Source organism: Phalacrocorax carbo, chromosome 3, assembly GCF_963921805.1.
Source record: "Phalacrocorax carbo chromosome 3, bPhaCar2.1, whole genome shotgun sequence".
NCBI lineage: Eukaryota > Metazoa > Chordata > Aves > Suliformes > Phalacrocoracidae > Phalacrocorax > Phalacrocorax carbo.
This window is the reverse complement of record NC_087515.1, coordinates 106,086,583-107,240,015: the sequence shown is the minus strand read 5'-3', so window position 1 is coordinate 107,240,015 and position 1,153,433 is coordinate 106,086,583. Positions and strand designations below refer to the sequence as shown.

Here is a 1,153,433-nt window from a genome sequence, read left to right as displayed (position 1 = left end):
CACCAGCCTGGAGAGAAAAGACTGAGCTTAAGGCCAAATGTAAAATAGGCATTTACTGTACATGCACTTAATGTAACCAGGCAGCTGTAATCTATCTTTGTATTAAAGAGCCGAGCCCTATTAGATATATGAGGACAAAACATTGCTCACTGCATGAGCAGCCCTGCTACATCCCAGGTGGTTCCTGCTCTTGAACCTGTCTCATGGTGAAACTGAGTAAGCAGGTGGAAAAATTCCCTTTCAGCAAAGAGACAGAAATTTAAGCCTTGACAGTGGAGGCATAACAGACAGGAGAGAGAGAGAGTCCCATGCTCACTGCCAGGGCAACATTATCTAAAAATATGTATAACCAGAATAAACACCAAGATTCTGATTCATCTGAGCCTGCCATAAGCCAAGGCAGAAGAGCACAAACTGCTCTCTTAGGTCCATAGTCAGGCGCTAATGAAGAAAAAGAAGAAATATCTCAAGTCCTTTTTTACATCCGCAAAACAGTTGGCTGTGGATCAGTTGGTTATAAAGAAAGGTTATGCAGGAGCAGCCCTAAGCCCCCTTCATTTTTGTGACACAGCCACTGAACAAACTGTCTTCTTGGTGTTCCTCAGGAAAGAGCGTGATCCTTCTAAATTCCCAAACACAGTTGGTTTCTTCTGTGAGTAGTTCTGTATCTCACTGACAGCTAAGCAGAGTGACAGTGTACCTTCCAGAAACACAAAGCTTGGAGATTTTCTCTTAGGACATCTCTTTATGAGGAAGTGATCCAGAATGACAGGTTATGGTGAATCTCAGGTGGACAATTTGTTCAAAAAGTTCTTTGTCTCATTTATCTTGGTGAATTTTGGAAATCAATTAAGTCAATATGCACAAAGCTCACAGAGTATCTCAGCACAGGCCAGCACCTTAGCTCATGCTCTGTGCTGCAGTAATGTGCTTACATGACTTCCAGAGTAGAGCTAGTCCATGTCTGCCCAAACCAAGCACGGAGAGGGAGAATAAGGTGCCACAGACCCCATGAGTTCAGATGTGCCCAGGATAGGGAACAAGACTGTCCAAATTTGGGCCCTGACGCCAGCCACCCGAGGGTGATGAGAGAGCTGGCTGACATCATTGGAAGGCCACTCTCCATAATCTTCGAGAAGTCATGGAGAACGGGGGATGTCCCAGAGGACTGGAGGAAGGCAAATATTACCCCTATCTACAAGAAAGACTTGAGGAAGGATCTGGGTAACTATAGACCCATCAGCCTTACTTCAATCCCTGGGAAAGTTATGGAACGAATCCTCCTGGGGCCATCACAAGTCAAATGAAGCACGTGATTGGGAAAAGCCAACATGGCTTCACTAAAGGCAGATCGTGCTTGACAAACCTGGTGACCTTCTATGACAAAGTGACTTGCCTGGCTGACATGGGGCGGGCGGTGGACATTGTCTACCTGGACTTCTCCAAGGCCTTTGATACGGTCCCCCATAGTCTCCTCCTGGAGAAATTAATGCATTATGGCCTAGACAAGTGGTCTGTGCAGTGGGTGGGGAACTGGCTGACAGGCCACACCCAAAGGGTGGTGGTAAATAGCTCCTTTTCCAAGTGGCAACCTGTCACAAGCGGGGTCCCCCTGGGATCAATATTGGGCCCAATGTTATTCAACATCTTTGTAAGTGATCTGGATAATGGCATCAAGTGTAGCCTGATTAAATTTGCTGATAACACCAAACTGAGTGGGGAAGTAGACACTCCAGAAGGGAGAGCTGCTCTGCAGGGAGATCTGGATAGGCTGGAAGAGTGGGCCAGCAAGAACCTTATGAAATTAAACAAGGAGAATTGTAAGGTCCTGCACCTGGGAAAACATAATCTGGGAGTGCAGCACAGACTGGGATGCACCTGGCTGGAGAGCAGCTCTGTGGAAAGGGACCTGGGGGTCCTGGTGGAGAGGAAGCTCAACATGAGCGAACAGTGTGCTGCTGCGGCCAAGAAGGCCAACAGGATGCTGGGTTGCATCAAAAAGGGCATCACCAGCAGAGAGAAAGAAGTCATTATCCCACTCTACTCAGCACTTGTCAGGCCACACCTGGAGTACTGTGTACAGTTCTGATCCCCGCTATACAAAAAGGATGTGGACAGGCTGGAAGGGGTCCACAGAAGGGCCACCAAGATGATCAAAGGGAAGCCTGCCATATGAGGATAGGCTGGGAGAACTGGGTTTGTTCAGCCTTGCGAAAAGGAGGCTTAGAGGGGATGTCATCACCATGTACCAGTACTTAAGGGGTAGCTACATAGAAGATGGAGACTCCCTTTTTACAAGGACTCCCATGGAGAGGACAAGGGGAAATAGAGGCAAGTTGCTCCTGGGGAGATTCCAACTGGACATCAGAGGGAAATTTCTTCACAGTGAGGACAGTCAACCATTGGAATAATCTCCCCAGGGAAGTGGTTGACTGGGCCACATTGGACACTTTCAACAGTCGTCTGGACAGGGTGCTGGGCCATCTTGTCTAGACTGTGCTCTTCCTAGAAAGGTTGGACTAGATGATCCCTGAGGTCCTTTCCAACCTGTGATTCTGTGTGATTCTGTGATTCTGTGAAATGGAGAGACCCTTATTTTACTATTTGCACTGTAAAGTCACACCTTGGTTTTCTATGGAATACCTTGTCCATGCATGCATACCCTTAGAGAGGGTGGAAAACACTTGAGAGGACTTCCAAACTGGTCAGCCATGGCTGAAAATATGAGTTAGAGAAGGGTGTAAGCAGTAGATTTGAAAGCCCTCAGCTAAACAATATTATTATTATTTTAATACTGACACAGTCCACAGGCTGCAAGACTGCATAAGAACTGGAAATTGTCAGTTCTTCTGTTTTAAACTCAGGATAATCATGGGGGAGGGGCGGGGGGATCAACAATCATTATACTGTTGCTATGGTTATTTGCTGAAAATTCTTATCTTCCCTGAACTTTTTTAAAAAGAAATTCAGGGTAGGAGGGTGCTAATTGTGCCTGTGCCACACCCTGGGTGAACTCAGCAGCAGTATCAGCCAAGACGTATTACAAAATTGCCAAAAGTCCTGACCAAAGGGCGAACTGCAGTTATATAACAGGAGCAGTGGTGTGGGAGCAGGGTGTGACTCAACAGCCTTACCGGCACACCACCAGGGCTACGCCCAGCATCATCCTCTGCAGACTTCTCTACATGTCCTCCTAAAGCAGGCATATTGCAAGAAAAAGCTGCAGACACTTGCACAGAAGCCCATCACCTGGGCAGTCCTGATGAAGTAAAAGAGGTGTTGCAAGGCAGAGTTCACCTCACAATAAAACAGATGTCACCAGCAAGCAACGGGGGAGCAGAGGGGAATGACACAGAAGGAGTAGTTCAAACATAGAAGTCTACAGTGTTGATATTACAGTGGGACCGAGTTCCCTAAGTGTAGGTATCTGGTGCCATTTGAGTCACAACAGGATGTATAAAGTGGCCCATGGAGCCATCAAAGATGGCACATACCCTATAATGCACCAGTGTTCTTCCAGATCAGGAGCTGGAGATCCCATGGGTTGACCCTGAAGCATCTCAAATGGTGCAGGAGGCCTACATCTAAGCAGCTACACTCAGGTGGACTGTAGGGTGACATACATGATTCTCTAGTGACTGTGTTGACTAGACCTCCATTGACCGTGGATGCAATTTAGATTCATTGCACCTACATGGAGACATTTAACATCTGCTCTAATGCTGAACCCCACCAGTACTGTTAGGTGAGATGAATCTAGCCATGTTCTCAGAGTATATGGATACATAATAGATTATTTAAAATATATTGATCATAGGAGTTTGGACTTTCCTGGTCTGAAGGCTCACTGCAGCACAACAGAGATGTGGACAAAGACTAAGTGATAGCTTTTCCCCTCAGCTTACATGCCAAGTTCTGAAGATTTAAGATCAAACACACAGACCCTTTTCAGAATGAGCCAGTTTACAGATCTGCCTTGACAACATAATATACCTAAAGTGGGCCTTGTACAAGCCCATCATATATTATTTCTGCTGGTTACATTCCAGCAGAGCACTGCATGAATAAATAGCTCAAAGGAAGCATTGTTCAAAATAAGCGTTCAGCACCTTCTACTAACCTCAGCTACTTTGATACAGTTACATGATAAAATTATTAAGGCCAATTGCAATATTATAAAATAAAAAAAAAGATCTAAGTGACAACAGAGTTTTTCCTCTTTTACCCTTATTCCTTTCCAACCCACAAGCTTGGGAGAATTTCTCATACTTGACAAAAGCACATTGTTTCTGCTGGCTCGTGAGAAAGCTGGGATCAGGCCCTAATTAAGGTGGAGTTGTAAGGGAGCCTCTGTGTGTGTTCTCGGTGACCACAGACCAAATGGCCACAACCTGCGCTACAAACAGTACACTAAAGGCTAAAGACAACTAACTTAGCATTTCTCTGCTTGCAAGCAAAACAAAGCTCCAGTGACTTCCCACAACGATTTTGAAATTTCCTGTATCATGCTTTTAAACTAGATCTGTTCCCAGAAAGGAATGATCTGATCGAAAGGAGTGAAGAAACCACCTGGAGGATGAACTGGATTGCAGCTGTACTGAGTGGGCAGTCCCTGGCAGCATCTCGCTTCCAGGAGCAGAGTGGGAATGAAGGTGCTGCAGTCTCTGGAAAGGCTCTGAATATGCTCTCCCTTCAGCACAGTGCACACGCATAGACACACATGGCCACAACCACATGTTTAGAGAAGGGGGACCGGCTCTGTCAGGCAGCCTGAAATTACAGGCTGGAAGCTCAGTTTCTTGCTATCATCTCGGGGAAAGTCAGGCCAGAACCTGCTGCTCTGGGAGACACATGGATAAAGTCAGCAGATAGCACAGCACAAATGGGGCACATCCACGGACCTGCCACCCAGACTGGACCAGGCCCCATCCACTGCCTGTTAGTAGCTGGGATGTATGGTGCTCTGGTCTACTTCTATCACGTAGGATCCAGTCCAGGAAATCTGAGATCACTCTAAAGTACAAATCAAAGTGCAGTAAAAGGAGATGATCAGGAGATTGTGTTGAAAAACCCACACCTGAACTGAATTAAAATCAATGTAGATACACCAACGGATTACCCCTGCAACTGAGCAGGGGCGTGAGGGCCCTTCTTGCCCTTAGCCATTGGATATGGCTCTTTTCAGACTCCATGTTACTATTTAAAAATGACAAAGCCTTTTTCACAGTGATCTTTGCATTAATCTGTGTGTATTTTTCAATACAGATGCTCTCTGTTCTTGGAGGGTTCCTGTTTTAAACATTGCAGCCAGGACACAACTGATTATTTTTGTTCTGAGAGAGAAAATTATGATTTCTGTTGCAGCACGAGACTCTCCCTGCAGAGCAGGATCCCGGTGGAGGACTCCAAGTGTCCTGGCTGGGTGGCATGAATCACAAGCTGGTCCGTGACATGGCAGCAATAGCAGACAGATGTTCTCGGCAGGGGAGCGAGGGAGCATCTGCTCTCCTCCTGGAACAGCCGAGAGACACGGAAAGAGGAGAGTGAGCCAGGGCTCCAGCTGGGGAGCCATAAGCACAGAGGGGAAAGCAAATGCCTTTCATCAGGCCCCAATTAACACAAGTGTGATGAGGGAGGACACTTCCCCTGCAGGCTGCTGAAGGCTTGGCCAAAGACAGTGGTAGGGAGTGACGGTACAAAGAGAAGGAGAGCAATAACGGAGGAGAAGAGCTGAGAAGGAGAAGCAAGGGGAAAAGATGGACAGCAGGGCTTATGTGCTCTGACTGAGATAAAATAAAATACCAACCAGGTATGTCAGTAAATGTGTTTCAGCCTTCCCCCGTGCAAAGCTTTAGTCTGATGACTTTGCCAGTAATCTAATACTCCTTACCTCAAGCCACACAGTGTTAAACCAGGGATGAATAGCTGTGCCTTGCTGGCAAAGAATGCAAAAACTTGCTGCTGTTAGTGCTAGCAAACACGACCCCCATTTCCATGGGCATTACTGTGATTTCTCATGCTGAGCTGCAAAGAACTCAGTGCTGTGCAAACAGTGGTCACGGACCAGGCTTCAAACCTGTGCAGTCTATGCCAGGGCTGTCAGACCCTCAGCAGCAGGCAGAACAGAAATATTTCATGTAAATAGTTCCATTTCAAATGGAAGGAAAATTCATATTCATGCAGAAGAAAATGCATTCTTCAGTGCAGAGGCTTTGGAGGGTCATAAGCCCCGTTTGGAAGGTAAGGGCGGACTGGTGTGGAGCACAGCCTCCATGTGGTGCCATCCCCAAGGCAAGAGTTGCAGCAATGTTCTAGTTATACTCAGCAACTAGAAACATGAGACCCACACTAGGTAACAGCTCTGCTAGCGGAAGGATTTGGAAGTGTCACTACTTCAAATTATGTGTAAAATTATTTAAGTGTTCAATAAAAACATTGCCTATTATCTGTATTCTTTGTCTGGAAAAGGAAAGACTTTGTGACTTTGTTTTTCCATGCTCTGTGCAGCAGTATGGAGTTGAAAGTTGATTTTGCCACCTGACTTCTTTACCAATCATCCTTCTTCAATCTCTAAAATCCTTTAAATCATAGTAGGGCAATTTAGTGACCAATGTCTAATCTCAGCCTTTTCAAAGAGTAGTATAGAAGCATAAAAGGCAGAGTGCTGACATTAAAGGTCAGAGGTGCAACCTAACTCTTTGATATGTCATATCTGTTTACATATTCAGTGTTAGAAATTCCTAGATAATATTAAAAAACCCTCTGAAATAAGACAGTAGTAATCCAATGTGCACATACTTTTTAGAAGTTTAAAAGTACTGTGGACAAATGTTCAATAAAGATTAAATTATAATCTAATAATTAATTTAATTTAAAATATAATAATTATCATTAGTTAAGTGATAAGTTAAGCTCTGTACAGTATGCATCTCCTTCCAAAAGCCTTTGTAAAGGTTCAATGAGCACTGACGTCTTCGGCTAGCTTGACAGGATGCAAGATATTTTTATTTCTTGAGTGATTGTATCTCTGAGCAAACAAACTTGCCTGGTGCTGCATGTCCTTATCTGTGACGGAAGCCAGTGGGGACTAGAGCTGTCTATAACTTAACAGTATTCAATGATACATCACACAGAAAGTCTTCATTTTTGCATAAGAACCTATCAAGAGGACACTGTTATTTTTCACCATCTATAGCCTATCTGTTCCCCCCTGCCATGCTCATATAATTTAAGTTGGCTGAAGAAAGAAGGAAAGAAAAACCAGGAACATTGTGGCCTGGCAGATGACTTTGGTGTTCTCAACAAGTCTGTGCAAGCCTCAAGTGATTCACAAATGGTTCAGCAAATGTTGGTTCTGCTGAAATCAGATCAAGGGTTATTATAAGCACCACAAGGAAGCACATGAAGCCAGAGCCAGAGTTGGATTTGCGGAAGCCCCTGGCAGGTGTACATTCTTCAGGGCCCTGCTCTTCCACCCAGAGAGCGGCCCCCATTCAACAAAATATTTGCAATGGTTGGACTTTGCTTTTCCAGCTTCAGAGGGGTTAGATGGTGCTAATCCGAGCACTACCCCATCTCCCCCCACCGTGCATCATGGCTGACCATGCAAGGTGCTGAATGCCCACAGTGCACAAAGACACCAGGAGACTCGAGAGAAGACTCAAATTTTGCATGACTGGGTGTGTCAGTGCTCATTTACCCCACCATCTTCCCCTTCCAGGAAGGTGCTTTAGTTCAATTTGGGTGGGATGCACACTGGTACAAAATTGGAAGGTCCAAATGTGATCTGTAATTGGGGTCATTGGGAGAACCACACACATGGTGTGCAAAACCCCAGATTAGAAAAGTTAATAATTATGGGGTTTTGGAAGTATTTTTTTCCTGGTAACCCAGAATGCTAATAATGAGAACTATCTGTTCATTCATTATTTAGTACCAGTCTTAAACCAAAGGATTAAGGATCTCGGTTAATCCTTTTTCTACAGCATACTGCATGAATTGAGTTTGTGTATCAATTCTTATTTTCTTCACTACTGTAAGAAGTTGGACACAGATCCTGAACAGGGCAATGGGATAATTAAACATTTTCTTGTGATGTGAAAGGAAAAAAAACCAGTTTCATCATTAAAATATTTTAAAAGTGTTTTTTTTTAGGGGGCTGAGGTTTTTTTGTGGGAGTAGCAAATGTGGCAGTGGAGGCTATTTTCTAAGGAGAAATTTAAAGTAATTTTGTAATTACTATCTGCAGTTACTCTTTTAATAACAACAAGTGAGTTCTCTTAGGCCTACATCACAGGCCTCCCTCTAAGTTCAGCTGGTACTAAAATAATATAGACTTTCTATTCAAAGCCAGAGAACAATAAACTGAGGTTATTTTTCTCTCCAGTGAAGGCTGACTTTCAGTGGGGATAAATAATTACTTTTTACTGTAAACAAATAGCATGTCACATTTCTTTGTACGTCAGTTGACTTTAATATTGCCATAATTTGTTTATTTTATGCCTAAAGTTGTTCTAGGTAATTTACAGACCAATTTAACACACAAACCAGAAGCCTAAAATCTGTATAGAAAAATTAAACAAATGGATCACAGTTAAAATGGAAATGAAATAGGCGTTCAAGAATACCAAATTATCAGCTATTAATATTTTTTGCCTTGTTCCTCTTCTGCAAAATCTGATTGGTCTTTATATAATCCTTCCTCACAACACTATTTTTATTTCTAGTCCATAACCTTCTCTGGTGTCACAGCTGACCCTGCTTGGAGCAGGAGGTTGCTCTAGAGACCTCCTAAGGTTGCTTCCAACCTGAATTTCCCTGTGATCCTATGATCTGTGCTGGTCCACTTAGCCCCATCTCTGAGCAGAAGCATGCTCATGGGCTGCTTCTACACTGTCGAATCCCTTACATCCTGGGGCTGGCCCCAGTGCTGAGGGTGGAGAGAGCCACTGGCGAGTGAAAGCAGACCACCTGTACCCACACTACACCTACAGCCTATCTACAGCCACCCACCCCATGCCCCTCCGCTCTGGACTCTGGTGTTACTCCTGAAACATAATTACCATCTCTGTGAGTGGCAGAGGGGTCATTTTTTCCAAAACATCTAAAAAGTAAGGGTCGTACTTGGCCCACCAGGATGAACTACCTGTGCCGGAGACCACATGTCACCTGCCCAGGGGTGTAGCGTTCAGGAGATGGAGGGCAGAAGGAGCCAGACCTGGGGCAGCCCTGTCCATGCAGCCCTCCAGAAGGGCTCTGGGGCTGAAATCTCTCCAAGCAGCACCCAGGAGACTTGCCTATCCCAGAGAAGTGCTTGTCATCCCTCCCTGGCCCCCTCATACCCAACAGATCATAACCCATCCCTTGGTTTAGCTCACCACCATGCAACTCAGACTCTGGTAAAACCCCCAAAACCTTGGGCACCTACTTTAGAAAACCAGGAAGTTTTTCCCTTTTCATTTTTCTCTGTAAAAGGTATCTTAGAAAGTCTTAAACATATAGGCTTGTTTATAGATGGGATGCCCTAAATAAAGCTCCTGTACCAGCTCTACTTGGGAAGCTAGAAAATACGAAATAGGTAGAAGAATATTTTCTGACAGGTACATTTCTGGTTGGACACTGAAGAGTCATATGGGATAAATTATTAAAATCTCCAACACTTCCAGCTTTTTTCTGATCATGGGATCTTCTTTCTCAGAGCAGGAAACAAGAGTGGTGTGAGAATCCTTGCAGCCCAGCAGCAGCCAGAAGTGGACATAACGCAGCTTAAGCCGGAGTTGAATGCCTTGCTAGCACCTGAGTTAATGATTGCAGGGCAGGGGTGGAGGTGTTTGTTAAAGAAATCTGGACCATTGATTCCCAGAAGAACCCTGCAGTATGAATAACTGTGTGATCCTGTCCAGAGCAGCTGCCACAACACCAGCATGATAAGATCTGACTGAATCTGTAATTTTAATGCAGCTGTTGCAACGTAAACCTAATGAGGCTTGAATACTGGGGCTTATGTTTATTTGTTTTGTATAGCCTTGGAATTGATATAATTATACAGAACAGCTAAGCCATTTTACTCTCATTATCCAAGATGTTATTTAATCTTCAGAGTCAATCAGATTAGAAGAAATCTATTATCAGTTTCAAGATAAATTCTTGTAAATCAAGAATCTATAGTCAGGTCATCCCAAGAGTATTGTGAACACTCTTCTGTTGTTATGCAGGGCTCAGGTGATGTTGTTTTACATTTAGAAGGATTCTGAAATGCAAAGGGCAGGGCATTAATGAGTTTTGTGGGACATGGCTTGATTTCACAATGCAAACAACTGTGTCAGAGAACCCACTTACAACACAGATAGTCCCAAGCTTAGTTAAAACACAACCGTGTAGTGTAAGAGAAACTTGTTTATCAACCTAAATCAAAGCTTAAAATTATCAAATAGACTCAGTCAAACTCAGAATTAGTGTACATATAAAACGGTTGCATGTTATGGTGAATATCTAGAGAAGGCCAGACAATGAATTAAATTTGTACGGAGGACTCAGAGTTGCATCTATGGGCTCAGACTTCTCCTCTGGCCCCAAGACTAAAACAGATGTGACTTGACCACATCTACACTATTTCACTCTCTTGTTAGCCAAACAAGATAGTTGGGAATAGCCAATAGCCTGTGCTAACTCCCGAAGTTAGGCAAAGGAAACGTAGCTTATACATCCCCTCTGCACCTACATACAAAGCAGACTGCAGGCTCCCTTTTTTATTTGTGTTTTATGTCTGAACCGAAGAAAAGCCCTTTGGAAAATGACGGGACAAACTGCCACACCTTCAGAGATATAGTGACTGATGACCATCAGATGTAAAAGTTTGTCCTTGTCAGGGGAACTGTCTTGATAAATCAGTTCATTTTCCCATCTAAACTCCAAAATAAGCTCTTGCACCAGAGAACCAAAGGAGATCTGAAAATACCTAGAAGGGGGAAGAAAACAAGCTGCAGAAATACATATAAGCACATTTGTCAGTTTTCCTAGATTTGCATATTTCTTTGCCTACAACAAACAGTAAAAAGCAACCACCCTTTGGAGCCCTCAGATAGCCTGTACTCCAGCAGTCTCCATTATCACATGTCCATCAAGAATCGAACTGCAGACCCACATACTAGGGAATATGGGAAAGACTTTAAGCTCCTCATAAATCAAAGGTAACTAGCACGCATCTCAGCAGTGAGGAGCACTAGGTCCTTCTGCGGAAAGGTAATGTGCAGACTTCACTCACCAGTAACACTGCTAGAGAGACCATGCAAGATCTCTTTCAGATCTAAATTAATATATAGGAAGTACAGATAAAACATTGTCTTCAGTCACTTCTTCATAGATTACATAAGAGGATAACATTTGCCACCACTGATAAGGAAGGTTGAGCTAGCAAGATATTGCTAGCTATATCTTCAGCCAGAATATTTCATAGACACAAGAAATCCTTAGGAAGGAAGCAATCATGATCTCATCCAATTCGTTATTAAAACCTTAGACAGAAGATGACAGGCTTCGTATGTTACACATCCACACGCTACAAGTTCTGGCACTGTGCTTTGCAGGCGATATCTGCAATGTTTTGGTGTTTGACTGATAGATGCATTTCTTTAAACGTTAGGAGCTGTGTCCATGATAGGTAGTGTCGGACAAATTTTTTCAGCTACAGTTAAAAAGTCCTCTACAATGAGCAGTGATTTTTGGTGCGTGTTGCCATCTTCCTTGCAACCAGCCAGATTTTGAGAAGCTGCCCGGTTCAAAACACTACTGGAGCTTAGCAGATACTGAAAATGCAGAGCATGGCTGCTGCCGTCTCAGGGATCACTATGGGCTTCTATGGGTCTCTCTGACCAGAACAAGGAAGCAGGCCTATGCTCAGCTATGGCAGGAAATGCTGCAATGCCAAGACTTCCATGACTTTTCTCTCAAGGAAAATGTGTCAAAATTTTTGCCTAACTGTAAACATTTTGGGCTTAGTGAACCATCACTTGCTATAAAACACTTAATATATTCTATGGAAAATGAATGAGATAAATAGGGAATGGGATTTCTAGTAGTCAGTGTCTGAGTGAGGCAACACCTGCATAAACTGGTAGGACACTCAAATGTCTGAAGACTGAACTGAAGGTAGTTCAGTTCCTATGTATCACTAGGATTATCAAACATGAATATTATATCATGGAAAATGACACTGGGAGAGATTATAAAAGCCTGCCTGTTACAAAAGCTAATGTTTTTTGATATTATAATGTGATTTGAACCCACATCTCCAGAGAACAGCTTGAGCAGCATTGAAGGTGAGACTTTTTCAACCTTCCCTGTTTAAATCCTTCCACTTTGCAAGGGTAACTAAAGATTCACAGGGTAATCCCCACTCCCTAGGCGCACGGACCCTAGGTTATAGAACAAATATCTTCTGCCTACTATCTCCGGTAAATTTCTAATTAGTCAAGCAAAACAAAACCATTTTTAGCAGCAGAATGACAATGAACTACAGCACCCACATTTTGACTACTGTGTTGGGAAGCAAGAAATCTGATTTCAAACCTTTGCTACAAATCTGGGAGGGGAAGATGGCCTCATGCACTTGCCAGGTGAGTACCCCAACTAGCAGGATAGAAATGATACATAACAGATAACAGGCAAACCTCCGTCAGAAGTCCAGTAATCAGCAACCTTTCACATGCTTCCTAATCTGGCAGGTGCACTCTGAGAGTGCCCATATGTGAGGGTAAGCAGAGGAATTCATGGGACGTAAGCATGCACTGAGTCTCTCAGCTTCTCACCACAATAGATGTATGATGGTGTTTGTGCCCATGGGTAAACGCGTGATGCCTTGGCACCACAACAGCCTTTGCGCTGGTTATTTTAGGCATCTACAGAGCGAGGAGACAGCAGAGAGTTTTGAAAATCCCAGTGACACACAGATGCTGGAAGTTCCCTAAAACAACAGGTATCTGGACAGCTTGAAACCCTTTATGGGCTTTATCTTTAGATTAGGTGAAAGGGCTTTTCCATGACCAAAGCTAGCTATAGATGAGACTATGCTAACAGTAGTTCCCAAGAGGAAAACTGTAGATAAATATGCTGATGAGAGGTTTGCAGTAATGCTGCCTACAAATGCATAAAGTACTTAAAGAAGCACCCTGTCCCATCCTGAGCTTAGTTGGTTTGTAAAGGGTTTTGCAACCACCAAGGGATGCAGTTTTACAACTGCAGCTATGACTGTGGTTAAGGGCAAGACTGTGGGAACATTTATCCAACTTATACATGACAGAAGCAACAGTAAGAACATTTTACTGAGTGCAAAGTTTATTTTAATGCATGTAACATACATTCATTCATAAAGGATTTCAATTCAAAATTCAAAGGATCCCTTTCTGGATCAGAGTTGTTCTGGGAGTTAACTCATTTATTTCCTCTGCAGTGTCATAGCTGTATTTTACTGCAAAAACTCTGGCTCTTCCCCATCTTTTTATACATTATTTAATGAATTTGATGCCTCAGACACCATGTTAAATAGATCAGTCTTTTTAAATAAAAATCTCAATCTCAACATTTTAACACACACTTGAATATGTTAGATACCAAACTTGGGTTGGATTTTTTTTTTATTTTTACATGTGTTATGTATGTCAATGGTGTATGAAAAAAGGAGTTAGTGTATGCTCAGATGTACTGCAAGGACAAAAGGACATAAGAGGGCAAGGGAGCACGCCATGGCTTGCACCTTCCCCATTGGCACTCCCTGGTGTAATGTAATGCATGCTGCATTTGTTGTCCCTGTCATCTCTTGCTCTCGTCACTTTTCTTCTGCCGTTTGTTCTAATAGGGCTCCCCATATGTTGACATGAATCACTGCAATGTAAATTACACAGGCCTGTTGAGATCCATGATGGTTCTTCAACCTCGAAAGCGGTCTAAAATAATTCTACTAAACATAAAGGCCACTAATGACAATTGTGAACAAGCTGGATTCATTTTATGAGGGAGGTGTTTTCTGACTAAGATGCTGAGTTATTTAATGAAGTACACAACCGGGCATTACAGCGGTGGGAAAGGATGCTAAGCAGTCTGGCAGTGGTGAGAGAAGCTAAAAGAGGACAGAGAAGTGATGCGGATCTGCCTCTACCAAAATCTTTGTTGTACTGTGCTCAAGCCCCAAGTCTTAAAATTCTGCCTGAAGATGTGCAGGCATGTATGTACCTTCTATTGTATGAATCTGAGGGTGAATTGTGACCCTCACGGATTTTATGTGAAAGGGCCTGAAGTTTCCCCAGTGGAGACAGCTGGTTTTAAACTGTTCATTTCCACTTTGTGGCTGCTTCACATCACCCGAATGCAGCAAACAGGACACCCAGTGGCACCACTCAACATGTCACAGCAGGAGCGAGCCACCCTCTGATCAGAGCTGCTCCTGCTTTTCAGGCAACACCTGAGCCCAGCACCCAGGGCTGCTATGGGGGAGAGACCTCAGCCTTGGGACACAGCTGTGTTGGGGGTCTCCAAAATGGGAGCATCCCACTTCTGTTAGGGCTTGAGCTCCCTCTTCTTCTCCTTTCTTCTCCTTGCCTTTTACCTCCCATTGCCACTGCTTCATTTTTGCCCTTTGACCACTATAAATCAAAGGAGTGTCACTGACACAGTGAATGGGGTGGGAGCAGTAGACAGCAATGACCCAAGCATGGCACACATTTTACTTTCTATGTGCAGTCATGTTGCAGCAGCTGTCCTTTACTGGCTTTCCAGTCCCCAGAAGCAGGAAAATGTGCCCCGGACACATCTCTTATTAATACAAACAGAGCGAGAAGTAGTTTGCCTTACCCCACACAAAATTCCACTGCTTTGTATTTAGCAGCAACTTGAAATGCCAGCTGACTCAGAGGTCTTTTGTAAAACTCCTCTTCTGTGGGAAAACTCATGGTGTCAGCTAAGGCTTAGTGTGTGCAGGATTTGCTTCTCTTACCTTCGCCTCATGCATCGATGCCAGAGAAAGACTAATGCCAGCTGACAGGCTAAGGGATGGGTGCTGCTGTGCCCGTTTTTATTTCCATTTTATTGTCTACAAGCCTGTGCTGGGCCAGGGGAAAAGCTGGTTTGCTTGGGGCTCTCATAACACACTATATTTCACTCTGCTTTCCAGAAAGAAGAAATGGAATGGCTCTCTCTTCTTTGAACATTGTAAGAATGTATCCACAAATATAAGAGCTAATTCCAAGATACATAAATATCTCATATAACAAATATATTTTAAATGTAAATATATTTAAGTTCTTAAATAAGTGACCTAAATATATTTAAAATATCACGTAACTGTGCAGCTGATATATTAATGTACTTTATCAAGAGGGGAGACAAATTTGAAAAATTTTATTGCTCACAATGTTTTCTGACCTTGGGAATACTCCTCTCCCACTTTAAATGCCATTGCCATCACCCAAGAGTCACAGGGGGAAGTATCTCACATATCAAGAAACTCAGCTGAAAAAAGCTGTTGCAATTTTTCCTGAGAAATTTCTTGTGACGTGCACTTTGTGGAAAATCAAAACTCACGTCTTCCTTTGTTGGTGAGAGGGGGAGGAAACTGGTTGAAAATGAAAAATGTTCCATCAAAAGCATCCAGGTTTGTCTTTCAGGCACGCCTTCAAAACCTAGGAAATTTTAAGTTAAAGGAAAATATCTCCATGTTTTTAATGTCTAAACACCCTTTTGTCATCCAAAACAATCAATATTTTTCACTTGTTTTTGAATAGCAACTCTAAATACAAAGCTATTGTCCAGTGACAAAACTACATAGTATCTGCTCTTGCTAGTAGCTTTTGCATGTGGCAAGGAGTGAATAGTTTTGATAAAGAAATGAATTGGAGTTGCTTAATAAGACCATTCTTACTGATATTCATTCTTCTCATTATTTTAAATGAACGCAAACAAACCATGTCTGAGGTTTTGTTTTAAGTTCTTAAAGCTCAGAGATACAAGGTACAAGAAATTGGAACAAACACAAACTAAAATGCATGGAGGGCTGTGAATATATGTTGTTACATTATCAGCATCGTAGAACTCCAAGGAAAATTTGAAGGAAAAAATTAAGACAAATTCAACAATATGGGAATGGGAATGAAACCTTAATTTCATTACTATAATTTATGACATCTATTGGCTTATTCCTAAGATACATAACCATATTAACTACACTCTTACACATCTGTGTATGAGCTGCTTTGACAGGGAAGGGCTCCCTGGTAATTAACTGTGCTTATACTTTTATTACTATCAGTTTTTGAGGACATTAATTTTTAGGTAAGCTATTATGTGAACCAGATCTACCTGTATATCCGGAGAACAAAAAAAATTCTTCCGCAAAAAAAATATGCCCATTCTACACATCCAAAAGAATTTCACTCTAAGGGATCTCCAAGTATGTCACAAGTTTCAGTCCTGATTCAGGCAAGCATCCCATCTGGGATCCTTGCTGTGAACAGGCAGAAGTATGTGTTAAGGGGCTTCTGGAGTTCAGACCTACATGCCTAGGGAAAAAGAGGATGCAAAATTAAGGGGAAAACCAGCAGTAGAATCACGGTGGCAAGAGAATATTTCTGTTCTGTGGTTTTCTAAGCAGGTCTTCACTGAAGATGTAGCCCAAACTCTTACCCCAGGTTTGCTCTTAACCCTTCCCTTCTCAGAGTGAGAACCTTTTATCCAAGCCTGCTGGGCTTGTCCAGGGCGGTAGCCTAAAATGTGGCCAATACTTCCAGCACGACTGGAGACTCTGCTTTGCACTGAGGGCAAAGACGAAATCACTCCACACTCACAACACTCAAAACTGAGCATACAGTGCCCTGCAGTGTGTTCAGGAACTTGGGCCATGTCTTCTGCGGTGCCTCAGGCAATAACCCAAAGTTATTAAAACTCAATGGTTTTAAACTAAAAGGGGGTAGATTCAGACTAGGTATAAGGAAGAGATTTTTTACAATGAAGACGGTGAAGCACTGGCACAGGTTGCCCAGCGAGGCGGTAGATGCCCCATCCCTGGAAACATTCAACGTCAGGTTGGATGGGGCTCTGAGCAACCTGATCTAGTTGAAGGTGTCCCTGGTCACTGCAGGGGGGTTGGACTACGTGACTTTTAAAGGTCCCTTCCAACCCAAACTGTTGTATGAACCATAGCATTGTTCTGATAGCACACAAAAACCATGGAAATACCCCCACAAAAGGTAGGCATGTGCCCAGAGAAGCATAGCTCCACTGAAAACCCATCTGCTCAAGTCATACTTCAGTACTTTGTAGCCTCTTACACCTGAATGAGGACCGCGTTGGTGCTACTCGCGTGGCTTGACCCTATGGTGACGACACAGTGTCTGGGTACAGCCATCATAGCTGGGCTCAGTCTGGGTAGTCCCACTCTTGGCAGGGGGTATAAACACAAAAGCTGTTGCTCTCCCATCCCGGAGCAAAGCAGCTCCGTGCACCAGAGGCACCCAGGCTCCCACTGCCTGCTCTGGCAGGGTGCAGAGCGGGAGCGTACCCAACACTCGACCTACATTTTCTTGACACCAGCAATGCCTGGTATGTTTTCTCTCCAGCCACACAGCTATGACCAGGTTGTTCCTGGTGGAAAAGTGGTGTACCCTGAAACTCTGTAACAAGAACAGGGAGCCCTGTACCCCATCTCTCCCTTTGCAAATTTGTTTGCCACAATTTAGTGATTGTAAAGATCAAGTATGAGTCAATTGCCAGAAAAGCATTCTTTTATTGTGGTGAATGGTCTGGAGAGCAGGTCTTATGAGGAGCGGCTGAGGGAGCTGGGGTTGTTTAGCCTGGAGGAGGCTGAGGGGAGACCTTATCACTCTCTACAAATACTTGAAAGGAGGTGGTAGTGAGGTGAGTGTTGGTCTCTTCGCCCAAGTTACTAGTGATAGGATGAGATGAAACGGCCTCAAGCTGCCTCAGGGGAGGTTTAGGTTGGATATTAGGAAAAGTTTCTTCACTGAAAGAGTGGTCAGGCATTGGAACAGGCTGCCCAGAGCGGTGGTGGAGTGACCATCCCTGGAGGTGTTCAAAACTGTGTAGACATGGCACTTCAGGGCATGGTTTAGGAGGCACGGTGGTGCTGGGCTGGCTGTTGGACTTGGCGATCCTAGAGGTCTTTCCCAACCTTAATGATTCTATGATTAGAATCTCGCAGAAGTAGCAGATAAATTAAAAAGGAAAAGAAAAAAGAAAAGAAAAGAAAAGAAAAGAAAAGAAAAGAAAAGAAAAGAAAAGAAAAGAAAAGAAAAGAAAAGAAAAGAAAAGAAAAGAAAAGAAAAGAAAAGAAAAGAAAAGAAAAGAAAACTATGCTTGGAAAACCTTTTCTTTTCTATATAAAGAGGAAAGTTATCTATCATTCAGTTATGAGTAACCACAGAGGAGGTGCATCTCAGATGAGATCACATGAATAGAAGTCGGACGCACGGGCTGCCCCGCAGCGATTACCCATGACTTACGTGTCTCATTTCCAGGTGTTTAAATTACAGCCAATGGCTCCGTCCTGCCTGCTGAGAATGGCCGCGCCGGCCGGGAACTCTGCCCCTTCGGAAGCCTGCCCTGTGCTTCTGAAGGGCGCACCGCCGCAGCACAGCCGCGGGGCGCCCACAAACGCCTGTCCCAGGGTCGCCGCTGCCCCGGCCGCTGCCCCGGCGGTGAGCGTGCTGCGGGCCCCGCGCCCCCGCCCCGCGCGCCGTGCCCCCGGCCGCCGCCCCGCCGGGGAGCTCCCCACACACCCCCACGCAGCCCCCGCCGCTGGCGGGCCGCGCGCTGCCTGCCGTGACGGGCCCGGCGCGCAGCGGCGGGATTGGCTGCCCCGGGCCGGCGGGGCGGGCGCAGCCGCGGGCGGGAGCGCGGGGCGGTGGCGGGGCGGGAGGCGCGCGCGTCCGGGCGGCAGCGCGCACACGCAGCGCCCCGACGGCAGCAGCGGGGACGCGCTGGGGGAGCTCGGCCGTCGGAGGGGCGCAGCCGCCGCCCCCAGCGCCCAGATTTTCCTCTTCTTTTTTTTTTTTTTTTTTTTGCCTTTTTTTATTTTGCTTTTTCCCTTTTTTCTTTTCCTTCCTCTTTTTTTCCTTTCCTCCCAGGACTGGAATCGGGATCTGCGTCCCTGAAACTGCTATGCCAACTGAACTCTCCCGGGCCGTGAGAATGCACGCCATCTCGGACCTCCACTCCTCCCTCACCCTGCGACTCCTCAACAAGGGGCCCGAGTACCTCCGCAGGCAGATGGAGGCAGGCAACCCCGGCAGGAAAAGTGCCGTGGAGAGGCTGGCAGCCGATAAGGCCAAGTACGTAAAAAGCCAGCAGGTAATCAGCACCAAGCAGGAGCCCGTCATCGTGCTTAGCTCAGCCTCGGAGAGCAGCAGCGAGACCTGTTCAGTGGAGAGCAAAAAAATCAGTAGGGACTTTGGCAGAGGGAAGGGCGCGAAGCCGCTGGAGCTGTCTAAGGCGGTGTACTCCTGCCGTGCCCCCCTGCAGCATGGCCCCCCCATTGCCAGGCGCAGCACCCCCAGGAGGCAGATGCGGCCGGATTCCCTGGTGATTTACCGCCAGAAATGTGAGTTAGGGAGAGGTCAAAGCCAGGACAGCTCACGAGGGAGCCTGGTGAGGAGGATCTTCCAAGGGTCTGTAAAGGAGAAGCAGTTGGCTTCCCCAGAGATGCCCAGAGTCATGGAGTACACCGCAGCCACCGAGAGCAAAGAGCCTCTGTCAGCAAAACACGGTGACCATGAGCCGAGCCACCATGGAGCGGAGCAAACTGTTGCTGTGAGCACCAAAGCCTCAGGGGTATGTACAAAAGAGCATGAGAGACCCTCAAAACCGAGTATACCTCCTGAGGAGGTCAAGGAGGTGAAGAGGAGAGGTCTCCAGCGCTCCCAGTCGGACATCAGCTCTCGCTACTCCAAGTCCTTCTCCGAGTTTGATACATTTTTCAAGTACTGTGGCCTGGAGCAGGAGGTCATCGAGGATCTTGGGAGAGAGAACTTCTCCGTGGTGTCCGACAATGTCTCCTTCAAGATCCGCAGCATCAGCGTGGCAACGTCCGAGAGCGACTTCACTAGGCACAGTGGGGACGAGGGGCTGCTGGAGGATGAACTCACAGAGCAGGTCCCCAGCAGCACCTCTGTGGTCGAGCGCAACGCTCGGATAATCAAATGGCTGTACACATGTAAGAAAGCCAAGGAGACTAACAAGGTGATCCAGGAACTGGCATGATGGCTTCTTTCAGCGTGCATCGCAGTCTGGTGAACTCAAGGTGTGTGCTATGCCTCACCCTGTTGATTTATGTATTTCTCTTTCCTCTTTAGCACGCAGTTGGCTTTTCTTAGTTTATTTTAGTCTTTTCATGAAGGGCAGAAGGAAAATGTGTTTTGTATACTACGTGTTCCAGTATGGCCTTTTTGCAAAGCAGAAATCCCTGTTGTTACAAAAACCAAAGTACAAACAAATAAATGTTTGCCAGATTTAGATCAGACCCCCCACATGAAATGAAAGAGTCAGTGTCTATGAAGGAGATCTGTCCTTGCAGATTCCTGCTTTGTAAATAGCTTGTTTTCTCATTTCTGCTGCATTAAACACTAGAAAAAAAAAAAAACCTTAGAAAAGTATTCAGCCCTTAATTGCAGTTGCTTAGATAACAGACTGAACTGAAACTATTACTAATTAGGAGTATGCTGAATTTATACTATGCTGCTACAGTTCTCCCCTCCTTAGTCTCCCTCACTCTCTCTCCCTTCCCCTTGTACATAGGCATCCCCAAGTATCAGGAAAGCAAAGCCGAGTGAGTGCTCCTGCTCGCAATCTTGTTTCCCCCACAGCTTTCTGTTGGGTCCATAAAAGTTTGCTCCAGGTGACCCCGAAGAATTTGACAGGCTTGAAGTTTTCTGTCCTGTTTGACTCTAGTGGCTTTGGCTCTCCTGGAGTGGGTTTTGCTGTGTGCTTTGGCACCGGTAGCTGGAAATAGGCTGTGCGGTTTGCCTTGGTTAGAGGGGTACTTCACTGTTTTAAACTAAAGGTAGTTAATACAAATGTGTGTCATCTAGGCTTGGAAATCAATTACTTCATGGACAGAAGCAGAACAAATTTAGCCCTGGTAAAAGCTGATATTCTGGTTTTAATAAAAGCTGTGTTTATTTTGCATCTGATCTCCTGAAAAAGAACCATATTCTTGGGGCCTTTGGTACTGATGATCTAGTAGATAACAGTTTTTTCTCCTTCCAGTACATGAAGCCCTCAGGATAAGTACCACAGCTTAGAGTGTGGTATTTAAAAATTGCATGAGCAGACCTTGATATGAAGGTTTATGTGTATATTTTCTGACAGTTCGTAATTGGTGCATGAGAAGAACATCATTTAGTGTAGATACAGCTGTTGATAGAGAGCGTGGGCTTTAGGAACGTGCAGAAATGTAGTGCTTGAGCCTCTTTCCTACGTAGATGTAGGGCTATCACTCCCAATGCCTTCAATGTGTATTATGCAGAAATCCATTTATTTGAAATCGGTTTTAGTTATGTGAAGTCTGGATCACTTTTTAAAAGCCTGGTTTTTTCCTGCAAGCTGAGGCAGGAGGAAGGGAGACAGAGCCATTTTCACACAAACATTTCAAGCCCTTGTAGATAAGAACGGTTGTCAGGTACCCAGCTGACAACTTGAAGATGTGTTGTTGTGTGGCAGATCCTTTCCCAAATTACCTTAGAGAGAAGAAAGGGCCCTCCTGAGCTAATCATTTCTCCTTGCTCATCCTTCTGTGATAAAAGGCAAGGGAGATACACAAAACAAAATGGTGCAGGTGGCAGTTTGCGAAGCTTTTTGCAGCTGCCGCCCGTGCTAAGTGCAGAGAATGGGAGGCAGATTTCACTGCAAGCAGGACCCACGTAACAAACACAACCACATTTCCATGAAGAAAAGCAAAATAAAGGTCTGTTCGCTCCTGAATATCCTTGCTGGGGGTAGGGTCCAGAGCCAGAACTGTGGTCACCACCACAGAGCCTGCTCAGGAGGGAGCTGTTGGCCCTTTCCCCAACCATTTGCATGGTGCTAAGTGTGTCCAGCGTGGCGGCTGAGGCAGGAGATGCTGGTGACCACCCCAGGGAGCATGCAGTCTGCAGAGGCAAAGGGCAGGAGGTGCTTCACCAGGGCAAAGGCAAGGGCAGACAGGGGGAAGCTCTTTTCCCGGGGCTGAGCTGGTGTAACCCCACATGGGCACGGCCAATCACTTTTTTTTGAACATCTGAGACAAAATGACCGTTCACATCGCATAGCCTAACAGGGTGGTGAAAAGACCTCCATGAAGTAAACAGCAAGTTTATTCAAGTATATGGTCATTGTGCAATAATTTTAATACCTAGAACAAGGGAGTTCTTTACATGGGCATCAATTTCCTTTGGCACTAAAATTTTTGGCTGTCTAAGAAATGCTAATCCATAGGGTCCATATCATAAACCTGATTTTAAACATACGAGGGCTGACTCTCAGCTGATAGGCCTCAGCAGTAGGGCTGTGATTGTTTCCAAGGTAATTTCTGAAAACTGAGAACATACTTAACATTTAGGCCACAGACACAGAAGGTTCAGAAAGGTCAGCTAAAAATAGCTGCACGCAGCACCCAGAATAAAGAACAAGAGTAATCAAGAGCTACCATAAGTTAAATATTACATTTACTAGGCAGAGTATAAGCTGAGAGTTATCACCACGTGATCACGAGTCCTGTAGTTCTGATCAAACGTTCACGTTTCAGTTCTACACTTTCTCTGACAACGTAACATCAAGTTAAATACCTATGTATTTTCACTATGTCCTTGTATTTGGCTCTTTTTAGTTTGCCTACTGGTTATTAATGGGCAGTGGACTCCTGTGTGCTAAGGGACACCTGCTGCAGGCGGGAGCAATGTGCTCTCCCTGGCGCTCCCAGGCACGTCTTTGGAGGTGCCTCGTTTTACACAGAGGCTTGAAAATTGTTGCACCTTCTTTGGAAAAAGAGGCAGAAACATGTTTTCTAAAATCCAGCATCCATTACATATAAAACACCTTTCAAGAACTGCAGGGCTTTTATGGGCTGGTGATCATCCCATTCATATTTTATGTTCTCCAATTAATTTTTCATGAGCTCTCTGGGACCCGGTGGGGCACCAGTTAAATAAAACAGCTATTTGAAGGATCAGGTTCCCTAACATGTTTCATCAGAGTGATGACTGCAGGGTCCGTGTGTGGCTTGTGAGCTTCAGAAAACTGAGGTCCTCAGCGAGATGGGCATTGCTGCTTCACGGTGGCATGTTGCCTGGATTCACCCCTGCAGTTCAGCTCCTCTCGCTGTCAGTCCTGCTTCACTTTGCATCCTCCTTCCAGGTTTGAATCAAGATTATTCAGCCTTGAGTTTCAGCACCATTCTTAAATGGATGTTCATTATTCAAGTGGAAATCTCCTGGGAGGGGAATTTACGATGTTGGCAATAGCCATAAGCAGCTGAATAAAAGCTTTAGAGTGTCACCTTATGCTTGTCTGATACGATAAATAATAAATGACACATTTTTTTCCCCTCTTTCTTCAGAATCCTTGACTTGGAAGTTGAACCAATCCAGACACAGGAAGAAACTCTTCCCTCATCTGGCTCACGACTACTTTGTCCAAGTTTAGCATTTCATTATCGCCTCCTACCCTCGCACCCATCCCCTGGCAGCCTCAATCTTGTCACAAGCACAGGGGTGTCCAAGAGCACAATGACAAGCGGAGATTGTGAACTGTGCCCCAGAGAAGCAGTGAGAAACAAAAGCTCCTGGAAAAGCGAAGCATGGCAGCAGCTGCCATCCATGATAATATTCAGCATCATCTCACTGCCCCAGGATGCCATTCCGGGCTGTGACAGAAGGTCTGTGTTGTGCACCCGTCTCTTTCCAGCAATGAATTTGTCAGCAGGGATGGGAGGAGAAAGTGGGAATGAAGTGTCAATGACCTCTGGGTCAGGCATTTCCTTGCAGGCAGACAGGCTCCACCTGGACTTTCAAAGGCTCTCTCTTACCAGGGCTGTTTGACCAGGGCTCATCCTGACATCATTAGATGTTATTTGCTTGGCTGGTGAGGACTAACTGCAGCAGTTTTATCTGGGATACTTGGCAAATATGTTGTAAGCTAAATCCCTGCCAAGCTTCTCTTTCTGTGAGAGTATTCAAGCCAAATTGGAGTACCATGTATCCATCTAGTTTGCTCTGTCACACAGCTTGCTCAGCCAGTGGGGAGGAATAACCTTTAAACCCCTGCCCGAAATCTTTTCAGGAGCACGGGTCTGAGAAACAGGTAGTCAAAAATGAGAGAGGGTTTTGCGTTGCTGCTGCCTTGCTGCAGAACAGTAGAATTCACATGTGCACCGCTCCTCCGCTTTGTTCGCAGTATGTCTCCAACTCCGATAATGCAAACATTGCAGTTTGGCAGCTTGTGGTTTAACACCGTTAATTTTATGCACTGTGAGCGAGCAGTGGGCTTACAGAATCACATTAGTAAACTGTATCCCAGGCTATGTAAGGCCACACTTCCTAGCGTGGGTCTAGGGTAGGGCTGTGCTTGGGATGTCCAGGATGGCATCCCTGCACCAGAAAGCAAGTCGGCATGTCAGGACACAGCCGTGCCAGGTAAATATCCTGATGGGGTGAGACACCCAGTGAAGAGACAGCACTTTACTCAATATCATGAATAAAATGCTTCATCTGGGCTGGCTGTGCTAAATGTGTTTTAAAACCTGATAAGAAATACTTTAGATGATAATGGGGCGTCTACAATAACTCATGGAATTTGCTGGCCGTGCCTCAAACACTTACCCCAATCTGTCAGTGCTTGCTAGGAAATGTCTTGCACTGAAGCATTTCTTTGTGGACATTGAAAACCACAAAAGAATGCAAGAACCCCGCAGACAAAGCCAAAGCCAGTTCTCCTTTCAGTCACACCAATGCCCAGCTGTGAGAGCTGCCCTGCTGGTAGAACAGCGACTAGACCCAGAGTCCTGCAGAGGTTGAAAGTTTGCTTTGTGTTACCATGGATGTGGCATCCAGCTTATCTGGCCACTAGACCTGCAGCGTGAAGAGTCCAGAAACATCAGCTTTCATTCTCCATGTTCCTCCTGCCCGCACTGTGGCAACTCCTGCCACTGCCTCTCCTGCCCCAGAACAGCTGCCGGTGCAGCCAGGTGGGTGCTGAGCTCAAGTGAGCACTCGAGGCATTTCTCAAGTGTTTGCTACTCTCCATAAATACATCTGGAGGAGCGGAGAGGGAGAGGGCAAGTGGCGATGATTCAATAAAGCATTGGTGGTAGGAAGAACATTTGCCTATTTTCACCTATGCCAATGCTGCACACTGGAAGAGTTGCCCTTGAAGCACTCATCAAGCAGTTTAGTTGACATCAGCTAAATTCACAGCAAAATAATCTGGGTTGTATTTCCATATGTTTTAAATGTGCTTGTCAGTCCCTGGATGGTTAGTTCCCAACTACAGCAAGGGTTTGAGAATGCAGGCCATTTGTCTTAATTTTCTAGTGTTATGTACTAAGGTCTACATGTCTGAAGTTGTTGAGATAGATAGATAAAAATTCCAGATAAAATAATTGTTGAACTTGCTTTCCACTTGGGAGAAAACTAAATAGTTTGCATGAGTGAGCTTCTGCAAACTTAGAGGGAAGGTAATACATGGGGATATTTTCATTAAATAATGAATTTTCCACATATATTTGTTATATTATTACTAAAGGATGATTCTCAGAAAACTCCCAACACAAGATGCTGCTAATGTGGTAGGATTTATGCACTTCAGGTGCAGGTTTTTAAGGGAAGCAGCCTAGGTTTATTAGCCAGGACACAACCTGCCATATCTGTTCTTTTCATGCTCATTTTGCAAGGTGTGGTATCACATAAATATTTATATGCATTTGTCAGAGCTAAGGACTGCTTTTCTTTGAAAATATGCTCAGAGTGCAGGAAAAATCTTTTGTGTTACAAATAAGTGGCACTCCATAGGAGAAGAGAATTATTTTGTTTTGTTTCCAAGGAAATATTTTGTTTCATTTTCAAATTTCTGTTTGTTTTTGCTTTTTTAGTTGAGCAGCTCTCGAAAGTTAAGATGAAAGATACATTGGTCATGAGTTTTCAATGTTAGGGAGGAATATATTTAATTTGCTTGAAGGTATTGAACATCAGCCTTTCTCGAAATCAATGAAGGTTTTGTGGCGGAGGTTAATGAAATCAGAACTGGCCCCATTCTGAGTATTTTTTTAATCCCCCTTTTTGTTTTTATGAACAGTTCAGCAGGGTTGAGGTCACTTTCCACACTGAGATGTGGCAAAATTTCCCTGGCTTTGTTCAAGCTCTGAGAAGAACCCCAAGATCTCCCAGGTATCACGTACTTCAGAGACGATGTGAACCTATTTAAGATCTTTCCCTGTTAAGCTATAGATTCTCTTTATTTAATAATACCTTCTGGGTAAGCTAATAACCTACCTTTCCCAGTATGCCAGAACAACAGTAGATGATAGTCCTCTTTCTCCGTACATCTTGGGAATGGGTAATTAAGTGCTTTTTCAAAAGAGTGGGAGCTCTCGGCTTCACTCAGCTCCTCTAACTGTTACATGTAAAGGCTTTTCCTTCCTTCTGCTGGGTCTTTCAGTCATATGCCTCAAAATGAGAAAAACTTGCTAATGTTAGTCACTACCTATCTTTTTCCCAAAAAAATTCCCAAGGTTGGTTTTTTTTATTATTTGATTATAGAAGACATGTAACGATAATTATATGTCTTTGAAAGGGGTGGGATTTTTTCAGCTTTAGTGATGAACTGTGATAATGTGGGCCATTGCAGTATGAACACAAGTTTTAGTAATGGAGTTGGGTTTCCAGTCTTTTGGGAAACCTAAAACTGGAGCTGAGGGCAAAGGCAAGTCATAAATTGAATTATTTTGTTTGACTAGAACTATGTAAACTAAAATAGTCAGATGGAGTGCAAGCATGCAGTGCTAACTGCTGTTTACACCCAAGCATTTCAAGCTGCTCCAACGCTGTGGCAAGGGGCAACGTCCGTGGCTGTAGCGTTAACAGGCAAAAGGTACAAAGTCTGTTTTTTATGACCAGGAATATGCAAGTATTTGCAATAAAGACATGCGATAGAGACTGTAATCCTTGCCATATATTGTAGATATTACTGTACAGAAATCTATAAGTAAGAAATACAGATTGTTCTATAATACATATATTACTTTTCTAAGGGATATAAGCCCTCATGTTTTGTGAAATCAGCCAAACATTGCGTCGATGGAGATTAAATGGAAACTTTCTCCTGGGAGCAGGTTGTCCTGTCATTGCCTCCTGTGCAGTTTCTTGCATCTGCTTTTGAATCCTTTGAAATGGAGTACTGGTCAGGTCTGGTGTGGACGTTTCTAAGTTGCTATGTTTATATTCCTGTGAAAGAACCTGTGTACTATTGAATGCATGTAAATAAAAATACCACTCTGAAAGTTAATGTTTTTCTGAAAAAGTATACTTTTATTTTGCTGTCTCCATTACGGTGCTGTTGTTTTAAAGCCAGAATCCCATTAGGGAATTAATTTCGCTATGAGTGAGGGTGATACTAGACTCTGAGCATCCAAAAGCACAGTGCTTCCCTGGGCCATACCCAGACCCCTGGCTGAGAGCTTAGGCAGGGAATCCTGTATGGAGATGGCACTCATGGTAACTATTTCCTCTCGGTTACCAGTAAATTTTAGATATATGAGGCTAGGGCTGTTCCACAGTTCTTTAATATCTTTCATTTCAGAATATGGCTAAAAAGATAGATGGGATAGTTATTTTTTTCCAGACTTGAGTATTATATTTGGGTTTACTCACTGTCAAAAACTACAGTGTGCTGCAGGCAGTACCACATTAATCACAGCCAGTGTTCAGAGTGGCGGGGAGTTTGAAGTTCTTGGAAAAACCATACCTCCAGGATCTTATTAACAAGCTGTTGTTTGACTGGATTCCACAGGAAGAATTCAATATATGATGCTAATTCCCTCTGTGTGTGTTTTGTGAAGAAAGCAGCAGAAATAACTTGCATACAGTGAGCTTTTAACAGAGATCAATGCACTCCAGTTGCATAATTATCATTTTGGTATGGTCTAACCTGCTCAGACACAAGTGTTTCACTAGCGAGCATTTGAACACAACTGAAGGTAGCGCTAACTGATGCTTGCTGTGCAGATTAGGCTCTTCCACAAAAACCCAAGAGCAACTTTATCATCATTGACATATAGCCTTCCCCACACAAGCCCTGGTTGACCTCAGTGCAAGATACAAAGCAAGTCTGGAAAGGGGTGACAATTTGTGCATCCCCTGTTCTGTGGAGGTTAATGTCCCACAGCAAGCCTTGGGTAGTATTGCTACCTAGGAGAGGAAGGAGCCGCTGTAGCCTGTGAATATCCTTAGGCAACAGCCCAGCTTAGCATTTAAGAACATTGTTCTTAAGTAATTTTTCACATGGCACCTTTGTCTCATATTTTATAAAGTCCAGGGGATTTTTTCCAGAAATAAGGATTTGCAAGCTCCTGTTCTTGGGCTGTGTGGTGCAAGCAACCTCTTAAAATCCACAGGTTACTACCGATTCACTGCTTCTCTTTTGATTCATCTCTGGGTAGTAAATAGGTGTTGGGAAGAAACTCCACAAAGATCTAGTAACTGGAAAACGGGCTTTTCAGGTGTTTTGTAGAAGTTGGTGCATTCTGAACACAGAACTGCAGAAGTATTTAGTGTCTCCAAAAGCTTTTGACAAAGAATGGTCTATGTCAACAGCAGACAAATAAGCAAATCGAGGGCTTAGCTTTACCTTGCAGAGATGCCTCCAAATTTTGAGGAGGTTTAATAATTGGGCTGGATTTATCCTGCGGGACTGAAGGGGACTATATCAGTTCACTTAAATGGAATGTTGCAGAGAGAGGTGGTAGATGCCCCATCTCTGGAATAAAATGGGCTTAGAAAGGACCACTCAGTTTCTTTGCAGGCAATGATGTAACAAGCAGCCTGGTCCAGGGAGATCTCCATGAAAAAAGCTGTTGAGGATTTTGACTGTTTACACTTGCCAATAAAACTAGTGATATACCAGAAAAACAAACAGTGTCAGAGAAAAGCAACCTCCAGATCAGAGTGAGTTACATATATCCATCTCCAGAAATCAGTCTAGCTCCTGGAAGAACATAAAATCCTGTAAAATTAGTTTGCACATTTGTAGGGGAGCTGAGTTACCTTGTCAATTAATATGATTAAAAAAATCTAAGAGCTTTAATTGTTTGGGTTTCACAATTCACCTCAATACTCAGGAGGGAGTACCGATTTTATGTTCTTTTTCATAGGCTGTAGCAAGAACCAGAGGGTAGCAATCGTTGACAGTTACCCACAAAACCACATGATTATTCATCAGGTGAGGATCAACATAAGACAGTGCTGAACCAACCAGAGCCAAGATTTAGACTCTCGCAGGCAGACACAGCTGAGCACGCTAAGGGGAATGCTGCTCTTACTCCTTCCTGTCAACCCAACCTCTTATCACATCACTTTTTCTCATTGGTGAGCAGGAAGTCTTAACCACTCCCCACAGTTATTCATCAGTTTGAATTGCTCATCTTATGTCCTCTCTGCAAGTCCCTTTCTGTGTTTCCATTCATGTGCCAATCATGTTACTCAAGGCGCTGTTCTATCTATCCTTATTCTTGTAAGGTCTTTTTTTCTGAATAATGTTTCCAGTCAGGTTTTACAGCTTTCTGCTCAATCTTTATCTGTCCCTATCCCAAGGAAACTAAAAACTAAACATACAAGCAGTCAAGGAATGAATGAGTTGCATAGTTAAGCAGAGGCTTACTACATTAGAGACCGACCCTCCAGTCCTTTTTCATGTACATAGCTCTTCCTGCGTAACTTAGCATATTGGTTTTCATTGTTTTCCTCTTTGTTACCATTTGCAACATCACCATTGGCTTGGTTTTTGGTCTTTTAGATGATAAGTTTCTCAGAGCTGTGGTGTGACACCTTGTCTGCAAAGAGCTCTGAGCAGAGCTACTGAAATATCAAATGCCAAATCACAAGTCTTTTCGTGGTGAAGTACAGTTTAATCCTTCTAGGAACTTCAGTGCGGCCCAATAAAAAGAACATCAGGCCAGTGAAAGCAAATTGGGCAAGCTTGGCAGCAACAGGAATGAAAAAAGAAATGCACCAGCAGCAGTTCTTTGTGGGACCCAGCACAGCAAGGTATCTCTTGAACCTGTTGGAAAGATGCAGCTGGCCCCTCATTTCCTGAGAATCAGCCCCCACTCAACATTTATTTTCTGCAGGAAAGTAAATTTAAGAAGCAGTTTATCACACACAAAAGTAAACCAACATCAAATGGTGATGTTGTCTATTGGGTTCACCTGCAAACACAAGCTGAGGTGACTCTCCAGGCATCTACTGCATTTAAGAAGAGTGTCCCCCAGAGCTGCCTCCATCTGCTGTGGTGGCAGCAAGAATAGGTCTCTGTTCTTCCTCCCTGTTATAGAAAAGGATTCAATTCCTTGGTGTCATTATAGACATGAGGAGACTCTAAAAAGAGGCTGAAAATGGTGTAATTTCTGAGAATAGGCCTTCAGTGTAACCTTCCAAAACAGACTAATAGTCTGGAGGCTCCAATTTTCTTGAATTTTCAGTTATTTAGATCATGTAACTTTACTACCCTACAGTTGTTGGAAGAAAGACCATCTCATTCCTCCAGAGCATGAGACATTCATAGACATTTTATATCACTCTAAAACCATTGCAGAAACAAAGTGGTGGGATGGTAAGAGGGCTTCTTCTCTGCCTGCTGATACAAAGTCTCATCATGCACTATCCAACAGGGTGGTTTTCTTCCATGGCCACTTTGTCTAAAATTCCCATTTACAGTTACACACACCTGATCTCAAACCGTCACAAATAAATTCTCCTGATGTTCAAATATTTGCAAAATAAATCAGTGTGTTTTGTATTATGTTAGCGTCTTGTCCTACCTGAGGACAGATGCCAATATTAGCGACAGTAGTCCTCATATGTACACCATTTGTACAAATGCCAGAGTACATAAAAATCTAACTCTGCTGATTAATCCACAGTACATAGGATAATCTGGCAGATTCCTTAAGGAAAAAATTACTATGATGCAATAAAATGTTTTTTTCCTGCAAAATTCAAGGAAACAAGGAAAAAGAATTTGGGGAAATATTTAATTCCCAAAGTTACATAATTTGATATACTTTCTGTCTTTCGTTATGTGCATAACATGTAAATCCCACACTCTCAATACCTACCCATAGATTCAAACAGACCAAACATGAAAAAAGACTTCCAAAGTTATCAGCCCGCTTTCTTTAGAGTACCCTAAGAAATGCATTTATAGCATATCTAATGGTTTAGCAGAGCTGGCAAGATCTGGGGAGACTGCAGTAAATTGCAAAAGGAACGATTCCTCACAGAATAAAACTCAGATTCTGCCTGCAGTTGGAAGGCACAGGAAACTGTTGTTTTAATTACAAGTATGGATTTAAATCTATTCCTATTACTTTAATTGTAAAATAAAATTGATTCAGAAGCATTGCAAACCTCCATGTGCACAGTTGTACTTCAGCAATCCTTTCTCTGTTTAGCTCAAATCAACTAGCCACAGGTTGCAGCTGAACAGAAAGCCAACTGAAAAGATTTGAAACTCTGAAAGGTTCATTTAGCTGAGATGTGGCCACGGAATGAGGTCTGCTATCAAGTACGATGCCCTTGCAGTTGAGCTAGTTACCATCTCTCAGCGGCAGATCCAGCCTCTGAAGTGTGCCAAAGTGCAAAAGAACATACCCTGGCCACCTCCAGTCCTGCTTTAGTGATTCAGCACTTCCCTGGGCATCTTCTCAGGTTACTGTCCGTGTGGCAGGAGGTGATGAAGGAGTGGGGACTGCTGTGAAGGAGGCCTGCGAGGAAGAGCGAGTGGTTGACCTGGACTCTAAAACTGCTTGTTAGAACTCATCCCTCAAAAGTAGCTGTATCAGCTGCAAGGCCCAAGCCCACTGTCTAAGTAGAATACATACTAGTGAGTTAAAGGAAGAGGACAGGGTTTCTTTTCTTTTAAATGAATGCTCTGCCATTTCAAGCAATCCTACATTTGCACTTCTAAACAAATTGCAAATATGCATTTCCAGCTTCAGTCCAGCTTGAAATGATTTAGCTCATTCCTAAATTAAAATAAATGCTGACCAAGGACTCCTGCACTGGTTCTGTATTGATTTTACTCAACATTCTTCTAGGTATATATCTTTTCAAGGCACACCTAGGTATATTTCTTATCTAGGTATATTTCTTCTCACAGAAAACCTCTTCATGGTTCTAAAAACAAAGTTTATAGACCCAGTTCGAAAACATCCAAACATTTAGAGACCATTCAGATATTGAATCTGGGCAAGAAAAAGAGGGCCACCAGTTTTCCACTTTACGTTTTGCTTCAAGCCTGGTCTTCACCCAAGTTCATGGTTCAGTGGAAGAGGCACAAGTGCCGCTAGGAACCTAGGGTATGTGATGTGTTGGCCATGGGTAAGTGCTGTGTTTTGTCATAGGTGTATAATATGTAGCACGATGAGGTCCTAGGCATGACTGAAAAACAAACATTGCTGGTACAAGTATTCCCATTATTAAGAACCCCGTGATGTTGGTTTCCTGCAGCCTTCCCAGCCTTCCCTAATGCTTCTGTTGTGACTAACCTCAGAGACATAGCTGGAGACAAACTGACGGTGTCTGAACAGTCACAGTTATACCTTTGCCGCTATGACCAAGGATGAGACAGAAAGCAAAGAGAATAAATTCCATCAAGCAGGAAGTAAACACGGGTGGTTCTGAGTGAAATCTAATGGGATGGTGCAATGGAAACACAAAATATTCGAACATGGATGTATTATTGTATTACATAGCAACAAATCCATCAGAAGTAAGAACAAAGACAGTAGCTGAATGAGGAGACGAAAATGAAATACAGTTCAAGAAGGATTCTCAAAAAATGAAAACTACAAGGACTGAGGTGAACTGGAAAGCTCCCAGACTGTGGAAAGAATAAGATGTAGCTGTGATGATGGGTTTTTGAATTATGTGGGGAATGCAAGAAAAATTTATCAGGAATAAAGTGAAAGGTCAAATGAACTATTTGGATTAATTATAAATAGTCAGGATGGCTGGCGTGAGAATCATTTTAATGAAGTCATAGGGGCTAGATACTGACTTTGGACAATGTTTTGCTTTTCAGGCTCAAAGATGCTCAGTGTGCTTAATGAAATAATTCATTAATTATTGTTAGTACCTGCGGATAGAGAGAGATACATGATACTGCAGTCAAGAAGAGGAGTGCTGAGATATTTGGTAATAGCTTGAGCTATATGGTGTAACATTTCAAAAGCACTCACAACATTCAGAGTCATAATTCTCTTTACCAGAAGTATCTCGGAGCCAGTTTTACAAACAGATGCTGGTACTAAGGGTTCAGCCACATGACTCAGCTATGGCAGCTAAACCTGCCCGCACTTGTCCTGTGAGCTGCCGTGACTGTCCAGCTGCGTGCTCCTACCCTGCTCCAGACAAGAGGTGTTGCAGCCTAGCCTGTAAGTAGTTTACAGCTAAGGCGAGTTGGTTCGTTAGGAGGGCAGGCTAACACAATGTCCAGCAGCACAATGCATCTCACCTAACTTCAACCCCCTAGCAGCTCCCTCTGCAGTCAGTGACTCACCCATCTTTAGATAGGTTTGGATACAAGGCATGAATCACTTCTGGAGCTACCTATATATTTCACTGCTGATTACAGAGGGAGACTAGATGACTAGTTTAGGCTAGGCTACTAAACATTCGCCAGTTAAACTCAGGCAAGAGCAATCAATCCCACCCTCAGCTGATGTTTATAACTTGTAACATTGTGAATGTAGCGTCTGTTTGAAGCCATAAAGCCTACTGGGATTTCCGGATTTTTTTCAGTCCTTTACTGAGATAAAACATTTCCGTCAGAGTGGCTACTGTTTCTGAAAATCCTCACCAAGGTGTGGCTGGAACACAACATTTGTCAAAACTAAAGTTCCCCAGAAGAAATGCTGCAGAGCCAACATGGTCATTGGCAGAAAGTCCCAATGTGGCAAAGGATGCCGGGTGCCTCCAGGCTAGGTGGGGCTTGGGAAATGTGGCACCACAGTGGTACCCTAACATTGAGAGGAAGTGTAAAATGTGTGCTTACTTCTTTAGGGATAGGCAAGTTAGTTAAAGATAAACTAAACATTTGGCATATTAATTAACTTCCGTGAGTGCGGCTGTCTAGAACAAGTTCTGCATTGTCTGCTCCCTTCAGTCTCTTTTCTTAAAGTTATTTTAAACTCTCAACCCACAGTTTAAGTGATGTTAACTGAGCCATGGTGACATTTGGTATATCCCTTTGAGAGAGCACAACACAGAAGACAAATCTGAAAGATCGAGAGAGGTGTGCGCCTATCTCAGAAAAGAGCTGGGTCTTAAGCCAAAAAAATGAAGCAATTGCTAGAAAGGCAAGGAGAAGCAAGGCAAGGATTGATTACAACTGCCTTTGTATTTTTTCAGAATGAGAGAGGAAAGAGCAGTTTGTGAAAACAATAGCAAAGGTGTTGAAAATCAGTGGGGGAAGGACGTGTGAGTCATGCGTGTACATAAATCTAGATATTTAAATGGTAAGGCTGGCCAAAAATTTTCCAACAAAAATATTTCATAATGAAACTTGGGTTTTATTGGGTTCATATTTTTCTCAAAAGTACTGAATAAAATCCACCCCTCAAAAAAAACCTTTTTTAGTCTCCAACAAAATTACAAATCTATGAAAACCAATATATTTTTCCCAGGATCAAAGCAAAACATGGCATACATAGTAGAGGAAGCACATAGTAGAGGAAGCAGCATGCCCAGAGCATCTGGCACACACAGAAATAGGCTCATTTTCAGGTTGAGTTTTTTGGGTGGGGGTGAATCATGGAAAAGTTGAATATAATTAATTATTACTTGTTCAGCTGAACTGTAAGGAGGAAGAAGTAGTTTGAAAGTGCATCCAATGTGTAACAACTTTTTTTTTCTTATAAGTAAGGGCCGGAACTGCTGTGACAAGAGTTTTAGAGAGCTCTTATGATACCATTAATGCAAAGCATTCTGTACTAGCACTGCTGAGTGTAGGCACTGTGCCCCCTAAATCTTAAAATTTCAATATATACATACACTTTCTGTAGTCTATTAAGATTAAAGTTTAATATTTGTTAGCAATCCACTCAGCCAAATATGTTATAGGCCATTAGAGTGCTATATAAAGATTCATTACTTTCTCCAGAAAAATGTATACGCTTATTTCAGTGGTAATGCACTGAAAAGGAAGCTTTCATTTTAACTCTAAAATTGGAAGAAATCTTAATATGTGAATGTACAACTACTGAAGCTGTTAATGTGTAACTAAGTGAGAGATACCTTGGAACAATAGTTTGAGTCTGTTTGAGGTTTTAACAGTTGTGCTACAATCAAAAACTTGTGATTTACATGTGCTGTGATAAAACATCTTAAATACAGTTGCAGCAGAGAGTCAAGTAAAGGCAATTTCACTTTTAGCTCTCTTTTTTTCGAAAAGGTGTAAGTACCCTCCCTAGCTATCACTTTATCTCTACTTTTATGAAAGGTAAGTCTGTTGTGAAACACTCTTAAATCATCCAGGAACTCTTGTAACATCCTCTCAGATTATTAATCAATGCTGTCTTTATTTTCAGGTGGAAAACTGAAGCAAAAATAAATGAAAATTCCATCAAAATGGAGAAATTGCATGCTGATGCTAAAGGGAAAAAAATCTTATCTCTGAAAGAGAACTATAAAGGAAAAATACAGGGAAAAAAATTTAAAAAGGAAGGAAGGAATTGTAGGTAACATCAGGCTGAAATAAAAGTGGTTAGGAAATAGAAAGCCATAAAATACTTTAAAATAAAGCCTGTGACCTGTTGGTGGCTCAAGGGTGTCATATACCCAGCTATCCTCCCTAAGAAATTTCACTCTAATATTTCACTGCTAATATTTCTTAAAGTCTTATTCACGTGATTTTCATAAACCATTTCTGACGTCATTATTTTACACTTTACTCCTAAATTTGTCCTTCCCCAGCATTCTTCCCCCCTCATATCTGACCCTTTGATTTGTCATTGTGCTTATTATGAAAACAGGCTGCTTGCAAGGTTACACAACACTCCCCATGGCATACGCTAGGCGTACCTGAAAGTCATGCACTGTGGTTGCCTGAGGTATTAGCTGCTCCTCCCATAAAGGGACAGAGATTTCATCTGTTTGCAGATGAAATCTATGTTATTGATTTCTAGCCATCAAGGTTCATGCAGATGCTGTTTGCTGAAACCCCAAGGCAAAGTATGAATTGCAGCACCAGAGAGACACCAGCCAATTTTTCTTGCTCATGCCATTTCCTTGCACTAGCATATATATCTTTTATTTTGACTTTGTGCATTGGAGACACATCTATGTTGTATTTCATATAAATATGTTTTGTACCCTGAGATTTTCCTTGCTCTTCTAAATACGCTAGTCCTCCATGCTCTAGCAGTCTGTCAAAGGTGATCAAAGAAGGAGCCGAGAGGAGGTAATTTGAAAGGGAATTGCAGATCAAAGTAATGGAAAAAACTTTTTGACCAGAGATATGTGATATTATGTCATGGGAGGATTGGTAGGGAGGGAATAGTGGTCTGTTTTATTATTAAAATAAAGGCTTGTAATAATAATGTTATTAAAAGAGACTCTAGTATCTCTTATTATTGTCTACTAAAAATTAACCAGCAGCTTTCTGATAGCATTTCAGCTCCTTTCCTCTGCTCTTCAGACCTAAGGGCTTTTCTCTCTTTGGTATACATTTAATTTTTTCTCTGAAGTCTCTTGAACTGGTTACTTTTGAAGATAAGATATGGGACTAAATGAATCAGTATTTTTATTTTATTGGCTTTAGAAAATCCACACATGTTCTGAGGAAGAAAAAAATGACTAAATTGTCAAAGATTAAAAGCTGTGAAGGCCAAAACACATAACTGGGACAACTTTCAGTATTTGTGTGAATCCACCAGGAAGCCGCCTACTTTGCACCAGGCTTTGTGCTGTGGGAAATGCATCCACACAGCTCGGGTCCCACCCAAAGCTGTAGGATGGTGCTCTCTGCACCAGCACAGGAGAGCCTTCAGACGCTGCATCCCTAAGTGCCCACGCTGCTTGATACGCACAAACACAAACCAAAAATATATTTGCAGCAAAAGCAGTTTACGTTCTAAGAGATGTAAAGAAATGACAGACAGCTACAGGAAATACAAAAAGCACAAGTTAAAACAAAGCCAACATTTTCAAAATACTGCTAGATAACTTAATCTATAGTTGGGCAACTTAATTACTCAACCACAGTCCTCATTAAAAGCATTAACAGTTGTGTAAGTTCTCCAATTCTGAAAAAAAAAACCAAAGGAGAGGTCACATTTTGTTGCCTGAATAGAAGTGTAAGACTGAGCTTTTAAAAAATAAGCAGGGATTTTTAATAGATATGATTCAGAAAGGCCAACTTCACACATGTCTGACAGTCCAGCCTTGCAGAAATGCTGGATAGGAACACAACCCTACTTGACAATGTGTCTCCTGTAGTTGGTAATTCAAAATTTTGAGAATTTTGTTTTGGATGCCTGATTATAACTACTATATTTGAAAATATAGGCTCAACATGCACTCAATATTTAGATTTCAGAGTAGGCTTTCACTATTCTTTCAATGCTTTGATAATAGCAGTGCTGGATAGAAAGTACATTATATCACCAAATGATTGTATGGATTTGAACCTAGCTTTAAAAAAATCAATAAAAGCACAGTTCATAATGACAAATCTTTCCAGCCTCTTTTTGATAAAGACTTATTCTTTTAAGAGAAACAAACACAAAACAGAATTATGAAATATATCAACATTTCTCCTCTCTTCTTTTATTGCCTTTTGTTTTTTTTAATTTTGGCAGACCTGTTTGCAAACACACATCCCTGATCCAATTTCTGATCTATCAACCAATAAAAAGTTAACAGCAATCTGAAAATACTAGCAAAAACCTGAAACATAGAACAGCGCTACATATGGACTTTTCTCCAGAATTATAAATACCTGTCACTAGCAACAGCCTGAAATAAAAAACAGAGCTACAGGCAGACTCTCTTTCCTTCTCTAGAATTAGGAATACCTGCCACTCTTTGGAGAGCAATATGGACTCATGAAATAACAGATGAATAGGCAGAAAGAAAGGCAGACACATAAATAATTTTAAAACATGACTAATGTTCTAAATCATTAAATTATTTTATCATGACTTGATCATATGTCTTTCCATTCAGTTGCATGCTTCACCCATTAGGAGCAATTTCTCTTCAGAATTCCTCAGTGACTTTCCTACGAGAGTTTCACTACTGTGAAAGAAGAGCTGACAGACCAATTACAATATCATGGATTTCCCCTAATTAACGCTGTCTGGTTAGCAATTAAAATGACTATCACAACACAAACATTTCTGGAGTTTGCAGACACTAACGATTGTGATATGCATATTAATCATATTAATTATGCAGATTAATCATTGTGATATGCATAGCCACTTCCACATATGTTTACATAACAGAAGCACCAAAACCTGCTGAAGTGGAAGATTATCAAAGTCATGTTCCTAATTAGGCAATAAGCCAAAGAGAAAGGGCAAATTGATAAACTCTTCACATGATTAATATACTGCTTAAACAATAACTAATCATGGGATTATTAAATATTAGTATGGAACACCCCACGCTGGCAAGACAATCGAAGCTTTTATTTCAGAACTATCAAAAAATAAAATTTTCATCTTAGGAAAACAATATTTTTACCACAGAAATTCAGGCAAGCCTGAATAATAAATGGGTTTTATTTTAATTTTGTACAAGACCCGACTGCTGGAACCACTAAAACATTTGGTTTCAGTGATTCTAAAAGGTTTAAGCTGGCAATTTTGAGAGCTTTCTGTTGAAAAGCAGCAGCACAGTTTATGGCCACTGAGTCTTCTAACCTCATTATTACTTCAGCAAAAGGAGAATTAGAACTGCAATTTGATTTTTTTCAAGAGAAATAGAAACAAATGTAAAACCTGTTCTCTGTAGGGAACAATGATAACTAGGAGTAGGTGGCAGAATATTGCATTTGGCATCGTAGGGATTCCCTCAGTGTCCCATGACTCAGATGAACTTTACACACTCATCAGTTGAGATGCTGGAAACAGTGTTGAATGCTCTTCTCTAGAGTCACATAGGCCATAGTCCTACCTAACTGTGCTCTTCTGAGGACAGCTGGTTTTGCTGCAGTTGAGCTACCGTGACCTTAAACACACGCAGCAACATAAATGGGCGCTGTCTCAAAAATATATTTTTTTTCTTTTATAGTTACTAATAAATGCACCTTGTCAGTTGGCCCCTCTTTGCTCCATGATTCCCAGTACTAAGAGTTTATCCAATCCATAGTCTTTGCTTAGGGCAGGAACTGTGAAATAAGAATACGGCCTTTTAACTCCGGTTACTCAACTGACAACTTCCCTGATCCCTGCAAGATGCCTTCATATTTTTTGGCTCTTCCAAAGGGATGTAGGGTTTTATGTGCCCTTATCACAGTAAAAAATAATCATCATTTCCATGTCACAACAAGAAATGCATCTACATATCTTTGAGAAGTTTGGTTTGGTTTTCTCTGGGATATTCAAGAATCCCCTCCACAGTATCTCAGCATGATGCTTTGAACATTCCCTTTACTCATCGGTACTTAGCTTAACCATTTAAAGGCCTCATGTACATTCACTGTGAACAAGGAAAACAAGAGCTGTACAAAACCTAGGTACAAAGCCATGCAGTGCTTGCTTGCTGTGTCAGAAGCAATCTTGGGTTTCCTTTCTTTTTAAACTAAGAGGTGGTTTATCCTGATCTTACTGGAACAGTCACTATTTTTTTTTAATCCATTGGATGCAGAACATTCTCATGAAAACCTGAAACAGGCTGACCCTTCATGTTATTGATGAAAATTTAGAACATCCAACACCTTCCAGGCTGGTCTTTCAATACAGCTGCTCTGCTGGTGCTGCTGCTGCAGGCCAGGGTCTGTCGGGAGCTGCCAGGCATTGCTCATGTCACAGCAGGTGATCTCTAGCTGCATGTACCTGGTTTGTAATGGTTGTTGTAAACCCATTAGTATGAAATGTCCATTGGCAGAGGGCAAACACAACTAGCAAATGTTTCCTTCAGCAAGAATATGGAGTTCTTGCCCAATCCTCTTAAAATTCAGTGAAGGAGCCCTTCAGAGAAGGAATTTTTTTATTTCCTTCCTTTCCTGTGAGAAACTGCAAACATACAAATTCACCACACCCAAAAGCAACCTTAGAGCCTGTGTTATTTGGCTGGAGACATTTTTAGCTACACAAGAGAAAACATGATTTCATAATGCCATCACTTATTCACTCTCTTTTAGCAGCCCCAGCTCATGAAGTAATTTAGGTCACCCAGATAACTGCACTCAATCTCTCTACCAGCAAAGCTGGTGTTTAAGAAGAACTCACCATTCATAATGCTATATAATATTCAGGTATGTGCATGTTAGGGTGCAGTCAGTGCAGTGCACAAACATGTACATACCAGCCATGGCTAATTAATAGGAGGCATGTAAAATAATTAAGCAATAAAATACAAGGCATTCCAAGGAGATCAGTGATTTTGGGGGGAGTTTTGCAAAGTCTGGGAGCAACAACAGAGAGCCTTGAACAACACATGGAGTGCAAAACTATTCACAAATTGCACTGTTAATCATCTTCCATATCTTCTATATAAAAACTATTACCATGGTTATAGACTTGTACTGATGTCTCAGCTTAGCTCCCAGGGACAGCACTGGGGTGACCCACGCCGGCACCCCCTACTGTTAAGCCACCAAGTTATATGCATGTTGCAGTAGGTCCCCATGCAGGAAAACCACACTGGCCCCAAATATATCTCTATGAGTCGGCAAGAAGCACATGTCACCCAGCTCAGCAAGAAATAAAAAGCTTTTTCTTCCACCTTCCACACAATTCAAAGCCTGAGGACTGGAAAAACCATCTTGCATTACCACTCCAGTGACCTGTCAGTCTGCAGAAAGCATGTCACCCTGTTGTGATGGCACACAGAATCAAAGATGACTTCAGCCAGGGCACAGAGGACATCCCCCAGAGGGTAAGTGATTCAGCAGGTCATGTGGGTCTCTGAATGCCTCTGTGAGAAGTGTGAAAAATTAGTGAGGACTGGTGCCCCTGTGAAGTCCTTATTTCAGCAGGATTGCTTCACCACGCATTGGGTGATTAAGTACAGTTCAGGAACCTAGGTTAGGCAAACTGTATGCAGTCATAAATTAATTTCCACATAGGCAGGTGTTTTCAATAAGAAGTAATATTAGCAAAGACTGAAAATTACGTCCACTCTGCTGTATGCTGTTATGGCATTAGACGAGGAAATCATAGAATCATGGAATTATTAAGGTTGGAAAAGACCTCTAGGATTGCCAAGTCCAACAGCCAACCCAACACCACCATGTCTCCTAAACCATGCCCTGAAGTGCCATGTCTACACGGTTTTGAACACCTCCAGGGATGGTCACTCCACCACCACTCTGGGCAGCTTGTTCCAATGCCTGACCACTCTTTCAGTAAAGAAATTTTTCCTAATGTCCAATCTAAACCTCCCCTGAGGCAGCTTGAGGCCGTTTCATCTCATCCTATCACTAGTAACTTGGGTGAAGAGACCAACACTCACCTCGCTACAACCTCCTTTCAGGTAGCTGTAGAAAGTGGTAAGGTCTTCCCTCAGCCTCTTTTACTCCAGGTTAAACAACCCCAGCTCCCTCAGCCGTTCCTCATAAGACCTGCTCTCCAGATCCTTCACCAGCCTCATTGCCCTTCTCTGGACATGCTCCAGCAACTTCAATATCCTTCTTGTACTGAGAGGCCCAAAACTGAACACAATATTGGAGATGCAGCCTCATCAGGGCCAAGTACAGGGGCAAAATCACTTCCCTACTCCTGCTGGCCACACTATTCCTGATACAAGCCAGGATGCCATTGGCCTTCTTGGCCACCTGGGCACACTGCTGGCTCATGTTCAGCCAGCTGTCAACCAACACCCCCAGGTCCTTCTCCACTGGGCAGCTTTCCAGTCACTCCTCCCCAGGCCTGTAGCATTGCAAAATCCACTGTCTTCAAATATGAAGATGGGATAGAAAAGACAAGAACTGTTCTACAGTTCGGAAAAGTGGCTTGGAAGACATGGGAAAGAAAGGAGGAGTGAGTCTCAAGATCAAGAGAAGTACTAATGTTAACAGATTTTAACATGGTATCTTCTATCTTGGAGTATGAAGGAAGTAATTTCTGTGATATATATCCAGATAGCGTTGGTTGTAACTTGTAATGGACCATTCAATGTCCACCTCTTACAGCACTCAGTTTGGAAAGTCTCTCTGGTGTCCTCAGAGAGTTTTTCTCAATTGCAGAGCATGATGCATATACTCTGGACTGGGCAGCAAACCAGATGCAAGTCTGCACCTTCTTCCTCAGCCTACCCCAGAATCCAGCATGACTTTATTTGTGGAAAGTGCCCTTTTGCATCTTATAGTTTGACAGCCCTCCACTCTTCCTCCAGCAGGTGCTCAAACAGAGCGCACAGATCTACATAAAATGATTGAATTGATCTCACAAGTGAAGGCCTTCAGAATTTCAAATGTGCCCTCCATGTATTGGTATTGGTCCCTGACATAAGTATTGTAAAGCTCCTTGGGATATCAGATTTGTCTGTTCCCTTACCTAAAGATCCTAAAGCCATCTGTGCTTCGTCTCACCCTTTCCCAGCCTTGCAAGTTCCTGTTACATAGGACAGTTTGTGAAGCAAGCACCTGAGGCACGGGGCCAGTGCCAGAACAGCCTTTCTGTGGGTGTCTTTTGGGAAAAGGATTCATACCACAAATTGGCAGCACAGATTATGCATGATCATTTTGCACAACCAGGAGCCCGGGCAAGGAATAAGGAATGTGGAGGAAATCACCTTGCCTCTGCCATGCCTCCTTGTCTGTGACCAATCCCTGTAAGGTTTGCTTCATCATCCACTCCTGGGCTTTACCAGCAGGATCACATCCTTGCACTTCAGGAGAGCAGACTTTGGCCTGGTCAGAGCCCTGCTTAGAAGAACTGTGTGGGATAAAATCCTGGAGGGAAGAGAGGTCCAGGAGAGCTGTTTATTTTCAAAGATCACTTCCTCTGAGCTCAAGAATTGTCCATCCTGATGAGAAATAAAAAAAGCAAATGTGGCAGGAGGAGTGCCACTCCTCACTAAACCCAAGCATAAAAAGGAAACAAACAGGAGGTGGAAGCAGCGACAGGTAACCCAGGAGAAATACAGGGACATTGCTTGAATGTGCAGGGATGGGGTTAGGAAAGGCAAAGCCCACCTAGAGTTAAATCTGGTGGAGGACATGCAAGGCAACAAGAAGGTCTTCAACAGGTATATCAGCAGCAAAAGGAAGGCTGGGAAAATGTGGGCCTGCTGCTGAATGGGGCAGGGGACCTGTTGACAAAAGACAAAGTAGTCAAAGGGCTGAGGTACTGAATGCCTTCTTCATTTTGGTCTTTACTGGTATTGGCCTTCAGCAATTCCAGGGCCCTGAGACCAGAGGGAAAGACTGGAACAAAAAAGACTGCCTTGCTGGAGGAAGATCATTTAGGGAACATGTGAACACACTGGATGAACAGAAGTCCATGGGCCCTGCCCTGATGGAATGCACCCACGAGCGCTGAGGGAGCTGACCAATGTCACTGCAAGGCTACTTTCCATTATCTTTCAAAAGTCATGGCAATTGGGAAAGGCTCATGAGGACTGGCAGAGAGCAAATGTCACTATCTTCATGAAGGGTGAGAAGGAGGATACGGCCCAGGATACGGCCAGTAAGGCCCAGGCAGGCTCACCTCCATCACAGGAAAGGTGATGGAGCAAATAATCCTAGAAAACTTTTCCAAACACATGAAGGGCAAGAAAGTGGCTGGAAGTAGTCAGCAAAGATTTGCAAAAAGGAAATCATGCTTGACCTGATAGCCTTCTACAATGAAATAAATGGCTCAGTGGGTGAAGGCAGGGCAGTGGATGCTTATCCTGACTTTAGCAAGGCTTTTCACACTGCCTCCCATAACATCGTTAATGACCGAGGTGTTGGGACAGAGTGAAGGCTCAGCAAGACTGCAGGCAATACAAAGTGGGGAGGAGTGGTTGATACACCAGGGGGTTGTGCTGCCATTCAGAGGGACCTGACCTGAACAGACTGGAGAAATGGGCTGACAGAAATCTCATAAATTTCAGTAAGGTGAAGTGCAAAGTCCTGCACCTGCAGAGGAAAAGCCCCATGCACCCTAGAATCATAGAATCATAGAATGGTTTAGGTTAGAAGGGACCTTTAGAGGTCAGCTAATCCAACTCCCCCGCAGTGAGCAGAGACATCTTCAACTAGATCAGGTTGCTAGATCAGGTTCCACTTCAACTAGATCAAGTTGTACCAGTAGGCTCTGGGACCCATCCAACTGAAAGCAGATCTGCAGAGAAGGACAGTGGGGGATCCTGGTGAACAGACAACAAGCTGACCATGAGCCAGCAATGCACAATTGTAGCAAAGAAGGTCAAGAACCTCCTGAGCTGCATTAAAAGCGGTGTTACCAGCATGTCAAAGGAGGTGAACCTACCCTCTACTTAACACTGGTGACACCACATCTGAGTACTGTGTCCAGTTCTGGGGTCCCCAGTACAAGAGAGACATAGACATACTGGAGAGAGTCCAGCAAAGGGCCATGGGTATGATGAAGGGACTGAAGCATGTGTACTACAAGGAGAGGCTGAGAGAGATGGGACTGTTCAGCCTGGAGAAGGGAAAGTTCAGGGAGATCTTATCACTCTGTATAAATAACCAATGGAGGTATACAGAAGTGGGGGGGTGTGTCAAACTAGACACCTCTAGAGGTCCCCTCTAACTCATCTCTTCTGTGATTCTGGGAAGACAGCAAGAGTAAGAAAGCACACCTTTTAGTCTGTCCTCCCAGAGAAGACATTGGGGTTCCCATTCACATGGCAGTATCTATCCAATTAGCTTATCCACTGATGTTAACAGAAAGCTCAGAAGAACATGCTTGGCCCAAAGTTCTCAGTGAAGTGATGGCTATCGCTAGTCACAGCTGTCTTAGGTCTTTCCACTGCTATAATGGAAGTGACACTGCTGAAGTGGATGTGACTATAAAATTACTGATGATGTGCTGCTTTGCATGGAGGAAAAAAAACCAGTATTTTCAGAACGAACATCACTGAAAAGCTGTGATGATAAGTTTGAAAATACTTCTGGAAAGAAGCATATTTGAAAAGAATACCAAAGCATAGGTAAAACTGCTTAATTAGATACATTTTGTCCCACTCTGTGGCATTTATTACTTTTTTCATCCAGTATATTATTATACATTGTGAAGGTCAGACTTGAAAGCCTTGCTATAGGTTTTCATTTGCTCAGAAGTGCCTGGTCTCGATGCCCTCTGCCAAATTCCTTCCTGCGGAGGTTTTATCAAGCATGTATGAAATTTATATTTGGCCTGTGATTTTTCTTTTCCAAAGCTGGGGGAGATATGAAACTCATCCAATCTTAATTAGTATTTAAATGGGTCATTATAATATCTGAAATATCTGAATGAGGTTCTTGGAGCTGGCACGTCTTCTTAGAGTGTGGCATATTCTGATGCCTTACATAACATGGTTACATGCAAGAGGGAGCTCTGTAATTTTCCCCAAAGTGGTGCAATGCAGGATGCATACTAGATGAGAACTCCCTGGGGAGACCCAGAGCAAGCAAGTGCCTATCAGGTCCACACACTGCAAGGACGTTTTTGTTTCTTTGCTAAATATAAAGGGTGTCAACAAAAGAGGCAGAGGCTTGGACTCGTGCCTCACAGCAGAGGCTAAGATGGAACTTCACTGCCCTCCTCTGCAGTCACTGGGGAAGGAGGAGCAGCATCTCCCCAGCCTGTCCCTGAGACACAGCTCAAGTCCCAGCCACCTCATTGCAAAAGTGACTTCTCCTTTTCAGCCAATAATAGCAGTGAAGAAACCCTGAAGGAAACAGCCCTGGCAGCCTTTTCATGTTCCTCCTGCATATTTACATGTGGTTCTCCTCCACTCCTTTTGGCATTTTCATGGTGTTTGGTCTTTCTTACCTTCCTGCTCTGGATAGAGAAGTAATGTTCAATGCCAGCCTCTGCTGAGGATCAGACTCCTTTTCAAAGTCTTTTTAAATAACACCAGGCAGTAGCAAGCCACATCAACTATTGTGCCTTACCACCATACCCTGTGATGTCCTTTTGGGGAGCTGGATCCTGGCATTCTTATATTTTACCCATGTTGGATTCCCAGCTATGCTGCCACAAAGGGTTAAAAATGAATGGGGAGACAGTATCAATGCAGACAATCTTCTGCTACTTGACTCCTGCCTGCTCATTTGGGTAAATTAACAGTGGGTGATCCCCTAATGATCTTACTGTATTCTGCAAAGAGCAACTATGTTTTACCCACGACTATTTATCTTGTGTTTAGTTACTGGGTGGCAACCTCCAGTATAAAATGCTGCCCCTGATAATACAGGCCAGCAAGGCTGCATACAGAGGAGAGTAAATAGTCTGTTCAGCACAGTCCCCTGCAGCCCTCTGATAAAAGGAAATGTGAGCAGAGGTGCACCTTGACCAGCTGGAGGTTTGAAATGCATTTGGAGGAGCTCAGGTTGCAGCCTGTGTAAAAGCTTTTCTTGTGTAGTGGTTAGATCTAGCATCAGTGGCTGCTGTTCACTGGTGCATGTAGAATTAAAGCCAGTGACAGGTTAAAAAAAAAAAAAGGGAAAAGACATGGGACAGAGGGAGGAACATGGGCCAGTTGATGTTATCACTCAGCTGCAAACAGCAGGGCAGGGGAGGGGAGGGAGGGCTACTTTTCCCAGTTAATCCAGGCTGCTGCAGAGTCAAAGGGGCTCTGCTTTCCTTTCAACTCCAGTTCCCAGAACAGTGAAACAAGGAAGAAAAACGGGTAGAAGAGACTTGGAGGTGGGCAAGGCAATTAAAATACAGTAATGGCAGAGTGCCCTAAAGTGAGCAAGGAGAGGAAACTGTAAAATATGTTCTTACTCAAAACAGATGGTTAGTTTTCCACCTTGAACTGCAATTACCTGTTTCTTCCAAAACAAGTTTAGTAGCATTCATGTTAGGGGTGGTATCACCTTCTGTTTTCGCCACACTTACCTGTGTTAGAATACACAAAACTGGACAGCAATTAATATTTCAAACCTGAATCCAGCCAAGCACTTAAACACAGCCTTAAATCGAGGCACATCGTTAGTCCCACCAAAGTCAACAAGCTATTGATTTGATTAAAATTTAACAGGTACTTGAATGCTTTGCCAGACTGAGATCTCCCAGATGCTTTTACTTGCTAATTCCCTAAAGTGCTGAACAAATGATGCACCCTGTCCTCCTCCCAGGCAAAGTCTGTGCTCCGGCTTGGGAGGCTCCACGCACACACATCCAAACATGTCATTGCTGAAGCACATCCTCCCCTGGGGCTGCTTGTGCACGTTACTGCCTTCTCACCTTCTGCTCATCCCAGCTGAAATGAGCCAGTGTTGGCCTGAAGAGTTTAAACAGAGACAAGGCCTTGCTAAGCCAGCTCGCTTTGAGTGATGGAGGTGGAGGAGTCTGCACTGAGCCAAAAGGTTTAGGAGGATGGTAACTTCTGTCTTGGCAATGATGCTGGAGATGGCAGCCTCTTCATCCCAAGTGCCCGAGCCCCAGGGAGGGACATGTTAGCTGCCAGGCTGAAAATACCTTGGTAAAACTGTAATGTTTTTTTCATTTGATAGTCATGAGAATAAAGCACAGATTGTTCTTTTTCTTGGGCAGAGAATACATTTACTTGGCTTCATATTCACTTTGTGTAACAAATTGTCAGTGACTCCTAAACTGGAAAGAGTAGATGTGGGCACCTCTTCTGCAGGTGTAAACACAGGGCAGAGTCTCTGTTGTCAGAATTCTCCCCTTTGGAGTCAAGCCATGAAGTGGAGTCATTATTTCTGTTCCTCCAAGATATTTAATGCTCACATATACTTGAAAAAAGGAACACTTCCCAACCACAGAAAAATTATTGTGGGTGTGGACCGAAGCTGTAAGTTCCACTCATTCACAAGGCTGCCTGTATAAAATGAAGTAGGTTGTACAGTTCCCTTAAGCTACATGTGTCCTGGGCTTCAAAGCATGTACAGGAAACACACCTACAAAAATACATGGATTTCTGAAGCCTCAGGTTAAAAATATAATACATGGCTTTTATTGACTTGTCATATTATGATTAGGCTAGTAATTCTGTACCATGGATGCAATTAAAAATGTCAAGTTGATAGGAATTTTAAACTATCCTTCTTAAAGAAATACCAACACCATGACACAGAATTGGCTTTGGGCATAGGCAAAGTAGGGATGAAGATTGCTTGGGAAAGCAAGTCCGCCATAGGTTAGAAGTATATACACCACAGCCTTGAAAAATCCTTAAACATGGGCTGAATTCTAGATGCTTTAGTTAGGGCAAATTAATCCAATCTTATAGTAGATGCCTTAATTACTTGTCTCCAGTGACTATATGCAGGGCTGGGGCCTGGCAGTCTGGGCAAAATTCTCACGCCTCCACTGAACACAGGCACCATGAGTTGCACCGCCTACATGTGCCTTGTAGTGGGTGCGAAAAAAAGACTGTTGTGGGTGTGAGGATGCGGTAAGCCATTTTTTGTAACTTTTTCTAGCAAGCAATCAAACAGAAAAAAATCCTCCATGCATTGTGGCTTACTCTGAAACTGTTGAGAAAATCTGGATTGTTTATGTCTTTGGCTATTAAACTTTATTAATATAGCCAAGCAGAAGCAAATGCAGCAGTGTAGTGTTTAAAAAATACTATTCTCCTTCTCTCTGTTATTTTCCAAATTACTTTATTCCTTACTGACTGTATTACTCATTAGATTGTATTTCAAAGACCACTAATCAAGCTAAGTGCCTGTGGCCTGCCAGGAGAGATGTGGTTTAGGAAGCACACGGTGCACAACCCCATTTTAGCAGGGAGATGAGGTGGTGCATTCCAGGTGTGAACACGTCCAGGACTCCTCAAAGAGAAAATACATGTATTTCTTCAAAAGCTGATTGCAGTGCACTTCACAAGGCTTTCTGGCAGGCAGGAAAGGCAATCCTGGAACTGCTATTCATCTTTCACAGCTGTTACTTCTCAAATCAGATACTCTGAGAATTAGAAATGGAATTGAAGAAAGTGCAATGGGAAGTATGGGCCTACATTTGCCCATCAACACCATGATCTCTAACCTCACTGTAGCTGACTGATGCTGTACCATCATTCATTCAGTGCCTTCAGGTCCCTGTCCCGGCAGGTGCCAGTCCAATATCAAAGAAATCACAGCAAGTACAGCTTTTCTGCACTTACTCTAAACAGGAAGAGGTATCAGGGCTGTAAAGAAAAGTGAATAAAGACAGCTTCTTTAGCTTTCTTCCTGCAGGTTATACAATGATGCAAGGTATTTTAGAGAAACACATGCAGAAAGATGACCTTCAGCCAGACACCACTCACTCCTTTGCTTGCAGAAATGAATGCAACAAGGGGTTGCATGATGTTAGTTGTTTGCTTATCCAGGCACTGTCAAGACCTGTTTGGACTGCTCCAGCTTACTGAGGTAGCCTTGTGCTCTGCAGAGGAAAATAATATTAATCTTCAGCACTTCTGGAGTGCTTAACATTTTATCAGGGCTTCACAAATATGAACTGAACTGCAGTCATAATATTGATTTGGGAAGTAGTGAGCTGACAGTGAGGTAAGATAGCAAACACCATCTTGTCCCTTCTACAGATTGATAACACAGCCTCACTCAGAAACAACAGTGTCAAAACAAGTTTCCGTGATCATAAATCTGGACAGTGGTCTGAATGTAGTGTAATGATGCCACCTTTTTTTTAAATTATTTATTTTTTGTAAAAGTCCCTTGGGAAAAACAGCAGAAACATCACTTTCTGTGGGCAAAATGACCTTGAAAAACAATCCTGGCAGGTGCAGAGAAATATGCTTCCCAAAGAGCTTGCAGGAACAAATTAGCCACAAATGAAACTGAACTGAAAGGCAGGGAGAATGATAAGGGTAGACTTACACTGAAAGATTTGGTCCTGCAAAGATATATGGATATGCTGACCTCTGCACGCTGGGGCTCGGGCTCTGCAAGGCTCCTCAGTGGCTGCATCTGGCATCATCCAGCTCCTCTGGGGCATTACCTGACAGCCTGGCTGCTCAGATGCCGTTGTCATAGGGCAGGGGCAGAGGTAGCCCTGAAGACCATGATGGGGATAGGGAAGCTTTACCCATGTCTGACAAAGACTGAATCATCTGATGAAGGTAAATACCCTTCTGGAGGATGTTATGTGGGGCAAACAACATGAGATAGGTATTTCAGCCCTCTCACAGTTGATTCACATCTGTAGAATAATCAGGGTGCCAGGGTTCACGCTGGTAATATTTGTTAGGAAGTGCATTGGAAAAACGCTCAGTATTAAGCTATATAGTTCAATCTGTAAAGTTGAAAACTGGCAGCTGTCTCAGGTGAGATGTTTCTGTTTTCATGACCTAATCCATAGTAGTAATGCCCATGAATAACCTGTCAGAAGATGTAAAAGGAGAAACAACTAGTTTAAATTCTGTTGCTTATTACTGATTACAATAGCTACTTGATCACTGTCTTAAAATTAAATATTTATGAAAGGCTTCTTCTTTCCTTAATTTTAAGGGTCTAAATTTTTAAAGCTTTGCTGTAAAACCATTTGACTAAGGTATCTCCAGTACCTCTGAGGAAAGCACTTTGGATGCAGAACAAGGTGGATGCTAGCATTACTGGAGTATCTTCCCTGTACCTCTATCGTTCTCCCCATATCTATAATATTGAACTCTGTTGCAAGATCAGTGTAGCTTTTTGTTGCTAAGCATAAGAAAAGGCATGCTGTTCAGTAAAGCAGGCTGCCTATCTGTCATGGAAAACAGAAGAACATATACATTTTGCTAGGATCTGACTCCACTAAGAATTTCTAACTAAGCCTTTTTAACTTGTTTGTTTGCACTGCAAATGGAATATTCTTGTGTCAACTCAATTAAGCCTTCTATAAGTAAATGCAGGACTTATCAAGTAGTCATCAGGATCTGGTAGACATTCAGTCCCGTGCCAGGCTCCTCATGAAATTAATCCCCAGTTCCTTAGGAGTTTCCAGACAGGAGTTTGCTTCTGTTTTCTCTCATAGCAGGGCTGGACTGATAGGAAATGAACAAGCAACAGCTCTTTATCTAAAACACTTTGCTGCTGCACCAGCATGCAAGGGAATACTCTTTGCTCAAATACAACAAGGCCAATTAAATTGGTAGGTTTTCCTGTTTGGAAAAAGCTGTTACCATACCTCTTTCTCTAAGTGACAAGGCTGTACTCTAAATAAGATAAGTCCATCTAATCAGTGGGTTTGCCTTTCCTGTTGAGATATCGATACGCTGCTGCTGTGAAACCATAGGAAAACAGGTCTTTTTTTAAGCTAATTTTTCTCTTTGCTAGTTAAGACCCTCTCATGTAAGGCCACTTCACTTGACTTGCTGGAGCATACAACAGCTCTCTGGTAAGTTTTGTGAAGCAAACAGTGTTATCAGATAACATGAGCTGTATCATAACATTTAATGCCATGCTTAAAATCCTGATCAAGTTAAGTGATTATGTGGAAATCTCAGATCGTTAAAATAAATATTAGGCTTGTCAGGCTTCACTTCTGTGGAGGAAGGCTTGAAAATGAGTACCCAAAACCTCACAAACCATGTATAAAACAAAAATAATTCAGACTAGTTTGTGCTTTTTTAAAAAAAACAAAACAAAACATAAGACCCAAATTTCCATAATAAAAATGCATGCCCTATTTTTATTTGTAGTTTCTTTCATTTAAAAAAAAACTTCTTGAAATACACTGGTATTGCTACTGTTTATAACGGAGTGAGGTATTGTACTTTGCAAAAACAAATATCCACCAAATTGTTTAATGTTTTATTTTCTTTTCCATTCTTACACTTCAAAAATCAGTTTCATTTCTGGATTTATTTAGATTTCGTTCTCAAAACATTCATGAGCACTTTAACCTCTGCAAAATCCCCTTTTTATCCTGCAAAGGCCTTTTGCAATTTAAGACAATTATTACTTTTGAAAAGCATTCATTATGCTCTACACGGATACTCCTTTTCAGTGGACACAGCTCTGTGACTTTTTACAGGGAAGCCTGGTGAGGGGAAAGTGACTGTAATAAAAGCTGTAGGGACACATCTGGGCTGAGTACAGCCTTTTTGGCAGCTATTCTTTTCTGCACCCTTTTGCCAGTTTCCCTGGTAGAGATTCTACCTTCAGTTTCAACACTCTTATCCACACAGAGAGGTATGATCACAGAAATGACTTACCTCTTACCAGAATTTATTGCAAACCTTTTCCTCTGCACTAAATTTTCCTCCAGTCCTTACCTGACTTGAATCTGCAAATATTAACATGTTTTCCAATGGTTTCCTCCAGCCCTCTCCGCAGCACTTTTCACACATTTAACGTCACCCAGCAGTAGCTGTCATCACAGTTCAACGTGCCCATTATAAGGATTAATTTACTGTGGCCAAACTGGCTCCTCTGTGACTCATGTTATAGCCTTAGGAGCTCTTGTTTTCTGGTACATGGGATACATTGAAAAGGAGGTGGAAATCTTTCACTTGTTGAACTGCTGGTCAGTAACTTAGAAAGTTATTTGTGTTTAACAAGTCTGAGATATGTATTGACAGCTGCTTCCGCAACCGGTACCCTGAGAAAAATGCCCCTCGGGGCTGCTTTGAGAACTGCCTATATTTAGAAGAACTCTAAAGGTAAGAGAAGTTATTAAATTCATTCTACATGGGCATCCTACCAAGAAGTTTTGCTTTCTTAAAACCATGCCAGCTCTGACAGTAAGAGACAACAGAAGATCACCAGGGAATGAAAGCTGTATCACAGGGTTCAAAATAAGACTAATGAAAAATGCCATATGGTTTTCTGGGAAGAACCTTTCACACTCTCCTAAAATCCTGTAAAATTTGAACATAAATAACAAGAAGTCAACATTGTTGACCTTCTGAGGCAGAAAGTCACGCTAGTGATGCTAATATGTTTTAAGGACTTCCTGGTCTTTTCACCTCTTTCCCTTCGGTCTTACACAAAGACATTTCTTCTAGGCAGGTCTCAATTACCTTTAATGGGTGTCTTAGGTGATGCTAGTGGCCACCTTGTAAAAAGTACTTAGAGAATTTAATAGAGAACTCAGCTTTAATAATGACCCATAATATATTTGCAGATCAGTGAAATATTTGTGCTGAAAACCTGCTGTGGTTTGTAGGGTAAATTCAAGCAGAAACTGTGTAATCTCCTGCTCAGTTGTGCATATGTTGTCCCTGCAGCAAGCCAATATATCTACTGAGCTCTTTGAAAGCAAAACATGGGAATTCTACCTGAGTTTGCCATCCCTAAAAAAAGCAGGCTGTGTCCAGGTAAATTTGTCCATGCAATTATCAGGACAAGCTTGAAATAACACAATAAAAAGTCCTCTTCCACAAAATTTCTTCCTCTTAAGATCTGCAGGCAGCCTCTCATGGCACCCCTTTGGTCCCACCTCTTGCCTCTCTCCCACAGTGATTCTTTCCAAGAGGGTCTCTCTGCAACACTTGCTTCTCCAACTCAGAAAAGCCACCTGGGCAAAACAGGAGGATTCTCTCTCTGTTTTTGTCCATGACTTCTGGCTTGCCCAGCATCCAGAAACCATGGAGATATATGTGGGGGAGGAATGTTGCTCTTCAGTACATATTCAAAAGCCCAGTTCTTTGTGAATGGGGTGGGCCTTGATTTTAGTGCATGGACTTCATAGATGATCTGTTTCTACTGTGTGTTTGACATGCTCAGGATGTCTAACTTATTATGAAGAATCAATGCATGCACAGTAGGTTTGATACTTCCCAAATGTATTAAGCCCAACAGGTACATACTGCACTGAAGCCTGCAAAAATATTTCTGTCAGGAAAATCCATCTATCATACCAGGCCCTGAAATGACCTTCCCAAGAGTCAGTGTCTAAAAAGGAATTAAATTTTTACTACCTAAAAGGCTGTATGAAGTCAGAAGCACAAACCCTGAAGAGAACTCAAATTCAGTCCCAAATGAGTCATCATCCTCCTTCTCCCTGCGCAAGGAAGCAACTGGTGGAGGACTAAGTGTCTCTTCCCTGTCATGCACCCAGCTCTGCCATACAGCGAACATGTTGCCAAGCCAGAAAAAAAGCAGGGGGCAGGGAGGGGGTTGTTTTCTTTTTCAAGAATAGTATTTCTTGCCTGTATTATCAGAAATTGCATAGTTCACAAAGCCAGCAACCATATTTTTGCTAGCAGGTTGCCAACTGTTTCTAATTTGCAAAGCATCCAAAAATGTTTCAACTACAAGACCTATTTCAAATTTTTACACTCAAACCCTGTCACTTTTATAGATTTTAGGGGCAATGAAAATGTTTGGCAGGCCCGGGGCTGAATACTGACTTAGTCACATCCCAGTTTATTCATACTGTGCCCTTGCAAAGGGTGCCAAGGACTAGAACATCAAGAGTTGTCTGGTTTTATTCCCTTCAACTCTCAACAGCCCTGTCAAACCCCATAAACTGACAGGCTGTGCAGTTCATTCTCTCCTAATCATTTCACAGAGACAAGGCTAAAGCTCCCCTGTCACTGTGGCACCTCTCCTGCTCTGCAGTCCCACATGCTAGAAGGAGTTGGCCGGCCTGGCCAGGATGCCAGTGGGAGAGGAGCATCAGAGGGATGCACTGCCGCCAGGTGGGTACAACATTCAGGCTATCCTTGCCAGAAGGCATATTCCTAGCCTGGCCCCACAGGCTTTCCCATGGCATCTGGCACCTTCTCACAGGTCAGAGGCAAAATCACCAGAGCACTGCCTCCATAGGGGGAGATTCGCCAGGCTTCATCACCACTACTCAACACAGCAGGTAAAGCTAGCAGCCCACTGGCAGGAGAGCAGGAGTGCTTCAGAGACCACACATTTTCCCAGTCCCGTCTGCTGGACATGGGCAGCTGGGCAAACAGAAAAGAGGCTTTACACAGATACTGTCCCACATAGCTTTATGAGGCGGGCTGCAACACCATCTTCAGCTGGAAAAACAAATCTGATTAACCCCAGTGAGGTCTCTGTAAAAACAAAGAGCAGACAAACACCCTGGATTCTGGGGAGGCAATTAAATTGCATGCCCTGTAAGCTATTATTATTATAATCACTTTTGATATGCACTGGGAAACATTCACCTGGCTTTCATCCCTACCTCTGTCTTCTGTTTGTGGTTGAAGAACAAGTGACATTTATTCTGGGCTAAAAGACAGCTTTGTTCCAGACCAGATGTCTTATTCACTGCGCAATTGTCAGCCCTGCAGGTGCTATCACAGATTCAAGAAAGAGCAAGTTTTGGAGCAATTTTCAAATAACAATGCAATTTCAAGATATTACTTAGACAAAATAATAAAACACTTTCTGTGCCTCATTCATAGCAAGGGGTTTTTTTCCTACTCAGACAGTGAGTTATATTGTGCTTTCTTTTCCATTGCTATAACTGAGAATAACTCCACTGACTTGAGAGAAAGTTTTCACATCTCTGCTACTTAGAGTGAAATTTTAAACCAGCACATGGATATGCTGCATGTTTGAGGGACTTGGCTGGTTTAACGGTTTAATTCTTCAGGATTTTCTGTTTCTGATGCAGTGAAAGCAAATCCAAGCTTTCAATGAGTAATTTATAAATCTCAGCTTTTGGGGGACAAATTTTACTTGAGGGATTCACATGAACATTATATGAAATCATAGAATCATAGAATGGTTTGGGTTGGAAGGGACCTTTAAAGGCCATCTAGTCCAACCCCCCTGCAGTGAGCAGGGACATCTTCAACTAGATCAGGTTGCTCAGAGCCCTGTCCAAATTGACCTGGAATGTTTCTAGGGATGGGGCCTCCACAGCCTGCTCCAGCGTTTGCCACCCTTATTGTAAAACATTTCTTCCTTATATCTGGTCTAAATCTACCCTTTTAATTGAAAACCATTAACCCCTGTCCTATTGCTACAGGCCCTATTAAAAAGTCTGCCCCCTTCTTTCTTATAAGCCCACTTTAAGTACAGAAAGGCTGCAGTAAGGTCTCCTCAGAGCCTTATCTTCTCCAGGCTGAACAACCCCAACTCTCTAAGCCTTTCTTCATAGAAGAGGTGTTCCATCATCTGAACACCAAAAGGGTTGTCAGGCATTGGAACAGGCTGCCCAGGGAGGTGGTGGAGTCTCCATGCCTGGAGGTATTTAAAAGAAGGGTAGACGTGGTTCTTGAGGATATGGTTTAGTGGTGGACTCGGAAGTGATAGGTTAGCGGTTGGACTTGATGATCTTAGGGGTCTTTTCCAACCTTAACGATTCTATGATTCTATGATTCTACTCTGTGTGTATGTCAACACTGCACATTGTGCTCTGTGTTCAAGACGTGTGTCAGAGTCAGAATTATTTAGGTTGGCCAAGATGCTTAAGATCATTGAGCCCAACAGTTAACGTAAAACTACCAAGCCCACCACTGAACCATGTCCCTAAGCACCACATCTACACATCTTTTAAATACCTCCAGGGATGATGACTTAACCACTTCCTAGGGCAGCCTGTTCCAAGTCTTGATAACCCTTTTGGTGAAGAAATTTTCCCTAATATCCAATCTAAACCTCTCCTGGTGCAACTTGAGGCCATTTCCTCTTGTCCTATCACTTCTTACTCGGGAAAAGAGACCAACACCTACCTCATTACAACCTCCTTTCAGCTAGCTGTTGAGAGCATCACCTAGATGTAAACAGCAGAAAGTGTCCTTCTGTATTTAATTGAGTTGTTACTTCACATAACATACCAATGGACTTCTCCCTTTCACCCATCACAAAAGAACGTAATAACTTCCTCTTTGCTATTTTAAAACCTATTTTGAATACCTGACAGCTTGCTGTCATTGCAAATACAGGTCCTCCCCAAATGTAAATTGCAACTGATCCATCTGTGTTTCTTTACAAGTGAGTTAAATTTAGATTTTAAGATATGAAGAGTAGATTGCCCCAGTGGCTCCTAATCAACTACTTGTAGGGGAAACTTTGCTTCATCTTAAGATGTATGACTGTCATAAATGGGTAAATGATTATGGTCCAGATCTACAAAAGTGCCTAAAGAAGAACCTACACAGAATCAAGCTTTTAAATACCAGTGAGCCATACTCCAAAGGACACTACAAAATTTTTGGTGAGCATTAAGTAATACTTTCATACACACAAAGTGCTGCATCTGTCTTGGAAGGACACCATCACTCCCCATCTACCACACAGCCAGCTGCAGATGGGAGCTGCCTGCCCTCCATGCGTGGCCAAATCCACCAGCCAAGCTTTGCGCCGACAGATGGGAGCTCTGCACAGTGCACTGCTACCATGGCTAATACGCTCTTCTGGTGGGTACTTGGAGATGTCTTCGGCCAATTTCTGCCACAGGTCCAGAGACAGCTACATCAGCTCTGCACAAGCCAACACTAGACCTAGACCCATTAATCAGGGAGGAGAAATAAGTACTGGTTGCCACACTGCACTGCAAAAACCTTTGGTTATATATCTGAGGCACAGTATAAAACACAGTGCCCTTCTATAGCTGTGTCACTGGTCCTGTGTTAGATGGAAATTAGCTCTCTCTTTAACAGTTGCATCTTCAGAAGAACCATAACAGAACAACAATTCAAAGAAGAAATCCCCAACCCTGCCACCTACCCCCAGTAATACAGCCATTAAAGGAATCAAGGATGAAAATACGCCATGTTCAAAGTCCACAGATGGCTTGCATTCTCCTTGCTAGCCCATGTCACATTTTTATAGGTAGCCTCTCCTCTGCTAATACAAGAACCTTCAGTGTAGAATACTTTTAATCCAGACCATCACCTTCATTTTGCTAATGATATAGTTAGTAAATACAGTTACTAAACAATATGAGATAAAGGCATGTGCTGAAGTCTTTGCTGAATTAACACACCTGCATAAGTAACTTGCTGCATACCCACTGGATTATCTAATTGAGTGTCTGTCTATTCTTGCTCTATCCTGAGATTTTTATTTGAAAATTGTGTCTTTGAAATCATTGGCAAATTTACTGCAGACATCCACAACTTCAGAAATTCATTACTACTATCTAGAGAAACACAGAAAAAGATGTGAGTACTCTAAAGCAGACTTTTTATTCCCCACTGTAGATTAGCATATTATATAGGTCAAGAAATAAATACATACCATTTCAGGACTTCTAGTCATTCCCCATAATGTGAACAGACTGCACAGTCTGCCAATCAAGCTATTTCTTATTTCCAGGATTCCTTTTACAGTGCTACTTGCTTAAAAAATTATGAAAGATTACTTATAAAGGATAACAGCCTTATAGTTTGGAGACAGAATGTTTTCTTGACATTTTCTTCCCACTTTTAGCTACTTCCTTTTTCCTTTTCTTACAGCTAAAAATGTCAAGATGAAGGATGGATGGATAAGAATTCAACTTAATGCAGAAATGTAAGGAGTGTTTCATACAAAACACAGCTCCCTATCAACAGTGGAGGATACTCATCTCTTCCAGAAAAACTCATTCATTCGTACTTTAATTAATAATCCTAAAATCAATATTAAACATCCTAAGTCAGAGCACATTAAGATTAATACTATGTACAATTACTCCAAATTCAGGGTGTAGGTCTGCAGGTCACATTTATCCTTTATACCTTAATATGCATCTATAATCAGAGGGAGGTCAAGGGGTTCTGTACAAATTAGAACTCGCTACAGCACAGCCTCAGGTATTATACTACTTGTACAACAGTGTTATGATTTGCCATGTGTAATTAACTATTAGTTAATTAAGGATTAGTGCTTCAAAATTAGAGCTGTAGTCATATATCCTTCATAAACTCACAAAGCTATATGTGTAAATGACTATAGGTACAATTGCCATGACACCAGCAGGTGGTTCTTTTCCTGAACCCAGTAAGATCCTGGTCTTCAGGGACTTGTAATTAACCAAACAAGCCGCCCAGATGAAAAGTGAAATCCTAGCTATACTGCGGCAAATACCGAAACTGATGTCCGGATGGCCAGGATTTTATTTGGAAAATGGGGCTTAGGTTCTTAAAATAGAACATATTGAATTTCATTTGAGTTTAAAAAGCATTTGCAGTACAAAAGTTATAGGTAACACATAATACCCCATCCATAGTAACCTTCCTGTGGTTACGTCTTTCAGTAAATATTTTTGAGACAAAGGCAACAGCTGAAAACAAACCTTTGTTTGTGATGACTGCCACTAGAACAAGAATCAACAGGACACAAGGAATTCAAGGTAGGGAACTGCTGAAAGAAAACTGGACAAATATTCGAGTACCTGACTGTTCAGATACAGTCTGTGCCACTGAAAGCCAGTCTAGTTTTCTCATTAAATCAGTCAGATAGAAGATATTGTCTCTCCCTATGAACCCTGGCATGCTCATAACCTTAGACCATCAAGGCTACTACTGCAGATTGATAATATAAATACATTGGTCTATTACTCAAATGTTGACTTGGGGGAAGTAAGAGCAAAATCAAAGAAAGAAAACATAAAACATGTCATATAATACCTATAGGCTTCATCACATATATTTTACAGGAGTCCATTCACTGAGTGATTAAATTGTTTGGGGCATTTGTGTTAAAAGTAAACTACAGATTGTCAAACACACTTGAATTTTCAGTAAATACATGGCATGATGTTTGTAGATAGGCACTTTGATGGGAGTTATAGATGATGTGTTTTTAAATAACTGTTACATGGTGCCCTCCCCCCAAAAAAACGGTTGTCAGCAATTTGTCAGAAAAAAAATTTTCTTACTACACAACACATAGCTAATTATATCTATTGTTCAATTTTTTGTGGTGTGTAAATGGATGTATAAATAAAATTAATATAAAACATGAGATTTCCTTCTCATTTTATGCATTCAGTATATTTATTTTAGAAATTCTTATCAGTTAGATAAACAATTAAAATATAAAATGCCAATAATCTGTAAACTGTGTAAATCAAAGTTAACCTTATTGTTTTAGGAATAAATGAAAGGTAAGAATGAGCATCACCTATCAGTTAGTACCAAACAATGCAAGAGTCCAATTCCTCTCTTCATCAGATTTGGAAGAAGAAACAGATACCAAATGGAAATGGCAATTCTTTTTTCTCTTTCATTAGAGGTGCAGCTTCTTATTACTTTGTCTAAGGTTCATTGACTGCTGAAAAGCATTTATCTTCTCAGGTAAGCTCAGTAAAGGCCACATATTTCTTTTTACTCAGTCTCTAGGTAACTATGGAAAAAGCTGTATAGTTGACACTGGACCAAGTTGTTCTAACTGCAAGAGAAGACATTTGGTGCCATCGAAAACCTGTTATATTATGGGGACAAAGGTGGTTTCATATCTGAGGCCAAAAGAGTGGAGTGATTTTCTGTAACAAGTCTCTACAGAAATTAACTCGGGGCCCACTGCAGAAGGTGGCCTTCAGTGCCTGTTACCACAGTTAGGATCAGGCTTTCCATGCCCCTGCGAGCAAACCAAAACCTTCCACTTAACTCCCAGAATCCAGATCCAGCATTGATGAAATAGGTAAGAGGCAGAAGAAAACATCTGGCAATGCCCAAAGCAAACAAGAGGTCATGGTTTGCTCTAGGAGGTGGACAACAAACGTTACTGTTCAAGGGAGGAGCCTTATGAAGGCAAGTGCCATGCATACATACATACTAGTTCCCATACCTCTTTCTAAAGAAACTGGGTATTAGATACGTTTTCCAAGTTGACAGAAAGTGGCCTTTTTTCAAATTCAGTATTTAAAATAAAAATTGTGTTGTTTTTGGTGACATAAGAAAATGAAAAATTCTTGTTTTATTTCTCTTCCCTACTCCCTCGCTTTTATCCAAAGTCACTGTATCTGACAAATCCAAACATTAGTGGGGCATAATTTAGCTGAGGGAGAAAGTAGGTACTGAAGCACACTGATGAAAGCTGCTGCACAGGATACATATAACTTGGAACCACATGTGTCAGGTTTCTACCTACAACATATTGCCAACCCATGCAAGTATTTTCTAAATATGTAGACCACAATGGGACCATGTCAGCACCATATGTGGGATGGCTTCCACTTTGCGTAGTCAGACACCCCGTCCCGTGCTCGAGTCTGCTGCTCTCCTCTGCACTCCGTGTCTTCTGGACTAGAAATTGGCAAATCAGGGACAAAAATGAACTCAGGTCTCTTCACAGATCACAAAAGCATTTTGAGCATCATTTAACATTTATCAGAATTCGTTTTACACTGTTTAATTTCTGTGAGGACTGCTTTCATCAGCTATCTTAATAATAATCATATAGAGTTCTGAGATGCAAAAAAAGCTACTTTCATTTCACCCTCATGGAGAAGACATTTTTGCGGTTTGATTTATTTTGGTTTCCTTTTGTCTGCTCCTGAGACATTCAGCTGGAAACACAGGCGCAAGGAAGCTCTAAAAGTGTTTCAAATGCCGGAGAACTTTAATAATGGTAATATTTCTAAAACTATGGTGTGACGCGGCACCTTTTCATTTGGATGTAACATAATTGGTTAAAAATGCTTATACACTTGGATGGGAAATAAGATGTACTGTACTCTGTACATTGACACAATTCCACCAATGCTTGAATAGGATTTGTTTCACCTGTTCTTAGTTATTTAATCAGTCATCTACCTTAGCCACCTGAGGTTTCTCTTCTAGTCACCAAAGTCTGGCTCTAGTGAGAGGTGATAAATACTCATCCTCTGCCTCCATTATACAATAGATCATTGTTTTCTGGAGTTTCTTATTCTTCCTTGCTGACTTTAAGGGATGCCTGCTTTTTCAGTGTGTATTTCTCTCTGCTGACAGTACAGGGAGCATAGCAAAGGCAGCTTATGAGCCAGCAGTGTGCCCAGGTGGCCAAGGCGGCCAGTATCCTGGCTTGTATCAGGAACAGTGTGGCCAGCTCCTGCCAGGGTACTGTTGGCCTTCTTGGCCACCTGGGCACACTGCTGGCTCATGTTCAGGTGGCTGTCGACCAACACTCCTAGGTCCTTCTCCACTGGGCAGCTTTCCAGTCACTCTTCCCCAAGCCTGTAGCGTTGCATGAGGTTGTTGTGACCCAAGCGCAGGACCCAGCACTTGGCCTTGTTGAACCTCATACAATTGGCCTCGGCCCATCGATCCAGCCTGTCCAGGTCCCTCTGCAGAGCCTTCCTACCCTTAAGTAGCTCAACACTCCTGTCCAACTTGGTGTCATCTGCCAACTTACTGAGGCTGCACTTGACCCCCTCATCCAGATCATTGATAAAGATATCAAACAAGACTGGCCCCAGCACTGAGCCCTGGGGTACACCACTTGTGACCAGCCACCAACTGGATTTATCTTCGTTCACCACAACTCTCTGGGCTCAGCCATCCAGCCAGTTTTTCACCCAGTGAAGAGTACACCTGTCCAAGCCATGAGCCGCCAGCTTCACTAGGAGGATGCTGTGGGACACAGTGTCAAAGGCTTTACTAAAGTCCAGGTACTCAACGTCCATGGCCTTTCCCTCACCCACTAGGCAGGTTACCTGTCATAGAAGGAGATGGTAGTGTCGAGTTGTTCGTTGGACTTGATGATCCTAGAGGCCTTTTCCAACCTTAGTGATTCTATGATTCTGTGATTTAGAAAACAAGCTGAGATGAGGATGGCTGTACCGTGTGAAGTTTCCTCTTTCCATGTCAGCCCTGTCCTCTGTGCCTTACACTGGAGCTGTGTGACTGACCTGCAGCAGCTGTCTGAGGATGATCTGATGATATCCTTCCTGTAATGCACAAGCCATTTACTGAAACCACCATAGGAAAGTTTACTGATATTTTCCCAAATGGTTCTTTTTGCTGTAATTTTCAGTGCTGATTCACAGCTAGCCTTTCTGCTGTAATATCTAGCTGTGAAAACAAGTTCTAGGAAAAAAGTTTCCTGTAGATTTCTCATCTCTACCACATCCTGGCTTGCAGCCGTTACAAGGCAGCCATCCTGCTCTTGCTAAATTGCTCAGGGAGACAGTCTTCCTGTTAGCAAGAGACCAAAAAATTTCAGAGAGGTGATTAAACAGTTTACAGCCAAATATTGGATTGTGCTTAAGTCCTGAAACTTAAAATAATCAGTCTTATAATTACCTTCTGCTTTTCCAGATCCAAAATATTTTATAAATACATCCTTCCCAGAGAGCTCTCACTAGGTCATATAAAACTGTTTCACACTTTGTACACTCAACTTTGAGCAGGGAACATCTGTTCTTTTGTTTAGTAGTCATCAAACATGGCTTTTTATCTTTAAGGGAAGGACAGATTGGCTATATCATAAAATAGAAAAGCAGTATTATCATGATCACAAATGTCATTACTTCAGCCTGTGCATATAGTGTTGCATTTACAGCTAAATTTTTCTGACAAACAATTCATTACCATATAGCCTACCACAAAAATCAAACCATCTCTGTAAAACAATCTGCACTATTACAGTTGCATTGGGCAGCAGCTGGGAATGAAGGCAATTTAGACTGCTTAACAAATGGACAAATTTAATCAGTACAATAGCAGTGGAGCAATCCCTCAAAAAAAAAAAAACCCAACAGCAACAAAGCAGTTGTAACTCTTTCTATAAAGAAGACATATTAAAGACAATCTGCTCAGGAGTTTTGCTTCCCTTTAAGTGGAGCCCTTTTACAATCTGTTGATTGCAAGTGGGTATTGCCAACTCACGCTCAGCTTTGTGAAGTGCTGCCCAACCCTGGTTTTCAATGAAATCGGGATGGGGCTCATCGAGCAGCGTGGCTTCACGTTCCCATTAACTGCAAACAAATACAGATGCTCAGTCTGCTGAGAAGAGCCAAAACGTATTTCATTCTCCAGTAACCAGGAAGAATGGAAGAATATCTGCTAGGTTGTGCATTCACAGTCAAGGGGAGAAGCCATAACAGGACAAATTGCAAACATTTCAGTTCAAAGACAGGACATGGCAATGGCAACATGTGGAAATATAGCTGAAATCCGGCTGGGCTGATGTATAAAGCAGCGGCATCACAGATCAGTACCATTCAAATTGAACTGACAGAGTGAGGTGATGAGAGGCAAAGGGAAGCATAAACGTGACCATACTTTACCCTTTTACTTAAAAGATCAAATGAAAGAGTCAGTTCCCTAATTTGTACACAGTGTAAAGTGAAGCTGTAGGCTTTTGTCTTTTCACCCTTGTTCCGCTGATGTTCTTGATTATCAAAGGGATTCATGAACAGGCTTTACCTAAGTTTAGACTCCTTGAAAGTGGTTCGTTAGCTGTGCTCATCCCTCACTGTGAATTCCCAAAGCATGAAGAAAATCACTGTACTATATTTCAAAGGCGTTAAAGATAATCCAGCCAGCATAAGAAGCATTTTTCCTTCCAAAGAATAAAACAATGCCTTATAGCTTCTGTTGCTATGTAGTTTACGGCAAAGCTGCAGACTGTCTCTGATTGCAAGGATGGCTCTCAGGAGGTGACCATGTTTGCCAGCTGTTATTGCTTTACCCAGGTTCTACTGGACCTGCTGTACAAAAAGCTCAGCATGTAGTTCTTTAAAAGGGTGCGGACTTTCTACAGATCCTCTGGAAGAAAGGGCATCATCCAGTTCCAGCATAAAACTGTACATAGCCTAAGCATTTATTACAAAAGAAATCCCTAAAATCATAGAATCATAGGATCATAGAATGTCCTGAGTTGGAAGAGACCCACAAGGATCATTGAGTCCAACTCCTGTCCCTGCACAGGACAACCCCAAATTCACACCATGTCTCTGAGGGCATTGTCCAAGTGCTTCTTGAATAGGGCCAGGCTTGGTGCTGTGACTGCCTCCCTGGGGAGCCTGTTCCGGTGCTCCACCACCCTCTGGGGGAAGAACCTTTTCCTAATAACCAGCCTAAACCTCCCCTGGCACATCTTCCTGCCATTCCCTTGGGTCCTGTCACTGGTCACCAGAGAGAAGAGATCAGCGCCTGTCCCTCCTCCTCCCCTTGTGAGGAAGCTGTAGACCACGATGAGGTCCCCCCTCAGTCTCCTCCAGGCTGAACAAACCAAGTGACTTTAGCCGCTCCTCATACGGTTTCTCCTCTGAACCCTTCACAAACTTCGTGGCCCTCCTCTGGGCACTCTCTAGTAGCTTTATATCCTTAATGTACTGTGGTGCCCAAAACTGCACCCAGCACTCGAGCTGAGGCCGCACCAGTGCAGAGCAGAGCGGGACAATCACCTCCCTTGACCGGCTGCAATGCAGGGCTTGATGCACCCCAGGACACGGTTGGCCCTTTTGGCTGCCAGGGCACACTGTTGGCTCATGTTCTACTTGCCGTCAGCCAGAACCCCCAGGTCTCCCTCTGCAGAGCTGCTCTCCAGCCTCTCAGTCCCATGTCTGTGTGTACAGCCAGGGTTGCCGTGCCCCAGGTGCAAAATCCGGCACTTGCCCTTCTTAAACTTCACACGGTTGGTGATTGCCCAGCTCTCCAGTCTGTCCAGATCTCTCTGCAGGGCCTCTCTGCCCTCGAGAGCGCCAACAGCTCCTCCCAATTTTGTGTTGTCAGCCAACTTAATGAGTATTCCTTCCAGTCCTGCATCCAAGCAATTTATGAATTATGAAGTCTCAGGCTATGAAAGTTCCTGGACAGCTCTATCATTAGAGTACCAAGGCTGAGGTATATTTCAGACACTCTTGCTTCTCAGACTCAGGAAAAAGAGCTCACATGTTCGGCATCTCCAGCTTTGTCTATATCAGAAAGTAAAATGGGCCAGGGACCATGGGCCCTGAGATAACTGGCAGAGCACACCTTGCATCCATACAGCTTCCTCCCTTGCTCGCACCAATTTTTTAGGAGCAGTCCCTGACAGACGCTGTCATCCAGGCTGTGCCTAGGCATTCCTTGGGGGAGAGGTAGTTGGCGCATGCCAAAACCCGTACCAGGGGTTATACTAACAGCCAGTTTGGACAATTGTGTGCCAGTGCTGGAACCTGTGCCCTAGCCTTGTTTTATTTACTTTCATCACCTTAGCCTCTGTTTCTCACTGCCAGCCTAATGCCTGTAGATGCTGTTAGCTCCTCTAAATGGAATGAACCCTTTAGCAGACGGAAAACAGATCACAGAGTACCATGACAGTGCTGTGACTAAATTAAACTAATGTCAGATCATAAGTCAATGCCAAGGAGGAGCGAGCATGAACTCCAAAAGCAGAAGCAGGCATCTGTGTCCTCAGCTGTAACACAGTCACCGAAGTGCAGAGCTGAGTCATCTGCTTCCAATTCTGCTTATCAGAGAGGGGCAACCATGAATTTCTGGAAGTAATTTCAAAGTACCTTCCCCTTCAGATGTTTATTTTCTGCAGACACTTAGGCAGAGTAGTGACACTGAAGGAGTCAATAGAGTGAGAGTATCTGGGGTTTGTAGCTGTTATAGCGATGTTAACACAAACCAACTCTTCTACCACTGAACCATCACTGTTTAAAATAAAAACTTTCAGAGAAAAAAAACAAAACAACAAAACTTTCACTGATTTCACTGAAAGCAGAGTCCCACCCCTCAAGCAAGACACAAGACCTTGTTCAGTAAATAAGCAAGCATTAATTGTCCAAATCAAACCATGGCTTGGCTGGTATTTCTCAAGCACCCAAGACCATGAGCCAGAGCAAGTCAGAACAACTCACTAATTAAGGTTAATTATTTCAGACTGCAATTATTTAAATAGAGGGATCACACTTCTCCTCATAGCAGCTTGTCACAGCAATTAGTTTAGAACTGCAAAAAGACCGGCACTGTCCCTCCTTATGCCCCAGTTAGCAGCATCTGCAGTTAGTACAGTGCAACCGCTCGACGAAGATCATTTGTACCACCAGCCAGAGATGAGCCTGGAGGGAGCAGCACAGATGAGTCCCATTTGAAGAATCCTGAGCACAGCAGCTGCTCTCTGTGGGACCTGGTTAGAGCACACTAGTCAGGCTTCATGCCGCACAGCAAAGGTTCAATAGGTTTTATTTTCCTGGCTGTAAATGCAGACACAGTCCCCAGCACACACCAGCCTGTGACCGTATGATCTTGTCCCATTCACAGAAAAAGAAGATATTTCAGTGATGTTCAGAGCTTTGTGGGAAGCTGACCAAGTATCTGTGAATGCTGTGGACCGTCTCACTGGCTATGCAACACGAGACTGAGCCTGTGGGCAGCAAGCATGCCAACTTAGGGGCAGAGCTTAAATACTCATCCCTGGGCAAGTGGCCTGATGGCAGAGCCAGCAGCCCGTGGCACAGAGGACACAGACTGCACTTGCCACACAGCCAAGCTGGCACCTGTCTACAAACTTAGAAAGCAGTAGCTTGAGAGAACTACTATTGAAAGGCAAAGGATCCCAGCTCCCTCGAGCATATTATCCTTAAGTTGGAAAGCTACATGCTCTACAATTTAAAGGTTGCCAACGACTGCCTCAGCACACACTTAGCGTTGCCTAACTCCTACTCTCAGCCATATACCCTCATCATCATCAACCTGCCCAAGCCAGCTCCCCACACTTCACCTTCAGGGCTGTGGGGTGGCCACATGAGATTACTAAATCTGGAGTTCACCTCCTTAGCTGAAAATTACCTTCTGTGTCAGCTGAACCCCTGAGTTTCTGAGTATCCACCTGCCTGCACTGATACTGCTGTGTCAGCCCCATCCCATGCCAGAGCCATTTCAAAAAGGTCATTCGGTCCTTTTGGCTAGTGAAGTATTGCCGTCATATCTTTCCTGGCACAAAACAAGCATTTGGAGCATGCTCTAATAACCAAGCAGCAATCAATCTTTAGAAAATCCCACTGCTAACATTTCTGTATGCCTAATTTAAGCTGCTGCATCCATATATAGCCAGTAAAATGAAATGGCCTGATTTTCAGAGATGCTCAGCTCCTCCACATAAGTGCCTTTGCAAGACAGATGATTTACAAGGCTGTGCTGTTAAGCTTGTTAGCTGCTGGCGCTAAAGTTTAGAAGCCTAATCTAAACTGACAGAAGTAGGAGTTTTGCAAAGGGACCATCTCAGAGGAGATATCTTTTATTCGAATACACACTGAGTCTATACATAGAGAGATTCTTACCTGTCCTGGACTATCAGCCCGCGTTTGCATTCCTATAGGTTGTTTACACCAGAGAGAGAAACTGATAAAGAAGTCAGGGATTTCTTATATGTGGTCCCATCTATTCACAACACTAATGACAAAAATGCAAGCACTCGTGTTCCCTTCATGACACTGATTTAGCAGGAAAACTAGTAGACTTGCAGTCCTCTTTCCAGTAGCCCAACCAGTAAAACATGACCTCCCCATGACTGGAGAGGGAGAATTACTCCTACCCTCCATCAAGTCCACATCTGCTTTGGAGCCCCATATGTGGAATCAAACAGCGCAATAAAGTTTCTCTCTCCTTGTCACCAAGCCCCTTTTCTGCCTGCCCATAAGCTCAAAATCTCTCTTTTTCTTAGTATCATGCAGCATGCACCTTTTTTTTTTTTGCCTTTTCTCTTTTTTTGCTGATTGTCCTGCTTCTTGCATGTACATTTTTTCTGGAGGCTGATTGTTTCCACTATTATCTCCACTGAAAGTATACTTACCCGTTACCTGAAATGGGCAGAGGCTCTTCTGTCTCCACTTGTGGGCCCACAGAAGACATAAGAAAGGATCTCACAGGCTTTGCTGCACCCTGGATAAAGACCTCTCACCAGATTCTTCCTTTGTGTGAGATGCCTTCCTCCCACAGATTTCACAGACAAAATTCTAAATATTCACTGACAGCTGCAAAACTGATTCAGGACCCAAAGCCAGTGAAAAAAATAATTGTGACAAAGCAAGAAATCGAAAAAATATTAAAAAAATTTTAAAACTGCCAGTTCGGACATATTCTCTAAATCAGTGGGAAAGGTAGCAAAAATTATGGCTTGAGTGGGGCATTTATTTCTTCTTAATGACTAGGTGCAGAGACTGATGTTGGCTTTGTGATAACGTTCAGCAAAACAGGAAGCTGATGAGTAACTATTCAATAGTGTACTTGCATGTTCTTCAAAATTGTAATTATTCCAGTGAGTAGACAGAATATAATTTATTCTTCCCATGAGACAGAAAATGAGCAAAAGACAGACAGTAAACTCTGTTCTTTTAATTCATTAATCTAGTAATCTATATTCCACATTTTTGCAAATCAAATTTATCCTGCATAGAAAATGTAGCCTGGCAAGACTTCACTTGGGTATATGTGATTTTACTAATCTCCTTTCAGAAATCCTTGACCACTCCACTTTTTTGCAAACATCAAAGCAGAGATCATGGCAGCTGCCTTTTTTCTTTTGCTAGGCTGGAACTGAAATATCCCGTGAGTGTATGCTGTGAAATAAAAGGCTGATTTTACAGATTTTAAGATCCTGTAGTCAGCGGAAATCTGGGAGCTCACACAGAATCTGTATTGCAGACCTCTCCTAAACCTCAGTTTTGAGTGTATAATAATCACAAATACTCCATACACATCCGTTATTAATATGGTCTTTTTTATGGTTTTTGCCTCCTTCAAGCCCCCTCTACAAACTATGTTAGCGATCACTTTTACTTGTGTTACCAGACTTGCTACACTTCTAAATTTTCTAATAATGCAAAAGCAAATGTACATGCATCCAGTAACAGTCCCTCCTCTCTCTATTCTCACCCTGTTTGTGGTACACATTTGGAAAAAATATAGAACCATCTTGAGGAAAAAAGTGCAGTTTCCTGCAATGCCGGTTATAGAAAACTGTGCAGTAACTGCTTATGAACCCCAAAGTCTTTTGATTTCAGTACCTGCACACATGTATTGGCATCACAAGCATTACATTTGCCTATATTCAGTGTTGTTAATCTGCTTGTTCAGAAGCACGAGCTGGCAAAAGAGTGCCCCATCAGCTCAAAGAATGACAAAGAGCATGTCAGGGTTAGGATACTAAGTCTGACCCATAGCTCATACTATAGATGTTCTGTGACTACTGAGGTCACCATAATTTAAACCAGTTTAAACACAGCTTAAAATCATGCCAAAGGTCCATTCACAGTCCAAACAAAACTGAGCTGTATAACGCCACGTAGAAGCATTTCCTTTCCAACTGAAGCCTCTACTTGTCTGGATATGCATTGAAAGCACTACGTATTTTCACACACTGTCATCTAGGGAAGATCTGCATGTAGCTAGATAATTACAATTATAGTTAATTAAAATTAACCAGTTATTTCTGCTGTGCTCTTTAACTATTTTATCCAGGTTTAGCTTAGCAGTATTCTTAATTTAAGAATAATAAACTTATTTTGTTAGCCTAAACGACTTTCACTCAGGTAAGAAACTTCAGACAGCACATACATGTAGTCAGAGGAACCTGTTCAAAAGGAAAAAAATTGAAATCTGCTTGAAATGGAATATTTGTCTAGAGAAAATGATTGATTCAAGCTTCTTTACAACTTATTTTGTCTTCCCTACACTTCAACTATTAGGTTAACAGGACCACAGTATATGCAAAATGAGTCTCAAAGCAGCATGAGCTTCCAGGTCTGGTATTTTGTGCATATGAAATAGATCTTTCAAACAACTTCTTTCGGCAGCTTTCATTTTGTAAAAACAAACTTATTTTTTTAAAGCCTCAAAATTATTGCAAAGTTCTTAAAGCAGATTGATTCAATTAGCTTCCATGCTGAGAGAGTCTAGGAAATCACAATTTCTGGGCCTATTTTCAGAACGAGGCAGAGACAAGAATTTTATATTTCAGCCAGGGTTTAAATCCCATATTCTTCTCATTTATAGAGCCCTCCATACATAAACTGAATTTGGATTCTTGTCACCATGCAGGATGTGAGTAGTTACATGCTTAGCATGTCTAACATATTGTGGAACTTGTTTACAAGCTGTATGGTCAAGCTATAGTAATACAACAAATATAAGAAAAAAATTTGCAAAATTCAAGATCCATGCACAGACCTGGAGCTCAAGGTATTTTCTGGCATGACAACTTTGTACTAGGAATTCTATTGATCTTCCTGTTTAATCCTATCAATCCTTCCTATATGAAACTTCTAGATTACTCTTCTTTATCATCAGATATATGCAGAAGTATTAATGCTATTTGCATATTTTAGCTCCTGGGCTGCTTTCAGCTTCTTGCTCTATGTCCTAATCGTACGTATTTGAGTCAAAAGGCTCATATGGACTGACATTTCTGCAGATGGCACAGTTGATGGGCCAAGGCAACAAATGGATGTAAGCATATAAAGAATAATTCATATCATAGCATGCCTTAGTTATTATGCTTTAAATAATTTATCAGCATTCAGCCATGGTAGGGCACTTCTTGCCCATTTAAAACACATGATGTTTACCCTATGCTGTACTGGGGCTCCACAGCAGCAGAATCTCCCTGTAGGTAGAACTGGATAAAAAACTGGGCTAGATTAGATTTAAAAGATTAAACAAGGATGGGAAGAAAGAGGGAAAAGATTACACAACCAAAAAAAGGAGACCATAGTAACCAGAGGAGGGGAGGTAGGTACCTGAGGTGCTGGTAAAAATAAGCCTCAGTTGCTATTAGCTCCAAATAATGATTTCAGGTGGCCAGAACATTCAAAACTTAAAGAGAAGATGGACCTCTTAAAGGTCGTCTTGTCTTTCCTGCCCTCTTGCCTGTTATTCTCCTCTTTTCACTGACACTCTTTTTCTCATTCTTTCCCCATCATATTCAACTTGAAGCATAAGTCCCATTTCAACTTCTGATCATTAAATATAGAAAATGTGTGAATATGCATTTTATTAGTCCTAATTTGTATGAGGATAGCTGCCTGATTTAGGAGTGCGAATCCCTCATGGAAACAACTATACCAGTATAAATCCACATGATGAAGAATTAGCATTAGTGATGTTGGTAAGCAGTTTTAAATAAGCATGCTGGTCTTTACATGGGCAAAATTACTGTAAGGAAACAAAATTCATGTGAGGAAAACTATTGATTTCCATGGTATTGCTTATGTGAATAAACTGCTAGGTTCAGCAATACGTTGTACAAAATGGACCTGCTTCTTCTTGACTATAAAGGGAATGCTGGCTGTGAGTCGCAAAGTTATTATATTCATGAGATGCCCTAATTTTTAAGATCTCACTGGACTGTCCTTACAAATAATGCAGTTTCTAAAAGAAAATCCACCAGTGTTCCTTTGCAAAATACAACAGGGCGAACATCTGATTATATTTTCCTGCTGCACTATTATCACTTCCAATTCTAAATTAATAGAGTTGCATCCTGCACAACTGCTACATGTTCTCATGTTCCTAGCAGAAGCCAGCACAGTTCACTTAGAAACTATATGATTTAAGTGAGTAAAAATAGTTACTCTGGAAAAGAGAAAAAAAAAAATCCATATTTATCTGGACTTCAGATGTTGTAAGAAATATTTCTATTTCCAGACGTGTTAGAAGTAGTAGCTTATGATAATTAAAATTTCCTGTTACCTAATACCATGGACAATGCCCCTGTATGTGAAATAAACCAAAATGGAGGTATTAGAAAATTCCATGCCACTAAAGAAAATATCTCTCATATATCTCAGAGTTTCTGTTAAATTTGGATACAAGAAATAGATTTCATGAATACAAAGTACTAATGTTGCCCAGAAGCAGAGACAGAAGTGCACACCAAATTTCAATATGTAAAGCATGTCATATATTTACTATGGATATTTAACTTACAGGGTTTCCATCCTGTATAGATTAGGTATCTCATGTTTGATTTGTCAGAGAAGATCATGCTATCAAGGATGTAAATGCTTCCTACCATTTGTTCACATAACATTTGTGCTTCTCATTTGCAAATCCTGGGATCATTATTTATAGATAAGGGAACTCTGGATTATCACACAAGAGAATTCTTCATCTGTTCATAATTTATTCTATTCCCGCTGCTAGTTTTGGCAGTTCGACCATTAGACACAGTTAGACAATAAAAGCTCACAGCATGGTGTGTATCTGTATAGTTTGCTCTGTTTTTGCAATCTAGACAGCAATATTCTTTTGTTAAGTAGGGGCAAAATTCTGTGTACCATGCAAACACGTTTTTAGGTCAGCTATGTGCATTTTCTGCTGTTGAAACAAAACAAGCCATACATAATCAATGACAGAATCTGGCCTTTCATCTTCAAATAGTTTAGGCTCACTCTGGTTCAGAATTGTGTTTGGCTATGAGACAATAAGCAAAACAAAATCCACTTTTAAAATATTAAATGTATTATAACCCTTACATATTTTATCATTTTATCCTTGTAATCATAGCTATGCTGACAGGTCCAAAAGAAAATCAATTGTGTTAATTGACAGGATGACTAGAAGCTGACGGAAGTTATTGGTTAGTTTCAGTCAGTTGTCATATCTACATCAAGGTTAACTTTGCGCTATTGTCCTGCTTTTCCAATTCATTTTCTAGCAAAAAATTTATAGCGAAATTTTGACAGGCAGTTTGACCAGCTCCACTAAAAGTAGGTAGTTCCCATTTCCCACCTCTATAAAAGAACATCCCACAGTTTTGGTCTTGGTCCCTGGACAATTTTCTTTCAAGGGAGGCTGTGTAGTATGTAGGCAGCTTTCCAAATTCCCTTGCTGACAATGGTGATATAACCCTCCTTGGTCCCCCTTGTTTCCCTTTTCGCAAAAGCTAAATGACTCCCGGTACCACCCAGCCTGACAGGCACAAGAAGATGCTGGAATGCCTGATCCATTCCAGTGAACTGAGAGATGGCGAAGCACAACCTTGTTATGAGCACTGGGCACACAAGACCTTGCATTTGGATGCTACCCATTATACTTAAAAGATAGGGAGCCCTTTTGACACTAAATGCAGAAACACAACTTCTCTTGACATTCTTTGAAGTGCTTTAGAAATGCAGAATGCACAGGCAGGCTTGCAAAATGCATTAAACTTTCACATGCAACTTTTCCCAGGGGAAAATAGCTATCATTTTTCACGGGGCTTCCACTGAGCAAGGCTAACCCCACCGTGATGAACTTAAATGGCTGTAAGAAAGATTCATGTTAGGCGAATTTTTTAATGACAGGGATGGTGAAGCACTGGATGGATTGCCCAAGGACGTTGTTGAATATCCATCCCCGGAAATCTTTGAAAAAGGGAAAAAAGCTATAGAGTGGCATCCATTTGAAATAGACGAATGCTTGAGGTCACCTCCAGCTTTATTTTTGTATGATACTCTCTTCTGTAACTTCGTATGAGGAATATCAGCAGAACAGCCCCCCTCAGTCTGGTTGAAGTGTGTCCATTGCATCTGACTGTGCCGTGGACAGTGGCATGAAATACACTGCATTGGTGGTTGAGATGTGGTTGAGATGATGCACAGGCACCTCAAATAGCCATGTAGAAGGAGCTGGAAGCCATGCCAGCTAGGGAGAATTGCTCCTACTGGTGAATCTTCATGCTGATAAGCATGAGGCACAAGACACAGGGATAGACAAAATTAGAATTAAAAGCAGAATAATTATATGAGACTCTCCCCTTTCTCAATATTAAAAGGGGAAAAAGGCTTGGCTGTAGATTTTGTAAGAAAGCCACTGACATATTGTTAGCAAACACACTCTCATACTGTGCTTTCTGCACAGCCAGAGCGCAAGACAGCTCTAGGCTTTGGCTTTTTTCAACAGTTTCTTGCAGGCTTCATTCCAGCATGGATTATTGAGTTGAAGAGGAACAGCAGGGTGGGAGACATCTATTAGGACTGAAGAGCAGCAATGACATTTTTCAGAGGAAGCATGAGAAATGCTTCATAGCATGCCAGTACTGAGCAGGAAGCCTGCACCATCCAGTAAGTTCTTTGAAACTGTGTCCAGAAAGTGCTTATTGCATAACTTTTCTATTACAATTAAATATAATCACAATGATGGCAAGAGAGTCTTTAATTTTAGCACCATATAGATAAAATGCAGGTAACAAGTGGTCACTGTCATGTTGAGAATATTTAGTCTTCTCTATGAATTGAAACACTGTGCATAATTCCTACCGGTTATGTATTTATACCCTGAACAGATACATTTCGTTATCACCCCGACTGGTCATCTCAGCAAGGAGGCCAAGATTTGAAAGAACCCTGAAGAATTAAATACTAGGACAAATGGCTATCACCGGGGGGGTTTCTAATTTCTGTTCAAAGCATAATACCATTTAAAAAAATCATGCTGGAGCATATTTCATATGGGCTGAAAAAGAGGAAAGGAAATATTGCATGGTCCCCTTACAGCTGCATAAGAAAGCCAGATAAGAAATACTAGCAAATCTACATTGCCAAGACAAACACTGTAACAAACCCTGTGATGCAGGGCCAAAGATGTATTTATTAAAACCAAAGATGTTCTATGAGTATGGTTTCTAATGTCTAAATGTTAAACATAGTCTGGTTTGAATACAGGGTTTAATTTAGATTATGGCGGACACAGATGGGAATTTTCTGTTTGTTTTCCAAGGCAGGATTTCTGACCTGTCCAGTGGCTGATCCCAAGATAAAGGACTGGATAGTCAAAAGAGGACTAGAGTTACATTTCGTGAAAACTGAAGGAATTTCTCTACGCTGACAGAATGCATCTTCAATGACCAAGACAGCAGTTCAGCTCTGCCATGAAAGACTCTTTAATCTGCGAATAGCAACAGAGTGTGGCTTCTTCTCTGACTCCTTGTTCTGATCTCTTTGCTATTTGTACCAGTAATTAAACTTTAAAAATGCATTTTAATAAAATGGCAGAAAGAAAACATCTTTCAGTGTCCTATACTCACTTTGTGAGGCCTGTAACCTTCCTGTCGTCAAGGTCAGCAGCCTCATTAGCTTTGCAGTGGCTGAGCTGTAGTGGATAAGCCAAGTTCACAAAGCCCTCTACAAATGCAGCTGGTTACAGTACTTAAACACTTTAAAAAAAGAATGAAAAAAAGAGATTGATCAATAATTACTACTCCTGCAGTGAGACAGCCATGAATTATTTTAAACAGACTAGAGTGCACTCAACCCAAACATTTATTTTTGCTGCATTCCTTTTGAAGCATCTAGAAGTTGTGGGTTTCTCTATTTTAGACTGAAAAAATAGCAGGAGAAAAAAAAGCCAAGGAAGCATAATATATTATTTCACAGAATCACAGAATCGTAGGGGTTGGAAGGGACCTCTGGAGATCATCTCGTCCAACCCTCCTGCTTGAGCAGGGACACCTAGAGCAGGGGGCACAGGAACGTGTCCAGGCAGGTTTTGAATGTCTCCAGGGAAGGAGACTCCACAACCTCCCTGGGCAGCCTGTGCCACTGCTCTGGCACCCGCACAGGAAAGAAGTCTTTTCTCATATTGAGGTGGAACTTCCTGTGTCCCCACTTGTGCCCATTGCCCCTTGGCCTGTCACTGGGCAATTTCTTACAGACTAAATGCCTAAATTCCTCACTTGGCCAAATAAGATATAAAATGTGTAGGTTTGCTTTTAGAATGACAATATTCTGTATGAACACGTGCATGCACATTTGTGGCTGTAACTGATATATTCAGCTATGTATGGGCAATGAAGACACATATGTAACATTCATTAGAAATTAGATAAATCCAAATAAGTGAGTATAAACTGGTGTTAGCTGATGTTATGGAAGTGCAGAGTTACAACTAACAAAATAATTTAAAAGATGGAAGGAGATGGATGTAGAAATCTGATCTGACGGAGTAAAGTCTACTTTACATCTTGGGGACTTTTCTGCTATAATTTTGTTCTTGTAATCCATATGGGTGCAAGCTGCATCAATGTACATCTATGTATTCTTACCAGAATACTCTGGGTTTTTTCAGTTAGAGTTTACATCACAGTTTTCAGCTATCTCTTTCTTTTTCAAGAAGTTCAGTCTTTATAGCCATAAACATTCCAACCTTGCTCTCCAAAAAATTGTCAACATTGGACCAAATTTGTATGCTCCCCCAAATAATAATCAAGCAGATTAAAGTCAGCTTTAGTGTCCTCATTCTCTGCTTTCTCCTTTTTCTACCACTTAGTTAAGTCTGCCTCAAAGCTCTCCCTCTCTCTGGCTTGCGGCTGAATCTATACTCCAAGTCTATGGCAGAGTGAGCCAGGGGAGGCGATACCTTTCTCTGCAGAAACTCTGCGCTTGCCATTCTGCTGACTCTGCAGAGATTTCTGCATGGCTAGGCTGCAGGTCCTAAAATTGAACATTACACAACAGAATATATCACTTCACAGCAACATTTTAATAAGAGTTTTAGAAATAGGCTAATAAACCAAGCTACTAATAAAAAGAAGAGAGAGACAAGAGGACAAAACTATAATATATAGAAGTTATCTTTAAATTTACTGTTTCATCATATGCTTAGGCATTCATTAATCTGCTGCAATAATATATTGACCCTTTCCTGTTATTAATTCACATACTTTATCAATGACAGTGATTATTGGTTATCATTGTACATGTGCATAAAAAAGAATAGAGAGGTAGGAATTTTCTCTTTTTTTCAGTTTGACTTCTTAAGGCTAGCAGAGCTCTCAATTTTCCAAAGACTGAGCTTTCAGCACTTCCAGCAGTAAGCATTCCTATCAGAAAAGGTTCAGAAAATGAGGGACTGAGTTATCTTTTAATGTCAGACCGACTTCTTTGGACAAAACAGGTTAGTCTAGGGTACAAGAAAGTACTATTGTGTAAAACTCATAAAGCAGGAGTATGCAGGTGCTCCAGCTCAGACTGCTGAATGCATTTTCTTCATCTAGAAGAGGAAAAGCAATTATGTCCTAGAAGACAAGGAGCAATTGTACAGGAAACATCTGAGTGTGCTTCACTAGAAGCTAGCTACATGTTGTCTGGCCATACCTACTGGTAAGCCAGGAAGAAATTTAATATCCTGCATGATTTCAAAAGATCATTTGCTGATCTTGGTATTGGATAAATTTCAGTCCCATTTTAATTCCTGTGACAGAAAGCACAATTACGTCCCTGAAACACAGGAATGGGAGTATAGACATCAGGAAGGTCCTCCTGGCTGTGCCCCAGAGGTTTAGTGAAAAGAACAATGTCATGGTTTTAGCTGGGAGAGAGTTAATTTTCTTCACTGCAGCTGGCATAGTGCTGTGCTTTGGACTTAGTATGAAAACAACGTTGATAGCACACCAATTTTTTGGTTGTTGCTGGGTAGTGCTTGTACTAGTCAAGGACTTTTCCAGCTTCCCATGCTCTGCCGGGTGCACAAGAAGCCGGGAGGGGAGGGGGCACAGCTAAGAGAGCGGATTCAAACAGGCCAACGGGATATTCCATATCATGTAATGTCATACCCAGTATGTTACCCGGGAGGAGCTGGCCAGGGGAGGGAGGCAGCAATCGTGGCTCGGGGACGGGCAGCGTCAGTCAGCGGGTGTTGAGCGGTTGTATCATTTTTTGGTTTTTTTTTCCCTTTTTCCCTTTTCCTTTTTATTATATTATCATTATTGTTATTATCATAATCATTATTATTTTATTTTAATTATTAAACTGTTCTTATCTCAACCCACAAGGGTTTTTTTTGCTTTTGCTCTTCCAATTCTCTCCCCCATCCCACAGGGGTGGGGGGACAGAGCGAGTGGCTGCGTGGTGTTTAGTTGCCAACTGGGGCTGAACCACGACAAACAGCCATGCACATCATAGACAGAGCATGAACAGTTGTTCTATAGGTATCATATCCCTATGAGCTTCCACTATGACCAAAGTTTTGCTTCTTTCCATCCTCCACAGTCAGCATAGCAGCTCAGGATGCATGGCACAAAACCCTGATACAATCACACTGATTTGTTATGTATTAAGGTTTGCCAAGCACTAATCCACAAACTTGGGATAGAATTAATTTCTTCTGCCAAAGCACTTAATCTAAATGCTGCAACAATTTAATGAGGAAAATGTTGATTTGAAGGTTGCCCGGAAAAAGGATACAGGTAAATGTTTATTCCATTAATCTAAGAGATAACAATATGACAAAGCTAGTCCAAAAAAAACTTGCCAATTGTGCAACCATTTTCCCCCCCAGTGTGGTGTCATGGAATCGGTAGAAAAAATCCTCCCAGCCTAGCATGGAACATCAAGTGAGAAAATATGAAATCTTTAATTACAAAATTCCTCCTTCAGCATTTTGCTGAAATTATTCAGGGATTTCTGTGAACTGCAGTTGTTTTCTTTGGCATGCAAGCTGAATCTGGAGGTTTTATACTCCCTGATAGAAGTGACTGTTGAAAACAGGGTAGAAATAATGAGGACTAAAGCACACAGGTTGTGGCAGGCCTTTTATTATTTAACTGAAAACTGAAAGGGGGAGGCAGGGAATATTTTATGAGTAATGTGTTTCTCACATTTTGGAGTAAAAGAAATAATAGAAATATGGTGGGAAACACCATGAAAGATCACATCAGAACGGTGAAAGCCACACAGGGCTCTATTTTGGGATACAAAGGAAAAAGATTAGCTGGAAATAAATAAAACTCGGCAAGATTCAGCTCCAATGTCCCAGTGTCCAGGAGCACAATCCAGAATGTCTACTTTTTAGTACTGCTTGGTTGCTAACACCAGCGGGGCTGAGAGGTGCACATAGCTCCCCAAGATATATACAGCACGACAGAAGCAGGCAGTGGTCTGTGCACACATGCAGAACCTGGGAACCAAATGCAGCGCTCCTCCTGAAAGGTCTTTATACGTGTCCAAATCACAAGGCTTCAGATGCTTGCTTTATCTTTTCTGATCTGATTGTGCTCCTGCCTGTGTACTACCTTCATCATACGGAGGCTACTCTTCCTTGATCCCCTCTCCCACCTGGCTTTACCTCCCAGCATTATCTCCTCTGAATACTCCTAGGCTGGAAGCTAGGGCACAGTCTGGGGAAGAGGAACCTCAGCGCAGAAATGCCTCAGAAGCACCTTGCAACCTTTTGCCTAACCAAAGTTAGTCCAAAAAATGTGCCTGGATGCACTTCTTTTCCGTATCTGTGTTGCACATAGGCATTTATGGTGCACGGATTATGGTCTGAAGACCGTGAGAGGGCTGTGAGGCCATAGAAGGTGGTCTACAGCTGGTATGCAGCTCTATATTGCATGATAAAAGTCCTTGGTGCTTTGCAAAAAACAGGTCCCAAGCAGAAATGTTGACGTTAGACAAATCCATCGATTCAAATAGTCCAGAGATGACAGACCGTTTCCTCTACCGCGGAACACTTTGAAGATCCCACAGAGTCACCTTCCCTGCCATCCATTTCAGCTCCCAGCCTGCTCATGCAGACCCAGGGTGGTGGCTTTTGGTGGCTGCCAAACACTGGCTGCAAAGTTACATGCTCATCATTTTAGAGTTCAGGTCTACATTTTGCTGAAGACTGTTCACCGAGCAAAAGTATTAAGCCATGATCTGTAGACTTCCCAGAGAAAAAGTGATTTCCTGATTAGATTTTCTAGCATTGAAAATGTATACCCCATTTGTATACCAGAATAGCCCTTTCTAGTGGTTTCTCTATCCTTTGCTCATGCTGAGTAGCATTTTTGACTGCTACATCATTCAAAGTTTCTAAACCACTTGTACTGCTATCACCTCCCAACATTTTTGCCACCTTTAGCTGAAACATAATGGGAAAAGCATTAAGGTAATGCTGTTCTGAGGATTATCCACAGACCTCCAACTGCAGCCTTGCAGACTTCTTGAGGATGAGTTTGGGAAGTCCCTTTTATTTTCTTGTGTTTTTAAAAGGAAAAAATGTCTTTTCATCATTTCCCTGCATTGCAAAGAGCAGTATGACTGGAAAGCCTGTAGTGCAATTGTGAGAAATGTAATCAAAAATAGCAGAGAATGAGAAGAGGGATGCAGAATTCGCAGCCTCGGTAGGTGGGCAGAGAGTCAATTCCTGAATAATGACTGCTCTTAAGTCAGCCTCTTTCTTGCGGTCAGAGGCCCCTTGATCCAAGCTAGGAGCTCAGCTGTCTGTGAGCGTGGCTTTGTCTGCAGAAAAACATCTTTACTAGAAGATGGGACAGCTCGGTGACATCAAGCAGACCGGCAGAGAGCAGCAGCAGCCCTTTCAGGAGCATGTGGCAGAAATAGCAGAAGGCAGCTTTTCAGCTGCTTGGCTCTGTGAGCCCTATCTCCATGGAGAGGAAACCAGTCACTTTCTAAGATTAGATCCACCTCTGCTCACTATTCCCTGCACAACCTTTGGTAAATACACACACAAAATGGCAAAGTCCACACACCCCTTTTCAGTAATAAGGATACCATGAATTGGGTGCACATACTGATAGTGCTTGGAGAGCAGAGGTATCATCCAGAGAGTGCTGGCATGTTCAGCCACGCACCAAACCACGGCCAGAGGAGCGCCTGCCCAGGCAAGGCAGAGCTTGGTGGCCTACGTCCCCTGGGGCACTTCTCTTCCCAGGTTTGGGATGAGCACATGTGGAAAGGTTAGAGGCGCAGACCAAAGCGCCTGCAGGTCCTGGTACTCTGTAAGGACATCTAGTAATTTCAGTCTTCTTTCTGCCCCTGTGATGGCTGGCACCAGAATCACCCAGAAACACAGTGCTAGCAGTCTCCGTCAGGACTAAGTACAACAGTAGGATACCGTTGCTCTGTGAACTTTCCAGCTGTTAGCCAAAACAGCTCACAGCAGTGTTGTTAACCTGTAGTTAAATGTGTACTGCTTCTCCCCAGCCTTGAATGTCAGCTTACTCCATAACTGCCACTTCTACGAAGCCTGTGACTTTAAGAGTCAGGTGTGATCCACTGTGCACAGGAGAGGTCAACTCACCCAAAATTATTTTTTATCACTTTGACTAAACCACCACTGTCCTGTTTCTCTTTACTGGCTGCCCTTTTATTGATGAGAAAGAAAGCTCATTTTTAGAGTGACAGGAGAAATATTTTTCTCCCATTTATTGTCATATCAACCTGGAGAAACTATTGACGTCAATAATGGTGAACAACATGAGAGAGGAAAATCAGGCCCCAGTGGTTCACAGAAGATTTAAAGGGATCAGTGGTTTGGGGGGGGGTGGGGAGGAAATCAATCAATTTTCTGTCACCAACAATTGCACCTTTCCACCAGCAAGGCAAGCTTCTCTTTCAAGAATGTTTTTCAAAATGTCTTTAAAAGTTCAGTATACTCTATGCTCAGCCATCTCCTGGTGAGTGCTAGTTAGCACACACTTTAGATGAAGCAAACGAGACAGGAGGAATCATTTTGTCTTCTCATCTCCAATGTTAAGAAAGGCTATTTAATAAAAGTCCAGCGTGCGAGGTACTGAGCCATCGGTGGACCACCAAACACATGGTTTTGAAGTCTACTTATTTGTACAAAATCCTGCTGATGGATTTTGTATGCTTAAGCAAAACTAGTTCACTGGAACATTGTTTAAACTACTGTTCATACACAAAAGTATTCCACAAGCAAAAAGAGATTTTTCTGGTTCACAGAGTGTATTTGAACTCTGTCTTGAACTGCCGAGTCTACAATATGTACTACCCAGAAACACTGAAAAAATCCAAGAGATTCCAGCATGAATGACATGCTTAAATAAACCCAGAGCTTCAAGAGCTGACAGTAGTTATTTGTATTGTGAACAGCTGTCATATCAATTGTTCCTAATATTTGATCCTTAGTCCCACATTTTGTTCCTTTCTAGGTTTTTTTTTGCCCGTTGTTCAAATTCCCCATAATAAAATGAAACAAACATGCCTTCTTTCTTATCAAACTAAATTTGTAAATTTCTTGGCCTCTTGCTTCATATCTCAGCTACTATATCACCACTTTAACTTCACTCAGCCAATCCTGTGTCGTGTAACAAATCCAGCACTGTTAATGTTGCCTTATATTATTTATTGGAAGCGATATATGAGTTACTATAGTATTATGTTATATAATGGTCTATATTACATATGCTGTAATTATATATTATAAAGCATATGTAATATAGGATATTATATTAAATAATATAATATTATAAATTTTTAAGTTATATTACAATGAAAATATCATATAGTCATAGTCATATAATTACATTTTTGTTAATCTCATTGTTTTTAATAATCTGTTCATAAGATGACATCACAGAAAACTGTTACTTGTCCACATGCATTTGCCTTAAAAAAAAAATTTAAAAGAACCTCTAATCTATTGGCCGTTCACTAGCAAGGGACCTTGGCTATTTATTAGACATTATTCATATTAAAATATCATTTCCACAACTCATAATATTACTTGGCTCCCTGAATGACAAACTGAAATTCTTTTAAAAATATTGACCCTGTGGATCAGGGTGCCGATACTAAAGCTTTCAGCTGCGTCACATCTCTACAGATAAACAGGCCAAATATATCTACAGCATGGGGAATGTGCTCTGGATCTTCCCTGGAGTTTAGAATATAGTTACCTGACTTATCTTTTCAAGAATATTTTTAAGCTTGGTCATAATCAATGATCTGTTTACAGCACAGAGCTTCAAACCAAAGTGCAAATCCGCAGGCCTCTCTAGCAAGCCCATTAGTGAACATCATTATGTAAAAAGGGATATTCCAGCAGAATTTCTGCTTTATCTATGGTGCCAATCTCTACTCAAAGAGATCAGGTCCCTTGGTTTCTGCCTATTTAACAACAGAATTCAGCTACTCATGCACAGAATAAAAAAATCAAAATGTTAACGAGACAACTTTTATCTTTCAGGACAGCATTTTTTGTGAAGTGTACAAAAAACACTTGGAGTACTAGATCATTACACCAAAACTACTACAGTGGGTTTAGCTCTACAAAAATCCACTGATCTAATTAATTTTTTTTCATGCTGTGGGGGTTTTCATTAGTCGATGTGCCAGGACAAAATGTATCATCATCTATCCACATATAAGCCTGCTTGATCCTGCCAAAGAGAGCATAAATATCCTGCCACTTAAGAATGAGCACAAGTGGTAAAAATAATAAAAAGAAAAGCCTGCTCTGTGAACAGAGGGGACCCAACACATTCTCTTTTACAGCTTTGAGCAAAAGTCATGAAACACTTTGAACTTCATAATACCTCCCTGAAAAGGGAACCTCCCCTTCTGAACCTGATATTTCATAATGCCTCACCCAAGGGAAGGGTACACCCGGTATTTCCCAGGCAAGCACCCACTGCAGCAGTTCTCACTTCCTTCTGTCACTCGCCTACGCCTCAGGATATGATACACGTCTCCAATACCCCCTCTGAGAGCCTCTGGTTTAGCCTCCCCTCTCCATACATGCCTACACACATACTCCCTCCTGCTCATGTTACAGGTAGGCAGTGCTCAACAGTGGCACTAGATAGGCACCTAAATTCTCCTTGAACTGTCTTGAGGGTTAGACAAGCCATTCCTTGGCTCTGCATTAACTAGATCTCCATTGACTATGGAGGAAACTTTAGATATTTAGTGAGTCTGTACATACCTACAAGTAGACACCTGAATGTAAGGGTATTAACTTCTGAATTGAATCCCAGGTGTAAAGCTTTGAGATCAAGTAGTCTTTTCATTCACTCATACCACTGAGGCCACTGACAATAGCAGAATTCAGCTTCAATTACTTTATTTTCGTAACGTGCTTTGAAATATTTTAAGACAGAATACTTCTTGCTCTTATTGTTAGAAAACAAGCTGCAAAACTAAGAAAAGAAATTAAAATCCAGGCCAAAAGTAAAGGGTTCACCCTACCTTTGTAAGGCAGCCATTCTGAGAAAATAAACCACAATATGTTTTGTGGTAAAGAACAGCAAGCAGAAAATGGCCACATTTCCCATCCTCCTTTGTACAAACTGTAGGAGGTCAGCTGTGAACACCTGAGCTCCTCCCCTGCCAGGTGCTGTTATTCCTTGTCCCTTCTGCAGCTGATCAAGGTACCTTTAGGAGGCTGGTAGTGGATGATCTGTAACCTCCTTGGGCCCTCCCTTCCAAATGCTGCTTGGGGTAGCACTGGTAAGTCAGTCTGCATCTTACATAATATCTGCCTTAGTTCTTTCCTGATGAAGCCAATTTAAAGACCAAGCCCCAGCTTGTCAGTGAAACCCAAAATAAATGGTTTGACTCTATTTGGGCAGGAACTGCAGCTGCTGTGGGTTGGCCAAGAGGGCTAGCCTTTAGCCCTGGTGCCATTTATGCTTATGTGTGGAGTCCAGAGAGCGACGCCTGTGGAGCCAGTCCTTGCTTATCCGTACGCCTAGGGAAGCAAAGCCCAGACATATGTGTTTAGAGATGATCAGTCTGGCAGAAAGCTTCCCGTGGCAAGGGCCGTTCTCTTCTGGGAATTTGCATCTCCTTTCCGTATGTAAGTTGATCAAAGGAACCATGATTCACTTAAGATTTGTTCCACTGTAAATAGAACCAAAGCCTTAACCACAAACACGTTACATGTGCTACTTAGCAGTGTGTAAGCTGTATCTCCAGTCCCTTCTGGCTTTTTGCAACTAGTCCAAGATTCATTTATTACCATTCCATGCGTCTAATGCTATCCTGCTGATCTATAGAAAAAAATACATAGTAAGCAACAACTGAATATTATAAAAGACTCTCACTTTTGCTGCTTAATGCATTATCTGACTCATATATCTTTGTATTACCACAAGGCTTCTGGACGTTAAAGTGTTGAAACGTGACTTGCATGGTATACAAGATTTTCTGGGAGGCTTACAAGGTATCAAAGGATCAGCTCAAATTTGTGTAAGACGTAGGTCTAATAAGTGGAAAAATGGGTGTGTGGTTGTATAACTGTTGACAGCTGGTGCAGGCATGCTCTCATTTCATGTACAAGCACTTTATGTACTGCTGTCTCACATAAGTAAACATTTCTGCTTTTTAATCTTGAGGGATAGTTTTAAAGCCGAGTAACCAAACAAAATGCAAAGAAAACTTTTAGCACTTCAGCATCCCATAAATGGGACTGATTTGTAAGCAGACCTTGAATTTCACTCTCAGAAGCCAAGGTGTGAAGCAGAAAACTCCCAGGGCAAGAGGCTTCAGCTCCACAGCCTGCAGCCACAGCACCCGCCACTGCAATCTCTGCACCTCACACAGGAGCAGCAGGGCAACATGTGTCAGATGTGCACAGGAAGGTGAAGGTTGCCCCAAGTCCTACAAAAACTGTGTAGCTGGACAGGTAAACAATGTTCCAGTGAGGTACACTCGATCTTGGAAGCAACTGCCAACCTAAGGATAATACTGAGGTCAAAGCTAAAAGATTCATTGCACTGCAATTTAAAATATTTGGGGAATAAGCTCAAAAGAGGCATTGAGTAATACAGTTTCTATCCTCCTTTTTCCTTAGATTTTGTCATTACTAATTAACTAGAAATAAGCAACATCAGAATTACTTGTTCTACTAATTTATTAAAAAGACATAAGCAAAGCATTTAGCATACAAGCAAGAACACCAAAGGTGTATCACATTGCGTTTTAAAGCAAATACAGGATAGAGTAAAATTTTTAAAAGTGTGCAAGTCTGATGGACATGTACAGGACATCTTATAGGGTCAGTTAGCAAATGTAACTGGAGTTCCTAAAATTATAAATGGCAATTTCCCTTTTCCCAAGGGATTTCACACTACATCAAATAACTTCACTAAAGACCTCCTTGTGACAAATAAAAAGAATATAGAGATTGGAATTTGGCACTTTAGGGGACCGCTCTGACAGTATATAATTTACAGCTTCACTGCAGAAAATTACGACTAAAGTTGATCTGAAAGTAATGTTTTAAAAGAAAATCTCAACTTGTTTTAATGGATGGATTTGGGATGAAGCAGGATGGTGTACACATGAGTAACTGAAGAACTTTCTCCCCTTTTAGTTACCAGGGGTATCTATGAGGGACAAACATTAAAATCTGCAAACTTCATAACCCCTACCTAAGAATCTGGAAGACTTGTCTAAGGAGGTCTTAATCCTTCTGATGTTATTTTTCAAGAAATCTTAGAACTCTGGAGAAATTCCAGACAGCTGGATGCCAACAGGAGTCAGGTATGAAAAAGGACTGATGAAGACAATATGTAGACTGCTGCTTCAGAGTAACGTAGGTAATTGGCATGGTGGTTCTTAATCAACACTTCAAAATACATAGCTGAAACTTTCAGCTGAATTTGAACACTTCTGGAATTTGTTGATCCCCTTTTCCCATTCTGACTAGTATATCATCATCTTCAGATCTCAAATTCTTTTTTAAAAAAGTTACTAAATCAAACCTTATAAGCACAAATTTGTTCTTGACAACGATGATGAATACAGGCCAATTTAAGCAGTTACCTGTGGTGGTGGTTAATTAATTCACTCTGACATGGGGGAAAATATGATGTGTCTGAATCTCACCACACTTACATAAGGTTGCCATGGTGTCTCTACTCCCTGAAAGCCAAATCTGGGGGAGGGCTCTCATCCCAAACATGCCATCAGTCCAAACCTGCTTGGCTGTCATCACTTCCAGCCTCTGTCAATAACTAGTAATAAGGTGCTTTCATAATTCTTCCTTTCATGTTTATATAAAACATATTTCTGATGTATATGATATAAAGGGCTGCGCACTAAGGTTTATACCACTCCTTAACAGCCTGCAAAGAACACTTAATTCTCAACAGGTAAATGATCTGTTTACTGTCAAGTATCAACCTACTGGTTAAATGTTTTATTTACTGTCTGGCCAAGTGCTAACTGTGTCTGATGTGCCCTGGGGACATCAGCATTTCTAAATCCACAGCTCTTTGGACTTTGGTTTAAAACTGTTGATTTTCATATTAGAAGGCAACCAGGCAAATACATTTGATTTTGAATGGAGTCCCCAGCAAAAAGGGCCAAAAAGTAAAGGCATGATCTCAGACAACATTTTGATCCTTCAAATGCAATCATGCAGGTAGATGTTTTAAACTGTCTGGGTCCTAGCTGGCAGAGCTGCACGACTGTCAATAGCTCTTTGGCCAATGGATTAGAGTACACCTTGAAGTTACTAAGCAAAGCATCAGAAGCTCGAAAAAACCTGGGGTTTTCTGCTGTATATTGCTACAAATAAACTATTTCACGTGTCTTACATTTTAGCATGATAATCAGTTCGTTTTGCTTTTACCTATCATCTCCCCATTCTTCAAGGCAGTATCCAAGCACCTGACAGGCCACAGAGATTGTATTCACACAGGGGTGGCAGCGCCAAACAGGGTGACTGGTTCCCCTCTGCAGTGCGCAGGGTGCCAGGACAAGCTCAGGGTACTCTGGACAAGGCACAGACATTTCAGAGCCAACAGCAGAGACTGGCAGATGGGAATGACCTTTGCCATGGGACATTTGCTGACCACTGCACCCTTCACATTGGTAAGAACTTTAGGAAAAATCCTACAGATCTCTTTTAAATTCTAACAGGTATTAAGTTCTGATTTGGGCTGGTTGTCCCCAGCTACTCAAAGTCTTAAGAAGTGTGATGAAGTGCTTGGGTGAGTAGTTTAAAATCAAATAGTACTTTGTTTCTTGCCTTTTTAAAATTTGCTATCTGTATTTTGAGACTTGGGACACATAGCTGAAACTTTTTCCCTGCAAAAGCTTTCTTTAATGTCATGTAATCAAGTGGAAACAACCTTTGAGTTGGTCCATTTAAGGATATGCCATTAAAATAGAAGTAGTGAAGAGGGTTTTTTTCTTTATTTTGAAAGCTGTTAGCAGATTCTAAGTGATAAATCGTCTTCCTGTTCCAAATCCTATCCCTGAATGAATACCTATCTAAAATTAGTGTTGTTCAATGGTACCATGAAACTTTGTGAGATTCCTGTGGACTCCTAAGCCTTCATTTTGATGGGTGTTCTTACATACAGTTTAAACATAAGGAATACTAAACACATCTATGTTTCCACCTCCAAACTGCTGCTTTTTTCTTTATGCCAAGCTTTGCTTTCTACAATACACAATAAAAGAGACATTCTTCCTATATTCTTTCACAGAGTTTTTATTTTCTGTTTTTTCTTGTTGCTTTCCTTAATTGAAATTAAAGAAGCTATAGCCTGCAAGAGCATGATTTGTTCCTTGTGCATGAAAACATAATGCCCTTCTAGGTTTTCTCAGTGGGGTGCACTGTGACTGCAATGCACCAAAAACTCTTTGAAATTAAAAGCAAATAAACAAACTGGGTTTATGTTAAACAAAACAATGGAAAATTCCTATTAATATAAGAGAGTGAGCTTGCAGAAAAGGTATGTTCCCTGCTGTTTGCCAAACTCCCCACTTTCTTTTCTGCTCAGCAAGAAAAGTAGCACTGTGCTGCATTTTACTGATCAGTGACCATGTTATCATAATGATTCCTTCTTTCCCACCACCATAAATGTTACAAACAAGTAACTTAGAAAATTGGTAATATTACAGCTGCTCCTTGCAGTTGCCCTCACATCAGGATGTATCACTTTTAGCCACATAACTCAGTCTCAATGTTATAGTAGAAATAGCACTAGCCTGAAATTGTTACAAAAGTTTTCAGGGTAAAAGGGGTATTTTCATCTCCCACAGCTGAAATCAGTGTGATCACTGACTATGACCAATAAAATAACCATTTCAACTTCAGCTGTAAGCCTTTGGTAACAATAACAGGCAAGTCTATTTGATTTGCCTTTAAAGTGCCAGCACTGACATCACAGTCACAAATCAGGGCCCTTTTTGTACAAATACAGAACAAAAATGATGATCCTTCCCTCTAAGTTCCCTGTTCTAAGTATAGGTATTACTTAGTGATGACAAATGTCAGGTTGGCTTCCTATGTGCTTTGCATGACACTCTCTAAAATATGTAACTATGCACCGGTGACAGCAAACCTCACCTGTCTGCAAAAGGAAGTACCTAAGGTAGGAAATTAAACACCTCCAGATTTTCTTTGAATGCCTACCAGCCCACCCGTGATTATTTCTGCAAGCTGGAAAAGAATGAAGACAAAACATACCACTTCCATTTCATTAAATAAGGAAAATTACCCCAAAATAAGTTTAGATGACCAGAGGGGTTCAGAACTTCTATGCTGTTTCTTTAGGGGCTTTCTGGGTAAGCAAAACTTTCTTTTATAACAACAAAAGTGCAGTGGCATTTATGGAAGTTCTCTACCTTTATAGAATGGTCCAATACCTTGAAAAAGTGCCTAGAAGCCTCAGATTTGGAACATATTTTGCAGATTAGGCCAGGTCAAATCCTGTTGCATTTCTGAAGGAATTGCAATGGTAATGGTACAGGTAAGGGAATTCAGCATGAGAGCAGAAATATTTCATGTAACTACTCACATCAGCATCTAGAGCATTCTTCTAGCTAACTGTTCTTGTGCAGCTAATCCATTGCCTCAGAAAGCTTTAGTGCACAGGGATATGTGAAGGGAAGGTTTCTTATCTCTGTAGTTTGCAATTAGCTCTCTTTTTCCTAAAGTCTCCTGCCTTAGTAAGCCTACACCCTCACAAAACTGAGTTAAAAATAGAAGTAAGATACAGAAATGCTTGCTGAAATGCCAGGAGTTAATCTGTGCTCACAGTATTTCTCACAAGAGGTTATCTCTCTGATCCTCCCTCTGACACCTGGTTGCAGCTGTGGCTAACACTCGAGCTACAGTGCAACATGCAAAAGGAATGCGGGACCCAACACTCCCAAGGTGCCATAACAACAAAAATGCAGTCCACAAACACTTACATTTTTGTGTAAGTTCCTTATCAACATGAATACTCATAAATATGGTGTGGAAGGCTCTTTGTCTACAGGTAAGGACTGCAGAGAGCAAGTCCCCAAAATCAAGCACCAGGGAAACGACAACCAAGTCCTTCTGCAAATCTTACTGTGACTACATGAATTTCTTTTAGCCATTACATCACCTCTGGGTGATGTTTTAATGCAGTGCTTGTCTTACTAGAATAATTTCTATTTCTACATACAGAGAAGACAATTTTAATTAATCCCGGACATACAGATAAACCTGCCCAAAATGAAGTCATTGCCCAGGTTTGGCAGTGTGGTGCCCTGAAGAGTGATTGAACTGTTCGGTGAGAGACAGAAGCCTGCTGTATATTGGAGAAGTGCACCAAATATTGCATTACGATAATTAAGCAGGCTTAATGAGCCCAGTATTCTAATTCAACTAAAGTTCAATGCCAGTTTCTGTTGCAAGGTAGCTAAGAGCTTATGTTAGATACTTAAACATTAATTAGCATGCCTGAAACAAAAGAAGACATCTGTGCTAGTAAACAAAATTAGTCCAGAGACAAAACTGTGCAGCAAGCCTCACACCCACATGGACAACTTCTCTTCCAGTCCAAAACAGGGTCTTAGATGCTGGGATGGGATGGCCAGAGAGGTTCCCCGAACTATACCCAAACACTGTTTGAGAAAGCATTAGATGTGTCACCATGGGACTGTGTCCAGTCCTTGTAGAGTTTACTAACATAGACATGGTTTATGTATCTAACTTCAGGAAGCCATATTTTTAATTGAACCCATCTGTTGATAGTGTTTCTACAGCACCACAGTACATGTTCAGGGCTTTGCTATTTAAGGTATTTTATGCTGAAAAGCATGTGTCCAAGGCTGTTCTACGGCCATCAGTAGCTCCAGCCTATGCCCATAATACCAAACTCTTTTACCTTGCAAAATGCAACATCACCATATGTTGCTGTACGCTTCAATGGGAGAACTTCTCTTGGGCCGCATATCTCCGGGACACAGGGCTCTACCCACCCTGGGGACAGTGATGCACAGACATCAATATGATGGATACAAAATGTCCGTCTATTTAGCTGTGTCACACGCTTATATAGCTCTTGCGGTTCCTGTTCCTGCCACTCCTATGGGGAGGAGTCTATCTTTCCGTCACATCCCGTGATCTTCCGGTCGCCGATCCCTGTCTATTCCCCTACAACCATAGAAATTTCTCATTTGGAACGACCAGTGCTAACTATGAAATTGTGCCCAGGAATTGCCAAGTGCTACTTGGCCTGGGTCAAATCTTGTCAAAAAACGTGCTAATAATTTAACAATAGAGAGGGTCTAGTTCCCACACCCAGGGATATACTCTGGTATGGCTTAATTTATGAATACAGATGTAGCCAGAGAGGCTGCTTTCATTCATACATATATGCCAGTACTAGCTACAGGCAGTACAAACACTACACAAGGCAGGCCTTCCTTTGCTGAGCCTGGTCCCTATGTTCAACTTCTACAGAACAATTCCATTCAATAATTAATTATACTTTAAAAAAACAGAGAACGTCATCTTTTTCTGCACACAGAATTTTCTCTACCCAGGACTTTGTATTAGCAACAACAAAATTACATAATTTGTCATTTTTAAAGCTAAATACTTGCTTGGACATTAAAAACATAGATGCTGTACATGACGCCTGACACAATAAAATATTTTGAATACACTAACATATAAAAACAACATTTTTAAGATTTGGAGGCTGCAAATCAAAGTCTAATGAAATCCGTGGGAAGGTTGCTACATACTTCAGTAAATGCAGGCACTAGCTCACAGTTCCAGCAATGCTAAATTTCCAGTAACTCTATTAGCTAAGTGGGAATTCCTCCAGATTTGCAGAAATGTGTCTGAGAGCCAAATTCAGTCCGAAGTATTTTTTAAAATATTTTTATAAACATGCCAAAGTACCTGGCATGAAAAGAATCAAGATACAGGAATATTCTACCATGATTATTGACTTTTGTTTAAAATATTATGCACCCTGAGTACAACAGCAATATACACTGACTCTGGTTTTGGCATATCCAAATTTGTCTTGAGTTTCTTAATAATTTTAGTACTAAAAATGGACAGTTTTTAGGCGAAGACTTTTATATACACCACAACATATCATCCAAGAGGAAAAAAAAGAAAGCTATAAATTACAGATTCTGATTGGCACATTTAGAAATTTTTTGTAATAAACACTGCGGACTGAGAAAGGGCCCTGAAAGAGTAATTGGATCGGATCATCTGCCCCAGTAGAGTAAGTAAACAGGTGAGAATTTACAAAATTAAGAGATTAAATTTTTTGCACAGTTGCAGTATTATAAAGGTCACTCCTATAATCTACCATAAACCAGATGATGATATAATACAGACTATTATTTCAAACACTGTGTAACAACTAAGGGGGTAGTAATCAGTAGTCCGCTTTCAAAATCAGAGGATGCACTGAGTAAAACTTTGAAGCAGTCTTCCCTGGCTCTAGCTCTCTTCAAGGGATGGAATTCGCTTCCTAGATGTGCACTTCATAAAGCTGAAGAATTTTATTGAAGGACAGAGCTATAATCCAAAACAAATTTGACGAATTGGAGAAGTGGTCTCAAAACATAGGTACAAGTGCAGAATATTACTTTTCAGGAGCAATAATCATTTGCAGAACTACAGGTATGGGGATAACTGAGTACGTACTCTTTCAAAAAAGGTTTAGCACTGAAGCCAAATTAAGATGAAAAATCAGAAGGCATATTAGTGGAGGAAAGCCGTAGTGGCATACATAAACAGAAATACGCCTCTAAAGACATAAGAAAGTAATATTTCTGTTCTGCTCCGCTTTGGTAATAGTTCAGTTGGACAACAGTACCTAATTCGGGTGCCAGCATTACAGGATGAGCATAACAAAAGCAGACAGTATAAAAGCTACGCACTACAGTTGCTCCACTGGGACACCTTTTTGAGTGTGATATTTAACTATTTTTATGACCTTAATTTCAGAGATGTTTGCATGGAAGCTGAAGAGGATGTGAAGAACACTCTCTGCATCAGTAATATCTTCTTCTGGCCACTGCTTTTTATGAGATAAATTGTATAAACATATAAACACTGCTCCCTGTCTTAAGTACTCCTCCAGACTTGAACTGAGTTGCCAAAGTACTGGCTTCAACAGGACAAGGCTAGAGCTAAAAATTAAACAGACCCCAAAGTTACTTTCATTAGCCCAGAAACCCCAAATCTTCAAAATGCTCTTTTAGAAAAGTCAATATTAACTAGGTTGCAAGTTCTTCTCCTCAGCTGAAGAACACACTGTTCACCTTAATTTTTTTTTCACTGGTATTTATATTAAAAATAGCAAATAAATAAAGAAATAATGCAGTTCCTTTGAATCCTATTTCTTACATGAGACACATTTATCATTCTGCTTTCAAAATGAGCAGGTTTCTGGTGGTTTTTCCTTTGTTCAGGGCTCTGAAGCACTCTTGATCCCTGAGGCAGTGGCAAGAGACTCCACATTGTTACTTTTTGTTGTGTAGACCTTTGACAGCTTGCAGAGGGAGGCAGTTACAATGAAAAGCATGCATTACTGCACAGAGCATCTCTCTCCATTGTACTATTTTGAACAAGCCATTTCAGTTCTCCGTGCTGCAGAGTACCAACTTGTAAAAACGACTTAACCATACTATGTTGTTATACAGGCACAAATATTTCTGGCTTCAAACCTTCAATAATGTCATAAATTTCACCGAACAACAGCCAAGTACTTCAATTAAGGCCAACTAAAGTATGGAGAAGGAAACGCACATTCACTGTGTGTTTGAGATGTAAATACAGAGGAGCGTTAAGTTCTCTTCAGGTGAAGAGGAAGATTATTTCCCTCGACTGCTCTCTCTCTCCCTCTCTCTCGTGAGTTTATAGATGCTTAGCATTTTTCAGGGTTTTGTCCAGTGAGAGCACAAAAAGTGTAAATACAGTTCAGCATCATGCACACATCTTCCCTGCTCTGCGGCTGAATGTTGCATACAATCGAGTCAATGACCTCTGTAATGGCAGGCTGTAACAGAATGAAATATGGTTCCATGTATATTCCTTTTCCCTTTCTCTCTTCCTGGTATTTAAATCAACATACTAAAAGGACAGATTTTCCCTGCTCTGTAGTACTTTTGCTAATACATTAGCAGCTATAAACACACAATAGTAATTCTTTTCTCTCCAAACCTCTTTTATAGCAAACAACTCCAGCCAAACATATTCAAAAAAACCCCAAACTCTGCCCTAAAATTCTCCAAAGCCACTCTGCTCCTATATGCCTTTCCAAAAAGATGGGCTTGTCACTATGCCGAGTATGGAGGCTGGGATACTTTGGACCAAGTAGATTTTCTGCTCACAGATGGCAGCACATCTGGCAGTGCAGTGACCTGTATGTTCCCATTGATGTTGGCCAGACCCTAACCACTGTCTCATGTAAACTGTTGTCACTGGAGTCAGAAGAAATTCTTACCAAACACTTGTTATTAACAGCCCTAGCAAACTGTAGGGCTTTTCACAGCAAGCTCATAATCCATTGAGCTTGCAGGTACATGTAATGGCCATCATTTGCACATTCTGCAGGATGACGAATGTGAAGGGCAGAGTTTCAAAGTAATAAGCAGAGAGGCTCACTTATATACTCCTTATTTCTTAAAAAAAAAAAAAAAGAAGAAAAAAGAATTGGCAGATGGATGAATATGATGGCAAGTTGCAGCCTTGCCCACACACAAATTAGATCCCTTACCCCTGTTCAGTGCAGCCCCCAGGCTCAGTCAGAAAGGGGAAATACTGAGATGTTTTGCAGTTCCTTGAGCTTAACTGTGGCCACGCTCAGCCTTCTGCTGCATATATAAATCAAATACAGCCACGTACTGGACTGTATGAGTGAAAGTATAGTCAGCAGGTCAAGGGAAGTTGTTATTCTCCTGTACTCAGACACTTGTGCAGCTGCATCTGGAATACTGTGGTTTCACTTTTGGCCCCCAGCACAACGGTGACAAGGACAAATCAGAGCAACCCCAGCAGCATGTTACTGCAATGGTTGAAGATCTAGAGCAGTTGATGTACAAATTGATGCTGAAGGAACTGCATTTGCTTAGCTTGGAGAGGAGCAGGTTGCAGGGGAGACCTAGTAACAGTTTTCCATTTCTGAAAGGGAGTTTATAGGGAAGATGGAGCCAGAGTCTTCTCAGAGTTGCACAGTAAAAGGACAAGAGAGGATGCAAGCTGCAATAAGGGAAATTCCTATCACATATGAGGAAAAAAATCCACAGCGAAGGTAAATGCCCAGAGAAACTGTAAAATCTCCATCCTTGGAGACAGATACTCAAAACTCAGCTAGACACAGCCTTGAATAAACCCCATCTACCTTCAAAGATAGCTCTGCTTTGAGCAGGAGTCTGAACAAGATAACCTGCCAATATCCCTTCCAAACTGTGTTTTTCCATGAGTCTGTGATTCTAAGTATTTACCATGAAAATAAACACCCATGTCTAACAGTCATTTATCTATTTACTCTCAAAGCAACTACTATAGTAGAGCATGAATGTCAAGGCACAGGGATGGAGCAGAACTTCAGAGGCAAGATCCTGCATGTGGCTCAGAAATAAAGTGTTAGGCCTTGATATACACTAAACCTCTGTAAGTCAGTCCTAATTATAACCTATTGTTAACTGAGCTACTATGCAAAATGTCTGGAGTAACAGCAGAAGTCCTTAAAATTAACTAGGACAGGACTGAAGACAGAAAATAAAAAAGCTTTGCAGAACACTCAGGTTTTACAGGCAGACAAATTTACAGGCAGGAAGCAGCAAGCGACAGGGCCATGCCCTAAGGGAAGGCAAACTGGGAGCTGAGGGTGGCTGCCCACCCAGCAGCATCCTCACTGACCAGGGCACAGCCCCACAGCATCTGTGCAGCAGTAATGATAACAGGGTGCAAGGACAGCCCCAGACATAGTGAGGACACAAATCAGACACAGCACAGCTGGGGCCAGGACTGGATGCCCAGACCAGAGCTGAAATGGAGCCCTCAAGCAGTGGTGGGGCTGGACACTCCATGTAAGGGCCTCCTTGAAGCCTATTAGTGCTCTCAGAGCCCTGACAAATTCATGCTTTAAAGGTTAATCTTGTCTAAAGATATGTGGCCCCAGTCTGTAAATGGCAATTCATATGAAGAAAAGAAAAAACATTTGGTGACTCTGAAAATCATCTTCCACAATGCAGCACAAGGTGAAATATATTTCTTATCAACAGAAAAATAATAACAAAGTGTGATTCGATTAAACAAACTTTCCTACTGCTTAGTAATAAATTAAGCTATTACATCTAATTTTGACAAGATTCCTAAATTCCTTAGTATCATGCCTTCTACATTTATAGTGGTATCTCACAGGTCAGACCTATTCACTATAATACTACTATAATATAGTAGTGAATACTATATTCACTATAATACCACTACTACAATTGAAACTGATTGACATCTTGACTTTTTTTCTCCATTCCAGCCTGTACATTGTGGTCACACTTCAAAAGAAATTGAAAATGCTATCTGGGCCAGATTAATTTCAGTGAAGTACACGTAAGATAAATTTGACCAGCTGTCACAGATTTCTCTACATTTTTTTAGAATAGCTTCAACATTGTTAAATAAGCTTCCCCAGAAATTGGAAACACTACATCAATAGCTGTACTTAATACCAATAGATTAAATGCTGAGCACCAGCTCTGGCACTGGTTGGAAATGTGACTCTTACTGTATCCCCTACACGTGTCAAAGGATATTTCACATATGTTAGCAGTATCATTCCTAATGGTAGGAAGTTCCTTCTGCCCTCCATACTACATACAGGTTTTGATAATCGTCTGGTACCTGCATCTGGTTTTCCAACACGTAAAGAACCTTCACTGTTTATTGACATCCCTGAAATTTGTGCATGTTATGAATTTCCATAAAACAGGCTCAAACTCTTATCTTTAGGGACAGTTCCTAGTAACTATGAAATCAGTGACAGCATCCTCCCAAGGCACCCTGAAAAATGAAAATTCATTAGTCTGAGTCTATGCAGAACTCCTGCCATGAAAATAAAGCAATGTTTCCCACCACGAGATAAAGTTATTGCCAGTATGGGTGAGCATATGGGTAATGAGCTAAGAACTGCTTGAAGTCTCTGCTGGCATTTTAGCAACAACTTTTGAATCATTCTCTTTTAGCAAAGTTCACAAACTGAACCAAGCCTCCTATGCTTTAGGAAACAGGAAATCTAGTTTGTCCCCTCCTAGCTACTCAGAGCTCCACTCTGATTACAGTTATTGTTGTTGCTGCTGCCATATGGAGCTGTACAGCATACCACCATTTTTCACCTTGAAGGTATGTATACTACTGATCAGGGAAGGTGAGAAGTCTGCATTCCCAGTGGGAGCCAGTGCTCCCAATGAGTTTCTTCAGGTACCAGAGAGCACACTGCTTCTAGAGTCTCTGCCTGCCAGCATTGTGCAAGACCATTCATCAGCTCCCTGAAGTATTTTGCCTCCATGTCAGGCAGGAGCGTGTTGATAACAAGCCACTGTGGCAGCGCTTCCGGCCCCTCTATGCATCTCAGCAGTCAGCTTAAACTGCAACAGAAGCCCTCCCTCCACTGGGAACACTGCACATTGGTGATGTTGCCACTTCATCTTCTGGGCTTCCTGTATGCCAACATGACATTCATTCACTAAAAGAAAGTCTGCAGTAGTGCAATTAAAAGTTAGCTTTTACTTGTTAAGTTTCTTATCAACAGAAATCAACATCTTTTGTACAAAATAATTTTCACTCATGTTTCCTTCAGGCCACTGTTTTTTCTCAGTGCTAGCATGTTATCATTCTGGGGTACTGGTATGCTGGAATCCTGATAGCCACACTTTTTTGCAGCTTCCTAAGTTCAGAATCCAAAGCAAATGGCCAGTACCCCGTGAACGACTCACCCTCCACTCTAACCTCATTTCATTAAGTCCTTTTTCAAAGAGACACTTGCCTTTCTCCATGGGAATAACTGCCTTTCCTGTACCCAGTCACGTTCCCCTGTAGCCAGAGGTTGGAGCTATTCTTTGACTTCCTTCCTTACAAAATAAACACAGTTATCTCAGTACCCATCTCACTCAGCCTTATGAGTTTCTCTCCTGGTTCCTTAGCAATGACTTCATCAAATCTAAATTTTTTGCCAGTACCATAAAAATCTCTGCTTATCCCTTCAAGAATTTTGTGCTCTTAGCATCAGACACTGTCTGGAAAGCACAAGTGGAGTCTACAAAAATAAATTATTATTGTTACTAGTCTTATAGAATACAGCAACTACAAAGAACCTTAAGTTCCTCCATTCTGCCATCCTACACCAAAGCAGGGTCACCTGTACCCAGAGTATTCCTGGTAGACATCTCTCTAACCTGTTCTTAAAATTCTTCAAAGACGGAGATGCCATGACCTTCCCCAGGCAGCTTTTCCATCCCTTTACTATTCTTACTGCTAGAAAACTTCCATGGTGTCTAACCTGAATTTTGTGATGTAATTTAAACTCTTATATCTTGTTGCATACATATATATGTACATAGACATAAAGAACAAATTATTTCCTTGATCATTGCTGAAGTCCTTTACTTATTTGAAGTTTGACACTCCTTTCCTTGTTTTTTTTCCTTGACAATCCTCTCTCTTTCATCTAAATAACCCTTGTTTGTTCAGTCTTTCCTTGCAGGTCATGTTTTCCAGACCTCTGGTCCTTTTTTGTTGATCTCCTGAATTTCTCTTTTTCTTCTTCCACAAACTGGAAGCCTCTGCTTCTACAGAAACCTCACTATTGTGCTCTAAAGACTAAGGATTACTTCATAAGTCTTACAAGCTGTATTTCTCTTCATCTGGACATTTTCATCTAAATGAGGTGCATTAAGTATGTAGGTATCATCCGTGTGTGCAGGCAAATAGCAGAATAACAAGTCGCTTCCATTGGTTTTCTTTCATCAGCTCTTTCTTAGCCTCAGGTTTGTCTAGCATTCCAACATTTGAATTAAGAAAGAAAAACACAGAGTGAATCCCTGGACAAATTCCAGAAAAGATGAGACAAATTGTAGCACTAAACATTAATACAATTGTCAGAGGCTAATCTAAAGCCAATACTGAGGAGACGCAGAGAAGCCTGAGTTACAAAGACACATAACTGGAATTTTTTTGTTTAAAAACATATGGAACTTGAGTTTTAAAGATGCCTGTTCTCTTCTGCCTATGTGAGAGCTACATGCAGGCAGTTCTGCTAGAAAGGTACTAAATCATAGGATCACAGAAACACAGAATGGTTTGGGTTGGAAGGGACCTTTAAAGATCATCTAGTCCAACCCCCCTGCAGTGAGCAGGGACATCTTCAACTACAGCAGGTTGCTCAGAGCCCCATCTAACCTGACCTTGAATGTTTCCAAGGATGGGGCTTCTACCACTTCTCTGGGCAACCTATGCCAGTGTCTCAACACCCTTATTGTAAAAAGTCACTTATGTTCAATCTAAATCTACCCTCTTGCAGTTTAAAACTCTTGATCCTTGTCCTGTCACTAGAGCCCCCTCCCTATATTGAAAGACCACAATAAGGTCTCCCTACAGCCCTCTCTTCTCTAGGCTGAACAACCCCAACTCTCTCAGCCTGTCCTCACAGGAGAGGTGCTCCAGCCCTTAGATCATTTTTGTGGCCCTCCTCTGCACCCGCTTTGACAGGTCCATCTCTTTCCTGTGCTGAGGGCTCCAGAGCTGGACGCAGGACTCCAGGTGGGGACTCACCAGAGCGGAATAGAGGGGGAGAGTCACCTCCCTTGACCTGCTGGCCATAATGACTGCAGCTCAAAATGAAATCTAGAGGACTCCATGCCTGGCTTAGGCCCTTTATACTAGTTCATAAGAAAAGGAGTTACCTGAACACATCACTCCCACGTGACCATAAAAATAAGCCCTTAGGATCTGGTAGACCAAAAGAAATATTGTTAACGGGACTAAATAACCACAGTAATGACAGAAATTTTGGCAGCAGTTTAATATTCTTTGCAAAATGAGTGTTACAAAAAGACATGTCCTCTATTATTTTCACCAACTTTTTAATTAAAAAAGTGAGTCATACTTCATATAAATGTGCTTCCTAATTTTACTGACTCACTGGATTTACTGAGCAGGAAAAGAAACCCGTTATCTGGAAAGTTCACAGACTTTGACACTTTTGTCTAAGGCCCATGGGCTATACCTCTTAATGGGTACTGGAATCTAAACTTTTGGTAGCAGGTTCTGAAAATGGAAACCCGCATTTTAAATTTATAACCTCTACACAGAGAGCTACATGTTTATAAAGGGTATTTAAAGTTAAATGCAATTGCCTATAGCTCAATAGTAGGACTCCATCAGGGTAGATCTTTACAAAAGTCTCCCTTTCTCTGGCGTTGGGTCCTTGATTAGGGATCCACAGCTCAGTACCATCTTCTACGGACAAATATAATTATTATTCAAATCCTAGGCAGGAATCACTCTTTTCATCCAAAACAAGGCCAAATTAGGAAGGGTCCACAAAGCAGGAAACCTGAATTCAGTTCCTTCCTGGTGGAGTGCTGTAGGAAGGAGGCTACACAGCCTGCCATTCCCTGTTGAAGTTGTGCCATTATTCAGCAAAGAGGACACTGATGAAATCACAGAGTAAAAAAACAAGACAGCAGGAACATAGCTTATGCATATTTACATATACGAGTAGGCAGAAACAAAACCAGACAGATATACAATGCATACGACACATAATATAATATTTCTAGCCAGGTATATAGCCTAGTGATTAAAGTACTTAGATCTAAAAAACCTCCGCAGAGTCCAGCTCCCAAGAGAGCAAGCAGAGTTTACCCAGTGATATTCCTACATGCAGTGGAGAACCAGCACTAGCAGGAAGGTCTTAAACCCAGGACTCACACTCCCTTATTCCAAGTGCCTAAATCACTGCCTGATGAACACGTCCATGATTATGTGGCTACAAAAGCCATTTCCAATTCTGGGGAGTAAGCCATTCTCCATGGACAAAAATTTTAAAAATATGTATTTTTAGGTAGTTTCACCTAGAAGCATCGATTTAATGTAGCTCAAGCCTATGTGTCTCAACACAAACCATCCTAACAGTTAATTCAAGAGATTTCCATGTCATATTGATTCTTCATCAGAGATGGAGGACATGTCTTTTTGTATGCGGGAATCAATGGAAAGTTATCATGATGTATATAGCTAGGTGGTAGCTTTCTACCCTTCTGTGGACATTGCAGCTATTTGTCACCCTCAAATGTTACTCCATCCCTCAAGTTATTTGTGAAAACATTCAAAATACCAAACCTAAACCAGAATTTGTGGAACTTTCATTTAGACTTAAAGCTGGGCATTGGGGAAAGCCCTATATTCTGCTATGCAGGAGAAAGGAACTGTTGTTTTTCTCACAGAGCACTGAGTGAACGGCGGCTTTGAAAGAAACCATTGCATGCCCTTCACAAAGAGAGCTCCTTCACTGATCAACTCATTTGTTTTTTTATCCTAGGATGTTAAAGTTTGATGATCATTTGATGATATTGTATCTCTCTCTCAGTGTGGAAATATCAGTACTGGATATACTTCCTTTTAGAATGATGAGAAGTCAGTCAGTTTCTCTTAAACGATTATATTTGTAACTGGAATGCAAAATATGTTCTGCTATACATCTCTCTGCCCCTGCATACTTTCAAGAAAAAATGTAGGTAAAAAGAACAGCATTACCATTATAATGTTATTTTCCACTTTTATTGTGATTTTCTGTTATGAAATTATGTTTTAAAACTTTCTGTTTTAAAAATAAATTACAAGCCAATGTGCAATCACCAGAAATATCAGTTACAACTTAAATAACTGGCTAAAATACTGAAATTGTGATAGAAGAGTACAGGTTAGAGGAACAAAAATTGGTTAGGAAAGGATATTTATTGTTAAGGAACTGGATTGAGACTCAAGAATTAAGAATTTTGAACTTTCTGTTACTATCTTGATGTACCTTTGAGCAAATAACTTCATCTTTTCTAGCCACACTTCATTGTTAAAACGGGAATAACAGTATTTCCTTACTTTATAGGAGTATTAATGAGGATATGCATGTTGGTGAAGAAGGCTATTATGGTACTGAGTGATGTGGAAAATCCTTCAAGTAATTAAAAGAGAATTTGCATTTATTTTCTTCCTTTCAACTAATGTTTAATAGCTCAGTTGTCAGCAACAGAGTATTTGTCAACAAGTGAGATAATGACCTAGAAACCAGAGACTTACAAAAACAGTTTAAATTCCACATTCTGCCTCTGCGTTTGCATGCTCAATACTGCATAGTAGCTCAGCCAAAGAGAAGTGACTGATATGAGCAAAGGAAAAGTTGTTTCAGTTAAGTTCTTTTCTGCTTCTGAGGAAAGTATTACCTTTTCCTGAACACTGAATTTGTAGGAAGTGTAGACCTGACAAGGAATTTATTTGCCTGAGTTAACCCAACATCTGGCAGACAGTTAAAGGTACCTTTCACTACTTGCGGTGCCTGTGCTGCTGTAAGTCAAGTGTAACCAAGCTCTACTTGTCAAATGCTGTAATAGAACAAGTTGCAGTGCACAAAGGAGACGTATAAAGTCACCAAAAAGGAGCTGAAAAACATAACCCCATAACCCCATTGCTAAGGGACATTCCTCAGCTGGAACTCAGTGGTGCTCTTTGGGAAGACAAAGGACAGAAAAATGAAGGTAAAGATGAAAGATGGTGTGAAGATGCCTTTATTCTTAGCTAGGTCTGAACTACTTTGCAATGAATGCAGTTCTTAACGTCTATCAGAGCATCCATAAGACGCTGAAATTAATGATTTCCTTATTTCACAGCCTTCAGGAGACAAGATACCATGTAACTGTACATATTGTGAGAATGTACCTTTCATTCCAGAAATGCCCTCTTCCCCTCCCTTCTGCCCTAACCTGACTGGCAGCATTTGTAGAAGGTTCTGCATTGAATAGTACTTGCTTTTGTCTCTTTTTCATCTTAACTTTTGAAAAAAGGTAAAAGGTGTTGAGCAGAACTGGGGCTTCGCAGTTCCTGAATTTTTATACAGCCACATTCAGATGGGATCCTTCTCCCGGACTCATGACTTCAGAAATTAAATGGATGATGCTTAATGGCTTAATGGGTAATAGCGAAAGGTTTGGTTGACAACCTGCTTCACAACTATATAAAATCTCCACATAGCATGAATTTACCTCTCATTTTCATCTACCATCACATAAAAAAAATTAAAACAAACCAGTAAAATATAGAAATTGTCACTAATAATGCAGGACTTGTGCTATCCTGTGTTCATACATCTCAGAACTAGGTAAAAAAAGTGCAGGTCTCAACCCCCCCACAGATATGCTAACAGAAGCAAAAATCATTGTTAATTTCAAATTTCATTTAAAAGTCAACAGAAAAACCCAGAATTTATACGAGGAAATGAAATCAAGACTATGACAGTAAACATTGCAAACTTTAAGACTGGAAATTCATATATTCCATGGTCAATATTATTTCTGTTATCCTATATTTTTTTACACTTTTCTTTAAGGTATAAGCTGACAGATTTTCGCTGTGACTTCTACAGATCTAACTCACCAGTGACTTGGCTCCTGAACCATCTCTTATTCTACGAAATACTGCTTGGTGTTTGCTTTCCTCACCTTTATTGGTAACGGCTAGAAGCCTTTAGCAAACAGGTGGGTCTTGCAGTCTGCTCCACCATGGTTGTGCCTAGTCCCTTTTGGCTTCTCTGTTTGAATCAAATCTCAAGGAGATTTAGAAAAATGCTCTGAAAATACTCTACTACATGCTGACAGTTACAGTAAGCAATAGTGCAACAGTGCAAACAGCATGAAGAAAACAACATGTCCCCATGTTTTTGTGACATACCTGAGGCTGAGAGAGCAAGGAAGGGAGTAAAACTTCTTTTAAAGGAGATTTAGGAATTTTCCTTAATGGAACAGCTTGGGTGCACCAAGATGAAACCATAGATTGAACATCAGAGCAATCCAGAGTGTATGATAAAAATCCTGCAGTGATCAAGCTACTTGATTAGTGCTGGGACTGTCACAGGAAGGAGTGCGAGCCATAGCAAATGTTGCATACAGTAACAAGAACTACCAACAGAGTGACATACCTGTTTCCACATCATGTGGATAATATTATTGACATGTTTTCTATGTCTTCTTTAGTGCAATGTTTAATTACATACCACATTCAGTTCTTCCCAAGCTGTGCTGAGGATGAAATCAAGGCAGGATACTGAAGGAGGCTCTTATCCGCAGCAGTCTCATTTTCTGAGGGAATAAGAAGGTCTCTAGTGGATGAGGCAGGGTACTTCTGGAACAAACAAGCTGATCTCAAGCATAAGGCAACTGAATCTTTTCACAGAATCACAGAATGATAGGGGTTGGAAGGGACCTCTGGAGATCACCTTGTCCAACCCCCCTGCTTCAGCAGGCACACCTGGAGCAGGGGGCACAGGAACTCGTCCAGGTGGGTTTTGAATGTCTCCAGTGAAGGAGACTCCACAACCTCCATGGGCAGCCTGTGCCACTGCTCTGGCACCCTCACAGGAAAGAAGTTTTTTCTCATATTCAGGTGGAACTTCCTGTGTTCCAACTTGTGCCCATTGGCCCTTGTTCTGTTGTTGGGCACTATTGAAAAGAGCCTGGTCCCATCATCCTGACACCCACCCTTTAGATATTTATAGGTATTGATGAAATCCCCCCTCAATTTTCTCTTCTCCATGGTAAACAAACCCAAGTCTTTCAGCCTTTCCTCATATGGGAGATGCTCCAGTCCCCTCGTCATCTTTGTAGCTCTCCGCTGGACTTGCTCAAGCAGTACTGCGTCCTTCTTAAACTGGGGGGCCCAAAACTGGACACAGTACTCCAAATGTGGTCTCAGTAGGGCAGAGTAGAGGGGGAGGATAACCTCTCTCAATCTCTCAATCTGCTGGCCACAATCCTTTTAATGCATCCCAGGATACCATTGGCCTTCTTGGCCACAAGGGCACATTGCTGGCTCATGGTTGACTTGCTGTCCACCAGCACTACCAGGTCCTTCTCAACAGAGATGCTTTCCAGCACTTCAGCCTGTACCGGTGCAGGACGTTGCACTTGCTCTTGTTGAATTTCATCAGGTTCCTCTTGGCCCAGCTCTCCAGCCTGTCCAGGTCTCATTGGATGGCAGCAGAGCCTTCTGGTGTATCAGCCACTCCTCCCAGCTTGTTATCATCTGCAAACTGGCTGAGGTTAGACTCTATCCCATTATCCAGGTCATTGATCAATATGTTGAACAGGACTGGACCCAGCACAGACCCCTGGGGAACACCGCTAGTGACAGGCCTCCATCCAGACCCTTCTCCATTGAACACAACCTTCTGAGTTCTGTTGTTCAGCCAGTTCTCTGTCCACCTCACTGTCCTCTCATCCAGCCCACACTTCCTTAGCTTGCCTGTGAGGATGCTATGGGAGACAGTGTCAAAAGCCTTGCTGAAGTCGAGGTAAACAACATCCACTGCTCTCCCTTTGTCGACCCAGCCAGTCACGCCATCATAGAAGGCTATCAGGTTGGCCAAGCATGATCTCCCCTTGGTGAATCCATGTTGACTGCTTCTGATAACCTTGTCCTCTACATGCCTGGAGATGACCTCCAGGGTGAACTGCTCCATCACCTTTCTGGGGATGGAAATGGGGTTGACTGGCCTATAGTTCCCCAGGTCCTCCTTCCTGCCCTTTTTGAAGATGGGAGTGACATTTGCTGTCCTCCAGTCCTCAGGCACCTCTCCTGTCCTCCACGACCTTTCAAAGATTTTGGAGACTGGCTCAGCACAAACATCTGCCAGATCCCTCAGCACTCGCGGTTGCATCCCATCGGGGCCCATGGATTTGTGAGGATCCAATCTGCATAGGTGATCTCCAGCCCAATCCTTCTCAATTGATGGTAAGTCTTCCTTTCTCCAGATTTGTCCTCTCTTCTCTGAGGGCTGGGATGCCTGAGGGCCAGTCTTAGCAGTAAAGACCAAGGCAAAGAAGGCATTCAGTAACTCTGCCTTCTCTGTATCCTGCATCGCCAGAGCCCCTTCCTTGTTCAGCAGTGGGCCCACTGTATCCCCAGTCTTCCTTTTACTGCTGATGTATTTAAAGAAGCCCTTCTTGTTATCTTTGACATGCATTGCCAGATTTAATTCCAAGTGGGCCTTGGCCTTCCTCGTTGCATCTCTGCACACCCTGACAACATTCCTATATTCCTCCCAAGTGGCCAGTCCCTTTTTCCGCATACTGTGAACCTCATCCTTTGCTTCCTTTTTGCTCATCCTTTTTGCTTCTAGCCTCCCAGCAATTGTTTTCTGTCTCTGTTTCTTCCAGATTCCTGTGTGATGCCAGGCTCCCTCTTAGATAAGTATTTTAAAGATAATCACTATGTTCTTGTTTTCTGTCTTTCTTAAGAGCTGGCGGCTTGACAAAAGTGCTAAATGCCCCGTTGTCCCATCCCAAGCCAACCAATTTGGAAGACCTTCCTCAAAGGCACGAGAACTTTATATTTGAACAGAAAAGGCTGTCAGCATGATTTACCTTGAAAAGACAACTGTATTTCTCTTTTACTTTGTTCTTAGTAAAAAAATTCTTTATTTTCACTGAAAATTTCCAAACAAGTATTAGGAGGAGGCTGGCGCCTGCCACTTATGCTATGACTGTATTAGTAAATAAAATACTCTGAAAAGGGTTCTCTAGTACTGAGTAGCCAAGTATCACAATATGGCTTGCAGATATACCACTACATTTTCTTAGGTCCCAAACAGAATGGCCACAGCCTGACTGTCTCCCCGGCATGTGCTGAGTGAACTATGCCCAAGCATCAGCTGGGACACTGCTGGTTTGCTCAGGACAAAGTTTTGCCAGGATGCAGGCTAACAATTAGCAGTACAGGCAGTCAAGTGCCCTGGCTGTATTTAGCCTCATGGTATAAACTGTCTCCAAGTTTAAGCTCTGATGGGTGTAAGTACTAACATTATGAACAACTGAGAATGGCATCTGATCATGGAAGTGTGATACATCTGTAATAACAGGCAGAGGTGCAAGTTCTGATCATCCTGCTCTAAGTTAATTCTTTGGGGGTCTTTTCCAAATGTCAGTTTCATACTTTTTTCATGAAGTAGCCATATGGGTTTTATAACTTTTAATTGAAGCACTCTGGGAACAGGATATTCATTATTTCTGTTTCATTCAGGTATTTAAAAAAAAGTAAACATATCTGAATTTGTATCAGTAAAATAGTTTGAAGATTGCCTTCCTATGGCGATATAATCTGAAGTGCCATGGATGATTTACACTGATTCTGCATTTATAGTTCAACACCAGTATCATTGGAAGGATTTATTCCATGAAATTACAGTAAAGCTATGTTTGTATTAAGTACTTGATTAAATCTCCTTCTGAAACATTTGGTGTTTAGACATGGTAATAACAGGATAGCAGATTTTAACATTGGTTAAGCACTGTAATTCCCCTGTTGCTGTTCTTAATACACGAACTGTGCTGACCTACCATAATAAAAATACCACACACCTAACTAGCACTTTTCTCTGTGAAGGATGCCTAAACGTTTTACAAACTATCCATCATTCTTCACTACAGATATAAAGACTTTCTGGAATTGCCTCTAGCATTTGATTAATACTAACAGCTCAAGTCACCCTGAGTCACGAAATAATATCACACTGCTCAAAATGGACAACACTTTACATATCCAGGATGAAGTTATCTGAATTAGACTCCAAGGGATCTCTTGAATTAGTATTTCAGCACTTTCAGAAAAAGGCATGGATTATTTCACAAGCAAAATTATTCAGGACCATACTTTTTTACCAGCCATTCCTCTTCACTGGTACAACAGCCACCCTCTCATTTTGAGGGTCCCATGAATTGTTAATTCCTGGGTTACATTATCACTTCTGGGTTGGATAGTACTCACACCTAAAACCCGGACAAATGGTTACTGGAGCTGCACTGTTGTCTGATTCATCTGAATGACAGCAGGATCAGACTTGCACAATCACCAACACTGTCTACAAGACTCTGGTTTCTTCTCAATGTGCTGGATGGATGTAAACAACTTGATTGCTGGGAGTTGTTAATAACACAGTCTGAAGTGACTTGTAGCAGCTACAGAACAAAGTTACTGAAAAAGATGGCTAATATTACTTTAGAGAAATGTTTGGGGGGTTTTGTTTTTGTTTTTGTTTTTAATTAGAATTTAACATTTTAATGACAATTCCTGAAGGGTATAAAATGCTTGACACTTACATTCCCTTATGGTAATGTGTTTATGGGCAGGTTTCATAATGCATATGGGGAGTGACATTACTAAGAAAGCACAGAAAATAGAAAAGGCAGCTTTGAAGCAGAATACCTATGCTAGATCAAGCCATGCAATGGTGGCCCACAGAAGTTTAAGTACATTAATCGAGGACAATCAGTGAGATAACAGCCAAATGAAGAAGAAAATTTGACATTGTTTGTATGATAAATGCAAACAGTTGATAGCTCCAAAGACACTAGTTATGCAGGTGACTAAATACAAATAATCAATTAAGGCAAAACAGTATTACGTATCTCTCTGTTACGGAAGTAGGTCCAGGATGCAGCATTTAATTTCAGTGAAAAACCTGGAACTACACTTATGATTTTAAAAAAATCACAATTAATTAAAAGTTGTTTTCTGAGGACATCAAGCCAACGAGCTATGGTATTTGTATGTAAACAAGCCTGTGCAGATTTTCTTGCTAAGCATCTGCATGAGCTCATGGCTGAAGGTCAAGTGAAAACCTACTAACAACACAGAAAACTAGTTTTTGTTTCCAGATGAGAGAACATGGTGGGACGTTTGTCTGAGACATCAGACAACAATTAACAGCGTCATTTCAGAGCTCACTGAGTCTGGATGACATCTTACTAGATCTCTTTCATGTTTAATACTCACTTGTAAGTGAGGCTGTGTGCAACATATTATACTGTTTCTCTCTTCAGGTTACTTCAGTTCATTTCACACTCAAGTATGCAAATGTCCTCCATAACCTATAAAACTTCAGGCCTGGTTCTTCAAGGCTTTGCTCCTTTATAGGAATAATTCACTTCATGGCTGAGAGAAAATAACAGATGACACCACAGTCTTGGAGCCCTTTCTATGCTATGCCAGACACTGATACCTCTCCAAGCCCATCTGAGCTACCTGATCTTGATTTCTGGGGGCTATTACTTGGGGAATACCAGAATGCAAAGGGCTCCCCATCACATCCCACATGCATCAGAAATTTGCCCTCTTATCTAGAACTGCTAAGAAGCTTATCATGTTCAGAGAGAGACAGAAGATCCAGTTATTCAGTAGAATAAGTGACATTATTTTCTGAAAATCATCACCTCAGCCAGGTGAGTTTGATTGCCAAGAGAACACCCCCCACCCCCAACCCCACCATGATGTTTCTGGCCTCCTTCCTCCTCATACACCACTGTGGCACCAATAAGTGGAGTTACTCCTGACTTACTGCAGTGGTGACCTAGGGAAGTGTGCCTTTTGACTCTAAATTCACATGTTTTAGGAACTATCAGCCAAGGTGATCCAGCTGATCTTAACTGAGGAGAAAGTAACTGAAGCAAAAGGAGTTTCACTGGCAGTCCAGCTGAGAATTACTTTATAGTTGATCCTCAGAAGCAATTAGAGTGCTAGCACATAGTGTAAGTGAAATTGTTCAGTTTCAAGTATATATTGGAAGCAGATGCTCTTCAGCAATTTTTATCCTGCAAGGGGCAACAGTGGTACAGCTCGAGAGCAGGTGCTGTGTTTTGTCCCCTCTGCACAGACCTGCCCTCCCAATGGCAAACTCTCTTTTCTGAACCCATTGAATCTGTCCATAGAAACAGCCTTTTGAGGGACACCAGCAAAGCTTCTGCACTACAAATGCTATTTATCTCCTACCTCCTCAGTTTGGAGTTTAACCTCCAGGATTGTTTTCTTGATGCACTGCAGTATATTTGGTTCCACAACATATCTAATTAGGCAATTTTACATTAAGGCAGTGTCTTAATCTTCTTGTGTCTTGACACACTTCAATAGTTCAAGCATGAGGTGTTTGGTTTTACCTCTATTTTACTTTCAAATCATCATATTATAACCTTTAGGTAGATGTGTTAAAAAAATACCCCTAATACTGCCAAAATATTTTCCTTGTTTCACCATAAATATAATAGTCCAAGTCCTTAGGTCCAACACATAGCTATGGGCAGCCAATTCCCAAGGTTTGGGAACTGGAATATTCTCTGCCAAGCTGTAGAGCAACAACGAAATGCCTTATACTGTTATGCAACTAAAGGCTTCAGATAAGGCAGGTGCATTAGTTAGTATATCCTAAAATCCCACTGACCTCTGAGGGATTTCCACGTGTTTTATGTCAAGCATATTTTTTGTTGAATCATTGTCTTTTGAGATGTACTAGCCTAAGTTAATGTACCACGTACACCCATGTAGACCTGTATTCAACAGGTCTGCTCTTGTTCAACCTGAAAATCTCCTGTTAAAACATGGATTTTCTGAAACGTAGCTTTGCAGTGTTCAGGGGAGTCTTCCTGCTATTCCCAGACATCCTAGATTCTCTTCCTTCCCCTAGTAAAAGGATCATTTGGCTGAGTGTTCTGCTCTTGTTGGCTGTGTCAGGAAAGACAAGTGCACAGAACCTGTCTCATATGCAGACACATTGTTCACCACAGGAACGATAAAATTGTTCATATCTGAAAGAGGACAGAAAATGAGCAGATATTATCATTCATAATCAAATGGAGATATGTCCTGAAGTAAAAAAGCTCACATTAGGATTTTTTTTCTCTCTCTGTGCACTGTTCCCACCAGGAAGCTTACAATATCTTATAAATACCTCCTAAGGCTGGAAAAGTAAGGCAGTGTCAGGAAGCTGCCTTTTTACAGGCTTTGAAAACTACATTTTGAAAAACAACAATAATAATAGGATTCTTTTAGATAAAAGCAAATCCAAGGACAGTCCTGGGAAGGCAGGGTTGACACACCATGTATTTTGCTGGATTTAGATTATGAATGCTTTGAATATGAATGAATGCTTATAAGAGTTAAGAATGATTATTGCTGCACATTCATAAAGAAGTCCATTCTAAACAGTACTAATAGCATCTGCAGTGCTGAGACTAATAAAGCATTACTGTTGTCTTTTAGGATGATTCATAGGCCTATTTTAACAGAGAGAGGTATCTTAGCATAGCATTGGGAGTCAGCAGTTCCTCCCTTCTGATCTGGGCTCTGATACAAAATTTTCTTTATAGCCTTGAGCAGTTCACTTAATCTTTCTGCCTCATACTCCACATCTGTGAAATATGAAGTTACCATATTCACCTAACAGTAAAGAACAGTCATTGTTTCTCTCCTCCAAAAATATTTCCCTTAGGACACGCCTCACCTCAAAGTCACATGAGAACTGAAAGTTATCCTGTGGATTGTGAACCTTTAAGACTGGGTTAAAAGTTTGCCTGTGCTTGATGCTACAGAATTTCTCTCCACAGAAATATGTACTTGCAAGTTCATAACCTGAATCCTGGATACATACACTATCTGACCATAGCACAGACCTGAATATAGGTAATAGGCTTAGTGAGCCGCTGCTTGAAGGTGGAAGGAAGAGTCCACTTAAAAGACAATATAGATGCAACTTTTGCAGTTGGGAAGACAGCCTCAGTGCCTATGTACCAAATCTCTACTCTACTGTATGATTTTATACCAAAAAAGCAAGAAATCGTCACACCCCTCACCCCCCTCACCCCACCACCCCGAGATCTCTATATTCTTTTATTCTGAAGACATGAGCACTGCTGTGGTTTTAGTTCTGCAGAAAATGCTCCAGCATGCTAATTGAGTCAATACCTACTTTGTTTTACAGGAAACTCACCCATAGCCCTGAAGAATATTCTACAAAAGAAATTAGATTTTTTTTCTTTCAAAATAGTAGCAATATTAGAAGGATATATTTGTGAATAGTCTAGGAATTTTACGCCACATTCTATTAATCCTTAAATAGTCCATTCTTCTATTCTTTAAAGGTCCAATGTTCTCATTCATTGTCGAAATCATATTATGGTATCACAGAACTAATGACTCATCAGCACTCATGGGATGTTGCCAGTTATGGGATACTCCATAAACTACACCACTGGGAACCTGGCAAGTTCAAATGAGAGCATGCTGGGTCCGTCTGGGATGGAGGTATTTATCCTAAAAGTCACCACAGTACAAAAGACATATTCAGAAAAATTATCCTAAACCAATGAGCAGTGAGGATTAGGGAAGTTTCCCTGAGCAGCTGGGAAGTCCTATACAGATACTTCCATGCTATTGCCCCAACATGGTATCAAAAATTCACTTCCTCTTCCTCTGCACTGGCTAATGACACCAACCAAACCAAAAGGTTTAGGCCATTGTGAAAGAAGTGCCGCTGCAGTTTCTTTTCCTGAACTAATGCCACAACTTCATCTCTCCGCAGTCTTTCGGGTCTTTTATTATTAAATGAGTCATACAGCATAGTGTCTACTACTTTCTGTTGCAGAGATGGAAATGAAAATTTGATTCGTCAATTCTACAAATGTATTTGATCATAAAACAAAACTGCTCTCAAGCTCTATGCATACACTGATTTGTTTAGGAAGTTGAGGAGCCATGGAGTGGGCCCTTTGACGTTCAGACTCTCTGTAATCATCCAGTCAGTAAAAGCAACATTTAGCCTTTGTTTAGGCTGATGAACCTCTAATAAATATTCTTTCATGGGAGGCCAGATTCTATCTCAGAGTAATTATAAACTTTTCTATTTGATTTAGATCAGTTTCTCTAGGTTCTATATCTTGATAGCAGAAACATGGTACTCTAAACATGCCCTATTTTTTTCTAATTTCATGCAAAATCTATTCTAGAAAACAATCTCTGTGATTCTTCTTTACTCAATTCCTTGAGTAATGTTTATTTTTACTGGTTGAGAATCCACTATTTCTGATGTATACTGTTGCCATCTAGTGTCAAAAAAACAGCGGTGTATTTAAAGTTTATTTTCCATTTTTATGTTAAGCATATATTTATATATCTCCACTAATGATTAAATTAGTTTGATTCTCTTCTGTACCCATTCTTTTCATCTTATTGACCGTTTGTGGTAAAGGCTACCCAGCTTCTACCATGTCTACTGCATAACTTCTCCAAGGTCAGCTGGAGCTGGAATCAGTGCTTTGGTTAATTCTGTTGGGCCACCTAGTCATGGTACAGCAGTTGGGAACTACAGTGGAAACTGAAATTGTTCCCCAGGAGCTGGGAGGAATATGGGAGGTCCTGCCGGAAAATGAAGGGTGATCACAGAGGGAGTGAATCTCACCTAACTAGACATATTTACCTTTTAGGCTCCCTCTCCAGCCATTGGAAAGGCACAGACACTCTCAGTAAACAATTCATGTCATCCTAAAGTAGAAGGGTAAAACAGGACGAATTACTGATGTGCCTTAAAATTGCCTATCCCCCCACCCCTGCCACCCTGAGCATATAGATAGCATCAGGTAGCAAGCTCAGGTAGAGATACCCAAACTAGGGATAGATAAAGTCAGATGAGATGAACCTACCTTAACTCATTCTCATGAGGTCTGGAAAGAATTTACTAACTGTCCAAATTTGGACTTGAGCCTGTCATTTAAATAGGCCTGTTCTGAATATTCCTGTGAGTGGTAATGAGATTTTTGAGTTATGTGCTCACTGAAGGCATCTAGTATCCTCTAAATCTTTTCTAATATTTTCAAGAGAGGTCTACAGAACACTGGAGGAGGAAGGACAATTTGATTATATAATTGATTAAAGTGAAGATACAGCAAAGCTGCCAAGACAATCTCTTTAGACCTTGAACCCCAAAGCACAATACAACCCAATAATTCATCATAATGGCAAGTAACTGGAGAAGAGAGATCCAGTTGTGGCATTTTCCTGTAACAGTTAGGAAGGCAGCAGAAATGTTTTTGGTTTTGTTATTTTTTTCAAGCCAACATTTTTCATAGACTTGAATCTACATTAAAAGAGAAATTTTGCCTCACCCTAGTCTCGCCCCTGGCTCATGAGATCAGGACTGCATTCTCAGTGTTACTGCTGCCTACTCTATCAAGTTGCTGAAACTTATGGAGCACAGTGACACATGAAGGAGCGTATGAGGTGAAAGCTTAAGCCAAAAGGGAGTGTCTTGGAAAAAGCAAGATTCAAAAAGTGTGCAACTTTTTCCTCTCTTTTCTGTCAAGTGTTCCTGTCTGACTATTAAATGTACACACCCAGGTCCCGTAATTCCTGTGTCTCTCCCCCCATGTGTTTAAATTTATGTTAACACAGTTAGCTCTGCTTCCATATGGCACAGCAGTAGCACTTAGTTGCTGTGATTAACTCTAAGCATTGGCTGAGAAGGTAAATGAAAAGGCATGCTTTCTGCTGAAGCAATTTGTCAGTGAAGTACTGCAAGCCATATGTTTCTCTGTCTTCTTCCAAATATTTGTGCTGACGTTGCTAGAAGGCAATTTAATCCAAAGAAAAGGCGATGCATGATAGATTGTGCTGTGATAGATTATTGAAACTATATAGCGCTTGCCTAATGCATTTTCATCCTCTGAACTCAGTGCTTTACAGCCTCTGTGCTGCTGCTGCCACTAGAATTCATCAGGTTATTCTTCCCACCACCAGGACTGCCAGTCTGTGGGGCCCATTACATCCTTGCAGTGTTGGAAGCTGTGAAGTTTGTGCTAACATCTATCTCCTGATGGACTTCATGCCCAAAGCACGTACATACTACAAAAAATTGTTTAAAAAAATCAGACCTATGGCTGGTACTGCATCAAATTAAATGGATGGCCTCAAGTAAGGGTAAATAATTTCAGATTGGTTTTAATTCAGTAACTTTTCTGACATGAAAATAAAATAAGTTCTCCAGAATGGCACAGACTTATTTGAAAAATCCTGTCTTTATCTCTTATGTCTACAGTTAACCTGCTGCCTCTCTTTCTACCATATTTATAACAGCTAGGATACCATAAAAATTAAGGATAAGGATGTGCTGGTCTTAGCTAAGGAGGATAAAAACCATAGAGAACACAGTTTCGCCTGTCTCATTCTTCCTTCTTCACCCACAGGAAGATTCTGCCAACTTCTGGATTCATGTTATGAGCAAATGTGCAGGCGATTCACCTCCCTTAGCACTGAAGAAGGCTGCAAGACCAGAACATGCCAAGTACAAGGCTTTGAACCCGGTCCCATGAAAACCATGCCATGCTGCTAGCCATGTTGACTAATCAGTTAGGGCAAAATTATGGGTGGAAACTGCTTTCAGTATCCTCATGGGAAAGACACCGGACTTAAGACAGTGTTGTCAGTGGTAATCTACTTTCTGTGATCACGCAAAAAGTATTAAGAGCTGGATGGTCTAGAAGTGCAGTTGCTGCAAGAGCTGTGAGATGTGATTGAGGCTGTGTTGAGAAATAAACGGGAGCTTTTTTAAAAGCATGTAACTTAAACCTTGTACCCACATCCACAAGCATCGGGCTCCATAACCTGGGGGTTCCATTGATTCCGGGTGCAGCTATTTTGGCAATTAGCTTTTCCAGTGTGATAGAACCTTAATGTTACAGAATAACATAACCTGTATTCAAGAGATGCTGCACCTCCTACTTAACCTCTTGGGCAGTAGTTGGCCAGTATCTTGGGGCCGCTCCTCACCTTGCCAAATTCCAACTGAAGTTACTGAGCCCGGTTCATCTCACAGATGTAATCTCTGCAGCACCACATTATTCCAGTTACTATCATGGGATTAACACTCCCTAACACAGGTGGTATCAGATAACAAGCATGCAAGTCAATACTAATGGAATAAGCATCCAAATTGGTAGTTATACCCAGATAAAACTTCATCTGTCACTATAGAAGTTCAGCCTAGTATTGTTTTAAGGGTTGAAAAAACACTTTTCCTCTGACCCTCTTACCAAATATGATTTGTACAGATCCCAGTTCTGGATCTGAAAGATTGAGTGTCTAAGTTATAAATTACTTTTTTGTTCATATTTTTATTTAATTAAATTAATAAAATATAACCATGCTATCAAATAGAGACACAAAAATAGTACATGGCATGCACTTATGTTTTACAACTGTCAGCAAATTTAATGAGGAAATGATCTCCTTAATATAAATGAATACAGGAAAGGGATTAACTGTTTTTAATTTAGCAACAACAAATTGTAATCTTTCAGACAGGTAAATCAGAGACATGTGCTAACTCTAATGATCAATAGGTAACTGCTGCACCCTCCCGCAGTTGTAGGATTAATGTAAGAGTAGAGCATAACAGCAACAACTAATTATTAGTACAATCATAAATACGTTCTTTTAAGCATTTTGATTTAAATTTGATGAAGATCCCATAGAACAGAATTCTATGGGGTGCAATCTTCATGCCATTACCCATGCAAATTTCCTTTCAGTTTCAGTAGTTTTGACTACTGGTGGCATCACAGACCAGGCCTTTATAACAATCATAGAATATAAAGGATCTGACTGGGCCGCCTTTAACCAAGTCAGCTCTATCTTTAAACAAATTGGCTGCATCTTTACTGCACTTTATAGACCCACAGGTCTACTGTTAGTGATTAGGAGTGACTGCTAACCTCCCCATTATATGAATCCTTCAGCTTTGAGAAGGTGAAACAATTACTTATAGACCATTAGAGATAACGCATCTTTCTGATTTACATACTGTGCTCACAGGCAGCCTGCATTCTGGTTGTTTTCTATGAAGGACACTTAAGAGTTCTCCTTCAGGTTGTCTTTTTGCAAGAGCAGCTGGAACATCCAGAGCCTGCAGAGTGCCAGATCCACACAGCAGGTGATGCACTGTGCAGGATGTTTTAAGCACTGTAAGCACCCAAAGTTTTTTTTTGGAGATAGTAGTGCATACGTCAGAGATATCTGAGATGCCTGTTAGGTTACATCAGATGCAAAAGAATGTCATTTTGCTCTAAAATTCATTTTTCAGATGTTTAATATGACATTGTAGATGTAGTCATTGGGTACCATTTTGTTTTCTCAAAGGCCCCACAGGATCACCTAGATGCTAAACACCGTATGTTTAAAAGAGCAGAGAATGACCACAGTCTGGAGAGACAATACTGGTCCAGGGCAGCCTTTCTCTTAGGTCAGAACTGCAAAGAACAAAAATCTCCACAGAACCCAGAAACCATCTGAAAGGAGATAAGCCACCAGCCCACAGCTGCCTGCTCTGTGTGTGTAAGCCCTTTCTTTTTTACTGAGGAGCAGTGTAGGACATACACTGTCTGAAACCTAGAACGTCAAGGTAGGGAGAAAGAAGCAGAAAGAGAAGACAAAAAAATGAGAATCAAGGAAATGTGGTTCCTGTTCCATTCTCAGAGTTTTAAAGACATTTATTTAACCTTTGGGTACAGATAGGCGAACATTGCTGCAGTAAAAGTCATGTTCATTTAACTAGGGTGCTTGCATGAGAAAAATTATCCTTGCTTCTAGATAGTGGGATAACTGTACGCTGAGCTATGCAATGTCAGTCTAAATAGCATTTCCAATGCTATCAGCAAGACTATTCACATTGTTTATTGGTATTTGCTAACATGAATTTCCAACTTGAAAGGCACATTGCTCACTTCCTGCTGTTTCTCTAGTCTAATATGAGTGTTAATGAGTCAGTTTTATCTTAAGAGGCTTTAAAAATAATTTAATTCTTTGCATATTGCTTGTGTTCAAATAATGAATGAATGAAATCTACGTGTCTTCCAGCCCTATGTGGTTCTGAAAATGACTACGTTTAGTTTAATTATAATCCTCCTTTTTCTATCAAATTGTGCCAGAAAAAAGAATTTTGCTACTCACAAGGCATTTAACTGTTTCCTAAAAATTCCTACCCATTTCCATAGGTTTTATATTTAAGATATCTATCAAATCATAATCAAAGTTTCTAACAAACACGTGAAAAAATGTACCTCAGAATTAATAGTTCTAAACCTTGCTGAGAACTGGATAAACAGACTGCCAAGGAGTCCTGCTTCGTGGAACAGAATAGTCCCAAGAGCTACGCGTCCATTGGTGGCTCTGAATAAAATGCTGCTTTTGCTTCTTCCCTCTGCCAAGGCAAAAAAAAAAAGAAAAAAACCAAAACCACCAAGAAAACAAACTTGAAATTTGCCCAGATCTTTCATGACTGATTTTAGTACTAGACTGGCACTGATTTTAACTATGAAGTTTAGAACTGTAGTTGCATATATGCAGTTGCTTTTCTTCTGTATAAACAAGTCTGATTCATTTCCTGTGACACAAAGGTCAAAATCCTCCTTGACCCCCTCGGGGCTTGGATGGCACTCAGAAGGCTGTCATTCAAAGTGATGTTCATATTAATACAGTGAGCAAAGAACAATTAACCAAATACAGGAAGTTCAACCCATAAAGCTTTGCTGGACAAACCCACAATAACAATAAAAGCTAGTATTTCAGATTCTTCAGTAGGAAATGTGAATTTAGGCATTGTAATTACACAGTGAGCAAGACTATGAATAAGGATCATAAAAGTATATTTTGCTCCTATTTCACAAAATATATTACTGTTTACGACTTCCTCTGGTTAGTGCTTCCAAAGGGAACTCTTTATAACCAGAGATCACATAGGATTACTAACCATGAGGACTACTAATGATGAGGTATAGAATTACTGATCATGTACTAATCTCTGACAGGCTTCTGGGTAGTTAAATTAGCTGTATATATAGCATATATTACAAAGCAACCTCTATAATAGTCAGACTTCAGGTTTTGGTTTCACTCATTAGAATCAGTTATCTTCGCATCTTTCCAAGAAAGTTTAAAATCACTCTGAACCCCATCGCTCTAATACCTTACCAACTAAAGGCTTTGTCAGCTTGCTTGCTGTTTCTCCTTCAGCAGCTCTGCAAATTATTCTACTGAAAAACCCCAACATTATGTTATATAACCACATTTTATTTCTCAAAAAAGCCCAATAGGCAGGCTTACATGAGCACAAAGACTAGATAAAACCACTAACTTCCACCTGCTGTGAGGAGGTGGTGCATTTTAAATATGACAGTGACTCCCTCTGGCCAAAGCCATGAACAGCCTGAGCTCAAGAATGAACAATGGCTTTGAAGAGAAAGCCGTCATAACTCAGAACCTCCTGAGAAAGAAGACAGTGAAAATGCGAGGTTTCAAAGAACACCTGAAAAGGATGAAAGCATAAACAGTATCTATCCATCTGTCTGTCACTATTAACAGCAGCCATAACACATCTCAAAGATAGTAGCCATTAAAAACCAATCTGATACACAAACAACTATGATGACTCAGTGCCCCAAAGCTGCTAAAACATCGCTTCTTGTCAAAAAGTCACTCAATTTTGTTCTTGTTTTAAATCTTAGAATGAGGTAATAAAAGTAACCCATGGTACTAACTACATTTGTAATAAAAAAAACAAGCATCAGGGCAAAGCCTGCATCCCACAGAAGCAGACATACACGCCAGCAGAATTTACAATGCTCCAGTGTTCATCGTGTGATTATCCCAAAACCCTAATTCTGCTACCTACCTTTGCGGGAATAATCGGTTTTATTTCAGCATCTCCCCTTCTTCCTTGTGCCCCTATCTCATTCTAGTCCCCTCCCCTCCTTTACATTGTCAAAACTGCAAGAACATAAGACATGGAAACTGAAAACTACCAAAACCTCAAGAAATTATGTTCAACGTGCAAAAATTTACCCAAGAAAAAATTTCCAGTAAGAGTGGAAGATGTTCTAGTTCTGACAAATAATATTAGTATCAAAGTAGTTGAAGTAAGAAATTGGTTAGTTTGTTTCAGAAATTACTCTGGAGTCTGCTATGTCAGTGGAAAGAGACACTGACTTTAAGGGTCTTCAATCAGATTTTTTATTGTACAAGACTTTTTCTCTTTCCTTACCATGTGTCTGCAGTTCACTTCAAAAAGCAAACCTCAAACAGGACATTTAGGAAGCCAGAACCACATTTCTTTGACACCAGAGAGCTGAAGTGCAATGACTATAGGTGTAAACCAAGACCGCATTTATTTTTACCTTTATTTTTACATTTATTTTTACCTTTACTGTAAGTTAGGATTTTGCATCTCATGTAGATGAAACACTCAGATTAAAATGTATTTGTTGGCTTCCATTAAAATTTTTGATAAATCAGAGAGCCTGATTCTGTTTTCACACTACCTGAAGCAAGACAATGTGAGTTGACCAACACAACTATTATTTAAGCGTGCTTCACCTGTGTAAGCAAAAGCAAAGCAAAGTTCAGTATTTTATGTTCTTCATAATGCTTTTTTTTTTCAGTTCCTGAATGCTCAGGTTTATCCAAATAAGGTTACCATCATATCAGGTACAGCTTCTGCTGTTGAGATAAAGACAGTTACTGATAGCACTAGTAATTTTGTCTGTTTTTATGCAACTCCATTAGGTGGTGGTTGTATCACAGGCATAGTTAGATGGGATAGAAGCATATTACAGATAGATGTTTTAATTATGTCTATATGTAAAAAAAAGTAAGTCTGTAGGGAATTTCATCCTGATTTTCAGACCATTTCTCCAAGGTCATTTTTAATTCTCAGCATATCTTTCTGCATTCTTAGAGATCCTGCCAGTTTCCTACCATCTTGCAATTTACTACAGTCTGCTCTGTATTCCAGCTCACTCAAGATATCATGTTAGTTCCAGATTTCTCCACCAGAAGTTAAATTTACAAATTATAATTTCTTGTTTCCATTTTTCTTTTAATACACACTGTATTTGCCCTTTTGCAGTTCTGCCATTCTTCTCCGGACTCCATATGTTTTCTACATAACTGCTAGTACTTTTAAAACTGCTTACTGTCCAAGTAACCCAATTTATCAGGTCCAGCCAAACTGGTGAACATCTAATTTCTCTAACTACTCTCTAGCTATCTTCCTTTTTCTCTGGAAACCCCTATTTTTCTCTGTCTCCGTCTTCCTCTGGAAACCTACCCTTTGCAGCTAGCCATTCTGTTAGCCATCTCCTTTAGTTGAGCATTTTAGTAAACACCAATGCATGTCGCTTTATAGAACTAATAGTAGACTAGTTCTTAGCCTTCCCAGTACCTCTAGTAGTTTTCATTCAGTCCCCTGCAGTCAGATTCGACTACATCATATAGCTCCCTTCATACACTGATTAAGCTTCTCTTTAAAATTAGATTTCTTTGTTCCAATTCTTCCTATGGGAAAAGCTGAGAGAAAGAGTGGAAAAGGAGAGAGAATCTCTCTCCTATAACAGTTAGATATATCTTAATTTATAGAGTAATTTTATATCTATTTTAATTATTACAACATCATCTTCAGTTTTGATCCATTTTCTCCTCTAGCTGTATGTCTCTAGTTTTTGCTGCAGCAATCACTTTCTCCTATGAACATACTTGAAACCACTGATACAAAACAAGCTATTGGTTGTACAGATGCATACAAATGTGGTGAAAACACCTGGTAATGTACCAATATGTGAAGCCTGCTTCTAAAAATTGTTTTCTTCTGATTAGAGGTTTCAAGTAGTAGGTTAGAAAATCTCTTCATTAGCGTAAAAGCAATAAACCTCACTTTTATACTTAATTTCTTACCAGTTTCTATAGCTTGAACTTCCATGAAATTCTGCCCCATACAGCAAACTCCTAAGGTAGTTCATTTCCTTTCCTAGTTATCTCTCTCCTACATAGGCAAAGCTCATATTTTTTGAAAAATGAGTATTTCTTTTCCAAAACAGTTTTGACCTCACATTTCCCCCACTGCAAATGAGTTAGCTGCAGTATCCAACCTGTCATTGATCAAACAGTGTAATTTTTGCAGGTGTCCCAGTGCTTTCAATTAAAGATTTGTCTCAAGATATGGTACATGTTGTTTTTCAGGTTGTTTCTCTGGAGTTTAACTAAAATCATGTTTTTCACTGCAACACTGAAACTTCTTTTATTTCTCCCTTAATGTTATTTCCCAGCAAACTGTTAACCATTTTTTCCCTAGTATAATTAGTAGTTTTCAGAATTCTTTGCCCTACACTATATAGAGTTTCTTTCAACCAAAATAAATCTGTTTGTACATTTGACATCGAATTATGCTTTCATATTAAAATTTTAGGTCCAGCATTGATTTGTGAATCTGAAAATAATTACATCTTTGAAAGTAAGTGTTAATAACCTACCGCGTATCTGTGAATTAATTTTTTCACAAACCTCACATAATCTGTGAGGCTTTCCATAAAGGCTTTCCATTCCCCACAGTCTTTGGAGAGCAATTTGTCTGATTACATGACATCCCTGTGGACTGAGGAGCTGAGTGGGATCCCGGGGCTGGCAAGGCAGGGGCCCCACCAGCCAGGGCCTGTCCACATGAGGCAAGCAGTCAAGGGCAGGCTCACAGACCTTGGCCAGGGTCAACCAAGAGTCCAGATCACCAGGCAACTGGTGAGGCAGGTCCCAGGTCATGCTGGGAAGTCAGTCTGCAGGTCTAGGCCCTGGTCAGCAGGTCAGATGGCCAGGGCAGGCTGGTTCCCTGCAGTGCTGTTGGGAGCCTCTCTCCACTGTCCCCAGAGGGATGGAGGCTGCCCTTGGCTGCACCACCTCTGAGCTGGCCCCGAGATCCAGCAGCCAAGCCTCCAGGAAAGGGGGTGCTCTCTTATGCACCTATAGTTATCCCAACACATTTAAATCTTTTCATAATTCAGGGAGAGTCATAAATGTAATAAAGGATGAGCAGCAGCATTACCTCTTGTTTTGGCAGTACTGATGATAAAGATTTAGAAAAAAAGGAGGCCAACCGCAAAATAAACCTTTGAAGAACTGCGCAATGCGCTGGAAATAACACATTCAGTAATATTTAGGACAATGAGGGTTTTGTTCAAGCTTTGTATTTTTGTACAGGTTGGAAGCTTTTCTGAAAAATGAAACTATGAGCAACCAACTCCTTGGAAAAATGACAACTGCTTGGATTACGTGTTCTTTTCCAGTTTTTGTTTAACCTATAAAATACTATGACTTCTGTCTTCATCATTGTCATAAGCCCTCTTCTGCTGTCTAGTGATTTTATTGCTGCTGCATCACTTTCCTGTTTCTTTTTGTTAGCATTAAATGTTGCTAAGTAACTGAATCAGGTGTGGTGTTATCTGGCATAACTGCTCTATTCTTTAAAATATGCATAGAGATTACTCAGCAAACAAAAATTACTCTCCCAAGGGAAAGAAGGCCATTTGCACCTACCACAACCCTCATTTTCAGATGATTTCTAAGAAAAAATGAAAGGGAGTCCTAAAAAGTGATGCATATTTCCAAACCAGGTAGCTTAGGAGATATGAATATTGATGAAAAAGTGCTTCACCTCCTCCATTAGGTTATCGTAAGCCACCCCGAATAACACCACTTATTTTGCTTTTAATTATGTTTCTCAGCTCTTACAAGCAAAATAAAGGCAAAATAACTTGGCTTTCCATCAGCACACGGTCATTTAGAGAATTCAACTTTGTTGTGCCTTGTTAAATAGAAACCATAATTTAAGTCATTTTTTAGGAAAGGAATGGGAAAGATCGAATTTGCCATTTTATTTAGCTCTTTTAATCTCATGTCAACGCAGCAACGATCTAGTGTGTCTCATCTGTACTACTCACATGGGCCTACCACCAACAGCAAGGGTAACCATCCCAACTGCAAACAGGAGACAATCTGGGTTTAATGCAGTCTTCACTTCACATCCCTCTGAAATAATCAAAACCAGTACCAGTCACACTGCAGATCAGTTTGTTCCATTTCCACTGTGAAGGTTTAAACTCTTTCAGTATTAAATGAAACATAATACAGAAGCTCCAGATGAGGACTGTGACACCAGAATAGAAAAATTCGCATAGAACTTTATGAAGAATGTCTGAAGCAGAATAGTGGCAACCATTATTAAAATTCTCAAGAACTGCATGTGTTGCTCAATGTTGATTAGAATCGCCTTAAAAATTTCCACATTCCATTATGCTGGTTTTATGTTACAAATCACCCAAAAACAGATAACATGTTTTCTCTTGCACCTTTTTTACACAGACAATCACTACACATAAAAAAAGTTTAAAAATAAATTTCACAGTCTTAGAACTTGAATCCCCCCAGATCAATTTTTTATAGGTAGGAACTAAGACTCCAAAGATAAAAACTATTCTTTCCATGGGTAATATCTCTAAATTTGCCTGTTTGAAAATTTATCAGCTTTAGTTAAAAAATAAAAAAGGCAGATGGACAGAAATCATAAATACAAAACAGTAAAAAGACTTCTGTGAGGAAGTACAGAGAGCTAAAATTACACTTGCAATAGAGAGGATGGCTCAACACTAACTATTGGCAATAATCACTTTACATCTGCTTGTTGAATTAGCACAAGATTTTTATATGTTTGGAATGAAACCATGTATATACAAAGTCTGATACCAGGTGGCTGTGCACTTAAAAAAAAAAAATCAAATTACTGCAGCTCCCTCTAATATATAATTAATAGAAATACGCTGAAGCCAGCAGGTAAAATACTATAATAGCTGGATATGACCAGCAGTGAATATTCAGGAAAGAGACTTGTCATGGAAAACCCAATTACTTATGTACCTCTGCTATTAATGACTTTATTAAATTTGCATCACATGTCAAGAAGTGTGACTGCTCAAGGTGGGAAGGCATGCTTATCCTTGCCCTTCTAGAACCTATTCCATAAGAGAAAAAAGGTACAAGAAACACAACACTTCCTCTGCTTCCTCTTTCCATATTGCACCCCTCCTAAGGTGTGAGGTATTCACTCAGGGTGCCATCCACCAGATAGGCTTCACAGTTAAGGCAGTATCCTGGTTTCAGCTGGGATAGAGTTAATTTTCTTCATAGTAGCTAGTATGGGGCTGTGTTTTGGATTTATGCTGGAAACAATGGTGATAATGCAGAGATGTTTTAGTTGTTGCTAAGTAGCGCTTACACTGGTCAAGGACTTTTTCAGCTCCATGTGCTCTTCCAGGTGCACAAGAAGCTGGGAGGGGGCACAGCTGGGACAGCTGACCCCAACTGACCAAAGGGATATCCCACACCATGTGCCATCATGCTCAGCATATAAAGCTAGGGGAAGGAGGAGAAAGTAGGGGATGTTCGGAGTGATGGCATTTGTCTTCCCAATTAACTGTTACACGTGATGGAGCCCTGCTTTCCTGGAGATGGCTGAACCTGCCTGCCCATGGGAAGGAGTGAACTGATTCCATGTTTTCTTTGCTTGTGCATGCAGCTTTTGCTTTACCTATTAAACTGCCTTTATCTCAACCCACGAGTTTCCTCACTTTTACTCTCCTGATTCTCTCCCCCATCCCAAGGGGGGGGGGAGTAAGCGAGCGGCTGTGTGGGGCTTGCTTGCTGGCTGGGGCTAAACCATGACAAGGAGTGTGGTGGGTTGACCTTGGCTGGCTGCTGCTGCCTACCCAGCCGCTCTCTCACTCCCCCTCCTCAGCAGAACAGGAGAAGAAAATGAGATGAAAAAGCTCATGGGCCCAGATGAGGACAGGGAGATCAGATCACTCACCAGTTACCATCACAGGTAAAATAGACTCAACTTGGGGAAGACTAATTTAACTTATTGTGAATTAAAAATAGTGGATTATTGAAATAGGATAGTGAGAAACAAAAACAAAACTAAAAACACCTTCTACCCAGTCCCCTTTTCTTCCCAGACTCAATGCCACTCTTTTGCTCCTGACTCTTCTGCTGCCTCCTCCCCTCCACAAGTGCTGCAGGAGGGCTGGGGTCAGTTCATAATGCTTTGTCTCTGCCGAACCTTCCTCCTCACAATGTTCCCCTGCTGCAGCATTGGGTCCCTCTCACAGTACTTCACAAACTGCTTCAGTGTAGGTCCTTCCCACAAGGCTCACTCCTTCAGGAATCAAGCTCCAGCTCACTCTCTTTCAGTGCTTTAGTGCTGCCTAGTCCTCAGGGAAACACAAGAGTACTACCCCATGTTTTCTGAACTGCATCACTTTTGGATTAGATGTTTTGCTCATGACGCTCTACTAGTCGAATCCCACCTGCCCTAAGAGATCAGCCCTACCACCTGAGCTGCGAGGTAACTGTGTACTCATATATCCACATGCCACAGGATACCTCAAGAGGTGGAAAGAAAATTTAGAAGGAACCTAGAGACAAAGGATTTTTGCCACAGTATGAAGGAATTTTCTAGATCTAGACCCAAAAGAGTAAAAAAGACCCTTACATGGGCTGGGCATCTCCAGAGGTCCCTTCCAACCCCTACCATTCTGTGATTCTATGGTTCTGTTACAATTTCCTGGCATAGTGTGGCTGCAAGATACATTTATGACAGAATCTTTCAGGCCAGTGAGTGTGAGGATAACAGCACGTAGACTCAACTGTCTCGCTAGCTGTGTTTGGTTGAAGGCTGCCCACAGAAGCCAGTGATGTCATCAAGAATCTAGACGAGTTGAAGAAATGAGAGGGGCTAGCCAGGCTAAAACCATTACGACAGAGCGCACTGCCCCACAAAAAGTTCCAGACCAGCATAAACCATCAATATTGACTCACATCCTTTCCCAATGTGAGGCTGGAAAACTCTTTTCAATCACTATATTCGCCAATGTGGCAATCAGGCTGGCAGACAGGGTGGCCAACAGCCTTTTACCATGCAAAGACAGTACCTTTGCCATGGCTGTATTTGTGTCCTGACTACAGGGTCTTGAAAAGGACTAGGGTATAGTCTTATTTTCTCTATTAATGAAAAAAGATTAATCCTACCTCTAAGACAGTAGTTTAATTACTAGAAGTGACATACTGAGAACATAATAAACCCATTCCAGGTCAAAACGAACGACTCATGTAACTTTTTCAAGACCAAAGACAGAGAAGAAACCCTTCTAAGACATCTGAGCCTATGCTGAATTCTGTGCTCTTATAGCACTGAGGTTATTTTATAAGATTGTACGGGAAGGAGCTGCAAAAGGATTAGGGAATGATTACAGGTAGGGACAAGTTGCAGCAATTGCAGTATTGTCAATCCCAAGCATTCTAATTAAAGGTCAATCCCTTGTTCTACAGCACAAAATATTTAAGAACGATTTGAATGTTTCAAAACACTATTTTATTTTTAGCTCCTTGACTTTCTCTTTCTCTACATTCATACAGGGGAAAATTAGTGATCTTTAAGTGAACACTGAAACATTCATACAATCATATATTCATGACTTAAGCTTTAAGAAAAAAGGAGCCCGGTGAGCTTGGTTTCCTATGGACTTGTTTCCCATTTCCCCCAAATTCTTCTTTTACAAAAATAACCCTAGTGTAACTCCCACCCTCATGTAACACCTCTAAGCCACCAAAAGGAAACATGCCCTGTCAAGGGAGGGTGCACACAAGGAGGGCAGCTGGCCAAGGGACTGGCTGACCCACACTCCTCAGCTGCTCCCAGATGTCTGAACTCCTCCTGCTCTCCCCCAGCAGCCTGGATTCCCTCCAGCTTCCTGTTTTCATACATCCTAAGGGAACTCAAGTATCTCTGAGAGAACCACTTCTGCTTCCAATCCGCTGAAACCAGCCAACGCATTTAAAAACTGCAGCCAAGGACAGGCAGGCAGCACAATTTGAGAAGAGCAACAAAGCTGGTGAAGGGTCTGGAGAGCAGGTCTTATGAGGAGTGGCTGAGAGAGCTGGGGTTTAGTTTGGAGAAGAGGAGGCTGAGGGGAGGCCTTACTGCTCTCTCCAACTACCTGAAAGGATGTTGTAGTAGGGTGGGTGTTGGTCTCCTAAGTTACTAGTGATAGAACGTGAGGAAATGGCCTCAAGCTGCATCAGGGGAGGTTTAGATTAGATATTAGGACAAATGTCTTTACTGAAAGAGTGGTCAGGCATTGGATGAGGCTGCCCAGAGAGGTGGTGGAGTCACCATCCCTGGAGGTACTTAAAAGATGTGTTGATGGTTTAGGAGGCATGCTGGTGTTGGGTTGACGCTTGGACTTGCTGATCCTGGAGGACTTTTCCAACCTTAATGATTCTTTTCTATTCTATCCTATTCCATTCTATTCGGTGATCTGCTCTTCCCCGAGGGCGCTGCCGAGGCCGAAAGCCTCCCCGGCCGGCCGCACCACGGCCCGGACAGGCCGCGCACCCACTTCTGCGCCCGTGCTCAGAAAAGCCAGTCAGTGGGAGCGGGGCGGGGGCGGGAGCGCGCCGACCGGGCTTGGGGTGGGAGCGGGGGCGGGAGCAAGAGCAGGAGCGGGGCGGGGCCGGGAGCGGGGGCGGGACCGGGAGCGCGCGGGCGGCCGTTGCCCAGCTCCGCTCGCCCCACACGCCCCGCCCCCCGCCGACCAAAACATTGACACGTGCGTCTCGCTTCCCCTCCCCCTTCACGTGACGCGCCTGGCCCGCGCCTGGCGGTGACGCCACCGCCCCCTTCCGCCAATGGCGAAGGGCGCTGCCGGGTAGCAACAAGCGCCGCGGCCGGCGGCCAATGAGCGGGGCGGGGGGGCGGGGGCAGCTCGGCCCCATGTTACTTCCGGCAATAGCGCTGTGGGGGGTGGTGCTGCCGCTGCCGAGAGGTGAGGTGAGGTGAGGTGGGCCCTTGGCTGGGGAGGGGGGCGGTGCGGCGCGGCGCGGCGCGGCCCCGTGGAGGGCCGAGTATACTTCCGAGGGGTATCGGGGCTGTGTACGTGAGGGTCATGGGCCCGGGGGTGTGGGGCCGAGTGCGGGTAGAACGGGCAGGCGTGGCTGGCGGGATTGGAGACTGGGTCTTAGGGGCGTGTGGAGCTGGGGGACCTTGGGAGAAGGCGTTAGGATGGGTTTGGGGAAGGGTCTGGGGCTGAGAGTGAGGAGCAGCATGGAGGGGGCTGGAGGTGGGTGGGGTGTCTGGAGCCTGCCTGGAGGAGTGGGGCGTTGGGACATCAGTAGGCTGCTATTTTTCCACTCGCGTGGGGAATCGGGAGAAACGAGGGCTGGTACAGCAGCAGGCTGGAGGGGCGAAGCGTCGAGTAGGCAGCTCAGTTGGAGAGAAAGAGCATTAGTGCCTGTTGGGAACTGAGAACCCCATGGCTTGGGTGTGCTAACGTTATTGTGTGGAGAAATAACAATCAGAATAGCGGGCAAGAGAAAAGCTGAGGAGTTGGTGAACCATGGTCTTGCAGAAGTTTGAGACTTTGAGACAGTTATTTGGTGTGAAAAAACATGGGGTGGGATGAAGTCTGTAAGTGGAGTCAGACCTCTCGGTGAGAGGTTGATTGGGCTAGCTCCTGGAAGAAGGTAGTCTAGAAGTCACTGGAACTGGCTCCACAGGGAGGTGGTCACAGTGCCAAGCCTGATACTATTCAGGAAGCACTTGGACAACACCCTCAGAGACATGGTGTGAATTTTGGGGTTGTCTTGTGCAGGGTCAGGAGATGGACTCTGATCCTTGTGGGTACTTTCCAACTCAGAACATTCTATGATTCTTGATTCTAAGTCATCTGCCTGTAGTGAGAGTGTAAAGGAGTGGTTTCTGATGAAAGTTGAGCTGCTGAAGAGATTTTGTTGGCATGCTGAAGGAAGAGATGGGTGTGCTGTTGGATTATTAGGAAACAGGAGAACCTTGCCTGTTCCCATCATCTTGGCAACAGTATTGCTACTGAATAACCAGAATGGTTTGGGTCATAATGACGTGTTCTGAAGTGTAGGAGTACATAGACAGATCTCCAGTGGCAGAGTAAGAGGATGACTTGCTGCGATTCTGGATGGCTTTGCAGTGATTTTTGCTCAAGTGGTGAGTTATCTACCTCACAGAAAGTGGAACTTCCTTACAAGTGCAAGGATGGCTGGAGAAGTTACTGTAACCACAAACTATACTAAGCTGGCATGCACATCCCTCCTCTTCTGTGCTTCTTTCTGGTGGCTCTTGTTTCCTCAGTCCTTTTCCACCCTCTCCTGAGGAGAAGGTATATGACGCAAAGTGAAGAACTGTTTTGTTTTGGTTTTTTTTTAGGGAAAAGTGAAATGTGATCAATGTCTTGTCTTAAACCCTTACTGTTAGTGATCACATTCCTTTCCCAGTCCTTTTTTGCATTAAAGAACCCTGTCCCAGTGCATTTTCTCCAAAATCCAAGTCTAGGGAGCTCATCTTTTGTTGTGGCAAAAGCTTTAATAAGTAAACAGCTGCTTGCTATTACTGAAGGTATAATACATGAAGTATGCTGGAACTCTTGAAAGCAAGTTCTGGTCTGGAAGCCACAAGGGTGCTTTAGGGCAATGCTGTCATTGGAAACAAAGTCGGAGTGGAGGCAAAGCAAAAGCATGAATTTCCTCATTTGTCATACTCTATGATTGCTTCTCATATGAAAGAGACGCATAGGAGAGATGTTTATGGTACACTGCAGCTTCTGAAAATTTGGTCACTTACTTCTGAACAACAATCGAATCTACACTTCAATCCTACAGGAATTGAAAAGCAATGGGATTTTTTTGTTTCCTCGTTGTATATGTGCTGTTACTAAAAGAATACTTTTATGTTTCTGACTCCATGAGCTACAACTTTTGAGCATGGATACAGGTGATTTTGTGAAATTGCCGCTGATGGATGCACTCTTAGCTGGTGCAACAGTGAAACTATGTCTCAGACTAAGAATATCTGTTCCTTTGGAAAAAAAAATAGGTCAAAACGTACAAACTTCACAGAATTACTGACTTTCTGTCATCTTCCACAAATGTTTAAGTAATTTTAAAGTAGTTAAAGTAATCTGTGATTTTTTTTCTAATAGCTTTTTCTTTTTTTCTCTCAGAAACTTAATGTGCTGAATATCTCATACGTGTACAGAAATCATTCATCTTTCTATGAGCTTTTTGTCTTAAGTATGGTTTTCCAGGATTTCTGGAGCAGACAACAGTAGTCTTTGACGTGTGTGTGTGTGCACTTCCTGATACCACTGTTATTATTTTGAAGAGAATGTAATTTTTTTGAGGAGGGATGACTGAACTTTATTCTGTGTTGAAAGCTTGCAATGAAAGACCATAATTCTTCAGGTTGCAAAGACCAAGAAAGTAGTCTTGTTTAGAGCATGTAACTATTGAAGCATGTCATTTTAAATGTCAGCTTCCCAGGAGAAAGCTACACATAGTACATACACTGGTGGCCTGATACGTTGAAATCACAGGGTTTTCTTCCAAAGATTAAGAATTTGTAAAGCACACTAAGCATCCTATTGTGTAAATTATGATTAGCTTTGGACTTCAGCTACTTCCATCCACTTGAACAAAAAACTCCATGTTTCCTGTATTGTTTTCAGGAAGTTTTTTCTTTATCTTCATTTTTTTTTTGTAACATCCTGTTATCTTCTAACCATACATGTTCCCACCTTTCTGCAAGTATGTGGTCTTGTTTTTTCACTTCCTTTTCCCAAAAATTCTGTATTGATGTAAGTATTCTTGAAATATTGTAAAACTTTTTTTTTTTCAGGTTATTCCATTCAGCCTATAATGATCTCCATGGTTCTCAATCCTCTCTAGATTTTAATTTTTGAGTAATGGCATGTACCTACAATAGTGCTTTATTTTTCTATCAGAGCTGCTGACCAGGAATAGATTGTGAGCTCTGTATCTCTTAGACATGGTTCAGAAACTTCTGGTTTATGTTTGTCTAAGTGATGTTTTTGACTTGCTGTCTGCTGTTTTCTTAGTCTCTTCCAGTGATTTAACAAATTTTCAGGGAAATTCTGCTTATCTTGGCAGGAGTAAAAATACTTTAACCAATGTTGTTCTGAAATGCACTCACGAGTGCCAACTATTTAAATAGTTGTATGATAAAGACAAGAGGCCTTAATTTCCATTAAAGTGAAAGGAGTTCTAAACAGCTTGGAAAAAAAGTACGTTATGGTTTATATTACTCTGGAAAAACAGATAGGCATGAATAGAGTTTGTGGTGGCTGGAGGAAAGGATGTGGTAAATTCTGGAAAAGATTCCTGTTAAATGCACAGGAAGGCTGAATTATGAGTAGGAAGGGGACTTAGTCAATGCTGAGGGCTAGACAATGCACTTCGTTTTGTGTGGTGTGCGGTTTTTTAATAAAAAAAACCCCACTGGCTCACTCAGCTTGTATTTCTTCAGGCTTTTTATGTATCTGTGCCTTCTCCTGTTCTAACTAGTATATGGGGCAGATGCTGGTCAAGAGTGTTAATGGATTGATAAATTCATAGTGATATTTGAATGATGTGGCCTAATATTTTTTCAAGTTGAAAACATATTAGAAAATGCATACTTGTTAGGAACAAAGCTGTTGGTGTTATATATTAACATGTTTCAAGTAAGATAATGCTATTTTCCCTGTATAGCTTGCATGTGAAATCTCTAGTTAAACTAAGGAGCAACATGCATGCCTGATGAATGGGAAGAAGAGGGCAAAAGCTAGCAAGGTCAGAGTCTTCAAAGTGTAGAAAACTGCTTTGTTCAAATTTTTACTTAATATGTCAGAAGTGAATCTCCCTTTCAAAAAAGGGTAGCAGAACACTGTTTGACTGATATAACTGTGATGACTTGCATCTGTTTGTAGGAATTTCAGGAGACATTTCTCAATTGACTTTATGTTTGTAGTCTCCATTTGTCCTGGTATCCAATTAATAGCCTAGCATGGGAGGTGACCCTCAACAACTGAAAAAATACTTGGGGAAATGAAAATTCCTTTGCTGAAACATCACTACAGTGTAGCATAAACTCAGTATTTATAAGCCTTAGGAAAATAAAAGTAGCAACATTGATTTTGTGGCCAGTCAAACTCTTTAACAAACATTTTAGTCAGGTCTCAAAATCAGTAATCTGTGTAATCTGCTCCACCATGATCAGACAGGATACAATTTTGTTTGTTCTGGTATAATCCACTTCCTGGACTACTATGATTCTTTTCCTTGTTCTCTAAAGAACTAGGAAACCTACCTTTATCTAAGAAATGCTGAAAGACAAGAAAATGGGGTTACAGAATCAAAAATGTACTTAAGAAACCACTGAATCTGTTTCTGAAAAGGGCACTCTGTAGAGAACTTTCTTTCCTTAAGGTAATCATTATATTTTTTTAACGTTAAACTGAAATAATGACAAGAAGTTTTGCAACTTTTCTAAATAATTAAATAATGCACGATCAATCTTCTTGCTGCTGATAGAGTAACCATGCCATTTTTGGGCCAAGACTGGAGATCCCCTGGATGGAGATGGGTTAAAACAGAAGATGGATGGAAACGATGTGAACCCTTCAGTCCTGCACTTGAGGATGGGAATAATCAGCTGAGTGATATCAGTCACACTGTGTAAGTGATTCTGCATAAGTCAGTAGCAGGTGGAAAGACAAAGATTGACTTAATTTCCATTCAGACTGCAAGTGTTTGTGGTAGATGTATAGTATACAAAGGTATAGAAGTATACAAATGCAACCCTGTGTTTTGTTTAGTTAGGCAGACAGGAGGCCCCTATGGAGATTGTCTGTCTTTTGTCTCTGCTTCATGAGTTGCTCGTGTTAGGCAGACAGAACCCATCTTATGTTGTATGTCTTCAAAAGTAATTAAAAAAATGAAAAAACCCAAACAAAAACCTGTCAAGTACTATTTAAAGATAAAAGTGATACTTATAAATTGCAAGTTCAACAGGCGTATTAAAATGTTACCAGGAAGTGAATGAACACTTTCTGCTGATTGGGTGTTGGGTTAGGACTCTTTATGGCAGTCATATAATGCCTGTGCTCCAAATACACAATTAATGGCAGTTTTATGGTAATTCTCTAACACAGTATATGGCTGTATGTGCTCCTGCAGAACAGGTGAGAAATATATTAGTTAAACAGAGTAATACTTGTGGCAGATGCCCACAGACCAGTGTGATATAAGTAGCTTTGTCCAAATAAATTTCTACTTGGTTTCTCCACCAAGAAGGAATTCTGAGGCATAGCATTCTTGGTCATAAATTCCAGCATAATGTGTTCATAATGAGAAAAGGAAACATTCAGTGTTTTGTTAGTCCAGTAAATGATACAGTAACTGATCTGATTTAGAGGGAATTGCTTCACAAGCTAGGGCTTGCTGTACTTATACACCTGTGTTTTCTAAACTTGTAATTCAAGCTCAAGAGTTATCAAGCAGTGAAGAATTATTATTAAGCTTATCTTGACCTACTGTTTTCTTAATGGTTTTTTTTTTGTATTTTTTTTTCTTTTTGTGTTCATTTGTACCTGATATTATTTGGGCCTCTTTTTCCACATAGTCTGGCCACTGTGGATACAAACAACTATGCTTGCCTGGAAGAGTGTTCAGTAGGCCTCCAATATAAAAGTTGTCTTAAATACTTTTGAAAAAATCTTTTCTTCCCTCTTTCATATATCTTTAACAATATAGTTGGCAAACAAAAGAAAATCTAGTTAAATTTTTATAGCTATTTGCATGGTTACTAAATATATTTTGTAGGTTGCTTTAATGAATATTATTTGGCAAATATGACATAAATGATTATAGTTTTTGTGAATATCATTAAGACTTTTGTTCTTCTGATCCCAATTATATGTTGAGATATACTTATCTTTTCTCCAGAGAGCAAGGTGAGGTATTTTTATTGCTTCTTCAAGCAAAAATGCCAGTTTGGGTTTTTTTTGCACCTTAGTATTGAACTCCTCTGGAGTTGTCTTGCTAGAAACAGATTTAAATCAACTGGTTTTGGAAAGATAAAAGTGTATTGAAGTTCAGGACTGAAATAGGTACGTTAATTCGAAAGGACTGGCCATGAAATGCTCTGGGGAGAAAAAAAAGTTTTCATTAAATCTGAGGTGTTTCATGATTTTACGTTTCTTAGGCTAGCTTGCCGATTTGTCAGAACCCCAAACTCGGGGACCAACCTAGTCTGCAGTAGATGCCCTCACCTGTAGCGATTCCCCAGTTCCCCATCTCCATCTTGCATATCTCCTACTTAGTGAAGCCAAACCACACCGTATTCTGTAGCCCTTTTTTTTTTTTTTAATTCTGCTTCTGTCTATTCAGTTAAAAATTTATATTGTCCAAACTTAGACTGCAGAATTCAGTTGGTACTTCTTGGCAAAGTAGCACTACTTGGGAGTAATGTCACTGCAGTTTAATTTGGGTTCTATGATTAAAACTTGAACTGTGGATCTGTGAGTTAACCTTTGCTGCTGAGCAACAATTGATGTCTGTTTGCACAATACTATAGAAAAATTCAGGTTGGAAAGGATCATCTGGTCCAAACACACACTCAAAGCAGGGCCAGCTGAGGTTGGGTTGTATAGGGCCTTGCCCCGTTGAGCTTTATGCATTTCCAAGAATGGAGATTCTTCTCTGGGTTCCTGTTCCAAGTTCCATTACCCTTACTGTGATATGTTTCTTTTGGCCCCACATCACTCCCCACCCCCCCACCAACTCAATTAGAATTTCTCTTATCACAGATTGTGTCCATTAGCACTTGACTTATTACTGCCTACTACCTCTAACCTTACAGTCTAGCTCTGTTGTCTTTATACCCTCATATTAGATATTGACAGTAATCGGATTTCCCTCCACCACTACTACTTAACACTGAACAAGCTCATTTCTCTTACCCTCGTGCATTGTGTGCTCCAGTACCTAATCACCTTGGTAACTCCCCACTTGACTTGTTCCAGTATGCCAATGTTTCTGCTGCATCGGGGAGCCCCAAATAGACACAATAGTCCAGATGCAGTTTCTCATGCCAAATAAAGGGAGGATGATTACTTCTTTCAGTCTACAGGATACTTATTAACTCAGACCAGGGTGCAGCTGGATTTTACAACCCAAGGGCACACTGCTGACTGTTCAGCTTGTTATCCACGAGACCCCTGGCTCCTTTTCTGCAAAACTGCTTCCTATCCAGTCTGTATGCAGCATATACCCGGACATGGGGTTCTTCTATCCCATGTGCAGGGCTTTGTGTTGAAGTACAGCAGTGTATTGTGTCTTCCTGGCTGGTTCTCTGTGCCATCTGAAGCTATTTGGAAACAATTATCTGTGTATATTGAATAGGCAGTTCAGCTTAGGGTATCTGTTAACATGCTACAACTCTGAGTAAGGATGAGGCTTGATAGAATGCTTCCTTCCTTGTGGAAGAAGCACGTAGTAAACAATACATAAGTACTTATTTGACTCTTTTTAAACTGCCCAGTGAACAGGGATGATGGTGTATGCAAGTCTGGCTGTCCTAACAGGGCTTTATTCATTTTCACTCATTAAATAATATTTTTCACAAAAATATTATGTAGAAATCTATGCTAAAGGTAGTACTTGAGTATTGTATTCCAGGGAGCAGTTACAGCACATTTCCTTTAAAAAGTAATAAATTCAAGCTATGTAGTGAACTGAAACCCTGTTTACTATTACTTGTATGCTCTTCTGTGATAGTTATGTGCCACACTTTGTCTTTTATCAATTACAAATACTTCCCCTTCAGAAATTAAAAATATCCACTTGCAAACAGATTCAGAAATAAACCTTCAAGACGTGTAAATAACTTACATGAATTAAAGGATATATTTTTATTAAAATACAACTTTTTACCTCATTCAATTAGTCATCCAGTGCCTTGGTGAATCCAGTTGATGAATTAGTAAAAATTAGTGGACCTAATGATAAACATCCTTGAACAATCATAGTCATTTGTGCAGGAACAATTTCAATGATTTGGAATAATGTTGGAATAGTTGCACTTTAAATTAGTTCGATTTGTGGAAACTGAGATGGAAAAAATGAGACCCTCCATTCTGTAGCTCTTACTTATTTGGGTAATTATTATATAAGTGAGGAGTCCCTTGTGTTCAAGGTATCAGGAGCTGGAAATGTGGTTGAGGCAGTGCTCACTCAAGCTCTGTGGGCCACGGCTGCCTGCAATTTGTACCTATAAATTCTAGCACAGATATATATTTCTAGTGCCATGGCACTGTGTTGTTGAAGCTTGGTGGGCAAGAGAGAACAGCCACCTCCTTAGAATTTTATGTAAATACCTCTCAATAGCATGCAACTCAAGAGTAAAGCTGGTTTATGCTTCCCTTTTGAGGTAAAAGAAAGAGAATCAGACTAATCTAATAAGATTTTCATAATGGTGATATTCCTTTTCTTTGTGTTAGGCTCATATGAACTACTTGGGCTGGCAGAGTAGTTATTTGAGTCTGCAGTGTCTGTTGTCTAATGCTGTAAGTGAGATAAGGTGTTAACAAAAGTGGTTTTGGCACTGGATAGAAGTCCTTGGATTTGAATCTAGTCTTAGATAATTTTGGCATTTGACAAATATATTGTAACATTATTTGGTGCAAGCACTTACCTCAGGATTTTCCATGGGTGGCCAGGCTGTAAATGGCTTTGAGTCTCTTCTAAAACACGTAGTGTGTCTCTGTAGGTAATTGCATGACTTAAGAGCACTTCTTCCCCCATGAGAAAAGAAGCAAGGGGATGAGGAAGAGTAGTTGGAGTTCGGATAGCCCTGTCAAGTTTTCCAGCATTTTAAGTGTCATACCCAAGAGGTTATTTAAATACTGTTACGAACACATTTTTTTGAAAAAGCTGAAATTCCTACATGCTTTATGTAGGGTATTGTAGTTCTAAGGACACCAGCTACGTTGCTTTTAGAAGCTTTGGAATATTTTTTGTCGTGATGCACTTCATAAGAAAGTAAGAATAGCTGTAAATTGGCAGTATTATGTATGTATTTAAAACCTTCCAGGTGCACTCAGATTGTGCAGTCGTGCAATATTATGAGAAAAATATTAAATTAAGGCTCTGTTACACCATGTGGCATGTGTAGCACTTGGTTTCTTGTATCTTAGCTTGGTGTTTGGGGGTGTGGGGCAGGGCCTGCTTTTAGAAATCAGCCAGCTTTCTAGGTTTCTGGAAGGAAGGCTAACAGTTGCTGGGGAAGTGCCTGTATTTCTGTCCCATTCTGATGCCCGTGGGACCCTTGCTCTCATTCTTGGTTGGAGACTTAAAGTTTGTCAAGAAGAATGGTGGTGGTTACTGAAAAGTAGGGGAAGACTCTCCACATGACGTGGGACAGAACATAAGGAAATAAAGCCTCATACGAGAAGATCCTCAGAGATACAGTCAAATTTGTCTTTTTCTCTAAAATGACAAAGAATTCCAGGAATGTCACAGGCAAATTTGAATGTCAGACAAAGGTGGTTGAAATAGCCCTCTTCATCTTCACTATTCCTTGTATTAATTGACTGTCCTTAAGCTGCCTTGCTTGTTTATCTGATGCTGAAGGAAGTATATAATATTGGGGGGGCAGGGGTGGGCTTTAAATCACTTTAGGTGTTACTGGTCTAAATTGTCCTCTAGGCACACTTCCTCTCCAGGAAAAAAATAAGGAATTGTGCTAGATTAACCTTGTTCTTCTAAAGCTGGCCTTCAGGAATGCTGCCTCCCCTCCTCTCCCCATCACACTGGGTCAACGGGAATGGCCGTCTTTCCATTTTGCCAGAATTATATTGCAGACTATCAGGTCGTATCTCTCTACTTTGTATCTGTTATTGGGGTGATAAAGTTAGGTCTGGCAGCTTTGGGCTGTATTTCTGATTCGGTAGCAACTTCTCTGATTCTACATTAACTTCTCACATGTTGTGGCGATGCAGCCAATATGCTAAACCAGAATTAAATTAATTATTTTAGTGAGCTTAAAAAGATATTTGCTTCATAATAGCTCTGGAAAAAAACCTGATGGATTGGAATGTTATATAATCTAAGCAACTTGTCAGTATTGATATTTTGGTTCTGTCAGTTGCCAGATCCTTTTCTCCAAATGGTTTTGCTATTTGATCAGACATGATATCTGGCAATGTTGCATAAAATATTGAAGCTGTTGAGTCTTTATCTTCTGCTTTAAAAATGGTAAGACATGAACTAAGACCCTCACCTTGGATTGAGCTCTATCTGAATGCAGAGGTATGTTAGCTTTTTTCAGGATTTAAACCTAAAATGAAAACAACTTTCTACCGAGCCCTCTCAACTTGTGTATCTGTAAGCTGAGGTAGCATTTACTGATTAAAGCAATTAAAAAAAACAGCTTTTTACAGAGTTGTTTAGTCATCCTCCTTAACAGATGGTTCAAGCTTGATAATTTTGACTGTATAAACTACTAGCAATAAACATAAAATTTAATTTTTGCAACTTAATGCCCAGCTACAGGTTATTTTTGAATAAACTGGTGTCCTTCAGTTTTACAATGTTCAGCTGTTGCTGGTGCAATTTGAAGTTAAAACTGACATTAATAGATTCATCTGGCAAATTCAGATTGAAAAAATAGTAATGAATTTTATGTACAACTTTCTTGTCAAAGAACAATAATGGGGAAATAATATAGTCCTACAGTTAAGCTTCACTACCACGTATCCTTAGTTGTTCTAAGTTTATCTATGCAAGGCTGTGGCGTTTGTATGAAGTATCTTCCTTCTCTGCTAGAAAAATGGAACACCCATTCTAATCTGTATGTCTGTTCCTTATTATCTGCAAAAATGGAAAGCAAAACTTTATGAAGCTGTGTAGACTTTGAGTAGCAGAGGAAGTTTTTAAATATATATGAATTTTAGAAAGGTTAGTTGATCCAGCAAAACTTTAAAAATAGTTTTTATATATTTTTATATATATATGTATACACTCGCACTACCTATACACTTTATATATAATTATTCAGTATAGTCCTCAGTGTTAGGTTACATAGTTAACTGTCAGAAGTGACATAGGTATAGTTGATTCTCTTTGGGAGAGAGGAGGGTAGACCACAGGGTTCTTGACGCCGCACAAATCATTGGTAAAAAGTTACTGTGACACCTAAATTATGGAGAGTGTTGTGATTCAGGCATTTAATAGAAGAAAGGCTTTCTTTGCCCCAAAGTTGACAGTAGTTAAGAGAGATGTCTGTCTTTACTCTCTTTCTGCCTATGTGAGGATGTACAGTAATTCTGCACTGACTTCTATCTGTGTGCAGTTTTTCAAGGCTTGGTTCATTTCAAATAATCAATTTTTGTACACTAGAGCTTTGCAGACAGCCAGCTGTCCAGTTAGTACTGTCCCCTCAGTAGTCCTTCGTAAATGTCAGTAATGACTTACAAGATACCACTTAGGAAGATACTTCTTTGTGTTTAATCACTTTGACACAAAATTCAACCCCCTGGGAAGAAAAGAGCAAGACAACTTCTCTCAAGATATGTGTTGCTATAGATGATCGGGTAGAGGAACATCCTTAAAAATAGGATAATTTTTTTTCCAGCTGGCAGATGTTCATGCAGAGAATTATAAGCTGTATGCATCTTAAATATTTATCACTGCTGTTCTAATTAGATATGTTCATTTCAGCATCTTAACTGGTGATGATGAAGATGAAGAAATATACAGTACTGAAGACTGTGAGCTTGCAGCCAAGAAAAGGAAAAAAGACCATTTTAGGAATAACACAGATTCACAATGTAAGGCTCGGTGGTTTTAGTTTTGGGGATTTTTAATTTATTTTAGCAGCTTCTTGTAGGTTCAGCAAAATTTTATAATAGCTATTTATTTATATTCACCTATAGAGTAGCCTTCTGAGTTATGTTTACTTTTGTATTGGCAACAAATTCTGGTGTCAGAAGTGATACATCTTAACTGAACTGTACCATGGATCGTCTGTTGGGTGATTTTTTTTTTCCAAAGATCTAAAGGTAATTCTTTTAAGAATAGTAATTCCTGAACAATAAATGCCTTCTGGTACTAACCACTGTTTTGTTTGGTGAACTAGTTTCAAATTAAATTCTTCTCAGTGAAGCTTATGCTTTCCAAAGCAAGTGTTTTGTTTTTGCTGCAAATTCTGGTTAGTGTTACAGCTCTAGAATCAGTTCATAAATATATTTGTCATAATACCTATAGCTCTCGGTAAAGACTTTATCAGTATTGAATAGTCCCCTTTTAAAAAAAAAAAAAGTTAAAATATGAAAGCCATTTTTCATCAGTTCTCATTTTTAAAAGATCACCTCTACTTTAGACTGCAAATATGTGTATGACAGCAAGTAAAGTTATTGAAGTAGACAGTTTTGTAGAGTAGGTAAAAAAAGGTAAGTGGATAAGAAATTTCATATTTCTAATGCTTTGATCTTGAAATTTTCTCCATTATTGGTACATTCCCAAAATTCTAACAGAGATGGTCTTGCAGAAAGCTGCGAGCTTCCCCAGGCTTGTCTGGCCATAAAGTATTTCAAAAGATTGAAGTGGCTTTATGTAAGAGCATGCTTTCACTTGACAACATATCAGACTTCTGAAGGTTAAAAGTCTGCCTCGTTGCCTTTATTAGTCTTGTCTTGTATAGTCAACTTCCCCGCAGCATTCCCCAACTAGTTGAACTGAGTGGATGCAGAGCAGGCACCTTTACAGAAGGAAATAGATTAGAGGAGTGCAGTGTTCAGGAACAAAAAAGAGGTTGCTCATTTCTGTACTTCCCTGTGTTAAGTGCTAAGGAGCCTGTTAGATTAAAAATGTTTAGGGTTTTTCCAGGATAAATTGACTGTTGTAGCACAACTTTTGTCAACCTGTGTACTATCTGCCAATTGTGTCCCAACTCTTCTGTTTGATTTATAAAATTGTTTAACTTTTCCATTATTTTTTTGAAGTACATAACTTCTGAAAATTTGTAGTCATCTTTTTCAGCCTTTGTAAACTTCCTTCATTAAAACGGTTCTACCATCTTTCTCCTGTCTTATGAAACATTTCATTGAGGATGGTCTGTTATGTTCTAGAAGGCATTACCTAAAGTGGGAGCCTAAAAATGCTTATATTTTTATTTTAGGTTTTTATCGTGAAAAGTGGATTTATGTTCATAAAGAAAGCACCAAGGAAGTAAGTCCTGCACACTCTGGGTCAATGCCTACAACCTTTGTACTTCTTAACTGACAAATAGTATATTTTAAAAAATGCAGTTATGCTATGTGGTCTTAGGGGTTATATTCAACTGTCTCTTCTATGGCAACATAGTACACCTGCACATGGTGAGGCAAAGGCAGCTAGGGAAGTGATTTTTACGTGGGTCATTACAGCAGAGATGTGGGAACTTGCAAGGATGGACATACAGTTATCCACTACTTCTCCAAGCCCATCTGTCTCTCTGTACTGTATGTCTTTGAACTAAAATTAAAAGAATTTGCAAAAGCAGACTAATGTCTCCAAAGAAGAGATAACTTTCAATAACTTCTATAAATATAACTCTATAACTAACTTTTGATAACTGTTTAGCCAAAGAACAGCCACAAATGTTTAAACTTCAACAGAAGTTGTGTTGCCTGTAAGTGTTCATTCACTGCTATTAGCACCAAGTTGTGCATATTGTGAAGTATGCAGCATGCTTGGATCTCAGGTGTATTAACTGGATGAGCAAGCAGTACAGTCATGAATTCTGTCATTAACCAATAGACAATAATTACCACCACTCTGCAGTGAATAGTTAACTGTCTCCTGTCCCACTGGGGTATGCTCAGCATAAGATTTCATTGGGTTGCAAAGAGGAACATTAAGTTGTACTGCCATCTTTTCATCATCACATAATTTATTGAGGAAGTCTGTCTAGGAATGAACTTCAAATAGTTGTTTATCCCCCTCCTTCCCGGGGCTGATAAGCCATACTAGCACACTGCTCTGCAAGTGCAAGTATCTCTTTTACAAGCTGTAGGGTTTTCTAGCCTTATTAGATTTGCTCTGAGGTTCCCATGTGGTTTTGTGTCTTTAAATTTAGACAGCTTATGTGCTCCCATGTCATTTCAGGCTGCTACTACCACCTTGAGTAGTTCCACAACAGCTCTGAAACTTCTGTTTTAACCTCAAGACACCTGTGCAGGAGTACCAAAAGAAAATGCAATTGTTCTTGCTCTTGGTATCTAAGAAACACAGTGCTTATACTTCTAGCACCCAGATGTTGAGACCATTCGTTCTTCAATCCCAGGAGCAAGTAGCTGTGTTTTTACCCTCAAATGTGAACATAAACTCAGTCAACTAATGTTTATGATTGTAAGCTCAGGCTGCTGTACAAACAAGTTCTACCTTATGCTGAGACAAATGGGAAGTGGGATAGCCATGAGAGGGTGCCAATGTTGCAGCCATGCAATAGTGGAGTAGGTTCCCAGGACACTCAGATACCAGTGATTGCATCATTAGTATGAATTCAAAGGCCTTGCTGTCAAGTAATATTGCCTGCGTACCTGTTAGTTCCAAGTAGCATATCTGGTTTCATTTGTTCTACAAGAAATTAAATAAATCTTCAGTCCACATACATTATATTTCCAGGGAGCATGGTATACATAAGCATGGCAGAGTGCTTTTCTGAATGTCTTCCTCAATTGTATCTTTATTTCTTGCCCTCTAAAGTGTATTTGTTCTTCTTCTCAGAGACATGGCTATTGCACTTTGGGAGAAGCTTTTAACCGCTTAGACTTTTCAAGTGCAATTCAGGACATCAGAAGGTTCAATTATGTGGTCAAAGTAAGCTCTTTATTTTACACGCATGTTTTAAAAATGCATTTGCTGATATGCCTATATGTACAAAAGAAATAATTTTGCACTGAACAGCTGATGATTTGTGATTGTATACATATCCTGCTCATATGTAGTTTATGCTGCATGAAGCAACATTAAACTGACTAATTTTTCTTCGGTGAAAACTCGTTATATTGCTTTATGAAAGCCTACAGTTTGAGGAAGATGGTGATGGCCAGTATTCTGTGTACTTACAGGGAAACACTGATGGTAGTTTCAGTTGTTGTTCATCAGTCTGGGTAGTGAACTCTCTTTAAAGGCAAAATAATTCCTATACAACCAAAAATAGCATCTTTAATATACTTTACTACATCTTAAATATGCTTGAAATAGCAATTTCCAGAAGAATATTTCATGTGAGAATATTCTGCAGTTTCTGTTTCTTTTGCAGCTTCTTAACAGTCCTGTGATTCATTGAACACTTTTTTTAACCTAGGACAAGATATATATGCATTTACCTTTGTTAATATTCCTTAAAACTTGAGACTCCAGCTTTTTCCGTCTTTCCTTTCTTGCAAGTTGTCTTTTACAAATAACATAGTGACATGAAGTTTATAGAAACAATTATGATATACTAATCTCATGATTCCTTGGAAAGGCCCTTTCTCACTATGTTAGCTTCTTTGGGTCAGGTCTAGTCATACATTGAGAATTAAGTGTATGAAACCTGTAAGTTCTGGACAACAGTGCTATCTGCCTTTTTTCCCAAACTATGTAACTTGTACTTTAGGGAGCCACGTAATGTTATGCCTTCGTTTTCTCAATACCTAACCAGCTGCCTACGTGGAAATACCTGTTCTGGGAGATACTGATCTTTCTCTAGCCCAAGTTTTTTTGTCATCTAACTTGAGGTAGTAAAATGCTTGTCCCAACTCCTAGAGAAGCTCAAAATGTGAGACATATTAGGACTAGAGTTCAGTTCAGTGGTGAGGCTGTTCACAAATAATGTAGTGGTTGGAATGCATCCAGAACTTGGAAAGACACGGATCAAAATTAAATAAACATACCAGGAGAACACCCTTACCACTAGGCCATGGAATATTTGGAGAGAAAACACATTCTACCCATCCTTGTGAAGCTGAGACAGTGTATTATACTTCTAGAAAAACAAGAGATGTGGGACCAAAGGGAACAAAAAAAAAAAGGATTTGCTTCCAGGCTAGTGGTGAGGGTACTTGCCTGTTCTATTCCCCTTGCAGATTTTTTGGTATATGTGTGCATTGTAGTTGAGAACATGGCTTTTTAATGCTGTTTTGGGAGCGGAAAGAACCACCTCGATCTTTCACAAGACTTTTCAGCCTTGAACAGTAGGAAGGGGAAAAAAAAGCACCTAAAAAAGGTGATTTGCGTTACAAATGGTGTCAACCATGAGTACCTTACTTGAATGGTAAACAGGTAAAATGAATCCAGAACTAGAATTTTGTGTGTTTTTTACATGCTGCAGTGACTGAGCTGGCTTGTGCAGAACGGTTGATGGGAACAAAGTGCAAAGTCCAACTTAAGCATGTTGACCAGTTTCTCTGCTGTGTGCCAAAGAATATAAAATGGCTGGCTTAGTTAGCCAGTCTTAAGGTTGCTGAGAAAGAAGCAATACATTAAAATTCAGAAATTTGGCTTTGTGATCCAAACCATTACTAGAGTAATGGTAGACCCTAAGAAATTAGGGTGGATTTAGAATAGCAGGTGGACTTCCAAAACCCTTTCAACATTTTAGAATGTATTTGAAAATTTTAAAATTTTAGAATTGTTTTACAGTTACAAAAGCTTAATTAAATCTTTGCATCAGTTCCTCTGTGGTGATGGAGGCAAACGGACTTTTATCAACAGGTACAGAAACTGGATATCTCAGACCTTAAAAATTACTGATTTTTAGTATCAGTAATAAATAATAAACATGATCAATATGAATGACAGCTGCTGCTCATTCTGTAGCTGTAGAACTCGAGAAACATTTGTGGTGTTGGATGTAACAAAACATCTGTGTGGATGTCAGTAATATGTGAAGTTGCAACAGATTTTTAAAAAGGATGTTTATTTGCTCTGTGGCTTTTTAAGCCAGTCTGTAACTGAGACCTAATGTAAGAAGCCGGTCACCCCATGTCTATCTGCTTTATACAAATTCTTATTTATTTCCTTGAAGTTTCTAATGGTGGAGGTGTTTTGCGTGGATCTCATTTAATGCAGTGCAGCAGTTCCTATTTTTATTCTTTGAAGAATTATTCCTAGTTATGCATGAACAGAGTGATGATTACTTTTATGTGTGTTGTTCTGCTTGTTGCATTTAAGATAGCAAGATATAAATCAAGACTTTTTAAATACCAAGCTCTACTGGATAGCTCTTCTTTGATCCCAGAGCACCAAAATAATCCATTCTGATTCTCCAACTAACTAAAAACCTCCCAGTCATTATTAAAAGTTAATATAGGCATCTGCCCAGGACCCTTTTAGGGTGGGCCGTGGGGGGAGGAGGTGGAATCAGCTGTTTTGCTGTACTTGTTTATGCTGTAGTATAATGATCATTTCTTAGCTGTTAAATGTTTGATACATTGAGTTTAATATGGATGGTCTTTTTTTCAAAATGTTTCCATTTGAATAAACAGTTGATCCATTCAAAGTTATCTCTAGTGGACAACATAAGCCATGGCTGTGCACGTAAGACTGAACTCATGTCAGATCCTTGTATTCACAAACTTGCTAAAATTGTCTTAATCCCTGCATATTAGCCTTCATTGAAATTGGAATCTTCATTAAAATCAGCCAGGTGGAATTTGTTTCTTTGATTTGATCTGTAGTCTGAGTAACATAACTGAATTTTTAAAAAATTAATCAAGAGAAATGTACGTACTTGCTTGAATTGGCAAACTGCCAGAGACTTCTATGTGTGCTCTAAATTATTAATCAAACTAAAAAGCTTTGAAAACACCAAGAAAGGGGTCTTAAATATCTAGTCGCAAAAAACATATAAATAGATTGCTTGTATTTAAATACATCAGGAGAATTATTTCATCCTTTCATAGCACATAATGTTTTGTCAAAGATCATGCAGAGAAGCCAGAAGGAACGTTATTAAATCAGAGAGAGAACAGGTGTATTCTCTCTTCCTCCAAAGGAAAATTAATACTGAGTGTAGTGTCAAATCAGTGTTTTAAAGATGAAGATACAAAATTTTTGGCAGGCTTAGACTTTGTTCACCCTCTGTGCCAATAGTTCATGCTGCTCTACAAAGCATGGCTCTGCAGGTTAGTATTTCGAGCACTCTGTAGGGGATGCTGGTGTCTGCTCCCTGCTTTCCCTTTCTGATGTATTAAGAACACTTGTTCTGAGCTCAGCATTATGAACCACAACTGTAAAGCTCAGTGCCCCACTTCTAAACATTGCAATACTGTCGTAACATCGAAGTCTGTCATATTTCATACTAAGAGCACATTTTTTTGTTGAAGGGGCAATGGTCCTTGTCAGCTACAAAGCTGAATCTAAAATGTAAAAGCAAAGGTGTCAGAATGGAGCACGGGCTGTCTCTAGTAGCTGTAGCTTGGCATTTATGTGCAGCAAGAACTTCAGCTATTCTGGCTACTTTCCCTTAGACCATTCCCACTGTTCTCGCCACTCTTCTGTTCACACTGGTTCCAAGGAGAAATGTGTGGGCAGTTAAGAGATCCTTACTATATAGTTAGGGGCAAGTTACTAGTACAGTGTGTACACTGCTTATTATTAGATTACTGTGGTTTCTTCTACCAGGGACCTGAATGTGGGAATAATTCAGAATTTTTTTTCCAAGTTTAGGTAAAATACAGCATCTCCTCTCCATGAGCAAAAAGTAGTGCACTAAGTTTATCGCACACCTCAGTTTGACCAGTATGATGCTTTCACTTAGGAGCTGGAAGTCTGGTAGTTGGCATCCATTCAGAGTGATGTTCCTGGCCACCAAATCTGTTAGGGGGTTCAGGACTCAGGCACATCAAACACTGCATTTCTATTTGTGAGCCTCCAAAACAGACTCCCTTCCTTGTTTCATTACAGTTTATAAAGACAATGTGTTCTATCACAGAGAATAACACTAGTATTTGTATAGTATTTTGGAAATGTACATCTCTTCGAGTTGCCAGGGGATGCCAGTGGGAATGCCTAAAGCTTTCTCCATTTGTCTTGCTTTGTTTTCTGAACTCTGTAGTGATGTTTTCATACAATACAGTTGCAGTGCTCTAGGCTGTTGTCGGTCAATGTATGTACTGAAAGTTTGTATTTGAAACCATCCTTTACTTCTGTCATTCTTCAGAGTGTTAATTCTTTGTCCTAGCTTTTGCAGTTAATTGCAAAATCCCAGTTAACTTCACTGAGTGGTGCAGCACAGAAGAACTACTTTAACATTTTGGACAAAATTGTGCGGAAGGGTAAGACCGAAGGTTTTGTAATCTGCTTGCCCATTTTAATTGCTGTGACCAAGCTATCAGTTCATTTTTTTTGTTAGCTTTACTACCGTTTTTACATTGTAAGACAAAGCAATAGCATATTTAATTAGTGAAAGATTTCGTACTTCCCATCCCACAGTTGCAAGAAGTTGTTTTCTCATGATTATTGAATCATGTCTGTTGGAACACATTGTAGCTAAATGATAATTAGATTCTATTCAGAAATTATTGGTTACTATTAAATTATGCTCTTTATGGAATGTGAAAGCTTTTAGATTAATAACATGTTTGTTTTTCAGTTTGCATGATGTACTGAGATTTAAAGTACATAACTGCTTTTCTTTATTTTTTTTTAAAAAAGCTGTTACTTATGTATTAAAAAAAATTTTGGGTAACCACACTAAACGGAGATGTAATACTATCAGCTTCGAGCAGAAGAAATTGGATTTATAACAAGTTTTTCAGCATTGAATTTATTAAATGCATAGCATGAAATGTTACATCAAATTTGCCTGTGAAATTGTTAATTATTGATCTTGCACTTATGGAACAGCATTAATGAATGTCATGGTGGGAATTAGAGCAGCTATTTGTGCACAAACAGCTGAGTTGTAATTAGTTCATCTAAAAAAAAGTGTTGATTAGCTTGAGCTATAACTGTATTAGCTTGGTTAACTCAGTTAACCAAAACTGTATTTGGTTTGTTTTGTTTTCCAGTCATGGAAGACCAATATAATCCACGATTAATCAAAGATCTTCTACAGGATCTGAGTTCTACTCTCTGTATACTGATTAGGGGAGTAGGAAAATCTGTGTTGGTAGGGAACATCAATATTTGGATTTGCCGATTAGAAACTATCCTTCTGTGGCAACAACAACTAAAAAACCTTCAGATGAACAAGGTATGTTATTAAATTATGCTAAGAAAATAATCGGGGGAGGAGAATTGTATTGAACATTGGTCTGTGATGTGTAAGTGAAGAAAGTTTTAAATACATCTGAGTTTTACTTGTTTTCAGAGAAGTAATATGAAATTAATGAAATGGAATCCATTTAATTTTCTAATGTTTTAATAATCCTTTTCTAATAAGGGCTGCTACAGTGCCTGTACTGCTGGTTTGTAGTAGAGATTTATAGATGTAATTGTTTCTCTCACCCCCAAAAATTTCAAAATGCTCGTCTCTAAATTGTCAGATAGATATGGGGGGAAAAAAACCCAAACAAACCCCCAACCCAACAATTTTTAGTTCCAAAGTAAATGTTCTACTATTCAAGAAATAAAAGGAATTTTAGAGGTGGATCAAGAAAACAGAAATAAAATGTTCAAGTAGCAATTTTACAGCTTTATTCATTAGCGCAGTTGCACTTTTTTTGTAAAAAAAAAAAAAAAAAAAAAAAGAAGGATAATGACTTGAGCATCTGGATTCTGATCATGCGACTTTGTTCAAAGCACGTTGTATGCACTGTTCCAGGTTTTTATAGTGGAAACTTCTAATGATAAGTAGGCATTTTTTTTAACCTGTCTGGGTTACTCCTGGAGGAAGAAATGCTGCAAGATGTTACTTACTGTAAAGTCATAAAACTGTTTCAATCTGTTTGCTTTCAACTATGAATTTTTGAAATTGTCCTTGCTGTGTGTGCCAGGTATCTGAATAAAACCGCTAATTTTGGAATAGAAAGGAGAAATGGGGAACCCAGTCTCAGCAGTTTTCATATGCCAAGCAACCACAGTTTCGAGACGCTGCAGTTGCTGCGTTTGTTTCTTTCCAGCATGCCACTTGCATCTGAGCTGTTTTACATTGGTTGAAATAACCAATGAGAAGTCTTGCATCTGCAATGCTCACATATTCCTGAACAGAATGATAGTCCCAGACATGTTTATAACAGATGACACAATGGAAAGTCTAGTCTATAAGTGAGATGAATGGCTGTGAAATAAACAAGACATAAGTGAGAGCCTGCTGGAGCAGAGCTGCTGTGCTGCCAGTGCCTTGTGACTGGGCAGCTTTGCTAGGTAGGGCCGGCAGCTGCCCATGCTCACTCCCTCCCTCGCCAGCTGGGATGCTGCCTTCAGTTGTGTCGGGCTTTCTGCCACCTGGCAGCGTAGGCCTGGGACTCACTCAGCTGAGTTGTGCTGTAGGTTACCCTGGTAAAGTTTATCAGAGGTGTATACTCCCAATGAAAACTTTCTTAGTGCTCTGATCTGTCACCCCCCGCAGAATCCCTCATTTACGTATTAGGGGAACTATGTCCAGACTTCAGAAATTAACTGACTGTCTTCTGCCTCTGACTTTCGTAATGTTTTCATTCTGTATTTCTGCTCTGCAGTCCTATATTCTGTACTACTTTCTGTACTCTAGTTGTCTTAAGGCAAATTGACATGTGCTCTTTTTCTTAACAAAAATTAAGAAACTGTAGTTATCCAACAAATTATAAACAACTGGCTTGTACCTTTATTATAGTTAGGGTTTTAGCATACTTCTTTCAGAGGTGGAACTGAATATATCGTAGTTTTCAAGACTATACTCTTGAACTATTTTCTGAGAAAAGGAGTGTCTTAAAAAATTTTACATTTAAATACAGAATTTAGGATACATTTTTTAACAGTAGGAAAGCTATGTTAAAAAGCTGGAGACTGTAGCTCCTTCTGTGCCTGTAGCCATTTAAGTTTTCAGCAACAGCAGTTTGATTACTTGGCTACTGTTATTCTAAGTATTGCAGAATTAACCATAGATATTATTGAATGGCTTTGCACAAACTAAACAAAGACATGAGATACCTCTAAAGTAAGAATCTTATTTGTACCTTATACTGTCAATTTCTTGTAGTTAAAAGTCTTCAACTCTTATTTCCAGCAAGTCAACAATGGTCTTACGCTTAGCGATCTCCCTCTCCATATGCTGAATAACATCTTATATAGGTTCTCTGATGGCTGGGACATTATTACTCTGGGTCAAGTGACCCCAACTTTGTACATGCTCAGTGAAGACAGGCAGTTGTGGAAAAAACTCTGCCAGTACCATTTTGCGGAAAAGCAGGTAATAAACCCTATCATTTGCATAAATGTGGTCCTTATCTTTGCAATATGGTATACTAATAATGAAGTGTAAACTCACCCTTTTTGAGATAAAAATGTGACAGTGTGGAGTAATAGTGTAAATGTTCTTTTTTGGGGGGCTTGGTTGATACTAAAAATGGTATTCAACATGCCTGTTTGTTTAGGATAACTGTCAGGCTGTTTCCCTGCATTATTTTAAAAAATGTCAACTGTAAGATGATTTTTTTTTTTTTCAAACTACGCAGTCACCCACAAGTGTGGTAGAGGATACCTCTAAGGTGTTTCTAATTTTAGTACCTAAAGTAGAACTTGTTTTATGAACCACGGTAGACAGACAGATTGCTCAAACTTTTAGGCTACATAAACATGAATAGAACAAATGCTTGAGATTTTGAAATTAAGAACAAAAAGAGAAATGGTATTTTACTGTTGCTTCCTCATAAAAGCATCGAAGTAATCTAGGAATGCCTCCAGAACTGCCTTCATTGTCTGACGGTAGTATATGCTGGGACAAAGTCAGACTAGGTGAAAATAAAGCTATGAAAATTAGAAGTTACCTCATCAGAGCTGAAGGAAGAACTTTAAAAACCTAGTACATTCCAGACTGGAGGAAGTGAAAATATGCATTCTTTAATCTGACAGGTTGAAGTGATACCATTTAGTCAGTGACTACCAGATTAAGTAACATTATAACAGAAAAAGTAGAAGTGAAGATCAGTTCACTAATGTACAGTTGACCCAAATAAGAGTTTTGGTCAGATGAAACGCTTTAGGATGAACTTCATGGAGAATATAGACAACAAAGGCAAACGGAAAAATCCTCCTTCACAAGCAGCTGAGAAGGATACAAGGTGAAGTTATGATAATAAAAAGTTTAAGCTTAATGTAGCAGATGAGCGGATTTTGCGGCTAGATGAGGTAAGCTCTATTGAACAGTTACAAAACTTGTTGGAGAGGAAGCTGTTATGTCAACCATAAGCAGAAAAAGAAGGAAAACGGGCCCACTGTTAAATGGAAAAGGAGAGTCAATCACCAATGATGCTGAAAAGGCAGAGGTCCTCAAAACCTTCTTCACCTCTGTCTTTACCAACACTGTTGGGTCCCAGGCTTTGGGAATTAAATTGCTGGTTGATCCAAACACCGACCCACCACCAGTGAATTACTACAGGAGCTTGACCCCTACAAATCAATGGGCCCTGATGCCATCCACCCGAGGGTGATGAGAGAGCTGGCTGACATCATTGCAAGGCCACTCTCCATAATCTTCGAGAAATCGTGGAGAACGGGGGATGTCCCAGAGGACTGGAGGAAGGCAAATGTTACCCCTATCTACAAGAAAGACTCCCTTTTTACAGGGAGTCCCATGGAGGGGACATGGGGGAATGGACACAAGTTGCTCTTGGGGACATTCCGGTTGGACACAAGAGGGAAATTTTTCACAGTGAGGACAGTCAGCCACTGGAATAATCTCCCCAGGGAAGTGGTTGACTTGGCCACATTGAACACTTTCAAGAGTCACCTGGACAGGGTGCTGGGCCATCTTGTCTAGGCTGTGCTCTTCCTAGAAAGGTTGGACTAGATGATCCCTGAGGTCCTTTCCAACCTGGGATTCTGTGATTCTGATACTAAGGTAATACTGGGGAAAAGATCACTTAAGCATTTCAGCAGAATTAGCTAGCCCTGTGCCTTATAAAGGACACTTGCACACAGTGTTTCCCATGCATTTCTAAATGTTCACATTAATTTTCTTATTAGGTTATTAATGATAGAAATCTAATTATTTTAGTTACTTTCCAATATCTAATTCTGCTTTTTTGGTTTAAAAGCGTACTACCTCAATAAGCCACAGAATCATGTTAGGTTGTTTTTCCTGTCCTCTGCAGTATACTTCTTGAGCCATTGAAACAACCACAAAAACACACTTGGTATCTGAAGAGCACTTTTGGAATAAACAAGAACTCTACACAAGGAAGCCATTACAAAACAAAGTGAAGTGTAGCTGAAATCAGAAAAGCAGTGCTATCCTCCCCATCTAGGAGTTGTCTTCTGAATGAAGAAAGCCCTTAATGTATTAGCATTAATCCACACTGAGTGGAACAGAAGCCTTTTACAAATACATAACTAATAAACCTTGGCTGTCTGTTGAGCTGGGGAGAAATAGCTGTTGTGCATCAGTTAATCTTTACATGCAGATTATGTCCTCAAGAAGTACGCTGATCGCTGCTGAAGTACACCAATCACTGATTTTTGCTGTCCTTCTAGAAAGACCATAAGTAAATGTGAAAAATAAGCATGTATATACTTTTAGAATGAAAGAAAAAAGCAGTATTTGAATCCATAGTTACTGTCTTAACAGGAAACCACTATTTGTAATCCACAATCATTTTTTAATCTCATTCCTGAGGGTTTTTAAGTATAAAATTAATTATGTCTCTAAATGTTGTTTTTGTTACATGGTTCTTGACTATAATTAGAATCATTTCAAGACAGTAGAGTTAGATTAGCTCTGAATGGCCTACTTTTTCTTGGCAAATATGCCCCCACTATTTTTAGTGTTTTACCTTCCTTTTTTTTGTGGCTAGATCTCTTTCTGCTGTGCAGAGATGTATGATGTCAGATTATTGACTTCAAAGAATAGCAGTTACAAAACTTCAGTTTAACTATGCTTTTTTTTTTTCCAGTCCTTTACCTGATTTGACTAGCTCCTTAGCAATTTTAAAGGAAGTAATTAATTTTATGTTCAGTTTTGTAGGCATTTGATTCCATCAGAGAAGGGTCACATTGACTGGAAGCTCATGTACTTTGCACTTCAGAAATATTACCCAGTAAAGGAACAGTATGGGGACACCTTGCATTTCTGTCGACACTGTAGTATTCTGTTTTGGAAGGTAAGAGCTTTGAAATAGATAATCAGAAATAAGTTCAAACAGCTACTGGTGGTAGTGTGAAAGGAAAAATATTAAGATCATCTTGTCAGCTTTCTCGTGTGAAATGTGATTGGACAATTAATATCTAACTTTTAAATAATATATAAAACTTCCACATAAAATCAGTATTAAATTCAAGAGTTGGTTTTTTACCTAGTATTCTTAGCTCTTGGTATGTGGTAGCCTCAATACTTAGAACTGCAAGGAAGAGTGCCATGTGGAAAGTGTTGCACTCTGTGACTTCTTGTATCTATTTAACGTTACGTAAAGTTTTTAGCATCTTCTATGAAGTTAGCCATTTTGACACAGCATTTTCTAACGATGGCATGGCAATCAATAAGTCTCTAAATAGAACTTATTACTATATTATTCCTGCCACGTTGGTGTAAAACACTATTTTTATAGTCTTGCTTCTGTCTCATATGAAGCTAGGAGGTGTGTTTGAAACTTAATTCAAAACACATTTTATGCTGATGTTTACCATGTAGATTATTTTCATGTTTAACTTGTGTGTGAACATAGTCCTGCTGTACTTTGTGTGCACCATAATCTAGCCTTCCGGTTGGTAAGATGACTTTAATTTTACAGCTCAAAGACAAGATATGGGTAGTGCTAAGTGGACAGCGAAGAGCAATAAATGTTTGAGAAATCTTGGAAGATTGTCATTCTAATTCACAGAAATGAGTTGCCCTTGTGTCGTCTTTCTGTGATTTTTAGGAGGAGTTGCATGTCAGTGTGAGGCTTTTTATTTTTCATATTAAAAACCTAGGCTGTTTAACAGAATAAGCTAGCTTTCATAGAGGTAGCATGTTACTGAACGATATTAGCTTAAAGCTGAGTATTCTTGATATCACACGAGCCCTTCTGGGTACTAACATGTTTTGCTAAATGAATAGTAGGAAAGCAGGTAGTCAGAATTGCCTTTTGCTGTGAAAAGTCTGGGCATTTGCTGAAGAACCTGTGTCAAGAATGATTAAGAACTGTTCATTACAGTGGAATAAGTCTTTATCATGTTGCCTGAGACATAGAATAAAGTTTTTCCTCTTTAAAGTTTTAAAGGTAAGCCCACAGCATGCATGCAGGTGGGCACTTTTGGTATCAGATTTGTTTGGATTGTCTGAATTTGCTGTGTAAAGTGTTAATGCTTTCTACAGTAAATTTCTGTAATTCTGATCTTGGTATAATTGAAAGTATAGCACTTTAAGAATGACTAAAATGTGTTTGGAATTAAATGTTTAGCTTCAGGGATCATGTGTGACAGTAAGAGGCAGTGAACCTGTGCAGGCAGGTGTCTTGTTACCTGACTACTCCGATCTACTGCTGGAATAATAGCACTAATTTTGTGGGTTTATATTTTTAGTGAAACACAACACAGTAAGTTCTAAAGGTACAGTGTTTGGATTGATGAGCAGTACCTATTAGATCACCATTCTAGTGCTGACTGCCTCATCCAGGAGACTTGGGCAAGTCTCAAAGTGACAGTGTGGTTATAGATTAATTTTCATGCTTCTCGACTAAAATCCTGTAGCAGGTGTTTGGGATCAGCTGTTCTAACAAGAGTGCAGTCAGCAGGTTGAGGAAAGTGATTATTTCTTTTCACTTGGCACTCATTAGATTGCATCTGTGATACTGCATCTAGCTGGGGGTCCTCAGTTCAAAAAAGATACTGATTAAACCGGATGGAGTTCAGGTGAGGGCCAGATAATCAGGGAGACTTGAGGGCCTGCCCTGTAAGGAGAGGCTGGAGAAGACTGCTTCAGAGGAACCTAAGAGCCTGCCTTGAGGACAGCCAAGCAAGGGAATGGTTTGACCATAGAGGTTGTCCAGTTCCCTTGGATGTTTTCAAGACCTGACTGGATAAAGCTCAGAGTGAGCTGGTCTGATCTCATAGCTTACCCTGCTTTGAGCAGAAGGCTGGACTAGAGACTATTTGAGGTGTCTCCTAAGCTGATTATTCTGCAAGCCTCCATTGCAGCTTTCCTTCTCTAGGTCTTGGAATCTAAGCCTTGTCCCCATCTTAAAACAAACGTTTGATGAGACTGGAATAGATAGTTGTGCAGAAATCAATTTGTTTAACAGGCACCCTTACCGGCAGGGACACTGAGGTTAATCATTGGTCTGAAAAACAGTCCCTCTGTTTACAGGGCAATGTGAGTAAAGTAGTGCTAGACACCTGAGTTATATGGGGGGAACATAGTTCTGCTTTTTCAGGCACTTGTATCTATATCCTTTTCCAAGCTTTCTAAAGAAAAGCAAAGCAGGGGGCAGCGGGAAAGGAGGTATGTATAATATCTAGAGAAATTCTTTGCTAGGTGAAAATATTTCTTAATCAGAAAGAACTTTTATCAGGCTTTGACAACTCATTCAAGTTCCAGTATCATACCTGATTAAACAGGTGAAATTGAATATGTAAATGAGTGGTTGACATATAATTGTATCTATAATGTACAGATTTTTGTTTTCACCTGCAGCTTTTACTCTGCCTGTGTGTACAGCAAAAAAGAAAAACCCCAAACCACCAAAAACAAACTTTAAAAGAGAAATCATAGTTACATTAAAGAGGAAAAGTAGCAAGTGTTTGAATCTTGAAACAAATGGAAGCACTGGATTCTTCAGACAGTTTACAATATGTAAAAATTTAGTTCCTTCTTTTAATGGTACACTTCAAAAATCAGGCAGCTTTTGCTTTCAAGGGCATTCAGAAGAACCTCAGGCAGTAAGCTGAACACTTCTTGGTATTGCACCTTTTTTTTTTCCTCCCCTCATTCAGGGGCAAAGCAAAACATCGGAATAGTTGTGGATGAAAAAGTACTTCAGTGATCAGGGCATGAAGACTAGCAGAGGGTAATTTCTTTCAAGTTAGCTGTGTTAAAGCTAATGAGGAATGTGACTGCTCTCCATAGAGCCTTCTCAGAGACAGAGGAGGGATGAATAAACTTGAGACTACTCAGGGAAATTAAGCTAAGGGACATCCTTGATGCAAATAAGTTGTAGGAACTAGTTGCGGGTAAACGTATGCTGAGTTAAGAGTTTCTAGGAACCAAAGCTGCGAGATTCTGAAATAGCTACGAAGCACAGGCCTAGCTAGTGATGGGAAGAATTTTCATCAGTTTATGAAATTGATAATATAATGTAATTGCTAGCAACATGAGAGGGCTACACACAGAAAACTGTCCTCCATTTTGTGTCCTTCTAAAGACAGTGGGCAAAAGGAGGGACTGATGGCTACTGAATTGAATTAGCAAACTGTTGAAGTAGGGAAATGACTTCCAGTATGCTATAATAATCTGACTGTTACCTTGAACAAGTCTTTAAGAGCTTTTTAGGAAGTGGCATTTGTATTCCTGTATTTGTTTAAAACCTGTGATCATAGTAATGTTAAATACAATAAGAAGGAGACTCCTAAATTCATTGTAGGAAGTACAGTGATATAATAGCACATCTTGTACTCTTGCATGTTAGAGTAAATGATTATATGAAACTCTTCATATCGAATGACTATCTTTCGGAAGTGGCTTCTTGGTAAAGGATTTGTCCATGATGAAAAGTGAGAAAAAAGTTATTTCAGTAGTGTAAAAGTAATGGCAAACTAATTATTGACTGATGCCTTTGTGAATGCTGTTTGTGTATACTATTTCTTCTGTTCCACTAGGCAATGCTGCAATTGTAGGCAGTTCTTTTATTCTCTTAGCTCACTCAGTAGCACATTTCAGTTCTGCCAGAGATGGCCACAGAGGTTGAAATACCTTTTCTTCTTTCAATATCCAGGCCTTTATGCAAAATAATGTAATTGTTTTGCATAAGTGATATGCTTCACACTTGCCTTCAGTCTTCTTGGGGCTTGCGCTGGCTTTGGTTCTCCAACTGCTTGTGATTTGCCACAAGAATAAAAGACTATTTTTCTAAATTGCATAGGAACCTCAGCTTCAGTAAACCTTAACTCTGCTTCTTTTACTTTATGGCTCTCCTTCCTGCTTCCACCTTCACGATCTCAAAGGACTACCACCTTGCATTGTTACTCAAGGTATTTCCTGTGTGTCTCATCTGTTTTCACTCCTGACTGTTCTGTAATGTCAAAGCAAATAACATGTTCATTTCTAATTGTTTGATACTCTTTGTTTTGATTTTTGTTTCATCACATCAATTTAGCAGCAGGAATACTTTGTTTCCCTATTAGATAAGGTGATGATGACTCTTCATCTCAGTTCTTAATCAGATTTGGTTTTTATTATTGTCATGTTCCCTGCTAATGCCATTTAAACTAGGGACCATAATTCAACTTCTACTGAACGTAGGTGTATGGTGTCATGCACCTGATCATGATCAGTCAGATTTGGCTAAGAAATAGGTTTCTCAGCACTCAGTGTTATAAACTGTTCCCGTGCTCACTGAGGTATTTAATATGGTACTTAAATCTGAAGAGAGTAATGTGACCCTCAGATAACCTTCTTGAATGTAAAGGTACTAAAATTGATTTTTACTCCACTTGGAAGGCTGTAGTCTTACATACTTTTATGAAAAAGTTCTCTCTAGAAACGAATTCCCCAAACAGGCTGCATATGACTTGGGAGAGTGGGGGAAGGCAATTACAGTGGTGTTTTCTGAATAAAGAAATGGTGGAAATAATTATACAGAAAAGGACTGTAGCTCCAAAGCTGTTATGGGAGCTACATGCTCTTAATGTCCAGTTACAATAAAATTTGAGGAGGAAAACAACTACGTTTGCCAGTAAACACATCTCCCGGTGAATTCTCTTGTTAATTTAGAAGAATTCTGTTTTGAAAATCAATACATTTTCAACACTATTCATTAAATGTAACTTCAAAGGAAATACACTTTTCTTGGAAGGAGGAATACTCGTAATTACAGCAAAGTTATGATTCTTCTTTTCAGTCCTCATCACTTTTTCACTGTAAAATCGCTGTTTTTAATAACTAAAACCCTCAAGAACTGATCTTACTGAGATTTTTATTGGACCTGTGATTCCTGACTGAGCAGAACTTTCAAAACTGTTTTTATGACGATGTGCAGAGCAGAGCAGAGCAGACAGCATGTTACAAATTCCGCCTGAAATATTTAGAAGTATAAATAGGCTCTAAAAGAGGATAAACCCTAGCTTCTCTCCCAGAATCCTAATTCTGATGGTGTTTTTTTCCTGGAAACCTGGAAACTAGGAAAGTAATGACATGATGTTGACGAGGCAACGGGCAGAGAAGGTGATAGTTCATTAGCAACTGCCTTGGAGAGTGTTTCTGCTGTGGTGTATCTTTCCCTTGCAGATGTCATCTCAAGATGAAGGTGTTAAGTTTAACACGTCGAGTCTTCATTTTCTATTCTTTATCTGCAACTTCCCCAGAAGGGCAGCTCTGCCTGGGGCCTAATCTATTTGTCTGTTCTTTTTTTGTTTGGTTTTTTTCCTCTGTCATTAATGTAACAACTGGTTCTCAGGTGATGTTAAAGCAATTATTTAAAAAAGTGGGAGGATGAGGAGGTGATACCACTTGATACTTTCATGTAGTCATCTGTTTACTTAATGGAAAAATACAGATAACCTATCTATGGAGTAACAATTTTCACTGGAAAAACTGAATAGTGTTTAGAATGTATTCCACCTAGTGCATTTTGGTGTTGCAAAGACTTTGGACGGCAGTGTGGCATCTTTGACAGCACCCTCCTTATGTAAGTTTCCAAGTGAGGAAAAAAATTTCACTTACAGGTTTTTTCCTTCTATTAACTGAATTGCATCTAACTTAGTTTCCTGCGCAAATGAAAGAAATGAAGACTGCACTGGTCTGTGGCCTACTTACCATGTATTTACTGTAGTTTCTTGCGCCACACGGTAAATTCATTAACACTGGAGGAGGAGGGAGAGAAAGCCCTTAAAATCTGGGGAGGACAGTTTCTGAGCCTGACAGCATTATTGATCAAGGTGTTTAACCTGCCCATTGAGCTGTCTGGGACCACCTTCTCATTACACCTCTAGTGTTTCCTTCCTTCAGAGGGTTCTAATAAGGTGCAAAACTGAACTTTTCATTTGAGGAGGAATTTGATTATTTATCGGACAATTGTGCTGAGTTCAAGTTTCTTTAACATTAAAGAAAGCACTGCAGGCTTAGTGAATTTGTAATGACAAAGCCTCTCCATCCTGCCCATCTTCTATATTCCTAACCTGCTTGGGTGCTAACTTGTGTTCTCAGGCAATGCTTTCAGGTGGGGAAAAATGTACTGAAAGCAGAGAAAAAGATGTTGCAAGGGGAAAAACAAAGCAAGGTTTTGTCCCAGCACTTATGACTGGGACTCCAAACATGCTGCTCAGGTTTTCTTTGGGAAATGTCTGCTGCCCTTCACTTTGAAAGCAAGGAGCATATTTCCCCCCCTTAAAGTAGTAGCTGACTTCAGATTTTCAGAATTAAACAGATAATTTAGGTTCAACAAAGCAGTTGCTTTTTTTTTTTTAGTTATCCATTATTTTTTTATAAGCATAAGGAATATGGAATGTTTTTTAAGAGCTCTTACTCGGGTTCTAGTTTTGGGAGGAGAGGGGTTGGGTTTTTTTTTCTGAAATCTGAAGCTACCCTGCACTATCATAGTCAAACTGGAAAGGGCTATTTTCTGAACCACTTAGTCTAAAAAAGTTTAAAATATGGTGAATTCTTAAGAGTAAACTCCTATATCAGTTTTTTTACAGTGGAAGTAGTTGCATGTGTCTATATGTGAATTTTTGCGTTTGTTCGGTTGGTTTTTTTTTTTTAATTGGGGGTGGAGGGAGATTGTGGGTATGGAAAGAGAACTTCTTTTTTTTTAATCATCTCCTTTGTTTTGCAGGATACAGGACACCCCTGCACAGCCAGTGATCCAAACACCTGTCTCATGCCAGTGTCTCCTCAGCATTTCATTGATCTCTTCAAATTTTGAGATGTTCAGTAGCTGTTCTCCTGTGTTTGTGGTCATTTTTGTGAAGAGTCAGGCAGGATACATTATGCTTTTTGTGCAATATATTTAAGTGTAATGTTTTGTTGTAGTTTGAAAAAAGATATGGGGGGGAATATCAGGCAGGTTTATTTGGCATTTTGTTATTGTGCAGAAAAGAGCTGAGGAGGAGGAGAAACATTAAGAAAGCTACTTTTGTCAGGAAATCTGCAGTGGACTTCTTTTCAAGTCCAAGAAAGACCATCTTAATCTCAACTTTAAATCCATTCTTTTTACGCCTTAATAGTTGGTTAAAATTATGTGGGGGAGTTTTGAAAATTTAATGGAAGAGCTGAACTACTCTTACAGGGACCAAAGGAGGTGCTTTTTTGTTAATCCTTCTTTCTTGAAGCCACTGTTTTCAAAACACCTCCATATAACTTGCAGTATTATAAAGAATAGGCCAATATTCTCTAGGACTCTTAGTATATCAGTTACCAAGGTGGCATGAATCATTCTGAGCTAGTGAATAAAATACAGCTGTGGTTATATCTGAACCTATGAGTGAAGGAAATCAACCAATCTTTGTACATACATTATGCAAAAATATTTATTTTTCTTAAGGACTTTATTAAACACATAACCTATCTCAGCACATCCTGCATAACACAAGAGGCAGATCTGGGGCTACTGGAAAGTGACTTCTTTTTTTGATGGTAGCTACAGCCTTCATTTATACTGTTTAGTATGTCTACAAATGCAACTGCATTAATTCATCTTCTAAGAAGAAGACGTTATTGAAATTTAATGAGAATGGAGTTGCTTGTTTCTGGGCTGGTACAGTGGCAGGGCGTCATACTACCAACTGAGGTTCTAACCTGACAAGTCTTTGCAAGCTATGGGAAACACTGAAGATCAGTCTGAGCTGAAGCACCTTCTGCCAAGTTCATCAGACAATAAACTCTCCAGGATACTATTTTCTCCTGTAGAACAAAATTAATTGCTTGGCTTAGGCAGGTAAAGGAAAGACTAGGGAAGTTTTGGGGTTTGTCAATGAAACTTAACAAATAATATGTAATGTACAGGAAAAAATAAATCATGTACTATATTCTGCACTTGCTTGTTCTGAATCTAGTTTTGTACAGTGTAATAAATCATGTTTATCTATTATTCCTAGAAGGCTCTTGTGCATACAGGGGAGTCAAGTTTGACAGTTGTAAGAGCTTTCCACAACCCGTTCCCTGTAGTAGTTGGTAATGGAATGAGACGCGTACAAGCGGTCCACACGACATTGCTTTTCAGTAACCGGTTGTATTAGCACTTTTTTTAATAGGATACCTGGACTGTTAATAGGCTGCACAAGAAGAGGAGAATATTTATTTCCTCAGAAAATAGTTTTATTCACTTTAACTTCCATTTCAGTGATATACCAACCTTATCTATTGAATTTGCTGATAGGTGGATTTTTCAATACAGGCTTTTGTGGGTTTTTTCCTTCTTTCGATTAGGGTGCCTGCTATGGCATGGTAATGTTCAGGTGTAGAGCCAATGGCATCCATTCTTGTTCCTGTTTAGTCACAACATTGCTGCAAGCCTCACTACTGTAGCCACTGGATTTGTTAAGGAACCAATAGCTCTTCTTTCACAACAGTTTGCACCCCATTTATTTAACTGATGTAATGGTTGTAGACTTGCTCTCCTGCCTCTGTGACCCTACATGACCTCAGTAACCTTGACAGTGGCTGGTGTCCATTAGTCACTCTTTTAACATGGTTACAGTTGTGCCACGTTTCATGAAGCTTCCTATAGACATCTACATAGATGCTACCTGCTTTCTTTGAGAGCATTTGGTTTAATACTGGGCTGAGCTCTTCACTTGTCATCCTCACTGAAGGTCTCGATCGGGGACTGCAAGGGAACACCAAGAATGCAAGCTCTTAAGGGACACACAAGGAAGATGCCAATAATGTGAGAATAAGGGAAAAGTATTAAGAGAGCTAAGCGTAACCGCCCCATATCTCTAAATTGAGGAGGGAGCGAGGGGACTTAATATGGCTTGTAAGAAGGTCAAAAATCAGTATCTATAATAACTAATTTTCAGTTCTCTTACAAATGTCAGGTGATGGGAATCAGGGTTTATCTTCCTTTCACTACTTGCTGTCTTGCTCTTTCTTCTGTACCAAAGTCTTTGACACTGAAGGGACACTTTGACGCTGAAGGGACACTCAGGGACACTTTCAGGGACACTTTCCTGTGTAGGACATTAAGGGTAACAAGGCCCTCCCACTGGTCTGAGGTGGCAGTAGCTAAGGTGACAAGAAGCAGGACTCTAGCTTGTGGTCTTGTACTCCAGAGGCTTCATTCTATGATCACCGAACAGTTGAGGGTGGAAGGGACCCCCCTGCTTAAGCAGGGCTAGCTAGAGCCAGTTGCCCAGGACCATGTCCAGATGGCTGTTGAGTATTTCAAAGGAGACCCCACAGCCTCTCTGGGTAACCTGAGCCAGTACTTGGTCAGCCTCACAGTAACAAGAAGTGTTTCCTGATGTTCAGACAGCACCCCCTATAGTCCAGTTTGCACCTATCACCTCTGGTCCTTTCAGTTGATGCCCAGTGATGAGCTTGGCCCCATCCTCTTTCTACCCTCCCTTCAGGTACACGTAGACAATTGATGAGTTCCCCAAGCCTTCTCTTTTCCAGGCTGAACAGTCCTAGCTCTCCCAGCCTTTCCTTGTAGGAGAGAGGCTCTAGTCCCTTCACCATCTTCATGGCCTTTCACTGGACTTCAGTAAGTCCATGTCTGTTGTACTGAGGAGCTCAGAACTGGACCCAGCAGTCCAGGTGAGGCTCCCACCAGTAGAGGGGAGTGACCACCTCTGGCCACCTGCTGGCAAGGCTCCTCCTGATGCAGCCCAGGGTACTGTTAACCTTATTTGTGACAAGGGCACATTGCTTGGCTCATGTTCAACTTGGTGTCCACCAGGACCCCTGGGTCCAAAAGCCAGGTTAAAAGAAAATAAAAAGGAGAGGAGATGTGCACACAAGTATTTCAGTGCAGGGCTATTACAATCTTTTTTTAAGTCTTAAAAATGTTGAGTGCAGAATTACACTGTCACGAGCAGCGTTACAAGCTTTTAACACTTGGCAAAACTGAGCTTTGGCAGTAGTTCCACAAGTTAGTTAAATATTTAGTGGATTTATTTCTTAGACTAGGCAAATAACAGAGTTGGTTAAAAGTGACTACATGGTGTGAAGTCATCAGATGCATGAGAAGACAGATTTTTAATTGTGTCACCTAAGCAAAAAGCTATGGTAGTGATTTTGAATAATAGGGTTTGCGCCACGTTGGGTTTTTTTAAATCTCTTCATGAGATGCAAAGATTATTTCACCTTCAGGATAACAACCTTGTTAATGCCTCACTTGTAGTAAAGAACATATTTCAACAACCTGATTTAATCTCATTGCCTTTACACCAGCACAGACACATGTAACCTGAAGTGGTGTAACCCATGACAAGGGTTATGCCTGAAAGTGAAACCTTCATTCTGTGTGCTGGCTGTCTTACGCAAAGAAAGGGAGGCACGCTCTCCTAAAGCAGAAAGTGTGCCTTGAAACACATACCAGATCTCTACAGGTTTCTTTTGCTCCACAGCTTTTGTCCCAAGACCTTGGATCTGTTTATATATAGATTTTTGCAGTGGCAGCTTTAGGAAACCATGTTTTAACTGTGGCCCCTATGTCGTCACTTCACAGTCTCAGGTGATTTGGGTTTTATTGAATTCTACAATTCTGAGAAACAACACTGGTTCAAAGGCAATCAAGACATTTCTCTGCCACAGTCCACAAGGAGCTTGAAATTACGATTTTGAAAAATAGGATCTTCCTTTCACCTCCGAAGCACCTGCCCCATCCCCAGTCAGTAACTCCAAAATCCATCTCTGAGACTCCAGACCTGGTGTAGCGCGTTCTCTCCCAACAGTTTTGTTCTCCTGTTTCTGGGAAAATACACTCTAGAGACAGTAGGCATGGCCCTGTTCAGAGAGCACTGACTGAGCCTTTCTACTTGGATGTCAGGCAGGACTGAGGCTCTTACCTGGAAAAAGCAGAGGAGCAGAACCCTGCTCCTTTCCTTTACCCTGCTCCTCATTCCTGGGAAATGCATAAACTTGCTTTTGGAGAAGGAAGAAGCTGAAACGCAAGAATAAACTAGCTCAAAGAGCTATCCACTAGGAATAGGACTGAAAGACTAGTGCCATTTTGTGGTCTGGAAGGCAGAAGCAATGCGAGCCAGCAGAAGGGAGAGGGTGGAATGGAGAAGAGTAGCCCAACCTTTTGGATTTGCCTGATGCACAAATTAGTATATTTCCAGCTCCATCACTAGCTAATAGAATTCCTTCTTTGCCAAATAGTCTTGTCGATGAGCATATTTTTAAGCCAATAACAGGCATGAAAGTAATTCATATACTTTGAGAGAAAGGAGGCAATGAATAAGGAAAAATTTATTAATTTTGCATTTATGCTATTGCTCTCAACCTCCAAGTCATTGTTTATCTGTAAATGTACCTACAGAAAGAGAGTGAGACAGAGTGTATGTATTTCTTAAGCCTTATCACTTGAAGTCAGACAATTGCTTAGGAAGCTGATTTCATCAAAAACGTTCACACTTCACAGAATCAGTCCCAGATACTTCAGCATCTGATACTTCGAAGTCCCATAATTCAAATTTAACAAACCAAGTACTTCATAGCTGCTTATGGAAGACATGAAGAAAGTGCCAATAAGTCACTCTGCAATGGCTAGTGAGAAACGGGACACTAAGTCAAGCAGCATACTGAAAATGGGCTCAGGTACTTACCTTTTGACCAGAGAGAGCGAGGCTTATCTCCAGCAAGGTCAAGCATATGAATCTTCTGGGAGCTTGTCACCTGCACGCTTACTTTGAAAAGCTGAGGAGAGCTCACCTCTTTCAAAGTCCATGAGAGGTCCCATTTCACCCCAAATCTTCACAATTAGAAGATTAATTCTGGGGACTCCCTGTCCCAAAAGCTACATTTGAGACTGTGTTGTGTCCCATGTCACATTCACCCTCCTCGCCCCTGTGCTATGGCAGGCATCGATGCAGTTGCAGAGTCAGCCAGTGAGTTCAAGTTACTGACCCAACCAAAACGATGAATTATTTCTAGGGATAATTTTCCATTCTTCCTCAGTCTTTTCAGCTGAACCTACTCCACTCCCATATAGTAATTAATTTTCTCTAGCCCTCAGTCAACATTTAATCATGGGGCTAGGTGTTCAGCCACTCACCTAAGAAAAAGAAAGGGTCAAAGCATCACAGCCAAATGCGGGCAGCAGCTACCGAGCTGTGCAGCATCATACGACCAAGTGTACATACCCCAGCACACGTCGCTAAGAGAGGGGACTACAGTCCCTCCTCCTGTTGTCCCAGGAAGTGGTCCTGATCATAGAATCATTAAGGTTGGAAAAGACCTCTGGAATCATCAAGTCCAACTCTCAAACCAACACCACCATGTCTCCTAAACCATGCCCTGAAGTGCCATGTCTACACGTCTTTTAAATACCTCGAGGGATGGTCACTCCACCACCTCCCTGGGCAGCCTCCTCCAATGTTTGACCACTCTTTCAGTGAAGGAAGTTTTCCTAATATCCAATCTAAACCTCCCCTGAGGCAGCTTGAGGCCATTTCCTCACTGATGAAGTGATATTTTTTCCTTCTGCACCTTGGGCATCAGAGTATGGCTGGACCCTTAATAACCAGTTAAGGTTGCCAATTCGATACAAAGATACCAACATTAAATAAAGCAAAGAATATCAAATGTTTGGAAATAGTTGTTAAATTATGGTTCAGAATATTGAAGTATTGGCTAATTACGCTATTCATTTGCACTGTTTCTCTGCTTTCAGCTGCAAGGATCAGGTCTGACCCCTTAAAAGACACTGGAACATAATTCCCAACTCCAGCAAAGTTCAGTAGGATGAAGGTTACCTTTAAAGCCTATAAGGTCTGTACCCAAGGACATGACAGATAAGTGGATTCAGAATGTGGCAAAGGCAAGACTGCCACTAAAGCTTCTTTTTAATTCCATGGGTTGCTCTCTGTGCAACACACAGACCTGTCCCACAGCCTTTCAGACATGCTGGTAATGCTGATTTCCTGCAGGTTTACATGTACGTTCTTCTACAAATATGAATAAAACATGTTCAGCTTTACATTTATTGCACTTTATGGGTACTTAGCCATTGCACCTTCAGCTGAAAGCCTTTCTAACAATTTTCAAGGCATACACAAACAGCTGCCACTTAATTCTAAAATTATTTGATTCTTATATGCTCTTTCCGCTTGAATGCTGTTTTCCTGTAGTATTTATAACAAAATAATAATGGAGGACTAATTCATTTGCTAAAGTCAGTTGTCATTCCCTCTCAATGCTTAGATTATGGAACAAAGTTCTGCGTGCTTGGAGCACCTCTCCCCCACGGTTCAGTCCCCCTTATTCTCTCAGATGCAGCAGTTATTTTTAGACTTTTTCCTACTGGAGACTTTTAAAGCTGTGAACCTGTAGTCCCCTTCTTCACTCAACGGTATCCCTTTAGAACTTGGCTAATTTATAAAAGCAATCCTTTGGCAGCATTTTCAAAAGTCACTAAAACTAGATCTGCTTGCCTATAAGGCAGCAGCTCCTGCAGTAGCATGTCCCAGCCTGTAACTCTGCTATTTCTCCTTACTCAGCCGCACGGTGCGTGGCCTGATCCTGTGCCTTCACCTGCAACGCCTCCCCTCCTCTTACCCTGAAGGATGACCGTGTTTAAACAGCCACTGGGCAAAATTGAGACCACCACTCACCAGGATAGTGCTGTTCCACTGCCTCGTTAGCCACCCTACATCAAATGCAACAACTGTAACAAGTAAGGGGGGAGCACCCCAACCTGAAACGCCAGCCGCTGCTGCACTCCGCCAAGAGGCCCGGGAACAAGCCTGTGCCCCGATAAGGCTGCGTGAGGCCTTCAACCCATTGCAGGTACGTGCATCGCAGCCACAGAGGAGCCAGCAGGACACCCATCTCACGCACTTCTGCCGAGAAGGCTCACACACATGTGTTTTGAGGATCTGGCCCCACCAGTAAGTCTGCGAGGACCCTTTGTGCAGCTTCTGATTGCTTGAACCGGCATGCCTGGGGCAGGAGGTGGAAGCCAGGTGAAGAGCACTTGAACCACAGTCTCACCCATTCCAAAATGGGCAAGTTCCAAGTGATGCCTCATAAGTTTCCAGATTCCAGGCTTAGAGGCAATAAAACAAACAAAAAAGTCTACCTCTAGCACGTAACTCATCCACCGAGAGGGGAAAAAATTCCTGACACTAATGGAGAATCACCACGGATGTCAGGGAAGAAAGGGAAGGATGGAGAAAGCTCTTAGAGATCCCAGGAATCTGGTAGGAGAGCAGAGACGCAGAGGAGGCTGAAAGTACAGTATTTGAAGCAGCAGGATACTGAATGGAGCTGTTCAGTTCAGCTCAAACTTCAATAGCTTAATCCCACCACCGCTGAAGTTCTTACTGCAAGTTGACCATATGCCTTCTACTAACCCTGTGTTTAAAGGTACAGTCTTCTACCACCTACACTCACCTTCTACATTTTTGACCAATTAAGTCCAATTTATAGGTATGCTCGTATGGAATAGATCTGCAGAAGTGCCTGCTGTGAGTTACAAAGCACTAATGTTAAAGGCATCCAAAACTCTTCATTTTGTACCTGTGCCCAGGGGATGTTCTTTCCAATTTCTTATCACGGCCAAAAATCCAGTCCTTGAACAGGATGACCAAGAAAAAACACTAGGAAAGAGGACTAGCTGTGTGTTAGTTCTGATTCTCTCACACTAAATGCCTGGCCTAATAGTAAATATTAATACTAACACACACACATACACGCACCGGAACAATCTCACATGTTCTGGACTTTTCACTTTTCTTTATACCGTGCCTCATTCCTCGACGCCAGAACATCATCTCCTTCACTTGTCTTGAAAACCTTCCCTGTGTCCCCAGCACAGCCAGTTCTCACCACGCAGCTCAGGAGCACAGGTGGCTTAGGCTGCCACCAGGCCGCCTACCCTGGCCACAACCGTTCGGTTCAACACCCACGTGCTCTCTTGCGGGGAGCAGCGTGACAGCCACTCTATGCAGAACAGGTTACCACGCTTCAGGAGACATGCAGGTATATAAAATGACCAAAAAAGCGAGTATGTGTTTCATTAAGTCTCTAATTTTCAAAATAACATTATGTGCAGCACTACTGTATCTGTAGCATGACTTCTGGGAATCTTGTGCTCCATCCTATCAAACAATAGTTTACTTCCTAATGGGAAGTGATGCTTGATTGTTTTCCTTTGTTTGTCCTGTCAAATGTTCGTTGCCAAGTTTCTGTCCAAATATTCAAAAGACAAAGTTTACAGGCATTAAACTGAAGGCAAGACCGCCTAAAAGTCAGTGTCTGTCATGAGAGAAACAGCAAAGATAAGGTCTTTATGTAATCAGAGAAGATCACTTTGCATATCTGAAACAAAGAAAAAGCTAATGGGGACAAGTACAAAAATAAAACAAAGAATAATTAATACAAACTATTAATAATAATTAACTGGCTGGATGGCCGAGCCCAGAGAGTTGTGGTGAATGGAGCTAAATCCAGTTGGTGGCCGGTCACTAGCGGGGATCCCCAGGGCTCAGCGCTGGGGCTGGTCTTGTTTAGTATCTTTATCAATCACCTGGAAGAGGGGACCGAGTGCACCCTCAATAAGTTTGCAGACACCACCAAACTGGGTGGGAGTGTTGATCTCCTGGAGGGCAGGAAGGCTCTGCAGAGGGACCTGGACAGGCTGCATTGATGGGCCGAGGCCAATTGTACAGGGTTCAACAAGGCCAAGTGCTGGGTCCTGCGCTTGGGTCACAACAACCTCATGCAACGCTACAGGCTTGGGGAGGAGTGGCTGGAGAGCTGCCTGGTGGAAAAGGACCTGGGGGTGCTGGTCAAGAGCCAGCTGAAACACGAGCCAGCCCTGTGCCCAGGTGGCCAAGAAGGCCAATGGCATCCTGGCTTGTATCAGGAATAGTCCGGCCAGCAGGAGCAGGGCAGTGATCGTGCCCCTGTACTCGGCACTGGTGAGGCCACACCTCGAGTACTGTGTGCAGATTTGGGCCCCTCCCTACAAGAGGGACACTGAGCATGTCCAGAGAAGAATAACGAAGCTGATGAAGGGTCTGGAGAGCAGGTCTTATGAGGAGAGGTTGAGGGAGCTGGGGTTGTTTAGCCTGGAGGAGGCTGAAGACTCTCTACAGCTACCTGAAAGGAGGTTGTAGCGAGGTGGGTGTTGGTCTCCCCTCCCAAGTTACTAGTGATAGAACATGAGGAAATGGCCTCAAGCTGCCTCAGGGGAGGTTTATATTGGATATTAGGAAAACTTTCTTCACTGAAAGGGTTGTCAGGGATTGGAACAGGCTACCCAGAGAGGTGGTAGAGTCACCATCCCTGGAGGTATTTAAAAGAAATATAGATGTGGTGCTTAGGGACACGGTTTAGTGGTGGACTTGGCAGTGTCAGGTTAACAGTTAGATGTGATGATCTTAATGGTCTTTTCCAACTTAAACAAACAAGGAGTCACATGGAGGGGACAAGGGGGAATGGACACAAGTTGCTCTTGGGGACATTCCGGTTGGACACAAGAGGGAAATTTTTCACAGTGAGGACAGTCAGCCACTGGAATAATCTCCCCTGGGAAGTGGTTGACTTGGCCATGTTGGACACCTTCAAGAGTCGCCTGGACAGGGTGCTGGGCCATCTTGTCTAGGCTGTGCTCTTCCTAGAAAGGTTGGACTAGATGATCCCTGAGGTCCCTTCCAACCTGTGATTCTGTGATTGTGATCCTATGATTCTAATTATCTTGCACATAAGAAAGCTTAAGCAGCAGAAAATAAAGGAAACAAACCCAAACCCCCCCAAAACGAAGTACAGTACTTGGAGTCTGTATACACAAGTCTCCCTTCCTTTCTCCAGCACAAACATTTACCAGTTTTTAATCTGTCTCTCCAACACCAGAAGCATTTAGCAGTGTAACCTTGTGGAGAATCACAAGATTCCTGGACAAACAAAACATTCAGGACAACAGCACTTGGGGGTTTCAAGGAAAGAGGTACAAGATAAAGGCCAGAAGACATTGATAACTTAAGGGAATGGTTCTGTATCAAATCTGAGCTGTTGTTCTATACAGGAATTAAACCAGCCAATTCTCTGAAAAATTATTTAAACTCAGCTGTTCAGTTAGTCTTCTCAGTACAAGGGGTTAGAGCAACTAGAAAGCAACGTATCATTACTTTCAGTAGTGGACAAAATAGTCTTACAAAATACAGCTGTGCATTTTTCTCTGCCAAGACTAATGCTTTTTCTTTTCCAACAGCAAACTCACAGTTCAAAACATGTTATTAAGCTTTCACTAGTGCTGTTTGGGTCTCAAGAGCATAAAAATTTCAAGTGCCAGCCAAGCTTTTACCAGATTATTATGGACTTGAGTATAGTCACTTTCTTGCATCTTTTAGTAAATACTAGGCGCAGAATAGGAGAACCTTCTTCTCAAATACAAAGCAGGTATTTCTTTATTCAGTACCAGTGATAAAGTTGGTAACTATGATATGAAAAAACATCTTCTCCTTACAGTTTGTTTACTATTAAATATTTAATATAATTTTCTATTATTTGTATCCCTATTTTTTGATTGTTTTCATGTTCTTTATTACTTTGTAACTACAGAAGCGGGGTTTTTTTCTCCTATTATGCTGGTTGCACTTACAAGAAATGCAACTCTCCTTTCAGTTTCTAAACTGGATTATTTGCCTATCTGTTCTGTCCGATTCCCTGTCTTGTGTGGTACAAAGCAGTCATGCCACAAGACATTTCTGAGAGACAGACAGACATGTAATGATACACTCCTTTGCAAACTACCACCAGTGACTAAGCCTTTTAAGAAATTCTTCTTCTTCATAGCACTGGTTATATTTCCCAGATACATCAGAAACCAACCAGCAAGCACTCGGCGGGGGCGGGGGGGGAGGGAGGGGGGATGGGATAAAAAAGATCAGTAAGAACAGCTCAGATATGCAAGGATCAGCTAAATAACACGCACATTTGTGTTCTGTTCAGACTGTACAGAGATAGGACCTGCTGTTTTGTTCTTTGACATTCATATACATTAACCAGCATTTTAAAAACTTTTGGAAACGGGGACAGATGTCAGGTTGAATTCATGTGGGCTGTGGGAACAGCCATGCTCAAAATGTGGCAGGGTCCTTGTCTACCAGGGTCTGGAAATGCAGGTCCCTTCACTCCCTTCCACCTGCCCAGACGTGAGCCTGACCCACCTGGATATAGTCAGAGGCATCTCCATACAGGTTTTTTTCTCCTAAGAATGTACCTTGTATGAATAAGCTTATCCGTTTCAGCTAGTTCACACACTCCGTTAAGAAACATTTTGCCTAAATGTTCCCTGCTAAGTCTATTTGGACAACAACAAAGCCAGCAGATGGGAGTGGAAGAACGAGAAGCTGACAACACGCTTCTTTCTACAGCCGATCTAGTGGTAACAGCGGCTGCATCTCACGTTTGTCACAGTCCAGGACGTGCAGGTCTCACCTCGTTATGGGGCCAGTGTATGCAAAAGCATTCCAGGTCCTCCAGTTTACATGTAGCTGGTGAAATCTTCAGGGAAAGAATGCTGCTCTGCCCAAGCTTTCGTAACAGCCAATAAATTTAAAAAAAAAAAGTTTAAACCAATAAATACCAGTAAACCAAAATATTTGCAGTTTGTCAAAACCAATGAATTCTTCCCACTGTGGAAGCAATGGGTGATGCTTTAAATCTAGGATGCTGCAGGTTCTGAGACAGCACAAATCAAACACAGCTATTACTTCTTTGGCTGTATTCTGCAATGATGCAAGTAACATCCATGCAGATGGAAACAAATTTGTGTGACAAATAAAATGGGACCCCCCCAAAAAAAAAAAATCAAAGAATAAGGCATTTCAGTTCAAACTAAATCTTTATTCATATGGAAAATACTACTTTTCTTTTTGCAAATGATGCTAATAAATAAAAATACTCGGAAAGAACTTTGCTGAGAGTTAAGTGACTAGTTACAGCCACATGAAGCTTTTAATTCCCGTTAAAACCACGCCAGCAGTCATGCAGATTGGCTACGAGAAAGCAATATAAACTATATTTTATTTTGTGCAATCTTATCGTACAATCTTAATGCTACCTTCTTCTAAACCATTTCACATAGATTGAAATGCAATTTCAAAACAAATATTAAGGGACATCATCTACACTTATTCCACATGTGGAGCTGTGTATACCTTAAGCCCATGAACGTATAATGTAGTTAAGCATCTAAAGAAGGTAAAAGAAAAGAGGACCCCATTCTGAATATTCAGACAAGTTTATAAACATAAGAGAAGAAAAGCTCACATCAGTGAGTTCTCAAAAGACAAATACATTATTAAAGCATAACAATAAATTATATTAAATTTAATAATGTTCATCCTTAGAATGGTTATTTCTGAGGAAGTATCACCCAAAAAGCACACCAAAACTTCCATCACTAGGAGTTCAACTGTAAGTTTACATATCTCAATTTCCCACTGGGATGCAATTTTTTTTTATATAACAGGCTTCAGCTTTGTGAGCATATTCTTTATCATACATTTAAAAACAAATTGAAAAATGTTGCAGTTAAGCTGTGCATCGAACACATCATCAAGGTGAGAAACAGGCACTTGACAGTATAATGTGCAAGGCAAAACCTTTACTGGTCACAGTATAAATAGTTTCCTCAGGAGGGAAATTGAAAGTTGTGAGCCCATCTTTGAGAGCAAAACATTGAGGGCTGCTAGCAGATCTTTTCCCTGTTCTTTTAGGTCAGCACCAACAACCAAACTAAATCCTAGCTCACGCCTTAGAGGGTATTCCATAAACTATAAAATGCAGCATACTTTACCCAAGAATACTAATTCTTTCCTATAATTAACCTCAGCATACGTACTTGCCAAAGGCAAATACAGAGTTTACTCACAGACTAAACGATGCAATATAAACGCTAACCCTTTCTCCTCTATTAGTATTTTTTAAAACATATAATGCCAATTTTACAAATACATCTGCCAGCTACAAGATCCTGTTTTGTAGCACAACACACTGACGTTCTTTCATATAAACTTAAGAACAATGTCTTTTAACATCCTATTAATACCAGAAAAAACAAAAACAAAACCAAAAGCATTTTGCTACAGTTTCCCTCCAGGCACATCTCAACAAGAATCTCCAAAAAAACAGCTATGCAGGAACTGTAAGCCAGAAAACTATACATGAATTGGAAGAGAGAGGAGAAAGAGAGAGCTAAGAAAGGAGTAATGTGGCGGGAACAGAAACAAGGTACAAGCTTGGAAAAAATTGCATGCATCCCTTTTCATCAGCATAAGCTTCTTGCAAAAATACGTTTACAAGACACACATCATATAAAGATATATGCTTTCTCGTAAAAATGCTAATTTTCTCTGAAATACTAACTTGATCTTCTGACTTTACTTGCCATACTGCTAGGCAGTTAACAAGTTTTCAGTTCTGTTATACCAGTTTAACAATCAGGAGAGAAAAGGCCTACTGTTCATTTTTTTATGAAACTTTTGGTTTGATTTTTTTTCCATGAATGTTAAAGCAGTATTTCTGTAGGTCATATAAACAAAATGGAACCCAACTTTAGATCTGACATCAGCCACACTGCTAATGAGACAATATGCTAGAAAGAGGCACTTTTAAGTATTCTTATATACATTTCAAATCTCAAGTTTAACACTTCACCTTCTTTTACCAAAAAATTAAAGAGTCAGTAGCTAATAAGACAGAGCTTTGTAACAAAAATGCTTCGAAGTGCGCATGCACGTACTTGCAATGGCTCAGTTACCCAGTTACCCTGAAAATGCCAAGAGTGTAATTCAATCACTGCTTATGGGGCAGGGAGAGAAGGAACAACACAGTACAAAACAAAAAGGTTGTCTGGAGAACAAGGATCAGCTCTGGTAAAAACAAAACTATATGCCCTTCCATAAGGAGCCCTTCTTCTACCGAGATTCAGGACTATGGATACTGAATATCAAGATCTTATACTCTACTCACTGCTGCTTTCCAAATTTTCAATCATTTTTATTTTTTGGTGTAACATGCATCTTAAAAACTGAGAAACTTAGCTTTGTCAAACAACATTCACTATTAAAAAAAAAAAACAACAAACAAACAAAAAACACAAACCACAACCCAAACTCTGGAAGACCCATTTGACCTGACTATTAGCAAAGATACTGCGATGGAAGGAATTACATGAGAATATTATTTTCCCATTTCATACACAGTATAGCACATTGTGACAGTTGAGCATCTTGTGTGCACAAGCTGAAGCATATGCTGAGGCTGAAGATTTGGAAAACAGTCTACTAAGTATAAGCGTTCTCCCGGCAAATGACAGGTCAGTATTCTTTGTTAAAAAGGGACAGCATCAAAACTAAAATTCTGAGTGGCCCTCAATTACCAGAAAAAAACCCACGACCTCAAGCTAGTGGAAGTTCCTACATAAGGCAGTCAAATTTACAACCAGTGTATACATTCACTAAGGAATTACATTTTTTTGGTAAAACCAACAATCCAACATACTGCAGAGTCTGAATGTGAAATATAGGCACAAAATAGATTCTCTACTTTTTTTTTTTTTTTTAGTGTGGAAAACGTAGCTATTTAACAATGTAATAAGAAAATTTACTATCAGGTGAGCAAAAATTTTTAACAATCTGAATAAAACAAAGTACTGTATAAAGGTGCAATATTGAGCAGATTTGATTTTGGTTTAAACATACGAGTAAGTCATGGAACCTTTCTCTTCTTATCTATAAAGTATTTCATATTACCAGTATCATTCTAGTTCTTCCCAGTTGTCAGTAAGGTTACCTTTGCTTTGACGTCTAATACTAACAAGCTTTCCAGCTGATTTGATACTCCACCTGGAACTGTTTCCTGAGCTGGCCAGGTTTGTGTATTTTGTGGAGCCTTTGGTTTCATCTTCCCAGCCTGACCAGGCTGTATAGTCACTTAAAGCAGTTGCTGCATCGCTGGTAGAGTCAGCAGCGGTAATCTGCGGTGGTTCCCATCCCTCAATCTCATCTGGTTTCCTAGATGGGACATTCTGCTTTATCACCAAACTGTCCCAAAAACCTGGCTTCTTTTCAGACTTCATCTCTTCCTTTAACTTTAGGTTTGTTCTAGAAAATAACAACGATGAGGTGATTAATTTTTTCTTGTAACAAGGCATGCAATAGTAAACATTCAATTAATTTATTATGTTTTATAGTAAGGAATGCTAAACAGTTGTCAGCCTATGACAGCACATCCATTACTGTCAACTTCAGGAAAAACACTCTTATATACATGTAAGCCTAAACACAGTGCAATCTTGCGGTGATAAATCAGAAGTGGACTGAGTGTGGCCATTTCCTATTCTAAGAGAACTTATGATCCCCCTCCCCCTGCCTCTCCTCAGTGAATTACACAGAACTGCCTTTTGAAATGTATGAAGTATTTTATTGTGCATTAGAAAAATTTAGGACTTCAAGCAGAAACACCCAAAACCCAAACCCAGAGGTAGGAGATTAGAAGGAATATGAAAATGTTTTGTCTACCACCAGCTTTAACAATCTCTCACTATGTTCCTCAGTTTTATATACTGGTTATCACCTTACCAAATAAACCTTATACCCTAAAATAGTTGGTATATGCATTTTGAGGGCTTTAAAGACGCCAGCATTTTTTTCATAAAGATCTGCACAGTATCTTGAAAACAGCTGTTTTGTATTTCCAGTAATAACTCCCAAAATTCCCCTTCTAAAACCAAGAAAAAACAACCTTTGTTGTAATTTCTCTCTCAAAGGGACATTTGAAAGGCTACTCATATAATTACATTTCTTATCCCATTAATAACCTCCAATATGAATTATTTCATATTTGCAGTGTGGAGTATTTAAAATACAGAACGTCAAATGTTTATGCATAAGTTTATATGCAGGGATATGTATGTCAAAGGAAAGGCTGAATTCCAGTGGTGACACACACAACCTTCAGGGTTCAATGAGCTAAATAGCAAATAGAAAACATTCTGTGCTAGTAGCATACAAATTCCTTAGCCACAAATAAAACCACTGCTGAAATTTTTTTAGTATTTCTATTGAAAGAGCTTTTTTCCATTAGTGAAAGCTTGACGTTATCACGTTTAAATAGAAGCAACTGAACCAATACCTTTTATATTATTTTTCCTTTACAGAATTTTGAATTTATGATCAGATTTTTCAGAATTTTCACCTTGCTAAAGCCAGTCACAGAATCCAAACACTTTTCTCATATTTCGTGAGTAGCACACTAGAAAACTTGCATTTTTCTTTAAAAGTAAAGTAAAAACCTGTAGTACACAGTTATAGAAGAATATCCCCAAAACTTAAAATTCAGGCAGTTTTCACAGTAATGCTAAAATAGCTTTCTACAGTTGTGGTAACTCAGTTTTCATACTTCTGCTCTCTTCACTGAGTTATTTGATTCTTATATTCAGCATCAGTTGCAAAGGATCCTTGAAGCAACCTAGTCTTTTAATAACACCCATAAAAGTGTACAGGGACAGTGGCTGGGAACTTTTGGGAAGTTTTATTGAATAGGCTCAAATGGAAATACATGTATTTATATTCTAAATTTTTACAGATATATATACACACACACTTACCGAAATACACACGTTTCAAAGTAAACTGGAAACAAAACATACTACAGCAAGTCCCAGAGGGGTGGCAGCTCTGCCACCCCTGAAAGTATTTAAAAGACTTGTAGACGTGGCACATCAGGCATGGTTTAGGAAGCATGGCAGTTTTGGGTTGACGGTTGGACTTGATGAACCCAGAGGTCTTTTCCAGCCTTAATGATTCTATGGTTCTATGATTATCAAAGCTAATATTTGGCTGGAACAGCTATAGGTGGTACATTTTTTCCTGTTAGTAACCAAGGTAGTTCGGTAGCACACGTAGGTAAAGACTGCATATACTTGTAACAGCAAAACAGCCTGTCCTGGAAAGGTCTGTTCTGTTCAGAGAACAGCTCTAACCCTACCAGCAGCAGAACTGTTCCAAGTAAACAGGGAAGACTTGCAGATCCTAGTATATAGCTACTCCACTTAACCTTTTTAGGTGTAGACAAGACTTCAAAAGAAAAAGTAAACCATGGAAAAAAAGGAATTTGCAAACTCAACCATAATTAAACCTTAAGAGGAAAGGTGGAGGGTGGGAATGACCCTTTTACTCAGAAACCTTTACTCCTTTTCTAGAGTAAAAAATTATTATGCAGCTAAATTTCCTTTTCTCCCTGACAGACCTATAAAGGTTATCAACGATATCCGTTCCTTCCTAATACAGCACACCTTATTCATTGTAAGCTTAACATATACATAGTTTTGAAACACACATAAACCTTTCTCTGTGATTTAACTTCCAGGAGTTGAACACTACTGCTTCTCAGTGTCTACCTTCACTACTTTGCACAGCTCTTTTATGTTCCAGCTTATGTGTCTTAATAGCAGATAGACCAATTGGTTTTACTTACCCTTTGGATTTTGGAGACTTGCATCCTGCTAGCAATTGCTGTTCATCATCTTTATTGAACATAGACGTCACTTCCTTCCAACCCCGGAAACTTGCACCTTGAACCTATACAGCGAAGCAAACATCCTCGTAAATGTGAATTACAGACTTAAAAGCATGTATGACTTACAATTAGAGAGTTACAAACAAGAATGGCTGCCAGTCCTGACCCTGGGTGCTGAAAGGCAACAGCCCTACCTCAAGTGTGCTGTGCAGCTGGGAGGGCAGTGGCCCTGTACAGGCCGCAGAGGATGGCCACGTTTTGTAAACCAGCAGGCTGGGTCACTGCAGCAAGAGCTCTTTCCTGCTGAGCACAGAGTACAAACCATGCCGGTTTGCAGAGCCTGGCAAGTGATGTCAGTAAGTAGAGCTGGTCTCCTAGATGCTCTTCGGCAGGCAGGAGCTGCTGGCTCTGTTTTAGTGTATCACAGTAAAAAGGGAATGAATATAGGCAGCTTAAGAAAGTCTAAAGGGCTTCAGCAGTCAGAAAATAACACTAATTGCTGGAAAGGGCCGCAACAGCCAGGACAGCCGACTGAATTATGAAACTCTTCAGATTTAACCTGCTTTGCACTCATCGTTCCTATTTTTAACTCACCAAAACTACTTCCTGTGGCCTTGCAAGCACAAAGGGTAAGAACAGTAGCTCACTACCGTGTGCTCTCTAAATTTACTGCAACCATTAAACATGTCACATAAATTATTTTTTCACCATTATTAAAGGTTTGATTCCCTTTCCCCCCAAAGCAAAATAATAATAATAAAAAAGGTATTGGTTATTTTATTCTGATGGCATGCTTAGGGACTCTAACAGAAATGTACGCATGTGTGCCAAGCACAGAATATGGAAGTTGCTGATCTTTCTTACAGGGTCTAGTAAGAATGGCAGAGTGACAGTCTATCAGTGTTACTTGATTACATTAAAAAATACAACAATACACTATTTAGTATAATAAACAATCAAAACAAAATTGTAGTTGTCAGCATGAGCGCAGACTACTCATTAGTGCAAATCATTATCAATTTGATGTTTATATTTCAATTGATTACAGTTTATAACTGGTAGGTCCACATAGGCGTTAAAAAATGTGAAACATCACCTAGGAATTCAGCACAAACACCAGCTAGGAAAATACTGGTACTGCCACCTCCTCACCTTTCAGAAACCCATGACCTCTACCATTTACAGGGGTAAAACAGCACCCTTGTTATCTTGCACGTTAGTCATGGAGTGTTTCCATCTCTTGTTCTCCTGTTCCACTATGGTCTACACCTTCACTTCTCACCCACCTACCCTACTCACATCTGAACTGCCTCAGCTACTCAACTCAGGAGGCATAGCAGGTCCATTTTAGGATCAGGAGGAAGGTCTAACCTAGACTGAGTTTCACTTTGATTAGATGCAAACATAGATCCAGCTTTGGGCAAAGCTCTGGAGAACTCTGAAGAGGGAAGGCTGAGCAAGCTCAAAGCCAATTCCAGCTCTCATTCATGGGATATGGACAGACTAGGTACCCAAGACCACAACCCAGGCCTCCACAACTGATCTGCTCACCTCCTCCTAAACTCGCGCTTCATCTTGCCATGCGGGAGTGCTATGGTTTATGGTTTCACATGAAAAGCAACAGGTTATATATATTTTTTTCCCAAAATTATAATAAAATTAGTACAGATTATAATAAGCAAACCCTCTTGTTTAATTTAAACATATGCTTTCTATTTTTAGTTATGTTAAAAATACGTAGACACTTCAACTTTGCACCCCTGTGGCAGACTCACCGTACCCATCTCATAGAAGGCTATTACTGTCAATAATATAAAACAAAAGCAGACAAGCTGCAGATGATACCTTCAACCAGATATCTTGCTATACAAAACTCTTGTGTTTAAACTATCAGCCTCTGAAAGCAGTACTCAACATTTAATGCTTCTGTGATGTAAATAGTGGTCTAAACCCTCAATTTTTGTCCATAAAGGCTTAATCCTGCTGTTTCTATTGTTCAGATAAATTCTGTAACAGGTTTAATATGAGGATTTGTTATTCTGATTTGGCTTCTTCTTGCTGCAAAGTAGTTAATCCACAACAAACTTAAAAAAAAAGGGAAGAATCTGCAAAAAGTTAGCTGCTGAAGGAAGTACTCTGTTTAAAGAAAGAAAGGCAAGAAAAAAAAAGATAAACTCTAGAAGGCACTTAAGCTTTTCATATGTTAAAAAAACCCTCCATCTTCTGTCATCTTACTCAAACTCTACTGTTTCGGGCCTTTTTGAGAGGGAGCCTTTGCCACCATAGGCAAACCCACAATTAAAAGCAGCACGTCAACTCTTACTGACTTAATACTTCAGGTCTTTAAACTGGAAAAAGACCCAAATATACCTCAGGGATCTAATTTATATATCAGCTTGTCTCTCTTCATTAATGATGTTTCATCAAGCCATTGCCACATAATAAACCTGCAGATTTAAAAAAAAAAACAACAAAACCAAAAACCAAACAAAACCAAAAACCAAAAAACCCACCTTGTTACTGGTTTCAGATAGCAATTTAAATCCCAGACAACTACCTTAACTTAAATTACATGTGCCTTTAAAAAACAGCATTGACAAAAGACTATTAGGAGATAAGCATTTATATACCACTTAGATTCATGTAAAAAAGGATATACCTACACATACATCTTCTTTTAATCTAGAACATCATATATACTTCACTGATACAACTCCAACCTTTGCTGCACTGTTTTGCATACCCAAGCAATTCTCCAGCCAAAAAAAACCCCAAACAACAAAAAAAATCCAAAAACCCCAACAAAACAAACAAAAAAAAAAATCAAACACACCCCCCGCCTAAAATCCTGTTAATATCTAGCCACAGGTTTTCCATAAATTTTAAAATATCCAAAGTTAAAAGTAACTTAATTAAGCCCAATTCTCATTTACAGGTATCTTTAAGAAAAATTATTAGAAAAGTTCTACTAAGTGTCAAGCAGATAGCATGCGCAGGTCTCCAGATAAAAATTTACAAACTCTACACTCCTTCTACCTGTATGTAAATCAGTACCTACATATACATTGTACCATTCCTTCAATATTTTTCATAAACAAGTAGTCCCACAATGGATCCATGGCATTTGGCAGGTACATAAAAGGGTAGTAACCATGTAGCAGATTCTAACTGATTTATTCCTCTCTCAAATAGCCCTTAGGGGAAATGTACACTAAACCTTTAAGACATACTTCTGCCACTTATTTATTTGGGGTTTCCAGAGGAAGCACTGCTAGGATAATCTACATAACAGCATCAATGTCCAAGTAGACCATATTTTGCTAATATGTGATAAAACTCATTGCACAAAGTCTAGTGGTTATTAAATGGACTAGGCTAAAAGAAACCCCAGAAGTGCAGGATTAAAACCAGAAACTCTGCCTACCATGTTTAAGCCTCCTCTTCTGCACCTGCCTGCACTGGCACTGATCCTCTGAAGCATCCTTTCGCTCAAGTGAAAAGGAGCGAACAGCTCACTCTTGGTAGTCTTCTCAGAGGTACCATACTTAAGAATATAAACCTTAGCAAAGGAGGAGCTCAAATACTTATTTCCCACTTACAGAAGATTTTTTCTCACTACTGAACTGTTTGTTAAGACAACAGTCTTTCTTTCTGACTATGGCTGTCATGTAACTGTCACATACTTAAAAAAACAAAACAAAACATACGCAGCACCACCACAGTTAAAACTGTACCTGCTGGTAGGTACAGCTCAGGAAGGAGATCTTGAAGTTACCATTCTCTGAAACCATCAGTTTTACTTGCAACAGCTGCAAAGCCAAAAAATGCTTGCAGCCATCACAAAAAAGGATTGAACAAATTCAGACAGCAGGTCCATAAATGGATACACTCTGTTGAGAGGGATGCACCCTCCGCTATCTCTAAACAATTATTCTTGAGGTTAGGGGAAGAGGCCCTAGAAACTGGCCAAGTTATGCTCTCCTTGAACAGCATCTCCTGCTGCCACAGTCAAAGACAGACTGCCAGACCAGACAGGCCAGTCTCTGAATCAGCTGGGAACTTCTTACAGTCTTACGGAGCACATGGAGAAAGACCCATACCCCAGAACAATTAGCTGCCTTGCAATGGATGTCAAAGGAAGGTCAATAAGTAGAGATGACGCTTCGGTAAGTTGACTCCTCACCAGAAACTTATTTTATGTAAAAAGATTAAAGGTATGCAAAGTATGAAAATACAGTACTAATATAGCTGTAAAACATCAAGACACTTGCAGAAGTTCTGTATTTCATTTTTATGATATAACTGTCTACACAAAAGTCAAAACTACTACTAAAATTTTTTTAAAACTTATATACATAACTGACTAGCATGTATTCTCAAACCTTTAAAGTATTTTTCCATGTGTCAGTGGAAAAAGAAATAATTCAACAGCCCAAGTTCACAGAATCACAGAGCCTTTACAGCTGTAAGGGACCTCTGTAGACCATCTAGTCCAACCACACTGCTCAAGGCAGGTCAGCTTGACCAGATTGCCAAGGCTCATGCACAGCTGGGTTTGGAATATCTCCACAGCTGGAGATTCCACAACTGTTCCAGAGCTTGACCACCCTCATGGTGAAAACATTTTTTCTTATGTTTAAATGGTATTTCTTCTGTTTCAATTTGTGCCCATTGCCTCTCACCCATTCACTGAGCACCACCAAGAGGAGTTAAGCTCCATCTTCTTTACACCCTCCCTGCTGCTGGTGTACATGCAGAAACGTTTCTTGTTGCTCTTCATTTTCCTCACCAGATTTAACTCTGTGGGCTTTGTCCTTCCTAACCCCATCCCTGCATGCTCAGAGTGTGTCTGTATATTCCCAGCAGGTCACTTGACACCGCTTCCACCTCCTGTATGCTTCCTTTTTATGACTGAGGTTTTTCAGGAACAACTTGTTCATCCAGACAGGCCCCCCTGCCACCTTTGCTTCTTGCTCTGCTTGATAGGAGAGGCTATTCTTGAGCTTGGAGGAGGTGATCTTTGAAAATCAAAGCTGATTGATACCACTAGAACAGAACCAGGTGTACAGTCAAAACTCCAGGTTTAAAAAAAAATAATTCAAGTTAAATGCCCATAAGAGACTGCAAAGAAAAAAAAGACAGCACTATTAAGAAGGACTAGAATTGTAGCATCAGATGTTAGACAGGCAAAACCTTTAGAGGACCAGGTCACATGCTGCAGTCTACTGTTTTTCAAAAATACCGATGAGAAGCAAAGCAGAAACTTCTCAAGAGGCCATTTCAGTATTCTGTCAAGTAGGATTACAGACTTGTCTTGTACCATTTGACTATGGGATCATGGAGTATGCTTATCGGAACAGCCATTAATAAAGTTTCTCCCATGTCTTCCATTTTAGATTGTAGAAATCAGTGCAGCACTATGTCCTGTGCAATCACCTAAAAGGATCAGTAGGTAGAAGTGAGATTACACACACATGCCAATCCATCAACTGGCAGACTACTGAAAAACCATCATCACTGTCTGTCCCAACAGGCTTCTAAAGAGCTCAAGCCCAGAGCACAGATTCTTCCCCTTCAGTAGAGGAAAATCTAGTTTATGAAGTACTCTCTCTCCACTATGGAAAAGCTGCCATTTAATTAGCGTATCTTCTGAAACTAGGAGTACCAGTAGTCACTTCTAGAACATCATGTAAAGGATGCAGTCTGTACCCCTAGTCAGACTGTCTGCTGTTTCTCCCCCTTGCTCCCCTCACCTCCGCTTTGCCAATGCTTCAGAATCAGTGCCCATCTGTCAGACAGATTCCCAGAGAGAAGCCTCACAAGGTGGCAGATCTGGTTTATCAGACACTGCTGCTGCAAAGGGTCAGCCCAGGCCAGCTCACTTTATACTGTCTTCCTTACACTATGGCTTTGTACCTGTGTGAGGCTGTGGAAAACCAGTTCAATACACTAAGCCTAGTGAAATGTAACTCATTCATTTTTTTGCATTCTTTTGGGTTACTTATAAGAATCAACTTATTAAAAGATGTCAAAGTCAGACAGACACCAAAGAACATGGAAGTTAGGGGCAACAGCACCTTTTCCATAGCAGCAACTACTACGTCAGCTCAAGCACCCGCTGAAAGTTGCAGTCATCTATCCACTTTCTTCCATACATATAGCTTGGTACATACAGGATGGCTTCCCCAAATTCACCCCATCAGCTTCACTCTGAACTCAACCGTTATAGTAAGGGTTTTCTGCTTTATTACCTATACTGACTCAAGTGAATCAACTGTGCATAAATTGCATATGTTGACTATAATTTTGCTTTCTTTAGATAAAACAGGGAACAAACGTCTACTGACAGTTAACTTCATGAAGTCCCCCAGAAAGGGGGAGCTCCTCTCAAATTGGAAGTCTCCTACAAAATTGGAAGGTATTATTACAAAAAAATTACTTTATGGATACCATTCTTCACCACACCAACAAATTCTAATGATTTACATGACTCTCAGCTTCCCATACTAGGTAAACAGGCCATGAATAATAAATGAACAACCAAAGAGTCTACTGAGCAACAGTAAAGCATCACTAAGAAGACTTTTCAGTTAATTTTACTGTCAAAGGTACACAGCCCATCATTAGAGCTCTACTAGAGGCAAGAAGGTTAATGAAAAATTAGGCTAAAAGGCCAAAAACCAGGAATACTAACAGCTGGGTATAAACTAAAGAAGCAGATCAGTCCTAAAAGCAAATTTTAAAAAGTACATTGCAAAAAGAAAGTTATGTAGAAATAGCAGAACATATACTAAAGAGGAAGACTGTGTAAATTGAACTGAAAACAGTTAAATCCATCCATCAGATGGAGTTGAAAAATGTACATTAACACCTTATTATGGGAGGGGAAAAAAGCACATAATTCAATCAAGCCAGAGAATAATAGCAAGGATTTGGTACCTCTAACACAGTGTCCAAGACAAACAGCTTACATTTCAAAGCAACAGATTCAAGTACATTCAAATATTACTTTGACTCTAAAAATGGTACTGTTTTAGGAGTGGTACCAGTACTTTCAATATATTCCAGTTAGACCGTTCTACTTCCTGACTGCCTGACCAGCAGGGCTCTGGAGCACAGAAGTCAGTCTCTGTCGGCTACATGACAAGAGTCTTAGCAACCAAAAAGAGCAATTACAGGAGATTCTTGCTGTATACCTGCAGTGAGAATCAGCATGTTCAATGGCATTGTGTAGTTAAGCAGTTAATCCCTAAAAAGTCACTGCTCAGCATGTATGAAATGAGATTTCCAGAAATTTATATTTTGGCCAAGTTTTAGCAGACCTTCACAAGTATTTTCACACAGGATTGACAACTGGTGAATCAAAACCCTCCAGCAAAGTAGAGGCACTCCACAAAACATTTGCAGAAATTTTTTGTAAATGTAAACAAAACACACGGATTTTCCTCTCAACCTTAACTGAGAAGAAACAATTGTTTGTTCTACAGCCTCCCTCCCTCCTCACCTTGAAAAAAAGGAACATAAAATAAAAATCTAGGGATAGAATTTTCTATATATGTACCTTACAGTTCAATAAATTTACAACTTTACAAGTGTTTTATAATTAAAAAATGCCAATCAGCTTTAATTGAAGAAGCATTGTTCCCACATTAGAGCAAACCTATTCACACCATGCAAGAACTCAAATAGCAGCAAATGAAAAAAACAACCCCCTCCCAAATTTGTCTTCCAGATATCAAAGCATTTGGGAGGAGGGAACCCAGGAATTTCTCAACTCAGCCAACTGCTGGCATGCAGACCAACAATTACTCTATACCGTGGTGCACATGAGCTGAAGCTCCAGGATTTGGCCCTACCAGAATGTCCCAACATCTCCAATTTCATTATTAAAATTATGTGGTTTGTTTCTCAAAACTCTCTGACTCTTTTGAAAAGCTGGCCTAATAACAACTGTAGATGGAGCCCTCTTCATCTACAGATGAAGATGAGTACTTTTAACTCAGAACCTCAGCATGTAGGTACGACACCCACGATTAGCTGTGCAGAAGCTGAAGGGCCAGGCGCAGCATCAACACAGGTGCCAGATTTCTGCATTTTGCAGAGCAGCACTAGAGGATTCACAGTTCCTCAGTTTGAGATGTCCCGAAGCTTTTTAACCACCTCTACCTGCCTTTTAGGAGAGCTGTTAAAAGAGAACTACAAAAATTCGGCACTGCAGTTAGCCTGTCCTCAGTGCTATGTGGGCAGCTTCCTGCACGAGCAAACTAAGACCATTTTCCAACCTCCATCTCCAGCCATTACGACTAGCTCCCACTTTTGCACCTCCTAGGTCAAAGGCTTTCCTCTGCAAATGGGCATCAGGACTGTCTTAAAACCCAGGCTTTAAGAGAGCAGGAAGGCCATCTCTTTAAAGGGCAGACATACCCTTCATCCACTGCTCTTTCCTTCAAGAACTTTGTTGTTCTTTCACCATACTGTTTCAACATGGAAACTGTTTTATTCATGACATGTGCATACTGAAAAGGCCACACATATAATTCATCAGCCTTTTATTAACATATTAAAGATTTAGGAACTTCTGGAATATCACTGAACTGACAGCTTCTAAGACAACAGAACAACCAGATAAAATATAGAAGTGCTTTCAGAAACAACAACACAAAAAAAAGATGAGAAGGATAAGGTGAATAAATTTTTAAGACAAGAGAGTTTTATGTTAAAACACAAAAATATTGCAGCTCAGTGGTTTGCCTGGTGACTTTTTTTTTTTTTTAAGTCAAAACACACATTTAGCAAGCCTTCTTGAATGACTAAGAGGCAAAAAAGTTTAAATATAAAATAGAGCAATTTTAAGATTCTCTTCCTAAACATTCATCATCTGGCATAAAATAAACAGTAATTTGTGTTTTCATAAAAAAGTAATACATTTCTTCTAAAAAGTAGAAAAAGGTATAGTACAATCTGACTTCTATTTTCAGTGAAAATCATGGTGCTTCTGAAGTAGAACAAAAAGAAGTAACAGAGACAGATGTTCAGTTTATACATATTAATGTAAGTATCCTATTACACTAATGAACCTAATTTAAATGCTTTTCTCTATACCTATGGAATTTCAAAACAAGCTCTAGCATATCATAACAACTTCCAGTTCTTTCATCTTCTACTAATGTATTTTAAGAACATGAATAAAGATTCTTGGACACATCAAGGTAAAAAAAGATTTAACTTACATGCCTACTTTTGTTTTCTGAAAGAGATACCAGATAAAGCCCTTAATCTCTTGTGGTCAAACAGCCAGCTGAGCTACATATAATAGAATAAATAATCCAAATCCCTTCTACTTCTCATGTTTTCATTGCCAGTTACAGCTAGAATTTAGTGCTTCCTTTGCCTTCAGTTGTTCCTGTGGCTTCTTTCTTTCATTTTGTGTTTTAATATCTATAATGGGGAAGAAAGAAAATTTAAGATATGTTCCCCTCCCCATTAATGAAAAGAAATAAGGCAGCTTTCTAACTAAAACTGCACTGCTAATATTACTTCAGTGAGAACCCCATGACCAAGTATCATATGTAATTATAGAATCATCAATGAAGTACATAAACATCCTCCTTAATCAGGCTGTACATGAAAAACAGGTAACTTCCTAACATACATTGACTGAAATATATGATATAAAATGTTACACTTCCAAAAAAACAGGTATTTACCTTTGTTGCAAGTTGTGACACTGAAGATGAAACTTCATCGTGAAGAAACTGGTCTTTATTCTCAAAAAAAGGATAAAGATAAAAAAGGCCCATAGTCAGTTTTAGTTTGGCAATTAGCAGTGACGCATTTTAGAGTATTCATAAATGCTTTTATTCTATTCAGCCCATCATAATAGAAAATTGACAAAATATGATCACAATGCAAAACTAAGCAAACACCACTACTAAAATAAGAAATGTGAACAAAACTGCACCTAGATGATGAAAAATGCTGCACCAGATGTAAACAACAAAATCAAACACTTACAAAACCAAAAACCCCACACCCCAGAAAGGGATCAAGGAAACCCTTGCATCATAACAATTTTAGTACAATTAAAATTCAAAATTTAATCTGATCTTAATAATTGTGTCTCTATTTTTTTGATATACACTGATTTTCTGAATACCATACTAGATGATGGTCTATGCAGTGTCTGTAGGCTGGGGGAAGAGGAATGGCCCAAGATTATTTCCTCCTTCACATTAAAAAGCATTACATTTCCTTAACTCAAGGACAGCCTTTTGCCCACATTCCTTTCCCCTCTATTTATAACTGTAGATTTCTGAAGAAAAGCAGAGTACTGAAGATGCTAGTGAAGGTAATTCAGTAGGGTAGCATTTCTGTCCATCTCTGAGTTAAGCTGGAGTCTTAGCACACTCAGGCCATCCTGCTACTATCAGTGTTCTCTTCAAGACAGGGCAGGTAAGATCAGTGTCAGAAGCACTTTAGAGGCCAAAGAAAGATAGAGAAGGTGGGGCATAGTGTACAGGAATTGCATAATTTTCACTTTCTTCAGCCTGTGTTTTAATGAGAAAACATATGTAGGAAAAAAAAAAAGAGTAATAACTCCAAATACGAACAGTCCTCAAGTACAAAACAAGAACAGGTACCTATAACTGAAAATATTTAACTCCAGTTCCAAGAAAACAGAATTACAACAGAATGGTTTACAGAAGGCATCTTTGAAGTGTCAGTTTCACAGAATTCCCTGTGTTCACCTGGGTCTGTTTTTTGCTTATGTCAGCCACTTACTGTTTCAAAATCCAATTTATCAACTCCTTCCTTTTCAACTAGAGTAAATGCTATGGAGTTGATACACTCTTTGCTCCATAAGCTCAATTTTTGTTTTACGGTAACTCCACGCACACATATCCCAAGACATCCAAAACACACAGTATTCCAGCTCCTAGCACTACCCAAAGACCTCCTTCACTTTGCTAACAGCATAAGAAAGAGGTGCGAAAGCTGGCATGAGAAGCATTAGGTATTTCTAGTTGCGTGGGGGCCCAGATGTATCAGCTCCATTTTAAGAGACCTGCTTCAGATACCATGCATCGGTTTTGGTTATATTTATTTTTATAAATCTATTTTTATATTTATTTATTTGCCTACTAATGTTTCCACTTACTTTATAGGCAATACTTTATATTATACAAAGGACAAGGAAGGAGTTAGGAGCATTTCTAGAATGAGTGTGAAGACTATCACGCTATAGTTCAGTAATAACTGTATGTTGAAATAGAGCGATTTGTAGATAGACAGTTTTACTTGCTGAGGCAGAACACAGAGTCAGGAACTCCCGTTATCATCCAAAATGAGAATATTACTTCCTGTGGATCTTAACAAGTTATTTAACTTTAGATTTCGGTTACCTGTCTTTTAACACAGGAGGATCTTATTGTAGATAGGATACCAAAAACGACAAAGTTAAGATTTGTGTAGTACTCCAAAATGAAATTCAATTACTTCCCCCCCCCCCCCTTTTTTTGTGTTTCTTCCATTAAAGAGGATCACTGGCAATTTTTAAATGGAAATGCCACACACATACCATTTCAGAAGTTTCCTTGTTTCTCCTCAACACTCCCAGCTCTCAAACTTTTAGATGAGGTTGCAACTCACTTAACATGATGGCATCTCTGCTTGGACACAGGGTAAGAGCTAGAGAATGCTTCATCTGATTTGTCTGAAATTTTCCCCAAGAAGAAAAAAAAAAAAAAACCAAGAACTAGAAAAGCCTCAAGGGGAGGTGTGGTAAGAGCAGAAATTACTTCAGACATCCAGAGCTGGCAGAGCTACTAGTTTCAACAACCAACAATACTGCCTCCAGAACAAAGACACTGTTAGTACCTTCCAGAGAAATAACATCTCTCATTTTAATTCTTCCAGCTCTCCACTTATCTTAAGGATAATAAAAAAAATGCACGTGCATAAAGAGACCTCATGCTCTACTACAGAGAAGAGAAAAGACAGGAGTGTGAAGGCATACAGCCTCTAGCAAGCCAGAGCACAGGGAAGCAAGAGCACGATGCAACTTTCACAGTGAAAGCTTTTACAGGAAAACCAAGATGCAATGAGCACCTCATGCAGCTAGGGAGTCAGCACAGTAAAATGTGAATACCATTGTTGATAAAAGATGTAATTCCCAATAAACAGCAGATAAAAAGGGGTATTTATTTGCTTCATTAAAAGTGTGACACTAGGGCTGTGTTTCTGCATTAATACAGCACTACTACTCACGGACATACAAGGTGCTACCTCATAAGGAATAAGACAGTAGCTTACATTAACAATGCTCATGCAGCAGAGGCTGATGGTAAGAAAACAACACAAAGTTAAAAGATACGAAATATAAAGATTAGAAGATATGAAATCCTCAACGAAGCAACTGATGAGAATCCAATACCTAAAATACATTTTTGTGTGTGTAAGACCTATCAGATACCCATAATATCCCTTTAAGATACACTGCCTAAGAAAAGGAGACTTGGACAACTGTGGTGTGCTTGTGATGTCCATCTGTCCATCCCATGTGCTCATAGTAACTCTTGATTGAAACTGGCCAGTAGGTTTGAACTCAGCAGTCTCAAAGCAACTAGATTTTGAAATATTTTGTGGAAAATCCATCACTAGGGAAAGCGGAGAGAAGCAGACGAATGCCCCCGCAGCAGGAAGAGAGCACGGGAGGAGCACATGTGGGGGTTCAGAGCCAGCCATGGCCCATGTTGCGGGGAGGAACCTGCACACTGTGCGGTAGGGATGGGGTGTGTATTAAAAAAACAAAGTGACAGAGGGGAAGAAAGGGGAGAGGGAGGGAGGGGACCAAGAGCCAAGCAGAAGAGACGAGAAGTCATACACAACCCATCTTCATTTGTTAACCATAGAATAATTTGCGTTGTTCAGTGATACACATTAGTACACACTTTTCTGATCCATATTATCTACTTTTGTTACCGTTTACAGATCAGGGAGCATACGATTTGATTCTTCAAATTTTCTTTAGGGGATAATCTACTGTACAGCTACATGTAAAGAGTAAAGATGAGCTTTATCATGCTGAGTAACACATGCTAACACTGAACACTTACAAGTTATTTTAGTGTATTTTAATATGGGCAGTTCACCATTGTTACAATTCATTTTTAACTTCACTTTAAAAAGAAAAACACAGACCACACTGTAGTATTTAATAACTAATAGATGACTAAATGCTAACGCTAGTGGGAAATGCTGATCAGCAACTTTAATAGCCTTCCAGTTCTGGCAGGGGAAGCCTGGTATGCACAGTGTGTTTTCATAAGGAAACAAGTGCCCTTTTGTTGGACATACTGCAAACCATAAGGTACTCAAGGGATTAATTCAACTAGCACACAAACCTTTTTGTACAGAGATCAAAATTGTAATCTACTTCCCTCCGCTTCCTTTGTGGTAAAGTAATTAATTAGTCTCTTTAGATCGTTCACTTTCATAATTCAGACCAAGATGAGGAATGCTGGACATCAAAGAGTTAAGGCAAATAACAGCATCATCTCACCCTGTATGTCCTTCTTTTGCTCTAGTACATAAAATGGCATATTATCGATTTTCACTACCCAGTTGTGGAACCTTCCTATCGTACACACACTAGCTGTCACAGCCGAACACACATAACAGTAAACAAGCTATTATTAAAAGAATAGGTCCTTTTTGTGCAAATTCTTGCCCTTCTACTGACCTGTTACATCCCTGCTGCCTATCATCATGTCTCATCAAGGACTGAGTGTAACCTGAAGTCTAGGTTATTACGCCTGTAAGTGCAAATTAGATTACGGACCACAAATGTAAAATTTAAGTGAGAAAAAAAAACAAAACAAACACCACCTCATGATATACTCCAGGGCAGAATTTAACACAATTCCCAGTATTCCACAAGCCCCACTAAATAATTTAGTGATAGAGGAGGGGAATGTTAAAAGAAAAAAAAAAAATGCAAAACACCTAAAAAAATTACTCAGGAAATCACAAACCTGCAAGTTAACCTCTGAGGTTGGAAAGACTCCCAAAACACTGATTACAAACCAAACAGCTGAACAACTACATATACACAGCCTGATCAGAAACAGTCAGCACAGATCACCATCTTAAAATACAGCTTACAAAAGAAACTGTTTCCTTGGGTTTGAGGAAGATCTTGCTGTAATGGCAAATGAAACAAACAAGGCTAAAGCAGATTATTAATGTGAAAGTCATTCTGCCTATCTAATTTTAGAACTGAATCAAAACCAATGCAAAATACACTCAAACATGGGTAAAAAGTAAGTTACCAGCAGAATATCAGTGGCATTGGGCCTCATTTTCTTTGCTGCACCTACAATATTCAGCTGGAAAAATTCAATATGTGGATGTATGCTGAGTCAGGAAACTGAGGCAGTGATCAAATGTAAATGGGCACTGAAACAACTATACTATTTTCAACATTCTTTCAACACAGCCAAAAAGTAAAGCTGAACTGTACCTGAACACTCACACAAAACTGAATATGCCTTTTAAGGAAAAACAAGGTTTGGAATTCTAACAACTGAAGGATGCGTTACTCAGTCATACGTAGCTTTCTTCTGGGACATGAGGCTATGTGTTCAGCAGGCATAACTCCCGTGCTGAACCGTGAATTGTCTCTGCTCCTTTCTGGCACAGGTAGCCTAGACTGGGATCAAGATCATTTCATTAGTCTTGTCCATATTTCATCTACTGCTAGATCTCAGTCTTCCATTTGTATGTCCCTAAAGCAAGAAAGGGAACCAAACTAGCCATCTGGGCAGGTGGTGTAAACTGAAAATTTCCTATTAATATCACCAATGAAAAATATTAACCTAGGAATTTCTAAAGTCTGTTAATGCTCAAGAGTAACTTGGTATTTTAAACTCATTTTTCTCTTCTATAAAAAAACACTCTTCCACTCTAGATTGCTCACTACACTTAGAAAAACATCTACATTATGACAATAAACCAGTTCAAATGCCACTGCGACTAAATAGTGACAGTGACTCCTATCCTGCAAACTTCCTCTGCCGGTCTGTGGCAAAACTGAAAATAGTTGTTCATAAAGAAAAGGAAAATGTAAAAATCTAAGTATGTTAAGGAATTATACTTGCATCTTGGGATGTATATAGTGGACTACGCTAATCTTGAAACATGTTTCTAAAATATAATTCATCAGACCGTTTCTAGAAGAACTTATTTCACTCCGCTGACTTTAAAAAGTCCAGGTGACTATTTCAGATACAGCAGACAACCCATTCAATGTATTTAACAATGCTTCTATCTTCTTCCATCAGTTTATCCAGTCTTTCGTAACCAGACCAACTGGAAGATGAAAAATATTTTTCCTATGTTTTCACCTTTCAAATTATTATTAATACTGAATAAAGTAAAATTAAGATGATGCTCTTTCCTTTAGCATCGACAGCTGTCAAGAACTTGTTTAGCATTTTCACAAACTCTGTTTCGTTCAACCACTTCAGTTATTGGTTCACATTCCATTGCATTTTAAAATAGAATATCTAAATTATTTCCATATTTTTACTGTCAATTGAGAGAGATGGCCAAGCGTACTGGAGAAGATTAATTTCAGAATGTAAGTGTTTACATAAGAATACTTTTGTAGTTCTGCATTTTACTGGCACTACAAAGAGAAACATCAGAACACCAGATTCCTATGCTCTCTGTTTTTACACCAATACATGAGGTTATTCTATTAATTGTTCACATTATTGTGCATCTCCATAGTAAGGGGTTATAAGACACCTTACTTAGACTTTGCTTCTCTGAAATATTTTTGGAACAATGTTATTAAAGATTAAACACCTTAAAACTATTTTAAAAAGCTCAGCTCGTTAAGAATTTAGTTTTGCCCAATTTATAATATTTCCAATATGCTTCAAGAAACGGAAACAGCTGTATTAAGATCAAAATACCATCAGTGTCAAAGTTGAAAGAAAGAAGGTCAAATAATCAATTTGACTTCAACTGCTGCGACAATTCCAATATTCCAGTGAAGTTTTCAGTTTTGATTAAATTTCTGACTGAAAATCTGTCAATTGTTTTTAACAACTTATCCATACCAGAAGTTTATATTTGCTTTCTTCTGATCCAGAAAACCAACCAACGGATGCTAATTCAAAAGACGATAGCTGACATACAATTTTTATTGCAGTTAAATTTCTTATCTTTAAAAAAAGCTTTTGTATGAGTAATGGCAATATTTTCATAGTATAGTTCTGCAAAACAGGTTGAACACATTATTTTTGGTTATAGTGCTCACCAGCTTCCTTTCGACATGTGACTTTTATCAGCACTTGCTCTGTTCACACAGACCTGCCCTGGAGCTCCTTGCAAAGAGCCAGCAGCGAAACTTGTTGGAAGCGTACCTCTGATGATGACAGAACTGAATGACAGTCAACCTGGTAAAGTGTTCAGTAACTTCTAATAACTCTACTTATGTTATGGATATCCTCACGCAATCTGACAAATAGTTTCTACAAAAGCGAGGAAAAAAAATATACACCTATTTTACCAGTAAATAATTAAATAGATTAAAACAATTAATTCCTTCTCAAAAAGCAATAGACTTCAGTTTGCATATTAATGGCTTTAAGTCCAGCACTGCTAGGAGATCGTGGCTCCAGAAACCTCACAAAACCCCATGAAGGTACAACAAATAGCTTAGGGAAAATGGATCTCAGGCAGTCATATGGAGGAGCAGATACTGGTTTTGTGGATCAGTGAAAGGGCATAATTCTGTATTAAACTGGAGGGGAGGAAGACTGACAAGGCTGCTGGCAAACCAAGGCGATTGGAGCCGGTAAAGCAGAACTGGCTTGAAGAAAGATACAAGAAGTGATAAAAGTGACAAATGGGGAAGAGGAAGGGGATGTACGAAGAAAAACCTTGAAAGCAAGGACAGAAATTTAAATGTAAATGTCCTGAAACAAAGGGAGGCCTGCTGAAGAAACGGAAACTGAAGGATGAGGAGGACTTAAACTTCATGCCGTAAGTAACAACATTAATATCAGCAATTGGATTTGCAGGGACTAAGGGGTAGGGAAACGCAGCATAGGTATTAGAAGTTGCAGAGGAAGTAATCACCATCAGGATGGGAAGTGAGGGTCTGTGCAAGAATTTCAGCTGTCTAGACAGAAAGAAAAATAATAATAATTCAAAAAATTTAAAAAAGGCAGACCTGGATTTTATAAAGGAAATGGCAGTAAAGTATTGGTCACAAATTCTCTTTTGCACAATAGCTAAAACCCACTGACAACCTTCAGCTTACAGGCTTGACAAAGAAAAAGATAAGACACTGATGTTGTCTGTAGTAGGAGACCAACCAGACAATACATGTGCTTTGCAGGAGTCAGAATGAACCGAGAGGGTGTAAGAGGTGAGAAGCAGACCTGATCCAGGTCAACTGTGTAAAGATGACAGTATAAATCAGAAAGCAAGGCACCTTAGAAATGAAAGGGATTAAAAAAAAAGAAAGCCTAAAGCCCCAGAAGACCCCGTCAGTGCTGTAGAGCTGCAAGAAGACTGTGAGGAAGAAACAGGACCCACTCAAGTAGCTGCTGAAAGATGAATGTGACAGGAAGGAGGAAAGGAAAGAAAGGCAGGCGAAGGAAGGGCTCGAGAAAGTCTCTGCTGTCAGTCCCACAATCTAATGTTCAAGAATAATGACAGAATACAGATGATGGATTTTAGCCAGGAAAATGTCACTGAAATGTCACAAGAACAACTCTGATGAAAGGAAAAAAAATAGGCTAGCAGAGAGAAGGTATGAAGGAATTATGAGAGTACTGCGGACAAAGCCTGAGACACACTGAAATGGTTAGAAAGCGAAGGAAAGCCATTAGCTGGATTAACACTGACTGCTTTATTTTTTAATTAAAAAATACCCTTATTCAACGTATTAGTAGAACATAAGAAGTGCTGCTCAGCTCCCACCCATTCCTGCAGGGCCTGTCTGAGTTCAACTCATTCCAAGATGAAAGCTGATATTAAAAGTTTACCAGAGACTTAAACATCTCCATTAAAATAGATAACTAAAATTCTGTATAGCCAACTCTAAAAACATCCAGTGAGCAAGTCTAAACAAAATTCAGCATAAAACATGTTTTTGCACATATTCTCTTTGAACATATCAAAAAAATACAATCAGGAAGAACAGATCACGGCTAAGGATCTGAAATATTTTTACATGAAAGATAGTTGCAGAAGATAATATAGGTCAGCCTGATACCCATCCACTACCCTAGTATATAGATGCATTTTAAAATCAAGCACCATTTTACGTCAGAGTTATATGGGGTATTGACAGAGCATTGACATCTCTGAGGACTGACTAGATGATAGCAGGCTTGAATCAAGGAGCACTTAGCACCACTGCTGAAACATTGTCTTCCAGAAGCCAAAACCCAACATTTCTCCCTTTGCAAAAATATAACTACAGTTTGAACATAATGACTATATTACAAACTGAATGCAAGTTTGGCATGCATCACTGTACATTTCTAGCATATTTTGAGACACACACATAACAAGCACATTAATTTCATTTTATACATGTGTACTATTTTAAATGTGTTAAGTGCCTTCATGTATTAATGGTAACTTTAACCAATAAAGCACCTTCACTGCATAAATTAAAAATATTTATGCTTTGAAGCATAAATTAAAATTAGCTTCTAAGATTCAGGCTGAAACTGGTCTAAAAAAATATACAATAATCCACACATTTATTTACACAAGAACTGTTTCAAAATTTTCTTATCTTTCTTATCTCAGGAAACACCTTACTATTTTAAATAAGTGTTAACAATTCAAAGTACTTCAATGTATGCAGAAACTTTTGCTAAAAAATGGCCAGAGGCTGACAACTCCCTCCTCTTGCAATTTTCATGTTCTAAATTTTGTTTTTGTTCTCCCCTGGAACAAAATCAAACCATTCTGTATTGCGCAAAACCAGAACTGTCAAAACTTCTCTTTTTAGATGAAATGAAGATTTTCTATTTAAGAGCTATGAAGTTCTACAAATTCAAATGTCTGCTTGAGTAAGCCCAGATCAGGCTTCCCTATCTAAATAGGATGATTAAAATTTCTGTAGAGTAACAAAAGGGACTTGGTTTGGGGTTTGGGTTTGGTTTTTTTTTTTTGACTTATAGTAGCCTAATTCTTTGTTGCTGTCTGCTACTGCAATGTCCTAATTACTAGGTTGCACAGTGAGAACTCCTTCACTCTTTCTCAGCTTTGAAGAAACAACATAGAGCACCAACATTTCATTACACTGGAACACTTTCAACCTGGTCTGTTTTAATGACACAGATGTGACTACCAATTTCTTTTCTTTGAAGTCAAAAGTTGCAGCATTATTTATAGCATGAATGGTAGAAGCTTAAGGATTCTACTCACGTGCCCATTAAAAATTAAAATAAAGACAAAAGAGTTGTAGGGGAAAACAACATATTAGAAATCAAAGTCAAAATGCAATGACCACAGTTCGTCTTCCCTTTTACCAAATAATGTATCGGAAAAGAACCTAGAGAAAATGAAATCTAACAGTAAACATCTGCATGAAATCTAGTGCTGGACTTTCTTAATTTACTAAAAAGCACTCAAGCAAATAAACTGAATTTTGGCCCCCAAGACAGAGAATTAGGGAAGTCCTGGATTCCCTTCTTCTCGATGAGGTAACCCTTCACTCACAGCTTAAGCAGGCTGTAGCATGACAACTTAAACAGAGGCTGAGGAAGACTGGGACTTCCTCATGCACAGCTAAGGTACCAAGACAACTGCCCCCATAACTCCTCCATGCTCTGCTGGTGTAATGGCCTCCAAAGTCAGGGGTTTGGGTGATGCAGGCCAGGACACAGCAGTAACAAAGTGCAGATCATTACCAAATCCCCCTACATGTTACTGGCTTTCACTTCCTCGCAATCATATTACTGGGAGCAAAAACAGGTTCTGATGAAACATCAAAAATGTCAAAGGCTAAGAACAAGGCCCTTGAACCAGATTAGCTATAACAAGCTGAACAAGCACATTCAGTTACCTCACACTTTCTCCCTGACACCTGTTTAAGCCTTTGATAGATCATGAGAATTACAATGTTAATCAGGTGGTTATAGTTTTCCATATAGTCTGTCATTCCTTAAAGTGTACATAAACTCTAAACTACAAGTAAATGGTTTTTTTTGGGGGGGGGTTAGGGTTTTTTTCCCCAGTTGTCAGATCTTCTTGATTTTAACAGGCAGAACAACAAATGGCTTATAGTCTCCAGTTTCTGTGCCAAGCTACACTACAGCCTTGCTAACTTTTCTGAATCCTTTATCTTAAAGAATATTTCATTTAGTGCCTTAGAATAATTTATGTTTTCCCTGCCACTTCCAATATCAAGAGAGCATATTTTATTCTTGCGCTATTGGTAATAGACACTGTAGGAGTTGGGAAGGAATTTTCTTAAAATTGATGAAAACGGCAAACCATTTGCACCAGAAATCATTGTCATCACCATTATAACTTGAGATTGTCACTAATGGAAGGGAAGCTCAGGGCAGTAAAGACAATTGGACAGGACAAAAAACCACCAACCAACCAACCAACAAAACCCAACTCAATCTCTGTTCCTAAAGTAGAGGATTGGGAGAATTGTGAGGACAGAAGTCCAAAGAATCATCTTATGGGAAGCTCAGAGGTGGTTTGGAACATTTGCGGTAGGAAGCTGTGAATAGTCAGTGGGATTTACCGGAAGCTTTTAGTGATGTTTGGTGTTCAAGGAGCGTTGCAGGAGGTAAGCGAGTCTAGGAGGGCTGTGGATAGCACAAGCCGGCAGCTTAGCAAAAACAGTGAAAGTTTCCAAGCACCTGAGGATAGGAACTGGACAAGGGAGAGGTTAGAAGCTGTATGCGAGGTTGTGGGAGACACTTTGCGTCGCCTCCAACCCCACAGTCCCTCTTCATCCCCTGGAGGGGTCTCCAAAAATGAGTGTCTCTTCTTCCTTTCCGACAGGAGATCATCCTATTAATCCGTATGAATCTCCGCAGCTGCTGTCAAACAAGTAGCAAGGGCTAGGGTTCTTCTGTTCACTGGGCAGGGGAAAGGACACAGCAAGAATGAACTGGGGAGTAGACTGGTGATTTTGGCTACTGGAAGATGAAGGGAATAATTGCTGCAACTGGGAGAGACTGCTCTTTAGTAGCCACACATGTTAACCCACAGCAGCTGTCAACCAGAAACTCCAGCAGAAAGCAGATTATCCAGATAAACTCCAGCTCTTCCAGCAAGGTAGGCAAGACAGCCATAGGATAGGAAGCTGGGTGGGGTTTTGTACCTTCTTTTGAATACAAACCTCAGCAGTTTGCAGACCTGGGCAACTGCTTGCTTTAGATATGCAGGTCTCCTGCGACCTCTCAAACAATATCTAAAGATACTCTGTGGCAACAGAAGATCAGTTCAGCAACAAAGCAGTATCGGCCAGCGTTAATAGGCTTCTGAGCTGGATTGATGCCCAATTGTTATCAAGTTTTTGAATGCAAGTCAACAAGCATTCTTTCAGTTGTTTTGCCTGATGCTCAAATGATACCCTTCCTCTCAGGTTGTATTTGTTAGGCAACCGGTGCTTTCAGAAGGTCACTGCTGGTATTTAACTTATCATTTAACAATGAAAGCTTTCAGATAAGATTGCGGCTATTTAAAGATAGCCAACTACCATTATCGAAACTATAGAAAAAGCAATCCTGCCAAAACGTCGGCGCTCTACACAAACGCGCACACATCTGCAAACGAAGATTATGCTCTTGCAAATCACTGTTTAGTGTATTGTGCTTAACAGATGGGTTGCAGTGCTCCTGCCTAGGGCTGGGAGAGAAAGTACCCTGCGGTACGAAGCCACTGGAATGAAGGACAGCCAGTCCCAGCAATGCCGGAGGCCGGGTGCTGGAAGGGGGGAGGGCAGACCAGTCGGCACCCCCAAAACTCGGGTGACAGTCGCAAACATCCCCTTCTCCGACCAGGGCCAGCCTGCCGGCGCATCCAGGGGTGGGAAAAGTGATTACTCATGCCGCCGGCGAGGAGGGGAGCGGGAGCGGGGCGCGGGGCCGAGCCCCAGGAGCCCTCCTCGGACCCGCCGGGCCCCCCCCGTCGCCGGCGCCCGCCGCCCCCGCCGGGCTCCGCGCTCCTACCTGGGGGGCCGCGAAGGCGGCGGCGCAGGCGGCGGCCGGCGGCGGGCCGCGGGGACGCGTCTCCTCCTCCTCGGGCGAGTCGTCCAGCAGAACTTTGCTGCTCTTGTTGAGCTTCCACATGGCGGGCGCGGGGGTGGCGGCTCCCGCCTCTCTGCGTCCCGGCAGCGAGAGGGCCGAGCCGGGAGCGGGCGCTGCCTCCGCAGCCCCGGCCGGGGCGGCTGAGCTGAGGTCGGCTCGGCTGGGCTGTCACCCGGCCGGGGGCTCCCGGGGCGGGAGGGAGGAGCGCTGCCCGGCGGTGCCGGCAGCCCGCCCCCCGCCACCGCCTCGCCTCGCCTCGCCTCGCCTCGCCTCAGCCGCCGGCCTGCTAGTGGCCCCGGCCCGCCGCCCCGGCCCCGCCGCCCTGCCCGGCGGCTGAGAGGAGCCGGGTGTGAGGAGGGTCCCACCCGCGGCAAGGCAGGGCAGGGGGCGGGGGGACGCCTCCCCGCTGCGCCGCTCCTCACCTGCCACCTCTCCCCGCCGGAGCCGCCGCCCGCAGCCGCCGCGCCGCCGCTGCCATCTTTGCGGGGGGGGGGGGGTTCCCGTCTCCACGGCAACCGGCGGCGGCCTCGCTGTGGCTCTGACAGCGCCCCCGGGCTCGCCCCGCGGGGAAGAGCCCCCGCAGCCTTCCGCTGTCAGGGGAGGGTCCCCCGGGACGAGGCCGCGCCAGGGCCCCCAGGTTCCTCAGAAAAGGGGTCGCGGGGGATGCGGTGCGGCGTTGGCCGGTGACCGCCGAGCGTCCGGCCGGGCAACGCGGGCGCCCTGAGGTGGTCTCGGGCCCCTCCGTGGTGCTGGGGGTAACGCAGCACCCCAGACGGCCCCGGCGTGCCCACCCGTGTCCCGCCGGGGTGCCCACCGGCCCCTCCCCACGGGCCGCCAGGAAGGGCAGGCCCCACAGCCGTGCCCCGCAGCCTTCCCCTTCCCGCCGCCCCAGCCCCGCCGAGCTCCCCAGCCAGGGCGGGAAGGCCCGGCTGGAAGCCAGTGAGTCCCAGTAGCTCCCAGTTCGGTGGCTGAATGATCCAGATGTAACCTGCCCTGTGTACCGGTGGGTATTTTTGTGTTTTCAAACAGACGTGCTAGCATACTTTCCCATAAAAGTCCCCACCCAGGCTCTCATTTATCCATTATTTTGAACTGTGAGCTAGGGTCTGACGACCAAAGAACCGCGAAAGTATTCTGAAATACCATTTTTGGTTGTTCTGCTTCCTTAATGTTACCCTGATTTCTCTAGTGAAAGGCCATAACCCTCACGGATCCCTCATGAAAGACCTGCAGGTCTTGCTCTGACTGCCTGATCTCTCGGGGGCCCAGCAGCAGCAGCAGCGATGCTTTCCTTAGGGTGCTTTGGCGGCCACGCACTCCTACCTGCTTAGCCGGAGGCGGGCTCACCGCGGGGGCTGGGACGCGGGCGCCCGCCGGCCGCCTGCTCGGTAGCCGCTAGCCCGTGCTACGGGGAGCTGCTGAAACTCCCCACCAGTGGCGTATGAACACCCGCAGAGTCAAGGTTTACAAATCATTGAAAAAACACTACTTTTTCTGTCATAAAACATCCATAACAGCTAGCTTCAGAGGCACCATGGTTTTAACTGTAATCTCACTTTTATGCTGATTAAGGGTTTCTGTAATGGCTTAGGAATGCCGTGTAGCTAACTATAATTTATTACCTAACTGCACGAGATACACATTGACTTCACTTGAAACCTGAAATTGTGGAAATTACACCAGTGCACTTTTATCCCTCTGTCTTGAAAACGAACTTCACAAAATTATATTGATGTGCATAAAGCAAGTGCACAAGTGTTTGAAGGGCTGCAAAAGCCTTTAGTTTTACAGTAAGTTTCCGAACAAAATCTTCTTTATCTCATTTTCAATCCCGTCTCTTACAAGACTAAAATCTACTAAAAAGCGAAGCACTGAATTCCCTGTCACAGCTTGTGTTAATATTAACCAGATCTCAAGAGGGTAGGAGAGAGAACACATTCTCAGTTATTAGAGACAGATCAGATTTAGCATGGGTTTCCTCTAGAAGGCTGGGTCAATTTATAACTAGTTCTTTAATATCTTACTCCTTCTTCGAATTTATAAATAAAAATACTCAGTAGGCGGCACTGAATGTTTCTAATTTACATTGACACGTTTGGGTAACTTTACGTAGTAAACAACAATTTCATTTTACTTGAGTTCTGTATTTAGACCCTTGAAAAGATCAAGTAAGTTATTAGCCACCATGTGACCCTACTGTTTTAATACAGTGCCTTTCTTATGCTATTTTACTTATGGTTATCTGAAATACCAGCTCTACCATTAGGCTTAAATCCTTCAAATACTTATGATTCTGCTCAGTTTTGGTCTCATGAAGAAATCCACAAAGCATTCCCAATACACAAAAATAAAATTAACTACATGCCTTTGGTCTTTTTTAGTTTTATTAAGTTTTCAAATTTTTTTTCCTTAGGTTTTCTCTTAAGATTTTGGACTCTGGTGTGAAATCCTGGCTTTACTTCGGTCACTGAAAATCAGTCCAGTTGACTTCAGAGAGGTGAGAATTTCAGTCCAGATTTTCTATTTGTCTTCAAGACCCCAAGGCATGGTTGAGCACTATCTCTTGTTTTTCTAAAAGGAATATTATTTTCTGCTGATCTGTTCTGCAGACTTTGTGCTCACAAATTTATTATTTCCTTCTAAAATTAATTTTATGCATCTAATCAAAAGACTTTTCCAGAGTAAGAAGCTTCCACAGACTGGAACTGCCTAGGATGAAAAAGAATACAAAACACTTAAATACAAAGTTTCATCCTCTAAGCAACTACATTGACTTGTTTCCCTAAGTTGTAGGCAGGGGAAGGCTGTCAAAACCTGTTGGAAAAACTTATTGCATGGTATTTAAAATGTTATTAACATCTTTATAAATATCATTATGAGGAAGAATTGATGATTTTTCTTCTGAACGCTGATCCTGTCTCTCTTAAGGGACATGCACAAACAGAGCAGGGGAAAAAAAGTGAGAGAAGTAACAGAAAATGAAGCCTTTGTCTCTGAGTCCCTTGGAAGACTGAGCTGTTTTGAAAGCAAAGCCAGACGACATGGTTTTACCAGCCACTTCATGACCTGGCAAAACAATATGCTACTGAAAAACTTGTTTCTCCTTTGCTTTTTTACTCCAGGCTCTCACCCAGGGGAGAAAAGGGTGGAGTTCTTTTGGCGGACTAAACCAGGCTCTCAGGAGGCAGCAAAAAGCAAAAAAGGGAAAGGTAGGAAAGAGCAGTAAAGAGATGATTGCCTCTGTCATACCAAGAAACTGCATGACACTTACTGGCTTTAGCCTACTTTAGTGACTTCAGGCTGCAGGCCCTTTGGGTATTGCCATGCTCTCAGGTACATGCACAGCGGTTTCATGTACTATATCTATCCTGACGGGTCTCTGGCATCCCTCACTCATCTGTGCCACAGTCAGTGTCTTAGGTGAGAGGGTCTACCACCCTTCACTTGGCAGGCTAACCTTGCCGTGGCTGCTTGTTCTGAAAAGCTTGCAAGCCATGCAGAAGCGAGCACAGCTGCAGTGCTGCTGTTCTAAGCAAGAAGCAAAAAGAAGTGTAGGGACAGTGAGCCACGTTGTATGGGAGACCACACATCCACCACTGCTGCCACCACTGGCAACCTTCTCAGCTGCACAGGCACTCAGAGTGTTTACCAAGCTGCTGGAAACTACTGCCAGCAAGATGAGGTTCACAACTTCCCAGCAGTGTTAGGCATTCACCACGAGCATTGCAGAGACATCCTTCTCCTCCTGCAGTGGCCCATTCTTAGCTATTTTAATGTGAAAACTGTCTTTATGGCATTGTGCCGGATACTGGAGTATCCATATATCCTTTCCTGGATTCCTACCCATGTTTAGAAGTGTTTTTCACTTTCTGGAAGCTGATAGTGCTGGAGTCCTAGGTTGAAATTCATCTCATGAAATTTTAGATGTCTAGATGTCTAATCTCAGTTATTCTTCCTTTCTAATTGGTGGAGAGAAGTACTGTGTGGTTTTGCCTTTTTCACCTCAGCGTTCTTAGGTGTTTACTATAGGCATCTAGCTACAACCATACCAAAGTTCACAAAAATAAGCAATGCCAGGGTTACATCTTCTGAACTGCAGAAGGGGAGGAAGGTTCAACAACTAGCAATAACAGAGTCCAGGGATGGCAAGACTTTCTTCTTTGTGCTTTCCCCCATAATTTCTAGCAGTTCCCTAGCAATACTTTAAGCTAAAACATATGTAGTATGTATGAGAGAATACATATTGTGTGATACAATATGCAATTTTTATTAATATGAATTCTGGATGACTACAGTACATGAGTTCTGCAAGTCATCACAATGTCCAATTTCATTCAAATAAAATACTTATATTTTACCCTTCTATACATGTGTATAAGTCACATTTATTACAGAAAAGTTGTTCTAGAGCAATTTGAAGAAGGTTGCATTTTACTTTTTTGGAACTTAAGTGTAATTCCCAATTAAAGCAATTTGTAAAACATAGCAGTTTTAGGAACCAGAAAACAGCCCAAAACAGTCTAACCTTATTTTCTAAACTCTTATATGACTATTTTAAGCCTTACTGATAGAAAAGTGAGGTCCAACCCTGTAAGGAAGGAAATCTTCTGTCTCTAGCCAAACTCCGTTCTTATTGATAACAAACCCAATTTGATCTAAAATACTAACATGTTTAGGAGAGCTGTTTGTGGCTTGGCATATAACTTGTTCAGTGTGGCCCTTTGTCCAAAGAAAATGTCTGTGAGAGAAAAGTGGAATACTTCTAGAAAATACACTTATTAAAAAAAATTTGACAGCTGGTTGAATCAGCTGGAAATCAAGAAATACCAAGAGTCTTAGGGGATGCAGATTTAGTGCATGCAAATGCATGCTAAATTAATTTATACTCTGTCATTACGATTTATTATAGAGATTTTATGTCCCCAGGGATGACATAGCAAAAATAGAAGAAGGCCAGAATGATGACAAAGACTGTTAGACATGGAAGAATACTCTTATGAAGACATATTAATACTATGCTTTAAACCAGAAATAAATAAGAGGAAATGGAATAAACGTATGCAGAAGACTGGAAAGGTAGAGAGACCTAATAGAATTGCCTCTTGTCATCAGATATAAACAAGGAGGCATTTAGTGGGAAGATAATACATTTATAACTGAAAAAGGAAATAGATATTTTTCAACTGTGTGATTGCACACTGTGTGAACTCATTTCCAAAGAATGTCGTTGAAGCAGGATTCAAGAAGCAGGAAGTTTATGAGGCTGACAAGAACATCAGGTAACACAAGTAAAACCAAAGAAGCTAATATGATGTATTAGGCTCAGATATCAGGGAACATGCTAATTTTCACAAGCTAGATGTTAATAACAAAGCTTTTCGAGAATATATTCCATTATTTTCTACTGCAGTTTATCTTGCTGTAATGTAAATCAAATTGGCAGTGACCTCTACTGGAAATAGAATATTAGATAAAGCATACCACTACCTAAGCTCTCTGGTCTTACATTCCTTTTCTTTTCCACAAGTCTTTTTCAACATGTTTTCCTAGGCACAAAAGAGTTAAAATAAAATGGCCTGAAACAGTGCTGTTCTCTGCAGTACGTACAGTGGGTAGAAGTGCACTCAGAAGACTGCAAGTGCTAAAATTTCATTGTCTGCAGGAAACAAATGTCATAATCTGAAGTGGGTGCAGTTCTCCATTTTTTGAGGTATGCTGTATTTTGTATTATTTTGGTCAGAAACAGTTTTTCAAGAAATCTAGTGCATTTACAATTTTGAATTACCAAAAGCTAATAAAAATTAAAAATTGCAAGGCTAACCTTTGAATATTGAAACCACAGGGTACAGTGTTCATGAGAGAGATTGCCCGGGCTCACACAAGGATAGGTAAATGTAATCAAACATGTGTCATCCTCTAGACTACTCAGTGATCTGCTTTGCAGGAGAAGTAGTAAAGAGCTAAACCTAAAGAAACCTCCCCAGCATTCTATTTAAGTCAACAGTAAAACTTTGGTTGCAGATTCAGGCCTTCTCTGCCTGGTGAAGTGGTGATCTCAGCCTGAAATATTTTCATGGATAAACCAGTGCTCCAAACAGGCAAAGCACTTTTACTGCAGATAGGGCCTTTTGTTTTGTAGTTCTATTGTTATCTGAGCAAAGCAAAGTGTTTTGGGGGAAGAAAGGGGGACTGATTTGCCTACACACAGCTATCTACCAGTGCAGCTGCTCTGGCTATGAATGACATCTCTGCACTATCAGGGTATGCCAGGCTATAGCAGAGATGGCCTCAGTTTTCTTTGGAGACCTGCTTCTTACCTACAGTTTTGGTCCAAATTTGCAGCACAAGGACTCTGGAGAGGGCAAAGCTCACCTCCACATTCTCTCCTTGCTCAGAGTGTTGTGAGGCCAGTTCTCACAAAAAAAATCTCTGAAAAGACACCCAGAACAAAGTGATTGGCAATGAAAACTACTCCAGAAACATTCCAGTTCAACACTTCTTTTGCTGGTTGACATCAGCAGTGGGAAGATAACAAAGGAAACTACTCAATGTGGAGGAAAAATCTCAAGGCACTGGCATATGATTCTCCTGGGGCCAATTATTCTGCAAGTATTTCTCAGTGATGCGGTGAGAACATAAGCTCTCACTAGACCATGCAGGAAGGAGCTAAAAAGTTTTAATTAAGTCCTGTTTAAACCATGTTAGCTGACATTCTTTCTTTTAGAGCCAGGTTCTAGCTCAACCCTAACCAAACCTTCAAGCCCTCTGAGCAGAGAGAGGCCTGGAGGAAAAAAAGAAATACAGAGAGAACAAAAAGTGATTTCCGGGGACAAGAAAGGTTAAATGGAAGATGTGTGATTGTCACAGACTCAAAAATACATTGAGGGGCACTGGAGGAGGGCAGACCCCAACAGCATCAGTCGCTCCTAGAATGTGCCCAGGGAAGCAATGGATGCTGCCTGCCTGTGCTCTCTTTGTTGACATGAGAAGATGAAGGACTGGAAGCAGATGGTGCAGTTGGCAGGTCCCCCTCTGCACTGAGTTTGCTTCTTCTGGTGGTGTCAAAGGCCACATTGGCCATGAGCGGGAGGAGACTGATGAATAGGTCCTGGGTTTACTGCCCATTGTGTTACCAATATCTCAAGTAATCATTAATGAAAATGTGTTGGAAGAATAAATATTCTTTGATCTAGGCAGGACTGAAGTACTGTTCTGCAGTGAGAAAGCCTGCTTTTTCATGTCATGTGTTATTCGAGACAGAATTTTGTTTATTTGTAACTTCTACTCTTCCTTGCCATTTAAAATGTTCCTTATTTGCTATATTAATAATGGGCTTCTGATGTGAGAAAACAAGTTACATACTTCCTTTATAGTGCAGCTTCAGTGCAATGATCTGAAAGTACTTACATATTAGTGAATTAATCCTGACAATGTATTTCTCAAATAGCATCTTCATAGCTGGAAATTGCATCATATCTTTTTTGCCTCTTTTTCAAAGTTTGCTATTACTGGAATCAAACAACAAATCACGATTAATAATAAACAGCTATAGATGCTGGAAGCCAAAATACACAGATTTTTCTAGCAAGCTTTGTCAAATCCGTTACTAAGCAAGCAGCAATTTCCTGACTTCGCATTCTTGCTGTTTATCCACTAGGCCACTTTCTTTTCTGATACAACATCTACACTAGCAACTATTGTTGCAGAACTGTCAACAAGTAGTCACGATTGTATACCTACAAATATATTTTTTAAGAGATCAAAACCTAAAATTATTCTCGTCTGAGCCATACAACCTCCCCAAAGCCACAGAAGCTTTTATCCAGCCTACAGCCAAACAGGAGCACAGATGTTGCCTCATTTATGTTTTTCCTAACAATCTTCCAGTTCCACAATGCCCTGTTGCCTGAGAGCAATTCTCCCATTGCAGTTCTGATTTCTATTGCTATAGGATCAATGTGATATGAAACCTTCATCTTTGAGAAATACTTTTTATTTTCTCCACTGCTAGCCCAGATTGCAGGCAGGCAGACATTGCAGACATTGCCTCACATAAATTGAGAAGACACTTAAATGCCATGTTTCTCTCTGGAGAGAAAGAAAGAGTATGAATCTCCTCACCCCAGAGAGAATGGAATGTGTAAGGCTGTTTATGGTGTAACTGTAGGAATAGCCACGTTTATGAGGACAACAGCAGAGATGCAAACCCAAGGAATGAGAAGCAATATTGCTAAAAGACAAACATCCTTCTGGAACATTAAAGGGATACTTGCTTTAGTATGCCTGAATTGGGCCAAAAGTCCGTTTGCCCGAGCATCCTGTCTCTGACAATGGTGTTTAAGAAAAGAGACAGGGCACAGAGCAAGTTCAGGGTGATACTTCCCCTGGCATATCTTGCCAGCATCAGCTCCCTATCTAGAGGCCAGATCAGCATCTTTGGTTTTAATAAAACCTGATGGACTTTTCTTCCATGAGTTTTCACTATGGATTCAAGTTCTTACAGTGCTGCATAAAAAGTATTTCCTTTTTTTTTCTTTTTTTTTTTTAATTGAATGAAAAAACCCCACACAAAGAACTTTGCTTTTAAGCAACAGAACAAAAGTTAGGAATGTTAATAGTATGATGGGAAAGATAATATGGGGCAAGGTTGCCCCCCAAAAATCTAGTCATAGTCCTATTGGTGGAACAATGCCATCTGCTGCAAAAAGTCCCCCTGTATATTGCCACAGGACAGCCCATGCCCATCGGAACAGCCCTCTAGTTTCCACCCACCTTTGCACACAGCTGGGGTGCCCAGCACCTGGGTACGTGTTTGCTCTAGCGAAGACTTTCAGAGGATGATGGGGCTTATAGTAATTTAACTTTCTATTGCTGGCAGAAGACAAAGGTCTAGCCCAAACTACTAAGCATCTCAAGTCTTATTGTCATTATAAGATCCAGACACATAATCTTTGCCCTTTTAAACATTCAGCAGTCTGTAATCTGTGCATATGAGAACGCTGGTGGAATACAGAGTCTGAGTCTGAGAAATACGCTTGGTTTCTAATTCACAGAAGTATAAAATTATACATAGTATAGAAACATACTATGGAGGCAGAGAATTTTAGTTAAATAAAAGAATGCAATCAAAGCACTGAGAAATTAAAAGTTTAACGGGAATTGGGAAAAGTAACAAAATACTAGCTAAGCAACAAAACTGAGCCAATTGTGTGACGGATGGAGTTAGAGTTATGGCTCATGAAATGATACCCATATTTTTTCCATAGATTTCTGTAGCATAAGTCTTGTCATTCATGGAAGTGAAAATTCAAAATAATTTTCACTCTTATTCAGAGTGAAGCATTTTGCAATCAAGAGTTTTGCTTAATATACTTTGGAAGTCCTTAAAAAGTAGATTGAATTATATTTACTTCTCAGATATATATAGTCTTACTATTGAATTGACCTTGATTTCACTTTGTTTACTTTGCTTCTGAAGTATGCAAAATTAAATTAAAAGTGCTTTCATTATGAACCAGTGTCCACACAGGATTAAAGGGAGTTTTATTAAAACACTTCAAAGTCACACCTGTAGTTAGATCATTTTCCTGAATGCTTCTACACAATCAAGGCTAGTGTGACATACAAATATGGGAAACTCTGCTGTAGCCTTGGATAATGACAGAGTAAGGAAGAGAGCTATAAATATTTCTACAGAATTCATTACTCAATTGTGATTATTAATTAGTTCTCTAATAAAATATGCAGGAGTCAGTGGCATTTGCCTAAATTTGCCTAGAGTATTTGCCATTCCTATTAATTTTCTTTAGCATGAAAAAATATGTTCCCATGCACAGGCTAATGATGCAAGACTGAGTTGCCTTTTTTTTTATGCTTAGACGAACTTGCTGAAATCTTGACCTCATTGGCATGGTTGATAAAAGTTTTCACTGACTTTAGCAGAGGTGCGTTTTAATTCAAAATAACCTGACAGAGAAGAGAGAGAAAAAAACTGCATTCGTACAGTGTGGGAACATCAATGCAATCTGAACAGGTATTTTAGCAGATTAGCTCTTGGTAAGAGTTTTCCCTATGGACAGATCGAGATGTTTGTAATTTGAGGTTCCCTAATCTGTTAATAAAAACACTGATAATCCATCCAAGTAGTTTTATTCTCTATTATGCCTTTGAGGTCAGTATTAAAAATGAGATTTTGTTACCCACTTAAATTTCACAAGAGGAAGATTCGCTTCAATTGCTTCAAAAACTAAAGGAGTGATTTTTTTTTCCTCTCTGTTCCCACTTGATCACAGTAGTAACACCAGATACATAAAGTGAAAGGAGACCTTGGCAGAGACGTACATAAAATGTTTCTGAATGAATGCTTGAAATGAGGGCTGTAGATTTTAGTGGATGTTGGATCAGGTTTTTAAGTTCTACTTTGGTAAAATTCAGATTATTTGATTTTTTTTAATTATTTGACCTGAACAGTTCGAACAACTGTCCAACTGAAAAAAAAAACAAAACACAAAAAAACCCCCAAAATAAAACAAAACAAAAAACCCAAAAAACTAACCCAGAACCAATCAAAAGCCTGTCCAAACACTGAGGCACCTCTCACCTTATGACAAGTTGAGCTCCAAAATTGGAGCTCCAGCCCTCTGAAAACACTGATCTGTCTTCTGGGGAAATTTGAGATTTCTGTACACTGCTGTAGACAGAAAAAGTAGTCAGGATTAGAGTTCGAAGCGGAAGCATCTCCTAATCATGACTATTTGTTAAAGTTAGTCTTTGGAGACCAACTCGTACAAGCAATTCTGCCAATTTTCTACTTACTTTATCCAACTGTACAGATAATCTAAATTTAGGAAACCTAGGTAGCAGTTTATGTGGCTGAGTCTTTGCAGATTTGCTTGTCTCTAACTTCACCTTCATTGACAATAGTTTTCTCAGCATTTCATTATTCTGAAACCAGAACTCAAATACAAAGTTCTTCCAAAGTCATGAGTTTTTCAACAATCAGTTGCTGCTACTTGCTGTTCTCAATACACTGGCATGTAAATCCAGTGCAGATCACCAAGGAAACTGGCAGCTTGCTACCTTACAATTTTCTTAGCTTATCTCCAGTGGGACATAAATCTACAATAATCTAGATTTTCCACTTTTTTACAGCATTTAAAATTTTAGCTCCAGATAAATTTTCCCCCGGTGTTCACTAGTAATATGCTCAGTTATACTTGACACAAAAGTCTGCTGTAAAGCAGATATAGCTGAGATAGTTACTTTCTAAAAGCTTATAGTGCTTTGTGTGTGTTACGCTTAATGTAGGTCAGGTAAAAGAGACTACGTCCCTTATGTTTGGGAGTAAGAGAATATAAAGCTTGCTTCAGCCACAAGGGGTTTATTCCAGTCTAGGAATTCAGTTTAGGCTAAAGCTGGAGAGATTTCTACTGGCTGAGAATTTGCTTATGCTTTAAGAAGCTTACTTTGATTTAGAGAGTTCAGAGATTTTTGCAAAGGCTTCAGTTAGAAGAGTTTATCTTTTGTGGGGAAATTTGCATACCAGTACTTAGTTATCAAAATAATTTTGTAATTTAAATTTGCTTAGTTTTACTTAGATTTAAAATAATGTAATTTAGTTTTTTTCATAGCTTTCCTTTCCTTTCTCCACTGTTGATGTCGCATATTACAGTTACACTTTAAAATCACTAGCTTCTTTGAAACTCCACTGTATCCTCCTCCTGGCTTTAGTAGTCTCAATATGTAGTTTGCGTAAATCCTTTTGCTTTTAATATCATGATAATTTACGCTCTAGTGTAGTTTTACATTTGGTCAAGAACTTACATCTGTTGTTAACAACAAAAAGAAAAAAAAACCCTATCAGTTACTCGGTACCAAGAAATTCATATGCTTCAGGAAATATGTAGATCCATATGAAAACTAGGAATCTTACATTTCCTATGAGGACAAATGTTTAGATTTATAAATGCCATTGCAAATAACTCCCCAGTTCTGTTGCATTGTTGTATAGTGCTGTAATCACATAATCCTGCTTCTGCAAAATTGTTTTTAAATCTTCCTGTTCGATTTGGCAGTTGGCCTGTTGATCTTAAAGGTAAGCAGCCGTTATGTAGGTGTGCAAAGTCAGTCATCCTATGTTTTGCTCTTAAGAAATACCTAGTAAGTGAAGTTTCCTTTGAATTTCAAAGCAAATAACATCTGGTTTGGTCATCCTGTGCAAGGTTTCTGGATGAGTTCAGCAGCATCGGAGCCTGCAGTTGATCAGTTTGCCGCTGCCTTGAAAGGCAAATATTGAACTGTTTCAGATGGTGGAGGATAACTCTGCTATCAAGCCACCAAATTAATCAATTTATACTGATAGATCTTAACCCTTCTTTTTTGTTTTCTTTGCAAAGGAAGGCTTGGCATCTTAATACACTGTTGCACCACATCTTTCTTATGTAAGCTGATGAAAACCCTGCAGTGAGGTCATTTCAGTGGGAAGGCTTAAACTAAGCAACAAACCCTCTAAGTACTGGGTCTGGATGTTCCCTGTACTGCAGCATCCCCACGTTTAGCAGCACCCAGTTGAGGGGAGGTGGGAGGCTGGCCCCTGCCTTACCTCCACAGCAGCCTGGTGTTAAGAAGGAAACCATCTTATTTCTGCTAAGATCCCTGTTGCAAATACAGATTTGTGGATACTGCCAACTACACCAATTTGTCATGAATATGATTTGTTACACGGCATTGGTTAGCAATTTAAGATTTATTAATATTTTTGAGATAGATCACAGTATTAGGTGGTATAATTCTTAACAGCATCGGCCAATTTAAAACAACAGTTTAAAGGAATTTTTTACAATCAACATAGTGACTTAGTTAAAGGTTCAAGAATGGCAAGGCTCACTCTATTACTACATGGAAGAAGCGCACAAAGGAAAATTCAGTTATGCGCAAGTTAGAGTGATTCACAGAGGGATCGTGGATACAGGGGATAAGGAGGACCGTCCCGTTGATTCGCAAGGTTCAGAATAGGCCCCCTTGCTTTCTAAACTCCTTTCAGAGAGGAGTCTATGTGCAGCTAAGTCCAATCATAGTCTCAGACTTGGTCAACAGTTTATGTGAATAGGGATAATATATATGTATGTGTAGTCAAATTGCACAGACACACACACACACACACACCCCCCGAGGTTAACCTGTGATTAAAATTTCCTTTTTCGTGAGTTTCATTATTTACTCACTTTTATGTGCTGGCATCCATCAGCGCACAGCCGGTGAACCTCATGAAGGCCTTTAAGTCCTCACGAAATTGTCATCAGACAATCCTTCAATCCTTGTGAAATCTACCCTGAGAGGCATTCCAGCCCAGGGAGAGACACAGGGTTACACAGCCCGCTGCGGTCTCAGAGTTCAGAGGGTGTCCGTCTTGGGTCACTAGTTATACGATCTTGAGATGATTGGCTTTGGTCAATATTTTACATTCTGCCCACAATCCATGCTCAAGTTGTTATGACCAAGATAACAGCATGATAGGGCTTATCCTGGGTGGCAGAGTGGCAGGGGGGGCACAACCACACTCCCTCAAATAGGTTTTGGTTGTCTGGCTCACAGTAGGTCTTTTCAGGCTGCATGGCTGCAGCAAGGGTGATGCCATCTGATGGGTGGCTCAGTAGGGGGACCCAATGGTGGTACATCAATTTCCAGTTTGTTCAGTGACCATCTTAATCCACTGCCAGTATTCCTCATGCTACGGAAGAAAGCCCCGCAGCAGGCAGGACCTGAACCCACAAAAATGAGGGATTCCTCTTGTGAGTCTTTGATAAACCTCACGCTGCCTCTGCCTTAACCACTACTGCAAGCAAGAATGAGATTTTTTTAGAGGGCGTCTACTTGAATCTATAAAATGTTGCATATTTTTCTTTAATTATTTGAACCTGTGTTCTGCAGAGATCTGGAAGCATAATTTTATTGTGTAATTTTTGAAAACTTGGTCATTACATTATCTCTGACAATAAGCATAACAATAACTAGGCAAACAAAACAAAAGTTCTTAACCTAATTACATAAAAGTCCAAAGAAACTCTGCTAGTCATACGTATATGCAGAGATTTTCTCCATTAAATGAACCCTCAGGGAAATGCCTGAGTAAACAACTGAATTACACTAGCATATGAATCAATAGATCTAGTCAATAAAAATACCCACCCTAATGCTGACCCCCCTTTATGAAAAAAGTCACTGGTGTTTCTCCTGAGGGTCTGTGGAAAAAATAATATTACATTAATAAAGCCTAGCTTTTGCCTTTCAGTACGATCCCAAGCAGGGGTTATAATGCTCAGAGAATAGCTCAGAGAGACCTCATACCCAAAAGATATTTGGGTTTGGGGGTTGGGTTTTTTTGTTTGTTTGTTTGAGGGGGTTTTTTTTGCCTTCTGAAGGCAGAAGTTAATAATGTTGCACAGTCTTAGATGCAAAGCACCATGTCTAAATTGTGCAAACACAGCTGGAGAGTGACTTAGATGGTGAATACTCCTTACCCACCCGTAATGGCAGGGTAGCTGCATCTCAAATGGGTTATTCCTAGATATGCCTACCAGAGATGTAAATTAGCTGATGAATTACACTCTAGAAATGCAATATAGCCTAAATGGTCTCACAGCCTATGTGATGTCCTTATGGGGGAGTTCCTTGGTACTGCAGTAGAATTGCACCTCTCCAGGTATACTGGCCTTTCTCTGCAGGCAGACATTGCTCCTGGAGCAATGTTAGGTAGATTAACAGTAGAAAATATCTTGATTGCAGGGTAAATGTCAATTTTTACCAGTTTAACTAGCAAAAAAACAGTGGCTTTGCCAGTAAATTTCCTTACATTGATAAAGCAGCACATAGCAGCTTAGCCAAGTGCATTGGCTGATAGGGCAGAGTACCACCCGTAGCACCAATGTGTAGTACCAAGGTAAGACACTTCAGTTTCGCTTCCTAATCCTATTCTGCAGCTGCAGGGCAATGAGGGAGAGCTGTTGTTGCAGCAATCTATAATTTCAACCTCAGAATGAGCAAAACTAGTGCCCATCATAAAAGGAGTAATATTTTCTATTTAATGGAACATTTATTCCTTTCTATGCATGGGTCAAAATGATTGTTAGTGTGTCGTTGTGCTGTAAATCTGTATGCTGTTGAGTTTAAAATAATCTATAAGGAATCTGTCATGGTCATTACTATCTATCACCCTTTTTGTTATCTGCTATCTTATAATTCCCATCTGTGAACAATTAAGACACCTATGAGTAAGTAATGTTATAAAATGCACAAATATTCTAAGAAAATAGTTTTGTACTATGCCTTTCTGTAGTATTCATATCCTAGAAAATGGAAGTGAGTGTTTTAACTTTGTCATGAAAGAATCATTTACAGTGCCTTAAAAAGTGCAATTTCTAACAGAATGAAGATGCTCTTCATCACAGAGAGATGTTGGTATTCAAAACTTTCTTGTTTATATTTTTGATTTTTATGTGTTCAGTAATGCTTCTTTGTTAGTTGTAATGTAAGAAAAGAACACTTTAAGGTAACACTGCACTTAATGTCTTGACCAAAAGCCTGAGAGCGCAGTGCATATGCTGTGCCATCAGAAATAGCAGAGCCCCTCATGATGATTTAGTGCAGGCAGAAAACAAACTCTTTGGTAGCATTTGCTCTTCAGCTAATGAATATCTTGTTTGGTTGGAGGTGTTCCATGAAACGTGACCCTACAGTAAAGTTATTTCTCTTGCCCATTACAGTGGTCAGTAGGTATTTCATTTTAAGCTATTGTATTGAAATCTAAAGCTTATGACTTAGCACTGCCAGTGGCTATGGGAATGTTACCAAGCTGCTGCAACAGAACATTTGAGTACTTTAGGGAGGCTTGCAAGTTGTGGCTTGAAGCTATCACATTGTGGATGAAAACTGCATTGAGGCTTAGTGAGTTTTTACTGAACTGGCATTGCTGAAAAGATTTTGGCTGATAATAATTTAACCTATTGTACAGTAACACAGAAAAAAATGTGTGTGAGTGTTATTAAGGTTATGACATAAGCTATACAAAGCAAAAAAGTGGAAAGGTAAATTTTATATTCAGTCTAAAATTGCTGTTTATGGTGTATAATGTGATGTACAAAGTGGCCAGCATTACTCACTGAGCTAAAAAATTTATTATATCTGAATAGAGTGTAACAGAGCAAGGTAGAAATGTCAAGTTTGTAGATCCTAGAGCTTTGTGTGGCCCTGTTTTTCCTTACATATTGATCTGAGTATGGAATGGCAAGAGCATATAAGGGAAAAAAATAATGGAAAAAAACCCACAAAGATGAGCCATTTTTCTACGTATTTTTTTTTCTATGGAATCACTCAGTTAGTAAGACTACATATTTCTGTTGATAAAAACTACTTCATTAGTCTGTTTTGTTTTCCTCCTTGCAAAGACTAGACGGATGGAGAATCTGGCATTTCTAAAGGTCTGCTGGGCTAGGTCTGCAAGGCAGAGCTCCTGACCTCCAAGGTTTTGTAGTGGACCTGAGCTGTTCAGACCTGAGTGTGCACCAGGCTTGCCTTCCCTGGGCTTCAGTTTCCACAGAAAGCTACCCCAAACCTGCACGCTGTAAGGCAGTCACAACAAGCCCCAGGCAAGTTCCTTAAGAAGTGCCCCTGAGTATGAGTACACCTATCAGCACATCCAGACACAGCCTTCCAGAGAAAAAGCAGAAGTGCAAGACAAGTGGGAAGGGGAAAAAGAGGTAGGAAAAAAGGTCACTTGAAATCAAAGCTAGGGAAAAGCAGTGCAATCAGATCCTCCATATTATGAAGCACATCATTCTGCTCCTTTACAAAGTTGGAGCAAGAGAAAGTTCTAAATCTAACCATATCTAGAAGAATCCTTGCCTTAGTCCTGGGAAGAGGGAAGAAAGCTAATCAAATAAACATCAGAGAACGAAAAGTTCAGATGACAAAAACAGAATACAAAGTATTTATTTATTTCTTGTTACTAATGCACTCATCTCCAGTTTAAATTTTGTTTCTGTTCTGTGACTTTTACCAAATGTCAGTTCATTCATTTGTAAAACTGGTTACTACTTACCTAGCAGAAGCCCTCCAAACATAAATAGGTGGGTTACCTTCACCTCTGGTTCTACTTGGCTCAGTGTTTCGAAAGTTCTTTTTGGGATTCCTGAGTAACAGGCACCAGAGAACTATAAAATATTGTTGTTATTACTCTGAGCTTTGGTGAGGTCATGTATTAGGGACCTGACATAATGGAAATAATGACAGTGACCCACTTTGATCAAATTCTGTATTTCTCATGTGGGAGGAGTTTTGACTGAGAACTTCCAGGGTTTATATATAAATGTGAGCACAAGGGAGGACTGTGCTAGCATATTTAAGGAGAGAAAGAAGCATAATGAGTAACTTCAGATTTAGATACTTTTTTTGGTGGGGTTTTTTGTTTGTGTTTTTTTTTTAATCCATGCTTAGACACCTAAAGGGGATAGAACTTAAAGCTGCTGAACAATTCCATATGTCACAGTCTTCAAAAGATGCTGGGAATACTGCAGCCCCTTGGCACCAGGAGAGAACTGGACTGATACTTAAATATGGCTTCGAGTAACTTTAGACAATCAGTTTTGAAGGTGCTGTCTGAAATCTCTAGATATCTGAAACACCAAAAAAAACCCCAAACCCAAACCCAAATCCCCTGTTAGTAGCAGTTAGCCTCTTCCAAACTTGGGAAGATCTATTGGACAACTTTCGGTAAACACTAGCAAAACCATGAGGAAAACAGGTTTCTTCTTTTCTACCTGATGAAATAACTCCTTAAATCTCATTCTTCTGGATCAACAGTTGGCAACGCTCTGGCAGAAATACTAACTGCCAACATAAAAATGTTGGGCCAGAGTCAGCAGGCACAGCACACTGTACATACTTAAGTTAGTGGAAAGAAATGCAGTGTGGGAGTAACCTTTTACTCCCTTCTGCATACTTCTCGGCACTTTCTGCCCTTTTGCACAGTTGTAAGCAGCTGAACGTAAAGCAAAGAGCTGTCAGAGGATGTGGAGCAATGCTGGAAGCAGAGCAGAGCAGGTGACTCCATTTGCTTTGCCACCAAATAGTTTAAAAGGTACCTTTAGCCACATTGCGTGGGGTGGGCATTAAATGAGATCTGTGTTTGCACTGCCCAAAGTATGGCTGAGCGAGGATGCTCATTGACTAATGCAAGGTGGAGGTTTTTCCTGCCCTAAAGACACCCTATTGCACCCTTTTAACTACCACAGAGGCAGCCTGGGCTTAGGGACGCATTCGTGCTGGGTCAGGCAGAGGTGCTCAAATTAACTTTCAGCAAAACTACAGGAGGCATCCAGCCAGTGCAGAGGTCAGAACAGACACGCCCTGAGATTTATATACCAATAATTCAGTTCCACCTGAATATGAGGAAAAACGTTTTTTACTGTGAGGGTGACAGAGCAGGGGCACAGGCTGCCCAGGGAGGCTGCAGAGTCTCCTTCCCTGGAAGCATTCAAAACCTGCCTGGATGCGTTCCTGTGCCCCCTGCTCTGGGTGTGCCTGCTCAAGCAGGGGGGTTGGACGAGATGATCTCCAGAAGACCCTTCCAGCCCCTGCCATTCTGTGATAACCAGAAAATACCCTTCTGCCTCACAGGTACGTCTGAGATTTGGTCCTTCCCTTCAAGGCTTGATAGTCTATGGAGAACAAAAGAGCTGGGTGAAATACTTACTGCTTTCTCTTTAGTGCCTGATAGCTGGTGATTGTAGTAGGTGACACCACCTAGGTAAGCGTACTGTACCTCTGTACGCAGATGGCTGAATTAACAGCAGTAATAATACATTACGCATTCATCTCCTGCCGACTCCATGAGGAAATGATATGCATTTGTTTTAGATCAAAATACCATAGCAGTCCAAGCCAAATGGATCATCAAACTAACCTGAACACCAATACAATGTTTTCTCCTTGTGCCATCGGATCCCCTTGATTTTAGCCTTCCCCTGTTTTTGTGGGGTTTGTTGGTAGATCTTAATATCATTTTCCAAACTGCAAAGAGGTGAATACAAAAACAACTATCATGTTTTTTGCCAGTATAATTTGCTAATATAATTGGTTAAGTCTTAAAAATAGCACTCCTAGTCAATATTAACATAACACAATGTTTTCCAGGCTCAGGTTTAGCCTTTTGTAGGCAACTGAGAAACAACAGTGGCTTTGGTCACGTTGGCATTTGTGCTGCTCCACCTCAGGTGTTCCAGTGGGAATAGGACATCCTTCCTCTCACACTGGCAGCCAACAGAGCAGTTCTGGTGTCTTTCAAGATATGCAGAAAGGGAATTAAAACCTCCAAAGTGACACAAACCAGCTGGGCATGTTCATTGCTTCCTGCTTACATGAAGCTAGTAAAAATTTCAGTAGCGGTATATAAGTACTTTGTATTTGAATTGCATTAAAGCCTGAAAGAGCACCCTACTTCAGTACAAAAGGTTTGGTTATATCCAGGAACAAAAGAAAATACAAGGGGTATATTTACAAGGTGAAATGTTTTTCTTGGGGTATTTTTGGTAAAGGCCCACAGGATATCCTCTAGAGAAAATCAAAACCAGAGCTATAAGAGTGAGCAAAGCAGTGAGTATGGTTTTACAGCAGGAAGAGGAAAAGAAAAAGATGCATTCAGAGCATACTGATCATTAGCGCTGGATAGGAAATAGCTGAACTAGGGTTTTGGGTGGTTTTTCTTTAAAGAAACAAAATCCAACCTGTACTTGCATTCCTGTTCTACGAGACCTCATGAAGTCTCTCCCTTCACCATCAAAAACTGTCCCTCTCCCTGAAGGACCAAAGAGACCTCTTCCAGTGGAGTGCCTTTGTGGCTGGGCAGATACCTTCTATTCTTCTGAAAACAGGGATTAAAAACACAAACATTTACACAGCCTTTCCTATCCCTCATCTCCAAGACAGATTGCATGAAACACAATGGCTGGCTCTCTTCACCATTTCTGGCAATAGCTGGGCCATATTTCAACATATACGCACACACTTAGACACACTTTATCAAGGCTTGTATTGTTTCTGTACAGTTTTATCTCTGCACTAGCACTATATTGCTTTGGCAAGTGCACCGAGTGCAAGGGAAACCCCACCCCTACCACAGTGTTACCATCTTGTGTTTTTGTTATGCCTCGTGAAATACGGTGCGAAATCCCTCTGAAAAGACGGATACGCGCAAGAGCAATGGACCATGGAGGAGAAAGCAGAGAGGGGAGGAGTGCCACGGTTTGGTAATGTAAGAGGTGCTTGACGGTTTAAGTCTTTTTGTTAGCTGGTGTACCATCCCCCCCACTATTTCTAATATCTGCCATCCTCAGGATCAGGTAGAGGGACTCAGAGAATTAGGATATATAAGCATAAACTTTGAAGAAGGCCTCTTACAGTTTTTTTATTAAACTTGAAATGAATGGATTGTACCATAGTCACTGAGGTGCCCTTTTTACAGATAATAAATCATTCATGCAATAGCAACAGTAGGGCAATTGGTGTCCCATAGAATCACCTGGGGCCACTTGGGGTAAACTTACTAAAGGAAAAATCTGTTTTTTTCCCCACCATCTTTAATATAGTTGAGCTTTCTGTGAATGCCTCAAAGAAAAATTATTTATTATTTTGAAGCATCTATTTCCCTTTTAGTGATCCTACATTACAGAATATGCCAACATCTAAAGAAACTTTTCTGCAGGAAAGATTCATGCAGCCACTGATGAAAAGCAGTTTTTCATCACAAAGATAATGGCAGCTGCAGTGAGTCAGACCAAAGGTCTCTCCTTCTGCTGGCTGACAACAGCCGGTAGCTGTTCCTCAGGGGAAAAGTATTACAATATAGAGTGGTGTTTCTCTGACTACATCATCCCTTTAGCTTCCCACAATCTCCTACTTAATGAAACTATTAACCCTTGACAAAAGGCAGCCCTTCATGTCCTGCAGCAATACATGTTTACGTTTCAGTTTTCCAGTGCACAAAAAGAGTGTTTTCTTCTTTTTTATTTCAAAACTTTGCCTGATGATTTCAGATGCTTCAGAATTCTTGTATCCATGCTATTAATGGTTTTAAAGACTTCTCTCAAATCTGGCATCACTCCTACCTCTTTCAAGGTAATGAGCCATAGTATCTTCATATGATTTGTCTTCCATTCGTGCTTTCTATGGCATCATCATGACCATGGTCAGATCTTGTCATCAGAGACACACATAATCTGCTGCACCAAGTTCTGTTTCACTATATAAGGTGGGAAAAGAAAAGAGCACGTGGTATTCAAGATGCAGCTACACTGTGAATTTCTGTTACAACACAATGTTTTCTGGTTTGTTCTCTAGATGTTTCCTAGCAAACCCTGATTTTGTGTTTCTGCCTGATATTTCGTTACCACTATCCACAATGGCTGCTGGGGCTCTGTTACCTCCTTTTACTGCTAACCTTTTGCATGCCTGTGCTGAAGTGGATCAAGGAACTCACCTACCTAAAGAACCATAGCAGAACAACCTGCATTAATAGCCTGTTTTCTCTAATTAGCACCCTAGTGTGGCTTGTGGCACATACCCACAGACAGCCCTGTGCAACGCTGGTGGTGCTCTCGGCACGACTGCATCAGGACCCACAGCCTCAGCACATTCTCCCCCCTTGCTTTGCAGCCGCTTTTCACTGGTATCAGCTTTACCCACCATCAGCAAACATCCTAGCTGCTTCACTTCAAGCTCCAAGTGTTTAGCTATGTTTTGGTTGGATTTGCTTCAGAACTCCTGAGATGTTTTTGTTTGACTGGGAGTCAGGCCCTGCTGGGAGCACATGCCACAGGGCTGCTTGGAGAGCAGAGCCGGACTGAAGCTACCCGCCCACTTGTATGGGGCTGGTGTCAGCTTGCCTGCCTGAGCAACACTCCAGCATCATTGTATGCCATCAGCCATTTGCTCAGGTCAGTTCTGCCTGCCTGTATTCAGGGATGCAAGGGGGCTACCAGACTCCTACCAAGGCAAGAGAGGTACAATTTCTAGAAGAAAACTGATAGAAATACAAAATTTCCCTAGAAATATCTTCCAGAACAATAGAACTATGGAAAAATTGGACACTTTTAAGACTCAGCTGGACAGGGTCATCTTGTCTAGACTGTGCTCTTCCTAGAAAGGTTGGACTAGATGATCCATGAGGTCCCTTCCAACCTGGGATTCTGTGATTCTTTGACCTAAAGTAGCTACATGCTTACCAAAACAGCACTTACTAATTTCTTCAGTAATGATAGATACCTTGTATATTGTGTAGATCAAAAAAACTTCTATACGTCTTTAAGAAATAAGTATGTTTTTATTTTGGGTTATAACAAATACAACTAGTAAAGCATTCATATCTATGAGGAATGTGAAGTTACTTACATATATAGTGCGTTTGTTAACGTATGTCTGCAATACTAGGAAAATAATAGAAACACTGCCAACAAGGCATGGCTGTTGACTCACTAGCAAAAAGGAAAACTATAATTGTATATGTAAATAAGTTGTAATGCAATAGAGGAGAAAAAAAGTATTTCTATAGAAGAAGCTAGGAAAATAAATATGCAAATTTTTTATAATTTCATGTATACATTCATTATACTGTAAAAAAACCTCAGACGATTATCTCACTGTTCAGTCCAAAAAAAGATGTTTCACATGAAAGTTTTATTTCAATTTTTCTTCAGATCTCTATGCAGGTGAGGAAAAAAGAGTAGGAATGGGTAACAAAAATCAATTTTTCTCTGAGAACTTACCTCTTTTTCCAGACTCCTAGATCTATTTGGGACACCCCTGCCCTTAGTGTTCTATCAAAAAAAAAAAAAAAAAAAGAAAATCTAAACCAATGAGATAAACAGTTCTTGAGTGAATAGTAAGATCCTGTACTGAATTTTGGCCTTATAAAAAGGGATGCAGAAGAGTTCTTTACATGTACAGTGTTATAGGGCAAATGAGAAGCAGAAATTAAAATGTATATTTTCAGTATAGTCCATATGTATTTGGGCTAACTCTACCAAAATAACTGCACATCTGCCAAAATGTGAGAGATGAGGTCAAGCTAAAATATCCGGGGGGGACCAAGGACATAGGCCCATTCAGCATCAGGCGTACTCAGATCTGTGAGCTGGGAGATGTGTGTTCAAGGACAGGATCTGTTTCTCTGCAAGAAACCCCACACACCAAACCCCGCCAGGAGCTCCACAAAGGGCTGGTAGCAGCAGCTTTCCCCACTCCACCCTAGATTTGACAGCACTTTGCACTTTGGCGATGCAAAACTTGGCCACCCTGATGTTGCTGGAAGACCTCGGATTGCCTGCCCTCAGGGCTCCTCAGCACTTGGAAAGTCTCTGAAATAGCTATTCCAGAACATTATTTGGGCGTACATCCTCTCTGGATGCTCCTATTTCAGAATAGGAGTGCTTTTCGGACTGACAGTGATCCATATTCAGAGCTAATTCAGAAACAGTGTGACTGCACGGAGACTTAAACTAAAATAGCTACTCAAAAATAATTATTCTGGAATAATAATCACAGCTCTCATTTCTGCATCAGACACAGTTATTCAGGAATACCTCTTCCAGTGTATTTCCACATGGAGGTGAGCCCAGAGTGTTCTAGCACCTGTGTTTTCCTCAATCAGGTGAAGAGAAATCCTTTTGCCTAATCCTGGGAAATAAAATGAAACCCTTCAAAATAAAATGCTGCTCTAAACTGCAGTTATTTTGACAATAGATCAGTCGAAGGTATCACACTTTATTTCTGGTGCCTGAAGAGATGAATTCCAAGCTGTAGCTTCCGTTGCGTCATTGAGTTACTCATTGCCTTGAACTTAATTAAAGATGATTCATGGGCAATTAATGGCAAGGAAGAGGAATGCCATTTAGGATGCTGAAATAATACAGCCGTTTATTTCTTTGACATTGTTATTCAGACTGGGTTCTACAGGTACTGACAACAGGTGCTGGACTCTGGTACTCAAGGAGTAATCTCAAGGTTCTGCTTGGGTGTCAGGTTCTCCTTTAAACCAAAATTACTTGATTGTTCAAACACCCTGGTGCGAGCCAGCGGGCTTGCCAGGTGGGGAAACTCAGGTAGCAGGTAGGTGTTGGCTCACACCCAGGCTCACCAGCAATGCCGCGTGGATACAACCAGTTTAAACCACACTGCACGGCTCTTGTCCACATGCTCGGGCACAATTTGCTGAATTTTTACAACAGCCTCCAGGCAGTGCAAAGCAGACAGAGTCAGCTCTGTGCCCTTGGGCCTGAAGAAAACTGCCTGGGGGGCCCTTCATAGCTTTTGCTTTTCATGTTTGGCCCAAGCAGCTCCACAGTGAAACGCCAACTGGAGCAGAAATGCCACTGGACCAAATGAGTCAACTGTTTGTTTGTTGTATATATTGTATGCATGTATTGTATGGATGTATGTATGTATATATTGTATTGTATGTATATGAGCCATGAGCTCAAGGTACTTGGGCAGCTGCCCTTCTTCACATTCAGTAGTCCAGTGAAGGACTACTACTACTAGTGGACAAGTCAAAGCAGTCGCCGAGCTGAGGTGCTCTGAAGTGCTCTCTAGAGTCTTTATCTCCATTTTCTGTAAAGGAAGATTACCTGGCTCTCAAACAGGCGCTCTTACAGTGTGTGGTGTTAACAGCTCTCCGAACACTTAGGTCTGTAATGAAATTATAGCGTACAGCAACAAGGGGAAGGCTGAACTTTCCCTACATCTATGCTCAAGAACCAGAAAGACAGATGTCAGGCTGTCAGGACTCTCACAGTTACTGCTAGAAGGCCGACAGGTAATTAATTACCATAAAGTCAGTCTATTAATATCTTTACTATCTCTGGCCAAAAATAGGCCACAACTATTCGTGGCAGAGAGATGAATACTGGGTGAGCAGAGAGGAATAAATTGTTGCTGTGAATTATGAGTTAATGGGTGTTGGAAATGTATAAAGTATAGATATGAAATAATTATGCAAATTATGTTCCTTCTTCCAGTCGTTCATTTAGTGCAAACACTTACATGGTATCTTTACAGAGTGACTGTGGTGGTGGAAACGGTCCTATTGATGTATAACCTGTAAGCGTTAGAAGTAAACAAACTTCTGTTATAAAAGGCATTGTCTCCCTTTCAGGAACATCAAAGCTTCTCCTGATGTTAAATAATGTCTTAAGGTGGTCTTCAGAAATATAGGGCTGGGCAATCTGAGGCACAGAACTGGCAAGGAAAGTAAGATTCAGGGTTTTCTGCCTGTTAAGTTTAATGTACCGGTTTCACCACTGGTGGCAATGCTTGGCTTAATGCATTGCTGTGCTTATCACCCCAGCCTAAGCTATCCATTGCCCCTAAGCTTGCTGTGCTCCTTAGCTAGGTCTGGACAGTTGCTCATAGGACTGCTTCCACATAGGCGAATAACCCAATTTTTTTTTTAAAAAAAGTGTATTAAATAACATTTTTAGAAGTAGCTTGCTTTTCCAGAATTTTTCCTTTTTATTAGTTTTAATTACACAGTTCTCTTGGTGGGAATGCATGGTGGCAGGAACAAGCAGCAGCAGAGGGGCTGGGAACATAAGAGACTATTTGAGTCTTTCCATCAGCACATGAGGACGGCAGCCCTTCTCCGAATGCACTTTTGAAGCATTGTGTTGCAGGAGATTGTGTGAAATCCAGCAAATGTATCTGTTTTTCAAGCTGGTCACATACAATCCTCGCTGGGTTTTATGGTTATGCTGGCTGCTCTCTCTTCAGACTAAATGAGCAAACAATTAAATATCCCACTGCTCAGTCAGACCTAAAACAATGGTAGTGGCTGCCAAGGACTAGACCGAACATAAACACTAACACTGGGAATTAATTAGTTCAGGGCTTGTGTGTGTGCGCATTATAGAACAGGGAGAATTTCAGCAGACAGGAAAAGTCATATTTGTGAGTTAGAAAGAAAACCAGAAGACCGCTTTTTGGACAGAATGCTAGTTAAAGGCTGGGTTTGGAAATATGAAAAGGGAAATTGGCGGTGTATGATCTTTGTGCTTATGAGAACATTATTTGCCAATAAACATAATTGTATCCAAGAAATAGTTGACCGTCATCATTTTCTCCTATGAGAGGGGTGCAGAAGTCACCGCACACAAGGCAAACGCTTGTGATGGAAAGAATGAAAGTATGATGTCTGATCTGTTGCATTTGAGGATTCTACTTGTGTATTTAAAACTCGAAAACGGAAAACTTTGACAACCCCACGATGAACTCTGCTGAAGCCGTCTGTAGCCCTGCTGAAGCCTGGCGGCACTGACAGTGCTTCAGGCCCAGGCGCAGACTTGCTAATCACTCAACTGTGTCCGGCAGAAACTCTTAAACTCTTCTTTTGCTGAGAGCTGCAGTGGTGAAGAATCTTTTGCTGCTACTTGGAATTTTTAGGTGTATTTCTTGCTTGTTGGAATGAAACCATAGTTCATACAAAAAGATTTCATATGAAACTGGGATGAGGTAACTTGAAAATAGGATGATTTCATTGTCTTGCCAGATATCCTGCATTGTAATACATCCTGCACCTGTAATGCATTAGCCATGTGCATATAGAAGCTAATGGGAATTAAAGTGTAGGTAGCACAGGACTTTACTGGCTGTAAGAGACAGGAGCCCCCCTCCTCCCCCACCCCGTACCTCCTGAAGGGCATGTGAAGAACCATCCATCAAGATCCTGTCTCCTCCCCAAGAAGAATGACACCCAGCCTGTGGTTTGTTTGACCCAGGAGTAGATGTGTTAATCCTCAGTGTGAGAAACCACACCGCTAACAGGTTATTATATTTTGCTGTGCTTTTAGGCAAAGGATGCGTGCTAGCAAAGAGTTCGAGTGTCTTGCCTCTATTATCCACAGCCATCTTGATCTTATAAAATGACGACTCTCCTTGCAATGATTTCTTTCCTGCAGGACTAGCCTGAGATTAATTACTAGTTTTAAGTGTATTGAGTAATAAACAGGTTTTAGTGGGTTAAATAGCTATTGGTAGCTACCGTTCCTCAGCTTCAGAATGGTACAGGTGCCTGAGTATTTTCCAGAGTGAGTGACCACCAATTATTACTCTTAATGTATGACATCAACATTAAGTAGTAATGATGGCTGAATTGGTTTTGGTGAAATAAAATGCATCCTCTATGTTCATTATTACAAGGAATAAATAAGCAGTAAATCCTAAAGTAACGCCTGGAACAAGTATTACCATGCAGAGGCTTTCCTTTTGTCTTTCATATTTCCAAATGTAATTACATTTTTCTAAATTTCCTCCCTTTTTCCCAGTTCTTACTCTGTTTCCTGTCTATCATTCCTATTCCTAGTTAACACTTTCTGCTTCTTTACACATTTCTTCTCAACAAAGGGGAAGGAAATCCTGTGGGCCTTCATTTTCCTGCTCCTTTGCAGTGAAATCAGAAGGAGAAAATACAGCAGAGAAGGAAATAGAGCATGATTAAATTTCTGCTAACTATTGATTTCACTGACATTTATATTTGTTTGATTTACACACGTTCTAATTAATACAAACAGTAAAGGGGAGAACTCATCAGAGAAGCTACAAAAGTTTACAAGTTGCTTTCATGTGTTTATGGGTTTGCTAAAACTCAGACCCCCTAATCAGCTTTACAGATTATTCCCTGCCTTCATAATGCCCTGCTGACAACGAAATGTAAATGAACTGCTGCAATGGAAGAGGTAAAATCTACAGAGAAGGTCCCAGTGTTAACATATGTGTGTGTTCCTGGTGTCAGGAAAGAAAAAATGAAAAGCAGTAATATAAGCCTCAAATGAGTAGTTTTTCTGCAAGTAAAAACACTCTTGCTGATCAGAAATTGTATGAGGCAATACCTGAAGAACACCTTGTCCCACAGTTACTGATTGTTGAATACAGTACCCAGCAGTACCAATCACTCAAGCGATCAGAAACTATTTCTCAAAATTTAAAAAAAAAAAGTGTAAAATTAGTCATGGAAAAAAAGCATTGTCATTTGAGGAAAATTTATCAAAGCATCAAACAGTATAAAAAAAATTACAGTGTGAAATAGGAGTCAAGATCTCTCCTACTACACCTGGTACGGCCCGCAAGCTGCAAGGCAGATACACCTACGATATAAGGAAGAAGAAACTTCACTACCTGACATTTCCATTCAGTAATTTAAAGTAAAGATTCTTTTTCCTTTTACCCAAGAAAGATAGGATTCAGAAAACCTGGATTTTTTTTGCAGCTTTTAATCTAAATGACCTTTTTTTTTTTTTTTTTTGCTGTCTGCTGTTCATGGCAAGCTCACAGAATTTGTGTGTCTCTACACAACGCAGAGAAGACAATCCCATTTTCACTTGGATAGTTTGCAGGTTAAAGGTAGATCTTGCCCCAGACTATAACCTACACTCCTGTGAGCTGGCCCCACTATGAGCTGGTTGTGGGTAGAATTAACCCACAGAAACTTGATTTTCTAGCCCAGCAGTGACCTCTCTTCAGTCAGCATCTGTAGAAATCAAACCAAACCTGTCTGATAGACTGCAGGGCTTCCAGGCAAGCGAGCACACATGAGTTGGCTGGGCTGCACCTACATGCGCTGTGCTGTGTTGTCAATTAAACATGCAAAAAAGAACGCATGCATTTTATCAGTTCCATGCAAGTCATGAGACTTTTCTCTGCCCTTACCAGTTCATACCACGATCAGATTTTTTGGAATACGTAAACACTCCTCAATCAGTTCTAGCTGTACGAAATGGGTCTCAGAAGGATATGACCATCTATTCTGAGTTTTTGAGCCCTGAGCAACAAGTTTAATTTGTCACATGTCACATTAGATTGCAAGGCAGCCCAGGCTGCTATATGGAATTTCACAGTAGGAGGAATTTATATGTATTCAAATAAAAACATCTTCATTCTACCATGCAGTCAAGGAAGGCAATGCCTATTTATCATAGTCTCCTGTTATTGGTTCGAAAGTCCATTGCATTATGGACAGAAATATAGTTTGCTTTCCCATCACCACAAGTCAACAGCAATGACAGGCCACCTGACATATAAATTGAGTGTTCTCCTAAACCCTCCATCCTCAAACCAATTCTTCAGCATACCTATTGCATCAGTAGAAGGAAATATCCAGAGATCGTTCAAGGGCACTTTACAATAGTGAGCCTTTTGTTCAAAAAGTGGTCCCAGCACAGGCTGTCTTAAAGAAGCTTTCCCATCATGTCAGACCAGTAGCTGAAGCCTACACCTTTCCACTAAGCTTTTTTCTCCCCAGAGGCCTACGTGCAATCAGGAGGATGTAGCCAATCTGACCTTAATAGCTCCTTGTTAGAGGAGGTGACACCGGTTAACACAGCTCTTCTAGGTGCCTAATTTAACCTATGCATCAATTCTGCTCTCTCAAGGAACTATGCTGCAGAAGGAGGGTCAGGGTCTTCATCCAAATCTGATGGTCTTCCAGTAGACAGCCCAGTGTTGGCTCAGGGGAGAGCACCTACAGAAACCTTCCCCAGAAAGAGACCTATAGAGCAAGGCAGGAACCATGATTCAGCCTTGGCCATTCAATGCAAATTTGACTTAGGGAGGTTTCATGTGTCAAATATCCTGTGTAACATTCTGATTTTAGAGTTTTCTTGGGGTTTATGCAGGTCTATAGTTGCAGGTATTTTAGCAGATTACCCTCCAGTGTGATACTTTTTTATGGAGTACAACAACCGAAATGGCAGAGTGCAGGCCAAAACACTGGGCCACATAGGAAGGCTTAAGCCTGGATAGAATAGTATTTGGATCTAATCCCAAATTCAGGAGTTTGGGAATTTAGTTGTAGCACAGCTGTTCACATCCATGTGCTGGAAGCAAAAAGCTTCTCCTTGATTGCAAAAGTCAAGGAAAAGGACCCCTCATGTCAATAGCATACATCCCTCCTCTTGTGTCTGCTTGCTGGAAATGGAAAGGACAGCACCAAAGATGTTCCCAATTCACACCACAGCAAGGCATGGCTGAATGCTTCAGCCCAAGGCAATAACAACAAGGCAGGGAGATACAAGTGCTTCCTTTCAGATCAAGCTGTGCTACTGAAAGATGGATTTCACCTGTCGACCTCAAGGGAACTAGTCCTGATTCACACCGATGTAACTGAGGACATTGACGCACCAGGGATTAACAAGCTACTTTCATTCCACTGCTTAACAGTAATTGCCCAAATACATTTCGCTTACCAATGGGGAATACAGGGTAGCTCCAGATAGGGTGCTTGGTTTCTGCTGAGAGTTAGACAATCTTGTATTTGCTCTGGAGTGAAATTGTTCAGATTAGCAGTTGCTGTGCTGTAGCTAACACACAGGAAATTCAGAGGATACCATGTCTACAGGTCTGTAATCCTGAGAGCAGCATCAAGCTCAAAAGCCTGAGGAAACAATAGGAATAGGTTGTTCAGCAGTTAAGTTGAATTAGGATTCCAATCAGAGTGGAACAAAGGAAATAAACAACTAATAACCTTTTGCTACATAATGTAATCAGGATAATTATCTTTGCATTTGTTTGTATATTTAGAAAACCTCTGCAGCTGTGTCAGGTGAGGAGGTTATGCTCTCTTCCCTGAACTAGTTAACTTAAGAAAAGCCGTAAGCTGAAAGACTTTTTTGCTAGGTAGATGGAGAAATTGCTGATGGGCCCAGGTGGCTCTTTGATGCAGCTGTTTTCCTGATGAGGACAGGAATTACAGAGCAGATGGTAAGGTCGTGCTGGGGGTTCCCAGCTTCCTTCCCTGCCAGGGTGTGCCAGAAAAGTTGCTTTTATTTCCTTGTCTCGAGCCATAGGCTAGTTCCTGTGTTGACTTTGGTTTCTCTAAGCTCTGTGTGCTGGTGTTTTCTCCTGTTTCCCTTTGGAGAGCAGCAGCTCACAGACTCCCTCCACATGTGCCTGCCCTGCCTGTGCCTTGGTGTTGTGGGCTTATGCTGAGGGTGCTCTGGTTTCTGCCACACCAGCCCATAAAAAGCCTTTGCTGTGTCTCATGACTACTTTAAACACAAGAGAGCTGCAGCTTTAGCAGGGTGTTGAGGTGGGGGCAAGGGGAGGTGTTTATTTGCAGGGGTTGGGGGTTTGTTTTTCTGATTTTGTTGGTAGCTCCAAATCCTCATCATGTGGCAGCTCACTTGCATTACTGATTACAGTGCTAGCAAGAAAATGGGGTTCAATTTTGAGTTTTTGTATACAGATATAAAATTAATTTACATGTCTGTACAGGGCGGGGTGTGTGCATATGTATATGTTTTCTAGGAGCTGTATATTGGAGCTGTTGTTGATGTCCTGGGGTTCTGGATAAATGGCAAGTGGACAGTGCAGAGGAAGGAGAGCCAAAAACCCATGACCTTGGAGCGCTTGGGCTCGCTGTCATTTAATCTGTCGGGCTCGCCTTGGTGGCTCCTTCCTTGGAGTGCCCTGAGAAAGGATGTAATATTCATAGAGCCCTGGGTAAAATGAAGTTGCAAGTTGTTATCTGCTCTTCAGCTGTGTTTTACACAAGCGCTACTGGGTGAAGAAGAAGCTCTGTAAGGTGAAGTAACTGGGGCTACAAGAAGCTGTAAGTTCTGTAATTATATATTACATTTATAAGAAGCTATACAGAAGTGCTATAACCAGTGAGGGAGTTACACTTGAAAGGATTTTTATTTTTTATTTAAAAAAAATACTGACTGGTTTCATTACATAGAGTTACATCAACTGCATTGCTGTTTTTCATAGTAGGTATTAAATGTCCAAAAGCAAAAGTTAACCTGAGGTGAATAGCATGAAACATAATGAGTATCACCAGTGAAAGACTATTTCCAAAGCTTTAAACATAGGCAATCTTGATTCCTCCAGCATGACGGTGGGAGCTTGAAGACCATGATACTGAAGTAGAACACTCTGACAAAAAATTGTTGTGAATCATTGAAAGGGTGTTTGTTTTTTTAATTACACAAAAATATATAGAAATAAGAAACCGTGCTTATTTCCTCCAAATTTGGCCCTGTATCCAGGCTGCCTCTGGCTCTGTCCATCACAGAGCAAAGACAGGGCTGTGTACGTACATATCTACGTACAGATAAGCTGTAGTATATAATATATATGGTATATGTAATACCATGTTTATTATTATGCAATATAATAGATTTATATTACTGTATTTTATAATTATACACTGTATATCATATGTATATTATAATGTATGTATTATATATACATGTTATAATATGTATGATCATTACTATACATAATGCTATATGTATACATAAAAACCTTAGCTGAAATACGTGAGTGCATCTGTCAGGTTTGGCTTTTGCCTTTGCAGTGACAGGTAGTTTTGTTACCGACCGGGAAGGGTGCAGAGCGGCTCCTGAAGAGGAGGCACAAGGAGCGCAGGGGTGACTTAATGTGCCTTCTTATAAAATTTCTAAATGAGAATTAACACTGTGGTGTCCAGCTCATGCTTCTCTTCATTGTAATACTGTTTTTCCACTGATAGCATTTTCAAGCTAAATGCACTGGTGGCGGTAAGAGGGCTATGTAGCAGCTCTTTTGATGTTGCCCCACTGCTGCAGGACATCCCTGCCCTGATGTGTTTGCCCAGATGCTGGTTGTTTTCTTCTTATGGCTTGTGTTTAATTCCCAGGAAATAGCTCAGGCAAAAATGAAGTGTTGAGTAAAGATTTCTGAAGATGACTCCTTTGTTGAGGGTGGTGGTTGGTTAGAGATATCCCCGGGAATGGTGAGATTTATGTCCTGGGATAAAGACAATGCACGGTGCACTTCAGAGCCGTGAAGCTGCCTTGGTATAAACATCTGAAGAGCTGATTATCTGAAGTACTTGGAAAGTATTTCTTGGGCAGAATGTGCTCTTTCATACTTTCAAGATAATACCTACCATTGCATTTGCTTCTTACAGGAATAAAATATTCAGAAATATCTAGAGAAAAAAAGAGTGAGTTATTACACGAAGGACAGTGTGGTGGTGGAAGAGGCTTCAGACAGGAGTTTTGAGAAATAGCTTTGGGCAACTGGGCACAGGAAGACATGTGTAGAGACAGCCAAGAGCAGTGATTGATTTCCCTGTCTCAAACTACACCAACACTGATCTAATCACACCAGTTTGGGGGTTTTCATTTTAGGTGGTGGGTTTTTTTGTGTATGTGTTTTCCTCTGTGCTTTTCCTGAACTGCTTTCAGCTGAATTTTATGACAGAACTTCCAGTTTCTCCATTTAAATTGGCAGTAGTCTTTTAAAAATTTATTTCTGAGATAATATTTTGAAAGTTCATACTCTTACAAGGGTAAGACAATAATAGTGCGTAAAATATGGATCACTAAATAACACTCTATTTTTTTTCTTTTTTGATACTTAGAAACAACCCTACCACATAAGGAAGAATCAGCCTGGAAAATCCAAGAGTTAAACACAAAATTACAGGGTTTGTGAGGTTGATTTGATGGCAGATTTGCATGAATTTAGATCCTAATCCAAACGCAATGAAGTCAACACCAGGAGTGTCACGGTCAGCAGACCATCTCTGCTCCCCATGGTGTGTTGTCACAGTGGGATGCGTTGTGACCAGCGAGCGCTTGTTCTCTCTTAGAACATTTAAGTACGTCCACAGAGCCCAGTAGTCAGAAGGCATCTTACCAATAAATGAAGTCAGAAAGCAACAAACACTTGCAAAGTCAAGCCTGAAGCAGACAGTAAGGGCTATAAATGAGGTGCAAGCAAGGAAAAGAATTTAATCCATTTTGATGCTGAAGGACTGCCTTGTCAAATCATCCCCTCTGGTAACACTGCAGGGTGCTACCAAATTCAGTGGGGATGAATCAACGTGGGTAAAATTTGAATTTTTCCAAAGCGATAGAGCAGTGCTGGAGCTATTTAGGATTGAGGTGTTGTGAGGTACCTTGCAGTGTTTGTCCCACAGGCTGAACTAACTCCTGCCTTATATTCTGTTATGTCAGTCAACTATTCCTTTGAAGGGGTTTTGTTTTTGAACCGCCTCCTGAAAATTATGAAGTCTCATGGAGTCACACCACTTTAGTAGCAGTGTGTCAGGGAGAAGCACTAAAGAGCAAGTTTTCATCAGCTCATAGTTTAATTACAGAGTATTCCCCTGCCCCGTCCCCTGGGGTATACCATTAAGTGTAAAAAACCCCAAATAGTTCTTCTTAATGGGTTATGTGTATGGTTATATACTTAGTATATCACTAAGTTTATAGAAAAACTTGTTTATGGGTTTAAGTTTGTGACCTTGAATCCTTCCTGTAATAACAACTCATCTGTATTTTGCCAGCGGGTTTGACCTCGTGATATGTTTATTATATTGGGGGGAACTTGGCTCACAGCGCTGCCCTGGGACCATCTCGGTGAAGGGGTGTTGTCGTTACAGCTGTGCGGTGGTGGTGGGTGTGATGCCGGCTCTTCTCCCTGAACATACACCAAAAGCTCCCAACGGTTTTGTAGGATGTCTATGAAATGAGAACAAATTTCTGGCAGCAGGAGCGGTGCAGGTGGGTGTGTGGCCGACCCCATGGTGGGGCTGCAGCACCCAGGGCCCACAAGGAGGGGGTACACATGGCATTTGCAGATGGTCCCAGCCATAACATTACAAATAACAACTCTCACTGGTGTTTTGACAGCATGAGTTTGGCACACAGAGGTGCTAGCGAGTCTTACAGGGGACCGTCATTCCTATGGATGATGTATAGGGTGTTTCTGACAAAATTGTTTTTAATGCTTCCCTTTAGGGAAAACTTGAATGGAGAGATGGTGCCCCACTGCAGGACTTGAGAGTTTCTTATGTTATCCCAAATTATCTCTTCCTAGTTCGTGGGTCATTTAAACACAGAGGAATTTCATGAGGCTTGTGCTTCCATGGGAGTTGTTACCAAGGCAGGTATTTGAGCTTTTAGAAATATTTAAAGCAGTTAAAGAAACATATTGATGGCATAAACATATGCACTTAAATCAGTACTGAGCTAGATATAGTACATCTAAATGTCCAAAATTGGAATGAGAGTGAAGGGGAAAAACAACAAACCCCCTCCTCCCCCTGCCCCACTCTTTGTATGCAGAAGTACTTCAAGTGCAAATCCACCCCAGAAATCCCCTCTCACACCCATTAGATGGAGTAGGCTTTGCTCTCTGGCACTTGCATATAGATGGGATTTACAAAGCTGCTCACCACACCTCTAGGCCTGATGCAATTTCTGTTTCTATACATTGCACAAGGAACAAACTGGACCACTCAAAAAGCCCGGCCCTTGCCTTCGGCCCCCAGCATTTCCTGCGGTGGTAGTAACCCCATGTACTTCACCGCACACTCTCCACAAGTGCATTAGCAGGCAGAAGGGCATATTACATGTGAAATCAGAGTGGGAGACCACAGCGCACCAGAAAGAGCCTCACCCAGGAGGTTTTGCATCAAGGTTATAACCTCTGCCTTCTTTAAAGATATTTAGTTGTTTTAAAGTGACAGAGATTACCTTATTCCCCATAAGAGATTCCATGGGTGAGACAGTTCTTTGGTAGGGATGAGGAAGATGATTAATTTGTCTAAACTGTTCAACCTCATTGTGTGCTCAGCTGGCAAATGGCAGTTGCACACAGACAGACTCCCAAAGAAGAAAATACCTCATTGCTCACAGAAAGGTGGAAAAGTTAAATTTGCTAACATTACAATTTCCATGGCACTTAAATAATAAGCAGCTGGGGCTTGGAGTTGATTTATTCTCATTTTCAAGACTCCTCTTCTACTTCTTCCTGTATTCTTTAAGCACAGATGCAAGGGGTTGACCAAATCCTTAGTTGTTCCTGCCTTGTGAAAATTCTCAGATTTGGCAGAAATAATTTTGCATTAAATAAATTAATTTTTGTAAATGCAGGAATTTGCAGAAGTGGATTTGTGAACACATAGATGTTACAGGGATGGTTTAACGATTATGTCTGAAAATCTGCCCTCAAATACCTTGCAGTGATGGATATTCAGATACGGCTATTTCAAAAAGCAAGGCTATGAGGCACCAGAGATTACTTAAAATGAAACACGTACATCATTTTTGTAGAAGAGCCTCGGTAGGCAACATGGAAATATGATATACAGTGAATCAAAACAGATCCTGAGGGTACACTGAGCTCCAGACCCACTTTCTTTCCCAGTGTGCTGCCAGCTGTGGGACGGCCATGCTCGCTTCGAGAGCTCATTTACCATGGCTTGACATTTCGGTGAGGGCTTGCACGGAGGTAATCACCTTCTCCGGGGCAAGGGCATTGACTGGCTTTTGCAACTACAGTAAAATGATGCCAGTTTTGACAGCAAATGTTTAAATCTAAACCCCTCTGCATGTCCATACAGCAAAAGGCAGACAATACTTTCTGAACACTGTGAAAAATAGTTTTGGTCTGGTGTTACCCCAAGTCCTAGAGCTGGTCAAAAGAAGAGCTAAATTTCAACAGGAGGTTAACAGAGAGATGGAACTTTTCACTAAATATTTTTATCCTTTTTTTTTCTTTTTTTACCAGTTCTACTTGCATCTAAACATCTGAATGAAACATAATTTCTCTGCTCTTTTGATCTTCATACTTCCACCATGCTGGTGCTATAGAAACAGTTCAGAGGAAATCTGCAATAACATTTTGTCTCTCCATGATCAATAGCATATGAAACAAAAGCTCTGTTCCTAAAAATAAACTAGGGATTTCTGCTGTCACATTGACTTTACCTTAGGCATATAAACTATTATGATATTGAATAATTGTTTTTTAAAAAATCAGGCTAATGAATTGGACCATGTGCGACAATAAGAATAACAAAAGAAATGACATATGTTTAAAGTCAAATGCTAGAACTGGGCATAAATTGGACACATGGAAGGAGTCAAAACTCCAGGATGGGAAGAAAAACAGTACTGAAAAGAGCAGATATTTGCTTAAAATTTTTATGCTGTTACCTAAAAAAGGACATTTGAGCGCACAGCTTATGACTTTTCATGGCACAACAGTTACAAGTCACAGATGGCTTTCCTGCTCCAGTCAGCGTGTTAGGTATGTCAGCAGTATGAATATATTTGCCGATATCCTATGTACCTGAAACTGGGCTCCTGCACCAAAGCTGGGCACAAACCTCATCTTCTGGTCAATGGAGCAAAGCAGAGGCTTGTACAGAGGAGATCCACCTGAAGTGCCTCGGGGGAGGGCTTGCCCCGTGGTTGTGCACCTGTGAATGGCGAGAGCAGATGTCTAAGGCTGAAGGGCTGCAGTGGCTCCAACAACCCCACGTCGCTGGGGAAGGGGGAGGCGAGTGTAGACACGAGGCTGTTGCCTCTCTCCACCTACGTGAGCGATGGCAGACTTGCCGAACTGAGCAGTCTTGCCGTGTGTGAGTCATTTGGGTATTTGACTGGGTAATGCACTGGAGATAATTACAGTTGTTTACAACTTGCAAACAATCTTCTACAGAGCACAGAAAAGATTAAGGCTCTGTCTCAGAGTTTATAATGGAAAGGAGAATTAATGAAATTTAATAGATTACTTATGCTGAAGTTCAGCCAGCCTGTTCTCAATGTTTAATTACACGTGTTTGGGGAGCCACGGGAAGCAGGGCAGGCACTAGGAGATCTGTGGTTTAAAGTTTTTGGCCTCCTCTCCCATGCTAGCTGTTCGCCTACAGCTGTGCTCCTGCTCCTTCCGTGTCCCCACGCCCAGCTCTCCCACAGCGGGGACCTGCCTCCTGCCCAGGCCTGCTGCTGGGGGCACCTCGTGGGGCTGGGAGGGGGGCCAGGGCCAGGGACACAGTGCTCCTGGCAATAAGCCTCGTGCCACCTCCAGCCTTTGTCATCCTGAGACAGGTGCTTTGACTGCTGGGCTTTTGGGGACGAGTGAGTGGCACTGCCTGCTCCCCTCCAGCTGCGTGTCCAGAGGCACCAGCTGTCTGTGGATACATGCGTTGGGAAGAGGTTTCCACTGGCTGGTGGATTACAAGTGACCAAGAGTGTCCAAGCACTGGTGGAGGCTTAGATATTTTGGAGTAGCTGTGCCAGCAGGGGCTAGCATGCTGCACACCCACTGGGCTGTGCTGCAGTCTCTCTGCTTTCCCCTGTCCCTGTGGGGAGCCCTGGCACCCTCCTGGCACGGTACAGCTCATTTCGGTGAGGTCAAGCATTGTGGTACCTAAAGAAAGGCACCTGAAGTAGGAAGTCATGATTTTGCCTTCAGTGCCTTTACAAACCTAAGCCAAGCTTCCACACACACACCCCACCCCCACCCCCCCACCCTCCCAGTATTATGGACCCTTTTCCAGGCAGAGTGGAAAGAACAGCAAGAGATCGACTGCTGGAAATTCTTTTACCAAAATAAAAAACAGCACTTCCCTAGTACCGGACAACCTTTGGTAGCCCTTGGCAATGCAGCCATGCACATCGGTGCCCCTGGATGCCAACCTGCAGGACAGAAAAGGTCTGGGATGGCTTGTTGCTGCTTGCACCTTAGGTGGCATCTTCCCTGTGGTGATTCTGCAGTATCGAGTGGTGGGCAGGCTGTTGGCCGGTTCCAGAATAACCAACTACACCTGAGCCTCCTGTTCAAAACAGTTTTATCCAGTATTAGCTTTGTGGCGCAGCAGTGTGTATTATGGATCCACTAAAGCATCACCAGGCAGGGCAGCCTTAGCTTTACCAGAGTGCTGCAACACAAAGTGTATGGTAGGTCAGCGAAAAAAATGCTTGCTTTATGTGAGTCAGCAGAGGTGCACACGGCGGGCACGGTGTCCGTGGCCAGGGCTGGTGGGGAGATGACGAGGTCTGTGGTATTTATCAGCCTTTCCCTCTCCAGGCTACCAGATTGTTCAGTCTTTCTGTGCAGGTTGTATTTTCTGCACTTCTTGTTTTTGTCTCTTTCATCTGAGCTGTCTTTAACTGGTCCACGTCTTCTTCAAGGGGTGGTGCCCAAAACGAGACACGGCGGTCTTCCTGAGCCTTCACCAGCACCTGGCAAAGCAGAAGGACCCCTCCACATGCTTTCCAGCCTGCACCCCACTCTTCACATCCCCATGAGACTGCTTCCCACCCCTGCAAGAATTTGACGCTGCTGCCTCATGCTGTGATTCACTCCATTGATCTTGCACTGCTCCTCACCCTGTGTTCACACAGCTGATGCTTTTGCCAAAGTAAGCTTTTGCCAAGCTATTTGTGCTTGTCCTTCTTCAATCCCACTGCTGATCTGAGAGCACTTTGCAGATTTTATATCATTGTGAATTCTGCTCCTGTCTTTCGGTGCCTGCAGACCTTCCAAGGTTGATGTTTTATGCATACCCACTCTCATAACATGAGTCATTAGCAAAAATATCAGGCAGCCCCCGTTTACAGCAGTGTGCAGCAGCCCATTCTGTACTATTTTTTTTCCAGACACTCAAAGAATACTGTTCATTCTTTGTAGGTTTTCAGACAAGACCTGTAATCTCATTACTGCAGTTCATTTAAGAGTGCTTTCCACTTCCCAGCTCGTGTATAAGAATATCATTTGCGACCATCTTACTGAAGTCACGCGTTACGATGCTTGCTCACTTGCTTGTAATGTCGTCTAAGAAGGAAACTGGGTTGGTTGCACATGATTTATTCCTGGTAAACATGTTAGGTGCTTTTTATCCTCTTATTTTTCTATGGCTTTGCAGATAGCTCTGATTATTTGTCAAGTACTGTTGAGTGCTTGTCGAGTACTGTTGAGTGGCAAAGCTGATCCCAGGCTTTTCCATCTGAAAGATATTTACCCTTTTTTCAGTCTTCTGGGACCTCCCCCATCCTTCATGAACCTCAGCTATAACCACTAATGGCTCTGAGACTCCTTCGGCCAGATCCCAAAGTACTCCAGCGTGAATTTCCTTAGGTCCACCTGATAATAGCATAGTTATTAGGTGAATGCTTGCTCTCTGGCTGCAGCACCTCTCAGGTAGTGGAAGCAAATGGATTCTGATACTAAAATATTACTTAAAATAACCATGTACTGATTATATTAATTAGATATCACAACTATTAAGTATCACTGTTTCAGACGGGGTACGTACAAAGCATCTGAAGCATTAGCATAACTTCCCTTCAACGTCCCCTAATACAGCCCTGACATTTTCAGCGAGGTTGATGGTCTGAGTGATTCAGTTGTTTCCTTGTTCTCACTGTGCAAGCATATTGATATTTTTCCCACTCCTTTTGCTAGGAGCCACTGGCAAAAAAGGCAGGAGAAAAATTCTATTGCTTACCTTTGACTTTTCTGAAACACTGAATTTGCATGGAAAGCTAACTGGGGCGGGAAGTTGTGTTTCATGTTGGCACGTGCCTAGTGCAGCAGGGACATCCTGGGGGCCTCTCAAAGCGCCTGTGGCAGGAGTAGTAGATGTTCATTCATCAAGGACTGATATCATCCCTGGCTTTAGGACACTTAACACGCTACTTATGCAGCTGGAGGAAGGGAGGACTGCTGAGTCAGTTGCAGATAGATATGGAGCCAGATGACTTAAGATCTTGTCAGGTTTTGAATTTTTCTCAGGAGGAGAGGATCTTAAGCACCCAGGAGGCCATCATTTCTATTCAAAAGATATTTTTTTTTTTTTAAGCCACAGGCTAGTTTTTTTACTGTTGTATCCTTACCTATGGCAGCAGCTCATATTCTTCCATGCAAAGACCAAGACTCTTTGGTGCAAGCACCTGATGATATCGGGCAACTGAGGGGGGGGGCTGTGGTCAACCAGGGCAACCCGAGCTGCCCAAGTGCAGAGCGGGTCTCTGCCTGAGGGGACTGGCACCTGGAGCACATGCTGCCTGCATGGGGAGGGCGACCACCGCTCCCCCTTCCACTGCCATCAGCAGAGCAGAAGTGTGAGAAAAGGGAAATATAATTACCTACCTGTTGCAGGTGAGGAACTGAAACAACTACTGGAGTCCCTACTGAGACGGAAATGTAAAACTTGAGCTGTGTTCTTCATACACCCCCTCTTTTTCTCGCTCTCTCTTGGTAAAGTGGATGATTTCAGGTTCTTGGCACCACCTCAGCTCACATAGCACAAGGCACACATAGCACTTTATTTACAGTGCAGCATGGACCTGCAGATAATTCGCCCTTAGCAATATTACAAAATTACTTATAGATACCTGTGTTAAAAATAAATGAAAATTATTATTTATTGTAAACTTCTCAGTGGTCCCGGGGATTAAAGGATATAATAACCAGAAACATTTTATGCCAAACATTGTGTTAACAGAAAGAATATTATAGTATAGGTATTGATAACAGAATATTTCATTTAAAAGGCTGTAGACTACAACGAGTACATGAAATCCAGCTTTAAAGGAATCATGAAAATTGAGGTAGAGCACAACTCACTTTTAAATCAAATCTCAGGGATGACAGTGAAGCTCATGAGCAACACAAGATAGCCCAGGGCTGGAGGGAGTTCAGTGATGACACATGGAAGATCGTTCGCTCTGCTGCTTCACACCCCTTTCAACATGCATTGCACGGTGCTGGGGTGCGAGGTATCTCTGACGTTATTTCGTTCTGAAAAGGACTGCAGACGACACCAAGTTGAGTGGTGCAGTTGATATGCTAGAGGGAAGGGACACCACCCAGAGGGACCTTGACAGGCTAGAGAGGTGGGCCTGTGTGAACCTCATGGAGTTCAACAAGGCCAGATGCAAGGTCCTGCCCCCGGTCAGGGCAATCCCCAATATCAGCACAGTCTGCAAGATGAATGGATTAGAAAAGCTCTGTGGAGAAGGACTTGGGGATACTGGTGGACAAGGAATTAGATAAGAGCCAGCAATGTGTGAAAGACAACCATATGGGACAAAGGAAGATTTACCATCGGTTGAGAAAGACTGGTCAAAGATCACCTATGCAAACTGGATACTCACAAATCCATGGGCCCCGATGGGATGCACGCACGAGTGCTGAGGGAGCTGGCAGATGTTCTTGCTGAGCCACTCTCCATCATCTTTGAAAGGCTGTGAAGGACAGGAGAGGTGCCCAAGGACTGGAGGACAGCATATGTCACTCCAATCTTCAAAAAGGGCAGGAAGGAGGACCTGGGGACCTATAGGCCAGTCAGCCTCCCCTCCAACCCTGGAAAGGTGATGGAGCAGTTCATCCTGGAGGTCATCTCCAGGCATGTAGAGGACAAGAAGGTTATCAGAAGTAGTCAACATGGATTCACCAAGGGAAGATCATGCCTGACCAACCTGATAGCCTTCTATGATGGCATGACTGGCTGGGTTGATGAAGGGAGAGCAGTGGATGTTGTCTATCTCGACCTCAGTAAGTCATTCAACACTGTCTCCCATAGCCTCCTCACAGGCAAGCTAAGGAAGCGTGGGTTGGATGAGTGGACAGACAACTGGCTGAACAACGGAGCTCAGAGGGTCGTGATCAACGGAGCAGAGTCTGGATGGAGGCCTGTCACTAGTGGTGTCCCCCAGGGGTCTGTGCTGGGTCCAGTCCTGTTCAACATATTCATCAATGACTTGGATGATGGGATAGAGTCTAACCTCAGCCAGTTTGCAGATGATACCAAGATGGGAGGAGTGGCTGATACACCAGAAGGCTCTGCTGCCATCCAACAAGACCTGGACAGGCTGGAGAGCTGGGCCGAGGGGAACCAGATGAAATTCAACATGAGCAAGTACAAGGTCCTACACCTGAGGAGGAACAGCCCCATGCACCAGTACAGGCTGGGGGCTGAACTACTGGAAAGCGTCTCTGTCGAGAAGGACCTGGGAGTGCTGGTGGACAGCAAGCTGACTATGAGCCAGCAATGTGCCCTTGTGGCCAAGAAGGCCAACGGTATCCTGGGGTGCATTAAAAAGAGTGTGGCCAGCAGATCGAGAGAGGTTATCCTCCCCTTCTACTCTGCCCTCATGAGACCACATTTGGAGTCCTGTGTCCAGTTTTGGGCCCCCCAGTTTAAGAAGGACAGGGAACTGCTTGAGCAAGTCCAGCAGAGCACTACGAAGATGATGAGGGGACTGGAGCATCTCCCTTATGAGGAAAGGCTGAGAGACTTGGGTTTGTTTAGCCTGGAGAAGAGAAAACTGAGGGGGGATTTCATCAATACCTATAAATATCTGAAGGGTGGGTGTCAGAATGATGGGACCAGGCTCTTTTCATTAGCGCCCAATGACAGGCCAAGGGCCAATGGGCACAAGTTGGAACACAGGGAGTTCCACCTGAATATGAGAAAAAACTTCTTTCCTGTGAGGGTGCCAGAGCAGTGGCACAGGCTGCCCAGGGAGGCTGTGGAGTCTCCTTCCCTGGAGACATTCAAAACCTGCCTGGAAATATCCCTGTGCCCCCTGCTCTGGGTGTGCCTGCTCAAGCAGTGGGGTTGGACGAGATGCTCTCCAGAGGTCCCTTCCAACCCCTATCATTCTGTGATTCTGTGATATCCTGGGGTGCATCAAAAGAAGTGTGTCCAGCAGGTCAAGGGAGATGATTCTGCCCCTCTGCTCTGCCCTGGTGAGACCCAACCTGGAGTTCTGCATCCAGCTCTGGAGCCCCCAGCACAGGAAAGACATGGACCTGCTTGAGTAGGTCCAGAGGAGGGCCATGAAGATGATCCAGAGGGCTGGAACACTCTCATTTGCTAGATGGCTGCAGGAGCATTAGCTCATTAAAGCCACCCTAGGCTCAGTGTGATTCCGGGATCGCTGTGTGGCCGCATTTTGAGATTTACAGCTCCTCTCACCCGGTGGGAGGGATGCTTGTTCTCCTTCTCCTTCGCTGAGTGATGCCTCTCCTCCCATTGCAGGCTGTTCTGCAAGATGGGGTCAGCTGAGGCCTTTCTGTTGGCAAGGAAAAGGCAGGGAGATGCAGGGACATGCATACAAGAGCAGAATTGTTATTGAAAAAATGACAATAAGGAGAAAAGAGACATTGCAGGTACCTTTTCATGGCAAACACTCCCAGTGGGTTTTTTTTTTTTTAGTTTCTCTTCTTGATACTATGCTATCAAATTAACAGTCAAATTCAGTTGGGGACCAAACATTACAAATAATCCCTTAGGCAAGCTCCAGGGCTAATGAATGGGCAAGTGAGTGAAAAGCGGACTCCGAATTTCCTGATGAAAGAGCTCTTGCCAGAGCTGTGCTGCAGATGACAGCTAAGACCCAGCGGGATATTGCATGTTACTCAGGGAAGAGCCAGGGATTTGCACAAATCATCGATGCTGCGATGGCTTCCCTCCTCATGCCTCTTTGGTATTCTCCACCTCCTGCCGCCTGAGGGCCAGAGGCTGCTCCCGCCCTCTCTCCCTTATGTGCACAGACAAACAGACAAACACAGAGGGTCGGTCACAGTTCCACATGCTTCAGAGGAGCCAGAAAGCAGCGCTGGAAGCAGGAGGCAGCAGTCGGGACAGAGATGTGGAGCCTCACCAAAGGCTCAACAATATTCTGGTTGTATTGGCCCGGAGGAGCAGCCAAGGGGCTCTTGTGCCATCAGAAGGTTGCGGTGAAGCAAAGGTTTCGCTGCCATTCCTCCACCCTTCCTCTCCTCACCTGCAGTGAGGATCTACCACGGTGCAGCTGAAGAGCACCTGGGGGAGCAGAGCACAGCCCTATGTGCTTGCTTTTCCCTTAGAGCAAAGCTTGCTTTTTTAAAAGGAAATATGGCTCTGAGTGTCAAGTTCGTATAATTTGTTGCTGAAGAACACAGAGTGAAGGACAAAACAATTTGTTATTTGCCTTTTTTTGTTCTTTTAAAGATTATCAGCAGCAGGGTCACTCTGTCTTGGTATTTCTTCCTTATTCAGGTTTAAATAACAGCAACAAGATACAGCCCTTTTCCCCTGTCAGGAAAATTACAGAAAAATAAAGGAACCCCCAAACATCAAGTGCTTTCACATGTACAGAAACCATCCGTATTCCTTCAGTTCATATTAAAGTGCCTTCAGGCCGCTGCCAGGGTGGAGGTGGCTCCCCCAGGACCCATCGCTGCCGTCTGTAGAGGGAGCTAAGGGCCCTGGCAGACTGGGTCAACCCTTCCATTGCTCGTGTCAGCTGAGCTCCTCTCGCCCGGCGTTTCTGAACAGAAACACACGGAAGCACCCACTGAGAGTTGATTCAAGCCCTTATTCCGCTTGGCATCAGACACCTCTTCTAGCCACCCTGCTGCCTCCTGTGTCTCCCTTGCAGGACGGACCTTGTCAGTGGGGTGCTGTGGGATTACATGAAGTTCCTAAAAGCTTTCGAAAAGGTGTGGATTACTGGTTTTAAAGCACTTGGTGTTCTTAAAAAAGGTCACTTGCAAAAATGCTGCTAAGGAGGTGAAGAACCATCTCTTTCGGGGCCCTTTTGGCTGTTTTTATGCTTGCCAACACACTCACTACAGAGACGGGGGCACTCTGATTAGAAGTCAGTGACACACCGTAGCTCATGATTACACGCTTAGTTAAAAACTGAAGTGAACATAGCCCCAGGAACCATATTAATCTACCATTTGATTAAACTACCTTTCAGCTACCTTATTACATTGCGATAGTGATAGAAGAGTAACAAGAAAGTCATATGAAAGACAAGTCTGATTTAGGAGGTTATTTTGTGTTGTCATCGACTGCTCATAACTAAGAGGGGAAGAGGCATTTTATCCAAGGTAGGAAAAGACGTGACAAGCAATAATTTTTGTTTTTTTTGTTTTATCGCTAATATATTCATAGGGAAGTGCCATTGCACTGCACGGGTAAAGCGATTTCTCAGTTAAATCCCTGTGGCCGTGTTTGACTGAAGCCAGGGAGGTGAATTAGCACTAACACACAGCGCTGCCACTGATAAATCCACTCTACAACTTGTGATTGAAAGGGCGATGCAGACACGGAACATTTTAAGAAGGAAGCTCCCATGCAGTGTCAGTGCCCCAGTTTTATTGGTGGCATTAATTACCATTACAGCAGCACCCGAAACCTCAGCTGAGGCCAGACTTCCATGCATCTGGCACCAGTAAAAATGCATGGTCTAAAATGAAGGGCTTCTGAGCAAGGCACCGGTGGGTTACGGTGCCAGAACAACCCCCAAGCCGTGCGGCACCTCCGTCAAGGGCTGTGGCGGATACTTTATAAACTAGATATAGCAGCTCTGCACGGTGTGAAACCTCAGGGCAGCTGAAGGACAGAAGAGAGCTCAAGGGATCCGATTCTCCAACCTGCAGCACATCTGCTGTATAAAAAGACACGCACGTAATTTAGGGGTAGAAAAATTAATTCTCTTGTTTGTGTTCTCTTCTAAGTTTAATATACAAATTAAAAGCTCCGCGTCACGATGACATTACCACAACCTAGTAAGTGATGGAGTGTCCGCTGATGGGTAGCTACTCAAGTTCGCCTTCTTGGTCTATGGCATATTTGGAGATGCACAATCTGCAGCTCTATAATATCCAGCTTTAAGGTCAATAATGGTCTAGAGCAGTAATTTTGATGCAGAAACATAATTCCCAGAAGATGCGTGAAAAGATGTCAGAGACCTTGTCTTCATTTTATACTTCCCTTATTAGTAAATGAGTGTTACCGTGAGTAATTGCCCCAGGCTGTCCGTCCTGATGGAAGGATACATAAATTCTGCTTTAGACAATTTACTATATGTATGTGAAAGAGATTTTCATAAAACAGTCAAGTGAATTTAATTGACTTTATTTAGCACAAGAGATCAAGCTTGAATGCTCTCTGATAGTCACTAGCAGTGCCATTTATCTCAAACAGCTCTCCAGTCTACGCTACATCTATTTGAAGAGAATACCAACCATGTTTGATTTTCTGATTATTTAATACTTTCATTTCACTTGCCTTTAGGAGGTGGACGCAGGCATACAAACCAAACAGCTACAAAATCTCTTGGGAATCCTTCTCAAAGAATAAAATAATTAACTTGATGTATCAAGACATAATTCAAACTAGAGAAGTCACTGCTGTTAGAAGTGGATTAGTTTAATTAAAATTGTTTGGCATCAGGAGACACTAACCTATATTTGCCTGATATTAGGGGTAAAACCAACCCAATAAATTTTATGAAATGGCTTTTAAGTGTATTTGTAAAGAAGGTCTAATATTTACTAGCTTAAACAGTACAGGTAAAATGTAATTCCTGGAGCGTAATTCCTCAAACATAACAATTTATGTGCCAAATGAAATCCATTGCTGGTGTTTCTTAAAAGCTTTGCAAAACTAAGTAAAGCAGCATTAACCTCCCAAAGCTCACCAGGCTCCCCACTTTCATCAGCATTCAATTGTTGATGAATTGCCAACATTTTTGAAATAAAAGTCGTATAAACAAAAGTACAAGTATGTTTAAAATGTAAATGCTTTACTGGGGGAGATCAAGGACGAGATGAAATAACCCGGTCTGGCAAAGGATATAAGGATATTCCTCAAACCCCCCTTTGACTTCAATAGGACATAAACATATGCTTGAAGTTTGGCATGCTCAGAGCTTTGAAGACGAAATTCACAGGGAGGTTTGGGAATTGCGGCACAGAGCAGTATCCTGCCCAGGGTTTGGGAGCCCAGCCACGTACTGAGCCTGCAGGCTGGAGTTAGATGTCATGGCAAACTTAGGTAAGGTCCAAGCACATGGCACGCTTAGCGCAGGGACGGCGGCAAACTTAGCTAATAGGCATCTAGGAAGAAGAAGTCTTTACCTTGTCCTAACTGTGAATTTGGGCCCTTTGCTGTGGTGGATGCAGAGCTGGGACAGGTCCTATGGCCAGCCTCCTTTAGGAGCCAGGACGCCATGGGACCACGCCGGTCCTTCAGAAGAACATGCCGAGGGAAGGTACAAGCACCACGGGCTCCTTTGTGAGAGTTGCTGTGCAGGTGCCTCTCCTTCCTCTGCTGAAGTGTTTGCTCTAACAAAGAGCAGGACAAAAGGGGATAGGGGTTATTAGCTTCCAGTCATATTTTGGGCAGCCCCCAGACCACCTCTGTGCTTCCAGCCACAGGGAGGCTGAGAAGATGGGCACAGTGTTGTGCACCCCCATAAGGTTTCGATGTCTTGGTGCTCAATATGCCCCAGCCTCACCCGGCTGAGGGGAAACCTGAAAGCAGATCTTTCAGGGAGCCGCAGCAGTGAGGGGGATGCGCGCGTGGCCGACTGTTGTGCCCAGCATAAGGTGGCAGCTGTACTTTAGAAAACTGAAATTTTGCATTTAGTTTTTTACAGGAGCAGAAAGGTTAGCTACAGATGCCTACACCTTCTGCTGGATGCAGTCCCAACTTCTCAACTGAAGGTGATTTTCAGCCCAGGCTCAAATCATGAGCATCAAGTTTAAACATATCCATTTTGTAATTTGCTTCAATTACACCCTCCTGGTGCTTCACTGTATGTTCCTGAGGCTCCTAAGCCCCGTGCCTTTACCTGAGTGTCGCCACACTCACTTTGCCTGTGTTGTCCTCCTGTCACTTTCAAGGGTACCAGATAAAACCTCCAAAACTATTCAAAGCAGTTCTCATGGAAAAAATATATATTCCTCCTGAGCATAATTTCCATGATACAGTAAAATGGGAACATCTCAGCAGTCAAGTTATCATTTATTTTATTCTAGTCTATCTTCTTAAAATTATATTGTTATTACACTTAGCTTTTATCTAACAGAAGAGCTCATATTAGCATAGTAATGGCACTGAAAACAGCTAATGATCTTACATTCATGTTGCATGGGAGCAGGAAATTAGTCAACAAAAATGCAGCTGCCCAAAATCATAGGCATTAATTAAAAAGCCACAAATATGGCATGTTGAAAATGATGGTGGGGTCCACACTGTAAATCTTCAATGTGATTAAATTCTTTCCAGAGATATCATTCTTTTGTCAAAGGGATCAGGTATTTTGTTTCATTTCTTGTAGGTGAAGGCAGAAGATGAACTACTCCATTATACGATTTTTTTCCTTTTAAATATAAACAGAAGGCTATACAAGATGGAGGTAATTTATGACCTGGTATCTTGTAAAAAATGACATTGCAAACACTGATTTTCTCATCCTCCTCAATTTTACAACAGTTGTCGGGGGAGGAGGGTCATTGCTTGGAGTGGGTGAGAAAGGGAAATGGGGCAAGACCAATTGAAAAATTAAAAAAAGATAAAAATTCCAACCTGATTCAATTTCTTGTTTGTTATGTTGCAATGAGCAATCTGAAGGCTTCAGAATATTCAACTGTGTAGGATGCCCCTTAGTGGCTGAATATAAACACTGTTGACAGAAGAAATAATTTTAAACCTGAATAAAACCCCCTAAATAATATTTGTATTCAGTAGCTGAGAGCAAAGGATTTTAAACGTTAACATATGCACAGAGGAGCCCACAAAGCCACGTTTACATAAAACATCAGAAACAGTTGGAAAAATGCAAACCAATAGTAAGAGAACATTCCTGCATAAGCTATTGCATCGAGCGAGAACAACCACAAAACAAGATAAAAGGAGGGGAAAAAAGGTCAATCTTTATTTTAATCAGTTTGTATATTATGGGATGAGTGGGCTTTGCAGAGGAATATGATCAGATATTTAACACTGCAACGAAACCCAACCCAATATTTTTATTGCTCCTTTCTAGGGTAAAGAGTTTCTGTACAGAATTACAAAGTTACCTGGTCTGGTGCCATGGCTCCTTGGTGTAGCCTGTGGCCACCCCTGCTGCTGCAGGAGGCTACCAGCTGGTGTTACAGTACACAACATTTCTACACAGAAGGCATCAGGAAATGTTTAACACTCAATAGGAAAGGTTAGAGTGCACAAATTCTGTAAAACAAACGTACATACCTAGTTAGATACAACAGTACAAAGAGTCTACGAGAGGTGATTTTTATTTGGTCTGCCTCTCGGCATGAGGAATATAGCGCTTCTAACTTTTCCTTTTCGAAACCACTCTTTGCATAGGAGTCAGTTTGCCAATCTGCAACAAGGTGACACTAACAAGGCACGGCAACCCCATCCGTCTGTTCACCCCTACTCCGATTGTAACTGTATTTTATACCTTTGTATCTCTGTGTATACACTGGGTAACAAAAGAAGTCCATTGTATTTACAGACAGTTTGTCTTCTTTGCCTCTGCTCGTCATTATCCTTTTTTTCTTTCTTGAAAAGAAGTAACTCTGTAGTAATTCTTCTTTTTAACTTTGCATGTAGAAACCACGGCTGCAAAGCATCTCGTTACCTCCACACGGGTAGCTGCAGCAGAAAAGCCACTCGTCAGCACTACGGACGTAAGCCTTTACTTCTCAGGTCACATGCCGATCGCGGCTTAACGGGTCAAGGGAAGTACCTTCTTTTGAGTTAGCTGGTGTGTGCTGTAGCTGGATATGCTGATCCCAAACATTCCCAGCAGCAACGCCGCCCGTTGCAGCAGCGTGTCTGATGAGTTGATAACGATTTTCCCTGCAGCTTGAGTCTATGGGAGAAACAGGGCAAGTTACACGCTGACTCTGCTGAGAGCAACACAAAAGCAGGTCTTCGGAACCTACAAAGCACTTTTTTCTCCTCTATGTCATTTAATAGAGTACGACTCTGCTTTCTGCTGAAGAGCGTTCAGCACAAGGTACTGCACATTTGGAAGGCCCCCCTTTTTATCACTTTGTAAAAGAAAGGACACATTTCTGATATGGTTTTTCTTTCATTTGTAACTCATTGATTTCAGTGACTTTAATGGGGTTCCCTCTGGCTACTTGGCTGAGAGGGAGAGCTGAATCAAGCATGGAGGCTTAGGCATAAAGGAGAAGGGACTTTCTTGTTCTGCGAAGTACAAAGATCTCTTCCTTCCCGCAGATTAGCTACCAACACAGTGATGCTCCCTTGAATGTTGGTTATTAATTCAGGAAAGCAAGGCTAAATGGGATCGGTAACACCTTTTATTAGCTCCACAGGCAGGACCAGACCAAGCAGACAAGTCTTAACATGGTCTCTTTGTCAAGTCCAACAGAGAAGCAGGAAATGCCAATCAAAGTAAAGAAAAATATTAATTATTTACTGATTATCTGAAAAACAATCAGAAAAGAAATTAAGTTACTGTTGCTTGCCTAGTACATATGATAAACTGACCAAGAAGCAGAAACACAGTTGCATGGACTCCCCAGAGAGAAAAAAATCAAATTCCTTTACTTATTGGCGCTCTGAGTTAAAACACACCATGTGGCTTTCTGGTTGCAGCATTTCTTTCATTAAATGAGGACTAGGCCTCAACAAATGATTTTTTTTTTTAATTGGAAAAGGCTGCACAGAAAGCATGGCACCACGGACAGGAGTGACGATGCCAAGGAGCCTGGTTTTCACTTCCAGATTCTAGGTTTTTATGAGCTTAAATAACCAGAGCTGAGTGCTCTGACCTTGACAAATGTGGCTGACAGTGTGGCTGCTTCAGCAGCAGAATAAATAAAGACAAAATAAATTAAAAATAAAATTACTGTGTAAGGTGATGTCAAAAGATATGCGGGGAGGCATGAAAGAAATTCACTGTTAGGACTGGAACACAGTATCTTTAGCTCTGCCTCTTCACTACTCAACTATCACCTCTCAGCTACTGCAGTCTATGATTTTGGATGCGGATCACATTGCTAAGAGCTGTGAGATTTCCCAACAAAACGATATATACTTTGTAAATATCAAAAGATGATATATATATTTTTTTTCAGCTGTTTTATTCTCAAATATTTAGCTGATTTTAAATATTTTCTATGCATGCTTTTATTTTTTTCTTCATATAATGATTGATACTCCGGTCCCCCAATGTTTCAGAGGTCAATACTGACTGAAGTTTCTTCACCATAACCATAGAAGCTGGTTGAAGTGTTTCACTGACAGCTCATTTGAGCTGCTCAGGCACCTGGCATCCTTCTTCCCATTAACATTTTCCTACTGCTCCAAACACACAAAACCACTGCAAGAGAAAATGATGGAGAAGTAGTTTCTGTTTAAGCACTGCAGAAACATAAACTCCTTCCAAGTATTCTGCATTTGATATTCCAAGATGATACCAATTATCAAGAATTATCATAATTCATTTGCTTTTCAGCAGAGGTTTAATTAAGACTTCTTTGAGTTGTTATGCAAGTTAACCCGCCAGAAGTCAGTGTTCCCTTGGGTTGGTCATGCAATAATTTGAAATAAAATCAGTGTGAGCAAGAGAAATACTGGTATTTCAAAGATCCAATTAAAAGCAGAAGAAAGGACAGAATTTTCATACCTGCAACAACCTTATATACCCAGGCGTCATTCTCCGGAGAGGAATAACCATGATTTCTGAGTCTTCGTAGAATTTCAGCCCCTACAATTTTAGAATACACAAAACATTACTAAATCCCAGGGATTTTTACAAGTTGACCCCCTAATGAAACAGAAGATTTATTCTAATATGGTTTTGCTACAAAGCCAAAAGCACTCCAAGAAGCACAGTATGCAAGCATTTTTTCCTCACCTGACGCTCTTTTCCCTCGAGCCCTTTACATGCTTAAGATCCTAGGGGTATATAAAGCCCGGCTCAGTTTCATAACCTGTCACATGGGATCTGTCTGCGCCGCTTTGGTGTTGGCAGAGCGGAAACTGTCCCGCCTGGGGCCAGGTATGTCTTGCAATATTGGAGAACTCTCTGGGAATGGCTGAAGCTCATTAAGAGAGCACCGCGACAGCTGACCTCCTGAAGAACAAAAGGTCCTAAGCCTGCTTTATAGATAGCACTGGACATAAAAAAAGGGGGTCAATATAGCATTTTGTATCACAGAGTGACAATGCAAATAGGATTGGATGGCTTTTATGTAACTTAGAGCATATGTTTATACCCACAGGATGACCTGACTGGATAGGAAGCTTAATGCAGCCATGACCCGAGTTGAAAGGATGTGCTAATATAAGAGGGTTATTTGGAGACACATTTAAAAATAAGTTCTTTCTTTTCTGATAGCATTCTCTTTTACTTAGCATTAAGCATGTTCTTGCCCCCTTCTCTACTGCTAAAGCTTTACCACTAAAAATACTTAATCTAATACTTATTATTACTGTTATTACTATTTTGTGTTAACAGTGATTTCTTTTCGCTGCAGCGAGCTTGGATTCAGTTCTGCTCCTGGGGTCACAGAGTTCACAATGTGAGAAATGGTGGTAAAATCTAATCTAGGAAAGTAATTTCTCTTTCTTTTAGGAGTGTCCGTGGATAGACTGTGCTGAGAAAGCTCCTTTCCCCCATTATCAATACACGCAATGTTGAATAAGGATAGCAAGGCAGAATTTGGCTCCAGTTGCAGTCATACTTCTGAACATGCACAGTAAAAACCTTCAGGTGGAGTAGGTCAGTATAGCACCAGCGTGCACTGTGAGCCCACTTCGGTTTTCACCACAAGTGCTCCATAGGACAGTGGTGATTTACACCCCTTTAGTCTCTGCTACGGCAGCCTAAACCTCTCTGAGAAATATTCCTGCTGTAAAAGAGCAGAAGCACGAAATGTTTCTACTTGGAGAAATCCTCTACATTAGGTATTCCACAATGATACTGCTTATCAAGAATTCTTGTAACTCGTTTACTTTTCAGCAGGTGCTTAATTAATGTTATATAAAGGAACGATGCTGTTTTTTTCTGAGGCTCTGCCTTACATAGCGCGCGGCGTGCAGATCTCTTTTTCCTCTCGCCGCACCATGTTTATACCGCGTGAACCCTGTTGGCACCAGTGGACCTACGTCTCATTTACAAAAAGGGTAACTTAAGTTGAACTAGTCCTATAATGTCAATCTAAATACTAAAAGCAAGAGACTGTGAACCTGCCAATCTGTTGGTTTTTTTTTAAGTATGCAACTTGCACAGTGACCCCTTGCTAAACCTTAAGTGCTGTACACCTTAGCTATAGGAAATATTGCATTAACAGGAGACAATCAACATCAAATTGGGAGCTGACTGAAGTTAATGGAAAGTGTATCAGTAAACACAAGTCACCGTACCTGCCCAAATGTATTTGGAGTGAAAATCTATACTATAAAAAGGCAAAGGTTTTTTTACTGTTCTTCTTTCTCACCATATGCCCCACGCTAACTTTTCTGCACAAACAGGAGAGCACCTGGGCTTGCTGCCCAGAGCAGGACAAAGCTAATGCTGCAGAGTCCGTGTTCTTCTGAAAATACACAGAACTCTGAGTTTTCCCTTTAAATTTCCAGCCTTGACTGCATTCAAAGAAAAACCTACTTACTGCAGTATGAGAATTTCAGGAGCTGCAAAAAATGCATTACTAACAACTTCTGTCATCGCAGGTGCAATTCTTTCTGTTCAGGGAACGGCAGTGAGATTCCTGTGGCGCAGTATTCAGAAAAGGAGAGCTTTCCAACCAAGTTTCTTTGTGTGGAAAATAAAAGGGAAGGGAAAGGGTAGGCCTTGAATGCCACAGCTGTCTTTAAAAATTATTTCTTGGCCATGCTCAACACAGCTGCATTGTAGAAGGTTTTCTGTAATTGCAGGTGTTACCAAAATCTGTATTACATTCCCAAGGACTCTGAAAGAATAACACTCTCAGGCTGTTTCAGGAGGACTTTGAACAAACAAGGGGCTGCCTCCATCCCTTTCAAAGTTCAAGCCTCTGAGAATTGAGTCCCAACTGCCATGATGCAGAGACGAACGTGCTCCCCCGGGCAGGGGACCAGCTAACGGAGCAGGAAAGCCCAAGCAGTAAAGGGCTCTCTTGGCAAACTCACGGGGATCCCACGTGCAGTGCAGACTACTCATCTCCATCGCTTGATGGAGACACTGTTTTCTAATAGGCATCAAGCACATAAGAATGCAGATGATATGCTGACATCCTTCCCATCCCAAAATTAAAGGTGAGGGACACTTTGAACCCATCTGCCAATATTCACCACCTTGTGCTGTATTTCCATCAAGAGGAGAAATTGGTAATGAAGTTAGATGCTTGTTTGCTGTAATCCTCTGCCTTTGGGACCAGCAAAGGCTGTTTCCCTAAAAGCAGCAGGAATCAACCAACACAAACAACTTATTTTCACGGCATTAGAAGCCCCTCCTTGACTGGCACTCCCTGAAAGGCAATTTGTGCTGCCTGTGCTCCCTGCGAGCACATCCCTGCCTCTCCACAGCATGGTGCAGGGACACTCATGTCAGCATTGCCCACCACAGCTCAGTGCCAAGCGGCAGGGCAAGCACTGCAGCATGTAGCTCAGGCCCCTTCTCTTTTTGTAGGTTTGTGGCCCACACCAAGCCCATGCTGTTGACCACTCCAATACAGATGCTTCAAATATTTAGACTGAAACTAGACTGTAATCATAGAATCATTTAGGTTGGAAAAGACCTTTCAGATCATCAAGTCCAACCACAAACCTAACACTGCAAAGTCTACCACTAAACCATGTCCCTAAGCACCACCTCTACACGTCCTTTAAGCACCTTCAGGGATGGTGACTTAACCACTTCCCTGGGCAGCCCGTGTGTAACGCTTGACAACCCTTTCAGTGAAGGAAGTTTTCCTAATATCCAATATAAACCTCCCCTGAGGCAGCTTGAGGCCATTTCCTCATGTTCTATCACTAGTGACCTGGGAGGGGAGACCAACACCCACCTCGCTACAACCTCCTTTCAGGTAGTTGGAGAGCGATAAGGTCTCCCCTCAGCCTCCTCCAGATTACACAACCCCAGCTCCCTCAACCTCTCCTCATAAGACCTGCTCTCCAGATCCTTCATCAGCTTCGTTGCCCTTCTCTGGACACGCTCCAGCAACTCAATGTCCTTCTTGTAGTGAGGGGCCCAAAACTGCACACAGTACTCGAGGTGTGGCCTCACCAGTGCCGAGTACAGGGGCATGATCACTGCCCTGCTCCTGCTGGCCAGACTATTCCTGATACAAGCCAGGATGCCATTGGCCTTCTTGGCCACCTGGGCACAGGGCTGGCTCGTGTTTCAGCTGGCTCTTGACCAGCACCCCCAGGTCCTTTTCCACCAGGCAGCTCTCCAGCCACCCTTCCCCAAGCCTGTAGTGTTGCATGGGGTTGTTGTGACCCAAGCGCAGGACCCAGCACTTGGCCTTGTTGAACCCCGTACAATTGGCCTCGGCCCATCAATGCAGCCTGTCCAGGTCCCTCTGCAGAGCCTTCCTGCCCTCCAGGAGATCAACACTCCTGCCCAGTTTGGCGGTGTCTGCAAACCTACTGAGGGTGCACTCGGTCCCCTCTTCCAGGTGATTGATAAAGATGACAGGCACCCCTCACTGCCAGGGGAAGGCAGATGGCACACCTGCAGACAACAGGCTCTCGGCAGCACGAAGGCTAAAGCAATGCAGTGGCAAGTGTGCACGCTTACAGACATCCGTTACTTGTGACCCACTATATGCTAAAGTGGTTGGAGCTGATGTCTCCCAAGAGTTGCTGCCTCTACCTGACAGATAAAGACTGCAGGTAGAACACTGCAGGGCATTGCCTATGTGCAGTCACTTTTCTGAACAATAAACTGGTTTAAAGAAAGACTCTCCACTGGCTTTGAGGGTCATTAACCTTGATTTACTCTATGCTTTCCACATTGATACATGGGAAGCATTTTAAAAAGGATTTCTTGTAAAGCATACACAATTTTCATTCTATACATGGACAGCAGTAGCAAAATTTATTATTTTGAAGTAATAATTTTAAAAATAATTCAGATATTTAACTGAAGAATTATTTTCCAAAATTCATCATCCTTAACGTGGCCAGGGTAGAGGAATATGGGCAGGGTTATGAACCTACCTATGGCTCCCACTGTAGCTCTTTGTGCAGGATAAGAGCAAACACAAAGTGCTGTCACTGTAGGCAAATAAATGAAACAAACCACATAAAGAAAATAAACCAGCAAATCTTCCTCTACAGACAACCGTATGACTAATCCTGGGCTTTTTGACTTCAACAGTTATTAGATCTGAGAGCACATCCTCACAAATCATTCCTTAAAAATTAAAGCTAAACTAAAAGGAATTATGCCTAAACCAAAGGTAACTAAAACACCAGCTTTGTAGGGGTAACAGGATTGGGCACTGTCAGCTCATCGAAGAAGGAGACGGTCCTGCCCCGAAGAGCCTACAGTCCGTGGGGAGGCAGATGGATGCCAACAGATGGAGGAGCACAGGGAAACAAAGAGAATATATCGCTTGGCATGCGAGGCAATGTTCTCAGCTCACTCACAGTCAGATTGTTTCCAAATTTTTGTAGGCGTTGCAGCAAAGCACAGTGTTAAGGAGAGATGTGAAGGTGGTTAATGAATTTTAAGATGATAAGGCAGGCAAGGAACAGGAACGACGTTAGTCACGTTGTTGCATTACACAGTAATATCTTTGCAGAGCACAAAATTAGGGAGTTGTATTGGAATATGCTCATGACAGAAGTAGGAAACGCTGTCAACAGAAGATCAGAATACTGGGTAGATGGGCTGACACATAGATAATTACAGATAGTTCAGTCCTCAAAGTCGTCCAAGGTTATGGATAGAGAGCAGTAAGAGATTGTGTTGCTGAGGCTTATGGAGTTACCACTGAAGTAGCTTAAACTACTGATTTATTTCCTGCTGAGAATTGACTTGTTCACTTCCCTCAGCTCCGCTGCCAAGTGGTTACTCCTGTATTTGCAGCCTGCCTACCCATAGTCCTTTAATGCCATTGAGGAACGAAATAATAGAAACAGACAAAACTTTAATGGCAAAAGACTTAATAGCAGAAAATCAAGTTAATTTCTGCTACAAAGAAAGGAGAACTTCTGCAATGAAAGCAAATTTTATGCTAGAGATTGCTGCAGTTTGTGTATGTTAGAAACTACAGGAGAAAAAAAATAATCCTGGAATGTTTTTTTGAAGTATTTCCAAAGCAAAGGCAGGTAAGTGCTACGGTCACTGGCAGCAGCAGCACAGGCGCAGCACAAAGGCGCTAGCACAGCTCAGCTGGAACCCAGTTCTGGTCAAGCAGGGCTGGATCCCTCTCTCCTAACTCCAGATGTGGCTCTCACAGATGCCTGCCTTGCAACTAGTCGCTCTCAACTCCCATTGTAATTTACCTATTTTAGATGTTTATGGTAAGATCAGGGAAAGAAGTGATGCTTGACAGTACAGTGAGTTAATTCAACTAGTGCAGGCACAGACATCAGTAGTGGAAATACAGCCAGTCACGTGAACTGCACCCCATGGATTAGAGCTGAAGAATTCCAAGTGAAGCTGGTATGAAGAACAGCTACTAAAATGACCAAAGCAAATGAAAAGCATGTATTAAAAGAAGCAGCTATTAGAAATGTTTAACCTCACAAAAGGATTGTTAAACACTTCCTCTCCTCTTAGATACTGGTGAGCAGTGATGATGTCCTTGAACACCGATTCCTGCCTCATTCCCCAGCTACTGGATGTGGTCAGGAGCCTAGCTCCCCATCACTCGGGGGAGGTCTTCATAGAAGGAAACCAACACTGGTAAAATTGAGTGGCCCACTACACATGGAAAAGTCAACACATGAGAAAGACTGCATTAAAAGCTCTGCATAAACAGGTACTGTCTGACCTGATGTGCAAGTACAGCAACTTTGGGGGGACCATCTCCAGTGTCCCAGCAGACAGTCATTGTCCTACAGAACATTGCCAGTCCTGACTGCTACTGATCCGTGGGCGATCAGCTGGGTGAATAAACTCGCTGTCAGTTTTTCTGTAACTAGGGTGTGTACTAGTAGAGATGTATTTAGTCACTTTACAACTAAAAACCAAAACAGACCCCACCAAAATGAAAAAAAACCCAACACCAACCCCACACCAAGAATATAACCAATGAGCATTAACAGAGAGACTTGGGGTCAGGTCAGAGCTTAATGGAAGCTAGCAGCATTTTAAAAAGGTGCTGCTACACTCACAGCAACCACTGTCAACTCTGATGTTTGGGTTCACCTTAATGATTTATACAACTTTGCAGAAGCTGTAGGTTGGACTGCAACAGTAAACTGGTCTAGGAGATAAGGGCAGGGAGAAGCTTGTCCGCCTCTGCTGTGCAAGTGACACTGCATCACAGGCACTTCCCCATTGTGTCTTTTGTTAATACCCACCCCTGGAAAGCGGGTCGAGTGTTTAAAACGCATAGCAGAACAACGCTGTCTTTTCTGAGTGACAACTTTGTGCTTTGCTGCTTCTGAGGTGCTTTCAGGAATCAACCAGCACAACATACTAGCAGAGAAGCTGGAACACTGTGGGCTGTCGTCATTGGCCTGAGAATTATCTGGGTGCATACTGCTGGAAAAATTTATCCATAGCCATTATTCTGGGAAGGTTCACATCTGGGAGGCAGTGGACAGGCTTCCACTAGAGGTCCAGAGCCTCAGTTAACCCTGGAAGCAGTTGGTAGTTGAGCTCCCTTTTTCTCCCAAGTGTATTGCGCTGTCTTGCAATGGTCCCAGTATTCAAAGCACATACGAACCACTTCAGCAAGGTAGTGAACTGGAAGGACACGCAGTGCAATCCTGAGAGTATGTGAAGAAGGTCATCATCATTTAACATAATGTCATTTTTCAGCTACCAAGGCACTGCTGATCTGACTAAGGAAGCCTATGGCACACCTATGGATATATCTTGATACATAAGGCTCGCAAGAGATCACTACTCAAGAGCACATCCACTGCTGCGATTGTGTGTGCCAATTAGCTGCTATTAATCCAAGACAGTATATTATTTTTTGTTTTAAAGGAGTGATATACAATGGCTGCTATTTTGCAAAGAAACAAGGCATTTGGCTCTTTTTTGTGAACAGCCTGCAAATGCCTTTCCATTTAAGAAGAGATGGACCAAAGAAGGGTGAGCTCGTTACAGAGCAAGGCATATCCTCTCACTCTGCTCTGCTCCCCAAAGTCCACTAAAATGGGTCTCTACATGAAGACGCCCACCATATATTGGCTCCTGTGCCAGGCTGAACATGTGTTCCTGGCTAGCCAGGCCTCAGTGGGTGTTTTTCATTGCGAGAGCTGATATGAGAAATTATACTACAATCTGTGATGAGAACTCTTTACTTCGTGTCATTTGCTGCTTCTGGGCCTGCTGAGATAAAAAGCTGGACTGTCAGACTCCATGTCCTCATGGGCATCCCTCACTCCATCTGCAGAGGGTCCCAGATCATGAGAGGCTCCATTGCAGCATCCCAGATATCTTCTGCAGCTTGATCCATGGTGTATAGCTATACCGGCCTGCGTAGGGTTGTAACCTGTCCAATGCACGCATGCACACAGCCCAGAGCCGTTTGAACTTGAACCACTTGTTTGCAAAAAGCAGATCATTCCCAGAGGTTCTACATTGCTGCTGGGAAATCTTCTCCTCAGTAAAACTGTGCACATGAGCAGATGCGTACGCAACTACTAAGCAGGGTTCTCCCTCTTCCTCCTCTGCATCCCACGTTGCAACCCTGTTACACACATGCCGAATCTTCAATGTGAATCACACAAATGAGAGCTTAAGAAGCAGCCTTCTGACATTCAGTTCCAGAAGTGCAGGTATTTGGGTATGGCAGCTGAGGACAGAAGGCCACGAGATCTCCTGTGATGCCTGCGAATGACTGGGAGGTTTGCAAAGACCTGCCATATTTTATGTACGAGGAAGACCGCAACATACAGTATACTGTGCTCCTCTGTAGCTAGGGACATTTTTAATTTGCTTCAGAGCACAGCCACAGTATGAAAAAAATAGCCAGACTTAGAGGCGTTTGGGATACCAGGACTCTGGAATGGAAAAGGATTAATTCTAAGAAGATACTATAGATACCTTCAAAGCATGACCACAATTTTGGCTCTAATTCTGAAGCACTGATTTACAACAGAAGTACACGACTTCAGTCAGTCATTTCACTGGTACCTCTCTGTTCTCTTCAAACAAAATTTTCAGATAGTCAAAATGTGTGGGTTACTACATTCCATATGGCTTTATAAGTGAGTCACGAACCCTACAAAGACAGTTTGCTTTTTTTTCCCCCCTCTTTTTTTAAAACCCAAGCTTTAAGTGTACACTTCAAAGCACCTGATCCACTTTCTAAACAAACCTGGAGAACCTTCTTTGTGGAAGGGCTGAAACTTGTTCTACATGGGATCACAGTTAAAACAAATCTGGAGTTATTATCAAAATGTAGAAATTTATTGACATTTACCATTTCTGCCTAAGCAAATGTATCTGAACATCGAGAGGTTCTAAAGCCTTCCTTAGTAGTCTGCTAGGAAAGTTACTTACATTTAGCAGTAATGGATATCTAGATCTGTAACATCCAAAAATGGTTTCTAATTTAGAAACTTCAAATGCTTTAATCCATCCTTGCAGATATAAAGGCCTGAATATATATTACCGTACGCTGCGTGTTTCCCGTGCAACAGGCTACACAAAGGTCTGTACGCAAAAGGTAAATTCTCTTGTAAGACTTTAAACTGCAGTATAAAAAGATATAGATTTCTGGAGCCTTCCAAGCATGATAGGAAATGCTTCAAAGCTTTAAACTAAAGTACACAGCTTTAGTAGGAACCTTGGTAGTTGAATTTCGGTTCTCGCACACTTTCTGACATATCGCCTTGTTTTGTCTCCTTGAAATTGCCTTCACATTGCCATTTACATATGGTTCCCATCCCTTACTATCCGTATTCCTATTTAAATGTCTTAATCCCTTAAAGAGACATCTATTATTTCTGGCATGCCATTGTGCCAGCACACTTGTGGCTATTTAACGCGATTGGTAACCTATTCTTAGGCATAATCCTGTGTAAAGATACATGTCTTATGTTGTTAACTCTCTAGCTGAACACTGGAAGATTCTTTCATCAACTTAAGAAGGCGGCAAAACAATCTATGCAGGAAATAAAGCATGAAAAATACATTAATCAAGAGTAGTGTTTCTATAATGTTTGTTTTTTCATTAGGTAGCCTTTATTCTGATGAAGCGCTACGGCTGGCTGACTGTGAGGCCGAGCAGAAGTGACTGAAGCAGAATTCAGATTACCTAGCATTGGAAAACAAAACAGGAGGGGAACAGTAGTGAACGCTTGCACTTAAGTACGATGCACTGGACTTATCATGGAGTTCTCTCTTCAGAGATTGTATTTCCCATGGCACAACACGAACAGCTCACCAGGACCAGATGGTATTCACCTAAGAGCTCTAAACCAACCGAGGGATGAAATAACACAACTGCGAGCTGTGGAGTGCAGCCTCTCACTGGGAGTTGTCTCTGTGTCAGGGGATGGGAAGGTGGTGATGCGGCTAATTTCTACAAAGTGTTCAAGGGTGATCTAAGGAACCTGGTATCTTTGTTCAGTAATTCAATAGGAACCATTGCAAAGAAGAGAATGAGCAGACAAATGGAAAAAACATATTGGGAAGCACTCCATTAAGCTTCTGTAAAGGGAAGACATACCTCACAAGCCTATTGGTGGTTTTTTTTTGAGGAACTGGCAAATAAACAGACATGGCGTACTAAAGTGCAATTTTAAATTTAATTGGGGGAGAAAAAGCTCTCAAAAAGGAAGTCTCATGGGCTGATAAGATCCTCATTCGAATGAATAAGTAGTTAAAAGACAAGAAAGAAAAAAGTTTTTCTTCCAGTGGAAGGAAATCGCCAACACAATCCTACAGGACTTTGTGCCAGGATCCGTGCTGCTCAGCAAAGTCCTAAATGACCTGGGAAAGGTGATGAATAATGGGGAACAGAGACTGCTGATTCCACTACAGTTATCACAGGGACCAAAACTGAAAGCTGACTGTGCAGAGCTGCAGAAGAGCACCGCGATCATCAACAACTTGTGATAAAATGGCAGATGAAATTCCACGCAGGGCACTGCAAAGCAGTGCACATAATTACTTAAACTGCTAAGGACCGTTCAGGAATGAAGTAACAGTTCTACGAAGATGTCAGCTCAGTACCCAGTAAGGAGTTAAAAAACAACCAAATTATTTGGAAAGGACTAGAGAACAAGTCAAAACACACTTTGAAAAATACATGGTGAACCTGCATTTTTAGTAACACGGGCAGTTTTGGTCCTCCTATCTCTGAAAGGATGAAGCAGACTTGGAAAAGATACAGGAAAGGGCAAAATGGGTATAAAGAGAAGTTTCTTTATGAAGAACGAGCAAACAGGACTCTTCAAGTTGGATGTGTTCTTTTACTCTTTTTTCCCTACTTCCTTACCTCTACAGGTCTTCCTCTCCCACTCATGTTACTGTGTTCTTACCAACACTTCCATAGTCTTCCCAGTCCTGCAGACAAATGGAGGGTTTGAAATACAAGCTGTTGGGATTTTCCTTCCTCAGCTGGAGTTAGAGGGAGGGCTTCCTCCCATCTTCCCACACCCCTTCTCCAAGGCAGGAAATGCATAAGGATTCACTGCCCCCCGCCTCAAAGGGAAGAAAAAAAAAATCCTCCTTTGAGTTTTTTACCTCTTACCTGCATCATAGCCTTGTCAACAAGATTTTTATTGGTTATCAGACACTGACTTCTCCAGTTTGGAGGCAGAGACTGCTCTCAGTGCACGGCTTCTCTGTGAATTAGGAACTGCTGTGACAGATTGCCCCACCTTGAAGTTACTTTCAGAGCTGACTGCAAACTCCTCCCATTTCACAGCTTATAGAAATCTCAGCCAACTGCTTTTCCCTGAAGGCAAGGTGGTACTACTAGTTAAGCTTGGTTCAGTCTTACCTGTCATTATGGGAAGACCCTGTCAACACAGAGCACAGGCTCTACAACAGCCAGGGGGTGCAAATGCCCTGGCTGCATCATCTTAAAATTTAGCTCTGACCAGCTTTTGATTGTGATGGAAAACTCACTCCAACTTCAGAGACATGTTCATGGATTCCCACTCACTCGAGCCAAAGGCAGATATTCAGTTACCGAGAGATGCACTGCTTCAATCCTTGGCTCACATCACTTCAAAGGCCAGTGCACAGTTGCGTTCAGGAGCAACAGGACTGATGGGCTGCGGGCTGGAAGCTGCCCTTTGTTTAGGCTCTACAAAGACTTCCCATTAGGTGCATATCAGTGCATTCCTACGAACTTCTATACAAAAGCTTTCACTACCAGAGATGATTTTGTTTTTACACTGGTCTACAGGAAGTGTCCAATTACACAGATTACGCAGAACCCTCCTTTGCTTGGCTCCCTACAGACTGAAGCACTCATCTTCCTTAACTTAGTGTCACATATTTTTGTGAGCATTAAAAACTCTGTGGAAGGCTGAGCGTAGCATTGTGGAAAAAAGATTGCCAGCCACTATAAAAATGCAAAGCACAACCAAGGGAGGGTGCTTTAATTTCAGATAGACAGCTGTAAAATTGCTTAGCAAAGATAGTTGGAAATTTGTTTGTATTTCTTCCCAATTGCAATGCAGAGGTGAATGGCTGTGTACTGATAAAGCCATCTGTCTTGTGGGTGCCTGGAGGAAGCCTCTGCACCAAAGCAATATTGCCAGTTTTACAGTTAATATCCTGGTGCACAATACTCTTGAGCTGAGAGTTGGACTGCAGTCATTTCCGCCGCCTTAGGGCATACCATAGAACAGCACGCTCAGTTGTAATGACTCTCGCTCACAAGCACAGGCTGCCAGATTGGGAAAGGGAATGAATATCCCCTGCAGGGCAAAATGGGAATGCGAGTGCACCGTTCCATGCACTGAGATAATACTCAGGTCCATGGACTCAGATTTGAACCCAGAGAAGAGAAGGAACAGCAACTGTGGGTAGAATGCTTTTATTGGGTAGGTTTTTCAGATGACTTGCTTATCCTGGATATTCACAAAGAATAACAACAATTTAGGGACTCAGGGAAACAAAAAAAAAGGTGGCAAAGACTGGCCTAGTTTGGATTTCTAACAGATAGTTTTATGGGTTTTGTAGTATTATAGGGTTCTTTTCAGCCTTTTTTGGTTGGCTTCAAACAAAGCACCATGCAAGAGACTGCTCTACAAAGCATCTATGACTTCTGGATACCAGTAATTACTACGATTTAGATCAGCCGTGGACAACTGGAGCTGCATCAAGGTTAATAGAGAGGACCCTTAGTTACTATTCAAAAGCCTAATTATCCTCTTAGAGGTAACTGCTCATCGCCATCTCATCTTTGTGACTTTCACCTTCCTAGTTTCCTACCACTCTCATTTGAAAGTGCAAGTCTCAAGTTATCCATGAGAATGTGTTGAGCACAGAGCAGAATGGGCCTGTGAATCACCATCGCTACCTTCAAGGGAAAAGCTACACTCACGTAGCCCCATCTCTCCTTCCCTCCTGTTCACATCACCTCTGTAAGTCACTGTTGCCAGCTGCTTCCCAGGATCTGCCCATCTTCAGATTCTCATCCTATGGTACCTCAAGGTAGTTTGACATGGCTTTTCACTCTGGGAAACAGGGCAAGGCCTTGCAATTTATGGAGAAAGTGGATGGGCACGGGACTTCTAGAAATACGACAGTCAGCTAAGTCTTTGTGTCTCAGGTACCCTGAAAAGGACACCTGAAATGTTTTTGGCTTCGATATTGAACTTTGGTGTTTTTTGCTTATGCATAAGGGAGTCAGACTGAAAGAAAGGATGCTGCCAGGGCATTTTGACAGAAACACTGCTTTTTTTCCTAAGGCTTCCATCATAGGGGAGAGTTAAGGAACCTTCTAGAATCCTGCAAGGTATGTTCTGAGAGCCAGAACCTGGGAGCTGGAGGCTTTATGCTGTTTGTATGCGAGGGGTTTATATAGCCACAGGTCAGATTCTGGCTAGGGCAATTAGACTTTCCTCAAATAAAGCAACAGAACTGCATTCACCAGCTTTATTCACATTGAGTAAACAAATCAATGTATTGCTCTGAGTATCTCTTCTCTTTGGCTCCTTTTCTTTTGCAATTTCCGTTTTCTTTTCTGCCTTTGAACTATGGGCTCCTGCAGCTGGTGCAGGAGTGGTACTTCCAGTTGCAAGTTGTTTTAAAATCCTTTTTCTTTCATGTTTAGCTCCTGTGCTAACTGGCCCTACTGTGACGTTGCTGGTTACTGGGCTGCTACGCTGTTACTACTCCCCTGTTTTCCTACTGTGTAGCTTTGGGGCCAGCCTGTGACACAGCCTTGACTAAAGGGAACCATGAGAGTGATGAACCACTGCAGTGAAGTGGGAATCCCACCAGCAGTTCTGTCTCATACAAGGATCCTCCTGAGAATTGCTCCTGCTTCTCTCTGGACTGTGACAGCTCCGGGCAGAGAGCAACGGGGACTTCCCTCTACCATTTCTAGCTCTAACAGAAAATATTAAAGCTGCCGGCATTTTGATTCATGACACCAACTCCAACTTCCATGAGCAGCAGAAGTTGGGAGACTAAGCTGAAGTTCAATTAATCTCTCTGATGAATCCTTACACTGCTCTCCAACAGTATCTTAGGGTTTAGTTAGTTAATGCTAATACTGACAGTTAACAAGTCTGTGCTGTGGCCTGGAAATCTGCTCAGAGAACTGCTTCTGTACAAAACTGAAAATTTGCATATTCCACTGTAAAGTTGTGGTTGCAACTTTCTAAGCAAAATTCTAAGTATCAAACCTGTTTTTTTCATCAGTAGCTAATGAACTTATTGCAAGGATCTTTCTACAACTACCAGCTGGAAGAAATGCAACATAACAGATAATGCACACGCTAGACACCTTCATAACTGAAGTTATGGATCACATCTCACAGGAAACGAAATAAATATGAATTTGCCTTTGATGTTTAAAAATAAGGAATCTTTCAAAACAGTCATTCTTCATTAATGCAAATCATTCTCTGCAGAGCAACAAATTGAAAACACACTAGAAAATCTGAAAGGCTATTTACTTTGAATACTTTTCAATTATTTGGCTTCCCCTTAAACATATTCTAAAACACAATTCTATAATTTTTTTGTCCAGTGTCTTTAGTTTGGACTCCTAGCCTTACCTAAGAAAATTAAAGCCTGTTCTTGTAGTAAACTGAAGAAATACTTGTTGACAGAAGCAGACAACCATTAGACATTGTGCTTTTTAGACTCCTGTGAAGTTACGTAGTGCCACGTGACTTTCTGATCAAAACAAAAAAGGCATATAGGACAACGAAGTACATGCCAAATACATTAGTAATCTGCTAGATTATCTCAGTTTTCTGTTCTCAGAAAGGAGGTTATAATCAGGGAATCACGACTGATTGATGTTATTTCTCTTTGGATCCCACAAAGATTAGTACTAGTACCCGATACCATTTAGCATTTTTATTAATCAGCTGTAAGTAAACATAGAATCACTGCTGGTAACGTTTGCAGATGACACCAAGATTAGCTGATAGTCGATACTAACAAAAGCAGCACAGGCACATAGACCAACCCAACACTTCCTAATCTAGACATAGTCAAAGAAAATTAATGTTAATACAGCCGAACAGAAAGTCAGGCATTTAAGAACAAGAAGGATGGAACCAGGGACTGAATCCTGGAAAGCAACAGATTTCAAGAGTACCTGACTACTATGACAAATAATCCCATGTGGACTCCCTATACAACCCTATGGCAAAAAGTGGACCCGCAAACAATGGAGTAGTGAGTACAAAAGCTGGCACCGCCGAGATTTTAATTGAAGTTCTATGTGCAGTCCCAGCACACTTGTTCTCTAAATGGTGGGGGAAAAAAATGGAGAGAATGTACAAGACAGCCACAAAATCAGTTTGAAGACTGTAGAAAATGCCTTAAATCAAATAATGTAAAGAGATAATGTTTAGGGTAGCAAAAAGGATGTTGCATTGTAGCTTGACTACATTGTTCAAAAACTTTCACAGACAGAAAATAGTGGCTAGTGAGGGACTACTTAATCTAGTGAAGAAAAGCATACCAAGAACTAATGGCTCCAAGTTAAATCTAGACAAATTCAAATTTAAAATAAAGCACATGTTTCTAACCGTGAGAATGACTGAGTACTGGAATAAATGACCAGAGAAGGGGCTAAGTCTTCATTTCTTGATGTCTTTAAATCAAGCTTGCCTGCCTCTGCAGAAGGCTTGCTTTAGCAAAACCCACAAATTGTGCTTTTGTCAGACTCAAGTTACTGGTCTTCACCCTGAAGTAAAAGGAAAATTTATGACTAGGGATCTAGATGGGGTCAGAGAAGATAATCTCATGTCATTTTTTGTCTTACCCTCTATGAATCTATCAGTTCACTAAGTGAATACAGAGAAAAAAAACTTTCTGAGTGACTTTTGTCATCTGGATAACAATGTGATCTGTAGCAGATTGCAAATCATCCAGTAATAAATATATGTCAGAGACTATCAAGATGAATATATTCTTGCAATGCCTCCTAATTTAGAAATTTAGAGTTATTTAATATTTTACACATTAATTTTATACTGGGTAATTGAATTAATGTGAAAGGGTTAAGCAGACAGGCTAATGAAACACTGTGCCGTGTACTTTGCTTAATGTGGTTGGAAAAATCAATGCACTTTGGTCTGTCAGTTAGCAATCACAGATTTAATTGAATAACACGTCAAGTATTTTAAACTGTTTACCAATGTAAATAGAATCTAGCACTATAGTAATGGTAATAAGCTAAGATGCTTTCCCTGAATTCCAATCAGATTTGAACATGACCTTCATTTTAAGCTCCAACATGCCAGATGCAGATCAAACAGCTATCATTTTGTCTACAGAGTTTGGTGATTACTCCAGTGATTCTAAAAAAAATATACTTGCTATTGATTCACTCTCTAGAACACAGGTAATGTGTAATCAGTTTGATATTCCTAGCAATGGTTACTCCTCCTCTGTGCGTTTATATTCACTTCCACTTTATTATTGTTACCGACAGGAGGAATACGTCACACAGCAATCTTTTGCTAAGCCTACCTGAGAAGTGGTGGTAACACCCGATACTGCTTCAAAAGAACATACAGCCACTTTGTGCATGATACGAAAGAAACAAAAGCAGCAAGGCAGGGGGTCACAGCCCTGCCCAAGTTGAAGGAGCCTGCCACAGCCAGACCAGCACCAGGAGTAGGTGTTCTGGTCATGCAACATGTACAGTCCCTTCCTGTCCCTTTCTCAGATGCAGCAAATGAGTTTTTTGTTACAAGATCCAGATGCCTGCAGTGCAGATGTTTCCATCTGCCCCACCTGTTTATGCTCCCATAACAGTCAACATAAAGACATAAGTTCTCCTATTTCTACCATTGTTCTTATCCTAGAATAGATGTCTAGCAGCAATCAGTTATACTGGGCTGTACAATTATCTATTTAATCCCAGTGATTATAGAGTTCTTTAGGATAGGGAGCTCAGATGGAAACATATGCACTGTAGACATGTGAAGTCAGGAGAAATGAATCCCACCCTGCATGCCTCCAAGCTCTCCTTAGCAAGCTGCAGATGAGCACTGCCTCCAAAGTGTCTACTAGGAAGAACCAGGTCCCCCCCATTCTACTAGACTGATAGTGTGTGCAACGTAAAATTACGATGCCATTTTTAACTATCAGCAGCCTTGCTTACCCGTTCTAGCATATTCTTGATTGTAGTTAAGTCTATTACTTTCCTCTAGCACACTGGCACCTCAGCTGTAACAGAAGTTCGCTGGGCTGGGTGCTGTGCAGCAGGCCAAACCCTGCATCAAATCACTACTGGTTTAAGAAAGAAAACAGATGAGAAAATAAACAGATTGATGTGGGAGCACACAGATACAATAAGGCAACATTAGTCAGCACAGTAGGCAGTTGTCTTAGCGTACTACTGACCTAGCTGTTGCCAAGCTTTTGGGCAGCATTGTGGCAAAGGAGAGTTTTAAAGAAGGAAAGGAAGATGACAGAAAGACTGCTCTGCGGAGAGCTGTGGAAGGCGTTGTGGGAAAAAGCACAAAGGTGTTAATTTGAAAACGTAGCAAGTGGATGATGGAAGCTAGTACCAGAGCCTGACAGGATGGAGGAATCATCTGTGCACTGACTGAGGGACTGGTAAAGATCTTGAAAGTGAAGAAAAGCAGCCTCTAGTTGATACAACCTAGAGGAGCTCAGAGTTGATGCAAAAGAAAAGAAGGTATTGAACCACAGATTCATTCGTTCTCTATTTTTGTGTAGTCTTCTTCAATCTTAGATAACGCTTATTTTTTTTTGCATTATGCATCCTAAAACAGGATGTAGCATTGCAGTAATAATGTAAAAGAGAATTATAGCTTACTTATACATTTTACAAATGTATACAGTTCATTAAAATGACTACAGATTATTAATTCTACATCGTTAAGCACTCAACTTAGAGAATGTCCTTATTAAAGCTATATATTTGACCTTGAGTGACTGTGATGCATATACACTCTTTTCAAATAATCAAATAATATATTTTTTTCTAGAGCTTTAAATGTAGGAAGCATACAGCATCTGTAAATTTCTGCTTTTTCTTTATGCTCATGCAGTGTTCTTCCCCTGTGGCTTAGTTCAGCCTACATCTAGCAGTTTAAGAATATATATTTTTCTCATCTAAGAGAAACATAGAGTAAAAATTGTGAAATACTCAGACGTTATAATTACCCTATTCAACAGAATTCACTTAAGATGCAACACAGAGGATAAAGTAGTTAAGAGTGAAGCTAAATTAGCTGCATAAACATGAGCAACGCAGCCCTCCTTAGGTGCAATCTAGGGCTGAAGCAATTAATCACAAAATCTACATAGCTATAACCTGAGGTTGGCCTAAATATTAAATACAATGCATTTTTCCAATCTTACAGTTTGCTGTTTTTTTCACTACCACTCTTTGTTATTATACTTAATGTACAGCATACTATACAAGCATAACGCACACCACTTTCCACTGGACTTCTGTGGACTGGTTTTATGATATACCAGGTATTACTGGTGCAATATGTTTTCTTTGGTCAAAGCCAGCTTAACAATTTTCTGCCTTAATACTGCCACTCACCACTTTTCCCCTTCTTTGTCTTTTTTTTTTAAATGGTCTTTTTTTTCTTTTGAGTATCATTTCAAAGATTCAGCCTACTGAGTAGTAGCCCCTGCAGTGGTGCAGGGGAGAAAAGTCAGCTGTCACAGAAAACACATTAAAGAATTTATAACTCTACATGAATGTAAAGTACTATATAAAATATTGCACCACTTACGAAGCAGTAAAAATCTGTAATATTAGAGCCTGATTACCACATTACATATCCACAAGAGAGAAGAATTAAGGTCTTACAGGCAATTTTGAGAATAAAACATGTACCTATATATAGAGACAATGGGTTTGAACTTATACCCCTGCACACAAGTGTAGTGAGCAGCTATTCACTATGACAGACACCCAAAACTACTTTAGCCTCTGTGGACTTCCTTGCACACGGAGCCTAGGGAAGGGACCACCACCTACTCAGAGCCTGATTTCTCTCCCACTGTGCTGCTGTTCCTTCCTTATTGTGTAACGTTTAATTATGCAGACTAGAAAGTTAACTCCTGAAGCCACATGCAGGCTACTCTCTAGTTGATCCTTAGATTCTTCCTACTGTTAAAGTGCATGTCAGTTTTAAAAACAAAATTTTAAAGATCTGTCTCCCCAGAAATTTGAAACATGCTGGTGATAGTGTGTGTACGGTTCAGTCTGTACACAGAACTGTACAGTTCTCTGATGCAAAGCCCACTAAAAAAACTCTTCCATGCCTCAGAAATTCCACTGTACTGCACATTCATTAGACTGAATGATGTGGAAGAAGTATAAATTCAGGGCCATCTCCTTTGCCATTTTTGAGTTTAGCATGAAAACCCAAAGTGATCAATGTTTCATTGCTATGTTGAAGGAGCCATGTGTAGTAAAACGTAAAACACATTCTGTTCACTGATAGGTATTAATTTAAATCTTCCAGTTTTCATATCCCAGCTGTGTTGGTTATACTGTTGCTCAAATAAACTGTAAAAGGTGTAGGGAGATTCAGCACCATTTGTTTCAGAGAAGAAGCACAGAAAGTGACCAGGTATTAAAATTCTGGTGTGTGAAATCTTTTTGACTCCAAATAGGATGTTAAACGTGGAACCAAATAATCCTTCCCCTCTGACATTTTTAGTACATTGCCTAATTGATATTATCATAGGAAGAGTAACGTCCATTTCTTTTGCGTTTAAACTAGATTTTTCTGCTGTGTTCTTTCATGTAATCCTCTTAAACGTCCTCATGCATGTTGCAGTTCAGCGCACTGTTGTTTGGCACGTTTCAGAAACAAATACTCTTATGCGACTGCATTTATCTACGTTGACAATCTACAATTTATCTGCTTGAATTTCGTCCAACTTTCTAAACTCTCCAACATCTCAGATTTTACTTTATCCACCACTCTTTATAATCCCTGTTAGTGTAATATAAGCAGGTTTAATAAGTGTTCAGATTCAGCTCCTGTTGCAGGTCATTTACAAAAACATCAGGTATGACTGACTAACTAGCTACATTCTGAAACTGTTCCCAGGCTTGCTTTGTTCGGACCAGCTGATTTCTGTACAAAATATAAGGCTCTCAGAGTTGGCTGAAGTGAAAGGTAAAAAAGAGAGACTGAAAGCAATCTCTTCCCCATTACTACCCAGTTCAAGCAAATTACATTTTTGACCTGAGGAATTTCACTCACATTCTGGAATTAGATTACTGATAGTACAAAATATTTCTGTTTGTCAAAGATACCCAAATCTGCTCCTCTGTATGCAGCTATTTAAAATCACTTTAATATTATGAGAAATGGCCAAGCACTGAAACAGAAATAATAAAGAAGCGAAATTAAAGCAATAAACAAAGCTGTGAGACAAGTGTGTGAGTGCTTGTGAGATGACTGTGTGAACACGTGCGTCAGGCTGGACTAGCTGGTGAGTAGGAGACCCGCAGAGCAGAGGGTCCAGGATCCAGGCTGGGATATGAGAGGCTGGGGGCCTGTGCTGGTATTCGAAGGATCTGCGAATGCAGGTATGCTTGTGAATCTAGGAAGTGAAGGCCCATGTGACTTCATTTGTGAACTTGTGAAGGTAACTGAACTTCTGTTTCATGTGAGTCCTGGCAGGGCTGTTGTCACTGGTGTTGTTAAAGGCTGTGGCAGCCTGTGCAGTCGGCCACGTGAGCGTCATATGTGTGTGTGAGCACGCACGTGTGCGTGTCCCTGAGGTGTGTCCTAAGCCTCACTACCAGCTGAACCTGGAAACATGAAAGCTGCAGTCGCCTCCACCAGCATGGGACAGACAGACATCCAGGTGTCCAGGTACACCAGCCTTATAACATCCCTCACCACAGTCACTCGAGTATCAGGAAATGCAGGCACTACAGTTGTTTGTATGGTCCTAATTTGACCTGGTTTGTATTTGTGTTTCAAAATACTGTCTTTAATTACATTATCTCATTTATTTTTTCATATTCAGCGTACAGGACAGATGATGCTTACCTAATGAGTTGCTGTATATCTTTTTTGTGTGGTTCCTAGGCCTCATTTACCGCACAACATTCAAACCTTAATCTGAGGATGAAGCGACTAATTTTCTGTGGTGTCTGTCAATAGAGTATCTACGTGCTTCACATTCAAGTGATATTTTCTTCATTCTCCAGATCTGGGTCTGAGGCACAGCATCTCAGTGAAAAGTCACAGCTACAGTTCTGTCCCTATGTGTTAGCAAGTCAGGAGCATTAAAACAGGGAACAGTTTCCCCACTGCAAAGTCTGGTTTAAATATCTTTCCTAGCAGAAATAGACCTAACTGAAGCTCTCCAGAGCTCCGTGCAGCTGCCTTAGCCATAAGACCATTTTTTCTGTACCTGCAATCCTTTGGCATGACATGGAACCCTTTAACTTCTTCAATTAAAAAGTCTGATTGTTATTTTATTCCACTTTTTTCAGCATCACTTAAAACAATGCCTTGCAATAGGATATATCAGGCAATATAATAAAATAAAACCCACACAATGTATATATAGTCTCATCAGTAATATACCTCCAAGCACATGTTGGAGGAGGTAAACATGTTGCCCCTGTCCTACTGATGAGGAAGCTAACACACTAGGATATGAGGAATGGTTTCCTCTGTATCACCTATCAGGTGAATGACTCAGCTGAGAGAAGAGCCTCTCACTTATGACACGTTTTTTTTCTCCAGGATTCCAAACCATTTTACAACCATAGATATTATATTCTGTGTCATCTACACATGGATAAATTCAGTTGCAGAAAGACTACACAGTAATCAGCCCCATAATTATGCAGTGAAGCCCATCAGATTGTAACAGGCTGGACCGTGGAATAGTTCTGAAAATGCCATCCAAGTTTCTGCATAACTCTAAACAATACCTACATGGGCCACATGTAGAAATTCATCTCTTTCCACAGTTTAGTAGTTTATTCAGCAAAAATACATTCCTCAGCCTTATTGTTGCTTAAATTTAAATATAAAAATATATTTCTGTTTTTCAGGTAAACTGATATATATATATCACACGAACAAGAAAAGTCAAGAAATAAAACTTCCACAATGGAATGATTGGTTTATAAACAAAAAAAACCACCCCACCACAGTTCTTAAACAAAATACTTGATACAGACTTTATCATTCCCAATAAGTCCTACAGTGAAACGTACATACTAATCCAGCTGAAGACTCAGGCCACACAGCATATGCGTATTCTTGACCAACCAAACAAAAATCAGATGTAGTTATACCCTGTTTATTGTCTTCTGGAGTTTCTAACACAGAAAATAAATTCATTTACCTGAAGGTGTAGAAAATGTATTGACACTGCTCTTCCTGAACAATTGCTACTTGATTTAGAGTTTGTGTATTAAATTTTAACCCTGCACATATGGACACAGGCAAGGCTTTATTTCCTGTTCTTCACAGGAAGGATATCTGTGATCCAGTAGTGGAACAGAGACGTGGCTATCTTGGTATGATCTGAAACAAAGAAAACACATTCCTCCTGAAATACCTCTATGACATTTCTGAACATTAAAGAGAGAGACTTGTGTGGACATCTGTTTCCATTCAATATTAGCATTTCAGTAAAACCAAAGCAGATATTGGAGCTTGAAGACTAATACATATGAATTTCTAGATAAACAGGTGCATTTTCTTTTAGGTCAGTTATTTGTATCAGAAACAATTTTGGTTCTATGTTTTGAAATGTCCTATTTGTTATGACTCAATAATTCAGAAAGAAAGGAGATTGAAATGACGTGATCATATGGGTAAGTCTAAAGGTGTGCAATCTTCACTTTTTTCTGTCTGGAGAGTAATTTCACATATTATTATTTAACTTACAGCAGCACCTAGAAGCCCCAGATGAGAATGAGTTGTCTTGTACAGACAGCTGCATTAAAGCCTCAGAAATGCCATGGCTTCTGTCTTAATTCAGAGACTATATGTGACTTTATTTATTTTTAACGACAGGACTTTCTACAGTACTTATCACATAATATCACATTTAAGATGATCTATAATGTTATGCTAATATAGCTTGCACATTTAATTTCCTTTTCTTTGAATGTTCATTCAAAAAAAAAAAGTTACATTTAATAATTTTAGAGCCTCTGTGTATCCAGGCTGTGCATTGTTGGCACACAGTAACTCTATTACTTTTGGTCTGCAAAACGTACCCCTTCCACCCCAACAACGGAGACTTCTTTAAAGGACAACTCTCCAAAAAAAGGCAGTAAAAAGAAGCTTCTAGCTTTTCTGTGAGTGATAATTTCCTAGGCAACAAGGGAAGAGTATATTTGAGACTTGATACTAACCAACAAAGGGAAAATGTTAATAGATAATGGAATGGAGTTGATGAGTAGAAGCTGAATGAGTTCATAAATTAGGAGATAATGACTTTTTTTTTTAATTAGGCGATCACCTATGCTTTAATAATTGATGTGAAATGAGAATTAAGTGGCCCTCATTTTAAAAGCTACAGTTTCCAACAGCAAATGGAGCATTACTTCCAGTCACAGCTCTTCTCCTTTGCCTACTGAACTGTGCAGGATCATGAAGGTGTCTGGCTTCTTTTTGCAAATGGCCACTGACTTTCTGACAGGGATCAGTCAAGCCCCATCACAAGAAATGCATGTCTAGTTGGCTTCTAAACATTCTTTTCCCTGCATTTATAGAAGAGGTAAGTACTTTTTGTTAAAGAGTACCAAAATAATGGAAACAGTAATCAGTCATTTTGGGTTTTTTTACAGTCTGAGAATGATGACACTTTAAAGAGCCATGCTCAAACAAAAACTCTTGACCAACTGCAACCTTATACGACTGCTGAAGTACAAGGTCAAAGGTAACTCGATGGAGTAACTGGAAGCACAAAACACAAGGTAACTTGATGGAGGATGACAACCAGACAGAACCACCAGTATCCCTTAACCACAGAGATTTTCTTCTTCAAGTACATTTTCTCATTTAAATGAAGGGTGAAGGATAATACCTGCAAAATTTTTCAGACCCTACCACCAACCTCATTAGACCTTTCTTTGATATGACGGCAAACAGTGGGATCTAAGAGCTTAAGATAGAATAGAAACATTTTTCTTTGTTTTTTCTTTTTTCTTTTGTTTGAACCATGATTCCCAATCTGAATAACATGCTAAGACGTGTGAAGAAAATACCAAAACTTGGTCTTGAACCACTGTTTTTCAATTTGTGGTCTGCAGACCTTGGGCTGCTTTACCATAGCTTTACTCTAAAGGGTCTGTAAACTAAGAAAAGCAAATTTATCACCAGTAGGCATAAACATGCCAAGTGGCACTTGGTAGCCCCAGTGGAAAATTGGATTGTACTGTAACATATTTATCAGGAAATAAAAGATAGATAATGGTATGCTTACTTTGTAAATTTTACTAATGGAGAATGTGCACTTCTATGAAAAAGATGGCTCACTCCTCATTTTTTCCCTACGCTTTCCTTCCTTGAATTAGAGACAAAACTAAACGAAAAATAGCACCCATTATTATTCCTTTGATGCTGGCATCTTAAGTAGAATCATAACCATGGGAAAATGGGTTAACATATTGCTTCTTGAACTAAAAATAGGTTTGTTTCGTAAAATTAATACACCTTGCTAAAATTAAGAAAAAGTGTTTTCCTCATGTCACGTTAATAAGGAATTACCTTTTCTTCTAGTACATCATACCCCAGTAAAAATAAACAAAACAGAAAAAATATAATAATAATAAAAGACTACTACGATGTGCTGTACATTTTCATCTTTGTAAACAGCCCTAACCTGTTTCTGTAACAAGAACTTGAATTTGCTGAGACAGCAAGTTTTTACAAAAAGTCTTAACTTTTATCACTTCTTCATTGGGAATGAAATCTAAAATTTAAAAAAACTGGGCAAGATGACCTATTTTTGAGCCCAAAAGTAGGAAAAAGAATAATTAAAAGCCTAATTCAAGGTAAAATTTCAGAGCACTGTATTCTTATTCATTGAAATTCCTGAATTACAAATATAATGTATTGTTAAACTCTGCTGACGCAAATTAATATCTAGCCGGTGTTTAATTATCCTTTAATAAATCATAACAATGTATTTTCCTCTTTCTTATGTTGTTGTACTTCATGAATATCAAATCAACTACTATGGTTACACCACTGTGAACTCGGAATGAGATGTGAATTGAGCCTGGAGCGACAATAGTTACTGGGGTGGGAGGAAATTAACTGGAAGAGTAAATAATTTCAGGCTGTATCAGCAGAAACAAATGAATTTTTTAAATTCCTCAGAAAATGGTTTTCTGCTTTTCTAAGTGACAAATACATACATTGGAAAATTAGAGTAGTTGCATGGAATTGTTTCTAACTTTTCTCTTCCGTCTTCAGTTTGACATTTCTGCTATATAAAAGTAAACAGAGCAGCTTGCCTCAAGGCTGCAAAACCCAACAGAATTCCTACTGTATTGAAATTGAATAGAATCTGGATAAGGCCTCTAATGTGGTCACTTCAACTGTCCCATTTTGATTTAATCAAGAGAAGCTGAATTAGGTCATTTAATAAAGGGCCAATACCATTACCACTATTCCTGCTGAGTCCTACCTAATTTGCAAATGTGTATCACGTCCAATGATACTATCTGATTATAATCAAGATCATAGAATCTAGGCTTGAAATTAATTATTGAATGCACAGAATGATTTTGTTCCATGTGTATGTGGATACTTCAGATCTATCAGAACCTTAAGGGCTGTCATACTCCATATGTACACTTTGAAGAATACATATGCAAGAGCGTCCTTTTCAAAATTTATCAGCTATGAACTCTACAGGCAGGAGATCTCTCTTTTCTGTGTTTTTACAATGTGCAGCATGCAGTAGGCTCCAGTCTTGACTGGGATCTTTAGCCACTACAATGCAGTAAATTATTTAACGATGTTACAAGCAGTAGTCTCTTCTTTGAATGTTATTGCTAAGCTATCATCTTATTAACTCTGTCACCACATTACTACCAGCTCAGTCGTTACACTTCAAAAGACTTAGAGCACTATCCAAAATGGTTGAGACACTCTCATGCAATAGCAAGGGCTCTCAACACCGATTAAATTCTCTGGGAGGCAAGAAAATTCAGCACATCATCTAGATTTGGCTGATGCTGCAACAAATGTACTAATGACAAGTAACAATGACTGTTTAAATGAAGACTACTTGGAAAATGACTTATTATACCTTCTATGGGCTACATGCTGATCCTGCATTCACTTGAGGAACTGTTAACTGTCCAAGAAGAAATTCTACTGAAATTATAGGGGTTATAACAGAGAACAAAAGGAGCATGAATGAAATCAGACTTGTGCCTCAGGGATGAAAAGATTTAGAAACAGAATAATTTTTCTTTTTATGAATGACTTTATAATATAATTTTTATGAGTGACTTCACATTTTTACATAATCTACAGTATTTTTTTGAAACTTAAACCAGATGTTCATATTTAAATGAAAACAAAGCTTTAATCAAACTTTGGCATGCAAAATCTATGTGTTAAAGAAGCCACGTAGGTGACCATGAAGAAATGAAATAATGGGCTTTATCGATTCTTATGCATGTAAAATTAATCCTTAATTGGATAAGTGAAATCTCCAAGATAAACAATTCCCATAATTTAAAAAGTCTGCAAAGAGAATGTGTTAAAAATATGCCTTAAACATGATTAAATCTTAAAAAAGGTAAGATTTAAAAACTATTGTTTTAAGAACCTGAATGATCTTGTACTCCATAGCTGCTGCAAAGTATTGAAAGTTCCTGCATCGATTATAACCAAACAAGAAACAGGGAAAAATCACTGTATTTTTGGTGGGAATTATACTTATAAATCTTGTGGTAGTATATATTTACCACTATATAATTATTTACAGCTTCCTAATAAAATAAAACTCTGTGACAAATCTGAATTTTAATCCACACAAAAAAGAACATCAGTGAATGGTACCTACCAGGAGGCATCATGGATTGTTCTTGGAATTGTTTCAAAGCATCCTTCAATCTCTCAATATCCTGTAGCAATACAAGGGATTTCAGCTGATGCAGGAGAGTCACATCTGAGGGAGAGATGGTGCGAGATTCAAGATTCTGTAAAAGCTCCTGGGCAGTTGTTGAATTTACAGCAGGATCTGTGCCTTCTGATTTATCTGGAAAAACAATTGGAAAACCACGTTAAAAATCCTCAGTGAGCACAGAGAATTTTCTTAATCATACTTTATTTTCAAAGACAGGATCTTCCTTTTTAGTACAAATTACAACCAAATATCAGGTACTAAAGAGCAGCTTGCCCCTCCCATTTTTCATTAGATACTCAAACAATGATAAGAGGGGAAAGTATCAAATTCAAAAAGTAAAAGGGATAACAGGATTCATAGTGACAGGAATGCAAGGAGAATCTAAATTTTCAAGATCAGCACAGGAAGAAGGTGTGATGAAGAAACTATACTGTGGCCACAGCATTGTGGCTTTGCTTCCTACCCACTGTGTATTATAAAAATGCACACACATGTGGTGACAGGGAAGAACTCTGTGGAACTACTGTAAAGCACTTCTGGATGCATCCAATTATCTTGTTATTGTACTTTTACATTTTTATTTAAAAAGCAGATATTACAGCATGCAAGACAGCAAAGACGTACATTGTTTCTAGAGTACTAAAGCAAAATTCATTCTTCCATTCCAGTAACAGTGTGTAGTCTGTCCCTTTAACCAGAATCCCTTTAATTCTTCTGTTTTTACCAGGAAGCCAACTGAGAAGAACAGATTTTTCCCGATTCAGCTTTCCAACATAAGTACAAGAAGTATAATCCGATGTGACCGTTTGAAAATGCTGCTAAAAGCAATGGCTTCCAATTTTATCTAAAAAAATGGGGAGTGTTAAAGTCACTCAACTATAAAAGGCAAACAGCATAATATCAGATCTATATATAAACTGGGATTTGCCTAACAAGAAAGTTAGTCACACTCTGATCTATTGATGTGACATCTCATCTGCAGATGAACTTGCTTTTACCTGAGAATTTCTCTCTGGACTGCAAGGTCCTCACTGGCTCAATGCTCCAACCTGCAGGTTTGACAGCAGGGCCAGTCAGTCTGGCTAAAACCACTAAAAACCACTAAACCACTGCTAAAACCTGAACTTGACTTCTAGGAAAGCTGGAAGCTCAACACTTTTTCTTAAAATTCAACATGCAACACAGCTGTGGATAACTCACCAGGCTTCTGTTCTGGGTCATATATTAACAGTAGAACTGTGAACTGAGTTTATGATCTTGCTCAGTTACTCTGGAGTTACACTACCGCAAATGCATGCATTTTAGCTTACTTAGCCATACACTGAAGTAGTAAAGTTTTTATTTTTGGTGATGGAAATACATTTGCCAGAAAGTAGGATGGATTTCAAATGCTAGGCTTAGTAAGAAGACCTGACACAGCAGAAATTTTTTAACAGTAAGCGAAGAAAATTCTATGTATAAATCTTGAGAAAAAAATTAACACGAAATCCCTGATGTAATCTTAACGGGGTTTTAAAAGTAAATCTGTAGTCAAAGATTAATTTTATGGGACTAGGAGCTGACAGCTCTGACTGAAGATGCACTCATACAGGTAGGTAAGCTGTTCAATATTCCTCATTCAGCTCCACAAAGACAGTCAAGGCCATGCACTTTGAAAAAATGTCACTGCTTTTTTTCCAGTTTTACAAGACAGTTATTGTTTTAAAACTATGTTCTGAGCTGAGCAACTAAAGAACACACCAGCTTGCCCTTAAGAATACATATTTAATTCTAGATGATACCAACATAATCTGGTGTATGTACACACATATTTACTATACTTAGTATTAGAACTACATTCTCTCTGAAAGGCATTTCTGACATAAGTGACATACAAGCAGCTTTTTAGGAAGGCAACAGAAGAAACATACAGTAGGAATTTCTCTGGTTTTAGTGGCCAGGTGAACATTCAATAGGCCATCAGGGATTACACCTGTGCAATTCTTTTTGAAGTTCTATGGAATGTGCACTGAGTATCAGCTCACGTTCATCTTGTTCACAAGTGCTCTATGCCAATACACTTCCCCAGTGCCAACAGTATCTTCCCCTTTCCTCTTGGATGCTGCCTCATATATTACAAATAAATCCCCTCCTGGGAAGAACAACTTTCTGAAAAGTAGGTTGGTTCAGAGATAGTAAGCACTAAAGTAGTTTAGGATAGCAGTTATTGACCTCATTTGAAGCCCTCTGAAGGCAAGTAATCCTTCTGGATGTTTGCTTGCAGAGGAAAGAAGAATTTGGTCCATTTTAACCACTACATTTACCCCAATGTTTTAAAAAAAAACCCAAGGAATATTAGGTGTATTTTCAAAGACAGAGAAACAAAGAGATTAGGACTACAGTTTTTAATATTGTGGAATCCTACATATTCATGTACACACCAGAAAATGGGAGAAATACTAAGTACTCGCATGCCTTACTGAGTTCAAAAGAGACACTCCTCTATTAGATTTGGCCCATTCCACAGCAAGAAGCGCACATCTATTTTCCCATAAGTTTTTCTCATGAAAAGAAAGCAGCAAGAGTGGTACATACTGTCAGCAAAATAAATTTGTTGTGTTGCCTGCAGGAAGTCCAGGATGCTATCTGCCTTTTCATCTATGTCTTTCAAGCCTGCTGCTTCTTCTCTGTTGTTTTTGTCAGGCTGATATGTAAAATCCACACCAGCAGTTTTTGTTACCAAGCCAGCTGCTCTCATTTTTTCTTTCTGACGCTTCTTTTTCATTTTCCTCTTTTTGTTTTTGCTTATTTTGGGACTGTCTGTCTGCTGCAGCTGTAAATTATCTTGAACAAGAGTCTCTTGCATTCCAGACTCTGCTTGTTCTCCATGTAAATTATTAGAGTTTTGCAAACTGTTCTTTTGTTTCTTCCTTCGAATGCGCTTTCTCTTGGTTTCCCCTTGATATTCCTCCTCTGCAGATTCAAAAGAGACACGATAGTTGTAAATAAGAAGATCAGTAATAAGCATTTTGGAACTGCACACAGTGAAATACTACTCCCTTCACGCTCTGGGATGTCTGAGTGGCTCTAACCTTACTTTTACACTTAGAATGCCTTTCAGTAATACAACGTCAAAGCCAACTTTTCTGAATGCATTGAGTAAGAAGACAAGTTCTTTTCCCTTCTGCTTTCAATAAAGACTGTACTCTCCTTCACGCTACATACTTCATATCACATTTACTTTCTCAAGGCAGATAATATGGTTCTATACAGAGAGTGAGGTCAGAAGAACCACCAGGGCAAAAACCAGCATGGGCAGGTTGGGAGACATGGGTTGAGAGAGGTCCCCCCAGAGCCCCACACCACCAGTTGGTAGACTTGACCAAGAAGGCCAGAAGAATGCTTGTAATTCACAATACAAGATAATAGTGCTTATATCGATGATATCCCTCCGCAATAGTGCTGTTCCCTTAAAAACACCAGGCATCTGTTTCTGATTATTCTACTTTTTCCTCCTTAAACATCCTTCTCCTTTGGGATACCTTACTGCTAGCTCAGCTTTGGACATCAACTTTATAGGGAAAGCATGCAAGGCACCAGTGACCTTGCCAAGTCATCTCTGATCTTTTTAACAGCTGGTCTTGGTTCTGTCATTCCCTTGCTACATTTTAACTTCCTTACTAACTAATTCTTCAGAAGGCTCAAATGTCAAGGGAAAGAAGTCCCTCTTGCTCTCCAAGACAGCTTTCACGCTTTTTACTCAGATCTTATCCCTGTACACAAAGCCAGAGTTCTAAAGTCATCTCTGAGCCTGAACTGCCTCTCCCACATGCTCACTTCTGAGTGTAAGCCCTCCCAGATTCTGCCAGTGTTCCCTTGCTAGTGCCATCTTCCTTTCACTGCATTGCTGCTGAAGTCCATATTCGTGCCTGTAATAATTCCTGTCTAATTAAGTGAAATTCTCTCTGTCAGGGTCTAACAAAATCCTCATGTTTAAATATCATGGAGTGCAATGACAGTGTTATTCTAATGTCTTGCTCTAGAAAGTTAAGCCATTTATCCTTCCCTCAGCCTCCACCTGCCTGTTTCTAAATTCCTCACAGTGCACTGAGCTCAGTGCTCTTATTCACCTGGTTTTACACCATCCCCTTAGGGTCAAAGAATATTTGTTTGGCTGGTGTAATGCAGGAGATACACCTGTAGCCCAACGCTTGTTTCCAAATGACCTGCATAGTCTCCTGAACTGCCTCTGACATTCTCAGCTTGTTCAGCTTTCTCATCACTCCTCCCCCTACCAGTCTTTGCCTTTATTTTCTCCATGGTTGGAGGCCCTCTCATTTCTGTTTCTTTTTCTGTCTTGAACTCTGTCAGCTCTGAGCCACTTTCTCTCTTTAAATATCACTACAAGATTTTTAGTTCTTTAGCTGACAGATGACTCACTGCAAAGCAATTTTCCATACTTTCTATGAAGAAGACTGCATAAAAATAAATTTGCTGTATTGTAATTGAACACCACAGCATGTTAAAGACACACCAAACGTCACCTTGTACCCACACTGTGGAATGTTTCACACGCATGGTATTTGAGCTAAATATCTTTATACATGATTTGGACATATGGGATGTGGGAAAAATAACGTCTGTGTCATCCTGTAGGAATAAAATATCAGAACTGAAGGCAGATATGAATGGTGAAAGATGGTATAAACAAATCATCAATGTTTCATCTAAAGATCTAATTTGGATTTTCATGGGAGTGTTTGTGTTATAATAGGTGAATTTCACTGTAAACATAGGTACATAATTCCATAAAATTTCTCAGCCCTCTGTTAACCCCAACCACTCTGTTTGCTAATAAAGCTACTCTAATCCGTGCTCCCAGCAAAAGTGGCCTGACGTGCTCTTTAAGCATCCAAGAATCACTAAATCTCAGCAGAACTACAGCATGTTATGCAGCCACGCACCCTCAACTGGTTTGAAGCCACTTGAAAAAAAGTGGTGCTGAAGGCAGAACACAGCTTAAGAAAACTGATGTTTTGAGTCAAATCCAAAAGTTTACTTAGTAGCTCAGGACAGCAGAAGGTTTGAAGAGACCAGCGTGAAGCTGTCAAAAGGCAGAATGAATGTAGTCTTCCCATGTGTATGTTATTAAGATAAATACCCAGCTGAAAGGAGATCAGAACTGTGCTGAGTTTCCTCCAACACAGAAAACAAATCAAATACAAGACTTTACGTAGCTCTCTTGAGGAGTTAAACTGGCAGTCTTCTAGCAGTTTTTGTCATTCTTTGACCCATATTTTAATATCTTTTTAGTATCTACTGCTCCACGTGTGGGAGCTACTAGTGATTCAAGATCAGGAACTGATGAAATTAGATTTTGACAAATGCAAACCAATGCACACAAAAGGGATTAATTTGAACAACTCGCTGCTAGGGTTAGAGGGAACAGTTATCAGCTCTGGAAAAACCAAAACAAAAGCCAGACCTATGCATCAGTATGGAAAGCTCAATGAAAACATTTGCTCAGTGGGTATAAGTGATCAGAACAGCAAACACCTTGTTTGCATACAGAAGAGGATAGACAATAACAGGGAAAACATTCCAAAGCTATTATACAAATCTGTTGTACTCTTCAAGCTCGTAACACTTTTTTCTTAGCATAATCCCAGCACCACAAGACTTTGGCAGACAAGAGGAGGACTCTCACAAAAGTTACCAAAGAAAGAAACTCCAAAAGGATTTGTATGATTTGACTTGAAAGAAAAAGTACTAAAATGGGCTCTGTTTCTGCCTCCTCATGCAAGAACAAGGTGACATCTAATTAATCTGAGCAGTTTCACAAGCAAATAGAAGAAAGTAAATACTTGTTTTACAAATGGTACAGTTTGCTTGTTGAATTCACATGTGTGTGTTATGCACAGGAGCCAAGAGCTTAATGGGATTCAAGAACTGGTTGTTTACATAATCAGGTAGCCTTGCTGGCTATAACAGCCATGCTAAAACACAAATAAGAGTTGTACAAGAAATATAAACCATAATGTTTAGGTCACAGCCCACACAATGATCTTAACAAATGAAATGTTCAGTGGGATTCACCTCCCACAACTTTAGCTGTCTGAAAAGAAAATAACTTAGTGCATACTTTGACCTATGCTCCCTCTGATAAACCAAGCGACACTAGCATCTTCACGAAGCAATTCACCTCATCCTAAATAAGCTGGGATGGAAGAACACCCTGAAGGTCTTCATCTCTCTCCGTCTTCCATTAACTACAAAGAAAATGCAGACAATGAATTTGGACTAGATGCTTGCAGCAACTGAGAAGGATTAGTCTTTTAGAAAAATTAACAGGAAGGTGCTTCCTAACATGAATCTGCTTATCAGACTGATTTTTGTTAATTAACAAAATCCATTGTTTTATGAAAAAAACCCAAACAACTTTTGACTGATTGGATGCATTTCAAACAAATAGGGAAGCCTGATGAAATATCAATAGATATGAATTTAGTTCCAATAATTTTTCCCACTGACTGAAAAAGATTGTTATGTCAAAGCAGCGTAATTATAACAAATGCAAGGAACATATACTACACACGAAATCTTAGTAAGGTGTTGAATACATACTTAAGAAACACTGATAGGAACATCAGCTTTCAGACCACACTAACTATAGCCAAAACTGCAGCTACAGCTTGTCCTAATTCCACAAGAGGTAGTGATTCTCCTCCTTCTGTTCTAGAATGGCCTGCCACACCTCTCCCTCCTAAGATCCATCTCTGCTCCACAAGTGGCTTAGTTTATCCCATAATCCAATTATCCAGAAGCAATTATCTTTAACCTGTTTAGTCTGGACTTGGTGCCCTCTCAGACTGAGCCAAGTGGCTTCCAGACAGAATGCCCACATGCATTTTCCAGCCACGGTAATAATTTCATAAGCATTTATTTCAGCCTAATAAGACGACCCTCCTCAGGAACCAGTTTTTAACAGAGTTAAAAATAACTGTTTTCTTTGGGTTTTTTTTGTGGTGTTCTCTCCCCCCCCCCCCCAATTATTTTTAGTCTAGATTACTTTCCCAATGCAGTTTGCCATGCAGCTGCACAATCACACAAGCCTGACTGACAGTATGATACGGAAGTGGGAATGAGTACCCTGAAAAGGAAAGTCAGCACCAAGAGAAAAAAGTCATCTTCTACTAGCCTATCTCATCTGGTCTGAATCATTAAAAAGTGTCCTCCGTGCAAACTGCATGGCTCCTAATAGAACAGAGGCAGAAATATGTCAAAAAAACAGACTTAAAATGAAACAGAGGACCCAGTTTATAGATACTGCTTATTAAATTTTGATAATGAAAAGTCAGCATATCCAGTTTATATCTTCAAGGACAAATAGAAAATAAAATAATAAAAAAAATTTACATCAAGACTCCAAATAAGCTGACTTTTATTTATTAACTTCTATTATATTAGCAAGTTATTCTGTATTCATCACCAGGGCAGCTCAAGACACAAAGAGATTAAATATAAATCTTAACATAGGCTAACAGGAACAGCTGACTGTTCCTCCCATCCAGACTAACCATCAGCATGAACACATTGCTGGCAACTCTGTGACTGAAAAGATGAGCTTCCTCAAGTTTATCCGTATTATTTCACTCCTTCAGACAATGGCAGATGGAAACCCTCAAACGTTCAGGGTAATCATCGTACAAGACAATGGAAAATGGGAGGCTAGGTACTGAACTGTCTGCAAGTCTAAGGTATACAAAGTTCCACAGCATGCCAAACTGAAGTTTGGCTTTGAGTATCTGAGAATAAGCTCATACTAGAGATTTTTAAAAATCAGGCCCCTAAATATTATTAGAACAAACCTTTAGAACAGCACAATATAACAAAAAAAAAAAAAAAAGATAAAGCAGACTGAGGAGAAGATAGTCAAACAATATCCTCTGAGCTTTAGAAATCTCCTCTGTAATGTGCTCATCATGGCTCAAGTATGGCAGCCGGCTCCCCTGCTCATAGACCAAGTCCCACAGTAAGCTTCCTGGATGTTGTTCATGGTAATTTTGTTCTTTTGCTCAGCTGAAACAGGACATGTGCCTCTCCTGATTTTTCATCCAGTTTGAACTCTTCTCCCTGATACACTGGATGGATTTTCCACAGTGTACCACGCAGTCAGCGCAGTGGAATTTAACTTTCATTTAGGATGTTGCAAGGGAAAAAAAATGTTATTTTTAGTCTCAATTAAGATATCAGCAGCTACAATTTGGCCAGGAGTGAAAAGCTGTGGCTAAGGAGTGCAATAAAATGTAATGGTTCACTAGAATAAAAGCAATACTGAAACGATCTCAGGATCACAAGATGAGGTTAATATTTTTACACTCTTGCTTTCAAAAATTGTTTCAAATCATCATTTGAAATCAGAAAAAACCCACTTCAAAGGTTTTAGTAATCTACAGCACTTTTGATGTTGGAGAAAACTGTGAAAGACTGGAAGTTGTGTAGGAAAGGGACAGTCTTTTGTTTGTTCATTCATATTATGTTTGTATACTCACAAATGATGAATTCATCTCAAACTGGCAAATGTTGCATATACGCTGCCTACCACAACTGAGTACTACTTCTTGGATTTAAAGCAAATCCAATTAACAGTAACAACAAAGCTAAGTAAAGGCAGATATCATGGTCTGCAATAGTCTTCGATGTTAAATGTTTATCTGAGTGTATATATAGAAAAATTTCTCTTACTTGAAAGCTATGTCAAACTTCTCCCATAAGAGGACTGCACTTGGTCACAACAACCACCTACCAAGTACTATAACCTGCATCAAACAGTAGCCCTACACTGCATTTGAGGTAAGGCAAACTTTGGATTTACCCTAACAATTGCCATCATTTTATTTGCTTTCTGACTGCTGCTGAGCACTGAAATGTTTTCACAGAGCCATTTATCATACTGTAAAATTTTACCCCTGTTTGGTAACAGCCAGCTCTGGGCACACCATTTTGCAGGTGAATTTTGACTGGTTATTTTTCCCTAAGTACATCACTTCAGAACTATCCAAAATGTGTTTCACCTGCCATTTTTGACAAATCACTCAATCTGAGAAGTGTTGCACCCAGCTCTTGCCTTCAGTTCAGTTGGTACCTGTGTAGTCATCAGGAAGCCTTCACTGTTCACTCTTTTTACTTGACCACCTATCAAACACAAGCCTCCAGTTGTGACCTCCCTGTTTTGGGAACTGCTGCATTCTCTTAATCTACTTACCTGTTCTGGGACTTTCCCTTTCACGCTATGTCTGTGTGCCCCTTTTGGTAAGGTGCTTTATCAAAAACTTGCCGAAATTCAAGGAAACCACATCAGCTGTAGCACCCTTATCCACATATTTCCTGGCTCTTCAAAGAATTCCAAGATATGTGTAAGACACTCTGTTTGCAAACCTCACATTTCCTTTCCCATGCAGATCACAGGTTTTCGGGCAACCACTAATCTTATTTTGCATTATAATTTGTGCTGAACTGCCTAAGGCAAACAGCAGGATTACATGCCTACAGTTCCCTGGATGATTTAAGAACTGTTTAAAAAACCTAGCATTACCACTATCCAGCCTCAAAGTGTCTGATAACAAGGCAATGTTGAAAAGCAAGTGGTTATGCATCACTGTCAGTAATGTGGACAATTTTTTTCCTTGAATTCTTTCAGAAATTTTAGGTGAATAAAATATGGTACTGGTAGTTTTATGTTATAATTTACTTTGTTGCATGACCATTAAGTCACTTCAATTTCACATAACTTTGAGAAAGTCCGAGAAAGAGTGTTCCAGCATGGGGTTCTCCATAGTTCTTTCCACAGATAACATAAATGCAAAGAATTTATTTAACTTCTCAGAAACAGGCCTCCCCTAAGTACTCCTTTTACACCATGATCATTGGCTCATAAGACTGGCAGGTGCGTTGCTCCTGATGCATCAGAAGTGAGACCTATTACTCGTTTTAATTCTTCGTACCATTTGCTCAGATAGTCCTATGTCTGTCTTACCATGTTTTTACATTTAAAATTGTTTAAAACATCATCTGGGTGTGAATTCAGCTTTTTAAAGGATGCTTACTTCTTCCTAACAACTTCCTTTACTCGGTTGTCTAGCTCTGCTGTCTCCCTTTTGCTTTTTCTTAAGCCTTTCATGACAGGTGGTGGGAGCTGGCCTTGAACATTACATATGGTGTTCTTAAGTAGCTTCCATGCCAGCTGGTACAACTTCCTTCCCTTAGCTGACCTTCTTTAGGTTCTTTTTAGTAAGTATCTTTATTTTTGTGTAGTGTCCCTTCTTGAAGTGGATCACAATTGTTGTGGATTTTTTTTTCGGTTGTTGCTGTTTCAGCAGGATGTTGAACCTAATGTTGCTGTTGCAATGTGCCCCTTGAGAGCCTAACTCCACCCAGGACACATTTCCTCTCACAGCCTCACCAACCAATGCCTCAGTTATTGACTGTGTCTAAAAACCGAGACTTTTCACAGCATCCTGATGTGGCAGTCGCATCATCTGAACAGGAAGAAACTGAAGATCCCATTACTCTGCTGCCTCTCTGATCTCTCAGCATACAGCCATGAGTATTCACAATCCCAGCTGGATGCACGATGAAACAGACTAAGCTTGCTTTGCTTTTTGATACATACACTCAGTCCACACACACGTTGATCTAAGTCATCCAGGAGATATTTGAAACTATTCCAAAGAATAAATTCATTTTGACAATAATGTTTCGAGCTTCCTGCCACTTTATGCAAAAAGCTATGCTTGATGATGCCCCCAAGTTTTCTTAAATAACAACTTTTCTGACAAAAATTCTATACTGTTCAGTGACTTCATTTTTAAACAAAAGCAAATATTTTGACCTTTTATTGATCTTTTTCATTATTATTTTTTAATTTTCAAGCTCACTACCTTCATTCATTTTGGCTTTTTTGGGGTCATATGCGAGCAATTCAAGTCAGTCACTGTTGTATCGAGGCATCACGCAGCAGTCCCTAAATGGGCTCAGTGGTGCTTCCCAAAACCACTGAGGATTATTATTGTCGACACAGTGAGGAAAATAAAATCAAATCATGGAGCTGAGCATATTCACAGACATGAAAGAAGAACAGAGATTCAATGACAATCAGCAACTTTTTTGAAGGCTACTAAATCAGAAATACTCAAGGATCCTAAAGCTGCCTATGAAGTTTCTATAGTTTAGCAGTCACAAAGACTAATTGCTACTAAATATAGAAATCTTTAGTCTTTGGCTAATAAGATTATGTCTTTGTATTTGAACAGAAAGCATCACCAAGAATTGGAGAGGGAGATTATTAAAAAATTGGAAACATTTTAAACATTTGATGTCACATTTGCACTTAACAGATGTGTTATTTCTTTTAACTTTGCAGGACACAAATACACATTCAGAGTTTTCTTTAAAGTCTCTTTTTTTTCCCCAGAGCTGGTTTTCAGCCACTGCTTATTTTCAAGAATCCAAAGCTCTCTCTTTGCTCAGGATAATAACAGAAACGATAAGAAAAGCTGCAATCTTAAAACCCTGTTCAGCATTTAGAACATTCTTTCCAAATGTACCAGCTAAAATAGTGCAAAGTGTAAGAAGTTATTTCGACTACAGGACCACAGACTATTAAATGATAAGCAACCTAAAGGAAAACTGAGATCTAGTTTTCCCCTGTGATAAAACAGTATCAAAGAGCAGATCTAAACTAGAAGTATAATCTTTTGTACAAGAGAGCTATCTAAAAGCCCACAGACACTGGCATAGCAAAATGAAGATACTCAGCAACAAAACCCAGCCCCAATTTATAAACTTCAGTTATCAAATATTTAAATATGATACCTCAAGTCAATTTTTGCAGTATTTCTCAACTTTTCTTCACTTGTTACACACCATCCAATTACCAATCACATTTAACCCCACATATGAAAGAGCTGCCACAATTACAATTTATTACGTGGTTCTTTCAGTAAATACTATTTTAAAAAACTTTGGAAAAGGAAAGTCTGAAAGACCGCAAATCTTCCCAGTGTTTTATTTTAAACTATTTCCTTTACCCATTTATATTTGGATCTTAACTCCGATTTGATTTCAATTTAATTACATATTTTCTAAGCAGCTTTGTAGAAACAGGGATGTTTTAGGGTCTGGGTTCAGCTTATTTTTATTAATCACATTTTAAATTAATTACGTTTTAAAGAATAGTTGAAAACATTAATATAAGTCATATCTTAATGACTAAGCTCTATGTTAAGCTAATCATACATATAAATATGCAGACAGCTATGCTGTAAAAATGAGAAACACCATAGGGAAGATCCTGAATGGTTGTGTAAGCTGGTAATCTGCCAGTTTGTAATAGATGGGAATCTGGTGCCAAAGTCTTCCCAGTGATGCAGGTTTGTTCGTGACTGCATGCTGCGCTGCAATGGGGCTCTGCGCTGGCCAGAGCTGTGAGGTCAGACCGCACAAACCTTTTTTCTCCCCACAGTAAACACTCCAAATCAGCTTTTAGATAAGAAAGGTATGTTTTATTAGGACACTAGAACAGGTAATTCTTCTGAGGAGTAAACTCAAAATGAGAAAAATCAAAACAATACATAACTGTATCTCCACCTTGCCTACTCCATCCTTGTAAATCAATCCTCTTTGCTTAGGCTTGCTCTCAGTCCAGCACATCGGCTACTTCCAGAGTTGCAGGAAAGTCTCCACAGTCCCCTTTGGGTCTCCGAGGAAAGTCCCTCTGAAGCCCAGCTTCCTGCTGTTCCCAGCAGACATCTGGTCTCTGCTATACATAGGGCTTATTCCCTGGCCACCGTTGTTCCTCTGCAACCCGTTTGTCCTCTACAGTCTCCCTCAGCAAATGTCTCCTTATCTCATAAGGGTTCCATCCTGGCTTCTCTACTGGCCAGCTACAGCCTTTCAAAGAATGAAACGTGATATATAACATAAACATGTGATTACTCATAATAAACCAAAACACCCCAAAACCCCAACTGATACTATCTGCTACACAAATAAATGTTTGGGAAGTGATGGAAATAATTTTGTCACGTGTTCTCAACAAGAAATCATGTACTACACATAGTCTATTTTCCTGGGGATTGATCCCACTGTACATCATCTCCTTTATACTGTTAGATCACCTAGTTGGAGGCACAGCAAAACGTTACTGGGATAACATGGATCATTCAGTCTTTGTCATTTCTAGGACTTCTCGTGCTGCTTCCCAAAAGAAAGCACTTAAAACGGCAATGTGAGCACAATGACTTGCCTGTTCAGCTTAGTAAAGTGTCAAGTTCTTTTTAGTTCCCATTTAATCTGTGGAAAAAACAGGCATTGCTCTGCGTCTCACTAAAGCATAGTATCTTCGCTTGAAAATAAGAGACTTTCTTACTGTCCTTCAGTTACATGACACAATCTGTGAAATAACCCTGTTATGATAAAGGGAAATGTGTTCATGTGTCTACACCTGACACTGTATGTCATAAAAATTTTAAGATTTGTCATCTGGTTGCAGAACAGTTTTTTCCATCAAATGCTGCACCCCCAGTCCAGAGTCATGGTGATGCTATTGCTTTTTTTCTTTACTTGGTGCGCTGCCTGACACCTCAACAAACTTAAAAGTTTAATTTTTCTTTTCCACTTCATAGAACTCTAGGTATCAATAGCTCTAAGTCACAGACTACATGTAATACGCTATGGATGTGCACAATTTTTCTTTCCCTCCTTTGCTATATCTATACGTGTACCTAGAAGCTCATTGCTAAGTGAACCTCTCACATGCTTTTGTGAACTGGCTGATGCATACTACGATTAATCCCATTGGGAGGAAGGTAAATCCCTCAAGGCCAATAAAAGGGTTCTCTCAAACAAAGCTTATCCTACCACAAGCATCTAAATGTAACCTATATGCTGACTGACTTTTATGCAGGACATTCTCCCTAAATGAAATACCCAGCAGCAGGTAAGTGATCTGTGAGAGGAGAGAAGGAATAAATCCAGGTCTAGTAAGTTCCTCTCTAGGGCCTAATGATGTTTCCTTTGTGCATCTTCCACAATCCAGACAACAAATTTGGGCAAAGAAATTGTGACACAAGTCATTCAGCAGCTCTGACGTAAGAGGCTATTGTACGACTGTGTCACTGAATACAGCTTAGGGACAGACCTAGGATTTGTTGTAAACATTTGGAGCTGTACTGGATACTGTCAGTACATATGCCAATGACTAAGCAGTTAGTTTTTAAGACTTTTTGGATTTAGGGACGACAAAGCTTCAAAGATAAACACTCTTCTTCTGTCTTAAATTTAAACTGACCACTTCCAATCTGAAAAAATGAGAGAGGTGTAACTGAGTGATGGTTTCACCCTGATGGAGCTGGACAGCACAGCAGAGTATATTTCACCTTTCCTTTAATCCTTTCAGACTTTCTTTTGCTCTCCCTAACCTTTCAGTAGTAATTAATAACACATATCAAAGGCTTACACATGATTGGGATGCAAAGAAAAAAAAAACTGAGCAGAACTGTTCTGGTTACCTTCTCACCCTCCTGCCATTACAGTTCTGAGGGTGCCTTCTCAGCTAGTCAATAAAAATTCCTTTTATTATACTGCCAGTATTTGTGCAATGCCTCTAACATTGCTACAGTTCATCACTAAAACCTACTCGATAATTTTTTCCCGAAGAGATGAAGACATCAGACTACAGATCAGAACCTTAAACAAGTGCATACAAACAAAAACCCCCTCAAAACTCCCGCTTCTGTCCTCCTAGTCTGGTTCCACCTAGAATTAATTTGGGATGCTGTGCCTCACTATATGTTTATAATCTGACATTATTCTTCCCAGTTTAGAGTGAAAAACGTACTGCTTCCCATTTCTAGAATAGGAGTATCTCCACATCATTCCACTAGTGAGATACTCAGAACTTTGTCAAACCTTTAGTACAACTTGTGTAAGATAGTCAGCTTGAAGTCAATGACGCTGCTCTTTTGGAGTAGTGATGGTTACAAAATTGCACATATTTGCACTGGATTTCTGCGATGTTTTAATCTGAACCTTCTCAAAAGCTGGAAACTAATTAAATGACATAACTTTTTATCCCCTCACAAAGACTTTGCTTCTGGTCTCTCTCATCTGACTGATGCTTGTTGTCAAAGGGGTATTCAGGCTTCCTATGCTTAAGCTGTAAAACTTGCTTCCACCAATACTTAGGGCAGCCAAATCATATCTGATTTTTCCCAAGATCGCTACTACACCACAGAAAGTTTTCTGACACTAAAGGAATATTATATTTTTGTATTCAGAGCCTGATGACATCCCACACTGAATGTTGTTTAAACAAGAAAATGTAAAATTTTCTTCATTTTACTTGTGTAAAACAAAAGGGAGCCTGCTTGAAGGCTCCAGTTACAAGATCGTCCCCTGCATTATTAAGCTAATTGCATAAAGCAAAGATGTTGGATTTAGATGCAAGGAACATAGGTCTGACAACAATTTCAATTTGTTTAAGTGGTAACAGTTTCCTTAACTTTAACAAATGCATGTCCGGTGAAACAACTCATTGCAAATGCAAATGTTTTGCTGGAGTCAAAGGCTACAGCTTCATTTGTTCTTTTCTTTTTTACCTTAAGAACACAAACTTTTACAGCTGTGTTTCACCACTACACTACCATTACTCTCTGTATCACATGCTAACCATGAAGCACATGAAAAATTATTGCGTATGTATCAACCGGAACATTTTCTGTGGAGATACAGATCAAAATTGCTTTCTTGGCAAGTAAAGTTTCTTTTTTTTTTGTGTAAAGACTCCTGGAAGTCTGTTCACCTTATGAAAAAGTGCTTAAAAACAAAAAAACCCAAACCAAACAACCCAAAAATAAACAAACCATACAAACCAAAATGAAACAAAAACCCCAACATACTGTGTTTTATATAGGTCCTAAAGATATAGGGTTTTAGTCACAGCTCAGCTTTGTTTCAGTTCTTTCCAAAAGGACAACTAAAAGAGATGCAAAATGAACCAGGATAAAGTGGGTCATTTTCTTATACACTGATGAACAGCAAAGAGAAAGCAGGACAGAAATTCAACAGAATTAACTTTTTTAAACCAAAAATAAAGACAAGGAAATCTGCAGTAAGGTTACAAGCTACCTGCGCAACTCATTAGCAAAACCAAGTTTCTGAGGGTCTCGCTGGAATGCTGAGTTTGAAATCACCACAAGCAACGGTTATTAAATGCCCCCCCGCCCCTTTCAAAAAAGCTCTCTTTATGCAAGGTGGACAAGGACCCACACAGTACAGGTTTCTGTCTTCTCAGAGAACTGGCAGTTTGACTTTGGGAGTCAGCTCCTGTGTTCGCAGGATGTTTTTCATTTTGGAATACTAAAGAGTTCACAAAAATCTTACTGCAAGTGACACGACCAACAAACCGCAGCAATGGATTTAGGTTCTCTGGAGATAGAGGCCGGAGTACTGACCCCTGTGAAAGCAGGACTGGGAATGGCAGCCATCTGGATGGAGACAGCAGGTGCCTGGCTCTGTGGTGCCAGCTACTCTGGCTGAGCAACATCAGGGGAGACTGTAGCCTTAATTTTACTACTCACTCATACTCTGAAGCAGATGCACACTAACCAGGACTTCACCCAAGATTCAGTTCTGCTATTACCTTAGACTGTAGCAGGTAGAGAGAACTTCCACTCTACGAACAAGTACAGTGACACAAAAAGCTGGCACAATTTACCAGAAAATAGACTGCAAATAGCTTAAAAAAATTTCAGGGATTTCCATTGACTTAGCTTTTAAAATAAGTATTTCCTCTGCAAGAAAGTTTAAGTGTACGGAATCACTTCCATTAAAAGACAAGTTATAAAAAAAGGGAAGTATACAAACCTTGTAAATACATTTGAACTAACGGATCTATAATACACAATGAAAATTTATACAGCTTGTAATGTAACTGCTAGAAGCGTTTCATCTTGATACACATATTTAACCAAGAATGTATTTAATAAAGAAAAATGTCAGAGTTAGAGTGAAAAGTCTGTAGATAATCACCTCAGAATACATTCAAGTAATTTAACCATTGCATTTTTACTTAGATATTTCTGTGCATATGTGCAAAAGTTATTACCTCATCTATACAGTTTTTGCTGAAGTTCTCTATGTGCATATATAGTTTTGCACTGAACAAAGCGAAAGGTTTATTTTCAAATGCAAATATTTCTGATAATTAGTAGATGCTGAATACCATTACAATTTCTAAATATGTATCAAAGAAAAATAATGTAACATAATTTTTTAATTGGGAAAAGTAATTTGAGATTAAACATATATCTAAGTTCCATGCAATCACTAAAATATCTTACAATCTGCTTGAAATTAGAAACACAGATACATACATGTGCGTAATACATATGAAGTAAGGAAACACTGCATATTGTATTTGATAATCTTTCATTCTTCCTTGATATATTATTCTTCCCTTTTAGAGAAGAAAAAAAAGTCGCCATCCAAAGTTGTGTCATACTTAGCATTAAACAGCCCACCCATCGAGAGTATATTCAAGATTATGGACCAAAGTTCAGCGGAGCAGCATTTCAGAACTGACTACGAGTACTTACTTCACCAGGCACCTGTTTGCCTTAAAACAATCACAGGTAAATATAGTTAAAGAATCACTGAGAAGCAGAAAAACCAAAAGCAGCATCAGAAAATGGGGGGTGGGGGTGGTAGTGAAGCCCAAAATAAACACAAAAAGCCGAAGAGACAGTAAGTAATGGAGGTATGTGTGAGATTTCCATTGGCAAATGCTGCAAAGGAGATGCTGATAGAATCCAGCGTTTTTTGCAGGAGGAGAAAAGCTGGCAAAAAAGGACAAGATTAAACCTGGATCCTGAGATGAAAGCTGAAGAGCTGTATCACTGTTTTATTACTTCAAGTCTTCCCAATTATCCTAAGGCTATGTATTTCCATTTCTTAAAGAGCGGTAACAAGCACAAATTAACATTCCTCTCCTCTACAGTGTTCCCCTATATACCAAATAAAGTACTGAACAAAGAGTCAATCAAGTCTTTTTTCTGGCACAAGAACAGGAAGGATAGACACTATGTTCTGTTCAGTAAAAAAAACTACGGTCAGCTGAGAGGTTTAACTGAGATGTTGAACTGAGATGTACAAGCTACCACAATGTTCACTCCCCTTTCTGTGGTCACATAAAAAGAGACAGGCTCCTCCAACGTTACGTCTGATGCTAGCTAGACTTTATTATCATCACTTGTGATAATATAGCTAGATATCACTCCTCTAATTATACGAGCAGTTTAGCAGGGTATTCCTTTATACGCTTCAGTGAAGAGGTGGAACAAAATCAGGTCCTTGCACAAATCTGTTCTATTGCAGCAGTTCAGGATATGAAGTGTTACAGACTTGCAGACCAGCCCTGGAGCCTGCAGCAGTTGCTGCCTCTGTGCTGATCTAGCAATACTGCCTCAATTTTAACCATGTTCCTATATGCATATTTTTGCTCTACTCTTTATACATTTGGGCTTCCACAGCAGAATCTTTACTATTTTACATAGCTTGTGATAGGAAAAGTGCATTGATCTCAACATTCAGTAAAGTCAAGTTCTCTGGGGAATGACTCTTAATGAAGGTGCACACTTAATTCAGCTATCTTGTCTTTAAACCCAACAAAATTGTTTATTAAAACAGCACCCAAAGATGTTTTTGAACTTACTGTGTCAGCATCAATATAGATGATGGGAAGAGATATAAAGACGCAAGGGAATAGCCAAGACTGAAAACAGACAAATAACGGACTTAAAAGTTAATGGAAAACTAACCTGAATTTGTTAGTGAAGTATAAAAAGAACTAAGGCTTTTTAGTATATTGAATGAAGGCTGGAAAAGAATAGGTGCTACACTTGAGCACTAAGCATTACTTAAGACATTTTCACTTTATTTGCTGCTTCCTCTAGAATGCTAGCTGAATAACTGCAGATATAGAATTGCAGAATCATAGAATGGTTTGGGTTGGAAGGGACCTTTAAAGGTCATCCAGTCCAACCTTCCTGCAATGGTCGGGGACATTGTCCACTAGATCAAGTTGCTCAGAGCCCAGTCCAACCTGACCTTGAATGTTTCTAGGTATGGGGCTTCTACCGCCTCGCTGGGCAACCTGTGCCAGCACTTCACCACCCTCACCGTAAAAAATGTCTTCCTTACCTACTGTCTGAATCTACTCTCTTGTAGTTTAAAGCCATTACGCCATGTCCTATCCAACAGGCCCTGCTAAAATGTTTGCCCCCATATTTCTTATAGGCCCCCTTAAAGCACTGAAAGGCTGCTGTAAGTTCTTCCTGGAAACTTCTCTTCTCCAGGCTGAACAACTTCAGTTCTCTCAGCCCATCCTCACAGTAGAGGTGTTCCAGCCCTCTGATGGTTATTTAATACAATTCTATATTTAATGATAGTCACTTTTCATAAGGTTTCACAGCAAACAATTTTCCTATCAACTCAACAGCTGCATTCTATAGATATAAAAAAAGACAGAGATACTTATTTGTCCAGACTGAGAAAAGATGTTTCCATTTGTAAATACTCAATAAATGCTGATATACTAATGGAGTGCATACTGAAAATGTAAACAGCAAGGAATGGTCTGTGAACACAATGCAAACCTAAGCCATCCAGATGAGAAAGTACCTAAGTTGGATGTAAGACAGAAGCATGAAAGGCATTAAGCTCATCGCGCGTTAAGGACGCCTCTTTTTTATTAAATGTTTGTTAGGTTCTCTTTAAGGTGTTGCAACCATTACAGCTCCATTATACTTACGATTTTTGCTCTAGTTAGTCTATTACTCAAGCTACCAAAACAAAGTTTTTATCTCGTATTATATCTGGCATTGGGACAGTGCAATTTCTATTTGCCAGTGAAAAGTAAAGTATCAAAATAAATTTATTTTTGCAGCTAGCTGTGCAAGGATGCTGATATCCAGTTCAGTGTTACATTCACACCTTGATCCTTGTTTCAAAAATCCCACCACCACATCACCCACAGACTCATGTACTAAACAAAATTGACTTGGCAGACTCTGTTTCTAGCAGACAGGGCTTTAGGTCACACAGCATTTTTCATCCTATTCTGCACACCTTAACGTTGGACTTATCAGTGCATTAGACTTTGTTGCATTCTCTCAATGTTCCTAACATTTATAAATCCAGCTTTTAAACAATCCCTTGTAAAAAAGCAACCTAAGAAACCTTTCATTCATGCTTATTAAATTCGATTAATAAAAAATTGCTATCATCAGCCTAATGAAGCAAAAAAATTTCCGTAAAACTGGTTCTGAGTTCTATTTTACTCCTTCAGCAGCAAGATGCAGAGAGAGAGTTGTAGGGAGAGATATATGGAATTCCTTGCCAAGTATCATCAACCCACCCGGAAATAAATAGCTCTGAGAAAGTAAGGTGACTCAGTTCTTATGAAAAAGTACAGAATCAGGCAGAACAGGTATGTATTCACACAAAACTTGTTGTTAGGCCAGATAGGCAAAGACCAGTGGCTCAAGACTACAGTTTAAAATACCTGCATCACGAAAAGGAGTAAAATGTCAGATGTTGGCAGTGGCCCACAGGTCAGCGAAGGTCGTGTTCCCCACTACAACCACAGAGAGAGGTGCTCGGCTTCTGTGAACTAGCAGATTCATTCACGCCAGTACAGCTGTGCTGGTTATACCAGCTGAGAGTCTGCGAACATTCAGATTTCTTGCAGAGAGTTTGTGAGGTGGAGCATCATCACCTGGATATAAATCATCTAGTACTGTGAACCAGAGGTGTAGCTGTTTAAGTGATTTGCTCTCTATCAGGAGAGACTGCATATTTGCCCTAATGCCTACTTGTGCAGTCGCATACTGCCAAAGCAGCTGGGAAACGGTACGTAGATGCAGCAAGGGAATACACAATTTTGGTAGCAGCAAGAAAAACTGCAGTAGCTTTGGTCAGCCAGAACATGCTGTTCAAAGCAGCTGGGGATCCCTGGAAGGCACTTAGGTTGCTTGTAGCGCGTTTTGGCTAGATTACAGCAATAAATTTGTGTGCACTGGTATTTCTGTCTTTGCTATATCAATGTAACTTCGATTCTCTTCAGCCCTCCACAGACTGCTGTGAGGAGAGGGAGGCTGATGCGTGGCATGTGCAATGCAAATCCTGTACTACTGAGCAATCATGATTTGACAGTGAATTGTGGGACTTCCTTTCTCTCCACTAGTCTACTATACAGAAGGTTCAGAGAGTGTTCAAACTACTAACAGGGCATACTCCAATTATGAACCAATTTCCACTTGCAGGGATAAAATGGAAGGAATATCGGATGACACTAGCAAACAAAATTATTTAGCAAAAGTATTGGGAAAGGGAGATGGATGGAGGGTGATTTGCAAAGCTTCCCTGGCACAGCTAACAGCTGTACAGATGATTGTTCAGTACTTTAAAAGACTGCTACTTGTGAATTTTGCAAAGGATATGAGATCAAGAAATTTCCCAGTGGAAACTGGATGGAGACAGATTGCTGGAAGCTATATCAACATGTGGCTGTAAGCCTACAAACTGCCATAAATTAGAACAGCTGCTATAGGATAACAACAATAAAATTAAATAATTGGGTAGGCCTGATTCTGACTTCCAAGATGAGACAGCATTTTCTGTATGTTATACCAAACACTTACATAAAACTGTTTAAGAAAAAAAAGACATGGTTACTGCTACTCACACATTATTTTTCCTGCTGTCTTCAGTTTCCTTGTCACTCAGCCATACTGACTGTAAGCCCCTTTGTGTTAGAAACAAGCTTTCTACTCTGTTTTTACAGCATCCAGAGTATTTAAACAGCAGGGTAATGTATAACAATAGAAATTCTGCATTCAAATGCTTTCCTCTTCCCCTGCTCCCCATTATTTCCTTGAATGTGAGAACTGAAAATACTGCATTAAAACAAGTCTCGTTAGAGACAAAGAACAACATGAGCCCTAACAGCGAGAGGATGAGCCAGGGTCATCTTCTCATGCTTAGTATTCACAAATGTGTTGTCTGTCAGCAGGTATTTGTATCTTGACATGCAGGACAGCAACATGTGGTTTTGGTTCAACACTAACAGGTTCACAGGCAACAGCAGAGCAGTGGAGGTTATAATTTTACATGCAACCAACTACAAAACTAATAGCCAAAATCAAAATAACATCAGAAACCTCTCCAAGATCTACAAAAAAATAAAATCTCCTGCTTTTACAGGTGATGAACTGAGATATGGAATGATGAAGCACTTGAGCAGCCAGAGACCAAGCTGTACATTTACCAGCATGCCTTTACCCCTAATACAGCACCCTATTCACTTTACCCTGCTGCTCCAGGACGACTTAAATAAAAAAACTTAGGTCTTGATTATGTTTTTGTTGTGAAATAAGGAGGTGAAAGTAGTCAAGCAGTGTCAGATTTCCAAAGTGTTGGGTGTCTGCTCAAGCGAGGCAGCAATTATAACAGTGCTGGCTTTTTGCAGGGATCTAAAGTGGTTGTTGGTGCTGTTCTCTATTTCTTTTCTTTTCCCCATCAGTTGCCTACTGTCACTATGACGACGGGAAGCCTGCAACACAGCTGTGAGGAGGGAGAAAGGGAGAGCACGCTCCAGCTGAGAGGGGAGAAATGACTCAGTGGGTGGGGGGCAAGAATAGAAAAATGATATGGGAAGCTAAAAGGATGCAGTCAGGGAAGTCAGGAAAGAAGAGAAAACAGAGGGCAACAGTGCCTCTTCATTCTGTGAGGCTCATCTATTAGAGGAGGGGGTGCTCAGTCAAAATGTTTGTCATCACTGTAATTTAAAATGAAACAAAAAGAAAAAAAACTGCCACAGAGATGAAGGCCCTAACTCCCTCTCCTCCTGCTTCGCATACTGCCACCCGACTAGCAGAACCTACTTTAATTGAATTACTTTCAGACTTACAGGCATATGTAAACAAGAGGAGATTCAGTTTGAGACGCTGATTGTATCACGGAGGAATAAGAAACAAAGAAAAGATGAAGCACAAGACCACCACAGAAAGTGAAGGTAACAGCCAGGGTAAATATGTGCCATTAAAAATGCAGTTGGTGGGAAGTTCTTACTCTGCTTAAGCACACATCTGCCCTCTGGGTTCCAAATGAGTGCTCTCTTTACCTTGTTAAAATGTGAAGGCATAAACCAGGATTAGGGGTACATTGTTTTCTGCACTACAGTAACACAGAAGAATGAGATCTCATTTCAAAGGTACATTTTTGCTATTCAAGGGTTCAAGGCTTTCTCAAAAGCATGCAGAAAGTTAACTAATACTTAGAGCATTTAGAAGTGTACTTACTTACAGTTATAGAAATATAAATCAAAGATAGTTAATAAACCATTAACAAGCAGTCATGGCTAAAGTAAAGCACTACCAGTGTATCACATTACAAAGCTTTATTTTTTCCTTAATACATTTTCAGCATTTACAGCCTTTCCTAACACCACACACAAATTTGGACTAAAAATCTGGGGCAGAATTCTTTGCCATTCTACTTCTAAAGACATTTTCCAGAGTTTTTTGTTTTGTCTGTGTGTTTTTTTTTAACTAGGGTGTCTACCAATGCCTGAATGTTAGAAACTATCACACAAGAACTACTGAAGACTTCAGCGACATTAAGCGACTCCTAATCCATACCATGATGCACGCGTTCTGTAATAGTCCCATATGCTTGTGGATATATTGACATTTAGAAAATGCAAATAGTTACAGACAGTGGTAGTTAGAAATGACTGGTTTCTACACTGTATATAAACCTAATACATAGTGATTCATACTTACAGTTTAAACTGATAGCCCAATCCTGTGTTTAAAAACCCTTGGAGAGTAGCAGTGATTTTCTTGGTGAATTTCATACAGTCAGGAGGTTCAGACTTGTTTGTTGTGAAACCAAGAGAGGTGATTACTCCATTCTACCTGGTGGCTTGACAAATCACTGAAATGTTTTATACTACTGCTACAGGATACCCGCAGTCTGGAGACATTTTCTATAAGCGACTGCCCAAGCTACACCTACCTCAAATGTTTATCATCTGTATCACCTGTAGTACAGTAAAGAAAGATTTCCAAGAAGTGATCACACTAGTCAGCTAGCTTTTGCAGCAAGCATCTCCTTTAAAACATACATTTAATTCCTTGGAAGTCAATATGGTAAAAATTAAACACATGACTAGAATTTTGGATGACTTTCAAATCAGGTTCACTTTAAAAAGGAAACCTCCTGTTCATATAGAATAGGATTTTAAAATTTTCCAAAGCAATATTAAATTTGAGAAGCTGATCTAGGTCTGTCTTAACTTTGCTGTTTAATTCCAGTGATGTAAGTCAACTGACAACAGTGTCAGTGTAAGTATGAGCACTATGGATCTAGATTTTTTTTTAAATTAAGCCTGAGATAACAAATGATTAAATACTTTATCTGAACTCTGAAAATAAAAATGCTTATTTAATCTTACTCAATTTCAGAAAGTAGCCTGTGGTGATTTTATCTATGAGGAATGTCATTGCATCTATCAACAAATACAAGGTCTGCAGAAAAGGTATTCAAGGAGAAAACACCTGAAGTACAGATTCTACTGCTATAGCTGTCCAACATCTCTACTTGTTTGTGGCATCTTTTCCTGTAACTGGTTCCAAAATGTCAAGTACACTTAAGCTGAAGACGAAACTGGCTGTGTAGAGGTGAAAATTGCTTAACCTCACAGACATCTCCCCTTCCAAGTTATTGATTAATCTATAAACACCAGCAACATTATGGAAAGGCTTATATTAACAGCCTTAACAGAGGTGTCATTGTTGCTACAGTTTGCTTTCCGAGGATGACACATACATGAGAATGCCTGAAACTGTTGGGAGCTCAGGAAAATCTGCCATTCACAAACTGGGAACCATATCTTAATTTCTGCAAGGACAGAGCTAAATTTCAGAATGCTATCACCTATAATTTTATCATGCACAAAGATATTGTTTTAATAATAAACAGTGACATTGAAACCAGCAGAGAATTAAAACCAGAACATTAAAAAAAAAAAACTAGGGGAATTAATTAATAGAAATGAAAGACGACTTAGCCTGACCATTAAAAATACAAAAGAGCCAGAACCACCATGTAATCACTGCTTCTTCCTTGCTGAATTATCAAAATACACTTTTTAAAGGAATAACTCTTTTACAAATAGGTTTTCAACCTGCAAGTCCAAACTATCCTTTCTAGAAGAGGAAAGACCCATGCTAACAAGTGTGAGGAAATAATGAGACAGAAACAAACCTTACAGCAATAATTTAGAAGTAGCTGAATGCAGGACAGGAAAACTCTCCTTTCAGCAAGTTCTAAGAAAAATCTGGAGATCTGCATATCAATCATATTCACTTATTAGTGCTAGAATTTGAAATATGATTTAGTGCATCTGTATTGCAAAACACTGACTATAATACTAAGTTAAGAGCTGTACTTTAGCATCTCATTATTTGGAGATGATTATTTAGCTTATTTCATTATTTGGGCATACTTAATAAACTCCTAAATTAGATACAATTTTTTATCTGTAAGCATCCTGTAATAGATTTGTTGTGGGTTTTTTTAATAGACTAAAACTGGAAATATTTTTATTACTTTTTGTTTGCAAACGCAGAGTCCCAAATCTCCCAAGTTCTCTCAATTTGTCTTGTTAAAAGCTTTAAATATTCAAAATGAGAAAGTTGCCAGAAGACTCAGGACAGTCAACCTGACAGAACATAGTAAAAGACAACATTATTAACAGTTTGATTTTTTCCCCCCCCATAGCTCTCTCTCAGGTACTAGGTTCAGAAAAACAATTGTACATGTGCTATATTAATATATAGGGAAAATAAAAATACTTACAGCTTTGGATACCCTTTTCTTGCAAGATGTACAGCCTATGAACTCATAGCACTGAGATTTTGAGATACAGTTTGAGGCAACTTAAAAAAATAAACCTGTCCATTTAAAAATGCCCAGTTCTGCAGGGACTGGCAGGAAGCTTGCAGCTACTTGGCTTTTTCATCAATGACTAACATTAAAATTACTCTTGATACAAAAAAAAAAAAAAGGGGGGCAGTGAGAACAGGGAAGTTATACATAAGCACTACTCGATAACCTATTATAAATAAATAAATAAAACCACACACACACAAATATATCCAAAAACCCAGACAAAGAACCCAGACCCTAAAACACACAAATTTTAAACATGGTCAAATGCAGCTGTTTATCAGAAAACATTTTCCAAGAGACTGACTTTTGGCAATGGTGAAGGAATCAGTGTATCAAATAACAGGAGTTCTGGGTAGAATGCTGGGGCAGAAAAATGTTGGTGCAATTTTTTTGACATAAAAACCCCCAGATTAGTGGCTAGAAATACGAAGACTATTTTATTTCAATGAACGGCCTTGTTGAAACCACAAATACTGCATGCAGTACTGGAGTTTATATTCTTAAAAGGATGTTGTGAAAAGAGCTCCAAAAGTGACTTGACGATTGAAGTAAATAACTTAGAACAATACACAACTGAATCTGTTTATCTAATAAAAAAAGATTGATGGTGACTTGATTACTGTGCTTCTTCATGGGAAGCAAATATTGCTTAAACAAGGCTCTTTACTCAAATGGAGGAAGGCAGGAAAAAAAAGCAATTTTCAGGTTGGGTTTTGGCTTTTTGTTGTTGTTGTTGTTAAAAATCAAGCGAGGCCAGTTAACTATTAGAACAAATTACCAGAATGTAGTGGAGCTTCTGTGACATCTTTGAAATGTGCATGGGGTTTTTTTTGTTTTTGCAAAAAAACTGCTGAGCTCAATAAGGGGTAAGACCTCTCTAACAGGTACAAGAAGATTAAATTACACTGTCTAACAATCCCTCTGGTTTCAAGGCTACAAAAAGATTCATAATGCACGAGTTTCACAACTAGTGCTACCTACCAGTGAAAAAGGTTAGCTGCTTAAAACGTATTGTTCCCTGGGTGCGCTGAGTGTATCAGTTCAGTAATGTATCACATTCCCAAACATCTGCCAAGAACGTAAGTAGTCAACACATGATTCATACCAGCTTCTCCTTAACAACAAACACAGGCTTAAGCATTATTAAGCCTTCCTAAAATGGCTGCCTTAAACCTTAAGTGAATCAAGACACTACAGACAGATAAGAGACTACCTGATTATGCCTTTACCGAATTTATCTTCTGCTGATCAGTAAGTCCAAACATTTTTGCAAACAGAACCAAACTCAAGAAATGTAGTAGTTTTTAGGAAGTCTGCTAAGGGCCCCTCCGCAATGTCACTATTCTTCACCGACATAGCTAATAATTTCCTGTGATGCATCTCAGTTGAATAACTTGATTTACTTGTATGTAAATGACAGAGATCTCTGAATTCATTCCCTCAGCTTGAACCTCTTGCTGCAGCAGTAGTGATTTTTTCAGTATTGCCCTGACAGAAACAAATAAAAAAAGCAAAAGTCCCAAGGGCAGCTACATTTACAACTAACTTGTACACATCTATCATGGACAATTGCACTGCCTCAGGCAAACAAGCAAATTTAACACAGTCAGGAAGTGTCCCACAGAAGTAGCACCTTCCACATTATTTCAGACTTGCCAGCTGCCAAAAGGCAGGGAGAAAAAGAAAAAAAAAAGTTGCTTGCTGCTATTTCCCTAACTTGAATTCCTCTCAGCATGGGACTGGAGCACACAGCCTGGACCCTTCCTCCTAGCTGAAACTGCCTCATAACATACCCATTAGGAGGGAGGATAAAGAACAGTTAGGTCTTGCTCCCTTTGTCTATATCAAGGGTTTCACCAAAACTGGGGAGGTTGTTATCAAGATAGTAACAACAGGATATTATCAGATCAATACTGCATTGCAGTTCAAAAATACGAAGGAAAAATGAGTGAGACTTGATAAGAACAAAAAGAATGGGTTACGAAATAAGAAATAAAATACTTTAAGAACACTTTTCTTGAATTCTCTTTCTCTGTTCTTTCAGGTGCCCTCAGTTATTGCGTATTCCTGAAGTCCTGTGTACAAAGACTTTTTATTTTCCTGAGCCAGGAGTTTGCTCTGCCATGAATTTAGGAAACACCAAATACCACTTTGGGACTTTACATAAAAATATGGATTTAATATTAAAGCACTTCAGAGAGAAATCATAATCCATCACATTGTTTTGTGTACAAAACAATTTTGTATGTTATGTTCTATTATCATAGCTTAGAGTATCCAAGACAACACATTGCTCAAGAAATAAAAACAAACAGTCCGTCTTTTGTAAGGAGTACGGTTACATTCTTAGCATTTTTATTTTAATGGAAGATACAGTATTTCCTATTGTTTCACCTGTCTGACAACAAGAAGCAAGAACCCCACAATTCAACTTCATCTTATGAAACTAAAGCACAAACCTAATCAAAAGTAAGCTACCACTTCCTAGTAAGTTAAGGATCACATAATTAAAGTTTCCTGGATTCTCCTTTCATATAGAACATAATGGTGTATCTCTGAAGTGTCTACTCCTGAAGAAATATTTCTGAATGAATAGATAATAAAAATAAATTAATTTTGATCTCTGATTAAAGAGCTTTAAGCTATGAGGATATTGAGTTTACAACCAGAATTTGATGGATAACTTATCTGTAGCTTGAACATTACACATTTGACCTTGTCAAAAGTATAAAGTCTATCACTGGAAGTTCGCAATGCATTAACATCTACCAAAGTCAATATGAAAATGATGGGAAAAAAACAAAAGAAATTCTCTGCATTCCTTCCTCCCTTGACTATCTAAATTCCTGTTACTCAATTCAGTCAACAGAAGGCTGACATGATCACACTGTCATAGTGACCCAATTCCTCCAAAACAGTCAAGGGTTTTTTTTAGAATTAGACACCTAAGTCTAAGTTATTATTCTAAGAATGCCGGATAAATTTAATTTTCATTATTTTTTTGAAAGACAAGGCAGTCTTAGATTTGTCTTCTCATTAGTATAGGCTCATCAATCACCTGCTTACATGAGGAAAACAAACTTCAAAGAGCAGCTTTATTCCCCCCACCTCTGGGAAATGTATAAGAGACTTAAACGTAGAAACCAAGATGCTCCACAAAACTTTAAATCCCAATGCCATTAGACATTTATGCTTGCATCACAAGGTGACTGCGTAATGTTAAGGGCATAACTGGTCACAATTTATTTCACGTAACAGAGAAAAACGTTTAAAAGTAATTGAAAAATTATCTGAAGTGCTAAAAACAACATGCAGAGGCAGATGGAGAAAGACCTACTGCAATAATCACACAGACCTGCTTTTTGTTTTGTGTTTCCCCGCCCTTGTTCAGAAGCTAGTCTGAGCAAGATCAGTTTCATTCTGACAGTATCAACCATAATGTAACCACTAGTTTAAAGAATAATAATAATGGACAAACCCAAACATATTTTAGAGCTGACAAGAAATTATTTTAATTTATAATTGTAATTAACTTCAACTTTTAACTAACTTCTCAAAAACAGCTGATGTGTAAATTCATGTTCTAGTGACTGAATATTTCATTCTTCCACAGATTAATTTAACACAATGAAATACCAGTTATGGCATATCTATTCCTCTTGATAATCTTATTATATTAATTCAGATAGACAAGGATTTGGTTTTCTTAATTTACTGAAAAGACATAGCAAATCACACTGATATATAAGTTACAACTGGAAAATACTCTGAATGTATTTTGGGATTAAAATTTTTGAGACAGGTTTGATAAACAACAAAATTATTTTCTGACTCAGGTTTCTGTTTGTTTGAATTTCCACAGAATTTATTTCCCTTACTTCTAGGTCCAAAGGCTAGAAAAGGCTAGCAAGGCAGCCTTTTGTTAACCAGCATACTGTATGCTCCATTTTTTAGAAAACAAGGCAGAAGATAGCCTGTTGCCCTTCAAAATATATGACATAGATAGTATTAGGAGTAAAACAGTGAAAACACTAGATCTGCATTTCTACCTTATGGAGCTGGTTCTTTGGGAATACCTGTGGCACTTCTAAACAAAACAGATTTATTTTATATAGAGAGAATGTTCATACATAGACATGCACGCTCCCTCTTTTTTCTTCAGTGTCAAAGGCTCTCATTGGAGCTTTCCTTTCAAAAAATATCTAAATAAGGGATATACAACTAAATCTAGGTGAGCAAACTAAGTAATCCATGGTGTGACTGTCTAAACTACTACTTTACTATTTTATGAGCACCACTTGAAATCACAGCCTTTATCCTGCAACAGATTATAGTATTTTATTTAAGCATATACATAAAAAGACATACATAAGTAAAGCTAACCACGTCCCTCAACCTTGCAGGATTAGCACAGATGTCTAATTCTGCAATCCATATTTAGAACAAATAATAAGGGCCTTTATCTGCAGCAACAAAGATCTAGCATTAAAGGGTAGTGAAACACTAGGGCAAATGGAAAAGGGCATGTAAGAAAAATTTCCCTATGGGGAGGTTTTTAAGAACAAATTAGGCAAATACTTGGCAAGAATGACATTTATAGTCAAGCCTACCTCACAAAGGGAACGTAGATTAAAAACCTCCAAAGACCACTTCAAACTTATTTTTTCTTGATTCTGTGGTAAACTGTAAAGGCAAGTAACAAACCAATCCAAAAATAAGTCTCCCAAAATTCCAGATGCTTTTGTTAAGTGTTAAAAAAAGCGGCTGAAGTCCAAAACCTACTCTCCCTGAACACCAAGACTGGGATCAGCTAAGAGATCACCATCCAACCAGCCAATACTGTCAATAAGCAACTAACAGAACACTGCTTATTGCTATCATTGTTGTGGTACGTTTGTTTTGAAATACTAGAGGAAAAGATTAAATCTAAAAAATGAGCAATTAAGGCCATTGTTCAATTATCTATCTGTCGTAAAACCAGAAAAATATTTTATATGACCCTAAAAGGGGACAATATAGCGCAATCCTAAATTCTGTTCTACTTCACTGCTATGCAATATATGAACATCTAATATGCACCACATACTGATTTATTCATAGATTTTTAAACAGAAGATGAGTACATTTGCCACAGAAGTTCTGGGCTAATATCTTAATAAGGATATATCTCAGTAGCAGTAGTGTTCAGAAACCTGCATTCTAGTGTTTTATTTAGAAGTCGCTTAAGTCTCTGTATAAAGGTGAATGTTATAGGTCTGTTTACCCACAAAGTATTACGAAAATTCATTTAGTCTTATTAGCAAAATACAGAAGCAGCGGAATATCCCTCTAATATCTGAAAGGAGACGACATCAAAGAATAAACTGAGATTATATGGCATGGAGGGAGAGAAAGGGTACTTCAATATCAGAATAAGCAGCTTGAGTCTGACATGCTGGGAAAACAGAAACCCAATGAACTGTCCAAAGAGCACTGTGTAACTAAAGTAATTTAAGGATACTCTAGAAACAGACTCTGGATTCTGAACATGAATCCTAACATAAAGAGAAAACACAACCTGGCAGCTATGCATTAGAACACATTCCTATCCATAATCCCAACAGTATGAAGACCTACTGTTACATTACTCTGATAAAGTCACTTCCTTCCCCAATCCAAAAAACATCTCTAAGCCATTTCACACCAAGGAAGACGTTCTTGATGTGCCACCAGTCATGCTGTACTTAGCTTCAATCTCTTGGGCTACTTTGATATATTCAGATTCTGGATGGAGCTCAGACATAGAGTTCAGACCCAATTTCCAAGCAGAAAACTCACCCCTGCAGGTACTGCTTTCAAAGGCAAGAAGCATTTGCCTTTCTCTATCTACACATTGTATCTCAGGTTTTCCTTATATTTAGACAGCCTCCAGATTGAAGTAAATATAGTAGTTTATTAAACAGTGCTTATCAAGTGTTTTACTACAGCAGACTCCCCTGATACGTTTTTTGCTATAGACTTCCCTTAGCAGCAAATGACAGTGACACACAATTTTGGACAAACATACATCCACAGGAACACAGCAGTTGAAAAAACTGAATGAATTTGTCTTATCTAAGCCTAGGACTTCTTTCTAAAACAGACAGATTCAATTTAATTCTGGCAACATCATTCGGAAAACATTGTTTTTAACTGAGGTCAACTTAGAACCCACTTCTTCACAGATTATGTGCTGCTTCTCCTGTATCCTTTGACAACACTAAATATTGGTTCTGAAGTTAACCTGGTCACAGTTTCTCACTAGAATGCCTCTCAGCACTAAAGCATTGGTATCTCCCCCGATCAACTCTAGTCAGGTGAATGTCTGTTCTAATTGGGAGAGGTAAATTTAAAAGGTCATTAAGTCTTTGCCCAGTTCCCCAGAACACCAGGAGTAAGACCTACGAAAACAGCTTTATCTAACATTTACTCTTAAGAATATGACTGTAAGCAGGCATAATGTGAATATACATGTGACACTGAGTGGGAGAAGCTGAAGACTTTATCTTCAGTTACACTTTATGTAACTGCAGTAAGATCAGTGGCACTGTACGACTGTAACCAAATGTTGAATCTGGTCTTCAAACTCTAACAACGGAAATGAACTCATAGGGATGTACATCCTCATTTTGCTTATGTTGCAAAACAGTGACACCCACTGGCAGCAACAGTTTAAAAACGTAATTGTTGCAATTTGGAACTACTTCATAAGAGTTGCTAAGAGATTTCTCTTGAGAAAAATCCACCACAGTAACCACGGTACACACTTACCTGTTGAGTCAGCACTAGCATCTGAGGTTCCAGAAACTGAAATACTAGTAGCATCTGGAGTAACTGCAACGTAACCCTCTGGAGGAAGAGTCACTGTGTACATTCTCCTTGGAGACAGGATTGTATTGTCATTACCTACAAAACATAAAAAACAAAGTGTCTGGCTACTGATCTCAGTATAGATTTTCTCAAATGTTTTCCCAACAAAAGCAATGATAGCATGTGGTCTCAAAAATCCCTAAAGAAGAAAAGGAAGTGAGAGAAAGTCAGGTGTGGAATACCAAAATTATCCTATGACCAACAAAATTGCACCAAATTCTGCAGCAGCTACAAACAAACAAATATTCCACAGGTTAGTTCTTTCTACCAAAATAACTTTTTTTTCCCCCTTGCATCAGACAACTCTTCTGCCTTAACTTCAGAAGAAGCTTTTACTTAGAGTGATTTTTAAGAGACACTACACATTTTTCGCCATTCAACATGGGCAGATGCTATTTCTTTAAGAACTGTTTCATAAAAGATGGATGGATGGAGAGATGCAAGCTGATTATGAAATGACAGCAGCAACAGAAAAACAATCTCAGAACTGTGGTTTGTCCATTTGCAGACCTTTTAAACGTAGCCTACGCTGTTCTGAAGGGCGCAAAGATAAAGAAAGTTTGAAAGCCACACTTGACTAAGCCTCAGCAGTGCCTGCCCAAGAGGGCTCACCTTCTCATCCTTTCTCTGCTTCTTTCTGGGGGAGGAAAAGTGCCAGCTTTCCAAATATTTCATGGTATAGGAAACTAATTATGCTGATGGCAGCAGACTGTTTTTGTAGGATTTCTTTCCCTTTTAAAAGGTGGCAGTATAAACTTTCCATTTTTTCACCAGAAAAGAAGTAACTCTTGTTGGAATGTCAGAGACACATCTCTCTGCTACAGTTACATGAAATCAGTCCGACCAGCAGACCATATTTTTTCTCAGTAGCGACAACAGTAGAGATCAACCACAGGGGGACAAAAACCTTACCAGAAGGCCCGGATGTTCAGGGTGTCTTCAGATGCTGCAATATAATTTTAGATGGTTATGTTCTTTTTACACTCAGCCAGCTCCATAAGCTGGTACACACACAGCACTAGCCTTCCCTTCTTGGGGGCAATTTGCCCCTTTAAACACAAAAATGGAACTGTTAAAATAATTTACAGTAAAAACATCTTTGGCAGGTGGACACAATTAACCTCTTTACACCACAAACTTGCTAGAAGATCCCACATGATCTGAGTGTATTACCAAGCTGCAGCTATGGTTAGACTAATACCTAAACATTTAAAATGCAGTTATGTCTGATAGAAATAATTCTTGTTAGGGATATATGTTTCTAATACGCAATTTAACTACACACATCGTATGCAAATATGTAATTTAACTCTACACTGACATTTCTCAGGTAACACACTTCAAAGAGTTCAGCACCTTAGGTATCTATGATAAAGTACATTTCACAACATTCAGGCACTTTTGAAAAGCTACACCACAGCTGTTTTCATCATCAGGATGTAGTAATTTGTTTTGAGAACACATTAGAAAGTTACTGGTTTTTTTGTAAACAAGCCAGAAAAATTCAAAATTATATTGAAGATCCTTACTTTAAAGGTTAATAAATGAAAAGAAAGAAATAATACAGAAAGATGAAGAGAAATTATGTGATTTGAAAAAGATCCACTAAAAATTAATTTGGAATAACTCTTCAACAGATCCTTTGTATAAAGATGATGCCAAATCACTGAACTGGCAGTACTTGCACCAATTGTGTGCCCAACACCCCCCCCATTCATTAATGATGAAGTGCTAATTGGTGATAGCTTTAAATATTTAAATGTTGCTTGAGTTATTCCCTTCAGAATAATTGAGTTTCCCCTTTTTTCCCTTTATATTTAGGTTTCATAGAACAAAAGATGACCATGAAAACATTAAACTCAATTGGACTAACTCAAACCCTTTAATCATAAAAGGAGTAGATATATTGGGATATTAACTTCCCAGAACAAAATGGTTACACATGAGAGAATTTGGGGGACTTTCTGTAACACTTACCCTGCAAAGAACAGTAGCAATTTTTACTATGTAAATGAGTGGTGACTCAAAACAATTTTTTTTACATCTACCCGTTTAAATGTACGTCCCCAAATTACATATTTATTCACACCATATGCATCTTCAAATAGTTTACAAAACATAAATCAAGCATTAGTCTTTGCTTATCTTGTGTAAGTATGTAAAATCAAACTGCTACCATATTATTAAAAAAAAAAAGTACACACACAACTGTATAATCTCAGTGTATCAACAAATCTCCCAGTCTCAAGCCATTAAGTCTGGCTTTTTCCAGCCTGGGGCCATAGTCTCCTTGGGCTAGAAGGAGGTGGGTTGTTATAAAGTCATAAACATTGCTGCAAAGCAAATGGCTTACGCTTATAAAAATGTGACATAAAAAGGGGTTTTTGGCTAACAACAGTAATCAGATACTGGACATACTACGGAATACTCTTCTTTCTACTAGTTAGAAGTTATGAATCCCATTTCTGAAGTTTTGTTTTATGAAAAAAACTCTAAAGGATGTTTTCAAAACAGAAAACCCAAAGCATTACTCTTAAAGGCAAACTAAGAATACAGAATAAATATTTTGAATCAAATTGTCTCCTATTCATGTTCTTCTCCACAACATTCACCACACTAAGTGCTCCTTTGCATGTAGAGCAACCTTGTGCACAGAGCAGGGCCGTGCATCTAAATTACGATGTTACCAAGGCTGCATCAGCAAGTACGTCAGTAACGTGGCTAGCTATGATAACTCTTGACATCCTTTGACAAACAAGTATCAGACCTTTTAAGAAGGAGCTGAGGGTAAAGCTTCCATCTTGCCTTAGTCATGTAAAATTGCCAACCATGCAGTCTGTCATCATCTTAGGTAGACACAATATATTTTGGTTCAAGGCTATTTTTCAGTATCCTTAAACTTCCCACTAGCTGCAGCCCAGAATAGTAGTACATAACGCTCACATGGCTTCCAGATCGCCTAACATAAAGCATGCTTGGGCACACCTGGAATACCGACACGGCCAGAACACACGTTCATATAACCCTAGTCCTTTTAACTAGTAAGAGTGATTAAACCCAGGCCAGACACAGAATCACTTCTAGTTTCTGTGGTGGGTTGGCCCCAGCTGGCAGCTAACTCCCCCCAACACACTCCCTCACTCCCCCCTCAATAGGATGAGGGTGGGGTGGGGAAAAAATGGGAAGAAGAGGAATGAGAGAGCTCATGGGTCAAAGACAAGGAGATCACTTACCAATTACTGCTGTGAGCACAACAGACTCAGCTTGGGAAAATTAACTTAATTTACTGCCAATTACTGGAAAATTTATTTACTGGTGCAGGTATTGGGAAACAGAAACAAAATAAAAAGAAGCAAACATTAAAACACTTAGGAAAAACACCTTTCCTCCCCAGCATATGTTTACTCCAAACCTTTCTCCTCCCTGATTACTATCACTGCAGGTTACACTCAGTCCCTTCAGTGAGACAAGGAGCAGTGCTGGGTGGTGGGTGTTTAGTCAGTATATAATGGTTTCTCTTTGCTGCTCCTTCCTTCTTGCTCCTCCCCTGCACCAGTGGGGGTTCTCTGTGGGCTGCAGTCCTTCAGGAACATTTGATCAACCACAGAGCACCTCCTCCTCTGACACTGGTATTCCCACTGTTACTTGTCACTCCTTTTAGTTCCCTCCTCTCTCAGGAGTGTTCTCTCCTTTCTTAAACATGTCACCCCTGAGGCACCACCACCTTGGCTATGGGGCTTGGCCATGCCCTGGGGTGTGTGGGTTGGAGCAGGCTCTGTCCAACATGGGCAGCCCTGACCTCTCCTCACAGAGGCTGCCCCGCAGCCCCACAGCGCTGCCAGCGCCTGCGCGTCTGCACCCTGTGCAGTTTCACAGTCTTGGACAGAAATTTTGTCTTTCCCATGATGTGCTTCCCTACAGCTCAGAAAGCCTTGGGAACCTACTGCTGCGCTCCCATAGGGCAGGACTCATAAAGCAAACAGAGGACCCAAGCCCAGAGGTCACCTAGAACATCTTGCAGCTTCCCCCAAAAAACCGTCAGGTTAGCCCAGTCTGATCAAGACTGATCTCCTCCACAAAATTATCCCTTGGAAACACATGGCTATCACTTCTCCAAAAGGAAGAAAAGAGTTCATCCCCGAAGAGAGTCTTCACAGAAAAGCACAGGAAGAAAGGGATTGATGGTGAATCAAATCCAAGACCTAATTAGTTCAGTGTCATACCTTCTACGAAAGTCATTATTCTTAGTAAGCGCTTACTGCACGCTGTTACAGTAGATATGATCTGGACAAAAAATAAGGCTTGAAGAAGGTCTGTTATCTCCTTTAAAAAGTTCGTGTTAAAGTAGGTTTTTACTTATTATGTAAGTTAGACTATGACCACGTTCTAGCTATTCCTCATTTTTATTACGTGAGATTGAGACTACAGCTTGAAAACTATGACAGTCCCCGACACACAGATACAACTCCTCTTTTTCTCTACTCAATATAGATGCACTATCACTTTTCCCTTCATTGACTAGCAAGACAAGGATCTTTAAAGACAGCGAATGTGCAAATCCCAGGCAAGAGAGTTTTGTCTCCTCCAAAAAAACCTTCACAAATTGAAGTGTAGCAAAGGTTGTATCAGTGACTAACTGTAAAGTATACACACCTCGAGGGTCCTCCTGCACTGTGTACTGAAAAACAGGTACTTTTCCAGATGATCCATATGAAGACATCAAATTGTGCTTCATCAGCATGAACATTATAAAACAAATCTGGTGATCCTAAATACCCCCCCCCCATCCCTCAATGCATACATACTTTTGTTCAGGTGACACTCAAGCTATAATTACTTTAGTCTGTCGTGGTAAGGTATGTGAGAGGAACTTCAGGGACATGAGGTGTTAATACTGTGTACAATCATACTCCGTTCACAGGTTGACTTTCGCAGTTTGTTTTCCAGTCTCAAGTCAACACCCACACTAGAGTCCTTTCCACAAAGGCAGAACTCTTTAGCTGAAGTAACCTTCTGTGCGATAGGATATTACAAACCTTTTCCTTGGAGTGCTGCATAATTCCTGCTGCTTGACCTCAGTCTTCAGCAGGATTCTCTCCCTCAATACTACGTAAGTCACACTGGGTAGGGAGGAAAAAATGCTTATGATAATAAGCAACTTAGCAAAGAATGGACATTTGGACATTTACTCAAATGATAACCATCACACAACAATGGAAATGCTGTGCTACTTTGCTGGGTGATTGGAGTAGTTGATGAATTATTTCTGTACAAATTCACTACTGATGATAGAAGCTTGGCTCTCAAAATTATGGAACTCCCTTTATGGAGAGCTAATAAGTATAGTTTACTATTACCGTCTAATTCCTTTAGCTTGTTTTAACACCTCTAGTGCCCAATCTTGCTAATTTAACTAACAGAAAAATTCCTCTCATCTGCAAATATTAGTGTCCAATCCATCCCCCTCATTATCTGTACTTTATTGGAATAAACAAGGACAGTCAGTCAAGCCAGTTTTTGGCTGAAGAAGATATACTCCTTCCAAAGATTCTTCGTCTCTTTCTAAAAAAAAGTTTACTGAATATCTTTTAGACATCTAATTGTCTTATATTGCATTGTTTGCTACTGTGACGTATTTGATTGGCAACAATATCTGTAACAGAACACTGACAAAGCATTTTCTTCTGCAGATTTCACTTCAGCTTTAAAATTTTGAAGATATCGGCTGTTTTGAATGATAAATTTCCCAGCTTGCCAGGTAAAACTTCAAAGCATATAGTTCTGTTCCAAGTTGTACGACTACATAGATTCAAATAACAAGTTAATTAAAGAAAAAAAAAAAAAAATCAGATACATGTTGTCCTCTGGCTCAGAAAATCCTCAAGCAGCAAACTGTCGGAGAACATCATGGCGAAGTAGAACAGTCCACTCATTTTATTCCAATACTCTTTCTGACAATACTGTTGGTTACTACATACTAGTGCAGACAGTGGTACTAAATTTTTTGGATTAACCTTAATCTCTGCTACTTTATTCAGTTATCTCTAAACAGAAAAAGTCCCTTATTCTTTCATGTTCAAGAAATAGCATGTTTTCACTGCATTCCCAGATTATTGGTGTTTTTTTTTAAAAAAGAAGCCTAGCCATATCACAGAAGACTGTTCCCAGTTCTTGGGGTATATACCATTTGTGCCTGGTAGCATGTTGTCACTCGAGTCAGCTCATTCCAACCTCCCTCCTGACACTTTGCATCACCAGAAGTGCTTCACTTCATTAGAAAGTCTAGATGACAGAGGCTGTTCCCTCTTCTCAAATAATGGAAATGACTATAAAGTAAATTAAGTCTGTAGTTATGGAAATCTTTCCTAAGCATTCCTTTTTATGACTTAGTGACTCAGTACACTTGATTAGATAAATATAAGTGGGTCAGCAAGATTAAGATTTGAATGAAAATTCCTCTTCTGCCCACAGCCTGTGGCTGCTCGGCCTGTAATGACTTGTGCCAGTTATCACACTGATGGAAAGCCAGCAAGATGGATGAGCACAAGTAGTTTCTCTTTCATCCCACCTTTTCCACATGTGGGGAATTAAGAAATCTCTGCATGGTCCTCATGACCACCAGGCTTCTTAGGAGCTCAGATGAGTACAGGGTTTCACCAGGCAGATTCCTAGGAAGCTACACTTGCCTATGGCTTAGCACAGACAACAGGTCTGGAACCAACTCCTTATAGCAGCTCTCCTCCCAGCTCTCTCCCCTGTGGAGAGCACTCAAATTAAAGAGAATGCAAAAGGAAAAGGGTAGCTGATGGCCAGCCTTACAGTTTGTCCTTTCCAGCATACTAAGATGATAACTAGATTTTCATTAAAGCCAGACAGTCATTCGGTGGTATCCATGAGTTTGGTGGGATGGATTCCAACCGTTTTCAGCTAAGCACAGTGTAGTATTTTTTGAAAGAAGGGTCTACTTAATATTTGGCAAGCTACATTTCAGCCTTCCTGTTCTGGTTTTGCTGGGATAAAGTTAGTTTTCCTCACAGTAGCTAGTATGGGGCTATAGTTTTTGGATTGGTGCTAGAACCAGTGTTGATAATACAGGGGTGTTTTTGTTACTGCTAAGTAGTGCTTATACTAGTCAAGGACTTTTTCAGCTTCCCACGCTCTGCCGGGTACACAAGAAGCTGGGAGGGGGCACAGCCAGGACAGCTGTCCCCAACTGACCCCAGGGATATCCCACACCATATGACAGCGGGGGAAGAAGGAGGAAGGCGGGGACCTTTGGAGTGATGGTGTTTGTCTTACCTAGTAACTGTTATGCGTGTTAGAGCCCTCCTTTCCTGGAGATGGCTGAGCATCTGCCTGCCCATGGGAAGGAGCGAATCAATTCCTTGGTTTGCTTTGCTTGTGCATCCAGCTTTTGCTTTACCTGTTAAACTGCCTTTATCTCAACTCATGAGTTTCCTCCCTTTTACTCTTCTGATTCTCTCCCCCATCCCACCGTCCAGGGAGCAAGCAAGTGGCTGGGAGGTGCTTAGCTGCTGACTGGGGTCAAATCACAACCCTGTTCAAGTGCAAGTATGAATAGAGGGAGGGAGAATGGAAAGAGGAATGATGACAGCAGCAAAATGAACGATGATCCATGCAGTCATCTTGCATTAAATGTCTCAAATGCTTCTACATATATTGCCCACTTAGTTAACTTTTTGTTAAGCCCTCTGCATTTTGGAAAACCCACTGACTTTGGATTTTTATTTATTCTGTTTTGTTTTAAATTAACTTCCAATTTTATTAAAATCTACTCTACTAAGGTTAAAACACCTGTTACAGGTTATCTTGACACTTCCTTATTCAGATTCATCATCCAACTGAGAAGCTCATAACTCTAGTGTTGTTACCAGCAGTGTTGAGATTTTCAACTCCAAAAACTGCTGTTAGGGTTTACTAGCAATGAAGGGCAATTTTGTGGCAATTATTTGCCCAGAATTATTTCTCAAAGCTGTCTCAAAGCACACTACTTTGGGCTTAGTGACGTCTTTCCCATAGAATAGCGTTTTGCCATACTGTCTTATGATTTCTCTCATTCTAAAGGCTAGTAGTTTATTTCCACAAACACATTTGCACTACTTACACTTTCTACAGCTTTTTATTTCAATGTAGATTGCAGCTACTTCAATATAAAATTAACATTCTCTTCCACTGAATACTAGGCCTTATTATATTTTCATTTGTATTAACAGCAGGAATCCAATTTCTTTCTTAAGGGCTGAAACAAGAGTAAGATGAACTAAAAACTAATACAAAGGGTTTTTTTCCTATTTTAAACTCTGCCATAGGTCATTTTACAAAAGAAAAACCAAAACAAAACAAGGCACTGTTTTCTCTTGCTTTTCATTCCTTACAAGAGTTTTTTTGTGGCTACGAAAAATGATATGACCACTGAAGTTTGGTTTAAAACACACTTTTAAACCATTCTGTTGTCTGTTAATATTTCCAGTGGAATAAATGCAAAAGTTATCTATGAAAGTGACATAGTCAAACTTGGAATTTACAGGCCTCATTACATCAGTAAAGGTTTCAGGGAAGAGGGACGAAAAAAGGTTTGACGCTCAGAGGACTAGACCATTAAAAGAAGAAAAACAGCTTGAGAAAATCCTCAGAACTACTTCCCTCATTATTGTCTTTTCCTTCAGCTTGATGGAAACCAAAAACTTCAAAAGAAATTGAGATCAATAAAGATATACCCATTTTACAAGGCCCGAAGTTGGGATGGAAATTCATAAAAAACAAGGAACAAGAGATCTCAAATTTATTTCACTCACCACCTCCTACACATATACTCTTAGTTTTTATTTTTTTTAACACCTAGACAGGCTGTATTATAGCCCATTTTACTGAAGACAAGGCTTACCATTGTAGCTCAGCCTCAGTTTCATTACATTAGGAGTGCCACACATTCTTTGTCACAGAAAACAGATTAAAAAAGTAGAAATGCTTCTTCCTCTTGTTCTCACTCATTACCTGAGGAAGAATTTCTACCTATGAACCATTAAAACATCTACATTCCTTTATTATGTATTAAATATTTATTAGTTATTATTTTTTGTTTAACTTAAAAGCTTCAGTGTCTCATAGATGTCCTGGTATACGATTATAGGCAATATTTTGATTAGATGTCTAAGAAATCTAGCTTTAGTCTCCTGTCCATACAGCTATCTTAAATGTTCAGTTGGTACTCAGCTCCATTATTTTTCCTCATGCTGCAGGTGTTATTTGTTCAACACACTTTTCAGAAGCCAAACACATCCCTGCCAATCAATTTCTTTTTAAAAGTAAATGCAACAACACTGAATCTAAAAGGCCATGTCTAAGTTGCAACTAGTTAATTACCCCCACTGATTAAGTGATTATGTCATTATTGGGTCTCATCGGAAACTAGTCCAGGAAATAAACAGATGTGCTCATCAGAAAAGTAAACTAAGTTTAAAGATCTAAACTGCCCCCCCCACATTTTTTTAATTCCCTAATTGGAAATCATCAGTAGAAGTCCATTCTTTTCTGTGTACAAAAATAATGCAAACCACAGAAACACAAAAATTATGGAAAATCACTTGCCCTCAACTTAAGTTCAGTACCAAGTTCACTTTATAAGCATTTCCGTTTTTCAAATAACGGTTAGAAGATAGAGTTGGTAGGAAAGACAAGTAGCAAGTAAGCACGTGTAAGAGCAGAAAACATGAAATTTAACTCTGAATAACTATGATTTTGACAACGGCAACTTAAAGTAATAAACTCCCCAGTGCACACAGGAGCATGATAGACATCTCACACAACCTGTTTTATCACCAATACTGTAAACACAATTTCAAACAGGGAGACAAGGGGGACATTGAGAACACTAACACACAATTGCTATGCTACAGTTAGATTCACTTCAGGACTATCAGTCCTTCTCTAGCTGGAACAAGTCCATTTTATCAAGGTCTTACACAAGCCATTTTTCTGTTTTCTTTCACAAGATAATTAGTTTTCCTGCAGCTGGCTACATTTAGGTTTAGAGCTTGTTTACACTTACAGTTAAAGCTGGCATTTTCTACTCCAATTAGGCAACCACTACATACTATCAGATGAGCTAGTTGTTAAATTGCTTTCAGTTGTCAGAGGCCAGCAGATTTCTCTATGACAGCTAAGCTGTTTGAAATGAAGATGCAGAAGAGCAGAAAGCAATAAGCGAATGTATACACACAGGAGCACTGGGAAAGGAAGGAATCTGCCAAGGAGCAGGGGAAGAAAAAAAAAAAAGGCAAGCATTGGTAGGGGAAACCAGAGACTAAACTACAAGGCTGTATCTGTCACAACAGAAGTTCCAGATATACATGCAGCCCACTCAGTCTGAACAGAGACAGGTTGGTGGTTTGTTGTTTTTTTTTTTTTGCGTGTGTGTTTTGGGTTCTCGCCCCCCACCGCTCCCCCTCCCCAGACCTTTACATTCCCCCAAGCATACAGGTACCAGCTGGTTGGCACCATTTCTACCACAGCTACCAGAGGTTGGTGTCTTCAGTCAAATATTCTTACTTCTGGATGTATCTGTCCCATTTTCACAGTATAATGCCATTGTAATATAGTATGTAATGAGAGAATTTTGAAACCCTTGAGAGAAGAACATAAGAGTGTGTGACAACACTTTGTTGTATAATAATTATAATCTCCATTGCTCTTTAGCTTATTCATAATAACCAGCGTTTCAGAGTAATTAACTAAAAGGAAGCTGAATTGTTTAACAAGTCTCTAAAGCTATTTACAGAATCACAGGTTGGAAGGGACCTCAGGGATCATCTAGTCCAACCTTTCTAGGAAGAGCACAGTCTAGACAAGATGGCCCAGCACCCTGTCCAGGTGACTCTTGAAAGTGTCCAATGTGGCCAAGTCAACCACTTCCCTGGTGAGATTATTCCAATGGTGACTGTCCTCACTGTGAAAAATTTTCCTCCAGTGTCCAACCGGAATGTCCCCAAGAGCAACTTGTGTCCATTCCCCCTTGTCCTCTCCATGGGACTGCTTGTAAAAAGGGAGTCTCCATCTGCTGTGTAGCTACCCCTTAAGTACTGGTACCCGGTGATGAGATCCCCTCTGAGCCTCCTTTTCTCAAGGCTGAACAAACCCAGTTCTCCCAGCCTATCCTCGTATGGCAGGCTTCCCAATCCTTTGATCATCTTGGTGGCCCTTCTCTGGACCCCTTCCAGTCTGTCCACATCCTTTTTGTACAGTGGGGACCAGAACTGTACACAGTACTCCAGGTGTGGCCTGACAAGCGCTGAGTAGAGTGAGATAATGGCTTCTTTCTCTCTGCTGGCGATGCCCGCTTTGTTGCAACCCACCATCCTGTTGGCCTTCTTGGCCGCAGCAGCACACTGTTCGCTCATGTTGAGCTTCCTGTCCACCAGGACCCCCAGGTCCCTTTCCACAGAGCTGCTCTCCAGCCAGGTGCATCCCAGTCTGTGCTGCACTCCCAGATTATGTTTTCCCAGGTGCAGGACCTTACACTTCTCCTGGTTGAATTTCATAAGGTTCTTGCTGGCCCACTCTTCCAGCCTATCCAGATCTCCCTGCAGAGCAGCTCTCCCTTCTGGAGTGTCTACTTCCCCACTCAGTTTGGTGTTATCAGCAAATTTCATCAGGCTACACTTGATGCCGTTATCCAGATCACTTACAAAGATGTTGAATAACATTGGGCCCAATATTGATGCCTGGGGGACCCCACTTGTGACAGGTTGCCACTTGGAAAAGAGCTATTTACCACCACCCTTTGGGTGTGGCCTGTCAGCCAGTTCCCCACCCACTGCACAGACCACTTGCCTAGGCCATAACACATTAATTTCTCCAGGAGGAGACTATGGGGGACCGTATCAAAGGCCTTGGAGAAGTCCAGGTAGACAATGTCCACCGCCCACCCTATGTCAACCAGGCAAGTCACTTTGTCATAGAAGGCCACCAGGTTTGTCAAGCATGATTTGCGTTTAGTGAAGCCATGTTGTCTTTTCCCAATCACGTGCTTCATTTGACTTGTGATGGCCCCCAGGAGGATTTGTTCCATAGCTTTCCCAGGGATTGAAGTAAGGCTGATGGGTCTATAGTTACCCAGATCCCCCCTCAAGTCTTTCTTGTAGATAGGGGTAACATTTGCCTTCCTCCAGTCCTCTGGGACATCCCCCGTTCTCCATGACTTCTAGAAGATTATGGAGAGTGGCCTTGCAATGATGTCAGCCAGCTCTCTCAACACCCTCTAGTGGATGGCGTCAGGGCCCATTGATTTGTAGGGGTCAAGCTCCTGTAATAATTCATGTACTAACTCTTCCTTCACTGATGGTGGGTTGGTGTTTGGATCAACCGGCAATTTCATTCCCAAAACCTGGCACCCGACAGTGTTGGTAAAGACAGAGGTGAAGAAGGTTTTGAGGACCTCTGCCTTTTCAGCATCATTGGTGATTGACTCTCCTTTTCCATTTAACAGTGGGCCTATTTTTCCTTCTTCTTCTGCTTGTGGTTGACATGTTTGAAGAAACCTTTCCTGTTATTTTTTTCATGTCTACAGCCAGTTTCAATCTGAGCTGGGCTTTTGCTTTTCTAACTGCATCTCTGCATGATCTGGCAATGCTCTTGTAGCTCTCGACAAGTAATCTTCCACTTCTCCATCTCTGGTGTGCTTCCCTTTTGGATTTGAGTAGACCCAGCAGGTCATGGTTGAGCCAAGGGGGCCTCTTGCTCCGCTTACTTCCTTTTCCTTTGTAGGGGATAAATTGGCTTTGTGCTTCCAATAGAGATTTCTTGAAGAACTCCCAGCACTCACTAGCTCCTCTGTCTTCCATGGAAGCATCCCATGGAATCCCTCCCAACTGAGCTCTGAATGAACTTAAGTTTGCTCTTCTAAAATCCAGAACCCTTGTGTTAGAGCTGACCTTCAGCACGCTCAGCAGGATCCCGAACTCCACAATGTTGTGGTCACTGCAGCCAAGGTAATAACCGAGATATTACAAAGCAGGCTTTCTCGGTTTCTGAACAGCAAGTCCAGCGGTCCCTCATTCCTGATTGGCACATCTAACATTTGTATCAGGAAACAGTCCTCTAAGCATTGCAGGAACTTGGTGGATGACATAAGAGCTGCTGTCTTGTTCTTCCAGCAGATGTCTGGGTAGTTGAAATCTGCACTGGGTACTGCTAGAGTTTAATTTCTCAAGCATAGCACCTTCATCAATTCAATCAACTAAGTGTCAGTGCATATATGCATATATTTTAGACAACTTTTATCTTCTAGGTACATCTGTCACAAACTTAAGTTTTCTACAATAGAATAGCTGCAGGAAGACACGAATAAGGACACAGTCCAGGTGTCCCATTGATGATTTCTTAAACGCATTATACTGTCAGCATTAATAACTTTAATGGAAAAAGGAGAACACCCACCCACCCACAAAGAGGTCACACAGTTGTACTGAATTTTGGCAGGAGTTCCTTATATAGGATAACAGTGGTGGACTATTTCACAGTTGATAGACATTCATGCTTTTGTTTAATGAATATGGAGTAAATTACACTTTGTCTATTTATATAGCATAATATGGATTCCTTTTTTTAAAATCCCTAAAACTTAGGAGCAATAAAAGCTTAGTTTCATTACCTCCCAAATAAGTGAAGGAGACAAAAAAATGAAATAGTCTAGGCAGAGTCTTGGACCATGTGGAGACCTCTTGCATTTCAATTTCCCTTTTCAGAATTAGGGAAAACACAAAACCCAAAAGTGGAACAGCATGCTTTATACCGGAAAACTGAATACCATACATTTCACCTGTATACAATTGACCTTCTTCAGCAACTGTTTAATTCTTTATAAGGAAAACGCTAAACATCAGTAAATCCCAAGTCCTTTAAAAAGTGGTGGTAATTCTGACCAAGAAAAATGCCTCAGACTAAGGAGGCTATTAAGAAAGCCAATTCTACAATTAGCAAGTCTAGCCAGAAGAGACTACTGACTAGTCAGAAGTCTGCTTTGAATATATACCATAAAGGTATTAAAAATAGTGAGGTTTTATAGTATCAACAAAAGTAAAGAAATCACAGAACTGCAGACCTCAAGAGAAACATTCTCCATGAAATTAGTGCTTGTTGGAGGTAGATCCTGCCATAACAAGAGTTAGAAACAAACAAAACCAATCCTCAGAACAAAACTGAGTCAAAGCCCATATCAAAGCCAGTAGTTCATACTTGGAAATGCTTTCTCAGTCTTTTGCCAGACGCTTTTTTTTTTTGCGGTACATGAAGTTTTTAAGCATTTATAATACTGCACTTGGAAGCATATTCGCAAACTTAGCGAAAAGAAATGAAGTCCTCTTATTTGTAGGAGCTTTCAGTTGTCCATTTGCTCTCTTTTAATACTTTGCCTGCCAAGAAAGCTCAGGTTTATTACATGTACACATAACTTGTAAATGGTTTAAGGTAATAAAGCTGGTTATCTAGACACTCTTTAATTTTATGTTGAAGCAAGAAAAAATTCTTACATTATCTGAAAATAAGAATGATAGCTCTTGCAATGGAACAATCGGGTTCCTCAAGGGGACAAATATTTAGAAAGTCTTATCTAATTGTCCTGGGGAGGGGGGAACACTCCTATTTTGGTTACATTAATTTTCTCACTGAGTATTTTGATAGAATAGGGGGGAAAAATCTGATTTAGGACAACTGGAATACAAAGGGATGGTACATATTTGTATGCCCTTGAATGGAAATTTTGGCCACAGGCAAGTGGTTGGATCTGTTGGGTTTTAAGTCACTTAAAAAATTTAAAAATTTCTCTTTTCAAGAGATAAGATACAAGTGACTACCCTCTTTTTTTGGCGGTTCTGAAGAAGCACATTTTCTCTATCCCTAACAGAACTACCACCTTCCTAAATAAAATCCAAATACCATTCAGAAGCTCACTCTGTAGTCACAAAGGAGAGCGTCCCTCAGAATTTTCCTTCAGTCTCCAGCTGTTCTGGATCTTATTGTAAGCTTCAGTTCCAGAAATATGTCCTATGTCCATAAAGCTCCTTTACAGGACAGCCCTTTCTGATACTAAATTATTGACTTCCAAAATCCAATAAGAACCAATCATTAACATGGGTCCTGGTCCATATTAAGTATATTAAGATATTAAGTATATAGATATATAGCATATAGCATTCCAACTTCAACTTGATCTCAAAAGAGGCATATACATGCAAATATTTACAGGATATAAAAGCATACCAATAAAATCTAAAAATTATAAGTCCTTATTATGCTTCAAGATGCAGACATTTAAGGCAATGCTGCTAACTGCATCCTAGTAAGTATAAAAATCCAGGGGGAGTTAGCTTGCATGTATGTAATGGTATTTTTACAATTTGAAAACAGCTGCTAAAGGCAAGTAAAACATTGTGACACGTTTTTTAGTAAAACTTGTTATTTAAGGCAGAACCCTTTCTGTACTACCTTAGCATTTGCTTGCCTCCAACAGAAGACAAGCACAGTTAGTATGCTGTTAATTTCATAAACAGCCTTGTTGCTTTGCTGTGAAAATCCTAGATACAGAACTGTTCTTTTTGCTCCATGTTTCCTTTCCCATGAGCTGTACTAGGATTCTGGATCAGAAGATTTTGTTTCATTAACTTGAAGAACACTGTATTAGGAAATGGGTATAAACAAACAGAGGAGTTATATATCACAAGGTCTTTCCCACTTCAGTGGGAGTTTGGGCAGGCCCGAATTTATAAGGAATGGTATAGATCCACTACAAATAAAGGTGTTTTTAGCTTAACCAATTACTCCATAGTCAGGTTTATTTAGCCTGTCTTTATCATAGAGCCAACAAACAGCCTGTTACCTATTTCAAAAGGACAATTAGTTCCCAATGCTATCAAATATCATTTTGTAGAATAAGCTTAATCAGCTTTATCAACCTTTTGAAAATGTGCCTCTCATTATTGCCTACACAAAAGAAGTACTAGGAGTACTGATGTAGAAAACCAAAATGGGTATCAAACAAATGGAATGGCAACAAGTTGAGATTTCCAGTCAATCTTCTGTCACAGTAACAGGATGCAATACAAGACAACAGCCACACAGTCCTTCAAAAGCAAATTCTACCACAGACACATGTATGAAAGCCCCATGGCCAACCTGCTACTAGCCATCCTTGTAACAGATTGGGTCAGGGCCTTTTTTAAAAAACACAAACAAACCAGAAACCAATAAACCACAAACAAAAACCACCCCAGTAACACAGATTTCTGGAGTCATGGATGTTGGAAAGGACTTTTGGAGGTCATCAGCCCAAAGGCCATTAAAATTTGACCCAATTAGATCAAGTTTTCTAGTACACTGTCCAGTTTTCAGCTCCTCTAAGGATGGAGATACCGAAACTCTCTCTGGGCAGCCCGTTCCCAATGGCTGATCATCTCCAAGGTGGAACTCCCTCCCCCATCTAGTTGGAATTACTCTTGCCACAACTTGTTTGTTGCCCCTTCTCCTGTTGCTGAGCACTTCCCAAAAGTGCATGGCTCAGTCTTCTTTATACTCCTCCTTCCCATTTGGTAGTTGAAGTAATGAGATTTCCTCTCAACCTTCTTTTCTTATGACTGAACAAACTCAGTTCGCTCAGTCTCTCCTCATACATTATGTCAACTGGCTCTCTTGCCATTATGGTGCCCTCCATGGGACTCACTCCACTTTGTCACTACCTTTCTTTTACTGAGGAGCCCACCAGTCACAGTACTTCCTTTACGGACTCGCAAATGCAGCTCTGGTGTGGTCTCACAAAAAGAACGACCACTTCCTTCAAATTGCTGGCTACATTGCCAATACAGCACAACATGTCATCAGCCGGCTTTGTGGCAAGGATGCAATGCTGACTCACGTTCAACTGGGCATCCACAAGAACCCCAGGTCCTTTCCTGTGGAGCTGCTTCCAGCCAGGTTACTCCCAGCCTGTATTGATGATTATTCCATGTCAGACACAGGACTCTGCTCTCCAGTATTAATCCACAAGGTACACCACTGGCACATGGCCATCTACTGAACTTTGTACTGCTGGTCACCATCTTTTGACCCTGGCAGTCTATCTGACCATTCACCTACCCAGCTGATATCTCACTGTCTTGGCTATAAGAATACTATGGGAGACTATATTGAAGGCCCTGCTAAAAAAATTAAAGAACATGCACTGTGCCCTCCCTATCTACAAGCCAGTCATGTTGTCATAGAAGGCAACTGGGTTGTACAATCTGCCTTTGGTAAATCAACACTTACTATTCTGAATTTTCTTGTTGTCCTTCACACGCTTGGACAGAGCTTCCAGAAGGATTTACTCTGTAACATGCTCAGTTTTCCAGACCCTCCTTGTCCTTCTTGAAAACGGATATGTTTGCCTTTTCCAGTCACCGATGAACCTCTCAACTGCAATGACTTCTCCAAAAGGATAGAAGCCAGTGTCACAATAACATCAGCCAGCACACCTGGACGCACACCATCTTGTCCCACTGACAAGCCATTGTGCAACTGGCTTAACTACTCCCCAGTTATCATCATCTACCATGGGTAATGCTTCACTCCCATAGACTTTACCATTAGGCTCAGAGGCCTGGGATGCCTGAGAACAAATCTTACCAGTAAGAACAGCCAAAAAAGGCACTGAGCACCTCAGCCTCTTCCTTGTCTTCTATCGCCAGTCGCTTGCCCATTGAGCAGTGGGCCCAAATTTTCTTTAGCCTTCCAGTTGTTGCCCCCACCCTTCTTGTTTCTTCCCACATCCCTCATGAATTTGAACTCTAGCTGAGCTTTGGCCTTCCTAACCCCATCCCAGCATACTCAGGCAACATCTCTATATTTCTCTCAGGTAGCTAATACCTGCTTTACCTCCTTTGTATTTTCTTTTTGTGTTGTAAAGGCCCAGACCTCCCTCTTAGGAGCTTAGCTGCTTGCACTTATGGGCAGCTCTCTGATATCACACACCTTTTGATCCAGATTGTTGGGAAGAAATTGCTGCTATGAAAGACCTGTAAGAAGCCACCTCTGCAGGGGCTCCCCTCACATCACTCAGGAGCTGCTTTTAAGGTGAGGCTTTTAAGCAACTCCCAGCCTGAGCTTGACTGCAGCCATGCCTGTGCCTGGGCACATACCCAGCTGATGCACACCCTGACTCACAGACTTTAGACAGCGGCTTGACCTCAGGCCTACCTACTCACTACTGACTTGCCTGGTATCACCAGGCTGTTGGCTGAACCTGGCTACTGTTACCAGACATGTTCTGCTCTCCTTGTTCAGGTACCATGGGACTGCTTCCACAGTGATAACACAGCCCCTGTGCCTGCCTTGCTCCAGCTAGCCTTCCCTCACCTTCCCCTTGCTCCTCCCTGACATATCTGAGCTCAGTCAGGCATCCTGCCACACTCGCTCAGTTTTCTGCACATCAAAACATTCTTGTGCTTTGGGAAGGTTATTCCTGAAGATCAGCCAGCTCTCCAGAGCTCCTTTGCAATTCAGACCAGCCTTCCATTCAATCCTACCAAGCAGATCCATGAACAAGACAAACATCTGTTCTTCAGTAGGACAGGGTTCTAATCCCACTACTCATTTTGCTCACTTCTTTCAGGACTTTAGTCTCCTGTCCCAGACCACATCCACTATCGGTTCTTCCTTGTTTGTGAGTAGCAGGTCTAACTGAGTACCTCCCCTAGAGAAAGCTTTTTAATACTCTCAGGAAACATGCCTTTTTATTGCTAGTTGTCATGGTTTTAGCTGGGAGAGAGTTAATTTTCTTCACTGCAGCTGGCATAGTGCTGTGCTTTGGACTTAGTATGAAAACAATATTGATAACACACCAATTTTTTGGTTGTTGCTGGGTAGTACTTGTATTAGTCAAGGACTTTTCTAGCTTCCCATGCTCTGCCAGGTGCACAAGAAGCTGGGAGGGGAGGGGGCACAGCTAAGAGAGCTGATTCAAAATGGCCAAAGGAATATTCCATATCATGTAACATCATGCCCAGTATGTTACCCGGGAGGAGCTGGCTGGGGGAGGGAGGCAGCAATCGCGGCTTGGGGACGGGCAGTGTCAGTCGGTGGCTGGTGAGCCGTTGTATCATTTGTGTTTCTGTTTTTTTCTTTTTTTCCCATTTCCTTTTTATCATATCATTATCATAATAATAATTATGATAATTATTATTTTATTTTAATTATTAAACTGTTCTTATCTCAATCCACAAGTTTGGTTTTTTGGTTTCTTTTTTGTGCTTTTGCTCTTCTGATCCTCTCCCCCATCCCATGGGGGTGGAGGGAGTGAGCGAGCGGCTGCATGGTGTTTAGTTGCCGACTGAGGCTGAACCATGACACAAGTCAGTTTAACAACCTCTTTCAGTTATGGCAAAATTTGGTTTTAGATGAGCTACAACACAAAGCAATTCACACATCTTCTGTACTTATGCCTAGAGCCTTTCACCCACAAGTAATACCACGGCTACCTCATTTTGCAACTCCTTCATCTTTTGGCATAGCATCCACATTCTACAACCCGTTTGAAAAAGGTCTTTTACTTACGTCTCAAAATACTCATGTGCCACTTGCATAAACACACACAAAAGAATGCTCTTTAGCAGGGTACTAACGTAGCGCCTGAACTGTTATTTGCCTTCTGTTGGGTTTACGTTCCCCATGGGCAAAGTTGCAACGTGAGGGCAGGAGAAAGTCCTGGATCATGTATTCCCACCAATCTTTGGGTGTACCTCTAATAACTCAGCAGAGTTGTACCAGTATAAGTAATTTTCTCACTCTTCAACAGACGTTACATCAAAGACAATTATAGCTTACACTGAAGTTTTGTATTAGCTACCACTAAACACACTGTTCACGCATATACACCAGGACTATTTTTTGGCTTTCACAGGACTTATGCACTGACCTCAAGTCTTCTTGGTATTCAGTACCACTAGCACTTGTATTCAAATTTGTCTGTTGGTATCGATAGATGAAAAAAAGTAGATACTACACTGCTCTCAAGTAAAATAACTATACTTAAAAGCATACCATCAGAAAAAGGACTTTATAGTCTCACCTTGAAATGATTTGCAGGGTGTATCCACTGATGTGCTAGCATCTGCTGATGAAGTCTGAACATTATCCAAACTCTTTTCTTCAGATTTTGAGTCCAGATTTCTGAGAACTGCCTCTTCTTCTCTACTCGAAGTATGCACAAGTGAAGACGATGAAGTTTCAGCATAGAGTCGTTTCAGTACTTTCCCTATGAACACTGTGGGGTAAGAAAACTTTTTTAAACAGAAAGAAATGCAGTGTTTTAAAGGTATTGTGTTTTTACATCTTAAAATAACTAATTGGTACACGGCAGTTTCCCTCATATTCCATGCTAGTCTGTCTTCAGGAGTCCCTACCTCTCACAGGTAGAGCTGAAAATAATATATTGAAGTCCTAAACTTGAGTCAGAAAAGCAGCTTTAAAACCCCAGAATTCACTAGCAAGGTTACATTTAAAGTCTTCTGTTTGGCTCTATTTTGGCAATAGATTAATACAGTAAATTTACAGACTAAACACACTAATTTTTAAAATTTCTTTTAAAACAAGTATCTTCCTACACAAGTGTTATAAGGCTGCTCAAAATGCAGGTCTCCTCTGGCACAGAGGCATTGCAGTTGAATCACTCATTAAAATCAGTAAGCTACAACTATTTAATCACATAGAAAAACTAGAAGTAGACAGGAGCAGAAACACATGGTAACCCAATTATTTCTACAGAATTAGCAGTATTCTTGTACGCCTCTTCCTCTTATGGATGCCTTTCTGACGACACTGGCAATCTGCTGCTAGTTACTCAAATGCAAGCATCATTTGATTAAAGAAAAGAAATATATGCAAATAATCGACTCCATGAAACTATCATCTTTATATGGATGCATGCATATTGCAATCACTTGAAATTACGTATTATATAAAAATATAAAGTAATACTAAGAAATTTTTTATCTATTTAAAAACAACACCCTCAGTTTCACGAATTCTACATGGTCAAGCAGATATTGCGGGATATGGGGAAGATGGAAGACAAGAGTCTTGGAAAAAAAAGAAAAGGTTATCTAAGCTAAAATTTTAAATTTAATATACAGTGTATGGACACTATACAAGCAACCTGGCACAGAAATATTTCTGCCAAGAGCAAAGGACTTATGTTGATATAAGAGGAATGGCTCCTACTGCAGCTCTATGAGGGAGAATGTCTTATTAAGACATATTTTTTTGAGCTCTTATAGTTTACACATGATCACTTACTCTTTGCTTGTGCCCAATCTCTTGAATAATCAGTGACCTTATGAAAGGTCTATGACAAGAAGTAAGCCTGAGGAGATACTTGTGCAGAAAGCTTTGCTTATGAAGTACAATTTTTTGATTTTCTACACTTATTCATCATTCAGTGACATGAGAAAACCTGTGACAAGCTGCCAGCAATGTTCCCATTAAGTAAGCACAATCCATTTTGCAAGTTATGGGTTAAGACTACTGTTCCCAGAAAGACAGACATCAACAAGTGACTGGGTATTTTCTTTTCATGAGGTTCCCTTGCCAGGATATTCTACAGCTAGAAAGACAAAATCCGTAATTACTCTCCTTAGAGGACAGCTAGAGAAAGTAGACAGAAATAAGCAGTGTAGTAAGACAAAGCTAACTGCCCTTTGCAGATCTCTGACTTGAAAGCATGTTATCCAAGAGGTTTATTCTGGATCCTGTCCCTGAGTACTGCTACTAACACTGCAGCATTTTAATGAACTCCAGTAGAGCCATTACTAAATGTCATGGTTTAACCCCAACAGGCAGCTCAGCCCTGCACAGCCACTCACTCCCTCCCTCCTCCAGTGGAACGGGGGAGAGAATTGGAAGGGTAAAAGTGAGATTACTCCTGGGTTGAGATAAAGACAGTTTAGTAGGTAAAGCAAAAGCCACATGTGCAAGCAAAGCAAAACAAGGAATTCATTCACTCCTTCCCATCAGTAGGCAGGTGTTCAGCCATCTCCAGGAAAGCAGGGCTTCAGCATACATAACAGCTACTTGGGAAGACAAACGCCATCACTCTGAACATCCCCGCTTTATATGCTGAGCATGACGTCATATGGTGTGGGATATCCCTGGGGTCAGTTGGGGTCAGCTGTCCTGACTGTGTCTCCTCCCAGCTCCTTGTGCACCCCCAGCCTGCTCACTTCACTGGTGGGGTGGGATGAGAGGCTGAAAGGGCCTTGACTCGGTGTAAGCCCTGCTCAGCAGTAACGAAAACATCCCTGCATTATCAACACTGTTTTCAGCACAAATCCAAAAAACATAGCACCACAGGAGCTGTTATGAAGAAAAATAACTTTAGCACTGCCAAAAACAGTACACAAAACGCTCAAGCACTTCTTGAGGAAGCTACTCTTCCAAAGCAAGTGATCACTGAGAAACAAATGAATCTATATATGGAAATACATTTTCTCCAAATCTGCTGAGGAGAGCCAGCATCCTCATACGTACAGTTGATTTTATGCTCCCCATGTTGAAATCGGAGTTCTTTAGTCATCTGTTCCATTATCCCCACAAAAAAAAAAAAATTGACGACTTTGCTCTTTTTCTTTCCTTTTTAAAATACAGGCACTATACTCACACGCACATTAACACTGCTTCAGAAAGCAATAAGAGACCAGTCTTGATACATTCGTTCCTTCTCATTCACATGGGACTCTCCCCATCTGCAATACCTATGCTTGAGAAAGCAAGCTGAAACAACGCCTGCCTTGGGAGGGTGTGAATACTGAGGAAAGTATTCTTTTACACAAATCTCTCAAGCTTAGAAATATCTAGATCACTAGCAGTGATAGATTTACTTCAGCAAAGATGTGGTTTCACTGCCAATGCCACAGCAGTATCCAATCTTACAGGCTGGAGTTTTCAGCAGACACAGGAAGAAGCAGCTGGGTGCAGAGTGGGGGAGGTCTTTATTTGCCTGCAAAGCTTTCACACCTGTGTCAGCGCACCTCAGCACTGCAAAGTCATCTCCTAAGAGGACTAGTAATTCCCAATAACCACAACAGAATGGAAGTGAGCAGCGGTGACACCAAAGCATGACTAGGTCCCTGTTTGGAACCTAATGTATTTCAAGCCTTCTGAAGACAGTAGGAAGCAGCGTATCCCACCAGTACACATTCCTTGGGAGAGTGAAGAAGGTGGTATTGCTAGAGAGCGGCTGAAAATACAGTCTGAACTATTTGGAAACCTAAGTATGTGCTAGCCTGGAAGAAAAAAAGATAAAGAAAAAATCTGCCTGTGGCCCATAACTTTTTGAACAAGTTTGTCCTGCGTATCAACGAACAAGGAGATTAGGCTCTGAGGAATAGCCATCCTGCCGTACTCAGCAGCTTTACATGCTCCAAAGTAGTATTCTGCTTTGCAGTTAAAAGTGTCTGAGCTGAGCCACCAAAACGTGTTTAAGATGACAGAGGATGCTCTTTCCTCAGGGTTTTATTGCTGCAATTACTTTAAAAAAAGATATTCTCTGATATCCATGAGCATTGGCTTAACCACAGGAGGTGGGTCTTGCCTGATGCTGGAGAGCAGCTTTTCTCCCCTATTCAAAACCCTCCTTGACCTGATGTCTTTGGCACTACGCTGCATCAGAGATCAGTCTGTCTGGTAAGAACTGCTCAAACCCTTAAAAATAACTACCTCTTTAACAGGAGATTAGCCACAAAGAAAATTCAAAGAAAAATATCCACTTCCAGAGACAGATCTAACCTATCAGAGTTCCAAAATGGAATAAGACTTACTCTCACCATACCCATAGCACAGCTAAGTACATATGGTTATTTGTTGCTGCTGTTTTCCAGTCAACGTAACTGATGGAGGATCTGTACAGATTCGTGTGGTCTTTCAACAGACCAATCTGGGAACACTTTTTGTAGCAGACTGATGTCTCTAAACAAGCAAATACAATTTTGAGACATGTTTTTAAGAAGACCTCAAGACAAGACAAGAGACACCACAGAAAGATAAGGGATGCACTGTTTGGAGTCAGAACAAATGAAAATTGCCACCTTTACATACAGCATTCATGCACAAGGTACAAAGAAGTTAATTTAATTTATTCTACTGGGTATTATTTGAGGACATTCTTGAAAATTGTATTCACATATTACAAAACCTGGTGTTCCAGTCTGGAAGAAAAAGAATAGTTTGAGAGGAATTATCTCTGGAACTGAGCCTGTAATCGAACAGGAAAGAAATGTGAACTGCAATAAGAAGCCAATTACAAGGAAGAAAAGGGAAGCCTTGTTGCACAGACTGCTGCAAATATATCTCTCCTCTTAGAACAAAGCAGTCTCTGGAACTAACAGATGAGAAACTGAAAGTGAGAGAGGAAAGCAGATAAGCTAAGAGGTTTAGGGGCCAGGAATGGAAGTGATGTGGACACAGCTGAAAGCAACCAACACTGCATTAGCACTGCATTACATGACATGGCAGATATGTAATATCTGTCCTTACCTCCCTATAAAATCTGGGATAGCAGACAGTAATCCAAAAAGTTTTATAGGGTATACACCAGGCAAGAATTAATTGAAAGGAAGACTTCACCCAATCCACAATAAGTATTTAAAAACTACCACAATACCTTATCATGGGTCTATTTCTCTCAGTTATAATTCATAGCTCATCACTCCCAACCTACCAAAGATTAAAGATGTTTTCTGAGTTCTATAGGAAATGTATTCTTCAATGTGAAGAAAAATTTCCCCTTAGCTATACATTAAGGAAGACATGGCTCTGAACACCTGGTCACAAAGTGACAACTGGAAGAAGCTCTAAGCCTCTAGGTTAGATGAGCATGGTGCAGGGACCACCATATTTTGCAGTTCTGTATTCCCATAGCAGATTTAGTTGCCATTTTAGTCTTGAGTAGTGTGTGGAAAGATTTTTCCATTGCTGATATCTCCAGAGCCCAAACAGAAGCGCAGAGCTGTGAAGAAGTGCTTGCCACATTTTGCTCTTTCACCTCCAGCAATCTGACAGGACTTTAATACTACAATGGATAGATTCTTTATGCTGTGAGATGTATAGTGTTGAAAACAAGACGCTGAATGTATGTGAAGGTGAGAGAAACATTAGACTTTTAATGGTCATCAACTAAAGATGGCTTTGCTCTGGATCTACCTGGATTTGCCAGATGTCAGATTGTGTGTGCGCACACATGTGGTGATGGGGGCAGGAGTTATGCATGCTACGCCAGTTTTGCGGAATAGACTGAACAGAGTTCAAGGGAGTACAACGGAAACTTCACAATGTTAGAGCTAGGCATATGGCCAAAAGGAGGTACTGGACAGCAATAATATTAACAGAAATACCTGGCCCAAATCCTAAAGGTCTAAAGAAAGTCTTTGCTCTTTTGCTGTAAGGGAAGAACAGGCTATGCTAACACTGCCTCTGTTAACAAGGTTAAGATTAAAGACAGAACTGAAACGTTATGGACATTTTTTTCACCTGGGGCGTAGGGAGGCTCCACGCTTAGGGGGACAAGCGAACATCCTAAGGGGAGATTACTAAGCTGCAGGTGACTATAGATGAAAATGTGTGTTTAATAAATCATGAGAGAGACGGAGCCACTTGTGATGGAGGCCATGTACAATGACAATGGGATCCAAGACCCTATTGGGATAAGTATTTTTTAATCTGAGACAGAAAAATGAACTATATTGATATACGAATCTAGAAAGATCTCACTGAAAACCTTGTACTGCCTTAAGTCTGCTGTGTACAAACCAGTTCAACTCAAACCTGAGCAGACACAGAGAAGAGTTTTTACAATAACCAACACGACGCAGAAGAACAAGGAGAGCTTGGGCTGTTTAGCATAAGCAAACAAAGGTCAGAAGAATTTTAAACAAGTAGTGAGAAGTGTTATGTAGCTCAAGGATAAGATTGCATTAGATCATGCCACAAAAATATTAGAGACTAATGATGAATGAGAATTACCAGTCTCAACACACTGGTGAACATCTAGAAGTACTGCAAAATTCTTCTAGTAAACAGGAGAAAATAAAACAACATAGTTAGACACTAGGCTCTAACTCCTATACACTACACGGCTGACTGCAAACAGAAAGGACTAAAACCAACTGTGCTGAAGACTGCTTTTAATGCCATATTCTTCTCTGATCGCTCCAGGGTTCCTTACATTTGGTTACTGACATGTCTGCAAACTTAGCCAGAGATCAGATGTACATGATCACACTGGATCCTTCTATTTGTTAAAAGGAAGCGGACAAAGTTTATCTTAGTTATTACGAAGTTCGCCAGGGAAAGAAAAGTCTTCCTAATGTAATGGTGGATCTATTACACAAAAGAGATTTTGGATTCATTATATGTGCTATAGATTTAGATCACTGTATGATAAATCTAGGCTAACAAGAGGTATAAAACAGGTGTCTGAAGTTAAAGCTAGCAAAAAAGGAGTCATCACATATCAAACAATACCAGATAAGTTGCCTTTCATTAGGTACACTAATGGTGTGGAAGACAGACATTCATGAAGAGGAGTAAGTTACTTAGTTACACCCACTGCATGGCTGTTGCTTTTTTAAAGGGATAAAAACCACATAACATCTTAGTGCAGTAACCAGGATCCTGAACTTTGCTTACTACTACAGCAATACCTAAAGCACAGTTGCATTTAAGGGCTGTAGATAAAAATGCATATACACAACTCATTTAGAGCAATAGGATGAGATTTTGCTCAGCTTCCTCATAGAAATCCCACATCAAGTTTACCACTTAAAGAAAATTAAGTGTTATTTGGCTTACAGTAGTGGCAAATAACAGTTTAAAAAGCCAATGGCAGAAGATTTTCATCTGTAGAGCAGCTGTACTTTCATTCAAAATTTAATTAAACAGATGAGCTTTCCTCACAGCATTATTAAGAGCCTACACCATTTTACAGCGAAGTATGTGGCTTCTGTGCACTTCTATAGCTTCAAAAACCACTGTGGTCTTCTGCCTGACATATAGAGAAATGTAAACACAAGATGAAGAGAGCAGTTGGTGCTCTCTGAATACTCCTGTTGGAAGGGACCTGCAACTACTATCTAGTCCAACTGCCTGGAAGTTTTCAGTAGGAAACTTAAATTCTAGTAGACCAACAAATGTGAAAAGCTTACATATTCTACTCTTGCCTTCTGAGTAAGTTTTCTATTCAGATTTCAGAAGTGTAACAAATTCACTTTCCAGCTGAAAACAGGAAACACTATCAAAATACCCAGCCTTTAATTGAAAGCACTGAATGTTCTGTCTGTGCAATATGCTGCAGCAACACCAGAAGACATATCTTTCCAGGAATTCCTCAGTGACAAAAAGGAGCCAGTATTTTCAGAAATGGGAACAAGTCATTCTCAAGCCATAGGTACCAAACTAGTTCCATGGCTAATTCCTGACAACTCGTGTGAAAATAGTGAAGTACAAATACATCAGAAAACTGAAAAAGCACCAGGTCTTTATAGTTTGACATAGCATAAACAAAGCACAGTATAATCCAAGAAATAGAGTGCAGAACACATGCTGGCTAGTGATACAAGTTGTGAACATCCAGGATCTTTGCACCACAATTTTGTGAAAAGTATAAAAAGCCTCCTTCAAATAAATGCATTGTTTGGCATCTATGTATTAAATCGACACCACTAAGTTTCTTATGTGCATAAGCAGACTACACACAAACATGCACATGCCAACACTAGAACAGCACTGCAGGTTTATAAAGGTTCTCCTGGGATTGACAGCATGACTTAAAACTCAGTTAAGACTACAGACTGTAACAAAAGCATGCTGAATAACTAAACAAATAAAGTTCTGAACAACATCAGAAGTGTTCCTGTCCAGCTAAGTATAGGAGGACAATTTCCTCAACATTTATGTGGAGAATGCTTGCCGCATACTTTTGGCTACTTGCCGTATATCCTATAAGCACCCCACCATGTTTCTCAGCTGGTTGCCTTCTGCCTATTCAAATGCAACTTGGGTAGCAAGAATAAAGTGGCATCAAGAGTGCTGAACACATTAGAACTCTGAGAAGCTTCCGAGTTGCCCTACTTGGTCTCTCTACTCTACAAACAGAAGTTTTCCAAAAAGGGAAGAGTCAGGAATTTCTTCTGAAACCATCCCATGCATAAGATGTGTTAACATGCTATTTCTGCTAAAGCAGAAGAAAAGATAGTACAGCAGAACAGAAAAGGATGGAAAGAGCAGACAGAATGATAATCCACATGCAGAACATATGGGCAAGGCTTCATTAAAATGTTCAGTACTCTCTGATATTCAAAAGGATTTAAATCCTTGAAGTCTCTTTTATTATGTAAGTATCACATCTACAAAGGCCAGGCTAGGCCAGTTACTTTACAGAATGGTCATAAAAGTCACAGAGCCATTAACGTTGGAAGAGACCTCCAGACATGATCTAGTCTAACCCTAATGCTCAGAGTATGATCAACTACAGCAGACTGCTTAGGGCCTTGCCTAGTTGGGTAAAACAACCCCACTGCCTGGATAATCTCCTCTTCTCTAATCATGGCTGGACTCTTGACCAGAGACGCTCAAGGGGACCACTTGAAAAAGCGTGGCTTTTGAAAAAGAAATACCTGGATTTCATTATGACCCAAAGCAACAGGGTGTAAAGGCATTTTAATTTTAAGACTGCTACATACAGAAAATGTTACCCAGACTGCCATGCTTACCAGCTAGCAGATGGAAGACTGATGATAACTTCCGGCTAGGAGCTACTATCCTTTCACTTAAGCCATGCCCCACCAAGCTTACTTGCCCTTTAATCACAAAGGATGGAGTTTCATGTTTTAGGTCTTCTGGATTCTTTCTGAAGGGGCTGCTCAACTGGCCAAACTGATGAACAAAGGTCTTCACTCTGTATTTGTCTGGCCTAACACAGTGATTCTTGGGTCTCGGCTCTGTAAATCTCAAAAAGCCAAAAGGCACCTAGTTTACATTTCAGGCACTAGGGGCAAAATTCAGTTTGCAGTTATGATGCCTAATGGTAGATACATGCAAGGCATCATGTTGTGTTTATACATTAGACGCCCCTCCAGAGACCTAGTGTATACAATGCACCAATTCTGCTGACCAGCCACTGGGTCTCCAAGATGTACCAAATACAGATGATACTGCACTGAGTACAAAACCCCATTATAGTCAAAGCAAATCAATACACAGGACCTCTGAGGACAAATAAATTTATTAATCTTGACCTGAATTTCATGATACAAGAAAAACCACGCACACATTGCTCCCAGACAAAAACAAAACCTCCCATCAACTCCCACAGCCAAAACCCCACAAGCAAACAAAAAAGGATAGAGCTGAAAGCTCAAAGACCCCAGAACACCTGCTAGAAATGGCAGAGACCAGAGGCTTGGATTAAGTCGACAGACATTCACACACTCCCCCTCCTTCACCCTCTCCTGCCTGAGGGCAATGACTTACCCATCTTCACCACTACCTTAAAAAATCTTTGAGTAGAGATCACTTATCTGCTGAGATTTCCCAGACCTGGGGGACTAGTTCAGCAACTACCAACAGATTACAATCAAATAAAGATGAAAGGGAGGAATTCATTAGAACAAAATATTCCATGGCAGCTGAACAGGGTATCGTTTTTCCCCCCACTCCCCCTCATTTTTATATGACTTTCCTATTTCCAAAAATGTTCAAGCAGCACAGAGATACGAGGAAAAGAAGAAGAATGCAGTGACATGCAATCACAACCGTATAGCCTGATGGTTCAGATCATCAGGATGATATATGTTATATTTAACAAGGGATGCTCGTGTTCAAGTCAGGAGGAAGAAAAAGAAAATGTAATTTTCCTGCTACCAGCAAGGTCAACTTTGCCAAGAGTAACATGCTTCCATTCCACCACAAATAGAGTGTGTGCAAACCAAAGCAAAGTCATGGGAATAACAAAACTGGTATTTCCAGAGGGGGTGTGTGTGTGTGTGCACACAGAGTGTGAAATATGCAGAATTCTAGCTGTGGTCGAAGTACAGTTTTATGTACATAGGAACAGGAAGCCTCCAGTTTTACAGTATTTTCCTTTGTGTTTACAGTCTGCAAGCAGTCCTCATCCTGCAGTTGAGGCTATGATAACAAGCTCTTATTGGAGTAGCTAAGGGACAAAATGGGATAAAAGAATGTACTGACAGATCACTGCAGAAAAGTTCAAGCTAAAGCTGACTATCTCTTGAAAGAGGCACTTGTAGACAAACACAGAAGCTAACATCTCACAAGGTCTCGTGCTTGGTCAAACATGATGCCATTCTGTAGATCATCTACATCATCTTCAGTTTTCATACTTCAGACTTCTCTGCACATATCTATAAATTTATAGTCCTTGTTTCCAAAGAGCACTGTTATTCTCTGAAATTCTTTCTTGAGGAAGATACCAAGTAATTTTTCAGCTTCAAATTTGAGTGTGGAACTTCACCTGCACCTTAAGGCCAGAATAAGCACTAGGCTATCTTGTCTGAATGACTGGAAGAAGCAATATTACGCACCTACCCACACTGAGACTGACAACTTGTGCCTGAATACTTCTAATATATTTCAAAAGACTCTGGGGGCCCTCCAAGAAGTGGAGGAACTAAATAGTTCACAATAGGCTTTTTCCAGTGCTTGATCACCTTTGGCATAAATCACATAGAACATATTTGTTACTCACATTTGAAAAGCTTGAAGTTTTTTGGCCTTGGTCCTTTTTCTGCATCTCCTTACTATATTAAAGAATCCTAGATTACACAGTAATTTGTTTCCTACGAAGATGTCCCTACAGGTTAGAAACCTTGATTCTGAAGAGCAGCCTTTTCGTCTGGAAGGCACAGCCTCTCAGCCTCATATACCTTACTTTTAAATATCTGCCTTTGCAAAGAAAGCACTTGTTTTGAACAAAAGCTGTTCACTCTATTTCCCCTGCAAGCTATTATCGTCCAGGTAGATGACTTGCTTGGTTTTGGTTTTTTGTGTTTTTTTTTTTTTTTTTTAGAAGTACAAAACTCTGGAATTAAGACTGAGTAGACCCACCATGGTGAAATGCTGATATCACAAATCGATTATTTTTAACTGGACTAGCTCTTTACACAATCTTTTAGTCCTACTGGCCTCAAAAAACTTGAATGTCAGCTTAAAGGGAAAAATTGTACAGTTTTTGACAGAAGGCAGGAATGGTCCTTTTTCCCAGTTTTACAATTGTTCTCACTGATATCCCATATAACATAGATTGTTTTACTCTCAACTGCTAAAAATATTATTACATATTTAGTGAGAAATATGATGTACTGCTTGGGAATCAAATAACAGAAGGATTTATTGTATTCAAGGTCATGTGAATTCTGCGCTTGAAATATTAGGTTATCAGCTGTCTGCATCTCAGTGTGCACCAAAACACTACAGGGGCTGTACAAGAAGCTCAGATGCTGCCATTATGTAACATGTAATACTAGCTTCATGACATCGAGGTTTGTCTCAAGACATCTGACATAACTCTCACTGAAATAGCATCTATTAGCGTTCTATGCCCCATCAGACATTAAAATCAGATGCTAATTGCCTAGATTTTATCCCGTCTTATTCTTTATTACGGTTCAAGAACCTCATAGTGTAAAAAGTATTGTGCTCTAAAAAGTAGTCCATAAAACGTGGCTCCATTCGTCTTTTCACCTAGCACTAATTTTTATAATATATGGAAAACCACTTTTATCTGAAGCTCAGTAATATACCATTCTATCTTCGAGGCAACTTTTGAACAAGAGCAACTTAAATATTTAAGTATATAGCACATGTCAGTAGGGTAGAAAGTAAGGAAAGGAAAAGGATATAGCGATTACATACCTCACATTTATGCATTCACTTAAATTAAGGAGCAAGTCACAATGGGAGGGTGATTTACCACTCAGACTGACCTGTGCACAACCAGGCTGACACAGTTCATGGTGATTGCAGATACAAAACAGTAAGCTAATTGCTGCAAAAAGTGGACACCTGTTTTCTCTTCTTAGCTTAGACAAAACCAATTCAGCTTCACCAAGCACGACCTGTGTGTCACACTGCAGTTTCAAATCTGTAAGACTGGTGTTACATCTGTCAGCAAATTCTGCGTGACTGTGTAGTTCAGTAAGAATCTGACTAATAGATCATGCCATCCTGTCTCAACAAAGGCTTCAGAGATCTCTCAGTAGGCTACCTTAATCACAACTGCGAGCTCCTAGACATCTAGTAAACTTGACTTGACATGACACAGATGATACCAAGCTACATAACCAACACAGTGAGAACATCAGAATTTTCTTCCAGCTGTTCATAAGAACCCTGCCTGCCTCACAGGGAAACCTTGTAAGATGTGTACTACCTACTACAGTCCTGGGAAAACCACATCTTCACCACGATTTCAATTTGTGCACTCTATCCATTTTTCTAAGCATCTTTCACAATCCTTATCAATACATTTCTCATACTGCACCATTATCTTGATCTTACCTGGCACAATCAAACAGACCTCACTTGAAACATCTAAAGATGCCTCACCCACCCTTACTAGAGAAGCTCAACTTTGCTGAATAATGACAATTCTAGCCACCCAAAGTTGGGCCAACTGTAAGCCATAGCTATAAGAGATGACTTCTCTCTCTCCCCTGAGACACATTTGGAGGGTGGGTATGTGTGTGCAGGGAAGGCTATGCATTTATAATGTGCGTCTATAACATCCCTGGTCACCAAGACCAGTCCTCTGCCAGCACAGGTGTAAACTTTCTAAATTTCAGTAAGTTTAAATGTTATTTCAACCTGAAGAACTCTTATTTGGATGCAAACACCATACAGCTTGAAGCGAACATCAAAAACTATACCACATGTGGGCTAAAGGTAAATATTATGGTAGATGCTGGGGGTACCACAGAAAACGGACAAACAGTACTATAATGGCCTAAAGCACTGCCATAAGAATAACTGAAAACAGTATAAAAAAAAAGTAATTCAGAATTCAGATTACTGAAGAGAAAAACACCTGGAAATTTTAAAGAAACAGCTTGCTCTCTCTGATCATATGAAACTAAAATGAAGCTCAATATACCAGCGTTTACAAAACAAACCATGAAACTGGCCGGGGTAATATCACTGGGCATGGGCAAGAGTTCAACAAGACTGTGCATAATTTAATTTTTATTTAAAAGGAATCTTTGTAAGTTCATATTATATAAAATGTAAATACAATTGAATGTCTACATGGCCTTCTTCAGGGAGTAAATACATTGGACTTTGCTGTGACTTCAATATTTGATTGTAGCATAATACCCAGTGATTTCTGCAAGTGTCCTCAGATAGAAATCAGTATTATACCAAATATCCCATCATTACAAAGTACTGGAAGTTTTAATGAGAGAGAATTTTTCTTTTCTTTCTAGTCATAAGGGAGTTCTAATTTAAGCCATTAGGCAACTCTTAATAGAAATGCAAACTTCTAAACAACAGTTTTCAACCTTTTCAGATAAAGACAACTGAGAACATAAGAAGCCACATATTGCTTACTGGAAAAATAATGTGGTCATTTTGGCTGGGATAGTTAATCATCTTCCTAACAGCTCCTGTGATGCTATGTTTTTTAGATTTGTGCTGAAAACAGTGTTGATAACACATCAATGTCTTGGTTATTGCTGAGCAGTGCTTACAGAGTTCGGCTTCTCACCCCACCCCACCAGCGAGCAGGCTGGGGGTGCACAAGAAGTTGAGAGGGGGCACAGCTGGGACAGCTCACCCCAACTGACCCCAGAGATATCCCACACCATGTGCCATCATGCTCAGCATATAAAGCTGGGGGAAGAAGGAAGGGGGGAACACGTTCAGAGTTATGGTGTTTGTCTTCCCAAGTAGCCGTTACGCATGATGGAGCCCTGCTTTCCTGGAGATGGCTGAACACCTGCCTGCCCATGGGAAGCAGTGAATGAATTCCTTGCTTTGCTTTTCTTGCACACATGGCTTTTGCTTTACCTCTTAAATTGTCTTTATCTCAACCCAGGAGTTTTCTCACTTTTACCCTTCCAATTCTCTCCCCCATCCCGCCAGGGCAGAGTGAGCGAGCAGCTGCATGGGGCTTAGTTGCCTTAGTTCACTACCATATTGGCCTTTCTCCTTGGCTAAATTTCTCATCCAGGCACACGGTTGAAATCAGCAACAAAAAAAAAAGACCTAAGACTTCCCCATCCCCTCACAAAAGGTTTTAATGGCAGAGTCAATTACACTTGTTCTAGTGCAACTTCTACATTTAATCACAAAAACCAGATATTCATTATTTATTCAACTACAATCAAAATAAAACTTATATCTTGGTAAGCTGTAATAAATCTTTGGTGACTGAAAGCAACATATATTGTTAATTACTGGGGGTGGAGGGGAGAAAGATACCTCTCCCAGAGCAAAAAAAAGTTTGATGTCAGGCATCAAACTCCATTTCTAATTAATATTTCCCTTACTGATAAACATATATTGATGAAAGAAAAGGAATCCACCTAATGGGGTTTATCTTCTTTTTTTAAACTCAGCATAATTTTTGGAAAATACTTTAAGGCTTTTTGTGCAAAAATGAAAATATAAGAAAAATTAAATAAAGATCTGGAGGGAGCAAGGTTGTTCTTAAACAGAATCACAAAATGGTAGGGGTTGAAAGGGACCTCTGGAGATCATCTCGTCCAACCCCCCTGCTTGAGCAGGCACACCTAGAGCGTCCAGGTGGGTTTTGAATGTCTCCAGGGAAGGAGACTCCACAACCTCCCTGGGCAGCCTGCTCCACTGCTCTGTCACCCTCACAGGAAAGAAGTTTTTTTCTCATATTGAAGTGAAACTTCCTGTGTTCCAACCTGTTGATCCAAAGAATCAGAAAAAGGAAATAGAAAAGATGTGTTTTTTCTGCAAGAGTTAAGCTGGTTTATCTCTGATATGGTCATTACAAAAAACAAAACAAAACAAAACCCCAAACCTAAACAACTCCTAAAACTATGGAACTGCAACCTCATTTCAGTCCTTGTTACAAGTGTGAGGTTCCTGCCCCAAGCCCAAGTCATTTGACTCATCACCGAGAGATGAAAAGAGCACTCTTCAATGCAATACTCTCACTGTTTAAGACCTTTTGTAACTGTTGTCACTGATGACTATCAGTTGGCCACATCTGATTTTCAGTTTAATCTCTCAAATACAAAGTCTGCCTTAACACCAGTAGATCATCCTTTGTGCAGCTCACTGACTTTGTGTCACTTCTCATTCACAGTTTAGGTTGGTAATGTGTACCACACCTACACCAACATCTTTACCCTTCAGCAGCTGGAACACTGCTCTATAACCCTTTACGATAGTGCAACCTTGGGGCTGCACAAACTTTCAAGGATGATGACTACAGCTTTCAAGACGCAACTGAAGTTTAACAGCTACGAATTATGAATCCAGCTGTCCCAGAGAGGATAATCATCCTGTCAGTAATTCATATGCTGACAACTGCTAGTACCTCTAGTCCTGTTACTAACCATTGGTACATGAGCAAAGAAAAAAACAAAAAGACCCGCAAAAGCCAAAAATCTGGGCACTTTCTCATTTACACCTGCACAACCCTTCCTGGCAAAGTGAAGTGCATTTTACTTACCTGCACCACTGACTTACTGTCTTTCAGCTATTTACATTCTCTTCATTGACAATCAGACCCATGACCTATTAGCTGTTGACCACTTGATTCTGTACTATCGCTCAGTTCAATAAAAAATAAAAAGCTCCAGTGTTCACCTGTAATGCAGACAAAAGTCTGTTTTCAGCATCTTCAACCTACTCCTATACACAGGAGCAAAATCAGCCTTAAAGAGAAGCATCTAAACCTAATTTTTCAGCTCTTTTCTGGGACACCTCTCTCAGAAATGCATATATATATATATATATAGTTTTACACAACAGAAAGCATCTATGGAAACTGTTGACTATCAGCTGCAGAGGCTGATCAGACGAGGTTGTAAACTATTCCAACTTTGTTATTTCATCCTGGATGACCATGTGGCATCCCATCATCCTTTTATTCCTTATGGTATTTTCTTCCCAGATCTTAAGTCATCGCTCCTTGGAGCAGCGGAAGAAAACCTGAGTGATTTCTCACTTTACACAGTAAAGACAGTCACTCACCACAATAATTTTAGCTTTCTCTTCCTCCCTACAGAAACAAATGGTTCTTTATTTGACCTTTGGTTTTAAACAACTCGAGTGCTTTGGAATTCGTTTCCCCCACTCTCAGCTCTGAAGTCAGAAGCTTATTTACAAGGGAATGAACTCACTCTTCTCAACTCTCTAACCTTCTCCCAGAAGACATATAGTTCTCTGCCTCTCCTCAAAGGAAGTCATGATAGAAGCAAAAAAGTTACTCCACCAGCCTTCCCCATTTCTCTCAATGAAGCTGCATCTAAACCAGAGAGAATACTATGTTTTTATTCTTCCTTCAAAACTATCACTAGTTGCAGTCAGCCAGCAAATAGCTTCAACACTAACCCTTGCTGCTCAGTCTCACTCTCACATCGTCATCCTCGCAGGAAGAAGATGAGTTTCAGGGTGCTGGAACTGAAAACTCAAGAGACAGCCACAAAGTCGCTACAGTAGGCAAGCTTTCAGCTCTCTTACAGCTCAGCCCTACTCAATCCCCCTTAAGAATAAGATCGCACTTGAAGAACACCTGTATTTTTATTATTGCAGTCTTCCTGCCCAAGGTGTGCCTTTTAAAGCATAAAGGCAAACTGAATGGACTGAAGTTATGCGCGGGGAAGGCTTTTTTTTCCTTTTTCTTTGCAAGCACAGTCCCACGGTTATTTCAGAATTGTGCTACATTGAGTAAGCCAAGCTGCCTGGTCACTAACGAGCACACCTGCGTATGCACACTGAAGAAAAAAGGTGCTCACCTTAAAATACTTTGCGATTACAGAAGTAACTTAACTGACGCCCCCCCAGCCCGCCAGCCCCAGTCAGGAGACACAGCAGGAGCTCCGCGTTCGGCGCCCCGAGCCAGAGGGGCTCAGGACGGGAGCTTCCTCCGCGAGGGAGGGCTCGGACCGCGCGAACCCCGGCCCTTCCCCAGCTTCCCCTCAAGGACTCTCCGGCGGGGAGCCGCCCCCGGGCTCCCCTCCCTCCCGGCCTCCCGCACCGTGGCAGAGGGCGCCCAGTTGCGAGACCCGCCGGGCACCCGGGAGGGAGCGCGCCTCGGCGGAGGGCGGCGGCCGCGCCCGGGGCTGCTAAACGCCAGGCCACCCACCCCACCCCAGCTGCCTCCGTCTCCAGGCCCGAAAAGCAGGCCTGGCAGTGGCCCAGCACCTCCGACACCCCCACTGGGCGCTCCCCGACCGGCCCGGCCGTACCTTCCCTCCTGCTGAGGGCCATGGTCCCGGCCACAGGGGCAGCCCAGCAGGACCCGCACGGCCTGCAGCTCCGCGCCCGCCCGCCTCCTTCCTGCTCGCCGCCGCGCCTGTCCGTCACGGGACTGGAGGCGCTCCATTGGCTGACGGGCCCTCCCCCCCCGCCCACCACACCCGCCGCTGTGCCCGCGGGCTCCGGCAGGGGGAGCGCGGCTGCGCAGAGCCGCGGGGCGGCGGGTGTGGGGGGGTGCGCGCGCGCGCGCGCGCGCGGGCGGGCGGCCCCGGCGGCGCGCGGGGAGCGGCGGCGCCCCGGCGGGGTGAGCGGCGGCGGCGGCGGCGGCGGGGTGATGCTGGGCGCGCGCCGCTGCTGCCGCCGGCCGGGCGCCTGCTTTACCTGACTGGCGGCCCCGCGCGCAGCCCGCACCCGCCGCCTTAATAATGCACTAGAATGTCAGCGCTGAAAAAGGTACGGGGAGAGGGGGCACGGAACGGGGGGAAGGGGCCGCCGTCGGGGCAGCGGGCGCACCGCTCGCGGGATGGCCCCCCTCCACCCCACCCCACCCCCCCAGCCCAGGTAGCGGAGGGAACGGGGGTGCCGGTGTCACGGGTCCGGCCGCTGCGTGCGGCGGCCGGCGCCGTCGGGGACGGGCAGCGGGGCGAGGGCGCGCCAGCCGCCCCGTCGGTTGTGGTGGCCTCCCCCGTTCTCCGCGCCGGCCGCGGGGGGTGTCTCGCTGTGGCGGGGGTCCCTCCTGGGTACAGCCCCGGCGGGACGGCTGCGCGGCGGGGTGGGGACGGACGGACGAAGCCTCCGTGCGGCCGGTTTGGCCGGAGGGAGTGGCGGTTTGGTGGGGATGCTGCGCCCGGAGCCGCAGTACCGGCGGCGGTTTAAATTTTGGGAGTGGGTGATTCTCGGGGCTGCCCCCCTCGCCTAGGGGGGCCAGGGCTGCGGCCGCCCCGCCGCCTACACCGCTTTCCCCCCCTTCCCTCCCCGCCGCGCCGCGCAGGGCGCGGGTCCGTCGGGGGGCCGCGCTGCTCCCACCGGCACCCCCAAGCCCCCAGAGGGGCGGCGGCGGAGGGGGGGCCGCAGCCCGGTAGCCGGTGAGGGGCGGGCGGCGGGTGCTTCCCAACCCGGTTCCGCGCACCTGCCCCGCCGTTGGCGCGCAGGGCTCGGCGCAGCGGGGACCTCGGCGGGCGCCGGGGACCGTGGGGATCTGCCGCGGTGCCCCCGGCGGCCGGGGCGACCGCGGGTGGGTCTCCCCGCGGGGAGCCGGCTCGGCCGAGCGCCTCCGCTGTCGCCTTTGAGACGCTCGCCCCGGCGCGGCGGAGGGGAGCCCTCCGGCCGGCGGACAGCGCCGAAGGGGCTCGCTGCTGCGGCCCCGCTCTCGGCCGCCTTCGCAACCTAATTCTGTTACTGCCGGCGCCCCGGCTGTAACGGCGGTGCCGCCGCCGCGCAGCTCGGCGTTTCGCGGTAAACGCGTATGGGAGTGCTTCGGCCTCGAGTTGCCTGAAACTTCCAAGCGTCGCTAATCTGCAGCGACGAACCTTTAGCTGGTTGTTTCCGATCGTGCTTCGTTACGGCACAGGCTTCCGCTGGCTAAATGTGTCTTGGGAGCAGGTGATATTTGAATCTCCTCCAAATTAAAGCACTTAGAAAGGAGATCAAGTGCTCCGATCACTCTAGGAGGCGTGAGCCCCACAACAAGGCTGTGAAACTCAAGTGCCCTTCGCAGTGCTGGAGTGGTTTGTGCATATTTCCATGTGCTTCGGAGCAGCGTCGCGAGCAGAGCACTAGCAAAAATTTGAAATACTGAATACCTCAAGTCCTTTAGGTAGTAGGTGGCTGGAAGGGGGCATCCTGCCAGGAGGAAGGGTCACCTGCAACGTGACCGGCTGCAAATCCAAGTGCGGATGACTGAGGAATCTCGTGTGGGGTCTCAGTAGCTGCACGCTTTGTCCTGCAGCCTGGGGTATGTCGGGGGAGCCTGTTACTTGTACAGGACTTGTTTTAAAAAGCGACTCTAGTCTGGGGCAGGGGACGATGCTATTTTACGATGCAAATGTATTTGAGGTAACAGCCTGTCACATCTGTGATTAGTTTCATTTCTGTCTTTGTGTTTTATCTGGAAAGCAGGTGAAAGAGGAGGAAGAGAAGTTTTATATTTCTGAGCTTCCAGCAATGTAGTAATAATACTTTCAAGTAATTTCCAGATGGTCTGCGCAAAGCACTTTCTTCCAGAATTGCAAGTTTAAATTTTACTGCATGTAGCTATTTTTGCAGTGCTAACCAGATTTTATTATTTATATTTGAAAGTTGTCCCCCCCGCCCCCATCATCATTTTGCATGCTTTTCAAGACCTCTGGTATGTGATTAAAACTGACTCAGATGACGTTTAATAGTTTTATGAATTACGATGTTATGCATTGGAGATTTAATTCTGAGTGCTGTAGTCAGACCCTGTGTGATCTGCCATAATATTCCAAAGTTAAAGAATGCATTTATTGTGCCATTGTTCAGATACACACAAAGTAAAAACTAGGACTGTCAAATAAATTCGTTGATTCTATTTTAGATTATTTTTAGCTTCTCATTTTAGTACTATAAAGTGCTATTTGCATTTAGTTACATATATATCTAGTTTGTACTAGAACAATTTAGGGCATACCTCCTTCTTAACTTTTTAGAATTTCTAGTCCCTCCGAAATGAGTTTAAATTTCTGGTACAAGTTGAAGTTACGTTTAGAGTCGAATCAGAAATGCTTCAGGCAAGCATTTAACAACCAGCAAACACAGACTGCTTTCGACAGAGGTGTTGAGGAGAATGTGTTTTGTCTGTATAATGTGTAAAACCGCACAGTTGGATCCAAGATTCGCTGAATCGCTGATAATATTCCTAATGACTTACTGGGATCGGAGTTTCACATTTGCGTAGGGCAAAGTCCCACCAGTGTTGATGGTGATATTGTTGGCTACGCCAAGCTGTTAAAAGAAAAAGTTACCACATCAAGTCAAAAAAGTCACGGTCCATTATGGCTAACTAAAAATTATATTCTAATAAATTCCAATATATGAAGCAAGTTACTTGAATATTAGTTGGTGGATGGGATAGGAAAAATGCATTCCTGTATAGGATGCTCGTACCTGATCTGAGGAAAGCTTGGATTCAGCTGCCACTGTGTCTGGACACCAGGTAGTGTCCTGCCCAGAGGGAACTCTCCGCAGGTTTTCCTGAGTATGGCTTGGCCTGGTCAGGTCGCCGCTTCAGGGTTACAACAATTTTTTCTGACAGCGGATGTTCGAATAGGAGATACTCATAGACACAGTCCAGATGACTAAATTTGAGCTTGATTGAGAGCTTCGTGTGGGTAAATTATGGACACTGCAGTAATTATTGGGATAGTTTTTGTGTGCCTTCACGAAGGTGGTAAAATGTTATTTTACACCTGTGTTTGGCAGGAACTGTTTTTTTTTCTGTTGGCAATTACACATAGTCAAAGCAATTTCCTTGTCTAGCTATGATGATCCTATGAGTAGTTTCGGTAATAAAAGGAACATTGAAATAAACCCTTGTTTTTTCAAAGGTACACCATCAGGGGGCCCTTTCAAACTGCATCAGTCAAACAAAAACAGCTGCTTCAGTTCTACTCCATGAACAAGACAAGCCTTATTTGCTCCTTCAGTTCATCAATACAGTGAATTTGTTTATCTAACCGTGCATGGTGAGTGAGAGGACGATTAATGCAGAAAGTTGGTGTTAGCTCATCAATTAGGATTGTATTCAAGAGAGATTTTCAGTTCTTAGAAATGTATTATATGGGCCAAAATATCCCACCTGAATCTAAAATATTCTGTTTGCTACGTGGGTAATTTTGTTTTAATAACTAAAGAGAAAAAATACATGTAGTTCAGTTTGCCTTGCGAAAATTCGTAGTCATCCACGAACCATATGGCTTTCCTACCTCTAGTAGAGAAATATCTCTTTGCATGGCAGATACAGTATGTCAACAGCTGTGATCAAATATAAGTAGAAGTGGGCATGGATGAATCAGAATCTCTTTTAAAGTAGACCTGTTGGAGACCAAAGCTACTCATATTTCAGGCCATATATAAATCTCCATTATAGAACTTTATTTCCCGAAACAGATTATAGTTCATCACAGCTACTGTCTGTTGTAGGGGCCGAAATGATTCATTAAAGTAAAATAAGTGCTCTTCCCATGATATTTCTTTAGGAAATGTCAAGTAGCAGTTTATTCATTTCGTACACGCTCCGTTGTGGTGAGAGGATGGAAATCACTGCAGTTAGAGTTCTCAATCAGTGTATCTACGCATGCATGTATATATATATATTTGGTCTCACTTTGCTTTTATCTGTTTCTCACTGTACTTTCTTAAATACTTGTTTTGTGCATAAAATTTACTTATCTTCCATGCATTTTAATTCCACACTTGTTACATTTCTCTGTCCTTGCTGGTTTTGTAAATGAACAAAAAATAGCTTCCAGTATGGCATTGGCCTTTAGCCCTCTAAATGTTTTTGTACTTTTATAACCATATAGTCTTACAATCTAAAAAGACTTTCTTTCCACTTTTGGTCGTAAATGTATGATACACCTGCCGTGAGCAGAGAGGTACGCCGTGGAGGAAGGCTTTTATCTCACAAGGGGAAATCAGTGTCTGTTATCTTCAGTAGATGCTGCTACCACTGTGTGTAGATAAATTGACAGTAATGAAATGTGTCAGAAATATGGTCAAATACATACATAAATCCAACAAGACAAAAATCAGTAATTTAGAGATTCAGATTGTACATACACAAATAATAGAAAGAGAAGTAAGCACCAGAGCTTTCTATCTATAGCTCCCCATCTTGGGCCCTTCGTAGCTGCTCCTTCTCCACCCAAAATCCTTCCACCACTCTGTTTTGTGTCTTCCGTCTTAAACACTCTCTTTAAAATGTAAATTTGTTATGCCAAAGGAAAGAAGAGCATCTTAGGGTTGTCAGATTGACCTGAGCAACAAAAAGTTGTTGCAAGCCAGAGTTTATTCTAGCAAATGTAAAGGTTAAGTCTTGATAATGAAGTTGAAAGCGTGAAACTAAGAAACATGAATTTAGGGAGAAATTGGTCACCAGCCTCTTGTGTAGTGGTCATTTAAGGTGTCTCTGATACATATTTCATCTTGGAAGCTGAGAGGCTGCTGGGGCAGTATTCAGCCTCTGGAGCGCTGCCTTTCAGAGGGAGCAACTCTCCTGCATTGCCCTGGGAGGGTAGCAGGTCAGTACTGAGAACAACAATTCAAAACATTTTTTTTGTACCACGTCCTTATTATCTATCTTCTTTAGTTTAGGTGATACTGTATTTTCAGTAATCCTGAAGACATGGGGGAGAATGCAAATTAATTGTTTAAGCTTGTCTGGAATCTAATTGTCCACAGCATTCAGGAGGTTCTTAATATGTTGATTTCCTACATGAGATTTATTTTTGTGCATCGGAGGTCAACTGAATTAGTTTCCTGTGATTCTTTACTTCTTGACAGTATGACTTGCATTGTAAAACTTTGTAATGCCTTAATAATGTTATGCAGATTACATATCATAAATATCAGCAGAGTTTCCAGCAATTCTTCCGGTTTCCCAGTGGGATAGGCTGGTGACTTTTCATAGAAACCCTATACGGTATTATTGCAGATAATCAACCCAGCCTTTAAGGAGACTTTGTCCAAACCATTTCACTCTTGCATGGTCATTTTTAGAGCTCATGCAGCTGCAGGGGTACAGAAGTATGTTATTGTATTATTCTGCGTTTTACTGGCAGTGAGGAGTAGAAAGAACTTCCCAGCTTTCACGCCTGCCTTCTAGTTTCACAAGTAGCCCATAAAAATAACACAGAACAAATAGCTTCAATTGCCACAAGTAGGTTATTTTTGACCCTCTTTTTTCCCCCTGAATGGCAGACAGTGGAGAGAGAATCTCAAGTAGTTACTACTCCTTTTATTTCTTACAAAGTAATTTAAAAATAGGAGGGGAAGGAAGAAACCCCAGAGGATCTTCTTCTTTCACATTCTTATTGATTTATGGCTTAATAAGTCATTGGGATATAAAGCTACAGAGCATAAACACTCTTACTCTATCGAATTTGTCTAAACGGAGTCCAAGTAAGATAAAAGATGACACTTTTCATGTGGAGTGAAATTCTTTCCAAAGAGCATCGGTGTAAGGCAACCTTTATCCTCTGCGCAACAGCAGATTTCACTTACATGAACAAATATATTCTTTAGTTTTAGAGATTGATAACAATTATCTTCCCTGACTAGCAGAAAAAACTTGCTGCTTTTCCTTTGGTTTACTTCCCTTGATCTTGCAGCCTTTCAAATCTACAGGAAGAATCTGGGCCTTTTTTATGCTAGAAAAGGAAATGAAAAAGCACAATCAAGTTTCTTGAAAAGACTACGTATTTGTCTGAATCATACCCTTAACCAGGCTGCTTCATAATAACACGATGAGAGGAAATAATACCTGTACTTAATAATGTTTATTTGTTTTTTTAAAATTGGGGCGTGAAGACATCGCGTAGCAAGAAGATGTTGCGTACGAGTAAGAAGTATTAATATCCTCTAGCTGGGAAGACTTTGGGCTCCCATTGGTAAGAGTGACACAAGGTTCACCTTCCCTCTGAAGGAGAATTCAAGCCCCTCTGATGCTTCCAGCCCTTTCTGGCTGCAGGACACGAAACGGATCTTTTCTTTGATGGCGACCTGTGGCTTTGTTATCCAGCATCTGGCCTGCTTTTTTGGCTATTTTGGGGTTATCTTTGCCATAATGTTTTACTTAAAGGGAAGACGTTTTTAAAATGTGATTAAGTGTTCCTGCTATATATTCTATATGCTGTAATTTGATTTTTATTTCAATCTGAGGTTTTGATCTCACTCCTTTGAGGGTCTCTTTACAAATGGTGTAATTTAGGAATAGCTACTGCAGTTTGTATTCGTACTGCAAATGCCTAAAATTAGTGTTCAGAGCTAGATAAATTATTGGATTTGAGAGAATAACTCCTATATTTAAGAGATTAATTTTAAAATAACTAATATAAGTGAGGTTTTTTTAGTAGCGTAATAGAAATTTAAATTTACTCTTTTCCTTTCTGGAATTCAGATGGATAATCAGGACTGCTGCTTTTTTCCCATAAGTTTCAGTAGGCTGAGAAATCAACATATTACATATAGGCTAGGCATGGCTCCTTCCCAGCACACAGTTTATTTAAACTGCAGTATACTATAAGTTGTAGATCACAGTGTTTTTGTCACAAGTAGCTGCAGTTTATAGCATTATTTGCAGGAAAGGCAGCAGTACATCTGAAAACGCAGCATTACTTTTGCTGCCGGTCCTGAAATGCACTGTATTCTACAGCATTTCCCATCTCCATGCATGTCAACTTTCACTCATGATGCAAGAGGTGAGTGTAAGTGAGGTGTTTCAAAATAAATTGCTTTGATGAAGTTGAAGAGGGATGCTATTAGTTCTGGTATTCTGTACTTTTATAATAATACGAATGGTAAGTAATTTGGTAACAGTTTTTTTACATGGTAATTTGAGAATTTACTACTCCAAAATCTTAACATATATGGCACTTCTAAAAGAGAAGGCTTGTCTCTACGTTATTTTTCATCCCTATTCCACCTTCTATAAAGTGGTGTGTTCCTACATTGCACTGACCTTCTTAGGAAAACTTGAACTTTCTACGCTTCAAGATTTCAGCTGCAACAAGATTTAGGAAGTTATATATTACTTTATGAATTCAGAGACACATTCACTGACCTTTGAAAATAATGCAACAGATGACCAATGCATTATAATAGATCTAAATAGTTAAATTCAATAATTTGAAGGTCTGATATATTTCTTTTCAAATTAAGAAGTGATATATTAATTTTGGATGCTTCCCAAAGTTTTTCCTTTTCCTCCCTAAAATGTTTCTCTACAGCTAACATAAATTGTTAAAGGTTACATAAATCAGTGGAAATATTCTCACATCCACCAATAAAAAAATCTCCTATAGTAATGTCTGTTCACTCTTGAGGTCATTTATAGTCCATTTAATATTCTTTTATATTGTTTGGTTTTGCGTGTTTTTTTTTTTGACATACATTTCATTCTTCTTTTTCTTAATTATAGTATTACAAAATAGCATTTTCATTTTATGGTGCTTTTGGAGGTTGTACATTCCTTAGAAAGTCATTCAAATACTGCTTACTGTGGATAAATTATGAAACACACTTCTTTTGCTAACAAGTGTTGGGTCTCTTATCAATTCCTAGTGACTTTCTATTTCTTTTTACTTTCCAAAATTGTCATGAATTGCTGTCCTAAAAATAATGCAGAAAGATCAAACTACAAAGCTGAGAAGCGCAGTGTATGCCTGGCTGTAGAATGCTGCTTTGATCAATAAAATAGAAAAGTTTCTCCTATGCACCTGTGTCACATTCAGACTGCAATCTCTTTCAGGAGCTTTCCTGGCACCTGCTTGTAGGCAACCTTCTATTTAGTTGCATACCCAAGTAATGCCATACATTTTGTTTTTCTTTTCAGTTTTTTTTTTTTTTTTAGAAAGATAACAAATGCCTTTTCCAAACTTCATTTAACAGAATATTTTCTAAGTGTTTATTAATTTCTTTAAATTGCACTCCATTATTTTAAAAACTTTGTGGTATGCTTCCTAATCTGATGGAATTTTCATTTAAAATGTTCTGACAAATGTCCATCTGTTACTCCACTGAAACTTAGCAAACTAGTGTGATGAGAACCAAGAGAATCTGTGAAGCCTTACATTCTGATTACAGTGTTGAAATGAAAGATAGTATTTTGCTTCACTGCTTGAAAGGTCAGTGCTCTATGTACAGTGTGTCGTGTTAACATTTGTGTTTTCCTGCACTTTTTAATGTTGCAACGTATCAGCTGAAGTGTGAGCAGACGCAAGAGCAGGCCCAGGTTAATGCTGGAAAAAAGGGAGAGTATTACAGAGAGGGTTAGGGAAGCATCTGCTTGGCACCGGAATAAAAGGAGACAAATGATCAAGGATATAGATGAAAATGTCTGAATATAATGGTTAAGAGAACCCGATAAGTCAGTACAGGGGATGACTATTTTGGTTGTCTTGTTCTGGTTACATGTAAGGGACAGGAACAAGCTGCGTAACATCTCTTTCCAGAGGTATCGTACACGTTTCACAAACTGCATTGTGAAGGATTGACAGACTTAAATAGTTTCATGTGTACAGGATAAAACTGCACAGACTATAGAAGCATTCATGAGTATCGTATAATGCATCTTGGTATGTGAAAATGTATAGAAGGAGCTCAGCTGATGTGAGGTAGCTGCCAGGCTGCGTTTGTAGTGTTCTTGGAAAACAGATAACCCGTAAAACAGGGTAACTTTAAAAAAAAAAAACAACCCAGACAAAAACGCAGGAAGTAATTTACTGCAAGCAAACTTTATACCGCTCTTAATTTCAGTTGCATAATTCCACATCATGATGAATAAAATTTGCCTCTTTTTCAACATCTTTCATGGGGCTGGTCCGAGTTACCCTGAAGAAATATCTTCCTCGATATTATCACAACTTGCCATGTAAGCTGTGTTCCTCTTGACCAATGGAACAATTTTTTCCTATGTTTCTGATTTTGGAGCACAGGGAGCAAAGTATTCTTGGCAGCCAGGCTGTTCCCGTGTGAATTCTCTTCTGAAAGACAGCATGATCATTAGTCTTCATTTTTTTCAGAGCAAAACATTAAACTGTCTTCTCCAGCCTTGTCCTCCCTTCGTAAATATGTCCAGCTCTTGTAATTCTACCACCAGTGAAATCTCATCTGAAGGATTTGCAAGAAGTACCAAAATAAACAGCAATGTATGTGCATGCAAGATGTCCTGGTTATGAAAGAGTGATGGATACACTGAAATACTACTCAGTAAAAACTTCTTGATATGTTCCCTTTAAAACAGTATCTATGAAAATTTACTTTACTGTCCAGTACTACTGTTTTTTGGATATAGCTACTAAATATTGCGTGGCTTGATCTAGAGGATTTTGTGGTGTTATTCTTGATTGATTTTTCATGTATTTTTTAAACACAAATGTGTGCCAACCTATATACAATAAACCTATTAGGAAAATCGACTGTATACATAAGCGACAAATTGTGATTCTACCCAAGCACTTAAATACCTTCCACAAAGGAGAATGGAGAAAGAGTTAAGATTGCAGACCTAACAGTAACTTTTCAACATCTTTAGTATCCTTAGATTTCACAGAAATTTTAAGAGTAATTTAGAAATTACCACAGGAATAAAAAAAGATAAAAGAAGTGACTAAAGGATAAAACAAAACAAAGTGGAAAGTCAGAAGATAATATAGAATTACCAATACTGAGCAATGGCCAATTAATAATCATATAGTCATTATGAAGATGAAACTGGTAATAATTTCATGTTTTTCCATATGGAGGCAGTTAATTGTTCCTAAGTATGTGGGAAAACTCATGAACTGAAAGACTAAACCAGAATAGAACTGATTACTGTAAAAATTGAAATATGATATAATACCATTTAGTGGTTATGTATAGGATTTTTTTCTTCCTTATGTAGGACTTAAAATTTTTATTCAGTAATCAATGAAAATTTCCTGGAATGTTGCCTGTTGTCACCGGGAAACAATGACATCTTTCTGAATTTCCTTGATAATAACATTTTTATTGGTGGTTCCATCCCCTGGCCCCCCCCCCCCCCCCCAAGCAGATTACTTGGAAATTTCAGCTGGTGCTGAAGCAATATCTTTGTGAATTCACTTAAAAATATCCTCCATGTGTGTTTGTTCCTGAACCTGGGCCTTCACTTAGTTTCTTGATGCAGTAAAAAGGACTGAATGAAATCCCTGTTTCTGTTTGTGGTTTGGCCCCTATGAAAATTGCAGGCTTTCTCTGTCACACTGGCTGTTTATTTGCTTTACCTGTTCTTGATTCTCTGTCATCTGGGTGAGCTGTGGGGTGAAGGAAAAGCAGCGTCCTGCTTTTTGACAGGAGGAACTGTTTTAATACACTGGCTTGTGCTAGCGACTAGATGCAGTTGGGCTCCCATTAGGGCCCAGCATTGCTTGAGGTACCTTTGCATCTCCAAGATGCCTGTGCAGACCTGGCCGATACAAAGAAGAGTGGCTGGAGTCTGGGCCAGGGATACCCAGCACCTCCTGGGGAGCACCAGCTGCCCAAACGGGCTTCCCCTACCATTGCTGAGGAGCTCAGGGCCACGTTAGGGACTCTAGGTAGTCACTCACCCTTCTGCCCTTCAACCATTGCCCCAGGAGGGGGTTGCATGTAACCCGTGTGCCACATCTACCAACTTGATACGTGTCTGCTGACCTCAGGTATCTCAGGGTGTCCCAAAGAACACCAGGCACCTATTTGCAAGCAGCCAAATCCTGCCCTAGGTGTGTATTTCAGTCACACCAAGGGAAGCTCTTTAAGAGGCTGTACCTAACTGGAAGCATTGACTATGATGGAAACAACTTCACAGGGAAGACAAATTTAAAATGAACAGATCCTAGAGGTTTAAATGCATTTGTGTTTGTTATCTGATATAAAAAATGAGCACACATAAAAGTGTTCTCCAGATAGGCTTGGAGAACATTGCGCTGCCTGTGTGCAAATCTAAGCTGTCTGTTGCTCAGACTTCATCTTATTTGTATTTACTTTCCACAAATAAGGCTACTTCCCAGTGAAATCCAGCCGTCTCAAATATTTAAGTGTTTGAATTCAGCTGTTTGAGTTACGGGTGAACAAGGAAGGTTTTGCCAGTGAACTCAGACCTGTTTTTTGGGTGCCAGTTGGCAAAGGCATCCCTGAGCTCACACCTCACCACAAGCAGGGCTTTTGATTCAGCATTGTATTTGGGCTGTGTCATACTTCAGTTCTTTTAATTCTAACCTTATCCAGGGGTGACTTGAATATATGAACTCTTTGAGCAAAATGTGCTTAAAAAAAAAATCACCTAATTTGGACAGAGCAGGCATGGGCATTTTCAAGTCATAAAGAGCTAAGACTGTCTACAGAAGAAGCTATTTTTTTGGTTCTACTACATCGTATATGAGCAAATTATGTTCCTGTTTTTCTTGTAGTGGAAAACTGGCAAATGACATTTTCTTTTTGTTCTTGCTCTTGTCAGAAAAGTAGCCAGATACCCCAAAACACTAGGCTGGGGTATTGGTTTACTGGTGCCTGAAGAGAGAGCATCACCAAGTTATTCTCCCCAAACTTTACAGTCCCCTTTGTTTGATAGCCTCCCTTCCCGTGAATGACCACCAAGGGAAGGTGTGCCAGATGCCTGAGACCAAGACTTCACTGCATGGATGCCACAGCAGCACTTGCCCTGCCTCTGCACTGATGGTGAACGTACCATCTTTGGGGCTTGTGGACGACTGTTAATCATCTGCAAGTGTGCAAGTCCATTTTTATGTGGTGTCAGTGAGTTGCCCATCTCTCTGCACTTGCTGTGGGCTGCCCCAGTCACAGGCATGATGGGAATTACTGGAGTGGTTTTGGCCATTCCTTTGCTGGCATCAGAGAAACCTGAAGGAGGGGTGTGGTCGGGGGCACCTGAAGGTTGCTCCCTTCTCCTTCCAAGATGACGTCTTCAGGCCATGCTAACACTGAGCAGCATATTGCATTTCACTGCCAAACCATAACTGCAAGCTCTAAATCTCACCCCGCTGCACGCACACTGACCTCCCTTCAGGTGGCTGTGTTCGGGAAGACCACAGTCAGCACTCCTCTCTGCTCATCTCCAGTAAGGACCGAGAAGGTGCACAGATTTAGTGATTAGCCTGGGCAGGGCTGTGTGTGCTTTTCCATCATTTTTAGAAATTTCCTTTGAAAGAGCTGACAATGCTTGATCTATTTTAAATACTGCTTCAGAAGATGAAAATATTTTTGGTCTAAATGAAATCAATAAGCAGTATTAAATATAGGATAAGGTTTAAGTGAGAAGAAAAAAATCCAGTGACTCTCAGTATTTATCATATGTGTCAGGGCTGATATGACAACCTTTATTAGCTAATTAGTAGCCCCTTTCTGTAAAGCAGAGAACCTACGAAAGCTGACAGGTGCTGGCAAAATCCTGATTTGCACCTCCCTCACTTGCGCTGTTAATGAACTCCTCTGTACTGGTACTGAATGGTTGAGTTCCACGTGTGCTGGGGAGTGTAAAGTGGTGCTTTTGCCTTGCCTTGCCTTGCCTTGTGGAGATCGCCTTTCCTCTGTCCCTGCTCTGACAGTCAAAGATCTTGGAATGGACTGGATTTTCCCAACAGAGAAGCATTTTTAAGTTCTTTATAAAAATTAATACAGCTCTCCCTTGCTGGCTTTTTTCCCTTTAATGTTCTCTCTTTGCTGTCTCCTTTCCTCACCATTATAATTCTGATGTTGTTGGTTCTTTCATTTGCTGTATTGAATATTTTCTGAAATAAATAAGAACATTGCTTACATCTGTGGATAGTGCTGGTCCCATCTGTATGGTACTGGGAAGTGTTGCCTAGCAAATTCTGTGAATCTTGATGAAATACATTAGTTCCTTTTCATAACTTACATCTGTTATTTCTCACAGTATTTGATATATTTTACATGCTTTTGTGATCCTGATTTTAAAGGAAAGAGAAATTGTGGTCAAGTGGACTCGTGGACTCAGTTCTTTCTTTGAGATTTTTGTTGCTGGACATGAGATTCACCTGATTAAATGCGTAGTAGCTGCCTCCATCTGAGCAGTAACTAGCAGTTACTGGTACTTCTTGGTTCCCTGTCTGCTGAGTGGAGTGAGATGGGCAGCCCTAAGGGATGATGCAACCTCTCCCTAAAGCAGGTTAGCTACATCACACCTGAGAAGTGCCAGCTATCTCAACACCAAAGCTTGGGGTGACTGACTTAGAGGCGGATTTCTATCATAAAGGAGGTATATATTGGTATTGTGAATTCCATCAGGGAAATCTACCGGTAGTCTCTTTGTTAATACATTCCAGTAGAATTTTGGCAATACAATTAAACGGCTCTTGAAGGAATGAATCTTTTAGTTGTAATTTCTCACTGTTGCTCAAGATGGTTTTAAATCAGCATCTGTGCATAAAACCATCAGAAATAACTGATCTTCCATTAGTGTAAGGGTGCAACTGAGCCCGCTTTTCTCACGCATTGAATTCTACAGGAAGTTGAAAATTGTGTCATAACATTGCATTAACTTTGAATTGTGTGTCCTGCATGCACACCCTTCTTTTGTAGCAGAAAAAGTCTGATTTGGAGCAGTCCCACACAGAAGCTTGGTTGGGGTTCAGGCTTTTTTTCTTCTTCCTTTTTTTTTTTTTTTTTTTTAAATCAGTAAATACATTTTTACCTGATCTCCTGAGATGGTTAGTGTTTCTATTCCTCGCTGAGCAACAGGAGATTAAGACACAGAAATGTCTGGTTTGGAGCTTATTTGGAACATGCCAATAATAGCAGTTGTTGATAACGATTCTATTCCTTATGAGTACATGACATGCTCCTCTCTTGTGATTGAAGCTTTAAATGTTAGTAGCCAGGAAGTGCCAGTGTTCTAATTGCTGCCTGTAGTTAAGTACATAAAAATATCAGGGACATAAAATATTTCGGTATTAAAAAAAGTAGATGGGTAAAGAAACAGGGTGCAGTTAAGAATTCAGGAGTATAAGGCAGATGCAAAAGTGTCTACTTGGAATACCTGATATTGCCGTTGCTTCAAGTATTGGTGAGGGAAGTTTAGCAGTCATGTAAGGAACATGTTTGTGTTCCCTCACTAGCTATGTTTGAACTGGAGAGCTTTGATCTCTAAGTGGGTCCTTTTAATATGAAGATTTTTCATTCTAGATAGTTGTGGTGCTGGTTTCAAAATGCTAAAAAGTGGAAAGCCCTATAGTGACGTGGAAATGCCAGCTCCATCCATAGTGCTCTTGGGACATATGTGTCCTGCATTTACTTGGCTGATCTGCTGTCAGCCTCAGAAGCGGCAACACTGTACTGTGCTGCCTTTAACTTATCCCAGAGTTAGAATAACAAAACAAGTAAAAAGTAAGAGAAGAATCTAACTCTTTTAGAATAAAAACAATTTTTTTCGCATTTTAATTCCAGCTGAACTTATTTTGGCATTTTTGTGAATGAAGTCTGCTGCTGACCATTAGAATGTTAAAGAGAAAGTTACCATTGAAATGGTGCGTTTTGCCAAAAGTTGTATTTCCATAATCCTGCTAATGTAAAAGGGATAAATTGTCAGTATACATTATGGACATCATTATGCACATGCCTGTTATCTTTGTCAGTAGCAGATACATCTGACAATTTTTAAGGTTTTAAAAAATTATTTTAATTAAATGAAGCCTTTATTGTTAGGATTTGAAAGCATGTACCAAGCTGCACGCACAACTGTTTTTAGAAGCATGCAAAGTTTCTCTCAAATTGAGTCAATGTTACGAGGTTTCAACTGGGAATGCCTGGAATGATTCAGAGTAAGATTTCAAATTTTTTAGATGTAAAAGTAAAAAAAATATGCAAAACATTCTACATTTGGATGCTTGTAACACTTAAAAAAGCCCTACTAGATATTGGCATTGCTCCATATGAAACTCGTAAGTCACCCTAGTCCTACCGAGCTCAGCATACTCAATAGGACCATGGTCATACAAATACATACAAATACATACATACATACAAATACAGCGCCTTCTCTGTTGACCCGTAAGTATGAAACCGAATCAATTTTTGTGGTTCTTTATTCCATAGGCTTTACAATAGATCCCTAAATATTTTTACTATTAGAAATACAGCACTTTTTGTGGCTCCAGTGAGCCTGTATGCTTTGTGTTTAAGCTGCATGGGCAGGTTACATTTTATGTGTCAACTGACTTCTAAACTGTTTTCTGTTGCTTTTGATTATTGAGTATTTAGTTTAGCCTAGTTCTGCAGGGCACTGAGGAAAAAGAAGATAGCTGTGTAATACAGATATGACTATTCTCCCTCTAATCCTCATCAACACTGTCGTTATCAGTTGCATTCTAATACTGTAGAGACATGTAAAACACTTACATTTTTTATTCATAAAATGAAAGAAGTAGTTTATAGATTAACTATACATAGGTGTAGTACATATCTATAAATTAGATTTAAGCATATATAAATAATACTATGTAGGAAAGATAACCATAAACATTTTTCTTCTGCACAACTGTAGCCTGTATGCATTGTCACCACTCTGTAAATTCTTCAGTTAAAAATGTTTCACTGCACTTCTGTGCAAAGCATGTTGGTGTTTTCTACTAAGCTGTTAAATGTCACTGTTGTGTGCACCACTGTCTTTGCTTCCGTCAGACTCCTGTTCTCTGAGCATTTTCGAAAATTACATTCTTTATGACCGATTGCTCTAACGAGCTCTACAGTCTAGCTACAAATTCTTGGGGTACCATTTCTGTCAGAATCGAAAGATGATATTCCGTTCAGGATTAAAATACCTGAATGTAGTTGGCTGCCTATACATGAGGGGATTCAGCTGCATCAACTCAGACATCTGCTGCCTTTTCAGAAGCCCTAAGTTATTCCATGTGACTCTCAGCTTCTACACTAAAGGACTCCAGTCCTTCTTATGTCCTGTGTGATGTGTGTCAGTCTCAGCAGAGTTCGTGAGCAAATAGGCAGCCCCAAAAGTCATTAGACACCTGTATTTATGCACTGACTCAGTCCCTACATGCCTAAGATCCCACTATAGTGCATGAAGATCTGGTTGGTGTAGTGAAAGCAACTGAAAAATTCAGCTGATCAGCCACTATGTATGCAGTAAACTTAAGCACCCGATGGTATTTCAGATGCTTTAGGTTATCCGAGACATCTGCATGGGCTAGAACATATGTTGTAGAACCCACAGAGGGTGTATGTTCTTTAGAAATGGCAGATGGAGGTGAGGCATAATATCTGAGAGCACGTGCAGTGACACTAGGCACTGGTATGTAAGCAACTGAATTGAGCCCTCAATGTATGATCGTGGGCACCGTTGACTGTACTAGAGGCATAGGCATTTTGGTAACTGTAGACACCTGAATTTGAGCATTGTAGATCTATGAGCTGAATTCCACCTTGCTCAAGACCTGGATAATAATTTAACATAATTTTCTTGTATAGCTATTTGTCTGTCAGAACTCAAGGCTTCATTGTCACTTATATATGAGAAACTACTTGTTCATCAGCTGAAGAGTCCTGTTCCCATGAACTAACTTTCTCTGCTGTTTGGGCTATAAATCTTATTCAAGATTTTCACATAAAATCCAAACAAAACCCTGTTTTGTGCATCTTTTGTGCCTGATTAAATCTTTGAACAAGCATCACTAATTTTAATGACCCAACATCTAAGTATCTAGGAACAGGGTTGGCGAGTCATGTCTACAAGCTCTTTATTGAGTCCTTCATTGCCCTTCTACTACTCAAACATCACTTCAATTTTATGAAGTTCAAGTGCTTGAAGTGTGGAATCTGAGCCTTCCCATCAGAGTATATCTAGGCAGCATGAACACAAGTCAGGGCCAAAGTCAAACTATGCAATAATAACAGCAGTGATACCTCACCATTCTGGATCGTTGAAGGATTTAAATGTGTTTCGCAAATATTAGTTGACGTCACAACAGGGTAATGTGCTTATACACCAGAGTGAGGCTGATACCCACGTCTGTGAGAATGAGTACTGAGTAAAAATGAAGCTATGAACTCTTCCTGAAACCTTGGAAAAATCGTTCATACTGTTACCTTCTATTTTAGCTGGATAGTAGTGCTTCGTCTGTGTTCAGTGAGGTGCTGGGAGGCTATGCTAACTGGGAGGGTATTGCTGTCTAAAATGGCAAGTGCAGGGGTGTTTTTGCAGCCAAAAATAATGCAAATAGGGACTCGGTGCACACTTCTTTTTTGCATTTACCACAATGTGTGGAATTCATACAGTGCAGATGTCTCCATCTGAGCTTGTTGCCCTTGCATTTCTTTACAGTCAATGGAGGTCTAGTCAGTGTAAAGTGCAATTAATCTCCTCCTAAAGTAGGTGTCTAAATAGATCAGGCTGACTGCAAAGGATACATGGGGGTGACTAGTTCAGATGTAGGAGAACTGGATCTCCTCCTACCTGTTCCGTGGGCAAAACTGCTATGATTTTGTCTTTAAAAATACACATTTAACTTTACTGAGCCACAGTTAGCACACCAGATGTAGAAGTGTCTCAGAATAAGTCTGTTCTAAGCATTTACCACAGATTGTCATATCAGAATTTTCATTTAATTAAAAATACCAAATAATTATTTTATCGTTTTACACAAACATGAGGTGAATACCCATTATGTCTGCGTGGGTCATCTGGAGCAGCAGGCAAGGTGATGAGCCAGGTTTTGCAGTAGAGAACTGGACAAAATTTTTAGGACTTCTACATTCTTCCTTAATGTGATCTCTCAGAACTTTGTTCAGGTTGCCCACATGCCTAATGCAATACTGGATGCCCTCGTGTAACCGTGCTTATCTCCAGCTGGCCCTTAAGGAAGGTGTGATCTTCTATGGGTTCTATATCTTACCTGTCACTGTGCAGGCGACTTGGGTACTGGTACCTGCGTGTCTTGGAATGGCACTGGACATCATATATGAACAGTTGGTAAGATCTGCATCAAGAGTAAGGTCTGTAAATTCACTTGTCTACATGTAGGAGGGTGTTGGTATGCTAACTGTTATATTTTCATGGTCAATTAGTCAATTCAACTCATTATTTAATGTAGTAAAACATGCATACTCAGGAGATGGAGGAGGAGGTCATCCGCCTTGCACCTTCCTTACTGCTAAGGCATCTAAACTTGGCATCCATAGAGCAAAATTGTGAGATTTGTCTCCAAAACTATCTCAGACAGCACTGGACAGCTGCGTTTAAGCAACTGTATTGATTCCTAGATCTCACCTGAGCAGAAGAAGGGCTTTATACCTAACATATCTGTAGGCACAAATATACAAAAAACTATGTCTGGATCTTTTAAACTCAAAGTTATCCTCATCTAGAAGAAAATCATGTTCTAGACTGTAGTTTGCTGCACTGAGAATTTCAGCATAGATCGTCCATACTGGAACTGCACACATTTCCTGACCTGAGTTCTCATTCTCATCCTAATTATCTGTAGTTTCCTTCTCCCCTGTTTCTTTCATAGGCATGCCTCATTTTCTTACTGTGAAAATGCATTAGTCTTTTACAGTGAGTGAGTATGATTTATGGTAAATTTTTTGTTATTCTCTATAATCAAATGTTTCTTCTACAGCAATAACTGGATATTGACGTTGTGCTTCACAAATTAATCCAGGAACTACTTTAGTGGATTTTGACAACTTTCAAAAGACTTGGAGATTGCTTCATGTTGGAAGAAAGTAGATTCCTGTGGGCTTCTATGGGTGATGGCAATTTTCTGCTAGCTTTTACTTGTAGGGGATGTCTTAGTAATCAGCAATATAGCAAAAATCCCCTGCTTCCAAACAAACAAACAAAAATACCCTGCCCCCCAAAAGTTGTGAGGCAAATTAAAACAGTAAGAAAGTCTCTATGTAAGATTTTAGTATATTTTTATCTATGGGACCTGCATCACTGTTACTGAAAACAACAGATAGTTTGATGCTGACTTTCTGACAGATTTTTTAAAATAATGTTATTCACATGCTGATCACAAAATTTACTAAGAAATTCGTTGAAATTCCATTCTGTGTTCAAATGCTAGATGATTTAAGTATGAAAAAGAAACAGCATGTTGCTAATTCACATTAAAGTGGATGAATATTTAAGCTCTATATTTGCTATGAAACCACAAGTGGTGCATTGTGGGATAACCATAGCAGTTGCAAGAGAGTATTAAGTGATTCATGTGGTGTTTTTCCTAAGGAATAAATATTCCAAGTCAGTGTGGCCAGTCAAGCCACAGAACGTAGATATCCTGAAACCTGCTTTAAGTGCTGTAGCCGCAAGGCATGTATTTAATATCTTATATTTAAAAAATCAGTCATAAATTTTTAGTATTTAAACTTGGGAAAGTTCAAATGTAAGCTATGATTATTAAGAAGGGCAAGTCCATTAGTACCAATCTAGATTTAGTACAAACTCTAGAGCCCTTACTCTTGCTAGTGAAAATGCCAGGCAAGAAAAGAGGCCAGAAGTGTTAGCAGTCTGCCAGGCAGGGAATCCACAGGAAGGGCAGATTACAAACTATAGGCTTACAGAAAGAATAACGTGCATCATGCTAAGAAGCTGTGTGTATCTAAGCGGAGCGGTGGGCAAGTCTGTATTTGCTTTACCTGTACCTACTCCACAGCAGCCTTATATTCACCATCTCCGTCAGGAGCAGTGTAAATGGCATAACTAAATGGAGGGGTGGGAAAGCAAACTGTGAAGGAGTATCTCCTCTCGTCCAAAAGCTGTGAAGGTGTGTGAGGACGATGCCCTACACAGTCTAATAAGTGCTGCTTTGTCTGTGAACAAATATATAAATTGCGATTTTTAATGATTTTTCTTGCCAATTTTGCCGATGAGCATAAGGGCTTGGCCGTGGTGTATCCTGGGAAAATGGCAACTCATTGTGCATGTTCAGAAATTACATGACTGGCATTTAAGAGATAACTATAGGAAATTAACTAATGTTTCAAATTGAGTGGGTAGAAAGGAAGGTTTCTGTTACATTTAGCACCACTCTGAAATTTATTCTGAAGCTTTAGTGTCTGTAAACTTATCAAGGCTTACAAAAACTTAATATACAAATATCTTATTGCATTAACCTATCTTCTCAATTCAGGCACTTTGATTTCTTAGGGGAGGATCACATTTTTGTCATGTATTTGTGAAGAAATTTTTGCTGGGTGAGAGGGTAAACAGATTGGGATGGTGGTATATTATAGTCACCTTGCCCTCGCTTAGAAAAGATGTAAGTGAATAACTAAACAGAGGAAAAATGTTTGTCTGTTGTGCGCAGTCTGTAGCGGTTCGGTAGTTTCTCATGCCATTAGTGTGATAACACAATTCTGTGATGGTATTACTCATAAATACAAAGGGCAGTTGTGTTCAAAGCCACAACCCTGATATTAATTTCAGCGGCAGTCTTATTAGACTATATATGAATATGGTTTATTTCATCCCTTAAAACCTGTCAAGCACTGTGTCCCTCTTCAGTAAACATTTTTAGATCAGTCCTATTAAATGTTTTAGTGTACCTTTATGTGATTGCTTTTGAATCAAGGTGTTTCTGTCCAAAATGGAGAACGAAAAGCAACTCAGCTATTCAGATTATCTTGCTATTCAGATTATCTGTCTAAATTTCCATCAGTATAATACGAATATAAAATGCAGATTTTGATATCAAGAATGGATATGACTGGTAAAAAAAAGTCTCTAGAAGTCTGAATAGCTATTGTGAAAATCGAGTTGACAAAAGAAACCTACATTATATGAATGATGAAGAAGCAGTTAAAAATCTGATCAGATTATTAAAAACGCTTAATGCAACACTAAGCTTCATCAAACGAGAGCTTATATTGTCTACAAAATCTTTCATTGAATGACTTGTGTCTCTGTTCCTCTTTATGCTCTTTTCTATTTTTACTTGTTTTACTTTATCATACTCTGGCCACACCCTTAATCGTCCATTTATGTTCCCCTACTCTTTTCTCCATGGCCTTGCTTCTCAGTCCTCATGGCTGAGCCATACCTCTGCTTCTGGGAACTTCTCTGTGAGCAATGCATATTCAAAGAGCCTGTGTATCCTCCCAGAGTCCCTGCTATTTCCTGGTAACACAGCTCTCCCAACCGCTGAGGACTTGTATTTCAGTTGCTTATGTCCAGCTGTCATCAGCTCAAACTCAAAAGACGGCATGTGAGAAGTTGACCTAGAAGTGAGTGAGGAGTCAGAAGAGTGGTGGACATGGCTACATTCAGAAAGGCTCACATGCAGGTAATTTCATTCATATAATTGCTCTATTGATTTTTGTGTGTTTGCTAATCAAGAAAGAATTACTTTCCCGAACATAAGATAGAAAAATGAGCTCTTTACAGCTATTTCACAGAGTGATCAAAGTCAGCTTCTAGTCAGGAGGATCTCAAACCATGGCTGCTGAGAGCCAGGAGTATGTGTCCGGAGAAGGGTCATTCTGTTCTTCACTTTTCTGAAGTGTTTCCTACTAACTGTGGGTGAAAGCAGGGCATTAGTGTTACATGAGCTGCTGGTCTGAGCTGGTGTAGCCATTCTTGGGTTAATCTCTTAAGGATGTGGACTTTTTGCCAAATCCTAAATTAGTAAAATTCTTTATATTTGCATTAAAGAAATTAAAGCACTTTACATAAATTGAGTTTGTGTCTTAGTGTCTCGTATTTCTCTGAAAGTATCAACCATGTATAGGGATTTACAGAATTTAATTCTAGTTTTTAGGAATTACTTACATAAAAGAGTATCAGCTTCCCAGTCAATAGCTTTGAAAACTGCTCATCAGCAAGGAAAGTAAATTATCCAAACTACTTTAATTAATGTATCCCATGTAAGCCTTTGGCTATCAGACTTTGGCTGTCTAAATCTATAATTACATATAGTTATCCCTTTACAGATTAAAAGGTTATCCCTGCTTTGAGCTTTTCAGGTTATTTGATTGGAGCATAGATTTGATTTCCCTGTTAAACTTTAGAGACTGAAGTAATGTCTCCCTCCACCCCACCCCGCCCCTGAGAAACATGAAAATATTTCTTTGCTTGCAGTTTCAACCCCCTCTTGCACTTTGCACAAAGGACTTTGTGAATCTCTTCTGAACTATTCTGTATATGGCTTAGATGTTGGATGTGCTCTTGTTGTTTCATTTTTCTTGTTCCCTGAAGTAATTTAATATCCTCTTCCGTGTACACTTTGTGAAGTGTGGCTGCTATTACCCTTAGCAACACTGGAGTTTCCTTAATCATTAACATGACTTTATGTACAAGGTGACAATTATTTTTTGCACTGAATGGATGAAATGGGAGTCCTTCTGCTCATCAGTCAGTCACTGTGTAATTTAAGTTTGTATCCTAATGCATATTCAGAAGTGCCCAAATAAAGGCATTTCATGTTCCCTGACTTTCAAGTGCTTGACTTCGCAACCTAAAATATTTTATTTTCATTTACTTTTCTAGATCCTTTTTGATTAAAAAAAAGTTCTTATTTGTAATAAACTTGGCATCAGTAGCACACTTAGCTGCCACACACCTCTCACCCATGCTTAAGAATGGCATTTATCCAACAGGAGGAGAAGGCGTTTATTCTAGTTAGACCAGCCATGGGGAGAAGGTGGGTAATAATTGGGAATGGTGGGAAGTGCCTTCAGCTGGAGCCACACACAGATACTTAGGTGACTTTGAGAGACAGTGTACCTACATAGCCTAGTTTTTCTGTATTTCTCTTTATCTTCATTTATTTGTATTGCAGTAGCACATATGTCTAAAGGTCCTGATTGGATTTGTTTCTCCCAGTCTTCATAACACTGTGTTCCATTAATGGTAGGAGTCTGAGGAGTGGCTGGGGGAGACCCTACCGTTGAGTCACAAGGTTCAGATAGGACCCCCTTGCTTTCTAAACTCCTCAGAGAGGAGACTAGGTGCGGCTAAGTCCAGTCTTAGTCTCAGACTTGGGCAACGGTTTATTTTCTAAGGGTTATAGGAGTAACCACTCATCAGAGTATTTGTTGTTAGTAATGAATAGTACAATTTATTAAAGCAACAGATACACAGGTTCTTTGGATTACCAGTGATAAGATTGCTGGTTACAAGACGCACACAAATACTAGGAAGATGAGTAACGCTGCTAGGCTACAAATGGATTAAGCAAATATGAAGCATTGGCAATTTAAAGTGAAACTATAGAGAGGTTTCTAAGTTTTCCTGGGGAAATAGATGGTATACCCAGATGTTTTTGATCTTACCCAAAGGCGTCCCAGTGGGGGGGGAAGAGAGGCTCAGCCCATCGACTGGTCCCAGAAGTCAGAGTAGTACGCGATGGTATCTTCCCCAACACCCTGTTTCTCTTAACATATTTTGTACTGTATTTTACCTTTCAGGTGGAGCTTGAGTGACTCTAGTCATACATACCTTTATTATGATTGATGTAGAATTTCCTTGCTTTACTTTTAAAAGCATAGACTAGAAGAAATTCAAAGTGCATACTCAGTGAGGGGTTGTCGCACCTTACAGGTGGATAACTTTTGGGATGGAGATGTGTTTTGGTATTATAATGATATTATAATGAGCAAAGTTCACCAAAAGGACAGCATTTTGTCAGAAGTATGACGGACTGTTGGTTCAGGGTGGCAAATATGCAGCGTATCAGCTCCATGGTACCTCAAGTTCCCATTTATCACAGGGCCTGGCCGCGATGCCTCCACACCACTCCACCCTCTGGACAACTCCTCTTAGAGTCAGTACGCCAAGTTTTCCTGGCATTGCTGACATCTATGGTTACTAGGGAACTTCCGTGGAATGGATTCCTCACAGAGCAGCTGCACTTCACCCTGACAGCTTCTTCAATGCTGTGCCTTTTCTAAAAACATACGTTTAATTTCTAAGTCACCTCCAGCGATTATTACACACACCGTCTAGAAGAAAAGCACTCACAGGGAAGTGTAGTGTCTTGTCTGAGGTTACAAAACAAGTGTCTTCTCCACAAGACAACACCATGCCAGACAAGGTTGTGCAGCTCTGCTCCGTTGTATAGCCCGGGAAGCGTGCAGGATTCAGGGGACCTGCAGAAGTGAAGCTGGAAGGGATGGTGCTCTGCTTCCCAGAGCTACGCAGCTTCCTCATGGCCAGAGGGGCAGCAAATCAACAAGTAAATAGATAAACAGATAAAGAAATAAAAGATGCAGCAGAAGCATTTGATGATTGTTAATTATTTTCTTCCTTTCTGCCCCTGCCCCGATGTGGCTGTTTGATAGCTTATAGTGAGAGGCTGGAATAGGTCTGCCCAGTAAACAAGAATTTCATTAAAAATTACTCTGTTAGGAATACAGCATTTAGGACTGAAAAGAATCACCTGAATCGGTGAGATAACATCATCATATATCTCAATAAGACTGATTTAAGTCCCATTTATATTCATTGTTGGTTATTTTTATGTTGTCCTTATTTCATATCTTGGAAAGCTGTTCTAGATTCTTGCAACTCCAAGTGTTTAAAACAAACTAAGCTGGTTTTTTTTTGCTATATCAGACAGCACTCCCCTTCCCTTCCTCTCTCACCACAATACTGTCAGGATGCTTAAGGTGCTTGTCTAGGAAATGGAAGACCAATAGTCAGTTCTTACTGTGCATAGATTTAGTGGCGTAACTTAATTTGTCTTTTCCACATCACTGGTCGTTGCTCAGGATAAAAGACTGTTAGCTGTTTTCCCCACTCTCACTAAAATATCACTTTAATTTGAGAAGTGTTTTCAGGAACTGAGTATTGTTCCAAGTAAAATACCTATGTTATCAAATTGTTCCTAACCAATATCAATATTAATTCTAAAACAATTTATGCAGAGTAGAAATAAAATGTTGAAGAGTGTTAGCAAACTGACAACAGTTCCTGGTACTGTCTGACACATGGACAAGACATGCCGGCGTTCAGTGATCAACTGCAAATAAAAATGGATTTTTTCAAGGGCAAGGCAAAAAGTTCCTTTTTGATTTATATGCCTGCTAAAGTTTGAAGTCTGTAGAAAATTGTGAAGAGAATGTTTCCAAGGAAATGGCAAAAATTTTATAGAGGAAATTAATACATCTTGGAACTATAAGGGTTACTGTTTCTTCCCTGTTCAGTGTATCTCAGAGTCTACAGAAAGATAGCACCAAATAGAGCCAGTGTTTCTGTTTGTGGAATTTTCCACTTAAACGAATTGAATTAACTCATGGTTTAAGTTAGCTACATGTTTGTAGGTTTGGGACCACATGCTAAATGCTGCTTCAGCTTCCTTCACTTCACAGTGCGTCGTCTTCTTAGCTTCCTCCAGGCCTTTCTTGTATCAGAATTCCTCTCTTGGACATCATGACTGGTACCTCAGAGTCCTCTGTCCCTTTTTATCTGTTCAGGCAGTTTTGATGGTAATTTGACAGGTCTAGTTCACACTCTTATTTCTCTTGGGAGGGTGCAGCCCTATCAAGAAGTCCCTGTTCCTCACATGTTCAGTGTAGTGTCATGGGAACTTGCAACATTTCCATCATCATTTTGCTTTCCCTCTCCCTTTTGTAGAAATACTCTTTCCTGTCTATAAATTTTCCATGTCAGATGGTGTTTCTGCTTTGTATCACATTCCATCCACCACCTGTAAAAGTGTGGGGATGGCCTGGACACCTGCTTGACGCAATGCAGTGGGGCAGGTCTAGTGACCTCTTACACTTATGTTATGGGACATGGTCTAGAAAGAAGATGACACTGGAGTAGTGAGTAGAGTTTCACTGTTTTGCAGAATTTAAAGCTAAATATGCTACCATGAATATCTGAACTTGCCTCCTGAATGTTGCTGGCGAGGGACCAATGATCCTCAACCCATGCTCCTCTCAAGACTGCCTGTTGTTGCTCATGGAAACTTGAAATTAAGAAATCTAAAGTTGAGGCTGACACAGCAAAATACGTCATTTTCCAGAACTGGTTACCAGTGATTGCTGCCCATCAGACAGCAAAGAGTGGGATGTTCCTCCCCTAAAATGTCATCCAAGAATTCCTGCCTCAAGTCATCAACTTCTTGAAAGAGAATAGAAGTGATTGTTTTAGAGGAAAGGAATAGAAGTAGATGAAATACAGGAAAATAGAGAAGGGAAATAATATAGATGAGTTGTTTTTTCAAACAAAAGATTTAAGACAATAGCAATGGAGCAGTAAGAGAGAGGGAAGACAATACTGTTATGAGCAGGATAGTGGGATGAATTTCCAGTTCTAAGCTGACGGCATGGTCGGTGCTGATTAGGCAGGTTTAATAACTCACTAAGCAGTACTTTTTCTTCACCTGTTCCACATGCCCCTTTTCTTTCCATACATAAGCTGTCATTACACGCAGTGCAACAAGTACAGCTGTGTTCTGCATATCTTTTCTGAACATTAACACACATTAAACAGTGCTAGAAGACAGCTTGTGAATATAACATTTTCCACTGCTTTTAGCTCGACCTTGTACTGCAGCTGAAGAAAAGAGAGAGGAGAGTTTTACAGCACACTTTGAAGGTTAACAAACCTGAACCTTCAGAAACCCTGGGGGTAAGTGAATCCCAAACTGAGCCCCCATCACAAAAAAAGCCTTTTCATTTATACCATAAACCACAATTGAGCATCCCTGTGGATCTCGGTTGCAGTAAGATTTCACAGGGACAGATGCAATTTCTCAGGTAATATGGTCCCAAATCACACAAGGCATTGTAGGTCGCAGCTAGCATTTGGCTCCCACCTAGAAACCTATTGGATTTTCATTATGGTATAGAAGAGATTCAGGTGCTTCCTTTCTCTTTATTGGAAGTTTTAAATTTAGAGCACAGGACTCTTGCTATAAACTCCGAAATACGCCTATTTGCTTGTGATGGGAGGTGCTTGTGTAAGAGTTTCTTCTGCTGGGGAAGCAGTAAAGCAGGGTATTGGGATGGCATAAAACATTGCCAGGTATTCATCAGCCTTCTTATTCTGGGATGCCATTTCAAGCGATGATTTATAGTTCCATTTATACCTTTCCTCCTCTGCCTTTCCTATTTTATCTCACTGCTTTGGCTGTGGATCTAAGGGAGGGACAGCTGTTGAGCCTCTCCTGCTACAGGGCTGTTTGGTCAGGCAGAGGAGGTCTTGGTTTAAGGTGATACCCTCAGCTCGGTGAGCTAGATACTGAGTAATGCATTTTCTGCTGAATTTGAAGTCTCAGGTGTAGCGTATTTTGGACCCAACCTAAGGCCCTCCGAGGTCAGTGGACAGTCTTCCAATTGTTAGGATGGCCTTTGGATGTAGCCCAGACCCATCAGCTAGAATGGATGTAGCTATGTTTTAATAAGCAGATAATTACGGATTAAGTATTCCCAATTAAATGAAAACTAAATAGGCTAAATTATTCTCTGGGGTCACTCTGTTGTTTTCAATGGAGTTATACCAATAACTGATCTGACCCAGTGTTTTGTTTATCAGAGGGCTTACGAAATGCTAATTATATTGGTCAAATTAATGAAAACCAAACAGAACTCGGCTTCTTTTGTATGGTTAAATAATGTAATTATGAATGCTGGAACCAACAACTAGGCTTAATGTGTAATACTGAACTCTAACTAAAAATGTGTAAGTGAAACACTTTGTTGGGAGTACATACTGTACGGAAACTGGAACATATTTTTGGACAGCATCCCTGGCTTTGCAAATCAGATGCTAAGATTCAGCAAAGATGAGTCTTGAAGGTAAGGGACACTTCAGCAGAGGAAAATTGTAATACAGGTGTTAGTCATGGATTACATTGCCCTGTGAAAGAGGGTTCAGCTGAAATAATTCAAAATTAACAAAGATATTGAAACCATCTCTAATTCAGTATATTAAAACAATCCACTGGTTCCTTAATTTTTTATATGAATGACGTGAATCTGAATAAAATTGCCCATGTTAAATGTGGAGCTGCAACTGTGATTGATTTTCTTTGTATTGCCCAGTTTGGCAAAAGCCAAATCCTGACACAGTGTCCTAATATGAACATATAGAAGAGGAGATCCCACACACAAACAGAATTTAACAACATTTTACATAACCAAACCCCATTATCTAAGCTCCTGTCTCTTTCAAAGCTGTTTTGTCAAGACTCAGTGGAGACCATGGTATATAATGCACTAGATATACTAATGTTACATGACAATTTAACAAAATATTTTAAAAGAAATACTATGTGCATTTCAAAGGAATTCTCTTAATAGGGCAAAGCATATTTTTCAAACGGTCAGTGCTTGATTGCAGGTTTACTTTTAGATGATTTTGAAGTTATTAGAAAATCCTGAGAAGACAGTAAGAGTTAGCTACATGAAGAATTAGATAAGAAATCTGAAGTGGAATGCCAAAAATGAAAGCGTTTGCTCTTTTGGTTCCTCTGTGCTTATGAAAATGCGAGCAATAGCATTTACCAGAAGCAGAGGTGCTGCACTAGCTTTTGCTATCCAGCTGAATAATTGTGTTTTATGCTGATGTATGGCCCTGCTCTAAAAATCCCTACCACATTCACCAGAATTGCTAGCAAAGATGAATTGTGTGACTGCTCATCTAGCTAATGTCCATTAAATGGGGCAACCACACATTTCTCTTTATGGATTCTAATATGCTCCTAATAGGTAAGAAACTATTATATTAACCCACTGAGCCTCCTACTCTCTCATAATACACCTTTAGCTCACTGTCAGAAATATCTCCAGAGTTCAAGTGATTTATTTTTGCTCAGAAGGTATTCAGAAACAATTGGGAATCCTTTGTTTTTATTACATAATTGTTCTTGGTAACTAGTGGGGGTGAAGAGTAAAATATTAAGCCTTTGTCCCTTGTGTGAACAATGTATAGTTTTAGAGCATCTTATTCTATTGAGGACTCTTTTGTTGTTTTTGTTGTTTTTGTTATTATTCCTATGGAGAGTATTTCAAGGACTGTATTACCAGACCAGAAAAGGGTTGGCCATTTTTTAAAAGATACAGGCAATCATATATATATATATATAGAGAGAGAGAGTATAGACAGAGAAGTAGCAGTAAGAGATAGGTTTGTATAGTTCTATGAAGTTTCTGGCCATGAGTCCTTGCTTAAGATTGGTGACACAGTTATGGAATTAATAGTATCACTGTCCCATTTTTGGTCCCCCTGGAATGAGTCCTCCAGGTGTCAGGTCTGATGCCTGGTCCTGTGTCTGGATGTAAGCTCAGCCTTTAACCTACATTGCAACCAGAATCTAGGTGCTGTTCCAGCTCTTATTTGAGTTACCCAGCTTTTATTCAAGTTGTCTGAAGGCTCCAGCTTCTTCTGTTTCCTGTTCTGGAGCTACTCTGTAGGCAGTATTTAGCCAGTGAGACAAAACATTAGAGGAAAGTATTTTAAAGCCACAGACAATTTACATATTTATCTAGTTGTATGCTATCCTGTGCTGCACCATGCAGACAAGTTATTGACTTCTTTTTTTAAGGGATAAAGCCAATTCATTTTAAGAAAGTTAAATGTTTTTAGTGTAGCAGTTCCCAACATTTTTAGGCATTTCTCAGGGCTTTTGCTTTCTCCTCTCCCCTCACTGCTGTGTGCTTCGTCCTTCTGGCCATGGATCCCTTTGGAGCTACTCCAGGAGTTGGCATTTGGGTTAGGCCCACTCAGCCCCTCTCATTCCCTGGCACCTTCCCCGGCACCTTTCCCCTCCCCAGACTGCTGTGGCTGCCTCCCCACTGCCTGTTTCTCCTGGGGCCCAGCCTGGGAAACTCCACGTCTCACTTCTGTTCCTGGCACAGCTGGGCCTGCACTCAGTTCAGACCAACAGTTTTTCAGCCAAAGACCTTATTTTGTACCAAACATCTTTGTACCAGTTAGCCCAGGAGTGCACCGCCAAGGTGGTGGCCCAGGAGTTTGCCTGTTACACCCATTTAACATCAAAGGCTTTTGATCGCTACTTGGTGTCTGTGGAAAAATTAACTGGAAGTATTTATTATTCTCAGATGGTCCAACTCATCAACTTAAATCTTTGGTTTGGGCAGGGGTCAGCGTGCACCTCAGACTGTGCCACTGATAAGTTCACCATCACAGCACAGACTTGGACTGTTTGGTTGAGAATTTTCAATGTTATTTCATTATTGAAACTGTCTGATCCAAAGAAAAGTGATAACTAGTTGTTGCACTTCTGAAAGAGTCAATTTCCAATTGTTTTGACTCATAAATGGATTGATTTTAGAATTTCACCATGGACTGCAGTTTCTTTCCTCTGGCCCAGGAAGGGTGCGTGCAGGGTTTTTTTGTATGGTTGTTTTTGTTTGTTTGTTTTGGTTTTTTAGTTTTTATAATTTCCTAGGCTGTTTCTTAAAGTCAACAAGAAACTGATGTGAGTGGCATCTTTCAGTTGTTGCTGAAGTCACAGGCTAAGGTATAGGAGTACAAGCTTCAACTGGTCTAGCAAATAGAGGTTATAATGCAATTTCCAAGCAAATTGGCACTGCAGTGCGGTGCTTAAAACCCCTTTCAGCACTCATATTAAAGTCTCAGAGGTGCCATCGCATTGCAAAAATGCTGGTAAAAGGATAAAGTTACTCAGTGTTTTGTTCTCTCTTCTTTGTTCCTTGCGGCTCCTGATAGTTTCTGGAAATTAATAGGCTGGAATTGAGAGTATTGCTCTTTATTCTCTCGGTTCATAGAGATTCATGTCTTTCCCAAATCTTTTTGAAGAAAGAGGAAAGGCAGAAAAAACCTACACTTTAGTGGGCTGGCTGGATTCAAATATCAGCCACTGTTGGCCTTTCATTGGTGTTCAGCTGTCTTTGCGAGATTGTTTTGGGAGCCCCTCCAACACATGAATTTGCAATCTGCTGATACATATGCCATGAAGTTGAAAGTGTTTTTCGTTTATGAGGAACCTCTCAGAGCATCGTTAGGTTTCCTGCACTGATCCAAGCCTCTGCCAGTGTTACCCCTTACATTTTGTCAGTCTTCAATAGCAGAGATGAGGCATCGCTACTGCTAGATACCAAACTCATTCTACAGATGAACTTGCTGTATGTATATGTGAAACATTTTACTGCTTTCATAATTAAAGTGTCAAAAATTACTGTGTGAAAGCTTGCTATTGCATCTAAAAGAGATTCAAATGTAAATACAAGATTATGTACTGCTTGTATACTCATACTTCGGTGTTACGAAAACATTGTCTTAAATGAAGCATTTCCAATCCACACCTAGGGCAAGGCCTCCTTAGGGTCCAGAAGATACTCTAAAGTGCTTATTAAAAACTCAGTTGCTTTAACAGTTCTGAAACTCTTAAAAGTTGGTCTCATTTTTTTCTCTCTGAAGAATATGTTAGAATTGTGTTGGTTTTCGTGTGGAGACTATACTCATTGCAGCCTGAAATCTACACAGGAAAAGGTCTCTCTTTTCCCCTTTTTCTACTTTTTAGAAAATTTACATTCATTTGCTTTCCTGAATAAATGGTCCCAGTAATATGCAATTAAAGGTTTCCATAAAATGTTCTACATATGTCTAAAACAGCACTAACTAATCCTTACAAACTACTATCAGGTAAGTTAATACTGAACCCTAAACAAAACAGGCATTTTAAAGTTCTGTTCCAGACCTGACACACGTGTGCTGAGACAATAGATACAGATTTATAGTTACAAGGATGAGCATCTTCCCTGATGCATAGAGATCTTCCACAATGAAAGAAAATAGTTGCCATAATTATCCTGAACATCTGTGAAATTCAAATGAGCAAGGAAAGCCTAAGCTTGTAAATTTTTATATTCTCCAAGCATCTCGTCTATGGAAAAGATTGTGTATGAAGAGACTAGTTCTGCTAATGCAAAGGCAAGATTGCAATAACCTGACATTGTAGAAATACATCGTACTTATTCATTTTTACATTGTTATGGAAATCTGTTCTACAGTAAAGAAGTTTATTGTAGATAAACATTTTCAGACAAGAAGTGGTGGCCATCCAGCTTACTCATCTGCAGCAGTGTTGCAAGCTCAAGGGATCTCAATTCTGAGCAATAAAAATGTGCCTTAAAGTTTCCAAGATGCTTACTAGCTCTTTTTCTAAATTTTTCATCAATAAATCAATTGAAGTGTAAGATGGTTACTGGAGCAGATGAGAAGGTAATGACTCAGTTTCACTGTATTTGTAAGAAAAAGATTATTTTTTCAACAATTAGCAGTTTAGAGCCAATTTGTTTCTCACTCCAGTATGCTCCTGCTCTCGAGTTTGAGTAACCTTTGCTACCCGATACTTCTTTAGCCTTTGGTAGATACACATGGATAAATAGACAAACTACTCTCAAAGAACTGAAAAATATCTCTGCCTTCCCTGTTAGCAGTGAGGACATATATTTCCAGCCTATGTGTTAGCACAGGTTATCAAATGGAAGGAGAAAACTCTAATTCACAAAGGTAAACATTGCTCTTGCCTATTTGTACTTGTCCTTTCTGACACATATTACCAAAAACACCCAGAAGTAACCCTTGATTTGTAGTTAATGCTTCTGCTTGGGCCAAAATCTAAAATAATGCCCAAATGCACTATCTAGTTTGAAAACAGGGCCCCAGACTGCCATGTAAATAATGAGCTGATAAATGTAAATAATCTCTGCATTAAATCAGATGGTTGTAAAACCCCGTCTGAGGACGAGATGCTTTGCTTTCCCTTTTATGCCCCATATTTCCTCCTTCAAAATTTTTTAAGTATTGTGTTAGTTCAGAGACAGTGAGCAACAAAGTAATACATTAGCTTAAAGTAATATGAAAACATCAAGTCGATCCATGTTTTAGATTCAGTTCTTAGATGCATTGGTTGTGTTTGTCTGAGTTACTACATATCCTTTGTCTTCAAAGGAAACTTTAACCAAATGACCCTCTAAAGTTACATATGTATTGTCCTGAATCAGCAGGGGGTCTAGCATCAGGCAAGGAATGTACACAGGACTGAATGTGTCCTTTGGTTCATAAGTTCATGCAAAAGCTTTGATAAAACACCTGTTCGGAGGAATTCAGCTGGTCTTGGCAGTTTGGAGGAATAAGAAAGGTCAGGATTAAGAACTGGCCATGCATATTCCTATGAGAAATCATTCTTCATAATCCTGTTGAATTTTCCTAATTTTTGACCCAAATATTAGTAAGTTAATAGTCAAGGTAAAATTGGCCAGATTCTTCATTACACAAAGGAATTGTGTGCTATTCAGATGACTTAAATTATTGCTTTCACTTTAAGACATCTTTACCAATGAAGCACTCAGGGAAGCATCTGTGAAAGACGTGCACTCCCATTCCCAGCACTGCAGTGCCTGTTTTTTGGTCCTGTTTCCCTAAAGCAGAGTTCTCAATCCTGAGACGAAGCCCACAGAAACTTTATACAGCACCTGGGGTGAGAGAAGAGCATTTCAGAATTGGATGTTAAGTGGCTAGCATGTTGAACGAGACAGCTCTTCAAGTAGTTCGGTGTGAAGCCATGTATAACTAGCCAAAAGGGATGCTCCGTGTCCTAAATAGATGTGACCTACATTTTAGACCTTTGCAAGATTTAGATACATATGGCAGGGACCTCCCTCTGCTCCGGATTTGAAAATACTAACTACTCATAAACACGAATGATTATACCCTCTCTTTCTTTATTTTATTCTGAGGTTTTATTCTGAAGCAAAATCGATGTCCTGCTGTGGTTTTGGTCCTGTTCTGAACCCTGGGGTATTCACAAAAGGCATCACCTAGTCTTGTAATTTTCCCTCCTACCTGAAAAAGGTGATTGGTCTCAACTACTTTCTGTCCTGAGGGTCAGGTGAGGAGGTGGGGTGCACTACTAAATAAATCCAATTTAAATAAACTAACCCAGTTAATGCAATCCTATCCAAATAAAGCCAATTTATGATTTAGAACAGTAAGTAATAATATAAAAATAATAAATATAAATAATAGTATTTAAAAATATTAATGAAGAACTACTAGTTTTGCTAACATTGCTCCTTATGCTGTCTCCAAGCATGTCTCCAGAGGTGGAGGGGCAGACATGATAGAAAAGACTTCCGCAGGGTGGGGGACCTTCCTGCTGGGACATGGGGCACAGGAAAGGCTGTTCCTGTCCTGCACCCCCCAGTCTGTAGGAGGCTGCACAAGGAAGCGGCGTGGTGTCTGTGGTTTCAAGCTGCAGCAGCCTGGGGCTGAGTTTTCTCGCTCCTTTGCACTGAAGCAGCCTGGAGAGAGTGTGAAATGCTGGCTCTGAGGCTGGAGGAGGAATGAGGTGCTGCAGCCCTGGGGCAGCCCGGTGCTAAATGAGCTGTTGCACCTCTGGCCTCCTCTCTGACACCCCTTCTGCCTGTCAGTCCCTCTTTCTCTGCACTTAGACACATGTCCTGCGGTTTGACCTAAAACCCAGCATTTCAGCCCAAAAGAGTGGTCGCGCAGGGCCTGGAGGGGGAAGTCAGGTGATGGGCTGGTGACTGTCACCCTGCCAGAGGGTCAAGCCCACCCTGTCCTCAAGTCTGTGGTTGCTCTGCTTGGTGTTGTGAGTGTAGGGTCAGGCTGCGCTCACCCCACTCGGGCTTGTCCTCTAATTTCGAGGCTCTTGTTTCTGAGCTTGCCTAGTGGGCTTCCTCCTCCACTGCTGGTAGATGTGGGCACAGTTGGTTAATGCTGGTTTCATTATTACCTACCCTTGGGGCGGATGCACTCTGCTGTAAGGCATCAGCTCTGGCGGTATGTGTTAGCATGTTTTTTGTCACTGCAGCTGAGTTTGAGGTAAAATTCTGAGAAAGCCAAATTGTCGCATTATCCAGTAATGCTAAACTCTGTTTCCCGTGTAAGACCATCCTGGTAGCTCAGGCAAGCTGGTGCCCTTTCTCTGTGAACCAACATAGAGCAAAGCAGTGGGAAAATAAACATCAAGCAAGAATGTAGACCTTGCTGACCAGACTAAAGCTGGTGGGAAGCAGGGGTGAATTCTCCAACATCATACAAGCTGTCTTGGTATCTACAAACAGTCTTTATTAGGCTGAGAGAAGATGAGCTGTAATTCAGTGTTCAGTGCTGACAGGCAAGTCAAACTAACATTTTGTTTCTAAAGGCTACAGAAGAAATATTTTACTGGTTTCTGAATAGGAATTAACTTGTTTTGATTTGATTTTGCTAAAGTAAAAATACCCTATTTCTACTGTAAATGAAACCAAAGAGCTTAGCTCAGGTTTAAGTGCCGATACATCTAACACAAGTGGTTTTGGCTGTGTCTACACTGCTGTGGGCATCTCTCAGGAGTAGATTGAGACTATCGTTGCTGTGCATACACAGTGCTTGGCTGTAACAGCACCCCCTAATGCAGCCCTGCATTATTTTTTTTTGAGGGGAGGGAACTTAGATGCCCCTTTTATTAAGAGGTGACCCTGTCCCTCAGGGTGCCCTTACCTCAAGAGTGAACGGCTCCAGGTCTTCAGCTGTTGTATTTGCCTTTGGGGTGGTGCGACTGAGAAGATGACTCAGTTTACTTTCTTGCAGGGGTTTCTGAGCTTTTCCGTACTTTCTTGTGGGGGTTTCAGGTGATACCTGAGCATCATCCAGGCCCCATGGTACCTATCTTCACACCAGCACAGTGAGCTAGGGGAATGCTATCCCAGGGAAATCAAGGCACAGAAGAGTGAGAAGGGTTTTGGGCTTGCTGAGATATTGATGGCAATTAAATACCAGTGCACCCTGAGTTTAGCATTGCAGTGTGTTTGGAGTGCTTTGAGGTACTTCCAGCAGAAAGAGTTACAGATTTATAAGGCAGCTCTTTACCTTAGTGTAGTCCTGTCTACAAAGGATGCATGTAGAGAGCTAAATCTTCAAAGAACTGTAGGCAGGAGATAAGCATGCAATCCAAAAAAAGTCCTAAAAGATAAAGAGTTTCTGTTGGTAAGGTTCCACCTGTCCTAAGTGTTGCAGTGGCCGTATTTATAGGGAGAATTCATGGGAGTATTTTCTGGAACTCACATCTTGCTTCTACCAAATGGGATTTCTCTGGGAATTTTTTGAAAGAAAGGACACAGTTCTGCAGTTTTTGAAAGAAAAAAAGTATTTCTTAATGCAGCTCCAGGGCTCATGGCTTAGTGCCTCAGTTCCCAAGGAGAAAGAAGTTCCTTCCCACTGTTTGCTGGAAAGATCCTGAATTCCAGAGCAAAATAAGTAGTAAAATTCAACCATCTCCATAACCTCCAGTAGATTGCTTTAATGTGCTGGCTTATGTGGGACCCACCTTCAGGTACCTCAGATTTCTTTGGAAATGGTGTAGGAAGCCTAAACACTGAATCTTGGATGTTGTTGACTCGAGGTGTCTGGACAGTCACTCGGAGTAGAGGTGCTGCATTGTTTAGCGTTGTGGAACAAAGCCAAAACCTGAGTTCCTTGAACGCTGTACAAATAGCGGTAGTGTATTTCCCAGGTAGCTTTCTGTGCTATGTAAGGCCTTGTCTGTGTCCTTTCAGATCCAGGTTATTAGCGTTTTCTTCCTGTCTCCTTATTTTTTAGCTCATTTCACAGACACTTGGACAAATAGCTGCCAATATGTCAACGTCCTATTCCTTGTGTCTGCCCAGGGAACCCCTCAGGGCCACCACGGTGGAGCTTCTGCTGGGGATAATCACATTGTACCATGAAATTCAGCTTGTGTTGTTTCATCAATTACTAAACCAAGGACAGGGTGTGAGTACATAATGCAATGAGCCTGAATTATGGCAGATTAACAAGTTCCTGCTTGTCAGCTGAGTTACCATGTTGTTCAAAGTGTCCCTTGGATACCCTTAGAGCTTTGTCACGCATTAATTTAACAATAGCACTGTCCTCCAAACACGATCCTAGCTCATGCATGGGTCAGCTCTGTAGGGCACACAGATATGGGGTCAGCTCTATGGGTCTGATGTGTCTCAGGTATCTCAGATTCACTGTTGCTGTACTGTATAGTTTTACCATGTGTCCCCATTTGCAAAAGATGCACCTTTATGCTTTATTTGTTTATTACTCTACAATACAAAACTTGTTTGACTGCATTGCTGATTTTATTGATTTGACCCAGGAGGCACTGGGTATTAGTTAGGATCATTATTTTAACTAATTTTTCTTAGTTATGTGACATTTCCTTTTTTCCATTCTGGTATCGCATTTCTCAGGTTGTTTAGAGGAGGGTTCAGTAGAGTAATGCTTCGCATTTTCCACTCAGTGGGCTTCTGATTACCTGTATTGCTATGCTGATTATCCTAAACAAGCTCACTTCTTTTTTCAATCTAACCACTTATATGTGTTTCCAACAGATAATGTCCATCCTACTTGGTGAATGAATGACTAGGTGGTTCAATTACAGATTGCCTCTCTTTTCCTGTATCTTGCATGTAAGAAGTAAAAGGATTGTTATAAACGTTTGCAGTATATGATGGCACCAAAAAGGTTTTCCATAGTATGGTTGTTAACAGGCAGCATGTGCTTGTTTGTTGCACGCAACATTGCTGTGCTTGATTAAATGAAAACCTTCTTGGGACCATCGTTTTATTTTTGCTTTATGTGCACACCACAAGAACTTAAAACCCGTTCCCTTTTTTTTCCTCCTTCTCTCTTTCTTTTGGGGTCGAGTCATGCATTTTTACCTTATTCCCTCCATTGCTATTCATTCCTCACATTAGGGTTTCTCCTCCTCTGAAGCACGAGGCTGAGAACCCCAGGTTCACCCACAGCTGCTCCAGGAGGGTCCCTGCAGCATTGCACAAGGCTCAGACAGTATGGGGACAGCTCAAGGGCTGCTCTCGGCTCCGAGGACAACAGCCAGGGTTTCTGGAGAAGGCAGTGGGCTGACGACGCAGTATGGTACTCAGGCCTCACCGCGACAGCGTGGCCCACGTGTGGTACTGCCTCTGGGGTGGGGGGACCAAGACGAGGTTACTGCTCCCGGGCGATGCTTGTCACTCCGCTTGCAGTGGCACTCCCGGAACCTCCCCAAACTCCTTTGCCCGTCTGCCGTGCAGCGACAGCCAGAACGGCCCCGGCACGTGCCGCCGTGGCCATCGCCGCCGTGGGTTGCTGCTGTGGGGCGGCTGAAGTGGGGAGGCCCACGCTGGCCAGACACACGTGGGAGGTCGCGGCCCAAAGGGGAGTTATTTGTGCCTGACCATGCGCCCGGACGGCTGGCAGAAAACCCAGCACATTAACATGTTTTCCAGAAAGCTCTTTGCCTGCTTGAACGCGACGAAGTTTTTATGGCTGGCACGTCGCTATTGCAACACGCTAACGAGCAGAGCAGCGCTGCTGGCGCCGGAGGCGGCTCACGGCCGTGGGAAGAGCGGCGGCGGCGCGGCGGGGTGGGCGCCGAGCGCGTTACAGCAGCGCCCTCTAGTGCCGGCGCCCGCGAAGTGTGGGCGGCGCCCGCCCGCCGCCGCCCGGCCCGCCCGCCGCCGCCCGGCCCGCCCGCCGCCGCCCTGCCCGCCCGCCCGCCGCCCCGCCCGCCCGCCTCCGCCCCGCCCGGCCGCCGCCCGCCCGCCGCCGCCCTGCCCGCCCGCCGCCGCCCGCCCGCCGCCGCCCGGCCCGCCCGCCGCCGCCCGGCCCGCCCGCCTCCGCCCTGCCCGGCCGCCGCCCGGCCCGGCCGCGGAGCCCGGCCCGCCGGCCCGCCCGCCGCCCTGCCCGGCGGCCGCCGCCCTGCCCGCCCGCCCGCCTCCGCCCGGCGGCCGCCGCCCTGCCCGGCCGCCCGCCCGCCGCCCTGCCCGGCCGCGGAGCCCGGCGCCGGCCGCGTCGGGAGCGGGGCAGGAGCTGGCTGGCTGACCTTTTCGTAGTAGGAAATCTTCTGCCTTAGAAAAAAAAGAAAGTGTGAGTCTGTGCGTCTGTGTTTAGTAATCTGGTTTTTTTTTAATACAATGACTAATTTTACAAAACTCTCAATACTGTAATATTTTTTCCCCCTGAACTTGCGACTCAAGAAATAAAGAAAAACTCGAAGCCTTAAGTCCATTTTAGGTGTTCATGTGCTGTTGGGATTTAATTGTATCACACTGAAAGAATCAATATGTTACTGTAATTCAGAAAACGCTTCAACTGAACTAAATGTAGGGTTTTTTTTATTTGTTAATAACTAGTTAAGTAACAGTGCCGTAAGTAGGAGAGCAGGACCTGAAGTACAATTTTGGGTTATGGTATCTGATAATAGAGTGGATTATAAACTACGTTAGCTGTAAATAAAGTTTTATACAATACACATGCAATAGATCTTGGTCAGCTGTATAGGTTCCATTTTCTTTGTGTGGTCATTCTTTGTTTGTTAATATTTCTACAGTCTTTGATTACTAAAGATATATCTAAAAATGTGGATGAAAAGTTCATCCTCAAACTCTCATCATAGCATCATTTACAAATCCTGTTCAAGCTGTCCGCTTTCTGGGCATTCACTTTGGTTTCTGATTACACACAGTAATCATATGATGGTGAAAAATGAATGGTGAAAGTGAAGAGGTGGTGGATGCAGTACAAAATGCAATTTAAATTCTTTATCTCATATGCTTTAAGAACACATTTTGACATCAAAAGTGTTTCTGGAGGCATTAAGGCCATGACACAGGAATTTTGTGGAATATACAAACTTGAATACACCAAAGGAAATGAATCCAAGCCCATCTTTCCCAGATACATACTTTGGATTGGGTGAAGCTTATTGTTTTCTTTGTATTATAGCTTTGCTAAATTTGAAATACTGAGGGGTATTAGTTTCAAGGGCTCTCAGTTCTTAATCTGCTTTGCAAGTATGAGTGGGCTACTTCTCTTTGCAGTGATACAAGCAATTGCATTACTAGATAGCCTTCCATTCACAGGCTGTGCCTGCGATGTAAATACGTGTCCTTATAAGGAGGAAGGTACATGTCATCATATGTAAAGTAACCCAGTAAAAATGCATTATGGATGATTCATAAAGACCGTGACCTTTTCCAAGCCTAGCAATTTAAATGTATTTGGTTGAGTATAAGGTAGGTATAATCTTGAAAGCTGTCTTCTTTATTCCATTGTTTTCTTTCCTAATACTTCTTTTGTAGCCACTCTTGCTGACCTAGATGAAAATCTTAACATTTTCAATGTTCTTTTATTAGGCACTTACCTACATAACTACCAAATGCTGTGGTTTCTCTGGAATAGACCAACTGCAACCATATGATGACCTCTCAAATCTTTCAATTCACTGTCTGTGCATATGTGGCACCAGTGTACAGCAGCCTTTGAACTGCATTTTGTTCTGTTTCACCTTTCAGCTTATTACTATATTCAGAATCAGATACTTTATAACCGCAGCTCTAGCAACGTGACGAAATATCTAGCATCTGCTATATCTGCATGCAGTTATCCTGATGCACGCACTACACCCAGAACCCATTTCTAAGCAAGCAAAGTAAGAAGCCTGTGTCTTTGTGAAGACTCGGGGTCCAGTCTGTGCTTTCTGAGGGCTTAAGCGGAGCTTAAGCAACTCACAGGTCTTTCATTGTCCCCTTGCCCCAAAACCATTTTGCACCCAAGCCAGTGATTCTGAACCTTTCCTCTGTGTGACTGCATGTAACGGCAGAGCAGGTTTTAAGGAATCTCCCATAAATGTTATCGCCTTTGCTAGGCTACTGCTAAGGGCAAGGAAGGGCAACTGATGTGGAGGAAGGGAGGTATAAATTGCAGTACGAATAATTCCAGCCTCAAAGATTAAAAATAAAAGGGATGAAAACCAGGAAAACATCGTAACGTTGTGCTTCTTTAAAAAGAAAGGCACTGACTAAAACTGGGGACAGAGAAAGTGTGTTTGCTTTTAGTGATCATGGTACTGAACCTTCATATCATGATCAAATGAATTTACTTTGTAAGGGCAATTTTTTTGTTGCAGGGGAAGGGTACACATATAACAGATTTAGTGGAATCTGTGTTGTCTATTTAAATATATAAATTAAAACTGGGTGCAAAGTGCTGTTTGCACATCAGTAATTGCCTTGTGTCCAATTGCCAGCCAGGCTCCACTGCCTCGCAAACCCCAATGAGGGGGCTGATTGCTGTCTTCATCTCTGCTCTTAGTACTTGACTACAGCAGTTAGTTTTGGCCTGAAAAATGTGTTTTTGCTGCAGGGTAGCTAATTCACACGAACTATCCTGAGATAAAGACACTGTAGGAAAAAACCATGAGTTTTTCTCTAAAGGTGAAAAATCTTGAGGATCGAATGACATCTCTGGTGTGGTTGACCTGGTCTAGTTTACCTCATGATGCAGCTGAAGTTCTTTTTCTTCAGCATAGCTTCGTGCAGATACAGCTTCTGTGTTAGTGACCTTCCAAGGTCAAATTATCCCTTTTCTGAGCAGGGGAGTTTACAGAAACAGTTCCGCAAGAGCTGATAACTCAGCTGCCATTTGAAGTGGAGCATGGATATGTGTCTCATTTTGGTTAGGCTGCTGAACTGTGGTATTCTAAATTTCAGGCAGAAGCAACTGGCTTCTATGGACATGGATGTTATTTATCCTTATGGCCAATACAAAGAACCTTTTCCCTCTGGTGTGCATGCCGCAAACTTAAACTACCAATCTGCTTATTTACTTCTTCTGTTGTATTCAAATCCAGTCACACAGAAGTTCACCACAGATACAAATTATAGAGAAAACTAAGCCCATTAGTCACTCATTCCTTTTAAAAATAAAAATAAATACTAATCAAGCCTGGAGTTACTCAAACAAAGGCTGCACCTAATATATCACTGATAAAAAAACAAGCAGATGTTCTGATTTTCCTGAAGCTGGTCATCTGAAAAAGAATTAGCTGAAGTGGAAAAAAACCACAGCAAATAGGAAGGAGGATAGACAAAGATCTGGAATAGCTTGTGAGTGGTTACATAGCCTGGAATGGGTCAGGCTGGGAAAGAAACAGCTGGGAGATGCCTGAAAGTTGCAAGTGATAGGGAGGAGGTGAGCGAGGAAAACCTCTTTCTTCCCATGTGGGAACAAGGGGGCATTAGCCAAAATTTGCAGGTGGCAGGGTTTGGGCCATGTGAAAGGCAAGGGCTCCATACATTGCATGGATAAATTGTGATAGTCCTTGCTGCAAGACCCTTCAGGTGCTGGGAGTTTTAGAGCTTTCGAATCAGTCAGGTTCCGGGCAGGATCATGTGTGGGGGGCAGTTAAACACAAAGGGCTCAGTCCAGCTGCCAGCATCTGGCTTCTCTTGGGGTGCTCAAGAGTGCCCACGTCATCTCGCTGGGGCTGGTGCCAGATCTGTGTGGAGCCATGCGCCTCTGGGGAGGGAGCTGGAGGCCCGGTGGGGTGCTGCTGGGCACCCAGCATCATCAGCCTGGGGGGCACAGACACCCCCCAGCAAGGGGTAAGCCAAGTGCCAGGGTTTGGGTGGCTCTGATGAGATGTGGCAGCTCAACTTAGCTGGTGTGATGCTCACCGCAGAGGTAAAATGTTTGTTTCACTGGAGCACAGGTAGCAGGGTAGAGGAAGAGAATTTAAATGGCCTTAAAATCAAGCAAGAGCTGCCTTGCGACACGTACTGAAGGAAAGCTATTGAGTTTTGTGTCTGAGAAGTGAAATGAGGAGAAACACAGAGGCTGCAGGTTTTGATTTCCAAAATATCTGTTGGGCTGCCAGGATGTGTCAAATGTTTTACTCAGGATTAGCTAATTTTGTTGGCTAGGGGCAGATTTTTTCCATTTTTCATGTCACTTTCAGTACTCTTTTGAGCCTTTTCTAGGGGGGTGGCACCTGCAGCTGGCTCTGCCAGTGTGCAGCTCACCCTGCGCCAGACTCCTTGGCTTTGCTCGCACTGAGGATCCGCTTCAGGGTACCATGGAGGAATGGAAAACCCATCTTTGTAGCGTTGAGTGTGGGGCAAACCAATGCAGGGACATGGCCTCTCTGCCAGCACAGCAGGACACAGAGCAAGGGGGTGGGAAGGCCCTGGGCAGGCCCAGGCAGGGGAGAGCAGATCTGGTTCTCTGCAGCCCACCAAAAGTCTTGAGTGTGTTTCATGTCACTGGCTGAGATTAATGCAGTCAAGTCTAATGAACTGATCTTGGGGCCAGTCCTTCCGTCAGTCGTAGAAGGCGAACCTGCTCTCCAAACACCACCCCTTCCACACGAGCTCAGATGCAGGGAACCAGGCCCTAATTTGCTTCCTGGATCTTACTAAACAGCCCTTTGGCTTGCACAGATATTCCCGGAGCCGTATGAGGGCTCTGCTGTACTCTTTGCTATTCTTCACTCTTTCAGCTGTACATGTGGAGGAGAGTGTGGGTATCTTCCACGTGATCGCCCTGCATCGGCCATAGCCCTGTGCCCTGGAAGAACAGAAGTTATGGGTGGATGGCACATAAAAGCAGACGAGCAATGTCACTTCAGGCTTGCCTTGCTGGCAGTTATCTGTTGCAGTTAGCGTGTTTTCTGTTTATGATGGCCAAATCAGAACTTTCCATTGCGAAGGCAGAAATGGTTGGCTTCAGGTAGTCTTAACTCCTTCTGGGTCCCAAATCCTCTCTTATTGCTATTACTTTATACTTATTGTGGATTTCATGGAGTGCTGTCTGAGGGTCACACAGGCTATGAACTCCCTTGGAAAGCCACGTGATTTGACTGTTGCAACGCTTTCTGAAATAAAGCTTTGCACAGGCTGTAACTAGTGCGTGCTGATAGTGGTATTATTTTAATGCGGTTAAAATAGATTGAAACGAGTAACTCCAGCGATACGGGAGTTTAACTGACTCTCTGTTGAGTCTGGCTGATGCTTTATAAAGCAGTGCATAATTTGGATCATATGTACAATGATCCTGCTTTGCAATCTGTGGCATACTCCAAAGTTTTGATAAACTTCGATAAACATTATAATCTTATATTTTCTTTTACAAGTAACCAGTCCCATATCTATGCCAAACTACTGTGATACACTCTTTTGTTTATTAAAAATAATCATCAGACATGATCCTAAACAAACGCCAAAGACAAAAAATACCTGAAAGGATAGAGTGCTCAAATGGCAGTTTCTTTTTAAACACTTAAAAGAAGCATAGCCTTTTTTTTTGTAAATGTCCAGCAAGTTTTAATAGACAAGTGTCTTGCTGAGTTTGTTGTAAATGATCAGGCTGTACCACGTGCTCAAATGATGTAATCTAACTCAAATATTGTTGTTCCTGGTTGTTTACCTGACAGAATTTGATGGCATGTTTGCAGAGCTAGAATCATTTAGGTTGGAAAAGACCTGTAAGATCATCATGTCTAACTGTTAACCTAACACTGCCAAGACCACCACTAAACCATGTCCCTAGATGCTAGCTTTGCCTCGTTAAACTCTAGCTAGGTATCCTGGAGCTTTTGCAGGATGATTTAGTTAGTCCACCTAGCTACACCTACTAGACAGTGTAAGGGTGTATATACATCTAGATGTATATATATGCATCCTAGGGTACCTGCTGCAGAATTCCCCACTACTTCTCATCTCTTTCTATGAGAGCTGTCTTCCCCCCAGCTATTATCCAGTCAATGAATGTATGATATCATGTGAATTGTGTGCAGTTTTCTTAAGCTTCAAATAAGGAAATTAGTTCTGAGTGGTATTTACCATTGTGGATTTAACCTAGTATGTGTAAAATACTTCTTAGCCTGTTTTTCTGACTTATGTTTGCTATATATGTGGGAAGATTTGTAAAGTATGGTTTGATTGTTATCAGTAAATGGTGTCACTTTCTCTTCCTTTATAGAGTACTGTATTATACCACACTAGAAATACTAACTAGTTTGTGTGTAGACAAAGGCACAGCAGATGGTGAGACTAGGCTGTTTCATCAGAGTCCAGATGAAGTCAAGCAAGGAGTCTACTTACCCTAACCACTGACTAATCAAAAACTCTCATGGGGATTTGGAAAAAACCTCCAACAATAACAGAAAAACCCCAACCCATTGAGGAAGCCTAGTGGGAATCAGAAAGTCCTGGATCCCTTCATTCATTTGCTGAAGGGACACTCAGCCTTGTGCTGGTGGAGGTGTTCTCTCAGGGAAAGTGAGAACAACTGCTGCATCATTTTGATTCCTGGGATGGCTGGATTTGATTTTGGCACTACCCTCTTCCCCCTTTTGTATTGTGAGCAGCAATCCCCACAAAACTATGCTCTAGCTGTGCTCTTCGAAGACAGTTCCTTTCTATCAAAGCCTAAATTGCTCTGTATCTCAAAGAGATGTGACAGAAACAGGAAGTTATTCTGCAGCAGATGAGGTCTCCCACCTAAATCCTAGAACTCATAACATACAGAATCACAGAATCACAGGATGTTAGGGGTTAGAAGAGACCTCTGGAGAACATCTTGTCCAACCCCCCTGCTTGAGCAGGTACATCTAGAGCAGGGGCCACAGGACCTCATCCAGGTGGGTTTTTAATATTTCCACAGAAGGAGACTCCACAAACTCTCTGGGCAGTCTATTCCACTGCTCTGACACCCTCACAGGAAAGAAACTTTTCCTCATGTTTAGGTGGAACTTCCTGTGTTCTAACTTGTGCCCATTGCCCCTTGTACTGTCATTGGGCACTACTGAAAAGAGTACAGTCCCATCCTCTTCACATCCACTCTTCAGATATTTATAAGCATTGATAAGATCCCCCCTCAGTCTTCTCTTCTCCAGGCTAAACAAACCCAGGTCTCTCAGCCTTTCCTCATAAGAGAGGTGCTCCAGTCCCCTCATCATTATTGTAGCTCTCCACTGGACTCTCTCCAGCAGCTTCCTGTCTTTCTTGAACTGCAGAGCTCAGAACTGGATGCAGCACTCCAGATGTGGCCTCACCAGGGCGGAGTAGAATGGGAGGATAACCTCTCTCGATCTGCTGGCCACACTCCTTTTAATTCACCCCAGGATACCATTGGCCTTCTTTGCCGCAAGGGCAAATTGCAGGCTCATGGTCAGCTTGCTGTCCACCAGCACTCCCAGGTCCTTCTCAACAGAGCCGCTTTCCAGCAGGTCAGCCCCCAGCCTGTACTGGTGCATGGGGTTGTTCTTCCCCAGGTGCAGGACCTTGCACTTGCTCTTGTTGAATTTCATGAGGTTCCCCTCGACCCAGCTCTCCAGCCTCAGGTCTCACTGAATAGCAGCAGAGCCTTCTGGTGATCTTCCCATGGTGAATCCATGTTGACTGCTTCTGATAACCTTCTTTCCTCTACATGCCTGGAAATGACCTCCAGAATGAACTGTTCCATCACCTTTCTGGAGATGGAGGTGAGGCTGACTGGCCTATGGTTTCCCGGGTCCTCCTTCTTGCCCTCTGTGAAGACTGGAGTGTTGGCTACCCTCCAGTCCTCAGGCACGTCTCCTGTCCTCCATGACCTTTCAGAGATGTGGGAAAGAGCTGCCATAGGCACACGTGTGGAAGAAAATTCCAGCGGGGCAAGTCCAGCAGCTTGAATTTGAGTGCCTAAGAGAAATAGGCTTCAGGTCCCATTGCTGTTTTTCCACATTATTTCCACAGGCTGGCCAAGGCAAGGCCCCTGGTCATTACAGTGGTCTTGTTATTCCCATTTTATGCACCTGTTTTCATAAGTTTTGTAGAGGATATGCACTCCTAGGTCCCTGATGGAGTTTTCCTAGTTGCAGTAGGCAACAAGTGGGACATTAGGTCTCGCAGCACCTGACTCCATAAATGAGTCTGCCATTTTGTTTCCTTATCAGGAGGCATATAGCACTCAGTGGGCAGTAAATATATAATATCACAGTTATTGAAAATACAGAGTTGCTTATTAGGGAAATTTTTCTAAATGTGTGCTTGATCCATGTCCAGGTAGGGACACTAGAGTCAGAGAGGCAGGAAATGGCTGCCTAGGACAGGCCCGTGGAGGCGCAGGCATGGTGGTGGCTCTGACTGGGAATCTGAAAGCTAAACCAGGGGAGAGAGGAGAGGGAGCATCTGCTGTTGTCCACAAGATTGGCGGCAAGTGGCTGGACTTGAGCATATTGACCTTAAGGTAGTGCCTTTCTTATGACCATGATCAAAGCTGTACATAGTAATAGTCTTGCTCTTCAACTTGGACAATCACATTTCAGTGCAGACTACCTGAGAAGTCATGTGGTTGTTATGAATATCAGTCTCTGCCAGATTCTTTTGCATAAATAGTCTATTTTGCATCTTGCAAGGGTTGCTGGGTACATGTCACTCCTCCTCATCAGATACTCCCACATCAAGTAGACTTTGGAGTATCTTCATTATCCTGTAGTGTTCATTGCAATTAATGCTCTTCTGTTCTTTGCTGACGTGCTACACTTCATTTTGGATGTTTCCCCCCCTAAAATACTATCACTGAGGACCTTCTAGGAAATACTTCATTATTTAGAAATTCAAGTTTATTGTTAAGAATGCACAGTTCACATAGGTGATTTGACAGATGTCTCATTCCTTCCTGAGATTTCACATTTCATCTGTTTGTGCACACACTCTTCAGCTGGTCTGTCAATAGATTGAATGATTATGGTTGGGGTTTTTTTGGTGATAGTTCCTTTTAATAATAAGACCCTGAACACACTGAATGGATGTACCTTACACTGTCCATGATCTCAAAGCATAATTTTGTCCAGGTTAGGATCTTACCTATTGGTGCTTCACACTTTCAACATATCTTTTGCCCTGCTGCATGGAGCATCACTTTCCCAGTAGCTTGCAGCTGTCCTTCCATTCCTGGCTTGTGTAAGAGATGTCACGAGAATGACTTAATGGGAATAGATCTGTTCAGAGTGAAAGAGTGAGATGTTTTGTACGCTGGCCACGGTCTTGCCAGAGAGAGCACTCTTGAAATACAACATGATCACAGCTCGGATAGTCAAGCTCAAATTCAACTGCCTGAGATGCTAAAAAAAAAAAAAAAAAAAGCAAGCATGCTCTTTCTGAAAGAATCTTCCTGGAAATGGAAATGAACTGATTAGGGATATCTTTTCCTTTGAAAAAGAGCTGAGCATTGTAAACCCTCCAGATTTTCCAGCAAGTTCTGCTGTGCCTTTGTGAGTTCTGCCAAAATTTGGCAAATGAAGATAATCTAAAGTGTGATATACTATTTTTAGCTTTTACAAAAATAGGTTGCTTAAAACTTGGAATACCATGATAACAAAATAGTCTTTAACTTGTAGAGAAACATTTTAATGGAATACAGAAACAAGAATTATTTCACTATTTTATTTCATAATGGAGATAAATTAAGAAACTAATTAAAGTGTTGCTAACTTGGCCACAGTTTGGGAGTTTTTAGGAACAAAGCCTTTTTCCACTTGTTTAAAAAACTGACATAAAATACAGGAGGGTATTTTAAGCAAAAGTGCTCTGAGGTAATGAATTGAATCAAACGAGTCTCTTAATTTGCTCCTTTATTTTCATTATATTTCAAAAATCATATTCTAGTTCAAGCAGAGATGGCCTTTGCAATTTTATACTCTCTGAGAATACTGGAAAAACTGACCTTAAATTGGAATTTGTACAATGAACTGTCAGTGAAATTTAGTTTTGTTCAGAGATCTGGAATAAGAATTATGCTACATGTAAGTCATATTAAGGCCTCTGTGGAGAATGAGATTGTACAACTCTAAGATAATGCATAATTGATTTTATCTTGGAAATGTATACTATTACTCTTCTTTGTATAAGATGAATGAATCTGACAGACAAAATACTGCATTTAAAAGACAAAAGACAAATCATTATCCTTTGATTTCCTCCCTGTCATTACGATAAAATCTGAGTTCTTTCTCCTTATTTTCTCCTGCTGGACCTCTAGGTAGGTTTCCTCGTTTTCTCCCACCGAATGTTCAGTTATTTAGCAGGTGAAGTAGCAGTTGCATTACCAGCAGCACTTCACCTTGAGAAGCCCATCTGGAAGCGTGCACGTTCTGCTCGACCTGGGCAGGCAGGTAACAATGAAGTAGTGGCAAATTCTTGGATTGCTTTGAATAATAATTGCACTAATTACATTTGTATTTAGAAGAAAATTGTGAAATGGTAAGAAAGGTGTGCCTTCCCGGCCGAGGAGAGGTGCATAGGAACAGCAGCAATGGGAACAACCTTGACTCTTCAAGGCACTCCCTGTTTTTCCAGCCCCAGCTCTCCCTTTCTGTGGCAGAGGTGGCCCAGCTCTCCGTCTTGTCTCAACAAAAAGCAGACAGCTGTCCATGAAAGCTGTGAGCCTGCCTTGGATGATGGAAATCTTCCAAGGTTTTCCCAGGTTGTCAGTTCTGGGTAGTTCCCCCCCACCCCAAGAGTTATGGAGAAAATAGCTGAGGCGGCTTCTGAACAACTAGTGTGAATCCTGGAGAGCTAAGAAAATTTCAGAGACTTGGAAAAGTGCTAATGCAGTTCAAATGTCAAGAAAGGATAGAAAATGGGACTTAGAAATGCTCCCTTACATGAATCCAGATTCCAGTATAATACTAGAACAGTTAGCTTGGAAGAGCCAACAGAAAGGATAGGTTAACAAATACAAATAATGCCAGTCAATATGGTTTGATGGCAAGAAAGACTTGTTGACTCCATTCTCTTTCTTTGACAGGATTATAGATTGGTTGATGGAAACAACTGTGTGGATACAGAAGCAATGTCATTTCTCCAGAGTATTTGCCTTGGTATCAGAGGGTATTTTGATTAAAACCTACAGTTGTGTTAGGAGGAATAAACAACTGTCTCATTTACAGGTTTGACCATGTCTTTTCCTAGAGAGGATCTGCAGAGACTGGTTATTGACTGAAAGCTGCTCAGTACTTTTGGAAATGGCTATATGAAAACATTCCTGGTAAAGTGTGAAGAAGGCACATAGATGCTATGTAGTGATGTGAATTCTTCTCTAAATAGTTTCTGTTCAAAATTCTGGTTTAATTAATCTAAGTGCAATATAAAGAATCAAAGACAAAGAATGAAGGCATATGAGGGAGTACTGGGCAGAAGATGAGATGAAACGTTGTCCTGAATGGGTAGGGCTGCTGTCTTCTAGTGACATCTCCCAGCAGATGTGGAGGTGCTAGAGGGAGACCCCAGGGGGACCATCTGCAGGAGCAGAGGCGCAGAGCTCTGTGAGGGGCATGCCAGGAGCCACGTCTGTTCCTGTGGAAGGGGAAGTGGAGAGGTCCCCAGATCACTGAACACAAATCCCTGAGCAGAGCAAAGGGGTCTGATGGGACCATGCTTTTCAGCCTTGCAGGCAAAGGCAAAGCAAGAACCTATGGCTGGAAATTAAGTTAAATTAACATGAGCTTTGAAGTGGGACTTGGGGATTTAGCCACAACTCTTCATGTAGACCTTGCAACGTGAACAGCAGCCTAGGTAGAAATGGATGATACAGCAGGATGAAGCAGATATGAGGCTGAGGTTAGCCACCACATTCGGTACTTTTCACTTCCAGCCTCGTGGTACCTGTGACTGTTACGATGACAGAGTTTTCTTTCCAAATGTGCATGTTACTTCTCTAAACACGTCTGTCCAAGAGGTGCATTTTGCCTCTCAGGTGAGGTGTATGGCATTTCTCAGAGCGTTACTACTCTAGCTCCCAACCTAGGGAGAATTTTGAAATAGAAGTAAACCTGGCTACCTCTCTTAATAGGTAATGCAAAGTCCAATCCAAAGCCCTTGAAATCACTGCAAATTGATTGCTGTTTCAAAGGCTGCAGAAGAGCCCAGCAAAATATAAAAGGGATTATGCTACAGTCTATTGAAAAAAACCAATAATGAGATGTATATAATTACGTGCATTTGAGATACAGCATGTTAAAAGCATGCTGTAAATCTCTAGTAGCACGCTTTCAAATGTAATTATTCATGTGAATGCTTTTTAAAAAAACAATTATACTTGACAGTGAAGGCTGGCAATGGAATTTAAAAAAATTTCACATTCATGTGTCATGTGTAGGCTAAATAAATGTGTGTAAATATATTTATAAATATAAATATTATAATAAAAGTCTTTCATGCCTTTCATATAATATAAAAGAAGCAAAATACAAAACTGACTGGCAGGTGACTGTAGTATTTAAACTAGCAGAAATAAGCAATTGGTTTTCAAAATTCAGGAAGCATAGAAGTCCAGCATGAATTGTATATTTAAAAAATGGAGTTCATCTAACTTTGGTGAGATCATTTTCAGTTATTTTAAGCTGCAGAGTATGCTGCGTAGTCAGCCTTTGCAGTCAATGGAGAGAACAGGCTTTCAGAGATGGCTCATCTGTCTGCCATAGAAACCCATCTGGATCGCTCTCTCAGGGTGCCTGCTTCTTTCTGTTGCCTACAGAGAGCATGAATATGAATCATATGAATCCTATCCACTATATCTACAGCAGCTATACGGTTGTGGTGGTTTGGCTTCTTGCTACTCCCAGCCTCTTTGGCAGCTCTCTGAGGCTGTTGGTGGTCCCTGCCATCTGCCCAGCAGGCTCCTGCCTGCAGCCCGGTCTCATCCCCAGGTATACTGCTGCTACGAGACGAGCTCGCCCATCGCAGACCTTGGCCCAGAGCTGTTGTATTGCGGCAATGCTGGTTGTCTGCTTTTAGGCTTTCCTTGGGGGCACAGTCACTTGTTTCTAAATGATCTGTTAGTTGTGGGTCAGGGGATCTAACAGCATCATCATCAGTGGAGGAGTTAAGGGTTATATCCTGGAAGTTTGCAGTGATCAAATGTACCCTACCAGTACTGTGTGATGGCTGCCTGTTATTTCTTTCTGTAGCAAAGATCACAGATCTGTTGAAGGCTAACAGGTCTTCAGCAAAGGACTACTTATGGAGGCTTCAGTGGACATTTGAGAGGCTGCACAGCATGCGAGATGTGAGTGTGGGGAGTGGAACAAAGAGGAGGTACTGGTGAGCATCAGGCAGCTTTTTGTTGGGTGTCACGCAGGCTGAAATACAAGAATTCATGTTCATGCATAATGTACTGCTAGTTTTTTGTTTTTATTGTCATTTTGCATCCACATTTTGCAGTTTTTGAGGGAAGAAAGAAATCGGTCAGGTAGAGATACCCAGCTACAGTGAGCTAATGATCCTAAGGGCAGAGCATTTATCTGGGATAAAGGAGGTTCTGGTAGGGTTTCAGAGCATTAACGGGAGCCTCTCCTCTGCAGGATGACTCCAGAGCTTGCCGCTCTGGGCAGTGCTGTTGGACTGCTGTTACTGTGATCACTGTTACTGTGATCGGCACCCACTGCCGGTCTCCCCTCATAACCAACCCTCAAGTATTGAGACAATCCTGGACTTCTGTGACTCCCTGACTTTTGTCCATGGATGCCCTGGCCTGTCCCTTGGCATCAACCAGGGAAGCGGTCAAGTCACCATCTCTGCAGGTATTTAAAAGATGCGTAGACAAGGTGCTTAGGGACATGGTTTAGTGGTGGACTTAACGGTTAGGTTAATGGTTTGACTCGATGATCTGAAGGTCTTTTCCAACCTAAATGATTCTATGTCTCAGTGATCACTCAAAGTCGCCTGAGGATACAAGCACCAAGGCTGAGGGCTGAGCTCCATGGTGCAGTTCCTCTTGCCCTCCAGAGTCATGCTGAGAGTCTGTTCTCCCACCAGTTTGTGCACAATTCCTTCATATTTCTCCCATGCTGCCTATTCTGCCATTTCATTCTTCAGGGACTGTGGCTGTTAGGGGCAGGCAGCCTCCTGGCAAAGGCATTATTACATTAATCAGACTTTTTTCTTAGGCAAAATACAAGAGAGAAGCACAGGCAAGCCACCCCTCATATATCAGTATCTCCTTTCCTTGAAACAAAACAAATGAAGCAAGGTTGCAATAAAAACCATAAACAAGGGTACAAGCTTGCAAAATGTTCATGAAATGAAATAGAAATGTATGAGTTCCCCAAGGCAGATCCCCAAACTGTCATATTTAGTGTCTACCATTAGATCAGTATGTTAGTTTACAGGCACCTAGGGAGAAGTGAGCTAGGTGGAACAATATTATACAGTATCACATAAGCATGTATTAAATGGCGTGAATAGTAGGAACAGGTAGAATATGCAGGATGTGCTGTTCAAAGTCTATATGCCGAGGCAGAATAATGAAGATTGATTTTGCTTTAATTTTTATGTTTTGCATCAATATTGAGTGGCTTGTTTCAGTAAAGTTAATGCATTGAAATGTTCTGGATATTAGAAGTACCCCTTGAAAATACACTGGCCGTTTTGTCAGTGCATTGGCAGTATATTGCATAGTGAGTTGTTCTTTGTGAATGTTTACAGCAGTTTCTGTCCACCTAATGTTCGTATGTCAGAGCTCTCCGTTTTTCCTGCATGACACATTGTTAGGGCTTTTAGTCATTGATTCTTCTGTCGCCCCCCCCCCGATGTATTTATTTAAACATTTTTAAAATTTATATGCTTTCATGCCTTCCTATAAAAATATTTATATTTTTTAGTAAATATCGCATTTGCAGTTAATTAAGAGATTACGTCAACAGAGGTAGAAAGTTGTCACCAGAGAATGGTCTACTGCAGCTAGGCTGCCATAGTTAATGTTGAGGCATTTATTAAAAAGAAATGAAAAAACAAAATAGGCAGGGTCTGAATGTGAGGCATGTGTCTTGTGACAGTACTCAGTTTCAGTGACCCCTGTGTCTCCTACACCAAGGGATTAACTATGCTGATTCCCCCCTTCACCTTTTTCTGTGCGTTACTACAGCGTTTATCAAAAAGCTGTGTTGTACGTGCAGCTCATGAATGAATTCGTGCATTTCAGTCACCCCCTCACTCACTGCATCAAAATGTGAGCCGCTCTCCATCTGGAGCAAGGAGTGGAATATGTTTCATATCTGGCTGACAGCTGTGAAATATGTCCCTCCGTCTTTCCCGTTTAGTCTGCAGTCTCCCCTCGAATTTTGGTATCCGCTCCAATTACGCAGCACCTTAGACACTAAGGTGATGGCTGGTCAGTGACAGCTGTTATAGAAAGTCCTAATGCAGATGGATCATTCTGCCCCATTCGCTGCAGATTCTTTGTTTTGCTTGCTTTGATTTGACCTTCATTTTCAAATAGTGTGTGGCTTCTTTTTTCTCTTTCCAGGGATATAGGACCTTCCATACAGGATCAGACTAGAGATCCTACTAATGTAATATCCTGCCTGTATCAGGTTCTTCAAAAGAAAATGAAACTCCCATTTCGCAGACTTGTAATTAAATATGCCTTTGCAGGAGAATTTTCTGAAACTACTAACAGCTCTCTTTAATTTTACGTAAAAAGAATACAAATTTTAGATAAAGAGGGTACAAACTTGTAGGCCAATGCCACATATTATTTATATTTTGCAATGAAGTAGCTACAAAAATACTTATTCAGATAGAAGTGTAGTGTTTCTTTCCAAAATGGTTTTGTTTTCTGCCTTTGCAAGTCAATAAATGAAGTCCCACCATATTCGCTATATTTCTTCAATTTGTCTTTAACTCCTGAAAATTAGAAATCACCCTTCCTTGCCATTTTTGTTTTGAGGGAACTAAGGTGTTTGAGCAGCATCAATACGTGTAGATGGTTTATCTTCTATCAACGTCATTTTGTTATGAGCAGTTTCAGAAAAGAATCCATCTTCCCGTTAGGAAACATAGTTGGTGCCAAGCACGTGCTACATACACCTCCTCCTGCTCTCTGCTTAATATCAGATAAGATAAAAGATTGAAAAGAGCCCAGCTGAGCACTGCTGTGCACGAACAAGTGATCTAATCAGAAAACCCACCGAGAAGCCACGGTTCATCCCTGTTGCCTCCACCTGTCTTTGAATGACATTCTCTCTGCTGCTTTAATTCTCTTTATTCCTTCCCACAGTCATCCTTCATGCACATTGCACCTAGATTTAACTCTTTGTAGCCAGCTGACCACTTCTCTTCTGACTTTCTTTTGTGCTTGCTTCCCTTCTTTCCCCAGGTATTTCCTTGTCTGGCATGCAGCGTAACTGCAGCCTTCCTTCAGTCAATTTTTACTCTTGCATTTTGCATGCTGAACTCCGTCCATGCTCCCCTGTTCCCTGTGAGTGCATTGCTGAAGCACTACCCTGTTATTCTCTGTATTCCATACTCTTCCCTCTTCACACTCACTACTGCAGCTGGTAGCATTATGTGATACAAAGAAAATAACTGATTAACTGATTAGCTCTTCTCCCTCTTTGTGAAGCAGTTATATAAACTGATTCTATTTGTTGTCAGTTTATGCATAAGCCTTTGCTGAGTGGTTGAGATACATATTTTCTAGTCTGTGGGTACTTCACAAACTGCTTACTTTGATTATTAGCTTTTCAGTGTGTGATTAGTCATCTAAATCACAGGGTATCAGTATTGCCAACTTTAAACATTACAAAATCATGACTCAGCCTCAAAAAATCATGGGATTGTTTAAAAATTATGTGGGTTTTTTCCTATTAAAAATACTTTTACAGTTTGTTTTTCTGCTGGGCTTCTGAGCCTTTGGGTTTCATTTGCCTCACATTTTCAAGCTTTTCTTTGCAAGAGTCGATTCAAACGCTTTTTAGTAAAGGAATTTATATTTATTTTACAGTCTCCTGATGTAATGATCTGAAGCCTCAAGAAGAAATTATGGAAAGTAAAATAAAAATACCAGAGTTGACAGTGCTATACCATACTTCCTGTTATCTTACCGAATGACTGAAAATTTTGACACAAAAATAAAGAACACACAAAAAAAGATGAGTAGATATAGCAATTTTCCATATTTATTTAAATTCAATTTAAAGCCTTCACACGAAAAAGCGTGAGGCTCCAGTTTTGTAATGATGTGTTTGCAGCCTCTGGGGGGAAGAAAGTGCGTATGGGAGGCTAATTAATTCATATGGGCAATAAATCAAGCCACAGAAAAATCTGTGCCACTCTTAATGAACCAGCCATCAGCCTTTCATATGAATGTAGATGTTTATGTGCAAATATTATCTCTGCGGTGATGGGCTGCCATCCCTGAACAGTTAAATCACTCAAGCATCTTTGTGCTCTAATGTACCCAAAGAATTCTCCTAGATCAGGCTTGACCAACCTGTGATCCATGCGTTACCTGCCAGCTCACACCACCCTCTCCCTGTGGTCTCCTTTCGATGGTGTGGTGGGATTCAACTGCGTACCGGACATCTGTCTTGCTCTCAGCCATGTCTCTCACACCTGTGGTCCTCAAGGAAGAAATGACCTTCACTGCCACCAGAACTAGCTGTACAGCTTGTGGCCCACCTTGGTTTGAAGGCACCAGACAGAGGGCTTCTGGATTTATAGCCACTTTTTTCCTTTCTTATGCTCCCCACCATTTCTCCAAGCAGCTGATGCTGCTTCCAGCACCCCACCTGGGTAACAGTGGAGGAGCACAAAAGGGCAAAGTATGCTCTGAGCAAACCCTTTAAATATGACTGTGAGGCAGCTTTCAGTTCTGAACTCCATTAACCTTTTGGCATTGCTTATTACAAATCATAAGGGTCTCTTGTCTAGGAGAAAGCATGTCTATACAAAGTCACAGTTACGACAAGTAATCTAAGTAAAAGTAATAGAAATTTGCATGAAAGCAAAGTAAATGTCATGTTTAACTTATCTCACATACCTTATAAGCAATGCCAGGTGCAGGCTGGTTAAAGGCACAAACTCCAAGATGAATAGTTTAAATCCCATGGAAAACTTCATCTTCCTCATTGCTGGCTACTGTGCACCAAATCTTGTGGCTCACAAAGATATCTTCCTTATCAAATTCCCCTAATCCCAAGCCAATGTTTGCTTTCAAAACTAGTTTTCTCTTCTTATTATCAATACAGCTTTCTTTAGAAGATAGACCACTGAAGAATTTTAAAGAATGATTGTCAGCTTTGAAGTACCTAAATACTGTACTTTCTTGAATCTACTTTGGAAACTAACTGAACCTAGTTTTTGAGTCAGACTTCTTGCTTCATCCCTCTAAGGCTTTTTTTTTTTTTGGTCATCTTTTGTTTAGGAACAGGAATTATGAGCGGGTCTTCAGATATTCTGAAGATATTGCAGCACAGTATACCCAGCCAGCAAAGAACTGCAAAGCAGTCTATCCTAGTAATGGCCAAGCCTTACTGATACCTATATCTAAAAGTGTTCCAGTACAAACAGGCCAATTTAAGTCATGTTGTGATAGATGTAAGGAAAGATGACAGTAGTATATTTTGAACCATTTGGCATACCTGTGTCACAGATCATTAAAATGTCAACTTTTTTTTTTGTCAAAACTGAAAATTCTGAAGACTTGTTCCTAGCCTGAGTGATAGCCAGTGGAGTCGTCAGCAGCATCTGAGTATTCTCTCTCCTCTATTCTCCAGCAGATCTTTTCTCTCATTGACTTTTCCTTAGGAGAGACATCAATAGTCCCTGTAGGTAATTCTGGCTAGAACTCACCTCCTGAGACCTTCTGTATAACCCCTGGTCCTGCAGGGCTCATCTGTACTTGGCAATAACAAGTTTTTGAGAGACTTGTATGTCCCTCTATTTCTGGCATTTGTGTTAGGGCAAGTTGTGGCCATCCCCAGTGCCCATCACCACCAAAACATACAGCCTAACATTTTCACAAGTTAAGCACTCATTAAGGTGGCTTAAACAAGCTACTTTGAAGTTTGGGCAACTTTGAAGCTTCTTTTCAGTTGGACGAAAGCTGATACTCAAGCATTACGGGCAGGCAGATACCCACAGGCAGCTCAGTTCTTGGTAGAGGTGTTTAGAGGGCAGCAGATGATACATACACCTCTGTTGCACCTTTCCTTTCTTTACTTTTAAGACATCAGGCTTTAGAAAAGATAGAAGCCGCTATCAGGACATGGGGCTGTGCTTATGTGGCAAAGACAGCACTGTTTTGGGACTGTAGTCCCCTGACAGGCTCCAGAATTTTCCTTCCCTTTGCAGCCTTCTCCACACCCTGGGTCTGTCCTCAGATCTTGCTTGATCTTGTCATCCTCCAGCAATATCTGCCCGTTTACAGTTCTCTGTGGGCAGACCCATGCTGCATTTTCCCTCACCACTGATAGATTCCTGATGGCTTTGACAGAGTGCAGTGCCTCTCAGCATACCTTGTCTACTTGTTGCTTGGTGCGAAAGTCAGGGATTCCCCATGCTGCAACATGTCTTCTCACCATGCCACGGGGAGAAAGGTCAGACTGGCTGACACCGTCCTCCTCCAAAGCTACCCTCGGGGTGGTGGCTAGAGCTCAAGCACGCTGGAGCTCTGTATTCCACCTACTGCTAGCAAAGCAACGCTGTGCCTGAGCTAGCTCTGTGTTACAGCACATTGCACTACGGACACCTCCTAAGTGGTTTCTCTCCCTCTCTGTCATGTCAGCTTTGTTTTTTACTTTGCATCACAATTTATTGCCGTTACTCTGCCTAGACCAGATATTTCCTCCAGGCTCCTTGATCGCAGCTGCAAATGATGTTGCACAGTTGCCTCCTATCCACCCCATTCATTTCTTCTCAGTGTTTTGTCTCAGCAGCCTTTCCACATGACTTGCACGAGTAACTTATTCAGTTGAGTTCAAGCAGCATCCACTATTACAAACAAGTCATGAAAGTAACTGTTTCTAGCCAATATGCTGGAATGGAAGAGCTAAAGATGCTACATTTATAAAAGCATAAGGTCAGTGTGTTGAAAGTGTCAATGTTGGAAGTGTCATTATGGATTCATATAATTTCCCTTTGAAATCAATGTGGTGTGTGTGTCAGTAGGGACTGCAAAGGATACTAAAAGTAAATACAGCCATAAGAGCCGCTTTGGGCACATCTGAACTGGGGGATTTTGGAGCATTTCCCAGTCCCTTCAACGGAGTACTCAGGCCAGACCTTCACTGTTTGTTGGACAGAAACCCAAACACATAAGTAGAGAGTGAGCCATCGTGTGTTCCTCTCTGCTCTCCCATCTGGAGCATGGCATCCGGACTTCTGCAGTCGCTTCAGAGCATTACTGAGAGAAAATAATAATAAAAAAAGAGTAGCAAAGGAGAAGTCTGCTCTCTTCTCTCTGGATGATGCGCATTAATAGTGCAGCTGCCAGCAGTGCTTTGGATCAGACAAGATCTGAACTACAAAGAACTGGTAAAGATGCTTTAAAGAACTGTTGCTCATCTTTTTCTTCCAGACAACTATCTGACTAATAAAAGATAAAAAGATTTTAAAAAGTAAGTCTGTATATTTCTGATTTTAATGACATGTTATTGCTGTCCCCTGCCATCTTACATGGGATGTTTTAGAGAAATAGGCATCAGTTACATTAGGTTTTTGTAACTACAGCCTTGGGTTTCTGGAAATCAAAGAAGCCTCGGGAAAGAGCAGAGATGCAGCGATACATGATTAGACTGAGAATGGAGAGCTATAATGCTTTTGTTGTATATGTAATGGCTTGTTTCAAGGCATGAGGGCATCTTGTAAATCACTGGACACGTGGAAAATAGCACATTAGCATAAGGTCGTAAAGATAATCTCTAATGACAGAATGAGAGAACAAGTATATTAATTTTAACATTATAATACTTACACTTAGTGAACAAGAAGATTTCTAGAGGCCAAAGTACAGACAGCAGAATGTTATTCCATTGCCAGAATTTCATAGGATATTGTGAATTTATCTGCAAATGAGTCCATATGCTACAACATCTAACATTAAATTCAAGAGCAAACTGCCTAAAGAAAAATGATCTTTGTGTGCAGTACAAGAACAAGACCAGCTTTGGAGCAGCTGACTGAGGAAAAATGTTAGATAAATGCAGCCAGGGAAATGCAGTTAAGATCCAAAAGGTTCTTAAGTTGGGTGCCTGTCTGTGGGAGCTCAACTCGCAGGGTATATCTAAGCCATAGCTTATTATGGAGTAGCTTCCGTCCCTAGCAGCTGAGGAAGTCTAATTTTTCAGCCGTTGGAGGTATAAACATGAGTCATAATAAGTCTTGTAACTGCTGTGGGTCATTTTAGAGAAGAAAAGCTCTGCACTGCGTTTCTTTTGAAATTCAGCCACTCTCCAGGAGAAGATAAGGAAGATGTTGCTGTCTGTTCAGGGCTGTCCACCAGGAGCCAAGGTGTGTGGTTCTGATCCCTGCTTCCACGACTGCCTTGTGTGTTTTTATTTAGATAGTCACTGAACAAAATCTGGAAGCCATCCAGGGAAAATTCACTGCCTCAGATGTTCTCTCTGAAGACAAAGGTAGGGAGCTGCTTTACCAAGTCGTGCCTGGTCCTTAGCCTGCCTTTTGCTTCACGACTGTCTCACCTATGTGGATGCGTTCTGTGTGTAATAATCGTTCACTGTCTTTGGCCTGGGAGATAAATGACAGAAATGCTACCAGAAATAGCAGATTTCACATACATAAAGGCTTTCAGTGGTACGGCAGGTTTGTAATGTCACCCACATTTCATAAAGTGCTCATAAATTCTTTTGGCAGTCTCGTAAGAGATATCCACTTCGCCAGACATAATTTCTGAGCTCCTTTTATGCTTACAGAGCACAGGCGAGTTTTTCATGTGAAAGAATCATTCACACAGAGTAGTTTCACTGTCCTGGGAGGTTGAAAGAATTCAGGTATGTTTTAAGGAAAAATGACCACCTTAGTATTGGGCAAAGATAATTCACTGGAAATTTGACCTTTAGTATGAATTTTTAAAAATACATTGTTATTGGCTATATCAGTACTCTGAGAAATTACCTTTGTAGCCATCACGGTGTAGCTGACTGTGTAAGGACTCTGACGTGGGTACCTCCCAGGAGCGTCTGATGCCACTGGATTCAGTTCCTGCTTTTCATGACACTAAGCCATGAAAACCCTCCTGACTCTGCTCTTGTCTCCAATTCTTGCAAAGTAACTGTTTTCCTTTTCTGTTAAATTCTGATGTTTTAAGTTTAAACTCTTTTAAGTTTTCTCTCGAGAGAAGACGCACAGTTGTGATCTGCCTTAGCTCAACCAGGCAAGGGAGTCCCTGCCGTGGTGTGCCCCTGCCTGCTTATTGCCTTCACCCTTCCACTGAGGTTATTGTCCCCTCAGCTCTAGGGCTGTCCTGTTTAAAGGCCTCAGTTTAACTTTTAAACACTGAACAAAAGGGTTTACTGTTGAAATCAGTGCTTGTTTCACTAAGGATGAGGTCAGAGAATGCCAGCTTCATCTCTTTCAAGCCGCTGGTCCTGCTCATGTGAAATGAGGTCGTTCTGCTCAGTCTCACCTCCCGCTCCTCCTGGCTGTGTGCCCCTGCCCTCTCTCTGAGGCCGGGATCTAGCTCAGTAAGCCAGCAGAAATTAACCTATTTAATTTTTCATTTATTCCTGGATTTGTTTTCTGTCAGCTCAGTGAACTGAATGGGCTGAGCATCAGGCTGGCCGCGCAGCCAAGTGAGCCTCAGAGGAGGTGTCTGGGCAGCAGCTGGGAGGAGCAGGACAGCCTCTCTTGCTGGCAGCAGCACCGGCTCATCTCATCTCTTTTAGTCACCTCCCAGTCCCCTGTGCTGCAGGCGGAGGCAGCTCAGCAGCGACTAGCCGACGGTCTGGTGGCTGAGCTGCCTCCAATGCAGATGTACCTTCTGCGACAAGGACGGCGTGGGTGGCAAGGGGCAGGAACCACAACAGCCTTCTCGAGGCAGGCCATCCCCAACGCTGCGTGCGAGCCCGTCTTTGTTTTGTTTTATCCCGTATACCCAACTCACAGGGGTGAACGGGTTTTTTATGGATTTTCCAAAAACAGCATTCACAATACACCCTAAATTATAGTAGTTCATCCCAGGTGCTATTTTGGATGAAACATGCTATAGAAGGATTATTTTGGAGAAGGAGAATGAGCAGGTTAAAACAGTGAACTTGTAATGAAATTGATCTACTTAATTATAGTATTTGCTGCTGTGAAAGCTATAATGCTGTCTAATCAGTTAAAAAATGTGGGAAGACTAAGGAGTTACTGTTTTGTCTATTTACACTACTATTTTTAGCAATTATTGAATAACATAGCTAGGATACCGTGTAGAATGTAAAGGTGTATATGGAATTATGTAAGCTAATTACATGTTTGGAGAAAAACACAAAGTTATAATGCTCTTCTGAAGTATCAGAAAGCATGAAAATTTATGATATTTTAGGCTGTGCATTCACATTTTCTTCTTGTTTACTTGATCACCCCTCCATGAAACAAACACCACTAGTTTGCTGTAGTATCCTTCACCATAGTAAATCAGAAATTTTCAGTGTAAACTAGAAGAACAAAAGGCTATTATTCGTAGCTGTTACTGTAACAAATGTCATCAGTAATTTACTGATACTGTGAAAGACTACTGGGTTAATTTGAACCATAGCCAGATTCATTTTTATGGTCTAGCTCTTCTGTGATGCTTTGGAGATGATTCTTTTGCATAATTTGGTAGAGACAAATTTGACCATTGAATTATTGGAATGTTATGAGTTTTTTGCTTCTTTACTCTTGCGGTGCTGGACAAAATAGCAGGGAGCAAAGCGTTATCCCCCAGATCCCAGGAATGGTGCTGCATGTTTTATTTTTCGTTCTGCATTTCCTACATTTTTGTAGCTCTTTAGAGAGTAGGGCCAAATTCTCATCTCATTTGCATTGGTGGGCATCAAAAATGCAGGAAATATAGCCAGCGTTAGTTTAAATACTATGAATAAGACAATTACAACCTCTCTGCCCCCCCAAATGCATTCAGAGAAAATGCATATGCTTAGATTTTACTGACATTGTATGGACTAAAAACTATAAACATACATATGGGAGCACACAGTATATATTCCTGTTTTCCTTTATACCCGTGGCAATGCCTGTCCTCTTATTCCAAACCCACCCGTTCCACTGTAACTGAGTCAGCAGAGGTGATGCTGCTGTTGGTACACTTCTGGACTTGCAAAGCGTCCTCCTGGGACTGCTTCCGCTTTAGTGAGTGTTATCCTCATCCTTCTCTCAAAGCAGTGCCTGAAGGATGAATTGTACCCTTAGATACTAAAGCATAAAAGTATTGATCAAATCTTTCAGAACTTTCATTTACTTATATGAGCAAAAATGAAAGTGATTATCGTTTATAAGTCTGCTGTGTATGCGTGTGTGTGAAAAGGCACTAATAATTAGAAATCAGAAGTATATTCTCCTAATTTGCTTCTGCAAAGGCATGTTGAAATTGCTTGAGTATTCAAAGTAGTAGTACTCAAAGCCCTGTGTATGGATTCCATAAGCAAATCAGTAGACAATTAATTGTAATCTTCTGTTGTCCAGTCTGGTATTTCTCAACAGAAGACTCCAAAAGTGTCAAAGATGTGATGAGCCGTGCTCAGGGCCACTATGAGATAGACTGGCACCTACAGTGTGACACAGGGAGTGGCAAACGTATAAACTGCATGAGTACTGGTGATAGCGTAATAGCTACATGTCTCTCTGAAATGGTAGAAAATGGGGAATTGCTTAGTTTTTGCGTTACGTACTTGTATATTAACTTTTTCAGCTGAAATACTCATACACTTTGGTTTTGAAGTTGTGACCCAAACATGTACGTGGCAAATAGTACTAGATTCACTATTTTAAGTCTTTATTAATCTAATAATAGATGTGCTAGTAATAATGTCTATGCTGCAACCCAACAAAATGCGAAGCCATATACTTTAAAGTTAAGTGTGTGATTAAATGTGGACATACTGATGAATCAAGGCTCGAGTCAGTGACTTGTGAATGGATATTAACCACAACAAAATACTACACCGTAATGAGCATCTGTGTGCTGAGTCAAAGACAAACACACGCGACCCCTGGAATATTTATTGTATTATTCTGAGGCTAATTAATACTGTTCTGTTACATGCTTCCTCCAGTTATATGTCAATTTTTGTGAATCTTACTGCGTGCTGACCTTACTGTGCAAATACCTTAAACAAAGGCTTATTACGTTGTTTCACCCCGATGCCTGTTGTTGAATCTGTAACCACATTCAGACTTTCAGTTTTCCATGTTTTCAAATGTCTCCTTTCCAGCAAAGAGTGCCAGGTGTCTGTTTCCCATTTCTAATTGTTTGAATTCGTCATTGGGAAGGATGACGAGCTCACAATACATGCCAGTGAGGAATCCAGCACTGTGGGGTGGACCAGCATTCGTGCTATTTTCTTTATGATCAACCACAGACCATGTCATACCCATGAATCTGATTAGGCTACAGCATGAATTAAGTATTTTTTTATATAACTGAATAGGAGGAAACATTTTCATCAGTAACACAATGTAGAAAAAATTAAGTATTGCCTTGTATGATGATATACATAATTTTGCTATTTGTCCTGGTTTCATTATTTGAGATATTAAAAAACATAGGCAGCAAATAACAGGTCACCTTTGAAAGACAGGAAACATTTACTGACCTGCCACAAAAATCAGTATGATGTTTAAAGGAACATTCTTTCCTGAAGCTGGGTCAAAGGGAAATACCCAGAGGTATTGAAATAGTAGTTTATTTTATTTAACACTTATTTTTTTCACATTTGCATTGATATGAATTTCCACAGTATGACACATAACAATAATGTTTCTGTTCTAGCTCATAGATCACAGTATCTCCTGTTGGTGTTGTAATGAGATAGTTCAACAAAATGAATTGCCATTACTGCCATGAGACACTATAAAATAACCACAGGAAAATGAAAAAGGATTAAAAAATTTCACGATTCTAGGGGGATATTTTGAAATATCCAAAGAGTCCTAGCATTTGATTGCATGTTTTCTGTGCTATCTGTATTGATTGCAACAAGCTCTCAACTTTTTATAAAGTTTACTCCAAGCACTCCAAACTGCAAATTAGCTGGTTCACGGCTTTTTGTTTGTTTGAATAATAAAAACTGATCTAAGGCAGTCTGAAATTCAGTGGGATATTGCACTAGTTCTTTCCTAAACTGTCAGAAGTGTCCAGGTGTGTACTCTGCATTAACTCCAAGTGGGCAATATTTTGCAAAATTTTATACCGTTATTATCTGGGAATACAGCAAGACTTTTAGTGCTAGTCATTCATTCAAGAACCACAAAAACACTTCAGTTGCACAATATGGTTTGCTTAAATATTTTTCAGAATATTTGTGTAAATAAACAGGCCACTTCCACGTTGCAATATTGGCTGGTGTCAAAACAACACTTTTGGTAGCTTTCTTAATATCGTTTTGGCTAGAGGAAGCAATACAAATAGTGCGTGGCAGAGCCCCTTGGTCTTTTATCAGGACGGTGCAATTGGGATAGGCTCAAGCAATTTTGTTGCTAATTGTAGATTCTGGTTTGAAGAGGCAGAGTTCAGACCTTGGAAAAAACGAATTGCTGGCGTTTACCAGTGATAAGGTAGCATCACTGCTGATGTGTCTGAAGATGGGATGACCCCTGAGGATAATTAAATGCTGAAACAGGGACTTATGTCAATGGAGATAGCTCGTCTTATGGTCAGGTGCTCATTCTTTAGTATTTTCAGCAGACTACGCTTGCCAAGCAGACTGATTATATAGTTCAGTATTGCGTGACTTAACCTTTTGTTCTCAGGAGGTGACATTTCCTTGAAAGCAACATGAAAGGAAGAAGTAAAAATAAACAGGCTGAAAACAACCTATTTTCAACTGGGTAGCTAAGACAGCAAGAAAAAAAAATCCCTCTAAAACTACATTTATCTTAGCTTGTAGTTAAGACAGCACATATGTAGAAGCTCTGTCATTCCAAATAATACATTTACCAACAAAAAAATGTTCCCCTAGCCTTCCACCAGTTCTTGTACTTATTTCTCTGATGGCAAATGAAGGCGCTAGAGGCATCACAAAAGAACAGTAAAGTATTTGTCCAGGTCAGAAAACTAATTAACTCTGTGCAGCACCATTGCCCCTTGCAAGCCTTATAAAACCCCCAAAACATACAGAGCTGAAGAAAAGGGTAATTGTTTCTTTGTAGGGGAGTACTTAGCATGCTGTTCTGGGATGTGCCTGGCACGGGTCCATATGCTCCTCTGATTAATTCCAAGTGAGGTGCCTACCTTCGGTCTTCCTTGTTCTTGGGAGGGTGCTGTAACCCTCTCTGGTACTCTGACATTGGGGACTTTTCACTGGGCTCAGTGAAAGTAATTCTGCATTGTACAAAATACTTAAATGAGTGTTAGCAAAGAGGCAGGAACTTGCTGTTTTGGTTTTTTTCTCTTTTCTCCGAGTCCTCTGACCCCTAAATTATAGAGCTCTTTGTCATCTGAGTAGCATTTTGCTAATTGTGCAAAATCAAGAAAATCTTCATCAGAGATGAATGTCGTCTCACAATTACTGATTGTGGCAGCCTTTTAAAAGATAAGAGTCTAGCATCTCTATTTGACTTGCGGCTCAATCTCCCATATTGTAGATAAGTTGTGCCTCTGTTGCCTGTTTCTCAAGAGGTGAGGCAGAGCTGTCATCCCCAGTGCTCAATTTAAGACTTTCCCAAAGAGCATATCAGGTCTTTGATAACTGCCAGCTTCGTTAACACTCCTGGGGATTCTCCTGGCTCCCCCTGCCTCCCTCCTCAGCACTGGAGGAGCATAAGCTTGCAAAGGAAAAGGCACCTTCATGCACATTTTTGATCTATATTTTCACCTTTATAGGTGTTAAAAATACTCCTTCTGTGCGTGCATCTTTGGGTCATGTATTAGTATGTAGATCTTAAGCTGATTAAAGATTAGAACTTTTAACAGTGTGGTGTCATCAGCTCACAGATTAAAATGGCTCTGCTGCTCTTCCCATTCTGTATTCTCAGAAACTGATGGCACAAAATATGCAGTCTCCTTCCTCAGAAATCCCCGCCAGAAGTATAACAGTTCAACTGGAATTGAAAAAATTATAACCAGCTTACTGAGACCTATGCTTGCTTTATCCTACCTTCAGCAAAATCTCACAAAATGACTGGGGCTTGCAATAAGCTATCATATTGTTCAATATTGAATGAAACATGGGTAACGAAGACAAATTTCTGTCTTAAAGAGAAAGCTATTATTTCCATAAGAATGTCTGCTTGTTGTGTAGGTAGTCGCTTTGTGTGCTGAAATCTATATCCCTTCCCCCTGTGTTATCAAACATTGCTAAGGGCATGAACAAGGCGCAGGCATCCGTCTCTGTTCATTTTGCATGAAAGATATGTGTAACCTAAATCTATGAACTAAGTATTCCTAAAAATAATCCTTCCTTCTCTGTTTTCTTGCTGTCACTTGCAGTTGTCCATCAGGAGTGAAATGTCCCAGTTCTGTGTATGCATGAATTCTGTAGCGTGCTGCTACTTCAGTTTGTGTCTTGGGCCAAAAGATGATAAAATGGACTTGACTTCCATGGAAGACCAAACCCATCTTTGGAAAAACTATGCCTCGTTTGCAGTTTTCAGGGCACCTTTCACCTGGCCAGGGAAAACAGCTAGATGAAATTGCAGGCATATGATTCATCTCTGCAATTATCCCATCAAGGACAGAGAGTGCTGGTTATGTCTAGAGTTCAAGTTCTCTAAAGTGACAAACGTAGAAAAGCTTCCTTTGAAGTGGAAGACTAGATAGTTTCAACAGATATACTCCTGTCCTAACACAGTGGGGACTTCAGTTCTCCCACTTACATAGGTGACTGCTATTGCTTAGCTATTAATAAACTTGAAATTGGACATAACAAATAGCTTCTAAAAGCAACCATATGCCATAGTTAAACTGCTAATAAATTATAAATTATTAGGAGACTTCCTTGCTAGTTAAGTCATGATTCACCGCTTCTGATACATGAGTTATTCTTTGATTCACAGTGAGGAAGGTGTGTGATACCAGAACCATAAAGGCAGGTACACAGTTAGGATGTTTCCTTTTATTTTGTTGTGGTAACTTTTATACTTAAAACATCCTCTCTCACCTTACTCATAATTTTTGAACTGAATTTGTTTGTGTATCTGTGACTCCTACACAGTAGAATAAAGCAGGCCATTGGGAGAGTTTTGTTCCCAACTCCTAGTACAAAGCCATAAACTTTAATTTTTAATGAAGATTAGTTTATTTCTAACAAAGATGCAGGGAAGGACTATTACTCTATTTTATGTGTTTAATGGATTTGCTTCTGCAATGCAAACACAGGTATCAAAATCTTTAAGCTCCTTGTACTTCAGACATAAATACAATTCCAGAGCAGCAAGAAGAAATAACACTTGGGATTCCCTGGCATTTACCTTGTATACATTAGTACTATCTGAATAATCTCTGCTTCTGAATCACATAATTTATTGACATTGTGCATTAAAAAGACTTCTTGCAACAAGCCACAATAAAAATGTATTCCACAATACCCTCCCGGACTAAAACCTGAGGGACCAAGCCATGGCTGGCTCTGTTCAGTGATGTGTGGGTGAGGTGGAAGCAAGGAGACCACTCTCCTCTAACAAAATCTCTGAGGGGTCAAGTACTGCTCAGTGAGGCACACTGGCATGGTGCAGGTTGGTGCCACCAGGTCCAGCCCTCTCCCCGCTGGGCAGGCACCTCCACTTCTCCAGCACTGGTTTTGGTGTGCTCACTGGAGGCTGTTCCTGAGTCAGGAGGGTTTTTTGCCTCCCTGTACACCTGCTGCAGGCTCTTGCAGCCCCAGGCAGCTCTGCCTGGTGGGGATTCAGCCCTGAGCCCTGTGGAAAGAGCAGTTTCGCATGAAGGATCCAAGCTGACCCATGAAGGGGACTGTGACTTCTACTCCGGAGAAATAACTGAGGAGACGAGAAATCTCTGCGGCAGGGACGGCGGCAGTGGTATCTGCAGTACCTGTGTGCTGACAGGCTGTCAGCCAACTCTGGCGAGCGACAGGTGCGGGGAGGTAGCCGGGACCTATCTGCCAGAGGGCTTAAAATTCCCTAGCCTGAAAACACTCAATGTGGTTTGCAGTAGCCTTGCTCTATGCTCACTTTTATCTGCACAAACCCTGCTGCGATTGTGGTGTGGGCCCTCATGGTACCACAATAACAGGAATAATATCAGGCATCCTTTCCCTGGGAGTACTGCTTTCTCATATTCATCTGTACCGCTGTAGTACCATGATCTCTGACTAGGAGACCTTGCAGTCTAGGCATTGCAAGGCGCGTGTCTAAATAGATTAGTGCAGGGGAAAAAAGGAGCTATTATTGTCATGTTTTGTATTTTAAAGAACGAAAATGAAGATGCTTGTTCTGCTCCAATATATATAGGAAGCTCTGTAATTTATATTTGCTCAAAACACAACCAGATGCTTAAAGATAAATCATAACAACTCAGTTGAAGATTTCTTTTCATAAGCAACTTCTTGCACCAAAGTCACTCTCCATGGCTTACTGTTAAATTAATGAAACAATTGCAGCGCTTGGGTGACTACTTTGTAACTTCTGAGGGAATGGCTGTCTTTAGCTGGCTCCTAAAGCTGCTATGCTTCTATAAGGCCTTTGGGTTTTGCAGGTGGATGTAAATGTGCTCATTATTTAAATTCAAGATTCATTAGTAGAAATAGAAATTGCATATGTCAATTATAAATATATTTGAAAGCGGATGGAGGAACTGTTGCATTTTAATCTACATTTTAGTGTGACATTTGACTGTATGAGTACATCAAATCTAATATACTAAAACTGTGGAATAATTTAGGTTGGAAAAGACTTCTAGAGGTCATCAAGTCCAATCGTCTCCTCAGTGCAGAGCTATTTTCAAAGTTAGAGCAGGTTCTTCTAGGCTTTGTTCATCTGAGTTTTGAAAATCTTCAAGGTTGGAGATTCCACAAAAAAATCTCTGGGATTCTTTTTCCTCATGTCCAGTCAGAATTTCCCTTGCTGCAGCTTGAAACTGCTGCCTCGTGTCCCTTCACTGTGCACCTATGAGGGGAGTCTGCCTCCGTCTTCTCGATAATACTTTAGTGCAATTGTTTAGCCTTCTCTTCTCTTTCTCAGGATCCCCCTACCTCCTGCCCTGAGCAGGTGACCACCTTTCCAAAATAACAGAGCAAGGACTCAGTCATCACTTTTGGACCCCTTGGACGCACTCCAACCAGCACCATGGACTATATCCAGTTAGCTTAAATGATCCCTTCCTCGATCCTCCTGGATGCACAGCTTAGGGGTGTAGCCCTGGGGCTGGGTGAGCCTCTGCAATTGCTGTAGGAGATGCAGGAACTGGGCTCGAGGCAAGCAGCAAACTCCTGAGGCAGCTGGTCTGGTCACCAGCTAACTGCCTCTGTCCCCACAGAAGGGAATATCCAACTGCTGTTACCCATTACTTTCTTTTTGTGACCTGTGGATTACGCTCAGTCACCTTCTGGCCCCTGGAAATCACTAGCTGCCACCCCCCACTACTGTGGGGGTCTTTGCCAGCCCCTCTTTAAGGGCTGTCTCTGTCCACTTCTCCTTCAGCCCAAGATGAGGCTTGGGCTCTTGCCCCTGCAGAGTCTCTATTGAGAATTGGGACCAACCTTTGGAGTATTAGTGATCTGCTACAGTTAGTTTTGCCCCATGACCCACATGATCCATGCCAGAGGTAGGATATCTTGCATCCAGGTATTGCTGTTAGGTAGGAGATGCTGCTGCTGCTCAGGGTGGTAACAGGCAAAAGAAATGTTTGTAATTTCTGGTGTATACCAAAACCTGTTTCTCAGGTCCAGTTGCAGGACTAAGTGAATTCGTGTATGTTGGTTGCTTTATGTATAGTGCAATGACTGTACATCGGATGAGTTGGTTAGGAATACTTCATCTGAAGGAAAGTTGAAAATACAGTTGGTGTGGTCCTGAAGTTTATCCTATTCATTTGCTTTCGGAAAAAAAATACAGCATCAGCTGAAAAATGCTTGGTCTCTTCCTCCCAGCATTGTTACCCTGGGAGGGGCATCACCATAATCTCTCAGGTTCAGAGCACTTTCGCATTACTTGTTTCATATTTTTGAGGGCCTAGTTTTGGATAGTGGTGCAATGGTGCAATTATTTGAACAACAAACTGTTGGGTTCCCAAAAGACCCATATTTACCATGCTGTGTTTAGTCTGAGGCATCTTAAATAATTTGGATTCTTATTGTAAGTGCAACCAATTACAGTAATTGGACCTGGAGGTCACAAATATAGGGATCACTATAGCAAAGTTTGGTTCTGTCAGTAAGGAGTGTACTCTTCTGAAAAGCGAAAGATATAAAGGACTTTTTGTTGTTGATGATCTATTGTTCTCAAAAAGTCTAAACACTGAATAGGGAGTCAGAAACCAACAGGGTTTGTGGCTGTTGGTAGTACTACCACTTATTTTCCTGTGCCATTAAACAGGGAAAAGACTGTCTAAAGGTATTATTTTGGCTCGCTTCAGAGCAAGATGTGCGGCTAACTTGCAGAGTAGGTGTTGTTTTTTTTTTTCTATAGGCTTGCCTACTTACTCTATTTAGTCTGCATATTATATTCTTACGAAAGCTATGTGGAGGAATTATACTTTAGATGATAACTTTTAAAAGATTCATGTTTATAAGTAGATGTTAATTACAAGACAATTTTACTTATTTCATGCTAAAGCAGACTCATGCTAACATGAGTCTGAAATACGTCACAGATAATAATGTTTTCTTTTCTGGGCTATCAAAAAAATGATCAAACCTGTGTTTCAGCTTAACTTGGCATGGTGACTTGGATAAAAGGACTAATGAAGCCAAAGACAGCACATGGAGCTGAGCTATGTTATCCAGGGCCCTTATAACACTATAACTTTTTTTCCTAGGGTTGTTTTCCATTATTTAGTTTTGATTCAGGTATACAAAATAGATTATGCAGTCAGTGAATTCCTCATTACTTAAATGTCTGTCACTTTTAGTTGAAAACTCCGCTGAAGAAATGTTGCTTCTGTTATTGGTGTCAGTACTTCCTTTAATCATGGAAAAGGTTTTAGAAAATTTCCATTTTTTGAGATGTAATACAATCTGAAAGAACACATATTAGTATGGGTATTGTAATGTTTCCAGAATATTTCTGAAATTCATCTTTTGTAACTCAACATTTCCTTTTATTCAAGAAGAAAAGAGACAATATATGTATTTAAATGTGATTTGATCTGATATGATAAATACATTGATGCAATATCGAAGTATTTTATATGTGGTAATTATTATTTCTTTTTTCAGTGTAACTCCTTTCAACAAAATATTTATGTTTTATTTATGTTCTTGATATCTAATTGGGAATGGTGGACTAAGGTAGAGGATGATAAGAGAAGAAAATACTTTTACTAAAATCCCCACAAAGCAGCTGAATCATTAGCAACTTCTGTTTTGACATTGAATTACCATGAAGGTTCACCAGTGTATATGTGAAATTGGATATTGGACAAGAGCAATCTAGTAAAATCTTGAAGAAACATAATTGGACAAGTCTGGGCCATCTCATCAGAATACAATGAAATAAACTGACAAGACAGGCACTTGCTTGCATCGCCGTGGTGGGAGACATTTTGGCACAGGCTGCCTTTGCAGCAGGGTGCAGCTCATCAGGAGCTACAGTGAAAGGTTGTTTCCTTGGGAGGGCAGAGGAACTGACAGCCAGCAGGGAATGATTGAAAGGTCTTGCAAAATCTTTACTGTTTTCAGCAGCACACAAAAAAAGGAATCTTATTATTTTCTATTTGTGCTACCTTTGGCCTTATGAGCTGGGTCTGTGTTGCTCTGGCAGGGAACATGCACGGGTTTGGGTAGGCTCTGGGAGGGCAGGTCCCTCTGGTCCTCTTGCTTTCTTCCTCCAGAGCCAGACATTTTGAGGACTGATTTTATTAGCTACTTGGAACTGTTGCTAATGCAACAGTGTGGATTGTATCAAGTGAGACACAGAAGAAACCCATTGGTAATCTTAGGTTGCTTTTGAATACTTACAGGAACTGAAATGATATTTGTTGATATACTCCCTAGATAACCCTTAAAAACATAAGGGATATAATTATGCTTGTGAGAGTGGAATGAAGATCAGATTTAGCTTCTTGTAGGTTGAACCAACTGTATATTGTTAGGAAGCTGAAGGCAATAGCATTTCAGCACCTGGTTGCAAGAACCTGTCTGCTCTGAAAGAAGAAATATGGAAATACTATAATGATAAACCCTCGATTTATGATGGTTTGTATCATGCAACAGCTTGTGGTCAAGAAATCTTGCCTACTTTTCATGTCCTGGCTGAAGGCAGACACCGTTACACACTTGTTAGAGAGTTGGCCACTATGAACGACCACATCCTGAACGCTTCTCTTCTGCTTAACAAGAAGCAGGGAGTTGGTTCCAGAGCAGCAGGACTTTCCCCTTTTAACAGTGTCACTGAGACAGAGGCATCTAAAATCCTCAGGTATGAAGTCCAAAAGAGAAGGATACTTAATAATAAAAAGGAAACCCAAAATATAATATGCCTCTGTAATGCCAGGAGGCCACACAAGACATTCAGAGAAGCGTGAGTGCATGATTTCAGGTGTTTTTAAGATCTAGTTATTATGAACATCATCTCAAAACATATCTGTAGTAGCTGACAAAGAAATCTTGCCTAAAACAAAAGCCCTGAGACAAGGAGAAGCAAATGCTGTGATATAATGAATATGATCCTTAGAGTGAAAACAAAATTCCTTCTGCAAGATTTGTGCAGATAGTGGGAAAGCAGCAATGCTTAGCACGGAGCAGTGCAGATAGCAAGGTCTAGGAGGTCCCTACCTTTTCAAAAGAAGTGACACACCATTTGAAAGACAAAAAGATAGGAACTCACTAGACCACACCAAAATATCTAACCTCTCTTCTCTTTGGTACTACACTGCTTCCGCAGAAGATGCAAGGCACACTTTATGGGATGACTATGCACCAGGACCATTTCTTTGTAATCATTGGTGTATGAGTAAAGCTCAAATTCTGGAATATATTTGCTCTAAAATTTTATAAATCGATGTGAGTTTGCCCACTATATGTTGGACACATTTTCTTCTGAATTACCATGTTCTTGCAATCAAAGTATTTCACATGCTAATTGTAATAGTTTTCTGGGTGAGGGAGGTTAGGAGGGCAGGGGGCTATCTCAGAGGCTGTCCTTAGAAGTGGTTGAACATGAGCACAAGGACCGGGTACATGGCCTGTGTGTCTGGCAGGGCCGAAAGGGTAATTCTGACTTTGCAAATTTTGGGATCACCGTATTTCTGGGATATAAAAAGCAGAGACAAATATCATATCTCAGCTTGGGACCTGAAATTCAAGTTGAGGTTCCTTCCTTCTGCTAAGTTATAAACCATAGTGTAAATCCTTGTTAACTTCTGCCTTGAATTTCACCTGTAGAGCACTCAGACACTTCAGTCACGTGTTCTGTAATTTTGGAGCTGTGAAATGCTCATTTTCAGTTGACTTACTTTTTAGCAAAAAAAAAAAAAAGTAAACGGGCAAAGGGAAAATAGTACCCAGCTCACTCTTCTGTGGCCATCTTAGCAGACCAATTTTAAGTGGAGTAGAAAGCAGAACATCTTTATCATTCAGTGCCACAGAGAGGCCTGAACATCTTTGTGCAGCACATCCTTTTAAGTGAGTAGATATCCATTTCACAGAAGCATTTTTCTGTACAAGAATTATTTTGCTTCACATGTTTCCACTTCTCTGTACATTTTTTTTAAATTATGTTAGAGGTTAGTACTTTCCAAACTTAAAATGATTTTGTAGGAATTAATTCTAGTTCCTGTTAAACCACTCTAAAAAAGTATTGCATGCTGAAAACTCAGACGACTCAGGTGTTTTATTTTTATGAAATGAAGGAAAGTCTCCAAGCAGGCATATAAAAATATGAGCTTCACTAAATTGCAGACAACTACGTTACTACCCTGTGCTGCTCTGAGAAGCTTTCTGCATACCTATATAGCTACAACTAAAAATTTGAACACTAATTATGGCAGCTATATAGTTATATTTCTCTGAGCACAGCAAGCTGTAGTGAAAACAAATGTAAGTAGGTCCTGATCAATATCCACCAACATCAGTTAGAGTTTTTCAGTGAATCTGAGGAAGCTTTCAGCCTGGCGTCGTGGGCAAAGACTACTTTCCTGCTACATGTGACTGCCTAACTGTGTACTGTGGACAGAACTAATTTGGCTACTGCTAGGGAAGCACCTTGATGTTAAGGACATACCACCTGCTGTATTATTTATTCATCATCTGCATGATTTCTGCATGAAATTTCTGCATCTCTGCGTCCAGTTTTAATTTAGTATTGCAATGCCTTAGCTCCCAGCTGAGAGCTTATAAAAACCCGGAAGTTTAAATCATCAGTTTAATATAGTTGAAACCTGTTTCTCTTTTGCTGAGGAGAAAGAAGTGTTCTAAAACAATATTCTATTCTCTTTGTGGTTTTTTTTTCCCCTGCATGTGAATCCCTCCAGTTGTTCCCAAGTTTTGATTCCTACAGCAGAAATCACTTCAGGTGTGATTTGGGTGAAGATTCTCACTCAAATTGCCCGTGTAGGTAAAGTTTCAAACCATTTTTGTTTTAAAATTTAATCTAGAGATTATCTGTGAAATTAAAGAAAAAGCTCTGAGACATAAGGCATTTTAAGGAATAAATTTAGTATTACAGCATGCAAATGAATGAAAGAAAAGCAGTAGGGGAAAGGAGAGACATGTAGAAGGAAAGGTGACAGTTTTGCTGAGGAATTCTCCTGTCATTTTCCCTAAGGAGGAGAGAAACGGTGGGGAGAAAGTGGGAGGAGAGCAGTGTGAAGAGGCTCTTGGATACCATGGAGATGGGTACAGTGTAAAAATCTGTATACTGTAGATAAGTAAGTGGGAGGTTGATATCAAACTCCTACCAGCCAGAAACTGGCTCTGAGCCGGGTAAACATGTTAAAGGGCTGGGGAGAGGGAAGCATTGTTTTAGCCTCTGCCATGCTGTTTGCCTACTTAACACTTAAGAGAGCGAAGAGAAGGGACAAATAAATGTTTTTCCGGCCTGTGCTTTTCAGTATGACTATTCTCTTATCTATATCCAGTCTACCAGGAAGGGAAAATTATGTTCTAGAGCTTTTTTTTTCCCAATTGAAATTGTCTTGCTGCTCCAGACCTGCTTTTTCTGTCTCTTCTTTTAATTTCAGTCTTAATTTGATTAACTGGGTGCTCATAATAAATTCATAATGCTTCTCCATGGTTCATGAATGTGGGGAAGAAAATGTGACAGATTCACTAGGAACTAAATGTTACTTTGTGTCTGAGTAAGACAGTGTTTTTTTAAAATTCAGTCTTTGTGTTACACTGCTTTGAAAGACTGTCTCTGTTCATTTTAGGATTTCTTTGTTCTCTGCTTCTAATTTTTATGCTTTTGATGCCTGTAAGACCGTGCTGTTATTTATATCCATGGCCATAAGGAAAATGCTATAGTTTGTATGTATGATGTTATAATCCTAAGAATTATTGCGTTTTTTAATTTTAAAATTTTAAGAAACACTGTAGAAATATAAGTGTGGTTTTCAGAAGATTGTTATTTGAGCTATGGGTTCTTCTTAAAATACAAGCTGCCCACTGCCTGTGAATTGGGGTAAGGCAAGCTGATACTTTGGTTCGAGTCCTACTTTGTTGCCTCAAGTAGTCCTCCCTGAAGCAAGCAGGCTAGTTTTGAGACTACTTCAAAGGAGACGGATTTCTACTTAAGGAAGCCATTTACTTATTGAAAGGTCTTGTATAGACCAAAAGAGATGAGAAGGGACAGTACTTAGCTGGTATAGCTGAGCATGCAGAAATTCAGAAGTACGAGATGTCCACACGTGTGTCTCAGCATGGTCTGCCTCCTGGTGAGGGTATTTCTGTAGGCAGGGAGCCGTAATGTCAAGTACTTCAACTTCAGGGTGGTGGAAGCTGCTTAAACAGGGTTGCAACAGAGTGAAGTAAAAGACTGGCACACATTTTGGAAGTAGGTGGCTGTGAACCTAACGTAGGTTTTGCTTTTTCCCTCAAATTTTGTGGACTTTCAGGAGTGGCTGTGGTGACCCATGAGGTCTTATGTCATGCCTAGGGAAGGAAGCACTGGTCTGGCAGCCTCCAGAAGCACCAGCAGTTACAGACCTACACCAGGACAAAAGTCCGCGTGCATGTGTGTGTGAAAGAGTGAGCTAGAAGGAATTTGAGAAAAATAAGCTAATTGGCAAGTCAAGCACATTTACAAGATATATGTAATGTGATAAAGCCCCAAATGTGACCATAATTGTATTTGCAACAAAGCAGTTCCCTGATAAGCTGTTGGGGGGATCTGCTGAGACGTGTCTCTGGGGATCTGACTTGATTACCCTGTGACTAACATCTACCACTTAAACCTGATTTGTTTTCCCCTTTATCCACAAGCTTAACTCTAGAATTATGCCAGAATAAGTGATATTTTTTTTTGTAAGAGCTTACATTTACATGCTTTGCATTCAGTGGAGTACAGAGGAGTTGAGGGAGGAACTGTTCTTATCCCTGACAGTTCTACCCACTGTCCAGGGCAGCTTGCTGAGCACAGGCTGACTTTTCAGCTTATAATGGCAGTAAAAGTACAGGTTTTGCAATGGCCCTGCCTCTGCATGTGTGCATTCAGGAAGAAGCACAGTGCAGCAAGTTTCTTAAGACTTTAATTTGTTGTGCTGGAGGACACAGAAGCTGAGGCATCCTGTCTGCAGAAGGGTGCACATTCATACCCCGCCACCCCCTGGGAAAATTAGAGAGGCCATCTCAGAGAATGATTTTTTATTGTCTTTTTCTCAGAAATAGCAAAGGAAAAGCCATTAAACTTTAAGGTACTGTTTTACAGATGCTGATAACATTGTACAGGGTGTCAGTTACAGATTTAAAAGTCAGATTAAAATAAGAAGACCGTGGGTGCTTCAAGCACAGGTTGCTGCTGGTAGGAGCACCAATACAGGTGACTTCAATGTGTTAAATCTGTGAAGAAGGGTGGGCCTGCAAGAAAGGGCCAGTGGTGGTGGGAGGCTTCTGTAGCATTTGTCACTGCTGCCAGTGGCATCAGCATGGTGGACATGGTGAGCCACAAGCTTGGGATCTTTTCTGTCCCTGTTTCCTTGAGTTTCCTGCTCAAGTTTCTGGGGTTTTGTGGTGTCTGCTGGAAGCTGGAACTGGGTGTGTGAGGAGGGAAATTCTGTTCATTGGAATTTGGTCGTGAGTGATTTATGAAAAGGTAGATCTTATATCTCCAGGGCCACATATGCAAAATGGGGAACAGCAGTGTCATTGGTAACATGCTGTTATTCTAAACTGAGCACGATTAATTATGTTTTTATGTTCTTTTACTCAGCTTTTTAATATTGTAGTCTATGGGAGAGGATGAAACTAGCTTTACATGCAGGTAGTAAGCAGCTAATCTTGTATGATTTGTCTCTGCGTGCAGCTGCTAATGAGTGGGGTTCACATTGGCATTGCATGATAGCTGATTTGGGTGCTGTATGAGAGCACAAAGCTTGATTGGACGTGCGCTCCAGTAGTTACGGTCTCTTCTTCATATGATGTTAAAATATATGTGTACATTAATGTCTGTTCCTTTGTTGCAACAGGTTCTGCCTGGCATACTGCAGAAGCATTGCTGTATTTTACCTGACAGGAACACAGGTAAACTTTTTTCTTAATGAGTTAATGTAATATAATTTGGAGAAATGTAAACACAAATTGGTTAATACAGAGGAGTAAGTCTTGTTTGCTATTTACGGTCATTGAAGTTCTCCTCTAGGAAGTGCCAACTTGGATGTTTTGTTGAAATTACCATCTTTCATGTGAAGATTTTGTGTATTCTGTTAACTTCATGGAGCTATTGCTGTTGTAGAGACTGCTATTAGGTCTTGCATGTAAAGGTATTTGTATGAACTTCTGAAGCATTTCTACTCCTAGTTTAAAAGTCACAATTTTGGCAAGGAAAGGGGTTTAGTACTGGAGTCTGCAGTCTGGTCCTGTTGATTCACAAAGGTGCTAAGCGGTAAATCTTATGTGTGCAGATAAATGCTTGCTTTATGCTTATTTTTCAGAGACTAGAGGTGTAGACTAAAGGAGTAGCAGAAGGATTATCTGTAATGATGCCTTGCTATTGTGCAGGAGGAAAATTAAAGTAATACTTTTGTGACCAGAACAAATCAGTTCATGGGAATAATAACATGGATGAGAAGAAAGTGATGTTTTAATTTTACATTCTTTTCTTAAAGGAAAAACAATTTATTTTAAAATAAGCTTTAAAATTCTTGTTATAATTTTATAAATTGGGTGAAAATGACTCCATATACAATTGTGAGCTTGATTTAACAGACTAATTTCAGAGAAGAAGGGAAAATATAGCTTATTTTAGATATCTTCTTATTGGAACATATGTGATTGCTTGCAGCTCTTAAGGCTTCATTCCTCATTGCTCCAGTGGCTAATATTAAAAAAACCCGGTTTGTTCCCTGGCTTGCTATTACTTATATTTTAGGCACAGTTTGCGGTAAGGGTAATTGCATAGAGAACTTGACAACTGTGTTGAACTGTGGTGTGACTTGTGGCTACCTGCAACTGCTCAAATGAAATTTAAAATCTCATTTCAATTTTCATCTGTGAACATGTGAGATGTATGTTCTAGTAAGAAAGTTAATAACACACTTCTTCTAGCAAGAATCTGAAAGTTTATAATTAATGAACAGATTGTGGATGGACTTTGGTCTTCATATTTATTTCAAGGTTTCACGAAAACTGGACTAAGGAATCATGGTATAATAACTCAGCCCAGTCTGTGTGCTCCTGTGCTAATATCCTGGGCCAATTATCTTTTTTTATTCTTTTATTTGTAATATAAGATTTGATCCAGATTCCTTTGATGACCAAACTCTTCTTGACTTGTACAGAAGTGTATCAAGTGGATATCAAAGCCAATGTTACCTGAAGTGATGGTCTGGAGTTGGGCAGTAAGATTCTGACGATTTATCTAAAAAGGGGGAAATATGACTTTATAACTGATATCAAGAAAGCCATTTATCTAAAATCCCATTACCTTCAAAAGTGCCTTATTTGGACATAAGAGAAGGGAGGAGCTTGCTAATGTAAAACTTGGTTTTGAAAATTTTGAACAAAGCTCTTTGAAGAGGAAACCTATCGGCTTTTGGTACGTAACAACTGCTGTACAACCCAAGCACGCTTAGGTATGAAAAGAACTGTAATTTGCATTGCTTCTGTGTGACTGCTGCAGTAAGTATTTTTATGCCTACCTATTATACAGCTGTGAGTTGCCAGCAGGTGCAAAGTAAATGATGTCTGCATTCCATTTTCCCCATTTCCCCCATTTATGGTGTTTAAATACTAGCAGAGAGAAGGAGAAGAAGAGTTCAGACAGCACGTGGGGGATTTTTCATCTCCTTTCTGGAGGAAAAGAACAACTGAGTTTTTGAGTTTGATTCATTGAGTCTATTAGAGACAGGTGAACTATTATCTTGTTTGATTATGTCTGAATTACCTTGTCCAAACTAAGACGACATTCATTAAATTGGTGTAAATGCGAAACATGCTATTTGCACTCAAATGTATACATCGTATATAATCTTGTCCAACTCCATTCTCATTAAGTGAGCCCAGAGAAATGGCCTGATTACAAGCTGTAGGTCTACGTCTGTGGTCAGCTGCCGACATTTGGAGGAATTTAGCCATGTGCAGACTTAGGTGTTGTTCCTCATAAAAAGGAGAAATAGATTAAGACAGATGGACTAGGGGGAGGGATGGGAGAAGAAAGAGGGGAAGAAACATGAAATGAGACCTTCAAAACCTTTAGGGAAGAATACTAATGTAGGGAGTAGACATGGGTGAAAGGAAGACATGCAGTAGTAGTTTCCCCACTTGTTTATATCCATTCAACAGTTCAGGAGTGGCCAGCCTGGGGGTCTTGGGCTCCTCATTCAAGAGTGCACCCAAGACCAGCCTCTTTCACACTGTTAGCAGAGGAGTTGCACCCCAGAAAAAGAAACAAGCCCTTGGGAATGATGGGGCCAGTGCTGCCAGGCCACCCTTTCGTCTGGCTGTCCTTCGGACCTAGCCTCACCTCGATTCTTGGAGAATATATGCAATTAGCCTTAAAAGTAGTATGGACCCAGATTGCCTGTGCCCTAGAAAATTGCATGCCCCGCTGTCCCTACACTTTGTAAGACTTGGAAGTGGCAACACTTACTCCATGAGTTTTAATATTCTGTATTTTTAAAGTGGAGAAGGGAGCTACACATGGAAAGAAAGGTACATGGGAGCAATGATCACCTTCCCTTGGTGACGGTGTGTTAGTACTTCTACCATGAACTTTTATTCTCAGTGCTTATAACTGGGCTATAAAAACATCTCCTGCAGAGCCTTTCAAAAGGGAGGATAAAAAAAGTAATTCAGCTGTTCCATGGCAATGCAGTTTTGGAAGAAGACATGTATTTAAAAAGATTAGGTGTCTTAAAGGTTCAAGAATGATTCATTTTTCAAACGTGTAAAACATTTACAAAATCTCAATCTCTAAATAAAACATGGAATGCTGCTAGTTGTTTTCTTGCATTAAGCTTTTCTAATAGTGATGTTTCATTTCTTAAGTGTTAATTTATTTGTGGCTTTCCATTAATCATAAATATATCTTCATTACTAAATTGAAGGTTCATATAGCATGCACTGGCATGATGCATGTTCATTATCATTTTAACTGATATCCAGAACCTGTACTTGTCACATACCCTATGCCTTAAGAAGCATAAGATCCCAGATAGGACACCTTTATTCTGCACTTCCTTCTTATATGTCATAAACATACTATAAGAGCTGTATTGATATCCCTTCTCAGTTGCGTTCCATCTCCTGTAACTTAACCAGCCAACAACAACTGCGATATGTCAGCAGTTATAAAGCTAATTGCAGGCAAAGCAGTTACATGCTCTGTACAGGTGTTACTAACAAGATCATGAGGAGAAACAGTATGAAGGTACTAATGACCTGCTGGGGAGCAGCTTGGTCATTTTCTTGAATTATAACCCTCTCTCTCTCTCTCCATCTCCATGGGAGACATAACCCACCCCTTTTGATGGACAACCACCACCCTCTGTATATACATGCAGCTAGCTGTAATTGCCTTTATAAATATTTCAAAGAATCACAGAATGGTAGGGGTTGGAAGGGACCTCTGGAGATCATCTTGTCCAACCCCTGCTTGAGTACCTGCTTGAGCAGGTACACCCAGAGCAGGGGGCACAGGACCTCATCCAGGTGGCGTTTTAATATTTCCACAGGAAGAGACTCCACAAACTCTCTGGACAGCCTGTTCCACTGCTCTGTCACCCTCAAAATAAAGAAACTTTTCCTCATGTTTAGGTGGAACTTCCTGTGTTCTAACTTGTGCCCATTGCCCCTTGGCCTGTCATTGGGCACTATTGAAGAGTACAGTTCCATCCTCTTCACATCTACCCTTCAGATATTAATAAGCATTGATAAGAATCCCCCTCGGTCTTTTTTCTCCTCCAGGCTGAACAAATCTAGGTCTCAGCTTTTCCTCATAAGGGACTTCCTCCAGTCCCCTGATCATCTTGGAGCTCTCTGCTAGACTTGCTTAAGGAGTTCCACATCCTTCTTAAACTGGGGGGCCCAAAACTAGACACAGTACTCCAGATGTGGCCTCAGCAGGGCAGAGTACAGGGAGAGGATAACCTCCCTCAACCCGCTGGCCACACTCCTTTTAATGCACCCCAGGATACCATTGGCCTTCTTGGCCACAAGGGCACATTGTTGGCTCATGGTCAGCTTGTTGTCCACCAGCACTCCCAGGTCCTTCTCAACAGAGCTGCTTTCTAGCAGGTCAGCCCCCAGCCTGTACTGGTGCATGGGGTTGTTCCTCCCCAGGTGCAGGACCTTGCACTTGCTCTTGTTGAATTTCATGAGGTTCCCCTCGACCCAGCTCTCCAGCCTGTCCAGGTCTCACTGGATGGCAGCACAGCCTTCTGGTGGATCAGCCACTCCTCCCAATTTAGTATCATAAGCAAACTGGCTGAGGTTACGTTCCATCCCTTCGTCCCGGTCATTGATGAATATGTTGAACAGGACTGCACCCAGCACAGACCCCTGGGGAACACCACTAGTGACAGGCCTCCATCCAGACTCTGTTCCGTTGATCACGACCCTCTGAGTTCTGTTGTTCAGCCAGTTCTCAATCCACCTCATGGTTCACTCATCTAACCCATACTTCCTTAGCTTGTCCATGAGGATGTTATGGGAGACAGTGTCAAAATCCTTGCTGAAGATGCGGTAAACAACATCCACTGCTCTCTCTTCATCTACCCAGTCATTCATACCATCATAGAAGGCTATCAGGTTGGTCAAGCATGATCTTCCCGTGGTGAATCCATGTTGACTGCTTCTGATAACCTTCTTGTCCTCTACATGCCTGGAAATGACCTCCAGAATGAACTGTTCCATCACCTTTCTGGGGATGGAGGTGAGGCTGACTGGCCTATGGTTTCCTGGGTCCTCCTTCTTGCCCTCTGTGAAGGCTGGAGTGGCATTGGCTACCCTCCAGTCCTCGGGCACCTCTCCTGTCCTCCATGACCATTCAGAGATGATGCAGAGTGGCTCAGTGTCAGCATCTGCCAGCTCCCTAAGGATTCATGGGTGCATCCCATTGGGGCCCATGGATTAGTGAGGATCCACTTTGCATAGGTGATCCCTAACCCAGTCCTCAACCAAGGGAAAGTCCTTCTTTCCCCAGATTTTCTCTCTCCCCTCTGGGGACTGGGATGCCTGAGGGCCAGCCTTAGCAGTAAAGATGGAAGTAAAGGTGGCATTCAGTAACTCCACCTTCTCTGCATCCTATGTCACCAGGGCACCCACCTTGTTCAGCAGTGGACCCACTGTATCCTTAGTGTTTCTTGTACTCCTGATGTTTTTGAAGAAGCCCTTCTTGTTATCCTTGACATCCGTTGCCAGAATTTAGTTCCAAGTGGGTCTTGGCCTTCCTCGTTGCATCCCTGCATACCCTGACAACGTTCCTATATTCCTCCCAAGTGGCCAGTCCCTTTTTCCACATACTGTAAACCTCCTTCTTCCATTTGAGCTTTTCTAGAAGCTCATTGCTCATCCATGCAGGTCGTCTTGCTCCTTTGCTTGACTTCTTCCTCACAGGGATGCACTGATCTTGAGCTTGGTGGAAGCAGTACTTCAATATTGACCAGCTCCTTTGGACGCTGCTACCTTCTAGAGCCCTAACCCCTGGGATTCCTGCAAGCAGATCTTGGAAGAAGCCAGAGTTAGCTCTCCTGTAGTCCAGGGTTGTAATCGTAGTTGTTGCCCTGCTTCTACCATGCAGGATCCTGAAGTCCACCATCTCATGGTCACTGGAGCCAAGGTTATCCCCAGCCCTCACATCCTCAGCCACACTTTCTGTGTTTGATAGCATAAGGTCCAGCATCAGACCTCGCCTTGTTGGCTCATCCACCCACCACCTGTGCCAAAAAGTTATCCCCTATGGTCTGCAGGAACCTCCTGGATTGTGCACGCCTCCCCATGTTGCTTTTCCAGCAAATATCAGGGTGGCTGAATTCCCCCATGAAAACCAAGGCCTGCAACTGTGAGGCTACTTCTAGCTCTCTGTAGAAGGCCTTGTTGACCCTGTCTTCTTGATCAGGTGGCATGTAGCAATCACCCACAACTGTGTCACCCATTTGTGCCTGCCCCTTAATTTTTACCCATAAGCTCTTGACCTATTCTTCCTCCACCCCTTGGCAGAGCTTGATACATTGCAGTTGCTCCCTCAGATAAAAACCAACTCTCCTGCCTGGCCTTGTTGGCCTGTCTTTCCTAAAAGGTATGTAGCCATCTATGACAGCATTCTATTTCCCATTAGTGTATTTCCCAGCAATGATCAATCCCCTGCTAACAGGACCTCTTCAACCAAATCAGAAGTCCCCACTCGTTACTGTATGGTCACTTCTGTAAACCTTAGACAGATGCGAAGGCTGTCCTTCCCCCTTCCTGAGCTGTTGATGCAGTATGAGCAGTACATTCAGTTTCTACCCTCTATATAAGATACCTGTTAAACAGAACATGCTCATGCATTCCTAAAAAGCAGAAAAAATTAAGGGGTAGGAATGGAGCTTTGAAACAGAGAAGTTAGTGTTCCCTGATGTGGGTTGCTTTTTATTTAAATTTATGTATGTTTTGAATTTATTTTTATTTCCAGTCTTGCTTGAAATAGAGCTCTTCAGGCAGTGCATGTGGGTTGTTTAGCTATAGATACTTTCATACAAATAAAAAAAGAAAATATGTCTGAAAGCTTATGCTTTTGTGTATTTTGTCTTTAAGCGGTCTTAGACCAGATAAATGAATTATTTGGAGTTTGATTTTTTTTTTTTTTTAATCCCAAACCTCCCTGTATCGAGGTCTAGCACAGTAAATGATCCTCAAGGTGAGCACAAGTATACTTGGTGCAGTAAAATGTGAGTTATGGATGGGACTCATTAGCAGAAGTTGCTCTGTGCAATTTTTACCTTTGCTGCAGCTGTTAAATGGGCATTCTTGCACTGCAAAGATACTGATAGCTGTGTGCTTTGTCTGCCGCTGTTCTGCTCTTGGTACACAATTATTAGTTTTCTGTCATGCAAGGAAATTGCACAAATAGCTTGTGTACTATCCTTTTCCATCATAGCCGTGAGTTTAATAAGTTGTGGACTGCAAATTTGGGCTCATTTTTTCCACTGAAGATCCCAAAGGAAGGAATGAATCAATAGTCACTAACAGCTTCTTGGGTTGATTCGTTCTCTGCTCCTTTAAGCTTGCATTTCCTCTCTGATAGTGAAAAACATAGGTACAGTAAAGAGCATCTGCACCTATCTGGCTAACTTGATTCTGATAAATAGCTCTTTTAAATTTTAAACAGTCTTCAAAAAAAAGAAAAAAGATTTATGCTGTCTCAAGTTTTTTCATCATCCATTTTCAGCTTAGCTCTTGTGTGCTGATATTGAACTTGCACAAGACATTAAATCCTTTGTTATAATCATTCTCTTTTGTCCACTGGATTGGCTAAAAGTAAATTGAAGAAAAATGTGACCAATGTTCTGCTCTCTGCAAAAAATGAATAATATCTTCTTGAGAGAGTGTAATTGCTTTAGATACAAAAGCAGGAGTTTAATAATAACCAATCTTTTCACTGGGTAAAGTATAGCCCAAGACAGTAATGTTTCATCCTTTGCTTGTTTGCTTTTCTTCCTGTTGCTTGAAGAGCAAATATTGAACAGGAGAAAAATCTAAGATGGTATTAAAAAGAATTCCTGCATTAAACTTACTAAATTGGATAAAAAAGTTAACATTGCTTTTTTTTTTTTTTCTTAACTATATCTACAACTGTGTTGCCTTAGTAGCTTTTAAACTAAAAGAAGTGTGGATTGGTGCTCAAAACCAGTGTGCTTTATAACTAGCAAATATGTTGGTATATGTATTTATTCAAATGCAATGGTTGTTTGTAAGAAGAGCCATTCAAATGACTGGGCTTACAATGCATATGTATGAACTGTTCAGCAGCCAGTTTGATTTCACAGAAGGAATTACTGGACAATGTTCAGAAGCCAAAGTCCTGATACAAAAATAACTTACCATATTCACTAGCATTTCCTCTTCCATCTGAACATTTTGAAGTACTTAATTGTGATGAATTTTTGTCTTGTGCCATTGAGATAAAGAAATTTTATTTCTATCTTTTATAAAAGAGAAAGTCAGGTTTTCAGCTGGTGCAATGCAAGAACATTCACTAGGGTTATGTATCATCCTCTTTAGGAGTTCTTTGCTTAAACTGAGGTTGTCCTTTTCCTTTCAAGGCGTACCTATAGATTTTTAGACAGGTCCTGCAGGCTTCACCTGCTGTCTGCTTGCTGAGTTCAACATGAGCGTTCTCATTCAGATGTTCAGCTGCATGCTGCCTGCTGGTACTTTCCAGCCCTGTTTCCATGGAAATGGGAATTAGAGGGGTGAAAATAAAGCGAGACTAAGTATTTTCTTCATCTTCTAGTTAATCCGGAAGTTCTTATACCTTGGTATCAAGGTTGTTTTGCTTTTAGTTGGGTAGGCGATAATGCCAACTTTTGGAAAATAAAAAATGAATAAAACCTGTCAATAGAGCTATTATGAGCAATACATGTTACCTTCACCCCGTAGAGGTGTTGGGGATTACTAGTAAAGGATGAAGAAGGGAGAACTGAACTGGACTGTGCAAGGATAAACTGATGAAAGGTGTGAGGTAGTACCCAGTGGCAGAGGTGATAAGCTGTGACAGAACTTCTTGTCAGACATAGCTTATATTGTGAAAAATGTTGACAGTAATTAATTGAATAGTGCCACAAGAACCTGGGGGAGGGAAATATCCAGTTCGGAGAAGATCTAATTTAAAAGCTCTGGACTGAAAGTGAAACAAGGAATATAATCTAATGCATTCAGAACATAATTTAGGACTCTCATGTTTCCTTAGAGATTCCTGCTCTCCTTTTTTCCTCCATGTTACTGACACCACCATACCGGCAAAGTCAGGACTGTGGAGCAGTTACGTACAGATGTGTGTATGGTGAGGTAAAATTTCTCTTTACTGCAAGCAGTATATTCTTACATACGTTCTTCTGCCTGTTTCCCAGTGCCTGAACCCCAGCCATGGCTTTGTGTTTGCCTATCCATGGGAAGAGGAGGTCTAGATCTCACATTAGATGTCCCAAGATCAATAAAACCTGGCCCCCTGAAAGGCAAGTGCTGACTAGCCCCTGTGCTCTCGGAACTGGATATAAATGTTAGCTGCAAAACAGCACTTTCACAACAGTCTCACCCTCATACGTGTGGGGAGAGCAAGGGCTGAAGAAGGGTCTCTAATTCAGTGAAGCTTAATTCTAGAGGCAGAAATATGAGTATGTATGTTTGTAGTCTCTTTGCCTAACATCATAAGAGCTGTGGTGGCTGAAGGTGTGTAGGAAGGAAATTCTATCAAAAAACCAGCATCTTTGGTAAAAAGCTTACTTGACCTTTATTTCTAGAATGTTTTGTAAAGCATGCCCAATGCGTACAGCTCAGCTACTGAAGGAAGAAGCAGCATACATCATCATCAGCAGAAACTGCAGGCAGCTCTGATAACCAGTCATGTTAGTAAGGTGACTAAGTATTGCTAAATGAAAGCACTGTGTAGAATGACCAATTTCTATACGCCAGAGTTTGGGATTTTTATTTTTTAGTGCTTCCATCTATTTGTGAAATGGTTGCCCAGGCAGTATATAACACACGTGGACTGAGGGTATGTGTGTGTGTGTGAGTGTAATATACACAGGCACTCTTTTGCGGAGGAACACAGTTTTGAAGCCTACTGCCAAAATGTACAACCTGGCCAGCACAGTGCAGTGTGTGGGTAGAGTTAAAGAGCAGGTAATTTCTCCAGGCTAAACAACCCCAGTTCCATCAACCTCTTCTCATAAGACCTGCTCTCCAGACCCTTCACCAACTTCGTTGCCCTTCTCTGGACACGCTCCAGCAACTCAGTGTCCCTCTTGCACTGAGGGGCCCAAAACTGAACACAGTACTTGAGGTGCGGCCTCACCAGGGCCGAGTACAGGGGCACGATCACCTCCCTGCTCCTGCTGGCCACACTATTCCTGACACAAGCCAGGATGCTGTTGGCCTTCTTGGCCACCTGGGCACAGGGCTGGCTCATATTCAGCTGGCTCTCATCCAACACCCCCAGGTCCTTTTCCACCTTGGCAGCTCTCCAGCCACTCCTCCCCAAGCCTGTAGCGTTGCCTGGGGTTGTTGTGACCCAAGCACAGGACCCAGCACTTGGCCTTGTTGAACCCCATACAATTGGCCTCGGCCCATCAATGCAGCCTGTCCAGGTCCCTCTGCACAGCCTTCCTGCCCTCCAACAGATCAACACTCCTGCCCAGTTTGGCGGTGTCTGCAAACTTACTGAGGGTGCACTTGATCCCCTCATCCAGATGATTGATAAAGATATTAAATAGAACTGGCCCCAGTACTGAGACAACTCTTTGGGCCCAGCCATCCAGTCAGTTTTTTATCCAGCAAAGAGGTCACCTGTTTAAGCCATGAGCAGCCAGTTTCTCCAGGAGAATGCTGTGGGAAACACTGTCAAAGGCTTTACCTAAGTCTAGGTAGACAACATGCACAGCCTTTCCCTCATCCACTAAGCAGGTCATCTTGCCATAGAAGGAGATCAGGTCAGTCAAGCAGGACCTGCCTTTCCTAAACCCATACTGGCGGGGCCTCATCACCTGGTTGTCCTGTATGTGCTGCATGATGGCACTCAGGATGATCTGCTCCATAACCTTCCTTGGCAGTGAGGTCAGACTGACAGGCCTGTAGTTCCCTAGATCCTCCTTTCAGCCCTTCTTGTAGACAGATGTCACGTTTGCTAACCTCTGGTCCATTGGGACCTCTCTGTTTAGCCAGGGCTGCTGATAAAGGATTGAAGGCAGCTTGGTGAGCATTTCTGCCAGCTCCTTCAGTACCCTTGGGTGGATCCCATCTGGCCCCATAGGCTTGTGTGTGTCTAAGTAGTGTAGCAGTTCACTAACCATTTCCCCTTGGATTATGGGGGTTTCATTCTGCTCCCCATTCCTGTCTTTCAGCTCAGGGGGCGGGATACCGAGAGAACACCTGGTCTTACTGTTAAAGACTGAGGCAAAGAGTCATTAAGTACCTCAGCCTTTTCCTCATCCTTTGTCACTATGTTTCCTGCCACATCCAGTAAAGGATGGAGATTCTCCTTAGCCCTCCTTTTTTTTGTTAAAGTATTTATAGAAACTTTTTAAATTGTCTTTTATGTCAGTAGCCAGATAATGTTCTGGTTGGGCTTTGGCCCTTCTAATTTTCTCCCTGCATAACCTCACAATATCCTTGCAGTCCTCCTGAGTTGTCTGCCCCTTCTTCCAAAGGCCATAAACTCTCTTCTTCCCCCTGAGTTCCAGCCAGAGCGCTCTGTTCAGCCAGGCCAGTCTTCTTCCCCACCAGCTTGTCTTTTGGCACATGGGGATAGCTGCTCTTGCGCCTTTAAGACTTCGTCTTTGAAGAATGCCCAGCCTTGCTGGACTCTTTCGCTCTTCAGGACTACCTCCCAAGGGACACTGTCAACCAGCCTCCTAAATAGGCCAAAGTCTGCCCTCTGGAAGTCCAAGGTGGAAGTTCTCCTGACCCATTCCATACTTCTCTGAGAATCGAAAACACTGTCATTTCATGATCACTATGCCCAAGATGGGCTCCAACCATCACATCACCCACAGGTCCTTCTCTGCTCACAAATAACAGGTCCAGTCCAGGTCTTACTCATCAGCTGTGTCAGGAGGTTATCTTCCACCCACGCCAGGAACCTCCTAGGCTGCTTCCAACAGACATCTGGTAAGTTGAAGACCGCCATGAGAACACAGGCTAGCAATTGTGAAACTTCTCCCAGCTGCTTACAGTATATTTCCTCTGCCTCTTCATCCTGGTTGGGTGGTCTGTAACAGATTCTCACCATGATATCTGCTTTGTTGTCCTTCCCTCTGATTCTTATCTATAAACACTCGACCCTATCGTCACCATCATTAAGTTCTAGACAATCCAAACGCTCCTTAACATACAGGGCTACCCCACCGCTTCTCCTGCCTTGCCTGTCCCTTCTGAAGATTTTATAGCCATCCACTTCAGCACTCCAGTTGTGCGAATCATCCCACCATGTTTCCTTGATAGCAACTATATCAGAGTTTTCCAGCTGGACAATGGCTTCCAGCTCCTCCTTCCTGTTTGTTGCCCACGCTGCGTGCATTGGTGTAGATGCACTGCAGTTGGACTATTGATCCCACTACCTTTTTTGGGGTAGAAGCCCTAATTTCTACATGACTGTTCTCAGGTGCTTCCGTGGTCTCTAGAACATTAATAACACTTGCGTCTTTCTGGCTGCATGGATCTCCATCCTCTGCCTCTACTGAGGCAACAGACCAAAGGACATTGCTAGCATACTGTCCCTTAAACTTTGGTGTGCTGCCTCTAGGCTTATCTGTAGCAAGCCTGGTTTTATCCCTTTCTCCCGTTCAAATCTAGTTCAAAGCTCTTTCAATGAGCCCTGCTAACTCCTGTGCAGAGATCATTTTCCCCCTTTGAGACAGGCGTACCCCATTTGTCACCAGCAGGCCTGGTGTCCTCTAGGCCAACCCATGATCAAAAACCCTCAAATTTTACCAGTGACACCAGCCTCAGAGCCAAATATTGATCTGCTGGCCCTTCTTGTTTCTTCCCTCATCATTCCCTGCAACTGGAAGGACAGGGGAGAATTCTTGTATCAGTTGGGGGTTGTGAGTACTAAAACATATATTTTTTAAATCAAAATATCTGAGCTGTTCATGCTTTCCAATTAAAGAGAAACTACAGTGATATTCTCTATGCTTAATTATTTTTTTTTGTGCTAGAATGACTTTATTTGTAGTAATGCTGTATGATGTGGTTCTTCTGTCTTTTGGGATACTATAACATAATAGACACTATAAATAACAGCTGCTAATATCTACAGTCATGCACAACAGGCAGTAATTTAACCACCTGTCTCCTTTCTGTCACGATGGGAAATATCAAACACTTCTGCATTGACAATGCATATCCCCAAAGCTGTTAGTGGGGTTTATTGTAGAAGTATATTAGCAGAGGCAGTGCTGCATCCTCTGCGCTTGAGATTAAACTGGAGGAAATGCTTCCACGCCTGTGCTTTAGTCGTCTCAGTATGACTCTGCATTGGATAGGACACCAGCTGTATCTCCAAAGAATCTCTCCCAAACCGACAGCTGAGAGGAGGGATTCTGTTGGGAGGGGAAAAGCAGATGAAGAGCTGTCATGGTTTAGCTCTAGTTAGCAACTAAGCACCACATAGCTGTTTGGTCACCCCCCTGCCGAAGTGGGATGTGGGAGATAATCGAAAAGCAGAAGTAAGAAAACTTGTGAGTTGATTTAAGAGCAATGTAATAATTAAAATAAATTAGTAATAATAGCGATAGCAATAATGGTAATAATAATAATATAATGAAAAGGGAAATAACGAGAGAGAGAAAGAGAGACAGGCAAAACCCAGGGTGGGGGACCCAACCAAACAAACAACAAATGATGCAACCGCTCACCACCCGCCGATTGACGCCATCAGTCCCCGAGCTGCGATCGCTGCTTCCCCCAGCCAACTCCCCCCAGTTAATATACTGGGCATGACATCATATGATATGGAATATCCCTTTGGCCAGTTTGGATCAGCTGTCTTGGCTGTGCCCCCTCCCCTTCTGGCTTCTTGTGCAGCTGGCAGAGCATGGGAGGCTGGAAAAGTCCTTGACTAGTGTAAGAGCTACTCAGAAACATCTAAAACATCAGTGTGTTATTGACGTTATTCTCATACTAAATGCAAAACACAGCACTATAGCAACTACAGTGAAGAAAATTAACTCCGTCCCAGCCAAAAGCAGGACAGTATCCACCCCTTATTCAATATCATTTACGTCATGCTCAGGTCCCACACTATCCAATACAACGTCATTAAGCACCACCCCCCTTCCCATCTTTTGCTATAATACACAGATACCATTCCGTTAGTCTACGGACCACCCTGCAAAATATCTGTAAAATATTCACAGATGTCCACAAAATGTCCACTGAGTTCATTTAGTCGATGACGTTGGGCCCCATCTATCGTAACAGCCTTTCAGGGCAGGAGCGGTGGTGTTCGTGGTGTCGGATTGTTGCATGCTGCAGTCAGTCCTTGTTCCATCACCGCTGCACTTTATTTGGTTTCATCAAAGTTCCTTCTGCATTAATTTGGAAGATTCCTACTGTGATACCATTGTTATGGCATATACCAACCACATAAGAGATGACATATAATATTATATGGCAATTAACATCATTCCATGCAGTTCTTTGGCTATTTTCACCCAAAATCAAATGCCCTGGAGGTACACATGGGACTTCTCTATCCTCCTGCATCACCCACCAAGTGCACTCAGGTCCTTGAGCAAAAGCAATCCCATGAATGGGTTTGCCTTTGCCCGAGGAAGAAATAACCCAGACTGTTTTCCCCAGCATCATGTTTATGTGCACTACAGGGACTCTATCCCCTTCCACAGTACGTAGGATTTCTGACTGGGCAGGGCCAGCTCGTTTGGCAGATCCCCTCGTGTTGGCTAACCACGTGGCTTTTGCTAAATGTGTATCCCAGTGTTTCAATATTCCACCCCCCCCCATTGCTCTCAGTGTCATCTTTAATAGTCCATTGTATCTTTCGATTTTCCCAGAGGCTGGTGCGTGATAGGGGATGTGATACACCCACTCAATGCCGTGCTCTTTGGCCCAGGTGTCTATGAGGTTATTTCGGAAATGAGTCCCGTTGTCTGATTCAATCCTCTCTGGGGTGCCATGTCGCCACAGGACTTGTTTCTCAAGACCCAGGATAGTGTTCCGGGCAGTGGCGTGGGGAACAGGATATGTTTCCAGCCAGCCAGTCGTTGTTTCTACCATTGTAAGCACATGGCGCTTGCCTTGGCGGGTCTGTGGGAGTGTGATATAGTCAATCTGCCAGGCCGTCCCATATTTATATTTCAGCCATCGTCCCCCATACCACAGAGGCTTTACCCGCTTCGCTTGATTGATTGCAGCGCACATTTCACATTCATGGATAACCTGCACAATAGCGTCCATGCTCAAGTCCACCCCTCGATCACGAGCCCACCTGTATGTTGCATCTCTCCCTTGATGGCCTGAGGTGTCATGGGCCCACCAAGCTAGAAATAATTCACCCTTATGTTGTCAGTCCAGATCCACCTCAGCCACCTCAATCTTGGCAGCCTGATCTACCTGCTGGTTGTTTTGATGTTCTTCAGTGGCCCGGCTCTTGGGGATGTGAGCATCCATGTGACATACCTTTACAACCAGGTTCTCTACCCGGGCAGCAATATCTTGCCACAATGTGGCAGTCCAAATGGGTTTGCCTCTGCGCTGCCAGTTGCTCTGCTTCCACTGCTCTAAGCAGCCCCACAGGGCATTTGCCACCATCCAGGAATCAGTATAGAGATAGAGCACTGGCCACTTTTCCCGTTCAGCGATGTCTAAGGCCAGCTGGATGGCCTTTACCTCTGCGAACGGGCTTGATTCACCTTCTCCTTCAGTAGTTTCTACATCTGTTTTATAGGACTCCACACATGCAGGTTTCCACCTTCAGTGCTTTCCTACAATATGAAAGGATCCATCAGTGAACAGGGCATATTGCTTCTCATTTTCTGGCAGTTTGTTAAACAGTGGGGCCTCTTCAGCACACATCACCTCCTCCTCTGGTGATAATCCGAAGTTTTTGCCGTCTGGCCAGTCCATAATCACTTCCAAGACTCCTGGGCGACTGGGGTTTCCTACTCGAGCCCATTGGGTGATCAGTGCAACCCATTTGCTCCATGTAGCATCAGTTGCATGATACACATGCAACAAGAGGGGACCCTCCCTTTGAACATCCAGCCCAGCTCTAGTAGTTGGGGTGCCAGGAGGAGTTGTGCTTCAGTACCAACCACTTGTGAAGCAGCTCGGACCCCTTCATATGCTGCCAATATCTTTTTCATTTGGAGTGTAGCAGGTTTCAGACTCCAAAACCTTAGGGGTCGACCTTGAGTCTCCCCTGGTGCTTTCTGCCAGAGGCTCCAGGGAGGACCATTCTCCCCAGCTGTGGTGTAAAGCATATTTTTTACATCTTGTCCTGCCCAGACTGGCCCAAGAGCTACTGCATGAACTGTCTCCTGTTTAATCTGTTCAGAGGCTTGTCATTGCTCAGGGCCCCAACTGAAATCTTTCTTCTTCCACGTCACTTGATAGAGAAGGCTTACAATCACACTGTAATTTGGAATATGCTTTCTCCAAAAACCCACAACACCTAAAAAAGCTTGTGTTTCCTTTTTGCTAGTTGGTGGAGACATGGCTGCTATTTTGTTTATCACTTCCATTGGGATCTGACGACATCTGTCTTGCCATTTGATTCCTAAGAACTGGATCTCCTGTGCGCGTCCCTTCACCTTACCTTGTTTTATGGCAAAACCAGCCTTCAGAAGGATTTGGATTATTTTCCTCCTTTTCTCAAAAACTTCTTCTGTGGTATTGCCCCACACGATGATGTCATCAATGTATTGTAGGTGTTCTGGAGCCCCACCCCATTCCAGTGCATTATGGATCAGTCTATGGAAAATGGTAAGACTGTGTTTCCACCCCTGGGGCAGTCAATTCCGGGTGTACTGGACGCCCCTCCAAGTGAAAGCAAACTGGCCTGCACTCTGCTGCCAGAGGAATTGAGAAGAGTGCATTAGCAATATCAATTGTGGCATACCAGTTGGCTGCCTCTGACTCCAGTTCGTATTGAAGTTCTGGCATGTCTGGCACAGCAGCACTCAACGGTGGAGTGACTTCATTCAGGCCACGATAGTCTCCTGTTACTCTCCACTCTCCATTAGACTTCCGCACTGGCCATATGGGACTATTAAAGGGTGAGCGAGACTTGCTGATCACTCCTTGGCTCTCCAGTCAACAAGCGAGCTCAGGGGTGGGAATCAGGGGAGTCTCGGTTGGTGTGATATTGCCTCTGGTGCACTGTTGTGGTGGTGATCAGCACCTGTTGTTCTTTGACCCTCAGCAATCCCCCAACAGAAGGGTCCTTCAAGAGACCAGGCAAGGTTGACTGGTGTTTAATTTCCTCCGTCTCCAAGGCAGCTACACCAAAAGCCCACCTGTACCCTTTTGGGTCCTTGAAATACCCTCTCCTGAGGTAGTCTGTGCCAAGGATACACGGAGCCTCTGGGCCAGTCACGATGGGGTGCTTTTGCCGCTCACTTCGGCCTCCAATACAGTTAGCTCTTGTGATCCCCCTGTTACTCCACCAATACTGATAGGTTCTGCCCCTATATAGTTTGATGGCATTAAGGTGCTCTGTGCACTGGTGTCCACTAGAGCCTTATACTCCTGTGGGGCTGGTGTGCCAGGCCATCGGATCCACATAGTCCAGTAAACCCGGTTGTCCTTTTCCTCCACCTGGCTGGAGGCAGGGCCCCTCTAGTCCTAATTGTATTATTTGCTACTCACTTGTTGTTAATGCAAATCAAAAGTCCCTTTGTTAAGCTCAGAAATAAAATCACTGCTTCTACTCCTAATGGTTGAGATACTGGTCTGTACAGGTGGGCAGTGTGACATATCTTCTTTGAGTTGCTGGAACTCCCAGGACAGTTTGTCCACAGTAGAGACAAGGGAGGAAGAGATATTTGCTTCATAATCCTAGAGTTTATCAATCATGTCCGCCACTGTTGGTGCCTCATCATCTTCCCAGGAGATTACTGCCTATGAGTTTACATGCAATGGTGATGCACTCCGTACAAACTTCAGCCACACATGTCACGTACACTGGCTTCATCTGGATCTTTGGATGACTCTTCATTATCCAGGTCACAATAAATCGTCTCAAGCATGCCTAATTCCATCAGGTACTGGGTATCTCTCTCCATGGTGGTCCATTTGCCTGGGCAATATATAACATCTTCCTTGAAGGGATACCTTTCCTTCACACCTGACAGGAGTTGCCTCCAGAGGCTGAGGGCTTGTACCCCTTTTTTAACTGCTTTGTCAGTGCCCCCTTACCCAGAAAGGGATCCCAGTTGTTTGGCTTCCTTCACCTCTAATTCCAGGCTACTAAACCCATTATTCCAGCGTCGGAGCAGCCAGGTGACAATGCGCTCACCTGAACGATGCCGAAATCTGTTAGCATGTCTTGCAGCTCACTCAGGGAAAGGGATCAGGTGGTTTCCGTCTCATTTATAAATTCTTCCTCTTCCTCCTCCTCTCCTCATGGTGACCCTGCTCTTCCATCATCTCTTTCTAGACAAGTTGACTTTCTCTTCCAGGATTTCTTCATCTGTATAGGGGCAACTGATACTGGCATGGGTTGGTTCTCTGGTTCAGCCGCAGTGCCTGTTGTGGGGATTGGAGTGGTCACAGTGCCTGTCACTTTCTTTTTTCTTTGTCTTTTTAGATCCAGAGGCCTTCTCTTCCCCTTGAGGGTACTGAATAGTGTTGAACAGGGCTCGGTAGGCATGGGCCAGGCCCCAGCACACTGCAGTGATTTGTATCTCTCTGGAATTGCTAGGGTGACAGCATACTTTCTCCAAATATTCTACTAATATTTCAGGACTCTGCATTTGTTCGGGGGTGAAGTTCCAAAACACTGGAGGTGCCCACCATCCTAGGCGTTTGCTGATGCTATCCCACACACCCTGCCACTCATAACTATCGAGCCTTGGGGCAGATCTCTGGATGATATTCTTAAATTGCTTATTAACCTCAGACAAAACCGAAACAGTGTACTCAAGAAATACCAATAGATGTATCTTAACAAGGATGTTGAAGATACTGAAAAATTACTGTAATGAAGGAAACATCATAGAAGAAGGTAGCAAAGGTGGCATTTTGTATTTATTTCCTCCATAAAGAACCTCTCAGAGGAGGAGGTGTAGTTGCTAATTGTCTCCATGAGGTGGTACCCAAAGTATAGTAACAGCTTCAATACAAAACCCAAATAACTGATTAAGCTCAAGGCCAGTGCTTTAGTAACAATTGTCCTAGGCAAAAAAATCACTAATCACTGCAGAGCACAGAAGACTACACAAACCAACAACATTCTTTAACACGTACTCCAAAATAAGAGCGTGGTACAGATCGGATGAACTAGTATTGAGAACAGATGAGTCAGTGCTGTGACTAGCAGTTTTTATTATCTCACACCCTTTGTGCTCCATGTTGGGCGCCAAAAAGGACTGTCGTGGTATAGCCTCAGTCAGCAACTAAGCACCAAACAGCTGCTCACTCACTCCTCCCACCCCAGTGGTATGGGGGAGAGAATTGGAAGAACAAAAGCAAGAAAACTCATGGGTTGATTTAAGAACAGTGTAATAATTAAAATACATTAGTAATAGTAATAATAGTAAAAATGGTAATAATAATAATGATAAAAATAATAATATAATGAAAAGGGAAATAACGAGAGAGAAAGGTGAAACCTGGTGTGGGGGAACCAACCAAACAACAAATGAGTCAACTGCTCACCACCTGCTGGTTGATGCCGTCACTCCCCGAGCTGCGATTGCTGCTTCCCTCCCTTGGCCACCTCCTCACAGTTAATATATTGGGCATGACGTCATATGATATGGAATATCCCTTTGGCCAGTTTGGATCAGCTGTCTTGGCTGTGCCCCCTCCCCTTCTGGCTTCTTGTGCAGCTGGCAGAGCATGGGAGGCTGGAAAAGTCCTTGACTAGTGTAAGAGCTACTCAGAAACATCTAAAACATCAGTGTGTTATTGACGTTATTCTCATACTAAATGCAAAACACAGCACTATAGCAACTACAGTGAAGAAAATTAACTCCGTCCCAGCCCAAACCATGGCAAGAGGTCGGGAACAGCACAAACTCTCCTATTAGCTTCTTGGGGCAAAGATCATTGGGGCAGGGAAGGGGCAGAGAAGAAGCTGAAGATGCTTCACCATAAAGGAAGGTGGTATTTCAGTATACCTCTGTGAAAGTAATTTTACAAGATCAGATCCTTGTTGTCACTTGTAGATTATATTAGTTTTATTTAAATATGTTGGTTTGCTAGACATAGGTAGTTAAATGCTTAAGTGAGGATATGTGAATTTGTAGTTGACCAAGGGTGCTGTCCCATAGTTCCCCAGGTCCTATCTGGACATGGCTTAAAATCAGGGAAGAAGCGATGGGAAAGAGTACAGTACCAGAGAAACTACGAGAAGCATAACTCACAACTGTGCTCATCTGACAGCAAACCTAGGGGGTGAATCATCTGAAGACTTTCAGTGGTATATATAGGTATATATAGGAAATCTAAACTTACCAAAGAATAACGATGGCCTGACAAAAAACCATGGAGGCATTTGCAGTCTGCCTTACCTTATATAATGGCGTCTTGAGTGTCCTTTATAAAGCGGGGACTGATCCTCTGTACTGTACCATTAAAACTTCTTGTGAGCCAGGAGGCTCCATACTGAACATGGGCAGAACAATGCTGGAGGCTTCAGCTGACAGAAGTTTAATACATGAACCACCTTCACAAATATATTTGGAAATTGTGAGTCACAGAAATCAGCCCACAAGGCATAAGAAATTACATCATGGTTAAGCTGTAGGTGATTATAAATGTAAGGGATAAGATATCACATAAGCTTCAGGGAAAGGGAAGTATATTTTGAAAATGCTTCAGTACTTCTTGGTCCCCTGCTTGTTTGGAAGGCAGTTGGAGGAAGTGAAATGAAATTGAAAAGCCTGAAGAGGAAGGACCAGCATGGTGTGGACTGTTACTCATGTGTGTTGAAGTGTTCTTTCTCCTGATGCCATAAAGACATAGAAATCTTGTAGTCATGAGCACCTCTGCATTAGGACTAGTGATCCATGTTTCATATACCTGAGTATAAATTTTGCTGATGTACGCTATTTGCACTAAATATATATTATAATGATTCTTTAAAAATGATCATTAGAATTTGTTGCCCAATGCTGAAATTTTCTAACTCTCTTCTGTTTCTATGGAAACTGTAATAGTAAGAAGACACAGTAAACAAATGCACTGTATTATAAGCCTCCTCTTTAGCAGGACATTCGTTTTATTAGTATCTGTCCAAATTAGTCTGGTGACAAGTATTGTGCGTTTGACCATCTGAACAGTAAAGTATGTGTTTCATTTTCACTGAAGACTTATCTTCTAGCTTTGAGGGCTTTTACTTTCATCTTTAATCATTTTCCTCACCCAGTGGTGGGGTGGTATGTGCCACTGGTTAGTACATTACTGCTGGTAATACTTGCTTAGCTCAGAGGAGAGTAGTGAGTGCTTAATAATGTTTAGGAAGTGCTTCAGAAATAGGAAAATCTTAAAGTGCAGAAGTACACTTGTTGCTAGCTAATGCAGAAGAAAACCCTTCTTTTGCCTGTGGTTCCTTTGAATGCACATGTGGCACGGTCTTCCAAGGGCATAGCTGGAAAGGCATAGCCTGCTGTCTAAGAATAAAGAATATGCCTTTCATGGAACAAATCACATCTCGCAAAGTGGAGTGTCATCTTCCGGAGCAATGCACAACTGTGGTCCTTGAAGTATTTTGCACAGCAACAAGGGCTCTGTATGTTCTGGACTGCCAAGCGCTGCAAGTACAGTGAGGAGGCTGACCTCCATCTACCCCTGCTCTGCCTGGCAGGACTGGCAGGCTGCAGGCAGGCACACACAGTGCATCACCTGCAGCACTGAGGACCATGTGTCTTGCAGGCTCGTGTGCTGAATCAGGGAGCTTGAGTTGAGGAGGCAAACTTCATACTTACTGATAGTATAATGAAATTCCTGAACAATTCCTGAGCTTGCCTTCTGTTTTATAAAAGAAACTTCCTTCTCTGAAACCAGTTTCAAGTTGACTTCCTAATACTGAAAGGGGTAGTCAGGTTTTCAAAGATTCAAACTGTGGATAAGTTGTTCAAGTGCTCAGTGAATGATATGCCTATGCTGTACTTCTGGGGTGGTTTATGGGGAGTGAAAAAGTCAAAGCTCAGATAATCAAAGTTAGGATGGGGGAAGCCTGTTTGGTTTTGGTGTAGTGAAGAGATTGCTGGCACTCAAGTTACTGGGAATTTACTCTGAACTCTTCCTCTGGGCTGAAGAATGGCAATGAGGCAGTCACCTTTATTTCAGTTTGTAACATTAAATACACTTCAGCAACTTACAGAGAACTACCATACAATAAGCAAGATACTTCTTCTTTGCTATGAACAATTTATGATGCTTATTTAATTGAAGACCAGCTGTGTTAAGGATTTAACAAAATCATTTGATAACTTTATTTAATGGTAGTTGCTTTTAAAAATGCTCTAATAAAATTGATGGGGATGAGAGCACTCATGAAGGAAAGATATTAACCCAGAGAAACGCAGATCATCACTCAATGCCTTGCTGTTCTTCTGGTGGTGGTCATGGGAGACACCAAAACCCCAATTTGTAGGTTTTTTCTTTTCAGATTCTTTAGCAATAATCTGGATATCATTGTTGCTAGAGGGAATGCGATAATCTGTCTGATTCGGAAACTTTTTGGATTTTGGATATAATGGTGACAAATGGTGCTCCTCAAAGGCACAGAATGATTTGATGTCCAGTAAGAAGTATGCTGTTGGATGGTGCTTGAAGTATCTACTTCTGTCTGTGCAGACACAAGTGCCTTGGTATCATCCAACTGAGACAGCTTCTTTAGGCAGGCCATCAGATTTGACAGGGACTCTTCAGATACTTCCTACCACTTCAGAGAGACTGGCTCTGTGAGGGGGCCTTCTATGCTGAGGCAAGCTTCTTCATAACTATCAGCTCAAGGTGCTAATGAAGGCACATCAGCCTGCTTAGGCAGAGAAGATGGTTTTAAAGGAGATAACAGTATTTAATTTTGCTTGTTTTTTCATGGTCAGATCTTAAGCCTTCAATATGATTGTCTTTCCATTTCATGTATAAAAGGGACTTACAAAAAAGACAGAGGAAGACTTTTTACCAAGGCCTGTAGTGACATGGCAAGAGGCAGTGGTTTTAAACTGAAAGAAGGTAGATTTAGATTGGACATAAGGAAGGCATTTTTTACAATGAGAGTGGTGAGACACTGGAAGAAGAGAAGCTGTGGATGCCCCCTCCATAGAAGTGTTCAAGGCCAGATTGGATGGAGCTTTGAGTAACCCGATCTAGTGAATGATGTCCCTGCCCATGGCAGGGGGGTTGGACTAGATGATTTTTAAGATCCCTTCCCATCCAAAGCATTCTATGATTCTATGATTTTTTGTTTGTTTGTTTTTGGTGGACTTGATGTTATTGGAATTAAAATTCAAGAAAGGGTAGACTCTGAGACAGATTTCATTGCTTGTCCTTTTAACTGGCACGAGATTCACCTTCATAGTGAAAGGCAGATTTTGGCCTTAATGGTGGACATCTTCAGAATCTCAACCTTGTAGCCATGAAGATATACTCTGCTGGAAATCATTACAAGCAATATTTGCTGGACAGCAGTCCTTGTTTTCTGCTAGAGCTGGTCTCTGACTTGTTTACTCAAGCAATTTATGTGTGGGGAGCCTGCAGTCATCTTTCTTCTTTTGAAACTCTATCGTTTAAGTCCTTGTGGAAGAAATCCTATGCCATTTCATTATTTTTATTTTGTTGAGTTGTAACTCAAGAGCATTGCAGATCACAGATACAGTCTCTGATGTTTTGTGTTTTCCTTTTCCTTAGGGCATTTCATAACACAGCATAGTCAATAACTCCAGTCTTTTCCCTTGTTGGTAGTACTTTTCATTCCCCTTTTTTTTTATTTGGCAGCTTTATCACTTTATTAGATATTTTGCTGATTTCCATGCCTAATGTTTGGCAGTTCCTGATAGGATTTTATGCACTTATTATTGTCTCTAGTTTTGCTGCCTTTCTTTTTGATCTTCTAATTTTGTTCTTTATAATTTACCTGAATTTTTCTTTCTCTTTTTTTTTTTTTTTTCCTAATCATGTAAGAAACACTTCCTATGTTGATATTGACTATACTTACACTTGAGTAATGTAGTCTTTTGGGCTAGCAGATTCTTACCTATTTGACATTGTGTAATGCTCGGCTGATTTATCTGAAAAAATCTTTTAGCATATCGTCATGCAAATTATTCACAAATTAATCTCAACAGTAAACTGCAGAGCATCCTTAACTGGCAAAGACACCTTTGCTTGGCATTCTAGCAGACATATGGCTTCCTACAAAACTGTATTGTTACTTAACTTGAATTTTGTTGCCTTCCTGCTGGTTCTTTTGACTAAGGTATAAATACTGTACCATAAATATTTCTTTTCCCATTCAATGTATCTGATGTTAGCCAAGGCTTAACCTTGAGCATTCTAGGAGAACCTAGGAGGTTTAATTTGCAGTACAAATATTTTGCCGTTTTGTTCCTCTCTGCTTCCTCCTGGCATGGGGCACGTGTGCACAGCACATTAATTCTTGAATTTTACCTCTCAAGCCATATGAATAGGCTGGGATGGGAGTGCCAAGAGTCAGCTCATTTTGCAACACAAACAAAGGTATTGTTGGGTGTTGTTGTTGTTGTTGTGGTTTTGGATTGTGGGCTTTTTTTTTTTTTTTGTAGGTGAGCAATAAAGTTAAGGATAGAATTTGCATCCATTCTTTTACCTTCACTGTCTTTTCTATTTGCACCCTAGCCAGCCAGGGTGAAGGCAGGCCAGTCATACCACAGTGCTGTTGCTCTTTAGAGGGAGTTTCCAGACTCCCACAAACAGCACGTCTTTTCTAACACAATTGTTTCTTACTGCCACTGATTTGTTTTTCTGAAATTTTCTTATTTTCCAAGTATCCTGGATTGGCATTTCCTAAGTTTGTTGATGATTATAAGGCTTGTCCATAATTTAGGCTTCCTGGTACAGTTGAGTAGTATCTTTCTCTGTGTCTTCGCTAGCATGTTCTGTATTGTAACATTTGATATCTTCCTTGTGGATGGTAACTGTCAACTTAAAACACAATCTGCCTATCTGCAAAATTTCTTATGGAATTGATGACTAATTCTGCATATAGTTTAATGAAATAATTTCACAATAATTTCAACTTTTTTGAGAATGTGATATGTGCAAGGGTTCTGCCTAAAGGCATGTTTTTTAAACCATTTTTCATTGTAATTGTATCTATCTGATATGATGGCCACAGGTTTTTCATGTACTTTTCCATTTTAACTCATTCAAATAATCACAGAAGACCTCTAGGTCTGGAGGAGGATTTGAACAGCTCATATAGTTTTTTATGCTTGTCCAACACAAGCTCTGTCGGGCCTGCCTGGAGGTCATTCCTGATGGTTGTGCAGCCTATGACAAGTTCCACAACTTTCTAAAGCAATGTAGGTCCATCTTTGATTAGTCTTACTGTTAGATATTGTGCAAAGTATTTCAACCTGAATGTACCGTGTTGCAACTTTAAACTTAGTATTATTGTTCAGTCTACCATAGACATGGAGAATAGGTGATTGTTATCTCTTTTCGCAATGGCGTTTTATATATCTGGAAATGAGTACCCTTGATTTGAGATTGCTCTTTTTCAAGAAAAAAATGCTAAAATAATTTCTTGGCCCTTGACCATTTTTTTCTAAACCTTGGGGGAAAAGGTAAATCTTGCCTTGTATTCTTTCTTTCAAAGCAATTTTCTCAAGTGTGATGTGAGTGCATTGAAATTTCCTCTTTCAGAGGTAAGAAAATGTCATCAGAGTCTGTATATCACAAGAATGTTTGTCCCGTAGTTATCTTTTAACCCCAAATTAAAATTTTTAAAAAATTCTATTAAATTTTGCCTCTGTTTCTGACATCAGGTGAAAAGCAAATGACATAGGCCAACACAGCAGCCCCAAAGAATTAATCCTCCTTAAGCTATGTGAATTGGAAGCATAAGAAGGAAGTCTTAGTTTAAAAGCTCAGTTTTAAGAAGTCAGTTATATATTCAGTTATGGATTGTCTTCCAGTTAAATAGGAATTAGGGCATGATAACTTCTTCATTATGAAATACACTTTTTTCTCCATTCTTTCCTTCCCCATTCTTCCACCTGTGGTAAAATGAGCACTTTTTAAAAAGTATTCATGTTTCTGTGTATCTCCTTCATAATATCTACTTCATTCTGCTGAATTAATGCATAAGCTGTCTTTGCAGAAGGGCAAGAAAAACATTTAGCCTGTTCTCATTAATTTCAGCCTTGGAATTTTTAACATGAAAGCTTCATTTATGTTACAGTTATTTACTTCGGGATGCACAGATAATACTGGAAGTTTAGTGGTTAATGAATAAATGATAGTAAAAAATAATCTGATTGACTATCAGTGACCCTTGACTATTTCTACATTTCATATTGGCATATTTTTATAAAACAACTACCATCCCAGTAATAATCCTTGTTTCCATTACTGAAGTGTTTTTAATTGAATATGTTCATGTTCATATTACACACTGAGAAGTGAATCTGTAGGAGTTTAATGACTCTGGTTTTTTATGTTATACAAAATATACAAATCCAGTTAGGCATATTGCTGCAATTATGATTTTGAACATTAAGTATTTTATGCAAATTAATTAAAGGACATATATGCATATAGTAAAAGCTGCATAATTGCTTCCGTCTAGGTTTTGTTCTTCTGCAGATTTCTTAATGTTAAAAGCTGATCAACTTTTCTTCAGCCTGTACATGCTAGTTAGTTTTTTTTTTTAAATGAAGGGGCCCGAAGAAGCTATGGTCAAATTCTAACTTCTTGAGGCTTTTGGATGCATTTACTTCTTTTTTCTTTTTGTTTTCCTTCTCTCCTTTTTTTAATTCTCTATTGAATTTTAGGTCTGACTATTGTTTTGCAATCCAAAAGTAGCTTTATCTTCTGTCCGGGATGTTCACTTATGCTTCTGGGGAATCTATTAATGTGATATTTTAGAGTTCAGTGAGTTTATCTTTGCTCAGGACCACCTCGGGTTGGTTAACAAATACAAAGCTTATTTCCAAATATGGCTGTGTAGATTAAAATGATGTGGAACTGGCTCCTGGGCTTTCTGTCATCACAGATAGGAAGGTTTCCATAGGCCTGAGTCCTTCCTTGATGAGGACCTGATATAGCAAAGCACTTAAAAATGTATTCCCTCAAGGCCATTACTGAAAAATATAATTTGCAGAACAAAGTATAATGGAGGATTTTAAATAAATTAAGAACAAGGAATATTTAGCAGAGGAGTAAACCCATTGTAGCTGAAAAAAATGTTGCAGTATTGATGATAAAAGAAATTAGAGGATTTCAATAAATGCTTCTATTCTGTACCTGACTTTTCATGTTGAAGGCCTTGTATTATGCAATTCAGTTAGACTTTTGGTGCCAGTGGTATCTAGTAATAATGTTAGTATCTGTAGAGTCACGCCATTTACATCCAAGAGTCTGAAGCTGTTCTTTGAGAAAATTTTCTGGTTCTTTGTTGATACTAGAATAACTCAAGGATAACTGAGAAGGCTCTGTAAGTGTCAGTATTATACCAGTATTCAAAGTGACAATCAGGATGACTCCAGAAACAAATTAGTTTCATTTGATGTAAAACCTGAGTCCTGTCTCATCCTTTTTGTTTAGTAAGCAGTTACAGGTTTAGACTCTGTAATGGGTTTTCACATGTTTTTATGAAAGTCTTGCCAACAGCAATTTTTTTCAAGGTTTCAGTTAATTTCAGCCAAATGTTTATAGAGTGCTGTAAGCTGTTTGACTTTAATACAGATTATTTTAAAACCATTGCTCCATTATAGCAGAACACAGACTTAATGGGCTGGACACCGGTTGAAAGACAGATCTCAAAAAGTTCTTGTGATGGCAGTGAAACAGGGCTGTTTCTGGAATAAGTGCAATAAGTGGAACCAGGTTCAACCCTATTCAGAACTAAACTGGAGGTAAATCTGAAAAAAAAAGTATTCTAAAACTTGCATCTGAAACAAACAATTAGAACACCATGAATAGCTATTAGAGTGGACAGTTGTATAAATCAATCTATATCTCTTCTGTATCTAGTAAGCTAGACACCTTCCAGGAAAATAATTTGGGTTTAGGAGAAAACGAAATGGCCCATTGGGACCAAGGAAGGAATTGACAATACCAGAATAGCAGAGAATATATTCCTGGAAGTTTCAACTTTTTCTCTTCTGTGATGCTGGACAAGGAACTCAATACATTGTTTTAAGATTGTGCTGGGTGTTGAAGGGCTAACTTATTGATATGGTATTTAAACAGAGGACTAGTTAACAGGAAGAGGGTCTCAGCGTTATAAATGATATTCTTAAAATCAGTATTAAAACATTACAGTTTTCTTGCCTCCATTTTTCAAGTGATCTTGGAGAAATGTATGGGCATGCAGAAAAGAGAAGAAAACCCTTAAGACCTAGGGAAAATGCCTCACAGTAAGACGTAGAGCTCGATCTTTGACTTTTCAGAGACAGAGGTGCATTTTGATGAACCAGATGAGCATCACTGCAGAGTGAAAGGCTCATCTAATACAAGTTTCTTCAATTTATCTGAGAAAAGTAGAACAAGGACCCAGACAGACTGCATATAAGGCAATTTTTTTCCATGGTGATGGAAATGGCCAGTGGATGATCCACTTCCCATAGCAAATTCTTCATCTCTGAACAGCTCCCACTCAGGTCTGTTTTGTCTCATATCTGTCATACATGAGGAGTTTTGGGTTAACCCTTTCAGCTCAGAGAGGCCAGGCCTGTCGAGTCAGAGGTGTATTTCTAGAATATGTGTGAGACATGCGCTATGATATTTAGCCAAATGATAACCCTTTTGAACACCAGGCTCCTTAGCCTTTCTGACCTTGTTTTATGGGAATTTGCAGGATACTTGTCATTCAAATACCTTGCTAATGCACTTCAGATAAATCTGAAGAACTTCATCTGTGCCGCTTTACTTATTTACTTGCATAGCTGGGTGCATGCACTGATTGCCTTTAAGAACGTAATTGCTGTTTGCCAATTTTACTAAATATAAAATTAGATATTAGCTGTAGTGAGGTAAGCACTAAACTTTAAAAACACTGAATTCCCTTTCCCCTCTCTGTTATTTCATCTACACCATTTTATTTTTTCATTTTTATTGTGCACAGTTTTTCTGCAAATGCTTTGAGCGTTGGCATTTCAATGGCCAACATGCAGATGCTGCTGCCAATAAGACCACTTCATAGACCTGATGTGTGCCTCTTTAAGAGGTTCTGCTTTAGACAACCAAGTTGACTGGAGTTTTTATGTAAAATGTAGATGTCTGTGGAGAAATGGAGAACAAACTAGATGATTTAATGTTCCTTTCCAGTTCTTTGTGAAAAAATGAACTGTATGGGAGTTGGTTTTCTGATAATTAAGAGCTTCAGGAACAGGCGGAAATGCTTTCTTCATCACACCCTGTTACCGGTACAATGTAGCCTGCATATTCTCCCGAAAATTACACTTAAATTACTATCTTATTCCCAGCTGTCTGTAACTTCAGAGCTTTTAACTTTTATCTTAATGTTATCATGGATGGATCTTTCTGTCTCTGAAGTGATCATTAGTTATGCAGATGAACAAGCTGAAGAGCAATTTCATAGCAGTACCGCTGAATGAATCTGGGCGTTGAGTGCAATACAGAATAACAAGATGTCAAGCCGTGCCTTGCTGAGAAGTACACCCATCCGCTAGACCCACCCTCCCCCACCTCCTGTATCACAAAATACTCAAAACCTTTTCTAATCTAGTTTTACACACAAGTAAGTGCATGTGCTGTGTCCTAAAGCATCTAATTCCTGAATTCAAAGACAAATTTTAAAAGTATGCAAATATGTGTATGATGAATGCAACTTGCATGGGATTAAGTGCTGCGGCGTGTTTCTCAAAACATTGAAAAGTGTTTCCTGAGCAGAGTAGTGCAATATTTTCTCTGTTGCATATGAGAATTCTGTCATTCTTACAGTGGGACTTGTGCACATCTTTAAATAATGTTCCTAGATAAAGAAGGGCTCAGGTTGTTGCCAAGCTGTTGATGAATTCAGGTCCAAAGTTATTTTAAAAAAGGAAGCCCTAATTTCTTAAAAGTATTTTTACTACATAAGTGCCTTGCCTACACAAGAGAGTAGTTAAGCTTTTTGGTGTTTTGTGTTTTGTGTTTTGTTTTTAAAAAAACCACCTAAAACCCAAACTGTATTATGATATCAATGCATTTTAGTTGCATTTAGTTCTATATCTAGGAAAACATAAATTGTGGTAAATCAGAAAAATGTAAATTAATTTAATCAGATGTGACAGCAAATGTATCTCTGTTAACTAAGTAACTGCATCATTAGAATCTGAATCCATGCTTCTGCGAACATTTCTCAGGGACAATCCACTCAACCAAGTAAAGCTGTACTGATTTTAAGTGGGTTCCTGACAGGTTACAGGATTCCTGTGCAGCAAAATACTTCAGGATTGATTTTCAGATCGTATTTACTTAATTTTTCTTTGGGGGTATGTGTGTGATTGGTGGATATACACTTAATCTCATGTTTAAGATAAATAATTGGGAAATGAGGAGAATGTCTTCTTATTTTCTGTCAAAGGGGAGTTACTTTATTACACTTTATTGATGTGATTGTTGTTTGTAAGCTTAATGGTCACTCATTCACAAAAGTTCAGAGTCTTGTCATAAAATTGTAGTTTACCAAGCACACCCAGAGTTGAAAACCAGTAATTCCCACAGTTGGATGGTTTGGAAAATAAGTTTATAATGTTCCTAGGCTTTAAGGATTTTATAAAATACTTCTCTTCCGCACAAATATGAAGATCAGTTCTGCTATGAGTTCTTACATGCTGATGAGCCTGTTGTTTAAAAGTGAATCTACCTTTGTAGGCTGGAGGCATTGGCAAGGCAGGCTCCATGTATCATGCACTGCAAAAAGATCAATCGAAGACTAACGCAAACCAAGATTGTTGACAACCTCTTAACTGAATTTTATAATGGGAATGGTAATGTGTGCTTCAGAGAGTGGAAATTTTAAACATTATTAAAAACCACAAGCAATTACAGTGACTCAGTAAAAAATAAATACAATAATTGAAACTAGAAAAGACTATAATGAGATTATAATGGTACAATAATAATAAAAACAAATAATAAGCAAAGAAGATTACGCTATCAAATATGTAAAGCTCCTGACAATAGCTGGTGAAAAGAATGGGGAAGATGGATAGGGAACATTTTGGAAACCTGATGAGGCAGTATTATCTGTGAGCTGTGCTGCAGAGGCACTCAGGTGGTAAGAAACTGCCCTCTTGGAGAAAAGGGCCAAACCTTGCCAAACCTAAGCTGTCTCTGAACATATGCTGGGAGTGCGGCAAGGGAGGGGGGCAACTGGGGGATGAAGTCCACATTTTTGGGGAGGAAGCTGAAAGCAGGACACGTCTTGAATTACTCATGTTCAGTCATAAATTAATTTCCCATAGTACCAATTCTGGCCTGTGATGCTATCCTATTTCAGCAGTGATATTAGAATCCAAAAGCGAGAAATCAAGTAAGAGGGAGATCAAAATATTGTTGTTCTTTGTACTGTGGTAGCTCCCACAGGTCTTCTGGAACTTCTGATTATTTATTAATGTTTCTAGAAACTTACTGGTGACGGCACTGCAAACTTGGGCTCACGTTGCTGGAGTTATATGTGCAGCTGCCTCTACAAGGGCACTGTGGAGAGGGGTTTGGCTGCCTGACCTTGCCATGTGGTCCCAAGAGTGATTTACGGTGATGGCAAGATGGGCAGGGCCAGTACTGAGCTGGGCTGATGGATCCTACACTCCCCCACTGCTAAGCTCATGGAAACATCTGTGTGAGCATGTAGTGAAGGGGAGAAAAGAACCATTCCAGACTAAAACTCGCTCTTGTAACCTGTATTAATTCCAAGTTGTGAAGCTGCAATTCCCATTGCAAAGCCACAAGAACCAAGTGGTCAAATGTTGGGGTGGCAGAGCTGTCTCTCAGCAGTGCTGTGCAAGGTTCCAGCTTCCAGCACTCCCAGATCTGCAGTGTTAGGTATTGATAGAGATTTACTGCAAAGTAAAGAGATAATATTTTTTCAATAGCTACTCACTAAATTTCCAAAGTTGTTTTTTCTCCTGATATTTTTTTTTTTTTTTTTTTTTAGAAACTTTTCTAACTAGTGATTTGAGTGCCTGGGAGAAGAGGTCACAACCTCTTGGTAATCATATACACACACATAGTAATAATAATGGGCATTGCTCATATGTGGGCATTCAAGTGTCTGAAGAAAACTCTTGAAGTATAAGCAAGATATTCATATGCCCTGAATTCTTTTTTTCTTCACAGTGGTCACACACACATCTGAGGTCCTCATGTCACCCCGGTAAAAAGGCAAATGAAGCTGACAGTGACCTACTCTGTTTAAGAACAGAGGCTGTATTATTCTAATGGTCTTTTTCAATTAGTAACTTTGTTAATGCCATATTTTCTGTACTGATCTTTGGCCATATTCTTGGCTCAGCCATTCTCTGTGTGTTCTGAGTAGAAGTTGATCAAGTGCTTTCATCTTTCTTCCTAATACTTGATCACTCATGGCTAGCACACTGCAATGCCATTGTGGCATGGTGATAGTGCCTCTTCTGGAACTGGTGGGAACATGGGATTGTAAAAGGACATGGGTGCTGAATCACCCACATCTTGTATTCTGATGAAAAACAGTTACAGTGGCTTACAGCTTGCTCTCACTAAAATAATAATCTTGCATAAATATTAGAATGACAGTAGTAATGCACTGGCAGCATCCATGAGAATAGCTGAGGGTGGACTAGCAGGAATGAGAAAGGGCAGGGTTAGATCCTGCTACTGCCCTGCCAAGGCAGGGGTGTCCCGTGCCTCATTGATCGCTGTTGTATGTCCTCCAGAAGTTCCCAATTCTGCCAGCTTGTTCCTCAGCTTCTGCCAAATAAGCTTTGGTAAAGCAGAAATACACATTTTTTTAGTGGGGCAATATGTAGCTACCTCTGTATTCTAAGGAAAATGGCAAAACTGCATATAGACAGACAATTTGGTGGAACTGAGGAGGCAGTAAGTTTTCTACTAGTAAATTTGTTGCTGCAAGGGGAAGGATGATAACCATGTCACCTAGGCCAGTGACATCTGTGTTAGGTGAACTGTTTCTGTATGATCATTGAGCAGCTTAGTGCCAATCTTTTTGACACAAAGGATACGGTAGCACACCTGCAAGATCACCTATGACCAATATTTTTGACCTGAAATACAAAACTGTAGTTAGGGCAAGACACCTTTGTGTGCAGAAGGGATTTGTCTACAGCATTTTAACTTTTTCGTGTATGAACTGTTTTCTCTTAATTGCATTTTACAGAGACGTAGATTACCATTTACAGAAATTTAATTAGGTTATTATTTTGAATTAAGATGCAAACAGGAAGTAAGTTTTTCAAATTTCTGTTGAATGTACAAAATCTTTCAATGAAATGTTAACATAAGAATATTTTTCTTGTTATCTTTAGTATTATTTCTCTGATACCTGGGAATAGAAGGAAAAGGGCTTATTATTGTTATTCCACTTAAGGTCCCGTGCACATGCTTCATGACAGCACCTTATATTTTGAATAACACAAGGTAAATGGAAATAATTAACTTTTGCTCTGTCCTGTTGGGTCTGTGCCCAAAAGCCCAATCCACATCGGAAAAATACTGAATCCAAATTTCTTTCAGTGAAATCTTGAGGTCTGAGGAAGAAGGCATTTTCCTATTCTTACTTTAGTTTTGCCAATTAATATAAGTATCTCTCATCGTCTGATTTTTGTGGAGACGTCTGGAGAAGTCTCAATGTTATTACAGCATTATTCTAGAAAAAAAGAAAAAAGCAGAGGCAGCAAACCTTATCAACTCCAGTGTTCACGGTGCTCTGAAAGTTGTAGAAAAAAAAAGGAGGCAGCCTGTGAGCAAGAGAGCCTGATGTTTTATTTTTCATCACATTAGAGCTGCAGCTACTTTACCCCTTTGCACCCATTTTTTATATATGTACACAGCTGGACCAGAGGAAACCTCTGCAATGAGGGTATCAGTGGCACAGAAGAAAACATTCTCTTTAATTAAAATGTGGCCCTATGCAAAGTAGGAGCCCCATGGAGAGCGAGAGTACAGCGAGGTTATAATTAGCATATCTATACTCAGTTAAAGTGAACATCAAGCACAGGAAAATTATATATAACTGACTGAACTCAGCATCTTGAAAAGCAGGTTGTTAAATCAACTTCAGTGTCTGGGAATCTGGTGTTTAGCTGTAGTTCAGTTTCTCCCACCATTCCCTGCAAAAGGCCAATAGTCTATATCTTTTACCCAAAATCTCTATTCTGACTGCTCTTCCTGAAAGCAAAAAAGTGCCCTTCTATGATATTTGGCAATCATGTTTGCAAACTTCAGTCCTGAAACATGACAAAATTCCTTTCCATGTGTACTAGTTCAAGCAGTGCTTCCTTTAGAGTATGTGGAAAGCCTCTGTGGAGAAACCCACAGCTTCATTTAGGACTAGTTCTCCTCTCAGGTTTTCTGCTTGCCCATGCAAATGTCACATGAACAAGTATCTCCAACGAGCTCTCCTGTCTTTCTCCTCCTTGCATTCTGCGCAACCCTTTATCTGTTTGCTGGCCAGCAACAGCACGCTCTGTCACGTTTGTGTCCAGTCCATAGGGAGCAGGCTGTCTCTTTTCTTTAAAAATACATGACAGGTTCCCTCTACCCTCTCCTTTTCTCGTCTGTGCCTCTTGCTGCAGCTCTATGTTAGTGTCAGGCCCAAGCTCCAACTGTACCTTCTGTGCCAACCTGAGCAGTGCTTGTAAGGAGATCCTAACTGCTGCCTGTGTTGAATGGAGAAGTTTGGGTCACCAGGAATCACATTGCTGAAGTATGAAGCCTGGTGGGCCAAACAGAGGTTACTTAACTCTGTCATGGCTCAGTGAAACAGGAGCTTTAGTGGCCAATGCACTGCTTTCAGCCACCTCTTCCTTAAAGTAAAGCCTCGGGGACAAATCCTTTTCCTAATTAGTAATAGACACATCCTTTTTTCTTTAGTTTTGTACAGACAAATAGTGATTGTCTTTGATCTAAGGCTTCAGCGCAATGCCATTTCATTCAGGGGTGTTAGCCATAGCTCCCTTGTCCTTCAGTAAGGATATGGCTTCTTCAGCTCTCTGATGGAAACCTAAATTAGTGCTAAATGGGCAAGCGGTATGTTCGTACTCAGGACCGTGCACAACAAGCAGGGAAATTAGTCAGCACAAGGCCAGTGCAGAATCTAAAGGAAGCTGTTGATCACCAAGAATACTTTATTAGTAAAAAAAAGAACAAACTTGTGAGAATACCATCTGGTCACCATGTATGAACTTCCTACAGTACAAAAGAAAACTGGCGTTGGTTCTGCACACCTGGACATTGCATGTCCTTCCAGGCTGGAAGCTCTTTAGTACATCACTAAGCAGTTGCAGTTTGCACGGGATTAAAAACATGTTCGGAAATAAATCATCCCAGAACCACCCTTTGTGGCATTCAAACTACCCTGAATTGGCTAATGTTATTTTGCACAAACTCTCTACAGGCTGAAAAGAATCAAGACTTTAGTATGAGCTTGTATACTTAAACTTTACACATCCACACACAAGGTAGCACCATCATATAAATTGTCTCAATAACAGAATGTCAAAAGGCTTGTGTTTCAGACCACGCCCTTGCACATACCAAAAAATAACATACTTCATTCAGTGCACCAATTAGCCAAAAGATGAATACTGTGACCTGTTGTTCTTGGCTCATATATCTATTTTGAGATTTACTATTCCTATTTTGGACCCAAAGTGCACTTCTCAACATGCCTCGGCTTCCCCTGCACACATGAATAGTTGTTTAATGACAGGTATTCCTGTCTATCCATAATGCTTATTCTCCTAGAAAGACCTCTTTTGTTGCCTCTTTCTAGTTCACCAATAGATGGTGTAGAAAGTGCCGATAATTCTTTAAAGATTCATTAAGATCATAGCTTTACTGTAGGTTAATTCTGGCCTGGGATAAGTTACGTAATATGATAGCAGCTTTATAATTGGTAAATAAAATAAAAATACATTCAAGTGCCTTCACTAAAGAAGGCATTTGACAAAAAGACTTCCTTTTACCTCAGCCATTCTTCCGTGCTCTAGCATTAAAGAAAATTTTTTGGAATATACTATTGTACACAGCTGTTTGGTAGGAGGAAGTGGGGGTGTCTTCAGTGAAACACATAAGTTTTGCATGCAAAGACTACTATTTTTGTTGTGCATTAATATTCAGTTTTGTTAAAGTTAAAGTGAATCAAGAAGAAACAAGTGTTGTAATGAACAGATTCTTGACAGTTACCAATCCACTGACAGCAATTTCATGACTAAATGTCCTTGCCTTATTATACAGCCTGCAGAATTAACGGCAATGAGTACCTCTCGGACAATAAAATGAAACCCAGTGTGATGCAGGGATTTTTTTTTTCCTCTCCACTATTATATTGTTATGCTTTATTATTCCTGAATCTCTCTATCATGAAATGTGAAATTAGATTTGTTTGGATTTATCTACTTGACATTCTTAAGCTTTGTGACATGGGAACTACAGGTTGAATGTAAATGTTATTTATGTTCATTTAGTACTTCAGTAACATAGTCTTCAGTGTATAAAAGAACCAGGCTTACAGAACAAAGTTCAGATGGAGTGAATAATAAAATATGCTTTCTCATTAGAGGTGAAATGAATAACCACTGTGTAGTTTAGTAATCGTAACTTTCCTGCTCTTATCTGCTTCTCTCCTCTCTGTATTCTGTCAGGGATTGTCTTTCTCAAACAGTGATTTCCCCACTTGATCACTGAATGTTGATCTTACAATGGCACTGGAAACTGAGCATTATGGAAACAGTCCTAGAAATATTATGGCTCGAGCATTTAAGGTAGCTTTTACAGTCTCTCTTCTTTCTGTTTCTATTTCCTTTTCTTTTCCTCACAGTATTACAAACCATTTGGTAAACATAGGCTTGAAAGTTCATTTAGAGCAGAAATATTTTTAGGTTGTTATTTTTCCTCACAGACTGATAAGCGAGGGAAGACTCAGATAGAAAAAGCGGGCTTTGCCACCAGTGCTCCTCACCGTCCCATGTATAAGGCGGATGGGGGCAACCTCTCCAAACTTCCTCTATGTCAGAACAGAGTTCTATCATAATTGCACAGCCACATTCAAATAGGTCCAGAAAAACCCCACCCAAAAGCCCTGGTAAGGGCATACAGTGAGGTAAAGGGATATTTAATGTATCATGCTTCCTTTTTTTTTGAGGAAGTTTACAACATGTTCCAAGCATTAGGATAAGCCCTGAGCTGGTGCCATCCCTCTTCCTGACCTCCAGTTGTGCAGGCACATGAGATTGACAAGGGAATCAGCACTCTGTGACCCTTCGTGAAGTTAGAAGAGCTCAAGGGTTGACTTGAATTATTGATGGATAAGGTTCCCATGCAGGTTGTGCCAGTGCTGTGAACCTCTCACCTGTGCAGACATCTTGTTCTGCTGTGTCCCTTATACCTATCGCAGGAAATGAGGGGCTGGGGGGAGGAAAGAGGTGGTGCAAGGGTAGCTTTCCTGTGAGCAGGGGGGTCTGCAATGATTTCTTTCTTACTCATTTGCAGTCAGAAGCCTTACAAACCGCTTGGTCTGAGGGCAGAGAAGACCTCTTACCAGGTACTGGGTTATCTGCTCCGAGCACCAAGCTACCATGAGGTAGACTAATACCATTTGGTTAGAGGAAGGTAATTTTGATTCATGGTATAGACAAAAGGATTTCGGTCTCTTCAGGGAAAGATAAGCCAGAAGATTTTCAAAACAAGCATGTGTTTTCTAACCTGAACCCCTTCTGTAGGCAATCTGAATCTCTGCCTGGGCATTTATTTTCTTTTGTTTGATTATGATAACTTACAATGCAGTAGCACTGGTAAGCCATAATGAGCAATGTAGTCTCGTTTTATTGCACACAAGAATGACTGTGCTGTGAAGAGTTAAGCCTCTCTTCTGCTGAAAGTTGTTGGAGCTCTCCCCCTCCCCCTATTCTCCTTGAACAGGATGCCAAGAATGGTGTCTGTGTCCCTTGTAAGTAATAATAGACCTGGTGGGAATTGCCTGAACCTGCGTTTGCTTTCTCTTAAAAATGGAAATAATGTTTTATTGAAGTTCACTTCTCATGGCTGCTTGGAAGAGAGGCCAGGTTGCTCATTCTTGTGATTGCTTATGTTTCGATCTCCTCTGCTGCTTATAGCTTGAGCTTGCTGTTTGTTTTGCACATTTTGCCATTCTCACAGTGCCTTGTTAAACATTTTATACCAGACGGATGAATAAGCAGTTGGTGTCTGTCCTTTTCACCCAGCCATTTATGCCTCTAAATAAAATACCTGCTCTGAAAGAAAAGAAAATTGGGAACTAGAAAACAAGTCAGTCTTTCAACTGAGCAACAAACTGTGGTCATATGCTTGAGAACAGATTTTAACCTCAGTCTTGAACCACAATTCTTCTCTATTTTGACATGCTCCTGGCACAGAATGGACAAAGAGCATCAGATACAGCTTCTGAAAGAGCACTTTTCTGCGGGAGTGCTTGTATAGCCCTCCCGGCTGTGAGCTGAGGATCCCAGACTTGTCATAGCTCCTGGTAGCTGGATGAACCATTTTTCAACTATATTTTTAAAACACAGTCTTAAGTGCTTGCAATTTTTTAATAAAATAAAAATCTGCTTTTATGATACATTTTAATTTACAAATAAGTCAGTCTGGACTTTTGGTATGCATTTTTAAGTCGGGGTAAAATATGGATATCAAGACGGAGTTGCAGGCTTAAAGACATAAAAATATCAGCAATTCTGTTGATTATGAACCCAGAAGGTCTATTGCAATTCCCTTGCTTGATGTCTTATATAATGCAGTTCATGGGATTTCCTTTAAATAATACATATTGAAAGCAAACTGTATCTTTTAGGTGGAAAAAAAATCTGATTACGATTTAAAAAATACAGTTATTTTTCCTTTTAGCGTTGTGTTCCTAATGCATATTTGAGCCATATACTGAACATCAGTTTACTTTAGTGCCATTCAATCCCCAGTAAAACTTTTTTATAATCTTATTGCAGAAGCATAAAGAATACCTAGTGCCTTTATGGGTCTTCACATTAATTAAGCTGAAATTATTTATTTCCTAATGTAGTGGTTCTGTAGTGATCAATCAGATAGCCGTTACTGTGTTTGTCTATCTTCCTGTGTATTTGGATTTCCCGAGAATGGCTTTGTTTGGAGTAATAAACTTTTTTACTTTCAAGAATACTGGGCAAGACACAAATCAGTTAGAGAGTTCCTGACAATACTTGCAGATCTTTTATACTGAAAAATGTGAAACTATTAAATGTACCATACAGTATGCAACTGCAGGCAGGAGAGAGGGTGCTGGCTTAATGGTTGTTGGGGTTTTTTTCTTCTTTTTTTTTTCCCCCCACTCATTTTTGAATTGATACTGTATCCAGGACTCCAGCACAAATAAAAATTCAATGTTTTCCAAATAAAATAGCCTTTAATTGTTTTTCTCAGTAAGGACTTCTTCCACCTCCACGCTAATAAGCATTCTTCTGTGCTTGAACTAGCTACCCACTCACTTTCTCTCTTTAAAGAATCGGCTGTCCCAATTACCATTGAGAATTTTCAGTCTCTCATTAAATTCTGAGCAGTAGGCAGTTTAATCAGGTGGTGATCAATGTAACATCACAGAAAATGACCTTTAGAAAGTGTGTCTTACAAATTTGGATACTCTGTTTTATCAAGCATATTCTTAGTGTTTCGTTAGTTTATGGTTCTCTCTGGAAAACAAAGAGTGAATTGTGGAAAGCACTGCTATATGTTAAAAAGTTAAAAAGTGTGTTGCTCTATATATTATTTATCTTTCACTTGATGTGCATGTCAAGCAAATATGAAATTCCTCCCCCCCCCCCCCATTTGGACAAGTTTACATCAAACATGGAGCTGGCTGAGGGTGAGGGACATTGGCTACAGCATCATTCCTCAGATGAAAGCCACATTCTGGCTTTCATTTTCCCTAGTCAGAGTATCATCTCCCATTACCTGCAAAGAAGGAACCCTCTTGCAGACGGAGGTTTTACGTTACGAGTTGTGACTCAGACCGTCCGCGTGGGCTGCAGGAGCAGAGCTGAGGCATCCGTGGGAGCTGCCGAGAGCGAAGGGTGGTGCCGCAGCCGTCAACCCGGCCTTCTGCGGGGCTCGATGGGCTCTGCTGGCGGCCGGGGACACGGCGGCTCGAGGAGCTTCTAGTGAGCCCTTTTCCAGAAATCCCTGGAGACTTAAGGCATTCTGTCAGAAAGAGCCTTTCAACTAGGGCCAATATATAGAGTAGGAAAGCTGCCAGGCCAAAATGAGTTTTATTCTGGCATCGTGGGGTTTGGCATGGCAAAACTGTAACAAAGCACAGTAAGCCATTTGGTATGATTGCTGCCTGCATTCGCTAGAGTTGGTAAATTCTAACTACCTTGATAGAAATGAGCCATTGCAAATTTAGTTTTTAGTTTAGCAAATTTAGTTCTGTAGTACAACCAAGATCTAAAGCAACTGTCTTTCCCTTGTATTCAGATCACAAATCTGGGTTTTTTTAGCTCCCTGTTCATGAGACTACAAGCACATGTAGTTCTTAAAAATTCTGGAATTTACAGGCTGACCCTTAGACTCAAAACCCTAAACCATCTCATGGGGTTTTTTTGGATAATCCAGACCAGTTAAAGCTACTCACTCATGTGACATTTGGAGGCCCTATATCTACAGTCTGCATCACACAAGGTGAACAACAAGTTGGATAGGGAGGATTTGACTTCTGAGAGAGTGTATATATTGCCTCTAACACTAATGTAAATTGGGTGTATGCCCTGGAGTGAAAGATTCAGTGTATTTTGTATTTCTTTCTTAGACACTACCGTTCTCTGAGGATCTAAGTATCTTTCATATTGTATTACACTGAGTTATGTAGTGCAACATATTTTAGCACTGCCAGCCAGAGAGGAAGAGATTACATCCTCTTCTGTGTGTGCTGATCTCTGAATTCCTGTACACACCATCATACTATGTTTCTTCAGGTAGGCCTTTCTCACATACCTGTATCAGAAATACAAAAGCATTTGTGCCAAGGAGGCAGGACTACGAGTACATTTTAAAAGAGGTAACTTAAAGGTGTAATTGTTATAGCAGTTCTACTTCAATTTTGATGATGAAATCTGAATCCGTTCCTTGCAGGAAAAGAATACCTGTTTCAGGAGATCAGAATTAATGAAGATGCACCAATTTTTTCCCTCCGTGCATTAAAGAAATTAACAAAAACCACTATGCCAAAATTCAGCATCCCAGTTCTACCCTTTTGTATTTTCTGAGTACACATCCAGGAAGAAAATTTGACAGTGAAGCAGTATTTAATACTCCTTCTTTCACAGTTACTGAATAACAAAAATTTTCAGCAAAATGAACTTCAGGAGAGAGGCCAAACTTGAGAGCAACTAAGTAGAAATTAAAAAACGAAAGAGAGAACTTTCAATGGCTATTTACATAAAGAGGTGTGGATTCTCTGCGCTGTCTTCTGGATTGAAAAATCACTTTTACAAAATACGAAACCAGAACATTAAAATATTAGCCACTGCTACTCACACAATACTGTAATTTCTTGAATATTTTAGGATTCTGCTTTGAGCTGTTGTCTCTAAGCAACACATCAGGCAGTGTTGCACTGTGTCATATAACCACAAAATATATACATTTTTTTCACCTACATAGTGAAGTTGCTAGAACCTTTGAGGACACCTATGTTAAGGTGTTAAGGTGGATTAGTTCGTAAAAGCATGAAGACTGATATCTGATTGTTTTGACTCCTTACTATGAGACTCAACTGGGAACACTGCTCATCAAAACTTCACATTGAAATGGGAAAAAAGGTAAGATTAAGAAACAGTATGCTTTTAACGTCTTACAGCACCTAAAATTACCAATAAGTTTTTTTAAAAAAGATGATGTATTTCAGTAGAGCATAGTTTTAAGGATGTACCTTTATCCTTATTCAGAGATGTGAATTACTGAGTGTGTTAGAAGAGATGAATTGAAGAAAGGTCTGGAGGGAATTTTACAGATGTCCTAGTCAAGAGAAACTTTGCAAAAAGCTTGTGAAGCTGCCCACAGATTTGAAGCTGTGAGAAATCTGAAATGCCATGGATGACTATGACGCTGCTTAAAATTGCTGAGGTTAATGGACTGCATGGTAGGTATTATGAATGTCACTTAACTGCACTGCTTTTACAGAACAGAGTTTTCCTCTTCTAATAATGTTAATTATGAAGCATAAGTATTCTGAGACAACATAATGGATGCTATTGTTCCATTTGTGAAAACACTTGATGTTTATCAGTGCTGGTGAGGGACAGCATACTGCATAATTCTGCTGTACTTAATTTTATGTTGTACGCAGTATGACGCTGCTTCAGGTACACTTTTTTTGCATGTTGGTAGAACATCACAGTTTCCTTCTTCACATTAAAACATACAGTAAAAAAATGTTCCTCCTTTTATTGTAGTTGAAAATGCAACGTGCACCTCATCCAAAACCTTCGTTATTTTAGAAAAAAAGTAAAGGTTTTTTTCAGCCTAGTCAGTATTCTTTCTGAAGAAAATCAGTCTGATCTTCAATATCTGAAAATTTCTGATTACTATTTTTTTCCCAACAGGCCTCCTGTCTTTTATCCCCTGCAGAACTAATTTGGACTAAATCAAGACATGAGCAAACCTATTAAGTGTCATGCAAATAGTGGCATGGGCACAAGAGCTGGTAGAAGGCAACAGCTATGGATAATAGAGTCTACATTCAATACAGTCTTAACTCCTACCTCTTCCCTTCTTTCTCCTCTGGGAAGTGTAGCTGAGAGCCTTTCGGTTTTGTCCTGGATATGCAAATATATATGTCTTAATAAAGACTGCTGAAAATCTTTATTTGTCGATTTTGGTGTTTTGATCTTGTTGTCGTGAGCAAATGAAGCCAGCAGACAAACACCTCTTTCACTGATGTACGTCAGAAAGCGCTTCCTACACAATGATAAGATTTAATCAAATATTTGTTGCCTCTCTACGCAGAGAGATATTACTCTAAGATTTGAATTATTCCTAGAATTTTACTGGTGCCCCCTCACCCCCATACGATTGATGCTGATTGTGTGGGATGTGCCCCTACCCCCACTCCATAACCCACTTCCAACTAACTGAAACGTTTGGGATTGGGAAGGATTTTTCACTTACTGTTATGACAGCAAAATTTAGAATATAATAGAGATTGACTACACCTCACTATTCAGGAGCTGAAGATCCCTTTTTCTGTATGTGTAAATCCTACCAGATTCTAGCAGGTTCAAAGCTTAAGTAAAGTTTCTTCATGTGAGCTGCATTTAGCCATTTCTGAAATACTGCGAATAAAACATTCCCTGCCTCTACCTTACAAGCAAGGAAGCATTGATTTGGAGACAAGCACTTGAAGATTTTCTCTACTGTTCATTGCTCTGAGACACTAGATTACAGAAATTCCTATAATGTTCCGCTTCCTCATGCCCATCCCTAACACACTGTTTTATAGAAGGCTTAAATTAATTACAACAATAAAATTCACAGCTATGATTCAGCTCCTTATTTGATTGCTGTCTGTCCTGTGAACGCTGTCAAACTGGATAAAGGATAAAATTCTCTCCCCACAGTGGCGTGGCAAAAAAGGGCACACTAATTCCATATGTTAACAGATTGGTTTAAAGTCATACTTCACAAAAATGGTGGATATAGAAAAACTGAAAATAATAGTTCAGGAAATAAGGTGGAAGCTATTGTTGTTAAGTATGCTTACAGCACGGCAATTGGGGAAGAACCCCCTTGCATGCTCCATATGCTTGTTTTCAGTATGTGTGGTTTTGGCTTCCCTTGAATGATCGGTCTGCGAAGGAAAAAGCAACCAAAAAGCAAGTTTTGTTTCCTGAACTGAGAAATATCTTTAAGCCTTTTACACATACACCTTTTGAAAATGTTTTTTTAATCTACAGTTCTAATTTGTCTTGGGCTCAGTCTTCTGTGACGCATCTTTGAAGTTGCTTTGAGTTAGGAATATATATATTTAGCTTAGTACTGGCTGAAAATTATCCTATTGCTGGTGGTCTCTGTAGGATGAATCCAGTCCTTGAAAAATGCCATTGTAATAGACAGAAATCAATTAAATTTTATTATTTTCAGAAAAAGATCGTTTTCTGAGCCCAGTAAGGCTTGTCTTGCCACCTCATTTAGAGGGGTGGCCCCATTAACCTTCATGATGTGGGAACTACGAGCGAAGGCTACTGCTGCTGTCAGTGCTCTATTGGGTAAAAGAGGGCTAAGAGTCTGGAAACTGCAGGCTTAGTTTCCCTTTCGTTATTGTTGTAAGCAGGCATGCTCTGTAATGGGGCTCTATGGGGAAAAAAAGTTCCCTTCCCGAGCCCCATTAGCCCAGAGCTCGTGCATCGCGGCTGCAGGTGCCCAGCCCCCCGGCTGGAGCGGGGCAGCACCCTGCCGGCCCGGGGCTCTGGGGCTGCTGTAACCGACACTTCACCCGTATGCTTTCCTCCTGAACTCCTCGAAGCTGAAAAGGTTATGACTACAATTCTTCTTTGAAGGAATGAAAAGGCAATTATGAAAAATGTGAGAATAACAAAGCGTTTATCAGAACTCTGTGCTCTAAAGCATGTGATTGAAATGGTCATATGTAACCTTTCTTTTCCCTCCCTGTTGGCTGTATTGCGCATGTTGTTGCTGCAGCTCAGATTCGGAGACTACGTTGCGCACCGAGTGCTTCACAGTCACACTGGAGTCATCGCTAAGAGTTGAACCCTGAAAGTTTTATGAGATTGCCTGTGTCGTCAAATTCAGGAAGGCTATGCTAGGCCCAGCTGTGTTTGGTGTTTAGGTCGATGCTTAGGGAAAATCCCACCAAACAAGGTAATCCTGCTGTCTTGAGCTAAGCAGGAGAAACCGTTAATGTCCAATGTGAGAATTCAGAAATGAGCTATGTGTTACGAAATGAGGATGCATACCCATTCATTTAGTAGTTTTTGAATACTAGGAAGTTAAATGGTAAGGAAAAGATTAAGTACTTACTGCTATCAGCACACAAAGTATAATGTAATATGCCATTTATTTACCTCATTCAGTGGGTCTTCAAAGTTTCTATCTTAAAAGCCAGTGATACGAAACTTGTTTTCTGTGCTACCTTTTGTGGAACCCTTAGTCTGAGGAGCCGTAGGAATCTGGATCATAAGAAAACCACTGAGCTGCTTCTAGTAGCTGGGAAGTCCATCATTTTATTCTGTACTTATCTCACAAATATCTGTCTCAGTTCTCTGCAGCACTCATCCAAAGTCACCCAGGAGGCAGGAACCGGGTGTCCTGACTGGCAGCTGGTTCCCTGGCATCTGGTTTTGATCAAAAGGCTATGGAACTTGATTCTGTAGTTCTTGGAAATATATGGCCTCTCCAAGCATCAATCTCCTCTCTTATGAAATAACAATAAAAATAATATATTCAGAAAGATATTTTAGGGGTTAAGTAATTAACGTTTTGAATAGCTTAATGCAGAAGCACTTTGTATGATTAAGTACTGTTTTAATTAATTAGTTCAGGAATTTGATAATGTTCTTCATGGGCTCCTGCTGTGGTTCATTTAGAAGAATGCTGTTTGGTCTTGCTATGGGAGTATAAAGGACGGTCTGCCCAGAACACAGCCATAGCCCTCGTCTCAGTCCCTCCGCAGAAGACAGAACTCATTATTAGAGAAGTTCACTTTCTTTGTATGTAAAAATGTTAGAACCCAGAGGAAATATTGGTGCTGTTCAGCAGGACTGTGTACATGACTGTCCATGGTTTAACAGCAACTGCCTATTTTCCTAGCACTCCTCTTGATCCTTGGGACTAATAGCCCAGGTAGCTGCCTTAAAGTATACCTGCTATCATACTTGGTATATAGTAACCTGAAATAAAGTCGAGGGGGATTGTCTCATTGCGTCCCGTTTGGGCTACTTGGGAGATGTTAAAGGGACACAGAGGGAGTCAGGCCCAATACCATCTAACCATCTAACCAATTCCAATCTAACAGTAGAAATAAAATAGTTGTATGTGGTTGTGCAAGTTTGTACACCTAAACAATAACAGCTTCATTTTCCCAGCTGCTCTTCCCACTGAATACTGCAGGTAAGGCACTATTTAGAAAGGCAATGCTGACTGTGATAGGTATAATGGCTAGTAATCATGCCAAGAGCAAGTACATCACTGTCCTTTTACATTTTGGGACTAAAGAGAACTCTTTTGTAAACATTATCTGTTTTTCAGTGAATGAAAGACAGAATTGCAGTCTCTTTTATGACAAATCCATGTTCACACCAAGCTTGGATTTTGGAGGCAGTGCCCTTCAATTATAGGGGCAAATGTACATTTGGATAGGAAAAGCAGACCATGAAGTATAATTTTTGGTGAAAAAATACTGCCTGCCCTGGTTTTTCTATACCTTAGGGGGAGAAGGAGAGAGATTGTTTCTTGATACAGTGCAGATGTATCTCTTCTTCCAAACTGATATGCTTTTGACACGTTATTGCTTTGTGCCTTGAGGCCACCGTGCTTACAAATGCCTCAAGTGTTTGAGGAATTTTAGCCAGAGGGATAGTTCCCTAATGCCTGTAAACCACTTCTGTCTAGCTGTAGGTGGATAGTCACCTCTGAACCTTAAATTTAGCCTATTCATCTATGCAAATGCTGAAACTCAGCTCTACTTGTAACTTTTCTCCACTTTGTGTCGGTTCACTTGCGCTCATCTTCGGTTGTTAGCTCTCTGTCTGGTGGCTAGCATGATGGAACCTGATTCCAGATTGTGGCTTCTAGATGCTATGGAAACAGAAATAAATATTTTTACCATTTTCTGTATTTCATATTATATAAGTGCACTAGTAACAATGCATGGCACAGGGAATGCAGTAATTGAATGTGCTGTGCAGAGCTTACTCTTTGTTGCTTAGCAATTAAATGTATGCACGTAGCAGCAGCACTGACAAAAATGCTAATAAAAGGTGACAAGTTATATCTCCAGAAAAAATTACACAGTTAAGAAAAAAATCTCTGACAAGATACAGGAGCAGCAGCAAATGGTACATACTGATAGATCTTGTCCCTCCTGAAGGCAAGATCTTCAGGTACTGGCCACTAGAGGGGCTGAGATGATGGGAATAGAAGGTATCCACATTTATAGCATGGGCTACAGACACACAGTTGTGCAAACATCATGGTAAGGCTTTTTGTTGTTGTTGTTGTTGTTGTTCCTTTATTATTTGTACATATTTTTCTCTGTAGAATGTCTAGAAACCTGTTCTGTTTTCTTTGTCTCATTTTTCTCCTTGGTGTTCAGGTTTGCAGATTTTTCACAGCATCTCTTTCAATCGAATTTTTGACTTTCCTAGCAGAACATTGTGTCACAGTATAAGGTTTTATTTATATAACATGATGCAACCTATCGTATTAACATATATAGATTTCTCTATAAAATTGGTTCTTTAAGAATACCAACCTGCTTATTTTTTTTTTTAATTCAGAGCAAACATGAAGCAGAGGAGCTGCATTGTAGGCTGCAATTCTCAAAAAAGCCCAGCATTTAAAGACTCCTTTCTTTCTAGGATTTGTATGTTTAACCTTTCGCTCCTTCTCTCTCATCTGTAGTCTTCTTCCAAAATCTCGTCACTTACGTTGTGCTCAGGAACTGCACCCCTTCTTGGACTGGTTAATACTTATTAAAACACTCGCTTTGCTGTGGGTAAACATAGTTGTCAGGCTTATTTTAGAGCTTTTTCTGAACTGGCTTGACACATTGTTGCATGAAATTCTTTTCACTACATTAAGAGAATCATTTACAGGCTGGAAGTAGTTGCTCTTAAATTGTTCATTAACATCTGTGGCATTTAGCAAATACTTTTAGTTTTGTGCAGGATTTCAATACTTTTTCCTCTAGCAATTCTTTTTGGGTTTTTTTAGGGCTTTCCCTTGTTAGATTTCTGCTCACCAAAGTGCTGATTCTGCACTTGACAGAATGCCTGCATAGAGAATTGCAGGATCTGGGCCCAATTTTGATCTATTTATATTGTAGTCCATTTCATTTTAACTGAATGCAAATACCAATTTGGCCGTACTTGCTCTCAGCGTTATCTCAAGTTGTGCCAAATCATCAGACAGTCCATTTGGAGTTTGGCGGGGTTTGCTGAAACTCCTGCATTTTTGGTCAAGTGCTATTGAAAAATGCTGTGATTTATCGAACAAAAGTAGCCTAACTCTTGGCTTGGTTTGACAATCCCAGTTCCCTATCCCATGCCTTAGCAAATAAGATGGACCCTGAATCCGTGCAGATCAGATTGTATTCTGTGTAAATAAAATGAATCAAACATCTTTTAATTCATGTACTATACCTCTTAAGAAATAAAAATGAAAACATACAGTAAAAATAATGATGACAAATCAGAACATTTCTTGACTTCTCTTCTCTGGCTTCTTTATTGAGGGTATTGAAAGAACCGTAATTGAGGTAAGTCTGCACACAGAGCAATGATGTCCAATGATGTAAGCAGCAAAATACTATTCAGAGAGATTTTTCAAGCTAGTCCACCTTATGTTCACTTCACTTGTTATGGTTTTTTTTTTCCGAAAAGAAGTCTTTTAGCATGAATTAAGGAGGCAGGAATTATGCCATACAGATGAAACTATATCTCGACCCCAAGCCAGCAAGGGTAAGGAAATGATAGTGCAAGACAGAAAGGGAGTAGAAAAGCAACAGATCCTTGTGCTAAAATTCCTTGTGTGCATTTGGTTGTGATCTTTTTAACGAGACGGTTTACAACTTGTTCAGGACATTGAATCAAACATCCAGAATAGGAAAGATTTTAATCCAGTGGGGTGATATGAAACCAGATTTCCCTGATTTCTTTCTTCCCTCTTCCTCTGACTCCAGTAAATGTTATCATGGCAGAATAAGCTGTGAGAGAACCAGTTTGATTTGTGAAATACTTTTCTCCAAAGGCTGCATTTTGAAAGCTATTTCTGAATAAGCCTGTGCTATCCAGAAGTAACAGAAATATTTCATGCCCTAGAAAGACTTTTTTAAACATACTTATGTATTCTTTCCTTCCCACGTTACCTGCGATGACATGCAAACATGGTGTGTGCATGTGTGTGTATATATGTGTGTATGTGTATATGATGAAACGTGAAAAAGCAAATACTTTATAGAAATGTCTGCTTAAATGTCTGCCTGAAAATGCATGCGCTATGTTCTTTTTTAAGTAGCCTCCTCCTGGTAGTACCTTCACTCAGATTCTCACCATTCCCATATAGTGTTCTGTAAATACCCTGTGAGAATGACTAGCAGGGAGGATGATCTTGCATAACAGGCAGCTGACTAATTTAGACCAGGAACATTGATCTACAATGACTGAAATAGTCTCAGTCTTGTTCTGATTTTGACATTTGAAGTTTTGGGATTACACTCATGGATACTTCTGTAGTCCAGTCTCCGGAAGTCACTGTTCGTATATTCCACCATTGTCAGGGAGAGTAAGCAAATATCACAGAAAGGGTAGGATTTTGTGTGTCAGGTGTGTTCCTGACACACAGAGAGGGCTATGCTAGATTTTTAAATGATCCTTACCCTATACCACTTCTTTAGGTATATACCGTATTGGACCATCTTCTCCATCTTTCTAAGCATGCTACCTTGTCCTCCATTCTTATTCACCTTTCTGAGCACTGTGCCTTGACCTAAACAATTCTTCTCTTTTATGCAATTAAATGAATTCAGATTTTTGTAAGAGGCTGCCTCCAAAAACTTACTGAAATAATGAAAGTCTATTGTCCATCTCTCACCTATATCTTCAGTTTTGGACAACCCAAGTAAAGACTGGGACTGTGGGGTATGTTTCAGAGGTGCACTAATGCTGCCACTTCTGTGGCCACTGAGCCCACTGGTTTTTCAGACATTGACTTAAATCAGTGCCGGACACTGCAAAGAGGCAGGACTTGCTCAAGGACTGGTCTGTTCTGGGTCTGAAGCCAAGGGACGAAGCTGAGCTTGCAAGGTGGGAATGTCTTTGAGCATAAGTGATTGCTAATCAGCAGAGCCGCTTGGAGGTCAGCTCCAGTGTTTTCACTGGCTTGATATCCAACTCTTACCATAGTTGTTTATACAGATTCAGTGCCATTGAACAATATGTGTACATATTTGCAAACCCATGTGAGAGTCCACGGGGCTCTTCCGTTGCCACCATTGAGCTTGTTCTTCATCCATACTCTTGCACTTCTCTTAGGAGAGACCTTAAAAAACTTCAAATGCGCTATTATACATGTGCTACATAAATAGACATGCATCTTATATTCTTTGCTACCATAAAAATATGACTAATCACTGCAACTAAATCTGTTTTGAATAACAGCTCACTGGATCTGAATTCCTAAAGTAGGAAGAAGTCGGGGAAGAAATGACTGTGTAGTTTGCTAGTTTTGTTTTAAGCAATGAATCCCTTAAAAAAACCCAATGCTTCATGAATTCTATGACCATTAAAAAAGACCCCAAACCTGGGACTGTAAAATTTGTTGCCTCTGCTTCTGTTTATTTAGCTTTGTATTCTCATTGCAAGAATCCATATTAAATAAGAAAAACTCAGAAGAATAGGTTAAGAAATGAGTAGCCAGTTCGCAATTAAACTTCATAGGAAAATGAGCATTCTTTTTTTCTTTTTTTCCCCAAATATGTCTTGCTTACAGTAATCAGCTCAGCAGTTTTAATCTTAAATTGGTTCACATTAGCTGCTTATATCTAACCTGCAGGATGCATCATTATGAAAAAGGTGAGTTTGTTTGAGTCGAAATTCTCTTCCTCACTAAAACACCCAAAGAAAGTGATGGGTAAAATTTAGAACACTATTGTATAATAAATGAGTAATCTGAGGAAATTAAATGCATAGACAACAGTCTCTCCTTGCTGTGCTGTTGCTCAGATACACAGCTTGTCTGAATCTAAATATATTGGTTTATAAAAAGTGCATATTTGGTGATACATACCCTGTGAGCCTGAAAAACTGAACGGGAAGAATAATATTGATATAACTGGTTGCCTATTTGAATAAACCCTTACAGGGGTACAGTAAGCTACAGTGGAGTTCAGCTTTTAAAATGACATTGTGATACAAGTTTTGGCCTGTGACTGGGAGAAAAGGGAATTTGGAAACATCTACTCAGAGGATGTTTTTTATTCCTGATCAGTGAAGAAGAGGAGCTCTTCTGTGAGAATAGCCTGGCACAGAGCCCATATCCCAGCAGCAGAGAGGATGGAGTTAGACTTGGATATCATTTTTAAAGTGTGTGATTTGGTGCTTTTAGGATTGTCAGGCTCCTTAACAGTATTAGTACATTGCTAAAGAAGTTTGTTAATCAACTGATAGAAAAGAATAGCTTGTTCTTCATTCAGTAGAGAAAGCGTTTGCAGCAGAAAGGATTAAAAACGTTCTCTCTGATAATCTCAGCATTTTAAAACATTCCTTTAACTTCATATTAACTACTGATTTTCTGTTTGCTGACGAATATAAATGTGTTTATCAAGATATTAGTGGGAAGTACTTTGTCTGTTTGGTGGTAAGGAGTTCATGAACTCTTTGCCTTTGGGACCCCTTCCCTTCACCAGAACGAGAGTAGCCTTCAATCTGTGGCATTTTATGGATGCTGCAAAATCGGTCTGGCAGGCTTGGCACTGGAGACCATTCAAATCAACAGGTAGGTTTTGTTTTTATTTTCAGCTGCTCAGACTTTTCAGAAGGTCAGGTGACTGGGGCTTGAGGTTGGCCTCCCTGGTTCCTCCTGCTGGAAATCCCTGCCAAGGGGACATGGCTTGGAGGTGCTGTTTTGAGTATGTGCTGACCTGGGGATAAATAAAAGACATTAGGGTTGCAATTATGCCGTTTTAACAGCTGAAGGAATCTTTGCCCTCTAGATGGAGCTGTCCACTTGTGTTACAGCAGAGTTTACTACAAGCATAAAGACTCAGGATGAAATCTTTCTCCTGGAAGACTGGTCAGCAGAGCCCTGCAGCCTGCAGACGCCTGGCTCAAGCATGGCAATGGATAACAATTACAAACTCTCCTCTGCCTGTCTTACAGATGTGGGTATGGTAGAACAGGCTGCAGGGCAGATTTACCTGTTTATAGCAAAGACTTTTATCCCTGCTTCTATCCCTGGCTATTTCCTTGCAGGCTTTCTTTCTTCTTGTTCACCACTTGCTGCTCACTTTGTCTTTTAGCATCTTCCAGGCCTGCAAAAGTTGCCATTTCCTCAGTATCTTCATTGTCTCCTTAAATCTATCTGCCAGCTGTGTTCTATATGATAATGTCTTTTCTATAGCCATGGGGTTTTTATACTATGTTCTCAATTGCTATGATTGTGAATCTGCACTATATTTGTCTGTGCTTTAGGTAAAGTGAGGGCATGTCTTCTGTGTGCTTCTAGCTTTACCTGCAATGATTTCTAAAGAATAATTCAGTGCTTTACAGGTCATTTAGTCCCTAACTTGGATTAATTTAATCTGAACAAGGTCTGGGTCTGTCTTAAATATTGTCCCATTATAAAATATTTTGTTTATAGATTAAGATATCCTGCCATATCTTGTAATGGTGCAGCTGAACCCCTATATGAAGCCGTATTTGGGGCTGACTGCTTGGTTCCCAAGAAGCTGGGGCTGTGAATTTTCAGTGTACTGGGTATATGTGTTCCCAAACAAAAGAAAATGTGCTTCTGTGCCAGCCAGCTTGTAACATATTTTAAGTACCATGATGTGACATACTTAGTAGTTAGTATACAGAGGTCACTTTTTTTTTTTTTGGCATTTCTCCCAGGAAAGAAGACAGGAGCACAAGTAAGTAGGCAAGAGTAACAGAAAACAGCTTAAAAGTCAGAGTAGCACTCTACCAATAAATATCATCCCTTTGGCTCTCCTTCCACAGTTACCCAGCTTTTATAAGCTCCCATTAAATTGCTATTCTATTTTTGCCAAAACCTGGACACAAGTTAATTTAGCAAGCCTTCATCAGAAGGAAAACCTTTCTCACATTCTCATTTATATTGAAAAATTTTGAGCAGAGAACTGTTCAATACTATTCATACCACTTCCTATGATTTACGTAGATACTGATGCCTTCCATTGAAGGCATAAACTAGTTGCCTTGTGACATGTTTGTCCTTGGAGACTGGAGATTTCAGGCAGTGGATTAAACACTTTAAACCAACAGCTAAGTCCTTTGAACTTCTAGGAAGTACTTTCTTCCCTCTTTAATGTAGCTAGCTGCCGTAAATGGAAATTACGCATGAAAATGTGATCACTGCTGATTTGTTGTTTCATGTGACATTTAATGCGTTGGCCAAAGTCTGTTTTTCTGAAAACAAGGGATTACAGGAAAAGCTGAGATTTTCAGTTGGGTTAAGAAAGTAATGGTATGGCAGACAGTATTCTTAGTTTGTACAGGTTGCAAATCTGATCTGAATATACCTTACCAACTAAAAAATATCAAGTGAAATTTGTGTATCTATCTTTTAAGAAAGCATTTATGATTTTGGGAAAGCTCTGTCTGTGACTTTTGGGGGCGGTGTTTGAGTACTTGGGGATGGCAAAGCTAGAAGAGCTTATGTGCAGTTGGGTGTCAAGGGGACTATGTATCCTGCCTCAGCGGCAGGAATAAGCCTCTGTTGGCGTTGCTTCTTTACAAACCATAGCTGTAGTTCAGTGTAATTCCTGCTGAAGGTTTCAAGTATTCTGCCTGCATGTCTTCTTCCCAGTGAGCACTCTGCCCTTCCTGAAAATGGGGAAGGGAAGAAGGTTCTCAGTGAAACCTCAAAGGACCTCACTGAGGCTATGAAGGATAATATTAAGAACTTTCACCTAAAGGGATCATGAGCAAAATCAGATACAGGGGAAATGAAGGGAAATAGCTGAACTGATAAAGAGTGCATTGGTTTACCTCTGTCAGATATGTCACCTGGTGACTAAAGGCAATTAGCTGTAAGGAGGTATTGAGATGAAAAGAGGAAGAATAGGTTACTTAGATGTAGGAGGAGTGGCAGTGACGGTTCAGTCAGGTTTTCAAAATAACAGGCAACAGCAGGGAGCAAAATCACCTGGCATGCTGGGAGGAACTTAAGTAGAAAGCTACATGCAGTAAAAGAATAAAAAAAAGAAATGTTTTTAGTGACTGTTGAGGACACAGCCACTGGACACCATTTTAAAGAACAGTTTTATGGTATACCAAATGACAGTGAATTCAGGAAATATTATAAGCTCTAGCCAGCTTGATGTTTGTGTAAGAAATACTGAAAGGAAGAATCATGCTGATTACTATAAGATAAAGCAAACCGACCCCCCTGTTTTTACATATAGCTATTTCCTATGAAAACAGACAGGGAATCTAATCAGGGAAGATGAACTTCTAATTTTCTTAGAAGTGGGAAGACTTACAATAATACTAAGTGTATTCATGTGAATTTGGCTTGCTAAATCCCCAGCTAATGCTTTGCATCTGGCACCCTGTACAGTGTTTTCTGGGTTTTGGCTTTGCACTGGCCAAGAGCAGAGAGCTGCTCTGCGCACGCTGCTGAAGCTGGGGACTAATGAAGCTTTTCCACCGCAAGGTTTCTACTGCAGTAATTGTCCTTATACACAGGTGTGTAATAATATGCCTCAGCTAAGAGTCTAAACTTAAAAAGATAAAAACAACACAGCTAAAAGTCTTATAAACCAAAGAGATTTTTTTTGGTCTGAATAATTTTGGTGCATTTGGTGAATTTTAATGCTTATGGAAATGAAAGATTTTATTGGAGGCAAAGCAAGTGTAGGCAGTAACCATAGTGACTTCTACACATATCAGCTTTGTCAGTGTGCTTCAGTTCTAGTCCGAAAAATCCTAGTTATCGAACATTTGTAGGTTTTTATTGGTCAATTAAGATGAAGGGTTGATGCAGGGGGGTTATTGTCCTTTCAGAAAAGACTGGGATCACAGTCTTTTGCTAAGTTTCTCACTGAGGTCAAATCCAAATTACAAAAGCATTACGAAAGCTTGCCACTCTGAATATTAATGTTATTGCTGATGCTTTTCCTCTGCACACTGACAGGGTTAAATAATCTAATAGTGATACGCACATTTTTGTCATATCATTCTCTGGCCCTCAGCCACACTTAAAGAAGAGCCAGTTGACAGATGTACTGTAATATGGTTTTCTGAGCTATTGCTAAAGGATTTTATAGCTTCTTCCTCACCACTGTTAATACGTAGTCGTGCACGCATTGTCTTTCCTCAAGAAACATGAAACTTAATAGAAATAATCTCCTGAAATAATATTTCTACTATTTTGTTTGCTATGTCAGAAATAACTTCACTATTTTTAGTAGTTATGCTGAACAGTCCTTTCACTGCACATTTTATCTGCCACAGCGTATTCTAGAAGCCTCTGGATTTATTAAAGCTAAAAAAACATGAATTAAAAGTTGAGGTACATGGCAGCTCGGGAACTTTCTTTTGGGATGGGAGCAAGGATCACTGAAATGAAAATGTAGGCTGATGGAAGAGGCAGAAGATCTAACTGCTATTATATGAAATTATTGTGTATTTGAATATTGAAAATAGCAATATTGATTATTGTACATAATTTCATTAAACTATTCTGGGGTTTCTTTCATTACAAAAATGCGGTTTCCCTATGCCATGTAGTGAATATCTTTTTTTCTCTAAAAAAGGAAGCATTAAATATAAATCAAATAGTTTCTAAAATAAAAGGCAGTCACCAATAAAATAGGCCTTGTAAAGATTGCAATAAGTCAGCGTACATTATTGATTATATTGATGTGTGTAAATACGTGCAGCTGTTTACCTTTTTTACTTTAAGTTAACATATAAGGTTGAAGAGAATTTGCATCAAAATGTGCTTTTAATCACATTGTGTCATCCAGTGTACCACATTTCCTCCCATTACCACTGTACCATGTTTTTATATCTAGCTCAGATTTTTGTACTGGGGAAAAGTCATTTAAGTACTATAAGTTTTTCCACTTTTGAAAAACTCACCAGTGATATGCTGATACTTTAGAGTTCAACTTTTCAAATTTATAAGGGACAAAACCAGTATATTGTCAAGCTGTTGCACATATTCAGTATGAAGCAGGGTCTCAGAAGAAAAGCCCTTCAAGAAGGCTTTGTAAATCAGATAATAAGAAGCAGTCCTTGCTTTGAAAACCTCTCAATTTATTTAAACAAAACCAAAAGTCTTTGTTTCCCTGATTCTATTTCAAGTGAATGTGCCAAGACATGGGTGTCTGCCTGAACTGAGTTTTCTTGAGATTTGTTATTCCGAGATGCTCAAAAATAACAACGAAAAGTACTGAGCCCTATATTCTTTTCTCTAAGAGCTAAATCATTCTATCTCACTTAACTAATGCATTGATTGACTTTATCGAGTCCATAATAGTTCTGAGTTTATGAGCTGTGATGCCTGGAAATGGATTAGTGCCAGCGCCTATGATGAGATATGGCCAGAAGACGACTGTTTTGTCTCATGGAAACATTTGAAGTTGCAGAACTTGACTTTGTTTCACCTTCAGAACAAAGTTGGTCATCTCGGATCGCTGTGTATCAGCCAGAACAAAGACCTGAACATGATGTCAAACCCTACAACGTGTTTCAACTTGAGAAGGTCCAAACTCTGGTACTCCAGCTGTTGCAGCGCAGCACACATTTAATATTGGGCTTACACAGTAGTCATATCTGAATACTGGAGATACAAAGCAGAGATTATGTGATGCAGAATTTTGTTTACACACCAGACAATCAAGATTACAGTGTTGTTATTAGCAAGTAGTCAAGAAATGTTAATGAGAACTTGTAGGCTGTCTACTTCTCCTGGCTGTGACTTGGAGACAGGGCTACTGCTTGAAGCCTCACATGTATGAGGTGCCTCCTTTGGGCTCCTGAGGCCCCTGAGAAGGCCTGCAAGCTGTCTGCAGCTCCTGACACACATCTCTTTTCCCCCTTCCCCAGAATCTCAATTATCTGCTTTTGCTTTTCCCTGATGGTTTCTCCTTGGTTTCTTACACAAAGCCAAATCTCAAAGTCATAGTCTTCATATTCCCTGGACTAAGACCTCAGATCCTGCTTTCCTCTTCAAGCAGAAGTTCAGCTTGTATTGTAAGTGAATTCCTTTTTCCAATTCTTTTGCTTTCTTTTTTCAAGACAAAAATCATTACACTCAATACAGAGGTAAATAGAGGAAATCTTACTGATCATTATTTCTAGGAAATCAGACTTAACAATTAGTTGGGTTATTTTATTTTTGACTTCAAACTGTATGACTGGGTAAGGCTCAACCAGAAGCTTGATCCTCATAGTTTCAGTACTTACCAATATCTTCTAATCTTAGTACCTGTGGCTGAGCATAAACAGTAGCAAGCTTTTTGCAGTGCAGATCTCACATATGTATAAAAGTTGTTTTGCTTGTATTTGAATTCCCTAGCACATAAAAGCAAATTATTCTTGGTTACTTACAGTGCTCTGTGCAAACATGCAAGCATTTATGCCATATGTTCAAGACCTAAAACGTCAAACCAAGGTATTCCAGTCTTTGCCATTGCTATCTTCACATTTCATTATTGTCATTCATGGTCAATGAAGTCAAATGTGAAGATGGAGGTTCTAGCTTCCAAGAAAATGGATGTTTTCCGCCCTTAGACACAGCTGACACGAGTATGTCATAAGCCTGTAGTCCTATCCCAGAGTTTTTCTCTGAAATGCTGCTACTGATCACATTTACAAACTGCCAATACAATTGTGGTACTTGAAGATGTACTAGGTTCTTCAGCTTGTCAAGGGAGAACAGATTCTTGATGTGAGATTTAGCCAGAACCTGATCATCCTTTGGTCATCTTGAAGTCCTTCTTCTTCATTATATTTTTTCCATAGTTTCTACTATGATTTCTTAGAGCAGCACCTTCAGTTTTGTAATAAAATCTACTGGCCATCTTTCAAAGACACCAGGAATGTGTAAAATCCAAAACCAGATAGGAAAAGATTCTCTCACATCACTTTTTTATCTATTTGAACTTAGAAAATTGGGAAGGAGAAGGGGAAGGGGAAATCAAGGCAAGGACCACAGGACTGCAAGTGAAAGAACTGTGTTTGCCATGGGAAATAGATCAGAAAACAAAAAGATAGAAAGAGAAAAGCCCGCCATTTATCAATAGTCACTGGTAGCTATTTTTATTCGAAACAAGAAAGGCTCAGAAAGTCTACACTGACGTTCTCAGGCTGGTGGTTTCTGAGGCAGTGTAGCCTGAGAAAAATATATGTAGGTTTGGTAAAAATAATGCCCCAGTTAAAAAGTTTGTTAAAATTTAACAGTGCAAAGTTGAGACACTTCTTAACTGCTGTAAGCTCACACATCTCCACAGGGAGGGCAGGTGTTTACTGTTTATTTTTCTTTTCCAATAATCATTTTGAGATACCAAGTTCTCGGGTACATTTGGAAAATGCTACTGCAAAGAAAAGGCTGGAAGCTCGGAAAAGGAAGAAAGAAAGGGTAGGCTATTAAGAGCTTCTGAATTAAGCCCTCTAGAGATATTGGTAAGAAGAAAAAAAAGAACTTTTTGAAGCGATTTCATTGTCTTTAAAAGAAGGCATTAATGGTACATTTTGTGTGTTATTGTTGATAAATGGTTTTTCAGGATTGTCTTTCTCTTTGTTGTTATTATTGCCATTCTTCAACACTTGCATTGAAGGGTAGCCAGAAGTTTTTACAGTCTTGCCTCCGGATGAGTGAGGTATTGTTGTTCACAAAGCTGTCCTGCTTACAGATGCATCTTCCGCGTTGGTAATATAATGAGTTTCTGAGATCCTAACCTGCAAGGACCCTCTTTTTTCATGTCACAGGTTTATGACCATACCATAGCTTTGCTGGTCAATGTTAGGGCCATTTTATAGCTTTGATCTTTAATGAAGACAACTAACTCCATAAATCACCTGTCTGCCAATGGAAATGTTTTGTCACAATACCTATAATTTGTAGAGAATCCTGATGTGAAATGCTGTAAGAATTAGATTTATAGGCTACAAAGATGAAGCCTTCAACCATCTGACCTTTGGCTCTTTCTACCAGGCATCCTACAGCATTGAGCTATATGGTAGAAGAGAGTAGTTTATATTAAACAGTATTTTGCACAAAATTTTGAACCATAAATGTTTCAACACAGCTCCCTTCCAAAGCAGTGGGGAGCTCCACTGAAAAGAGAATGGCTTAGTAAAATGCACAGTTTCAAAGGCAGAATGACATCAGGCAGAACTTTTTATCCATTTTTTCCAATCTCCCAAACAATGATGATTTATTTAGGAGGGTCACTAAATGCAAACCATGGCCGTCCCTTATCAATCAACACTTGGCTAACCAGGCTTTGAAAAACAAAGCAAAGCCCCCCTTAAAAATTTTAAACACTTCTGCTCTCAATTATTTTAATATTGATATGGTAATGAAAATTATGTGTTTTCCCATCAGAACATGTCACTTTTTATTTGGTAGGTTTTTTTACACCAGTATTCCTAATGGAGTGTGAAATTAAAATGAACATTTGTGTTTTCTTTGGGATACCAGCATTGCAGCTGGTGGTATAGAAATGAGCTTATGAACAGGGCTTTCTCCTGATTGTTTTAGCTAATAAGTAACAATTTATTGTGATTATTATTCTTAAGAATTTGTTTAGATATGATATTGGCAATAGATATTTCTAGCTTTTTGTTGGGTAATAGGATTTTGACAAGTAATTAAAACCTGCAGATTATTTTTCATCATCATTATTATATTATGACAAATTACATTTGGCCTTATGAGGCTGAAATCCCCCTTTGGAGTTTTCTGTGGTCTTATTGAAAAGCAATAGTGATGAATCTCAGAAGGATTTAAGGAGGAATCTTTGCTTTAAGTACAGTAATGTGATGCATCTTGTAGTAGTGTCTGTCTAATGTGTCCTGTCAGTTAGGTTCATCTCTTCAAGAGATTTTAGACAAAGGTATACCTGGCGAAAAGAAGGACGACGCACTTTTTAGCCCTTAGCATTTCTGATCCTGGCTGCAAACATTGTAACGGATAGCAGACTAAAATTTCCTTGTCCAAGAGCCTTTCTTAATTTTCCAATTTTTTACTGTAGAAACAGGTGGAGGTGCAAGTTCCTATAAAGCTTTTAGATGTCTTAGTGTGCATGGTCCTTGTTAATTAACACACACATGGGTGACCTGAGTAACATGATTAAAGGAAGCATCACACAATGTGCAGTAACTGTTTTCCTTCTCTATATCTGGAAAAGGAAGACATGTAAGAATTTACTTTTAATACGTACTGATTGTTGGTTGTTTGCAGTTTAAAAGGAAAGGATCACAATTTTCTTTTAGTATATTTTTTGTTGGTTTTGTGTTTCCCCGCTAATTAATATAAGTTACAGTGACACTTACTGGAGACGGCAGGGTTTCTCGCTACTCAAATCAGCAGACAGACTAATTTAACTGAAGCAGTTCCTTCCGTCTCTACTTTAACGAGATTATCTACTAAAATATCAGTAGGTGTTTTAGAAGGTAGCATCTTTCTTTCAGAGATGATACAATTCCATCCCTTTCAGAATGGAGTTTCAATAATCCACTGGTGTTTTATGACTTAGGTTATAATTCTAATTAGTCGGAAGTCTAGACATTTTAAAGAAGATCCAGTCTGCTTATTCTCTGCCCAGGAATGTGCAGATTTATAGACTGGCCCTAATGCCTGGAGAGATTCAGTTTCCAAGTGTGCTAGAAAGAATAAGCCCAACAGAAGGAAGACCAGTAGGAATTTCAAGGGTGGTCTAAGAACGTTTAGACTTATTTGTGAGGATATCAGGGTTTTTTTTATCACCCCAAATGTAAATCAAAGACATTAAGAGGGGTAGAATATTCTGTCTATGGTTTGCAGTTTTGTCAGATGTCCACTGTTTACTTGCGTAACATTAGATGTTGTGGCTTATGACAGTCCCCCCTGGACCAAATAAAACTCCTTTGTTTGCACTGGAGTGACTCGTCCTTTCAGCATAATCCTTCAGGCCATTCCTGAGACAGTAATATGTTTAGGGTATATTCTCACAGTATAGCCCTACACAAATGGGAACCGTTTGGGAATGATGGTCCATTCTCTTTAGCACTATCTCTTATAAAGCCTATAAGCCTTTAAACAAAGATCAGAACCATCAGGGCATCTTCCACTGACCCTGTTAATATCCTCCTCTGCATCGGAAAGCTGTGCTCTAAGCTCATCACGGTGTGCTTGGTAAGCTCAAAACTAGGTTAAGGAAGAGTGGCGACATCCTTTGACTCAGATGCTGAAAAAGATATTGTTTTTAAGAAAAGGCATGGTTTCCTACTACATACTGGAACAGCCTTAAAAGTCTTTGTACCTTACCAGGAAAATCTGACATTTGGCATTTTTCAAGGCAGGACTGAATTTGATGGAGCAGTGATGAATATTCTTCTTAGCTATTTTCTGCCTTTTGTTTTCCTCATTCCCACTTCATCATCTTTTATCTAGCCAAGAGAGAAACTTCTGGACCATCAATCTCAGTTACACTCACACAAGCTTACACTTTCTAACTGTTCCTTGTGTTATCTTTATCTTTTGTCATGGAAACACATGGAAAATATTTATGCCATCTGGACACACAGAGTATATGCTTTTCTACTTCCACCCAGTACTGGAATGAAGGGGTTATGATCCCCAGAGTCAAAGCTGCACTTACATCTTTGCCTAGACAGCATATCTAGGGACATTGGCTAACATTATCTTGAAGACGAACGCAGGAGAGAGAGGGAGAAGGAAAGCACCTGCTCGTGTCTAAATGGGTATTCAGTGCTCTGAAATGGTTTCCTCCATTGTTTTCAATCTCTGAGAAAGGAGTTTTTGTCTTGAGGGTGCTTTTAGAAAACCCATTGACTTTTCTGCTTTGACAGCATAGCTGCGTCTTGGAGCCATGGATGCTGTGCTCACATTTTGCTTTCACCCCGTTTAGATGTGATATGAGTCACTGTGGTGGTAGTCAACTCTTTCAGAGTTGCTTTTATTATTAATATTTGCACTGCTTGCCTTTGGGACCCTCCCTGTGTGTAATACAGGAACTTAGTAAAGGGTGATCCCTGCCTCAAAGATACTTTGAAGTAAAAGCAAGGTATAACAAGGGCCATCTGCATTGAAGGGGCTGGATTTTGAGAAGTGGACCCTGTTGTGATGGAACTACATCAGTGGAAACGTATATAGAGTCCTCTTGGATTTTGTGCTTTTAAGCTTTGAAGTTTCTACACTGAAACCCCAGTTTGACTGGCGTTCAGGTGGGCATTGTCCAAACACTAATGTGGGTGGATCCTAATGTTATGCCTTTCTGTCTGGGTATTACGAAGTTGTTGAGATGCAGCTCAGTCTGTTCAAAGCAGGACTATGTAATGCAAGATTTGTGGAGATCCTGTTGAAAATGCCCTCAGGTCATTTTTTGAAACTGGGGACCTTCTTTTGAAGTTCTTACCAACTTCTGCCAGGAAAAACATTAAGTACAAAGCTGTTAAGAAATTTGCTTTAGCCACTAGGCACAACTGAGTCCCTTGGGGAAAGGGGAAGCACGTGAACCCTGTATCACCTTTAACTCTCCTCAAATCTCAATGTGTTAAAGCAGGCAGATGGAAACTAATTTCAGCTAACTGTGAGTATCATAACGTTTCCCAAATATGTATATTTAATGGAATGATTTTTCTTAAGAAAACACTGATCTGAGAAGTGAAATCCATGCAGCTAGAGCATGAAGCAAACCAGTCTAGCAGACTGGATTTCAAACAGTCTAAGAGTATTTTGTTACAGAGTTCATATTCCAAGCTACTGTGATAAGCAGTTGCTAATTCTAAAAATATTCACTAAGAGTGGGCTAATCTGTGCATCACTGAAGCACCGGTCCTTTTTGCTGTCAATGTATATTTTGCATTTAGAAGGAAAGAGGATATAGTCTTTATTACTGGTTAAAAAGAAACTGACAGCTACACTTCTTAACTGAAAGTGATTTTGTTCGTATCTACCAGTATCCTTGTGAGTGCAGAAGGCATCTGAAAAGGTGCCACTGCTATGTGGTTATGTTTTATTTGCCTTTACTACCTCTCTAGGATTTTTTTTCCTTTCCAGTTTTAGGTGTTTTGTTTTTTTTTAATGAGCTCCAACAGACAGGTTTAATGCTTCTCTTCATTTTCAGCCTTTTAGATGATTATGCAGGATTCATGCTATCACATCAGCAGAAGCTGTTGTAGATTGATGGGACCCCATCAACCACCCTGCCCACTCAATATTATAAAGATTTGTGTCGTCAGTGGTCATGACGTTTGGTAGGAAGTTGCCCATTTATGGATACTAGAGCAAATGATATCATCACAATAGGTGGCTCCTGTCTAAATAGGATCATTTGTGAAATGAGATTACAGGCATTTATCTGGGAAACAGGAGACAGAGGCACCTGCTTTATGTAATTGATATCCTGGGGAATTATTGTGTACAATAATCAAGAAAAATCTTCATTTCTAATTCTATTATGTGGGGAAAAAAACCCTCTTTTTTCTGCCTGCATAAAACAAACCCCTCTTCCACATGGAATAAGCTCCAGACCATGTTTTCTATTATGCTTGAATATATGGGACATGCATTGCAATCCTATGCTTGCCACACTGCTGCAGTATACTTGTTTTGCAGAGCTCTGTAGCAGGCTAGTCAAAGCTGTGACTAACCAGACCCTTGGATACATACTCTAATCTCTGGCCTTTATTTTTACAATGCATTTGATTTGTTCATTGATCGTATATTTTTTCTGATTTGTGAGAAGCTTCATGCTCTGTGTTTGGATGCTGACTGCAATACAGCAATAGTCTTTGATACGGTAAGTCAAAGATGACTCATTTCTTACTCTCGTGCCTTCAATTTATACTTTCTACAACACCATCTCATCAGGTAGAAAATTATGTGTTAATTAAGGTTGAAGTAGTTAATTTTCAACAGATGCTCTTCCCTTCCCTCCCCCCAGTACTTTGCACCATGGTTTTTTTCCTCCTCATGAAAGCAATAGGCTTGAACTGTCTTTAAGTAAAATGCTTTTGCTCTGTTATTTTTAATAATATTGCCAACATTTTGTCATGTTCTTTAATTTCAACAATAAAAAAGAGAATAGATCACACACAGAGATTTGGAACTTAACATGTGATGCTAGAATACGATAAGTTCCATTCAATATTAACCTTTATTACAACAAACACAATTGGAAAGGCAAGAATCTTTTCGGGGATTTATACTTCAGATAAAGTAGAAGGGTTTCGGTTTTCATTTGAGTATTAATACAGTCAGATACATCCAGTTACAAGAGCCTTTATGTTATGTGAAAGCAGTGGAGAGAAAATGACTTACAAAAAGACAGTTTTCTTTGTAATGCAGCGTGCAGACGAAGATTCAGTAGTACCCCTCATCAAGTGCACTACATGAGATAAGAGCAGAAAAACCCACAGATTTGCTGCACAGCGATAGGAGCCTTTACGTTACGGAAATGTTGGGAATGAAAACGCTGTTGAACAGAAATATTCTTTAAAGAGCTTTAAAAAAGTGCTGTGATCACACACATAGTATGCACTCTTTTGGATAGCTAACGTTAATTGTACAGTAAGGGTTAAGATTTGATATAAGAATTTTTTAGAGAAACCTACCTTTAAAGCGGAGGTCTGGAGGCTCACTGGGTTACTGGGTCTGCTTTAGTAAGATTCATTCAATCCTGGTTTTAGAACTGGCAACTTTGCAGCAAGTGAACAACGTTCAGATGGCTTGAAATGTTTGGATATGGGAAGTATTCTCTGTATGTATTTTTTTTCCTCCCATGTCTTAAACTTCTCAACAGTAGAGGTTTTTTTTTTTTCTTCCCATAAGTATTAGCCCTTCTAGTTTTGGATATGCCTATAAAAAAATCAGTACATTTGTATTTGCCAGTATAGGTTTCTGATGTTGAAGTAAAAGAGCATGTTCTTTAAAATTTTATGCAAGAAAAAAAGCCAAAAAGGGGGAAAAAAGTGAGGTCTGTATGAAATAAGAACAAAGGTACAGGCTGGCTCAGCAATTCACAAGTTGTAATTACTGTTGCTTTTTCACTTCTGAGGAGAAGTTTGAAGGTTTGATTTCTTTAGAACCAATATGATTATTTTACAGGCGTGCATTAACATCAGCTCTTGCATTTGCTCATAATCAGTTCATGGATCCATATCTGTCATGTTTCCCTGTCATTTGAGACAGCCTACATCCTTTTTATTTAGCAACAAGTGATCAACATGATCCTGTACTGCCCAGTGCAGGTACATTTTAAAATGTATCTTCTGAAATGTGAAAACAGTTAAACAATATTTACTAGCTGCTAAACATCTGTGTGTTTAGCAAAGTTGGTGACTACTGGCATCCTTTTTTGAATGAAACATGCTGTTTTAAAATACTAGAAGGCAGGTGAAGGTACTTCAGCACATGATCATATTAAACAGCAGCACTCTGCCTGATATTATCCTTTGCTTTTGCAAAAAACCCACAGAATAAAGGCTATTTTGTTCTAATAATTGCATGATTAGATCTGCTTAATATGTTTCTTGTAAGTTATTTCACTGTAAATGCCCCTTAAAGTGATCTAGAAAAATGAAGACATTTCCACAGATTTCATTTATGCATGCTAAGCAAAGGCTGAAGGAAAGTGGCATACACTGAATGTAGAGGCCAAATTACATGCTCTGTAATTCAGGCATACAACTGTTATGTAGCTTAGCTGATCAGATTTCAAATATTGAGTGCAGTGTGCATCTTTTAGAGAATAAACATAAAGAAATTATTGTGTAGTCACTGTGTTTTGTAGTCCACCTAAAATTTTTAAACTTTATTTTAAAAAAAATATGGTATTAATAGTTTTCTACCAGTTATACTTCTCTCTCATAATTTCCCACAAAAGGAAAGCAGATTTGGCAGCAGCTTTTTAAAAATAATAAAAAAATTTAAAATTAATCAGAAAGATAATCAACATAATTGGAGTAATAAGCATGCTGAAGGGCATATAAATAAAAGCTTTTCATCCGTTATGTTTAAAACAGTATATACTGTTCTTAAATGAATTTAACAAACATAGAGAAGGAGGAATGACCACAGGACAGAACATAGTGTTCCACTTTTTCTTTATCTAATAAGTTTTTAAATTATATAACCAGGAGTCAAACAACTCTGTTACATAGATTATGTCATATTAGTTGTGCTCCATAAATTTTCCTTATTATTTGTTGCATTCTATTATTGCCAATATGTTTGAAATCTCAGCCATATTTTCCTGAAAACTTTTTGGTCTATATGGTTGGAATTTCTGTTCTTAGACACTTGATTTTATGCTCTTAGCTTCATCATTACCATAAGTTTATGTAGTTAATAATTTGGTTCTAGTTTTGAGGAGAAAAGCTTGAATTTGAGCTGGAGCACATCAGGACAAATCACAAATAACTAGACTTTTTTGCATTCAAGTTTCACGAGTGTAGTACAAATGAGACCAGATAGATGTCTCTGATGTGAATATAAAGGGAGTTAAGTGTGCACACAAAGAAAAGAATATGGGATCCACATTTCCATGTTCCCTGGTTGCTATAAAAAATAAAAATCTAATAAATTATTCTAGAGTCGTAAGGAAAATGATCTGGCTTTTGACACCCATTTTAAAAGGAAGTTCTGTTCTGTTCTGAGTTCAGTATGGCACAGGGTCTGTGAGTGCCAGCTTCATCTTCTTTGAATACCAGAGGCAATACAATTTTTCTTTTTATATATACTTCAAAGATTCTGCCCAAGGTCAGTGCAAAGGGCTGGAGTATGTACGAAATCACACGTCCTTGACTTGAGACCCCATGGCTAAATCAAATTGAATTGCTTTTAGTTTCTCATTGTGTAATATAAAATATTCATACCTGCAACAATGAAATATTTGCATGCATTGGTCCAATATGAGTTATATCTGTCAGATAATTTAATTGTCTTTGACAGACGCACTTGCAAAATTGATATTAAAGCCTGAAAATCATGCAGGACAGTGTGAATGCCAGCAAAGTATACAGAAAGCAGCAAAGTAGTTCTGCTTAGCAAGCTATTAATTCCTCTTAGCAGTGCATTACTAAGGTACTAATAGGGTAACAAGTCTGTTACTGTCAGACAACCTGCACAGTAAAGCATTTAGTGATATATAGAGAAAACCACATAATAGTTCATAGTTCTTTTACTGAAGGAAAGTGAAACTGCATCATAGTCGCTATTAACATCTTAAGAGAAACGGTGTGCGATTAATAAAGGTTACTGCAGCATTTGCGGTAGCAATGATTACTTGCAGGATCGAAGTCAAAGATGTAAGGGCTACTAGTGCCTATCAAAAGAAAGTGAGAAAGAGACCCAAAGGAGAAAATCATTTAAGGATCATGCACTTCCATGCAATTTCTGAGAAAGACATTCATTGTTATCAGGTTCAAGTTTTAGCTGATCTGTATAGTAATGTGTTGTGAAAGCAGTCATGTGTTGTCTGTCCTCCCAGTGCTTACAACTCTATCTGTCTTTTGTGTGAGATCAACAACATCCTTTATGAATTTCAGTTCATTTTCGAGGTGACCTGCCATCATCAAATCCTTGGTATCTAGGGCTTGAACACACTTCTGCTGAAGATGATGGCAAAACTCTTACTGGCTTAACTGGGATCATGATAAGGGCAACCCACCATTTAATAATAAAGGCCAGAAAATATCAGGCTGCTTTTTCACTTGTCAGATCCAGGTACTGTTACTGTGGGCACAAATCTCACAGCAGTTCACAGAGAGGAAGAGCTCTTCCAGACCTCGTGTCCTTTACCCGTGGAGAGAGAGGGGCACGGGCAGGCCAGGCACGTCGAGATAAATATTCCTGTGACACAGCGCAGAGGATGGCGTAGCTGGTGAGCGTGCGGCTCCGGGGAGCCAGCGCAGAGGGCTCCTCAGGCTGCGCAGCCGGGGAGCACCGTGCCGATCTGGAGCACCGCGCACCTGCTGCCAGGACCCCGGTGGAGTCCTGCGCTTTGAAGGCAGAGGATCAAAAAGGAAAACAGGTGTTTGTGATCAATGTTAATTCAGCACTCAGCCACGGTAACTCCCTCACTGTGGCTTCTCCTCTAGCTGGTGACAAGGAAACCCAAACAGAGGTAGTTCATCTCCTATAGAAATTTTGCTGCAGGGTTGGAGAGGGCGGTAAGCTCGATATCGCTTTGAGGAGTGGGCCTGGTTCAGGTGTTCTTGTTTTTGAGATATAATCGGGCTTTTCATGGGAGGTGCCTGTTCTTAGAAAGCCCTTCTTTTCGCTGATGCTCTCCTTTCAGAGATGAGGCCTGGGTTAAAAGCCCCCAAGCCTCACATCCCTTGCCGTTCACATCAGCTGCATGGCTAGGAGAGAGCGTAGAATTTGGGGGCTATTCTATACGATTCACCAGAGGTGATTTTTTAGTCCCAGTTTTCTTCATGCATTTTTGGTCCTATAAATTTTATGAATAGCTCTTTAAGTGGGGTATTGTCATTGCAACAATCAGTCTCACATCTGATTTATTTTCCTTCCCCCTGCCCAACTGCTGATAGAAGTAATAGGCAAGAACTAAAAGAAATTAAAGGCGTATTTTTTCCTGTTCACTCGGTGTGTTCGGCAGCATTTTGCATCTATTCAGCCTCACTGTTTCCTCAGTGTAATCATTTGGCTTCTTCCCATTTGTTCAGCAGCAGCTGAAAGGAGAAAACATCTTAAACCAAGAGGAATAATACTGTAATGTCATAAAGATTGGCAGGCTGAGTAGCTGAATCTCACAGGGTCTCTCGATTTTATTGATTATATGGAGTCAACGGTATTTTTCTCATAAATATGTAGTCTGCATACATTTGATAGACTTAGTAAAAGCTTAAATTATACCTTACAATTAGACAATTAATTTGCGCGATTGCTCTGGACTGCCTTCTAACCATTTATCTTCCCCCATATTTTAACTGAAGTTGTGGCACCGTTTCATTATTTCTTTAGCAGATCCATCTGAAGAGGTTCACATCCTGCACATAGACACTTGTTCTTTCCCAATCCCTGCCTGAAGTGCGCCCAGTTGTGCTGACTTGGCTCTTTCTGTGGCCACGCTCCAAACCACAGCTTTGACGAGACTGGCTTTTTCAAAAACACACAGGGACAAGCTAAACAGGCCTTTTTTATTCTTTTTTTTTTTTTTTTTAATGTGCGTGTGCATAGTTCCATTTTCTTTGAATGTACAGTTTCACAGTTCTGTTTTAAAGCACGCCGGATAACTTGTTGATTAGCACTACTTGGGGCTTTCGAGGTTGATACAGGAAAAGACCTGGAACTAGCAGCAAGATTAACTTCCAGTAAGAGCCTCTTAAAGCAGATCTATGGCCAAAGAAGTACTAACAAGCTTGATAAGTTTACCTGATCTAAATGGTGGGTTCCTGAAACAGGTCAAATTATTAACAAATTAATAACATCTCGTGAGGGGAGAAGCATTAGCAAGATTTTTGCAACCAATTTTGATACAGTGTTTTTCTTCAATATTACTGCAGAACAGGCTGTCTCCGTTATCAGTGTAACTGCCATTCTAGCAGCACCTGTAAAGCAAATGAAGGATGAGGACTTCATGGAACTAAGCACTGTCTGAGTGAGACCTTATTTTTATAGCTGGAAGCAAAGGGGAACCCCTGTCCTTAGTGTTCACCCTGCAGCTGTCAAAATGGATTCAGTGGGGTGATGAAACAGATAAAATCCAAATTTGGGACGGTGAGCTGGCAGTACCAGCAAATCTACTTAGATATAGGGTTTTTTTGGTATGTGGTAGAGAAGTTGGACGGCATAGGACACTTTTCAGCAATATTACGTAGTAGCGTTTTACAGCCTTCTGGGTGTTCTTCAGGTTTCCTGCCCAGGCTCCATGGGAAGGCAGTTCCATGGCCATGCCCTAAAATGCTATAGATTTTGGTGCAGTTCAGTCCTTCATAGAGCTTCATGGAAGACAACTTGCATGGCTTTTGCTATACTCAGGTCAATATTAGCACTGTGTCTTATAATGCAACGTGGCTTTGTAAAGAAAGCAGTAGTAGTAACAGTTTGGGTGCACTCTAGATGAAAATAAGCTTCCCCTCGCTTTTAGTGGGCTCTGGGATAAGGCCCTGTGGGAAAGGGAAATGCTTTCTAACATGGGAAACTCCCTTTCCCGGGACTGTGCATGTCATCTCAGCCTTTTGTGTTTGGTCTCCCTTGAAGCTAGTTGTAGTACCACTTTGATGGATCCCTCATGTGCCTGTTGTGCGGTGAGCGCCTGCTTACTATCGTTCTCCTGATCCCTAGATAGGACAAAGCTGTCTAGACACTAACTGCTTTGTGTTAAACCCCTCAGTGTCTGATCTGAGCACGGGGGTTTATGGATACACCTGTGCTTCAGTAAGCAAGAACAGATATGTATTTATTTTAATGTAATCTTGAGATTCACTTCTGATTTCTCTTGTTCTCCTAGGATGGCATGTCTGCTGTACCTGCTCTCGTACAGGAATGCTGTTATGCATGAGCAGAGGCAGGCCCTTGTTCGTATGCACACACACACCCCCTGCTTCAGTTAGAGAGGCAGAAAGAGCGGTTTGTGCCTCCTCTGAGATACTGCCACATAGCGCAGGCCACAAAAGCCAAGGAGGATGCTAAAAACTACCTGGTGCCTTCCCTGCTCAGCTCATTGCCCTGCTCTGGGGCCGCACACGCACTGCAATCAGCAAAGTGTCCAAGCCTGACTCCAGAACTCTAGCGATGGACTCAAATTCTGGTCCTAACTCTTTTAAATGTGGGCACACAGTCCTCAGATATACCCTTTCAGTAACCATTTACATATTAAATAACCAAATCAGTAAAAGGTGGATTTTGGACAAGTCATCATTGTATAGTGATGGGATTCTGAAATGAATAAGATCATTGATAAGTAAAGTTAAAATTTCCACTCTTAATTTATACATGAATAATTAACAGTCCCCTCCAAACTCTCATGCAAGGCTGCAATTTAACCAGTTCATAAATACTTCAGTCTTTACGGTTTCATGCAATGACACTGTTTATTCTGATCTTACAAGCCAGGCCCCTGTGGCTCTAATACATGATTTTTCAGACAAGTTACAAAACAGTTGTACTGGCTTTTTACCAGATTAATCTCTCTGATTCAGGTATTTTTATTTCACTTCTGTGCTCATGCCATAAACAGTAAATAATAGAATGATAAATTACTACTTGGATATTTGGGAAAAAATATTCTGGGTTATATACATTATTCCTGATAAAAGAAGAGCAGGATGAGTTTGTCAGGCACCATGGTGGAGGGCGGAGATGTGACTGTGCTGAAAACATTTTTGGTTGTTAGCAAGTCGCACAGTTCCTTTGCAAGACATTCCTCTGTAAAGTAGAGATGATAATACTTTACCAGGTAGCAAAAGGCTTGTCTTCTTTGAGATAAAAGTGCAGGAGGTCCCCACTTGATATATTTGGGAAGCACTACAGACATAAATTGATAGAATATACATCTGATGGTATCCATAAATGTTTCTGTCAATGCTGAGGAAGGGAAAACTATCCTCACAGAAGGGCAGACATTTCCATTGTTTCTCTTCTTGCAGTCTGCTGGGACTCTGAAGAAGTCCAGTGAAAGAGACTGCATGCAAAAATCGCTGAAGGCACCTAGGCAACCTGTGACCACTAATGTGCTTGCTTTCAAATCTCTTCTTCAAACATCTTTTCCGTTTCTTTAGATTTAAAACCTAAAATTATAGCAGTAGTCAAGCAAGGGCCAACCTAATGACCTAATAAAGAATGCAGATTTAAATTACCTTCCAAAACGTAAGGTTTTAAAATTGAAAATATATGGAAGACACTGCCACTGGTGAGATTCAGTTTAAGACTGTCATAAAGAAGTACTTCTAAGTGCAACTCTAATGATTCTACGCTTACTTGTATTTTAGTTTCGAAGCACTGAGAAAAACAGCTAGGCTGAAAGGCACCGTGTGTGCCCTCTTGCATTGTGCGTGAGAAAGAAAGAGGAGAAATCATATCCACAAGTAGCTCAGAGACCTGGAAATCAACTCAGATATTTAAAATTGTATTTCAAAAGAGTATTGCTATAATGGTAATTTAATGGCACAATTTCTATTTTACTGATTTCCGTTCCAAATTCTATTAGCAGTTAGATATCGAGAGATCAACCATTATAATTTTTTTTTCTTTAGCATTGCCAGTTTTCTGAATACAATATGAACATTTTTCCCCTATCCCCCAAGGGTGAAAGAATGTATTTTTTGCTTTCTAGAATTTTCTCTCATGTTAAGTGGTCATAACAAGTAAGTTTAACTGTCTGTCTTCAAATGGGTTACTTTGAAAATAAAAGAGGCTGCACTTGAATTTCCAGGTAGTGTGCCATTAAGAATCCAATTTGGGGCAGTCAGTTGGTTATGAAAAGATGAGATTTCCATGGAATTGCAGGCTGGGGGACTGCGTAGCTCCTGGTCACGTGGGTATAGCACCTGCGCCCCTGCTCTAAGGGAATTCAGACAAAGCTGACGTGCTTGAAATTTTTTCAGAGACATTGAAATCTGTGAATAGATCAAAACAGTATTGGATATCGAATAATAGAGATTCTTCCAAACAAAACATTTTAAATTAACGTTTTCATGCTCAAATTTAAGTGGTCTTATTCATGCAGCTGTGATGTGTCATGAACAGAAAAATAACAATTGAGAACAGGATTCCTAGCTACTGTTTCCGACACAGAAGGGGACACTGATTACCATGCAAGCAGCTGTTCTTTTCAAATGAAGGTCAGTCTTATGGAGAAGATGTATAGAATATGAGAGGAATAAAAAAAAGATGTGCTCAAGTAAAGGGAAGTAGGGATCTACCAAACCTTCGCATAACCTAAAAAATCAATAGACTCGGATATCTGACTGAGTATTCTATAGGTTGGTTTCAAAATGATGTTAGTGTGATTTTCATTTGCTTTTTAGCAAAACATTATAGATCCTCTCAGTCAAATCATTGGCGTATTTACTAGTAGGCAAAATCTGATGTAGGAGTACCCTGATGTCCATCTAGAAGACATACACACGGTTCTTTCTGCTCAACACGTTGCTGCCTAAAGCTACAGCCTTGGCCCTTACTGACTTGTGAAAAACTTCTCTTAAAAATCATATTTTTGGGGTTAAGGGGTAAACTAAGAAGTCAGGAGAATCTGTTAGCGGTTCTTCATGCAGTGAAAACCAGGTTAGGCTTAATGAGAATGCTCATGGAAAGTTTTAAAATACATGCTCTAAAACTCACTTGGTTTTCCTGACACATTTTAGGCATTGAAAGGGACCTGGACAAATCAGAATTATAACAATCTTGCACCAGCTGGAGACTTTTTCTGGAGACTTTTTATAGCTTTCTTTTCTCTCTGTTAAAAGAAGAATAAAACAAAAAGTGGTGTTGCACTGGTAATGACAACATTAAATGAAGAAAAGAGCTTAGTATGTTGCAAGAATGAAAGTTATTGGACAGATGTATTGTGGTAATAAGATATGAGTAGCATATGCTGTTGAGGGAGGAAAAAAAGTAAGCTCTTTGCCCAAGAAGTAAGAATAAATCTGAATTGAGAGCTGAAAGATCCTTATTTTCAGGAAGATGACGTTGATTCATGTAGATTAATAAGAACATGTTTATATATCGTCTTCTTGTAAAACCTGAAATCTGGTTTGGTCGAAGGGTTAGTGATTTAACATTTATATGAAGAAGATTATCTTTTGAATCGCTAAGGCATTAGTTTAAATTATTCGAAGTTTACATCGCTGTAACAAAGGCTTAGTCTGGAGAGTTGGTTTGATTTCCCTACATGGTAGCTTGGACTAGATCACTTATTCGCACAAAATGGCCCATTCCCACCTACGCTGCTCACGGTGTTCTTTCACATGCCACTGGTGTACTACAGGGGTTAAACGTACCTCTTCCAATACCAAAATTAGTTGTCTAGGCAGAATGTTGGAGTCTGTTTCCCTACACTACTATCCAAAGCTGGCTAGATAACCTCAAGCAGGGGAAGGCTTTCACTGTTTCCAGTCTGCAGAAATAACAAGGAGCAGTGTATTTTCCACCGAGTTATTTAAAAATTTAATGAAATACCGTTGTTATAAAAGACAGATAAACATTCATCTGTTAACCTCTTCTGTGATTCTTAGCTACGATTGCAAACCTCTACAACTGTGATGTCTTTTTGTACTGATGACTTAAAGCAGTGCTTTTTATTTAATTAACAAAATTTCTGATGTGATCCTGTACTTAATTTCTAGAACACTATATATTTCTAATTTCAGTGCTTGTGGTGGGTTGACCTTGGCCAGCTGCCAGATGCCCACCCAGCCATGCTCTCACTCCCCCTCCTCAGCAGGATGGGGTAGAAAATAAGGTGAAGAAGCTTGTGGGAAAAGATAAACACAGGGATGTCACCTACCAGTTGCCATCACAGGCAAAACAGACTCAACTTGGGGAAAATTAATTTAATTTATTGACAATTAAAAATATGTTTGGATGGTGAGAAACAAAGACAAATGAAAACAACACTTTCCCCTTGGCATCCTCCTTTCCAGGCTCAGTCTTGCTTCTTCATACCCGACTTCTCTGCCTCCCCCACCCGAGGTGGCGCAGAGGCATGGGGAATGGGGGTCGTGGTCACTCTATGGCATCTCCTTTCTGCCACTCCTTCTTCCTCACACGTCTCTCCTGCCTGTGTGTCCCCCCCCACGGGCTGCAGTCCTTCAGGATAAACTTGCGTCTGTGTGGCGTCTTCACAGGCTGCAGTGTGGATATCTGCTCCACCACGGTCCTCTCCCTGGGCTTCAGGGGAATCTCTGCTCCTGCACCTGAAGCACTTGCTCCCCCTTTTTCTTCTCTCATCTTGGTGTCTGCAGGCCTGTTTCTCACACTTTTTTCCTCACTCCTCACTGCTGTTGCCAAGTTTTGCCCTTTCTTAAATATGTTTCCCTGAGGCGCCTCCATCGTGGCTGCGGGACTTGGCCATGCCCTGTGGTGGGTCAGATGGAACCATCCGTGTCCGGCGCGGGGCAGGCCCAGCCTCTCCTCACAGAGGCCGCCCTGCAGCACCCCCTGCCAGCACCTGGGCACCCGCACCCCGTACCGTGCTATTTTGATTAAAAGTGATTAAAATAAAAAATTCTTAATATATCTGGTTATCACAGTATGAAGCAGCAATTTAAAGAGCCTTAGGTAATATGGGTGGTGTGTAGGTAATGATGTGTAGGCAAAGTAAATAGCAAATTCAGTAATGTAAGCTTTTTCCACACTTGCGTCCTGCCTTTTTCTCATGAGAGGGAAAGAGTTTAGGGCAGACCTGGATCAAAAATGAAACCCTGAATGGAAATTTCAACGTTGTCCTGAATTTCTTCTGTTTAAAACCTAATCTATTTTTTCCTGATGTATTTGGAGATTTTGTTGCACTGATTCTTAAAAGTGTCACAGGAAATTTCCAGGTGGGGTAACCCACTTTTTAGTGAATTATTCCAAAATAGCTATATTTGGATACATTTCATAGCATTTCTATTCATAAAAATGGTCTTTTAAGTATTATTCTCCTGTAGTTTTTTTAGAGAAAAATCCTCAAGGTAGAAAGTATGGATCAACTGTTTCTGAAACATTTCAATATGAGGAAAAATATATTTGTAAAAGCAATTAGATTCATGCTTTTTTTTTTTGGTCCATCTTTGATATGGTCCGAATGATGAGAGGTTGCATGGCATCCAACACAGTAGAAATCAGAGCAAATGGGCATGAGAGCAGCTGGTGTGGCTCTGTGTCCTCACCTCAGCCCACAAAGAGGGGATGAGAGTCTTTCCTTAGTGCTGGAGAGGGAACCAGCCCCAGTTGCTCACGGGGAGCATCTTCCAGATTGAGGAGAAATGCCTCACTGGCAGGCAGCTAGTCTGACTGCTTTCAGAGCACTGCACAGCATCTTGTCCTCCAAAGGCTTCCTTTGAAGGGAGCACCAGGCAGCACATCTCCCCCTTTGCAAGTGGAGGTTTGACCATGTCCTCAGATGTGAGTCGCTCTGCAACATATTGGTGTAGGTTATCTTCCATATCACTTTGACTGCAACGTGATAGCAATGCTCGGTTCCTTCCCAAACTCCAGAAGCACACATATAGAGAACAAAATGGTTCGTGACTTCAAAGAGGTCCCACAGCAATGGCAGAACTATGCAGTTGCATCTTTTTCAGGTTTTTGCTGGCAGTGACACCTGTGTAAGTCCACAGAAGCCTACATGTAGCCTTGTGTAGCCTACAGATAGATGAGAATGAATGTGCCTGTTTAAACTATGATTTCTATGAAACCAAGCCCAAAGCAAATATCCAAAAAAATTTTATAACTCCAAAAGGAAGTTAGACACCAAGAAAAAGTGTGATTGCATTATCTTGGGACTATCCTGATGACAATAATGTAAGCAACACATGTGAGTGATATGTATAGTCTGTACAGTTTGTAATGTAGTTAAACTATCTGAATAGACTTACACAGGACATAATACGGTGTGCTCATCCTTTTTAGCAGAGAGATAGATATGCCTTCTAAAGAAGTCGTCACCATGCTATTCACAGTGATTCATTGTGCTGTGGCAGTGAAAGGCAAGGTGGAGACATGAAATGTATTGTGCCTATTTTCAGTTAATGCCTTTTCTTTGTGGCTGTCTTGATTTATCTATATAGCATTCTTTCGATTATTGGTACTAATTAGGTAATCAGCATACAAATTCTTCTAAGAAATCTCTGATTTTGCTGCAGAATCTGTCATGCAGTTCCAGTGGGATTGACCACTGTTTCTTAGTGCGACTTTTTATTAGATGGGCTTTTTAATATCCTTTTTCATCAAGCAGAGCTCCATTATTTACTACAGTGTAGACATAATAATGAGGAATACAAGAGGAGAAGGTCTTCACTATGGTGCAATGATGGCAGGAGATCAACACATTAGCTTTGGAGAGCTGTGGTCCACGCTAAAATAACCTTTGCCTTGAGCAATTCAGCCTGTGGAATAGCAGTACTGATTTAGAGCCAAGCACTTATTTATTTATTTATCTTATTCATCAGCTCTGGCTTCAGGCTTGGTCAAAAGCCTTAAATTACCATGGATCGCCTTTCGTTTACTTGACTTAATCATATTCATTTAGCCAGAATGCTGGAAAAGGAGGAGAAAAAATGTTAAGAAAACTAGCTCCTGAAGGTAGACTAATAGCTTGTATACAGACAATTAAACTTACAAGGAGGTGCACATGGTGCAGATTTACTCTTGCCAAAGTTTCCCAAGCAGGCGTTTCCAGATTCTGGACAAAAATGTTGCACCATGCTGTGCCAATCTGTCTGCGTCTGAGGCTGACTGTCTCTTGGATGCATGGTTATTCCTTAATATCAGGAGCTTTACTCAGGCAGAATTACTATGCAACATATTGTGCATCGCTGTGCCTTGCTCAAAGTGCTTAGGGCTAAATGCAACTCTGGCAGGAAAATTAATGTGTCCCTTTTCTACTTTATTTTATTTTAATTAAGGAAAGTAGTAAAGTTGTTCATAGCAGCTTGCATTAAATATACAAAATGCAAAAGCCCAAGCAAACTCACTTAAATATGCTCACGATCAATATGTTATATGCCAAAGTGGTAAAATAGCTAAAGGAAGAATATTGCACTATGTTGTCCTGGATGGATTTAAGAAGTATACTGTAAACATGCTTATTTATTTCAAAATCATCTCTCCTTCTAAGTAAGATGTGCTGCCTGCAAATTTTGGGAAAGCACATGAACTTGGGATGTTTATCTAAACTCACTGTGTGAGGTCTTTGACATTGGTTCATTGCTGAGAATCTATATGCATACATATATATATGTATGTATATGTATACATAAATTTTTATATAAAAATATATATATGAACAAACTAATATGAACCTGTTACACACTATGGCAACCTGCTTCAGTCTTCATCTGAGCACACCTCTGAAGTGAGGAAAGATCATTATCCTTATTTTAAGAATTAAACAGAGGCTCTGTAACTTCCCCCACGTCCCCCAAGAAGCTTTTGGCAAAGCATGAAATTAAACCCATTATTCACCACTCTCACACTACAGCCATAACCACTGACCTGAATGATGGACATACTGGAGTAGACTTCAGTCTTTCATATAAGTTAATCAAATTTTTTTCCCCACGTCTGATAACTGTGAGACAAAATTCTATGAACAGCCAGTATGGCCGATGTGTTTTCTCCAGTAATTGTGCTAAAAATTCATATATCCTGTGCTGACTCAGACAGCCTTGGCTACCCAGATAATTTGAATTTCTGGAAAATTTGGGACTATGTGCATCTGTGGGGACAGAAGATCTGGCAGAGGTCTTTGATCTCACTGTTCCTAGAACTGAGATTATGAAAATTCAGCTGTGATCACTCTGCAACATGTCTAACATAGCCCTGGGACCAAACAACTTGTTAGCATCACTGATGATTGCTACGTAGACGTGAACCCTTTAGGTCTGGGGGTAGAACTTCCTCTTAGCTGAACTACTGAGTGTGTACGGGAAGGCCTTTTCTGGTTTGTCCAGTGTGCAAGTCATCTTCACACATGCATGTAAACACAACATATTAGTCATTACTGGGAAGTCAATGTATGTTGCTAATGTCAATATCACGCTGAAGTTCCATCCCTGCACAATGCAGATATGCGCTCTTGATGCAATAGATCTAATATCAAAGAATGCAGCTATAAACTGTGATAGAATAAAGCATTTAGTCAGAGTGTTTGGATAGCCTCCCATAAAGTATCATACTTAGTAAAAATAAGTGTCAAGCATGCTTCACGGATAATAAAGACTTTATTGGGTAAGCTATAGCAAATTTTCTCCTGAGATATGTCAGCCACCATTCCATCTAATTTAATCTGGAATTGCAGTAATATATGATCACGGTGTACATGTTAGCAACTGTGTACCAGGTGTTGTGGTGCACTCTTCCTTTCCGAGTGTTATTTCTTAGCATCCCTTCAGTCTGACTTTTATTAATAAGTAACTCAACTAGTGAAAAACATCAATCATTCCCCTTTCTCATTGCCTTGTTTGGGAAATGGGTAAGGGGTACAGGAAAGGGAAAAAGAGAGTTCAAACTATTGTAGCCTTTTCTAATTTACATCAGTGCCTATAAATAATCAGGCAGTATAAAATTGTGATCACAGTGAAGGATGTGAACCTAGAATATTTGAGATCACACAGCAATTTTGTCTTTTCCTTTAGATGTAACAAAGGAGACTCTAAGATATTCCCTAAAGGAGCAGCCTAGAATTATGTCCTTCAGAAAAACATGCTTTTGTTGGTATCTCTTATTCCTTGAGTAAATTTTACTTGCATGAGAAATAGCCTTAACATCAGTAAGACTGGTTATGTGGGCAAGAATGGCACATATAAGCAAAGGTATAGGGTGATATCGGTGATTATCCAAAGCCCAGAAGTCAATTACAGGGCCATTGCATTAGTCTGCAGAAAAGCAAAAATAAATCCCTTTTTTTTTTTTTGTTTTATCCTCCTTAGAACAAATTAGCAATGTTAACTATTTCTCATAATCTTCTGCATCTCTCTTAAAATATTTCCCTTTTGCATCAATTTTAACTTTTTCTGGAGACCTTGTGCAGGCAGCAATGTATTTGTGATCCTCTCTGTGGAAGATAAGTAAGCAAGTTCACTGCTTTTGGCTCTGGTGCACAGATTGGAGAATCTGTAGTGTAAATGAGCGTCTATCCATTCACGCTTCTCTGAATTCCTCTCTTTTCACAAATGCCCATCTTTCTGGAACACAGCTGGACACAAATGAACCATAATCACTCTCACTCCCACTTTTGTGTTTGTATCAATTTTGGCAATTGAGTGGAAGATGCCATGCTTTATCAATTAAAGGATTGTCTCTGTTCTTAGATGTATACTGATGCAAGTTTGTAGTGAGCTAGAGAAGCAGTCTGCATTTTCTGGCAGAGCTCTAATGCTTGGATATTTATTATGAAGATTAGGACTGATAAAAATGGTGCGTAATAGTCTCCAATATGTCCTCTGAATATTTTTACTAACATGGATGCTCTGTACAGAACTTGGTTATGTGTGACATGCGCACCAAAAAGCCCCAAGATAATTCTTTTCACTTTAACTTAAACCTTTTCTTTCCTTCCCACACACTGATACAGCTTTTTAGAGCCCTTAATTTTACTTTGCAGCTGGGAAGTCTCATAGTTTTCATCCAATTCCTTAATCCTCATCTTCCTGACTAAGCAGCCATAAAGCGCTAGTTGCTGTGGAAGGGATAGACGTCACCACAGCATCGTGGCACACAGTGCCACCAGGAAAAGTCCTGATTATTCTGAAGGACCTTTTCTCTTTTGGTGTCTGACATGCACTGCCTTAATGCAGCCCTCAGAGAGGCTCCTAAAACTGCAGTCACCTCCAGCCAAAAGTTAATGGCAGTTGTGAACTTTAGTTTGCTTGCATAGCACAAGCAGGAATGTATATACCTTGTCTGTCCCCCAGGCGATGGAGGCAGCGTGACAGTCTTTCTGCTCATTTGTGGAGATGTGGCAGAAGTGACTTGATGGAGAAACTGCTAACTGATAATTTCCCCAGCGTTTGTGTTTTGGTAGAAAATGAGATAGAGTTAACTCCAGCACCGGGGAGCTCCACGGATAAGGAATATCTTTAGGAGAGGAGGTGAGGGTGGTTCAGCTGGCAGACTGTCCTTGAGGCTGCAGTAGCTGGCTCTGGGCAGAAAACCAGGGAACAACAACCCAGCTTGTGAAGCTACCAGCTGGCACAGGTCTCTGTGTCACATATGAAAAAGCCCTCTGCCTATAGCTTCAGGTTATGGCGTAAGGAAATGAGCCTTTTTTTAATCCATCCTGTGTGTGGGTTCAACTTCTTAAAAATAGTTGCCGCAGCTGCATGCTGTGAGTCTCTGTTCGTTTGAAGTAGGAGGAATGCTGAGCAGGTTTAGAGCATAGTGTCCTATCAAACCAACCTCTCCCCGCTGCCTTTAATTTTCCTGGGGCCACCTTTTGCACAGGCCAAGACAGGGTTCTGCATACGGGCCAATACTCATATGAATGCGTAAGCACTGTGTCTAAAGCAAGTGTGAAGATGGTACCAAGAATTAACAACACGTTGAATAGAGCTTTCAATTATTCATTGAGAACCTACATATATTCCTCTTTGGCATTATACTTAGAAGTGTAACCATGTGTTTTCTACAGATTTTATGGATTAGAAAATCATAGGATTAACCAGTCCATAAATTAATCCTGATGTATGTTAAGTAACTCATCTAAAAAATGGATGCTTCCTATATGGGAAATGAATAATTAATTTTGTTTTCCTGGTTAAAAAAATCCCTCAGGTGCTTTTCTGTTTTCTGCTGAAGCTGAAATTTTTTAGTCCTCTGACAATGTCTTACACCCTCCAATATGTCTTGTTTCTATGGAGACACCAATGAACTGCAGCTTGCATTCTTCTGCATATCACAATACAAGGTTGCTTCACAATTTTTCCCAGTGCTTCACTCGCTTCTCTTTTAATTAGAAATTAATCAATAGGTTTGGTACTCTTGTCTTATACACTCTCATATACATGCACAGACACATGATCCCTGTGACTGTGAGCCAGCCTATGAACACAGTGGGTGCGTTCAAAGTTTTATTTCAGAGAACAGAGACCGTAATTCTGAGCTGTATTGGATGGCAGGGTGGGAAGATGGATATCTTTACGCAGTAGATGAGATGGGAGGATTTTATGATACCTCATACCTTTTAATAATAGGAAGGACATGTGGAGTTCTGGCATGGCCTTAAAGCAGATTGTTGGGAACTTTGAATTTCATTCTTCTAATATTATCCAAGTTGTTGTTTGGCCCCATTGTCTGGCCCCCCTCGTAACTTTTATGCCTCCCACCCCAAATGGTGAAGTATTGCATGACAGTTGTGTAGATCGAATTCTCCAGGCCATGTTCTTCCTCCTCTGGGTGCGCAGGGCTTCCTCTCCAGGACAGTGGAAAGTACTTGTGTGGCAGAATGCAACGTGCTCTTTTGCAAAGAGCATAAGAAAGAAACTATGTAAATGACTTTTTTTTTTTTTATTAAAAACTTACTATGAAGTAAACAGTATTTTTAATTATCAAGAATCAGTGAGACTGAAATGATACTAGACTGTAAGTTGTATGCTACTTTTAGTGAGCCCTTTGAAGTCGATAACAAGCCTTTTCTTCCTGCAAGGTAGTTTGAATTATTTTCCCCCAGTTAGATTCAACAGGTAAAAAAGCACCAGGCTATGCTGGTGCCCTGAGCTTTTTTTTATTACCGCATATTATATTGAAATAGATTTCCAGTAACAATTCAAAATAGCATTTGCAGAGGCCTCATAACAGATAAATGTTTACGTAAACCACCTGGTGATGGCAACAGATTACATCTAATGCTCACTTTATGTACTTATGTGCTGAGATATATGCTGAGCAACTTTTTTTTCTCATCTTTTCTTTGTGCCACACAGCTGCCTGTCTCCTCCTGCTGTTGCATATGGTGATTGTGGTCTCCTCTAGACAACGAGTATATTTTTGTCTTCCATTTTTTTGTCAACTTCTTACAGACTTCTGAAGTTGAAGTGTAGTTCTTAAATGCTACAGCAGGTAGTGATCCAATGAAAAATTGGGAGTTCTGATGATACACTGCTGCCTACTATTTCTAGCCAATACGTTTGTATATATGCTTATACATGCATACATACAGATACATGTATATGTTTGCCTTTTGTTACCCTTTTTGTTGCCATACCAAAATTACAATTAAGCCTTTTTTTATATGAGATTTCAGAAAGAATGCTTTGTTTGAACTCTGTGAACATTTATTGCACACTCCATTTATTTTAACTTTTCAGTATTTTTGTTCACAGATAGAAAGCAAGGTTTAACCTCTAAATGGACCAGAGCATTACTGCTTTCTCAAGGATAATAATTGTAGCTATGCAAGCTAGCGCATAATGGTTAAATATATCCTTGCTTTTGACAGAAGCTAGTGGAGTTGGAACAGAGATGAACATAGCTTATTAAATATAGCTCTTATGAAGACTGCTCTATAATTACTGTGATTTTTCTTTGTATCATTATGATCATAGGCTGATGAAAACAATGAATCGTGTGCTTTCAAGAGGCCAAGAACTATTCAGCCATAGAAAGAGATTATACCTAGAGTAACAGCCTTGTTAGTTTTCTTTTGAGTAGTCTATGTAAATAATGCACTATACAGGTTTGGTCCCTTCACCAAACTTTCTTCTTCTACTGGTAAGGTTAAAAACTTAAGAAAGAATGCTCCAAGGAGGGTCAAGAACACTTCAGTCCATGAAATCTCATACATATCCATGAGCAAATATTTTGATACTCTTTTTAACTGAGGTTAGTTTTTAACGTATAAAAAGGGGTCTGCTGAATTTTTTGCATGTCTGGAAGTGTTCTCAGAGATGAAAACCTCAGAATGAAATGACCTATGTACTAAAAATGTTATGAGTACAAAAATGCCAAGTATCAGCTCTGACACTCCACAGATCCCAAATAGATCCAGGGACCCGGATTCTAATACTTTATATCTTTAATAACCCATGAGAGATTTCCATGCTTTTTGGCACTGAAAGGAGAACAATAGCAAGGGTGTGTTCTTGTGGTCTAGATTATTTCCTTTCTCCCCAGGTCTGTTGATATGACGGGGAAGGCAGCGGACCCCGACACAGCTGCTCTGTGTCAGGAGTAGTGAGCTTTTCAGCAAAGACCTTGGCCTGTGCTAACATCCATTGTTTTCAGGAGTGCCCTTGCTTGTGAAACTTTCCTCTTTGTGTATTTACTGGTAATTAACGTTTTAGAGGACAGAATTCTGGCACTTAAATTTTTAACTGCTAGTGTCTACTTAGTAATGGAGAATAATAATTTTGTTTTCTTATTTTTAGATTTCACGAGGCAATTTAGGTGCATCAAAACTGAGCACTGTTAATTTCAGACTTTCAGTTTGAAGAAAATGTGCTTGAGAACAATCTTCTAATTCCAAAGACAAAGTTGGGGTTTAAGATTTGTTGATATTCACTGTTGTGCTTGTAGAGCTGGAAAGAAGATAGGGACGGGCATGTCTGAGATCAGGGCTGGGTACACTGCCTTTTCAAGCAACCACTCGACAACTCCTTTCGTGAACCAAGCCAGCTTTGTATTAAAGACATTAGTTTCGTTGCCTTGGCTACATGTACTGGAAGACTTATCTGAAGCCTCACGTTCCTGATGGTTGTTGTACACCTTGTCATTTCTAGCCTAATTTCTTCTCAGTTAGTCTGTTTGCAGGTCACCAGTAATTAGGTGACCAGTATTAGGTAAAACAAGTCTTTTCCTTCTCTGAGTTTATCTGTTTTTGATGTTTAACAGAGAGACAGCTCTTGTGCTTCCCTTAGTTATGCTGGAAATGTATTTGGAACTGTTTGTGTCTGTTGTACATTCATATATATTCACACTATGTGTGTCTATTTAAATAAATAATATTATATTATATTTGATATTATTTGTTTGTTATCATGTACCCTTCTGCACAGCTTTTAAGCAACTTAATTGTTTTATCAAATGCATGGAGATAATTCGAATCTCTCAAATCTGTAAGGGTAACCTGTGGTATGAAATAGTGAGTATGAAGAGGTAAATAGAAAGGAGAACTGAAGTAAATAGTTTAAAACCCATTCTGAAGCAAATCCAATCTTTCCTGTAGGTTTGGTGTAAACAAGAAGACGTACATAAGCAGTTGGCTTCCCTGTGCCAGGGTTTCCCAAACAGCTTGCTGAAAATGCCGCAATTAAAGATCAGTCACTTCTACAAATAATAACTTATTGAAACCAATTAAAAGAAACGATTTTGACAAACGGGCTTTTAGGCCTTGCTGCAGAAAATCTGGCTCATGACACATGCTGGTTGTCCGATGTACTGCTATAATGATCGGTCTCTGTTTCAGCCTTATTTAACAGTTTCATTAATAGCATTAAAGAAAGCAAGTGAACAGCATGTTAATGAAGTCAGCAGATGATGTAAACAGCAGGAAACAGAAAATAGAAGATACTTAGAGATTAGAAACATGAGCAAGAAGAGTTATCAATGTATCATATGTATCATATTCAGATTGGGAAAAAAGATAAGCTAATCCATCTGGGATAAACTACTTCAGAATTGATTTTATATGGCTAATACATATTAAGTATACATATTAAGTGTATAAGAAATATACACACTGAATCACACTAATTTATTTTTTTTCCCCTGGTTGAGAAAGGTCCAGTTTGCGGTCAGTGTAATACCTGAAAGGGCAATCCTGTCTTTGGAAGAATGTGTAGATAGACTGTGTAAAAGAGCAGACAAGTAATTGCTGAATTTTGCACAAATAGGTAGATTGTAGGAGCAATTTGCTGTTGTTCAAGCAACAGCAAATAAAAAATCAGCGGTTAAGTAGACTGATTTAAGAGGAAAGACTGAACTGTAATGACCAAGCAAACCAGGAATGGAGAGGAAGACTACATAATCCATATGCCTGAAGTATCTGCAATCATTTAGAGAAAATATGACTTGTTTAGCATTACCAAAAATTTGATATTGTATCAGGAAAATGTGCTTTATTAGGTGAAAGCGATCTCTTACCATATTACATCAAAAATTAAAAAATAAATACACAGAGGCTGTAAAGCACAACCTACTGTCAATTAATGGAAACCTAAAACAGGCTGTAGGCTGCCCCTCGCTAGCATATGGAAATGCCAAGTCTCTTCAACACCCCTCAGTGTGAATGCGTGTTGCAGAGTCACTAAATTGTTAGATCTAACCTATTCTTTTTTTTTTTCTTCCCTAACAATATCCAAATTATAGGAGGGGAGACTTCCCAAGTGCTCCATTCAGCAAGCCCAATCCCACACAAGCTCTAAAATGTTTCCCCTTCCCTGGTGTGGTGACATGCATGCTGCAGGCAGACTGACAACTACCTCCTCCAGTTAGAACACATAATCATCAATACCCTTCTGAGCTCATTGAAAATGTGACTAACTCGAGCCTCAGCTCATACATTGTCAAATCCCACTTGGTGAGTCTTTTTCCTGTTCCAGCTGGAGATGGGCCCACGCTGGAATTTGGGAATCTAGTTTTCATGTTCCAAAAACTGAACAAAGAGACTCGGACTCATTTCTAGCCTTAGTCTCCTAAACTGCAGTCATGCCTGTAAGTAAAATGCTGAAACTCTAGTTGTCTGGGAAAAATAAATGAGTGACAATTTTAAGAGGGATGCTGTGGCTACTCAGTGCAGTAGCTTCCAGCTTTTTGGTGCAGTTCCCAGAAATGCTTCAACCATGGTGAGGAACTCAATTCTCTAATTAAAAAAAAAAATTGTATCAAATATTTTTCAGCTTTACACTCTCAAATTAAAGCTTAAAAACCTCCAAGGAAGGAAAGGAGGCCAGATTGGAGGGGGAGGAGGTGAGAGGAAGGAAGCGGGTGGAGAAAACCACTATATTCCCAAGATGCAAGGAAAGTTGAAAAGTAGAAGAAAAAATATATTAAATCAGTGTAAACTAAGAGGTAAGTTTAAGGCATTTTTTCTACATTGAATGTATGTTTTGTTGGGGTATTTTTGGCAGTAAAATTCTGTATACTTTAAAAACATTTAAAATACATTAAAATGAGGTAATTGCTTTTTTTCCAATTTCTTCTGCTATAAACTTGATCTATTTTTTATTAAGACCTATCAAAGGATGTGTTGTGCTGGGATTTTGCTACTTTTCTGCTATTGCTGGTTAAAACTGTCTATTACCTCACCAATGACCTACATGAAGTGAAGCAACATCCCATGGCAGCAGGCAGGGTGTTTTGTTGTAGAGCTCAGCTGCGAAAGTTAATTGTTTATGGAGATTTAATGGGCATTGTGCTCCTTCTTACCTACCTCACTGTAATTCAGTAGTGTATTGGTGTAGCTTAGGAAAAGAGCCTTGGAAGTAATAGTTTTTGGCATAGTTAGGAAGAGAGTTGACCTGTGTTCTTAACTTGAGGTCAGAGCAGTGTCTAACATTGTTTATTAGTGTTGTTGCTGTTATTGCTACTTGGTGTGCTGCCTCTACAGGGGTTGTATAAGTTAAGTTTTGATCAAAGACCACATGCCAGCAGCTGAATAGTAAAGACTGGTGCACTTAAAAGCTCATTTATTACTGGGATGTTTGTTGCTATACTGCCAGGAGTCTGCCAGAGATGCAGCGGAATAAAAATATTGCTGATTAATATGACTGTGCTTTTGTTGTAACACCATGTGATACTAAAGACTTTGTCACAGGTGAGTTTAAAAGGAAGGGAACAGAAATCTGGAAAAAGTAGAGACAGGTGTAAGGAGGTTCTGCATAGCTGTATCAGCTGGGCAGAGTGGGGAGGCAGAGATGTGCCTGCAGCCCTCAGTACTTACTGCATAAATAGACCAGGTTATGTGCAGCATTTTTATCTTTGAAGGCTGAGTACAGGGTAGGGCAAGTGTGTGACAGCTGCCATAACGGGAGAGACCAGAGCTCCCAGTAGTTGATGCTGAAGAGCAATACAGGTGAGGGGGCTTGTGGGGGGTGCTGCTGCCTTCCTTTCTGATCCTTGTCCAGCTTCTGCTGGGTCTGGTCTCTCAGGCTAGAGGTTGTACTGTTTTCAAAAGCTTCTGGTGTTTCAATTGCTCATGGATTTATCCAGTCTTGGTTTTTAACCTGTTTACATTATTGATTTCAAAAACGTGTTATGGAAATGGGTTCTGTAAATTAATCACATTGTCTTTGTTTTAAGCCTCCTGTTTGAGGATTTTACACATTGCCTCAAGTGTTATTACTGTGAAAAGTGAAGAGTATATCTCACAGAGATGCTTATCACTGCTGCTTTAAGCTGTCTAATTATATGCTGAAAAGTTACGGTCTGCTTAGATTTCCCTCTACTCCATATGTCTGGTCATCCTTGTCCCTCTCTGTACTTTTTCTAGCATGCTATATTTCTTCAGTGATTCAGACAAAAAAGTTAGTGGTTTGCTGCCTGCTGAAAACATATACATCTAATGACTCTCCCTGTGCTTGGTCTCACCATTTAGCCTTCCTTAATTTTTCTAAATATTTTTTTTAGAGTTGAACTGAATGCTTAAATATTTCTACAGATAACAATTAGATAAATACATACATGGCAGCTGTGCACTTCAAGATGAATATATTATGGATGAAGAGCTTGAGTTCCACAGTATTTGCACTATTTTTATTCAGGTACATCCTGAGAATTTAGTATCAAATGGCCTAATTAGTCTCTTACTGACACTAAAGCCAGTGAATTAAACCAGAAACTCTTACCAGACTCCATAGGATTAGGACTGGTCCTGTGTGGTAGAGAACAGAGCTTGACACCACTTTCAGAAATGTTCTGAACCATGCATGAAGCTAGAGAAATCTTTTATGTTTTGTAGGAGAGGAAACTTAAGAGAGAGGAAACCACAACTGTGTAGTGGATGTGACTGTAGGATTGAGGAGAGCTAGAAGATGGCGATGGCTGAGCAAAAAGAGCTGCGAGTAGGCAGGGAGAGCTGGCTGGCAGCTGCAGAGTGAGGGGAGTGAGAACAGAGCCCTGCAGGCAGGCAGGCAGCAGCTGTAGTTGCAGACCCCTGAAGGCGGTTGGGGTGCCACTACATTAGTCAGATAGTCTGATGTCAGAATTTCATCAGACATTCAAAAAGCCTTGAACACCTATGAAGGTGAATGGGAATTTGGCATCTCAAGGCACCTGTGCAATTTTCAGCCTTGAGGTGACTCAATAGAATTAAATGGCAAGTGTGGTGGGTTGACCTTGGCTGGATGCCAGGTGCCCACAAAAGCCACTCTATCACTCCCCTCCTCAGCTGGACAGGGGAGAGAAAGTATAACAAAAAGCTTGTGGGTTGAGATAAGGACAGGGAGAGATCACTCACCAATTACCATCACAGGCAAAACAGGCTCGACTTGGGGGGAAAAAAAAATTCGTTACCAATCAAATCAGAGTAGGGTAATAAGAAATGAAAAGTAAATCTTAAAAACACCTTCTCCCCCACCTCTCCTTTCTTCAACTTCACACCTGATTTCTGTACCTCCTCCCTCCGAGCCATGTAGGGGGTCGGGGAGTAGGGGTTGCGGTCAGTTCAACACACGTTATTTCTGCCGCTCCTTCCTCCTCAGGGGGAGGGCTCCTCACACTCTTCCCCTGCTCTAGCGTGGGGTCCGTCTCACGGCAGACACTCCTCTGTGAACTTCTCCAACATGGGTCCTTCCCACAGGCTGCAGTTCTTCATGAACTGCTCCAGTGTGGGTTCCTCCCATAGGGTGCAGTCCTTCAGGAACAGACTGTTCCATCATGGGTCCCCCATGGGGTCACAAGTCCTGCCAGGAGACCTGCTCCAGTGTGGGCTTCCTATGGGGCCACAGCCTCCTTTGGGCATCCAGCTGCTCCAGCGTGGGGTCCTCCACAGGCTGCAGGTGGATATCTGCTCCACCATGGACCCCCATGGGCTGCAGGGGCACAGCCTGCCTCACCATGGTCTTCACCACAGGCTGCAGGGAAATCTCTGCTCCGCTGCCTGGAACACCTCCTCCTTCTCATCTTCTTCACTGACCTTGGTGTCTGCAGGGCTGTTTCTCTCACATATTCTCACTTCTCTCTCTGGCTGCAATTGCGCAGGGTTTTTTTGTTCCCTTTTCTTAAATATGTTATTCCAGAGGCATTACCACCATCACTGATGGGCTTGGCCTTGGCCAGCGGTGGGCCTGTCTTGGAGTTGGCTGGCATTGGCTCTATCTGACATGGGGGAAGCTTCTAGCAGCTTCCCACAGCAGCCACCCCTGTAGCCCCCTGCTACCAAAACCTTGCCAGGCAAATCCAGTACAGGAAAGTAGAAGTTATGCTTAAGGACAGGCTAGAAAGCCAATGACTCTAGATGTCTTTATTTTATTTTGTATAGATTAATGGAGAGCATTTTCTTGAGACATTTGGAAACCATGACCTATATTTTAAACAGAGTCATAAATAAATCATTAATATGGCTATTTAATCACAACTCCATCACCAGATCATAGAATCGTTAAGGTTGGAAAAGACCCTTAGGTTAGTGGTTGGACTCCATGATCTTATCACTGCCAAGTCCACCATTAAACCATATCCTCAAGCACCACATCTACCCTTCTTTTAGATACCTCCAGGGATGGAGACTCAACCACCTCCCTGGGCTGCCTGTTCCAATGTCTGACAACCCTTTCGGTGAAGAAGTTTTTCCTGACATCCAACCTAAAATTCCCCTGGCGCAGCTTGAGGCCATTTCCTCTTGTCCTATCGCTTGTTACTAGGGAGAAGAGACTGACCCCTGCCTTGCTACAACCTCCTCTCAGGTAGTTGTAGAGAGCAGTAAGGTCTCCCCTCAGCCTCCTCTTCTCCAGGCTAAACAACCCCAGCTCCCTCAGCTGCTCCTCATAAGACCTGCTCTCCAGACCCTTCACCAACTTCGTTGCCCTTCTCTGGACATGCTCCAGCACCTCGATGTCCTTGTTGTAGTGAGGGGCCCAAAACTGCACACAGTACTCGAGGTGTGGCCTCACCAGTGCCGAGTACAGGGGCACGATCACCTCCCTGCTCCTGCGGGCCACACCATTCCTGATACAAGCCAGGATGCCATTGGCCTTCTTGGCCACCTGGGCACACTGCTGGCTCATGTTCAGGTGGCTGTCAGCCAACACACCCAGGTCCTTTTCCTCCAGGCAGCTCTCCAGCCACTCCTCCCCAAGCCTGTAGCGTTGCCTGGGGTTGTTGTGACCCAAGTGCAGGACCCAGCACTTGGCCTTGTTGAATCTCATACCGTTGGCTCCGGCCCAACTATCCAGCCTGTCCAGGTCCCTCTGTAGGGCCTTCCTGCCCTCCAGCAGATCGACATTTCCACCGAGCTTGGTGTCATCTGCAAACTTACTGAGGGTGCACTCAATCCCCTCTTCCAGATCATCAGTGAAGATATTGAACAGCACCGGCCCCAACACTGAGCCCTGGGGAACACCACTTGTGACTGGCCGCCAACTGGATTTGACTCCATTCACCACCACTCTCTGGTGGTTGGATAAAATTATCCAACCAAGGAATTAATCATAATTATATTCTTCCCACTACCTGGTATTTGTTCTTGTTCTGTCCCTTCTGTGGATGTTTTGAGCAGTAAGGCATCCCTTCTAAGTTGATACAGTTTAGTGTGGGACTAGAATAAAAAAATGTTCAAAAGATGTTCTATATATCTATATAGAAAATTACCTGTTTGGGGCATTTTCTTAAAGTCAGGTGCCTTTGCTCATTGCCAATGCAACAGAGTGGTAATAGGAGCACAATCCAGGTTGCTGAAAACTCCATATGTAAAAATTAACCACTTGGGAACTAGCAGCAGCCCATACAAGTTGATGTGTTGGTATTATATAGCATTTACCAGGTGCCTTACATCAGCTTCACTTCACAATTGATGTAAGACGTAGAGTGCCATGAAGAAATTCAGACCGGTATTAATAAAGCTATGCATGGCAGCACTTCAAGAAGAAAAGCTGCCTCTTATACTGCTTATTTGAGGATTTATCCAAACTTGCAAACAGAGTGAATCTAGCCAACTAACAGCAAACTGTAATAACAAACAACAAATGCATTCTCCTATCATATGTCACTGTGAGCTTTGCTATATCCTCTGACTGCCCTCTCTAGACAGGCAATACCTCTCTGACTGACATAGGGCAAGTCTTAGTAATGCTTCAATACTTCCTTCACTACAGTGTTCACCCAGCTGCAACTGGATCAGATTGAATGGAAACAAAATATTGTCAGCAACCTAAGGAATCTTTGACATGAGTTTTGCCAGCAGTTCTGCTGGTAACTGGAAATACTAAAGGTTTTCTCACTGCATGCTATCTATCTTGCCAGATGTTGTCCCTTTCCCTTCTCCCAGGTCATGCCCGCAGCGCACCTTCTTCCTCTTACTATGTGTGACTTGTCCCTTGCGTTAAGCATCCCTAGATGCCTGATATTTTCACTTCCCACACAGTCTGTATTCCAACATGGTCACTAGGGATAGAAAATAGATAAATGTGCACAACGGTGGAGAAAAGGACATAAGGGAAATAATTTTCCTTTTAGAAAGTGATCCAGACAGGCAGAGGATGGCTCCAGTATTTTCTCACTGCCTCTGCCATGCAGAAGGTGTAGTAGATAATACTTTACCCAAGGTAGAAAGATTTAAATGTTGAGTAGACTGGAGAAAGAAAAGTATCATTTCTTGCAATCTTCTTCCTTCTGAGGTCCTTCAGCCAAAAAAAGAGAAAAGGTCCTTTATCCTCCACAATTATTTATATCCCTGTGAGGAATACCTCCCTCTCCTGAGGTAGCCCTTCCCCTCTCCCCGGTAGTGTCTTTCTGGCAAGTGACACTATGTGAGTGTGGCTCTGTGGTCACAGCAGCTGTAGAAACCCACAAAGTTCCCAGTGTGAACTTCATCCCCTTGTATTTCATTACTGCTATGAACACAGACAGAAACAAAAGTAGGCCCCTTTAATACGTTCATTTAAATTTCTGAAGATATTATTTAAATATTACTATATAATGAAGTGTATTAGAAGTGTCCAATCTTCACTGGATTTTTTTTTCTTGTCCTTGCATATACAGAGGCATTGTTCAACGGAAATCTCACACATGGTTCCCTGTTCTGGCAGTGCTCGGGCACAGCATGTTCCACTGTCAGGTCTTCTTTGCTCCCTGGCTACAGGATTTTTTCTTTTTACTTGAAAGAGTGTAAAGTTCGAGTAGAAGGGGAAGCAGAAAGTGCTGAAAACTGTTTACTGCCTCTTAGAAGGCTACTAATGATTTTTATTTTTACAGAATAAATGTTTCTGAAGTCCAGGAAGACATCTTAGCACAAAGTTTGAGACAAGTTTTGCCAAATTTCTCATCAGATGAAATTACAAGTGTTTTAAATAATAGCTTTAATGTATCCAAGACAGGTTAAACATTTAGATATACACTGACTTCCAGATTTTGGGGAAATGTTATTTTATGTGTTTTGGACACTAACTCACCTACCAGTATTAAATGACTAATAACAAACATCTATCCTTACTTTTATGGCCATTCAAGATGTAAGGAAAGGGAATCTTCCTCATGTCCAGTGCTCTCGTGAACTCTTTTGAGCTATACAAGGGCAGGAAAGTGATTGGTATTGTAAGATGAGCTAACGGGCAAGGAAGGGATGGATCTGAAAGTTCTGCTTCTTAATTCTCTTACTGCATCTGTGCTCAGATATGAATAGAAGAAGGAATCTGCTCTTTTTAATCAGTGAAGCAGTATTGGTTGCCTGGAATAAGGAAGGAGTTGACTTTTGGGGTAGTTTATTTCCCCTTCAGTGTAGCTAAGGATGCTTAGGTAGGCCAGAAGAAACCACAAATTGCTTCTGCAAAGGTAAACCGTGTAGTGAAGCAGGAGAAAAATATTTTGATTCAAAATATTTGATTGAAAAACAGCTTATGCACTATTATTTTAGGCTTCTATAAATGGAATAATAAAGCAGTACTGAAATACTTTTCTGACCATGCAGTGACCTCTAAACTCTATATACAAAATTGTGTTATTTCAAACACCGGGCAATTACCTCAGTCCAGAGTGGCATTCAGTAAGAGAAGGATTAGCCAAGAAAACAAGGTGGACTGAACCTTCACATAATAACCATCTTTAAAAGAAAATAGGAAGTGGATATAAGCTTGCTGTACTATTACCATCTTTAAATAAAGAAATTACCTAGACTGGAAAAGGTTTTTTCCATGCCAAGATTTGCCCGAGAAAGCTGCCTTGCAAATGCAACAAAAGCACCGACTTTGGCATAGATTATCAGGCAAGAAATACTGTATTGACCTCTGGTGTCAAAGTCAAAGGTGTCTTTGAGCTCCTAGCTGTTCAGTTCTCTTCTGGGAACACAATCACGATTTGAGCTTTTATACTGGAAGCGCATGTTCAGCAGATGCTTTAAAGTGGAATTATTTCATAGAAACACAGAAAAAGTTGAGTTTGGAAGGCATCCCTGGAGATTCTCCAGTCAAAGCCCACTTGCTTGAAGCAGTGTCCTGAGTGGGCTGCCCACGACACTGTCCACGTCAGTCAGGTTTTGTGTATCTCCAAGGGTGAGGACTCCAGAATCTCTCTCGGCAACCTACTTCAGTGTTTGACCAGCCTCACAGTGAAAAAGGTTTTTTCTAATTTTTAAGTGGAGTTTCCTGTATTGCAGTTTGTGGCCATTGCCTCCTGTTCTATCACTTGATACCACTGAGAATAGTGTAACAGAGGGATGGTTATTAATTTGTAAACTGTAGGAAACTGTATTAATTAAGAAACAAAGAGAAGAACATATAAGAAATAAAATTATCATTATTGTTGTTACTCTATTCTTTAAATCTGGATCAATAGTCTCCAGAAAAAAGAAGAGCAGACTGGAGTTAGAGGTGTGAAAGTAGATGCGAGGAAAAATCTGGACTTGATGATTTGCTTACCTCTCTGTGCCTTTGCAAAGAGGGATCAAATAAATCCTTCACTTTCAAAGTGCTCTCTGAACAAGTTCAATGCGTCCAAGTCACTCAATTGAATTCAATGCCATTCTATACCAACTAACGTTCAAGACTGAAAATCAGGTACTGTATGAATTTCAGACTGCAGCAGTGTTTCTCCTTTGTTTCAGAATAATTCAGGAGCTGGATAGTCCCAGACGCTTTGTTAGAGTAGTAGCAATTGCCTATATCACCATGCTTTGTCAGTAATATATCTTGCTGCAAGAGGGTTAAGTGCTCGTTCTCTCTTGGAAGTAAGCATAGGAGATGAAGATCTAGCGCAAAAGCCTTCAGGTGTGACTCATGACCCAGGAAGTTATCTGCATCATGATCCAGGCTGATATCTAGAGCAAAGCATGAAGGCATTATTACACAATATTAATGCCAATAAATGAGTGAAGATTTTGACTGTCCTCTGGTGCTCATCATAATACATGTTTTACTGGGGAAATCTATTCAGAATCACATTTATTATTGACAATAACCTCTTTCTCCACCATCTATTGTGAAAAACAGCCAACATTTTTGGTTCACAAACGTAGGTCATTCTACAGGGCTATATATAGTGCAACGGATAAATATCCAGCGTGGATTCTTTCATTGCTCTGAGCAGTTTAGCAGCTGCCAGTGTTTTCATCAAAGTAGTGTTGAACAAAACTTCACATATGTGGATGGCTTGCGGCCATTATATCATAATCCAGTGATCTGTGAGAATAAAAGTGCATATGTGGGTGGGTTTGAATGCTGTCTATAAGAAACTCTGTTAATTTACAGATTAATAATTTCTTATTATCTGAAGAAGAATTTAAGATAATCCCATGCTTACCCAGTAGGCTGAATCTGGACATTAGCCAATATTTATTCCAGGTAATTTTCAGAGGTTTGTTTAAGGTGACAGGAGTAACAGCTAGTTTCCGTTGTCTCCCTTTACTGTCTGAGAGAGGTTTAACTCTGTCTCTCCCCAGTGGCTGTACAGGGAGGGAATATTTCCAGCTTCCATCTTATGGAAATGCTCAATGTTACGTGGAAAGAACTGAAATTCTGTAAGAAACCAATAATCTTGATAACTGTATTAACAGAAATACTCATGTCACTCTACAAAACTTTCTGAATGGAGAGTGAGGTTGAGTTGTGCAATTTTAACTGCAGAAAAAAAATCTCTTCATTTAATTGTAATCCCACTGAATGTTAACACTGTCCTGATCTCAGGTATAAGGAAAGTTAGTGTTCTGCTCTGTTTGATGGCATTTTAGAGTGGCAAAGATATGTAAGGCGATTATTAGGCAAAAATCTCTGGGAACTAAAATGATTTAAGGTTTTAAGATCTGTTGTTTCAATACCACTATCACCACAAAAAAATATTATTTTTCTCTAATAACTATTAATACTTTATAAAACAAGTAAGGGAAAATGAGGTATTCTGTTCCCCTACAAGTATTGTTTTAGCTTGATTTTTAGGGATGTGAGTCTTTTTTGATCTTGAAGTTGTCTCTTTCACTACACTGCACAAGTTATGCTTCATAATTGTGTTCATCCTGTTTTCCTGAACATAATTTTTCTGTCACTGTGCTACTGCCAGTGAGTATAATAGAAGTCCTTTTCATGTATGTCTTTGTTTGACTGATAAATTATTTGGATAATATAAATGAGAGCAGAAGGAAAATTTTTTATATTTTTGTGTATTTATCTTTGCAGGTGTACATGTATTAATGTCAGATGTATTCTGACTCATTCACATCCATTCTGAAAAGCTTGTTTCCTGATTCAAATCTATATTGATGTACCTCAATGCTGCAGAATGCCATCAAAACGTATTTTCAGCTGTTTTACAAAGCCAAGCATCTAAAATGATTGAATTAGATCAGATTATCAGAAATTAATTCTATGAATATGTCTGCTAAAATATAACTTTGAATTGCATGTCTTTGCGAGTCTTTCTGTCATACGGAACCGATGAGCAACAGTTTATGATGGCCTATAAGCTATTGCATACTCATATGGAAGCACTGACTCCAACTATAAACACAATTAAATACAAAAGGCCTGGAAGTTAAATGTTATCTTTTCAAAATAAATTCTAAAACCCAAAGTGAAGACCCAAGGGCATGATGGCAAAGGCTGACATATCATACTAAGGCTCATTTCTATAGACCACAGTTTCGCTTGTTCATTCTGAGGTAACTTGCATCTCACTGAAACTTTTGAACTTTGGTAAAATAGATGGGTTTAGAAGATAAGCTAAGAAATAAGACCATGTTCCTGTCTTGATTTTTTGAGGAGAATCTTTACATCATTTTTTTTGTTATGGTTGACACAACTAGACAGGTCTTCTTAATTTGTTATACAGTATGTTTTAAATCTGTAATAGTAAACAACATTTTGCTCTTCCCCCCCAAAAAAAAACCCAAACAAACAACCTTAAATGTTTTTCCTAAACTGCAAAACTAATTTTCTCTCGGGTGAACATTTCCCACTGGTTCCTTTTCAGGTGGAATTTTGCTAGATAAAAATGTCTGTCGAAACAAAAGAAGGGCTCATTCTAGCAGGAAAAGAATAGGAATTATCTGTGAGAGTGGGAAGCCTGAACATGTTTTTTTTTCCAACGCGTTTTAACATATTTTGCTAAAAAGCAGATGCTTCAAATGTGAGAGTCCAAAACCATTCATGTGACAGAAACTTGAGAGAACAGTAAAAGCTGTCAAAGCTAGCAAAACCGTATGAAGCATACTTTTAAGCATAAGATGAAGAGTTCATTCTTTTTATGCTCTCTCAACAGTTTAGGCATGTCCTTGCTGGTCTACTCTTTAGAATTTTTACTCTATATTGCTGCAAAAATGGCATTAGAAGACCACTGGAACATAATGCTTAGTAAACAACTTTTAATCCTGCCATTTGTCATCTTTCCTTCCAATCCTATCAGCGTTTGACTGGAATAATTGGCATAACCAGGGTATAGCTTTAAAATAACGTCATTGTGAAATAGTCTTTAAAACAACTCCAAATAAAGAGGCTGTCTATGGTAGACATAAACCAAGTACATCCAAGAGAGACTGCAAGCATATAGTAGAGGGCTGATTAATAGAATCAGTAGATAAAATAAGCACTTAGGTTCAGTGCTTCCAGATTTCTTGTAAAAAACAGACATATGGAAAGTAGGCAAAGAATTCAGAATAAGGTTTTAAATATAACCAAACCAAAGATATATTACTGCATATGCTGTATAAGCATAGATGCTACTGGGAAAACAATTGCTTCAGCATCATCGTTTCAGTCAGACAATGGATATTCTAGACAGTAAATCAGTGGAGTCTGTCATTATTGAGAGCTCATTATGAAACAATTTCAGAGGTTAGATGTAAAAACTTGTCATATGAGTTTAAGTGAAGAATAACTATTAACTTCTAAATATTCATCAAAAGCACAATGGCTATGTTTAGGTTTTCTAATGTTTACAAATAAATGGCATTTTTGTTAGTTACCATTCCTAAACAGCAGTGTAACAATTCAAGCAATAATTACAAAACATTGTTGACACTTCCTGAATACTGAACTGACCCTGCAGGATTGCATATATTTGCTCTGAAAGAATGATAGACTCATCAGTCTTGAAGGAAAGTGTATGCTGAGATGATATGAGGGTATCATTTGGACAAGTCATACGAGGAGGGGCTGAGGGAGCTGGGGTTGTTTAGCCTGGAGAAGAAGAGGCTGAGGGGAGAGCTTACTGCTCTCTACGGCTACCTGAAAGGAGGTTGTGGTGAGATGGGTGTTGGTCTCTTCTCCCAAGTAACTAGTGATAGGACGAGAGAAAATGGCCTCAAACTGTTTCAGGGGAGGTTTAGATTGGATGTTAGGACAAATGTCTTTACTGAAAGAGTGGTCAGACATTGGAAGAGGCTGCCCAGAGAGGTGCTGGAGTCACCATCCCTGGAGGTGCTCAAAAAATACGTAGACATGGCACTTCGGTACATGGTTTAGGACACATGGTGGTGTTGGGTTGACGGTTGGATTTGATGATCCTAGAGGACTTTTCCAACCTTAATGATTCTATGTTTCTATGATATCAGGTGACCAGTGGTGGAGGTTCAGAGATTAGGGGAACTTCATTTCAAAAGAGAGACCAGCTGTGAATCTCATCATTCACAGTTCAGAGAACACTCAAACCGTCTAACTTCTCTCACTGAACTGCAGGAGTTGTCACCCTGGTATGTTTTCATAATGCTTTATAAATTTATGCAAAGGCATTTAAAGACTTCTGTAATTTTATATGGAGATTATTCTAAAGTCCAATAAATTTCACTGCTCAGTATGTCTTCCTAATAATCTTAAAATAATCTTGACTCAGCTTCTCCAAAAGGGGGCAAACAAACAAACAAAAAAGAGCAAATAAAAAATATCACTAGACAAGTGACATCCTACCTTCAGTTAAAAAAAAAAAATGGAGGCACAACTTCATTGTCACATCACCATATACATTATTTTTTGTAGAAGCACTGGCATAAAGTTGAAAGATTGATTCACTTTTATTTGCAATAATGGTCCAGAAAAGGATGCCTCTCTTGACTAAAATTTTGGGAAATATGTACCCGTATCTTTCAGTGCAGCACAATGTCACTGTACTCTCTTCCATGGATTGGGGTTCTTGTGTTCTCTTGTGTCCAGTGTGGTGTCTGTGCTACCAATAGTCTTATGTTTGTCTTATGGTTTATGGTTACCGAAAGAAAAATTTTTGTTTATTAATGGCAATATGCACTTCCCAGGTCTCTAAAATTTGTTATATTCTATGTCAGGTTTCCTTACAATAACCAATTATCTTTGATTTGTAGTCTTATCAAATGCTTCTTGACAAATGCATACTATCCATGTCACACTCTCATCTATCACAGCAGTGTTATCTTCTATCAACTTAGTTATGCAAGACATTCCTGTGAGACATTCATATTGGCTGACTCTAATGGAATTAAGCTTTGCTCAGTGCTCCCTTGCCAGTTGCAACAAAATCATTTTCAATATGTATTAAAAATGTTGAGGTAGCTGGTGATTATATATTTAACCCTATCTCATGACTTCCTTGAATAGTGGGCTGTGGTCTCAACTTCTTAGTTCTTCAGGAGCTGGTTCTGCCATCACAGACTATTGACTGTGAAAGCTTAGTAATGCTTTGCTAATTGGAAAGTATTAGTAAGCAAATCGGTCGTGTACTTAAATGACAGAAACACAGAAGGAAAACAGCAAATTTCAGAGAGTGCAAGAGAGGAGTCTAAAATTCAAAAGAAAATTACCAGTGTTAATGATCAGAAAACTACAAGAATGCTAAAGAAAATTAACTTTAGGATGCTGTAAATATCAAACCTTCAAAAACAAGGTCCTGAAGGCTTGGAGTACTTAAAAATACAACTGCCTTTTATTCTATCTCAAGTGGAGGGTTATGTTTGTTATATTCATTATTTTTCTGACATAGGCATAATTGCATTTTAATACTTGAATTGCATTTATTAGTAGATTATCAATTTAAGTACTTGTTTTGGAATGAAATGCAATCTATAGACATAAAGTTAGATATAGTAACAGTTTATTAATGGTGTATCGTCAAGGCTGTTACCAGACCAACAAATATAAAATTGTAAATTATAGAATATAAGACAAAATAATACAAAATGTGAATTGAAAAAGGCTTAAAGTCACAGTAAAGATAAGAATAGTCTTTCATATTTGTGAAGGCAGTTTGTGACCACTACAGGCATTAAATGGCAGAGTGAAAAGTAGTAAATGGTAGAGTAATCCTGTACAGCTTGGAAATGGAACAATATTTTTGCATATATGTTCATCTTGGAGGTAAGAATAGATAAATAGAGATAAAATAGAATATTATGCTAAAGATCTTCTCCCAAACAGTCTGAACAATCTGAAAAAATGCATGTTTGTGGAGATGGATTTCTTTTTTTTTTTTAAATGTTGAAGAAATGTTTTGGTTCCCAAAGGCAACTGGAACTACCATGACATATGTGAATTCAATCTGAAAAAAAAGTAAGCAAGATTTTAGAAGGCTGTAAATAACCCACACTATGAAGCACTGGGAAATAATCCATTGATTATGTTGTGGGAGTACAGTTAGATACTAGAAACTTAATTAATATTTTGGTGAAAAGTGGATATTGTTGTCTTGCAGAACTTTCTCAGTAGACAAATAACCAGTTTGTCTCCTAAACTGAGAACAAAATAATTATCAGTAAGTTGAGTGCTGTAACTTTACCAAATTATAGCTCTTTTTTCCTTCCCACTTAAATCAATGGGAATTCTGATCTGCTGAAGTACGTTTAGTGTTGTGCACAGAAACAGATTTTACTTAGATTACGTAGGAAGCACAATTGAGACAAACCTAAATTAGCCACGTCCTATTTACTTGATACTTTAGAATTGTAGACTTATTCTGACATTGTTTAAAACATAGACATAGTATTTCCAGCTGAAAGGCTCACTAAAATAATGGAATGTTACTCTTCGTTAGCTTTTTTTCTTGGTGAAAGAGGGTGGCACTCTCTTTTCCCAAGTAATAAGTGATGGAACAAGAGGAAACAGCCTCAATTTGCACCAGGGGAGGTTTAGGTTGGATATTAGGAAAAATTTCTTCACCAAAAGGGTTGTTAAGCACTGGAACAGGCTGCCCAGGGAAGTGGTTGAGTCACCATCCTCGGAGGTGCTTAAAGGATGTGCAGATGTGGGACTTAGGGACATGGTTTAGTGGTGGACGTGGCAGTGCTGGGATTACAGTTGGACTCAATGACCTTAAGAGTCTTTTCCAACCTACACAATTCTATGATTCTATGATTTCATGTATCATTCAGTTTAGGAGATAAATAATTTCAGTAGAAATCTCATCAGTTGCTGAGATGTGGCATGTCACCTGAAGATTTTTTTCTCAGACAATTATTGTTCTTGAATTGAGTTAACCTCTTACTGTCTTTGAGAAAGGCTGGGGAAAAAGGTGAAAGGTAAAAAAAAGTCTTCCTTTACTAAATATTTAACAAATCTGAGCATATACAAGCATGAACTCTGATTTAGTCAGCCGTATGCTGTCATATCTATTTCGTGTGCCACCTAGATAGTGGAAAATGTTAGAACTGGATGGATCCATTTTTTCTAAAAGATACGGAGAAACAGTTTCAGAGAACTGCCACAGTCTTTAGAGATGACTTTTTTCTTTTCCTGTTAAAGATACATGCTACGTAGGCACCCAAACCATTGTGTTGGTGATGACATAAAAGCAATTCATTAGGTCCAGATAATGTGAGGAAAATTGAAGCAGCTTTCTTCCTTTTATTCCTTACAAGTTTGGCTTACATAAAAATACATATATTCATGCATTGTCAAAATACTTTTCAGTTAAATACTTCATTTACTGTAAAAATCCACCTTTCGCTTGTGTTTTCCACCTGTAAAAAGAACAGAGGAGATCAGTTAATAATACCATCAGATCTTACACTGTCAGGGAAAAAATTATTCTTGTTAGCACATTATGCAGTCTCAGGAGTTGTCTTCTGTGTAAATGAATGTAGTACCCCTGAAGGAAGCAAGACTGACGGGGCTCTTCACTCTTCACTCAAGTTTTCCATTCAGGCTCTTCACAGCACAGGGAGCACCCTCACAACTACCCTTCCCTCGTCCTGCGCTGAAGCAATGAAGGGGAAATCCCTGTGTCCACGATGTCTTTCTCCTCCTCCATGGATTTTTTTTCCAGGGGTATTATTAAAGTCCATTTGTCAAATTATAGCTCTTTGAAACAGGAGGGAATCTAACCTGTTTTTTCGTGTGAAAGCTTATTCGTCGCTGCTGTTTTTCTAGTGTTTTGTTTTATTAAAGTTAAGGTTTCACATAGCAAGCAGGAACTTCTGAATAGAGAAAGGACTCCAAACACTAATGGGTTTGACCAACTACTAGGGAAATTCATACTTCACAGGTTTGCTTTGTTCTGGGTATGGATTTTCCAATGCCTGAAAATTTTCGGAAAGGGAGATTCTGGTTTGGATTTTTGCATGTACCCACACGGGCAGGAAACCCAGACTTTGGCTTTACAATAAATTTGTTGCAGAAACTTTAACAACTTGTTTTTAAATGTTCTTTTCCTAATAACTTTATAGAGCTCCCTTCTGCATTGTTATTATTACATACACACTTATGCAGACAGAATGATTTTGCCTACCAACCGAGTTAATTTTGGAAACAGAATGGGCCTCCAGCACCTAGCTGGGTAGGAACAATAATTATACTGCTTTAGTGCCATGAAAAACATTTATTTCTAGGGCCTAATAAAATGTCAGTATAAAGTATCTAAAAATTGGAGTGGTGATACATCCTTCTGCCATATATTAATTCAGAAAATTTGTTTGGTTCATACAGAAGCCTTTGTTTACATTGTCACTGTTTGTTTGTGTATTAAGTTTCAAAACATTGTTTTTCTTAGTAAGTAAAAAGCAAAAAATACTGTCATGGTTTCTATTATTAGAGTTGATTTATTTACCACATTATTTATTTCTGAGAGGAAGGCATAAGTTCACCAAATTCATCAAGAACATTGTAAAAAGAAAGGGTACAAGACAGTGAAAGCATTTGTATTGATACTTTCATTTATTGCTCTCTCTTTTTCTGGGTAGCCAGCAATTCCTGTAGCTGTTGACAAACTGGATGAGTCCATTTAACTCCTCCAATAACTATTCTTTACACCTAGTGTTAGCAAAAACTTCTTTAGTATCTAAATATCTCCATAGCTATTAACACAGGGGAAGTGTTTCAGTTAAAACCTTCATCTTGACAGTGGTTCAGATTGTTTGAGTTTCTTCATGAGAGTCATATATAACCAGGTTAGAGCATCCTGCACACTCCTTGTTCAGTCAGAACACTCCCTTTACTTCCTTATTTGACTTTTATAGCAAGTGTACAATAAAACAACCTCTTTACACAGATTGCACTGTTTAGCTACAAACTTTTAGTTATGTTAGTTCTTCTTACCTGGCTCTTTGGTCTCTTTCCACCTCTTTTTCCAGGAACGACAATAACTTCTTTTTCACGCTGTTCTAGCTGTGGTTTCCTCCAAGTTCATCAAGAACATTGTAAAAGCCTGTATCATTAGCATAAACAGTGAGAAAAGTTCAAAAGTTTCATTGAATAGGTATTAACTCTGTGGGGCAAAACAGAAAATGAAAACTAATAAATTTTAGATCTAATGAATTATTTTGAGTTTTGCCTGTGTGGAGACTGAAGAATCTCCACATGTATTTAATAGAATTTTTTGGTGACTGGCAATGCTGTTGTATGGATGGCATCATAACAAATAGGAAAGGAAACTCCAACTTTGGAAATGAGTAGCTGTAGTCTTGCAGCAGAGTGATGAGGAACATATCATTGCATTAGAAACTAAGACGTTTTCAGTTTTAAGATTACATTGATAATTTCAGAAGAAAAAGGTAAAATTAGTTGTGAATGCTGTTATAGCAGTTTTCACACCTTTCCCTTAATTTTAATGGAATTGATTTTACTTGCTATCACCTTCAGTGCCAGAGTGGTTGTTCAAAACCAGATACCATTAGAAATACAGTTTTGGCATAATGTATTAAATTATGAAAACATAATGGCATCAAATGGTGGGATAAGCATGATTTATAATATGAACTACAGAGAATATTTTTTGCTAGCAAGACTGGTAAATATGTTGACATGGACTGCATAGCATTTTAAGTTATGGTGTGCACCCACAGCATATTGTGAGAATGCAGCTTAAAAAATAATGCATATACAGTTTAGGACACATGGAATTTCCCTAGACTTTTGAAGCAAAAGCACTTCAGTATGAAACTGTTCATATATTAGCCCCAGTTGTCTTCAAAGTTTTCTCGGGATGCCTTTGTCTATTACTCTTTTAAACTATCCTCTTAAGAACAAGCCACACACATCAGGCGTGTAACATAATCAGTAGCATTTACCATTCGGCACTGTCCATTTTGTCTAGAAGACATAGCCACCTGTAAAACAGGTTTGAATAGCTTTGCATTTGCACTCTAAATACGATTCTCCAGAAGACTTCATCCAGCCTCTAGGGCTCTGTGCAGAAACACTGTTTTGCCATCAAACAGCTGTTTGCAGGATTCAGACAAGAAAACAAAGCTGATTCTAACTGAATACGAGGGCCCTTGTGAGGATCAGCACCTTGATGGTCAAGAAGCTCGCCCTGGGAATATGAGGTCCTGAGTTTGATCCTAAATTCCATGTATGGTCTGTGTGACACTGGACTTAGTCTCTCTATACTTTTCTCCCACCTGTAAATAGGACTGAGAAGAACCCAGATAATACAGTTGCAGGTGCTGGGTAGGTCTATAAAATAGAAAGTAGGTACCATCTGTAATTTCTAAAGACACTTGCTGATATCAAGGACTGTATTAGTTTTGAACCAGCCATTCTGCATCACAGACTTTCACTGAAGAGTTGAAGAATTCAATACCCATCTGAAAGTAATCTCCCTTCAGTATAACATTATTTATTTTTTTTTCTTGCTCAGTATGCTTGAAGGATTTGTAATTGGTTTAAATTATGTTATACATTACTTTGACATATTCACCTATTAAAGGAGCTTTGTAAAAACTGTATAGTTTTCTTATGGTAGCAATCAATAACCACACAACTACTTGAGGACATTGCATTTCTCAAAAAGACACTCCTGAAATATTCAGAAATACCTCAAGGTTTCCATTCAGAATTTTGCTAAGCAAGTGTATCTGTATATTCTGAAGAACCATACATTCACAATTCTTTATATGGGATGCCTATCATTGGTCCTGATGGTTAGAGAGTTTGTAACGAACAAGGAGAACATGTCCTCTATTTATAAGATTTTGGACAAACAGGCAAAATCTTAAAGCCTTACCCTGTCTATTGTATTGAAAGCTTATAAATTTGGGGAGAAGAGGGCGCTTCACCTTATGGTTTCCCTATCTAATAAAATGCGATGTGTTTCATGAGTTGGGAATTGAAAGATGTGTAGGGGCAAAACCTTTGTTGCTGTTAATATAGTGTGGGTAGACTGGCATAGGAAATCTAGACAGATTATTTAAGAATAGTGGGAAGAAATATCCACATATCTTATATTAATTTAACTTTATACTTTAATAGATCAATTGCTTTATACAACCGCTATCAACTTGGGAAAACATCTTGTCATCCATTTTGCAAATCTACCAGTTCAGATCACATTCACAGCCAACAGAAACAATAAAGGAAAACTTTGCCATCTTTGCTGTCATCTATTGAAGCAATATTTAGTCTTTAAGAAAAGAAAGTATTACAGGAGTAGAAAAATTAGACACAGAAGGCTTTCTACCTCTTTATGGTCCTGTAACAGTATAGAATACTGGCCTTTCATGGAAGTGAACTGTTTTTTGCCATGTGGTTGGGGATCTCAATTGCTACCAGTACTGTTCCTGCTATTGAAAGGTAAAACAATACTAATAGTACCAGGAGCTGTGAAGAAATCTGTCTTCTTGTAGGTGAATGAAATTGAATGCCACTTCGGTTGTTACTCTAAACGACACTGTACATTTAGAGGCAGAGTAAATCATGTCTATTCCACACTGTAAAACTTTTCAATACCCGTTCAGTTTTCCTGAGAGAATTCCACAAATATGTAAAAGGCTTCGAGTCAGTTTTCATCAGCTTAATTCGCAAATTGCACAGCCATCGGAGAAGAATAAATCCTGAATATTTTTGCAAACTCTCCAAAGCTTTGAACTTAAATGAGAAGTTTCTTACCAGTAAAGTCAGAAAACTGATTAATCCAGACTGATATTTCATTTGTTCTACTAATATGTTAGTTACAAAATCATAGTATCATAGAGTTTGAATGTTTTTTAATATTCATTAATCCAAATATCCTATTTAGTTTTCATAGAGTATCTTTCCTTAGTCAAATGATTTGAATTTTTTTGAGCGGGGGGAATTATCTGCACATCTTCCTTTACAAAAGAAGCATAGCTATATCTGCTTTGAAACTCTCAAACCCCAGTACTAGGAAATTGATTTCTTTCAATTTTTTAAAAATAAGTTATCTTTAAAACATTGGACCAAATTTTCTGTTTTCTACAGCAGTAATCTGACAGGGAATTTTCATGACTGAGATCAAGAGAATTTGTCTCTGAAAGGATATTTTTCCTCTCTATTTACTGTTACCCCTGCTAGTATGATAGTGTTAAACTGACAGCTTCCAACGTTATGGAATTGCACATGTGCAGCATTCTTCTCAGATAGTGCTTTATATTTGCAAGGTGTTTTACACTGGCAGATAGTAAGAAGGGATGTCAAGGCAGCATCACTGTAATTCGATTCTCTAAGATTTATTGCCATAATCCATAACATCTAGAGCTGATGAGGAACCTGAACTCTTTGATCATAGTAATATTCTTTAAAAATCTGATTTTTTTTTTTAAAGTGTATGTTTGGAAATTAATGCTAGCTATGACAGCCTTTATTGGGTATACTTCAAATGGTTTCAGGTTGACTTGCCTCCATATGAAAAGTGCTTATGTAAAAGCCAAATACTGTAAATGACAATTCATACCAGAAAGCTGCATCTAAGGCACTGAAGTACAGTTCTAGCTGTGCAACTGCACAGATTGCTGGCACAATTACAGGTATCTGTATTTTAAGGTAGTGTGTTATTAGTTATCCCAGCTTGGACTCCAGCTTCAGTGCTTCACAGTTGGTTTACTGCTGACACTTGCTAGGCTTTCTTTGCCTGGACTTTTTGTATCACAGATACTGCTGCACCTCTTTCCTTTATGAGAGTAGCAACATGAATGGAGAATCACATGGCTGAGTAAATCGAATCTGTAGGTGATACAGGACATACTCAAGCAAGCCCTTTATGTTGTACTTGTCAATGGTTCTATTCTATAGTTTGTAAAAGACATTATGTTCCTCATGGTAGTCTACTTTCTATTAAGCTTTCATTGAGAACTGAGAGCTGTGAGAGAGCCCAAAACTGCCAGAGCTTTGAGGTAGTGCTGCCTGAACCTTTTCCTTGTAAAGAGCTTTCCAAAGAAGATCCAAATGGCTTTGAAGTTCAGAAAGCCAAGTTCTCATAGACTATGAACTGGAATAATTAATAAAAGCTATAGAAAACTCCAAGTGGCCAGATGAAGCAGAATGGAAATACAACAAGGTTTATAAATCAGTGACCTCCTTCTCCCTGTGACCTTACGGGATGATCTTTGCTTTTAGTCATGTCCTTGCTGCTGTGTTCCTACAAGCTCTGACAGTGCTTATTGGTCCTTGGCAGTATCTCTTCTTGGTCTGCACGTAGCCCTTTGCTGCTCTTAGCAAATGTTCAAGCTGTCTTTGAGCTGCAGGATCCAGGTGTGCTCACTCTCTCTCTTCTTACCCTCTTCCTGCCTGCCCCGCGGTAGCCAAGGCTGCTGCATTTCCCAGAGAAACATGCAGCTTCTGACACCTTCTAGGGCACACCACCAGACTATCACTCCTTTTAATGAGAGCAGACAAATGTAACAGGTCAATTAAAGGGAAAGAAGCAGTTTTGCATATCAAACACTACACATCTACAGTGTCAGAGTGATGGTGAAGACTCCCCTCACGATCATACAATATAGCGTTAGTTGTATATATGCATAAATAGGGTATGAAGTTTGCCATGTAAGACCATATGTATCCAAGAGTGATGCTAATCCATTAATGTGTATATTTTTCTATTGATGTTACATAATATATTATTTTAGGAGATACCGTGAATCACTTAAAATGTATAAAAATGTTTTACAGGATAGCAGAGGTTCAGAAAATACATAAGACCCTAACAGATAAAACAACACCCATTTAAAATGATGGTACATCCCAGAAAAGCATTCTTGACGTGGGTAATTTCACTTAATTTCTTGCCGATTAACATAATTACTGACTTGGGCATTGAGAAATGAAGAAGCCACTTACACAAACACTTGGGGAAGACACCTTTCCTCCCTGTTCGGCAGGCCCAGCTCTAGCCTGGACACCTCTCCCGGCTTCCTGGCCTCTACTCCCCGTGCTACCGCCGCAGGGTACGCTCAGGCCTTTCGGGCGCGCAGGAGTGGGGGCTCGGGGCCTCGCCATTTCTGCCTGCTGCTCCTTCCTTCCTACTCACCTCTGCTCCGGTGGGGGCCCTTCGTGGGGACCCTTCTTCACAACAGCTGAGCAGAGCTGTTCCCCCCCCACTGGTTTCTTGTATATTAATTGCTGTAGGGACCATTTAGTAGTAGCGTGTCAGCTCAGTAAGTGGTCACCTCCCAAAGTGGCCTGTGTGGAGGCTGAGGTGGAGTGGATGGAGTTGAAACTGAAACCCAAGCTGTAGGAAACTTGCTCGGACTGACTTCTTATAAAGGTATGTTCCTTTTTTATACTGAAAATTTTTGTCTTGCTCACTTAAGAACTTCTCTGTTACTAAAAATAAACTGAAGGTAGCATGACCTGTGAAATGTTCTCAGAAATATTTCTGAGTCCTGGAAAAGCCAGAAGGCAGTGAGCCACCACTTACTGCACAGGAAATTCACGCTTCCTTGGTTTTCACTGGAACTAAAATATGAAATTGCTGTTACGGTAAGGGCTCATTCAGGTAGGATAAATATACACAAGCATGCAAGACAAATGTCTGGCATCAATGACTATTCATTTGGATGTTGTTGTTCTTCCAGGCTGCCCTTGGGATATATATCCCTTTTAAAAATGACCATAATAAAGTTAGAATAGGTATAAAGTGACTAGAAATGGTTTTTCAAACAGGTCCAGGTAGCATTAGTGCTCTGTTCCATAGGCGTAGTTTGTGGGATGTCTCAGCTGTTAGTCTTTCAGGCCAGCTGCCTATTGCCCCTCACCCTTCTGTGCTATCCCGAGTAATACTGCTGTCTGTGTTTCTCCTATCTGAATATCTGAATTGCACAAACCACGTATTCAAATCAATAAGCTAAGCTGTGTTGCAGAAATGTAACGGGATGCTTTATTTCAGTATAGTAATCGAGTCATATATCCAACCAGCTGGCCAGGTTTTCCATTTGTGTGACTCAGCAGAACTCTACTGAAATTTATGAACTAAATGAATAATAATAGCTCAGAATTGCCACAATTGTTTAATCAATATAAGTGATTTTTAAATCCTTACTACTATATTTTATTTTGTCGGTTAAAAAAAAAATAAAAGGAGTAGGCATTGGTTTATTTGAGGCATAGTCTTAGATTCCCGCTTCAGTGTAAGGACCAGTTTTCGTAGTGCTTTATAGCCAACTGCTGTTTTGTTCTAGGTCTCTTATATTGATTTATGTAACATCATCTGTGACAGGTTTCTTTCTTCTAGCACGGGAATTTCTCTGAGGAATCCTTATTTACTGAATCAGACCTGAATTCTCAGGTGCATACGAGTTGTCCCATTAATTCCAATTGACCCACTTAAGGCAGGTCCTAACGCTCCTTGTTCCTTGGTGTGCATGAGCTTATTCATGGCCATGGCAGTGCAGTTCCTCCGGGTGCTGAGCGCCACCTGTTCATGTGGAAATCAATAGAAGTGTGAAAGGCCTCACCACATTCAGAGGGTGAATCTACAGACATTATCTACCTGCACACACGCAATTATGAGGTCTCCAATTTCTTTCCCAGCCTTACACTGGGTGAGTAATTTAAGTCATTTTCTGGCTGTACTTTCTACAGTAATTCGGATATGAAGAGTTCTCTCTAGTGTTCTTTGCCATTGGTAATACTTACCATGGCAACATTTCTGGCTATTGCAAATTTTGTCACTTTGTGGCATTATATTTATATTGTGCAAAATGCTGTAAACATGTTAGGATTATAAGGTTATGAAAAATTATTTCTGTGTTGCCTGTAATTGTCAGTACTACTAGGTTGGCTGTTAAATTTTGTGTTCAGTAATAGTGAGCTTTTGGTAGCTTCTTCAATATTTTATGCTAGCCCTATGCTTAACCCTTTTGTACAGCAAGTGTGCTTAGCTTCTGCAAGGAACCAGTCTCAAGATCATATCTAGAAGTCTTTCATCCTTAACTGCGTTAGTAATATCTGTACAAAGACTTCATAAATGTATACATAAATTTAAAATAGAAATAATAACCAAACAAAGGAAAAACAGCAAATCTTTCCAATGTGTGCTCCTAACTTGAGCGGTTACTTTGGCAGTGCTCATTTCTGTGCTCTCCAGCCATTCTATGCATTGGCTACCACCATCTGTTGTGTGGTAGCAGAAATTGTGCTGGGAATCTCTGTGCATGGGGCTTGACTTTTCCCAGTCTTTTGTGGAACAGCAAATATACATTTCTAAGTACTGTGAAATATATACGATGCATTGTTCATTTTCTTTAAACAGGAGCAAAATAGCATTCTTAGACTGTGAAGATAGGATTCAAATTGATTAATTCAAAAAATGTCAGTATTGTCTGTCAGACAGAAAGCTATATATTAAGCTATTTAATAATTGAGTAATAGGAAGCAGAGATTGGAGATCGTTTATGAGAGGTGAAGTTGAATAAAAATGTGGTTAGTGTGACTGGGTATACTAGCAGAGGGGAAACACACAAACAAAATTCCAGCTTGAATAATAAAATATTTACATATAATAATTGGTTGTGGCTGGCAGTGCTTGCTTTGGGCCTGTTGCAGTCTTACCAGATGTTACTCTTGAGAAAGGTTTAACATGTGTTTCAAAACGCTCGTATGTGTTGTTTGTTATGCTCTCCATGTGTGAAGATTATAGGAGCTGTTGCTGGAGATAAAGGTTCAGCTTCTTAGTTCCATTCTTAAACAATATAATATAATCTGGTTTAAGTTATATTCACCCTTACTTTAAAGCTTTTATGCTGCCCATGTGGTACAGTGGACCCGGTGGATCTGGGAATTCAGGAATGAATTTATCCAGTATGGGCTAAGACATTCTGAGCTGGAAAGTGAACGTGGAAGCACACAAACTTAAAAGCCTTGTTATCTCACTGTCAACAAAAGCAAATATTTTGTTCACTTTCTAGGCTGCTGTATGTTACTCATCCATTGTATAAAGGTGCGCTAGGAGTCCACAACAGATCTGCTTTCATCAAAAGTATAAATCAGGTTTTAGATCGAAGATTTTTCCAGGGAAGATAGCATGCCTGTTACTACTTTTTTTGTTGTTGTTGTTCTTTGAAGGATGAATTTATGTGACTTAAAAGAAAAAAGAATTAGTATAAACTCAATATGTTGAAGCAGTGAAAACAGACATTAAGAGAGAACACTTTTGAGAGAAGTGTCCTCAGGAGAAAACATACTAATAGATGTTCCAATAAGAGACTAAGTTAGCCAGCCATGAGAAAGATCATAAATAACATAATATTTCCTTTTTGTCTTCCACACAACCTTCTGCTATATTATATCAATATCTGTCGTGCAAATCCAAACCATATTTTCTCTGTTGGTTGTTCATGATCAGCTAAGAGAAGTTTATGTTACAAGAGAACATAAATATCACAAGATCATCAAGGCTAAAGATGAAGACAAGTGTTTTGTGATTTCATCTAACCCTGTTGGGGTGAAATTTAGTTCTTGCAAATAGCCGATACAATGGAAACTAATAATTGTGCTCTTCATTTAACTGTCATTTCCCTGTGGTCTTTAAAGCTTGTATTTCATGTTGTAAGCATGAAAAAAGCAATGAATTAATGGTGCAAAATACTTTAAACTACAGATTGTGAAGTGCCTGCCAGGAACATGTGGGCATCTGTTAAAACCTTATTTCTAGTTAACAAGAGGAAGACTTGTTTCCAGATGCCCAAGGAGCAGTGTCTCTTTCATAATGGGTTGTTTAAACAGAAGAACAGTGGGAGCATATTCTGAGTATATTTAGTGGCAGTCTCATTGGGTAAAGCATTTAGCTATTAATATGATAGTTAAAATTTTACCTCTGGTGTTTTGAGACAGAAAGCTAGTACTTAGTTCTGAAGTAAACAACTTAAAATGCTTAAGCTGTAGTTGCTTTTTCTCTGACAACTGTCCTGTGAGTACTTACAAAGAAGTCAGAAAGAAGATTTAAAGTTAGATTTAAATGTCTTTGATTAAAAAATAAATGCATTTAGCAGTATCTTCAACGACTTGGGAATTTTCTTTCCTTTTGGGAACTGATATCCCAGGATGTCACAAAAAGGAGATCTGACAAATCTCCTTAATATGACCTTCTGGCATAGGGGCACTCAGAGGGGACTCAAGATCTAACCTTCACTTTTTAGCTAAACACTATTTTCAAAAGTAACCTAAAGGTACCCAGATTTGTATTTCTAAAGTCCTCAAACAAGGCTGTATAATTTGCCACAGCACATTCCTGAATGGTATTCAAGATCCTAAATGTCTGTGCTATGCTTTGAAGGAAATTAGTCTTAGCTAAAATTAAAAATATTATATTTAAAACTTCTTGATTTGAACTGGGTTCTGCGTAGGGGGAAGTGGTCAAGTGTGAGGACATAAAGGTTGTTCCTTGTTCATTGAAGTGTTCTTATTATTCTGATCACTTATTCTGTAATATAGCTGTATGAACAAATGAATAGCTTGAAATCAGACCAACCTTTATGTTTTTGAGAGGCATGCACAAGTGTAAGTGTGTACAACTTAGTTGAACAGTCCTAAGAGTGCATCTGAAGAATAATCCAGTTTCTGTTTGCACACTCCAAATACATATGTGTAAGTAAAACCACACTATTTTGGCATGGTTCCTTTTCAAAATAGTACAGAGGTTTGTTTTTTGGTGGGGTTTCTTTTTGTTCGTTTGTTTTTCCTTCTTCAAAAGGGTCCTCATATATCTTGTACTTCAAATATAAAACACTCCAGGTGTTTGTGATGAGTAAGAAGAAAATCAGCTTGTGCAACATCCATTTTTGACCGGTTATAACAATGAACTGAGTAGTTTTTTCTCTCTCTTATCTGCAGTATGACTCTTAAAAGTAAACTCTAGCAAAGAAAGCATAAAATACCTATATAGTAGAAAATGAAATGGTAATTTTCAATTCAAATCATAATGCTTTTAGACATTTTGGAAATTCTGAGACTAATGGCCCTCCCCAAAGGAAAATACTTGTTTCTCCCAGACTGTAGTTGGCCTTATTTAGTGTTTTACATGTAATTTAAGCTAGGTCTACATAGATCAGAGCAGAAAGCGTCACATTTACTCAGTCCACATCATGAGCCAGCCAGATTTGTGAGGTAGTTCTGGTCACATTTTAGTGAGTGTGTCCAGCCTGGTAATCCACACCGCATGGAAGAATGTATTGGGTTGTAGTGCCATTGCTTTCTCCTGCAGACATGCCTACCTGCCTCTGTTACTCCAGGACAATGTGACTGTCCGTCCTGGATCGCAGGGGTTTATGTAGACTCATGCTGAAAAAAGAAGTGCCAATACCATGAACTTCAGAAATACTAGCAAAGTTCACAGACAGAAAAGAGACAACAGAAGGCATATCCGGTATTGATGGAGGGCCTCATACGCTGTCTGAATCTTTCTGTTTCCAGGGTTTCCTCATTGTAGCTCCAGATATCAAAATAGACAGAGACTAGCTAATATAAAAGCAGAGAGCACTTCAATTCTAGAGTGAAGTATGGGAAAATTTGTGCCAATATCTGTGATATATATGTTCAGTGTTTTTTATGTGAACGTATTAACAGAGCAGAGATGATACAGAGATGATTAATAAATATAAAAATGAGGGTCAAACCCTCTACGCTGAATTACATGGTTCCTATGTAGTGTGAGGTAAATCAGTTCAAAGCGGACTGGCTTATTTCAACTCAAGGTGTAGAATAGGTAGGATAATGGAAGCAGAAACACCTGTGTCTTCACAACTTTGGAGACACAAAGGTGGGTAAATAATTAGCTGATCTCATCCAATCAGCAACATCTCGTAATGTACTCGAATCCATCATAAGATAACCACGCAAAGCCTCTCCTTGGATTAGCAGGCTAAATGAGTCACAAGCATAGCCGGGTTAGATCAGGTGGGAGGCATCACAGAGAACTGCCAAATGCTTTTGAAACACCCTGCTCATGGGACTGCATGGGCTCCTGACTCACAGCGTGTGTTGAAGCACTTGTAGCAGAAAGACAGTGCAAATCCTGCCGTTGCTCAGAGATAAGTGTGAGACCAATCTCATCCACTGCAGGTACCAGGCGGTCAGCCATCCTCCCGCTCCCATTAACACATTCCAAGTTATCTCTGTCCTAACCGGTTACCTGGTAAATATTTTTTATGCAATGAACCATTCCAGCTCTTACATTCCTGCTGCTGGGTGATACGAGTCGCAGTTCTGATGAGTTGCGCTCTACCTGTCCTTGGCAGGCACTGTTAATGAGGATGGCTAAATGACATCTCCTTTTGATAGAGTGATACTCCTCTGTGTAATAGTAGCTAGCTGTGAATCTGTCTTTAGAGTAAATTTATATTGATGATGCAGTTGCCTTAAATTATGTTCTTCAGCTTTATGTGTTCTGTTTGTCCTCAGCTTATTTTTTTTTTTTTTAGCCTTGTTTTTCTGTCCTTATTTCCTAAGCAGGCTAGGTTTATGTAATCACTCTAACAATCCCTTCCCTAATCATTATGGACCCATCACTAAAGTTGACAGACGAATACCTCACTTCCCATGGCAGGAGAAGGTGGAGAGAGTGCAAGATGGGCCGAGGTCAATTGTATGAGGCTTAACAAGGCCAAGTGCTGGGTCCTGCACTTGGGTCACAACAACCCCATGCAACACTACAGGCTTGGGGAGGAGTGACTGGAGAGCTGCCAGGTGGAAAAGGACCCGGGGTTGTGGGCTGACAGCCTGCTGAACATGAGCCAGCAGCGTGCTCAGGTGGCCAAGAAGTCCAACAGCATCCTGTCTTATATCAGGAATGGTGTGGCCAGCAGGAGCAGGGAGGTGATCGTGCCCCTGTACTCGGCACTGGTGAGGCCACACCTCGAGTACTGTGTGCAGTTTTGGGTCCCTCACTACAAGAAGGACATTGAGTTGCTGGAGCATGTCCAGAGAAGGGCAATGAAGCTGGTGAAGGGTCTAGAGAGCAGGTCTTATGAGGAGAGGTTGAGGGAGCTGGGGTTGTTTAGCCTGGAGAAAAGGAAGATGAGGGGAGACTTTACTGCTCTCTATGCCTACCTGAAAGGAGGTTGTAGCAAGGTGGATGTCAGTCTCTTCTCCCAGGTAGCAAGTGATAGAACGAGAGTTCTATCAAGTTCTGCCAGGGGAGGTTTAGATTGGATATTAGGAAAAAATTCTTCACCAAAATAGTTATCAAGCATTGGAGGAGGCTGCCCAGGGAAGTGGTTGAGTCACCATGCCTGGAGGTAATTAAAAGACCTGTAGAGGTGGTGCTTAGGGTCACGGTTTAGTGGTGGACTTTGCAGTGTTGGGTTTACACTTGGACTCAATGATCTTAAAGGTAATTTCCAACCTAAATGATTCTATGATTCTAAGATGGGAGGCAAGGGTAGGTCAGTTAGTAAAATTTCTACATGGTAGCACTCAACCCAATAACCACCATGTGTGTACTGGAAAACACAGTGCATGGAGTATCTTGAGCCGATGTCAAGGTAAAAAACGGAGATGGACAGTCTTGAGAGTATTGTTAAAAGCTCTATTACGGAGGAGTGTGCAGGCCACAGGAATGAAATGGAGACACTGCAGTGTAAAATGTGGAACTGGAGCAGTGGACAAGGTGCTGCAAAATGTGCTGTGAGATGGAGGTGTAACTGGGGAGGCATGGAAGCATGGTGTTGCATATTAAAAGAGATGACAGAGATTAGGGAGCATGGTGGTGAGAGGCAGGCTGTGGGGAAGGTGGCATGTTGAACCTTAGAATGAGGGCCAAATTGCGTAGCTAGGTAATTGTTTAGGCTTCAGATCTAAAAACAAACAACATATGCACGTAATTTTTAGTCTTGTAATAAGAAGATCTTTCTTCAGGTAGCTACAACTGAAAGCCAATAAAAGATTCAAGAGGTGAGTAAATAAATTACACACAGTGTTTGAGTTTTGTGGTCAAGTGTATGGAATGATAAAATCAATAATACCTTGTTTTGTATCCCTCAGTTTTAACTTCTCAGTACTAAACACAGAACTATTACTGATAAACAAATACAGCATTTTAATAAGGTTATTGTGATCTAAATCCATTGTTAAATAAATAGGATGAAGACTACTACTTCTTCCACGGAATTTTATTTTTAGTGTGGAATCAGAGTTATATTATTGCACTTGTCATGTGCATGTACATTTTGAATACATAGCCATACATGTTGTTCCGATTCCTATTTTGATGGTGTCAGTTAAACCTATTTTAAGCTTTTCATACAGATTATGCTTGGTTTTTACAGAATTCCCTTTACTCTTCCCTGTAATAAGTTTTAAAACTCACACAACTTCATAATTTACATTGCAATGATAGGGTGCATGGCAACCTCTGTTTTTTCCTAATCCTCACTGTCACCAGTAGGAGTCCTGACATGGAAATTTTCAGTCAGCATTTCACTGATCAAGTCGACTTTCCCCTTTACTGTCCCTGACAAGGAGTCGTATCTCAGATAATCTCCAAAATCCCTGTATTCTTTCCTGGACCCCCTTCCCACGCTAGCAGCTCATGTGGAAAAGAGAGGAATCAATATCTATTGAATGTGACTGACATGAGTGCTGAAAAATCAGAATTTGAGTTCATTTCTGTCAATTCAGCCTGTCTTGAGTGAGAGAAGTTACACTGGAAAGTAACTAAGAAAGTGCAGCAAAGCGATTGGATTAACAGGACAGAATAGCTGAGTCAGGCTGGGTGGTTGTTTTTTTGTGTTTTTTGGTCTGTTTGCTGAAAAAAGCAATTTCACAGGGTTCAAAACAAGGCACTTATTTGAGTAGAATGCATTTGCTGGCAAATCTCTTGGCCAGGATGATGGTGCCAGCAGTCTAATTCACCCACTTGTCCTTCTTTTAGGACAGTGGTCCAGGGTGGGAATTTCCTCCTCAGCCTTAAAGGTTTGAGGTCACTTCTCATGTGCCTTGATGCACCTGCTGTTGAGCCATGGAGATTCTCCAGCCCTGCCATGCCAGCAGTGGTAATTTCCTGGGGACAAGGAAATACTGACCTCAGCATCTCCTCGTCTGGGGGGTAGTTTGAAGAGGCATTCTTGTTTTTTCTGTAGCTCAGAGGCTTGAGCTGTAACAGGGAGAATCAGGTTACCCACTTCCTACACTGGTTCCTCACTGCTTTACTAACAGGAGTACCACTAGTATTTGAGCTTTGGACCTCATGTTCAGGTAGGACAGATAGCTAGAGTTTAAAACATTGCTTCATTGTGAGACATGCACGTGTGGAGAATGGCAATGAGGTGCTACACCTCAAGCAAATGCTGCATGTTATTGATTGTAGGCTAGTATGGGGCATGAAATAGGAAAATCACACAATTTCTTTCTTTTTTTCTCCTTTTTTTCATTTGAGCTAAAAGGAAGGTTACAGGGATTTGTCTTGTTCATAGTAAAGTGAAGGTCAATTAGTAAATACTTTTCAGATCACTATTAAAGGCTCCAAATACTGCAAGTATAAAACATTCTTATTTATTATTCATTTATTTTCAGCTGCTTCAGGACATATATAAAACTCATTTCTAATTTAAAAAACAATTAATTGTAATTTGGGACCCAATTTTTTAATCTGATTTTTTTTGGAGGGGTGGAGGGTGTTCATCTTTGAATTGAAAATCCATCTACAAAAATTACAGTGGAAATTAATTAACAGAGTTTTATTGATGTTCAGGGGCTCTACAGGAAAAAAGTAGAAACATTAAAAGCAATACTCTCCTACACAGTCTAAATTATAAATAAATGCAGCCTGAAATTTTCTTCCTGTTTTTAAGTCATCCTCTTTATCTGGCCCCTGTGGTCTTTTTTTCTGGTTGAGTTGATCAAAGCAGGATACTGGGGAGGAAAGTGGTGGCAATGCATCATGCTTGCTCAGTCTGGAGCTCTGAAGAGCTGTAGGAGTATTTCCACTGGTAGCCTGGTCCGAGCCATGCAGTGGCCTGTCTCAGTGAGAAACTGGCCAGTTGAGCTTTTTCTTGGACAGCATCTCTTTGCCCCTGGCCAGGGGAAGCCCAGAGTGGGATTCTTTGCCTTGGGTGACTGCTTTCTGTTGAGAAATAGCAGTAGGGGACGATTCTGGACCATGATACTATGTATTAGCAAGGTTATGAAATGAGGTTTATGGGTCTAATATTTATTTTTATTAAAGTTTTACAGCTCATCTTTAAACATCATTATAGAGTGTCAGTGTTTATTAGAGATCTGTGTGCGTTTTCAGAGCGCTCATTGCTGTGGTTTCAGAGTACTTGAGGTGCCGAAGTTATCAATTTGACTGTGAAGCTAAATTAGGCTGTAATGCCCTTGAGTATGTTTTCTCCAGATCAGGCAATAATCTCCATGATTATGGGCTCTGTTGTGTATTAATTGACCGTGACTTGTTATGCATCCTAAACTGAAGATGCGTAACCTATTTCAAGGTCAGTTATCTCCTAGCCAAATGTCTCAAAGGGGTGAATATTGATGAATTCCACTGTTAAAGGCTGCTTTCGCTTTAAAAATGTAACACTGCTCTTACATGCTTTTATATAACAGATCCAAAGCTTGTCTTCCTTAGATCTTCTTAATACAGACATTTGTAGCAAAATTTTCAGCTTTTTATAATTAATGAAGAGAGACAATAAATTATTAACTTTAGAACTATGACTAAATGCCTTTGCAAATGGTTGTTTGCTGGGAATGTGCAATTTTAATTGTGCTCTGGTGAAGTTATCTGTGAGGCTGTGGAACATTGGTTGTGGTGCTTGCATGGAGATGAAGAAATTGATTGTACAGTATGAGGAAGAAGAAAATTCAGAATACTTAACAGGATTTGAATTAGTGGGCATTGGAAATACTTAATCGGATTTGAATTAATGGGCATTGGAAATCAAGCAAGCTGTTTGCTTTCACAACTAGTGGTTTAATCGCTGTTAAGGACCCAGAGGTTGTAGACTTCCTTATGCTGAACTCACTGACTGAATGGGAGTACGCTGTAACAACGGGCTAGACAGCTGGACTCAAGTTCATGTGCAGTGATTGTGAATCTCGGGGGGGTAAAAAAAAAAAGAAAAAAAAGGAAAAAAAGGTGAATGGAAGAATAAGAAGAATAAAGAGAATTTACTCTATTGAAGTTCACTGCAGTAGATGAAGCCATTGAAAGCATTTTCAAAATGGCCCATAAGCTGGTGATTTTATAGCAGCAAATGTCTTACTTTTCCTATTTCAGTGCAATATGTTACACAAATTTTATTTTTCTATGATCATAGATTTTTAGCAGATATGATGAATATGAAACTTATAATATTCTAGATATGCGCATCTATTTCTGTGTTACTAAAATGACCTGCATTTCCCTAAAGCTTGCTGTTTGTATATCTCAGTGGTCTTTATTAAGGTGACCTAATGACCTCATTGTTATTATCTCAAGGCCTTCAAAATGGAGAACTCAGATGGAAGTATTAGCTTTATGGACACTGAAGAGGAAACTGGAAAGGACGCTGGCATAAGAACTCGGTAGTCCTGTCCTCAGCCTACTCTCTTTTTAATACCGCTGTGTCTTGGCAACGACTTGAAGCTTGTGTAGCATTTTGTCACTAGTTCTCAGCACTGACTCAGACATTTCAGAGCTGTTTTAGTACTAGTATATTGATTAGCACAAGAACAGTCACTGGAATTGAACTTAATATCAAAAAAATCATATGAAAAAATAATTATACCTATTTCTTGGACAAGAAAGGAGCCAATAAGCTTAATTAAAATAATTATCAATAGGATGTAAAATAGTATGCCAAAATTATTCTTTTTCTTAATTTACGGAAAGTTACTTTTGAATCATAAATTAATCACAGTTTTTTTCTGTTGTTGTAGCTGAACTAGAACAAATACTGTACTATACCTTATACCTTGTGGGTAGCATAGCACTTCTTTCTTAGAAGAAGAGGATGAATAAGAACCACCTTCTATGCTTTTGACAGATGAATAATATCTTACATTCTGAAAGCTTCTTTTTTCGTAGTTTCATTGCTCATTTGATATTTGTTGTTTAAAAACCATGCCTCATGCATTTTTAAGTCATTTTGTAGCAACAACACAAAAAAACCTCACAACACAGGGTCACAGCTGGACACCTGTGCTTACAAACTGTACTCAGCTACTCCAAGCCTTGCTGGTTTCTAAAATACAAACCAAAGTGAGTAGTACTAGAAAACTATGGGTCTATACAGATGTGCTCTCCAATTCCCTATCAGTGCGACCTTACACTGTGACTGTGTCCACTTTATGTGCGTCACGTCATACTTTATATTGCCATCACAAGTAAGTTTAGCCAGATGCCAAATGAGTCTGAAGTTGAAAATAAGGCTTTAAGACAGAAAGTGGACAAAGTAGTGTTCTCTACTATTTTTCTAATATTTTCTTGAAAGAAAAAATTGTAACAACATATAGCTTCACAGATTTTCCTTGAATTCTGTTGAAGAAGATTGTGCAAGAGAGGTAAAAATGTTCTTCATGACTGAAAAGAATAAAAATCCCAAAATGAAGAAATTCCTGAGAACTATTTCCCTTAAAAGATTCAGTAGTCTGCTCATTTTGAGGTATATTGCAACTGGGAGACTAAACTGTATATTTTTAGAGAAGGAGGTAGGAGGTAAGCCCTGTTATTATATCTGGTATGTTCCTCATCACCCAGTTCTAAAATTAAATCCCTGGCTGGAATTTAAGCTGGATGCCTGAAGCTGGCTATAAAGACCAGAATTTCTTAGTCCTTCTGGATGGAATTCAATTCACCTAGTACTGGTATAATAGAGATGTCTGTATCTTGAACCAATCACCTCCACCTTCTTTTATAATGGATGTCGAGAAATAGGTGGTTTTAGGTCTGCCTTTTTCAGGTCTGTGCATCAGATGAGATGAATTGTGCCCTTAAAGTGACCATTTTTCTCTCTTCACTGTGAGGCTACTAGTTTATATGTAATTCAGTGTAGTCATCTACATTTGATTATGTGAATCCCCCTCTATAGTGTTTGTTGCATAGTAAAAAGGACCCCTGCTCAAAGTAAATTCAAAATCTGGTAGACTAGCTTAGAAACGCTGCTCTATCCAAGGTCACTGCTGCTTGATTTACCTTCTCGTTCTATACACTGCCTGTCTCACCTAATGAATTATGTTTAGCTGTCCATTAGTCTCGCAGAATACATTGCTCCTTTCCTTTTTCCCCTTTTACATTAAACATCACATTCATAGATAATAAAAATGTCCACAGAAATATATTGCCATAGAAAAATGTTGCATTCTTAATGGGGCCAGATATTTTGAGCCTACATTTTCACAGCAGGATTTCAAAATGGATGTGATTTCTTTTCCTCAAAATACAGCCATAGCACAGTTATTTGTGGTTAAGGGAACTTTTATCTCTCATCTCGCTGAGTGTCATTTATCTAGAAGCATGAGGAAAACTGCATGCAAGAGTGTGGCTCATCCAGGAAGATCCTACACATGGATTTTTAAAGAAGAAATTTAGTAGATAGGTGACTTTCATATTGTAAATTAAAGTTTAAATTTTTTTCTGTGATAATGAGGATTGTGTGGCTTTTAAACCATTTGGGTCTATGATGGCATGTTTTTAGCTGCGTGGAGAATGAAGACGTTTGGCTCAGTTTTTCCATGGGATGTGAGCTAACCAGCAGGCCAGATGGTTTCCTAGGGGAGTATGCTGAGAGAAATATCTTCCTCATGTATTCTGCAGCTTCTTAACAGGCACCTTAGAGCTTTTGGGTAAGGGTCTCAGATCCAGTGCCCTCTGCCATTCAAAGAGTAAATCCACTTCCTAGACAGAGGGCTGGATGATTGCCTTGCCACATCACTACCATAAAGTTAAATTCTTTTGGTAAGGAAATAATGGAGGATTACTCACGAGTCATTCAGTGAGTCCACAAGAAGACTCAAGTAAGATATATCAATAAGAAAGACACTGGAAGCCAAGCTTATAAAGAAAATAGAACTCATAGGTGGCCCTATTAGTAAGTCAATATTTTCAGACAGTTGCTTTTTCCTGGAACAAAGATAAAGTAGATGTTTCCTGTTGTGACTGTAGAAATACATGGGGATATTGCAGAGGTTGGTGAATTAACTTAGCAAGTACCACCATTTCTACAGTGACTGATGCAAGTAACAAGTGCTGAGCCTATACCTATCTTGGAGAGTGGACTCCAATGATACCCTCCCTACATTTTTTTCTGTAATGTACTGTGGTAAGATGAATTCTCCAAATCCCACAACAATGTTTGCATTTTTATTAGTCATATGATAATATACAAAAAAAAGGTTGACTGCAAGGACAGAAAGTGGATATTTCTGTTCCCAGCTGAATGTCGTTCTAATAGAGATGCAGAATCATATTGCCTCCTGTCTTTTAGCTACATACCCCTGTGAATTTTTTCATTCTTTACAATCCAACACGACAACTACAGTGGGACCATTACTCCCACTCCGTCCTTTCCTCCAGCCTGGTGACTGGGTTACATTCCTGGGAAGGGAGAGGTATGATAGCAAAATCCCTTCTGCTGAAGACAACTTTGGAAGAGACCTGTCTTCCTGCTTCTTGGATAGAGGCAACCCTAGGCTGGTATAGAAAAGATGAAAACAGTTCCCTTCATTCTTACTCATCAGCCCTGGTTATCAATGGTAGTTGCCACTGATGCTGAGATCTTATTGCTGAATTAAAGGATTTTAGTGTCTTAGATGGACTCTCAGCATGTCTTGCTGGGCATGTCTACTTCTGAGCCTTTGAAGAGAATGTAGGTAAAGAAAGTCTGTTTTAGAAACTCAAAATAGCAGCAGTTTTATGCATATGCACACTAAAGGCTCTTATGTGAATAGCTGACTCTTTCCACGGTAGTTTTATGACACTGCTTATATAATGGCAACCAATGTACATCATAGGATTTTTCACTTTTTGGCTGCCAGTTGTATTTCCTCCTCTATGCTTATTCCATTTTTCTAACAGAAAATCTGATAAAGTAGGACCACTCTTATTTTCTCATGTATGGCAAGAGAATTCTTTATACTTACAAATCCTAGGCTCAAAACATAACAAACTTCTTTTTGAGTATAGAGTATTTATTCTTAAAAGCCAAAGAGATCTTGTTCCCAAGTAGTTAATACCAATGCACCTTCCTTCCATTTCTGATAATAAAGAAAATTAATATCTCAATAATGTTAATCACATTTAGATAGTGAATTTCAATATTCAAAACTGGCCCTGATTTCAGCCAATGTGGTTGGACTGCATGATTGTAGAGGTCCTTGCAGGCTAAATGATGATAGTCTGTTACCACTACAGAATATTTTGACAAAACTCCTAAATCACTTCCCTTTTCTGGATTTTTGTGACTTTTTTTTTTTTTTCATTGAACACATGCTTCCCATCCCTTTCCCATAAAGTAGCTCTTTAAACTTGGTAGATGATTGCTTTTATTTCCAAGGCAAATTGCTGGCAGCTGTTGAAGAGTGATTCATGGTGTCTACATTTAAACAGCGATGCCTAATCATTACAAAATGATCCATCTGGGTTTTTATTCTACAGAGGGGACTTTCTGTGCTATGAAAAGGCATAAAGCACGTGACACAGGGATGTTTTAGCATGAGAACATAGCAAATACTCTGTCTCATAACTTCCCTAGATTCTTGATCTTCCCTAAACCTTAAAACAGTAGCATGTAGAGCTTACTTATGGAAACTGTAAGTTGCTGACACAACTGTCCTGTTCTTTATTTAGGGTAAGATTGAGCCTGTTGGCATAGCCTTGAGCAAGAGGTGGTGTGTGAACTGCATCATTGTAATGCCAGCCTGGGGAAGTATGGTGACTCAGATTTTCCTCTGAATCACATTTTCTCTTCTGCTTCTTCCTTGCTCTGAGGGAATAGTAATTTACTTCTGGAAATTAGTGTATCTCTGCAGTGGCGCAGCTGGTCTAGCCAACAAGTCTGGAAAAATACTTCAATCTCCATACATTCCTCCCTACATTCCTTCTGCTCACCTGTTTCAAAGAAGATATAGCTAGGTAAATAGTCTCGTTTACTCCTACACACTTAGGCCTAAAATTTGGGTAGTTCGCGTAATTGCAGGGTTCCTCCATTCTCTCTTGTGTGGGTGCATACTTAGAGATAAACCTTACAGAGAAGACTCCAGATGTGATATGGCAGCCCAGAGGAAATGCATAGCATTTTAGTTTGGCTCACTCATTCAAGTAAAACAGTGCCAATAATTTGGAAATTCTGTACCTATCCATGAATTCAACTTTTCTTTATCAAACAGCTTATAGTTTTGTACAGCAAATGGATACAGTCCTAATGCAGTCTGAAACAGAATCTGTCACGCTTTAGAATGGTATCCCCTCCCTGACTCTTGCTGGTTTGAGTGGAAGTTTCTTGCCATTGTACTTGGTGTCATCAACCCATGGAGGTTTGTTCTGCCACTGCTGCATGTGACTAACACATTGTATGTGGAACTGAATGGGCATCTTAGAACTTACACAGTTGTAGGAAGGATGGCAGGATAACTGAATACCAGTTATCAGCACTAATTATGTTATAGGGAACTAAAAAAAATCTTACTGCATTTTAATACATCTATACAAAATTTCTGCAGCTCAAATCTAAATACGATACACTGTTGCATCTGAGTTTATTCTGATTTGGTGCTGCAGTATCCACCGCTTTGCCATGTAGGAGAGTGGTGAATAAAACACACACACACACACTTGCCACTTTAAAATTCTAATTTACTTAACACAAATATATAGTAACAGATAACACTTCCTATATGATTTCTGAATTGCAGAAGCAAAATGTGATGAAGAGCAAACCAAAAATCATGTCTTTTCCTCTACTGAAGGTGTGCAGGGCATTAATCAGGTGCAGCATCCTCAACCAGGGGAGATACTGCTGAAGCAATACTCTCCCTGTTTTTCCTTTGTGCTCATTCTTGTAGGGGCTGTGATCTTATATATCTTTTTGTTTTCTCCTTTGAATTTTCATTTTATGTAGCCAATTTAATGTGTTTTGTGTACGATTTTTATTTTCTTTATTGTACTGTAAAAGCAGTTCTGCTGAGCTCTCCAAGTTGCACTCCTTTAGTGGCCAGGAGCCGACCATTTGCAGTATGTGCTTCCTCCCCTGGGGCGTCAGTGTTATACTGAGTCTGTTCTCTCCAGACACCTATTATCATCCTGTGCTTTTACTCTCAAGGATCCCTTCTAGAATGCATACTTTATTATAACCATACTGAGCAGTTACTCTAGCAAAACTTTGTAAGGCTGCTGTCGACCACAGCTGGTGTCGTCATTGACATGATCCAGCTTGTACTCCTGTTGTAACAGGGGAGTCCGCTACATTTGCACATACCTCAGTCTAGACCTCAATGTTTTATCTTACAGTGAATAGTGATCATTAATGTTTTTACATTTTGTTCTGATGAGGAAGCATAATGTTTGTTTTACTACAGTAAGAGGACTATGCATAGAAACCTTTAGAATAAGCCTTTTTTTAAGAGCTACAGGAGGTTCAGAGGGATAAAAAGCCTCTACAATACAAACGCCCTGCTTAGTGTCTCCAGAATATATAAATGTTGATAACCATTGAAAGGATAAACAGAATGCTACAATAAATTGTAATGTACTTTCTGGTTTGTTTGCCAAATAGACCTGATTCAAACATTGTTTCAGCAGCGCTACATTTTTCTACTTAACTGTGTTATACATCTTTTTCCAGTTTGAGGTCATTACCCTAATGGGGAATCAGAAAGAACAGAGAATGTTCTGTATTGTATTAAGAGAGTTGTTATGAAAACCTGTGTGCTGATTACAGATTTTTTTATAGAATATGCCATGGTGCAATTGCCCATAACAGGTTTGCATGAAACACTGTGCCATATAATATCAGTGTGCTGGAGGTAAGACAGCTCCTTCAATCTTGCATCATGGTTAAACCATGTAAAGTGTGCTGGGTTTGCTTGTTTTGTTTTTTTTTCATTTGGAATTGCTCTAGTTTGTAGCTTCTTAAAAGGAGCTACTTTTTAAGGTATAATAATCTTTGGAGGGATTTACCAGCTCAGGAAGCCAAATGATTGACACCCTTTCTCAAGTCATCGCCTACTAACACAACCCAGAAAGAGGTACATCTTTTTCTGAAATGCCATTGGCATTGCTATTTACTTTTTGATCACTGTTAACACCTAGATTCCTATCAGCCAGTTCTTGCCTAGCCATATATTCCCCTTTTTGTAATAGTGCACGATTGCTCCTTTCTAATGTCAGTACTTTGTCTGGTCTCTGTTGAATTTTATCTTCTGAATTTTGAACACACTGAACTTTGTCAAGACCATTTTGAATTCTCATGCTGTCTGGGAAAATGCTTTTTATCCCTACAGTAGTATGAACGTGGTTGCTTTGCAATTGTGTAAGTCATTGTTGAAAATTTATTATAGTCCCAGTTTTGGGACTGCACTGAAGATGTACTCCAAGTTTGGTGACTCGAAGTTTGACAACTGATAGTTGATAATGGCAGGAATGTTTGTTTGGGTTTTTTTTTTCCCCACAGTTGTATTTCTCTGTAGTAGCGGTTATATTCAGGTTATAATTAACAAGATTGTTTATTAAGATAGTTGGTGACAGTGCTACAAATTTTAAAGTTATCCTTATATTTGCTGATCAGCAGACAATTGCACTGACTTTACTATACTTGGCAAATTCTTATTGGCTGTTTATAGACTGTCTTATGTTCTTTTTATATCTTGTCTTTTGAAAGCTTATTTTGCAATATTTTGGCTTACAAATCTAGATTAATATGTGTCGAATGTCTTCAGTCTTCCTTTTTCCCAGTAGAGAGAGGTGTTGTGTTTCCTATACTGCTACTTCCTCCTTGTGTTCTTGCAGGTGATCTCTCTGTTGAGACTGCTTTGGCTAGTTAGAAAAGTTCTCTACAGTGATTCATTCTCTGAAGCTTGATATGCCTGCCTTTTCCAAATAATACTCTTCAGCTTCTTTCCTTTTACTGGTGTCGTGGTTTAACGCCAGCCAGCAACCAAGCACCACACAAGGAATCCATTCACTCCTTCCCATGGGCAGGCAGGTGTTCAGCCATCTCCAGGAAAGCAGGGCTCCATCACGCGTAACGGTTACTTGGGAAGACAAATGCTATCACTCTGAACATCCCCCTCTTTCTTCTTCCTCCCCCAGCTTTATATGCTAAGCATGATGTGATATGGTGTGGGATATCCCTTTGGTCAGTTGGGGTCAGCTGTCCCAGCTGTGTCTCCTCCCAGCTTCTTGTGCACCCCCAGCCTGCTCGCTGCTCGGGTGGGGTGAGAAGCCGAACTCTGTGTAAGCCCTGCTCAGCAATAACAAAAACATCCCTACATTATCAACACTGTTTCCAGCACAAATCCAAAACATAGACCCGTACTAGTTTCTGTGAAGAAAATTAACTCTGTCCCAGCCAAAACCAGCACATTGGTCTGCTGTTTAAAATGCATTTTGTTTGGTAGCTGATGATAGTTAATTTTTCTATGTATGAAAACTGAAGCAAAGTGTTGAACACTTTAGCCATCTCTGTGTATCATCCATACTTTTGTCTTCTGTCCAATTAAATAATGGTCTCTTCCTTTCTTTTGTCTTCTCATGACTGCTTAATGTATTTATAGACTTTTTCCTCATTGCCTTTTATGTCTCTAGCTAATTGAAATGCATTTTGCACCCCAGCCTTTTGATTTTTATCCATATGGGGCATGTGAGCTATCCATTATGCTTATCATTAATCATGTGCTCTTGTTTCCAGTTTTATAATGACTCTTTTTCTATCTTCAGGTCATTAAAAGACTACTGATGCAGTTAGCATGGTCTCTTCATATTTTTCCTACCTACACTTCAAAAGGGGTTTGCTTTTGTGTATTCAATATAGTTTATTTCAGTAGTGGCTCTCATGTGCTCATTTATCCTGTAGATTATCTTCTTGAGAGATCTTACTATGGCTTTCCAGGCCTCCCCCCCCGCCCCCCCCGCTTTTAATCAGTTTTTAACTCAGAAAAAGGACTTCAATCTTTTTTTCATATAGTAAATTTAATCATTTCATGATGACCCCGTATTAGCTCTGCATTACCAGTTGATTCCCTTATTTGTTAAAACCAAACCTTCAGTAGCTCTTCCCAGTAGCTTTTTCCACCTCTTGAAATTTAGTGAACTTTTGCATTAAAGTTTTGGTGAATTGTGTCATGCCCCCCAAAAATAGTCCCCCAAGCCCCTACCTACTCCCTGGCGATGGCTCTGTCTTCTCTTGCTAGATCCACACAGTGACGTTCAGTACGTTATTAGTTCTTTCTGAATTTCAGAGTAAGTGTTCCAGATATGCAATTCAACACTTTCTTACCTGTGTTTGTTAAAAAGCAATTTCTTTCACTGTGTCTCTGTGATGTCTATGATGTGTATAGATGTTTTTGTTTTCCTTACTAGTACCCTGATATCTGGCATTTACTAGAAGATGCAGATAAACTTCCATTATTCTCACTCATATTTCTCTTATAGCCTTACTGCAATGACTGATTTCTAGATTTGTATTTTAAGAGCAAATGTGTGTTTTGTAAGTACCTGTGGGTTTCTTGCAACCTCTTACTCTACTGTAGTAGCAAGACCTCATTCAACTGCCTCATATCCCAGCTGAAATATCTTTCTACTTCCCATCAGGTGCTATCAGTTATCTCCGTGGTCTTTAGGGAGATTCCTGAGATTCAATTTCCCTTGGGACTCAGATGGTTTTTGCCTGGCTCTTGGATTTTACCAGGGCAAATGTGCTGTTGTTCCTAGGTTTTAGGCTTAATACGCATGCACAATCATTTTGTCTGTCTGTAAATCTTCCCCTTAAAAGGTTAAGGTATGTGTGTAGATGGCTAATCCCAAGCTGTTGCACACCTGACAAGATAATGACATCAGGAACTTCAGGATGCTACAGATAGCCAAATGGGAGTAATGTACACGTAGATGGCCTGTCCTGTCCTTTGGTGACGTTCGTAAGATGGCCACATGAGAGACAGCAGGACACTATAGACAATGAAAGGGAACCACTACTTGAAGAGAACTGAGGACCAAGGCAGGGAGTCCCAGGGCAACGCATCACCAAATAAGAGCATAAAGTCAAAATCAGAGCCAGTGAGGAACAGGAAAATAGAGTGGGCTGTTTGTGAGGGGATGAAGGTGGTAAAAGGAAGAGCTGGGGAAGAGGGAGTATAAGGTGAAGCAAGTTATCTGCTTGGAGCTATTTGGGGGTACCTGTTGAGCAGCTTGTTCATGATCAGTTCAGTCTGTGGAAGGACAGAGTTGCATGTTGCTGCTGTGGCCATGCCAGTGTCTGACTGGCTTTGAGGGTTGTGGGAACCAGGATGCTCTCCATAACGCCAGTGAGGGACCTCCTAGAAGAATGGACTGGACTTCCTAACAAAACCCTTATAAATGCACTGATCTCAAAGTTGCGAAGGTTTGTTAGTTTTTGTAACTACAGCTAGGCAGCTGGGGAAGGGGGGGGAGACCCCAGTGCCATCAGATTGACAGAAAGACTTCAGTCTCAGCTCCAAAGTCAGCTGCATGAGCAATAGGCATGTGACTGTGGGCCAGTCAGCACATAGTACTGGCACATGGCCGGGCAGCAGTTATTAGAAGCCTGGGAGAAAGACTGGGATGAGTTCAGGGAAATATAGGGAAAAGAGGAATGGACGGAAACTAATTTACTGCATGAGGGACTGGATGCATGGGGAGAACCCAGAATACAGTAATAGGTATGTAAGGGGACAGGACATAACTGGAAACAAAAAAACAAAAACTAAAGAAAAATGCTTTTGTAGCCCCTGCTTATGGAATGATATATTTCAAATCCCCATGGATTTCCTCCGACACGTTTTTGGGTGAAGAGGAATTATTTATTTAGCTTCCTTTTTCTGCACTGAATCATTCTAATCTTTCAGGAAAGTAATCATCACAAACTTTAGACTTTAACTATGATAAAAATACAATTTTTTTCCCTTGCTTTTCTTTCAAACTTTATCTGCAAATTATTTCTATTGTTCTGACTCGGCACTGATAAAATATCACTCTTATTCTCACAGAACTAACATCATCTGCAAATTATCTCCTTTGTTCTGATGTCTTTTCCATATAATGTTCACTGACTTCACTTATGACAAGCAATCTTTGTGTCATTCATTTGGGTAAAGAATGTAGTATGTGTATATCTCAGCTCTGGAGCTGTTATTGTGCAGATCCCAGATGAAATTTTCTACTGTCCTCTAGTGTGCTGTGTTCACAAAAATAAAAACAATTAGCCAAATAAAATTTTCTAGTCTAATCAAACACATTTGGCTTAAAATTCAAATTGTCTTATAAATGTAGATAATTTGGGAAAATTCAGCAGTTTCTAGTCATAGAAAACTCAGTTTTAGTCTTCACGATTACTTGCTGCCACAGGATAAAGTACTAGTGACCCCATCAGAACCAGACAAATAAGGAGGTAGGAGGCAGTGGCTTTGATTCGCAAGGTTTTGACACTGCTGTGGTTATGAATTATACCTTTGGTCCTGTTATCTTACCTGCTGGCCTTGCTAGCCTTGCCATCTGCATCTCTTCTCTCTAGTGTCCTCAGGTACTGCAAAAGCCTGTATGTCTTCAGTTTATGATGTGTCCCTCAGTTCAGAAAGATTAGAAGACAGAAAAAGACCAAAGCCTAAATATGCCATGCAAGTGACTTGACACAGTAGGGGTCATCAATCTGACTTCAAATCATTCTCTTTTAGCTCTTAAACTAAAGAAAAGTACATTCAGCAGCCCTACTCATACACCACTGTATTTGCTTTGCTCTTAACCCTTTAAAGTCTGCTTTATCTGTTGTAAACAATAATCAGCATGGTTAAATCACTATTAATGTTCTGAGAAGCTGTAGGTATTCAACTAATTCTCCTTGTTTTCTTTGTCATTTGACAGAGCAAATTCTGCTGTTATGGCTAAGAATTGCTGAAACTTATTAGTGAAGTATAAAAATTAAAGATTGGACGTTTTCTTAAAGTTGTGGTTTTAATCTCTAAATTTATACAGTAACCATTTTTTATTCTTTGCTATCTCAGAGTGCATTATAGTTGAGCACAATAGCTCCATCTACTATTGCTTTTTCAATGTACAAAAAATGGTTTTGATATCTTTACAGATGCAGTTTCTCCCATCTATATTATCATCTCCTTTTTGCCTGGTAACTTCTGATGATATGTGGTAAAAGCTATGAGAAAAGTTAGGTGTTATATTGTGAATAAAACATCTAAATATTCCTGTCAGCCTTTTTGTGGAAAGGTTAATACCTATTTGCATGGAACACTTGTAACATAAATATCATGCTACATTCCTTTTTACACTATATATGCAAAAGAAAAACAAACCTGCTTTGAAATTCTGTATAATATATTGATTAAACTTATTAGGAATTTTTTTTAATATTCCTTTGTCTTTATAACTGAAATTACTAAGATCTGACTTAAAATCATCTAAGCTAGCTTTCTGTACAGCAGAGACAAAACCCGTCATTTTAAGTGTGGTTTGTAAGACATATGCTGGGATCCTCTGAGGAATGTTCACTTCCCAGTAACATGAAGTGCCATTTGCTATCTCAGTGGGAATTGCCAGATATTGAATGTCAAGCCTGTCACTGGTTCTTTTGTACATTTTGGACCTTAGGATTGTGTCATATGGGGAAGGAATGAAAGTGACAGTGTGGCAGAAAAATGCACTTACGGAAAGGAAAATATATTTCTCTAGAGACATTGGTATATTTTTAATTGCAGCTGTTAAAAGCACTTGCCTGGCATGATAGGTTTGGCATGATGCCTTGCATCAAAGAGGCTGGTTATACTGCATCCTCTGCAACCTGAGAGAGGCAGTGGTGGCTGCTGTCATAGTCTTTGCAATCTTCATGCCCTCCATGCTTGGGTGACTTGCATTGCCTTGCATAGCTCCTTGCCACCTCTCATTTTTCATGTGTGCACTGGGCAGCGTAGCTTTGCCTTGCCTATGCCATCACCTATAGGCATATCAACAACTGCCTTCTTACTCTAGATAGCATGAGCAGTGAAGGGAAGATCATTACATGTACACTTTACTTCAGATGAGGGAGAAGAGAATATGTTATATTAGAGTTGGAATATTTAAAATGGATAGATTTTTTTGTCCAGTATTACTCTGGTAACTGGCAGGATTCTGAGCTAGGTGTTATGAAATTTATACAATAGCACCAGTCAATTTTCCCACAAGCCTAATATAATTTAATGACCTTTCTGTATGCCCTTTTAACAAAATTTGACTATCATGATTCCTGTTTTATAAGTGCCTACTTTATTCCTCAGCCACTGCAATCTAATATATTAATATGGTCTCAGTTGATTTGTAACAGTATTGTTTCAGCTTTGTAATGACAGATTAAATGAAGTTAGTAAGATTACTCTCGTAGAAGGGTGTGATTTTCCAGCAAATAGGATTGTGGAGCTAATTTTCTGGAACCTGCCCACCCCGCAGTCGTCTTACCTAGAGCATATGCTGCTAGCCAGGACATCAGTTTTCTTCATACCCCTTCAGAAAAACAAAATGAAACTGAAGACAGAGGCAAGGCAGATAGAGACCCAGCCTGTACTCGAAGAGCAAGAAACCCTTTTGTAGCTTTAATAATGATCATTAATATAATTATTGATCATTATTATTTTCCTTCCCTGGGCAAAGTTAAGTGCAGGAAGTATTTCTTATGCCTTTGGTTGTGTTTTTGACCTTATTTAGTCCATGAAATTAGATATGAGCGACCACGACCGATACCAGGAAGCTAAGGGAGGAATTTTCCTTTCCAGTATTCCTCTTAAGACGTTGTCATGGCCTAGCTCATGTACAAGCTTTCAGCAAAATATTAGTTGCTGAAAGTTTTGGGTTTTTTTTTTTAGTTCTCTATGAAAATGTATGTTAGAGCATTCTGACCCCAACCCACGAGACCGTAACACTTGTATCCCCCAATGGCCACTTGTTCACATTCAGAAAAATGACAGTCCTTTCTCTAGCTACTTGCTGAACAGTAAACTGTCAACATAAAAAAATAAAATCACTTGATGGTACCCACTGGAGACAAAACAGTAGAAGCACTTATAAGAACTTTGAGCACAAGGCATTATTTTATGATTATATTTTAAGTGCACTAGAGTTTTGTAAAACATACCTCTTTCAGACACAGCGCTCTTTTCTCCAACTTCATAGAGAAAGGAAAATGCAGCTGCTTTTTGGGGGGACCTTTATATTAAGCCAGTCTGTCTGGCTAGCTGCTGGGTTGGTAGGGAATGAGTGACAGCTTTGAACGACTAGCAGAAAAGTAGCCAGAACTGATTATCTAGACTAAAGGCTAAAAGGAGAGACATAACAGATTGCAGCAGCCTTTTGCAGTTCCTTTTTTTTTTTATTAAAGCAGCACAAGTCTGTTTCCTGCTTCTTTTCATTTTCTACCTGAGAAAATTCTTTACAAAAATGTCAGAAAAGGTTGCAACAGAAACAGCAATAAAAATATCAGTAGTATTTAGGAACCTTCTTGTTGGATGGTAAATGCATGAATTTGTTTAATAATATTTAACATATTGCAGGTTTTGTGATGTCTGTGATAGACACCTTTACTAAAAGTTGGTTTCTGTGAAGAAGAGCTATGATTCATTAATAATTTCCTGAAAAAAATAAAAATTGCCAGATTTTGAACTTGCTGGACATTGCATAACGAAAAGGAATGGTTTGTGCATCAGGTTAGATCAGCCCTGTTTCAGGGTTGTGCTGTGCTGGAATGCTTTTTTTTGTAACAGATGCTGAACTGCATGAACTGGTGTGGTTTAAGTACCTTTTCCAGAGTCCGTCCTTGTATCCATGCTCTTTTTACTGAATAGGTTTCCTGAACTGGGCTTTTTCCCGTGGTGTATGTGGTCATATGTTTTCATAGGAACTATATGGCATCGCAGAAGCGGCTAGGAACCTTACTTGTTGGGGGGAAAGGAGGCCTGAGAAACAGGAGCAGTGGAACAGACTTCGACCAAACTAAATCAAACAGTTCAACAAACATTTCCTTTCTCTCTGATAAACTAAAGTTAAACATTTCAGCTTAGTCCAAGTTCGGTGTAATTTAACCTACAAAATGGGTTGATGTTGTAGTTTTACTTCAGTTGTGGATAAAAGCAATCGCTGAAATGTTGAACTTCGGTTAGAAATTCTGGTTTGTGTTAACTAACCTACCTTATAAATGATGCTAAGTCCATAGGGTATCAATGGCTTAGAATGTTACTTTAAAACTAATCTTAATTTGTACAATAAATATGGTATTCCCAAAGTAAAAATGGCAATGTAATTCTACGCAACTATATGAACGTAGAAGCGTCCTGGGGATTAAATCTGTCTCAGAGGCAGTTTCATTCCCATCACTCCAGTGGAGTACTAACCAGATGACTGACAATAACATAAGCAAAGTGCCACTTTACTCAGTACAGGTAAATTTATGGTTGTGTTGTTATATGAAGATAAGACTGCATGTTTCCTGCCTACCAGGTAGAAAAGAGGAAGCAGGTAAAGGAACAAGAAAAAGAGTTGGCATACAAAAATGTACAGTAAAGGTCTTATTCTGTCTTGTAGGTATGTGTTGAAAGTACTCCAAAGGACAGTTAAACTCTAGGGGAGTGTTCTGAACAACAGTAATTTAGAGATTCTCTGTTCTGTTAAAATTTTGCTGTGATTTTTCAATATTGATTAAAAAGTACTTTGAGATCACTAATTCTCTGCAAACTTAAGGGATGCAATCAAAGAAAACATTCATAAATGTGTTCTGTTCTTTGATCAAGCTGTAATTAATACCTGGTATAGATCAGCCATTATGTTAAAATTGTTCTGCTGACTTGTAGCATAGCTCTGATGACTTGTAGTAATTTACTAGTTCAAAATTAGGTTTATGCTGAACACTCCAACACCACATTGTATTTGGAAGGCAACCAAGTTGTTTGATTAATGCTGGAACTAATGAAAGTACCTTATAGATTCATGACCTGTGTTCCTGTGTTACATTAGTCTGGTCTTCTCTCCTCCCATTCCTTATAAATAACCTTCCTCCCACCCAAAGTAATATCTTCACTTCCTCTGTAACATCTGCTAAGCCTCCCTATTCACAGTACGCTTGGCTCTCTCCCATGTCCCCTAAATCCCAGCTGCTGGGGAAGAAGCAGCTTGTATAATAGCTGATTTCAACATAATACTTGTGCTGATTGGGAGACCGAACAAATCTGATAGTTGCTGAGCTTGTATGGCTGCTTTTCCAATGGGGGTCCTAATTTGGGTTTCTGTTTCCTCTTCTCAGATGCCAATATTCTCAGATCTTTTAGCAACTTGTCTTCTAGGTGTCAAGCTCCCTGTTGAAATGCAGGTCAGTGGGCGAAGGTGGTGGGAATAGTGTGTAGGAGAGTGAGGGGACTGCCAAACGGCCAGACAGTTTGGTCATATATATTTAATCTCCTTATCAAAGCAAAATGTAAAAAGAATGAAGTGGGAGCAAGGGAGCAGCTTCTATGTTTGTGTCCTGGTCCACCAATGGACTCCAGAATAACAGTAGTGACACTGCTCTAGAGCCTCCCCAGTATTTCTGAATTTACTCTAAAGCAACCCCATTCCTCCCAGCCCATCTGGAGCTACCAACAATACACCCCTCTGTGATCCTGCAAATGACTCCCCCTACCCATGCCCCACAGCCACATAATCTCCTCTCCCACAATGCACCCATTCCCTCAAAGCCCTGCCCCCAGCCTTAGTCCTATTCTTACCCCAGACTCCCAGTTCAACCCAGAGTCTCCCAGTGTTGTGGTCCCAACCCTTTCCACTGCCATATCTCCCTGGGGACACTCCTGAGCTCAGCGCCCCATACCCATCTGCCTCTTTCCCCAGCCAGGTCTGGATTCTGCGATTTATACTGATACATCTGAGCTGATGACTTGCCCTTGCATTCTGGATTTGTTCCCAGTAGTCACTTGGACCAACTTATTGGCTGCTGTGACAGCTAAGCGTGTCTCTTTCCTTGGGCTCCGTGCTTGTTAATGTAGATATCGATGTCGTGTTTCTTGCAAGAACAGAGACCTGCTCACAGAGCAGAAATCTGCGCTGGAATAGAAGTGAGCACTTGAGCTTATAGGGCTACTGTGGTGATCAAGAAAGAGGAATGCTTACTTTACAAGAGAAAATGTAATGGGTTGACAAGTTTTACACAGCAAGGAGAAGGCCAAGAAGGGATATGATTGCTCTCTAGAAATATATCAAGGAGGTAAACAGCAGGAAGAAAAAAGAGTGATATAGTCTAAATGATATTGCCGGCATAAGGATAAACTGGCCATGAATAAATGTGGGTCGCAATTTAATAGGATGGTTTTAACTATCTGAGACTGAGGCTCTGAATCAGCATTATAAGAGTAGTGGAAACAAAAATAACCTACCTAGGTTTGGGTGGAATGTGTCACGTCATGAATGAGACTGGGAGAGGCTCAGTCTCAGTGGCACCAGAAGCCTGGTGCTCAGGGAGAACCACTAGCACACCGAATTTTCTTCTGTAATGCGCTGCCTGGCCGCACACTCCCACGCCTGCCAAACCCACGTGGAGTATTCGAGATGGTTCTTAATAAATGCCTTGAACACTAATAATATCGCTTTACTTTATGATGTATCTATCTATTAATGTAACCTGCTATCATCTTTGCCTTCTTTTTTCCAGCAGCTGCGAAATGATTTGATGGTTTTAATTATTTTTCATAATAACCCCCAAATTCCTCTCTTGATTAGCTTGCTAGATGAGATTTCCATTTAGTACATATTCTCTAACTTGGTGTTTGGTTTCCCTGCTAATTATCTCACATTTTTTCTGTGTTAAGCTGCATTTGCCATCTGCTCATCCAGTCACAAAATATAATGGAAAACCTTTTGAATCCAATTGCATTCTCTTAATTACTGGCTCTGTCTCCAGTTGTGTTATTACCCACAGATTGGAAGATCTTGGGCCAAATAATTGATAAAAACCAGTGAGATTCCTTTGATTTTGGCTGAGCCGTGGTGACGCATACCGAGATCCTGATCTTTCACTTCCTACTGTTGTGTATTTTAAGTTCCCCGTCTTTCAAAAAAAATAAATGTCTGAGTCACGGCTCTCTCAATTTTCATACACAGTATTGGTGCTATTTCCCACACTTAGACCAAGCTCCTACTGTGAATGAGTATTTCATTTAGCTATACTCTGAGTATACTCTCTCCAGGGAATTTGTATGAATTTAGTAGCACTTCCAAAGAGCTTCAATGTTTCAGTAAACATGAACTGAGCATTCATTTGTGGCTATGCATATGTGGCCTTCTGCAGATGTTTTGCAATGCCAATGCTTACGGCATTTAACCCCCCTACCCTCCTCTAAATTCTCATATGTATCTTTTCTTGTTTCTCTGGATCAGTTGACTTTTTTTTTTTTTTTCAGCTTCTCAGTGTTTCTGTATACCATTTTGGTGTAACTCTTTTAAGCCTTGCACTTTGATTCTGTGATGCTTCTTACCTTCTAGTACTTGTTACCTTACCTGATGAAAAATATGTTCTTTCTGTGAGTTGGTCTCTTCAGTCCTAGATTCTTATTACCAAGCTCTTTCTCACAAAGTCCATTCTTACCCTTTGTTCCTGTCAGTATATTTCCAGATCTTTTGCTAGATTCTACGTAGGAAAATCTCTTTCTTCCATGATAGACTCTTATTTCCAAATCAGCTGAATTGAATTTAGGAGACAGTACAGTAAGGAGACGTACCATGCAAACTATACAGAACTGTTTCTTTCTACTCTGGAGAAATGTTTCATATAACCATAACTCTTGCAAGCTGTGACTAAAATGTCGTGGCAAGGACATGATGTCATAGGGAACATGGGTTTATTGCAACACTTGATCTTGTGCATCAGCAATAATATTCTTTTCAAAGGTGTTTTTAAAAGCAGAGTTTGGACTTCTGGTTAACTGGACAAGCAAACTGATGAGCTTAAAAACCACCTGGTTCTACTCAGGGCTACCAGTTCTTTTGTATTCCTAATTATTGTTTCAACAGCAGGATGCCATCGATCTCCATTTTCTGCTTAACAAAAAGAAATACCAGTTGAATGGTAATTGTAAGCATCTCATTCGATGCTTGCAATATGATGCAATGCTAATTTGGGGATTTACCTGAAGCTTTGTTTGAGAGATTATTTCTTCTCCCCTCTCAAATGTAATTTAACTTTTTCACGTGAATACTTGTCTTTTCCAATTTGTTAAATTTATTTATGCTGCAACTTATTACTGCATTAACATAATCAGAATATGTATGTGATCTCTCCTGACTGACAGAAAATAAGGTAAAGAGGAGGGAATAGTTATTCTTAAATTTCCTTTGTTTTTACTCTGTGGGCATTTAAGGATGACCTAATCTGGGCTGATTTCAAAACAGACATATTTCAGAAAATGTATAAAGGAGGACTTAATTCTGCTGAAATCAGTGTTAATATTTAGTTGTTTTCTTTTATAGGTTTTGCATCCCGTGTAATTATGTGAAAGCATATAATTTCACATCCACAATTTTATTTTACTGTAATGAAAAATCATTTAATTAATTATTTATATTAATGCTATGGAACCAGATGGAACTAAAATTAAAACCCTAGCAAAAATCTTGTGTGTCTTCAGAACACAGAAAGATGAAAGATACATGTAGAAATGTTTTATGAATATTCTCAACGTATTCATATTCTTCCAGGTAGTTTAGACGTTCAATGATTTTTTGTTGGATCATTATTGAGAACATAAAACTAGGCTAGACAACTTATACCATAAAACTTCATGTAAGCCAAATCATTTCTAAGTGAAACAGTTAGATTCATGTTAATACTAGTGCATCATACGATTAGTTCATGAAGACCGTATGGTTATTAAAAGGGCCTGAAATATTAATGGACAATTGTATATATTGGGAAACTTGTTTGTTTAGACTCCATCTTAGCCAAGGTTATGCTTCACTGTTTTTCACCCACATCTGAGCTTTGATAGTTTTTGAAGTCACACAGTACTTTTCTAATTACATCATCCAATAACTGAAATACTTTAAATAAGAAAACATAGATAAATAGTGCTTAAGAATAGCTATGGTAAATCATGTTGTTTCTTTTTTAAAGGATGAAATATTAAATCTGACAGCTAATTTCACACCTGTGTATGTCTGTTTTCTGTTGATTAGTAATTCAGTGGTGTTTCTGTGATTAAGAGAATTTAGCATTATAAACTAGTCATTTATGACATTTATTTATGAGTAACTTTTGTATAATTATTTATCATTTTTCTGTTGAAAGCTGGTTCATAACTTTTTCATTACTTATCTCTTGCAAGTAATTCAATATTATCTCCATGTTAATCTCCTCAGTTTCAAATTTTCAGGAATTCTCCCATTAGTTACATTTTGTAAATAAGTTGATGGAGGTTAGGAAAATTGTGGAAATCACATAATGTGCATGTTTGTAGTCTTTAAATTCATGCCCAGTCCTGCAGATAACGTCACTTAGGTGACTGTGTAGGGGTCAGAATTTAGTATGGTTATCTAAAAAAAGGATGCAACAACAAACTTCTCATGATTGAAGCACGTTTTCTCCCATTTAAATATTAAGGCAGGAAAACAGAGGGGGGCAGTTTCTTGGCATACACTTTGAATACTGGATCATAAAGAGAAGCTAATTTAATCTGTGATTTTTCTTTTTTTAACGTAAATTTGCTTCCAGTGTCTTGTTAGGAAGTAGAGAAGAGTTCTTATTATTCTAAGATTGAAAGAGACTGTTACAGTAGAAATTTTCTTTAATGAATTTGGAAGGAAAAAAAGGTAGTTCTGAAGAATGGAGAGAAACATTTTGCTTTAAACTCAGTTGACTAATCTGAGAATTTACAAGCACTTAACATGGACTAGTGTCTTTTCTGGAGTCCTGCTTTTTTGTTGCCTTGAAAGTGGTGTGTAATTATACAAGTTCGTCTTATGTTTGACACAACAAAGCGTTTAATTTCCAAAGCGTGGTAACATTCAGATGGGGCTATTAACAGTACCCTGCCCTTGGGCTAGACTGGTCAGTGACAGTTTGCTCCAGTGATGATAATGCCAATGATTTGTACTTAATTAGCTGACTATATTATACATAATTTAATCTTGAGATTTTTATGAGGGTTTTAATATATTAATAACAATGTCTGAAATACTTGCAAGGCTTGTGCTGAGATTCTGATTTCAGTGATGTTTAAGAATCAGACAAAAGTATCCCATATGAGTTTTGGATGTTTGCACATCAGGTTCCCTGAAGTTTCTAAGCAACACATAGAGATCTGTGATATTTAGCAGTTACAACTATGGCATAGTACATGTTAACGATTTTTGTTTCAACCATCGGGCTCCTTTCAATGGTTGTGCTCTGTACACAGGGTCCTAATACTGCAGATCTGGACTTCTTTGTAGCTAACTATTAAAGAAATCACCAGAGCATTACAAAAGTATAAAGGAAGTGAAAGTCAAATCAGTGACAGAGAATGCTAGCTTTCTGCAGTAATCTAAAAGGTGAGGTTGGCTGAAAGAGGTACACGTTGCTGTTTACATGATGTACTGAAGAAAGAAAAGGGACTTATATAATTGAAAAGAAACAGTAAATTTAAACCTGCTGTTGAAGCTTTGCTTTTGGCTTTTTAAGGTTGTAATTTATGAGTATTTCTGCAAAAAGATCCGACTGTTTTTTAGTCAGTGAATTCTGTACCTCAATTTTAGCTTCATGAAATATTTTTGGACTCTCAACTCCTTTTCTTTATCACAATTTTACATCTTTTTGTCAAAGGATGTATCTCAGTTCTGATTAATGTTACTTTAGTTGCAACTGGAATTCTGGATTGGTTTTGTTTATGAGTATTGATAAGGAATGGTCACTACTGAAAACTATTGAAGTTTCCAGATAGGCCCAATTTTGTACCTTGTTCCAGCAGAGGGGCTTTGTACAGGTGTGGATTCTCTCTTCACCAGAACAAGTTAGGAACTTGGAGTTGAAATTATTAGTTGTTTTACAGAATTTTTTTTTTTCCTATTTAACTCACCAGAAAGTTTCTGTTACCACAAATAAATCTTTATTTGCTATTGTAAAAGCTAAAATTGTTAAGCACTTGTGTTATTTTGAGCTTAGGTCTGAGACCTTCAATGAGCTCTTTGTGCCTTTGTAATGGTTTTGACAGACGTCACATTTATATATCCAGTGAGATGGAAGTGTCTGAAATCATCAGCAGAGCAGACTCATTTTTTTCCTGAGAATATTCAAGATGGAAAGGAAAGCATATTTTTTGTCAGTTCACTTTTAATTTTTTCCAGATTAGGTTTATTAACACTTATGTGTTTGGTGACAAATGCTATATAGCATAAACAGATTTTTGTTTAATTTTTTAAAATCAAGTTTAATGTTTCACATTGATTTTGTGTTTCTTGTGTATTTGCTTGCACTGACCTGAAGACAGCATTTCTGATGGAGAGCAGAGACTGTACGGAAGCTCTTCTCCTGAGATCTGCAGATGTATTTAGAAATGTCCTTAGATCTCAAAAGTCATTATAGACTGGTCAAGAAAGAAATCCTTACAAAGGATAGCTCAGTGCTCTTGTAAAAAAGCCGTGTTCCCCCCAGCCTGTATTTAAGAAGGAATCCATAGTAGATTCCTTGTCAGGACAGTAGACAAGGCTTATACAACAGATCAGTCCTTGAGCTATGGTCTCTAGCTGTTGGGAGACATTGCCTGGCGTGTCAGGGTTTCCTGCTCTAACCTCAAGTGGTCACTTAGCATGTCAGTATGCTATAGTCACGTATGTGGGACTGGACCATTTCAAAGCTTTAGTTGTGTATCACAGCCCCTTCGTGTTTGAGTGCCCTTTTATGAGGACCTCAGAAGTGTATCTGCAGCCATGAAGGCTAGCTGCACACTGAGCTGCATCAGTACAGCTAGTAGGTGAAAGGGAGTGATTTTTCCCCTCTTTGTGGTACTTCAGGTGCTGCAGTTGGACTAGTGCCTGCCCCACCCCACCCCAGTATAAGAAAGACACAGAGAAATTGGAGCGTGTCCAGGATGGCCACCAAGATGGGGAGGGTACTGGAGCATATGAAGAGACCTGCATTTGTTCAGCCTGAAGAAGAGGAAGCTAAGAGGAGAACAGAGCTAATAGCTGTCCTAAGCTGCTTAATGGGTCGTTACAGCCAGATGGACATGCACAGTGAAGGGATGAGAGGGAACAGACAGATGTTACTCTTCATGGTAAGGGTGGTTAAACACTGGAACAGGTGCCCAAAGAGACTGCTGGTTCTCCTTCCTGGTAGATTTTCAAAACTGGGGTGGAAAAGGCCCTGAGTAACCTAAAGTTACTTTGAAGTTGGCAGTGCTGTGAATTGAGGGGTGAACTCTAACGACCTCAGGAGGTCTCTTCCAACCTGTACTGTTCTAAGTTGATATACATTACTGACTTTGCATGAAGGACATCATTCAACAGTTTTGCCCAAATGTGGATACATCCTGGACTTGATCTCTTACCCCTTCCAATGGTTGCACCATTTTTTTGTACACCCTTTGTATTTCATATTGCCTCCTTAAATCTGTTTGTCGACTCTCCACTCCATAGAAATGCTTTTGAAATCTGATTCCTGTATGAGAGAAAAGAATGAGAAAGGAGTGAAAAAATCAATTTAACCTTCACGTACTCTGACCCTCTGGTGCTCTGATCTACTCTATAACTGTGCTGTCCCATTCTATATTTTTGGCCATCTATCTATTTGGCTCATGGTCAACTTGGACTTGTACCATTTTCACTTGTTCTTATGAGTCTCTGAGATTATTGGTGAAATCTCTTAAAATGAGCAAAGTGAAAGAAGAGACAAAAAAAGACAGAAAGCAGAAGGATGGTGATAGATAGCCTGGCTAGTTTTGCATTAGTATGCTGGTGAGATTTGACCCTGAGTCTGCTGAACTCCAAAGACACTTGCATTGGCTCCAGAGGGTTTTTGGAGCAAGCCTCTGGTGCACACTGTCTTCAGTTTTGTATTTCACAGCACTCTCATGGGTCCCCGCTCTCACAATTTTTTTATCACCAGCGTTACTCTCCATGGTGTTTTTCACAAAGCTGCAACAATGTGATTAGGGGGTGGTAAGTTTCTTTCCCTCGGCTGGGAGGAATATGACTCACTTTAACCTTCGATCGTCAAATACTAGAAAAGGAGTGTAAAAATGAGCAGAAAAACATGTAGATTTTCTCTTTATAAACACATCTTCTGGTCTTTTTTGGGCTCATTCAGGATATTTGGACCCTGCACTTTGATACTGTGCATTTGAAATGTGTATCAGAAGTGTGCTGAAGCACATCCATTTTTTTACTGTGTTTATGACTGCTCCTCTGAAAAGAAGGTATTTGTGTTCAGATCACCAAGAGAAACATTAGCTTTTTTTTTTTCTTTCTCAAGTGGTTTGTATTTTGCTTTTTATTGCTTCAGTTATTTTTGTTTTCCTATGAAAATATTTGATTGTCTGGTCTCATAATTCTTTTCTGAAATCTCTCTTGCTTGGTTAATGCACATGTACTGTGCAAACTCCATATGGAGAAGGATTTGATGTGCAAGTACTGTGAATAAGTTCTGGCATTGCTTTGAGCATTAACCTTATAGTTTTTTTTTTTTTTTCTGGGGAAAATAATGGGCTCTTAGTGGTTGCTTTATGCATTTGCTTGGATGTCAGTTCATTTGCTCAAAAGGATACAAAATTTGCTGCCAGGTTGGTTGATTTTCTTCTGCTTTAGGGTCATTCTATTTTAATAATAGCTATTCTGTTTTCTGTTTTTATTTAAAGTTCTTTCAGTACCTGCCCTTCTCAGGGCTACTCATTCCCCTCTCTGTCTCTCCCAATATAGCCCAGCTGCTAGTCTCTCACAGGCAGCTGTTTTTTCTGTCGTGCTTTTCCTGTTCTCCAAAACTCAAGTAGGTATTTGTTTTTCCTAACCGCAAGGCCTGATCCTGGGCAGTAATAAGCCCTTTGTTATGAATACCCCAGTTAAAAGGAAAGATTCGAGAAAGCTGAAATTGCAAATGCAAGGGAATCTTATCCTGAGAGTGGTCATACCATAAGTGATCAGCAGTGAGAGGCAGGCAGGAAAGCAGGCTCTTACACTCAGCAAGAAGTGCTTGTAGAAACAGTTTCAGAGGGATGAAATACATTTATTTGCTATATCCACAACCGTTCTAAATAATTGTTGTTGTTATATTTTTCAGTACATTCCGCATGATGAACTGACTGCTGGTAGTTGGTTTTATGTGTAAATACTACTGCTCAGAAGAATGAAAAAGGATTCAAGATAGACAGATATATACACACACATAAATGTGTGTGTGCATATGTATGTATGGGTCCATGCTTTTCTTTTGATTGTATAAGTTGAAATTATTTTTGTTTATTTCTTTAAGACTGTTCATGGAAACAGACTCAAACAATACCTGAGTCCAAATATAGTTGCTTTCCCTTCCTGTTATACTGCTGGTCAGCACTCAAAATACTGTAAGAAATAGTGTTTTGGTGTAGTGTAATTTTGATTATTTTTGCCACTTCATGGTTGCAAACAAAAAGTTGTAAGAAGCACCTGGCATGCTTTGTGGATTTCACTTGGCTTACGTGGATTACATGGATAGGGCTCTTACTGCAAAGGCAGACCAACAAAGTGTCCTTGACTTATTTCATTCTTATGATGGTGGCTGCTCAAGGTACCTCTAGTCAAATTCCTGTCCATAGGATGAGACGAGATCTGATTTGAGTCAAGAACATAGTGCTGCCCAAAATTCGGCCAATGGCATTCTTGGAAATATAAAAAGGATGTAAGAGTGTAAATGTTCTGCTCTACCTGGCAGTCAAAGGGTTCAGGCTGTGTACAGTATCCAGTGTGGGCACTTACAACTTTAATATATGACTAAGTTGGAAAGACTTTAGGGCAGAACAGCAAAGATGAGTATTAGCAACCACAACTGTGAGGAAGAAACTGAAGGCTTAGAATAGAAAAAAAACAAGACGTGAAGGAAACAATAAATATCTGAATTAGATATTATTATTTTTTCCTAAGTGCATTAAATAATTTTATTCTCCATCTGCATGGTCAAAATCAATGCCTGTTTGGGCTATATAGGAAAAATCCCTCCAATGGCAAAGGTAGTTTAGCAGCAGAGATAATTTACCTGAACAGGGTTGTATTCCTTGTCATCGGAGGTTTAGAGAACCTTAGAAATTAGAAAAATTTCTGTAGGTAAAGCTTGAATGTGCTTTGCAGAAGAAAAGGCTAGTTGTTTTTTGTCAGTGTCTCTCAATGGCTTACCTACATGGATGGGTAACTGAACATGGAGCAGGAGATGTCCACAGGTTTTGCTGTAGCATCGGTGTGGAACAAAAAAGATAATTGTGAATGGGAGGATCTTGGCAGACATGATAAAATCTTGCAGTTTATCCTATAGGTCTGTCACACTGATGTTTCAGCTGATGGTATTGTGCACTAGTAAGGTATCAACAGGAGGAAAAAGCTACAGATCAAGACAAAAAGGTGTAGGAGAAAAAATAGATGTGAAAAGGCAGAAGGGAAAGCATAGTTCATAGTACAGTCAGCTGTCATTAGCACTATTATAGCTGTGTTTAGGTACAAGTATTGGATTAAAATCCTGAAAATTATTAGAAGTCTCACAGTTCAGCCTTAAATTATACCTTGCTTTTCAGCTGCACTAAATCTCAGTATAATGCATGGCTACTGTCATGTCTCTTTAAGTGTCACAGAGCTCCTTTTCACTGACATCAGTAAAATGGTGTAAAGAGTCAGTGATGAAATAGTGTCAGAAACAGTTGCATTTCTTGCCATTAGAACCAAAATCTAAAGCAGTATCTGCTCAGTTTCCTCACTGGAACTTGATAATAATGATAATGCATACATGAAAAGGGGAAAAAAGGCAAACTGAAAATTGTTTGTTTTGAGTACAACCATATTTGTCTGTGAAGCAAAAATAATTTCCAGTTTTCCTCTGGTTCACTGAATTCTGGATTCAAATAAGCAGTGATATTCAGTGATTTTGTAACAGGGGTATCTTTTTTGGCCACTCAGTAAATAGATTTAGACAGTAGTGGGGAAACAAAAAAGAACTACAAGCAATAGAGAGCATACATGTTTGTAATTAAAATTTAAAATAAGGTAGAGAAGGCTGTCAGCAGGGAGGAGCTGCAAAGGGTCTCTGGCAGTATCAGGTGAAAAGAGAGACAGAAAGGTCTATTACACAAATGCAGTGGGGACACCAAACTGGATGTGTGGTATTATTCAAGGGTTAGTCAGAAGGGCTGACTGCATCCATATTCTGAATGTGGTGCTAAGGTGACAAGTTATCCCCAGCACTGATTCTCACCTTTGCATATTATTTCTTGTCATACTGTCCCTTGCATGTATCTTGGTCAAAACTCATCCAGGTTGGACCCCATAACCTGGGTAAACCCCTGCTGAAAGCATAGTGTACTTTAAAGTGTAGTTAACTACTAAATACCATCCAGTATTTTCTTTAAAGTGATTTAAAATACTATTAATATTGTGTTGTCTTAGTCTTATTACATTATACAGCTTGCATAGGTATTTTGAATTCTAATTTATTCATAATGGCTATTTTGTATCTTTCATAGGGCCCATATATTCTTTTCTTTATTGTATGTCTTTACAGTAGATGTTATTGTACTTGCACCAGCCATACAAGAAAAGTATATACAAAACAAGGACTGGTAAATATGTTTAGCAGAATAGTTTATCTTCACTCTAATTTAAACTTCAATACTGAATTCAGCTTTTTGGAGAAAGAATGTTGGCATTTACATGTCTGCATCTATTATTTTTAGTTTTCCTTATGATTTAGGTTAGACAAAAACTATCAAAATAAAATAAATTTTCTGTTATTTGCGGGGAGAAAGAGCTGTGTCTTCATGATAAATTTGTTTCTTCAAAAGATCTTATGACCTGTTTTGTCAGCAAGTTCTTGTATCTGGGAAGGTTATTTCTGTTGGCTAGACAATTTCAAAATGGTAGAGTGAGATTAATAATATAAATACAGATTTTCCTTGTGGCGTTGATTTATTGGGTCCCAAATCTCTGAACACTCGTCCATCTTAGTCATTTTACTTTTGAAAGCAATGACAAAGAAGTTACTCACATGTATGAGTGTTTGCAAGAACTTTATCTTAAGGTAAAGATCTTAAGATCTTTAAGTGCAGCTGATTAGCAACATATTAAAAAGAAAGAATATGTCCTGTGAAAGTATCATTATAACACTTTAGATGAATCAGATATGTAGCGGCATGACCCATTACTAGGAATTGTGAGGAGAAGCTTAAGAAATATATTTGTCTGAAATGTGGCAATGTCCCTGCTCCTGTTCCATCAGAACACACAGTAGCTGAGGCACTTTCACTTTAGATGTCATTTCATCCAGAGTGGGCATACAGAAGTTACTTCTCTGAGGCTGAGATTTCATGATTCGCTTAAGCCAATCTATGGGCTTGCCAGTTCTGAAAAGAGCAGTCTTGGTCTACCCACATTTGGCCACACGTTCCCTGTTCCCTTGTGCCATACACATGCACTGTTTGTTAAGAGTTGGCGGGAGACTTGGATCAGGGGACTGATCTTACTAAGACTCGATTTTATTAGTTTATTTTTTTCTGAAGGAATGTGAATACCAAGTTGCATATGGGTCAACAGACAGTGTTCTCATCGCAAATGGGCAAACTGCATACCGGGCCATGCCAGAATGTCTATGATCAGCAAATTGAGGAGGTTATTATTTCCCTCTGGTCCTGGTGAGGCTGCACCTGGAATACTGTGTTCAGTGGTTGGGGCTCCCTGCTTCTGGAAGCATAGGGAGAAATTGGAGGGAGTCTAGCAGAAGGCCCTCCGGTCAGAGTAGTTGAAGGAGCTGGGCTTATTTAGTCTGTTGAGGTGAAGATAGATCCATAGCAGACTACAGCTATTTGCAGGAGAGTTACAGATGGCATGGAGCCAAAGTTTTTTTGGTGGTGCTGGGTGATATAGCAAGGAAGAATGGCCACGGACTACAGACTGAGAGATACAAGTAGGACCCTACATGGCTGATGCAGCACTGGAGCAGGCTGCGCACTGACATTGTGGAACCTCCATCCTTGGTGGCTTTCAGGGCCTGACTGTCAATGCCCCAGTGGAGCTGAACTCATGTTGGCGGCAGCCCTGCTCTAAGTGGGAGGCTGAGCTACATGTCCTCCAGAAGTCACTTAGAGTGACCATTTCTCTCTTACCGTGAACGTGAAAGTGTAGCCTAAGACCTCTTAGCCTAAGTCTAAGACCTCTTACAACACAAAAAAAAAGAGTGGGTACTTATAAAAAGCGATTTATTGATTTATCTCATGCTAAGATAGGTTTCTAAAGCAGGATGGGTGGCTGGTTTTTTCCACTAATTGGTAAATCTTTTAAGACTAGTTTAGATTTTGAACATTAGTGCTGAGACACCCAACCTTTGGTGAGGTGCATCTCAGCCTAAAAAATGTCATTTCACCTGATGGAGTGGTAACTTCTTACACTGATGTCATGTCCTTCATTGCTGTCATCTGACCCCAGAACTGAAATTTAAGTTAGACATTTTCCAAATTAGTACAGGTGTTTAGTATTGAGCTATCTTCCAGAAAGATCTTTTCTACTAAGATACAGAAACTTCCTTACAGAGAAAATAAGCTAAAATAAGTTTCAAGACACAATTTCTTTACAGTATTTTAAGATTTCTGTATTTCTGTATAACGTAAACCTACAAATATTTGACCATGATATGTATGTTTTATATTATTTTGGTCCTGGAAACAGGGCATGCAATCTGTCAGCAATAACTGTAGAATGTATGGATCTAACTAGACTTAAAGATCTCGGCCTCGTTTCTTTCACACGCACACGCGCGCGCGCACACACACACACACAGAGGCTCTGTGGGAAACAGTGCTCTGTACAACCTCCCTGTCATGTGGTTCATGTGTCCAGTCGAAGTGGTTGAGTTTTTATTTGCCAATTGATCTGTATGTGTCATGCACAACAAAAAGGGTAACAAACTGCAGTGGGACAGTTCGTACACAGAGGCTTACTGGTGAATCATGCATCCACAGTCTGCTTCTTACGAGTGTAGAAAGAGAGGCATTGCTGTCAGTTTGAAATGAGTCCCAGCCTCTGGAAAGCATGCATCAATGAATTAAAACAAAATCCCCCCATGAACTCTCCCCAGGTGTGCTGAGGTAGGGGAGGAAACACCTGGCTTGCCTACAAACATAGGACCTTAAACAAACACTTGAAAGAAGTGCAAAAAAGCAGTGGCCTGGCAGGGATAGTGCTGACACCCAGCTAGCTTTCAGACAACTTTCTGGCACCAGTCATAGCTGCAAGCCTTATTTTGGAGTTAGACTATCTACCCTGCTGCAGATTTGCAATGTTGGCACTAATTTATGTTAGTGGGGGAAACAAGGAAGCTAAAAATTTGTACTGTTGAGTGGGGACCTTTGGAAGACGGTGTTTAGAGCTGCAAAAAAAGTCAGGCAGGCTCTTTGGATTGTAACAAACCAGCGAAGCAGTTGTTAGCAGGACATAGAGGATCAGCAAAAAGTCAGAAGTTCAGAAACCAAGTCTCAGTTTGTTCTTCCTTATCAATCGGGAAAATAAACTGCACACAGACAGGCAGCCCCTCTCGGTAAAACCTCTGGAAGTCTTTGAATTAAAAGCAGGGGAAAAAAAAAATCTTCTGAGCTGCTTCCTCTGTATCACTTCAGATTGTAGCAAGTGCGTTTTTCATCCAGCAGTGAAAGAAACAGGATTGTGTTATCTGAGACTAGGCTTTTCATGCTTATCACTGGGGGCTTTTCTCAAGCTTGCCATTGGGGTGTTGTTTGCAGTTTGTCAGATCTGCTGGGGACACTAGTGAGGTTATCAATAGATGGTTCAACGACATGTTTCATGGTGCTGAACTGCATCAAGATTAATTCCTCTCTTTCATGCAACTTTGTGCTGTTTTAAAAGTTGTGATCCACCTATCAGCAGCAGAGTTGCCTGGATAAATAGAATTTTTCTCGTTCCTTTCCCTCATGCACACTACAACTTCTGACAGTAGTAAAAAAAACAATGATTAACATTTTTAAAATATTTAAAAGATGTAGGGTCAAGTACCATTACAACAGTGGGTTACTGTGAGACAGCCTCTTATCTGTATGGAGAAAGTACTTCTAAATAACAGGGAATGTCACAGTGGTGCTCTAAAGGTCAATCTACTCAATGTATGTGCTTCATATTCTACGTTTCTGGCATTTTTTGCCTTCGAGTCAAGATCACAGCTAAAGTCCAATCTCCTATTTGTTTGTCAAGGCCAGAGATAATTTTGGCAAGCTTTTGAATTGGATTTGTATATAACCAGGCACGTTAAACTGCTCTTTGTACTGAATTTATATAAAAATGTATACACACATGTGTATGTGCGTGTGCGCCTGCATATATATATTTGCTTCAGCATACTTGTAGCTGTTAGAGACTTAATTTTTAAGCCGTAATTTTCAGCATTTTAAAATGGAGGTTTCAGAGATTTGTGATTTAAAATATACTGTGCGGTCTTGTTCTAGTAGGACTTTTTCCAGTATATCAGAATTATCTGCCAACTTGATTACAACCCCTGTGATTTCAATTAGTTCTGGTATTTGGATTATAAACAATAGCTTCATTCCATAGCTTGATACTAACACCTGAAGCAGCTCAATCTCAAGGATACTTGAAAATATTTCCTCCATGTGTGTATATATTCATACTCTATGCAAAATATTTTTTAAGACAGCCAACTTCCAAATAGTGGTGCGTGAATAAAGTAGTAATTGTATATTTAGAGACCATCTGTTTGTAATGATGGAGTTTTATTTTCTTCATTTCTATATTTGAATATTTTAAGAGTATAACTGCACATTTACATTGATTGTTCGACCTACTCCTCTTGCCTGGGAGGACTTGGAAGTCTTCTGTGAGAAAGGGATATAACAACTCTGCCACCATTTCTGTTTTCTGCCTCCAATAATAAAATATTAGGAAGCTTAAAGTTTTTATTTGAGTGACTGTTGTCACTGCAGTGTTGTACATCTACAAATACAGAAAAGTCACGTGGAAGCAAAAAGTTCTGCTACATGAATGCATTCAGCTGGAGTCTACGAAGGTGATAATTATATAAATATAACTAGACATTTGTGTTGCTCTATTTTAAAAATATTCCTGCAAAAATTCTTTTTTGAAAGCTATTTTGCAGCTGTTAAAAAATGGGTGCTGAAAATAGAATTGCATTTTTCATGCTAACTTTGAGTTCTATAAGTTTTGTTATATTTGGATATAATTATGACAGATCTTAAAATCAATAAATTATATTTTTTTCTTTTTTTTCTTTGCAGAGTCACAGTGTACACTCTGTGGGGAGCCTGAAGGTGAGCATGTTTTCGTATTAATATTTTTCAAAGCTGCTAGAGGTGAACACTTGCTCAGATGATACACATGTACAATAGACTGGAAATGGTATCAAATGATGAGAACCAATGAAAGACATTCCTCCCTACGTTAGATACCAAAAATTAATCTAATTAAGCTGAGTAAAGCAGAGCACGTGATCCAGGCAGGAAACACCTTAAAGGACAAATATTCCATTAGAGCAAAATTTGAAATATTTAATTCTTTTCTGTGTTTGTCAAACTAATTTGTGGTGAGAGAGAGTGTGAAGAGACATTTAAGGACATCACTTTGAGGATGGAAAACAAAGAGATTGGACATAAAAGGGAAATGAGAAAATGTTTTTGTTTGATATAACATTTACAGAGAACTGTGAGAGGCTAACATTTTTTAGCAGGTGAAGTGAGTAAATATTGCTTCTGAAACAACGATAATTAAGCAATAACTGTTATGCAGTGCAAATACGTGCCCACGTGAATGCATTTTGTGGTTTGTTTTGTTTGCTTTTTTCCCAAGTGATTAATTAAATGCCAAGGTGAGACCCACAATTTTCATAAATGAATGTTGAAGCAATGAGATTATGATTTTTAAAGCAGGTCATTATTGATTAAATCTCTCATATTAATTTATTTATTAACATTGGTGCTGTGGTAAAGAAAATGTCAAAAAGCTGACCTTAGTTTCAAGTCAACCATTTGGAGTCTTTCTAAGAAACGTAGTCCAAAATAGCAAATGTAAATGCTGGAGCAAAGTAAATTAATTAAAAAAAAAAACAAACAACAAAACAGGTTCTAGGTTGTTCCCAAAGACATTCAGCTTTATATCTTAAACAGTTTCTGAAAAACAATTTAAACTTTTAATGTTTTATAATTTTAGGAAAGAACAGTTTTTTGAGAGATGAAGCCTGGAAGTTAAAGGCTTTGAGACCTTGCAACTAATTAAATAACTTAGTAAATTAAATATTAATTATCTGCTTCTCCTTTGTTATCTAGTGACAAATAATTTAGAGATTTGTTTTGACTTTGCATTACTTTAATAAACAGTCAGTTCTCGATTTGTTAATTTTACTTGTCCTTTATTTGATAAATTTATAATGCCACAGATACACGTATGAAAATGAAGAATAAGACAGTTGGTTTTTTGCCTTTCATGAGATATTCCTTTCATCATAAGGTTGTCCAACTTTAAAGTTATGCGTTGGATAAGTTCTGTTTTATTACATGCTATGCCTGCTTTGTAACAATAACTCTCCTTTCTTTCCACTACTGCTCTTTCATACCTATTCAGCTTTGCAAATTTTAATAAATGTACATGGACTCTGTAAAAAGGGAAGTAAAAAAATAATTGGCAATAAAATGTTTAACATTTACATGACTAAAAATCCACAATCAAAAGATAATTATATGTATTGCTGCAGGAACAGTTCTCAAGAACATAATGTTCAGTTTTTAGCTGAGTAGAAATGAACTTTCCCAGGAATGAATGTCTCCTGGATCACCATACTCTCCCCTCAAATAGAATATTACTGGAATGCTAATTATAAATTCTCTGCCTCAATTTGAAAAATATTGACATCAGTCTTAGCTTAGATTAGTGACAAGACTTAGAATCTTAAGTTTTGTTCTTGCCAGATTAGCATAATTTTTGATCTAAATCTGAAACTTCCCAGAATTTTTATATGTGATTTTGTGACGATGAAGTAGTTGCTCAGTAAGAATGACTTTAGTTTTTAGAAGGCCATTTTAAAAGAAACTTCACATCTTTGTTGTGTAAACTGAAACAAAAAACCCAACAACTCAAACCTCAAAAAATACCATTTTCCCCTGGAACATTCTATAGATTTTTTCAATGGTTTCATAGGAAACTAGTTGAGTTACTTTAGAAAACTAGGGAGGAACTAAAAATCAACTTTTTGCAATGTTTTAATTAGAATGTCTGACTTTTCTCTGTAGCCTTCTTCAGAAGTTTGAGATACTCTGTGGCTTGTAGTTTGCATTCTTGGTATCTGAGGCAAATTCAAAGAATATCAGTTAATGGTAGATAGTATTTGCCTCCAGCTTCCTTTTTTCCTGCTCCTTTTCAGAAAAAAAAATCAAAGTTCACTAAGTACATTAATGTACTTTAGTATATTAAGTTGAATTTGAAAAATCATAGGACAGATGTGCCATGGTGTAGGCTTCCTGTATTAATTTCCAAAGTGGTAAGCAGAGACTTGTTCATTAAATAGTAGTTGTGGAGAAATCTCCCTGACTTGGGAGAGAAGACGACAAAGCTTCACATCTTACCACTTCTGAGTTCCTCTGAAGCTGCTTATGCCATTTATTGAAAAACCTCCAGGCAGCTAGTGGTGACTTTCTGAACATCTACCTTCTGTAATAAAGGTGGCAGAGTGGAAGTATATTGCAAGCCACAAATTCTGGTTGCCACATTGGTCAACTACAGTCCTCACTGTTCTTGTGATGGTTCAACCTTTCTCTAATCACCACTCCCCTTTCAAAACCAGCAGTTTGTTCCTGGATTACCAGTATATAAGCGTAATAGGAAATGACTGTGTAAAACAGAGCTCTTAGCTGGGGGCACTTTGCAAAGTTTTGAGCAGTTAGTGCTGCACTTCAGGAAGCAAGCGTATTTATCTGCATACACCTTGTTGCACAGGTGTGGGATATTGTGTGTGCATGTTTTATAGAGGGAAAAATATGAATATGGGAGAGCGATACAAATTATCAGAATACAGATTTCACGTTTCAGTATTTCACCTATGGTATCTGTGGATCCGTAGATAAATGTGTGTCACGCCTCCTCCTTTGCAGCCCATCTAAAGAAAATGAGTGGACAACACCTAGGCCTCTGAGAATCAGTTGTTTGTATGAGCTGCAAGGGCTTATGTGTTCTGATTCAAATATCATGGGTTTGCTCGCTCTTATTGACAAGCATTTCAGCTACCATTCCTGTCAGTGTGAGATGTTTAAAGACCAGGAGGCCTATTTTATACTGGCAGGAAACTAAAGTTGCAGAAAGAAGAACTAGCGGTCTAATAAATCCCATTAGTGTAGCTACTTTGAGCTGCTCCATCTTCTGGAAATGCAAGAGCAGCAATGACGTGTTTTCAGACAGATGACAACAGTCACCTTTCAGGAGGTGATCTACAGTTGACAGATTATGTTGTCATGGTAAATACTGTTGGGTTGGTTTGGGTTTTTTTTCCCTGCTCGTATTTTAGGTGAGGATGGCATGTTATAGACACCTGTCTAGCTCAGTCTTTGACAGCCAACATACTCTGTTAGAAAGACTGGTGTAGTCATGAGAAGTTTCTGGAACAGTTATCCCTATTAATCCTCAAGCAGAAGTTTCTGTTCTTTCTAACACCTGGCAGTTATTCACAGAAGCTTTTGAAAGGACTACATGAACAAATATAATTTTCTATATTGCCAAAGGAGCAAACAAGTAAGTTTGGTGGCAGCTAAGATTTCAGTAGATCACTCTGTCTATGCAAATGGAAGTTTTTCTTCCAGGCGTTTTTTAATATCCTTCGTAACTCCAGTAGTGACTTACTGTTTCTATTCATTGCTTTTGCCTCTCTATTTTATGATCATTGAAGTCCTGTACAATACCAGCACTTTTCAACTTTTGTAAAAATAGACACTTCTACATTCTTTGACAACACAAGCTTTATCTGAACACACAGATCTGGAAAATGTGGTGTTAAAAAGGAATACGACTGAATGGGGTTGTTTATAGAGAAGTTTGGGAAGAAGGAATACCAGGTCTGGCTCTGTCCAGCATTGTCTGTTTCAACAGAAGAAAATAATGATAAAGATACAATGTGTTTAAGGCAGTCCTTTAGCCACTAGAAGCTATAGATTACTGGATCCAGGTAAATATCACTGTACACTCTGCTTCTCCTTAGGCACTTCTCTCTCAAGACTAGGGAGAGCATGGAAAAATGCATTTCTCCAACTACTGGCAGTTATAGGGGGCAGAACACTGAGAACATTGGCCTTCGATCTGACCCTCTGTCGATGGTCTTATGGGCTTGTTGGGTTCTTACCAGTTTGAGAGTAAAAGCAGTGCTATACGTAGAATTTTGTTTGGATGGGAGAAAAACCCAGGTTAACTTTGCTGCAAGTGTTAAGCTTTCTCCCCTGTTACTGTCGTGCTGATAGTAATTTCCAATTTATTAGAAGTATTCTATGATGAAAATAAGCTTCTCTGTGTAGAAGCTCCTGATCCATTATGAGAGTATAGAACACACTAAGCAATTATGCAGACTGTGGAGTAGGTAGCAGGCAGTTCTACATGTTATTCACTCTTATCTGGTACCTCTTGATCTTCCAGTCTACATACAGACTGTAGTATTCATATCTCATTCTACTAGACATATTATGTGGCAAATGTCCTTTCAATTCCACAGCATTTAGTAATCAAGTCTGGCTCACCATGCATTGTAAAAGATACAGATATACACAAAGGCTATGAGTAATGGTACTTTTCTACTTTGCTGAGATGTATATTAATTTTAACATCATAAAAAGAAGATTCACATTTCATTATGAACAGTTCAGTAAAGACCTCTAGTTAGGATAATAGTTAAAACAAGCAAATTATGAATATTTGTAAGGAACAAGGTGGAGAATACAAAGTAGTACATTAAAACACCACTTGTGCATGCTAGAACTACTCTAGCCTGAAATACTGAGTTGAATCTTTGCTTACCACCACCACCAGAAAGGAATATAGCAAAGGGTCTAGGAATCTAGAGATATATAGTAAACTTGCCAAGATATAGAAGGAGCAATCCCACATGAATGAATATTGAGATGGTTTGCTGTGTGTAGAGAAGGTATGAATAAAAAAAAAACAAAACAAGCAAACAAAAAAGCCAAACAAAATACATCTACTGCACTATCGTAATACTGTAGTATTGATGATGAATGCGTCCCATTTTCCATGGGATCATGGAAACTATGCATTCCAGTTTCATAATATATCCACACCAAGTAAATATTCAAAAGCAGAACAAGTTTAAAGAAAAGCAAGTGAAAAGTAAACAGTTGTGGAACTCGCTGCCACAATGTGACTGCTGAGATTGACCTCCAATTCAGTTAGCACTGGACGTTTCAGTGAACAGTAAGAATTGTGTAAGAAAGTGAACAGAAGAATCAGTTGCAACAGATTTGGGATAGAAGGGAGTCCAGTTGTTATCAAAATATGTTTTTATACAAACAAAAAACCAAACTGTCTTTTAATAAATAAAGGAGATACATCCCTTAGGGTAGGTTATTATAAATAATTTCTTCACCTTTGTTTGTTATTAACTTTTTAGTTACTGTAGTCAGAAACTGAATACCCTACTGTGCAAAACTTTGGCCTCATCTGCTGTGGAAATCCTCGTATTCCTTCTGCGAAGGCCTTGTGAGTTTCTAAGAGTCAACCTCCAAAGAATGAACTGGAAATATTTCCCCTTTCCTACCTCATCTAGATGGTGGGGTCTTTTTAGGTATATTCGTGCAGTGGGGGTACTGAAGATCCAAGAAATACATATTAGGGTGCATTAGACTTTACTGCAGTTATCTCAACCTGTGTGGAGGTTTCCATCCAAAGCATACAAGGGCACTCAGAGAGGCAGCATACAGAAATGTCTTGGTCTGACATAAGAAAATCATAGAAACATAGAATCAGGTTGGAAAAGAACCTTAAGGTCATTGAGTCCAACTGCTAACCTAGCCCTGCCAAGTCCACCACTAAGTAGAGACTTTGCACACACCACAGAACCAGACAAGTGTTGTGCTGCACATACGGCACACAATGTATAAAATGTATGTATGAAAAGCCAGTAATATCAATGCAGAGAGATTATGATATTCTTCATATTTTTATGCCTGTGACCAGTGGCAGCCAGAATCAGGATCTTACAGATTGTTGCAGTTCAGATGAACTAGCAATGAAGTTAGAGATGTTTAATGATCTTTTGTACACTTGCAAAGAATGATGAATTCCTGGGTGAAAGAAGGTTCAAAGAGTGGGAGAAATCTTCTTTGCCCCAGGTAACCATCTTCTCATGCTCAACACTGTAGACCAAAAAAATGTTTTTGCAGACGTCTCCTAAGGGCGCAGAATTTACCTGTACTGACAAAATCTGCCATGCACTTTCTGGTGCTTTTGCTACTTTCTTTCCTTCAACAGTACACACTTCCCTTCAAGGGTTTTTCCTAAGAATTTGTTCAGGTAGTTCAGATTCTTCCTCAGTGCCTCATATGGTTTTTGGGCTGTAATATGCACCTCCAGTTTGAATTAAGTTCACCTATTATTTTTTGCAAGTAAATGGCACGAGAAGTGGTTGGTGGTTGTTAGACTTGCTGGGTTAAAGCTTGTGATAGCAACCTTAGAACAGTGACTTTGTTTTAATTAGTAAAATAAATGTTCCATATAAAAGGAGAGTTTAGAGACCTAATTCTTAATGTATCTCAAGATGAACATTGGTTTTTTCCTACACTTGTTCTTTTGTTAAGTTAAACAGTTAACAGTTCAAACAGCTAATGCACAGATACTGCATGACTCCAAGTGTCAGGACACTGAGAATCTTCTGACAATTATATATGACCAGACAGTAAATCCAAGAGTCAGAAGATTAAGATTGTTTTTTACCATTTATTTACATTTATTACATTTACTTGGCAATGTAATTTTGTCTTTGAGAAGAAATGAGTTTGTGCAAAATTTTTAGCAAAGTTGCAAGAACACTAGAGTATGTCACTCATTTACTCATATAGAAGTTTGTCAGTTAAAAATAGAAAGGTTTTAATATGATTAAAAGTTGAGGATGGATTTAATTGATTCTTTTTATTTTTTTGTAAAAGAAGTTTTGAATGTTTTGAAATCAAAGCAAGTTGTTGAATTGTTTGTATTTGCTCAGAAGATGCATAAAATATTCAGTAGAATTTGGGAAATACAGGAAATATAGATAAACAATTGAGAGTAACAGCAAAAACCTCTTTCTTTCCTTGAGTGGAAAAATGGCTTTTTCAGTTATGTCAGTAATAGAATGGTGGATTTCTTTCAGGTACTACTAGTTTTGGTGCCCTTTGCACTCTGGTTAATACTAGTGTGTTGGGGTTTGGGGGGAAAATAAATTTGGTTTGTTATTTTTTGTTAAAATAAATAATCCAGAGAATAGGTAGTTCAAAACAATACCCTAAACTTGGCAATATGTCTTAATATTGATGATGTTCTATCTAGGTAGTTCTGGCTCTAAATATGAACATTTCCTTTGGTATCTAATGGAAAACTCTTACAGGCATATTAATAACTCCAGAGAATTTTGCTGATCTTTATTTCATTTGTCTTAACATTTAGTAATCCACTCTGAAAACTCTCAGTTTTACCACTGTTAGTAATGACTTTCGAGAGTCCTGTAGTGTTAAATTTTTTATCCTTATGCTGTATTTACTAGACCAAAAAGTTACCAGTAACAAAAATTGAAGTTGCCTGAGGAAGCAAAGTATATTTTCACAACACATAATCCTGGTATTTTTAAGGAAACAATAACACATAATAAAATCTACTTTGACTAATTTTAATATTGCTTCTTTGCCTGGTAATTATAAAAATTTCACAGTTGTTTATTCAAATTAGAAGGTTTCTTTTTCTGTAGATGTACCACTGAAGCAGTTAAATATTGTTCCTGCTGTCAATGTAATAATAAATCCTAATTATTACCTGAAGTGATTGACATAATGCTGACTTTATTCAGTCCTGTATGAAAAAATTTATGTAAATACAGGGTCAAGGTCTTTGATCTTTCTGCTTTGATCCATTTGTATGACAGCATCTTGGTTTTCAGGACTAGTCACATTTGTGTGCCTGTGTCAACTTCCTTGCTAACATTTAAATAATAGGTTCTGGTAAAATCACATGAAACTTCCTCCTGAGCCAAGTATTGCTCATGTACCTTTCCTTTTTTTTTTTTTCTCACACTTTAGTTACAAGTCTCAAATTGAAGTGATTTGATTTTTCATCTTCATGGAAACTTTTTTCAAGTTGCATAGAAATGTATTATTATCATTCTCCATTGCGTAGTCTATAAATATTGAACCTTTTTTAACTCTTAGATCAAAAGGAAATATGCAAGTTAGGTACACTAGATATTTTAAAAATAAAATAATATGCAAAATTTGGATATTGTACGAACAAATATTTTTTAATCTCTCACCGGGCTAATATGTCTGAGTTTACTCATTGATGTCTTTAGGATAACAACTTATAGTATATTCACAGTGTTCGTTATTCTTGAACTGTGCTGGTTGTTATATAAAGTGATGAGATGTGTATCATGATTTTTAGCAAAGAGTTACAGTATGTATTTATTCAAACAATATTGAACAATGTGTTGCTACTCTATTTTCATGTTGCATGCATTTGGGCAGACAGCAAAAGTTGTCTACAGTATGCCTGCTAAAGATTTAGTTGCAGACAAAGCTCTCAGTATCTAGTTATACTTGAAATATTTGAAGGTTTAACTCTGAACTCTTCTAAATTCTAGAATTTATATTTGTAGAGTCTGCAAGGTTATTTATGGCATTAGTAAAATGAATACTTTTGTCTATACAAGGAATGAAGTTGCCCATTTTATTTAGGTGTATGAAATGAGGAACGGGATATTTAAAGGTCTAGGACCTATGTAAGCTAAGAGTGAGATATGGTGATCTCAATTTTGGTACATTTCTTTTACAGAGTATCTTGTGATAGTTTAAAGTGAAAGTCTTAAAATAAATGAAAAACATTCTCAGGTGTACTTTTAGAAAAGAAAATATTTTCTTTTAAAAGTGTTTTTCAGGCCTTCACCTGTCATTTATATTTAGAATAAATTAAATTCATTGTTCAGCTGCTTCTATTTCTCATATGTACAGGGAACAGCTGTAGTCAAAACTACATTGTTGTTCTCAGGTTTTTTATCTACTAATTCAGTCTCCTGGGTTGTGCAAACAAACAAACAAACAAAAGCTGATTTAATTTTGACGAATCGGTTATAATCCCAAATGCAGAGGTATTATTTGTACATTCATTTTACTTTGTTGTGATTAAAAAAAAACACAAACAAAACTGAACACAAGGACCATCTCATTTTTCCTGCTCCAATATGAATGAATAAGTGAAAAGCTTGTGTGGGAGAGTTGGCCTCAAACGTTACAGTCAGCACACACTTCAGGTTGCATGCATCACTGGAAATGTGAATATTTCCTCTGCCAGCAGTGAATGAAGTTACGCATGTTATTTCGTACTATCAAGGTCAGGACTGCAATGTTTGCTGGAGTAGGGACCAATGTAAGGTCAGTGCAGCCTGGAAGATGCTGATATTTTAAATTGACTTTTGAATAAAAGTATGTATGCATATATACACACTTCTTTTTTTCCATTTTTCTAATTTTACTAACTGCTTAGCATGTTCTTATATTACATGAAATGTCCTGTTTTGAGTAGTCATTCGTGTATGTCAGATTTGTTACATATGCTTATGTTAATTTCTGCAGTAGCATATTTCTCTTAAAGATGTTATTGTAGAAATGTATCATAAATGAGAACATTTCTTTTATGGTGTGAACTGTGTGTGCTTGGCCTTAGCTTCTTATTTTCATGCTCTGCAATGCTTAGGGTTTGTGTATTCATTCAACTGTAATACTCCTTTGTACATACACATAGCTGATCTCTTTAAGTTGAACAGTAGTCTCCCGAATATTGCCTGCAGCTTCTAGCTTACTTTATATTTTAGAAAGATACTTTTGTGCCTTTGTAGGATAAGAAACATGATGGACTTCTACTAAAACATACAGATTATTTATTTTCAAAAGAGGGCACATTTCAATGTTCATTCCTTATTTAGGTTACTAAGGATTTGACTGAGCAAAGTTGAAGTGGCAGATCTTACGGGTCAATTTTAAGTTCTGCAGTGTATAGCTTGGGGTGGACAGTTCGCAAGCTTGATTTGACTTTCATCATATCACTCTCTGGATCTGTCCCTTAGTCCGAGGCTGAGGGCAGGCTCTCAGATGGTCAGTCTGGCCTCTGCAGGTTACTAGTTTATAAGGAAAGCTAGTCCTGCCATAGCTTGTACTTCAACATCTAACAGCAGTCGTATGCTACAAGGGGATTGTCAATATCTTTGCCTTCTTCTAGGAGATGGTGAAACTCATTCTAGATGTAAAGTTGAACACCACTGAGATGCAAAATGCTGTATAGTATCATGGGATCTTCTGTATGCAAGGTTAAGTTACTGTTTCTCAGTCAGTGTTTAATTATTCTATGTAGGGGAAAGTCGTAAAGAAAACAGTGGTTGTAAGATTTAAGAAGCACAGCTGTGACAGAAAGCAAAGAAAAACTTCCTCTCCTATCACCATATCCAGTAACCTTCAAGATCAAATATTTCCAATCCATCTTTTGAAACCCATACACAAATTAATTATATTATTATTATTATTGCATGCGTGTATATATTGCGTTCTGACTGAGCAGATCATGAATGATTTTTGCTTTGGTTCTGGGTCATCAATCTGAAAAGGTCAAGAAACAGTGTACTAGGAAAAGGAACCCTTTTCTAAAGCCAAAAACTGCATTAATTTAAAAGAGATTTTCATGCTGAAGAAACACTGACTTCTCCTAGAGTGTACATTTGCATAAATCTTAGATAACTTCTGGCAACATTCACCTTAACAAAGTATAAAAATCCTGAGCTCTTACCTTGTGCAGAGGTACAACTGATGTTAGTGGAAATACTATTTAGAAAAAGAGAAAGGACTTTCACAGCAAAGAACTTCAAGCAGAATGATTTAGACTTCTGTATCTGCTGATTATTTTCCATCAGCTTTCATCACTATTTTAGTCACTGGAATCGTCACAGACATTATAAAATATTAAAGCCAACGTTTGTCTGCAATAATATGTGACAAAGTAATAGCTTTGAATATGTGGTTGGAAATACTTCGTTTTGTATCTGCTGACTGACTGTCCATGAAAATGAATAATATGATGGCAGCAACTGTGTTAATAACAATTAGCTTGTGCAGCTGAATGTTAAGCAAGCTCTTCAGTGCTTGCCTCTGAAAAATAGTTCTGAAAAATCTTGACATGGTGTTGTTCCAGTTACTGAAAAACTTGATTTCCAGGTGCATCAAGAGGCAGTGTGTCCTCCACAGGGCAGTTCCTACCCCAGTGCTGGTTTTACAGGTTTTAACCCCATACAACATACCTGAATCTTGAGTCAGTGCATTCTTTTCCCACAGCTTATTTTTCTCAGTGGTACAAATCAACTACCGCTGTATGCCTCAGCATGCTTCGTAACAGGAATATAGTAAACTGCTATGTTAATGCAGCACAAAGGTCACAGTTCAGTCTGTATTTGTTTTACTTAATGTAACCCTTGAAAAGATAATGGGACAAATTTATTCTGCCAGATATAGAGCTTCAGACATGGTACAGTAAGTTACTTGGAAGAAAAACATAATTTCTTTTTCACTTTTTAGGATGGACTCATTTTTTAATTAGAAACTTTGAATGTTGAACTCAGTTTCACTAATGTCCATTATCAGCCTTCTTTATGAGATGGACTAGTTATTAAAACATGGAAATAATTTCTCTTTCAGCATATGCGGAGACAGCAACCTCCTGGGGTTTTTATTTTTGTTGAATTTTCTTTATGCCATTACATTTTTTGTCTCTCAAGTATATCATGAGAGTGTCCGTTTTAAGAACTGAATGTCTGTTTGTAAATCAGACTCCATTCTGAAAAGAAACTTCTTAAAGTGCTTCTCAGCTAACATGAAATATTTACAGTGTTGAGATAATTCCATCTCAACAGTCTTTGTGCATTAACAAGAGAATGTAAAACTAGCGATGGAACCACATTCCCGAGGTAGATTATTGCAAGCTGTGGATTTCGTGAACTGAAATAAGACTCTAGGTTAATGTCATGAGCAGCACTATGGAGATATTATTTTCACCTTTTCCTTAGTAATCTTCAGTTCATCATATTGATATTGAAGAAAATTAATTCCCTTACTGATGAAGAACATGTGTGTTTTCTACCTTTGTTTTCCTTTGTATTTACTCTATGTAAACTACTTTAAAAATAATTTCATGCTAGACATAGTAGTTTTCACTTTTCTGGTGAAGCGTCTGATTAAGTGATTGTTTAACCACTTCAGTATTTGCCTTGTATCATAGAAAAAGCACAGAGGAGCTGGAGGATATTCCTGAAGCTAAGCCAAAATATTCTACTTTTTTTGGTCAATGCTAGCATGCTAGACACTTTAAGATCAAGATGCAGTTCAAATTCTGGCCTGTTTTTCTGTTAGCTAAATTTGATTCTCTCTTGATACCATAAGGTTTATGTGTGTGTTATGTTTTCTAGCTAGCCAGCTGCTGAGAATTTAAACCCAGTTTGGGAGAGGATTTCTTGGAATGATTTATTTCATGTTGTAAAAATGCTCATAGAAAAGAACATGTAACAACTGTCTCTGCCATGAGAAATTCTTTGGAGGCATCAATATGTAATTTAGAATTCTGCTTGATACCAGATGTTCTTTGCCTGCAAAAGTTGGGTCTGGGTGCACTCTGTTTTAAATATGGGGCTAGTTTATATTCTGTATTACTGAATGTCTTCATACTGATCTAAAACCTTGTCGTGGTTTAGCCCCAGTCAGAAACCAAGAACCACACAGCCACTCCCTCACTCCCCCCAGGGTAGGATGGGGGAGAGAATCAGAAGAGTAAAAGTGAGGAAACTCCTGGGTTGAGATAAAGGCAGTTTAATAGGTAAAGCAAAAGCCACATGCGCACAGGCAAAGCAAAACAAGGAATTAATTCACCGCTTCCCATGGGCAGGCAGGTGTTCCACCATCTCCAGGAAAGCAGGGCTCCATCACACATAACGGTTACTTAGGAAGACAAATGCCATTGCTCTGAACATCCTACCCCCCCCTTCTTCTTCCCCCAGCTTTATATGCTGAGCACGACATCCTCATCTGGTGTGGGATATCCCTTTGGTCAGTTGGGGTCAGCTGTCCCAGCCCTGCCTCTCCCAGAGCGTGGGGAGCTGACCATAGCCCCATACTAGCTACTACGAAGACAATTAACTCTATGCCAGCTGAAACCAGGACAACCTAAAAAAGGTAACAGAAGAAATTCTTGCTTAGACAGAAGACTAAGAAAGGAGGGCTGCTAAACTTCAACAACCATAGATTTAATTGTAGGACCTGCAGACCAAGAGATACTGCCAAGGGCAAAGTCAGCTTTCAAGTCTGAATTCCAGATATTTGGTAAATAAGTAAGTTTCACTGACTGATGGGGGATTTGAGGTATCAAAGGGGTCAAATTCCCCTTAACAAAGGAGAAGCTGGATTTGTGGAATAGGAGTGAGGGTTTAGATGGTGGAACTTGCAGAGCAGAACTGTGAAGTGTAAAGAGCTTCTGAACTACCACCAAAGGATAGTCAAGGAATGAAAGGAATGAAAGAAGGGAGATGTCTGTTTGTGTTTTATGACACAGTGTAAGCTGTTTTTCTCGTGCTGGATCATGACTTATGTTACAAAGCTAAATGTGATTTATATGCAGAATCTTTATAAATCTTAACTTGTCTGTCAATGTTCAATGTCTTCATCCTTGGGAAGGTGAACTCAGATTACCCATAACCTGAGGAGAGACAAACAGGTTCATGATCCCCCAAAACAACATAGCAGAACTTCAAGTTCTCATTCTGTGAGGTGGCTGTAGAGAGACCATGGAAGGAGATTAAACACACCCATGTCTCTTACTGGGGAAACCAAACGCAGCAGCAGCATCCAGCAGCAAAGATCAGCTGTGGATGTGATAGAAGATGTAGCAGAAGAGAGACCAAGACCAATTTCATCACTGGAATTTTTGCTCTCTTCCATTGATACAATTTTTGCATGTTTATAGCCTCCAGAGAATGGCAGGTTTAACACCTACAGTGAATTTGCTCCCATATTAGCGTTTTAATATGTCTGTGGAAAATATTTGTACTCTGCTAAACCACGGAGTACCTTTCTGCCCTAATTACTTCACATTAGCAAGCTCCGGATTTGATGTATCTGAATGACTAGGCATCCCAAACTGAGATGAATAATTTGTTTGAAGTGGGAAGGCTAAAGAAGTTTTGCACTAAGTTTCTCCTACAAGACAGGTGAGGTTGAACAATTTGTGCTTGCCTCTGTGCTCTATTCCTAACGTTATTTCTTAGAAAGATCAGCCTCTGAATACAAAGACATATAAAGACCTGTGCAAGATCTTGCTTACTTTATAATAAGTTTTAACTAGACATTGACAAATCAATCATTCTGACTCACAGGGGAAAGAAATAGGCAATGTTTTACTGTCTCCAAGAATGATGGGAGTAACAGGCAGAAGAGTTGGAGGAGGATCCAGAGTGGAACACTGAAAGAAGGAGAAACAAAATACAGCCCTGGCTGACTGTGTAGTCGGCTACTATCCCTGCTGACTGATCGCATGGTCTTGCGATCAAAGTACACGTGGTACTTGGGTCTAAATAACTAGCATGCTGTAGCAAACGTAAGTTATCCTCACAACTAAATATGAGATTACCCATTAACGTGATGAGTTACATTTTCAGTTGAATCTTCAGAAACAACAAACTCTAGAGATATAATATCAGTTCTTATAATTAAAAAGAAGTAGTAATGTTCTATATTGTATTTTGGGACACTGCTACAGATCCATTATTAAATAATATATCATATTAAATAATGTTATTGTAGCTAACAAAAGGAAAATATTACAGTCACTCTATATGGTTTTCAGTACTTCTTTTTTGTCAGAGGGTATTTTTTTCCGGAAGAACCTTCCGCCAGAGAATTAAGTGCTTCCAACTGAGAATTAAAAAACCCAGTGAATCAACATTTGGATGACTCTTAGGGTTTAAAAGCTGTGGTAGTAAACAGTGCAATTAAACACTGCAATTTATTTCTGAAAGATATGTAGGAATCCCAAACAGGGACATTTTTATGGATTTTTAGCCTGGTTTATTAACAAGGGTTCTTTCAGATTTTTTTTTTTAATTTGGTAAAAGGTCAGTGTCACATTTTAAGCTGTTGCAAATCGGCCATGATCACTTCACACAATGCTGTGCCATTCAGTAGGCAGCAATGCGACCACAGTAATAGAAGGCTGTGAGGCAGAACCTAACACATATAGCTAGTTTTAAGTACCTAATGCATACACTCTGTTCAGGATGTTTATGCTTGTTTTGTAGTGACTGGTTGGTGACTAAATTCTAAATTTCAGATAACGTCTAGTATGTTTTGGTTGAGTTCACAGCGACCTGCTTAATAAGCTGTATGATCTAAATCCGGATCAAATGTACAGTGAAGCTAAAAGAAATTTATGAAGTGAAAGTGACACTCTTTAGCAGAAGCAACACTTCAATGTAATTTGAAGAAATGAATGATAATTGTTTTCACACTAAAATGTGGGAACACAGCAGGGCAATTCCAAGAAGTGCCAGGATCTTCCTCTCTTACTGGCTTAGAAAGAGATAATGCATTGTAAATATTCACAGCTTTGATGTTCTCTTCAACTCACCAGATCCTTATAGAACATTTTTCACTCTGTGGTAAACATCTCTCCTGTCTCACCCTGAATTTAGAGCCCTAAATCCCTACACCATTCTTCTTGCTGTTTCCTTGCAGCATAATGTATCATACTCTATCTAATGTTAATATATGCACAGTGGAGGATTTTGTTTCTTGTTTGAACAGGTAATACATTGATTAATAAATGCTGCATAATTTATTGAAGAAGTAATTGCTTATACAGTGATAAGTTAAGCTTCCTGGCAGTACTGAACTTCTGGCAGGCTTCTTTCTGGCCGTAATTTCTGGAGGAATAGCATTGATACAGCATCTCTCCTCATGAGAAGTGGCTATTTATTAATACTAATTTTAAAGAGGTGATCTGAAATTTTAGGTTGAGGTTCATGTTTAAAGAAAAGGTCAGACTTGTTGAAAAGAAAACTTCTCATGGAAATGTAGGGATTCAGATGACAATGTGCTTACTAATGCTTCATAACACAAATATACTCAGTAGCTGACTGACAAGCTTGCCTTCAGAAGATGTGAGAGACCCTTCAGTCCCTAGTTCACTTGGTTCAGAAGAGGGACACTGAAGCTGAGAGTCCTTTTTCCAGATTAATGCCTTGGTCTGGATAATAGGCTAATGTAGAACAGGTCTCCAGTGGCCTATGTAATCATTCTTTCTTTGAGACAGTAGATGTTTTTTTATCCATAATGATGCAAGAGAAATAGATAAACACATTAGCCAAAAATGGAAGCAAAATTCAGTCACCTCTTACAGTTCTGTTTATAAGGAATAAAAATGAAACAAAGGAAGTACATGGAGGCAACAGCTCTGTCCAGTGAATTATGCCATTTCATAGCTTCAATTTGTTTAGTATTTCCTATGATTTACATTTTTCCAGTTTAAGAGATGTTAATGGGGATAATCAGATCTAAAGCATGGCCTCTTAGTATATATCCCAACATGTTTAAGAGACATTTGTAGAAACACACATTTTGGAGAGACCATGCACTGGATTACTAGGTGTAAAGTCTCGCTATTTACAGAGGCAATTTTCCTGAGTATCATTTGGAACAACAAAAGGAGAAGCTTAGTATGCTAGTTGCCAGTAGGTTTCTGGATGAAGTTTATGATGCTGATGTCACCCTATGTGTTTTGGATTCTGTTTATGGCAGACAGCTTCCTTTTGAGTGTGACAGTGTGTACAGTGTATCCACTGTACACATTGAGGTGCTTGAATTTACAGCCCTGGCTAAAGCCATGGGGCTGCTGACCCCTGCACAACTGCCATGCCAGCCTTGCTCTGTCTTACTTCCATCACATCCCAAGGGTTAATTTCAAACCGAGTCTAAAACAAGTGGCTTCCTACAGTGACTGACTGATCCAAGTCTGGCCACTTAATGAGTGCTTTTTATGTTTTCAGTATATATGTGAAACAAAAAGACAAACTAATTCTCTGTTTTTTAACAAGTTTTGTTTACCCTCAAGTCAATTTAAGTCTCTTGCCATTTTACTACACTGAGTGGTGAAACAGCCTTGATCCTCAAAACACATCTGGATGTTTACATCAAGTAACAAAGGCGAGCTCAAGGGCTGCTGAGTGCAGATCAAAGCTTCACCAAGTGGGTTGTTTTTCAGTTTTATTTTTTTATAAGGAAAAAGGTGTTAATTGAAAGAAATCAAATGTGTAATTAAGCAAGAATTAAACATAATCCTGAAACAGAACATCTCAGTTTCTTCAGTAAGCTTGGTATCTAAATCCATGCTGTTCTTTGTCTCTTTTCTCAAACTCGTGCACAAGAGAAAGCTGACTAAATTGATCTACAACTTATTTCCCCCTCTTCCCTCTGTGCTTTCCAGTTTGTCTTATTTCTATCAAATAGACTTCCTAAAAGTATAAATGAAATAATTACGTGTTAACACTTATGATTGTTTTGTTTATGAATTTTTATTTCCAGAGCTGTATACTTAAGGGGTAAGATAGCTGGATGGGTGGTCAGAGAAGAAACTTGCAACAAGAGCAATAATAAATTAAGACCCACATGTAGTTTCTATTTCTTGTACAGAAAAGATTAAATATTTTGAAAAGTCCTTCAGACCATTCTCTACTTCCACTGCCTCTTCTCCCTAAATGTCCAGGAACTGCACTCATAACAGCACAAGTGTCATACGCTACTAAGTACGATGCTTGACAGAATTGCCCTGGAGGTTCAATTACTTGGGTGTGTGATGATGAATGAAAACTGCCGCAGCTCTCAGAAGATCTGCAACAGACTGGCAATTGTTTGATCAACTGTGGCATCCCTATTAAAGCTCTGGTGAGACTGGAGCTTTCAGTAGTTACAGAATACAGGCATGTCAGAGCTTTGGCTGATCTCAAAGCACAGTAAAGCTGTGAAGATGGAAAAAAACCTGCAGAATTGCAGTTGCTGCGCTTTGTGTTTAGAATGCATATTACCCTAAGATAAATATTTTAATAGCTGAGGGTGAGCAAGCTACCTATTGACACCATTACTAGAAGAAGGTGAAATAATCTAATTGTGGAGAAAATCCAGAACTGGAGTGGTTATTAAAAAAAAAACCACAACCCCAAACCAAAACAACACACCCAAAAAGAAAACACCAAACCAACACAGGATAGAGGAAGGAAACGTCATGGGAGCAGCAAAAATATTGTATAGAAGCTAGGCTTGTGAGGTAGTAAAAGGATTTAGTCAAGGCACTTGTGCATCCTATTGTTGACCTACTGGGCATGTGGACAATGAGAGCAATTCTCTGCAGCATCTCTGAAGCACATGGTTGTCAGGCCTTGGACCAAGAACAGCATATGCAATTTTACATATAAAGTTCAACTGTGAAATTGCTGATTAGTGTCAACCAGCAACCTAAGAAAGGTTAATACATTATTTTTTTAGATGTCTGCTCAGCTGGGCAATTGAGCACATGCATTGCCTTAAGCGGTCAAGTTTAAATATTTCATTGTATTTCAATAATAATCAGCTTAAGCCTTTGCTGACATTTTTTGTTGAATTAGGTATATTTGTTTGACAGCTGTGGAAAAAGAAAGGTTGTTTTATAGATCAGTAGCACTGCCTCACCTACTATTGAATTCTGGTTGAAAATTAGGTATTGGCTAGGCTTGTAATTGACAAGTCAGCCTCAATTGTCAAGAATGTAAAACAGAGTACTATAGTGAACCAAAGTGAAATGGGGTGGAAAAAGCGGGGATTGAGGGCTATATATTGGGAATTTCAAGGGTATATGTATGCATCTCTGCTGCGCTGTATTTGCATAATCAAATTACCAAAAATATAGAGCTGGAATAAGGAATGACTTAAAATGATAAAAACTCAAAATATCTGAAATGAGACCTGTTTATGAAATACTTTCTGTATGCAAACGCCTATTTTAAAAGCCTGCTTTCCATGAGGATGTTGCTGCTGTTATTAACTGACAGTCAGGATGCTTACATCTATGTTATCAAACTAGTGCATTTTCTATATACAGATATCCCATGATACCTCCAGCAGTTAACTCATCCACTGTAAACAGAGAATGAAGTTCAATTTGCTGTTGAACAAAGTCTCCTTTCAGGTGTCTTTGTTGTTACAAAACCAGCCCAGGCCTGTTTTTCTTGCGAGGGACATTCAGAGAAAAACATATATGTATTCAAAATGAGCTATTTTATCATTGTAATAAGTTTTGAACTTAATATGTTTAATGTAATTTATTTACTATTTAATGTAAGACCTCTTTGGTGAGAAGTATGAACAGTTAATGACCTGTAAAACTCTTCTATGTAAATGTAAATTCTAAAAGCATTTTACAATTAATTGAATTCATTATGTCTTGAAACCTTTGGGAATTCTGGGACTATTCTAGTGATTGATAATAAGTCTGCTTTCCATACATCCACCAAATTCTTCTGTGCCTACAGCTGCATCCATAATTTTCACTGTGAATCAGTGTACTGTATGTGTAAGTGGTCGTAAGAGAAATGGTCTTAGCTTTAACAGTTTTAGTATAAAAGCTTATATTCTCACTTTAGATATACAACACATCACAGCTGTAACTATTAGATCACTTGAACACTTGAGCTATACAAATATTTACTTCTTCCTGTAAAATGACAGTGAAATATCTGGGGGAAAATACTTTGACTGGTTGTCCTACCACTTGCTCACAAGTGCTATTTGTTATTAGCTTAGATTTTTAGCAAGGTTTATATTTATTTTTTGGTCAATCCAAGGAAAACATGAGGGGAAAATATGTGCACTGCAAGGGGAACAGCACAGGATGATCGTTTCTGTAATGTTAGTCGTGGATGAAGATTTATGATTTGTTTTCCATTTTGCATATGTTTTGTACACCCATCCGTTGTGTTGTCCTCCTCATCCCTTCGGTCACATAAAGCAGCTCCTAAAGAATGGGCTGCCTCTCATGAAAGAGGTAAATTTTTATTTTTTTTTTTAAATAAACTCCAAGTCCCAACCTGTAGAATTCCTGGGGAGCAAGGCTGAGGAACTTTTTTATGTTATTAATATCTACAAACATTCATAAACTTACTCTAATTTTTGGAAACAACTTTAGGATTATCTGTTGATTACTCAGCTGCTGCGCAATTCACCAGTGACAGAATTAAGAAATACATGGGTGAACTTGCTTTAAAATGCAAAATATGGTCAGTGACTCATAAATGAATCTTAAAAATATAATTCAAAAGTGTATTTTGTTCTGGATGTCTGGGGTAAAGATAAGAACTGGAAAAACATGTAAACCATGAGAACTATTCCTAATAAGTCCTGGATGGGTTATATATCTCAGCCGCATACTGACAAGTAATACCATCTCTCCTCCAGCCTGTACACCCTTCATCTCTCACTGCTGTAGGCTATTCATCATTTTGCAGATACAGTTACTGTCCTTTTTTCTCCCCCAAGCATATTACCCATCTCTTCTCTCTTTGTTGCTGTCTTTTCTCATTCCTCAGCAACTTCAGACTTCCTCAGACTCACCTTCAAACCTCGTATGTCAAGCCTGCCTACAGCTTGGCTCACACTTGGCCCTGCTGTGACTTGTTTACTTTGATTTAATTAAAATGCACCCATCCAGAACTCTGGGCGCATTACTGACTGCCCGCCTTGCAGAACCTTTAATTCCTGCAGTATTTTCACATTGCTTTCTCTCTATGCTTGGAACAACCTCCTTCTTCAATTACAATAAGCAACCTAAAATTTCTCCTTCAAAACCACCTTTTGAATCCTTGCTAGGACTTGACTACCAAACCCCTATTTTTACCCTCTTTAGCCAGGCAGAAATTTAGGTTATTTCAGTCACTGAAGAACTAAACGACTGCAGTTAGGAAGGTTTATGCCCAGCTCAACCTTTCAGTCACTGTTTATCTGTGCATTCTTTTTTTCCTGGTGTTAAGATTTTATGTTAGTGTCAGGAGAGTGGCTTCACCGTATGAACACTAATTCCTGTGCTGTGGCTGAACAAAACCAGAGTGTTGTCCTCTGTTATCAAAATACCTTTCTGATGGGAAGATTTAGCAGACAGACAAGTGTGTCTTCCTAAGTGACCCAGTGGTTAATCATGTTCACTGATTTTAAAAAAAAAAAAAAAAAAAAAAAAGGAAAAAAAAGAGCTGTGACTTTCTCATATACAGAGCCTTGACTTTATTCTTAAGTGCCAAGAACATCAATAGCGCTCTGTAAAAAATGAATAATTCAAGCAATTAGGTACCTGAATAAATAGAATTTATTAACCTTTTGGATGTGTTTGCTTTTCAAGCAAGGGAACTTTCTTAGCCCTCTTTTCTTTATTTCATTCCTTATTTCTCTCTCTGTTTCCTGTTCTGTCCTCCAAAGCTCTTGTCCTTTCTTCCCACTCCATCCTGGTACTACTTCTCTCTGCATATTTTTTATGTATTCTGGTTTCTGTTTGGTGTTTTGCTTCTTTCATATTCTTTGGCCATAATCTAACATCCTGCACCTTATCCCCCCGCTACAAGCAACAAAGAGAAGTAACAGTGCTTCAAGTCTGCTCATTTGACTTTTTTTTTTTAAAGACCTCTATAAAATGAGTTGAATCTTTACCGACTAAAAGCAATGACAGAAGCAGATGCCACAGGAAATTGCAGATATCAGCTCTTCGTCAGACGAATCCCACCCTCAGTAACTGCTCCAGTTTTCTTTGAAATGTACTCTTAGAAGGCCTGGGTCATTTGATCCAGCAGTCAGTCAAGACCTGATACTGTCTGGATTGCCTGGTTCTGTCTCTGGAGCCTCCACAGAGTCTCCTAATGCTCTCATTTTTGTGCCTAGAGAGGAGGAAATGTTTCTTGCTGGGTGATGAGTCATCACTGCTATTGGAAGCAGAAGTAGGTGGGTTAGTATTTACAGGCATACTAGGACCTTAACACAGCACTTTGGATATAATAGCATGTCCATGGGTGAATGCAGAGGAAAAGCAGAGGTACTACATTTGCTGCTTTGCTGCTCCTGGTGCATACACGTTTGCCAGGCTTGTTACAAAACTGCCTAGTTTTTTTCTTGGAACACCCACGTTGTGCTTGTTGCACTGCTGCGATCAAGACTGCAACCAGCCTTTCACAAAAAAGTGTGGAGAAGATGGCACACCTTGAGTTCCTTCATCTATAGGTACATTTGCTTGGAAAGGACTTGGAGAAGAAAAGGGGAGTTCAGGCCAGTACAATGCTCAAGGAACTCGGTGACTGTTGGAAGATTCCCAGTTACAAAGCTGTTCCAGGAATGCAGCTTTAGAAAGGTTTGTTTGAAGTAAGACTATGTGTATGTTTCTAAAACTGCTATGTTCCTGCACAACCATCTTTGAGAAATACGTTTTTTGCTTTGCCTAGGCATGTGAAAACAGAAGTGTTATGGTATTTATAACAAGATATTTATCGGAAAGCATTATGCAGGTAGTAAAGATCTTGAGAGATCTGAAGTCCTTACCTGCGTTTTCAAATCAAAATGGTGCTTTAGCTAAATATCTTCATTTCTTTCATTAATCTAACTTTGGTTTAGGTTTCCTTTTTTTTTTTTTCATTTTCTTTTTCCCAATGATGGCTGCAAAAGATAATATACCAACCCAACTGTAAAATACTCCCCCCCCCCCGTAATCAGGGCTTCATTTAAATGTTTGATTTATTGTTAGTATATGAAGTATTGTTCAAATTACAATTTTGTGTTTCCCTCTCTGTTTTGATGGTAACTTCAGTCCCAGAAAATCAAGCATTACTGAACTTTACTCTGACTCTAAAGGTGGTTAAAACTGATATATAGTACTCTGTTGAGAAAAGAAAGACGATGCTATACAAATATGCATTTCTATTGATGTTTCTTTTGTCATGGAAGCCTGCGGAGTGTGCTTCTAGGCTCTCTAACCAGAAATGCTAAGAAGTATTTACCAGGTTTAATCTTCATTTCTTAATTTACGAAGACACTAATTCATGATCAAAATATTTGGTTATCCTCAGCATGCTTTGTTCAGTGTTTATTCCAATAGATGTCACATTTCTACTTATTCAAGTATGACCTTATTCTTTATGTTTTGAAATAGTTTTGTGGTCTTCTTTTTTAAATAATTCTATTGTATTTTTGAAACCTGTGTGACTGAAGAAGAAACTTTACTTTCCTATAGGTTAGAGTATATTAGATATCCCAGTCTGGTGATATATAGACTATAGAAAGCCAGATAGTGTGGTTAGATATGTAGATCAAACAAGGGAGACTTGTTTTTAGCAGTAGAGGTTATGGTCTCATGAAAGCTTAGAGTTTTATCAATTCTACCCTATTTGGATTCTATTTTTTCTTGTGTTATAAATGAGCACAATTTCATTGAAAAGATACTTGTCCTTTTTAGTGCATAGACTTTCATTTTGAGATTCTAAAACTTTGGCTTGATTTGTTCTTGAACTGCATGAAAATAGTAACTTTTTTCTCCAATATTTTCTAATTATTTAGGTATTTTTGTACAAGAGCTAAGTAAAGCAATTCTAGAGAAGGTGAAAGAACTTATTTCAGAAGCAAGACATTCTTGTTGCTGAGCTACACTGTCCATTTCTGTCTTTGACTTGAGCAGGCTGTTCCCCAACATGCAACCCTAGCTGCTTCCAACTCCACTACAGCAGTAGATTCTGACATACAGGAGCAAATTCAGAGTACAAAAAAAGTTTGAATTATTGAAATTACACAGTATTTCATGTACTTCTATGGATGTTTGCTCTATCAGCTTAGATTATATTTACCTTCACAAAGGCTTTATCACATGTACACAGTATTTCATTCTATTAAGTTACTAATTTCCATTTTCTTTTCATCTGGAAATTCAGCTGAAAGTTTGACCAAAGTAACAAAGCAAAAAATTATTTTAGCTTTAAAAGAAGGGTAAGTAGCTGCCATTTAAGTCTCTTAAGATCTTGAAAAAATGTATTGGACTAAGTAAATCGAATATGTTCTGAAATTCTTTCTTTGTATGTAGTTCAGGGTTTACACTAATATGTTTCATCATAAATTTAGTTGTTTCTGGCTCTGTGAGGTCAGTCAAGGTTATTTTGTTTTAATGTCTTCTTGCTGGATAAAGCCTAATGGCAGTGTTGACACTGATGTGCCTTTGAACATGGGTAAGACTCAAAATCCACTAGACAGGATCCACAGTGTGGCTTGGATTAATTGTACCTGTTGGTCTAGATGAGTTTCTCTATTAACTGATAACTCTTATTGCACTAGCAGTGCTAGAGACAGTGACAACCCTCTCACACTACAGCCTGGACATAGGACTGAATTGCTTTGCTGCATACCATCATGAAGACCTTTTATGTTTCTCAGCCTACCTGGGTATTCTAGAACACATATTTGTGCCAAAAGTTCATTCAAGATCATAATCCTATATTTTTCTCATACATCTCAACATAATATCCAGCCTAGTATGAGATTGTGGTAATTAAAGTCTATACTGAAAGCTATGTGCTTCATGGATCATTGGATATGCTAATTACCTTTTACTAGGACTGTCACCTGTATTTATGTTGTAGTAAGCAATAGAATAGTTTAAGGTACTTGGCAAAATCAGTAGTTATGAAGGTATCTTAACTCTAATTTATATTTTTTAAAATAAAACATAAAGATCTGATTTTTTTTTTCTCTGTACTCCGGCTAAATGAAACCAAACATCTTAATCTGAGAAGGTCTGCTGAGTCTTCTGTTCACTTAATAAAGTGTATTTGCAACATATGACGTGTTTTCTATTGCAGTTAGTTTTACATGTCCTTTTACCTTTCTCTAAATCGGAACAAACTGTTCAAAGCTTGAACTGGATAAACAGATCTATTTTGTATAATTCAATAACTGCTGATAGATGGTTCATATTACACAAGCTGGGATGTTATCACCTTTTCTGTTCTCTGGTGTGGTACAAGAGTACTGGCTCAGTGTCATGAAAAAATAAAGTATCAATTGGATTGGAATAGTTTTCTCATTTACCACAGTGATGTTCAGGATCATCTTTAATTTTATATTAAATTTTATTTTTAATTTTTGTTTAGCTATTAGACGTAATCAGGTAAAATAGGCAATGGAGTAAATATATATGAGCATCCACTTCAAATGTAGCCAATTTTTTGTTTGTATTTTATCTGACAATGGCATAATGACAAATGTGACTTCCTTGTCTCACCTTATTTAAAATACAGAGGTAGAGATAGGCTTTTTGAAAAAGGAATATGGGAGAACCACAGCGAGATGTGGAAGGTGTCTTGTAAAGCAAGAGGCTATACCTGTCTGACCTCTTTATAGAAATAAGCCAAAGTTTCATAAACAATGAAAATACAAGATCAAACAGAAATGTAACACTATTGTATTTTTCCCCTGAAAGATAATGAATCACGTGTCCAAGTAATAAATGTTATTTATCATAGGTGACGTTTTCACATTTTATCACACATTTGTGTGAGAAATAATTTCTTCTATAGAGGTTCATGATGATGTACAAGCTACACACAGCTGGATGGGTTTTTTGGTTCTCTGCTGGGTTGTCAAAGAGTCAATTCCCCAGAGCTGCCTAACAAAATCTATTCCCAAATTCTGAGTGAACTCACTGAGGATGCAGATAACAAAGTGAAAAAGAGGAACTTTCCTCTGAGCAAACTAATGCTTTTTAGTATAAAAAATTAAAAGGCAATAAAAGTACAGTGATGATATTCTGATTCCCTGTCTGTCTACATCAAAATACCATATTAGCAATCACAAATCTCTTAGATTTTTTTTCACTCCAGCACAGTAACAGCTTAACTTGGTTCTGCTTCTGAAAGCTATAGGTGTTCTTCAGCACTTAGAGGTGTGCGGATTGTTTATCTGTTGAAATGCAGGGCTATGATTGCGGTAACAATGCAAATTTTGAACCATTGTAAAACTCTTCATGTAAGCACTCCCTTAATGAATACCAATATGTCTTCAGAAGGACATAATTTAAAAATTAAATCCCACTTTATTTATATTAAAATAAAGGTCTCTGGTGATTTCCCTGGAAGCAATGATGACCTTTTAGTTGTAGCTGCACTAAATCCATTTCTACATAGATTTGAGTACTTTGAGTATTTTCAGATTTTATATCTTTTGATGATCTTTTAGAGTTTTTTTCTTTCAGTTTCCTGTTGCATCATGTTGTATTTACCAGTATGCCCTATTTTCTTTAAGCTTCGTTGTTCTCTGGTAAATGAAACAATATTTATTCTTGCAGAAATGTTACATATGTAGTGAAACTCATGGGAGTCCCAGTTTTTTTAGCTTGAGGTGGTAGTTCTGAATCTGATTCTGGATCATCAGGAATTTTTCCCCTATAAAGGTACACTGTGCGCTTACGTGAAAAATTTTAAAGCCTGATTTTTGGGCTGGATGTCCACATAATAGTTATGAGTAATCAGTATCATGCTGAAGGTCTCAGCTTGCCCAGACTGTCTGGACATCAAAGCAGAACTCTTACTGTTCAGAAGTGGTGTGGAAACATATGGGGCAGACTAATTCAACTTTCCAACATGCCTTCTTTGTGATAAAATTGTTGTCCCAATTATCTCAGGAACTTACGTAATGTCAAAGGTGAAATCTGCAACCTCTTCATAGTTTAATGTGATGGTTTTCACAGTCCATTCAACATTGTAGTGGTTCCTCCAATATCAGGCTTGTTAGCAGAGGTTTTCAAAGACAAAGATGCTATTATATTCCTCCCAGTCATTAACTGTCTGGTTGTTTAAATATATATTGTTACTTAAAGATTTGAAACTCTGCAGCTACTAAGTTGGCATCTCCAGCTATAATGTATTCATCGAATAAATTAAAAGCTTGAGGTAGCTTCATCAGTAGTTATTAGCTTAGAAATCTCTGAGATTAAAAGTGGCATATATTACTTGCTCATGCTTCATTCATCTGTAGTGGTCAATATCGTATGACAGATTCAAATAGACGACAGCAAGAAGAAAAGTCAAGTAATTTAGTCCAGTCTCTGAGCTCTGGCAGGATCAACTATACCTAAACAAGCTGGACCAGTAATGTATCTGTACTTAAAAACTTCAAAATAAATGATTTGGTAATACTCCTAATTTCTTTCACCCTAACAATTGGGAAGTTTCTGGCTATGCAGCTTTGATAGTATTTTTTGCAAATCACATTGGTTTCTTCTCTACACTATAGTGACCGCTGAGGAAAGCAGACAACCTACTCGCTTATAACACATTTCTGCACGTTTGAAGAATATTACTGTGTCACTTCTAAGTCTTCTCATCTTTAAACTAATCAAATGCTATTGCTTGAACCTTTGCTCGCAGTTTTTTTCTACTCTTTTTCTAATCCCTTTTATTGTTCCCTGCAATTTTATTCATTTTATCCCCACCTTCCATAAAGTGTTGTGAAAAGTGGACACTGCATTATTTGGAGCTCACTGGTGCTGAATTGAGCACAATTTTTGCATCTTTCTCTGCTCAGCTGCTGCTTACCCTTCTACTCTGTGTGTTATGACTGTGTTTGCTGTTTTCTAGGTATAACACTTCGCACTTCCCTCTACTGAATTCCAGCCAGCTGCTGAAATTTCAACCTCTAGTCGAAAAACAATTCTTATTCCAGCCTCCAATGTGCTTAGAACCCCTCTGCACTTAGTCTGGCAACCACGTTTGGTCTTGTCTTTGCCATTACTGGTGGAACTGGTGAAAATGCTTGGTAGATCTCAGGTCTTACAGTCACTGATCTCATCCCACTTGAAATCTTCTTCCAGTTTGACAGCAAATCATTGATAAGTGTTCACTGAAAGCAATTTCTCAACTGGTTGTCCACCCACCTGATGGCGATTACATCTCCTGCCTTAGTTTATTTATGAGAATATTATATGGAATAGTGTCAGAAGCTTTAATTAAAAGTCAGGATATATCATATCTACAACTTCCCTTTATCCAGTTATCTTGTCAAAGAAGGAGAGTAGACTGGCTTGACTTAATTTCCTTTGACAAATTCATATAGGTTGTTTTACTATCTTCTAGGAACTTACAGATATAATGTTTATTACAAACTCTAATGTTATTAATTTGACTAGGTAGTTCTCTGTTAGCCCTGAGAAGTTTTTCTGGGTTGTTTTATTTTTCCTACTCCTACAGGTCCTTGATAATACTGATATTCAGAATTCCAATGGCTAATTTCATAAAAACTCCAAAGTGACTATTTTCAATCTCTGCTCCAATGCTCACATTTGACTGATCTGCATCTTCTTTCAGCATGTCTTCTTCATCAGTGCATTTTAATGTTCTTGTTAAGTTAATTCTGTTAAGTGGGTCTTCACAATTTGTCTTTCATGTGCAGATTTGATGATTTAGGAAAAAGGCAAAGAATGCGTTACCATTCTTTTTTATAATCTGTTGCTTAGTCTCCATTCTGTTTTACATTCTTTTGTTTTCATTATTCAAGTATAGTTACGGACCCTTTCTGTTACTTCTCTTCCTATTTCTAATAAGAATTTATTTTTTTTTTTATTTTGCACACTCGTTTCTGGTTTCTTTTCATGTGAACATAAACTAGTTCTTTATCCTCAGTGATATGTGCTCTTTATCATAAGTTTCTATGGTTCCTTTTCTGCTTGCAGGTCATTAAAAATCTCCTGGCTTGGCCAGAAAGATCTCAAACTTTGCTTCCTCTATTTTCTTCCCATACATATAATGTGCCTTTGTGCATTTAATAAAAAGTACAGTCTTGCCCATGGGAATATTTTCAAACTATGTGCTCAGATTAGTTGAACTGTGGCTTACTCTGTTTCGGCATTTACATGGATGTATTCTTTAAATAAACTACTAAATATACTACTTTGTTTTTTCAGACTAAGAAAAGGCAAGACAGATTCTGGAGTGTACACACAAAGATGAAAAACATCTCATGGCATTGATGATAGTGGAAACAGCAAAAGATTCAGCTTTGAGCAAACCAAGTCACTTAGATTAGGAAGTTCTTAATTGAGCTTTTCTGTAGCTGTTCACAAGAACAGTCAGCTCTTCTGCACTTGGTGTTTTGGTTGGGACAGTATCAAGAGTAGCGTAGCCAATTGGATTACATTTCGGTTTTGCAAAGGTTAAGGCTAAGTCTCAGGAGGAATTGGAAGATATTGCCTATCAAAGAGACAGACATCGTCAATCACATTATCAGTTACAACTTTTTTTTATGCAACATAGCAGCTCTTGTCAATTGCAGAGACTTGGAATTCAGTAGGAACCAGCAGCTGGGAAATGTTGTCTTCATCAATGCCTCTGATTATGCTGTCACTCCTAGTTCTTGGTCCTGTATTAGCCCTGCTTCATAGCACTACTACTTACTTCTACTGTCTCCAACATTCCTCCCTTAGCATGCTTACTCCAATTTAGATTTTATTTTCAAGAGACACTTCAGGTTTTTGAAGTCCATTATACTTATTTATTTTACCTAGCCTTCCAATTAATTCAAATATTAACTATAATAGCTGTTTCCTAATCAATTTTCTCCCTTTAGATTCTTAATATATTCCTCACTGTTAATTAAACTTAAATCTGACATAGCTGCTCACTGGATCAATAAAAGAAAAGCCTTGTCCATCTTCATTTTCTTCTCAGACCTCCTATTGTGGCATTGAATAAACTTGACTCTTCCTTCTTCCTGAATTCAGAGGAAACGTATTTCTTATGGAGTATAACACTTTCTTTTTTTGCCCGCCATTACAAAATTAATCATACCACTCAGGTCAATATCGCAATCCTGTGCTTTGTCACGCAAAGAAATGGTGAAAACAATCTGTGTATAACTTTGGTTGTTTAGTAGGACAGATAAAATGTTCTGTCTCAAGAGAAAATGATTTAATGAAGAATTCCAGAGTAGAAGTATGTATACCAGGCTCTAGCAGAGCTTTAAAATACAAGCAGCAACTTGCTTGAGTCAGGAAATAATTTGAAAGCTACAGAGTGTGGGCACCAGTTATTTTTTAGGCAGCTGAAAGAGTTTTTTTGCTATAAGACAAATTTTATCATTCAGCAGCAGACATCAATACACTTTAGTTGAGAATTTTTGCCAAATAGCATTATATGGATTTCCAAAGCTTGATATAATATCTCTCGATTTATCATGATGCTGTTTGCAAATGCAGTAAAGTCAGAAAGCGTCACCACAGTATTTTCTGTGAATTTATTCTTATTCTTTCTGACTCTTTTTTGAGAGCTAATCAAGAAGTGTGACTATCCCTACTCTGACTGCGTAGTTTTGTTACATTCAGTCTACTCTTGTTTCCACAAGTGACAATGTTTACACTGGATGTGAAAGACAGCATACATATGTTTCTTCATAACAAATTCTCAATAGGTTCTGATTCTACTACCCTTAATCCTTTACATACTCATTTACATAGATTAAGAACCTCTTTGGCTCTACACATGTGAGTGATATATATACACACACACTAACTGACATGGAATCCTCCAAAGACAACAGAAATGTGTAATCTAAATAATATTCAAAAGCAAGAGGAAATAATATTAGTGATTTCAATGCTTGAAGAAGGAAAAGTGTTGTAAACATTAGGGGTCTGCTAAACCACTCTGGGAAAAACACTGGAAAGACTCCAAGCTCTGGGAAAATTGCCTGTGTCTTCGTCGTGGTTTAACCCCAGCCAGCAGCTCAGCCCCACGCAGCCACTCGCTCACTCCGCCCCGATGGGGTGGGGGAGAGAATCAGGAGAGAAAAAGTGAGAAAACTCATGGGTTGAGACGAAGACAGTTTTATAGGTAAGCAAAAGCTGTGCAAAACAAAAGAAGTAGTTCATTCACTACTCCCAATGGGCAGGTGGGTGTTCAGCCATCTCCAGGAAAGCAGGGCTCCATCACACGTAACGGTTACTTGGGAAGACAAAATGCCATCACTCTTAACGTCCCCACCTTCCTTCTCCTTCCCCCAGCATTATATGATGAGCATGATGGCACATGGTGTGGGATGTCCCTTTGGTCAGTTGGGGTCAGCTGTCCCAGCCGTGTCCCCCACAGCTTCTTGTGCAGCCCCAGCCTGCTCGCTGGTGGGGTGGGGTGAGGGGCAGAAAAGGCCTTGACGCTGTGTAACCACTGCTCAGCAGTAACGAAAACATCCCTGGGTTACCAACAGTTGCCAGCACAAATCCAAAAAACATAGGACCACAAGAGATGTTACAAAGAAAATTAACTCTACCCCAGCCAAAACCAGCACAGTCTTGCTATTCCTAGAGGGTGCTTTTTTACCATCCTTTTTACAAAGGGTCACAAATGCAGCGGTGGTTCTTTTCTCAGACCTGATCTGAGGTGCTGGGATCTGCTGTGGAGGAATGCTGAGCCTCCTCAGCTGGGACAGAGGGCACTGGGAAGGCTGGTTTGAGTATGAGGTGCGATATATAAAACAAAATTCTCTAAAAGATTGGCTTCTAGGCAGTTCAGGATGGACATTGAATGTCAGTTGAAACTTCTGACTTTTTTCTCAGTATTCCTCAGTTCTTCATGCACGAAATGGGGCTTAAAGAAAATGCTTCAGTTTGTGAAATGCTTTTAAACTTTGGAGTTGAGTAATCTGTGAGGCTAATAATAACTACAGATGTTGTCTGCTCATTGAGACAACAGAATATTGTTAAGATACATGTTAAGCGAGCACCCATCTTCATGAGTTCTGCATGAAACCAGAATCCTGTGGAAAATAGAATCAGATGATGTAATTAAGACCAATAAAGCTAGGGTGACAAATTGCCTCAGGAAACTTTCATTCTTGCACTTCCTAACTATTGAAAGGCTCACTCTCACTTATGAAAATAACGCTCTTTAATGCATTGTGTGTGTGTGTGGACAATACATATCTGCAGCTATTTGGTTTTGTGATTGGAAGTCTGATTAATTGTCATGTTGCCTACTGCTTTTCAATGGATTTTTTTTAATTTTTATTTGTTATGTGGAATGGTATCTTTCAGTACCTTTCCAGAATATCAAGCAGCTTCTCCTAATTTTCACTGTGAGTAATCGATTCTGTCAAAAGGAAAAAAATGCACCCAACACAGCTGATATTTCAGCAGGAGCTGCAAGCAGTAGCTATAGTCCGCGGACACATCCTTGAGCCTGAACGCTCCGATTTATTAACCCAGGAATACCTATAAACTTTCCTCCAGAGAAAATGATGAATATGGAAAGGCATGTCTTCCCTCATTGCCCTCTCCAAAGAGAGCTGTCGCCAGTGCTTGTGCCAGCTCAGGAAGCTTGGCAATTGGTTGACAATGTACAGCTGCCTGGACCACAGGACTATGTAGAGGAAGATGAGATTCTCTCTACCGCTTCACTTAGGAGTGTAGGCTGTTTCCTTGGCACCTATATACCCTATGGGGGGACCATGCACACCGTAATCACAAAGAGAGAAAGCTAGAAAAGGAGCACTACAGAAAACCTGCCAAAATGAAATATTGGGACCAAGAAATGTTCTCATAGCAACCTCACCATGATATGTAGTACAAACCTAAGCCCAAGTAGGTAGTTGTGCATAAAATAGCAAAGAAACTCAGAACAGAGCATGTGGAAAAGTATCAAGGGTATGCTTCAGAGAGCACAGTTCATTGTGTCTCTTGGATCTGACAGACTGAACATCCCTCTCCTCATAGCCATGTCTGAAATACTCTGCAATACTGAAACACAAATCAGAAGTTCAGTCCAGTGAAACCAACTGCCGTCTCCAACAAAGCAGTGCAGAAGAGCCATCAACAAGTTCATATGAAACTTCATGTCAGAAATACATTTCCTACTGGACTATGTGGGAGGGATGAGTAATAGGCTCTCATTGTGTTTTACTTGTATACTCTTTTCCCCCAGAATGGATACATGGTAATCTTCTGAAATCTCAGCAGTAGACCACTTGCTTTGCGATTCATAAAAATTGACTATTCTTTATTTATAAGTGTTAACATTTATTTCAGATTTGAAGTGTTGTCATACCTGTGTTTAAATATTTAATAGAATTTTCATATATGTTTTAAAATATTTAAGATATGTCAAATGGGGAGAGGCTAGAAGTTGTGGCTTCAGAAGCTATGAATAGTATGACTTTTTTGGAAAAGCATCATTTACCAAAAACTTTGGTGCAAAGTAGTTCAAGTGCTAAGACTGTCTGTCTTTATTACTATAACTCTGATAATTTGAAACACAAAGTGAAGAATTGTTGAAAAGGGGACCCACCTAGTTATAATTTCTCTGAAAAGAATTATCTATCAAGGTCATGTTCCCTGAGGGAATCCCATTTTTCTCTCATGATTGATGGTTTCCCCTTTCGGATACTTTTTGCTTTCTCCTATCTCATCACAGGAGATAATTCCACACTGTCCTCATCACACCTGATTATTTCCACCTTTGCATTGGCCTTTCTAGATAGGTAAGATATCTCGCCTATATACCAAATGTGTTGCATCTAGTTCTACATTTTTGTTCCCCAGACCTATCACAAAACTCTGAATCTGTTAGAGTCTTCTCATTCTTTTTTTTTCCTTTTCATCAGTCCTTTCATAGTTCTGCTTCTGTATAAATCTTTTTGCCTTTCTTCCCCTCCCTCGCTTTCCATCAGTACCCCATAAAAATGTCTCACTTGCTCCTTTTATTGCTTTTGAGTTTTGCTTTCTCACCACAGCACTGTGACCTCTCCAGTTACTAAGAAGATTCCTTTTTCAATGCCATCTACTTTTGGATATCTTTTTCTTTTCCAACTCAGATGCTGACCACATGTATGCTAATGTCTGTGAATTTAGACATTTTTAGGTTCAGAACCTTTGATTATTTCTTTTTGGTGCTGCCTGCGATTGCAGAAACTGGTAGCCCAATGCAGTATGGCTGCTATGGCTCTGCATCCCCAGGTTCAGCAAGGCTGAACACCTATTTCCGATAGGTATATAGACATACATGTATATATATAAATATACACACATGTTTATCACTATTCATATGCATGCATATATACATATACAGATATATGTGTATATATACACCCATACACTGCAGATCACTTTAGCAGCTGGCCTCAGACCCTCAGTCTACCTACAAGTAGGCCATTGGATCCTGGGTCTCCCCAGTTGTTGGCACACAGATGTAGGAGCCTTGGAGGCTGGCAGCCCTGGTCTGGTTGCTGGTATTCAGACCTCTCATCTTATTTGCCACATAGTCCAGCTTGACATTTGCTAGCATTCACCCAAGCCCACTCAGAACAGAGGTGCATTCACACAGAATTTAGATAAAAACAGGATTCAGTGTGCATATAGAATAAATTGTGGTGATCAAGCACAAGGCATAGTCAGACAGGTGTACAGTACCGTTGCCTGTTTCTCATTGATTGATCCCTTTTATCCTATCTACGCTCCATGTTCCACTCTTCTTCGTCCCTGAGCCACCTAGATACCTCCTTTTCTCCATCTTTAGTCCTTCCATTAAATGCCCATAATAAATTTCACACACTCCTACAATCTCTTTAAAACATCCCTCCAGGAAGTTTTACACAGTCTCCATATGTCCTTTCCCCTGCATCCCACAGTGAGTCTCCAACCCTTGTAGACAACCACCTCCTTCAGTGTGGAAGGTGGTCGTGCAAGGGTTTTTCTTTCATTGGGTCACCTTGGGGGTTTTCACCCCATGACCGTGGTCTAACACTCATGTTGGTGGTCTTAGGGAGCAGCCAATTCAGTGAGCCACTTTTCACTGATTAGGTTACTTGGGTTCCTCTTCCTGGCATTGCTCCTCCTGTCCTTACTGGGGTCTTTGTGTTTATGGTGATCAGCCTTTGATAACATAACCTAACATGCTAGAAAAATCTCCACCCTCTCCACAACATGTAAATAATAATGCTTTGTGGAAAAGATATACTTTTTCATCCTGTGTAAAATGTTGTCAGGACACTTCTGGGTTGGGATTTTTACTAAAATCTACTATTAAAGACTAGCTTTCTAGCACAGAGAGGATTTTTCAGAAGTGTTTTAGCAATTGAGAGTTGATTAGAAGTATCAAGGGTAAGAGACTCTTATCTCTCCTTTGGTTTGCAGTCTTCTATAGTGGTCTAATATTTCATCCAGTGGCAAATCCATTGTGTTCCATCTAATTTCTGACTCCCTAGCTTTCTGACTCCATGGCTGCAGAATCACTCAATGTCCAAGATTAACTCTTGCTATCTAAGTTGTATTTAAGCTGTATCACCTTATCATGCAATGACATTTCAAGGCCCTTTACACCAGATGCTTGTTTATTGAATACTGTGGTCTCTAGTGCTGATCAAATTGACTGAGAGCACAAAAGGAAAATAAGTGAGCTTTCATTTCTGATTTAGGGCAAAGGAGAATTAGCATCCCTGGCAGGGCTGGATATAGAGCACAAGAAAGTCTGGGATACCTGGCAAAGAAATGACAGTAAATCTGGGCGCATGTACTCTCAGAAAATGTAGGGTACAATCAGGTCTATTCAAACTTCATTAGAGTGTTAAAAGTGGGCCTCATGAAAAAAATCTATTTGGATTAATACTGAAAAGCTTGGAAGGCAAACAGTGCGTGCATCACATTCAAGATGAACAAGCACCTGAGAAGTTATTGTAACCATAACTACACCGGTAATATATAACAGCTGGTGAAAGCTTGCAAATTTGAGAGAATTTTTTACAATCTGAAATTTTCATTCTAAATCCTAAAGAAGATAAATATTTCTATTATTTATTCTGAAATGAATGTTAAGAAAGTATTTTGATTTGTAAAAAAGTTCAAAACTGTTTCAGAGTTGATCTATTTAGTAGGTCTTAAGAAAATACTTCCCCCCTGGGATGCAGGGGTCCATGAAAGTAGAGACACAAGCATGCACAAAGACTAACTATTCCTTATGTGTATCCTGATGTTAATAACGGACATTTTCAATAACTCATCCAATGATGGATTTTATTTTGTAACAGTTACTGGGAACAGTGCTACATCAAATGACTCCAGGTTCAAGAGTACGACATCTGGGGTTTTCTTTTTATACTTTAAATATTCAAATTCTGTGATATCAAAATATTTGTGTTTTCCAAAAATAAATTATCAGCCTGAAAATGCTGTATTACTGACAATTAAATATTAGCAAAGAATAAATGTATGAAGTGGAGCAAAGGGTTTTCTATATGCAAGCTATTAAAGGCAGTTCCTGAGGCAATGAGTTAAATATGGTTAGAGCAGGACCAGTGTAGACATGGGAGCAATATGTTTATTGGTTACATATGTATGTTAGTATATACTTGTGCTATACTATCCCAAATGCATGTAGAACTCTGCATTGTCTGTGTCTGCTGTGATTGAGTTCTAAACCTAATAGATCTGTGAGAAACAAGAGCGGGGGTTACTTGTTTGCTTGTTTTGGGTTTTTTATTTGTGCATTGTATAGATGCATTTCTGTCAAAAGCTTCAATGCATAATATAAATTATTCCTATGTATTCAGCAGTCACACCTGACTTGTGAACTAATGCAAAAAGTAGTAGTGTCTTTCAAACATTTCTTTAGTTTGTAGGAGAGGAGTAACTACTCTAGAAAGCAACAATATTACTTTACAAACCATTCTTCATGGGAAATGTTATCAGAAGATACTCAACACAGAGATTCATAAACTGAAGCAGATGAAGATTAATTTTGCTCAGGTTTATTGAAAAACATGAACTTACATCACTTTTACAGGATGGGGAAAGCATAAATCTGCAGCAAAGAAAGGATAGTAAAAAGACCAAGTGTAGTAAAGAGATAGGATTTATCTTTAGATGTTATTATGAGGTAGGCAACTAGTCAGTAAAATCAGAGATTATAAACTTTTGTTTCTAGGAATGAGCAATTTCTGAGCATTTGGGAAGTTGGTAGGGAGGGATTCTGTAAAACTATGGTGGGTGATGGATTAAAGAGATAAAGGGTTAATGTGTAAGGATGAGTTCTGTGATGCTTTGAAGCCATTTAGTAGGTTTGTGTATGAGGCGCATGAAAGGAGAGAACTAAAAAAATCAAAATAACTAAATATTCTGAGACAGAGGGTAGGTTTGTGTGCTGGTGTTCAGTGGGGAAGCAGGTGGAAGGAATTAATCTCGTTTAACCTGAGGTTTTGCAATCTGGATTTTTTGTATGAGAACGAGTTGTAAAAGGCAATCTTCATAATCAAGGGAGAGAAGGAAGAGTGTAACTCATCTGATCCCAGCTTTAAGATAAGGTAAAATCACACCTTAGAATTGCCTATTTGTCATCACTGACTTTAAAGGCAACCTAGGTGATGGAGGTAGATACAATATCTGTATTAGATTTCTATATTTGGTCAGTGAAACACTATTCCTCTCCATCCTGTCCTTCCTGTGCTAATTTGCATTTATGTAGTTCACCTTTGTAACCTAAGGAGAAAAGGCATATGAGGCTAAGAGAATGGGTGCTGAAATTTTCTTATCATTTCAGCTCTTTAATGAGGGTAGTCTGTATCAAAATTGAATCATATGTTACAGTGTCCAAAACTGGTATCTTCAGGCAAAAAAAAAAATAAAGGGAGGAAAGCAAAACCATAATCTATTCATAAATGCATGGCCCAAATCCCATGTGAGAAAAGAATCCTTGCTGAGACACCTGTACCACAACCATTTCCCATTTTCCTTTCAATTTCTCAAGCAGGGAGCACAGAGACAGTTAGATGAATAATTAGGGCTCCTGTTAGCTGCTTTGTTTTGCTCTGGGGGGTTAGGGCTAGCCTGAAGAAATCAAGAAACTGGATTGTCAGTCCCTCTCTACTGTACTAAACAAAAAGTCTAAGTGTATTCTTGCCAAACTAGAAGAGGATGCAATGTATAGGTGAATACCTGTTCAACCACACGTACAGCTTGCTGAAGACATTTACGTGTTGTATTCATATGTAATTACACAACAGAAGTGTTAAGACAGACTGAAATTTGAGATGGGCTGTTAAAAAGTTTTGTAGTAGTTTTTATTATCTTTCCTTCTGAAACAGATGTCAGAGCCTCTCGACCAGCACACTCCCAGTCTCTTTCCATCTCCAAATTTTCTGTTTTCACTATGTCACGTCTGCCTCCTGCTGTTCTTCCCTATTATTTCTTTTCTCACACATTAGTTTAAGAGTATGTGACACCACTGTCAGTGAAACGTGTGGAGAATGAAGAGTGGCTGTGCTTGATAAGCCCAGATGCTAAAAAAATTACCCACTTATGCACCCATGCTCCTACTTTTTCTTCTTATTCACTTGAGGATAAGGGGCTTAGCTGTCACTGTGGTGTAGTGTAATGGAGAGAAAAGCTGGTCCTCCTGTCCTAGTTAAACAAAAGGTTTTTGCAGATAGTCTCTTGAGGGTGTTGCTGCTGGGATGGCCAGCCTGGGATTCAGCAGAGATGCTGGGGAGAGTGTGGGTGGAAATGGCTCCACCTGCCAGACTTCTCCCCTCTCTCTTGCACCATGTGCTGCACAGCATGATGTGGAGACAAGGACTGGAAAGGACCTCCTGACTGTGGAGCCCAGTACCCTGCTGTTTCAGGCACCTATGCCACATAAAGCAGTAAAGGTGTGGAGTTACGCTGCTAGACTGTGGTAGAGTCTGTCTCAAACCTGTTTAGTGAGATGTTCAGTGTTGTTCGGGTGCTGACTGGAGGGAATGATGAGTAAGAGGCTAGAAAGGTGATAAATTTAGTACTAGAGTAAGTAGGAATAAGAAAATGAGAGGCTGGGGTGGATGGACTTCGTGAAAAGCAATGAAAGCACAAGAGCAATGTACTGGAAAGGTTTGCCTTGGCAGAGAACAGGTAGGGTGAATGTATATGCAAACCTTAAATGTTCTGAACGGATTCACCTTTGATCACTGTGGCAAACTGAAAGTTTGTAAGTATATTCAATTACTGACAGTTTATGTCTGATTATTCACCACTTGCAGCGAATTAGAAAATTGCAGTATATTTATCGAATTTTTTTGCATGTGAAGTCACTATGATAGTTCTGTATTACTGGGAAGCCTTTGGCAATGTGAAATCTGAGGACATAAATAAAAATTGTACCTTTCAAACACAGGAATTATTTGTTCCTTTTCATTATTTAACTGAGCTGCATCAGTCCCTTTACCTCCCCCAATCTAAAGATCAGCATAGATTAAAAAAAAAAAACAAACAATATCCTATTATCCTAGCATTTTACCTGGTTAAATTATCTTTACTTTTGTGAGATGTTTAGTGTGGACATAAACATTCCATATATTGTGTACACAAACAGTAACATAAATGAATATTTATCATCAACCTCACCACCTGATTCTAGCTACGTATTGTCAAGTGCAGTGTGACTGATTTCCGATCCATCTTTTAAAGATACTTAGTGAGATGTTGACATTTTGCTGTGCCTCAAACTCTTACTTGTTCACAAATTCCAGGTAAAAAGATAGCTTGCAACTTCATCTTATGAAATTTTTTCTCTGTATGAGTGAAAACTTCCTTTTATTTCTAACCAGCCACTTAGTTTTCAGAGGGTTAAGGCAAAAAAACCTCTTAGGTATGAAGAATATTTCATGGTAACAGGATTGGTCTTTGCATTTAACAAGTGCTGACCAATGCAAGGCCTTTTTTTTGAATGACCTTTCTTAGTCTAATAATGTATTTTTTACTGTTGGAGCTGTACAGTTTGATTCCCATTGATCATGAACTTAGGGACGATATAAACACATGGGGAAAAAAGCCAAAACTGGGCTTCCGAGTGGTTCGGTGTTAATGTTGTAATCACACGATCCTCTGCCCATGTTTTCTGTAGTTCACAAATGTTAAGTTCACTTGATACCGTCCTTGAACCACCTGTTCTGTCTTTCAGCTGTAAAACCAATGGGCAGTTACATTTGATCATTCACTTGAGTACTTCTCTTAAAATTGATAACACCTGTGTCTCCCTAAAATATGGATTTCCATATTAAAAAGATAAATATTTCATTGATTTTTCCTTTTTTTTCTCCTGCTTTACAAAAAGTTTTGAAAAGTAGCGCTGTTTCTGTAAGGGTGTTTTTAACACTTGCCATCGTGAGCCTTCTGGGAATAACTAGGAATAAATATCACTAATGAGTAAACAAGTGTTTAATCCAGGTTGGCACAGATCAGTGTGGAAAATGTCTAAATCCTAAAAAAAAACAAATACGAAGTGTGATACTACAAATATTTTTTCTATGTGAGCTATTTATTTCCAAATTGCTTGTCACTAATGGCTTTTAAAATGCTAGAATGTTGAAAAGTGATGGAGTAAGAGAAAATACTTGAGGTCAAGGAGGCAGTACTGTTCATAGTGGGTCTCTTTTATTTACAGCATGAACAGATTAATTTGGACTCAGTTTTTCTATTTGTATGCCTGCTGCTTAAATCTATGTAGGAAATGATCAATACTGTTCATTGGTATAACAGGTCTGTCAAATAGAAAATACAGTGTGAGGTACATGATTTGGGCTGGTTCCCTGCTTGTGGGCAACCTTCCCCAAGTTTTTTTTCATGCGCATTACTTAGTCTCTTTGTCTTTGCATTAACAGCAGTTGTCCACAGCCATGTACGTTGCAAGCTTTTCATCTGTATTCCCTGTGGTCTGTAAATCCCATGCCTGGAAGTCATTTCAGAGGCTCTAAGTTTGATCCCTCCCTGTTCATTTTACACCTCTCCTCTCTGATGTGCTTCTGGTCATTGCAGGGTCTGAAGAAAGACAACAGCCTGAACAATCCCATGATTTTTGGGCCCTGACTTCTAATTATTCTCTATTTTCTGTCCCATAGGGATGCATGATTGATTTCTAGAAGGCCCTATAACTCATGAAAACAGCACAAAGAGGTCAAATGCTATGACAACTTGCTGTAGCAACAGGGAAAAATGTAAATGTCCAGTTCAGCTTTAAACTTTCACAAATGTTTCCATAAAAGAATTTATTTGAAGTTTGTCACGTAGTGGTCAGCTAGCTGTCCCTGCTAGAGAAAAATCTTAAATTAGCCGATATCTTGTTTCAAAAACGCCAGGTTTAGAAACAAAAGTATCATGGAAAATAACCGAGCAGAACTGAACTGTGCAGAAGTACTCTGTGCAAAAGAGCCTGTGGACTGTGAACCAAGTGTGCTGAGCTTGCGTGACTGTTTACCTGTCTAATGAAAATGACCCCATTACTATCATAGGTAAAATACCTCCCATCCTCAAGAGAAATTTTCCTCACTTTCCAAAGGGGAAGTGTAGGGACAATAAGAAAAAGTCTCCCATAGCTACCTCTAAACATTAAAGCTCAGAGTTTGGATGCAATCATGCCTTTTTTTCCCTCTTTTTTCTAGCCCTCTGGGTGCCCTGGTTTCCAGGGCAAGGACAACCAGGTTTGTGACATGGTAACAAGCCACAGGATGCTTTGGCCCAGTCTCTGTTCTGGATGACTTTAGAGATCAGAAGTTCAGACAGTGTTATGTAGTGTGGTCATGATTCATCTTATATGCAGCCAAAGTCACTTTCCCTAATATTTATTAATTAGTCTTAAAAAAAAAATCTTAAAACTTATTAAGATTTGAAAACTCTGAAGAGTCTGGATTTCAGGCTATTATTCTGTCTCCTGGTATATAACCTTAATGCAAGATATTAATAAATTATGCTATCTCTCTCAGCTACTTCATGACCAAATTTGTGTTGGTTTTATTTATTTATTTTTAAACTAATGTAAGGCAAGCTAATATTTCAGAGAGCATAAAATGTATGAGGCTTTAGAGAGGTTAAGTTTTTAAGCAGCTTTCTAGTCCTTAGATCATTTTAATGCTGCCTCATTTAAAGAAAGAAATCCTGGGAAGAATTTGAACCAATAGTTGAGAGACTGAAGGTGAGACCATAAAAAAAATACTGTGGAGAGCAGGACCTGCTTTGGTTAATGTGCTTGGCCTGAGCCACACTTACATCTTCTTTCAAGCATGTATTTCATATGCTCAGTACAGCGCTCCCGACACTCTCAAGTTTTACTGAAAAAAACCCTTCTATTACAAACTTGGCGAAGGATATTCTCCTCTCTAAAGATCACCTGCATATCACTCTCAAGCTTCTAAAGTTGGAGTGAAGTTCTGGTCCTGCCGAAGGCAATAGGTGTTTTGCTGTTGGCTCAAATGCTTATTTTGAAAAATTCTTTGCTTTTTGCATAGGTGATCAAAGTGTGCAACAGTGAGACTGACAAGGTGACAGCATTGCTGGGACACTCGTGCTAAGCCCCTGGAAGAACAGAGACTTGAAATTGTTTATTTTAGAATTCAAAACAGTAGAAAGAGTATTTGTAAATGTATATAATCAACAAATATGTTTTTCACCAAAGAAGTCTGGAAAATGTCAAGCCTGGAGGGTGATTATTTTAAAATGAGGATGTGAAATGGGAACTAAATTGGAAAGTACTTTACCACCTCAATTATAGCAGATTCTGCCACACTATAATATTTTGCAGAGATTTCATTCTACTACTTCCTGTTCTGAAGAGATTTCAAGAACAGTCTGGCTAGTTTGCCTTTTTTTTTTTTCTCTCTTGTGGTACAGGAGAGCTGCACTAAACAAGGCTCTTATCACTGAACTGGCCATTCATCAAGACCTTGACTTAACAGTATGGCATTCCACAAGTGTCTGTGCAGTTTGTGGTGCGTTATAGATTGCTCTTGCAATTGACTGTTACTTGCTTGTCATGATGGACTGGAGAAGTCATGAAATTGGGTACAAAAAGCAAAAAAAAAAAAGGTAACATTTCATTTACGTAACCAATAAGCCATTAATAAATTGTTAAAAGATTCTACTTACAGCAAGATGGTATGGCCTATGATAACTTTTTGACATATCCTACCTAAAACAGACTCTGCAGGCTCAAAATTGAATTAGGCAATCACACTTGTGTTCACCTTTCTCTTATATTTGCTTGTTGTTTTACAATCACAATTGTAATCCAACCAACAGGAGGCAATGAATTCCAAAGGATAAATTGTCTTTCAATTTCTGCTTATGCACTGACCAACATAGAAGGACATCAAATAAAAATCAAACAATTGATGTCAATAAAGACTGATAAAACATCCCAGCATTCCATCAGTAACATCCCGCGCTGGCATATATTTTCAAAATTTTCTCTTTGTGTTCCCTTTTCCAATTATAAAGCGAAAGATAAAAGGCATGATAGTGAAATACGGTAGGACCTAGGAAATTGCTGGAAAAAAATACTGTTTATTTCTAAAATGAAATGTGAAACCTTTAATAAACAGGAAATGGTATTGTGGGGTACATTCCAAGAACTGGTGCGTTGCAGATAAAAGCTGAATATTTGAGAGAGAGACTGAAAGGAAAACAACTGCCTTTGAATATAGTTTCACAGTATGTGTGTACGGCACTATGTGTATACTGAATAGCTAAGAACTCTTCTTTGTTAGGGACTGTTTCACCAAGGTCATTATTACATGTTTTGGCAACCGTCATTACGTGTTTTGGCAGGGACTTAAGTGGACGAAGGACTTCACACCAAGTTTTAGCTGTCATTCTAAATGCATTCGGTTTGGGGGCAAGAGAAGAAGGGGCTTCACTGATGTATCCGAACTGCTGTTAGGAGCTTTGTTGCTAATGAGGATGGATCTGATTCATATAGGTGGCAAATATATGTGATATGATAGATATAAATTTTTTTTTTCTTTAATATAGATATAGACCCAAAATCCTGTGAGTCAGATGAAATCTAGATTTTTTCCTTGAACATTCAGGACTCTTTCTGTCCAGGATGCAGTGAATAATTTCCAGTTTTTAATGCTTGCTTTTTAAAATAGAGATATACTTTGCTGTAATATCATTAAACAGAATGAAAAGTTAATTAATGTTATTGGATTACATTTGTGTATATGCATTAAATACCAGTTTTCAGCATAGATTTTGCTAAGTATTTTATGTAGCTCTGAAGTCTGATCATAGGTCTCTTACCAGCTCTTTCTAGTTTACTAGAAGGAGAGCCAATAGGTTACTGTCAGGATTTGAGCCCAGTTCTGAAATGTACTGACTTGTGAATTGTCTTGTAATTACAAATACTAATATTGCTGGTAGGAATAACGTTTAGCTGTGCAGCAATTCCCTGGTTCACTGTTCTGACATTTCTAGACCTAGTATTTCTTTGTACGCCTGTACTCTGTCCCTGGTGAGTTTATGAACTTCACAGCTGCTCTTGTGCGCTGTTAACAAGTCTCTTACAGAGTTTTCTGTTGTGTGGAGGATTGCTAGATTTTGACCAGTGAATTTTTCTCATCTCAGTGTTGAGGACTAGTTGGCTAGTTTGTTGCTAGCTGTGTGCAACCCTTATCTCAAAATACAGCATCGTTCCTTGGTTTAGTTTGTTTATTTTTAAAATTCTTTTTAGGAGTCCATCCTTACTTTTGACCCAAACTAATAACATTATGTTTAATAAATATGAATCTTCATCATTGTTGCTCAGCCTGTGTTTCGTAGTACCTGATGTTCCAATCACAGCATGTGCCCTGTGTCCTGCATGGCTGCCAGCTGCAGTACAAATTTTTTCCCCTTTTATTTAAACAATTTTGATCGTCCCTGGTGATTAGTTTTGCAACAAATGCATGGCATTATGCCACTTTGGCATAGCCCAGGGTATCTCATGATTCATGTTTAGAGCAGAGAACTCCAGGGTTTCTGCTGTGTAAGCAGTACAACTCTTCTATGCAGTTTCATGACAGGAACTTTGTTACTACCCTATGTATGTCTGCATCCAGAACTCTTCACAGTTATGTTTGAGATCTTGCAGAAGCAGACAAGATATCAAGAGAATTGTAAAAAGGCAATCACAGGGCTTGACTGTAAACAGAACAAAGAGAACACTCCAGCAATTGTTGTCAGTTAACATCAATCCTCAGAAAAATTCTAGAGCAAAAAGTTAAATAGAGTAGAGGAGCAAAGCACTAGATGTCATGTATCTTATATTTGATGTGGTACATTGTCTAGGATACTTTTATTAACAGCCTAGGCGGTGGACTAGAGAGTGAGTTTAGTGTATCTTCATATGATCCAAAACTGGGAGCCAGCTCATACACTGGAGGGTGGGATCAGAATTCAAAATGATAACGACACAATGGCAAAGCATGTGAAAATATAAACAGGAATTATTTACTGCAGTGATACAAAATAAGGACATCTGCTTTGGTAGCAGTTTTTTCAGAAAAAAACTGAGCATGAACCCACAGTACTGTGAAAAAAAGCAAGCACAAAGCTAAAGTAGAGCCAGCAAGATGTGTGAAGTAATCCTGTACTCAGGAATAAATGAGGCCTCTGATAGACTAGCCAGCTAGAAAACTGCAGTTCAGGGCATTGTCCTTCAAGAACTACATGGTCCAGTGGAGATAGTCCAGAAGAAATTAATGAGATGGATTACAGTTCTGGAAAATTTGACCTATTTTGCTATTGGAAACACTTTAAAATGGCAAAGTCAGTGAAGAACTGTCAGATTTCTTGGTAAGTGATGGAACCGCCGCCACTGGAGGTTTTTAAGAACTGATCTGACAAACGGCTCTTGGAAACAATGTAGATATCATTTATCTTACCTGGCAGCTAAGTAGATAAACTAGATGACCTCCCACAGTTCTTTCAAGCCCCATTTTTCTATTATTCAGTGATTATTAAAGCATAAGTTAAAGTTTTGATCACAGCCTAATTAGACACCATATAAGAGGTTAACATTTCCTAATGGATCATTATGTATATAGAGGCTGACAAAAAAAAGTTGGGGATCAAGGGGCTGGCTGCTTCTTCAGGGCCAGGGAGCCAGGGTGACCCAGTGCAGGTTGTCCCCTCATCTATGGGGCACAGTCGCAGGGAGGCTGAAAGCAGACAAGGCAAGCAATGAACCAGGTCCAGGGTCTGCCCAGGGGCTCCAGCCCGGAGCAAAAGGAGATGTGGCCAGAAACAGGGCTGGAGACAAAGCTATAACATGGATCCAAAGTCCTTCCAGGAGGCAAGTCCAAAAACAGGACTGCACACAAGCTGCAGCCTATGTCCAAGGGGCCCATCAAGGAGATGAGCTACCAACAGCACAGGTCTCAGGGCCATCAAGAAGACAGGTTCGGAGACACCCACACACCTACAGCATTGCTCAGGCAGGGACTGAGGGCTCTGAAGTGGGCTGAAATGGGGCTTCTCCTAGGCAGCAGATGGGGTGAGGCCCCATGGGATGCTGGGCTGGCCTCTAAGGGCTGTTAGTGTCCTCAGGGACCTGACAGATATGGTCTTAAAGGAGTGCATGTGATTTCCATTTGTTCTTCGTGACGAACCTTGGCTTGGTAGACACTAAGGTGTGTCATAATTATCATACAACCTCTTTTCTTCAGAAATGGGGGATTTGAGTTCCAAGTGTGCAATTCTGCCTTGTGTTCAAAAGTGATTTTTATTTTTGTAAATTAAGTTATGAAGTTAGGAATATTTTACTAAAATTAATCAGCAATAATGAATTTTGAGAAGTTTTGTTGTCTCTGACAGTTTTGGCAAGCCTAGTATAGTTATCCAGATGGAGTTGTCAATGTTGCTGATGTAGAGAAATTAGCTAGTATCTGTGATAGACACTGGTGGATAAATTAAAAGTCTTCCATTGTCTTCTAAGGAAGTCACTCTTCCAGCTTCCTCTTATCACCTGTCCTTGTCCATGCTTATACCTCTATCAAGGAACATGCTCCTGTCTGATTTTTTTACCTGTTTTAAAGGCAGGTTCTACCATTTTTCCCCATATTAACGAATAAGTTTGAGAAATAAAGGAAAAACTAATTTAAGAGCAGTAGAATCGGGACCTTGTAATAATTTAACTGCCAGAATCTCACATCAACTGTGACTGAATGTATTCTCAAGTATATTAATGTTTTTGAACACTTAAAACCAGGATATTATATGATTTTTGTCCTTACTATTGAACCCATGCCTTCCATGCACTACAGTGGTGGTCTTTGAATTTTCTTCCTCTAAATTTAGACTAAATATTTAAGCAGAATGTAAAAGTTCTCTGTTGGATGGTTTGTATTCAGTTCGAACTGCTTGGTGTCACCTTAACAATAAAATTGGGATAGTATAACAGGTGCTTATTGTCTTGTTCTTCCTCATTGTTTTTCAGATGTTATGTTTTGGCATATGTTAGTGACTGTCAGGGGGATATTATTGATCTGCTGAGACATCTGCTCCACTCACATTAATCTGACTATTCTTTCGTGAAAGATGAGTTCCTTATGACTTCCCATTCTGTGCTGGTTTTGGCTGGGGCAGGGTTAATTTTCTTCATAGTAGCTAGTACAGGCTATGTTTTGGATTTGTGCTGGAAACTGTATTGATAATACAGGGATGTTTTTGTTTCTGCCGAGCAGGGCTTACACAGAGCCAAGGCCTTTTCCACCCCTCACCCCACCCCACCAGTGAGCAGGCTGGGGGTGTACAAAAAGTTGGGAGGGGACACAGCCGGGACACCTCATCCCAACTGACCCCAAGGATATCCCACACCATATGGTGTCATGCCTTAGTATATAAACTGGGGAGAGCTGGCTGGGGGGCAGCGATTGCTGCTTGGGGACTGGCTGCATGTCGGTGGCTGGGTGGTGAGCAGCTTCATCACTTCTTTTTCCTGAGTTTTGTTTCTCTCTGTCTCTCATTGTTTTCATTAAAATTTATTGTTCTTACTGTTATTATTATTGTTGTGGTTGTTGTTGTTCTAATTGCTATTATTTTTATTATATTCAATTACTAAACTGTTCTTCCTCAACCCATGACTTTTCTTACTTTTGCTCTTCTGATTCTCTTCCCCTCTATCCTACTGTGGGGCAGAGCATGAGTGAGTGGCTGTGTGGTGCATGGTTGCCAACTGGGGCCAAACCATGACAGTCCTTTTTGGCACCCAACATGGGACTTGATGAGTTTGAGATAACAGATTAACCTGAGTTTATTAAGGAATTTATGTGTTAAGAGTTGCAGGTCATGATATCGATTCATCTGTTCTTGATATTAGTTTATCCCATCTACACCATGCTCTTTTTTTGTTGTTGTACACATTAAAGATTGTTGTTGATTTTTGCACTTTGCTGTGCTCTGCAGTCATTAATGATGGTTTACCTGGGATATTTGTTATTAAAATACTGGCCTTGAGCTTTATCTGGTATTTAAGCTTCGTACTGAAGCCATTACTGCACTTCAGGTACCACCTTGTGGAGACAATTAGCAATTATACTACTTCCTCTGAGAGGTTTTTTGTGGAGGAAATACAGAATGCCGCCTTCACTACCTTATTCTATGGTGTTTCCTCCTTTATTAGAATAACTTTTCAGTATCTTGAACATCCTTGGTTAATTAAGATATATTTATTGGTATTTCTTGGGTATACTGTTTTGGTTTTGTCTGAGGTTAATAAGTGAGATGTGCGAAAATATCTCAGCCGTCGTTCAGGTGAGCACATTATCACCTGTCTGCTCCAATGCTGGGACAACAGGGCCACTAGCCTGAAATTAGAGGGTAAGGAAGCCAAACAGCTGGGATCCCTTTCTAGGTGAGGGGGAATTGACAAAACGATTGGAAAGGGTACAAGCCCTCAACCTTTGGAGGCGACTCCTGTCAGTTTTAAAGGATATGCCTTCAAGGAAGATGTTATGTGTTGCCCAGGCAAATGGACCACCATGGAGAGAGATATCCAGTACCTGATGGAATTAGGTGTCCTTGAGGTGATTTATGGTGACCTGGATAATGAACAGTCATCCAAAGATCCAGATAAAGCCCAGTGCACACGACCCGTGTGGTAGAGGTTTATACAGAGTGCACAAGCGTCATATGCCACTCTTTGTTATGGACTGATCCATAATGCACTGGAACAGGGTGGGGCTCCAGAACACCTACAATACATTGATGACATCATCGTGTGGGGCAATACCACAGAAGAAGTTTTTGAGAAAAGGAGGAAAATAATCCAAATCCTTCTGAAGGCTGGTTTTGCCATAAAACAAGGTAAGGTGAAGGGACCCGCACAGGAGATCCAGTTCTTAGGAACCAAATGGAAAAATGGACATCATCAGATCCCAATGGAATTGATAAACAAAATAGCAGCCATGTCTCCACCAACTAGCAAAAAGGAAGCACAAGCTTTCTTAGGTGCTGTGGGTTTTTGGAGAAAGCATATTCCAAATTACAGTGTGATTGTAAGCCTTCTCTATCAAGTGACGCGGAAGAAGAAAGATTTTAGTTGGGGCCCTGAGCAACGACAAGCCTTTGAACAAATTAGAAAGGAGACAGCTCATGCAGTAGCTCTTGGGCCAGTCCGGGCAGGACAAGATGTAAAAAATATGCTTTACACCGCAGCTGGGGGGAATGGTCCTACCTGAAGCCTCTGGCAGAAAGCACCAGGGGAGACCCGAGGTTGACCCCTAGGGTTTTGGAGTCGAGGATACAGAGGGTCTGAAACCTGCTATACTCCAACTGAAAAAGATATATTGGCAGTATATGAAGGGGTTCAAGCTGCTTCAGAAGTGGTTGGTACTGAGGCACAACTCCTCCTGGCACCCCAACTGCCAGTGCTGGGCTGAATGTTCAAAGGGAGGGTCCCCTCTTGTTGCATGTGTATCATGCAACTGATGCTACATGGAGTAAATGGGCCACACTGATCACCCAATGGGCTCAAATAGGAAAGTCCAGCCACCAGGAGTCTTGGAAGTGATCATGGACTGGCCAGAATGCAAGGATTTCAGAATATCGTTAGAGGAGGAGGTGACACATGCAACAAACCTACCAAGGCAAGCACCATATGCTTACAATGGTGGAAGCAACCACTGGATGGCTGGAAACATATCCCATGCCCCATGCCACTGCCCAGAACACTATCCTGGGTCTCAAAAAGCAACTCCCTATGCCGACATGGCACCCCAGAATGAATTGAGTAAAACAATGGGACTAATTTCTAGAACAAGCTCATAGACACCTGGGCCAAAGAGTATGGCATTGAGTGGGTGTATCACATCCCCTATCATGCACCGGCCTCCAGGAAAATCGAACAATACAATGGACTAATAAGGACTACACTGAGAGCAATGGGGCGTGGGACATTTAAACACTTGGATACACATTTAGCAAAAGCCACCTAGTTAGTTAAAACTAGGGGATCTGCCACTTGAGCTGGCCCTGCCCAGTCAAACCTTTTTCATACTGTAGAGGGGGATAAAGTACCTGTAGTGCATATAAAATATATGCTGGGGAAGTGAGTCTGGGTTACTTCTGTCTTGGGCAAAGGAAAACCCATCCTTGAAATTGCTTTTGCTCAGGGACATGGGTGCACTTAGAGGGTGATGTGGAAGGATGTGGAAGTCTGATGTGTACTCCAAGGGGATTTAATTTTGGGTAAAAATAGCCAGTGAACTAAATGCTATGATGTTAACTGATACATAATACTGTATATCATCACTTATATGCTATATCAATGGTATGGAGGAACTATAGGCCAGTCAGCCTCACCTCCATCCCCAGAAAGGTGATGGAACAGTTCATTCTGGAGGTCATTTCCAGGCATGTAGAGGACAAGAAGGTTATCAGAAGCAGTCAACATGGATTCACCAAGGGAAGATCATGCTTGACCAACGTGATAGCCTTCTATGATGGCACAACTGGCTGGGTTGACGAAGGGAGAGCAGTAGATGTTGTTTACCTCAACTTCAGCAAGGCATTCAACACTGTCTCCCATAGCCTCCTCACAGACAAGCTAAGGAAGTGTGGGTTAGATGACAGGACAGTGAGCTGGATTGAGAACTGGTTGAATGTCAGAGTTCAGAGGGCTGTGATCAACAACACAGAGTCTGGATGGAGGCCTGTTACTAGTGGTGTTCCCCAAGTGTCTCTACTGGGTCCCAGCTTGTTCAACATATTCATCAATGACATGGATGATGGGATAGACTGTTCCCTCAGCAAGTTTGCTGATGATACCAAACTGAGAGGAGTGGCTGATCCACCAGAAGGCTCAGCTGCTATTCAGCAAGACCTGGACAGGCTGGAGAGCTGGGTCGAGGGGAACCTCATGAAATTCAACAAGAGCAAGTGCAAGGTCCTACACCTGGGGAGGAGCAACCCCATGCACCAGTACAGGCTGGGGGCTGACCTGCTGGAAAGCAGCTCTGTTGAGAAGGACCTGGGAGTGCTGGTGGACAACAAGCTGACCATGAGCCAACAATGTGCCCTTGTGGCCAAGAAGGCCAACGGTATCCTGGGGTGCATTAAAAGGAGTGTGGCCAGTGGGTTGAGGGAGGTTATCTTCTCCCTGTACTCTGCCCTGGTGAGGCCACATCTGGAGTACTGTGTCTAGTTTTGGGCCCCCCAGTTTAAGAAGGATGTGGAACTCCTTAAGCAAGTCCAGCAGAGAGCTGCCAAGATGATCAGGGGACTGGAGGAAGTCCCTTATGAGGAAAAGCTGAGACCTAGATTTGTTCAGCCTGGAGGAGAAAGAAGACTGAGGGGGATTCTTATCAATGCTTATTAATATCTGAAGGGTGGATGTGAAGAGGATGGGACTGGTCTCTTTTCAGTGGTGCCCAATGACAGGCCAAGGGGCAATGGGTACAAGTTGGAACACAGGAAGTTCCACGTCAATATGACGAAAAGTTTCTTTCCTGTGAGGGTGACAGAGCAGGGGCACAGGCTGCCCAGGGAGGTTGTGGAGTCTCCTTCCCTGGAGACATTCAAAACCTGCCTGGACACATTCCTGTGCCCCCTGCTCCAGGTGTACCTGCTCAAGCAGGGGGGTTGGACAAGATGATCTCCAGAGGTCCCTTCAAACCCCTACCATTCTGTGATTTGGTGATTCTCTGATTCTGCATTACAGTAAGAATCACCCAGATTAATAAAGAATTTACTTTGATGAAAGCAAGCAAATTGCAGCAGTGATGGAACAAGGACTGGCTTTAGCCTGCAACAGTCCAACACCACACACCATCTTTCCTGCCCTGAAAGACTTTCATGACAGATGGAGCCCAAAGTCATGAACTAAATGAACTCAACAGACATTTTAGACGGATTGCCCATAGACTAAGGTAATGATATCTGTCTGTGTATATCAAAAGCCGGTGAAAGTGCTGTATTGGATAGTGTGGGACCTGAGCATGATGTAAATGGTATGAAACTACGGGTGGATACTGTCATGGTTTTGGCTGGGGTAGAGTTAATTTTCTTTACAGTAGCTGTATGGGGCTGTGTTTTGGATTTATACTGAAAACAGCATTAATAACCCAGGGATGTTTTTGTTACTGCTGAGCAGCGGTTACACAGAGTCAAGGCCTTTTCTGCTTCTCACCCCATCAGCGAGCCTGCTGGGGCTGCACAAGAAGTTGGGAGGGGACACAGCTGCGAAAGCTGACCCCAACTGACCCAAGGGATATCCCATACCATATGATGATGTCATGATCAGCATATAATGCTGGGGGAAGGAGAAGGAAGTGAGGGATGTTCAGAGTGATGGCATTTTGTCTTCCCAAATAACCTTTACGTGTGCAGAGCCCTCCTTTGCTGGAGATGGCTGAACACCTGCCTGCCCATGGGAAGGAGTGAATTAATTCCTTGTCTTGCTTTGCCCGCATGTGAGGCTTTTGCTTTACTTATTAAATTGGTTTTATCTCAAGCCATGAATTTTCTCACTTTTCCCCCTCCTATTCTCCCCACCCCCAATTTGAGTGAGCCAGCAGCTGTGTCGGGCTTAGTTGCCTGCCGGGTTAAACCACAACACACTCCTAGCACAGTAATACTGACCAGGTCTTTGAAGCTGGAAATTAACATTATTTAAACTGGACTTCTAAATTGTATAGTTTTTGTTTGCCTAAATGGGTGTCATTCTTTTTGTTGTAATTATCATCTAGGGAACAAAAATCTAAAGATTGAAATAGTTAATTTTACTTTTAAAATGCTTTTTAACTCTTTATCTTTGATGTAGCAGAAAAAAAGGCAAAACTTTTTGTCATAAAAGAGGCTTTAGAATATTTCAGGGAATAACCATAAGCCAGGCAAAAAAAAAGACCATCTTAAAAGAGGAGATTAATTAGTGGATCCAGGCAATACTATACTCTCAGTCATATTTCTGAAATAAAATTCTGATCATTTCATTAATTTGAGGAAGAAAGGGAGTGAAACCTGGTAGGAAAGTAACATGCTAAATGCAAGAATAGAAAACTGGCAGCCATCAGTTAAACCACTATGCAGAACAGTACTTCCAGTTTCCTTCCTTTAATTTAATCTGTGATTCAAAAAAGCCTTTCATATCATCCAACTTGAAAAATGCACTGTTATCTTGAACTAGTTTTATGGAAATAGTACAGATTTAAAAACTCTTGAAGACACAACAGTCATAGAATCCAAGTAACCTAACTTTCTTCTTGGTTGAGGTACCAGCTGCTGTGGTTGGTTGAACTGAAGTATTATTTCTAGAAAGTCTTTTAATTTGTGTCTGCAAATACATTTTACTTCAATAAACGAATGAAGTTCCGCTTTGAATATCAGTTCTGCATTTCCCTGTAGTTCTTTTTTTTCATAATCCTTTATATCTCTGAAGTAGTAAGCAGATTAGTGAATAAACTGGTTTGCTAGCTGTCTCTAATCTATGTGGGACTCAACAAAGAGAAAACAAAACTTGGTGGAATTTTCCACTCCTCTTATCTCAACTACCTTATGAGGTGACTCATGACTACCTTATCTTTTGCCTGTTGTGGAGAAAGACATTTCTCCTAGAAACTTGTACTGCGCTCTGGTGATTACTTAGCAGCAGTTAGCTACTATACTGACCCATATGTAGGGCCTAAAACATCTCAAAAAACTGTCGTGCCTTCTGGATTCACGGGAACAACTGAGTGTGAAACAGGAACAAAGAGGAAGAGAATAGGATGTATGTGGAGGAACACGGGCAAAAGGGAGAGTGACATCAGTATGTGGATGATATGAAAAAAGAGATTGATGATAGTGAAAGGTCTAAGCTTTTGGAGGCAGAGAAACAGTGGCCAAACTGACATGCATGACTGAGTGACCATTGCAACAGTTTATGTAAAATGCTGTAATCTACCTCCACTTCTTTGTGACCGTTAGGAAATACCTACACATATTGCATAGGCTATGATTTTTACAAGGTCTTGTACAGACAGCACTGTGTCTTGGCACATCAGTGAGCCAGTTCTTAACTCTGATTTTAATCCTTAAGAGAAAGAAAAGTTGGCCCTTCTAAAGAAATAGCACTGAATTCTGGAAGGGAAAAAATGTTTTGTATCTCAAGGCAGTGATATCTTCTCTCTAGAAAAGACTAGGTTTCCATGGACTTTGACAGAGTATGAAAAGGTAAAATTTCAAATGTTCACAAATATAATCTAGTATTACACCTAGTGATACCGTTCTGGAAAAAAAAATCTTCGGAAGGCTCTGGAATATAATTTAGAGATTGACTTTTTTTTTTATATATGCATAGTTATGTAGGTAGGTACAGGTATATTTCATTAGCAGAAGTTCTAGGAGCCCAAGATAAGGGACATCGTATTTCTGTCTATGCCAAACCAATTTGTGCTATTTTCTTTGCTGTCACTGAAATTTTAAATTATATTAGTATAATTATGAGTGCACTGTATAGGATCTGGTCTTGCTTCCATTGAACTCAATGGCAAAATACCCATTAATTTAAATGGCAGCAAGAACGATCCCCAAATGTTCCTATTAAGCTGTTCACAAGCTGTGCCTTCTTCATGTTAACCAGCAATGAATTTTGTTTGTCAGTGCAGCTGATCATTTCGCATTAAAATAATAATAAACAGATGTGATAACAGCCTGCCATTTTTCATTCCTTCAGTCAAACGCTTGATGTGATGAACTGTGTGATTTTCTCATTTAATGAACTGCCAGCTGAAGATGCAAAAGCTGTAACTGACACAAATCAAAAATGTTGACAAAAATCTTTAATATAATTTAAGAAATGTTTTTAGTGAAAGATGATTTGTTCATTCATTTCCTTTTTCAGACAAATAGCTTGTTGAGTTCTGTGTGCTTAAATGTAACCCTGTACTGTTGAGAGAAGGAAATGGAGGAGGAGGAACAATGCATTCGGTTGTTGTTTGGGGTGATACAACCACATGTGCTACATAAATAAATAAGTATAAAAATTCAAATTGGTAGAGTGACAAGCTTCCTTTAATATAGGTTAATCAAAAAATCACAGGCATTATTCTACTCTCCTCCCTAATTTTCATGTATACAAGAGATCTTTTTGCTTTTGTGGAATATGAATACTATTATGTCCAAGTTACTGTCTTTTCACATGTGTAACTGTAACCTGTAGAACCCTTTACATATTTGGGCAGGGAAAAGAGCAGATCTTCCTTATCTTCCTTTTCTTCCTTGGTGAATACTGCCTAAGGCTTTTTCCTGCTTCTCTTTTGACCTCTTTTATTCACCTTGTCACTTTTGAGGACACTTAGCAAGCTGTATTCATTTCCATTAACAAACTATCCAGAAAGAAACAACAAGGAAAAATGTAATATTAACATGACATGACAGAAAAATTGTTAAAACATTTCTACTGGCAGCTAATACTTTTGTTCAAATGGCCAACATTGTTCCATTGTCATTTTATTTTACTTTTTTCACCATAAAATTCTGTTGACTTGGTATATTAATGACTACATAATGCTCTTCATGGATTTCTTCCTGTAATGCCATCAATTAGAGTAAAGCCTTCCCTGTTACTCCAGAAAACAGGCTAAGAATCTGTGTTACATGGAAAAATGGTTTGAGAACAGCCATCTACGTGGAAAAAAGCTATCCCTGGAATCACCCACCTATGTGCCCTTTGCCACTAGAGCCAATGCATAGTTTTAGACATCATGGAATTCAACGCTTCAAGATGACAAAAAATCACTATGTCTTTCCAAAAGACAGACCCATTGGTGCAGATGTCTGAATCCTACCAGCTTCATTTAATGCACTCAAGTCTGGAAAGAGACTCCTACGTAAAAGACATGGAACAAGAGTCTGTTCTGCACCAGTGCCCTAGACAAGGACAGAGGGAACTCAAATACAAATGTTGAGAGTAATTTCTTTTACTTGCCACAACACATGTTTCTCAGAGAGATAAATATAAGTGGAAAAGGAAGCATGCTACTGATGCCTGGTACAGTGTCTTAGAGAAATTCTACTGTACTGCTTTAAAAGGGGAGTGTGACAAAATTTGTTTATGTATGATCAGGTTAATCACTTGTCTTCTGTCCTATAGTGCCAATAAAACATGCTTACTGAAAACAAAAACCTATGTTCTTGGTAATTTGGAAGTCAATGTTAATAACAGCATCTGGCTCAATTATTTGTCCCTGTCACATCTCATGACCTTAGCAATTTTTTTGAGATTTATGTATTCTTGTGATAGCTCTTAATTATTATAAAAATATATTAAGACAACATTTGGAATACAAAACCTATGCATGTAGATTTTCTGGGGAGCATTCATAGCTGAACTGTGGCTTATAGCGATGCACTTCTAAGAAATGTTTTAGTACCACTTTTCAACACGACTTTCTTCATTTTTCAGACACAAAAGAGATTTCAATACAAGTTTTTACTAGTATATATCAATTATTTTCTTACTAATTGCTGAAAAGTTCTTTATGTAAATTAGAATTAAAAACTTATGAAAGAAGTCCTGTAAAACTTAGATCTTTAAAATCTTCCTAAGTTCTGTTAGTTGGGTTTTTTCTCCTACACATCGCTGCTCAGCACTCAGCTGGATGAGCCAGAAAACCTCACTTGCTTGGGTAACAAAAGATGACACTGAAACAGTATGTTATAATTGAGCGAGAGTACAATGGCAGCCTCTTGTTTGCTGACACATTATAGGTAGATTTATTGTTTCAGGAATAAATAAATGCTATCTTTGGTGCTGTGATTTGACCCATTTATTTTTTAAAGGATGTGGGAGAAATCTGCTCATTAAACTTGCTTTTCATTTTCTACTCACATTTTCTTTGAGAGCGTTTCCAGAAAAGCCAGAAACACTGACCCGTAGCTATTTGACAATACGGGTTGGCACCAAAGAATATTGCTGATATACTACAACAAATGCTACTATGTTGTATACATTGAATTAATAATAACTTGTGCCTGAAAGCATACAGAAGTATTCCCAGGACCTAACATTAAACATCTTAGTGCCTAACTTGGACAGCTCATTTAACTATGGTTGGGTATCATCAAGAAATAGAGATGGTGTCCCTGAGGCTAGGAGTAGAAGTCTAATTTAGGTACCTTTACTTTTTATTGACCGTTTTGGGGCATCTGGATACCTAAAGACAAGCATTGCAAATACTCCACAAAGGCCCAGTTGCAAACTTAACATTTGAGAAAACCAAGTGAATTAGTTGTGTTACTTGCAGGGTAAAATAATCCCCTTCTAGCTATTGATGTGATTTCTGAGAAGTTTTTAAAAAGGAGCTTTCTCGTTCAGGTGTTGTCCTAATTCTCACTGGCAGTTGCTAACAACTCCACACCTTTTCACTGAGGATGTTGGTGTCACTCAGGTATGATTTAGTTATTATGAAGCAGATGTCATGATTTAGAGTGGTAGGAAGGTCGTGTATAAATAGACTCTGTAAGCAACACAATAACATTATTCACCTGTTGCATCCCATTTTACTGTGTCTCAGTGCCACAGTATCAATCAATTTGTCATGGAGGAAAATTGAAGCAGAATATACTCGGAGACACATGCTGCACTTCCAAATTCTGATTCGCTTAACCCAGCTACACAGTAAAAGGTAACACTTTAGGTACAATTGCCGGTTGGAGTAGTGAAATGTGGTGAATGGCAGCACTGCCTTCTCTGCCAAGGGGGAGGGAAGACCCGCAGGTGCTGATAGGGTGCAGCAGCCCTAACCAGGGCAAGCACAGCTGGATCCATTCTTCCTCCCTCTTCTTTCTCTGCTCCCATTTTTGCACAGGCTGTTGTTCTCAACTCTTCTTGTTACCTCCATAGTGTTTTCACTATATTTAGGTTGTTTGTGTGTTGAATGTATAATCCTTGTCCTCTGTTATAGCCTAAAATGGGTTCAGCCCAGTTCTCAGAGCTGTATTCCTTTCATGACCATTAGTTGACCATTTGTGATTTGTGTTCATACCCTCACGCTCTCTGATACCATACCATGCTTGTCTTTTAAGGCTTTTGTTATCATATTGTGCTTTAACTCTCAAAGGCACCTGCTATAATCCCGTGATTGCTCAGTCAGGAAGGGACACCCAATAGGTATAGTTCTACAGTAAAAATACATTTTTGTAATGTTCTCCATATCTGACACAAACCAGAAAACTTATCACAGAGATAACATTAATTGGTGATACAGAGAAAGTATCAAAGAGGGCCTCCAAACCATAAATATGGTAACATTAGACACAGCTGTGTTTAGTCTTGCCTCTGGTACAGTATATACTGGATGAAGCATACCCAGATTCTTAAATGATACTCCTGTCATTAGTATGTTTTCAGTGTCCATCTTTGAAGAGTTCTGTTATGTGAAACAATACTGACTCACTGTACTTTCTGCTGCTTTGACACATGAAACGTGACTAAATATTGTGGGCTTTCCTTCAACATTTTTTCAGTTTGACAAAAACTGGTGGAGTATATTGGCAGGACAGAACTTGTGAAATTAGTCAACCATAATGTTCAAATTACTGATAAGAAGCCAGTATGCTGTTTTGTAACTTCCAGCGTTCATTGTTCTAGCCAATTGTGAATGGCTGTTATATTCTGGGAGTTTCTGTCTTTATGGTATTATTGTATGGTTTTATTTTCATAACTTCTTAATCCTGAGGAGAGCAGTGCCATTTGGGTTTGAGTTGGGTTTTTCGTGTTTTGAAGGCTGTGTGAGGTACCATTTAAAATACTGAATCCCAGTTGACTGAACATTACATGATCGGTAGCCTTATTTTCTTAGCCCAGCTAAAAAAAACCAAAGTTCTCATCAACTGAAAACCAGCTCACTGTATTTAAATGCCTAAGATTTTGTTGCCTACTTGTAGTTTTTATGGATCATTTTTTTGAAGAATAGCTTTATAACTCATAGGCAGCTTGGTATGAAATGCATTGGATTTCAGAGATTTTGATGGGGGCAGGAAACTATTTTGCCACAAGGAAAAAATCTCATATGAAACACTTCAGAAAACCCCTAAGTACAATTCGGCCTATTGGTTAATAAATATACAGTGCCAAAGCTAAAATATCCTGGGTTTGTTTTCTATTTTAGTTTTTCAACAAGAGCTGAAATTTTCAGAATCATATAGTTCATTGTATTGGTAAATAAATAGAGTGCCAAAGCTAAAATACCTGTGATTTTTTTTTCCACTTAATTTTTTTTAGGAAAGATTTTTTTTTTTCAATAATACAGTCCTCTGATTAGTAAAATATTGAAAAATATTTAGCAGTTATTATTCCTCCTCAGTGTTTAGCCTCACAAAAAGATTAAATTCTTTGAGTCCCACAAATATGTACTCATAGCAGACTGAAATATTAATACTTTCATACTTTCAGGGAAGAGTGAATTAAAACAAGCAAGCTACATATAGAATATTTTTAGGTTTCATCTTTTACTAGTATCTATTAAAAATTCCAGAAAACAAATTGTCACTGGTAGTAGCGCTCCTAGCATAGTTACTCAGCTGTTTTATTTGCCTAATTCTTCTTCTTTCGGTAAAATATATTTAGGGAACATGTGGGGGAGTTAAAAAGGACCACCACATGCTTCGCTTGTTTACAAGATGTGAAACTCCCACACCAGTTTCATTTTAGGTTTCTTCAGGCTTTCAGGATGATTAAAAAAAAAAGAAAAAATAAAAAAAATCCAACACACAAAAAAAGATTTTCTAAGATATATAAACCAAAAGGCAAAAAAACAGAAAAGAGTACATTACGCAAACACATTTCTAGGTATGATAAAAGAGCAGGATGCAGCAAGAAAAAGATTTTATTGCTCTATGACTTTTTTGATCAAATGCATGTGAATGCAGTAGCTCTACGTCTTCAGCACAAATGAATGCCATACCCACAATTCCAGTAACCTTCATTCTATTGAGTTACTTCTCAAACCTTCCACCTCTCTCTTTTCACAGAGTCTTGCTGATTTTTTTACCAAGCAAAAATAAACAGCATATGACATGACCTTCCTTCTTTCTTTCGCTGGCTTGTCCTTCTTTTTTCCCCTTTTCATCATGTGCAGAGAAGTTTCTCTTTTCTTCTCTCACCTCTCCACTGCTTGAATTCCTATATCATTCATCTCTCCTCTGTAAGCTCGTACCCATTTTACACCTAACTTTTCATTACCTTAGCAGAGGTTGTAAGAAACAAGGTTTCCACTAGATAATGGAAACTTCTAACACATTGCTAATTCCTCTTGATTTTTCAGTTTTCCCTCTGATGTCTTATAAAAAGTCATGCTTCTTGTAACAGAGACTTTTCCTTACACTACACCTGCACAGCAGTGGGTACAAAGAGTTTTACTTCTCACCTAGGAGAAAGATATTATTACAATAAGCACAGCAGTCCTGATTCAACCAACGTAAGGTGTATCTATACCTCAGAATCTGCTCTTTCCTCTTAGCTATAGTTCCCTTGGGTGGGAAGCTATTTACTTAGAGCTAGTTAATAGGAAAAACAAGCACAAGAACATTGATTGACTTCAGGCTGTGTGTAGCTGGAGCAATGTGTGTAAATAGGATATATTTATTACTGTCCTCTACTGATATTTTAAGACTAATGCATCTTCTACAAAAATACAATCCCTTCTAGAAATCTGATAAGCGTTTTCTACTGCAGAGAGTGATTCACATATAAACTATGTTTTTCATGTGGGCGTTCAAATCTGGCAGTCTGAATGCAAAATATCCCTGAGCCACAAGACATCTCTAAAAGCATATAAAAGACACTGCTTTAGTCTGAACATTTAATTTCTTCAGATGAATTACTACTGCAACAGTTTATAAAGAAAATACCCATGCATACATCCATTTAATGTGTAAAGAGAGCACTTCCGTAGAACAGCGACATGCCAGCTCTTGAGTGAAGAGTAAAGAGCATCCTAGGTGACTGTGATATGCAGGTTAACTGACTTAACGAAAGGAAATATGGCTGTGGTAGTGAGGTTTACACCCTCATAACCTGTCTGAAGTGCTCACACTAATGTTAGATTTATTCTGAGCTAAACCAGAAAATGCCAGAGCTCCCCTTTTTCCTAGTTCAAGAGCAAGCTGTGATGAACAGGATGCCAAATGAATACTGTCTTTACAGTATTACATCATGTTTTAATACTGTAGATATCTAAAGATGTAGTGCTGAGCACGGATTTTAATCAAACCTCTCAGTTTAATTTATCAGTGCAATATTTTTCACCCAGTTTTGCAAACAAAATTGAAGGACTTTCCTTCAATTGTTTTAAAGTTATGATAAATAAGACATAAATCTAACCTAAAAAATGCTTTTCATAAGCAAGAGCAGTGTCATTCAACAAACTTGAATTTCATTTCTGTGTTTTAAGAACTGGAACTTTTCAGGTGGGTTTCACAGGTATGAGAATGACTGTTCAACTTACAGAACACTAGGCAACTACAACTACTAATGATAATTCATAGAATCATAGAATAGTGAGCAGGGGTATCTTCAACTAGAGCAGGTTGCTCAGAGCCCCGTCTAACTTGACCATGAATGTTTCCAGGGATGGGGCATCTACCGCCTCGCTGGGGAGCCTGTTCCGCTGTTTCACCACCTTAACTGTAAAAAATTTATTCCTTAGATGTAGTCTGAATCTACCCTCTTTTAGTTTAAAACGATTACCACTTGTTCTATTGCAACTGGCCCTGCTAATAAGTTTGTCCACATCTATCTTATAAGCCTACTTATAAAGTGCTTATACTGGAAGGTTGCAGTAAGGTCTCCCTGGAACCTTCTCTTCTCCAGGCTGAATAACCCCAACTTTCTCAGCACTTCTTCATAGGAGAGGTGTTCCATCCCTCTGGTCATTTTCATGGCCCTCCTCTGGACCTGCTCCAACAGGTCCATGTCCTTCTTGTGCTGAGGGCTCCAGAGCTGGATGCAGGACTCCAGATGGGGTCTCACCAGAGCAGAGTAGAGCAGCAGAATCACCTCCCTCGACCTGTTGGCCACACTTGATGCAGCCCAGAATACGGATGGCCGTCTGGGCGCTAGTGCACATTGTCAGCTCATGTCCAGCTTTTCATCCACCAGTACCTCCAAGTCCACCTCTGCAGGGCTGCTCTCAATCCCTTCATCACCCAGCCTGTATTGATACTGGGGGTTGCCCTGACCCAGGTGCAGGACTTTACATTTGGCCTTGCTGAACCTCATGAGGTTCACATGGGCCCACTTCTTGGACTTGTCCAGGTCCCTCTGGATGGCATCCCATCCCTCAGGCATGTCAACCACACCACTCAGCTTGGTGTCATCTGCAAACTTGCTGAGGGGGCACTCGGTCCCACTGTCTATGTCATTGATGAAGACACTAAACAGTACTTGTCCCAGTATGGACCCCTGAGGGCCACCACTTGTCACCGATATCCACCTGGACATCAAGCTGTTGACCACTACCCTCTGGATGTCACCATCCAACCAATTCCTCACTCACGGAACAGTCTACCCACTACATCTCTCCAATTTTGAGGGAAGGATGTTGGGGGGGACCATGTCAAAGGCCCTACAGAAGTCCAGATAGACAACATCCATAACTGAGTCAAAAAAATTGTTCCGTACCTCAGCCTCCTCCTCGTCCATTGTTACCACTTTGCCAGTCTTGCTCATCGGCGGGGGTATGCTTTCTTTGACCTTCCTTTTCTGGCTGAGGTACCTGTAGAAGCCCTTCTTATTATTCTTTGCATCCCTTGCCAAGTTCAGCTCCAGCCAAGCCTTGGCCTTCCTGACCCCATCCCTACGCAACCAGGCAGTGTCTCTGTACTCTTCCCAGGGTACCTGTCCCTGCTTCCACTGCCTGTGCATTTCCTTCTTGCCCTTTAGTTTGACCAGTAGGTCTCGACTCATCCATGCCAGTGTCTTGCCTTCCTTTCCTGATATCTTACATCTGGGGATTGAGAGCTCTTGTGCTCTATGGAAAGCGTCCTTAAAGATCTGCCAGGTCTGTTCTGCTCCCTTGTCCCTGAGAACAGTTTCCCAGGGGGGTCCCACTGACTAATTCCTTGAACAGCTGGAATTTTGCTTTCACAAAAATCAGGGTCCTGACTTTACTCTTCACCTGACTTATATCCCTCAGGGCTGAAAATTTCCACTGGAAGGAGAAAGAAAAAAATAACCTGTGCTCCAGATTCCTTTACCAACTGTCCCAAGGCCCTAAAGTCTCTTTTGATTGCCTTTGGATTATGCATTGCAGCTTCATTGCCACCCACATGGAAGAGCAGTAATGGGTAATAGTCCAAGGGATAAGAGGTTTCCTAGCAATGTCCTTAACCTGGGCCCAAGGGAGGCAGCAGACTTCCCTAAAAGGATGGTCTGTCCGGCATACTGGACCCTCTGTTCCATTCAGAAGGGAGTCACCTACAACTATAACCTGTCTTTTCTTCATCGTGGAGGTGGTTGTGATACTGGGGGTAGGCCTTTCTGACCTTGGGAACAACTCTGGTGTGGATGGACCATCATCCACATCATCCGTTGACTGGCCTTCCACATCCAGAGCCTCATACCTTAACCTTTCTACCTCCTCTCATAGCTCTGCCACCTTGCTGAGCAAATAGCCCACCTGGTCACACCTCACACCACTGTTTTCACTACTGCCATCCGTTACCAGTGAAAGGCTCCAGCAGTCTCTGCGGCCTGAGACCTGGATGGCTGCATGTTTTTGTGGGAGCTCTGTCTGGGTTGCCACATCTATTCTGGCGAGTGCAGAGGACGTGGCTTTCCACTGGGTGGATACCATAGCTAAGCTCCTTCTGAGAGGGTGGTGACGACCAACTGATCTCACCTCTTGAGCTGGTAGGGTGGCTATGCCCTTCCCATGCGCCCTACCACGCAAACTGCCACGCCATGCCCTGGCTGACGCACCATACCCTGTTTGCCCACCCTGTTCGCAGCGCTCCTGGTGGCTGGCGCTCCCCAGGCTGCTCTTTATAGGCATTGGGTTGGTCACAGTTGCTCTTGCAAAGCCCAGGCCTTGTCAGTGTCTCCTGTGAGAGCTGCTGGCTCCTGGCAGTTCTCTCTGCTCCCCTGCCATTTCCCTGCCTCAGGAAAACCCACTGTGCCCTGAGATCTGCTGCTCCACTGCGATTGGGCCAGCTCCAGAGCAGCTCCCCTCGCTGATAATTCAGGCTACAGAATTAATTAATGTATTTTGTAAATATTCCAGAAATTTAGGAAGATTATTTCTATTTTTTCTACCTGTTTTATGAATTATTATTGACAGTAAAAAGGCTGTGTAAGAAATAGATTGTAATAGACAAACCTATTACTGGAACAAAAAGTTTAAGATTCTGTTGGATTGGAGGAAATGATACCTGGCTTAAAAATGAATGCCTTTAAAAAAAAAAAACAAAAACCAAAAACAAAACCTTGGGGGGTGGGGGGGTAAGTCATTGCTTCAGTAAGGGTAGACTCTTCTCTTTCTCTCCCTTCCTTCTTCCCATGAAAAATATGTGCTGGACTCCGCTATCATACTATTTATATAGAGATTTTGATTGCCTCCCTGTTGTAGCACCTCGATAGTGTGGTTGTATTTGATCTGTGTTATCGAGAGCTTCTCCAGTTGCTTTAGGCTTTGCCATTGACTGGGTTTGTATAGGGAACAAAATAACACAGGTGAACTTGTAGTACTGATTTTGTGACTAATTTCTGAAGAAGTTCCGAGTACAGTGTTTTATACCTTGTCCTGAATGTTCATTTCCCCTTTCTGCCAGTCTTAGCTATAGTTCTTTCGTCAGTGGGTGGGAAAACCTCCCAGAATATCAGTGACTGGGAAAGAGTCACTGAGGCAGCTGCAGGCAAATATTTGTAGGTATTACCCTTTCTGGATTTCACATCTAGTACAAGACAGTTAACATTAGGACAGTAGTTTATACACAGCAGAAGAATCTGATCCAAATAAAATCGATGTGTTTTGAGAGAAAATAGTATTAAAATATGTTGGTTTTAAGTCAAACAATGGAATTTTTTTACAAAATAAATTTTTAAAAAATTAAACACATCATATAATGAAGGAATCTATGTAGTTGCAACAAGGCTGATATGGATTTCAAGCAGCTTTCAATTTCTCCATTTATTATCTCTAGTTACAGGAACTAATCTTTTTCTGGGAAATCAATGCTTAAGTTGTAAGGAACTCACATGCAGTGGTACAGGATGCAAATCAGGACAGAATAAGTAGAAAACATTTTGTTCTAGGGTTCATGAGTCTCTCTTACCCCCTCTGGGTACAGATTATGTTTCAGGACATTTGAATAACAGCATAAAAAAAAATCAGTTCTCTTTGTAGCTAAATGAACTATGAATTAAATTTGTTATCAGATGACCAGTAGCTGCTAAGCATTTTCCAGCTGAGTAAGCTAATAAACCTATTTACTCTTTCTGCACGAGCAAGCACAGGCCCATTAGCTGCAGATGCCTTCAGCAATATTCTTTGACATATAGAAGGTCATTCTCCTTTCATTGTCTTCATATCTTTATAATTTAATGGTTAGCAAAAAGAACAGCTGCAATAGTTCTATTGAGTAGCTAATTAGTAACTTAAAATTGCAGTTGTAAGATTTTTATCCCCCTTAACCTCATTCTAATGGATTAGTGCTTTATATGCATTTACTTTGAAAACTCTTGATTTAAACTGAAAGCATCTGTAGTAATTTAAGTTGTCAGAGGCTTTATTAGAATTTGGTAGCAAGAATATCTTGCCCATCAAAAGACCTCTTCTCACTCTTGTCCTTTTCTTTGTTATTCAACATTTGAGTGTTTGCTTGCAAGCACCCTGTCAAGTGGTGGATCGGGCAGAAGCTAATGGATGATTTAATTTACCATGCCTTCTGACAGGTACTGCATACTTTCCCCTTTTGTGACAAAATGGCAGGACAGGTTCAGTTTTCTAACACGTTTCTCAGGAACTATTGCACCCATGTAAGCTTGTAAGCTTCTGCAGTAGGATTACTAAAATGAAAATGCATTATTGCTTTTATTGTCGTATTGGCCATGTTTTCTTCAGCAATTTCCGTTATGGCTGCCACACTTGCTTTCTGTGCTCTCTTGCAAATATTTCCCAGAAGGACACAGCCTGTTCACAGTGCAAGTTCATGACACAAGAAACAACAGTAGGAGACAAAAGGACAGATTTCATTTTTGCTTTACAAGAGCGATAAACCTCATGATGTTTCTTGTTGAATCTACTGAGTATTGCTTCTGGACCTATGGGTTCTTCTGCTTGATCAGAGCAAAAGTTATTTTAAATTCATATCCTACTGCAGGGAGTCAGATACCTGAAGGAGAAGAACATATACCTACTCACTCCATCTAGAAGAAAGCTCTATTGCATGCTCTTTTCCCTTCTAGGGAGTTTATATCCTGCCTAGTAATATCTGATTGTTCCTATCATTGCTTCAATTTTCAATTTTATTTTTTTTTATTTTATTACTAAGCTATGTAAGCTCCTCAAGCTTATAAGAGGGATTTAAATATCTGCTTACATTTCCTTGGGATTCTCAGTTTTCATTTCACACCTCAATTTACTTAGAATGATTTCCAAGTTTCTACAGTTCTACTACAACCTGGTAGAACCCTCCTATAATTGCTTGTACCAGGCAGAGGGCAAATACTCATGAAATGTTATTTTTACTTTTACTAATAGGCAAAGAATATGAATTCCATTAAAAATATTGATATTTTTACTGTTATTATTGATAAAATATACTGGAAGTACCCTCAAGTTAAATAACACTAAATACCTGTTTTAATTCAGTCATTTTTCTGTGTTCTTCAGAGATACTCAACTGTTGAGATTTTAGCCAGGGGAAAAAAGTGTAAAGTTACTTAAGTACTAAATTAAAATTAATATCGACAATAAAACTTCATACCAGCTGTGAGAGACATTATGTCATCAGATGAAGCTTCCTGCCTTGGGGTGATTTATTCTGGAAGAAATATGGCTAGTTGTATTCTTTCTTATTGCTAGATCTGTACTGGGCCTTGCTATGTGTTAAGAAATCTTTACCTTGCTTAGCCTCCATTTCTGTGTGTTCTTTGAGCTCTGCTTGTTATCAACTTTTTTGAATAGAAAGGATCTCCTTTTTTTTCAGTTGCCCCACAGTTTTGGCATACTTGCTTTGGTTGCAGTAGAATGTAATCCAGACTTTGTTTCTGCTTTTGCTTACAGCTTCTTCCTGCTGTTAGTAGGATTCAAGTGTTTGGTTTTGGTCAGGTCCTTAAGCTGGTCTTTCTCAAATCTGCAGTTAATACACGTGCGAGGAAATTGCAAGTCCTTGTTACGTGAGAAGTTTATAACTGTATGGCATGGTAAAGTGTTTCTCAATGCCTTTGAAAGTCTTATCTCAAAACTTCTGAAGTATCATTTTCCTTTCACAAATATTTGAGAGTTTGAAGAGCTCTTATATATGAACAGTATTATGTATAAATATATAGGACCAGATTACTGTAAGAGCTCTACTGACTTCCAAAGTCTCCATCAGTTTACCTTCTCTGCAAACCTGACCTCTAGACACAGTATTTGAAAGCATATATTGTTAGAGTGGTTGTTCTATACCGTACCTTATTCTGTTAAACAGCTATCTAGGAACCTTATTTTATTTTCTGAATGTGGTGAGCAAACTGCCCATAAATAATTCTTCAGTCTGTACATCAGGGTGAGTACACAATCCTAGAAATTCCATAAAGAATATACCAAATAAATGACAATATAAAATCTTTGTTTGCACTGAGGGAGCATAGTTATAGTAGAAACAAAACATGTGAGATTAAGAATTGTCATGGTTTAACCCCAGACAGCAACTAAGGACCACCCAGCTGCTCTCTCACTCCCCCCCGGCGGGATGGGGGAGAGAATCAGAAGGGGAAAAGTGACAAAACTTGTGGGTTGAGATAAAGATGGTTTAATAGGTAAAGCAAAAGCTGCACATAGAAGCAAAGCAAACCAAGGAATTTATTAACTCCTTCACATGGGCAGGCAGGTGTTCAGCCATCTCCAGGACACCGGGGCTCCAACACAGGCAGCAGTTACTTGGGAAGACAAACACCATCACTCCAAATGTCACTGCTTCCTTCTTCTTCCACCAGTGTGCTGCCATATGGTGTGGGATATCCCTTGGGTCAGTTGGGGTCAGCTGTCCCAGCTGTGCCCCCTCCCAGCTTCTTGTGAACCTGGCAGAGCACGGGGAGCTGGAAAAGTCCTTGACCAGTGTAAGCGCTACTTAGCAACAACTAAAACATCTTCTCAATACTGTTTTCAGCACAAATCCAAAACAAGGCCCCATACTAGCTACTGTGAAGTAAATTAACTCTACCCCAGCTGAAAGCAGGACAAAAATGTACATAAATCACAAAACCTGCAGCAAAACATGGTTTGAGAATAAGGTCAGGGTATAAAACAGAGGGACACTGACTACAGTGTGTTTTCTTCAAAGAATGTAACTCTCTTGTTCTACATTTTTATGTAGAGAAACTTACTGGTGCAAAACTGTTCTACCTAAGTATACGTAGTCTTGTAATTCTTTAAGCAATTTTTCATAAGAAAGTTATGCCAAAATCTGCTGGAAATGGGGGGACATTCTGGGTCTAGACGTTTTGCTGTGTACCTCATGACCTGTGCTGCACCTTTAATGGCACCTCAGAAATGCTCTCAAGGCCCTTCATGTTCTAAAGCCAGCTTTCTTTGAACAGATGTTAGAGCAGACAACACTTGAAAATAGAAAAATGTCAAAATGACTGGGCTAAAATAAATAGCATTTGTCCTCTGATTTTCCCCCAGCGCCCATGTCCTTGATGGTGGCAGAGGTCCTTTCTTCCTATCTTGCTTTCAGCCCAGGAACCTTTCAGTTGACTCCTGTACTGTATCAAATTGTGTGCAGTCCCTTCTTGATTACTAGGAAAAGTCTCTCTTACCGTGGAGCCTGACTGGGTCCCTGTGCTCTGACAGGCATACCAACCTGTGCAATCGGCTCTGTTTGCTGCCCTCACCCACCTGTCCCTCCTCCTCTGGCCCTGTGCTGGAGGCCTCTCTCACTGAGTGCATTTCTGCACGCTTCACCAGTTGGATGGTGCAACCACCAGGAGAAGGCAAACAGGGCTTTCTCTCAGCTGTCCAACCATAGCCTATGGAAAGAATGTAGCATCATATAAAACAGATAAATAAAATAGATGTCTGTCACAGCCAAACAGATTTTTCTTTTTTAGGAAAGCTCAGAAGACAGTTTGGGGACCAGATGCTGAAATTGGAAACTGTACTATGCTTCCTTTTCTGTAGTCCATACACTGACATTTCTAGGACAATCCTAGGTTGTCTTATTATGAATATATTATAATATTCACAACTTCTGATTCAAATTTAGCTTTTCAAAGTGTCTGAGTCCCATAAATAGGCAACAGAGAGAAGCATGTGTCATTGAAGACAATCAGAAGTATTTTTTCTGTCTGTTGACATGATGGTGCTTAATTCCAGAGGAGTGATTCACTAGGTGTAAATTACAGAGCTATTCAGTGTTTGGTTTTCTTTCGGGACCAATTTGAATTAAAGCTAGCCCTCCTTACATGAGTGCTTATTCTTGTCACAGAACTACTATTCACCGTCACCTCAGTCTTTCTCCTGCAGCTGTCAGGCTGTGGTCTGAAAGCTGATGTTAAACTGATTACCAAGGCGATCCCTCCCCAAATAATTTCTTTTTATCTTTGAAAATTTCCATGGCATGATTTACCATGCATCCCCACAAATTGCTACACAGCCAATATTTCATCCATTATAGTACAAGATCATAAATCTTAATATATTTACTCACTGTCCGTGCCAGCACTGTGCTAGGTTTCGAAACAAAGCTAAAGCCCCACAGCCTCACAGTTACCGTGTCCTACCAATGTTGTTCTGTTTTAGCTACAAAAAAAAATTGAATATCTGTGCTTTAGACACACTTGAGCACAGGTTTTGTGTGAGCTGTTCACACAGTTTCTGTTGTTGCTAGAGGCCATTTCAAAGTCCTTTCCAGTCAGAAGTATCATCACAATTTTCATATGCTTTCACAGCAGCAGTAAGAGGCTGGTGAAATATGGCTAACTGGAAATGTCAACTTTATGAGCAGTGTCTTAGTTCTTAGCTCAGCAGCATTAACTGAGACAAGAAGGGAAAACAGGATTGTTGCATTTAACAGAAAATAGACCTCAGGAGTATGTCCTTCATTCTCCTTATTTTTGTATTGCTTATATTTAATGCACTTTAAGAAAATAAAAAATAAATAGGTGTTAAACTAGTATCTTCTGTGGGTTTGCATCCCTGAATGCGATGTTAGGTGATGTTCCAATCCCCTGCCACACCAGAATTCTTGGGAAAGGGGAAATGAATTCTCTTGATTTCTTCAAATCTTCCCCCCACAATCAGTCCTGCTACCATTCCTTAGACTTTTGATTGGATTTTTTCTAATATTTCAGATTAAGAGCTCCAAGCAGTAATACGCAGGCAGAACTCCCATGCAGACAAGAAATAACCCTCATACTGTATCTAAGCTCTTTCTACAGCTTTTGTCCTGCTGATCTTTGCAATTACTTCCTTTCTCTCTGATACGCCAAGCAAATGACTACTTAATAACTGTTTTTCTGTTGACCGTAGTGAAGACTACCTGTAGCATTCCCAAGCATCACAGAGACTTGAGATTTCTAATCAAAGTTACTTTCCTGGGGAAGAGTAAAACTTTCACAATAAAAATATCAATAATGATGTGCTAACGAATAACAGCAGTGATGTGCTTAGAAACAAAAGGATTGTGTTAGTAGTTACTTATCAGTTAAGGCCAACAAAAGAGCAAACCAGGGCTTTATTTCTACAGCCTGCCTATAAGCAAGGGATAAATTGTGTTTCTATTGTATATCTTATAAGGCCGGTGTAGACTTGTAAAAGAAAATGCAAAACTGCATATATGTAAAGCCCTTTTTATGTCCATTGCTTTTGCTATTGTATTAAGGTTTCTGTCCAACACTGCTCCATTTGATCTCAAGTTGCTTTGACTTTAATAAGGAGCTTCAAGGAAGGATCACACTGTAGTCTGTAAAAGGTTTTAATTTTTTTTTACTATGTGAGTGATTCATTTAGATTTTAGTATTTGCCACAGTGCTCGCCACAATTCTTTGTTGCTCTTGATTTTGATATTCAATTTTGCTTTTTTACTCATTTCTTTCAGTTTGGTCTAATCTGAATCAGCACAGGAACTCTGTGAATATGTATTCCATTAAGTATTAAATATTCCTTCATGTGAGCTTTTATGAACCTTTTAAACTTACTTTTCTTTTTATTTTTAAGCTATTTGTATTGCATTGAGATTCCTCTTATGTTGACAGAGTAGAAAATATATAGATCTACCATCGACTGACTGGCAAGGACCAATCTGATAGTCATTCACAATATTACTAGTAGATCCCTGTAATAAACAGAACATACGCTTTCAGAAAAATAGATCAAGACAAGAGCTGCACAGAACAGCCAGTCTATCCCCTGCCCCTGCAGGATCAGTGATGCTGAACAGATGTTTGGTCTAACCTGGTTTTCAGTGCTTCCAACAATGGAAAGGCCAAAATATCCCCAGCAGGTGTCTTCCACTGCTTCTCTATCCTTGCTGTTAGAAAGTTCAGCTAATGATTGACCCGAGTCTTCCCTGTTTCATAATAAGCTCATTATTTTTTGCATATGAAAGTTGAAATAGATTATTCCTTCCCTTTAGCAACAGCCTTTCAGGCAATTGAGGAGTGATACTGTACCCTGTTAGTCTTATCTCTGTTAGACTTAAAAGCAAATACTCTTTAAGCTTTTCTCATTGGTCATGTTTTCCAGAGTTCTGATCAGTCTCTCGTCTGTACTCTCTCCCCTGTCAAATCAGCACACGGCTGAGCCCCTAACCTATAGTGGATGTGGAAAAAGAATTACTTTCCATGTCTTGTAGCTTATGCTCTTGTTTATACATCCCATTAAGATGCTTATTTTTTCCAGAAATAGTATGACATTTTCTACTCGTATTTAACTTGTGCTAAACTGTAATAGCAGACACTTTTGTGTAGAATAGACACATGACAACTTGTCCGCTATCTAGTGCCTTGCAATTAATTATTCCCTCTGGAGTTCAGTATCTTGTACTTGTCCTTACTGAATCCAATCCTATTTTGTTTATTTTTTTCCTGAAGAAATGTCTCTAGTTTTTCAAGATAGTTGTAAGCCTGTCCTCATGCTGTCCCAGTGACATCGTGTCCCATGGGACCAAAAAAACCCTCACATTGCCATCACCCACTCATCAGTATTGAATGGGAACGCCCCGTTTCAACTGTGAATCACTGTCTGTGATGCAAGATTTTGGCTTTCCATCAATTCAATCTAAAGTAATTTTATCTATGGCGTGTCTCTCACATTGTCTGACATGGATGACATTGGCATGTGGGCCAGTGTCAAAAGCCATAAGAAAGTCAACAGAAGAGCTATCTATGGCTCCTCCTCACATATAAGACTGCTATCAGACATTCAGTTCTAGATAAACAGACTAAATGTTGCCTGCTTCTCATTTCCTTGTGTTCTTCGAAGTGCTTATACACCATTACTTGTTCAAAAATTTCTTTTTTCTTCCAGGATTTCTGATTACTACAGCTTTACGACTGTACATACTTTACAACTACAGCTTTAACTCCTCTGCTCCCTGGCCCCTCCCTTTAAAAGTTTAAGCTCTGTTTTCCCTTTGTAATCTCTTAATACCTCGTCTGTTCTCCACAAGATCTGGCATAACTTAATAGTTTGTGTGAAATAAATGTTCCTGCATGTGCTACAATCCACAGGTACCGAGCAGCAGTATGCTTCTGACACAGCGCAAACCTGGGAGCCCACTGCTCCAGGTGCCTGTCCCTAATTACACTGGGCTCTGCTCAGCCAGGCCAGAATGAACGCACACAGTGCAAAGCCAATTATGGAAAGGCACTAAAAAAATCATTTAACTAAAAAGAAGAATATTCTATAACTAAAAACTAATGAGAACAAGTCTTATGAGGAGATGTTGAGGGAACTGGGGTTGTTTAGCCTGGAGAAGAGGATGCTGAGCGGGAGACCTTATCACTCTCTACAACTAGTGAAAGGAGGTTGTATTGAGGTGGGTGTTGGTTTCTTCTCCCAAATAACCAGAGATAGGAGAAGTGGAAATGGTCTCAGGTTGCGACAGTGCAGGTTTAGATTGGGTATTAGGAAAGATTTCTTCACTGAAAGCATGGTCAGGCATTGGAAGAGGCTGCCCAGAGCGGTGGTAGAGTCACCATCCCTGGAGGTGTTCAAAAAATGTGTAGATGTGGCACTTCAGGGCATGGTTTAGGAGGCACGGTGGTGTTGTGCTGATGGTTGGACTTGATGATCTTAGACATCGCCAACCTTAATGACTCTATGATTCAATGGCATGCAATTAATGATTCTGTGATTCTATGAACTATCTTTTTGTCCTCAATCTACTTATAAATGTGCTATAAGTAGTTGTTCCACAAGTTTTCCAGGGTTGTACGCACACATTAGTCTAACTGTTTTCAGACCTGTCTTCAGATGGAATAAATCACCCCCAGGAAATGTGCCTTTCTCTGTTGGTTATAGAAGGAGAATAAACTTACAGCATATACTACATAGCTAACTTTTCATAGTCTACATGCAGATATGATTAAAAAGAATATTTCCTGAAGTTACTCAGCAGACCAGTATTAGAGCTGGGCATAGGCCATTGATTCTAAATTCCTTGATCTGTCCGTTGTATACCTTTTATTGTTATCTTTGTACATTGTATTACAAAGAACTTTAACATGCAGCTAAAATCTAGAAAGGCCAACCTTTGCTATGTCTATGTATAGAAAATTATGTCTTTTTTTTTCCTTGAGACTCTGAGAACTCTCAGAATATGAGTATTGCTGAATGTAATGCATATTTCAATTTTACTTTTTAAAGGTATTTTTAATTCCAGCACCTACTTTAAGTAAAGTACCATGCACCAAATTGCCAGGTATCATTTTGAAAACTGCCCTCACAGTTAGGGTTTGAGATAGTATATATTAATTATACTAATGGAGTTTGATGTGATTCCAGCTGTTTGACGTATTTTATATGTTACTGATTATATAGTTTTTCCTTTGACAATGTAGAACAAGGTTATTGGAGATAAAATTTAAGGGAAAGATGAAGTATATTATTAAGGTTGGACTAGATGATCCCTGAGGTCCCGTCCAACCTGTGATTCTGTGATTCTCCATTTTTTTCTTTCTTTTTTTTTCTTGGTACATTTTGTTTCCTGGGCTCAGGGATAAAATTTGGCAGAATATCTGCACAACCTCTCAGCATTTTGAAGTTCTTGATGTGAAAGTTTCAGGTCTTGTGTCTAAAGAAAACTGTTATAAAATAATTACTTAAAAGAACTGAATCCTTCAGCAAGTAATCAGAAAGGTTCTATATTTTGCAGTGCCTGAGGAGTATTTTTTCTGTTCTCTGAGGAGACAGCATATCAGGTGCAGAATATACAGCAACCCAGATGCAAAGATTTGTGCATATACTTTACCTTTGTATATAATCAGTGGCAGTAGTGCTTTCACTAATGGTGGTTGGTCCTTTTGTGTGAAAATCTGAGGTTTAACTGGGAACTCAAGCACATACAGCTGGCTCGTTGGCAGAAGGGTGGTATGATTCTCCTTCAACAGCCTTGTCAATAAAAGGATATTAATGACAGAATCTCCTCCACCTGAAGGTACATGCACAATACTAAAGACATTGTTAAAAATTAGGAAAACTTTTGAGGAAGAGAATTAGGGCACATGCATATCCTGTAGTTGAATCTAGGGGCAGAAGGGAAGTGAGGGAGCCAGGAGTTTACCCGTTTTCCGATGAAGCAGCCAGAGCTGTATATTGGGAGCCATCGCTCCATCAGTTTAACTAGACTGTGACTCTCGTTCCTGTAACATCCTCTGCTTTCTCAGGACCCAGGGTGGCTCCCGGCAGAGCAAAGACTTGAGGAGGAGAAAGCTGATGAGTTGCCAATGTCCTAATATCTCTCTGATGAGAAAAGAGGTTTGCTTTATATTTTTAATGTGTGTGGAGGAGAGGAAGAGGCCAAGGCCCAGGCAAGACTTTGCAGGGAAGAGGAGCAGTAGAAGTTTGATGTGTATGGGGACAGATGGTGTACGTCCTCAGGACTTCTAGGGATGGGAGGAAATGATACTTCACCATTGCTGCTGTAATTGCTTAGAATCCATTTGGTTTGTTTGTTTTACTACAGAGCTGAATCTACTGATGAAACTTAGGACGGGTATGACAGGGATACCTTCAATCATAGTTAAGCACTTTATCAATGTTAGCAAATTCGTGACACTATGTAATAAGCTTGGGTGAAATACTGTTTGAATTTATGTAGAATTTGTTCAAGAATTGGAAAGCTGTAAATTTTCTTCAGAATGCAGAAGGAATCAAAAAAGTCTTGCAGTGCTGTCCCAAAAAAGAAAGAAAAAGGAAAAAAATTAAAATTCATTTAAAGTTAATCATATCTCTTCTGAGATTATAAAACCAGTTCTCAGAAACTGTCTTGCCTGAGGCTGCTGACTTCAGTTTTCTCTCATCATTAATCTTTCTTACATTGTGTGTCATATTCAGTTGCAGTAAGACAATTAAACTAAGAAATGTGAAAGATAGATATTATCCTCTCCACTTTATGTCAGTGCAATAGTTTTTCTAACAACTAAATCACTGCAAGATTTGTAAGACACAGAAAACATAGCTCCCTTTCCTAAAAATAATTTCATTAATAATAAGTGCCTGAAAACAACTGAATCTTCCTGAATCATTTTAAGCAAGGGTAGGAAAAATTACATATCTTATTAAACAAGAGGTCCTCTCATAAAATTCAGTTGCATCAGGTTAAATGCTATGTTTAATAATAAGACAAGAATCAAAAGCTGTTTGGACTGGTTTTCTCACTTTTTTTTTTCTTTTTTACATTATAACTAAAGCTCCTGACAGGCATGCTATAAAATAAAATGACAAAGCAGTGCTACCAAAGTAAATTAACATTACGAATAGAAACAAGTGTTACCAGAGTTTTTCTGAGTTTTCTAAATTGCAAGATTTATTTTATTTTGTTTATGGATGAACTCCAGAGTTGTGAGGTTGGGGGTGTTTCTTGTTGGTTTTTTTTTGGGGGGGTGAGTGAAGGATCTGTTTTTATGGCTCTTGTGATATCAAAATTAATGTTGCATTGAATCTTGTATTCATAATATACCCAGATGAGAAGACATTGTTTCTACAAAGTCTAACCAGTTCATTTTGGAGGCAGATCTATTTCCGTATCAAAGCTGGTTTTAAGAAAAAGGTAATGCAACCTTCCTATTGTTAGGTATTTTGTTAAAGTAACCTCCAGGACATATAATATGTAGATATGCTGAAATATGAAAGGAAGTCTTTGTCATTTAGAAAAGATCAGCTCAAATTACACACTGCACACCAGACTTGGCCTTCAAATGCAGTTATTTTTAGAATATTCTGATAAGTCTTTCCCTTCCATTTGAAACTGCTGATTTTTTGAGACTGAATCTATCCCAGAGAACAAAGCGGTTTCAGTGCATTTTCTTTGGAGAAGCTTTTCAAAGGCAAAGTTGGTCAAAGCGAGAGAGACCCCTGACAGTTTGGCAGCTTGCCTATTTGCATGTCAGTGCCCAGAATTAGCTTGTAGCTCACGGGTATGTATCCTGGATTTAGAGATAAGCGAACTGTTTGCTCTGTTTTACCTGTGCACTCATGCATTTTACAATAATGTTCAGAAGAGTCATACCTAGGATTTAAGTTATGAAAAAATAGTTGTTATTTCATCTTATAGTTGAATATTTAAGATCTACAAAATCAAACACTCTTGATGGTGAACCATTTTCCATACTGGAGTAATTCCACTGACTCCAGTGAGTTACATCATGAAATAACTTTTCCTCTGGTTATATTCCGCATGAAAAATGTTGAAAGCACAAAACTGTGCTGAAAGAATGCCAAACCAGCTGAGTGAAGCAATCAGATCTGGAAATGCCCATGGGCAAAAGCCAATTCATCCTTTACTTAGTTCCCTTGTGCACAGAGATTTTAATTACATTATCACAAACTTTCCCCCATGAAATCCCCTCTCCTGTTTCATGGTCTTTTCTGTCTGAATTCAGCACAATTCTTACCACTATGAAATCAAAGGGGGTCTTGCACTGGTATTAAACTCTGGTGTTTATCACTGAAAATATTGACAACTTTCTTAAAACACCACTTCAGAAGCTCACTGTTGTCCAGTGAATGACACATGAACCACATATCATTATGGCAGTTATTATTGTATGCTGCCTTGTGTTATGGGTTGTTGACCCATTCTTATAGTGTTTGTTTAAATGGTGGAGGTTCCTTTGCCCCTTTGTCTCTATGCTGGCTGTGGGAAGTCAGTTAGTTAAGAAGGGAAGTTCTGTGATTTTTTTTTTTTTTTTTATAAAGACTTCCTCTCAGGAAAAGATATTCAAAGAAAGCAACAGCTTGGTGTGATGTGGACTGGTCAACATGGGCCCTGAAGCATAGTAGCTATGTTCAGATGGCTTTGGACTACAGCCTCTGATCTTGAAATGGCTTATTAGCTCAGATGCAATGTGTTGTGAATCTGCCTCTGCTACTTGGTGATGCTGGTCGCTGCGCGTGGAATCAGCAGGGGCCCCTGCAACATCCTCTCCTTTGCTCCTGTTTCTAGCGTGCATAAACAGGCACACGCGTGCTTCTTGTGCAACATCATATAAATTGTCTAGAATTGATAAATTTCCCTAATTTCCATGGCTTCCTTTAGCAACCTGCCTGGTTCATACTTCTCTTCATCGCATGGAGTATGGGAACCAGTGAAATGGAGTAGATTATTTCATGTTTTGAACTTTTGTGGTATATAGATATATCATAGTTCTTACCTCCTTCCAGGCCCTTTATGGTCCTGGCAAAGAAAAATATCTTTTCTGTCTTTTTTTTTTTTTTTTCTGCAACAGTATCATATTATATCTTAAAATTAAGAGTTTCTGTAGCATTTTCCCCCTTGAAGTTGTCTTTCACAAGCCTACACCGGAATCCATCTCTATCCTGAGTATTGTGATAGGACAGGACAGAAGGAAAACCCGTACCTGCTGCTCTTCTCATTGACGTCACTTTCAAGAAAACTCAATAAAAGCGGGACTGGCTAAACATTTTCAATAATTTAATTAATTTTAACACAGTCTCTTCAGATATTGCCACAGGCTTGAAAAGGTTTAACTAAACAAAGTTTGAAGAGGCAGTGAGCAGTAATGAGAAAGTAAAAACAAAATCACAGTTACCATTGTATTGTAGCATAATGTTTAAACACCTATGTCAACTGATTATCTTCAAAATATTAAGAAAAACTGGTCTTCATTTTCAGAGTACACAGAGCAGTTGTCAGAGCACACTAGCTTTCTGAACTAAGATACACATGAGACCTAAAGAAACATTTTGCAATGGAAGCTGATTTCGTCAATGTGTACGTAATACAGCTGGTCCCCAAAAAGGATATTTTTCTCAAGCAAATAGAGTCCAAGTATTTGTTGACCTGACATAAACTTTAAACTTTCTACGCAGTACTCATGTTAAGTGACCTCAATGATTTAAAACCCCTGAGAGTTCTGTGCAATTATTCTTTGAAATATTTCGGAAGCAGAGTTCATAGAAAATAACATTGCTTACATTTGTATAGTTTCACCAGTGTAGTGCCTGAATTCTGTTTTAAATCCGGTGTCCTTTATAACAAATTTCTCATGCTTTCACTTTTAGCCCTTCTTAAGTTTTTTAGTCCTTATATCGGAAATATAATTGCCTCTCATGTAGAAAGTCAGTTAGTAGGCATTTTTGTTTTGTGGGGTTTTTTAAATTAACATTTAACAACTTTTTTTTTCTCCTTCATATATCTTCTGAGATGTAGAAGTGCTACATTCTTCTAGCCCTAATCAGTCTCTCTTGTATACCAGTTTTGGAGATTACAAAATATATGCATAGGCTGTGCCAAATCTCTTCTAACTTTTCCTTCTGGAAAGGCATTAATCTGTTAGCAAACTCCTGGGCTTGCCTCATGGAAATGCTTCATTGCCTGCACTTCTAATGATTTTTTTCCCCTTTAAGTACTTAAGTAGATGCTTTTTTCTTTTTTCCCACTAGCTTTTGCAAATCTAATGTACTTGGAAGACTCAGCTTGTTTAGTGTAACAGGAATTGTCCTAATATTTAGTAAGTCACTGAGTCAGCTTTGTCATATAAAGCTCAACTTGGTACTTTACATGTCAACGTATAAACATAGTTATTTAGTCTCTCTGAAACCAGGCAGGGCATCAAAGGATTGAAAGATTGCTTAATAATAAGGTCTCGGTTTTATATGATAAAAGGAAAAAAAGACAGGAAAATGAATATGAAAAAATACTGTGGCTTGGCCAGCAGAAGGTAATGAATGATATATGAAAGACCAGATCAAGCTGAGCACAAACCTGAAAGCAATCTGACATAAGTTAGAGGAAGGGAAGTTGATGCTGAAGTGAAAATGAGAGAAAAAGTATATTTTGTTTAGAAATGCGTGTTGATTCAAGAGCTTGTATTTATATAAACTTAAAGGAAAAAGCAAAGTCACTAAAATCAGGGAATAATGTGAGAGAAGAGGCATTTCCAGAACAAGAGAAAGAATGAGATAAACTGAAAGAATCTGACAACATGAAGAAGCAGCTTCCAAAAGACATGACATAGTGTTTGACATGAATAGCGATATAAAGTGGAACAGTTGAATTTCACAGGATTTCTTGCCTTTCTCATGGAGACAGCAGATTTAGAAAGGGACTGCAATAAAACTCAGCAGATATATTATTTTGCAGTTCAATTTTCAGGAAACTGATCTTCTAAAAAAAAAATATTTGTTATTTTTTGGTATAGTGTTATTAAACCTCCGTTTGAGACTCCTCACTTGCCCAGTGCCTGCCTCCAGAATGGCATCAGAAGACTGCACAAATGTCTCAACATTACATAAACAGGTTGATTTTTATTTAGCACATTTTTCCTTCACCTATTTTGTGGTTTTCTGGCCTGGAAAATTAGATATCTCAGTATTTCTGAGAGTCATGATATCACCATATCGTGATGTGTATTATGTCATTGCTTCTCCTGAGTCATGGGGTGTGTATGCTCCACGTTAATGCAAAATAAATTTAAGTTTTCACTTTTCATACGGGAAGAGAGTGTGATTGAATGCATAGGTCAGATTCAACTAGACTTTGAAAATTCTACCAGCTATTTGCTGTCAGATATTGAAACTCTACCTACAAGTAAAAATTTTTCGTAGGTTAAATAACTATAAATTACCCATGGCTGTCTATGTTAGACATCTCCTTTATTGGGAAACCGTGTTGTTTCTGTACGGTCTTTTTCAGGCAGATAAGGAAGAGTTATACTCGCCTTTTGAGCTAGCAGGTTAGAAATCAACTCTGACCCAGAGTTATTAGGTTATTAGGTGAAGAACAGCACAGTACTAACCATGGCTCCGTAGATCCTGGATACGTGCAGGCTTTGGTTCTGACAGGACTGGAATAAATTCACAAATGTCCATTAAAAAATCAGTTAGAATTAAAACTTTCTAGAAAGTTTTGGATGTAAGGTGTTGATTCTTCAATGATCAGCCATTCGTCATGTTAAAAGTGCTGCTGAGCTTAAAAATGTTTGTAGAGATGCTAAGAAATTAAAGTATATTAGGAAATTAGTTCTTTCACCTCTTTCATGGCTAAACCAGCTGCACAAGTGGAAGTCACCAGGGGAAGCATGAATAATGTGTGTACTGATGTTTCTGAGAAACTTTTTCATTTATATGTGCGAGTTAGTTTTACATATGTACACATTGAACGCGAGTAGGATTTAGGAGCTGTAGCGCTCCCTGATACAGTGTGCCTGTAGATAGTGTGCCTTCCTCAAAGCGTTGGGATGTGGTGTAGGACAGCACGCCTGTGTAGTCCTCTGGGAAATCGTGGCTCAATATGGGGCAGTAAGTCTGTTGTGAACTGCAAGGGGTTCCAAATCACAGTGCACCTACCACTGATGATAGGGGTCCTCCAACACTGCTATCTAAGTGCTAGCGAATGCTGCCGAAATGAAGTCTCTCAGCACTCGAGTAAAGTGGGTGCTGCTGCCGCTGTCAGTGCAGCATCCATCACTGCAGGAAACTGGGCTGGGATTTCAGCCATAATGTACTTTGTTTCCTGATGAGATCTATTTCGGAAAGCATTAATGTTCAGATCTTGAGGTGGCTGTATGCAGCTGTAAGTTCTACAACATATTTTAAGATGTTATTTAAAACCTTGTACTGAGTTTGGATAAACCAGTCCTGAGGCCATGATTACACTAGGAAGCATGATGCAGGCAGCTTGCTTGAGAGCAGCAGGAGGAAAAAATGGATTAATGATGGCTTTCAAAAGGTAAGGAAACTGGTTTTGGGGAATTCATTTTTAATTGGTGGTTGTTTTTCTTTAGTTTTTTTAAAGTGAGACAGAGCAAAGAAATGAGGAAAACATAAGTTGTGTAGGAACAGAAGACGGCCATGATCCAGTTAAGCTGGCCAGGGTCAGTAGTTCTCAGTTTTTTCTACTCTGAAGTATGTTACCCACTATGGACCTACTTAAGGAGCTCAGTCAAGTCAAACCAGACCTGGAGGATATGTTTACAATCACCTCTGTCCAATATCTCAAATATTTTTTTATATAATAACCTAAAGCTTTTATAAAAGTATATTATAAAATTTTTTTTAATGTAATATCAACTTATTTTCTATAGAGGATGGTGACATTTTAACACAAAAGCCCTAATAAACTCAGGAACAAAGAAATGAAATTATTCTACAGAAACTAAAGAAAATACATTTAATTAATATTTGCTATTCAAGGGAAGGGGATGCCAAAAAGTTAACTGTATCTTAAGAGAGCTTTTTATTTTAATAGGACGCTTTATTAAATTTGGAAGTGTATTTTCCTCCTTTACCATATTGTTTTGAATATAATCTTTTAAGGATAACTTACATTTTTTAGTACTGCCAGCTCTTGTGATTATCACAACTACTACGTAAGTAAAAATGTGCATCTGGAACAACAGGATTTTAGGTCGCCCACTAGCTTCTTCTGCTAAAGCATATCGCGTAGTGGGAAAGAGGCTGCATTGCATAAAAATGCCTTCCGTGTGAGCTTGTGTGAGTGATCTCTATAGGTACCTAGGTGTATGGATGGAGAAAGTCATGAGAATACAGCAGGCTGCAGAGAGCAGTGTGCAGCAGTCTCCCAGGCACTGATAAGCTCCTGAGATTGGCAGTGTGGCTGGCTCTGCAAGAACTGGTAAACCTGGGGCACCAAAAGTTGGCTGCACCTGGCCGCTTGCCAACACTGGCATCAACAGCCAGTTGTGTAAATGGGAGCACATTCAAGAGGGTGCTGCTGCTACATGCAGCCAGGCTGCAGGATTACATATACACCTGCTGAAATTAAGGCCCCATTGAGTGACTCTCTGGACACCCACCTGAGAGCTCCTGTGTGCTGTTATGACCCTGCACCTCTGCACAAGCAGCTGGGATTGGTGTCCTAGCCGTGCACTAGGGGGTAGCTGAGTGAGTATGCAGGTGCAAGAGTGAGCTGAATGAGCAAAGGCATGCATGGGCAGCGTGAATGCTTATCAGATATTAATAGTAACATATGGATCCTGTTAATAAGAGCAAGCTTATTAATGAAAGCTCTGCTAATCAATATTTTTTGTGATCTGTCTCCCTCAATGATTCAATCCCCTCATCAGGAAAAATGCATTTCTTTCTCCTGGTCTGTCAACACTGCAGCCATATGCAGCCCTTGGGTTGTTTCAACAATTGGTATTATCTCACAGAATCACAGAAAGGTTGAGGTTGAAAGGGACCTCTGGAAGTCATCTGGTCCAACACCCCTGCTCAAGCAGGGCCACCCAGAGCAGGGTGCTCCAGGACCATGTCCAGATGGCTTTTGAATATCTCCAGGGAAGGAGACTCCAAAACCTCCCTGGGCAACCTGTGCCAGTGCTCTGTCACCCTCACAGTAGGAAAAAAAAAAGTGTTTCCTGGTGTTCAGATGGAGCCTTCTCTGTTTCAGTTTGTGCCCATTGTCCAAGTCAAATCAGAGGGCAAAATAGCATCAAATCGGAAGTCAAAATATAAGGCTGCAAGCATCATCCTATGTAATTGTGCTATGACTTTAAGAGAGTGGAGAAAATGACTAGCAAGTTTTTGCACTAGAGGCTCAAAGATTATTTTTGTCTAGGACTTATTTTAACTAGCCGTTTCAGAGATCTGAGGCTATGAGATTTACAAACTGGAAAACAGCTAATATTCCATGCATAAATCATTCCCGTATTATTCTTGCGGCTGTCTCAGATCCAAGTCCATATACGTAGATTATTTTCCTAAAAGATATTCTCCTGGCGAGACTCAGCTCCAAATACCTACACTATAGGTTATGCACATAGCTGTCTAAGCTCCTACTGTAGATCTTAGAGATCTTGTCAATGGGAAGAGCTGTTCTAACTATTTATCTAACCAAGTTTGATTTCTACTTTTCAATGTAATCAATTGACTCAATTTCAACTACTTCTTCATTGGAGCTAATGGAAGCTCAGACACCTTGCTCACATGTAGACACCTCTATGGAGGAAAAGTAAATTTGAGTCCCACTCTTCATGATATCTCTGAAAAGAAAGCTGGCAAGACAAAACCCCGGTTAACACTGTAGATGTGATCTACCTGTCTCAATATGATACAATTTTTTATCAATAGATTGATGGTATCAAGTTAAATCAGAGAAATAAATCAGCTTTGTAATATCATATTGTTGTCTTCATAACTAACTGTTCAGCTATTTTGTTTTCCTTTGCATTATCTTCAAGAGTAAAAATAAGTTGCAACAACCAGTGCAAGTGAGCTGTGGGTTTGTAAGATGCTGATTGTGCTGTTATGAATTCCTAAGTACAACCTTTCTGCTCTTTTTTTCTTTTCATCAGGGAAATTCTCTCAGAAAAGGTTTACATTCCCATTAAAATGATAATTGTGCTGTTAACAGGGTTGGTGGCAAATGAATGCAGTAATATATCAATGAAAATTAGAAAGACCCTGAAAGCAGTTTCACTGCAGTAGGTTAGGGGCACAGTGGCAGGATAATGATAAATAGTGCAGACCCAAGTCTAGGCAATGGGACTGTGTACGAGTTGCCTCTACTGCAAAAACAGCTTTTTAGTGACTAATGCACATCATTTCCGAAGCTGAAGGAAACTTTGCCCTTCTGGAGGCTAATGCAAAGAACTGCTTCCAGTTTAGCCTCTGGCTTTAGTTTTGGTTAGTACCAAATACAACCCCAAATCTGGGTACGGCCAAATTTACAATCCAAATCCAGTCCTAGGACTTACATGCCAATAGTTTTCACTGACCTGATTGTCAAAGCTACAGTTGTAACTTCTGGTTAATGCAAGCCATCTCACATCTTCAGCCATTGCAGCTAGATGTCAGCTCTTTACTTTCTTCTTCATGACCAGCGTTTTTCTCTCCTTTCGTATTCCCAATTTTATGAGGGGCTGAACCTCACTCCTCTCTTCTTGTTTAAAGAAGACATGAGCTTTGTAGAATTCATGGTCCAGGTGTTGTGCATATCAACAATGGCTCTTGAGCTCTGCTGCTCAGTTACAGGCTTTTAGTGAAGTAAGATTGAGTCTAACTGTGGAAGTTTAGCAAAGCAGAGACACTAATTTCCTGCTGGCAGTATCTATTAAACACTTAGAAGCAGGAAGAAAACTTGTGTTTTCAAAAGAGCATGATTTAGCATTCATTTAGCTTCTCCTAACCTTTCTAAGGTATCAGCTTCCAGAGAAGGCTTAGTATTTCATCATCTCACTGACAATGCCATGTTACATGACTTACATGTGTTCTGCACCTTAAATATGTTTTCTGTGGACTGTAAAAATCATCCCTTCCATTCATTTGGCACTAGTAGCTTGTCAATGCATGTCAGTGACAGCTATACCATGCTTTGATATTTTACTGTAAGCATAGGAGTACCATGCAAGTGGAAGTCAAAGGTTGCGTACTGGATTGTGCAGTGTACACTGTTTTTGAAATAGGAGGAACAGGGCCCTGGAGGCAAGATATAGACAGGACTTTATCTTTGCTAATCAGTGCTAGGAAAAAACAATTAGCTTATTGGCATGAAAAGCTTGTACCATCTCCAACGTCTGTTTTGCACTGAGCTAATGAAATGAGTGTGGCGTACCAAGGATACTGCCTGCTGAGAAGTACATCCTCTCCCTTTTTAAAAATCATGCTATGCAATATAACTGGGGGTCAGGTTTATCATCAAATCACTGTTTTTTCTACTTAAATCAATGACTTATAGTATGAATCACATATGGATTGCATGAATACAATTCATTGCTAATTGCTGTTGTGCACATGCTAGCTCTTTTGCCTTAAAATGGGGATAGAAATGTGTTTCATTTGCATGTACTCCACTTTCACCTCATATTTCTGCTCTTTGCTTAGAAAGCCTTACATATGAAAATAAAAGTGAATGGTGCCAAATCAAGGCAATTCATTAAATAAATGGAATGGAGGAAAATTGGATTCCACCTGACCAGGCTTACTTAATTGAAAATCAGTCCAAGAAACTGCAAAGTTTTCTGAACAATAACAGGAAATGTTGATTTTCCTCCTGCCCTTGGAGTCCATAGAAGAGTAGAAGAAATCTTATGGCGGAGACTGAATACCACAGTTGTTTCAGTCACAGCAAAGGTTTCATTCCATTATAACTGCAGTAATTGCATGTATTGAAGTCTAGCAGGGAAATGCTGCACACTGTATTTATCTTTATATGGGAAACTTTACATTGCCTGCCTATGTGGTGTCAGCTCATATCATTCTTTGTGAAATGTAATGATGGAATTGGGGCATGTGGATCATGATTTGTGGGTTCAATATGCCATAAACTCTTCTGGTTTCAGCTAGCAAAGTAGGTCTGAATTTATTTAACAGTTCACACAGGACACTTGTGCTCGGGTGACAAACTACCTTGTTTTCAGCTAGTGTAGGTCGACTTGTAAGAAAATAAACACGTCCACAATATATATCATTAGCTTAACATGGAGTATTACAAAATAGTCCTGTTTTATCCTGGGACAAGTGCCTAATTAATTTGCATTAAGTTATCTGCATTACTTCAGAAAAATATTTTTACAGTGATTTCTTCTGCAAGTCACAAAATGTGCATGCACTTTCCAGAAATAAGTCCCACTTTTTTGGTTTGGGTTGTTATTTTTCATTTAAATCCCAGTGTCTGAGTAGATATTGTTCCACTACTACAGGAGCAAGACTTCCCCCATCACCACCATTCTTTTTCTTGTATTTTCAGGTTTTGCATCAGGGCACTTTCATCATTAAAATAACAGAACAGATGTTTTCAAACACAATATTGCTGTTGCAGGATGTGCAGCCACAGCACGTGCACAGTGGCAGCAGTTTGGGCAGTTCAAGTATTACATGTTTTTGTGGGATGATCCAGATTTGCATGGTGGCTGCATCCAACCTCTGAGCTTTCAAAGAGCAGTCCCTGCATAGCTAGATACTCCATTTATGAATAATCTGGTGTTGGTGGAGTTTTTGTGGGACCCTAGGGGGCAACAGCAATATTTTGTCTCTCAGGCTCTGGAAGAAAAATGCTGAGATTAGTTTTTCTTTCTGCTGTCGTTTTTTATAAAGTTTGGTATGATAAAGCTTGAGACCCCCCACGCTGGAGGTGTTAGGTAATGCATTGTGTTCACTATCTTGGATTTCAGAAAGCAATTCTCTCCAGTACATTTCTCACATGTTGGGTAGTTTTTCTCTCATGTTCGCTTATGACATTAAGCATGTTCTTAGTCCGTAGGAAATTTATCTCATTTAACAGTTATAAATTATTAAAGCCAAGCACACTTTCCTCCTGTCTCCCGGTAGGAGAAGGTGTATATCCTGGAGTTCATTGGTAAATATTTTCCCAATAATTTTTAGAATCAGTTACTGTATTACACGAGGTTCAGGATTTCTGGGGCCTAAACCATTAACCTAGAAACTTGTACCTGTTGATTGTTGCAATCAGGAAACAAAATCTTTTTTTAAGATGAAGTAGTTTAAAAACGGTACTGGAAGTTTCTAAAAATCTAGGGATTGCCCAATTACCTTTTTCCAGGCACTGCTAATAAATACATTCAATTCCTATAAATGCCAGGTGAACTCATATGTACAAGCATTAGGGTAAATAGGTCAGGCACAATCTGCCTGTTGTGCTTTTCCAAGAGAATATAGCTACTGCGTCCTTCTGCCATCGCACGTGTGAGTCGATAGGAAGGAGGACAGTCTGAGGGTCACACATGCTGTCTTGGTGAGCGGGTTGGGAACTGGTGGACTGCTCCTAGCAATAGGACTTGTTTTCCAAATGTGCTCACATCACTGCCTTGCATGACAGAACACTACCTATGAAAGGTTTTTTGGCCATGTATGCCTGAGAATTAGCCTTCCACCATGGTAATGCCATAGCCACCATCGCTGATATTGTGACCATAATTTATCAGAGCTAACTACTCTTTTAGTTCTGGCTACAGATTTACAAGTGAATCTCTGAGTATAACACCTCAAAGTTACTAAATATAGAATCATAGAATGGTTGGGTTGGAAGGGACCTTTAGAGGTCATCTAGTCCAACCCCTATATGTCTCTGTTAAGAACATGGAATTTCCAAAGGTGGGGCAAAGCACTTTAAAGATGGCATTCTGAATTCTGGTGCAAGTTGGGGAGGGGTCATTCTGGTGCCACCGCTGCCACCAGGGCCACTGGTGCATCTCCCTGCTCTCTCTTCAGATGGGAGTTGATGGGTGGAGCCCTGATTTATGCTTTGTGGTGTCAGCAGGAATACCTCGAGCTCTCTTCTACTTTTTAAAAAAGCTGATTTTTGAAAAAATAGGAAAGAATGAACACTAGGATAGACAAAATTGATCTGTTATTTGTTATGATCAAGAAAGAAAATCTTTCTTAAATGGTATAATCTATATAATCTAAAAAGCATGCTGGGGATTTCTAATTATTGTTCTTATGTACGACGTCTGAACAAATGCCTATACTGAAGATATAGGTTTCTGAAGGCAGCGGTTCATTTAAAAAATATTGTAAAATTCCTGTTAAATTGTGGTATGTCTGTCTTAAACAGTCAAGTAAATTAGTTTCTCATAGTGTTCAAGAGTTTCATCTTTAGATCCTACTTTATATCTTTACATAATTATGGAAAGGAAAAACTCCATAATGTAATGCTAAGTATTCTGGTTTTTCTTTTCATATATATGACTAAAATTTTATGTTGGTGATAATGTGATACTTGGTGCCAGGATTTGTTTTGATTTTGGTTTTTAATATTAAATCAGTGTTAAAGATTATCTTCTCACTGTTTTAATTTCAGATTTGGATTCTCTAACAGGGCATGCATTTCCAGGTAAAGTGGACAGTTAGATTAGATTATGTTATTTATTCGCTATATATTGAGTTTATTGAGTTTTCTTTTGGGGGCGCATGAAATTTAATTGGTGTGCTTCTGACAGCATTTTGTTACATGTCAAAATTGTACTGTTAGGGAAGTGGACAGTTAGATTAGATTGTTATTTGTTTGTTTCATATTGAGTTTATTGAGTTTTCTTTTGGGGGGAGGGTAAAATTTAATAGGTATACTTCTTACAGCATTTTGTTACATGTCAAAATTGTACTGTTAGGATTTTTTTAAATTTCAGATAAATGAAGAAGAGGTAGCTATTACATGCACTAGTTTAAAGAATAGAATGGAAAATCTGCTTTAAATGTTAACTGTAGCGTCTTAAACGTTAAGCAAATCAAGGTGGGAGAAGCATTAATTTAAATACCAAATCCTAATAAAAATATTTTAAGTTCAAACTTGCATGTGATTTTGTAAGGAATGAAATAAAACACCTTGCAGTGTTTAAGGAAGGCTAAAATTCAAGGAATACAAGATTGAGTTTCCAGTTCTACTAGAAATGTACAGGAAACAGATTTTGAACAGTAATAACATCATTTTCAGTAGAGAATCAAGAAAGGATGAGAACAAAATTATGTTCATTCTCTGAATGCTACTGCACACATCCATTGTTTATGCTGCGTGGAAATTAACTTTTAAAATAGTCCATTCAATTAAAAATTTTAGAATCTTACAACTATAATCACTTAACATTCCAAACATTTTGAGTTGGGATATTTTTAGCAGAAATACAAGAGTACAGAATTTGATGCTCAGTGATCATGTGAATTTCTGTGTTACTCGGGTAAAAATTTTGGCACAGGAAGAATATAAATGAGCACCCTGTGAGATAAAGTAAATATCTTCTCTAATGCAAATGTGCAGACACTTCCTGTATTCAAACTTCTCTCGAATAATCCTTCAAATGAACAGGTTGTGAAAACTAAGGCATAATTCTTGTATCCCAAAGAAATTTATTCAAAATTTGTGATGATATTTATCATTAGAACGATATTAGTCTTTATTATATAATGGGCTTCTAATGTGTCTATCGTAAAACATAATATTCCTCCTTCAGTTTTTGTTTAAAAGAGTATTTTTTGAAAAATCATGGGACAGTAGATTTATTTGAGGTTTTCCAAGCATTCCTGCATTGCGGGCATTAGGTATGCCATAAGACTCTCAGTGGAACAAATGATCAAAAAAAGATTAGAAGTTCATTATCATGAAATTTGCGTGCAGTGTGGAGCAGATCCAGGTACAGAGTCTGTCAGAGCTATTTGTACTCAAATACAGCAGCAGACCAAGTGACGCCTAGGCTGTAAGTGCAGATTTTGCCATTTTCATCCCAGATGAGGAGACTTATTCTGAGTAGTCTGGTTTGGGTTCAGTAAGGATGCTCATTGAATTATGTACCGCTTAAGAGGGCCAACTTGTAAACATGATCTTCACAACTGTTGTCAAATACATGCATGTATCACCAAGACAGACACAGAGACAAGCAGTATCAGGTTTTTTTTTTTCCTTTATAAAAATTACATCTGCTTTTTGTTCTGAGTATTTTGTGTCACTAGGTAGGGCTAGGTGTGTGTCCCATTCTTACTTTGAAATATGACAATCTTAACATAATGGTAATGACCAATACTGACAAGACAGCCTTATATTAATATGTATGCTTCAGAATTGTGGTGAAGAGAAACCATCCTTACTCTGCATGGAAAATGTCCTGAATTGCAGGACAGGTTAATTATATGGCTGCATTACATTTCAGGTGTAGCTGTGCACAACTCCATCAAATGGCCCATTATTTAGCACAGACAGAAATATCTTTGAAGCTAACTCACTGTCAAAGGGACGTAGGAGAGTAGTATAGGTAGCTGAGAAGAATAAAAGCCTGGAAATGTGGACTTGACTTAAACAGATATTTGGAGACTCACAGTATGGACATGCCACTGTGCAGCTCACAGAAATTGCTAGAGGAACCAATTCTCATTTTATGCTTTATTTGACAGAGTTGAGACATACTCTTTTCACACAAAACTGTAAAAACAGTAGAATATCTTGTCTTGTCTTCACTTTTACTTGCATTTAATAATTAAGTCGTGACAGTATTCTGCTAAAATAGTGCAGATTGTATAGTTACAGATGTAGCTAAATTAAACACTAAAAGGGATGCTTTTGTATCTAGTTACGTTGGAGAACACAGGACATTAAATCCGTCCTCATATCTGTGGGTAAACATGATAACCCTAGTTGGGCTAAAGCATGTTAATTTTCATGAGATAGAAGAGATCAAGGTGTTATGTATGCTTCTTCAATAGCAGTTAGTTAATTAGGTGAGATATGTCCAGATGATCTTAGTGTAGTAACAGGTGATTTGGATCTCTCACTGAACAAACACAAACTCAAATGAGATTTCTGTTTATCTCACCTTGGGAAAAGGGCTTCCTTTGAGCCAATCCAGCAAGATCCATTAACAAGACCTCTAAGGGTATGGTGATCCAACAGTTTTTTCATTTGACCCTTTGCCAGTGCTCTGCAGCAGCAGAGCATGAAAACGGCTCCTTTCCAAAAGTCACGTAGCTGGTTAGTGCGATGCTGAGTGGGTGCTAATGCCAGGCCCTTAGCTGGGCACACAGATCGAGCCTGGTTCTGCACTCACCTAATCACACAGTTCCCAGGTCAGAGGTGTTCTGCATCCAGATGGCTTTGAATTCAAAGTGAGCTCACATTAGGATATGACCACTTGGTGAATTTCGGGCTAAGAAAAAGTACTTTCCATATCATCACTGGCCACTGCATCAGCTCCCCTGTGATTCCTGCAGATGTGGGCAATCTCTGCTACTTCAGAGACAGATCAGGATATAAACCACACCAAAGTATGTGTCTGTTTTTTATGTGAAAGAAAAAAAGAAATTCTTTATAACCCTTGCAGTTGATCAGCTGAAACCCTAAAGTATGAGATTTGATTATAGTCATTGTCTTAATGCAGAGCTGCAAGTGTTATGGGCATGTTGAGAACTTCCAGAAGCTGGATTAAAGCATCTCTTTTACAATGATATCTAATCTCGTCCTAAAGCTCCAAGCAATGGCGAGTCCACCAGCTCCCCTGGTAAGCCATTCCAATATTTAATTACCCTTAGTGCTAGGAAATTGCAATGTTGTGGAAAGGTTGAATTTGTCTAATTTCAGCTGCCAGTCTTCCTTTTGCTATGCCTTTGTCAGAAAGACTGAAAAGTCTCCCTTTTTCACATATGTTTTCTGAACAAGTGTCTGTGAAAACCTGATTAATTGCCGTGACCTGTTGAAAAGCCTGTGCACACAGAACCTTGAGCACCTTTCCTGGCTGTGCCACCTGGCCTAATGAGGTTATTGCCTTGACTTGCATACCTTGCATCTTCCATATCTTTTAGACTATCACAATTTTAATACCCCTGTGACTGCTAAAAATTCATATATAGTAGTCAAGGTACCTTTCAACTTTTCTTCTGGTAAATTGGTTATGTTGTACTCTTTAAGGCTCACACTGTAAGACTGGTTTTCTGACAGCTGTCCTAGGAACTCTCCATTATTTCAAAACATATGGGAACTACAGAGAATATATTCATGTAGAAATTTTGTGAATGCTGTATATGGAAGCAAAGTAATTACTTATTTGTACATAACATCTCCTTTCTCACTCCCCCTTTTTAGGCATCTAGCTACAGTTCAGAACTGCCAGCTCAGGTTGCAGTGATTGTCTGTCAAGCAATCCAAGTGGTAATCCCAAAATGCAGCTGATGGAACAGGAAATAATGGTTTTCCCCTAGTTTGATGTGGCTAATGCGAGGTTAGAGGTGGAAGAGGATGCCTCTTATGGCAGCACATGAAATTTAGCTTCTTCCAATCTGATCATTCCCAGGTGGCCAGCTAGTTTTGGGTGATCATTATTCCAAAGAGGAAGGAGGATTAGCCAGCATGTGTGTCTAGGGAGTAGGATGAAAAAAAAGGACAGAGACTTCAAAGCATGTAAGGATGTAAAATTTCCTTCTAACTTTTAGCAGCCTGCTAAACAGAAAATGTGGTGCTGGCAGTCCCTGTAAACAAAGGCTTTTCTCAGTGTTCTTAACCAAGCTACTCTTATTTACTCAGATAGTACATTCCTTCATAATCCATCCCATGCCTTCATGGCAGAACCTTGAGACATCTGGATTCCAGGATTATGTTTTTCTGTCTGACTGGTAAGTGTGACACAAAACTGGCCAGATTATAATGAATTTGAACCCTTCCTTGAGTCTTTGCCTTACAGAACAGAATCTCCCATGCTGTAGGTCTAACCTAAGGTCTTTGTTCCCAGATGCTCCCAGTCTTCTATTTGTTTGCTTTAAAACACATTTTGGTGTCAGTATCTTGTCCAGACAGTTGCAGTAGCTTGTCCAAAGCAATTATGGCTTTCTTTATAACTTTTTTTTCCTGGATAGTGAGGAAGCAACGGAGTTTTAGACTCTAGTTCTTACTTGAAGGATAAGTTATGTGTTTTGTATTCCAGTCTTTGGATATATGTATAAGACTACAGTGAATATAAAGGCTTAACTGAGGGATCCCTGACTCCTAGGGGGGTGTCCTTAGGTATGGACTGCTCACTCAAGTAATGTCTGTAGCAGCATAGCTCTTGCATTCCTTGCATCCCATTTCTGTGAAATAGCCCAGAGATGGAGAATGGCTCTATCCCGGCTCCCCTTGTAGACAGAGGCAGTAATAGTTGTTATTTAAAAAAAAAAATCAATAAAGGGTTTTGTTTGAGTTCTGTTACTTTTGCAGACTCAGATGGGAACTCATGCCCTTGGAATTGCAAAGGCACCGGGGTGCTTTTTGCTACACTGGGTTGTGCCCCATTCAAACGCATCCCTCAGACCAGATCCCTACACCTAGTTACCTTGTATTAACTCACTCAGAAGACTAAGAATGTACCTTTAACACATAGGAGCTCCATGGAGGAGGTAGTTAATAGCAGTTTGCTTTCCAATGGCTAGGAAGCATGCCTGTGAATTCCTGTTCTCGATCCCATATGTATTAATTAGGTGCCACCTGAGTTAGGAATCTAGAGTAGATAATCCAAATGCACCTTCTGCTTCTCTGTTGATTTTTCTTTTAATTCTGCTTTAGCATGGAATGTTTTCTCCTTTCCTTACTAGCACCCCAAAGTATCCATGCTCTTCAGTAAGATCCACAGACTTTGTTTTTCATTGTGTTAATAAAGAATACTGTTTTGTTGCAATTCTTCTAAATAGGCTTGAGATTTTATGAAATACCTCAGGGACAAAGCTGTGTCTGGTGATGTATTCTACCAGTTCTTCACTGTGGGCGATCTAATGCTAGATTTCAACTTCAGAATGTTTCTTTTTTTTTTTTTCTGTTTCTGAAAGTCATTTAATAATCTAGGGGAAAGACCGTTGTCTTCAGCACTGTCGGTAAACCTAAGATAGAGCTAAGTGTAATGAGCATTTTCAGGTCTTTGTATAATAACTCAAGCTACAGTAGGAATTTGGCACGTGCAGTCCTGTGGGAAGTGTTTAGAAAAAAGGGTATCAAATGCTAATCAAATGTGAACACAAAATATCCACTCTAATTCCTGGGTATATCTGATCAAGGCAGTTGCTTGGTGACCTGCTCATTTTCCAGAAGAAATAACACTTTGTCCATACGATAAGCATCATTTCACAGGTTAGTTAATAGCCCACTGAACTGTGCACTTCCCTATTCACAGATCTGTTAGGTCTAAAAGTTAAATGGACATTTTATTCATTACACCAGTACTGGGGCTTTGTGGCTGAAATCAAAGTTTATCTGAAAGTGTCTGCTCAGCCATATTATTTGCAGCTACTGTAGCACTGAGTCAGAAGCACAGAAAGTCTCGTCTTTATCCTTTTTCTCTGCCTTTGCCCAAGTTGTGTGTAAGGTTGGGTAGAATATTAATGAAGAATGGATGTTTTTAGAACAAATAATGCTGAGTGGAATTTAGTCCAAAAGTATCAACAACAGAACATCAAAGTTCAATGTTATTTGATTACAGTTGACAGATCTTTAAGGAACAAATTTGGAGAAATTATTATTTCACAGATGCTTTTGGGTAGTCATCCTCTCTATTTTATCCAGGGAAATGCCTGCCCAGTGAATTGAAGTCTGCCTAAATGATTTTTTTTTCCTAACCTTTCTACTGAACTTTAGTAGCATTACTTTTTATTTACACCAAGCCCAAAAAGAGTAAGAAGTTTCAGCTTAGGCTGAAAACAAGCTTGATTTAAAAGAAAAAAAAACAAACAAAAAACCCAAAAATAAAATGAAAACCATCAAACCATAGGGGGGTGGAAATAAAAAACAAAACAAAACACAACAGTCACTCACAGTTCAGCTCTCTTTGTGCTTCCTGTTCTGTAAAGTTCAATGGACAGAATCACAAAGACAACATAGCCTTCTTTCATTTACTACACCTCAGCTGGTATAGGTCTTATCTGGCTTCTTAACTTTTTTAGCTCTATTAATTTCTTAAAGTTCTGTGTTTGCCCCTTGACTATTTTGTCTCAAGTGAAAACTGTGAGGAGAAAGTTTGTGTGTATACTATCCTTCTGTTGCCTTTAGAGTCTTGATTAGGATTTAACTGTGCATAGTCCTGCTGTTCAAAGTGTCAGGCTACCAGGTGAACCTTCAGGTAGAAAACCAAGCATTACAGTACCAAGGTAAAAAGTCGGATATGTGGATTTGCTTGGGGCGGGGGGGAGATGAAAAAATTATTTCTAATTGACTGACATTTATTTTGTGAATTCTTTTATTTCCAAGCTCTTTCAGGCTCTTGGTCCAAAACAGCTCATGAGTTTCCCCTCTGGGTTGCTCTGGGGCCTGCCTGTTATGGGTGACAGAGCAATGAGGACTGCACGTCACTTAGCACACCTTTCCTGGGGTTGGGATGCAGACAGCATGTGCACTAGGGAAGCTGAGCTGGGGCATGCACAGCATGGTGGTGTAACCCTGCTCCAGAGAGCAGACTTCTCATGGGGTAACAAAGATGGGAAGACAGACAAAAATGACTGATCATGCGGGTACTTGACAGTTGTGTGACTTTCATTCCTATATTTAAATATTTATTTCTGTATCCTCATTTTCACCTGTTTATTTTCCACTTAAATATATGAAAAAAAAAAATATGAAAGGGATATGAACTTTTCTTGAAAATGAGGTCATTTCAGAAGTAGGAGGAGCTATATACTCCTTTGAAATTAGGAGTTTCACAGACATAAGATGCTGGTGCTTTGCCACATGAGTATATTTTATTTTTTAGGATTATTTGCTCTCATTTATTTGGTTCTTCACTACAATTTGCACTTGTTCCACGAGAACTGTATAAATAGCTGTTAATACAGAGGTACAGGTACTACTAGTCATTTTTAGCCATTTGTATAACATGAGTTATACAAGTCTCAATGAGTTCTGCACAATTCTTGATCATGTTTAATATCAAGTTAAGGATTTAATTTTTAGTTGTGCTTTTAATTAATTCACTTTTTGATATTTTATTAATTATTGTTTTTAAGTGTTCTGGGTACTTCATGTTAAGCGTACAGCATGAATCAGAGTAATTATATACCTCATTCATTACCACCAAACAGAATTAAAAGGAAATACAATTAAAAAAAAAAAAAAGACTCGGACTCCACTAGATACTGCAGAGCTACATGATGTATCTCTGATTTGCAAATACATGAATTCATGGCTTGATTCTTCTTTAATTAAACATTTCTTTTTAGAAAAATCTGAAACATAATTATTTGAGAGCTGTAAGGGCAGTAGTAATTACGGTATTGGGTTTGTCAAATTATCCCGAACGTTCTACTAAGGCAGTGATTTTTCTAAACTGTCATTTAACTATTCTTGCTCTACATTTAGCCTGTGATGCTACTGGAAATTATTTTGAATCTATTATGCTGCAGAACATCTTAAATAGCCCCAACACCTCATAATGTTAAGAGAAACAGATCCAATGAAGACTCTGAAATGTTAAAGTCTCCTGAAAGAAATATATTCAGATGTTTTAAACTAATTCTATAGTCCACAAGAACTCGTATGAAGAAAGATATTAAACTGGAATTATACCCAAAGGCAAATACTTAAGGAGGATAATTTAGATTTTGAATTGAAAAGAGGGCAACCATGTTGGCTCAAGGCATAAATTTGACATTAATCTGCCAAAGTGCAGAGTTTTCATAGATTCTGACATATCTATGAAGTATTGTGTATAGCTATTCAGCTTTCCATTGTAGTTACTATTAAAAGCTGTCTTGTTCTAATTTTGAACTAGATCCTACATTTCTTTGGAAATAAGCTGACTGTTTTCTTTATAATGCTGTCAGGAAGTAAAAAGAATTGTCTTAAGGTTGAGACAGAAGTCTGACAATCACAAGTTAAGGCTTGATTTCATGCAAACTTTGCCTCCCTCTTCAAAACCTGTCTCCTTTAATTTCCTCATTTTCATAACATGGATTAAATGTAGCCTTTTTCACAGCTAAATATCGAAAATGCTTTTAAATTTTCAGGTGGTAGCTGCTTAAAATAGACAAGTATGAAACACTGCATTAACAAGGTTTCTATTTACTGTGATTACATACTGTCCAAAGCTACTCCTTAGTTACATGTTTAGACCAGTTTGTAGCAGCTGAAAGTTATACCTAGAATATTTTACAAAATAAGTAGTTTGCATTAGTACATATTTTCCTATGATCTATATCTGTTTTCCAGGCCACAATACGGATCATGACCATTATGATCCTCAATGGCCAATTAAGTGATCAAGCAGCACTTCTTTATGAATTTTAGTTGTTTGTGTATGCAACAAGGAAGATTTTAAAATAATAGTTCTATAGTGTAGGTCTAAGTGATTTTTTAAATATTGGTTTCTTGAAGGTTATTTTTCCCTAAAACAATATTACCTCAGAATATTGTTTAAATGGGGAATTGTATTTTTTAAGTTTATAGGTATTTCATACCTTAAGGTTTTTACTTCTCTTGAAATAAACAGTCTCAGTTGTGAATTACGAAAGCTATGCCAAGGAGAATAGATGTTCAGGTAACTCTCTACAAGCCAACAAAATCTGCACAGAAGTTTAATGTATTGTATAGATCACGAGCCAGGTATTTCCTTGCTGTTACAAGACTTTTAACAAGAATAAATCACACTGCTATATAAGCGTGTTTTTCTGAAAATGTTATATGACACTACTCAAAGTTAAAATGCCATACGCAGTCTTTACTATTACAAAATAAGCTCTGATGATAGAATTTCGATTTTATTTTTGATGTAGTTCTAGAACTGTTTCCTGATTCCAGATCTCAGCTCAGGAAGCGATCAAAGGATCAGAGATGATAGGAACTACTGTTTTCCATAGCTGTCTCTACCTCTGACTAAATATTGTTGCGATTCCTATAACCAGAAATTTTGGATGTGGTAGTGTGAGACTAATCTATCAAGATCAGTGACTTGTGTATGTGTGTTTGATTTTAACACAAGAGTAGGCACTGCTAGTTAATATGGAGGTGACTTTTTACAGTCCTGCTGGTTTACACTCAATCAGTTTCTGCAGAAACAGGATATTTACTATTCTTTCTACTTTGGCAGGCACACTCAACTTGCCTCGCAGGTCAAGAATTTGAAATTGCTGTGATGAAATCTGTGATAGGGGATTGCAGAATTTGTCCTGTAGGACAATGAAGGCTAATGCACATTTTAACTAGCATAACCCAATGCTCATTTATTTTGTATATTCAACTGCAGGATAAAAATATTGTTGTAATAATTACAGTGGCAGGTGTAATGCTTTTTTCTTTTTATATAAGCTGAATACTTAAGCCTTCATCAAAGTGCTAGATCATACATACTTAGTTGGTATGAATGAAATAATAGGCAAGTTCTGTATATTTGTTTGGATGGATGTAGAAGTGGAGGATTATTCTTCTGTGTCATAGCATCTTTGTCTGGAAAAAGGCACGCGTTTTATTATAGTTGGAAAAAAACAGCTAGCTGCCATGGTTACTTTTTACATGGTTTTTTAGGTGAAGTTCATGAGTGGCATATATTGCATCTCACACATTGATCCCTAAATTGCAGCTGTCAAATTTTCATGTTACCTACCCACAGGACAGGTGATTGTACTCCAGCACCACAGCTGCTTTTCCAACTACCTGTGTCAGTTCCTCTCTTTTGGTGCATGGTTGAACTCGCCAAAGTGAGAAAATACCTTTGAAGTCAGATAAATTATCTGCATCTTAATGTCATGCATAATTAATTCTCAGCTGTGAAATTAACAGCTTACTGTTTTTACCTTCCATATATTTGTTCAGGAAGGAAGATCTGTGAAGCAGTGAGTGCCTTAGGATCCCTGTCAGGGGCTCAGCACAGGAGAACTTCAGAGACAGAGCTAGCACTTCATTATGGAGTCTATCAAATGCAGTGGCCAATACAGCTTGCTTTCAAAAGCAGCCATTACCCATGGACAGGTGGTGATTCACTGGCTGACATCGATTAGATCTCTCCTCCAGAAGGAATTTTTCCAGCCTCACTAAGAAAATAACATGAGACATTATTCTCTGCAAGGCAAGCATTGCAGGCTGGCAATCCTAAACTTCCAGTAGATAGAATTGATGGTGTTCCCCCTGATCTTTCCATTTAGACCACAGCTACTCAAGTGTGAATTTTCAGAGTACCTTTAGTGCAAATATTAGTTCTGGTGTCTCTTTAAGTTCTTATTTTAAAACTTTTTCACAGACTTTTTTTTTTTTAATTGAAAACTGTGGAGCCAGATGTTTTTTTAAAAAAAGCACTTTAAAGTGATTCAGATTAGTAACAAGATTCACAGAACCATTCGGGAAGCAAAAGACTTACAGCTATGGGAGTGTGTCAGCAGTGTGTTAAATTAGTAACTGTGTGTAGGCTCAATATGAGATTTAACAGGTGCCCCAGATATGTTGTGCTGACTCTCCACGTTGAAGTGAATCTTATTCTGGTAACTGAGGGGAGGAAGGAGGGAAAGAGGGACTCTGCCAGCCAAGAAGCTGCTCTGCACATTGCAGAAAGAATCAGACTAACATAGAGGCAGGCCAGCTTCAGGTGCCTTCCACTGGATCTCCTGCACCATAAGGAGAACTAAATTAGTACATGGTGGTTTGAGGATGGTAGAGAATTCCATGAAACACAGGTGAGAAGAGAAAGAAGCATTTTATTAGCCTGCATATGAAATGAAAACTATTCCTTCCTCAACATGTTTCCAATATTTTGTCTGTTTACTGTGTCAGTCTTAGGAGGAGTACTTTTGTATTTTGTAAACTGCACTGACAATGAAGTCCCTAGAATGGAAAGCAGCTATGTTAGCTAAATTATGTTGCCTGTTGCTATGGGAACAGTAGCTCACAAATTTTTATGTAAGCGCTTGAGCTACAGTTCTTATGACATCTTATTCTAATAGAGCAATTTTTATACTTTATCCAGCGTCAGGTTTTTGCTTGGTTCTAGTGATACTATTGGACAGCAATCCCCAGGAGCAAATGCTGAAATAATACACTATTCCATAGAAATATCTTTCATAATCACTAACTGAGCAGTTTTCAAATGGCAACATAATCAAGAAGATAGCAACCTTTAAATTTGATTCATATCCCCATTTCCAATGGTTTAAATACGTATAGTTACGGGAAAATGCAAATCAGTCTAAGCAAACATCACTTAATGTTGCGATTAAGATTGTACCTGCCTCCTTTCAGTATCCTCTTTACATCATTTTTTGTTGTAAGTTGAGATGCAGCCAAAAATAATCAATATTAATAGGCTTTGGAAGTGTAGTCCAAGCCCCTCATGAGTTTTAACCAAAACCTGATTTCCTATTATGTCTCATAAAATATTCTCACTGAATCCGGCCAAACACTTGTTTTTACCCTGCATTCTCGTAACACGCTTTCCAGACCATGCAAGATGCACCCACTGTAACTGTTCATTTCTTACTCAGTAAAAAGTGCTATACTTGTCTCAAAAACTCAAATTGGAATTTGAAACTCATATTTTCCCATGATATTATTTTATCAAATTACATAGTTGCTAAATAAACAGAGGATTATCTATCTGTAAGAGACCAGAAACAAGCCAAGCAAAAGATATTTTCCCTGGAACACTGTATTTATGTTTAGCATGTAATCCAAGTAAAATAGATAAATATTATGAGAAGAAAGCAATTCTTTATGGAGATGCACTCACTAACACGTTTAAGATATAAATACAGGAAGCATTTTCCCCTTAAAAGGATACTATTTTTCAGTCATTTTATGACTTGGAATAACCTCATTAAACAGAGTGGTTGTCTTCTTTAAACCCTACAGCTTCCATTTGCCTTGATAATTTGTCTTCTAGGTTCAGTTGTATTGTCTTCATCTCAAAGGAATCCCAGAACAAGTGCATTCCTTGGGCAAGCAAGGCATCCTCTGACACAACAATTGCACAGTGTGTCATCAAGCATTTTGTGGGTCAATGCTAGGATCTTTGTACCAGCAGGAAAGAAAAGTAGTAATAAAAACTAGCTTTGCTCTCTCTTTTCTTTGATCAAACCTTCCTTTCCTCCTTGTTGGTATACTTATCCAAACTCTCCTATTGTAGAATTGGGTCATCCCTTTTGTAAACATCTGATCTGAATCCCATATGTTCCAGTTCAGTGAACCATATTGTCCACTGCTTGTGACTGCACCTGCCATTATAAACTGAAGTGGGCCGGGCTGTGACCTCCCTCACTGGCATGTGGCCAGCCACACAGTTAAGTGCCAGCACACTCCTTGTGCATGTGCCGGGGCGTGTTTCAACAACTAAGGTTGGCCGTGCATATTTCCCAAAAGGCAGTTTTGATGCAGGCATCTTATTTGTGGAAGTGGAAGAGGGGGTGAAGTGATTTCAGTGGTACAAGTAAGAGCTGTGTAGTGTCAGCCAGTGTGATGGCCCAGGTCCATTTTATTTACACGTGTCGTGGTTTAACCCCAGCCAGCCACTAAGCACCACGCAGCCGCTCGCTCCCTCCCTCCCGGTGGGATGGGGGAGACAATCAGAAGAGAAAAAGTGAGAAAACTTGTGGGCTGAGATAAAAGCAGTTCAATAGGTAAAGCAAAAGCTGCACGCACAAGAAAACAAACCAAGGAATTCATTCACTCCTTCCCATGGGCAGGCAGGTTCAGCCATCTCCAGGAACGCGGGGCTCCATCGTGCCTAATGGTTACTGGGGAAGACAAACGCCATCACTCCGAACGTCCCCTGCTTCCTTCTCCTTCCCCCAACTTTATATGCTGAGCCTGACGCCATATGGTGTGGGATATCCCTGGGGTCAGTTGGGGTCAGCTGTCCCGACTGTGTCCCCTCCCAGCTTCTTGTGCACCCCCAGCCTGCTCACTGGTGGGGTGGGGTGAGGGGCAGAAAAGGCCTTGGCTCTGCGTAAGCCCTGCTCGGCAGTAACTAAAACTCCCTGTGTTATCAACACTGTTTTCAGCACAAATCCCAAACACAGCCCCATACTAGCTACTATGAAGAAAATTAACTCTACCACTGCCAAAACCAGCACAACGTGTAAACAGATCCCATACAGATAATCCTGAGCAAGTCTGTACTTGTACGGAGATACTCTCTCATTCAGACTATTGCATTTGTTTCTTCTGTGGCCACCAGATAGATGAGTTTTCCCTGTTAGGGCCTGAACAAAACTGTGGGCCAATTCTTCCCCTGGTAAATGTAACTGTAGCACCTTTGAAGTTAATTGAACCATGACACTTTACAGCAACTGAGAAATGGATACGCTGCTCTGCTATTTCTCTTCCCTGTGCACCAGGATGATAACCCTATTCATCCTCACTCTCTAACACCTACAGAGCTTTCTGGAGATATATTCAAGATCTAACTCAGAATACCCTAAAGTATTTTTAAAAGAAAAGCTTTAAAGCCCTTCGTGCATGGTCTCATAAACAACTTTCCTGGCATGATCTGATTCCTTTCCATTAAATAAATTTTGTCACCAGGAACTTCTCTGCAACCACATCTGTTTTCTAGTAATTTCTGCAGTCTTTCTGTTCTGCCTGATTTTTCTGTTATCCACTGGTATGACGTGAGATGAGGAATAAATTTCATTCTTTAAAAAAACCCCAGTTATTGTTCCAATTAAGAAAGTGGCAGGACTCACAGGTCAGGATTTGCTTAATGCACTAACTTCTGCCAAGGTAGATTACAGCTGTGTTTGTTGATTGTCACACATTTTAATGATATTAGTTAACTTCATGCTTTGAATAGATGTTACACCATTCTTTCCTCATAAATTCTGAAAAGTTACATAAAGCGTTCTTATTTTACTGTTTAAGATCATAGCTTGTCTGTGTTTTCTTGACCCCTTCTGTATTTTAGTGCTTAGTCTTTAAAATATTGCATACAGTTTACATGACCTTCTGCAAACCTCTACAACACAATATGTTATGCAATAGGAGGCATGTCTGCAATAAGAATTAGGGAGATGATAATGTGAATATTTCAAGCTTTTTATGTCTTTGAAGGTATCTTTTTTATCTATTGAGATGAAAGTATGTTTTGTAAACAGGAGCTTTCTCAAATGCATAACAGAGTCTTAGTCGATTTGCACAATACAGCAAATTATTTTTTCTTGAAATAGAGGTGTGCTAAAAGATTTGAGGGGTTTTTTTATAGTTATGTAGCTGAAGTCTAATCTATTTTCCCATCAGTGCTGGATAAGCTATTGCCATCTTAAACTGTTTTCATGGTAGCCTGTATATTATTAATATTTCTAAAAAGTATGAAAAACAGAAGTTTTGTGAATCTGTAGAGGCTCCAGATCACCGTAGTACAAATTTATTCTGGATTGTTATGGCAACTCTTAGTGTTCTCAAACCCTGATACTAAGTTCAAAATCCCTGAAAATTACATTGCTGGTTTGCCTGTGTTGTCATTACCAGACCTTGGCATGGACGTAAGCAGGAGCATAGCTGGGGGACTTCACAGGCCCTCCCTTGGAGCAAGTATGTCAGCTCTGAAAGCTGGTTTCCATATGTCAGGGAGTGGAAGAGTCCTGCTTGCAGCAGGACTGTGGATGCTGGAAGCTCTCACTTCTGAGTTTGCAGGTCTGGATGTGAGCCTCACCACAACACGCATGTGTGTGCGTGTGAGAAATGGGAGGGCAGTGGCCTTCCCACCTTTCATGCCCTGGCCTCCAAGCTTCATGCTAATCAGCAATACGGGAGTCTCAGCCCACACTGAGCAGCTACTGCTCTGGATGATCTGTGGGCCAGGTCTCAAGGGCAGGCAGTGGTATGTGTCAGATGGTGAATCAAAGCTGGGGTCCACAGACTCATGAGGCATTGTGGTGTAAGGCTTCCCTGTGTGAGTTACTGTGCCTACATGTACAAGTCACCTCCTAGAAGGGTTCAGGTTAAGGAATAGTCAGCACGGACTTCAGTCTAGAATTGATTGTTGTATTTGTTTTGCTTTAAGTTTCACTTATTTTTTCATAAGAGATAATTTTAAGTCTTGCTAAATAACCCTAGGCAACTATTTGTCTCATTCAGTTGGGGCAAAATCAACTGGGTTAAAACAGATAAGGTTCAGGTGCAGGAAATGCAAAGGACTGGGGAAGGCAGGGGCTCTGGGTATTTCTTGCCAGTATGCCACAGACCGGCATGGAAGTTAGTGCTGCCGAATTTGGGGCTCACAGAAGAGCTCACTTTGGAAGAGGAGACAGCAGGAAAGACCTCTGCTTCCAAGTAGTAACTAGTGTGTCTGTGTCTCACGTTAGCCTAAATGTTCAGGAGGTTGGTTTTCTGTATCGGAGATACAGAACAAGAAGTTTTGAAAAACTGATTTAATCTTTAGCTTTACTTCTAGGAAAAAAAAAAAAAAAAGAAAAAATTCAGCTGGGATTTGATGAGATTTGCCTGTTTGGGTTTTTTTCTTTTTAAGGAATTTCACTGTAGGAACTTTGACATGATTTAGTTGTATATTAAGTATCTGATTCTACATTTGAAGTCTAAGGTAACATTTATTCTCCCTGACTCTTAAGTATTTACATTACAGATTTCTATGCTAAAGCTAGTTACTCTGGCCTCACTTTACAGTAAGCAGAGAGAAGCAAGTACTTTCAGGATATGATTCATCTGACCTATTTAAGATGTCTGTTTTAGGATTAGATGAATAGCACCTTATTCACCCAATAGCACTTTATCTCCACATTGACTATATATGGACTCAACGCAGTTTGCTAAGATTCATTTCAGCTGTTGAATCTTGCTCCTGTTGAGACAAATAAGCACACAAGAAAAGTTCAGGAAGTAGCACTTGTAAAGGACTTGGAAGTATGTTGGAATTTTGGTAGAATTCTAGTCAAGTAGCACAAATCTCTTTTTATGGGGTTTAGTGAACGATAAGTAAAATGATTTTTCCATCAGCTATTCTTCATGAGAACTGGTAATGTATTAAGTATACAGGTGAGTATTAATTAATCAGGATAATCAATGAGCAGGATAACTTGCACAAAATGAGTTCCTATTTAGGCAAATGGAAATACTGAAGTCTAATTTCCTATGAATTCCGTTCATTGGCTGACTTTTCATTCCCCCCCTTCCCAGCGTTCCTTTACTGTCCCGCGTAAGAGCCCATACAGTAGCAGTGCTGTTGCTACCTTGCAACTCTGTGAGCATTGGCGCGCTAACACCCGTGTGCCACCTGTGCACTTGGCTTCTGCCAGCTCCGGTGTCATGACTGGGTTCTGCCTCAGTGAAGATGCTATTGTGCATTTCCCTACTTGTTCTCTGATTTTCATAAATTATCTCTAGGAATTCTTTTTCTCTTTGAAGTTGGTCCTTGAGTTCAGAGTTAGTCCGTGGGGAAACTGCCAACTGCCAGAGCAATGGACAGCATGGTTGCACAAGTCAGATCTTCTTAACATTCTATGCTAAAAGTACAAATAAGACATACATAAATAAGATTACCAGAATATGTAGTGAAATTACAGTTGCAGACAGCTAATATCAATAATGCTGTGGAATATGGAGTAGAGATATCCCTAAATTTATTTGAGTGTTAAATCTTCATAGCACAGTGCCATGGGTATGCATCTATACTATTTAAAGACAGGGCTCAGTCTGTACAGAACTTCCTTGGGTGTGTCTGCAGCAAATCCTCAGCTGGAAAATGCAGGCTCTGCTAAGTGAGAATCCAGCATCTGAAGTGTTGTTATGGACACTTATTGCCAGTAAAGGAGACTGACACACACACAGAGAGTGTTGATAGTGAGCATGAGAAGCACAATGAAAGCCGACTTCCAGGAGGAACAGTTCATGTTGGGTCTGAGCTGCACAACAGCAGGGCAAGCTGGGAGCGAGCAGGGGCAGACCTTGCAGGCTGCCCACAGCAGGCGCAAGGGACCTTGCCACTCTTACCCTTCACTTGGGAACAGTTACGGTGAGGCCCCTGCCTGTCTCTACACTGGGTTTAGTTAGTTCAGCAGGCAACAGGACTTCGGCCTGTTGGACCCAGCTTTACCTTACTGTTTCATGCTTTTTGTGATCTTTGTGCATAATAAATTTTAGCTGAGCAGATACATGCTCCTTTCTAACACAAAACGTTTGGCAGATCCTCAGGTGGATAAATAGACTTAACAGTACTAAAATCAAGTAAGTTAGGTCAACTTAAGGTGGCTGAGGCTGGCTCCTGCACTGTAATTCATGTTTCTTCTATATGTCTGTATTTTTAGTCATGCATGAATTCATTCTGCCCAGGCTCTGAGCTGGTCATTTGTGAGCAAGCTTCAGGCCAAAAAAACCTGTAGCCGTAATTAGTGAGATACAGTATGGAGCTAATAAAGCCCTGCTGGGAACTGAGATGAAGCCCAGTGCTGTGCTAATGACAACTTACATGGCTGTTGCATAGAAGTTGGCTCAGACGTAATCATCGGAGCCTGCATTTTTGCAAAAAGCTTTATAGACACCCTTAGTACTGATAATCTCATGTTGTATTTTACCTGCAGTTTGTGTGAGGGAAGAGCTGACTGAGACATTAGGCTAACTAATAAGCCTTGCAGAAGCACAGGATTCAGAAAACACCGTTAAAGCTAGTGATAATTGTGAACAGCACCTCTTCAAATATGATCTTTAAGACCAACAAGAGTGCCACTTAAAATGCACTTTTAAAAAGTGGGCTGTATATCCAACTGCCTGTGAGAAGTCTCAGAAGGACTTCTACAGCTCTAATCGTGATGCTGTGCTTTTCAGGCCTTTTTTTGCTGATCCTAGCTTAAGAGGTCAGACAGTTCATGTAACATTCATTACTTTGACCTAGCAGCATCAGGCATCTGTAGCAGTTAACTCTGTAGCTATTATTCTCTAAACCCTTGGAGTGAGGGCTAGAAGCCTCAAAGTCCCGAGCTTTGAGTTTTATCATGTTTCAAGAAAAAGATTTTGCTATTGAAAATGACACAAACTATACCTCAAGTATATCAATAAGGCCATAATGTGGGGTGGGAATAGAAGAACAGGAACTGACTGCCAGAAGTAATCCTTACACAACCAGAATACACAAGTGCATGTTAGAAACATAGGATTTGGGATTTGGGGTGGTTCTTTTTTATTATTTTATTTATTTATTTATGGAATAATATCTGTCTCTAAGGCTTAGTGAAGTGCTTCTAATCTGTAAGGCATCAGGCTGAATAAGAACTCACATTAGACATTTTACTTTTATTTGTCTCCATAGAAACTGAATGTTCAAATGTGTTAAGTTATTTTTGTCTTTAGAGTCTTTATGTGCCTCAGAATTTGGACATGTGCTCAGAGGGAGAAGCTGTGATCTCAATTAAATTGTGTTGCCTTGTGTACCATCAGCAGGTGAATGAGATGTTTTTGAATGACTGCTGTAGCAAAAATAAACTCTGGAAAGAGAGAAATTCAGAACTCTGTATTGCAAATCAACTAACCCTAATGTTCCATCAACTTGCAAAATCTGTACAATGAAATATAGCCTATTTAGAAGATCCGGAGCCAGCACTTTTTTGCTGTTGCACCTTTGAAATCTAATTGAAATAAGGAAGACCATTGAAGGATGGTTATCAATACAGCTGTGTGAAATTTAATCTCAGTTGGTACTTTATTTCTCAGCAGAGACATTATAATTCCTCAGAATCAAGGAAAAACACTGCTGCAGCGGAATTAAAGCTCACTTTATTTGGCTTTTTAATATCGAGTTTTATTAAACAAAAGATGTCGTCCAAAGTAGAAGAGCTCAGCGAATGAAGAGCTGCAAAGAATAGCTCAGTAGTAGAGAGCTTCAGCAGCAGTGCTTCAGAGAATGGCTGCTTTCAGTCCTTTGACTGAGGAGAAAAACTGGTATTTATTTTTCTTGGTTTTATGTGGATATAGGTAATGTCTGAAGTTCAATTGCTGGGTGGTGGTACTGTACTGAATTGGTAGAGGTTGCTAGAAAAGGATCATCACTTCCTAGTAGGTATCAAGACTCGCTGTCTTTTGAAATCAATATGTTTTTATTACATGAAGGACAATTAGAATGAATGAGGGTAAAACAACAACAGCAACTATAAACAAAAATTAAGACAATATGAAGCCACATTCATTGTGTCATATAATAGGTGACATTCATTTGTTGTTTTCTGTTGCAAGTCAGAAAGACAAAAGAAGACAGTAAAGGGAAACCATAGGAAGTGCAGGAAAGATGACATCTAGAACATAGTGACAGACAGAAGGAACACCATGCAGAGCCAGAAAATTGTCAACATACAGCAGAGAACAAGCTTGATATTTATACAGATGCTGTGACACGAACACAAGCGCACATTATATCTCCATAGCAAAGAACTTTGCTGCCTCCAAGCTACCACACAGTAGAGTCTCCAATCTCTCCTCAAAGGCTTCAGGTTAACTAAAGCGCAGTCTGCAAGTAATAAAAATCCATGGGGTGCTAAAAAGCAGTTCTAAGGAAAACAGGGTAAACAGAGTTTCATGGAGAGGTACACTGGGAAGCAGGTCAGGGGAAAGGAGCACAGTAAACTTTTATGTTCCAGGTAGCTGCGTTCACTCAGAGATATGCCCTTTAGTTGCATGATACTTTAAAAAAAATGCCATGTTTTAGAGACTAAATCAAATTCTGCAATGTTACATTTTCTTAGGGTATACAAAGTCATTTTTTAAGACAAGTAAATTTGTGTTGTCAAATGAACAGAAGGCATTCTATTTATTAAACATACTGAGCAAAGAGCATATGCTATGAATCGTGTCCTATCTCTATGCAGAGGGTAGTCACTAAATCATATAAAACAGATACTAGCAAATATCTTGTTAGCTAGAAAATATCTGGCTTATAAGCATGCTGTACTTTCATTGTTGCAGTGTCAGACTTGCAGAATCATTTCTTGCTTTAAGAATGACAAATACGCCATCTTATTTTTCTGAAGTTAAAATTGAACTGTATATGATGCTACACAAGAACACTGAAGTACAGCTCTATTCACTCATAAAAGATGGAGAAGGGTTGGCGTAGTATGCAACAGAGCTGATACTTCTGTAATCTTTAGTATAAATGCGTAGTATTCTGTATTTTTATAAGCGGGTTGCTAAAATCTAGAATCACAAAGTAATACAAATTGTAAGGGACCTCTGCAGAACACCTGGTCCAGGTCCCACTCAGAGCAACACCAACCTGGAGTTGCTCAGGGCCTTGTAGAGTCAAGTTCTGAACTCTCCAAGGATGGAGGTATCTGCAGCCTTTCTAGAAAACCTGCCCTCAAGGCTGCCCTGTTAAATCACATTCAACTTGGTATCCACCAGGAACCCCAAGTCCTTTTCTGCAAGGCTGCTTTGTAATCAATTGTCCACAGACCTCAGCTGTGGCAAGAGGTTATTACAAGCCAAGTGCAGGACTTGGCATTTGTCTTGAATGTCGTGAGTTTATTATCAACCTGTTTCTCTAGCCTGTCAGGTCCTTCTCAATAGCAGTCCTAATCTCCAGCATACTGACCTTTCCCCTGAAACTGATACTGTTGCTGATGGTGGACTCTGTCCCCTCATCCAGACATTAATGAAGGTGTTAAACAGTACTGACCCCAGTTTTAACCTCTGGAAATGCCACTAGTATCCAGCCAGCGGCTGAACCTTTCATTAGTGATCACAACACCGGAAACCCAGCTATCCAGCTGGTTTTCCATCCACCACCCAGAATGGGTCCACCTATCCAGACCTATGGATATATGAATAGGGGTTAATTATACTAATAATACATGTGATATTCATGAATATTAATGCATTGCATTTGTGTCATTCTCACTGAAAACTGTTTCCAGTACATGATTAGTTTCTAGCTATGCAGCTGTTTCCACTTCAATTCAAAGTGTTTTTGGAATTGGATATTTCAGATATTATCTTATTCTGCATTTGAGTACTGTTCCAGATGGACTGATAAGTGATTATTTCTAGAAGCAGTATTATATGGCTAAATTTCTACAGGCCAAGAATGCTGAAATCAATGAAAATTGTCCCATCAATGTTTCTACATTTTGAATAAGACTCAGTGAACTCCCAAGTTGATGTTAAACAAATGCATTTACATTACTGAGGCACTGGTGAGAACAGAAGTGGAGTATTAAGGAAGCTTCTTAAGTATGAATAACTGTAGTTTAAACCTCAACCTGTAACATTTTATTAGATTCACAAGATTTCACTGCAAATATTCATGATACTACTAATCACGTAGAGAATTCAGATGAGAGTAAGGCAGTAATGTTTTAGGCCAGGATCCCAAGCAAGATACTCAAAAGAATTTTAGAAACACATGGGATATTTAAAATATGCTTTATAAACAGTATCAAGGTAGATTTGTGTCCTTGTCCTGCAACATCCACCCATGTCTTAGTGCAGACAGAGTAGATGTTGTATTAGTATTGAGATGTTATAGTGAAAAACACCAAAGAAATATAAATAGACACACACAAAGATAAGCTTTGGTGCTTTGAGAAATATTCAAGAACAACAGTTATGCCCTGTGGCTACCTTAGCTGTTTTGGGGAATGATTTTTCCTTTCCTCATCAAATTGGAAACTTGCTCACAGCATATTTCAGTCCTATAGGATAATCTCTTTCATAAAGAATCTATAAAAACATTGTTATCTCCATTTTTAAAAATGGCTGCTTGTCTGCATTCACCTAGAAATTTGCAGTTTTTCAAGTACTATAGGATTAGAGATAGCTCTGGAAGTTTTGAGTCACATATGAGCATTTACCTTTATGTGTTAAGGCCAATATAATTCTGTTCCCAAATCTCTGCTGTATTTTTGAGAAGGATTTATATTCATTCTTTTAGGGTTAGCATTCAAATTTCAGATGAGATGTTCTAACTGGAATCACCCTAAAATATATATAAACACAAAAAAGAAGCTAAGGATGGAATGACGGGGACGGGGGGGGAAGGGGGAGGGATTTTAAAGGGTCCTGGGACTAAAATGTTTCAGCCAGCTTTTTGTAAAACAGATGCACATTATTTAAAATAAAAGTAGCTCAGAGTTTTTCATCAGGTTTCATATTTGCTTAGGCTTTTTTTTTTTTACATTGTTTCTTTTAATTGTCTTTCATAAAGCCTTTCATTAAGAATTAGACCTCTAGCGCACTTTGTACAGGAAGGTGAAGCACCCAAATGAAAAGCCAAAAGAGTCATTTATCTGAAAGAGCTGTTGTAATAATTTGAGCTGAATCCTTATATTCATTTGGTCAACACTGTCCAGCTTTCTGCACCAGAAAGCAAGCTGAATAACTTAGCTTCTAAATGAAATTCTAAAATTTCATGTTATTATTATTTACAAGCTACTTGTTTGTACACTTTGATATTCTTATCTTAAAGTATCATAAGAACACACAGAAAGATCAGGCCAATAATATGATCTACTTTATTTCTGGTATTACCTTGATTTTTTCAGTTGCAGTTGGCCTTTTGTCATTGTTTGAAATTGTCCCCACTAAGAAACACTGTCATGGCTGAGGGATGACAGAAGGTACAGCTTTCTTGGAGAAATTCTGCATTAAGTGTACATCATTGTGACGGCACTGAGCTGAGGGAATTTAGGATGGTGTACACATAGCAGCCTGGCTAATAGTCAGGACTGTCATGAACTGATGATGAGGGCACTATGTGGTCATGAGAAAGAGCTGCCTCTCTCCTTCCTCCCTGCTGCCAGTCAGAAAAGGCAAGCTGAATAACAGTAGTACAAAACACCCAAGGAATATAATCAGGACCATTACCTGCCCAACATTGCCAATTGTATTATGGGAGAGTTATCACAGTTATTTCTTTGTTTTTAAACAGAAATAGCTTTTGAGTTGCTGCTGTTATATCTGTTTAGATTGCAGTAGCTCCACATGACTCTGGTAGAGAACCATTCCTCATATTCAGTGGAGAGAAAAGTAAGAGAAAGAAAACCCCACATTTTTCATGGTCTAATGACTTCTGTGTATTGAGCTAGACCAAATCTGGAAATTTCTGTATCATGAACATGAAATAGATAACTTTCATGTCCATTGTTTTTCAGCTGTACAAAGGTACATTAAAAATTACTTTGTATATGAGTCTTTTAGCATATTGATCACATTTTTTGTGTTTAATACCTCTGTAAATGTACCATCTTGAGATTAGATTAAAGCTCTTTGTATTGCTGAGGTAGTGGGAAGTGTATCCTCACACAGCTTTTGAAGCTGTTATTCATGAGCCATCAGTAAAGAAAGAAGTGACATGTTTGTGTTTTGTAGCTCTTAATATGCTTTATACATGTATTATTAATAATAAGATCGGAAAAAGTGAAGATATTTGTTTTAGGCAAGTGCACTTCTTTACTTTGGACTGTCACAATTGCTTTAATCTTTTTAGATTTCCCATTTTACTTGAAGTCTGAACGTAAACTGAAGATACGTTATTAAAAAACTGACAGGTCATACAAGATCTGATCCTGGATTATGAACATCTAAAAACTGAAATGCTGCAATTGCACAGAATTAAATGGAGAATCATATACAAAGAGAGTGATGTGAAAGAGATCTTGTAGAAACATGTCCTTTAGTTTGAATCTCAACAGTCTCATGCTTCTTCACTTAATTTCTTTCTGCTTCAAGTTGGAACAAATCCCAAATTTGTCCTGAATTTTTCATATGTGTCTTCACATTGCACTTTGGACTTCTGCTGGCCCTCCAGACATGCCAGACGTTCCCCACTGCCTGGGCTTTAGTTAGCATGTCTTTGGGTAGGGAGCAGGGTTTTCCATTTACTTCAGTGAATGAGAGTTTACTGTTTGTCCTCCTGAGTGTTTTGTGCAGCGTGTACAGCATGGTCCTGATCTTAAGTTATAAAAATAATTTCCAGTAACTTGGGTTTTATTTTTACTGAATTCAAAAGATAGATTTTTTCCCCCTCTTTTTCTAGTCTCTTTCTATAGTCTTCATAGAGAACTACTTCTGCAGTATGAGGGAGAATAATGTTATTAAATAAAGATACAAGGAGAAAATAAATCATGTGTGGAGTTTAGATAATTTTCTCAATTGCAGTAGCAATCACAGAAGTTACAAGTCCTCCTTTCCAAGGTTTCTCTTCATTTAGTTTTCTATTCCTTTGAAAGAAATCCTGAGAAACCATATGTAAAATACAGTAAAAGTATCTCAGGATGAACCCAGCTGTTGGGACGTGCCAGCGTCAAGCCCTCTGTCTCTCCACCTTTTAACTAGTTACCTTAAATGCTTAACATTTTCTGGTTTGGGCTGACAGCCAGCTTTTAATCAATGATGTCAATATAGTACTTGTTCCTGTCTTCTCGTTTCCCCACCAATTTCTGAAGTGACAGCTTATCAAATGCCTGGGTACAGACAGATTGGTTTCATCACCTTTCTATCATCTGTTTCCTTGGTCACCCTTGCAAAGAACTCACTTGGATTTGTTTGGCAAATAAATGTTAGTTGGAGTTTGGGACTTTTTTTTTTCCGCCTGTTATCCTCTAAGAAGTACACCCTGTTTTCCGTAATGGTTGATAGGAGTGTTTTGCCTGGAGGATAGATTGGTTTAAGGAGTTGCATTTTTCATTCCTGTTCCTTTCTTGAGTAGACTGGCTAATGTATTTAACCCTTTTCAAGTTTCTAGTCTGTAACAGCACAGGCTTCAGCAGGACAGTCTACTTCCGAAGGCCCAGGTGGATGCCACTCTGGTATCAGGGAGGAGATTAAAAAACCCTTAAAAAAAAAGAAATCTGTTCAAGTCTACTGATGTTCTCTTAAGCTGACATATCACCTGCTGTAGGAACTTCTACAGGGAAAGCCTAGAAACCTCCTGTTTGCAATTTCAGCCAGTTAACTGTGTTTTGCAGCTCGTTGCACACTGCTGGGCTTTGTAAGCATAGCCTAGAGAAACCAAATGTTAGGCTCTGCTTCTGAAAGGTTAAAGTAAATAATGAAAACTGAAGCTAGGGCTGTTTCATGGGGTTGTGATTTTTACTGTCAATATCCTGCATGCCACTAAATGTAGGGACAGACTCTCAAATGGCAATCCCCAGCAGGAGACTGGCCAGCTCCGCTCCACAGGTGGTGGGTGTCACCTTCTAGTTCTCCATGGCTGCCTCCAGAGTGGGAGACAATCAGCGAAGGGCACATGGTGGGGGATTCAGAGCAGGAATGGAAAGAGCATGTGATGCTGCCAACGAGCTCCCAACTGCTAAGGATTAGGATTCCCGCCTGTTGCATGGCAGGGCTTTGTGCTGCACCCCATGCTGTCAATGTGTGTTATCATGAGTGTCTCTAAAATATCAAGCCCTAGCATAAATTCAAACAAATCAGCTGCCTGGTCTGTGATTTTTAGATGGTGGTAGTGCTCAGGAAAGATTCAGAAGTCTAGTTCTCCAGCAGTAACTTTTCAAAAACGTTACCATGTTACCATGAAGGGAATTTTCTAGAAGGTACCAGTGAAGAGCAGAAGATGCTGGATAATTTCTAGGCCTCTCGTAGCAGCTGATTCTACTGATGTCCATATTTAAGGCTGCCTGAATCTCATAACTAATTTCTAAAATCTAGGTCACACCAAGATAATAAAACATTCATATGCATTAAGTGGGTTTCTTTCCTATGCAAATTTCTGGAAAGTTCAATGTTAACTTTTCTAGTGCTGAATTATTGGCTTACTCTCCCACACAAGGACAACAGGCCATATGACCTTCTTAGGTAAGGATCTCATAACAATGAAGGCTTGCTATTACTTCTTTGACATAATGCAAATACATACATTGTGCTAATGAAACAAATTACTTCAAAATTAATTCTATAATACAGTTCAAGTGTGTGGGTCGTTAAATAACTCTCACAGTACAGAGTCGCCAATCAGAGCCAATCTATTAATTTCCATCCTTTATAACTAAGAAAAGGATCTTTTTCTATTATTTTATCCTTTGATTATCCCTCTATTTCATCTTGTAGAGAAGGACAAAATTTAATATTGTTCCTTCGATTTGAATTTAAATACAGATATGAGCTGGCTTAATTAATCATCAGTGCATATGACTAAACTGTAGAATACCTACCAAACCAATTAAAAGATAGCTAGCACTGTCAAAGCAACTTGGCAGTATATAATGGGTGGAAAATAAGAATAAAGACGTAGTGCTCAGCCTGAAGATCTTCTATGGCTGTTTTGCGTGCCTCTTCTCCCAGGCAGCAGGGAATGCACAAGGCACAGGATAAAGTACAATGGTTGAGTCTGCCAAATGACGGAAGCAGAGTTTTAAAATCTCGGCTTACACCCAGTGTACTATATTCCTGTGAATGTTTTAATTTAACTTATTTTTATGAAGGAGTAGATATAGATAAAGCTGTAATTGTTTTCTATATAAAAGAGTGTGAATTATAATATCCAGACAGATCAAAGTCTACCTCCCATGTCCACATCCTCAGCTCACTCATAATCCATATAATTAAAAAAATTTACTTTGTCTTTCTACCCTTTTTGGTTAGTGACAGTGGTACAAATCGACTCACTTTTCCTGTGGGTTTGTTTCAAACACTGACCATTTTAAAAGTTGCAAAAACTTGGAAGGAGGGGGTGAAAGAGGGACAGAGATTCATTATCCCATACACAATTATTAGCTAACAATTGCATGCTGCTTTGGTGGCTTTATGTTTAGTGGGCCTAAAAAGAAAATTACCTTCACTTATTTGTACGTTTCTCCTGTGTCACTTTAGCATGACAAGATTTACACTAATGCTGAAGGATAAAATTCAGTAGCATCTTTCATTGCTAATTAATCGTAAATGTTGCTCTGCAAATTCTGTCCTTTTCAGGGAGGCAGGAAGGATTCTACGTGGTTCTCGTTGCTATATAAATAAATAAAACCGGAATGAAAAGACCATGCTCCACGCACTCCCCAAAGTCTCATTGAAATTGCATACGTAACAGCACTGACATAAGGTATCTTTGTATCAGGTACAAAAAAAAATGTGATTTAATTGAGGCAAGTGTTAATTCTGCTTCAGTGGACATTTCAGACATGAGTCTCCAGGGAAATCCAATCCCAAAAAAAGAAATAGAATCAGCTGCAAATGAGGTTCAGCTTTTCAAAAGACAGGCTACACTTAAATACAGCCCCAGGTTCGTGGTATCCGGTGTGCTAGCAAGTCAAGCAGATTTTACATACTGCAGCACACTGTCATTCAGAAATAAATTAAATAAATAAAGTGCAAACTCGAGCTTCTCTCCATGGCAACCACTGCATTGCTTGAGCCTCGTGCCAATTCCCAAACAACCGCACATAGGAAAATAAGCCAGCAGCCAGCACGAGGAAAAATAACAGGGAGAGGTTTATAAAATCTGCCCAGGCTGTCAGGTGTGGACTTCATATAGACTTTTTAGGGCTGCATTTTTTAACCTCATTTCAGTATGTTCTGTAGTCTGTTTTACTTTGTCCTCACTGTAGCATGGGTGGCAGGAGATGGGTGAATAATGGGAGAACTAAGGCCTGGATGATGCAGACCCTTTTTCCCAGCAGTGGCCTCTTGTGACGGCCTTGCCCCACTGCAGGTCTCATGGGCAGGAAGGCAGGAGGATGGGCAGGCTGCCCCTGGGTCTTTCCAGAGGTGTCAGCACCAGGTCACCGCAGCGCTTCTTCCCAAAGACATACATAGCTGCACTTGAAACCAAGCTACAATAGCCAGGTAACCCCTTAACTGTATTCAGCCCTACAAAAGTTGTCAGTTGTACCTACTTAACCCCTTTCACTTAATCCATTTTAGTAAGTAAAACGGGCCACAGTAAGTGGCTAAAATGTCCCCTCTCAGGACAGCGTTATCTCATCCAAAATGCCCTGGAGAAAGAGCCCCAAAATATGGCCAGGTGTTGCGTGGTGAGAGGCCAGTTGGGCAGGCTTCAGCCCATCCCAACAAGTGTGCTAACAGTTAAATCCCATGGAGGAAATTGGAACAATATTTACATGATTGCCCCAATCCTCTTTATGAGTTTTCAGATAAAAATGTTGGAAACAAGCAGACATCATGATGACATAAATGTGGGCTATGATTTTTATACAGATTTGCACTTTGAGCAGAGACATTTAAGCAGGGCTGGCAGAGTGAGCAGCTGGAAGGGCCAGGTTTGCTTTTCATTCAGCACGTTAATTTGACTAGGAAGAGCTTGGTAGTCCTTTAGCAGACTTTTTGTCTTACTGCAGAGACGTGATTCTTACAGTGTTTATGATATTTGTCCTGCTTAATAAAGTTCATAAAGGGATGGTTCATACAGTGGTGCCTCCTGCAGCAGCAGAGAACAAATTTTGTGACCTGCAACTCCACCATCTGGAGACCCTCTGGGTCTAATGGGTTTCTCTACTAAATCTTTCTACACCCTCCTCAAGATTAGTTTTTTGGTACTTGGTACCATGTGAGAGATGGAAACTACATACAGACTTTATAAGTGTACACCGAGCAAGTATATGTAAGTGTACCAAATGTGCATTTTGCAACTGTATATATATGTACTCTTCCTTAGCCCATTTCCAAACCAAATCATAACAAGATTTTCAGAAGTAATTGCTTTAAATCCATTTTATGATATATATAAAATGTTATACCCCTTTCATATTAGGCAAACATTTTGTTACTCTTTGCAAATGCGCTACATAGAGAATTGCTAACTTACCAGCACTGTGGCAGCCAGCAACCAGTGCTGGATCAGGAGATAGGTGGCTATTGAGAGAATTAATGCAGGGATGAGGAAGAACCCTAAACCAAAACAACTTTCTCCTTTTTTGTTAGGGGTGAATTGACTAGAAATGTCTTTGCAGAATGCTTTCTTATCAGATCAACAGGTCAATTTGCCAGGCGAATGCCCCAGTCACTGGATTAGAAAGACACACTCTTCATGGGTCACTGGATACTTAATTATTTAAACAAGATGGAACAGCTCCAACTGGAGAGAAAATAACATTAGCCTGGTGGTTAGGGTACTCAGCTGTCATTGAGACATGTAGAGTCAAGTCCCTGCATCAAAGCAAGCAGCATATAGACACCAAGCGGGGCATCTGACCCTTTGCCTTTTGGCTGTTCTTTAATAGCAGTGTTTACATCTTCTCTTCCTCATGAAAAATTTTGAAATGTCTTGGTCTTGCTCCAATGAAGATTAAGACCTAAGCCTCATTTTAAAAACATTATTTATGAGGAAGAAGAGGCTGGCTAGCCAGACTTCCTGATTAATTGTTCAGAAACAGTTTTAGGTAATTTTTTTATCTACTAAATATGCAAAATCTGGTGGATTTAGTAAATTGAATCTATTAAGGGAGGGTATGTATGTGCATGTATGGAAAATGGGGGGAGGAAAGGGGAAAAAAAGATGTCTTGAGGAGAGTAGTCAGAAACAGCACTTTCCTGATGCCATTGTCCAGCAGCTGCTTTGGAATTTTTTCATTTTTCAATTTAGAGGAATGTCCTCATAGCTACAAATTCTCTATAGCCCTATAGTCATTTCCTGCTGGCAAACATTGAACACCTCTGCTGTGCTACCATGCCTCATGTGGGAGATGCTCTCTGCTAGATCATCTGCTTCACTTAGAGCCAGTCAAGGTCTTTTCTTCCTTTCTGGGACTCCTGCAGACTCAGGTGAAGTGGCAGCCTGCTTGGAAAAGCACAGGAAACAGCTGAAGGCAGTACTTGAATGTCTTCCCATTATCACCGAGGGTTATTCAAGCATGTATCTTCATAGTTTCATGTCATAGCTGTATGGTACTTTTCTACATGTAATCAGGTACATATGTCATTCTTAATACAGACATTTTAGAAATCTGTGCTATTTCAGGCTTATTTAGGCTGTATATTTTACAGGCTGGCTATGAAAGCTCTGTGCTATAGTGTAGTTCTCGAAAGTGATTTCTTGGGGGGACAGAAAACAGGTAACACTTAATCAGGGTGCAGCTTTGGAGATGTGTGCAATAGCAGGCTCAAGGTGTGGATTTTTTTCCTTCTATTAGTGTGAGGATCATATGCAACTCTCTGACTTCAGCAAGAGCTGTCTTTTTATGTCCAAAGGTGGATTTGAGCCTTCAAGACATATTTTGTGTGTGTTATCCTCATGTGGTTCCGGGAAATGGCTGTAATGGGTGTTTTACACAGATGTGTGCAAAAGCTCAAAATCACTTCAAAGGATAGTTACTCTTTGAAGTAGTCAGCCAAGACTAAATCACCTTATCAAAATTCAAAGTGACATATTGAAGTAGTCATTTGGATGCTGTATCCAGATAATAAATGTTCAGAATTAGACTTACTTTTTATGGCTATATTATTCTAATGTCTCTGCAGATCACACACACATCCTGAGACACCTTTAAACTAGTTTTGTGCGTATGGGTTGCAGAGCAGCAATTGTAGACTACAGCTTTGTGTGACTTACTCAATGCGCCTGTTTATTTGTACACTGTGCTCAGTGTTTTGCAGCTGCATCAATACATCTGGAAACACCAGCTTGGAGGAGCTTTATGCTGACCGCAATATAACCAGATTTGCTTTGTGTGAAGCTGAGGGAGCTAGTGGTTGGTTCTGGGTGTAAAAGACTATTTTCTAGATAGGTGCAAGATTGCTCCAGGGCAAATTAAAGCTGACTGAATGTGGCTAACACCATGCTGACCCTAAGCTATTAGCTATACCTTCCTTCGCAATAGGCTTATTAGCTCAGACCCATCACCATGCAAGTTGCTTTTCATATCTTACAACCATAAGCTACACAGGATGGACAAGTGAACATGTCTGAATATAAATAACTGTTCAGACACTGAAAGGGCCAAACTGTTGTGGCAGAAATGCGAGTGAGACACAGACACTTCTTAAGCCCAACTGTCTCTCCAGTTTTCTTATAAAAGCATGAATACTGTGTGTCTCAGATGGGATGTGAAAGGGATTTGGGGTACTAAATTACCTTAACTGAGTTTCCCTCGGCTTCTTTTTCATCTCAGTGGAAAGCATCCCAAGTCTCAGATTTCCACTTGGCATAAAAGAACAAGAGTAAATCCTTTTGTGTGATTTGTCTGTTGAAACAGAGAAATAGCTAGAGACTGTTTATTAGTCTATGAAGAGCAACTGGCTCATTGCTTCTTTCTTTAATGGTTCTTTTGTGTTCGTAGCTTATCTGAATAGTGCTTTACCCAGGGATTCAGGAGACCTGGTTATTAAAGTAGCCTGCTGCCTGACTTCAGGCAAAAAACCCTTACTTTACTCTTTCCCAATTCATAAACTGTGAATAATGACACTGACTATTCCATCAAGAAATCTGAGATATACTGATGTGCTGATGAAGAAAGAGGTACATATTAGAGACAAGTATTATTATAATCATTATTTATTTCTTGGTTCATTGACCAATAATTGTTGGGTAATATTTAATCCATTTATATAAGAAGATAGGAAATTTTACAGATAGCTTGAAAGGGCTGCTCAGTGCAGAACATTAGAAAGAGAGTTTGAGGGAGTAGGTTAAAAAGGTGAAAAAAATGCCTGCCTTGCGTCTCCTGAGGCAGTTTAGGTGCTTCCTACTCACTGCCTAGTACGGTATGTATGAGATGACAAAATTAGTGACAAAATGTTTGGTTCGAAGGGAACATTAGAGATCGTAACATAGTGCGGACATGAGATCGAAATCTTTGGGCTCTTACTTAGGTAGGTAGATGGATAGATCCTGCTTAGAAAGATAGGCGGCATTTATATTACATACATATATGTAGTCAGACCAGATTTGAGAATCTAGATCCCCTTGTAAATCTAGCCCTGAAAGTGAGTTCTCTAAGTTTGAAATAGGAAGTCTTTGTCAAAATAATTGATTAAATTCTGGTATCTCACATCTATACTAGTGCTGGAACAAGGATGCGAACTGTATTTCTTTTGAGAACATTGTCAATTATGAGCAAACATGTGAACTTCAGGAGAGTGATACAAGCGTATATACAGTTGTGCACAGAGATGAAGCAGATAGTAATTAATGCCTGTAGAAAAGGAGACTATCACATAGCAAGTTTCTGAGACCCTTTTTGTCTCTACAGTTTTCAGTCTTATATTTCTGTTAAAGAAAAAAAAAGGCAAGAAGGAAAACCAAAAGAAAAAATTACATGTAATCACAGAATTCCAGGTTGGAAGGGACCTCAGGGATCATCTAGTCCAACCTTTCTAGGAAGAGCACAGTCTAGACAAGATGGCCCAGCAACTCTTGAAGGTGTCCAATGTGGCCGAGTCAACCCCTTCCCTGGGGAGATTATTCCAGTGGTTGACTGTCCTCACTGTGAAAAATTCCATGTCTAGTCGGAATGTCCCCGAGAGCAACTTGTGTCCATTCCCCCTTGTTCTCTCCATGGGACTCCTTGTAAAAAGGGAGGGAGTCTCCATCTTCTTTGTAGCTACCCCTTAATTAAATTGGAGGATGCATTTTGAAACAGCATGCAGTTTAGTACAGATGGCCTTTATCTCCATGTTAATAGTGTCTTTTACATTCCAGAACCTTATTTTTTGATGAAAAGTAAAAAGAAAATCTAATAAATGAAAGTTGGTAGAGGGAAAACTGCTTGGTTCCTTTAGCAATAGTTTGGTAACAGCTCTAGCACAGCTGAGTTCTTGTAAGTGTGGTGGGGAAAAGCTACACCATTAACAGTATAGTATTTATCTTATGTTGTTCTCCAGGCTCTGGATATTATCTAAGTGCTTTGTGCCAAATGTAATAAAATGGCCAGGATTCTCATTATAGAAAGCATAAATTTCTGAAGGCAAATATATTATGAGGGAAACTGTCAATGTGATAATCATGCACTCCTGTCACTAAATTGCATAAAATATATGTATTTATGAATATGCTAACCCTCTAGACCATTTACTGGTAGAGTAACTGAAAGAGTGTTCACTGGGAATATTTTATTCTTTTTGTCATTTTTTATATTGCTACATAGCCTATAGAGATCACACATTACAATATATTTGAAAAGTGTTATAAATAGGTCAGGATGCCACTATTTGCCCAGTCGTAATAATATCATTTTAGGAATTACAAAATCATTTGAGCAATAAATTTACTTGCAATTCAAGGGAAATGAAAACCGGTTGATGTAAGTTGGGCCTTTGTTAAAAATATGAAGTCAGCTGGTTTTACTGATGAAACACGTTATTCTCTTATATAAATCTTTTAAATGCGTTGGGTGATAGTCATCAAAGAAATACTGGCTAAGATCATTTTAGCAGTTTAACAGTAACAAGTAGTTAGATTTCACACATTGAATCTAAAAATTTTTAATTATGAAAATCATTACATTTAGGTATTTTAAAAAACAGCACTTGTATATTATTAATAAGTTGGGGTTTGGTATCCCCGGCAGAAATAGTTCCTAACCATAAGAATTAAAACATAGTCAACCAATCTACCATTTCTCAAATTTAGGGTTGTTTACAAAAACCATGATGTAGTTATGCATTAAATAAAATGATGCATCAAATACGTCTCCCCAAATAGGAAGTGTGGGGAAGGTGTGGATAGGATGGGAAGGAGGACAGAGGAAACAGAGAAGAGGAAAGGGAAGAACTCCAAGATCTTCTTGGCTACTGTCAGCGAATGAGTTCTGTGTTGCTCAAGTTACCTTCCCAGAGATTAGGAAGGAATTTGAAATGAAAGGGATGAAAAAGAGAAACAACAGTTGCCATCCTCAGCAAAAGGGAGAGAGGAGAGTGAGACACATAGAGGGCATCCACCAAATATTTTGAGAACTCCCAGCAGATCTGTCCACATGCTAGAGGGACCTGCTTTCCTCATGCTCCAGTTCCTGTTTGTCAGTGGGAGCTGGAGTATGCTCCCGTCCCAGTTTTAAATGAGACACACTTCAGCTGAGCTACGCACCCCAAGCTGCCTGGCCTTAAAGTTAGCCAAGATGCTAGAGCAGAGAATAAGGAATGAGATTTCATGTAGAAATTAGAACTGTGCTTTCTTAATTTATCATTTGGTTCTTTAGCTTCACTTAAAATTTTGAAATCAAGAAAATGACTCTGTTTTTCTAGTGTCTCTATGTTTAGAACAACCTTAGGTAACGCTGGCAAGCACAAACATGTCAGGCAGAACTCAGTTCAGGATTAAAATATCAAATATAGGTGTCTACAGGCAAACTAAATGTCCAAGTTCCCATTATAATCAGTGAAGGTCTCATCAGTGGAGTCTCAGCTCACAGTGCAGACTCCGTTGACTGTACTGAATAACTCTTTGAGAATACAGCAGCCCAGATACCTTCATTAAGTCTGTAGTTAGTAAGGAATTAAATCTCACCCATAATATCTTAGAAAAGAATAACAAATTATAGCCAGAGGTTTAGAAGTTTTATGCCTTTATGTAACATAGATGGCTGTAAGAGCCATTTGCTGCCCTTTGCATTCCAGCATGGGGTGGATATTGTAGCTCCATCTATGCAAGTAAACTAAATATGCCCAGGAATGGCGCTGGGCAGTGAAGCCAGCTGGCATAGTCTGACCTACCTTTTATTAGTAAATCCGTCAACCTCCAAAACCTGCCTGTACGCATGGGTGCTTTCATGCCAAGTGTCCATTGGCAATGGCAGAGATCTGCTCATCTCCCTGAAAGATTCTGATCCCATACCACTGCTGGAAACGCTTTATGGCACTTCTTTTTTTTTGCCAGGTGGCACAAGCGAAAAGCATGTCGCAGACCAATCTGACAATTTATCCATATATCTGACTACACACCAGAGCCTGGGAACGTTTCTGGACATTGTTTAATTTATTACTGTACTTAGAGCTTGTAGATAGTACTTCTCATCTATATAACTTCTTTTGAATCCAGCACAATACAGCTGGACTGGAAGACCATTACGGTGCTGTGAATAAAATGTAGCAATTTGGTTACAGATGAAGGAAAAAACCACTACAAACACACTCTCATCAAAGAAATCAAGAAATAAGGTTCGTGTTGCTTTGTTTCCACCTTCCCACAGCTTATGATGATAGCTCAGTATTGGTACAACGACGCAACATTTCTCAGGATTTTCTAGCAATGCACACAGAACAAGTGGCATGGGGAGGTAAACGGTGCCATGGAAACAGAATTTAGATATTGCCTTGGGCAGGATGGTACTGTAGTGTAGAACTAACAAAAGCGTATACAATAATTATATTAAATATAGTCTAAATGTGAGTGATTCTTACATGGAAGTAGAAGCTAACATAAATTTATGTTTTCCTATTTTCCAACCCGCCTCCCCCCAAAAAAGATCTATCTCATGGGACAGTGAAATATGAGATTGTTATTCTATAGTGCCGTGCCGACTATCTTTTAGAGGTATTTTTATACTGTATTTTGGTATATTCTCAAGTCAGTTTTCTTCCTATTATTTTTACTGTAGGAATAATAGCTTTAATTGCACTGAAAATCTCTCATCACTGACTTTAGTGCAAACTGAAATTATGACAGCAGATAAAAAAATTAAATTCAAATGATTCCATGCAGATAGTCTAGTCAAAGGTAAACAACTAGCTTTTGTAGTAAAATGTGGATTTGATGAAAAGCAACATTTTTTTTAATACTTGCGTTGTCACCTTCTCTTAAAATTACTTCAATTTAAATGAAAAGCAGATTGCTTCCCATATTTCATTCTTTTGTTTGTTTTGCACATGACTTCTTTTTCTCCAAGTGTTGCTGAAGTATTGCAACTACCGACAGATTTTGGCATCTGCGTGCTGAATCTAGTCTTTACATTGCAATGTCTTTATTACTGGGAGCATCTCCTCCTGTATGTTTTAAATTCTCCATCTAGCTATCCTGATCTATACATAGCGTCATATGGGTGAAATAAAATTCTATATCCAAAATAATTTAACAGGATTTAAGTTTCTGTCCCTACTGGTTTTGAATTAGGTGTCACAGTATTCTTGGAAGCCTAGAAAGTGTGTTTCAGGATCTAGGGCATGAAAATAAAAACAGTTCATAACTAATAGTTGCTTTGTGTTATATTTTATAACCATCATATTTGCAGTCATTATATTTATGACCCTGCAAGCTGGACAGGGTCAGGCAGAGATCAGGGGAGGTGTTAAGCTGCCTCAGTCTGTGGGAGCAGCTTTTGCCCTGGTTGCAGCTCAAGCGATGAGCAGCGGTACAGGAACAGGTGGACAGACACACAGCCCTTCCACGAGCACTGCCCGCTCCACTCCACTCCATCTCAGCACTGCTTCCAGTGGCCCCACCGCAGCCACTTTGGCAAGGAAGGCCAGAATAGACTCAGAAATAGAAACTCATGCGCTGTCTCTGAAGAGTACAGCTGTAACAGAGATTGAGTGGCTGAGGCAGACAGACTGTCACTTGCCCGAGGTTTAAAATCAAACCAGCAGCAAAACCAGTAATTAGGACCCACGAGTTCCTCATTCACAGCCTTCCCTCATTTGCCCAGATGCTGCCACTTCACAATTCTTTTTTCTTTTTTCTCTTTTTCAGAATGTTAACTGCAATTGTGAATTTTAATTCATCTCCTTTTGAAAGACCAGGGTATGAGTGCCTCAACATGCACTGGAAAGCATGGCCAGTGGAACTAACCTGTCTCTTGAAACTGAGAATAGGATATTGAACTCAGTTTTGTGTATTAAAATGAAATATTTAACACAAGAAATTTAGGGGAAAGGATGCTGAAAGGTCAATTTTTCCATTATGGTCTAGCAGCAGAAAGGACAACACAGATCTTCAGAGAATAGCTGAGGTAAAAATATTCCTTTATTCTTAACCTTGCCATGCAGACTCTTCATTTATTTCAGCAAACTGCATCCTATTGCTATTCAACCCCTTGGCCCCATTGACATTCACCTGCAAGAGCAATGCTTCACAATTTCTACTTATTGTTTTTCCTGTCAATAATTCTTCCACACTTGTAGGTGCGCTTTTTTTGTATGCTCAAAAGCAGTTCTGTGGAAGTAAAATCTTTGCAAAGGGAATTGTTATGTAGCTTTTGCCACTCTCTGAATCATTGTAAACAGGTGATCTTTAAAAAAAATGTGTGAATCTTCCACTCATTTCTATCTGATAAAAGTTAAAACTTTTCTGCAACTTCCAGGTGCCCTATCTGCAGCCTACGGTCTGGATAAAACCTGAAACATACTCTTTGCAGCTTTCTGGTTGCTCAGCCGTCCATAACTTAAGCCTTCATATTCTTTAATTATTTCAGACTTTCAGTCAATGCAGTGTTTGACTCCTCTCCATCCTGTCCTTGCATTTTGGTCATTGTCATCAACTCCTATTTTTTTTTAGGAGCAAAGGAACCCCTCACCATGAAGGAAGAGGTCTTTTATCATGAGATCCTCTTCTAGTAACTAAAGCAATGTTCTCCTTGTGGGTTTCCCTTTGCATATTCCTGTACCTTACAGAGGTAACCTTTAGGTTTTTTGCCTTTAAGGCTTTGTAGTTTGCCTTGTCCTTGTTGCTGTTATTTGTAGAGAGGTAACACCCCAGGTCTGGCATCTTGACCCTTTAGCACTAAACACTCTAAAAAGAGAAGACCCAGAGAGGGAAGGGAGATGGTATGCACTGCAGACAGAGTAACGTTCAGAAAGCAAAAAAGAAGTTCCAGTTTTTTCAGTATAGTGCAGCTTGTATGAATCATGAAGAGGAGTTATCAACAGGAATACCAGAATAGTAGGAATAAGAAAGTACTAACATGAAGAATTGAAAAAGGGAGATGAATAAAAAAGGTTTGCGAATTGACCACATTTCATTGCTTTTGGGTTTTAATTTTGATACACAGTGATGGAAAGGTGGACATAAACATTTTGTTATAGCAGAAATAGGCCCCAAATAGGTAATGACTTAGATTAAAGGATACTCTGAAAAATACCCTGAGACCTAAGAAGACAGCAATAGAAAAGACCTATTATTTGTCTGGTGAGTCATTTCTGATGCAGAATATTATCTCCATAGTATATTTTTCCATTGACTTAGTTACTTGGAAAACAATTTAAGCAATTTTTTTAAGTTTTGAAAAGCTGTCTTCTGGGCTTTGTTTTGTTTTGTTTTGTTTTTCTCATAAAGTTGGCTTTGCCTAGTCAAAACAAGACAGTTGGCATATCTGAAGACAGAAGTCTCAGGACTCCAGCCATGTAGTAAACTAAATTCAATTTTTATTGCTAATGGTTAAAAGCAGAAAAACAAAAAGCAGGTGGTAGCACCACCTACTGCAACTTTGTAACCCACATAAAGCCACCAAAATTCACATTAATTCAGCAAGCAGAATTCATTGTCAATTGAAAAAATGACAGGTTAATTTTGGCCTAAAGTGTTATTTTGTATATCAGGTAGAATATTGATACTAAAAGATACTTGAAACTTACAAAATAATGGGGAAAACCCTACATTTTAATCAGTTTTTTTAAAGTTACTTTTTTACTTCAGATTTTTAACTGATTATTAAGTTGGAAAGGCTTTCCAACTGTATTCAGTTAGACTGTAATGATTAAGGGAGAAGAGTAATATCTAGTCTTTAAGCAGTCATCTAGACAAATAAAATGGAACACAAAAATAAGACGCTCTGTTCCTTAGTTCTGACTAGGTTCAGTTACACAAACTTCTTTCACGTCCCAGGTACCTGACTATCCATTTGCATTCATTTCTTGACTCTGGGGAAGGAGGTGGGCACCACTGCATTGTTCTGTGGTAGAGGGATATCATCATTTAGAGTAAAGAGGTAAACTGATGTCCCACTCAAGCACTGAGTTATCAGTCATCAAATTCTGTTGATTAATATCTAAAGAATTGCTTAAAGCTTCTTTGGTTCTTAGACTTATACCAGTTCCTTTAAAAAGACATCCTGCCTTATATTTGGCATTTTTCTCCACCTTCTTTTTCTAGGAATGTTTTTTCTGTTTCCTTTCAGAAAAAACTCTGCTTTTTTTTTTTCCTCAGGATGGGCTTTTTCTTCCCTTTTTTTTCCCAACACAATATATTTTTTAGACAAGTAAAAGCTGTAACTGGACCTAGAGATTAAAATCTACTTCATGAAGGTTATTGAAATTCTAATTAATACTAATTCAACATAAAACCCCCAAAATTTTAAATTCTTCAGCCAGAAGAATTCCACCAGATTGGGTAGTTCCCATGGTGAGCCTGTCACAGAGCTGCAAATGCTGCCTGGATGTGTCTCCAGGCGGCAGCCGTGCTCCTAACGAACAGAGGGGGGGATCCAAGGGAAAATTAATTTGTTTCCCCTGCTGAGTTCTGGTGAAGAATTGTTGGGATAAAAACATCTTCATAAATCATCTTGACTCCAGTGAACAGAAGCACTGGTGTTAGCAAGATTTCTTTTTAGTTTTGCCATGAAGGCTTGGCTATATGCAAGTGCTTGATTGGTGTGAACTATTTCTTTTTCATCTGCTCATGAACTGTCCTTCACCTCATATGCTATAGTTCTTAAATACTTTTCAAACACATTTCGGCCTTTCAACAAATCCAGACAAAATAATATTCCATTTAATTTTGCTGGTATTAATATTTTTCTCACCAGTGGTACGTGCATAGGCAAATGTTGTAATAAACACACTGAATTTTTGGGGTATATTGATACATCATGTTATAGGAGACTCAGAATGATGAAATAGATGTAAGATTAATGGAGAGGAACAATGTAATGTTGATAGCTGATGAGAAAATCTTGAACATGTTTAGATAAATAAACCCTGATACAAAAAATGCAATTTAAATGCCAGGGAATGCTAATTACTTACAGTTTAATGAGGAAATTAATTAAGGCAGAGCACAAGTACAAAGTAAGAATGCCTGTTGCTTTTCTCAGCAGATAATTGGCAGCTTTGAAATACTGAGAAAAGCCAAGTTTGAGACATGCAAGGCTAATATAGGGCCTATTATTTCATGTAGAGGTGAGTTGTGGACATGTATTGAAAAGAATCACAGAATCACAGAACAGTAGGGGTTGGAAGGGACCTCTGGAGATCATCTTGTCCAGCCCCCCTGCTTGAGCAGGCACACCCAGAGCAGGGGGCACAGGAACGTGTCCAGGTGGGTTTTGAATGTCTCCAGGGAAGGAGACTCCACAACCTCCCTGGGCAGCCTGTTCCACTGCTCTGGCACCCTCACAGGAAAGAAGTTTTTTCTCATGTTTAGGTGGACCTTCCTGTGTTCCAACTTGTACCCATTGCCCCTTGGCCTGACCTTAGGCACCACTGAAAAGAGTCCGTTCTCATAGTCTTGACGCCTGCCCCTTCAAATATTTGAAAAGTGTTGATAAGATAAGAAAGGTAACTTCATAACAGAACCACCAAGAGGAATCTGGAGCCATAGAAAAAATGACACATGTTTAAAAAAAAAAAATTGAAGAGGGAAGCCAGTGAAATAGTCCATGCAGTGAAATCCCAGCAATGAAAGTAGGCTGGACATGTAATTAGGTTGATGAAAGACCCTTCCAATTATCTTCTGATATCTTCTGAGAGGTGACCTCCATATTTTTTTACTTTGTGGCCTTGAAAAATGGAGAAGATTGAGCAAAATATGTAAGTTCTTAATGTGAATTATCAACAACAGGAGAAATATATTCTTGGCTAAAAAAGTTTGGGCTAGTTGTGGGAAGGCTAAGAAAAAGTTCTGGTAGTTATGGGAAAGGCTTTTGGGATCAGGGATACTGTAACAGTGTCACATATATACTTCTACACTAGGATGTCTTAAATATTTCAGACAGGAAGGGTTCTAGGAATCTGTTATAAATGTGATGCTCCTGTTTAGTATGCTGGATAGAGATCTTTCCAGTTTGCAGTTGGTAAGCAGGCAGTGGGTTTCTACCACTACACCTGTAAAATTTATGTCTGATAATCTGATGAATCATGATGTAAGAAAGTTTTCTTTTTCACCCAGATGTTTTCCTTTCTATAGATGTATCATATTCCTCCTAATTATAGTCAAATGGAGAGAAGAAATGCAAGAATAGTAGAAACAACCAGGGGAAGCATCTGTGGCTACTTGTGAAAAGAGTCCCAGAGACTCTCTCAGAGTTTATAACATACTACGTAATATAAACAGCAAAATAAAAAATCTACAACACTTTTCATAAGCTAGACTGAAACACTGAAATTACTTTTATTCATACTTTCACATGTTCTGTTTGTCTTAGATGCATTGCCAGGGGAAGTGTGATTCCTGTAAATGGAAATAAATTCAAATGCCAATTAATGATGACTTTTGGATTCAATATGTATTGACAGTGCAGCCCTACATTGCCATTCCATTTATATGTCCATTTATTTACTATTAATGGTAGGTTAGTGAGTTTGTTTCCAGAAGTCTTATGTGTATATTGTCACAATATTTACTTGCCAGTTACATGAATAGAGTCATCTATACAAGAGAAATCTGTATCTTCCTATCTATGGGACCCAAATGTTTGTTTCGTCGTTGTTTTTATTAAGTTTTCTAATGCTATTGCACATCCTTGAAGTTATTATTTTTCATTAAAAATTCAGTAGCTGGGGCTACATCAGGCTGCCCTAACTTTCATTTAAGGTCCTTGCTGCCCCAGGTTATGCACTCCCTTCATAAACTATTTTTGATAATAATAATTCTTCTACATAGATTAGAAAGACTGATACTATCATACTGCTAGGAGTTACTAGTAGAACAAGTTTAGTATTAACTAGTTGTTTCATTATTTTTATATTAAGTCTAGCATTATAGCATCAGGAAAACATGAGCTGATCAATGCACAGCAGACAGACAGAGATGCTGTAAACTTAGGGACTAGCTTTTATACTTCTGTCCTGGTTTTGGCTGGGATAGAGATAATTTTCTTCAGAGTAGCTAGTATGGATCTACATTCTGGATTTGTGCTGGAAGCTGTTGATAACACAGGGAGTTTTAGTTACTGCCGAGCAGGGCTTACACAGAGCCAAGGCCTTTTCTGCCCCTCACCCCACCCCACCAGTGAGCAGGCTGGGGGTGCACAAGAAGCTGGGAGGGGGCACGGCTGGGACAGCTCATCCCAACTGACCCCAGGGATATCCCACACCATATGGCGTCAGGCTCAGCATATAAAGTTGGGGGAAGGAGAAGGAAGGGGGGAATGTTCAGAGTGATGGCGTTTGTCTTCCCCAGTAACTGTTACATGTGATGGAGCCCTGCTTTCCTGGAGATGGCTGAACCTGCCTGCCCATGGGAAGTAGTGAATGAATTCCTTGGTTTGTTTTCTTGTGCGTGCAGCTTTTGCTTTACCTATTGAACTGTTTTTATCTCAGCCCACAAGTTTTCTCACTTTTTCTCTTCTGATTGTCTCCCCCATCCCACCGGGAAGGAGTGAGCGAGCGGCTGCGTGGTGCTTAGTGGCTGGCTGGGGTTAAACCACGACACGTGTAAATAAAATGGACCTGGGCCATCACACTGGCCTTGAGGCAGACTGACACTGCACAGCTCTTACTTGTACCACTGAAATCACTGATTCTCTCCCACATCCCACCGGGGGGTAGGGAGCGAGTGGCTGTGTGGGGCTGAGCTGTTGGCTGGGGTTAAACCATGACAAATCCATAATGCCAAGATGAGCAAATAACAGGAGAAATGACCACAACACGCAGGCTGAACAGCGATTTACAGATATCATGTTAGTTCTGTGTTTGGGAGTTCTTTTAATGGAGTTTTGCTTGTTATTTATCACTTTTAATTGGAGTTTTGAGAAGAAGAGAGATGTCGCCAAGTGATAAACCAAAGAAAGGAAAACAGCTAGAGATGTTTTAGAGGCTCCTGGGTCTGTGTGGGGCTGGTTCCGTGTGTCCAGAACACCAGCAGCGTAACTTAGTGAATGGCAAAGTAAGCCCTATCATGCTGTCCTGGACAACATTATCATTTTTTTATTATATCAATTTTTATATTATATCAATTATATGTATTATACCAATTTTTATTATATCAATGTTTATTTATTATAAGTATTTATACTGCCATCGAGTGTGATTTCTGTTATTAGTTCTGCAGGTTACTTGATGACAACAAAGCTGCTGCTGTTTAGGCTTCAGTGAAGGTTTTGCCAGGATCCTGTGTATATTCTTGTTGGCTAAAGCCTGAGTTGCTATTGCCTAGCAGCTGTTGATTTATACACAAATTAAAGTTACACATACTGTAATCATTCTTAATAGAAGGGCATATGATATCGAGCAAGTGTAAGTGTGAGAACAGAGGGTTTCAAGATGGGCATAAGCAGTTAATCAGCATGTGATAGATAGAAAACTACAGAAATGAGCTCTGATGGGATAGGAGGCCCTGCCTTCACTGCCTATATGATGTAGTAAACTTCTGGAGGGGAGGAAAAAGTGAATTTGAGTATAATATTTAGTGTCTTTCTGTGAAAGCATTCCATCTGTTCAGTTGCATTTCTTTAAAAGGTGGCAAGTTTTAGTCACTGATGATTCCCCTTTTATCCATAAACCTTAAAACTTCAAATAAAACTCCTTGGAGAAAGACCCCTTCCCCCCCATATTTTATGGAATGAGCTGTAAAATAATATCTCCATATTTGTGCATTTGGGTGGTGCAAATGATGGTAATGCAAAATAAGTGCAGGCATATGCGAACATGTACTGGTCTTATTTGGTGGATTGACTATTTGCTTTGTACTGGACTGAACAGGAAACAGGTTTTCACTATCACAGGAATTTTCAGGATTGCAGGTTTTCAGAACTGCAACAAAACTGTGTGGTAGGTTGACCCCAGCCAGCAGCAAAACACCCACACAGCTGCTTGCTCACTCCCTGCACCCACGGGATGGGGAGAAAATAGAATGTGAGAAGACTAATGGACCAAGATAATGGCAGTTTCATAGAGAAAGCAAGATCTGCATGTGCAAGCAAAGAAAAAGGAGGAATTCATTCACTACTTCCCGTCAGGAGGCAGGTGTCCAGACTCTCCTTGGAAAGCAGGGACTCGGCACCCATGAAGTTTGCTTGAGAAGACCAATGCCATAACCACAAACATCCCTTCTTCCTCCATCTTTCCCTGAGCTTTTATTGCTGAGCGTGACATCATATAGTATGGAACATCCCTTCAGTCAGTTTGGGTCAGCTGTCCCAGCTGCATCCCCTTTCATAAGCGGGAGAAGAGAAAGCCTGGAGACTGTGCAAGCACTGCTCAGCAATAGCCACCACACTGGTGTGCCATCAACACTTAATCACAAATGCAAAGCACAGCACCATATGGACTGGCATGAAGAAAGTTAGCTCCATCCCAGCCAGACCCAGCAGAAACCTTTCTTCTTTTTTTTCACTTTTTCTTTTTTATTTAATGAAAAGCTGAAGAGGGGTATGGTCAATGGTGCCAATATGAGAAACCCAAACACATTCTTGTGCTTTTTATGCTTTACTTGACGTTACTTGACTTTTGGTGTGCTGAATCAGCCTCCCTCTTTCTTAATGAATTTAAATTAATTTAAATAGTTCTAACAGAATAAACTTGGAAATATCAAGGCCAGAATATCAAGAGAGTTTAAGCACTTGATCAAAGTGTGAGGGACTTGCTTTCTAACCCCAAACCTGACCCAGATAAAGTAACAGCTGACAGCTGCTTCTCCTAGGCTGAATCAGTGTCAAAATTAGCAAGTCCTTCTAAGGCAGATTTCCTTCTCTCTTTGACTGGAAGAGGAAGCCTTCATCAAAATTGATACATTCCTGCAAAAAAACTTTGGTCTCAATGAGTTGACATTTTCTGATATTAGAAAAATGAGAAAGAAAGAAAAAAAAAAAGAAACCCACCCCAGCAACAACAAAACCCCCCAGCTTTATTTATCCATCAAGGAACAAGTCGTGTAAAAATTCCTGAGGAAATCCAAGAAGTTGAGATGCATACAATAAGGTTATGTTTTGAATAAGAAACTGCAGCTGTGTGTACAGCACAGGGCGCAGCCATCGGTGCTCTGATAGGTGATCATCCGCACTGATGTCCTGTGGGAGATGATTCCACATATAAGAACTCAGGGTGCAGCAGTCAAATTTAACCCATTAAATCCTTTCAATGCTAGAAACTGATGGCTGGAAAGGCATTGATATATGCTGCTTATCAGGGTGACGTCTTTGTGCTGTGTTTAGTTTTAGCTGCCACTTTCACACAGTCATGCTCATCCTGCCACGTGTAAATACATGGTGTGTTTTCAGTGTCTCTGCCATTATACTTTGGTCTGACTCCAAATAAAGTTTAACCAGTTGAAGGTCTTGTATGAACGGACTGGTTAATTCAACTCAAATTAGCTTTTTGCTCAGAGTTCAAAGAATGGATACAAAAAGTTACATTACTTTCAGCATAAAGTTATTAGTAATCATTAAAGCAGCAGTCAAATGCAGACGGCATTACAGCTGCATAAAAATATGGAACTGGAAGTCAAACATTACTACTAATCACTGCCATTGTCCTGAAAGAGCAGAAATTAAGCGCTGATTTAAACTCATTTTAAATCCCATTATTGGGAAACCAAATTGCTGAAAATGTGGAGGCCTTACTCATAGATTTCTATAAGACTAAACCAGCTTTGCACTCTGAAACACTCACAAATGTCCTTAAGAGCTACCAGAATGACAGCCTAGGAACCATACCCAATTGCAGAGGTGAATAATAGGTATGTGGAGGCAAGATTCCCAGTACTGTCTTGCTGACGTGACTTGACTCTGACGGGGTGAGAACCTGAGAAGCTGCGAGGTTATTTTATTCCCCTTGCCCTTTGATTCTGAGACAACAAAAGAGAGGTGAAAGTTTTGTAGTGATGGACGCCTCTCCTGTGGGAATTGATAGAATTCACTAATTTGTTTTCAGCCAATGAGTTTGTCACTACCAGCCTGGGCTTGATTTGAGCAGTACATCAGAAATTAAAATCTCAATATTCCATTTGCAGCTCCCTGACCTTTCTGGTGGCCCTACTTATGGCTTTGAATAAACAAAGATATGGAGAAGCAAAATGGGCCCAACAGTAATAATTTGTTTTCTGTTTGTAATGTGAGCTTGAAGACTCTTATACAAGCCTTTCTCCTCCTTCCCCTGAAAAGGAGTCCTTTAAATGCAGCCATGGCCGAAATACTGCGTGACTGTAAGTAACATCCCAGCAAACAGCAAATGTTTGTGGATGTCCTAAACAGTTATTAAAGTAAGATTGTGCAAAAAACAGATTGCAGTTGAAAGGTACTGTGTTCAAGTTAATGATACTGCCCAAAATGTACCTGTAAATTCAATGATCTGTTAGTTCCCTGTATATTTTGTGTCCATGATTACCAGATCAAAGGGAGGGCCCTGCCATGCCGTTGCATTGCTGTAGCTTAGCAAGTGATCATGTGTCTGCTGAGCCCTGGTAACTGAACTTGTTTATACCATTATACTATTAGCAAATACGAGCTAATTCCAGGTACTCCCGCAGACTATGGCTTGACTAATTTGACTTACCTTACAGGCAGATGGATAGTTACACCAGCAGAACTGATATGCTTAAGCATATTAAACCATCAAAATTTGATTGGGTACCTAAGCCGTTATTTTTAAACAGGGGTTTTTTTTGTTGAATTTTTCAGCTGTGTGAGTTCCTCCAAAGAACAAGCTGGATTTATTCCTGACCATACATTGTTGCCAGGGCAGGAAAAGGCCAGGCTGACATCTGTCCAAAGTACCTTTAGTGTGCTGCAGGTGCAGGAGTAGAAAGAGCCCATTGTGCATAATGTCAGTGACTTTGGCTCTGCATGGGTGCAGAGGTTTGCCTACGTACAGACCTCAACGAGAAATTCTTCCAGTGAACAAGGTCTGGAAGTTATTTTACTTGTGTAGCTCAAGTAGGATTAACAACACCTAAATGCAAAATTTAGGTCATCCCCCTCCCAGTGTAGCATCTACAAACATAAATGCAGATAGGGAGATGACCTGAACAAATAACATCTTTGCCGGGAGAGCAGGTATTTCTGTTCAGTTTCTCAATTCCTTTTTAACTAATCACAACAATCTGTCTTAATCTCATTTTGCTTTAAGCCATCAACCGAGAAGCGGAGGTGAAGAGCCCAGCCACCCAGCACTCCCCTTAGTCGCTGGAGAGGTGGGCTGGGCAGCGATCAGTCCAGAGCTGCCCACTCCTCTCCATGAACAGCAGCAGACAAGAGTGCCCAGGCTCCAAGGTGCTTCAGTGAAAAGCCTATGCTTGGGAAATGAAGTTAAAACTTCATCTCTTTTTGTAAGATCAATCCACTGAACTTTAGGATTAGGAACTGTCTGAGCATCTGCATGCCTTTTTGCAACATCCTAAATATTGATTCTGCCCACCCCAGTATACATAGTTTATCATTTTGCTTTCCAGTTTCACTGGCCACACAGAGAATTGATTCTCCTTCACCTTCATTTCTGTTTGTGTCATAGGGAAAATCCAAATAACCCAGCAGCTGCACAGGTTGTAGTCAAATGTCACAACCAACAAACAAAAAGGTCCACCTCAGCTCCAGTGTAATTGGTTTTAAAATGTAATGTGTCAGTGTGTCTGCATGTCCTAAGCAGTCCCAGAAATACGTGCTATATATTACACGGTTTCTAGAGCAACCAGAGAGGTCCCGAGGAGGGTTGCACCCACTGTGCAGAGTGATAAACAAATGCCTTAGTGAGAAAGCTCTCTGTGGTGAGGCAGCTGGCAGAAGCCTTTTCTTTGTAAAGCACAACCTTCCTGAAGCTGAAACTGTTTATAGGTCATTTCCAAACAAATTCCTTCTTTAAGTAAAAATGTGGGGGAAACCACCCAGATTTTCAATTGTTGAAGCATCCCATTTTGATATTTTTTAGAATTTCCTTTTTTTTCAGCTTGAACATATGTTGCTTCAGACCTCTTTAAACCTGTAAAAAAGGTCGAAACCATATGGAGTTATTTTGAAAATACAGATTTTTTTTTTTTCATTTTAGACTCTCACTTAACAATTTTCTGAATCTTAAGTTAATTATAAGTTGAGACTTTTTAATTTGTAGTTGAAAATTGCTATGGGAAGGGAAAACAGTTTCTTTGATGTTTCTAATTACTTGCAGTCTTTCATTAAAGACCTTGTGGTATAAATAACTCAGTAGAGCATATAGTTGGGAGTACACATGCATGCACAAAATCTTCAGGTGAGTTTTAACCTGTGACATATTACTTGCACCTCAGTAGAATTATGGCTGGGGTTGGAAGAAGAGGAGCCAAAAAAAGAGGAAAGGCCTGGGGTGGGGGAGGGCGGGGGTTCAAGGAAAAAGAAGAAAAAAATAAAGCACATCTCTGAAGGAGATGGGAAAAAGAGGGATATGGTACAAGGGAGCTGGTTAAAGATCACAAAGATGAAAGGAAGCGGCTGAGAGAGCAAGACTCGCATTGCAAGTGCATTGCAGGGGGGAGGTGAGAGGGGGGTGTAGGAACTAGTGACCAATCACTGGAAAATAAAGTAACTCTGGAGGATGGATCTGAGCCACTGAGCATAACTTTAGTAGTATCCACAGGACGAAGAAAATGTAGGACAAGGAAATGAGGCATCCTGATCCATCAGTCTTTGCCTGCTACAGCTGCTCCAGACCTGTGATTCTTTCTAGGAAGAAACCTTGTTTTGGTTATTGCTATTTTTGAGAGGGGAAAATGGCTCATTTAAAAGGTACTGGCCTTCCATATCTGCTTAGATTGCCGAAAGGAAGCTACATATCATATTTTATGTAATCATACTTACTAAATTAAAAAAAAATCAGCTGTCAATCATACCACCCCAGCATTCAAGTGTTCACAGAAACCCTCACCAAAATTGGTTTGTGTAGGAATGAATATATTTGGGCCCTTCCTCTGCTCTCCTTCCAACCTTTCTCATACAAAAAAACCCATACACATCCCATCTCTGGTAATATAGATCTTCATCATCTAATATGAAAAGGCCTTATTGAGGGTTTTCATGGATGCAACTACTAACAGCTAATTCCAGTTTTCAGTGGAACTGCTGACTTTGCCCTCATATCCCAGCGGGGTCGAAGGTTTTTCGTGCTAAATGTGTCCTACCTTGCTAAACCAGTGACCACTATGACTCATCGTATATCCCAGATCAGTGTAACAAATGCAGTTCTCTAGTGTTAAAAAACCTCACTTATTGAACAGTTGAAAGACAGGGACAGAGTTCAGAGCTTTTGCCCTACCATAAAACAAAGCTGTAAAAACAGAATGCCATGACCAGCTAGTAATAATTGTTGTAGATCTGGTTATGGTTTTTACCAAACAGTAAAGTAAATCATAGTGAAAGCATATCTAGTTTTAGCCTGAAAATGGAAAGGTTACAAAACCCATGTTCATGTCAAACATAGTTTAACATTAGAGGTGTCAGTTATTTTTAAGGAGAGTCAGAAGAACTGCTTTTCCTCCAACTGCATTTGAAATACATTGAAAAGAGTAATTGCATCTACAGTTTATTTTATCTAAATGTCTGTTCCATTCTTCATGCATATGCAGAAGATAGAAAGATCATTGAATATCTACACCCATCCAGTAAGCCAAAGGTCCTGTGTTTTCTCTTCACAAACCAGGGAAATCCAGGGACATTATTTTGTGTATTTCTAGAAGCGTAAGTAAAGTTTTCTGACTTGTATACACTCTCACTACTGGACTTTGTCCTACACTTTGTCCTGACATTCTTCCTCACTTTGGTCTCTTTTAAGTATGTTTTCATACAATTTCTTCAGGTATTTTAATAAACTCAGTAAGCAATTCACTTCTCTGACACCACAGTTAAGCCTTTGCAGCTGTGTAGAATCATTCTAATGATGTTCCTAGCCTGCATTTTCTATTTACTCTCTGTCAAGACCCAAGACAAACTTCTTGGACCTCCTCAGGTCTGCACCGTGGAAGCAGCTGCAGGTCCTTCCAAGAGCTGTCACCACAGGTGGAAGATGAATACGTGCAGAAGGACATTGTTGCATTTTACCTGGGGGGAGGAAAAAGTATGGATTCTGAAGAGCTGTAGGAGAGAGGAGCTAAAGGTTTTTCTGGGGTATCCAGAAGTCTTGGGCTCACAGAATAAGGGTCATTATTCACAATAATTCGCTAAAATATTCTTTAATATTCCCACTTTTTAATACAGAAGTTTTGGGATTACTTTCACAGACCCTGAAAAGCAATAAAAGGTAAATAGCTCATTGAGGAGCTTGACACAGTCACTCAGCTGTGAAAAATCAAGGAATAAAGGGGTTTTAGGAATTGCCTAGGCTGTTCGAAGTGCACGATCACATGGAGCCGTGTCTGAACACAATGTGTTATCACTGGCTCGCTCTTTTTGCTTGCAGTCATTTGTTAATTTTTGATAAGGAGAGATAGAGTTATTTAACTGAATTACTCATTTAAATTCTAGAATGACTGAAAAGTGAATATGCTTTAACACTCCACAGCATTATCCAACACCTTTTTGCATTTATTGCTTGAAGAGGAGCAGGGAAGAGGGACTTGCAGATCTCTGGGGTAAAAGGGATAAGGCAGATCAGAAAGGCTTCCGAGGAGCAAAACAACCCTGGCTGGCTCAGTAAATGCTGCTGTGGGGAACCAAAGCCTTTCAGGGTGATCACCATAATATTGCTAAGGCAACCCGTGTTTTGTGGATAATTTTCAGCTGCCAAAAGCTGGGCGGCGGAAGCTGGTGCTGCCGAGACCAAGATGACCTCTGACAGCTTCTGTGATTCCCTGCAATATATTTCATTTTATGCTTTTTCTGAGATAGACCTGAGAGACGCAGCCAGCTTCCTCTCCTTGATTTAATAGGCTGTGTGCCTGGTTACTCTCTTTGATAGCAGAAGCCTGGTTTCACAGTCCTGCTGTCTGGAACTATGCTATATAAAAGTGGACAGGCTGAACAAAAGCAAGGGACCAGGAATTCCACACCTTCTGGGGGTGGGGAGGGTGATTGGTTTTAGCAGTCTTGGTAGTAACCTTAGCTAAGTAAAATGCTGGGATTCTTCCAATATTTATTAGAGTAATATATAAAAGAAATGTGTTTGTGTTTGGAAAGCCACACAAATTGTCTCTCTTGGGCACAACTTAGTATGAGTAATGAATTTTTTGAGTTATGAAATGGGCAGATCAAAATATATTAAAAAAAAAAAGAAAGAAAGAAAAAGCAGAGAACCACATCATGCCACTGGAAAAACCCATACCATAAAGCCATTTGAATTTCTGGCTGCTGGGTCTGAAAATGGCATAGCAGAGTAATAAAAATGTACCAAGAAGAGTGAGAAGGGTGATGAAAGATTCAGAATGGCTTTGCCATAATAAAATACTAAACAGATTGTTTCCTTGGTTTGGAAAAGAGAGGACTGAGGCAGGAATATGGTAGATGTCTCCACAATTGTAAATTATATAGACATAGTGAATAGGGATCGATGATCCATTATTTTTCACAACCAAAGAACTAGGGGCACCTAATTAAATTATCAGGCATCCTGATAAACAAACAAAAAGGAAATTCTTTTTCAAATAAAGCATAATTGAATTGTGAGGTGCATTGGCACAGGATGCAGTAGAGGCTATCAGTATAAATGGGCTCGGAGAAGATTAGATGAATCCATAGAGGATAGATCCATTGGTGGCTATTAAAAATTATGTTCTAGATTAAACTTCCATCTCAGGAAGTCCCTTAAGTGCTGATTGCAGGAAGTTGGAAAGATATTCTAGGCCATCTACGTATTTGCCCTGTTTCCAGCAGCGTCCACTTTGGGCCAGTGCTGGAGCCAGCGTAATGGGATGAACAGATCTTTGCTGAATCCATCAGGAACACTTTTATGTGTGTGCATGAGAAAAAAATAACAGCAAAAAAAGAGAGGGCATGACGAGAAAAACAAAAGCAGCTTAATTAAACTTAAACAGTAAGACTGCCTCTTACTGTTAATACTTTTCATACAGGCCTTTTGAAAAGGGAGACTCGATACCCTTAAATCTCCTACTATCATCTTCAATTTTTACTTCAATTGGAATTTACCCAGCCCTGCTGTGCTTCTGTGTCTTAGTTGCTTACTAGCATGGTATCAAAACAATGCACAAGGATAATGTGTTTGACAATACTGCCACCTGGGCTACGTATGTAGAAGTAAATTAAATAGTGCCAGGACAAAGGCTGAACAGGAATTTGATTATTTATAATGTTGGTTAGAGAGCTGCCTGTCTTAGTTTTAAGCTTGGCCAACTAATTTTCACAGTCCCAAATAATTCCCAGGCTTGACTAGGGAGTTAGTGTGGGCAAGGGACCGTTTCCAGTAACAGTTTGGATGGAGCCAGCCTGTTCTGGAAGATATGGCTACACCATGTCAGTTGACCTCATGGCCAGAGAACGGGCCTTCCCCATGCATCATTTACGATATAGATATTGTCATATTGATTGGATGTGACTCCCTGGAGATCAGTTGAGAAAAGGAATAGGTTTGCCAAACTGATTTTGGCCCCTTGGGGAAAGTCCAAACCAAGTCAATTAGCTGTCTCCCAGGAGGGGTGGGGGTCCATAACAGCACCCAGGTGTGCATGCATTCGGCCATTTCCCTTAGGTCAGGATCAGCCTAATGACAATTCTTGATAGACACCCTGTGACAGACTGGGGATATCTTTGGCTAGGGTCAAAGGCCACCTGCAAGAAATGCTTTAATTCTATAGCAGGCTGGTGGACTTCGAGGTATAGGAGATATCTCTTCTAGATTTCTAAGTATCTCTAGTCTGGAAGAGGTGATTTGGTTTTTTCAGATCATGGAGTGATATGGTGAGAGTCCTGTATTCATACTCTGGACACATTTTATGCTCTGTAATTATGTGATCAAATGAATTTGCACCTGCTGTTTAATCCAGACATTTTAGGGCCTGTGTTTTCTTTCATCTGTTGTCAGAGTTAATATGCCAGATGCTATGTAAGACAGAACTAAAAGAACAACAGTTACCATAGGGAGCTTAAAGGCTGAAAGAAAAACACACATAGAAAAAAATCGGTGGGAGGTCCAGAGCAGGCCAATAATAAATAAATTAAAAACCAATGAACTGAGAAGTTCAATATCAGTTGTAGTTCAATCTTGCTCTCGTATTGTGATGGAGAAGGCAGTTAATTGATTATAAGTCTTGCTGATGTGAGCCTTTTAAAGTATGTGAGCAACAAGTCCACTGAGACTGGGGCCTATTTTGTGGACAGATAGGATTGGAGGAAGTACGGTTAGGAGATGGAAACAGCATGCCTGGTTATTAAGGGCAGAATGAACGCATAAAAAATGAGGGCCAACGTAGAGGCATATCTTGGTGCAAAACTTTGCAGGTCAAGAAAGATAATTTAAACTGATAGGTCAGGCTCAGAGTGTAGATTGAGAGATTAAAACTGAGATGATAAAATTTGAAGGATAGGTAAAGTGATTATTGAACTGAGGAAAAGCAACGATATCAGATGGATTCTGTGCAGTGACTGTCAAAATGCTCACTTAGACCACAGGCAGACAGGAACAGGATAGAAAAGAGCATGTGTCCATTAGCTCATACAGAAACTTCACTTCCCTGACCCAGAACACAAAGAAATATCCTACTGACCCGCAATCCAGTACCAAGTGCAGCTCAGGCACCATTCAAAATTGACCCCCAAGAAATTAACTGTATCTCTTTTACCCAAGTTTTACATGGATGTAATTCAGTGGCCCTCAGCACTTTTACTCTGGATTTACATTGGACTGTAACCTATTCTCTAGACGCAGAAAACTGAGCAGAAGCAGCTAAGGCTCCCTCTCTTCTTGTAACTCATCAGGAACACACCACACACCCGAGCAATGGCAGCAATGATTCCTACCACAGCACACGTCCTTGTCCAGATTTGGCCCCTGCTTCTTTAGGTAGTGTCCCCTTAGCAGGGTAAGGAACAGCACAAGCTGGGGCACACTCCTGACAGACATCCAGCCTGTTCTGAGAAAGAAAGATGTGCCACGCCAGCTTGATCTTGTGCACTGGCCCATGTCATTTCCCACTGTGCATGTAGTAGCCTCAGGGTTGAATGAGCCATCTTGATCTGTCAAGCTGGTTCCAGCTCAGCAACGTCTCCTGACGTTTCCAAGTTTAAGTCTGGAGAACTTCAGCTGTGAAAGGTTCCTATCACAGTGTTGAGCGTCATCTGTGCAGTGTTGCACTGGAACACATGACAGATCCATCACATTTTAAAAAAAGAAAATGAGATACTAGATGTAAATGACAGTTTGTGCTCGCCTATTTATGTAGATCGCAGCATCATTTTACTATACATTCAGCTTTCACAGAAGAAGACATCTCTGTACTTTTAAAGCCTATCATTTTTTGTCACTATTTTGAGCCCTGTTGAGAGTGAAGACTTCTCCCACTATTTTTTAGTTTCAGTTTCAGAGGCAGGTTTTTGCTTTCTATGTAGACCAGTCTGTGATGCAGTACTTTGTATATTGAGAAGGCATTTTAACTAGTAATTGTGTTCCTTGTCTGTGGACTGTGTGTTCCATACATCGTTTAAAACCTTAAATTGTAAATCACCCTATTTTCAGAATCTCATTTTTGTTTGCAGTTCATTGCCCATCAAAACATTCCTTGCTAAGACTACCATTTTCCTCTATGTCCACTGGTATAGAACATTCTACCAGTAGGCTCACCTTGAGCAAAGGGCAAGCTGAAATACTATGCATCTATGAGATAGAGGAGGTGAATGACATAAAATGAATGCATGCATTTTATGACACTTGAATTTCAGCATGCACAAGAATTCTGCGATAATCTGCCTGACTTCATTACCATGAGATATGAAGGTTGCTCCTGTGCTCATGAATGTAGGATATGCTTTTCATTTCTATGGTCAATAATAAAAATGGTAATTTCTGGGAAAAATGTAAACCGAATAAACAAAGACTATGTATGTCTGTTGCTGAAGTAATAATATGACTTTGAAGTACAGTTCAAACTCACACAAAGATCGCCTTTGTAATACTGCAAGAGCCACTGAGACTTTAGATTAATTTATGCTTCATAAGTGCAGAATACAAAAATTGAATCTCTTCAAGGGCTGAAGGAACTGACAGTAGCCTTTTGAAAAGACAGTCTAAACAATGAATTAGAAATCTGAATAGATATAGTAATAAAATATAAAGAAATAAGAAGTCCTCATACTTAGGAAGTAAACTAATCACTAAAAGCTACTCATATCCCTTGTGCAGATTCATAAACCTAAGGGAATCACAAAGGAATTCTAAGTTCTTTTGAAACATTTGCAATTGACGCTATTCAAAACAGAATACAGCTTCTTTGCAGGATGGAAATTCTAACTTTTTTTGCTCTCTATAGGCTCTTCTAGACAACAGTCTCACTGACACTAACAAATATACTCATATAGGGTAGCTATATGAGAAAGAAATGAATTCTTTTCCTAATTCTACTGGATAACTGTGGGAGAAAGAGATTAACTGAAGTGCCCAAATTTACGCAGGAATTCTTACAGCAAAGTCAGAATCTGATTTATGGATCCCATTGCATGACCTTTCCCTTTCCTTTTGAAAAGGAAATTTATTTTCTTCTTTTCAAACACTCCAAACACGTAAACATTTAGTCTAGTTTAGCCTACCCCTAAAATTTTAGTCTAGTTTTGGGCATAGCTTGTGAGAATAATCCTGTCTCTTACAAGGGAGAAGTAATGTTATGCATTTTATTTTCTTTGGATCATTTTATAAGGGTTTCTGAATATATTTACATTATATAACTTTGGAATAAATTAATAGCTTCTTTTTTCAAAAATACAAACCTACTGTTTCAATGTGCAGCTTCTTTATTGTGAAGTTAACTGTAAGATCACCTAGTTGCTTACATGATTATAAAGGATCCATCAGAATATTTTTGTTGTAACTTTCATTTGATTCGTTACTCCTGTGCAGCCAAATTAGAGGACAGGCATATGAGTTATACAATATAGGCAGATCATGTGAGCAAAGTCTCCATGGAAACTGCCTAATTTGTGCTTTTATTTAATTAGAGTTGTCCATTACCTCTCCAAATGAAATTTAATTTAAATTCATATGCCAGTCATTTTTTAAATTGTGTATGACTTTTTATCCGTCACTTAACGAGATCTCTAGTAGGCTGTATTTTAGCAGAGTGAGTTTATTTAACAATTGAGTTTATGAACTATAAAGAAGATGTTTATTTGACAGCTCAGCTTATCCAACATTCTTAACATCCTCAGGACTTATTTACTATGCAGTATCTGTGCTATACTGCCCAGTGTTATCAATCGTATATTCTTAACCTCACAAATTGACAAAACCAGGGACAATTGTTTGAGAGTACCCACATGAGTGTATTCACTCATTTTGCTTGCTGTGAGGTAATTAGGAAGAAATCATAGTACAAATAAAAAGTGCAACCAGGACCAAGAAATATGCAAAATGCATGTATTTGTTAAATGGAGCATTGAAACAGGCAAAACAGCGTGTCTGTTGTAAGCTGAACCACAAAAAACAGCTTGTCTGATGCAGGGATTGAGGTGCTTTTAAGAGAAGTCTGAGCTGTTTAAACTTACGGGAATGTCTGCCTGAGGATATGAGAAACACAAACTAATATGAGTTATTTAGAATTCATCAGTCCTCAGTTGTCTACTGCAGGAACATGGCCTGCAATACCTCACTTTGTCTTTCTCTGAAGAATTGCTGGTTGAACGTATAGTGAGAGGCTATGGAGTACTCCATTCTCTCGCTGTTCTTTTGAGGTGTCTGTGCGTGTAACACACACAGGTGGTAAGAAAGAGTGGAAGGCTGTCTATACTCAAAAACTTCCGCTCAGCTGAGACACCAGCAAATATGGATAACAGGGCAAAAACATTTATACAAAATTCAAAAGATAGTATTGTGTACTTACATGAAACACGTTCCTGTGATATTTTGTACCCTAATCTATGTATTCTCAAGCCAATCTTGTACCTTAAGGAAGTGTTACTGACCCAATTTTCCATATGCAGCCTCTGTTAGAGCTATCTGAGCTAGGTGCCAGGTCCAAATTAATTTGTATACAGCATGACAAGAGCACAGTGCAGAGGCAACAAGCTGCAATTCTGAAAGCGATATAGGAACTGCACTCAGGCCATTCAGCAGGTTGCTGCATACCTCACTGCATTCATACAGCAGGCACAGCACCTGAGCTTAAGTACTTTTCCAGAATTACAGAAGTTGTCTCTGGCACAAAAGTAAGTGTTATTGATAGGAGAAATTCACCATCACAGCATTGTCAGACTTCAGAACTGCAGAATTGAAATGGTTGTGAATAAAAGGTAAAAAAAGTGGCCCGAGAATCATGAGTGGCATTATTATCATCAGAGGTGGGAAGCACTAAAGGTACAACTGGAGGACTGACAATAACGATTCTTCCTGGAATAAATACTTTAAGGCTAAAAGTCAGTAGAATTCAATGTGACTAAGCAAAGCTGAAAAGAACAATGTAACAGATGTTTAAAAAAAAGGCATTTATGAATATTATGACACTAGTGATGTGAAAATGTCTGGCAAAATTAAAAAAAAATAGAAGAACAGTAGAACAACCGGCAAAGAGGAATAGATACTGCAGATGATAGCAGCTCAACAGCTTCATGGCATCAGAGATTCTGAATGGTAATAGGTATCACTGAGTGGATTTTAAAACTGTGGGGAGTTTATGTCTGGATATACTAAAGTATCAGAGTTATTAAATAGCTACTTTGTTTCTGTCTTTTCAGAAGAAGAGGGTGGCGATCTGCTCAAGTCGGGCTTCAGTTTTCCAGGGACGCCAGAGGAGGAGCTAGGTACAGATATCATCTCTCAGATAACTTGTACTGCTTGTGCATCCAGAGGCTGGGTGCAGCCGTGTGGCTCAGGAGGCTGCTTGGTGGTACAGCCTTCCTCCAGCCACAAAGCCCCCGGCGGCCGTGGCACCAGGTGGTGTTAATGAGAGCGGCCAAAAACCTCTCAGTCCAATCCTTCTGGGAATTTCTCACCTTCTATACAAGGTCAGAGAATCAAAAGCAGAAAAATGTCAGATTTGGGTAACATCCAGGCAATCAAGAACTCAAAAGAAGGCGTTCAAGGAAATTATCTTCTCTCCTTCTTTTGTCTTTTGATTTTTGTCTTACCCCATAGAAAACACAAAAATTGCAGAAAGAGATTTCAGTGTTACCTTTTAAATTTTAAAAAATAACAGAAGCAAGAAGAAATCAGAAACTCATAGACCCCATGACTGAAATCTTGATACCTCTGTCTCACAAAGCTAGTAGTAAAATGTCCCACTGGATTCAGTGTAGCCAGGTATATACCTTTTAGACTGTGCAAAATTGTGTTTCTGTTCCCAGAATTTCATATTCAGGTTGTCACTGTTTTATGTGAAATCCATCAAAATTTTGATTTATATACAATTACTTTATGTGGTTATTTTTGGAAGAGAAATAGGGAAAGTGGTTTCTGTGTGTTTGCTAGTTAAAGCTCCTTTTCCTTAAAGTGAGTGTACTTACATTTCAAAAGTTAGTGTAACAGTAATTTTCCTCCTTCTATGCATATGCTTATGTTAATACATTATGACAGTTTATTTTGTGTAATTAGGATGTTTTTGTATTTGACAAGAATATTATAAACTCTTGCCCTGACCTTATTATTGCACATTGATAGGAAGGTAAATCATAGTTGCTATGTTAAGGAAAAAACCAAACAGTTTGAACAAGGAGCATTAATTCAGGCAGGGGATGTCATTATCTTTAAATAATCTCTTAGAACAGGATTTTCTAAAACAAGTAATGTTGCCACTCAGTTACACTCTAGTCAGGGAGTTCCATAAATGTTCAGTGTAAAAATATCTGTCTTGGACTTGTTTGTCCACTTAATATTAAAAACAAATGGAAGAAAGCTACAGGATAAGTTCCAAGACTGGACAGAAGCATGTGTTAAGGAAGAGACTGAAAACCCTTCAGGCAGTTTCACATTAAAATAGTGTAAGAGGGAGGATACGGTTAAACGTGAGGCTCCATAGGAGTTTCAGAAGTTAATCCTATGGAGAAGTCATGCAGTGAGCACATCTCTCGGCCTTCTTGGACATTAGGGTTTTTTTCGCCCTACTGCCCCATTTCAGAGCAGACAGGAAGGAGTTCAGATGCCCCAGAGTAGAATTCATCTCATCCAACAGTTGGAAAGTGATTCAGATGTAGATGTCTAAACTGTAGATCTCTGGACATTCTTCCAATGAAGACTGATAGACTTTTCTAGGAGATGGCAGATTTGGCCTACTTTAGAAGCTTAACATAGGGTGAGATGAGTCATGCCCTAGAAGTATGTCGAAGTCGCTCTCCTTCCCATTTGGCTGAGAAAGAACTGCAGAATTTCTGAAGCCAGGGTAAATGATGTATAAGTCAATAGTATTAAATGTCAGGTGTCTACAGGAGTAAGGACCCTCACATGAAATAGGTAATCAAAGATAAACACAAAGATATGCGCTAAACTGATCAATCGTCCAGCACCCTGATTAGGAAAAAGATGGGGGATTAAGTCAGCAGAAATGAGGAACAGCAAAGTAAAAAACAAGAATAAAATCGCGATCAGACTACAAAGAAACCAAAAACTGCTGCCGATTTTAAAAACTTCAGCTATTTATGGCCAGAGGACTGAAAGAAAAATACACTAAAAGCAAGGAAAGATCTGTCATTGCTCCTAAATTGTGGGTGCCTACTGGAGTCCTCTGAAAGGAAGTACCAAAGATCGCTAGGTAATGAATGGAGAGAAGGGGGTGGCTTTAACATTTTCAGAAGGAAATCCTGTCCTCCTGACTTAGCTGCTAAACTGTAGATGGCCAAAATAGGTGGACTGGATACCATCAGTAATGTGAAAACCTGTGATGTCCCATTCTCCCTTAGAGAGAATCACTGAAAAACAAGAAGGAACATACTATGGAAGATGGAAATTGGGAAGACTTTTATAAAAGTGTTGGGATAGTCAGTGAAGTTCGGCGTAGACACACTCTAGTTACAGCTGTGCTGGTGATTAACACCACTACAGACAGCTGGGACATATCAGTCAGTCTGTCTGTCTGTCCATCCCCTGATGTTGTGTTCTGTTACTTGAAGGTTTGAGTTCAAATCCATGAACTGAACTTAACATCAGTGAAAAAGCTACAAACTATTAGATCTTTCTCAGTCTCCACTTTTTCTTGCTGTTGCACATGTATAAACTTAAATATTCATTGGAGAGAATTCTAAATCTATGTGGATACTCTAATCATCAGGCTATGGAAATGGGCGCGCTGTCTCTCCCCCACCCCCCTACCCCACCAGTGACTGTGTAATTATTTTCATTCCTGAAAAAGACACAGAAGGGGCTTGTCTTGAGAAGTAAAATTATTGCCCCAAGTCAGGCAGAACCTGGAGCTGCCACGGGCGACAAAAGCTTTGATAATGAGGGTGAGAGTAAGTAGGGACACAATGGAGCTCATATCATGATGTGTCACCATTCCTGCCAAAAAGACAATTATCACTGGTCTTTACCAAGGTGGACAGGCCACCTATACTTAACATGGAAAAGGAACATGTATTTAATTATATATGTTCAATAAATAACTGCAGGGCCATTAATTATTCTAGACTGTCACTGTCCTGAGGAGCTTCAAGTTACGATCTCACTGGTACTGAAAAATCTCTGGCTTCAGGCCCTTATTTGTAAAACAGGTTTAATATCTCCTAGTGAGGTTTCAGGGCTTTGGTGGGGATTAATTAATGTTTGCACAGTATCTCACCAGAGTGAAAGTGCTGAATAGTCACTAAATAATATTATTAATCCAATGATCCACTGCCTTAATTGGGAAAAGGTATCAAGGGATGGGACTGATCTCAACTCTTTTACATTATCGATTCTATAAAAGACCTCATTAGTTAAACCAGGCAGAAGTGCAATGGATTCCTTCAAAAAAAGCTTACCCAAGCATTCGTAGTCTGTTCTCAAGAACAATATTTCATAGCTTTTCCATTACCATTCATTTGTTAACAGAGTTCAGGGTGATAAGTATTGTCATGGTTACAAGATTCACACTCACACCAAAAAATTCTGTTCTTTTCACTAGGAATATCTCAAATAAGCAACCTGATAAAAGGTAGCAGGGCATGGTGGTAGGGGCAAGAGATCTAACACGCATGATCTCAAGCAGCTCACTCTGTGTCTCATGGAAACTGGAGTTCTTCCAATTCCAAGCTTTCTTCTAGCTGGCGGTTATAAAATCTGAACAGTGTTAATGTTTTTAAAAGTAAGCATGCCATGAAACTACTCTTTTCTATGCACACCATAAACTTCTCACAGTCTTATTTACTTTAGGCATGTACAGTATAAAGCAACAATTTCCTTTGGGTGTCAAAAACAAATAGTGCAATCTTAACAAGAGGCATGGAAAATGTGCTGTGTTCAAAGTGCCTTCAAATAGCAAAAGAAACATATGAACAGGGAAGATAGGGTGAACTTTTCTTTAAATCCATATTTTAATAGGTAGTACATGCACAGAGTAAAGGAGGAAAAATAGATTTTTGAAAAATTATTTAACTCCTTTTAATAGGTAAGGAAAACATTTATTTTTCCACAAGTTTAACACTTAGCAGCTTCTAATGCTAGCCAAAGAAATAGAACTCACACTAAAGACTTTTTGTTTCAGTAAATTACTATTTTCAGGAAGGGATATTGAGTTGGTCTTAAGAAAAAGGTCAAAACCTATAAAACAGGTTGCAGTTACTAATAATGCTCTTAACCTGCCCCAATTGCAAAGTGAACTGTAAGGGAGTTTGAGGGCAGGTTACGAAAATGTATTTTTATTTCACAGTTGATGCAGTCGTGCTTTTGATTAATTGGTAGGGTTCAAGTGTCAAGACAGTAACTCATGGTTATTCAATCACTGTTGATTGCATGATCATGCCTTTATGACCTTATGTGTTGAAAGGAAGGATATAGCCGTTCTTGAAATAAAAAAATAAAGGCATGACTTTCCAGTCTGTCTGTCTTTCTACCTAATTGTCCAGCCTTCCTCAGTGCAGTCAGTGTCTGAACACGTTGCACTTTTCATGGGTTTTAGCTCCATATAACAGGCATGACAGGACATTTTCTCAAGGACAGAGAAGGAGTTGGCAGTGGGCGCTCGGCTCTCCTCTGTGCCAGATCTGTGCCTCAGTCCACCTTCCCCCAGAGCATCCAGGGATGCTTAAACAGCCGTAGACTTTGACTGGAGCTGGTAAGACTTCAGCAGGCACGGGGCTCGGCCACACAGAATAAACTGCAGGCACAGCAGCAAATACTTTAAATTCTTCGATGGGCATTATCCAAGAGACTGAATGTTTCCCTGCTTTTTGACACGAACCCTCAGAGGTACAGAAGTTAGTTTTATTCTTCTTGTGCTACAGGGAACTGAGGTAGGGAGTCTACAAGAGATATCCATAAAGGTTAACTTTAACCCAGTGAGGCAAGGTTAAGCCTCTCAGTAGCCACTGTCATCACTTCCCTTATACTGGACCATACAAAAAATTCATGGCTGTACAGGAAACCTTGTCTTGACTGCAGATTTCCCAGGTTAGTCCTCTAACCACAGGACTATCCTTCTTCTGTATAATAAGACTTTGTAGACAGGTGTGGAGATTTTAAACTGAGAAGAGGTTTTAAATACAAGATGCCCCGATATGTCTCTGTGTCAGTGTCTTATTTGCTTATTGTGACTAGCTGAACAGATTCTGCAAAAAATAGCCTGTTTTTTAATTCCATCATACCTCTAAACATTTCCACTTCAAATCCTTCCTTTGCCTGTATCCAGAAATTGTATTGTAGAAGTTTACTGATGATGATGATAAGACCACAGAAAATGTCATTGAAATAATGGGGAATGTTTTTCAGAAAATAAATGTTGAACTTTAAATTCCTTTTAGTTATGCTTGAGAGCATACTCTATGAATTACTTTCAGTCATAGCACAAAATCATATCATATGGCCTGAGCATCATATAAAACCATGCTAACGATCCTGCTTTTTAATTATAGGCTGTTGGCAACAAATGCCTACTAACAATCTGCAGACCAGAAGCTATTTCTAAAAATTAAACACCTCATAATGTTAGATAACTGCAAAAATCCCATTAGGCCCAAGGTCAATTTAGAAACAGTAGAAGATATTTGTGAGGATGTAAGATTAATCAAATAGGTTATTTGTTATGAATTATTCATCCATTTCTACTACAAAATACAAAGGGGTTTACACATTTGTTACTTTGCCAAGAAGCAAATATTTTTCTTCTAAATGATTTGTGCATTCTGACAGGGCTGTCCAGCTGAGGAGGCTCCTAAGTTCAGTTGCAAAGGAAATATGTTTTCTCCAAATTGGGAAGCTTCATCCCATTGTTAGACCACGTGTGGACTGCTGATTCCAGTGCCTGCACTGGAACGAATGAAAGACCTTTCCAAGGAGAAGAGAGAGAAGTAGGGACAAGGTGAAACAGTCTGAGTTAAGTTTCACACATGGGATGTGGGGTGTTAGCAAAGGAGGGATGCTTTTCTCTCCCTCATGCCCTGCCGACCTCTGGAATACCTGAGCGCATAGTTGATCGGCAACGTTTACTTTCCCAGAGAGTGCAACAGCTGCGGTGGAGATGAGAGACTCACTCATCTGACTGCTTCGCTGTGCCTGTCTTCTTCACTGAGTGCCTTCATTGTGTTGTCTGCTTTGTAAAGGATAAAATGTGCAGCCCTTTAAATGTATGCCCATTACGGGCAGCTTAAATGATGTGTTCTCCATTTCCCCAGAAAAAAGTTGCCGTGCTCTACCTCCACCTTCGTTATAGGCTGCTTAGCCTCTAGCAAGGGCAGGACAATTTGTACTGGCACCACCAGGGTGGTGGAGGTACTTCCAGTGTGGATGTACATGACCACAGCTGTCTCTCACAGTGCTGGCCACATAGGTCACTGATTCAGTCTTCCTAAGGGGAAGGATAAAGACCAGCAGATACTGCTAATACAATCCAGGCTTTCACTGGTGAGTTCAGCTGTCACCTTTCATCATTAATTTCTTGTGCAATTCCATTTGGTTTTCCATCTTTTTACAAAGCCATTTCTCTTTGTAAATAATCAGAGAGCAGCATATTAAGATGGCCTGTCTCAAACTTGCCAAGGGTGTGGGTACTTACACCACCACCTTGTCCCAGAAGCAGGGCTCACACTTTGACCCTTTGCCACATGGAAAATCTGGGTGCTAATGGTTGTGGGAAAAGGCAATTAATATTTGCAACGTTTCTCACAGACCCAAAACAAAGGTTCGCCAGGCAGAAAAGAGGCAGCACCCTGATTTGAAAAATTCCCAGTCTGAAGGTTAGGGAAAGAGTGAGATTTTCTGCCTGTTACTATAGCAACAGGTTTAAAAGGGAACTTGTCACCAGGCTGCTGTTTCTTCCTGCACCCCATAGGAAGATCAGGATGAGACCTCCTCCATCTCAGTGGGTTGAGCTGAGCAGAAAAGTTCACAATACAATGACAAAGCAGCAAGAGGCAGCACCAAGGGTGTACGGCTGAGCAGATAATGATGAACTCCAAAGAGTAAAAGAAATGTTTTGGGTCAGACCAAGGCTGAAACTCTGAAAGTTTTGGTGAATCAAAAGGCTGCAAAGAACTGATGCTGAAGCAAACAAAAAATCAAATCACTTTCTTCAGTTCTGACAATTTAAAAGCTGTATTGAATGTTTTTAAAAAAAAAAGTAAAGGGGATTTTGAAGTAGAAAGGTATTTTAAATTGAAGTCGTATGTTCTGTGGCAATAATCAATGCTTTTGAGAATTAATGCTTAGATTATTTCTTTCCCAGAAGAGCGCTCTATAAAATAAGCAAAATCTTTAAAATATATCCATGTTTTAAAGAAATAATAAAAGGCAATTATAGAAGGAATGCATGATAAATATTTTTGCTTGGATATAGGAACATTAGTTCTTGCAGGTCCCCTCAGTATTACAGAGGATTGTAAACTTCCACAGTGATATCCTAAATAAAGGACAAACTCAGAAGACTTCCAGAAACACTAAGCAAAAAAAAATTTCCTTCAACAAAGACGTTCATAAATATTAGCATTATTTCTTTTGTTTGATTTTCATTTAAGAATCAATAATAAGTATTTCTTATTAGAAAAAAAAAACCTTAGAGATTTGGTATTTCCATTCAGCTGAATAGTTGGTCCAAATGGTTTGGATCCTTGGAATTAAATCTTGGTCCCATGCTATCAATGGCAGTATTTCAGCAGAACCATTTTCACCCTTCCATGCCATTGTCTTCCTGACCGGGGACCCTTACAGGCTTCTAACACATTTATTCTAGTCCAGCATGAATTGTGGTCTTTGTTAAATACAGCCCTCCTCAAGTGACACCATGATTCACAGGTAAAGTGACCAAGAACTTTTCTCAGCAAATATTTAGAACTAACCTGACTCCAGTGAAGTTAGTGGGAGATTTGTCATTGCCATCAATGTGACAAGGATTTCCCTTTCACTTCTTGAGTTGTGTGTATATTCCTGTGTATATCTTTGAGCTGTACTACCCAATTATGTTGGCTTTCTTTAACTGCTGAGAAAACCGTTGCAGTTTTAATGACACCAGGGGAAACTGATTGTCTCCTGTATTTGACATAGTATCTTCAAGCAGCAAAATTTTCTCCTTCAGGAAAAGAAGTCCATAAAGCTGGGCACAATAAGGAGCAACAGAAGTTTAATGTCGTTGAGTTAGCTCTTCTGGTCTGTATTTGGAAGCATTATAACCAATTGTTCAATGATATTCACATAGTGAAGCCCTGGTTGACTCCATACAGCTGTATTGCTCCAGAAAAAAGTTAGTTTAGGTCAATCTAATCCTGATACTTGATTTTTTTTTTTTTTTCAAAAACTTCACTGATCATACAGATTCTGTGGAAAAAAACCATTAGACATAAACCATTTGTGGACTTACCTCTGTCACAGGACTGTTGAAAAGGTGAATAGCGGCAATGAACTTTAAACTTGAAAAGCACTATGCAGGTCTGTGTGCTACATACCAATCGCTAATAGGACATCGTACATTCCAAAAAAATGGAAATTAATTTTCCAGCATCCTGAGGACTCCCTGCATCCCTCTACTCCAAACCCTGGTGCTTCTTGCAAATCCCATATTACCTCTCATGGATTGCCATCCTGCCCTTTGTCATGGCATGGGCACAACACTGTGCCTCTCATCCTCCCTATACGTTCCAAGTGCCCTTTCTTCCACCCATAAGATGTGGGATGTCGTCATTTCTCAAATACTGTTTCCACATTTCTCCTTTTTCACATATGGCATGCCCTGTTCTCCATGCCATGCAGTCAGTGTTGTAACCTTGCTTTAACATGTCCTTGGTCACAGCTTTCCCCAGTGATCACAGTTCTCTCTGCTTTTCTTCCTCCCAGTATATTGTACCATCTGTCCCCTGAAATTCAATACCCCACCTCCCACCCCACCACCTCTAAAATCCCATTCTCATTCATCAACAGTTATTCTGCACTCTTTTACTATACACCCCTTCCTCTGATCATGCTTATTTATCTCAGAAATAAATCCCTTGGGATGTTGGATTTCCAGTCTACTAACCTCTATTTGAAAGATGGATGGAGCTGAAGTCAGAGGATTGTTGTGCCAATGTGAAAAATATGATTGGTTGCCATCAAATATTCATTTCACCTGCAGACATCTGTGTCAGCGTTCAAAACTGTGACTGTACTGAATAAATGGCAGCACGTGCACTCCACGTGCTCCTTACTTCTCCCTTTGGGTTTTCTGACTTGGCTCCAAATTGTTATGTTCTGGTCACTGATGCTGTTTTAGGAATAGAATTTGCATGCCTATTTTTATCTAACATGGGAGTTATAAAAAACACCTTACCCTTGGTCATTACTCATCATGTGGTTCCACTGAATTAGCTTGTCCTGTCAAATAGTTTCTTATGTTTTAGCATTAGACATGTGCCTCACCTAAATATATATATTTATGATGTAGTTTTCTGCATCAGAACTTGTCATCCACAGCTTTCACCATAGTCAGCAGAGATAAATATGTACAGGAAGGGTGGTATTCATCTGACATTTTTTAGATATGTACTTCAGGCTGAGATGAATCATGGCAGTTTCTCACACTCCAAAATAAAACCACATCCAGACGGCTTATTTGTAACAATCTTTGGCCCATGTTATTCTTGAAATCATACCTATATATTGGTTGGAAGAGTCCTATTTGCATAGTATGAAACTATGATGGCAGCAGTTTAACTGTATGGACTGACCGCATCCTCTAGCTCTATTTAGTCTAGTAGTAAACAACCAGCCATACATGCCTGCCACAAGGACCGCTCAGGGTCCTGAACAGAGAGGTATTTCATTTTCAGGCCTAAGTGCAGAACAAGACAGGAATCCATGTGCAGCCCATGGCTAGTGTTGGTTTGACAGCCTTGGGCAATTTGGTGTTTGGCTTCAGGCCCTCAGAACTTCTCTCCTTTGATTGTGCAGGGAGATTGGGTGCATGAAGTACCTCATTACAGTAGTCCTGAGAGAGACAATATTACTTATTTTTGAGGGGATGCTACCCCTCAAAGTTCAATATTTCAAGTCAGCAGCCTGAGATGTTATATAGGAATACAGAGATAGGTGAATGCACTGCATGCAGGGCAAATGCGTCAACTCAGTGTAACAGAAAATACAAGTAATCTTCTAAAGCTGGAGGTTAGAGTCAGGTGGTCACCCAATCTTTGCAATTTTATGTAAATTTTATACGAGGTGTTGTGCTACATAAACAGGTTGGAAATCTCATGAGACAAGAACCACAGCTAAAGGCATTTCCAGAATTTCTTCCTTGCACTTGGCAGCTTAGTCACTCTTCTCAATCCCTGGAAATATTCATTTTCAAGGTTAGAATAAAACAGAGAAGAATACTATAACAATTTAATAAGGAAACAGTGCTCGTCTAATGCTACTGTGAAAATGAAAATCAGCAAATCCATGAACACTTTGGAAGATGTTGCCTATATTCCAGCTTCCTTTTCTGTAAAAGAACAGTGCCTTCCACAGCTCATGGGACCGTAAGAACTAATGCAGTAGTCTCTGTCAGGTACTTTGGGAACCCTTTATGGGAAGAACAGACCAAGTTCAACACATGGACCATTATTACTATTCTCCTGATAATGTTTGGTAATATACTGGGTTAAGTACCATTAATTACAGTGCTACTTATGTGACTGAATCCCAATGCACTGTTATAATTTACTACCTTGTCTATATATAGCTGTACTTTTAATTGGATAATCAAAATTATGCTATTTCAGAGAAACAGTTTTATTTCCTTTTAGTAACTACATTTATGCAGGGTATTATAACCTAAATAGTACAACTGACTGAGTAATCAACAGTAAAAAGGTTTTATTTTAATGTGAAATAAACAAGAATTAAGTAAAAGAAACTGGTATAAAACCAAAATAGAAGCAGTAAAGGATATATGCACACACACATCAGTTTCACATCATGATGAAGTCTGCAGGTGACATCTGCACCCTTAATCCCCTCTTTGACTTTAGTGTGGCAGGATTGTGCCTAGGATGAAGAATGCTTTATTGTTCATTAGTTTAATGCTATATTCATTTTAAAACATTATGTGGAGCTCTGTTGAAATTAGGATGTAATAAAATTATGTAAGCATCTTCCTCTATAGGAAATCTAGAGCATTTAGGTTATGAGATTGCTGATGCTAAAGACTTGCAACAAATTGCGTTCTGTACTGAAGGTATCATGACATAACAGTTACTAGTTGAATAAAATTAGAGAGATATGAGTATTGATCTGTTTCATGACCATATCCTGCACTGAGTTTTCACCAGCAGTAGGAATATGATTTAGGAGGGTTTTGTCATATGCTTAGAAACCCTTCAAAGTGCTATTGGCTACTGTGTTATCTCTACAGGCTGGTCTCCAGGGTCCAGTTATGTTGTTATATATAACAAGTACATATGCTCTGGCTTCCATTCTCGTTGATGCCTTCAACTTCCTTGTATCAGGCACCTGTGCAAGATTATTTAGATTCTTTATAGCAAATTTGCAGAAAGACTGTGCTAAGTGGGTTGTGTAAACACTTTTGCATCTGTCTGATCCTCTAAAGGGTTGTCTTGCATCCTATATATTTGTCTGCTTTTGAAATATTGCTTAAATAAGCTGAAATTGAAGAGGGAAAGTGAATGTGAAAATCAAATTGAAGCATTTCTGAGTTTTTTAATTTTCTGTTTGTAGCATTTGTCAGCTGCAAGAAATTGCATGAGAGGAAAAAGAATCAAAGGCTTGAGTATCAAATTCTTTGCTTGCAAGCTACTCTTATTTAGTAATCATGCCTGTTTAATAACCACAACTTGGAGCACATGATCCATAGGAACAAATAATTGAGTACATAAAAACTCATAGCTTGTACCTAAAGATATTTGTCAGCAATAACAGAGTCGTTAAATAAATATTTTGTAATTTGGACGTAAAAAGGAAAAACTGCCTAATAGAGAAGACTTTACATGTATGGGGCTGGCAATAATACTTCTGGACTAAGGATAACAGATGTTCAAATAGCATTAAATGCTTATTCATAAACTGTTTGGTGATACAAAAATTAAGCTTCATTGCAGCCTGTACATATTCATTTTCTCTTTGCTGTTTATTATTTATGTTTATGAACAGTGAATTGAGGGTCCTGAAGCTGAGATACATTTAAGAAAACGAAGTTCAGTTTGTGATACAAAAATGGCTCCATGGAAAAAGGATACATTTAGGTTAAGATATCCAACTGAGAAACCACAAAAATAGGAACTAGACCCGTGTAACTTAAATGACTATTCACAAAATTTGACATATGAATTCCAAAGATCAAATAATAAACTGAATATTTGAATGTATCCATTAAATCTATTTGAGTAAATTTGCATAATGAATAGCTTCATAAAATTTAGAAGTGCTAGCAGACAATTTTGCAAACAGGAAGGGGGCTGCGTTCACTCCATAATTTGCTCATACTGAGCAATTTTAACCAGTTTTAAAATGGTGAATGAAATTCCATGAATGGTGAGATTTTCCATCAAGCTCATAGAGAAAAAATGTTTAGTTTTGCAATATACTTGGATTTTGCAAGTTAATCTTTTAATCAGACACATAACATAGGTTTTATGTGTTCTCCTGACAGACCAGCAGTACTCATGGTCACCTTCTCAGCACTTCAATGAAGAAAGATACTCTCCTGCTCCGAGGAATATGAAAGGATTATCTGGTAGTCGCAACCAGCCACAGTTATGTTCAGCTCATACTTGTGGTTTAGCATCCCCTGAAGATTGTGAACACACCCACGACCATATCCACCATGGGCAGGAGCCAAGGCAATCGTATCTTCTCAGCCCCACAGAGAGTTGCCCGATGGACCACCATCGTTGCTCACCACGCAGCTCCATTCATTCTGAATGCATGATGATGCCCATGGTAATGGGCGATCACATGTCAAGTAGCACTTTCCCCAGAATGCACTACAGCTCACATTACGACTCAAGAGACGACTGCGCCATGTCTCACGGTAACCCTAAGATTAACCGTATTCCGGCGAATCTTTTGGACCAATTTGAGAAACAACTTCCTCTTCACCGGGATGGGTTTCACACTTTACAGTACCAGAGGACCTCAACAGCTGCGGAACAACGCAGTGAGAGCCCAGGAAGAATACGCCATCTCGTTCATTCAGTCCAGAAACTTTTTACTAAATCTCATTCTCTGGAAGGATCATCAAAGGGCAATGTTAATGGAACAAAGGGAGACAGTCGAGGGGACGACCATCATCACGGGCACCATTCCAAGCATAGCAAAAGGAGTAAAAGTAAGGAGCGAAAACCGGAAAGCAAGCATAAATCTGGCATGAGCAGCTGGTGGAGCTCTGATGATAATTTGGACAGTGATAGCACTTACCGAACCCCTAGTGTGGTAAATAGGCACCATGCAGATCATATAACCCATTGCTACCCTGAGGCGCTCCAGGGGCATTTTGGGGATCTCTCATTGAAGACTTCCAAAAGTAACAATGATGTGAAATGTTCGGCTTGTGAAGGGCTAGCAATGACCCCTGATGGTAAATATATGAAAAGGAGTTCTTGGTCCACGCTTACAGTAAGTCAAGCTAAAGAAGCTTATCGCAAATCATCACTGAACTTAGATAAGCCTCTTGTTCATCAGGAAATCAAACCTTCCTTGAGGCCGTGCCATTACCTTCAGGTAAGAGGAGGATTTTCTTAATATTTCTAATGGGAAAATCATCACAGTTTATGCCATTAAGTCATCGTAAAAAATACAATGGTAGTCTGTGTATGTCTCAAAGAAAATCTGTACAGCTCACCTAATGCAGGTATTCCATTTAAGTGCAAAAACTCTGGCCTTTGTCTTGGTTTATAGGGCACAGATTAAAAACTAAATAAAACTGGTGTGATAGAAATGAGTTTAAGGTAAGCGGATGTGTTTTCATCTTTGGAGTTCACACTGAATATTTTGATAAAATCCATACATCAGACTAAAAAAGGGGCAGTTCTCCCAGCAGTCTGGAGGCCAGAAAAAGTGTGTCAAATACGTCTGCAAGTTAGTAATTTTAAAAACAGACTGTGCGAATTTCTATTTTTGTGTTATTTTATTCCTTTTCTCTAGGTTTTTCTAAGTAACCGGAGAATAGGTTTACAGGTGTACTCAATTGCTTTGGTGGGATGACGATTACTCAGAAACTTCCTTTTTGTGGCTGGGTCACCCAAAATCATAATGAACTGAACCTCCTGAGAGCATACTATAAGCTATCCTTGTTAAAAGCTATATGGGTACCTCAGGGAGAGAAATATTTCAGGTCTGGTACTCAGTCTGTGGTGGTGTTCCACACGCTTGCTTTCTTTAGCAGCAACCAAGAAGCTCCCACTTTCTCCTACACTTAAACTTTCATACCTGCTGCTTGCGGACATTTGCCACCCCAAAGTCATGCTAGTGTAGCCATTTATGATGCTGCACGATGATCTGAATGTTGAAGGGATAGGGGTTTAAAAATTATCTTCCAAAATACTTTTTTTAGACATTTATATAGCTTAGGTCCAGCACAGTCCCAGGGCAAATGTCATTAGCACCTCAGGGTGTACAGAGAACTGCAGTGGGAGCAGAGCAGAAAGAAGGGAATAGCTGGGGGGGTAACTTCTTCGGCTAGCTTTGCCACTGGAAAGAACATAGTATACATATATTCCCTTAGGTGTTTTTACCAAGTAAAGCCTGCAAAGCCCATATTGTTCTGAGTATCTTCTCTTTTATTTCTTTTTAAGGAACTTGTCTTTCTCCAGATCTTAACCGATTCTCACATTAACATGGGTAATTCTCCACTCCAGATATACGTATTTAGAGATTTTCAGTTCCTGTGGGCTCTGCAGAAGCCAACAGACACAGACTAGCAACCGTTGTACTTCCATGCAGGGGACCAATAGTAATGACTCACTCTCAAAGAGCCAGATTTTTTCAAATGCGTATGCAGACATCCAGGATCAATCTTCCCTACTGAAACAGGGAAAGTTCCTCATTGCAGAGAAAGGAAAATAAAGAAATTGCAACCCTCGTAGCATTACCATGCAAACTGATTCCAGTTGAGACCGACAGCTGTGATATTTTATCATATGCAAGTACAGTTCTCATGTATGTAAAACAGCCTGCACTTCCCTGGAAGTTTTTGATCTAACTCAATGAGCCAGAACTGGAAGTATGTCCTGTGCAGAAACTTCCACTTGTGTCTGTGTTCTAAAACCAAGTGTACAGCTCCAAAATTACAGAGAACTATAGGTATGGCTAGTTTTTTCCTTACCATGACGTACTCATACTTCTGTGCAGGCACCTCTGGTTCCTCTACATCTCTGCTGGGTTTTGTGCTTTCCTTCTCACCATGTTTCATTGTTTTTCTTTCCCCCCTTTACATCTCATTTTTCCTTTGGAGAAGCCACCAGTTTTTACTTTTCATGGGCCTTCTCCTTACTCCCAACTTATACCAGCATCTGCACATGAACATGAAACACTGAGTTCACAGACTAACTTGGTTATCACTAAGCTTTAGATCAAGCCCCATGGCAAGCCCAGGGAGCATGAAAGCACATTTTTTACAGTCATTGTTTCATGCTTTTTGTGAATTTGGGGTGGCTACAGAAAGGAACTTTTATCCAGTAATTAGGAAGGTTCATCCACTGGCAGGTTCATCCAGCTTAAAATCTAGGACATGTGAATTCAAATTTTTGCTGCACTAGAGACTTTCTCGGTGATCTTTGATTTTAAGCCCTTTTAAAAATGGGATAGTAGCCATTCACAGAGATACACTGTTGGAAATTCGAGTGCTCTGTTGCTACAGTAAAGAATCTATAGTTGTATCCAAAGCAATAAAACCAGGAATTCTACAACAGGAATATTCTCATTACAAAATATTTGAGTAAGATATATGTTCTGTATATATCTATATCTATGCTCTGAATATGCCATTCAGAGCACAGATATCCTTCAGGTTAAGTGGCTGGCTGATTCACTAGCCCAAGGTCAGCAAACAAACTGAAAGGACCACATCCGTCAATGTCATAACTAAATGCTTGGTTTTGAAACTTCTACTTTGAGGGATGCTTTGCTGTCACACTGTTGTCATTAAGACGAGAAGTATAAGTCCCATTATTAGCTCTGCCATGAACTTTCTTTCTGACCCAGGAAATGTAATTTGTTAATCACTGCACACTTCAAATACTCTATCTGCAAAACTGAGGAAGGATATTTAACTTTTCTTACGGGAGTGTAAGAAGCATCACTAAATAATGATTGGATAAAAATAATCGTTAGGTTCAGAAACTGAGAAAGGTAGAGAAACATGTCAGGATCCCTAGCCAGGAGAGTTTACTGCCTTGCTCGAGAATATCTGGAAATGAAAAATGAAGGGATTATGAAGCTGATTATGCAGCAGCATATTTCCCTGAGGTGCACAAGTGAACAGATTAGCAAAAGACATGAGGCCCTTCACAGGATCTCTGTGTTTATAGCATTGCAACACATGATATTACAAGACATTTCTCCTGAGTGATGTCAGCTATATATTTTTAAATTATTTTTAAAACAAAGCTGTGAAATTGTAGTCCTTCAGTGATCTTATATATGAACACATAAATATACCCCAGAATAATAAAAATTAATTTTCTATGTTTATATATTAATATTATTAATTTATTATAGATATATGGCTTTTACTCTGCTACCTAGTTTTATGAGGATCCACTGTATCCAACTCACTTTTCTATCTACTGGTCTCCTTCTTGTTATTTTTTCTTTCAACACCTGTATAAAATACTGTTACTTCTATTTTCCACCGAAGAGTTTTAATATACAGAGTCCCAAACTGGAAGACCATGGCAGTGTCTTAGGCCTGTGCTTGAGACCATGTTTTCTGTGTTGTTTCACAGCTTCCATTTTGTCTTCCCTGGTAATTACTGAGCTGCTTTTGCCTTAAAACTGAAACTCTGAAGAGTGACCAATGGAAACTTACTTCCAAGAAGTGACCTTCTACCAAATTCACAGATGCCTGAAAACAGGAAATGAGAAAAGGTTTTGAAGGCATCTGCACATTATATGCTTAAGTTATGTCCCAGGGTTGAAAGCAAGTATTTCTTTAATCTGGTAAATCAACAAGCTTAGCCTCTGGCTCCTCTCTTGGGGTTTCACATTCCCTACTTCTCCACAGATAGTCCTTGCAGCTGAGGCACCTCCTTGCATGGCGAGTTGTGAGTTAGAGGTGATTCAGTCAACATGCCTTGTTCCAGCATAGGTGGTCATCTAGTCCTAAAGTGGACAGTTTCAGAGAACTAAATTAGTAGAAATGAAACTGTATAAAATAGTGCTTATTTGTCTCATCTAAAGTTCAGATCAGACTTACATCACTTCTGCTACAGTGGAAGTGGCCGGAACATGCAGAGAGAAGGGAGAGGGGAAGAGTGGGAAGCTGCTTTGGGCTTAAGCTCGTCGTCAATTCAGCTTAGCTGTAATGTGAACCAGACGGTCAACTACCACCACAGGAGCAGAGAGCAGCAGTTTGTAACTGTACAGTAATAGCATTTATCACATTCTTGTGAATGATTGACAACAGTTTTTATGTATGGGCCTTTAATTTCTGTTTTGAATGCAGACAAATTGAGCTACAAGTGCATTTCTGGACGCAAAACACTTTTGTCATCTTACTCTGCATGCAGAATAGTCCAAGGAGATCACACATGCAGTAAAGAGCACTTTTGTATAGCTTTAGCTATAGCGGCTGCTACTGCTTTCATGTCATTTTAATATTAATATAAAATATGTTAAGAAAAAGATAAATTAGTTGTGAGATCTCTTCTGTCTTCATCAGCTGTTTTGGCTAATTAGGTTCAACACATATACAGTGCAATGACTTTGATTAATTTTACTCTGATATGAGTACTAGTGAGGAGCAAAGATTTTCAACAGAAAAAATGGATATGAACCAGACAGCTGTGCTAAAATGATGAATACAACAGTGTCGCTTGCAGTTTCCAGGACTGAAATAACTGTGAATGCTAGTTAAAGAAAAGTAATCCCTACAATAAAGCCAAAAGACAGGCAAGAGCAGAGCACTCACCATCACTGAAGTTCTGGAGCACAGTGCTACATGTCACTAATATTCCCCCCTCAGCCATTCAACAGCCTGTGAAGCGGCAAGCAATCAAGGTAAACATACCACAAGGTACAGTGAATGAGTCAGCACTAAAAGAGAAAATAGCCTGTTGTTCTAAAAATGGCTTCAGCCCACTCCTGTCTTCCTAGTGCATGTAAGTACTAGCGTCATCCGTTACAGCACTGGCACTGCTAAGCCTGTGGGTAATAATGTCAGCGGTGTTCTCTACAGAATGAAAGAAAAGCACAAGAGTTGGTCTCTTAAAAAAAAGAAAAAAAGCAGCAGTTTCAACAAGGCTCTTTGCTGGTTTAAGTTATGCCTTCATGGAAAAGAGCTTTGAGGACAAGCTAATGGATAAATAGGCATTAAGCCCTCAGTTCCATTTTTTCAGGAACTCTTCTGGGGACAGGACAGATTCCTACAAACGAGACCGTTGCCCTTGAGAGGCATGCTACTGCTTTGCACTCTCCCTCTGGTTTGCAAGGATGGATGGATCTGAACTCAGTGCACCTTTCTCAACACTTCATCTTTGTGAAACTAGATGGTATCTGTTTGCTTGACATAAACCCAAATATGAACTACAGAAACTACATCCAATACTCTACCAACTGATGCATACTGTGGAGTTAGCCAGAGCCAGCAGAGTTTTGATGCTAACATCCAAATCACTATCGCCTACGCTGCCTTCACAATGATTTACGACTGGCCATCACTCCAGAATTGACTGGGTTGTTTCCACACCACGAAAAGCTAGTGTAACTAGTAGGGTAGCAGGGTAGTCTACAACCTAAATCAGCATGGACATGTGCTGTGCCATTTTGATTTCTACAGCCCATTACAGTCCCACAAGGCTGTCTCAGCTACTCCTGTTCCCTCCCGGTCAGCAGTGATGTGCAAGAGACCTGTAACGCCCAGACAATAAGGGAAATGATGGGACAGTTAATGCCCCACAGTCCTTTTGCAGCGTTAATATTGGCCTACATCTGTTGCAGCACCTGGGGCCACTCTGTGAAGTTATCCCCTAGGTCAGTAAGGGTGTAGTCCTCCCTCCCATTTAGAGCAGCAAGCTCAACCACTCATATTTGTTCCTTATACTGTTCTCTCTACCCATCATCTCTCTGAAGTATTGCACTTACAACTTCAAGAACACAAAATAACAAGGATTTAATAAAGCTGCACTTCCCTGTATTTAAAGAATGCTGATAGTTTCATGTGTCACAAAACCCAGAATACTTCTTAAATATCCCTTCCGGGGGGGGACAAAAAAACAAAAACAAAACCAGAAAATAAATATATTCAATCAGTGATGGTGTAAAGCTCTGACCAAACAGTTGTCTCAGATTACTGGTGTCTTGAATCACAATGTTAATCAGTGGTACAACAGCACACTGCTTCCATGCCATTGTGCTAGGATGCTCATATTGGCTGAAATGAATTGCTGAAGCTTTTTTCCAAACAAGAGTGGAAAGATTTCAGAGCTGGTATTTTCTTAAAGCTGCCGAAACAAGTCCCTATTACTGTAGAAATGTCAAAGCTAGGAGTAGAAAAGGGAGGTCATGATCCCACTGCCCTTTAATCAGGCGGTATTGCCCTCCTTTATAAGATTACTACAGTGTTCTACCAAATTGTTTTTCAATGTTCACCTCACCAAAGCTGAAGGCTGACCTTTGCAGTAGTTACCCAAAGGTGTCGCTGGCTCCGAAGAAGTTTTCAGTAAGGAGTAACTTATTATTTTATACACCCAGGCCAGTTGCATCTGTCAAATGAGACTGCCAGGAGCACGCACTCGGGGCTGTAATGATCTCACACCCTCCTATGCTGCTTAGGGCAGACCCTGCTCCTCTCCTGAGCAGTCTATACCATTTTTCCTGCAAGGAGGTGACTATAAAAAATGGTGAAGCATTCATAAATGTTGCTTTCTTTTTTTTTTTCCCCAACAGGTTTTGTCCATCTTACAGTATAGTGCTTAGAGGTTGTTTTTTTTAAAGTGGAGTTGCACATATGTTTAAGTGGCTGAACGTCTATATGGATAAAGTCTCTGGTACTTCTGGTAGGGGAATTGATCTTTTCAAAAGTGTGCAGATAGTTAAGCATTAAGCAGTAGCTAGGGAGGAAAAACCTACTCCTTTCACTCTGTAAGCTAAACAATTGGAATCATCTGGAGTTAACTATAGCTAGCTGGTCGAGGGAGGTGAGTGTCCTGCTCTGCTCTGCACTGGTGCGGCCTCACCTTGAGTGCTGGGTGCAGTTTTGGGCACCACAGTACATTAAGGATATAAAGCCACTAGAGAGTGTCCAGAGGAGGGCCACGAAGTTTGTGAAGGGTTTAGAGGAGAAACCGTATGAGGAGCGGCTAAAGTCACTTGGTTTGTTCAGCCTAGAGAAGGGGAGACTGAGGGGAGACCTCATCGTGGTCTACAGGTTCCTCACAGGGGAAGAAGAGGCGCAGGCGCTGATCTCTTCTCTCTGGTGACCAATGACAGGACCGAGGGAATGGCAGGAAGATGTGCCAGGGGAGGTTTAGGCTGGGTATTAGGAAAAGGTTTTTCCCCCAGAGGGTGGCGGAGCCCTGGAACAGGCTCCCCAGGGAGGCAGTCACGGCACCAAGCCTGGCGCTATTCAAGAAGCACTTGGACAATGCCCTCAGAGACATGGTGTGAATTTGGGGTTGTCCTGTGCAGGGACAGGAGTTGGAGTTGATGATCCTTGTGGGTCCCTTCCAACTCAGGACATTCTACGATTCTATGAACTGTTCAAAACTGTCAATCATTAGTTAAAATGAGAAAAATGGATAAGCATCAAATAGATCTATTTTATACAGCCTTTAAAATTATTTGTTTTAAAGACATACACTGTTTCAGTAGTAGCCCTATAAAAATAGAAAAAAATGTTATATCATTTCCTGCTTAGATTATATAAGACACTGTTTACTACAGTCCTCCTTTTGGGTCAACCTTGGGTGTGCTGCCTTTTAGGTTCTTCTTCCCTCTCCAGCCTTGTAACAGCTCTGCAATGTTGGAATCCTTGCTACATCTGCAGTCTCTGTGGGTTTGGAGGTGCTGTGCGTTTTGTGTTGGAAGCACCTCTCCCCGTCTTCCTTTAAGGGCATTTTTGTCTCTTACTCTATACTTTGTGTGGCCATGAATGGTCTGTGGGGTCTTGCCCCACTCACACAGGTAATGGTAAGGTGACAACTCTGAGTTTGCCTTAGTGTCTGCAATAGTAAAGGCAAAGATATTTCCAGAGGGACCTACGGGTGATTTTGGCTGATAGGTCATGCAATGTTGAGAGTCTGAGCTGAAGAGGCCGGTGATACTTTTATTTTCCCATTTCCTAAAGTGGCTAGAAAAGGATAGAATAGTAAGGCACTGCAATGCCTGCACTGTACTGCACAGGGCCCCAGCTGCCTGTGGGAGCATTGGACATGATGCAGCGAGGCCACAGGGATGCAGGTGACCCCACATGAGCAGAAGCACATGCCTCGCACTCAGGGAATCTTGTTTCCCACAACTTCATCAGTCAAAAAAATAGGCTGTTTTTATTCACTGCGCAGATAGTTGGGTTCTGTCCACCCTGCAAATGCAGTTCAGGCAATTCAGTCTACCTCTCCCAAAAATATCTGCCAGGAAAACTTGTACGTAGCTTCAGTTGCTGATATTGTGGTACACTGGGCCTCGTCTGCTGCCCTGTCAGTCAGCAGCCCAGCTGGCAGGTATATTCCTGTCTCTCCTTCACCTGTAGTGAGTGACAAGCTGCAATGCAGTTTAGGTCTTTAGCCTTTCTGTGCTTGGTTTTAGCAGAATTTGCATTGTAATTAAATTAATTCTATTTATAGAGAAAGTTGTAAAGGAAAGTACAGCTATGAGCTGGCCCAAAAAGCCAAAGAGAAAAACAAACTCTGGGTGCATGACTACAGAAAATTAATTGGCAGAAATGCTGCATTTTTTGGCAAGCATGAGAAGTTCCAAGTTTTGGGCTTTGATGCTTCTGTGGACCACCATTATTAAAATAATCGCTACCTTATGCTACCTTATGCTACACCTATGCTATCAAACTGCATAGTGTCAGAAGAGGTTCCTTGGCACTGCATCCTGATCCTCTACACTGCTATGTGGCTCAGCCTGTCTTGGGCATTGTTTTCATCCAAGCGAGCCGGTATTTCCCTAAATAGATCCTGGTACAGTTCAGGACTTAGCCAGGTCAGGGACTGTTCCTAGTAGTCACACTGGTTTGGAGGCAAAGACTGCTCAACAGCACGAGTTCAAAGTGCTTCAGGCCAGCTGACCTCCGGGCAAGACAGTGGTCTTCATTTACTAACGTATGCACAGCCCTAGGATAATCACCGTACCATTTTCAGCCTTCTCTCTCGCTAGTACTGATGACTGTGCATCAGCACAGCGAGTTGGAGCAACTCACCAGTTCAGTTGAATACTTGTCTTTACTTATCTTTATTATTGTTGTTAGGGTAATTTTCCACTTGTAAGTCACTTTACCATTACTAGCATTTCTTGAAAAGCTGAATATTGCTTAAGGAAAACCTGTCCCACTGAAGTTGATGGTAGTATAATTTTGAAGTGGTGTAAGCTGACCACCAGGCAGCATCCTGGGTCACTTACCAAAGGAAATATGCAGCCAGCTGGAACCCAGGTTTCTTGGTTGAATCCCTACAGTTTTTGTGTCTTAGACTGAGAGGCTATGTATATCTGGGTTCTCATTTAAGTACAGGCCAAGCCCTCCTTTCAGTCCAAGCTCATCTCATATCAAAGTTCTGGCATAAGATCTCAGTTTGCTCCAGGATTAGCAAGCAAAAATCATTTATAACGTGGACAGGTCCACTGCTGCCGTCGGACTGCACCTCGCTCCACCATGTCAAAATGGCACAGAGGGAATGTGATGACGTATCATTATCATATGATGATGTCATCGAAATGACAACAGAGGGTCCCAGAAGGACCTAGCAACCTAGCAGAGGATTTGCAGGTGGCTGAACTGCAAGGGTCTTTGCCAGCAGTGTGAGCATAGCGGGTTATGAGGTGGGCATTTGGCCCACATTCATCCAAGGCATATAAATAAAGTCACAGAGTCCTCACAACACCACCATTTACAGTATTTAACCATCCTCAGATTACAATTCACATTGTTGCTAGAGAACCAATTAGGAAACATAGTGCTGGTTCTTTTTTGTTTTGAGCTCATCGCTGTTGAGGTAAGAGGTATGAAGTATTATTTAAATGAAAAGAACACTGTGCAGTAGAAAATACAGAAGTGGTGACTAAGCAATCCTGACTACACTGGACAGAAGTCTTCTTTCTATCAAGGATCAGTTAGCGCAGCTTTGCTTGGAACTACACAAGAAAAACTAAAATCAGGCAGTAAAAAATGCTGGTACTGATTTGCCTATTCGAATATCTCCCACCTGGAATATTATGTTTGTGTTCTGTGATCTACATGGGTGTCCAGTCCATTCCCAACTCTCAAATTCCTGAATTCAAGTTGTTTTCAACCCAGTGTAAAGCACATATTGTTTTGGATCTATGTGATTGTCTTTCTCGTCCTGTGATACTATGGCTGTTGATAGCAAGGCCTGGAGAGAATGGCTGGCAAGACAAAGATGCCTCTTGCTTTCTCAGATTAACTCCTACCTTGATGGACAGTGGCGTTGGACTTTTGTGGAATGCTGCAAGAACTCTCCGTGCTTCTGAGCTGTCAAGGAATTCAGGGAGTAGTGGGTGGCATGTGAAAATTAAAGCTAATTATGAGTATTGGCATTGTTAGTGCCAAGGAGGAGTCCCTGGCATATTTTGTAGAGATTTTTGAATGGCTTCATTGTATAATTCATGTTATTTGAACAATGAATCAGCACATTAAAAAAAACCCACAGAAAAAACTAGTTTAAAATGTTCACTGAGAATGGTGTTGAGGTGTAGACACAAGGTTAGCTACTGAGGAAACAAAGTTTTATTTTCAGATACTGCACTCTTCCCTTCTGCAAAAAGCTAAACCAATAGGCTCTAGAGTCCACAGCCAGTAAATAGGGGAATGTCATTAGTGTCATTAACTTCAGAAGCGTTCCTTCTGCAGCAAAAATTTTAAAAACACAGGAGGTCCAGCTCCCACCTCCCATTAGAATATCAAGGAAACTTTCTACCATGCTAAAAAGCATTTCTGTCTGCCTTGCAAGACTGTTGTCTACTTTCATCTACTCACAGCTGTCCACAAAGGCTGTTTTTCTGAGGCTCCTTGAAGAAGGTGTGATTTAAGAGAAAATTTCTTACCTATATTTCAGATTGTGTTCTTTTTTTTTTTAGGGAGGGGTGGGAGGGGGGAATCATCTTCTTGACCAGGCTGAGAAAGCATAAAATTAAATAAAAAATACGTATCTACTACATAGTGTTTCATATCTTATCCTTCTTCATATCATCTATAGTCTAATTTCATGCATAGACAGCTTCTGCTTCTAGTAAAATGTGAAATTTATGTTACTAAAATAAGATTTAGGTCATAATGAATATTTCAGTGCATTTTACACCTGCATGCTAATTAGATTTCACAGGACTACCGTGAGGTAGGTAATCCTCATTTTAACCTTTGAGAATGAGAAATATGAAGAAGTGATAGTCAGCTCCCTCAGCTGAAGCCATATATTTAGAAGTGTTTCATTTTAGATAGTAAAGTGATATGCCAGATTTTAAGCAGATCAGCAGTTCTGAACAGTGGAACACCTTTAAAATTTTGGGAGCTGGGAGCAAATGTGGAACAACAGGAGCAGATCTGTGTTGAAATGCCAGTGGATGTTGCCAGTTTGACTTCTTTAGCTAAAACCTAAACTGAAATTAAAAAGCTTAAATTAACAGTGGCCAAAGTCCAGAAGAATTAATGTTTCATCGGTTCTTCAAGCTTTGACATCAGCATTTCTTAGAGACAAGGTTGAATATTCAGACTGCTAGCACTGGTTCCTGAATGGGAGCCTAGATTACCTATCTCTGATTAGATATAAAGAAAAACTTTTTCTCTCTGAGTGTGGCTAAATATTGGAACAGGTTGCCTAGGGAGGTTGTGGAGTTTCCATCTTTGGAAACATTCAAAATCCAGCTGGACACAGACCTGTGAAACCTGCTGTACCTGACCATGCTTTGAGCAGCAGGCTGGATTAGAGACCTCCAGAGTCCCTTCCAACCTCAGCAATTCCATGATTCCTAGTTTGTTCTGGAGGTTTGGTGAATGCATCTCTGCTTTCCCTGACAACATGCTGTTGCTTACACACAGAATTTGTGCAATCTGAGAATCAGGGGACAGACTTACTGCCAAAGTCCAGTTAGGGATCCAAAATCCATTTCTTCTGACAGGTCTAATCTGGGCACAACCAAGACACGTAAAGGAAGGACTTCTAACAAAACACAAGGATAGTGACTTTTCTTCTAAAACAAGGAAATTATTTTTCATAGTAACAAAGTTTCTAGAATACGCATTGTGAAGATGTGAGTTCATTTTCTTCCTTAGCCTGTACAAGGTCAAACCCCGGTCTTCTCAATTCCCCAAATTGCGTTCTGAGCAGCAGGCTGTAAGACAGTTTGGAGCAAAGGCACTTTTTTCTTTGTTGAAATGCTCCACAAGTTTGATCCAAACACTCTTTAACATAAAATTCACACTAGTCCAGGGGCTGTAACTAAGCTCCCTCATTCCAGGTAAGTGCCTGGATCATGAGGCTGCAGCACACCCTTTCTTGTACATGAAGTCCCTCTCCACTAACCAGCCCTCCCCAGGCAATGTGAGTGTGTTGTGAAAAGGCCACAAATTACAAAAAGAGGAGGAGAGCATGCCAGTTAGTTTATCAGCCCTAAGGCTTTTCCTTCCCACTGCAACCATTATTGATTAGAAGGTGAGCAGTAACATCTCCCACTTCCACAGCCATTTCATCATGGAAGAAAAGAATAAGGCTGCTTAGTTCTTCGCAAAAAGATTCTTAATTTCTTCTTCAGAAGATGGTGTTAGGCTTTGAATGGGAAATGACAGAAGGGCCTCTCTGCTGTACCTGTAAGCAGGTACAGTAAACCCAAGAAGGGAGAAGCATTTGAGTTTCTTCTTCATGCTTCACATTTTGGTTGCTAACTAAAGGGGCCTCTTGGTTCCTTTTGGATGCTACTCTGAATGAGCTAGCTCTCCTAAATGCCTTTTATGGGAAATTTAGGGTCCTACCTAAGGTTCTGGAGTTCACTATCAGGAACAGCTCCATAAAATGTAGTAAGTTTTAGGTACCAGGTGCTTTGACAAAATTGGCCCTAGGTGACTAATGTAAGATATTACACTGAAACAATAGCAGAACAATTAAAAAATCCCAAATTTTCTGAACCTGGTTTTGCTCCTCACAGAAACAGTGCATGAAATTTATGAAAGACACTCATCATTTTCTCTAATAGTTATAACCAAATCAGCAGCCGGTGACAAAATTAAATGAAAAGATCCAGACCTTGTCAGCTCATTGTTCTTACAAAAGGAAATTCATATGGTAATATGCAGTCTGACTCCTGTGTGGATAGAAGCTGCATATACAAGAATTCATGTTAATATCTAGAACAGGAGGAAGGCCTTTTTAGACATTATAAATATCAGCACTCATGACTATATGCAAGTGGATAATTAGGGTAATTATTCCCAATTAGCAGCTGCAAGCCCTGCAGATGGGAATTTTAGGCACTGGTAACTATTGTAAGAAAGCATTTCTGCAAGCTGCAAAGCCCTTTTCATGTTTTGGAAAATATACATTTAATGACCATCACACATGCTGTTAAATATTTTTGTTAATATTTCAAAATAAAAATCTTTCTTGAACTAGTATAACATTTCTGCTTTTCTTTCAAGCTATATTGGGGTCTGAGATGGCCTGGATTTGGAAAGATTTTGCAAAGTATTTAACCTATCAACTAAAGTAAATGATGAACCAGGCTGTACTGGGACTCAAATTTTGCTTCTGTTCTCAGTCCATAAGGAAAAACAATGTCAAGGGCCCTTTCACTGGCTTTTGAAGACAGCAAAAGGACTCCAGGAAGCCTTCTGAGAGAACACATTGTCAAACTTCCTTGCCAGGTTCTAGAAGCATTTTCCCTGTGTTCTTTGTATTCTGCTCCTTAGAATGGCTCAAGGGTAAAAAAAATACATATATTTTAATTGTGAATAATTTTTTTTTCAATCGTAAAGGCTTCTGAGATAGTCAACAAGTTACTCTGATCAGAAAGGGATTCTTGGTGTGTTTTGTATACCGTGAGTACATCAGAAGCACAAATGGAGAAGGGCTTCTTCAGTTTTAGCTTTCATGTGGATTCATTTAACTGATGAATTCAGAAAGCTAAGTAAATGTAATCAGCAAAAATAGTAATGCACATAACTGTAAGATGTGTCCCAATGAAGCTCCTTATCACAGTGAAGAAACTTAATTTTTTAGATACTTTAATGTGAAAAAAAATCAGTCGTTCCTATCTTTTAAAATAAGATTTCAACTTCATTCAACAAATAAGCCCGTGTTTACTCATTTAAATCCAGCCCTTATCTAGTTATTTGAACATGGAAATTCAGAAAAAAAGAAAATTGAGAAACTAGTCATTTTTTACACTTGAGTAAGTAAAAGGTTATTGATCAATGTCTTTTTAAACTTTCTATTTAATTATCTTCAAGCTAAAATGAAGGAAGAAATTTCAAGACAAAATAATTATTCTATGAAAAAGTTATGAGTTTTTAGAAAAATAATATTAAGACTGAACATAATAATTCAGCTTTAGTACAGAAAATTGAACAGGACATCTTGCAGTGGGCCCATGTATATGCCAATAAATGCTTTTTCAGCATTTGAATTTTGTTTTTAGCTATGCTGACATACAAGTAATAGAGAACATTTAGAAGTGAGAGTATGTTTCTTAGTATAGCTCTCTAATTCAGGTTTTTACAGTTAATAGTGTTGCCAGCTGTAGATTAAAAAAAAAAGCTTAAGAAAATATATTTATATTGTATATTTTGCTTCAGTCTTTACTGCTAAGGCAGGCACTCAGGCATCCCAGACCCCAGAGGAGAGAGAAGAAAAACTGGAGATTTTCTCCAGATGGAGAGATGGAGAAAACAGAGAAAGAAAGACTTCCCCTCAGTTGAGGAGGATTTGGTTAGAGATCATTTAGGTAAGCTGGATCCTCACTAATCCATGGGCCCCAATGGGATGCACTCACGAGGGCTGAGGGAGCTGGCGGATGCTGACACTGAGCCACTTTCCATCATCTCTGAAAGGTCATGGAGGACAGGAGAGGTGCCCGAGGACTGGAGGGTAGCCAATAACACTCCAGTCTTTAAAAAGGGCAAGAGGGAGGACCCGGGAAACCATAGACCAGTCAGCCTCACCTCCATCCCCAGAAAGGTGATGGAACAGTTCATTCTGGAGGTCATCTCCAGGCATGTAGAGGACAAGAAGGTTATCAGAAGCAGTCAGCATGGATTCACCAAGGGAAGATCATGCTTGACCAACCTGATAGCTTCCAATGACAGCATGACTGGCTGGGTAGATGAAGGGAGAGCAGTGGATGTTGTTTACCTTAACTCCAGCAAGGCTTTTGAACACTGTCTCCCATAACATCCTCATAGACAAGCAAAAGAAGCATGGGTTAAATGAGTGGACAGTGAGGTGGACAGACAACTGGCTGAACAACAGAACTCAGAGGGTTGTGATCAATGGAGCAGAGTCTGGATGGAGGCCTGTCACTAGCGGTGTTCCCCAGGGGTCTGTGCTGGGTCCTGGCCTGTTCAACATATTCATCAATGACCTGGATTAAGGGACAGAGCATGACCTCAGCAAGTTTGCTGGTGATACCAAACTGGGAGGAGTGGCTGATCCACCAGAAGGCTGTGCTGCCACCCAACGAGACCTGGACAGGCTGGAGAGCTGGGCCGAGGGGAACCTCATGAAATTCAACAAGAGCAAGTGCAAGGTCCTGCACCTGGGGAGGAGCAACCCCATGCACCAGTACAGGCTGGGGGCTGACCTGCTGGAAAGCGGCTCTGTTGAGAAGGACCTGGGAGTGCTGGTGGACAACAAGCTGACTATGAGCCAGCAATGTGCCCTTGTGGCCAAGAAGGCCAACGGTATCCTGGGGTGCATGAAAAGGAGTGTGGCCAGCAGATCAAGAGAGGTTATCCTCCTCCTCTACTTCACCCTAGTGAGGCCACATCTGGAGTAGTGAGGCCACATCTGGAGTTCTGCGTCCAGATCTGGGCTCTGTAGTTCAAGAAAGACAGGGAACTACTGGAGAGAGTCCAGCAGAGAGCTACAAAGATGATCAGAGGACTGGAGAATCTTTCTTATGAGGAAAGACTGAGAGACCAAGGTTTGTTTAGCCTGGAGAAGAGAAGACTGAGGGGGATTCTTATCAATGCTTATAAATATCTAAAGGGCGAGTGTCAAGAGAATGGGACTAGACCCCTTTCAGTGGTGCCCAATGACAGGACAAGGGGCAATGGGCACAAGTTGGAACACAGGAAGTTCCTTTTAAATTTGAGAAAAAACTTCTTTCCTGTGAGGGTGCCAGAGCAGTGGAACAGGCTGCCCAGGGAGGTTGTGGAGTCTCCTTCCCTGGAGACATTCAAAACCCACCTGGACACGTTCCTGTGCCCCCTGCTCCAGGTGTCACTGCTCAAGCAGGGGGGTTGGACGAGATGATCTCCAGAGGTCCCTTCCAACCCCTACCATTCTGTGATTCTGTGACTCTGTGTGATTTTGGAAGTCTGGCTATTACAAGTATCACTACATGTAAATACCCTTTAGGTCTCCTAGAATCTCAAAAATCCTTCCTACAACATCAATCTCATACATACTAGATCTTAGAAAAGAAATGAGGATCATGTATCACATTTACAGGCTTCAAGTTTGGGAAGATTTTTCATGCTCCCTTTCCAGTCACCACCCAAAGCTGAGTAATATGAAAAGTTTGTTCCTTTGCATGATCTAACATATATTTCACTTAGATTCATGCCCTGTCCTGTTACTTCATATGAGAATATAACTCTTTTTTTTTCCTGATATTTGTCTCTAACATTTTTCTGATCTGTGCAGTGTTTCATCTCTTCTTATCTGACTTCAGCTTCAGCTTCTCTTTTTTCTCTCCTGAGCATGTTTCTTTAATTTAATATCTCTATCTTTACTTGTTCACACTCTTTTAAAACTTTATTTCCCTCTTAATCCTTTTTTTGGGCTCAGAGCACCAGGTCTGTTCACCTGGTGTGTGGCTAATTCATGTATCTTGAAAGGGCAGTAAAGATGACAGGCAGATCATGTTAGTTATTTAAATCTGATCTCCAAGACTGCTGAAACCAAAGGGAGCATTAGCTTCATCTCTGCAGTGAAGTCTGTCGGCAGAAGGTCTCAAATATGTTTGACCTGAAAGTCCTTATTAGACATCCTGCTTTGGAGAAACTCCTTAATGTATGTTTACCTGGAAGTTTACATTTATAGTATATTGGTAAATTATGCTGTTGTACTGTTCAATATATATGAAGCCACTATGTTTATAAAGATTTGAAGCTGCCAAGTGCATCAGCCTTGGACCACTGATGTATTCTGTCACATCCTTCTTTTTAACCATGAGCCATTATAGTGGATTTCAGAGAGTTGCTTATATGCTTAAGTGTGTTTCTGGATTAGGACCAGAGGACTCAGCACCCTGGAAGATTAAACAAAAAGCAAAGAATCAGCAATACTGACAGAGACAGGCTTGCTGAGTTTATCCATAAGTCTTAAAACAAGCTTATTTCACTTCGGATAGGACAATCTACTCCTGCACTGTTCTCTGCCGATTTGTGGCGCAGAGAGATATCCATCCAACAGCTGTGGATTATCTGACTACCAAGCTTACTACTCGAAAAACCACCTCAACTGCATGAAAGCAGTCTCAACCAAATGTATTAATAATTAACTGTGTTCCTAATATGTTACAGCCCCTATGAACTATTTTGCAGTTTCGGACAAATCATCACATTTGCTTTTTTTTTAACCGAAGTTTTCTGTGAATCAGAATCCTATGCATTTATGCCAAAATCACAGCATAGTTTAACTTAAATACTTCATTCACCTTCCTGAAAAGCAGCCAAAGCCCCATGTAAGGAGGCTTGGTAAAAGACTCTGAAGTGCTCAGCTTTCAATGAGTTTTGTGTCTGAGACACCTGATCAACCTACTATTTATCAGCTGAAAATCTGTATGCAGACTTTTAAGAGGTTTAACTAAGCTAATTCCTGCAATTTAGAGCATGTCTACTACTAGATGTTGCAGCGCAGCTCACAAACCATGATTGTTCCTTAGTTCCAACATTCATAAACTGAAAATTTCCGATCTTGAAGTTGGAATTAAATTGCCAAATCATTTGTGGACCACAGAAATTTCTTTCTAAGTGATCTGTTCCTGAAGAAGAAAAAAATCATGACTTGTCTTTGTAAAATGAAAAATTGAGGCAAGTATTTAAATATATGAAAAGAATAATGCACATTTCAGGTGTGTGTTTTATGGTCTCCATTAGGTACCTCAGGATGAATGGGGAGGATACCCAGCTGGTGGGAAGGACGAAGAGATCCCCTGCAGAAGAATGAGAAGTGGGAGCTATATTAAGGCCATGGGAGATGAAGAAAGTGGAGACTCTGATACTAGCCCCAAGACATCACCAAAATTAACGGTTCGACCAGAGTCGTTATTAAAATCCATTGGACAAAGACCACTGGGAGATCATCAAAAGTAAGTTTCACTATACCATGTCTTACACCTTTCTGACAGTTCCCATGACTTGGTAATTTTCTTTTGTCTCTTACTGGTTGTGGTCAGTATCCATGAGAAAATACGATAGTGTAGTTAAAAAGCTGACTTTTGTGTCTTTGTTTTAAGGTAGCTACAGTGTCTTGTGATTACTGGATCTGCCATCTACCTCCAACCGTGTAACAGACCTGCTACTTCAGAAGGAGTTTGTTATGTTTACTAAAGGGAATACATCCATATTTTCATCAAAAGCTTAAAGTTCTGAATATTTCTTCTCTAGAAGGATTGTTTTATATTATAATTCTTTGTTATTTCATTGCTTTCTCTGAAATAGAAAATACACTTTATTATATACTAGGTGTAATAACAAATACATAGTTGTATCATATATTTGGCATCTAACACCCTTTTAATCAGTACAGTGTATCAGCTATACTGTATCATACTCATTTAAACACATTGTGGAGGGGTTTGTTTGACTGGGGTTTTTTACTGATATTACCTACAATATGGCCTATTAAATAACTAAAGCAAATTTTAAAACTATAAGAATATAGGTAGTTATATATATTTTCCAATAGTTCTTTATTTTCTCTCCTTTTTGTCCTTTCAATATATATATATATATATTTTATAACTAAAATATACTTCTGAAGACATTTCAAAGCAGTAGCCTGATTTCAAATCTGCAGCTTCTGTTAATGTGACTGTTTCTCACGGTTTAGAAAATTGATCTTTTTGCCTGGGAGAAGTACATAAAATGAAGAAATTAAGAGTGAAACCTTTGATCAAAGGTTGTTTATTGTTCTGTAGGTAATACCATAGTGACTCACCTTTTCATAAAATAAAATAAAACAAAACAAAAACCTTAGGCAAAAATCCTTTTGCCTTAATTAAATTGAATTATTTAGCTTGTAATCTGGAAGAAAACCGTCAACATTCACTATTACCGAAGAGAACAGTTTACAACTATATTGTCTCAGATAGCTTGCTCACATGTCTCTGCAGGCTCAATTCAGATGCACAAAGGCCGATGCTTTTCAGATGCACCATGAGCTGCTGCAAGATTTCTGAGATACCATGAAACAAGACTGGCAGGTCTCTGCTTTTGATTAGCAACTAAAATCCAGGCAGGATACCTTCTGGCATCTCAAAGGGTGCCGGAGACCTATGTTTAGGCAACTGAGCCAAGTTCTGAATGTGAACCTGAAGGATTTGCTACAATATTAGTTCTGATGATGAAACGTGGCCTATGACATAAGTATTGCTGGCAGACCTGTACCTGGCTGATTGCTAAAGCTGAAGAGATGAGCTTTTAATGACAGTGGTTAGAAGCAACATTTCAATTTTTTATATCCTCAGTCATTGTATCTGGGCTGAATTTTGGGTTTGAGGCACACTGGCTACATGGACTGGTTCGGTCTGAATTTGTGAAAGTCCCAGGAAAACAAAAAAAAGAGCTGTTAATTTTCAGCTTGTGATTCTGTGTCAGTGGGAGTAGAGGTCTTTCAGGATGAGGAGCCTGTAATTTCTCAGCCATGGTGGAGACACGTGTTGTGAATTCTGCAGTCCTAGATTTTCTCATAAGTGAATCTGAAGGCTGTGGGACCTCCAAAATGGCAATTATCCTCATGGGATAAGATGTGCTGAGGGAGAGTGATTTAATGTTTGTGGCTTGTTAGGAGTGGCCCTTCTGAAGGCAACAGGGATAGAGGAGATAGTCGACTTATTCAGACTTCCACACATCGACCGGCTGTCTTCCTGCTGATAAATTAAACATTTCCACAACACAGACCTGAGTACAGAAACCTGACCATGTACACTGAAAAGGTTTTGGAGTGGTCCCCAGCAGACTTGCCACCTGCATCTATTAGCACTTTCCCAGCCACTGCCTGGCCATGTTCTGGGCACTGGTGTAGGCTAGGGATTGTTCCCAGAAGGTGGTTTGCGTATGGCCTTCCTGCTTTGGAGAGTATGTCATATCTATGCTAGTACCACAAACTAAAACCTTTTCTCAGAGACAGTTCTAACTTTCCAAGTACTGAGACCAAATAAAATATATTCTAGTCTGTTCTTTGTTTTAGACGAGGGTTGGGCCTTCCCCAAGTGAATGTAGATAACACCACAAATTTTCCAGCAAGTCACAGGTCTCAGTGCCTGCCCTAGACCCCCATAGCCTATGAACAGATCCAAAGAGCATTTAGACATAGGTATTCAAACAAAGGTTATGTTTCAAGAAAAAAAAGCCTTTCTAATCTGTTAAATCCTGAAGGCAGATGGTTACTAGAAGGTCAATACTAAATGGTGTGTCTTCTGTCAGTTTTCCATGTATTGCAAATGCACCACTCAAAATACAATTGATTAAAACACAGTGCGATGGTGATGCAGTATACTGGGGTTGACAGCTGTGCCTGTTCATGGTCCCAAAGGATTTAATGGCATAGTTACCACTAACTGCAGTCGGAAAAGGAAGCTTTCTGTAATACTGTGAAATATTATTAGGGGCTCAGTTGAGAATTTGTTGCAAACACTGCACTAGGAATAACTGAGCAGCCAGGCTGCTGCTGACAAATATCTTTTAAATCCTTGTTTTTCCCTTAAACTGAGGGGCAACACCTTGAATCTGCCAGCCTAACATACATGTTTTTTTCTAGTAAACTTCAGGCAGAAATGTAACAACTATTGTGGTTCTTGTATGTCTTCCCTGCAAAAACCTGCAAATTTCAGCAGCCCTTAAGCAGACGGAAAAATTTTTGTCTCACAGGAATACAAAGTGCTGATCCCAAACCTGGGTTTTAACCACAAGCCACCTCCTCCCAGTATGTCTCTGACTCCCTGTCACTGTGGTTACCTTTTATATCTGGTGGATTTCTGTGAAGGATGTAGCAAGGGATGATGGTTATGGAGCCTTCCTTCCTCCTCGGGCACAGCTCAGTAATCCCCATTGCATACCGAGTGCCCTTTGTACTGCTGATCATGCTGCTGAGCCAGAAGCCAAGGTTTTGAACAGCATTCCTGCACTTATAGCTGGGCTGAATAGCATTTCTGGCATGTATTATGAGAAATTGCATAATTCAAGATGTCAGCTGCATTAGCCAGCTTTTTAGCTTGTTTACCAGGTTGAAGGGAGCTAATGCACAGAAATAAAATGAGGCTTATAGTCTCTTAGTCCTCTGCTTGGGTGGACAGGATCACTGAGAACTGGGGTCTGACAGAGCACCAGTAAACCTTTAATAAAACCTGAATATTGATAGTTTTGGAGGTATAAAAACATGCATTGGCTGCAAAACGTATGTGGGTGGGTTTCATAAGAATAAGCCTAGTTTTCTACCACTATCCTGAATAGGATAAAATTAAAATTAGAAAAGCCTTACCTTAACCTTCAGCAGACCTTTGACATGTGTGCATGTTTCTTCTCTGAGTTTTATCAGGCATCTGTGCAAGGAGTTTTTTCCCATTTAAATTCTGTTTCTACTTTGAAAAAAGTAAATTTCTATTTTGTTGGTTTGTGTTGCTCAAAGATTCAGCAAACTGAACATGAAAAATTCATAAAGAATAAAAATGCATATATGTTTCCAAATAAATAATTTTATTTAATAACATACAAATAGGTAAATGTAAATGATTTAACAGAAGCATTAAAATTCTGAAATTATTTCTTTCAAGTTACTCTTAGAAAGGAGTATGTTTTACTCCAAGTGAGAATTAAAAAGGAGTGCAGGGCCTGACCACTGCTGTTTTACACAGATGGCGTATGCCCAACCACTGCCATCTGATCACCACCTCTGTCAAACTGCTAGCACAGCCAGCATGATCCCCAGCCCGCTTTCAGGATAGGCCACCTGGCGCTCTTCCAGATAGTGCCCAGGCATCTTTCTGGGACTGACCCTGCTGGATGCAGCCACCCTCTCTATAGGATAAGAAATTTTAACCATACGGGTCAGTTGGCCAAAAGGTCAGGTAATGGACCTAGCTTGTTTCTGAGTATAGCTATAACCTAAGTGACTCAAATTTTGCTGGATTTTTCAAAAATTAAATGCACCTAAATATCTATATTACTCAGTGAAGATAAATGCATTTCAATTCTTTCTTTGTGAATGCTGTTTCAAAAGACTAAATAGTATGTTGCACTACTTAGGCCTATAACATCAAGTCGAAGGCCAGTGTAATTTATTATCATTATTAAATTGCATTTGAGTGAAATATAATGCAATAAGGCTTGCTGTGCTGGAGACAGGACACATACTTGAATCTGCTTCCTTTCCAACTTTTTGCTTTCTTGGAACAGTGCCAGCAATCCCATTTATTGTGGAAGTTATTGTGACTCCCAGTAGTCCCAGGAGAAAAAATATTAATTTTTGTTTGTTTGTTTTGCATTATGGTTCTATACAAAATCTTTTGGGTGTCAGTTTTGGTATCCTATGAAAAATAACAGGTCTTCTGGAGGTGAAATGCAAGCCCTTTCAATTCAGTGCATTGTTTTTTGCCATGCTATGATGCTATTGGGGATGGAGTTAAACTGTGTTGGAAGGTAGTTTACAGAAGGTAGCTTGTAGAAGGTAGGTAGCATGCTGCTAGGCATTTTCATTTACAGTAAAGGTCAAAACATCTTAACAGTGTATGGAACTGGTAGCTGAAACAAAGGGAATGTCTGCCCTAAATAAGTTTTGGGCAATCCTGGAAAAGAGGCAGACCCACGAGATTTGTAAGGGTATCCTTCCAACCTAGTAGATGTCATTCCTCTGTACTTGTGACAAAAACAAGCAAAGCTGAGAGATGGAAGCATCAGAGACACTGGGACCCAGAAGGGAAAGCTGAAAAGAAAACAAGAATTTGGGACTATGTGATGGAAAAACAGTTCTATGACTGAAGATAATGTTCTGGTTATTTGATGCTTCTCATTTTCAGGAAAAGAGTACTTAATATACCAATTATGTAAATGAACAGGATAGCACTGTAGAAATAGCAAGTTCCTTTTTCAGTATCTCCTTTTTGAAGTGTTGCAAAAGACTCTGAAAACTGTCTAACCATTTAGTCAAAAGGGATAACAATAGCGTTTAGCCCAAAGTTAACAGAGTCTATTTGAAGATCATACTGGTATCGCTCATGCAAATGAATATTCGTGCTGTGCTGAAGTTTTCCATTATGCTCTGAAGTGACTCATGGGAAACTAGCTGCTGCTGAGGATGAAATAGGTTAAGCTACAAGAAAATAAAATTAGTGACAGCAATGTGTACTTTTGTGTTGTGATGCCCTAATGGCAGACCTTACTGTGGCAGCTGGTAGTCCAGATACCTTAAGCTGATGGGTGGGCAGACAGAAAGGCATGTGGGCTGAGAGGCAGTACAAAAATGTAAAATTTCAATGAGAAAGGAATTCTGTCATAGCACAAATTCTTTGGTGGACTGCCATAGTATCCTACCAGCGGCGCTTTGATTTGTCTTGCTATATTCTCCATCTAATTTTCTGCCAGGTTTTGGCCCCTCTATGGAAGTGAGTGGCTCAAACTCTGAGTCGTGTTCTCAGAGAAAGCAGCCATGCCCCCCTCAAAAGTTTAACACCTTTGCATTGGATGCTATCAAAGCCCACAGCACACTTGAAGAGCACAAGACATGTCTATATTTCATCCACTCTGCTTCACAGTCTGGTGTCTCAATGCAAGATCACTTTTTTCAGTAGTTTAAGTTAATATGCCTAAGTATGACCTGAAATGGTTGTGACACAAGTGTTTTCTGGGGTTATGGTAAACCCGATCAAATTAGTGATCTGAATTAAAAATAACCTTTCCCTGCCCTTCCCCTTTTCAGAGTGAGAGATTGCATCTCTCCGTGGCCACACTAACTTATGCTGACTTAAAGAATATCTGGACTATGACCCAAGGCATGTCCATATGTTCTGTTTTGGAGACTATTATGGCAACAAAAATGTTGCCAAAGCAAACAGCAAGGGGGTTAAATTACAACAAGAAGATCTGACAGCACTTAACTGCCAGAGCCCTTGGCTCAGCAGAAATCATGGGACAGCACAGGCTTCTCTAAGATATGTGGGAAATCTCCATTAAAAAAAAAAATCATACCATTTGTAACCATTTGTGTGTACCATAGCACACTTAAAACATGAGAAAGTGAAAACCAAATGAGATGTTTGGAAGGACTGCGCGAGACCAAACCTCTGAAAAAATCATCCCTCTTTGCCCATGACAGTGCCAACACCATATCGTTTAGTGTTGGACAAATTTGTGGGTATTTCTCCTAGAGAAATACCACTTGGTAAGTACGCAGAGAGAAGTCTTGATATTGCAGACTGTAGGTAATTGTGCACATGTGGAGGAGTGGGTGTGCTGCAAAAGCATCACAGATTGAGAGTTTAAGCACAGCTTCCTTGCTAAAGAAATTAATGTCCTATCTCAATGTTATCCATTGCTGCACACCAGTGATGCAAGCCTTTTTTAATTTTTAAGGGTAAACTTCAATTTACCATTAACTCTTCTTCTGCATTTTAAATTGAAATGGTTTTGAAGCCATTCCTGAGAAATATTTTCAGTAGAAGAGAGGGGGAAAATGTCTAGAAAAGCAATCCTCATCTTTTATATGCCTTTTATTTATCTTTGCTTTTTCCTCAATCTTCTGACTCTAAAAAGCCTCATTACACACTTCATTAGTAGCTTTCTGAGGCCCTATAGTGTAGTAGCATCTACTCAGAGCCTCTGAGGGGTGAAATTGGAGATTTACTGAGGAGAGTTTGAGGGCTAATTACAAAGCCTTATCAACTAATAATGCAATCAGTGGGCCACTGGCACAGTGATAGTGTTCTCTGCCGCAGTCGATGAGATCTGGGTTAGATTAGTCCACAGGGTTAAGAGGGAACGCTGATGAAGGGCAGCTAGTCATCTGGCTACCTAGGAAGCATCTTTTGCGGGGTCAAAAGACAGTCCCTGTTCTTTCTTCTTTTGCAGAATGATAGGAAATATCGTTCACAAGTGTTAGGCACCTTGTTCTCTTAGAAGTAGCATGGTGTGAAACCCAGGGAGTAATTGAGCCCAGTTCTCCTGCCTCATTGTAGCCAATACCAGCTTTGTGTTGTAGGGCTGAAATGTATTACCCTGAATTAGGGACAGAAAGGGGAGCCTAAGGCTCTGAACGAAGTGAAGAGTCTTCTCAGGAATAAAACAGGCTTTGGTCTGAAAGATACAATTATGTGATGTATTACAGTGAAAATGCAGTAAGATTCAGGCCAGTCTCGCAAGCACAAATACTGAGATCCAAGAGAAAATATGTTTCTTGCTTCTGGTGCTTATTCATTCTAGCTTTCAACAAATATGTTAGTTTTACTTTTCATTTGAAAAAGATCAAGAGCTGCTTTTCTCTTTTGTTTAGCTTTTAATAAAAACTAAATGAGATTATAAAGTACATGTGTGGAAACACTTCTTCAGGCAAGGATTTGAAAATTAAGATGCTTTTTGTTAAAAAGCAGAAATAATATATCTTTTCACTTCTCCCAATTCTACTCTATTTTTTCCCCAGGAATTAGAGTCTCATTAATATCTTCAACTTTGTCATAAAGTAACTTATTGACTTAAGACCTCTTGGCTTTACTGAGTCCTGATGGTCTGTAGTCTATATATGTTCTGCCTAATTATGATTTTTTACATGTGTACATGTGTATGTACCAAAAGCAAATAAAAAAAAACCCCTGAGATAGCTTCCTGAAGAAATTTACAAATATTTCAATGCCATAAAGGGATTTAGGAACATACATCCAATATTTGAGTTCTGCTTAGTTCATCAGACCCATTTACTGGACTGCTACGTGATGCTTTAAATGCCTCTAAGTTTTTGCCATAACATCTGCCTCAGTTTTGTTGTTGCTGACCACTTTGCTGCCTACTCTCCAGGGCAAGCTCAAAACAGGATATTGGAACAAGGCTTTTAAGATTAGCTGTATGTGCACATCTGTCATCTCTTACAAACAATAGCCCTGAGTTTAGGTTTCCCACATCAGACTTTTTTTATCACATGCACATTCTGCCTGATTTGGAGTACAGGCTTGATTGAGCCTACATCCTCTGTATCTTTGCAAGGAGTGATGAAACCACTAGACTGTCTAACTATTCCAGATGATTTCCTCTCATTCTCTTCTGGTTCATGTTGTACAAAATCCCTAAATACTTACTGACGAGAAAGGTTCTCTCCTACCAGTAATTAGTAGGCATTTCATAAGGAGGGAAACAGAAGTCTCCACCTCTTCCCTAACATATTCCTGTAATAACTCAAATGCTCAATATCTTTCAGGCACCTTTTTATAAAAAGGCTACGGGTCAATGATGAAATATATAGGCATCTTAAAAATTTAATTTGTCCCAAATTCTCATTTCTATCACTGATCAAAGAGAAGCTCCAGTCTGGCAAAGATTAGAAAAGAAATTCTTTGCTACAGATAAATTCACCAGATTTATGTGTACTTTCATTTTTTTCAAAGAATCAGACTAACTGTGCTATTCCGAAGGGAGAAGTGGGTTTAATGCCTATACTCTGAGTTCTCCAATGGGCTGCACACAGGCACTTCTGTGCCCCTTTGCAGAGCTCTATTGACTTCAGCAGGGATCTGCAGAGACACAGTATGCCTAGCAGCTGCTATACAATGGCACTGCTAGCTAAGCTTAATCATTAGATTCTGATCGATGAGTTATTTCATGTACCTACAAAGACATAGTTAAGATAGATCCAGACAGAGAAATGAATATCAATTGAAATGCAAATCTCTCAATAAAATAGGTTTTGATAACTTATGCTACCTTGCTAATCATAATGCACCTCCCTTTTAGGTGCCCAAGATGAATTCTTTTACAAATTTTATCTTTTTGTCCCAGAATGATACTTCTGAATTGCACATACTGATTTAAACAGAGGTGATTGTACTTTCTTTAATGTTCCCATTCATTCTCAGATTTTTGGACAAACGCAGGCATGATCATGAAAATAAAAAGGTACTATTTTAGAATATTACCATTCCAAAAATTAATTTGATGGAAAGTGGAATTTCTTTATATCTGATGCTTCCTTAATAAATCTGATAGACCTATTCAGAGTCAGAAGGTGACTTTTGCTGCAACTTTTAGAGGCCTGGGAATATTCTCATTCACTTTTGCTATCTTCTTGACCCAGGGTGCACTGGTGGCTAAACATTTGACAGAAAACAGGTACTCTGGGGAGTGATCATTGTTTTGAATGTGAGTAGATCAAGGAATGACCTTGGCAAGGGTATGGCATTTGCTGCATTGTTGGCATCATGTCCATACTTTTTTAAGCAAAGTTATTAAGTTTATGACAAAGTATATGATATAAAACCCTTATCAGAAAAAAAAAATACAGACTGTTAAAAAAAACACAGTATGACAGAGATCCCTTTCTCAGGGCTCATATACTGCATGTTCCCACTAGGGTTGTCTTGACTCTCAAGTACTGCTGCTCAGGAATCTGAATTTGTAGGGACAAGTTAGGGGGTTTCTTCATTTTGTTTTGACTCTGGCTTAGCTGTATGCTGTAAAATCATGTCAGTCTAAATCTGGCATTTTGAGGTATCCTAAAAGTGAAACCATATTGTTTTACTATCATACATACATTTTCACCAAATAACAAAAAAGATTCGTCTTCTGAGAAACGTGCAGTGGTTGCATAAGCCACGGTACAGTACTGCATGTTGTAAGTCTGGCTTACAGTAATACTCGTCATACAACAATGACAAGAGCCTTCAGGAAACATGCCACAGACATTCCCAGGTGTTCATCAGCATCTGAACTCAGTGATGACAAAGCATGGCTGAGTGCTGCACAAAGACAAAGACCAAGTGTGTGGTGGAAGGTGCTGTGATACAGACCGCAGCAGGAGTGCCTCAGATTCCCCGGCACTATATGCTGAAGTCACCGGGCTGCTTCAAATGTGATCCATGGTCTTATAAACTTTCCAAATGTTATATAAAACAATGAAATGCGGGGAAAAAAAACATCCAGCGTTAGTTATTTACTGTCTTTAAAGTAAAGAAAGCATCCTACTCCTTTTAAAAATACACAGTTAATAGAGGAGGAAATAAATGGCTAAATAATAGATGGCTAAAGATGAGGAAATTAGTCCTTCCCTTAGCATTAGTTAATGCTTGATTGCAGCTATTGGATTAGCTTCCATGATTGTTTCTTTCTTTAAAACATGTTCTAAATAGCTCTCTAGCTTTACAAGTCTTCCGTTACAATGACATAAGTGGGGAAAAGATAAGGAGATGCAGATGTGCTCTTCCATCTCCTGAAATCTCTTTAAAATATTACCTAATTCTTTTTGACTACACTGTAAGTAAACTTAAACGTCTTCCTCCATTTTTACTGTACTGAGTCCTCTTAAGGTTGGCTACAAGATACAGCAAATCACAGATGGAAATTAATTTTCTGGAGTCAAAAGTGTAAAAAATGTTATCTTTTTTCATTGTCTTTTTTTTTTTTTTTTTAGCGCATCTTGTTGCTTGTAGGGCTAAAGTAACAAGCATTTTCCAGCAATTATTTTCCCACATTCTGCTCTTATATTTCAGTTTTGGTGAGGTGTGGGCAAGAATAGTTCCTTTCTACAAGAAGGAGAAGAGTTTGTGTTTTTGTGGAAGCCAATGTCCCTAGTGAGGGAGTAGAATTAGATGGCTGTAGTAGGGGTAAGCTGGACTCTGCTGACAGATAGGGGTGTTAAGGCTACTTTTGCAATCTGCAGAGGACAGAAGTGGCCAAATGCTGGCTTCTGTGATGGTGTTTTGGAAGATCTTGAGCAGGACAACTGTGAACTGGGAATTAAGAGGATTCTAGGGAGCAGTAAAGATGAGGATCTGGGTTGGTCAGGAATGAAAGAGAGCTATACTTGGGGGTTTTGGTAAATGCCAGTTCTGGGACAGGAGGAAGGGGCAGCAGGGCATATGATGTTTGGATACAGAGGTATGAACCTTTGCAGACTAAAGGAATGCAAGAAAAGGGAAGCTGTGATGCAAGACTCCTAGAAACCTCTAAGCAGGGACTCTTTTTCTGTTGTTGTTTTTGGACTGCTGCCTCTTCCCTTATTCTTTATCTATGCTTTTCTGTTGGAATACGCAACCTAACCTCTTTCCCATTCTCTGTATATCAGGGTGCCATACTATCCCAGATACACTATCAGATATCTATCAGATATGTTGTCCCAGATAAGCATGCCATACTGTAGTTCACTTTATGTGGTTATAATATGGTGTTTTGTTTTCCCTGAATACACTTTGGCAATCTGCTGAGCACTGAAAGTGCTGTTGCAACCTTAACTGTCTTCACTGGGAGTCCTAAAGCTTTGCTTTTAGAGTAGAGGTTCTCAAGAGCTGCAAGGTCATTACCAGGGACTGCCTCATTCCTAAAAGTTTCTCTAGGTTTTAAGCCTTGCTTGCAGCCAAGATACTTCTCATTAAATTTAAGGCCTCTTCCTAGCTGCCCTGGACTTGCCCTAGCCAATGGAAAGGGGAAAGCAACCCTTGAGGGCAAAAAGGCTTTTAAAAGAAAATCCATTCCTAAGATCTTTCTGTTTGGAAAAACAAATGGGAAGAGGACTGACATACCAATTTAATTTTTCCTGTTAATCTTGTCTTCTTCCTCCTTTTCCATAGTGCTGAACTTTAGAATTACCTCTTTGATGTTAATGTGTATATTTGTGTGTGGTCCTGGAGATGAAGTGTCAAACCATCTCATGTGCTCATGCTTGTCTTGCCCATCTTCAGTGATCAGCTGAGATATAAAATCATCTACTGCAGAGCATAAAACTATTTTCTTTTAGCAAAGTGATAGAGCTGTGTGGTGTTTTGTTCTTAAGCTTATAGATGGGGTGGATGTCATTAAAAAGCCAGCATTTACCAATGCCACATGTGGTGTGTGCTTTGTAGCTTTGTTGACAAGCATGAAAGTTCCTTGAGCAACAGATAATGACATTTGAGAGCAACTTCCTGGTGTAACTTTTGGGCCTATGGCATTTTGGTTCTGGATCATGTTTGTAGTGACATCATAATTTTTACCATGTATTGAGACATTTATTCTAGAAGATAACTTTGAGTGTATATCTTAGAAATGAAAACTAATCTTTCTTTTTATCAGGAAAACTTTAAAGTACTAATCAAATGAATGTGAAATTGCTTTTACAACATAACATATGTATTATTTCTTTTATTTTGCTACAGTCCTATGAATCAATTGCTCTCCTCTGATTAATGAAGAATTATTTCACTATCAGGTGATGTCCAAACACATCCATCAAAACTCAGCTGGTTAGCAGTACCATGGAATGCTAGGCTTCTTCCCCTAATAAATTATTACTGTAGAAATTGTTGATTGTATTCAGTGATAGCAATACCTCACAAGGATAATGAAATACTAGGTTGTTGAGCATTACTTAGCAAAGGAGACAGTTATTAGGAGAGAGTTTAAATTAATTAATTTTTAAGCACTTTATTAAAAAATTAATAATTTATAATTTAATTCTATTGCCTCTATCTTTTCCTAATGTGGCCAATGTTTTAATGACGAAACCTCAAATGTCTCTTTCACAAACTGCTTCTGAACTCAGAATCCCAGATTTTACCACCTGGCGACAAGCAGAAGGTTCAGAGGGGACTCATCTAACTGTTTTGAAAAATACTAAATTAACACTACCAGACAGATTTAGTAAAGCATATGCAAAGAATTAGAATGACACAAAGCAGGTGACAGTCATCAGCCTGATTCCTCTAGAGGAAAGGAGGTTTAGTTACATCCAGCAACTAAATATAGATAGGGAGGCTCTACACCACTTCGCCTAATATATTATATTTGTCTTCATACCTATGGAAACAAAAAAATGCTGCTACAGTTCTTGTTTTCATCATCTAAAACCAAATTAGACCCACTATCAGACAGCTATCTTAATCTGCAAATCAATTAGACTGTAATGACTGACTTAACCTCTGATCACATGCCTGCATCAATCTCAATCATTTTCATTTTGGTTTTAGCAGTTATAGCATAGTTCCTACATAGTTCGCCTCTGTCTTGAAGTTACAGAGGTATTCTGTAGAAGGTACTAAATAAAGACAGGAAGAAAAAAATGTTTGCCCTCCAGAGAAATTTCTTAAGAGTTAAAAAAAAAAGATGCCTGCCTTCCACCAAAATGAAGACAAAACCTGTCTTTTTGAAGAGGAAGGCAGCCCATCTTAGAGAAGCAGATAGCCCAGCCATTGGCAGATGCACTGAGGAAGCAAGGGTATGTCTATGTTGACCCTGAGATGACCAAGCCAGGGAGAACACATGGAAGCACTTGAGAACAGATCTCCCAAGTGTAAGGTCGGGGGGGTCTATAAATCCCATCTGCTCTTGCAGCTGGTGATGTGAGGGACCCTGGGCCATCTCACATGTCTGACATCAAAGGACATGGCCACACACAGAGATGGAGCTCAATGCTATTTTCTACTGTAGTCAGAGCCATGATAAAGGGTCTGAGATTCCTCCCTGAGTGCTCCTCAGGGACTGCTTCCATCCCAAATTCAGGTTGTATCCACTTAGTGAGGAAGGCTGAGTCCTTCCTTGAGCACCGGCCTATGGTCACGCCCAGTGTTTGATAAGTATGGTCTAAGAAGCAAGATCCTGGTTTGGGCCTCATTCTGCACCAGGAGTTGAACCTGTGGTTTTCCTTCACTGAATGGTCTGGTCCTTCCAGCTTCCCCTTTCACAGGGGTATTCCTGACAGCCCAGGCACGTGCCACAGCCACGGCTGCTCTGAGTAACTCCACCAGCTCAGCATCAAATGGCTGTATTGCCAGTACTGACAGACGTTCAACTGGCACAAATCTATTGTTCCTAGAAACTGTGGGTTTGTTAAAGCTACCTTTAAGGATTAAATGTAAAAAAATGCCCATTTACAACATGAAACCCAACATTTTCTGAAACATGAATTAATTTGTGCGCTGCTGTTTAGGGATGAGTGTCACATGGCTCCTAAAATCTGATTTTCAGAAGTTCTGAGAACTCTGGTAAACCTTGTTGACAACTTTAAATTTTGTAAATTTTGTATTCAAAGCGAAGTTCTTCTCTTAGGCTTCTTTTATTTTCCTGGAATGATAGATAAGCAATATATTTGATATAAAAGATGAAGACTAACATACCATTGTAGTGAAAGCGTACTGAAAGGGGCTCAGTATGGTGTCAGGGTCCCAGTCCTCTGAACTGGGAGATGTGTTGTAAGAAAAGCGTTTCTAGAGCTTCATGCAGTTGCTCTGAGTACCTTATTGATCTTTTTTTTTTTTAGCTGAACATGGGATATTTCGATGTTTTGTAAAAATATATCAATCCTTTGAAGATAAAAGATCTCTTGATGCCTAACACCTTGATGAAAAACAGATGATGAGTAACAGATTTTATCTGTGAAGAAACATTTTTAGTTACTTTGGTTCCTACTTTAGCTCTGGTTCTTGTTCCTGTTGACCTAGACATTCTCTTTTAGAAAAGTTCAACATTAACTGCCAGGAGGTTTGATGATGTTTAAATACAGCAAAGACTTCAAATTTCATATCATCTAGGTAGCAGAACTGCGGATGGGTTCTCTGCTTGTGCTAAGGCATTTGACTACAACAGATCTGTGATGCTTTAGAGAGAGAGAGAGATTTTGACCCTGGGTAATGGATTTGTCTCTCATACAAATGACTGTCTTTAGTGTCCTAATTGATTTCATCTGTAGCTTTACACCCTTTCCTTTTTTTTTCCTCTTTCCTTTGTAGTCAGAGCTACCTTCAAACTGCAAGTGACGTGCCTGGGGGTCACAACCTGGATCCCTCTGCAAACTACAATTCCCCAAAGTTTCGCTCAAGGAATCAGAGCTATATGAGAGCAGTGAGCACGCTCAGTCAGGCCAGCTGTGTTAGTCAGGTGGGAAATTCTTGTTATAACTTTTCTTATAGGTTAATCACAGATGCAAGAGTTGTTACTAGTAGATGGTTTGTTTTGGTTTTGTTTTGTTTTTTTTTTAAATTAATATCAAACTAAGGATGTGAATTGTCAAAGTAATTCAGTTCTAAGGAATAGAACCCTTGTTCAAAATTTCAAGAAAAATAATGAATGCTAGAAACAAAGGAACACAGGATATTTTCCATTTAATTTTCATTAAAAATATAAATACTGGTATTTTCATTTTCAGTCTATATTAAATATTTAAATGTTAAGATTCAGACTGACTGTAAGGGGCACACTTCCGCAATACTCATCCTCTGAAAATATCTACCCTGATTTCATTAAATGTGGGTTGCTAGATTAAGATGTAGATTGAAATAATTATGCTCCAAAGGAGCAGTGATTCATCTCTAAACTCAATCCCTCACTCTTCCTGAGTGAAAGAATAAGTCCCATCAATTATTTAATGTATGGGGACTTCTGAAAAGAGACGTTTTTCCACCTTGCTGGTTTTATGTTGGTTAGTTAGTACTAATTCATGTTGAAGTGAGATCTGAATCAGGCCTGAAGTGCAAGCAGCATTATGAAGTATGTGCATGTTCTCTTTAGCAGAGGACTTTACATAAAATTTCCAATGTTTCTAATGTTCATTGGTCCTGATGTTTCTTCCCTGTGTTCCTTCATGACAGGAGGGCCTTGCCCTTGTCTCAGACGTGTTACTTTATTTTTCTTTGACCATTTAGTGAGGCACCTAAGGGTATAGTAGCTAATTATGCACAACGTTTATGTTAAAAAAATCTTTTGGAAGCAATTTTATATTAATTCACATTCAATTTGTACTGCATGGCTATTCAGGCCTGGATACAACTAATCTAACTTGAGGCTTTTAACTGAGGCAACAACTAAAGCTTCCTGTGTAGTTAATGGAGTGAAAGAGTTTATTGCAGGACAATGCACATCCCAAGTGGGCAGGGAGCCCTCTGGAAATGCTTGTCAGTCTCCACTGATTGAAGAGAGTTGGGAGGGACTAGTCGCCTGACTAATGCCCTTCAGTCAAATTCCTTAATTTATGTGGGATAAATCTAAGTATAATCTTGTGTAGCACATATCCGAATTAGAAACAGACAGTCAGTCATTTTCCAAACCTTTCATTATTTTTCATAGCTCCCTTGTGAAACCTGTCCCCATCATTTTCATGCTTTGGTTTTCATTACCCTGGTTTGGTTATTTTCTATTTTTATTACACTTTGGTTTTGAGAAAGTTTCACAAGAATTAGATCCTGCATTCAAAGCAAGTGCTGTTGGCTGTCACCTAACAATGTTATAATATAGAACTAATCTAACATCTTCTGCCTCTTTGACCATGTCTGTGCATGGAGATATTCACTGAGCTGTCCATAACGACTAATTGGTTTCAGCAGTGGTTAAGGTTCTTCATTCCAATGTGCATTACCTGGAAAGATGTCCACAATAGATTTCATTTGCAGGTAGATTGCTCAATTGGCCAGATCAACTAAACCTGCTGGATATAGTTCCTTACTTTCTTTTTCAGTTTTTATTAAACTATGTGATTTTGTGTCAAAAACATACTTCCTACCTCACAGTCCAGCTCTTTCCAGACCAGTAATAAATGCATTTAACAGACACTTTACAAAGTAAATGTATTAAAATAGCAAGTTCTGAACCTTTGCTGTTTCCTGTTCTTTTTCCATGACACCATCACCTTTTTGTCCCATCTACATAATAGCAGTTTGTATGATTTGTGGTATTTTTAGTGCCTTTTTTGTGTGTGTGTGAGCTCCTTCCTTTTTCTCTCTTGACCAAGGGTAGAGTCAAGAAAGATGCTGGGTTCCCTGGTTTAGATTTTTAATTTAAGTTCAAAAACTTTTATTTTTCAGTTGTCAATGACCTTAGTTTAAAGGAAGTGGTTAGGACTTGAAGTGTTTATGGACTACATTACCATAAATTTCCCGATCAATGATGTATGCAAAATATTTCTAAGATTTTTTTTAATCTTTTTGAAATTGCATTAGTCTACTTAACTTTATTAGAAGCAAATTTTATGGAGGGTAATGTAATTCCTTTCAGAAGAGATTTTGTAGCCAAAATGTCTTACATGAAATTAAAATATCAGTTATTCATTATCATCAGAAGTTCTGTATGAAATTTCCATTTACTTAATCAAAGTCCTAAAACATTTGAAACATTTGCACTTACTCTGTTTCTGAAATGAATAATGTAGTAGCAACAGTAATAATGAAAAATGCACTTAGCAGCTGTATAGAAAAACTAATATCAACTGGATGTGCTGTTTAGTGATGCTACAAATTTAACTTGGTATTTATTCTTAATCCAATTTCTAGCACCCTCTTTTTAAAAAAAAAATTATCAGGAGGTCATGCATTTGTCTGTCGGGTGTTACCTGATTTTAGATAAAAATAATTTTGAATTATTCAGGTACATTTACAGGTAGTTAGGGCTGACTTCAGAGAACCTGTTAAAAATGATCTAGGTAGAATTTAGGCACTCATGTTCAAAACTGCAATACACAGTTCCCTACTGAGAGGTTCCCTAAGCCTGGCCAGCCTGACTAAACCCTGTTTATCATGAAATCTACCTAAAAATGTAGAGTTTTGCCTCATGCCCAACCTCCAGGGCAGAGTCAGAAGGTAGATGCTGGCACCTGCCCCAGCCCTGTGGGGAGCTGGAGGGTGGTGCTGAAATCCCCCAAGGGTCCAGCCTGGTAGGTGATGCAGGTAGGCACATCCAGGGTGCTCTGACAGGCTGGGTTCCTCTGCACACCTGGTGGTGGAAGGGTCAGAATTAAAATAATGCTGCTGAAGAAAAAGCAGCAGTAGTAGCCGCATCTGGGTTTTCCACAGTAGTTCAATGGCTAACCCAGTTAACCAGGGAAAGAGTTTGGATTAGGGCCCTTCTCAGCTAAAGGTGGTCCAAGAATTACTTTCTCATCTGACCACTTTTCACCCTATTTCAGTCAATGGTTATTCTTTCACACACTTCACTGGACACCACTCTAGATGCAATATTTCTCAAACCTTTCAGAATCATCACCTCTGCACTTACACATCTTCAGGTATGAGATACTTCCTTGAGCCCTTATCCTTATAGCGAGAGGAAGACAGCAACCTGCCACACAGGGTAAATGTCCACATGAGCAGTAACTTTGCCGATAAGTGATGAGGCCCAGCAATCCACCCTCGCCTTTTGAGAGCTAATATTAGTATAACTGATTTCTGTTCTCCTATCCTGGCAGAACATGGATTTCTATCAGTGCAGAGTGATCTTGTTAGTTACCATTAAATAATGTATTTACAATCCTCTGAATATGCCAAAAAATATTAGAATGTAAAATTAATTGTACGGCATGTGTGATGTACTTACTATATACATATAAACAGCTGATATAAGTTAAAAAATGTGAATGTGATCAGAAGGGATTACTACATCTTAACTATTTGCTAAAACAGTTCTTCATCAATGTACAGGTGTCCATTTGAGATGTTGAGGCCGTGATGATCACAAAAAAGCAAGTCAAAAATCAAATGCATTGTTGTTGTTTATTCAGATGAGTGAAGCAGAGGTTAATGGGCAATTTGAATCGGTGTGTGAATCAGTGTTTAGTGAAGTTGAAGCTCAGGCAATGGATGCCCTTGACCTCCCTGGATGTTTCCGAACAAGAAGCCACAGTTACTTGCGTGCCATTCAGGCAGGCTATTCCCAAGATGATGAATGTATACCTGCGATGGCATCTTCCAACATCACTTCAACTATCAGGTCAACCACAGGTAAGCAAATCTGCGATGACCCTTCCACTGTTCTGCACGTAAAAATATGTTGTATTGTTTTGTAAAAGGATGTTTGACCCTGGAACAATTTCCCTGTGTAGTGATAATAATTGATACCAGTATTCTTAAGGTTTTTAATACTGTACTGTTGTGGCTACAGCTTTGAATAAGCTCCTTCTGAGGAGAATCCTGCAGGCATAATATAACGGACCTGTACTTCAGCATAGCCTTAAGTTGACCTCCATTTCCTATACATACAGTTATCCAGGCACAAATATAAAAATGCAAGTGCAAATGGTATCATTTAGGTGTTGTTAGATGTTTAGGTATTTTTATCTATCAGGTAATCAACCTTCTAAATGAGATCAGCTGCAGGGATTTTAACTGAGGTCCTTAAAGTACCAAAAGAAAAAGAGTAGCAAGATTTTAAATATTTGGTCTAAACACTTACAGGCAATTAACTTAACAGGGAATTAATTACTTATCTTTAGAAAAGGTGTAACCAGTTGTATCAATACACTGAATCATAAAGATTACGTCAAGCTTCATGCATCTGCTATTACTCCTCAATAACCATTAGCATTCATTGTTATACCATCCACTTTTAGGATCTTTTAACATTCTTCTGGCAACTTTCTTTTCTCTTATTAGCTGCTTAGCAAAGATTTTAGCATTTTTATTTTAGAATATTAGCGATTAGTATTGGTAGCGAAAAGATTGCACAGATAGTTAAATAATTAAAATGAAATCTGTAACAAATATGTATTCTTTGTTAATTCATCCAAATTCACTTTTATGTTTCCAAATATATTAATGTCAGTTCCTAATTATGATATTGTCCTTGCCGCATACGACTAAATTGCAGTGCAAGCTACCCATCTACAAAGGTAAAAATAGAGCTCAAAATGTATCATGCAAAAATACTTTCTAAATTATTTGCTTGACACATCTGTTGTATAACAGAACAGTGGGAGCTCAGAAAGGAAGCAAGCTGAGGTTGAATAACATAAATTTGCATTCCAGAAGTAGCATAAAATGTTATTTTATCTTAAGCATAGTATTTTAATTGCTATATATAACTTTGTGTAAAATCAGAAGTTGTGGCTTACAGTGCCACCTCTAGGGATGTTTCTGTCCTTTGTTTAATAGAGATGGCATCATGATATGAGATTTTATTGCTACCGCAGAGACTAACTTTCATCTTTGTCATATAGTACTGTGTGATTATTATGAAGAAACCTTCCATGGCAAAAGACACAACTGAATATCTATTTTAGTGTCTGACTCCAGGTATTGAATGGGAATACTTTCAGAATTACTTTGGTTACCAGGTGGATTGGTTTGAATGTAAGCTGTCTTGAGTTTATACGCTAGATAAGCCCAAAATTCTCACTGAAAGGAATTAATTTTATTTTCTCTAGAGCAACAAAGCTGAATAATAGGATGTGCCTGGGAAAATAATCAGATTAGGCAGTAAATATGTTTGCATCCCAGTGTTTTCATACTTATGGAAAACATTTTGCATTGATTAGCAGTCTGCTGGCTAAATAATGCGGTTTTGAAAACTTTAACCTTCATTTCACACATGACTTCTCCCTCATCTCGGAAATGATTTATCAAATAGATTTTCTTGCCCAGATATGCAATCTTTCCGCTTTGTTGTGGTGAGGTGATATTGACATTGTGGAGAAAAAAGATGATGTGAGATAGTTTCCTGAGCCAAAACTGTTTCCAAGCCTACGGACTGCATGCCGGTCTGAGTGTGGTTCTGTATTCAAAATATTATCTCTGTACCACTGAGCAAGTTTGTCCTCAGCTTCTATATAAGATAAATATTCAAATTAGAAATATTTATCTGATTTACAAGAAGGATATGTGATTCACTATTAATGGAAAACTTCAGTTGCCAAATAAGTTCTCATGTTTAAAACCTTAGGGGTAACTCTTCCACATTGCTCTCTTCAGCCCCTGTCACTTTGGAGGGAGATGCTTTACTTCCTATCATTACTATAATTAAAAAAAAAAAAATCTCGCTTCTCCAGCCCTCTCTGAAAATTGTAAAAGAAGCAGTTGCCTGAAATTTGAAAATGGTGTTGGCACATATTTGACATTTCTACGGGCTTCATTCAAATAAATGTCAAAAAGGTTGAAGTTTCACATCAGCCTTCAGTTCCAATTCAGTCTTTTGAATTCTTAGGAAAATTACATTACCTTAATTTCTTTTTTTGCTTCTGATGTAACAAACTCTTCTTGGCAAAGAAACTAAAGTGATTTCTTAGAAAATTAACATGCATTTCAATTTAATTATTACTTGAAATTTTAGTGATATAGGTCATGACTGCCTCTTATCGATGTTGTAAAGCAATTAAATCATAACACACAGACTTAGCTAAAAATTAATTCATGTAACTAAAAATGTAAATCTAAAATAAAAAATATACTATTTGATCCATGAATTCAATTACAAAAGTATGGAATATATATTTACAGCATGCAGTTTCCTAAAATATTCCTAGATGCATTAACAGCTTTCAGAAGGTTGGAAGGTTGCAGCTATAATGGCTATTATGAGCACATAACTTTTGCACAGACCCATGTAGTTTAATTATTTGTGGATCCAGGCTTCTCCACCTCTGATGGAGACTCTAAAGAGACAAGACATAGGGCACTACCTGTTGCTGCAGGTGTAAATGAATGAGACAAGTGACAAAGCAGAGGAGGCAGCCAGCATTGCTGGCACACTGTAAGCTACACCTGGACTCTGTGTTACCCCTGCTAAGACTCATACTTCATTGTGGTTAGGGCATTTCTAGCCATATTGTTTCATTTTGTAAAGAGGTAATAAACCCAGTAAAAAAAATACTTCATGTTCAAAACCCTGAATGACAGCGTATGCTTTCTGTCTCTGAACTGTATCCATTTGCAGCTGTCAGATGCACAGCTGAGAAACTACAGCTCCAGCTGCTGCTGCCTCCCACCTTGTCCCTCCATCACAGACAACATGTAATTTCCTGAATGGGAAGTCAGTGTGCAGTAGTCATCCTAACTACTACTGCCTTACATCTTTGCTAGTCTTGCAAGCAATGCTTCACTTTTCAGGAAGATTGCATAAAATCTGGGTCACTTTTCCAGGTAATACCAGCTTGATTCCCTATTGTCTAAGTGTGTCTGCACATATTTATGCTACACGGTCAGCTTGGAAGGCTCCAGGAAGGATCCTTCCTGGTAACGTCTGGCTAGCGTAGCAGGGTGCTGCGGCGAGGTATGCAAGCTACCTGGGGTACCGGAGCTGTGCACCACCAGCTCAGCGCGTAGTGGGCCCCGTCCGTATAGTCCTGCTGGGAAACAGAGCTGGGAGCAGGGCCGCAGTAACACCTTATCCCACCTGCGATACCTGGGCTGTCCTACTGAAAAGTAACTGAAATACCCGGGTACGACACCGGATTGTACTATGGAAACATAACCAGCGAGGAGGTCTGGAAGATCTTACCTGGTCTCTGGTTGTTTCCCCTTTGCCTGAGAAGGTCAGCTTAGTTTTTATTACATCTTATACGTAGAGAGAATCCTGTATATGACCTACCCCGTGTTATAGAATATTTCAGGATGTTTCCTTACAGTTCTTCCTGCTGATGTTGTTTGATTTTACCATGAATGCAGAAATACTTACCGAGTTTCAGTGATACTGGAGGTAGCAGTTTGGATGGTCTGTTGTGAAGCAGAACAACATGTCAAAATCCCTCCTCTGAGACAGAGGGTAATTTGGTATTTGCACCTTTGGCTATCCAGGATATCCTGAACACCAGGTTATCATGTGTTCAGATGTGGGAGACACACTTAATTTCTCCTGATGGCATTATTATACATTGTATAAAGCACTTTCACCTTTATTGAGAGAGTCACTGCCGCTCTAGCCCGCTGCTCAGGACACTCAGCTGTCAGGTGGGATATCTGCTCAGGGAATATTGCTTTTATATGCAAATGGAAACAGTTAAAGCAGAAAAGACTAAATATCCTATAAGAAGGAACAGAAGCACTCCAGTCAGAGGTACAAAATCATTCTCCAGTAACAAGCACTGACTGAGTGGCCTCAGTTAAGTTCTTGTGCATTTAGACTGATGAATAAAAGAGGCCATCATCTGCAGTGTCTTAAAACTACTTCACATTTTCCTCTAACCCAAGTTATTTGGCTACAACTGTATTTTTTGATGAATGGATCAATGACAAAAATTCCACGTAGCAATGGACTTCAGCACAATGGGATTGGGTCATGGTACATGAAGGCATCCTGGATTTCTGTCCTATGTTACATGTCCGAGATAATTTCTCCCACGTCAGGAATTTCCAGCTGATCTTGCGAGAAACTTAGCATGAAGCACTGCTGATTTTAGGGGATACAGTTACTAGCCTACGTGGCCAGTACACTGCATTACAAAGACTTCAGTTGCCTAGAAAATGTAGCATAATGCAAACCTGTCAGGTCAGTTGTATATGCACCTCCTTTTATCTAATTCATAGCTCTACTAAAGTTCTGCTTACTAAAGAGTCCACTGAAAAAGACGAGGCGTAGGGAACTGTCTTTTGTCCATTTTACTTTTCTCAGCCAGTAGGACTCTCCTTGGCAATGAGTAAGCTTCACAGAATTCCACGTTTACTGAACTATTGAGCACTAATTCCAAAACCAATTAATAACAAACAAGGTCGCATTGCATGAGGGAGTTTTTAATTACAGCTCATACGATTACTCAGAATGCCTAAGGAATTGCAGCGTCCTTTCTCCTGACTTAAAGCTATTTTCAGGTTTCCATTTTTGAAATAAGGGACTACATAGGGTGAATTTTTAGAGCACATGTTTGATATTCAGCCATAAAATTCTCATTGCCAGTAAAAAGATTGCATGGTCATGTACCTACAAACATAAAGGCATGAGAATATGATATTTCATCAAGAGACTGTACTGTTCCATAGCACAGCTACCCCTGCAGACCCCAAAAGGACTGATTCTCTGCTTGCTCTCTGAACAATAATGACAGTAGTTATTCTTTTAGGGTTTGGTGTGGTTTTTTTTTTGCTTTCAAAGATATGAGGATACCAAGGCCAGGCAAAAGTTTAAGTCATAGCGCTACTGCATATGGAGCTACTGGACTTCAGTGAAGGGTCACTAAGAAGACAAAGGGACTGGGGTATCTCTCCTCTGAGGAGAGGCTGAGAAAGCTGGGACTGTTCAGCCTGGAGAAGAGGAGGCTCAGAGGGGATTTTGTAAATGTATGTAAATATAAAAACTGGAAAAATACACTTCTCAATTCCTAAAAGAAAAATGTTTTATGATCAATAAATGTGTGATTTTCTTTTATTTTCTCAAGAATTAGATACTTCATCCAGGTGGCTGCTTGTATCTTCTTAATCCAATGCTAGCACTATGGCTAGGAAAACCCAGCCAAATGAGGGAAAACATATGTATGAAGTAACATCTCCACAATTTTTGTCCTCTCTACAGAAATAAATGCTGAGTCTTAGAGGTTTTTATTGGTATCCATTGCTAAGTAATAGCTAGCAGTGGTATCCACAACAGGTATGCTTAAAACCACAAAACCTTTAGTCCAAGTAAGATACAGAAGGCTGTTTTCTGAGTTATAATTTGCCTATTGACTTTGTTTAATTACTTTTGGGGCTCCATGGAATTATCTGGCACTCTAATTCTCTGCAGGAAACATACCATATATCTGTAGGAGCACTTGGGGATCCTGAGTTAATACTTTGATGCTATGCCAACTTGTGTGCCTGTACTGTGACAATAAATCTTATGCTAACAAACGATGAGCCCAGTTATACACTTGGATACACACACATCATTTTCATTGCTCTGGGTATATCTGGGGGGAATAATTAGTCTTTAATTCTTTTAAATATATTGAAGTTCTGCTGCTGTGCTGACACTGCTGTTTAATAGCAGCTCTAGGTGGTGGAAGTGGCCCAGGGAGTTACTGAGATGAAGGTGACACAAGCCCTTTGGTTCAAGGAGTTCAACAGAAGATGGCCAAGGGGCCATTGCAACTGTTCCTAAGTCTGGGATTCCCTGAGATGGAGTAAGGCTGCGCTAAATGGGACTGCCTGGCCTCTCCAGGCTGATGAGGCATGAAAACAGTTGGAGCAGTAGCCAGGAGCTTTTCATAATTCTCACTCTCCGTCATACAGATGATCTTGAGAGGCAAAGATAGAAAATTAAATTGCTGACTTCCATCTATGGTTAGTTTTAAAAACGTGTAATGAGTGTTTCTCCATTGCTCCTGATGTTCTGTGCTTGACATAATTCCTCCGTAACCTATTAGATTTGCCAGACATCTGGTTCTTTTTTTTTTATTAAAAAGGACACCCATGTTCCCTTCCCTGGCAGAATTTGGCTTCAAAGCTGTTCTGTGGGATCAGTTTTCACAGAGTTTTTTCAGGTTCATTTTTTGTATCATATTATGAGGAAGAAAAAAAAAAAACATATAAGAAAGAAAAAAAAGTCACACAAGGAAGGTGATTCACTGCTCGGGTGTTTGAAGCCTTCCTGACATGTTAGAAGCTAACAGTGGCAGAAGTAAATCTCAGCCCAGCTATTTAGCTTGAGGTTGCCCGAGGGTTTTGTTCTCAGGTGGGTCTGTGCAGCTGTGGGAGGCTTGCAGGGCCAGTGAGCCTGGAAGTACCTGTTCATAGTGCTTCCTTGTGCTTGTAATGAAAAAGAAGGCAGGACCCCTCTCCTGCCAGTGCTTCTCCTTCTGTGTTCCTCAGTGAATGTAAAAAACCTCTAAGGATTCTTCTCAGGAGCTCTGCATGCATTCAGTTCTGGTTTTTGTTGAAGGCAGCCATAATGATGACATGTGCACTGGAACTACAATGCTTGCTGTGCTGGATATAGGCAAAATTTTGATTGCATTCTGACACAGTTTTTACTAGCTCACATGTAATATTTCATCCATCAGGGCCTCAACCCATCAGTTAATGTAACTAAGCATAATGCCCTTGAAGTTGACCCAGTTTTGCTTGCTGACAAACTGGCCCTTAGCTTTGTTATGCTTTCAGTACAACAAGGGTGTGAGCCGTGTTCTGCTTTAGCTCTTTACAATAAAAAATATTTTCCAAAATCTGTGTGTGCAGCCACAGAGGAATTCCTCTCCTGTGGGTCCTAGCAAAGGCACAAGGGCTGATAGAGGAGGGTATGTGTGAAGAAAGACAGCTGCATTTCAAAATAGCAATAAACTTTACAGCAGGTCAAGTTTTGCTTCCACAGGGATGCCTCCCTTCTAGAATGTACATTAGATAGTAAAGCTCTTTCCAAAAATGTGTTATCAGGCATTTAGGGAGGCAAGTCCAGGTGCTTTCGCTACTGTTCTGCCTCATGGCGAGGACATTTTGATTAATGCTCACCATTTACAAATATGCTTCTCCTAAGAGACATTATTTTTAACTTGCAAAATTGCCTTTACCAAGAGAACAGAATGCTAGTGGGCAGCTGCCACCCAAATCCTTCCCAATAACAGAGGCATTTGAAAGTAGAGGCAAAGCAAGTTCTTCATTATTTAAATAAAGTTGTATCTATGCTTGAGTGGAGAGGCACGGAAGTAAGAGAAAGACTTTTATAGTTACCTTTAGTTTTACTCCCAGTGAATTCTCTGTTTTCTCAATATTAAAAAACCTCTTGGGATGCTTGCACATCTCTGCCATACTCCCATCCTCTATTTTCAGTTCCCTGAAATGGAGTTTCATCAAGATAAGCTTGCATTTACGTCTCCATTGCTGTAGCAGGAATTTTATTCAGAATCAGATCTACCCTAGAAGGGCAATTGGTAAACCTGATACTTAAAATATTACTTGGAAGAATTTTTCCAGAGGATCAGAGAACATAAAGATACTAAAATTGGTGTCATTCCTAGGGCATAACCAGACAAAATTAGCCTTTGGCCAGACAGGTTAGTTGAATAGTGTGGGATTTGCCTCCAGATCAAGTAATCTAAACATAGATGCTTTCATGCAAACTAGTTGTCTAAGTTCCCATTACAATAAATTCTAATTCAGTTCAAAGATAATTGGCTGGTACCATTTGAGACATCTACACGGGACCTACAAGAGAATTGCATCCTCCTGGACAAGCAGCTGTAGGCTAGGCAGAAGGGCCTAGGACCACTAAAAAGGTATTAGATACCTATGTTTAGGTGAGTTTGACTCAGACTGGATACAGTGTATGGATGCCATTGCACACCAACAGTCAAAAAACCCCTACCTACACTGACATGTCTTACACTCAATTAATAGCACCCTGATACTTACCAACAAACTTTGTACTCACTGTAAGGCCAAGGTTTAGTCTCAGTATACAGTCCATTAAAATATACACACTGGAAACCACAAATACCAGAGCAATCCAAGCAGCTCACTACTAATCCTCAAGGGCAACTATAGGGTATCCAAACAGGTTTAGAGAAGATACTGAGTTTGAAGTGAGTAACCTATCACTTCGCTTTCTGAGACTGAGAACAGAATATCAAGGACATATCAATGAGTCATGATTTTTATATGCATTTCTTTTTTGTTGTATAAATACAAATGAACCTTTTGGGATAGTTTTGTGTCCAGAAAAATACATATATTTCCACTCTGTCTGCTTCCCCCAATTGAAAAAAACCATAAAATTTCAGTCATAAAAATTCATCTCACCTAACACATATATCTAAAATGTAGCTGTCAAAAGCAGTGACATTAATGTCCTATTGGAGTCAATGAAATGTGATTTATCTCCTTTAGGATTAGTATCTGTTATGAAAGAAGTTGTCCTCTGGACACCCCTATTTCTCTCTTTTGCTTACAAAAATAGTCTACAACGATGGTATAGTATAGCTAGGTAACTTCTATAAAGCTGAGGTAAAAGTCAGGCCTATCCAAATTGCCTTGTAGGATGACACTAAAGATTAAATCCTTGTCCCACTGAAAACAAGAATATCTGAGAGCACCATGCTCGGACTTACAGGGTTGAGAGCTCAAACCCAGCAGCATCATTTGCTGCACCAAAATACAGGGCTGGCAGCCTGCCAGTAGCTTTCTCAGCACTGCTTATGACACTGATACTGACTCCATCCGCATCTTGGGTAAAATGATTTCCTGATATGAGTATTGCCTGTATTGTTCCCTATCACAAAAGTGCACTGAGATCGTATCCAGACTTGTAGGTCTCTGTGGATTAAAAGAATGATTTAAAGGTGTTAAATTATCTTTAATTAAAATATTTTGCAATCATTTCAGTTATTTAATGTAGGACCATTGTCATAATAAACTGTTAAAATTATTCTATTGTGCAACACTTCCTAAAGATTAACTGAGCAAACTGTTTTTCTCATCCGATTCGGTTTGGAATTCCTTAATGTAAGTTGAAGAAAATCAGAAGCTGCACACAGTTACTGTAAGAATGAGAACAGAAAATATACAAATAAAACTGATGATAAACCTATGTAATACGTCTGTGAGCGGGATTAGGAGATTGACGGAAATTATTTGACTTGAGTGATAAGGGTATGTGGGAGGTCAGGAAGAGTTGGGTTTTTTTTAAGTACAGAATTACAGCAATATTGGTTTGATTCTACTGAAAAACAGTTTCAAATTTTCTATGTTATTTCAGTGTGAAAAGAGTAGCCTAATAAGAGCGATTCTCAGCTTTTGGAGCTCTTTTTTCTCTTCGTCTCTTACTGTTTTGATCATGTAACAAATGCGATCTACATTCCTGAAAAGCCGCACATACGTTCTGTAGATGAACTAGAGTATTCTTAAAGGTGCATTTTTGCTTCCTGCAGCTGAAAAACTGAGATGGTGTTTTTTAATGCAACTTCAGTATTTTAGAGGCACATAGGAACTGTTTAGAAGAGCAAAACAGCTGTCAGCACTTTGCCATCTACAGGATGCTGGTTAGGCTATAATTTCTCGCTAATTAACTGATCTAAAATAGAACCCTTTGTAACTAGTCCATCAGCAATCCATGAGGTTTGTCTTGCCCACATACATTTTAACTTTGGCAAAGGCTTACGGTTTCTGATCTTGATGTCTTGTTTGATTTGCATTTCTGTTTTGAGACTAACATTAATTACACTGTCAAAACAGATTTTATCGTTTACGTAACATGGGCTGCCTACAGACCTAAGTTTCCTCAATATGGAGGTAACAACTTACGCACTGAATAACTTGATTACAGTAATTTCTTTTATGCTGTTCTCCTGGGAGATTGTAGTGTGTACTTAGATTCCAGCTTTTTCCAAATTTAGAGGTCACTTTCCCACTAATTGTTAGTTTCCTGTACAAAATCAGAGAGATGTACAGAACTTAAGCCTAAGAGGATCTGCTCTGGATATTGGGTCTAACCTGATGCATACACAGATTTAAAAAAAAAAAACAACAAACTCATACAGTAATTTTGCCTTACCCCAGTGAATTCTGGTTGAGGTTATGTGTAATGCTAATGATTTCAGTCTTCTTTCACAAGTGCTGTATAGATTCTGTTTATCAGAGAGATGTAAAATACAGATGCTGCTTAAAAAACATAATTTTGTATGGGATTCGTATGACAGCAGTATCTCAGTGACATGCTGTTTTGAAAAACTCTTTTAAAAAGACGTAAATAAGAAGTACAAATCTTGCTATGTCAAAAATATGTTATGCTAATGGTCCAGATCCTCAGTTTGTGTGAATTGGTCTGATTGGTCAACTGCTTGAGCAAGTCCAGCGGAGAGTTACCAAGATGATCAGGGGACTGGAGCATCTGCCTTATGAGGAAAGGCTGAAAGACTTGGCCTTGTTCAGACTGGAGAAGAGAAGACTGAGGGGTATTTCATCAATACCTATAAATATCTAAAGGGTGGGTGACTGATGGGACTGGTCTCTTTTCAATAGTGCCCAATGACCGGCCAAGGGGCAATGGGCACAAGTTGGAACACAGGAAGTTCCACCTCAATATGAGAAAGAACTTCTTTCCAGTGAGGGTGACAGAGCAGTGGAACAGGCTGCCCAGGGAGGTTGTGGAGTCTCCTTCCCTGGAGACATTCAAAACCCACCTGGATGCGTTCCTGTGCCCCCTGCTCTGGGTGTGCCTGCTCTAGCAGGGGGGTTGTACGAGATGATCTCCAGAGGTCCCTTCCAACCCCTACTGTTCTGTGATTCTCTGATTTCACTGACTTCAATATCAACAACTTCAGTGAGATTAACAGCATGGTCTAGTCCAGTGCCTAAAACTGTGCAATCAATTTAAAAGCTACAGAAATACAGAAGGTTTGCTTTTCATACCTCTGTGGAGCTACAAAGGGACCTTGGGCCAAGCTGTTACTCACTGCTGTGTAGTAGCTCCAGCCGAAGGCATCAAGGAGCAGGAAATTTGGATTCAGTCACTAATGTAGGCAAATTGCACACAAGCTTGCTTTAACAGCCAGCTCACAGGGGTTGTGGAGCAGAGCATGGGAAGCTCCCATCTTCCCAATGAGCACAGGTAACAGAAGACAGGAGACGTTATGTCCCAGTGCATACCAGAGTCCTACCAGTACTGTCACATGGACAGAGCTTTTGGCTGGAGTTTATCTCATCCCTTTAGGCATTTCAAAATTAGATGTCCTGATCTGAGCTGGTAGTCCTTGATTGTCTTTACAGTTGATGGAGAAAAGTAGGCATCTGCATAGGATGATTCATTTCCTCGTGAAAAAAGCATCTGAGATGGGTGAGAATTGCCCCCAGAATTGCTTATTTTTCTCCCAGCAATTCTAAAAGAGATCAGACAACTAACTTAGACTTGGATGACTGTTTTTTAAGTGACTAATGTGAGGTGAGATGGATTCTCATGTATAGTTCTCATATAGTTTCTTGAAGGTATGATGTAATTCATTCTTACAAAAAGACCCTACTTAAAAAAACTGGCACAGGATAAATGCAGCATTTTTTCCCCCTGGACTATTGCACCATGAGATGATCAATTAATTAACATTTGACTTTAGGGTGTAACAAATATGCAGGTTGACCTAGACATAATATATGTAAAATGACCCATCAGGACAAAAGGCTAGGAAGTTATAGATACCTACCACCCAGACAATGCTTTGGGTTATATAGTTGAAATAAAATGCAGCCCATCGTATAAACTGTGCTGATAAAACTCATCTGGGCGTAAGCAGTCTTTCCAAGAAAATATCTCACAAAAATATCACTGTGAGTACATCACTGCTTGTTACTGCTTAATCTGAAAAGCAAGAAACAGGGTTCTAACAGGTTCCTTCTCATGGATATCCAAGCTCAGAAAGACTCTCTACTGAGAAACTACCTGGTCCCTTTACTGGCTAGGATTAACTGTGGAGGGCTGAATGAGAAAAGGGAAGAAGCAGGAAGATAAGTTAATAACTAAGGTATCTCTCTGATTATGTTTGAGGGAAATCTATCCAAGATTCAATTAAAAGAATTAATTTAAAACAAAATTCTATCTTGAATTTCAAGCACAGTATGACATTGGTTAGAATTAATTACTATTTTTGCAAGGTTTGAATATACTTAGATTTCAAAAAAAACCCCACTTTCATTACCTTACAAACGGAAAAGCCCTTGAACGTGGAAAGCCCTCAGAAATGACAGGATCTTTCACTAGCAGAGCAGCAAGCAAAGGTGTGGGCCTATCCAGGGAGCAGGAAGGAAAAGGGCTGGAGGAACCCACACTGCATGAGAATGTGACATGTCTTCCTTAACCTGCCCTACATTCACATACAGCCGATGTTTCAATTTAAGTGCAAAGTGCATGTGTTTGAGAAGCACTTTGAAGGACTTGCATTTACATTCAGTTAGCACTGCCTTGGGTCAGGTAATGGAGCAATTCTCTGCAGAACCTGAGCACATACTGCTCCAGCACTGAAAAGGGAAAGTAGACCCCAAATGACCCATGTAGGTTTTTGAGGTGGCCACTGATGGCACACATCGAAAACAGCAGACTTGGATCCAGAGTAGTTTACCTTAACCTTTTCCCCTCATTCTAGCTGATCACTTTTTCTTAATTAAGTAGCCAGAGGCTATGCATGTCAAAATTAAGCATTTCTAAATCATCTTGTTATGACTGAACTTTAAAGGTATTACTGATCCAAGAAGGAAATCCCTTTCTAACATTTCAGAATTTGACTTTAGGAAAAGCCAGATTTCCTTTGTAAAAATTAAACTGGCCTGTTTGACTCTATAGTCTCCTTTTAATTATGTTTGGCGTTGGAGACCAGTGTATAATGGACGTTGACACGAGATATATATAAAAAGATGTGTCCCAACACATGTTTTAGATAAGGATTTGTATTCTTATTTTTTACATCCATGGCTTGGTAGAAAAATCATCAGAGTTTGTTCTTTTTTTGTGGGATATAAACTCTTTTAGTGGCTGAGATTTTTTTATTCCAAGTGCCCTTTGATTTCTTAATGGTCTTTTAACGTTCATTATTCTTTGTTTTGAGAAGTAACTGTTATGCATCCATGGGTACATTTTTATTTTAAGAATAGCTCAGAGGTCCTGATGACCATGATGGAGCACAGTGAAGAGATTTCAGGGCATTTCAAGGACATGTTAGCTGGAATGGTAAAAACCTTTGGCCAGAGGAGTATTCATGATGGTCAAAAGACTATACCAATAACTGAGTACTCTTTTCATACAGGATTAGATTTAGTTGTGGCCTTTCATTATGAGGTCTCCTTTTCCTCTTCTGAAATGGTTTCAGGGTTAGCATTCACCTTCCCTGTGCAAAGCAGATCTAGCGTCAGCCTGGGAGTCTGCAATGTGTTTCTCTCGGTACTGTGGTTCCTCAGAGAAGCCCTATCTGCCTGCAGCAACATGCCCCTGGGAGCTCTGCCTCCAAGGCAGCTCCACACTCCCTGCAGAGTAATTATCCTCCTTCTGAATAAACCTCCTTACAAAACAGAAAATCCAGTTTACTCCTGCCATGTGTCATAAGGGACAACCATTTCATTTAATTGATGGTGCTTTCATGTAAATTCATCATCCAGTTAACTTTGTGATCTCAGCCTAAATAATGTTATTTTGACTAAGTGCTTAGTGGTTATATTGATTTGTAAAAACCCCTCAGGTGACTCTGTCTTGCAAATGGACCAAGAGCAGTGATTTATTAAAAGGCTGCCTTTTGAAAGGTGTTCTGAATGTCACCTACGGCCACTGATTTTTCATCAGATACATCACATCTCTCTTTCTGCCTTTGTCTGTGAACCTCTATGGATAACCTGAAGTTATATCTAAATTGAATTATTTTAGTCATTTTATTTCTAGCATGAACTGTGTTGACACTGAAATATGGGCAGAGCAATTGACTTATTCCTATGGCTGTAGCAACAGTAACCTTAAGCAAGTTTAGTCAAATGCACTGTAGATTAAGAGGGATATTCTGCCTCCAGGTGTATCAATTAAATAAATAAAATAAATAAAATTTTTAAAAATCCTGTTACTTATGAATTATCAGCAAGCTTTCCTTGGATTTCTATTGTATGTGTCCAAACCCTCAAATTGCCAGTTCTCCGGTGCTGGGATTGTCTTCTTGGTTACTCTGCAGTATTGCCATTAATGCCTGATACTCTGGGTAGGATAACCTAATGCGGTGTCAGAACATGTCACTTGTAGCCATCTCTGTGCCAAATGCAGCACTGAGAGGCAATCTTGTATATGTGAGGGTCATCTGGCAGTTAAGTTGTCAAATGTAAGTCATGTGCTAGGAAAAGAGAACTGGAGCTAGCATAAATGGGTGCTGCAGTCTTTACATAAAGGCAATGATACTTACAAAAACAAATTGATGCGTTACGCTTTTTCCTGCCTGAGTGGCAAACTGATGCATGTTATGCTGCATTGCTACCCGCTCCTTTCTCCTAAACAATTTATACCTGGGTTTCATCATCATTTAGTCCAGCCCGCTGTGAAGCAGCACAGATCCATTTCGTTTTCTGTCCATTTCTCTTACAATGTCCTTCCAGTGGAGCCGATTGCATGTGTTTATGTCGAAGCAGGGCAAGTACCTGAGCAGTTAATACTTTGATTCAAATGGAAGTCTGAAATACCCATATAGTTTAGAATTAGAACATTTTTTAATTTTTTCTATCATTTTTTGTTGATGATCATGAGCTAACAGATGGAGATAGACTATACCTTATGAGCCCAAATTCCTGCTTTATTAAAAATGCAAAAACTAAATTCAGCTTTCTATATTAAGATAGCCTTTGAATACAACTGGAAGAAAATTTTAGTTTCTTTTTCATAGTTCCTTCTGTGTTTAGTTTAAACATTAAAAAGATATATTTACTTCTTGCGCCATCTACTTTCTTTTTCTTTGCATTTCAGAGCAGCTATAGATTTTACAAATTGATTAACAGCACGGCAGAAGGCTGTTGCTTTTACTTTGCTCAAGCCTCATTGCTCAGCAGCAGGATTGGCAAGAGACTTGCCAGGAGTGCCCAGCATATGCACACTGAAACTGCCCAGAAAACTAAAGAAATCAGAAATCTTTGGTCATCTTCTGTGAGCCTCAGAAACAACAGAAGATTATCCAGGATTGATATTTTATATGTCAAAACATGAAGCATGTCTCTGCTTCTGCTGAAGTCCACAATTTAAATCAGCCTAAAGTCATACTGCGACAGCTCTGTCCTCCCGGAGCTCTGCTTCTGCACGCTGCTGTCCTCACGTTGTGTTTCATCCCCAGCCAATGTGCTGGCGCTGACACCAGCTTGTCCTGCTGTGACTGAAGACAAGGATCCTCCATCCCAGTCTCTTTTTCCCCAGTTCAGCTTTCAGCACCAGTGCCCTGGATGGAGTTACTCGTGCACTGTCCTGGGCCAGCGCTTGGTACCCTGGGGCTGCATTGCTCAGCATCAGCTCTCCCTGCGGGGATGGCAAAATCCACCACAGCTCTGGAGTTTGTAGACCAAAAAATGGTGAAGACATGAAGCAGTGCTGAGAAGGTTTTATGTGCTTACTTTGAAATAATAACCACTAAGGCAAATAAAATTTGCAAAGTAGCAAATTATGAAAAGCTGACAGGAGCTCCTGTCCATCAGTGTAAGCAGGGGATGATAAATGAAAAGGAAGTTCATTTTCTGCTAGGAAAAGGAAATATTTCTTCCCATATGTAATACATAGTATGTACGACTCACTGCTAGGGCCAAGAATTGGACATGATGGAAAAAGACATTACTGCTGATAACAGGAACATTCACAGACATAATGGAAAAAATTTTTTGAAAGTGACATAAAATTTCATGCTTCAGACCTTAAGCCAGTACCTACTGTTTAGAGACCTAAGACCAAGCATGACCAGTAAGCTGTGGATTACAGGGTTACTTTTGTCCTTTACCAAACCCCTAATCTATTATGTGGTCATCTCTTAGGTCAGCAACACATACCAAGTTTATGTAAGACAAGTCTCGGTCACAGTATTCATCTAAGTTATCTGATTTACTTCACTATAACTGCTTGAGTGATTAAAGCAAATAGAATTTGGCAGCAAGATTTGTCTCCTAAATTCACGCCTCCATCCTCTTACCTGATTTTTACAGTCTCCAATCAGTCCTAGATTTCTGTGGCTCTGAAAGTGTTGTTCTAGATAAGAACTCATAACCTGTGTAGAGATGTATTTTTTTACTCCCTGCTCAATATTTGATCACTGTGACTGTATCTTAGAAATTAATCGGATTGCTTCCTGCCATATTTCACTGTAAATATGTAGCCACTTTCTCACAAACTTTCTGCTGCTTTCTTCTCCATGTTGAACATCTGTGGGATTTTTAATTCCTGGTTAGTGCTCATGATCAAATGCTTGCCAGAGTACTGCAGTAACTGTAATACTTGGTGGCTTTAAGACATGTCACTCTACTGAAACAATCAGAAATTTCCAGAATAAAATTTTCAATCCTGGGGGGAAAAAGAAAAGAAAGAAAAAAAAAAAAGGAGGTGACTGGTTTGGGTTTGCCACAAGGAGAATTTTTATTTTTTAGAAATGTGAAGATTAAGTTAGCTATGAAGGGTTGCAACAGAAGTTTAACATTTATGTTCCTTAGACAGAGAAGTGATCTGCTGCCCGAGTAGTAGGGATATACTTGCTCTGCTGTTTCATTATCACATTTACCATATGTTTCATTATTCACTGCTCTTCTTTTGCATGAAGACAGACGGTAAAAAGCAGTAAATTAGTTATAACAGTGATAAGCTATCTTGTGTTCTGGGTAAAATTAGCTTCCTCTTCTGGATTTCCCTCACCCTATTTGACCCCCATTGTCTCTATTTCTAATGTTTCCCAGCACTTTGATCACTTTGTGATCGCTACATTTGCAGGGGGAAGGCAGGAGAGCAGAATTATGGTAACTCCCTTAGTGGAAACATTCCTTAGAGCCACTGCTTGAGCTCAGAAGACACCATCTTAATTTCCAAGCTTTACAGCCTCTCCCTTCTTTCATGAACCTTCTGTATTCCCTAAAGCGTCTAAAAAAATACTGGGATTTTCTTTCTTCTTAACTGCTGGCTACAAAACTGACAGAAGATTGGTGATAGGACAACAAAACGGCACTTCAAAGAAAGCATACAGTCTCAAAATCTGAGACTGTTTTAATGTGTTTCACTCTGTTAGAGCAGTTTAGCTCAGAGCAAGACTCTCTTTAAATCTGCACCAGAATTGAGCTGCATCAGTAGTAATTCAGAACGTGCTTCCAATGAAGGTTTTCACTTCCTAGCTCTGCCTCACTCTCTTTTATTTATGATTACCCTTTATTTATGATTATCAAGAATCAAAATCTAAGAGTAGACTTCTCTAGGATCACATTTCTCACAGTCTAGCCTGGCGATGCAGGCTTGGCAGCCCCAGGTATTAGTAAATTCCTAAACCAGTATTTTCTCTCCAGAGACCTGCATCCTAGCCTTGTATCAGAAAGCACAACGGGAGAGGTGCTCCCCCTGACTTCATTGCTCATCAGCCCATATTTGTATAATGGGAAGAGGAACTCTTGTAGAATCCTTTTTGGACTCAAGTAACCCCAGTTCCAAGGTTTTCTGAGTCACTGTTGCAATGTCAATGCATTCAACAACACTAGAAAAAGGCAACCCTTGTCCTTAAGTCATTCATTATCCTGGTCTCTGTATGTATATATTATGCTATTTCAGCATTATTGATACAGGGAAGCATAATAATTTTCTTTATCTTCCTACAAGTACACAAGAAATAAATTGGACTTGATTTTTCTGCACAGGAATACAGACAGCTATATCACAATGCATCTTTGTATCAGTTGCTAAGTCTATGAATTACAATTACATGTGCTTTAGGGGAAAAATACTTCTGTAACAGAAATGTTCTTATTAGTACCGAAAAAATATACTGGCTTTAGACAGAATATTTAGATGTGTGATATTAATGACTAAATATCTATCTCAATGAAATCTCTAAAATCTAGTAAGGAAGCATTACTGGCACAATGCTGCATTTGTAGAGCTTTCTTGGATGTTTTATTGAGCCTTTTGCTGCAGGGTAGAGTCTATGTTAAACCAGCCTCAGACCTGCTCTGCTCATCAGACTAAAGTCTTAGTTCTGCTCATGCATATCCAGTTCTCCTACTGTTTCAGACCCATTTTTATATCTATATTTCCATAGTCTCTGCATTTAAGCATATCTCCCTTCAATGTATGTTTTAAGGATTTAAGGCTTACTGCAGGATAATAGCTAAAAAGTCACCGCTTTTGGTATTACTTGTAGTTTTTGCTTGTTGTCCAAGTTTCTAGTAGCTTTGCATATATTGTAACATTTTTTTGCAAGCTTGGAATTTCCTTGTATTAACTGTATTGTGGATATTTTTAAAACATATGCTTCCTGCGTAAGTAGCTGATCTTGCCTAATTCCAGCCAGTATACCTGGAATTATTTTTAAAGGTTATAGTGTGGCATACTGTAAAGTAGAAGTTTCTGAATGGTATTTTGCTCCTGTATATTGATGCTACTTTCTTAATACACTGTATCAATAGAGACCCCACAGCTCAGATGATAACAAAAGGGAAAAAAGCTTTTCCTTTATTTCTCTTATCAGCTTAACCCTGTGCGGAAACAAACTCAGAAGCCCCAGTGTGTACTTCCCCAGCACAAGCCTTAACGCACAAACACACATATCCTCACTAATTCTCTTTCATCTTCACCGTAATCTGGAACTACAGTTTGCACCCCTGGCTTCCTGGTTAAATTAAAATGTTGCTGTGGATACCCATCGGACTCGGAGAGACACTGTCAGCTAATAACAAGGTTCACAAAGAGGGCTATGTTGCACCATCTTCATTTTTAAGTAGCATAGTCTTAACGTTAAGATGATTTCTGTTGTAAAGCTTCCATCAGATTAATCGTGTTGTCCCTTTTTTATTTTTTTAACTCTTTCCATAGCTGTAACTTACACAAGTTACAAAAAAACACCACCGCCGGTACCCCCTCGTACCACTTCCAAGCCACTGATATCAGTCACGGCCCAGAGCAGCACAGAATCCACCCAGGACGCATATCACGACAGCCGGACTCAGAGGATTTCCCCGTGGCCGCAGGACGGGCGAGGGATGTACAACTCCACCGACAGTTTGGACAGTAACAAGGCCATGAATCTCGCCTTGGAAACTGCGGCTGCACAGCGCCACGCGTCCGAGAGCCAGAGCACCTCGATACGAACCAGTGACAAGGCCATTTTAGTAACAAAAGCAGAGGAGTTTCTTAAGAGTCGACGTTCCTCTATAGGGATCCAGGTAGCCTATCATTAACATCTGTTCTGTGATGAATTGCTTGCCTTCTTTCTGTAAATAGCATAGAATGAGTCATTCAGCTTCACTGGCTCTAATAATCTAACAAACAACCCCTGGCTGCTTAGCGTTAATTGTAATTCACATCATGGCAATGTGGCTGTGCAAAAAAGTCTTCGGCTAATATGCTGTACCTGGAAGAAAATGAATGAATAAATCTCTAGGGAGGTTACCTGTCATTAACACTTGATATGAAAATTATACTGCAGAGCTACAGGTGAACAGCATGTTCATCTCCTTCCCTCTATGAACTCACAGTCCTTTTTATAGAATTACACCAGCTTTAAAATGCTTGACTGTATTTTTCCCATTATCTTTCTCTTTTGACCTTGGAAAATGTGTAATGCTGCTGGATCTTCAAGTTATTCTACCTAAAAAGAGCCTCCCCCACTTTCACTTTTAATTGTGCTGGGGAGGAGGTACCAAGGAGAGAAACAAATGGGCTGGTATAGATACAGCATAATTATAGATGGCGAGTAATGAAGTAACATTAATAAGCACGGTCTTTGAGCATGCCTCCATTTGTCCACCAAAAAATGGAATATTTATTTCACCTGACAAAATGTCTGCCAGGCTGTGGAAAGCCGAGTTACATCGTGTTGTTGTTTCAGGTGAATGAAGTAGGACAGTTCCAAATGCAAATTCTGAACGCTATCCCTTCTACTAAGTGGAAAGCACTAACTACAGATAGCAATGGTCATTTGTTTAAATCTCTAGGAAATACCAAGTAGTAATAAAAATCAGCTGAACTGGCAAAGAATGCAAAGTCCTTTGAGACACAGGAGTAGAGGCAAATTTAGGCTTCTGTTCTGCTGTTACATAGATACCTCTGTAATTTTAAGTATGTGAATATTCCCTTTTACATCACTAGTTCACTTCTGTGCTTCAAAACCTCTACTTTTGCCAGATCACCTATAGACAAAATGCCATGTATTTTGGTGTTTCAGGTATTGTGAGGGCAGCAACATAGCTCTTGAGAAGGTAATAGTCCATGTAACAAAGCCCAGTGAGTGACTGTTCATCCACTAGGAAGCATATTATTTTCTTTAAAACGTAGTAATTCCATTTCCATTAATTTCAAAATACTATCAGAGAAAAGTCTTTGGGTTAAGCATGTCACAGCTGCTGATTGCACTTCACTGTTTAGCATCTTAGTGTGGTATAATTTCGGTGTTCCACAACATATTAGACTAATGTGAAGGTATAGGCTTTGCCAGTAAGCTGCTTGTCCATTTCTCGACTTAAAAGTATTTGCTTCTGCTCCTTTAGATGCAGAAGAGTAGAATGCAATTTAACAGCAATGGTAAAATATTCAGGAGGCTACTTTTCAAATGTTTTACAAAGTAATTAGTGGATCCTAAATTGTTCAGAGAGGCTTAACAGATAACGGCGAAAATCTCAAAGGAGCAGCAAGTCATTTTTTGTACCTTTTAGCCCCTAACCTGAAACTTACTCCTCAGAAAGGAATAGTACCCAGTGCTGTTCTTATCTCTTCTTTACAGCAGCTGTGCACAGTGGTATTTAACAATGTTGGTGTCTTGCTTCAGTCAGTCCTGGTATTTCAGCAATTAATTCTGAAACTTTGATTACATCACTTGATCCTGTTTCGTACTGCAGATGATGACCAGTACTTTTCACTGGGCTCTGACCCTTCTTGTTATGTGGTGTGTTTAATAATATGTGCTTATAATCCTCAAAAACATCTGTGCAATGATTTCCATGGAGACAGCGGATCTTCTGTAGCGACTTATCGCCTGATACTTGGCCCGTAATACTGGTCCTCAGGTGCACACACTGAAAAAGGCAAATACTGTTTGCAGCAGCAGGTCTTAGAAGGATGAGCTGTTATCTTTTGAGAAGTGCAGACCACTTGGTTGTACCATTTGGTATTAGATAAGGTTAAAACTGCAAAATTGCCCTCACCACAGTATCCTGAGAGCACATTTTAGTTGTTTGGTATTTTTTCTGCAGTAAGTTTCAAACTTCACATTAGTGTGAAAAGCACCTTTCTGCAGCATTTCTAAGCAGAAAATGCATTCTGTTGTATTTCTGTTGCCAGGTTTGTAAGGAATAAAAACACAGGGTAGAATACTCTTATTGCAAACTACGTAAATAGTAATTTATGCCCCGCAAATACAGTTGAAGTATTTAATTTCTTTTAGACTTCTGCATCAAAGCACCTTAGAAAAGGATGGTTTTTATTTGCATATTTCCTTGATTGACTAAATGACTTGTTTTCTCATTAGCATGCCATGCCAGGGTAATGCATTGAATTTGCATTTATTTGCATTAATTAATTTGCTATCAGGATGGTTAATTTGTGCATTTTTTAATGTTTCACTCCTCTAACACGGTAGTGTGAGAATGTTTGCCAATGGAGCTTCATGCAGGAGCAGAGAGGCACAAAGATAAAGAATGACCAGCGATGTCTCTGCATGTGGAACTGCTAGGGCCCCAGCCTAGGGTTCCCATGTCTTTGGTATATGTCTTTGGTATATATGATTTGTGTAGTGTACATGCTATGAATAGAAGTCCTTTTAAAAAGTCCTGGCGTACTAGCCATGTGCCATAGGACTGGTATTCACATGCATAGGGAGCCCAAGCTCCTAGGGGAGCATTGGACTTACTATGCAGATCAGTAGCACCCAGTCTGCAAGGACAGAGAACATCCTGGATGTCATAACCCATCTCACAGTATGTTAGCTCTATCCTAGATGGGAATTTTGAACAAAAAAGCTTCAGAAACAAAGCTTTCCCAGAAAATAGCTGTTGGGGTTTTGTTTTGGTTTGTTTTTTTTAGCTCACTGCCATATTTAAATCACGAGGAATATTGTCAGACATGTCAGTATGCACTGGAAAAAATGTTGATTCCTACCTAAATGCAAATGAATTGCAAAATACTGATTCTAGGATTAAAAATTGAGTCATCGTTCTTAAGAATATATATATAGAACAAAGAATAAAACTCTAGTAATACTAGTAGCTATAGCCTTCATACGTGTCTTCTACCCTGACAGCAGAAGACTAATCAAAGTATTTGAATTAAAATGGAGGGTAAAGAAATAACTACTAAGTTAAGAACAATGTTATTGCTAATTTATTTTCAGGGATTATCCTTGCTCTTTTGCATACCCTTGTATACATGCTAATGATTAACGTTCAAAAACTGCTCTAGTTATAAACCATTTAATATTAAAAGCGTTTGGATTGTAAAATGTATGAGAAAACATGTCTAGAAATTACTCCTTATTTATTTCAAGTATTTCAAAACATGCAATCCTTTGTTTCTTCTCTATTTAAAAGACATCAAGGCTTCTCAAAATGAACAGAAACCCAGGAAGTAGATGAGATGGAAACAAATCTTGTAAGTGTGGAGGCTGATTCATGATGATATTTTTGGAGATGAGCACTAATTGTAGCGTAGAGAATGGACTCTGTCATCTTCATTTATCATCAGGAGATCACGCTTCAGAATACCTAGGGTTTTTTTTTAATCTCCAGAATCTTCATTAAACAAATCGTTCTTATAAATCAAAAGCTGTATTCAGGAGGATTAGTGCAATAACTCACCTGACTAATTTTTTGTGTCAGAAAGGGATCTTCTGCATAATATTTATATATATATTTAATGAAATTATTAACATGGTAGGGTGAAAACTTTATTCAAGAAACTCTACAGTCTCAAACTGGAACTTCCCTTTAAGGCAAAGCATTTTGTACCCACATGGCCTACTTGCTTGGATGAACATCTACATTTTTCTTTGTACTGTTTAGGATATACAATCCTTGTCAGTGCTCTACTTCAGTGTGCACACAGCAATCAAAACAAATATTGGCATTGATTACACTGCTCTTTGGATCATAAATGATCCAAAGTTTTAGAGGTAAGGGTGTTCATTCTGCTCCTAAAATAACTGTCAGACTGTGCTTTTGTGAGAGAAGTGCGTGAAGTCCTTGGCCTGCAGAAGTCAGTGGAAGTTTTGATCACACCTCTGTAGTACAGAGACTATAACCTGGCCTTAATGGGATGGGGTGGGGAGAGGAAGGGAGAGAGAGGTCAGAATTCACAGGCTTAGTCAGTTGACAGACTTCCCATCCAGTGGTTGCAGTTTGACCTCCTCAATTGTCAAAAAGCTTAGCAGTTGGAATTGTAGTTAAAACAAAGCTATAGTTATTTTAAAGCCATCTATTTTTTCACTCTTTTCGCAAATTACAGTTGCTTGTTTCCTTAACTGCCATCTAAAATAATGAAACATTCAAACTGGGAAAGACCCAGATTGCTGCCTTGCAGAATATTTGTTGGTTCAGAACAATTTGCCACTTAGCATTAAATGCACCAAAAAAGTTATGAGCAACCACTGCTGTGTGCATTATTTTGTTGTTACTATCTCATATAGTTCGTTCTCAGACAAATCCTGTTTCTAAACTCTGGCACGCATTTTTAGCAAAAAGTGCTTTCTTAAAAGACCAGCAGAAGTTTTCAACCCATTGTAGGTCATTCTTGTGGTAACTAGCACTTCCTCTGCTGCACAACGTATTTGAGTATTCCAGATGTTCTGCTGGGAAGTAGCAGAGTAGCAAAAGGGAGTCTGGTGGTGACGCACCAAAAAATCACTCAAGCATGAACACGTAGGTTTATTTTGGCAGATTTCTAAAAATTATTTTGAAAGAGTATATGTTTTTTGGATGATAAAAGTATTCCGTCAGTTAAGGAAAGCATCAGCAGTTAGTACTGTAGTTTTATTTGAAGTATTTTTCCTACTTTGAAGTCACTGCATACAAATGAGATCTCCCTGTACCTAAGAATGGTTATCTGCATTCACAATTACATGTACTTGATCTAGTGTCAAATCTAGTGTTTTCTTCCCTTTTTCACTCTTGTTATCACTGGGAAGCCTATGCAAGAGAGGAACGGTGAATTATTTCCCTTCCTGTGCATCATCAGAGAGATTGTGTATTAAATTCTAATTATAGAACAAATCGGTTACAGCAGCAAAAACCCATTGAGGGCAGTGAAGTTGCATGGGGAGAGATAATGTGGCCTGAAGGACTCTTAATACTGATGCTTATGAGTGAGAAGTGAAAGACACCAGGTTAAAATCTGTTCTCTCACGCATTGGATATATTAACTTCAAGGCTCCATAAAGGTTGCTTTTAAGTAGTTAAAACTGTCATCTAAAAAAGCTTAGTAAATACTTTGAAGGAATAATTTAGTCAGTTCATGCATCCTTTTCTAGAATGAGTGCCTATAAACAAACCAAGATTGATTATAACAAGCAAGTTATTTGGAATAGTGATTTGCATTTATTCAAATAATTTGTGTTTGTATAATTAACTTGTGCACCATTTATTACCGAGTCAGTGCTGGTATCTGATAATTACTTTTCAAATTTTGGGCTGGATCGGTCAGCAGTGACTGATCACAGAGGATTCATAGTATTGTCTGCTCCTTATATTGGCAGCAAAAAACATGGAGGGGAGTATTACGCCTTTGTGAAAGGTAAGACAAATAAAATAGAAATAGTCTCAAAATGCTCCATTACGCTTACTATTAATATTATAAGCCTTATGGACATACTATATAAGCCCATAAAACAACATTTTTCATGGCATAAAGAACCACATTTTTTAAGATGTTTTAGTTCTTTGTGTGCAAGGAGAGAGGAAGATGACCTGCTATATTAGATCTACTCCTCTTATTTCTTTTGCTTTTGATCAGTGTCTGGCTATTTTTTGTTTTACCTTCTGTGTGAAACTCCCTCATAACCAGATAGACATATAATTTGTCACATTATTTTGCTTTACTGAGATTTTGGGCCTATTTGCAAATATTAAGGCTTCTAGAACCCATGCAAGTATTAAAACAATAATGAATCATGGAGAATAACAACAGATTTATTAAGACTTATTTGAGTTTCAGGAGCCACACAATCAAACCAAACATATTACTTTTTCTCCTCTACTCATTTGAATTTGCCTGGCCAATCTGATTAAATCTAAAGAGTTTCCTGCTGTCTTCTAGCAGGAGTCTTTATAATAGCTGTCATTCAGAAATGCAATTTATTTGTTCATTTTTTTCCTTTGTGAGTGCAAATTATTTTCATATTTCCCACTTTTCTTCTGTTGGCATTTCCTCCATTATACAGATCTATTTTTTTTGTTGGTTGTTACAATATTTGCAATCCTAGATTGCACACACACACCAAAAAAAAAAGGCATTCTCCTGCTGTTACAAGGTACAGTGAGGAAATTAAAGCATGAAAATATGAAGGCAATCATCAGGTTATTTAGTCAGTGTCAGCCTTGGCAAGCTGGAAGGAAGGATAATTTGGCAAGAGTTTAAATTTAGAGGTAACTAATGTCATTTTTATTTTGATACCTGGGCCATCATTTTCCTGATAATTTTGTTTTGAATAAAATTTTAGAGCAGATTACTTCATTTATGTCTGTAAATTCGAGGTGTCAATTGCATATTGGGCAAGTTATTCAGGATATACTTCTAGATGAAATACTAATAAGAAAGCACTTGAAAACAGGTAGATGAAAAAGACTTTTTCTCAGTGTTGCATCAATGGAAAGATACCAGCCCATCCAAAATATAAAAGGGAAATCTGCCTTCACACATCGAAGCAGAGTTCAAAAGAAGATATGCTATCTGTTACTACACCAAACAATGTAGTTGGCAAAAACAGATATGCTTTTGATATGCAATACAGAGGAAAAGCGTGTGATGCCAGTCTGCCTGCTTTGTTCCAACAACATCAATTGGCTGAACTGATATTCTCCGTAGGGATCTTTCCTTGTTTACATCTTTAGGCCATCATGTTTCCAACAGCACTATGTCTGAGCTGCTGAGGCATCCTCATGGAAGGTAAAAGTCTCTTCCCTGTCCATTGGCTATTGCTCACCTCCACAGCGTTCCTAGCTGTATGTTAACCCTGCAAGTCATACCACTGACCTTCCTAGCCTGTTGCCATGTCCAGAAATCTGGCCTCCACCTCATCCCCCAGGACTCGTTCAGTAGGTCCCAAGGAGCATAGGATGTAGAAATGGTCATTCTAAGAATATCACTCTATGAAGGAAGTGCAGTGCTTTAGAAAGAAATGGAGGAAAAGACTGACACGTGGGGAGATGTCAGCTTAGCTTCTTTTGTCTGGCTTTGGCTTAGGTCTGGTCTGGCACGTAATGTCCTTTCTCTCCATGCTGAGCCGTGTGAGTGAGCAGGAGCCCCTGATGAATCCCATGTTCCCATCTGCTCAGCTTCTTCAGCCCGGCACCCACAAGCTTCTTTTCCCTTGTCAAACTTTCAGTCTTGTAATGCTGTGGAGCCTGTGCCTGCACCACTGACACCATCATCTGGAGTTGCAGTTCATCTGAACAAGGTCAAGGATCTTGATCAACAGTCCCACAAGTGAAAGTAATTACCTTGGTCCTTTCCTTTGGACCCAGTCCAATACAATCATAGAATAGAATAGAATCATAGCATGGTATGCGTTGGAAGGGAACTTAAAGATCATCTAGTTCCAGCTCCCTGACATGGGCAGGGACATCTTCCACTAGGTCAGGTTGCTCAAAGCCCCATCCAACCTGGCCTTGAACACTTCCAGGGAGGGGGCATCCACAGCTTCTCTGGGAAACCTGTTCCAGTGTCTCCCCGCCCTCACAGCAAAGAATTTCTTCCTAATATCTAACCTAAATCTACCATCTTTCAGTTTAAAAGTGTTATGCCTCCTCCTATCACTGCACTCCCTGATAAAAGAGTCCTTCCCCATCTTTCCTGTAGGCTCCTTTTAAGTACTGGAATGCTGCTATAAGGTCTCCCTGGAGCCTTCTTTTCTCCAGGCTGAACAACCCCAATTCTCTCAGCCTGTCCTCACAGGGGAGGTACCCCAGTCCCCGATCATCTTTGTGGCCCTCCTCTGGACCCAGCTGAGCAGGTCCATGCCTTTCTTATGCTGGGGGCCCCAGAGCTGAACACAGGACTCCAGGTGGGGGTCTCAACGAGAATGGAGTAGAGAGGGAGAATCACCTCCCTCAACCTGCTGGCCACACTTCTTTTGATGCATCCCAGGATGTAATTGGCTTTCTGGGCCACTGCCAGCTCATATTCAGTTTTTCATCCACCAATACACCCAAGTCCTTCCCTGCAAGTCTGCTCTCAATCCACTCATCACCCAGCTTGTTTCCATGTTTGGGATTGCCCTGACCCAGGTGCAGGACTGCAGGACTTTGCATTTGGCCTTGTTGAACTTCATGATGTTCACATGGGTCCTCCTCTCTAGATGGCATCCCTTTCCTCTAGAGTATCAATTGCACTGCTCAGCTTGGTGTCATCTAAAAACCTGCTGAGGGTGCACTCAGTCCCACTGTCCATGTCCCCAGCAAAGCTATTAAATAATACTGGTCCCAATACAGACCCCTGAGGGACACCACTTGTCTCTGGTCTCCACCCAGACATTGAGCTGCACTCTTTGAGTGCAACCATCAAGCCAAGTCCTTATCCACCAAGCCCACCCATCAAATCCATGTCTCTCCATTTTAAAGACAAGGCTGTTGTGAGGGACAGTATCAAATGTTTTCTACAAGTACAGGTAGATGTCGTCAGTCACTCTTTCCTTATCCACCAATGCTGTAACCCAATTGTAGAAAAACACAAAATTTGTCAGGCACAGTTTGCCCTTAGTGAAGCCATGTTTGCTGTCCAACACAGTCCTGGCTGTGGTCCAGAGCAATGCGGGTGTACTGACATCATCATGCCATCAGCATCAGCATCTTACCTGGTGTGAAGAAGCCTCAAGAACCCCAACAGAATCAATGACTCTTTGCATACTTTGGGATTGCCATTCATCAGTTATACTGTGACTCTCCTTTACACCGTCATTAGACCTTGTCAGAAGCACTGCCATATGAGGCTGTGCACAAAGACCCAGTCTCTTCTCCAACCTTTGACTGACTGGTCATGGCTCTTTGACATTTCCTCTACTTCTATAAGGAGAAAGATGCAGCCTCAAAATCACCCTGACTGCCTGTTGGCCATAATGTCCAGGTTGGCAGTTTTGTCAATTCTACTTCAAACTTCTGAGGGAGGACATGTAAAAGGAAAACCCTGTTCCCTGTGTCACTGCCCTGAGGTATTACGCTCATCACTGGGACACTGGGAATTTAGATCCTGCTTGCATAATTACCTTCCACTTTGAACACATTGAAGATTTGTCCTCTGCCTTCTGTTGCAACTTCCATGACTTAGGAAACAAATTGCTCAGACCTTCATGCATCCTCGAGGAGAATGCATGAAATTGAATGTTCTCATAACCTGACAACACCACTACCAGATATCTGCTTTTCTTTGCTAAGCCTGTAAGGCCACAATGAAATCCACTAATACTCCCTGGTAATTACCGGTCTCATGCCCGTTCGCTATCGAGACAATAGACTGGAAATGTTCAGGAGATCAGGTTTCCTATATCACTATCACATACTTTAATAACCACTGCGTATTCTGAACATAGGGAAAAAATCTTGACTTTGAGGTCATGATCTTAAGCATCCCTCCAGTGTCACTTTCCAAACTGCTGGGTGCTTTCTGTTCTTTAATAACAGAAATTACAGTCTCCTTTGTCACTGTCCTCCTCCAGTCCTTTATAGTAACTCTGAGATCAAGATAACTTTGTTAGCTCATTCTCAGATGTTACATGATGCATCAGATATGGCTTAGAAGGCCATGGTCTCTGCAACTTTAACAAGATCTTCCACTCTTCTTATCTCCAGAAGGAGATGAAACCCCTGGTTGAAGAGATGTCCTTTGATGCCAATATTTATTGTAGTTTAAACTCAGCAAGTTCCTAAATTATGTGTTTTAACTCAGACTGACTCTGGTTGTTTTGGGGATGAAGCAAAATGCCATAGCTCTTAGCAGCAGTTTAGACTTCCTGACCACTGATGTTGCTATGGATTTCAACATCAAAAAAGCTTCCTCCAAAAAATGTTTCCCCACATTGGACATGATCTTCCTGCTAGCACTCATACAGGTGTACCCAAAAGCCACAGTCTAAGCATTTTGTATTATCTGCTCTTATTCACTACCTACCTCTCCTTTACCTTTGAGAATAAGTTGACTTCACTCTTCAAAACATATCTTTGCATATTTGACTGAGCTCTCGTCTCTGCAAGGCTACAAGTGTAACTTGCCTCTCTGCTCCCCCCCAACAGGCTAGATGAGTACTTCATTCTTGGCCCAGTTAATTAATTTCTTCTCTAATGAAAAACAAACCTGTCTCTAATGAAGATGTTTTATATGCAGCTTTTCTCACATCCTGACAGGGCTAGGTGAGTCCCTAGTCCCTCACTTAGGCTTGAACTTATTATTCAAGGCTTTTCTGGATACTTCTATGCAATAAATAAGGGTGTCTTTCCTGACAGGTATCTCTTGCACTAAGACACTGGACCTTATGGTTGTTCTACTTACTGCAATGTTCTTTCAGGAGATGGTGACCCTCCAAGTATGGCGTAAGCTTCTCATCCAAATTGCAGCCAAGACCCATCTTAACTAGGAAACCAACTTGCCTGTTTTTTTGATTGGTTGTTGTGGGGTTTTCTTCCCCAAGCTGCCTACCACTGTGGTTGAGGCTTTTTTCACCACCAACATCAAGAGGAATCTTTCTTTTTCTACTGACAACACCAAATCCTGGAGACAGTTACCAAGTCTGATATCTTACTTATCTCAGTGCACTGCCCATCCGAGTGAATATAGCCAGCTTCCATGGAACTGCCAAGGTGGAAACAGACGTCAGCATGTGTGCTTTCCCAAAACCCTCACGGAGAATAAATGGAATTGCTGGGAAATGTGTCTTTCCCTGACAGTTGCCACACTGGTATCTGGAGCTTTTGGCAAACCTGTGCCTGATGCTATACCGTACTGTTCAAGCATGCCATTAACATTTACTAAAGGGTTTCTGCATAAGCTGTTTTCATGAACATCTCCAAGACCCACACCGAGGTAAGTATGAATGTGTACTTATTGCTGGCTGGAATTCCCTTCCAGGCAAATGTACATAGAGCTATGGCTTGAAGATGGAAAGCGACATTACCAGCAACTGGATTCTTCAAAATGTATAGCCCACACATACATTCACTTCCCATCCTCCTTCCCGCCTCCCTCTGCATCCTTCCAGAAACCTGGTGGGATTGGGACTGTACAGGTGAGAGACAGCTGCAAAGGCCATTGGCCTCCTCTAGAGGTGCCTGTGACTGCTGCAAGGGGAAAAGTTATCTTGTCTTCATCATAGGATATACTTCGAATTCACACATGGAGTGTGCATGTTGAAAAACTAGTTGCTGATTTTTTTTTTTAATTTAACGGTGAAAATATCATTCAAAAGGAAAAGTCAGTTCTGCTCTTTTTCTTTTTTCCTGACTCTCCCTTGATTCAGTATAATTTGCACACTGCAAATGTCTGTGTCAAAGACTTGGGGGCGATGTGGTCGTGGGGAGTGTTATATAAAATCCCACAGAAACTTGTAGAAGCAATGTGGTCTCAGTTATGAAGAAAACTCTACTGTGAATATATTTTGGTAAGCATATTTCAGATGGGAATACTATAAAAAGTGCATAAATTACTTGCTTGATATAGCATTTTCAGGTCCATGTTATTAAAAAGGTAAGATACGGCATTCTGCTCTATCCCTCACGTCATTTAAATGGTTCTGTATTTGTCAACGCAGTTGTCGATAAAATTTCATTGCAGCAATTCTTTTTATCACTTGCAAGTTTATCGGGCTACTTGAGATTTTATTTTATTTTGTAAATCAAGGACTATAATGAGACTGTTTTATAATAATATAAAAAGGGGCTATCCTGTGGATTCCTCGTTCTAGGAACAGCTTTTCCAGACCAGGCTTACTCCCTGGTTCCACTGAACTGAGTAATTGCATCTGCTTAGCTTTGAAATAGGGAATTACGTAGCAGAACAGAAGCACTTGTGTGAAGCTTTATAAAACACAACACCAAAACAATGATACCTGAATGAGGCTGAATATCTATTTCATTTATTTTACTGTGCTAGGTGTTCCTTAGCAGTAAGAGAGGAAATGTATAATTTGTTTTGAATGAGTGCAGGTAGAAATAGTGCTGAGTTCTCGGTGCTCACTCTGCAGGTGTATCTTTTCTGTTGAATTAGGTGGAAACAGCAACTGATTCAGATACTGAAAGCAGAGGCCTACGGGAATACCACTCTGTTGGAATACAAGTGGAAGATGAAAAACGGTAATTCAAGCATGTACAAAAATCTGTAGTCTTTCATAACACGATGCACATTTGTAAACAGAGTTAATAACAAACATCTGGCAAGTGCTGCCCCTAAATAATTCACAAAGCCAAATTTCTTATATGCATGCTGGTCATTTGGTAAGATTTGTAGATATTACTTAGCAGTTCCTTAGCAATTAGTTAACTTTCCAGTTTCTAATTGGAGGGAAGGAAGTGTAAGTTTTAAATTAAAGTAGTGGATTAAGATAATTTCATTATTGGCAGAAAAAATACAAAGAGCTGTGTATTGGAGTACTCTTCCTTCAGTAGAACGCCTCATGTTGATCCAGGCTTTTCCAGTCCACGCAGGGGGATATAATGGTTAGGATGTAACCCACCGTACCTTTATCCTCAACTAGAACCAGCTTTTGCACTTGTTTCATGTTCAGTCCTTCTCTAGCTTTGTAAAACTGCTAGCCAATGTAGTAACCCACAGGTTATCCCTGGCAGGCGCTGCCTGTTAAGTGCTGGACTGGGACCATTATCTCATTTCATGGCAGCTGTCAAACAGTATCTGGCTGATAACTGCCTTTTACTGTCACTGACTAGATACTTCTTTGAAACAATAGGCTCAGATATAAAAAGATTTCACAAATAATCTTTGCTTCTCTAACTTTTTAACATAAAGCTTTTCTAAAATGTCATTTTTCCATGGCATATCGCAATAGAAAATCAGCATTTAATGGCCATCCTATGAGGCAAGTGAAATATACCACAGTCTTAAACCTACTGCTACTATTTTTTTTTATTAAAGGATTTTCAACATTCCTAACTTAGCAGATTTTCAGATTTTATCTAATGACAATTCTTAATATTTGAAATCTTTTTATACAGGTACTTTACAGACATTTAGCAGAAGATGCAACCCTACAGTTCTGCTAGTTATTTCCAGTTCATTTAGTAATGATACATGGTATTTTGTAGTACGAGAATAAATCAATATTTGCTTCCAGAGATAATTTAAATTTTTTTTCTTTTGTATCTTTATTCAGATCAATTATGTCACCATGCATTTTGGTTTTCCTCTCTGTTGTTACTCACTGTCTTATTTTCGTGAGATATGCACAAAGAAAAAACATATTTAGCACAAAGTCCAAGGAGAAAGACAGAATCCATTCACTGAAATGTTATTCTGTGCCTCTGTATCACCATGTATGTATTTATATGCCTTATTCTCTTTTCTTTCCTCCCTCTTTACCAAGACACGGACGATTCAAGCGCTCAAACAGTGTAACAGCAGCTGTCCAGGCTGACCTGGAACTGGAGGGCTTTCCAGGACACATCACCATGGAGGACAAGGGACTTCAGTTTGGCTCGTCGTTCCAGCAACACTCAGAGCCCAGCACACCCACCCAATACAGCGCAGTGAGAACTGTACGGACACAGGGACTGTTCAGTTACAGAGAAGATTATAGGACCCCAGTTGACACCTCAAACCTTCCACCACCAGAACCCTGGCTAGAGCCAGCCATTGAGACAGTAGAGACTGGACGAATGTCTCCTTGTCGACGGGACGGATCTTGGTTTATGAAGTTGCTACATACTGAAACTAAGAGAATGGAAGGATGGTGTAAAGAAATGGAAAGAGAAGCAGAAGAAAATGATCTTTCTGAAGAAAGTAAGAACATTTCAGTATCTTTTCTTATAGATGTCTGCTAAAATAAGAAATCTGTTAGGACGGAGTTGTGGTCTGTAGTTTCTTCTTACTAATTTTGTAGCACCAAAGACACTCTACAGAACCATTAGATATAAGATAAATATATCTGTCCTGCAACTGACTGTGCAGCCTGGTGTTTCCCAGAGTAAGGCTTTGTAGAAGTAGCTGAGGAGTCAACTGTAGAGTCACATGCAGAATCAAAGTCTGGTAGAGATATGGCTCAAATGGTGCAACAGCTCCAGCCACAGCTCCGACTCTGACACGTTCTTCCCGCTCGTATGGTGCCAGTGCTTGACCCTTTGCCAGAGCACACAAGGTGGTCATACGTAAACATTTTTTGCCGGTTTTCTGAAACCTGAGAATTTGCCTCGTATTAATGAACTGCCGTTTTTTAAATGTTTTCATTCCTTTACAGGCACTTCTGCCTATCACAAAGGGTCTGTTGGAAGAATAGAAAGGAGCAGGCAAGAACAATAGTTAAAGCACTTCTGCAGTTACACAGGCATATGCACTATTAGATAGTTCAGCTGCATTTTCTTATTACAATTTTGTCAAGAATCATTATGATTCTCCCACGTCCTGTGGACACCTTGAAAGGAGTGATGGGATAAAGTGAAAAATAATGTAGACTATTTTGGAACAAGATCCAAGCCAGCACTAATGATAGTAATATATCAAAGTGGTCCTAGCACGGAGTAGCCAGCTCCCTGTGATTCCCTCTGAGGTCAATTATCCCTGTTCTTCAGGCTCAGTTTTATAAATATTTCAATCCCTGCCAATCTGAATTATTGTCTCAGCTGAGATTTTCTCAGATCACAAATTAGTTCATATTAAGTTTTCTTACTAGCATCTTTTCCTGCACTCTCACAAATCTCATCATCACCTCTGAATATTCTTTCTTGATCATCTCCTTTCCCCTTCAATGAGTTCTTGCTGTGGTGTACCCTCTGGTCTTGAGCCAGGCCTGCATGGCGACTAAAAGGCCAATTCCTATTTCTTGAGCTGACCTTTTTAAAAGAAAGCATATCTACATTTTTACCTCATCATTTTTTATTTTACAGTCATATTTCTCCACTGTATTGTGCACAAGTCTGCCAAGTAACAACATAGGGTTTGGGGTGAGGGAGAGCATAAGGTTGTTTTTATTCCTTCAGCCTCCAGTGCTTTCTGGAGTGTAGGTTTTTGTCCTTATTTTCAGCATGGCAGAGCTGATCTGAGAATTTTCCCTTTGCATTGATACTGTGAAGACTTTAATACTCTCCTAGGGGCTGTTAAAGTACAAATAATAAAGTATTTTCCTTTGCTTAATCTGTGTGAGGATTTCCAAGCCTTCTTTCATAATGGTTATTTTTTAATTACTTATTCTTACTGTGTAAGTCTTGTTTTTCAATTTACCAAATCTTTGCCCTGCTGATTACTGACATTTCTCTGCCATCATTAAGTATGCCAAAGCACCTCCTTCCAAGGTTGCCTGTTACTGATGTGGGGACATCAGTGCTTTCATTCTGAAGCAGAAGTTCAAAGAGAAAGACTTAATCTCTTTGGAAAAGTATTAGGGAGCAAGGGGAGAAACACCCAGGCAGTTAGCCCCTCTATTTCCCTGGGAGGCCGGTGAGAAGTCTGCAGGTAAGGGGTGGACTTTTCCTACCTCCTGTCTCTGCAAGCTCTTCCTCATGCACAGCCCTAATCAAATCTGCAATCACATGAAATGAGTAGTGGAAATAAATACTCTCACTTCAATACTCCTTCCTTACTCAGAGACACAGATAGGGAGCTAGCAGTGGTATTCTCTGGGATATCAAGCTGTCTGTGTACTATGTTAGGAAAACTTGGAGGAGCTGATTTTAGCTGACTACCCATTCCCAGGTGCAGAACCACCCTCCCTCCCACCATGTGAAGCTATGCTCTTGCACTCCAGAAAGACTCTGAAACACCTTGCTGCACGGGTAAACTGCAATTAGGAGGACAGTTTTCAGGAAATTGTACAGACGACATGAGAAAAATTGGATTTCAGTAATTTTTATTAATATTCAGAGTTAGTGACACTCTTTTAACCGAAAACATTTCAGTCAGAAAACAAAATGAATTATCAGCATTTTATGTTTCCCTGTTTGCAGAGTGACTTTACTCTGTAAGAGAAAAAGAAAGCAATTCTCTGATACAGAGTTACTAAAAGACGACTGAAATGGACCCTTGAAATCACCTTTTTAAACTAACCTAAACAGATTAATTACTTATGTTTGACCTCCCTCCTTAATAGGTTAGAGAAATTATTATAGAATAGGTCTATACAGTACATGCAAAATCAGATGTTTGTCTTCAGCTGATTGTCAAAACTGACACCCAGACTTCCTAGTCTCCATTTTATGTGACTCATTTCAAGAGAACTTCCTCAAATAATTTCCAAATTACATTATCTTTGAAATGGTATCCCTTCACCTAATATAGCTTACATCCAGAAAAAGGAAGTTATCAAAGAATTATTTTCACTGAGGCAATGAGCTTCACAGCATTTTAAAATTTCAGTGTGAATATCTTTTCCCTGTTGAGCGTTTGACACATGTTGTATCCCCAGTTTGAGCTATGGAGGTTGAAAGGTATGTATCCACAAGAACTAAAGCTTAATGATATCCCAGCATGAAATGTATCTTGACATATTTAAGCATTTGGCAGTTCCCTGAAGAAAATAGACGCAAATGGGGGAGCCAGGAGCAACTAAATCTGTTTTTCCATCTTCCAGCAGGAGCTACTATTCCCAAAACACTTCACAGCAAAGTCTGCACATTCAAACTGTCATTATTAATGCTGAACCATTTATTTTGGCCTGGGTATATTAATTGTACCTGAAGACCAAATATAGCTTTGCATCTCATAGGAGAAGGCTGCCTTTATGATATCATTTCTATTTTTTTTAATCACAGGAAGAGTTAAAATAGAATTGCATTTTAGAAAACAATTTCATTTTCTGTGTTAGCACAATAGCCCTGAGAACACAGAAAGCTGTCTGATTGCTGTATTGATTTTTTCTTTGACTGTAGCTTTTCTCCCATAATGTTGTTTTAAGAACTTCACTCATCAGGTCTTAGAAAAGAAGATAATCATTGCAGCAGAAATAACCTCTCTCTCTTTCTTTTCACAGAATTTGTTTATTTGGTCAGTTTCCATGAATTGTATTTTGGAGTCTCTGCAAAGTTCATATATTGTTTGTGGGGGCAGTTATTTGTGTTCTCAGTGTTTATATAACATACATATATATATATATATCTCTCTCTAAAATATATATGTGGCTGTAACTGTTCCCAGGGTAAGTCATCTGATCGTTTGCACTAGCAGGGTGCCTTCAAGCGAAAATATGTGTTTCTCAAGGGTGCTGACTGGCGTTTCAGTTTTACATCCTGAAAATTGTTTTTGGCTATTACTGGTGTGTAAGTGATGACAAGAAAAACACTCACAGTTGTCACAAAGCTATTGAAGACCAAGAGGGCCAGGACTCTGCTGCCCGCGAGCCCTGTGATGGGAGCAGGGAGACTGGCGCAGGGAGGGGGAGAACAGGCAAGCCCAGCAGGGGGCCGTGGTTCCTGCCCACAGCTTGTAGGCAAGGTCTGGCAGAGGGGAGCAGAAGACATCCTGGGCTTCTGAATGCCACATGCTTGGCCACTGAAATATTTCAGTACACAAGTCAAATGGAGAACAGCCACGCAGAGTTTAATCTCATATAAAAGTCCTAAAATAGGTCCCAAAAAATTAGCTATAGTACAAACTATGCCAGAAGAAAAGTTGTATTGCTGGTATCTTCTGCACCATGGTTAGGACCTCTGTAGGCAAAGCTACACAGTAAAGTGATCTCTAGTATAAACACAATATTAGAGAGAGTAAGCCCTTCTCTCCCCTTAGCCCTTCATTCTGTGGGTGCTGGATTTTCCTTGCTAATCCTCTGGCTGATATTTCCACAGTGCTGCAAGGGCTTTAGTAACACGGCCAAATAGCAACAGAAAACATAGAGTTAAATCTCCCATACTTTGAAAAAAAAACAAAACAAATGAACCCGCACAACCAATTTATTTTAGTATATTCACCAACTAATCATTCATAAAAGCTTTTGTAGGTATTTAACCAAATATGGGTTATCCTTTAACCAAAGAGAAATTACTGACATAATTTCCTAATGCTTTTCACAAACTTATCCTTCAGGAACCATTGAAATTTACATCTGAAGTGTTACAGATGACCACAGCATGTCTTAATTGCCCTGAAACAGTCTTTAAAGTCAATATAAGACAGTCCCATAGTGTGGAATCCAAGAATTTCTCCTCGTGTTTGTGTTGTTCTGCTCAAATTTTCTCCTCTTTGACCTCAGCTCCATTTAGGTAAAAAGTGAATTTGCACCGATCCCCGCTCAGTGCACAAGGATCCCATTGCCCTGCCAACTGGTAGCTGTGCTGTCCTAAAATGTCACTCTGAACATTATACATTTATTATTACGCCTATCTGCTTTGTTGATGGTGGAAAAGACATATTCCTGAAGATTACTAATTTAGGTTTGGAGATTAGACAAATATTATGCCCTGCTTTGAGTTAGGAGGATGAACTAAATGCCAGTTTGAGTATTTTCTCCAAGCTTATTTTCTCAGATTGTGTGTGGAGCAATTTATTTGTGAGTATAGAAAAAAAATGGAACAATCAAATGGAATGAAAATTTAAATTAAAACACACAATTTAAATAAACAGTAATGAATGCCAGAAGCAGATTGATTGTTAGTAGTTTCTCATTGCTGGTGCAGCAGTGACACAATTGAGCAAAGCTTTTAACCTGTCAAGAATAGAGTTACAGCATCAGACTATAATCTTGGTTTCATCAATATAGATCTAACTTTTCCCCCTCTGCCTTTGTGATATGAAACCGTTTTCAATTACAAGACTTTGCAGCATTTCTCAAGCAATACAACACATATATATTACTTGCAATTTTGTAATATGCTTATTGCAGAGGAAAAGACACCGTTGTGTTCATTGTGCATGTTGTATACCGGCAACTGACACAATCTCTATCCAAGGTATAAATCCTGAGTCTGCTTCTACTGAAGGTCAGGGTTTTGTGTGTCTTCAAAATAGAAGCCATACAGGACTACACAACAAAAATTGAGTGCTTCATATGCTTCAGGGAGCAGAATTAAGGTTGTGTGAATCTTTCCTGACATTCAAGTAAATATAACATTATCTTAATGGAGGGAGGTATATGGATTATATGAAAATTATATATATTTATGTGTGTTGGTAGATTTTATCATCATTTATTTACAAGCAAAATCTTCTAGGCATCACCAAACATCTCAATCTCTCCAGTCTCCAGCATTCATCATTCTTTCATGGAGATAATCAATCTGCATTCATCAGAATAATTCCCCAATGCATGAAATTAATAACAAGGCTTTGGCTGTCTATTAATATTGTGCTAAAGATTATGAATTGAAGAGTTTTAATACTTTAATTTAATTACAGCAGAGCAGAGTAGCATGAATATGAGAGACTCTAACTTCTGTGTTTTATTACATGTGATTTACTTATTGAAATGGAAATAGAGTTAGATCTTTAATTAATGGTCGGGCTGTCATTATACATTTGTATGCACCACTGTGACTCGGTGACACGTGCAGCTAGCCCAGAACACCAACGGATGTGTGTCATGCCAAAATGCTGCATTGCCAGTGCCTAAGTCTTCTCTGGTCTGACTGGGCTTTAAGTCACCAATGCCTGTTGACATGATCCTTCATGATAATGAAGATAGACCAGATGTTTAATACAGGGGTTGGGGTAACTGTGAGATTCACTAGAAAATATCAGTCAGATATAGATTCTGTCAAGATCTATCTGTCGAGATTCCTGCAGTAGGGCAAAACCAATGTCCCTTACTCAGGCTATGCATTTGAGCTATGAATTATGAAATTCAGCAGGGGAAACAACACCTGAACTTTACTCACTATGAGACAAGTAGTACCACCATCAGCCTAGAGAATCATGGTCAGTCTCTTTCTGTCCAGTGAATAGTTGAACATAGCGTGGAATAGGCAGTCAGGGGCTGCTGCAGCACAGTTCCCCATCCTGGCAAAGAAGGGACTCTGACCCCACGCTGGGAGTTTGCCTTACGTCCTGAGCTACAGAGCACTGAGGGAAAAGGAGGGTGCAAGGCTGTTTGTTGCTTAAGTCTTTGCCTTTATTGAAAATGCTGAAAATGAAATCAAAGCAGTTTCTTTCAGATCATATTAAACATTTCCTTTTTATTTAGGTTTTTGTAAGTTTGTTCAGGTTTTAACACCCCAAAACATTGCTTTCCATATGCCAACAGCAGCATAGAGGAAAGTGAGGGGTTTGGTGATCAAAATCCCCAAACCAATTAAAACGCTTCATTTCATTTGGACAACAAAACAAAAACAAAACCCCAGTGAATTACTCATGCAGCCCTGAACCACTTAACCCTTTCACAAATGGGTGCCACATGGGACTGATGAATTATGCATATTGCTGTTTAATTTAGTGTTGTGGTGCAGCTGTACTGTTTGTCTAACAGAAAATGGAATAGAGTTTGAGAACCACAGGTCTACATATTAACATATGCTTATAAAGTTACAGAGTTTATATGTTTCCACAGAACTGGAAGCCTAAAACTTCCAGAATATCTCTTGCTGCTACTTTTGGTTAAGCAGATGTTTCACTGGTATAGAGAGAGCAGAATTAAAATGTAATACCTACTACCAAAATATTGTTTCACATGCTACTCACTCTCCTTCTATACTTATTCTAAATAACAACAAAATGTTAAGACCTGGCAGAGTTTAATGTTTTCTATATCACAGGCTGCAGATCAGTTCTGCTGTACTATTGTAGCTTCATTCCACCCTCTGCATCTTGCGTGAATTATCGTTTTCCTCATGTTGAATTAAAAGATCACAGACTCACAGAATCACAGAATGGTAGGGGTTGGAAGGGACCTCTGGAGATCATCTCGTCCAACCGCCCTGCTTCAGCAGGCACACCCAGAGCAGGGGGCACAGGAACGTGTCCAGGCGGGTTTTGAATGTCTCCAGGGAAGGAGACTCCACAACCTCCCTGGGCAGCCTGTGCCACTGCTCTGGCACCCTCACAGGAAAGAAGTTCTTTCTCATATTGAGGTGGAACTTCCTGTGTTCCAACTTGTGCCCATTGCCCCTTGGCCTGTCATTGGGCGCTAATGAAAAGAGCCTGGCCCCATCATCCTGACACCCACCCTTTAGATATTTATAGGTATTGATGAAATACCCCTCAGTCTTCTCTTCTCCAGGCTGAATAAGGCCAAGTCTTTCAGCCTTTCCTCACAAGGGAGATGCTCCAGTCCCCTGATCATCTTGGTAACTCTCCGCTGGACTTGCTCAAGAAATTCCCTGTCCTTCTTGAACTGGGGAGCCCAGAACTGGACACAATTCTACCTACCTGCCACTACCTCTTTCTATCTTTACCCTAAACATTATTTAAAGATCTGGAAATTCTCCAGATAAAATCAATCTGCCATTAAAATTCCAGGTTATAATGCTTTTTAAAGTGTTGCTTTTTCAGTATAGTGATGGATGTGGAGGAAAGGAAGTGGAGGAAAGGATGTGTAGGGAGGAGGTGTAGGAAAGTATATAGCTACCTACCCAAGTATGGTATTTTTCCCAGCAAGTGTGGGAGTCCAGGAGGAGTTAGTTTCCTAGGGATAAGCCAGTCCCTTAGGCAGTCCAGTCAATAGAAAGAAATAGGCATATCCAGGAAGAGATTCAGCTCATCTAAAAATAAGTGCCTAACATGGCTGAGCTGATGAGCTCAGATTACTGATTATAGAGCATCCAGGCATTTTGATTTAGACAGATGAGTCTTGGAAAGCAAAGTCAAGTAAAATTGATTTGGTCCCTTTCCCCGGTGCTTATGCACACTGTGACTGGCAGGTACACTGACAGTGGGGAAAGCCCAGCAAACCCTGGGGGCTGATCATCATTCAGCAAACCTCTGGAGCACCCCCTTGCGTTCCACTTTGTCTGAAGCTCCTGTGCTTAGGTCTTTGTGTAGTTTCCTGGGCAGGCAACCTGCAATTCCTCACGGGGGTACCAAGACATGTCTCAGAGACATGATTTCTCTGAGGATCTCATCCTTATGGTAGGATTACCTTTTGTTGTAGTTTAATGTGTTAACCTTACCCCCAGAACAGACAGGATAAAGAGAGCTCATCCAGGGATCATCCATACAACGGAGTGAAGTCATTAGTGATTGCAGAACCAGAAGATATTATTTAAGGTACATGTAAAGCTCCCTTTGACAGCAGAGGGACCAGGCAACTAACTGGTTCTTGAGGCAAGAATATTTCGATAGTTTTCAATTTACATAAGCAAATGTAAATCGGGGGGTGTGTTGTAATTTACTTTGAAATTTAAGACTATTTTCAAAAACATATGTATGTATGCTGTCATGTTTTAACCCCAGCTGGCAACTAAGTGCTACCCACCTGCTTGCTCACTTCCCCTGGGTGGGATGGGGGAGAGAGTCAGAAGGGGAAAAGTGAGAAAACTCGTGGGTTGAGACAAAGACAGTTTAATAAATAAAGCAAAAGCTGCACATGCAAGCAAAGCAAAACAAGGGATCCATTCACTGCTTCCCACGGGCAGGCAGGTTCAGCCATCTCCAAGAAAGCGGGGCTCCATCACGCGTAATGGTTACTGGGGAAGACAAACGCCATCACTCTGAACATCCCCCACTTCCTTCTTCCTCCTCCAGCTTTATATGCTGAGCATGATGGCACATGGTGTGGGATATCTCTGGGGTCAGTTGGGGTGAGCTGTCCCAGCTGTGCCCCCTCTCAACTTCTTGTGCACCCCCAGCCTGCTCGCTGGTGGGGTGGGGTGAGGGGCAGAAAAGGTCTTTTTTTGAGAGTCCTTGACTCTGTACAAGCCCTGCTCAGCTGTAACAAAAATATCCCTGTGCTATCAACACTGTTTTAGTCACAAATCCAAAACACAGGCTCATACTAGCCACTATGAAGAAAATTAACTCTATCCCAGCCAAAACCAGCACAGTATGCCCATTTCAGGAAGCTGTCTATATTCCCCTGTTTCTTTCTACCTCCTTAAGCAAATACAGTCTTAGCTGTTCTGAGTTTTTATATATCGTTTATTATTGCCAAAGGGTAAGGTGCCACAGAACTTTGCTATATCTTCATCTTTTTCAAAAATATTTTACATATATAATCACAAACAGCAAAACCAGATATTTACTTCCTATATAAAATACACAGTAATTTCAGCTACATATTTTTTGAACTGGATTTTGCATTGACTGCTAAAAGACATCTATTGGTAATAACGTGTCTGTATGCTTAGTCCTAGGTAAGATCCGAAGTGCTGTTGGAAGCGCTCAGCTCCTCATGTCTCAGAAATTCCAGCAATTTTATTGGCTTTGTCAGCAAAATCTGGTAAGTTACCATGTCTGGCCATTCCTGAAGAATTTAAAGATATTCATAAAAAACATAACTTTCAATTTTGGAATTTAATATTTTTAATCCAAAGGCAACACCAAAACAAATGTAGCATACCCAAAGAGCAGCATTCTGAAACATCATTTTCGTGTTTTGCATTTCACCTTACTGCTCTTCTTTTTCTTTTTTTTTTTTAACTTAATCCTGAAGTATGGTGTTAGTACATTTTTTTGTCAAAGAAAACATGTAATTTCAGTAATTTCAGTCTGGCTGTGCTTTATCTTTTCTTTTTTTACTGTCTTTATTAAAGAAAAAATCAGAAGGAAACAAATGCAAGTTTTCTGAGACATAATATTATGGCTTATTTTTGTAATACCCTAAAATAGTAACTATATTTCTGGTAAGAACGGAGAAATTTTTCACATTGCAGTAAGTGGAGGATGGTAAAATAGCAGAATAGCAGAGAATACGTGATACAACTTTCTACTTACCTGAAAATAGGACTGGTCTTGGAAATGGGAATATACATAACGTTCATAAAATTGGGTTTCATAATTTGCATTGCCAATTATATATAAGATGTCCTAGGGCTAAAGGAACAGATGCAGTATAATACTTGTGAGAGTTACTGTTATTGTTCTGGAAGTTCATTAGAGACTAATTGAATTCTAAATGTTATCTTCATGAATATGACAGCATCCACCAGTGATATAAATGTTGTGGCAAGATGATACTAATCAATAGAAGAACATAATTCTTCTAGCTGTGCCTGGTGGTAGAGCACCTACTTTCTTTGGCTCACTTGAAAATCATGTGAACCTTCACCTTTTAACTGCCCTTACACCTCACACATTAAAAGTGCTGAATTCTGTTGTGTGCGTGACAGCAGTCATGACCTATATGTCTGGTTAGATACATTACTTGTTAGCATTTGCCACACAACTTTTGAAGGTGAAACATTTGTTCTGCAGAGACCTACTTACTACTCTCCATCCATAAAGTTAAACATCCAGAATTTCTGAAACTGCAATCAAATACTACTGAGAAAGTCATGCCAAAAATGTCCTACCTTCTGATAGAAAGTGATAAGCTATGTGGTCCTCATTAGGAAAGAATCCAATTATCCACTTCAAAGACTCTGTCAAAACAAGAATTTTAATAGCTGTTACAGAATGACAGAGGAAATATGCAAAGTCAGGCAAGCAGGAGATGACCACGTTTGTAATATCAAATACATCATGTGTGCTCCCTATCTAGCCATTCATTTCACAGTAAAAGAAGGAAATCCTCGTCAATGTCTAAAAGTTTCTCACTACAAATTTCAAAGTGCCCTTCATTACCTGATTGATTAAGCTATGCAAACTAAGATTTGGAGAGCCTAACCTCCACTCCACTTCATTTATCTTCAAGTGGGTCCAGCACTTGTGCTCGAGAGCATTACTGTAATAACAAGCACAGCTCCTGCTCAGCACAGCCCTCAGCTGTTTGGAAGTGCCAACGATTCATCACTGCAAAAGCAATAGGAGCACAAGGAGAAATCTACAGCTTTGCAGACAACATGAACAAAAAGCCAGCAAGATTTTATTTCTCTCCTTCTTATTTGGATAATAAACCTTTGAACTCCCTAACAGCAGCTTTATCCCCCTCTGAAGACTTAGGCTCTGAATATTCTTCAGCTTCATTAAATCAGCAATGAGCTCTGCAGAAAGCAGCAACTGCAAAACTGGACTTTTACCTCATTCACATTTTGAGGCTTTTCTTCCTATGCCTAATGATAGAGTTCGTTTTTAAATAGTCACTTGCCGCGTATCCACAGCAGGCTTTCTGTATGCTCCTAAGGCAGCGTCTCGGTGTCCCACGGGAACACTGCCAGGTAGCAGCCAGTTAGTGCATTCCCCCACTTGAAAACATCTGGCACTTACAGGGCTACCACACAACAGTTTCCCTAACAGTGTTCAACAATAAGCATAAATGTAGGACAAAGAACAACAGCGTTTACTTCTGCCAATTCAAAATGCAGCAAGGGTTTAGGAAGAGGAATATACTTCCTCCAACTGAAATATAACCAGGCAACTCTCCCATCACCTATGGACTTTTCTAAAGGGTCATGGGAACTTCAGGGGATGCATTTTATTATGCTCTGGGTTAAGTTCTCTTACCAAAGACTCTCACTTGGGGTAAATTCATAAAAATGTAAGCTTTGATGAAGTTTTTTTAAAGACTCTGGCTGGCTATCTCCTACAGTGTACTGTAGCCACTAACTGCTAGAAAAAAAACTATCACTGATTAATAACTACTCCCTTCTGCATTATTCACATTATCTCCTGTTACACGCTGGTCTTTCTTTGAAGTGTCTTCCTCCATACTCTCTAGTCGGCACAGATCCTGCTCAGCTCGTGAGATCATCACTCAATATGTCATGGCTGCAGGCAAAAACAGAGCGGCTCGAGCACGGGCTGGGTACTTTTTGCTTGCTTCAGTCTTCCTTCAGAAGGAGGGCTGCAAAGCTGAATTCCAAATAAGATACAAATAAATTAGCAGCTTCTGAGAAGAAACAGCTTTAAGCCAATCTTTACAAAACTTAGTTAGCTGTAATAGTAATCATTTGTGCCAGCATTTATCCATGGACTGTGGATCCATAAGCGATAGCAGCAGGAGGCAGCCCTCTTGTGTCCAGACAATGCACCACATGCTCCTCTGCAAGCAGCCACACTGGAGGCTTCGATCTTCTCAAACACGATGAGCAGAGGGGCACACAAAGGTACAGAAGAGCAATTAGCCTTGATTCAGAGGCAATGGCATTTCATTGAGTGGCATCATTTTATGGCTATTTTGAGGAAACTGGGGAGAGGGACTGAGGAGACCAGGCTGGAAAGAACAGATTGCAATATAAGATATATTGCTGTGGGACTGTCTTGACAAGTTTCACAGAGAGAATAGTTTCCTGAAGCCTGAGATATTGACCTCCGTAGAGTAATTAATACTACTGACATAAATTTTAAATGGTTTTGGAGTAGATTGGGATCTACCCAATCAAGTTGTTTTCAACAAACATTAATCTAGAGTTCTATCATGTTTCCCAGAAGTCTGTTATAATCTATATGGCCAGTTCTGTAAAGTCCCTGAATCTCCCTATTAAAGGAGACTTTCTTCTAGTCAAGAAGACTTCAAAGTGGGTAGGCCTTTAGGCTGGTTCTTAGCCAGGATTCCTAAAGGGGTTTAGTTAGGGGTAACACTGCATGTTGTCATGTCCTGTTCCAGGCACTCAGGTCCCACAGTGGCATCTACAAACCCAAGTTTGAGTAGCAATTCCTGGTGTAACACCCCTAGAATTGTGTAATTCAAGGAGGAATTCAACAGAAATGCTGACTTATTAGGTTTTAGGCAGCTATCTGGGGTCGTGTTCAACATGTAAAATGTCTTTGTCCACTAGATTTGTAAAAGAAAGGGTACAGAGCCTTGCTTCAGCAATAATACCAGTGTTTCTAACGTAGAAAACTAGTTGTTGTGGCTTTTGCCTAGGCAGGAGGAGATCCGGAGTCCATTTGGCCTGGTTTCAACTCCATCTCTCCCAAATCTACTTTGTAGACCATCTTAACTTCTTCCTCATGCCCTGGAAGGGAAGAGACATTTCTCCATCATCTGCACAGAGATGTTTATCAATTAAACTCTATTTCATTGAAGTGGCAAGACTGTCTTATTGAACTAGTACCAACGCTCATAGAACATAGGGTTAAGAGTCTGTATACTACCTTTTTATATCATTTTCATGTAGCACAGGCATCAGGTTGATAGTCAAATGAAGGGTCATCTTGATAATTGTTACCACCAATGTTTGCTTCATTAGGTGCTACATACGTAGCACCGCTTAATTGCAGTACATGGGGATAGTGCCTTCCCCATGATTCTACATCCTGGAAAACAAAGTCCTAACGTCCCCATCAAAATTTTATACCTTACATATACATTTGAAAACACAAGACAATGTAAACATTGAATTCAGCATAAGCTGATAACTTCTTTGTGGTCTTGTTTTGTCTTCTAATAAGCTGTTGTGAATGTAATGTTTAACCAGAAAGACTTCAGGGTGGCCCAAGTATGAACCACGTTGCCTTTCCCTTTAATAATCAGCAGACAGAGGCTGTCAGCTTGTTCCTTTTTAGAAATGCAGGTCAGTACAGCATATGGTGCTAAGGAACTTCCCATGCTGCACGGATTCTGGAGGGCTTGCGTATGACATCCAACTCATTTGTGTTTGGGTTGTGTAGGAGGCACAATTTTCCAGTCACAGCTCCCAGCTGTAAAGCAGCACTGTAGCAATGTCATCTGGCGTGATGCCTTTCCTGCCTCAAAGCACGTTGTTTAAAGCCTCCTGGTCTATTCGTATTCTCTCCTTTGTGCACGACAGGACCCGAGTGCCATGCCGAGACCAACTTCCCAGGACCTCGCAGGTTTCTGGGACTTATTGCAGCTCTCAATTGAAGATGTCAGCATGAAGTTTGATGAACTGCACCAGTTGAAACTCAATGAATGGAAAATAATAGAATCACCTGAAAGGAAGGTAAGCAGACCATGGACAATACCATTTACTCCCCATTTGTAGTCCTGTGGTCTCCTTCTCCTTGTGTTACATACAATAGTAAAACACGATAGGTTTCTAACCCTAGAAAAAATCTAATTGGTATCGCCCAATTTATACACAGAAACCTTCATCAGATGTGAGGATTTTTTTCTTTTTAACAGTGCTGAGCTGAATTATACAACAAATAAAATGGTTTTTGCTAAGTTAGTCTACTCCATATCACTTTTGTTCTAATTATTTGAACTAAAATATGTTCTGATTAATTCAGACTGAGGACAATAGCCGAAGAATTCAATCAAGGCAAACTCAGCACTCTGCTACATTTGGGGCAGCTCAGATCTGAGCACTACAGTGTTTAATCCCACCTGTACGACTCAACTGATACTCGAACAGGAGTGAGATAAAAGCATGTGGCAAAACAGTGTAGGTCAAACTAAAGCTTGGCCCACGAAAGTTTGCGGGGCAAAGAGTACTTCAGGCAAAATGCCCGCACCTCTGCCCTGTAAGTCCACCACCTGGGAGACACACCAGCCACCATGCTTACAAACCAAAGGTGGAAAATTGCCCACAAAAGCAATGTAATTCTGAAACTGCCTTTCCCCTTTCTAGAGCTCCATCCCGCATCTTGATTATCCCACTATCCTTGCGGATTATTGTATCAGTCAGATGAACACAGCATTTGGTTTGAGTCAGTACTGTTGGCCTCAGGTGAATACTTGTTTGGTTTGGGAGGAATTAGGAGGCATTTTGACAACTCTTTCATTTCTTCATGCTCCTCTTGGATTTTAATTTTCAGCCAACTGGTTGGTGGATGGTGAGTTTGCAACTCTTGCTTACTAGTGACAACTGGAAGTAAGAAATTATTTTAGTGACAGCAACAGTGATGTTCCTAAGAGGGAAATAACTAAAAGTGAAAAAAAAAAAAAAAAAAAAAAAAGATGGGACAACAGGAATGGAGCCCTTCTGTTCCTGGCTGAAAACAGGAAATAGAGAAAATAAAGACTGGAAGACCTGGATGTCATGGGAAATAGCATCTAGGCTGCTGCACTGTTCCTGTTGAGTTGATAATGTAGAACTATGTTCTTAAATAACCATAGTTATTTAGACTCAGAGTTAGTTTAAAAATTAAAAAAAAAAAAACAAACAATGAAGAGTCTGTAAACCATAGGCACATCAGTTCAATTTTTGTATTATTTGAATCCTGCTGTGTATCGACTTAACTGTGTTCTCCAAAAGGAACAGCCCATACTCTGGACTATTGCAATTATTTTAAGAGTGATATAGAAGAAAGATTGTTCATAATAACCATATGAATTTGTGGAATCTCTGTCTTTGGGGCTATTCAGTCCAGTATTAAATATGATGTTGAAAAACCTGCTTTAACTTCAAAGTTGCATCTAATTTCAAGTGGGCTTTGAATGGCGGTTGTATCCGATCACCTCCAGAGATCCCTTCCAACCTAAACTATTGTATGATTCTGTGATTCTACAATATATTTTTAAGGCCCTTATATGATATTTCACAGTCTCTAAATAGAGTAAAATATCAATTTCATACTTCAAAACAATTCTTGATTTAAAACCTGCAGAGCAATTTACAGCTACTTTGGTACCAAAATTTACTGACTCTCACTTCATAATTTGATAATTCTTCACTATAATTTTCTTTAAAATGGTCCAGGCTGGCAAGCAGAACAATTAGCCCTATACTCTCTCTCTGGTTGGTGCTTGCATGCTTCCATTTAGCAATTCATAGAGGAGACTAAACTAATAGACATGTATACGCAGCTGCTATCTCATATCCAGCTGAGGCTAAACTCAGAATGATTAATTTAATTAAAAATCCTGTCCTGCTAATCTTAGACAGTCTTTTCACTTGATGAGACCACACAGATGTGCTGAATTCTTATTGGAGAGCCAGTGTGTGTTTCTGTTTATAATGAATGTGATAACGTGTCAGCTAAAATTAAACAAATTCATAGGAAAGCGAGGTACACAGTTTGCATGTGCAGCGTACCTGCGAGGACAGCAGAAGGAGGCGAGGTCTTTTTTAAGTCACAGGACTGCAGAATCTGTAATGGTTGCTGAAACAACAGGGTTTTGTCAGGGTCCCTAGTGTGGATGGCTATCCATGTAATCCATTAGTCAGCTGATTGGAGAGCACAAATTGAGCATGCTTGATGTATGTAACCAGTATTTTGCATTTCATGTCTTCGATTTGCATGCTCTGCTGACGGCACTTTCCGCACACAGTTCACCCTCAGTTTTAATACCCTATTGCAGGAAGAAAGAAAGGTTCCTCCTCCTGTACCAAAGAAGCCCCCAAAAGGAAAATTCCCTATCACGAGAGAGAAATCTCTGGACCTACCTGACAGACAGCGACAAGAAGCTAGAAGACGGCTAATGGCTGCTAAGAGAGCAGCCTCTTTCCGGCAGAATTCAGCCACAGAGCGTGCAGACAGCATCGAGATATATATCCCAGAGGCTCAAACACGGCTTTAAAGACAGAATGCTGCAGAGTTCCTTTTTTAAACAAAATGCTTGTACAGTTTGTCACTTACCTGGTAATTTTTGTCTCATTCTCTCCACTAAATATGCCCTTGCTGTTGTGTTCTTTGTGCCATAAGCACAGTGGAATGCTTTTGATTTCCTCAGAATTTGCTGAGCTCACCGCAAGAATGACTTCTTTTTGTATTTATTGTCTGACTTACAATCAGCTACAATGGATAGGGCTTGTTGAGACCTGACTTATCCAATATATTCTCAGAGGACAACAAGAAACACCTCTTGAGATGGAACCCAGCTTACTTTTTTGTTATTTATATTTTTATAAAATGTGTGATAATTAGGGATAAGAATAACAAACTATAAATGGGTGCATCTCACCATTCACTAGAGGCATTAGCTAATCCAAGTAGAAGGTGCTACAAATGTAAAGAGCAGGAAAGAAAGAACCCATTTATCTCTCTGACCTCCAGTTTCTTTTCCTAGAACCCAGCTAACACATTTACCCATGTGCTCTGCCACTCTTCTCGTCTTTGTTACTGCAAAATTACATTAGGCCTCCCATGTCATGTTAAGTTTCTGGAGATGAACAGGGATATCCAGCCACTAAAACTCCAAAGTTCATCAGAAACCAAGAAGCATACAAGTCTGGTGGTGGTGGGAATGCCCACTGAGGAACGGTTGCTGTTAGCACTATAATGACACTCCGAAACCTAAGCAAAATTATAATGCAAGAGGACTTGAGTGATGGGTGAAAGGAAAATGGAAGCCTTAAAAAGTTAGATCTTCTGTAGCAAGATGTGTAAAGAAAAAGTTATACTCGCTCCTTTGGAACACTCACTGCATTTTTAACAGTTATTTTATGTGTTAACCTTTATTTTATAAACCTTCTCTCTTTCATTTCAAAAGCTGTGCTACATGTAATATTTCAAATTCTCAAAATGTTATATCATTTGAGTTTCCAGGGTATCCTTGAGAAAAAAAAAAAAAATCTTGCTTGTTTAAAATGCCAGTTGTGATGTTGTAAACAGTTTAAGAAATATGAATGTGAGTGGTAAGTATATCTAAGTTTAAATGGTTATGTTAAGGTAAAGGTGAACTGTGGTTTACAGTTGTATTTTTTTTTAGAACTATTTTTCTATGCAGTATCATTTATGGCAAGAATAAGCTTCTTGCTTGCTTCAGACATAAAAAAAAAAAACCAACCATGACTCAAGACATAAGTGGTTTCCAGCCATGGAATAAAAATAAAATAATATATTTTCAAGCCTCGCATTGTCAGAAGAGAGAGTTGGTAACTACCATGGTCAAGAGGCTTTAATTTAAAACAAATTAAGACAGAATTATTCCACTTCACCTACCTTCCAGAGCCAACTGAGCAACCCAGCACTTAGAAGTCTTCAGGTGAAGACGCAATAAGATGAGTAACCCACAGCCCCCGACTCCAAGGTTTGAATCCTACTGAACACTATTGTAGGTCAAAACAGTGTGAACCCAGTGAGACAGACAGCCCCAACTGCCGCACCCCTGTTTACCTGCTTTAACAAATGCAATGTATTTAGCCATAGGCAGAACAGCTATTTAATTATACTCAAGCACTTTGGTTCTTCACCTGATGAGCACTTTAAATCTGAATCCCATGCACCCTGCAGCCTGACGGATGACTGAAAACATGAAGTATCGTAGGTTATGCAGATCTGACATTGCTTCAAATCTGTTTTCTTTTGGGTTTTTTTTTTGTTTTTCTCTTTCCTTCTCTTTTTCCTACAGTGTGTAGTATTAAGCATGAGTTCTGTCTTTGGAGCACAGCTGATAAAGCATGTTTAGCTTCAAGATATGAATCTTCAGAGATGAAGTCTTGAGAAGTTTCTGTGAGGAGAAAACCCTGTAAATTGAGCCTGATATCTGGTATATACTTTACCAAATAGCCTTAAACTATATTTGGAAGCAAAAACCAAGACGAATGTATGTCCTTCAAAATGAAAAAAAAATAAAAATCCCTGAAATATTCTTCTATAGATGAAAACAGTATATTTCCCATCCCTTGTGTTTTCAAGGCATTTTCTATTAAGGAAAGAGCTGGATCATGGGTAGTGTACAATACTGATGCTACTTCCTATATTAGTTGTACTATTTTAAATACAAATGTACGTGCAGACATTGGCAACTTTCAACCTGAAAACTGATATCCTATTTAAAATGCAAAACGAAATACAAAACTAAAGCCAGTGTCTTTCTGAAAATTAAGAAATTTAAAATAGACGCACACACCCCTATACATACATACATATATATATATATATATATATGGCAGCTGATACATTTTATCTAATTTTCCCGTAGACTTAAAGGAGAAATCACACTTGACTTACTTGCTTGAAGACCCCCACCTGCGGCAACAGGTCATGCAATTAAGACAATTAGTATTTGAACCTGCCAGTAATCAGACTGTATAAAGACAACTTGTTAAAACAACACATTACAGATAAGCTTAGATCCCAGCTGACCTAATAAAGCTGACTTGGAGCAGTCCGTATAAGTCTTTAATTTTAGAATCATATTTTGATAGCTTTTTGATATGTTAAGATTTTATTGGATGTTCTCAGGCAAAAATAGGCCTGGGTGAATGATGCCAACTCTGTGTTTTACATTTCCCGTGCCATTACGAGGAAATGTTCAATATAAGCTTTGGGTATCTACAATTTCTATTTGTTCCAACTTTGTTCAAAAAGAAAAAAAACAAAAGAGTCAAAAGTAAACTGGATGCCTACTGAAAAATCTGATAATATGTTATCTGTGCATGTTACGTTTTGAAGTGCAATATTTTAAATTCTTGTACAGGTAACATTCTATCATTAAAGGCAAATAAGCCATTTCTATTTACGTATTGTACATCTGGTTAGTTTAAAAAAAAACATTATGCTTATCATACTTGTGTTGCAACTAAATCAAAGTCAAATTGCTTCTGTCCCTGACATGAGAAACACAGCATGTGGTATCTTAATAAACATACAAACAAATCAATTGTAATCTGACCCCACATCGTAAAAATAAAATTCAGTTACAAAACCAATGTAGGAGGAACATAAATAAACATAAAGATAGAAAGTGGAATGCTTTCTACTTAGACACTTCATGGTGTAGACCCACACAGAACAGCTGGATATAGCAAAATAGTCTAGAGCTTAACTGAATACTAATCAGACTAATATTTATTTTAACAGATGAAATTTATAGAAAGTCTCTGTTCATTTCTTCATTGCCTGTAAAACACAAGTATAATAAACAGAATTATGAAAATTTAAATAAAGAAGACGACCTGACTGGTAAAATTGTTGATATTTGCCATACTTACTTTTGCTTTGTATATTTTTTTAGATTTGAAATTCTTTGTAAATTGGTGAAGCACATTATGAAGTGTTTTATTATTTCTTGTCGACCTGATCAGAATGGCCTTTGGCAGTGTGCAAAGGCTAATAACGTCGTACAGTTTAATACCAAAAATGACATTTCAATTCATGCTTAAACCTTGTCACCATGTTAGATTTCAGATCAGTCAGGAAGGAATTAAAGCATGCATAGGAAGGTGTGTGGATTTCATATATATATATACATAAAAATACATTTCATATAATGGAAATTTTTTTTAATAAGCCTATGTCCTGCTGTATCAGTAAATCAGTACTCTAGTTCCATCTTCTTCAGCACTGCATCTGGTATAAAGTGAGGGTATGTTCCATCACTGGGTGGCTTTGCAAGGTAAAGAAACAACCTCTACGTGCTGACGTGCCATACGTGACCCGCAGCCTCCTCACGCCCTGCTGGGAGCGATGCCCTTGCGAGGCTCCTGGCCCCACGGCACTCTCGGGCAGCACTGCCACTTTGTGCCAGGTCCTCCCCACGCAGGTCCACCCGGCCCCCCGCGCCAGGAGCAGCGTGCCTGCAGATCAGCCCATCTCAGCCCTGTGTGTTCAAAGCCTTGAGCCTGCCCTGCCCGGTTGGTGGGTTTGGTGGTGGCAGGGGGCACGCCTGAGTCTGACCCATCGAGCGCTGGTTTTGCGCATGTTAATTTGAGAGCTGAAGTTGTCCTGGCAGCTCCATGTGTCAAGCTGTGTGCGCTGAAAAGCTGTGAAATCCTTTGTAACAGGAGCCTCAGCATTAGACAGAGCTTAAATGAAACGTGAAGCAGCGTTACTCCTGATACTGTTCCCAGAGCATCTTATGATGTAGTGATACCACCCGCAAACTGCATTCGAGGTGAGGCATATCAGCAAACCCCTTAAGGTCCACAGAGGTGCTTCCTGGTGTATGGCAGGTTGACACATTTATACAGTGCCTTTCTTCCAGAAGGATCTCCAAGCACTTTATTAGCTGACACACAAGCTCCAGGCTGGGCTGCAGCTGGGGCAGGTTACCCTGCCCATAGCCTGGTGACCCAGCATGGCCAGATGCTGGGCACTCTCCTGCCTGTCCCCACGCTGCCGGGGAGTTTCCTTCTGCACCACCCTCGCAGCACCTGGGAGGACCCTTACGGTCTGAGCCTGTGCTGAAGGAGGAGCAAAGACTCACTGAACCAAGAGGAAGACCTGAGCAAAGAAGAGGCGAGGGCAATGCTCGTACCATCCCTACAGGGCATCGGCAGGGAAAGCAAAGCATCACGTTCAGGTTCCAGAACAATGTCTGCCAGTCCCAGGCATGGGAGCTGATGGCACCTGCAGCTGAGACCTCTCGGCCAGAGATCTCAGCAAGTCTCTTCTTTGCAAGTGCATTTCCCCATGGCTTTCTTAGTGGGAGAGACCGACCTGGGGCACGGAGCTGCAAAAGCAGCCTTCCGCTGTGGCATAATTGCCACGCACCCTGTTCTCTGCCCTCTGGCCAAGCTAACGAGGTATAACATGAGGCAAAGGACTTAGGCGTAAGGACTACGCTTTGGTTTGGGCAGCTGCTCTTTACTAAGCCTCAGCTCTAACCCTAAGGATTCTTTGTACGGCAGAGCAACGGAGACGCGCCTCTCAGCATTGACAGGAGAGGCAGACTAGAGGCAGCTAGTTCATACTGCAGATAACATGAGGAGGATCTAGACATACAGATATATATAAATAGATATAACAGTTTTTCGGTGTCATGGTCCCAGACGGTTGGACCCAGGAACCAGTCAACACTCACATTCCTGTAGACCGTGCCCCTTTCTTGCAGCTCGGCCTCAGCACTGACGGCCGTGGCAGCTTCCCTGCCTTAGTGCAGCCCCACGGCCCTTCTGCAACTAGTCACCGTGTTCACCTCCAGGGACCATCTTTTGGGAACAACTGTTTTATGGCATATTCATAAGCATACACAGACTCCTGGCAGGAATTAAGCCCTCTGTATGTACAGAAATAGCTTAATGTATCTCTGAAATGCAGCTACCTCTATGGTGTAATGCTGCAGCTGTTTAACTACATAATAGGCTGTTCAGGACAGCAAGTATAAAACAGAAATTGAAATGGAAAGTTGCCCAAAAGAGAATTTGACCAGCATATTTAGGCTGAATCAGCTCCTCTTAATGAAATAAAATTCTAATAGCTACAAGAGGCCATGGCACTCATTATATCTAAAAACCATATTCCAGATCCCTTCTCGTTAAATGCATATCGCATTTCGTAAATGATGATCACAGAAGAAGACTGCATGTTCACAGTCCCACCTTTTCACACATGGGTGTTTCTCCCATTATCTTTCATTGCTGAAACAGAACTGGGCTTTTGAAGTCAGATAGTAGATAGTGTAAATTAGTATGTCTACACGGCTTGCTCTTTAACTGAGCAAACATAACAGTTTTCATCATCTGGCAATTTAATTCTCTATTTTATTAAGGCCAAATTGTTATTTTTCTAAATCGGTCTTGTTGGACAGGACTTTTTACTCCTCTATTACAAAACCATGAATATTTTCACCTAAGCTTGAATGAGGGGGAGGTTTGTCTGAAGATATGGCCGTTATTCACCAAAACAGCCCATTAGTGAGGAATTTTCTTCTCCTTCCCTTACTCTTCTTTCATTCAACACAGAATTTCCCATTCCTAAAACTAAACTGTTACACAAGTTTCTTAGTTGTGAGATGAATTATTGCAGAGCTTTGGGCTAAATTCTGATCTCGGTTGTATTAGAATCAGCGCTAAGGAACTGAAATCAGAAAGAAATGTCAGATTTGGACCAGTATAATTTGATCAATATCTGACTTGGCAAGTCCTGCTGAGGTGGGAAGGACTTACCACTCGACGTAGTGATGAGCCATTACTTCACAGGGCATAGGTCTTCCTTTCGGGTAGGTCACAATCAAGCAGAGGGCTTGGTAGCAGGTTCAAGTCTCTGATTATAGTCCTCACAAAGAAACACTAGCTTTGTTTGTCGTTACCTGTGGAATCCACATGCTCATATCCATGCTTTGATTTACCCTTTGGAGGTTTAATTATATGGCCATCTCATTGAAAAAGGGCTCAGCATGTATGTATTCTTTAGCCTACTTTATATATTATTTTCCTGAATTAAGAAAAATTCCCTTTCAAGTAGCCTGACTTATACTGCTCTAGAACTGTTCTTTCCTGAAGAAAAGCCACTATGACTGTGCAGGATTTTCTGTACAGAGACAAAACTCATACTTTCATTTACCATGTGACATGCCAAAATAATCGTGTGGCCTAAGGACTAAATTAAATGCCTCCTATAGAATTTCAAGGAATGTTAGAACCAGGAAACTAGCTGTTTAGTTATCATTAAAAGTATATATAAATATATATAAATATATATATACATAAGAAATCATATCAACAATGAGGATGAACTGAGTGCCAAATATTCACCATCTGTATAAAGCTACACTTCACTAGAATTAAACTATTTTATGTAATTCTCTTTCTCATGCTTTTATGGTTCTTTTGATAAATTCTATTTAGTAGCATGCAGGATACCTGAATTGAATGTACAGTATGTTGTTTCATTGCTACAATAATTTCTTGCTTCTCAGTAATATCTTCTTTACCAGAATGTTATTTGTTACTTTGAAGACATATCTGAGAATTGTTTTATTATTGAGTTATTCTTTTTTCATGATTCTCTACTCACCTCCAGCTGATTGTAAGAAAATGTGCTTCACTGTTTTGCCCCATGGCTCTTTTATGAAGCTGCCTCTTTCAATTGGTTTATGTATTGTTTATGTTCATCTCCTGTAAATAATTCTGCAATTAAATTTTTTGAGAAAAATAGAGTATACTCTTTATTACATTTTAAATTTTGCATTAGTTAAAATATGCCATTTCCCATCAGACAATTTGTAGACCACACCAAATTATTACTTTAGACATGTAGCCTTTTGAGTGTCAGGAAACTCAGTTTCAATAAATTAATTTGGTTAGCGTTTTATCTGAATACAAAGGAAGGCACATTTAAAAATCTGAAGGAATTTGGCAAATAACGGAATCAGTTACGCAATGCTATCAATGTGTTTTGATTTACAGTCATTAATACTCTTGGTATAGAATATCATGCACTGATTTTGAATCAGACCATTGTATGCCATCAACAGAAAGAAGAATAGCCTCTTTTGGATGTAAAACATCTGAAATTGAATTTCTTGTAAGCAATTGTTATTGGGCAGAGGTAACTGAAATAATTTGTTTTGGAAAGGTGAATCCTGCAGCATCTCTGTGTGTGTTTTTTGCTGTTTGCAACAGAATAGCCCAAAGAACTTTTAGCCCACTTTATGCTTTCCAGCTCCTTCCAGGGCAGACAAGTCTCCTTCTGGGAATGGCTTTAGCATCTCAGCAGAAAATTTAATCAATACTTTGCATTGGCCACACTTCTTGCTAAGACAGAAGCCACAGTAGGCATGAAATGAAGATGTGTGGACATTTTGAGTCTAAATAAAGGAGGTACCAGAAATACTGTAACAAATACGAATTTATTTGGCATAGAAAAGTGCTTAGCTGCTTGAATCATTGGATTTTTATTGCTCTTTTATTATATATACTATCGTAACACTTCGAAGCCCTAGCTATGGACCAAGACAACATTGTACATTTACAGAATGAAAATATTTCCCTTAACACAAAGTGTTTGCAACCCAACCACTAGGTGAGAAACAACAGATAGGCAGATACAGGAGAGAAACCGAGGGCAAAAAGTGAGACGCTGTTAATTAAAATGAAGAGTGGTGGTTGCAGCATCCCAGCAGCCCATCAGTTGTCAATTGTTTCATAGCCATCAGAAAAAGGGAGGATAATGAAGTGGGTTGGAAGAAACCCTCAGGGATCTCTTCCCAAGCAGGGACGGAGTCCAAGAAAGATGTTTGTTTGAAAATTTAACACAGAGATGATTAATTTTGGCATCATGAGTCAACTGGAGGTGGTAGCTGACATCTCTGTAGTTAATGAATGATGCTAGGTACACCGTGGACAGGTGGTTTACGAAGGAGCTGTGAAAGGTCTTGGCAGTAAGACCAATAAAATTAAAGAATCAGTACTCTGCTGGCTTATTATTTGTAAAGAGGAATTTTAATCTTTAATACCTGTTGTGGAAGGTTCAAAATTTTCCAGCTGTATGTCAGCAGTTAATGAAAATTAAATTTAGAGAGCGAGGTCATTAGAGCAGCTTAGCACTTCTTTTTGTCCATCTCCTAACAACAGATGTTATGACCTAGGGCATCACTCATAGCAGTTCTGTACTGATATTTTACAACTACGAAAGGCCTTGATCACTTCTAGCTGAAAATCCAATAACCATTTAGCTTGTCTTAGCCTTCATGAGTTCCCTAAACCAGGGTGATCCTTCCTGCAATCTGGAAAGGATCTCAGGGCTAGCAAGCAGGCTGTTTCTTGTACGATAGCGTTACAGATGGTTGCATGTCAGCCTTAGTATTATAGGCATACCCATACAAATGAGGACAGTCGTTGCTGGTGAACTAGTAAGGTCAGTAAAGCTGCAGCATAGATGTGGCATATTTTATTTCAATTGCTGAACCAAATAATCAGGTGCAGAATACATGTTCTGGAATTAGCATATTTATTCCAGTTGAACTGCACTGACACTGGCAGTGAGTTTGTGGAAGGCTGTTATTGTTTTAACCGTAACAGCACAGCTGAAGTGTGAAAATTTTGAAATGTAGACAAGTGCCTTACATAACCTATTGCAGCCCTAACATAATCCCTGGACAGATTCTGCTGTGAATTTTTAAACAATCAATTTATAAGTAGCTAGAGGATAATATGGTGATAAAAACTAGGCAATACGGCTTTGCCAGCATCCTATCATGTCGACCAATTTAATTTTGTGCTTTGACAGGATGAATGGCCTAATGGATTAGGGGTAAAAACAGTAGGCTGCGATACATCTTCACTTCATTAAGGCTTTTGATACAGTTCCAGTGTAACATTTTTACATAAAACTAGGAAAATATTGTATAAATAAAATCGTTGTAAAAATAAATCTGATGCAGCTGAAAATATTATTTTAAATATACAATTATCCTTGGCCCATTTTGAAATCGGAAGGGCTTTTGAGTGGGAGATTCGTACAAAAATCTGGTCTCAGTACGAGCCAGTAATTTCATTGACAACTTTGATGATTTACTAAAAAATATAACATTCGTTGCTCATACGATACGAACCTGGGAGCAGTTTGAATTTTGATCATATTCTCTATAGAATGTCTAAGTGATCCCAGAAAACTGAACACACTTTCCAAATCCAATATGAAGAAATTCAGCAAAGAAAAAATGCAAAATGCTGTACTGAAATGACATGATCAAGCTTAGATGTGACAGAATATCCATTTAAGAAAAAGTAGAGCAAAGAAGATGTGGGCTATGGTGGATCACAAGCTAAATAAGAGTCAACCTGATGCTAAATCAACAGAAGCTAAATCACATGCTCTTAAGGAAAGGGGAAATCTAATAGTGAATGCATTAGCATATCATTAAATTAGTGTGGCTTAACAAATTATCGTGCTGTGTAATCATCCATGTATACACAATCTTAAATCATGGCGCACACGCGTTATTGGACTTGACATGGCAAGCCAAGCTAAAACAAATTACCCATAGAAGGCAGAAGTCTTCAGATGCATAAAAAATCAAACCTGGATATCCAAGGCCTGGGTCTTCCTCTCCCATCCAGGCTGCGCAGTAGCAATCTCACTGGCCACTGCATTTCGCTGTACATTAAGTCTCTAAGGACTTCTAACAGGCTGAGCCCCTTTCACGACTTGGGTGGAGGCTGAGCATGTCTCTGTCCTAGGTTTGAACCACAGTGGGGCCGGGGCACAGGGCAGGATGCTTTTTGTGTGCTTGGCTGCCTGCATTTAAGAACCAGACTGTCATGTTTGGGTATTGGTGGGATACAGACTCTCTGAATGTCTCTGTCTTCATCTTAACCGCTCCCACCCAAGTTCTCTCAGATGGTAGGAACTACCTTCTGAATCTCAGGCAAATGCTCAAGCACAAAATGCGAATGAGTGAGGTAGATAGGCAGTGGTGTTTCAGAAGATCTAGAAGTGACAGTGAGTCCTGAGTCATGCCACTGAGAAAACGGCAAGCCAGATTTGGGGGATGTAGGGGCATCGCCTGCATGCTACAGAGAGGTTCTTGCTGCACTCTGTTCAGTACTGGTAAGGTTTTGGTTACAGTATTAAATCCTGTTTTGGAGGAATGGAGAAGGCTGTGGAGAAAATTCAGAAGACAACAACATGGATTATAAGAGGTTTAGAAAGCATGACCTCAGTGAACAGAGTTCAGAAGATGCATCAAGAAAAGACCAACTTGTTCCAACACAAAGAGGGTGTTAAGAACCGTTAATGCAGTTGTTTATCCATTGCCTGGAAGGAGTTTATTATCATAATTAGCATAAAAGTCTAGCTTACTTTTGTTTGTTTGGATAAGGGTAGTGAATCCTGGGAAAAAATATTTAGCTCAAGGACTCGGTAATACAAGGTAGCAAGCATACCCTGTACAACCTTGCAGATGTCTGAATCCCCTGGAGAGCCACAGGAACCATCACCCAGCCCCTGGCTGCACACACGCTCTGAAAGGGGTGTGCCCAGACCACTGGTCCCCCCTCACTTGGCACACCATCCTATTCATAAGCAACTGGCTACTTGCAACTGTAAAAGAGGTATTCACCTGCCAAAGCTGCAAGTGCTGCTCAGAGAGCTGTTCCCCAGCTCTTCTCAGAAGAGGAAGGTGGCCAGGCAGGTGGGTGGAGGAGGCTAGTCCCGTGGCTACTAGCCACATGGCCACGGCTGGTCCCCCTGCATCGCCCTGCTCACATGTACCTCAGCCGGCCTCAGCGCTCAGGGAGGTGAGTGCTCAGGGTCATGGCTGGATCTCCGCTTCTTCTGCTGTGTGTTATGGGTCTGTCAGGTCACAGAGGAATGAAAGGCCTTAATACAAAATCAAGGGATCGTAGAAAATTGGTGATTGTGGCTGCGTCAGCAATGTTCTTTTCTCAGTACAAGGTTCATATCCCTTTTTATTATTAGCAGGCACTGGGCTGCTTGAGATGGTGCAATTAAGGGAAAAATCAAAGGAAAGTTTCTGCGCCGCGTGAGGAGTAGCATCACCTCAGCCTTTACCGCTGAATGGAAGCTCAGATCCTCACCAGACATAGAGGTAATTAACTTGTTCAGCCAAAATCTGCTAGAAGGTCCTTGTGACTGCTGTGTGGCTGTTGTATTCTTCGTGACCCACGCTAGCTCACCCACATAGGTGTGAGCTATTTAGACAATACACAAAAGCACAGAGGGGCTTGTCAGAAGAGCTGTGCACCCGTTGCTGCCATGCTTGGTTCGCCTCCTTGCAGCTGAACCTCATCATAGCTGTGGCAGAGCTTGGCACTGAAATATTTAAGGAGGACAGAGCTTAGGTCAACGGAATGGAAAATAATGACAAATCAATTTAAATGCAGATCCTTGAGGAATATATGATAATAGACTGTTTCAAACAAATTTTAAAAAGGAAATTAGCTTTGGTAAAAACCAAGGATTCTAAGTATTAAAAAGTGACATAAAACTAATCATAAAAGAGGTGATAAATCAGTTGTGCCAGATAGGAAATAAATCATGAGTGAACAGTAAGAGAAGCAGATGAATGTTATGTTCTGGAGTTTGAATATGTCAAAGTAAATTTTGTAAAATATTTATAAATTTATGAAGCATTGACAACATCTTAGAAAAAAGCTGGTATTTAGAATTTTATGATTGTTGATATTTATATATTTGTATGAGTTTATGTGGCTTTGTATGTGTGTATGTGTATATACATACACACATGTATATATATAATATGTATGTATTTTTGTATATTTATCCATACAGAAATAAAAGAGGATCGACTGTAAATTTTATATACATTTATTTTTTTAAAATTACAAAAATGTATATTTGGTTTGGTTTGTGCATGTCTGTATCTCAGGATAAAACCATTTGCTTCTTTAAGTCACAGAGAGAGGAAGCCAAAAAGAAGGCCGAGGAGAATAGGGCTGTGCAAAGGGAAAACCTATAGACCAAAACAAACATAAATGTGATATTCTTTATTCTTTGCTTATTAGGAATATATGATTAATTTAGCTGATTTGAAACAGGATTTTACCATAATTCTGCTTCAGGGTGAAAAAGCATTTTTCAGTTAATTCACATTATGTATCTGTCTCTAAAGCCAGATCCCAAATCAAATACATACATATCTGTTACGCCAGAAAGCAAACAGTCTGTACATGAGACGAGCTAACTCATGCGTTTTGACACCTTCCAGCCTGAAGTAGGACAGGTAGTTGTATCATTCTGAGACAAACTACTATATAATAAATTCAAGATCTTTTATTCCTCCCCCCAGATTAACTCCATTCTCCCAAGATAATCGTTCCAAAATACATTTTATCAATTCACTTATTTAATGTGACATGGAATTAAAAAAATTCACATGAGCCTCCTCATTTGTAATAATTAGTAAGAAGCTGTAACACTCTATTGGATTTTACATTCTGAACATAGTAACCAAAGAAGAAGAAAGCCTAATGCCTGGAGATGAACGGGAATCTATCCCTTTGGTCAGAAGGGTCATTTAAGGCCACGCGGGTACCAGCTGTGACAGCACACGTGGAGGGGAGGTTCCCTCTGTGTGGTGTTTCCCAGATGGCTTGTCTGCAAATATCAAAGTAAAATAAGTGTGATCAAAAGGCTGTTGTAAGTGAGAGGTTACAAATTTCTCTCTTGAATGAACTGCGTTAGAGGAGAACAAGGTGACACAGCGGAAGGATGGGGTTTGCGCGGAGGAGGACCTGAGGAGCAGGCGGCAGCACTTCAGGGCCACTTCAAAGACTTGCTGTAGGAAGCCTCTGGGGCATGTTTGCCATCTGTGACATGTGTTTCGCTTCGATGGCATTTACCTTGTGAGATGTAACAGATTGTGACCCTTCCTTGGCCTCTTTCTGGGGCCAAACTTCTCTCTTCTGGCAAGCAGATGGGATAGCTGGCCCATGAGCTGCTGTGTTTTTATTGTCACAAATGAAATAGTTGTAAGTATCTTCCGTGATGATCTTTGTTATCTAGTGTCTAATGCTATATTGGGACCCTTGACTTGTTTGAAGAAAGATTAAATGTTTCCAGTGAAGCTGTTGTTGTATTTTCACCTGTGAAGAAAGGTTAGGTGAATTCAGGGACCAATGATAACTCAGTCAATTCATGAAAGGGTGTAGTTTACAAGGTAAAATATATAGGGGAAATTGTTCCTTGGGAAGTGGGTGGGAGATGTCAGGGATGGGTAGCAGGGAACAATAGCTGCTTTTCACTCACAAGCTTATTCTCAGTAGCTAAAAATGAAAGATTATTATAATCCAAACAGGATCTAACTTGCTGTAATTCTCCTTGCATTAACTTACACTTCCCCAGGGAGATCTGGATTTCAGAAAGCATAAGAGGAGCTGGCAGCCCTTTCACCCCCTGTCACACCACCATGCTCTCTCTGCTGATCTGCCCTCTTTTCTGAAGCTCTCAAAAGGTATAACTCTTATTTCCTTTTGCTCTAAACAGACAAACACTGCTGGGGTCCTGGGAGTTCCCGCCCTGTGCAGCTCTGGGAACAGCAAACCTCCTTTGACCCTTGCTTCTTTTTACCTTATTCTGGAAGGAACCTCCCTGTTTCTTATATTATGCTAAATGAACCAGTAAAACCAGTAGAATAAACCAGTATAAATGTGGTCCTACCACCCTTCTTGGTTAAGAAGGGAACACAGAAGCAGATAGATTGAAGGATGCCTTTGAATACTGTGTGGAGGGACTGTTTGGGGAGGCACTAAATTCTTCAGGTTTTTTTGGCTGTGTCAAACGGAAGGGGAGAAGTATTCGGCAGTCCAGTTTTCCTGATCTGGAAAGCATGAGGAATGACAGGAATACCTCACGTCTCCTTCCCAGCTTGCCCTCCTGGGTGTCTTTCCAAAGGCAGGTGGCATGCAGTGGAAATGCTGCACCCTCACCTTGCGCCCTGCCGCACAGCTGGGCTGTGGGGCTGCTTGGCACAAGGCAGAGCGCAGCTGCTCTGCCGAACAGGCTCAGCCAGCACTTCTGAACACGGCTATTTCAGAAGTTTATACTGCCACCCATTGCTGTATCTGAGCACATTCCCCCTGAAAGTGATAGCAAACTCCTGAACAGATTTCATTTGCAATAGCACATTTCCCTTTCTGCAGTCACAGCTCTCCACCACAGCAAACAGATATATTTGGGAAAAATGGGCTCTGAAGTGTGTCTGCCTAGGTTAGGGTGGAAATGCTTTCTCATTTCTCATTTCTCAAAGGCAAAGTGTGATCAGACTGTGGAGTCATTGGATCTGGTTTTGGTGCCTGCCTCTTCTCAGCCAGGAAGGCTTTGGCCCCAGCTTTGTCCCTTTGCCACAGGGGTTTTGGTCCAGATGTTGTCAGCATGTTGCAGTGGTGCAGAGGAGAAAATTCATGTCTTCATAACGTCTGAGGCTGAGCATCCATAGCCTGACAACAAGATACATTACACCACATGATTGGCAGCAACTACACCTGCAGGGCTACAGGGAGCTACAACTCCTACAAAATGAGGTGAGAAGCAAACTACATTTGGGACTGTGTTGGTACATCTGGACCATCAGTGAATGTTGCTGTAATAAAGAAATCCACGTTTTCCTGTGGACAGAGATTGCAGAAAAATCATCAAAAGACTATATCAGCAGATGGTGCAACACAAAGCACCGTATTCAAGAATTTTCTGAAATTGTGTTGATTTCATGCTTTTTCAGAGAGTTTTGGGGATTTCAAGTTGTCATATAGTTCTGCAAATGTTTCCTTGCACCATTCTTGTGTCATTCAAAGAGCTTTGCTTTAATTTTAATTTATTTCCCTCCCTTCAGCTTCATTTGCTATAACAACTATGCATATCAGGCTTGCATCTTTGTGCACAGACACAAACACACACACGCCTGCATGCACACGTCTGTAGATGATAAATTCCCTTTACACAAGTGCTTATTATTAATCCAATTCAATTTCAGATTTTCCATGTCAGTTGTCAGCATCTGGTGAAATTATCTGGCAGGACATTTTTAGGGAAAACAATTCATTTCTATAAGTGGAACTAGGAGAAAACATATTTTGTTTGTATTTTAAAAAATGTGAGAATCATTTCATCGGTGCCGTAGCGCTGAGGAACTCCATGCTATGTCTGGAGTAAAGCTCGGCTGTGCATGAGCCGTGTGTGGAAAACAAAACAGAAGCCATTTGTGCATGGGCAGCTCAAGCTGGCTGTATTTTCGGAGCTCCAGGGCACAGCAACCACGTAAGGCCCAGCACAGGGGAGGATGGGAGACCAGGATTTTCCCTCTACTTGTTTCTCCCAGCTTTGAAGAGACGGGGAAGGAATTGAGGAGTTTTCGCTACCTGGAAACCTCTTTGGGGATCTTTGTGCTTTCCCTTCTAATGCCCAGGATGGAAAAAAATATCAAGGAAGAAATCTAGCTTATACAGAGGAAGGAGGGGAGCAAGCCTGGAGGGGAGGAACAGGAGAAGAGCTGGGGGGTGGGAAGGGTATGCTCCGGGAAAGGGGTAGAAATACTTGTGAAAGAGGAGCTGAAGGTGGCCAAGGTGGGCTGCTGGGACAGAAGCCTTCACATGGAGGCCAGTAAAAATGTTGGAAGGATTTAGTCCTTTTAAATACCAAACTGGATTTTAGCTGGGGGTAGAGGGGATGGTAGATTTTAAGTAGTCTGCACTGAAAGCTACTTGCAGAGTGCTTAGAGGGGGGAAAAAATGTCACTCATCCAATAAAGAATAGATTTAATACAGCTCCTCCTTAGGCCAAAGGAGCTGGTGGAAAGCAGGATGAGCGAGCTCCCAGCTGGGGCACAGAAGGCTCCTCAGCACCCTCCCTCCATTTTCCCACTGCCAGTGCTGCCAATGTGCAGTTTCTCACTGCCATATGCAAATGTGAGAAGCTACAAGTAACCACAGGGATTTATAATACAGCAAGGGGGAAAATACATAATGAAATTAAACAAGGTTCCTATCTGAACACAGAGGAACTTCAATAATTTTAATTAATGGCCAGAAAACATATGACAAGGTACAAGGCAAGCAAAGAGGCATAAATGGATAAATAAAAACATCAAGAATGCTGAGTCACAGAATACATTTTTCTCATTTTATTTGTTGTTCTTCACTCAAATTACAAAAAACACCCCACTCAGAGTTGTAGGTAATACACAGGTCTTGTTAATGCTTTAAAAAAAAATAATCAACAGATCAAATCCACTACGAAATATTGCCAATGTAATTTAATTTCAGTAATGCATAATCAGTCATAGTATGCCAGGGAGGGTCAGCAGCATATTTGTTGAACACAAGTCAAGACATAAGTCTTGGGAATAACAGATCTTACAAACGTACATGGTCACTTAGGCTTTGCTCTAGAGAACGAATTACCATTTATTTGCAAGGACTGCACAAGGATTTGTGGCACAAGCATTTGGGACATATTTCTGAATACCGGGGCTGGGGGGAAGGGGTGTGGAGGGGGGAACCCTGTTAGTTTCATATGGGAAATAAAAAGTAGAATTTGAGAATGAGAATTTGTGGTAAAAATCAGGATGGACTGTCATAACATGAAAACTGACATGAGAAAATATCTTCTTCACCAAGGCTGTAATTGCCCCCCTTCCCTGCTCCCACCCACCAACACAGGCAATGGCCAAGTAGAAAAATTACTGAAGGCCGCTTTGCTCCTGGCTGGTTTCAGTCTAAGCTGAGTAACTCTTCTCTAACGAGGAAAGTAACATCCTTTAGTGTATATGGGGTTGGAAAAATCTGCTGTTCCTATTCTTGAAGCATTAAGTATCTGTTGTGTTTATCCACCTAGAGAAAAGACAGGGCAGTTCACAATTTACTTTAATGGACTAAAAATGGATTTTCAAAGAACTAATAAAGGATCATTTACTGGAGTCGGATGCTAACTGGCAGAGTACAGCTACCCAGAGAGAGTCAAAATGGAGTAGCCAGGGTACTAGCAGACATCCTAGTTGAGAGCAGAGAGGATAAAGGATATTCCTCATCATCTGTAGATGTTATCTTCATTATCTTCTTAGCACTGGAACAGGCTCCCCAGGGAGGCAGTCACAGCACCAAGCCAATGCTATTCAAGAAGCACTTGGACAATGCCCTCAGAGACATGGTGTGAATTTGGGGTTGTCCTGTGCAGGGACAGGAGTTGGACTCAAAGATCCTTGTGGGTCCCTTCCAACTTAGGGCATTCTATGATTCTGTGATTCTATGATAAAATCGTGACAGTAGTTTCCTTATGGAAGTAGAATCATAGAATCATTAAAGTTGGAAAAGACCCTTAAGATCATCAAGTCCAACCGCTAACCTATCACTGCCAAGTCCACCACTAAACCATATCCTCCAGCACCACATCTACCCTTCTTTTAAATACCTCCAGGGATGGAGACTCAACCACCTCCCTGGGCAGCCTGTTCCAATGTCTGACAACCCTTTCGGTGAAGAATTTTTTCCTAATATCCAACCTAAAATTCCCCTGGCGCAGCTTGAGGCCATTTCCTCTTGTCCTATCGCTTGTTACTAGGGAGAAGAGACTGACCCCTGCCTTGCTACAACCTCCTCTCAGGTAGTTGTAGAGAGAGATAAGGTCTCCCCTCAGCCTCCTCTTCTCCAGGCTAAACAACCCCAGCTCCCTCAGCCGCCCCTCATAAGACTTGTTCTCTAGACCCTTCACCAGCTTCGTTGCCCTTCTTTGGACACGCTCCAGCACCTCGATGTCCATATTGTAGGGAGGGGCCCAAAACTGCACACAGTACTCGAGGTGTGGCCTCACCAGTGCCAAGTACAGGGGCACAATCACCTCCCTGCTCCTGCTGGCCACACTATTCCTGATACAAGCCAGGATGCCATTGGCCTTCTTGGCCACCTGGGCACACTGCTGTCTCGTGTTCAGCCAGCTGTCAGCCAGCACCCCCAGGTCCTTTTCCTCCAGGCAGCTCTCCAGCCACTCCTCCCCAAGCCTGTAGCGTTGCATGAGGTTGTTGTGACCCAAGTGCAGGACCCGGCACTGAGCCTTGTTGAATCTCATACTGTTGGCTCTGGCTCAGTGATCCAGCCTGTCCAGGGCCCTCTGTAGGGCCTTCCTGCCCTCCAGCAGATCAACACTTCTTCCCAGCTTGGTGTCATCTGCAAACTTACTGAGGGTGCACTCAATCCCCTCTTCCAGATCATCAGTGAAGATATTGAACAGCACCGGCCCCAACACTGAGCCCTGAGGAACACCACCCGTGACTGGCCGCCAACTGGATTTGACTCCATTCACCACCACTCTCTGGGCTTGGCCATCCAGCCAGTTTTTAACCCAGCACAGAGTGCGCTTGTCCAAGCCATGAGCAGCCAGCTTCTCCAGGAGAATGCTGTGGGAGACAGTGTCAAAGGCCTTACTAAAGTCCAAGTAGACAACGTCCACAGCCTTCCCCTCATCCACTAAGCGGGTCACCTTATCATAGAAGGAGACCAGGTTAGTGAGGCAGGACCTCCCTTTCATAAACCCATGCTGGCTGAGCCTGATCCCCTGGTTGTCCTGCATGTGCTCCATAATGGTATTCAAGATGATCTGCTCCATGACCTTTCCTGGCACCAAAGTCAGGCTGACAGGCCTGTAGTTCCCCGTATCCTCCTTCCGACCCTTCTTGTAGAGGGGCGTCACATTTGCTAGTTTCCAGTCATCTGGGGCCTCTCTGGTTGACCAGGACCACTGATAAATGATGGAGGTTTGGCGAGCTCCTCTGCCAGCTCCCTCAGTAGGCTCCTCTTGCACCATGTCGGATTAATGTAGCTCCACTGCTATTAATACAACTGCTACTTTCTTTGGACAAATGCTGCCTGCACCAGAAAGAAAAAAAATTGTTGAGAAACAGAAGTTTAAAAAAAAATCCACAATGAGTTGTCTAATCCATTACTAATTTCTCCCTAAAATGGCCCAATTTTTAAAATCATCTCAGCACCAATGAACTAGAATATTCTGATGGAATTAATTGAATGGCGAAAATTAAAAGCAACTTTAAACAAGTATTTACACGTAAAACATCTAGGAAAGTAAGTTCAGCTATAATTAGGCTTTAAAAAAACCTGATATTTTTGATGAACTATTTCTAGTCCATGTATAGTCTTTAAAAGACACCGGCAAATTTTAAGAGTCATGCAAGTTATAGTAAGCTTCAGAAAATGCCTCACAGATGCGCATAAAAATAATTTACTCTCTTTAGTTTATAAAAAAAACCCATACAACCCACCCTCTCCCAAGCTCAAAAAACTAGCATGTAATCTGATTACAATATATCAGTATTTTCCCAGGGAGAAAATACTGGGAGTTAATAGGCTTCTTAATCCAGAAAGGAAAAGCGTAATGGGCAACACAAAAAAGGGAAGCTAGACTGCTTCAAGCTGCAAAAAAGGTATGCATTTTAAGACTGAGATTAGTCACTGGAACAAGCTGCTGATAAAAGAAGGAAATGCTTCATTTCTTTCAGCCTTCAGAAGCACAATAACTGGCTTTCTGAAAATAGGCATTAGTCAAACTCAGGTGATGAACCCTGATAAAGGAACGACTGTGTGAACGTTAACGGCTTGTGATGTGCAGGAGGTTAGATTACATGCTCTAGCGATATCATCTACTCTTAAATGCTCTGAGTAAATACAGCATTGTACTTGTTTCCAGCATAATGATCAGAATTCAGCAAATCCACCTTTTTCTTCTCCATTTTATGTTTTTCTTCAGAAAACAGGGAGACAATTACCACGTGCTTGCCTATGATTGCTTTGCTATTTTCTATGCTCCTAAACCTCGATAAGAAACAGAATTTACTTTATGACCCCTTGACACTAATATGGCATTAATACAAATGAGAGCTGGGGCCATTATATTTATCACAACAAAGTCCGCAAAAATGACAGACACTCATTGTGCATGCTGTAGCCTCAGGCACATAGGATAAATGACAAGATTCTAGGGACTCTTTGGGAGCTTCAGACCTCATTTCGGTTCTACCAACAAATAAACACTAAAGAGGTTTAAGTAACTGTTTGCTTAAAAACCTTATTTTTTAATTTGAAACAGTAGGGCAATTAAAATTCTGCAGATTCATGCTATGCATGTTCCACACCAGCCTTCTGCCTGCTACATCTTTTTAAGTGGTATTACCATATCTATTTGCAAAGCAAGCTCCCACTGCATCTTCCATTCTTGAATGATTTCTATCACTGAGTTAAGTTTAAACAGAAGAACAGATTTGTTAACAGTAAGGTTCTTGAAAAGTGTTGAAGTGATGCTGCTGCTGTTTAGTCTGGGGAGTCATTCTGCAGGTGGGGAGCTGTGTCCCTTTTTGATAGTCTCTTTCTAAATATGGATGTGTCTGGCACCGTGATTTCTAAGTCCTGACCTTACCTAGAAGCATTGCTGTCTATTTTCCAGAAGATAACATTCATGCATCCTTCTCAGCACCAGGTTCTTGCTGACCTGGGAGAAGAGAAGGCTGCCACAGCTGCAGTGCTGCTTTAGGGTGCTGGCAGAGAGCAGGGCTCTGGGCAGCAGCAGCCTGTCCCCAGGTGGGCTCACGGACGGCACAGGGGAAGTGCTGGGGAGGAGATGGGTTATACGAGTGGAGAGACAGACAGGAGGTGCAGCAGCCAAAAATAACACAGTCTGGAGGTTTGACTTAGGCACCAAAAGGTTAGCCAGCAGTGCTGTGAAAGATGATTGGAAACCATGTTAGGAGTCTGTGTACCACTAAGAAATATGTCCATACTTCACTATTTGAGGTTGTTGTCATTCTGAAACAGGTAACAGAGAGTTTTTCTGCTCCAGGGGAGAGTGTCCCATTCTCTTTCTTTGTAATAAGCCAGGATTAATGTTCAAACATGCAGAGAGAGGCACTAATCTCCAAACCACCAACCCCCTCTACCCCTCTGTATACAGACAAGCAGTTGGTGCAGAAAACTTTTGTGGAAGCTTTAGGATTGATGAGCTTTAAACCAAGCAGTTTAAAGCCCTCTAATAAGACCAATGTAATTTGTTGGCAGACTGGAAATGCTACAGGGAAAAGGTAAGACAAATTCTGCCAGGTTCCAGCAGACTGTGCCCTTCCCAGCCCAGCCTTGCTGCAGTGGCAGCAGCCTCCTGCTGCAGAGCGAGCCCCTCTGCAGCCTTGTCCCTGGGGCCACTGCCCGCACCCAGGGCAGAGCCTGCCCGTGCTGTCCGTGGGGTGGTGGGCAGGATGTGGGCAGGGTGCGGGCAGGATGCGAAGTGGCAGGGAAAAGTTGCAGGTTTTGTTTGCGTGGGTCTTTTTCCCCAAGAGATGATTTTTTTTTTTTTTTTGCATAGTGTCAAAGCAAAAATTAGTAATAATAAAAAGGAAAACAGTGAAAACTGGGAGCACAGGTGAGTCCTTCAAAAAGTGACCTGGGGTCCAACCTGCCATGGCTTTCAGGTGCCAGGGCTGGCAGGGATCTGCTGGCAGGTGCACCACAAGCCTCATCCTGAGTCCTCTCAGCTGGGGACCTGCAACTCTGAAGTCACAGCCATGTGCTGTTCTACAATGAGAATCTCAGGCAAGGAGAATTTGCCAAAAAGTGACAAATCCCATGAAGAGTTGTACAAAAAGGGTCAGATCTTTGTAAACAGACTACAGCTGAGTTCCCATCCAATAGAGAACATCTCATTACATTTATTTACCCTTTAACCACTATTGCTGTGGTGTATTATAATGCCACTTTGAAAATGATGTCTTAATTTCTTGCAAGTGAGACACAGCAAGAAATGTCTTTCATAGTCAAAATACTTGTTAGAAACAGTACCCAAAATCTTTGTGAGCAATGAATTTCTGAGCACTGAAACTCAGGAGAGTTTTAGTCTCAAAACATTTACTTTCACAGGATAGCCACAACACTTCTGTTTTAAAGCTCTTTAAAGTTGTTTTATTATGAAGCTTTTATTATAGCACTCGCTCCTGCAGTGTGCTTCACCTTATTTGTTATAATTATAAATCATGCATTTAACCCATTAGCAGATAAGAATAGTAGGGCAACAATTTAATTTTTTTCATTATATTTCTTATAGGCTACTTTTAGACTAGATAAAGTTCTAAAATTGAATACTCAGGGACTACAGCAAGAAATTGTAGAGTTCTTGTACAGGAATTTAGTCAGCCTCTCCCAGGTAATGCTGCCTTACACTGTTGAGTGGCATAAGGCTGCTTGTCCCCATGGCCATCCAGTGCCCCACAGACCCTGTCCCATTTACTGGATGTTGTGCCTCAAAACCAACCACCAGACAAAACAGCAACCCTCACACCTGCCTCAAGCCAGATGTGGACTTAGATATTAAAGTTGAGGAAGAGACCCCAAATGTATTCCCTGACCTGTCCCTGTGCTCCCCAACTCCTGCCCCAATGTCAAAAGGGCTTTGGCCCTACCACTTCTGGCAATGGCATGTGAATACCCCGCAGCAGGTCCCTAGCTGCTCAGGAAGAGTCTGTAAAGCCAAATGCAGCCACAGGGTGGAGGAAGAACTGTATAACCAAATCTGCAGTGACCCAGCCTGGCAGTGCCTTCCCTGGGCACCACAGCCCCTGTCATCCCCAAGTAACTCCTGCCTCCAGGAGCTGCGTGCTACCCACCACTTTGCTTTGTTAGAGGAGCCTTTGGAAGAGTTGTGAGATACATCCATCTATGAGTTCACTCTATGAACGTAAGATCAGTTAGACTGTTGGCTTTCTGCAGACCTTAATTTCTGAAATAATCTAATTTGCTTTATCTGGGGCCACTGCAGTAGTTTTTGTGAGTAATATCCTATTTTAATTAGAGAAAGTAAACAGATATGTGGAAAACAAATGTTAACTGGAGCTGCTTCTTTTCCAGTGGAGCCTGAATTCCAAAGCTTCAGCTTTGTCTGCCTCCGTATGGTGCCTTGGGGCATACCAATGGGCAGTATGGGAAGATGAAGCCTCCTGACATTACAAAGCCGGCTGATCAGAAGACCTGCTGTCTGGCCATTTAGGCACACATTGACCAGGTTGGACCCTGTTCCACTGTGGGACACAAACGTTAAGCACTAGGAAGGCATCCACATGTGCTGTGGCCCTGTCAGCATCTCCCATGTAGCTGAGCCCCTGCTTGGTGGGTTAAGCACTCCTGGGCCCCTGATGGCTATAAGGACAAAGCCCTGCAGGATAGAGCCATAGTGGATACCCATTTCCATTGCTCCCTTCTCCACAGAGATACCTCTTTGGTACCAGCTATGCACTGGATCCTGGACCCTCTGCCCTCTATTCACAACAGAGGAGACACTTACCCTCTACACTGCTCCAGGCCAGGGAGGAGCAAAAAAGAGACAGCAAGGGCCTTAGAAATCCCTAAGGAGACATAAAAAGCACACCACCTCAAACAAACAAAAATATTTAATTAATTGAACAAAGTAGTTATTTAAGAGCATACAAGTCAGCCACCTAAGGAGCTACCAATCTTGTCACTGCACTGCTGTCTCAGTGCAGTCTCCTGAGTCATGCTCTTCTCCAGCACAGCAGCTCTGTGTGTGGAGCTCAGGCTGTGTTCATCTTTTGGCATGTCCTGTCCCAGGCAGACTATGTACCAGACCATGCTTGCAGGAGAGCACCAAGCTGGTTGGCATATTGGCTATGGATCCCATGAGCCTGGGGCAGCTGGTCGGGCTCCAGGATCAGCACTAGTGACCTGCACAGCTCGGCAGCGGTCTGCAGATTAGTCTGAAGGCAAAATGGAGTGTGGATAGAGAAACTGAGAGAGAATGAGCTAATTTGTACCTCCTATATCAGAGATATAATGCTGTGCTACTTCCTTGTTCTGTCTCTAATTGTCTGATCTGAGTAGATTAAGAACCTCCTGCTGCTTCAAGCTGTCTCTGGCAAGTAGATGGAGAATTCAAGGCAGCTGATGAAGTGCCAACTTCATGAGCTCTGCAGCTGATGTGTCCTGGTATGCTCCCAGCCAAACTGAACAAGCATGGTGGGCTACTGGAGATGTTCGGTCACTGTGGGCAGCCTCCACTCGGTCCACAGCTATCATCTGGAGTGCCTGATGGAAGACATTTGTCTTTATTCTGTCTTTCAGATGGTCCCAGTACAGCAGGGACCCAGTACAACTGTTCCAGAAAAGGGCTGAAATCCCAAAGACCTGACAGAGGGTGGTGAAAGGGACCTCTCTCTCTTCCTCAACCTTTCCAAGACACCACGCTCTTGAGCTGTCATGAATCTGCCCCAACTGCTTCCATCTTGTCACAGAGGTTTTTCTGTACCTTACAACACTTGTGAAGTTCCACCTCTTCCCCTAATGTGATGCCAGATCATTTGTGGGGAGAGGAGCAAAAAATTTGGAGAATATTCTGCACCCGAGAAATGCACCCGCAGGCCTAAGTACAGTAATTTATGAAGATGAGTTGACAGGGCCAAATAGCAGATATAGTGAATCCTTGCCTGGTGTGGCTCTCAGAGGTAGTGAAAAGACATGGAGGAAAAGCAGAAGGTTACATCTGCCATGATTTCTCTTCTCTGAGTAGGCAGCACTGTAGGGAGGTGGGGTGGGGTGTATGTAGATGGTTCTCCTCTCTGCAAGTACTATTGTACTCCTGATGTAGTGGCCTGGCTGCCAGAGCTTACCCAAAGTACTAGCCAGCATGGTTCCTATGCAAACTGACGTGCTGGCTATTTTGTGACATGCGTTGTACCTTCCTGCCAATATCACATTTATTCTGCTTCAGTAAGTCTTCCTGGGCTGCTTCTGAGGGACATGGGGAAGTATGGGGCTGATAACCCAGAAAGAAACAACCCAGGGTCCTCAGCTACCTTAACAGTGAGGGACAGCAAGGCAGAGGATTGGCTCGCAGGCTTTGGCAGGCACACGTGGATCCCTGGCCCTGTCTTCACAGCCCACTGGTATTGCTTCGCCTGAGACCTTGGGCAGTTCTCTGTGCAATTGCCAAGAAGCCAAACCTCTCCCAAAGGCATGCTTGCCCTTTGCAGGGAGGCATGTAGCCACGACCTTCAGCCAGCATTGCTTGTTGCCTGTGTGAGGCTGACCTATGCTGACTGCAAGAGTATCTTCTTACTGCTGACTCCATGTTTCCAACAGCCAAGCTATCAGGACGGGTATGGTCCTAGAAGATTGTAACCAAGGGTCTGATGTCTTTTGGGTCCCAGAACATACAGAGCTGAGTGGCTGAGACATTCCCTAGACAAGACACTTTCTCTCTATTGACTAGAGAAGGAAACTGGGGAGATATGATTCATCAGACTGGGTTAGACACCATGAATGCCCTTTCTACCATCTCTTATTCCTTTCTGAAGACCTCTATGTTTGTCTAGTTTGGAGAAAAGGAGGCTGAGGGGCGACCTTATTGCTGTCTACAGCTTCCTGAGGAGGGGAAGTGGAGAGGGAGGTGCTGAGCTCTTCTCCCTGGGATCCAGTGACAGCACGCGTGGGAATGGTTCAAAGCTGCACTAGGGGACGTTTAGACTGGACGTTAGGAAGAACTTCTTGAAGAAGAGGGTGTTCAGACACTGGAACAGGTTTCCTAGAGAGGTGGTCAATGCCCCAAGCCTGCTCACATTTAAGAGGAATTTGGACAATGCCCTTAACAGCATGCTTTAACTTGGTCAGCCCTGAAGTGCTCAGGCAGTTGCACTAGATGATCGCTGAAGGTCCCTTCCAACTGTAATAGTCTACTCTATTGCAAACTATCATTTCAAGTTTTCCACCAAGAGCGCTTGCCTTCAACCACAAAAGCTGGTATGGAAGGAGGAGAGAGTCTGCAGTGTCCCACAGCAGACCTCACAATCTCAGAGCACTAACACCTCTATAATAAAGGTCAGTGGCTGGGCATCCATGAGACTGAAATTCTGATTCCACAGCAAATGGCAATTTTAGCAAAGAAAACAAAAGCACCTTTATACTTGTCCAGAGACTATAGGAGAAAGACAGTGTTCCTCTCAGCGACTCAGTTTCCTCTCTCACTACCTCTGGCAACTCCTTCTGCCTCCAGGACTAGACGGTCTCTCAGCTACAGCTGCACATCAAATTTCATTCAATACTCTTCTCTAACTGTGGGACACGCAACAGACCACCAGTGCTCATCTGCATTTCCACTTCATCAAAACTATATTCTGTTCTAGGATTAGTCCTCTTTTCTCCTCTGCTCACCAGTTGTCTAAAGGCAGAGGCAACCCTTGAACATTTGTGACTTTTTTTCTTCCAACCAATCTTTCCTAAATAAAGTGTATATTCAAACCGCGCGTTGTTCTATTTCATAGATAAGTTGCCTGCAGCATGCATTCAAATGAGAGAAATCACAAGCACGTCTACTTGTTTTTCCACATGATAGGTGTACACCCATGGCTTAGCTTAAGGAAAACTCCATAATGTCAATTGATAAATGCATACATACATGAGACAAAAATACTGCGATGTTGAAAAGAACTGATACCATTTTTCATTTACCTGGGAAAAGCCATGTCGTCTTATTAAAGAAACCCTCTAACTCATCATCAATGCTTAATTTAGAATATACTTATTAAAATGAACTAACACACACAGTAAACAAAATAGCTGAGAGGTGTTAGGGAAACCTGTGGTAGAAAAACAAGTGGCTGGCAAACAATGCTTTCACAGAGTCTAAGTAGACATTCAATCTTCAAAAATAAATATTTTGTAACATTATCTTATTTTGCACATTTACTAAATCACAACAAAGAAACTGAAAATCATGTCTCCTTTAGACATAGCAATGAACATAATAAAAATTTTTAACTATAGTATGAAAGCAAGATTGAGTAATAAAGCATTGAAGTGCAACACTGACAAGGGTGTGAAATCTCTGGTTTAAAGTAATGTTGCACTTGTTTTCTACCAGCTTTCAGGTTTAATATGAACAAACAAGTTTCATATATAGAAACTCCTCCCAAACTCAAAAATAAAATTTCTTTTCTACTCTTCCTTTTCTTTTTCTGATTCTTTTCTACAGCATTTCTAGAAACAGAAATATTAAATAGCACTTATCCCTGCAGTGAGGTACTCCACAATAAACATTGTTCACATATTTAAAATTTATATTTGTTTATTGTTCCCAAAAAGACATTTATAGGTTTTTTTTTCCAGAAACTATTTTGTCTCTTCTCTTTTTAAGTTTTTTCTGTCCCCTTTGCAGAGCCTTGTAATGTACTGAACAGACAAGGTGTTCAACACTACACATTAAACATTTTCCTGACAGTCTGATGACTCTACCACATTATCTGCGCTCTGCTCACTACCTCTGTCCTCTCATCTATACTCTCCTCAAATATTGACACTGGTCTTCATACACAGAAATATTTGTATTTTAAGTACCCTCCAATGCAAAATGTCCTTGGGTTTTACAGGGCATTTTTTTTTGTCCTCTACTTCAGGCAGTTGTGAAAAGCATGATGTAAATCATCTGTGGCACAGCCTTCACAGTCCTCAGATGGTGCTTAATGATTGCACAGCAGCTCATAAAACAGGGCACATAAATGTTTTTATGGCTATGGACTTCTATGGTCTCAGTTCCATATTTCTTCCCAAATTTAGTACATTTCTGCTGAGTTAGCTTCTGATCTCTTTTCCCATCCTATTGCACATCTGGCAAGAGGTCTGAGCTAAAAGCAGATAGGGCATCAAGCCATTTGTTCCTTCAGGGTTGTCAGCCCCTGGAGAAACATCACTCAGCTGTTGTGAAGTGCTAAATAAGAAATACAAGTAAGGCCTCACTTGTTGTCTACCTTAAATTTTGCTCTTCTTGTGAAGAAGGAGCTCTTTTAAGCATTAATTTTAGAAGATTTAAGATTTAGCTGCAAAAGATTCCCTTCAGACCATCTCAAGCTGTTATCCTGTCAGCAGGAAAGCAAACATGCTACCAACTGAGCTGTCATAGCCAGCTCTGAGAAGTCAATTTTCAAGCCACTCTCTCCATTTTTTAAAGTAGTCTTATGCAACCTAACCTGTCGAGTGTGAGCAGGCCAAAACACAGGAAAGGAATACCAGGGGGAAGGATTAAAAGGCTACGGCAAGGAGGTGGTGGGAGAAGGACACCTAGGGGCACTCACGTGGCTTTGGATAAAGGGCCTTGTAAGAGAAAAGGTTGGTAGTTTGGCAACAGAGGTTTGGGGATGGGGCACAGGGAAGGGAAGGTGTTGTAGCAGGGAAAAGAGATTGAGAATGTGTTACTTTGCAGCAGCACAAGAGTGGAGAAGTGGACACTGAAGTGAGGTGAGAGGGATTTGAGAATTAGGCTTGAGGGTATTGCAAAATGGAAGAAGGGAGTAGATGTGACAGGAGTATTTATTAGACAAGCCTGATGACACTGATCGTTGTCAATACCCTCCCCGTGCACACAGAAGCACACTCCCAACGCCTTCTTCCTGGGCAAGCAGCTACTGACAGTGCAATGGTGCACAGTAACATATGTTTGCAGTAGCAGATTAGCTGTCCTTTCTGTTGAGAAACCACTGTTCAGCAACAGCTAAAACTGGTTTATTCCAGAATGAATGTTTTCTGTTGAGCGGCTGTTGCACTGTAGATGGCTAACTGTTCACAGGAGTCTAGTGGTGGTAGCCTGATGTTGGTGAGCTGAAGACCCTCATGACCCACCCAGTTATTTAAATTGCCATCTGTAAATTTAGTTGTAATTTCTATCTAAAAGTACCTGCATTCCTACCACCTGGAGTCTTCTGGGCAAGACTCACACCAAACTTAAACCAGCATGCTGCCTCACATTTTTCTGCCCTCCCTAGCTGTTTCTACATCATCACAGCCCAGCTTTTTTGATATGGTTCTGGCACATCACGTCACACTTGTTTCTGTGGTTCATTTGCCTTCATTAGTCTAATTTCTGCCTATGACCTGCTTTCCTGAAAACAGATTTCAGTTAATACTATCTTACAAAAGCAAGTTTTTTTAAACATAAGATCTTCTTTTTAATAAAATAGCTATACTATGTTTTCTTGTCCAGAAATGTTGACAGTACTTAGAAGTGTAGTTTAATGGTTTTATTTAAAAATATGTGCATGTATAAAGGCTCTTTTCTCTACAAATAGATACCTTCTGCTGCCTATTTGCATGTAGGTAAGTAAGACCCTCCATATTGTGTCAAACCAAAGGTCCTTCAATAATGTTTTAAGTTCACTGTCTTGTGTTTTAGGAATAGACTAGCAGAGCTCACAAAGCCAATCACAGCTCTAGAATTGTTTAAAAATCTATCAGTTCTCAACTACAACATCTCAGTTAAAAACTGTGCCCAGGTGAAGAGGCTTAACACCTACTTACGAGCCCAATGGGAATGCCAACTGGACACACAAACAGGCATGCAATGAATTAGTGGGAGATCAACAGGTTGATCACATGGGGAATGCCTGCACAGTTACCCTAGTCAGAAGTAAGACTATGAGTCCAGGCATGAAGAACATAGGACATACCTCCACGACAGTGTTCAGGAAACAGAAAGGTAGAAAGAAATCTTTGTGTGAAAACAGGGGGGTAGAAAATAGAAATAACATTTTCACAGTATTTTCCTGTATGTTGCTGGTAAAACCACTACTAGAATACTGTGTCTAAAGGGATAAAGATTCAAAAAAATTATAGATGAAAACTACAAGCCTTGTTATAGATTGCTTAATCATCCTAAAAGCTTGATCTATTTAAATGATCAAAGATTAAAGGCCCCTTGATCACAATTTATAAATGCCAAATCTAGCTGTTGAAGGTATAATGAGATTCAGTGGCTGGGAGATGAACCTAAACTAATTCAGACCATAAATAATGCTCTCATTAGTTATCTGTGTGCATGCTAACTGTTGAAATAATCTATCAAAGATTGCCCATCACTAAAAAGAATTAAATCAACATTGGTTTTCTTTTTGATAGACATGCTTTAATTCAGCAACATCTATTGGCTTGAAGCAAATTAATTAATGGATGTCCAGTGGCCTGTGTTACTCAAAAGGCTGGAGTAAATAATTGTAAGGCCTGTAATAATCACTGAGTTCTTTAATTTATCCACTGCAAATAATAACCTCATAGCTTGGTTATGTGTTGCAAGGCTTATGTCTTGATTTGTTTAGCCAAATCACAATATCAAGATATGCTTTGCAGAGGATATCTCCTTCCTCTCGCAGCCAGCAACAACCCTAAAACTGACCATTGGAACACATCCTGTCCTCTAAATCATATTGCCGTGTTTGTCAACAAGCCCTTACAGAGGTCACACTGGGATCAAATAGGGATATTTTCACCGGCACCGTTGTCCAAAAGGATTACAAAGGTGACATTATTTGGGGCTGTAACTATACACAGAGAGATGTCCCATGATGGTTTTATTACTATTGCACCTTTTAAAATGTATTGCAGCGCAGCCTGAGAACAATGTGCTCATTTGTCAAGATAATATACATCTAAGCGTGCCTCCTGTTAAGCTCACAGTCAGGCATTTTCAAAGCCTAATCATCACTTTGCCTTATTTTTGGCTGGGGATGATTCACTTAACCTCTCTGTGACTGTGTGTCAAATGGCAATAATAATCTGCTTTCTGGGGGCTTGGGAGCATTAGGTAGCATTATGTAGTGTGCTGTAACTTGAAGTTACATCTCAGTATTTCAGAGAGATCAGCATAGTGAACTGCCTTTCACCCATGTAAGTGATGACTGTGTGTCATCCAAGACAACTCGGCTTTAGTCTGAGGAAGGGACATTTCTTAGAGGTGAAGGAATATCCCGTTCTTATACACCAAACAATATATTGAAGCTCTGGGAATTGGACAAAAGCATTGGCATGGCTCACCACACTTATGTGGTGAGTCACCATACCATAATGTTTATAGGGACTACTTTCAGCAGTAAGATTTCACCCAACACTTTTATTACAATTTCCTGTTTCTCTTTCGTTAGTTACTTGCTAGCAGCTACTGGCCTCACATCTGGCACATACAGGTAATAAGAATTGTAGTTTCAGGGAGGAGACTGTTTCAATTTGCTGCTAGTTTTAGCGAAACAACATGCTATTTTGCATTTGGTGCAATGTTGGTGTTTTTTTCCTGCCAATTATAGCCACATCACACACTGGCCTGACTTAATGTCTATGGTGTACAGATTTGCTCGAGGATTTCTCTTTTGTAAATCACTTATGCTGGTTTTGCTACCATTAAAGGATGATGCTTTATGAATCTTTTGCATATTAAATTGTGCCAAATGGCAGTCGTGGAAGTCACCACTAATTGTGGAGAGCCAGACAATGGGCACAGGTCCTCCAGCTCCAGGCTATGTCAGCTAGAAAGCCTTTATGGCTCTCCTGCCAGACGATACAGTTCCCTCCCAGTTGTTAGCTGAGCTGCTTGCAGAAGTGTTCCTTACCTACATGGAGCTAAATGTGACAGGTCAGAAAAAGGTTATTGTTCAAAGAAGCCCAGCTTGCTGTGATGGTGTATAAGCAGCTCAGGAGCAGATTAGAAGGGGTAGCAAGCTGTTGGATGGATGGTGGGTGAGAAGAGAGGTGTTCAACTGAAGACAACAGCTCCCACTAGTACAGCCAGATCTTGGAATGAACATGTGCCCCAGTCTTAGCTTTGCTTGTGTGGGGTCCTGACCCTGGGACTGCACTAATGTCAAGGGTCTGTGGAAGAGGGGAATGCCACAATGAGGCCAAGGCGAGGGGCAGAACTAGGTGAAGACTTGGTAGTCATGCCTTGCTTAGCCCCGCAGCCACAGCTGTGCAGACTCCGATGATATGTCTCTGCCACTCCCTATACTGCTTATCACCTGCCAGAAAATTAGGCCTAAACTTATGTCAGGAGCCCAGACAGTTTCTAACAGAACACCCTGAGGGAAGTATTTAAACCGAATCAAGAAACTGTCACTCACTCGCAACTAAACACTAGTCACAAGCAGAACTCGTGGTTGAGGGTTTAGTTGTGTTGCTCTTTTAAATTATAGAAGCACGAACATTTTTGCTGAACCGTGAGGCCTTCCTTCCTCTTTCCCCTCATTTATCTACTTTATCTACCCAAACAGCCCCTGTTCAGCTCCAGAAGTTGTAGTAGGGTGTGCTGCGGTGATTAAGCCTCTGGGTACAAAGATATGTAGGGATTAGGAGCTTCACAACAGCTCCAGTGTATAAAATTGGAGAATGGGAGCAACTTGGTAGAGTTCCTTCGCAGCTGGCTTAAGACCCCCATCACCTTTGACCTTGCCACGGACTGCTGGACCACTGAATAAGTTGTATCCTTCTTCCTCCGATTTCATGTATCTTGCTCTGCCAATTTTTGTCTTATTATGTATTGAGCTTACTATACAGGTTAAAGCAACTTGCTTAAGGACAGTGGAAAATGTAATAAAATTGTGCTATATGTTAACCACCTGGCGTCTCATCAGTGAAGCGCATTAATAAACAGAAACTGTCACTCTCCGGATAATAATCTGGGAATGGTATATGACAGCTTGATTTCTCATCTCTTTAAAATAAGGAGCACAATAGGAAGTAGGATTTTCCTCTGGCAGCTCCTACCTATCCCAATCTCATCTGCATATCTCCCCATTAATGCTGAATTTTAATTTGCCCATCGAGCACTCTAAAGCTCCCTTCTTTGTTCATATTCAATCACTTCTAAAGACACTGGCCTTCACCACAGTTGTAACTTCTGTTATGCAGCAGTACCACTCTAATTAGTACTTGAATTCATTCCTCACTGTTACTTTGGAAGAAGCTGGAGGTATTTTCTCATTTCCATTCTTCAGCTCGTTCATGAAAAATTCACCTTCTGTGATAGATGAGGAGTTTGCGAGACATAGTAACTCAAGTCACAAAAACTTAATTTAATAGATTGCACTTAAGTGATTGGTTGCTAGGGCCAATGTATTCACTTCCTTCATGCTGCTTCCAGCTACCACTGCCAGCTCTGTATTGAATACAACGAGGAGAATGGGGAATGTATACCTACTTAAATGGGGTAAAATAAGAAGTGTGTATTCCAGCTTCAGGTGAAGTTGGTGTTTTGTTACTTACTGCTGTTACAATATGTTATTGATGATCAGATTTCCTCAGAAATCTGTCATTCTGAAGTACTCACAGTACGTTTTTGTCTTTGCGTTTATCCTCTTCAGCAGTGGTAACGATTAATCTGATTCTCTTGTCATGCAGTTTTAAATCCAGTGACTTCAGCAGAATGAAACTATAACCCTAGCAAATAGAAATCTATTGCTTGTCAGCGCAGAGACCCTTTATATGTGCTGAAGGGCTGAATGCTCAGCAAACTCTCCTAAAATGATTTCATGACCACACCTGCTATCGCCTTGGTAGTCAGTCTGATTTCTCATAGTGTAGGTAAATTTAGGTTTCATTTTATAGGGAAAAGTGAGCTCACTGCTGCAGAAAGACCTTAAGAGAGGTTTCATTCTGCACAGCCATTTCACCCCTTTCTGTTCCTGAGCTGGAAAAGTATTTCCTGATGGATCTTTTATTTGTCCTTTAGGAAACCTGGAATTGGCTCAAGACCAAATCAGAATTAGAATTACTTGGCAGCTAAAACCTAGTTTCTGGTAATAGCCTATCGGTTGGAGATGCTGGAACAGCAGAGATCCTGTCTCCTTATAATAGAGGTGTTGACTAACTAATTGGATTCTTCTGCCTTCAGTTTGTTGTCTTTTTTTCAGACATTTACTTCATTTGGATTCCTGAAATAGAAGATATTCCTGACACATGGGGGTTTTGGCTATCTTTTTCAAATAACTGGCAAAGAATTAGGGCCATTGATTTCTGTAGTTTGTGCAAGCAGGTATCACCATTCTGTCAATTCACAAAATTAGCAACTTCAGTAGGAAGTTCAGTCTAGACTGCCACCCTTGTAGAAAAAAATGGATTCTGTTTACAGTGAAGACCTCTACTATAACTTTCAGTGGGGCTTTTCCCTTATTAACATAATTGATTGCAAAATAATGCCTTAGAAGATATAAGAAGACTAAGAATCAGTTAAAACAAGCATTTATAGAATGGGGATCCCTTTTTCAAGAACAAGAAAACCAGGCTGACTTCACAGTTAGGGAAGTTGTCGAGTTCAACACAGATGAGAAGATAGCAACTAGTAAGAAGTTAATAATTACACTGAGGCCTGCTTTATTCAGGAGACTGTATCAGTGTAAAACTTCAAAAATTATGCAGAATATATTCTAATTTTCCTTGTGCTGTATTTTCAAATGCCTAAGTCTTCCAAAATAAAAGGATGCAGCAAACAGTAACCAACACTCATCTCTGACGTGCTGTGTTCACCTAGTAAACAGATATAGCATTGTGCTGTAGCATTATAATTTTCAAATAAAAGAGGGTGGGTATGTAACTGTAGCATAGCTTAGCCTGCAGACCACTGGCTCCTTCCATAGCCCACTGGTCACCTGTGTGGCTATGCTGCAGCCTAACGCTTTGAATGTGAGGAAATATTTGTACACAGTTTTAACAGATTACAGTCTCAGTCCACAAAGATTTATTCATGTTTTTAACTGTGAGAAATCCCACTGAAATCTTTACAAAGTTGGATGTGAACTTTTCTGAGAACTAGGCTTGAAAAGCCTGTTCGTGCTTCTGAGTAGCCATTACTAATCGCAAAATCAAATTGCTTTGAGAGAAGCAAGGCAAAGGAAACTTGTTTCCTGTGATTTTTTTGCCATAACTTTCTCTCATTCTTCTGTAACATATTACTCCTGGATGTCTTGCATAGTCATTGACAACTTGCAGAGTGAGCTGCCCATGTGGCTGCATCTGGCCAGGTACTGTTGGTTTTGGGCTGTCTGTGATAACTGATGGGCCTGTAGCCAAACAGGATAGAGAACTATTGTTTTGTGGTGCAACCTTTCTTCTCATGGGGGTACTAATCAGGACCTCCTTTCTACTGATTTTTATGAAACTTTTAAGAACACATTTACTTTGGATGAAACTGGCCAACTGGTTCAAAAGGTACCATGAAAACCTCCTGTGGGCTGATGCACAAATGGTAAGATTACATAAAACCTTATTTCCTTTAATTTTTATCATTTGTTGATTGTGTGTTTTCTTTAATCTCCTTAAAATACTCTAAAGGCTACTAAAATGGGTTATATCCATAACCTGTTATGATTTATTTCAGTGGGGTTTAGATTAAGCTTGCAAGAAATAGAATAGAATAACCTGGCATAGAATTCTCTGCCACATTTCTCTCTCTTCTCACCCTTGAAATATATTCTTTCCCCTCTGTGGATATGACTTTTGTGAATGGAAGGCCTTAACTTTTACTCTTCATACTAAACTACCTGATGAACCTATTGTAGTATGCAAGAGTCTAGTGAAATAGTGTAAAGGCCAGTTTACATTTTACTGAAAGTGAATATTCAGGAAGGATGGAATAGACGAAATGGAAAAAGCCTGCACAGGGCCTGACCATGAATTGGTATAAATCAGTTCAGTGGTCATGTGCTGGATGATGCCCTCTGTTTCAGCACACCACAGAGTTGCTATAATGCAGTACACAGCAGACTGTGATGAAAACTCTAGGCTCATTTAACACTGGTAGATTTGTGGCAGACATCAAATGCTTGACTCTTGAGCACTGCATATGAAGCTAGCTTTGGAGAGAAAGGAAGTATCAGGAAGTTTTTTCAGCACCAGAGGCTTAGTTAAATTACAAACTGTATTAACTATTAAAAAAGACTGGATAACTGCTATTTACTTACATTAAAATGGGTTTGTAGAATGTATTTTTGGGAATTCCTGAAGTAAATGGTTAGAATCTTCTTATTCTAAATAAATGTAAATAGACTACATAAAAAAGGATTTCCATCTTTTGCAAGTCTAGAATAACCTGCCATGAAAGAAGCTCACTCTCAGCTCCTATTTTAAACACCTTACGTTTCTCCCAACCATCCCTAGCAATATGTTTTGACAAACTTAATTTTTATTTTGATTTGTTCTCCATTTCTAGTATTAATTGTCACCTTATAGTGTCATCAGTACTGCACAGTACTGCAACTTGTGAAATACCTGAATGTCTCCACCTGGATGAAGCTGAAAACAGGAAAATAGCTTGTTCCCTTCCACCCTATTTACTGCTTATGGACTGCATATTCCACGAAGTCATTTAAGATGTTGAGAACTTTGCCAATATGATGGATTTGCTATCATTTTACTGAAATCCCCCAAAGTAAACTTATTAGATTACTGACTGAGACCACAGAAATGTTCCCGGTTTCTGCCCAATATTGCCAAGCAGCAATTGTAAGGTCCTTGACTTAATCTCAGATAGTTTCCATAGGAACTGTTTGAAACACTACAAATACAACTGAAGATGGTCTGAGGTGGTAATCTGGCATCAAACCCCTGGTTTGATCATCATTTTGCCTAATGGCAAAGTCTCTAGTTTCTATTCAGGTGAGACTAGCTGGAGCTAAATAAAACTCCAGAATGATAAGCATATATGCCATAAGACAGACACAGGATTTTCATTTGATTCCTGAATAGGAACTGGAGGTACCTGTGTGAGAGAGGAGAAGGAAGGACTAGAGATTCTGGGTAAACCTGAAACACCAGTTAGACTAACCTTCATGACTACAGCTGTGAAGCAAGAGCCTAACTACTACGGCAGAATAACTTGTTCCAGTGAACATTGTTAAGACATGTAGCTTGGTGAGGGTGAAATAAAAAGCTTCAACTGCAAACCCAAGCTTGTATCATCACGTCACACTAGTTACCTGAAGCCAACCAGAAGCAACTGAGGAACTTACATCCAGGACTGGATACAGTCGGTATTATTCTTATTTATTATCTCTACGGGGTAAAAGAAGTGGTATAGTGTCACCAGTGACACTGGGCACTAGGAGGTGAAAATCCTCAGGGAGGAACATAGAGTGGCATTTGACTGGCCAGGGCTCTAACAGAATTACGGAGGAGAGAGAGAAAAAAAATTATGATGAGATATATTTAAGCAGTGATTCAAGACATGTTTATGGTATGCGGAACATAAAGACAAGGTTGCAAAATGAAAAGAGAATGAGAAGGCTTTGGAGTGAAGTGTGAGCTTAAGGAGACAAGTGAAGCAGCAATGCCTTGTGCCTTGCAGATTAATTGCAGGGCTAGTGGGAGAAAGAAGTTGAGATTTAGAGAAATTCTTGAGATAAATGGTTGGACCAAGCAGGAGAGAGCTTGAGAGTGTCTTGTGTCAAAATAGAAATAAATTAGGATCAGAAGAAAAAAGGGTAGGATATCTTGCCTTGAATGGAAGTAAAAGAATGAGAGGGGAGGAAATACTGAAGGAATAATTGCCCAAAGGCTGTACTTGGTGAGGTCCCATTAAGCAGTGGACAGGGAACGGCCAGACATCACAGGGTCAGCATGGGTATGATAAACATGCTGAACTGTGTCTACACCAGATAGAGATTTTTTTAGTGAGACTGGGATATACGACACTATTCAACAGCAGTTGTACACCTCCAGCATTTTCATAAAATGTTCTTATAGTAGAGAGAAATGGGGGATAATCTTGAGTGGGACTGAGCAAAGAATCTCTGGTTCTTCTACATTATTTTAATTACCTGGAAAGATTCAAGCAGGCAGAAACAGCCAGTTTCATTGCTGCTATTTTTCCCACAACTGGTAGCTCAAAGTCTGGATGCTCAGAGTATTTGATTTTTTTTTTAAATTTTGGCAGTATCAGTTGATTCAAGGCAACTATTATCACTATCTGTTCTGGAGCATAAGGAGTTGATCAACTCATTTAAATAGAAAGAGTTTGTAGCAACTAGTGATGATCTCCAAGTACTGAGGAAAGCAAATCAGCCTGGGTAGATGAATATGTTATGCAACGTAAAGACTTTCTGAATCCTTGGCACACATGAAAGCCTTGTAATACAGGTTTTCTGAAAGAAGTCAAGCATGCTTCCTACCAGCTGAGAGGAAAAATGCCTTAACCAAGCATGTTCAAAGTGCTCCTTGGAATAACTGTAGTTTGCATGTAGGTATACTGCCTAACTACTTGTTGGACAAGAATCAGGAGACCTCTGAGAGTATGTGTAAATCATTAACAAAGCGAGATTATACATTTGTTATTGCCACAGACTTCCCTGAGGCAGGCATGTAGTAAACGTCCCACAGACCTGAAGCAAAGCTCCCACAATTAGTAGAACAACTCCAATAGATTTGAACGCAGACTGCAGATTAGTAGGTGGTGAAGGAGCAAATTTCAGTTTATAAAAAGAATTCAAGAAGCATGTCACTGAAAATATATGATTACATGACAGGTCAGCACAATTTGTGCGTCTATGCATGGATCTGTGTCTATAAATGTGCAAGCTTTTCTAAAACTTTGGAAAGAGAGGGCTAAAACCTTTTGAGAAGTCAACAAGGTCTTGACTTTTAAAGTCACAGTAGACTTTTCATCCTTTACTAGGAAGATTACCGACTCAGGTTTTAATTATGCTTATAGGACTTAGTCCAACATACAGTACCACTGACTACAAGTTTTTGGTACTCTGGAATTAAAAAAAAAATTAATAAAGATAACCTAAGGCAGTAACTTGAGTTCCTTCATATGCTACTCAGAGGATGAGAGCGAGCTATCAAATGATCAGAGATCAGCCTCATCAGGCAGGACTCCTTTCAACCTCCATCCTTCTGCTGCTGCCACAGACAATTTCTGGCTACTTCACCATCACGCCATGTCTCCTGCAGACAGAAACTCCCCTCTGTTGCCACAACAAGAGGCAGAATTCAGGGTGGCTTATTCTGGACTTTTTGCCCCTACATGTCCAAGGCAAATCTTTACAGGATAAACAGTTGTCTGCAATGGATGGATTAATTGGTTAATGGAAATGAAATTCCTTTCTCAACCCACCCCTAAAACACATTTCTTAACCCACTGCCAATGGCAACAGAAGCACCAGTTGGGTATATTCTTTATTCCCCCCACACATACACGCAAGCACTCACACATGCCCTGCAACCTCTGCACAGACTGCAGGCTCTCCTCTCACTGAAGGTCTCGCTGGTTGGCCTTGTGTCCTCCATACTCATCCCCTAAGCCTCTGCTTTTAAGGTGCTCTCACATCACTGTGGGGTATTAGTCTGCCTCTAAAAGTAGAGGGAGCAGGAGAAGGACTTGGGATTGTGGCACTCCGATTTGGGGAATGAAGGAAAAAAAGTTATAAAAATGAAGACATTTTTAATTATCAGCTATCTGTATATTAGTAAATACAACAGAGGAGCTACTGCTTCATTACTACATGCAATATTCAATTATTAGTATGCTACCTGGAAGAAGTTTGGCCTGTGCCAGTTAGCACTTTTCTAGACAGTTCCTGGCTCCCATTTGAAGCAGGAGTGTGGTCAAAATACCTTCTGAAGCCACCATTTCTATGGATGTTTTTGGAGATAGAGTGTGCCAAAATCATATTCAATGGGCAGCTGATATGTAGCCACCCCATTTTAAAGTAAAAGGCAGCTCCCACATGGAGGATTGCACAGATGTAACCACTGAGGCAACTAAAACACAGATATTGTAAAGGACAAAAAAATCAGTTTCAGTTCTTGACTGCGGGCAAGCACTACTGAACCAGTATAAAAAGGCTCTTAGCTACAAGGGGCAGATCAACCAGACTGCAGACAAGGTCTCTGCCTGGAGGTGCTCTTTGCTTTTCCAGCCGTGGCAGTCTGAAGATGTTGAGAAGGTCTTCCAAAATCGAGAAAGTGCAGATAGTCAGGAAATCTAGCTTTGGACAGGGCATGCTGTAGCATCCAACCAGAATGGCTGTAAAAGGGAGAACTGAATATGACATACTATGGAAGGTGAGCTGCACTGCAGGAAGAACTATTTTGAAATACTTGAAGTGATCATAATTACCATAATGAGGCACCTATTAAACAGTTGTCACTAAGTATGGTTGTCCTATCAGTAGATTCAGAAAGTAACACTAAACTATTACATCATGGCTATGGCTGGTAGTAATTAAAAAATGAGATTTTACTTGAGGAGGCAAGAAAGGCAGCAAAGAGAAGGAAAATCCCCAAGAAAGACAACAGCCTATCTGTGATCTTGTTTTTCACAGTACGATCACAGTTCCTTATATGTAAGTAAAAAAATTTCCTGCCTCAAGGTGTTACAATTTAAAGGAATTCTTTAAAGACAGCTATGGGAAAAATAATATTGGGGGAGCTAAAACACATGCCCTTGGTGCATCAGCCCCATCATGTTACTTGGGACAGCAATTTCTTCCAACAGTAGCTCACCCAGCTTTTGCTTGTTCAGCTTTCTCATCCTTTTTATGTCATCCAGGACAGGTCTGGCATCTGTTAGGGAACAGAGGTCATTAAATGAATACCTACCACCAGCTAGGAAGCAATTCTCAAGTGACAGCTCCTCCTATTCTTCTGCTTGGTACCTCTCAGGCCCTATAGCCCTTTTTCCCCTTCAGAGTTAGTAAATGGCTCTGACCATATCCCAAAGTTTTGCAAACAGCTTACTCTCACTTTTGTGCAAAGATTAATCTTTCTGTCTACAAGACCAACTTGTTAGCCCATGTCATTAGGATCTCTGTCACTTAACAAAGAGTGAGTTTTTTGCACGAAATGAGTATTCTGAGATTTCTGGCCCTGCATTTACTGCTGAGGCTGGGCCTCCCGGGCAGAGATGAGGTTACTGGTAGTGAAGTGGCTGGTGTGCTTTGGTGTGTGACTCACCACAGTGGCACACAGGTAATGTCAGGGTATGTGGGCAAGGCTTCAGCCAAACCCTGGCGTCTCTTGGGGCTGTCTGTGGAGGAGCTCGGAGGGAAGGTGTAATGCCTCACACCCAGCACGTCAAAAGCAGACACAAGCAGGAGATTTTGTTTCCAGACGTTTCCCATAAACAGCTGAGGCAGGCTGCCCGTATCTAAACTACTGAGGTGGCATATGAACAGATCTTATTTTTCACAGAGCTTGGTGGGAGTGTGTCCGTCAGGGACATGGTTATCACGTTAGCAATTAAAAGCACATGCACAAATTGCCTCCTGCCCAGTTATCCGGCTACTGTGGCAGGACCCAGTTTTCCAGAGGGAATGGTGGCACTTCCCTCTCCCAGTCTGGAAACCGAGCACCTGTCAGACTTCCAGGACTGACTTCCCAGCTCAGGCCTCTCACCACAGGCAGACCCATCTTAGGATTTTGGCTGTTCCAGGCCAATCTTTGTGTAAGAGAAGTTGTGGCTTGCTTTTTTTTGAAACTGTTTTTTGGAACCACGTGATCCATGATGGGACTGAGCTTTTCCCTGGCAAAACCCGCAGGCAGTGCCAGTCACGCCTGTCGGAGCCAAGTGAACTCCCAGGCATGGAACTGCAGCCGAGCCCAGCCGGGTTTCAGCCGACATCCCCAGGGGATGCTCACAAGGTCCAGCCGGGCTGAGTCACTGGGATGACAGCATCAATTTCCACAAGTATGGAGAGAATCATGCAGCAGAACTCCATGACATCCATTTAATAATTTAATGTCTTTGACGAAATTGGAAAATTACAGGTAAAGGTACTAGCTATGGCATCTCTGCTACTTCTTTTTTTTATTATTATTGTTGAACAGGTACGTGTTAAATATTATTCACTTTCCAGGGGCGGTGATGAGCCTGCTGTCAGGTGAAGAAAACCACCTTGTAAACAAGGCTCCCTTCTAGCCGGGCGTAGGGCGCGAACCCCCCCCCCCCGGCCTGCCCCAGTGGTGCAGCCGCGCCCCCCCTCTCCGGGCGCCCTGTGGTTCGTGGCGACGGCCCGGCGCGCGGCGGGTGGTGGCGGCGTGTGGCGCATGCGCAGAGGGCGTACGGCGCCTGCCCGGCTGAGGGCGGGGGCTGAGGGAAGGCGGCGGGCCGCGCTTCCCGGGTACCATCGGGTCGGGCCGGGCCGGGCCGGGCCGGACTGGACTGGACTGGGAGGTCCCGGGAGGCCGGTGAGGCGGCTCGGTGCCCGGGGCAGTCCCGGAGCCGTCCCGGAGCCGTCCCGGAGCCAGGAAGGACCGGCCCACCATTGCGGGCAGCGCTGTTGGTGAGAAGCGGGGGGTGTGAGCGGGGTGTGTGGCCTGGGCCCAGGCCCCGGCTCTGCGTGAGGGGCTCGGCGGGGTGGGGGTTGCTGTTGCCGCCGCCGGGTTTGGGGGGCGGGGGGGAGCTGCGGGGGCCCTGCTGCAGCCAGGGCTTGCCGCAGCGGGTCGCGCTGTTCAGGGCCTGTTCGTGCCATCGAGTTAGTGTGTTTCACCCCCTTTTTCTGCCGGGAGATGTGGGCAGCGTGGGGCTGCTGGGACCCCACCTTCTCCTCCGTCTTTTGGGGCCGTGGGGCCTTGGGCTGGGGCCTGAAGCTCGCCCTCCACCCTCCCCTCCGGTGTCCCCCCCCAGTGTCCCCCCCAGGTGCCCCTTGGAGGGGGGCACCTGCGGGCAGAGGCCAGGGTGAGCAGGTCCCTACGGGGTCTGGGTTGCGGTGGTGGCATTGGCCGCACGGTGGAGTGAGGCGGGAGCACCTCGCCAGGGGCTCAGCCCTCGGTAGTCCTTGTGACTTGTTCAGCTAGCTCCCACCGAACTCCCAAACGCGTTGCGGTGCTGAGCATTTACAGGCTGTGGTGGGTCTAGTGGTTGTGCTGGTATCGCCTAAATCGCTCATAAAATGAGCTGGTATTCAAATATTTCAGTATTTCCTGGCTTTTCCCTCCCCACAGATCTTTGTTTTTGAGCTATGGTGTGTTCGGGAAGTTTCAGCTAACTTGAGGCACTTAGTACTGGGCTGCTCAGTTAATTACGCTAATGTTGTTAATAATACTTATTAATGTTGTTTGTCTGCATTCCATATTCTTCTTGCATTTTTGGAATACGTTTTCTGTTGTAAAGTCGTTTAAAATTCAGAAACCGATTGCAAAGTCTTGGTTTGAAATATGATCCTGAAAGCCCTTTTCTGTGTGAGTGGTCCTGGATTAAGTTTTTTGTAGTTTTATGTCCCGGATTTGTATTTGAGGTTCGGAGTTGTACCCAAAGCTGTAGGAAGTGGTAGAAAAATCAGTGAGGGAAAAGCAGGGGAGTAGAATAATGGGGTAGGAGAATAACTGCGCACTGTTGAAATACAAGTTGCATAAGTAAGAAACCAGGGTTTGCTTCCTGTATTTTCTTTTCCTATTTCTTGCCTTCCTACTTCGCCCTCTTCAGCTTTTGTTTCAGTGCATTACTTAGTACTAGTACAGAGTTTGCAGGCCAGTTAATTTTAAACATATCGCTTAACTCTGTCTGTCTACCTGTCTTTGAGATGACTGTGCCTGACGGCAACAGGACCAAAGTCATAACTGCAGTGGAATTGAGTTCTCTATGGTTTAGCAGCTACAGATATGGATGACTTAAAAATTAACTTAATTTTTTTCTCCTTGTTCCAGATGGAAACGAAGAGTTCATGGTTTCTGGTTTGTGTAATAGCAGAGGCTGAATAGGCATAAAGGAGGCGGTAGTGCAGGCGAGAAGTGTCAAGCCCCTTGCCAGCCTTTGCTCTGTAAAAAAGAAGAAATGAATCCTACAAATGATGAGCCAGCGTTCGGGACCATTTTTGACTGGGACTATCTCTTATGGGAAGTTCGTTTGACATTTTTAGCTGTTGGTTTTTTCATCTACTTTGGAGTATTTCTTCTGTCTCACTGGTTGTCTTCGTGGAAGAGTACCACTTACCGTGCCTTGCATGGAAAGGAGAAGGTGTTTTGGAATATGACGGTCACACGTGGTATATTTGGACTTCAGAGTTGTGTTGCGGGGTTATGGGCTTTGCTCATAGATCCTGTTTTTCATGCTGACAAAGTGTATTCACAGCAAAAGTGGAGTTGGTTTAACTGCTTAATAGCTGCTGGATTTTTCTTGCTTGAAAATGCAGCTGTTCACATCTCCAACATTATTTTTAGAACATTTGATGTGTTCTTGGTAGCTCATCACTTGCTTGCTTTTGGTGGCTTGGCTGGTCTAGTAATTAATGTGAAATCTGGACATTATCTGCCTTTGATGGGAATATTGCTGGAGATGACTACTCCTTCGTCATGCATTTCCTGGATACTTCTAAAGGTAAGAACGTGATCATTTTCAAATTATGTTTGTGACGGTTTTTGTGCATCTCACTTGTCCGTCGGTAATATGTGTGTGCTTTGTCTAGATAGCTTTTCAGCAAAACTCTGTTCATTTAACTGATACCTGTGTTATTCTGATACCTGCTTTTGTCATGATGATATTTCTGTAGTCCTCCATATAGGTTTCTGTGTGGTGCTGTGTGGATGTGGGTGATGAGATGGTATAGATTCATTCTGAGTTTGGGATGCCATGTGCATGTGGAATATCATAGCTCTACATGGAAAAAAATGCCTGAGACCGTGTTTATGTAAAAGCTGGATACTTATTAGTTCTACAGATTCCTTAGTTCCTTTTCTTGAAGTAACAATCTCACTTCTACATTACTTTCTGTTCTTGTTTTTCTAGGCTGGCTGGGCTAATACCTTTTTCTGGAAGGCAAACCAGTGGGTGATGATCCACCTGTTTCACTGCCGCATAATTCTTACTTACCACATGTGGTGGGTGTGTATTTTCAATTGGAATTCTGTGATGGAAAATCTGGGATTTATTCATTTTATTGTTTTATTCTCGGGATTATTTGCTGTTACGCTAATACTTAACCCATACTGGACGTACAAAAAAACTCGGCAACTTCTCAGCCCAACTGACTGGAACTTTGAAAATAAAGCAGTGGAAAATGGAAAATCAAATGGTAAAACACATCAAAAGAAGAGGATATAACGCTGAAACAGCTGTTCCCTAGTAGGAAAGCAGAAGAGCACAATGTGAAGTAGTTCTTTACCCATGAACTAGAAGCTTTTGCAAGAAGCTCATTAACACAATGATTCCTTGCTGGTAGTATTCTGTATGCATCAGAATTATTTAAAAGCATTGTTTGTGTTTTATATGTGCATACACATAAGATCTTCAACCTCTTAGTTACAAATTATGCCAGCAGTTTTGTCCGGTTGGACAATACTTCATGATTTTTTAGTGACATGCTCTCTAATGGTGTCCTTTGTCCTAATGCTTCAGAGTGGCTTTACAGTTAATTTGTCTACTAAGCTCAGCTTGAATCAAGTTTAGCTTGAATCCTATTTCATGCATGTCAGAGATACTGATACTAGAAACTATGTTAAGTTGTTTATTAAGATCAATTATGACCCAAGTTAGGTATGAATGGGTACCTAGTTCTTGTGTGCCATTAAATCATTCCAAGTGGCTGAATTGTTCAGTGGTAGAATGCAGTCATGGCTGGGTTTGGGGGGTTTTTTTGGTTGGGTCTTCTATCTTTTTTTTTTTTGTTGTTGTTCTTTTAAGTGCACTTGAGGAGGAGGAAGATATTTGTTTGAGTGTTCGCTGTCAAAGTGAGTTGTAGTTTCCAGGTTGCCCTCAGTATCGGAGCAGTTCATGTCCACCACAAACATGCATGTGGGGATGCAGTCATTCGTTATACCGGAGGTCTAGCTAGGTAATCACAGTGGTCCCTTCTGGACTTCAAATCCATGACATGCAAGAGGCAACAACAGAACGTTTGGCTCTGTTTCATCCTTGAAAAGATTGCTGGTTGGTAAAATTATTTTCTATGTAGGTCCCACATGACTGGTCATGCAGCTATTTTCATTAGTGCTCCTGTTATTGTTCCTCTTATTTTTGGAAATGCTTTTAGTTACAGAGGGTTTTAGAATCTGAGTTGACTCCTCTGTGGAGGAAAGCCTGCATCACCACCTTCAATTCAGTTGTCCTTCTAATATTTTTATTTGATTTTGTGTGTTCTTCACAGTGATGCTAACAGTCCTTTGCACTTCATCTGCTGCATCACTAAATCTTTCCTTGACCTAAGGAATAGGGTTGCTTTTTAGATAGGATCTTGGCAAATTGTGGTGGATGTTCTCCCACTAATAGGATTGGTTTGACAGTTCCTGGATGGAATCTTGGACAGTGGACGGAGGTATAAAGATTGTGACAGAAGAGTGACGCCTAGTGGCAGGAGAAAGACAAAGATATTAATTAGTTTTGGGCACTGAACTAGTGAGATAAAAAGTCTGTCATTTGAAACTTTGTTCTGTAGTGTGACATGACTGCTACACAGATCTGTTTTCCAAAGTAATAAGACTGTGCAAACCCAAGCTGTTAAGAATTTTAGGTCAAGGCATGTATTAGAAGCTTTTTGTACTGATCTGTGGTGGAGCATATTGTTTAAATGTGTAAAGGAAGCACTGTTTGGTGTAAACAACCCAATTTTATTAATTTTTTTGTGGGAATGTCTTTGATTTTGTTCTGAGTGAAGGAAGGAAGCTTGTGGTCAGGTTGCTGTGTTCCCTAATTCACTTTGTGTGAGCGCAGAGTTGAAGAGCTGCTCTATGAGAGAGGAAACTTATTACTATTAGGTCATAAACGTATAGCCAGATCTTGCTGATAGCGATGAAGTGGTGAATATCTGAAACTGCCCATTCAAAACTAGGCTGAGAGGGTCACAGTAATTTTACACAGCAACCTTATCTGGTATCGTGCTGGTATTCATTGGAGAAAATCTAAATTTTGTGCTACCTTCTTGTTTCTAAGCAGGCCAGAACGAGGCTGCAGTGTTTTGGCAGTGTCACCTGTCTGGATGCCATCCTATAGAAAAAAGGGCTCCCTAAAACTTGAAATTACGTACCTCTCCCATGGGGTTTTGTGTGGGAGAGTAATGTTAAAAGTACTTTAGCAGAAAGCAGAGGGGCGAATTCCTCGGAAGCGGAACCCAAATATGCAATCCAAATGAGTATCTTGCAGAATCCAAACCTCACTTGCAGAAGTTGCAGTAGGGAGGGAGGAGGAGAAGTTGCCAGATACCGAAATGATGATTTGCTCTATGCAGCTTAAACCTTAAAAGTTTGGATTCGATAAAACAAGGTGGTAATTACAAAAATCCCAGCTACAGAATTCTGAAGAATCTGAACAGAAAATGGAAGTGTTGGAAGAGAGGTGAGTTTGGGCCAAATGTGTAATTCTTGTAGTGGCTGGCTAAAGAATCTGAAGTTTCTATGTGCTAAAATAAAAGAATATGGAGGGTTGGGGTTAGTAGTGAATTTGGGACTGAAAAAAGAGATGAGGTGTGGTCCAAGCAGACAGGTGGATACTTGTGTCAGTGGCACCAGACTTCTGAAGCTTAATATTTTGTATTATTAACTTTTGTAATGTTAATAAGTGGATTTTAAATATTTCATTAAAAGTATTTTTATCATAATAAGGCAATCTTTTCAGTATGCGTATTAATGTGAGTTTTTTCATGCAAAGACTGTTATGGCATATCTCATCTTTTGTGTGTCTTAATTACATAATTAATAATACCTAAGAGCACCTGTTAACCTAAGCACTGCTAGATCTGCTAGAGCAAGAGAGCTGTGCAATAAAGCAAATAACAGCACTCATTTTATTTCTGTTGGTTTGGGGGGTGAGGAGATTTACAGTCTAGCTAGAAATATAACAGGACATAAAAATGAAGACAACCTTTCTTCTTCATCTGGATGGCCTAGAGTTGCAGTTACCAGTTCTGTTACACAGCCTGTTTTTGGTGGTTTTTGGTTGTTTTTTTCCCCCCCTCTATACTTCAGTGTTTTCTTTGCTGCCTTACGGCTGTTCCCTTCAAGAGGATTTTCTGGTTTATGATTGTGGATGACTGTCTCATTGCTCTGAAACAAGACTGAAAAAGTTCTTTAACAGAGGGTTTAGTTGTAAAAGAAGTTAGACACCAAAGTGCTGCTTTTCAACCCAAAGGTAGACTAGCCATAGTTTGGTATAAACTTTGTTAATGTGAAACTAATTGGTCCTGATGGGCTTCTCTTACAAGGCCTCATCTGCAATTTTATGTAGAAAAATTCACAGTCAGCTTCAGTAGTGGCTGGATCAGGTCACAGGGTGTGCTGCTGCCATGATTTGGAGAACTCTAGCATAGTATGGATTTGGGTTAATTTTTTGTTTGCCTGGGTGGCTGTTGAAGACCTCACCCTGCTTTCTTGTTGGGCAAGCTTATTCAAGGTATGCTGTTTGTCACCTTTCTGGCCGAAGTTACACAAAAAACCCAAGAAACTATGATGGGGGTGTTTGGGGTGGGTTTTGGTGTTTTTTGTTTTGTTGGTTTTTTTGGGGGGGGTGGGGGGGTGGGGATGGAGGTTGGGGGTTGTTTTGGAGCGATGGGGGGGTAGTTGTTGTCAAGAAAAATGTGTGATCTAAGGCACCCTGGCAAGGCATCTGGTTCTTGGTGCCTTCATACAGTGTTCCTCAAGCACAGTTTGTATTGGCCTCCATTTATGTCCCATCTTAGATTTTTTTCCAAAACCTGTCATCATTTCCCCTCCCACCCAACAATTTTTCTGAGAGATTTACTTGCAGTATTGGTCATCTGTGATGTCTCTGTCTAATAGTTTACAGGACATACTGTTGGGCCCTTCTTCCACTAAATAGCCATGTCCAAATCTTTCAGGGGTTTTTGGTTTTTCCTCGTAACACCGAATTAAATATTGATGTCACATACAGTTATAAGATACCTTTCTTAACCTCAGGGAGACTCCCACTTAAAGTGAATTTAGAAGTGTTAAGCAAATTCAAGTCTGCTCTTGTACAATATAACTTTTGTTGAATGGTGCAGCTTCTTTACACTGTGTACATAAATAAAAGTATTTTATTGAATAATTGTCTATGTGAGTTTCATTTACTGATTAAAATAATGCTTGTTATTTTTTACTTGCTATTTGTAGCTTAAACAGTTTTTGCAGTGCATGCACCAAAAAGGTGACTTGTTTATTTTGAAATATACTGTTAAACTTGAAGGTAATGTCATATCCATGGAACTAGCTATAAAACATTGTAAACTAATGTCCCTTCAGCAGCACTTAACATATTAACATGAGCATGTTTAATTACATGACTAAAACACAAGAAGCTGTGCTACATGTAAGTATGTATTAAAAAGGGTTAAAAAGCATCACTTGGAAATGACCCTTCTGGCTGTGTATTTGAAGCGTGATGTCTGTTTCTGCATTAGTCTTTTAACTGTGAAGCACTTCATGGTTTAGTATCAGCCACCTTAGTTTCTTTTTTTTAAATTTGTCTCATTGCTATGTAACAAAATACAATTCTCAGCATTAAATGTATGTGCCATGTATGGTGCTTTGCAGGAATGAATTCCTGATGCTTTTTAGTATTAGCAAGTTAAAGAAAAATAGTGTAATTACTGGCATTTTAATTATTCTTACAAGAATGCACTGTGTAAACAACTGGCTGGCATAGTTGTGCTAGCTGCCTCTGCAGTGGAGTCCCCAGGGTTCACTGAAGCAGATGATGTTCATGTGTAAAAGCTCCACTAACGGTGGAATGTGTGTGGGTACAGACTGGGATGAGAAAAACAATGCATGCTATTTGTGTGAATAAAGTCCTTTTTGTTGTAAATAATCTATGAAAGGAATTCAATGTTATTAATGATTTGATATTCAGATGTTTTTAATTAATAGGTAAATATATTTAATTAGTAGTTCTTAACCACATTCCCAGAAAAGTATCAGAGCCCACTTATGCTGGTGCTGTTATTCAGCAATGACAATCTTGTGATCTTATGTCACGGCACTCACTGATAGATAAGTTCATAATCTGGAACAGAAAATAAGTGATGATCATTAAGTAAATCACACCTGTTGCTCTGGTCATCAGCCCCCCGATGGGTTTCCCGTGTTGGAAGAGACATAGCACGCTCCGGAGCTGTTTGACTAGTGTGCTCTGCTAGGGGTAGCGTCACAGAGCAGAAGCAAGTATTCTTGCAGCACATTGTGCTTTCCTGTTTTCTGTAAGTGAAACAGTGCTGAGTGAGGCGCAATGACAGAGATAATGATGCGGTAAACGTGCAAGGACGTGACCATGTCCAAGGCAGCAGGCAGGCCTGGCTTGAAAGGGAAGAAGCGGGCCCGGCTCACACCTCCACAAAGGAAGCAAGGAACTTGGCTGTGCTGTTGCTTGCCGCTCTGTGTGCATTCTGATGAGTCAGCTAGGGTCGCTTCTGAGTCCTTATGGATATGACCTGAGCAGAGAGCATGGAAAGATAATACTAGCTTCATCAGATAAAGGGCACATTACTTCTGGTCTAAAATACTTGTTTCCTCATATGATTCTCTTTTCAGCTGCCTCTGCTCTCTTGAATGCCTAGTTCACATTAGAGTGCCAGTTCAGCTGACATTGTTTTCACCAATATGTTCTCTGACATTTACTGTAAATACTTGTGAGGATGTGCCTTGTTTTAGTACTGATAATTGATTGTGGCAGCTCCAGCTACTAACCTGGCCTGACTCCTATATTGCGATTGCTATATAGGTCCGCAACTTCCCTCTCCTGCTTTACTACTTCTGCTGCCAAAAGCACTTTACCATGTGAATGCTGCATTTTGTCACCAAAACTGTGCTTACTGAAGTTTAAGTGTGGGGCTTGCACTGAGCGGGGGTGGGGAAGGAATATACCTAAGAAAGGACTAATTTTGTAGAAGGTAGAGGATTGACTTTCCTATGTTTCTGGACCATGCAGTTCTGCTGTCAGGATCTTCTAAGAGTAAATCGAAGTGATAACTACGATACCTTGAAAAACGAAGACATGCAGGCAAACTACAAAAATACAGAGAAGTGATTTGTGTAGGCATGGAGCATCTAACAAGAGCTTGATCATCTTGTCTTGTGGGTCATAATTACAGGAAAAAAATTGTATCCTGGAAAGCAGCAGTAGCTTTGCTTAGGAGTCAGAGGAATTAAATATGAAAAAAAAACCTAGGAAGCTTTGGGATGTGGTAGCTGAGAGTGGTTGTTACGTTGTACAGTGCTGAATTGAATTGTCTGATGCTTTAACTCTTTTTTTTTTTTTTTTCCCCTCAGCAACATACTGTTTTAAGTACCACTGTGACACTGGTTGAAGATAAGTTTGAGGACCTTTTTTGGGATATCAAAGTTCCCAAGCAATGTATTGCCCAGGGCTGAAGGAGCCTACATTGTGTTCTAATTCACAGTAATTTATTCTTGCCTTTTTATCCTACATAATTATTTTTTACCCCTGGAGGCTCTTTAGCATATTTGTAAGTACAAGTCAATCTGCTGTTGTATTTTCCAGGCCATCCTCATACTTTTTACTTGCCACCTTTCCCACTTGAATTCCGTTTTGTTAAATGTTGGCAGCTTAGAGTTGCACATAGTATTTCATGTAATGTCTTCTCAGTACCTTATATTACACTAGCACTTCCTTTCCACTACTGGAAATAGCTCTGCTTCAGCCAAAAGTTGCATGTGTCTTTTGCAGTTATATGACTGTAGTGCTTCACGGTCCTCCTGGGACAAGGAATTCATTCAAGGGTTTCCCTTCCTCAGCTTCAGAATGAAGGAGAGCTATCGCAGCATGATGAAATAACCAAAAGTAGGAATTTTGTGTTATAGAAATAACTTGTGTATATTCCTGTATGGGGTGTGGGTGCCCAGGGCCTGCCCTGTGCCAGACACAGCCGGCTCCAACCCACCCACCCACCCCAGGACACGGCCGAGTCCTGCAGCCAAGGTGGTGGCACCTTGGGGAAAGCGTATTTAAGAAAGGGCAAAACCATGACACAAGCAAAATGAGAAGTAAGGAAAAAAGTGAGAAAATCAACTCTGTAGACATGGAGGAGAGAGGGGAGGAGGCGCTCCAGGCACCAGAGCAGAGATTCCCCTGCAGCCTCTGGAGGAGCCCACGCAGGAGCAGGTTTATCCTGAAGGACTGCAGCCTGTGGGAAGGACCCGTGCTGGGGCAGGGGAGAAATGTGAGGAAGGAGGAGTGCAGAGGGGAACTGTTGTGGACTGACCACAACCCCCATTTCCCATCCCACCATGCACCTCGGTGTGGGGGAGGCAGAGGAGCTGGGAATGAAGGAGTGAAGTTGAGCCTGGGAAGAAGGGGGCGGGGGGAAGGTGTTTTCACGTTTGTTTCTCACCACCCTGCTCTGCTTTTAATTGGCAATAAATGTAATTTCCCTGAGTTGAGTCTGTCTGGCCCGACTTAGTAGTTGCTAAGTGATGTCCCTGTCTTTGTTTTGACCCACAAGCTTTCCATCTTATTTTCTCCCCCTGCCCTGTTGAGGAGAGGGAGTGAGAATGTGGCTGGGTGGGTGTCTGGCTGCTGGCCAAGGTCATCCCACCACAATAAGTTATGGCATCGGCTGTACCATCTGTCGCTCACGTACTGCCCGCGACAACAAGGAGCTGATGTAACACGAGGGCTCTGGTGCTGAGGAATATTAAAATTTAGGAAAACTTGTGCCTAGTCGGTCTGAATCGGCAGTATGAGAATTTGACTTGCAAAGACTCCTTGTAAGCGGGGAGTTTTTAAAGGCATTTATGAAAGAAGTTCTAGTGCTTGTAAAACATCACACTATTATAAAACTCAGTTGTCAGGTTAACCTGTACTGGTGCACTCAGAATTGACAGACCATGTCCCAGTAGTGCTTCAGAGAGACCTGGAAGACAGGCCAGCAGTAGGCATCATATCAGAACGTGAATGAGCAATGCTTTTATAAAACCAAATGTTATTTTGATGTAATAGTCTGAATTTCAGAATGCTGTGTGTTTTGCCTCTTTAAAAAAAATATTTATATAAATAAAATTTTTTTAAGTACTGATGTTCAGCCTTGTGTGGTAAGGGATGTAGAGTGGACCTGTAACTTTACAAGGCTCCAGCACGAGTTCTGTAGATGCTCAAGTTAAGCAAGGCAGTCTGATGTCCCGGCTTTGAGTGGTTTCTGAAGGATTACAGTAAGCAGATGACATACTGTCTTTGTAGGGGACACAGCTGAGAACAACAGGAGAAAAACATTCTGAATTTCCAGTGGATCAAAACTCCCTAAGAGAAAGTGCTGATTACATCAGCTGGTAAACGGAAGAAACTGAGAAAATCAGGCTTCACTGGGTAATTTGGTAACCCAAGTTTTGTTCAGGTTTCATGCAACTTTTTGGAAAGCAAGCCATAGGAAGGATGTTGTATGTCCTTGGGTGTCATACAATTTAAATCTACACTCAACCAACCCAATTTCCAGGGAGACAAAAGAAGGGTCGCTTCTCCACAGCATTGTGTCGCATGGGGCCAGGACACTGCTCTGTGTCCACAGTGTCCTTAAGATGCCCAGTACACGGACTGGAGTAGATCTGTGGCCTACAGTAGATTGGAGGTAAGAGGTATCTTTGCTGAAGCCTCGGTAAGCAGTAATGAGAGCAAGTAAATTCTGGTGAGGTTTCATTGTACGTGTATCACCAGTAAAACCAATTTGAACACCATCATCTTGGGACCTGGTTATGAAAAGCATCTTGTTAATGCTGGAGACAGCCATTATCTGTACTCTAATTATCAACAACTAATGAAGGATAGATAAATAGTATTTGTGATTGCAGTGACAAGATTATGACTGCTAATAGGATGTCGCCTTAGAAAACAGTAGGAAGAGTGGAAGTTATTTTTGCAAGTTAGTTTTGCTTTTTTGTAAGTTGATCTGCTCCTGCTGGGTTTGTTCAACAAGGTTTCTTCCCCAGTAACCTTTTATTGGAATTAGAGATGGATATTTAAGTGTGGTCACTGGAATCAAAGAAGTGGTTCTCAGAGATCAAAAGGGTTTCAAAATGGACTACAGAAAGGATTTGAAGTTTGTCTCTCTGACAGTGAAAAGAGAAATTAATGCATGTGGATAATGAGTTGGCTGCCAAAAGCAGAAGGTTATTGCTGGCAAATAATTTTTTTAATCATGGCATTGAGCTAGTTGTACTTAGTCTAGATACGTGCCTGTTCTTTAATGCGGCCTCTAATGATAAGCAGTTATTAAACAGTTTGCCAAAAGCTGATTCCCTGCCATTTCAACTCCTGAAATGACAGCTGGATGGGAGTGAAGTGCAACATATTTCAAAAAAATGAGAGAAACAACAGGATAAAGTGGTGTCTCTTTTGGAAGCCGAACTGAATGCCTTAATGGTATTCCTGGCCATAACCTTCGTATACGTCCCACTTTTCTCGTTTTCTTTCTTATGTAGAGCCTACAGAGCTATGTAAGAACTATTTTAAGTTCCTAGAGTGATCAACTGTATTAAAAGGAAATAACTTTGTGAAAGCAGAAACATTTAAAAGTAATACTTTTAACTACTTAATTTGTAACTCAGGTTGTATGAACCCTGCCGTGGTTTAACCCCAGCCAGCAGCTCAGCCCCACCCAGCTGCTTGCTTACTCCCCCTGGTGGGATGGGAGAGAGAGTCAGAAGGGGAAAAGTGAGAAAACTCGTTGGTTCGGACAGCTTAATAGGTAAAGCAAAAGCCGTGCACACGAGGAATCTGTTCACTCCTTCCCACGGGCAGGCAGGTTCAGCCATCTCCAGGAAAGCGGGGCTCCATCACGCGTAACTGTTATTTGGGAAGACAAACGCCATCACTCTGAACATCCCCTCCTTCCTTCTCCTTCCCCCAGCTTTATATGCTGAGCATGATGGCACATGGTGTGGGATATCTCTGGGGTCAGTTGGGGTGAGCTGTCCCAGCTGTGCCCCCTCTCAACTTCTTGTGCACCCCCAGCCTGCTCACTGGTGGGGTGGGGTGAGGGGCAGAAAAGGCCTTGGCTCTGTGTAAGCCCTGCTCGGCAGGAATGAAAACATCTCTCTGTTATCAGTAGTTCCCAGCACAAATCCAAAACACAGCCCCATACCAGGTACTGTGTAGAAAATTATCTCTATCCCAGCCAAAACCAGCACAAACCCCCACAAAGACATGGGATACTTGTGAATATGTATTGTTAAACTATTAGGTAAATGAAAAATGCAGAAAAAAAAGGTGGATTAATCAGATGTCTTTTGAAATGCCACCATTTTCTACTAGCATTTTCATGTAATGAACAGAAATTCATAAATTTACCATATCTGGGCATATTTCATTACTGGTTGCAGCACGACTGCACTTAAATAGGCAAGGATCGCTGCTGGGTGACGCGAGGATCCTTGAATGGCATTTAGCTTGAAGTTTTCATGCTTAGAAGTGGTCCAAAGCTTTTATGTAATACTCAGCAATATTAAATAGTTGTAACCGGTATCAGGGATTTATAATGTATTTAAGGACTTACAACATACTTAAGAGCGTTTATTTTCATCCAAGTGTGACAGATGCATGCACGGGTGTATCGTAAAGCACGTTTTCAAAATGAGCGCGTCTTGCAAGGGGTTTTTTGCAGTTTTATGGAAGGGGCACGTTCAGTCACGGATCGTCGTCACATGAAGGTACAAGCGAGCGGTCGGCGTTACTTCCAGGATGAGCGTTGGGTGCTTGTGCCAGGTGGGCACTGAGGGACTGTGGGGCCGACTTAGCTCTGCTCTGCGGCGAGCCTTGCTGCGAGGCGCCAGCATCTTTGGAGGCGCTTTAATTTTCAGACCTATGAAAGAGTTTCAGCCGATAAATGAGGCTGAACCCCGACACAGCGCCCGTGGCCTAGCGCGCGCCCACGGGCTGTTCGTGACAGTGAGGCTGCGGGGAAAATAAGCCACGTTTGTCACGCGTGTGCCCGGGCGCTGGGGCCGGCCGGCCGCCGTTCTGCTGCACCGGGCAGCGCCGCTCTTGGCCCGCCGCAACCGGCACCTCCCGCCGGTGCTCCCTTGGGGGGGCGTCGTCGTCACGTGCGGCGTCAGGAATGCGGCGGGGGTCCGGCGTGGGACGGACACACGGACACATACACACCCGCCCCGCCCCGCCCCGCCGCGACCGGCGGGCGGCTGCGCCAACCGGGAGGCGGCGGGGCCTCGCGCTGCCCCAATGGCGGCGGGCGCTGCCCGAAACGGCCCGGCAGCGGGCGGGGCGCGGGGCGGCGGGGCGGGAGCGGCGGCGGCGACGGGCCGGGGGCGGTGAGGGCAGCGGCGGCGGCGGGCGGCGCCCCGCTCCGCCGGGACTCGGGAACTCCGCTCGGCGCTGAGTGCGCGCTCGGCAGCGGCCCCGGCCCCAGCCCCAGCCCCGGGGCGGGGTGAGGTGAGGTGCGGTGCGGTGCGTGGGGGTGGCGGGAGCTGAGTGACGTGTCCGGGGAGCAGGGCAGCCGCGGGAGACCCCGCTGAGGGGAGCCGAGCCGAGCTGAGCCGGGCGGGGCGGCGGCCTCGGAGGAGGAGGAGGAGGTGGGTGTTCCCGTGGCGGCGGGGTCTCGCTCCGGCGTTAGTCACGGAAAGTTTCGCCCGTGGAGGCAGGGCTCGGTGCGGCGGGGGAGGCACCCCTCCGCCTCCGGGAGCTGGCGTCCCTCCGCTCCCCGCCGCCGCCCCGGGGCGCTGGGGGCCCCTGCCCGCCTCGGCGCGGGGGGGAACACCGACCTCTTCTCTTAATGTATCATTAAATTGGTTTCGCCGGCGTGAGGCGGCGCGGCGCCGTGCTGGGGCGAGGGTGCGAGGGGTCGTTAGTAGAGGCATCTGCTCCTTTTCCAGACTTCTTGCTCCGGTCGTCGGTGCAGTTCCTCCGCCAGGGCTTTCGCTGGGCTCTCGCTGCCCTGTGCGCCCCTTCGCGCTCCCCGGCGGCGGCGGCCGCCCCGCTCCAGCTTCCCGCTCCTCCCGCCGGGTACGGGCCGGGCGGCGGCAAGTCCGCGCTCCCGGGCGGCTTGAGCTCCTTTCCTTCCCCGCCGTAACCGCCGTGTCCAACACCAGCTCTGTAGTTGGCGTCTGCAGGTAAACTGGCTTTCTTGAGACGAGGAAAATACTCTATTTCTGTATGTTGGTTTTTTTTTTTTTTTCAAAGGAGGTTTTAAAATTGTCTTTGGTTTCTTTGCAATTAACACTTAAACTACTGGAGGAGTTACATAGTTCCTTGCGGTGATCCCAAACCATGTAGTTACTTTTGAAAGGTGCGCTGTTGTTACAGGGCAAGGCCCGAGCAGCTTTAAAACACTGGCCAGTCATTCACCTGGGCTGGATGATTGCCTGGGCTTTGTCAGAGGCAATACCAGGTGCTAGGAAAGACAGCTATTAATGATTTGCCCGTAGCGAAGGCTTGTTTTAAAGGCCTTTAGGTGGTGCTTGTATTTTTCATCAAAAATATTTTATCCATCCTAAATTCTGTCCTCTTCCATTTCAGTATTTGTTTAATACTTTTTTTCCAAAGCTGCTAAGATCATGGCCTTTACCTTGTGCTAGCAGGTTTGAAGTTGTTTAATTGCAATGTAAAAAATGTCTTATTTTTTCAGTTGTGCAATTGAACTGCTAACAAAGAAAGGTATAGGTGTGTGTTTTGGTTTTTTTTCATGAGTCAGGAAATAAGAAAGATTGGCTGTTTAAAACTGTCTCATGCTGAATAAATGCAGCGAGAATATACTAACATGTGTTAGTTTGTCACTGTTATTATTGTAAATAAATGTTTTCTCAAAACCTTTACTCTGCCTCGTGAACCACAGTGAACAATCTGTTCTGCAGTAGAAATGAAGTATTACATTTTTTAAATTTTCTGGTGGCGCTCAGGAGACACAGATTTATTGCCTGAACGTGGGACATGTTGGGCGCCTACGACTGCAAGGCCATTATTCAGGCAGGGGTTCTGGCTGTTCAGCTGTTTTCTTCAATGGGCCCTTCATTCTTTTCACTTGGGTGATCTGTTTGATCTTGTTAATCTGTCTGATTTACTTTGTTTAATCCATCTTGTCTTTTTCTTTTCTTTTTACCCTCAGGCTGAGTAGCCCATGAACTAGTTACATGTGTTTATCTGGTTATGAACAGTAGTTCTTTAGATGCTACCTTGAAATCTGATATTTCTGAAGGCTTGATAGTGACATTTAAAGATTTTTATAATATAGTCTGTGGATTTCTTAGCTTACCTGTGGTGGTGTATGTGAGACATGACCTACTATGTGAGTGGCAGCAGGTGTCTTGTGGTGGGACAGGCACCGGGTGTCCAGTGTGTCGGGCTTTGGTGGCTGATACCCACCGGGGGATTCGGTGGGGGGAAGGGCAGTGGAGGCAGATAGAGGCTTGAGGAACCTGCTGTCCATCAGCTCCTGCTGAGTGCCAGGACCTGGCATGACCCTCTGGATCCAGGAGTCCATACACCACAAGATACGGAGATGTGCGATGGGTGCATGCCGGCTGGCATCACAGCTCTGAGATGTTGAGAGCGAATGTGCAAGTCTTGTGCTGTTTGCTTTGAGAGGTCGGTGGTGAGGACACCAAAGTACCACAGAGGCAGTTGCCTCCCTCCCTCCATGCCCTCTTCTGACCAGGAGCTATGGTTACTCTGAGCGGATGGGGTATGGTTTTGCTCATGAGTAGCCTGCAACAGTACTTTCCCGGAGTACAATGCTGTGAAACAAGCTTTAACATTGATTGAGATTAACTTTAAAAATCCACTGTATTACAGAAATAGTATTTAGATTCTCATTTTTATTGTGATGGAAATTGAGGGTCTGGGTACTGCAGCATCTTGTTTGTTGTTTTTTTTTTTTCTTCTATCCCATTAACTTCAGTGGAAGTGTGCTGATTTACACCGGATTGAAATACTAAGTCTAAACACTTACTTTAGTCATATGTTAAATATAAAAGGTTCTGATTATCCTAAACCTAGTAGCTGTATAGCATGCCTTTAAGATTTCCAGAACCCGAACTTTGTAGTACGCATAGGCTTTGTGTATTACACAGTAAACTCTGTAGTACCCAGACCTTGTGTACTAAGGTACAGCCTTAGTTTTGAGTAGGTTGAATTTTTAATGTCAGATGTCATAGCTTTTTTTTAAACGCTTTTGGAGTTTTTTTGTGTCTTTCAGTCTATTTAAGTTACTCCTCTTAACAGAGCTTTTTCTTTGTTTGTTTGTGTTCTTGGTTTTCATTTTGTATGTATAAAATCCTGTACTGATTTTTTTTTTTCTTTTTGCCAGGACATTACTACTTACTGCTTTTACTTTCCATGTCTTTTATAATCAAGAGTATTTAGTCTCAGCATTAATAAACTTGATATGAAGAAATCTCAACACCAGAGGAGTTCTTCAGTTGGTTCTGGGCTGTTTAGGAGTCCTTGCGTAGTTCATAAACATTTGAAGGAAGACAACAAGCTTGTCTAAAACCTGAAGGGCTATTGTCAAATTCCATACTTGTTAATGGGATTTAATGCAACTGGGAATAGTGCATTACTCATTTGTAAGACAGGAAGTCTATTAACTGCTGCTGTATAAAGTAGAAATTATTTTTAGAATCTGTTGTAGAAAATTTATAAACTTCAGTCTATTTCTGAAGAAGTCAGGAAACGTTCTGCCATCCAGGAGGAGGAGGAGTAGTTTTGATTCAGACTTGCAGAGCAGCAGTCAGTTTATTCATGCATCTATAACACTACATTGCTCTTAGTTTTGTATGTGGTGGAGAAATGAGCAGTGTGTAGTACTTATTTTCTTCATCTTTACATATGTGGGATAGTAATTTCCTTTCTGCTTCTATAAAGTGATTTCTGTTTCCTTTTTTGCTTTTTCTTTAATTATGTCTTTCCATTTTACAGTTTTTATTTAGAACTGTAGAAGGGATCTCATGGGGAATTGTCTCATGGCCTCTAAATTTAAAGGCATTTTTGAAACTGTGTGTTCAGAAGTTCAGCTTCCTGATGGCTTTTTGAGCCACAAGTGCATTTCCATACTACCCTTGGATGCTTCTTGTGGAATATCTATTGCAGCGGTTGTCTCTTAGAGAAACTTCCTTTGGAGTTATCATGTTAAATGCTGTAAATACATTTGTCAAGTGTGTCTTGTTTTTTGAATGTTTCGTATATTATTACAGGGCAATGAACGAGGCTTCATTGATAGTGATATGAATTAGTCTTCTGTTTTGTATATATTCTACAAAACGTGAGGCATTTTTCAAATCCAAGACCTTCTTTTGTTAAAAACAGTTTTCATTGCAGATATTTTTTTCCGCTCATGTTCCTGTTCGTACAAAGTCATTCTTGTTACCACATCTGTTAGTGGAAAATTAATATTGGTAAATTTCTTTTTGGATGTAGAAGTAGTTTGAAGAGTGGAAAAGCTGCAAGCCTGGATGCTTGGAAGTTATCAGCAATGCATAAACTGAAGCCTGAGAATTACTTAGGGAGTCTGTGGGTGTGTTATGAGGGGAAGGTGCACTTTATGTCGAGTGGTGGAAGTATAGGAGCAAAATAAACCAAGATTCTTGTTATGGACTTATACAACTATGTCTTAATACTCCTTCTGTTATCACATCTTTCTCAGTAATGTCATTGTGTGCATATGTGGCTTGCAGAGAGCAGAATCTTGGGATTCAAGGTCTGTCATGTATCTGTGGAAGGAAATTGCTGCATTATTATCACCTTTTGAGATTTAAATCATTTGGACATTTTCTTACAGTAAAGAATCTGAGTTTTAGTCACACCAAAATACTTCAGATTGTTTTGCAAGCAGGGAATTGTAAAAGTACAACTTGTTCTTGAGGGAATGATGACAAGTAATGCTAAGCAAGATTTGAAAAATATGTTTTCAAACGTGTTTTTTAGATCAAAAACTTGATTCATATATTACTCTGATTGCCTGAATCAGCAAGACTGTGGGAAATGATGCATAACTGCACAACATTGATTCATGTCCTACATGTTTGCTGCTCAGTCAGGAAGCCTGAAGCTTAATGTCAAATGTGTGGGTGAAACAGTTAACCAGTGCAAAATAAATTGTTCTACTTACGTGGCGCTGAATAGGGGCATTATCTTGTGAAAATCTGTTTCAGTGACTTACTGTACTGTACAACACTTGTTACTTGGGACTGAACCATGAATACAGACTATTAGGATCCACACTCAAGGTCAAACATTCACTCTTATTTCTGTTCTGTAACCTCTTTTCTAGAAATGCTTTCAGAAAGATTGCAGAAATCATATTAATATTTTTTTCCTTTAAGATTCAGAATATACCTCTCAGAGATTTCAAGAAAGGGGATAAACATAACTTCCTAATCTGTAAAATGGGATCAAAAGTTATTGGGAAGTAAAGAGCAATATCTAGACTTCCTGCTAGGGCCACAGTGAGTCTTCAGCTTATGGCTCTTGACTTTGTTTTTCACCATTTTATAGCATTCGATGACATCCTCAGTGTTCTTTTAGAATTTCATACGTAATATTCAGTGTTGTTGCAAACCATGGGTTGACTAATTTGAGTCTTAAGACTTCACTTTTGAACTATGGAAGCTGGGGAAGGAAGAGGTCTACTTGATCACTTCTAAATCAAGGAAAAAGTGAGTACTGCTGGTGTTAGGACTAGATGCAGAACTTATGCTTCCACAGGAAATTGACTTCTGTGTTAGAGATTTTGAAGATGAGGGCTGTACTGTGCAGGTGCTATTACTATTTTTCTTTCTTACTTTAATTGATGTTTTAATAGCTGCATTAGCTGATTTCTGATTTGTTTGAATAATAATTTGGTGTTGTAAAGGCAAAATCAAGGAAGTTTGTACTATTTTTCTAGAGCATACATTATGACTCTAATTTATGATTAAAAATGTATTTCTATATTTTACTCCAAATAGTTTTTTTTCAGAAACACAGGAATAAGAGTCTGTATTTATATTAATAAATTTATTCATCAGGTGAAAGAAATTTGTTCAGTTGGACACTTTGTAATAATGTGATTCATTGTCTGTAATGGATTGTCCTTGATGAGAAATGGTAGTGTTACTTTTCCAAGGACAGTAGTACTGAAAACCTGAAAATATTTAGGAAAAGTGGCTTTATCGGGCCTAGGTTTGAGCAAGCAGTAGGAACTGAATCTTGAGTTCAATGTACCATTTCACTTGTATCATTGGAAAGAGCTTCTGGTAGAAATTTTCATCAGTTGTCATCAGTATCTTGAAAGACAACCTATGCTTTGTAAAACTAGGACTCATGGATTTAATGCAGGTTTGACCAGGACTTTCAGCTCTTGGGGTAGACATGCAGACTAAGTAAAATTGGAGGGGGAAAAAAAAAGCTTTATTGTCTGTATCCGTTTTAAAACAAAACAAAAAACGAACAACAAAAAACAAACAAACCAACAAACCCTTGTATTTTTCTTTTCTGGAAGCCAAGATTCTTGTGTATTTTTTTTTCTTACCTTAAGCCAAGAACTTGATTTGCTGGGGAATCAGAATAGTTTTCAAGAGGGGGCATTTTCCCTGTGACAAAAATACTGTATTTTATATGCGAGGCTGATCAGAATTACTAGAGTAAAAGACTATTTTGGTGCTTTTTAAAATAAAAAAATACTTTCAAAGTCTCTGCATAATAATTCTAATTACCTGTGTATTATAATAACATGTATACAACTAAACAACACATAGGTTTACACCACAATTGAAGTGTTACACAGCATGCAGGCATCCTCTCTGACTTAAAAATAGAAGTCTTCCTGAGGATGTTTCCAATTACGGAAATACTTCATCTCCAATATTGGAAGGAACTACCTTGAATTAAGTTTAAAAGAGGAAGATTCAGAAATAAGATTATTTTTCCAGATGAAGTTACCTGATTGCAATCAAATTCAGAGCAAATTAAGAAAAATTTTAGTATTCATATATTTTCATTTTGCCTGTGTGCGCAATGTGGAAGACTGTGGTCTTGAACCAGCAGCACAGTCCTCTAGTTTGTGTGGCACAAACCAACAACAGAAAAATCAGTCCTGACTGAAAGTATGTGACGCCAGCATTCACTTGTAATTCTTTGGATGCTTGTGCTTGTTATGGTGCTCTTGACTGCCAGGATGGGCTCCAGAACCCAGGGTGCTGCCCCTCTTCTTCCTTTGGGTATGCAAACAGTTGCCAGCACAAAAGGCAGGAGCAAAGGCTTATTCGCTAAAAGTCAGGTGCTCTACTGGCATGTTTGGGAACCTGTTCCCTTCACTGTTTTCTATAACTTTTTATGCATACTCCCTCTCATTCCTTAAATATTTTTAGGTCTTGGTTTTCCCATCTGTAAATTAAGTACAGTGCTGCTAAGCTTAATAAAAACATATGGTCTCATTGGGTTCAGCAAGGTCTTTTGCAGAATGTCACGATCTGGGTGGGTATACTGCTAGATGGGTGAAAACTGGTGGGATGGTTGGTTTAGAGGTGGCTAGTTGGTTATAACTTACCTAGAGGCTGGTAACTAGTGGAGTGCCCCAGCCATCTGTTGTAGGATGCGTCCTGTTTAATGTTATGCATGGCTTAGGAGGTGACTAGCCCTTGCTCATGAAGCTTGCAGATGATGCCAAACTGGGGGAAGGGGTGAGCAATGGATGTGCCTGGGATCAGGACTGGCATTCTAAAGGACCTGAGCAGGTTGGAGGAGCTGGCTGGTGTGAACTTTGTGAAATTCAGCAAGGATGAGGTCAGGGTTCTACACGTGGGAAGGAATTGCTCCTTCAAAGGGAAGGGTTCCCCTTCACTCAGCGCTTGCAAGACCACACCTGTAGTATTGCATCCATGTCCACACCCCACCCTGCCCCAGCACAAGAAAGATGTGGATAAACTGGAGCAAGTTCAGTACAAGGCCGCCGTGATGTCAGGGAGCTGTAGCACTGCCCGGGAGGAGAGGCCGAGGGAGCTGGGCTGGAGATGCTTCATGGGGGCCTAACGGCAGCCTGCCCCTGCCTGCCGGAAGGTTATCAAGAAAGTGGCATGACAATAGAAAATGGTTATAAACTGAAGTAAGGGTGGTTCTAACTAGATGTAAGGGCAGTAATTTTATTTTTTTTTTGGGGGGGGGGGGGGGAGGACAAGCAAGCAGGAGAACATGTTGCGTGGTACGGTTGTGCAGTCTCTTGTCTTTGGAGGTTTTCAGGATCCCAGTATATAAAGCTCACCTGATAGCTGACCTGGCTTTAAGCAGCAGGTTGGACTATGTGACCTCCTAAGGTACAGGCCAAACTGACTGATTCTATGAAACAGCGATTCTGTATTTTGCCTTGCAATAATAATCTGTCCTTAGAGGGGAAGAATATAAATATATTAAAAAAAAAAATCATAGTGCTCTCTGCCTGCATTGGGGCTAGGAGCCCTCAGACAAATCTGTAAATGCAGTCTTTGCTTTCTTCCTCTTTTTCCCTCCTGCAGCTGATGTACTGGACAGGAATCTGCTCTAGGTGAAGAAATGTTGTAAATAATACCCTTTAAAAAAGGAGGATCAGAATACCAATCTTCAGGCATATTCTCAGGGTGTCCCTGTGGATTGCTGCTTCTTTAGGCCTTGCTGCTGCATAGTTCTCTAGCTTTTATCAGGATGCTGCTTGGTGTGAGAAAGGGTGGCAGAAAAAGAAGCAAAGTAGCTTTTGGGGAAGTGGATTTTGCATGCAGTCTGAAAAATGTGCATCTCTGTGGATCTGACCTTGTTTGTGTTGCAGCTGGTAATAGAATTTCCCCTGATTTAACTGAGCCAGGAACTGGGCTTCATATTTATTTTCTACTCGAACCTCTGCAATTCCTTATTGTTCCATTGCTTATGACTTAGGTAACTTTCTTCAATAAATTTAAGAATAAAATTAGTACAGTATAGAACTGTTAGCTATTAACAAAAGCAAATATACATTAAAAGAAATAGTGATCCAGTCTTGATACAGCCGCCTTCTGTGGCTTACAGCATGTGATGGTAAGCTGTCATAATAAGTGCCTGCTTCATTCACACCCACTGTAGTATAAAAATGTCTGTTTAAAAAAAAGCCTACAGTCTGTGTTTCTTAGGAATAGTCTTGTATGGAGAACAAATTGTGCTATCAATTTTTATTTTTTCTGTGTAACAGACATCTTGAAGTATTGAGGAAAAAAAAAGATAATAACCTTCCTTCTTCTGCATTCTTTTTTCTCCTTGCTTCTCTGCACTCTGAAAAGAGTCCATGTATCAAATTCCAGCAAGATTTAATTCCCAGCAGGAGTTCTGCAGTTGTAGGTGGAAGAAGACTCAATTGTACATTACACAGCAATGTTCAGTAAGTGATGTGGACACGAGAATTTTAGACATTCATGAGCTTTGTCTTCACAGGATGGTGGGTTTTTTTTTGTTGGGTTTTTTGTGTTGTTGTGTAGGTTGTTTGGTTTTTTAAAATTTTAGGCTTTCAGGCTTTCTCAGAGAAGTTGCTTTACAGCTTGCCACCACTAAGCTTTCTCTGTGAGTCAAAGTTCCTTGTAAATCCATCTCCTCATTTCATATTTTCTGTTTCCTATTAAAAAATTCTCACTGGCTTATTCTTTCTGCACCTTTAAGAACTAAGAATCCTGATGTCGCTGCAGTTACGGTGCACACTCCTTAAAGAGAAGGTATGTCACCTTTACAGTTCTTAGGGTGTTAGAGCTGGAAAACTTGACTGCGTGTGCCTCTTGGGAGCTCAGGGGATAGGTACTGTGCCACCAGAAATGAATGCTGCTCTGCATCGTTGTTTTGTCAGAGTTTGCATCGGTCCTGTTTCTGTTGCCTTTTGGCTATTGTATAAGTAGTGACTTGTGGAAAATAGTTTTTTGATGAAGTGGAAATGTAGATGTTGATCGATATTTATATCCAGATAGGTGAGAACTGGTGGTCTGTTGCTTGTTCCACAGTTAGAGAAGGCTATTGAATGAAATTTGATGTGCAGCTGTGCTGCCTTGCTACAAAACAGGTTTTTTTAACAGCAGTAGTCTCTTAGGCTTGGAATATTTTCTTTATGTGGGTTTGCTCAGATTGGTTCAATGACTAACCTGTTATAAGCCAACAATTAAACTGGGAACTTGTGCAGCTGGAAAGTTGTCTTTCCTCTTCCAGTCTGTAAATAGGAGTAAGAGCTGCCTGTTCCTCCTAGCAATTTGACAGGAAAGGACTGGGAAGCAGACAGGGGAAGCGAGCAGAAAGGGAAATTCTTTTGGCCAGAATGGGTCACCTGCCTTTCATAAAAGTGTCTGGGTGCTCCTTGGCCTCTCTCCCAGTATCTGCTGTGCTTTGGGTGCACGTGGGAAATGTGGGGGAAGGGATGGAAAGGAGGTAATCTGTAGGCCACCGCTGAGGTCCACATTGCCCCTCATCTGAAGGAAAGAAGGGTCAGGTGAATTGTCAGGCAGTGGGAAGCCAGTGGGACATCTTAACCTTTGGGGTAGGTAACTTCAAGGGCTGCTTTCTGTCCCTGTGTTTCTGTGATTGCTGTGGAGCCTGGAAGAGAGCGGTCTAAGTCATTAGATGTTACACTGTGTTTGAGAAATCCATTTTATAGGGGAAATAAAGCCTTGTATTTTGATAACCTTTGTGTCATGTCCCATATGTCAGGGTGGTTGTTCAATTATTCATATTCATAATTTTATTATGCAATACACATTAATATAATAGCTCATGTGTTTCATGTTTAATAGGTTGGTTTTTTCCAACTGCAATTTTAAAATACCTTTGAAATAAAATTTTGGTATTCTGTGTCTTAAAAGCACATAGTTGTTCAGTTTCTTAAATAATTTTACATTAAACTAAGTAACATATACTCAAGTGGTCATGATGTTGCATCTGGAATACGGTGTTCAATGTGGGGCCCAGTACAAGTGAGGGACTGGCAAACTGGAGCAAGTCCAGTGAAGGGCACTGCCGTGGTTGAAGTTGGGAACGGGTCAGGAGAGGCTGAGGGAACTGGGTTTGTGTTCGTTTTGAGAAGAAAGGACTGAGGGGGATCAAATTGCAGTCCTCTGTTCCCTAAGGGGAGGTTGGAAAGAAGACAGAGCCAGGCACAGCCAGTGCGCAGCAGCAGAATGAGAGGCGATGGCCGCAAGCTGCTGCGAGGGTAACCCCAGTTGGGCCCTGGGACCTGGTGAAACCTCCATGTTCAGAGGGTTTCAGAACTTGGGTGGAAAAGACCCCGAGCAACCTGATCTAATTTTGAAGACACTTTTCCTGAGTGTATGAGAGAATATTCAGAGGTCCCTTTCAGCGTAATTTGAGCTGTGATTTCCACAATTATTGTTTGAATGCACCTGTATAGCTGTGTGTTGTGTAACTGTTAGGAGCAGTCAACGGGGAAAACATTTGAGCTACAAATGCAAACTGTGCTGTATGCTGCTAGCCGAATTAAAGCTTCTGGCTTAATCTTGATTTGGACATCCTCATCTTGAGTTAGTTCCCCTGCCTCTGAATAGAACACTGAAAAACTTCTCTTTGAAATTTGGTGCTGTTAGACATTGTTCTGTGAACGTGCCGTATACTACATCAGATGTCAATTATTTACCTTTTATGGAGGGTAGTACTGGAATGTACAATACAGAAGTTCTCTTTGCCGCTGCAGTGTTTTTCTCAGCATCTAAAAAGTAGAGAAAAATCTGTGGAACCTCAAGATGAATTAATGCAATGTATAAGCCGACCCCTAAGGCATTCTTAAGTGAGAAAGTGCGTCTGTCTTCTTGTGAATAACTATACTGTTCAGACGGGAGCAAGCAGGTCAGTGGCTAGGACTCTAACACTGGGTCTGTGTTGTTCTTCGACACAATTCTTGTGTAATTTGAAGCATGATGCTGTGTGCTAGATCAAAACAGAAAACAACCTGAAAACTTCCATAGCTCAGCTCTGAGTGTTAATTGTTAAGTTACTTGTGAGGAAGAAACTGATTTTTAAAATCACTGTTGAAGTTAACTTTCACAGGTGTTTAAGCACTTGCATCATATGTTTAAATAAAAAAATACTCTGAAGGCCTTTTAGCTACTGTCTTAAAGATGTATTTGGAAGAGGTGCTGAGACTAGCTTTCGGAGGTTTGCCGGTTATTGCACGTTTCACACTTGAAAATCTGTTACAGTGATGGTTCAACTTTAAAAGAATATAGAAAAATAGCCTTTTATTCAAATAATAATTTTCCCTCATTTTGGCTCATGATTTTGGTGTGGCAAAATGCATTCCAGACACTTGTAAGCAGGAACACGCCTTTGAGCTCTGCAGCTATAAATTGTAGAGAGAGGCTTTAGAAGGGACACTGTATAGTGAAAGCCCATAGTGGCTATTTTGTCTGTTATAGACAGATGTTGTCCATGTGTATGAATCCTTTCTGAGCCTTGGCTCTGAAGCTGCTTGTTTTTGTCTACGACTTGATTAAGAATTGCCACAGCTTAAAAGATTTAAAAGGGAATTTTGTGTGCTTACAAAATGCAAGTTGTTATGAATTGTATCCTCATATGAGGATCTTGCACTACCAGAGTTTTATCCTTCCTGGCTGTCCTGATGATTTGCCCTTGAATACCTGATGTCAGGGAGGTAAATTGCCTGGTACCTCTGCTACCTCTTCTGTAAGTGGCAAATTATTTGACCTCTGTATCCCAATTAATTTATTTATTATTCCTCCACTGTACCTTGAATTTCACTATCTCCTTCTCTTCTCGTACTTTGATTGTAGAGACTTTCTGAGGGCATGAGCTGCTTTGTGTGCTGTTGGAAGCAGAAACAGTAGCTTCTTGAGATTAACATCTACAGGCTACTCAGGAGTAGGACAGAAAATTTAGCATTGGCTCTTCCACTGTCTTGTGTGGCTTTTGGAAATGTACATTTCCTCCTCAGCCTTGTTCTGCAAACTTTCTTTTTGATATAATATCTATTGAGTTAGAGTGAAAATGGATTTGGGGCAGAGCATGTGCTTTTTGCTCAGCACAACAGGTCCAGTCTGTCTTTCCAGATGATAATGGAATATTGCTATTAATTACTGTTATCGGGAAGGAAGGACAACCTCTATTGTGGGTTCTGGGCTTTGCTCTCTTCTTGCATGCATTCTTTTCCTTAAAACATGAGATCCAACAGCATTTGAGAAAAGAGGAGGAAAGAGAAGGTGCTTAAGAGACTGCTGACTTGTGCTTCACGCTCAGGTGAGATGGAAGTAAAGGGACTCAAGCCAAGTTTTTAAGACTGCCAAAAGAAAGAAAAGAGAAGCAGCTGTGTATAAAGTGTATTCTTTAACACTTGTGATTTCTGATTGCCAAATGGAGAAAAGCATCATCCAAATAGATGAGCTTCCTAGAATTTTTCTTCCCCTCCCCTTCATGAAGATTTTGAAACAGAATATATAGTCCAAACAGACACTGAAATAACATGTTTTAGTAATCTGCTTGTGATTGTCACAGTGGGAGCTGCAGAGTACCAAATAGTTTGAAAACTTCATCTTTCTTCAGCTGGCTTATTGAGATCATTACAAGAATTGGCTCCCATACTGAGAGCTGTGTACATAAAAATTTGGACTGGCTGTATTTTGAAGCAAGAAGCCAGGCACATTTCCTCTCTTCCATAATGGTATTAGCTAATAGGTATGAGCTTGGCCAAATTTGAAAAGGAGTGTCTCAGTATTTGGAAGTTCTGTTCATCTACAAAACATGTTCCCTTCATTTTTGCAGGGTTTTTCAGTCTGCTAAAGGCGCAGTGGATACACTAGGATGGACACAGAGGAATTCCCTCCCCCACCACCAGAAGGTAATTGAAATAGTTTGGGGTTTAAAGCCAATTTTGTTGTACCAATTAGATTATATTTCCAAAAGTGTTTTTACCTCCCCAATGCTCCCTTTGCCCATATCACCTTAAGACTTGGTCCCAGCAGTATTTTGCTGAAATATGAGCTCCTGTTGTCTACACTGTCTTGTTCGTGAACTTTGGTTTCTGGTGTTGTGAGGGCATGATGGGAAGAAACCTGAGGAGCGATTGGTCCTTACAGTCCAAATCTGCAAATACATGTTTTTTGAGACAGCATTGTATGGACTCTATCATCACACCTTCATTATGTGCTTTGGCAGCCTCAGTGTTCATACACATGGTGCCCTGTAGAGAAAAAACAAGTGAAGCCTGTGGCACAGGTAGGATATTTGGACCAGTGTCTCAAATGCCTGGACAGATGTGGAGTCTGAATTGAGAGGACAGAGAGGGATGAGTTGTTTTCTGTTAGGGCATGTGCTGCTTCCACCAAGCTTACTTAAACTGAGCAATGTCTGCTGAGGGCTCTAGCTGAAGGACCTTTTTCTGATGCTGCAGTTCTCTAGCCAGCATGTGTTCCCATGGGAAGAAGAGGGGAAGCATGCGTAGCTGAACCTTGTGCGGTCAGAGCACAGATTTATGGAATAGTATTATGTATGCTGGACTATGGAGCTGGTTCTGTAAAGTTAGCACTGGGTGCCTATTGCCAGCTGTATACTGGTAGCCGTATGGCCGCTTGTATAGCCCAGATTTCGCAGCACATAAAGATAGGATGTACAAAGATACTGTGTCATTGCCTTCTGCGTTTATGTTCTCTGTAAGAGAATGTGGCTAATTTTTTTTCCTGCTTGATTTCCTGTAAACGCACCTTTGTGTAGTGCTTGGTATTATGTATTTTAAGTCTTAAAAGGATTTGGCTTTTGATAGTTGGATGCTGGGAGGTTTCTTAAAAGAAACAATATGCTTGTTCTCATCATCCCAAAGCACAAGTTTATGGAGACATGGGTTATGGAGACCTGTGGTTGAACCCAGTACAGCTGTTCTTATTTTGGTAAAGTTGCTAGCACAGTTTGTATAGATAGTGACTTTCCCATAAATTTTTGGTCTGTCCCTCATATAGGACATATTATTAGTTATGGACTCCCACTCTCTTGTATACCTTGATGTATGTATAGATTAATAATGTACATTATTGCTTACATGACATTTTTCTTATTGTTCACCCAGAGCTTACACCTATATGAAGTCATTTAAGTATGAAAGAGGATTTCTCTTTGTTTTGTTCAGCCGTTAACTCTTTAGGAATTTGGGAACTGCCATCCTAGATCAAAACTGCTTCCTCTCTAACTTAGACACTGCCACAGATAGAGGTCTGTTACTAGATAGTACCTAGGAAATCAGGAATGTGAAAGAAGCAGAAAGTTATGAAATTAGCTTTTAATGGGTTAGATTTCTGGCCAGCATTGTTGACAGTTTTATTTATGCTCTGAGATGTCACTGGGATTATTGTTGGCAAAAATGCCTTTCCTGTCCTAGTCCATGTGGTCAGGACCCTGAATTTTGCTCTGTTTTGTTTAGTGGCAGTTACTGTGAAACTGTCTCTATTGGATAATCCATCTCCAAAGCAATGTAGTGCTGTGGGGGAAGAGCCATCCCTAAGGAATCAATATTTCCACTTGAGCAGGGACTGCTGTTTTTCAAAGACAGCTAATAATTGAAGCAACAGCTCCAGCTTTGTGCAGCATGTCAGTGTGTGGGATACTCTGACAGAGATTCAGGCTGACATAGTTCAGTATGATTCCAGAATTCAGTTTCTTTCTCTGCAAAGCTCTTTGTGACATTAAGAGCTGTGTGTATTGCATCCTTATTTTCAGACATGTCACTCCTTAATAGGCTGGGGTTAGAATTATTTGACGTAAATTGAGATTCTGCTCTACCTGATCTTGTGTCAATGGATGTTTCCCTGTTATCTCAAAAAGCTTTGTCTGAAATTACTGGAACTTGTATGGTTTTTTACTTCACTGTTGCTAACTCTCCTTTTATTAATATGCTTTTTTAAGAATATCAGTGAAAATAAATTTTAAAAATTACACTCAAATGCACTTTTGTTCACTTTCTAGATAATTCTCCTGAGCCATTTTGCAGGTGGAAAATAAGTGAGAATTTTAGGGCCAAGTACAGATGCAAATGCACATAATGATTACAAAAAAATCCTGTATGTCCCCTTCCTTTAATGGTTGAGGAGTTTTTTTGGCATGCATATACCCTGGCCACCTGCACCTGCCAGGGCCTTCACACAGTGGGTGCATGGGTGGGTTACTGGGGCTGGCAGTGAGAATGAGGATCCCACTGTGTGCTGGGTGCAGGACCTTTTGGTACATCGTAAAAAAATATTTTTAGCTTTTGCATAATGATTTTAAAATTCTGAACTGGGGCCACAGATAAAATACCTTGCTATTTTTTTTCCAAAGTTCTTATGACATCATGGGAATTTTTTCTTTTACCTATTTGTTGTCCTTAACAAACATAGCTGTAATATTGAAAGTCACGTGGGTTCCTTTCCATTTACAGGTGTATACTTTGCACTATAAATCTCAATTTTATTCTCGTCAAGTAGGTTTTCCATGGTTTTGACAAGTAACTTCCACAAATTTGTATCATTCCTAATGTATACAAAGGGGAAAAATAATGGTAAACCTTCATTTTTGTCATGGGGGTGTTGTGAGAATGTGTATGAAATGTATGTGATTAAATTAATGTTAAATAATGCCTTTTCATTAGCAATGACCTTCTGAATCTCTACCTTGTTTAAGTTAAGGTACAGTTAAGGTCAATAGTAGAGCTTCTTTTGCTGCTTCTTGGTAGGGAAAAACTATGCGATAAAGGAATGGAAGATAACATACTTTACCTTCATTTATTGCATTTGTTATGCTTATGCAAGATATCTGCTCATGGCTGTTTGAACATTCCGTTCATGCATTATTAATTAGGCAGTGACAAGTTTGTGCTGGTTAATTCCCTTACCCCAGAGCAAATTCAAGTACTGAGAAACTTTAGAAAAATTAATGCCTGTATGCTCCCTCCTTCAGACTGCTTTAAAAATAGATTCTTCTTTTAGCCATGATTAAAAACTCTCTGGATTTTTTCTCTGTATGTTTTGAATGAATGTATGTGTTAGCAGCCAGGGAGCAGTTGGAGGCGGGTAGGTGCAAAGGCTTCCTTGGCTAAGAGCATAATCCAAAAAAACTGCTTCCGAAAGTGACACTTGAGATGATAGTACTAGCTCCTGTTCCCTTCTTTAGCGTGTCTGTGCATATGAATTTATGCGCAAAGTGCTGGTATTTAAGATTTCATACATTAAAAATTTGCATTGCTATTTTGTGAAACAAAATAGAGGATGATTCTTGTTCTCTCTATCAACAACAACAAAATAGTCCTTTTTCAAAAGCTAAATGAAAATGCCAAATTTTATCACGGCTGTAAGTTATAATTATGTTGTTAATTGGTTGCTGTAATGGAGTGTCCTTAACCCATTTAGACAAGAAAAGGATATGCTGTGGACTGCAGACTATGCAGTGAGGAATAAAAAAGCTGGTAATTCTGAGAACCAGGAATCACATCGTGCTTCCCTTGGAGAGGAGTCGTCTTCACACTGACCAGCTAGGTGTGGAGATTGGATGTTTAATGCTAGGATGATGTTTGTGTGTGATGGCCTGTGCTTGTGCTATTACTTCTTTATTAGGAGATGTGGCCTCTGCCTGTTTTTCATTTCTTTTACTTGAAAACATCTTATGATCTTGCAAAGTGGAAGTCCTTTAAGTGGGGACTTAAGAGGTGTTTATTGGGCCCATTTCAAAAGGAAAACCAGCTTTGTTTGCTCAGCAGGATGGATACCTGACAAACAGCTTCCTGCCCAAGGGAAGCTGTGGGGGCGAGCTCTCTGTGTCAGGTAGGCTTCTGGGTTTGCATTTTAATTTCTGAATATGTCTGTCTCTCATTATTCCTGGTATATGGCATCATACTTCATATGATTTCTTTGTGAAAACTATTAGAAAACATTGGGTGTATTTCCTCATACTGAGTATACTTCCCACCAATTCATCCCAGTTGTCCTACACTGAGTTGCCTTTTACAACAGTTTTAAGACCTAAAATAAGATTTAAGCTCTGTTTTATAATTAATTGAGTCTATAGGGGTATGTTAATATATAGTGATGAGATATGGAGTATGGCTGTATCGCAATACAGTTCTGGAATTGTGAACACTCAGTACATTTTGTTTTTTTACTTATAGGAAATTAACATTCTATTAAAATCTTAAAGTGAAATGTCAGTGTTCATACAAGGACATTGTGAGAATTAATTTGAAATTTCTTCACTGAAAGAGTGGTCAGGCACTGGAACAGGCTGCCCAGAGAGGTGGTGGAGTCACCATCCCTGGAGGTATTTAAAAGATGTGTAGATGTGGCATTTCAGGGCATGGTTTAGGAGACATGGTGGTGTTGGGTTGATGGTTAGACTCGATGGTCCTAGAGATCTTTTCCAACCTTAATGATTCCATGATTCTATGATTCGTGTAACTGCCAAATATTCTCTTTACCTGAGAGAGAATCTCTTGTAACTCTTAATCATTTGGGAAGCATGAGGTGCCCTTAAAGACCAGGTGTAGACTTGGATGTTCATTCACCTACACCACTGTCCCCAGTACTGTGGGTAAAGCTAGGTGAAAAGCCCTGCTCTGCTGAAGTTTGGGACCTAAGATGTTCTTCAGTAGGATGAAATTTGTGTTTTTTAAACTGAAAAGAGACTGAGGATGTCTCCTAGACACCGATCGTAAAAGCATTTTATATACCTTTTTATACAAGTGATGAGCTTTCCTGGGCTGTGAGAGGGATATTTCTTTGTTCCTGATATGGAGAGACACAGAGCAAGGAGGCCAAGGACTTACATCTAGATATCCTGTATGTGATCAAGTGCTGTGATCTTGTCCTTCCGTGGTTATTTTTTGTCATTTGCCTGCCAGCACCGGAAGACTAAAATAGTCATAGTTCCTCTGCCCTGAGGAGGAAGTCTGGCTTGAGTCTTAGGGTAGGAGTGAAGTAGGAACAACCATACTCTCATAAAAATTCCTATTGGGATGACTTTACATAGTCTAATAAAAAAAAAAAAAAAAGGAAAAAAAAATTTGATTGACCCTAGTAGGGGGCTGCTGGGCAGCTGCTGTGTTTCAGTGTAGACAACTGTATTTCTCTGCTGGGAGAACTGCTTTTTATTCTGTGTGCTATATAGCGTTCTTTCAGGTTATGTAGTGCTGTTTAGTGAATGATTTCATAGTTTATCTAGGATTTAACTATTCAAGCAAGCTAATTTTGTGACAGAAAAGCAGTTAAATTGGGGCTTTTATAATATTGAGAAGAAAAGCACTTGTATGTTTTATGATTTAGTTTATGGAAGTGAAGAACACTGGGGGGACAAAAGCTTGTATTTCAGACTAAAGTAAACTAAAAAGACGTTACTTACTGTGATTGCAGGATTGAAAATAAGAACACCACTTAAATTAAACTGCAGCTATAAAGGGACTTGGTCTTGGGCTAAACGGCATTGTTTGTTAGATATCTATTTTCAGCATACAGACAGTTACAAATGATGGTAAAAGGGGAGCCAAGATTTCAGAAGAATGAGAACAGAATATGAATTGTAGTTATGAATGCTCCCTTGTTTTTAAAGCTGGCAGTAGCTTGCTGGTGTCTGACATCCCATCTGTATCAGAACAATTTATTTATTTCTAAAGATCACATTTCTCTCAGTAAATAAAGGAGAATGCATTGTTTAAGGTAAGGATCAATTATTTTGTGTTACAATTCAGACAAGCTGTGTAAGAAAGAGTAACAAGAAAATTCCCATTGCAAAAATGTAGCTACAGTGTCACATGTCACTCTTAATTATGTATTTTTTCTTCTAGCCAAGTGTATTTGAGCATTAGGGAAAAACAAGAAATAGAAAGAAAATAAATAGATTAATTAGAAACTTATTTCTATTATTAGCATCTACAAAGAAAACAGTTTGCATGGATGTAATTATATCTTATTTTGTTTTGAAGTAATCCAATAAAATCTTTGCTAGATGTTTGTAGTATGTTAAATGATCAAATGTGATTCACTGTCTTAGATTTCTGAGAGGTTGGCTTAATCCTTTTGATAGTATTTGATATTTTCTTTCTGAATAATAAGTTATAGTTTGGGTTTTTTCTGTTGTCAGCTGCTCTGTAAGGAGACTTTACTGCCGGACTTAACTTGCTAGCTGTGTGCAGGGGCAAGGCCCAGGTCGAAAAGAGCAATTGATGATGAGATAAAGGGCTTCCAAGGGATGGCAGCAAAACTTTATCTTTGGTCTAGCATAACTAGTATTGTTTGCCTAAAAGACAAACAAATTGAAAAGGAATTTGTACTGATTTTTAGGTATTCTTGCAATGAATATTTGTGTAAGCTAAGTTCTGAAATTTTAATTTCAAACAGTGAGCCAACATATCAGGAGAGGTTTAAATTATTTTTTCATTGCTTCTTTTGCCTTTTTAGCACTTGTATCTAGCATTAACTGGCCAGGATAAATTGCTGCCAAATAACCGAGGGATGTTTTGGTTCTTTTTTAATTCCATTTCACTGATCCCAGTAAATATTCACTAACCATGCCTAAAGCCTCTGTAATGATTCTGCTCTAGAATTTACCGAGATTAGTTTTTTTATACATTGTTATAATTCTTTTATCTTGCTCATGAAAGGAGGCAATGAGAAGGACGCTGAGGCTGATGGACTGTAAGGTCCCAAGGAAACACCTTCGTTGCCCAGCTCAAGCCAGTGTTCACTGAGGTGATAGAATTGCTGGTAGAAACTGTGTTAAAAGGGTATTGTAAAAGAGGATTTTGGTAAGTTCAGTTAGTGAGTCTTGATATAAGAATTGCTGTTTTTGTGAGTTAGCTTGAATTCCACAGGTATACTTTTTTGAGGTATAACAGGACTGTAGTATGTCAGGGCAAAGAAGAAAAAGATGCATTAAAACAGTAATTAAAACAAATGCTAAGAAAAGGGATGCTACAAAACTCCTTCCCCATTAGCTACTGGGATAATGGATTTGTCAAACTTGGCATCTGTTAAACTTTGTTTACATATAAGTGTATCTGTATAGCGCTCTGTAGGTTGGGGAAGGGGTAACAGCAGAAATGAGTAGGTGAGAAGCCAGCTCTAATCCAAAATATGTCCAGTATTGTCCTGGATTTACAGGACATAACCATTCTATTCTAGTCTATAAATTTTTCTGCAGTAAATGATGCTGTAAGTTGCTGTAAAAGTTGATTTCTAGATTGTTCCCTTGTTCAGGATACAATGAGGAAAAAACACAGTTAAATCTAAGTTATTTTTAGGTGTGTGAACAGGTTGCATGCAGTGCTCTGGGAGTGTTAGATGGAGTGTTTGTTGGGAAAAAGGAACATGTGATAGTGTGTCCAAAAAGACAAATGGACACCCCTCAAAGCCATACGCATCATCTGAGCCCCTACCCTGGTCGTTACCACAGAAGGAGGCTGAGTGTATGAACGCCTCTAGTGCTGGTGAGGAAGTCAGGTGCCTTCAGGCTCAAAGTGCTACTTTTGGGAGTTCCAGCAAGTGCTTCTGTTTTGCCAATGCTAGATAAAAGGTTGTTCAGCTTGGCCAATGACTCAGAATTTAGGCATCCCTTTGCCTAAGTCACCTGACGATTCGGTCTATGAAGTATGTAGGGTTGTTGTCAAGATAGAGAAAAAAAAACATAATCCAAAAATTAAGTCAAATCCCTTGCTACTTCATGTCCTGGTAGAAAGATGTTGCTAGACATGATCCAAAACCTAGGATACTTAAGCTTTTGATCTGTGTGGGTTTCAGCTCTTTTTAGTATGATATACAGTTTATGTATCTGAACTGTATGTTTCTTTCTGTAGAAATGGGGTCTCATGTTCCCTGTTTTAGGCCTCCAAGGTCTCCTTCTGGCACTTTCTGCTTCATGGGATTCCCAATTATGCTTAAAGTCCTTTCAGTCCGAGGTATTATCAGGTGATACAACAATTTCATGTTGCTAATTAGAATTAAACAAACTGTATTAGAGAAATGCATATTTCTCAAACCACTAAACAGTAATTGCTTCAATGTAAAAAGTAATTATTTAGAAAACCAGATATTAATAGATGATATCTGCTAGAAAAAAGTGTGAATAAAGAACAAGCCAGACTGCTCTCACTGGTGGCAATTTCCTTAAAAATGGTTATTTTCTCACAAGCATATCCACTATGTGCACAAAACTACATTTCATAGAAAATTTTCAGCTTTCCTTTTTTTTCACGACACTTGTATCCTATGGCCAGCCAACATGTTCCATCCCTGCACTGCCAGAGCTGGGTACTTCATTTTCCCAATGACTCCGTAGTCCTTCTGCTGTTTGTTTGATTTCTGATTCATTGAAGCTTTCTGGTTTTCCCATTCCCTGCGTGGACTCTCCATTTGGCAGCACATTGTAGGCGAGTTCAGCAGTTTGTATGCACAGTAGCTGAGGCAGAGCAGGCTATGCAGCCATCATCAGCACCTATCTCTACCAGAAGACATACCAGACAGCAAGGTAGCTTTTGTGTTTTGCCTGCCATACCTCGTGTTAGCTGCCTGGTGTCATTTATACTAATTCAGACTGTTAACCTTGGTACTATGAAATGTGAAGTGTATCGGTATTCCTTTAACACTGATGGAAAGCTAATAGCCTTTAATAGGGATAGATGTTATTCAGCGTAGATAGGGATCTATCATGTATTTATGCAGTTTTCCAAATAACGGCTGTACATACCTTCCTTTGAGCATCTCCATTTAAGTACTTCACTTGTTGTACATCAGCAACATTTGTTCATGAAATTTTAATGGTAGAAGCTACTAATGTGGTGCTGAGGTGCAAAAGACCTGCTCATCCAGGGACTATGCTTGGTCTACATTTCTGGCTGTGGCAGGCAATACCAGTGTCACCAGCATGCCAAGTATGAAGGCAGTTAAAATAAATGGTCACAAAATGCTGATTTTGTCTAGCAGCCTTTCTGATTATACGGTAGCCAGCCCTGTGTTGTGGTTTAGCTCCAGTCAGCAACTAAGTACCATGCAGCTGTTCTCTCACTCCCCTCTGGTGGGACGGAGGAGAGATTCAGAAGAGTAAAAGTGAGGAAACTCATGGGTTGAGATAAAGGCAGTTTAATAGGTAAAGCAAAAGCTGCGCATGGAAGCAAAGCAAAACAAGGTATTCATTCACTCTTTCCCACGGTCAGGCAGGTGTTCAGCCATCTCCAGGAAAGCAGGGCTCCATCATGTGTAACGGTTGCTTGGGAAGACAAATGCTATCACTCTGAATATCTTCCCTGTCTTTCTTTTTCCCCCAGCTTTATACGCTGAGCATGACACCATATGGTGTGGGATATCCCTGGGGTCAGTTGGGGTCAGCTGTCCTGGCTGTGCCCCCTCCCAGCTTCTTGTGCACCTGGCAGAGCACGCGGAGCTGAAAAAGTCCTTGACTAGTGTGAGCACGGCATAGCAACAACTACGTCGTCTCTGCATTATCACCACTGTTTCTAGCACAAATCCAAAACACAGCCCCATACTAGCTACTGCAAAGAAAATTAACTCTATCCCAGCTAAAACCGGGGCACACTGAAAAGCATCTTGTGGAGTTACAAATGAGTACAGGTCCTGCTGGTGTTGCTGTTACTACTGTCTGCACAGCCTAGTTCAAGTCTAATGTTTTTATTTTAGACTTCTGGTTTATTGCAACTTGATTATTTTAATTTTAAGCTGACTTTAAGCTTAAATTTTTAGCATTGTAAGTAGTTTGTAAGGTTCAATGGTTTTGGGATTTGTAAATATTTCCTAACATCACAGATTTGGGCTTTATTTCAAGAGATAAAATTATTTAGTATTCAGCATGCTGCTGTTAGCAGTATCTCTCTGAAACTTAAGCAGGCAGATTCATCATTCTTTTGACTTCAATTTTGAGTTTGTTTTTTATTCAGAAGAATAATATCTGTTGTGCATGCTTGACAACATAATTAGTATGTGATGTCTGTGTTTATGAAATACTAAAGAGGCATTTTTACTTACTTCTTTGTTTGTTTGCAGGGAGAGCCTGTTCATTCATGTGGTTTCACTTTTGTTTCCAGTGATGGAAACACTTTCTGCATGAATGTGTACTGTTTGGTTTTTGTAACTGTTTTCCCCAGAGACTTGTAATGGTGACATTGTGGTCATGCTCTGGATGCGTTCATGAGCTGTGTGTAATTAGCAGCATGCCTGTACCGTGGGGACCTGGGTTTCCTGCAGCACCAGCTCAGCACAACTGCAAGTGAAAGGGGAATGGAAGTCCTTGGCTCCGATCTGCTTCTCATGGGAAGGAGTGCTCACCTGAGTGTTTCTGCATACACAGTTTTACTTTAGACTTTTCTCCCCCAGCAAAAAAACTCTTTCCACCTGTGTGACCATATGAGGAGCTGATTTATGGATGCCAGTGGTGTGCTGGCAAATGTCACACTGTGACTTGGAAGTGTGACAGAATCACAGAATGGTAGGGGTTGGAAGGGACCTCTGGAGACCATCTTGTCCGACCCCTCTGCCTGAGCAGGCACACCTAGAGCAGGGAAGGTGAAGGGCAGTGTTTGCAGGAGCACTTGCTCTTAAAGCCAGCGTTCCTCTTACAGGGGCCCTCCTGCCCTGCCCGGACACTCTGCACATCTCACCCCTCTCCCTGTGCAGGTGCCAGCAGAGGTGTCATTTGGGGAAGGCAAGAGAGATGCATAAGCAGGTACCAGAGCGAGAGAATACTTAGCTTCATTTTTCTTTCCTGATACTCAAGAAGTCACGGTCACAAGTGGGAGGCGTGAGCAGGTAGAAAATACCGTGTTGCTTTCTAGCTGTAGGAATGCAGTCTAATTAGTGTTAAAAAGCTGAGAGAAACTAGAGGCTATCCAGTGGTGACTGAGTCTCTTAAAACCTTTTGTCACGTTCCTGCTGAATACGAATCAACCATCATTTTCCAAAGGTTTATAAGTTGGCCAAATAGGGGAAATTTTGCAGGCACAAGAGTTTCCTAGCACAAGGTTCAGCTTCTTGACAAATGTCAAGACTCTGCTATGAAATTTCACCTAAAATAAAAAGTGAACAGCTTGAAAGCTTGTTCATCATGGAGTACAGTCAGCATGGTATGTTTGGGCCGAAATGGTTAGTTTTACAAAAGTAATTATAACTTTAAAAATTCAGTTATTTCCTGGTATCTGCACACTTCCATTTCTTATTTCTGTCTAGTGCCTTGTACACTTACATAAGGAGCTGGGTGGATTTTAACTCTTTAGAAATAAGGTCTGAAAAGGCAAGCGTGTCTCATCTGAGAAATGTCTGGAGTGTATCAAGGTTAAATAAAAGCACTTGGATTGCTATGCCTGGCTGTTTGCTTAGATTTGCAACCTTTGTAACTTACCAAATTTTATAATACATAAAATATTCTGAAATAGTAAACTTTTTAAAAATATTTTTTACTGAAAAGTTTTGCATATTTCAAGATACTCAAGAATTTGTAGGAAGTTGCAGCATTTGGGGAATTCAGTTTGAAGAAAGGTGGGTCTATACAGTCCCAAGTGTCTTGTTGCAATCCAAATATGTGAGAAAAAAAATGAAATGTTTTAAAACTGCACATTGGAATAAGAACAAGCAGCTCCTGCCAGTCTGCTTTAGGTTCAGTTGTATTAATTTTTTTCCACTAAATAATAATTGGATATTTTCCAGCTGAAGCATTGTACGCTTATTTTCTTCATCAGTCAGTGAAAGGTGGTGCTATGGTAAAAGTGACTAGAAGCGTTTATCAATTAGAAAAAAAAAAAAGAAAAATTGGCATTCAGTGAATATACAAGATAGATTACACTCTAGAGGCCTCTCCCTGCTTCCTCCAAAAAAATTCAAAAAATTCATATGTTGGAAGAAAAATGTTAGAAAGAGAAAGGAAAAATAGTTTTCCCTTCTGAGAACATGCATATTTACCATGTCCTGCAGTCTTTAGAGAATTCTTTGTCATGGAGTCTTTCAAATATAATAGGTGCATTTCCTCTTTTTGTTCCATAGTCCCCTGCTGACTTAAAAAAAAAACAAACAAACAGACTACAACTGATTGCAAGGATGACATTCCTCATTCTACAGAAGCCTGACTTGGGTTTCTAAAGACATTTTTCAAACCTTAAACCATTAGATATTGATATTCTTGATGGCAGTGTGCCTGTTTATGTCCTGGGATTCCACATTCGTTGTTACCGTGCTCCAGACTGCTGAACGGTTCCTGCTTGGGGATCTGCTTCTTTTTTCCTTTATCATGGTTTTCCATGGAAGAAACTCAGTTGACTTCTTCAGGATTATCTGATTTACACGATTGCAAGGGAGGACAGAATTTTGGGGTGCTTTTTTTCCTGTGTGTTTGCACTGTATTCGAAGTGTGCTTGATAGTAAGCGCATAGCTATTTTATCTTACTTCTGTATCTCTAAAACTGTTGAAGAAAACTATTAACGAAGCTTCACTAGCTTAATCTTGGCTTTAAAACTGATGTCACTCTTAAACTTGTAACTCTTTAGCTGTATTACATTGAACTATAAATAGTTTAAGGAAAATGAACAAGAAAGCAGATGGTGCCAAAAATGCTTTGCAATTGGCGGAGCAACCAAAAATTGTTTAAATTTGCTTATGCCCCAGGAGGTCTTTATAAACAGAGCCCAAGTTAGCTTGTTTTTGAAGTAAGCTTAAGAAAAAGTCATTCCACTGAATAAAATGCCACAGGAAAAAAGCATAAATCTGTGTGTTGTGCTAACAGTTCTGAGAGTATATATCCTTTTTCTAATCCTAAATTTGCACTTTTATACTTAATTTAACTTGAAGGCAATCTTTCCATTATATGTTTTTTCATGCTTTAAAACTCCAAATGGAAATTTTTAGAAATGCAAGTATTTCCCTGCCACATTTGTAAAGTAAATGCTACAGAATGGTATTGGCATCAGATGAAGAAGTTTAATCATTTATTGGATTCTCATTGCTCTGGTTGGCACACATAAAGGTAAGGGTGTGGGTAGTGGTGAAAGGGCATATTGGATTTTTAGTATCTTATTTAATTAGTTGAAGTAATTCTGGGCAGACTCTGTAATGCTAAGCAGTCTGTGATCATTACCTTGGCAAATAAAAAAGTGCACTTTAAAATTATGTTTAAAAAAAAATCCAACAAACCAAAACACAAAAAACAAACAAACCCAAACCACAAAACAAACCAACCACAACAAACAAACAAAAACAACAACAGAAGTAGTTATCCTCTGTGAGATTTGTGGGGGTGGGAGTGTGTGTGCCTTTGGAAATCCCCCCCTCACCAGCCCAATTTTTCTCTGCAAGCACAATTGCCTGGAAATGAACTTTTTGGGTTGGTCCTTTTGATTTCCAGTTAAAGGGTTGGAAGAACTGGGGCTTTCTTCATGAGCATGAGATTTTGCAAGATCTGTGGTGGTTTTTTGTAGCCAGATTCAGACCAAGTGTAACTGTGCTGTGTGTCTTCCTGATTTCTTCTGGCACTTCCCAAGAGCTTTTTTTGGTGCGTGTGTTGTTCTGACATAACACAAACCAATGTAGACAGAGTACCTATTTTCAAAACTGTAGTTACTCAAGATGTCTTTTTTTGTATGACATAAATCCTTATTGATCTGCAGTGCTGAGGAGCTCTTCAGTTGAAGCAAAAAGCCTCCCACCCTCTTTTTGTTATTAAAATAATTTTTCCATCAAATGAAATAGTATACAGTTGAGATTAAAAGCTTAAAGGAGAATATCTAGAATGTATGAAATACAGTTTTAAAACTTTTGAAGTGAGAATATTTGTCTCCAGTCTGCCCTTTCTAAAGGACATGTAATCTGAGAAAAGTATTTATATCTTTTTTTTGTGTGTGTGTGTGTATTTTTTGTAATCTTAACTGACTGCCTCATCAATGATGCATTTAGGGGATCTTTCCAGGCTGTAGTGCCCAGTTACAGGGTTCTGTGCCTTGTTTATTTCTGATGCAAAGTAAATGTTAGCTTAGTGTTAACAGCCATAACAGGAAAAAAATTGGTGGCACCTTCAATTTTTTTAATCCAAGTTGAGGAAATCAATTCCTATGTTAGGATTTCTTCCCACAGTCATAAAAAACGGGTTGGTTCCTTTTTTAGGGGGAATGGGAAGGTGTGTTGAAGGGGAATTATGCATCCGTTGACCAGCTTTTTCTCCTGGGTTCTGAGTTACAGAATCACAGGTTGGAAGGGACCTCAGGGATCATCTAGTCCAACCTTTCTAGGAAGAGCACAGTCTAGACAAGATGGCCCAGCACCCTGTCCAGATGACTCTTGAAGGTGTCCAACATGGCCGAGTCAACCCCTTCCCTGGGGAGATTATTCCAGTGGGTGACTGTCCTCACTGTGAAAAATTTCCCTCTGGTGTCCAATCGGAATCTCCCCAAGAGCAATTTGTGTCCATTCCCCCTTGTCCTCTCCATGGGACTCTGTGTAAAAAGGGAGTCTCCATCTTCTTTGTAACTACCCCATAAGTACTGGTACATGAGGATGAGATCCCCTCTAAGCCTCCTTTTCTCAAGGCTGAACAAACCCAGTTCTCCCAGCCTATCCTCATATGGCAGGCTTCCCAGTCCTTTGATCATCTTGGTGGCCCTTCTCTGGAGCCCTTCCAGCCTGTCCACATCCTTTTTGTACACCGGCGACCAGAACTGTACACAGAACTCCAGGTGTGGCCTGACAAGCACTGAGTAGAGTGGGATAATGACTTCTTTCTCTCTGCTGGCGATGCCCTCTTTGATGCAACCCAGCATCCTGTTGGCCTTCTTGGCTGCAGCAGCACACTGTTCGCTCATGTTGAGCTTTCTGTCCACCAGGACCCCCAGGTCCCTTACCACAGAGCTGCTCTCCAGCCAGGTGGGCTGCTCTCCAGCCAGATCATTCCTTTTGCTTGTAGGGTCTCAAATAAATTTATTTTGCCAGTAGCAGGTCTTGTCTGTCTTTGACACAGGGCACTGCGCTGCACTTGAGTGTATGGGGAATTGTGTCAGTGTAAAAGTGCTGGAGTAGAGAGTTATCAGGCATCTGATACCTAAGTTACTTCATATGTGCTGAGGAAGCATGTGGATGCAGAAGCTGCCTAACCTAGCAGCCACTAAACCTCAGACATGCCTGCTGCTCCTGTGATGTTCCCCTGCGTGGCTCAGACATTTTGTAAACATACATACTTTTTGTTTGCTCATGTGCAGAATTGATGTCCTGTGAGCAGGTGGGTTCATGACTCTTGGCTGAGCCTTGCTCCAACAGCACCCTGGTTTCGTAGAGTGGCCTAATCCTGCAGAAATTATCAACTCATTACACTAACCTCATCTTCCTCCTCCTACCAGCGTACGAAGTGCAGACAGAGCTACTTTATGTATTTGAAGTGGTTACTGCTGTGGTTCACTTACATAGTACAGCGAGAGGAGTGGCGGATAGTAGTGCATGTACACAGAAGATTGTGGCTTTGTGGCTGTTAGCTGCTTGTGGCTGCCATCGCCGTACTTATCTGCCTAGCCTACAACATTTCACACGCTGGTAATTGCAAAAAACACTCTACTTAGTATTTCACAGGGTTGTGGTTCCCAAATCTGAAGTACACAGATGTACTGAAAATGTAAAGGAACTGAAAAAACAGACATAAAACACCACTGCCACCCGCCTTTTCCTTCTTTTCCCCATTACTGTCTACTACTGCAGTAGTACAAAGTCTAGTCAGGGGGATGGTGAATTGGGAAGAATGCTGTGATTGTCGTCAATCATGTGGAAGTGCTCTGCAGGATTTTTGCATCTTTCAGGAAGAAAAAAATTGCTAATGGACAAAAGCAAAAATGAAAAGCCTTAATCCAAAGACTGACTTCTTACGGAAGGATTTTAAAAAAATGCATCAAAATTAAGTGTCCTGCTGCCTCAGCAATAAACCATGACAATAAATGCAGGATAACCCCTTTTTTTGTTCCTTACTATTTTTGCAATTAGTTCACTTTTTCTCCTACAGAGAGGCTACATGAAAGATCTTCTTATTTGTGGCTGTGATAAAATATGCTGGCTCAGCCGGCCTGAAGAAAGAGAAGCCTTGACAGGAATGCTGATTACCATGACAATCTAAGCAGTCTAGAGCTGTAGTTTGTGTGGGTTTTATCATAAAGATACAAAACGTGGCCTGGATGGTAGAAAAGCTGATAGTATCGTCATGACTCAGGAGATCGAGTCGTCCTTGTAAGACATTGTTTTTGATATTGTGTTACTTGAAGAGGGGGCAGGTGGAACCGTATCAACTTCTTGTATATTTTTATAATATATTTGTGGATTTACATATTTATTTTAGTATTTTCATACCATAGTTATGAGGGGTTTTTTATAACATTTTTAATACGTTGCTGAACACCTGTGTAAAAGTTACATATCAATCATGGGTTTGAGGAAGATTGTGGGAGGAAGGCTAGCTGGGCCAAAAAATTTCCACAGATGACATTTCTGCCTCAAGGGGACCTCTGATAAGAGTTTCTCCTCCAGAAGGTTGGAGAGCAGCTAGGGCAGGTCAAGGGAGGGAGGGATGAAGCCCTTTTGTGTCAGGGAGCTGCAGTGAAGGCTTCTGGAAGCAGGGAGGAGGCTGGTGGGTTTGGGTATCCCTCCCTGCAGCTGCTCTGGCTATTCTTCCTCTGTGCAGTATCTCTGACAGAAGCTTTAGGTGCTGTGGGCAGGCTTCTTGCGATGTGAATGCACAGCAAAACCAGCGGTGGATAAGGCAGTGAGGGTTTTAAATCTTTGTGGGTTCTTAAGTCTTCTGCAGGTAAAAAAAATAGCACAGAGGGAGACTGCCTGGCACTTTTTCCTGCTCCCCTTCCCTAGCCCTGTGTACAGTACCAAATCTGTGCTGCAGGGTCCTCACAAGCAAAGACAAAAATACCCACCATGCTCCCACTTCCTAGCTGTAGCTGTATTGGGGTGTGATTATTTCAGCCATTACTTCTTCAAAGGTAAGAACTGAGAAGTCAACCCCCCACCTCCACCAAAGTGCACCTTGTGCGTGGTAATAGGGCTAATAGCATGTTGCATAAGGTCATTGGTTTAAAACTATTCGAGACTGGAGTAGGAAAACCAATCTGCTGGTCTCGTGATGTGTGTGAAGGAAGTTACCATCACTGGCATTTTGGCACTGTTAAGAAAGAATAGACTTAGGAGTTGGAGTTAGAAAGAAAAAATGACTTGAAGTTATAAAGTCCCAAAATCCCTGTACAAATAAATTAATCAGTGAACTTTTCTTGTTTAAAGAATCAGCTGCTTAAGTGTTTTCCTAAAAATGTTTTGGTTTGTTTTGAAAAAAGCAAGGGTATTTGCAGTATCAGTTCTTAATTGCTTTCCAAGTAATTTCATTGTTTACACTAAAGAATTTGTTGAAAACTGCATGAGGTTATCAACATGTCAAGGAGCTTTTGTTCTCTTCCAGAACCTAAAAATCTGAGGGTTCATTGTATAAGCTTCACTTGTAATGTGGAATATTTACTGGTCCCATGAAATCATTATTAAGAGCAAACAACCAAAAGTGTATCTTTCTGCACAGTTCTAGAGCGTGAACCAGAAGCCACAGGTACGAATGATGAAGAAAGGGACGAGGGAGAACAGTTTGACTTTGACAGTGGAGATGAGATACCAGAAGCAGACAGGCAAGCCCTTATGCCACCTCCTCCTGATCCTGGAAATAGCATAGAGCGCCAAGAGGCTAATGCCGTAGGTAAGTCAGCCTGTCAGGCTGTGCCTCCGCTAGGCTAAATAGTCAAGACTGATTATAGGTTGCCTTTTCTTGACAATGCAGTAAAATACTTGTGAAAAGATGTTTCCATGGAAATACCATAAAAGTGTCTCTGAATATTCCTGCTAGTTACGCTCGTGGTAGATTTGACGAGCCAAGTGACCATCACATGTAATTCCTGTGAGGTTTCCCATGCAAGCGTGACTTCTAAACCAATGCATTGGACTCAGTCACAGTGCCATGCTACAGGAAAACTTTATGCCCTTGCAGTTCTAACGGCAAGCTTGCTGGTTGCTGATCTTAAGATGACATGTATAAAAATAAATGGGGTCTGAATATATGAGTTTTGTTCATCAGCAGAAGTCTTATTATATTAAACATTAAAACATTTGTTACAACACATACAGATGTTCCCAGTGCTGAGGTGTGGTCTGGAAATAGCTGTATTCTGCTCAAATGGAAAACAGCTTATTGTGCTGACTTTGATCCAATTTCTTTTTGTAAGCAGAGTCTTTGTGCTCATGGCAATTAAAGATAGATAACCGTTCAGGTGACTGCGGTTTGACAACCTGGAACTTAAAACTCCATTTTTCCCTGAAAATCTGTTGCTCGCTCACCCTTTTGTGAGGCTGTACTTACAGCTCAGAAAGTTTTGATTGCTTGGGACACAGTTCTGTACCTCAGCTTGTCTCAAGAAATACCAGGAACTTTGTGTAATAGAAAATATTTTCAAAGAGGAAAACTTGGAAAGTTATTTTCTTTCCCCTTTTCTTAACAGAGCATTTTCAGGACTGTCCTTTCAGGAGGGTCCTTCCAGTGATCTTTAACCTTCAGTGTTTAAGGCTGTTTTCAGCCATGTGCTTATGATAAGCAAGAGGGGACCCTGGCTACTTATCAGAAATCCTCCTATTCAGGATTGAGAATCCAGTTACTGTTTTTCCATAGGCATCCTTGTAACCCAGCTTGTTTGCTGCTGTTGCGTTCCTCATCTAAAATGGGGAGGATAGCACTACTGTGTGGGAATTTTGAGTCATAGACTGTAAGCAACTTGTATAGTAAGGATCATATCAGTGTTCAGGACATTTGCAAAGACCAATATTAAGCAGCTTGGACAGGTATGAAAAATAAAACTTTAATTTTTCAGCTAATGGGGCTGATAATTTAGAAGACAGTGAGAAGCTAAGAACATCAGCACCTCCTGCGGAAGGCACTCCAGCCAAAGTAAATCCCTACTCAGTCATAAATATTTCACCAATTCAAGACAAGGATCTATCCTCATCACCAGAACCAAGTCCTCAAGACGAATGTGCAAGTCCAAATTTGTCCAGTGGATATTCTGTTCCTGTCCCCTGTGGCTATGCTGTGCCATCTAATTTACCTTTGATACTGCCAGCATACTCCAGTCCTGTCATAATACGCAGCGTTTCTGTAGATGAAGAAGGTACTGTACTTACGCGCCTTACTGTATTTGAAGTGGAATCCTTGTTTAACTTCAGGTACCTGTGCTGTTTTGTAAATGCTTGTGTAGCACTTAGCCTGGATGTCTGTGGGCGATCTTGTGTCAAAACAGGAAAAGAAAGAGTTCTCAGTATGAATTAAAATTTCTTGTCAGATTTAGAAGAAAAACATCAGTTTATTTTAAAATGCTTGCGGTACTAGGATTTGAGATACCTAAGTAAAGATGCATAAGGAAAAACAAATGTACACAGTCAGTTCCTCAACGTTTCTTTAAGTTGGTGATGCCTGATCTTTGTTTTGCTGGCACTAGATTACAACATATAGTATAAGGGAGGATTCCTGTCTTATCTTGCCATTAAGAATGATTAATGCTAATTGCCTTTTAATGTTATGAAATAATTTCCAGAGCCATAGTTCAGTGTTCAAGCCAAAAGGTTTCTTCTCATACCTTATCATGCTTTATCTATGTCCTGGCAGAGTTCTTGTCCCTTTTACGTTCTTTAATGCACTTCTGTTTGTTTTCCAATCCTTGTGGGTTTAGAGTTGCTATGGGATGTTTTCCTTGATAGTTTCACAAGTTCTGTTTGTCCTATAGAACAATTTTAAGACAGAAGAGGAAACTTGAAAGTGAAATAACTTTGGATTATTACAGAAACAGGAACAGTCCTCCATTTGCTAACTAGAATTGGCAAAGCTGACAGCTTAATGTTGAGAGAGCAGGAGAGCAGAAAGCTCTCTATATCCTGCCTTTTCTTTCATTTTTGTATTTTCAATATGCTGTTCTCTATCTAGGTAGCAATTCTACTGTAATTCCAAGTACTATGATACTTTTTTGGTTTTGCAGCCTTTGCTGTCTATCACCACTGGGAATATTGGCAAGTAAAAGCAAATGTATTTGTGTGGTTGTTATTACCGGTAGAGGAATATGTGTTTGAGAGATTACAATTAAATTCATCTGACATTGTAATTTCCTGTTAACAGCTCTTATACCAAAAGCTGTGTCTCTGAATTCTTTCACTTACAAAAATAGTGTGAAGAAACTTCTAAAATGTTTATAAATGTTTAAGAATAAAAATTTTTTGTAGAAGTAGATTATTCATTAGCAATGAACTAGTAAAATCAGTTTGTTATGCTAAAACATACCATTTGAACCACACTGACATTTTATTCCAAACATTTTTCTGATTATATTTTTTTCTACTTGGCAGGTACACAGTCAGCAACTGAAGAATGTCATTGTAATTCTCTGAACTCAGAGGAGCCTCAAAATAGGTGATTGCCAGTTCAGCATGTTTTAATGTTCTGTAAAACCTTAATTCCTAAGAAGGCTTACATTTGAGAAATCAAATATTTTATTTTTCTTTTGTGACACTTCCATGTTTATTTATTTTCATTTTCTTAACTCAGTAACTCTGGCTGTATACCAAAATCAGTGCTAGTTTCATATGTATAACTGTGCATACCATTTCTGATGAAACTAGGTTTAATTTTTATAGAATCATAGCAAAGTCAGCTGCAACAGATTGCTGGAGATCTTGCAGTCTGCTTTCAGCAGGAGCACTGCCAACACGCCATTAGATCAGGCATGGCCTTGGTAGCCGAGCCTTGAAAACCTCCAAGGACAGAGGTGCTGCAGCTTCCCTGCTGTACTACCCTTTGGTGAATTTTTTTTCCCTAATGTCCAAACCAAATCTTCCAACTGCAGTTTGTTGACCATTCCCCCTTGCGTATCATCTGACACCTGAAAAAAAATCAGCTCCCAAAATCCCAAAACAAACCCAAACAAAAAAAACCCCAACTTCATCACTTCTGTAGCTCTCTTTCAGGGAGTTGTACCTGCTGTTGGCTCACCCCATAGCATCCTTTTTACCAGACTAAATAAGCTTCATGTCTTTCACCTCATTCCTTGTAAGCCATGTGGTTTAGTCCCCCATTTCATGTCTCTCTAGAGGTAACTTCAGTTTCTCCATACTTCTCTAGAAGGGGGGGTGTTGGGAAGCCAAAACTGGATGTGCTGCTGGTAGGTTCAGCCTCACCAGCATCAACTAGAGGAGGATAATAGCCTTGTCAAGCCCGACGGCTCATGATGTAGTCCAGAACATCTTTAGTCTTATTTACAGGGAAAGAGCAGCTCTCTTCACTGCTTTCTAAGAGTTTTCTGTGCTCTGGTAGAATTCAAAAGCAGTGTATTTCTTGAGATTGAAAGGAAGTGTTTTCAGTTTCTTGACTAAAACTGTCACATTATTGAAGAGATTATTAATCTCCTAATTACATACTGAAGAGGCAGTTTTGATTAATCAGCAGCCTCAGAGTGGGAACTGGAAGGCAGCAAGATATTTATTGTCTTGTTTTCACAGTTGTTTAAAAACAGTGTGGTGTAGCTTTTAATGCTTTATTTTGTGGCCTTTTTTTTCTTCCAAGTGAAGATAACCAGGCCAAGAGAGAGGATGATGCTCTGGCCAAGTGGGTTGCAGATCCTGCAAATACAGCATGGATGGAAAGTAAGTATCGGTGAGCACCGAAGTACAACTATAGAAGAAGGTCAGTTTTAAGTTGTGATCAACAGTATGTGTGTATCTATATGCACACGTATATTTTACAGATATCTCCATGTTCACTTTTATTATATTTTTTCAGTTATGTTCCAGAACAGCATTACCACAGTTAAAACATTCAGCAGTGTAACAAAATTGTGTATTTGAGAATAAAGTTAACATTCAGTTTTCTGTGGAGTGCTTTTTGGAGCCTATGGAATCATCTGTCACTGTCTTAAGGAGATCATTTGGCTCCATCAATACATGTACAGTGGAAATTTGCTCAAGTTCAGTCTCTGCTCTGTGACTGTATATGAAATTGTTCTCCTCATGCAGCAATTGCCAAAGAAGTTATTGGAGAAGGTGGAAGGCAGGAAATTGCTGCTTTTTCTTAGTGTGTGCTCTTGGCTGGCAGCTGCATTTTAAACCATAACAGAAGCACTGGGGTTTGAGGACAGGTTATCCTGCATGTTCTCACCTGTTTCCACTGGGCTGGAGGTTCATCTTACATGTCACTTGAAGTGACTGAAGAATTTTCATCCTCGTCCTGCCTCTTAATGTACTACAATGATCATAACATGATTTAGTTTTGATTATTTTTAAAAATTGTCTATTACAGCCTCTCTACGGCCATTTACGAAGGCAATGAGCAGCCTTCCTCAAGCACAGAACATACCATAGTGCTGTAAAAAGGAGGGAGACATGTTGGCTGTTGAAGTGCATTTCTGTTTTCAGGCTACCAAAGTTCATCAAAAACAATGCAGATAAAACTCTGAAATTTCACAAATACCTTATACTGGTTTTGTGCATTATTGCATTATTTGAATGATGATTAGATGAACCGGCAAAATGCAGTTGGAGAATGGGTCATATCTCCATTTTAGTCATATGTGCCAATATAACCAACATTCTTTAGAGTATTTCAGCTGGAAGGAGGTTGGAAGTTGTACCTACAATGATCATCTAGTCTACTGCCTGACCACTTCAGGGCTGACCAAGAGCTGAAGATTGTTATTAAGGGTATTGTCCAAATGCCTCTTAAACACTGTTGGTCACATTCACATTTTAGGGGGTTTCTCTTCTCCCTAGTAACAAGCGATAGGACGAGAGGAAACGGCCTCAAGCTCCACCTGGGGAAGTTTAGGTTGGACATTAGGAAAAACTTATTCACCGAAAGGGTTGTCAGACATTGGAACAGGCTGCCCAGGGAGGTGGTTGAGTCTCCATCCCTGGAGGTATTTAAAAGAAGGGTAGATGTGGTGCTTGAGGATATGGTTTAGTGGTGGACTTGGCAGTGATAGGTTAGCGGTTGGACTTGATGATCTTAAGCGTTTTTTCCAACCTTAACGATTCTGTGATTCTGTGATTCTCACTTGTGTTTTTCTGTTTTGCTTTTAGACCCAGATGAAGTAATTTATGATGATGTGCCAAGAGAAAATTCAGACTCTGAACCAGGTTTGAGGTCTTTGTAATACAGACCACATTGAAAGCAATGTAATATGGAATTATGTGCATGTATACTGAATAGATACGTTCATTAAGTACCAAAACATATGTAAATGGAATTAACACTGTGTCAATAATCAGTAGATCTTACAAAGTTCATAATTAAACTGACTCTTGGAAGACTTCATCTTAGCAGGTCTCCTACACTGCTCTTCTCAGAAGCAGAATTCTGCTATATTCTATAGATCCTGTCCCAAATGCTTGAGTATTCTGTATGTTAGAGAATTACAGTGTTGGGCGTATTAGCTGTAGTGACCTAAACAAGGCAAGAAAGGTAGGAAAAAGGGTGTTTTACATAGTTGAATAATGTATGATAATGCATCATTGTCATGATTATAGAGGGAACTGCTCCATTCTTGAAAGTCTCCCTTCAACATAAAAGTACCTGATAGATGGAGGAGGAGATTCAGAACAGCTATTTACCGTCTGGATTGTGACTGTACAGAAATGTTTAATTTCAGCTTTGGAGTGGTCCAGCTCCTGATGATGTGCTGGAGCAAAGCTTTTACCCTTACTGGGAATGGTGCAGCTAGGGCTCAAGAAGCTTGTTTCAATGACTTCTCGCTCAGATTTTTTTTTCAGTTTTTGGTTATAGTGAAGGCTGTGCTTAAAGCTTGGTTGCTAGTAACTGATTTTGTGTTTGAGTAGATCAGCTTATTAGGCATCTACTTGTCATGGCTCTCAGTATAGGTGTTTGATACTGAAGTTGTAGTTTGATAGATACTGTAGTTTGAACTTCAGTTGTGCTGAAGAAAAACACTTAAGCTTTCTTGTGTGAAAACCACATTTATCTTTAAAGCTTTAACATTTTCATTTCTTGTCCTTAGTGCTGTTCAGGCAAGGTGTTTTACAAATTATTACTGAAATCTGTTTCTTTTATTATTTGAAAGTATTATGCTACATTCATGACTTGAATGCTTTTATTACTGGAAGTTCCCTACATGCACTGTGCTGCTCTGGGCAGGGATGTGTTTGCGCTGTGGCTGCTCAGTCAGGAAACATGTACACGAAGGCCAGGGGGCTTCACTGGGTGGGATGTGGCACGTGGAGCAAAGCTATGCTGAGCATCTCGATCCGAATTTTCAGCTTAACCCAGATGAAGTTAATTAAAATTTTGGCTTTCTGTTTCTCCCCAAAGACATTGAAAGTTTCTGAGAAAATAGGTAGCGAGGGAATTTTCTTCTTCGTACCTTCATGATCTTGATGTTTATTAATTGTATATTTTGTCAGGGAGACACAACTGTTCTGAAAAAGTTGCAGTTAGAGCTCTGTCTACATTAACACAGGGACAAGATATGTCCACCAAATCACTGGATATAGCCTGCCCCAATACTGGCATGGCAAAAATTTGACTTATATAAGTCTTGACTTATTTTTACTTACTTCGTTGTGCTAAATTTCCACTAAAATGTCTTCTTCCATAAGTGTATTTTAAGGACAATTTTGATATGAACGGAGGTTTTTTTTAAAAATTGTTAAAATCTGATTATTTGAAATTAGAAGAGATTCTTTGGTGTTAATTTTCAAGGATTTAATTAATGGTAGTATTAAAATTTTATTATTCGTCAAAAAGTAGTTTTTAAATCACAGAATCCAGGGTTTAGACAGGTATGTAAAATATGTCAGCTTTTCTTTTGAGTATATATTTTTTTTTCTCAATTTCAATAAAATTTCAGTCTTAAAATGAAAACACAACTTTTGTTTACTGAATTTAATATGAGACAGTTTTAAATGAAGCGTTATAACCTCTGACAGTAGGGATCCCTGGCAGAAGCGTCCACACTTCTGTACTTGTAATGACAAATGATGCTGCATGTACAGTGCACGCCTGTTTCCTGATAAGTAATTGGCACTAAAAATTTCTATTTTGTTCTGAGTCAGTTTGTCATACTTGATGTCTCTGCCAATGTAAAGACCTGTGTCTTTAATAGGTGATACTTCAGTCAGCCTTTGCAATATAGCTTTCTAGATCTTGAAAAGGTTAATACTTGAAGCTCTTAGACTAGACTATGGACAAGGTAACCTGCGGATATGGGAGACTCCTAGTGACTGTGGTGGAATTGCAAGAATGACTAGTCATAAAATATGATAGTGTAACGTGTTTCATGCTACTTTAGTCTGATCTGTTCTACTTGAAGTAGTGACATTTTCATTTGATTCTTGCAATTTTTTAGCATTTATCATTTGAGCTGATGATGAAGATGTTCCTAGGGGCAAGTGGCAAGCTTGCAAATGGAAGGATGCTCCATGTCAGTGCAGATGGGTGTTCACAGCTACAGTTCGAACTTCATCTAAATTTCATCTAAAATATGTTGTGGGATTTGGACAGAACAGAGTAGTTTGAGTAGGGCATATTTTTAAAAGGATCGTGGTGTGCATCCATTACGCTGTCCTCTTTTCGTACTCTGTTCCAACAAAGACAACCCACTTTGGCTGTTTGAATGTTGGGTTTAATTCGCTTTTTAAAGTGTGTGTACAGAAGTCTGTATAGTTCTTTATAGTACATCCTGAACAAGTTTTTTGGTGTTTAAACAAACAGAAATTTCAGTATAGCTTTTTTTTATTTTGGTTTAATTCTTACAGAGGAAATGATTTATGATGATGTTGAAAACGGTGATGATGGTGGAAACAGCTCGCTGGAATACGGGTGGAGTTCAAGTGAGTTTGAAAGCTATGAAGAACAGAGTGATTCTGAGTGTAAAAATGGAATTCCCAGCTCCTTTTTGCGAGGCAACCACAAGAGACATGTATGTATCCTGCAGTGCTGCTCAGTCATTGAGATTATCCTGATTTCCAACACTTAAGCTTTCTCACCTGTATTTCCCTTCTCAGTCCAGTTTCAAATGCCAGCGGCATCTTCTTAAAGGAGACGTGAATCAGTGTGGGAGTGACAGGAAAAAGAAAAGATGAAAATATTAAACAGAAGCTCCTTAAAAAAAGAGAAAAAACTCGAATTGGATAAAAGTGAAATTAAAAATGGGATTATTTTTGCCTGTGGGCAGTTCCTCACCTTTTCTTCTTTTGCAGCTGATGGAGTAGTGTAAATGGTAAATGAGCGTGGAAAATAATGTGAAGAACAAATGGGGGTAAGCCTGACAAGACATGAAGTTTTGGGATTCTTCAGGTGCTCAAAAGTCACAAAACTTTGCCAGTGCTCCCTGCTTTTCTGTCTTAGATCTGTATCATGTTGGTTGTTTGAAGGTGACTGAGCTTAACAAAACCCCCCAAAATAATAGGTTTTTGTGATCAAAGAGAAGCCAGTACTGTTTACTAAGGAGAGAATAGAGGCAGTGCAATTAAAATGATGCATCTGTGACACATCTCTGGTCTAGTATCTTCAGCTATATCTGTGCCCACAGGAGGCAGGAAGACACTGATGGGTGCATGCCCTTGCTGCATCTTTCTGATTGCCCATCAGGATGAGCCTCAGACTCCTGTGCTATCGCTGCTTCAGCTCCTTTCCTTCTGCCCTCCTATGAGAGGGAAGTCTTACCTGGGACCTGGGCAGCCTCCCGCTGCTGGTTCCCTGCTCTGAGCACTTGGAGGATAGGGATGTGGGGCAGAGTGGGGACAGGCAGGGCTGGGCTCCGTGCCCTGAGTCACTGCAAATCCCCAGGGCCCCCCGGTGTGTGGCGGCCAGGGATAGACACCCAAGAGCTACTTCGCAGCTGCATACTGTTAGCTGCTGCAGCACCCCGTGGCTGGAGGCTGTGGGGGTAGCAGCCAGGGTGTTCTTCCATGGGACTCTTGTCTTCATTTTGCAGGTTTCTTATCTTGATGGGAATAAAAGCTTCACTGTCTGCGTTTCCTTCCAGTACACGTTATCTGCTTTCCCCCCACCTCCATATTTGCTGCCTGCCCTTCAGAAATCAGGGAGGAGCAATTAACTGCAAGACTTGAGCCCACCGAAATCATCAGAGCTCATCTTCTGGTTTTGTTTTGGGTTTGTCCTGACTAAAACATGTTTAAGCTATTGCAGCTGTTTGTTTCTGGGGAATTTTTTAACTAGACTGAAGAAAAATGGGTTTGATTTTTTTTGTTGTTGTTAAAAACACGACTTTGGATGTTTTTATAACTTTTCAAGTAGGTGTGTAATCTTACCATCACTGCTGGTTTGTTTATTTTAATTGTTTCCTGTTATCTGTAGCTTCAGCTTTGGCCATAGTTATAGGAAGCTATTTACACGTGTGCACAAAGCAAGGTTTAAAGCCATTTTTTTAATTGCTTATAAGTATACTTTGATCTGTCACAGGAAACTATGGGCAGTGGGTTGAGAGTGATGATGCCATGATCAGCCACAGAGTATCTGAGCAAGAGACCAAGGAGTGGTGGGAGGACAGAGGCATGCTCCAGGGTACTGCCCTGCACCTGGCTTTTCCAGGCCTGTGACAAAAGGTTTTGAGGGTTGCCTTGTGAGAATGGGGATGAGGAGCATAGGCACCCATTAGTTGGTGGCTGGAGAAGTCAGGGGGGCTGCTGCATCTGGATGGGTTACTGGGAGGCAGAGAAGTCACGAAACTAGAGAAGAGGTTTGGCAGAGAATGAGGAAAGACACAAACTTCAGGATTGCTGAGAAACCACTCCACTTTATACCTATTCTCTGTATCCTTTCTTTGCACTCTCACTTCTCCTCAGGTCTTGTGATGGATGTTACAGTATTTTCCCAGCACATCTCCTTCTGTAGTCTTTCAGACCCTGTGAGAGATCTGCCTTGCTTATTGTTCTTTCTGTCTGCTGAAAAGTATGGGAAGGTTGGAGGTGGGATTTTTAGTTGTAAGTGCTCGTATGACTTCCCTCAAAGTAACTTTTTATTTTTAATTACTTTTGATTTTTAAAAATTTATTTATTTTGAGACAGGAAGGTTTTTCTGCTATTAAGTATTTGTAGTCTGTGAACCAGATGCTGTTCTTAATAATACTGCTGTAATGCCAGAATCATCATGCTGGAGGTAATTGCATCCTCACCCAGCCTAGTGGAGCTAAATGCTGGACCTTCCTCCTATTTTCAACTCAGTAGGCCTTCTCTTTCCTGATTCTTTCATCTGTTGCCAAATAATTCTGTTGACATCGAGCTGCAGGTTTTTCCATTAGACTTGTATTATAGTTACATTTTAACCTCTTCTATCTGGCTTTCTCACAGTGTTTAACAAATGATAATCAGTATTCCAGAGCATTTCTGTGGGATAGTTTCCTTACCTTGCAAATGGATGTATTCGTGTATGAGATGGTTAACACCCATGGTCATACAGTGAAGATATGATAGAGCTGAGGGAAAACATGTGCTTCCCAATTCCCATGCACTGGGGAATTACAAGACTGTGCATCCTCCCCTGTTACTGTCATTTTGTCCAACTGTTGATCTGCACCTTCCTGGGTGCCAGCAACCTCTGCAGGTTCTTCAGCCTTTGAGAATTCCTCTGATTCACTGTTTTGAAGGATAGTCAGAAATATACTCACAAGGGTTTGTGCTCCACCCAGTGATGCTTGTGGGTGAAGTTGATGCGTTGTTTCCATATGGTTTGTAAGAGATGCACACAACATAACTAATAGGTGGCTAGCTTAGACTAACTGCCTTTGTCCCTCTCTTTACATAGTTGCCAGCATAGCGCAAAGGCACCTGGCCGAGTTTCTGAAAGGTACGGTGATGCACAGGAGTGACGGTCTATTCGTTGGGTTGTAGTGTCCCTAAATGATAATTTTCCCTCAGTTGTCTGTGTATCAGTAGGCAGACTGGGCAACATGCATGATATAAGTGAGTACTTTAGCATGAAGTTTACTGCAGGCTTTTTGAAAAGATTGTGTCTTTTTATACACTGTAGCTTTCTCATGACCTAACGCGTTTAAAGGAGCATTATGAAAAAAAGATGAAAGATTTGATGGCAAACACTGTGGGAGCAGTAGAGATTCAGCAACTAAAGCAAAAACATGAGCTGAAGGTAGCGTAGTTGATTTTTGTAACTAGCTATGTTTGAATGATTGCTTTTTCCAAAATAGACAATGTTATATTTTTCTTCTAATAATAACTTGAAAAAGCAGGCAATAATTTGTATTAAATGAGTTCTAAATGTGCTGGATTATTATGCATTTTGTCTTAAAAGTACTTTGTCAAGGACCTTTTCTCATGCTTAGTGGTATCAGTTTCAGAAGATGAGATAGGGCATTGTCCTTCCTTGCTGACTGGTGCCCTTATCCCAGAGTGTGAGCCAGGCGTACAGCTCCGGCGCCTGTCTGAGACCTGGGTGAGCTCTGCAGGGCCAGCCTGACCCTGACTCTGCAGCCACATGGGATCAAATTGCGGGAGTCAGAATCTCAGAGCTTTCCATTCTGAATGGAGCCAGTATGAAGAGGCTGGGTTTTTCCTGGAAGCTTTGGCTCAAACCGAGAAATTGCCAGATTGCAGCAAGACAGCTTTGTTTGTGTTCTGATGTTGCTGATGGTGTCAGCACAGCTCCGACAGTAGTCGGAATTTTTTCCATGGTGGCATTTTGGGAAAGCAAAAGTACAAAGCAGGTATTTTTAGTAAACATTTCCTAGCAAAACAACACTTTTTTTTTTAAATGAAATTTCTTTTTGGTGTGGTAGTGTATTATAAAATTATAAAATTCTTTATCATATCAACTGATTTGTTCAATTAATGAAATTATTAGTTGTAACATTTTCTGCAAAACAGTGTTTGTTTAAGAATATAGTTAATATAGAACTGAGTCTAGGGGATTATCTTTAGGTCAGAAATACTTTGACAGAGTTAGTGGGACATTGGAAGATGGGCAAGAACCCTGCCTGTTATAGACCTGTTCATACTATTTATTTGTTACATAATGCAAAGCTGATCATTTGAGAAGTTCAGATGCTTGATACAGAAGGGTTCGTAAGCATTCCTGCTATTTTAGGCTTGCATACAATATTGACATGAATTAAGTCCCTTTCTCCAAGTTTGATTTTATTAAGAAAAAGTATAGGTGCTTAGATCTGAGCTTTGATGGATCTGTGTACTTACTATATATTCCTTTGACTTTGGGCTATATTTATAACCTAACCTACTTGACAGTGTTGTTTTTAAAGATATTTTGATCAAAAGTATTCTGCATGGTATGCACAAGCATGTTCCTATTATTTATTGAACACGTAGACTGTATTTTTTATCTTACAGATGCAAAAGCTTATGCGAGCTGCTAGAGAAGGTACCAAAGATGGGCTCGAAAAGACAAAAGCAGCTGTGAAAAAGGGTCGCTCCTTCATTAGAACAAAATCCTTCATTTCTCAAGGTATGTGCCTATTATAATGTGTTAGTCTCTAGTAATTTCTGAGAAAAGTGAATGGCCTAGCAGGTTTTTGTACTGGGAGCTGTTTACTGGATGCATGAAATCAGCTTTATAGCAATGAAGTATGGTATACTTCATTATGTCAGTTCAGATGACAGTATGGTCAATGCATCTTGAGTAGTTTTAGGTTTGGGGCAAGAACCTGAGTGACCTGAGAAACCTGAGCACCACAGAGAAGTGTCTGCTTAAAAACAAAAATTCCCACCGAACAGTGTCATAGATGCTATCTAGGTATTGGTATACGGAAGTATGGAAATTATGTTCATGTACTACGTTTGTCCAGTTCCCTCCATCAAGTAACTCCTGAACGCCAGGAAAGTCTGCTGACAAGACATGGTTTTTAGCGGAGTTGTGTTGACTATTGAAAAGTTTCTCATGGCCAAGGGTTGACAAAAGCTTTCCTTGCTTAAGAGCGGAAGCAGGGGAAGAGACTGTTCTGCTTTATCACAGGTGATTTTTGATGAAAGCTGAGTTTGAACTGAGAAACCAGAAAGTGGTCTAAAATCAAAAAGCTAAAAGTATTTGTGTTCTTTTTCTAGTTAAGAACAAATGTCAGCTCTCTGCCATAAGCCTCAGCAGCAGCAGTCCACAGTTAATTTTTGAAAGAGGCAGGGGGTAGTAACTGAATACAAACCGACTTCTTCAGAGTAAGTCTGAGAGGTAGTATATGTTTCTGCTCAGGTTTCTCCTCAGCTAATTGAATGGTTGTAACTTCAGAGCTTGTAAAACAACAATCTTGGGAAGCTAAACCCACAAGACTGGAGCAAGACATTTTTAGTGAGCGAGGTAACATGAAGCTGCATCCTATCTGTAAGGACCAGGACATATCTTACATCCCTGCCATGGCCTCTAACTGCTTCTGAAGCTACCTAATTCACAGACAGAAAACAGAAAGAGAATTGCACAAACTTGAGAGATCAAAAATGTATCCTCAGCTTCTTGCAGTTGCACAGGAGAAAATTATCTCCTTCAGCGGGACAGTGTTACAGTGGACTTGGCATTCCTCCTTACACTTCTAGAGGTTAGGTAGCAGACACAGGATATCTGTGGATGGTTTAATCCCTTAGCCACTTACCAAATCAGCAGGTGACAAATTTGTCACATAAACTCATTAATTCTTCCCAGCCAACAGACCTGCTTCCCTTACTTTCCTTTTTTTTCCCCAAGACACGTACTGCTTCTTACACTGTTCTTTCTTTATCTCTCCTTTGCTCATGTCTGCTTGTTTGGCTGGCTGTGTACTGCCACCTATCACTGCACTTTGGTGGTGCTTTTTGCATAAAATTAGTAGGTAGAAAGCAATGCGGAATCCCTTACTCTCATTTCTGATTAAATTCAACATTTTGGTGCATTTGGCTACTTATTTTAGTTCAGTTATGGAAGGGTTTATGGAATTTTTTTAAGCTAGATCATGTTATGGGTGTGTTTAATTTCTTCCCAAAGGTCATTTATTTAAAACTGCTGGCCCTGGAGCCACAGTGTTTTAACCCTGATTATCATGTCCTGTACTCTGGACAGCCTTGTTCTCCTGGCTGTGAAGAGGGAGTAAAGAACAAGAAAAAGATGCATAGGTTGTCTCCTTCTGTGTGGATTTTAGGATTTTGAGATACCTTTGAAAGATATTTTCTGTATTAGAGCACCTGTCAGTGGTGGTATATATGTGATTTCACAGGTGATACAGAAATGCTTAGACATGTCTTTTGTTTGGTAAGTGAAAATAAGACTGTGCTTGGATGATAGGATCTTTGCTTTCTTTGTTTTTCTTCTTCTTTCAATCTACGTGTTGTAAAAGTTGACATTTTGGTTATTCAATTATTTGTAGATCATAGAGCATCATGCCTGGAAGAAGAGGAGCTAAATTTATTTATTGATGTGGACTGCATGCATACAGAAGCAATTATGACTCCTATGCCTGAAGGATTATCACAACAGCAGGTAGTAGGCTTTTGGAAATATGGCCTTCTGCCTCTTTTTCTTCCCCTTCTGCTCTACATCAATGGCTTCCAGGTTCCTTGCTCTTCAAAGATGTTGGCATTAACATAAATGAAGTGGACATCAAATTCAGAACTGAATAAGTAGTTTTTTTGAAAATTGGTATGCATCTGTATAGTTGCATCAGTCTTGAATTCAGCCAGAGATGCAAAATGTTGTTTTGTGTTATAAAGTCATCTGTAATAATTCTATTGTTTCACTACCTGAACACAAACTAAATTTGATTATTTTGAGTGAAAAAGAAAAGAGTTTAAACATTTTCATTGAGTCAGAAGATATTGCTCCAGGTGCTCCAGGATTTCTGTTTTAAAATAGAATGCTCTTTGAATCTTAAGGTTTCTCCTGATTTTAGCAAAACCTTGTCCCCAGGAAAGTCAAGTCTACAGAAGAGTATATTTTGCTGTTCTCTACCTCAAACTCTCTAGTCACTGTGGAAACCACTTCAAAAAACACTGAAATTGTCATCAGTTAGAAATTTTGGCTGGAAATAAATCCTGTGAGAGTTTTTAGCTTCTTGTGGTGTCAAGTCATGTGTTGGTCAGTAGCTTCAGAAAATGAGCAAAAAACCAAATTAAGGGGCAGCTGAGGAGAGTGGTATAAATTGTTCTTTTTATTTACTTGGTGAGGGTTTTTTTTTCTAATGTGTTTAGCACAGTGAAGTGCTAATCTTGTAACAATGCAACTACCAAACTGTTATGTTACAGTAAGATTTCATAATAATGTAAGATCTCAGCATCAATCTGAATGCTGTCTATATCTTCTTTCCAAATGTTTGGGAGTTTCACTGGGGTTTTTTTTTGTGGGTAATTAAAAATAAATGTACCATCTTTTGGAAGAATAGAGTGCTCTTAGTTTGGAACAAACTAGTAGTATCGACCCAGGAGGAGCCGCCCAAGTGGGCAGGAATGAAGTTAGGAAAGCCAGAGCTCAGCTGGAGCTAGTGAGGTGTGAAGGGCAACAATGAAGGGCTTCTTATATGTACATTGGCAGCAAAAGGAAGGCGAAGAAGAATACAGGTCTGCTGCTTGATGGGACAGGGACCTAGTGACAAAGGGTGCTGAAAAGACCAAGGTGCTCAGTGCCACCTTTGCCTCAGCTTTTACTGGTGAGATTTGTCCTCAGGCCTCTGAAGCCCCTGAGCCTAGAGGCAGGTCCTGCTGGAGTGAAGCATTACCTGCGGTTAGGATGTACTGAGGCCAGCTGGACATATGCAGGTGGCCATAGGACCAGAAGGGATGGATTTAGGGGTGCTGAGGGTAAGGCCTTTCTCTGTTGTCTAAGATCATAGTGATCAGAAGACTGGAAAAAAAGTCACACTCATGCTCTTTAAGAAGAGCAAGAAAGAACCAGGCTGGCCTCACCTCAGTCCCTGCAAAGGTGATGGAACAAATGCTCCTGGGAGCTTTTTCTGGGTTTGGAAGGACAGGAGGGTGATTGGGAATGGTCAGCACAGATGGATCAGAGTCCATTTGTGCCTGACCAGGCTGAGTCCCTTTGGGATGGCTGGCTTCTGGACAGCGGAGAGCAGAGGATGCCGCTTACCTCTGCAAAACAAGCAAGGACACCATGCTCAGAAAGTTGTAGTCTACTGGTCTGGTCTGTGGTGTTTAATGCCTTTATTAGCAATCCGAATACCAGCAGCAGTGCACATTTGGAGACGATGCCAAATTGGAGGGGTGCAGCGGCCATGTGCGTGAGGGTAGGGCTGCTGGGCAGTGTGGCTTTGGGCTGAGGTTGACAGAAAAACTCAAGCAGCTCACCAGAAGCCAACACAAGTCCTGGCTCTGGGGCAGAGTTACACTATGCCATGGCATAGGCTGGGGTCCGGCAAACTGCTCGGCAGCCCCGGTCTCCCAGATGGAGAGGGTGAAGGCCAGAAGCCCTTGCCAACCTGGACTACTTTGCCACAAATGACATGGACTTTATGAATGTACTTGTTTTAAACAGCAGGTGGCATGATAGCTTTTGTTTAAAAACTGGTGCCTGTTTAAATACTGTGTCCTGCCTTGGGTCTCAGTCATGATATCTTCTGCTTCATTTTAATACTGGGACCTGAATTCTTAGAGTGAATTGTTTATGTCTGTATGCTACTGTTACTAGCAAAGATGTGAATATAAATATAAGACATGCAAGCCGCTTGTAAGTTGTGCTTCTCTATTGCAATAAGCTGTAGACACTATTAAATATCTATTTTGTGTTTTATAGAGCCTGAAAAAAAACCCCAACATTTTCTACAGATGTTTATTCTTTTCAGAAGAATGAACTGTGACTAAAAGTAGAGTTAGTATCTTTTACCAGAGCAGCTGATACATTACACCAAATAAGACACTGCTAAATCCATTCTAAACACAAATTAGACACAACTAATTTTACCATATATATCTTTAAGGAAGGCCTCAGATAGTTTTGAAGTCTTCCTTTGAAATGCCAGTGCTGGACAGAATATCCTTGCATAACCTGCACTTAATGCAAAATACAGGTGTGGAGAATTAAAGGCAGCCATGCTAGAGGAGGCAGGAGGCCGTGATGATCAGGAGCAGAGAGAAGCAAGTCTGATATTTTAGTTTCATGGTCATTTAGGCTGGCTTAAAATAGCAAAAGAAGTGGTTTTGCCATCCCTTGTAGTTGTGGGGAGTGGTTTGATCCTGCCCTTGTGCTGTCTTCTCTGTCAGAGCCCTGCTTTTGAAAGCCCTGTGATGAGCTGCGTTAGGAAATAGATTTGAGTGAAAACAAACCCTTAAAACCAGCAAGAAATCTAATCAGTAAGTTTAATTTTTAAACCAAAGAGATTCTGCAGTCCTTCCTGTCATGTCACCTGCACATGAGTACAATGTGCGTTTCAGCTGAATTGCAGAAGCAGGAGGTGGAGAAGGAGGTGTGATGAATAGGCTGTAGTTTGTAAACATAAAATACAGTAATATTTCCTGAAGGTCTTATAACTCTATCAATTTGTATGAATATAGATAGCATGGGGTTTTCGCTTATGCGTGGTAATGCCTGGCAAAATGATGGAGAAGATTATTCTGGGAGTTATTGAAAAACACCTGAAAGACAGTGCAGTCCTTGGTCCCACCCAGCATGGGTTCACGAGGGGAAACTCCTGCCTAACAAACTTAATTTAACCCTCTATTACAAGGATAACCACCTACTTGACCAAGGAAAGCCAGCTAATGTGATCATCTTGGATTTCAGTAAGTCTTTGGATTTCAATAAGTGTTTCGATACTGTCTCTCACTGTATCCTCCTGGACAAAATGTCCAGCACACAGCTGAATAAACACATAATGCAATGGAGGAGCCATTGGCTGACATGTCAGGCTCAAAGGGTTATAGTAAATGGGGTTACATCAGGCTGGCGGCCAGTCACTAGTGGGGTTCTGCAGGGATCCATCTTAGTGCCAGTACTCTTTAATCTCTTCATAAATTACTTGCATGCAGGACTGGAGGGAATACTAATTATGTTGGCTGACGACACAAAATTGGGAGGAGCTGTTGGCGCTCTCGAGGGCAGAGAGGCCCTGCTGAGAGATCTGGACAGACTGGAGAGCTGGGCAATCACCAACCATATGAGGTTTAACAAGGGCAAGTGCTGGATTTTGCACCTGGGGCACGGCAACCCTGGCTGTACACACAGACATGGGACTGAGAGGCTGGAGAGCAGCTCTGCAGAGGGAGACCTGGGGGTTCTGGCTGACGGCAAGTAGAACATGAGCCAACAGTGTGCCCTGGCAGCCAAGAGGGCCAACCGTGTCCTGGGGTGCATCAAGCCCTGCATTGCAGCCGGTCGAGGGAGGTGATTGTCCCGCTCTGCTCTGCGCTGGTGCGGCCTCACCTCGAGCGCTGGGTGCAGTTTTGGGCACCACAGTACATTAAGGATATAAAGCTACTAGAGAGTGCCCAGAGGAGGGCCACGAAGTTTGTGAAGGGTTTAGAGGAGAAACCATATGAGGAGCAGCTAAAGTCACTTGGTTTGTTCAGCCTAGAGGAGACTGAGGAGAGACCTCATGGTGGTCTACAGCTTCCTCACATGGGGAGGGGGAGGGGCAGGCGCTGATCTCTTCTCTCTGGTGACCAGTGACAGGACCCAAGGGAATGGCAGGAAGATGTGCCAGGGGAGGTTTAGGCTGGTTATTAGGAAAAGGTTCTTCCCCCAGAGGGTGGCGGAGCCCTGGAACAGGCTCCCCAGGGAGGCAGTCACGGCACCAAGCCTGGCGCTATTCAAGAAGCACTTGGACAACGCCCTCAGAGACATGGTGTGAATTTGGGGTTGTCCTGTGCAGGGACAGGAGTTGGAGTTGATGATCCTTGTGGGTCCCTTCCAACTCAGGACATTCCATGCCCAAAAAGAAAGCTGACTTACTCAGGTACTTTCTCAGTGGTACAGTTTATGTGGCCTTACCTTAAAAAGGTAATCTTTTTGTTTGTTTGTTTGTCCTTCAGGCTACTCCTAATAAATTTATAAAACCTATTAAAAAAGAAAATTAATCTTGAAGACTGATTATGAAAACTGGTTACCTCTTTTGTTACAGCAATTCACTGAAATAGCCATCATCATCTATACGTATTATTTGTATTAATGCCTGAAATAAAAGACCAGTTTCAAAAGAAAAGCTTGGAATTGCAACATTCAGTAAAGATTATAGATATCCAATAACTGTTGTGTTCTTTATAATAAATACTTTTCCAATAATAGTAAATTTAATTCTGTTTGAAGAGGTACAGCATTATTTTATTGCAGTTCCAGTATTTAAATCGCTTTGTGTTTCTTGTATTTTATTATCAGCATTTCTAACTATGAAAAAACGTGTTACCTGATTAGAGCTTCAGACAAAACTTTGTTTCTTAACAGGTTGTGAGAAGGTATATTTTGGGCTCTGTAGTTGACAGTGAGAAGAATTACGTGGATGCTCTCAAAAGAATTCTGGAGGTACCTTAATATCTTTGCATTTTATAATTGGGAAATTTGAAAAATAGTCATGTCCTTAAAGAATGTGTAGTATGACTCACATAGATTTTGCTACAGATGCTTCATGCCAAATGTTCAGAGATTTTGCGTGTGTATATATACTGTTACATAAATTGTTTTTTCTGCTTGTAGAAGACTCGTTTGTTTGTTTAAATCTATTTATGTTCGGTTTTGTTTTTTTTTTCCCCACAGCAATATGAGAAGCCCCTTTCAGATATGGAACCAAAATTATTGAGTGAAAGAAAACTCAAAATGGTCTTTTATCGAATTAAGGAAATTCTTCAGTGCCATTCAATGTTTCAGATCGCGCTGGCGAGTCGTGTGTCTGAGTGGGACTCTGTTGAAATGATTGGTGATGTCTTTGTTGCTTCAGTAAGCAAATGCATCTGAATAGATAATCTGTTTTTATTTTAGGCTGGTTATTTCATCTCCATATCTCTCTGTCTAACTTGGCTACTTTATAAAGATGGGGACAAACTTTTTAGCAGGGCCTGTTGTGACAGGACATGGGGTAATGGTTTTAAACTGAAAGGGAGTAGATTTAGACTAGATACAAGGAAGGAATTTTTTATGAGGGTGGTGAAACACTGGGACAGGTTGCCCAGAGAGATGGTGGATGCCCTATCCGTGGAAACATTCATGGTCAGGTTGGATGAGGCTCTGAGGAACCTAATCTAGTTGAAGATGTGCCTGTTCACTGCAGGGGGGTTAGACTAGACTTTTAAACATCCCATCCAACCCAAACTATTCTGTGATTCTGTGTTTCTGATTCCCATATTCTCCTATGACAACTGTCAGAGTATGTATGTACCATCCCAGTAATGAAACTGACACCAACGCGTCTTCAGCTTGGTTGGCAGATGTGAAAGGATTGTGGGCAAAATTTTCAGGCTTTGATCAAGCTTTCAGAGCCTTAAGTAAACAGTTTCTTTTCTCAGGAGATAGAGATTCACAAACCCATCAAAATTAAGTTCAGCATCTCTTAAAATGTAGGTAGTCATACACAGTATGTTTGTTGGGAGCAGGAAGAAAACACAGTAGGTGATGTCCTGAATTCTTGGATTTGAACTGAGCCTGGGTACAGGTAAAGAGTATTTTTAAAACACTATCCCACCCTTAAAGAAGTCCATCCAATAAAGGACTGAACTAGCCACTGCTTTAAATTAGAGAAACCAAGGAGTGGCCTTGGTTGATAGAAAGACATTGTTGTGTGGACAGAAAAGGCTGCCTACCTGCTGGTTTGAGTACCTTATTTTGTTGCCACCCAGCTGCTGGAAATTACTGCCATTTCATGCCTGCTGTAAGAGAGCTGGGATCTGTGTCTGAGTGCTTTGACCCCATTTCAGTCAAAATGAAAGGTTACTGAAGATTTGCTGTTTAAAGCAAACCTGTCTTGTTCGGACTGAAGCGAGATAGGTAGCATTAATGAGACCAGCTCTGCAGAAGAAAGGGATAGAATTACTAGGGAGGCAACGGGCAGCAATCTTAGCCTTCACATGGCTGATTGCAGGCCACGCAATCTGCTTTCCTGATAAACCCTTACCAGTGGAAGATGGGGCACGAAGGCCCTGGGACTTTGCTGGTTCACCAAATCTGTAAGATAGGCAGCAGTGGGATGATCAGGGGATCCCAGCAGCTGCTCTGAATCTCAGCAGATGCCCTTCGATTGCCCATAGTCCCAGGCTCTACCCTAGTGTTGTAGCCAAGATGAAGCTATTTCTGTAAATTTACATTTTGTAAATCAAAGCTGTTACATCTTTAGGTTTCCAACCTGTCTTCTACAGAAAGGTTGTATTGGGCATCACCAGTATTTCTGTAGATCCAGCACTAGGCCAAGCAAAGCCCTTAGCTCTGAGCAAGGAGAGTCCTTACCGATCAGGGGTTTAGATAGTTACGCTTTCAGGGATCTTTTGTATTTATAGTTAAGGTTTACCCTTTTATGTTTTCAGTTTTCTAAGTCTATGGTGTTGGATGCGTACAGTGAATATGTAAACAACTTCAGTACAGCAGTAGGGATTCTCAAGAAAACATGTGCCACCAAACCTGCCTTTTTAGACTTCTTAAAGGTGAGTTTGTTCAATCTTAAAACATCTGGGCATATGTTATAAATAAGATGGTATAAATTATAATTTATGAGGAAATTTGCTAATACTGTATATTGTGTGACTGCTTTAAAGACTTTGGTTTTATGGGTTTGTCACAAGAAAGTTCCCAGAGAATTCACTTCCACTACTGTATTTTCAGAATAATAACATGATGTTAGATCTAGGATGTATTTTGAAGTGCAGAGTGGTTTTGTTGTTCAGATCAGTTTTTATTGGTGTTTGCGTGACTGTACTCGACAAAACATTTGGACTCTTTCATAGCAGGTGGACTTCAAACAGTAGTTCACCATCTGAGGCATCCTCTTACTTGGTATTTATTTTACTTCTAACTTCTTTATTGTATTGTGTAGAGTAGTGTAACTTGATTTCCATTCCACAACAATTTCCTAGTATTTTGAAAATCATGTTTCCAGTTTTGGTTTGAAATTGAAAATTTTTGGGCAGAATGCATACTACTCTGATGAATATGATGCTTCCGATGATGTGCACTGAGAGCCTGGTACATACAGTAGAAGTGCTGTGAATCCCTATGGGTGATAGCTTACAGAGGGTATACAAAATTCATTGCAAAGCTTTTAGGCTGTCTGTGACACTGCTGAGATCCTGGAAGCTCTGCTTGTCCCATTTCCTGAGAGTCCTGGATTGAGTTGTGCCTCTCAGCTGTCACCCTGTCAGGTCTGTTGCAGTGGTCAGCCAAACACTGAAATTTAGTGCCCTAGGCAAACTAAGAGGTGAAGCTTTTAGGTTGCCTAGAGCAGGGTGGCTAGGGGGGCTCATTCCTAATCTGTCTTCAGATCTTAAAATTAACTAACGGCTTTTTGGAGTGTGGCCAGCACTACACAGGATTATATTCTAAAAGCCTTAGGCACCATGAAGACCAAACTCTGTAGTGAGCATATATAGTCACTTCATACCTCTCACACTATTAAAAGCCTGTTATTCCAATAGGGGCATAATGTACACTGGCACTGCTCAGAGCTTGGGGCTCACAGCTGAACTCTGAGGACAGAAGACATTTCTGTACCTTCTTTTTTTTGATGTTGTCTACCAGCAATGAAGACCAGAATCTTCACTGCTGCTGTTTGGGCAAACAAAGTGTTTGTGCAGATAAGTATGGAAACAAATTGTTGTGAGGCTGATAGTTGTAGAAATAAATAGCAATTTAAGCACAACACCAGTTTAATATTGTTTGAGTTTGCTTTGTTTTCAATACTGAGTATTTCCTCTCCTTGTTTTGGGTTATCTGTGATTTTGGCCAAAATATTTTCAAATGCGGAAATGTCTTACAAAAACAGGGCTTTTCTGCACATGCAAATGAAATTTGTCTGGTTTTATCTGCCAGTCCCAATAATCAAAATAATAGATTCTTACATTTTTATTTCCCAAAAATAAATCAGTGTACTTTGCCTTAGTTTTTTTAACACAGAAACTGAAAATCTCTTTTTTTGCTTGCGTAGCACTGAGATTATGATGTTTTCCTTAGACTTCCTCTGAAAAACATATAGGTAGTTAGAAATTTGTGGTCTCTTAGCCCCAGGAAACAGCAGCAATAGTACATTATGGTCTATGAATCAACAGATCACTTACATTTTTCAAATTTAAGACTTCGATCAAGTGCATTCCTTTTGTTGTGCTTGAAGTTAAGCAGATGTTACGGTGGACTGCTTATGTAAAAAGTGTGAATGTGCTGTATCGATATATACGTAGGTAGCTGCATTGCTGATGCAGCTTTATCGCAGCTGTATTTAAGGAGGAGATTTCAGTTCAGTGACATGCCATCATTTTAATAATTATTTTTTTAAAGACTTAATATTTTTAAATGAAATCTTCATACTAAATTGAATCTTTACAGCACCACTGTTACAATTAACATGAATGGATGTAGAAGAATTTTCAGGAAATGTTTTCCTTTCATTCTGCAACTTACGGAAATACGCTCACAGTAGTAAACAGTGTGGCTTTCTTGCATTGCAGCAGTGCCAGGAGTCAAGCCCTGATCGAATTACACTGTATGGTTTAATGATGAAACCGATCCAGCGCTTCCCACAGTTCATTCTGCTATTGCAGGTAAATAAGATTTACCAAAGGGATGCTCTTGTTGCCTTCTTAAGTGGTTTGCTTGTGTGATTGTGGTAGCTGTCTTCTGCTGGAGGAGCACACTGCAGTGGAAGTGACCACTGGATCATGGAGAAATAACAGAGGAAAAATTTCAGTGCATCATAATATGCTGATCTCATAGTCTGATTGCAGGGACAGGCAGTAAATACACTGCAGGAAAATCTTAGTAAACCAGATTTACTTTAGACTACTTGCTAGGTTAGATATAACTTTTAAGTCTCTTTGCAGTAAAGCTGTAGTTCAAATGTGCTACTTGTTCATATCAGTTCATTAGGTAATAACACGTCAAAACGTCGCTAGGGACTTTGTGGCATTACCTTCTATTCAAGAAAAATGCAAGAGGATGTAATTCATGCCTCAGACAGTTCAGAATATATGTGGGATGTGGAACAAAAGCGCACTCTCTCCCTGACCGCTTGGCTCACAGGACCTGCTGGAGTGTGGACCAGCTTCCTTCTGATCTACGTCTTGTTTTCCTTCCCATGGAAGCTGAGGATTTGACAGGGAGTCCTTGGGTCTCTTCCTAATAGGGAGTTGAAGGAAGACTGGCACAATACCCCAGCGCAGACCTGCTCCAGACCAACTTATGCTGTTTGTAACTCCTTCCAGACCACGGCAGGTCTATCCCAGTGAGTTAGCTGTGTTTTGCGGGTACCACAGAGGAGGAGGACACGCTTTGGGATGCAGATCCAGGAATTATTGTGGGAGAAGGAGTAGAGGTAGTCGTGATAGGAATGTGCTGGTGGCTAGCTGTGGTGAGAGTTTTCGAGTTAGCAAAAGAAATGGAGTTTATTGCGGCAGGAAGCCATAGTGAATACATAGGGATTTTTAAGCACTGTGGGAAAGAAATTCCCTTCAAATTGTTCCACTGCATGCCTACAAAAGGGAAAGATTTTTAGAGGCTCTTGCAATCTCCATGAAGTAATGTCTCTTACTTTGGGATGACCGTGCTGTCAGCGTTTTAGTGAGGAATAATAACAGTGATAAAGATAATACAATATCATTATGATAGTAAATATCAGGAAAGTTTTAATTTTAAATCATTGCTTACAGACACCTACATATTATACTATACTACTGATTTTCAAATAATGCTTAACATTGTGTGCATTTTTAAATTTACCTTTATATTTGCATTTTTTACACTTATTTTCAAGTTCCTTTGTTGTACTTTCTTCCTGTAAATAAGCAGCATGTGACCCCATTCAGTATCTTTCTTTAAGAACTATTAAGGTATTTGGGAAAATAAGTGATTCGCTGTCTGAATATTCATTAGGTGTTCATTGATCTTGTTCTTTAGTAGTACTTGGCTAAAGAATGTAGCAATAACATTACATCCTGCAATCTTTTGAACTTGACTTTGAAGTAAAATCTGATTTTCTTAAATTGTTTGTTTGTTTTATTGCTTTGCCTCAGGATATGTTGAAGAACACTAATAAAGGACATCCCGATAGATTACCTCTACAGATGGCTCTTACGGAACTTGAAACACTGGCAGAGAAGTTAAATGAAAGGAAAAGGGATGCAGATCAGCGCTGTGAAATAAAACAAATAGCAAAAGCAATGAACGAACGTTATCTGAACAAGGTTAGGAAGTAAGAACATGTGATGGAAGAGTTAGTATACTATTTGTTGAGCAGTCTTTAGAACAGACACCGAAGAGATGCCTGAGGTTTTTCTGTGGGTTCATTCTAGTGGTAGGTGTGAGATGTGAGCGACCTACAGCACTCAGTAGGCTCACTGGTTAAACCACTCTGTGCTGGAGCGGGTGACACGCTGAAATAGCAGCAGCAGCAGTGTTAGTGTTCTTTGGCAGAGTATAGATAAAGCTGCTTCCTTGTCCTGTAGTAAAGTCTTATGCACATCTTCTGATAAAGTCAAAATTGAATTTTGAATTTATCCTGGAACTGAGGAATTACTCCTGTATAAAGGAACGAACTAGTTCCATACACTGCAGTGCTTCTGTTGTGGAGCAGTTCAAGATATGGTATTGAATGTGTCCAACGTCTTCCTTGTTTTAAGGAACACCCCAGCCTATTTAATTCATGTATTCAGATCATTCAATAGAAAAGTCTTTGAAGAACTGTAGAAGATACTCAGTAGGAAGAAAGGAACAATCTTCAGCTGAGTTTGTCAGTAGCTGTCAGTACTGTGGATACATGTAGGCTTGTCTTATTTGCATCATACATGTTTCCTCCTTTCCCATGAGATAGGGCACAAATACTTCAATTATTGCTTTCATGAAGTTACAGATGATTACACTGGACTCATTCTGGGATAGAGTAATGGGGACATGCTGAAGGAGTGCAAAGGGTATTTTTGTTTGTGATGCATAAAAACATAGTTTTCGGGAAAGATAGTAGTCAACCAGAACACACTTGTTTTGGGCCATTTATAAAAACTGGGCTAGTGAATTTATTGTCATACTGGAACAGTATTTCCATTCTAAGTGCATAAGAAGATGGGTTCAGACACTTTACTTTCTAGTTTTCATACTCCAGCTTCTTGAAGCAGCTACTAATCATCTACAAATGGTTAAAGGAGTTCAAGTCATAGATTGTACATTTTGAGAGGTGGTACAGGTTTCCTTTTGTTAGTCTAGATAAACTGTAAAATCTTGTATGTTCTGCACTGGGGGGGACAAATTGCGCTATACCTGGATAGTTGCTCCAAATTATGTAGCACCCTGTGTGCCTTGTGGCTTAATAGTTTTGGAACAATGCCAGGCAGGGTGAAACAGGTGGTAAAGGAGGTGGATGGGTAGGAAATGGGTGAGTTAGAGACAATTTTGTTCTTTGGATCACTAAGGAGGTATATTTGACCTATGAGGAATCACTTCATGCTTGCACACAGTGTTGATCCTCAGCCCTTCAAGGCAGAAGGCAGGAGCAATTTACATGCCATACATCTTTTGTACATGTTACCTTCCTGACAGCCTGTGGAAGGCTGCCAGCTGCACTCCTCGGCCAGCTCTCTGAGCCCAGGTGGGCAGAGCAGGCGCAGGAGTGCTCTTCCTCCTCCACCTTGACTTCTCCCTTTGGGATGGTCGGGACCATGCGTAGCACTTAAATGGGCTGTGAAAGGAGGGATGAGGGAAGAAAACAACAGAAATTGTGGAATCTATGCCTTTTTTTTTTTTAAATCTGGGTGACCTTTATCAGTGTGGAAGACTTTCAGAGCAATTATGTTCCATATTAAGACCGAAAACCCCTGCAGGCCACATTGCTGGCAGCAGAAGTTACTGCTTTTCTCTAAATGAAAGGCAAATCAGTAAAGGGACTTAATTCACTTGGCAAATCCACCTGCAAACACTTGTACTAGGATGGCAAGTGATAACCCATAGTATTTTATTTTTTGCACCGCATGTTAGATGTACCATGTATAATATATGTTGTTAATTGTTTTTAAAATCTAGCTACTGAGTAGTGGAAACAGATACCTCATACGGACTGATGATATGGTTGAGACGGTTTACAATGATAAAGGAGAAATTATCAAAACCAAAGAACGACGTCTTTTCATGTTAAATGATGTGCTGATGTGTGCAACAGTAAATATTCGGTAAGACTTGATTCATTTTTAAAATGATCATTCAAGCTTCAGCTGGAATAAGTTACACACTGAAAACTTTTTTGGTTTTACTATGGCTAATGATTTGTAGCAGTAGTCAAAATAAATGGATAACTAGCTTTCTTACAGTACTCTACATTGCCTGCTGGTGTTTGGAAGTTCTAGAGTAAATTTGTAAGAAAATTAAATCAGTTGGAGAGATTACAGATAGAAATGCTCTTCAGTGTCTAGTTATTTCTGTGTGTTAGTCTTTAGTAGAGTGCAGGCATGCCAGGGTAGGATTTTTTTCCTAAACTCATACTGTCACACACACAAATCTGTAACTTGACACAAGCTGCGAATTAAAAAAAAATACAAAGCTAATGCATGTAGCCAGAAAAAAACTGGAACTCACTAACAAAGTTCCAGCTGGGGAAGGAGTTTTTATCTCTGATACCAAACATTGAAGGATTAAAGCTGACGTGCTTTGAAGAAAGCATTTTTTTCATAGTGCCTTCTGTGTTTTAGTTGGCTGCAATTATTACTTACTAAATCTCTGAGTATGTCAAGGTCACACTTGTATTCAAATGGTGCTTGTAACATAATTGCTTGATGTGATGGTATGTTCAGACAGAGAAAATGTGCACCATTAAAATCTTCCAAGAACTTCCAAGTCTTAAGCATAATATCAGTTGATATCTTAGTTCATTACTGAAGTATGAATACAGTACGCATTTCTGCAATTGTGTGAATGCATGGTCTCATGTTAGTGAGAAGTACCATGTAATAACTGCACTTTAGAAAATGCACAAGCTTGTGTCCAGTTATTGTAGGAATTATGACTTTTTACTCCTTTACAATTTATTCATTTCTATAGTAACACCTGGATATTTTCTTAGGATTGTTTGGGGCAAAATTGTGTTTAACTGTTTTATCTTTTGTATGACGTTATTGTCTTGGATTTTTTTGTAATTGTCACTGAAGTGGGAACTGTGCAGTCTTTGTTTTCCATGTGAAAAGTTCATGATTATGCCAAGTCTCTGGGTTCCTTATTAAGTCAACAGTTCTGGTTATCAGTAGCATCACTGTTGTTACCCTGGACATTAACTGGTTCTAAGCAACCTCCTTTGGAATGGTAATTGGGCATGCATGTGTCGTGGGGGTATGCTAACTCTGAAAAAGTTCAGTTGTGGTTTTCTCTAGCTGTTGAGGTTTGCTTTCCAACCTGCTTATTTATGTAACAGTGGGGTTTTAGAATAGTTTAATGTACTTCTAGTTTATTCACCAGCAAGAAAAGGGTTTGTCGGTTCCTCAGGGTGTTCAGTTGCAGGTGGGTCCACCTGCAAGCTGTGTGTGTGGATTCAGGATTCCTTCATTAATTCATGGTCTGCTCTTAGATTTTTAGTGCAGAAAGGACTACCTTTGTCATGCAAAATATAGTTATGGACTGAAGGAAATCAACTGCCAAATTTTATGACACCTCTACCCAGTCCAAAATTTTTGGTTCAAAATAAGTGTGCGCTATAGAATGTACCCCTTGCCTGTTTGACTTATGTAGGATGAGCTTTATTTCTCATCATTTTAGCTGTACAGAAGTTAGGCATCTTACCTAAGCTAGGTTTCTGTTACAGCAGTGGCTTTCAAGGTGCATGCCTGCAGATTTACCCTGGAACAGTAGACTTCTTCAGAAACTTGACACTTAGCTGTCCAGTATGTATCAGCTTATTTTGCTTAACTGCCTTTGTCCCACCTTTACGGAAAAAGTAGTCAGGCATTCCAGGAACCTGGAGACCATTGGTTCCAGACCAATTTTATATAGCTGTCAAAAGAAATGTACTCTGTAGAAATACATGACCCTCAGAAAGTCCTTCTTCACATGTAGTCTAGATGACCTTCTCTAACTAGAGACCTAACTTAAAAGTAGCAGGATTTGGATGGGGTGGATGCTATCCCTAGTGACTGAACAGCTGTGTCCTGACTTGTCTTGTTTTATTTCTTCTGAACTAGATGGAGAGTTTATAAATATTTACTTAAGCTGTAGCACTTGCGGTTTTTGTTCATACTGCCTCTTGAACGAAACCAAAGTATGGCTGTGTTCTGAATAGGTAGCTGAGTAGCGGAATGTCAGTGTTAAGTTACTGTTCACGATAAATATACTTTGCTGATTTCTCCCAAGAATTTAACTTCTCTATTTCATCATGTTTTCTGTGAAGTAAACCTGGTTTGTTCACTTTAACATCTCTTCTGTCCTTTATAATAAGTGTTTGTTACATGTGCTTGAATGTGAATAAGGGAATGAAGGACACAAAGGAGAAGGAGTATTAATGCCATTTCTATTCCAAGTGAGCTTCCTCAGCATGCTGTTTCCTCTGAAACGCCTGTTGTGATACACACTTCCTTTAGCAACAGCAGCTCACGTGGGATTGCTCTCGGAAGCCACAGCAATTGCAAAGGTCTGCAGTAAAGAACATCCTGGGCTTTGGGGCTCAGGAGAAATGTTAGCTTATGAGCCCTTGGGAGGTTATGTTGCTCAGTTATGTTGCACAGTACCAGTCATTCACAGGTCTTATCATCCATGTAGTGTAGCAGTCACTTCTTTTTATCACTGTTTCAAGTACTGTCCTGAAAGACAGCACAATCCAAAAGAATTTGGAAAAGATGGAGCCACAGTATCACCCTAAGCACTTGCATAAGGATGTCAAAATCCATGTTAATCTTAAAAGATGGTCATTTATGTTTTGTTATAGAATTGTAGGGACTGTTGTTGGCAGTCCTAAGCTGTTTGTAAACAAGATTATCTGCACCTGCATAGCTGCTCTTTGCACTCACAGGAAAGGTTAGTCACAAAAGTCAGCCTGATGCATGTATTTGTTTAAAGTTGTGCATGATACTCAGACTGACAAGCAGCAAATTTTAGAAGCTAAAATAATAAATAGGATGCCATGAAACATAATTGCTTATCACAGCAATAATCTGTGCACCTTTCAGCTCTTCCTATGAAAGTAGTGGCACCATGACAACTGGTCAGAGGTATTTATTGAAGTGGAGTGTACCGCTGGGACAAGTGGAAGTCATAGAGTATGGCAGCAGCGAGGGCCAAGGAGACAACTGCAGGTTTCCACCCCAACATTCTGCTGAAAATGTCATCATTAACTCTAAGCCAAGTAAGTGACAGGAGTTACTGACTTTTACAGGCTTTTTTGTTAAAATCCATATTTGAATTTCAATGGACTACTGAAAACAAAGGAAGCATTTTGTGCATGAAAACTCCTGTAACATGAACAGGAATATAACCTCTTTCTTTGGAAACTGAGAATCCATAAAGGGGTAGCCAGTTTCCTGCCTTGCAACATGAATTGCTTGTATGTGTCCTGGTTTAGTTTTATGCATGAATGCATCAAGAGTTTTAAAGCATGAATGTGTGTGGGCATGCACAAAGGTGGTTTTGGTGTGGTGTGCCAGCTGTCCCATGGTAGCTGGTCGTGCATATGTTCTTTATACCATAGTTAAAGCAATGAAGTTTCTCTCAGGAAAAATGACCAGCCTCCTCATTGCTGTGGAATAAGTCTGGACACGAGTGGTTACTGCAGGGTAGAATTTACTTCTCTCAAGCCCATAGTATCTCACCCTTCAAGTAGAGTAACACGCACTTCAGGAGAAAAACCTTCCATTTTCATTTTAATTAATATTTTTGAAACAATATGCAAATAGGTAATTTCCTTCTAGCCTCTTTCCAAAACTGACCTCGAGCTCTGAAGTTTGCAAGTTCTTTCTGTGCTTGTTAATCCCTCCTACAGGCCTGCCAGCTACCCTCAAGAGGTGTATGAATTTCAAGAGTTTACTCGGTAGCTAGCCTTTCATATCTAATGAGTTAATATTATAACCTGTATTTTGCCTAAATATTGTATTTTTAAGTGTATTTAATATCTAGATTATGCTCCCTATTAACAGACTGTAATTTACATTGATTTCAGTGCTAGCTCTGGGCATTATTTCACACTACATTTACTTAATATTGCACCCTTGGCCACAAGAATTTTCCCGCATTTTTGCTGTAAGGAGACATAAACGTTATACTTCAGAATGGCCTGAGGTGCAGCTGCAGCATTTAATACTCCCCATATTCTCCATGATGGTTATTGTCAGGTCTTCTTGCTCCTCCCTTTGTAAATAGCCACAGAAGATTTTGTAGGTACTTATGTCTCGATTTCCATGATGACTTCATTCTTGTAACTCCTTTTAAGCATTAATGGGCTACTTAGACAATGAGATTAAAGCTCTTACATTATCATTTACCAGATGCTCTATGCATGACCCCGAGCAGAGTGTATATAAGGGAGCGTATTACTTAGAATTGGGGGTCCCTCTCATAGGTGAGTGTCAGAGGAACTGCTTGTTGAATATTCCTAGTGCGTCTTGGTGCAGCAGCTTCACAGCCAATTAGACCAAATCCTTGCCTGACAGCAAGATCACATGGGGAAGTGGAACATGAAGGGAGACAGAAAAACCCTCACCCAAACAGTCCTTTAGAACCTACTGAACCTCTTGGCTTTGAGATGTCTCAGTTTCATGATGTGTGGTGACAGTATCACAAAAAATGAAATTACCTTGTACGTCATTTGTAGTCTCAACCTTCAGGTTAAATGGTCCTCAGCAGGTAAAAGATGAGCTGAACTAATTGTTCGCTTGGTAGGCTCTGATTTGTTGTATTAATTCACTCTTTTCCTAATAAAAGGGATCAAATACAAAAATTAAAAAGAATATGAAGGATACTGGTTATACAAATGAATAAATCTTTCCTCAGCTTTAATCAAATATTTCTGCCAAGTGATCCAACTAAACTGAATATAATCAGTCATGAAGGAGGAAGAACGTAGACTTGCTATTTGCATATACTGCTGTGTCTGCATTAGCTGTTACTCTGAATGCAGACTTGTCCAAATTGGCCTTCACAGACAAGTCTGAATATACACCTAATTGTGTTATTCTTTAGAGTTGTCCCTTTAGTTCTGGTCTTCTTGGCTGCTAAAGATTACAGAAGCTCAGAAAGTAGAGCCTTCCTGCAAAAGAAAAGGACTGGTAAGACTTTATGTAATAGTTCACTGCTGTGTGTTTATTTACATCCACCAAGATCCTGCATTTTATAGTTGACGGTGACACAATGTTTTTCATGGTAGTATCACATCGTTGCTGAGACTACTTGGTATTTACTACAAACCACAAAGCACTACCAGCAAAATATTGTTCTCTGCCTGAAAGTGCATGACTTTGCAGTCATCATAAAGTTATGTTATGTTATGTTTCTCTCTGTTTTCAAAGAGTACCAAGGAACTGCTGTGGTGAAATCCCAGTGGCCTCACAGAATGTGTTTTTAATAACATCTAATGATCAAGAACAATTTGGGATGCTGCAGGCAAAATCCTGCTTCCATAACATAGAACCATGTCTCAGACCTTATTTTCAGCTCGCATTTCCAGTTTGTGGGAACTGGAGAGATACAGAATAATGATGATTCTGTGTAAAAGTATCAAGTAGCAGGGGGGGTTACCTCATCCATTTCTGGAGAACTGAGAAAAGTTGGTTTGTATCTGCAGCACACCGCGTTAAGTACTTGACCCCTGTAAGGTTGATATTCTTACATTACTGTTGTGATTAGCAAGGAATCTTGACAGATTCTGTTTGTGTCCTTGTGAGGATTACTGGTTAGTAGTTACGTTCCTCTAATTATGGCACACTTTTCTGTGCAAAAATCCTTTTTATGAGAAGGTAACTGTTGTAAGTGTATCTCGCTATTTATTATTGGCTAAATGCAGTTGGTGCTTTCGGCTTTCTACAATGCTGCAAGAAAGGACTGTCTAGGTCAAAGATGCAAACTTTACTTCAGGTGATACTGAGAAATTAATAGCTGAATTTCAATTCATCTCGTACAGTAGGCTGTAATATGCAACTGCTGAAAGGTTGAAAAGTTTTATGAGTACGTATAAATCAAGGGCATGCTTTAGTACCGTTGTAAGATGGAAAGCAAGGGCTGTGTGGGCTTGGTTTTCAGTTGGCAAAATTATCAGTTTGCAGTTTTCTACCCGGTTCTGGGTTGCATACCAGTCTTTTGTCTCTGAATTCTAGAGGAGAACACACTCAGGGGTTGTTAAGTTCATGTTTTTAAGCCCTTTGTGTTTTGGCAGGAGAAACTGTGTGGCCTGAGGGTGTAGGCAGGAAAGCAAGAAAGTTTTCCTAGAGTCTCTTCTGCTATGCTGCTCCTGTCCTTGATGTGCTTTTGCCTTATTCCTGTTGTTCTCCCCTGGCACCCGGAGTAGGCTATGAGTTCCTTTAGTTACGAACACGGGGAAGGATTGAAATCTCAGCTGTTTGGCAGAGTCCTTTATTTGTATGGTTCTAATACTGTTTCCTAGTGGAGTGCAATTATAATTTGTGTTTGCTTCCTGTAATAATATTTAAAGCATAAAACATTTCTCATTCTCAGTCTTCAATAAAAAATAGCATGTTTATCAGATTGCATTTCTCTGAGCCAATCAGGCAGGGTCCTGTTTCATGTATTGAAGTTAGTCTTGCTTGAAAATCTGCGAGTATGAGTCTCTGGCATCCCAACTGAATGGTTCCTGCGGAAGCAGTTGTCTTAACTCTGTGTGCCAAAGAGGCTCGATGTGTTATTTTTCTTCTGTGGAAACATTTGCAGAAAGATGGAAGATAAAGTTCTTTCCTAGTAAATCCACATACTGTTTCTGGTAGGCTATTGCTGTTCTCCTCTCCTTCCCAACTGGTCCATGTGCAGAAGCACAGACACGTTCATAGTACTGAAAAGTTGAATTAATATAGGAAAAGAGGAGTATTTTTGTCATAAACAGGAAGTTGTATATTCTTAGTTTTGGTTTACTTGTGCTGGAAGAATTGTGTTGTCTAATGGAGTTCAGTAAGAGGTATTTCAAGCATGTTTTAGGTGGTTATGGGAGCATTTGACTTGTTTTTATGGTAAGAAATGAAAACTACTATAATGGTAGATGAGGTTGCTAAATGGAAGAAACAAGAACTGTGACTCAAGACCTGAAAAGAACTCAGCACAGGTATTATGTAATATGGGCATGACCCTAGGTTATAAATGGTTGAAGAGCTCAAAAAGAGACACTTCCTTTAATTACCTGTCTTCCTTATGTAAAGTAGTGAATCCTGTTCTTCCACGTGATTGTGTTGGTACATGCATTGATTTCACCTCCTCTGTTTGTATGCTACTGAAAGTAATGGATTCAGTGTTCACATCTGGGTTATTGGCTTGGTTTGGTTTTCCTTTCTTTTTCTCTTTTCCTTTTTTCCAAGGTAGCTGTAGGTAACCTATTTATTATGGATCTGCGGAAATGGACATCAAGTTTAGAGGGCTCCTGAATTTTAGTATTTGCTCCATCATGGGTTTACTTGTATGTCATGAGTCTTGTTACTTCTGTACCTCAGTTTCCCCATGTATAAGATACACTGTGCTCTGGGTGGGAGCCCTAAACGCTCAAAGAACCTCAGACATCTAATGTGTCCAAAGGGAGTCTAATGGAAGCCACAAATCACTTAAACATGCCCACAGGTAAATCGGTATCTTTGATAATCATGTTATCTCATAGAGGAATTGAAAGAGTAATCAGTGACTATTCAAGCACTAGGTTATCACTAACTATATTTTTTGTGAATTTTTTGTCTTTATTTGTTATTTTAGGTGCTATAAACATCTAAAGCAATTAAGGCATTTGTTCCTATGTTATCTGTTTTGTTAATATATGCTGCTTCGTCCTGAATGATCTTCAGTAGTTGAAGGGATTTATCTGCTGTCTATTTCACATTTCACAGCTATGGTGAGCTGCGAAAGTTCTTCACTTTGATTTTATTTAAGAGGACCAGACTACAGAGGCTCTGAAGAAGCAAAAGGAGAGAGCTAAGCATCCTGTCATTTCTAGGTGGGAAACCAGTGCCTGTCAGCAGTGTTCTGCTGCTGCTGATGTTGATTAGGAACCCTACACAGCATAGCCTATTACTTAAGCAAAGATCCATTTAATTTGAGCCATATGGCTAAAGGCTGAAAGAGAAAATGAGCAAGACCCATCTGTACTATATATCATGCAGTGATGAGCGTAGGAGATAACAGTAAAATGAAAAACAGGTTATCACGTTTATGTCTATGGCTGTAGTGTTACTTTTTTGTTTCACAATTTTACAGTTCATAACTGAGATTAAACCTCAGCACTGCTAAACCATGGCTTCTCTCCTTTCCTGGTCAGGCTTCCAGGGATACATTTGTGCTCCCCTTCCACTCACCTGTGGTTTTGATCTCTGTGGGTTTTGTTTATTGTCAAATGTAGTAGTGACAACACTGAAGTGTGGGCATTATTTCTGTCTTCTGAGTTTCCTTCTGCTTGATGCAGTCACTTTGTGCAGGTCTCTGAGTGTTGCCAGGGAAACAGGTAGGGATGTTTGGGCTACAGTGTGCATTAGTGTTTCTGTCAACGTCTCACTCCATGGAAGTACAGCTCTTAAAAACCAGGCAGAGTGCTGCTGTGATAGCTATTGCCATTAAAGCTGGTTTTTTTTCTCTCTTTTGTCTAATGAGAAATACAGAATTGAGGAAGGAAGAAAAAAAGTCAGCTTTATCATCACTTTAAGGCTGGACAATGGTAATACAATGTCCAGAGTAAGCAAGGCTAAATATTTAAGTGGCCTATCAACTCTAGCACTGGTGATAAGGTTTTAAAACGGATGATGTGGCATGAATTGCTAGGTGAACTTTCATCGCTGTGAAATATGTATAGAGTAATAATGTAAATCTTCATTTTAAAACTATTGAAAATAGTACTGTACACTAAAGGAGATGTAATATGGTCATAAATGTAAACTAGCATTGATATACACAAACGAAGACCAGAGGCTTTAAATTAATCTAATTCGAAATAGCCTGTTCAGCTGAGCAAACTGGGTGACATTAAATAGTTCACTTGTTAAGCAGATGTATGTTTCTAGCTGGTGGATTAGGCATAGAATAAATTACGTGTTACATGTTTGTCTCACCCATTTAGGATGAGATTCTTCTCTTTGCCTTTTGTATTCTTTATAGTGGTTTCAGGGCTTGATGTTCACCTCCTATAAACCTTTTTCTGTGTTGCTGGGGTCTCATCCAGTTCTTGACACAGAGTAGTAAAATGAGTAGAAACCTAGCTATAGGCAAGTGAGTGTGAAAGAGGAAGGTAAGCTCCTCACAGTACAATTTCCACATGAGTTGTTATAGAGGGTCTGGTGGAAACTCCAGTGTAAGCCTCTGGCAGCTTGGCTGGTTTACAGTCACCTGCAGACCTGTCTTGAGATCTCTGCAGTACTTTTATCATTTAAATGCCTTCACACATGTACTTTCACTGCCTGTTTATGTCAGTCTTTATCTTCTCACATCCAGTTCCTCTCTCGCCCTTCGTGCCCATGCAGGCAGACCCCACAGGTTCTGTGGAGGCCAGAGGCTTCCAGGTCCCTGCTGCCCTCAGCCTTCCCCCTCAGGGCCTGTGAGAGGAAAGGGCCATGGTACCTTTTATTTCACTTTAAAGTCTCTTTGCTTCCAGGATTTTCCTTCCTTGTCGGAAGAGCCAGGAACTGGAGTTTCTCTGATACGTCAGCCCGGGAACACACCTGGCTGTTGTCCCTGCCAGTGTGATGTTGATGAACCAGGCTGTGGGGTCCACACGTGTCAGCATATCAGGGCTCCAGTGTTCCTCCCTTGTGTTCCCTACTGCTTCCGCTTCTTTCCTCATCTCTGGCTCAGCACAGCTGCTTCTGTCAGCAGGAAAAATATTTATGGCATTTTATGTCTGAAATTCCCTGTGCAGTCAGGATTAGCTAGAGTTTAATATAATCCTGAAGCCATGCCCTCATTGTATGAGCTACTTCTCACCCTCTCAAAAGGCTTTGCGTTTCCTTGGTGTTCATTTGTAATTCTACACACAAATGGTATAGCACTATGAAGTTAATACCTTACTCAGTACTTACAGTTGCAAGCTGTTGATTTTATCTTTGTATTGCTCAGGCTGTGTGAATAAGCAGTTTTGTGGTTGGACTGTAGTTCTTGTGCAACTTGTTTCTTTGGTGTTCAGATCTGATATGATGAGCTTATAGCGAGACAGGCCTCAGCATTCAGGTAATTACCAGTTGAGAGCAAGGTATTAACAGCTGACAGGGAGGTGAAGCATGTTAAAAATACTTTGTCAGAATTGAGACTTGGGAGGTTTGTTTCCCAGGTCTGCTCTATGTGGCATGTGGTACTTCATTCTTTGTGTGTGATTAGGACTTGCAAAACTCCCCTATCTTGCATGACAGTGAGAATAAATACATTAAAGAGTTTTAGAGGCTCAGATTATCAGATTCAGTAATTAAGATCATAAAGATTAACTTTAGGTGCTTACATCATTAAAGTATTATTAGAGTGAATAATGTCATTTCATGTTTATGATAATGCCCTTCATGTTGGTTGATGATTATGATTCATCCTGACTATATTGGTAATTAGGCTTGCTTACCCCATGTTGGAATTAAATAGTTTGTGTTCTAGTAGTCTCAGGGGTTTATTGCTTATCACCTAATACTATGTACGCGTTCATGCTGCTCCTTTCTGCACCAGGATACTGAACTTAATTTAGGGTTGTGCTGTGAAGCTACGTGTGAGTAGCTGCTCAGCTTTCCGTTGATGGCTGCCAACTGAGCTCTTGTTTTCTGAGATCATTCCTGACTTCCCATTTGCTTAAATTTCCAAACCTGGAGACTGATACCGTTCTCTGAACATTTGTGTAGTTTGGACCTGAGAGTATGATGCGATCTCAGGTGAGCTACAATCGAGCTACTGTGGCTCAGATTTTTGGGGAGCATGTGGCTGTGGAGATGATGAGTTGGATTTGGCATGAAAGAACAAACGGGTAAGGCAGAAAGTCTGCTTTTCTCTTATGAACTTTAAACTGACCTGTGGGCTTATTTGGGTCTTAAACCAGATTTTTGGATTCATGAGACTTTTTATTTTACTGACATTCCAATTGACTATTAAAGTGCTCTCGTAGAGGACAAATGAGAAAACACAACCAACCCACATGCTTCTCTGCGGTGCCTATGGAAACAGGAGCAGTGCGAGCGAGCTAGTAAAAAGACACAAATAGGAGGGTGGTGCTGGGGGACCTGTCAGGGGCTTTGCTTACATAACACAATGTGCAGGAAGCTTTTAGGTCAGCATCTAAAAGCAAAATCTCATCTGCTTTGTCTCTGGCTTTAATGCTTATACAGAATTTCCAGGCAGAAGGTACCAGAGGTATGGAGGCACCTCCCTTGTGTATAGTTGGTACTTAGATTTGTCAAGTTCTGTGCAAGAGAAGGTGTCAGTGCAGCAGGGGATCCTCATCACTGGCCTTCCAGTGAGAGCTGGGTGTTCTGGTACAAAGGTTTTTGTAAAGGAAAAAGGAATAATACTTAACAGTGGGCATCAGTATCAACTGCTAAATGAATGACAGTGTTCCTGGTATTCTCAATATTCATAGTCTTTTTGCCAGCTCTGTTTATCTGTTGCTGAAATAGATGGCTTGTGTATGAAAATGTCATGTAAAGGTTGTCTTTTCTACGTGCACTGAGAAAATTACTTCCACTAGACCTCCTTAGGGAGAATGTTAACCTGTTTAGTTTAAACTACGCTGTTGTAGCAGTAATATATTTAAAACTACTTAAGTACAGTCAGAACTGTTCAATTGTTTTGATTTAAATGTGACTTTGATTGTCCTGGAAATGTTTCACTTGATTATTATTTTTTTTTTTATCAAGTAACAATAGGCTGACAGCATCCCACTGCTCAGTTTAAGATGCCCACCCTTAGGAAGCACAAGAATGGAGAGTGTTTGAGACACAATGTTATGCCTGAATTAAGATAGTTTCCTAATCTCTGAAGATCTCGAGAATTAATTTAAAGAAGGGAAACCAGAAGCCATTAATGAAGGCCCACAATTCAATTACTGCAGTTGAGGAATTCTTCCGCTATACTTGGTACCGGATCCTGCTCCTATGGGTACACTCATACACAACACACAGAGGACAAATGTCTTAGAGCTGCCCTGGGGAAGAGATCTTGTCAAACAGAGGAAAAAGTCTCATGAAATCTGTCCGGTTTATTGTGAACTGATCAAGAATTCATCTGGTATGATGCTTTCCTTTCCAAAGCACTGTACAAGCTCCTTGGGTTCAAATGTAGACTTAAATGTTGTGGAAGGGACCTGTTTTTTCATTATTTGTTCCGAGTGTGTAATTCTATATAAGTACCAGTTTGTTATGCCTTCCTCAGACACAGCAACTTGAAAAGTTACCTCCCACATATATAACTTCTCCCTTCATCCCAGGTGATTTTTATGCTCAAGATGAGGATTGAATCTTTTCCAAATCTCTTCCCTTCATAACATTTGATGTTTCAGTATGCTGCCTGGATGCACACAGATGGCTCAGTGGGAGGAAGCAATACAAACGCACTCAGCCTCAAAGACCAGATTGCAAATGGCAAGTCAAATTTGGGATCTACCAGCCTTTCGGAGTAGTCTTCAGATGTGGCATGTTCTTCAAGCATATCACTAATTTTGTGTTACCCCTCGGTAATGCTGGAACTATAGTAAGAAAAATAGCCTTTCTTGGTTTTGGTTGTGGTTTTCACGTGTGAGCGTTTGTGAGCTTCGATTTCTTGTAACGCCTACTCTGACTTCAGGGCTCTGTGTCTCTCAGAAGTAAAGTAATCTTTCTAAGCACCTTGAATTTCCATGACGCATCAGTTCTCACTTCATGTCAATATGGCTTTTTTCAAAGCAATTTACAGTGATGTATTGTGGTTTTGAACCATGTGGGGAAAAGGTTGTTACTATAATCATAGTCAAGGCAGATCTTGTCAAGATTAGTTACTTTGCAGTAAAAGAGATACCCAGGGGTGTATCTATTAACAGTCTTTGGCTTTAACATGATAATTTAACAATACAGAAATGTTTGCAAAAATAGTTGCAATATTGACAGTATATTGAATGAGGCTTTTATTTTAGTTGCATTTGGATCTGTAATACTGTAATACTATTACATGAAAAAATCCTCCTAACTGGGAATAAATGGGCATTTAGTATGGGAAGGGACCACTGACCTTACCCAGGAATAGATGTTTAGATTATGGGTGACTGCATTTAGTCCAGGCATTGCAATATTTTCCTTTTCCCCTTTAGTAGCATAAATCTGTGATAAATTAGTAACACATGAGAATCAGAACACACAGCAAAAGCTAGTGGAAAATGTGTACAAGGAGCAAATCACCACAGTAAATAAATATGTCCCTTAGTAATTCTTCGAAAGAAAGAACGAGGTGTCATCAGTTCCGGATTATAGTATCCAGTATGCTTGTGGTGCCCATGAGAATTGAAATTTTAGATGAACTGCATAGACAGCGATCCCAAGGGAGCTGCTTCTCTGCCAGCACCCATTAAAGCAGCTGCCTCCGTGCTGGCTGTGCAGGGGAAGAGCTGCAGCTGCTGGCTGTGCACCCTAGCAAAGCAGCCTGCTGCCAGAGGTGGGAATTCTTCCCCTCTGCCCACACCAAAGCACAGACACTTGCATGTGTGTATTTATGCACAACCTTCCAATTCCTACTTTTGCCTGAGCCAAGTTAAACTGAGTATAACCACACCCAGGGAGTTTCCTGCAGGCTTTGAAAATGCCTGGATGTAAATAGGCTAAAATTGCTTCTGTTTCAATTCAGAAGAATTAGTACAAACCAGGCAAAACTGGTGAATTTAAAGCTGTGGCACTGAGTGTAACACTGGGAAAACAGCAGGTAAAATAAGTGTTAGTATTATACTCAAATATATCTCAGCTAAGGAGCAGTTGTCATAGAAAGCAGAATCTTCCCACCCCAATTTTACGTAGCAGCAAAAATCAATTTAAACTTTAACCTCCTTTCCTCCCTCTAAAGCAAGTGGCAGTTTTGTTTTCTTTTTTAACCTTGAACCTATTTCATAATGAAGCTGAGCAAGGAATTAGGTATTTTGCATGAATTACTGGTTGTTGGCAGTAAACTTGCCTGTTGCAGGGAGGCACAAATTCCTCTGGTAAAATCTTAGCAACAAAGGCGTTGATGAAAAAAATTCCTGCTAACTTACATGTGGCCAAGATTTCACCCCTGATCTGTAGGTGGAATGCAAAAAGCGTTGCCTCCAAACCCACATGTGAGGTTATCGGTTACAGCACGCTGCACTCTCTCTTGCCCAGGCACACCGTCCTCTGTAAGATGTGGGATGTGTAAAGCTGGGGAGAACCTTCTCTAAACTCGTGGAGGGTTGTTTTTTTTTTCCACATTGGAAAAATAAGTTGGTTTGGAGCTTGACAATTAGCAAGAGTGGCTTAGAAATGGAAGGAAACGGCTTTATAATTTGCAAAACATTTCAGAGTACAAACAGAAGCCAGCCATGTATCTGTTTTGGAGTGAAGCCAAGAGTTTTTCAGTGCTTTCTGTGGAAAAAAGAAAGAGTGAACACCCACCCCAAAATAGCCAGCAGTCAAATGCTCAGGGAACACATGTGGGCTGAAGCAGCCAGTCTTTGGCTGTGGTCTGAGAAATGCATCTGATGAAGAGACTAGTGTGTTGCCCCCACCTCCTTCACCCAGGAAAAACCCTCCGTCAGACAATTCTAAGCCAGATCAACTGGTGGTCAACATTTTGTTAACCACCGAGAAGCTAATCCTGTTTTTTTAGAGACATTGTGGGTAAGCTTTACAGGACATAGCGCAGAGATTAAGTTGTGAAGTCGTCATCCAGACGCAAACCAAGTGGTCAGTTCTTAGAGAACTCTCTTCTCATTATTGCTGATCTCCAAAGCCCTGTTATTTTCCTCTGTTCCAGTTTGTGCCCCACTAAGGACCTCCATGAAAGAATGGCCATGGCAATGGATCGATCTAGTCCTTGATTAACTATTAAAATGTTTTCTTAAGAGGGCTGTTTGTCTTTTCTAGAACATCAGAGGATGGAAGCAGGCTCTCTAATTATTTATTGATTTGCTTTTTGGCTTCCTTTCCTGTGCTAAGAATGTGGTCTTTAATGAATGAGGCTAAAATGACTTCTGTTTGGCTTTTCTGTGTGACATAATTTCAAATGTCAGGTTAGTTTATTTGCTTTGTCACTCTTATTGCATCCTTTTTATCCTGACTTATTAAAAGCTTATAAAATATGCATGGCACAGACAAAAGAGACTCAGGTGACAATTACTGAATGAAATTCAAGATTTATGCCTTATTTCCAAGGCTGGAACAAGGATATTTGTTAAGAGCATTTGATGCTCCAGAAGAGAATTGTAGAGGACAGCTCTTTTCAGGCATGGTGGATGTATATACCGCAAGGGCATGTCCATCTGTGCAAGTAGTTAAAGCTTTATGGCTTCAGTTGGACCATGGCATAAAGTCCTGCAGCAACTAAGAGTTGCCTGAATGCTTGCTGTTCTGTGTTGCAGGTTAGTGTCTATTCTCCAACTTGCTTTCAATAATAAAATAAAATGTCTGGTAACTCTGTACTTTATGAAGCTGCAAAGAGTGATCCTGGCTTTTAAAAATTTTTTAAAAATGAAATCCACTCAAGTGAAAATATCCATCCTATACAAGGGAATTATCACAAACGTTCAGCTTTTCACAGCCTGGGGGTAGTTAATTTTCTCTTGGTTCAAACCCACAAGGATAAATTTCAAAAATATTTGTAGTATATTTTTCAGTGCAGCAGTTTGATTTGTTTAGTAGTAGAGTTTATAAAAAACAGGTAAGTGAATTGCCAGAAACTGCCAATTACTTCTAATCAGTCTAAATTTTCTTTTGCAGGAGTTATTTTTTTGTTACAGAAATTTGGGACAAGACTGATTTCATTTGTGTCTTTTACAGTGCAAGAACACATTATCATGGCTTTTGACTAGATTTCACCAGACTTCTATTAACACTGACCCATCCCTTTTGTTGCAAGTAGCCCCATCGAAATCAACAATTTGATGTGTCTAGGAACTAGTGATTCTGGTGCTTAACAAACTGCAATTATCGTAGATGTTAGTAAGAAAAAAGGTGTAAGGTAGCAGAAGAGGGATTCAAGGAGAGAAGCATTTACAACTTACAGATGTTGATTTTTCAAGTATTTGGATTGAAGAAAGTGAAAATGCAGCTTAAGGGAAGCATGTAGTCTGCAGTTCCAGAAAAGTGTGTGGGGTTTGGGTTTATTTTTCAAACAAATCTGCAAGCGTACGCTACTAACCATAATCTCAAAACTTTTCCACTTAGGTCTACCTTGCAGTCATTTCTTTTCATTGTGTACAATAAATATAACTATCTTTTCTTACAGACTGATTTGGTTTTAAGGGTAAGAAAGGCTAGATTGTTCTTTTAATTAACATTCAGAACAGGCAAAGAAGGGTGGATGAAAGTTGCATCTATTCTCTGGCTGCGTAAGTAGTAGTAACAGCCATCATTCCCCTGCTAAGTGCTGAAGGGCAATGCACAGAAATCCCTTCACTGATTCAATTTACCAGAAGATTTAAAGGCAAGAGGATAATTCAAAATTTTATGGGAACATGTAATATCTCAGGCTTATGTTGTATTTTTCTGTGGTGAAATGGAGAATTCAGAGATAAAGTAACCCTTAACATTTTCCTTGAGCCTTGAATTTTTATACTCTTCAGGATTTAAGGCAGGCAGACTCCTAGCTTAATATAGTGAATTGCATGAAACAAAAACATCCAGTGATGGTCTCAATCTGTATGATGCCTCCAAATAGGAAAAAGTCTTTAGAAAATACAGTCATTTTGATACATAACTGAGAATATACTAATGATACAAGGAGTGTCTCCTGTGTTGTATTTTTCATGTTTATTCTGGCTTATGCTGTTTTGATAGCTTTGTGTTTAGTTTGCTGCATTTAGATTTATACAGCAGTCCCTGTAGCAGACTGAGGGAACGGAGGTGCTAGCAGTGTCTCAGCCGGCAGCTGGGCTGTGTCCAGCACCGAACTGCCCTGGCGGCCAGGCCAGGTGGCATGGCTCGTGTCTGTGCTCCTGATCTGCCTGCAGAGCGGATAGCCAGCATTATATTTAGATCATGGTCTTGCCAACAGAGGGTTGAAATCCTTTTGCTCCAGGGGAGTTTGCTGCCCGTGGACTAGCTTCCAAAGTTGCGGTAAGGGTGAAGGGTCTGTAGTTTGGATACTACGCTGTGTGAGCTAAGTAATCTGCAGGGGTTTCCTGGAAAGATAATCCAGCCCAGTTCCTGTCATTCAGCCAAAGGGAAACATGCTGACTCTGTATGAGTTGGGGTGGGGTGTTTTAGGGGAGAGGGAGAGTGTTGTTTCCACAAGAATTACATAGCCATTCCGCTCCTAACTTAATGCCTAGGAGGCAGCATGTATTAGCAGGGTTCTCTGCAGGCTTTGTGCGTTTAAAATAGACAGCTTATCCTTCTAATCAGAGCGTTTTTCTGAGTAAGTGTTACCTCATAAACATACATACTTATTGATGGTTAGGGCAAAATATTTCTGCTGCTGCTAAGATTTGTTGCTGATCTCACTGCAGACCCTTTTTTTACTTAACCATGAGTGCAATAAAATTTCAAATGCTTCAGCGAAATTGCAGGCTCATGTTAAGAGGTAGGATGTGGATATATCATCCAGAACTGTCTTGCAATTGATTAAACAAATTGCGAGTTTTAAACCACCATAGTGAATGCTACAAATGAATTTTTTGGCTTCATCATGTGACCAAAAGCAACCTTCAGGAAGAATGTTTAAACTAAGGTGTAACAGCGAGTCTGCTGCTTGGTGCAAAGCAAAACTTCCATGTCAGCGAGAGATTATGGGGCCAGTGAAGCTGTGATATTTGTCACAGTTCTAGTGCGTGCTTCTTAAAACTATAGATAATGCTCTCCGTCATACTGGTGAACAAACTTGGATCTTAATTGTAACAATAAAAGGCAATGATAAGGTGAGCTGAAAGTAAATGCCTATGATAACACCTGTACATGCAAAGCTAATATGTGATAACAAACTGCTACTACCTGTAATTTCCTGGGATGCATTTCACAATTACCTGTCTGCGGGGACATTAAAAACGCCTGGAGCAGCAAAGTGCAATATCAATGATATATGCATAAATGAACCACTCTGATTTTCAGAAGTAACAAAGACCTAGCTGCACATCGGTGCGTTAGTTGTTTTTGCAATCTAAAGAAAGCGTCACCGTTTTTCATAAGCTTAATTTTCATAGTGTTAAGAAATAGCAATATATGTTAATATTATCTTTGCCATGCTTTCCTCCTTCAACTGAGAATTTCATCTTTTTATTATATATAACCTTATGTTTTTATTCATTTTAGACAAGCTCTATATGGGACCAGGGCAACTGTACCATGATCTGCAGAACCTTTTACATGACTTGAATGTAGTTGGTCAAATTAGTCAATTAATAGGCAGCCTTAAAGGAAACTATCAGGTAATAAACAAAGCTGGATTTATTTTTCAAATATGTTCCCACTGCAAAGTAGCATAGTTGCCTCTCCCTAGGATCTGTGCAAGACATTCTTTTATTCTCTCTGTAAAGAGTGTAATGATTTTTACTTCTAGTAATTCATTTACTGTTAACTGTATAGTGTTATAAATAGATTACAGCTGTCTCTCTCTAATCTTGTTTTTCGTTATTGTTTTTAAGTGTAGGTGGGTACTACAAGTGTCTGCATTTGCTCAGTAGCTGATAAGCTTAGGTGGAAACAGAATTACATTTTGATCTTGAGAAATTGGAATCTTGCAGTTAGACAAGGTAGTAGGAGGATGATGGTTGTTTGGAGGAAGCTCTTTTGATGCCCTTTCAAGCTCATAATCCTGGCTTTTGGGTGGAGCTGTACCTAAAACTGAGAGCAAATCATAAAAATATGAAAGGATTTTCAGAAGAACTTTGAAAGTAATTTGCTTTGGCTTTCTTCACTTCCTTTTTATTTAGCTTATATTCTGGCAAACAGATACAGTACTTTAACACCGAATTTCAGAAGGAGTTCTCCACAGTCTTAAGAGTTTAAAAAATTGCTTTTTTGCCCTTTGTTTTATATGCTTTACATATGCTTAGGTACAGTTTTTAACTCCTAAACACAGCCATAGTCTGTAAATATATATGTGTATGGGTGAATATGTATACAAAAGCTGAGTGTCTCTTGTGATATCTTGCCTTCGGTGTCAAGGGCATTAAATAAAACATAATGTTTTGTGAAAATACATACTGTGAAGAAAGTTTATGGAAGCAGTAATCTTTGACAAAATTTCACAAGTATTTGAAGGTGAATTTCAGCTCTGTTATTAGGAATATGTATAGCACAGGTGCCACAGGACATTCACCCATTAACATGTACAAAACCTTTCTGCCTGTACTGCCATTTGGAGCCAACTATGATCTGAAAACTTAAAATTCAGTCTGTGTCCAGGTAGAGATGTGTAAGATAATTAGAACAGTTCAGGTGAGGAACAAGGTCAGCTTCTCTATTTTTGAAAACTACTTCAATTTTCATAAAAATCTGACTGTGGAAAATTAGTGTACTTTTGTGTAAGAATGCTCATTACTAATGATGCTTTAAGTGTCACTCAGGTGTGCTTTTACCCTCGGTGACCGAACACCCAAGCTTAGAGAGGGTTATCGTTTCAGCATCCTACTTGAACAGACTCCAGCCACACAGAGAGCTTTCATGGTGGCTTTGTAAACATTTTGGCTCAAAGATTTGAACAAAAACATATTGGCAGTATGATTTGTAGGCATTTTAATGAGATCTTCTTTAGAAACAAAATCTGTGGGCTCAGTATAACTACTCATTGAAATGAAGTAAAAGGGTTGTGCATACACCTGATGCAAATTCACATTCCTGAATCTGACGGATGCTTGGGAATGTCATTTGTGTATCATCAAACTCTGAGCAATGAGAGATTAAATCATTAGATAAAATATGTTAGCAAATTTTTTACAGATATTTTTGAAATGTGTTTACCTATGTGGCTAAATTATCCATGATTAAAATGTGGACTAAATAGGCCCAGGTGCCAGGATTTGTTTGTTATATGCAGAGATCACCTTAGTTAGCCTGTTGGAAATAGGCCAGTAGGCTGGCATTGAATCATAGCTTTTTTAATTTTTCAGAATTTAAACCAATCTGTAGCCCATGACTGGACCTCAGGTTTACAAAAACTGATTTTGAAAAAAGAAGATGAAATCAGAGCGGCAGATCGCTGTAGAATTCAGCTGCAACTCCCAGGAAAACAGGACAAGTCAGTAGTAATCTTGATTACAAAACTTTCTAAATGGGCTTATATATTAGGCGTAGATGTACCAAGGAAGGATTTGGGAATCTGTAGCTCGCCCCCCTCTTCTGTCTCCGCAGTTAGCCTCTGACTTCTGCTCTTGTGCCACAATGCTAGCAACTTGCATGTACCAGGGCCGCAGTGTAGTTTTTCTCCCATTCCTCAGTCCTGCATTTCAGGCTGAAGAAGCAAGAGAGGAACCGTGGCAGTGACAGCTAATAGGGAGCAGCCACTGTTATATTCCTTCACCAGGGAGGGTGTTCTTCTCATAGCATCTCATGTAAAGGGTAAGAAGACGGGAGTATGGCATATCATAGCCTGCATGCTTTTATCGGAGCTGTGTCTTTGTCTAAGTATTAGAAAATAATGGAATTTCATCTCACTCAACATTTCTAGCCTTGACTGTTTCTCATACTCAGTGCATTTAGCGTGGCTCTTTTTTGTGTCTTGCAGGTCTGGGCGGCCCACTTTCTTTACAGCCGTGTTCAATACATTTACCCCTGCCATCAAACAGTCTTGGATCAACAATTTACAAATGGCTAAACTGGCCCTTGGTAATTCTTAGTTACTTAAATTTCCGATCAAGTTAAGGTAGTTCTCAACGTATAGTGTAATTTTTTAAAAAAATTTTTTTTTGTGAAAATCTATCTGCAGGTGTTAACATTGCAGTATAGTAAATAGTAGTGATTGTGTATCACTACAACGTAATGATCTTATAGGTAGGATGGGGGTTTTATTATGAAGGGGTATAATTTCTGCAGTATTTTAATGAAGTCTGTGATACTCATTAGTAGTTGTTATATCTAAGTCAACAAGAATGAGATACACTACAGGACAGACAGCTGAGGAAGTTATTCCATTATAAACTTATTTCTTCAGATCTTATGAACTTTTTAAACTTTGAACTTCAGGTTCAGATTTCTTGGTTTTAGCTCAGAATGATTTTAGCTAGAAAATCAGTAAAGCTGTTGGGTTCATTTGTTTAGCTCTCTGAGCATGAAGTACACTTATGGGTATTGTTGTAATATAATGCAACATTTCTGTAGTTGGATATGTAAAACTGGAGGTTTTTTGGGGGGATGGTTTTTTTTTTTTAATATAAATCGGTAGCCTTCACTGAAGGGGTTATCACAAACAAACCTGATCTAAGTGGGAACAATAAAGAATGTGCTGTCCTATGACATTATGAGTCTCCTGTGTTTGCGCAGGGGTTATCGGTTTCCAAAGATACCTGGGATTTTTAATGCCTAAGTTGAGAAACATTAAGGATATGCACTTGCTATAGAGTAAGTTTCACCAGCACATCCTCAAAATGCAGTACTTTTATGGTATCTCACTGAAGGCAGGCAAAATAATAAAAACAGGAGGAGGATCCTTATAATGACAATAAGTAGTAGTTGGTCGTGATGTCACCTATACAGGCAGAGAAATGCTATTTGCGAAACAGATTTCCTAGAGCCTGAGGAGAGGTTTGTGCCTTTTCATCTTTTAATAACCTACTGAGAAGATCATTAAGAGAACACCCTTAACATTTTGCTAGCGTAAGGTGTTCTTTTTTGGCGTTATCAATATGTATGTAATCTTCCGTACTGAATTTTTGCTCATATTTTTACATTGTCTTTTATGCATATATGCCATAAGAACAGCCTGATCAGTGTTAACCAGCCCTAACAGAGTTTTTTTCTATTCCTTTATAGAAGTGTAAGTGATTATTCAGTGAAAGTACCGTGGGATGTTTGTTGTTTGTTCTTTCTATTACAGCGGAGGATAACCTGTTAGGTTGGTTCTGTGTGGAAGATGATGGTAATCAAATCAAAAAGGAGAAACATCCTCTTCTTGTTAGACACATGCCAGTGATGATGGCCAAGCAACAGGAGTTTAAGGTGCGCAAAATTTTTGTATGAGTTTACAATTGCTTTTTTGTGATATAACTGCTAAAGAATACCATATTGTAAATACATCTATTAGTTCTCTTGAGTTATTACCTTGGTGTAAGACCAGTATCAATGGAAGGTCCAGAGGGTCATAGGAATGCAAAATACTGCAATCTTTGAGGCACTAAGGAACATAGTGTTTACTTTTATATAGTTGGGCATTCATGTTCAGTTGTAGGCTCATCACTCGGTGAAAAGAGAACTGCTGGGAATTTTGAATTGGTCGTGAGGCTTCCAAGTGTTTGAGGCTCCAAAGTAACGTGCAGCTTACAAAGTGCAGGAGTCTGATCACCATGATAGCTGCCCTGTACTGGTGTAACTGTGTTGAATCCTCCTCAAAATTCTGATTTTTGTTAGTACGCAGACAGCAATAGTTTTAAAATAATTTTTTTAATTCAGTTTTGTGGGGTCTTACGTAAAATGTAGTTCTGTTCTGAACAATGGTACAGAAGTAGTCTTAGTGTTTCATTTCCTAAAGTAATGTCAGTTTGAAGTCCTGTTGACGACTGGCTTTAATGATGACAGTAAGTACAGCATGTCCACACCAACAGATGGAAGGGAAAGGTGCTGGATACTGTTTTCTCCTGTGCTTCAACAGGATTTCTTATTGACCATCAGTCAGTTACACTTGTGCAAAAACACTAATGGAAATAAAATTGTATATGTATGGCCAGAATCCCAATGTTAAATTAACATCATGGCATGGGTACTGCTTAAAGCAGTAAGTCTGCAGACCCTCGTTGCTAGGACAGCCTACCACAGGAGGGAAGTTCAGCTGGCAGCTTCACTTCAGGTGTGAGTACACAAGCCTGGATGTTGGAGAAAAATACTTGCTAGCTGGAAATGCATTTGAAATGTGTAACAGTGTTAAATCAAGCCATTCCTACGATACTGGTTTTCGGAGCAGAGCTGCAGTTTACAGCAGCCAAAGTCTACTGAAAGTTTCCAGTCTCCCATACAACCATAGTAATTTTTGTCTTATTTAACAGGTTTTTCTGTACTGAATACTTTATAAAGTCACCACTGGTGAAATAACCAAGCTAATTTAATTTTTTGCAGAAACTTAAAATATTTCTATTTCCTTGGAGCCTGTGTGTTTCTAGGCCCTGTAGGTCCATGCCAGGAGCCTCAAAGGCCCAGGCTCAACTCTTGTAATCAAGTTACAACAGGATCTGCTTGTTCTGGAAGGAAGGGAAGGTCTGTTGCCCGTACAGCTGGGTGATGGTCTTTGCCTTGGTCACCTCAGGAAATTAGTGTGTGGCAATATTTGTCTGAGCTCTGGGTCAACTGAAAGTTTTGCAGCTCCTGAAGGTAACATGGGTGTGAGCCCAGCTGTCATGCCTCATGCTCCTAAGTCCTCAGTATTACTGGAAAAGATGATCTAAGTATCATTGGTGGGTTTTCTGCAACCTCAGCTGCAGTTTGGGCATCAGGCCACAGCTTGGTGTGGAGAGAGACCCTTTGCTTGGCTAATCCTGCTTGTTATCTCTCTCCATGCTGCTCAGGCTGCCTGGTGGTGCAGGGAGCCTGTAACAACATCTTCCATCAGAGCAAGTTTACTCCCCAGGCAAAGTACTTCTGTCAAGACTGAGAGCTAAACTACGAGGGTTTGACTATGGAAAAACATCATCGGTTTTCACTAAGATGCAAAGTAACACAGAGGTGTAACAAGCAGCCCAAGAAATATCCAGCATGCAGGCTGTCTTCTCTTTCACTAGTGATGTATTCAGCTGTCGCAGCTACTGTAAATCACCACTACGAGTCAATAGCTTCAGCAGGTGTTAAATGAGACAATGAGACATGCTAAGACTGGCAGGGGTAGCTCTTTTTTTTCCTTTTTCTCATCTATTGGTTTCCATCTTTTATCCTTATTGTAAATTGCTTTGGTGAATGCATAGTGTTGTTTTTACTACTGCTAATCTCTCAGTGATGCTTGCTGACTTCAGGGAGGTTTGTGAAATTCTTTGCACTTTTGAAAATTAAGTCAACTGGGAATTTAGAACTCTAACTTATGCCTGCTTGTTTCCTTTTTTTCTTTTTTTTAATTATTCACTGCTGGGAGGTGATGTTTCCAGGTTATGGTAAAGTTGGCTAAGTTAATACTAACCAAATTGTCTCTGGTACTGCAATGACATTGATGTCTGAGACAAGAACATTAGTGTGAATTACAGAGAATCTTGTCTAAAAATTTAGTATCACACCTCATCAGAAACCTTTTTATTCTCTAGATGGTTATGAATTGCTTGTATATATTTTAAAGTGTTTATATAAGCTTTAGGGAGCTCTGCCATGGATATTAGGGAAAATAGAAATCCACGACTGCTCATAAAAATGCCTGTTTTCAGAGCCTGGGTGCTTGAATGTTTTTCAGAGTTGGAATGGACTTAAATATAGATCTTGAGTGGTGTAGTTTTCAGGTTTTTCTTACATGGCCTGCATCATAAAATCATGAGTATTGTTATTAATTTACTGACAGTAAACCTGATGACATGAAGTTGAGAGGAGTAGGGGTATTATGGATTATAGTATTGGCATTCAAAATGAGTAAAGCACCTGGAGAAATAATTTGGGGGTGGGGGGACCACACAAAACCAAAAAAAAACCGAGGGATGACAGTCTGTAGGACAGACACGTGGTTATGCTCAGGCAGAAATACAGAGCTTCACAAGCACAGATTGAGGAGGTAGTTGAGTAGAAGGTCTGCAAAAGTAATTTTTAATAGACCAACAAGCTAAGGATTGGTTAAGAATGTAGTACTGTTACAAAGAGCAAATAATCAATAGGATGTGTACAAACAAGCTTCAGAAGGGCTAATCATGATGTGCTGCTGACAGCTCTGCTAGAATAGCGTGTTCAGGTGAGAAAGTTCTGCACTCTCAGATATATGAAGCTGATATATCTGCTGGAGGGTTGCCAGCTCGAAAAGTGATAATCAAGAATTTAAAAAGAATAAATTTTTTTTATTATTATTTTAAAATTTAATTAAGTGATAATGTTCATTTAGCCTAATGAAGAAGAGGCTCAGGCAGGGTCATGACATATATCAGCCTTATGTAAAAGGACACTGCATAAGTACCTGGTGGCTGAGATGAGAAGTAACAGATTGACGATTACAGCAAGGATTACGTTGGGTTGGGTATTTGGAAAAACTTAATAAAGGTCATGAAGCATTTCAGCAGGTCAGCTAGAGAATTTGTAGTCTTTGGCTTTTAATGTCTGTAAGAGTAGGTAAGGAATGTGCCTGGATCAACACACGTGCAGCTGACCCTGCCCATGGGAAGGTGGACAGACTAATCTGACTTCTTGCCTTCTGTGATTCTTTGATATCCATAAATGCTTTAGTTAATTACAGACTAAATTAGGCAGAAACAGGCATATCTTTTTAATGTGGTAACTGCTCTCTTTTCCTTTGTTTGAAGGTTGAATGCGCTGCTTATAATCCTGAACCGTACCTCTCTGGAGAAACAGAGTCAGATTCCTGTGCCATGGAACATGGTTTTCTTTGGGTAAGCATAACCTTTAAAAGCTAAAAAGGGGGTTGTCTCCTGTTTCTCTGCATTGTTTTTCAAGACTCTAAGCAACATACGGATCTGAAATAAATTTTGGGTTCTTTCTCTTTTGTTTTTTTTTGTTTGTTTGTTTTAAGATGGAGTTCTATAAAAGATAGATAGTAATTTTGTCCATGTGATCTTGCTGTTCTCTGTAGGGTGTCACTTATGTGTGTGATTTGTTAGTGTGGCATGGAACAAATTCCAAACTGCTGAGCACATTCAGAACTGAATTACATGCTAATTTATAATGAGGGCTGCTAAAACGCATATGAGTTCTCACTGTCCTATTGTCTGTTTCCATATCTTAAAAATATTTTAGCCATAAATAATCTGCTTAAGTTTGTACATAGGGGAAAAGAAAAACCTATTCTGTCATATTTTATAACCCCAAATATGCAGATATTCCTGCAGGCAAAGTGAGATAGTCAATACTTTTTTTAAAAAAAACAAAAGCTAATAATTTAAGTAGCTTTTCTCGCTACTACAGTACTGAAATTTTAAGGGAAGATGTGAATTAAAAGTAGAAGTTAGAAATAGCTTGTGTCAGTGGTCTTTTTCACCCGTGTAATTTCATTTTGTCTTTGCTATTTGTAAACGGTCATCACAAATATATGGCAATAAAATCTTTCTACTGCCACAAAATGTTCGTTCTTTCTCTTTGCTATGGTTTTTCATTTCATATAAATATGAAGAGTTACTATATGAAAGTACTTACTGCAGGTTTTTTGTTTGTTTGGTTGTTTTTGTGGTTTTTTTTAACTCTTCCCAGATCGGTAACGTGTACAGATTTGTGGACATATTGATGATACCTAGTTCTGGATCAGGGAATAATTTAGGATCCTGTATCAGCAAGTTTACAAAAGGGATTATATTAATAATCCCTCTTTCTGTTTGGACAGAGCATTTATTTGTAGACCTGTTACTGTGCCAAGGAGAGGCTTCAGCTATGTTATTTGTTGTAAGAGAATCCGAGATAACTTAGAACACTGGATACTAAAATATTACACAGAGACTTGTTGTAATGGCATTACATTATGTGTATCCGTATGAGTCAGACATCAGAATAGGCTATAATATTCCTCCTTTCAAAAAAGAATGAACTGGTTTTGAGAGTATACAAGGAAATTTTGTGTATATAACGTTTTGAAATCTCTTGTATTTTGTGCTGAATTATTTTCTTATTTATGTCTTAACGCATGAAAACTCATATTCATATATGCATATATATGCATATAACTTAAGATCCAATCTTCAGTTAATATTCCAGTTGTTCCTTCTTGTTAATGCTGATCTTCCTGGAGACAGTTTTCAGTCTTGGTCTTTTTTTTTTTTTGTTCCTTTCCTCTTTCCAATTCAGATTGGCAGTTGTACTAATCAGATGGGCCAGATTGCAATAGTATCATTTCAGAGCTCCAGCCCTAAGGTTATTGAGTGCTTCAATGTGGAATCACGGATTCTCTGCATGGTCTACATACCAGAGGAGGAGAAACTGAAAGAGCAAAATAAGGGGCTCAACTCTGAAAACGTTCTTGCAAAATCTTCTAATGTGCCTACTATTTGCCTTGGCATGGAAGAAGGAAGGTGATTCTCATTTTTAGTGTTTTGTGTATGATTTATTCATTAAGTTTTCTATTTTATAGCAAAACTGTGTGAGTTACTTCCAATAAAATATTTTCTTTTTAAAAAAGGAATCATGTGATATCCCAGTGACCTCAACTTATCCTTTCCACCTAAATCAAGGAAGAAATACACTCTATGTGATTTTAAAATACAGAGTGTAGCATTTGAAATTAAAATAATTCATATCTTTAATGAAAGAGAATTAATTAATCATATATCATGTCTGAAAAATATAAATTTTACTTTTGTAATGTTACAAAATAACAAAAATATAAATACTACTTTTGTAATGTTACAACATAATTTTTAGGTATTGGAACATTTTCAGAATGCAAAAGTGTTAATGAGGGACTCATTAACCTTCTGCACGGTGATATTGTGCAGGATTTGTCATGTGTATAAATAATATTGCTGTTTACTATTGACATGAATTATTTTGCTCTGAACTGATGACCTTACTGCATCATCACGTGATTTATATTGAAGAACAAAGCTACATTTTCTAAACTTACAGGTCAGTAAGCAAACAGATCTTGTTATAGCTAGTGAGGGCATAAGTATGTAACTACATGTGATTTTTGAAGGTGTCCCTAACTGGTATAAATGAAGGAGAAAAAAACTCTCCAAAGAAAATGCTATGTTTCCAGAAATTCCAACATCTAATTGTACTGATTATCTTTGCTTGTGAAGTGCCATTAATTCCAGATAGAACTATACCATATTCCTCACATACCCATGGTAATAATCTGTAGGAATGGTGGGAATTTTAAGTGTAATTGTTGTCTGGTAGTGAGGTTTTCTTCTCTTCTCCCTAGTTCACCAGGTAATACTTAATCCATATCTTTTTTTAAACTAATAGGAAGTTTCGAATAGCCTCATAATAAGGACTTTGAGCAGAATTTGTATGATGTCTCTTTGAATATATGTTTCTCCAGACAAGATAATATGAAAATTGTCGTCATATGTCAACGTATAAGTAATTGCAAATTGTCTACGTAGACATTTTGGAGGGTCAAGATACTCCTTTCCTTACTCATCTTCCTATGAATGGAAGAAGGAAATCTTTTTCCCCCCCAATATTTTATTCTAAACCTCTTTTGTGCATATTCTCGTAAGAACTAAATAAAACATAATTTCACATGTGGTTTTTTTTCTTGCTGCTTTTCATAGCATTTCTGTTTACAAAAGTTGCCAAGGCTCAAAGAAAATTCGACTTCAACACTTCTTCACTCCTGAAAAATCAACTGTTATGAGCTTAACATATATGTCTGAATACTTGTTTGCTGGCTTGGTAAATGGAAACATCTCAATCTACACAAAAGCAGAAGGTAATGTAGTGATATGATATGATAACATCCTGAGGAACCTGCATGTCAGTATATTTTGGCAGAAGTAGTTTTCCACTTTTTCCTTCTTTTTTTTCCCCAAAAAATTCTCTTTAAAACTGCTGAACTAAGGTTACTGCACTTTTCAGTACTTCTGAAAAGACTTGTTTTCTCTTTTTGAAGGATAGTAGAAACTTTGATATTGTTCCCACTTTACCATATGATACATACGAAAACTGATTTGTGCCCTTTAGCTTAAACCCTAACGTCATCAGTGTTACAAGAGTCCAGAAGTTTATGTGATAACGGGCAGTACTTTACACAGCACAATGCTAATTCCACTCAACTACCCACTATTAGTGTTTAGGAAAGACAAAAATTCCGTATTGGTAGAGATTCCTGTGTATCTCATTTGAAATGACAACTCCATTTTTACTGTACAGATAGGAGAAGTCTTTCCTATGTGTGTGGCACATGTATTTCACAGTAGGACTCCTTTTTGCATTGGCATCACTGTTGGTTGTTTCGTATCTAGCGAAGTAATCGGCTAAAATAATTTGAGTAAAGGAGGATCACAGGTAATATTTCTGAACCAGAACTGTCTTCTCCAGAGCTCATTCAGGCACTTGCCCCTGTACTTCCAGTACATCTCACTAATTTTCCTACAGTGAGGTGTACATATACAGTCAATTCAGTTCAAAATCAGTGAGGCTTTGCTTGAAGTTTGAAACCTGACTTTTAAAGTGAGATGTTAGCACAGAGACACCTAACCTTGCAAAGTGCAGAGCCAGCAGAGATCTGGTGTATCTTATTGTGAGCTGCATAACAATGGCTGTCATACTTCTGTAACGTGTGGGCCCTGTAAACAGTGCAGTTGCATTTGTGTGGCACTATACCTTGGCTACTAACTCCTGCTGGCCTATAACCAAGGAGCCAAGCTCAGTATCTTGAATCTTGGAACAAATTATATGGCCAGTGTTAGATAATATAGAGACTTAGTTTGGGAAAGGTACAGGATGCTTCCCCCCACCCCCCCAAGCAAAAAAATCTGAAAAAAAGTGTTGGGAAAAAGATTTCCTGTCACCAGTTGTCACCTTCAGCCCAGCAGGTTTCCTGTTAAGCTGTCGTTTCTGATCTGAAGCCAGACATTAGATTTCAATTCCTTTTAATAATTTTTTTTGCCACTAAATAGCAAATTTTTCTTTGTTTTGGAGGCACAGGAGTGAGGCCTTGATCCTAGTCTCATAACATCATTTTTGATGTTTCAGTTTCTGTATGTGCCTGGGTGGGTTAGTAAAGTAAACCTGTCATCTTCTCTGAAAGGGATTGGTGTGTTTAAGCTGTTTTAAGACTGTAATTGCTGTCACTCAACTTATTCCAGAAAAGACCACTTCAAAAACATCAGTGGCATCCTTGGCAGTAGAGGTAAGAAAGGATGCATGCATTGCCTGTCTACAGAGGGTGTTAAGAACAGGGCAGAGCGGTTAACCAGACTGAATCACTTTGAGCTGGTGACGCTGTATTGATCAGGGTCATAGTGTCCCCTGTTCATCTTCCTCAGAAGACTCCAGTTCTGTGCAGCTAGATATTCATAGAACCTGTTGCAGTCAGGATCACTGAAGCCCTGAGATGGGGAATATGCACTCATGTTTTTCTGACTCATCTTGTAGTCCTTTTCCTTACAGTTTGGTCTGTGTGTATTATTTCAGTTCTCCATGCCTCATGAAAGTTGTGCAAATCAGCTGCTCCCATGTTAGCGTTCGTATTCCTTGTAGTTGGCTGCTGTGGTCATGTGAGGCAGTCAGCCCTGGAGGGGTGTTTTTATGAGCACTGACCTATTTTACCAAACAGAGGAAGCCAAGTGGTGAAACAGGAGGGAGGGGGAATGCAGCCTCCCGAGAGCTTTATGCAATTCATGAGGGTTGCCTTCTGTTCTACAGAGGGGAGTTACTTTCCAGCCATACACTTCAACTTGGGTTTTGGTCCATCAGCATAAAGGAGATTAAGGAAAGATTTAAAAGTGAACATGAAATATGGTCACTGCACTACAAGGCATCTTGATTTGAAGCTTGAGAAGGAAAAATGTATGGGATGCACAGGTAAAATGGTGGTGCAGCCTGTTGTGGGACTCTATGAATGAAAAGGGGTAATCTTTCTTCTAGGATGAAAATCCACCTCACAGTCTCTATTAGAGTTGTGATCCTTGTGTCTTCCGCTCTGGGCAGAAAGCATAGTGGATCAGTTCAGTCACTGAAGTTCAATACCTTTATGTATGTAGTCAAAGACCCACGACTTCTGTAATTTGGTTTTCAGTACCCAAATAGCTCTAATTTCTCCTGTTGTTTTCAGATGGCTCAGTGCATGTAAATACCCAGCTTGTTTACAAACAGCAAGTGCTCTCTTCTGACTTCCTTCACAAGAGAACTTTATCAGATTGGCAGCAGCCAGAGTTCTCTCTGGCTGCAGAAAGTCTTGTCTTGAAGTAATTTAAAATGGAAACTTAAAAATATGTATATGAAACCGAGTAACACGTGCCGTGTTAGTGGGAGAGCTGAAGATACACAGTGAGATTTCTTCCTTTATGGAGAGTAGTCATGTTTTCCTGAGACACCTCTGTGTCTTTTCACTTATGAGTTAAAAAGTACTTAAGCCTGAATGTATTTGAACATAAATTAAAAGCAAAGTCAATGAGCTGCTGATATCATAAAATCTACTCGGTTCTTACACATCACCACATTAGCTCACATTTGAAAATGTCACAGAAAGACTGGAATGTAGGTCTGCTAATATGTTAATCCTGAAAAATAGGAGCCCTGATAATTAAGAATCCTTAATTATATGTGAGTGAGAAGTTTGAGGAACCATGAAACAGCTAATGCATTAAACACTGTTACATATAGGAATAGTAATGATGCAGATTGTAAAGTTTCTGACACCTTGTACGTTGGGAACGTGTTTAGAGTGCTATTAACTTCTGCAGTTATCAGTCTGAAATAGTGTGTATTTAGCGTTTGCCTGAGGCTGAATTATTAGGAATATTTCCAGGCAAAACACTTCTAGATGAGGTTAAGGAAAAAGTACATTGTATTGTCTTTGTTTAAAAACCATAACAAAACCCCTTTGTGATGATTGCAGGCAGCCCAGCAGATGTGTTTTCTGAGTGATGTAACAGCAAAAAAGGTCAGCGCGCGTTTGACTTCCATTCACAAAAGTATCTCAGGAAAGGGAAATCACAATCTTTATATAACATAGGTGTATTGTTCCTGATATACTGTAGTCAGTTCCAGCTACTTCCTTTTTTCTAGACATTGATATACATTTCCTCTCCATGAAGTCCTGTAAAGAGTATGGAGAAAAACAGGAATAAGAAAATAAAACCTCAGAATGATTGTGGCAAAGAGTAGAAGAATTAATACATTAGTAGTTTGTTTAGTGTGACAGAATAGATGCATAAAAAAGACATGCTGCTTTGATTACAATGGCTATCCTTCTGGCCCATGACTGGTATGTGTAGCCTTTCACTCATGTGTACAGCACCCACAGCAAGCCCTTGCACACTCACCCCTACAATTAAAATCACAGCACTCAGCATGCTTGGTGATCCTTCCCCTCTGCTCAGTACTGGTGTGTTGGGTCCAGTTTTGGGGCTCCTCAGTATGAGAAACACATGGACATATTGGAGAGTCTGGCACGGGGCCATTCAGGTGATGAAGGGACTGGAGCATCTCTCCTGTGAGGAAAGACTGAGAAAGCTGCAACTGTTCAGCCTGGAGAAGAGAAGAATTAGGAGGATCTCATCAATGTCTCTAAGTACCTGAAGGGAGGGTGGAAGGAGGATGGAGCCAGATTCTTTTGAGTGGTGCCCAGTGATGGGACCAGAGGCAATGGGCTCAAAGTGAAATAGGGGACGTTCCCTCTGAATATCAGGAAACACTTTTTTTACTGTGAGGGTGACAGCACTGGTACAAGTTTCCAGAGAAGTGGTGGAGTTTCCATCCTTGGAGCTATTAAGAAAACATCTGGACACTGTCCTGGGCAGCCAGCTCTAGATGGCACTGTTTGAGCAGGGGGGCTGGACCAGACGACCTCTAGAGGTCTCTTCCAACCTGTGACTCTGTGAGTAGAGAAATGTCCAAACAAATCAGTAAGGAATTGAAACAAGGCATTTTTTAATTACATCCTACTTCCAAGTGCTGCTGAGGAAGAGGAGTGCCACTTGTGATTCAGAATGCAGAGCTTATACCTCTAATCAGTTTCTTAAGCTGAGGATGAATCATGCCTTTATTTTTTTTAACAGAATATGAGAAATAGGACATGTAATGTCTCATAGTATCCTAACGGCTAAGACACCAGGCTCTCAGCTGAAGAGATCTCTATTTTATCAAATTATTATTTAATACAAAAACTTTTGCTCTGTTGCCTCTCACCCAGTCTTTAACTCTTTTTTTCAAGAGTGGCTCAGCTTTAGTATGCAGAAGGGATTGGGAATGATGCTGTTGCCCCTCCAAGCGGCCCTTGCCTGGGTGGGTAGAGATCTTCTCTTCTGGAAGCCCAGTGATACTGATGTGAATCTTCTTTTGCCATAGAGAGAACTGAGCCCATGTGCCCGTAAGAGGAAGTTTCTTGCATGTTTTAATGAAAGCTGTGACTTCTAGTAGGTTTTTGCAGAGCTTGTTCCTGTAGGTGTATGCTGCTAGGTTCTGGCCCTGAGGTTTAGGAAAGGAAGAAACACACAACTTTGAGGATTGCAATGGAACGTAAAACAATTGCTGAGGCAATTCTGGCTGTGTGTAGAACAGAAGTTTACGTTCTTCAGAGAGACTTCACTGGTAAAAACATAGGCAGCTCTGAAGTTGGTCAAGAGTTTTGATGAGTTACGTGTCCAAGGAGGCCTCGTGACACTAATCAGAGGATTAATATCAAGGAAAAGGACCAAAACTGAAAGGAAATACAAGAGTAAGGGGAAACAGTTACAACAGTGAAGGAGTAGCAGGATACCTTGATAAGTTTGTCAAGACAATTGTGTACTTTGACAAATGCAGGCAAGAAGGAATATGTGGAATGTAAAGCACTGATATCACTAGATGATCTCTGAGGTCCTTTCCAGCCTGTGATTTGATGATTCTGTGATGTGAAACTTCAGAGTTTGCGTGGATCCATGCACTGCTCCAGCATGTCTGAAGCATGCAGTTCTGGTGTGTGATCGCTAATTACAGTAGACGTGGTGAGAGGTATTGCTGTGAAAAGTAAGTAATGGTATTAAGCTGTTAGGGAAAGGACTAAAGCGGTGATATTGAAAAAGAAGTAAATACTGTTGTCTTGACTATGTTATCACTGTTAGCAGTGTCACCTAATACCCGTTAGCAATGTCAAGGTATTTCTGATATCAGTCTTATTTGCATATCTGATGCTGGGACTTGCAGCACCACCCCTCTCTATAATTTTAGGTGGAGCTCTGTCAGCTATCTAGCATGAAGAATTTGTTGCATATGTAGGAAAAAATTACTATATGCATGTGTAGCACATGACATTTCTAGTTCCACCTTGTTTAGAAAGGCAGACCTGGGTGTCTCTCTCAGCTTATTTCCAAGGGGTAAGAAGTGTGCTAAACTACTTAATTCCGTAACTACCATCTTACTCCTCAATAGTGCTAGTTTATGTACCATGTGATGGAAAAAATGTTTGTGCTCCACTGCACAAATTAACCAGTGACCGCTGTTCCCAGGGCTGTGTTGGCAGCTCTGCTGAAATCATCAATAGTGCTGCTAAGCAAGAGAGGAAGCTACTAACTAAAAAGCACGTTCTGTTCAGCTCAGCTGAAAGCGTAAAGGAAGGCAAAACTACTACAAACTTTAAAAAGACTTTCTGAGGAGATAAACTATATTTTATTAGCTTATCTCATATGAAGACTGGAAAGAACCAACAAATTATAATTATTAAAACCACTAAATACTAATAAATTATAAATTAGATGATAAAACTTATTTTTATAAATTATTGTAAAATAATATTACTTTCCTTCATTGTCTTCTATGGAAACAAATCACAGAAAGAGAAAACAGCGAACATTCTGTCCTAAAAATGAACATTGTTTTAAAACCTTTCCTATCTAATTAAATTTGAGTGAATAGAAGGATAACTGTTCTTCTAAAATCCATAAAAATCAGGAGACTAATAACCAAATGCACTAATGGAAATAATGTCCTTATACATGTCTTAGAAATGTCTTGGAAATATTTTATAAGCATAAGATACCTTACTTTGATGCAGCTAAACAGTCTGATACAAGCATTGCAAGATGCTGTTCAACATTGGGGTATAAACTACGGTACATAACTTGGAGGAATGTGACTTACAGAAGGTATTACAAATAGTGGCGTAACACAAATCTATTAGTGCGTAGACACAACAGTGCTTAACTGCATTCTCATGTTTTAAATATTAATCTAGTATGCAAATATCAGAAGTTATGATATCTTATTTCTAGAAGCCCCTAGATTTGTTTTTATATTTGACCCTGTTTTCAGATTTTGCAGACATATCTCATTCCTGCAAATACCTGTACCTGCAATTCATATAGATGCCTATATTCCATTACAGTAATGTTATAGAGACTGCCAGTGACTGTCATGTCCTGTGGACTAGGCATTTGGTGTCTCTGTAGTAAGAGTCTATACCTGCTTTGATGTGGCCAGTTTTAGATCCAGGTCATCTAAAACTTGCAAGTACAGCAATCTGAATGTTGTTAATACAAGACCGGACTTGTCTCACAAAGCAGAAGGAAAACCCCTATCTCTTCTCTCACTGTTTCCTTCCTGTTTCCGCAGGTGTCAGGCTTCAATCTTCTATTTGCTCAGGGTGTAGATAACTGATTTTTCCACATACAGACTAGCCTCTGGTAATAGGATAAAGGAACTGCATATTGCATCTCATTTGGTAGCTATATGCTTACCTCATAGGTAGAAGAAAACTTTATTGTCTGGCTTTTCAGCATTCAAGAGACAACGATGACCATAAAATCTTCCTATAACTAAAACAGTGCTTATTTAGAGAGCAGGAACAAGGCATTGATTGAAGAGAATTTTAAGACAAGCCACACTTCTGTGGGCACTCCTGTAGGTATTCTCCAGCCAGGTCTCTGGGAGATGCATTATATACATCTCCATTGTTTATTTTTCTTTTGCTCAGTTCCTGCTTTTCAGAAAATAGTTTGCTGGGTTGCTTGCACTGCCTTTGTCCTATTTTATGCCTCGAGATTTTGTTGGCAAAAGTTTTATCATGGCTACTGTTTCTTGCCTCTTTTCTTTTTTCTTGGAAAAAAAATTATTTATTAAATCAGTAACGACCCAAGGATTTATAACATCAAATCCTTATCTTTTGCAAGTGCTGCACCTAATATTAAATACATGAATAGTGCCAGTTGTTGGACCTGCTAACATAAGCATGGCTTGAATCTGCAGGCGTTTACACAAGTAGAATAGAAATAATGCTTCTTTTCACTTAGATTTTTAGAAGCAATGATCAGACATATAACATGAAATAGCCAGTGTCAAACAAGAAGTCTGTGCAGGCAGGTATGGAATAGGGTCTGCTGAGATCTAGAGAGAGGGGCAGAGAATTATGTTTTAAGAGAAGTGTGATTTTGATAAGTCTTGAAACAACTTGTGAACTACACACAAACTTGCTAAGTAATTTTTGCAATGGGTGATAAAATTCTTGGTCAGCAAAATGAAGTCATGATCTTGCTTTTTAGCTAGCAGCCTGAGTTTAAATCACTCGCAGAAGTATGTTGGATTACCAGGCTTAATCCCTTGCCTTGCTTGAGAGGATTTGTACCCATGCTTCCAACTCTGGAACGATTTCCCTGGCTGCCACAAAATAAGAGGAGAGATGCACAGTGCTTAATTTCTCCTTCCGGTGCGATTTCACTTTGTGTAATTAATTAAGCATTCACTGAGGCAGGGACCAGAACACAGCTGACCCATCGTTTAAATACTGCCCTAATTACCAGACTAGAGAGACTCCCCCTGCCCCTCTTTTGTTTTTTTTGTTTTTTTTTCTTTTCTTTTTCCCTCCCCTCATCTGTCTCAGGTGCTGTCTGATCTAGAAGGCAGCAGTGCTTGCAGGAAGGAATAAAAAGCCACTGCAGAATAGCCTTATCACATGGCATTTTCAAGACATTTTTCATATGTCCAATCTCACTGAACTCTTAAGGCTAACTGTATTGTTAAGTGCTGTGATAACAGCACCGGCAGAAAATGGTTTTGTGAGAACTGAGTTTTGATACGCATATTTGTTGAATCAAATATTCATAACACTGGTAGTATTTATAACATTTCTAATATTGAACTCATCTCCTAACTTTGCAGTAAGTTGTTTTAGAATTTTTATTTTGCAGTCAACATCCACCTGACACCAGTACTGATTTTCCTTTTCACTCAAAACTATTACAAAACCTAGGTAACAATTTTAAATAAGACTTGATCAAAATTAATAAAATGGCTTAATGCTTAGACATCTGAGGATTTGCATGGAAGTTGGGGCCATAAAGATCCAGATTAAAGGAAAAAAACCACCTTAGATGCTAGAAATGGATTTAAATTGTGCTTAAAATTTGAGTCCACAGTTGAGATCCCAAAAATTCCTATTCACCTGTCACTTCAGTATCACCTGTGCTTTATGTATAGATTATTGTATCATTTGAATGTGTTTAACAGGAAGAGCTGGTGAGTTCAGTAAATAGTTTTGTCTGTACATTAATGTGTTGTTCAGTGTGAAAATACAACTACAGAAGAAAAGATAGCTTCTTGCTCAGCATAACTGCTCTTTGCCCAAATTCACAGTCTTTATCCTTCAGAAGACACAGTAAGAATATACTAGAGTTATGCTGGTTTTGTCCCTGAAAAGGAAATGACGAGGGTGCTACATACTGGATGCTGTTACAACTTCTGCAGTCAGCATAACTTACGCAACAAAAGTCATGATACACGCACACGTGCAGCCCCGCTCTCTGAAAGCTTTGTGCTCTGCCTGCAGTGGATAAAGCATTCACAGGGTATGGGCAGCCTCCGCTTAAGAATTTAATTTGAAAATAATGTGGTTGCTAGCAAATGAAAACTTTTGTAGAAGTTTATTGCTAATGGCACATATGAGTCACAAATAATACAGAGACAGTTTGACATCGCTGGGAGAGCTTGCAGGCTAATAACTGGTAACACTCTTCTCACTTGCAAACTAAAATAATGAAAACAATTTTGACGGCCTGAAACAAAATGTCATTTTTACAAAGATGCTTTCGGAAGAGGGCCACATCCTGAGAATGACTCAGCAAAGGTTGCATCATGCAGATGGCAGAAGCAATGAGAAGTACTCCAGAGCTGAGGCTCCTCATTATTGTTGTTGCTGCTGTTACTGTGAAGCAGGAAAATTCATACCCCTTTACCTAAGCAGATAATAAAAGATGCACTTGTTATTGGGGGGAAAAAGGAAGAAAGTGGTACTTAAGTGCATGCCTAAAGATGTGTTTACCTTGGTCTCATCAATCAAAATTTAAGTGGTTACTGAGTTGAAACCAGGTGTCAGTAGACAACTTTTCTGCAGCTTATGCAGGAAGAAGGCTTTAAAGTGAGGAAATGGATCCTTTTTGACATATTTTATCCTAATATAAAAACAGATACTTGGACAGATTTTGATATTTTTACTAAAGAATAATGGGTAGAAACGTGGTCTTTGAGACTTTATGTTCAATGAGTGCTTACAATAGAAATAAACTAATATAAAAGTATTTAAATGATTCTTGACATATGTAGGATGTCAAATTGTATGTATAAAAGAGACAGCTACAACTATTTCAAGAAGCCCATGTTGCTAGCTCTTAAATTTGGAGAGAAATAATCTGCTAATCCTTGTTTCAAAGAGATGAGGGTGACTACAGCAGTAAGTGGCGGCATGCAGTTTTTATCAGAAGGTCTCTTAATAATTGATTGTGCCACATACACATGCATAATGTAATTTGGATCTGCTAATTGCTGTCTACAGAAAACACTGGATTGTAGTTGGAGGGGAAAAAAACAGAAGTAAGGACATAGCACAAAATTAAGTTTTAATTTCTTAAAAAAAAATTCTTAAATGAAGCATCTAGTCACAGGAAGTCTGTTCCATCAGCGTGCTCTTAGAGAGTCATCTGAGCTCATTAGAACCTACAATAGAAATCTTGCCGACTACTTTTCCCATAAAAATGATTCTGTCCTAGTTGGAAGTTGATTCATCTTGAAATGTTGGTGGTTCTCCTTAATGTTGCATTACCCTTACAAACCTACCCTGGAAGCTAAAATTAAATATATTTACATCACAGTCTTGCTTGAAGTGGCAACTTGCAGAGATTCGAGCAGTAGGCTTGAGAGATAGTGTTTTCAAAACTGTTTTGAAACAAAGATTACCATTTTGTTGTGTATAACCTTTCTTCTTCTCTTTTATTGAAGATGGGACGTGGAACACGGAACCTCAGAAGATAGTTAAACTGGGGGTTCTGCCTGTTAGAAGTCTGCTTGTGATGGAGGAGACCATTTGGGCTGCATGTGGTGGACAAATTTTTATAATCAGCACCGTGACACATTCCATAGAGGTAAATGTGTTTAAAAGCATTGCTCACATAACTATGCTGCAGGGTATAAGTGGTGAAATTTAAACATTAAAATCTGTTTAAGCAGCTTCACAATTCAGGAAGCTTTTATTGAAATATGGTTTCAGTTCTGTTAAATCCCACTCCCTGCTGTTTGAAATTCTGCTGTGATGTTCTCTGCTGATGTGTCATTAGACCTAGGTTTGCTTTCATTTTCCCCCAGGTTTCCATAAGGTGCTTGGAACTCACAGAGTATTTGGGGCAAAAGGTCTGCCTAAAAATGAGATCTGAGGAAAGGCAGCAAAGAAGTAGGTGCCTATAGGAGTTGCCTGTTAATTCCAGAAGAAGGTTTAATTAAGAGGCTGCCTCTACATAGTTATATGTTACTTGTGATGATTTCATAATATATTTCCTCAGAGTTTTGCTTTTCAGTGGCCTACAAAAATTTGTGTAAGGACATTTTTCCAATGAATAATCATACAAAAGTCATCTTTTCTGGAAGGAGAGAAGTGTGTTAAGAATTCAAGCTCATATTTGTGACCACATTTTCCAGAAAGTGTTAAACCCTCATTTCTGTCAAAACTACAGCCTCCACCCAAAGAATGTCTTGGTGGTCTAAAGTTTAGAGCTGATGAAATGTTAGGAATTAAGACTCTTCTTCAACCTACAGTAGAGTTACACTGAGTTGCATAATGTTTACAGCCATGAAGTTCTTTCAAACAGGAGTTGCGATGAGCTCACAGCCGCATCCTTTGTGTGCTTTGTTGCTGCTTTTTTGTTTCATTGATGATCGTGTTTTCTCCCAACAATTGTCTGTTTGGTACAATTGATTCTGTGAGTCATTGTCATGGGTTTGCAGGGAAATAGCTAACATCCCAATCTCCTCTGTCTCTATCTGTGCTTTCTGGGTGATTTGTTTCATCCCAGTAGATGCTCAGGTCATATTTTTCTACTTTGTTTTTCTTTAAGGCTTGTTTTGTTGATAGTTTGAATGGTATGATGAGAAAAAAAAATCACTTTGGGAGAGTGATTTGGATAGGTGCTTGAAATGGACTTTTGTTAGCTTCATTGCCAGGGCAGGGTAGCTCTGGGACACCTGGTTGCTGTCATACAGATTTCGATGACGAATCTCTTTGATTCTCACCAAGAAATATGTAGAGATCAAAGCCAGATTGTTCCTGTGTGAGGTTGGTTACATACAGCCAGATCTCTGTAAATAAGTTTGGCAATTCTGGCCTAATTCTGCCAAAAAGCTCTTCCTAGATCAGGTGGTATGACTGCAGTTTGGGCTATGCTGTGCTATTTTGGCACAGGAGAACAAAACCAGAGTTAGACAAGCTTTGAGGATTAAAGAACGTAAAAAGCTTACTCTATCAAAATACAGTGTAGCACAATGGATTGCAGTATTGAAAACAGAAGTTCAGAGGGATAAAATAACAAATTCTATCAATATCTCTCAGGCATGGTAGTTTCATTTTTCAGTTGTTACTACAAATTTTCCTACAAAAGCATCACAGGAGGTTTCTTTTATTTTCCAGAGTGCTTTGTGAACTAACCCATCCATTGTATTCAGACCTCAGATTATTATAGATCCGCTGACTTTTATAGCTATAATTAATACACAGGCAATGAATGCTGCGGCAAACAATGTATAACAACTGGTGCATCTGGAAATGGTGCATATGGGTTGAATAATATTTTCTCGACACACATAATTTTGTTCAAGAACATTATGATTTTCTGTGTGACTGGCTGAGGGTCATCTTTTTTATTCCACACAAATATCCATACCATAGCATGTCATCTTCCTCATAGAACTTGGAACAAATGATGATTTTCTGTTGCCTCTTTACTAGTCCTAAGACACATACAAGTACTGATCTTGTTTTCACCATCTTACAGGACTAAACCCTCCCCGATGTTCTCGCTGTTGCTACCTGCTCAGTTGCCTGACTTGTTTTGATAATTTCCTGGGTTTATGTTTTCAAAAGTGGCCTGCTATGATGTGCCTACCATGTCCATTGGCAAGATTGTTTCAATATTATATTATACATGAGGCAATTTAGACTGTCTGTAAGGAATATTTTAACAATATCAGCAGCTGAATGTATCTGAGTTACCTCTTCCTTACTGTGCAGAGCAGAAGTTTTGCTGTATGAAGGGAAGCAGCAGCAAGGAAATGTTTGTTCTCCCTCTGTGCTCTCTCTTGTTGAGAGTTAGTAGTAATGGTTTGACTCAAGATTTTTTGCATAATACTCATCTTTGCTGTATCAACAGGAATCCAGATGTTGCACAGGGCTCAACTGTTATTCTTCTCTCTTTGCAGAACTCCCTTATAACTCCATGTACTTCAAATTACAGCTGCTTGTTTGTTCATTGCTTACTTCTATCATGCATACATATCATACGCTCTGTGTCATGTACATTATCTATAAAGGCATCTGTCTAGTTTCCAGGCCATATTTGCGCAAGATCGTGAGCGTATTCAAGACCATTTTGTAAACTTTGTCCTTGTGAGGCACTCCCTGTTTCACAGGTCCTTTGCAAAGTGCAAAGTACATTATCCTTGAGAACAATCTCATTCTGTGCCTCCTTGCTTTTCTAAGATTCTTACTGAAGCTTTTTTTTCAATAACTATTAATAAATTAGCAGGTTTGGCATCCTATATATTGGGTTTGGATGTTATTCACTTTTCCTGCTTTTTTTCCCCTCTGATACCAATAAGACTCTGAATTCACTTGCTTTAATGATATGTTACTGTAATAGAATGTTTTAGGAAATGTCTTTTATTGGCACAGTGCCCCAGACTGGCACAACGCCTCAAGGTCCTTGGCAAGGGACGTGTGAGAAATGCATCAATTGGTGTTATATAATAATTATACACACCAATACTTTTTCTGTGAAGAAGAAATGTGTCCTTAGTCTTGACCCTAGATCTGATGGTTGTGTTGCTCTTGGGTATAGGCCTTGATCCCATAGTGGTCTCTGCCTGTAGACCCTCACGCTCTACAAAGGCAGTATGTGTTTTTTTGAAAACAAAAAAAAAAATGCCAGAGTATTTAACGGAATAAAGTCACCAACAGAATGGCATTACATCCTGGTTTGTTTTGTCTTGTCTTGTTTTTAAAACTTGGCTAACTATACACAAGTTACTCTGAAATGCTCAGCTGGAAAAATAAAACAAATGAAAATCCCTATACATGAGTATATGTTGCCTTAGTACTGTAACATCTTTCAAGTAGTAAAAGTCATTTGTTTTACCTTGTGGACAATGATGCCCATTATCCATCTCTCACGAAGCTTGAGAAATTGTGGTTCAGTTCTTGGCACAGCTGTTTGGTGCAAGTGAGCACCCCCTCAGAAGAAAGACTCCCACTATGCCCTGCGCTGCTGAAACAATAGTGAGCTGTGTTGGGCTTCGTGGCTGGGCAGGCGGGCTGCAGCATCCAGAATGTCTTCTGCAGCTCTCGTGTTGCTATAGAGTTTGAATGAGAGAGCCTGAGGGAAAGCAAGCTGGGCTCTGGATAGAGAGGAACGTAGGTATGACAACTAAAAGAGAAAAGCAGGATGAAGTTCAATTTTTTTTTTATAACAAAGGTCATAATGCATTTTAGATCCTTTGTATTTCTTATTATGAGAAGAAAAAAAATAATTGAAGAAAAAGGCCAGCTATTGGTTTTCAGGTAAACATGTAATTGAAATAGATGTCAAAGCTCTCCTCTATACAAAAACCTCCACATTTGTAAAAGAATGTACAGGTTTGGGGTATGTTCCTGCTCCATGTTAGAAGACCCTTTGAATGAGAAGAATAGTTCTTTTTACGTGCTTCTTGTGGCATTGACAGTATTACAGTTTTACTTTAAATGTGTCTGTGCGTTTCAGCAGACAGCTGTACGAACGGCAGGACGGACTGAGTGGGAGTATAATGAGTTGGCTGGTAAAAAAATGGAATGTGACAAAATTGCATGTGCAAGTAGTTTACAGTGGCACCAACAGAATTGTCAGCTGCTGTCAGACCACTCCAGAGAAAATTAATTTCTTATGATCTGCTTCATTTTTCTTCTAATTTCAAACAGAGCGAGTTGCTGGTCAGGTTCACTTCAGCAGCCTTGGATCTGTCCCAGAGAAGTTTTCAAAAGTCAGTTGGTCATCACTGTAGGGATGTATGAATCTGTAAACAGAAGTTATTATTTTAAAATCCATTTTGCAATGAAACATGCATGATGAGAATGTCGGGAAATTCAGTCATAAGAGCTTTTTTTGGCTTTGAAAGATGTTAATGGGTGAACTCTTCTGTTGAATAAATTGTATGATTTTCAAGTTGTGTATATCATTTAGTACAGAATGAGTGGAGCTTATTTGAGAAAAACAGTGAATATAAATGTGCCTGCCAGAGGTGCTTACCTTGCATTCTCCATTGTTGTTATTCAAAGAGACAAAAGGTAATACGGTAACACTTAAAAGCTAAACTAAACCACTGCCTAATAGCTGAAGAGAAACTTCTCTGTTCATGTACTAAAAACTGAACATTTGAAGAATAGTGTTAATGAATGAAAAACCAAAATTCTCCTTGTTTTTAAACAGCCAGTTTCTCAGTAGAAAGTACTAATTTATGGAGTAATAAGGCATGAAAGGAAAAGTAAGTGCCTACCAAGTATAATATCAAAAGTTACACTTTCTGAAAGTCTAAACTTCTATTCTTTGTTCTTGGCCTGCTTGTTGAATTTAGATGGAGAATTTGAACAGTATATCTATAACCTTAACATATTCAAAACATAACTGTCTTAGGCTAAGAGCTTATCCTGAGAAACATGTAATTTAGGTTTTGATGCAAAATGACCAAAATGTAGCTCTTAATTGTAATACAAGGAAAATGTAAGTGTACTTCTACAAGGAGGAAGCAGGTACTTCTGCATTTTATCTGTAAATATAATTAAGAGTATATAATATGTGGTGTGAATATTAGAGCAGATATTTATTTCCATATCCCTCGGAGAGAGATTTGTATCCAAGAACAGTTTGTCATTTATTTAGCCAAGGAAGCTTAATGTTTATCAGAATAGCTCTCTGTATTTCTTAATAGCTGGCACAACATTAAAAGGCTGCGTCTAACTTCAGAGACAGTCTACTTACAAGACAAAACTGGAAAAAAAAAACCCTACTTCTTGTTAATGATTAAAGAACTTTACTACAGCTTTATCTTGCATGTTAACAGGGGCATGTAAGAGGTTTCGTCTTCCTGGAGCCATGCAGAAGTTGTAACTGTGAAGGCACTAGATCAAGGAAAAAGGTCTATCCTCCAAGCCTTGTATTACTTATTGTGAGAAGAATGATTTTGCCCTTTCTAATGAGAAGCAACAGTATTTCGAAGGACAGGAAAACAAAATAGCTAATACTTGTGAAATTCAGGAGTGTCTATGAGTTGAAAAGCAAGCCACAGTATGAAGGCTCATATTAAGTACGTAGTTGAGCAAATAATTGTGTATTTATATTCATAAGCACTCTACTTTCTAAAGATTAGTCTTTCCTTGATTCTAGTATCCTGTTCTGAAAAGACCCCCTAACAGCAGAAGAAAAATATTTTTTATTGCTTAGAGTTCTGCTGTAGATATAAGTAACATATTAAGAAAAAAATCTGCCCGCTCCCAGGAACCTTATCTGTGGTAGTTTTCCCAATGGAGTATCAATAAAGAAATACAAAATCCTTTCATGTCTGAGCTGTTAGAGGCTTGCAAGCTCCTACCATGTGATATTTTTATTAAATACAATATCTAAGTTACTGTGAAGTTACTCTGTCATTACATAGAACTTTGGCTCAAGCTGAGAATCCTTCCATACTAATGAGGATGTGTTTTCAAAAAAAAGGTAACAGGAAAAATATCACGGCACATGCAGCAGCCAGAACGTATCCTGAGCAAAGCAGAGGAAGCTAGCTTTGTCCTTGGCACAGAGGACAAAGATACAGTGCCTACACTGAAGAGCTGATGAGGAGGGTTGAATGATGTTGTTCAGTTGCATCTTCCCACAGATTCCTTGTTTTTTCTTACAGAGCCATTTTGAAGCCCATCAAGAGGAAGGGATGGTAATCTCTCACATGGCTGTTGCTGGAGTGGGGATCTGGATTGCCTTCACATCTGGATCCACACTTCGCCTGTTCCACACTGAGACACTGAAACACCTCCAGGATATTAACATTGCCACACCTGTTCACAATATGTTGCCAGGTAGCTGAATCATGTTGTATGCTAACATTTTTGTTTTGTCTTTATCACTGTCATTCTCCAGAGTGTTAGGCCAGAATCAGAAGATCTGTCTTGGACTTTGAGTCTGTCTCATGACTATTTGCTTTAGTAAATCAGAGTCATCTGCCCAGAAGAACAATGTCTGCAGTGAGCTGGTTGAGTAGCAGCTCTCCTCCTTAGAGGTTATGAATGTAATTATGTAAATAACCAGGTGGATTCTGCTGTTTAGTGTTTGGGGGGGGGGGTGTGACTGTGAAACAGTAGGACAATGCAGTCTGCCATGAAAATGTGTTTGCGTTTCATAGTTTAGCATTTGCTTCTGGAACTTAGTATCAAAGTACATGATGGAGTCAATTGGCCTAGGATCCAGACCAAAACACCACTTGCTTACCTTTAGTTACATCAGTAGTCGGAGCAAACTCAGCTGAACCACTCTCACACTGCCATTTCAGCGTGTGTTCAGTGTTTCCTGACCAGAGCTTTTAACTTGCTGAATTAAAAGGTTAGTCTTATAAGTAAAGGTTAGTCTTATAAGTAAAGATGGAACCTGTGATTGTTAGGATAGAGTTCAAGTGTTTTAGGACAAAAGCTGTTAAACCATCCCCAAATCATCAGTGTCAGAGACAGTTGCGCTGGCCTGTATCAGTTTTGCAAGTGAGTGGCCAGAACCTCAGCATCAGCATGCACTTGAGGTGGGAGCTGTGGCAGCGCTAGGAGATGGACAGAGAAGTGATACTGGTGTAGCTGAGCACGAGGTGTTCACAAAGGGACAGCCGTTCTTTCTGTCTCTCCCTGTTTATAGACTGCGGTAGACCGAGCTTCTGCGGTTTTTATGGGCAATGTGTGCGCCAGCTTTATTGCTTCATTTCTAGCAGAAGCCAGTTCTTCCTGCACTGAGATTATATTTATATTCTTACAAGAGTTAGGTGTATAAATCTTGCATCAGAAATATTTCACTTCTCCAGTCTCTGTCTTCTTATCATCTTTTCTTTCAGATGACATTAGCTTTGCAATAAAGCTCTTTTAAATTGTGTCCATTTATATCATGTTCTAGACAGGGTGTTTTTTACACGTGGTGTTTGACTAGCTCCAACACTGAACAGCAGCATATCGCTTGCCTTTAAACAGGTTATTTGATTGGATTCATCACAGTTATGCAAAGAAATCAAGATCAGTTGTAAAAAGATTAACTTTTAATATGTTCTGCTGTTCGTAGCGGGGGGGAAAAAGGGAAGTAGGGCCTCCCTTATACATATTTTCTGCATATAAAAACCTCAACAAATTTCGCTTTAGTGTTCATTGCCATGGTAATAAAACTGCTGATGTAACATACCATTTTTTGTAAAAGAGTTGTAGTTAATTATATCTCCTTGGTGTCATTCTTACCCATTTTAGTTCCTTTCTTTTTTCTTCCTCAGTGTCTTCACAAAAAGCATGCTGGTGAATGGAAATGGAAATTTATTTCAGGAGTAGAACATTATTACAGCAAATGTTCCCAGGGAGAATCCATTCTAAAAATGAAATGAATTTCAATTATTTAGCAGTCGCTCTTGGGCCTGTTTATATGATCCCAATAATGCTGCCACAACAAAGGATAAAAGACAGAGGAGTAGGAGGTTTACATAATAAAGCAGCAGTAAGGACCTTTTGGAACTTTAAGCAGCCAAAGCAAAAATCAAGGCCTCTGTAGTATATACTGAGATTAAAAAAGAAAAAAAGCGAAGTGAAACAGAAAAGGAGTGAAATAGCTGCATACTTAAAAAATATGTATTTGCCTTTACAGAGGATTTTCAGGATTTTTAGTTTTAAAGGAAACAGCTCTGTTAGTTTTCTGAAATCTGACAGAAGTTCCTTAATATGCAAAAATAACATAGGTAAAAATTCAACTTGTATTGAAATGAGAGAGAAGAAATCAGTGTAAAAATATTGCTAAGAGTCTTAAGAAGAGAGATTAAAAAGGCAAGATATCAATATAACTTCAAAGAAGCTGGACTTCTTTTGCCAAGATTTCAGTAGGAACAACAATATGTAATATTGGCCTGATAGGCTACCTGGAGATGTCATCTGTGTCTTCATTTAAAGCAAAGTAAACGAGAGGAATGTCACTTCATGAAGTTAATGAAGTTGTTTTGTTTCATTTTGTTGTTATAAAGGGGAAGTAAAAGAAAAAAAAATACTGTCCCTGTCAGGAGTGGTTGCTGAGAGTTACAGTGCTATATTTAAAGGATAGCTAATTAAGATAGAGGAGTAGGAGGTTCTCATAACCTTAGTAACCAGTTTTCATAGCATTAGATTTTCCCAATTTTGTTCTTAGAAGACGGCTTTAAATATCACTGCCTGCTCTCCTTGTTGTAAAGGATGTACCTCCTTTGCTTTGAGGAAGACAACCCTGCAGCACAGTGGGCAGGACAGAACCACAGAGGAATGAAGTGTAAGGGAAACGGCACAGGGGGTGATTGTCCTTATCATTCAGCAAAGTTTAGTAATGTAAAAAAGCAGACTGAGTCTGGCAGAATCTTTTATCAGATGGATGTAACTTTTTTAATCTGGCAGTCTGCTTATGAAGAATGGAGCTGGGAGGGCTCTTGCTTTATGGAGTTATGGGAAGTTTGTGTGTAGGAATACAGGACTGGAAATTAAAGAAGGGTCATGGAGGCAACTGTAGGATAGACATTTAGTCCAGAGTAGTCCTGTTCATATATCATCATACCATACCTTTGCTTCATTTATCATCAAAAATATTTCCTCATAATGTATAACAAGCTTGTGTTCTGTAACAAAACGCCAAAAAAAGCACAAGTGGTGTAAGAGAAATGGTTGAGAGGAAGAGCATAATTTCTGTAGGCTCAGGTAACTATTTATTTCACTATCTAGCAAACCACAGTACAGCTAGATTGCTTTGAAGTGGCCCAAGCACGGCTCTGTTAGCTGAACAGAGGCCATACTGAGCAACAGAAAAAGAAATCTATTAACATTAGAAGACAAATATACCCACTTCACTAGTGCACTGTACTCCATTTGTAGAGCAAGTTTATGCTTAGTGTTTGTGATCTGTAGTTGAAGTCTCAACAAAGGCAGCTTTTCACCAGCCTTTATCACAGCTCGCACCGAAAATAAAGAATACCGTACTTCAGTAGACAGCCTACTTGTCTTTTCATAGCCACATTCAATCTGTCGTTATTCAAGAACATCCTTAAACATGTTTTTCCTTTCAGCTTTAAAATTGTTTGTCCTTTAAAAGAGATTTCTGTGACCTCGGTACATGTAATTTCATTGCTCGTATGGACGATGACAGGTTACGTGTTTAACAAAGAGGTCATTTCTGCCTAAGTTGCTGTATTCTGTTTATATCCATGTATCCTCTAATGGCATGTGTGTTTCCTGGAAAGAGATGAGAAGAGCAAAGAAAAAAAAAAATCATTTCCTCTCTGCGGAAAACAAACTATACTTTGAGGGTTATGGCTTTTTTTTGTCACCACCCCACCAGGTGCCAGACCATGAAATGCAGTTGTTTTATGATTTTACTGCTGGGAAACTATGACAAAATCTGGGGAAAATTTTAGGTCAGCCCAACAGATCTGTACAGCGGGCATATTTTTTATATAGTAAGAGCAGCATGGTCATATAAGAAGATATGCATCGGTATGCCCTTGCACCTACCCAGGGCTGACTTCAGCAGATCTATGTGCGAACACATGAGGATATGCCCAGGTCTGGTAGTTGTTTGTAATTGAGACCTGAGCAAGGTGAGCATAGAGCAGAACATAGGTGATAAAACCATTAGTTCATGTATAAGCTTAATTTCTTAAGTTTGGTCATTTCTTCAGGCTTCAGTTCTTTGTAAAGTCATGATCTTGGTCAGATTATTTTACAGGTTTTAACAGTTCTGTCGTTGCATTGGGACAGTCCGATCTAAAAGTTGTCATAAGAGTATTTGGTGGGTTTTGGCATTTACGTTTATAATTTTTCCTTAACTTCTAATTTCTGTGCTTACTGCAGAACGTATTCTAGAGAACTGGTTTTACGGGGCAGGGGGGGACGTTTCACTGAATTTGAAATATATCGAAATAAAAAGTCACAAAATAACAAAGAAAAGTATGATTTCAAACCTTGGCTAGCAGATAACTAATATTTTAAGATATTTCAATAGCTTTTTCAAACTGTATACAATTTTTTGAGTTGTCATGTGGTATTTCAAAGTATATTTTCAGATGCAGATGTTTCCTGCTTTTCCATGATTTCAAAGAAAGCGATTTTCCTTTTGACCTCACTATATATAGATGGTTCACGCTAAAGGTTGTGCTCAGTGTTTAAGATTCTAAGTTGCTGGCTGATAATTTCCTGTTTTCACCCATGGAAATAGTAATGCATATTACCACTTTTCACTGGTAAAAACTATTGGTTAGACATTGCTTCAGGGTTGGCATATGAAATAATGCATATTATTTTACATTTTAAATGCTTAAAACAGCATTAAAGAGCTGTTTAAAAATGCAAGTATCTTGCTTCTGCAAAGGGATTGAGACGTAAAAGTACAATTGGAGGTTTTGATAATTTTAGAGGTTTAAAAATTGCACTTAACGTATATATGTTTGTACTTTGTAAAACAAGCTTTAAGTGAAATGGAGTGAGGTTAAGCTAACCTTGCAGTTACTTTGCACTTGCTGTGGCACAACTGGTTGTGGGAGAGGACTTGCATGTCATACATAACTTGAGCAAACCTGAGCTCTAAATCACAGAATTCAAGTACTGATTTCTGAAAACTCCAATACACAGAGGTGTTCAGGCATCTCCGTTTGAACTTTTTTTGTGCTGAAGGAGCGCCTTTGTGTGCTTTGTTTTGGAAACTAAATTATTGCCATGAATATCTCAAAAAAAAAAAAAACCACAACCCAAAAAAACAAAAAACCTACACCAAAAAGAAACCCACCAAAAGCAAACCAGCTAAACAAAAAACCCCAATCAAAAGAGCAAACACCAAGCTTCAAAGGGCTTGTAATTTATTGACAGGCATAGACCATCTGTGCTTATCTCACTGAAGAGGGATGATGCAGTCCTACCAGCATAAACACCTACAGTTTATGGAAAACACCATAGGTGTCTCTGAAGGTCTGCATGAGTAGATGGAGACTCTTCAGCTTACCTGGGCTTGTTACACCTGCCGAGGCTGACCCAATCGTTGCGCCTTTAGGGTATTTTAGAATGTGGTTTTAGGTAGACAGAGCTGGAATTCCAGGTCTGGCCCTGCAGCCTACGTATGCCTCTTACAACACACCACTGCTGGGTTAATACTTTGTTTTGGTAGAGTCCTGTGAGGAAAGACTTGAACTGTGGTCTGCCTCCTTCTTTCCAGTTCAGTGCTTTGGGCTAGTCAAGCTGCTCCTTCCCTGCTTTCCCAGTGGGTCTGTGATTCATATATTCTCGATGTAAATTGGCTCAGCTTCAAGGGACAAGATGGAAAATGCATTCATTTGTGAAACACCATAATTAAGGTCCTCTTCTAAAGTGTGGAACATGTGGGTTCATCCAAGTTATATCAGACGTGGAATCAAAATTCCCTACTTACTGATCAACAGCTTGAGAGCTATGATGAAGATGGGAATGACCGCTCTCTTACATGTTCTTGGATTTATGATTAACTTTACATGCAAGGTTTGAACCTGGAGGTTTCCAGCAGAGTTTAAATGCTCCTCCACGTGAACTTGGGCCATGGCAGAAGTTTGGGCAGGCAGTAGTTTCCATTTTTGAAACTTGGCAAGGCCATTCTGAAAATCCATCTAAGCTGAATCAAACATATTTAGTAAGCATTGCAAGCAAAAATTTGTTTTCATTGGAAAAATAGCAATCCCATAAGTAACATGTTCTGGAAGATCATAGAATAATTTTGTTTGGGAATTACTGTGGAGCTCATCTTGTCCATCCTTCTTGGAAGTAGGCCTGATTAGACCTGGTTGTTCAAGGACTTGTCCAGCCAAATTTTTAATATCTTTGGACAGAATGGAGATTCCACAAGCTCTCTGAGCAACCCATTGCAGTGTTTGACCAGCCTTATGGCAAAGAAGCTTTTCCTTGCTTACAATCCAAATTTCCTGTGTTCCAAATTTGGTCCATTGTGTCTTACCCTATACACATCCGAAGAGAGTCTGACACTCTTCTGTGCACCCTCCTGTCAGAGAGGTGCAAACAGCACTTCTTTTAACCTGTCTTTGTACACTGTGTGCTCCAGTCTCCCGATCATCTTGGTTGCCTTCCACTGGACTTGTTCCAATATGCCAACGCCATTCTTGTATGGGAGGACCCAAACCCTGACGGGAGACAGAGCACTTCTGATATGGTTTCACAGAATAAAAACGAGGAGAAAAAAGTAATCGTGAACAGGTTTGAGTCTTGAGTATAGCGTGTTATGGCAATATATTATTGAGTATTGTGAAGGTAAATGCCTTTCAGTTTTATTCTTGAGAATAAACAAACAATATATTCATAAAAGCATATTTGTAAAGATAATCTATGTCTGCTTTTAGATACTATGGTTTAGAGATTTAGGACAGAATGTTGAAGAAGCTTAATAGTATTTAAATTGTTGTGTATGTGAAGTTTAATTCCACAATCCAGCAACGTATTTGCCTTTGCGATGAGTGCTTTGCTGAATGAGACAGTACAGCTGATTGTGTTTGCCTGAAGTTACTTTGACCTAGGGAAAGATCATCACCCGTAAGTAACAGAGCACTTCCTAAAATTCACAGGGCAGCAGCGTGTTTCTGTGACCAGCCTCCTGGTGTGCCATGGCTTATTGCTGGTTGGAACAAACCTGGGTATAATAGTAGCATTGCCAGTGCCGCGCTTGCAGGGGATTCCCAAAGTAACTGGTGAGTGAAATTTCTCAAATGGGTCAAGTACAATGGCGTTATACCAAAGACTTCGTTTCTCTTCTGTTAGTAGTTTAAGTGAATCTGCCAAATAATATGTATTGTTTGGATATATATCAGAGCTGTGTGATGAAATTATATTTGTTGCTCTTCCTGAGCTTTACAGAATATTCAGATACTTGTCTAGTTTTGTCCCCGTTGTTTGAGCTGGGACAACTGTTTTTCTTTAGGGCATAGGAGTAGGATAGGCATTAATCCTGTTGGAATATGGCCAAGTATATGGGGATGAGAAGAGAATGCAAACAATCTTTCTTCCAGATTTCGGGAAAATAGATGTGTTAGGTTCAGACATAGGTACTGAAAATTTAGTATGTTGTCTGACTGGTTATTCAGTAAATTGGTTTTGTGCCCTTTCTCCCCAAAACAGGAGACTTGGAATATAGGAGAGTATATATTTCTCTTTTTTTTTTGACAGTGATTAAGATTTTTGCATTTTGGAGAGATGCATTTATTGAGTTACTTTCATATTACCCCACTTGAAATACGAACACATGAATGGTGCTGTGTCACTTTGCAGATGTTTAATGTACTAGCAGAAGCAAGATTTTTGAAGTATGTTTAACAGGGGCTTTGCCGTGCTATGTTTTGGGCTCAGAATTCTGCTTGAGCTTCTGCGCTGTGGAGGGAAGCTGGCAGATTTTATCCGACAAGCTGTTTGCAACTTCCTTCAGGGAAGAAAAAAAAACCTTATGTAACTTTGCAAAAGGAAAACCAAATCCTCTGTGTTCAGCAAAATATGCAGCAATAACCTAGTATGATACAGGATAGATGCTTCTTAAAAATATGGAAACTGTGTTAGGTGAAAATAAATACAATATGAGAAAATGCATAGTTGCAGAATCAAAAAATCTCTCAATTTATTCTTCCATTTTCTGTTTTGATTGTTGTGGTTTATATCATCTGTATATTCTTGCATTTATTTTGGGTCAAGATTTGTCAGATTTCACAGATCTAGCAATGCTACATTTAGAGATCTATTTTTATAGCCTTTGATACCTTATTTGGAATTTGAACTGAAAAATTGTGACTTTTCCAGTTGTGCTTCCAATAGTGATAATTCATCTTTATATCATTGCACTTTCTGTAAAAGCAGAATATGTTTTATCATAACCTGGAATGCATTAGGGAATTAAGGATAGACAGTGTGATTTGTAGGGCTGTGGGTTTTTCCCTTGATAGCCTAGCTCTTTTCCATATTGTAGCTGATTTTGTAGAATGCTACTTTTTTTTTTTCTTCTTTTTTTACTATAAAAGCCACATATACTGATATTGTTATAGCTTCTGAATTTGGCCGTATGCAATTTGTTTTTCATAAATTCTAATGATTTGCACAGTGTGAATCTTCTTTGTACCACCAATGTCCCACTGTTTAAATACTTTTAAAATACTTTTTAAAAAATATAAAATAATATCCGTTCAGTCATTTCCTGATGAATCTGCCGTGGCAACTAGACAACCATTCAGAAGGATGTATTTTAGTTCTTGCTGGATAGTGTGGAGGGGTCTGTTACAGTGAAACAGATGTTCTTATGCTGTCCTGGAGAGTTACAGAGGTACAGTAGGATTAAAACCGCATATTTTGTTTGTGGAATACTGGAGAAAACTCAGTGTTACATTTGTGTCAATGCCAACAGAAAGAAGTTAGCAGCATTTCTGTACTCACTCTGTTGTGAGAACAGAGCACAAAAGTATGTCAACTAAAATTCATAATGCCATGTTGTAGCTGATTTATTAGTACAGTCCTAAAACACTTGTGGTACATTTTTTTCTGTAAATCATGTACATACAAGGCGAAAGACAGACTGGATGCATATAATAGGGTTTGAAGAGTTATGCTTTTCTGAGCAAATTTCATTAACTAATTATGGTGCAACACTCTGGTAAAATAAATTATGCTCTTTAATTGTTCTTTTGGCTCCAGGAAGAGGAATGGTGTCGTATCATGCACACAATGGCCCAGTCAAGTTTCTTATAATGGCTACATCGATAAACAAGAAGAACAGAAACAAACTGAGGAACAGCTTACCTCCTGGCTCGGAACCTAAAGACGATGATGACCAAAAGAACGTTCTGCACCGTGAAAGACCAAGCTCCTCTTCCCTTAGTAACACCCATGACACTGCAGTTTGGCTGGGGGGCTCAGTAGGATCCATCGCACAAAAAAGTGACTTGTCATCATCTTCGGGATCCCTTACTTTGTCTCACGGATCAAGTTCCCTAGAACATAGGCCAGAGGACAGTAACATTTATGAGCTTTTGAAGGATCAGAATATCTCATTTAAAAGTAAAAGACAGAGATCCAAGAAAATGAAAGTAAGCTCAGTATTAGTCATTTCTGGTGGCCAAGGACACAGAAGAGTGAACAAGAAGACCAAGCAGCAGCGACAAGATGAACTAGTGTCTTCAGTGATGGTCTGGCAAATCCCACTATTAAATATCTAACTGAACTAAATCCAAGATACTTTCTGCTATTAAAAAAATCCTGATATCCTTTAACAGCAAATGCCAGCTTAGGACCCAAATGGATAGACTTTATATACCTGGGAGCAGTTTCAGTAGGCTTTGATCACAGCATTAAGGGTTGCAAGACAGGGTCTTCACATACTTAGAACACTCTGCAGTGTTAGGGGATTGGAAAATATTTAGCCATTGATGCTGACCTTGATACTTAGAACAAAAAGGATCTGTTAGACACTTCTAAATGGTTTTAGATTCTCTACCTTATTTATATCCACATTTATAAATATCATAATTATGTTCTATAGCACTTAGGGACGGCAAGGAACACAAGTCGTGTCTCATGCTGGTTTTTGCTTATGTAAATCAGCTGCTGTTTCTTTTTCCAAAGTGACATATTGCATGGACTGTAGATTTTAACAAATTAGCAAATATTTTTAAACAATAAATAGTCTAATGCAAGCTAATATTAATTTGGTAATTACTATAATAGTTTGTAACATCATTCCGCATGCCAGTTTGGTCTGGACAAAAGCAGTTATATTAATTGATTGGTATTTGTTTATTTCAACATAGAAAATAGATTTATTATTATTATTTCTAATGCTCAGTATTATTAAAATGTTGCAGTACATAAAGCACACTAATTTTCTTGGTAGGCGCAATGTGTCTGCGACTCGCCTTTATTATACAGAGAAAGTTCTAAGGATGCTATGGTTTAGGGCAAGTAGAAAATACAGGCGCAGGACAGCTGTGTGTTGTAGTGCTGCTAACGCATTCTCCCCCAGCAACTCGGTATCAAAGCTAGACATGGGCTATGCTGTTTTGAAGGAGGCATGCGCATCCAGTAAATTAATAATCATATTATTAATTAATTGGGGAGAAATATACTAATATTGGAATATCTACAGGAAGGGCAGGTAATCATTGTGGGCGTAGGCCCTACGTCACTTGATTTGTGCTGTGTCTTCAGGCAAACACCTGTCAAATCACGTCACAGCGCAACAGCAGCAGCAGAGATAGGGTCATATCTGAGTGGCGGTCACCTCTTCTCACCCAGACTTTCTGCAGGGCATGGTATTGTAAATGGATATTGTGAGAACAGCGTGCACAGCGTCATTCCCTCAGTCGGGCAAGCGTTGCTTCGGCAGTGTTAGAGGGCTGAATTCTAAATAGAGACCTAATCGTCTTTTCTGAATGAATCGAAGTATTTCCAAAGGAAACTCTGAATTTGGGATTCCTACTGAAACTGCTTTTTGCGTTAGTCTCCGCACATGAGAAATAGAAGACAAAGCCTTCAGCTCAGAAAGACATTGCCAAAAGTGGTGATGAGGCACATCCTTCTGTCAGAGCATGTTTAATACAGGTAACATGTTGAATGGAGTCACTGAGAACATCCTTTCCCCCTCATCAATACGCTGAAAGATGCAGAGAAATCAGGACAGTTAAGTTTCAGTTGAATATGTTAAGAACACTAACACTGTCCATCAGTTCAGTAAAATGCAAATTAAATATATCTGTTGTCAGATGTATGCATTGACTAGAATCAAGTAAAACTTTTGGCTACTTTGGTACTGTTGTTATCCCACTCGGGGGTGGCTCGCTCTGAAATTATTTCTTCTAATACAAACTCCTTGGTTCCACCATGTTTTGTTTCAATCTGCCTAGTTTAAGTCAACATCAACCATAACTACAGTGTTACCCAGCATATGACATTTCAGAGTAATCAGTGCTAGCGACTGAATTATTTTGTTCCATATAAGATAAAGTTGGGTTGTTTTTTTTTTCAAAATAGCAGTAGATATGGGGTTTTTTTAATGTTACTGGAATTTATTTTCTTTATTTTGCAGCAAATTTGTGTATCTCTTAAATTTTCAGTCTGTCTGCTGTAAAAAGCAAACCTCTGTCAAGGTGACCCCAGAGTCAGTGGGTGGGCTGACTTACCAAATTCGGCAGAGCACTGGAGTAGCATCAGGTCTTCCCTGCCACCTGCCGCCAAGTACGTGGGGCAGAGGGAATGCCAACGCACGCGGCCTTTGCCTGCTAGGTAGCATCAAAATAGGCATTTCATAAATCAGATACGCACCCCGATTTTGGAGATTTTGCCCACATCCTACATCCTGATCAGAACAGGATTCTTGAGCCATAATAGCACGGACTGCAACAAGTCATGAGGGACACTTATTACAGGTGGGATTGTAGGCTTAGGGTCTTCCTTACTGTTTTGTGCTTTTATTCTGCGTCTTTCGCTCTCTATCTCACAAATTTAGCTGGGTGTTGTCAGCGTTGGTATGGGCTTAGTGTTGGCATGACTTCTGGTGCAAAAAGAAAAAAAAAAAAAAAACGAAAAAAAGAGTTCCTCTATGCCAGGCAGCTGGCAGCATTTTCCCAAACTTTTCTCCCTGGCCTGCTGCCTGGGCTTGCCTGGCCTGGGGGACCAAGGCCAGTTGCATTTTCTACACTCCTCCATAGCTGTGGCCCTGGGAGCTGCTCTGTGCCCGCTGTGTGGAAGTACTACATTGTACAGTTTAATGTATGTATATTGAAAAACATGTTAAAAGGTTCTTCTGTGTATGAAGCATATATAATCTAGTATCCGTTTGCTACCCTGCAGTACCCTTTTACCCCTGCGATAGAAAGACCCCAGGCTCTATTCTCCATACTCCTCAGGGACTGGAGGATTATGTCCACTCTCTCATGTGGTGGGTTTACCCAGGCTGGATGCCAGGTGCTCACCAAAGCTGCTCTATCACTCCCCTCCTCAGCTGTACAGGGAAGAGAAAATATGACAACAGACTCATGGATCGAGATAAGGACAGGGAGAGATCACTCACCTATTACCGTCACAGGCAAAACAGGCTCGACTTGGGGAAAATTAATTTAATTTATTACCAATCAAGTCAGAGTAGGGTAATGACAAATAAAACCAAATCTTAAAACCACCTTCCCCCCCACCCCTCCTTTCTTCCTGGGCTCAACTTCACTCCTGATTTTCTCTACCTCCTCCCCACCAGCAGCGGAGGGAGTTGTGGTCAGTTTGTCACACGTCGTTTTTGCCGCTCCTTCCTCCTCAGGGGGAGGGCTCCTCACACTCTTCCCCTGCCCCAGTGTGGGGTCCCTCCCACGGCAGACAGTCCTCCACGAAATTCTATGTGGGTCCTTCCCACAGGCTGCAGTTCTTCATGAACTGCTCCAGTGTGGGCCCCTTCCCAGGGGTGCAGTCCTTCAGGAACAGACTGTTCCAGCGTGGGTCCCCCACAGGATCACAAGTCCTGCCAGCAAATCTGCTCCAGCGTGGGCTCCTCTCTCCATGGGGCCACAGGTCCTGCCAGGAGCCTGCTCCAGCGTGGGCTTCCCATGGGGCCACAGACTCCTTTGTGTGGCATCCACCTGCTCTGGCGCAGGGTCCTCCACATGCTGCAGGTGGATATCTGCTCCACCGTGGACCCCCATGGGCTGCAGGGGCACAGCCTGCCTCACCATGGTCTTCACCACAGGCTGCAGGGGAATCTGTGCTCTGGTGCCTGGAGGCACCTCCTGCCCCTCCTTCTTCACTGACCTTGGTGTCTGCAGGGCTGTTCCTCTCACACAGCCTCACCCTTCTCTTCTGACAGCTGCAGTTGCTGTTGCGCAGCAACTTTTTCCCTTTCTTAAATATGTTATCCCAGAGGTGCTACCACGCTCACTGAAGGGCTCAGCCTTGGCCAGGGGCGGGTCCATCTTGGAGCCAGCTGGCATCGGCTCTATCAGACATGGGGGAAGCTTCTAGCAGCTTCTCACAGCGGCCACCCCTGTAGCCCTGCCCTGCTACCAAAACCTTGCTACACAAACCCAGTACAGACCTTCATCACTAAGGAGCATAAGCAAAGTCCACCACATATTTAACATCCATGCATGGTGTTATTACAAGATCTGCTAGCATTAATGCGTTAGCATTTTAAAGTGAAACTGATTCTATCTTCCAGATGAAGTGTAATTTTCTTCAGTTTTATCAATAAAACAGTAGAAACAACGTACAAATCTGCTCTTCTAAAAGTACACCAGAGTTTTGCCAGTAACTTCGGTAAGAACAGAACAGGGTTCCTCATTAACATTACAGTGTTTTGAAAATATGTTTTTATTTATCTTACTAAGCTGTAAATCAAAGGAGAAGCTGTATGTTAGTCTTTAGTTCACAACAATGTGTATTTTTAGGTTTTTTGGTACCTAACTGAGCACAAGGTGCGATGTTTGTTTTCTGATATGCAGCTAACTGGTATTACCTTACTATGAGAACAGGCAGGAACCAAAGTTTCTCTTACAGCTGGCAAATAGTCTTTACAGCTGTTGTAGACTGTGATGCTGGGTAGGTTGGATTTTGCTTTCTGATACTGCTTTTCTAGATTAATAGGAGTTATGGACAATATTAGGAAAAGAGGGGAGCAAGTGTAACCACTACAAAATGTTCTATATATGTTTTCTAACACATAGTAGTGTCCTTTATAACATGAGCCATAAAACTTGTGTATTTATGTTCAAAGTATAAACTGAGAAAAATATTTAATAAAAACGTGGCAAAAATTAACTTCAGAAGTGCATTTCTTGGGTCATCGTTTTAACTACAAGGCTAGAACTTGTGGCATGTGTTAATGAATAACATATATCAATGGACTCATGAAAGGGAAAATAGGATATGTGATTAGGACAACAAAGATGTATATTTCTGAGTACTGTAGTTTCTAGAATTTAAAAACCAGCAAATGCAGTTTTGAAATTATGTAGTTTCTTATAAGTTTGACCCCTGTATCAATGGAGCCAAACAGTGCCTAAGCAGCACAATTTATACTATGCTGTCTACATGGAGCATGCATCAGCACTTGGGCAGCAGGCATGATGCATCAAAATAAGAAGCATTAATATTGAAAATTAGTATTGCAGAGCAAAAGTATTAAGAGAAGAAATTAATTTTCAGTTGCTAACTGGCAATTTGTTCTACTTAATCTGCCCTAAAGGATATATACAGTATCCCATGGCTGTGTTTAAATTCTGAGACTTGTATTTGTCACACTGGGCAATAGACTTTATGTGTGCACCTGCACTGTTATAAATAAACAAAAAGAGTTACTGAGAGCTGTTTGGTTGCTAGTAAAACCTGCCTTTTTGTTCCTGCTTTTACTACATCTCTTTAACGAATCATAGAATGTCCTGAGTTGGAAGGGACCTACAGGATCATCAACTCCAACTCCTGTCCCTGCACAGGACAACCCCAAATTCACACCATGTCTCTGAGGGCGTTGTCCAAGTGCTTCTTGAATAGCGCCAGGCTTGGTGCCGTGACTGCCTCCCTGGGGAGCCTGTTCCAGGGCTCCACCACCCTCTGGGGGAAGAACCTTTTCCTAATAACCAGCCTAAACCTCCCCTGGCACATCTTCCTGCCATTCCCTTGGGTCCTGTCACTGGTCACCAGAGAGAAGAGATCAGCGCCTGCCCCTCCTCCTCCCCTTGTGAGGAAGCTGTAGACCACCATGAGGTCTCTCCTCAGCCTCCTCTTCTCTAGGCTGAACAAACCAAGTGACTTTAGCCGCTCCTCATACGGTTTCTCCTCTAAACCCTTCACCAGCTTCGTGGCCCTCCTCTGGGCACTCTCTAGTAGCTTTATATCCTTAATGTGCTGTGGTGCCCAAAACTGCACCCAGCACTCGAGCTGAGGCCTCACCAGTGCAGAGCAGAGCGGGACAATCACCTCCCTCGACCGGCTGCAATGCAGGGCTTGATGCACCCCAGGACACGGTTGGCCCTCTTGGCTGCCAGGGCACACTGTTGGCTCATGTTCTACTTGCCGTCAGCCAGAACCCCCAGGTCTCCCTCTGCAGAGCTGCTCTCCAGCCTCTCAGTCCCATGTCTGTGTGTACAGCCAGGGTTGCCGTGCCCCAGGTGCAAAATCCAGCACTTGCCCTTGTTAAACCTCATATGGTTGGTGATTGCCCAGCTCTCCAGTCTGTCCAGATCTCTCTGCAGGGCCTCTCTGCCCTCGAGAGCGCCAACAGCTCCTCCCAATTTTGTGTCGTCAGCCAACATAATTAGTATTCCTTCCAGTCCTGCATGCAAGTAATTTATGAAGAGATTAAAGAGTACTGGCACTAAGATGGATCCCTGCAGAACCCCACTAGTGACTGGCCGCCAGCCTGATGTAACCCCATTTACTGTAACCCCTTGAGCCTGACATGTCAGCCAGTTGCTCACCTGCTGCATTATGTGTTTATTCAGCTGTGTGCTGGACATTTTGTCCAGGAGGATACAGTGAGAGTACATGGTTTGGAAACACATCAAAATCAAATCATGTGAGTGCAGGACACTGTTCATTCACACACCTTAAGACAGATTCTCTCCCAGTAGGAATTTACAACTCATTACTTATGGATGGGAGACTGAGGGCTAAAAATTGTTCACTGCCCCTTTGAGAGAGGACTGAATATTGGGAATGGTTTCCTGAACTGTGGTTTTGGTGCCTGAACTTCACAGTTCCTCTCTCTTCTGTCCTATTTAATTTTCTGACTGCCTAAAGACAAATTAGTTTTGTGAAATGCATTTGGGGGTGAGGAAAATCTGTTGTTTGAAAGCTGCAACTATAATGGAGGGTTCTGTAGGAGTTAATCTGTTTTGCAATGAGTGATACCATGCAGTAGATACGGTATTTTTAGATTGTTTTACATATCTTCATAGTAACAATACTTCACGTAATAATAGTCCTGTTAAGACTGCAGATTAATATCATCCATATCTAGGAAGAGACTGCGTTGCAAAGCGTTTGCCTGACTTGAAGCCATATGATGAGTCTACACAAGCACAAAGATTAAAGCCATTGCTGCTTTCTAAGCCCATGATTAGCCCTTTAAACTTCCCCCTCCTTGCAGGCATCCTGTACGTGTGGCTGTTGAAACTGCCTGTGCTACTAAACTGGCCAGGACTAGGGTGACAGCTCAAGCACTGATCTGTGATCGTAGTTCTGGCCATGACAGGCTCTCTGGGATTGAGCCTGGCCTGGGCACCCCCATCACACAGCCGCTCACCTCGGGTATTTTGGAGACTGATTTAACTAAACTTGTGGTGCCACTTGCAGAATAGGCTGTCTCTGGTTTCTTGATACTGATGCAGCCTAACGTGCACCCATAGAACCTACTGCATACGGGATGGATGCCTAGTGCTCTAGAACCTGAGACCAGTCTCATACAATCAGAAGGAAGAAATATGTACTAGCATAGACTTGACACCTACCTTACAGATAGCAGTGGTTGGTACAAGGAGTCTTGGTATTAGTTTGTGATGGTTCATCAGCTGCTTGCACCATGCCACAGCTCAAAATTCTGGTTTAATTCCTTCACCCTTTCTGATTTTAAAGCTATATGTTGAACCTACATCCCACTTTCCTCACAAATGCAGCATGCACGCTGCTAGATCTCTCTGTTATTTGATCTAGCTCAAGATTTTCAGAATTAGATGATTTGCTGCTTTCTCGTACTTGTGCTTACTTGATCACAGCATTTTCCTTAAAGGCATGCCCAGCTACCGAACCGCCAGAAACACTCTTCACCTCCTAAAACAAAGAATCAAAATAGCAACACTAAAACAGCATCAGATGAAAGGTTCTGAAAATCTCCTAGGCAAATGAAGATGTACTGAGTGACTCCATTTCAAATGCAACAATGTCAACGTATGACCAAAAGCAATTCAAGTGCTTTGGCCAGGCTCCATAAACCCCGCTATAAAGGCAGTTAGTCTTTCACAGCACGACCTTCAAAGGTGTTCAAAGGGAATCTTTTTTACTCCAGCAAAACAGGCCTTGACGGCAGAACTGCAAGTTCTCCTGTTCTGTGTATTGTTATACTCCGGAATAATCACATTTATCATTAACCAGTGTCCCAACCTGGAAGATGAGCCAAAACACTTAGGATTAAAAAGACACACCTTGGGGGAGATGAAATCATTGTAAGACTTAACTGGAAATGTGATTTAAGGAGTATTTTGACATCAAAAGACACAGGTCAGCCTCCAGCAGAGTTTTCTCAAGCACCGAAGTACCTAATTTCCACTAAAACCTGTATATTTACATGCCCAAATTCAGATAATGAGAAAGGTTTTAAATTCAAGAATTACAGCTTAGCTACAGAGTTACAGAATTTTCATTTTTGCTTTCTATTGTACCACATCGGAGAGAAATTCTATAGGTTTCACCTTGAGCGTCAGGGTGACTTTGAATGTTGGCACAAAAAAATGTATTAACTCACACTTTCCAAAGCAAATTGTAAAAGTTGTTTCCTGTGGGCTTTTCTGGTTTGTTCTCTCTGTCTGCATTTCAAGGTGCAGAATATGCCTGTCAGACTACACTAAATGTTTTTTTAATGTTCCCTTTCTAAAGAGGTTTCTCTTCTGGAGAGCTGGGTAGCACAGGCTGCGTGCATTAATGAGGATTGCCCCTAGTTCAGCCAAGATTTGTAAGCGCAACAACTTTTCTGCAACATTGCTCAGAGCAGTCTGTGATGCTTATAAGCCCAATCACAGGCAACTGACACCATCAGTTAACTCGAGCTGCACCTACACTGCTTGAACTCAGGAGCACTTCAAGTGTCGCTGACACACATCCTGAGGCTGTGTCAGGTGGGATCTACATTCCAGGCCCTTCCTACCGTCCAGGCAAGCGACGCTGGTTATAGCCTATACTGATCCATGATGATGTTTCATTGATAGAGCAGTATTTTGGGAGAACTGTACCGATCCCGGGGTATTCTGCTCAGAAACTGAAGAGCTGTAGTCATGGGCGCATGCTGAAGAGACAGGTGGTGGGACAATCCATGGCTGGTTATGACTGGGAAGAAATGTGGACTGGATAATCTCTGAGCACTGTAAAGAGCCAGGGTGGGCTTTCATTCTTTTTCAAATCCTCTCTTTTTTATTCTTTTTAGTGAATTAGGAGACGATGTGCACACTTTCTCAATTGTTCATCTATGTAACTGCTGTATGTTCTCCACCTTCTAACCTTATAATATGCATTCAACCTCATTAAAAGCTGTTCTAGCAACTCAGAACATTGGTTTGGGTGATCAAATCTGCACTAATACACTCTCTTTTGTTGTGCTCCCCTGATGTGTTTTTTTTTCTTAAACTAAAACCAATATTGATCTGTCTCTGGTGCATGAAAGTATGCACGCCAACACTGAAGAAATCTTTATGATCTGCTTCTTCTTATGACTACTACCACTCTACCTGCTACAGGCTGATGGCCCTTCCCATGCAGCCATTCTCCTACTTGGATGTATCACAGGGATGTGTGAAAACTAATATGCAAATGCAGATCAGCTCGGGTAAGCATCAGTCGTATACAACCCCTCCTATGTAACATGCCTACAGCATGTCTGGGGTTTTTATTCCAAATATACAAAACGTATTTTAGGCACCTTTGGCTGCCCAGCAGAAATTCAATAAGTTGTTTGTCTGTGCAAGCAATAGTATCAAACCAGTCCTTGAGGCTGTTGTGTTATAATACGAAGAAGCATTTCACACAGCTGTCAAGCACAGGATAAGCAAAAGGGGTCACATTTTCTTTTCTGTCTGTTTTGTTTTCACTTTTTGGCTTCTGGCCACAAACCAGATCTCTGGGTACCGTGGAGACCACCACCACCAGCAGCTATGGCTGCTAGGTATCTGATCCTTATGCTGGCATGCATGGGAAAAACGTTGCTGAGTTCCACCTGTGCCATTTCCAGAATTTTGATGCTGCAATGTTTATCTATCCACGACATCCTTGTGCCAATCTAAAATACAAAAGAATAGCCTACCAACAGCTGGGCATCTGCACAGACGCTGGTAGCAAGCCTAGACTGTGTAGGCATACCAACCCTACCTAGTGTGCTGGACGTGTGCCCACAACATAATGGACTCAGCGAGTGAAGGCTGCACAGCCCACCTAATTAGCTGGGTAAATAATTGAGCACGGCCCCACGCTCAGCTCTGTGCTGCCATGGGTACGCTGCCTGCAGGATTCTACCTTGTTTACTTGTAAAAGCTGGTCTGTGTATGCCTGTGTGAGCTACACTCTGAGCCTGTTATCTCGGAAAGTTTAAGGCCTCTTGGTCCATAGCATAAGGATTGAGTATTTCATCTGGGTGAAATGATGATACTGTTAAATGATTCCTAAGCTCCTTAAATGAGACATTCTGTAGCTTCACTGGCCAAGAATCAAACCTCCTGAGACTGCACCAATTAATTTTTGATGTGATCTGCCAGCTGATTCTACTGAGGAACAGTGCATTTGCTCCAGTCTACCAAAGCAGCCCAGTTGTGCGCGACAGCCTCAGAGCTGGGAATTGCAGCAATGCAGCTGCTGCTGCAGCAGCGGGGGAAAGAAAAGAAATGCAGCACCTCTCCCAGGAAGAGCAGGGCGCCAATAAGCTCTGAGCAGGTGCACATCGCTCTGGATCAGGACACCATTTGTGACCGGATCATGAGAATGGCATCCAGCTTTATTGCCCATTTCTGCACTATAGACATCACAGTCTGACATAGTCTAGGAAGAAGAAACTGAGAATCTTTCATTTTGCTTGATGTGGATTAAACAGACAGAAAGGTATATAAGATGAAGAAGCCTTCCTATTCCTATTTCTTCATCTGGATTTTATTGGTTTTTGTTTTGGTTGTGTTTTTTTTTTTTAACCAGAGAAACATCTGATAAAATTATTCTGTTGCAAACCTTATTTCCTTTTTATTATTGAGTGCTATTGCTGGTATGTGAGAGACAGAGAGGATGGGCTTTACGTCCAGAGGACAGCTGCTGTATGTGACCGGGCAGGAACCAGCTAAGGCTTCTGGGGCAGAGCAGAGCAAGCACCTAGCTCTTCCCTTCCCATGTTTACTCACCTCGCTGTGCTCACTGCTTTACTGTTGTTGCTCCACGCTAACTGCCCCTTGCAGAACATGGCAATCCCAGCAAGCCCTGACGGCCAGTAGCAGCAGCTGCAAGCTACCAGTCCCTCTGAACATTTTTCCTCTTGCTACAGAAATGCATGACAGGCACCAAATGGTGTATCTTATGAGCTGTGTGATACCTTATTTCTTTAGGACAGGGCCTTCTCCACACTGGGACAATGATTCATCTCATGTAATTTAGGTGTTTAAAAGTTAATTGTCTACAGCTGTACCAGTCTGACTTTACAGCTAATGGAGAGAAAAAAGGAACACCAAAGGAAGATCCAACTCACCCTAAGATAAGATGTCTAAGACAGGTGAGAAAAATTGCCCTCCAGACATGGTTATTCCTGTACATTAATTTTAAGTGGAGCCTCAGGGGACTCAAGTTAAGTAAGGAATTCGCACAGCTAGAACTGAGATGATTTCTACAATGGGTGTCCCAGGTTTTAGCATCATCTCTAGTTCTACTGAAAACTGAAAAACTAGTTGATGAGCAGCCTTATTCTCCATGGGAAGTTTCCCAGCCTATGATCCACAGAGCAGCACTACTTTGCAAAAGGTCTGCTAACAGGTCAGCAACTCTCCTTTATATCTGTTTTCACTTAAAGGTTTGGTGACAAAGGTGCATTGGGGACAGGAAAGAAACTTGGAGGGAGGACAGTAGACCAAGGCTCACAAAGTTGGGGAATCACTGCCCAAAGCTAAACTTTGAAAAAGCAGAACTGAGGTCATTTTACCCAATCTGCTTCTGGCAATGTTCAATGAGGGCAGAGAATAAAGTCTGCAACAGCCAAGTGCTACCTGATTTCGCAGACTACAAGCTCCATGGAGCTTGGATTTTGTATAGGTCTTTTGCTGGCTCCAGCCACAGGGGTAAGTATGGCCCATAAATACACAATATGCTACTTCCTACCCATCACTGCTTTTCAGTTGTCTCCAGAAACTGTAGCTCAGACACCTCTGTGTCTGCACAGACTGGAATGCGATGCGACAGTTAAACCTGAAAAGGAGCTAGGCAAATCCAGTAGTGCTTAAAACCATCATATAGTCAGAAAGCATGAGTCAGATCAATCCTAAATGATCTTGGATATGATACTGCTGGCGCAGTCACATAGCTCTCATCAGTGTGAACAGAAATCAGGTACCTCTAGGGGAGACAATCCTCCACATAGGAATAGAATAACAGGGATTTTAAAAGTGAAAATAATTTCCCAGACCTGTATCAGTTGTCTAATTTAGTGTCATCTTGAAATATATCATACTTAAAGTACCATGAAACAGCAGGAAGATTAGTTCCTGATGTCAGAAGCAGAGTTACTTCTGGCAGGCTTTATCACATGGAAACTTCTTCCAGCTAGCTAGGAACAAAACCACATACTGAAACTAACAGTCCCATCATGTAATGGACCCAAATCAGGGGACAGCGGGAAATTAACAATTATGCCAAGGCCACTGTAGTCACCAATATTCTAAGACCCCTGTGACACTGTATGGTTATTACTTATTTATCTTACAGCACCAAAATGCATGCTGGACGCTCTCAGTAGAGATGAGACATAACCTTAGTTTGAAAACCAGCCTTCCAGTCAAGTGCTGCACTTAAGTGCACAACATGAGCGGATCCAAGGGTTTCAAGTGGTTACACTTACCCAGCACTGCGTGCAAGCACTTTAGTGTATTAAGGGCTAACTCAAGACATAAGAGTTTTAGCAAAACTAAGTCAAAAGGTAGGAGCAATGGGACGAAATGAGTAACAAAAGACCCAACCACTCTTAACCATCACCACCACGAAGCTGGAAGAACACACAGCTACATTGGTTACACTGCCAGCACGGAAGAAATGAATCGTCGGGTTAACTCGGGAGAGAAGATGGGAGTAGCTTTGCAAGTCTGCTCAGGAGTGTCTTGCAGGGCCGGGAGCCACTTGCTGGGCTGCTGCAGGAGAACCAGTCAGACTGGACCCTGGAGTCAGTGGAAAGAGGGGAAAAGAGAAAAGCTGCAGATGAATAGTGTTTTAAGACAGCAGTAGCGTAGGAAAACTATACGTTGCACTATTAATATGATATATCCAGGCACCAGCAATGGTTTAGAGAGGCTTGGATAGCACGGTGTCAGTGTCTGCTGTCTCAGTGTTAGTCAGACTGCAGCCCGCAGATGGGATGTGAGCTGGGTAAGCACTGCTGACTGCATCAGGAGCAGACCCAGGGTACAACTACTGTAACATAAGGGTTGGGTTTTTTTTTTTTTTCAAGAAACTGGGAAATGGGTCTAATTCTAGGAATCCTGACGAGGGTCTCAGCTTTGAAGAGCAAGATGGGACGCAGACCCAAACTGCAGTCCAAGAGAAAGCACCTGGCCTCCGCCTTGTTGTTGTCTGTCAGCAGAATCCCGGCTAACCCAGAAGCTGCGGCTGCATCCCCTCGGCAGCGAGCTCGGCCCGGCCAGGGGGTGCCGGGGCCGAGGCAGGTGGTCAGTCAGGTCTCCGGCATGGGGGGGTCCCGTCAGGGCGCCCTGCCTCCCCCCCCCACCGCGCTGGGGCCGGGGCAGCAAACCCTGCCTCACGCAGGGGAGCGGCGCCGCAGGGACGGCGCCCGGAGGTGAGGGCCCGCCGTTTCCCCGCCCGGCGCCGCCAGGAGGGAGTTTCTCCTCAGCGCGGGCAGGTGGGGCCGTTCCCCCGCCTCCCTCCAACGGGGGAAGGCGAACACCCGGAGCGGCGTCGCCGCTGCTTCCCGCCTCAGCGGCTGCCCCTCGCCGGGAGCCGCCCCGAGCAACAGGTCTGCGCCCCCTCCGAGCCTGCGTGAGTGTGTCAGGCGAACAAAGGGGCTGAGCGCGGCCGCCCGGCCCCCTCCGCCAGCCCGGCCCCTGCGCTTCAGCCATTTGCGTCGCCTGGCATCGCCTCGCCGCTTCCCCCCCCCCCCCCCCCCTTCTCCCGCTTCTCCTTCCCGGCTTCCCCCCGCCGCCTCCCGCCTTGGTGAGCAAGGCGGCGGGGCCGAGGGAGGTTCCCCAGGGCGGTGCGGGGCTCGCCGGACGTCGCCGAAAGGTAAGCCTCTGCCTGCTCGCCCTGCCGGGAGGAGAACGGAGGAGCAGCGCTCCGGCCCCGGGACATGCCCGCCTCCCCTCCCCTCCCCTCCCGGCCCGCCGCCGCGGAGCCTCTGGGGACGATCGGTGCCGGTATCAGCCCGAAAGCTGAGGTAAAAACCGCGACACGGAGCCGCGGTAGACGTGCGGGGGGGTGTGGGTGGGTGGGTTTGGAGCACCGTCAGGTTTAATCCTGCTTTTCTCTTCCCTCAGTCCCCCTTAATCCACCTCCCCCGGGCAGGAGGGAGGCCGGGCATATCCCCATATCCCTTCTCCATATGTCGCAGAGCAGCCAAACCTGATGCCTGCGTATTTTTTTTTAATACTGCTGACCTATTAAAAATCTAAGTGGCTCTGTAACGTTTAGGGATGTGTAACAGCAGCAAATTGCTTCCCGCTATAAATTCTTCATGGCGTGCTTCCCCATCCTACTAAAAGCGCACGAGTGGTGCAAGCCCTGGGTGCACACACGCCTTTTGCAGGGGTGGGAGGTGGCAATGCCTGAAGAAAAGTCCTACTGAATTTCGTTTGTCTGAAGCTTTTCTGTCTGGTCCTTTAAAGCAATAAAAAGCCGGCTCCCAAGCCCAAACTTACATGTAGTGCAGCAAATGATAGTATTAAATCCTATAGCCAACTTTTTTCACCCGTCAAGGAAGAAAAACCCTCTAGAAATAATAAACTGTAAAGCTTTTCCCCAGCAGCTAAAATGAACAATAGAAGCTAGAACAGAAAGCTAGAAAAAAAGTAGGGCAATAAAAATCGAATAGCAATAAAACAATCCTTTTATACGATCTGTGAAGCTAAAGAGCTCCTCTGTTTTTCAGAGACTTAACCATCTGTCTCCCAAAAAGGAATTAAATGGAATGTGTATGGGAAATAGTAATTAAACTGTCACTAGTATTGACAAAGCAATATTTGCTCCCCAGTTTAACTCTCTGGCCCATCCTGCCTGTTCTGCATTCTTCTGTTCCCAGAGCCCATCACACAGCATTTATTCACTCTTTAATTAGGATATCCAGCGCATGCCAATGGGATCCTCCGGTCATCCAGTGCTAATGGCACTGTCTGGTGAGAACCTGCCAAAGAGCCGAGGGCTGGTCCCTTGCCTGCCCCAGCTCCCCCCCCCCCCCCCCCGCAGGGACTCGCTCCTGGCAGCAGTGGCACCGAAGTCAGTGGTGATGCTCTGAGAAGCTGGAGTCTGCAGGACTGCGCCTTGACAATATCAAAAGACTGAAATCCTTAATAGCTTCCTTTTTTCTACGAATGCTTTGCCTGCATCACTTTTCAGTGTAACAAGTAGTCCAAATAGGTGGACAGATTTGAAATGTCAATAAATATTAGAGCACCATTATTTGGCAGGAACATTCAATGAAAGCCATTAACTGGCTTTACTATAGTAAAGCAGGATTATAGTATTTAGGGCTGGCCTAGGTTACCGTAGAGACAGTGATGTGGTTAGATGACTGGATCCAGATCCTACTTACTGGGGGTTTCGGCATCCTGTAGTATCCTGTTGCAAGAGGATATTAGGGGCAGCTGGCTGCTGAAGAAGGGTATAATAAAACATGAAAGGAAATCCTGCAATTTCTTTTAAAGTAGAACTAAACTAATTAAACTTTTTTTTTCGCCCCAATATCCTGTATGGATTTTGCAGGGTTTTTGCTGTTTACCCCTACAGAGATTCTGCAGCATTGCAATTAGGAGGCTGCTTCTTTCCCATGAACAGAAGCTGAGAAGTCATTTTATACCACTTTACATCCTTAGAAATACGCATTTAAAAAATGAGCCCATTTTCATCATGTTTCATCTCATTAGCCTTTTTGGGACATGACATTTTTATGTCTGCTGTTCTACTTTTCAATGGAACTGCCATCATCCGTTCTTTCTGCTTCATTTTTGGTCTCAGTGTTGCTTTGTCAGTTCCTTTCACTGAAGAAGAATTACTTTATAGCAGTTCAGGATTTGATGACCAGTTTAACCTGATCTATGACTGAGCTGTCACTGAGCGGGAAGGGCTCCTGCCTGGGCCATTCCTGCCCGCACCCTTGTGCCAGCACTTGTAACCACGTGACAGTACAGTGAATGGATTGAGATTTTGCCTTCCTCCTGCAGTTAATTAAGCACTCAGTTTACGTATATAGATGTTGGCATTACGAGTGGGGCTAGTCCTGTGGCCAGAGCATTTAAATCTGCATGTAACCCTCTGCAAGATCAGGCCCATACGTGCTGTGTTTTCCTTAGACAGTGTTAACAATTCTGTAGCCTTTTCTCTGTCCTCATCCTAAAATGTTCCTTGGATGCTAACTGGCAGTTTTGGCTTTGAAAGAATTACAAGGCTGGGTCAGTGTTGTGGGTGACTGAGCGTTAATGCAAAAAAGAGTTGGCTAGGTCCTTTGTTCTGCACTGTACACTTGGTACTTTCCAGTTTCTTATACCTCATCAGTGAGGGTGGCAGGAATTCATGATCAGTTAAAGCATCTTATTTAATGCAAAACAAGCTGAAAAAAATCCAGTAGTTCTACAGATTTTGCACTGTGTGTCAGAGGGAGAAGAAAGATGTGTCACATAAATGCTTTTCAGGTGCGATGTTTCACGAGCTGCCATTGCTATGCCTCTGGCTAAAACAGATGGGTTGACAGCCTTTTTTAATTCACTCGGAAACACACCAGAAACCGCAACCTTTCCATACAAATTCACATAAGTTGGACAAGCAACTTCCATGCTGTTATGTTGTCTGTCACAACATGAATTGCATTAATTAATAGTATTGAAGTTATTTTACACGTACACATTCACAGATTAGCACAAGCTGTTTGTTATTTTTCTGGACACTGATTTCTCCAGGAGTATTTAAGGAGCAGAGTAAGCTTTGCATGTGGATCTCTAACTGCTGGAAGGATCTTGGACTTCTGAGTCATTTCAGACTATCAACCTGTCAGAGATCTGCAACCTTTTCCTTTTTTTTCCTTGGAAGCAGTTCTGCTTTCTTCTCTCCCTTTCTTGTAAGTAGATTGGAAGAACAGGCCCTAAGCTCTGGAGATGAACTATTATTTCTGCAACCCATATTTTAAAGTGTTAGACAGTAAGAACCAAAAGCCAACCCTTTTCTATGGGAATGGCATGCGAACAACAAACGTTCCGATTCTGTCAGTCAAAGACAAATCTCTTCATGGGAGAGCTCTCATCTTATCCTGTAGCTTTCTTTCATCTCTCCTTTATTGTAACTCCCGCACTGCCTCAGTTCAAAAACAGCTACTGTACACATTTGTACGACAGCATAGGAAATCCAGATGCTCATGAAGTTAATGGGAATTTTCCCTTGACTTCAAGAGGGATGGGATTTAAAGTGTTGTCAGACTCTGACCTTATCAAAAAGCTCTGTGAAACTTAGGTGGAAGTTTCTAGCTGCAGGCTACTAGCACAAGCCTCATTCCCTCCAAAGCCGTGGAAGTGGGCAGTACACAGATGGCGTATTTCTTGTTTAATAACAACTGATAATAAGAGTCCCGAAGGAGTTTGGTTTTCACAGCAGATGCAGAAATGGCAAATGTCATTTGAGTGTGTTGCTTTGTGAGCTTTGGATTTAGGCAGTGCCATGTGTCCCAAGAATTTTTACACTGTGATATAGGAAAAGGAGGGCAAAGACTGTTCGTATGCATTCCTATGATAAAATTCACTGGTGCTGCTTCTCTTTGGTCAGGTTGAGGTCTATACCACTCATTCTCTGTGACAGAAGACCAGAAGGCCTTTGTGATGGGAAACAGAGTTGCAAGGATGTATTAGATTGTTAACCCAATGCCTGGACAGTATCCCTGCCAAGACATTTTGCAGCCTTATGGGGAAATGAACACTTCCATTGCACCCCCAAAATCAGGCAACTTTTCAGAGTACAGTGGCTGAAAAGCCTCAATATCTGCTTTGAGGAGATGTTGTTGATGTATATCTAAAATCTCTCCCAGGTCAGAAGCAACCAAACTTTAGATTTATAAGTGAAATATCAACATCTCAAAATGGTCGTGAACCACAAACCAGGACCCCTGAGTGTGTGCTTCTTCTCACACCTCCCCAATCATCAGCATAGAACCAAACCCCTCTGTGCCTCACAGCCTGATTTGAAGGTCTTAGTTCTTATTCCAGGTCCTGACTCTGTTCAGCTCTACTCAGATTGCTACCTAACAAATGCAAGAATAGGACTGTGACTGTGGCACATGGTGCAAATTTAACTGCATGCGTTAACAAACTTTTAATCTGTAGCACTTCAAAAGGACATGCTTGAATCATAAGTTAGTCAGTCATTCTACAATCTTTACTTCTCCTCTGCGTCAGGAAGTCCAAAAGCAGAGGGCACAGTCTTGAGGCACTCTTTATGGTTACGCTGCCAGTCTGCGTGTCTCTTCAGAAAGAACGTAGATCATTTTGGAAAAACTAATGCTGCCAAGTCAGCAATATAAAAGTGTAGAAGACAGAAAAAGTGAAGTCCAAAGTGAAAAGCAGGATGTGTATCTCTTCAAGGTATCCAAGATGATCCATCTGACACCTGATTTTCCATCAAGGTTACAGGCCAAAACAAAGAAACCATATAGATGTGAGATGGATGATTTGAGCAGAACAATGCTTTGACCTAATTCAGCCAGAAGTTATTGGCTTGGTACAGAAGTAAAATTCTTTGGCCCATTCTTGCAGGAATAAGATTAGATAGCCAGGCAGTCTTTTTTGTCCCTTGAATTCAGGCATCCTAACTGTTACCTATCTGCCCTGTGGAATGGAAAAAAAAGCCCTATTGTGAGAGATATTAAACTGCTTGCACTAAATTATAAATGTAAAAGTTGAATATAGTCAGAGAAACCAGTGCAGCCAGAAAGTCTTTGCCTGAACACCCAAGCTCAGCATATGAAATTCACATTATATTAAAAAAGTTATGCATCCAATCCAGAAAGTGTCAGGCCATGGAAATAAGAGTATTTTAATAGAAAGCTATTTTATTTCTGCCTCAGACTGGCCAGCAACTGTTATATTCTAGTAATGTAAACAGCATGCATTACACTCAATTTTCTCTTCTTCGCTTGTTCAGTTCCTATGACCGCATGGAGTAGCCTTCTATTTTGTTAAGCCCTCAGTTACATAGTTGCTGCTAAAAACATTCCCATTGCTTGGTGAAATCTGTGCTGACAGCGCACAGGTATTTCTGATAGTAAAGTCTCGCCACAAAAGTACCTATGGCTCTAGCTTGTGTTTCTGCTTTGAGATCAGCAGAAGTGTTTTTCAATCCTAGCACAAGCCATGATGGCTTGGGTCTCCAGGCAGTATAGCTGAGCCCTGCCCCACCAAAGGTAATGGGAAGCAGTATGGAAAGTTACCTTTCATTGGGGAACAGAACCCAGGGTTCTTCTTTCTCTCTAAACATCTTTTATTATTTCTGTGAACAGTAATACAGCTTTAGTCTGAAGGAGAGTAACTCTCCTCTCATAGTCTTGATGGTTTGGGCACTCAGTTGACATTTGGGGGGTTTTAATCTTGTCAGATGAAGGAGCAGCAGCGAGTTTCCAATGGGGTTTGGCCAGAGCTCTAACCATTGTAGACAGGCGAAGCAGCAGCAGCAAGAGTCAGTACTGCTAGCTTTTAAAAAAATTTAGGCTTATTTTGGAGAGAATTCTGGGCTAAGGCACCCAGAGTTAAAACCAGCACCTCCTGATCACATAAGTTAAGCATTTCATCACCCGAGTCTTTCGTATTTATTTACTGGCTAGCCCATGGTACCTCTCATAGGTTGGTTTTTGAGGATCCCAATCAACTGGCATCCAACTGCACCCACGTGATGTGTATGGGTACAGGACCTGTCCATGTGTTCCAGATTCCATTCCAGGAGCTGGTTACAGGTACAGCAGTACTGTACAGCTCAGACACACAACATCCGTCTCTGCCCTTGCAGAACTGGGAGGTGCATCCCACCCACAGATCAATTCTGTGTCGGAATATGGCCTCAGGCCTGCCCCATGTCTCTCCACGCTGGCCTGGTTTCCGTGAAAAAATAAATAATAGAAATCAGACTCCCATGAGTCACCTAACAGTTCACAGTTATAGGCCCAACAGCAAACTCTACCAGCGGCACTTCTGCCATGGCAGAGGGAAGTCTGTGCAAGCTAATTCTTTTCCTCCTTTTAGATTAGGGCTGTCATGCTGGAGGGGTTTTTTTTGCTATCTGATCTGGCTGTTTTAGGTCTTGTATCTCTGTTGCACTGCCATCTTCTAAATAAAACTGCCCTTAAAGCCAGCTTTTGCCATGTTTAGCGTTGTGGCACATCTCTCTGTCTTTGAATCTAGTCCAAAGTCTGTGTAGGGATAATGTCTGCAGAAACCTGGAACTATTTTGCAAATCTAACTAGATGTAGTGTAACTTTTAGCTGCAGCTAGAGTGGCTGTAAACCTTAAGTTTGAAAAAGTGTCTGGGCAAAGAAACAATATATGATCTCCAAAAAGGAGAAGGGTGCCATTCACCATGTATCTGAAGGACCTCTGCCTTTCTAAGCACTGCTTTCTGAATTATCAAGAAATCAATGAGCCTGTTCAGTCTTCAGAAGTGGTTTTTTTTTTCCCTTAAGTACCTGATTTAGAGTTTGTCTGGTAAAAGAAGCATTTTCATTATTCCCTCCTCTAGAAGTTTTCCTTTTACTTTCTTTTCCTAGGCCTGAGTCTCAGAAGAATGGGACTTTGTTGGCTTTGTTTTGAAGTCTATTGTTACTTCTCAAATTCTGTCTTTCTCAAGCACGATGGTGACATACTTTGGCAGATTTCTGGTGCTTTGAGCTCTTTAATCTGTATGTCCTTTCCATAATGATATTAAAAGCAAAATCCAGTTTTATCTTAAACAAGTAATTTAATTTCCTCCAAAAATCTTCTGTAGTAAATGCAATACATAGCAGGTGTGTTGCAAGTATACAGTACATGCTCTTTTGGAATGCAAACCAAGAATTTTAAAATTCTATATGAAGAAATCTGCTGGTTTGCTTCACTTGGCTTCTCAGTGGATATTCTCCTCTCCTGTATTAGTACAAACATTGCCAAAGTGTTCTCAGAGACTTTGAACATGTTTGCAATTATTTATTTGTTGACAACACAGTTTAATGCTGAAAAGCATTTCTGCAATCAACATTACAGCAGTTCACGCCACTAATGCTCAGATGAGGCTTTTAATCATCACAGGCTGATGCTTTGCTTGCTGTTGGTACTCCTGGTGTACTGACAGCAATTTCCAGAATTTAAGGTCAGAAAAGATCACTAGATCATCTAGTCTGCTCCTGTCAGATTTTCTTCTCCCTGGACTCCCAAGTGCCTTCCAGCAAGGTGCACACTCCCAATCTCCTTTATCACATCAGAATAAGGGTCTTCCTATATCAGATCAAACATCCACCTAGTCCAGCATCCCACATCCCACATGGACCATAATCCAGTATTGAAATAAGTGTGTAGCAGGATAAAAATGTGTATTTCCCCATGAGATACTACTTTATCTTTGCATATTAATACTCTGACCATTTTCCAGCTCAGGATTCTCCTAAGCTGGATGCAGTTTTAGTGTTTAGTGTGTATTTGGTGACCTTCAATAGATTTCCCTTCCTTGAGCTTGTTCTTTACTCTCCTCATCAATTCATGTAAACATTCAGAACGTTCGGTATCCACAGTATGCTGTGGTAGTCTTCCCCCCGTCCCCCCAGTAGTGTAAATATTTTGCTTTGTTTATGCTTCCACCCCTTGGTTTGTTTAGGGCTTTCTCCTGCAGCCTGAGAAGGCCATCAGTATGCAGAATTTTCATGTGCCTACACTTGGGCACTCATCAAGCCAGAGAGCAAACATACCAAGCCTTGAAGAAGTGTCAGCACTGCATTTCTCAGGCTGACTAAGGCTTGCTCTACCTGTTCCCCAAGCTACTAGCACAAGCCACCTTCTCTCCAAAGCTGTGGAAGTGTGGCTGTGAGGTGGTACCTAAGCTCAGTATCACCTTTTTGCTTTGGAGTTGGCTCAAGACTGGCATACACTGTGTGGAGACGGAGTAAGCTCATGTCTGGTTGCAGAGTGCTGTTGTGAGTCTCTCATTGAAGTAGGTTTTTTATAGCTCTTAAGTACTTTGGTACCTTTCTCTGTCCTCCCAGATTTTTAAATACTACTTCCAAAATGTAAAGCCTGGAACATACATGCCGGTCTGCCTGCTGGCCTGCCTCCCTCCCTCATGTTCCACTGCAAACCTACTAATGTCACAGATGAAAGGTAACCTTGTCCCATGACACACATTCAAGGGCTGCATTCATCCTTTCAGCTGTAGACTGTGCTGGTATGTGAGGTACAGCTGTTCATCTAATGTGGTGTTAGCTGAGTCCAGATGTGATGCAAATAACCAAACTTCAGTTGATCACAGACATGACTACATGCTCTCACCTTGTATCTAGACCTCTAATTACGAGGACATGTCTAGAACTAGCAGCAATTCTCCATGAAAAGTTTTGTTTGTAAACTTTTTGTTTTCTGTAAACTATAAACAAAAAACCCCAGTATGGTATTGCCATGCCATTATCTCCCAATCTGTAGATGAAGACATCACATCAGCCCTGGAGTTTTCCCCAAAGGTATTATAATCACTCAAACACTTGTTTCTGACTGTTCTGTTTTTGTTAGACTTTCTTTCTTCTAAGAATATTGGAGAGGACTTGCACTTAACCTTTGCTAGATTTTGCTTTTGTGGGAGTGTTATCTCCTTTCGGTGTGAGAACTCCTGAGAGACACTGCTCCTCCCTAACTACTTCTGAAGAGTCTCAACTGGAAGGAACTCAGAAAGATAGTTTCTGTTGTAGAGAATGTTTGTCTCTATGGTTATCACTGTTAGGAAACCTTTCCTCTGGTCATGACGACTGTTTAGAACTTGTATATTTTTAGTTTAGATTTGCTAGCTATAATATTGATTTCATCAGGCTTTTGATAATATTTTTGTTATGATTTACGTCCTCTCTCTCTTCCTCCCCGCCCAGACACACACAGCCTTTTTCTTCCTCAGAGTTTCTGATGAGGAACTGCTGCCCACGTGTTTCTTGTGTGGTCTGTAATCATAAGCTGCATTTCTTAAATGTTTATTTTTCTTTATTGTTGTATGAAAATTTTGCAGTTAGGAGATAAAAATATTCATACCTCCATTACATGTTGTGAGAAAATTACAGCACCTTGAGAGGTCACAAGGAAGCTGCATAGGCAACTTGAATGTGGCTGCAATACTACAAAAGGCGTACATCCAGTAGGCAGGGCAAGATGCTAGGATTGTATTGTAACTCCAATTTTAAGCACTCCTAATTTTAAAAAAGGGAAGGAAAAAATTCATTCTTCCTGCAGTTTTTCTTGAGGTAGGCCATCGAAAGACAATTCTTTTTTTTTTTTTACAAGCAGGAGGTTAATCAAGCAGTTAAGATCTAGAGTTTAAATCTGTAATAGGATGCAAGATTTCAGGTGCTGCAAGCTCTTTTAGAGAAATGACATCTCTATGCTCCAGATGTTTTCCCCAGGTACAAAGAGAACATTTTTTTTTCCCCCGCAAATTTCACAGAACTGCTCAATGAGCAGGTGTGTAACAGATTATTTTTATAAATATGCAAACCTCTCTACACTCAACTCTGCCCTCCAGAAGGTTTTGCCTTCTCCTGGGCTGAGCTGGATGTCTTCAGTCTGCATGATAGTACTGGCCAGTTCTACTTTTAACAGTCATCTTTTAGTTTTTAAAATAAACACAAGGAATGTTTTCTCTCTTTTGATGATCCTGCCTCTCTGGACTCCTTAATCATCCCAATCAGATGACGCCCCTATCCTGAGGGAATTCTGTACTGGGCTAAAATTTGGCAGTACAAGTTTTTACAAAAGCATTTCCTGGATTAAGGTGGAGCAGAACAGCTTTCTGTCAGTTCTGAACTGGTGTAGTGTCTCTTGGGGAGAACAGCCTACTTATGTAAATTAGAGTTACTTATGATAGGGAAAGCACTGCTTTTATTTACCCTGGGACTGAGTCAGAACAGTGTGCAGTGGTGAACTGGAGAGCATAACCCAATTCCTCCCACATGCACATATTCCCCAAAGAAAGTGGGTCTTGCTAGAGGACAGGGTTTGGGTCAAAGGTTACTGGCACTGCACAAAAAAAAAACAGAGAGTGCAATGAAAAACAAGCATTTAATTGGATTTTATCAGAAGAACTGCCAAATGAATGCAGTGCCAGGAAACTTTACCTGCAGCTCTTCATTACAGCTCCTCTGCCAGAAAAAGCCCTGCCTTCTTATCTGTGCTGTTACTTGAGCAATGTCTCACAGCATCTGAGGTTGGGGGCACACATCCAGGATATTGTAAGTGTGTCATTGCCAAGTGTAAATACAGTTTGTGTTTGTTGGCAGTTCCTCTGTCCATTAACATTACATCATCCCTAGACCAAACCCATGATAATGAAAACAGTTTCAGTCCATGTAATTCAGACTTAGAAGTCCCCAGTATAAAAGGTGACATGAGCCCACAGATGCCACGTACTCTAAACAGCTTGCTTCATTTTCCAGTACCTATCCTGTTCACGAGTTTTGAAAAAAGTGCTAAAACCAAGTTTGTTTTAAGCCAAATGGGATCACTAGGAGCTCAGATCCTTTTGAATCAGCACAGCTATAGCGTCTTCTGTGATTCTGTAGTTTCTGAATGTTCTGTGTCACCAGAACAGCAATGCAACTCGTTGATCACTGTAGCTAAGAAAAGAATGAAGGAGTTCAGTATTGTATTTCCATCAGCCCCTTTCAGCTTCTTCTAGTTTTGTACAAAATCCATGACCTTTTAACTCAGATCGCTCATGTTGCTCAATAATGGGAAGGTTCCACAACTTCTCCAAATTGTTTTTTCAGCTTCATCTTTGTGTAATGCCCTTACTTTGTTTTCAGCTAGGCAAAGGTGATGAGATTGCTGGAGCAGTCAATGCTCTGTCATTGATGAAGTCCTCCAAACCCTCCTTTAGCTTTTCTAAGTCTTCAGCTTCCCTTTAGAGTTCTTTGTTGCCTAAATTGCATGTGATACTTTGATTCAAATCCTCCTCATGCTCAGCATGAAATTCAACATATTCTTGGTAGTTCGCTATAAATATACCAGAAAACAATTTTCTTCAGAATTCTGCTGCTTGCCATTAGCAAGCCTTACCATCAGTCCTTCTTCCTCCTGTGATTCCTCAAGAGGATGTTAACACAGGTGTTTGTTAGGGCTATGGTGGGTGGCAGCTTCTTTCTCAATAACATTTCAGTGTCAAGTCAGACTTCTAAGCCAAGCAGAAAATTGAATATGGGGAAGGGTGCGATTACTGTGCGTGAGGAGGATCTCATCCTGCTTGTTTTCATTATCTAAGAAAGTTGAAAATATCACTTTTTCTGGATGCTGTTGGTAACAACTTTGAATATTCTAATTGGTGATTTTCCTTCAAGACATGATGCAGGACATACATTTCACCATATGGAGATATTATTGGTATTACAGTTACTGGTTTTGACTTCTTACATTTAGTAACCCACACTTTTTATCTCTGGTAGCATTCTCTCTCATTATTTCTTTATAGTTCCACTTGCAAAACCAAGTGGTAGACTGAGAGCTTGAAACTATCTGAAGATATTCGGTCCTTCCTGCAGAGGGGGAACACAAGTAGAAGAGGTCTCAGAAGTGAGGTGTGTCTGGATCCAGGAAAGAACATAGTATTGAGAGCAATAGGGGAAAGTATATTGGCACCTTTTGAATGTTCACGATTGAGGAGGCCAAGCTATCCAGAACTGTAGCCAGATAAGGGTTGAATATCAGGGCACTCAGCCCAGGAGAGAACAGAGAAGAAACAGAGAAGACACAAATTACTTACTTATGTTGCAAATGATACACTGGTAGCAATTTTCTTAATGTAACAGTACATCAGAGCGTGACATTCTAGGTGTTTTTCTAACCATCTCCATTTGACCTTTGTCATTTTACCAGTGTCAGTTACAGTAGCTGCTCACGAACACAGCTGATCATCAGGGCTCTGGAAGGCCTGGAGCAGAAACTAGATTAATCTCAGTGTCTATAGCACAATAATTCGTAATAAAAAATGGTTAGTGAATTCAGTACTGTGAAGACTCCCTGAAAAACAAAACTGTGTTGACAGGGATACTGCCCAGCTTAAGTTATTAACGAACCAATATATCTTCCACAGACACACTGAGTGTACACACAGACCACTGCATTTCTCCTCATTTAGTTAAAGCTGCAGAAAAGAAGTCAGTAAAGCCTAACCTACTGAGTTTGGGTCTGGACCTCAGGAAATTTGCCACTAGGGCTATCCAAAGTTCATCAAATGTTATAGAAAGCTCTGAAGTGCCCGACTTTTAAACATCCGGATGAGAAATACCAAGTTTGTGAAATCTGCTTATTCTAGCAAGGAGTTTTCAAATGCTTTTGAAACCTAGTTATGGTCTCAAAGGCTCAAATATGGAGAAATCAAACCTCAGTATTGATTTATTGTCTAACTGAATGTGGTCAAATGTCGTAGAAAGTCCTTCACAGAAAACCCATAAGAGAAGATTGATACTGTCATTTAAGTGAAGTTTGCTTGTGCAAGAATGGGCTTCTAGGTTTCTTGCCCGTGTCAGGAGCTTCCAGACAATGTCACCTACCAATTATGCTTTCATTTAAAAAAAAAAATAAATCAAAAAGTTAGATTTTCCTAATATTAATTTAAAAGGATAAATAAATAATCTCTGCTGAAAGGAAGTCACAAGGCATATTTTACATAGAAATGAGTGTTCCTTAAGGACTGTGAAAAACCTGCCAACAGGGATTTTAATGGAAATTAATAACCTCCTTAAAAATAGAATCAGAGCTGCAGATACTTATTAAATGAAATTAAGTATATTTGGACAGTTTTAATGCATCATTCATCAAAACTTAAACCTAGCCTGGGAAATTCATAAACAAACATGAGGCAAACAAACAGCACTTTGTTAAATTCTAAAAACCACATTTGTGAAATGAAGATACAACTGGGTGGTGATTGTGCTGACAGGGACTAACCTACTTACAGCCGTGCCCTGTAGCCTGCCATTTTCCCAGAAGAAACTTCATGTGCTAATTATCTATTGTGATTTTTGACTCACTTCTACTTTTTGTTAGCAGAAGCCATAAATCTTTCAGACGTGAACCAGTCCCTATGAAGTCTAATTTACATCTCGCTACATATGCTGTTACATACATGTCAGATTGCTTTTGTCATAACAAAAAAAAAAAAATCCTTTGATGTGCTTTGTAAACAATTAAAATCTATTAGCATGCTTCTGGTCACTTTAGGATACTATAGATATCCTATTAAAGGAAATGTAACTCCAATAGTCCTAAACTTCTGAGTGAACTGAGAATGTATCAATTTTGAAACTCATCCATTTTTTATGCTTTCTTTTAAACAGGGGGAATGCGTATGAGGAGCAGTGATACGAAGAAACCTTCGTGAAGGTCACGTAAAGGAACACTTGGCTAGTGGGGAATCTCCTTCCAGGATAGATTGCAACCACTACCTTCCACTGCAAAAGTTGCACAAGGTGAATAAATTATGATAGTACTCTTAAGTATCTGCCTTTAAAGGATGTTTTTCTGTATTGCCCAGCACAGCATAGGGACCACTTGCCGTGAAACGACGCAATGTGTGCGAACCACTTAAAATTTTGCATAGTCACAGGAAGACCAGAATCGCGTTTCAGGGTGTTGAGGTGCTCTTGGGGGCGATTCCCGCACCAGGAGGAGGTTCGGGTTTTCGGGGGGTAAGCTAGCGCGTTTAGCCCCGGGCAGCGGGGGGCGGCCGAGCCGCAGGATGGAGCTCCCAGGGGAAGGAGAAGCGCGGCTTTAGCCCCGGGAACCCGGCTCGCCGGCCCCGGGCGGCTCGGAATATTAAGGCGGAGGACGTGGTGGGGGGTTCAGCCGGCGAGGGGGAGCGGGGCCCGGCCGCGGGAAGCTGAGCGCTCTCCGGTCTCGCCCGCAGGTGATGGCCGCTCGGCGGCGGCCCGCAGCCCTCCGCACGGGCGCGGCGCGGCGCCGGCGCAGCTAGCGCGCCTCCATGGAGGGCGGCGGCGCGGCCGAGGAGGAGGAGAGCGGGGCCGGGCCCGGCGCCCCGCCGCCGCCGCCACCGCCCACCCCGGCCGCCCCCTGCGGCTTCAGCTCCTCCCTCTGCTTCAGCGCCGCCGCTGCCGAGCCGCAGGCGCCCGCCGCCGGCGGCCGGGTGGTGGAGAGCCAGTGGGAGATCAACAACGCCGCCTGCCAGCCGGAGGAGGAGGAAGAGGAGGCGGTGGGGACGCGGGAGCGGCCGACGGAGGAGCCTGACCTGGTGATCGAGGTGTCGGGGCGTCGCATCCGGGCGCACAAGTCGGTGCTGGCGGCCAAGAGTGACTACTTTCGCGCCCGCGCCTCGCGGGACGTCCTGCGGGTGAAGGGGGTGAGCTACGGGGCGCTGCGGCTTCTCATCGACTACGTGTACACAGCTCGCATGGGCGAGGTGCGGCATGACAACCTGGCCGAGGTGGTGAGTGGTGCCCGCGTCCTCCAGATGCCTTGTGCCCTGCACTGTGCTGCCGAGGCCATGCGTGCCCAGCTCCGCCTCGACAACTGCTACCAGCTCCTCTGCCTGGCCAAGAAGCAGCGGCTAGCGGAGCTGCGGGAGGCTGCCTACCGCTTCATGAGTGATCACTACCTGGAGGTGCTGCGGGAGCCAGGGGTCTACGGCCGCCTCAGTGGCACTGAGCGGGACCTCATCCTGCAGCGGCGCATGGAGGCTGGCCGGCCCTGCTTGCTGGTGGCTGAGGTCAGTGACGCTTTCGAGCGGCCAGGTGGCGGCAGCCGGCCACAGAGCCGTGAAAGCAGCCGGCCGCAGAGCCCCTCCTCCGTGGTGTCGCTGGAGGAGAGTGGCTCCCTCATCCACTGCTACCAGGAGGCCAGCGGCGAGTGGAGGGTGCTGACACGCCTGCCCGAGGAGGCCAATGCCAAGGGCTGTGCCATGTGTGTCCTCCACAACTACCTCTTCCTAGCAGGGGGCATTGTGGCGGGGCCAGCGGGCAGCGAGCCACGAGCCCGCCTCTCTGACAAGGTCTTCTGCTACAACCCACTCACTGACACCTGGAGCCAGGTGCGGCCACTGGCTCAGGCCCGTTCGCAGCTCAAGCTGCTGGCCCTGGACGGTTACCTCTATGCCGTGGGGGGTGAGTGCCTCTTCACCGTGGAGAGGTATGACCCACGGGCCGACCGCTGGAGCTCCGTGGCACCCCTGCCCAAGGGTGCCTTCGCCGTGGCTCATGAGGCCACCACCTGCAATGGAGAGATCTATGTGTCAGGAGGCTCCCTGTTTTATCGTCTGCTCAAGTATGACCCGAAGCGTGACGAGTGGCAGGAGTGCCCTTACAACAGCAGCCGGCGGCGCTCTGCTGATATGGTGGCCTTCAAGAGTTTCATCTACCGCTTCGATGTGAGCAGTGGCCGCGGTGGGGAGCAGGGCCCAGGCAGCGGGACTAGTGGTGGTGTTGAAGTTTTCCGGTACAACACAGTGGCCAAGCGTTGGAGCCAGTGTGCCAGCCTGCGGCCCAGTGGCGGCCCCATCCAGCCCTTCCGTTGTGCCCCCTTGGGCAACACCATCTACTGTGTCAACCGGACCGGCACCCTCCGCTTCAGCCTAGCCCAGGACGGCGAGGTGGAGGCAGATGGTGGGCTCAAGGGCACCTTCGATGGAGAGCTTCTTAAAGCTCCCTTGGATGCCAAGGGTGTCCTTCTACCCTTTGTGCTCACCCTGCCTGAGAGGCTGGACAAGGCTGGGGACCAGGAGGGCTCCCTCCCACTGTGAGGTAGCCAGCCTGGCTCTGGCATCCCGAGTGGAGAGCTGGGTTGCAGCTAGGTCCCCCTACGGAGGGGACCCTCTCTGGCATGTCTGCAGAGAGAAGGGGCTCCTCCTTTCCTCCTCTCTGCTCCCAAGATGTTGAGTTGGAGCCACTTGGTTGTAATGCGGTTGTTACTCTTCTCATGTTTGCTGTGCTTTGTGTGGAAAGCCAAGCACGTGAAAGGCAAAGCTGCTATAAAGGATGATCTCTGGATTACGTTTGTGCCAATTCCCAGTCTGAGAAAAACTTTTTTACACCTGGATTTCTAAAAAATTCCTGACAACAGTGTCGTAATGGGACGTTACTGTTAGTGTTGGTCGTGTGTTTACACGAAGTTCCAATCTGGGCTGGAGCTTTTTCTGCCATTTGTTTTCTTTCTCTCCAGGATGATACCAAGGGATAAACACTGCTGGCAGCGTAGCTTAGCTGCATTTATTTTTATGTTAAACCAACTATTTCCTGTGTTAGAAAAGTATAGGAAGAATATCTCCATCACAGCCTTTCATTTCTGGTGCAATAGATGGTTTAAAGAAGAGACGGCACTGTGTGGTCCCAGGAATTTCAACCACGAATGATTTAACAGATACCAGACAAAGTTCTAAGTAACGCAAACGTGTGCCACATGTTTGTATTTGGAATAGAAAAAAAAAACCAACCCAGAAAATGGCGTGTTACCTTTTTAAAATGTGGCATATTATAGCAGATACAAAATGTCGATATGTTCTTTGTTTGAAAAAGGCAATGGTTTCTGTATAAAAACACATTGTTTTATTACCTTTTTTATCAGATTTTAAATTATAACAAAAATGAACTGAAGCTGTTCAGACAGCAACCGATTGACGTGACCATGTATGCCACTAGAGTTGGGGGAAATAGTTTGTACTTCAGCTGCTCTTTAATTAACTGCAGGTCAAGGAAAATTAACCTAAACCAAATGTAAATTCTTTGAAAGTGACTGCAGACAGCTTAAACATTTCACTGTATGTTCAGTATCCTGTGGCAAGAGGCTTTTCCAACTTAGCGCAAGACCATCAAAGACGGGCGTGGAAAATAGGAATGAGCTACACATGTTGATGATATTGTGCGCTAGCATGATGTTATTTCCCTGTCTTTTGATGAGAGACTGCTTTATTTATTTCGATCTAATGGTTGCTGTAATCAGTAAGTCCTTGTTAATTGCAGTGTGTGCTGATAGCATACGCTGTCACTGGGATTCTGAACCACCCGAGAGCACTGTTTGTGGAGCAGCATACTAAAGAGACAAAACCATACAAAGCTTCTTCCTGCCTGTGGAAAGTTGAAGCATACTTCTCATCATGTTACTCATAACTGGAAAAGTATAAACTGTCTATGCAGACAGACTATATTGAAAAGGGCACATACATTTATTTTATACGTTTTATATTAAAAAAATCAATAGGCAAGGCAAATGTTTTAGCTTTACAGTAAATCACTGAGAAACCTTTTCTGAAAAATGGAACCAGTGTTTTTGCTGTTGGTAATTCAGCCTGGAACTGGCATGGACTGTGGAAGGGAATTGTTTATACTCAAAGTTCTAGTATAGATTCATATTTTATGAAGACATAAGGACCTTACATCAAAGAAAGCAGATCTTTTTATGTTTTATTAAGATTTTTCTGTTAAACAGGACATTAGCATTCTTACATGTTATTGCTAGTTCCAAAGGAAGGCAGCAGGCTCTGTCCTAAGAGACACCATCTTCACAAAAGAGAATATTGAAGTTTAAAGATACTTCTTTCCTTCACTTTCATGTTGGTTTTTTTGTTTTTTCCTTTTCTCCATCCATCTTGCACAAGATTTTAATGCAGCTGATCTGATTAGCCATCCTCTAGAACACAGTGGTCCAGTCCTAAGAGTTCTTAGCCAAGCAAGCCTATTCCCTAGTGAGCTAATTAAAGCAGCTGTAGGCCTGCAGAGTGTGATGCTTATCTTAGCCTCAGTACAGGTTGGTGCAATGGAATTTAATACCACAGATGGCATATTCATTTGCGATTCACAAAGAAATTGATTTTTTTTCACTGAATGAAGGACTTAATTCTCAGACAGGAATCCTTGGAAACATTGACTCTAAATTAAACTACAGAGCTGTAGCTTGAGCAGAAAAGAAAAATTATGTGTTTGCCTTCAGTATCATTTTTATGTTAATTGTAGAAAGTATTTCAAGCTGTGTAGTGGAACACTTAAGTGCATACTTAAACTAAAGACATAAGCTCTAGGCCAGATTTTGAATTAGTAGAGTCAGCAGGAACACACAAGGAAATATCTATTTTATCTTACAATACAATAAAATTTCATAGTTCAAAATATTATGTAGTATAGTTCTTATACTACAGCATAGTGAGGAATCAAGACAACTTTTGCATTCCTATTAATGAAGCATTTTCATTCTTGCTAATGCCTGAAAATGCTGCTAAATATGTTCTGGGAAGCCTCTGTGATTTAAACTGCAAAAATGTGCCACAGGCTTTCAGGAAAGAATGAAACTTATCCTTTTCCATTATTTCTTGCTGTACACCATGAAGAAATATATTTGAACACAATCTTTACAGTAATAAGTATGCTACAAACTTGTAGTGGTTTCTATTTTTGCTAGCTCCTATTGTTGGGAAAGGTTGAATCAAGTGCTTGCCTGCTTTTGCTGTATACACAGTGTGACGGCAGAGTCTGGTCTTCATTAGTAGCTGTCTGTCAAACCTATTTCCTTTGTACACTCTTTGCATAATCCCAGCCTGATGATTGACAACAGAGGCATGTTTCTAGCCAGACTTCCTACTCTGAGGCCTCTCTTTCCTCCCTGGTAAGCCTGGAGCAGGTTTGCTGAGAGTTATTTTTTCCTCCAGTTATATCTTCAGCATATCCAAAAAAACCCCACCAAACTTGGGTACTAAGAGCAGAGTTTAGGTAAGACTTCAGGCATTGAAGACCAAAATTGTCATCCCAGAACTCTCCAGTTTAACTGAAACTGAGCAACCTCTGTCCCTTTGATGTGTGGAAGGTGCTGAGCAGTTCCCCTTTGCCCATTCAGAACTGCTCCCCCCTGAGCAGTTATGCACCTACCTAGCTACTGCCTCAACTCCTTTGAAACTAGATGATGCGATACCCAGAAGCCACTGGTATAATATGGTTTTATGGTACAAACTAAAGGGCCAGACCACCATCACATTGTGTTTGCGTATGTTTTGCTTTTAAAACAGCTATTTTATCTAATAGTCTGAAGGCTACTGTATTTGCATGGGAACATGGATATACGTGTTCGCTTTCTGAGCCTGCAAAGGATTCAGTCCGCATCTCCCACTGCCTGATTGGCAATGGATTGAAGGACCTCTTGGAGCTAATCCCTGATCTCTAAATATTTATGCATTTTGTATTATACGTTAATGGGCTAAAAATATCAAGAATGATCCAGGTAGGTAAATTCAAACCCCGACCCTCACTTAGTGATCTGAGACTAGCTGGAGGGACATAGTCATCTCTGCTGTTTGTCTTTTCCATGAATCTCACAGTCCCCTTCTCCCACTTTTAATAGGACATTCAGGAGATAAATTTTTCTGCTTCCTGCTCCCTAGAGTACTCCTCTCTTCAGAGTCATCTGCTAGAGGATGTAGGCCTGGATTCCCTTAAGCTGAGTAAGGACTGAACTCGGGCCTTCCACTTCCTGTGTGTGTTCTCAGATATAGATGACTAGAAGAAGAGTATCGGGACCACATCCTAACAGCTCTTTTCCAGGAGTGAACCTGATGCAAACCCTCCAAACGCACACATAGGCTCCTGCACCTCGAGTTGTGGGTAGCTTCCAGGCTCCAGCTCCTGGATGGGCAATTCAGCACACATTTAGTGCATGTTGATGCAACTGGGCTAGTTTTCTTTTGTGGAAAGCTTTTCCAGACAGGGTCTGCATTTTGGGCTGCCAGTCTGAGGTGAGGGACTCCATGTGCTGTACTGGGCAGCCGAGCTGGTAATTTGGATTCTTCTCAGGGGGGACGCCTTGGTAAAGAGGTGCCTAACATGGAAATGCCTGAAGCCTTCATTGCATCTGAAACTAAACCCCTGCTTCAATAAAGAAACAAGGCATCTTAGCAAATGCTAATAACAGATGGAACTTTATTATTTCCATCTATTAACTAGTTCCATAAAAAGAAACCTTAATTGCAGCAAAGGCATTTGTACAAATTCTATTTACACCTGGAAACCAAGTCAAAGGAATAATTGGCAAAAGAAAAACCCTATTTGATCAAAACAGGCGCTGTTAAGCGACATGGGAAGGATGTTAATCATACCCTATTAATGAATAAAATTGTGCAGTAGTTGATGTAAATTCTGTCCAAAAGAAGATTTCTTTGTAAATAAATACCTGGTAAAATTGAAAGTGATAAAAGAATAAATTATTCACATGAAAGCTGTAACTCTCCTGTGCTGTTTGATTGGCTCTCAGAGTGCTGTGTCCTGATTATCGCAATTCATGAGTAGCCTATTGCTTTTCCTGCTCCACGGTATCCACTCCACTGGCTGCTCGATAGATGTGTTACCCTTCATTCTCAGTAGTGGTACTGGCGGGATTTGCTTTGTGTCTGGACTGACGTGTAGTGCTTTCTGCTTGAACGAACCCAGAAGATTTAGACAGAATTGTTTCTTTCGGCTTTTTTTTTCCAGTGGCATTGCTCCTGGGAAACCCAAGAAAGCACAAGAAGGGGAAATGGTGGTACCATTGAGCAGTTGTAGTAACAAGCATTTAATGAATTTCTTTTTTTTGCCTGCCATTATTCTGCGCACCAGACTCACACTGGATTTGACAGAACATCTCTGTGTAGCTATTACCAGTATGAGCCCGAGTACTATTGTAGCAAAGTATGTTTTTATTTAGGTATATTTACTGCCTCAACTCCTACCCTGAGATAATTTAATGCAAGTTTGTAATAGTTCCACACATTTAGTAGATTATGGGGACTATTCTGACTTTATGTTACTGCTACTAAAAGCAGAGATTGACACACGAGCTCAGTAAAATTGTGCACTCAGAATATATAATCACACACTTTTCATTTGTTTTGGCCTACTGAATGCTGAGGGCTGCTGGAATGAGCCCATCAGCATTAGGGATCAGCAGGCTGTTTTGGAGGCTCTCTGACTTTCATAAATTACTCAATGGGAAGGAATGGGAGCGTGGGGCAGAGGGATATGACAGAATAGAAGAATGAGGGGTCAAAAATACCTACTATCTATCCAGTTGAAACAAAGTGGGGGAAAGGGGAACCAGAGTTGGTACTTGAGACAGTGATGACTACAGGGCCAGTTTTTTTTCAAATATTTCTTAAACAGCCCGAGTTTTTACCAATGATGCTGTTAGTCATATTGTTTTGCACCTGCAATACATCTCAAATAACCACAGCATTTAATAAGCTGCTTTTTGCAGGAGTCGTGCTTTGCTTTTAAGTCTTAGTGGATAAACCTTGGACAAATTTGTGAAGTCATGAAATAACAATGTCAATGCTGCCACTTACAAGAGATTAACTAATGCAAATGCTTTAGGCACTGTTCACAGTTCAGGTGAATTATATGTGTAACTGATGTATTAACAGTTTCATTTTTGAAGTATATATAGGTAAAGCTTTTTATGTACTCCGACTTACGCTGTAATTAAATAAATACATGCAAAAAGCTGATGCTTCCCCTTAGGGACTTCTGGGTAATTGGTGTTTTTTCTTTGTCATCCATCCAATCAGTAAACAGTATTATATTTCTTCTTATAAAGCAAAGACAAAATTATATGGTTTATCACAAAGGTAAAAAGTTTAGGAAATGTTTCTAAAGCTAAACAAAAGGGAATATTTTCATTTCACAGCGCCCTGGATAGTGGGAACATGAAATATTCTGCAGTGAGAGCACTTTCCTAAGTGCAGATGAGCAGAAGCTCCAGTTCAGTTAATTTTTATTTCTTTTTTTTTTTTTTTTCTTGTCAGTATGTTAAAGTACACTATTTGTTTATAGAAGTTAATGTAGGTGTTTCCAGGATACTCTCCTGTCTTATGTCACACATGTCAGATTTTTGGCTGGAGTACATTTACAGCTCTGTAAGTAAAAGCAGAATCAAACACAACTTGTGTTTCATACTTTGTCTCCTACTTGTTTTCTCATCACAGAGTTTGCTTGGAATGAAGTCATATCATCTGTGTGAAAACTCCCAAGATTCATAGAAAGACTAGGTGGGGCTGGACTTGGTGTCATTTCCATGATTTCCTTAGCTGCCCCAACACACAAGCTCTATGAATTTCAGCTTTCTTACATCTTCTTCAGAACACCCAAATTCTGCTGCTGGTTAAACCAGGGTAAATCCAGAATGACTCAGCCAGACCTCTTGGATTGCCAGAAAACTTGTTCCATTCAGCCCCAGAGTTTTGAGTCTGTTGTAATTTACTAGGGACCCTCACTGGAAAGGAGGAAGAAAAGCTCTGATAGAGTAAGACTCAAGCAGTCACTAACTTGAATGTGGTTTTTTTAACTTAATTAGAACACAAATTCCTTCACTCTGTCATTTTTCTCTGTGCTGTGAACTAGACATCAGGAAGCTTAGTGCCGATGAAATTTTATCTCAAGTATATACTCCTGCTTGGTTCGTGGAACACGTAGCACCTACATCTCTCAGGTTGCTCAGGCCCCAGGCTCGAGCTTCAGGTGGATCCACAGTCTGTTGAATGCTGTGGCCGGGTCCAATAACGTGTGCCATGTCACAAGATTAATTTTCCAGTTCTGAAAAAACAGAAACCACCAGTTGCAGCACAAAGGATTCAGGTTTGAAAGTCCTCTTGAGTTGGGTACGGAGGATCCCCTGCTATCGTCTGTTTCCAGGTACAACACGTGTTTTTAGAATCACTTGTGCCCATCTCCTGAACTTCAAAACAATCACAAAAGCTCTCGTATGAAAACATCCGGAGGCAGATGGTGTTGACTTATATTCCCCTGAGGGCAGAGAGGTCTTGCTGGAAAGACAAATCTGCTTCAGTTCCTAGACTGCGCGAGGCGGGAAGTCATGCGTACCTGGGAACTCCCAGGTCATACCAAGTCATTATCAAGTGTACAAAACAACCATGTCGGTGAATGTGAGTTTACAACCTGTGGAGAGATGTACCCATTGCGGGTGGGGCAGAGGCAGCTCAACGATTAGTAACCATTAGTACTGGGACCGTGCCTAGAAAGAAGGCCCAGTCCTGGTTCAGGACTGCGGTGTCTAGGCACCTGCAAACAGAAGAGAAAGCATTCACAGACTAAAAAAGCCTAGGTGGGTACAAGTAGGTCAGGGGAGCCGTAGGCATTTATTACTCAGCTGGGGCCGTACCTGCAGGCTTCTTTTTGAAATGAGTATGAAGAACATCTGCATCTCATAAATACCAGCAGGAGCAGCTATTCGCGGGCAAGCGGAGCTGCCGAGAGCAGAGAGCAGGGCCTGACACAACCGTGACACCTGCCTGGCAGGTCCCTCCAGCAGTAAGCGCTGACGGAAAAGAGCTGAGTGAGTATCCTCTGAATGACATCTGTCCTTGGGAAGGAGAGAGGAAACGATATATCCTGGCAGTCCTACCGCTGTGCCCTTCATCGCTCCGCTCTCAGTGTGCTGGCAGTGCCAGTTCTCAAGGAAGTCCCCAGTGAGCAGCTTATGCGTGGAGAGTTTTGAAGGTGAAGTCTTTTTCTCCCCCCCCCCCCTTTTTTCCATTTTCTTTCTTTTTTTCCCCCCCATTTGTTTCTTTGTATTTTTCTCCTTTCTCTTTTTTTCTTATTTCATCCTCTCTTTTTTCCCCTCTCCTTCCCCCCTCAATTATCCTTCTCTTTCCCCGCCCCGTTCTTTGCAGGTTGCATGTGTTTCTCTGCTTGAATATTCCAATAGGTCATACAGGGGGCCTGTGAATTTCGAAAAATTACCTACTGGAAACCAATGAAACTCCTTTTGTGCAGCAGGCAGATTTTCCATCCTTCACCTCCTAATTTTTTCCCTTAGTAAAGCCCTAAGTTTCTAGATGAAATTGGGAAGACAATCCATCTGCTCCTTGGCAGAATGATACAATAAACCCCAAGCTGTTTGCTTCCTGAGGAAATAAAGTTGTGAGCAATTGAATTAGTCATAATGCGAGAGTTCTTCATGTTTTGTTAAGCTTACCTGTGCTTTTAGTCACTGCAGACTGCGGCTACAAGAAAAAGTAACTGCAGGATTAAAGCATTGACCAGGTAGGAGGTCTCTGAGGAACGAAGCAAGAGCACAAACTGCTGCAGGGTTAATTCCCACACCATTTAGAAACGACTAGCTCAGTGGTCAGGGCCTAATTTACTGACAGCTTGTTAGTGCATTGCAGATTAAGGGGTTGTTTGGTGGGAGGCACGTTCGCACTCTGCTGCTTTGCAGTTCTTTGCACATGTGGAAAAACATTGCAGAGCGGGTGAGTGGAAAGTTCGCAGCAAATTTTTGCCCATTCTGCACAGGCAAGTGAATCTGTCATCTGCAGTGCTGGATTATATGTCTCTGCCATATAATACCTGTAAATACATATAAAGAAGATGCTGAATCTTGATTGGAATAAAAGCTGAGATTAATAATACCTTCACTTTAGGGAATGCAAATAAGACAATCCCTTTTCGCCATCATTGCCAGCCTCTTTTTGGATCATAATGAAGTTCTAGTCAGGCAGGGAATGTTCTTAAAAATATGATTTAAACCATAAGGAAAAATCATGCAGGTCCATGAGAGGTCTCCTGGACCAGGGGTAGTGCTGCGTGGGAACCTCCATAGGCTAATTAAGAGAAGTTGAACCTCTTTGAGTTCTTACTCTAGTTCTGTTGTCCTGCATATCTTTTCAAAGCATATACTAACTCCACTGTCACAATCAAATTAAATATGTTGTGTGATTTGATAATGCCTTGGAGGTGCAGTACTCTATCAGCCCCTCCTCAAAGAAAATGAAGTGTCAAAATACTAATGGAAAAGTTTGAGAGAAATCACCTTAATTCATCAGCAACTTCCTTCATATCTCCTTGTTAAGCACTACTTCAGTTATGTGTTATTTAAATGTAGAGTCTGGCTCTGTCCGACTCCGGTTTGCCTTTGACAGAGTTGGAGCATAAAGGTACGACGATAGTGCACATTGATATATGTAATGTTTGTTTGAATAGCCTATCCCGGACAAGTCTCTAATTCGGCTAACTTTGTCGTGCTAATGCCATTTAACTCAACTTACTTGCTGTTGTTGCTATGACTTTTCTAGCCAGCTGTCAGTGTATAGGCTTGTATCAATATACGTATCAGTATATATGCCTACAACACGCTTTTATCCCAGTCTAGAAAGGGGCATTGTGCCTCTAGCTGAGAAGAGGAAGGAGCAGAGGCTGCTCACCTGATACTCCCTGTTGTAAGCAGTGACTGGAGGGACACAGGGAGCAGAAGTCATTCTGGCTCCTGCTGCTTTCCTGACCAGACTGCCTGGCTCAGCGCCTGCAGAAAGGAGCGAAGCTGTATATTCCCTCTCCCAAGAACAAGGGAGGCGCAGCAGCTCGGTTGTTACTCTTTTGCAGGTCTCCGGGGAAAGCACAGTTCCAGCCTTCCTCTTACTCAAATTACAAGGTTGCCCTTCACTCCCGAGAGCCAAGAAAATAGCTCAGCTTGCATGTGGTAAAAGAGAACTTGTAAAAGAAGTTATTTTTGAAGGGGCAGTGAAAAAAACAGTATTTGCATTGGCTACTCTTGATGTTGCTACTGTATTTGAAGCAGCTGTAATGTACTGTAGGTTTCCTCATCGGTCCTGGGGCTTCATCATGCAGAGTTTAAGTGCGAAGGGATCCAGGCAATAGGTTCACTTTTTCTGAACTTGCCCTGCCCTCTGAGGGCACTAAAAAGGGCAAACGAGCCCAGCCATTTGAGTGACTGCAGCAGTTCGTCTTCCCCAGAGCTACGCAGGGACCCCCTGCGTTGCTGAGCCATGGCTGATGGGGCAGCAGAGGGGGAAGAGAGTGTGGGGAGCGAAAGGAGGCTTGAGCAAACCATGCTCAGCCATCTCAGCCAAGAAGAAATCGTAGGTGCGGTTTACCTGGGAAACAGTTCCCTGTTAAAATTTTTCGGACTCCTACATATGCTACCACACACTCAGTCAAAAAAAGAAAAAGATCTCTATAAGCAATAGGAAATACAGGCATTAGGAAGACCTAGTTTTATTTCTGGTTCTGCCATAAACTTCCATTTATTACCAGGGAAAATCTGTTTAAGCATCACTTTTCTCTGAAAAGTGGGGGTGGGGAGGGAGACAAGGATGATTCATCCCATCAGATATTGGAAATAAATTCCTCTTCTGCATCAGTAAAGCACTATGGAAACATTGGCTCATACTGCAGAGTGAATTATTTTACCGTTTCCTTTTTTTTTACTGCATTTGCTCCATGTGAGAAAAATATTTTTTTCCTGTGGAGCTGAACAGAATAAAAAAGGTGGAGTGAAACTGTTCCTACTTTGGTCCCTATTTGTGGCCTTTTGCAGCACCCTTTGTCCCTGAAGCCAGGACAAAGGCAGCGGGACACCTGCCTTTCTGTTGATGCACAGATGTCTGCAGTGGAGGAAGCATGTGAGTTAATACACAGACATACACGGTTCGGGAGTGGTACTGCCGCTGCTGTGGCTGTTCCTCTACCCGTGCCTCTTGCCCATGTACTTTATGCTGGTAGAAGGATATGCAGCCTGGAGAGAAGTGCAATGAAAAAGTGGAGATCTTCCTCTCAGTCTCTTCTCTGCTCCCTTTGTCTGAAATGAAGTACTTCACAGTCTGCATACAGTTAAGGTTACAAATGTTCAAATTTTAACTTTCTTAACGTTAACTTTTTAAGATTTTGGGGCTGATTATGTCTTTGTCTTAACTCTTACAGTCCAAAGCACTGAACAGGTCATTAAAGTTCTTTGTGTGAATTCAAACAGGTGAGACTCAATTTTTTTTTCTCTTCCGGATGAAGTCCTAGAAGAGTAAAATCTTGTTAAGAGCATTGCAGTGTTTCTTTTAGTAGACTTCAGAGAATTTAGAATTATGTCAGTAAAAAAATAAATAATTAATTAAGTGTAATAATGTTAAACCTTCTAATATTTAGTGGAAGGAAACAACCAAATGTATTCCCTGGAGAGGGATGCATTCTTATTAGATTTCATACGTTTTGTCAAAGGCTGCAAACCTAGATATGTGAAGTCAACAGGGTAATGCTGATTTGTGATTCCCAAAAATCTGCTTGCTGGGTTACTTTTGCCAGTGTCTTTCCAAATGCAGGTGTAAGAATCGGAGGTTTTAAGGATATCTAAAATGCACTAGCCATCCCTGTGTCAAGACCTTTTAAACGTTCTCGGTGGTGCAGTTCACTGAACAGCCAGTTCTTGTTTCTGCCAGTCTGCTGGTGATTGCCACAGCATCTCTGATTTAAAATTTCAAAACAAAGTATGGAGCAAACCTAGCCAGTTTCCCTCAGCGATGCATCAACTCTGTCTTCATCCAAACTGGTTATTGAGGTGCTTTGCTCCATTTCAAGGGCACAGCCTGCTTACCAAAAGAGCTGCTTCCTGCAGTCTTTCTGCATGTAACTCCCCCGTCCTTTCAAAACTGGAAACTTGCAGGTCCCTAAGCTGGAAATTCTCTACAGATACAAGTTTTTAGCAAACCTGGCCAATTGTTACTTCTGGATGCTCAAGCATCCTATGCAGCCTCTTGCATTCACCGTTGCAAGCTCTTTGAGAGGAAGGAAAACCCACCAAAATGTGTTATAGAAAGAACAGTTATTATCAGTTTCCCCTTATGTCCACTTGCCACATTTCTCCTGGGCTGCTGGCCTACATCTAAATTAAAGCCAAATATATCTAAGCGTAGCTGGGTTCTTTTGATAGTAAAGACGGCATTTTCTGGCCGGCAGGATGAGGCTGCTGGAGACATGGAGCATAGCCTTGTTGATCCAAGCCAGCATTTGTGGGTATTAATTTAGGCTGATCACGGTTTCAGCAGAAACCCACTTAGGAAACCACACAGCGTGCAGGTAATTGGAAACAGAACCTGGCACAAGCATCTTCAAAAATTTAGCACTGGGCTTTGAATCTGTAAATAGAAAAGGCCTGTGGCTCTGCAGTAAAATGGCGGTCTTCCCAGTAAATTTCATGAAGGAAACAGAGACCTTATTGTTTTCTCTCTCCCCGTATAGTTTTCTTTTCCTTTGTTTCTCTCTTTGATCTAAGAAAACTCTAGGACAGCTCCTTTAATTTAGGGGCATAGACAAAGATTTGTCTGCAGGGCAATGTTTGTGTTGACACACAAAACTAAGCCTACAGGCTCTGTTTGTCTCCAGTTTTTTATTCTGTTTGGAAAAGCAAGACACTTTTCATATGGCCTTTTTTTAAAGGTTATAATATTCCTTGTTTTAAAGAGTACCTTTTTATTTTTTCTTCATTTTTTTTATCCCCCCTCAAAAGTTTGTGTCTAGGCAGACTACAAGCACGAGACACTTTTATCTCCATTGTATTCACTAGTGTTTTTATGGGCAGAGCACCAAGGGTAATAACTTACATAATTATATACAAAAGCCATAGATTTCACTTCTATGTCTGTTGTTAAGTAACTGGATTTCAGTAATTTCCTTATCCTGTGTGTTGCTTCTCCCTCTTATACTGTTCTTCTCTTTTCTGCTTCTACCCAACTCCCTTTACTACTATTTTTAAAGTGCTTACAGTTGCAAGCATCTACATTTTAAGGATAAATTGTTTCTGATGTTTTATTTTACAATAGTCACAAGGACAGCTTCCCAGCTAGAGAAAGGACAAGTTGATCCACCCTGCAAAATATGACTTTTCAAAATTATCTGTGGCTAAACTCCTACTCACTCAGCATCTCCTAGGTGACAGTGACTGCACGTACTCCAGCATATTTTAACATAAAAATATCCCATAGTTACAATCACTGTTTGAATTATGATGATGATAGCATGGTTTGGTATTTAGCCCAGAGATCTACAAGAGACCTTTGGGACTGTACTTGTGCTTGCTAATCCAGCTCAAAGAAATCCATGTGAGACAGGATTTAAAGCACTGGTGGCAGTATTTTAAGTCAGGTTGTCTATCTGACCGTTACAAATATGAGTGGAACTGTATTGGAGATAGGAGCAAAGAGGGGAAAAATCAGTCAAAAATATCACAGGATAAAGAAACAGTATTTTGAGTCTTTTGATGAATGTTCCTCCAACTGTTATAAAATTGACTTCTTCCAGAAGTAAATTACTTATTACAGAAGGAACAAAATTATTGCCTTACTACTAGTAGGTGGCATATAAATCTAAATGAAGCAAACAACAGTAAAGCAAAAGACAGCCAAGATGTGCACAAACATGTAAACTTGTGGGTTGGCTGACAAATAATGAAGTGATACTGCCAGTGCAGCAGTGCCGGGACAGGCAGGCTGGATAGTGATCTCTTGTGGTAGATAAGACATGACTGGAGCATAAGCATTGAGGGAAGATAAGAACTGTACTCAGACAGAAGGCCTGTTCCCACACCCAGTCTGCAGTTTCCTTCACCAGCATTGCTAACTGCTACTCTACTAATTCCTAGCATAAACAAAGCAGAGGCTTGAGAGTGACAGGTGAAAGGTTTGCAGCCTGCGTGTTTGAGAGCTCTGCTTGGCTCCTGCTCGAATGCCCCCCCCGGGTCACATGTTTGGTTTGCTGTTACCTATTGCACTTCCTTGAAATCAGTTGTTGCATCAAAAGAAGACACACCATTTGTATTTTGTGGTTTCAGATTAGGGCAAGGAGGAAAGACTGAAATGCTTACAAAAACCAAAAGAGTTTGTCATTTTGGATGCCTGGGCAAAACAGCATCAAATGTTATCTGTTGCAGGCTTAATCTAAATTCAGAAACACTGATGGCATAACGTGCAGCCAGACAGAAGTTGTGCAGGAGGAGAGTCTCAAACCTATCCTGTCTCTATCTCCAGTCTCTCCAAAGCTGAAGTGAGTTGCCAGATACTCCTGCTGCCACCAGAGCGATCCCTCCAGAAGCCTGCCATGAGCCGGCAGAGGGGCTGGAAGCTGTAGTCTGCTCTTCCATCCCTCTTATCCCTCACAGCTTTGTTTAACTGCCTAGAGTGGTGCTCCCATCAGTTCCCACGGCAGCAGCAGGCAGGCAGGGGAGGCTGAGGGAAGCAGGCAGGGAAAAGGAGTAGGCTGTAGTAGTGGTAGAGACATTGGTTGTGGGGAATTGTTTGGTTGGATGGTAAAAGAGGGACTCATGGCCCTTGTTACAGCTGTGCATCCTATTTACAGGGTGGAGGAAACTTCTGATGCAGAGCCTACTGGCTCTCTGCTCTGTTTACACTCTCTAGGCTATATCTGAAGCACATCAGCTTTTGTAGTCCTATCAAGAGTATCCAGTTCTGCAGAAGGCTGCAACTCCCTGCCGTGTGGGCAGCATTTGACACCCTGAACCCCTCCCAACCACCTCCATCTCTCCCATCTCTTTCTTCATGGCAAAGCCAGTGACCCTTATTAAGGCCATACTAGATCGTGATGTCCTTCCTAGGAGAACTCTGATGCTACCTATCTGATGGCTGAAGGATATACAGGTTGGGTTTTCAGCCTGGCTGGACTCACACCTATGTGGAGGCAATGTGGAAGTCGTGTGGTGGGTCTCTGAAGCACTGTGGTCTTCATTTATAAGACAGCTGATTGCAGGAATGGCCTGGTGTGAATTAAACTTGCAGATTCTGGCCAGGGGAAAAGGTGCAGTGCTATAATTAAGACAATGTTTTCTGCTGGGATCAGCTGCATTTCACTTAAGAAGGCTTCATGGTAGAGCTAACTAGGAAAGCAAAACTAGGTATGGGCAAAACATTAGAGCTTAAGTCATCAAAAGGCTTGGACATGCCTATACTCCAGATTATTTCTGAAAGGTTTTGAAAGAGTCACTGAACAGCTGACAGGAGTGCATAACCCTTCGCTCCCAGTGGCTGCTCTCCGAACTAGGCTATAGTGTTATTTCCCTGTTACAGTCCATCAGCTATTTCACTATTTAATGCCATACATAGCAGTCTTCAGAGAAACGACTGAGGAAGGCATCTAGAAAGCCTTCTGGACTGCTGATTGTATCAAGGGGTTGTGGTAATAAGAGCTCACTTTCCCTGGGCAGAGAAAAGGGATGATATTGTTTTTCACTCATTTACATTAAAGCTCTGACAAGTTGCCTCTGATACACAGGACTAATCTCTCTCCCTGCATTTTGTGCAGATCCTCACCCAAAAAAGAGGTTCTGAGAGGTCTGGCTGAATGAGAGCTCGTAAGTGTGGTAGGCCTAGTTGGTGGACTTGGACAGCACGTGGAGATAGTGTAAACGTGGAGCGGTACAATAGTGCCGTACTTTCTCATTCAGTTGTGCCCAAGGGGGAATTTAGGTTCTCAGGGCACTTAGACTCAGTCTGCAGTGTGGTGGAGATAAGTGGTTTAAGTGTGCCTGGAGAAAAGGCTGATGCTGATGAATTAGTTTCATGGCATCATAGAATCATTTAGGTCGGAAAGGACCCTTAAGATCATCACAATGATTGGTATGCTTACAGGGGTGGCAGTGAGCACAGAATGGAGGCTCGTCCCAAATGCTGTCGCTCTCTAGAACTGAACTGTTCCAGCTCACTGTGATTTACAGTGCACATTCACCCCTTTTATTAGCTGCCTAAAATTACTATTTTCAATGTGAGACTGGCTCTGTCCCTTTAAAAATCTGTGGTAGTTCTGCTGCCATACCCTTCCTTAATAGTGTTGTCTCTAAGACCACTCCTAGTGCCTTTCATACTTCAAGAAGTTTAAAACCACACTGTTCTAGACCCTCCAGGCTGAAGGCAGTCTCATCCCCTCTTGTCACAACAGTGCTATGACGCTGAGAGATACGGGGCATGAAAGAAGTGACACAAGAAGGTGCTGGACACCGCAGTTTGCTGCAGACAGGTTTGGACGCCAGTCCCTGCTCTCAGTGTTGTTCAGTTGTTTATGCAGCAGAGCTTTACTGCAAAAGCCTCTGGGATCAGGGATAAAAACCAACATGGTTGGTCCCTGCTCAGCTGGGGGCCACCATCACCGCAGGCAACGATGTCTCTTGCAGTCTCTCCAGTCTCCTGGAGCTTGCATTCCTCTCAGCAGAGAAGCCCCATCGCTGCTGTGCATATGCCTTGCTTAACAAGTGAAGTCACAATGCAGCAGCAATACAGTGTGGTGTACAGGATTAGGCTTGTATTTATCTTTGCCATGCTAGTTTTACTTCAGCTTTAATTCATCCCAGCTTTTCCCCTGACTACTGTGGAGTTCCTCTGGCATCCCATATTGCTTCAGTAGCATGGCGAATCCAGCTCATCGCTGGAAACTTGGTGCAACGATTAAAGCAGCAGCTGTATTTACTATTTGCTCACGCAGTCAGTTCTCAGACCTCTCCTCTGCTGTGTCCTTTCACAGCAGTTTCTCTTGCTGTGTCGGGTTTGCGGTAAGCGATATCGCTAATCTCCCAGGCTGGGCCTCTGCATGCAGGATGCTTCCTCCTTGCTGACAACTTGCCTGGGAGGGATTTTGTGCTGCAGACCTTGAAAAAAAAAACATAGAAAAAACAGAAGAGATAAGTGTTCCCCTTCCTTCTTTGTCCGTGTGTGAAATTGAGCGTGTGGGATTCTGCCTCTGCCGCTGCACAAAAGGGCCTTTCTCTCCACCCATCCCCAGGCTGAGTCTCCTCACTGTTCCCACTGTTCTCTCCTCTGGATACCATTCAAGGGACAAATTGGGGTAACTAAATGTCCTCTGCTGTTCAAAGAGGTCATTGCAGCTTACATAAAATGCACTGACTCTTTAAAACCATAACCGATTAATCAAAGTAATTATTATTCTGTGTCACATTGGGATTTTTTTTTCTGCACTTGAATAGCTTTAACAATATTTAAGGAGTATCGTATAGCACCATGCACATGCGTTATTTTTATTCCAAAGTATGTATAAAATATCCTCAATTCTTAACTAGAATAACCTCTGTATTTGCAAAATATTGTGCATAGCTTACCTGTTCGTGCTAGTATAGTCTCACTGGTGAGATGCTGTACCCAGGTGAGTCAATAGAGAACATGCCTTTTTTTGACTGTAATGGGATTGAATTCCACCCTGGGGTTCAGTGGGATTATTTGGTGTGGAAGCTAAGCTGATGTCACTGCCATAGTGGTGCCGTATTTGCAAACAAGCACAGAAAGAGGAATACCTCAGGGAGAAAATTTAATTTAATGACAGGTAGAGATATTAAAAATATGTCTTTTCTGGAGGACTTTGCTGTAACAGGTTAGGACTGAATGAAATGCCTTGGCTTTACCTTTCTTCTCTTTCAGAATGGCTTTGAAAATGTGTAGGAAATTGCAGGACAGATTTGGACAAGCTGGCTGCAACGCTGTCAAGAGGAGTTAGCACAGAGATGGTAAATAATAAATGTAGAATAACTAGAAGGTGCACCAACAAGAGGACATAAAGCCTCTTAACCAGGCGGCCTAGTATATTCAAAACTGTACCTAATGATGTGAATATTTTGGTAGATGCAGACCTTGCTTTTGCTACCTTAGTCATGACTACAGTCATGCAGTTTGCAGGCAGACACACCTGATACTGCCTTGCCTTGTACATGATGTTCCAGGTGGGCAGCAAGTACATCATATGCTCCATGGCTTGTTTGGTTTTGCAGGTGCCCAAAGTGAGCTCAGGCTGTTGACCTGAACAGGCTATTTCTCTGAAAGCCATTGACTTTTGAGTTTTCTTCCCCGAGTTCACCAGAACAAAGTTGTTCATCTCCTGGACTTAATGAAAGGCCAGATTTCTTCCATCCCATTCCCAGACTGTTTAGGCAATGTAAAACTTAAAGTAAGCAGGTTTTTTTAAATTTTTTTTTTTTAATTTTTAATGCCACATAATCTGTTTTATGTCAATTTCCTGGACAAGATCCTGGACACCTGATATATGCTTTCTTTAACCATTTGTTCTGTCTCATGTTTATCTCTGTCTTGTAGTAACAAGCGTTCCAGTTTCCTCCTGTTTCCTTTTCAGATTTTGCCTTCTGCATCACGCACATGGAGGCTGAGTGTGTCTTTTATCCCATATGCCATGGCTGGCAACAAAAATGAACTTCATGACAGCAAGGAGGAATTTGCTCTTCAGAACAGAGACTGTTACAGTATGCATCTTCTTCTGGGGATGGACTCATGCAGTGAATAGATACTGCAAAAAGCAAGGGGCATGAAAACTGTGGACTATTCCTAAGTGGAGTAAAAAGCTGGGTATTTCCCTCACACCTTACGGAAAAGTAACGAATGGCACAAAGTGCTGCTCTTGTGGATGAGAAATTAAATGTTAAATAGAAGTAGGGAGTAGCTGGCCAGGTGGCAGAATCCCACCAAGTCCCTTGGGGTGATATTGGAAAGCAAAGGATATTGGGTTACAGTGTGACTCTGTTAGGTTCCGAAGAGAAATTTGCCATTTAGAAAAAAGTCTGAACAGCAGCATTATTTGTAAAGCAAGGATTAATTACATTTCTCTTCTGGGCAGGGGTGAGACTGGCTGAAATACTGCACCTACTTTCAGGCATTGTCCTTGACTGGAAATATGGACTCACTGGAGGGAATTCAGAGGGCAGCAAAGGGAGCATAAGGTTTAGGAAATGAAGGAAGTTTCAGAGCACTGGCTATGTTTACTCTAGAAAATTAAACTCTGAGAGTGGAACATGAGAAGTCTTTCATTATGTAAAAGGGCGCTATTAAAGAAGATAATGATCAGTTGTTCTCTTTGTTCATTTAGGAAGTACAAGAATAAATCAGGTTAATTTTTGCTTTCTCTGCAGCTAAAAAGACTCAGGCTGAATACTATGAAAAGTTTGTCAAGGTAGTAATGTTGTTATTGGTCTACCTAAGGATGCACAACATCCTCATTTCTTCACTGGTTTATTACCAAAAATCTCAGTACCTGAAATGTGCTTTAGATGCACTTACTCTGCATGTGGTAACTTCTTGACGTGTCTTCAGGCCACACAGAACTACTGAGTAATTTCTGGATAAATTGAATAAAGATGCCACATTTCTAACTATATGTGTTTCTAATTATCTTGAGAGCACTGTCTGAGAGCTTACAGGCTCCCCCATTCCTATTCAGTTCTCATGTTGAGCTTTGGAGGGAGCTAAGCATGCTATAGTCTAATAAAGCACAGGAGAAAAGTAACTTGGAAAATCAAAAACCCTCAAAGAGAATAACAAAAACATGGAAAAAGATTGATTGATTAAATGATTAATGAAAAGAATGTCTGAAGCTGCTGTGGGGAAAAGGAACAGTTGCAGGCATGTAGGAAAGCGACCTCGGCAAAGCGAGGCATGCAGGTGGACTATCTTCTTAACACAGAGCTGTAAACAAGCCGTGTGAAAGTGGGAGAGTGGGCAGATTAAAGCAGTGGCAGATGAAGTGTAGGAGGCAGCAAAGAAAAGCTGCAACATACATGAGGATGAAGTAATAGATCTCCTCCCCCCTTCCTGAAATTACTGGATGGAGGTGGGTCTGGTTTGAAAGAGCTCTAAAGGAGAGAGAAAGCACTCTTCAGTCTGGAGCTGCCCTGCAGAGCTCCTGAGGAAGGCTTCGCGTCATCAGAACGCACCGGCTCCCCCCATGTCTCCCTGGTCAAAAGCACTTTCCTGTTTTGGACACTGCAAATACTCAATGGTGTCTGGAGCTCCTGTTCCTTCTCCTGTGCCAGCCTGTGTGGACACAGAAAAGAGAAAAGTCTTGTCTGTTTTGGCTTCTTTGCTCCACTTGAATCCTGAATTTGCACGTTAATGATTCCATTCCTTCATTTTAATTTTGTTAATTCTCTTATGACATGTTGTTCTCCCCTGCTCTGGTTACAGGCTTCCAAGATTGCTGGTGACCTTGCCTTAATATGAACAAGCTGCTTTACCTCCACGCTACTCCTGTGGTGCGTATCTCTTACCTTGGCCTCCCTCCAAATGCCAGTATTGCTTAGCAGTTTTTCATTCTCATCAAATGCTCCATTTTTTAAATCTACCAGGTTCTGGGCTTATCACCTGTTTATATGTATTAGTAAAATGAACAGGCTTATGGCTGTCATGGCTGTTCCTTAGAACTGCTGGTGTGGCCATGCCTGCACTATAAAGTGCTCTCAGCTAGTGGAACAGGAGGACCACCTCCAAACCTCCATGGGCAATGGTGCCTTGCTCAGGCTAAATCCTGCCTGTACTCAGAAATTGTTTGGGAAAGTACCATATGTCCTAGTCCAAAAGGGTGCCAAGAAGCACTCTGGCATTGTAACAGTATTGATGGTGGCATTACCATGCCTGTGAACCTCCCGTTAGGTTCATGAGTAGCCAGTGATTCCTGCCTTCAGAAGTTGCTCTTGGAGAAGGCTGATGCTCCAGGGTCTGATCCAGGCAGACATAGACAGCATAACTACTCAGCCAACCTTGGCTTGGCCATTGTGCATTCTGCCATGAGCAACTCTAAGATGTCTGACCTGTCCAGGTTGTCTTCAGTCTGGTGCCCCTCACTACGCTTGCTGCTGTTGCAGTGCTGATATGAAAAATTAATTGTCCTGCAAGCTGGGAAACAACAGAAGCCTGATTTTTCACAAGAACGGAAACAGACCATAGGTTGACAGAAGTCTGTGTGGGGAGGTTTATGGCATTGTCTAACCATAATGTGACTAGACTTCCCTGAAATAATTAGTTTCAAGGCTCAAGGTTTATGTTTCTCTCTCCTGCATAAGATTTATCATGTTAATAATTTCCCACCCTGCATTTTCAACCTTTCAAACATTTTTTTAAGCTTTTGCAGTTAACTTTGTAACCCTAGGATTATAAATGTAACTTATAAATTAAGTTAAAAGCTGAAATTTTGTCACTTCAGCAGTGGGATGCTCCCAGAAAATGATCAGATGGTTACAGATAGACGGCTGTAAAGTTGCTTTAAAAATCTGATGAATCGAGAGAAAAGTTCATGATTTTACTCAGAAGACTACTGCGTGTGTTGTTAAACACAAAGATAAGAAAATCTTTCTCCTCTGAGAAGTAGACGCAGGGGCCATTCTACCCACTTCTAAGACCTCTGCAGCTTTGACATCTATATCTGAACTACTTGACCTAAGGGGACCAATTTTAGACATTTACTTCAGAACAGAATGAAGTGCCTTTGTGAAGTAGCTTTCTCCACTGGCAGTAAAGGTAGCCCATGGTAATGAATTCAGGTACAAATGTGGAGATAAGCTATATAATAATAGCAGTCTACATTCACATTGTAGGACAATCGTCTACAAGGTGGTAAATCATCAGCTGAGGATCAATTTTGAACAGATTAAACGAAGAACAGTTGTGGATCAAAGTGAATGCAAATCAACATGATGTTTTGGATCAGTGGTTATGGCTCTGGCTGTGAAGTGCAGAGATTTTTGTTTCTTGACCCCTTCTCTTACTTTATATGTGAAGCTCAACATTTTCTGTAGGCATGGATCTATACAGCAGAAACCGGATGGGGAAGCTGATGCATTTCTGTGAGAGGCGGAGTGCCCAGCAGACCAAGCCGTAGCTGACAGGTCTCCAAAGACTACTGCTTGCTGGAAATGTTTTCCTGAGGGATGCTGGCATCACTGTTGTCTGGACCAATAGGGAGGGAACACATGATGCTGCTTGTGTCACATCATTTTGTCCATGTCCTCCCATGTGGGTAGGTGAAGCCGTAGTTCTATGTAGTAAGAAACAGATATGTGAAAGTCTTATGAATTTTATTGGTAGAATACAGGGACCTCAGGGTTTTTTTTTTCTTAAGAATGTTGGGTTTTAAGGATTAGGTAGCCAAGAATTTGGCGGGTAGAGGATGTATGTTTTCCTTCTGGTGTAGATGCTAGTAGAATTCAAGCCCCCATATGAACTAAGTTCCAAATTCAGCTCGAGCTCTCAAACTTGTTTGTGGTGCTGATATTGCAGACCAATTTTTGCCCGTATATTTCTCTAGAATTGCAGCTTCTCGGGGTGGACCCGGCGTTGTGAGCTGAGAACTTCTTGCCTTGGGGCCCCATCTAGTGGGTAGTGGCTTGCACTGAGCAGCACCAAAAGCAAGTTTATTTGTGTTGCTTTGAGAGGTAGAAAGCAGTAAACAGAGCTGATATGAAGATTCCCTACAGAGCTTAATAATCGCAAATGAAATCACTGTGTGTTCATTCTTCTCCCGCTGACATTTTTTTCTGTGTCTCTCTAAATAGACAATGTTACTTTGCATTATGTGTCAAAGCACACACAAAGAAAAGAAAAGAACATCATCCATTCCTTCTGTACCCCCGCATTTCTTGTATTGTTTCAAAGGAGTAGCAGCATTATTTCACTGAGTATGCTGCAGTAATTGGTAAATGATTCAAGGATATCAGTATTACTCTGTGAAGTTAACCATAAGTTAAGAGGCTTATTAGGTAACCTTGAAAAAAGGAAGCATTCCAGCGACACTAAAAAGTCTGTCAGAGCCAAACATTTAAAATGTGTATTTTGTCTTGACAGAATTTATAGGCCAGATTGCTAAAATGCTAACACTGTTCAGGCATGAACTGTTTGTTGTACATACGTATTAGGAAAAAGAAAAGAAAGTGACTAGAGAAATGGAAAAATGTTTTATGGCCATATCTAAGTTTCTTTTACAAATGACATTTTTCTAGTCCATCTGTCAAATTAATTTAGTGAGCCAAATTTGGATTTCAATTGCTCTTAAGTGTCGTTCAGTGTAACCTGAGGGAGTAAGATGGATGGCTAGACAGAACATATGGCCCTAGCTGTCTAAAAATCGGCTTTTTTAAAATAAAAAGGAAAAGAAAGAAGGAATTAGCTAAACTATCTGGTAAGGATAAAACTGTTTTTCTCTGAATAATGTGTTTTACAGAACTAGCTATTTTCAAGAGAGTCTCTGTAACAAGTACATAGCTTGCAGTCTTTCAATTTAAAATGAAACCTGATGAAAGCACTTTCTGAAGAGTTTCTGTGCTATCTGTATCTTCAGAGAGGATCATAAGGGCTGGAGACTGAGTAGTCCTGGATTTGTGTAACAGGGTTATTTTGCAAAAAGTTATTTCATAAAGGGTAGGCTGATTATTTTCATTAAGCTGCATAGTGGTGTTATTTAAAAACACTGCATGAAACTCCCAAGGTAGAGATATTGGAAGACAAATGAGGGTCTGGCTAAAAGAAAAAGAATATTGTTGGGAAATAAGCCTTTTTAAACTTTGACTGTTGAACCATAATCTCGCACTTTCCTTTGCCTTAGTTCTTTTTTTGTTGTTCTTTTTTTTTTTTTTCATTTAATTGGGGGGAAAAAAGAAAAGTGATGTAGTATCTAGAAGGTTTTCCATGCCTTGAAAATCTGACTGCTCAGTTTACTGTTTATGAAGGAGGAAGAATTTTAAAGGAGGACTGTGTGAGTATGTCTTTTTGTGTGAAAAAGTGATTGACAATGATTTTTCCTTTTTTTTCTTATTGACACCATATCATTTGTATTATTTTCTATTGGTTTTCTTATTTTGTTCTTTGGCTTCTGTAAGCAATGTGCCTTTCGCAGCATACTTACAGCTCTCTGTTTTGATAGCCTAGGTTGGTTTTACACTGTCTCAGGAGTAACGTATAGAGTGGGCCAGGTCTTTAGCTCTGCAAATCCTGGAGAGTCTCTAAATTCTCCCCTGGCATGGAGAAGCTCTAAGTTGTTTTTTTTATCTTTTTCCCTCACTATGTTTCTCAGCCTGTAGGGGCTAAAACAGTTTCCAAAACAATGATCCTGGAAAAAATTACTTTCAGAATAAATGATCTGAAGCACAGTGCTGGAGTTACAGCAGCTGGAATGGTCCCATAAGTCCCATTACACTGACCAACAATTGTCCTAGTCCAGCTCCCCAGGAAAGGCATGAAGGGCTGACAGAGGTGAATGCTGGTAATGTTTTCTGGAATTAGATGTGTGAAAGAACCTTTGTATCACAGCTATATTCCACTCCAGACTAGACAGAAAATGTAATTTTCACTATGATTTCTGAATTTCAGAAAAAGTTCTTGAACTGAAGCAGTACTGACACTTGTCATAATCAGAATTCCTTCTCTTGCCTGTACTGAGCTTGTCCTGGGCTTGGGCTCCTGCATGCTCTCCTAGTTAAGCTATTTCCATTTGATATTTGACTATTTAAATTTTAGAGACACCGGGCACAGTGTCAAAAACAAGTCATTTGGAGAGGGACGATTTAAGCCCTTTTTTTAATCCATGCAGAAGGTAATACCAAAGAGGAGGAGCTGCAGTGGAGGAGCAGAGGTGCTCCCAAACAGCACCGGGCTGAGGGGAGGGGACAGGGCAGAGTGCTAAGCCTCGAGCTGCATGGCCAAGGGCTGTGGCTGTCTCCTCTCACAGCTCAGAGGGCAGGCTGTCTCTGAGGATACCTTCAGAAAATGGTCTCATGCTTCCTTCATGCTGAGGAAGGTCTTCTGGCCTTGGGCTCAAGTGTAGTGAGCCTGCAGCAGTAACAGCTACAAGTCTGGCGGGAGCAGCCTCAGATCCAGCTGCTCGCCTGGTACGTGCCTGGCCTCTCATCTCTTCCTCAAACTATGTGGTACAGGTGGTGTCCTACACCCAGGGCTAATCTCTGGTCTGTGCTTTCCCAGTGTGAAAGCAAGGCAGAAGTGGAGCCTAAGAATTCATAAACAATGTAAATACGTCTTCACCTTGGCCTGAAACATCTCCTTGGACCTGAGAAGTCTTTCCTAGAAATTCCATATCGACAAATGTAATTATCTGGAGGCAAAGTGGCTTTGGTACAGATTTTTTTTCCACAAGAAACAAAATTTTATCTCAAAAATTCCTATACAGATGTATTCAGTTCCCCAAAACATCAACTTACCTCCAAATATTTTAATACTGAACATGGCTGATGGATCATGCTTCAGATGGCTGTAAACTGGCACCAAGCTGAGCTGTGGTATCCATGTGGGGCATTGTCATTCTGTGTGGGAATGTGCCTATATTACCCTGTGTTCATATCTGCCTGGCTTATTAACTTGGGTTTAACTTGATGTTGATATGGCTGAACTGTGTTTGGGTCCTAAAGGGGCTTGGCTGGTGCCATCCAGAGTTTTCTGAATCATTTGTCATTGCCTGGTATGGATACATCCTGCTGGTCTGCTGGCCTTGGCTTATACTTCTTACGCAGGAAAAATGTTGGTTCCCTTTCTGATGAATGCAAGCTAATACTTCATATACTGTAAATATGGTATTTAATATGAACTTGATATTTATTAGGTATATTGCAGCATGAGCTTTAAATAATTGGCAATACTGGAATAATATCTCACTGCAACTTACCTATTTGAAACTGGAGCTTGTGAGTCATAATACATTGCAGAAGTTAAATGAGGCTTTAAGAGAAAATTGACCAGCTTAACGGGCCAATTGTCTAAGTGCAAATACACTGCCACAGAAATCCTGCACTGTTATTTTGTTTTCCTTACTCACAAAAAGCTATATTTTGTGTTATAAGTAAGACAATAGACATTTCCTGATCAATGTAGTTTCACTGAAGGTCAACACTGCGTAGCATGTTTGAAGAAAAGTCAGAGGTGTGGAGGAGGCTTTCACCAACTTTCTTTCCCAAATGTAAAGAGCCTCCCCTTATCCTGCCCATGGCCCCACTTCATGCCCCCAGGGCCATCAGTCCCTGCCCCAGCGATGCTGCAGCAGTGCTGGTCTCCAGATCCCCACAGTCCTGGGCACTGCTGAAAAGAGCCTGGCACTCTCTTCTTTACACTCTCCCTTCAGGTATTTATACACATTCATATGATCCCCTGAGATTTCTGTTCTCCACGCTGAACAGTCAAGCTCTCTCACCCTCTCCTGGTATGTCAGTTGCTCCAATCCCTTAATCATCACCATGGCATTTCAGTGTAAATGCTTATGTATGCAAATTTTAATAATGTACATAACAATTAATCCAAGGATGGTAAATGGAACGCTAGTTGGTAGTCTTGTAAATCGTGGGCAAAACTAGCAAGCCATGAAACTTCCTTGAAAGTTTAAAGCAATATGAGGAGATTTTGAATATTATTAAACACCTTGTATAGACAGTCCCATCTTTGGATGGCTACTATTTAAATTATTTCCTGGAAGGAGTTGTTGATCTTTGGTGTTGATCTTTAACTGTAATGTATCTACCTAGAAAGACGTCATGGTACTTGGCTCCTCTTCTGATCTCTTTTATACATGCTCTGATTTATCTTTCCTCCTTGCTTGCTTGCTGTTCCTTAGTCTTTTCTTTCAACAGATTACATTCACCAAGCAAATGTTCATTAGCTTCTGGAATGCAAATCAATTCTTTGACCTTTTCCTCTTTTAGATCCCTGGTGTGTATTTTATAACTGTTACCTTAACATAAGAATGACTTTATTAGACCAGGCCTAGAGGTATATTTAGTATCTTCTTCCTGTCTATGGCAAATAACAAGTCCCTAGGAAGGATTTAAAGAACACAGCAAATCTATGTGTTGTGCTGCTCCCCAGAGTAGTTTCCTTTCTCCTACCCAATTTCAGGTCAAGGGCTCTGTGAGAGGAATATAGTACCTTTGCAGCTGTGAGTTCAGAAGGGCTGGATGTGGAGGGCTGCTCTCAGGACCAGCATTAGCCCACCACTTCCCAGGGACATGTAAGGTCCATCAGCAGGAAGTGCAACTGCCTGTAGAGAGCCCCATCAGAAGACTGATGGACGGCATGATTTGTTATGCTGGTAAATTATATGTATCCCTGCTTATTCTGTGTCTCTCTAAGTGGTGAGAGATGGTGGCATTGTCTTCCTAGTCCTCCTCTCATCCCCTGGGCTGGCATTAGTAATGGGACAAATTAACATCTCCCTTTTCTTTCTTGAGAATTATTATATGGGGGCAGAGGGGTGGGAGGAGGAGGAATAGCAAAGAGTAATAGTGAGCAAGGCACACAGCAAGTCTGAAGTCCAAATATTGAGACAACTGCTATATATTACTTGAGACTGGAACTTTAATGGACTATTTCCATGCGATTCTCATGAGGGACAATTGTTTCCCAGGGCATGTGACACACTAGGAAATTGCTGGCATACTTTCCTTGGAGAGGGAGTAACACTGCACATGTGTGTCCTTTCTGCTAGTAGGGAAATACATATGTAGTGGTCTGTTCTCTTTTCAGTGCCATATTTTTTTAAAACTGGAAACAGAGACAGCATTTCTGTTCCAGATGTATCATGCATTAGTTTAAAATGTGCGATTGATCAAAGATCCCCAGAAAACCAGCCACCACTTTTTGTTGCCTATCTAAACTCACAAAGACCAGAAAGGAGCTCTTACTTTCCCTTCCACATGCCTCTGCTGGCTCCTTTCATGACTCCTGTGAAGACAGGACCTTCCAAGCTATCAGGCAGCCTCTCAGCCAGCAGTTATCACAATCAGTGTTACATTCTTTACACCTTTATACTAATTCTACCTAGGATTAAGCAGGAAAAAACATCTGCAGAGTATATACTGTCTTTGTGTGTGCACACAGCTGAAGTTCAAGTTGAAGCTTTTATATTCTAGTACAGGCATGCAATGCAGTTTGCTCAGTTAGTATTTCCCAGAAAGCTTCTGCAAAGAGCATAATCCTGAAGTGTCCTTTTGACAAGCTTCCTCTTTCTAGAAGACTCATTTTTTGTAATGCACCACTGCAAACTCTTTCTTCCATTGCTTAATGTTTGTCATGACCTATGTCTATCCCTCATCTCTGACTAATTTTCCAAAGGTTAGCACATAATGCCAGCTTCCTTGTTACTTCATTGCCTACTTCTAATATTCTCTAAGTAATCACTCTCTTTTCCCCACATCTTTAAAACGACTATTATAAACATCCCAGAACCAAACTTGTTTTAATTCTTTGGTCTTTTCCACCTCATTGTTCACAGAAGTCTTGACTGCTGTGGGCTAGCAGGCTGCACCAGCATCATATGGTCAGAAACAGATATTTTGTCTAGCAATTGCAGTGTGAAGGTGAAGCGTGAGGGTTAGTGTGTGAGCACCTTCAGAGGAAGAAAATAATGTGTTTTGTTGCTGTTGTTGTTGTTTCATAAGTGCCCAGACATCTTGACGACCGCACTCAGCTCAAGATTTTTTCCTCTCCTGTGCTGCTGTAGTATTTGTGTCACTTGGGGAACACTGCCAGTGGGTGGGATTGGGTACAAAGTGTAACCAGGCAGGCCACAGAGCAGGGGGGGAGGACAGCTGTCCTAAGCATTCAAAGCTTTACATTCTGTGTTGCTCTGATGTGACCTGGGCCTCAAGATATTTTTTAAGCTGGAAGAAAGCCTTTTTTGGTCTTGCAGCTCTCTGAATCTGCCTACCTGTTATTTAGGATACCTTACGGTAGAATCCAGAGTGGTACCTAGTGATGCCTTATTGCAGTAGAAATTCAGAATAAAAGAAACAGGCTCTATACTGCCCACGGAGAAAAAAAAATTACTGCCATCTGTGGATCTGGAACCCATAACTTCCTCAGATTAAAATGAAGAATAATGGAAAAAGTGTTTGATATCAGTAAGGTAGGAATCAAAAGGTATATATTTATATCTGTAAAAGATTTTCAGTCAGCAATGTAAATATCACCATGTGATACAAATATAGTTGCAGAGGAATGCTCAGCCAGCCCAGTGTGTGAGACAAGACACAGGCTAGATGACTTGCAAAAAAAATTTAGAAGAGCAAAATATTAATATCTTGTCTAAGCTGCATTTGAATGTGAAGAGCGTTTGTGTGGGCAACCCTACAGTCTTTATTTGGGCAAAAGCACACTTTGAAACCAAATGGGTCTCTCTAACCTGGGGACCAAGGACCCTAGCAGGTGACTGATATAGTGATAATTGAATGCCAAAGAGCGAGAAGAGTAAATAATGTTGATGGGATGGGCAAATAATTCAGCGAAACCTCCCCCTCAGGAACACTTGCAGCCATACAATAACTAAGGAGCAGTAGCAGTAATGGTGAGAACTGGTGACCTCCAAATGTAGTTTGATTTGAAGCAGCAGAATATGGACGATGGAGAGAAACAGTAGTTAGAGGTTGTGACAGAATAATCAAGTAGGACTCGTCAGTCTGTTTTCTGAAATGAAATGTTGCTTTGTTTCATGCACTATGGCATTGCTCTTGAAGACCTGGAGAAGAAACTACAGAGCAGTTAGAGAAGGATCAGTGTGACTCATTGGCACTTTTGCAAAGCAGTGGGTTCTTCCTTTGTTGTTACTAAAAATGTCAAATACTATCTGTTAAAACAGTGTAAATTTGGGGCCTGCCTGGGACTGGCAGTCTTAGCACGCTTCTCCTTGTACCTACCTGTGGTGAACTCAATCCATTTGGTTGTAACAATCAAAGAAACCCAGCAGTAGTGAGGATCAGGAATTAAGGGGTCCAGCTGTCAGTATTCCTAAAGAAAATCGTGCCCTGGCTGCATTTCCAATAGTTCTCGCTTGTTTACACTGAAATCTGGTCAGACCTCAACTGTATCATTCCTTCAAACTACTGTGGATGCGAGTCATTCAGCCCTGAAAACAAACAATATCATGTTTCTAATGAGAGTTACCTGCTTTGAGGAATACAGAAAAAGGCTCATTACTCTAGAGCACATTTGTGTTTGTTTATAAGTCAGATAGTCTATCATGCATGGCATGGGCCATACGCAACATAGCTACATGCTTCTAGTGACATGAACTGATGGATATGCCACACAAAGTTCAATAAACCTGAACAGCGGGATATGCCTGAACTTGATAGCGTTTGATGTTTTCATGTCAGCTCTCACACTGGACTCATCGTGCAGGTGATCTGCCGTGTGATCTGTTTTGTACTCCCTTCCTTCTCCTTTTCCCATGTGAAACAGGAGCATGTTATCTCTGTGAGGACACGTGGAGTGTGAGAATGTTTTTTTCTGTAAGATTATCTGACTGAGGACCATGTCAAATGGGATGATAAGGAAAAGGGGAGCATTAAAAACACAGACACAAAAACCTGATTGACTAGTGGTAACAGTCAATAACCAGAAACGAACCTGGTTAGTTGCACTAACTGATAAGGATAATGGAGTGTGAGAATGCTTAATCCAGCAAGATGATCTGATTGAGGAGTACCTAAAATCAGGTTGATAAGAAAAGGTGAAGGCAATAAACATACAGAGACACAGACCTGACAAAAAATGATGGAGAAGAACTCCATCTGAAGAAGATATCTGAGAAGAAATAAACCTTGCCAGTCACAGTAATTGATGGGCTATTCCAGAAAAAACTAACCTGGACTTTGCAACTGGAGGTGTTGAGATGGGGTGGGTGAAGATCCTGAATGCTGGACCAGAGGAGCAGGGAATTGGTAGATCTGTGCAAAGCGATGAAGAGATGTTGTGGGGAAGGAATTGGGGAGAAACAGAGAGGAACAGGCAGAAAGGGGTATAAAAGGGGCCAGTCATGAGTAAAACAGGGCCAGTCAGTACACTTGTCTGACTGAGCCCTGCACGTGATCACTGCGGTCTGTCCTGTCTTCTTGAAAACCTTTCTTAACTATCTCTCTGTGTGTAATCTCACTCTTCATCCCATGTGTGTGGGTGCTGCATGAACTAAGTGCCAGTTACTGGGGAGACTGGCATGAGTGAACTGGGTGCCAGCTATTGGAGTCAGACTGGGGGTGTAGGTGTCCCTAACCTTACATGTAGTTATTGGGGGGACCCGTGGGTGTGGGGTGCCTGTGGGATGGGTGTATGAGTGTGTGCATCTGTTTGCAGCAAGCACTGACCTAGACCAGGGAGAGAGTAGGCAACCAGACAGCAAATGTGTGTGTGCTTGTGAACCTGGAGAGTGTCGTGTGTGTGCCTGCACTAGTGACCTTCAGTCTCTGCCAACACAAGAGGAGGAGGGGACAGGAACAGAGACAACGGGCACAAAATGAAACAGAGGAGGTTCCAAACATCAAGAAACTCTTTTTTTTTTTTTTTTTACTGTGAGGGTGGTCAAGCACTGGCACATTTTGCCCAGAGAGGTTTTGTAGCCTCCATCCTTGGAGATATTCAAAAGCCGTCTAGACATGGTCCTGGGCAACCAGCTGTAGGTGTCCCTGCTTGAGCAGGTGGGCTGGACAAGATGACCTTGAGAGGTCCCTTCCAACCTCAACCATTCTGTGCTTCTGTGACTGGGCTGTCCGTGCTTACGTCTGGTGTGATTCCTGCATGTAGATGCTGTTACGAGCAGTAACCGTCACAGCTGGCAGCTACTAAAGCCTGAAGGCATTACCAATAGACTTTTGCATGGTGCTAGCCAGTGGTGGATTCGGGACTGTAGCTGTCTTGCCTGCATTTTCCAGGGTGATGAAACCTCTGGGCCACATGACTGTGGTGTAACTAGTTCCTGCCTCTGCCCTCTTACAATCTCTCCTGTCTAGATGTAATCTGTTGCTGCTGACATTGAGATGAGTTGATGAGATAACTGTTGCTATAGCAGATATCTGCAGAATGTATTGTGTGACACTTGAATAAATATACCAGGGTAAGACAAAAATCATTATGGTCCTTATTTTGCGCTTCCTTGAAAAATATATCTCATTGTAATGGTAAATGTAGACGTGCCACTGAACTGATATGCTGCTGGAGGGGTCTCCTATGGTATGGTTTGTCTAACTAACTACAGTTAATAACCTGTAGTAAGTGCTGTTGTTTTCAATAAGATTTATCAGAAACAATTTGAAAAGATTTGATTAAATAAAAAAAAACCCAACAACATTTGAAATCTGACCTGTAACTTCATGTCAACTTGTGAGAGACTGCAATTTGCTTGGCTCACCCTAAAATTTAGCAAAACGTATTTAGCTAAGCTTTCCCACTGGCTAAACCCCCAATTTTAATTAAAGTGTCACTGACAGCCTGTTACCAGTTCTAGAGTATTTTATGCTGTCCAAAGCAGTGGAAAATATACTCTTACCACTTTCAGTAACTCACAAAATAAGTAGTTGAAATATTCTGCTGCACCAGGCAACCCTGTATTTTCTGTTTGTGGCTGAGCTAACCCTCTGCCAACTTTTTAAAGAGACATTAAAGCAAGAAGGATATGAATCAGGGCTTTCCTGAGTCAGTAAAACCTTAACACTGACTCTGATGTGTTCCAGAGTGGATCCTTGGGCAGCAGGGTGACAGAGTATGTTTAAATATCTTATAAATGATTGACTCACTGTAACTCAGTGGTGTGTTTGTCTCTTAGATATAAATAAGGATACTTACTAAGAGGTTCACTTTATCTTATGTTGCAGGGGAAAAAAAATCCCAACATTTTGTACATTCAGGTATTTTACTATTTGTTCAAAGGCTTGTACTAGAAGTGTCTGCTGTTCTGGATGCAGTTCAGTCTAGCTCTGTTGAATTGTTGGTTGAAAATCCCTGTCTGGCTGTATAAAACAGTTTCTAGCAAGTGGGGTTTTTTTTGCAGCTGCTGTTGTCCTCTCTCCCAGGAGCTGCACAGCCTTTCCTTGTCTCCTCCTCCTCCAAATGTCTTGGCTCTTCTGTGGTCTCGTCTCCACACAACCTACCCTCATTTCTGGGACAGGTAGTTTTAGCTTTTGACAGTGTGCAGCTGCATGTACCCTGCCATAAAATACTTGCAAGTTGGGCACCGAAAAAGAAAATAAAAAGGTTCTAATAGAGGAAGAGAAAATACATAAAGAAAAATGAAAGTATGCAGAAAGCAGGAGGTAGAGAGAGAAATGTTTAAGCTTCTTAGGAGCTGGGATGGGGTTGTTCTCTCTCCACCTGAAAGAGGCAGTCAAGTGTGTTTTCCTTCGGAGATTTGTGCTCAGCTGTGTGAACACATTTATAGTGCTGCCAGCATCCAAGTGCGTATGTTACCGCTCTCTTGTCAGCTAATCTTCATAAGCAGGTGCACTGCCTCCAAAATTTTTTTAATTAAGTCTTTCAGGTCCTTCAGGTATTCTCTTTGAAGAAGACACATTCTATTTGGTACCTATATGAACCCCATAATTGATAATCCTGAACTTCTGACCAAAGGCACTAACTGAAGAAAGAGCACAATTTGTTTTTCATACAGTTGAATTTGCATGCATTATTTTGTCTTTCATTTGTAATGCCAAGGGAGATGCTAAGACCTGGGTAGCTGTGAAGGAAACCCAAGAAGCTTCTTTATGATCACCAGTACACAGTATCCATTGTCCTAGCAGGCTATAGAAACCTTACCTTTGTGAATAATTAGGACTGCTGCAGACATGAGGATAGACCAATCTTTTAATTCCTATAAAATGATAAATATGGTAAAAGCATTTGAAGAAATCAAGAGCTAGCATATTAACGAAGTCAGACTTCAGAAGCTGCCATACAAAGCTACATTAGGTTTCTTGGAATGGAAAAAGCTAAAAGCACAAGGCCATTATTAAGGCACTCTTACAGGCTAAAACCACTCTAACACCATCACATTTCATTTCATTACTGTTTTGATGTTTCCTCCAGTAGCTACAAAGCTAATGCATCTTTTTTCTAAGCTCTGTTTCAGGTCTTGGTCTTCTTTATGGAAGTAGTTGAGCCATTACTTAAACCTGTATCAATTCAACAACCCACATCAAGGGACTGATATAAGATAGAGAGATAATTCTAAAATACCACATTCACTAAAGGATTTTAGCACATGCTCAGTTTTAAGTGCTTGAATAATCCGTCTGATACCCTGCTAAATCTCTGCTTTGAAAAAGCACCTCTTAGGGAAGAACTTCTGTTTGGGAAGTGGAGGGATCAGGGGAAGATGCCTTCAGTGTCAGGGAGGAAGTTTGAGAAAGTAATGTAAATTATTTTACAATTACAGTGCTGGATGATTTTTGGATGGTAGGTGCTCTGCTGCGTAAATTTCAACACCACTGAATAACACAATATTGCAGTTTTCCCTTCTGTTCTGTTTTGTGAATATCTATGAAGAGCAGGATAATTTATTTATTTATTTATTTATCTGGAGGCAACCTGGGACTGGCCCTGCTGCATGGCTGGTTCTTGCCTATGGCACATTCCCCACAGCCTTCAGGATGCACTTTCACATTTTTGATATCCAACCACACCCTGAAGACAGAACTTAAAATAGAAAAGAGCTCAAGCATAAAAGCAGACAGAGCAGGCTGTACGTTCCTCCATTTCTTTAAAGATAATAAATATAGAACAAGAAATAAAAAATAGAGTGTGTCATGAGTTTTCCTTAAAACTGACCTCTTACCTCCCACAGGAGAATGCTATAGGAGGCAAGAGAAGGAGCTGTGTAAGTAAAGTGGGTTTGCTCTGGATTATTGCATGCTAATTGCTTGGACAGCTGCTTCTGAAACAACGTCTATGCTCAGTGCATATGTACTCATTCCACTGTGTCTGTCCTGGTAGATCTAATTCTGTCAGACTGAGTTATAATTTAAGATCAATGGGAGGAAGGGAGAAGTCTGTGTCAAGCAAATGGTAGTCCTAAACAACAGGAAAGTGGGGAAGATCCTTAGCAGAGTTATTTAGGAAACTTGGATGAATACTGCAGACGCGATTAGAAGCCGTCGGTTAAAGGCTTTTCCACATCTCGTTCTGCTTTCTGTACATGTAATCATAAGAAGAAAGCATTGTTCATGTATCAAAGTTTCTTATGCTGAGCACTGCAGATCTTAATTGTCAGTGACTTTGGTCTTGATCCCATTCCTGTATAAGTAAATTGAAAATAGTTTTTGTTATTTTCAAATACTTTGAACATTAATGAATTCCCTACTTCCTGTATGTTGCTGACTCACTGGATATTTGAGTCATCATGGGCCAAGTCATGAGGTGTGATTAAGTCTGCCATATAGCCAGGTTTTCCCAGACATGTTGTCCTTATTTCCAGACAGAATAAGAGGAATGTGATTATTTCTTCACACTAGTCACAAAACCTTGTCAGATTTCCTACCCTTCCTTCCCTTCCCTCACATGGGCTCACGTCACAGAACAAATCCCTATGGGGTTGCACACCACCAGAATGGGGCAGAGTGACTGAGCCCACACCCACCAGTTCTGCTGAGCAAGTGCTGCTACCCCATCGCATCTGGATGTCAGAGCCACCACAGTGGTGCCTTGGACCTTCTGGATAGAAATCTAGGAGCCCTACAGGCACCAAACCTCCATTTCGGTTGGTAGTAATCAGGGACCATCAGGGTTTCACAGAATCAAGTGTTTTGGCTGTCTTTTTTCATCTGCCTGTATATGCCTCTATGCATATTTGTTCCTCCTACTTATACGACATAGAGAAATGTCTTTCAGGTTGACTGGTGACATTATGGAGAAGGAAATAGTGAGTAGGAACTGGACTTTCTTTAAATCCATGTTAGCAGGCTTTTTGTATAGTTGCTATGCCTTCACATATTGCAGCCACGTTCCCAAATCCAGGGAGCTCTTAAGGAGGCAATGGGGAGGCTCGTTTTACAGCCTGAGGCACCACAGGGATTTTGTGTCTCTACTAATAAGATTCTGGAGTTTACATCTCCTCAGTGGTCTTCTAAGTTACTGATTATTTTAAAACTTCAATCATTTCTAAATAAAAAGTTCAGACTGTTTTCTGACTTTAAACTCTTTCCCATGTGCTTGGTGTTGCTGGGAAAAGAAACAACACTTTTAACATAAACAACTGCTTTTTTAAGGAATGAGGTCTATCTTTTATTAAAATACAGTATAAAACTGCATATGGGGTATGGCTTTTCTTCTATCTTTATATCACACCTTTATTGCCTATTAGGCTGACCTCAGGTTTGGAAGAATCACTTGGTTAGTTCTAAATATAGCATTGCATCTGCCCTTAAATGGGAATCAAGGGGCAGTAGCCTTTAGGGAGGGGAATTATTTTTGTTTTCCTCAGCCAGAGTTTACTAAGCTGGGAAAGGCTGGTCTTCCTCTCTGCTTTGCAATTTTTCTATATTCCTTTGGTAAGTCCATTTTTCATCTAGGTTTTTCTTGTTTGGAACAAATGGGGATGATTGTGGGATGGTGTTGGGTGCTTTTCAGTAAAAAATAAACTACTTTCCTTGGGGAAAACAAGCAATAAGCAGGACACAGATTGATTTATGAAAAGACAAAAAAGTAAAGTAGAATTGTTTTATTCTGTGCTTAGTCAGCTTGATTTTATTTTTATTACATTTCCTCTGTTTCTTTCTACATATAAAGAACTACATTATATCAATCCATAGCTCTATTGGTATATGTCCTTCTCCAATTGCACATATATTGGCAATGCCACCTTCTTGTGCGCTTATACTTTAAAAGTGACAGAACATGATATATCTGAAGTATGTGAGTAAATAATTAAACATAAAATCCTATGGTAACTGGCAAAACTATTTGGCATGCTGAAGAATAGGATGTAGCTAGGACAAAACAACCCTACTTTTTTTTTTGTCTACCATACGTTCAAGTACATGTCTTCAGAAGGTGCATTTCTGGTGTCTGTATTGCTCTAGGCTACGTGATGTGTTCTGTGCCACATTAAAATTCCAGCTAAATATCACTGAGTCTTGGGAAATCATGTTCATGCTCTTGAAGCTATGCCTGTGTGTTGATAATACCTGTGAGCTAATGAAGTATCACAATCAAGGATAATGAATGTTGGGGTGATGGGAAGTGAATGACTTTCCTTATCTCACTGTCCTTGCTGTCCAGTTGAAGGAATGTAGTACACTCACCAAGTGAAGGGAACTCTTAAAACTTTATAAGAACATGTTGTGACTCTTTAAGCATTTGGAGTGTTAGGATGGCAAGGTTTCAAGTCAGTGTGGCCAAATCCAGCCTAGCTTAATTCCCAGTCACGTAAGATCATGAGTTCATAAGCATGTGTCTACAGAATTACTCTCTATAGACTATATAGAGTTTAGCTTATAAGAAGGACGTGGGAGAGAAGCCAAACTGGATGCTTCCAGTCCCTTCCATCATGACAGTCATAGAAAAGCCAAAATTACATTTTTTTTACTCACAACAATACAGGAACTGGTGCTGCCCTCCACAACAACGATGTCACTTGAGGGAAGGGTACCTACGGTTCTGCCTTACAACCTGTTTTCTGCGGAGCGTAGCTGGTAGTTAACTCCATAAAGGGCTGTGGCCATGACCATGGCCATGACCACCCATGGTATATTCCGAATTGCCTCCTCATTAACTGTTATGGCTAGAGGGTGAAGAAAACCATTCAGGAACTATTACAAGGTCAAGGTACGCATTCTAACGGATAATATGTGTGACATAGCCAAATGATTTCATTAAACTGGTTTATCTACCTGTATGTCCTTGTAAGCAGAATCACTTGATGCAGTGAAATGCTAAAAGTCTACTCATTCAAAACATACAAAAGTATTAAAAAAGAATAGATGCATCTGCGATGGCCAGCATCATCAGCTGCTTGAAAATGTTGTTTTGCTGGACATTCAGATGACTAGAAATTGATAAGAGACTCCATTTTTAGGTCAAATGAGAAGAGTGATGCATGTACTTCTGGGGATGATTTGAACCAGATTGAATCTGTTGTCCACAAGATGTCTGTTTAAAACCGATTTGCGAAACTAGGACAACGCTATTCCCATACGAAGGAGGTATGATCAGTAAAATGTAAGACCAGCTATGGCGTAGCCAAAGACGTGAGGAAAGAAAAGACAAGGACTCTCAAAACTTGCTGAGTAATATCTGGAGTTCCATATGGTCTAAGCAAATAGGAATTCCATATACTAATTTTAATTTCAGAAGCATTTGTGTTCTGTTGTCAAAAAAGTTAAAGCTGAATTCTTATGCAGAAGGAAAAAAGTCTCCAATGGGAGAGACAGAAACATCTTAAAATGGCAGTAGATTATGCGTTTTTTTTCCAAGTTCATTCTTTTTCCTACACAGAACATAATTTTATATGTAAGGTCTAAATACACATGCACACTGAGATAAAAGACTGGAGAGACATAATAACATTTCATAAGTTTATTGCTAAAATGGGGAATATATTACCAGACCCTTTACATCCCAGTTTTGTTTAGACTGCAGTGTCTATGAGCTGCATAAATATTCATGCTGATTTTAGAAGATTTCCACCAAAGTATGCTTCTCAGGTGAAAATGTTCTTATATTATTACCTACCACAATTTCTACAGGGTTGACATAACCATCTGGAAAAGACCACATGTTTTCTGAGGCAGTATGGTAATTCTTTAAACTGGTCATTAGAAGCAACTGATGAATGGAAGGTGGCTTTTTTTCTTTTTTTTTTATTTTATTTTATCTTTCATTTTGGTATATAGGTGGTATGGAATTAAATATATTTTATCATCTAAATATCATGGGCTTTAATGTATCATGGAACTATAAATTGGCAAAACAGGATTTCTGAAAACACTTTGAACAATGTGGAGGACAACAAGCAGAGCTATGGGCAAGTAGAGGAAACAATGCCTATGTCATGGGAAAAAACTGGACAAACCCTCACGTCAGTACAAATGGTCAAAGCTATTTAAGAAAGATGCGATACAGAGGAAGATCAAGAATGAGGATATGCATGTAGGAGCAGGATGTACTGATCTTTCAGCCAGAATGAGGAGGATAGGTTACGTGAGGACAGGAAAGAACCTGTGAATCATTTCTGGCATTTCTGCAGATGGACAAGGACAGAGATGAGCAAAGAAAGTGCCTGTTGCATGGCATAGCATTGGCAGGTCAGGCAGAGAAAGTACATGCTGTATAGTGCATCGCTCATGACAGGAGCCTCCCGAGTTTAGGAATGCAAGTTGTCTATCTATGGTGAGCACAACCATGTTCTCCTTCCTATGGCATTTCTCCATCTCATCCATCAATTTATTTGGTTGTGCCTGCTCTCTGAGGCTATGTGAATGATCATGCTAGAATTTACTGCCTGTCCTTTAAATCTTAAATTAACTCACTTATCAGACTAACAATGTCTATATCAGACCCTTGGCTTCTCTGCTCAGGAATGTGGCCCCTTGTCACGTGGCCTTAGATTATTGCTTTCTATTCAGATCACTATTACTATGGCATGAAACTATGCATATCCTGGCTTGGAAACTCTGCCTTTTACTCATGACCAAATATAAATTTTTATATATATGCTACTAAGCAAGTGAAAATGTATATTTGTGTAAACTGGTTTGAACAGTCAAATTCATTTGTGGTTTATATCATTAATCCTTAAGGACATTTTGGCTGACTTAATGATTTTTTTTTTATTTAATATTCTTCTGAATGGTTCATACAGAACATAGATTAGTGCAGTTTAGGTCCTGCTGATGTCCCCAGCATTTACAGTCACAGAAATAAACAGGAATAATAACAACAACAACTAGGATTACACTGGTGCTGTGTTCAACCATAATAATAATAACAACAATTATAATAATAGAAAAAAGTAAAAGTACAACGGTGTTGTATTCCACCAATGAAGATGAGAGACTAAGTGTTTTAGAACCATTTTGTCCTATAATTCTAGGTCTTTTTTTTTTTTTTTTTTTAAGTACAGGGAAGTTAATAGGATCTGTGTGGGTGAAGTTTGAGGTTTGTTTTTGACACATGGGCCATATATTTTGGCAAGTTCTTTGTAACTCTTGCAGTCACATACCAGTACAACTCAGTGAATAAAGCTTGGGATTTGCTTTTTAATTTGTTAAAACCATCCAGAAAATTAATTTATCTTTCTCTTGGCCTATTTATGCCTTTTTTTTCTTCTTCTTTTTTTTTATCTTTGAAATTTTCAATTTCTAATTGGGAGATGCTTTTTATTTTTTTCTCCCCCAATGCCTCTGCCAGACCACTGCCTGCGTCTTGCTGTTGGGTCAGTTCCACCAACTGATATGCCAGTATAATTAGGTCTCCAGCCACTGCCAGTAATAAAATTTTGGTTCACCTAAATCAATAACTTCATTGGGGCTAAGCTGTCATCGACATATCATGTTATCTAACTCTGTTAGTGGTAGGTTGACTAAATATTAGCATGTGTTTCAAACATCTCACATAAACGTGTAGCGATGGAAAACTGGGAAAACAGTCAGCACGTTGCTCCTAGCAAGACGATAGAAACTTCTCTTATCATGAACTCAAGATACCCTACATGCTCTGTAGACTCTGCTGAAGCTGGTTTTTCAATAAGGCTGTGATTTTGCTCTTCAGATACTCATCTTTGCAGCACTATTAAGTATTAAATACATACTCTACTTGTAGTTAACTGATGATGATTATTACATTTGGAATTGTTGCCAGGCAGCTCCCCTCTGCGTTAACAGAAGGCAAAATGAGTCTGGCTGCTAACAAGCTCATTTAATTGCTTCTTTGGAGGCTGGGAGTGAATGGCTACGCTTTTTTCCTATTCTAAGGGTGGGTAAATGTGAAAAATATCTGAACCCAAATTTTGAGGAACCCTGGGTACTGATCAGTAGAGCAAGATATGCTAATTAAATGTGTTTTACATTTAGTAGAAAAGGCTGAACTGTAAATGGCAAACATGTTTTATCCTATCTCATAAATGAAAATAACCCAGACTGTTATCCATCCAGACACATGGGCATTACTCTGCAACCCTTATACATCAGATCTCAGTGGGAGTTATATACATAGCAACACATAAATTACATGCTGATAAATTCACAGAATTATTTAACTGGGCCACATGTGCATATGAGTAGCACTTAACAGCTGAGTCAGCTTAATCTATGGGTTTGCCCTTTGCACCTTCATTTAAGTGAAAGGGCTAATTAAAAATAGAAAAGAGGGAACTTTATACTGTTAACTGGCCAGTTAACATACAAACTAAGGGGGAAGTCGAATGTCATATACACAATAGTCACACAATTAGCAGAAAGAAAAACAGTATCTGATGTCTGCAGGTATAGCATAACGTCATGTACAGATACCAAAACACGGCGAAGCTAAGGCTGCTCATGCTTCTGTGTAACTGTGTTTATGTAACTAAGACAATGTGTCGCATGATGAGTTAATAGGTCCATGTCAGCTCAGCTTTGCAAGAGGGCATCTAACTAAGCTAGCATCTCTGCAAGGTGCTGCACAGTGCTGTACTAACTTGGGTTAGGTTAGCTTTCTTATTTCTCTAGAAATGAGGTAATATATTTCTTTACTGTCCCGTAGTAATGTTGTAAATTTGCCTTATTTTTGTCTTGCAGTGTCTGGTATTTTGCCTAAAGCTCTCTTTCCTGAACGTGTGACTTGTCATTCTCATATCTCTTGAAAAAGGATTGAAAAGGTAACCATAGGTTATGCAGAAGATGCAGCTATCAGGTGATAAGTTGTAAAAACTCCTCTCTTTAAAGCTCATGACATTTTTTAATGAGATGTATCTGCTATTAAATACACCTACTGTCTTCTCCTGCAGAGACCTTTTTCTTGGAAAAGTAAAACTAGCTGATGTGAGAATGTCATGACTTGGGGGCATCTGACTCAGCTTTTGAGTACCTGAACCTAACAATCAGACACAGCTGGAATTTATTATACTACTTAATCAATAACTAGCATTTCCTTTTGTTGGTAAATACTATATGCTGGAAATACAGTATTTACAGGTATTTTGCCATGTTTAAAGGTTCAATCTCTTAATCTATAAAACATGGGTGGTGGTTTTAATGAATTTGGGTTTAATTTTGTACAGTTCAGGCAAAATTGCCAATGAAACACATAAAATGAAGTGACTTGCTAAATTAAGAATTGCAGTCTTTCATTGAATCATCTTACATTCTTCTTTCTAAAACTATGATGTGTTGTATAAGAAATCTAGCTCTCGTTTTTCAAGAATAAATTGCTTCAATGAAATGTAGAATATGATTTCTTCTGCATATACAATCTGGCTAGTAATACAATTAGAAAAAATGTAAACAACTAACACTTTAAAAATGAATGCAAAATTCTTGATAACATCTGTAATTTTTCAACAATTTTGTCATTGCTTCCTATTCTCAAATGGGGATTTTGCACAACGGTTTTTCAAAACATAAGATACTATTGAAATTCCATTACGTGACAGAAAACATTATTGCTTTCAGAATAAGTAATAAACATTTAGAAACCTATTTTCAGCAATATTTTATTAAAGTACATTGACTGCATGTACTTCTCGCGCAGTAAAAGGGTTAATGAAACCAAGAAAATTAGATGGAATTTGAAAGTTGACAATGAAGCAATGACTGAATTTCTTCAATTTTGAACTAGTTCTTATTTTACCAGAAACCACATTTTTCCTGAAACAGTTATTATTTGAATTTTAATGTGAGTATTTTTCATTTTTGTCCCCAAAGCACGTATCTCCAGGTATTTGATAGGAAACAGAACACAGCCTAACACTGGTCAGTACCGGTGCCTTTGAAATTAAGTAAGAGGATCTCACATTGTGTCTAAATGAGTTTATAAGATTACTGTTCAAATCCCTTTGAGCTTTCATTCTATATGTATCATGAGGTTACCTATTTTTGGGACTTTTTGTGACAAATGCAGACTTTTCGTGTAGGTCTGAGGATTTGCATCATGGGAGGTTCTTCTTGGAAGATCCCGTGGCTGGGCAGGGCTGGGCTGCGAGGAGCTGGAGGCTGGCCCTGCTGCAGCATTGCTGGGGCAGTGCTGATGGTCTCGGGGGCTGAAATGTGGTCCTGGGCCATGGGCAGGCTGGGGGGAGCCCTGAAGGAGGCTGGTCCGGGCCAGTCAGGTCCACTGCTGCTTCCAGGACCCTGAAACCCTCTTAAACGTGGCCCCTGGATGAGCCAGTGTTGCTTCACTTCCCATGAGTAGCCCTGAGGTAGGTCCCAGGCCATGTCTCTGCCCGTGCCCCAGCTTCTGGAGTGCAGCTGACAGGCTGCACCCTGCATGGGAGTATAACAATTGAGGAGCTCTTACCTTTCGGGAGTAAATTAAGTGTTGCTGCAGGAATTTGCCTGCTTGACTAAAAACTTCAGGATTTGGCCCAAGCTGCTTTATAGACTTTGTATTGGAGAATTGCTTCCTTTGTCACTGAAGTGCAGCCATCTCTTGGGGATCGTGTTGGCTGTTCAGTTGCACTCTGGAATCCCTCACAGCCATTTAGGCCAAGTGGTCCAGGACTAAAGAGCCCCACATCCAAGCAAGACTGTAGATGGGACTTATTCAGCAGATGGTAATTACACAAGCTGGTACTTACTCAGGACACAGCTGGTGACATTCCTCACTTTTGCAAGAAGTTATCATCATATTTCTCATGAACCTAGAGGGATGTGGGTGTCTCTGGCTTATCGCCATGGCTGGGAATTTGCTTAACTCCAACTCAGTGGTAAACGTGCTCTTCCCACCCATACTGCTTCTGGGAGCTCCCTGAATGTTCCTGAGAACCTTCTGTCCAAATACTGATCAATCTATCCATACTTTGGAGAAAGTCCACAGGATGACAACCAGAATGACTGGAGGTCTAGAAAAAATAACCCATGAGAAAAGATTGGATGAGCCAGCTTTATTTAGTTTAAATAAGAGAGCTGAAAGGAGATGCAAACAAAATCTTCAACAGTGTGCTGTGAAAGTGGGTGAATACGGTCTGTTTTTTGTTGTGATGGTGTAGAAACAGTGAGCATAAATTGCAACAAAGGACAAAGTAAAAAGTTTGAAGAGTGGAGAGCTGCAACACTTAAAAATGCCCCCAAAGCTATCAAATTTCTATCCCTGGAAATTTCTATGGAGGTGTTGAATGACATCTACAAAAAAGGGGGAAATGATCTGACAAGTCTCTTCTAGCTCTATCATGTATGATTCCATGGATCACTGCGTGGCTGATAAAGTACATCCTGAGGTGCCCATGTATATAACTGATGGCTCTGTTTGTCATAAATTGATGGAATTTTATACATCTGTACATGTACAGACATATGTGTATGTATGTAAAAATGTCAAACCGAAGAGTCTGAAATATATAGATAAATGTGATTTGACTCATTGCAGGAATTCCTGATTGTAACAAACTGAAGTATGTCGTCAGTAGTGGTGCCATTTTACCAGAGGAGGCATAAGCACTTTGACCAGTCCTATCGCAACATTCAGACACGATATGTACTTGAGGAATATGCAGCAAGAAAGTAAGTGCCATGTGTTTCATATATGGAGCATAGAGATGTTTCTGTTTTGGGTAATCAGGTCTTAGAACTGAGATATTTATCTTCCCCCCTCCAATAGTGATTTATTCAGAATGGTAGTTTTCTACTTCCTTCCATTGGAATGCTCCTTGTCTATAGACTTCCATCACCATAGATAGACTTTCTAGATATGTTGCAACTCACCTACACAGACCTTTTAGCTCAGGATCTGTCCTATTTACTACCTCCAAGTTGGAAATTCTTCCTTTTAGGCTCCAACTGAAATCTGCTTAAGACAAATTGCCATGAAATTTATTGTAAATCATAGAAACAGTTTTTTACTCATTCTTCCATATGACATGAGGATGTTCCTTCTCCTGAAGCTGGCTATAATATTATAATTACAGTTTTTATGATTCCATTTCCTCTTTTAAAACTAAATAAAAGTTTAACTCCTCTTATGTGAAATCTCTGAGTTTTAGCCACAAGATACACGTTCTTTGTATCTCAAAGTCTGGAGCTTTGAATCTTGGTTGCTAAAAAAATCACTGTCCTCCCCGCTCAGTAATTAAGATGCTTGGCTAGCCTAGCTAGCTGTCTAGGTTGTCCAGCTTCCCTTGTGAAAGAGGAGAGTTTATGCAGAAGGTTATGTGAAATATAGAAAGGCAGGAATATTTAGAAATAGACAATGTTGTAAGGGTTCTGTGTGATTTGTGTATTTGGCAGGCTGGTACCCTCGTGGTTCACTGGAGTGCTGTCATAGCACTTGGATGATTGGAGACTGAGATAAGTATAAATTTAATAGAACTGAATGAAATAAAATGCCTAATGATCCCCAATGACAGATGATGGGCATTAAGCCCTTGAAGGACAAGTGAGAATCAGCACCCTAGTGCAGTTAGTGAGGAATGCAAAGTAGGTTTCTCACTGAACAGTGCTCAGTCATGGTATTCAGCTCATTTAAAGTAATTTCTTTGACTTTTCTGAGTTCATGTTTTACCAGAATTTCTGGGTTACAACAATGTCTTTTATATTTGAAGGGCTGCTTCCAGACAGGCTGCTTATTATGAATCACCTGGTTTGGGAAAAACGACATGTAGGCTCTGTGCCAGGAGGGCACGCACCTTGGCTCATGAAGCAATACAAGAATCCAGGAAAAGGTAAAGTTCTGTTGGTCCCATCTGACCTGTGTAGTGGCTCTGTTCCCATTTAGTATCACTCTTTTGCCAGAGCTCTTTTCAGAGTTGACAAGGCTGGAGGCTTCTCTGTCTCTGTTCTTTACTAATCTATTTTGGCTGGAATATTAAATGACTGAGTGTCACTTTCAATCTCATATTTCAAACCAGAGTTGTTCCCCTAATCCCCACTCTGACCCTTGAAAACAGCTTTAAAACCAAAATAACTTAGAGTCTGCTTGGGACCCAAACCTCATTTTTGAACAGATCTACTTCACTATTCCTGAATTTCTGGTTTGGATCAATTTAAACATTTTGAGTTCTTTCCTTAATACCAAGAGGGCTTACTGTCACATCTCAGTTACAGCCTTGACACAAAGTCTTATAGTAAATGTGCTGACAGCAATATTCCTGTTAGTGAATTTGACTGTTACTTCTCTGCCATGCTCTACGGTGACTGCACCAAAGACATAGACAATTACACTACAAGAATTAATTCTGCCCTGTTTGCAGAAAAAGTGTTGCAAAAATCATATGCATCCTCTTGGGTCTGTACTTGGTTTTGAAATATATATTCCAGAAACAGAATGTTCTAGGAAAACCAAACTAATTTGTATACTTTCATTTTTTTTCAAACTGTCTTAAATTTTATAAATATAAAAATATATGGCAGAACAAGGTTGGTGTCTAAAGTGCTTTGAAATGGTACAAAGGAATATTTTTAAAATACCAGACAAAAAATGCCTTGATCTACTGTTCACTGAATTTCATGCAAGTCTTCTCATTTGCTTCATGGCATGTTTGATGATGCTTTAAAAGTCTTGCCATATTCTATAATGACAGCCATGTCAGAAATTTCTGATATTCAGCTCCCTTCTTTTGTCCTGTTGGCAAATCAAAGAGTAACATAGGCTACTTACTGAATCAGCATGAATGCAAGAGCTTGAGCTAGCTCCTCCTAAAAACATTTATGCACTGATATTTTTTAGGAATTCTGAAAAATCTATGGAGTTAGATTTTCAGGGAACAACCCACAAATTTCTCAAAATGTTGTCTTTTCCTGGCAGTTTCTATAATACTTCCTGCTCACCCTTGTCCAAGGACAGCTTTTTGGCATGCAGCGGTTCATCAAATCCTTGTGAACTCCTTGGTCTGTATCTTCCAGGTGAGGTCAGCAGATACAGTCCATGGAGCTAGCAGCACTTCCCAGGTGCTAGAGCCAAGGGCACACCATAAACAAAGCCCAGCTCTTATCAGGGTGCAAACAGCCACAGAACGTGCCTTCACTCCTCTGCTTTCTTGTGTCTATGGGAAGAAAAATTGGGGGCCAAAGGGAAGCCAGGAAGGTCTTTAATCTTGATTACCAGAGGACTAAGACTGTGGGGTACCACATCAATGTGACCATGCCAGCTTTCAGGAGCTGAAGCTATGACACCACATATACAGGGGAAAGGAAATGAAGGAAAATTCATATTCATTTCACATGCTCATTAGGATAGGCAGATAAACTCTAAGAAAAATTCCTAAACTAGATTTTACATCTTGCTGGTATGGTTTCAGAGCCCTCAGTTGCCTAATATGTATGAGTGACGATCTCAAAACTTCATACTGGTTACTCTTACCTGATGTTTTTTCTTGTCCTACAGGACTCATGAACAAAAGTCTCACGCAAGTGAAGAGAAAAGGATCCGTTTTGCCAGTGAGTTGTCTGCTTTGGAAAAAGAGATTCACACAGCCAGGCACCGTGCTAGAGAACATCTGGATAAACTTGCTATTCAAAGGATGGTACAGTGCTGAACCTTTTTGCTCCTATCCAAGCGGAATTATAAGTTATACTGAAATTTAGGCCTGTGTTTCAAATACCAATAGTAATTTAGCATCTTTTAATTTTGTGGATTTAAGATTAGGTCTACCCCATTTGAGTCTGGTGCTAGATGCTTTTCTTTTCCCGTGTTTAATAGGTAGAAGAAAATATGGCTCTGGAAAGACACGCTCTTGAGGAAAGTATAAGTCGAGCTCCTGAAATTCTAGTGCGCCTGAGGTCTCACACTGTCTGGGAAAAGATGTCTGTGAGCCTTTGCTTCACTGTACAAGGATTTCCCACCCCTGTTGTACAATGGTAAGAGACTGGCCTTTCCTAGCACTCTAAAAATGTTGTTAAGCTTTTTTCATTTGGAAGTTATGGCATAACAGATAAGTGTCACATACATAATGGCTAAGTTAAACCCCCTTTATAATCCTCATAGATGTGTTGGATTGTAGCAGTTGATACTGCAGTGGAGGGAGTGGGAGGACAGCTTGTTGAACAGCCCTGTGCAGTGTGAGAGGCAAACTCGAGTGTTTCAGAAGGCAGACTGTGGAAAGCATTCCAGTCTTTCTGGCCACTGAGTTCCATCATGATGAAGTAGCAAATGGCAAAATTCCCAGAGCTCACAGGCTACTTGCTAAGTCTGGGTAATCTTGCACGTTGTTGTCATGGGCTGTATCCGTGTTCACTTTGTGTCAGCATCTGTTGAGGTGGACATTGGTGTAACATCCCTGAAGCTGCCCTCCTTTCCAGACAAGTGCTGTCCTGTATATGTGAGAACCCCAGGCTGGTTTGTGAAGATCTAACCTGAGGCACAATCCTGTTACTACTTCCCTTGTTTGTGCCGAAATGCTTTACTGTGATGCAAGACAATGTTTGCTTCCCATCTTGTGTTGGGGCTAGTGGACATCTATCTACTGCCTGCTCTTCTGGTCTGGGTGCACATTATCTCTTTCCACTTTCTTACTGCAGTGATGGTCCCTCGTTGCCCTCATGCCCAATGTGTATCTAGCCATACATACTGGAAAATATTCTATACAGGAAGAGAAGATTTATAGAGAGAGCTCAGATGATAGTAAATGATATAAAGATGTAAAAATCTACTAAATTAATGCAGTTAATGCAGCCAATATTAATGAGTTCATTTTTTCTTGATTTTCAGGTACAAAAATGAGGAATTGATTACCCCTGCAAGTGATCCAGTGAAGTACAGAATTGAAAGCAAATATGGAGTACATGTGTTGCATATAAACAGGTAGATTATTGTGGGGAATACAACATTTTTTTATACTATACAGAAAGTATTTTATATCAAATACAATTACAAATTTGCACAAAGGCTGCAAGAGAGTCGTTAAAGTCAGCACACTTCTCTGTTGGTAATCACATTTAGGCTAGAGAAGGTTCATTAAGTAGCTAAATATTAGATCATGAAAATAAAATGAAAAATTAGATATTTCTATTATTGAACTCCAGCAATCTAGAAGAAGATAGAAGGGGTAAGTAGCTGAAAGAACAGTAGTTCCTTTTTTATTAAATTATATCTTCTCAGTATTTGAAGTGGAAAGTTGTCCATGTATTTTATGTTCTTGCCATGATGAAACTCTATAAGGTAAGCAAAAATTTAGCTGGTCAGGGCAAGGATACCCAGTAGTCAGTGTTTGTTTTATTATATGTTAGGTTCTGTTTACTTCTGGATCTTGATTGTTCTCCAAAAAGTAAGATAGTGTAATTTATTTTTTTTTTAAGGTTCTAATTTAATAAATTTTAATTTTTAAAATTATGTTAACCTTGTGGTATAGAAAATGCCTGGGTAGAACAGCTTCCCAAAACTAATCCCATGCTGTCCTAAACAATTGAAATATTGCATCTTACATGTGACTTGGTACAAGCTTTTTTAAAAATATAAAAACCCAAAGAAAAATGAGGACATGACTAAGGTATTTAAAAGGACAATATCTAGACCAGAGACACAACCCACTCTTTCAATTTCTCTGGAACATGTGCATCAGCTGTGCTGAAACAACTGGAATATTTGTGGCTACCGCTTGGCTAGCCAAACATTTCATCTTCTGCCCTGTCTCCATCTGTCAGCAGTGGAAGCAGCCCTGAGCACAGCCTTGTGGCATTAGTACAGAAAATAAGTGCATAATTCCTTCTGCTTTTGGGAAGGACTGCTTGCCTTTGTCATCCTGCAACAAAGTCCAGCCCAACTCTCCACCTTTCTATAGCTCAGGAAGGGAGAAGCGTATGCCTGTACAGAAGCTGTCAGCAAGAACCATGCAAGGGTTGCTTCTCAAGGAGTAGGGGTACTTATGAGTACCTCTAAGATGCTCATGGTCTTCTACCCCCAGGCCCATCTTCTACACATGTCTATCCATGAGATGTCTCAACACAGCTGATTCTTCCCATCAACATTAATTTTGGCAATGAGAGCAGGAGGGTAAAAGATAAAAATGGGTTGTCCTTCTGCAATCCTCTCCCTTGCAACACAGAAAATGGAAAATGCTCTTCTTTGTCTGGATGTGTGTGAGTGACAGACAAGAGATGAACCTGGTGACTTCTTGCCGGTTAGTGACTGTGACTGTGTTTATTTCCTTTGATTAGTGCCTGTGAGCAGCCGCTTGGTGAGTCCTGATGCTGGATATGCAGTACATAGGTTCCTTTTGTGACACTTTTGGAGTAAATGGCTTTTTGAAGAAATGAGAATCAGTGTTGATACTCATTTCTGAGCATCCGTAACCATCGGGCTGAAGGGTACTAATGGGTTACATTACTTTGGTGCTTTTATTTTTCTTCCCTGTGCCGGTTCTCTCTTATCTAGACACCATCCACAATCAGCTTTGGGAGCATTCAGACCCAGCCCTATTTGTTCAGACATAGCACAGAGTCATTTAATGGCACCCAACTCAGGTTCCCCCACCCAACCATCATCACACACTGTTTACTAGTCCCAGACCTGTAGGTATTCATGCAGACTCCCTTACGTTCAACCAAGCTGCCTCAGAGACTGTTGCTCTGTTTCTCTTTCATTCTCTCTGGCAGGATGATCTTTTTGCCACCTAAAGATGTCTGGCTGCTCTCCCACAGGTTTCCCTTCTCCACTTAAAAGGAAACTGGGGGATTGTAGACCAAGAGTTATGATTTATTTACCATAGATTTATACAGTTTATTAAATTAAAATTTCTAAACCTAAATTTATTTCTTTGTTACTAATCTATTTTATTTCAAAACTTGACCATCAGCTATATTTTCTATCCTAAAAGACAGGAAATCAGTATGCAGGAAATGGAAGAATGTTTTGGCAGTGCATTACTAATATTAGGTTTTTCTTGTCTTGAAAACAATGGATGTACAGGTAGTGGTTAAAAATAGATATTATTAATGTTTTTATACAAGCATATATCAGTTAACTCTGGATCTTCCATACTTATCTATATGTGCACATATATTTGGAGTATTATTTTTTTCCCAGGAAGTAGAACTGTTGGGATTTTCTACCTATCCACTTCTGTGCTCTTCTCAGCTGTTCATACCAAAGTGCTGAGCTGCATGTCATCTGATCTGCAGCCGCTCAGAACGGCCTTGGAATTTCTTGGCTTCATTCTAGTACTTCAGTGAAGCTCAGGGAGTGAATTTTTCCTTCTGATGCAAGTGTGATATTTATTCCTATGAGTATTCCTTGATCCCAGTGGAAAAAATTCTTGAGGCACCAAAACCAGAACGTCACTTTGTCATCTTAAAGTGGTAACTGGACACAATTTCATCCCCCCTCTTTGCTGTCTTCCAGGGCCTATAAGCCTATACAGTAACCAGATCATTTTCATTTCTCTGTCTCATATTTTTATGATGCTCTGTGCTCAATTTACCACATTTTCTGCATGCATTCAATGCTATCATTATCATATAGTGCCGCTTTCTTGCTCCTTTTAGGCTTCTTCATTTGGGAGCTTGAGCTCAAGGTCTCCCTTGAGCAGTAAAATAAAGGCATTTGGAGTGTCATTATCTTTTTTGCACATCTCATAATTACAGGAGAAGAGATATTGCCAGCCTGCACTGGGGTAGTGGTTCATCTCATCTTTCATCTCACTTCTGATAGGTGACTCAGAGGAGACTGTGAGGAATCTTCTGAGGGAAAGCTACTGGTAGTTGAAGTGATTGATACGTGCCTCAGAATGTGAGGGTTTGTTTAAAATGTATTTCTGTGTCCCACCTAGTTTAACTATGGATAGGCACATAATACAAGAAAAGATTTCTGTATCAGATGAGGATGCCCCATTGCTTTACAGCGTAGCTGCAAAATATTTTTTGCCTTGGTGTATATCTTAATAAGGAAAAACTGTTTAATTTTGAATTTCTTAGTTGCTGCTACTCGTTCAGCAACAGGTTTTGGGTTTTTGTTTGTTTACTATGATGCCTCCTTAAATGAATCACTTAGCTTTATGCAACTGTGAATGGCTATATTACATTTCCTGATGTGTTGGCTGGGGCATAGAGGGGACAGCAGTATGCTCCTGACCGGGGGCATTCCTGACCCCCACCCCTCAGTGAGCAGGCAGATGAGCTGATGGGAGCTGGACCGTAGAAGGAGCAGGGAAGGAAGTTTGATTTTCCAGAGCTCTGTCAGCATGATGTGGCTGCAGAGTCTCACCTATACAAGGCTCAAAGTTTGGCAGTAATTTGTCTTTTACTAGATCCCTCTCCTGTTTCATTAAGTCATCGCTTAAGAAGTGCTTGTAATTGCAGCAGAAAAGGTTTGTGGTCGCATCAGCAAAAATGTGTGGCAGAGCCAGCAGAGTGCAGTGTAATACCTGCTGTCAGTAGGCAGAACTCGCCCTCTGATCAGGCCCTCAGCTCCTCAGCACACCACCAGCATTGCTTTAAAAAAAGAAGCTTAAAAATTGAATGAGCCTTCTCTTCTAACTATACTCATTTAACAAATGACACTGTGCAGTCAGTACAGCGCTATTTATTTTGATTAGGCACAAAAGGCTTGAGATGATTTAATCTGGAGAGATAGAGAGTGAGGCCTGCTCTTTCTCTTGCTGTAGGTGGAAGCAGGGCAGAGTGGAGGCACTGCAGCAAAGGCAGTCCTCTGGCAGAGCCTTTGAGCTGTATAGAGTTGATCAGGTGATAAACTGCAGCTCCCAGGGTTTTGCAGGTACGCAGTACCAGTGAGCGTACAGGCAGCAGCCATGGCTACTTCTGCTCTTCTTTCCTTGCTGAAATGTAAACAACAGCCCCCCAAATGAAATGGTGTGTAATCTTCTGACGCGTCAGTCACTGTCCCCTATAAGCTGCATTATTTAGGAGGTTGAGGAAGCGGCCACCTTGTAACAGAGGTCCCCTCTTCAGTAAAAACAAAAATGAACCAAACAGAAAGAATCACTCAGATTCAGTCTGACTGGAAGTTCAGTGCATGAGAAGGTAATCCTGTAGAGTATTTCCACGTTTTGATGTCATATAGCCATAACACTGAAAATTTTGTCATTTGAATTCAAAGGAGGCAATTTTAACTCTGTGTAATTTACTACGTTCTGCTTCCTGTTCTTGACATGCACTGAATTGTGTTCCAATTCAGGCAAAAATGTTATTTCACTCTTAACTCCTGTGTTTAAATCTACACTAGGCAGATGGATGAATATATGCATTTTAAATAGATGTATCTGCCTGGGGAATACTCCCCGCACAAACATTAGCACTTCAGAACCTCATGTGGATTCAGGGCAATTTAATTTTCACAAAAAGTATTAATACCTTGGGACAGATACAGCACTGCACTCACACTTCATTCTATCTAAATGTACTCTATGCATATTTTATCTGACCTTTGTAAAGGTTGGAAAACACTTTCTCCATCATGATGCAGAAATAACCATTGGCGAGACCACACCTTGCCTCCTGGGTACTTCAAATGTCATTTCTAACTGGTCTTGACTCAATGCACTTTACAGTGCAATTTAGGAAATCTGGGGGTTTTAGCATACAGGGAAGTAGATAGTTTCCAGGATGATCCTCAGTCTGAGTATTATGTGGCACAAAAGGAAAGTCAGGACCTTATGTGTCTTCCCATCCTCTCCAACTTTTTTCAAGGTGTGTATTAAACAAATGTGCTGTGTACCTCTTTCCCACTAACCCTGTACACTCCCAATACCTGAAGGCAGTCCACTGACTACTACGCTATCTAAAGTGGTTTGATTGATCTCCTGGAGAGTCAGGTTAGAGTTCATAGCAAAGAATTGTAATATGCTTTCAAAGCAGTGGCTTCCAGAAAATGGGGAGAGTTGTTAGGACCTCTTAAATAGCAGAAAGTGCCTGGACCGGGGAATTGTTACCTGTATGTTCATAATAACTGTAAGTAACTTGTTTCTTTTCATAAAACCAAAGGATGTTGTAACAGTGTGGTCAGTAACTTCTTTCTTTTGTTCTTCTTGAGAAAGTGAATTCTCATTCCATCAGTAACTTCTGTTGAACAGTTGCTTTCAGACATTGAACTTTTTGGGCTAAAGAAACAACTCTTTTGCAAATCTCCTGTCTGTTCTGGAGACTTTTAGGACCATCTTTTGTCTAGCTTGGAGACCCTCACAAACTGGAAAATCTTGTAAAGAGATGTATTTTGCTGTTCCTTATGGGAGAGCAAGACTATGGGGAGGGGATTGAGATGAGCACAGATATATATCCATTTGGAAAGTTAATAGGGTATCTGCCATTCTGCTTCTTCATTTTAGGGAGACATTTTTGCAGCTCTTACACCCCTAAATTTCTGGTGCGTTGAGTGGTCAAGCACAGACTGGGGCCTCGATTTGTTCAGAATACATGTTTCTATAATTTCTGGATTATTTTCACACTACCTTGTGGTTAACGATAAATCACTCTAGATCCTGAATCCTGTGTAATTCTTAAAAAAATAATTCCTATTGACTGTTTTATCTGTTGTTTTGATGGAAAATGAAACCAACCCTGAGAGCAGATGATGACTGTTTTAGAATGATAGTTAATCAGAGGTAACCTCAGTTAAGATATACTGTTATTTTATCCTTGTTGACAACACTCTGTAACAACAACAAAATGTTAAAGAGCAGTTAAGTTGGATTTGACAGAAGCAAAGCAACCTGAAGCAATGATTTGCTTATGGGAGGGAATGGCCTAATACAGCAAAGGTGGGGTAGCATTCATCACCCAGTTATAATATGGGTGCTGTAAGCTGCCTAAATCATGTCCAGCCCAGGGATGGATCAGCACCTCATCAGCAATCACAGCATGGCTCCCCCAGCACATGCCCTTTCAGACGTGTGCACCATCCTCCTGGAGTGTCTAGGATATACCTGCCACTAGGGCCTAGGAATTGCACTTCTGAAAGCTGCTTGCCATAGTAAATTAAACATATCCTCTGCCATAGTGGCCTCTTGGCATGGGATGGGGTAATTCTCTTGTCCTTCAGGACAGGGCAGCTACATCCAGACTGTTTCCTGGGAATGGACCCTTGCTAACTCCTGACCTGTGTCCGGGAATACTTTTGGAGAGCTGGCACATGCCAAGGCACACCAAAGGCTGTTCTAACACATCAGCACTAGGGTGATCAAGATCCAGTTTCTAGGCACATTACCTAACACGGTTTAATTTACTAGTACTTCATGTAAGTTATTAAACATAATGTGTACTATGTACTATTTACTGTATATGCAGAGTGACGGGAACACCTTATCGTTCCAGTACAGTCAGTTCTGCAATGCCCCTTCTTGTAAGAAATTTTTGAAATGCCTTATGTGTTGTTAGCTTGTTTCATAATAGCAAGACACTGTAGTGGTCTGTGAGAAGTGTGTGAATTACGTATATTTCAGTATAGAGACATTATGTCTTAGGAAAGAAGCCTGCAGCTTTATTGCAGTTTTGCCTTGCTTTTGGCATTTATCACTCAAATGTTAAATAGCGTGAAACTGGGATAGTAAAAAAATCATTCTTGTTTTTAAGAAGTTAGTGCAAAAATGTCACCAAGTCTGACAGCTTTTGAGCAAGTCCAGAATCAGTTAAGCTTTATATAGATCTGTGAACAGGTATTGGCATTTTTAAATCCTTCCTGAGAAGAAACAAACAAAAAATTGAATAATATCAAGCCTAGTATTTCAATTTTTTTAATTGCTTTTCAGACTTACTTTGCCTGTCCAGACTGTAATAGGGTGCTCAAGGGCTTCATAGGCAACTGCAGGCTTTTTGGTTAAGTGGCCTAATCTTAGGACTTGTTCCTCTGGCTTTGATATTTAATTGTACGATAAACTTTGTATTTTACCTCTTTATTTTGTGAAAAGTCTGGCTGAAGATTAGCCTCCAGGAGGAGCTGTTAGTCCTGTACATTTAGAGAGAGAAATCTCAATGTAATAGAGCTTTCATCAAGTTGTGTTTTAAACATCACAGTGCAGATAGTATCATTTTTGTGATATGACACTGTCCAGAATATATGCCAGAACTGAAAAATAGGTGTCTGATGTGCCTGTCACAGGTGCTACATATCCCAGAATTGGCATCCTGTTATCCAATTTACATCAAACAGTTTTACATATTCTTTCTTCTCTCCCACCTGAGATATATGACCTCTTAGAAGACAAGTGCAATCAGAATTTCATCCCTTTCATCTGGCAGTTGCCAAGAAGATACAAATTTGTTCTTCTGAGGGGAAACTAAGTGCATGCATGCATAACATATTTTCTCATCACTGGAAATTTCAGTGGCCTCTATTAAATGCACTACTAAATGAACTATACAGAAGCAGTATGTGTGTTTTTCAGACAGCACTCTGAATAGCTGATGGCTCAACCTAGTAGAAATTCCAAGAAATAACAAAAAAAACCCCAACAATTTTGATTGACCAACATATTATAGAATACTTGGCTAATGGGAAAGTTCAAGAAAAAGTATTGAATTGTACCAAAAAAAAGTTTTGTTCATTCAAAACTAAAATGTGTTATTTCATATTAGACTATTTAGTATGTTTCTGAAAACAAAGCAGAAGTAAATTCTGAAATAATTTTTTAAATTAAAATATTCATTCTGAAATGTAAAAATGAAATATTCTGCTTTTGTCAAAATTATTTCTTCATCTGGAGTAAGTTCTTTCAGCAAAATTGAGGAAATCTCATTCTCCCTAAATCTGCATTTTACCAAAATCTAGTCCAGAATATTTTTAACTTTTTCTACTCAGTAGTCGCTTATATTTATATTTATTAGAAACATAGCAAATAAGTTTATTTCAATTGTGAATTTGAGTAATTGCACCAAAAGTATATTTTTCACATAGTTTAGTTTCCTTTCCTTTACTTGTTTTATGTCAATAGTTCTTCTCCTGACTGACCCCATTTTAAATAAGAAAGGAACTGGGACATCTAATTTGTATCTATAACTTAACATCTGGCCACATACATGCTAATGTAACTTCCTCTTCAGGGAAGGATGTAGTGGGAGAGGCAATCCATTACTGGGTCCTATTTTACTTGAAGTAACTTTTTTTCTTTATTTTTCATTATTTTGTCCTTGCATAATAATTTTTTTTTTTCTCACTAAAAAATATATCAAGCCAAACATTTATGCCCATAAACAATTTTGGTCAGTTTCCCTGGTTTTGTATCATCTCCTCTGGAATGCCCAAGAGATACGAGAGAAGCAAAAATGCCAATATCTTCCTGCTGGGAATAGCCACAGAAGGAGGAATTTCTGCAAGTATCACATGTACTTTTCTTCCGTGTCTCTTAAATTATGTGGCAGAAGGGCAAGACGGATTAAGGAAGAAGGTTACATACAGAAAGGGAATAGCCAGACTGGCGTCCTCCAGCTATCTCCTTTTGATCATTCTCTAAAGGTCATTTCCAGTTTGCTCAAGTCAATGCAGCCTGCACACTAAGCTGTGATAAAACTGCAGTAAAAAACAATACCCGCTTTCTGATTGTCTTTCATCAATGTCTTGCACTGTGTGACACCAGCAAAGGGCTTTATACACTTTCCTCAGGGTTGATGTAACTTGTTTTGCAATATCAGCCATTAAGAGAATTTGTGTTTGCATGAAGTCATCTGTTTTCCTCCTTCCCTTTTTCAGAGCTGATTTTGATGATTCTGCTACCTATTCAGCAGTTGCAACAAATGTCCATGGGCAAGCATCAACTAATTGTGCTGTGATTGTGCGAAGTAAGTCCTACTTCATGATTAAAACAAGAAATAAATATAATGCTCATGTCATTAAAAGTTTATTTTATGCTTGTTTATAGGGTTCAGAGAGAGTGAAGAGCCTCACCCGGCTGGGATAATGCCCTTCCACTGTAAGTATTTTTTCTCTTTGCTTAGATAGTTTATGTACTCTTATCAGCTTAATGTTTACAGATGGGAAAATTGGATACAACTTGCTTCTGGCATCGCTTTCTAAGCATTCGGTTGCAATAGGAGCTGTGCAGATGCTTTTGCTTTCCCCATTGCATTTCTAGATCAGCAGACAGTATAAAAGAGAGCTCCATCTCCTTTTAAGATCGGACGGTAATCTGTTTGTGCAAAATACAATTTACTTACGCTCAAGAATGTTTTAATTTTCTTATGCATAGTGCCCCTGTCATATGATGTTTGCTTCACCCACATTGATGTCCAGTTTCTGGAGAAGTTTGGAGTCACCTTTGCAACTGAAGGTGAAACATTGACCCTGAAGTGTTCTATGTTGATCACGCCAGACCTGAAAAGACTACGACCTCGTGCTGAGTGGTACAGAGATGGTAAGTTAGTACATTGGATAGAAGCTACCTGGAAAATGCTGGAGGAAAGACTGAGGACACAGATCAGCTTAGAACATGAGATTCTCAGAATTAAATTTGGAATAGAGCAAACAAATCTCTCTAGTTCAAATCTGTAGACCTGTACCCTGTTTCAATTAAGTGACTTGGTCAACCTTTTCTTGAGCATTCATTTACAGCAACAGGTGGTAATCTCATTTTATCTAATAACACAATAGTTAGAACATTTACTGACTAGGTGGAGATCCAAACTCAATTCCTAGATTTGGCCACGATTTGTAATTGAATGCTGTGACTGCTGAGCTGAAGGGCACTCACAGAGCAGTAAATTAAACTTTGAAGCACTGAGGTGTAGACGTGGGCCTCCACTTCCTTCCTGCTCCAGTATTTATTGCTAATCTTTTATTATAATCAATTTAATGTGTAGTTCAGAAATACTTCTAGAAGCTGTGTCTGAAACACATGCCTTTGCTCTGCTGTTTAAGTGCCGTGTTGGTAGGTTGATTTCCGTGCCTCTTTTGTCATTGAAAATCTATGCTATGCTATGCCAAGCGAAGTGATCTTAGTACTGAAAATAACACCACTAAATACTCTGGTGGATGGTACACAAACCCTGCATGAGTAGTGTTTGTTCACCGCATCAAAAAAGGTCTTGAAATGTAAAACCAACTACTTAAAGTTTAACAGATAGCAGGCTATTGTAGATATTTAGATCACCACTTTTCACCAACCACAAACTCTGTGTAGGATTCTAAATTAATTATTCTGCCTGAGGATTTAGGAAAGCTTTATTTGTGAATGGTGAGACCTTTCCCCAAAGGGAACGCTTTTGAGAATGGTGACTTCCAGGCAAGCTGGCATAAATTTTCGTAACTGACAAAATATGGTGCATAAACTAAGAAATGACAGTAAGATTAATAAGGTAGTCAAGAAAATTCAGGATTAGGAAAATCAGAAAAAGGATGCTTTCATTGCTGCTAGTTATGCCTTTTGTTTCATGCACATCATAGTTTTACACAGAATAGCATCTGATCCTTCAGGGAATGGCCTGCTACTTACTGTTTCATTCCTATTTGTCAGTCGCTGTGGATACTTCATTGTGATGGAACTATAAGATGTTACTAAAACAAAAATTACGAAATAATAAAAATGGGGTTTTTTTGTTTGGTAATAATCAAATATCTAAGGCTCATCCTTAAACCCAGACTCTGTTCCCACTGAAGTGTACAGGGATTTTGTAGTTGCTATAATTACTCACCTCACTCTGAGGCGAGCCATCGGTTTTAATGGTACCTTTACATTGTCTCCTACTGGGCCCAGTTTCTCAAGGTGCCAAACTTCTGCAATTTTGGGTTTGGAACTGCAGCTATGAGATAAACTTCTGATTTTCAAGGGATGTCCCATATTGTTCCACTTTTCATTCAACATGGATTGTTCTTGCACTATGGGTAGGTGAACAAAAGCTTATGGCCCTTTTGGTTTAACCCTTCATGATGCCAAGATAATTCCCTCTTAATATGTAACAATATTATGCTCTTTGTTTTACCCCTTATTTGACTTAAATTTACCTTCTCTGTGAAAACCTGAGATGAAAAGTTGGTCTCTTTGAAGCCAATCAGTTTTTACTAGTGAGTCAGACAGGCTTTCAACCCATTATTCTACTTATATTACAGGAAATAAGATGATATGAACAAGCTTAGATTTGTGATTTGTTGCACATACATGGATCACAATATTTCCAAAAGGTGTACAGGTGCATCAACTGGCAATTTTTTTTTCTAAACACAGCAGGAATTCACTGTGCTATGTGCACAGTTCCCTGTGTTGAGACTTTTGAGAGCTGGAAGTAATGCATAAATGTAAACAATGAGAAGTTTAATAATTTGTTCAACATAGTGTGCTTTAGGCATTTCGATTTTTTTTGAGAGGTAATACTTAATTCTACTCTTGCACTAAGACAAACTGTATTTTTCCTAAAAATTTTCAGCTTGTATTAATCAAGTAATAACAACGAAAGCCCTGAGATAAATACGTATGATTTACTTCTCATAATTATATGTAAAAGAAATATGTATTTATCCAGCATAAATAAGCTTCACATGAGCGAACCTTATTGAGGCTGTCTACTAGACTCCTAGGGGCATATAAGTCAGCTGAACCAAATCCTCTGAAGTGGTTTGGGATTTGACAAACATGAATATGTCTGTAATTCATGTCCTGCTTAGAACAATTTAAGATACTGAAAGAATGAAATCAAACTAATACTTCAGGAATGTATATCTAATCTGGGTACGAGTTCAGCTGGTAACAGGAGTTTTCTGTTATTGCTTTCTAATGTAAAATAAACATTATAAAGCTGTATGCATGAACATCCTGCAGCCATTTATGCTGTAATCTAGAATAAAATAATTGAATTCAGAGGGAATAATCACGGAGTGCAGAATTCAGCTGAAACGTCAGCGGACCAAAATACATAACGAAAAGAAGCTTCAGTAAATAGTAATTCCCCACTCTTTATATGAATTTTCAGCACAGTAATGATTTATGAAAATTACCTCATGTACACAAAATAGCATGTGAGGCTTGAGTCACACTGCCTCCAAGGGTTAGTCCTCTGCAGGTTTGTTCTTTGGTAAGTTATGGGAAAAGTGGCAGAGCACAACATGAACAGACTGGGAATTTGAGTGCAGTAGTGGGACCCTGTAATACTAATATTATTGTGATGGCAGGTGCATGAATACCTGCTCTATTAGAAGTTCTGAATATGTTTGTGGCCTCCAAAATTTACTCTTCTTCTTGGTTTGTCTAGAAAGTCATCCATCCAGACAGCATTAAAACAGAGAGGTCCTGCTTTCTTAGGTGATCTGGTGGGCCTTTGGCCTTGTGTGAAGGAGAGAAGTTTTTCTCCTCTTTCCAAACATGACTGCCTCCACAGTTTCTGGTCTCAGGTACACATAGATGTTGGAAATGGATGATTCTGGCCTTAATAGACAATACAGGCTTGCCTACAGTTTCTGTATATTCAAACTAGGTGTCTACTATTCCACTCAAGCTTGGAGTGTAAATAAGTGACTTGCTTTTCAGAGGTGCTGGTCACTCAATATTTTTTCTTCTTCAGGATTTTCCACAGAACTCATGCATTGGTTAAAGTTTCTAGGTGAAGACATTTTCTGATTTAATTTCTAGTACTTCATGTCTCTCTACACAAAGTCTCAGTACCAATGTGTCATGCATGACAGAAAGGGGAGATGTAGATTTTCTAGGTAGGGATTGCATGATTAAGGATCTTATGGGAAGGAATGTGACTCGATTTACTTTGTATGCTTGCCAGAAAACAACTGTATGCTTAGGTGATTATGTAATTTACTGCTGTATGTTTTAGTAATGTGTGTCTTCCAGATGCTTTATTATCTTCATGTGTGTCATATTCTATACCTTCTTATGCAATTCAGCTGGTACGTGGGAAAACTTATTCCTTTGCAATTGTTTGAGTGTCTGCTCCAAAGTGTATTTAAACAATAGAATAATAAACATTTATAGCTATTCAACTCCTTTTAATACATTTCTGCTGCATTGATTGCAATAAATTAGTACGCAATAGGTCTTAGGAATTTAAAAATAAAAAACAATCCAATCAATTATTAAAAAGGATGATGTAAGAAAATCCCTTGGCTAGCATAAAATATCCTGCTCATTCTTTTGCTCTGGTTTCACTAGGCAATCAGATTAATTTGCATTAATCATGGGTCACCACCTCTCACCTGTGAGAGATTCAAATTTAATTTTATTCACTGCTCAACAGGCATGCCTTGAAGATTTAAATTTGGTGTATATTTATAGCAGCTTTCAGATTAAACTGAAATCTGGTCTTTAAACTTGGAGGAAGAAATTGAGTAATCTGACATTTGACCTGAACAGGTATCAAAACTTATTAAAAATGAAACAAAGTTCCACCCTGCATTCATTACAGGGTATGGCAGGTTTTGATGTCATTGTTTCAAAATGTGGATAATATTTTTCTCTGTCAGTGTATTAAAAGTTATAGTAATGGAAATGCTGTTGTTGGCACTGCATAGGTTAGTCTGAGACCTCGTATTCTCTAAAATTCACTGATGAAATAAGTTTAGACAGATGCAGCTTATTCTCTGTAGAGTTTTCATAGCATCAAAGCACCATCACTCCGAATAAAGCTGGCATAAATGTTAGTTTGTACCCCTGATGAGCACAGAGCTGCACTAGGATGTAGGTTGTTCTGGCTGGCACAGTAATGTGTCTGATGGGTCTTCTCTTCCAGACGTGCTGATAAAGGACTCCAAGTGGACGAAGCTGTATTTTGGAGAAGGCCAGGCAGCTCTGTCCTTTACCCATCTGAACAAAGATGATGAAGGTTTATATACCCTGCGCATGGTTACAAAAGGTGGAGTGAGCGAATATAGTGCATACCTGTTTGTCAGAGGTAAACTTTTCATCTGTTAATTGGGGAGAAATTAAAAAGAGCAGTAGAGAGATTACTTTTATTAAACAATCCCATGTAGTGACTGAATTACAAAAGAAATCCAGCCTTGTGGTATTTCATAGTCATTTGATTTATATAGTAGTCTCTGCTAGAAAAAAACAATCACATGAATGGGAAGCTTCAAGAGGAGCATGCTCCTGAGGACATTTTCTTACCTGAAGAACCGGAGAAATCATTCTTGTGAAGAAACAGCTTGTTTATTCTTTGCCATCCCCTTTCCTGGTAGGAAATAAACATCTTTGTATGCTACAGGTCCTCACTGTGATGGTTTTAGCTCTAGATGTTGCCAACTGGGAACGAGCCTTGTTGAGCATTCTCATATTCTGTGCCTGGCCTTAGAGGGAGGCACAGGAGAAAGCAAAAGAAATAATCCCATCACTTAACCAGTCACGGTCATCTCAATAATCAGAGAAAAGAAGCAAAGTAAGAAATTGGGCCACTGATGAAATACAGTTTTCACAAGGGACATAGATAAAAGGAGGTAAATGCATTAAAATAGATTAAAGGTCAGAATTTTCCCTCACATTTGCATGCACAACTCTCAGTGAAGAGAGAATGAGCTTCCATATACACCCGCAAGCAGAACTTAGTTTCACTTTCTTATTTTTTTCATTGAAAATGCAAATAACTCTGGCTGAGCAGTCCTTTCACTCTCTTAAATATGTTGGACAATATCCTTGGTGGTGGCAAACTGGAGCAGCCCCACTGAAACCATTGGAGCTTTATTAATTTTAAACCTTGCTTTTCTTGGAAACGCGTTGGAACATATGTGTCTTACAGAAGTGTCGTCCAGAGAATTTGTGTGGGGTGGAAGGACGTGAATCCTTCCTTTCAGGGGACTGAGATCCATCTTCCTCACAGGACTAGTGCAAGGGCTTCATCAGCTTTGCAGTATGTCCTGAACAAGCCACTCTGCCACCCTAATCTCATCGGAAACAATTTGCTAAAGCTTTCTATTTCCCAATTCCCTTCTAAGAAAGGAAGTACTCAGGCGAAAAATGCCCACTAATGTATAATAACTTTCCTAGAAGTTATTGTCATAGAGGTGGGTCAATTTTAGGTATCTCTATTGTCCATTTTATACTATATCTGATTCCTTTGCATGCACAGGACCCTGGACTTGAGCTATGTCCTCTGGAGTCTCTAGTGTCCTCTGCTGGCCTTCCTCTTGCCTTTTTTCATGTAGGCTGTGATCTCATACTGAGCACCAGCCACCTCACAACTGATTGAGATTAGAGTTTATGGATTTAGACTCCATACAGGAAGTTTTTGTATTATAGAAACCTTTCTTTGAAGGGAGAGAACTTTACCTGTTAGGAGACTTCATTAGCAGTTGTTGGGTCCACATCAGTCAACGTGTCTCAAAATGAAGCCACAGAAGGGTATCGTAACGGTAGAACAATGATTACTTATGCCTGTGGATATTGTAAGACTTTAAAAATAAGTAGCCTTAGAAATGTACCAGGAGTTTGCAAATTTTTTGTTCCTTAAGAGGTTTATTTTCCTCAGCTACATGCTCTTTACCGAGTACCTTGGTCTGATCAGCAACCCACTGAGCTACAGCTTTTGGTGGGAAAGAGCATCAAAACCACATGGGGTAGTTGGGCTTTTAATTCTGGTGAAAAGTAATGGATGTTTGATGCCTAGACTGCTTTTCTGCCCTCAGAAATATCCCTGAACATTTTTATCTATGTGGACATAAAGACATTATGGGCCTGATTCATTAGTGCAGTGAATGAGTGTGTAATGAAATCTCTGGGATCCCATTCATACAGACAAATGGCACAGTGAACTAGAAATCTTCCCTTTTGTCTTTGTGGTAGATTTCAGAGGAGTCAGGGTCAAAACTGATTTATTTTTATTTGTGGTCCAGATGCTGATGCATTGATCGCGGGAGCACCAGGGGCACCGATGGATGTTAAATGCCATGATGCTAACAGAGACTATGTTATTGTTACCTGGAAACCACCAAACACAACCAGTGAAAGCCCAGTCATTGGATATTTTGTTGACAAGTATGTAAACATTGGGATTTATTTAATTTTGTTCATTGCCAAAAATATGCATCTACTGAAGGAAAAAAAAGATTACCACTATACCCTTCAATATGTAGGTTCTTTAGATATATTTTTTCAGACCTTAGGCACTGGAACTCAGTTCCTCACTGTGTTAAATTGCTAGATTGTTCCCTGGCAAACTTTTAGCCCAGATGATCTAGTACTTTCCCAAGCAATTCTGGGCACAGTCTGGGATTTAGCAAGGGCCAGGGGTCATTTCCAGTAATCATTTGCAGGCAGACACACTTTATCAGACACTAAAAATGTTCAATGGCATGGATGTAGCCAAAACAGAGAATGAACCTTGGCAATATTTAATTTATAGAAGCCAGAATCCATGGGCATCTTAAATTAAGTTTAGTCTCTTCAATCTGTATACTGCAAAAACTGAACTCTAGGAATTATTACATTATCTTTTTATTTCTGTCTTAACTGGGGCACACCAGGCGCTCAGGGCATGGGTTTCCAGAGGCTGGTAGTTGAAATCAGAATGGCAGTCCTCTCTCCTCCAGTCTGCTTTGCACTTTGCTGGGGTTTCAGCTCAGTGCAGGCAGCCCAAGATCAGGGGATCCGAGCGCTATTTTGCACATCTCTTCTACTGAAGTGCATGCTTGCCCCTTGTAGCCAGAGCAGAACATCTGATCCTTAGTGCCTGAAACTGTCAGTCAGCAAAAACATTACTGAAATGATTTCATAATGTATACTGCTCTACACTTAAAAGGAACATTTGCAGCTCATTGCTATTTGCTACCCTGTAATTTGGTCTACTTGAGAGACAATTGTCTGGGAATTGCTGGAAAATGTTGGCTTATGAATGGCAGTCAGTATGAGGAAATTAACTTAAGCCCTGGGGACTCTACCATTCATATCCAATTTGTGCAGTGCATAGATCATGGGAGGATTTCACCTATTTTGTGTATAATCTAGTCAGCTGTGCCTTTTGACATTTTGGTTGGATTACTGCAACACCAAGGAGCCCTTGATCATGACCCTATTTTCCCTGGTACTGTCAGGGCAAAAGGCAGTCTTCTCACAAAAGTTTATAGTAGTAGGACACAAAACAGATGCATACGCACAAAGGAGCCAGTATGGGGACACAACTCTGTCACCTAACCATTGTTAGAGGGAAAAGAACAAAGATGCTTGCTTAAAAATATGACAAGAAAGAGATGGAAAAGATCAGGTGAATGTTGCCATTTCAGCATGTTCTGTGGAGACGCATGTTAAAAATAAAAGTGAATAACTTGTTCTTTAGATGACAAGGAAAAGAACCAAATGGAAGGGAAGCACAGAGAGTTGAAAAGGCCAAAATCCATGCAAGAAAAATGACCTTTGCAAATGCATTATGAATAAATATGAGCAAGGTGGGAATTGGTAGTCTGAGCAGAGGAAAGAGTGTATAAAGTTCATTAATGAGGTGTATGGTTAGTTCCTCAACTTAGTGAGGATGCCTTCTGTGATTCTGACTTGATGTGTATAGGATGGTGTATAGTTATTGTGGGATGATACTGATAAATGTTGTCTTCTGCTACTCCAAGATGTGAAGTAGGTTTGGAAAACTGGGTCCAGTGCAATGATGCTCCTGTAAAAATCTGCAAGTATCCTGTGACTGGTCTTTATGAGGGACGGTCTTACATATTCCGTGTGAGAGCAGTGAACAGTGCTGGCATTAGCAGGCCTTCTCGAGTCTCTGAACCGGTTGCAGCTCTTGACCCCGTTGACCTGGAGAGAACACAAAGTAGGTTATACAAGGCTGAAACAGATATTGAATATTTGGTTTTACATTTTTTCAGATTCTGTTTTATTAGTTAACCTAAACAGCAGAGTTTATTTCTTCCTTTGATTGAATATCTCACTAATTTCAAGTGGGGGATGTAGTTGGAATGGCAAGGTCCATACAGGCAATTTGGCAGGACCTGGGAACTCCATCTCAATTATGGCTGGTTTTTAGCTTTAAATATAGACCCTCTTTATTACAAGGAGAAATGTTTTCAAATGAGGTAATATGCCCTGGAAGCTTGTATCATTTGCACTGGGAACTGAGTCCTCAGATCCCATAAACTTCTACATTTGCTGGTAGTAACTTCTGAAAAAACTATTGAATATATCTGTTTTAGTTAAGCAAAAATTAAAAATTGCCATATGAGTACACTGGCCCACAGACTGTTGTATTTTTCCACATCCTTTTTTTCTCAGTGAAGTGCCAGTACTGGCACAAAGCTCCAATGCTACAGGTTGGGGGGCTCTCTGATTTTTCTGGCAGACAGAAAGAGTCAATCTAATGAGCAAGCTCTTTCCAAAAGCTGGTCTTGTGCTGAAGGCCACTGCAGACTGCAAAGGAGCCTTATGAGAGCTTCTTCATGAGTATAGTAAGCTGGCTTGCTCTGGGGAGTAGTTTTATTGATTTAGCCATGTCCTAAACCCCTCTGCAAATTCCATATATTGTGTACTTGCACACCTTCTGTTTTGTGGGCTCCTTTTATTCAGAGGGGAGTTAAACTCATTATGAAGACTGCAGAGCACTGCCCCAATGTTGCTTGTAAAATCTGAGTTGAATATGCTGTGTTTCTGTTAGCTTTATGATTAATTCCTATAACAGAAGTCCAATTCATGATACAATTGTTTACTAATCAGCCGCAGAATTAAATCTATCTACAGTGAGTATGATTCTTGCTTTTTAGTACTATCTTGCCATGCTCTGTTTCCTATGAAAATGAATGAAGCAGTGTATGACTTTGAGTTGATTCCATCTGTGGAAAGATTTAATAACAGTTATAGAAATAGAGGCATACAGGCTTTTGAACAGCTGATGAACAAGAATCTGCAAAATTTGTTTATATATTAAACTGGTTCAAGAAACTAATTGAATATTTTTATTAACAGCTATTCATGTGGATGAAGGGCGAAAGATTGTGATCAGTAAGGATGACCTTGAAGGTATGTAGCATTTCTATGATTTCAGTTCATCTGTTTATATCCCAGGAATAAAGCATTATAATTAGAAACATAGCTTACAAAGAAATCCACCCAGTAAGTAAACTCTTTATAATAATAAATAAAGACATATACTCTGGCTTGCAAGTCTGAGAGAACACAAGTGAAAAGTGAGGTCTAAAAGGACCCTCAACAGCATTACTTTCCCTATGTGCTGGCAGCATCTCCTCACCTTTTTCTTTGGCTAGTGCTAAGATAAGTTTCAACAGCTGAACATTGCATTTGATTACCCACATTTTCCTTCTTCCTGTCCTTCTGGGAACTAAAGATAGCTTTTTAGACTGAATTTGGTGATCTGAGCAAGTTTTTTCCATTTTCCTAAAAACTTACGCAATCCATCCCAATTCTTTAATTAATATATCTGTCTCAACAGAGAGGTTGTTCTTAAGGTTAAGGTTATACACTAAATATTGCTCTTCCTCAAGTGAACTGGAGGAGCTACTCCCAACTTTAAGATAAAGTTTGAATTTCTTCTGTCTTTGGTTGTTTCTTTATGTACTGATTGTTTGGGCTTGAATAATGATCTCCTTTTCATTTAAACTGTCAAAAATGTTAACTGTACTGGCTAAGTAGTAAAAAGAAAAAGTAACAACAAAAAAACGAACCTCCACACAGGTTATAAATCTGTAACTCATATAATAACATAATAAAAGAAAAACCACCTGAGAACAGGTGTGGTTCGAAGGAGAATCAGACATTAAATTTTTCCTCCGGTGCACAAGTGGGAGAGATGAAGTTTCTGTATTTTTACAATGGTACCCTAAATGAATTGATATGGATGTTATAGGCTCAGAATCACATTACAGGATCAGAATAATTTTGTCTGACTTGTTTGGCTTCCAAGAACAGACTCCTGCTTTCAGAATTCCCTGAGAATGACTGGAACTGTTAAAAGCCACTCCAGCATAAGCATGAATAATGATATTTGGATTTCTGTTTCATGAAGGTGCACACTTAATAAAGGAGTATGAATATCCAAATACAATTTTTTAATAGATTATTACTTTCATCTGCAAGATTGGAGACCATTTCTGAAAAAGTGGTCTCATAGATCAGAAATGGATTTCCTTTTTAGTGCCGGATGACCTTCCATTCTGAGAGAGCAGACTGTGCCATCAAATTATAGCATTAGAAATTGGGTTTTTCAAGTATGTAAGAAACCATGTTGAGATTTAGTTTTGTGAAACCAATTGGAAACCTGTTGACTTACAGCATTAGGCTGTAAAGGATTATTGTAATTTTCTTGACTGTATGTCAGCAATTTTGTCTTAAACTCAGCCAATTTGTGTGCCTTTCTTAAAGAAAAAGTGTATTTGTAGGAAATCAAATAGAGAATACTTTCCCCAAATATTGAGGGAAAGTAAATTGTCTTTGGATATGTCAGTTTGCTTTTAAAAAAGTCTGGTTTTGATTGGGAAACATGTGATGAATTAACTTCAGTATACATTTTGAGCCTGGTTGGTTCTACAAATGTTTATAAACTGTTAAAACATCACTTCCATGATTTAGAGATTATTATTGAAACATTTTCCCTCTTCTAATGTCAGATTCTGAGTATTTAGAGGATATATGCTCCTTGCTATGCTAAGAAGTGGCAGAACTTACCTTAAAAAAACCCAACTTTTTGCTTTCTCTGTTGCAATCCATAAAAATAAAATATTTGTAGGTATCTATCTGCTGAGTTGCTATTTATGACGTATTACCACGGGCAAGTTTTTTCAGGGCTGTGTGGCTATGTCTGAAGCTGCCCCTCATAGGTCCAAGGCTGTCCTACCCAGTGTTGTTTTACACCATTGTAATTCCTTGGATAGCGAAACTGCCTTCTTTTTGTGCTGCAGTGCATGAGCGTGACCACAAAGGCCCACGCTGATTTTCTCCAGCCTGGCCCAGGGTACACAGGTCCTGCCTCATGTTCCTGTAACCCTGCAGGGTGAGTGGAGAGAGCGGTTTGATCAGGCCACGCCAACAGCTGGAGTCACCAGAGGGCTGGTGACATATTTTTGTGTCTCTGATCCACAGTCTTTAGAAGTGCTTTAGACTATATGGCTGGTAATACCGCCACGTTACAGGATACATTGCTGAGAGGTTCTTCTTCCTTTTCTGCTTTCTGCTTTGTTTTAAGTTGCTTTTCTCCTTATTGTACTTCCTTTCCAGATATCTTCTTCTAGTCTAATTTCTTGTAATAACTCTTTGGACTTCTGTCTTTGATCAAAAAATCTCTCTTATTTGCATATAGTGAGCAGGTTTTTTCCAAGGTATTCTGCCCAGCAGATAGAAGTTATTGAAATGTGATCAAACTAAAAAAGTGTGACAAATGCACAGGTTGTCAGGGGGCATATTTAACTTCTACTGAAAAAGTAAATAACTTTTAGTACTGATGCTTCATTTCTCAAAATTTAATTGAAATGAGCAGGTGAACAGCACAGATGATATCGTAGGCCTTAATAGCTGAGCATTGCACTACAGGGTGGGAGTTCAGAAAGATGAGCTGTAGCATGAGTGCTGACCCAGGGGTTAGTCTGCTGTTTAACACTTGCTACGTTTATTACTCTTCCAGGCGATATTCAGATTCCAAGCCCTCCCACCAATGTACATGCTTCAGAAATCAGCAAAACATATGTTGTACTCAGCTGGGATCCACCTGTTCCCCGTGGCAGGGAGCCACTGACGTATTTCATTGAGAAGGTACTGTACTGTACGGTGGCATTCAGCTGTAAGGTGTTTCATTGCTGTGTGCAATTACATTCAACTCGTTTTTAGAACTACATCATAAACAATAAAACTAACACTCTCTGAGATCCTGCAGGATTTTTTTTTAATGGGATGTTAGAGAAGCATGGACAATCAAATATCTTATTACATGATTTAATGAGCATTGAAATTCACGGTCTGGGGAAAAGGATGCCCCTGTGCTATTTGCTTACTTCTGTCTAAAATGAGAACAAACTTGTAAGGTAGCGGTTTAATGGAAACATCTTAAGATTTCCCAACCCTACCAGCAAGACCGGAGGTTTGCAGTCTGCCTGTATTAAAGGGAAGTTTCTGGTAGTCTTGTGGCAGAGCAAGGAATAAACAGTGACTCATAATTTGATCATCACTTTCCTTTTTCCAGGCTTATGGCACCCTCCGCTATACCCTGACATTTCTAGTTTATTCCCTGCAAGGTCAGCAGAGAGGCAGATGCCAGTCTAAGGTTCACCACTCCCTGGAAGTCTTCAAGGCTGCCTTCCTCTTCCCTTTGACTTGACAGGGGGATTCAGTGATCACAGTAGGGAGGTTTGTTCTTGTCCCATCTAAGCTACTAGGATTTAGATACATCTGTCCCTGAGCCAGGTTTCTAAATTAAGTATGTTGGATTACAGCCAGAGGTCATAATCTTTCCTCCTTGCTACGAAGTTTCCCCAGTAGGTGAACTGGGTCTCATGCCTGACCTCTAAAACTCTTCCATGCCAAGCTATACTTAGTTTTTATGAATTATGCCTCTAGCATATGCCCGCTCTTAACAATCCACCAACAGTAAAACTGTCCATAAAACTGCCACACATTCAATTTGCATCTTGAATATTGTGACAGCCTTTTCTCAGGTCCTTACCATGCAATTTTTTGTCTTCTCACATCTGTTCAGCATATTCCTCCAAAGTTTATTTCCCAGCTAATAATTCTGTTCACATCACTCTTCTTTTTGCAGCCCCCATCTTGTCTTTTCCTTCTCAGTCACATAAAAATCTCCACTTCAAAAGGCTTTTATAGCCCATCTCTACATTCTTCATCATCCATTACCTGCTGGATATTGAACCAACAGGCATAAAGTGAAGTCCAGTCACTAGTTAAATTTTCCAGCAAGCATGGCCATGATTTCTCACACTCTGCCTTTCACATTCAAAAGAAATAATGAAAATTTCCACAGAAATAAGTATCTAGCTTTCTTCCTATGCAATAAAATAGCATGTCTTCCTTGTACTTATTCCCAGTTGCATACATCTGCTCTTATCTATAAATTTTAAGCATACTGACTTAAGGATTTTGAACCAGCATGAAAATACCTCGTTGTTTCCAGTATATGCAGAAATAGCCCAGATAAAAAGCTCAGATGTAGATTTTGATTGAGTGGACACCTACACTCAGTTAGTTGAATTTCATTCTCAGTGTGAATTGGAAAATATATGTATCTGCTTGTTTTACGGAAATAGCTTTATATAGCTCCAGGAAGAGTATAGAGCAATGACAATGATGAACAAACAAGTCTTAATTAAATGCCAAACTTACTGAGTGAAAGTGAGAATGAGGACTAAAAGGCTATTATTAGAAAAAAGGTTCATTATACTAATTAATACCCGAAACTAAAATGTTTTTGCATATAAATAACTTCTATATATGAATAGCTCAGTGAATATTTCATAGGTGAATGTTTGTTTTTTGCTTTCCACAGTCATCTGTTAATTTAGAAAAGCACAATTTCTAATTAATTTATTTCAAATAAGACTCAGTTTTGAAGAAAAAAAAATGAATTTTTAAAAGTTTTAAGAAACACAAAATGGAAATGAGTTTTCTATGCTGTACAGCAATGTTCCCTTAAAATCATTGTTTAACAGATAAATCAAATCAAACTACAGAGTAAAATGTGATGTTGATTCTTTCCTCTGTGAAAATGAAATTCAACAATTAACTTTTTTCATGCCAGAAAGTAAAAGATATGGCAAAATAATGTTTATTTCATATTTTCCATCTTTTTATTATGAAGAAAATGGGTGTTATATTTCTTTTTTCTGCTGAGAACACTAGGTGGGTTCAATATCTATAAAAAGGTTTTTCATATATGGGCTCCAGCAGTTTACATTTTTATTATTTATCTATAGCAGGCCTCGTCATATACAGGGTAGTTTCCAAGCACTGATGAAACAATGTTCCTCCTCTAAGTTCACAGTCTATCTGTTCTGTTCCCAGACTTTCTGTTCCAAAACATTTAATTTGTGTGCACCTTTCTGTGCTTGAAGGAAATTTGATTTAAGCTGTTTACTAGGCACTTGGGTTTCACTAAAATTGCTGAAAGATTCCATGACTTATTTTTATTTTGGGTCAACAGTTTATCTGGGAAACCTAATGGACAGCAGACTTCTCTCGGGGTGCTGGTTTGCTGGCTCTCTTCCATGTGCAGTTGTGATGACGATTAGCTCAGCTGCTGTACTGAAAATATGCAAAAGCAATTATTTCATTTGATGAATGCTTTTAGGGACTTGACCTTACTCAACAGAATGCATAAAGATAAAGCAGTGACTAAAGTGACATCCCCTTCCCTAGCTTTCTGCAGAACACATATTAGGACTTGCTTGCTTTATACTGAACCTTCGTGGTGTTCAAGTGAGTTTTGCAGGACAGGAGAGTAATTCTTTTGGGACCAATCACAGTTGACTGTCATGGCCTTAACTGAGGGCTAGCTGTATGTACAAGTGTACGTATATTGAAGTCTAGGCAGGCAGGGAGACAGTGAGGTATTCAGACCTTTTTGTAGAGTAATGGAATGCATGAGCTATGAGAATTTGCATATGTTAAAGTGAGGCATTTGAGAGTGATCCTTCTCTTATAGCTCTTAAATAAATTCATGACAGGATGCGATACAGCAATATGTTCATCTTTTGACAGTTCATAGAAGTGATTCACAGCTTTTTTTTTTCTTTTTTCTTTTTTGTAGTCCATGGTTGGCAGTGGGAGCTGGCAAAGAGTCAACGCACAGGTTGCAGTAAAATCTCCTCGCTATGCAGTGTTTGACCTTGCAGAAGGAAAATCATATGTTTTCCGAGTCTTGTCAGCAAACAAGCATGGCATCAGTGATCCATCTGAAATCACACAACCTATTCAACCACAAGATACCATTGGTAAGGCATTAATTGTAAGGCATTAATATTAAATGCAGTTGATATTTTACAAAATGTAAATAAGCAACTCTCATTATAATTAGATTAGTATAATTACATTAATAGTAATCAAATTGATTTTTGTGCTGTACTGCAAAGGATTTAAAAAACACCAAGACGCTAAATTTTAGAAACATTCCAAAATTTTCATAATGATCACTAGTCTCCTTGCTGAGACCAATACTTTTGAAAAAGTTAAATTAATTTTAGTTATTTGTTCTTCACAGTGCTCTATTAATGTGACTTGTCAAAAAATAGGATAATACAGGTTAATCGCTAACTTAGATAATTATATTGTCTGCCTCAGGTAATTATATGCTACCTAATTCCCTACAGTTTCAGCTGGATAAGGTAGCCTTTTGTGTCTTTCTTAGTATTCCAAGTTGCAGATTACTGCCTGTGCAGAATTCCTGTGGCATGCAGATGAGTAGATTTCAGGGACAGGGGAAGATACACCTACATATTCAGTGGTAACTTTCCAACTGAAAATGAAATGTTTATCCTGGGAGCACATTCAAAAACACAACTGAAAATTTAGGGAGTGGTTAATCATCTTGTGGCTCAAATATTTTTTTTGCTTTTGTAGTTTTGCAGAGGTCACATGTAACAGCCCCATGTATTGACTGCTGTCACCTCAAAAGCACATATCTTACTAATACACTTGCTAGAAATATAAGAAATACTTACAGTATCTGATATACCATAGTTCACTAAATGTTGATAGATATAGCCTTCTTAATGTTTACCATAATTTAAAAAAAATAAAATCCTTCACCTTTAGCTTGATCTGTAACTATATGTGATGAAATAAAAATATCTTTTGCTTTTATGTATTCTTGATTTGATGTCTCATTAATGCATATAAATTATTTAAAACATTCAACATTCCCCCAGGTAGGGAAGAAAAATACTGTATTTATTTCACTTAGTACAGAAAATAGGCTATCCCTTAGGGTTTAACACAAGATGTTTTGAATAAATCATAGCTATAGCTGAAAGCAGAAAGCAAAAGATGCTATTTTAAAGACAAAGTGCAGGAATATTTTCAGAGATGGAGTTTACTACCTGAGCTAAAATACGTCAGACACACATGGCTCCTTTGAGTTGCCATTTGACATTGCTGAGGGTAGCTGAGACAACTTCATGGGGATGGCAGTCATTACACAGGAATTATGGGTAACTTTCTCTCTTGAGCAGAAACTCCAAAATGACACTTAATGTTATGCAATTGAATTGAGTAGTAAAAGAATACTGAGTCTGAGATTAACAACTAAATGTAGGTGTTTCCATGTAGGCATCTACAGGAGCTGTAGAGGTCTCTGCTCCCACTGTGGCAGTCGGAGCCTGGGGGATAAGTTGGCTGATGTTGCCATAAGTTTCCCCATGGCACCGAGCTACAGAGAGTCTACATTGGGGTGACATGAATCATTTTCATGGCTCTACCAACTGCTGATCAGAGGCTCAGTGTAATTAGCCAGACATCTAGTACCTTTCCAAATGCTTTCAGTTTGCCATTTCAGAGGGATATAGGCATTCAGTATCTCCTGAGTCATTCCTAGCAGCTCCATGAAGAAGTCTTAGATGTTCTAAAATGGCCCTAAATGATTTTGTTTGGGTAACTAAATTAAACCCTAGCTCTTTGGCTATAAGGCAGCTTAAGAACAATTGCTTGTAGACACTTACCCATAAACTCCTAAATGTAGATATCTTTATCTCAGACTGAACCCATTTGATCTTACAGAGTTACTGCACAAAGTACAATAGTGTGTAAGTATTTTTTATTTTGAGATTGAAAGACTAAATAAAAAAATTTCTGCCTTTCTTTTGTTTCATGGTGCTTGTAATTCTCCACAACATATCAAACTGAGAAAACTAAAATGCCTTCAATAGGCAAGTGCTGGATGCCTCTCTTAACCTGTCATGAAAGGCTGAGACACTGCCTTAGTTCCTTACATTATGAAAGATCAGATATATATTTTATAGTGTACACACTGTGTGTTGGCCCTTATTAAGATCTTTTTTTCATTTAGATCTTGATGTTTCTGATTCTATTTATGCACATTCAGGGAGTTTAGATCCATATAATTGTGATTGGGAACACACTTGTGATTGATAACAAATGCAGTTGTTCACAACAGTGAACTTTAATTGCATGTAAAGTGAACTAGGTACTATACTACATTGGGCGGACTGTAGTCAACAGATTAAAGGAAGCTTTATCCAATTCTGCTTGGTGATGCTGAGGTCGATCCTGGAATATTGGCTTCAGTTCTGGCTCCCGTAGTCTAGAGGAATAGTTGTAGAGGAACTGGAGAGTTCCACTGGGTGGCAACCAAGATGGCCAGGGGCCTTCACGTTGTGACCTGTGAAGACAGGTGGAGGTAGCAGGGGTTGTTTAGGTTGGTGACTTACAAAGCCAAACTGCTCTCAGCCATGCCAGATGACAAAAAAGAGGCCACAGCCACAAATTGTAGCTTAATAAATTCAGGTTGGACATACTGTCTTAGTGCAAAAGATGAGTATGCAGTGCTGGAAGAGGTTGTGCAGGCAAGCCGTGAAATCTCCATTGTCAGAAGTTTTCAAGCCTTGGACAGACCTGTGACTAACAATCCAGTTTAGTATTGGTGATAATCCCACTCTCAGTGGTAGGTTGGACTAGATGATACCCAGAGATCCCTCCAACCAGTCTTCCTGTGCTTCTGTGAAATCCATCTAGCTAATTTTAGTTAAACACTTAGCATTCAACCATATGCTTAAATTTGTCCTGAAAAGCTGGCCTTTTCTGAATTGGAGTTGTCATTAGTTGACTGGAAGGCAGTATTTCTTAATACTCATTATATCATGCCTTTACAGTTTATGTGCATTTCTTACTGGTGCAGTAGTGCAACAGGAACATAAGCTATACAAAACCTCTTATTTGGGCAAGGACCTTTTTGTATCTGTATACCTTTATCCACACTGATATTTGAAAACATGTTCTCCTATAACTCACTTCTCAGAAAACCTATGCAAAATCAGACAGGTAGGGAACCTCATAGCTTAGAGTAAGTTCACTCTAAGTAAACAAACAGAAAAATGAATATATTTATACACACATATATAGAAGTATCCAGATTTACAGTGAAACAAATATACTAAAATATATCTCATATAGCAATATTAACATGGTAGGAGAAGCCATAGCTGTAGTGATTAAATATTATAAAAATATAGTGTTGAATATACCTCAGCTCACTTATATTTTTATGTATTTCATAACAGCATATGTTTTCTCTCTTTTTCTTAGTTGTCCCATCTACACCTGGTCAGGTAGTGGCCACAAGGAATACAAAAACATCTGTGGTAGTTCAATGGGATAAACCAAAACATGAAGAAGATTTATATGGCTACTACATTGACTATTCTGTGGTGGGATCAAATCGCTGGGAACCTAGTAACCATAAACCTATTAAATATAACAGGTATTGACAATAATTTTGTGTTTTGGGGAGGTTTGAAAACTGTAGGAAAGTTTCAAGCCAATTTATGTGCTAAGCAATGGTGTTATCATGAAAGGTGAATGTTGAATGAATGTGAAAAAAAAGTCCGCAGACTTGGAGCTAACCTTTTCAGATTGCAGGGCAGACTTTCTCCTGCCCCTTCCTGCCCCCTTTTTTTTTCCTCCAAGGAGAAGCATATTATGTCTAATCCGTGACTTTGAGTTATAAAAGAAGGTTCTAGAGACATGATTATGTATGTCTTGGACATAAGTAAGCACAAAATAAATGCCTCTCTTAAAGTCTGAATTATGTTATGGGGTAAACAGACCTGAAGTACTTGAGGAAAAGTATAAGGAGAGGGAACTCAAAAGCATTCCAGGGTGTTCACTCTTGGACCCCATAGTCTGTGGGCATCAGAGCAAAGGGGCAGGCCATGTCTGCTATAAACATGGTGGCAAAAGTGCTTCGGCTGCTGACACTGTTGTGCAGGAAATCCAAGTATCCCATCCCAGAAACATCAGGGCTCCCTGATCTGCTACATCTATGGCTAAAGGACAGTAGCCTCTGTTCCTAGTTCCCTTGTCATGATGCTAGCCCTGCCTATTTCTGCTGCTTTCTCACTCTCTCCTGAAAATATCACACTTCATTATGTGATTCTTCAAGTAATTTCCTTTGTGACAGTCATTTTATTATTTTATTTTATTATTATTATTTTATTTCTTTTATTGGAATGACTTGCCAAATGCCAAGTTTAGATGTGTAATTTATACACATCATGTTGTTGAGTGTATTTTGTCAGTTATTAATTAATTTTGAGTGACTTTGTATTCTGCTTAATCCTTTGATCAAGTAGTCAAGGAATGTGATAATAGAAAAAGTAGAGACTAATTCTTGGTCAAAGGCATTTGGACAGCACAAAAATAAGAAAAACATTTCAATTGTTCATATGTGAACGTATCCTACAATAGAATAGTTCTGACTATTCTATCTGCTACAATAATTACGTAGAACCTGAGACCAAAGTGAAAGCTATTTTTGATAGTGACTATGAAAATACAGTGAAAAATATAGTCCCTTCCCAGAATAGATTAGAATTTAGCAATCTAAAGTTCAGAGGAAATATATTACAGTTTATCTAACTTTATCTGGTAGATCAGCACTAGCAATTTAATGAGTAATGTGACTTTTGTTCCAGTGTCCCATCCAATTATATTGTACTGCTTCACGTCATTGTATTAGTTTCCCTCTTGGACATTTTCGTGAAGCATCCATGAAGTTGAGCTTTCTTATTGTTGCCAAGACTTCATGTTACAGCACAGAATGGTTCCTGTAAGATACGTACTAATATGTGATGCTATTTTTATTTAACCCAGGTTTGTTGTCCATGGTTTGGAAACTGGAGAGCAGTATGTCTTCCGTGTGAAAGCTGTGAATGCTGTAGGATTCAGTGAAAACTCACAGGAGTCAGAAGCTATAACAGTACAGGCAGCCCTTAGTAAGTATGTTTCTGTGCAGCTCAGCTTCTTGTTTCTTGAATGACTGACATATTTTCAGCAATCAACTCCTTTGGTCTCATTTGCTATAACGGTACATTTTGCAGCTATTGAGCACATCACATTAGTGAAGTTTATGTTCTAGAATGTGGCTGTTCTAAAGAGAAAAGGCATTGTTAAAAAAAAGAGTTTTTCATAATATCTCATAGAAATGTTGGGTCAGATTCACTGTAACGGCCAGGCTGTGTTCTGTTCCTCAGTTGTAACAAAGAAACCGTAAATCTTGATTAAGTTTGACAAGTAGCTTCTGGGTGATTTGGAGTGGTGCAAATCAGTTTAGCGCAGAATCTGTTCAGTTTAGAAGAGTTTCAGGAAACTTCATTACTGTCTGACTGGACCAAACAGAAAATTTCCTTTGGCTACTCCAGGTTGGAGCACAATCTACCTTCTCTGGTACCCTGCAAGCAAAATTTCAGTGTAAGAGCAACCCATTGCGCACCCTTCAGTAGGAATGGTACATGCTGAGTGGAAGGCTGGATAATTATTTAGAACAAAAAGTACACAGATATCGGCTACTATGGTCCAATTTTCATTTCTGCACAGTTTCAGTTTCATACTGAAAGATTTAAAATAGAACACCTTTCCCCTACCTGAATGGCCTCCACCTCTTGCCGAAGGATACCAACAGGCATACTTGTCAGAAATAATCCTCTAGAAGATTCATAATTCAGATTGGCTATTAGAAGATAAATCTGGATGAGATGTTACTTACAAACTTACTCTATTTGATTTTCTTTTTAGGACAAAGTGTGTCTCATATGGGTAGGTGGTGTGCAAACACTTTCACATCTATCACCCCTATGTCATAAATGCACTTGCACCTTTTATTTTGCACTGTGTGTTTGGAAGATGAGTGTTGCATGGGGTATGTCCATAAACACAGAGCACATGGATCTTACACACAATTATGGGATGTGGATGGTTTTTATCCATGTCAGTACACTTAAGTATTAAACAAGACTGCTTATAGGTGACTTGCATTAGCATGGACAGATTCTTTCTGCAGTATTATTTTAAGGGCATTTATAGAAGTTTGTTAGGGTTATTCTTATTTTTCAAGAAGCAGTAATAATTTCAAAGGTCGTGTTTTTGGCCTCTGAGTGTAACAGCACATTTGTAAAAAAAGAACAAAGGCCTATCTGTTTTCATGCTGATCAGCTACAGCTACAAGATCAGGGAATGTATTAAGGGCCTCTGCTAACATATTCTCTTCTGAATGAGGTAAGTCACATACTCTCAAGTTATACTGGTAATTCAGCTGAAAATATCAGATGAGCTTTAGGGGCAGGAGCTTAGCCTGTACTGACTGAAGCACAGCAGGGTCAAGAACAGGGTATCTTTGGGCAAACTTTCATGCACGGACGGCAAATGCAAAACTGCTTGTTAGAAAAGGCGTTTGCTAGTAGTAGGGGTGTAAAAAGCTCAGGAAAACAGTTTTCTTAATCTCTAGGGAGATGCCTGGGTGACATTCCTGCTTCTGCTGCAGATATGAGTAAACTCATGAAGGTAAACTCATGAAGTAAATGTTTTTCCTGCCTCAACATAGGTTAAGCTAGTGAAAGCCTAAATATTTTTTATTCCTTATAGGGCAGAAAGCACTCTCAGTCTGAAGTAGGCACATGATATGAGGATAGGAGGGGAAAACCATGAAGGCCATAGATCAGAGAGACATATGACTTCATTTCATTCAAGTTTATAGCCTTTTTTTTTTCTTCTTAGGTGATTCTCACTGTACTCCAAAAGTACTTGAGCAGCTTATTTGGTTCTTATCAAGAAAAGATTTTCTGATCCATTTCAACCTTCTAGCATAATATTTGGTCTGGAGACACTTTTGCTGGCACTACCATTTCCATACCAAAGATTCCTTCTTCCTATCTTCTGAGAGGGCAGCACATTAGGCAGATGTTTCAAAAGCTTCCATGTTTATGCTTGGAGATAAAATTAGTGTTGATTAGCAGCTTTACAACTTTTTTACTGATACTCAAGTGACAGCAGTACACTGCAGAAAATAAAAGCAGTACAAAAATCACTAAACAACTTCTACTCTGCAGTGTTTCAGACTCTGTCCTAACTCCCGGGATGCTTATTTCCTTCTAGCTTGTCCATCATATCCTCATGGTATCACACTTCTGAACTGTGATGGTCATTCAATGACCCTTGGATGGAAAGCACCAAAATACAGTGGAGGTTCACCAATCCTTGGTTATTATATGGATAAGCGGGAAGCTAACCATCAAAACTGGCATGAAGTCAATTCTTCCCTTATTACCCGGACGATTTATACGGTTGGTACTTTTTAATTATTATCTTTCTGGAGTCGATTTGTACTATTTCTTTGCTTTTGGCAGAGTTCTACTTTCTGGCAGAGAAGTTCATTACATACTACAACAAAACCAGGCCCTTCCATTGTGTATTTTGGAGTGCAACAAGCCTAAAAACTGAGGTAGAGAATCAGTGCCATCCCCTGCTATGAAATTCTAAGTCCAATAAGGCCATTCAGATGAGGAAACTTTTGAGGAAAGACTTGTGAAGCACATTTTTCACAAAGAACAAAATGAGCTATAAAATGCTTCATAAACTGTATTCATTAATGAACACTATATGTATCACCACTGTAATAATGTGCAGAGAAAGGATGGAAGCATTTAGCAGGACAGATGGCCATGCTGTCTGTAGAACTAGAGACTCATAGGTGAAATGGAGATGGGCTGAGAACAAATGTAACTGTCCCTGTTCTTACTCTCAAAACCTGCCTTCAGCTGGAAAGCGAATTATATTAATAAACCTAGCACTATGCCTCATAGCCTCCTTTCCAGAGTACCAGAGCGATGATTTTAGTTTTAAAATAAATTACTTCTGATTGCGCTTACAATGTATTCAATGTTTTTTAGAAGGGGAAAATTTTGATGTTAACTTCCATGAAGAAAGGTTAGGATGATAGGATGTAGCAAGTAATTAATCAATCTGACACTTATTAAATTAACTTAAACAATCAGATTTTATTCCCAAATACTTCTTAAATTTTTTTGTGCAAATCAGCAAATTTCTTATACACCTCAGAGAGCACGTAAGTCTTCAGCAGATATTAGACACTAAAGTAGAAAATAATGCTGCAGATATGCTCAGGAAGAATGTTCCATGCACAGAAGGCAGCAGGCAATACTTAGTGTACGCATGCTTGCGAATGAGTTTATAACTGGCACCTCTGACATAGCAGATGGAGCATGGATATGAAGAAATAAAAAAGGGGGGTTGGATAGGTATGAAAGGGCAAGGGCAAGGAAATACAAAGCAATGCTTTCCAGATATTTTCATTTTTTAATGCATTTGTAAACAAATGAGTAATGTAAATTATGGGAAACTGTTCAGAGTTTAATTAATTGGATATTTAAGTCTCAGTACTGCCAGTAACTGTATTTGCGCCTTAAGGTGAATCTTCATATATTAGTTTGAATGACTAGAATCTGAAATACTGATGGGAAATAAAAGCAAGACAGCCTTTAGTAGCACAGAATATTTTATGACATACTGCAAGCACAGAAGGCCCTGAGATATACAGTACAGCACCAGCAAATCACTAAAGGTTTAACCCTCTCTGATTAAATAGTTCTATGGGAACCCCAGAAATATTCCCAGAAATAAACCTGGGATTCCAAAACCAGTTTTACAGGCTGAGCTGTTATTCTCTCTTGTGAATCACTATATAGCTCTCTACCTTCAGGAAATTCTACCTAAATTGTATTAGCGCCTGACTTTTCCTAGCTTATGTTGTTTGCTTTGGTCTTGTATTTGATGTTACCTGTGGTGGGTTGACCCTGGCTGGACTCCAGGTGCCCACCAAAGCCGGTCTATCACTCCCCTTCCTCAACAGGACATATATATATATAAGAGAAAACTATATTTAAATATACATTTAATATACATACAAAAAATGAAACTATAATGAAAACCTCATGGGTTGGGATAAGGGTAGGGAGAGATCACTCGCTAATTACCGTCATGGGCAAAACAGACTCTACTTGAGGAAATCAGTTTAGATTAGTACCAATCAGATCAGAGTAGGATAATGAGAAATAAGACCAAATCTTAAAAACACCTTCCCCCCACCCATCCCTTCTTCCTGGGCTCAACTTCACTTCCAGTTATCTCTACTTACTCCCTGTGAGGGTTGCAGGGGGACAGGGAATGGGGGGCTGTGGTCAGTTCATCACATCTCTGCCACTCTGCCCTCCTCACACTCTTCCCTTGCTCCAGCGTGGGGTCCCTCCCACAGGTCACAATCCTCCACCAACTGCTCCAGTGTGGGCCCTTTCCATGGGGTCACAAGCCCTTCAGGAACCGACTGCTCCAGCCTTGGTCCCCTATGGGTTCACAGGTCCAGCCAGGAACCTGCTCCAGCCCAGGCTTCCCATGGGGTCACAACCTCCTTCAGGTGCATCCACCTGCTTTCAGCATAGGGGCCTCCACATGCTGCAGGTGGATATCTGCTGCACCATGGACCTCCATGGGCCGCAGGGGCACAGCCTGCCTCACCATGGTCTTCAGCACAGGCTGCAGGGGAATCTCTGCTCCAGCACCTGGGGCACCTCCTCCCCCTCCTTCTTCACTATCCTTGATGTCTGCAGATTGCTGCACAGAATATTTTTCCCTGGTCTTAAATATGTTATCCCAGAGGCACTATTACCACCGCTGATGGGCTTGACCTTGGCCAGCGTCGGGTCCATCTTGGAGCTGGCTGGCACTGGATCTATTGGACATAGGGGAAGGTTCTAGCGGCTTGTCACAGAAGCCACCTCTGCAGCCCGCCCACTACCAAAACCTTGCCACACAAACCCAATATACTACACCATCATATATTTATTATAATCCCATCATACGTTTGTTACAATTAAAAAATCACACCAAAATCCTTTTTTATGTCACATTATCGCAGATAAAATAGTTTTAGTTTATTTATTAATGAAAATCGAAAACTGTTCAGTCTCTCCACTAGGAATACTACTCTCTACTGCCTCTTTCTCTTGAGACATATAATTAAATATAATTTTGGGAATATTATGCAGAGGGCTGAAGTGTAGAAGACTTGTTTATTATATTTAGGTCATCTGGAAGAGGAAGGGTGGAAGAGGGCTGCTACTATGATGCACTCAGGGGGTCAAGAAGTCATGCCTTATAGCTTTTCTACTTTGAACTGAAAATCTGAGATGGTGATGTAGGGATGGACTCATTAGATAAGTAAGGGCCCATTTACCAGGACGCTTGCAGAGGTATAGCACAGATTCTGGTCATCCTGTTTCCAGTGCTTACTTCCTCACTTTGTAATGGTAGGTAATATTAAAAGAAAGATGCGATGCACACAAGCCAGAAAAAATTACTGACAGAGTCTTCCCCAAAGTTATATCAGCACACTGCTGAACTAATTGGATTGGCTCTCCCTTTAGTTTCCTGTTGTTTTCCTTTCTCCCCTGGTCAGTTCACTCTGACCTCTTTAGACCAAAACACCACTTGAACTCTTGCTTAAGTGAATGGCTTATGAATAACCATTCATAAGCAATGCAAGAAGGTATTTCATGTTAAAAGACTCACCTGTAAGTATCTGCTAGTGGTCATTCGCTGAGTGGGCTCCCTGGACCTTTGCTCTAACCTTTTACAGCCTCTCATGCCAAAATATTGAGTGCTTAGTTGTTATTCCTAGGATGATGTGTCTGAAGCACGGAAGTATGATGTCGATCTCTGTAATGTGTTTAGTTAAAGAGTAAAATCTTCAAATTAGATTCTTCCAGTGCTCCATCACAGCAGTAAGGCCTGATAATTAATTAACCAATGTCAGGATGCTTATTTTTAAGTATTAAATTTATCAAAAGAATATAAATCATGGCTTTTGATATATTGAATTGTTTTCTCAAAAAAGGTAGAGGATTTGACAGAAGATGCCTTCTACGAATTCAAAGTAGCTGCTGCAAATCTGGTTGGAATAGGTCAACCTTCAGATCCCAGTGAACATTTCAAGTGTAAAGCCTGGACTATGCCAGAACCTGGTAAGTCTATTACTTCCTCATGAATTTCCATTCAATATAATCTCCTTAAAACACAGTCAGTGTAATGTTCCAGCCAAACTCTGCTGGATGTCTTTTGGTTAATTTCTGCCATATTACCCGGTGAGCTTGCCATTTCTTCCAGGGTCTCCTGTTAAAAGCTAACTCCACATCCTCACTGATGACATTGCATGTCCTGCGAAGTGGGTGACCTTTACTTAGCTTGCTGAGTATCTCCTCCTTTCACTGCCCACATCAGCTCAGAAAAGAAAGTCTTCAGCCTTTAGTCTGTTTTTACCTGTCTCAGCTCTTCACCCCCAGTCCTACAAGCTACACCTCAGGCTAACCACCTATACAGTAGATAGGCATCCCTGCACCATAATTGCAGTCTATTAAGAATATTCCTGGAGTTTCAGACTCCAAAAATATGTCTTTTGTTCATAAATAAGATACGACTGGGGCCTATTTCTTCACATAGAGGCAAGTAGCAAAATGTAGCTCGTACTTTACAGCTAAAATCTCACCATCTCAACTAGTATGCCCTTATTTATGTGTTTTTCCCAGGTTGTACCCAGGTGTTACCTGAGAGATTATTATTAGTCAGGTGTTAGAATAAATGTGCTAGCAAACACAGAGTAGGAATGACTGCATGTTAGTATTCAAACCTGTGTTTAGGTTTTCTGTAGTTTAGCAGTGTAGATATAGCTGAAGACTGTTAATTGCCATGCTAACTCTGTAAAATATGTTGAATAAGACGTACTGTGAATTCAAGACCCCCAGCAAAAGAAAGTAAAACTTTAACCTACCTCATGTAAGCATATACATTTTTGCCTAAATGTTAGATATCTAGGGAATTGGTTCCTCTTAGTAATGCCTGAGTTCTATAGATTATCTATGAAAGGGTTTTTGAAGGCCCATCAGCTTATTTTATAACACCCTCACTCATGCTGAGCAACACTTTTGCTGCAACTATTTCTGATGTCTGGTAATGATTTGCCTAAACAAAGGGTGTCACATAATGAAAACACAGGCACCTACCCCTTTAATATATTTCTACCTCCTTTTCCTCAAAATGTTGTAAAATACTGCTGTGTTGCTAAATTGATTCTATTTATGACACTGAGCTTTGGTATGCAATTAAGGATCCATTCTAATACTTGTTATGCTGTCAGGATCTGTCTGACACCTACACACATCTGTTTCATGCCTAAATGTTCATGCAGTTATTTTCTCAGTTAAGAAAAAAAATCCAACCCCTAAATCTGGTTTCATAAAACTATTGGAATTTTTAGTGATTTCAAAAAGACATAATTAACATAAGAAGGCAGGAAAATTTGTTTTCTATACTATGTTATACATAAAAAGTAATTCTTGCCTGGAACAAGAAACAATTCAGTAAGATCGTGGAATCACTTACTAGGACAGACTCTCAGATGTCATCTAATTCAACTGATTGCCCACACACAGAATCAGCTATCCCTATCTTATTGACAGAGGCTTGTCTAATCCATCCTTAAAGACTTATACTCATGAAAATATCCTGGTTGTTTGGACAGGATCTATTTTATAATATTATGCTTACAATTTAAAAGTTTTTCTAATATTCCCGGATCTTTCTTCCTGCAATTTAAGCCTGTTTGCTTCTTGTCCTGTCCACCAAGGACATGAAGAAGAGATTATTCTTTTCCGCTTGGCAACAGCTTTTCTATGTGTTTAAAGTCTTTATCAGACCCCTAGCTTTCCCCTTAAGTTGACAAAATCCAGTTCATGCAACCTTTCCCCATAGATCATGTATTCCCTATCTCTAAATAAACAAAATTTTTTACTGTTCTTTGAACTTTTTCTAGTTGGTTTAAGTCTGTTTTGAATGGCAGTGCACAAACTGGAGACATTATTTCAATTAAAGTTTTTTCAGTCCTGAGCAGAGAAATGGCAATTCTACACCTCCTACATTATTTGCCTGCTTACAAATTCCCTTCCATTTGTATCTTTAAAAAAAATCCTTACAGTGTTATACTATATTCCAAGTTTATCTCTTTTTAATAGCCAGATTCTTTTCTGCAGAGCTACTTGCCAGGGAGTTGTTCTGCGTGCTTCCTAGCTAAATTCTTCTGAGTTCATAAATCTTACCTTCTGGATTTAATGAAATGGCAAAGCTGTCAATAACAAAATGTTTAATCTCCTGACCTTAACTCCCTTCATGTTAATTACATTTTCTTACCATTTTGTAATATTTAGTATAAATGCATCATCAGTGGAACGATTATTTTCCGCAAAGACGGGATCTGTGGTTTATACTCTCTACAGTGTTTTCAAAACATCAATGAAATGGTCTGTGTAAACAAGGGAAGATTATCCTTCATTTTAAATGATATATAAAGAAATAAGATAAAAGGCACTTTCAGGAAATGAAGAGGGTGAAATTTCCATTTTCATAATGAACAATCTGACCTTTCTACTCCTCATCTGATTACATTGTTCTCATTATGAAACTACTTGAACTGAGAGTATTGCATTCTTCCTGCTTAAAAAAACACCACAGGCAAACAACCCCCTTTCCCCCAAATTGCCAAACCTGTGAAAATATTTCACAAGCCTTTTTTAGAATAAGTTTTAAACAATGGCTTAGCAATAATGAAATGAAATAATTGAGATTTAAGGCTGGAAGAAAGAGGCTGACCCCCTCTTCCCTGACTTACTAAAGCTACTGAAGACTAATGTAATGTGACTGCAATATACTCCCAGTGTCAACGAAATATTCTTCCACCTTTTGTTATGGAAGTGAGGTTTCCTTAGAAAGGCCAAAACCCCTTGCAGGATTTCCAGCATGAGTGATGGATTCCTTGCCCAGAGCCCATAATTATTTCATCCTTCTGCAGAACTCTGTAAGCCTCAGTGAGTTAGCAATGATAGCTAATGAATTATTTTACATTACTGAAAAAAAGAGAAAAGTCTGTGGTCTCAGAATCCTCAGAATAGAACATACGTCATTACACATTTTCTTCCACTGTCTAGATTTCTAGCAGATGCATCTGCCAGTGGAATTTTAATTATCTGTGGATATATAGACATTTAGGTTGGGATTTTTAAAGAGCCCTGAGAGAGAGTCCTTGAAAATTTCATTCTTTCCGTGAAAAATATAGTATTTATCCTCATAAGGTCTCCAACGGGTACTTATATGCTTCTTTTCTGAAATGTGCTTATCGACTATGGAAAAACATTTTTATGCTGTTTCTTTGCTGTGTATTTGCTGAACATCATCCTTTACAAATTTCAAGTTCATTCATCACTGGTTAGCATCATGTAGGCTGGAAAGGCAATCAGGTTTATGTGTAAGGTTTTTCTACTCTTTTTTATTTTAAATGGTGAGACATTGTAGGGAAAAGTAATACCTTGAATTAGGCCAAACTGACAACACTGAGAAAATCTCTAAGTCTCAGGTACGTTCAGGTTCCCTACTGTAAATTTAAAGCAGAAAAAGCAATCTTCCAGATACATTATTTGGCTGAATACCAGTATTCTGTCATGGGTGTTTTCACCGTGGTAGGAAACTGATACGATTATGCTTTTATACTCTACTGGTATAAATACTTATCAGGAGTATTGTAAAAAATGAATGCTACAAGTTAAACTGAATAGCACTAGGACAGTTAAGTGAAGGAGAAGGAAAGTATAGTAGGGAGAACATAACCTGATAGCTGCAAAGATATGAATTCTCACTTATTAATAGAGCATCAGGATGTTTTTGGCATAGATCCTAACAGATATCCTCTTGAGAAGTTCATCTTGGCTATCATTGTCCACCTCACAATGAAAAATTCTTCTGTCAGGGAACAAGAAGCCTGATCCAAAGTCCACTGGTGCCAGTGGGTTTTGGATTAGTCTGAAGGATCATGGTTCGTGTATCCCAACAAAAAATAAAAATCCTAATGCTAAACTGTAACCGAGTCAGGCTCAGTGAAGCAACATTGATGTGGGGCTCGTGATTGAAATAATAGACAAGAAACCTCTGTCACTTGTTGGAAAATTTTAAACTGCATGGATTTTCCACATGAATAACTTTCCCTTAAAATGGTGTTAACTGAGATCTAGCTAAGAATGTATGCTTCAGAATACTGGTTCCACTCACTGCATAAAGCAGGTCTTGCTGTATACAGCCATGAGTGGAAAATGGCCTAAATACCACATATACCAGGTTTATTGTAAAGGGTGAGATTTTTGAAAGCAAGCACAGTCAAAACAAAGTTGAAGTGGTGTAACTTGTCCTCTGCAGGGCCAGTTTGCCAAACTTTATTATACTGAAGTGAACTTCCAATATTTTAATTATTTTAGGTCCTGCTTATGATCTCACGATTTGTGAAGTTAGAAATACATCACTGGTTCTTCTGTGGAAAGCTCCTGTGTATGAAGGCAAAAGCCCTATTACTGGGTATTTAGTAGACTATAAGGAAGTAGATACAGAAGACTGGATCACTGCTAATGAAAAACCTACTTCGAAGCGCTATTTTAAGGTAACATTTTCATTAATTTAAAACTGAGTTCTAAAAACACCTGATTGAGTAAAACAAATATGTGTTTTTGAACTTGGGCTTCTGTGAACATCTTCATTTAAGTAAATGAAAGTGTTTAGATTGTTTTTTAAATTGGCTTTGCTCTTTATCTTGTTCAAGGTCACTGATTTACATGAGGGCCATACCTATGTTTTCAAAGTTCGTGCAGTGAATGATGCTGGGGTAGGCAAGTCATCTGAGATATCTGAACCAGTGCTTGTTGAGGCACGGCCAGGTAACAAACTAGTTTATCTCCTCTGCTTCTAAAATGCTGAAATACGTAGAAGTGAATTTAATTAATCGGATTTGATACCATAGCACAGATAAGTATTTCAAGAGTTAAGAAGCTATTAGCCTTAAAGCTTAAAGAAAAAACCGTATGGATGTAGAGGTACTGTCAAGACTTTTGGCTTTACTTACTACAGGAAATATTTGATAATCGGGTATTTTAGTTTATATTCTCATAAACGAAGGTGCTACTTGCTGTGAGTGCGAAGAAGTCTGACATTTATTAAAGCTTCAAGAGTGATAATAAAATTAATTAAACTGTTCATATCTTCTCATATTCAATTTAATTTTATAGATTTGTTTCTCAATAAGTATTATTTTTAGTATTTTTTTTGTGTAGAGTAAGAATCTTGCTAGTATGTGGTGCTGAGTCAGCATATGACACAAACGTGCTTCAAGATCTGCAACTAAGATCAGTATCTATTAGTGAAGAGGGACAAAATTTGCATGGGCTTTAGTAATTTCTGAATTGCAGCTTGAAAGAGAGATGCAACCTTGATATTTGAGCTGATTCCAATTTTGCAGGAACAAAAGAAATCTCTTCAGGTGTGGATGATGAGGGTAATATTTACTTGGCTTTTGAATGCAAAGAAGCTACAGATGCATCTCATTTTGTGTGGGGTAAATCGTATGAGGAGATTGAGGATTCTGATAAGTTTAAGATTGAAACAGAAGGAAATCAGTAAGTCATACCAGTCAATTAAATTCTTAGAAGTTTGTTCTGTTAAAAATCTCAATAACACATGAGACTCCACTAATTACATCCTCCTTTATTCATTATTTTAGTTCTAAGCTGTACTTCAAAAATCCTGATAAATCAGACTTGGGAACTTACTCTATCTCAGTTACTGACACAGATGGGGTTTCCTCCAGCTTCATTATGGATGATGAAGGTAAGATCCTTATAATCTCAAGTCTTTCTTCATTTTATCACCTCATCTGCACTAAAAATTATTAAAAAAACCCCCAAACAAACCTCAAAACCAAACCTAAACAAAAAACCCCACCAAAATGCCACAACTCTCACATTCATTCCTATGGTTTAAGGCAAACCAAAAAAGACCACACAACAGGCTTTGTGTGATTATTTATTTTTCTGATAATCCCAGTAATGAAAGTTGGGATAACTTAAGGCCATATTTTCTTTAAAAAAAGATAAAGAATATGCCCAATTAGAATTGTTTTCTTTATGCTGGGACTGTAATGCTGTTTGCAAATATCTGTTACACCTTCAGTTAAATGTCTGAAAATGTTCCTTTTTTTCACTGTTTTGTGAATCCCTTTCTCTAGTATGTCACTTTTGTTGTGCTTTGACTTTATAGCCTTTCACATCTTATAATAATTAATTCTCTGTTAGCTGTAAAGCTAGCATCAGATCTCTGTTTACCAAGGAACTTAATACAGAGGCAGACCTTGAGGCTCTAGATATAGTTTGATAAGACTGAGATGCAGAGAATTAGTGAAAAGAGTGTGAGAAAAAGGATGCTGCTTTAACAATATCTGAATACATGGTGTTAAATGATCCTTTGCTTAAATTTAGATTAGTTTTGTTTTATTTCATTGCAGCAATTTTGTTTCATTGGAGTTGCAATGAATTTGCTTCAGTCTGACTTTGGTTTACCATTGAGAGATGCTGAGGTGAAAGGCAAAGTGGAAACTTTGCTATTCTTAAATGGCACAAAAATTACTTTGGTGCTTTCCCAGTCCACAGGCTCTAATTTCTATACACAGTTCCTTAAGCATGAAAATCTTACCTTCTTTCTAAGTCATTTAAGGAGAGGAGATGAGACTGAGTGTGAGTCTAATAGTAGGCAGGACTTTATCGCAGTGCAAATCAGGTCAAATCTCCCATTCAAAGTAGGAGTTGAGAAGAAATCCATGTGCAGCCACAGAAAACACTGTTCTCCAGAACATGGACCATTTATGTGGACTCTTAGTCATTACCAATACCTTCTTTCTTCTAGGGAAAATAAACTTGTAATATTTTTAATTTGCCAATGAATACTGTAGGAAAAGACTGATATGCATTCGATCATAAGAACTTTGCTTTGGCTTAGTTTGAAGCGTCACTGAAACCTGTCTGTAGGTCTTGTCACCATCAGTCCTACCTTCGAAGGCTTTTTTGTAGAAGAGCATTGAGGTGTTTCCCATCCCACACTTAGCTTGTGCCTTCCCTGGTCATATCTGTCACACAAAATCACACTTTTATTTGTACTAGATCCCTGCACAAGTGTCAGATTTTGTATCTTAGCACTGAAACCTGTTATTTCACTGCCCACTTATTTCCTCAAATGGTATAAATTCTCCTGTAATTTTGCTAAATCCTTGACCATGCCATAAATCCTTGCTAATTTCCCCTAGTCTTTACATTATCTGTAAATTTGGAATTGACAGTAATGTTCATTTTCCAAATCTTTATTAGTAATGAATATGATAAATAGGGTTAGTATGAAAATCTAACAAAGTGATTTCTAGACTCTCATGCAACCTTCATGAGGATTTAGTGCATTAAATAGCACTTTCTGTGCCTTTTCCAGACTAATTTGCACTCAGACTTGTTTCCTGCCACAGTAAAACAAGCTTTTCAGGTATGGTGTCAGAAAGAAAGTCAGCAGGTAAAGGAACCTCATACACGGCTTAGAAGTTATTGTCTTCCATCTTTAATTTAAATCCCATAGAGAGTTTAAAATAGGTTCCTCCTTTGTTTAGATTCTTTTGTATAAGACAGTGTGCACGAAAATGCATGAAATAGGAACACTTGTTAAATCCATGTATCAGAATTTTAAGTTTCTTAAATCTTATTTTTTAGTCATTTTCTGAAGAGTTGGGTATTTCACATATAAGTCTTAAGATTATCTGCTGATGCTGATACCTTATTTGACACTTGTTTTCTGACTGTATTTTTCAGAATAAATGAAAACATGAGTCTTTTTCTTAATTTCAGAGTTAGAACGTCTGATGGAATTAAGCAATGAAATAAAGAATCCAAGTAAGTTGAAGATCTGAATCTATTTGATACTTCTAGAAGAAATATAATTACATACTTAGGACTGGAGTTCCACAAAGGTTCTTCCTGAGACAATGGCAGTTTAATTTTTCATGGAACAACTTGTTTCCTTATCTTTCCATTCATTTAGAAGAATATTAGTTTGCATTGAATAAAATCATCATTGCCTAAATGTCTTTCAAAGTTTAACTTTTACAATAGACTATAGGTTGCACTAGCCGATTCCTTAAAAAATGTGCAACTATAAGCTGTAAATTCTTTTCTCCCTTTGAGGAATTAATTTAAAAATCAGCCAAAGATGGCATTAGACATGTTTCTCCTGCATAAAATTTATTCTATATCCAGCATTCCATAAATAATAGGGAGATACTAATATTTTACTATAATAGTCCTTTTTTCTCACAAGGATTCAGTCATTATTGACTTTTGATTGCTTTTCTTTCTGCAGCAATACCTCTGAAATCAGAATTAGCTTATCAGGTTCTTGACAAAGGAGAAGTTCGTTTCTGGATTCAGGCTGAAAGCTTATCACCAGATTCTACCTTCAGATTTGTTATTAATGATAAAGAAGTTGAAAACAGTGACGTAAGTACATACTGAGTACTATATATATGTATATGATTTTGTTTAATAAACCTTTACACATTAATAGATATTCTATTTTTATAGTTGCTTAAAACCATTTTATTAAGGTCAGATAATACCTGAAGGGAATGACAATCCTCAACTTGAATCTTTTTGCAGTATGAAATTCTTTTGCAAAGTGAGCCTATTAATACCAAAAAAAGAGGGCAAAGTTTAACACTCAGAAGTATTTGGGTAGCTGGACAACCCACAGCCAAAGAGAAGGAGAAATTACACGCAGACCAGTATTAAACACATCTGATTAAAAGTAGTGCACAAATATTTTAGGAAAATAGCTCAAGCTGCTTCAAGTACAGTTTTGGACTCCAAACCAGCAAGACATGCTGTTCCCAGAGACTCTCGGTGGCTACTGCTACTAGTTTTACATGTAACGTGGAAGCACTTGACAATGCAACAATGGTCATAGACATAAAACTTTTAGATGGTGTCACTTTCGGGGTTTTTTTTTTTTTTTTTGGTCTTATTTTTAGATTTTGGCCTAGACACTAAATGACCATTGAATGGCTACAAAGAAATGAAAGGGCGGGCCACCAGCTTCCTGCATTTTTATAATTCTAGGAAGACCTTTCATAGAAAGAGACACAAAAAAGTGGTCGGAAGAAAGCAAGGTCATGCCTTTGCAGGACTGGTGTATGGTTCATCTACTGGGCATGAAGTACAGCAGTGGAAATGTCTTTTCCTGCGAGGAATCCACCTCCAGTGCAGCTATTGGAAAGGTTCAGTTTATTCCTGAGGACGCAAAGCCTGGTTTTATCCAGAGAAGCTTATCAGCATTTTTATACCATAGAAAAGCAAAGACCATTTACCTTAATTACATATTGACAAGTGGAAGAAGTGTTTCTGAGTAAAATACTTATCTGCTTTTCTTACTTTAAGAAGTAATAAACTATAGCACTGAAAACCTGAATATTAGTGACTAGGATGTATTGAAATGGCAATATTCTGTCTTGGCAGTGTTAGTTGAACAGAACAAGCTATTTTTAGTTCGCATATGTTTTGTAAGTGTTGACATCAGAGAGAGTCTTGAAGTGGAGCTGCATTATTTCAACTCTTTAATTAGTAACCCACAGGTGACATTTACTTTTGGAGACTGATGATATTTTTGTGGAAAGTCACATAAAAGCCTAGTATTTATGGTGCCCATAAAATCATTGAACTTCATCTTGCTGCATAATGGCAATAGTTAGAAGCCTAATTACACTCTAAAACCTGCCTGGAGACTGGGCTACAGTCACTGAACATGTTCAATAGACCGTTATGCTGGTGAATTGTAGTCTGATTCTTGACATTGGCTGAAGTGATAAATTTTTCCTTCTAGGACCTAACAGGGAATGGTTTCAGTAACATTTCAAAATAATCTGAAAATTGAGTGAATTGGGCCCCATTTAATCAGCTATCATTTTAATACCTTATTTTTTTTCCTTTACCCAAAAGCAAGAAATAAAAAAAATTCTAGAAGTGTGATAAAGGATCAGATTAAAACATACATCTTGCTCTTCTTTTTCTGCTTCTGGCAAATCTCCATTTAACATTCTCCCTGAGAACTCATGAAATGAATGCAAGTGTTGTCCTTGACCTCTGCGGGCAAGAGACTGTAAATGAAAATTTGAATTTGCACTTTTTGATAGTTTTGTGAAGTTTATAACTTTTCTTTTTAACCTACCTCAACCTACCTTTATCTTTTCAGTGCTTACAGATGAATTCTTACATAAGTAATTTTTCTACTTAATTTCCTGATTAATTAAATCTTGTCTTACTCTTTGATGTTATATCTTTCTTTGAACTATATATGGGAAAGCACATATCCAAATTGTATGAGCATTTTCCCGTTATTTTATAAAAATGTTGCACCCCAGTCTCTTCCCACTAAGTCATTTATTTACTAAATTGCTACCCTAATCAATATTTTGGCTACTGGTTTGTTAATTCCATTATGTTTTCTCTTTCTTCATTCTTTAGTTACCCCATTAAGATTTAAACTAGTACCATTTGTGCATTTGAAACTACCAGTAATGAATGCTAAACTTCTTGACTGTCTACACTATTCTTCCAGGCTTATTGTGCATACAAGAGTGAATCTGCTCTTGAGGCTGGCCAGAAGGTGTCCCTCAAAGCTGAAGCAGATATGGCTGTGGAATCATTCCTACTAATTTTGGATCAGTACTTAAGGGTTCTTCCTCTTAAGGAAGTGGTCCCAGAGAGTTTAATAAGTGGTAGTTTTACTAGCTTTGTTTTCCTTCCTTCTTTCTTCCCCTTTCCTAAACTTTATGCCCCAGTACTTCTGGTACCTTTTTCTAGTTTTGGAATCCAATAAAAAGGTTAATCAAAACATTCTTGTTTTAAGGCATCATGTCTCCTTTTAACAGTAACAGGGTCTCTAATAATTTACGGCATAGAACTCCTTCTAGATGGTGGCATTTATTTTCCTGTCCCATCACGAATGGAACAGTTAGTATGTAATATCCTGGGCCACACTGGTTAACTGAAAGTGTTTGCCAAGTAATTTCCGTGGATTATTGTTGATTTGCTTCAGGAATTTGTTAGTTGAGATTCAAACAACATCACTGCTAGTGGGACACACATTCCTCATGGTTGTTACACACAGAATGAAAGAGGATATTACTTAGTAAAAGGTGGTTGTATCTAAAATAGTACCTGCAAATTCAAAACACACATTTTGCAAGTATTGTCCAATATTTGCTTACAATTTTCTGTTTCCTTGACAATGCCTGACAATAACTTATTTTTCTGGAATATTTAACAGAAAGCAAATGCAAAAGGGCACAAACAGTGAAAAGCATATTTAACTTTTAACTGAAGTCAATATTTGGTGTTTTGGGCATTCCGCAAGAACTTCAATAGGTAACTAGATGTTCTGATAGAATTCTAATTCTCTTTTGCTAGACTTTGTTGATCTTTTCAGTTCCTATGAGCTTTATTGGTTTTGTACAAGTTACTGTTCTCATGGTCTTGCACTTTAGTGTTCTTTGAAAGAAATACCCAGCATTAGATAAGCAAATCATTATACCCTTCCTAAATAAACTCTTTTAGTGAGAAAATAAGATCCAGTATTGAGTTGCCACATATGTCCCATAGATATTTAGTTGTGATGAGTTTTTGGATTTGTTCTGATGGATTTAGTTGGAGATCCACACTTGTGTCTACAAACATAGTACTCCCAGCTATTTCTGGACTCTGCTAGGAATAGTGCTTCAGCCTAGCAAAACCCCTTGTTGAACTGGAAGCTGTAATGCAGCTAAAGGCTGGCTGTGTAGGCTCTTCTTCAAACACGCATAGTGCCATTAACTATTATTTTTAAATCCAAACCACCCGTATTATGACGACTCGAGGATTCCAAATGCAGCTGCACACAGAGGTTTCTGTCACCACTGGGATCTTGTTGTACAAGCACAGACCTGTTTCCATAGTTTACAAGTAAAAGGGCATGAAAAGGATTGAGCGTAGAGTTAGGGATATAGAACAAGATTAATTTGATAGGGAATCATAAGTAATTTACACTATACTACAGTAAAGTTATTACTTGTTTATTTCAGAGGCATAAAATAAATTGTGACCGTTCAAATGGCATTATAGAAATGGTGATGGACCGATTTACAATTGACAATGAAGGTACCTACACAGTGCAGATTCAGGATGGAAAGGCCAAGAACCAGTCTTCATTAGTTCTCATTGGTGATGGTATGTTCACTGAAACATTGAAACTTTGACTCTGATGAAGAAATGAACTTCAATTATTCTTTGACTAATTTTGTAACTAACTCATTTTTCATTCATCTCTTCTAAAATGTAGCATTCAAGGCAGTATTGGCTGAATCTGAGTTCCAGCGAAAGGAATTTCTCAGGAAGCAAGGTAAGATAGAGCAGATTGGTGACTTTAGGCCTAGTTTGCAGCTCATGATGCATTCTTGGTGAATACTAGGTGCTTCAAACTGACATTGATTTCATTAGAAGATGAGTATGTTGCTCAGTTTGAGGAGACACTGAACCCTTTGTGGATCTTATTTTCCAACATTGTTACATGATATGTGCCAGTTGTGACAGAACTTTTGCTAGTAGAGCAACAAACTGGGAGTCCTTACAAGAGATTATCTTTGCTCAATATTCATGAGAAGTGTGCCTGCTGTAGGTTCTAATCCAACAACACATTTCAGCACATTTAGTTTTAAACATACAAATTGTCCCTTCAATATAATTGACAGAAGAGTAGAGAGCATAGTGTCAGACAGGAAGATTAAAAACCTGATCCTGTAGTTTCTGTCCAGGCAAAAATCCAGAAACTAAATATATATTTGTTGCATAGTTGCTATACAGTTACAGAGTTTGTTATTGATATTGTCTGCAGCTGGAAGAAAGAATTACTACTGGATACCTAATTCAGGATTCTATTGCTTAAATCCTTAAAAAAACTGAGTTTAAGCTCTAGTTTGTAATTTTCACTTGGCAAGAACATAGCTTTTAGGATGAAAGTAACAATAATAATTAAAAACATTTCTTCTAAATAGCTTGGGTAAGATTCTCGACACAAGTACTGTAATTCTATTATTTTCTATTTTTTGGGGGGAGGGGATTTCTTTTTACTGGATTTAGAAAAGAAATTATACCACTTACAGTGTAAACTCACAAGATCTTTCAGTTCTCAATGATTTTAATGAAAGTCTGGGATTTTGCTACCTCCCAGGTTTGGATATTGCAATTATGGGCCTTGATCCTGCAGACACTAAAACATATAAATTTACTGATGTGAATAACCACAGTAAGCTTAAAAAGGCTATGTATGTCAGTAAATTTACTTAAGGATATATATTTGCAGGATTGGAACCTCAGTGGGGAAAAGGAATATTTCCTGTAGTGCTTGTAATGATTAATACATTTTTTAACTTTACATAATTTGGACAAATTGTCCATGCATGTCTGGCATAGGATTTCTGCTTTGAATATTTAATTGGGTGTTTTGATGCACTTGTTTATTCTCCAGTTCCCTTTGCATTAAATACATTGTTTGCACACTTGTTTGTAGCTACTCTGTTTCTTTCCTATGTTTAGTTGGCAATTGGGCATAAACATATTCAGTAAACTAATTTGTCTCACCATTTTACATTTTGAAATACTACATGACATCATACAAACAGAGATGAGCTTCAGGTTTCTAAGCCATACTGTAGACACCTGGGTCAGTATGACAAAAGCTTACTGCAGGATTTTCCTTCTAGTGCATGGGTAGTTCAGGAGTTCCCTCTCACCATTCTGGTGTAAGGATGTTATAATATAATTGTCATCCTTTTTCTTTCTTTCACTGGATGTCTCTGGTACTCTTCATTCTACAATGTATGCTTTAAGACAATTTTGTTTCTTAGGTCCTCACTTCTCAGAGTTCTTGTATTGGAAAGTTACAGAGGAATGTGAAGTTTTACTTGCTTGTAAGGTGAGGAAATATACTTGAAATAATTTGTTTTAATGTGTTGATTAAAAATTGAGCTAGGAAAATGTGAGGAAAGATTTTGCTATTTTTAAAATTAAAAGTTCCATATGAAACCTTTTTTTTTATTTTTTAGAAATACTTCAAAACAAAACTTCTGACTTACTACTCTTCAGCAGTAGTCTTCATTAAAAACAAAAAAAAATTATAGGACATTTCCAAATGTGTTAGCTGATCTAATTCTTTATAATAATTGTGAGCCATTAAAATAACTTAAACAAAATATTCATCCCTTAATGGTCCTTGTCCCTTCCTCAAAAAATAGCTACAAAAATCCAGAACTCAAACTCTTTCCTCACTGTTTTCTGATTTAGATGTTCCTCTACCAAGACATCTGTTATTAAATCAACTGTAAGCGAACATGCAACAAAGGCTTCTAGAATTAAAGTTATAAAAAATGATTTATATTATATTTGGCTAATGACTTTTGAATCTTAACTAATGCTAATGTGCATGGAATTCAGAGTAACTTCCGCTATTAACATCTTTATGTGCCACTCTAAACTGATATATTTCCATTTTTGTTGCTTTTCTAGAGTGACTAATTAGAGGTCTAAATGACTAAGTTAATTGAATTCAACAGGCATCAAACTCTTCTTCATTGCTTTTTCCTGTAATATGGACTTTTTTGTATTAATTTTCTCTATTTCTTTTGAATAAGTTTTTGGCCTTTAATTAGACTAATGTGAATCATTCATTATGAGCAATTTACATGCACATTTTTGGGTTTTTTTTTCCTTTGTTTTTTTCTGCTCACTAATTAGGAGACCTTTAAACCTCCAATTATTCCCAGCAGAACTGACCTGGGTGGTGAAGCTGCCATTCTGTGTGCCCCCATTTTAGGGCTCAACATTCATTAGCTAACATGGTACCTTTGCTGCATAGCTGGAGTACTTCATAATCTTGACAGGCGTTTGCCACAGGCATGAACCCTGCTTATCCTTTCATTCACATGGGGAATTAAATGTTGCTGAACCAGTTATACTAGTGTTAATTCTTTACAAATCAATCTGAAATTATCCTTCTTTTCATTGAGTGTCGAGCCTCTTTATACCACTGAAACTGTGAAAGGCTGAGCGTCTGATTATATGCTTTTCACCAGTGTACTTTTTGTTCACAAGGTCAGAACATTTTATGTAAATGAAATCTAGGATGTGAGTGTTTGCACACTCATCATTTTAACTATGCCATTGACCTTATAATGTTTGTTACTGTTAGTATGTGACCGGCCATTAGGTTCACATGGTGGTATTGTTTATGCCTGTTTAACTGATATTTGTACATAGGAGAATTTGAACAATAAAGCCTGGATTTTTCCTACGAACTTCAGACATCTGACATTCAGGTTAGAAGTGTGGCTGCCCTGGGCTACTGCTGTGGTAATAAAAACATTCAGGGAGCAGCCCCTGCCTCCCCAGGCTATATCAAGGCACCTGGCCCACGTCTCTTCTAGGCTCTGTTTATTGCTTCTGTGCAAAAATAATTGTCATGGGTGTTTTTAACTCTTGAAAGAGCCTGGGATAATGTGAAGGAAATACCAGTAAGAGAGTGCCTTTGTCCTTGCCTTTCTCAAAAGCGGCATGAAATAAGGGTGTTAGGAAACCAGGTCAACTGGAAGCTTGTGTAGGGCAGAGGACTGACTGTATAATCCAGGTAATAGTAACAGTAATAATGAACAATTAATGAACAATTATGGATTGTGTTATAAAAGAGTATATCAAAAGTAATACATGTTACCTCACGTACCACTTATTTTCTATGTGATTGGACCTTTCGGACTTCCGATTAACTTAGTATTTAATTCTGAAATAGCTGGGACTGGTGACCTTGTTCTTGGTATTGTAGCCTCTGCATGCCAATGGGACATGTTTGTCCATCTGAGTGATAATTTGATGGTATTTGCTTTTTATTGTGTTTTTATATTTCTTCGTATGCCAGCATCTACTGTCATTTTTCTTCAAGTACTTCTAAATTTCAGAACGTTCAGAAACTACCTACTCTTGCATAACTTTGACCCTTATTTGTACTGTGTCTGTTAAACCCAAGATTTTTAGTGTGTGGCTAAGCAGCAAAAAAGGTAACTTTTCATAGTAAATGTCAACATGAAATAACTTTGGCACTGCAAATTGCCTGTGTCTGAAACTCAGTCTATTTATTGTCAGGTTGAGAGCTAACAGTCTTTGATGAAAAATTGTTGAAAAGCATTAAAGGCTTGTTCCTTCATGCTTTGCTCAAATAAAATAGCCACTCATGTCATATGACTACAGGATTAGCCACTTTGTGGTTACTGGTAAATGTAAAGTGCTGCTCACTTTTCTCAAACAAGGCATTGCTTTGGGCCAGGTTGTGATCTCAAGTACTCTGTCAGAGAACCATAGCAACCACACTGGTTATTAAGCAGCAATAGATGTGATTAATCTGAGCAGGTTTTATAGAGATGTCCAGGAATCAATATAGGAGGCCCTCCTATTTGTCTATTCACCTCTATAGAGAACTTTCATAGAGCTGTTCATCTATGGAATGACTTCTCTAATGTGAAAGGGTTAGAAGCTGGTGCATGTTTTTCCCTCCAGGTAAGCCACTTGAAAACTACTGCAGATCTGTATTAACTTCTGGGCTTCCCTCTATCCATTTGTTCAGTTCTTTTTTAAGGAAGCTTTTTAAAGAGACAGCCTGGGGACTAAGAATTGTCCTGCCAGCTCTGTCCTTCTACTAAAATAATGCTGACTGGGAATTCAGGCTATGCATGGAAACAGCATTTCATTTTCGTGATTTTTAGAAGAAGTGGGGATAGTGATGTCAAATAAACCATAGCATTTCTGAAAATGAGAAAAATAAAATATATTGCCAGGGTTTCTAAAAAGAGCTGGGCTTTTAGCTTCTTTGAATTCACAGTTTGAGGTCATTCATCTAGTGATATTTTAAGCATCACCAATACACAATTTATATTTCAAAATTATAGCAGTACTTGAGGTATAGATGTAGACTATTTATACATTGCTTAGATGAGCTGCTGCTACTACAGCAAAATTCTGGCTTTCAAGCAGCTTCTCTGGATTTGCACTATGTTGTTAAGCCCCTTTGTGTTGCGAGAGACTGCAATTTGTAGGATTCCTGAAGTCTTTGTAATTCCCATAGGACACAATGTAGTAGAAAAAAAGGATTTCTGGTGTAGCTCACAATTTTGAAGTCTCAGATACTTTCAGAATAGTAATTTCAGTTACCATCTGCAGTTTAGCCCTGAAAGACACTGCTTAAGTAGCTGGGATAAATCTGCAAATTGGCTGAAGACTCTCTAAGATAGGGCATAAGTTCTGTGTTAGAGCTCTCTCGAGACACATGGCAAATACAACAAGATAAAGGAGAGTTCAGCAGCTCTAATTTCAAAGATACTACTCACAGGTATCTCTAGGCAAGCTACAACCACATAGCAAGGGTGCAAAACCCTTTAAGGGAAGAGATTGACAGGACTGCCTTTAAGGATTTGATAGGGCTTTGAAGCTGTAAACTGTATGCTTCTGACTAGTTCTGTGCTGCAAATAAATACCATACGAGTAAGATTTGCTTAGTAGGACTTGGTTGAAATAGATCTTTCACTTAGTTTTATTTGACATGTGTTATAAAAAAATTGGTTTCTTATGTTGAAAGTACCTATGTGACTACCTACAGTGCAATAACTTTATTCAGGACACAGACAGGCTTATGTGCCTTTTCTGTTGTACAGGTTGCAAACACAAAGAAGGAGACGGCTTTCAAGTGGTATAAGGATGGTTCTGGGATTGACGTTGATGAGGTGCCTGATCTGCAGAAGGGAGAATGTCATCTCAATATTCCCAGGGTACAGTATGACCTACTGATTAGAAATGGCAGCTTCTGCTTGACACGCTATAGATTTGCCAGGCAGAGCACTAAACCAGCTATCATGACTTCTGTGAACCATTTTAAGAAAAAGCGTATTTGCTACCCTTCAATTAGCTGGTGAGCAACTAATGCTAGTAAGAGTATCTATTTTTGTTATCAGCTCAGACAGTTCATGCTTAAGTTGTTTCAGTGTCCTTAGGTGAACTCTATCTCATTCTTTCTTATTGCTCCTTAATTTTTCAATTTGTTCAAGCACCTCATTTCTGACAGTGTTTCAGTTTTATTGCCTAAAATGAATAGGTTTGAGGTATATGGCTTCTTAAGATTTATCTTTATGCAACAGGACCTAACTTGTCTCTGAAGCCTTAGCTTGCATAGTTGCTGCCTTTGTCAAGTGCAAAAACCTCCTGGATCAAGTTTTTCTGCTTTCAGCATAATGTGCATTCCATTTAATTTATTTATTTATTTTATTTATTGGTTTCATATTCTTCTAATTTCCTTTCTTCATTTCCCTTGCAAGAGGACACTGACTTTCCAGTGGCTTCATATTTCTTGATTAGACTTTTTTTTGGAGAGGGTGGTTTCTGCTTGTCTTGAATTGCTCTTGTTACTTGTCATTCAAATATATGATGCTTCTACTATGTTCTACTTGCTTGTGGGCTTGTATAAGTCTAAGGCTCAATTAAATAACCTCCAAACTATGTATAATTATTTATATTTTTTCCTTCAGGTTTTAAAATAAATTAAAAAAAACCACCCAAACCAAAAACCCCTACTGCCTTTAATGCAATATCACTGTGTTAGATTTTAGAATGCAAGCTCTCCAAGGGTAATGAATTCATTGTTTACATAGCATAGATATAATTTGACTACAGTTGCTGCTTGAATGAAAGCTACTGAGTTGATGTTTGGACAGTTAAAGGATCTAGATCTGTTGTTACACTTCAGATAGATTGATTCAAAAAATAATAATTTTCGTTGAAGAAAAATTGTTTTTCTAGTTTGTGTGGGTTGAAATTACCCTCTGCTACATCTTACTACACTACTTGTAATTTCTACTGACTGAGATCAATCCTTTTTGTCTTTCTGGAACAAGAGAAAAAACATGGTTTCACAAGGAAATTGAACTGAAATCAGAATATGTTTTAGGCTTAAGAACTAACTACAACTCCATAAAAAAAGCATTCACAAACCACTCAGAGTTTCCATCTCATCTCTGATTAAGATTTTTTAACCAGAATCCAGTACAATGTATATTGTTTGATTTAGAAAATCATGCAGAGGTTAAGCAAATGTACTATTATCAAGTTTGTCAGTAAACATTTTTTGTTTTCCTTGTAGCTGTCTCGCAAAGATGAAGGAGTTTATAAGGCAACACTATCAGATGATAGAGGTCATGATGTATCTACTCTTGAATTATCAGGAAAAGGTAACATTCAGTTTACAGTACTGAAATAATAATCTCCATGTGTTCTCAGGAGGTGTCAAAGATCAATCCTTGCAAACAGTGTTAGCAAATATTTTTGGGGTCCTTTGCATTTCTGTTCTCTTCTTATGTTATAGAGGCCTGAACTGCAATCACCAGTTTAGAAGGGGAGGCACTGGGCATTGTAATAACTAATCTCTAGCACTCTAACAGGGAAGAAATGAAGTAAGTTTCTAATCAGACAGAATTCTCTTCTTTGTGATACCTTTTATAGAAAGCTCGCTCTCTTTCTGAAATTTGTTAAGCTTTACTGTCTACAAAATGCCATAAAGTACCAAACCACTTAATATGTTGATGTGAGACTGTCAGTGGGGACTGACAGTTAATTAAACTGTAAAATCATACAGCTGTTTTTAGGGTTTAACCCCAGCAGGCAGCAACCAAGCACCACACAGCAGCTTGCCCACTCTCCCCCAGTAGGATGGGGGAGAGAACTGGAAGGTGAAAAGTAGGAGAACTTGTGGGTTGAGATAAAAACAGTTTAAGAGATAAAGCAAAAGCTGTGTCTGCAGGCAAAGCAAAACAAGGAAGTCATTCACTGCTCCTCATCAGCAGGCAGGTGTTCAGCCACCTCCAAGAAAGCAGGACTCCATCACACATAAGTTAGTTGGAAGACCAATGGCGTAACTCTGAAGGTTGCCCATTTCTTCTTCTTCCCCCAGCTTTATATGCTAAGCATGATGCCATTTGGTGTGGGATATCCCTTGGGTCAGCTGGGGTCAGCTGTCCTGGCTGTGCCCCTCCCAGCTTCTTGTGCAGACCCAGCCTCCTCGCTGGTGGGGCAGTCTGAAGAACAGAAATAGAAGGCCTGTGTAAGCATTGCTCAGCAAGAGCTAAAACGTCCCTGTTTTATCAAAACTGTTTTAGTTACAAATCCAAAACACAGCACCACAGAAGCTGCTATGACGAAAATTAACTCTATCACAGCCAAAACCAGTACAATCTCCACCTCTTATTAGAGTACGTCCTCTTTAACCACCTCCTCCCTTCCTGTCCTTTGATATATACACAGATATCATTCCCTCAGTCTATGGATTTTCAAGTAAGGGGTATAGAATCATAGAATCATTAAGGTTGGAAAAGACCTCTAGGATCATCAGGTCCAACCGTCAACCCAACATTAACATGTCTCCTAAACCATGCCCTGAAGTGCCATATCTACACATCTTTTAAATACCTCCAGGAATGGTGACACTACAACCTCTCTGGGCAGCCTGTTCCAATGCCTGACTGCTCTTTCAGTAAAGAAATTTTTCATAATATCCAATATAAACCTCCCCTGATGCAGCTTGAAGCCATTCCCTCTTGTTCTTTCACTAGTGACCTGGGAGAAGAGACCAACGCCCACCTCACTACAACCTCCTTTCAGGTAGTTGTAGAGAGCGATAAGGTCTCCCATCAGCCTCCTCTTCTCCAGGCTAAACAACCCCAGTTCCCTCAGGCGCTCCTCACAAGACCTGCTCTCCAGATCCTTCACCAACTTTGTTGCCCTTCTCCAGACACGCTCCAGCAACTCAATGTCCTTCTTGTAGGGAGGGGTCCAAAATTGCACACAGTACTCGAGGTATGGCCTAATCAGTGCCGGGTGCAGAGGCACGATCACCTCCCTGCTCCTGCTGGCCACACTATTCCTGGTAGAAGCCTAATTTTCTCCCTGTAAGACCTAATGAGGTCTCTGTACTCTTCTTTTGTTAACCGCCCCTTCTTCTAAAAGTGGTAGACTTTTTTTTTCCTGAGTGTCAGCAGAAGTGTTCAGTCAGGCCGGTCACCTTCCCCGCCGGTTCGTCTTGCGGCACTTGGGGACAGCCTGCTCCTGCACATTCAAGACTTCCTTCTTGAAGAAAGCCCAGCCTTCCTGGACTCCTTTGCCCTTCAGGACTTCCTCCCAAGGGACTCTCCCAACCAGTGCCCTGAACAGGCCAAAGTCTGCCCTCCGGAAGTCCATGGTATTGATTCTGCTGACCCCTCTTCTTAACTTACTCTTCAAGTAAGGGGTATCCTAAACACTGGAATAAATAACAGGGACAGTAGTTCTCCATCTTATGATCAGGGGTCCTTCCAGTTTCCTGAGACTATACTTCAGGTATGGCAAGACTGTGCTGTACTGGATATGTCCAGTTAAATGCATATTTAGAGAATTTAGAGAATGTCTAAATCTGTGGGCCTGGAGGCTTTGAAAATTATAACCAGCAAACCCACAAGATCTGCAGTGTTAAACCAGACATTGGGTCTCCTAAATGGTGGAGTTAACCTTGAAACATAAACGATATACAAAAAAGTTAGCATGAATGGGGCACTGGAAGACTGCATATTGTATGGGGGCAGGTTAGTTTAAGCTCAGTGTGCACTGACATTCAGATGAAGATCAATCCAAATAAGGGTGGGAGAATCTAGTCTAAAATGCACTGATGATAGGCGTTTAAATAAGGTTTCATATGTTACCAGGTATCACAGTGAACTATTGTAATTCTATGCATATTTAAATTTGTTCATTAAAAAAACTGTTAGTTTACTTCTGAGACTATAGCAAAGACTGATATGTTGCCAACATAAGTGATTTTTAGTCAGCTTTGGTAAAGAGAGCTTCCCTGGGCTTCTTTGCTTAAGTCCCATCAACTGGGCCAAAGTGAACCTGGTTTCATCCCACCTGCCTGTAGACATTTGACCCAAATAATGAATATTTTTTGCTGGGTCCTAACAGAAGCAGACAGACATGTTAAAAAATTAACTCGGTTTACCAAAGATCTTCACTTTTTGGTTTGGGTTTTTTTTTTTCCCCAGCAGGTTGAGGAAGTACCTGAAATAAGAGGAAAAGGTGAATAACTGGCTGAGTTCTTAAGCTGTGGTTTACCTCAGAAAGCTGTATCATTACTTGATAGTCTCTCAGGCACTTTTCCTCTGCATAAATTCTGCCCATTATTCCTTCAGAAAAAACCATCCCATTTAGAAGGTATAGGTAATATAACCCCACTTTCCCAGACATCTGTAATGTAATGTATATATAGTATGCAATTCATGTCCTCATGTCAACATGCCAGTAGGAACATACTGGAGTTTGCAGATGGTTATGGAATTGAATCACGATTTATTTTAGCAGAGAGAAAAAATGTGCACATACAGATCAATACATGCCAAATATACAAGTAGTATTTTCTGGACTGCATGCATTTTTCTGTCTTCCCTATTAATAAAAATTCTTCAACCTTGAATATGCATTCTTCAGATTAAGGTTCTTCTTTCTTTCTTTCTCTCTCTTTCCATCTTACACAGTGACACTGAATAGGATTCTTCTGCTATGAAGGAGTTCCCTGCTCTTCTGCCCTTGTCTCCAGGGTTCTCCCCATCTGCAAGCCCATCAGCTCTGTGATATTTCAAAAGCTTGATTTGATACCCGGTTTCTTTCACTTGCTGTTGAAGGGGTTTATATTTGTCAAATGCCATCCTACAGGGAGCAAGTAAAAACTGTTTTCACCTAGATTGTGACAATTTCTCTTTCCCCTGTAATCTCCTTTGAATGTGAACTCTCCAGTTTTAATGACCTTTTATTGTTTCTGGCCTGAGGGGTACAAAGACGAAGATTTGGCAACAGACATCTGACTCCACGCACAACAGAAATACTGAGTGACACAGCAGAGAATTCATATGCTGTACCCAGACAGCCTCCAATTTGTCCCATACACCTGTTGCAATTTTAATGGTTTTCTTTGCCTAAGGATGTGAAGATTTCGCATATTGCTTTAATTAAACTGAACATAACAAAACCATATTCTGATTGAATTTTGATGGTACATTTTCTTTTTTCCCTTTTCTTTTTTTCTCTTCAGTGTATGATGATATAATTCTGGCATTGAGCGGAGTCAGTGGTAAGTAAATGCCGTCTTGGATTTTCATGTAGGTTTTTTATGTTAAAGTCATCTGAGCCCGAGGCAGACGATTTTTACTGTAAGTGGGAAATCTCTGAGAGTCATGATGCTTCTATTACTATGGACATGTTATTAAGTTTCTGAATAGGCAGCTGACCTTGCTAATTGACACTATTAAAAGGGAACAAAGTATTATTCCACCTGGAGTGTTTGGTTTAGATACAGTGACAATTATGTAGCAATAATTTTCCTCCTAATTCCCATTAGTAAGTAAACCTTGATACAGAGAGAACGAGATTCTGATCCTGCTCCCAGTGAGAAGCTGGGAGTCATTCCACTGAAAGAACAGGGGTTCACAAGAATAATTTTTTTTGTGCAGTTAGAATTATGACACTACTGTTTCACAGCAATTACATGACTAAGCTTATAATTTCACAATGGATCTTGCTAGTCACAATGCTTGTATATGACAATAAAACCATAAACTCATACTGAACTTTCACCTGATATAAATCAGATGATCTCCTTTAAGAGGCATGAACTCTTAAAATCTCTTTGTAGTAGTTGAAAATTATGGCCCAGATCTTGAAATTTATTTTTGTCCTGACAGTACAAGTAGTCCATTTGACTGTTTCCTGTTCAATCTATGATCCTGTTTGATCTGCATATATTCTCTTTTACATAGGTAAGTCAGCCTCTCCACTGAAGATCCTTTGCACTGAGGAAGGAATAAGGCTCCAGTGTTTCCTGAAGTACTACAATGAAGAAATGAGAGTCAACTGGTCTCACAGGTAGATGAGCATATTTTTTTTCAATTTCATTTGAGTAAAACTGACATCTTTATGATTTTCTGTTTATTTTTCTGTGGCATTCATTTAGTAACTGGACCACATTAATGAATTTCTCTTCCCAGCACTTCATAGTCTCTTTTCATATATCTAATACATACAGTAAAACAAATATTAACAGACTAGTCCAATACCTATCAGGAGGGCTATAACAGCCAGGAAAAAAAGAATCTACAGAATTCCAGCCTCTTATTCAACACAAGACTATTTGTCTTCCACTATATTATCTGGTTGGTTCAAAGATAGCAAAAATTCGAGCACAGTTTTCTATTCAGGTATTCCATTTTCTTTAAATGGATGAACTCTTTCAGTCCTAGGTGAATACCAATGATCTGCTCTCACAGTTTAATAAAAGCTTGTATTAAGAAAGGAATGGTATTTTTTTTTCAGACTGATACAGTCTTAAGTAATCCAGAATACTTTAATTCTGTTCCTCTTCTTTGAAAAGATGTTCACTGGGGCACAGAATACTTTGAGAATAGCCCTGAGAGTTGAGAATATGACTAAACATGAGCTTTAAAGTTCCCAATAGTTTTCCACTCTCATGTGACATTAATCTTTGAATTTGGAGGCACTCTATTCATCTGTGTATTTACAATAAAAAAATGTTTTCAAATGTTTTGCTACGTCAGGCCCTCATTTGTTTAAAACTGCAGGTAAGGTTTGGAAGGATTTTAAAACACTTTGAGTAGTTTGAACTTTCACATTCCTTGATGGCCTACAAAGATGACGCACCATGAACTGGTCTGACTTGGACAGGAAGAGGCTGGTTTATCAGCATGTTCTCCTAGTTTTGCAATGCTGTCCAGCCCTTGATTTCTATGAAGACAGGAACACAAGAAAGGTGTCAGTGATCATTAGGTTCAGGGAGCTTGAGAACACTTCTGCAAGCATGTGCAGCTGTTGTGGTTTAACCCCAGCTGGCAACTAAGTACTACACAGCTGCTCACTCCCTCCCTCCTGGTGGGATGGAGGAGACAATCAGAAGAGTAAGAGCGAGAAAACTCGTGGGTTGAGACAGAGACAGTTTAATAAGTAAAGCAGAAGCCACACATGCAAGCAGAGCAAAACAAGGAATTCATTCACTACTCCCACAGGCAGGCAGGTGTTCAGCCAGCTCCAGGAAAGCAGGGGTCCACATAACGGTTACTTGGGAAGACAAAATGCTATCAGTCCAAAAGTACCCCTGCTTCCTTCTGCTTCCCCCAGCTTTATATGCTGAGGGTGTTGTCATATGATGTGGAATATCCCTTGGGTCAGTTAGGCTAGCTGTCCCAGCTGTGCCCCCTCCCAGCTTCTTGTGCACCCCCACCTGACTCTGGTGGGGTGGGGTGAGAAGCAGAAATCTAAAACACAGCCCCATACTAGCTACTAAGGTGAAAATTAACTCTACCCCAGCCAAAACCAGTGCAACTCATAACTCAGGGTTTATATTCAGTAAGTTCTGCTCCTTCTTTCAGTAAATGTGATACTAATATGAAGGAAAGGGAAAGAAGTATAGTTTTTACCTCTGCCTTTTACTGTATCTGCTTGAGTTTTAAAAGTGATTTAGTCCATTCCATCCAGTTCATAGAAATATAAAACTAGAGAATGCTACATGGCTAATATGGAAATATCAATGTGCATATTTATATTTACTTACAGACACCTCCTCCCCCTTCTAATATTTCCTATTTTATAATGTCTTACACATTGATTATCTTGAATATCATTGAACACAGATTCTTCCATGAATACAATGATTATAAGCCAGAGTTATTAAAGCTAAAACAAAGACTAAAACAATCAAAACAACCAACCAGCCTCCCCCAGCCTCTCCAAACTTTCCGGCTCTTTTAAGTGGGGTTCTAGCAAATTTTTTCTTGGGAAAAAAATGAAAGGCTAGACAATCTATGTTTTTTTTTACTTATGTCTGCACATCATGAAACATACCATGTAAATTTCTAGCTAGCTTTGAATTATCTGCTATACCACATAGCAGGGAACATAATACAAGTCCTAGAGCTAGCATGCATCATTCACTCATGGCACAGTGGGAAATATTATACATAGTATTTTCAAATATATAGTAGTTTTTATCCAGGTGTTTAATTTGGTACACTGAACTCAATGTACTCATCTTACAGAAAGGGTAATAGTAAAAAATCCGTTTCTCCATCAAAGTAACTCTCTAGCTATGAAGGCAAACCAGCCCTGTCTGGTCAAATAAAATAACTGATCAAAGAGAAGCTAATGCAAACTTCACCTATTAGAAATTCCAGCTAAAGATGCTTGGGGAGGAAGGATGAAAAGTTTAAATCTTTAGTTAATGAGTGAAAAAGGAAACTTCTCTTCAAACCATTGAAAGTGGTCTGGTTTGCATGCCCTCATTAAATAGCTCCCATTTCCACTCTTCATGGTAGATTAAGGACCAGAAGAAACCCTGATCTGAATCAGTAGGGCATTTCTTATATTCTTAGCTTAAGAAGTGATGATAAGTCAATATAATGCCACTGTTTTTTGAAGATGTGTTTTTTAATTTTCTGCAGTTAGGAAATTTGTTTCTTGTCTTAAAAAAAAACAAAGATGTATTTTGACTTGATGCAGGAAAAATAAATTCTGTGCAAATCCTGTATTGTTTTCTTAACTGATTTTTGAAGTTAATGAAAGGTAAAGTTTATTTTCCTCCTCAGAAAATGTTATTTGCCTTTAGTTTACTATTGTGATGTTAGTGTGTATGAAGTATACAGACCTCTGAAGTCATGCACCATTTTTGCATACAGATATGTATGTGCATATAAACACAGATGATTGTGTATGTGGAGAGAAGGAGAATGAGAAAAGGGTGAACAAATTAATCTTTAGAACAAAAGCTCAAGCTAATGGTTGCAAAGTGTTTCATACCCCCCATTAGGAAGAAAAGGATCTTCTGGGAAATCTTTCCCATTAGTTGCAATTTATCTGTACTTTAGGGATAGTATGTTATCCTTGTGACTTTTTATAGATGATCTCCTGTAGATATGCATGAAAAGAAAGCCCAAACTAATTTCTATTCATGTATTCCAGGGAATCTAAGATTACTTCTGGTGAAAAGATGAAGATTGGAGGTGGAGAGGGTGTTGCCTGGCTGCAGATAGTTGAACCCACTGAAAAGGATAAGGGGAACTACACCTTTGAAATCTTTGGTGACAAGGAATCCTACAAACGCACACTTGATCTGTCTGGGCAAGGTATATTTATAAGACCATATTTATATGGTGACTTTTCATGGATTAAACAGAATTTACTGGCAATAGTAAGAGGAATGACAGTAAAAACAGGAAGCCTTTGGTCAGAACCAGCTGTAGTTTAGTTGCATAACTGTTACGATCTTTTTAGTCTTATATCTGTTTACACCACCAGTGGCATTGGGTTTCAGGGATATGGTTTCCCATTTTGCCTCTGTGTAATCCTGTATAGGTTTTAAAAGAGCTTTGACATGGGTATATGTTTAAATGTTTATGCTCAGCCCCAAGTGCAAGTTATGTTCATGGGCAATAACTCTCTCAATTGTTTTTTTACAGCTTTTGATGATGCATATGCAGAATTCCAGCGACTCAAGTAAGTGCTACATCTTTTGCATTTTAATGCTGTAACAACAGTGTCTTCACTTACAGGAAAATTATTAATAATTTCATTAATAACATTAAATATTTCTCTTCCTCTCTTCCTCAACAATTTTAGGGCTGCTGCGTTCGCTGAGAAGAGTAAGTTTATTTTACATTTTATCAAAGGTGTTCTACAACGTAGTCTAGTGTTCTCTTTAAGGCATCCATCATAATAAGCTGTCATAGCTTTCAGGGTTTTGTGGCTGCAGAAATCCCCTGTTAGCACATAATACAGCAGTAATAACAGTAATCTGTGGAGTTATTTGGTTTTAATTCCGATGGAAACCCACTAAAAGTTTTATGCATTTTGCAAGCTTCCACTCTATCTTCTTGTGTCTGCAGAGGTTTTGTGAAGTGTGAGCTTCTGGGTGTCATACAAGGAGGTGTTGATTCTGAAAACTGCTGATGATACTGAATATTGGGATCTACCTATTAAGTAAAAAATTACCTGCAAATGCCTGTTAGGCAGTGCTTGCTAAGACAAGTAAGGGGAAGTTTGTTACTGTTAGGGGCTGTTGGAATTCTGGTGCTTTGATGTCAGTTCCGCTGGTAATGACAAAATGCTTCTGCCCGCAAAGACAGCGGCAGAACCAATTTTCCTTAGATCTTAGATACCACCAAGATGCTAAAAGCATCCTTCTTGCTTTGCTCTGTGCCCAAAGCACAAGCTGTCAAGCTCAGCAGTAGCTTCAAGGTTGTTATCAATGTAAAATGATATAGCACAATCTCTGCTAAAAAATCGTGGGGGACCATAAAATATATTAAAAAGAAATAACACAAAATATCACAAAAACGGTATTATTTTACATTTAGTTAACTAGGGCCTACTTTTTTTTAAAGATAAGTCCCAACAAAAACTGTGACTAATATGGCACCAAGTTATAAAATCATTAAGAAATTAGTAATTTTGAGGTCTAAACTTCACATAGTCCACATATTTTTCTTTAACTCCTAGATCGTGGTAAAGTCATTGGAGGTTTGCCTGATGTCGTTACTATAATGGATGGCAAGGTAAGGACAGTTTTTGTCAATGAGTCATGCTGACTGGTGAGAGTTTTGCTTTGATGGCAAAAGGGAAGGGAATGCAGATGATTTCGTAGAATTTGAAGGCTCTGAATTAGCTGCATATTCAAATCTGGGCTGGCTTTCAGCTCTGTGTACTGAGCATAGCAATTCAAGGGGAGAGTCCGCTCCTGCCCTGTAGGCAGGAGGCAGCAGCCACTCCCTGGGAGCCAGTATAACAGAAACAAAAATTAGGTGCCATTCTCCAGCCAGGTGCCAGGTATAGACTGTTGTGTCTGGTAAGAGTAAAGGAAGGTAAAGAACTGACCTGGGCCAAGGGGCTAAACTCTCCCCTCTTCCTATACATTGGCAGATAGCCCCATTACAATATATGATTATGGGAGATTGAAAGCCAGTGAATACACATATTTTTTTTGACATCAGTAACAACTAAATGCCCAGATACAAAGTCAAAATTGGTAAATGTTTGTGAAGTCCATTCCCAGGTCAGCTTGGCTGGTGGAGATTAAACTTCATGACTGTGACTGAATGGTATCCCTCACTGGGATTTTTGTCATGGTAGAGCAGGATCTCATGCAACCTCAGCCCAAACTCTCTGGACACTGGGATAGAAGGAAAAGTCTATTAGTCTGAGCTGCTGTTAGTCCTTACAAGTGTGAGGAAGTACTGCAACTCAGTCTCTCCATGCCGGGGGGTGAGTTCCAGACTCGACACTCAAGACTTCAGTCCAGGAAAGACAAACTCTTTCATCCTTCCCACACAGACAGCAAGTTCTTGTTTCTTTCCCCTGAAGCAAATCTTCTTCTATTGGGTGCCCTGTCCTTCCCTATGGGGAGAAACTATGTCTTCAGTCTTGGAAGAAAAACTACTAAAAGAGACAGGGTAAATAAAAAGAAATCTGCAGTATTGTGCACAGCGCAGAGGTGATACCTGGAAACATTTCCCAGCACTTCTCCCAGCACAAGAACTAGGTAATGCCTAATTACACGGCTATTACAGGCTTTAAAGAATCAAAAGGAAGTATTTTTTCAAGTGGTTCATAATTAATTTGTGCCTTAGTGCCTTAGGTGAAAATAGATTTGGGTCCAAAAAAGAAAACAGGTAATATCATGAGAGTAAGTCCAGAAGGGGCCATTATATACAATGTTCTTGATATAACTTGTGCTTATAACCAGTTTAAAAGCCACCAAATTGTGGAAAGCAGGAGGGTATACTGGGAATAGGATCACTACTCATCCTCTGTATTTTTGGGTACTTTCTTAAGCAGTTGCTTTCAACCTCTAAAAGAGCTAGATGGACTTTCATTCTGACTGACTATAGCAGATCAGCTCATGAGCCAATGTGACTCTTACCATCTGCTGGCTATCAAAAGCATGTTGATCAGGCTGTAGTCTCTTGTATGAAGTGCATCTTCAGAGACTACAGCTGTGTTGCTCTGCGTGGAAACTGTCTTATCACCGGAGTAAGGCTGCACACAACTCTTCCAACTTTCTCTGTACTTGGCCATTTTTCTGGATATCCAGGAGCAGCCTCTTTAGAAAGATGGGGGAACATGTGATCCTTCAGTGGATGCTGAAAGCTGCTCAATTCTGGAACAAACATAGATGATTTTCCTTTTGGCCCATTCCTTCCTTTGTCTTTAACAGGTGTCCAAATGAGGTGCTGCTTATTGTGGTAGACAGAGGCAACTCACAGCAAGAAAGCTAGTCTTTTAGGAGGTTAGGTGTAAGCCACTCTACAACCCACATCTTAAAACAGTCTAACTGTAAGGAAACAGCTCGGTGAAGTCACCCCTGACTGCATGCACAGACTAGCTGCAGTTTCCTCATACAACCGCGCCCTAAAATCTACAACTTTAAATTAAGGAAATGCTACATAGTGCATTTCCAGAAATAAAATGCTTCAAAGAAGACCTAATAGTGTGAGGACTAAGTAACTGAATAGGTGAAGAGAAAACGTCTGATTCCTGAAATCAGGCAAAACAAAATGGATCACAAGAAAGTGAAACTTTCAAAACACCTCTAAATTAAATATGACCAGGTACCGTGCAAGAGCTGTGTAAATACAAGTGTGAGACGTAACTATACAGAAACAAAAAAAGAGCAGAGTTTCCCCCATGCAATGGAATAGTATAACTACACAAATATATGGATACAAGACAAAGCCTTACTAGTGCTTCTTAGAAGAGTATAAATGATTTTAGGTCACATCTATAATTTAATAAATTAGAACATGCCCAAATGATCTAAAATGACTGGAATATATCTGTTCCCTGGTAAGTTTTTAATATTAACTTATTAAGACTTGATTAATTATTAATAATTAATTATTAATTACTCTTAAATGAGGTCACTTTTGAGGGCAATAGTAATGAAATATTGCCTGAGTTATAGAAAGGACAGTAAGATTTAAACTCATGCTATTAGACATTAGGTTGATCTCCCAAATTTTATTTTCTTGTTTACATCATTACGCCTTTAAATATTTTATAGTAAGGCTAGTTCCTATAGGGTATTAGTTAACTTTACATCCTACATGATATCTCTTCTTTAAGAGTACTGAAACACTTAGGTTGTCACTAGGTTGTACCCAGAGCATGCAACTCTTCCTTCAACATTCCCCTCTGGCTTTGGAGGCATGTAGTATGCAAGACTGCTTCTATTTGTGAACATACGGCACTTTGATCACTGAAAATTTCGTCCTGTTTTATCTTTTCCCCTGGATTATATTACACCTAATCAGTCATCATCATTCAAGAAAAATATTGCACAAAAACATGCATGTGTTAATACAGATGGACTTTCTCTGCTCCCTCTGGGTCAGGATTTGGTGAAACCTGAAGGGGAATAAGGAGGGGAGGGAATATAAGGAAGCATTCTGGTAGAAACTATCAGTTTTGGGTTGCTCATTGGGGTTTTTTTCCTTTTTCTTTTTCCCTAACCCAACAGTGCTTATGTGAATTTCTTAAGGTGACTTTTCATTATCTAGGGCAGAATTCTGGGCAGAATGAGTTTCAAGAAAAGGTGGACTAAGTAGGCACTAAGCAATGCGAATTCTCAAATTATTCTCTCATTTATTCTGTCATCACTGCATGTAAATACATAAAGTTTACATACATATACATATGGTGGTCAAAATGGGGTTCGGCAGTAACTCTCCAAAAATTCAGAAGGATGATCATGAAAGTTTTACATGCTTCTTCAATCTCAGTTCAGTCCTTGGAAAATACCTGAACTGCCAGGATGCCCTACTAGATCATTTCAGCTATTCTCTGAATAAGCTATACATGTGTGTAACACTTTTACAACATTTATGTACTATTTATTCTTTGTGAAATATTTCCATTTTACTAGTCAGCAGCACCTGAAATCAATGTCCAATGATTCATGTTATGCACTCTGTTTTTAAGTGATTTGGAGTTTTTTTCATCATCTCAAGCAATAACCTCAGGAGGCCTTGGTCAGAAAAGATTTCCTCAGTTCTCCCTACTGTGTATAGGGAAACTTCAAGGATGTTTTTAAACATATCATTGCCTGGACCTCATGTCACACTAATGGTTTGTCAGGAGTCTCCTGCAGGCAGGACTGCAATGACAGTCCAACTTACCATCTTCAGACACTGTTAGCCTGAGGCTATTACTGCATCACAGTCACTGGTAAGTCAGTGGAAAGACTGAATTGAAGAAAAAAATATTGGGAACTCTACTTTTCAGTCCTCAAGAACATGATACCTGTCTTACTTTAATTAACTAGGGATAAGAAGTGCCTGAAAGCAATGCTGAGAATATTCTGGTTAAACAAATCTGACTGATCCTTTAAATTACTTTTTTCCTCCCTCAGACGCTGAATCTGACCTGTACTGTATTTGGAAATCCTGACCCTGAAGTGGTTTGGTTCAAGAATGACAAGGTCTTTGAACTTAATGAGCACTATGTGTTTTCACTGGAACAAGGGAAGTATGCCAGTTTAACAATCAAAGGAGTGACCTCAGAAGACTCGGGCAAATATAGCATCCATGTCAAGAACAAGTATGGTGGGGAAACAGTGGATGTCACTGTAAGTGTGTACAGACATGGTGAAAAAATGCCAGAAATTAAGCCAGGCCAGCTGGCTAAACCCAGGCCAATACCACCATCAGAAGAAGTCCTCAAACCTGAGAGCAAGGCAAAATCCAATAAGTAAAGCCTGACACTATATTTGACAAACAAAATAGAATACATGAGCTGTATTTGAGGTATTCCCACACATAACTAATTAGTAATAGTAATGTCCAAAGGGAAACCGAGCATTTAAGAGTTTGCTTTAGAGATGTAGCTGTGCTATGGTGCTGTACACATCTGCAACAATCTCATTTTGAATATATGTAATAGGGCGGGACTTGAAAATAGCAAAACGCCAAATGCCTCCTAGAGGTTCCCATATCCAATGGCAAGGTTGCACAAACCTACAGTAAACCTCCATTTCCACCCTCCCCAACCCTCTGCAAAAAAAAAAGGAACCCAACCCAACAACCCTCTGAGAACAAATATCTCATCAGTAAAGGTAGTGAGCTGCAGTTAGATACATATTCAGAGATAGTTCCTGCTTTGTTCCACACACAGTCCCTTTGACTTTGAAGACTCTGATCCTGCAGGTCTAGTGGATAGTCTCTATTTAGTAGTCATACTGTTGTTTTATAGTGTGACTTTATCTTTAGTAGACTTTTACAAATGTTCACTGTTACTCATTAAAACATAGGTCACATGGTTGTATTTTGTTTTTCTTGCTTGTGCTAATAAAACTTTAAAAGTCACCTTTGCTACTCACTGCTCCAAATCACACCTAACTAGTTCTGTTTACTCTCTTTCATTGTTTAATTATTGCTTATTGCACAATTTCACAGCTGGTAGCATGCAGACTATCGACTTTCAATAAAGAATGCAAATTATGGTTAATCACAGTCACTGGGTGGCACTTGGAACATTAATTTTACTCTTTACAATACAGGTCAAGATGCAACTTAAACTGGTACCAAAAGACATGCATACAATTCAGTCACTTAAGACCATTATGTCTTTGATTCTCTATCCAAAATGAACAACAGAACAGTTCCATGGGCGAAGTGATGTTCTGCTAGGCAAAGATTTCAATATATGCTATACCATGAAGCATTCAGGTAGAATGGGCTTCAGTGAGATTACTCACATATCTGTCATACCATACATGATTGAGCGCTTACAGTGCTGGCTTACTCAGATCAGGTTCCCTGTTCAATAAAAGTCCATTTATCTTCCTAGATGAACCTTTGTAGCTTGCTAAGCAGCTTCCAGCAAAGAGTTCTTCTAATAGTAAGTAACACTGATGATACAAGCATCCCCGATGCAGCCTTCCTCTCTTGTGACTTCTCCCAGTCTCTAGGATAAATGCAAGGAAAAGGGAGCACTGTGGAGACAGGGGAGCTTGGATGAAGGATGGCCTGGAGAAATGGCACTCTGCAAAATCTTCACTGGAGATACTACATAAAAGTGTTTAGCACAAATATCGGGACTATAACTTGTGTTTGGAGTCATGGCTGAAAGCCGGCACTGAGTCTCTGACAGCCTCTGAGCTTAAGCATGGAAAATATGGAAATAATTTTTCTGTGTTGGGTTCTCCCTCTGTCTCCTGCTAGCAGACAAACTGAAAAAAAAAAAGGAAAATGAACAGTTTCAGAGTAAATTTAATCTCAGGGCTTTTAAAATTTTTTTTTTTTTATCTCATCCAAATGACATAGACTTTCCATTCTTTTGTCAGGCAAAAAATACTTCACTTGATTCAAAAAAAGTTTTATTTTTTGAGACAGGTGAAAAGCAAAGGAAATGAGAAGCCAATTTACAAGCTGTCAGATACAGTAGGTTGGAGCACCCATCTGGGAGAGAGGAGAGCAGCATTCCCCTTCCCCTCATCTCCATCCATGGGGATTTGAACCTGTATGTCTGACCAAGGGTAGTGTGCTAGCCCCCAGTCTTCCCTGTATTTGGAAGTGCTGCTTCTATTTATCCTTTTTCACTTGGTCTAACTAGGTAAATAGACTGGAAAAGAGAAAGACCTAGGCATCCTACTTCTCACATGAGCATGTTAAATGCTAGATTTGAGAGGTTTTTTTTCCCTTTCTTGTACTTTACCTTAGTTTTCAGTATTGAAGGAGGGATTGAGGGCTGGTACTGTAGACTATTTAAGAACCTGATGGTTTGAACAGATAATGATGGGGATGAGGATGGATTCACTGTAGTTTCAAATTCCTCAAGAAAGACTACAAACCTCCTTTGTGACTCATGGATATCTGTGAGTAGTCATGATAAAAAACAAGCCAGTTCTGGAAAGGAAATAGTCCTTAATCACACTTTATTAAAAGATGCTTTGGTTTTAAATAAACAGCTTTTTGAAAGGTTTGTGTACTTAGAGCCAATGAACAGTGTAAACACTGTTTAAGTGTTTTTTAAGTACAGTATAAACAGCCAGGAATTACATCAGACAGTGATGAGAAATGCTTCTTTTGGGTGAAAAATTCTTCCGGCTATGGAACAACATTCTGTGTCTTGCCATTGAACGAAAGTGTCTGAGAGGGTTAAAGACTCAATAACATGATATTGCCATGAGATAGTTTAAATAAGAAATTTTAAGATGCAAACCAAGGATTTATTCTCCAAGTATCTACCAAAATAAGAAAATATATTTTTATATGAATCTGTCATCACAAGGACTTCAGCAAATGTTTCAATAAAATAACTCAATTTTTCTTCTTTTTTATTCTTATTTCTTATTAAAGGCCTTTAAGCTTTTTCAAAATCTTACTATGGCAGGCTCACAAAACATCAGAGCCAGTCTCCGTAGCATACAAAGTGAGTATCAGCAAGAATTTAATATTATTCTTATCTCCTTCTACAGTACACAGGTTAATTTTAGCTGAGACTATCAAATTATTGCATGTT

General features: G+C 40.2%; 9 protein-coding genes and 2 long non-coding RNA genes across 28 annotated transcripts; 9 read left to right on the top strand and 2 right to left on the bottom strand.

Annotated features, from left to right (window-relative positions):
* Positions 1-18,833: 18,833 nt before the first annotated feature.
* FAM110C (family with sequence similarity 110 member C) lies at positions 18,834-27,534 on the top strand. The gene is made up of 2 exons (XM_064447967.1): positions 18,834-20,302; positions 23,594-27,534. Exon 1 carries the CDS (start codon positions 19,165-19,167, stop codon positions 20,260-20,262), a length of 1,098 nt encoding a protein of 365 aa, XP_064304037.1. The 5' UTR covers positions 18,834-19,164; the 3' UTR covers positions 20,263-20,302; positions 23,594-27,534.
* A 102,472-nt stretch (positions 27,535-130,006) lies between these two features.
* On the top strand, positions 130,007-163,467 carry FBXO25 (F-box protein 25). Of its 5 annotated transcripts, none has more exons than XM_064447965.1 (11): positions 130,007-130,093; positions 134,667-134,810; positions 141,855-141,964; positions 143,314-143,363; positions 144,903-144,995; positions 149,347-149,440; positions 150,176-150,360; positions 152,314-152,496; positions 155,261-155,404; positions 159,441-159,467; positions 162,269-163,467. In XM_064447965.1, the coding sequence occupies exons 2-11, from the start codon at positions 134,674-134,676 to the stop codon at positions 162,356-162,358; spliced, it is 1,113 nt and encodes a 370-aa protein (XP_064304035.1). In that variant the 5' UTR covers positions 130,007-130,093; positions 134,667-134,673; the 3' UTR covers positions 162,359-163,467. The 5 variants fall into 5 exon arrangements, with proteins under 5 accessions (XP_064304035.1, XP_064304034.1, XP_064304032.1 ...); XM_064447964.1 differs by having other exon boundaries at positions 130,012-130,098; XM_064447962.1 differs by having other exon boundaries at positions 130,034-130,103.
* Positions 163,468-174,432: 10,965 nt separating this feature from the next.
* On the bottom strand, positions 174,433-202,949 carry TDRP (testis development related protein). 2 transcript variants are annotated; one of them, XM_064447960.1, is made up of 4 exons: positions 202,365-202,949; positions 189,840-189,899; positions 180,091-180,194; positions 174,433-177,716 (listed from the first exon to the last, which is right to left on the bottom strand). In XM_064447960.1, exons 1-4 carry the CDS (start codon positions 202,482-202,484, stop codon positions 177,371-177,373), a joined length of 630 nt encoding a protein of 209 aa, XP_064304030.1. In that variant the 5' UTR covers positions 202,485-202,949; the 3' UTR covers positions 174,433-177,370. The 2 variants fall into 2 exon arrangements, with proteins under 2 accessions (XP_064304030.1, XP_064304031.1); XM_064447961.1 differs by lacking the exon at positions 189,840-189,899.
* Positions 202,950-254,722: 51,773 nt separating this feature from the next.
* Positions 254,723-352,502, bottom strand: ERICH1 (glutamate rich 1). Of its 6 annotated transcripts, XR_010372331.1 has the most exons (9): positions 352,396-352,502; positions 335,010-335,204; positions 314,798-314,932; positions 284,528-284,905; positions 281,891-282,085; positions 277,196-277,377; positions 275,881-276,095; positions 271,977-272,104; positions 254,723-254,803 (listed from the first exon to the last, which is right to left on the bottom strand). XR_010372331.1 is itself a non-coding variant. In XM_064447958.1 (6 exons), exons 1-6 carry the CDS (start codon positions 352,415-352,417, stop codon positions 277,304-277,306), a joined length of 999 nt encoding a protein of 332 aa, XP_064304028.1. In that variant the 5' UTR covers positions 352,418-352,502; the 3' UTR covers positions 276,807-277,303. The 6 variants fall into 6 exon arrangements, 1 of the variants encoding a protein (XP_064304028.1); XR_010372330.1 differs by lacking the exon at positions 275,881-276,095; XR_010372334.1 differs by lacking the exons at positions 271,977-272,104; positions 275,881-276,095 and adding an exon at positions 265,659-265,726.
* Positions 352,503-352,723: 221 nt separating this feature from the next.
* Positions 352,724-673,575, top strand: LOC135312666 (uncharacterized). The gene is made up of 4 exons (XR_010372329.1): positions 352,724-352,858; positions 431,631-431,685; positions 584,565-584,597; positions 673,543-673,575. It is a non-coding gene; the product is annotated as an uncharacterized LOC135312666 (long non-coding RNA).
* Positions 673,576-676,611: 3,036 nt separating this feature from the next.
* Positions 676,612-840,032, top strand: DLGAP2 (DLG associated protein 2). The gene is made up of 12 exons (XM_064447957.1): positions 676,612-676,720; positions 731,916-731,981; positions 744,416-745,485; positions 763,472-763,683; positions 778,486-778,633; positions 782,241-782,460; positions 801,896-802,245; positions 814,475-814,560; positions 815,805-816,220; positions 825,640-825,731; positions 830,143-830,295; positions 832,599-840,032. Exons 3-12 carry the CDS (start codon positions 744,484-744,486, stop codon positions 832,815-832,817), a joined length of 2,898 nt encoding a protein of 965 aa, XP_064304027.1. The 5' UTR covers positions 676,612-676,720; positions 731,916-731,981; positions 744,416-744,483; the 3' UTR covers positions 832,818-840,032.
* A 35,199-nt stretch (positions 840,033-875,231) lies between these two features.
* Positions 875,232-881,598, top strand: CLN8 (CLN8 transmembrane ER and ERGIC protein). The gene is made up of 3 exons (XM_064447956.1): positions 875,232-875,462; positions 876,826-877,495; positions 877,904-881,598. The coding sequence occupies exons 2-3, from the start codon at positions 876,953-876,955 to the stop codon at positions 878,216-878,218; spliced, it is 858 nt and encodes a 285-aa protein (XP_064304026.1). The 5' UTR covers positions 875,232-875,462; positions 876,826-876,952; the 3' UTR covers positions 878,219-881,598.
* Positions 881,599-889,920: 8,322 nt separating this feature from the next.
* Positions 889,921-1,007,921, top strand: ARHGEF10 (Rho guanine nucleotide exchange factor 10). 7 transcript variants are annotated; one of them, XM_064447950.1, is made up of 29 exons: positions 889,921-890,172; positions 902,795-902,870; positions 920,574-920,744; positions 921,907-922,203; positions 923,429-923,492; positions 924,642-924,721; positions 926,153-926,209; positions 928,844-929,007; positions 932,079-932,195; positions 933,410-933,524; positions 935,404-935,516; positions 940,422-940,499; positions 940,731-940,910; positions 942,488-942,604; positions 944,621-944,710; positions 946,178-946,348; positions 948,177-948,322; positions 951,299-951,474; positions 966,722-966,837; positions 968,521-968,648; positions 969,135-969,235; positions 970,443-970,579; positions 974,035-974,121; positions 975,524-975,747; positions 976,957-977,114; positions 987,593-987,735; positions 993,782-993,956; positions 1,000,718-1,000,840; positions 1,002,822-1,007,921. In XM_064447950.1, exons 2-29 carry the CDS (start codon positions 902,834-902,836, stop codon positions 1,003,340-1,003,342), a joined length of 4,086 nt encoding a protein of 1,361 aa, XP_064304020.1. In that variant the 5' UTR covers positions 889,921-890,172; positions 902,795-902,833; the 3' UTR covers positions 1,003,343-1,007,921. The 7 variants fall into 7 exon arrangements, with proteins under 7 accessions (XP_064304020.1, XP_064304022.1, XP_064304019.1 ...); XM_064447952.1 differs by having other exon boundaries at positions 889,922-890,172; positions 970,443-970,564; XM_064447949.1 differs by having other exon boundaries at positions 889,922-890,172; positions 944,618-944,710.
* A 9,038-nt stretch (positions 1,007,922-1,016,959) lies between these two features.
* Positions 1,016,960-1,038,972, top strand: KBTBD11 (kelch repeat and BTB domain containing 11). 2 transcript variants are annotated; one of them, XM_064447947.1, is made up of 3 exons: positions 1,016,960-1,017,338; positions 1,030,846-1,030,977; positions 1,031,415-1,038,972. In XM_064447947.1, exon 3 carries the CDS (start codon positions 1,031,490-1,031,492, stop codon positions 1,033,257-1,033,259), a length of 1,770 nt encoding a protein of 589 aa, XP_064304017.1. In that variant the 5' UTR covers positions 1,016,960-1,017,338; positions 1,030,846-1,030,977; positions 1,031,415-1,031,489; the 3' UTR covers positions 1,033,260-1,038,972. The 2 variants fall into 2 exon arrangements, with proteins under 2 accessions (XP_064304017.1, XP_064304016.1); XM_064447946.1 differs by having other exon boundaries at positions 1,016,960-1,017,489.
* Positions 1,038,973-1,049,987: 11,015 nt separating this feature from the next.
* Positions 1,049,988-1,052,437, top strand: LOC135312665 (uncharacterized). The gene is made up of 3 exons (XR_010372328.1): positions 1,049,988-1,050,114; positions 1,050,702-1,050,787; positions 1,051,408-1,052,437. It is a non-coding gene; the product is annotated as an uncharacterized LOC135312665 (long non-coding RNA).
* A 24,931-nt stretch (positions 1,052,438-1,077,368) lies between these two features.
* Positions 1,077,369-1,151,422, top strand: MYOM2 (myomesin 2). The gene is made up of 36 exons (XM_009501098.2): positions 1,077,369-1,077,502; positions 1,078,540-1,078,659; positions 1,080,321-1,080,459; positions 1,080,636-1,080,793; positions 1,081,644-1,081,736; positions 1,090,566-1,090,654; positions 1,090,735-1,090,785; positions 1,091,062-1,091,226; positions 1,095,539-1,095,700; positions 1,097,634-1,097,775; positions 1,099,356-1,099,555; positions 1,100,701-1,100,754; positions 1,103,369-1,103,496; positions 1,106,501-1,106,684; positions 1,110,010-1,110,184; positions 1,111,576-1,111,697; positions 1,113,853-1,114,040; positions 1,117,667-1,117,793; positions 1,122,123-1,122,301; positions 1,122,461-1,122,575; positions 1,123,154-1,123,310; positions 1,123,415-1,123,521; positions 1,125,573-1,125,617; positions 1,126,084-1,126,220; positions 1,129,835-1,129,979; positions 1,130,092-1,130,151; positions 1,131,656-1,131,723; positions 1,135,502-1,135,615; positions 1,136,980-1,137,067; positions 1,140,949-1,140,987; positions 1,141,673-1,141,778; positions 1,144,881-1,145,044; positions 1,145,378-1,145,414; positions 1,145,538-1,145,560; positions 1,146,417-1,146,472; positions 1,150,324-1,151,422. Exons 1-36 carry the CDS (start codon positions 1,077,396-1,077,398, stop codon positions 1,150,663-1,150,665), a joined length of 4,386 nt encoding a protein of 1,461 aa, XP_009499393.1. The 5' UTR covers positions 1,077,369-1,077,395; the 3' UTR covers positions 1,150,666-1,151,422.
* The last annotated feature ends 2,011 nt before the right edge of the window (positions 1,151,423-1,153,433 follow it).

Coding starts and splice junctions, on each gene's coding strand:
- KBTBD11 (XM_064447947.1), top strand. CDS start 1,031,490: ATGGAGGGCGGCGGCGCGGCCGAGGAGGAGGAGAGCGGGGCCGGGCCC.
- ERICH1 (XM_064447958.1), bottom strand. CDS start 352,417: ATGGCCCTCAGCAGGAGGGAAG. Junction 284,906..314,797: donor TGCTAGTGCTGACTCAACAG/GTAAGTGTGTAC, acceptor TTGAATCTGCAG/AGGAGGAATATCAAGGGGAA. Junction 282,086..284,527: donor ACAAATTTATTTTGCTGACA/GTATGTACCACT, acceptor TTGTTTTTCCAG/ATAAATCAGAAGGCACAGAT.
- ARHGEF10 (XM_064447949.1), top strand. CDS start 902,834: ATGGACACAGAGGAATTCCCTCCCCCACCACCAGAAG. Junction 933,525..935,403: donor AAAATCCTTCATTTCTCAAG/GTATGTGCCTAT, acceptor AATTATTTGTAG/ATCATAGAGCATCATGCCTG. Junction 935,517..940,421: donor AAGGATTATCACAACAGCAG/GTAGTAGGCTTT, acceptor GTTTCTTAACAG/GTTGTGAGAAGGTATATTTT.
- FBXO25 (XM_064447962.1), top strand. CDS start 130,042: ATGTTACTTCCGGCAATAGCGCTGTGGGGGGTGGTGCTGCCGCTGCCG. Junction 152,497..155,260: donor ACCATTTTGCGGAAAAGCAG/GTAATAAACCCT, acceptor TTTTATGTTCAG/TTTTGTAGGCATTTGATTCC. Junction 159,468..162,268: donor ACCTTGCATTGTTACTCAAG/GTATTTCCTGTG, acceptor TTTGTTTTGCAG/GATACAGGACACCCCTGCAC.
- DLGAP2 (XM_064447957.1), top strand. CDS start 744,484: ATGAAAGGATTATCTGGTAGTCGCAACCAGCCACAGTTATGTTCAGCT. Junction 763,684..778,485: donor CCACTGGGAGATCATCAAAA/GTAAGTTTCACT, acceptor TTTCCTTTGTAG/TCAGAGCTACCTTCAAACTG. Junction 782,461..801,895: donor AACTATCAGGTCAACCACAG/GTAAGCAAATCT, acceptor CTCTTTCCATAG/CTGTAACTTACACAAGTTAC.
- TDRP (XM_064447960.1), bottom strand. CDS start 202,484: ATGTGGAAGCTCAACAAGAGCAGCAAAGTTCTGCTGGACGACTCGCCC. Junction 180,195..189,839: donor TGTCACAACTTGCAACAAAG/GTAAATACCTGT, acceptor TTCGCTGTATAG/GTTCAAGGTGCAAGTTTCCG. Junction 177,717..180,090: donor AAGTCTCCAAAATCCAAAGG/GTAAGTAAAACC, acceptor GTTATTTTCTAG/AACAAACCTAAAGTTAAAGG.
- FAM110C (XM_064447967.1), top strand. CDS start 19,165: ATGCCAACTGAACTCTCCCGGGCCGTGAGAATGCACGCCATCTCGGAC.
- CLN8 (XM_064447956.1), top strand. CDS start 876,953: ATGAATCCTACAAATGATGAGCCAGCGTTCGGGACCATTTTTGACTGG. Junction 877,496..877,903: donor TTTCCTGGATACTTCTAAAG/GTAAGAACGTGA, acceptor TTGTTTTTCTAG/GCTGGCTGGGCTAATACCTT.
- MYOM2 (XM_009501098.2), top strand. CDS start 1,077,396: ATGTCGTCAGTAGTGGTGCCATTTTACCAGAGGAGGCATAAGCACTTT. Junction 1,090,655..1,090,734: donor TTGTGCTGTGATTGTGCGAA/GTAAGTCCTACT, acceptor GCTTGTTTATAG/GGTTCAGAGAGAGTGAAGAG. Junction 1,140,988..1,141,672: donor GGCATTGAGCGGAGTCAGTG/GTAAGTAAATGC, acceptor TCTTTTACATAG/GTAAGTCAGCCTCTCCACTG.